General features: G+C 44.8%; 8 protein-coding genes, 3 long non-coding RNA genes, 1 other non-coding gene and 4 pseudogenes across 40 annotated transcripts; 9 read left to right on the top strand and 7 right to left on the bottom strand.

Moving 5' to 3' along the window:
- Window positions 1-16,713: 16,713 nt before the first annotated feature.
- LOC115894368 lies at window positions 16,714-44,452 on the bottom strand. 10 transcript variants are annotated; one of them, XR_004054492.1, is made up of 7 exons: window positions 44,433-44,452; window positions 44,150-44,224; window positions 42,725-43,362; window positions 40,342-40,563; window positions 30,429-30,466; window positions 27,977-28,225; window positions 16,714-21,017 (listed from the first exon to the last, which is right to left on the bottom strand). It is a non-coding gene; the product is annotated as an uncharacterized LOC115894368 (long non-coding RNA). The 10 variants fall into 10 exon arrangements; XR_004054491.1 differs by lacking the exon at window positions 44,433-44,452 and adding an exon at window positions 43,465-43,583 and having other exon boundaries at window positions 44,150-44,426; XR_004054487.1 differs by lacking the exon at window positions 44,433-44,452 and adding an exon at window positions 31,597-31,663 and having other exon boundaries at window positions 44,150-44,426.
- Window positions 44,453-400,923: 356,471 nt separating this feature from the next.
- LOC115894328 lies at window positions 400,924-404,782 on the top strand. 3 transcript variants are annotated; one of them, XR_004054434.1, is made up of 3 exons: window positions 400,924-401,109; window positions 402,241-402,325; window positions 403,495-404,782. It is a non-coding gene; the product is annotated as an uncharacterized LOC115894328 (long non-coding RNA). The 3 variants fall into 3 exon arrangements; XR_004054433.1 differs by lacking the exon at window positions 402,241-402,325; XR_004054432.1 differs by lacking the exon at window positions 400,924-401,109 and having other exon boundaries at window positions 402,066-402,325.
- A 1,728-nt stretch (window positions 404,783-406,510) lies between these two features.
- On the top strand, window positions 406,511-726,582 carry KLHL29 (kelch like family member 29). 3 transcript variants are annotated; one of them, XM_030920719.1, is made up of 14 exons: window positions 406,511-407,116; window positions 493,093-493,200; window positions 580,760-581,089; window positions 659,544-659,685; window positions 662,727-663,239; window positions 701,543-701,681; window positions 708,600-708,802; window positions 710,200-710,459; window positions 712,506-712,704; window positions 712,834-713,016; window positions 713,216-713,396; window positions 720,472-720,665; window positions 721,004-721,148; window positions 724,425-726,582. In XM_030920719.1, the coding sequence occupies exons 3-14, from the start codon at window positions 580,805-580,807 to the stop codon at window positions 724,606-724,608; spliced, it is 2,628 nt and encodes an 875-aa protein (XP_030776579.1). In that variant the 5' UTR covers window positions 406,511-407,116; window positions 493,093-493,200; window positions 580,760-580,804; the 3' UTR covers window positions 724,609-726,582. The 3 variants fall into 3 exon arrangements, with proteins under 3 accessions (XP_030776579.1, XP_030776581.1, XP_030776580.1); XM_030920720.1 differs by lacking the exon at window positions 493,093-493,200 and having other exon boundaries at window positions 407,001-407,116; XM_030920721.1 differs by lacking the exons at window positions 720,472-720,665; window positions 721,004-721,148; window positions 724,425-726,582 and adding an exon at window positions 714,153-714,534 and having other exon boundaries at window positions 406,983-407,116.
- ATAD2B (ATPase family AAA domain containing 2B) lies at window positions 707,874-937,308 on the bottom strand. 5 transcript variants are annotated; one of them, XM_030920718.1, is made up of 29 exons: window positions 936,669-937,308; window positions 907,772-907,923; window positions 900,321-900,370; window positions 899,804-899,957; window positions 897,988-898,090; window positions 897,026-897,134; window positions 895,854-895,895; window positions 893,051-893,167; window positions 887,940-888,015; window positions 881,773-881,871; window positions 879,931-880,042; window positions 876,927-877,042; window positions 875,484-875,658; window positions 869,012-869,100; window positions 845,184-845,343; window positions 839,830-839,920; window positions 833,894-834,205; window positions 830,408-830,543; window positions 821,095-821,281; window positions 810,054-810,239; window positions 801,135-801,270; window positions 798,670-798,866; window positions 794,801-794,960; window positions 777,513-777,635; window positions 773,932-774,069; window positions 769,239-769,922; window positions 766,464-766,591; window positions 765,997-766,125; window positions 707,874-708,046 (listed from the first exon to the last, which is right to left on the bottom strand). In XM_030920718.1, exons 1-29 carry the CDS (start codon window positions 936,882-936,884, stop codon window positions 708,023-708,025), a joined length of 4,401 nt encoding a protein of 1,466 aa, XP_030776578.1. In that variant the 5' UTR covers window positions 936,885-937,308; the 3' UTR covers window positions 707,874-708,022. The 5 variants fall into 5 exon arrangements, with proteins under 5 accessions (XP_030776578.1, XP_030776576.1, XP_030776577.1 ...); XM_030920716.1 differs by lacking the exon at window positions 707,874-708,046 and adding an exon at window positions 760,486-763,908; XM_030920717.1 differs by lacking the exon at window positions 707,874-708,046 and adding an exon at window positions 760,486-763,908 and having other exon boundaries at window positions 798,685-798,866.
- Window positions 884,646-885,640, bottom strand: LOC115894220 (annotated as a pseudogene).
- On the top strand, window positions 913,086-913,541 carry LOC104658441 (annotated as a pseudogene).
- A 16,284-nt stretch (window positions 937,309-953,592) lies between the features above and the next one.
- On the top strand, window positions 953,593-1,022,148 carry UBXN2A (UBX domain protein 2A). 2 transcript variants are annotated; one of them, XM_010358482.2, is made up of 7 exons: window positions 953,593-953,828; window positions 974,634-974,688; window positions 987,486-987,624; window positions 993,357-993,463; window positions 999,565-999,702; window positions 1,001,362-1,001,520; window positions 1,016,871-1,022,148. In XM_010358482.2, the coding sequence occupies exons 2-7, from the start codon at window positions 974,648-974,650 to the stop codon at window positions 1,017,067-1,017,069; spliced, it is 783 nt and encodes a 260-aa protein (XP_010356784.1). In that variant the 5' UTR covers window positions 953,593-953,828; window positions 974,634-974,647; the 3' UTR covers window positions 1,017,070-1,022,148. The 2 variants fall into 2 exon arrangements, with proteins under 2 accessions (XP_010356784.1, XP_030777595.1); XM_030921735.1 differs by lacking the exon at window positions 953,593-953,828 and adding an exon at window positions 953,908-954,035 and having other exon boundaries at window positions 1,016,871-1,017,994.
- Window positions 956,999-957,815, top strand: LOC104658443 (annotated as a pseudogene).
- Window positions 1,022,149-1,026,900: 4,752 nt separating the features above from the next.
- Window positions 1,026,901-1,042,434, top strand: MFSD2B (major facilitator superfamily domain containing 2B). Of its 4 annotated transcripts, XM_030920714.1 has the most exons (15): window positions 1,026,915-1,027,805; window positions 1,028,440-1,028,540; window positions 1,030,885-1,031,010; window positions 1,033,964-1,034,088; window positions 1,034,646-1,034,769; window positions 1,035,087-1,035,165; window positions 1,035,259-1,035,389; window positions 1,038,001-1,038,091; window positions 1,038,190-1,038,311; window positions 1,038,774-1,038,857; window positions 1,039,142-1,039,222; window positions 1,039,438-1,039,547; window positions 1,039,890-1,040,033; window positions 1,040,402-1,040,578; window positions 1,041,742-1,042,434. In XM_030920714.1, exons 1-15 carry the CDS (start codon window positions 1,027,331-1,027,333, stop codon window positions 1,041,764-1,041,766), a joined length of 1,995 nt encoding a protein of 664 aa, XP_030776574.1. In that variant the 5' UTR covers window positions 1,026,915-1,027,330; the 3' UTR covers window positions 1,041,767-1,042,434. The 4 variants fall into 4 exon arrangements, 3 of the variants coding, with proteins under 3 accessions (XP_030776575.1, XP_030776574.1, XP_010356786.2); XR_004054244.1 differs by lacking the exon at window positions 1,041,742-1,042,434 and having other exon boundaries at window positions 1,026,903-1,027,805; window positions 1,039,438-1,039,515; window positions 1,040,402-1,040,543; XM_010358484.2 differs by lacking the exon at window positions 1,028,440-1,028,540 and having other exon boundaries at window positions 1,027,589-1,027,805.
- A 9,697-nt stretch (window positions 1,042,435-1,052,131) lies between these two features.
- On the bottom strand, window positions 1,052,132-1,070,239 carry WDCP (WD repeat and coiled coil containing). Of its 3 annotated transcripts, XM_010358485.2 has the most exons (4): window positions 1,070,133-1,070,239; window positions 1,061,144-1,062,979; window positions 1,056,246-1,056,363; window positions 1,052,136-1,053,952 (listed from the first exon to the last, which is right to left on the bottom strand). In XM_010358485.2, the coding sequence occupies exons 2-4, from the start codon at window positions 1,062,959-1,062,961 to the stop codon at window positions 1,053,723-1,053,725; spliced, it is 2,166 nt and encodes a 721-aa protein (XP_010356787.1). In that variant the 5' UTR covers window positions 1,062,962-1,062,979; window positions 1,070,133-1,070,239; the 3' UTR covers window positions 1,052,136-1,053,722. The 3 variants fall into 3 exon arrangements, with proteins under 3 accessions (XP_010356788.1, XP_010356787.1, XP_030776573.1); XM_010358486.2 differs by lacking the exon at window positions 1,056,246-1,056,363 and having other exon boundaries at window positions 1,052,132-1,053,952; XM_030920713.1 differs by lacking the exon at window positions 1,052,136-1,053,952 and having other exon boundaries at window positions 1,056,278-1,056,363; window positions 1,061,094-1,062,979.
- LOC115894392 lies at window positions 1,068,356-1,068,459 on the top strand. The gene has a single exon (XR_004054521.1). It is a non-coding gene; the product is annotated as a U6 spliceosomal RNA (small nuclear RNA).
- Window positions 1,070,240-1,072,573: 2,334 nt separating the features above from the next.
- On the top strand, window positions 1,072,574-1,085,980 carry FKBP1B (FKBP prolyl isomerase 1B). Of its 4 annotated transcripts, none has more exons than XM_010358488.2 (4): window positions 1,072,574-1,072,753; window positions 1,076,779-1,076,826; window positions 1,083,225-1,083,337; window positions 1,085,322-1,085,980. In XM_010358488.2, the coding sequence occupies exons 1-4, from the start codon at window positions 1,072,717-1,072,719 to the stop codon at window positions 1,085,364-1,085,366; spliced, it is 243 nt and encodes an 80-aa protein (XP_010356790.1). In that variant the 5' UTR covers window positions 1,072,574-1,072,716; the 3' UTR covers window positions 1,085,367-1,085,980. The 4 variants fall into 4 exon arrangements, with proteins under 4 accessions (XP_010356790.1, XP_010356789.1, XP_030776571.1 ...); XM_010358487.2 differs by having other exon boundaries at window positions 1,072,576-1,072,753; window positions 1,085,367-1,085,980; XM_030920711.1 differs by having other exon boundaries at window positions 1,072,585-1,072,668; window positions 1,085,367-1,085,980.
- A 4,193-nt stretch (window positions 1,085,981-1,090,173) lies between these two features.
- On the bottom strand, window positions 1,090,174-1,099,275 carry SF3B6 (splicing factor 3b subunit 6). Its single transcript, XM_010358489.2, has 4 exons — window positions 1,099,040-1,099,275; window positions 1,096,633-1,096,751; window positions 1,090,620-1,090,758; window positions 1,090,174-1,090,450 (listed from the first exon to the last, which is right to left on the bottom strand). The coding sequence occupies exons 1-4, from the start codon at window positions 1,099,067-1,099,069 to the stop codon at window positions 1,090,361-1,090,363; spliced, it is 378 nt and encodes a 125-aa protein (XP_010356791.1). The 5' UTR covers window positions 1,099,070-1,099,275; the 3' UTR covers window positions 1,090,174-1,090,360.
- LOC104658450 (quinone oxidoreductase PIG3) lies at window positions 1,090,174-1,108,178 on the bottom strand. Of its 3 annotated transcripts, XR_004054242.1 has the most exons (9): window positions 1,107,699-1,108,178; window positions 1,107,203-1,107,345; window positions 1,105,903-1,106,170; window positions 1,103,863-1,104,075; window positions 1,101,943-1,102,139; window positions 1,100,051-1,100,310; window positions 1,099,040-1,099,346; window positions 1,090,620-1,090,758; window positions 1,090,174-1,090,450 (listed from the first exon to the last, which is right to left on the bottom strand). XR_004054242.1 is itself a non-coding variant. In XM_030920709.1 (7 exons), the coding sequence occupies exons 2-7, from the start codon at window positions 1,107,338-1,107,340 to the stop codon at window positions 1,100,128-1,100,130; spliced, it is 1,002 nt and encodes a 333-aa protein (XP_030776569.1). In that variant the 5' UTR covers window positions 1,107,341-1,107,345; window positions 1,107,699-1,108,178; the 3' UTR covers window positions 1,099,983-1,100,127. The 3 variants fall into 3 exon arrangements, 2 of the variants coding, with proteins under 2 accessions (XP_030776569.1, XP_010356792.1); XM_030920709.1 differs by lacking the exons at window positions 1,090,174-1,090,450; window positions 1,090,620-1,090,758; window positions 1,099,040-1,099,346 and adding an exon at window positions 1,106,252-1,106,254 and having other exon boundaries at window positions 1,099,983-1,100,310; XM_010358490.1 differs by lacking the exons at window positions 1,090,174-1,090,450; window positions 1,090,620-1,090,758; window positions 1,099,040-1,099,346 and having other exon boundaries at window positions 1,099,983-1,100,310.
- Window positions 1,108,179-1,123,866: 15,688 nt separating this feature from the next.
- On the bottom strand, window positions 1,123,867-1,130,591 carry LOC104658465 (annotated as a pseudogene).
- LOC115894217 lies at window positions 1,125,195-1,126,394 on the top strand. Its single transcript, XR_004054243.1, has 2 exons — window positions 1,125,195-1,125,243; window positions 1,126,120-1,126,394. It is a non-coding gene; the product is annotated as an uncharacterized LOC115894217 (long non-coding RNA).
- Window positions 1,130,592-1,153,433: the final 22,842 nt, after the last annotated feature.

Here is a 1,153,433-nt window from a genome sequence, read left to right as displayed (position 1 = left end):
CTTTTTTTAAGCCACTATATTTGAATGTCTGTACTAATGGTCAAGTACACTTTCTAATTGATAATGACGTGTATTAATGTTCCCATTTAGAAATAAACAAACTGGTTAAGCATGCTTAAGACACAGGCACCAAATCACACATCTAGATAGCATGAAGTCAGGCTTTTAAACCTTGGTCCCTGATAGCAAAGCCCTGTTCTTCCTAATGTGCCCACGACTATAGTGGCCATGAATCAATAGAGCAATTAGAATTGTTATGTCTATTGTAATATTGAGTTAGGAAAAGGATTTGGTTTCAATAGATCAAAGAGAAAAGAAATTAGAAAGAGAGCCTGTGGGGAAATGTGTATGTGGAGAGTTGCCAGAAGAGAGGCCAGCCAAAAAGGGATTTAACACAATTTCTTATCAAATGGGCAAAGGACAGGACATGCAATTCACAAGCGAGGACATATAATTAGAAGACAAATGGGGAAAACATATTATTTTTCTAGATATCAAGGAAAGGCAAATTAAAACAACAGTTTTATGCTCTCTAAGACAACAAAGAAAAGAATGTCAGCACCCAGTGTTTCCAAGGGTGTCATGAAACCCTGCACACAAATGTACCCTGGTGAAAATATAATTGGGAAATCCCATTTAACACAAATTTACCTATAATTATCAAGATTCATGCAGATATTCATGCTTTTTATCTTGAAGAACATATCTGAAAGAAAGAAATATTTTGTGCATATAAAGATGCAAACCATGGCAATATTCAGAATAGCAAAAGTTTAAAGTTAATTTAAGTGCCCCTGAACACGATATTTAGGTTATATGGAATGTTAACATGATTGAATATTACCCAGAGTTAGCTCAGCACTACCCTCTCTGGTCTGGACCACTGCAATGGACTTGTTTCTTGTCTTCAGCTTTGTCCTCCCAAGTCTAGACTTTACTCTGCCACCAGAGGGGTTTTATGAACATGATATTCCTCCCACCTGCATGGGAGCATTTTGGCTCCTAAGGCTTCTGTGGGCTCTTCCGTACCTTCCTCTCTAACCTCATTTTTTTTTTGCCATGGCCCTACCTGGAGACCTCTGTTCCTATTGCACTAAACAAATCACAAACACACCCATTTCCTGCATAAACATCCATAATTCAATGCCTTTGTCTTGTAGCTTCTACCTAGAATAGCCTTTATTCATCTCCTCTAGTTGAAATCCTTCTTGTCCTTAAAACTAAGACAAAAATATTAGCTTGGCTTTACACATACATCTTTAGAATTAGTGGGGCCTTATCTGTGCAAAAAGTGCTAGTTTGCCTTCAAAATTGAGCTTACTTATTGCCTCTTTGTAAATATTTTGATTTTTCACACCTCTATTTCCAGGTGAAATCTAACATGCTTTACTCGGGGCCTCCAGTGAAGCCTGTAGAGATATTTATAATGGCCCCTGTCATTTCTCGTTGTGTATATGTATTGATGTATATGTATATACATCACTCTTTATTCAACTTCTTGAGGTCACAGGTATATCATCAAGTCCAATAATAGCATATTATTCACCAGAACTACTTAAAGCTTATTATATGCCACGCACTGTTACAAATTTTGCATTTTATCTCCATAGCTCAATAAAATTTTATAATTCTAATAATGTATGTTGTTATTCTCAATTTAACAGATGAGAAAACTGAGGTTCAAATAAGCAACTTGCTCAAAGCCCAAAGTAAGTAAATGGCATAGCCAAGAATTGAAGAGTGGTCTATCGATTCCAGCTGCCTGGCCACCATACTGTTTCAGTCCCTTTTCTAACACAGTAGCTTGACACATAATAGGTACTCAATAGTTGTCAGAAAAAGTAAATATGTGGCAGTAAGAATAAGTATTTATAATAGATGGAACATTAAGTTGAAAAATCAGAATGTAAAAATGTATCTACATGTCGATTGCAACCCGATTGCAATGATAGGTGCATACTTAGCAAAGACTGGATGGGAACCTGGCAAGAGCAAAAGTCAATTTGTTAGAGAAACAGATTTATGGCAGTTTTAAAATGTATTTGTCCCTTGCACAATATTTTTTAGTTGCTTACCAAGACTTTGTTCATGAGAGGCTGGCTCAGCCCTGTTCCACCATCAGAGCCCCTAAGAACATCAAAATATTGACTGATTAGAGAAACCCAGAAGCCAGAGGTCCCAACTGGCCAGGTATCAGAATGTTCTGTTGGAAACTCTATACACATCAGCAGGCCAGGCAAATAGATATGCAGAAAGGAATAAAAATGTCTATTGTCTTTTGTATTGAATTATCATATATAAAGAGGCCTTGCACAAAATATTAATTCTGTGTGCAAAAGAAAAACCAGACTCTCTCAGTACCATTTCATAAATTCCAGAGATGAATATCTTAGTGAACTCTCCACCTTTTGAAAAGAATGTATTGAAAGAGCATAAGAGAAAGGAGAAAGAGAAGAGAAAAAAAAAAAAAAGGAAAGGAAAAAAGGAAAAAAAATTAGATTTGACAACAAAAAGGAGACAAATTAAAACTGAAGTAAATCCATCCATTGGTTTTTCTTAAGAATCATTCCCTGAAATTTTGCATTTCAGAAGTTGCTGTTGTTTAATTTCACCCTAGGAGCAGGAAAAACTAGGGTGCCTTTAACAGAAACAGGAAACTAAGAGGAGGAGATTTTTGGCGAAGGAATACAAACCAGGAAAGGAGACTCAATAAATGCTTATGGATAGACGATTTAAATGAAAGAGTCTTATTTGTTGAGTTTCAGTTTCCAACAGGACATTTTTCATGGCCTGCCAAAGTTAGGCACACCTCCTCTCAAGGGGCAAGACTGCGTTTCAGTTAATTCCCTAATTCAATGAGGTAGAAATTTCAAGTCAGTAAGAAACAGAGACAGGCTATACAATTTCTTTAGTTGTTTTATTCCCAAATGCAGGGCCAAACTATACCAGGATTTACCTGTGCTGATCTTGCCATCTGCCCAAGGGTGGCTGATGAGGGGGATTCCTGAATTGTCCAAGTAGACCTGGACTCTCTACTAGTTCAAAACATGTTGGGTTCAGATGAGGAGTTTGCTTGCAACAGAGCTGAGCCAGTCTGAGCAAATTCATGATACTACCTTATATGAAGGGAGTGTCTGACCACTGCAATTGTTTCCCTCAGAGTAGAAAGGTGAGTGCATCGTGGCACCCAATGATTACTTGGGACCCCAAGGTTTAAAATTCCTTATATGTTAAATGAAAATACATAAACTAAGCATGCATGATTTCTAAACAAAGAAAATTTTTAAACAGGAAATTTGGAATTGTATAATCCTTGTAGCGAAGGTTCAACTTTGTGAAAGATCTCTCTTTATCTCTGGGGCAGGGCACACAGAGCTCTGCATTATTGTTGAGAAACAATAGATGATATTCATATACTATAATCCTATTTTCTTCCATGAGCAGGAAAAACTTGTTTTATGGGAGTATCAGGGTCTCAGCTCATTAGTGGATTTGTCTCAAAGTAAACGGAAAAGCTGGGGAGGTTAGAGCTTGAGAGGTTAGATTGGGTGGGGGTAGATTAAGGATATGTTGAGGATACCCTGGCATTGAGGCCCTGTTGAAAGATGACCACATACACCTCTTTCCAAGTTTAACCTTTTCTTACAGAGGCTGACCCCCTCCTCCCATTTGCCAGCACAGCCACCTAATCTTTTATCTACTTTTATAAGTCAACAAGAAAAATAACATTCCCTAAATAAGAGATTTCATTTTTCATCAAAACAGAACCTTCTTTTATGTAGCTACACATAAGCTTCCTTACTGAAGCACCAAATTCTAAAGCAGCTATAAGTAAAAAGAATTTGCTCTTATCATAAATAAAAGATTGTATATGTGAACTTATTTGCAGTAAAGCCTTACAATAAAAACATAATTTATACGTTAGTTTCTCCTGTGCATTTTATGTAATATCCTAGTAAAATATTTCCATTTTACAACATGTACCTATTAAAACCATTCCTTATAAAACTGTCGGCATAAAATAAAATACAAAAATTTGGAAGAAAAAGCAGAGGAAAAGAAAATATATCAAGATGAGGTGATGAAAGGCAACTGAAAGATCCTTGTAGAAATCTTCCCAGTGAGATATAAATAATAGTAATAAAGAGGCAGTGGATGATGCTGATAATTAACAAGGATATTTTAAGGTGAGAAATACTTAAATCCTTCTTAGAATGTCATTTTCCTCTATGCTGAAAAGGAATTCTATAGTAATAAAAATTGGAGACAGGACCCTACTACTGAGGTGGAATGACCTTACAAAGTAAGTTAATTAAAGTGCCCTGGAAATGGCAAATACTGTCTGTGAAAATGCTGCCTGACATTTGATTGGTGTTTGCTCTCTGGTGTCCAGATGCTCCTCCCACCTGTAGGTGGAGTTGTAGCCTGTTAGCCAAGGACCTCTTAAAACCCCTAATTAGATCTGTCATTCTTTGTTATGGTCATAACTATTTTTAAGTGATTTCAAATTTACAGAAAAAAAAAAAAAGAATACAAGAAGAACCGAAGGAACTTCAGATACCCTTCTTTCAGATTCGACAGCTGTTAATGTTTTACCACATTCCCTCTCTCTCTCAATCTCACATGTGAGTGTGTGTATATGTGTGTATAAGATAGATAGATAGAATAGATATAGATATAGATATAGATATAGATATAGATATAGATATAGATGTATAGGTAGGTTTGATCATTTGGGAAGAAGTTGCAAATTTAACTCTAAAATTTCAGTGTATATTTTGGATACTCTTATATAATTAGGATAAAATTATCAAAATCTGGAAAATATGTATCAAATCTATACATCTTATCCAAAGGTTGCCAATTGTCCCAATAACAACTTTCCTATTAAAAAAAAAATAGAGAACTAAAGAAAAAAGAAAAAAATTCTTGTCCCAGATCCAATCCAGGATCACACACTGCATTCCATTGTCATGCCTCTTTGATCTTCTCTCAGCTGAAACATTACCCGAGTCTCTGTGTTTAGTCTAACCTTTACACTTATTAAAGAGCACAAGTCAGTTATTTTATAGAATGACTTGGTTTTGTCTGATGTTTCTTCAGAGTTGCATTCAGATTATGCATTCTTGGCAGGAATACACAGAAGCAATCTGTCTTTCTCAGTGTATTGTTTCAGGAAGCACATACTAATTTGTCCTAAAAATCTCTTGGTTAAGGTGAGGTGATATTCATCATAAAATTGCTATTTCCCCTTTTTAATAAGTGGACATATTTTGAGATTAAGTAAATATCCTGTTTCTCATCAAATTTTTGCCCAATAGTTTCAACATCTATTGATGACTCTTGCCTACATCAATAATTACTGTGGTGGTAGCTGAATGAGAAGCAACACCTTGCTACATGAAAGGGGTGTACCAGTATCTCTGGGGAATGGGATAGTTTCTTTACTTGAAAAATAAAGCAGTATCTATTTTTACTACAATCTGTAGAAAGTAAAGATCAACAAAATTGTCCTAGTTAATGGGAGTAGCTAGAACATAAATCCATTTTCTGTGCATCAATAATTCTCAATGGAAGAGTGAGGTTTGTATTGCTATCAAAAAGTTCAGAGGTTTACACTGAGAAACAGTCTACCAGAGACATTTCTTTCAAGAAAATTAACTTCCAGTTTAGAAAATGAAATGGATGTTTTTATCCTCAGTAATTGTTCTGTTTTTATGGAAAGACACTTTGAATTATGTAACAACCAAGTATTTTTTCTTTTGAGAACACCTGCTAGGAAATTCAGAGCCTCCACTGTGTCCAATTCACTGTGGTAGGTCTTCAGAATCTGTGTTCTTGGTCTCATTCCTGGACCATGCTATGCTTCCAGCTAGTTTTTCTTTCTTCTCTTACTCTGACTTACTTATCTTATTTCTGTAGCTAGACTGAAACCTTGTGGAGTAAGGTGGGTATATGAATGAGTTAACAAAATATGCTTTCTTTGTTTCATCATTTGCTCTATCTCAAATCTTCAGCTATCTAATTTCTCATCAACTAGAGCTGTCTTTATATTGTCCCACTTGATATGTCATTTTGGAGGATGAGAGTAGTAAAAGAACTCATGGGAAACTTTAAGTCAGTGTCACTGGTAGCTTCAGCAACTTCCTGGTTTCCAAGACTCTAAAATAATGGTTGAGTTTGGTTATTGTATGTCACATGGAATGAGTCTTTCCCAGTACAGGTAAAAGAACACTGGGCCAGGGGTCAGAACGCTCATAAATGGGACAGTTCTACCTCTGCCATTAACCAGGTATGTGACCTTGAATAGGTTGGTCCAGCTCGCTGGGCTGCAAAATCCTTGTCAGAAAGTGGACACAAAAGCACCTAAGCTGTCCATTGCCCAAAACTGTTGGAAAGTTTAACATCACAGTGCTTCAAGAAGTGCACGATCCAAGGATTCTTTATCTTGCCTTCTGGTAAAAGAATCAAGCAGACATTTAACAAGAGAACAAATGTACAAATAATTTAATTTCAGATGATGGTAAATTATACAAAAACCGGATAGAATAAAATATTCAAAAGTGACTGGGGGGAGTGCCTTATTTTAGATAGGATGGCCAGTGGAGGCCTCTGTAAGGAGTAGATATTTCATCAGAGACCCAGATAATGGGAAAGAGAAAGCTATGCAATGAGATGAGAGCCTGTGAAGCTGAGACACAAGCCCTGGGGCAGGAACCAACTCAAGTACCAGCCAGAGGCTCTGTAGCTGTCTCCGCCTGTGCAGGGTAGAGGTGAGTAGAGAGAAGGCAAGTGTAGCTTTTGGAAGCCAATCCCTCTGCAGCCTAAGTATTGAGAGCATAGACTTTGAACATCTACAAACCTCGGTGCACCTCCTGGCTCTGCTTCTTACCCATCTTGGTGCAGGTACTTAACCTCTCTGGGTTGCAGTTTTCTAATACATAAAACAGGAGTAATAATAATAGCAGCTACATCAAAAACCTGTGGTGAGAATTAAGTGGAATATTGCATAGCACTGTGCATGGCACAGGTAAGCTCTCAAGAAGCAATAGCTATTATTTTCTGGTCTACTCTGACTTCTCCATCAATTGAACATCCGTGGCCCTCACAGAATAAACTGCATAACTCAGGGTTCAGGAATATGTTCTAAAACTTTTATATAAGGATAAGCAGGAAACTTCCCAAAGGTAGGGACCCTGTCTGCTTTGGTCCCATGGCACCCAGCACAGAGATGCACATAGTAGGTGTCCAGTAAGATACTTAACCTGAGTAATTATTTGTGAAAGGTGGTTTCTGATAGTTGTAACAAGCCAGTCACAAAATGCAGGCAGTAAATCACACTCCCTGTACCCAACTCTCTATAAAATTCACAATGAGCACAATTTGTTTTTAAACTATGTGAAATGTTTTTAGATCACACTAACATATTCAGATGCATGCTCACCTTAAGTAATGTGTTGTCTCAGGAGTCAGTCCCTGGATCTGCCATAGTAGCTGATTTTTATCAACAATTAGGAAAAGAGGCATTTGTTTGATTATGCGCCCAATTTCTGAACAAGCGGCTCCTCAGCCAACCATTGCAAATACCTTCCCACCACCACCAGCGTTTCCAAGTTCAGACTTCTCATTCTGATCATGCTAGGAATGTAATCAAGGCCCTCTGTGGAGATAAGTTAATTATCTCCTCAGGCAATGAACACACAGGTTTGCTTTCTGACCATGTTGCCTAATGAGAGGACACCCCAGAGGAGCTGAGAGCTTGTCAGCTACCACCCCAAGGCCCTTCGTGGCATCTGGGAGCCATGGCCCAAAGTGATTCTGGCCCCTCTGTCCCAGGTTCTGCACTGCACCTGCTTCTGGTGATGCAGCACTGGACACAGAACTTGACTGGCCCTGTCCTCGTTCTCCCCGAGCCAGCCCAGCCATGCCCTGCGTTACCGGGGTTGGGCTCCTGGAGCTCCCTGGCACCTCCTGCAGCCCAGGACATCTCCCAGCACAACATGCCCCTACGGAAAGCTGATCTGGCTCTGCTGAGCCTCCCAAGATAGATAAGGAAAGAAATCGGCTTTTCTGTCCTCTGTCACCGGGCTGCCAGGGACAGCAGGGCCCAAAGACTCTAACAGAAATCACCTGCCTGTCTCCGTGTTTTAAACTTCTGCTTTAATCCAGCTCAGAGTGGGATTAGCTGCCTCAGAGACTGCTAATTGCCAGATGGCCGCTGATAGCCGACTGCAGAAGTGTGTGTGTCAGAGCCTGTCATGGGGCCTTAGGAAGTCAGATCCGAAAGGGATCTTAGAGAGCCCAGCCAACCCTTCATTTTCTCGTTATGACAATGGGCAAACTGAGGCCCAGAGGGGCAAGGTGGCTTACTCTTGGATACACAGCGAGCTTACAGCATGTGCCTGTGGATTGCATTTGCATTAGGAAGAGAAAGAAAAGAGTATTGAGAGAGCTCAATATACCCCTGGCTGATTATGCCCTGCTGCCCCTAGGGAGAGGCAGAAGCAAGAGGAAGGAGAGCTAGTTTATTGAGTATCTCTTATATTCCAGACTTGACGGCAGCTGGTTTCATGAGTAATACCTGGGTTCAAGCCCTCAATCTGACAGGGCATGTGATCTTGAGTAAATCACGTCCCCTCCGGTCAGGGGGCTGGGGGATTCTTAATACCTTACATGCAGATTGAGAAGAGTAAACTGAATCATCTTGAAAACAGTGGCTCTCATTCTTTAATGTGCACCATAATCTTTTGGAGGACTTAAAATACAGATTGCTGGGGCCCAACCTGTTTCTGATTCAGTAGGTGTGCATTAGGACCTGAGAATTTACATTTCAAATAAGCTTCCAAGAGATGCTGATGCTATCCAGCCATGGGCCACACTTAAAGGTGTATTGCTCTAAGATGCAGCCCCCCAACTCTAAAGTTAAATAGCATGAGTTGGTCCGTGAACAAGAAATACACACAAACACACACAAACACCTTTTTAAAAAGAGTAATCAAAAGAACCCGAACTAGTAAGTTAATTCCAATGGATCCAGGCTTTTATGTTTTCTTAAATTCTTCAAAAAAAACTCCAACATTAACTTATGGCAACCCAAATACAAACTCAGGTTTTGTCCTGTACCTCAAGTTCTTTCCTTGGAGAAGAATCAAGTACCATCTTACACTCAAGAAGCCTACAACCCTGAATGAGAAGAGTTCACCCACACAGTCCCACTCAGAATGAGACCCTAATGGCATCCCAGGAAAGTATCTGAAGTGCCTTTAGCACCTGGTACATCCAGACATGTGCTATAGCCCCCAGGAGGACCATAACTAGTGAGTGTACCGCTGAGATAAAGACAGGCCAGAAGCACTCACCATCATTCCTGCAGCGTGACCAGAGGTACACACACTGAAATCCCCACCTGGAACACGGCCAACATGCTAGGACATCTGCAGATTGTTTCCAGGAAACTTCTCAAACATGCATCAACCCAAATAAAGATGGGAGAAAATACACAAATATTGAAAAATCCTGGGAAAATACCTGGAGTTCTTCCAACAGCGTTTGACTCTTAATAAACTGTACTTGTCTTGCTCTGATTTGAGTGAAATTTTACATACTAGAAACTTCATCCCAAAGTTCATATGTTGATTGGAGATGGAGCCTTTAGGAGATAATTAGGATTAGATAAGGTCATCAGGGTAGGGCCCCCGTGATGGGACTGGTGGCTTTATAAGAAGAGGAAGAGAGAACAGAGCTGACATAGGCTCTTACTCTGTGGCCATGTGATGTCTTTGCTACGTTATAACACAGTAAGAAGTCCCTCAGCAGATGTAGCCCCTTGATCTTGGGCTTCCCAGCCTCCAAAACTGTAAAGAACATATTTCTTTTTAAAATAAATTAACCAGTCTGTGGTATTCTGTTATGGCAAGAGAAAATAGACTAAGACAGTACTTGTGAGACAAATATCCAAGATCAAAGCTACCTTGGAAGGGTCTTATGGAACTTGCAAAGAAAAAATTGACAGTAAGGAAGCTAAAGAGATTTGACAGGGCTCTGCCTGCCTCTCTGTTAGGATGTGTGGTGACTCGAGCTCAGGAATGACTGACGTTGGTGTCATTTTTAGCCTCTGGCCCTATCAGCAGGTCTGCTATCATTGTAGACAGAGTAAGTGATGAGGCCAAGGATACCACATGTGGAGAGATGAGATAAAAGATATAAAGACACCTTTCCCACATCCCTGTGAGGCACCCAAGGTGCTTGATCTAGGGCTAGAGCCAAGGTCTCTTGGCCAGAATGCAAACTAATGTTTGTCTGTCTCTCCAGCTCTCTCCTTCCTACCTTTCTAGGTAAGCACTGAAAGAATTTACGCTAAAAAGTAGTTCTATATAATTGTTATAAATGTAGTCACAAAACAGAATATAAATGTCATAGATAATCCTTCTGGTAGAATATACATAATGCAAAATAAATCAATTTAACAACATGAAACTTAGTAAAAAGTAATAATTTAGCAACATGCACTCCAGAGCAGAGATGGGGGATCAAGCACAGGGAAGCAGACTGGGAAAGAAAAGTAATAATAGGTATCTGAGATGGCAGAGAGTTCGTGGATTCTTGGCATTGATAATAAATGATATATAAGATTTTACTGTAATATAACCATTAACAGAATTTAAAAGGCCTTATATTCCACAGAAATTTTCAGAAATAAAATCAGAAAATATGGATCACATAACCACCCCACCCCACCCCAAAAAAGGAGCCATAAATAAGACAAAACTGAAAAATAAGATAGCAGAATTAAGACAAAGCATGCTTTCCCTAAAGACAAACCAAAGCCAAGAAAAACACAACCAAAATCATTACACAATGCTCTGAATAGATTTAACACCTCTGAAATGTATGCTTAAACATTGTTAATATGACAAAGGGACAAGGCATTTCACCCTGGAGTGATGGGAATGTTTTGCACTTACATAGAGATGAGATTGCACAACATCGTGGATGTGCTAAATGCCACTGAATTGTTCACTTCAAAATGATCGATTTTATGTTCTGGGAATTTCATCTCATAAAGAAAACACACACACACACACCCCAAAATCACTGCTCTTTGGCGATGGCACAATGTGGCTTTATAACCTTTCCCTCCTTTTCACCTCCATTCACCTTCTTATCTTTCTTCTCCACTTTCTCATTCGGGCACACACAGAACTTTTCCTCTGAGTCCTTCTATCATTCTGCATGGACCCAAGATCCTGATCCAATACAAAGACTTTGGTATCTTCACCTCAGCTTCATCTTCATTGACCTTTTCTCTGCCCCAGCCACCCACGGCCATTGTCACTGACTAGACTTGTCATCACTAAAAGTGCCACACCTCCAAGAGTCACTAAGTCAAACACTGCATGCCACAGCTCTTGACATTTCAACTGTGAAAGGAGACAGTGCAGATCCAAGAAAAGGCTTTTGTTTGTTTGGGTTTTTAATAGGAGAGAATGAGATTTTGAAGAAAAAAAAAATCCAATAGAAAGAATTGCAATCAAAGGAAGAGGATGAACACACAGGAAAGAAAAGGGAAATCAATAGTGGCGACTTTTGAAGATGGCAGGAAGAGATGGGGTCAGAAGAAAGGGTGGAGACACTGGCCTTTTGAGTTCATTAAGCCTGCAGTTTATAACTACACATCAGACTGAGAGAATGAGACCAAAGTAGTACTCAGAAAAATTTGGAGACTTGATTTTATTGCTTCAACAAGGGATGAAATACATAAGCTAAGCATCCAGCTGAAGAAGTCAGAAAAAGAGCACATTATCAGGAATTTTTTTGAAAAGAAAGACATTACAAATGAATTCTTAATAAAATCTCCCCCAGAAATGAATAATTTTAAGAGTTGACTTTTTAAGAAACAGGAAAATATATAGCTGATATAATTAATAAAACATGATTTAATCACATTTAAATCATTTATATTTAAAGTAAATATGAACCTTATATTTTAGAAATTAAATGAGTATTATTTCTACCCTAGGAATAAATTTGATAATTGCTATGAAAGTTTCTAGAAAATCTATAAATTACCACAATTGACTCAAGAATTAACCCAAGTAGCTCATTAATCAGACAACCTGAAAGAGTTGCCACAGAATATATGCCTGTACATATACATGTGCATGTGTGTATATATAATATATATTATGTATACACATATTAGGTTCTCCAATGAAACACCAATTTTATATATGTATAAATATTTATATATAAGCCTTATTTTATATAATGATAAATCTTTCTATGTATCTGTATGTATATACAATTTAAAAAGGTTTATATTCTGAAGAAATTTTGGAATGCATAAAAATGTATGTTCCATATACATACAGATACATAGAAAGATTATGAGAGATTGGCTCATGTGATTATGTAGGCTGAGAATTCCCATGATCTCTTGTTTCTAAGCTAGAGGCCCAGGAAAGCTGGTGGTGTAGTTCCAGTCCAAGCTCAAAGGCCTGAGAACCAGGGAAGCCAATGGTATAAGTTTCAGTATGAGTCTGAAGCTCGGATAACTGGGGACTGATGATGTACATCCCAGACCACATCCAAAGGCCCAAGAGCACCAATATCTGAGGACAGAAGACAGATGGTCCCGCTCGAGCAGCTCATCCTCTTCTGCCTTTTTCTTCTGTTCAACTCCTCAGTGGGTTGCACAATGCCCACCCACATTGGTGAGGACAATCTGCTGTACCCAGTCTACTTATTCAAATGCTAATCTCTTCCGGAAACACCTTCACAGGTACCTCCAGAAATAAGATTTTACCAGCTATCTGAGCATCCTTAGCTCAGTCAAGTTGATACATAAAATCAACCATCACAACATATATTTTATATGTATATGTGTGTATCTATATCAATATATACATCTTCTTTTGAGACGGAGTCTCACTCCATCACCCAGGCTGGAGTGCAGTGGCACGATCACAGCTCACTGCAGCCTTGACCTCCCAAGCTCAAGCAATACTCCTACCTCAGCCTCCCAAGTAGCTGAAACCACAGGCAATTGCCCCCACACCCGGCTACTTTTTTTTTTTTTATTGTTGTAGAAATGGGGTCTCCTTTTGTTGCTCAGACTGAAGGTATCTGTTTTTAAGCAAGCTATACCCAGGTGAAACTTTCATGTTCTCAGGGCAAAGAGAATCCCACTGCTACCCAGTCTTGCAATTCCTTATTTACAATTCTAAAATTTCAAACATTCTTTTTTCACAAAACATTTAAAGGCAAAATCTGACTAGAACTCATTTAACAGTAAAATTTGACCTGAATTTATATGAAGCTATGTATATGGTCTTTTTTCTATTATTGTTACATACTATACTTGGAAATATTAATGTGCTTTATTATGCACTCTTGTCACAGACCGCACTGGGCAAGATATGTGTTCTATAGTATATGTATGTGTGTGTGTGTGTAGTATATGTTTAGTACATGCTATTACCTTCCTAAAAACCCAAATGTTCTGATTTTGGAAACATATCTCAACCCAATGGTTGCAGGACAGGCCTTGTCAGCCTGCATAAACTGTTACAGAGCATAGACAAAAATGAAAAGTTTGTCAACTACTTTTCAGAAGTTAGCATGACCCTGATCTAAAATTTGGCAAAAGGGTTTATTCCAAAATGAAAACTGCAGTGTGACTTCATTTGACTGTAGAAGCAAAATGCTTAAATAAATGGTACTTTTCACTTCCCATCCTGGTGACAAAAAATATGATCACTGTATGGGCTTGTTTCTCCTTAAAATTTCAACAGTGCTAATGCCCAGTACCTCAGAACATGAGTGTATTTGGAGACTGAGTCTTTAAAGAAGTAATTCAGTCATAATGAGGTCATTAGGGTGAGTCCTAATGCAATATGAACAGTGTCCTTAGAGCAAAAGGAAATGTGGACCTAAGCACAGAGAAAACGCCATGTGAGGACATAGTGAGAAGGCAGTTGTATTAGTCCATTTTCACACTGCTGTGAAGAACTGCCCAAGACGGGGAAATTTACAAATGAAAGAGGTTTCCTTGACTCACAGTTCAGCATGGCTGGGGAGGCCTCAGGAAACTTACAATCACGGTGGAAGGCGAAGGGGAAGCAAGACACCATCTTCACAAGACAGCAGGAAGAAATGGCGAGCAAAAGAGGAAAAGCCCCTTATAAAACCATAGATCTCATGAGAACTCACTCACTATCACGAGAACCGCCCTTATGATTCAATGACCGCCACCTGTTCTCTCCCTTCACACCTGGGGATTGTGGGGATTACAATTCAAGATGAGCTCAGGGTAGGGAAACAGCCTAACCATATTAGTAGTTATCTACAAACCAAAGAGAGAGGGCTTGGAAGAAGCCAATCCTGCCAACATTTTGATCTCAGACTTCCAGTCTCCAAAGCTGTGAGAAAATGCATTTCTGTTGTTTAAGCCACCTGGTCTGCCATTTGTTATGGCAGCCCCTAGAAAACTAATACAATCACACTTTAACCTGCAAAATTAAAAAAAAAAAAAAACTGTTAGTACCCATCCCCCTATCATAAAAACACCTCTTTTCCTTCTCTCTGGGCACTATCTTCATGAAAACTCCAAAAATCCCAAGGACACTCACTGAGTACAAATAGTGCTGATTACTAGTTTTACAAGAAGAAAAAAGCTAGAAAATCTGATCAGTCCACCAGAGGGCCAAGTGTACTGCTGCTGTTATTCATGGTACATACACAGTGTCTCCACTGAAAGCATGTGACCCAGTAGCAGGGGTCATCCTTGTCCATGGATCAAACCTCATTGGCCCAGACAACAGCACCAGGTAGTCCAGTGTGCAAGCATGGAGTGCTTGAGGCCAGTGCTATAGAAGTTCTCAGGACACATTATTCAATATCTGAGCTCCCAGTGCTGCTATTTGACTATTCACCCCTTTCTCCATACACCGAGGCATTTTCCTTAAAACACTTGCATTGTGCCAAAGTCACTGAGCCCAGGAGGTTCCGGCCTCAGGCACACACTTTGACCTGATACCTTGTCCCATTATCTATTTCCTGGCTCCCAGAAGAAAAAAATTCTTCCTTCACTCAGCCCAAAGCCTGCCTATTCTGTCTAGAATTATTTGTATTATTTTCAGGGGGAATTTTTTTTTTTTTTTTTTTTTTTTTTTTATTTATTTATTTTTTTTTTTTTTTGAGACGAGTCTCGCCCTGTCGCCCAGGCTGGAGTGCAGCGCCACAATCCCGGCTCACTGCAAGCTCTGCCTCCTGGGGTCACGCCATTCTCCTGCCTCAGCCTCCCGAGTAGCTGGGACTACAGTCGCCCGCCACCTCGCCCGGCTAATTTTTTGTATTTTTAGTAGAGACGGGGTTTCACCGTGTTAGCCAGGATGGTCTCAATCTCCTGACCTCATGATCCACCCACCTCGGCCTCCCAAAGTGCTGGGATTACAGGCGTGAGCCACCGCGCCCGGCCTTCAGGGGAAATTTGACCTTGCAGTAGCCAAGTAAAACCTTACCACATAGAATCATGCAAAGCAAAAAGAGTATTTATTGCTCCATAACTAAGTAAGGATTGTTCTAGGAATGCAAAGAAAGTTCAATATTAGGGGAAAACTTAAAACCTCAATCTTATATCACTAAGTCAAAGGAGACAGTGTAATAAGGTTAAAAAAAATAAGAAGAAAAGGATCTTCTACCACAAGAAATAAGAAGGTTCAATTATTACCACTTAAGGATGAGATAACGCTAGATAAAAGAATCAATTGATAAATGATTAGAAATATAATATTTTTAAATAATTAAAATAATTATTTAGAAATTAACAACTTCTTTCTACGCTAATGTTAGCCAGTTAGAAAGTTGTAATGGGCAAAATATATGCCATTTACATGTTAACAAAATATGTAATATACGTAAGAATGAATTGCACATAAAATGTAAGACACCAATACAAACAAATAATTTTAAGTGGCTTCAGCTGTGCCTTTGCTCACACTTTAGAAAAGAACCTAAGATGTTCTCTGTGATGAACACTGACCTGCACTCAGGTACATCTTTCACCCACGACTGGGCAGGTCACTATTCTCATCAGACTAACAGTTTTTAGTTTTTAGTGACTGTTGCTCTATTATCCAGCCTGAGTGGCCATTTTCCAAAAGTAACATGTAACCTATAATAAAAGAACATCAAATTCACTGTTGCTCAGTGTTGAAAATAACACTATTGATGAGGGGAATAGAACAGCATCTTTCCTCCAGAGACTAATATCTTCCTTTGGACCAAACCAGACAGATAATCACGAGGCCGCATTGCAACATTTGTTCCTCCTTGGGGATTGCTTGAAGGGGCTTCACTTTGGTGCTGCAGTGGCCTATGCTGAGGAACATTATAAGGAATGACTTTATACTTGCAGCTGCGTGTACCATTTAATGTCATAGCATACACTGTTCACTGTATCACTTTGTCTATTATTATTATTATTATTATTATTATTATTTTTGAAATGGAGTTTCACTCTTGTTGCCCAGGCTGGAGGGCAGGGGCGTGATCTCGGCTCACCACAACCTCCACCTCTCAGGTTCAAGCGATTCTCCTGCCTCAGCCTCCTGAGTAGCTGGGATTACAGGCATGCACCACTACACCCAGCTAATTTTGTGTTTTTAGTAGAGAAAGGGTTTCTCCGTGTTGGTCAGGCAGGCTGGTCTCGAACTCCTGACCTCAGGTGATCTGCCCACCTCGGCCTCCCAAAGTGCTGGGATTAGAGGTGTGAGCCACTGCACCCACCCTGTCTTCTTCTCACTTGCCTTCATGAAGAACTTTTGTCTCTGGACTCAAAAGCAGAACTTCGTTGGTTCTTCTGAGTAACTTTTGCTTTTGTTGGTTTGGGGGCAGTGCAATTCATGCAATTGAGTCTCTTTCCTTCATCATTGGCGGCTAGAAAACTTAGGACCAAATATGCCTTATATTTCTGCCAAATATAGTAGAATTTATGGCACACAAGTTGAGTAAAGACCTTATTTCTGGCCCCATCTTACATTTCGTATCCTTATATTTCTTTCATTTTAATCTTTACTTACTTATCTGAGCACTGCATTGTAAAGCATGATACAGCCATTATATTATGCACTGACTTCATGGTTTGTCTTTTGCCCTATCCCTTTAATTTTTGTATGTGGGGCTAGTTTCTCCTCTTTTCCCAGATGACATTTCTTAGTGAGCTTTAACACTTTTTCAGAGACTCTGTACAAGTCTCTGCTCCTACACTTCTGCTTTGTCATCTGAACAGACACCACTTCCTTTGCATTATGCTTACTTGAAAAATGCAACTCTTATGACTTTTAATTTTGGCCAATAATGCAGATACTGAGAAATATTTTGCCCTATGATTTATCAAGGGCAGTCTTGCCTATGCTGAAGTTCAGTAAGGATGTGAAGACATTCCTTAGTCAATAAACCTTGGCTAGCTTTATCTGGATGCTAACACAATGTCATTTAATATAGGAGGGTGTTTGTATATGGTTTCTCTGAATCCTTAATAGTGCAGTTTTAAGAGACTGGAAAGGCAAGGCAGGGAGACCTGGGTCCATAGCAGAAGTCCACCTCCTTTCTCTTGTGTTTAGAGCAAACCTGAGAGACTTGGGGGCGCTTCCAGGACCCAGTGCCTTTGTGATTTTTTCTTGTCTGTTATTCTGGTCTGAGGCTTGGGACTTTCTTATCTCTCAGATGAAAGAGTGCCTTTGGTCCTTGGGAAAAAAACAAAGACCCCATAGAAACCCAGAGAGACAATTTACAAAGGCCCCAACTCATGGGAACTTTGTGGTGTTTTTCTACTCTAGACATAAGGACAGGAATCCCCCAGAACCATTTTTTTTTCTGGGCAAGGGCCCAGGGAACAGTTGGCTGTGGGAAGTCGGGGAGACATGGGGATGCAGGTTCAGAGAGGAGGGGTATCATTTCCTAAAGCTTAAAGTGATGAAGCAGCAGCAGATCTGAATGATGAGAAGTTCTGTTTGGGATCTTTTTCATTTGATGTGGAACTACCAAGTAAAGATGCATTCACAGGCATTCAGACCTGGAATTCTAAAAGGACATGGCAGCCTATAGACACAGGCATTAACAACTATAAACCTCAAATCCAGCAGTATTTGTTGTTTTCCTCTAGCAAGTTACCTAGTTTTCATTTTCAAGAGCCCACAGAGAGTAAGTTTCAGATGACACACAGGAGGATTTCAGAATAACAACACTGAGGCCTTCATACAATGCACGTGACCAGGAACTCCTGAGTGGTATGTATCTTTTCTGTTATTGCACAACAAATTATCTTAAATTCAGTGGCTTTAGTGTCTGCTCAGCTGGGTTCTCTTCTGTCAGTCTCATAAGGTGCAGTTGAGGTATCTGTCAGGCTGAGATCTCATCTGGAAGCTTAACTGGGGAAGATTCTGCCTCCAAGCTTGTTCTGGTTGATGGTAGAATCATTTTCCCTTGTGTTTTTGGACTGAGGGCCCCAGATTCTTGTTGGCTAATAGTTTGAGGCTGCCCTCAGTAACTAGAAGCCCTCATCATTCATAGAGTCCCTTGTGGGCTTTTCCAACACGGCCACTTATTCCATCAAGCCAGCAAGGAGAGTTTCTAGTTAAATCTGCTAACAAGAGGGAGTCTCATAAAATGCAATGTAATCCTGTAAGTGACAGCTCATCCTTTTGCCATATTCTGTTGGTTAGAGGCAAGTCACAGGTCCTGCCCACACTCAAGGGAAGAGACTGTACAGGATGTGAACAGGAGCTGGGGATCATGGAGGGTCACTTCATTGTTTGCCACATTGTCCATGGATGGGAGACACATGGAAAAATAATTGAAAAGCCATCTCCAAGGGATAAGCATGGCAATATGAGATACAAGTATATTCAACATATATTCTGGCATGGAAAGTCAGATAAGACATGCAAAAGATTAGGAGTTTTGGCAATGACGTGGGGAAAATAAGTTTTCCAGTGTACCCATTAATCACTTCCCTAGTGTTGCTCCTTGGTAAATAATTTCATTGGTAAAATTCTGTTGCGATAGTCCCCATCATCTATTTTAGACGTCTTAGGGTGAAAGAGGGAGACTCAAATAAGCCAGCCTGACAATAATCCTCAACAGGTATTATCTAGGGTATTCTTGAAAGATTTTATTGGCTTTGGATCTGAACATCGAATGGGCACAGTGATTGGCCAAAGAATATTTTAGTTGATTGATGTCCCCACTTTCGAAAAGAATGGAGTTGGTGAAATTCTGGAAAATTCTGGAAAGATCTAAAACTATTTACAATTTAATAATCAAAGACCTATATGAAATATCAAATACATGCTAGGTGCTAAAAATCAGATCACAGATATCCAATTCATCAATAGCCTCCACAACAAGATGTCTAACCACTAAACACATAAAGCTTTGGCCTCAGTTGTTCCTCCTGTGGCCTAACTAACCTCCCATCCCAGCATTTCCCCTGCAAGAGCTGCTGGAGGCTTTTCAGAGCTGCCCATGCAAGGGGGTTATGCATTTTCATCTCAATCTTGTCTCCCCACGACACAACCATCTGCTCCGCAACACACATCTTGGGCACCAGGGACAGGACACTGGTTGGGATGTGAAATTGAGTCTGGGGACATTTTCTCTTGACATCTCAGAATTCATCATACTTCCAAAACAATAAAGACAAACATGCCTGTTTATCAGGAGCCCTGCTAGCATGGCTGCAAATATTTGTTTCGGTAATTCTGAGACTTCAAATATGTTTGATAGTGACTGAAGCCAGTCTACTTGGGTGAACAGCTTCTGCAAAGCCAGATACCACAAGGTAGGTGATGGTGAGAAGGCCCTGTTACCCCACCATAAACCAGCAGAGGATATGCTGATTTCTATCTGTCCAAAGAAACAAGCATGTAAGAAAGCAGGCAGATTCCCTGTCAACAAACAAAGGGGACAGAAGCTGCAAGAAAAATCTGTCAAGCCAGCCAGGGTAGAAGAGGTGGAATGTGGAGGACAGATAGATAAATATTTCATTTCAGGCTTTGAAGATGGACCTTTTAGATGTCCTTGTCCCTTTTTGGTTGATTGGTTGGTTGGTTGGTTTTCTGAATGCAGGGGTGTTTGGGGAAGCATGGTACCATTTTGAAAAACAGTAAGTAGGAGATTTTTGTTAAAAGACAGCCCCAGGTCTAAACGCTAGCTTTGCCAATCATTTGCTGCCCACCTTTCAAAAAAATCCACTCTTATCCTTTTAAATCTGTTGTCTCATCTGCTTAGAAGTGAAAATTTTTAAAGTACTTATTCTCCCAGGGTTATTGCAATAGGATCAGCACAGTGCAGAAGTGTCCTACACTTTGCAGAATTGCAGGACTAAAGCCAGCCTTGGTCCATCACTCTCCCTATGCCTGGAAATTGAAGTCTGTGATGAGAAGGGGACTGGGCCAAACTCTCTCTACCAGGAAGACTCAGTATGGGTAATGCCTCCTGTCCATACCTGACAGGCAGGGAAGACAGAGCTGAAAAGCACACATGCCCACAGTCTTGCCTGTGATTGAGGAGCCTGATAGTTGTGGGTGGGGCTGAAGGGGAGAGGGCCAGGCCTAGAGCAGGTGCAGGACTGGCTGGGGCAACTTCACTCTCATTCCCTGAAAGGACCCCCCCGGACCCAGCCACTGACAGCTCCAATTTAACCTACAGTCACCCCTAGATCTGTGTGCCTCCTCTTGTCCTCTGCTGCTGGGCAGCAGAATGGCCCATTATCTCAAGTGCTCAGACACGTTGCAGAGGAGAGAGATGGCAGTGGAGATGGCCACGGGCTGGCCAAGGGCGCTCAGTCATTCCCATGCAGATCGGCAGGTCTGTGCCTGTGTATTGGTAAAGGCCCTCTCTCTGTGCATCCAGAAACTTCATGGACATATTTGTTTACTCCATTTGCCGATATGCAGTTTGCATAATATTGAATCTGGAAAGGACACCGCATCCACTGACAGGAGTTTTCCCAGCTGGAAAAAAGAAAAAAAAAGATGAAAGAATCCAGCTTTACATTTGGGGGTAAAAATAAAGACACCAACAGTATGTGCCAGGCTGTCTGATGGATGGTTCATGGCACGGGGAAGGCCACGTCTACGGTCAGGCCATGCTCCCACAGCCAATGTACTGTTGGATGGCTTTCTCGTAAACACTCTTGGCAGCTCCAGGGATGGCTCTTTTGGTAAAAAGGATGTACTGGGACAAAACATGGGCCTTCAGCCAAGACGCATTTCTTCCTATAAAATTGAAAACATGCACATGTCAGGATGCAAAGAGCCAAACCTCTCCAAGAGTGGAGGTGTCCCCCTCCTTAGCATCCCTAGAGGAGAAGAGGACAAGAAAGAGCTGGGCTTTGACCTGGGATGCCCGTCAGGGAGCAGAGAATGCATAGCAGCCCCTCTGCACCAGGGCAGGCTTTTCCATGAGGTGCCTTTTGCCAGCTTGCTTATATTCTCAGATCGCTTAAATACCTAGCTCAATCACAGGGCACGATAAGGCCCTTCCAAATTTGTAAAAGCAAAGGCACAAAAGCACAAAGCAAAGGTCAGTGGAAAGAAGCCCACCAGGGATGTGCTCCACAGGCCCCAGACAACCATTCTCCTGGATGCTGTCTTCTCACTTAGACCAATAGCAGCCCCTTCTCGTCACAGACCCCTCCGCCCACCACTACAGGCGCTGGTGAGCTGTGGGGACTTACACCTTGTCCAAACATCACTCTATACACGATCCCCTGGGCCCTTCTTATGCAGTTTGTGGTCCTTGGAGCAATATCAGCATCCCTTGACAGTTGGTTAGACATGTGGTCTCAGGCCCCGCCCCAGAGCTGTTGACTCAGGAAGGAACTGCTGGTTCACAAGATACCCGGGTGACTTGTGTGCTTACTAATGAGATAATAGGACAGGCTCATAATTGGACATGGATGCCTTCTTCAGGGTCCTGCACCTGAGGAGAATGGATAACCAGCAAGGCATGAAACAAGAAAGTCCCCCCGCCCCAGGTCACAGCCCTGAGCTTAGGTTAAAGGTACTTTGGAATATAGACCCCATGAACCCAGCATCCCAGTTATCCCAGTCATCCAATCTCTATGGTAAGGAAGCATCCACTCACAATCCTGCCCCATCTTAAAACCTTCCCAGAAGAAGGCAGACTGTGGAACAAAAATCCAGAATGATTTATGACCATACTTGAAAGTTCAAATGAGGGGAAAAAAAAAAATCAGATCTGGGATTATTTATTGGGAATTTCTCAATCTTTAGCCAGAGTTTGGCTTTACCTCCTCTAAGGACAAAAGTTCAGGTCCTGTGCAGTCAGGGTGAAGTTTGAAATTAAAGATGGCTGTGTCCATTGCAGGGGGACATCCACTGCCCAGGCCACACCGCAGGAGGGCTGGCCCAGCATCAGAGATTCTAGCTGGTACCTTCGCTTGGTTCTTTCAACGCTGTTGCTCTTGTCTGTTCCCTGGAATCTGCAGAATGTATGAGCTCATTCCTGGGCAGATCACCAAGCTCTGCAGATGACTCAGTGACAAGCGCTCATCAGAAGCAAAGTAGCCCTGCACACTAGCAAGGCTCACAAACATGAAGCCTCCCTTAACGCTTATTGTGATGATGACAGAAGGGCCCATCACAACCCATCAATGGTCATCAAGCACAACTGTGTGCCCACAGTGTTATTCTGGGAGAAGCATTTCTCCACAGGCTCCCCAACAGGACCTCGGCCGTAACTATTACAGCCATCTCACTTTGTATAGTGGGCGTGGCACCTGGAAATGCCTGTTCTGTGATTTTACCTGGTTCTCTTGTGCTTATAACCTTGCAAGAGCAATGGGAACAGAATTATGTTTACTATAGATATGACATATAAGTATTTTAGAGAGTTTGTTTGGCATCATACACATAGATTGTAGAATTGCAATTCTGGCCCATCGCATGCATTTAACATTCATTATGCTTAGAAACTAAAGTCCAGGATGAGAATTGGACTTGAATAAATATCCAGAAATGGTATTGCTGGATCATATGGTGATTCTATTTTTAATGTTGAGGAACCTCTGTACTGCTTTCCATAATGGCCATACCAACTTGCATTCCCATCGACAGTGTACCAGGTTCTCTTTTCTATACATCCTTGCCAATGCTTATCTTCTTGTTTTTTTTTTTTTGTTTTTTGTTTTTTGTTTTTTGTTTTTTTTTAAATAATAGCCATTCTCATAGGCATGAGGAGATATCCGTTGTGGTTTTTATTTATATTTCCCTGATCACTGATGCATGTCTTTTTTGGAGAAATGTCTGTTGAGGTTCTTTGCTCATTTTTTAATGACTCATTTTGTTTGTTTGGTTTTTTGCTGTTGAGTTGTCTGTGTTCCTTATACATTTTGAATATTAACCCCTGATCAGATGTATAGTTTGCAAATATTTTCTGCCATTCTGTAGTTTTTTTTTTCATTTTGCCAATTGTTTCCTTTGCTGTACAGAAGCTTCCTAGCTTGACACAATTCTGCTTATTTATTTTGGCTTTTGTTGCCTGTGTTCATGGTGTTATATCCAAAAATGTATTTACAAGACCACTGTCACAGAGCTTTTCTCCTGTGTTTTCTTCTAGAGGTTTTATGTTTTCAGGTGTTACATTTAAGTCTTGAGTCCATTTTGAGTTCATTTTTGTGTATGGTATAAGGATCCAATTTCACTCTTTTGCATGTAGAGATCTGGTTTTCCCAACACCATTTATTGAAGAAACTATTCTTTCCCCAGTTTGTATTCTTGGTGCTCTTGTTGAAAATCAGTTAACCTTACATGCATAGATTTATTTCTTGGCTCTTTATTTTGTCCCATTGGTCTGTATGTCTATATTTATAACAGCACTATACAGTTTTGATTACTATAGCTTTGTAATGTAATTTGAAATCTGGAAATATGAGGCCTCAGCTTTTTTCTTCATATTTATTCAAAGGAATTTAAATCAGCATTAGAATCTCAAAGACATAACTACACTCCCATGTTCATTACAGCATTATTCACAATAGTCAAGAAATGGACACAAACTGAGTGTCCATTGATGGATAAATGGATACATAAAATGTAGTATATGTATACAATAAAATATTATTCAGCCTTAAAAAAGAAGAAAATCCTGCCATGTGTAATAACATGGAGGGACCTGTAGTACATCATGTGAAGTGAAATAAGCCATGCACAGAAAGACAAATACTGCATGATCTCACTTATATATGGAATCTAAATTAGTCAAACATATATAAGTAGTAGAAGGGTAGTTGTCGGGGGTTGGGGTAGAGGAAATGGGAAATGGGGATAGGATGGTCAAAGGGTACAGTTTCTGGAGATCTACTATACCATATACAGCTTATAGCTCACGACACTGTATTGTATTCTTAAAATTTGCTAAGAGGGTAGATCTTATGTTAAGTGTTCTTACCACAAATAATAATAATAGAAACAAAAGGGGCATGGAAGCCTTGGGAGGTGATGGATATGTCTGCAGCCTTGAAGAGGGTGATGGTTTTATGGATGGACACTTATTCCCAAACTCATTAAGTTGTATATATTAAATATACATATAGTTCCTTACATGTCAACCATGCCTCAATAAAGTAGTTTTGTTGTTGTTGTTGCTGTTGTTGTTGTTGTTGTTTGAGACGGACGGAGTCTCGCTGTTTCGCCCAGGCTGGAATGCAGTGGGGCGATCTAGGCTCACTTCAAGCTCCACCTCCCGGGTTCATGCCATTCTCCTGCCTCAGCCTCCCAAGTAGCTGGGACTACAGGCGCCTGCCACCACACCTGGCTAACTTTTTGTATTTGTAGTAGAGACAGGGTTTCGCCGTGTTAGCCGGGATGGTCTCGATCTCCTGACCTCGTGAGCTGCCCGCCTCAGCCTCCCAAAGTGCTGGGATTACAGGTGTGAGCCACCATGCCCCGCCAATAAAGTAGTTTTAAAATAAAAAAGAAGGGGACTTGGACAGGTAAACTGTGCAAGTTTTGTTTTGTTCTTAAGGGCACAACAGTCCTATGACAGTCCTACAGCTGTTTTACATTTTCTTTCAAGCAAAAATTATTAGAGCATATTTCACCATATAAAGCTGTGTAGCCTTGGTTATCATTGTCCCATGTGTTCAGGTAGATCCAAAATGACTTTCTGAAGAGAATCTTGGCCTTACCTACAGGTACATCCTGGCTTATCTCCAAAAGGAGATATAAGAGCTTTCTATTCAGGCAGGAGTTCTTGCAAGGTGACACAATTTTGACAAGAGTATGTTAATCTTACTCCCACCTTGGGTGACTGTTAAAACATAAGGCTCTACACCTCCCTACTTCCCTGCAACAGAGAATATTTGCACTCCTGCTAGTTGTCAGGGAATGTAACCTTGAACTTAGTGCCACTCAAACCTTTCAATTCCTCTTGATTGAGAGGAATTGTGTTTAGGGAGTATTTCCCAGCAGGGAATTGTATTCGCTAAGGTAATGCTAGCGGTTCTAACAGATAAATACTGAATTCCCAGTTGCTTAACACAATAGAAGTTAGTTTCTCATGTACATCACAGTCCAGTTAAGGTTTTCCGGTTCCATGTCCTTCCTCCAGGCCTCCAGGAGCCCAGGCTTCTTCTTTCCTGTGACTCTACCCTCCTGTGGGTCCTAATATCCTTTTCCTTCCAGACAACAGATAGGGAAAGGGGTTTTAGACCAAACACATTTACTTTCCAACCACTTCTGCCCACATTCAGTCTCGAGGCCACACCCAGTTGCAATGAAGGCTGGGAAAAGCACTCATGGTAAGTGTTGAGGAGGGAGGGAGACAGGCTTTGGTGCACTCACAGTAGTTCCGCACAAAAATGCATTGATCTAAATCATTTAAACTGACCCCAGATTAAGCCAGTTTATCTGAGTGCTGAGTATATGGGAAGCATTGTATGCTGCACAATAGCTATAGAATAGCTGGAGATAAGCCCTCAGTCTAAACAGAGGCAGGAAAGGAAACTCTGGGTGCGTGGGTAGGGAGGATTTTACACCAGAGTCCTGCTGAGGATAGCATTGAGACCGGATGATGTCTCTTTTCAAGAAGATGGGCTTCTCTCAGGCCTCTGAATGGTACAGTAATGTCCCCCACCCCGCTTCTAGCTCCTGCTTGTTTTTGTTTAATTACACTGTGATTCCTGTAACCACTATGCTTCCCTCTTGACCTAGGCTGTTGGGAAGCTTAGATTCCAATCAATACAGCCCATCTCTAGCAATTATGCAAAACCCTAAGGGATGCACTTTTTGAACCCACTTCATACCTGATTCCATTCATCTTTCCTATTCTTACTTCTCCTCTGCCTCATGTTTTGGAATCTTTTATGTCATCTTGCCATCATCCAACTATCTTTATAAACTACATCCCATCCATTCAAGGAATAAAATGGAATACAACCAAATAAATAAATAACAACAGACTAACAGACAGAATACAGGGGTAGTTATGATGCAGGAACTGCTAAAGAAAATTGGAAACACTTTCCATTTTCCTTCTCTTCTTGCCACGGTGTTGGCCTTATGGGTGTGGCTTCTTCATTGTGGTCGCTCTTAGTGAGCAAGGCTCTTCCTTGGGCTCCAGGCATCTGCTGCACACACAGCGTTGGGCAGTCTTCAAGAAGACACTTTCTCAGCTCTCCAAATGCCCACAAACTGAGGAAAAGCCTTCTCCAATTTCTCAAGGGGATGGGAATCTTTGGGTTTCTCCTTGATGTACGGGGGTGGTAGTGTCACTGGTATGTCTCCCACCATGTTTCTCCCTGTGTCTGCACATCACGGGCACACCTCTGCTACCCAGCATTTGTTCTAAAGCCCTACCTTCGAGGTCCTTCTGAGCTCATGGGCAGATTAGCCAAGGGGCAGCATAGCCCACTGGTGAAGAGCAAGACTTAAAGAAGCATTGCTCAGCATGGTGGCTACTAAGCACTAGAAATGAAACTAGTCTGAACTGACATGTGCTGTTAAGTGTGAAACACACACTAATTTTGAAGAGTTACTAGGAAAGAATATATCACATTAATACTTTTCAATATTGATTACATGTCAAAATGATAACATTTTAGATTGGTAGAGAAAAAAGTTATTACAGTTAATTTCCCTGTTTATTTTTAAAATGTGTTTAATGTAGCTACTACAGAATTTTTAATTATGTAGTGAACTTGTCATTGGTACCTCCCATCTTATTTGTATTGTGCAGTGTTGTTCTAGAGCCAGACTAACTGGATCTGAATCTTACCTCAGCTACTTGATAGCTGTGTGACTTTGGCCATGTTATGTAACCTCTCTGGGTCTTAGTTTCTTCATTTCTCCTTTTTTAAAATGGAGAGTATAGTGGTTGTGAGGATTAAATAATTAATTTTGTAAAACAATTGGAACAATGACTAGTGCACATTAAATGCTAGATTAGTGTCAAACAAAATACAAATTAGGAAGTGTCCTTTCAGGACCCCCTCCCTGGGGCATTCCAGGGCCCGAGATGCCCTCTCATCCTTGTGTGAGGGCTGAGTACATCTAGGAGAAAGTGCCTCTGTGGGCTGAGAAGACAGGAAACAGAATTGTGAAAATAAAAGTACACTCATCCCTGGATTGATTACCTTTAGATGCAGAAGTGATCACCCATGGCAATTCCAATCAGAAGCAGGAAATTAATTAACAAGGAGAAGAGGCAGGTCAAGACCAAGTGCCAGCGCGGTGGAAGTTGTGAGTGGGGAAACTTACCAGAGTTGACCAAGGAAGAAGTCGCCTGTGGAAACTTGCCCCTGAGTGCTATGGCTCCACAGCCTTCACCCTGCCCTTGGCTGAGCTGACCACGGGCCTCATTCGAGTTCCTTCTAGTTCTGTCTCTCGGGCCTGAATGACCAGCCATTTGTCTCAATAAACTTTCCCTCAACTGCCCAAGTTTTACTCACCTGTACATTTATCATGTGGTCGGTGGGAAATAATTCCTTTCTCACTGGAGGACACTTCCTTATCTGAGATCACAATTTTTTCAGTGTTTTACAAACAGGTGGAAGGGTTGCTGCCTCCATCATGCCACGGCCCATTTTCCATCATTATCACTTCTTGGCTTTAAGACAGTGCTTTATTCTGATCAGACATCCAAAGTGAAAGATAAATAATCCCCAGAAGTCACTGCTTCAGACATGATCACCTAACACCTGGGTAGGAATTAAAAAGACTAGAATTAGAGAGGAAGGGCCAGATACCAACAGGCACCAAAGATCATTTTGCATTTATCCTCCTTCTTAGGAGAAGGTCTTCACAGGTTTCCCCCACTGCCTTCAGCTCCACCTTGACCTCTTCCCCAGACATTCAGTAAGCATGTTGTGCTAGAGATGCACACACTCCAGTCCATCTGAAGCAGGCTCTCTCCCCACTCCTACAGAACAAAGGCAGACAAGAGCTTACAGCCTGATAAATCGGGATCTAAGCTCTCATATCAAGATCCCCAGGCACCTACGTGTGATACTTTTTCCCTCTCCCTGCCCAAGTTATCGCTTGGCAATGATGATCCTCAGGCAGAGTACAAAGGCATTCGTGTCTCTGGCCTTGTACTCCTTTTGCTCTCAGATGGGAATAATAATTCATGCTATGTCATAGTTTTATCACAAAGTGCTAATAAAACAACATGCATGAAAGTGCTTTGACATAGTGCTTTGACATCAATGAGGTTCAAAGGACAAAGACTAAACCCACATGTGTCCCTTATGTTTTGAGACTCTGCGTAATTAGCATTTAAGAAAACCCTGCCTGACCTGCTTTTCCACTTCTCCCAGTGAGGCACTGCAATACTCTCTTCATCATTAGTAATTTTAAATTGTCAACTGGGCCACAGTTCTCAAGGTCACCTTGGTGGCCTTCTTCTGGCACCTCTCATAGGGAATTTTCTCAGCCCCCTCCTCTTGCAGTAACCCAGACACTCTCATCTTACCTCCCACATCACACTTTGCTTCCTGGTGGCAGCACCTGTTCTGATTTACTCTGACATTTGCCTTCCCTCCTGACCAACAGTGCCTAGCACAGTGCTATGAACAGAAAACACCAACAAATATTTCCTGTAGAAAAGAGCAATACAGTCCCCAAAGAAAAAATAAGCTCTTCTGCATCGTTGGGTATGGTTTAAAAAGTGCAAGGTCAGCTCTTACACACCTGCACACACACACTTCATTAGGAAGAACGGGGCCTTTGGGCTGTTGTATCTAACCTCTCACCACAAAGCTTCTGATGGGCGCTTGGTCATTAGGATTTGTCCTGACATCTTGGAAAAGCCTGAGTTTCGTGTTAAAAGGGGGAAAGTGAGGATTCCATGACTCTACCTGCATTCAGCTTTAAGTCTTTGTTAGAGAACAAAGACTTTAGGGAACTGTCTGTATTGTGTGGGTTCTGTTTTCAAGGACAAAAAATATTAATTTAAGGGGAAAATGTCATTTTCAGAATTTTCTTTAGTAAAATTAAATCTTACCTGGAGCAACTTTTCTTTCTCAAGCAGAGAAGTTCAATCACCCACCCCCAGCCCTCTGAATAGCAACTAAGAAAGAAAAAAACATTTTTCTGTTCTGAGATTATTAGTGATCAAGGGCACTAAAGAGGGGGCATATGAGCAGCTGGCTTACAGATATTTGTTTATGATGCTTGAATCTGCTGCTTAGGAGAAGCTGGGAGGGGCTGTATGGGAAGGAAATGGTCAGGGGGTGAAAATATTCTAAGTACACATGACGACACTGACACCTCGCCCATGGAGAACGTATGAAAGAGCAAGAACTCACAGTGTCTGGCCAGGTGTACCTGACAATCCATATACTTGCAACACCAATCATGGTGTAGCATCCTGGTGAGCTTGAAAGAGGCCCTACCCTGTCCCTACAGCCCAAAAGGGCTCAAGTTCAGGTCTGGTGGATTTTCTGTTCCAGTAGCCCACATTCCACCACCTCCTTTACCTTCCCATATGCCCCTCCCCACACACCTGCACCCTGCCTGTCCCCTAAGGCTCCTCCCTCTCGCCATGTGACTTGGCCAATTTACATCTTAAGCAGCTACAATTTCCCTTCTGGGAGGCACGGGAGATTCCGTGCTCATGTATCATTCCTTGGCCCCATACTCAAGCTCTCAGCCTTCTTTCCTCACAGCACAGCCCAACAACCTAGTACTTTTTGTCTTGCACCTGGTATACTGGGGGTTCTCACTCCATTTCTATCCTCTTCATCCTCTTTCAATCCCTTAACAACACAGCCCTCAATGACTTCAAGAAGCCAACAAAGAGTGGCAAAGACTCCCCAAGTAAATTATAGAAGAATTTAGTAGAAGACACAAAGGTTCAGTTACATTCATAAGGAACCCATTTATTCATCAGCAAAGACTCACCAAAAGATCCGTGAAAAGAATTCAGAGGTCCAATGAACCTAGATAGGAAAAAAAGGCTCTCTTTATTTTCACAACCTTCTCACTGAACTCTAGCATTTCCTTCAATTATGAATGCGGGCAATAAACCACAGTTTTAGCAATATCTATGATTTGCCAAAGTAGAAATCAGATTTTTTAATATATTATGATTGTTAAAGATTTTTTTCAAGCATATGACAGTTATTAGGCCTCCAAAGAGATCTTGCTTTGTAATGACTTAATAAAGAAGCACACGTATGACTGTACCACATACTTGTTTTATTTATATTTTGATAAATGTATTTCAACATAATTAACTTCCTTTGCAACTCTATGTATTTTGTATTATGTGCATTTAAAAATGTGATTCTGAGAATGAGTCCACGGACCTCATCAGATGCCAAAGGAGTCTATGGAAAAAAGGAAAACACTGGTTGAGAACTCATCCCTCTCCCCACCCTCTATAACTCCCGTGCATGCCCCTACCCCAAAGATTCCTGTGACAGGGTCTTAAGCTGCACCGTAGGTCTCTGAACACTCGGACTTGAGTTATCCTAATGCCTCTAGAAGTGATAAATATCCATGCTCGTGTCAAAAGCTGGAAACTCAAAAAGTTTATATGCAGGCCGGGTGCAGTGGTTCACGCCTGTAATCCCAGCATTTTGGGAGGCCAAGGTGGGTGATCACCTGAGGTCAGGAGCTCAAAACCAGCCTGGCCAACATGGTGAGACCCCATCTCTATGAAAAATACAAAAATTAGCCAAGCATAATGGCATGCACCTATAGTCCTGTAGTCCTGTAGTCCCAGCTACTGGGGAAGCTGAGGCAGGAGAATCGCTTGAACCCAGGAGGAGGAGGTTGCAGTAAGCTGAGATCGCACCACTGCTCTCCAGCCTGAGCAACAGAGTGAGACTCCATCTAAAAAAATTAAAAACTTTATATGCAGCACAGGAGTGGGAAGAGAGGAGTGGGAAGGACTGAGGCGCCAGGACCCCTGGTTTCTGGAGGTCTTCAGAGCTCTGTTTCTCTGGAGCAGGGCTAGGCAGCCTCTGCCCTGACCCGGTGGCAGCCAGGCCACCTGTGTCATGCCCACAGGCAGGGAGTCAGAGGGGTCCATCGGAAAAGCCACCTCTTCAAAGGCCCAACCCACCTGAAAATACACCTCCAGTCATGAGGTACCTGCTGATTCCAGACCAATGAGGACAACGTTCTCATCCCTTTCAGGAAAAGAAGAAGAAATTCTTTTGTGAACATAATTCTAAACTGGGTGAGAGATATTGTTAGCTACTCAATTCCCTACCCCTCACACTAATTAAACAAGCACTTTGGGTTAATTAATTTGTAGGAAAGGACTATATTGCTGAGTGTACATTTTTTTTCTGGGTTTAAACTGCTCTACTTCTCAAGTTAAAATTACGTTGCTTCAACTTTTCTTTCTTTCTCTCACCTTTAACTTGAAGTCTGTTTGCATGTTTTCTTTTTGCAGTTTGGAAAAAAATTTAGGGGGAATAGAAAGAAAGGTTATTTGGTCCTTTGAAGAGAGGAATCCTGCTCATGGATTTTCTGCATTTAATTCATTGGAGAGAAAAGAGTGATTGAGTGAACAGAGTGGGAAAGGGAGGGACGAAGAAAGGCAAAGGGGGCTTTAATCTTCTCCCAGTGGAGGCAGAGCAGCTGCCTCCAAAATCCAGGGCACCTGGGACCCACGAGCCTTTGGAGACCCTCCCACAGCCAGGCCATGCTCATCTGACCAGAGAACACTGGGCCACAGCTTCCTAAAACAGCCGAGAAGAGGGGAGCATTGGGCTCAGCCAGAAATGCTCCTGCCCTCCTGGTGCTCACTGCCTCAGGCACTTTGATCAGAGGAAGAAAAGCTAAGAACTAAGAAATCATTCTGAGCTCAAGCTGAGAGGGGGAGAGCTGATAAACCAGGGAAATACTCTTTGTAACATGAGCTTGTATTTCTTCCTTCATCTTTAGGCATAAAGAGAGGAGGCAAAATTTACGGTCATCAATACTGGGTGATAGATGCTCAGAACTTCTGGGTCAGCTCAAGGGCTCACTCCAGCCTGCAAAAGGGAAAACACCTAACACAGGGCATGCCTTAAGCTGAATACACGCAAACTCCCACTGCCACTTCCCACTGTAGAGCCCTCTGGAAATGTACTCCTGACTTTGGGCATGGTCAAGATGTCAAAGGGCTGGGAGTCCCACAGGTCAGCATTTGGGATTCATTTCAGTTCAGTTTATGAAAATCAGAAACTTTAGCACTTACTAAGTGACAGGCGTTGTACTATAGAAATCTAGGACCAAAAGATCTATAGCAGATGGGGTGCCCACACACCTGTAAACTACCTGAACCAGGCCTGGTTAATATCCTCTATAACTACCCAATTATAACTAATTGATAAATATATTATAACTAATTGATAAATGGTATAAAGAATTATAACTAATTGATAAATATATTATAACTAATTGATAAATGGTATAAAGACTGTATTCACCAGGTCAAGGATGGCAAAGATGAGTGAGTGATTAACTGGGACAAGTGATGTCCAGGATGACTTCATGGTAGAGATGATAAGCTGAGTTTTGATGAATGAAAAGGAGTTCCTCAGTAAAACACAGGGGAAATGATCCTCCATACAAGAGGAAGAACCCATGCTAACACACAGAGGTGTGAACCATCATGGTGTGTTCAGCAGTTAGGGTTGACTAGAGTATGATGTCCGGGGAGGTAGGAAGACAAGAGAGATGAGTCTGCAGTCAGGCAGTTAGGGCTGATTAGAGTATGATGTCTGGGGAGGTGGGAAGACAAGAGAGATGAGTCTGGGATCAGGTCAGTAAAAGCCTGTGCCACACCGAGGCTTGGGATTTTATCCTGGTGGAGTGGTTTTAAACAGAAAGTCACATGATCAGAAGTGTATGGATGTGAGTGTGCTATGCACACACATGCTGGCAACAGAATCAGAATGATATGCAATATAACGATTTTCTTTTCGGACATGCTGATTTTAAAGCACCTCCTAGGGACATGGAGGGAGCAGTGGGATATGTGGCCCCATGGCTCAGGAAGGGAATCTGTGCTGGGGATGCAGATTTGGAGGCTGCCAGACTGATGGTGGTAGTGGAAATCACAATGAGGAAGAAACAGCTGTGAGATCGCACCTCTGGACTCTGACTCAGCTGGGGAGCTCACTGCTCTGGAAATTCCTAGAACATCGGGCTTTAAAGAGTCCATCGAGATTAGCCTTCAGCCCTCATTTTACAGATGCAGGAGCTGAAGACTGGTGGCAGCTCTGGCCCTAGGTTTCTGGTCCCTGACTCCCTCCCTGGTCTCAGACCTGACCTGTTGCCCCACTGTATCTAAAATAGGACAAGGGAAGGAAGAGAAAGGGGAGATAAGAAGGATGAGGTGGCAAAGGTTTGATTTAGAGGGAGTCAGTCACAGCCAAAAAGATGAGGTGAAGACAAAGGATATTAACCAGGCCCAGTTCAGGCAGTAGGAAGAAGAGAAGGAAGCTGTAGCTCCCCACTAAATGGAGGAAAGCCTCAACCCCTTTCCTGCACTTAACGAATCTCACTCAGCTCTGATAAGGGAGCTGCCATCTCTTCCAAGAAGCCTTTCCAACAAGCAGAGACAGAGCCACCTCTCCCTTCCCTAACCTACATTGGTATTTCTTGCATGGCGGTTTCCATATTTGGTCATGAATTGAAATTATTCATGGGCATGTCTCACATTGCTCTTGACTGTGGATTGATGGATATCATTGTCTGAGCCCCTAGAACTGAGCGTGGGCAGCCCTGCTACAGAGCGGGGGCTCAGTAGATGAAGCTGGAGGAGTCAAGGCTCACTGGGAGGACACGAGAGGGCAAGGCCGGCAGAACAAGATCCATGGATTAAAAAAGTGAGTAGACAGACAAGGAAAACCAGAACAGAGTTTGAGAAATACATGGAGTTGCCATCTCCCTGGAGGCCTATCCCAGCTCCCGCTGAGTCACAGGCTGAAGAAAGCCCAAGTGATTTGACACCCATCATACCAGCTCTGGCAGAGGCAGGACGGGTTGATCTAATAGATATTTTCCAGCCTTCATGTCTATTATCCCCAAACAAAATGACATGTGCCTCTGAGTAGTTCCTCTCTGGTTATGTGCACTATAATTAAGCACATAGTACACACCCACCTCAGTCTGCACAGAGAGGGTGGGGAAGCCAACCCTGGCACAGCAAAGCTGATTCACTGAATCAATGCAAAGTTTCTACATCAGACTGCTGGCTCTCAAACTCATCTGTCTCATGATGGCCTCTGAGAACTCTCAGTTAAGTTCCATTCAAGACCCCAGGGAGTTGGGGAGGGGCATTGGGCCAGGAGGAGTAGTGCCAGGACTCCAGCCTCTGTTCTGTCACTAAATGGCGCCCTTTTTCTCATCTTGGGATCTCCATTTGTTCATCTGGTCTACCCACCTGGCTACTCTCTCTACTCATGAGCCCGGGTTATTCATGTTTGCTGCCCCTGTGTTGCTCTGACATTGGACCCTTAAGGCTCCAGCAGTCCCCAGAGCCCCATGACAGCCCCACCCAGGTCTGTCCAGAGGTTGCTTTGTAGATCCCAGCAGGGGCATTCAGTAGGGCCTGGAATCACAGCATGATTCCTCTCCCAGACCTAGTCCTAGCCCAGGCTGGAATCTATGACTCTTTTCAGGGATACGAGGTACTGTGTTGATTCAGTCTTGTCCACCCAGAAAACCCAAGGTCCTCTGCCAGGCTGCAACAAGCTGAAGAACCCTTATTGCAGACCCTTAAAGAGGTCCCTGGTGACCAACCTCCCAAAGCTGTCTCTGCTGATTTCAAGCACCAAGACGTGCCCTGGGGCTTCTTCACCACAGTGTAACCAGACTCAGGACACCTAATACCTTCAAAGCTCCTTCCTGCTAGGTCTTTTAGGAACAGATCATGTGCATCTCCTTTAGCCCTGGGCTGACCCCAACATCTCATGCCAACCATCTCCCAGAGTCTGCGTGATTTTGGCTGGCCAAGTCCAGGCCAGATTTAGGGAAGGAAGATTGTGGGAGGAGAGATTGAGTGGCATCCAGCAGTCGTAGCATGACATTTGACATCTGTAGAGTGTCCCTAAGCAATCAGACCTCCTGTCCCCATCCTGGAAAGTTGCCATATGTGCAATACAGTGAAACAGGAGACCATGGCTCTGCCAAAACCCAGAGAAACAACTTCAGACTGGGGAGTAAAGCTCAGCATTAAGTTCTGTGATTCTTCCTCCCTCTCTGACATCCATCCCCTCTCTCCACTCCTTAGTCACAACCCTCCAGGCATGAGGATTTCAGACTCCTTCTTACTCCAGTACAACCCTACTGCAGCAGCCAGAATGACCTTTACAAAGTGGCCTCTTCACAACGTCACCCAGCTATAAATTACAGGCGCTCCCCATCTCCCCTGGGAGATAAGATCCACGAGCCTCTTCTCCACAGTCCCCATGATCACTCTGACACTGCACTTCTACTCTCATCCCTTACTCCTTGCCCTCCTGTATTCTGCTCCCAGGCCAGCCCACAAGTTCTACTTGCATTCTCCTTTTGCCATCCCTAAATACCCCATGATGCCACTTCCTTCATGTCCAGCCATGCCTTGCCTCCCCCTAGGAAGCCCACCCTGACCTTGCCAGCTCATTCATCTGCCCAGGACTCTCCTTAGGCCCCTGGGGGACAGTACCTCTTGGCCATCTCTTACATGATCTTATGAATTACAGCCTTCAGCTCTGTCCTCCAACTCTACCTCCTACCCCTTCTCCAGGCTGGAGAGATTGTTCAGCACCCCTCATGTTGCCAGAGTGGGATCACTCGTTCTGCCACTGCCCTCACTATCTTGTGAGCATCCCTGCTGGTCTCTGACAAGAGACCTGCCACAGCGGGAACCCTACAGAATCCAGTCTGTTTTTCTCCATTGTCTTTTCTGCCTTCTGACATAGTATTTATTTATTTATTTATTTATTGTGTTTAATTTATGTCTCTCTCTTCTTCTCAAAAAATAGCTGCATGAAGAGAAGAATGTTTGTCTGTTTTTGTTCACAGCTGTAGTCCATGTCTGGCCCAGTACTTGATCCATGGCAGGCACTCTATAAATATCTTTAAACAGGGCCAGGCATGGTGGCTCCTGCCTATAATACCAGCACCTTGGGAGGCCAAGGTCAGAGATCACTTGAGGCCAGAAGTTCAAGATCAGCCTAGGAAACATAGCAACAGTGTGTCTTAACAAAAGATACAAAAATTAATCAGGTGTGGTGGCATGCACCTGTAGTGCCAGCTACTTAGGAGGCAAAGACGGGAAGATCACTTGAGCCCAGGAGTGTAAGGCTATAATGAGCTATGATTGTGCCACCACACTCCATCCTGGGTGACAGGGTGAGACCTTGTCTCTAAAACATAAAAATAAAATATCTTTGAACAAATGAATGAATGATTGGATGAATGCATGTTATCATAAGCACCAGCCACGCAACATCCCAGCGTAGGAAGATTATTTCCATGTGAGAACCCAGGAGAAGCTGAGCTGAAAGATTCTTGGCCTAGGTGTCAGGTTCCCTGAGATCTGGGTGAGCAACTTTTTCTGTCTGTGCCCTCAGTTTACTTACCTAAAAATTCTGGAGCTGACAGGTGCGCCACTGCTGAGTCTGTCAAAAGTAACTCATCAGCAGCCCACTCCTGCCCACTTGCTGAGATCCCAAAGCCTCCCCTGTCAACTGCCCACAGGCCCTCGCCTAAGCCCCTAATTAGTAGTAGCTGGTCTTATAATTTTTATAATTTCATTCTCTCTGGTCAATACCACATTCATTGTAGGCTTTCAGTCATTTTATTTCCCATACCAAGGCACACACAGAATAGGATACTCCTTAAAGGGATGAGGCAGCCAGCTGATGAGACCCAGTGCTTGGGCTGCAATGCTGCCTGGCTACCAGAGGGCTGAGGGGCCTTGGGGTCGCACCCCCCACCCCTCCTTCCACAGCGCCAGGTGGATGTCTTGCTCTGCAACACAGTGGGTGTTCCCTGGTGGTGGTGGTTTCCTGCCGCAGTCCCTCGCACCTTCCATACACACCTCTATACTCATTGGTTTTCCTTCTTGCCTAGACAAGAGTTGCTGTTCCCTTCTTTCTGTGTCCTGTAGAAAGAATTCAAACAAGGCCCAGACCCCAGGGGTTGGCTACCTCTTGCAAAGGTTTAAGGGAAGAGTCAAGAAGGGCACTACTAATGTATCTGTCCATCCATGTCTTTCCATGGGACAGAGAGAGCCTAACTCTGCAACTTGATTTTTTTTTTTCCATCTAGACTTGAGGTTTATATTGGTATTTCTACTCTGGGGATCCAATTAACCCGCCAGATCAAATTGACGCTTCCGTGAGTGGGTAGAATGGGAGCTGAGGCCTTAAAGGGCAGGAGGCCGGATTTGAGTGCAAAAGAAGAGAGAGGCTAGAGGGAATTTCAGCAGGGTGGGGTGAGAGGTTTGAACAAGGACTTGCAATAGGCTTTGGGAAACTCTTTTTCAGTTGGAAGGTTCTTGACACTGACTACATCTACCTCCAGGAAGCCCATACTGCTGTCTAAAGGACTGCCTACGGGGCCTGGCCCACACACTAGGCATGGTGTCAAGGCCAAGAGACAGCTTAGGGAGTAAGTATGTGCAGAGGTTAGGAACATAGGCTCTAAGTCAGACCACTTAGGTTCAAACCTGGCTGTACCACCACCTACTGGCTAGATAACTAGGCAAGTTTCTTAACCTCTCTCCCCATTTGAGAATGGGAATAATTGAGCACCACCTCACAGGCTTGCTGGGGCAATTAGATGACCAAGTATGAGCAAACACTTAGGCCAGCACCTGGGACAGAAGAAGCGCTCAACAAATGCTAGCTATTAGTATCATTATAATTAGATATTCCTTCCCATCATTATTGCCCTTCACCACCACCATCAAAGATAGCCCAAATGATCACATGTGGAGCCTCAAGACACACCCTTGGGTCTCCTCTTCAGCCAGTATACCTCCCTCAATCCCCTCCTCTGTCGAAATTCTGCAGCTCCTCTGAAGGGCCAGGTTCTGGTTCCGGGCCAGCCAAGTTCCCAGGCTCTGTCTGGGGTCCCCACTGTCCTGTCACTGAGAAATTACAAGGTAGCCTCCTATCAGAAGAAACCAGCCACATGGAAGAGGAGATGCTCCCTGAAGGACACTGGGAAAGTTACCAGGCAGCCGCCCTGGGAGGAGGCCTGAGGATCTGACTCCCCACTGGGGTTGCAAAGTCCTTCCCTGAGCCCCAGGCCTTCCCCTTTGCCATCTCTTCCTTCTCTGGAGAAGCTGAGGTCAGAGCCTTGCACCCAGGAGTACCAGCAGTCTGTCCAGACCAATCAAGAATCTGCTTCAGATGGGGAAAACCCACTACTACCCATCCCGGCCTCTAGTCTCAATGATTTCAACTGCCAGAAAAAAAAAAAAAATATGCAAATCAGGGCCAAATTGAAAATCTGTTCATCACTTCTTCTGGTGCCTGGGGTCCCTTGTTGGGGAATTTTTAAATGGCTCATCTCATCTGAAGCCAAAGAAGAGAGAGGAGACAGATGGAGTCATGCATTTTTACAGATATTCTTAAGAACTGTCCTTGTGGAAACCCCTCTGCCCATCTATGCTGTGGTGGGGAAGTCTCATTCCATGACCTGCTCTTACTAAAGATATTTCTCCCTGCACCTGACAGCTCCGGCATGCTTCTGTGGGGACTCGCTTGCACAGTGGCCTTCAGGAGAGGCATTTCTCATACCACTGGCTCAGAAAAACCCAAGGCTTGCTTATCGAAAAAGCAATCTTTCTGCTGCCCAACAGAATGCAGAGCATTGGTTTTAATATCCATCACAGCTACCCCCAAAAAAAAACGTCCACCAGTAGAGGCACTTCTTGTCAATTAAAACTGACTCCACCCAAAAAGTGGAAAAAGTGGTGTGAGCCAGGCTCTAGCCAACACATTTATCACGTGTCTACACAAATGGAAGATCTAATTTAAAGAGCCCTGGGGATTCCCTTTGCATGAGATCTTCTGAACAGAAAGTCTTATGGGCATTGAATTTGGCTGCAGAATTTGACTCAAGGTCTGGTCTTCAAATACCCTGCAAAAGGAGCGGGCTCTCAGAGGCTGCCCTTGGGACCATGATCACTTAGCAAAGCCCTCCCTTCACTCGGTGTAGTAGTCAGGGCTCTCCAGAGAAACAGAATCAATAGGATATAAATATATACAGAGAGAAAAAGAGAGATTTATTTTAAGGAATTGGCTCATGGGATTGTGAGGGGCTGGCAAGTCCAAAATCTGCAGGGTAAGTCAGCAGGCTGATAATTCAGGTAAGAGTTATGTTGCAGGCTTGACTCTAAATTCTGCAGGGCAGCAGGCTAGAAATTCAGGCAGAGTGTCTATGTCACAGTCTCGAGGAGAGTCTTCTCTTTCTCTTTGAAAAAACTTTGTCTTTGTTCTTAAAGCCTTCAACTGATTGGATGAGACCCACTCACATTATGTAGGGTGATTGGCTTTATTCAAAGTCTATGATTTAAATTACACATTTAACAAATACCTTTGAAGCAACATCTAGGCTGATGTTTGACCAAACGACTGAGCACCATAGCCTAGCCAGGATGACACATAAATTAACCATCACACTTAGCACGTTCCTTCCACACCCTGGCCACACACCTAGCTGCTCTGCCCCACCTGCACCCCGGCAGTGCCTGGCTCCCTCTCCTTGGGCACGTATGCTCACTCGCAGTTCTGTGCTTTCTCAAGCTGCCTCTCCCTCTCCCACCGGATGGCACTCCTCCCCACTCCCTCACCTGTTCAAACCCTCCCTTCACCTTCTAACACCCAACTCCAGCTCCACTTCTCTGATGGAGTCTCCCTCCTGGAATGTCCATAGCAGTAGCCAGACTTGGATCACACACCTCCTGAACTTCTCCTTTTTCCTCCTTTTGTCTCATTTCTGAATTAAGAGATTGGTACACACACCTCCACCTCCCATCTAGAAGAGGGCTGGGAAGACGAAATGGATGCAATCACCTGACTGAAGAGGATTTTCTCTGCAAAGAAAGCATAATGATGGTAAATGTTGGATTAAAAAACAAATGAACAAAATCAAAACAGTAAAAGGGAAAGTCATGAAAACTTAGAGGTTGTTCTGATTGAATTGAGCTATAAACAAAAGTTGAAGAGAGGTCTGTTAAAGAAGGTGAGTTCAATGTAGATAAATACATTAAATAGCTCCTATTCAAGCTAATTGTGAAAATGCAAGTTATTCTCTGGCCCTGCAGTGGGAGTCACCTCAGAACTGCAGATGGCGTTTCCGGCAGACATGGGGACAACATTAAGGGAGGACTGAGTGAGTCACTCCATGGAGACCTGTCCAAGCAAATGAGTTCGAAGTTCTGCTTTTAATCGATTCAGTGTGTAATATCACTGGGCAGCATTTCCTCTGAAGATGAGGACAGCATTGATTATCAGACAGGGAGCCCTGAGGAGCAAGTGGTCTGCGCCAGAGCAAAGGGCCAAAGCCAGTTTCAAGAGGAGGGCACTGGCCGCTTTACCAGGATAAGTACAACTCCCAGTTCAAACTCCAACCCCTGACAGGCAGGAGGGCCTAGAGCCAGCCCACTGGGAGCCAGTCACCAGCTTGCAGGAAAGAGTGGAAGAGGAGGGAGATCCACAAAGACTAGGGGCATTTCTGAATGACAGAGTATGGCAAATCTCAATGTTAGCTGTATTCTCAATTAATTATTAATATTGTTGAGCATGAAAACGTGTTACATGCCCTGTGCTAAATGCTGTATAAATAGCAGACAGCCCAGGATCATGCCTGTAGAGGGGCGCACTCTATAGCAGGGAAGAAAAACACTGGGCAAGTCCAGGTTGAGAATCCCTTACCCAAAATGCTTGGGACCAGAAGTGTTTTGGATTTCAAATTTTTTCAGATTTTGAAATATGTGCATACACCTAGTGAAATACCTGCAATCAGATCAACTTAACACTCAAAATTCATTTATGTTTCATATACGCCTTGGACACAGAGCCTGAAGGCAATTTTATGCAATGTTTTTAATAACTGTGCATGAAAGTTTGTGTGAAGTACTTATATGTGGACTTCTCCACTTACAATGTCATGTTGGCACTCAGAAAATTTCAAATTTTGGAATATGTCAGATTTCAGATTTTTGGATTAGGTATGCTCAACCTATACTACACATACTTGCCAAGATAAATCAGGTTGAACCACACACAACTTTGTTTTTTGTGTCTTGTACTTTTTTTGTGTCTTGCATTTTGCTTTTTGAGACAGGGTCTCACTTTGTTGCTCAGACTGGAGTGCAGTGGCGCAGTCACAGCTCACTGCGGTCTCAACCCCCTGGGCTCAAATAATCCTTCTGACTCAGCCTCCCAAAGTGCTGGGATTACAGGCGTGAGCCACCATGCCCAGCCTGAACACAATTTTTAAAGGGCATAGTGACATCGTGGGAGCAGTTGGCTTGTCCTTGCTGAGGATGTGGAGGGAACTGCAGGAATGGTTGCTTCTCTACAAACAGGAGGCTCCCAGCACTGCCTTTGCTCCTTATCCCTCCCTGCTCCCGGTGGGCTTTCAGAGCCTCAGTCCAGCCTGGGGAGGGATAGTGGCAGATCTTAGACTGGATTAGATATGCCTCCTACATGTTCCTTTCGTGATCTGTGATGTCCCCCCCCCCCCCCCCCAGCACCACCCTTCCATAGAACTTCTTGTGCTATATTTTAATTGTTTCATCGCCAGTCTCATCCATTGAAAAACAAGCTCCTTGCAGGCAGAGGTATCTCAGTCTCTTTCAAATTTTACCTCCAGGACCAACAGAGAATATGAGACTCTGCTAGCCACGATTTCAAGTGCTGCCTGCTGAATGCATGTTTAGAAAAACTTCACTAATAATGATAGCTGTCAGTGTTTGAACAGGCATTGTGTGTCACATGCTGCTAAGCGCTTGGCAAATATTGGCTCATTTAGCCTTTGCAATAGTCTTTTGAGTCTGGCATTATTATCCCTATCAAGCAATTAAGGGATGCCCCGAAGTTCAGAGAAACTAAGTAATCTGCCCAAGGTCACACAGCGTGAGACTAGATTCAAACTCAGAACCGTCCGTGGACCCCACAGGTGCTAGTGTGAGGTCTCCTGGAATGAGAGCATAATCTACAGATGCACAAGGTGAGAAAATTCCTTCTTACCAGATGCAGAATGAATCCAAGGAGCTTTGAGCTCTCAACAAATTCAACAGTAAATCCTGCCTTCCAGTTTGCCATTGCCAGGGAGAGAGGTACCCTCTCATCTTCCTCAGTGTAGCAGCTGTTTTAGGACCTCTTGCTTGCAGAGGAAGTGAAAAGTAGTGGTCGGCACACTCCAGTGAGTTGTTAAAGCAGCTCTGTGTAAATGTCCAGAGCAGGGCTGAGATGCAGGCCTGCCTTTGGAATGGCTTTCAGACCCCTGGATGAAGACCCCTTCTGCCTGCAAGGAGCTTGTTATTCAATGGATGAGGCTGGCAATGAAACACATGGAAGGCAGGATTTACAGCTGTCAAAATTGAAAGCTCCCAGAAATGGGGCTCCTAAGCCTGCAGGATCCTCTGTAAGGAGGTAAAAGCAGGAGCCAGACTCCACTTGTCTTCTCCAGGAGAAAAAGGAAAAACCTAAGCCAGGACGTCAGGAGGCAGCCAGCCAAATAAAGTGGAAGGAGGCAGAGGTGTCCGTCATCAATGTCCCTCCTCCAGGTTATCAGCATCCCTCTTAGTCTCATCAGAGCTTCTCTCCAAAACTCAGGGTTAGCAACATGCAGCAAATCTGAGAGCTAGTTCCAGACCCAATTGGGTCTGGGGAAGGAAGCAGAGAGAGAAACAGAGCATGTCACAGGTGAGGGTCAGGCACAAACTGACAGTCTAGAGGCATGGCCACAAAAGTGGCAAGTGATTTACCTGCTGTCACACTGCAATTCTTAAGTGGAATGTGCTAAAACAATCTAGAGTGCTCTGCCTGTGGAGGTATGCATCTCCCTAAAGAGCCACTTCAGCCTACTGCTTCTCCCTGTGGAAAACTAAGAGAGGAGTTTGTCATCACGGAAATAAAGAAAAGAAGCTTGCTCATTTCATCACAAAAACTCCAGCGAGCCTATGGCAAATGGTCTCAATTCTTCCTTCCACCTGATTTATACCAAAGCCATTGTTCACCCTGATAGTGTTCAGTATATCACTGGAATGAACACTGTGCATCCTGGCATTTCACCCTCCACAGCCTCATAGAAAAATGGATGCTAATGAAGAGACCTTCCATGTTTTCCTAAGACGACTATCACCTCTGATAATATAGAGGGCTTCAACAGATCAATAAAAGCAATAAATCAATGCAATTTATTAAATACAACAAGCACTTTCTTAGACAAGTGCTCAGAAATACTCCAGAATAGCACGCCACCAGCACTCAGCATGAGAACAGGTGCCTGTGGTCACTTACTTAGTATCAACAAAGGTTCAACAAATAGTTCAAGAACAGATTTATAGCCAGGAACAGTGACCTTCACAATCACCCCACCCCACCCCAATCCCAAAAGGGGTCTCCCTAGGCAGATTCTCACTGTTGCTCTTCAGACAGAGCTCCACTTACCATCCTTTCCACAGAAACACTCAGGTTGGCCCTTGAGACAGAGCTATCCAGTGTTCGAGTGAAACAGGGCAAGTTCTATCAGGCAAAGAAAAGCATGGATGAGGTGAGGTCAAACATAGTGAGTCTGGAGAATGTGGGGATTAACCCTCCAGTCTGCCCATTCTCTGCTCAGAGAAGGAGCAGAGAAGGGGTCTTCATCCAGGAGTCTGAAAGCCATTCCAAAGGCAAGCCTGCATCTCAGCCCTACTCTGGACATTTAGACAGAGCTGCTTTAACAACTCACTGGAGTGTGCCGACCACTACTTTTCATTTCCTCTGCAAGCAAGAGGTCCTAAAACAGCTGTTACACTGAGGAAGATGAGAGGGTACCTCTCTCCCTGGCAATGGCAAACTGGAATTGTCATTTCCTCACCCAGATCCCTTCTTATCTTTCGCTCCAGTAAGGCCACTGAAAAGAGAAGAGTCATGGCAAGCTTGCTGTGAGGTCATGGTGCAGGGCATGCCCTGAGGGCAAGCTCCTCCCCAGGCAAAGAGCCTTTGTGAAAACACTTACCTTCCTGTGTCATTCATTCCCACCACCTCCTTCCCTTCCTCCCTCCCTCCATCCATCAATATCTCCACCCATATCTCCCTCCATTCATCTTTCCACTCACCAATCCACCCATCCATCTACCACCAACCCATACATTCATCTATCCACTCATCTATTCACCAACTCATTTATCCAACAATCCATCCACCCTGCAAACGCTGAGGGCTCCACGACATAAAAGGCTCTGTGGGGATGCAGAGAGTTTCTCAAGGATCTAGGGTATAAAGCAAGTGATAAAACAGCCTGTTGACCAGTCATATGATGGAATAGGCTGAGCTTGGCAGGCAGTTACCCCTGTGTCCTCATCTCAGCTGTGAGTCCTTGGGTAAGTTATCAAACCTCTCAGTGCCTCCAATGCTAAATGTGGAAAAAAGGAATAATATACCTACCTAATAGGTTATCTGTGAAGATTACATGAGATAATGAAGTGTTTCCCAAAGCGTGAGAAAACACACCATCAGTGGTACAGGAAAATTTTAGTTGGCACAGGGAAAACTGTTATTTAAAATAGATACTTTAGCAAAAAATTAACCAAACATCAAACTTATAACTTCACAGATATTACTACTTACGATAAATCTAAAGTTTAGATTTAGTTTACATAGAGTGAGAAAGTTCATTGCAACACATGTTACCAAGAAAAGGCTTATATTCAGAATATATAAGAATTTCTGCAAATCAACAAAAACATTTTTTTGAAAAAAGAGAAACAGATAAAAGACTTGAACAGTCACTCACAAAAGAAAGTATCCAAATGGTCACTGTGAAAATATAACTAATCTTAGTAGTAATCGGGGAATGCAAATTAAGAACACAACAAGGTATCACATCCCCTGGATGGCTACATGAAAATAAAGATAAAACTAAGTCTTGGTAAGGATGGAGGGCAATGGAAGCTTGCATACTTGCCTAAAACTTGCATAGAATAGAACTGTAAATTGGTACAATAATTGGAAAACCTATTTAGCACTATCTACTAAACCTAAACATACCCACATTATAACCCAGCCAATATACTCCTAAGTACATGCTCAGCATAAATGTGCCTTAATAAATATGGAGACAATGCTAATACTACTATTATTTCTAATAGCCAAAACTAGAAACAAATAAAATGTCCATAAACAGTAGAATAAACAATGTGCTGATACACACAATGGAATACCACACAGCAATGAAAATAAATGAACCACAGCTATATGCAACAACAGAGGTAGATTTCTCAACTATATTACTGAATTATAGGAGCCAGACTGTGTTAGTTCACCAATGCTGCTACAACAGAATACCAGACACTGGGTAATTTATCAGAAGAGAAATTTATTTCTTACAGTTCTGGAGGCAGGGAAGTCCAAGACCAAGGTATCAACAGATTTGGCGTCTGGTGAGGGCTGCTCTCTGCTCTTAAGATTCACCTCCTTGCTATGTCTTCACATGGCAGAAGGGCCAAATGCGTAGCTAGTCCCCTTGATTAGTGCCTTATAAAGGGCACTAATCACCCCCTACAGGCCCCACATCTTATTACTGCCACAACGGGCATTAACTTCCAACATGAATTTTGGAAGGGATACAAACATTAAAACCATAGCACAGACACACACAAAAGTAAACAGACTATATGATCCCATATGTACAATGAGCAAACACAGGACAACATAAAGAATAGTTTGAAGAGTTACCTCTGGAGAAGCAGGAAGAGGATCTCGGAAGTATTTCCAAGGTCCTGGCCCTGTTTCTTGACTCGGGTGTTTGTTTCATGATAATTTCTTGATTTCTTCATTTACGCTTTTTGTGCTTTTTAATATATCTCCTCTATTCATAATTTTTAAAATATTTCAAAAAGTATTTAAATATTAACACATGGGTACATGATTACAGTAAAATTGTGAGAGTAATAATGATCAAAGTGATGTTAGAAAGAATTAACCTTCACAAGATACAGATTCTGTTCTGTACACTTTACATAAATTGTGTCACTTAATTGTCACAACAATCCTACGAGATACATAATACTATTAGTCCCATTTTATAGATGGGAACACTAAGGCTTGGAGAAGTTATTTGACTAAGGACTCAAGTCATCAGCAGAAAGCCAAGATTCAAACCCAGGCAATCAAGCACTGAAGTCTGTGCTCTTGGCCATCACACCATGTTGCCCTCACATAAAGGACAAGCACATTAACTGGCATAGAAGAGGTCACACTCATTCTGTGATGACTCTTGTTGTTACAAACAATACTCTTTCCTTTCGATTCACTACGTTCTGCTCAAGAACCTGCTTGTCATTCATCACTCCTCTCTCAATTTGTTTTTTGCTTTGGTTTCGACACTCCTTCCTTCCCCTCAAATGTTGTGTCCCAATTTCAAGAAGGCTAATAAAGCACTGTCTATGTGGGGTCTAGAGGAAATCAAAGGCACAATAACACAGCATTCTGAAGCATAAAATAGCCAGGCTGATATCCATGAGCTATTAACCACAAGCTCACAAGGTGGGGTTTGGCTTCACCTGACAATGACTGTCACAGGGAGACCACTAGAAGGTTCTGGCTTAGGAGTAGGGTGCTGGCATGGACTCTGGCTCCTCTGGATCCCGCAGGAATCTGCTCCTAAAGGTGGCAGGATCACAGGGAGAGCCTGCTTTAAACGATGGGCATCTTTCACTCCTAGGAGAAAACCGGAGATGGATGACACAAGTGCATTTAGCATGAAGCAGGAAAAAATGGTTCACAAATGTTAGGAAAAGTAAGAAGATGCAGCCGGCATCCCAGGCCTTGAGGATGTTACCTGAAATAAACTCAAGTCTGCACCTGTACAGGGAAGCATTGCCCTTTGAGACTGTGAGGTCATCCACCAGGGAGAGGAACCCCTCCCCTGAGGTCATCCACCAGGGAGATGAACCCCTCCCCTGAGCTCCTCTACAGCCTGTTGGAAAGCCAGTTGGTTTGTCATCAGAAGACCGCTATTATGGCTCTGAATAACTGTACAATTCTTTTGGTGCTAAATTTATTTGTAATCATTGCAGTGGCCTGTTTAATTATAACTAATGGGCGTATTCATACTAAGTGGTATGCCGTTGGAAATCCCCTTCCCCCAGCTGAGAATATCCACAAAGATGCAACAAAGATGCTGGGCCAGGAAGCAACTATATCTAAAGAGACCAGGCTTTTGCACTTGAGCCCCCACCTTGGATGGAGAAATTTCACCAAAGAAATTTCCCCACTGGACACCTGTGTGGACAGCTCCTGTACCTTCAGGCTGTGGGGACAGGGTGTCCTATTTGTGAGCTGCCATCTCTGAAAGCTTGATGACAGGGGCAGAGCCCCCCTCTGCAGGCCTCCTGCAGAGGATGTGATTTACCATGCACATTATTAATGAGCTTCATCCTAAAGTTATTCTGGCTGCGTGTGGAGCTTAGAGGACTTGGGAGCACAACTTGGCAGGCAAGATAGGCTTTAAAATGCAGAACTTCTCTAGCTTGTTTAAAAAAAAAAAGATCACAATATCAAAGAGAAAATCAGAGTGGGGGGCAGTAGCAAACAAGGTTGGGAAGAGTAAATGAAGCAAAAAACTAAATATATAAATATACATACTATATGGATATCTATATCTACACACACACACACACACACACACACACACACACACACACACACAGTTCCATTTCTGTTCTGCTCTGTTCCTTCCAGCCTCGGGGCCACTCTCTTGCCAGGACCTCCCATTCTTCTCTATCTGGTCAAAAACTGCAAGTCCTTCCAGGCTACCTGAGTCATCTACAAAATTCTCCCTTGAATTTCCCAGATCTCAGCACTTTTCCTCTTAGACATTCCTTCCTAGTAGCCATTTGGCACTTCATTCATTTAATTATTCATCAAAACAGATATGGATGCCTTGCTGTGCAAGTAATTGTGGCAGACACTAATCCCTGGGTCTTAGATAAGTCAGCTTTCCCTGTGGGTATCTTGTCTTTTTCAAGCAGCTGAGTTCCCAAAAGTAGGAAGCACCACGGGTTTATAGTCATGCTGCTCAAGGCCTGGCACAATGCTTGGCACACATCGGACCTTCAGTAATACCTGCAGGATGACCACAGTGGACTCAGCGTGATGGACAGTGGCCTTGCTTGCCCTTCCACACTGACCCCTGACCGGATGTTGCCGACAGCATCACTGTCCATCTTCCCAGAGGGCAGCTGGAGGCAGAGGACTGGTCCCTCAAGAGGAAGGTTCTCAGATGTTAATTCAGCTTTGCTTGTCTAAGGATCAAGCCTCTGAAGAATCGAAGCCCCAAACATCATCCTCTCTCTTTAGGTCTCCTGTCTGGGGACTCTGCCTCCAAGGAACCAGGCCAGAGACACTGACAGTGATAGAGGTGAGGAGGACAGCCGCTGATGGCTAACAACAGGCTGGCTGCTTCCAAAGATAAACGGACATTCATTCAGTGAACACGTGAGAGCTATAAATGAGCTTGATGAATGGGGACTTCACGAGATGATGGGAAGGGGCAGAGATTCAGACCTGGGCCCTGCCCTGTCCTCTACAAGAAAAGAGATTAAAGGTACGACATTGGAAGAATAACCAATCCTGACATGACATGACATGACATGACATAGCTATCTCAGCCTAAATCCAGGGAAGCTCTGAGAGAAGGCACCACCCCATTCCCTGATGGTCACAAAGGAGTCTGGTCACACAAAGGACTGATGCAAAGTATCCAGCCTAAATTTTTCACCATCCCAAGGGCCGGGCCAGGCTGTGAGATTCTGAAAGATGAAAAATATTATTTCCTCCAAGCTCTCTGCTACACCCAGATTTCTATTGTAGATCACTTCTGCACTTCAGAAGGAATGGAAACTTCACAGCCAGCCATACTGTTCCTATCACAAGAGGTGACAAAACAGCAGTTTGCTGGCCAAGGTAGAAAGAACTGGGGGCCCTTGGACCTTGGGCTTCATTCCTTCCTAGATCACTTCAGGGAATTGTGAGGGAAATTTTCGTCCACTGGCAGACATCCTACTCCAAATCCCGAGAGGAGTTGCTTTCTCCAAAAGAAAACTTCGGCAAACACATCGCTGTATCAGAAAGTGCATCAAAATCGGAGATGACCCAGGGTACCTCTGTTTTGAGAGAATCTCCTAGTTACATCTGACAAACATCAACAACTCTGAGCTTCTCTCTGCATAAGGCTAAAGTCTAGATTCCTGAATCCAGCCATAACCACTAATCTCCCTTTCCTTTTATGAAAATCTTGATGTGTGCCCAGGACTATGCTTTGTGATAGGAGGGGTCCTCTACCCACTCTGGCCCCGAATGGAGAGACAGCACAACAGCTCATCTCAGAGTGTGCATGGATCTGTCAACTTGTCCTCTTCTTTTCTGGGAAGGTTGCAGTCAGGGTTAAATAACAAATGATTACAAAATGCCTTTCTCTTTGAGATGAGAATTAATATTAATGCAATTATATGCTGATGGCTTCAGTGCTCTGCTGAAATGGATCAACATTTAAACTGTCATTTAACAAAAATAAAACTATCCTGCAATGACTATAACAGTATGTCAAAAGGCAAAAATGCACAAAGGACTCCACTGGGTGCCATTTTTTGCAAGACTATTCTAAGAATTAGAGTAGAGGAGGAAAAAAATGCAACTCTCCCAGTTGAAAATGTTTATTCCCATAAAAGGTAAAACTTGGTTTATTTTTGTGAAATACTACAAATATGTTCTTAAAGTCACTGAATTCCTCAGCTACCTTACCCAAAATCATTGCTTTATGGAGCTTTTAAGTCCATAAAAATACCACACTGTAGCTAAAATAGGGCCATTCACCAAGCAACAGGATTGTAAACAGGATGGCAGAGAAAGAAAGGACTCTTTCAGAACAGTGGAAAGCCACTGTCCATTTTTACAATGCAGATGGTGTGGTCTGGGGACAACTGAACTGCACAAGACCCCCCACTCACAAACATCTGTGTTCCCACTCTCCAAGCTCCACATTGAGAATCGTCCCTTTGAATCTCCATCAGTTCATTGTCAAAACAAATGGACCACTCAAACCTTAGACCTGTAGTGCTAGAAGGGACCCAGGTTCTCATCCAACTTAATCTGTCCAATGCACAGCTGCAAAAATGCAGATCTGGAGACTCAGCTAGGGTCACACAACCAGTCATTAATAGCATTGGGATCCATTCCAAGGCCTCTGGATGCCAAGCCCAGTAACTTGTCCATTATCCAATACTATGGGTTGAATTGTATCCCCTCTAGAAAAAGATATGTTGGAATACTAACTCCTAGTACCACAGAATGTGCCTTTATTTGGAAATGGGGTTTTTACAGAGGTAATCGGGTTAAAATGAGATCATTAGAGTGGGCCCTAATCCAGTATGACTGCTGTACTTTTAAGAAAGGAAATTCTGGATACAGAAAGAGACACAGAGGGAAGATGTGAGGAGCCAGGGAGAAAACAGCCATCTACAAGCCAAGAAGGAAGGCCTTGAACCAGTCCTTCTTTTACAGCCTCAGGAGGAACCAATCCTGCCAAGATAATAAATTTCTTTTGTTTAAGGCTCCCAGCTGCAGTACTCTGTTAGGGCAGCCCAAGCAAACTTATACACAAATATCAACCGTCCGGAGTACAATATGTGTCTGTATAAATGTCTACATAGACATGTTGGCTTTATTCCACAGTTCAGATATCTATCAACCTTGACTTCCTTAAAAATGAAAGAACAAAATTTTTCTAGAAGTATATTTTATAAAGCCTAGCCTTTAAAAGACACAACCTTGGTCCAAACCAAGGATAGACAAACAGTCCTATGAAGTAGAGACTATTATTAACTCCATTTTTGAGATAAAGACACTTAGACACAAAGAGGTGGCAAATCTGCCAAAGAAAAACCAATTAGTAAGGGGCAGAGCTGACTGCAAACCTAACTGTGTGTGGTTCCAGAGTAGGAGTTCCTAAGCAGTACACTACACAAGAGGTCATGAACTACCCATCGCTAGCAGTATTCAAGCAGAAGTTGGAGGCCCACTGTGAGAGATACTTTCTAAAGAATTTCTTCCTTGAAGAACAGGGAAAAGAGTGACTTTTTTTTTTTTTTTTTTTTTTTTTGAGATGGATTTTTGCTTTTGTTGCCCGGGCTGGCATGCAATGGTACAATCTCGGCTCACTGCAACCTCCACCTCCTGGGTTCAAGTGATTCTCCTACCTCAGCCTCCCGAGTAGCTGGGACTAAAGGCACCCACCACTACACTCAGCTAATTTTTGCATTTTTAATAGAGACAGTGTTTCACCATGTTGGCCAGGCTGGTCTCAAACTCCTGACCTCAGGTGATCCACACACCTCAGTCTCCCAAAATGCTGGGATTACAGGCATGAGCCACCGTGCCCAGGCTTTAGTGACTTTTAAGATCCTTCCAGCCTTGAGCTTCCCTGAGTTTGTGATCCTATAATTACTGCTGGTTTGAGTAGTCAAGGGAAATTTCAAAGAGGAAACAAGACAGGAATGAAAGTCAGAATTGGTGTGGACAAAAAGGAAATTAACAATGGGGGGTGGCAGATTTCAGTAGACAGGAGGAATAGCGAGGAAAATATTAATAGTTTTGAGTTCTCCAACTTTCCTAGTTACAAGATGCCAATAGCTTCAGACCCTCCCAGATTTATGCTGAGTGTGGAGTCATCTGAGCCTCACAGTTGAGCCTCCATCCTTTGTGCAGCCTGATTATGTTGTGCTGAATGCTTTCAACTTTTGAAAGTCACATGTTATTATGGATGAATGCAGGGGCCAGTGCTCTGAGCTCTGAATTTAGCATTTTTCGCAGCCCTAAGTTAAACACAGGCACACACATAATGTCTCTACCATGCTATGAGTTAAATTCTGCTAGCATCTGAGAGCCCACGTATCTTATATTATCCTTAATGTGAGCTACTAGCACATGCCGTGGAAAGAAAGTAGGTTTCAGAGCCCTCAGTTCTCAGAGCAGCTCCCAAATTTATGCAGAGTCAGAATCATAGTTATTGGAAGGATGGCTTTCTGTCTCTGCCACAGTTCAGGCAGCAGACGTGTGTTTCTGATGAGGTAGCTGCATAACACGAAACTTGCTCATTTTCAAGCTAAGTTTTTATTTTCTCTGGTTTCAACAAGTTGCTGTGCAGAATATCTACTCAGCATGTGGCATTTTCTTAGCATGCTTTAGAATAAGAAAGGTAGACTCCCAAACACCCCAAAAGGGTGGCTAGGTCAGTAGGAGAGAAAAGCTACTCAGAAGCCTGGTGCCAGATCCCTAGAGGGGTTCTGTGAGGTGGCTGCTTAGGGGACAGGAGGGGGTTCCATTCTGGCTGCTTGGCAGTGGGTGGGAGAGCAGGGGTTAGAGGAAAGGCTCGGATTCCACATGCAATGGGGAAGAACAGGTGCTCACCAGGGTCTGGGGATAGGAGCCCTGGAAGGGAGGCTCAGGCCTCACAGGCATCCCCGAAAGAGCCCTCTCCCGCTTTCTAAAAAATGCTTTAAGCAAACCTTAAATTCGTTACCCTTCATCAGTTTCTGAGACACAATTGCTCATTTCTGCCAAGGAAAATAGGAATTGCTAAAAGAGAAAACAAACAAAAGCTGTATGACAAAATCTTGCATTTTTATGGAAGCGCTGTTGATGAGTGGTGTCTTCAAGTGCTCTCTGTACCTCTTTCCAAGGTGCCAGTAATGCCCGGCTCTCCCATTACACAGGGCTCCCTCTGAGGAGCTGATGGGACCCGTCCCCCACTGGCAGCCAGGAAGGTCAGAGCTCTTCTTTAGTGCTTACTTGGAAAAGCCCTCTTCATCCGAGGTTTGCTATATTTTGTACACCCACCACCACCACAACCACTACCACCTACCAAATGACATTTGATCATTAATTGCTTTGTTAATGATTCCATTGTTATCACATCTCTTATGGTAACCTGGCTCCAAGCCTCTTTGGAAGTCTGTTATAAATAATAAACACCATCAAAAATTGCTTAAGATAAAACAGGAGGAGGGAGGCAAACTTGGGCGAAGAACCTTCCCAGTGACTATATGAAGAAGCTTGGAGCCAGAAGAGAATGTCGAGTTCAGTGGCTCATTTTTCAGATGGGAAAGCGGATGTCCAGAAAGACAATGAAACTTGCCCAAGGTCACATAGCCCATCTGTGGACAAATGAACTGACATGGAGGGCACCCGATACCAACACCATGCTCTTTGCTCACAGCCACACAACCACTGCATTAGGATCCATTCTGATCCATGGGGCTCCAGCCACCTCCACAGATTCGGTGACAGCCCCACTACCTGTACCCAAAATAAAGGAGAAAGAGGACTCCTTTTCTCCCTTTTATTCTATCTGCTTTTTCTGAAGCCCTTACACAGATTGCAATGGGTTTACTTTCTGTTGAAGATTCACATTGAGGAAAGAGGATAGCATCATCAGACATTGCTGGAGATGTACTTGCCACAAACAAGGCATGACCACAGCATTTTCCACGAAACCATGCAGGATGTAATTAAGCATCCGCAAGACCTCCCAATGCCCTGCAGTGACGTGCAAAATACACTGTTTGTCCCCAAAGTCCCACATATCTTGTGTCAAGTCTCCCTTCCTCCCAGTCTGCCAACAACACTTTACGGAAAGCACAGATTTCTCTTGAGAATTTGTTGCTCTGCTTGTTCTCAACTTGAAGTGACAACTCCTTGAGTGAAGAGCCTGAGGCTGCCATGAAAACAAGGAGACAGAGACAGTGTGCACCTAAGGACAAGGAGCAGGGATGGTGAACTCTCAGTGAACCTCGGCATGTCCCTGCCCGGTGCCCTTCGAGCCTCCCCACCCCACACCCTCACAGGGTCAAGTTCAAACACCCTACTTTACCCACAAGGTCATTCCTGGCCTGCCCCTGCCTAGCCTGCAGCCACAGCTGGTTGCCCCCTGCCCTTCACCTTGCATTCCAAAGACAATGAACTGCTTGGAGCTACCCAAACACACCAAGCCTGCTCTGCCTCTGAACCTCTGCCCCTGTGGCCTCTGCTGCCTGCCTGCCACAGTCCTGATTTCTCCCTTCTCCCCACACTGGGGACTCGTGAGACCACTTCCCCTTGTCCATGTGGCTTCATGTTTTGCTTCTGGCAGTATAATATTATTCCAACTACAAGTGTTAAAAAGATCTGTTTCATTCTAGAACTCTTCAACTTTCCTTCAAAGTTCAGGGGTCCCAGAAAGTGTTCAAAGTGGTGACACTTCCTTGTAGGTCCCAAACTCCAGGGTGGCCTCCTGGCCTCAGCACCCCATCCTCTGTGGTCTCAAGGGAGGTCCCAGGTGGGAAGAGATTAAAAGTCCTACTTCAGCATCAAGGGATTCTACTTCTGGTCCTCTTTTCCCACAGCCACAAAGGTCAAGAAAACACCTTTATTTCTTGGTTTCTGGGAAAATATTTCAGGACCATCAGTGTACACTTCTGTCTTCTACACCCCAGGATGTTTGGAGACTCCTAAAGTCCCAAGGGTCAGCTGGTCCTGGCAAAACTGAGGCATGGATAAAGGGCAGAACTCCAGAGATCTGATTGTTTCTCGAAGCGTTGCCGATGAGTAAACACAAGTGGGCAGGGTAAGATCCAAACGTTTCCATGGACTGAGTCAAAATCTAAGAACTGCACTTTGTTGATAGGACCTCAAACTGAATCATCAGAGACAAATTTATTTTAAAAATTCTTTGGAGTAACTCTTTATACAATTATAGAATCATAAGCTGCTGCTAGGACTTGTGCAAAATCTTTAATCCACCCACCTTTTTCAGAGTGGCTGGCCAAGGCCAAGCAAGGAAAATTAACTAAATCAAGTTTCCTCACTAGAGCCAGATTCTCTGTCCCCCAGCCCCACCCACCACCTCCTCATGCAGGAATCTGGCCTCCGTTCACACGCCTCTATGTTACACACGGGGAAGGAATCTCTGCTCTTGCCACAAGGTCTGGAAACAGCTGCACATCTCCCAACTGGGGACGCTACAGTGAACACGACTAGAAAGACTGCCTGACAACAGTGAGAGCAAAATCTTATCTTCTCCCTAGTCTCCCAAAGTGACTAAATGACTACACAAGGGTGTCAGCTCGTCTGAAGGCTCTTGTCCCCCTTCCCTCTTCATCCTCCCACCCATCACCTTAAGCAAGACAAAATGAGGGGGATCTAGGGACACACCTTCCAGGCAGATTTTTCTGCCTAGTAGAACCTCTCTTGTAACCAGGATCTTCTGCAGGATTAAAAGTCCACTAGGGACAGCAACCAGAGACTTTCAGAGTTCAGCACAACTTCCAAATTGACTTTGCTACTCAGCCTTGCATTCTTGAGCCTCAGTATGTCTTCCCAAAGACCCAGAAATTTTTTTTTTTTTTTTTTTTTTTTTTTTTTTTTTGAGACAGAGTCTTAATGTGTCACCCAGGCTGGAGTGCAGTGGCACAATCCCGGCTCACTGCAACCTCCGCCTCCTGGGTTCAAGCAATTCTCCTGCCTCAGCCTCACAAGTAGCTGGGATTACAGTCACCCACCACCATGTCTGGCTAATTTTTGTATTTTTAGTAGAGACAGAGTTTCACCATGTTGGCCAGGCTGGTCTCAAACTCCTGACCTCAAGTGATCTGCCCACCTCAGCCTCCTAAAGTGCTGGGATTACAGTTATGAGCCACCGTGGCTGGCCCCAGAACTTCTGATTCTGTAATTCAGAGACAAAAGAAATATGCAAGACCTCTGTGATACATCAGAGCTTCAGGGTTCAGATTCATTATACCCCAAAGAGAAAGTTCTAACTAAGTAGAACCCCACAGATGACTCTGACATGGGAAGTTTGATAAGTGACTCTATCCTTATTGAGAAAAAGGCAGTTCATTCCTAAGAAGCAACAGCACTGAGACTTTGGAGGTCCCTATATTCCTACAGGGCAGCCTATATATTCAAGGCATTAGGAAAGATAAAGGGGACTTACTGAATCTAATAGCATTTAAAAAGAACCATAGGTCCAGCAGCTGTAGTGTCTAACATTTTTGAGTACCTGTGCTTTGTGTGAGAGATCTCATTTTATTTTCAAAATAATCTTATGTAGTCATATGATTGTGGGAGGTAGAATAATGCCCCCTAACAAAAAAAATGTTCACAGCCTAATCCCTGAAACCTTTAAAAATGTTACCTTATACGGCAAAAGGGACTTTGCGGATGTGGTTACATGAATGACCTTAAGATGGGTGGCTGTAATGGATTAGATGGGTGGACCCAATGTCTTTATGAGAGTCTGTAAGAGGGAAACAGGAGATTCAGAGTCAGAGAAGGAGAGGGGATGACAGAAACAAAGGTCGTAGTGATGTGGTTGCTGGCTTGAACATGGAAAAGGACCATAAGACACAGAAGGCAGGTACCCTCTAGAAACTGGAAAAGGTAAGGAAACAAATTCTTTCCTAGAGCCCCCAGAGGGAGTGTGGCCTTGTCACACTAGATTTTTAACCCAGTAGATCCATTTTGGACTTCTGGCCTCCATAACTGTAAGTAAATCTGTGTTTTGTTTGGTTTTGTTTAACTTTTATTTTAAGTTCAGGGGTACATGTGCAGGTTTGTTATATATGTAAGTTTGTGTCATGGGGGTTTGTTGTACAGATTATTTCATCACTAGGGTATTAAGCCTAGTACTCATTAGTTATTTTTCCTGATCCTCTCCTTCCTCCCACCCTTCACCTCCCGATAGGCCCCAATTGTGTTGTTCCCCTTCGTGTGTCCATGTGTTCCCATCATTTTAGCTCCCACTTATACATGAAGACATGTGGTATTTGGTTTTCTGTTCCTGTGTTAGTTTGCTAAGGATGACACCTCCAGCTCCATGCATGTTCCTGCAAAGGACATGGTCTCATTCTTTTTTATGGCTGCATAGTATTCTGTGGTGTATATGTGCCACATTTCTTTATCCAGCCTATCACTGATGGATACTTAGGTTGGTTCCATGTCTTTGCTATTGTGAATAGTGCTGCAATGAACATACATGTGCATGGGTCTTCAGAATAGAATAAATCTGTGTTATTTTAAGCTACTAATACCAAGTTTGTGGTAATTTGTTATAGCAGAGATGAGAAACTAATGCAACTATCATTATCCTCATTTTACAGATGAAGAGATTAAGGCACAAAGTGGTGAAATAACTTGTCCCAAATCACACGCCCAGCAAAGCAGATTTAGTTCTTGAGCCCAGGTAGTTCCACTCCAGAGCTGGGATTCTTAAACTACACTGCCAACTACTAATGGAGTCCATGAATTAATAAATGAACAAATGATGAAGAAGATACTGTCTTAGGGGTTGCAGAGCTTAGAGTTGAGCTAAAAGATGATGTGTAAACAATGACAGAAATCCCACAAGGCATATAACACGGGAAAAAATACAATAATTTCCTTTGTAAAAGAGTTATGATGAAAGAAAATAATCAAGGTTTGCTGCTGCTTATGCGCAATGGTATAGTCACTGTGGGAAACATTTTGATGGTTCCTAAAAAGGTAAACATAGAATAACCAAGTTACCCAGAAGTGCCACTCCTTAGTACCTACCTACCAGAATTGAAGGAAAAGTACTGAAACATGTATTTGTACACAATTTTTTTTTTTTTTTTTTTTTTTTTTTTTTTTTTTTTTTTTTTTTTTTTTTTGAGATGGAGTCTCGCTCTGCCGCCCAGGCTGGAGTGCAGTGGCCGGATCTCAGCTCACTGCAAGCTCCGCCTCCCGGGTTCACGCCATTCTCCTGCCTCAGCCTCCCAAGTATCTGGGACTACAGGCGCCCGCCACGTCACCTGGCTAGTTTTTTGTATTTTTTAGTAGAGACGGGGTTTCACCATGTTAGCCAGGATGGTCTCGATCTCCTGACCTCGTGATCCGCCCGTCTCAGCCTCCCAAAGTGCTGGGATTACAGGCTTGAGCCACCGCGCCCGGCCCTCAATGTTTATAGAAGCAATATTCACAATAGCCAAAAGGTGGAAACAGCCCAAATGTCCATCAACAGATGAATGAATAAACATATTTTGATATACACAAACAATGGAATATTATTCAGACATAAAAAGCAATGAAGTACAATACTGATACATGCAACAGGGCAGATGAATCTTGAAAATATCAAGCTAAGTGAAAGAAACCAAGCACAAAAAGACACATATTGCATTATTCTTTTTCTGTGAAATATCTGGAATTAGTAAATCCATACTGGCAGACATAGATTTTTTATTGTTGTTGCCAGAGGCTGGGGGAAGGGGGAGAGTGGGGAGCAACTTCAGTAGATAGGAGTTTTAATCTGGGCAGTGATAAAAATGTTTTTGAATAGGATGAAGGTGGTGGTTACACAACAGTGTCACTAAATTTTTCACTTTAAAATGATTAAATTTGGGTATATACCCAAAGGATTATAAATCATTCTACTATAAAGACACATGCACATGTATTTTTATTGCAGCACTATTCACAATAGCAAAGACTTGGAACCAACCCAAATGCCCATCAATGATAAACTGGATAAAGAAAATGTGCCACATATATACCATGGAATACTATGCAGCCATAAAAAAGAATGAGTTCATGTCTTTTGCAGGGACATGGAAGAAGCTGGAAGCCATCATCCTCAGCAAACTAACATAAGAACAGAAAACCAAACACTGCATGTTCTCACTTATAAGTGGGAGGTGAACAATAAGAAGACATGGACATAGGGAGGGGAACATCACACACCAGGGCCTGTAGGGTGGTGGGGGGCAAGGGGAGGGAGAGCATTAGGACAAATAACTAATGCATGTGGGGCTTAAACCTTGTTGATGGATTGATAGGTGCAGCAAACCACCATGGCACATGTATACTGATGTAACAAAACTGCACGTTCTGCACATGCATCCAGAACTTAAAGTAAAATTTTAAAAAATGATTAATTTTGTGGTAGGTGAATTTTGCCTACCTTTCCCTCTTGGTGACTTGGTGGGGAGGAGAAGGGCCAGGCAGGTCATGGTGGGGAGCAAGGCAGAACTGTGGGTGCCTCTAGGGACTAGGCAGGGTCACCTGGTGTACAAGCACCCGTGTCTTCTGCCTGCAAGCCCTTTTTTTAAATAAATTTATTTTTATTAAATTTATTTTTATTAAAAAAATAAATTTATTTTTATTAAAAAAAGAAATATTGCAAATAAAAAATATCAAGGAGGGCTTTCTAGAAGATATAGAACTTAATCAGAGCCTCGGATGATGACTAGGATTAGGCAGGCTAGGAAGAAACGAAATAGTAAGCAAGAGCACAGGTCAGAGGTCCAAGCGAAGTGGAAGGGGCCTGGGGAAGGCTATCCCTGGAGAGGATAAAGCTGTTCTGCCTTTCTCTGGGCCACCACCCACACAGCCTTGCGGGCAAAGGAAATGTCAGTGGCCTCTCTGAAGGTAGAAACCCCCGACTATGGTGCTGGGCTAGACTTACTTTCTTCAGCAAGCAGAAACAGGGGAGGGACCCAGGAATAAGCAAGGCCTGCTTTCACTGCAGTCCCACTAGGGAAGGATCTAATGAGCAGCTCTGAGGAACCCTGAGAACAACCCATGTCTTAACCCAGTTCTCTGACTCTGGGCTCCAAGTCACTTCTGTGGGAGCTTCCCCATGCTGCCATCAGTCACACCAGGGGTCTCTGGCTCCTTCCCACAAGCCTGAGCCATCAGTCACAGTGGGATGGAAGGCTGGAGGTGGGAGAAGTCATGAGATAGACTCTGTTCTGTTTACAAATTGCTTTTAGCCCTGTGGAGAGAAGTACTTCCGAATGTGAAGGTGTGTGTGACTGACAGCTTTGCCTGAAACCCACCAAGGTTAGTGACAAAGCCATTGCCCCTGCCTGAGTCCCTCATTCCTTAGGCAGAAACAGGGATCCTGGCAAAATAATCTTTCCTCTAGCTCCAGCCTGTCAATTCATCCAGGGCTAGAACTTGTCTTATTCATCCTGAAATCTCTCATTGAACCTGTCACGGTGCCTGCACACCTATATGCTGGTCAAACAAATGTTGTGCATTTATATTCTTGCTCCTGTGTCAACAACACTGCTGGCTTTTATGACCTCTAGATTTATGTAGACATGTTTTTAAAATATAAGCATTTATTGCATGCCTATTGTGTGCTTGGCGCAATGCTGGGTGCTTTATATACACTTTCTCCAACCCTTCTAACTACCCTGCAAAGCAAGTATTGTATCCTCAAGGGAAAAGTTAAGGGCCATGCCATCTCTACATACTCTGATCATTTTCTCTCCAAGCCATGCCAACTGATTTCCACTTCCTCCTACCACTCCACCAAAATTGCTTTTTCTGCTGTTGCATATAACCTCTATGTTATATCTGACCATGTGGACCACCCCCTCCATCTTGAAGATTCTTCTCTTCATTTTCTTGACATCACACTCCTGGTTTCCTCTGGCTGCTCTCTCTCTCTCTACCTCCTGACACCCCTGACTACTCCCCTCCAGGCTCCACAGGGGTTAAGGGAAAAAGTTTTGTAGCCACATTACTGAGTTCATACCCTGAGCTCCCCCATCTACTAACAGTGACTTGGGCAAATATTTAATCTCTCATGACTCAGTTTACTTCATAGGGTTGTGGTAAAAATAAAAGGATACACGCAGCACAATTAGCACAATGCCCAGCACACAGTGAGCCTTCTATAAGAGCTAGCTCCTTATGTTATCACTCTTACTACAATAACCTATTATTACTCTTTCAGTAAGTGGAGAAGTTCCTTAGAGCCTTCTGATCCTCCTCTCATCTTGCTCTTGCCTAAGGCAACCTCATTCATCTCCATGACTTTCAATGTCATCTATACGTTGACATCTCCAAATTCATATCTCCGACCCAGATCTCATGTAAGCTCCAGACTCATTTATCCAATCGCCTACTTGACACATCCATTTGGATGTCTCACAGGCATCTCAACTGACATGTCTAAAACAGAACTCCCTTCCCCTGGCCTCTCCTCTGTCTTCTTTATCACAGACAATGGCACCATCATCCACTGGTGACATCACTAAGAAGCCAGGGAATGTCCTTCACACTTCTCTTTTTCTCACCTCCCATATCGAATCCATTACCACAAACTTCCCATTTCACCTCCAGGATATCTCTCTTACTTCCATTCTCTTTTTTACTTTTCTATTACCATCATGCCAGTCTAGGTTGTAGGTGTCTCTATTTCATCTCTAAACCCTCCATTCCTTTCCTCACATGCAATCATGAAGAGGTGGTGGTGCTTTTAGTTTTTAAGATAAGTCAAATTATAAAGTCAATCTCTGCTGAAAACCCTCTCATTGCTTCCCATTGTCTATACAAGAAAATCACATTTTTGCAGTGGCCCTCAAGGCTCTCCAACACCCGGCCCTTCCCACAGCTCCAGCCTCACCTTGCCACCTTCTTCCTGGCTGAAGCTACCCCACAATCCCGGGGCTGCCATCCTTCCTTTCCTTCAGCACTCAGCAGGTTGCTCTTCCAACATCCTGCTATCTTAACCCTTTGCATGCTCTGGACTTCTTTGGCTGGCTGGTGAAACCTATGGAACCCTGCTCAGAGTGTTTTTTAACGTGTAAAATAAAATGCATAGGATTATAAAAAAAATACATCAAAATACAGCTGCATCTGTGAGGTACCACTTTAGTGCAGGATTTTGATAGGAGAGGAAGCCATGCATATGTAGAGGGCAGGAGGTATATGGGAAATCTCTGTATCTTCTACTCAATTTTGCTGTGGACCTAAAACTGTTCTAAAAACAGTCTATTAAAAATACATTTGCCATGTAGTAACAATATATGTGCTTCTTTATCAGCGCATTTGCTGACAAGATCTTGCAATGGTTCTAGTAACTACCATAATTTCGGCGAACATGATATGAAAACAGCTGTGATCCCTATTGGTGACAAGTTCACAGTCACCACTAACACTACACTGTGAAATAAAGTGGAATTCCCCTGCAGTTGAGAGCCTTATTTGTACAAAGAAAACTCTCCTCCCACATTCTTCCCCTGAATAGCTCCTATTCATCCTCCAGCACCAGAAAGAGCTTCTTTGACACCCACCCCCAATCCTGCAATTAAGTGAGGAACCTCTTTCCCTGTTATCCTCTCTCATCAAATCTAATTTTTACAACTCAATTTGTCTGCAACTGTAATTACATATGCTTTTGTTTGCATGATTAAGATCTTTTTGTGTCACTAGATCAAAAGCTTCCATGAGGCCTGGAACGATGGTCACCCTGTTCAGTGCAGGAAATGATTCAATGAATGAGTGAATACATGACTTTGCCCATCACTGGTAAGCAGTGGAGCATGGCTACAAGAAACTCTTCTGTCTTACTCCACAGCTTTAATTCTTTTGCTGTGTCACATTGAATGAAACTTATTAAGAGATGATTTCTGCTGCACAGGCGTACCTTCTAGTACCATCTTCCACTGATCTCTCTACTTAACAGAAAAGTTGTCTACATCATTTTATTTAACTTGGCCCTCAGGAAGGCTACTTTTACCAAAAATGTTTACATTTACAATGGTAGCTTTTGCTGAAAACTGATGGTGAAAAATTGGGTTCATATTTTTAACTTACTTCATTTTTGGAAAATTTTAAATGACTTTAGATATATTCAGGGTTTAAGAAATATAAAGACAATGATGATGATGGTGAAGATGATGAACATTTATTGAGTGTTCTAAGCACTTTTCATACGTTAGCTCGTTTAATTTTAAATGCGAAGTGTTCCTACTTCAAAATTTAGAAAAGTGAGGCATAGATAGATGATGATCTCAAGCAGAAAGCTATGCCTTCCACCAGCACACATACTGATTTTAAGATTTTCTTCTCCTGCCCCAAGAGCCTGGGATTAGATAACTATTTCAAAACTAAGAATTCTTTACGCAAATAGATTCTTAAGGGGTAACACCTTCATCTATTCCCCTCAACTAATACACTACCCAAGATTAGCTGATCATCAAATCAACCAGTCTTCCACCTTAGAAATCACAAAGCAATCATATAAGTTCAAAGTTCAAGACTCAGAACCCTTCCTGGGAGATGGGTCATCACATTAAGGAGCCCAGAGCAGCAGACATGGGATTGGAAGGACACGTAGAGGAAGAATCATAGATCAAGGTACCAGATCCCAGCTCACAAGAACCAGACCTTAAAATTCATTTCTGGGTTGGCTTAGTTTTAAGGCTAGGTCAACATTAGAGTTTGAATCTGTATTGGCAAAATTTAGTAATACTTAATGTCAAGTCAAGGTTAGTGTTAGAATTAGACTATAGGTTAGAATGAGAATCTTATTTACAATAAAGCGTGGTGCCTACGTTCCAGTTAGGGGCTGGACTTCTAGATAGACCTTAGGGTTAGGTTACGTTTAGAAACTGTTGAGATTTGGTTTAGAACTATTATCAGAGTCCAGGTCAGCATCTGGAAAATGGGTTGGAGATTCAATCAAAAGAAGTATTTAGGTCTAAATTCAGATTGTGAGTAACAGAATACTTTCCAGTTGCTGACAAAACCCTGGGTAAGGATCTGTGCTCTGCCTGTGGTCTTGGTAGAGACACGACACAGGTATGAGGGTGCTGGCAAGATGTAGCTGGGAGTCTGCGAGTGCATCTAATACAGATGCTTCCATCCACCTAGAGAGTAACTGTGGACACAGCGATTGCCCAGAGCAGCTTTTGCCCCTGCATCCCTGGTACTGCCTGTGGCTATGAACATGCCAGGGTTTCACACCCTCTACCACCTTGGAGTCCTGTGAACCCAGCCCTTCCACCCTGGCTTATTCACACTTCCTGTGCTCCCATTAGCAGCCTTGATCCCTCAGAGAAAGTGAGGGGATGCCCTGCCCCCTAATGAAACCAGCTTATCAGGCCTTAGTCAAAGTCTTAGAGAAAGGCTTGTTTATTCCACTGATAAAAACAAGAAATTTCTCTGATTCCTTCAAATCAAATGCAAGGAACAGGTCCAGGCCTGGATGGAATCTGTAAGCCCTCTCCTCTGTGCCCCAAGACACCACCTCCCCTACACTTCAGTCTCAGCCCCAAACAGCCCCAGTCGTCCACCATTCTAGCTAATGGAAAATGTTCAGGACAGTGATGGCCTCACCCAGATACCATAGCTCTCACTCCTCCAGTGGTGGTGGGTGGCCATTGTCTAGAGCAAACAGCAAGGGAACCTCTTGAGTGAAATTCTCAGCAAAGGTGAGATTATAGGGATCTGATATGGTTTGCATTTGTGTCCCAAGCCAAATCTCATGTCAAATTGGAGAAGGTGACTGGTTGGGGGTGATTGGACCATAAGTGCAGATTTCCCCCTTGATGGTCTCATGATAGTGAGTAGGTTCTCACAAGATCTGATGGTTTAAAGTGGGTGGCACTTCCCAGTTCATTCTCTCTCCTCTCTTCTCTCCTTTCTCTCTCTCTGTCTCTCTCTCCCCCTTTCCCTCTCCCTCTCCCTCTCCCGCTCCACTATGGTGAGATGTGCTTCCTTCCCTTTCATCTTCTGCCATGATTGTAAGTTTCCTGAGACCTCCCAGTCATGCTTCCAGTTAAGCCTACAGAACTGTGAGTCAATTAAACCTCTTTTCTTCATAAATTAGCCAGTCTCAGGTAGTTCTTTATAGCCATGTGAAAATGGACTTAATACAGAATCCTTGGTCTCTCTTAGGAGACCTCAAATTTGCAAAGGGTCTTATCCTGCTGAGGGAAAACAGGATATGATTTGCACAAGAAGTACCCATATTTTTTTTCGTGAAACTCTCCCAAAACCCAAAACCAAATTATAAATGGAATCACCCTATTCCACTGGGCAAACATTATAATTGGAGATACGTTCCTCACCAAAGCCAGTGCAAAATAAGGGAAAGGGTACAGGGGACCTAGGTTCTAACCTAGAAAACCCCACTGACTGTGCCACCATGAAAGATCCACTCCTTTAGGACTCATGTCAGCATCTGTAAAACGGGAATCACTGGGCTAAGTCCACCTCAGAGGAGTACCTGGGCAAAAACGAAAGGGAACGATCACTACCAAAGCCAAAGAGCTGAAACAAACACATCTGCTACCCTCGGAGATCTCACCTGTGAGGTTCTTAAAGTGCAGTCACCTGGGGGAAATAGCAATGTGCAAGCATATCTCCGGTTCACCCCCCTGCCCTGCAGGCCTGGCTCTGAGGAGTGGTCCTCCCCAGGGTAAGCTCCTGTGTCTAATTGACTTGCAGTCACAAAATGCGCTCCCCATGTGGCCTGCATTTGTCCTTTCCTAATTTGGGGTCATTTCTCCTTGTTGTTCCTACACTGATGACTAAAATTAATCTCTGGCATTTCCCAGCAGCTAAATCATCATAATCAAACTCTGCAGCTGCCAGATTTGCTGACTCAAACCCCCTATGAATTCATATGATATTTGCCGGGTAATTACAGAATAGAGGTAATTATATTCATGACTCCATTACTTTCATAATTCCAGAGACCCAGAAATCACTTTAAAAAAAAAAAAACTCACAGAGCCCAGAGAAGAAATTCCTTCAATAGCTACCCTAAACTACCTCTTATTCTGTTTGCCTTTTCAGATCATTCTTTCCTCAAAACTTTCCCATTCCACAGTAGCAGCTCCTGAGCTCCTCGGTGAAGGCACAAAAGGACAGAGACGAAACACAGACTAGGATGGGGCCACTCATCTTGGTTAGGACCAAAAATTCACTGGATGATTTAAATCAATGTGCAGTGGCAACAGTAACACCAGTTACTACTGTAACAGTTAAGCATTAAGTGCACTTAAGGCATTTACCTCAGTGGACTCTCAGGCACTTGCCACAATGAAGATTTGTTTCCTATTCATGCCACAGTCCAATTCAGGTGCTTCTTATGATGCACCTGTCATATGCCCATTCAGGAACCCAAGCTCCTTCTGTATTGTGGCTCTGCCCACTCTAAGTCCTCAATGGTTTCTCCAATCAGCTAAAAAATAGGAAAGGACTTTGGTAACTCCCTAGACCTAGACATGACACTCATCAATTCCTATTAGCAACAGCTTGGCCCAGGGCCCCACCTACATGCAAGGTAGCCCTTGCCAGAAAGTAACTTCCTGGCAGCAGCTCTATGCAATGATACAGAACACACATCTTTGGTAGCTACCTGGCCACTTCCACTAACAGTGTGATACTAACAGGGCATAGAGGAGCATCCCAGGGCATTTGGGAAATGATAGATCATCACAAGCTGTGTGCCCTGCAGTACAAATTAAAGTGGTAAAACAAACATAGTTGTCCCTTGGGACAATCCAGTATTGGCTCCAGGACCCCCTGAGAATACCATAATTAGTGGGAGATTGGGTCCTGTAATTGGCCCTGTGGAACCAAAGAAATAACAAAGGAAATTCACCATCTCTGTTAAATTACCATCTATTAATTTAACATCCAAAAAGAATCCCATCACAGTGGCATCCCAGTGTGATCGCTGAGTGATGCCTGGGCAGACTATTTAGTCTCCCTTCCCATTTCTTACTCCCACCCAGGCTTTTTTGTGTGCTGCCAGATGGTGTGACAGTGCTGCCCTCAAAATTCTCCCCTTATAACTCCTCCCTAGAGATCTGTCGACTCTTCACTGCCCTCAATTTGTGCCATGGCTGTCCCTCTCTGCAGCTCAGCCTGCTGGGGCACTCACAGAGAGGAGGTCATGTATGTCCAGCAACGGTGAGAGATGCCAGCAAGGACTCTGGTCACCAATCAAAGGGACAGGCAGGGTGACTGCTAAGCCTGATTAAAGCAGAGAAGGAGGCCAGTTGTGAGGGCAGAACTCGGGAGTCAGGATGCAGTCAAGTCCCACACCTTTAGGGCTGTCCCTGGGGATGCTTGTCCCAAGATTGGTGGCAGCAGAGGAGACCCAGTAGCACAGACACTGGAGAGTATAGCAGGATGACTGGTTCGACTGGTTCCCTGGGCTTTGGGTCCTACTGAGTCCCAGGAGTGGCACAGAAGCTGCTTGTAGACTTGGAAGGGTTAACCTGGGACTGAGCCTGAGGCTGAGTGGCATCAGCAGATGTGCCCAAGAGGAGTTTAGAGCTGGGGAGAGGGGAGATGCAGAGATGAACTGGGACTGAGGATGAAGCCAAACAAAAGAGAAACTCACATAGTGGTCCTCATGAAGCATCTCACCTACATGAGAAGAGCCCAGAAGACTGGAGTCCATTGGCCATCACCCAACAGATGGGTGGCCCCCACCCATGCAAACATGTGGAGTATGCAGGCATTCTTTTCCATTTTTAAAACTCCAACCTAATGGCTCTCCTATATTTTCTATTCTGAATTTTCCACTTCAGCAGTTTTCTTTTTGTTTGTTCCAGAAAAAGGATAGAATCAAGTTTTACTGTGTTTCACATTTGAAAACCTCTACAAGATGCAGCTTTTCCCCGGAACTGCTTTTGGGGCTGATCGTGGCGATCCATGAGTGGGGAAACAAGGGGCACACTCCTGGCACAGCAATCAAAAGCCCAGGGTGAGCACTTCTCTGAGGCTGAGGAAATGTGAGGAAGGCAGGTCACAACCTCTTAGGTAAGAATAAGAATTCCCCAGCTGATATGCCATCCTCCAAAGCTTGATTCTACCTCGTCCACTTTCTCATCTGGGAAGCCCTTGGGATTTCCAAATACTGATAGAAAAATACTTTTGGTAGTATCACAATTTTTTTCAAAATGCAGTGTTTAGAAGCATATATTAATAAACAACAATAAGAAGGAAAGGTCTAGTTTCATTTTTTATTCCCCTTCAAGTAGAAAATGGACCTCTGCCATCCCCTACCCCCTTTTGGAGCCTCATGCTTTGCGTACTCTTTCTGCACAGTTCTGTTATATCCCATCTATCCAGAACTCAAGCATCCTCAACCATTCAGAGCAGAGTGGAGAACAAAAATGGTGCTGCAGGGCAGCTGAGCACCTAGGCTAGAGGTCTCCCTGTCCACCCAGAGACATTGGCAGCCACAAGGAAGCCTCACAGCCTTCTTGTTCCTACATTTTAAACACAAGTGAGTTTAGTTCTCAACCCATGGCATACCTAGGACAGTGCATTGGAACAGGGAGAGGGACCACCACAGGTGACAAAGGCTCTGAAAGCACAGTAGGTGAGGCTGCCCATGCCTAAACAAACAATCCAAGATTTTGCAAGAGGCTGGGAGGATTTTGGAGGAAGGGGTCTGACTCAAATGAACCAAAGTGGGCAATCCAGTCTGGCAAAACTCCACAATGAGCTGGCGTTTCTGCTTAGAGGAAAGGCAGAGGAGAGCAAGAATGGAAGGCAAGGTTTGGAAGGCAGGCCAAGCTGGTAGTGAGTGATTTGAACAGAGATGCCATCTGACAAGGTGTTGTGTGCAGAATTTGGGTGTGGAAGCCCATGCATCATGAATACAGTAGCGATGGAGGATGCAGGTGACGTGGGGAGCTTCTGGGAGAGGGGAGGCATGAGCATCCCACAGCAACCAGGAGCACCCTGGCTTCTGAGTTAGGATACCATCAAGGGACGAGACCCCACCTGGCCTGGGGATTCCAAGGCTACCAGGCAACTCAGAATGGCAGAGCTGAGAGGAAACTGAGACATCAAAATCCACTTCCAATTTTTCACACACCGCTCTGAGACCTGGCTGGGAGTGATGGGTATGGTAGTGGCAGGTCTACATTTTGGCAACAGGTGAGCGGGACAGCCACAGCTGCTCCCAGACTCCCACCTCCCAGCCCAGAAATCTCCCCTGCACTGGGCTGCCTCTCATTCCCTCCCCACCTCCATCCTGTGAAGTGTCCAGCCACTGTCCTGGCCCTGTGCAGGGGTCAGCATGATTTCTTATGACCCTGTGCCCACCCAGGGAGCTGGCCTCAACCATTTAGCTTTGACTGAAGCAGGTAGTAGGACGCCTGCCGGGCTGGGGAGTTGGGAAGCTTTGTTAATCATGCTTTCAGAGCACTTTGCGATGCGGAGATGAAAGATGTCTGAGGAGAGCAAAGTACAGCCATTACAATCTCCATCTTCCTAATTGAGGAAAATGAGGTTATTTCCAAATCCTCTGTGATGCAATGGGAAATGTGCTTGATAGGCCCTCACTTACGGCTTCTCCCCCACCACAGCTACTCAGAGCTCAGGTAGCTGGAGCACTATGTGTGCAGAGCACCCAGGTTACAGCCCCGCCACCCAGACATGCCCCAGCTGCCCTGTGTCACTCCTGATGCATCAGCCCCAAGAAGGGCAGCCTCGTCAAAACATCAAAGTTGGGCACCTTTGCGTGGCATGGAAGTCCTCCTCCTCTGCACTGAGTAATTGGAACAAAACGACCCAGGTAGTCTTGCTGTAACATCAAAGCTGCATATAATAACCTCACAGATGAATTTAAGAGTGAATACATTCACAGCCACTGCTCAAGTTTGAAGTATGCTGCAATGTTTTTCAACTTCAGAACCTTGTAAGAAGAAGAAAAAAAAAAAAAATCACCCGCCATTCCTTCTTCTATTGACCCTTCTGGGCTACAGTGGAAGGTGTGGGTTTATTGTCTTTACATAAGAAGTCAGTCTAAGAACAATGATGAGGATAGGAATAACCAAGAATAGGACTGGGGGGCAGGAGAGAAATCCCGAAGGTAACGTATGTGTTCATACAAACCCCAGACCACCCACAGGCTCTGTGAGGCACAGAGTGATGCTGACCAAAACACCTGCCAGGGTTCCACCATCAAGGTCAGTGGGGAGAGGCCAGTCACTGATCTTGAATGAATGGCTCCCTTTATTTAGGTTAGAAGACCAAAGGTGAGTATATATTTATGAACATTAGAGCTACCAAAGAGAGGAATTCAGAATTGGTTCACAAGATAGTAGGTTGGTGTGAAAGTATTGCGGTTTTTGCCAAAGTAGTAGAAATTACTTTCGCACCAACCTAATACAGCTGGCCCTTCACTGTGGGGCAGCTGAAGTCCTGGAACCTTCGAGAAGCAAGTCACAGACTCCCATTTCTGGGAGGGAACTCAGAGGTCACAGCTAAGGGGACCCAAGGACAGGATTGTGACATGCACTGTGGCCAGGAAGTGTCTGTAAAATAGCATCCTTTGGAACACAGCTGAAGGCAAAGATTCAGGACGTGTCCTTTCTCAGTGTTGCCCCGCACAGCAGCTGCTCTACTCCCTACCTGAGCACATCTAGACAGGTCCACTTCTCTTATCCTCACAGCCTAACGAAACTCCCTGGGTCTTCTATTTCTAGTTGATCTTAACTCCCTAGCACCTAGATCTAGACATGCCCTGTGGTCAGTAGATACATTGCTACCTTTTTGTATAGCCATCACGCTATAGGACTGCATGCCAGGTTAGTGCACTATTTATTCAACCCACTTCACAGCTGAGAAAACAAGAGAATAAGGATATAACTTCTCTCTTCAGTGAGAGAACATGTAGGTGGCACATTATTGCTATAACAACTGGTACATGCATCCTCTTCAAAAATCAAGGGGCCTGTAAATGTCACCCTCACAGTAACTCTGTGAAGCAGCATTCACCCTGAAACCCCGAAACCATGTTGCAGGGCTACACCCCAGCCTGTTCCTAAAACCCACGCCCTTCCTCATTCACCTATGATCCAGTGGCATCATTGTCCCTCATTATGGGGCAACTTGTTTCCCCCAAAATGATGTTGGAGTTCTAACCCCCAGTCCCTGTGAATGTGACCTAATTTGGAACGATCAAGTTCAGATATCACGGGGGTGAACCTCTAATCCATTATGACTAGCGTCTTTACAAAATGGGAGAATTCAGACACAGAGGCTGACATGCACCAAGGAGAATGCCACATGCAGATGAAGTCGGAGACGCAGGTTGGTTGCATCTACAAGCCAAGGAACACCAAAGACCAGCGGCAAAACACCGGAAGCCATGGGTGCCAGGGAGGCCTGGAACAGATTCCTCCTCATAGCCCTCAGAGGGAGCCACCCCGGCCATGGACAGCTTGATCTTGGACTCCTGGCCTCCAGAACTAAGACCAGACATTTCTTCCGTTTTTTTTTTTTTTTTTTTTTTTTGTAGTGCCACCACTCAGTTTGTGGTATTTTGTTAGGGCAGCCCTAGAAAGATGAGATACCTCCTTATACTCACTCCAGTCTTTTTGTCCTCATTGCTCATACCAAGGCAGCAGGTCTTTTCTCAGACCTCCAACCCACCTCTCCAGCTGGCCTCCCTTGCACTGAAAAAGGTAAGGGTGGGCCAGTTTCTGGGGAGGCTTGCATATACCCTTTTATTCCAGGTCCTGCCCACCCTACACACACACACACACACACACACACACACACACAGCACTCCCCTAGAATGGAGAGGCAGGGATCAATGGGACCAGAAGGCCTGGGCCAACCTTGGCACATTGGGTAAAAGTTAGAAAGTCAAGGGGAGTCTTCCTTGTTTTTTGTTTTTGTTTTGAGACAGGATCTCACTCTGTCACCTGGACCAAGTGCAGTGACGCGATCATGGCTCACTGCAGCCTCGACCTCTGGGATTCAAGCAATCTTCCCACCTCAGCCTCCCAAGTAGCTGAGACTACAGGCACACACCATCACACCCATCTAATTTTTGTATTTTTTGTAGGGACAGGGTTTCATCGTGTTCCCCAGGCTGGTCTCGAAATCCTGGGTTCAAGTGATCCTCTTGCCTCGGCCTCCCAAAGTGCTGAGACTAAGGTGTGAGCCGCCACGCCCAGACCCCCCTTGTTCCTTGAGGCTTCTGCCTACCAGTATCAGCACCTCCCTTTGTCTCTGGGGTCAGCAGCCAGGCTCCTGAGCCAGCATACTTTTTCATCCCATACCCCACATGTCACCCTGGGGAGTCCTTTCTTGTCCCATACCTACCTCACCAAGAGGACAAACTGCTCTAGGCTACCAAGGCTGGCCATCTCTCCCCGCAACCTCCCAGCAAGGAACTTTGGTTTGAGTGTTTGCTATTAGGTGACTCTAGAAGGCACAGAGCTCCTCGTCCCTGTGTTCCTCAAAAGGCCCAACAGAGCATTTCCTGATGCACTGTCTTCCCCTGGAAACTTTCACTACTTCACATCCCACTGCTGTCACAGAAATTCACTGCTACTTTTCACAGCAACTTTGCCTGGTCCTCATGCCCAAATTTGGAGGTTGTGTGGGAGTGCCTGCCTCTCTTGCTGTTGCCCTCTGCTCCAGTTTGGGCATCTTCACTAAGAAAAATAGATGTCCTGCGACATGCTTATAAAGCTCCAAATGATGCCAAGGCTGCCAGTTCACTAGATAAAGGAGTCAGGACAGGAATGGTGCAGTCTGCACAGGCACAAGCTCATAACCCACCAGTCCTTTTCTACTAACTGGGCCCCTGCGCCTTGAGCTCTTCTCCTCCCCATCCAAGGATTCCTCTGGCATCCTCTGCAGGTCCTCAGGGCCTCGGAGATGTGAAGTTGACTGGCAAGTTCAAACAATGAGGAGAAGAACATTCCCTTGGATGCAAACAATCAGGCTGAAGAGCTTCTACAAAAGCCCTTGACATATCATAATTTTGACCTAGACATTCAGTTTTAAAGTTTTTCTTTTCACTTAAATTTTGTGCTTTATTGTGACTAGCAAAGTCTTGTTGATTTAACTTTGTGCATTGTTATTTTTCCTATAAAGGGATGATTTTTTAAAAGCTTGTCAGTTAAGTATGATTACATCCTACACAAACCAGAGTTACTTTTCTTCCTACAAATACATATCTGATTTTAAAACGTGCTTCATAGAAATTCCTGTATAGCCCACTTCTCTCCTATGAAGTAAGGCCTGGAGTTTGATTTACTTTGTGTTCCGTCGGTACCTGGCTCCTGCGCATGGGACATCACCACTCGCATACACACAGGAATTAAATGAATTAAATGCAGGGGTGGATGATGAAAAAGCTTCTCCAGCAAATGAAGTATTTGGAGATTTATCAACATCTCTAGGGTACTCTGAGCCTCTCCAGGTTACCTCTGAAATGCACAGGATTTACGAGGGATTAAGAGAAACTTGAAAATCTCTAAAAATGCAAGAAAACAATTAATGACTTGAAAATAGGACTCCTAAAAAAAAAAAGAAAGAAAGAAAAGAAAATAGGACTCTTTAAGGTAGGTTAGGAATGTGATCATATAATAGGAGACAGTGGAAGAGCCAAGAATACTTAAGGGGCCTTTGAGTCCAGAATGACATCATCTACATCTAATCTTTTCCCACTTTCATCATTAAAACAAGGCAACTACTTCTTCCCCATCAGCCTCTTGCCCCTTGATTTCTACTCAATGGCTCCCATCCCATCTATGTCAATTTAGTGTTTATCAACTCAGTGATGTATGTATGTGGCAGCTTTTCAGTGGTTCCCTGTCTTAATTGTCTTAGCACTGTAGAAATGAAAGGGTAGGGAATTCAGTAGAGCAAGATCAGATAACCAACTAATAACCACACAGCCACCGACCAGTCACCCCCATTTCTGCCTAATGCCCCTAAAGCACACAGCATTATGGCATTACCTACATCATCCCCAGTGCAGTCAGGCTTTATGTACCACCACCTTATCCCACACCCCATACACCACATCTATCCCCCATGTGCTCACTTCTACCAACAAGTCCTTTTCCCCTTCCCGAGCCACATAACATCCTCATCCTGTCAGGTCTAGCTCAAGCCTCTAACTCTCTGTGGATCCAACTTCCTTCCAGCCCTGAGGGAGCAATCCCTCCTCTAAGTGCCAGCACTGGGTATGCAACAGACTGTTCCCAAAGCACTTGGACTTGGGTGAAAATTGATACTTTCATGTGGACGTACTTGATCCTCATGACTCAAGTGTAGCTTTCCAGAAGCCCATGTGCTGAGCACATAGTATTCAGTAAGTATTTACTGATGTGAAGGATTGTTGTGGTCAGTCAGTCCCTATTGAGAATACAGTAGGGGGAACTGAAATAGGCTGCATGTGGATGAAACGTAAGAAAACAATTCTATGCATTACTAGTTATACTACTTCTGCTTGATCATACTTTTCCAGCATTTTGGCAGATATTCCAACATACTCCTGAGAAGTATATAACACAAGTATCCAGGGAAGCACTGCAGAAATTATGTTGGCCTCCATACTAAGCTCTTTACCAGGTGATAGGAGTACAAAAGTAGTCCAGATCTCACTTTCACTAATGCATTGTGGCTGACCTTCATCTGGTACCTGTAAAGCAGTAAGGCAGGCCCGTCTCACCCACTCTTTCTCAATGACGCTTCTCCCAGAGTTGTCCTAGGTCTTAGGCCTTCCCTCCCTGGAGCTACAGGACTACCACCCGTCTGTATCACAGGCTGTCAGCCCTTGCTGTTTGGGCCCCACCCCTGGAGACAGTTGTAACCAGTCCAGGTTGGGCCCAGACAGTAGTATTTTTTTAAAGCCCCCACTTGTTTCTAAAGTTCATCCAGACACACAAGAATTCCTGCACCATACGCCACCCCCACCACCTCCACCACAGTCAGGGCAGGGGAGGGCAAGAGTGGCCACACAAGCCTCCCTCTCTGGCCCTTCCCTTTGTTCTACAAAGGCTGGAATTATGGATAGACTCTACAAAAGGTTTGTGTGCAACTCTGAAGAATGATAATAGAAAGGTGGTAAAATGTAAATGAGACACAACACGATTGTACAAAAATTCAAAAGAACTAATAAGCTCTTCACAGGAGCTATTCTCACAACCACATCCCAGTTCTTAGCATTGCTTCCTAGAGCTGAGGTCAGCAAACCCCTTCTTCTGAAAGAGTCCCTCTTCTGTCCTTCCATTTTTAACATGCTACCCACTTTACCCCTGGAGACTGGGCTCAGCCTTTCATCCAACCATTCTGCTCAACGACAATCCTTGAGACTTCACTCTTTGCATGATGTGACTTATTCAGTCTGGATAACCACAGTGGTGCCTTGAATCAGCCCAGGGATCCCCACGATCACTTCACTTTACAAAGCCCTTCACTGGGACTCTCCTTTCCTACGAGACACTTGGGCCAAATCTACAAATATTCTTCCCTGACCACCATGAGGATCCTCTGTACATCATCACACAAAACAGCTAGAGGACTTCTCTCTTGCTTCCAGACCACGCCCAGGGATCTACCAACGCATCCGAAATGACTTGTCAAATAAGTCACCTGCCCTCGAGGGACACCCTTTTGCACCCAGAAATCCTGAGAACTGTGGTTTATCAGTCCTGGCTGCACATTAGAATCACTTGAGGAGCTTTAAAAAAATATCCATGTCTGAACCATGAGTTGGTCAAGTAGATGAGAAGCCCTGGAGGTGGAGCTCAGGCATGGTTGAGAATCACACTTGCAGATGCTTTGAAAGTAAGTTTTCTTACCTTGCAACAGAAATTCATATGCAGGACACCTTCCCTCCCATTCTCCATAAACAGAATGGGGGACGGCTGGGTGCAGTGGCTCACGCCTATAATCCCAGCAGTTTGAGAGGCCGAGGCAGGCAGATCACCAGGGGTTGGGAGTTCAAGACCAGCCTGACCAACATGGAGAAACCCCATCTCTACTAAAAATACAAAATTAACTGGGTGTGGTGGCACATACCTGTAATCCCAGCTACTCAGGAGGCTGAGGCAAGGGAATCGCTTGAACCAGGGAGTTGGAGGTTGCGGTGAGCCAAGATCGCACCATTGCACTCCAGTCTGGGCAACAAACATGAAACTCCACCTCAAAGAAAAAAAAAAACAGAATGGGGGACAACATGAGGCTTACTTTTTGCCCCTCATGTATTGAGCAAATATCTGGAGGCAGAAAAAGTAGATGCAGTATATTTACATTCCCAGTTATACAAACAGGGTTAAGATGCAGTCCTGTTATGGGCTGAATTGCCTCTCCCCAAAATTCATATGTTGAAGTTCTAACCTCAAGTACATCAGAACAGGACTGTGTTTAGAGATAGGGCCTTTAAAGAGATGATTAAGGCTAAATGATGTCATCACGGTGAGCCCTAACCCTTGTAAGAATCAGGTATCCTTACAAGAAGAGGAGATGAGGACAGACACACAGAAAGCGAGGACCATGTGAAGACATAGCGGTAAGACGGCCATCTACCAGCCAAGGAGAGAGATCTCAGGAGAAACCAGTCCTGACGCACTTGATCTTGGACTTCCGGCCCCCAGAACCATGAGCAAATAAATTTCCATTGTTTAAGCCGCCCAGTCTGTGGTACTTCATTTTGGAAGCTCTAGCCAACTACGACAAGCTCCTTCCTATCTTCAAGGAGCTGGCAGCAAGAGTGTAAGGCCCCAAGAAGACTCACAATGAATGAATGGCAAGACTCAAACCTGGCTCCTGACTCCAGGAGGTTGTGGAGCCTCTTTTCCAGAGCCATGAGCACGTAAGTATCTCTTTCTGTCAGGAACACTTTAGTTGGAGTCTCACTAGAGGCAAAAAAGAACGAGCCATGTTTCTGAGTCCCCAGGTCACCTACATCCCCAGGGGCCTAAGAACATTAACTCTGTCCCCAAAAGGTCTTCCCATTCCCTCGGAGGCCCTGGCTGTTCCTGGACCTTGATGTGATGGAGGGCTGCATTCTCCACCCACGGGAGCCACCCCTCTCACTCTGCAGAATCCCTTTCCCATTCAGACTGTATTCAGAAGCTCCCTGTGTGGGGTGTGACATGCTTGAATGCTCTCAATGGAGCAGCTTTATCCCAGAGCCTGAAACTGTGACAAAGAGAATACCTTCACCTGTGAATTGGCTTGATTTTTCCAGCTGCTGCTGCTACCTTCTCATCAGAAGGCCGGCCTCTGTACAAACCATATTTCTGAAAGCTGAAACAACATTCTCCAGCTAATAGGAGGCTTTATTTTTACTTTTCCCTTTTTATTTAAAAAAAAAAAAAAAAAAAAAAAAACGTGAAATATCCTCTTTTAGCGGGCAACTTGAAAAATGCCCTTCCAAAGAACTGAGTTGTCAGTATAAACGTCTAAATGGACCTTTATTAGAACCATAAAAACAGGCTACTTAATATGTAATTGGCCCATTCTTCATGCTTAAACACACTGTTAAAATCGTGCCAATAGCTAACTTTGAAACCCATGGTAAAAGGCAAACGTTTTATCTACAGGCTCCATTTTATAGCCTGGTAAGATGAGATCACATCAATCTTTGTGTCTTTCAAAAGATGATAGATAGAAATTTGCCAGATACCTTTATACCATTCACTTTTTCCTCTTGGATTTACTGAAATTAGCTAGTAGACAAGTCACTCTAACAAGATCATCCCATAAATGCTGTCTCCAAGCAGACTGGAGAGATGAACTCAAGTCCCCCTTACCCCAATGTGGCTCTGCTTCCATTTCCTTCTTTAATCCTAATGTTCATAGTACTGTTTATTATCAACCAGTTTATAGATCTCTAGTTAATATTTGCTCAGGGCTTATGTTGATTTCTCAATACATGCAATTTTCTGGTTTCATCTTTATCTTCAAGGATTAGATTGGATCGAGCTGCCTTGTAGTAATTTAGTTTTTATCTTATGCCTTACAGTTTTATGTTCTTGTAATAGCACTTGCTTTTCCTTTTTTATTTAATTAAATATATCTTATTTCACAACTACAGCATTTTTTTTTTTGAGTTTGTTTATTTAACAGCTGGCAGGGTGCTGGTGTTTTGTAGAGGGAACCACGCTGGGTATTTTTAGACATTCAGAAGTTAGGGAATGCTCCAGCTGAGAAACGGGAAGAAAAATCTGAACTTGAGAGATGAATGCTCAGAGATTAAACTTGGATTGCTTTGGTTGCATGATGGCGCTCCATATATTAAGTTCTTAAAACAAAAACAGAAACAAAAACAAACAACCAAAACAGTATATTTAGAAGTATGTTCAAGAAAGAAGCTGCAAGACTTGATCCTTGGTCTTCTGAAGAACAGCTGGCTCTTCCCATTGGCTCAGCCAGTACAGAAATACCAGGTGTTGCTAATGCCTTAGGAACATGTATGCACATTCCCCACAGAAGGCTCTAGACCTGCAAGACTTTGCAGCCATCTCTGTGCTCGGCTCCATTTAGCAACCCTGTGCATTACAAGGTTTGGATCAATACAAGTTGTGTACAGGAGTATGGTAGCCTCTGGCTAAAGGATGATCTCATCGTTTGTTCTAATAAGGACTGAAATGCCAATGATGGGATTCAATACCAATGCTGGGCTCTGCAGCCCTCCTTTCACCATGCTGACCTCACTAGGCTCCTTCTAGACTTGAAACAACAGCAACAGCATCACAAAACCTTGCAGCTAGGGTGAGTCAAGTGAGGCACCTAGGTGGTAAAATTTAATGAGGAGTTCATATTCAGAGTCAGGCAGAGTTTGCATGACCCTGACAGTGGGTGTCTCTCTTAATTTTATACATTAGACATCCTGCTTAACTCACCCCAGTGCTAGCCCTATGGTACCTTCCTGGAAATATTCCCTCTGCAGGCCGCTACAGCACCAAAAAGGCCCAGCTAGAATGCAGCCACCCACCCTAGGTTTCTTGTGCCTGTACCTGGGATCATTTGGAACCATCAGTCAGACAACTTTCCTCCATCCTGACCAGGATACCTCTACTCCATGTCCTTCCCTATGAGAAGCACTATCATGCTTCTTCTCATGTTACCAGTGGGAAAAATCTTGGAAGAGTCTCCAGTATTTCCCACTCATCCAGTTGGACCATCAAATGTTACTGACCCTTCTTCTGTGGTATCTCCCCTTCTTTCTAGAGTCACAGCTTTAAATCAAGCTGGCATCATCTCACAACTGGATTATTGTACCAATTTCCTAAAGGGCTTCATGCCTCCAGGCCTACCCACCCCCAGGACATCCTCCACAGAAGAGCAAAGTGTAGTCCTTGAACCAGCAGCATTAACATTACTTGGACACATCATAGCAATGTAAATTCTCAGGCCCCATCCCAGAACTACTAAATCAGAAATTCTACAGGTAGAGTTCAGCACCCATGTTTCGGCCTGCCTTCCAAATAATCCTGATGCTCAGTAAAGCTTAAGAACCACTGCTCTAGAGTATACAATCTAAGCCAAAGTCCATGCTACCTTCTAGCTTAAAAATTCTTCATTATCCCCCTTAAAGTGATGCTCAAACTTACTAGCCTAGCTCTCCATGTACTTTGCAATATATCCTCATTCTATATCTCTGGTCACATTGCTTACTGCCCCCTGACCCATATCTCAAGCCCAGCCATGCTGCTGTCTAGACTGAACCCCAGAGTGGCACAGCTTCCTTCTTAGCTACCTCCAGGAATAGCATCCATGTGTCCAAGAACTGTATTATTATCCTATTGAAAGCACACCCATGGCAGGGTTGACCATCCTGAGGATAGATTCATCATGCAGAGGCAGTAGACAAGGCTAACAGTGGAAAGAGAATTGCCATGTACTGAGTGCCTGCTACTGGCTGACTCTGTAGTGGATTAATTTCCTTACAATGTCTCATTGAATACCTAGAAAAAAATTTTTAAAACCTGTGAAGGACTGATGGAAACAAGGAGGTAAGTGTACCCAAGCCCAAAAGCAAATGTGAGCAGGAAGACCTTTCTGGAATCAAAAGTAGAATAGGGACAGTTGTAAAAAGATAAAAAAAAGCCCACTGCCTTTCTTCAGGGCCCCTCTAGGGTCCTGGAGCCCAACAACCAGCCCAGGGTCCATCCTCTGAAACCCTCCATGCATTTTCTCCCTTTGCTAACTATGGTTGAAGCAAGAAATGCAAATGGCACTTGTTGTAAGCCCTTGATCCAAAGACCCAGCGGTACTGTTTTTGCTGAGTCAGGACAAACAGAACTAGTTACAGAAAGAACATGGGGACATCACCACCTGTAAGTGAGCACAGAGTTCAGTGCTGGGAGCCCAGGTCTCCCAGCCACAGATTTGTCATTCACCAGGTTGGAGACAACATCCAGCCCCAACACGTGCCCAGACCCCAGGGTCTGGACGTCTTTTGCTGAGTTTACGCCTAATGAGGTCACCAAATCAACCTCTCTCTAAAGGCCCATCTGACATATGTGAGCACAGCCTACTGGTGAGGCAAATCCCCTCTGTCCCCAGGCATGATAAAGTGGTCACCTGAAGTTTCAGTATCCATGGAGAAACTGCTATTAAACCAATTTCCAAGTCCCGGACGGGGTCCCTGCCAGGGACCACCATCCTTCCCTGCTGGGGTTCAGCATCAACTCCTCCTGTTGGGGTGGTGTGGGGAGAGGGCCACTTTTGAACTTTTTCTCAGATAGTCTGAGGTTTTCAAGGGTGTTTTGCCTTTCAAATTTATTTCAGCAAGTTGCTGTTAATTGTGTTTTCAATTAGTTATGTTTAAAACATCTTGAGATTTGGGCAACTGAAATTGCAGTGCATTAATAATTATTAAACAGAGGTTCTAATCCATTATTTATTGAATAAATTTTTAATACTAATGCAGAATCCATTGTCACTGACACCATGAGTTTGGCCATTAAGAAAAAAAAGCTGACGAAAGGAAACTGAAGCTCCAGGATTCCTAAATGAAGGCCCGTGGACCAGAGCTTCCTGGAGAATGGATTGGCAGCTGTTTCTCTTTTATGTCTGTTTAATCAAGGCTTTGTTGCCTAGAGGAAGGGAGGGGAGTTCCCACATAGTAGGTACTCAGTAAATGTTTGTACAGGGAGTGAATGAATGCATGAATAAATAAATGAATTTAAGAATAATTAAACCAGGAGAGATTTTTTTTAAAGATCTAAGCTCTTTTCTATTTTAACCATTAACAAATACTTACAGAGCATTCAGCATGGTACTGAAGTGTCCGTGATGGATAAGACAGTAATCCCTTCCCTCTCAGTCTGACAGATCATCCTAATACACATTTAAATATAATTATGATAAAATGTGGTAATCCAAGGTGGCACGGAAGCCCATGTGAGCGGGTGACCCTGGCTGGGGAAGTCAGAGAAGGCTTTGCTGAGGAAATAACGCTAGGTCTCAGAGGCCGAATTTTCCAGATGTAGAAATGAGGAAAGGGTAAGACAGCATATTTGGGGACACAGGCAAAGACAACATGACACATAGGCGGCACATTCGAGACCATCCAGAATTTGCTCGGGGCATGAGGAAGCGCGGCTGGAAAGGCAGATGGGAGCAAGAAGGTGAGGACTTCATGAGCCATGGTTAGAAGCTTGGTTTTCACTCTACGGACAAATCCACCGGCAGGGGTTGAAGCAAGGGACTGACGAGTCAGATTTTTCTTTCAGGCCAGCACGTCAACTTATATTCCACTGAATAACCTCAGCAGCATGCTGGCTAAGCTTCGCCAAAGTTCCAGCAATGCAGGGGAAGAAAGGGCAGGATTAAGTTATTTCATAGCTAGAAGCTGAAACAGACCCCAACTCTAGGTAAAGGGTAAGCAAAGTGAAAGAAAGAGCCAGAGATGCCCTAGTGTTTTGGCTATGCTGGTTTTGAGGAAGGAGGGTTAAGCTGATTGCATGTGGTGGGGTGGGGGGCAGTGGTGGCAGAGATGAAGAAAAGTTTTAGGACAATAAATTAGAAGTGCCAATGGGCCACACAGGTAAACGTCCAGCAAACAATTAGATATACTAGTCCAGAGATCCGCAAAAAATAGGGATTGAGTTATAGATGGGGAGTAATTCATACAAGGTAGTCACTTCAGGCATTTGTTCAGAATATACTATGCCCAACACTTAGCTAAATAAACCTTATGCTATGAAGAGCCATTAAAAATGATTTCCAATAGAATTTTTTAAAAATAAAATATAATTAAACATGGGGAGAGTCTACTATCTCTATTTAGGGCAAGGACATGAACACAATGAGAAAGTAAAGCAGTAGAATGAACAAAAGAGACCTTTGGGATTCTCTCCAGTCTTGAACTCAACCCAAAACTAATGCATTGATCAATCAATATTACAAAGCACCAACTCCAAACCTTGAGGAATCCAGAGACACAAAAGTGACATCATGTAACCCCTCTTAGCCTCAACATCCCTCAGAAGCTTTGAGCCCCAACCTTAACCCTCTGTCCTGCCCTCTTTCCAAAATCTTCTCTAGCCACTGCAGACTGAAGAGTCTCTACTCCTCTGGGCACCTTTAACCTTGCCAAGCTCTTGCCCACACATGGCCTGGGAATTTTTAACTTGTACTGCTCACCCAGATATTCCCACACACTACCCCTATGCAGCTTGCACTCCTGGAAGGCCACAGCCCATCCCCACCCCACTCACAAACTCCAGCAAGGCTCAGCACAGGATTAAGCATGTAGCATTTTGCTCTGCTCATTTCTGGTTCCTTGGGAGCCTCCACTCCACCACTGCTGCCCTACCTCCAGCGTGCTCAGCTTGGCCAGTACAAAGATGAGCACATGTTAGATGCTCAGTGAAGACCCAGGTATATTGGCCCATTTGACCTATGTCCTAACACTTCCTTTTTCAAGTTCACAACAGCCCCGGGATTCAGAAAGTCTCAAACATCCCTCCATCACCAGCAGCAACCTGAGCCCTTGGCTCATGAAGCCTTGCCAGCTGGAGAGAGGAGGGGTCAGTGAAATGGGTTAGATCCAGCCTCCTTCTGCCTACCCTCCCAGAGGCCTTCCTGGAAATATTTTGGAATCCCTAAGAACAGATACCCGAAGCCTTTAAGTCACAGTCTCTGTGCTCGGGAAGGTGTAAACGAGAGCTATAGCATCCAAGACAGGAGGTGGCCACATCCACCTGTAGTTGAGAGGCCTCTGGGCTAGCAGACTATGAAGTGAGGTCTGTAGGAGTGAGCAAAGCAGGGACACGAAGAAGGATGTAGAGTGGTAAGAAGTGAACCATACCAGGAAGCCGTCTTTGTCCTTCCAGGCAAAACCCACCACTCCCTTTATCTTCTCACACATTTTCTAGCCGTCTGCTTGTTTTCCTGTCTGCTTCCTAGATATAAGTTCCTTGAGGCTAAGAATCTGAATTTTTCACATTTTCATTTTCCATAAGGCCTAGCAAAAGGCATGGCACATGGTAAATGCTCAGCGAATTGTTGTTGAATAAACAAATAGATGAACCCTACTTTTGAAGAAACCATAACTGAATGATTTTTAAATTGTGTCTGCTCTTTCGGTCAGTGTCTTTCAGGAGACACCAATAATCCATTAATAACATTTGGATTTTAGGAAAAATCTCTTTAAAGGAAAATGTACCTTGTAAATATGCTGTGTTCTCAGGGAAAAGAAAGTCAGTGGGGGAAAACTGCAAACAGCCTACTCCAGAAGAATTGAGCTGAGGCCAGGAAATTAAAATTAGAATGAATTTAGCATTGGTGTTGCTATTATTCCAATTATCAGGAAGTTTCTTTTTATAAATTTTTTATGAGATGGAGGGAGGAAGGAGTGGTAGGCTTCCTTGAAATTATACCAGCTAATGAATGGCAGGATTAGAATATTCCTTTTTTAGCTAGTGGATGTAGTAACGTCATCCTAGAGAGACAGGCAGACCATGTCATGTTTGATATCTAAATCTAATGACTTTTTAAATAATAGTGACAACAATCTAAGCAATAAAATATGTAATGTTCTTAAAGATTACATCATCTAATTTGACTTACACACAATCCTGTAAGTGCCACTACTATTATCCCTTCCTAAAGATGACAATTGAAGGTCCAAAAATTAACCAGTATTAGATCTGGAACTCACACATGTGCCTTTGGACTTTGATCCTGTGATTTTCTTCTCTGTGATAACTTTCTAGATAACTTTCTGATAGAAAATTCCCTGGAGGTCTAGGAAATGGCAAACGTTCTTATTGCTAGATAAGAGCTTAGAGGACTGAAGTCCCAGCTCACATAGAAAAGCAGAGTTATGGAGGCACTTGGGTCTCATCTATCCACTTGGGATTTGAATCTCATAACTAGCAACCTGAAACACCCGCCTTTTCCCAGGCATGGACTCATGGTGAAGCTGGCCCTACTTAGAAGCCACAGAGGGGTTCAGTCTGGAACGGGGCTCCCTGATGGAGCCATCAGAGGGTGGTTCATAGCTGGGACTCCAGTATCAGAGAGGGAACCTCGCTTCTGAAAGTATGAAACCTACAAGGAGCAATGCCAATGGATTATCCCTGGATCACATCTGCAGCTCTGGGACCCCCTGCTCTCCCCTCGCCTGCTGCTGCACCGGCTTCCTCGCTGTAAAGTGGGGAAGGAAAACTGTCACAGCACAGGCTTGTTGTGAGCCCATGCTGGAACAAAGAAGCATGAACAAGCACTTGTTAGTGCAAGTCACGCTGTCCTGGGAAGACAAGTCTGAAGACTGTCACACCCCTGCCTCTTTCCTCCTTACAGCTGACCTTGAACCCCAGTGACAGCATGGGAGGGGAGGCAAAGATCAGGGACTCAGGATGCTCTCCAGCCTCACATCAAACTTCCATCCTTGCTCTGTTCAACCTGCAAGTGGTTCCTAAGCAGGAAGCAGATCTGCCTGCTTGTGCTGCTTGCATTTATGTTGTTTCACTTCTAATTAGGCCCATCCTGCCCTATTACAGACAATGGAAGTGTGCTTTAAATGAAAGCCCATCTCTTTTCCCCTGACTATACTAAGCCTCTTTGCTTCTCTTTGCCTCCTCTGCATTTAGTAACTTAAGTCTGCTTGGAGCTAAATGACCCAGTTAATACAGCCTAGATGGCTGACTGTCCTGTGCTCACTTAGGAGTGGCCCTCGCAACACAGAAGCTATTATACATTGCATCATTTTTTATTCTGTTTGTAGTTTACATCTGTAGACTGGGAACCCAAGAGGCTGGTGGATCTGGGTCCCCAAGGGAAGCCAGCATCACCTGAAGTATGACCTCACTTGTCAAACGATCCCCCTCCCCACAGGCTGGGATGGATGAGCAAGAGGTTTATCTTGTTTATTAAAGGAGCAATACTTTATCTTTTGGAAAAACACACTAAAATATTTATAGGTGAAATTACATGATTTATGGGATTTCCTACAAAATAATAGGAAAGGAAGGAAGTGTGCAGAGGGCATTGGTGTGTGGTTGGGGCAGGTTTGTCTTAGGTAAATCACCATCGAGACTGGGTGATGAGAACAAAAGTGTTCAGTAAAAGATTCTGTCTACCTGCGTATCTGCTTGCAATTCCCACAAGAAAAGGCCACTTTTTAAACAGCAAGGTTTAAATCTGAAAAGCTGGAGTAAATAGTTCTTTAAAAGCACATTTTTAATTAAATAAAAGTTCAAGATGTGCTTGGTGTCACTCTCTATCTTGGACAGTTCTATATTCATTGTTTAACCTGGTTTTTACTTCCAGTCTTAATCAGAGTGCTTTCTTCTAATTTATCCTAAATCTTTATTCCAAAATCAGTCCCTCCAGAGCAGCCCCCAAATTGCAAGCCAGATTCACATCCAAAGCTGTTTTCGCAGCTTGTCTGCAGCCTTTGTCTAGCCTCACCATGAGCAGATTGTTTTCCTCAAAGGCCAATTTAGATCACGAGTGACCCCATCATTTTTTCAAGTTCATTTTCACCGGGTTGTCCTGCACCTCCCTGCTCAGGAAAAAGCAGAAAAAGAGAAAAGCAGTGATCACAGTCATGCTTGTGACTTTAGTTTCCTCTGGAAAAGGTTCTAATTGACTGGAAAAACAAAAGAATCTTCTTCTCCACTGACCCACACCTGTATATAAACTGCTGTTTGGACCCTGGGGCCATTTCTCTGGTACTTCTGTTTACCAGCCCACAATATTCCCAAATTATAGGACTGCATCTAAGAGAAAGGAGCATCCTCACAAGCCAAGTATGGCAAATCTGATTCTATTAAATCAGACAAGGCCTCGCCATCTCTCTCTGACTTTTTCTCTCTAAACCTAGCTAACTACTTAATCCCATTCCATCTCTACCCACATCTACAGTTTTGATATCTTCCTGTTCTGACTCTAGCACTTTGCAGCCATGGGAGTGTCACCTTTCAGATAGCCCATGCCTTTCCAACAAGAATAATCTTTCTAAAACCAATTTGTATACAAATTAGCTGAAACTTTGGCCAGGGAAATGCATGCCTGTGTAGGCATACAAACTGCACTGCCTTGGAAGACTGTGCCTAGTTTCCACCCACTCACACTCAGTATCAGCACTGATAACCTTCAGTCCAGCCACTTGGAGCCCCATGCCTGAGGCCACCCTGAACATCATGAGCTGGGCACAACTCAGGAGCAGCTACCGTGAAAACAGTCTTCGCTTCTTTGCCCTCTTTATTCATGTCTCACTGAAGATGACGATTGACTCTCAGAGGTGTTTAATGGGGGAAATCACCCACCCTGTGCCCAGTGTGCTCCAAACAAGGCAAAGTAAGGGTGAAGAAGGAATATTTTTGGAACAGAGAAAGCAAGACACAGAGGGCTGCATCCCTCCAGAAATAGTTTCTCCCCTGATAGATCTCTTTTCCTTCTTCTCCCCTGCAAGGTGCCTATTACCTGGTTAGTTGATCAAAGTATCAAGTGGAGAAGCCAGAAATAATTGACAGAAATATGGGGAACCCCTGGCCTTTATTATGTCCTCATCCAGGAAAGAAAAACCTCCTGCCCACAGCAGCACCTGAGTGGATCATGGTCAGTACGACGATGTGGGAGGATATTCACACACGCTGATTTTCTGAGCAGGAAACAGCTTCCTGATATTTCTTCCAAACATGTTTTCTGTACTACATTCTACATCCACCTGGCACAATGACAGATTCAGGCAAACAAGAAGAAACATAGCCAATCATGCCTCCACTGGGTCTCTCCCTCAGCCCCCAAGATTCACCCACTCTAACTTAGTATGAACACCTGTCATAGATTCCCACTAAACATATCTTTAGGACATAAGCCTTGACATCAGTAAGCAGGGGACAATTAGACTTCTAGTAACTCCAGGTTTCTACCCAAAAAGTGAATGCATGCTGTTGGTAATCTCGCAACATGCTTTGGCAACCTTCAAGTCCTTCATCCTCACTGAAGGAGTCGGGCCACTTTTCTCAAGCTAAGCTGCAACATACAAGGTGGGCATTCCAACAGCTCTTTCACTTTTATATGAAACCAACCTCATTTGCAGTACTCACTTCCCTCCAAACAACTGAAGCCACTTCAGTCTGCTGGTCTTTGGGGACAGGGACATGTAAGCAACCTAGTGAGCAAGGCTTCTTACAGAAAGGGAAAGCAACACGACCACAAAGAACTGCCAACTAGTGTATCTGGGACATAACTTCAGCGACAAACACCCTGCTCCTAAGAGGGCTCTACCTGGAAGGAAGTTGGACTTTTTTTCCTATATATTTTTAAAGACGAGGCAACTGAGATTCAAAAAAGTAAATAATTGTAAAGTTTTAAAAATAGATCTCAGCAGAGGGCTTGCAACATAGTAGGCATTCAAAAATACTTATTTAATTAATTAGCTAATGAAAATAAGACAATCAGAAGTTCTATCAGCCCTTGCCCTCTTCTTTGCATCTCCTCTTTTTGAAGGGCCCTAACCTCTAAATGTAGGATATGGACACAATGAAATTCTTTTTATCATGACTTTATCTGATTTCAAAAGAGATCCTACTTGTTTCTGAAAGCCATCTGAAGTATGTTCAGATTCTATCCCAGAAAAGCCTTCCCCATTCTCAACTCTGCTGGTTACAGCCCAGTCCTAACCAGAGCCTTGCACAGGGCCTTTTTAAAATAAGGATCCTAAGTTTCTGGTAGGGATGCATCCTTTGATGTTCACTTTCTTCCAGCTAAGCGCCCAGCCAGCTACAAAGGCAAATTTGCTACATGTTTCTCCCACCTAATGAAAGTGGGCTTAACAGAGAACAGACTGCGAGTACCTGCCATCATTATTGCATTCAGAGAGAATCAGAGGCAGTACCTCATAGGTGTATTCCTAAACTGGAGATTAAGGACAGGTCCCCAAGCTACTGAAATTATTAGGTTTGGCACTGATTCCAGTTTAGCCCCAGCCCCCTGCACCACCAAGGCCCTCCACTTTTGGGGAGTGTCTCAAGAGAGATGGGAAACCTGCGTGTTTCTGATGTTCAGAACTGAGTGTCACTCTTCACATTGAGTGTCTTGGTAAGATAGCTGCAAAGTCACCTCAGTGCTACATGGTGGCTTTATATTTTTCAAGGAATACTCCCATTATGTTATCGGACCCTCATGACCCCCCGTGAGGAGGGTGGAATGGGGATTAGTGGCATCCTCACTGTGTATGTGGCAATCCTGAATCATTCAGCATCATTCTGCAAGTCACCTGCAGTTAAACATGAGTCACTCACAGAGGCATTTCCAAATCCCAGCGTTGCCCTCACCTCTTCCTACTGAGACCACTCTTTCACTCACTGTCACTGATTCACTCCTCCAGGCCCCCTGTAAACTGAGAGATCAGTAAAATTTGCCTTTATTTCCCCACTTTTCTCTTTTCACTGTGCTCCCAGAAATGGTATGGAACTCACAGCAATGAGGCCAGTTCTGCAGCCCGCCACATGAGCTGTCTGGGGAGAGTGCCTTGTAATGCATTCATAGATTAATTTGGGGCAGAATTATGTTCATAATGAGTGACTCGCTCATATATACAGTGTGCTTTTTTTTAAGTCTTTTTATACGTCTTTTGATAGAATTTTTCATTTGTGTTTTATGCATTTTTCATCTGATTAATTTTTATGTATGTTATGCTTTTGTTGATAGTGCAAATGACATTTTATATTCTATTATATCTTCAAGTACATTACGTCTAATATAGAGAGATATTATATATTTTATGTCTATCTTTTTTCTGGAAATATAACTGGAATCTTATTGGTTGTTATAGTTTGTTGGTTCAGATACTTTTTCTAAGAAAATGATAGCAATTTTGTATTTTTCCTTCTGACGTTTGTGTGTGTGTGTGTGTGTGTGTGTGTGTGTGCATCTTTGTGTGTATGTGCTAATGTATCAGTCTGGAACTCCCTAACTAATGTTGATGGTGGGCGTCCTTGTCTTATTTCCAATGTTAAAAGGAGTGAGTATAAAAGGAGGCAAATATTGGATGTTTGTTGTAGGTGTTTAGTATAAGACTTTTATCAAATTGAATAAATTTCTATTTTTTCTAGTTTTCCAAGAGAATCATTATCATAAACAAGTATTGGATTTTAACAAATATTTTTGCCTGCATTGTTAAAAATAATAATGTGATTTCTTTTTTTAAAAAAATGTGGAAAAATACAGATTTTCTGGTGTAATGTCTGCTTTTAAACATGCAAGTTATGTATCGGGGGTCCTAGGACATCTGCTTCCAGCTAGGATGCTAGGATAGAGTTGTGTAAGCAGACCAATGTTCCTGCTGAACAGCTAGAAAAGTTAGGAAAAAATACCAAGAAATAAATCAATTTAGGACTTGAGGAGCCAAAATCTCTGAGCAAAGAGAAGCAGACAGAGGTTAGCTGGCCACGTTTCCACTAGGAGAAATAGCCAATTCTTGACACACATGCCTGGCAGAGAACCACTGATAAAAAGCGAAGAAAGCAGCAGAGGTTTTGGCAATCTCATGGGGCTGAGTGGATAAAAATTGAAGAAAGGTAGAAAGTAAATGGGTTGAAAAAGATAAACCAGGAAAATACCAACTAAGAGAAGGCTGATATCCCCTATATCAGATATCAACATCTACTACAAAGCTACAGTAATTAAGACAGACAGTGTAGTATCAGCACAAGGGTAGACAGACCAATGGAACAAAATAGAAAATCCAGAAGCTGACTCACATACAGTCACTTGGCTTATGACAAACATACCACTGCAGTGTGGGAGAAAAATATTGATCTTTTAACAAATTGTACTGGATCAATTGTATATACTATGGAAAAAAGTGAATCCTAAACCCTACCTTATACTACATCCAAAAAAAAACATCAGATTGATTGTAGAAGTAGATATGAATTATGAAACAACGCTCTTAGAAGAAAACAGGAGAATATTTTCACGACCTTGAAAGAGACAAATCTTTTCTAAACAGGACATTTATTTAAGGCTTCTTTAATTTCTTTCAAAATATTTTGTAACTTGCAGAGTATACATTTTGCATTTCATTTGTTAAATTTACAATTATTTTTTGATGCCACTGCAATAAATTGTATATTTCATTTCTGGAGGGTTCATTACTGGAGTATGAAAATACAATTGCCTTTTCATGTGTATCTTATACTTTGCAAGCTTGCTGAACTCATTTATGGGTTCCAATAGTTTTTTAGCGGATTCCTTAGGATTTTATATCTACAGGATTATGTTGGCTGCTAATAGAGATAAGTTTTACTTTTTCCTTTCCAATCTGGATGTCTTTTCACTTTCTTGAATAATTGTCCAGTCTAGAATTCAACAACATTGAGTAGAAGTGATCAGAGTGGACATCCTCGTTTTGTTCCCAAATTTAGGGAGAAAGCATTTAGTATTTCACCATTAATTATGATATTGCCTATGGATTTTTAATAAATGACCTCTATCAGATTGAGGAAGTTCCTTCTCTTTCTAGATTATTGAATATTTTGTGAAATTGTGCTTGTCAAACGCTTTTCCTGAAATTATTAAGATAACTATGTGGTTTGTCCTTTATTCTATTGATATCATGTGTTACATTAATTGGTTTTCATATGTTGAGCCAACCTTGCATTCTTCAGATAAATCCCATTTGGTCATGATTTATAATCCAGTCTATATGTTGTTAGACCAGTTATTTCAGTGTTTCAGTGAGGATTTTGCCTATATATTCATAAGGAATATTCATTGGTAGTTTTATTGCTTTTTGTGATGTCTTTGTCTGCTTTTGATACTGGCCTAATAGGATGACTTGAGAAATGTTCCCTTACCTTTTTTTGGAAAAGTTTGTAAAGAATTAGTATGACTTCTTCCTCACCAGTGAAGTAATTTGGGCCAGGACTTTTCTTTGTAGTTTTTTATGTACTATTTCAATCTCGTTACTTGTTAGAAGTCTGTTCACATTTTCTATTTCTTGTTGAGTCAATTTGATAATATGTGTCTAAGAATTTGTCCATTTTATTCAAATTATTTAGTATCTAAATTGCCATGCAGATGCACATAGTGTTCTCTTATAATTCTTTTGATTTTTGTAAGGTCAGTAGCAATGTCCCCTCCTTCAACCTTGATTTTAATAATTTGAGTCTTTTGTTTTTCTTGGTCAGTTTAGCTAAAGATTTGTCAATTTTCTTGATATTTTCAAAGAAATAGCTTTTGCTTATGTTCTCTGTTGTTTTTCTATTCTCTATTTCATTAATTTCTGTTCTTATTTTCTTCCTTGTGTCTGCTTTAGGTTTAGTGTGCTCCTTTTTATTGCTGTTTTAAGATGAAAGGTTAGGTTATTGATTTGAGATCTGTAATACAATTTTTTAAAGCTACACACATTTTCCTCTAAACACTGCTTTAAGATTTTGTATGTGTGTTTTCACTTTCATTCATCTCAAAATATTTTCTAATTTCTCTTTTGATTTCTTTGACCCATTATTTAGAAGTGGGTTGTTCAATTTCTCCATATTTATGATATTTTACTATTATTGTTTCATTCTATTGTGATCAGAGAGCATACTTTGTATAATTCTAATTCTTTTAAATGTATCAAGTCTTATTCACGGCTTACCATATGGTCTATCCTAGAGAACGTTCTGTGTTCATCTGAGAATAATTTGTATTTGCTTCTTTTGGGGTGGAGTGTTCTACAGAGGTCTGTTAGGTCTACTTGGTTTATAGTATTGTTCAAGTCTTATCTTTTCTTGTTAATCTTCTGCCTAGTTGTTCTATCCATTATTGAAAGTGGAATATTAAAGCCTCCAACTACTATTTTTTGTATTGCCTATTATCACTGCAATTCTAACAGTTTTTGCTTCATGTACTTGGAGGCACTGTTAGTTGTATACATGGTAATTTTTATATCACCATAATAGATAAACACTCCTCTTATCATTATAAAATGTTCCTGTTTATGTCCATTAACTTGATTTTTGCTTTTGTCTATTTTGTCTGTAGTACAGCCACTCCTGGTTTCTTCTGTTGATGTTCACATGATATACCCTTTCCTATCCTTTTCCATTCAGCCTATTTGTATCTTTGAATTTAAAATGTTTACTCTGTAGACATCATATAGTCGAATCATGGTTTTTGTGTTTAGCCCAATTTAACAATCTCTACCTTTTGACTGGGCTGTTTAATCTGTTTACATTTAATGCTGTTATCGTTGTACTTGAATTCATGGCTGCCATTATAACTTTTGTTTTCTATATATCTCTAACTTTTTGTTTCTCTATTCCTCCTTTACTGCTTTCTTTTGCGTTAAGCAAATATTTTCCAGTGTAACGTTTTAATTCCTTTAATAATTTACCATATTTTTGAAGTTATTTTCTTTCCTTAAATTGTGTGTTTTTCATTTTTGTGGATACATAGGAGCTGTATATATTTTTGGGGCACCTGACGTATTTTGATACAGTCATGTAATGTGTAATATTCACATCAGGTTAAATGGAGTGTCCATCACTGCAAGCATTTATCCTTTGTCTTACAAATAATCCAATTATACTCTTTTAGTTATTTTAAAATGTGCTATTAAATTATTATTGACTATAGTCACCCTATTGTGCTATCAAGTACTAGATCTTGCTCATTCTTTCTATGTTTTTGTACCCTGGAGTGATTTTCTTAGTGGTTGCTTTAGAGCTTATCATGTTCATATCAATTTATCAGAATACACTTCAGACTTATACTAACTTAGTTCCAGTGAGAGAAAGCAGTATTACTCCTATATAGCCCTATTCACTCCTCCCCCTTTTGTGGTATTCCTGATGTACATATTACATCTAGATATATAAAACTGATTGTATTACATCATTATACAAAAATACATAGTTATAATTACCTTATATAACTTTGTCTTTTAAAGAAGAGAACAAGGGATAACAAGTATTTATTTATAGAGTGTGTTGTATTTGCTTTTTTTTTTTTTTTTTTTTTTTTTTTTTTTTTTTTTTTTTTTTGAGACAGAGTCTAGCTCTGTCGCCCTTATTTGCCATTTCTGGTTCTTTGTTCCTGTGGATTCAAGTTACTCTCTAGTGTCATTTCCTTATTACAATACAGCTTTGCTCCCACATATCTGTTTTATACTTGTATTGTGAAATACGTTACCTTTCTATATGTAATAGGTCTGATAATACAATTAGATGCATAGTTTAACACAACTGTTCCTAAATCAGTTAAGGAAAAGAAATATGCTGTTATAGTTTATGTTACAGTTGCATAATTGTCTTTACTCTTTGTTGCTGTTGTTTCCACGTACATTCAAATTACTGTCTGGGATCACTTGCTTTTCCCTGAAGAACTTCCTCAGTATTTCTTGTAAGGCAGGTCTGTTAGCAGCAAATTCTCTCAGATTTTGTTTATCAGGGAATGTTTTTCTTTTATCTTCATTTTCAAAAGACTGTTGTGTTGGTTATAAGATTGTTGGTTGACAGGTTTATTTCTCTAGCACTTTAACTATGTCATTCCATTCATTGTCTTTGATGGAAGAAAGTTAATTGATAATCTCATCGAGGTCCCCTTGTATGCAATGAGTACTTTTCTCTTGTTGCTGTCAAGATTTTTTTTGTGTGTTGTTTGTCTTTCAGTATTTTTACTATACGTCTAGGTGTGAATTTCTTTGTGTTTATTATATTTGGAATTTGTTGAGGCTCTTAGGTGTATAGATGAGTGGCTTTCATCAAATTTCAGAGGTTTTTAGCCATGATTTTTTCAAATATTTCTTCTGCTCTCTTTTTTCTCTTTTCTTTCTGGTACTCCAATTACACATATGTGTCCCCTATTTCTCTGAGGCTCTGTTTATTTTTCTTCATTTTTTTCCTCTTAATTCTTCAGACTACATAATCTTTGTTGATCTATCTTCGAGTTCTCTGATTCTTTCTTCTGTCAGCTCAAATATATGATTAAGCCCTTCTGGTAAATTTTTAATTTTAGTTACCATACTTTCACCTTCATAATACCTATTTTCTATCATTTCTATTTCTTTGTCATTATTCTCTATTTTATGAAACATCATTATACCTTCCTTCCTTTGTCGCTCTAAGCATAGTTTCCTACAGTTCTTTGAACATATTTATAACAGTTGCTTTGAAGTATTTGTCTGCTAAGTCTGACATCTAGGCCCTTCCCAGTTTCTATGACCTGCCTTTTTTCCATGTATCAGTCGCACTCTTCTACTTCTTGTCATGTCTCATAATTTTTTATTGAAAACTGGACATTTTAGATGATACATTGTAACAATTCTGCGTGCTGATCCCTTGCTCTACAGCTTGATGTTGACGATGTTGTTGTTTGCCTATTTTAGTGACTTGACTAGATTATTTTAGTTGTCTGTTTCCCCCAAGAATGCAGCCTCTGATGTCACCGCTCAGAGGATGCATCCTTGGGCATGCACACTGTCACCCTGAGATTTCAGTGGTTTTATTCGTGCTCTCTTTGTCTCTTTCGCTGATATCTCTGTTGTCTGCCTCCATTTATATCATGCCCAGCGATTAGCCCCCACTAATTGCTGGCTAATTGTTCTATTATGTTTTATAGTACCCTGAGGCGTAAATTGCTCCAGAGTCTGATGCAATTAAATTTAAGTCCCTTTGCAAGGGTAATCTTTGAGGCCAGCCTTTGAAGAAACTATCTCTTAGCTGTCTCTTTCCATAATTCCCTCCAGTAAATTTCTAGATGGTCTGAGGTTAAGCTTATTGCTTTCATGAAGCAAGCAGTCCCCTCTTAATTGCATGTCACCAAAATACCCATTGTTTCTAAGAGCACTCTTAGGTTTATACTTTCTTACATGGTGGTAAAAATAAAGCTCCTAAGCCTTGGGAGAGCTTCAGTGCTTTTTGATCTTGTGCCCTGCCTCTCCCCTTGGGTAACAAATCTGCAGCACTGCTCTAGAACTGAGGGTCAGAGACAGAGAACTACTTCTCTCAGAGTCACATGCTTGCTTTGTGAGTTTTATGCGTGTCACCTTGGGCTGGTGTGGCAGCCTCCAGTCTTTGTGGTTCACCTCTCCTTGCATAGAGATTTTTACCCAAGCTAGGGTGAGGTGATGGGACCCTCTATTCCTGGCTGCCATGCCTGGGGTAGATCTTCTGCCCTATTAGTATGGCATGGGTGGAGGAAGACAGCTCCAGATTTCTCAGCCATTCTTGCCTGGAACAGACTCTCTGATACACAGAGATGTGGTGGGGATGTAAAATGCTCGTAGCCGGTCCCCACCCCTTGGAGACACTGGAGCCCTCCACTGGAAATTGAGTGAAGAGGGAGCCCTTTATTCTTGGTTGTGCCGGCCCAGTGTGGAAATTCCCTCACTGTGAGCTGAGAGAGTAGGAAGGGAGGAAGAAACTGCGGATCAAATGCCATGGATTCCCTTCCTTACCAAGATGCAATCAACCTTCTTGAATAAATATTTCTTCATCTGCTGTAAGCCCCAAAGACAATGCTCAGAGACTTTAAAAAATTTTTAATGTATATAATTTTCACCAGTTGTGGTTGTATCACTGGGGAGAGGGCCTGTGAACACCTCCATTCCACAAATGATGTCCCATAAGTCATTCTTAGCTTCCTAGAAATGAGCGGCTGACAGGCACTGAGGGCTACTAGTTGCAACCTGAATCCTGGATCATTGAGAACAGAGACAAGATAAGGAAAGGGAGAGGTAAATAGAGGATGTGTGGGAAAAAGAAGAGAGGGTGATGAGGTCTATCTCACTATGCCTTTGACAATAGAGCAACAACAAATAAAAATGAATCCTGTTTCATTTAGGGACAACATTGGACACAATCTTGAGGTGTGCAGACTTAGTCTTTGGCAGCCCTGTCTTCCATCTGTGAATGTCTCATACCTGATATCTTCCAGGTGAGAGTAGTCTGACTCAGGACTTTTATTTCTCTGACCTGTTCCTTTTCCAGCTCTTCATTTACTTTCTAGAGGAAGTTACCAGCCCTTAATTTACACCAAAATATGTGTCATTGGCTGGGAGCTGCTTAATATGAGATCTTGCTAGATGAATTTGCTTTTCAAAAGGGAAAACCCTATTCATCCTAAAGGCATGATCCCCTAACTGAGGAACTTGAGGCTACATCACTAGGTCAGCCCAGGCTATATGAAACCAGAGAGAAGGGGGATCTTGTAGAACCTTAACTAAGGCTGCTTCACATATTTCTGAGGCCTCTAGAGCCACACATTCTGGCTAAAAAAAAATTCTGACATGTCCACAAATCTGAGGAGGCACACTGTCTCTGTAAGCACAGCTGCTCTCCATTTGGTTAATGATAGCCCATCTCAAATTTGGTGTGTGCAAACAAAAAAGCCAGCAGGCCCAGCTCCATGGAGCTTGCCCACAGAGGCCTCTGAGCCGCAGGCTGCCACAGGATCTCTGTTAGAAACAGAATGATCTGTGTTGAATCTGGTGTGACAAGGCTGTTCTGTGTCAGGTGAAGGCCAGGTATAGACTTTGGCTTACACATGCACTGTACAATGACATTTCAGTGTCTGACGGCAAGTATGACAGTGGTTCCATGATCTTATAAGACCATGTTTTAACTGTACCTTTTCTATGTGCAGATATGAAAATACCTACCATTGTGTTACAATTGCCTACAGTATTAAATATAGTCACATGCAGTACAGGTGTTCAGCCTAGGAGCAATGAACTCTACCATAAAGCCCAGGTGTGTGGCAGACTATTCCATCTAGGTCTATGTAAGAACATTCTATGATGTTTTCACAATGACAAAATTAGCCAGTGGTACATTTCTGAGAACATATTCATGTCATTAAGTGACACATGACTGTGGTACGACCTGGCAGGATTTGGTAGCAGACAGGCCAGTGAAGGGATCCTAGAAAGATACCAAAAGCTGTGCCAGTAACAATGCAGATACAGGAGTAGAAAGGAGGAAAAAAGCATTGGAGAAAGATGCAGGCTACAGACCCTCAAGCCTAGGGCAAATCTGTTCAATCTTTGTCATTCTATGTGGTTTTCTTAGGCACCTCTCTGTTATCTCAAAAGTCAGCCCAATTTTCAGTCAATCCAACATTGACTTACTCTTTAATTCCATATTTGAAAGAAAACTTTTTCTCTCTGAAAGTCCATTAAGTCACTGTCCCTGAGAAGCCTTCCTGAATCTTTTTGGCATTTGGTCTTCTCTCTCTTCTTGGCTCCCATTGCCCTCCATATAAACTCAAATGGGCAAGAGCCAACTAAAAAAGCCATCCCACCAGAGATCCACCCCACAGTAGAGGCTTCCATCCCTGTCCTCCTGCTTGAATGTGGTCAGCTGACTATGATCTGGTACTTCAAATTCCTCCCACGAATGGGGTCCGATCCACTCCCATCTCTGATCCAAAGCGTTTCACTAAAATCTATTGAGAGCGATAAGCAGGGAGCAACCTCTGGAGACCAAGCCATTGAAACAACCCTTCTATCTGTTTCACAAGTGACCTCCATGACTGTGGAGGTTTTCACCTACCTTGTTTGTTGCTGTCTCCCTAAGGCCCAGCACAATCCTAATTCACAGTAGATGCTCAAATAGGAATTGACTGAATAAACAAGGCTGTTCTTGCACAAAGAGGGATGACTTCTGGGCTGCCACGTTTCATACAAAGGACAACTCACATCTGTCTTCAATAGATTCAGCTGCTTAGAGATACCTGGAGCTGGTTTAATTCCTTGCCAAACCTCCTCTCCAAATTCAACCACTCTCTGAAGGTGCTTTATACTTACACATTCTACTCATTTCTATACACTGTCTGAATATGCCCAGGTCAATGAGACAGTTGAGCTGCCATGATCTACTTTAGGGTCTACCTCACAATCACTACCACCACTCAACTAAACCAGCATGGAAACTACTTTTTATGTTTGAAAGAATATGAGGGGCTATTGTATCAGTCATAGGACCAGGAACTGACAAAGCCAAACACCCAACTGCAGGTCTGTATTAGTCCATTTTCACACTGTTGATAAAGACATACTCAAGACTGTACAATTTACAAAAGAGAGGAGTTTAATGGACCTACACTTCCACATGGTTGTGGAGGCCTCACAATCATGACAGAGGGCAAGCAGGAGAAAGTCACGTCTTACATGGATGGCAGCAGGCAAAAAGAGAGAGAGCTTGTGCAGGGAAACTCTCATTTATAAAACCATCAGATCTCATGAGACTTATTCACTATCGTGAGAACAGCACAGGAAACACCCACCCTCATGATTCAATTATCTCCTACCAGGTCCCTCCCACAACACATGGGAATTATGGGAGCTACAAGATGAGATTTGGGTGAGGACTCAGAACCAGCCATATCATCCCACCCCTGACCCTTCCCAAATCTCACATCTCCACATTTCAAAACCAATCATGCCTTCCCAACTGTCCCCTTAAGTCTTAACTCATTTCAGCATTAACTCAAAAGTCCACAGTCCAAAGTCTCATCTGAAACAAGGCAAGTCCCTTCCATCTATGAGCCTGTAAAATCAAAAGCAAGTAAAGTTACTTCCTACATACAACGGGGGTAACAAGAATTGTGTAAATACAGCCATTCTGAATGGGAGAACTTGGCCAAAACAGAGGGGCTACATGTCCCATGCAAGTTCGAAATCCAGTGGGGCAGTCAAATCTTAAAGCTCCAAAACTATCTCCTTTGACTCCATGTCTCATATCTGGGTCACGCTGACGCAAGAAGTGGGTTCCCATGATTTTGGGCAGCTCTGCCCCTGTGGCTTTGCAGGGTATAGCCTCCTTCCTGGCTGCTTTCACAGGCTGGCATAGAGTGTCTGCAGCTTTTCCAGGCAAACAGTGCAAGCTGTCAGTGGATCTACCATTCTGGGGTCTGGAGGACAGTAATGGCCCTCTTCTCATAGCTCTACTAGGCATTGCCCCAGTAGGGACTTGTGTGGGGGCTCTGACTCCACTGCCCTAGCAGAAGTTCTCCATGAGGGTCCCACCCCTGTGGCAAACTTCTGCCTGAGCATCCAGGCATTTCCATACATCCTCTGAAATGTGGTTGGAAGTTCCCAAACCTCAATTCTTGACGTCTGAGCACCTGTGGGTTCAACACCACGTGGAAGCTGCCAAGGCTTGGGGCTTACACTCTGAAGTCACAGCCCAAGCTGTACTTTGGCCCCTTTTAGTCACAGCCGGAGCAGCTGAGATGCAGGGCACAAAGTCCCTAGACTGGACATAGCAGAGGGACCCTGGGACCAGCCCACAAAACCATTTTTTTCCCCTAGGCCTCAGGTCTGTGATGGGAAGGACTGCCACAAAGGTCTCTGACATGCCCTGGAGTCATTTTTCCCATTGTTTTGATGATTAACATTTGGGTCCTCATTACTTATGCAAATTTCTGTAGCTGGCTTCTATTTCTCCTCAGAAAATGTGATTTTCTTTTTTATTGCATTGTTATGCTGCAAATTTTCTGAACTTTTATGCTCTGCTTCCCTTTTAAAACTGAATGCCTTTAATGGCACCCAAGTCGCCTTTCGAATGCTTTGCTGCCTAGAAATTTCTTCCACCAGATACCTTAAATCATCTCTCTCAAGTTCAAAGTTCCACAAATCTCTAGGGCAGGGGCAAAATGCTGTCAGTCTCTTTGCTAAAACATAACAAAGAGCTCCAGTTTTCAACAAGTTCCTCATCTCCATCTGAGACCACCTCAGCCTGGACCTTATTGTCCACATCATTATCAGCATTTTGGTCGAAGCCATTCAAAAAGTCTCTAGAAAGTTCAAAACTTTTCCACATTTTCCTGCCTTCTTCTGAGCTCTCCAAACTGTTTCAGCCTCTGCCTGTTACCCAGTTCCAATCTCACTTCCACATTTTGGGATACTTTTTCAGTAGCACTCTGCTCCTGGTACCAATTTACTATATTAGTCCATTTTCACACTGCTGATAAAGACACCCAAGACTGGACAATTTACAAAAGGAGGGGTTTAATGGCCTTACAGTTCCACATGATTGAGGAAGCCTCACAATCAAGGCAGAAGGCAAGGAGGAGCAAGTCACATCTTACATGGATGGCAGCAGGCAAAGAGAAAGAGAGCTTGTGAAGGGAAACCAGTTTTTAAAACTATCAGATCTCATGAGTCTATTCACTATCACGAGAACAGCATAGGAAAGACCTGCCCCCATGATTCAATTATCTCCCTCTGGGTTTCTCCCACAACATGTGGTAATTATGGGAGCTACAAGATGAGATTTGGGTGGGGACACAGAGCCAAACCATATCAAGATTGAAGCTGACTTTCATATAATCTTGCCTGAGGCTCCACATGATGTGCCTATATGCGTCTTGTGTACATGTGCATATGCATGTTGAGAGAGGGAGGAGAGGGGAGGCGAAAGAAGGGGAGGGGAAAGAAGGGGAGGAGAGAGGAGGGGAGACATAATGGTTAATACTGAGTGTCAACTTGATTGGATTGAAGGAATCAAAGTATTGTTCTTGGGTGTGCCTGTGAGGGTGTTGCCAAAGGAGATTAACATTTGAGTCAGTGGACTGGGAGAGGCAGACCCACCCTCAATCTGAGTGGGCATCATCTAATCAGCTGCCAGTGTGGCCACAATAAAGCACACAGGAGAAGATGGAAGAGCTGAGTTTTCTGGGCTTCATCTTTCTCCTATGCTGAATGCTTCCAGCCCTATAACTTCAGACTCCAAGTTCTTCAGTTTTTGGATTCTTGGACTTATACTGGTGGTTTGCCAGGGGCTCTCAGGCCTTTGGCCACAAACTGAAGGTTGCACTATCAGCTTCCCAACTTTTGAGACTTAAACTGGCTTCCTTGCTCCTCAGCTTGCAGATGGCCTATTGTGGGACTTCACTTTGTGATCCTGTGAGTCAATACACCTTAATAAACTCCTTTTAATATATACATCTATCTTATTAGTTCTGTCCCTCTAGAGAACCCTGACTAACACAGGAAGACAGAGGAGAGGAGAGGAGAACAGAGGGGAGGGGAGGGGAGGGGAAAAGAGGGGAGGGGAGAGGAAAGAGGAGAAGAGAAAGAGGAAAGAGGAGGGAAAACAGGAAATGGGGTAAAGGATCCCCTCATATCCCTCAGAACTTCCCTTAGCCTCATGGCTCCTCAGCCCACTCACCTGTGCAGTATCCTGTTTCATCAGCATCAGAAGGTGAAGACTAAAATCATACAAGCTCAATTTCTTTATGTATTCAGTGATAGCAGCTCACAGATGAGAAACCTAAACAGAAGTGAAATATTAATTCTCCCACAAGTACAGGTGTCTCTTGGCACAAATTTAGCATGAACACAATCATCAGATGCACCCCCACTGTTGAGGATCTGAGACCTTTGGTCCAATTTTGGTTGCTGGGTCCTAGGAAGACATGGCTGAATCTGTAAATAGAAAATCACAAATCAAGAGATTATTATCCAAAATTTGGGTGACCAGGTGGGTTCATTTTGTATACCTGGAATTCTCACAGGACAATTTCATTAAAAAGAATAGCAACTATGGTGTTACTGTTGACCGCTGTCAATTTTTTTTTATTATAAAAACAGATCAAGACCTGATTATTCATCTGGAGTAATCAATCAATAAATAAATAAAACTCTGAATGATACTGCTTCACTCACACCACAAAGCCCAAAGTCTGCAGCCTGGCACTCAAAGCTACCAAGATAAATCTCTAACCTACCTTCCCAGTCTCCTCTCTCAATACTTGTACATAATGTTTCTTCCACTTCAAAGTACTTGGTATTTTTTCATGATCAATCCCCTATGATTTCCTACTGCCTTGTGGTTCACACCATACCTTTCAGCTAGACACCTACTTCTTTTCCATTTGTCCATGACCAAGTTATACCCCTGCCTCAAGGCCCATCTCAAATGTGACCTCCTTTCTGAAGATATCACCTTTCAGTCCCCAACAGAGCAATATCTCACTCCTCCTTTAAACCCCATATGTAGATAGTAACTCATCAAACTTGATAGTATAAATAATAAAAACTTAGAGCAAACTCATCTAACAAATATTGAATCCCAATTATTTGCCAGACACAATATTAAATACTTAATATTTATTGATTCACTTAATTAATGATTTTCATGTATGTTTTGTATTCCCTAATGCCTGATGGCAGCCTTTAGTCTAAATATTTCTCTGCTATAATCCTTAACATTATGCCTAGATACAGTAAATTATCAATAAATGCTTACTGCGTATAAATGAATTAATGTACAATATGTGAATATATAAATGAATGAATGAAGCAAACAGATCCCTGTTCAGAGGCACAATTTCCAAGACCATTGGGCTGAGCTTCCAGATTTCTATGCATATTATTTGAGTTCTTTTCCATTCTCAATAAGATTCCAGAGTCTCATACAGCAAATCACAACAAGCCTGCAGCTATGATGTGTGGATGGTGAGCCTTTTGCATAGGATTATGAAGAGCACTCTTACATTTAATTCTCTAAATTACACTCACCCCTTCAACAAACCAGAAAACAGTATGGCAAGCTTTTATCCTTTCTTTCCTGGCCCACTCTTCCTAGCTCTAGCACCTAGAACTTTTACGTTTTTCTGTCCCACAGTAAGTGATGAACTAATTCAAATATACACAGGTGTACAAGAAAATAAATCCTCTTCCAAGGGTGCTATAAGTCTTTGAGGTCAATGCTTAATGCAAAGGAATGTAGTGATTTCAAACATCAATGAGAAAAAAGAAAGTATAACCAGAATTATTGCATGGCTAGTCCCTGTCCAACTTTCTACGTATATTATCTCATGTAATTTTTACAGTAATTTTGTTAAATAATTATAGTGATAACAATGTAGCACTTACTATATGCCATATACACTTCTAGGAATTTTTCATATAATATCTTGCTTAAGGCTCCCATCAACATTATGAATAAATTTTTCACCTTCTTAAGAGATGAGAAAACAGCCATAGAAAATTTAAGTAACTTGTCCAAGATCCCAAAGTAAGGAATAGAGCCAGAATGCAAACCCAACTTAGAAGTACACTCTACATCTTCTCAGGGTAGTAGTTTCCCAAACATATCTGTACAGCAGAAGTTGTTTCTCAGAAAGTGTACCAGGCACAAAGTCATGCACCTAGTAATATAAAGACTGGAATTCAAATCTTAATATTTTTATTTCAATGTGAATGCTTTTTAGTAAAACTCACTTCAGCTCAGGTGTTCATTTAGGGCAGCAAAGGTGTCCTGTATAGGGCTTCTCACCTCAAAAGACCATTCCTGAGAATAAAAGTAATCATTTTGTGCGCTACTAAAACTTCCCCAGGCAGGGTTTTGCTTAACGCATCCCCATCTCTAATCTCCTCTATCCGTGGTGCTGAATTTAAAGACCAGACTAGCTGGCCTAAAGAAAGAACTGACAAAATAATCTGAATCTCGATGGTAAAGGATTTTAAATACTTCCCTGAGCCTGGCCATTGAGAACCAGTGAAATCTTTTCCAAGCCCCCTGCTTTAAGCCCAAAATCTCTTTTCTGTATTCCAAGATCATTAAGTTGAAAAGGATAAAATAAGTGAGGCTTATGATTAACAAGGATTGTTCAAACCAATATCTTTTCAATTTCATAATTCCAAAGATTCCGTTATCTGAAAATAAATCAGTGAAAGGAGAACAAGAGAATGTCTATCTCATAAACATCAACACAGATCTGACAAAAGTTCAAACAAAAAAGGAATCAGAGACTAGGGACCCTGAAGCAGATTCGAAGCTACAGCACTGGGCCAATGGAGGGTGCTGAGGCTAGTGCTGAGAACAAAGGCTTGAGACAGAGAATGTCTTTATATCTGGTGCTGAATTGATTTTCAAGCCATAAAAATGTTAGTTAAGGTAACACTGACATGAACGAAGGCAAGGTGGGGGGAAAAGAAGTTGGAAAATAGCAACTGCAATTTCAGGCTTATGAGAAATGGAATTAAAGTTAAGAGAAGGGAGGCAATCTATTGTTGTCCAGAAACTGGCAAACAGAACAGCCACTGCATCATTATAGTGGCAACGACCTGCTGTGTTCATTTGTCTCTGAGCTGTCTGACCTAGGAGCTGGATGATTTATCTACTTTCCACAGCTTCAGCTAGGCCAGGCCAAGAGGATAACTTGGAGAAAAGGGTGGAGGTGTGGGGGTGGTGACACTCAAGCACCAAGCCAATGAACCCCATATGTCTTGTATTAGAGGGCATGCTCATAAATCAGCCAATATCACACATTTATTTCACACCTACTGTAAACAAATCTCTGTGCTAGAAAGCCTCTGGTCATACAAAGATTGAAAAGGGCAGAGCCATTGGCCTTGAAGAGCTTACAATCTAGTGGAAAATATTAAGCATGAGGAAAACTAATTAACAGCATATGCTAGATGATTGCTAGAGACAGCAAGAACTATCAGAATACAGAGGAGGACTGTTGACTTTCTTTGTCAGGTAAGGCTTCTGAGAGCAGGCAACACTTTAATTGAGCTTAAATAATAGGATATGCAGTCAGAAAAAAATAGGAGTAAATGTTGCAGGATGATAATTCAATTAACAAAGCCTCAGAGGCAGGAGTGGGTCAATTATGTTTTGGTGAGAGCAATATTGCCTGTCCTTCCCAAATTTCTAGATACAAGGTAGAGAGTCTCCAAGCTCTCCATATTCAGGGAGAGGGTTGAGGCAGCAAGGAATGCTCAAGGGTCTATATACCACTTTTTCAAAAAGTTGAATAGCTTCCAATAAAAAAAAATAGATTTCTAGATTTCTGGCCACAGTGGAACGTGTTTCTAAGGTAAAGATAAACATCCAGATCAAGCATTCTTTTGCCCTCTGAGGCTCTGAAAAAGTTGTCTACCTATACATTTAACCAGGATAGCATTTCTCCCTCAAGTGAGCCTGCTCCCATCCTGATAAATAAGAAAATGTGGTAATGAGGATCAACTCTGGCAAGAAAAATAGAGCATTTGTAAGGATTTTTCGAAGTTAGACAAATAACATGTTGTTTACCTGTCCTGGATTCAGTGACCTCATTGCAGAACCTGCCATGCCAACTACACATCACATCCTTATCACAAGTTAGACTACCTCATAGAGCAGCCACTAAAACACAACAATTTACAAAGTCAGAAAACAGATGAGAGAGAGGAAAGAAGGCTGAGGAATGCTCAAAGTACAAGGAAGAGAACATCTTATTTCTGATTCTAAACATATTTCCAAAACGCATCTAATTTTTAATTCTAGCTTATAGAAGGACTGCAGGGAAGAAAGTCAAGATGAAAATTAAGATGACACATCTCAGAGTCAGTGGTTTTAAAATAACAGTTTTGTTTGTATTACAACAAAAAGGGCTTGGATGTAGGGAGGAGAAGGCAGGAGGAAACAAGTACTTTGGTGTTGCAGACATGTCTGCTACAGAGGACCCATCCTGAGGAAAGACCAAAGAGTAGTATGTCTTCAGGCAGATAGAACTAAATTAAACAAAAGCAAATAAAAAGATCTCTAGCAATCTGATATTATTCAACTAACAGAAATTCTAGAGAAAAAAAATACAAACTTCACTCAGAAAGGAGCACATCTGGACATAGACTAAGACCCGTCTGATGTGCACCACTGAGAACACGTTCCGGAATCTGCTCAGTGGTCCCCCAATTCCAATGGCTGTAGTAGTCACATGTGTGGAGCATTCAGATAAGTCATCACACCTGAAGACTTCAACTAAGATTCACTGATCCCTTGACTTCAGCTGGCTGAAGCGCAGATAAGCCAGCAGCTGGGATAACTGCAAACCCCACTGCTGCTCCCAAGAAATGTCTCAGTATGCTATTTAAGCATGAAGGCTCTGAAGTCAACTTCCTGAGTTCAAATCCCACCTTTGCCAGTATTACTTGCTTTTTGTCCTTAGGCAAATTGCCTCCCATTTCTCAACTATAATACAGAGATATTAATAACATCAACCTCGGTGGGGGGGGGGGGGGGGGGTGGAGCAACATGGCCGAATAGGAACAGCTCCAGTCTCCAACTCCCAGTGTGAGCGACACAGAAGACCGGTGATTTCTGCATTTTCAACTGAGGTACTGGGGTCATCTCACTGGGGAGTGCCGGACAATCGCTGCTGGTCAGCTGCTGCAGCCTGACCAGCGAGAGCTGAAGCAGGGCGAGGCATCGCCTCACCTGGGAAGCGCAAGGGGGAAGGGAATCCCTTTTCCTAGCCAGGGGAACTGAGACACACAACACCTGGAAAATCGGGTAACTCCCACCCCAATACTGCGCTTTAAGCAAACGGGCACACCAGAGGAATATATCCCACACCTGGCCGGGAGGGTCCCACGACCACGGAGCCTCCCTCATTGCTAACACAGCAGTCTGCAGCGATCTAACCGCAAGGCAGCAGCGAGGCTGGGGGAGGGGTGCCCACCATTGCTGAGGCTTAAGTAGGTAAACAACGCCGCTGGGAAGCTCGAACTGGGTGGAGCTCACAGCAGCTCAAGGAAACATGCCTGTCTCTGTAGACTCCACCTCTGGGGACAGGGCACAGCTAAAAAACAACAGGGGAAGCAGCAGAGGCGTGTGCAGATGCGAACGACTCTGTCTGACAGCTTTGAAGAGAGCAGTGGATCTCCCAACACGGAGGTTGAGATCTGAGAAGGGACAGACTGCCTGCTCAAGTGGGTCCCTGACCCCTGAGTAGCCTAACTGGGAGACATCCCCCACTAGGGGCAGTCTGACACCCCACACCTCACAGGGTGGAGTACACCCCTGAGAGGAAGCTTCCAAAGTAAGAATCAGACAGGTACACTCGCTGTTCAGCAATATTCTATCTTCTGCAACCTCTGCTGCTGATACCCAGGCACACAGGGTCTGGAGTGGACCTCAAGCAATCTCCAACAGACCTATAGCTGAGGGTCCTGACTGTTAGAAGGAAAACTATCAAACAGGAAGGACACCTATACCAAAACCCCATCAGTACGTCATCATCATCAAAGACCAGAGACAGATAAAACCACAAAGATGGGGAAAAAGCAGGGCAGAAAAGCTGGAAATTCAAAAAATAAGAGCGTATCTCCCCCTGCAAGGGAGCGCACCCCATCGCCAGCAACAGATCAAAGCTGCTCAGAGAATGACTTTGACGAGATGAGAGAAGAAGGCTTCAGTCCATCAAACTTCTCAGAGCTAAAGGAGGAATTACGTACCCAGTGCAAAGAAACTAAAAGTCTTGAAAAAAGAGTGGAAGAATTGACAGCTAGACTAATTAATGCAGAGAAGGTCATAAACGAAATGACAGAGATGAAAACCATGACACGAGAAATACGTGACAAATGCACAAGCTTCAGTAACCAACTCGATCAACTGGAAGAAAGAGTATCAGCGATTGAGGATCAAATGAATGAAATGAAGCGAGAAGAGAAACCAAAAGAAAAAAGAAGAAAAAGAAATGAACAAAGCCTGCAAGAAGTATGGGATTATGTAAAAGACCAAATCTACGTCTGATTGGGGTGCCTGAAAGTGAGGGGGAAAATGGAACCAAGATGGAAAACACTCTTCAGGATATCATCCAGGAGAACTTCCCCAACCTAGTAGGGCAGGCCAACATTCAAATTCAGGAAATACAGAGAACGCCACAAAGATACCCCTCCAGAAGAGCAACTCCAAGACACATAATTGCCAGATTCACCAAAGTTGAAATGAAGGAAAAAATCTTAAGGGCAGGCAGAGATTTAAGGTCGGGTTACCCACAAAGGGAAGCCCATCAGACTAACAGCAGATCTCTCGGCAGAAACTCTACAAGCCAGAAGAGAGTGGGGGCCAATATTCAACGTTCTTAAAGAAAAGAATTTTAAACCCAGAATTTCATATCCAGCCAAACTAAGTTTCATCAGTGAAGGAGAAATAAAATCCTTTACAGATAAGCAAATGCTTAGAGATTTTGTCACCACCAGGCCTGCCTTACAAGAGACCCTGAAGGAAGCCCTAAACATGGAAAGGAACAACTGGTACCAGCCATTGCAAAAACATGCCAAAATGTAAAGACCATCGAGGCTAGGAAGAAACTGCATCAAATAACAAGCAAAATAACCAGTTAATATCATAATGGCAGGATCAAGTTCACACATAACAATATTAACCTTAAATGTTAATGGACTAAATGCTCCAATTAAAAGACACAGACTGGCAAACTGGATAAAGAGTCAAGACCCATCAGTCTGCTGTATTCAGGAGACCCATCTCACATGCAGAGACATACATAGGCTCAAAATAAAGGGATGGAGGAAGATCTACCAAGCAAATGGAGAACAAAAAAAAGCAGGGGTTGCAATCCTAGTCTCTGATAAAACAGATTTAAACCATCAAAGATCAAAAGAGACAAAGAAGGCCATTACATAATGGTAAAGGGATCAATTCAACAGGAAGAGCTAACTATCCTAAATATATATGCACCCAATACAGGAGCACCCAGATTCATAAAGCAAGTCCTTAGAGACTTACAAAGAGACTTAGACTCCCATACAATAATAATGGGAGACTTCAACACTCCACTGTCAACATTAGACAGATCAACGAGACAGAAAGTTAACAAGGATATCCAGGAATTGAACTCATCTCTGCACCAAGCGGACCTAATAGACATCTATAGAATTCTCCACCCCAAATCAACAAAATATACATTCTTCTCAGCACCACATCGCACTTAGTCCAAAATTGACCACATAATTGGAAGTAAAGCACTCCTCAGCAAATGTAAAAGAATAGAAATCATAACAAACTGTCTCTCAGACCACAGTGCAATCAAACTAGAACTCAGGACTAAGAAACTCAATCAAAACCGCTCAACTACATGGAAACTGAACAACCTGCTCCTGAATGACTACTGGGTACATAACGAAATGAAAGCAGAAATAAAGATGTTCTTTGAAACCAATGAGAACAAAGATACAACATACCAGAATCTCTGGGACACATTTAAAGCAGTGTGTAGAGGGAAATTTATAGCACTAAATGTCCACAAGAGAAAGCAGGAAAGATCTAAAATTGACACTCTAACATCACAATTAAAAGAACTAGAGAGGCAAGAGCAAACACATTCAAAAGCCAGCAGAAGGCAAGAAATAACTAAGATCAGAGCAGAACTGAAGGAGATAGAGACACAAAAAACCCTCCAAAAAATCAATGAATCCAGGAGTTGGTTTTTTGAAAAGATCAACAAAATTGACAGACCGCTAGCAAGACTAATAAAGAAGAAAAGAGAGAGGAATCAAATAGACGCAATAAAAAATGATAAAGGGGATATCACCACCGACCCCACAGAAATACAAACTACCATCAGAGAATACTATAAACACCTCTACGCAAATCAACTAGAAAATCTAGAAGAAATGGATAATTTCCTGGACACTTACACTCTTCCAAGACTAAACCAGGAAGAAGTTGAATCCCTGAATAGACCAATAGCAGGCTCTGACATTGAGGCAACAATTAATAGCCTACCCACGAAAAAAAGTCCAGGACCAGATGGATTCACAGTTGAATTCTACCAGAGGTACAAGGAGGAGCTGGTACCATTCCTTCTGAAACTATTCCAATCAATAGAAAAAGAGGGAATCCTCCCTAACTCATTTTATGAGGCCAACATCATCCTCATACTGTGCCTGGCAGAGACACAACAAAAAAAGAGAGTTTTAGACCAATATCCCTGATGAACGTCGAGGCAAAAATCCTCAATAAAATACTGGCAAACCGGATTCAGCAGCACATCAAAAAGCTTATCCACCATGATCAAGTGGGCTTCATCCCTGGGATGCAAGGCTGGTTCAACATTCGCAAATCAATAAACGTAATCCAGCATATAAACAGAACCAAAGACAGGAACCACATGATTATCTCAATAGATGCAGAAAAGGCTTTTGACAAAATTCAACAGCCCTTCATGCTAAAAAACGCTCAATAAATTCGGTATTGATGGAACGCACCTCAAAATAATAAGAGCTATTTATGACAAACCCACAGCTAATATCATACTGAATGGGCAAAAACTGGAAAAATTCCCTTTGAAACTGGCACAAGACAGGGATGCCCTCTCTCACCACTCCTATTCAACATAGTGTTGGAAGTTCTGGCTAGGGCAAGCAGGCAAGAGAAAGAAATCAAGGGTATTCAGTTAGGAAAAGAAGAAGTCAAATTGTCCCTGTTTGCAGATGACGTGATTGTATATTTAGAAAACCCCATCGTCTCAGCCCAAAATCTCCTTAAGCTGATAAGCAACTTCAGCAAAGTCTCAGGATATAAAATTAATGTGCAAAAATCACAAGCATTCTTATACACCAGTAACAGACAAACAGAGAGCCAAATCAGGAATGAACTTCCATTCACAATTGCTTCAAAGAGAATCAAATACCTAGGAATCCAACTTACAAGGGATGGAAAGGACCTCTTCAAGGAGAACTACAAACCAATGCTCAGTGAAATCAAAGAGGACACAAACAAATGGAAGAACATAACATGCTCATAGATAGGAAGAATCAATATCGTGAAAATGGCCATACTGCCCAAGGTTATTTATAGATTCAATGCCATCCCCATCAAGCTACCAATGACTTTCTTCACAGAATTGGAAAAAACTGCTTTAAAGTTCATATGGAACCAAAAAAGAGCATGCATTGCCAAGACAATCCTAAGTCAAAGGACAAAGCTGGAGATGTCACGCTACCTGACTTCAAACTATACTACAAGGCTATAGTAACCAAAACAGCATGGTACTGGTACCAAAACAGAGATATAGACCAATGGAACAGAACAGAGTCCTCAGAAATAATAACACACATCTACAGCCATCTGATCTTTGACAAACCTGAGAGAAACAAGAAATGGGGAAAGGATTCCCTATTTAATAAATGGTGCTGGGAAAATTGGCTAGCCATAAGTAGAAAGCTGAAACTGGATCCTTTCCTTACTCCTTATATGAAGATTAATTCAAGATGGATTAGAGACTTAAATGTTAGACCTAATACCATAAAAATCCTAGAAGAAAATCTAGGTAGTACCATTCAGGACATAGGCACAGGCAAGGACTTCATGTCTAAAACACCAAAAGCAAGGGCAGCAAAAGCAAAAATTGACAAATGGGATCTAATTAAACTAAAGAGCTTCTGCACAGCAAAAGAAACTACCATCAGAGTGAACAGGCAACCTACAGAATGGGAGAAAATTTTTGCAATCTACTCATCTGACAAAGGGCTAATATCCAGAATCTACAAAGAACTCAAACAAATATACAAGAAAAAAACAAACAACCGCATCAAAAAGTGGGCAAAGGATATGAACAGACATTTCTCAAAAGAAGACATTCATACAGCCAACAGACACATGAAAAAATGCTCATCATCACTCGCCATCAGAGAAATGCAAATCAAAACCACAATGAGATACCATCTCACACCAGTTAGAATGGCAATCATTAAAAAATCAGGAAACAACAGGTGTTGGAGAGGATGTGGAGAAATAGGAACACTTTTACACTGTTGGTGGGATTGTAAACTAGTTCAACCATTATGGAAAACAGTATGGCAATTCCTCAAGGATCTAGAACTAGATGTACCATATGACCCAGCCATCCCACTACTGGGTATATACCCAAAGGATTATAAATTATTCTACTACAAAGACACATGCACGTGTATGTTTATTGCAGCACTATTCACAATAGCAAAGACTTGGAATCAACCCAAATGTCCATCTGTGACAGACTGGATTAAGAAAATGTGGCATATATACACCATGGAATACTATGCAGCCATAAAAAAGGATGAGTTTGCGTCCTTTGTAGGGACATGGATGCAGCTGGAAACCATCATTCTTAGCAAACTATCACAAGAACAGAAAACCAAACACCGCATGTTCTCACTCATAGGTGGGAACTGAACAATGAGATCACTTGGATTCGGGAAGGGGAACATCACACACTGGGGCTTATCATGGGGAGGGGGAAGGGGGGAAGGATTGCATTGGGGAGTTATACATGATATAAATGATGAATTGATGGGTGCTGACGAGTTGATGGGTGCAGCACACCAACATGGCACAAGTATACATATGTAACAAACCTGCACGTTATGCACTTGTACCCTTGAACTTAAAGTATAATAAAAATAAATAAATAAATTAATTAATTAATTTAAAAAATAAAAAAATTTTAAAAATAAAAAATAAAATAACATCAACCTCATGAGACTCTTGTGATTTTTATGTAAAACAAGACATAGTTTATCTCAGACCTAATAAATATGGAAAAAATATTTGGTTTTATTTCACATAGTTATAGGTGGTAACAATAACTCAATTATTCAACAAATAATTAAGAATTAATTGAGAATCCACTTGCTCCAGGAATGGGAATACAGAGAAACCAAAGGAAGATCTCAGGTTTATTAGAGTCTGGTGTAGAATATAGATAAGTAAATAATAGCAAACTAATACATGCAGTGTGGCAATGAAACATTTCAGAGGCACGATGATGCATCTGAGACTGAAGTATGAGAGGAGAGACTGGGTGAGGGCAGAAGGCAGGGACCAAAAGAGAAGGGTCAATGCCCCTACTCAAAGGACCCATGGAAGGTCTTAGGGAGCACATTCATATATTAACTTCTTTTGTCCTCACAACAGCCTTGGGGTGGTTGGACCCATCTGCTTCACAACTATCCCTGTTTTATAGAGATCAAAATTAGGTCCCAGAGAGATATGTGAAAAAGAGTGTCACAAGGCTGAACTTGTCCTAATCAAACTGTATTAGTGCAAGGGTGAAAATCTTAGTGAAGGAACAACAAGCTATATCTTCGTATTTGGTACTGAATATAGTTTAGCTTTACTGATGCCATGAAGAGGAAAAAAAATAAATTCCCAGTGTAACCTTAAAACATAAAGAAACAGCTAAGCCATATCCCTAAAAAGACAGTTTGGAGGCAAAGAAAAAATGTATAATTAGAAAAACACAATAAGGATGGTTAAATATGGGCCTACATTGAGTTATGCCAGCAGATAAAAATGAAATCTTGATATGATAAATGCATTGAAGGGGTTGTGGATGTGTGGGTGAATTTAGTGAAATCTGTGTATTCTTCAAAGAAGGAGAAAGGTGAATAGTGAGTCAAAACTACTCCCTTAGTCCTCAAACGTTTTCGGTGGTGATATAAGCAGCCTCCACACCCCACACATTCTCCTTAAGGGTAGCAGGCCTGAGATGAGCTCTTTGAAATAAATCTGCACTGAAGGAAGGCTTCCAAAAAGTCACCAAGTTAGATCAACAACTCACATGGGAACAGGATAGGTGTTTTTACTGTACTGACACACTCTAGTGATGGGACACTGGGTAAGTTAACTAAATCTGTGTATTTTCAGCTTCATCTCACTTTCCTCCATATAAGGTGGGGCCTTATTTAATGCAAGACTTAAGAGGGCTGCTTCTGACTTGGAGGCTGCAGAATCCTTCAGATACCATCAAGCTCTGTGACCACTCTGAACTTTGCACTGTGCAAATGTACCATAACAGATCAACACTTCCAGGTCCATGCACTCCCCAGAGCAGACAAAGACAGCTGGCAGCGCCCAGCACCACCCTCCTTCTTTCCAAAATGAGCAAGCTAAAGTCAGAAGAACCAAGTGATGCCAAGTAAATATATGTAAGCCTGCCACTGGACAGTTCCAAATAAGATTTCCAGGTGATTCGTTGGGTGACGGTAGGCATCTGACTCACCCAGCTTGCCCTTGCACACATCCACAGACGTGATAGACAACTTGTCTCAGATCACACTATTTCATGGCAATCTAAGGTATTCTTTAAAGGCATTGGAAACAAAACAATTACTCTGCTGAGAAATGATGTGAAACCATAACAATTATATTATCTTCTCCAAGACAAGAGCACTGGAAAGATGAAAACCAGTAAAGAGAAGATATGCCAGGAAGAGACATGCTGTTTTTCAAGCCTATTAGGGTAAACACCAGCACCACCAGACTCCTCCTGGAGTTACTGTCAGTGGGTTGCACATGACTATATAGACATGGAGTGTCCCATTATGGGAAATGTCACTAAGTCAAAGGATCTCAGACAGGACATCAAGTTTTGAGCTAATTCCGAGCAAACCTAGTGGCTACATCTGACTAGACTCCAAAAGAGAGCATCTGGGAACATGATCTTGCTCCATGGAGCCTCGAGATAGTGAGCTGAGGACAGCTTGCCAATCACAGTTGAAAAGTCACCATGGAGAACTCTGTGCCTTGTGATATCTTCCAGCCACATCCCCAAAGCTTCTCTCTACTCCCACACAGACTCTGGCACTGTTCAAGGTACTCTGGGCTATTGCATTATTTGATTTTCATTATAAGATAATGCTTATAAGATTGTACAAATGTTCTGTGTCCCTTCCTAAATTTTAAGCATTCAAGGGCAGCCGGGAGCCATTCTCCAATTTCTCTCCTCCAAATCCTTGCCCCAGGCCTAGCTTCAGACCTAGCCTCAGCCCAGGGTACTAGGCCCAAGGGTGCCACACTGATGCTGGTGGTGTGACCCAGAGGACAGGTTCATGTTCACTTCAACCTCAAAGCACATGGAACCCCCAGGAGAAAGGCCTCATTTATAATACCAATCAAAGCAACTTTCATGCAACAGTGTTATCACAGTGCTTATTCTTGCACATCAAGCTCCTGCTTATTCAACTGATTTGTTATGTTCATTAGCATGGTATGCAATTCGCCGACTAAAGTCTGCAATATCTGTGATGGTTTGCAAGAAATTAGAAACATGGAAAATAGGGAGACGGAACTGGTTTTAGTCAGTGCCAGGTATTAGTGGTGGAAGTAATGAGCGTAAGAGTGTGGTAGATTTCTCTGCACATTTCCCTTCTCACTTCACGCTGGTGTTGCTGAATGAAGGAGACTAAGAGACTTTGAGTGGAGAGGCAAAGAGAACATTTTAAAGATGCAGAACTTCCACATCCACAGTCATACCATAGACAATTACACGGGTTCAGGTTCCAAATTGCAGTCCTGGGTTTTAAAGGCTTAGGAACTTATATGAGTCTAACTGCTGCTACTAGTAGGCTTCCAAAATAGTGATATCCACAGGGTAGATGTTAAAACCTGGGAACACCCCTTTGCACACCAGTAAGCAGTCCTGGAAAAGCAAGAGACAGACAAGGAGAGAAATAGTACTTTTCGCTCTCCTGTTTTCTCTCTTTTCCAGATATTTTCTCCTTTCCAAACTGCACATAAACACTCATACTCAATGCATACTCAAAAAAAAGAGGTCAAATCTCAGCAACCCTGACCCCACTCTTGGATTATTTGCCCAAAAGCAATAGAGGGCAAATGAAACCAGAAACTTTACATGTTAACTACAAAATTCATACTTTTAGTGAACTATAAAAATTAGTATTATTTTAAAAATTAAAAACAATGCAAAGAAGAAAGTAAAAGCTCACAAGATTGTATGGTATATAAAGATCTAACAAATAGAACAGTCAACATTCTAACTTCTTTAGCCACAGATTCTGATTTACCATCTGAAAGACTGTGTATGATAAGAACATTTCTGGAAACACAGCCAAGACATTGATAATTGTAGTTTCTTCTTAGAATGGAGAAAAACTTTTCATAACCTTTTAAACTATTTGAATTTTTTTGCTCTGAGCAATGCATTGCATTTTAATAGCAATGATATAAACAAATTAGACAGTTAATCAATTGAAAAATTGTTTAAAATTGTTCCTATTATATAAGGCATCAAAATCAAGTTCCTCAAATTAAAATTCTTTTCTGGTTTAAAAATCTGAAAAAAGGGGGCGGAGCAAGATGGCCGAATAGGAACAGCTCCAGTCTCCAACTCCCAGCACGAGCGACACAGAACACCGGTGATTTCTGCATTTTCAACTGAGGTACTGGGGTCATCTTACTAGGGAGTGCCGGACAATCGCTGCTGGTCAGCTGCTGCAGCCCGACCAGCGAGAGCTGAAGCAGGACGAGGCATCGCCTCACCTGGGAAGCGCAAGGGGGAAGGAAGTCCCTTTTCCTAGCCAGGGGAACTGAGACACACAACACCTGGAAAATCGGGTAACTCCCACCCCAATACTGCGCTTTAAGCAAACGGGCACACCAGGAGAATATATCCCACACCTGGCCGGGAGGGTCCCACAGCCATGGAGCCTCCCTCATTCCTAACACAGCAGTCTGCGATCTAACTGCAAGGCAGCAGCGAGGCTGGGGGAGGGGCGCCCACCATTGCTGAGGCTTAAGTAGGTAAACAAAGCCGCTGGGAAACTTGAACTGGGGGGAGCTCACAGCAGCTCAAGGAAACCTGCCTGTCTCTGTAGACTCCACCTCTGGGGACAGGGCAGAGTTAACAACAACAACAACAAAAGCAGCAGAAACCTTTGCAGACGCAAACGACTCTGTCTGACAGCTTTAGAGAGAGCAGTGGATCTCCCAACACGGAGGTTGAGATCTGAGAACGGACAGACTGCCTGCTCAAGTGAGTCCCTGACACCCTGAGTAGCCTAAGTGGGAGACATCCCCCACTAGGGGCAGTCTGACACCCCACACCTCACAGGGTGGAGTACACCTCTGAGAGGAAGCTTCCAAAGTAAGAATCAAACAGGTACACTCGCTGTTCAGCAATATTCTATCTTCTGCAACCTCTGCTGCTGATACCCAGGCAAACAGGGTCTGGAGTGGACCTCAAGCAATCTCCAACAGACCTACAGCTGAGGGTCCTGACTGTTAGAAGGAAAACTATCAAACAGGAAGGACACCTATACCAAAACCCCATCAGTACGTCACCATCATCAAAGACCAGAGGCAGATAAAACCACAAAGATGGGGAAAAAGCAGGACAGAAAAGCTGGAAATTCAAAAAATAAGAGCGCATCTCCCCCTGCAAAGGAGCGCACCCCATCGCCAGCAACAGATCAAAGCTGCTCAGAGAATGACTTTGACGAGATGAGAGAAGAAGGCTTCAGTCCATCAAACTTCTCAGAGCTAAAGGAGGAATTACGTACCCAGTGCAAAGAAACTAAAAATCTTGAAAAAAGAGTGGAAGAATTGACAGCTAGACTAATTAATGCAGAGAAGGTCATAAACGAAATGACAGAGATGAAAACCATGACACGAGAAATACGTGACAAATGCACAAGCTTCAGTAACCAACTCGATCAACTGGAAGAAAGAGTATCAGCGATTGAGGATCAAATGAATGAAATGAAGTGAGAAGAGAAACCAAAAGAAAAAAGAAGAAAAAGAAATAAACAAAGCCTGCAAGAAGTATGGGATTATGTAAAAGACCAAATCTACGTCTGATTGGGGTGCCTGAAAGTGAGGGGGAAAATGGAACCAAGATGGAAAACACTCTTCAGGATATCATCCAGGAGAACTTCCCCAACCTAGTAGGGCAGGCCAACATTCAAATTCAGGAAATACAGAGAATGCCACAAAGATACCCCTCCAGAAGAGCAACTCCAAGACACATAATTGCCAGATTCACCAAAGTTGAAATGAAGGAAAAAATCTTAAGGGCAGGCAGAGATTTAAGGTCGGGTTACCCACAAAGGGAAGCCCATCAGACTAACAGCAGATCTCTTGGCAGAAACTCTACAAGCCAGAAGAGAGTGGGGGCCAATATTCAACATTCTTAAAGAAAAGAATTTTAAACCCAGAATTTCATATCCAGCCAAACTAAGTTTCATCAGTGAAGGAGAAATAAAATCCTTTACAGATAAGCAAATGCTTAGAGATTTTGTCACCACCAGGCCTGCCTTACAAGAGACCCTGAAGGAAGCCCTAAACATGGAAAGGAACAACCGGTACCAGCCATTGCAAAAACATGCCAAAATGTAAAGACCATCGAGGCTAGGAAGAAACTGCATCAAATAACGAGCAAAATAACCAGTTAATATCATAATGGCAGGATCAAGTTCACACATAACAATATTAACCTTAAATGTTAATGGACTAAATGCTCCAATTAAAAGACACAGACTGGCAAACTGGATAAAGAGTCAAGACCCATCAGTCTGCTGTATTCAGGAGACCCATCTCACATGCAGAGACATACATAGGCTCAAAATAAAGGGATGGAGGAAGATCTACCAAGCAAATGGAGAACAAAAAAAAGCAGGGGTTGCAATCCTAGTCTCTGATAAAACAGATTGAAACCATCAAAGATCAAAAAAGACAAAGAAGGCCATTACATAATGGTAAAGGGATCAATTCAACAGGAAGAGCTAACTATCCTAAATATATATGCACCCAATACAGGAGCACCCAGATTCATAAAGCAAGTCCTTAGAGACTTACAGAGACTTAGACTCCCATACAATAATAATGGGAGACTTCAACACTCCACTGTCAACATTAGACAGATCAACGAGACAGAAAGTTAACAAGGATATCCAGGAATTGAACTCATCTCTGCACCAAGCAGACCTAATAGACATCTATAGAATTCTCCACCACAAATCAACAGAATATACATTCTTCTCAGCACCACATCGCACTTAGTCCAAAATTGACCACATAATTGGAAGTAAAGCACTCCTCAGCAAATGTAAAAGAACAGAAATTATAACAAACTGTCTCTCAGACCACAGTGCAATCAAACTAGAACTCAGGACTAAGAAACTCAATCAAAACCGCTCAACTACATGGAAACTGAACAACCTGCTCCTGAATGACTACTGGGTACATAACAAAATGAAGGCAGAAATAAAGGTGTTCTTTGAAACCAATGAGAACAAAGACACAACATACCAGAATCTCTGGGACACATTTAAAGCAGTGTGTAGAGGGAAATTTATAGCACTAAATGCCCACAAGAGAAAGCAGGAAAGATCTAAAATTGACACTCTAACATCACAATTAAAAGAACTAGAGAGGCAAGAGCAAACACATTCAAAAGCTAGCAGAAGGCAAGAAATAACTAAGATCAGAGCAGAACTGAAGTAGATAGAGACACAAAAAACCCTCCAAAAAAATCAATGAATCCAGGAGTTGGTTTTTTGAAAAGATCAACAAAATTGACAGACCGCTAGCAAGACTAATAAAGAAGAAAAGAGAGAGGAATCAAATAGACGCAATAAAAAATGATAAAGGGGATATCACCACCGACCCCAAAGAAATACAAACTACCATCAGAGAATACTATAAACACCTCTACGCAAATCAACTAGAAAATCTAGAAGAAATGGATAATTTCCTGGACACTTACACTCTCCCAAGACTAAACCAGGAAGCAGTTGAATCCCTGAATAGACCAATAGCAGGCTCTGAAATTGAGGCAATAATTAATAGCCTACCAACCAAAAAAAGTCCAGGACCAGATGGATTCACAGTTGAATTCTACCAGAGGTACAAGGAGGAGCTGGTACCATTCCTTCTGAAACTATTCCAATCAATAGAAAAAGAGGGAATCCTCCCTAACTCATTTTATGAGGCCAACATCATCCTGATACCAAAGCCTGGCAGAGACACAACAAAAAAAGAGCATTTTAGAACAATATCCCTGATGAACATCGATGCAAAAATCCTCAATAAAATACTGGCAAACCGGATTCAGCAGCACATCAAAAAGCTTATCCACCATGATCAAGTGGGCTTCATCCCTGGGATGCAAGGCTGGTTCAACATTCGCAAATCAATAAACGTAATCCAGCATATAAACAGAACCAAAGACAAGAACCACATGATTATCTCAATAGATGCAGAAAAGGCTTTTGACAAAATTCAACAGCCCTTCATGCTAAAAACGCTCAATAAATTCGGTATTGATGGAACGTACCTCAAAATAATAAGAGCTATTTATGACAAACCCACAGCCAATATCATACTGAATGGGTAAAAACTGGAAAAAATACCTTTGAAACTGGCACAAGACAGGGATGCCCTCTCTCACCACTCCTATTCAACATAGTGTTGGAAGTTCTGGCTAGAGCAAGCAGGCAAGAGAAAGAAATCAAGGATATTCAGCTAGGAAAAGAAGAAGTCAAACTGTCCCTGTTTGCAGATGACATGATTGTATATTTAGAAAACCCCATTGTCTCAGCCCAAAATCTCCTTAAGGTGATAAACACCTTCAGCAAAGTCTCAGGATATAAAATTAATGTGCAAAAATCACAAGCATTCTTACACACCAGTAACAAACAGAGAGCCAAATCAGGAATGAACTTCCATTCACAATTGCTTCAAAGAGAATAAAATACCTAGGAATCCAACTTACAAGGGATGGAAAGGACCTCTTCAAGGAGAACTACAAACCAATGCTCAGTGAAATCAAAGAGGACACAAACAAATGGAAGAACATACCATGCTCATGGATAGGAAGAATCAATATCGTGAAAATGGCCATACAGCCCAAGGGTATTTATAGATTCAATGCCATCCCCATCAAGCTACCAATGAGTTTCTTCACAGAATTGGAAAAAACTGCTTTAAAGTTCATATGGAACCAAAAAAGAGCCCGCATTGCCAAGACAATCCTAAGTCAAAAGAACAAAGCTGGAGGCGTCACGCTACCTGACTTCAAACTATACTACAAGGCTACAGTCACCAAAACAGCATGGTACTGGTACCAAAACAGAGATATAGACCAATGGAACAGAACAGAGTCCTCAGAAATAATAACACACATCTACAGCCATCTGATCTTTGACAAACCTGAGAGAAACAAGAAATGGGGAAAGGATTCCCTACTTAATAAATGGTGCTGGGAAAATTGGCTAGCCATAAGTAGAAAGCTGAAACTGGATCCTTTCCTTACTCCTTATATGAAGATTAATTCAAGATGGATTAGAGACTTAAATGTTAGACGTAATACCATAAAAATCCTAGAAGAAAACCTAGGTAATACCATTCAGGACATAGGCATGGGCAAGGACTTCATGTCTAAAACACCAAAAGCAATGGCAGCAAAAGCAAAAATTGACAAATGGGATCTCATTAAACTTAAGAGCTTCTGCACAGCAAAAGAAACTACCATCAGAGTGAACAGGCAACCTACAGAATGGGAGAAAATTTTGCAATCTACTCATCCGACAAAGGGCTAATATCCAGAATCTACAAAGAACTCAAACAAATATACAAGAAAAAAACAAACAACCCCATCAAAAAGTGGGCAAAGGATATGAACAGACATTTCTCAAAAGAAGACATTCATACAGCCAACAGACACATGAAAAAATGCTCATCATCACTCGCCATCAGAGAAATGCAAATCAAAACCACAGTGAGAATGGCAGTCATTAAAAAGTCAGGAAACAACAGGTGTTGGAGAGGGTGTGGAGAAATAGGAACACTTTTACACTGTTGGTGGGATTGTAAACTAGTTCCAACCATTATGGAAAACAGTATGGCAATTCCTCAAGGATCTAGAACTAGATGTACCATATGACCCAGCCATCCCACTACTGGGTATATACCCAAAGGATTATAAATCATGCTGCTATAAAGACACATGCACACGTATGTTTATTGCAGCACTATTCACAATAGCAAAGACTTGGAATCAACCCAAATGTCCATCTGTGACAGACTGGATTAAGAAAATGTGGCACATATACACCATGGAATACTATGCAGCCATAAAAAAGGATGAGTTTGTGTCCTTTGTAGGGACATGGATGCAGCTGGAAACCATCATTCTTAGCAAACTATCACAAGAACAGAAAACCAAACACCGCATGTTCTCACTCATAGGTGGGAACTGAACAATGAGATCATTTGGACTCAGGAAGGGGAACATCACACACCGGGGCCTATCATGGGGAGGGGGGAGGGGGGAGGGATTGCATTGGGAGTTATACCTGATATAAATGATGAATTGATGGGTGCTGACGAGTTGATGGGTGCAGCACACCAACATGGCACAAGTATACATATGTAACAAACATGCACGTTATGCACATGTACCCTAGAACTTAAAGTATAATAAAAAAATAATAATAAATAAATAAATAAAAATGTAAGAACCACTGTTGTTAAAACCAAAAAAAAAAAAAAAATCTGAAAACACAGTTTAGTCTCATCCCTCTCTTTAATTTGTCTCCTGATTTGTGTTTTCAACTCATAAACACAGAGTATCTAATTATTAATTTTCCTTGATTTTGTTCATCAGTATCATAGTTTTCCACATATAGGTCTTGTACATTTTCAGTTACATTTATACATAAGCGTTTGACTTCATGTAAATTGATTTTTAAATTTTCAAACTTCAAAATTGTTCACTGCTGTTCACTGCTGATGCATAGGGCAGCATTTGACTTTTGTATATGAGCCTTGTGTCCTATGACCTTGCTATACTCACATATTAGTTCCAGGAGTTTTTTTGTTTTGTTTTGTTTTCAATTCTTTAGGAATTTCTATATAAACAATCTTGTCATCTGGGAGCAAAGACAGTTGTATTTCTTCTCTTATTTCATTAGGTAGGACTGTAGTACAAAGATGAATAGGAGTGATGAGAGAAGATATCTTGGACTTGTTTCTGATTTTAGGGAGAAAGCATTCAGTTTCTCACCACTAAATGTCAGCTGTAGGGTTTTTGCAGATGTTGTTTATCAAGTTGAAGAAGCTCCCCTCTAATCCTAGTTTGCTGAGAGTTTTTATCACAAGTGGTTCTCAGATTTTATCACAAGTGGTTGTCAGATTTTTCCAAATGCTTTTGCGGCACCAATTTATATTATCATATGATTTTGCTTTTTTATCTGTTAAGATGGTTAATTATATTGATAAATTTTCTAATGTTGAGACAGCCTTGGAATAAATTCTATTTGGTTGTGGTGTATAATTATTTTTATACAATGTTGGATTTAATTTACTAATATCTTGTTCAGAATTCCTGCTTCTATATTAATGTGAACTATTGATCTGCACTTTTACTTTTTTATAATGTCTTTACCTGGTTTTAGTATTAGGATAATCCTGGCCTAACAGAATGATTCAGAAAGTATTCCCGCTGCTCTTATTTTTAATGGATGAGATTACGAAAAATTAGCATTATTTCTTCCTTAAATGCTTGGTAGAACCCGCAAGTGAAATCATCTGGGCCTGTTGCCTCTTTTTGAGAGGCTATTAACTATTTAATATTTTTAATAGCTATAGAATTGTTCATATTATCTATTTGCCTATCCAACCAACATTAGAGTCCCATCTTTAAGAGAAAAAAAATCCCACAACCAAAGCAAATTCAAAAATGAGACGTGATTATGGCTCCATATGTGCATACGTCAACATAAAGAAACAAAAAACACAAAAACGCAAGGTAATATGACACCCTCAAAGGAATACAGTCATTCCTCAGTAGATCCTAGCCAAAAAGAAATCCTCAAAATGTCAGATAAATAATTCAAAATAGCCCTGGCACAGTGGCTTATGACTGTAATCATAACACTTTGGGAGGCTGAGGCAGGCAGATGGCTTGAACTCAAGAGTTCAAGATCAGCCTGGGCAACATGCCAAAACCCTGTCTCTACAAAAAAAAAAAAAAATACAAAAATTAGCTGAGTGTGGTGGTGCATGCCTGTATTCCCATCTACTCGGGAGGCTGAAGTGAGAGGATTGCTTGAGCCCAGGAGGTAGATGTTGCAGTGAGCTGTGATCACACCACTGCACTAGGCTGGGCAACAGGGTGAGACCTAGCCTCAAGAAAAAAAAAAAATTTTTTTTTTAATTCCAAATATTTATTTTTAAAACATGTAACGAGATGCAAGATAAATCTGAAAACCAATACAAAGAAATTAGAAAAATCAATTCAGGATTTAAATGAGAAATTTATCAAGGAGATAGATATCTTAAAACACACACACAACAGAAATTTTTGAAAAATTCACTGAAGGAATTACAAAATACATTTGAAAACTTCAGCAATAGACAAGAAGAAGCAGAATAAAGAATTTCAGAACTTCAAGACAGGTCTTGAAATAATCCAGCCAGACAAAAACAAAGAAAAAAGAATGAACACAGCCTTACAGATGTTTGGGACTACATAAAGCAAATAAACTTACAACTTATCAGTATTTCTGAGGGGGAAGAAAAATAAAAAAGTTTAGAAAGCCTATTTAATAAAATAAATGATACAAATTTCCCAGGTCTAGCGAGAAATTTAGACATCCAAGTGTCGAATACCCTAAAAGTCCTGACTTCACCACTGTGATTAATGCATGTAACCAAATTATACTTGTTCTCAATAAATTTATACAAATAATGCCTAGATGATGGGTTGACAGGTGCAGCAAAACGCCATGGCATACAATTACCTATGTAACAAACCTGCACATCCTGCACGTGTACCCCAGAACTTAAAAAAGTAAAATAAAATAACAAAAAAAAATTATTCTTCATTTTTGGTATAGTACTTTTGATTTATAGTATCGCCTTTTGATTCTTTCTCAGAGTTTTTCTCTCTCTGTTTATAGTACCAATCTGTCTTACATGATGTTTCCTTTTCATATTAGGATGCTTAATATATTAATCATAGTATTTTAAACCCCCATCTGGTCATTCCAACATCTGTTTTATGTCTGAGTCTGGTTGTAATGCTTACTTCGTTTCTTCAGACTCTTTTTTCTTCCTTTTTAGCATGCCTTGTGGTGTTTAGGTGAAAGCCAGACGTGAGGTATGGGGCAATAGGAACTGAGGTAAATGGGTAAATGTGAGGTTTTTGTTAATCTGGCTTAGAGGTGGGTTGCGTTTAATATGTGATGTAGTGGTAGATAGCAGAGACTTTGAATTTTTCCAGTGCCCTTGTTTTTGTCTCCTTTGTTGTCTTTGGGCTTCCCTAATAATTCCACCTTAGATGAAGTTTGCATCTTGTAGTTTTTTCAGCTGTAATCCACGGTGATTATACTGGAGCCCTGTTGGTATAATAGTAAGATGTGAGGGAAGGGAAGCATTCCGTAATCTTATGATTAAATCTCAGTCTTTCAGTGGTTCTGTGTCCCTGGGTTGTGACTTTCACAAGTGTTTTTAGCTACTCCCCCCTACTTAGGTGAGACAGAAAGTCTAGAGGGGGCTGACGCCAAGTAAATGTCCTCCCTCCAGGTGAGATAAGTCACTGCTAAAGTCTTTTTCCCTGGAAAGTAGGCTCTTTCTTTGTGGAGATGCTTTGAATTTATTTCATAATGGTAACTTTTCATCCCTACCCGCCAGAGCCAAAGACAGATCTTTCTTGACTCTTTACTGTGAAAATCTAGTAGGGTTCACAGAGGCAAAACCCAGAAAAGCTTAGGACACCTGCTAAGACTGTGGACCCCAGGAGTTTTTCATTTTGATACTAGTCCACACTCGGCCTCAAGCAATTCATCACAATTACCATTTAACTGACTTCTCCTCCAGGCAAGCAGATTTCAGCTGTGATTTTGTTTGATATTCACTTGTTTCTCTAGATTTCAAAGTTTTGGTTTGTTCTGTGACCTAATTCTCTCATGGGCCCAAGAAAAGTCATTGATTTTCAGTTTGTTCAGCTTTTTTTCTGTTGTAGGAATGAGAGTGATGACTTCCAAACGGTTTACATGTCAGAGCTGAAACCAGAAGTCCCTTGACTTGTGTTTCAATATTCTCATCTGCAAAATGGAAAATAAATTGGCCCTGGGAGCTTCCAGGGCAATGGCATCATACAGGGAGAGGGCTTTCAAGAGGATTATGAGTCAGAACATTTTATGTCATCTATCAGCCTGTCTTTCATTTTATCAATTCTGATCACTTTTTCATTCTACCCATTCAGAATACTACAGACTTATGTAACTTTGTCCATGAGGCTTTCTAAATCAAGCCATAAAAGTAATAGATTATGTATTCCTTTTGGTCTCTATAAAACTTTTTAATTTACCCTGCACTCTCATGGGGAAGATTCTACCTAGAATGAAGTAAGGCTCAAGTTGGGAATAACAATGGAGGATGCATGAATCAGATGGGTTATAGGTTACGGTACTAAAAGTACAAAACTCCAGGATGGCAGGGGCAATAGAAAGAGCATATCTAGTCTTGGAACTGAAGCAGCATACAATGAAGAAAGAAGAGCATCAAAGGGTCTGCATTCCTCAGTACCCCAGAAAATCTTCTCTTCCCTTGGGATTCCAACTTAACCTTTGGTTAGCCTGCCTTCTTCCCATTCTTCGAAAATTATGACAACCACTATTCCTAGCATTATAAAATATCAAATATGTAAGGAACATAAGAATTCATGCAATCCAGTCATCCATCAAAGGCAAGAATCTTCTCAAGCCCAGTGACACTACTAAGCACCTAGTTTTACCCTCAGCCAAATCTCATCTTACAATTTCCTAAGCTCGTGGTGTAGGACTTCACATTCTCAGAGACTCTTTCAGAATCCTCTATTTGAGAATCATCTGAAGCTTTCGTTCACCAGGATAATTCACTCCCTATGCAGCCATGAGCAGGATAAACTGCCACTGCCTTGTCTTTTGCTGCAGTTTTCCAGACACTCCAGATCCATGTGGCAAGGGACCACATAGCCAAGCTACCTCAGTTTTGAAATAAATGATGTGAACCCTGGTGCCAAATGTGTGAGTAAAGTTCAAAGATTTATGCTATCTTTGAAAATTCAGCCAACTCCTGTGTACAAGAAAAAAAATCAATTGTTGGACCTCCTTTGTTCTCGAAAAAAATCAGTCATGGTTCTTGCCAATGATCCCATTACCCTCTGGATGCCAGGGTCCCTCCTTCACATCCCCCACCGCATGTTGACATCAGCTGCATTGCACTGCATTTCCATAAGCCTTCTGTCGTGGTTCAAGATTGAAACCACCTTTCTTACTCTCTTCTCTTCTTAGCATCCTTAGATCCCTATTACTTTTCCCCAAAATAACTGTAAATGTGTGAACTAATTAGCTTAGAGAGCACAAGCTCCCTTAATGCCTTCAGAATCCTGCCATCCAACACTGATTTCTCTATGTTCCGAGCTGCAAAATAGACCCTCACTTGGTTTTGGTTTAATTATTCTTCAAGGTCATCCCTGTGCCACTTCCGTTCATGATTCTTTTCTTCTCTGCTTCTGTTTTTAAGAGGATTTTTAAATAGGTTCGGCAGCTCAGCCGTTTTTGAGTCATTACTAGCTTCAATCCCCTTTCGCACTTATTACTTGGCCTATTTTTTCTCCAGCCTCGCCTCTTTCTCTGCTATATTTGCAAGAGTGTTTCTGATTCTCTCTAAGCCCTGTGTCAGGTTGGAATCGTTCTGTGTTTAGGAGACCTGTATCTTTTCCCTTCAGTTTGAACTGATGGTACGTGGCCTGGATTTGAGAATATGCTTTCCCCTCTTTGGTTTACGGCACAGATGGGTTTCTTCCTTCAGCTTTTGATTGCTCCATCAGGACTGGACTGATTGTTCCCTGGATCTTCAAGATGTTCACTGGATAGGCAGGAGCTCCAAGAAGACAGCTTCCCTGCCTGCGGGTTGTTCAACAGCACCTGGCCTTCAGGAATTCCATGCCATCTACTGATTTATTTCCATGTTCAACTTTAGCAGAAACCAGAATCTTAAGGTGAGAATAATAAAACAAATGCAACAGTTGTCATAATAATGTTACCTCCCACTGGAGAGCATTGTAGGCCTTTCAAACACTTTCCTATAAATTATCCACTTTAGAAGACATTGCATAACAGACTTTATTTTTTGCTTTCTTCTAATTATTATTCTAATTATTTTCTATTTTCTTCCCAACTGCTATTGTAATTTCTCTTTCCCACTCATTTCGCATTTTTAAGCATTACCTTAAGAAACTATAAGATGCACTTCAGCAATGGATCCAGATCAGAGGCTTTTGATGTTTTTGAAGTAACAGAACACAAAGCTCACACTCTAGCCAAGGTCTACATCTTACCAGGCATGTGGAGGGATCATCAGAACACCTCACAAATGAGCACACCCAACAGAAACTGGGGAAACAACTTGGAGGCACCCAGAAGACCCAAACATTGTGTGGTAATTCCAACACCAGGCTCTGAACAGCACCTCTGCCCAGACATCCCAGCTGGAATGGAAATGGGCTCCTAATTGAGGATAAGGCCTAGACAGGGATTCCGTTGGAACTGAGTGTGCCGGGTATGGGCTCCTATGGATAAGGGGTCTGAGCAACCAATCAAAATAAAATACCGTGCAGAGAGGGAGGAGAAAAGAGACACTCGAGGACACAAGGCAGAAGGCCGAAAGGCCAAGAAAACAGGAGGTCTTCAGCAGTTTACCCCCAGGATAAACCAAGCAGAAGACTCTCCCCTCAAGACTTCCTGGGTTTAAATCTCATCTTCACCATTCACTACCTATGTGGCCTTGGACAAATTATGTAATCAATCTGTGCAAACCCATTTCTTCATCTATGTAATGGGGAGAATAATGGTACCTGCTTCACAGAGTGTCACAAGGATTCAATGACTTAATCCTTGCAATATGCTTAGAAGATGTCTGGCACACGATAAAGTGCTATATAAGTGTTCACTGCTGCTATTATTACGATTATCTAAAGTACCAGGATTTTTCAAGGCCTTCTGGAGAAGGAGAAGAAAATCAATGAGACTAGGGCAGACATGTAGAGAGAAACAGATTTTTGAGGCAGAAAGTTTGTGACCTAAAGCTTCTACCAGGCAAATATCAATAGCTAGTTCTAGGAAATAAAGACAGTCCCGGAAGATGGAGTCTTTCTCTTCTCTTTAAGTTACACTCATTGTCTGACGTATGAGCTTCCAGGAATTTACAAACATTCCAGCAATAAACATCAAGCACTAGCATCTTCAATAGCAGGAACAAAAAGAACAATAAAGATAAATATCATCAGTGCTTATAAACTGTGGGGCAGACTTTCTACTATCATCATAGTTCAAAACTAGGAGAGAGAAAAATTCTGGAGTCCTATCTTTTTTTTATTTCAAATGTTCAATGTCAAATTTCTTTATGTTCTTATTTAGTTGCATATGACAAGATATGGATGCCTTTTCCCTTGTAAAGAAGGGCCCTGGGGCAGATATGAAATGGGTGGGAGTTAGATTTCAAGTTGCTGGACAGAGGTGGAGTGAAACTTGTTTTTTAAGCAACGATACCTGTTTTAGATGTAAAGTTTTTTTGTGTGTAAAAGAAGTAGATATAAAAATTGCATGTCTTTAAAAAAAAAAGTAAGCACAGCCTCTGTGATGTGGTAATAACATAGAGGGCTAAATATTTGGCCCTTCAAATTCCCCAGTCTTCATTTCAGTCTGGCTAAAAGGGGAGATTGAAGCCACATTCCCAGAACTGTCATATTTATCGGCAGTGATAAATTTGGCAGAGTCTGAAGGACTCATCTGCACTTACTTTAGCAGCAAAGACTCAGAAAATGGGCAATTGCTTCCCCAACATGAAAAAAGCATCCTGGAGCTGAGCAATTGATTGAAAAAGATGAGACTAGCCTACCAAAGATGAGAACTCTGGGAGATCATTCACGTTCAGAGAAAGAAATCAAGCATGGCTAAGAAAGGCAGGCTGACTAGTACAATGAAAGGAACTGAGTAGCCTGCACACTACAAATAGAAGGAGTATGGCTCATGGTGAAATTTTTTTATTTTTTCCATTACTTAGAAGACTGAAATCAAACTGTGTATCTTGGAATTCTACTGGTCTACAAATTCATCTCAGAATCTCTGGGTTTGGTTCTGCTTTTTTAAGGCCCAAGAAAGACCACTGTTGGTTTGAAAAAAGAGATTCTGTCAAACTATTTTAGTCCAATCCACTGATAAATCAGATTTTCCAAAAATATTTCAATTACATTTGTACCCCTGCAACCCTTTGACCCTAACAACAAAGTCTAGGAGCTGTAAATTATGAGTCTGCCAAACAGGTTAAGGAAAGATCTCTAATAAGAGCAAGAAGGACTGATGGCTTGGTAAGGCAGGTGAGGAAGGAAAGGCATACGCTATTCAGTGGTTCAATGAGTTTTTGAGGATGTTTGCCTTCTACAGATGTAAACCACACTGTGAGTGGCTCCATTCCACATCCTGACTGATAGATTAATTGATCTATCATCCACTTCAACTCCACGCAAACTTGGCTAGGCCACACAGCTAAACTGAGCTCTACAAATGTGAAGGCCTGTTGGCAATACTTTTCTCCCCCTTGTTTATTATTATGTGTTGACATCCAGACAGATTCTCAGTCAGGTCCTTAAGACTTCGGATTTTCACAATATTACAATTTCAGCAAGCTGAATGTTAAAAAATGGAAATTGGACAGACTGTTATCAACTTTAATCGACCATTAGAGCATCGGAGCCTGAAGGCACAGTGTTTAACAGTTGGAATGGGGTGGTCAAGTAAAATGCTGTCTCTTTCATTTGGAATCTGGGAATAAAGCCAACCCAGATAAAAAAAGGGGAAAAAAAGCCATTACTTTGACAGCTGTGGCAGAGCACAAGGATCAGTGTTAAAAAGCAGGCCGAGATGCAAAGAGTGCAATGCATTTGGGCAAGATTTGTCTCCTGAATTCTGGTTTTGCAGATTTTGTGCATAATGGAGATAAATAAGCCAAGGAATAAGATACTGACCTACCGGAATGAAGGCTATTATCTGATATCAAAATTGGGTCCTGTGACATCATATTGCATTGCCAAACTTGGCCTCAATATGTCATCACCTTTCTGTGTAGCAATTGCTGCCTTCTCAAAGAGGCAAATAATTTGCTACCTTGGTTCTGCTTCTCTGCTTCAGCCCCTGGGCATGGTACACTGTGAATGCTTTAGAGTATTCTGGAATTAAGGTTTTTAATTACACCTGACATTAGAGAGCTTTCACCTCTTGGCAGCCATCTTGTTAAAACCACCCATGGGAGCAAAAGTTGTTTTACTGGAAGTTAAGCCTCCTTTCCCCTTGATGCCTCTGTTGGCCATGCCACAGATTCCTTCCCGACACCATTTACTCTGCTAATGCGATTTTGCACATTATGAACTTTCAGAATGTTAAACTGAACACAGTTTTTTTCTTTTAAACAAAATATATTGTTTATGTAAAAAGTCTAATGGCCCATAGCAATCCAATTTACATGTAAAGTACAAGATTTCATATTGAATCAGTTTTATTACTTCACATATGAAAGATATTGAGCAGTGGTAGGTATATTGTATTTGTATCAGAAAAATACAAGAGCAGATTTATTGGGCCTGTGCTTAATAATATTAGAATCGATTATCCCAATGAGAGACAGACATCTATTCACTGTGGGGGGAAACATTATTTCCACCACACTACTGATGCCCAGTAAACCTTTTCCCTCTTCACTCAGTGAACTCACCATAGTTAAAGGGTTAATAGGGTTTCCCAAAGTGGCAACATTAACTCTCTGTCAGCCGCAAGAGAATATTGTTGATACCACTTAAAATTTATTAAGCACGTTTGGTTTGCTGGGCATTATACCAAACCCATAAAACATAAGATATTTTATCATTGGTTGCTTTGTATGTTAATATATATATGCCCTCAGAAACTAGATTTAATCTTTCTTGTATTTTCTATATTATGGAAACCCCAAACCTATTTTTCTTTATATTTTAATTTATCTTTCCTTTTATTCCAATCATTAGATGATCTCTTTGTGAAGTAACCTGTACTCTCATAAACGATCAACTATCTGTAATATTTTAGGAAAGAGCAAATAACTTTTTTATTAACCTGGAAAGTTATTCTATAAGCACTCCTATTAAGAAAGGAGAGCCAACACTTTTGAATGTTCGTAACAGATTATCTTGATACATAGGCCACTTTCCTTTTACCACAATAAATTTCCATTTAATATGATTGAAAACACCAATTTACTTATTTTTAAGTTCCAGGGTACATGTGCAGAATGTGCAGGTTTGTTACACAGGTAAAGGTGTGCCATGGTGATTTTCTGCATGGATCAACCCATCACCTAGGAATTAAGCCCAGTATGCATTAGCTATTTTTCCTAATGCTCTCCTTCCTCTTGCTCCCCTTGACAGGCCTTAGTGTGTGTTGTTCCCCTCCCTGTGTCTATGTGTTCACATTGTTCAGCTACCACTTATGAGAACATGCTGTGTTTGGTTTTCTGTTCCTATGTTAATTTGCTGAGGATCATGGCTTCCAGCTCCTTCCATGTGCCTGAAAAGGACATGATCTCTTTTTAAGGCTGCATAGTATTCCATGGTGTATATGTACCACATTTTCCTTATCCAGTCTATCAATGATGGGCATTTGGGTTGATTCCATGTCTTTGCTATTGTGAATAGAACTGCAATGAATATACACATGCATGTATCTTTATAGTAGAATGATTCCTATTCCTTTGGTTATATACTCAGTAGTGGGATTGCTGGGTCAAATGGTATTTCTTGTTCTAGATCCTTGAGGAATCACCACATTATCTGCCACAATGGTTAAACTAATTTATATTCCCACCAACAGTATAAAAGTGTTCCTATTTTTCTGCAGCCTCACCAGCATCTGTTGTTTCCTGACTTTTTAATCACCGTTCTAACTGGTGTGAGATGATATCTCAATGTGGTTTTGATTTGCATTTCTCTAATGACCAGTGATGTTGAGCTTTTTTCATATGCTTGTTGGTCACATAAATGTCTTCTTTTGAGAAGTGTCTGTTCATTTCCTTTGCCCACTTTTTAATGGGGTTTCTTGTAAATTTCAGTTCCTTGTAGACTCTGAATATTAGACCTGTGTCAGATGGATGGACTGCAAAAATTTTCTCCGATTCTGTAGGTTGTCTGCTCTGATGATAGTTTCTATTTCTATGTAGTAGCTCTTTAATTTAGTTGGATCCCATTTGTCGATTTTTGCTTTTGTTGCAATTGCTTTTGATGTTTTCATCAAAACATCAAAAGGACCTAGGCACTTTGCCTGTGCCTAGGTCCTAAATGGTAATGCTTAGATTTTCTTCCGGTGTTTTTATTATTTTGGGTTTTACATTTAAGTCGTTAATCCATCTCGAGTTAATATTTGTATAAGGTGTAAGGAAGGGGTCCAGTTTCAATTTTCTGCATATGGCTAGCCAGTTCTCCTCACACCATTTATTAAATAGGGAATACTTTCTCCATTGCTTGTTTTTGTCTGGTTTGTTGAAAATCAGATGGCTGTAGATGTACAGTCTTATTTCTGACTTCTCTACTCTGTTCCATTGGTCTGTGTGTCTGTTTTTTACAAGTACCATGCTGCTTTGGTTACTGTAGCTTTGTAGTATAGTTTGAAGTCAGGTAGCATGATGCCTCCAGCTTTGTTCTTTTGGCTTAACCTTGTCTTGGCTATTCAGACTCTCTTTTGGTTCCATATAAATTTTCAAATAGTTTTTTCTGATTCTATGAAGAATGTCAATGGTAGTTTAATGGGAACAGCATTGAATCTACAAATTACTTTGGGTAGTAGGGCCATTTTCACAATATTGATTCTCCCTATCCATGAGCATGGAATGTTTTTTCCATTTTTTTGTGTCCTCTCTGATTTCCTTGAGCAGTGGTTTATAGTTTTCCTTGAAGAGGTCCTTTACTTCCCTTGTTACCTGTATTCCTAGGTATTTTATTCTTTTTGTAGCAATTGTGAATGGGAGTTCATTCATGATTTGGCTCTCGCTTGTCTATTGTTGGTGTATAGGAATGCTTGTGATTTTTGCACATTGATTTTGTATCCTGAGACTTTGCTGAAGTTGCTTATCAACTCAAGAAACTATTGGGCTGAGATGATGGGGTTTTCTAAATATAGGATCATGTCATCTGCAAACAGAGACAATTTGAGTTCCTTTCTTCCTATTTGAATACGCTTTATTTCTTTCTCTTGTCTGATTGCCCTGGCCAGAACTTCCAATACTATGTTGAATAGGAGTGGTGAGAGAGGGCATCCTTGTCTTGTGCCAAAAACCCCAATTCAAATTACATACATGAGATGGGAATAAAGCATAGTCTTTATTTAACAAAAACTAAAAGTAGGAGTCAACACTGTGAGGGATACACAATAATATAAAATGGAACTAATGCAAAAGTAAATTTTCTTATAATATCCTGCTAGAATTTTTTCTCCTATTTTTAGATACAAGACTTTTGCCTTACTAGTTTTCACTTGTAAACATTTTTTCCCATCTTTTCAAGGTTGGACAGAGCTTTCTTTTCCACCCTAACTTGCTTCTTGGAGTGAAAGGTGGCCCCTAGCTGCCCAGGGCTTAGTTGATATGATTTTGCTTTTGGATTTAGTTAGAAGGCACATGTTTTCCACAGCCTTCCACCCTCTGGGCATGCAAGCAAAGTTCATACACAACATTGCAAGTAAACAAAAGTAAATTGAACAGCTAAAACCTTCTTTCAGGGAAAGGCAAACAGATTAGTGAAGGCCAAACCACAGTATGATTCTTGCCTATGCCCCAAAGATAAGTCAGCTATACTCACTCTAGAGAGAAATTGTGCATGTGTTGTGGGAGGGTATGAGTGTGTGGTGTAGCCCACACATAGTTTGCCCTTCATGGGCCCTGCACAATATGGCCTGTGATACGGATTAGTTCTAAAGTCATTATACTTGTGGATGGTGGTGATACTAGTCCTGTCTCCCTTCAGCAGAAAAAGAACATTTAGCCAAAATACTTAGTTTATGTTTTTAAGAAATGTTTCCTCTCACGAGAAATCTTTCCCCTTCCCAATCCATTCCCTTCCTGCAGATTCCCAAGTCTAGACTTAGCTATCAGATCCAACTTTTGCCACCATGGGTATGCACCAGGCAGTGAGGGAAAAGGAACAGATGAACCTCCCCACAAAGCAAGTGAGCCACCTGGGTCATAATTGCATGATGTCTAGTCTCCAAAAATGGCAATATGCCTCCATCAAATAAAGGAGCACTCAGGTGGCCCTTTCTCTTCAGACTTCAGAGACTAGCATTCACAAGGGAGGAAGGCACACATCTAATCAGCTAATAGACATTTTCAGAGGCTCTCCTTATGCCTTGACAAGGAATTTACATTTTTAATGTGTTGCCATTTCTATTTTTTAATTTTTAAGCTCTGGAGTACATGTACAGGATGTGCAGGTTTGTTACATAGGTGAACATGTGCCATGGTGGTTTGCTGCACCTATTAACCCATTACTTAGGTATTAAGCCCAGTATGCACTAGCTACTCTTCCTGAGGCTCTCCCTCCCCCAACCTGAGAAGCCCCAGTGTGTGTTGTTCCCCTCTCTGTGTCCATGTGTTCTCATTGCTCAGATCCCACTTATAAGTGAGAACATGTGGTGTTTGGTTGTCTGTTTCTGCGTTAGTTTGCTGAGGATAATAGCTTCCAGCTCCATTAGCTACAGCCTCTTTTCTTGATCACTAATCCTTATGAGGCAAGCATCCACGGCACCTCACTTATCAGAAAATTAAAACAGCCCAAGAATTGGTGTTCCTCGGCCATTCTAGTCTGATTCACAGTTCTTTACAGGTCACTGCTAATGTCCAAGCCAACGGGCTAGGCTTTCTAGGGGAGGCCAAGAGGTAGGAAACATATTCTGCTTCCCTAAGAGTTCACAGACTACTTGGGGAGGTAAGTTTCATACGTGATGTAATTAGTAAATAACAAAAAGGCAAGTGTGATTAAAACATGAAAACGTGAAGCCATTGAGGTTCAGGGAAATAAATATTTCATTATCTCCACTATACTCCATTACCAAGGCAGAAAAGTAAATTAGAATTTCTTGAAATATTTTCAGTGACAAATGAAATAAAAATTCTCTTTTCCTAGCCTATGAGCAGAAAAGCCAAATAGTCATATCACATTGGTACCTCATCATTCTGTTTACTTGATGGAGAAAAAAAAAAAAAAGTATCAACAAAGCCACCATTTCTCTATGAATCCGAATATCTTTGGTTTCCACTTTGCTTTCTTTATTAACACAGAATACTTTTTTGAAAGAAAGAATGTTATACATGTAGCAATCAATACCTGTTGTATTTTAGCCCTTTAAATGTATCTGACAAGTCCATGTCAGCTGTTAGGCTGTTAGGAGAACCCATAAAAAAGCAACCTCCCAGGACATCTCCGGGCTCCCTTTAGCCTGCCAGTACCAGTCATCCCATTCACTGGTTCACCAGTTCTGCCCCTCTTCCAGATTCTTTGATGTCAAATCTTGGTACTACACCTATCAGGTGCCTTGGATTGGCCATATCACCCCTTCAGAACACAACATCCCAGAAAGACCTTTGCTTGCCTTGCTCCACCCAATCCTCGCCCAGAAAACACAGCCCTGCAAGACCCGAGGGTGATGGTTAGGGTGTAAGGGTCATCATAAGGGCCAAAGGTATGGAAGTAAAAGACAACGTTCTGGAAGGAACTGAGGCTTTCTCTTGACTAAAGAACTTTTTGATGCCAGAGTAGTACATATTGTAAAACATCTGTTTTACCTGTATACAGCCCTCTCCCCCAACCCCAGTGACTGAGCTCTTCATGGTATGAGGCAAGGACTTTCTTAGCTCCTCATTCTAGCACAATGCTGGGAAAAATAACATGCAAGTGGTTGCCTAATTAATTAATTAATCCATGCTCCAAGGTTAATTAACTCCCCCAAACAAAACTTTCATTTATTCCATGGTCTTGACTAGAGTGGAGAAGGAAAACAATCTAATTGAATTAATTCACTCAAAGGCATAAATTATTTAAAAAAATACATATCGTCCTGAAGTAGGACTTGGCAATGGTATTTTTAAAAATCTCCCCAGGAGGTTTGCATGAGCAGACTGGGTTGAGAACTCCTGGCATAGAAAACCCTGTGTGTTCTCACTCTGCTTCTCTCTTCTGTTGCTTCTGCCATCATCCATTCCATGCCTGCACATCTCTGGCTGTGCTACGATAGATGCATACCTTGCCCTCCCACACCCCCACACCTCTCCACCATACTTGGAGAAATCAAAAGTATGGGACCATGTTACTGTCTCCCCAAGATCTTCTCATCACTATTCATATTTGCCTCCTGAATTATTTTTTCCTTAGAAATGGATGTCAGAAATTATGTTTCATTTGGAACAAGAGTTAAATTATCAGAGGAAAATACCATCTCTCCATAAGGAAACTGTATCAGTAATACTTGGAAATCGTGGGAAATATGATTAGACTAAATGAGAAGAAAATACAAAGATGTAGCAGCACATCTCAGTGGTAAATAGATTTTGTTGGTGTTGATTTTCTTCATCTTTGGGGTGAAACCCATTTTCTAACTCCAGAAAAAGATTTATCCTAGTTGCCAGAGCTGTGAAAGGGAGTCATAATATCCAACACCTCTCCCCATTGCATCCTCATCCTCAAGCACAAAATAGCCACACAGTTTGGTAATGACTTAGGAGCTGCTGATGGTAGAGCTTAGAGTTCCATTCTGATGGATTCAAGCCTGACTCATTCTGCTGGATTTCTGTAATAGCAGAGGAGGTCTCAGTGACCAAATACAGTGAGCTCAGGCAGTTTTCAAGTACCTCAAAATGGATGTTTATCATGAAATCATCATAATTGTACTTTGTGATGATGGAGCTGCTGCACTCATGACTCCATCTGAAAAATTTAGGGCTTATTCATTTAAGATGATCCTGAAACAGCCCCTTCACATACATGCATTTTCCAAGCAATATAGATGTGGTAGGGGAAAAAGAGTTATGGGGATTTATTCGGATTAATTAATACACAAGAGGAAAGAGATATATGTGATTAAACTAACTTCCCAGGTTCATCATAAATATTTTATTCATTTATATGACTCTGCAGTTCTGTTTTTGTCACTTAGAAAATAACCCTAGATGTGAGGACTTGAAACTTCCTATGAGTGAAAACAGGGTACAAGGATTCCTCACAGCCAGGACTGCAGCTGGAGACACACAAAGAGGGAGCTATCTTTATTCAGAAGATATGACACTTCCAAGGAAGATAAGAAGGTCACACCATCACTGCATGCCTTGGGCCAACTCTGGCTCTCTGAGGACAACATAAGGTAAGAAAGGGGCATCAAAAGGTCTCTATGTATTAAATGCATAGTTTACACTAATATTTATCAAAACTCTCTTTTCAACTTCCTTCCAATCCCAAAGATACTCCAGCAGCACACTCTTTAACTCCTCCCTAGAAAACTCTTCATCACCCAGTCAGAGCCTTGCTTTCTTCCTTTATTTCAGGGGCAGGGTGGGGTATTCTGGTAGAGACCACATCACTACGCCCATTGAGGCAGAGATCCTCTTGAGTTCTGGGGAAAGGGGAATGTCTGTGAACACACAGGTCTCATGAATTTGTATCCCATCATACACTCGTAATATACCCTTGTGTTTTAGATATTTTCCTGTTTTCTTAAATAAATTATAGATTACTGAAGGTAAGAACTATGTTGTATTAACCTTCGCATTTTAGTGCAATGTAGGTTTTCAATAATAGTTTGTGAAATGAAAGAATTAAAATATGTACAAATAAAAGTCAAAGATTAAAATTTGTATTTCATTCATTCTTTCTGAAAACACCACACACTACACCCTCAGTTCATATTTTCTGATGATGATAAAATAGGAAGGCAAACCAATCTGAGTGAGGAGGCAAAGGTCTGTGCCCTGTTCACAGAGGACTCACTGGTATTTTCTGCCTCTGCCACCCTCGCTTTCCCATGCTGCCTTCAGTCCAAGCCTGTGGTGTCCTTCAGGGTATGCCAATGGTGCTGATGCAACATCATGGAATTTATGATAGGCACCTGGCTTCCTAGAGCATCTTCAGCTGAAACCAGTGGTCCAGAAGGGTGTCTCTCAGTTGATGAATTTCCAAACAGTAGGAATTTCATCAGTTTTCAAAACCGCATGACACTGAGGGTCTCAGGGGTTATTTATTTCACTCTGAGTCACCAAAATTTCCTTCCTAAAGGATCTCCAGTAAGTACTGATGAGTTCTCACTACTCACAAAACATCTCAAAATTCTGCCACACAACTCTACATATTAGATAGTGTTCCCTTGAGTTCTACCAGATCGTTCACCATGAAATTTCTATCCAATAGTTCTAGTGCTGTTCTCTGGGGTTACACAGACGCCTAACAGTCCCGACTGTTCTGTGACTCTTTTCTCACCCCTTCCTCAATTCATCATGGTATATTCTGACGCTTCTCATTGTCAAGAATTGCAAACATCTAAGATTTCACCCATTTCAAGCTAACAAGTCCGTCTTTTCATTTCGTAGATGCTAGCCAAAGACACAAGACTCACGGGTCAAAGAAAAAGGTCTTTGTTACTTATAGCACAGAAAGAAGCATGAGCTTCATGTTTGCATCAGTTCTTCTTGCTCTCCAAATCCCAAAGTAGGCAAGGTGGAGGTAGGCCAAGGTGAATTCTGTGAATACAGTGCGTTTATGACACAGCTGAGGAAACCTGAGCTCAAGAAACCCCCCATATTACAAGGGAGCTGCTAGAAAGCTTGCCCAGCTTTCTGGGCAAAGCTTGCCCAGCTTCCAAGAGGGAGACACCATCTTTATTATCCTGGTCAGGAAACAAATCCGCCCTTTTCCCCTACAGTGATACTCTGTCCCCATCTTCAAAACCTGTTGCAGATATATTATATCTTTGAAAAGCTGGTCCATAACGAAGCAATGCCTCTTGTTCAAAAGATGAGCACAAATGCAGGAGAAGCCTGGAGCATTGTCTCCCAACATGTGTCTTCTTGATTTCCTTGACTCCTTATCATACGCCCAAGTTGAACAATGTATTTCTGTGCCACCCGGAGCTGAGTGTCACTTTCTAGATGGGCTTGACCAGTGCAGAGGACAGGACTGTCCCTTCCAAGGTCTGAACATGCACCTTTAGTAATGCAGTCGACGATTACATTGTTGATTTTCGGACTCCACGGCTTTCACAGGGACTGAAAATGTTTCATTAGAGATATATTACTCTGGAACTGCAGGCACAAAACCATTTCTTTGTCAAGGGAAAATGATCTAGGAAGGAAAGCACCATGTCAGGAATTCTATAACTTCAGCATTGCTGTATTGGCCCGGGTGGAGGAAGCCCAGGAGGAAGGGGAGGAGGCAAAGGTTCGCCCCAACCCTACAGTCTTTCAGTCAGATTGAGATTGCAGTCAGCCAAACGTGTTGAGTTTCTTCCCCCAACAGTAATTCAGCCTCTTCTCTCTTGGACTTGCACAATTGGTTATATGTGTGATATGTGTGTGTGTGTGTGTGTGTGTGTGTGTGTGTGTGTAGTGTGTGTGTGTAGTTTTTATATCTGCTGAAATTTATCAGATATTATTTGTTCTTGATTTTCTTTTTCTGTTTTTTGTTTTTGTTTGTTTTGGCAACCCAGGCTGGAGTGCAGTGGTACGATCTCAGCTCCCTGCAACCTCTGCCTCCCAGGTTTAAGCAATTCTCCTGTCTCAGCCTCCTGAGTAGCTGGGACTATAGGCACCCACCACTGCACTCGGCTAATTTTTTGAACTTTTAGTAGAGATGGGGTTTCACCATATTGGTCAGGCGGGTCTCGAACTCCTGACCTCAGGTGATCCACCCACCTCGGCCTCCCAGAGTGCTGGGATTACAGGCATGAGCCACTGCACCGGGCCATCTGTTCTTTCTTTTAGTTCTTTACAACCCACTTGGCTCCTGGGTTTGTTAAACATCATGATCTCTACACTCCAAAGAATTAATCAACTTGGCTCCACATTGCCTTTTTATTTTTCATTATCAACAACATCGTACAAGAAACTCATTTCAACCACTGAAGGATGTCATTTGAGTGCTACATACATATATATACAGGCACACATACACATATAAATTCACATCAACAGACACACTGGAAATGTGCTCGCTTCCACACAAAGGCACATGGTATGGACTCTTCTCCCAACACACACTCAGACACACACCTCAGGACAACACAAAAATGGGCTCAAAGCACACAGCAGGTAGGGAGCAGTGTGTGCTAAGTACTGCCTGGTTGGAGCTGAGAACACTTGCTCTGGTCAGGTGGGGAGGGGCGCATAGCACACAGTGAAACAGGAGGAGGTGTAGCTTTTCCAGGCATGTCTTAAATATCCTGAACCAGATATTGTTGTCATGGAGCCCCATGAGCAAAAACTTCTTGAAAAAAGAGAGCAGGGCCAATGTGCTGAGCTTCTGTGGCAGGCCAGCACTTCAGATGAATTTGTTCTGATTGCTACCACAACACTGCAGCACAGGGCGTCTTCTCCTTGTTTTGCAAATAAGAAAATCAAGGTCCAAATAAGGCCATAAGACCGTGTCATAAGGTTAGAAAGTGCCAAACCAGAGCCTCATCTGAGGGCCGTTGATCCCGGCTCACACTACCATTCAGGATCCTACTCTAACCCCAGAGAACCTCTGAGTGAACTTCCAACCTGCAACCCAGAGCTCAGACTGCCCTTGCCCTACCACAGGCTGCAGCACATGTCCAGAGGAAAGCCCAGCTATAGAGTAACACCCAGGCAAGCCCTGTAGGTTCACCCAGATGCAGAGGAAGGCCGCCATCTGCTGCAGACAGTCCAGCCCTTTCCCACAGTGACACCGCCAGCTTTCCGTCATCCTACCTTAGCCGGCTCCCTTTCCTACTAGGTGAGGAACACAATGTCTAATTTACTTGGCTCACTTTTCACCAGCGACTTATCAAGAGTCAAAATTGTGTCACAAAGATTCACTCAGGAGAGCCAGACTGAGTGCAAGTCTCAGCCCCTCCATTTTCCAGTTGTGTAATTTCAAGCTTTCTCAGCTCAGCTTCCTCACCTGTAAAGTGGGAATGAGAGCAGAGTCTACCTATTGGAGATCCTGGGCAGTTTGAACGGATTGATGATAAAACACACTTAGAGTAATACCTGGCCCACAGGGAGCACAAGATACATGCTAGTTCCTATTCATGTTAGCTCTGGGAATCACCCACGACAAGACATGCACAGCCCCTGCCTCATCACCAACACTGCAGCTGATGCTAAACACATAATTGGACAAATAACTCATTAGTGTGAGATGAGTGCAAAGAAAAAGGACAAAGTGCAAAGTGTAAGAAGAGCACGCACCAGAGGGTCAGAAGGAGCAGAAACCAGCCAGATCCGGGTCGGCAAACTTCCTACGACCAGGCTAGTCCTAATAAAGTCTACTGCAACACAGCCTCACCTTATCATTCACAGATTGTCTGTGGCTGCTTTCACTCTACAACAACAGAGTTGAGTGGGCAGGACAAAGACCTGCCAGCTCACGAAGCCAAAAATATGTTCCACTTGGCCCTTTAAGAAAGTTTGCTGACCCCTGAGCTAGAGGAAGAAGAAAGGGAAGCTGTCTGCACAGAGGGTGGAGGGAGGCTGGGCTGGGGTGAAAGGAACTTGGAAAATGTGAGTCCCTTGGGCACGCACTCCCTAAGAACCCATGTCTCAACATGCATTGACATAGACACCTTGCTTCATCTTCTTCTCTCTGGCCTCTGAGGAAAAGGCAAACCCTCCCTTCTGCGTCAGTTCCCCTCTCCACTAGGAACATTCTCTTCCAGACATTCTGTCACCTGTGTCTTCAGTCTCACTCTTTACTAGACCCCTTTCCTCACTGCCTCTCTCAATGACAGCCATCATCGCCCTCCCCATCCACCCAGGCCAGAAACCTAGGAGACATTCCTGCCCGCTTCTCCTTCACAAGTCACATGGTTTCCTCCCCATTACCAGGCTCCTACTGCCCCATCCCCTCCACCTCCGTTGCCACTGCCTATTTCAGGCCTTCATCAGCTCATACTAGAACCATCTCCTTCTATTCCCTCTTCCCCAGCAACTGGTCATCCTGCCTCCAGCCCCAGGTCTTCGTATCCAGCCTCCTCACTCTTCCTTAAGGATCATCACCTTAAAATGCAATTCTGATCACATCACTCCCCTGCCCAAAACCCGTCAGTGGCTCCCAAATGTTTACCTGCACATTGTGCACATGTACCCTAGAACTTAAAGTATTTTAAAAAAAAAAGAATCTGAACTTTTCAGCTCTGCATGATCTGCGCCCCCCGTTTCTCCAACTTTACCTCCTGCCAACTAGAATCATCTATCCTATTGTGACAATTACTTCTCTTTCTCCTTGGCCACCTAACAACTTTGGATGCCACTCCATTTTTCACAAGTTCCTCACCTCACAAGATTTTTGGCAAGAGAACAACCGCCAGATACTCATAATCCCAGCCTCCTTTGTAAGGTACAGGTTGCCTAAAGTGACCTAAGTTTCTCCAGTCAGAGAAACCCGAGTCAGATTCTGAGTCCAAGGCTAGAAGGATGAAGAAAGAGGCACAGCCCAGAACCCACTCTGGTGTGTGTGCAGGCGGTGATGTCAGGCTCTAGGGGTATTTCCAGAGCCCAGCACTGTGGTTTCAGTGGTGAAAGCCCTGATTGCTGTGTCCAGCAAAGGCAACGCTACTTCTTCTGGACTGCACAGTCTGCAGTGCAATCTTAAACATGGTTCCTGCATCCACAGCACTCAGCCTGGGGTTTCTGCACCCCTAGAGATTCTGTGATCTCTCTGCATTTTAGTAAACTCATTTTTTTCTGCTTAATCTAGCAAAGTTAATTTCTTTTTTTTTTTTTTTTTTTTTTTTATTATACTTTAAGTTCTAGGGTACATGTGCATAACGTGCAGGTTTGTTACATATGTATACTTATGCCATGTTGGTGTGCTGCACCCATCAACTCGTCAGCACCCATCAATTCATCATTTATATCATGTATAACTCCCCAATGCAATCCCTCCCTCCTCCCCCCTACCCCCTCCCCCCTCCCCATGATAGACCCCAGTGTGTGATGTTCCCCTTCCCGAGTCCAAGTGATCTCATTGTTCAGTTCCCACCTATGAGTGAGAACATGCGGTGTTTGGTTTTCTCTTCTTGTGATAGTTTGCTAAGAATGATGGTTTCCAGCTGCATCCATGTCCCTACAAAGGACGCAAACTCATCCTTTTTTATGGCTGCATAGTATTCCATGGTGTATATGTGCCACATTTTCTTAATCCAGTCTGTCACAGATGGACATTTGGGTTGATTCCAAGTCTTTGCTATTGTGAATAGTGCCGCAATAAACATACGTGTACATGTGTCTTTGTAGTAGACTAATTTATAATCCTTTGGGTATATACCCAGTAGTGGGATGGCTGGGTCATATGGTACATCTAGTTCTAGATCCTTGAGGAATTGCCATACTCTTTTCCATAATGGTTGAACTAGTTTACAATCCCACCAACAGTGTAAAAGTGTTCCTATTTCTCCACATCCTCTCCAACACCTGTTGTTTCCTGACTTCTTAATGATTGCCATTCTAACTGGTGTGAGATGGTATCTCATTGTGGTTTTGATTTGCATTTCTCTGATGGCCAGTGATGATGAGCATTTTTTCATGTGTCTGTTGGCTGTATGAATATCTTCTTTTGAGAAATGTCTGTTCATATCCTTTCCCCACTTTTTGATGGGGTTGTTTGTTTTTTTCTCGTATATTTGTTTGAGTTCTTTGTAGATTCTGGATATTAGCCCTTTGTCAGATGAGTAGGTTGCAAAAATTTTCTCCCATTCTGTAGGTTGCCTGTTCACTCTGATGGTAGTTTCTTTTGCTGTGCAAAAGCTCTTTAGTTTAATTAGATCCCATTTGTCAATTATGGCTTTTGCTGCCGTTGCTTTTGGTGTTTTAGACATGAAGTCCTTGCCCATGCCTATGTCCTGAATGGTACTACCTAGATTTTCTTCTAGGGTTTTGATGGTATTAAGTCTAACATTTAAGTCTCTAATCCATCTTGAATTAATCTTCGTATAAGGGGTAAGGAAAGGATCCAGTTTCAGCTTTCTACTTATGGCTAGCCAATTTTCCCAGCACCATTTATTAAATAGGGAATCCTTTCCCCATTTCTTGTTTCTCTCAGGTTTGTCAAAGATCAGATGGCTGTAGATGTGCGGTATTATTTCTGAGGACTCTGTTCTGTTCCATTGGTCTATAGCTCTGTTTTGGTACCAGTACCATGCTGTTTTGGTTACTGTAGCCTTGTAGTATAGTTTGAAGTCAGGTAGCGTGACGCCTCCAGCTTTGTCCTTTTGACTTAGGATTGTCTTGGCAATGCGGGCTCTTTTTTGGTTCCATATGAACTTTAAAGCAGTTTTTTCCAATTCTGTGAAGAAACTCATTGGTAGCTTGATGGGGATGGCATTGAATCTATAAATAACCTTGGGGAGTATGGCCATTTTCACGATATTGATTCTTCCTATCCATGAGCATGGTATGTTCTTCCATTTGTTTGTGTCCTCTTTTATTTCACTGAGCAGTGGTTTGTAGTTCTCCTTGAAGAGGTCCTTTACATCCCTTGTAAGCTGGATTCCTAGGTATTTTATTCTCTTTGAAGCAATTGTGAATGGAAGTTCATTCCTGATTTGGCTCTCTGCTTGTCTGTTGCTGGTGTATAAGAATGCTTGTGATTTTTGCACATTAATTTTGTATCCTGAGACTTTGCTGAAGTTGCTTATCAGCTTAAGGAGATTTTGGGCTGAGACGATGGGGTTTTCTAAATATACAATCATGTCATCTGCAAACAGGGACAATTTGACTTCTTCTTTTCCTAACTGGATACCCTTGATTTCTTTCTCTTGCCTGATTGCCCTAGCCAGAACTTCCAACACTATGTTGAATAGGAGTGGTGAGAGAGGGCATCCCTGTCTTGTGCCAGTTTTCAAAGGGAATTTTTCCAGTTTTTGCCCATTCAGTATGATATTAGCTGTGGGTTTGTCATAAATAGCTCTTATTATTTTGAGGTACGTTCCATCAATACCGAATTTATTGAGCGTTTTTAGCATGAAGGGCTGTTGAATTTTGTCAAAAGCCTTTTCTGCATCTATTGAGACAATCATGTGGTTCTTGTCTTTGGTTCTGTTTATATGCTGGATTACGTTTATTGATTTGCGAATGTTGAACCAGCCTTGCATCCCAGGGATGAAGCCCACTTGATCATGGTGGATAAGCTTTTTGATGTGCTGCTGAATCCGGTTTGCCAGTATTTTATTGAGGATTTTTGCATCGATGTTCATCAGGGATATTGTTCTAAAATGCTCTTTTTTTGTTGTGTCTCTGCCAGGCTTTGGTATCAGGATGATGTTGGCCTCATAAAATGAGTTAGGGAGGATTCCCTCTTTTTCTATTGATTGGAATAGTTTCAGAAGGAATGGTACCAGCTCCTCCTTGTACCTCTGGTAGAATTCAGCTGTGAATCCATCTGGTCCTGGACTTTTTTTGGTGGGTAGGCTATTAATTGTTGCCTCAATTTCAGAGCCTGCTATTGGTCTATTCAGGGATTCAACTTCTTCCTGGTTTAGCCTTGGGAGAGTGTAAGTGTCCAGGAAATTATCCATTTCTTCTAGATTTTCTAGTTGATTTGCGTAGAGGCGTTTATAGTATTCTCTGATGGTAGTTTGTATTTCTGTGGGGTCAGTGGTGATATCCCCTTTATCATTTTTTATTGCATCTATTTGATTCCTCTCTCTTTTTTTCTTTATTAGCCTTGCTAGCGGTCTGTCAATTTTGTTGATCTTTTCAAAAAACCAACTCCTGGATTCATTGATTTTTTGGAGGGTTTTTTGTGTCTCTATCTCCTTCAGTTCTGCTCTGATCTTAGTTATTTCTTGCCTTCTGCTAGCTTTTGAATGTGATTGCTCTTGCCTCTCTAGTTCTTTTAATTGTGATGTTAGAGTGTCAATTTTAGATCTTTCCTGCTTTCTCTTGTGGGCATTTAGTGCTATAAATTTCCCTCTACACACTGCTTTAAATGTGTCCCAGAGATTCTGGTATGTTGTATCTTTGTTCTCATTGGTTTCAAAGAACATCTTTATTTCCGCTTTCATTTCGTTATGTACCCAGTAGTCATTCAGGAGCAGGTTGTTCAGTTTCCATGTAGTTGAGCGGTTTTGATTGAGTTTCTTAGTCCTGAGTTCTAGTTTGATTGCACTGTGGTCTGAGAGACAGTTTGTTATAATTTCTGTTCTTGTACATTTGCTGAGGAGTGCTTTACTTCCAATTATGTGGTCAATTTTGGAATAAGTGCGATGTGGTGCTGAGAAGAATGTATATTCTGTTGATTTGGGGTGGAGAGTTCTATAGATGTCTATTAGGTCCGCTTGGTGCAGAGATGAGTTCAATTCCTGGATATCCTTGTTAACTTTCTGTCTCGTTGATCTGTCTAATGTTGACAGCGGAGTGTTGAAGTCCCCCATTATTATTGTATGGGAGTCTAAGTCTCTTTGTAAGTCTCTAAGGACTTGCTTTATGAATCTGGGTGCTCCTGTATTGGGTGCATATATATTTAGGAGAGTTAGCTCTTCCTGTTGAATTGATCCCTTTACCATTATGTAATGGCCTTCTTTGTCTCTTTTGATCTTTGATGGTTTAAAGTCTGTTTTATCAGAGACTAGGATTGCAACCCCTGCTTTTTTTTGTTCTCCATTTGCTTGGTAGATCTTCCTCCATCCCTTTATTTTGAGCCTATGTATGTCTCTGCATGTGAGATGGGTCTCCTGAATACAGCAGACTGATGGGTCTTGACTCTTTATCCAGTTTGCCAGTCTGTGTCTTTTAATTGGAGCATTTAGTCCATTAACATTTAAGGTTAATATTGTTATGTGTGAACTTGATCCTGCCATTATGATATTAACTGGTTATTTTGCTCGTTAGTTGATGCAGTTTCTTCCTAGCCTCGATGGTCTTTACATTTTGCCAAGTTTTTGCGATGGCTGGTACCGGTTGTTCCTTTCCATGTTTAGGGCTTCCTTCAGGGTCTCTTGTAAGGCAGGCCTGGTGGTGACAAAATCTCTAAGCATTTGCTTATCTGTAAAGGATTTTATTTCTCCTTCACTTATGAAACTTAGTTTGGCTGGATATGAAATTCTGGGTTGAAAATTCTTTTCTTTAAGAACGTTGAATATTGGCCCCCACTCTCTTCTGGCTTGTAGAGTTTCTGCCGAGAGATCTGCTGTTAGTCTGATGGGCTTCCCTTTGTGGGTGACCCGACCTTTCTCTCTGGCTGCCCTTAAGATTTTTTCCTTCATTTCAACTTTGGTGAATCTGGCAATTATGTGTCTTGGAGTTGCTCTTCTCGAGGAGTATCTTTGTGGCGTTCTCTGTATTTCCTGAATTTGAATGTTGGCCTGCCCTACTAGGTTGGGGAAGTTCTCCTGGATGATATCCTGAAGAGTGTTTTCCAACTTGGTTCCATTTTCCCCCTCACTTTCAGGCACCCCAATCAGACGTAGATTTGGTCTTTTTACGTAATCCCGTACTTCTTGCAGGCTTTGCTCATTTCTTTTTCTTCTTTTTTCTTTTGGTTTCTCTTCTCGCTTCATTTCATTCATTTGATCTTCAATCGCTGATACTCTTTCTTCCAGTTGATCGAGTCGGTTACTGAAGCTTGTGCATTTGTCACGTATTTCTCGTGTCATGGTTTTCATCTCTGTCATTTCGTTTATGATCTTCTCTGCATTAATGAGTCTAGCTGTCAATTCTTCCACTCTTTTTTCAAGATTTTTAGTTTCTTTGCGCTGGGTACGTAATTCCTCCTTTAGCTCTGATAAGTTTGATGGACTGAAGCCTTCTTCTCTCCTCTCGTCCAAGTCATTCTCTGACCAGCTTTGATCCGTTGCTGGTGATGGGCTGCGCTCCTTTGCAGGGGGAGATGCGCTCTTATTTTTTGAATTTCCAGCTTTTCTGCCCTGCTTCTTCCCCATCTTTGTGGTTTTATCTGTCTCTGGTCTTTGATGGTGGTGACGAACTGATGGGGTTTTGGTATAGGTGTCCTTCCTGTTTGATAGTTTTCCTTCTGACAGTCAGAAGGACTCTCTGTTGGTCTGTTGGAGATTGCTTGAGGTCCACTCCAGACCCTGTTTGCCTGGGTATCAGCAGCAGAGGTTGCCGAAGATAGAATATTGCTGAACAGCGAGTGTACCTGTCTGATTCTTCCTTTGGAAGTGTCCTCTCAGGGGTGTACTCCACCCTGTGAGGTGTGGGGTGTCAGACTGCCCCTAGTGGGGGATTTCTCCCAGCTAGGCTACTCAGGGGTCAGGGACACACCTGAGCAGGCAGTCTGTCCGTTCTCAGATCTCAACCTCCGCGTTGGGAGATCCGCGGCTCTCCCCAAAGCTGTCAGACAGAGTCGTTCGCGTCTGCACCGGCTCCCGCTACTTCCCCTGTTGGTCTTCAGCTGTGCGCTGTCCCCAGAGGTGGAGACTACAGAGACAGGCAGGCTTCCTTGAGCTGCTGTGAGCTCCACCCAGTTCGAGCTTCCCAGCGGCTTTGTTTACCTACTTAAGCCTCAGCAATGGCGGGCGCCCCTCCCCCAGCCTCGCTGCTGCCTTGCGGATAGATCGCGGCAGACTGCTGTGTTAGCAGTGAGGGAGGCTTCGTGGGCGTGGGACCCTCCCGGCCAGGTGTGGGATATATTCTCCTGGAATGCCTGTATGCTTACAGCGCAGTATTGGGGTGGGAGTTACCCGATTTTCCAGGTATTGTGTGTCTCAGTTCCCCTGGCTAGGAAAGCGGATCCCCTTCCCCCTTGCGCTTCCAGGTGAGGCGATGCCTCGCCCTGCTTCAGCTCTCGCTGGTCAGGCTGCAGCAGCTGACCAGCACCGATTGTCCGTCACTCCCTAGTGAGATGACCCCAGTACCTCAGTTGAAAATGCAGAAATCACCGGTCTTCTGTGTCGCTCGCGCTGGGAGTTGGAGACTGGAGTTGTTCCTATTCGGCCATCTTGCTCCGCCCCCCAGCAAAGTTAATTTCTGTTGTTTGATACTAAGAATCCTGCCTGCTATGCCTCTGACGTCTTTTTTCATATCCTATTTCCACCTGAGAAGGAAAAACTAAGCTCTCTCTCTTCCATGCCCCCAATGGGCACATGCGCACACTCACACATACACACACACACACAGAACTGCAGTACATGTACGACATTTATATTCCTGTCTACATTCCTCTGTATTATGAACTCATTCATTCATTCATTTATCAAACATCATTATGTTTCTACTAAATACCAGATACTGCCCTAAGTCCTGGAAATATAGCAGAGAATAAGACAGAGAAAGTCTCTATCTTTACTGGGCTTATATTTTAAAAGGCAGAAGCGGCATTAACTTATTAATCTTCAAGCACCCACAAGAATGCTGGACACAGAGAATATAGTCCACATGTTTACGGAATGAATGAATGATGACTTTTGTGGCCTAAGCCATTCCCTTGCCCCTCTTCAAGGCAGACTAAAGGCTAAGATCCTATGATGCCCATCACTTCCACTCTGAGCTTTGCTCCCCCACCAGCACATGACTATGAAAGGGGATTGACTCCATGACATGCCTTGATCCCATTTGCCTTGTATTAAGTCCCTGTAGTAAGAATAACTACCTTATCGCTTTCAAGCAGTGTGAAGTGAACACTGGCTGGTTGTGTTTTGGTTATTGGAGTTATCAGTGACCAAGGGTTTTGATTTACTTCTTTGTGTTCTCTTTAGCCTAGTGCATCCCAGGACTGGGAACATAGTAGATGTTGAATAAATTGAGATTGAACTTGACTTAGTTGTTGGATCTATGTACATATATACTCACAAACAGAGCACGTGAAGAGAGCTACAGGGTCTAATTTTTGCAGAAAAATTCAGAACAGCCTCTGATTAGTGAGTTTGTTCCATTTCCCAAGAAATCATTTTAACCTTTAAACACAGAAGGTCAGCGTCTCCTCTCTCTGCTCGTGCATAATTCCCCTTGCCCTCTGCTCTTCGGTGCCGCAGCTACCTGCTGGAGAGAGAGCACTGGAGTCAGCCAGAGGAAGAACACGGGTGCTCAGAAGCCCAGGCTGCCTCCCTGGGATTTACGGAGCCCTCAGAATATGTTGTCTCATTTGCTACATTATTAATAAAATTGCAAGAAGTTTGGGAGAAAAATTTCTCCCACCTAAAGAAATTAGCATTTATGCCACACACTGCACAAAGTTAGGAAGATGAACATCAGTAAAACAGAAAATGCTCCCTTTGAATCTTATTTGCAGACAATGCCAGCAGAGGACTTGAAACAAAGGAAAGAGTGGGATAGGTCTGGTTAGGTGAGTGAGGGTTGCCAGGTGGGTACTGCGGGTGGGCCTCACATGGGGGCTGGAGGAAATCCAGCCAGCCCCAAGCATTCAAGGGTAATCACAGTTGGTGGGTGGTGGTGGTGTTGGGTGTGGTCAGTGACAGGGGGTCCTACAATGGGCAATAGCTCATAAGAGACAAAAAAAAAAAATGCACATTGACTGACCTAAAGCCAAGGTCAGAGAGGCTGGCTTGGTAATTTCCTAAAAGGCCTCAACTGGCCTGTGGGCTGGGGCCTGCTGCAAGAGGAAATCAGGTAGGTAGAGCCATCTAAGCAGGTTGCTCTAAACAGTGAGACTAATTAGTCATAGAACCTAAGATCTCAGTCCTTTTGAGCAGCCATGTCAAACAGCTAATGGGATCAACACCTCCTCCTTGAAGTCTTCCCTGACTCCCCCATCTCACACAGCACCTCATCATCCCAGTTCCCATTGCCCTGCTTTATCTTCTCCTCTCACTTCCTACTGCCAGCTCACATAGCTACTGATTTCTATCGCATATTATGGACTGTGGATTGCATCACATCACATTATGATAGTAGAATACAAGCAGTATGAGGATGATGTCATATTACTCACTGCTGGTTTCTAGTCCCTAGCTTCTGGGTCAGTGCCTGAAATCCCACACATATTTATTAAACTTGTAAGTAACTATATCCAGAACTAAAACTCCTAACTCTTTTCACTTAAACTGTTCATAGGCTAAATAGTTTACTTGTCCCATATTGTGCAATTATTAGCTTTTTTTTTTTTTTTGAGAAGGAGTCTTGCTCTGCTACCCAAGCTGGAATGCAGTGATGCAATCTCGGCTCACTGCAACCTACACACCACCACACCCAGCTAATTTTTGTATTTTTAGCAGAGATAGGGTTTCACCATGTTGGCCAGGCTGGCCTCGAACTCCTGACCTCAAGTAATCTGCCAGCCTCGGCCTCCCAAAGTGCTGGGATTATAGGCATGAGCCACTGTACCCAGACAATTATTAACTTTTAACTAAAAATGCAGCATTTTATCTTTCAGGTTTTAGACCTTTTCCCCGCCTTTTGTGATTCATACATTTTGATTCTAACACAGTTTTAGTTTCTCTCAACATTGGTCAGTTCCCCCAAAACCAAGGCAGCATGTAGTCACCGCTCTATCCAACTGGTTGACGAAGACTGAATATGCAGAAGGAGTCTCCTGACAGGCCAGCAGATACGTCCCTGCAGCCCTCGATTAATTGTTCCAAATCATTTGAGTCAGGAGTCATGAAGACAGAGGCTCTCCACCTTGGAAAGCAGCTTAAAGATCAAGTGACTAGATGCCTCCATTTTACAGACGGGGTAGTGAGTGACAACGTGACAACCTCTCTTTGACATCATCCAAAGTGCAGTGATGAGTTTAGAAACCATGCCCACATGAAATAAATGATTTCCAAATCCTGAAAATAACCTGCTTGCATTGAGTGGGAGCTTCCATAGTAACAAGCTTCCAGGGTGACCTGGACTTCGATGGGTCAATCCAGAGCCTGAATTCGCCATCACCCATGCTGGATGGGTGGGATCCATTCACAAAGTTCATCTCCTCTCTTTTCTCCTCCTGAGTGTGGTCCATGCACAGCAGTGGGAAGCTTGGAAAGCCTGCACAGGGCTTTTGGTCTCTCACTTTCTCACCCTTTCCTTTCTTCTCCCCCTTCCTGAAGCAGCCAGTGCTATCCTGATCTCTTTGTTTTCCACCCTACTAAGTCTGTAAACTTATTTAGATTGGGTGCATATGTCTAGAGGCCCTGATGAGCTAGGGCCAGTGGATACTCAAAAACAAAAGAGAGGTTTCTTGGCACTCTGGAAGCATAAAAACCTTTGGTTTTCAATGACTAGTTCGGAATTTACAGAAAATGTGTCTTCAAGTACCCAGAAATACAAAGGTCATGGGAAGATCCAATCATAATATGCATTGTTGAATAAATGAATGAATGAACGACTTCAGTAAATGAAAAAAGTAAGTGCACATAGTAATGGAAGCTGTTGGTTTTCTCTTGGGACTTACTTTGGTCCAAGTGGAGACATCAGGGGAAATTCCAAACAATGTCTAAGAAAAGCCAGGCAAGGAGAGTCCAACGCTGGGATGCAATTTGTACTCCAGGGCTCACGGTGGAACCGGTATGTGGCTGAGAACATATCCTTTCTCTTTCCCTCACTCCCTAAGAGTACTCCCTCAGCAAGTTACTTTCCTAAGAATCTCCTCCTCAAGCTCTGCTTCTAGGGATGCTGACCTAAGACAACATACTTCCGCCATGTGCAGTGGAGTGTTTTGTCTTTGATCTGGCCCTTTACCATCCTTTTACATTCCTCCCACCCTACCGGTCATCTCCTGCCCCAGATTCCACGTCAGCAGATTTCCCTTCTGCACTCTGCTCAGGGTTAACAGCTGAGACATTCCTGATGACCATGATCACTCGTGTATCCTAACTCGAAGATGTGCAGACATGAACGGTCTGGAGCCACACTTGTAGATACAAGGGGAGCAGCTTTGCTTGTGGAAGCCAAGAACGACACGAGAGTTTCAAAGCTGCCAAAAGGTGTCTTCAATTACACGAACAGAACCCGCTGTTGCAGTCATTAATTATGTATGGAACAGATTTGGGGAGGAGGACTAGGCAGGTGGTAAGACAAGCAACACCATGAGGGGGACAGAAAGAGGGAATTGCACATGCTTATTTTACAAGCTCATGGGGTGGTCTCCTTCCTAGAGCAGCTGGCCACTTCTCTTTCCCTTCTAGGAGGCTTGGAAGAAAGAAGGTGCTCTGGAGGCCAAGGCTTTAACCATCTTGGCCTGCTTCGTTCTAAATTCAGAAGGACTGCGGTCTGAAATTGCTCCTGCAGCTCTGTGGCCCATGTGCAGAGACCCCCTTGGTGCTACCAGAAAGTCCCCTGGCCAGCTCGTTCCTTCCTGCTCCACATGGGCAACAGCAACCATTCTCCACTCACCAATCTCTTTTTCCCATCGCCTCCTTCATCATTCCCAGGAGATCCGTACCTCCAATGTCACATACATGTAGCAGGCTGCAAATGCAAACTCCTGAGCCCCTTGCTTACACATACACACAACACATGCAGACAACACACAACACATACACACAACACACATATAACACACATGCATGCACCACCTGAATCTCTACCCATCCTCTCCTCTGAAAAGATGGCTGAGATGGCCTCCTCTTCCCACAGCCCACTCCACTGCTTCACCCCCTCTCCCACATCTGCAACCCCTCTAGTGTGGCAGCCTCCTTCCTGGGAGTATTTTATTGTGCTGGAGTTTCACTTCTTAAAAAAAATGAGAAGAGTCATAATGAACAGATTACCTCACCTCCCACCTACAGAGAAAATAGAAAGCATCAGATGGGCTTCCTTCTCTTCCCTCCTGCATGTAAACAAACCTACCTGGGCCACTCCGAGGGAGGCCGCATCCTCCTGCTTTACCTGAACAGCATCACCTGCGTTCCACGTCCCCCTGCCCAAGGCCATTCACTTTTCCCTTAACTATTCCCTCTCCTGAACATTGTACTTTTTGCTCTGCCATCTCCTTTCCTTTTCCCATCTTTAAATGTGGTTTTCAGTGTTAAGTCCTCAGCTCTCCTTTCTACTCATTCACTTTCCTGCCTTAATATGTCCATGTGTCATAACCTCTTCACTGGCATCTCCAGCCCAGATCTTGTTCCTAAGCATATCTCAGGAAACAAGATCTTCCTAATGGACAAGAGTCTGCAGCAAAGCAAAATCAACCCAAAACTAAAATTCTCACAATGCTCCCCTACCCGTTTGCTACTTTTTTTTTTTTTTTTTTTTTTTTTTTTTTTTTTTTTTTTTTGAGACAGAGTCACATTCTGTCACCCAGGCTGCAGTGCAGTGACGCAATCTCGGCTCACTGTAGCCTCAACATCCCTGGACTCAGGCAATCCTCCCATCTCAGCCTCCTGAGTAGCTGGAGCTACAGACCCACATCACCACACCCAGCTAAGTTTTGTATTTTTGTAGAGATGAGGTCTTGCCATGTTGTCCAGGCTGGTCTTGAACTCCTGGGCTCAAGTGAACTGCCTGCCTCATTTCTTTAAAGTGCTGACATTATAGGCGTGAGCCACTGCAGCCAGCCCTTAGCTCTTTATCCTTAACGTCTCACAGTAAATTAGCATTTCCAGCCAGCCAGATGCCCAAACCAGAAGGACCTAGAAAATGTTCTTGACCCTTGACCATTAGCTTCCTTCTTCCTTAACCAGCAAAACTTCATGCCCTATGTCTCCTAAGTGTCCTTCAAATCCATCTTTTACTCCCTCACATTCTAACACTGGAATAGCCTCTGTTCAAATATGCAGCCCACCCCACCCCCACTGCAGCCAGGTGTCTCTAAAATACAAACTGGAAATTGTTACCCTCTCCTTAAACCCCTTCCTTGCATATCTGCCCATACTCACAGTCCTCCTCCCAGGAGAAATAGATTCAGAGAAGAGAAATTGAGCACAATACAGCAAATCCAGGGGAAAGGAAATTATCGATTCGTACATTTGTTTGTTCATTAAATTATACCTTCAAAACTTGGAGTTAGTCCTTCTGGGACTCTCCAGGTCCAAGCAGTTAGTTTCCTTGTTTATTTCTTTCATATTTGCCTCCATTTGTTATCGTTTTCTTGGCTTCACTGTTTCTGTGCTTTCTTTAACATCTGTCTCCCCTTTAAGAATGTACATTCCTCGAAATACTAGACACTGGGGATTCTAAAAGGGGGCAGGTGGGAGGAAGATGAGGGTTGAAAATTACCTATTGGGTGCAATGTTGAATATTCGGGTGGTGGGTATACCAGAAGCCCAGTGCCTACTACTAAGAAATATATCCATGTAACAAGCCTGCATGTGAACCTGCTGAATCTATAAAAATAGTTTTTAAAAAAATAATTTCAAAACTGTTTAGAAAGAACGCATGTTCCTCAAAGAAAAAATCCAGCATTGGTCTGATATGGTGTCTCAGTTAGCTAGGGCTGCTTATGTAAGATGCCATGGACTCAGTGACTTGAACAACAGACATTTATCTGTTACAGTTTTAGAGCCTAGAAGTCCAAGATCAGGGTGCTGGCAGGTCCAGTGTCTGGGGAGGGCCTGCTTCTGGGTTTGCAGATGGCCATCTTCTCATTGTGTCCTCACATGGCAGAGAGCAGAGACAGAGGAGGCAAGCACTCTCATCTCTTATAAGGGCACTAATCCCATTCATGAGGGCTCCACCCTCATGACCTAACTACCTCCCAAAGGCTCCATCTCCTAATACTGTCCAGTTGGGGGTTAGGTTTCAACATATGAATTTAGATGGGGGAGACACAAACATTTGGTCCATAGCATAGGGTAACCACAGCCTCTAGTACAAAGTGGGGCACACAGTAGACACCCAAGAAATATTTATGGAGTAAGAATTGAATAATTGAAAGGACAGATGAATGGCAAATTGCCACATGGAAGTTGGCATATGGCATTCTGGCCAGAGTCAGTGCTACCAACACTAGATTTTGCCATCATCTATTGTCAAGCATTTACCAAGTACTCCCCCATGTTCAAAGTGCAGGTGGAATGGGCTGGGCATCAGGTAGACAGATGCAGAAGGTTCAGTTCCTACACTCAAGTCCCTCTGGGGAGGCCTAATACTGAGGTACAAAGGAAAAACTCCCAGCAGAGAATGAACAGATCTCCCCATGCCCAGGGCCTGACCAAGCCTGGGCTGTGCCCCACAGAGCTGCCCACAGGAGCCAGCTGCTAAGGAAAGTTCTCACTCTTCTCTGTGTTTTTCCAGATCCCACACACCCATTCCATCTGCTCAGCCTTGAGCAGGTGGGAGAATATACCATGACTCGGGTCAGAGACTGTCCTATGTCCTTAAAGGAAAACATGAGGGTGTGCAAATGTATAAGGACAAAAGGAGGGGAGAAGAGAATTGGGTTACAAAAAAGAAATAAAGAGAAGGAAGGGGAAAGGGGAAACCCCTTGAGTCAACATTGCTCACCTCTCCTCTACTTTCCCAGCTCCAGAGCCCAGCACGGCTCACTTGGACAATACAATGTCTTTCTCATCAAATTCCCTCCTCCCACACTCCCCAGCTACAACCCAAGCTCCAGCCAGGGTCTGCAGGAGTCTTTTAAAGTACACATCAGGTTGTGCAGATGTGTCCCTCCCCTGCTTACCATCCTCCTTGGCTTCCTCTGCATTGAAAATAAAATCCAAAATTCATGCTCACTCTACAAAAATCCCTATCTGACTTGATTTCTGCCTCTGTAGACACTCCAGCCATGCTATTCTGCTTTTTGAACCTGGAAAACACCAGGCTTGGGGCAGCTTCAGGGCCTTTGCTGCCTTGGACTGCTTCTTCCCCTGATCGTCACCAGGCTGGGTCCTTCTTGACACCTCCCCAATGCCTCACATGACCACCCTTTCTAAAGAAGTCACAGTGCCCACTCTATCTTACATTCCTGGGTTTAAATCCTCTACAAAACTCTTACCACTGTTCTAATCATTCATGTCTACTTTTTTTCTATATTCCCCACGTATTAATTTTCTATTGCTGCAAAACAAGTGACCACACATTCAGCAACTTAGAACAATACCCATTTACCAGGTCACAGTTCTCTAGGCTAGATGTCTGGACACAGAGTGGCTGAGTTCTTGGCTCGGGGTTTCACAAGGCTGCAATAAGGGCATCAAGTGGCTATATTCTCATCTACAGCTTGGGCTTCTCTTCTGAGCTCATATGGCCATGGCAGAATTCAGTTCCTTGTGGTGGTGGGATTAAGGCTCCCATTTCCTTGGAGGCAGTCAGCCAGGGTCTGCCCTGAGTTCCTGGAGGCCACCCACATTCCCTGCCACACGGCCCCTCCAACTTCAAGGCTGGAAATGGAAGACTCTTCTCCACATCAAATCCCTCTCACACTTTGAATATCTGCCACCCAGAAAAGCTCATTCCCTCCGAAGGGATTACCTGATTATGTCAGGCACACCCAGCAGAATCACCTTTAAAGTCAACCATACCATGTAACATAACCTAAACATGGCAGTGACTGTCTCATCATATTCACAGCTCACCTCCACACCCAAGGGATGGGAGGGTTACACAGGGCATGCTCACCAGCGGGTAGAAATCTTGAGGGCTATCTTAGAATTCTGCCTACCATACCCCCACTGGAGTATTTGCCTGACTTGTTATCTCTGCATCCTGAGGCCTAGTATACTACCTCCAACCACATACAGAACATGCAGAAAATGACTGTACTACAGAGCATAGTGTGTTCAACCAATGTGACTGCTCAGCAACTAAAGATGACCAAAACCCAGGAGCCCCACCAACCCAAGCAGGTTCTGCTCATCCAGCCCAGGAACTGAGAGAACCAAAGTCCTGCATACCTGAATCCAATCACAGTCTCACTAGTGTGCCACAGCACAGTACAGGAAGCCTCTGACTGGGATACTTCTAGCACTTAGAAGATGCTTATTAGGCCAGGCATGGTGGCTCACACCTGTAATCCCAGCACTTTGGGAGACCAAGGCAGGTGGATCACAAGGTCAGGAGATTGAGAACATCCTGGCTAACATGGTGAAACCCCGTCTCTACTAAAAATACAAAAAATTAGCTGGGCATGGTGGCAGGTGCCTGTAGTCCCAGCTACTCGGGAGGCTGAGGCAGGAGAATGGCGTGAACCCAGGAGGTGGAGCTTGCAGTGAGCCAAGATAGCACCACTGCACTCCAGCCTGGGCAACAGAGCAAGACTCCATCTCAAAAAAAAGGGGATGCTTAAATATTTTTATTAATGGAATGAAAAGGAAGATAAATGCTTCCAGAAACTAGAGATGGAGAGAGTTGGAAAGATCGAGGTGTTGAGGGAGCACAAAAGGAGCCCTAAGCCAATCAGGAGCCTCTGTCTCTTCCACTCAAGGCCCACCCTACACCCAACTGTGCCCAAGGCTCAGCTTGCACCCAAGCCAATCTCCTCCAGGAAGCTTCCTCTGATACCCAGCCTACAGTCCACTGCACTGAATGCCTGCCTACCTCATTTAGCCTTTGTAGGTGGACTGCCTTTGGACATCTATTTTCTTCCATGACAAAGTAGATCAAATTATATTTGCTGCTTAGAATTTGCCATGCCTGAGTCTTCAGTCCCTGTCTCAACTATACTCCCCTTGAGGAAGTTGGCCATCTCACCTGTCTTTGTCCCCACCTAGTACAGAGGGAGCACATTCTGGCTGTGCAGGTCACTCAGGACTTGCTTGGTGGTTTGGAATTGAGATCTGGAGAAAGCAGCAAATGGGAATTAGTCTGGGTTGGGGTAGGCATGGGGCAAAATGTGCTCAGGGAGGGACATATAGGACTCACCAGTGCTGTTGAGGTAGCAGGGACACAGTATGAGGGCCCTGGCATCCCCAAAAAGAGCATAGAAAGACCAGAAGGTCAGAGGGCAGAGAAGAGGAGAGGAAGGAAAAGTAACCAGACCAAGAAGGTGATTCTGCCTAAATCACATGTGGCACCAGGCTGCTAGCTCTGTAAATACAGGTTGCTTGCGTTTGTCCAAACCTTCCGAAAGAGCCACAGGCATTCAGAACTGTCATCATTCTGCCTCATCCTTATTTGTGGCGGTGACAGTGGTCAGTATTTGGTGCACATTAAAGGATGCAGTGACATTTGTGGGGAAGATGATACAATTTGCCCTGAACATCCAAGGAGAGTAAAGAAAAATGATTTAGTCTGTTGGTGGGGTAAAAGGTGACCACGGCCCATGAATAGGACTGTCACTAACACACAAACCCCTTTCAAGTGCATAACAGGAAGATGCTGTCCACACCATGGGCTCCAGGAAGATTCTCAATATATGTAACATGGGCCAGAGACTTACTAGACTCCTGTGCTTTGTCTAGGCTCCCCACCAGGGAAACTCACACTTAGAGGGAATCTGAGGGCAGCCTCAAAGGTAACAAGCAGGCTGGGCTGCAGGGCCTGGAAGAAAAAGAAACTGGGATTATTCATTAGGGAAGACAGGCAAGCAGGATTTCATGCAATCTTCAGGTATCAGAAGAGTTCTTAGGCAGGGCACGCTAAGTCTTGGCAGTGGCTACTGAGGATAGAATAAGAAAAGGAGCTTAATCCCCAGTATAAGGGATTTAGGATAGCTATGGGGGAGAATTTCCTGATGGTGAAAGTTGTTAAAAGTTGCAATGAATGGTCTCTAGAGAGACTCAGGTCTGCTCTGGAAGCTTTTACAAGTAGAAGAGATTATCCTCTGGCAGAGGCAGCTTATCTCTAATCCTGCCTGAAGGCAGGGGAATGGACACAATGACCTCGGGGTCTCCTTCAGACTTGTAAAGCAGGCCTTCCCATCAGCAGGCCAGCCAGCACCAGGATGCACTTTGAGGAAAGCCCAGAGTGTTCCCAGAAACAAGAAGAGGCCAAGGCATGTGAGATTTCCTTTCCTTTTTCTATTTTTTAGCCACATCTGCTTTACAGCAGTGGCCAAGGTCCTCTATAATCTCAGGTCTAATCAAGGGCACCTTAGACAAGAAAGCCAAGAGCAGCTACAGACCACAGCAGAGATAGATTACGCCCCACTCTGCACATCACCCAGACAACAGGGGCACGACCGCGGTCCTCTCCATGGAGAGCTCTGCATTTAACAAGCCATGTGAAAACCTCGATGCCCCATCCAGGCAGAAGCAACAGAAAACCCGAGAGCATTCTCAACCTGCCGCTGCCCACTAGGATGGCCAGAAGGGCTGTGCTCGTTCCTGTTTTCCAAATGTCATGCTTCCACTTCCTGTCAGGCAAGTGACAGGCCTCCTGGGACAGCAGCCTGTGCCCAGCTGTTCACCCCTGGGGACCAGAGAAGAAAGCGATACGTTTTTAGGCATCATGTGGCCGGACAGAGCGGATGCCGTGGTGTGGAATGACAGCGTTAGGCATGCAGAGCACTGGCTGCCGCATCCCAGAAAGCTTCTCTGCTTGTGCAGGGCTGGAAGGGGATGATTTGGGCAGAGAGAAGACTGGAGAGCTTCTAGAGTGGCTTTTCAAAGTGCTTCCCAAGTATATGAAATATTTAAGGGCCACAGATGATGCAAGGTTTTCTGCAAACCAAAACGCCAAAGAAGGAAAAACCTTTGGCCTTCCGGAAACGAGAGTTGACTCTGTGCAGTGTTCAAAGCTACAGATTAAGTTGGAAATGGGTACAGCTTTTACTTTCAGGTCTGTTCCTCCAATGAAGAAAAACCTTCTTAACCCTCATACCTTCACAGAGCTTGATCTAGAAAGGTTCTTTATTCCTGCTATTGCTTTCTTAAAACACAGCTGATGTCTGTCAGTGCCTCCTTCTTGTCCTCCACATCTGTTTTCACTCTTCTGAGTGATTTTCCCTGACCCATCCCTGATTCCTACCATTCAGCACTTGATAAAGTGAATTAGTCCATTCTCATACTGCTATAAAAAAAAAAAAACCTCCCTGAGACTGGGTAATTTGTGAAGAAAAGAGGTTTAAATGACTCACAGTTCCACAGGCTGCACAGGAAGCAAGACTGGGAGGCCTCAGGAAACTTACAGTCATGGTGAAAGGGCAAAAGGAAAGCAAACACGTCTACCACAGTGGCAGAAGACAGAGAGCAAAGGGGGAAGGGCTACACACTTTTCAACAACCAAATCTCGTGAGAACTCACTCACTATCATGAGAGCAGCAAGGGGAAAATCCGCCTCCATGATCCAATCACCTCTCATAAGGTCCCTCCTTCAACACTAGGAATTACAATTCGACATGAGATTTGGGTGAGGACACAGAACCAATCCATATCAATAAGTCACAACTTTATACCCTCCCCCACAAAAATGGCCCTGGGACCAGTTCCCCTCACTTCAAGGATGGCCTTCCTTCTGGAGCCTTAAAACACCAGCCCTCTGTACATTGCTACCTAGACTGCACCACCCTCAGCATAGGATGGAGCTGAAGCAAATGACCATGAAAAAAAAAGCATGGAAATGTATTACTCTGTCCATTGCATTATACTAGAAACAGACAGAAATTGTTGCAAAAGCATATTAAGCATGCAATCAGCTGCATTCTCATGCCCAAATAAAGCTATTTTCATTTCATAAAGCAAAAGAGCAAGTCAAGTCATTAGGGAAATAGAAATGGGGAACTTAAATGCCTAATTGGAAGCTCTACTGCACTTGCAAAGTACCTTTGGTTTGTCTAAAAATTCAGGGGAAACACACTGAGCTTATAATTGCAGATAGATCGATGCCATGTTCCTTCCTGCATTAGCACCAAAGGGAAGTCCCTTCCTGTGGGTTCATCTCAGTCCCAGCTACACTGTGTAAACTTTTCAACAACCAAATGACAGCAGTGACAGCCCAGAAGGAAGTGAGTGGGCTCCTGGAAGCAGAGAAAATTGAGAGGAGACCAAAAATCCCTTCCCTTTCCACTGAAGAAAAAAACCTAGGTTCACAGCACATTTCTGGCTCTTTTAGTGTAACTCTGCCACCTCACAGTTAAAAAATGGATATGTTTGATTTATTTGTTGAGCATTTCCTATGTGCACTGTGCAAAGCAAGCTAAAGTAGTTCTCGGAGCCTCAGTCACTTCATCTGTAAAGTGCAAGGGTAAAGCGTGGCAAGTGTGTTTAGCCCTAGGATTCCATGGAAATGCCCTGGGAGCAGCTGCAGGGAGAGGATCATGTGGGAATTGACAGGCAAGGGAGGGCCACGTGGTGAGACTTTAGTTCTCTACCCCCTCCTCCACTTCAGTGAGATGGCCCCGCTTTTATCTGTGTAATATGTAGGCATTCCACAGAAGATAAATGGGCAGCAAAAGGTTTCTGTTGCTTAAATACATGCACCTGTGCACACACACAAATCCACTGAGCTGACTAATCTCTAGGTCTAGTCCCCTAACCTTACAGTAGAAATGAGAGAAGCCCTTATTCAACAGCTCCATAGTTTGGTTAGAGAGTTCAGTTACTGGTAGGTTCTCTGGAGTACGTATCCAGGGAGTTCAGAGTGAAACACGTCAATCATTGTTCTTCCTGGGAACGTTAGGCTTGGCTTGTCCCTGGATCCTGCACATGTGGTCTTTCTGAGGTTGGGCAGGCGCAATTCCTGCATCACCTATTTTTTTCATCAAGAACTCATCTAAATTCATCTTTTCCCAATTCGTCTAAATCGTCAACTCAACTCATACAAGTTGGAAAAATGAGAAAATTCAGGTTTATTTGTATTTTTATTTGGGTCATGGGTCCTCTTATAGATAAAGTCTTTTTATTCAGAAGTCTCTGTCTGGAGAGGATTGGAGAGGCATTTTTCAGCATAGGACTGTCCAATAAGAGGAGCCCGCAGGATCCACACAAAGCGCAGGAGAATCTTTTTCTCAGAGCCGACATGAAAATTCCCAAAGATCCCCACACCTGAAGGAATGAATCTCTAATGGATAAATACTGGGATCTCTGAGTGCAGATAAGAGTCACATCTAAAGCCTTCATGCAAAACTGGCTCCCTTTCAGCAGCCAGCCCTGCAGATCACACAAAGGCTTAGCCTTGACTTTGCTCATCCCTAGGATGGGTTCACGCTGCACTCTGGGTAGCATTTTCCTCAGGTCATGGAATGTCTGTGCACTCCCACCTCTTTATCTTCATAGAAAAGGAGACACGAAGATAAAGTTAGAAAGCACGTTCTACCCTGTTCTTCAGGAATGACACACCAGTCTCAGGCCTGCGGTTCATGAAATTAGGAGTGATTGTGAGTAAAGCACTGACATGTAAGGTGGACATGCCTAAGTGTGATTAGGTCCCTAATTGTATTGGAAACGAAACTTCAGGTTTATCATGGAGAACACGGGTCTAGTCCCACGTGTCATCTGGGCAACACCACTGAGCTTTGCATTCAGGTCTCCATCTTTAAGTGCTGTCTGTCGGAGTCGTTACAGGATATGAAACTCACTTGCTCCTGCAGCTTAAAAGATGTTTGGATTTGCATGGGCAGCAGGGACTGGTCTGTAGCTAACAAAATGCTAGCTTATCCCCAAAGACTGTAACCCCAAATGGAGAGAGCATGGAGAGAAATGGAAGGATTTGGGGAGAGGAAGAGGTGAAAACGGAAGTAGCAGAGAGTAATACATGGCTAGTCTGGTTTCCTGAACTAGTTATTACTGAGCTGTTTGCCACCTGACCCCATGTATTTTTAAAGCATACAGTTAAGGAGCATTTATTAAAATGTTTTCAAGCTGTCCTTCTAAAGAAGAAACCCTGACAGGCCACTCAGTATACTGCAAAGGTAGGTCAAATACTATTATCCCTGCTTCAAAGATAGGGAGACAACAGTATAATGGATTACCTTAATTTCCCAGAGACATGCCGTGAATTTGTTACTGGGGCGAAAAAAAAAAAGGAAAAAGGAGAAGAAAATTAGACTAAAGAGTCGTGAAGCCTAGGCAGTCTTGCCAAAAAAGCCAATCAGTTTGAGGGAAGGAGAAACAAGCACCAAACCTCCCAGGGAGCAGCTCCAAAAACACAGTCCTTACAAACACAGACACCTTCAGGAGCTCCGAATTAAAATGTGCGGTAGAAACAAATTCACCACACACAAAACCGTGATGGCTCACCACTCTGCCTTGCACTGCAGATTGAGAGAGGAGAGAAAAATAATCCAGATCCTAATTTAGTTCAGGAGCTTGTTTTCTTACACTGACAAATCTTTCTAAAAATGATTTCCTGATTAGAGTCAAACGGCTGAGGCCAAAACTCTCTGAGATTGTTGTGCTGTCAGCATGTTAATGGTGTTCCTTAGCAACTCCCTCCCCTCCACTTTTAGGAAGAAACAACACCTCTGCCAGGAATGCAAAGCTGGAGAAGCCACAGCACCTCTGATGATTCATGGCTTGGAAGGGAGGCACAGACGACTGAGGCTGACAGGAGGCTGGCACGCTGGCCAGCAGCAGCAAATGCAAAGGCAGGCGCTGGCCGGGGTGGGGAAACTGGGGAAGAGAGGAAAATGAGCTGCCACCATGTCTCTGCATCTCTTCGCTACTTGCAGCTATCATCTGCAATTGCATCAGTTGAAATGTAAAAGGCACAGTAGTGATCTAGGATTAACTCAGCATTTCAGTTTGCAGGACTCTTCCCTTTACAACAGACGGACCCCAATACTTGCACAGAACCAATCTTCTTTTCACCAGACTTAAGAATGCAAGAAATTGTCAAGAGAGATCAAGTCAGTGAAGAATAAGAAAAAAGGGTTTTCTGAACTCATTTTCTTTTCTTTATCATAAACTTGGAGCATCTCCAACTTGGAGAATTGGTTGGAAATAAATGAACATCGTAATTTTATTTAGCAAATGATGTATTGATTTATTGCACACTGACAGGATGCCAGGTCTTGCCCTTTGTCATTTCATATCACTTCTTTTAGCAATGAGTACCATTGAAAAACCTTAAAGCTGGAAGGAACATCAATTCCAACAATCTCATTGTCCAGATGAGAAAACTGAGGCCTTGGGAAGTTGACTTCCCTGAGGTCATGAGTTATTTATTGGCAGATCTAGATCATGAATCCAAGTATTTCCATCATGACTACTAATTCTCAGACCAGATGCTTCAAACCTGGGCTTGGACAGTCTCAGTTTAAGAAAGGGAGAAGTGAGATTCAATTTGCCAATATTCACATCCTTGGAGGAAGTGATATTTATCCTAAGCCAAAACATATTGGTAAATTCTCTAATTTAGTCAGATGATGTCTCACTTTATACGATAAATGTTTCCAAAAAGTTGCATGCAAATCAAATTTTTGTAAATTGAATTACTTTTTTTAAAAGCACAAGACAGATTGCTTTGTAAAGGAACCCTAGGCTGAAAATGAGAAATATTTCTGCAATTTAAATAATAACTACCTCTATAATTTATCTCTTCTGTAAATTTATAATTTAATATTCCTTGGTTTTGTTTAGCATCTCTTGTTTAAAACAAGAAAGATCTATATGTATGCAGCTAGTGTCACCAAGGAGTTTAAAGTACATTAATAAAATAACTAATACTTCCTTATGCATATCCTAAAGAACTGATAAAGAATTGGTATTCCCATTTGGCAGATGACAACAGTGAAGGTATAGAATAAAGATAGATCCAAGACCATGGAGAAAGTCAATGATGTAGATAGGATACCCACATGTTTTTGCTTAAAAATTATAAATTCTGTACTTTTATCTATTGTGATATGTTACTTCCTGCTTAGGAACCCATGGGCAGCTAGTATCTCCCAGGGAGACATCCCCCACATCACAGATGCAGGGACTCCAAGGAAATTCATGAGCCCTCTCAAAGGCCCAGGCTTTAGGAATCCAGGTAGAGCTTCATACCCTCTGTCCAATTACTTGACTTACCTAGGAAACATGAAAGCCAAAAAAGAGTTTGCTTGATGACATATTCACAGATCAATCCAGGACAATGTGTCTTTACTAAGTCCCCATCATGCATTCAAACCCTCCTACTGTAGGGAAGAAAATGGGAGAATCTGGAGGCTCTACCCTCAAAGACTCATGGTCCAGTTAAAGAGGCAAGGCTCACACACAAAACTGAGTCCAAGTTTACCTGGGTCTCCCTCACTCAATTGTAGATTGTTTTTGGTTTATATTTTTTTAATTTTATTTTGTTTTAAGTTCTGGATACATGTGTAGGACGTGCAGGTTTGTTACATAGGTAAATGTATACTCTGGTGGTTTCCTGCTCCTATCAACCCATCACCTAGGTATTAAGCCCCAAATACATTAGTTGTTTACCCTGATGCTATCTGTCCCCCCACCCCCCAACTGTAGATGGTTAAGAAGGGGGATCTTCTTCATCTTTGCAAAGTTAGCATCCTGCCTTGGAAAAAGTCATCACCTGGTGAATTTTTGGTCATAGTGAATTATTGCAACTTCATTTTATCAGCCAGAGAGGTTGGGAAGGATGTTACCTGCAAACACCTGAAGAGCTGATAGAGACTAGATGAAAGAAACACACATCATATGTATCTCCAGAATGAAATGATCTCATCTGCAAAATACAAATGATGACAATACCAACCTCAGAGAGTTGCTGAGGCACTTGAGTGGTAAAACAAATCTAAAGTATTTAGCACAAGTCTGCACACAGTGAGTGCACAATCAGTAGTGCCTATTATTTGCATTATAAGTATCACATACTATAGTTACAGAGAAACTGGTGATAGGTCAATGTGAGAAAGAATTTTCCAAAATTATTAAGGGCTGCCCACTACTGGAAGCTACAACATGGGCTGGGCTCCTTACCCCAGAAGCTGGATGAACATCTCTCATGAAGGTGTCAAGAAAAGTCTTGCTCTAGATAATAGTTGTCTTATTGCACTGGCTCACTAACCTGGTTGAGAATCAGAATAACATAGGCAATGTTTTAAAAATAAAAGTTCTGGCGGAGCACGGTGGCTCACGCCTGTAATCTCAGCACTTTGAGAGGCCCAGGCAGGTGGATCATGAGGTCAAGAGATCGAGACCATCCTGGCCAACACTGTGAAACCCTACGTCTACTAAAAATACAAAAATTAGCTGGGCATGGTGGTGCATGCCTGTAGTCCCAGCTACCCAGGCGGTTGAGGCAGGAGAATCTCTCGAACCTGGGAGACAGAGGTTGCAGTGAGCCAGGATCGTGCCACTGCACTCCAGCCTGGCAACAGAGTGAGACTCCATCTCAAAAAAAAAAAAAAGTTCTGGGCCAAACCAGACTTAACAATTGTGGAAAGGCTCAGTAATCTCTATTTTAATGAGCATTCCTTGTGATTATTATGTAGTTGATCAAGCATGCATCTAATTACCAGTTTGAGAACCACCCTTGTAGAGAAAGTTTATGGTTTCTTCCAAATTCTAAGGTTCTAGGAGTTCCTTCATCCACCCCTGGTCACCTTCAGAATAGTGTCATGGAAAACAATGCAAATTGCTAACATCAGAAAGACTAAGCTCAAATCGCTGCTCTATTATTTCTTACTAGTATGAATTAAAACATATTGATTACCCTCCCAGAGCCTCAGTTGTCTTGCCTATAAAATAGAGATTAACATGACTACCTTGTGCAAAGGTTCTTGGGGTTTTCCTGGCTCATACTAGGTCCTCAATAAATATTTATGAACTTAATAGAAAAGTACCTCTCATTGTGTGAGGCAAATAAGGACTTAACAAATAAAAGTACCTTTTCTCATCACCATCCCATGCTTATGCATTACATAGAGGAATGTGAGTTCACCTAATTCAGGGAGACAACAGGAGACAAGAAAGTGAGAAAGGAAAACTAGGGGAAAAATGCCAGAGGAGCAGGAAAATAGCTTAAGGGATTCCTGAAAGGGAATGGATTTCCCAAATCTAAAGTAGAACAGATAGAGAAAAAACACAATGTATTGAACTTCAGTGTAAAAGTAAAGAAATATGAAAGTATCATAGATCTTTCTGGATTTTGTTATATACTCCAATCATTAAGTCTGAATTTAGAAATATTTACATTTGCTGAAAACCAAGAACCTTGGCACACAGGGAGAATAAAAAGAGCAAGGGACAGGGTCTAATTCATCATCAGGGGGCTGTCACCTTGACAACTAGAAGAATTGGAAAGTTACAAAGTACCAACACAAAACAACATCAATCACCCAACAATGGTAAATAAATTAATCAAAAATCATTGGGTACCAAAAGGTCTGGGGGGAAAATAAAAGGCAGAAGAGAAAAATGATCAAGAGCGACAAGCAAGCAAAATTGCAGGACCTAACCCTGTTAGAGCCGAAGCCACGTACACTGGCTGATTGCCAGCCACTCTGCCTTCAAGGCCTCACCCCCAAGCAGGGTGCCAAGCATGACCGGGTGCAAAAGTAACCATGGAGGCTGTTGTCACCACATCTATGACCCCTTCTGTATTTGTATGGCAGATCCACCTAGAACCCACCGCCTACCCCTAGCAAACAGAGAACGTATCATCTTTGATATACAGGTCATCCTAAATATCACAATGCTCAAAACTATGCCCTGGCTCATTCCTAGGCTGTCATATTGTGTGCTTGAGTTTAGCTCCCCAAATCCCCAATTGGTCTGCTGAGAACCATTTATCACCAGCCCCAGGCCTTGGCTGAATATATGACTCTCCCCTCTGTGATGTCAGGGACCCTTACCCACCCAGAATTATGAACACCTGGGCTTACTCTCCCCAGTCTGGCCACTACTTCCCCAATTAGTTAGATTTTTCTTTACTTGGCAAAAGAAAAAAAAAAGTGGCTGTAGAGGATATTAACCAGTTAACCAACTTCCCCACTCTTTTTCCAATCAAGATGTACATAGCTGGCCCTCTAGTTTCACAAAAGACAATGATTCATAGGGCTCAGCAATGCATTAAAAGAATTGCACTCCTGAATTTTCTATGGATCCACACAGGTCATGAAATACCCCAGCAGAGTTTAACAGATATGAGGGTTCAAGTCCCACCTTTATATTAAATATATATGCTACATCACACATCCTTTAAAATTCACCACCAATGATAATTCACAATTTAATTCCATTTAACAGATATTCACTGAATGTCCGCAGGGATAACAGAAATGAATGAGGCTGTATCTCTGCATTCTGAGAGCTCATAGACCAGTAAGAGAGACAGGCACCATCACAGACAGCACGACCTAAGCAGACACTGACTACGGAGAACACACAGAGAACATCAACAATGCACTGTAGGAAAAAGGACAGAATCAACCCTCATGTGAGCTTCAGGAAAGGCTTCTAGTTTGGGAGAGGAGGACAGAAATTGGATGTGACTTGGGAGAAAGGACTTGGACAATGAACATAGGAGAAGGGCATTTAAGGCACAGAGACGAGCTTGAGCAAAGCTTCAGAAGTGGGTAAATGCAGGACATACCCAGGGAATCATGAGGGGGTTGGCTTTGCTGCACATAGAAAGCAGGTCACAAGTGGGGGACATTGAGGATAAGCACTACGAAGAGTCCTGTAAGCACAAAAGAGTCCCCCTGTCCTGGAAACTTCTGAATGCCTTGGTGCACCATATTCCCCCTTCTCTAGACATCCAGGGAGGTCAATAGGGTGAGCTTCCAGAGCACCAGGAAACCTTACCAGCTGCCTCCTCTATCTGCTGGTGGGCTGGATTCTCCAAATATGAGGGCGGCAGCAGTAACCACCAGTGGGTCCTCAGAGCTAGTCCCAGGTGGCAATGGCCACATCTGAAGTACAGCAGGGGAGTGAACAACAACAACAACAAATTACTTGGGTCTCAAACAGGTTACGCATAGATCACATGTGTCCAATCAGGTGATGGTAGGTAGGTAGCAAACAGATAATGCATATGAATAAATTTTGAAAAGCGAGGCACTGTATGCATGTAACTGGTTAACTGAATGAATCCACCTCAACAGAGTACAAACAAAAAGTACTAAATTCTTTGTCACAGAGACCTCTTCCAGCCCGTTCTATGAAGCAATTCCTCCCTGCTCCTTAATGAGTACCCAGTACGTCTCATAACATTTTTTGTGAACACTCAGGTTAAAAGCAAATAATCTCTTTGGAGGGGGACATTAAAAAGTCCAATTCTATATAATATTGAAAATCTCAAATCTCCTCCAATGTACAACTGGTCAGGCCCACCACTGGACCAGTCTCGGAAGCCCAAGGGGAGAAGCCAGCATCCTCACCGTTTCCTTTTGCTCCCTCCTCCCCAGTTCTGCAGCTCTGAATGGGGGTCCTATGAGTGAGTGCAAGTGGGAGAACGGGGAAGAAAGGGACAGGCAAGGTCCTCCTGGAATGACACAGATATAATCCAACACCGATGTTCTCAGAATACAGGGAATGTCCAAAGCTCGTTCTTTCCTTCATGAGGGTTTGGATAGGAACCCCAACCCTGCATTCCCCTGTAAGAGCAATGCTTCCGATAGTCTGCTGCACTCCCTCATTCTCTGTCATCTTGCAATCTACCTCTCTCTTTGGGTCCCCTCATCCCCTCACCTCTCCAGCAGGTCCCCTTGGACAGCTACACTCCATGCAGATCTCATTCTTGAAACTTCCTTTGCTCTGTTAGAAACACACACCCTAGACTGGTTACACCCTGGAAGGATAGGCAATTTCCCCAGCCTCATTCTTCCCTCTCTGCTACCTCCACCCAAGCTAACCAATAGAGTCCAGACCCTGTATCCACCAAAGGCCAGAGAATACATGTCAAGCTTCCTGGGCCTCTACCTCTCTTCCCACAAAGCCTGTGGGGGAAACAGCTCACTAGACATTCACAACTTTCCCCAAAGGGATCCTTATATTGACCTCCTCTTTCCTCCTTTTTTCTTTATCCACTGGAGGTGGGTGATGATCCAATGTGGCAGAATAGTTTGGGGTCACTTATTTTTAAGGTGCTTTGCAGATGGACTAGTATATTTCTTTGAAGTGTGAGGGTACTTGGCACATATCTTTCTTAGCCATCAGAAAAATTCTAAATATTTAACATCCCAGAACATGCCTATAAATCACAGATTTATAGAGGTTCAAAAGCCCTTAGAGATCAAACAATGCTACTCCTTCATTTTAAATATTAGAAGACTAAGCTCCTCTCCCACACTTCACCTTGTACTTCTCTTATGTCCCCCACAGAACCTACTAAAGGCTAAAAAAAGACTGAACAAGACTTGCAAGAAATGGTTCCTCCCTAGCTTCTCAGACAGTATCTCTCTTTGTAAGACTTAAACGGCTCTCCTTTTCCCAAGAGAAAGGGCCTTTGAACAGATAGCATTACAAGGAAGCTGGAAGATTCAAGCCCATGTATTAATCAGGTGGGTTTGTTTTTGCTGTGGTAACAAATAAACCCTGAAACCATCAGTGGATTAAGATAATGCAAGTGTATTTTTCATTCATTCTGTCTTAGTCTGCTTGCACTGCCATAACAAAATACCATAACACAATAAAAAATGGGTGGCTTAAACATCAGAAATTTATTTTTCATTATTTTTGATTCTAGAAGTCCTAGATCAAGGCCCCAGCAGGGCTAGTTTCTGGTGAGGTCTCTCTTCCTGGTTTGCAGATGGCCACCTTCTTGCTGTGTCTTCACAGGGCCCTTACTCAGGATGTGCACTTGGGGGAGTGGGTGGAAAGAGAGAAAAAGCTCTCCAGTGCCTCTTTTTACTAATCCTGTGAGATAAGAGCACTAACCTTATGGCCTCATTTCACCTTAACTATCTCCACATAGACCCTGTCTCCAAAGACAGTAGTCAGTTAGCTGGAGATTAGGGTTTCAACACATGAATATAGAAGACATAACTTAGTCCACAGCATACCCCAAGTTCTATGTGGGTTTATAGATCTCCTAGACAACTCTCTTCCAAGTAGCGATTCAGGGATCCAAGCTGCTCTTCCCTTATGGTTTTACTTTATTATGGTCTTCTGGTCTTAAGATTATCCTTCAAGGTTGTCAAGGATTCAGAGATGGGGCTGAAAAAGAAACATGGCAGTGACGATAATGGCTCATATTACTTCTGTACACATTTCATTGGCCAGAACAGGTCACATGGTGGACCTAAATCAAGGGAGGCTGGGAAAAGTAGAAAAGCTCACAGCAGCCCCAAGGACCAAGTCTGTGCCATTTTCTAAGCACCAATTTCATTCTGTGAACAAAGAGATTTATTCTCTTTGCTCCAGTACTGAAATCCACCCTTTCCTTGCCTAAATGCTCACTCCTCCCGATACTGTGATTTGATAAAGAAGAGGAATTTTATATTCTTAGTTATGGACAGCATGGCATTGAGTTTAAGAGCACAGACTCTGGAGTCAGAATGTCAGGATTTGAATTGCAGTTTTCCCAGTTGTTCGCTCTCATCTATAACATAGGGAGAGTAATAGTACCTGCCGCAAAGAGTCGTTGCAAAGTTTCAATAAGATAATATACCTATAGGACTTAGGACTGGCTCACGAAAATCCCTATACCAGTGTTCACTGGTGATATCTTTGGTATTATTATCCTCCATACAAAACCCTTTGCCCCGTTAATTCCAGTTGCTCTTGGCTATAGAGAATTCCCTATTAGCAGACAGCACCTCACTGAAAGATAGCAGAGCACTGTAACTCATTGCTTTGGGGAAGAGGACGGCCCCTTTGCCTACTCAGCTTCCACGTCATTTTTTCAAATCACTTTTCTAAGACCCAGCCTAATCATCACAAAGTCTTCACAGTTATATTCTAGGCTCTGTGCTTCCATGGCTCAACGCCCTCAACACCAGCTTTCAGTGGCCTGCAGCTCTCTGAAGAAGGAATTATGTCCTAAGGGTGAAAAGTTATTTAGTTTCCCTGCCTGACATTCTAGCTTCTGGCCTTCCAGAAACAGAGAGGCTATTGTCAGCATGCCAGGACATGACAAATGATGTGAGGGGGCTGTTATGATACAGCCATCTATCCTCTGTCAGAGACCAGAACCACAAGGCAATGGAAAATGAACAGGGAAATTGTTAATTGTGTAGCTCTAAAGGCTGTCCAGAGAAACTTCAGAGGGAAGCATGTCTTTCTCTTACCTGGAGAGGCAGAACACTGAAAGCCTTTAGGAGGCATGCTGCATAGCAAGGGGACAGGCAATGCTAGGGGCAGGAAACTACTCCAGAGATAGTACAGGTAGCAAGAGGAGGAATACTGCAGACAATCATTGAAAAAGCCACGAATATACTTGGAGAGAGAACTATGGTTCTGTTTCCATCACACACCTATGGGACCCTATGCAAGCCCCTTAATGCCTGGAGTTGCCAGTATATGTAAAATGAAGAAGAGAGTGTCTGACTTTCCTAAAGGCAGAGGGCCATTCTTGAGGACCTTCCAGCATTTAAGACTAAGTGATTCTTGAAGTATTTGATGGCCTTTCTTTTCTCCAATTCTCTTTGCCTTTGATGTAGAGTTGTTTATTTGATAAATGTGAAAAGTGGGATTTCATGATCCTGGATTTAGTCTCATTCACAAACAGTTATAAGTGAAACGGAGGCTAAATACATTTATAACCAAATTTCCTTGTGCAAATCACCTGCTCTTTCTGGAGTGTGGGCTCTACTGTCACACATAAACATCTGCTATGCAGTGAGGTTCCAGCGCACGGGCTGGATCTTTCTAAAGAGAAAGACCTAACACATGTCATGCAGCCTTGATGCTTTCATTCTCTCTGGACCACAACAGAGATGCCCTTGAAAGGATTAGCAGTTTGACTCTGACATGAAGCCTACAGAATCCACATCAAAACAACAGTGCAAGGTTACTGCTTCTGCCCAAGAAGGAATAAGAGGAAACTTCTTCCTCTTACCTAAAACAAAACAAAACGACAAGACAAGAAGCATAGGTAAGGCAACAGCTTTCAAGACACAGTGCATGAGGCAATGAAGGATGGTGATCTCTGAAAGCGGAGGAGCGAATGAGAAGTTTTATGATTGCCCTGGTGCACTGCGTTGAGAGAATCTCTAGGCCATGACTCAAGGATAGGGAACTTAGGCATGGCCCAGCAGATACCTCTAGGTACAGCAGGTGGAGCTGAAAGTCCAGGGAGACCTAGATTTTACCATTACAAGGATTTTTTCCATATTTGAAGTAGTATAATATACTTGAAGGTATGCTATAATAACTTAAAAGTGTTATATAAACCTTAAAGAAACCACTAAAATAACTAAACAAAGAGTTATAGCTGTAAGTCAAAAAAAGGAGATAAAACAGAATAATTTTAAAATACTAAACAATCCGAAATAAGGTAGGAAAGAAGAAATGGAGACATAAAAATAGATAGAACAAAGAGAAAACAAAAGGCAAGATGATAGATTTAAACTTAACCATATCAATAATTGAAATCAATAAAGTAAATTATCTAAATACGACTTTAAAGGACACAGATTACCAAAACTGACAAAGACAGTACAAAAGAAAGAAAGCTACAGACCAATGTCTCCTATGAACTTAGAAACAAAGATCCTCAACAAAACATGAGCAAATCAAATCCAATGATGTATAAAAATAATTACGTAGCATGGCCAAGTGGGATTTAGTCCAGCTATGCAAGGCTGACTCAACATTCAAAAACTCAAGCAATGTAACCCATAACATTAGCATGTTAAAGAAGAAAAAACCATATGATAATATCAAATGATGCAGAAAAGGCATTTGACAAAATCCGATAACCATTCATGGCAACTCTCAGCAAGTTAGACATTGAAGAGAATTCAACTTGATCAAGAACATCTACAAAAACCCCACAGCTAACATCACGCTTAATGGTGAAAGATGAATGTCAGAAAAGGAGAACAAATTAGAGGTTGCCAGGCATTAAAGATGAGGGTGGAGTGGAGGGGAGGGGCAAGACAAAGGATCTTTGTGTTAGTGGCACTATTCTACATCTTGATTTCAATGGCGAATACGTGAAACTACGCATGTGACCAAATTGGGCTGAACTGTAAACACACACGAATAAGCCCAAGTAAAACTTGGGAAATCTGAACAAATTTGATGGATTGTAGTGATGTCAATATCCTGGTTGTGATACTGTAATGTGGTTTTGCAAGATGATACTGAGGGAAATTGAACAAGGGGAACACAAGATGTCTCTATTATCTCTTACAACTACATGTGACTCTATCACAAAATAAAAGTTGTTTTAAAGGCAGAGATTGTCAGATTGGACTAAAAATATATAAGATCAAACTTTTGCTACCTATAAGAAACATATTTTAAATATAAAGACATAAAGAGATTAAATGTAGAAGAATGAAAATACATACAAATGAAAATTCAAAATCCGAAGTGCTCCAAAATCTGAAATTTTTGAGTGCTAACAACATGACACTAAAAGGAACTGTTCATTGGAGCTTTTCAGATTTTGAATTTTTGGATTAGGAATACTCAACTTACATGTATACACACATACATGTATATACATATATATACACATTATATATGCATATATTATGCTCATATTAATCAAAATAAAACTGGGATGGCTATATTAATATGAGCAAAGTAGATTTCAGAGCAAAGAATATTATCAAGGATAAAGGAGGTGATGTCACAATGATAAAAGGGTCAACAATTTTAAATGTTGATGCAATTTATTACAGAGTTTCAAAATTATTTTGTGCAAATAATTTTGCACCTGAAGCAAAAACTGATAGAACTTCAGGAAGAAATAGATCCCCAATTATAGTCGGATAGATTAACATTCATCTCCCAATAACTGACACAACAAGTACAAAGAAAATCAGGAAAATGAGGAATCCAATACTAGAACAACACTGTCATAGTCACCTGTAAGACCAATTTTTATAAAAGCTTTATTTGTATGAGCAAAAGCTGGAAATAACCCAAATGTACCTCAACTTGTAAATAGATAAACAAATGTTGGTTATAACCATACAATGGAATATTACTCCACAACAAAGAGAATGAACTGTTTATACACATAAAACATGGATGAATACCAAAATAACTATGCCCACGGAAAAGGTCAGTCAAAAGAGTATCTACTATTAGATTCCATTTATAGAAAATACTCAAAGATGCAAATGAATCTATAGCAACAGCAGATCACTGGGCTGCCCGGGGATGAGGAGCAGTGAGTGGTGGGAGGGAGAGAATTACAAGTGGACTCTAGGAGCCCTTTGTGGGTAGCAGATTGTTCATTATCTTGATGGTTGTGAGCGTCTCATGGGTGTATACATTAGTCAAATCTGATCATACTGTGTAGTTTAAGTATGTGAAGTTTATTGAATGTCAATAAAGCTGTTAAACATATACATACAGACACATACATATAAACATATACAGATGCATACACAGTATGACCAGCACTCATCAAGGGGCATCAACCATGGTCTCCAACTGATCTCCTCTGCCCTAGCCAGACCTGTATTTTCACCGTTTCAGACATCTTGAGCCTCTTCCTTCTGTCTGCTTCTTCAAACTCTATTTGTCCTTCAAAAATCAAAATGAGTCCAACTTCCCGCAGAAAATCTTTCATGACCTCTCAGTCCTGACTCTCTCTGCACCTACACACTACAACAGTCTGATGTGAGATTGCCTTCATCACTCAAATGGAAACTGAGCTCCCTGAGACCAGGATTCCTGACATCGGGATCCCTCCTCTACCTGTATAAGTCTGAGCCAAAGAAGTTTCAATCAATACCTGTTGATTATTTTGTTGATGAATCTCCCACTGAGAGATCTCCCTCTGTGACAACTCTTTGATAACACAGCATTAATTTTCTTTTTTTAAAAAAGGAACATCTCATGTACCTTTGGCCTTTGCCTCTGCCAGGGACCTCTGTATTTCCAACCAGAGGTTGCCTTAGGGAAGGTCCTGTGTGCTTGCTCATGTAAGAGTTCCCTGCAGCTGGCTTCAATGCAGAGCTCACTGCAGCAAACCAGAGACTAAGGACTGCTTCAGTCTCCTCTGTGCTTCCCATACCCCAGGGGTTCAGCAGCCTTTGCAGAGAAACCATGCAGTGACCTGTTGTTCCCACAGCCTCAGAACATAGGATGACATCTGGTGTCAACTAACTCCTTGCCCACATGAGTAAACCAAAGCTAGGGAGGGCATGTGGCCAGTTCTGGGTCATTCACTGAACCTTGCTTTCTTCATTTGTGCTTTCTTTGTGTTAGGCTTTATCAAGAGAAGAGATCATAAGATAAACAGTGGATAGCCCTCAACCCCCTGCCCTTTCCCTAGGTAGAGAAGAGCCATCACAAGTTCTCCATGCTCTTCTACAGATGTGTCATGATCAAATTCTCCATCGTTTGGTTAAAAATCATTTCTTCTCCACCTCACACTCCAATCAACTGTTTTGTTTGTTTTTTTTTTTTTTTTAAGTCAATAGGCTGACAGCCTTAGAAGTGGATAAAGATATTAGGAGGAGGCCTGCTGTTTGCAACGAGCATCAGACAAATAATAATCAATAGTTTTTATCTCCTAATGACTGGATGGCAATCGGGTAGCCTCCAGATAAGAACTTCATTGACAACCCCAGTGCTGTGTCTAGGACAAAAGGGAAGCCAATTTTTGCAAGGCCTGAACAGAAGTGTACCCTTCAAAAACACCTGGATCCCAGTCACTATGATGCTAGGAATTGAATTGAGCTGGATTCTTCTCTCTGTACTTTGTGACTGCCTAGTGTGTGTCTCTCTGTACCTTGTAATCACCAAGCTCTTCTCCCCACCCAGCCCTGCCCTCCCTCCCTGCAGCTGCCACTCAGGCCAGGAATTACCTTGAGTACATCTGACAGTAGAAAAAGGGGCCATGGTCCCTGAAGACTATTTGCCCTCCTTCATGGCCTCCCTGGAGATCTCTACTAAGGTCCCTAACACCATTCATGACTCTTCCATACTCTGCGGTGAGGACTGAGTCTCCTTCCCCAGATGTCCACTGAATCTCTCCCTCCATAATAATCTTCTTTTTTCCTTATCAACACACTTCCCTGGCGCATCAGCCAGGATGTGGAACCTACTCATTCCCCACAACCTTCCATTCATTCCTTGCTTCTTCCTCACCTTTGCTGAACTGGCTATCTCCAGTTCACATGCTCTTTCCCTAGAAAATCACAGCAGTCATTTTCATAACTTTTCACTTAAAAGTTCTACCAAATAGTCTCATGATTCACTTCACCTCATTTTAATGACACCTTCCCCTGAGCTCTTTCCTGTTTCCCAACACAGACTGCTGGTTGTCTTTCTCCAGGACCACACTGTTATGAGGTTGGCGATATACCCTGTAAGATGAATTCTCAAATTAATTACCCAGTGAGAGAAAGCAGCTGTCTCCCAGACTCCAGAGGCACACAATGGGCATTTGGCATGATTGTGAGTAAATGCATAGAGCATAAACATTCATAGGTATGCCACATGGCTTAGCAAAGTACTTCCTATAATGTGCAAAATGGAATACTAATTTTCCAGGATGTTAATGGGTATCATAGTCTTCTTTTTCAACAAGTTCCATGACCAAATATGGATGATAAATGTTAAAGAAGAAAGTTAAAAACAGATTGTTCTACTGCTGGAAGTCTCACAGCCATCCATATGATCAGACGGAAAGTTTCCTCCAAGAAGGAGGCATACTATATGGCACTTCTAAATTATATGGTCATAGAGTACCTTATTCACAGACTATCTCAGAAGGTGACAACCTTCCATGAAGCACTATTTGGGAAACATTTCCCTGAAATATTCAGTACAAATCTTGGGTCTCTGGGATGAGAACCTCTCCTATGCTTCTCAGTTTAGCAAATCACGATCCCAGCACAGTTTTTCTTTGCCTAGCCCTCACATAGCCTCAGTGCACCATGTCAATCTGTGCAATCATACACACACACACACACACACACACACACAAAGAGTCAAACTACTCACAAGCATTGAAATCAAAATTATCCCACAATGAAATTACAGCGTAAAACACCTTTCAGCAATAAGCCAAAAGGCAGAAAACAGAATTATATCTAAAAATCAAACTGCTCTCCCTCCACCTGTTCAGCAATCAATTCACCATTACCCTATCTACAGAAGTGGTTTGCAAGTAACCCTTTCCAGGCTGCAACAGGGGCAAAGGAAGGCTTGAAGAATTACATTGAATTGTTTGATACCATGATACCAGCCACACAGTCAAATGAATCCTTTCCACAGCTGAGGGAAGCTGGAGCAAGGTACCAAACTGGACCCTTGTCTCTGACCCTTTTGAATTTGTAAAATTGCCCATTCCTTTGCATAAACACTCTCTGCCAAACAAATGGCTAAAACACACACACACACACACACACACACACACACACACACACGCATGCACACATACACACACATCTGAGTTATAGAAGACAGTTCTGAAAAAAAAAAGAGAAGAATTTAGCACAAAGAAGAGAAAACTCAAAAGTACAACTGAACATCTTCCCATGTCTGAACAGTTCTCATTTCAGAATATCATTTGTGTCATTACAGTGGCAGCTACAAGGAGGCAAAATTGGACTTCATCATAAAAAAAAACCTCCTAACTTTGTGCTGAGCAAGGGTCATATTACCCTTTAGGACCTAAAAATATTGCCCTGGTTTTGAAAAATCTAATTGCTTTCCTAAGGAGCACTAATGTTGTGCTCTTGTGGGAAGGGATGCTAGATTCATACATATTTGAGCTTTTTCTAAAACTAAGCATACATGTGTTGACTGTGCCCTTTGTGCTCCACCAAGAGAGAAAAATGTACTGCAGAATGTTTTTGTACACATGAACCATACTGAAAGGCATCCTTTGCATCAAACCTGCCATGAAAAATTTCCTGGACTGAGATAAGCAAGGTCCAACTTAGTGATGTGTATTGGGATTCTGTTATTCAGTGAGAGATGGAGATAAATTCGCCCATGGCTCTAACCTGAGAATATGTGCCAGCAGCTTCTACAAGTTAAAAAGTATCTTCTTCCCTACTGGAATGTTACCTTTGCTTAATGGAAATAAGAAACGTTCTATCAAAATAGCTCTGTAAATTTACACTTTGACACTAACACCCTGGCTCCAAACAGGTAGCAATAATACATCCAAAACAAAACAAAAAATGTAGCCAGGATCAGAAACAAGTAAATGTCTTAATGGATCAGAAACAGAACAGCAAGCCTGAAATATAAACGACTCTGAAATCATAGACTGCTGAACACCTTGACCCAAACCAAAGTATTCAGTTCCTCTGGGATAATAGGGGACTAGAAATAGGCTCACTGCTAAAAGCTAAGGAAGGGATTTTCCATTCTCCCCTCCCCAAACACACATATTACTAGAGAAAGGAGGCAGAAAAGACATGCCCTGAAGTGTTCCCAGGGGCTCTGATTTATAACAGGTTACACATCTAGAGAAGCACAGAAATACGAATCCAGCCCCAAGATCAGAACCAACTAAGGTACACAATAGCTCAGAGACAGGGTCAATAATTTCCCTGATTATACAATTGGGCAGGACACCAAAACCACTATTATAGGATCTGTTCAGAATTAAGAATTATGTGATGTCAACTACATAACCACTCAGATATGAGTAAACATTCACAAAAGAGTGAAAAAGAAAATAACACATAACTAATAAAATCTCCCCTGAAAATGAAGCCATAATCAAAATTCCAAACCATGTAAAGAAATACAACAGTACGAATGAAAGCAAACAAAATGAGCAATTGAAACAGAAATCAATCCAGATCCCTTTATAGAAGTGTAGAAGTATGTTTAGGTGGATTAATGAAAGAATAACATCCTTTACACGAGCAAAAATCTATGTGGAAGAGAAAAAAATGACACTCGAAAATGATATGAAGACGAACCAGTGAGAAATCTTAGAAATGGAAATTATAATAACAGATATAAAAGACTTTCTAAATCAATAATGGGATAAACTCTAGCCTGAAAACAGAGGTGGAAGCAAATTAGTAAAACAGAGGACAGTATTGAAAAGTTCACCCAGAGGCTGTGCAGAGAGAAAAATATAATAGAAAGATAAGCTAAGAAAGAACGAGGGATAGACTGAGATGCACAATACAGGTTGAATAAGAATTCCAGAAGAAGAGAATGGAAGGAATGGCATGGAAACAATATTTGGAAAAGAACTTTCAAGAATTTGAGAATCTTGAGAACAATGTGCCCTCCACTTATCAGACAGAGTAAACAAAAATAAGTCTACACTAGACATATTATAGTGAAACTATACAACATTAAAGGTAATGAGAAAAATCTTAAAATCTACCTTTAAAAAGAGGGCTATCACATTAAGATTAAAAGCAACCTTCCCACAGTCAACATTAGATGCCAGAAGAGAAGGGAGTAACATACTCAAAATGCTGAAGTAGAAAATACTTTGCAGTGTTTACAGCCAGCAAAACTATTATTCTAGAGAAAAGGCAAAAATAAAGTCACTTTTCAGACATATAAAATTGAAAACAGATGGATGATAAGATATATAAGAAGTATTCAGGAGGTGGACACAGAAAAAAGTTGGTAAGATAGAGCATTAAAAATACATATATACACACACACACACACATGTTATTATAAAAATACTGCCCCATTACCCTGCAATGAAATTTATAGACAATATAACACATAATTTCAAAAATATCAATGTAAAGCAACCTCTCAGGGCTCAAAGTGGGAGGAGTTTCTCAGCCGGGGTGGAGTAGCACGAGCTAACAATGCTTTGCCAAGGAGATGTCTCCTGAGCTCAGAAGGTTAGTTACAAGCAACGTGACTGAGAAAACAAGTGAATTGATCCTATGAGAGTCAGGCTTCTCACCAGCGAGAATGCAAGTCAAATATGGAAAGAAGGAGGCTAGAATAAACCATATAATGCTAGACTATGTTTAGGGATATGGATCTGCACTGTGACTTCTAATAGTCAGGTAAATATGCATGTCCATAGACGTAGATATAAGCATGTAGAAATCTATAGATGTAGATATTCTAGCTCTGCCTGCTGAGAAGGCCTAGAAGTCAGACAAACCAGGAGCGATTCATGCATTCAGCACCAGATCTTGATTCCTGAAAGGAGTCAGGCATTCATGGAGAAATGGCTGACTGGCTGACTGCAGGGCTGGGGCAGGAAGCCCTGGTCATCTTGTGCTGCAATGACAGGAGCATGGCCAAAAGACACAGAATCCAGCTTGATGAGGGTCCCGTAGCCAAGTTGTGGGCAATGTGAGCATCAAAATAAATGAAGATGGTAAGAGTTATAGCCCACTGAGTAACACAGGAACCCATGAGTCCATACTGAAACACATACACATATCATACATACATAGGAGTTCTACCTTACCGTAGAATGCCAACTCATCAATGTAGAGAAAGATGGAATCAGAAAATTGCCATTTGACAACCATCATAATAATAACTGATTCAGGCAAGAATCATTAATCCCTGCTAATGCTAGAGTATGAGAGTTGATAAAAAGAGTTTACATACTTATTCTCAAAGTATCTCTTCTTAAAAATACTCACTAATTAACTTTACAGTGCAGGAATCCAGCAGTCACCATCTTCACTAAGTGACTAGAGTTAACTTTTGTATTTTAACTGAAATGGGAAAACCCACCTCATATCTCTTACGAAATGATGCACTAAGAAGAGCGCAACATCATTTTTGTGACATTCCTGCCAGAAATGCGTGACCTGAACCTATTGACAAGGAAACATTAGAAAATCCCAAACTATGGGATGATCTACCAAGTAACAGACCCATACCCAAAAATCACGATCATCATAAAAGATCTGGAAAACTGTGGAACTGCTACAGCTTGAAAGAGGCTAAACAGACAAGACAACTAAATGTAATGAGTGACCCTCGATTGGTTCCTGTACCTATAAAGAGCATGGCTGGCACAGGCAGGATCTGTGAGCGGGACCTGTGGAAGTATGTGTGTGGTGGGAGCGTGATAGTCAACGCTAATTTCCTGATTAGTGAGGTGTACCGTGGCTTTATAGGGTAATGTCTTTGTTTTTAGGAAACACGAACTAAAGTACTTAGGGACAATGGGGTATTGTTGTGGATTTAGTCGCAAATGAACTAAAAAAAAAAAGAAAATGTGCATGTATGTGTGTGTGTGTTTACATACATTTATATACAGAAAGAGAGACAGAAGAGATAGAGGATAGTAAGGCAAATGTGGCAGTGTGTTTTGGGGAAAAAAGGCAAAAAGCATACAGGTCACCTCAACAGAAGAGAAAACTCTTGGAAGGAAGTTGAATCTAATCAACTGATCAGTTGACAAATTGCCAACTTGTATTTGGCAAATTGACCTTCAGCCAAGTCACGTGGCTGTGTAGAGAAAGAACCTGATCCAGAAAGCTGGATGCCCACATCGCCCCACAAAGGGTGTGAGGTAGGTGGGCGTGCTTTCTTAATGCCAGGCTTTGGCTGCACAGAGTGTCCCCTCAATGCCTCTCATCAGAGCCTGCTAGAGCCAATGCTCACCTTGTATAACAAGCTTTTAGTAATGCCCCTCTCCTATCCTCATATGAAAGTCACAGGTAATATATCCTAACCACACAATTTTTTTTAAATAGAAATATAAGGTCCTAACTATAAGTTAAAGGAGAGATGAAAGGAAATACTTTGCAATGAAAAAAAAATCTCAATAAGTAAATGAGAATGATTACACTAGCAAACAATAAAATCATCAGACATTTACACCTGTATTTGGAAGAATCACCATGAATGAGGCATGTAAAACCGCAAGCTGAATCAAGTGTCTTATATTTATGATTCAAATTATCACGAGCACTGTTTCTGTCAGAAAGCTGATTTTTCAAAATGGTGAACAACTCTATGGTAAAGTTCTGGGCAAAATAAAGTACAAGCTTACCTCATTTAACAACATAATTGCATTCTTATGCAAAAGAAGCATCAAAATGTATAAAAATGAGCATCAACATAATGCCCTAAATATAATATCATGGAGAAATACAGCTAAAATAATAAAATAGCACACTTTTCAATCTGTAAATGGTCAAGAGGATGACTAACCTAGAAGACATAACGAAGTGGCCAGATGCTTTGTGTGTCTTTACACAGACTCCCCAGGAATGAGATAGCTACAAAAGTATATTGCTATGGTATGTTGTAGGACAACTCCGATACCAGGAGAGGCATTGCCATTGGTGATCATGATTTTCCATGATCAGAAAGATGAGTACAATTCTTGGTCAATTCCTGAACATAATGAAACACAATCTCCTCTCAATTTACACAGTAGGTACTTCCTCTGCGAAAGTCAGTGCAAACCGCAATTGCATTTGTGCTACATGTAGAACAGTTAGAATCTTGGCTCTGCCAATCAAAAGATTTTTCAACTACATCAATGTCCATTGAAACATTCGAGATTCCTGTAGGATTAGAGACAATTCTCCATGTACAGGATCCATCCCTATCCTTCCTCCCCATATCATTGTGTCAACCAAAGGCCTCTCTCACACATTTCCAAATCCCCCTAGAGATGGAACTTCTCCAGGCATCGAGGGCGCTCTGCAAACAACCAGTTGGGTGGGGAACAGAATAATGTATACGGCTGCTGAACAGCATTCCATCCCTGTCCCAGCAGACATCAATCCTAAAGAAAGTTGAGCATTTCAGCTCAGAGCACTTGCTTTAAGCTCTTCTACAATGATGCACCCACCACAGGCTACTGATACATCTCTGTAAATGAATGAGCAGGTTACTTTTTTGATTTGCTATAACAAAACTGATGTTTTCTGGAAAGAGGTCAGAAAGTTCAAGTAATGGGAAGTGTAAACAAGAAAGAAAACATGCCCTCAGATGCGCAGTTAGAAATGGTCAGGCATCGCAGCTGGGGAACTGAGCCAAGTTTCAAAGGCCTTCTTGCTGTGGCTGCTGTGCTCATTTCTCTGCTGTTTGGCAGCTCCAACTTTCTCAGGTTTGATGGTCAGTGACAGTTCTGCTGGCTTGCTGGAGAGGCAGTCCCCAAACCTCTCTGGTTCAGCTTCCTCCTCAAGTGTGGCCATGAATAACTTAAAAACCTTACAAGATTATCCTCACAACAGGAGGGCAGGGGGAGGAATCTTTCTAGAACCTACCCTGACTTGGTGGGATGGGCATCACTGAGCACCATGAGGGATCATTCAGGATCAAGACCCTGAAGTGACAGAGTCCCCCACAAGCAGAATCACAGATTTTTCCATCTCTGTCTATTCAAATTGATGTAAAATTCTGAGTGCTTACTGACATGTTGTAGATGTTCAAACATTCATACCTATAATTGTTATTATTTCTATTACTTTCTGTCCACAGACAAATGAGAAAATCAACAGCCTCTCAACTATTTCCTGGGTCTCCAAAATCGGTATTTATAAGATGAACCTGGGTCCGTGAATCTGTGAAGATTACTTTCAACTGATAAACATTTTACTGTCAATCTTTCTGTGTCTTTTACTGATTTTTTTTAAATGCAACAAATCCACAGCAATCTCAGCAATTAAGTGCACTAAATAGAAGTAATTTCCCAAATATAGAGCCAAGCAGATTATATGCATGAATAGAAGATCACAAACTGGACACCCTTAAGGGGCCCACTTCCCAGTGGGAGACGGGGAGACTCTCCTCTTTCTTTTCCAGAAAACTTGGATTCATCAAAAACACAGCCCAAGAAACTGACCGCCCCCTTCTTATTTCCCCAGTTGGCTTCTATGCTCTGGGGGATCCTAAAGACCACTGGGTAAGGCCACTGAGAAAGTCTCTTTTGCCTGATGCCCAAGTCTCACTCAACCTCAGCTTTGGTTCAGGAAAAACCTCTGCCCTTCATACCAAAAGAAATGTTTCTATGAATCAATAATTCTTCTAAATCTCAGTCTGCTAAGTGAGTCCTTCTTTCTTTGTGTCTCCCTGCCTATTAGTATCACTTCTAGGCACAATTTTGGGTGGAGTTAAGGCCTTTTCCAGATCTCTCAAAGGACTGAATCACATAGCATTGGGTAAATGAATCTATTGTTTATATTTCAAAAAGGAATGTTTATTTGCAGCAAATGCATCTTTTTCTGGGCCGGAGCCCCAGAAACTGTAGAATACATTCAAAAGACATTCAATAACGATATGCCTGAGTCTTACAACGCTGATGCAAAACAGATGGGCCCCTGTTTTCTCCATTCTTGGATCCTGGTATTCAACATAAACATGAATATTCCTTCTCTTTCTTTGTGCTGATTTCTGATCACAGCTAGACTAGTTAGGCTCAGTCTGAGAATGAATACAGGGCTGAAGACTCAATCAAGGCAAGATCCAGGAGGTCAGCGCACCAGACTGACAGCCCTCACCCAGCCTCACGAGCATCAAACAACTGGTGCTACCTTCTTCTCACTCATGTGTGTATGTGTGTGTGTGTGTGTGTGTGTGTGTGTGTGTGTGTGGCTGTGAGGTGTGTGTTGTCTCCTCAGTTTTGATGGAAGAGATGTTTTATAAAACTGTCTTTCCTACCCCCCATAGCTCTCAAAACAAGTAAAGACACACATTAGCAACCTAAATCATGTTGAACAAAGAAATGAATGAAATAAAGTACTTCTGGCTCTGTTCCCAACTCTGGAAAAATAATTCCAAGCATATGTCTTCCCAGCAGACTTGCTGAAACCTCTCCATGAGATTCTGATGCTCGCTGCTGAGCCCACAGACCCTCATGCCTCTCTCTCTGTGCTGAACAGGAAGAAATCAGGTATCCTTGACAAGCTCCAGTTCCAAGAAACAAGGGGTGCAGACTCCACAGATGTGCTGACTGACCCTCAGAGAAGGAGGAGAAATTGTTGAAATAAATGCTAATTTTGAAAAGCATCTCATACATGCAAAAATGTCCTCATGCTACCCAGCATGCTTCTAGGATGTAGCAGGTGGCATATACTATAATTACTGCAGACCACACACGTACACACATATGCGTAATACCAGGGCAAATGAAGAGTGTTAACACAAGTACCACACCAGCCTAAAACCTTGGAGTCACAAAAAGACTGGGAGAGGATATGCTCACTCAACCAAGAAGTATATTTGTGTGGCTGCCCCACCAGTCTACCAACCACACATGATACATGTGAATTTCACAGGTGAACACAGATTAGACTCAACTGTGACCACACTCCATAACACAGTGCCAGATTCACTACTGAACAATGATCTCTAGTCCTCAACAATCAAACATTCCATAGATATACAGTAGTCCAGGTGGGAGGCAAAGCAAGACATTTGCAATAGGCCCTACTGACATTATAAACTGCCTTAGTCACTGATAACAATGAGCTTGTCAAGCCAAGCCTACTATTGAGTTTATGCCACTGACTGATTAGAAGTGAGATTTAGAGAGTGATAGTTAAGGGTGGATATGAAGTACAATGGACAGTCTGAGACTTTTGTATCTGTGAGATACAAAACGAAATGTTCAGCAGCAGCAGAACAATACAATTGAGTTAGTGTTTTTCCATAAACCAGAGTAAGGCTTCTCAGGAAACAGGCACCAAGGAGTAAATGTGTCCTGAAGCAAAATTGCAAAATCTCTAAGTACAGCCTGGAGAGAAACTAAGGGCAACAGAGAGAAACTAAGTGCAACAGATACGCAAGAAGTCACTGGGAGAGCAGAAAACCTGGAACATATTGCCTGGAATGATGTGTAAAAAAGAACAAAAGAAATGAAACGAGAGCGTTCTATTAATCCAAAACTGCCACCAACCTGACACTGTCCAGAGTTGGTCAGCCTGGAAGAATTATCATAGCTAGAACAACCCCCATGTAGAAAGGTGTGCTGAGTGGGTATATAATCGCTTAACATGCACAGTGTCTCTCTATGTGCACATGTGAACGGTGTTAGAAATAAATGTAATCATGAATGTGTCTGTTGAAAATAAAAATTTCATTCTTGAGCTCTAAGAATTCTTGAGTCCTTCCACAATTAGAACCATCAAATTCCCAGGATTTGAGAAACCCCCACATGGCTTCCTGTTGGCAAAGAGAGGAACAGTGGGCTGGAACATGAGGGAAGGTCAGTGACCTGTGTTTAATAAAGTGTGAGTTGCAGTGTCATCGTTAAAAGATACTTGTCTCAGCCTCCTAGCTCCTGAATGTATGCAATCATCAGAGAATTTTTTTGCATGGAAATGTTTCTTCTTTGCCTCCTAATGTTGGTTCTGGATGTTTGATTCTAAATATTTGCTTCTGTTGCTTCCTGACTCCCACCACTGAAACAAAAAAAAAAAAAAAGAATTCTCTTCCAAGAAAGAAACTGATGGGTCCCTCATACAAAGAGATTTCTTGTTGATGCCACTTACGAGTCCACCAAACACACACGAATATATTTGAATTCCCCAGAGCAGCACAGGTGGGACTCGTGCTATGACCCACCACACAGTTTTGAGTAGTGCTCACTGAGTTCAGACTTGGGGGCAGGAGAAAGGGCAGATGAATGTGTTCTGAAGCAAATTCACTAACTACAACCCATAGAAACCAGACATGTTCTGGCGGGACAAAAAGCACAAGGGAAAGAAGGAGGAAGAGCTGAGGCAGGGCTTCTGTCCTCAGGAAAATTCACAGTAATTAGGGAGAAAAGGTGGACTCATGTAACAAAACAATTCTGAGCTAAGTGTCAGTTATCAACCAGGGACTTTCTACCCTGGCTGTCCGTTATAGTCATTGGAGAGCCTTGAGAAAACACAGTCACCCTGGCCCCACACCAAGAGATTTTAATGCAATTGAAATTAGATGCAGTGCAGGCAACATTAGTATTTAAAAGCTCTCTGGATATTTCTAATGTGCAGCCATGCTTGAGAACAATTTATTCCAACTACAGTGTCTGTAAGAGCTCAGATGAAAGGGAGATTCCTGAGGGTAGGAGTGGTCAGGCAAGACTTCCCAGAGGACAGGTAGGGAAGAAAAAGAGAATCACGATTGTAAGGAAACAGGGCAAAAGGAGGTCCAGCATGTGCCTGCTTGCAATGGCTCTGGACACAAGCCCAACACTGCATCCTTGATCTGATAGACCATAGGAAGTAAGAGGGCCCCCAAGATTGGTGCACTCCCATACACACAACATGTTTCACTCATCAGGGTGCTTTTCCATCCATGGTCTTTGATGTGAGGTGGAAAACATAAACATATCCACTGTGCGATGAGAAAATGGAGACTCAGAGAGTTAGAGTGACTTAGTAAGAGGAGTGTTTTCAGAAAATCAGTCCAGTGATGGCATGCAGTGTGAATTACAGTGTGGGAGAGACAATTCCAGGAGGGCCCTTAGAAGACTGATACCTTCCTACAAATGGGAGGTAATATCAGGCCAAGGCATGGCAGAAGCCTTGGGAAACTCAGCAGAGAGAGGATCTAAGAGCCACCTTTCCAATATGTATCCCTCTATTTATGTTGGTGTATGGGCACCCGTGTTTAACACAGCGGGTTTAAGTTGGAGCAACCCTGTCTGCATTAAGAATTGGGGAAGCTGAAGAACAGAGAGGATGGAGTTCACAGAGTGGAGTGGGGATAGCCAAGAACTTGATCATCCAGCAAGGAGTGCCTTCCTACGCATGGTAATTTTAGGGATGGAGGAAGCTTTTCGTCCATTCCTGATGTTTCTGTCCAAGTAGAGGGAACTCCCTTGTTGAAACGCTTTGGTCTCTGCCCTTCTCCCACCACTCCTTTGGTTAGGAAATTTGAGAAAAATAACTCAGGATGCTCAGTTGAACTCAGATTTCATTAATTGTGGGAACTAGCTACTCCATGGAAAGCACGATTTCTCCCAAAACTCTGATCTGGACAGCCCTTTCCCTATACCAGTCCTTGCCCATTCAGTGCTGCCAGGCCTAGGGAGATGGGCCTGCCTCATTCTGAGCTTCAAATTAACAAGCCTACTTGGTTAACAGAATGGGACTCATGGCCTCCAACTTACTTGTTATCAGTGGTGTATTTGAAACCCATTCTTGCTCTTCAGTTCATAACTTATTCAGAGCCCAGCAGAAAAGAGGAGTTCTATTCATAGGGGACTTCCTCAGAAATCCCAACAGTTGACAACATTATTCTAGCAGGAAAACAAAGAGATTCTTGGCATGGACCCCATGACACTGGCTGTCTCAGGTGGGTTTTTGCCATTCTATAGCCCTGCAAGGGAAGAGACTGGTGACCATCTCCACAGACAATGTCCAGTGCCAGGAAACAAGGGTGGTCCACCCACGTGCCTAGTGGAACAAGCTGCCTCTGATTCAGCTCATGGATCCACTCTGCGAAATACTATCAGGCCCTGCTATGGTTGAGTATTTGTCCCATCCAAAACTCACGTTAAAATTTAATCCTCAATGTGGCAGTATTGAGAGATGAGGCCCTTAAGAGGTGATTGGGGCTGGGCGTGGTGGCTTATGCCTGTAATCCCAGCACTTTGGGAGGCCGAGGTAAGCGGATCACCTGTAGTTGGGAGTTCAAGACCAGCCTGGCCAACATAGTGAAACCCCATCTCTACTAAAAATGCAAAAATTAGCTGGGCACGGTGGCGTGCACCTGTAGTCCCAGCTACTTTGGAGGCTGAGGCAGAAGAATCACTTGAATTTAGGAGGCAGAGGTTGCAGTGAGCCAAGATTGTACCACTGTACTCCACCCTGGGCAACAGAGTGAGACTCCATTTCAAAAAAAAAAAAAAAACCGAGAGGCGATTGGGTCATGGGGACTTTCCCCTCATGAATAGATTTATCCATTCGTGGATTAATGAATTAATGGGTTAATGGATTAATGGAATATCATGGGAGTGGGATCAGAGGCTTTATGAGAAAAGGAAGAGGGACTTGAGCTGACACGTTAGCACACTCAGCCCCCTTGCCATGTGACATCCTGTGCTGCCTCTAGACTCTGCCATGTCCCTACCAACAAGAAGGCCCTCACCAATGGCCCCTCAACCTTGGACTTCTCAGCCTCCAGAACTGTAAGAAATAAATTCCTTCTGTTATACATTACCAAGTTTCAGGTATTCTCTTATAAGCAACAGAAAACTAAGGCCACAACAGAGTCAAAATTTTGCAAGCATCTTGTTTGGTTACAGACTGTTGCCTCCATCGAATGCCTTCATCCACGCAGCCTAGTAAATGATTGGCAGGCTCTGTTCTGTGATGTTTACAGCACTGAGGAATTGCAGAAACCAAGGCAAATATTTTAATATTCTTTACCTGTTAAACAGCCTAACAAGCCAACTGATTACACAGTGTATCCTTAAAAGGCAAAGACAGCGTAAAAGATCATTTTTTTTTTCTTTAGATGAGATGATTTTGCAATTCAAGTTCCTTCAATAAGGCTAAAGTCTACGCTTTTTATAGAGCAAGGGTCAACATGTGTTCTCTATTTTTCACAGGTCTTGAGATTAAATGAGTAAATATATATACACACATATATATTTTATATATTTGAATATATACACTATATATTCATATATAGTACATATATGAGTAATATATATTTTATATATATATATTCTTTGAGGGCTAAGCTTTTCACAAGGTCTTGGACTAAGCAACCTGGTCATCCAGAGGCTACAGCTACCTGCTGATGCCAGAACATATGTCTCCTTGACATTGGGTCATAAGCTCATTTGTCAATATAACTTCCTCATACCTGAGACTCCTAGCTAAATATATATATATAGCTATTGGGACCTGTTTTTTTAACAATGTCTACTTTTAACGTTTGTTTCAGTGATTTGCTCCCAATTTCCACCAGTTACATTGCCGAGCTCCCCCCACCCACCTTTATTCGCCCACTTCTGGTGCATATCTAAATAAACTTGGCTGTGGCTCAAATTTATACTAATTTGCCAGTTTTGTGTCCCCCCTCCCTTCCTACTCCTCAGGGCATGGGGGAAGCCAGATGAGCTAGGTGAAGGCAGGGCTTTGGCAATTCAGGAGATGTGAATTTTGGCAGGTGCTAGCTCTCACTGGACATGTGTCCCCAAAAGTGTGGCACAAGAACCTACGTGACTACACCTGTGAAGAGAGCAATTCCTCAGGAAGCTCAGTACTAAGGGGTGGGGAGAGGGTTGTGTCCTATTTCCCACTCCCCTCCACACGAGGCCCTAGAGAGAGGACTTTCTGCCCTAGCCAGAGAGGTAGGAGGGAGCTGTTGCCACTTCTGGAGTTCTAAGCCTTTTGCCAGCAATGTTGTACTTAACTTTCCTCCCTTCTCCTATTTCTTTCTGAGTTTATCTATCTCTCAATGTCCAGTTCAAGTTTTGTCTCCTCCAGGAAGTCTTTCCTGACTGCTGCCAGAAGCAATTGCCTCTTCAAAGACAAGAAGCATCTACCACCTGTCCAGCCCTGTAGATGCTACCAACATCTGATTTTACTGTTTCAAGAACTTTTTTCAGACACAAATAATATGAGAGAGAACCAAAAAAAATATAATTTTTAAAAAAGTATCCAGGAGCAACATGAACTTCAAACTATGATGCTTTCAGGTGAAAACAAGGGACTAGAAAGGGCTGAGAGTCGTGGAGGGACATCAGGGTTCATCTAGTTCTGACCCTATTTGAAGTCTTTTTTTTTTTTTTTTTTTTTTTTTGGAGACAGAATCTCGCTCTGTCATCAGGCTGGAGTGTAGTGGTGCAATCTGGGCTCACTGCAACTTTTGCCTCCCAGGTTCAAGCGATTCTCCTGCCTCAGCTTCCTGAGTAGCTGGGACTACATGCACATGCCACCACGCCCAGCTAATTTTTTGTATTTTTAGTAGAGATGGGGTTTCACCATGTTGGCCAGGATGGTCTCGAACTCCAGACCTTGTGATCCACCTGCCTTGGCCTTATTTGAAGTCTTTTAAAAAACCATCTCTAACAAGCCCTACATACAGATCCTACTTAAAACCTTGTAGAGGCAGGGAATGTAGGTTTTCTTCCTCACTCACTTTTGGAGCATCTCTGAAAGTCAAAAATAGTTCCTTAGATTGGCTCGTAATGTATTTTCTTGTGTGATAATTGGAAAAATATTACAGCTTTAAGATGAACTTTTCCATTCATTCTTTCACAGCATCTATCTCTGTAGAATATCAGAGTATCAGATTCCATCTATCTATTTATCTATCTCTCCATCTAGTGCCAGTGCTCAACCAGCCGAATGAAACATCAACAACCAAGTCCTCCCAACCACATGTAGCCTGCAGCCTTACAACCAGACACTAAAGCTATTTGTTCATTCATTCATTCAATCCTCTATTTAGAGAATAAACCATATACCAGGCATTGTTCTTGAGACTGGCTGTGCAGCAGAGAGCAAAATAAGCAAAGAACCTACCTTCAGGGAGCCTGTGCTCTAATAAGGGAGACAGGTTAACAAGAAATCATAAGCATACACAGGATCAGGCAGTGAAATATGCTCTGAAGGAAAATAACACCATATTGATGGATAGACAGTGATTGAGAGTCGGAGGAGGTGACATTGGGGCGACCTGAGTGAATTGGAGAAAAAAGCCATGTCACTATCTGAAAGACGAAGCTTCCAGGGGGAAGAAGATCTAGTACCAAGGCCGAGGCAGGGGTTTTCTTGGTGTATAAGGCCTGTATAGTTGGAAAACAGGGATCGAGGAAAGTGGCAGGGAAGAAATGAGGTCGGGGGCTAGACAGAGCTTGATGGAGGCCCGTGGACCATGGGAGCATGGTGGCTTCATTCTTGGTGTGATAAGAAGCTGTTGCAGGGTTTTGAGAAGAGCCATAGCCTGGTGTAAGTTTCACAATGCCACACTGTCTACTCTGTGGGGAAGAGAACAGATTGTGCAGGGCCCAGAGTGGAGGCTGGGAGCCCAAGCAAGAGTCTCTCTTGCTTATTCCTGCTGCTTCCTGTGTACCAGCTTCCCACCTCAGTTGCAATCTGTTCCAGGGCAGATTGTTCTGGTCTGTCTGGAAACCCCACTGCTTGGCTCCAGGGAACCTTCCAGAGACCGAAACAGCTCCCTACATTCCACCCACCATGTTCCCCTTTCCTTTGTAACCCAACCTAATATGCCTGCACCACCATTTTCTAGCTTTCTGCCCTTCCCCAAACACTCAGCCTGCCCACTTTCAGGGTCAAATCCTGTTCAGATAGTGCTAGGGAACTACCAAACTAATCTCACACAGTGGTTCTCACTAAGGTGTAAATGGCAGGTGTAATGCTAATATATTACCTGTCCAGGGGGCATTTCTTCAGTGCCTATTCCAAAAGCATAGAGCTTTAGCAATATCATTTCAGAACCCATTAACAGACTTCACACAAAGTATTGGCAGGATGTTAGGCCCTCCATAAAATCACAAGAAAAAAAATAAGACCATAGATTTCAACATTGACATTATTGCAAATTAGATCATGAACATAGAATTCATTCAATGCCTGGGATGGCAAGGCTATAAAAAGCTATCTAATCAAGCCAACCCATTTTAAAGATGAGGGAACTGAGCCCCCCAAATTAGAAAGCTTTGGCAGAAAAACCACAGGATTGGTTTGCTGTAAACTGTGAAAATTGTACAATACTTTAGGACTGGCTAGAATGACGCTGACAACTTTTGTTATCACTATTATTTTGCTAATTGTGCTCCATCTCCTTCAATCTCTTCCTCTCTGTGGAATCTACCACTTATGACTCAGAATTGATTTGGCGTCTAGAGTCAGGTCCCTGCAGCATGAATAGATACAACCCTACTGATCCATGTTTTGACTCACCTATCCAATGGACTCAGCACCAAAAGTAGAGGTGATCTGGCTTGGGAAAGCATCAACAGTATGAGCACAGACCCCTCACACCTGTCATTGTGCAGACTATCCACAGTGTGTTACCTGGGGACATTTAAGAAAGCATACATGGCCGGGCGCGGTGGCTCAAGCCTGTAATCCCAGCACTTTGGGAGGCCGAGACGGGCGGATCACGAGGTCAGGAGATTGAGACCATCCTGGCTAATACAGTGAAACCCCGTCTCTACTAAAAAATACAAAAAACTAGCGGGGCGACGAGGCGGGCGCCTGTAGTCCCAGCTACTCGGGAGGCTGAGACAGGAGAATGGCGTGAACCCGGGAGGCGGAGCTTGCAGTGAGCTGAGAGCCGGCCACTGCACTCCAGCCTGGGCGGCAGAGCAAGACTCCGTCTCAAAAAAAAAAAAAAAAAAGAAAGCATACATTTGTTCAAAAACAGCAGCTGAAAGAAGGAAAGCTTCTTACTTGCCATTCACTGGACTCAGGTACCACTTGGGCATTGGCTTCTCAGAGGACCCTGGCCACCTCCAAGAATCCTGGCCCTCCAGTGCATTCAGACAGAGAAGGAAGGATCCTGTGGTCTACAGCCTAAAGGATGGCTGCACCACTGAAGCTTCAGATTAAATATTTTTGTGATTCCATAAGCAGAAAACAAACTGTTCTCGATGAATGACAGGCACAGCACAGATGCCACCTATTAAATAATTAAAATAAAGTAGAAATTAAAAATAAACAGTGGGAAATGATTTGAAACACACACAACCAAAGGATGCGGAAAAAGTAACTTGGGAATGAAGAAGTGAGTAAAATTAGATTTGAGTTATTTCTAAATTCAATTGCATCTAGATTAACTGGCTGTCTTTCTCCCAGTGTCAGCATGAAATAAACAATACCTACACCGAGAAATCCTAGAAGCAAGTGCACTGCTGATGCAGCCACGGTGCCACTTTCGATGGTCCCAGCATTTGCCCATGAGGACAAGATGGGAAGGTATAAAGTGAGATACGAAGAAAGGAAAATGAAAATAGAATTTGTAATGGTCGGCAAATGCTGTGTAATGAACAATCACAGAATCTTAGTAACACACAACAATAAATACTTGTCTCTCTCAAATTTGTGGGTCAGTTATAAATTTGCTGACTTACACTGGGCTTGGCTAAGTAGCTCTGCTTCAAGCTGCGGATCAGGTTGTGCTTGACATATCTCAACTGAAGTTTGGGTTCTAGTCAATTTTATGCATGCTTATTCTAGGACTTAGGCCAAAATGGCAAAAGTAATCCAGAGGAAACTTGCTTCCTGGTAAAGACAGAAATTTCAAGGTGTATAGAAACACACAATTCCTCTGAAGCCTCAACCTGGGACTGGCATACTGCCACTTTTATCTATTCTACTAGCCAATAGAAGTCCCATAGTCAAGCCAATTTTGATGAGATGGGAAAATATACTCTACCTACTCTGATAACTGGTACTGCAAAACCACATGGGAAAGAAAGTGGGCATGTAATTCTAATGTAGAAGATCATAAAGAACTGCAAACAATGGTTCATTCCACTTCAGGTTTTATTTCACATGACACTTTCCAAAGAAAGTGGTTTCTGGGGTCCTTCAAGATGATGGTCTAGACCATGGTTCAGCAAACAATAGCCCACAGGCCAAATCCAGCTCGCCACCTGTTTTTGTATGTACTGCAAACCAAAATGAGTTTTTATATTTTTAAATCATTGGGAGAAAAAAATCAAAAGAATGGTGGTTGGTATCACATGAAAATTACACGAAGTTCAAAAATCAGTATCTATAAATAAAGTTTCATTGTACCATAGCCATAATCATTTGCTTTTGTATTAACTATGGTTCTTTTGTACGACATTGCCAGAGCTGAGTCGTTACAGCAGAAACCATATGGCCTTCAAAGTCTGAAATAGCAACTCTCTGACCCTTCAAAGAAAAAGTTTGCTGACTCCTGGTCTAGACCACCATTGTCCAAAAGAAAAATAATGTGAGCCACATATGGATTTTAAATAATCTAGTAGGCACATTAAAAAAGGTAAAAAGAAATCTGTGACATTAATTGTAATAATATATGTATTTAACCAAATATGTCCAAAATAGTACATTTCAAAAAAGTAGAAATGAGATATTTTATTCTTTTTTTATAGTAAGTATTTAAAATCTGGGGTATATAAAATACTTTATTCTGTGGTACATAAAATCTAGGGTGTATAAAATATTATATACTTACTGCACAGATCATTTCAGACTACACACATTTCAAGTACTCAATAGCCATATGTATGTATCTGGTGGGGACCCTGTAGGAAAGTAAAAAGGTATACACTTTTTATGCCCTCAGAAGATGCCTAATCCTGGTTTACTAGGGTTTTTTTTTTTTCCAAATCCCCTCTGAAGTCAATTTGTTGCAAATGATCTCTTAGTTTGAATGACCACAGAATGTCTATCTATACTCAACATTATGTTACCTTGTGCCTTGAGAAGAGCCCTACCTGCAGCAGAGGCTCAAAAAATGTTTGTTGTATAAATAAATGCGTGAATGAATCATGCCTTTGTTCGTATTATGCTTCTGAAGTCATTCTTTGGCTTGTCCCTGTATTTGACTCCTGTCCCTGCAACTAGACTGTTTGCTGCTTAAGTATGACAATCAAGTATCTCTTATTGGACTAATTCTCCTGTAGATAAAACTATAAACCATGGAAAATACTTTTTAAATAACTATGTGAAGGCACTGAAGAACAATCAAAAATAAGAAGAACTTAAGGCCAGACACAGTGGCTCAGGTCTGTAATCCCAGCACTTTGGGAGGCTGAGGTAGGTGGATCACTTGAACCCAGGAGCTTCTGACTGGCCTAAGCAACATGGTGAAACTTCATCTCTACAAAAAACACAAAAAAAATAGCCATGTTTTGTGGCCCATGCCTTAGTGCCAGCTACTCAGGAGGCTGAGATGGGAGAATGGTTTGAGATGGGGAGGTCAAGGCTGCAGTGAGTCATGATCCAAGCCACAGAACACAAGCCTTGAGGGGAGACTGGACTTATCTTGAAAGAAAGGAAAGGCACCTGATTTATTTCCCATTTTTACATTGTTTTTATCCTGAAGGCAGGCTTCATTCGGCAGCAAGTGGTGCGGCTGAAATTTGATAGGCATTCCACAGTCCTGTGGCTTAAAGAAGCAGAGGATACAGTTCAGGGTACCCACAGCAGCTGAATGCAGGGTCAGGAGGGTGGGGTTTGGGGTGGTGGTGAGGGCTAATGCAAATAGAAATGAGCCGAGGATAGGGAGCTGATATGGTTTGAGTCTATGTCCCTGCCCATATCTAATGACAAATTGTAACCCCCAATGGTTGGAGGTGGGGGCTGGTGGGAGGTGATTGGATCAGGAGGCAGACTTCCCCCTTGCTGTTCTCATGATACTGAGTGAGTTATCAGAGATCTGGTTGTTTAAAAGCATTTAACACCTCCCTCTCTCTCTCTTCCTCCTGTTTCAGGCATGTAGGACAAGCCTGCTTCTCCTTCGCCTTGCACCATGATTGTAAGTTTCCTGAGACCTCCTTAGCCATGCTTCTTGTACAGCCTGCAGAACCATGAGCCAATTAAACCTCTTTTCTTTATACATTTCCCAGTTTCAGGTATTCCTTTATAGCAGTGAGAGAACGGACTAATACAGGAGCCCTATATTCTGCACATAAATTCTGTCCAAATATCTGGCTGTCCCCTGGACTGCGCATGTGTGAGACAGACATGAAGAAACCCAGCTGAGGGTAAAAGAAGAGAATTTTACCACTGCCTGCAATATTGGAGGCAGTTTAGAATTTTAGTCCTGTAAGCTAAACTTCCTGCCTTAAGAAACAAACAAACCAAGTTTTCTGAGGACCATAACAGAATAAGCCAAAGTGTCTACAACATATAATTTAGAATGTCCTGGATACAATCTGAAATTACTAGACATACTTAAAAGCAGCAAAATGAAGTCTGACCCTGAGATAATCCAGATGTTGGCATTAGGGGAAAAAAAGGATTTTAAATCAGCTGTTATAATGGTTATAACTATGTTCAAGGACATAAAGAAAAATGTTTGCCAAGTAAATAAAAACAGAAAATCTCATCAGAGAAACAGACTGCTTAAAAAAGAACCAAATGAAATTGTAGAACTGAAAACTAAAATTACCTGAAATAAAATATTCACTGAATGGAGATAACATAATGATCTGTGCAGAAAATTCCACAGAACCTACCAGAAAAAAAAAAAAAAAACCTTCTAGAACTAATATATTCCAGGATACAAACTCAATATTTTAAAAATCAATTATATTTTATTTCCTAGCAATAAGTACTCAGGACTTAAAATTTTTTTTAAAAAGACATAATTTACAATAACAATGCAAACTATGAAACAGAGATAAGTCTGACAAAACATGTGACATGTGTAACTGAAAACTATAAAACTTGGCTGAGAGAAACTGAAGAGCACCTCAAAAGATGAAGGAAGTTTTCATGGGTTTCTGTTTCATGGGTAGAAAAACTCAATATTGCTAAGATGTCAACTATCTCCAAACTGTTCTATACATTCAACACAATCCCAATCAAAATTGCAGCAGGCTTTGAGTTGAGAAGTTGATTCTAAAATTTGACTGAAATAGCTCAGTTGGCAGAGCATTAAACTGAAGATCTAAAATTCATATGGAAACTTAAAGGACATAGAATACCAAAATAAGTTAGAGAGGAACAAAGTTGAATGACATACTACCAAGCTTCAAGATTTATTACAAGGCTCCAGTAATCAAGACATTTAGTACTAGCATCAAGATAAACAAATAGACACGGAAGAAAACATAGAATCCAGAAATAGACCCAAAAAATTGAAAAGAAATCAATTTTTAATTGCTTTTTTACATAAGTGTTAGGCAATTCAGTGAAGAAAGGACAGTATTTCCAACAAATGACATTGGAACAATTAAGCATCCATATGCATGCATTAATTAGTTAATTAATGAATTTCAATCCATAAATCATGTGAACTGAAATCATATGGATTGCATCATATATACAAATTTGCTCAAAATACATCATGGGAATAAACATAAAATCTAAAATTATAATACCTCTAGAAAATGAAAGCACAGGATGAAATCCCTTTTTACCTAGATTAAGCAAAGATTCTTCAAATATGATGCCAAAACAAGAATTCATGAAATAAAAAAGTTTATAAATTAGACTTGATCAAAATTTAGAACTTCTGCTTTTCAAAGACACTGTAAAGAAAATAGAAAGAGAAACTACAAGCTATGAAAAAATATTTTCAATATTAATTTTGATAAAGGCTTTATATCCATATATATGAAGAACCCAAAAGTCAATAATAAGAAACCAAACAACCAAAGGAAAAATGGCAGAAAATTTGGCATTTTCAGAAGAAATGGCACAAATCAGAAAAAAAATTTTGTGGATAGCACCTCGCACATGAAAAGTTGCTCCAACATCATTAGTTTCCGGAGAAATGCAAATTCAAACCACAATGAGATACCACTACATACCCACTAGAGTGACTAAAATAAAAAACTGGCCATCCCATGCCAAATGTTGGCATGAATCTAGAGCAACCGGAACTCTTATAGACTGCTGATGGGTGTAAAATGGTACAACCACTTTGGGAAACAGTTTGCTATTTTTTAAAATGTTAAACATTCATCTACTAGATGTTTGTCCATGAGAAATGAAAGCATATTTCCATTCAAGGACTTGTACGTGAATATTCATAGCAATTTTATGTAGAATAACCAAAAACTGGAAGCAACTAAATGTTCAACAGGTGACTGCATAAACAAACTAAGATATATTCTTGCAATAGAATACTATTGTGCAATGAAAGTGAATGAGGTGTTGAAACACGCAACAACATAGTTGAAAAGTATAATTATGTAAGTGAAAGTTGCAGACAACGAAAGAAACAACTGTCCTATTTCATTTATATAGAATTCTAGAAAATGCAATCTAATCTATAGTGACAGAAAGTAGATCATAGTTTCCCAGGGGACCAGGGAGCAAAAAGAGCCGTATTACAAAGGAGTATAAGGAAGCGTTCAAGATTGGTGAATATGTTCATTATATTAATTGTGGTGATTGTCTCATGGGTGTATTTGGATGTAAACCTCATCAAATTATACACTTTAAGTATATGCATTTTATATTTCAATTATACCTCAATAAAGCTATTAAAAACAAACAAAAATGCACTGGATGCACTTAATAGTATTTGAAAGACAATAGAAGAAAGTCAGTAGACAGAGCAACAGAAATTATCCAATCTAAAGAACAGGGACAAAGCATCATTACAATAATGAAAAGAGCCTCACCAATCTATGGGATGGTATCAAAAGATCATTCTCATAATTGAAGTGCCAGAAGGAAGAGAAAGTAAAAAAAAAAAAAAAAAAAGTGAACAATTTGAAGAAATAATTGCTGAAAATCTTGCCTGTTTGGTCAAAAACATAAATTTATCCAACTCAAAATATCTGCACAGCAAGGGAAACAATCAACAGAGTGAAAATGCCACCTTTGGAATGGGAGAACATATTTGCAAATTATGTATCTGATAAGGTGTCAATTTCCAAAATATGTAAGGAATACCAACAACTTAATAGCAAAAAATAATAATAATTTTAAAATCCAATTTAAAAATTAGCAAGAGAAAAAAATAGACATTTCTCCAGAGAAGACATACACATGGCCAACAGATATATGAAAATGTGCTCAACATTGCCAACCATCAGGGAAATACAAGTCAAAACCACAATAAACTATCACCTCATACCTGTCAGGATGGCTACTATTGAAAAAAAAAAACAAAAGACAACAAGTATTGGCAAGGTTATGGGAAAATTGGAACTCTGTATACTCTCGGTAGGAATGTAAAATGATACAGCCTCAATGTAAAGCAGATTGGCAATTTCTCATAAAACTAAAAATAGAGCTCCCATATATCTATTTCGGGGTATAGAGCGAAAAGAATTGAAATTAGGATTTTTTTTTATTTTTTTAGACAGGGTCTCACTTTGTCATTTACTTTGGAGTACAGTGGTGCAATCATTGCTCATTGCAGCCTCAAACTCCTGGGCCCAGCCGATCCTCCCACCTCAGACTCCCAAGTAGCTGAGACTATAAGCACAAGCCACCATGCCAGGTAACTTTTTAATTTTTTGTAAAGATAGGGTCTCACTTTGTTGCCTGGGCTGGTCTTGAATTCCTGGCTTCAAGCAATCCTCGCTCCTTAGCCTCCTAAAGTGGTGGGATTATGAGTGTGAGCCACTGCATGCAGCTAAAATCAAGATCTTGAAGAGGTATCTGCACTCGCACGTTCATTGTAGTATTATTCACAACAGTTGAGATATGAAAACAGCCCAAATACCCATGGACAGATGAATGGATAAAGAAAATGTGTTATATAGGTACAGAGGACTATTATTCCATCTTTAAAAAAGGAGAAAAAAATTACCATTTACAACAACATGGATGGACCTGGAAGATATTATGCTAAGTGGAATGAGTCAGTCACAGAAGGACAAATACTGCATGATCCTACTTACATTAAGTATCTAAAATAGTCAAACTCATAGAATAAGAAAATTAAATGGTGGCTGCCAGGGGATGAAGCCGGCGGGGAGAATGAAGCATTGTTCAGAGGGTGTAAAGCTACACCTACACAGGATGATTGAGCTTTAGAGATCTGCTGTACAGCATTGCATAACAAGAGGGTAGATCTCATGTTAAGTGTTTTGACCACTAAAAAGGGGCATGGGGACACAAGGAAACCTGCTCTACAGTTTCAAGGTTCTTTATATGAAGTAAATAGAAACTTCTAAGTAGTTTGTGAAAATTACAGTTGTATATTGTCATCCACAGAGCAAGATTTTTCAACCTCAGAACTTTTGATATTTTGGACCAGATAATTCTTTGCTGTGTTTCCTGTGCACTGTTGGATATTTAGTAGTATCTCTGGCTTCCACTCACCAGATGCCAGTAGTACTTCTCTAGTTGTGACAACCAACAATGTCTCCAGACATTGCCAAATTCCCCTGAGAAATAAAATCGCCCCTGTGTGAGAGCCACTACCACCATACACACACACACACACACACACACACACACACACACACACACAACTAACAAATAATGTAAAGAGGTATAGCTAAAAAGCCAATGAAATGAACTAAATTTGAATTCTATAAAATATTCTGTTAATCCAAAATACTTCAGGAAAGAATACAGAGGAACAAAAAGAAAAATGAGAAAAACATTGATATGGTTGGGATATTTGTCCCCTCCAAATCTCAAGTCAAAATGTCATCCCCAATGTTGGAGGTGGAGCCTAATGGGCAGTGTTTGGGTCATAGGGGCAGAACACTCATGGAGTGCCCTTCCATGGTAATGAGTTCTGACACTATTAGTTCACCCAAGAGCTGGTTGTTTAAAAAAGGGACTGGCACCTTCACTTCTTTCTCACTCCCTCTCTCATCATGTGACATGTCTGCTCCTCCTTTGCCTTCTGCAGCAAGTGGAAGCTTCTGAAGGCCCTCACCAAGAGCAGATGCCAGCACCATGCTTCCTGTACAGCCTGCAGAACCAAATAAACCTCTTTATAAATTACCCAGGCTCAAGTATTCCTTTATAGCAATACAAATGGACTAACACAAACATAAAACAAACAGAATAAGTAGTAAAATATTATGTAGAAACTCAACCATATCAATAATCACATTAAATTTAATTGGACTAAACATTTTAGTTAAAAGGCAGAGATTTTCAGAATGTTTAAAAAAGCAAAACCCAACTATACAATGTCTACAAGAAATGGACTTTAAAGATAAAGCCACAAATGGGTTAAAAATAAATAATTAATGGAATATTTACTATGCAATCACTGAGCATAAGAACGCTGGACTGGTTGTATTGATATCAGACATATTTCAAGACTAAGAGTATTACCAGAGAAAAAGAGAGACATTTCATTAAAGCAAAAAGGTCAATCCATCAGAAAGGCATAACACTGCTAATTCATATCAGCCTAATAACAGAGCCTCAAAATATACTAGGCATAAATTGTCAGAATTAAAGGGAGAAACAGACAAATCCACAATTGTATTTGGAGATTTGTAATATACTCTCAGCAACTGATAGGAAGTTCCGCCTGTCCATCTGATGAGACAGGTGCCATAAGAAAGCAACCCACACAGTCTAACCAGTAGAGATCAAGGAAAGCAGTCAACGCTTCGTTCTGGGCAGTGATATATTGGTAACTACAGAGTTACCAAATTTGAATATCTGTGGGCAGGCACTGTTGTGTCAGTCACTTCAATTTATCACAATGATTCTCTACCATAGCTGTACTTCCAAAGCACGTAGGAGGATTTTGAACAAGACCTGGACTTGGGCCTCAACACTAAAAACTTTGATCTGATTGATATGGGGATGGCTGTAAGCATCTATATTTTTCTTTTTTCTTTTTCTTTTTTTTTTTTTTTTTTTTTTTTTTTTTGAGATGGAGTCTCGCTCTGTCACCCAGGCTGGAGTGCAGTGGCGCGATCTCGGCTCACTGCAAGGTCCACCCTCCAGGTTCACGCCATTCTCCTGCCTCAGCCTCCCCAGTAGCTGGGACTACAGGCACCCACCAGCACAACCAGTTAATTTTTTTTTTTTAAGTGGAGACGGGGTTTCACCATGTTAGCCAGGATGGTCTAGATCTCCTGACCTTGTGATCCGCCCACCTCAACCTCCCAAAGTGCTAGGATTACAGGCGTGAGCCACCGCGCCCAGCCCAAGCATCTATATTTTTCTTAAAGCTATCCACATGATATTAATGTGCATTTATTGCTATATCATCTCATGTAATGACTTCTGCTGGCCAATTAGACTTTTAGGTCACATCACCCCATTGGGTATATGTATTGAATTTTTCAGGACATACCTGGGCTTGGCACTGTCTCCTCCACCCTATTCACAGGCAGTTTAGGTTTTGAATACAAGTGCAGAAGTTTGTATTTTTCTGTACTGAATGTCATGTTTTATGATCAACACTTCTCACTGTCAAGATCCTATAAGCTCCCACTTCTGTCTTCAATCCTCTCATCCTTTTTATCCTGTTTTATGTGAAGAATGCAAGTGTCCAGTGGTCTTTCCTAACTCAGAGTCACTAAAATTACTATAAATCTGCCCCTTCTCAGACCGGACACGGTGGCTGACAACTATAACCCCAGCACTTTGGGAGGCCGAGGCAGGCGGATCACGAGGTCAGGAGATCGAGACCATCCTGGCTAACACGGTGAAACCCCATCTCTACTAAAAAATACAAAAAATTACCCGGGTGTGGTGGCAGGTGCCTGTAGTCCCAGCTACTCGGGAGGCTGAGGCAGGAGAATTGCTTGAACTCGAGAGGCGGAGGTTGCAGTGAGCCAAGATCGCGCCACTGCACTCCAGCCTGGGTGACAGAGAAAGACTCGGTCTCAAAAAAAAAAAAAAAAAAAGTCCCTTTTCAAGGGCTAAAATCACAATCAAGCTCCTCCATGTGTGTGTTTTCTCCTTATCTGAACACGCTCTATTGTCTTTTCTACCAGAAATGTCCTTCATACCTCCACATCTTCCTGGACAATTCCTTCAAGACCTCATGCAAGTACCAGTTTTACTAAGAAGCCCTTCCTGCCTCTACCTAATCATTCCCTCCCCTTTCCAATCTCTAAACCCAGGACATTCCTCTACCATAGTACACATCACAATTTAGAATAATCTGTTTCTTCATTAATCTGTCTTCCTCGCTGGACTATGAGCTATATGAAGGCAAGGACCTGGTCTTGTTCCTCTTAGTATCCCCAGTGCCAAGTCCTCATAGTGAGTGTCCAATACATGCGTCCCGCATGGAGGGAGGGAAAAAAAGGAGAGGTACATTTTTGCTTGGAAATTGGGGGTTCAAAACATCAGACAAAATCCTTTGACTCAGATGTTAGCTTTCCATAATTCTCATAAGCCCAGAGTTTTAGGTAGTAATAATAACTCTTCATACGTCTATAACATTTATTATTTACACAGCACTGAACAAAATCTTACCCGACCCCTTTGACAACCCAATTATGTACTGTTACCCCAATATTACAGATGAGAAATATGATGATCAAAAACATTTATTTGTCCAAGATCTCTGACTAAAAAGGAACCAAACTTAGGTCTTCAGATTTAAGAATTGATCTGTTTTGTTTGATTTTAAAACATACAACTCCGGAGGATTAAATTAAGCTCTCTGCCACCTGGTATGGGTGAAGCCTTATTGTGTCTCTCCCATAGTTACGCAGATTATCATCGGTGATGTACAGGCTACCAAGGCCTGCTAGGTACACTGAGTGTGAAGCCTTCCAGAGCCCCAGGCATCACTGGCTCCCAGCCTAAGTCCAAGGTCCCGGTCTAAGACCTGGCTCCCATCTCATGAGGGCAGTGCTGTTCTCAGGCTCTGCTGTGCAGAGGTGACTGCTAATTATATTCTGGAGACTTTATGGAAAATGGGATGTGTGACGAGTCTTAGTGGACGCGTAAGCGGATACATGGAGAGGAATGTGCAACGTGCTTTAAGCAAAAAGAAAGATTTTTGTAAAACAAAATTTTCAATGCAGGAAAGTCCATAGTTTACTCCCAGGATTTATAGAGGCTGCCACAAGTGCGGCTACCATGACTTAAAGAAGACCCCACCACCAACCTCTACCACTTCCGCCCCAGCCTCCTTCTTTCCACCCAACCATGCATTTTTGTTTTGTCTTTTCATTTTAGAGACAGGGTCTTCCTCTGTCACTTGGGCTTGAGTGCAGTGGTACAATCACAGCTTATTGCAGCCTCAAACTCCTGGACTCAAGCAATCCTCCCACCTCAGCCTCCCAAGTAGCTAGGACTATAGGCATACATCACCATGCCTAGCTAATTTTTACTCTTTTTATTTTTCTGTAGAGACAGGATCTCACAATAGTGCCCAAGCTGGTCTTGAACATCATAAGCATCTTGACGCTTAAGCATCTTCCTACGTGGGCCTCCCACAGTGCTGGGATTACAGGCAGGAGCCACAGCACCAGGCCTGTTTTCTGTTCACCTTGGGCACAAACCTGAATATGGCTTTACATCAGACAGAACAGCTTTGGGGGACAAGGATGACACCTCCAGCTATTGATGCAAAGTCAGAGGACATCTGTGAGATCACTGGCAGCCCTACCCTTGAGTAAGGAGCTCCCTGCAGCACCAGGTTGCTGTACCCCAAAAGGGAGCCCCAAAACTTTGTGGAGCAACTTGAAATAACCATTAGTTTTTAGAAAATGCCAGTCTGTGCACCAGGACCTGGCTGCCTTAGAATCACTGTGGGCCATTTTGTTTGTTTGTCTGAGATGGAGTCTCGCTCTGTTGCCCAGGCTGGAGTGTAATGGTATAATCTTGGCTCACTGCAACGTCCATCTCCCGGTTTCAAGCAATTCTCCTGCCTCAGCCTTCCAGGTAGCTGGGATTACAGGCTCATGCCACCGTGCCCAGCTAATTTTTGTATTTTTAGTAGAGACAATGTTTTACCATGTTGCCCAGGCTGGTCTTGAACTCCTGACCTCAGGTGATCCGCCCCCTGCTTGGCCTCCCAAAGTGCTGGGATTACAGGTGTGAACCACCGTGCCTGGCCAACCATTTTTTAAACTATAGTTCCCCACACTTCTCCTGTGGTAATTCTGATTTCCTAGGTACAGAATGGGTCTTTCAAATATGCAGATTCCCAGGCCCTGTGCCAGACAAGTTAAATCAGTATTACCTGGGGAGGGGAGTGGGAATTGGTTCTTTTTAAAACATCCCCAAGTGGCTCTACTGTACAGCCTGGTTGGGAACTGCTGAATTGGAGTATTCTATTTTCCAGTCCAAATCTCCACTTGTCCCCTCTACCTGTCTCCCACTGTTCTGCCCCCTGCAGCCACCAAGGTACCCAGGGCTTCCTCCTCAAGGCACCTGTTCAATGTTTGAAAAATAAAAGCCATCTTCTTCCCTTAAGTCTTTTCTTTTTAAGACTAAAAAGAATATCACAGCAAGAGAAAGAGTGATTTGCCTGCTAGGAGCCTCCAGAAATTAGGCTCAAAATAGTATTTGCTTCAGGGACTTTTTTTATTATTATTCAGAAACAAAGCGTTGAAAGTATAAGGAAAATGCAAACTGATTTGTTTCACCTGTGTATCAATGGATTCAAAATACTGAAGACTCTTTTCTCGGAGTCAGTTCTGTTTTGCAAGTGACCTTGTGGAAAATCAAAGGAAGTGGTTCAGGCAGATCCCTGAACTACCCCCAAATGGGGTCACCTTGTGATGGGTCTGGGCTCCTGGCAGTTCTTGAGAGGGAAGGGGTTCCGTCCTGCAGAGAGAGCCTCCCTGCAGAGCTGCACCACCACGAGGTGAGATGTGTGGCTTCATTAGGGTTCAGCTCTGGATCTGGGAAAAGGGATCATCTGTAGATTCATGTCTTGGGAACCTAGTTGGAGTGGAAAGCAGAGAAAGCAAGCCGGGGCTGCAATGTGTAAATCTCATCCCTCAATTACAGGTCTGGCCTGTGAGAATTAACTAGTACAAGGAAGGAAGACTTGAAAGGCAATAGTCACCTGTGAGCAGCAGCTAAAACTACAGTGGCATAATGTTAAAAGCAGGTGCTTGCACCTTACACCGGATTTATCTTTTCACTGGTCAAGAATTGGTCCAGTTAGCTCCAACTGGAGTGGTGAGCTTCTCCAGTGGGCATTCCCTTTGTGTGCTGACCTCATTTCTTCATGACAAGCTTGATGTTTAGCAGGATACCAAATGCTGGAGAAAAAAAGATGGATGTGAAAGTAAATCACCAGACATAAATAATGTTTATTTATCCTTGGTGGAGATAGTCCACCTGAAACTGCCAGGCCTCAAAACCTCATTGCTGCCTGAGAGAAAGAGAAGGGGACAGGTTAAAAACTCCGGCCATGTATATGGCATCTTCCACCTAATATTTTCACAATCCTCAAAACTCTCTCTCAGGCTTTTGTTTTTGTTTTTGTTTTTGTTTTGTTTTGTTTTTGAGTTTGGCCTCAAAAAAATCCAGTTCTAGAAGGAAGATAAATACTATAATCCCATTTTACAGACAACAGATCTGAGGTTCAAAATGCATTTTACTACCAAAGGTGGCACAGGTAGAAAACAGCAGAGGCAGAGCTCAAACTCCAGCTCTCCAGATTGTAGCTAAAGGCGCCTTCCAAAAGATGAGTTTCTTCTTAAAGGCATAAGGCGCTATACATCAGGGCACACCAGGATCCAAGAGCCTCATATCCTCAGGCCTCAGGGTACCCATTCTAAAAATAATATCCCTCCTATGTGGGGTTAATGTGGTTAGTGGTTACTGTAGCTTTGTTTCTAAGAATTTCTTGGCTTATATCCTCCCCGGAGGACCAAATTTCCAGGGAGATAGAGCCTGATGCCTCCTCTTTCCATCAGCAATCTCACCTAAGACTTCTAGATTCATAGGCCTGGCATTAAGACTTACCACTTAAGATTCTGGAGTCAGGGCAAGAGGTATAGCAATGTATACCGAGGATAGGGCATTTCTTTTGGAAGGAAGAGGAGACTAAGGCTCTTTGACCCTAGGAATATTTGACAAGAGAGAATGGATGGGGAAGGAGAAGTGCAGCTTAAGTATTCAGAAACAGGAGAGGTCATCCATGAAAACTACCAGGGATGTTACTCCACACATCATGTACCAAAACACTCAGGGCAAAACTGAGACCCGAAGCCCTTTCCAGCTTGTAGCTATGTGCCTTCTCCTGCGGCTCTCCATTTTACCTCTCGGATTCCTTCAATTACTAAGGGGAAATCTCAGAGGCACGCCAAGTGTGAGGGTGAGGGAGAAGGAAGGATGATGTGGCAAGGGACCCGGAAGGAGGAGGCTCAGGGAAGGCTAGAGAGCAGAGGGGAAGAGGCCTGGCCTGGAGGGTAGCAGCAAAAGGACATGCGGTCTAACAGACCCCTTGATAGCCAATATGGTGACCTTGTGCAAGTTGCAAAAGAGGAAACGGGCACTGCTTTCTCAAGATACTTTATGGCCATCTGCTGGAAAATTCTTATAATGGTGGTATAAACTTAGGATGACAATGAATGTGAATCTTGCTCCCTGGGGTTGTGTAGGCACATTGCACAAGCAGGGGTGGAGCCCTGCCTCTCAGGGCCCAGAGCAGGACCAGTCAGGGGTGTGCCCACCAAGACCAAGGCAAGATTCCAGTATTAATCATTATTAATAATTAGGGGGATAGCACCTGGAACCTGGGAAAGTTCAGACTTTTCCCTTTAGGGTTCCCTTCAGTTCTTGCTCAGATAAAGGTACCTTGTTCCACAAGGAAGAAGGGAAAAGGTATTAGGGCAATGAACCAGGACTGGAATTCTGAGGTCCTCGTCTCTGACTCTGCTTACATTCCTTCTTGCCAGCCTCTCCCTGTCCCAGTCTGTTCTGCTGTTTCAGACACTTCCTTCTACGTTCACTCCGACATTTACAATCTTCATTGCAAAGATGCAACAAAAAGATGCTCAGAGGACAGGACACACTTCATCTGGATGTAAGATTTTGCTGTGGGGGGTGGAGGATATGGGATTTGTCTGATCCAGCCCTCTGTTTACAGATGGTGAAACTAAGGAACATTGAGAAAAAGTCTTTGCATTGCACTATTCCTCATTTTCTACTGATGGGGAGCCAGGATTAACTTGGACCTGTTAACTCCCTGGTCAAGAGGCCCCCCACAACTGCATTTGGGGGCTTCAAAGTACACAAAGTAGCTCAGTTCCAGGAGAGAACGAAGTTGTGCTTGAAGGTTCACAGGAGCCACAAGCAGGACTTGACTCTAAGGCTCAGGCCTATAGCCCACAGGCACCTGCCATAGGAAGAAAGGAAAGGGGTATTAGGACAATGAACCAGGACTGGAATTCTGAGGTCCTTGTCTCTGATTCTGCTTACATTCCTTATTGCCAACCTCTCCCTGTCCCAGTCTGTTCTGCTGTTTCAGACACTTGCTTCTAGGTTCTATGTTCAACACACACCAACAGAAACTGACCAACCAGACCCAACGCCACACAGGCCCACACAGGTACACACAACATGTGTTTGCATGGGCTACTCTGAAGAGTGACAGCTCCCATGTATTGAACTGCTCCAATGTACAGGCTCTGTACTGGGTAATTTATAGCATTAGCCCCACCTCACAGTTAGGAAACTGAGGCTTGAAGAGAGAAATAACGCACCAAAAGTTACACAGATACTGTGATTTGAGTGTCAGTGTGAGGTCTCAAACTGCCTGTCCGCAAAGCCCATGTTCTCTCAATTATGCCCTGAGGTCTCATATGGAGGTACATTGTCATACTGATAACATGTAATGTTAATAGAAAATGGTTCTAATATAGATGTAGGATGATGATGATGATGATAATGAAAATCATAGCTAAGTTTTAAGGTATTGTTCTAAGCCACTCATCGTTCTAAGATCTTTCCATGACCACCCCATCTAATCTTAATCAGTAACACTATGAATTAGGTGCTACTTCACAGATGAGAGTACAGCTGGGCGAATGTCTAGACACTCCATAGCTTGCAAATGGGGAGCCTGAATGTGATCTCAGCCATACAACCTCATGTGGATCCAGATCAGGAGGAGACTTGTGTTCAGCACACCTTGGGTTCTGGACTCAGCCCTGAGGATGACCCTTCATCCTTCCAGGTAGGCTGTCTTGGAACAGCTGGCTCTCCTGGGAGGGCTGGCTCTCAAAAGGCCATGGTTCTCAATGTCTGCTCTTTGCTGAATTTGCAGCTTGTCAGTCAGCTCAAAGGCAGAGTTTTGGGTCTCCTGGGAGGGGACTGCCAGCACCACCAGCCTTAGACGTTCAGCATTCCCAGGGAAGGGAGAAAAGGCAGTCAGCACTGCTTGCTTATTCAACACTTGAGAGCTTTGGCTGTCCAGAGCACAAAGGCACAAGGCATTTTCCAGGCATCTGAGCTCAAGGCGTAGGGGAGACAAGGCTGCCGACTGCTGACAGGGTTGTCCCCAGCAAGTCACCGAGTCTCTCTCTTCCCTCCCCGCCCCATCCCTGCACCTGGCCTCCCCAGCTTTTGTCTTCACACCCTCCCGTTTCCTCCTGAGACAGCCCCTCTCCAGCCCCTCTCTTTCAGCAAATCAATCCATTTTGTTTGAGCAGAAGAGTGAGGAAGAGATCAAGCTACTGAGACTGAATGCACGGCCTGATAAGAGAAGCAAGAAGAACCATCTGTGGCACCAGGGGCTGTGAAGGCGATAATAGCCCAGACCCTGTGTTCTGTTCGGCCACACAAAGGGCCGAATCCAGCAGGCGCCCTCCTGGTCTCTAATCTAGTGGGAAGGGCATATGTGCAGTCTCTTAGCATTTATTTTCCCTCTCTGCATTGTACTGATCACCCAGTTTCCGACCCAACCTCTTGCTTTTCTGTTCATTCCACATTACAATTCTGCTTTCTTAAAATCCTATTCAGCTATATTTTAAAAAAGAAAAGAAAAGAAAAGAAAAAACCTCGAAACTCTAACTCTACCTTTTCAAAGCACATCAGTAATTTTTTTCCCAACTGAACCAAGGTGACTCCTACAAAGGATTTACCATTCTGGATTGTAATGATGGTTCAAGAGCTGAGGGACAGGTAGCGTTCCTCAGGCTGTATATACAAATTCACTAATAGAAATCAACATAAAGGACGAGCTCAGCAGTGAAACATATAGCTGTCGCAGACACCGGGTACTCAGGACAGGCGAATGCTCCCAATCAGCTGTCCTCTCCAAAGAGCCTGAAACTGAGCACATCACGCACTGACTCAGGCTGTGCCGCCCCGTGATCGCACGGTGGTCAGCACTGTTATTCACCCTGTTATTTCTTTTCAACAGAATTTACGCAAAGTAAAATGGGGAGTTTAATCAATAGTTAATGATTCTGAAAGCAGACATTTCATGAAACTCTCTTAAGCTCTTCTTCTGAGAAAACTAGCAAATTCCTTGTAATCATAGAAAGTGGCGTTCTCCGCAGCCAATGCTTTTTGTTCATTACTGGCGCCTCCCAGACAGGAGTGAAACGTATTGATCATTGGATGTTCTAAAACAACAATCGGATAAATGAGAAGACGGCTCAGATGTGACCACTGTGTAGAATGTGGAGGTTGCATCTGAGCCTGAACTTTATGCCATGCATGTGCTGGTTTCGTATTGTCTATTTGTATTCCTTCTGTGACTTAGAATAACCCACCAACATAACAAAATGAATAGGCATTTCTAACCCAAGGGAAATCTCCTAGACTCCACAGTTATGCAGTATGGTTGCATAAACATTAAGAGAAATTTGGATTCACCACTTCATCTTAGGGAGTAATTCCTCACAGAAGTCAGACCTCCTGCCACCCTTGAGGGATACAGAAATCTCCAGGAAATTGGCCACGTATTTGAGAGGACAAGAACATGGGATGAGGGATACCCCAATTCTGACCCAGGTACACTTTTTCTTTTCCTGGAAGGGTCCCAGCTTCCCAAGCATACAAGTGTGAATGGAATGAAGGATTGATTGCAAAGACCCTCGTGCCTGACACTCGTGTTATGTTGGCCCAGGGAAGTGGAAGAGGAAATGTCCCTGCTGGGGGTGACAAAGAAGGGCATAGCACCTGAGCCATGACTCCTTCCAGTCAAAATAATCTTTGGCAGATGGCCCTAAAGACCAAATTAGCAGGTCTTAATTCTGAGTCATGTCTCCAAGGGTGGTGGCTGTGGTTAACACTAGCTGGGCACCCTCTCTTCACCACATTTTTTTGAAAATGTCTGGGACATAACCAGAGAATAAGGAAGATACTGGGTTGTGGTATGATGTGACCAGGCCTAAGTGGGGACCAGGTACTGGCCCGCAAATCTCCATGAGCCCATTTAGAACTGGAGACTGATCCCAGGCTGGTGATAAAGGAAGGGCGCTAGGGAAATTCTTGCTACCTGCCTGTTCATAGGAGGGTTTGTAGAAATCCAGATTGACCAGGGTCTCAGGTCCAGAGACCCACAGAAGCCAGGCAGATCATGCAAATTAGTGAAATGGGCTGGGACAGAATCTTCCTTGGCCACCTGGAGAATAGCACCTTGACTTGAGGGCAGTCACTTCTCAGCTCTAGCATCAGAATGTTATTAGACAGGAATGCACATTCTGTGTTGCCAGACAACCCACACTTTCAAGAGATACAGAAAATCCACTGTTTTATGTTTTCAAGTAACTCAACAATTTTATAACACTGTACAGGCCAGATCGGAAACTTAGACTGTCAACAGGCAAACTTGGCCCAAAGAACATTAAATTCATGATCTTTATCATTGCCAGACATCTTTCCAGTATCTGTTTGGAGCAATAAATTATTTCTCCAGTAAAATTAAGTAAATAATTCTGCCTCTCTGGAGCTTGGTGTCTCCTGTGTAGAACCTATTTAATCCCTGACTACAATTCCAGGTGTTTCTTTGGAGATTCATTCAGGTATTCAAAGTGTCCTAAGCACTAGAGAGAAAAAGCTGATAGTCGAGATCTTTGCTCATATTCTAGAGAAACAGTGAGGAGCAAGGGATAAAGTATATATCCATATGTACATTTGTACATAAACACATACACGTACACATATATGCACACATAGACATGCACATTGCACACCGATATGTATTCACATTGTATGTGGATTGGGATATATATTGTAGGTAAAGTCAACAGGATTTGCACATGGTTTGGATATGGAGAATAAAACAAATTTTAAAAAAGTAAAGATGGTGCTTAGATCTGTGGCTTTGAAACAGGTGAATGATGAGAATTGGGGCTAAGGAAGTCTGAGGAAGAATCGAGAGTTCTGAATTGAACTTGTCCAGTCTGAGTTGGGTATTAGACATCCAACTGGCAACATCAAGTAGGGCTCTGAAGACCATACTCATAAAAATAGAAACAAGTTTGATGGCTTCCCCAAGACTACAGAAGAAGTCAGTGGAAGTAGATAAAAATCTATGAAGCTGTGTGTAATGCTAGTTGACAATCACCAAAGCTAGCAGCGGAATTGACCTAGGGGTCAGAGTTCATGCTCTCTATCACCAGTGTCTCAGTCATGTTATACTAGTAGTTCCCGAACGATCTTGTTTTCTGATTTTATGATACAGTTGTTGGAAATATGCCTCTTTCAACTTTTATGGATCTGTTTAGACATACTACTGAAGAAAGTGTTTCTATCCTTCTCTAGAAATAGGCCTGAAGTTTGCTCTCCCTGCTTCTTCATGACAGGCCAAACCCACGTCCCAGACAGGGGCTTTGAGGCGTGTAGCAGAGTGGCTTCTCCAGCCTGCCTGTGTACAGACACGCACCCTCCTAAGTACATTCTAGGTGAATACTCACATCTGTGAGTGTCAAGAACTACACAGTGATCTTTATTAATTAAAATTATTACTATACTATGAAAAATGGCTCATTAGCTCTGGCATTGTAACCATGCCTACCTACCATGTTTTTTTTTTTCTCCTAATAGAACTCAACGGTTTACAGGAACTGTAGTACTCCTTGCAGTAGCTGTGATTTTTGTCAGGGTGCACACTTGCCACCTCCTCATAATTAACTGAGCCCTTTTGCCCCCTAAGCTACCTTATCAGTGTCTAGTGGTCCCTCAGCACTCCTCCCAAAGGACATTGTGGGATGTCAAGTTACCATGAGAAGGAGTAGAGCCTCAAACCCAAACAAAGGCAGATTGAATTTCCAGAATAAATCAAACCCCAGTTAGAGCACAAGTTGTTCTTATGTCAAATGGGTGGTGAATACTGGGGACCATTTAGACCAGTTGTCACTGACTACAGAAAAAATAAGAATAGAAAAGGACCTAGATAGTTCTACTTTATGAAACTATCCCCTCCTTCCCCAGAGAATGGGCCTAGCATTCATAGAAAGGGGCAAAGGGGGTGCCTTAGTCTCTGCTGTGCTGAAGAACCGGTTCAAACCACTGCTCAGAGTCAGAGAGAAAATAACTTGCGTTATTAAACCTTCCTAGCCAAAAATCAGCCTGTTCAGATTAATATGCCTCTCTGTATTGCTTTCCAAATGTTAGGAGCAATGAACTGGAAAAATGAAAATCTTTATTTAAGAATGTTGATGTCTGCATCTATATGGCTGGATCTTTAGCTGTCAGAAGAATGAAACAACCATTGGTTGGAGTTAAATAATCTTTTACCATCCAGATATGAAACGTGCTATTGCCTCAGTGAATGCTTCTAGAGAGTAGAGCTGTAAAGTATGAATGTCTGTTTAGGGTGTAGAGTCACAAGGGGATATCACTGCCATTCTAACATTGGAAGAAGCCAAATAAGCTACAAAATTATAGTTTTTAAGCACACTAGAGAGCCAAGGATGTCAATAAACCTAAATGAGTTAAATTCCAGAAAGCAATGAGCCCTTTCTTGGAGAGTACAGACATACAGTTGCTGTCGTCTCTAGTGGTGTGGTGAAAGAAGGAGCACAAACCAAAGAATTTTATGAGCCTCCAATGGCCATGTGTGAGCTGGTAAAGACGAGAGGTCCATGGGATCCCTTTCACAGAACAACTCAGTATCCAGCCCCCAAACATTTCCCATAGACCTAGACCAAGTGTATGGGAGTAGTGTAAAAAAGATTGGGGCAGGGCAGAGACATGAAGGATGACTCCCCTCCCAAGACACGTGAGGCCCTCTCTAAGTGCAACACACTGAGACGCATTGCAGGTGGGGAGGGGCAGGGAAAGAGAACTGAGAAAATCTCCGTGAGACACCATAGACTTGCATCCAGTGACCAGAACAGCCGACTAAAGCTGGGACCGAGTAGGCAGGAGAAAGGAAACCCCTTTAAAACTGTGAAGGTCTTCACATAGTATCCTGCAGTAGCCATCAAAAGGCCGGGAGTGGGTAGCCTGATGGAAAGAGACTTCCCAAGGAATAGAAGGCCAGGGGTGGGACTGGAAAAAAAATATATAAAATTTTTCAGTGACCCAAAAAGTTGGTGATAGGGTTGGAAAATGGAGTTTTTCATTGTTCAATAACCTATAAGGCTTAAAGAGATCTCCAAATCTCACCTCCTCGCAGATTGCAAGCCCTGCTGGAGGGAGAGTCTTGACGACACCCTCAAAACATTTAAAGCTAGAAGTGAACTAAATCTGACCAAAGCTGCAACAAAGCCAAGGCTCAGCTCAACTCCAAATGGGATTAACTCATCCTTCTGTAGTACCAGCCTTGCAGGAAAAGGGGTACGCCCTTTTTGGGGATAAAGTTTATTTCTACCCCTTCAGTGCTTTTATATGTATGCTTTTGTACATGGTTAAAAAATTAGGAGATATACAAAGAACCAAGAAAGTTTTACCATGGTCCAAGAAAAGAGCCATGAAATCAGATCCAGAGAAGGTCCAGATGCTGGATTTATCATACAGGGAGTTTGGGGGGTGGGGAGGGAAACCTATGATAAATACATTAAAGGATCCAAAAAATTGTGGACAATATGTGAAAAGATGAGGAATTTGTCTAGGGAGAGGGACACTATAAAAGAGAACAAAATAGAAATGCTAAAAAAAAAAAAAAAGAGAGAGAGGACTTGCTCCAGAAGCAAGATGGCCGAATAGGAACAGCTCCAGTCTCCAACTCCCAGCGCGAGCGACACAGAACACCGGTGATTTCTGCATTTTCAACTGAGGTACTGGGGTCATCTCACTAGGGAGTGCCGGACAATTGCTGCTGGTCAGCTGCTGCAGCCCGACCAGCGAGAGCTGAAGCAGGGCGAGGCATCGCCTCACCTGGGAAGCGCAAGGGGGAAGGGAGTCCCTTTTCCTAGCCAGGGGAACTGAGACACACAACACCCGGAAAATCGGATGACTCCCACCCCAATACTGCGCTGTGAGCAAACGGGCACACCAGGAGATTATACCCACACCTGGCCGGGAGGGTCCCACGGCCACGGAGCCTCCCTCATTGCTAGAACAGCAGTCTGCGATCTAACGGCAAGGCAGCAGCGAGGCTGGGGGAGGGGCACCCGCCATTGCTGAGGCTTAAGTAGGTAAACAAAGCCGCTGGGAAGCTCGAACTGGGTGGAGCTCACAGCAGCTCAAGGAAGCCTGCCTGTCTCTGTAGACTCCACCTCTGGGGACAGGGCACAGCTAAACAACAACAACAAAAAAAGCAGCAGGAACCTCTGCAGACGCAAACGACTCTGTCTGACTGCTTTGAAGAGAACAGTGGATCTCCCCACATGGAGGTTGAGATCTGAGAAGGGACAGACTGCCTGCTCAAGTGGGTCCCTGACCCCTGAGTAGCCTAACTGGGAGACATCCCCCACTAGGGGCAGTCTGACACCCCACACCTCACAGGATGGAGTACACCCCTGAGAGGAAGCTTCCAAAGTAAGAATCAGACAGGTACACTCGCTGTTCAGCAATATTCTATCTTCTGCAACCTCTGCTGCTGATACCCAGGCAAACAGGGTCTGGAGTGGACCTCAAGCAATCTCCAACAGACCTGCAGCTGAGGGTCCTGACTGTTAGAAGGAAAACTATCAAACAGGAAGAACACCTATACCAAAACCCCATCAGTACGTCACCATCATCAAAGACCAGAGGCAGATAAAACCACAAAGATGGGGAAGAAGCAGGGCAGAAAAGCTGGAAATTCAAAAAATAAGAGCGCATCTCCCCCTGCAAAGGAGAGCACCTCATCGCCAGCAACGGATCGAAGCTGGTCAGAGAATGACTTTGACGAGATGAGAGAAGAAGACTTCAGTCCATCAAACTTCTCAGAGCTAAAGGAGGAATTACGTACCCAGCGCAAAGAAACTAAAAATCTTGAAAAAAAAGTGGAAGAATTGACAGCTAGACTAATTAATGCAGAGAAGATCATAAATGAAATGACAGAGATAAAAACCATGACACGAGAAATACGTGACAAATGCACAAGCTTCAGTAACCGACTCGATCAACTGGAAGAAAGAGTATCAGCGATTGAGGATCAAATGAATGAAACGAAGCGAGAAGAGAAACCAAAAGAAAAAAGAAGAAAAAGAAATGAACAAAGCCTGCAAGAAGTATGGGATTATGTAAAAAGACCAAATCTACGTCTGATTGGGGTGCCTGAAAGTGAGGGGGAAAATGGAACCAAGCTGGAAAACACTCTTCAGGATATCATCCAGGAGAACTTCCCCAACCTAGTAGGGCAGGCCAACATTCAAATTCAGGAAATACAGAGAACGCCACAAAGATACTCCTCCAGAAGAGCAACTCCAAGACACATAATTGCCAGATTCACCAAAGTTGAAATGAAGGAAAAAATCTTAAGGGCAGCCAGAGAGAAAGGTCGGGTTACCCACAAAGGGAAGCCCATCAGACTAACAGCAGACCTCTCGGCAGAAACTCTACAAGCTAGAAGAGAGCAGGGGCCAATATTCAACATTCTTAAAGAAAAGAATTGTAAACCCAGAATTTCATATCCAGCCAAACTAAGTTTCATAAGTGAAGAAGAAATAAAATCCTTTACAGATAAGCAAATACTTAGAGATTCTGTCACCACCAGGCCTACCTTACAAGAGACCCTGAAGGAAGCCCTAAACATGGAAAGGAACAACCAGTACCAGCCATTGCAAAAACATGCCAAAATGTAAAGACCATCGAGGCTAGGAAGAAACTGCATCAAATAACGAGCAAAATAACCAGTTAATATCATAATGGCAGGATCAAGTTCACACATAACAATATTAACCTTAAATGTTAATGGACTAAATGCTCCAATTAAAAGACACAGACTGGCAAACTGGATAAAGAGTCAAGACCCATCAGTCTGCTATATTCAGGAGACCCAGCTCACATGCAGAGACATACATAGGCTCAAAATAAAGGGATGGAGGAAGATCTACCAAGCAAATGGAGAACAAAAAAAAAGCAGGGGTTGCAATACTAGTCTCTGATAAAACAGACTTTAAACCATCAAAGATCAAAAGAGACAAAGAAGGCCATTACATAATGGTAAAGGGATCAATTCAACAGGAAGAGCTAACTATCCTAAATATATATGCACCCAATACAGGAGCACCCAGATTCATAAAGCAAGTCCTTAGAGACTTACAAAGAGACTTAGACTCCCATACAATAATAATGGGAGACTTCAACACTCCACTGTCAACATTAGACAGATCAACGAGACAGAAAGTTAACAAGGATATGCAGGAATTGAAATCATCTCTGCACCAAGCGGACCTAATAGACATCTATAGAATTCTCCACCCCAAATCAACAGAATATACATTCTTCTCAGCACCACATCGCACTTAGTCCAAAATTGACCACGTAATTGGAAGTAAAGCACTCCTCAGCAAATGTAAAAGAACAGAAATTATAACAAACTGTCTCTCAGACCACAATGCAATCAAACTAGAACTCAGGACTAAGAAACTCAATCAAAACCGCTCAACTACATGGAAACTGAACAACCTGCTCCTGAATGACTACTGGGTATATAACAAAATGAAGGCAGAAATAAAGGTGTTCTTTGAAACCAATGAAAACAAAGACACAACATACCAGAATCTCTGGGACACATTTAAAGCAGTGTGTAGAGGGAAATTTATAGCACTAAATGCCCACAAGAGAAAGCAGGAAAGATCTAAAATTGACACTCTAACATCACAATTAAAAGAACTACAGAGGCAAGAGCAAACACATTCAAAAGCTAGCAGAAGGCAAGAAATAACTAAGATCAGAGCCGAACTGAAGGAGATAGAGACACAAAAAACCCTCCAAAAAATCAATGAATCCAGGAGTTGGTTTTTTGAAAAGATCAACGAAATTGACAGATCGCTAGCAAGACTAATAAAGAAGAAAAGAGAGAGGAATCAAATCGAGGCAATAAAAAATGATAAAGGGGATATCACCACCGACCCCACAGAAATACAAACTACCATCAGAGAATACTATAAACACCTCTACGCAAATCAACTAGAAAATCTAGAAGAAATGGATAATTTCCTGGACACTTTACACTCTCCCAAGACTAAACCAGGAAGAAGTTGAATCCCTGAATAGACCAATAGCAGGCTCTGAAATTGAGGCAATAATTAATAGCCTACCAACCAAAAAAAGTCCAGGACCAGATGGATTCACAGCTGAATTCTACCAGAGGTACAAGGAGGAGCTGGTACCATTCCTTCTGAAACTATTCCAATCAATAGAAAAAGAGGGAATCCTCCCTAACTCATTTTATGAGGCCAACATCATCCTCATACTGTGCCTGGCAGAGACACAACAAAAAAAGAGAGTTTTAGACCAATATCCCTGATGAACATCGATGCAAAAATCCTCAATAAAATACTGGCAAACCGGATTCAGCAGCACATCAAAAAGCTTATCCACCATGATCAAGTGGGCTTCATCCCTGGGATGCAAGGCTGGTTTAAAACAGAGCTTCAAAATACCTGGAGCAGAAAGTGGCTGTGCTAAAAAGATAAATAGACAAATCCACAAAGACAAATGGAGACTTTAAATTTTCTTCTCTCAATAGTTGATAGAACAAGTTAACCAAAAAAAAAAAAAAAAAAGCAGAGAGCAGATAGAAGATCTGCACAACTCAGTCAACCAGCTTCACGGAATTGAAATTTATGAAACAGACCAAAAACTGTGAAACATACATTTTTTTGCAAATGCACATAAAATGTCCCAAAAAACCATATGCTAGGCCATTAAAAAGTCTCAATAAATTTCAAAAGACCAGTAACATAAAGAGTATGTTCTCCGGTGACAACAGCATTAAATTAGATACTAATCTCAATGGCACACCAAGAAAATCTCCCCAATATTTGGAAATTAAACATACTGCTAAATAGTCCAGAGATCAAAGAAGAAATCACAAAAGAAAGCACAGAATATTTTCGGTGGGATGTTAATGATTTCAAAATGTGTAGGATATACCTAAAGCAGTGCTTACAGGGAAATGTATAGCTTTAGAAGCCTATCTCAGGAAATAGGAAACACATTAAAGCAATGGTCTAAACCACGACCTTAAGAGGCTAAGAAATGAAGAGTAAATTAAACCCAGAGTAGGTACAAGAAATAAGATAATAAATAAGAAGACAAATGAATGCAATGGAAAGAGACAACCAATAAAAACAATCAGCAAAATCAGAAGTTGTTTTTTGGAAAAACTTAATAATGTTGACAATCTCCTTGGTTTGAATGATCAAGAAATAAAGGAGAAAGTGAACCACAAGTTGCCAGTATCAGAAGTAAAATAAGGAAGATCTTCATAGATCCTATAGACAAACACAATAAAAGGAGCAACTTTATGCCTCCAAATTTGACTTAGATAAAAGAGAAACATTTGTTGAAAGCTCAACCTAAAATGTACACAAGAAGAATTTTAAAATATAAACAGCCCTGTATCTATGAAACAAATTGATTTGTCATCAAAACTATGAATGTTATTAAACACTAAGGAGGAAGGAGTGCCAAACTTAATAGAAACACTCCCAGAAAATAAAGGAAGAGGGAACAAATCCCACCTTGCTTGATAAAGCCAGCATGACCCTGATATTAAAATCGTTTGGCATCAGTTTTTACCATGTGTATTTTTCCAAGTGCTTTACCTAAATTAACCCTACCTAATCCTCACAATAGCCCTAAACTGTAAATATTTATTATTATCCCTATTTTACACATGAGAAAACAGAGGCACAGAGAGGTATGAAACTCGCCCAAGGCTACACAGTTAGTAAGCAACGGGACCATGAGACTAACCTAAGCCGACTGTTTATCAAGTCTACTTCCTAAGCACAACACTATACTTCCTCCTTAATACTAAATTAGATCAAAACAGTGAGTGTATGCGGCACAACACTTGGGACAGCATGAACTTATTAAAGAAACTGAACGTCCAGTGGGAAGCTAGAAATACAAAACTGAAGCTCAAACTGGACCTACACATTGCAGCCTAGGACCTGTAAGCATTCCACGTCAGTTCTTGAATATGAATTCATTTGACTCAGTGCATAGGTGTGTGCACACCCATGCACACTCATGTGTGCAAGAGTCCCAGTGAGGCAGTTTACAATTTGAAAATGCAAGCCTACCACACTGGATAAGGAAACGGAAGACAACTGTCCTTATCTCTCTCTCCAGCCCTCCCTGATCCCTGCAATCCTCACCAATGCACTAAGAGACTTGTCACACGATAATGAAAAACTGAAATGTGACGGATTCAATTACAATTTATATTTTCACTTAACAATCAATTACCTTCCCCTTATTGGTGGAACATCATTAAGCGATGATACCAGCTCTGAGAGAAATCCTCTTGGGGAGGGGAGCAGCTGGCCCAGAGAGACTTGAACAGGGTTTTTAGTCCCCCAGGAATCTGGGGAGAGGGAAGAGAGGCACAGAGCAGGAATAGTGGAAGGATTGACTTCCTGGGGCTGCCCAGGGGTGAGAAAAGAGGTGTTCTCTGCCTGTCTGTGCTCAGAAAGAAGGGGTTAGGGAATCCTAACCTTTCTCTGGACCCTCTGTGTACCTGTAGGGGCATCCCTGGGATCTAAAATAAACAAGAAAGTTGAAGCTCCCCCTTAGCATGTCACCCAGAGCAGCTGATCCTGAAGTTAAATATTTGCAAAGCGGGGGTGAGCAGGATAGACTTGCTGAGGACCCAGCAAGGGTGCACTAGGGCAGAGGCAGCCTCTTGGGTGCAACCTCTGCTAAGATCCTTCAAGAGGTTGGGGAAGGCTCCATGTGTGCTTGCTTCCCAGGTGGGCTTTGTAGAACTTAAGAGGCTCTCTGGGGTTCTGCCTCTTGGAAACAGCAGTGATAAGCCCTGCACAGATGGAGCAGCCTCCAGACAGCCGCCGCCTGGGAGGACGAAAATTGAAATCCCAGCTTTCCTTCAGGAAGATGGAAAGAAGGGAAGGAATCCCAATGCAGAGTTCTCCATCTCTCTCTCTCTCTCTCTCTTTCTCTCTGTCTTCTCCACAAGGGGGCGCATAGTCTGAAGCATCTTCCCTTCTAACAACCCCCCAATTCTGCATTTTCAAGCATGCAAATCTGACTACATCACTTATGCTTAAAACCTCTCATTGCTACAAAATGAAGCCTAAATTATTTAGCATGGCATTTGAAGGGGATCAGAATATGCCACCCTGAAATATACCCCTTTGGCATGTGGATTATTCTGAGTTGAAGGCAATTGAGAACCAACAAACAGATGGAGGAAGAGTTCTCTGACCCCCAAATCTGCCTAAAAGCAGGGACAAATTTCCCTTTGTGAAGGTGACTTTCACCCTGCACTAGGAAGGGAGGGCAGAGTGACTCTTATCACCAGAGAGGGGAGTCAATACCAAGAACAGTTTGCATAACAGACGTTACTAAAATAACCATTGTCTCCCATTAGTTCCCCCATGTATTTCCTAGTCACTTCCCCACAGTTTATCATCCCCTCAAAGCTCAAATTCTCCTTCCTTTGTTAAAATGGTATATAAACCCCCGAGTCTAACTGCCTCTTTGAGTTTTGCTGATTTTTTTCTGTGGACTCATGTTCACATAAATATTTATAAAAATTTTGTGCCTTTTCTCCTATTCACCTGTTTTTTGTCAGGTATGCAGGTTCAGTAACTGAACCTAAGAGGGTAGAAGAAAAGTTTTTCCTCCCTGACACATTCGAAGTCCTTCTCAGTCTTGCTTCTGTCTCACACACCTTCCAGGCCTCCTAAACTTGACCCCATTCTATAACCACTAAGTACCTCCTGGAATTTACATTTTTTGCATTTCCCATCTTCTCCACTTGACCCAACTTTATTAAGCTTTTGAAGTTCCTTTAAATATTTCCCTCTCCTGAAGCCTTCCTTCAATGTCCCCAGGAGATTGATGCCTGCTTTACCTTGTTCTCAAGGCACTTTTATAATCCCACATCAGTATAATAATTATGGCATAATGAATGTTCGTTCCTTTGTTTATATCCTCTCTTCACAATGTTCACATTCTTTGTTTCATTAATTCCAAGTTGAAAAGTACACAGTAAAGAGAGAAAGCCTGAGAGCAGTAAGTTCTGCTTCTATCCAACTGTTTGCTCAGACAAATTGCTTATCAATTCAGCACCTCAGTTTCATCATCTCTAAAATGGGATTGCTATAAACTGTCTCTTTGGTTGTAGCTGCATGAAATGAGTTGTTGCATGAAAATCACTTGGCTCAAATCCTGACACACAGTAAGTGTTTAACAAATGCTGGTTATTAGCTATTTGATTTTTTGTTTACTTGGAATTTCATGAAAGTGTCCATTAAATCTTAATGATCTTTGTACCCAACGTCAAAAAGTCTATCACAGAGCTTGGTGTTTCATAAGCTCTCGAAAGAAAAACAAGATGTGTACCGAATGAATGAGCAGACACTATGTACAGATATTGTGAAAACAGTCACTGCTGGTATTCGGAACTGCAAATACATAGTTTTGTGTAACATTTCAACTGCTGATCCTGTCAAATGTGCTTACATGGAAGTATTGTGAAAACATTTTAAGGGCTGATACTGTCAAATGCATTGAGGAACCACTGTGAATGTTGACATTGTCAAATGGGGTGTCAAACATTGTTATATGAAAACAATGCAACAGCAGCATATGTGACATATAGATTTATATTAAAGATATTGTACCAAAGAGCAAGGTTAAAGCACAGCACAGTCCTAGTAAAATTCAAAGTCCTACCTTTCAGCTTATTGTGTTAAAACTACGATGGATCCAGAAATCAGGCACATGTTCATTCTTTTCAAAATATTATGCTGTTCTTGGTGGGGGGGAGGGGCGTAAAATTTAGAATTAAGACTCCTAACTTAAGATTTCCCTAGGAGGAGTGGCAAAGGCATCCCTCCTGCCCCATGATGAGGCTTCTGCACACCTTTTAGTCTAACTTCATGGAGCTGGGGACTGCTGTGTGAGCAATGAGGCAGGATGGCCTAAGTGCTCAGATGGCAATCTGGGTCTTTGGTCATAAAGGCTGGAGTCTGCCATTACTTGGGCAAGCCCCAGTAAGGGTCAGCAATGAGATGCCCTCTGTCCCTTTGCATAGGGGTTCTGACCTGGCAGTGATGGTAGGGTTCCTGTAGGATGGCCTGGATGACATAACTCAACCCATGCCTCACCCAGAGCTCCACTGTGATGCCATCCTAATTTCCAGGACCCTGGAATTGGCTTTCACACATTATATTATTCTCTCTTTCTCAAAGGTAGCCATTGTTTTCCAGCTCAAAATCAAAATAAACACAAAAGGCAAAAAATATCCTTTTCTTCACATTGCATTAACTTGTCTATTGTGTCCAGGAGAGAAAAATTGTAGTCCTCTTTTACATCTACTGGTCACATCATATCTGAAATCAAGCGTTCAGGTTAGGGAAGGGAATCAAAGAATTACCTAAAATTTTTGGCATCAAGAATCACAAAATGTTTTCCTCTGTTTATATCCTCTGTTTACAATGTTGACATTCTCTGTTTCATTAATTCTAAGTCTGGGAATTAACTTGTAGAAAATTATCCCTGATGTGGTAAAGATGTCTGTCCAGAGATTTTCATCAGAGCATCATTAAAAATAGGAAAAAAGTTATAGGAGCTGGACATAACAAATATGTAACAATGATAGATTAAGTGAATGAAGAACAAATGGTGTAATGTGATATAGTGTGCATCTAATGAAATGGAGTTTGAAAAAAGGTCTTGATATCAGAAAATATTTATAACATCAGGAAAACCAGGAACACAAATTTTACACAAAATGAGTGTGCTCGCGTATTTATATCAGCGATATAAAACAGTACAATGGTCCTACCAGGGTATTGCCATTATGTAAGATTTTTAGGGTCTCTTCCATGTGTTTTCTATATTTTCTAAGTTTTCTACAACATTTCTTCTTGATGCTAATGTGCAACCTTGCAAACAATTTGTGCATGTAATGCAGTGTTTCTTTTTTCTCCCTCCCACCCCAATTACTATTAAATTGATGATGTGTCTTAAGTCAATTGCATTAGTTTGCTAGGGCAACTGATATGATGAAGTACAACAAACTGGGTGGTTTAAACAACAGAAGTTAGAAGCTAGAGGTTGAAGATCAAGATGTGGGCAGGGCTGTTTTCTCCTGAGGCCTCTCTCCTTGGCTTGTAGCTGTGTCCTCATGAAGCCTTTCCCCTGTGCATGCACATCCGTGGGGTCCCTTCCTCTTACAAAGACACCAGTCCTGTTGGATCAGAGCCCCACCCTGATGACCTTGCCTCAACTTAATTACCTCTTTAAAGTCCTATCTCCAAATACTGTCATGTTAGGGGCTAGGGTTTCATTGTATGAACTGGGGAAACACAATTCTGTCCATAATATCAATGGGGTCTTAGAATCAAGAAAATGCAGCATAACTTTCACAATCCATGAAAAGAATGAGCATTTATTGAAGGAAGCAAGAGCCATCACCACACCTCCTCCTATGGTTGGGATGCTATGGCAGTCAGTCTGACCCATTGCTGACCATTGCAGAGGTCAGGACAAACCATTAGGTGAGAGGTTAGACCCAGAATCCCTCTTCATCGACACGCCTCCCCCAGTTCCCCAGTTCAAAAATGGTTCCACCATATTCTTCTCTATTGTCTCAACAATAACGTGACCCACCTTCTGTATGCCCACTCTGACAACGCTGACACAACACTCAGGGCCCACATTTTGGCCCAGACCATAATGAGTCTTATATTATAATTTAACCCTCACTGAATACATCTTTTATCTTTAACCACACAGTGAAATTCTCCTAGCTCATTCCTATTCCTCCCCAACCAGCTGCTAATTTAGAAAACATTCTGGCCGGGCGCGGTGGCTCAAGCCTGTAATCCCAGCACTTTGGGAGGCCGAGACGGGTGGATCACGAGGTCAGGAGATCGAGACCATCCTGGTCTACACGGTGAAACCCCGTCTCTACTAAAAAAAAAAATACAAAAAACTAGCCGGGCGAGATGGCGGGCGCCTGTAGTCCCAGCTACTCGGGAGGCTGAGGCAGGAGAATGGCGTAAACCCGGGAGGCGGAGCTTGCAGTGAGCCGAGATCGCGCCACTGCACTCCAGCCTGGGCGACAGAGCTAGACTCCGTCTCAAAAAAAAAAAAAAAAAAAAAAAAAGAAAACATTCTTTAATTATTCCTCATCCCAAAGCAAGTCTAGGATAGGTGCTCCCTTCTGAGCTCTCAGGGCCACTGTCAGTTTTGCTTTACACATTTATTGGTCTACAACCTTACACATATGCATGTGCACTCACATGCAAACACAAACACACACACACAAACACACACACAAACACACACACACAAATACACACAAACACACACAAACACACACATACACACGGTGTGAGCTCCTCAATGCTAGAGATTCTGTCTTAGCCAACTGTCCACCTTCATGGCCCAATACAGTCACTTATTAGCTATGTGTCCTTGAGCAAATTACTTAATACTTAACCTCTATGCCTCAGTTTCCTTCTCTGTAAATAGGGACGATGCCATTATCTACCTCATAGGACTGCTGTGAAAGCTAAATGAAATGGTGAAATTGAGAAAGTGCTGGCTCAGAGTCAGTGCTCAAACGTGACTGATGACGATTATGACGGCAATGGTGCCATACTCAGAGCATGTCAAAAGGAGGGAAGGAAGCTTCATCCCAGCAAGAGGAAAGCAGTCTCCACCTTTTCCCTCTTCTGTGAGACCTACCACAGATCTATGTACTGGAGTCATTTCTCAAACAGGATTTAAAGTAAATGAATGATTTGGGCTTCATCTTACCTGGGGACCTTGGGTTTTGTAATGACAAACAGCAGGTGGGCTCTTAAGAGTTTAACCGGCCGGGCGCGGTGGCTCAAGCCTGTAATCCCAGCACTTTGGGAGGCCGAGACGGGCAGATCACGAGGTCAGGAGATCAAGACCATCCTGGCGAACATGGTGAAATCTCGTCTCTACTAAACAATACAAAAAACTAGCCGGGCGAGGTGGCAGGCCCCTGTAGTCCCAGCTACTCGGGAGGCTGAGGCGGGAGAATGGCGTAAACCCGGGAGGCGGAGCTTGCAGTGAGCTGAGATCTGGCCACTGCACTCCAGCCTGGGCGACAGAGCGAGACTCCGTCTCAAAAAAAAAAAAAAAGAGTTTAACCATCATTGATCATGTCTGGGAAGAAGGGATGGATAAATGTCCTGTATTCGAAATGGAAAATCAATCCTGTTCAACCCCAAATATTTGAACCTAAATAGTTACTTCACAGCTCCTTGTCCTGATCAATGAGTGGCCTGCAAATATCCAAGCATTTCCTTCTTCTGTGCAGCGCACTCTGCCTATGACAGGCCATCATGGGGCACCCCATCCACACCTCCAGGAACATCCCTATCCCACTGTGCATGGCATAAGTCAGGACCACGGCAGGAAAGCGCTACCAGCAGCAACAAAAGCCACCTAATCTGACTCTGAAACTTCACCTCTGAGAATGTATCTTCATAACATTATTGAAAAGGAGGAAGCTCCACGTGTGTGAAGATATTCATCGCACTAGCATCTATAATTTTGAAGATACTAATAACCATATAATAAAAGTTCAGTGTGCCCTAGCATTTAAAATAGAATATTCTATCATTATGAAGAGAAGTAACTGGAAGTCTGCACTTACAGTTAAAGGAGAGACCAAAATTGTGTCTGCACTATGATTACAGGCATGTGAAAATATGTATTCTGTGGCCAAAACACAAAGTATGCCAAGGATCCAGTTATTCTCTTAGGAAGGAAAGGAATTGGGGGATTAGGAATGTGTCTTCCAACATTAAAAAAGAAAACTCCTCAATGTTTTTATAGGAAGGGGTATAGGCTAAGATCTGCTTCACAGGTGGTTCCCAGATGTTTGGGAATGCTTTCTAACACAAGCGAGTTTGCACTTGGGCAGCCCCTGTTGACTGTCACTGTTCTAAATATTCCATAAAATCCCCAGGCAAAAAGTGCTTCCCAGGAACATTATCCTGCGTGGATGGGACTCCTGTCATTGGTGGCTGCCTATTCCTTCTTCAGAGTTTTCCCAATTTTAAGAGACTTCTGAAATCTTTCCTTTTATTTCCTTCTTGTTTTTTATACTTGAATTGTTAATTTAACTAATCAATCTGTGCTCACTGAATGTTTTTGAAGAGCTTCTCCACTTGTTTCTTTAACTTGGGTGACATTCAATTCTGCACTCCAATGGGACACACTCCAAGGGTTCAATGCCACCCCCTCAAACAAGGCACCCCAAGAAGCACTGCCAGGGTCTGCCAGTTCACTCACAGTCCAGGTCAGAGCAGGGCTGGCTGGAGCCCTAATATTTTTTAGATTATGGTTCCATTTCAATAGTGTTCTAAAATGTGTCTCAACACAGTGGGATATAAACATGAGGTTTTTTTCAATTCACTGCCTTTAATCAAGCCCCATCTAATCACCTACTCCCATCTCTTAATAGCACCTTCATCAAATTTCATAACTTTCTGATCACTTTAGGTTATTAAAAGTCAGATATGTTTAAAACTTCAATCTCAAATTTAATTTGAATCATTCTGCTCCCCTCCCCCAACCCCCAGCAAGGCTGACAGGGACTCTGACTGCTTGGAGTGAGGAACTCTGGACCCTTAGGCCTCCCAACCCTTCAAGGCTTGGTTTCTCTGGAGCTCAGGGTGGAAAGAGCATGGAACAGGAATGCAAGCTTGGCAGTTAACTCTGCTGTTGGCCTCAACTCTCACCAACAAGCCCCCATCTGGGGCTGCTCCCCTCCCCTGCACACTCCTCTGAGATGGGAGGTCCAACTCCAGCCCCTACCTCTCCATGTACCTTGGCACACTGCAGTCTCCTGCTGCTGGGGCCCACCACCTACACAATAGCGGGTGCCAAAATAGACAGGGCATCTCAAGCCCACCCACCTTCCACATTGTCCCCTGGACCCGTGGAAAACTCATGTCCTCTTAAAACACTAAAATGCAGACACGCAGGCTTGTCTCTGGTCACTCTGTGTTCATGCTGTCCTCTCTCCCTCCTTGTCTCTCCTCCTGCTCTTCCAAGCATAGGGCCAGATCAGAAGGTTGGTGATCTAAGCAGACATTTAATTCACAAGTGAGAATCTGAGCCTCTTCTTCTAATTATAGGCATCCTCAGTTCTCTTGAGCCCCTCCCTTGGCTTGGGGGATTAGAAGTGAATGGCAGGGTGAGAGGTTCGCCTCTCGTAATGAACCCCATGCTGCAACGACTTTAGCTCACACTTTCTCTCCCCTTCAATCCCTTCTCATATACACACTGGGAGGGGCCTGGGGACAGGGCTGGTGGCAGCAAGGCTAGTGCTGCACTCAAGTGCTGGCAGTTCCCTCCAGTTTGCACAGGACTCACCATCTCTTTGTCCTCAGTTTCAGCCCCAGTGACCAATTCTAGATCAACAGGAAAATCCACTCAAGTTCCTATTTCAGATGTGAGTTTAGATGTGGGTCCAAATTGGCCTTCTATTTCTTTTGAGCTTAGTTCACATTTGAGAAAAGGGTAAAATCAGGTTTCACCTGGCTCTGGCTTTAGTTAAAGAGTGAAGATCAAAGACCGGCTAAACGTAAAACAGGGCTGAGCTGAGCCAGCTGGAAGGCCCAGCTGCAGAGGGTGGGTACTGCATGGGTCGGGTGGGGAGTGAGGGAAGCACCAGAAGAGCTCCCGTCTGTGGACCCACCCGGCATGTGGACACACCAAGAGATCTCCAGGGAGCCATAGAGCCTCCATCCTCAGACACTCCCTGCTGACTCACAGCTGATGTCATTCCATTGTTCACCTCTTTGGACTTCAACATCTGTAAAATGGGAAAAAAACATTATCTTCCTCAACAGGATTCCAGAGAACTTCACAAGACGATCCTGTATGTGAAGCACATAGGACAATGTTTAGCACATAGAGGGCACAATGAAATCCCAACCCACCATCCCCCACAGAAAGACCACATGAGCAGGAGGTACATGGTCCCTCTGCCTTCACATCTCTCAATGGTTCAGCCACGTCTCAGCAGTGCCACTGCACCAGGCCCACTGCTACAGCCTCCACTCTGAATCCCTGTTTCCACCCTTGCTCCCCACCATCTATTAGAATGATCCTAATGAAAGGTAAGCCAGATCATGACACTCCTTCACACAAAACCCTGAAATGGTTCCTGTCCTCATCAGAGTGGACGCCAAAGTCCTCACAAGCACCAGCAAGGCCCACATCTTCTGTCCCCTATTGCTGTCTTGTCCTATGACTCCTCCTTCCCTTTCTCCATCACACAGGCCACTTCAGATGCAGCAGACCTGTTCCTGCCTCAGGGCCTTTGAATCATCCTTCTGCCTGCAATGTTTTTTCTCCCAGTATTTACCGTGCCATCCCTTACTTCTTTCCAGTCCTGCCTCAGATGTCACCTTCTGGTGCAGCCATCCCCTGACCACCCTATTTATAATTGCCTCATTCCCCCACCTGCCTCATGACATGCCCCACCCTGTTCCCATTTTATCTTCTCCATACCGTTTTTTTCTTCTAACCTACCACATAACTTACTAATTTATTTTCTTGCCTATCTTTCCCTTCAGATGTGAGTTTAGATGTGGGTCCAAATTGGCCTTCTATGACACATATACATTAGCATGTCAGTTCCATGAGGGCAAGCAGAAACAACTGCTGTGTTCCTAGCATCTAGGGCAGTGCCTGGCATATAGTAGGTGCTCAGTAAACATCTGTTGAATGGAGGGCTGAATGAATACCAGGACATGAGTACTCATGAGCCGGAAGTGTAAGACCCAGTTAACTGCTCAAAACGCCAGATCCAGTCTCTCCGCAGCTTAGGATGATGCTGAGAATGAATCAGAGGAAGGATGAAGTCAGTTTGGAAGAGAATCTCTGGGCTGAGTAATTGTTCTCCACCCCTGCCTCATCTCAATTTAGACTCAACGCTGAAACTTCATTCTGAAAACATCCTCTTTAGTCACTCAATCACTTATTTCCTCTAAACGCCAACTTGTCTGGGGACCAAAGTCCACAGCTCTCGCAAATAGAAGCTGTGCCAAGCAGAAGCAAAAGTTAAGTGATTCTTTAACCATTTTGACTTCAAAGAACAAACGTGCTGCCTCAAAGCCTCCCAGCTACTCCCTGGGCTCTCTCAGGTACCTGCCCTCTCAGACACTTTTTGCCCAGAACATTGACTCACCCCTTGGATTGAAGGGACACAATGCTTTCATATAGGTGAGTCTCTTCTCCTCATGTAAACTGCAAGCAAAGCAACAGTTAGGTGCAAGACTATGATTAACTGCCAAGTGCTTGCTCCATCTAAAGGCATTTAAACTAAAATAAATAAGTAAATTGCACCGTTCAAGTCAAACAAAACACTCTCTACACCTGCAAACTGCCAGTCTTGATTGCAAGCTTAGCCCCTACAGCAATGTGGAAATATAGCAGGCACTACATAAATACCTCCTGACTGTTGACTGACTCTCTTGGTATAAAGTACTCACTCAGGTCATAGAAAGCACCCTAGACCAGTATTAAAAATACCTAATTCAGGAAGAGATTCTCCCATTTCGTAGACATCGTGTGTGGAATGTTTGTTTCCCACTCCTCTTTCCCCTGGTCCCTAATCCAGAGGGTCTGTGGGGTATCTGTGACCTCACTAGTCAGCAGACAGAGCATGAGGATGTGTCTGTATGTATGCAGGCAATGCTGAGCACAAGAATGCAGAGGAGCTAACTGGGGGTAGGGAAGGAAGAGTCAGCTATTCTCATTCTAGTGGAACCTCTATCCTAGGTTGAGTTTTTAATTGGTGTTCAAAGCCCTTCCATCAAGTACATACAGTCCATGCTTACCAATCACACATGTGGGTACTGACCCACACACCTCCACATGCCTCTCTGACCAGCCTTCCTTCCTTCCTTTCCTAAATTCACTTTGGCTTAACCTATTCAGTAGCCTTTAGAAATCCTCAGGACATTTGTGGTGTTAAAACAAGTGTATTTCCATTTTATTGCACCTGTATTTCTTGTAAAGAGCAATTTCATTTTGTGTCTCCATTGTATTCAATCTGACTTTTGCACTCTGAAACTTCTTCAAACAAAACTCTACTTATGAAGCAGCAAACACAGCTGACAGCCTCCTGATCACCCAGTATTTTTTTTTTTTTTAAAGAACGAGAAAATCCACACAGGGCTCAGCCTAAAGCATGCCAGCCCAGTAGCAGCTTCATCCCAATGAAGGGGAGAAACAGCAGCCTCCACCAGTTGTAAGAAAAGTTTTAAAGGCTGTAGGAGGCATTACCCCCTCTCCAACTCCTCATCTCCCCACAGCACAGAGAGGAGACTCAGGAGCTGGAGAGTGAATGAGTGAACACTAGATTATTACGACAATCTCTTCAATCATCTTTTGATTCTAATCTTACCTCCATTCAAATCATTCTCCACATTATTTCCAGAGGGATCTTTCATGTACTCTTGTCCTTAAAGTTATTCAGTGCCCTCAGGGTAAATCCAGTCTTCTCAGCTTGGGCTTTCCTCACATAGGTGCCAAATATTTCTGTAGTTCATCTCTCACACTTACTCCCTCACCCTACCATCCACCCATCCAGCCAAATCCACCTTCTTTCATTTGGGACATAGACCATCTTCCCTGCCACCCTTGGCCCTGTGGCCCTGTGCCTAGAACATTCTTCCCTCCGCCACTCCACCCCTTTTTTTGGTCAGTCTTGTCCTTGGTTGAATGAAGACACAGGTAGGATAAGTGATGGGCTCAAGTAGACATGTCCAGTCTGGAAGTTCAGGAGAAATATGTCTGTTCCAGGTTGGCCTTGGGGAGTCACCATGTAGCCCCTGAGGCTTTCAGCTCATGATTGAAAAAGCTGTTCCCGCCGGTGGGCAGAGGACTCTCAGAGGGACCTCCATGGCCGAAAGGATGTCCCAAGAGAGTACACAGCAATGATGTGCGCAAGAGGAGCAGCATCCCAGAGCTAAGCAGCTGCCCCCATTTCTTCTCCAGCTCCCACTGCTTTCCATGTCAGAAATAGCCAGCATCATTCCTCAAGCAAACCTGCTCTTCCTTTCTCTAAGTAGCTACACCCCACTGGAGTCTGTGAATGGTAGGTTCTATCCACAGGACCACAGTACTTAGGGCAAAGCTTCTAACAGCCCCATTAGCAGCAGCTACTAGCTTGGACAGAACTCACAAAATCATTTCATGTGTGCTGGGTGTTCCACCTGCAGGTTACAGAATATTCAGAACACTAGAATCAAAATAAAGCCCATTGGAGAAGAACATCCCAGGGTCTGGAGAGAAACAGCTCAGATCACTGGCGAAAGAAAACTTCCCACACATGTGCTTTCACCATGTCCAAGGAACAGAGGCCTGAGGAAGCCCTTGGGGATCTGGAGAAGACATACCCAGATTGCCTGGGGAGTTGCTTTACATGACAGTTAGGAGACGGGAATCAGTTCAGAATAGAGAGAAAGTCTCCTTCATCTTATCCAGAGTTGCAGTGCAGCAAATGGTTTATAACAAGAAATGGAAAGAACAAAGATATTCCTCAAATAGTTCTTCTAAGCTTCAGAGCTGATACAAACAAAGCTATTGCGGGTTGAATTGCACCCCACCTCCCCAAAATTCATATGTTGAAGGCTGAATCCCCCCAGTACCCCAGAATGCAATCATATTTGGAAATAGAGTCATCAAAGATATCATGGTTAAGATGAGCTCATTAGGGTGCACCCTAACTCAATATGACTGGTGCTCTTATAGAAAGGAGAAATTTAGACACAGAGCCACAGACAGAGAATTCCATGTGAGAATGAAGGCAGCCATCTGGGTGATGCCTTTACAAGTCAAGGAATGCCAAAGATTGCCAGCAAACAACCAGGACCTAGGGAAGGCACCTGGAACAGATTCTTCTTCACAGCCCTTCAAAGGGACCAATCTTGACACTGGACTCCTGGACTACAGAATTGCAAGACAATAAATTCCTGATGTATAAGCCACCCAGCTTGTGGTAATTTGTTATGACAGCCCCTGGAAACTAATACAAAATGCAAGCAACATAACCAGAAATATTTTATTCCTCAGTGCCCATCTCGAGCACAGTGAAACCACCTTAGAAGCCTCTGTGCCAGTGCCACTCCATTGGGTATTGAAGTCTTCCCAAACGTGCAGTAGAGATCACATGCGTTGCCTTACCCCATACCGTCTTGGTATCTCCCAGGTAGTCTCTGTGATGGAGAGACAGAGGAATAGAGTTGTCATGAGTGCAGGCTTTGAAACCAAACAGACCTGTCTTTGAATCCCTTTCTGACCACTTAGTGCCCATCTGGCCACTGTTTCTCATCAGTGAAATAGAGCAAACAGCAACGCACATGAGACAATGCATGGAAGGGGCATGTGGTGAGCACTCCCCTAAATGGAAGCTAGTGTGATGTTGGCTTAATCACGAAGGGTCAAAGAAGATGAAGTTAAATTAGGGGCCATCCCTTAAATCAGCTAAGCCCTTAAAGGAAAAGAAGATCCAAAATTGCAAGAAATGCGGGTTACTGCTGCAGCCCAGGGGGCTCCTCAGCAGCATGTGCTGGCCTAGCAGAAGGTCCAGCCTGAGAGCAAGGAGAAAGTGTAAGCAGATGGCAGCCTTCAGCAGCAGAGCCTGGACGGAGGAACCACATGCATAGGAAGAAGGAACGGGGGAGCTGGAGGTCAGAGTGGTACAGCGCATGTCTGACAAGCAGTACCACCAGGAATAGCAGCCGTCACTTGAAGGTTGATGGGCCTTTCCCCTAAATGAGAGGATACAGAATCCCCACCCTGCAGGGCAGACCACAGCAGCCTGCTGCCCACCTGCCAGAGTAGAGAAAAGAAGATAATTTAGGTCACGCCAAGTCAGGAATGAGGCTGCCTGGAAGTCACTGATAGGAAGTACGCAAGTCTTAGCAAAATCTAGGGATGTCTAGCATCACGCTAAGAAAATCCACCTTCAGGGCAACTCTATGTAGTGCTATGCTGGTAAATGTTTAACAACTGGCTCCAGGGGACATTGCCAATTATTATGGTGTAAATATTCTCACCATGACCAATTGGAAGCTATCAAGAACATATCAATGAGTTCACCAAATTCCTGAGACTTTAATTGGTTCTTGTGAGCTTAGGAGCTGGCTGCAACATATGCTGAATGCTAAGTGACAAGTGCTACTCAATTTGCCTTCCACACCTGCCCTCTCTACCCATGGCAGGCTAACAGCAGCATTTCCCTGTGCTCAGGGCTTGGCCTGGTTTGGTACCTGTGCATGCTAACAAACAACTGCCCTCTTTCCACTCCCAGGTGACTTGGTAGCTTGGGAGTAAGGGACAGAGCCATTTCAAGTATGAAACCAGGTCCCAGTCCTCACCCCATGGGTGAGGAGCCACTTCCCCGGGCACATGCCTCAGAGAAAGCCTTGCTCAATACGGGAGTAGGCAGGCTCTCCCGGGATGTGTTATGAGAGCTGGGCAAGAGGACTCCTGCTTCAGCCCCTCTCCTGCATCCTTCCAGCCAGTTCTGAGGATGTGACATGCTTGCCAGCTCCTTTTCGCACTGGGTTTCCCCAGGAAGGGGTCAGTGTTTCCCAGCCACTCTTTATTCATTACCAAACCTAGATGTGCGTGAACCTCCACACTGATTACAGCTTGGAAGTTGGCTTCTCTCAGGGGTTAATGAAAAACCTGCAGAGCTGGGTTTCTGGACCCAATAGGTCACGCTGCATGGAACCATCCACACTTGATATTTTGCTTCTTGGGTAAAACTCATCTTCAGCTTACCTCTGCCTGCAGGCTGCTTAGATGGCAGTTCAGTGGATTTACAGTGAAATGTTCTTTTCTTCTCAGGTAATTAGGTCCAGAGGAAAATGTGATCATCTGCCAGCCTGCCCAGACAGTGGGAGAGGTAAACCTTCAGCTCTGCCAGCCTTGGTGAACTCGTGGTTGCCTGCAGCCCGCCTACCGGTTAGCACTCATCAGCTGTGCAGGGGGCCCTGACCCAGGTTAGGGAAGCATCTGCGCCCTGCATTAACCAAAGTGCTGAAGACTCCACCAGGCAGGGGCCCAGCACTGGGAGACTGGGATTCTAATCTGTCCCCCCACTAACTCACTAGAACCTAAGGAGAGTCAACTGAGCCCTCTGGGCTTCCATGTCTTCATCAGTACAAAGATTCCTCCTTGCCTCTCGTACAAAATTATTAGGAGGCACGCATGGCATAAGGGATGTAAAGGTGCATTGGAGATGATTTACAATCAGCATTCCTTAAGATGTTGTTTACAAAGGCAAAGTAACGCTGGGAATTTGCTGGAGGCAAAAATGGAGTTTTATCTGAAATGCTTTATTGATCATCCAACCATTGCTGACCTCAGTAAATCCCCAGCCTGTTTAGAGGCAGCCAAGACACTGAGATAGCAAACACTTCCCCAAATGCATCTCCCAGCTCAGTAATACTGAGAGGACTATTACAAATACCACTGAGTGCCTGACACATCCAAATGGGAAAATGGTAGTGAATAAAAACGGGCCCTACTGCAACATCTGAGTGATTCCTTCCTCCCCAGCACCCAGTCCCATCCACCACTCAACCACTAAAACAAAAAAGGCCAATCTAAAGTCTAGCAAGTGGAGGAACAGGCTGAACTAAGCACATAAGAGTTCTTTAAGGGGAGACAGGGGGTGCTTTACTCTCTTACTCCAGGAGTGAACTTAACCAGGACCACAAGCCTGATGCCTTCATGCTAGAAGGAGAAGCAGCCAAGCAAAGGTCACTGCATGGCTCCCACCGACACTGACCAGCGCAGAGCCACACTCCCGCTCTGCTGAGGCCAGTTGTCCACCCAGTGTCCAGGCCTAGTGAGGACATTTGCACAGCGAGGACATCTCCTATGTGCACAGCCAGAAGCAACTGCCAAGCCTGTGGACAGCTGAGACCTCAGAGAACCATTATCCAACCCCACCCCTGATGTCCGCTTGGATTTTCCTTTAGCTGAACTACACGACAGCTTTGTCTTGTAGCTGGGCCCCCACTGGATCCCAGAAAGTCTCCATAAATCAGAGGGAAAATTGTTTTGAAGCAAAATGTCTTTTCTACATAACAGTGCTCAGGCAGATGGCAATGATTTATTCTAATTAATAAAAAGAATAGGTAACCTTCCAGAGCATGTACTATGGGAAGACACTGTTTTCCGTGTTTTATTGACTTGAACTCATCTATCCATCATTACAACCCTATGGGGTGACTACTCTTACTATTCCAGTTTATAGATGAAGAAACTGAGGTAAGGCCGGGAGCAGTAGCTCACACCTATAATCCCGGCACTTTGGGAGGCCAAGGCGTGTGGATCACCTGAGTTTAGGAGTTCAAGACAACTCTGGCCAACATGGCAAAACCCATCTCCACAAAAAAATACAAAAAAAAAAAAAAAAAACAGCCAGGCATGTTGGTGGATGCCTGTAATCCCAGCTACTCCGGAGGCTGAGGCAGGAGAATTGCTTGAACCCAGGAGGCAGAGGTTGCAGTGAACCAAGATTATGCTATTGCACTTCAGCCAGGGCTACAGGGCAAGACTCAGTCACCATTCTACCTTATGAAAAGACAATACAAAGCATGAGTAGTTAGTAAGCCACCTCTGTCACAGTTTGGGAGCTGGGATTCAAACCCAGGCAGCCTGTGTACCATTATGCTACCTGATCTGGGTTCAAGGGCTGCTGGGGAGGCAGTCACTGGGCTCAGGAGGAACTGGGAATCAGGCCAGGGTAGAGATTGGGAGAGGGAGGTGGCAGTTGTCTCCCACATGCCCAGCACTAAGCAGTCTTTCTCAAGAATTTCTTCCACGTGAGATCCGAAATCCCACCCCATTAGCATGATGACACTCTTGGTCATAGCTCAGCATTATTTAGGAGTTCCTACAGTTGCCCATACTCCTGGGAGAGACAAGGCTCCAAATCATTGTTACTTTATAATTTCCCTGAGTGAATTTATCAAATGCTTTTCCAGAGGGAACCACCGGATGAGTTCACATTCCAGTGGGAATTGGAGAGTGTCTGGAAGACTCTGAAAGTGCTGTGGGTAGCAAGGATCAGGGGAATACAAATCAAGGAACAAGCCCAGTGTGTCTGGGATTGGCAAGCAGCCCAGTGTACATAAGCAGAGAAGGCTTCACCCCTGGGGGTGTGGTGGTTTTAAAATATGTCTACAAATTCCTCAATACTTCTGCCTTCAAAAAGTGAAGGTCAACTGCTCTTCTCTTGAGTATGAGCTGAGCTTAGTGCCTTCATCTAGTGAGTATGATGTGGCAGACGTGACAGGGTGTGACTGCAGAGACTACGTTATAAAGGTTGCTGAGGCATCTTCCTTGTTTTTGCTCACTCTCTCTTACATTACTTGCTCTCAGGAGGTTAGCTGCCATGTTGTAAGGATGCCCAAGCTGCTTATGGAGAAGCCTACATGGTGAGGACAAGAGGGCTCCCCCAGCAGTCATGTCAGGAGCCACCTTAGAAACAAATCCTCCAGGCCCAGGCAAGCTTTCAGATTACATAGTTATCCCTGGCAACATCCTGACTGTAACCACATGCCTGACCTGGAGCCAGAGCAACCCACAAAGCCACTCTTGAATTCTTGACCCACAGGAACTATAAGAATAAATCATTGTAGTTTTAAGCCACTGTGTTTTGGGGTAATGCACTTTGCCACTACACATAATTAATAAGGGAGTAGGAGGAAATCTGCTAGAAGCAGCACATTCCCACACATGGAGGGCTTTCAACACCAATAAGCCAGCTTTGGTCTTCATGTCTTATAAGGAGTCAAGGTATATTTCAAGACATGAAATGAAGTAGGGAAAAGAAACAAGGACACATTCCTCTTGGCCACGGAGAAGAAGAAAACACATACTTCTGATGTCTCAAAACCTTTCTTTAGCCCAGTGGTTCTCAGCTAGGGTTGAATTTTGCCCCCGAGGGACATTTATCAAAGTCTGGAGACATTTCTGATTGTTATAACTGGGGCAGGAGGGGGTGCACTACTGTCATCTGGTGCAAAGAGGCCAGGGAGACTGCTAAGCATCCTACAGCACACAGGTCAGTCCCGTAAAAAGAGAACCATTTGGCCCAAAATGTCAGTAGTCCCAAGACTGAGAAACCCTGGTCTAGCCTTGCCTTGAACCACTGTCTGCCTTGAAACATCTGAGGATCTGAGCTTCTCCAGAGTTGCAGTCACCATTTTGACTCTTATATGGGAACACTTACCAATTTTGAAAACTCAGAGGAGGAAAACAAATCCATGTTCAAGCAGGAAGACCTTGCCCAGTTTCAAGGAGTCGAAGACATGGCTGTGGGCATAGACTAACCTCTCCCATAGATTTTCAGAGCCAAGAAGCCAGAATAAGGTAGATTATGCCATGGTAACACATTAATTCTGAAATCTCAGTGCCTTGAAACAAAAGGATTTATTTCTCATTAACATCACAGTCCAGTGAAATCACAGGAGTCTCTCCGCCAAGCAGTGACTCAGTTTCCAAAGGTTGCTTCCATCTGTGGTGCTTTCGTCCTTTCTCTTTGGTATCCTCCACTGGCAGATAGTGGAAAGAGAGAGAAAGGAGGACTACGCTAGGGAGATGTTATGGCCAGTCCTGGAAATGTCTACATTCTATTGGCCAGAAAAGGGTAACCGCAAGAGAGGTCCCATCTAACTGCAAGAGAGGCTGGGAAATATAGTTCAACTCTGAGCCCATGCAGACGAAAAAAGTGGGCATTGGTCAACACAAGCAAGATCAGCCACCTGGTATAGTGCCTTCTGGACCTCAGCACCAAGGCCCCACACTCAGGACACAGGCCTGGCCTAAGCCCACCGACACAATTCCAAGAGGGCTCATTGAGAAAGAAAGAAACAGAGCCTGTTATCTTGGGCACGTTGCCATGAAGGACGGGAGACAGCAAAGGACTCCTGCCCATTCTTCTTGCCTCCACAGTCAGCTACACAGGGGACCGCATCACTCTTTGGTTCAGGAAGATCATGGGAGATGGGCCTCTCAACCACAGACCCAAGTCACGTAAGCACTGATCACTGGAAGGACCTCTTTTCAGACATCCTTGACTACAATTTTGTCTCTCGGTTCTCAATTCCACATCAAGGGCTTTTGAATTTCATACGTGTTTCCAAAATGAAAAACAAATCTGAAAGTTACCTTGGAATACAGCCTTCTCATATCCTCAGCCCAGAACACTGTGCAGTGCTTTACCATTCAGCTCAAGCGAAGGTACGGCTGAAGCTGTGTGAAGGCCGAAAGTTTAGTCATTTGATAAAAAGCAGAGGCTCAAAAAGTGACTGTCGAAGATGAAAATGGAAGTTCATCTGTCAACACTGTTTATATATGTTACTCTGAACGTATATTGCATGAATGATTTTATGAGCTAATTCTGTATTCTCGATTTAAAATCGTAAATATAATATTCTTGGGATAAAAGATAAATATAATATTCTTGGGGTACACATTTGACATATGTACCCCAAATGGAATCAATTCACCCTAGCCCAATTCGTCATAGACATCATTCAAGAAGTTTGGATTTCACTTCTTTTTCTCCTTCCTTCTCAGGCCTGAGAAGCTACGCATCTCCGCCATGCCTACCCCAAACCTCCACTAGCTTTCAGCCATGGGGGTGTGCTCTGCAATCCTATAGCACATGCTGGGATGCTGTTTGAATACAAGATGCTACAGGTAATAAAGTTTATCAGAATGGCTTGTCATTATTTTTGCATCATTATACAATTACTGCAGCTTTGGAAGGTAATAAATCACTGCACAGGTGACAAATTGAGAAGCTAAGAAGGACAGTTTTTCTCACAGATAAAGCAACTGCTGCCACTAACGAGATGTGGTGATTTGGTGGTCAACCTTTTAAAAAGCGTCCTGTGATCCTGAGAGGGTCAGTAGGAAGGCCACCCACATCCAAAAGCATGCCAGGCCATTGCCAAGACCACAGAGGAGCGTGAAACTCCAACAGCTCCGAAAATGAGTGTCCTAGTTTTACTCCTTGATTGCCAAGAGGGAGCCTTATACCAATAACCGAATTCCAGATAGTCCAAACTTCATTGGCTCAGAATAATGGCCCAGACAGCCCATTATTCACTCAACTCAACTCAGAGATGTCTCCTGTTTACGTGTGCATGCATGTGTGTGTGTGCTTGTGTTTTAGGTAGGCTGAGTGCTAAACCGCATCTGTGCAATTTTCTAACACACTAAGTTTTCTGTTTTGTTTTGTTTTTTACACTTGGGTAATAAAAAAATAGCACAGCATATTTTCTGCAGAAATGAAAAATAGATCTCCAGACTAAAATCAAGCAGGAGATGTTTTAGTCCAAAAAAACAGTACTCTAGGAGAGAATGTTTGCAGGATATGAGAGGTTTAGGAAAGGATAACTGGTTCCACTCCACTGCAGCGTTGATGTCTGTGCTAGGTGAGATGCTGCAGATGCTCTCCAAATTAACCAATAGGCTCCTAGAGTATGAGGAATGAGTCAGCAAGAACCCCTCCCAGAAAGTTCCAGTAAAGCCTTACATTTGATGACTAACCTGTACCACTATATAAGAAAGTATTTTTGCTTTTGATAAACAAGCCAACTAGCCTGCACCTGGAAGTGGGACATTCTGGGTTGGGAAACTGGGCTCCAGAGAAAATGTTCTCAAAATGTGGTCCCCAGACCAAGAGCATCAGCATCATTTGGGGACTTATTAGAAATTCAAATTCTTGGACTCCACTTTGGATCTACTAAATTAGCAAGGCTCTGTAGTTGGGAGCTAGCAATCTGTGTGTCAGCAATCCCTCCAGACAATTGTGATACATGCTCAAGTTTGAGAACCAGTACTTGAGAAAAATGGGAGATTAGTTTCAGGATCCAAAGGACCTGGGAATAGAGACACCCAGGCCATGCACCCCTCCGACGAACTAGTTCAGCCTATTATTATAAATTTTCCCTTCATGCAGGGCTGCCACAACTGATGGTGCAAGTTGAGCACTACATAAATTCTCCCTGACCAGGGATTAATTAGAAGACTAAAGTATAGGCCATGGCGGCTCCTAAGTCGTGAACTTGATGGGTTACATATCCCCTGAAGGAGTGCTTTTATCTAATATATGCAAAGACATCATATAGGCTGGCAGCTCATGTACCTTCACCTCTTTATTCAAATAAATCTCGACCTTCAAGATGAAAAGAAGATAAACTGCAGCTGGAAATCAGAATCTTATCCTTTCAGATAGATGGATAAGCAACTTAACTATGAATGGTGACTTCATTCCTCATAGTGACTTGAGTACATAAAGCCAGGTTCCCACAGCCGATCTCGACTCAAGCCAAAATGAATTACAAAACAAAACTCTGAAACTCCTGGCCCTACAAGCCATCCTACAGCCTGCACCCATCCTGCAATCAGGGTTCTTGATTTTAAAGTAAAGTTTGGCCCTATTGAATCCTGCTAAGGTCCAGAACCAGGAAACCACCCTAAATGACAACAGGGCTGTATGGGGCCCACACAGAGTTCACTCAAAGAGGTCCTTTCTCATCTGGGGAAAGGCGTCAGGGTATATTTTATAGGCCTCAGTGACTTCCTACATAAAGCATCAACACTTTCACCCACGAAACTTCCCAAGGTCCTAGCATCTCTAAGGACAGGCAGAGTCTTCTCTCTAAGTTAAACAAGGTGGCTAAGTGTGCTGGAAAAGGTTCTGTTTCTCCTCTAACACCAACCCTTCCAGAAAGAGTCCAGCAAGAGGTGGTCCAGTCCACACCTGCTCAGCCCTATGGCTCTATTCCATCACTGAGAAAACCCACAGGGTTGAGGGGATCTGGTAGGGAGGTATTTCAAACCCTCTACTTCATTCCCATTGTTCACCACATGCTGAAAAATGATCATTTTGTGTATTACACTCTGGGTAATCAATTCCAATCCCCTGGAGACTTCCTGGGTCTGCTAAGCACATTTATTCTCCTGTTTCTAATCTATTCCTTTGATTTCCACAACTTGAACATACTGTCATCATTTTAAAGGAGGGGAGAGAACAGGAAATGAGAAAGCAAGGGCAGAGGGAGCAGAAGAGAGGGAGGGAGAAGGAGCTTGATCCTGCCATTCTCCAGCTTTAAAAGCCCCTTTGTCTGTAAGACAAAATGCCTGTACCCCTGCTCATTCAAGGTCTTAACAGCCTGGCTCCAAAACTTGTCTGTGCACATCTATGCTGAGTTTCCAAGGGTGAGTGTAATGACAGTGATAATATAATAATATCATCATTATCATCAGAACTGGGCTGGTCTAGACTAAATACTAGAATGTGGCTGACACTCAGCTTGAAGACTCACAATAACCACACCAGAGTAGTTACCATTATTATTGCTATTTCCCTGATAAAATTGTAGCCCAAAGAGGTTAAATAGATTGCTGAAGATCAATTAGGTAGTAAGAGAAAAATCTGAAATTTGGGCTCCAGCATTCTGACACCACAACCCCAACCTCCTAATAACTAGTTTAAGCTTTTTCTGACATGGAACTCCTGGGCCCCTCTGGGCCCTGGACTTCTTGCACACCTTACAATGGGAGACTAGAGGAAGCTACAATTCAGGACTGAATTTTTCTCCCCCAAGCCAAGACTGTCTGCCCTGGTCCTCAGCCTCAAGTCAGAAGAAGGCTTGTATATATAGCCACTGGATCTAAAGTAAGCCAGAAATACAGAAATCTTTGGGACTCCCAGAGTCCCAGCACCTAACACAAGATTTCACAAACTAGTTGCTCAATAAATATTTGTTGAATGAACATGCTCTCATATTCCATGAATTGCCAAGCACTTATATGTCAGTCAATGTGCTAGATGATTTCTTGAATGTTACCTCATCTAGGCATTGCAGAAATTCAAAAAAGTATTTATATCCCTGTTTTCAGATGAGGGCGCTGGAGTTCAGAAAGGGAGGTGACTTGTATCTTGACTGTGGATTCATAATTGTGGGAAAGAAAGAGTTTGCGAAAAGCAGGAGCTACTTAGGGAAGCCCAACTCTCAGTCAACACTAATGTGACTGCTTTATACTCCCACCCGTCTGCCTCTCTTAAATGTCTTTTCCTGGTTACCTGAATTTTTACTTCACTGCTGAATTCAGTTCCTCAAATAGAAATACCTCCAGGAGGTTTATTAAGTGCTCGCATAATATTGCTGCATAACAAATCCCCTCAAGACTTAACGGCTTAAAACAACCATTTTATTTTACTCACCATCTTGTGGGTCAGGAATTTGGACAGGGCTTGTGTGGGCAGTTCTCACTTGGGGTCTTTCATGCAGTAGAGGAAAGATGGTAGCTGGAGCTGCGCCATATGAAGGTTCAACCAACTGGACACTCAAGATGGCTCACTCACGTGGGGGCAGCTGATGCTGGATGTGGGCTGGGGCTCAGCTGGGCTGCAGAATGGAACCTTCATACATGGTCTCTCCAACATAGTGGTCTCAAGGTGGCCAAACTCTTACATGGCACCTGGCGTCCCCTAGGGTATACATCCCAAGAGAGCCAGGCAGAAGCTACTTGGCTCTATTGAGCTAGCCTTGGAAGTCACCCAGAGTCACTTCCACCACATTTGATTAAACAATCCCATGACCAGCCAGATTCAAAAAGACATTCCTTTATGGAAGGAATGTCAAAGAATTTGCAGCCATTATTTTAATGCCACATGAAGCTATCTACCATTCACCCCAGGGTACATTTAAGCCTGCCTGATTCCTTTGTGGAAAAGATGGCCTCCAAAGATGGCCACCGTCCACTCCTTCCCCCACTGTCACACACATGCTGCTTTCCTCAGAAGGCGACATCTGTTTCCCTTCTCTTTGAATCTGGATTAGCCTTAAGACTTACCTTGATGAATACAGCAGGTAGCAGAGTGATTCTGCAGTTACTGGTCTAAGCTTTAAAAAGACCAGCAGACTCTACTTCTGCTGGGGGAAGCCAGACACCATGTAGAAATGAATGAAACTGCTCAGACCACCATGCTCTGAGGAAGCCCAGGCTGACCTCATGAAGAGGCCATGAGGAGGAGGACCAGAGAGCCCAGAGAGCAGCCAGAACCAGAGACCCAAACATACAACCCTGTTGCGCCACCCTGGCTGGTTTTTGCCACATGATCCTTTCTAGTCAAGACCAGACACCATGAGCACAATAATGGTCAACTGTCTCCACTTCGCCTTATCCAAATTCCTGGCCTACAAGAGCATAAGGAGATAAAACGGCAGTTGTTTCAAGCTGATAAGTTTTAACATCGTTTATTGAGCATCAGTAGATAATGGAAATATTTTCTAACCACTTCCCAAGACTAGCCATGCCATAGTTTTGAAGGGGAAGAACCTGAAAGCTCTGCATTCAGAGGGCTGACTTGGGGGAGGCAGGGGCCAGAGGGGATGGAGCTGTCACTTGGATGAGGCGGGCAGCATGCAGGGCAGAGCAGGGTGAGGTTGCCAGAGGGAACCTGGGAGAAAGCAAAGGACATACCTGACCTGTTTCAAAGTTTTGCCCAGAAAAATAACGGAAAGGGGATTCTTGGTCCTTCTCTAACTTCTCCTCCCTCATCTCCACTGACCCTCCTCCCAAGACACAGGGCGATCAGATTATGTATAAAACTACATTTTTAATTCATTTTATTTTTATATGTGAAATATTTCAAACATACAGAAAATAACAGAAAACAATTTAACAAACACTCTTGCATTTACCACCTAGCATCTAGACTTTTGAGGAATAGTGGAGAATCTTAACCCATTTTCAAAGCACTGCTATCTACAGGAAAATATGTTCTACCTTCTAAAAAACTGACTTGGGGATGAATTCCTGGAAGACCCCTGGCACTCAGCAAATGGGACTGAGTATCTGCTTCTGGCAGGTCCCAAAGTAACACCACTGAATCCATCTTCCATATCTATAGTCCTTCCCTTTCCCCCCACCACTCAGGTGTCCAGAGCAGTTACACAGACACAGGGCTGCTTTTCACTGAGCCATTCTGAAGCTGCACCATTGGCACCCCACCATTACTGCCATTTCTACCTTATTCATAAAATGTCCCTGTCCTGTGTTCCATCCCTGAAACAGACGATAGCCAGCCAACTTCACGGACCACCCCAGACCTTGTACTAATAAGGAAGGGTGTCACTTTCCCAAGTTTGGATGTTTGCAAGTTAATGAGTGCCTTCTAGAAGAGATGCAGTACAACTCACAACAGGGTCCTGATTCTGGGCATGGAACTACAGGAGATATTTATGGGGTATGTTGGAATCTTCCATTTGCACCTCCAGATCCACTCTCTATTCTTCTTTCCCTGGGAGGCTGACCTATATGGATAAGATCAGGGGCTTCTTTGCTCCTGTCTTTCTAATTGGGTTTAATCAGTGGAAGTGGGGTGGTGCCTGCAGGAGATGAGAAAAAGGAAGGAGAGTGCAGTTGGGGTTATTCGTCCCCCTGGTTCTCTCCCTGTGGAGTCACCATGGACTGTCCCTGACCCAAGCCTGCGCTCCCATTAGGCAACCAGTCCACACGGGTCTCCTGTTCTGGGTTCCAGGAACTGCTCCCTAACTGTGCTTTCTCAGACCTCAAAAAGGTAAGGCGCCTTGATGCTCTGCATTCTCCCCTGTGGGTTCCCTTTACCCCGTCTGCACCTCTGTAAGCCTATTACAGTCCCTGCAGATGACCTGATCTGAGTGTGCCATCCTTTTCCTGCCAGGACACTAACAAGACAGGAGGGAAATGAAACCTTTTAACACCCCTCAAGTCTTGCCACTGTCCCCTCCCTTAGGCAGATGATTCAGCCAAGAGCCACCAACCACAAGGGCTGATAGCCCTGTCCTATGCCCAACCGAGGAGACATAATCCTAAGGCTTTTATCAACTATGCATGCCCTGAGCACTTCTGCTTTTGGCCACCCAGATATGTGGTGAAGGTGGGACTGCAGGTGAGGACACATCTGCACTCTTGCTCCCACAAAATAAAGTCACCCCTAATTCTGAGCAGCTCTCTCATGCTTTATGCTTCTTCATAAAAAGATAGGACGTATTATAAGCAAAATAGGCTTGCTAAATATAGTCTATTCAGCCTGGGGAAGGCTAAATTATTCATAACCAGACCAGGATATACAAGGCACGCTAAACACAAATCCATTTTTGATTTTGGTGTTTTTTTTTCTGGGGTCTGTGTATTCAGTGCCCCTGCATTGATCTGTAACTGCCCCCCTGATGCCTGCATTTGCTCAGGATGAAGATCTCAGGATCTGGGCCAATTACCAAGCTGTGAATAACCCCAGTCTTGCCCTCTGCAGGCCAGCAGCCCCCACAAGGTCATCAATTGTCCATCCTGTATACCCTGGTGCTAGAGGCATTTGCATCCCGTGAAAGGATCATCAGCTCCCTGCAGAGCTCCAAGGATAAGCAAGCCTTAAAAAAGACATCATCGATGCCAGCACAGCTCTGCATCCATTGCACCATGAAAGGCAAGATGGGACAGTGTGACGGTGACAAGCAAAGCTGCCTCTGAGTCCTCAGTATGATCAATGCCAAGGAAACAATGCACCAGTCCCCTCCAAAACGAAGTCTCAGGCTGGGTAGTACATTTCAAATTATTTTCAGCCCAAGCTCTCTTCACACAGAAGCTGCTGATTAGATTTTTTTTCTGTAGTATGAGAATCATTGCTGAAAATACAGATGTCTCTGAGACACTCACTACTGGTATTTTCCAAATAAGACAAAACAGAACCATGAAATAAAACATAGGTCTCAGCTGTTTTCTTCCTGAAGATTGCTCCAGGATCTGAAGACTTAGGCAACTGACCATGACCTAGCAGCTTCATGAGCACCTCAGAATGTTCCATGAAAAAGTTGGGGAGGTTACAATGGAATGAGCTATAATACAGGGATCCCTAAGCAGTAATCTGCCAAATATGGTGTTTCTGTTCAAATAGTACAGAGAAATCTGTCATAAACAGATTATCTCACTACAAAAATGGTTACAGATTTCAGCAAACAGTAGTTAGAAAGAAGATATTTTATCCGAAGACAGATTGTGATGTTCATATTGAAATGGACAACAAGATTGTTATGCATCTGTTCTAGGTATGCCGTCATTACGTAAGGCCCATGGAGATTGGGATAATTTCCACTTCCTGGACCTGGGCACAGGCTGTTCAGATTTAGAGGACAAATATGCTGCTGCTTGACTCCTGTGAGTGATTTGAGTGGTAGCCCTGGGCCTGCCAGAACCCAAAGTCAGAAAGACATCACTGGATAGATCCTCTAAATGAGGGCGAGTGAACCGTAGCAAAACTCAGTGTGCCTGATGTCTCCTGGCATCAAAGCTGCTACTAACAGCCCCGGAGATGGGCCCAGAGTTAAGGGTGCTTCATCTTGCAAACTATTGCCTGGTTTCCTTTCCAGTGGGAGAAGAGTGTGCTTTATTGATCAAAGCGTAAGAGTCTATCATAACAGATTCTGAGGGGACTGTGGAGCAATCAACCCTCCCGGAAGCCACCAAACATTCTGTTCCATTGCTTGCATCACTGCATGAAGAGTTCCCTGAAAACTGAATCCAACAGAATGAGTCCCATCCAAAGAGAAAGAAGCAATGGACCGGTGCTGGGAGGCACCAGCATGGTAGAGGGGGGCCTGGCCTTGAACCCCATCTCCCCTGCTTGCCATCGGGGAGCCTTCAGCAAGTCACTCAACCTCTTCATAATTAGACAAGACTTTTGTAAACAGCATTAGACAGGCATTTTGTAAAGCACTATACAACTACAGGAGATAACAATAATTTTCATGTTGGAAACTATCACAGTCTTGAAACTACAACAGGCTCTTAGGATTTTTCTTTAAACCAGTGAAGTGTGGTCCTCTCACCAGCCTTGCCTAGAAATTGGTTAATAACTCAAATTATCAAACCCTGAACCCACTGAATCAGAAATCGTGGTGGGGAAAAGAGGGCAGGTGGAGAAATCGGTGTTTAACCAGCCCTGCACTAGCAATGTGCCTGAAGTAGGCATGATTCCATCCCAAGATGACCTCCACTGTCTTGTTTAGCTCACCAGACCCTCCTCAGCCAGGGACAAACAGAGGGGTGACTGAGAATCAGAGAAGAGGGGCCATCCCCGGTACCTTCCTTTGGAGGAGTTCAGGCTGAATGGAAGTAAGAACAGTATGCGTAGAAAATTGGCAAATGATCAGAGGTCACCAGAAAGTGTGCTGATGTGCCCTGCAGGGACTATCACTGCCACAGAGGGTGATGGGTAAGGAAGGCGAGCGTGGGTCACCGGGGAAGTTTGTTGGATGTGAAAAGGCAGAGAAGAGGAAGGAGCTCCTGGTGTGTGTTTGGTTGAGGGGCAGGAGGGGTGGGGAGGAGTAGGCATGAAGGCCCAAGCAGGAAGCAGGGCAGGTGGGATGAAAGACAAGAAAAATCAGCTCACAGGGTCCAAGTAATTCCCTTAAGGGCACCTCTGAGCCTGAAGCTGGTTTTTCTCATTCAGTTCAGATGCAGATTCTCTTAAATTAGTAAACTGCAGGGGAAGGAGTGGCTGAAATTACATGGTTTATTAGGATGATTATATATTATTTATGTAATAATTACATACATGATTATATAACATTATAATCATGTCTGTATTCTAGCTTTATTAACCATAAAATATCATTTTTGTTTTTAAGTATTTTATAGTGTCTTAAAAGATTTTAATTATTTGTAATTGTATTCAAATGTACCCTGAGGTTTTACGATGAAGGATACTGCTCTAAAAATCTAAAAAATAAATAAATATTTGGCATCTACTATCATTTCAAGAAATGTAGAGTTTAATATCAAAAGGTCTGGCTGTCCTAGTGCATGGTTGAGAAGGATGCTATCTGGTTTGAAACCATCATGGATGAAATCATTTATTTATTAATTCATTCAACCCTCAAAAATGTACTGAGTGCCTGCTATAGGCCAGGCAATGCACAGGAGCACCCTGGGATATATTTCCTCTGCCACTAGGAGAGACTGAAGGGGACCCCTGGGTTCTAGAGCAGAGCCTGCAGTCAGCTCTCAGCAGGCTTCTGTTTGTTTGTTTTTTGTTTTTGTTTTTGTTTTGCTTTTGTTTGTTGTTTGTTTATTTTGTTTCTTTTTGAGACGGAGTCTCCAGTTCAGGCTGGAGTGCAATGGCATAATCTCAATTCACTGCTATCTCCGTCTCCTGGGTTCAAACTATTCTCCTGCCTCAGCCTCCTAAGTAGCTGGGATTACAGGCACCCGCCACCATGCCCAGCTAATTTTTGTATTTTTAGTAGAGATGGGGTAGCACCCTGTTGGCCAGGCTGGTCTCGAACTCCTGTCCTCAAGTGATCTACCCACTTTAGCCTCCCAAAGCACTGGGGTTACAGGCGTGAGCCACCATGCCTGGCCTCTGCAGACTTTTTTAAATGTTGCTCTAAACTAAAGATGTTGGTCAGGACAGACTGACACTCTGCCCTCTCTGTGAGCACTGTGTCTGTAACAGGTATTCTGATGCAAGTCACTAAAAAGAACATAGAAGGAGAAAAACAGACCAAGAGATTTCCCTCCAGGAACTCTGCAGGAACTGGAGAACAGCCCAGGAGTTCTGAAATGCAGAAGCCAGTGACCTCACACCAGAACACCAGAGACCAGCAATGAAATGCCCAATGCCTCCTCAGAGTGCTCTTCTCCCTCCGTCGCCCCTCACCCAGGCACACCTTACAGCTCTGATGGGCCACTCATCAGCCCATCTAAGCCATAATCCAGACACTGACAAAATAGAAGCACCAAAATACACATTAGAAAGACTTTGCTATTTGGAATACTTCAAAAATCATCCACAATTATCTGATAAAGGCTATTAAAAACTCATCTCCTTTATAAGCACATATGTGTGAGGCCAGATTTTCTTCATATAATTCAAAGCAGATATGAGAATCCAGTTTTTACCATTAAGGCACACATTAAAGAGAGTTGGAGCAACGCCACTCTTTGCATTACATTTTTGGGTACATATATTTTCATGAAAATATGTAATTTATGTTAGTATGCAATGGATTATTGTTTTGAAATAACTTAATAAATATCTTCATGTCTGAAAAAAAAATTATCCAAGTAATCATCATGGGGGAAATGAGAATTTTGCTGGCTCTTCTTATACTTGTTTGATGGTTTCATGTTTGTTTTGTTTTGTTTTGTTTTGTTTTGTTTTGTTTTGTTTTGTTTTGTTTTCTTGAGACGGAATCTCGCGCTGTCGCCCAGGCTGGAGTGCAGTGGCGTGATCTCAGCTCACTGCAACCTCCACCTCCTGGGTTCAAGTGATTCTCCTGCCTCAGCCTCCTGAGTAGCTGGGACCACAGGCACAGGGAACCACACCCGGCTAATTGCTTTTGCATTTTTAGTAGAGATGGGGTTTCACCGAATTAGGCAGGTTGGTCTTGATCTCCTGACCTCATGATCTGCCCGCCTCGGCCTCCCAAAGTGCTGGGATTACAGGTGGAAGCCACCACGCCCAGTCTCATGTTATTTTTTAATTTTGATTACATATCCAGAGCTCCTTTATCTGTTTAGTTTCCTAAAGACTGCGTTAGCAGGAGAAAAAGAACATAATAACCTAATTCACACTTGGGTGTTCGTGACTCTTTCAGCTTAGACCTCTGCCAAGCACAGTTCTACTGAAAAGCAAAGCCTATACTGTTAGACTTGGGATAGGTGCAGATGACTCATGGCACAGACAGTTTAAATAGGACAGTTCTCAGAACTCACCTCAAACCATATCTTGGGTGGTGATTGCCTGTTTCATGCACTTGCCAGGGAGAGCAGGAAGGGTAGTTGCTGTCATGATTCCTGTGCAGTGGAGGAGGGTTTTTCATATCTACTCAACATGGAAGTTACCCTCCTTCCATCAGAATCCAGGGCTAACTGCAGAGCTCCTGGTTCTTCTGCAGCAAAACAAGAGACCCCCACAAAATAGTGAGAACAAAAGTCATTTTAAAATTCCGCATCAGAGAGCCATGGTAAAGACTTTGCGGGTCACTTCCTGGAGAAAAGGAAACTCCTTTAGTTCTGCCTGAGTAGGAAATGGTGGCATTGGAGCCAGCCAAATGCAGCTGATAGCAACACAACATAAATATGACCCTGAGAAACCACATTTGGGACTCAGAATGACTTTTCTGGCACAGACAAGCACAGAACATGGAGCAGCATGAAACACAGAAGAAAATGTGTTCATGATGCAGAAATAAAACCACAGCAGTAAAAGGTAAAGAACAAAGTAGGGCCCTAAGGGACCAGGTCTCTGGACCCCTCAGGTTTCAAAGATCTGATGCCAGCCCAAGTTCAGCCCATCATCCTCCAGGCCTTCACCTCCCCTCCCCTTCTCTGTGCATCAGATCAGCACCATCTTGTAGAAACTATCTTATAGAAAACGAACACAAGCCACATGTCATTTTAAATTTTCTACTAACTACCCTTAAGAAAAGCAAAGTGAAATAGGCAAAATTAATTTTAATGGAATATTTTGTTTAACCTAATATACTCAAAATGCTATTATTTCAGCATGTAATCAACATGAAAAAATATTAACGAGATACGTCACTTTTTCTTTTTACTTCTACTTTTTTTTTTTTTTTTTTTTTTGAGACAGAGTCTTACTCTGTCACCCAGGCTGAAGTACAGTGGCATGATCTCAGCTCTCTGCAACCTCCATCTCCCGAGTTCAAGTGATTCTCCTTCCTCAGCCTCCTGAGTGGCTGCGATTACAGGTGTGCACCACTACATCCAGCTAATTTTTGTATTTTTAGTAGAGATGGGGGGTTTCACCATGTCAGCCAGGCTGGTCTTGAACTCCTGACCTCAAGTGATCCGCCTGCCTCAGCCTCCCAAAGTGCCGGGATTACAGGCATGAGCCACCATGCCCGGCCTGAGATACTTCACATTTTATTCTTTCTTTTGTACTAAGTCTTTGAGACCCAGTATGTATATTTTACGGCACTGCACATCTCAGTTGGGACTAGCCACCTTCCATGTGCACAGTAGTTTTGTGCCTAAGTGCTCACCATTGACACTTGCCGGTGCGCCTTCCCTGTCAGTCCGAAATGGCCCAGAGAAAGCCAGGCCTCTGTGCCTGAAAGACTTGGCCTGGCAGTCAATGCCACTCCCCTCCTCGGCCCAGAAGAGGATCTCTCTTCTCATCTTGGCTTTGCTATCTGAGCCACTAGTCTGAGGTCCAGCAAAACAGTTAAATCCTTTTCTAAAATTTCTGAGAGCCTGTCTTATTTCTTCACGTGAATTAGAAAGGACTATTTTTAAAACCAAAGAGCAATCTTTAGGGGAAAGCAGGTCCTCACTGGTGACCTGTGTGTGCACTTTACACCTAAGTAGCACTGGCCACCCGAAGGAGCCCACATCCCGTCTGGGGAAGGTGGATGTCAAGCCCTCTTTGGGCCAGGCAGCCAGCCATAGGTCAGCGGAGCAGCCCGCCGAAAGGCCAGGAGATGAGAGTGGGTTCCTAGAGGGCTAAGTGGGAAAACGTGCCTGAGACACTTCTTCAAAAGTCGAATCCAGGGTGTATAGGAAGATCAGAACCTCCTGTACCTGGAAGCAGTGACTAGATAATTCACAAAATGATTTAGTGGCCCCATAACCTCCTCAAAGGGCTCAGGGATTTCACTATTAGCACTTCTGCCTGAAATTGAAGACAGTGCTACCCAGGAGGACTCAGCCCTTACCACCACAGGGTGAAGCAGGAATCGAGACACAGGTTCTGAAAGAAAAATCCAGGAAAGAATGCGGACTGGCAGACAGGGTGTGGTGGGCCACACTGCCTGGGTCTCTGTCAGTGCCAGACATGGTGCACAGGGCTAGGCAGGCAAGAAAGGAGCCAGGGACTATGGCAGCAATTCAGGCAACGATTCAAGCCATTCTTTGGGATACTTCAGGCTGTTTCAGGGCAGACTTAGAACAAATACCCACCTCCACAAGGCCAGCAGTTAATGCCAAGTGGAAAAGTCCTAGGTTTATCAATCCATGTATTCACATGCTCAATAAATGCATATTGAACAGTAAGGTCCCAATGTAACTCCTTAAAAACTCATCCATCTCCCCACATAACTGTTTCCTTTTATCTGGAATCCTGAATCTGTGACCCCCTCCCTCTCCCTTTCTTGCTCTTTCTTACCTGGGTTGCTTGAGTGCTCATTGTATGAACAAAGTTCTGTAGGAGCAGAGGGCAGAGAGCAACTAACTCTTCCAGAGCCGTTGGCCAAGGCTTTGGAGCAATGACATAAAAGGCAGGTCTTAAAGGCTGAATGGGAATTTGCCATGCAAAAAAAATGAAAGAAGACCATCCCAGGCAAAAGACACAATGGTTGTAAACAACAGAGCAGAGAGAAGGGTCAGCAAGGTGGGGATCCAACTGTAAGACCTCACATGCTGCCCCAGGCCAACTCAGAGAACGGACTTACACAAAGGGTCTCCCGGCTTGTGTAGGTTTCTTTCGGTACATGCTGAGCTGGAATGTGTTTGGTCTCTTCTACAATTTCACTTGCAAACATCTGATTTCACATTTCTTTTTTTCTAAACAGACACAAAAATAATCCCCAAATTTGACATGCCCAGAACTTCCAAACATCATCAAGTCTGTGAGCTATTCTCACAAACAACATAAGTGACTTCGACATTTTCCACCAACGCAGCTGTAGCACTTTTAATGTTTACAATCCTGTGTCACCCTGGGTCTGAGATGTTCTTCCAATTAAACTCTGGTTATACTTCTCTTTCCAAGTGCAAAAGAATCCAATTAAAGTTAATGAAAGCAATCAGTCTGCAAGTCTTGGGGTGTTCTGCCCCATTTGTGAATACAGGTAATAACACCACTGACCTCATGGAGAGAGAGGATTCACCATTGTTCTCTGCAAATGAGCCAGACCTGAGCCATCCAGGGAAACCTGGAATTTAGGAGGTCACCCTGTGTGGGTTCCCCAACAATGCTCAGGATCCCATTAAGCATTAGCTGTGGGAGTCTGTCCTCTAAGGGGCTTCAGACTCATTTGGCTGCCATATGGCTTGAGCTTAGCAGTGCTTCTTTTCCCATAAGCCTGAAATCTTGGGTCACCCTACGCTTTTTTTCAGGAAGTCATTCATTGCACTATCCTGGATTTCCTAACCGGCTTCAATGAGGCAGCTCTTATCCCCCAAAGAATAACACCATTAGTGCACCACCAGGCCCTGAGGTTGAATGAGCTCAAGTTCTTTGAGTTCACCTGACCTCTCCAGCCCTTGATTTTAAATCTCAAAGCATCAGGGGAACCTGGTGGGGCTCTGCTCAGAGGTTCAACCTAGGACCCTTCAGGAAGCATCCATGAGGCTCATATCCCCATCATATTGGTAGCTTCCGAGACACATCCCTCAGACATATACAGAAGTCAGGAGCGAGACTCACCATCACTCCTTCCCCAGAGGGCCCGTTTTCCCTGAGCCTCTCTTCCTGCCCTGTTGAGTTGAATAACCTCACACTCCTCTAAGTAGCGTTGGCTCTTCACTATTCTGCACCTATGTGAAGGCTGACTCTTGACAGTCATTTCTTGGCAGAATCGTGCCATTTTGACCTTAAGAAAATTGCCCCATCGTTTCTGTTTCCTTGTAACACTGCCCTTAGACGTGAGGATCTGACATGAGTAAATGAGCCCAGCCCTGTTCTCGGGGAGCTTCTGCTCTGGCTGGGGAAACAGAGCTGACTCTGAGAGCAGCTGGAACCAAACAAGGCAGTAAATAATTAAGTGCTACTCAATTACATAATTGATTAATTATAACTAATTGCTACTTAAATGAACTGCTCTAGTCCACATTGATCTCCTTGGCTCTGACCTCCTCGAGCAGCAGCCACGGTCTGAGCCACTCACTGGGGCTTTCACACATTGTCTGGAACCCTCTCCATCCTCTCATGGGTGAGTCTCCCCTCTCCTGACTGCCAGTGACCCCAAGGGCCGCGCCAGGTCTGTTCCAGCTAATAACGGGCCCTGTTCTCTTGTTCCTCTAGCTCTCACAGCAGAATCAGCCCAGTCAAAGCATAAGACTCCTTGCATAACGAACACTTGCCTAGTAAGGTCAAAAACATGGACCAGTATTCGTGTAGACTTTGTGCCCCATCTTCTTGTGCCTATGAATATAAACTAGGGTCTCACAATTAGAATTGATTTTGCTTCAGGAGCTCCCGTAGCATGTCACTAGGTTACCTCGGGGAGCCTCTGGGAATGGCACCAGATGTGCTCTTCCATTCCTCAGCCCTGTACTGTTGAGCCACCAAGATGGCACTTCTACAGTCCATGTCACTGGCCACACTGCCCTGCTGGGTCTGTCCTGTGGCCTCCACTCTGACGGCTCCTGCGAGACCCTCCCTTCCCTCGTGCTTTGTTTGATGGATGATGGAAGGAAGAGCAAGGCAGGGAGTTGCCCAGCTCCCTAAGTCCGCCTGTATTTCTTTAGGGTTTGAATCCCCCACTAGGCGCTAAGCAACTTGAGAAGTCTTCACTCATCACCAGGTCACCAGATGCTGGAAGAGACCACTGCATTCACTTGCTGTGGCTGCCATAATAAAATCCCACTCACTGGGTGGCTTAAACAACAGAAATGTATTTTCTCCCAATTCCGGGAGGGAGAAGTTCAAGGGCAAGATGTCAGGAGGTTTGATTTCATTCTGAAACCCCTTCTGGACTTGTACATGTCCACTTTCCTACTGTGTCTTCCCAAGGTTTTTTCTCTGTGTTTGTCTCTGTCCTAATCTCTTCTTCTTATAAAGATGCCTGTCATACTGGATTAGGGCCTACCTAAATGATGTCATTTTACATTAATTACCTTTTTAAAAGCCTTATCTCCAAATACAGTCACATTCTGAGGTACTGGGGGTTAGTCAGGACTTCAACATAGGAGTTTTAGGAGGAGCACTACAGCCCACTCCAACCGCTAGTAGTCTTCGTGCTTAATAAATGTGTGGGCTTGGTGGAATGGTGGGATGGGCAGACAGCCAGATGGTTGGACTGAAAAACAGAACAGCTGCTAAACAGGTGTTGGCTGGATACAGAGCAGAAGGTGGGATGAGAGGCTTGGGAGAGCCTTGCCCAGTCTGGGTCTTTCATACTCAGTCACACCCTCTCCTTTCTCCCGGAAAGGGGCCTGCTTTTTAGGATGACAATTCCTTTTGTTTCCTTCACAGCCCAAGAACAGAGTCACAGTGCTCGTAAGGCCTGGAGAGCAATGATAAGGAATGTGCCACTTGAGATGTGCCATCCCCGCGTGAGCCACCCTCTGGGGACGGCCCTGCTCTCTTTGGAGGAGAGAGAAGACAGGTGAGCACTGAAAGACAGGTGAGCACTGAATGCCACACAGACCGGTTTCCCAGTGGCTCCAGGAAATTCTCTCTAACCCAACACTGAGAAGCAGACTTTGTGAATAACAAACATCTGCCAGGGACACAAAGCCCCGCAAACCCCTTTTCTCTCCCTATGCAGCGGACTCACTGCTGTCGTAAAACAAGCACCGCACTCCCAGTGGCAGGAGAGGCCCATAATTACAGTGGGGCTGAGAGAGTGCTCAGGGTCAGCAAAACAGAGGGGAGGAAATTGCTGCACAGATTGGCTCAAATATCAGACTCAATGAAGAAGAAAACACAATTTGTTCATTTGGAAAATGACTCTAGTGACGTGAATGCCCCAGGCATTGTTGGAAGACCAAGGAAACAGTGACAGCCTGCAGAGCTGGGGGTTCTCTAGGGGAGGAAAGGCCACATGCTGCTCTGAGACAGGAGAACGGCTTGGTGGGCCAATAGCAGAGGTGACCCTCTCTTGCGTTCATGAGTTCAGGCATTCATGAGCCACCAGTCAGCTGGGCTCGCCAGCATCTTTGAGGGTACCAGACTCTGGCCTGAGCTCCCAGAACAGGCGACACTGCAGGGCACAGCACAACACTTCTAGGGCACAGGGCCCTTGGAAGGACAGCAGGTGGGACATGGGGTTGTGCACAATGGCCACCTCTGCATCTGTCAACCCCAGGACCCATCTTGAAAGCCCCTTTCCCACCATTTCCTCCTCTGTTGCAGTGACCCAGGACAGAGGATAGGGGCAGGGTTGGCCATGGGTAGACAGAGGCCTGAATGCTGTGGGCCAGCATCATACTAGATGGCTTCTGGGTCAGGTGACCACCCACCTGGTTTGCCCAGGATGGCCCAGGTTCACACCTATGGTCCCAGCATGATCATTAACATCCAAAGTATCCCCATTTGAATACTAAATTAAACAGATGTCCTAATTCTCTTGAATAATACAGGACAGGATCCCCACCCTCTCACTCCTTTTAGCCATGACATTTATGATGGGTCCAAGCTCTGCCTGGAAAAGGGACAGTGGGCCGGGGCCTCTCCACAGGGCAGGTGGGCTCTCCCTTTAGGAATTATGAACATAGGGCTGACTAAGGGATCAGTGTGTGCGTGGAGACATCACTCAGCCCAGGTGGCTGCTCCAGCCAAGCCCACGCTAAGCACACAGTGCCGTTGTCTCAGTGGTCTGGGAGCCCACCAACCATTGCAGCCCCCCCAAGGTAAGGCCTGGCTGAATTCCTGCAGATGAGCTGCCCCCAACCTTCTCCTACTCCCGTATCTTTGCCTGAAAGCCCCATCTTCAAATGTCCTGCAGACAGGGCTCTATCTTCACATCCTGCCTAGGCTGAGGCTAGATCCATCTTCAGACAGAGACAAATAGCTCTTTCCCAACTATAGCTGGGGGGTTTGTCATCATTAGGGGCTGGCAAAAACCAGGGAACAGGGGATGGTTCTGTGAATGAGTGACAGAAGTTGGAACTTGAAGAGTAGGGAAGTTTTAGGTCTTTAAGGGGGGTGCAGCAGGAAGAAAGACATGAGGTCATTGTGGCCTCAATGTGGGAAAGTCACCTGGACAGGCACTGTAGGCCAGGCCCTGAACCCATTCTGAGAGGCCCAGGATACCTGGCACTCGCTCTCACCCCGCCTCGGATCCTGCTAGCCACACCATTTCATCTAATGACACTGCCTGGGATTTAATGGACTCTTAAACATAATGCTGCTATTGTGGACAAAGTTTAGTTTTAGCTAATTAAGTCATCGAAAGTTGAAATAAAGAGCAAAGATCGAAATGCTCACCATCATTCAGTGAAATGGAATGACTTCATAATCTGCACAAAACATGGGACGCTCTCTCCTGGTCTTCCCCCAGGAGTTTCTGGCCAGGCTGTTGGTGAGGGTGAATGGGTTTGGCAGAGCCGGGGAGGCACAGGCCTCCTGCACTCATTCACATGATCTCATGGTTTCCACTGCTTTCTGTTTTCACAGAAACTGTCTCTGTGTTGAATGGCCTTTAAAATTCCAATTTTTATTCTAATTATTCTAGTTTTGCTTTTGAAAGTTCACTTAGCAGCTCTAAGCATGAAGTTACATAAAGAGAGGGGTATTTCCTTTGACCACCTGGAGAAAGCACTAGAAAGTAGGTAATACCTACCACTTTAGAAATAGAAAGCCAGTATGAAGGATTTTTTTTAATCCCAGCAGTTATTTAAAAGATAAACAGTAAATACGAGTGGAATTATACCAACTAACCATACTACCAGCAGTCAATTGCTGTAGAATAAACATCCTTATTTCCAGGGCGTTCTAATATATTCAAAGACATGGAGAATGGCACCAAAAGAATTTATCACTGACATTTGCTAAATTAGATATTCCCGTGGTTTGCCTATATGGATGACAACATTTTTAGCACTTCAAGGTCCTTGGAAGAAAAACTCTGTATAAAAATTCAGGACAGTATTGTTATCATCAACACGTTAAAATTGACTGTGATTATTACAGCAGTCTTAAAATCAAAGAGACCTAAAAAGAAGGGGAAAATTATATGTGTACTCTATATTTGGATTTTTATACATGAGATTTAAAACATAATGTTGTGATGTTTGTTTCAGATAAATTCCTTTTTACCAAAGGTGTTTCTTCTGAGCCAGTCAATGCATAGCTTAGCAGGACCCGTCAACCAAATAATATCCTTTAACAACACTTCAATTAGCCAGGGCACCATATTTGACAGTTCAGTTCTCAACCTCTTCAACCGTTCATTCCATTTTGGCTGCTGTCCTAATTAATGACTAATCTATAAAAATGAGATGATAATACATACCTTATACATGCCACACACACATAGTTGTAAGAACAGAACCGGATTACACACATGATAGCACCTGGTATGGGAGGGGCTTGGTAAACATTTGGATTTTCTGTTTCTCTGCCTTTTTTCATAATATTCTGTAAACTCTTATTATCTTTACTCTTTTATTTCCAAGGCTATTTAGAAATAAATAATAACAAGATTTAAAAATCCTTTTGTATAGTAAAATCGCCCAGTATGGATATTTTCCAAAAACAAGTCAAAGGAATCAGAGGTCTCTATAGCAGTTTGAGTCTCTTTGGCTGGGATCCCTGTTCCTCAGTGGCTCAAGATCAAATTTCCACTATCAACACCATCCATCTTTATCCCAGAGCACAATTGGAGATTAACGCCTAGAAATGGACTGAATTACAAACATTTTTAAACTATGTCACCAGAAATGTATTTGTACTCTTACATCACTTTCGTTTCTCTCCCTACATTGGATATTCAGTATCCCACTTTTAGACTATTTTCAAAATAGACAATGCTCCCAAACCTTCTCCCAGCAACAGATTTGGTCTTCCAGATCATTGGTTTCCCAATCTTTCTCTCCTCTCCTTTCTCCAATGACCCCTCCGCAGGATTTATTGCTCTTCTAAGTCTTTACTAAAACTATGTAAAATGTTTTAAAGTCAGCTGCAACCTCCAAAATTCACAAACAATACATTCCTTAGGACAAGGGCCGTGACTTGCATTTGTTTAAAATCCTCTCTATGTGCTGTCATAGCTAGTTCTCAATGATCTTTGAACGAAACTTAATCTTTTTTAATGCAAAGCTGGCAACAGATATTAACGATGCTGTGATTTGGACTCTGGACATTATATGGGTGTCTCCAGTTGAGCCTGCTTTCTGAAAGACGGGCCTTATCCAGATCCTCTCAGCTTTAGATACAGTTGGTCCTTCCTGGACGCCATATGCAAACATGAACCTGGTCAGGGGATATGTAGCTTCAGCCAATGACCCAGTCCTGCAATGGTCAACAACGGCTGTTAAGAGGGGCAACCTGAAATTTATAAACCTACTACAAAGCATAAATAAAAGCTTTAACCTTGTTTCTTGGTGATAAATTTTTCCCACTTTTTATTGTATTTATACTTGCCATATATATTTGTGTGTACATATGTGCATACCAACTCATTCACCTAACACTTTATGGATGCATAAAATCAGATTACATGTAATTTTTCACTATTTTATTATACATAACATCAGATATAAAGCATGGTCGTGGCCTTATAATGACATGCAATGGAACATATCAGAATGCAGCTATAATCAGCAAAGCCCATTTCAGTTACCATAGCAGGACGCAAGGGGATTTGAATCATGAGTAAATGTTCTGATCTGTGGGTAATTCCTAACCACAATTTCAGTTTAAGCAACCCCATAACTTTGGCTTTCTTTAGCAGAGAGCCCACAATGCATAAAAATAAAGAATCTCATCCTGGTTTTTCTCCTCTAGGGTATCTCTTTATGTGAGGAGACGTTATATGTTCAGACCCATGAAAAGCACTTGAATTAGATTCCTGTGATCGTTTTTATGGGTTGAGGCCATACATGCCTTCTAAGAGGCCAAACATTCTCCCAGCAGAAACTTGGACCCTGGCTGGGATCACTACAACGTGTTCTTGTCTTTGACCTTTTTCATCTTTCATGTGATGTCATCCCGCCTGCATGGAATATAAACTTCTCTGTATGCTGTGCATACCTAATCCAGAGTCTAGAGTCTACTTTTGAAACTTTCATTTACAAACCAGACCTTTCAACAGAAAAGAGAACCCACAAATATCAGATACCTCTCCACCCAGAACTTCCCCTGGATTCACAATTCTAAGATGTGCCTATTTTAGTACTAAAGCAACATGTGAACTTGCTGTGATGAAAAATTAGAAGAGGAGAAATAAGTATCTCCATTAAGGTTTTGTGAGTCTTAAATATTACAACCTGTAATATTACAATCGCCTTTGACAATCACTCCAGTCAACTCCTGTCATTTCATAAATGAGGACACTAATGTGTAAGAGTTTATGCCAGTCACAGTGGCTCATACCTGTAATCCCAGGACTCTGGGAGGCCAGTGCAGGAGGATTGCTTGAGCCCAGGAATTCGAGACCAGCCTGGGCAACATGGCAAAACTCCGTCTCTACAAAAAATAATAATAATAATAATAATAATACAAAAATGAGCTGGGCATGGTGGTGCATGCCTGTAGTCCCAGCTACTTGGGAGGCTGAGGTAGGAGGATCGTTTGAGCCCAGAAGGTTGAAGCTGCCGTGAACCAAGATCACACCACTGCATTCCAGCCTGGGTGACAGAGCCAGATCCTGCCTCAAAAAAAGAAAACAAAAAGAGTTTAAAGACCAGCTGAGGTCTCACTCAATGAGTACCAAGCAGGAGCCAGGTGTCTGCTCCAGTACCTGTTTCATGACCTTTCACCATGACATTTTCCACCCCTACTCTACCCCTAATGCTAATCACCCACTTAATCAATACATGCTCAAACCTCTAATGTGCCAAAGTGGCTTTTCAACACGAGTCTGCTTTCTGCTTTACTCAATTAACTTCCCACCTCTCTTGATAAGCAGACCCATGTTAGAATTCTATGGTGTTAACAGTTTTATAAACTAATGCCTTTGTTAGGTCCTTCAAAATAGGTGCTGGCAAAATAAACATAACCCTCTACATTGTACAGCCCTCTGCATTTTACAAAACACGTTCATGGACATTATCTCACTTGATCAAGTAAGTCAATAAAAGGTTTATTTGCTTAGAGAGAGAGGAATGGAAGAGGCAGAGAAAGCTAAACAACAGAAGTGTCCATCAGAAAAAAGAAAAAGAGATTTAAAATACAGGTGGGGACTCAACAAAAACATAGTTTTTCCTTCTCAAGCTGGGAGCTGAAAAGCCTCCAGTCACTTCCCCATGGCGATCTCTTTTTTTGAGGAGCTCAAGCCTGAGAATCTGTCTGAAACAGAAATCACTGACCTCTCCTCCAGGCCCTGACCTCAGAGCCTGTAGAGTTCCCATAACTGGAGTTAGCACACTGTGCTCCCAGGAACCCTGTAATGCTTCCAGGGAGGGCTGGGCAGGGCAGGGGTGCTGTGTTTGTGCAAAAAGTAAAGACTTCTGATGACAGAGGCTGGAATCCTAGGAGAGGTCTCCAGTGGCCAGGGGCCAGATCCAGCCTATTCTGACCCAAGGAACTCATTGCTCTCTCAGGGCTAGTTGGAGCTCATGAATCTGAAGGTCAAGGTATCTTTTGTTCATTTATGATGAAAATGTATTTATGATGTCAGGGAAAAATTATGACACCCAAAATCCCACTATCTATTCATGTCAAATTTACATTTCTCCATCATCTCTGGCCCTCCTTATCTTCACACCTATATTTTTTACAGCTATAAGAAGGTTCTATGTAAATTGCATATCTTTTTTTCTGTGGTATTATGTTTGGTATCTTTTTCCAAGTTTTTACTGTTCTGTCATAATGATCTTCATTTTTATAATCTTCTTAGCCTAAGGTGAAAAGGTCAGGTTATCCCTAAATTTGTAATAAAAGGAATCTGTAGGTATAAAATTAATGAATCATTTTACCAAGGAAGGGCTAATTCTGCCCTGGAAGGAAGCTATGATCACTTTTGTTAAATGGAGCCTGAGATGCTGGAGACCCCAACGTAACTGGGTGTAGCCTCAGGAAGCTCAAAGATCCAGAATGCAGATCAGTGCCTGTGGGAGAGAGGCATGGCATCTGGGGACAGGGACATCTGGCCACCAGGGAGGGGGCCTTCCTCTATGAGCTGGGAACAGTTCAACAGACTCCTCCAGGACACAGACGAAGTATCCACCTCGGCTCTCATGCACTGCAGTCACCATCTGAGAGTTTGCCACTGCAAGCGTGTGATCTGGTCTAGATTCACACAGAAGAATCACATGGGAAAGGTCAGTGTCTTCACCCTTGAGGACCTGGCCACCTCTGGGCATAAAGATATCACTGAGTTTCAGGGCACAGAAAAGAACAATAGTGACCACATCAAGTTGTGTGATGTCAAGGGCAGGATGGCCTTCCCTCTAGGGCTTGGCCTTCTCTCCCTGCAACTTGCAGCACTCCGTGGAGTAACCTAACCAGAATATGGTCATGGTTCCCCAGAGCTGGGTATCTGGCTTGTTCATTGCTTTATGGTCTTCTATATAAGACTGTCATCAATACCCTCATGCCTTTGGCTTTTGTATCTAAGGGACGGTTAGGACAGTGGATGGTGATATACCCACATCTCAGGGGCTTTTTCCTCACAAGGCTGAAAAATTCCAGGATGGCAATTTACAGTATGTCAGAGGAATCTAGGAGTGAGTACAGAGCAGTTTCATTTTTGTGGAGGTCATAGGAATTCCATGGGCAATACCTTTGATACCATGGGCATAGCACCAGCTTCCCTGCCAGGGTATCATTGATCTGAACTCCTCCTTCCCCTATCCTCAGACAGGCCTGGGCCTAGCCCAGAAGAAAACATAAGCTGCTCTAGACCTACACCCTGGAAACGTCCTTCTCATCGTCAAATTCCCATCCCCTATTAAATTTAAATTTGAATTATGTATTTTTTGCTTTCCCTCCAGATAACATTGTCTTCTTCAATATGAAATTAGATTGAGGTAAGAGAAATGATTGCTGAGTTGTTTGAATTTTAATCATTAGACTCAAAGAAGAAATGGTGACTCAACTAACTCTTCATTAAAAGTCCTATATTTCATCCAAGATAGAACATACCAGAATAAAAGGTTTTGGGGCACTTTTTATGGTGCATGTTCTTAAAACACTGTAAAATCCAATGACATTTATTTTCCTAAGTATATTTCACCTTTTAATAAGATTAAAACTAATCTGGCTGATTGTCTCAAAGAAAAAGCCATCCTTTCATATATCAGAGGCCTGCCAAAGGTGACCCGCATGGGGATTCGGAGGGATGCCAGGGAACTCATACTGCATTGATTTTCCTAACTTGACTCTCAGCATTACTAAGGGCTTTGGCTTGGACTCACAGTTCTGGCTCTTTCTTCTGGCTAACTCACAGAAGAAGCTGGAGTCCCAGAGGACCAACTCTCTGTCTACAACTGCCTTGACTGGAGCCTGAACCATGCCTGTCCTGGCCCAAGGGATGGTTTGGTCAATGTGTACTTACAAGGTAACCTATCCAAAATGGAATGCATTGTCTCCTCATCCCCTAGACACACACACACACACACACACACACACACACACACTTATGTAACACATACACACTGACTCCTTCTATATTCTCTAGCTCAGTGAAAGGTGTCACTATCCTCCTAGTTACTCAAACTCAAACCTGGATAATTCTAGACTTCTTCCTCCTTTGTTCTCCAATAACCATGACCTCAAAAAACTATGTATTCTAACCCATCAATGCCTTCTTCTCTACTCCATGGCCAGAGTTCTTATTGTCTCTCATCTGAACTATTGCAATATCAGGACATGCTATAACTAAAGCAAGGGGATTCCAAAATACCTTTCAATTCAATCCATCCAGTAATGAGTGAGTGCCCTGTGCTGAGTTGCAGGGAACACTTCTGATCTTGAGTAGTTCACGGTCTCCTTAGATATGTGCTACCTGACCATGCAGAAATGAGAGAAGGAAGCAGCGTAATGATAAAGTGACAACCAAATATGATAGCATCCCCAAATAAGTTCTCTGGAAGAGAAAAGACTAATGGGGCAGAAGTTATCAGGAAGGCTTCTTGGAAGAAGTGGGAATTTGAGCTAAGCTGCCAAGACTGTGTAAAACTTGAATCTGTGAATTAAAAGGAACAGTGGAGAAAAGTCTTAAGAGTCAGAAGAACTCTTGGCAATACAGGGACAGAGGAGAGTAGGCTCTGTGTTGGGGCTGGTAAAAAATGGGGAAAAGCAGGAAGTAGGTGCTTCTGAACAGATCAGAGACCAGGAAGGCTGAAGTTCCTGGAGGAGGGGAGAATGAGTATGGCCTCCCGCATGCTGAGTTTAGAAAAGGCAAAATGGGTGAGTAGCCAGTAAAATTCACCCTGAAATTAAAATGATTGCTTCTGGCTATACCACCTCTTTGGCCAAGGCCCCAGTGTCTTGCCTAGTCTGCTGCCAGCCTGTCCAGTCTGCCAGGATGAGTGTCGGGGCATGCCATTCTGTTCCCAATCAGTAGCCGGTTTCTCCCAGGACTCATAAAAGCATCCACTTAAGCTCTGAAGTCTGCAAGTTCCAATGTCAATGTGTGCCACATTGGACGGTATATGGGATTAACAGTGGGGAGTTCAGGAAGGAGCTCCCAATAGAAAAGCTCTTTATTCTCTTAGGAGAGGAAAGCATGCCTCCTCCTGCCCAGGGAAGCTGCACATCCCCTGTGGCTTGGAAACCAGCTATCTAGGCCCATGGCATTCAAGTTAGTATCCAAGCAATGGCAGAGAGACATTGAGAATGTAGTTCCTGGAGCCTGGAGATGATCCGCCAATTATAGAGGCCGGGTGTGTTTTTCAAGAGCAGGTGCACATTTGTGTCTTCTGACCCACTGGGCAAATAAACCCATGGGGCAGCACCACTGGCCTCCAGAGTCATGTGCATACCTTCAAGCCGGAGAGGGAACAGTCAAGGCAGCTGCGCCCAGAGGCTGAATCAACAAGGGTAAGGGAGGAACAGGCAAGCTCAGGCCAAGGAATTGGGGCTTGCAACTATTCCCCTAGTCTTTGACAGGACAGAGGAACCATGGCTAGCCCTTGGGATACCTATATTCTAATACCTGCTGTGACACTTGCTGGTTCTTGTATTCAGGGAAGCTGCCTACGCAGTGTCGGCTTCCACACACTTCCCTGTAAAATAGAGATCAAAGACCTGCTCTCCCCACAATCACCACCACTGCTGAGGGTTTGCTGATGAATGAGCCAATACTTATGGAAGCAATTCTTACACTGTGTGGTCCTACACTCAAATGACATCTTGTTATTACCATCTGTGCTCAACATGGCCCTGGCCATAGAATGAAGAATGTAGAATCTGGCATTGTCCTCAAGAAGTTCATCATCAGACGTGAAAGAGAGAAACGTCACCCACAGACCATCATTTGACTGGCTGAAGTGATACTATCCAGGCTACTGTGTGCTGCAGGAGCTCAAAAAGATGGTGGTGGGTATAACCAGAGAAGATCACTCAAAAGAGTTTGAACATAAGCTGGACCACAAAGGATAGAGTAAATATGGAAAGATGGAAAAGAAAAAAAGAAATCTACAGACATCAGAAATGTAGGCCAAAAGCCCAGCTTCTATAACTTGTTCATGGCTACCGTACATAGAAGCACCCAGGACTGCAATCCCTTTTGTATACAAGTTTCTTTTCTTTCTGAGCAAAGTCAAGAAACCTGAAAACTGTAAGGCAGGAAAAAACAAGAAGATTAAGATTAGCCATGATTTCATCACTCAGAATGACCAGTGTTCTTGTATTAATTATCTTAAAAGACTTTTTCAAATATTTTTCTACAACATCATTTTTAGATGCTTGCATAAATTTTATACCTATATGTAAACTAGTTAACAAATTCCTCTATTGCTGGGATTTTAAGATGTCTCTAAGTGATATAAACAATATTTCAAATTTTGTGATTGGGAATGTGGATTTTAGAATATGAGTGTTGAGGTCCAAGTTTTGTCTCCACTATTTATTAGGTGAGTTGCATAAACTCTATAAACTCAGTTTCCTACTTTGAAAAACAGAGGTGTGTCAGTGACAGTGGTGTATGCCTGTAGTCCTAGCTATTTTAGAGGCTGAGGGGAGAGGATCACTTGAGTCCAGGAATTCAAAGCTTTAGTGTGCCATGACCTCACCCGTAAATAGCCACTGCACTCCAGCCTGGACAACACAGTGAGACCCCATCTCTAAAAATGAAAATAGGGGGCCAGGTGCGGTGGCTCATGCCTGTAATCCCAGCACTTTGGGAGGCCAAGGGGGGTGGATCACAAGGTCAGGAGATTGAGACCAGCCTGGCCAACATGGTGAAACTCTGTCCCTGCTAAAAATACAAAAATTAGCTGGGCATGGAGGTGCGTGCCTGTAATCCCAGCTACTTGGGAGGCTGAGGCAGGAGAATCGCTTGGACCCAGGAGGTGGAGGTTGCAGTGAGCCAAGAGCACGCCATTGTACTCCAGCCTGGGTGACAGGGTGAGACTCTGTCTCAAAAAAACAACAAGCAGTGAAAATAGCACCTAACATACAACATTGATTATTTTAGACACTTTATTTTGACATATCATGCAAAACACTTAACAAAGTTCCCACTGCATGATAGGAACCTAAGAAACAACTGTTATTCTCATCATCATTATACCTATATGTTATCTTTCAGTACATCTAAGATTATATTATTGGGATAATCTGTCCACATTAAAGTTTTTTTAATACATTTCCTAAATTGCAGACCAAAAATATGTACTAGGATTGAAATGTTTCTAATCAAGATGGATTAACAGGAACTAGATTTACCCTACCACCATAAACAAACAATCTCTAAGAATATATAAAACTACAATTTTCATATATTGCATATGGGAAGCACAGGACAATGAGAGAAGGAAAATAAATTAGAGGAGTCCTATGATGACCCCAGCTTACTGGGGGTGTTATTGGATGATAGCAGAAGAAAAAAGAACCCAGACAGAGCTCAGCATGCTACCTGAGCTGAAGAAACAAAGCTGGTAAACAAAGTTTGGTCCAGGAAGACCAAAGAAACTAAAATGTATAGGACAGAGTACTGAGAGGAAAGAACTACACAGAAAAAGAGCTCCGGAATTGTGTAGAGTGCCTCCCTAACGTCTTCAGCCGAGCATAGATCAGACATGTCTGTGAGAAGATTACCCAAGGCCAAGGAAAGAACTGTCAAAAGGAACAGGGAGAACAATCCCAGAAACTCACACAAACTTAGAAAGACTTTGTGTTTCTACCAGCCCTAGAGGAAAACTTTATAATTAGTGGTGCACTGGATAGAGAATCAGAATGATATTTGCCTTATTTATGGTCAAAATTAGCTCTAGATTAAAGCGTATACTGGACCCAACTGAAAAAGCTTTTTAAAAAGGCTAAATGAGCAAATTATTTCCAAGTAACTTTACTGTGTCCCTGAACTTAAAATTTTGTATAGGAATATAAATATGGACAGCACCCAACAAGGTAAAATAAACAATTGTTAACAACAAATAAAAAACTATCAGACATGGAGAGAAGACAACCCGCAATGAGGGGGACGCATGAACTAAGAAGACATACCCAGAAATGGCACAAATGATAGAACTGGCAACCAAGGGTGTTAAAACAATTACTTTAACCTTATCCCATATGCTCAAGAAGGTATAGGAAAGATTATGCGTAAGTAGAGGCTTGGAAGCTATTTAAAAGACTGAAAGTGAACTCCCACAGATGAAAAATACAATTTATGAAGTGAAAAAAAATACTAGATAGCATTAACAGGGAGATTAGAAATTGCAGAAGAAACGATTATGGAACTTGAAAATAAGAAATAGAAACCAACCAAAATGAAACAAAGAAGAAAAAACACTGAAAAGAAAACCTAAGAAGAACTCACTTTGATTAAACTTCAAGTAGCCTAATATGTGCTGAATCACAAAATGAAAAGAGATAGGTGAGTGGAGTCAAAAAAAAATTGAAAAATAATGCCTCCAAATTTTCCAAATTAACACAACTATAAACCTATAGATCCAAGAAGATCAACGAAGACCAAACACAAGAAGAGTAAAGAAAACTAGACCAAAACCATCCTAACCAAGTTATTTAAAACCAGTGAGAAATAAAAACTTTGAAAGCATTCAGAGAATACACATTACATACAGAAGAACAAGGATAGGATAATGGCAGACTTCTCCCTGAGAAAAAGGCAAACCAGAAGACAATGTTAAAGCATCTTTAAGTACTGAAAGTAGGTCAAACTAAAATTCTATAAACAGTAAAAACATTTTTCAAAAATGAAAACAAAGTAAAGATTTTTACAACAAACAAAAGCTGAAAGAATTCATCAACAAAAAAACTTTAGTACAAGAAATGTTGAAGAAAGTCCTTTAAGCAGAAGGAAAATTATACTAGGCATAAAAAGCAATGCCTATGCAAAGGAATAAAGATCATGCTAAAATGGTAAATATAGAAGTAAACTTTTGGCTGGGTGCAGTGACTCACGCCTGTAATCCCAGCACTTTGGGAGGCCGAGGTGGGTGGATCACGAGATCAGGAGTTCAAGACCAGCCTGGCCAAGATGGTGAAACCCTGTCTCTACTGAAAATACAAAAATTAGCTGGGCGCAGTGGCAGGCGCCTGTAATCCCAACTGCTCAGGAGGCTGAGGCAGGAGAATTGCTTGAACTGGGGGTGTGGAGGTTGCAGTGAGCCGAGATCACGCCACTGCACTCCAGCCTAGTGGCAAAGTGAGACTCCGTCTCAAAAAAAAAAAAAGAAGTAAACTTTTTTTAAAAACTCCTCTTTATATCTCACTAAAAATAACTGACTATTAAGGTAATAACAATAACACTCTATTGTGAGATTTATAACATATTTAAAGGTAAAATGTAAAACAATAATAGTACAAAGACTAGGAAGGAGAGATGGAAGTGGATGGTGAAAAATTAAAAATGGAGCAGCAAACTACAGCACATGGGCCAAATATGACCAGACACCTGTTTTTTCTTATAACATTTTACTAGAAGCTAAACACATTGGCTGGGTGTGGTGGCTCATGCCTGTAATCCCAGCACTTTGGGAGGCCGAGGTGGGTGAATCACAAGGTCAGGCGTTCAAGACCAGCCTGACCAACATAGTGAAACCCCATCCCTACTAAAACTACAAAAAATTAGCCAGGGGTGGTGGTGGGCACCTGTAATCCCAGCTACTGAGGAGGCTGAGGCAAGAGAATTGCCTGAATCTGGGAGGCAGATGTTGCAGTGAGCCGAAATCACCCCACTGTGCTCCAGCCCAGGTGACAGTGCAAGACTCCATCTCAAAAAAAAAAAAAAAAGAAGAAGAAGAAGAAGAAGAAGAAGCCAAGCACATTTATTTATTTACATCTACGTATTTATTTGTCTGTTTATTGTCTATGGCTGCTTCTATACTACAATGGCAGAATTCACTGTTAATAAAGAACATACAGCCTACAAGCCCTGAAATACTTACCATCCGGCTCTTTACAAATAAGGATTCTCTATCCCTTCCATAAACCCTGAAACAGCTACAGAGTTATGACTAATACATCAACAACAGAGATAAAATGGAATCATACTAAAAAAAATTAATCCACAAGATAGAAGACAAAAAGATGGCAGAGAAAAAAAAAAACCCTAAAGAAAGAATGGATGGGATAAAGAAAAAACAAATAGCATGATTGTGGAATTAAAGATAACCACAACAATCACATAAAATATGAATGATCTCAACATTCCAAGAAAAGCCAGAGATTGTTAGATTGGAAGAAAAGTAACATACATTTATATGCAGCACTCAAGAAGTTTACTATAAATACAAAGACACAATAGATTGTAACCATTAATAAAAGCATGGAAACAGATAATACCATGCTAACCCTAATGAAAACAAATATGGCGTGGCTATATTAACAGCAAACAAAGATTTCAGAGACAAGAATATTACTAGGGATAAAGAGAGATACTTACTACTTAAAAAGAGTTAATTCAGAAAAGGAACATAATAACCCTAAATTTAGGCACTTAATAACAAAGTGTCAAAATATATGAAGAAAAATTAGATAAATGTTAGTTAGAAATAGACAAATCCACAATTACGTTGATGATTTAAATACTCCCCTCCCAATAATTGATTAAACAAGGATGCATAATATCAATAAAAATATAGAAGACTTTAACAATACTATCACTCCATTTAAACTAACTGACATTTATATGGCACTCCAGTCAAGTATAAAATGCACTTTCTTTTCAAGAACACATAAATGCATTTATATGATGTCATATTTTGGGCCGTAAAACAAGTCTCAATAAATTTTAAACAATTAAATTCATACAAAGTATGTTCTCTAACCAAAATATGATAAAGTTGAAAACAAACAACAGAAAGATATCTGGAAAATTTTCCAAAAGCGAATGGGTGAAAGAATAACATTTTTAAAGAAAATTAGAAAGTATCCAGAAAGTAACAAAATGAAAATATATCACTTACAAATGTATAGCACTAAAGGTCTATATTAGAACTGAAGAAAGTTCTCAAATCAATAATCCCCATAAGAAACTAGAAAAAGAAGAAAAAATTAAACATCACAATAAGCAGAAAGAAAAAACAGACAAAGATGAAAGCAGAAATCAATGAAATAGAAAATCAACAGAGAAGATTGATGAAATCAAAATCTAGTTCTTTGAAGAGATCAATAAAATTTATCAATCCCTAGCAAAACTGATCAGGAAAAAAAGAGAGAACTGCTAATATCAGAAATGATAAAAATGATATAATTACAAATTCAATGGATATTAAAAGAATAAAAATGAAATATTATGAACAATTTCGTGATAAAAATGTTGACAACATAGATGAAATAAATTCCTTAAAAGACACAAACCACCAAAGTTCATTCAAGACAACATAGATATCCTGGAAAACTCTATAGTTATTAAAGAAACTGAACTGATAATTAATAAACTTTTGCCCCCTCCCAAAAAATGCACAGAGCCAGATGGACTCAAAGGTGAACTGTATCAAATATTTAAATTTGAAATAATACCAATTCTACATGAAGTCTTTCAGAAAACTGAGGAGCAGAAGATACTTCTCATGTCTTTCAGAGGCCAGAATTACTTTGTTACCAAAACCAAGTGAAGACATCAGAAAAGAGAAAACTATGGATAGTCCTTATGACATTAATAAAATGTAATGTTTTTAGAAAGTTGAATTCAATAATATATTTAAGAGATAGTAAGTACATGAAGACCAAGTGGACTTTATCCCAAAATTATGAAGTTGGTTTAACATTGGAAATTATAATTCACCACATTAACTAAATAAAAACAACATGACCATCTCAGTAAATGCAGAGAAAGTATTTTACAAAATCCAACATGAATTATTACTTGTAAACGCAAAGAAACATCTAAAAACTTATGCAAAAAAGGAATAGAAGGGAACTTCCTCAAAATCTACAGCTAACATCATACTTAATGGTGAAAGACTGAGTGCTCTTGCCCTAAGCTAAGGAACAAAAAAACGGATGTCTGTTTTCAGCACTTCTATTCAAAATTGTACTGGAGATTTTGAACAGTGAATTCAGCCAGGAAAAAGGAATCCAGACTTGAAAGGAAGAAGAACAACTTTTTGTGTTGACAAATGACATCTATGTAGAAAACCCCACGGATTACACAAAAAAAGCAACTGGAACCAGTAAATGAGTTTAACAATGTTTCAGGATGCAAGATCAATGAATAAAAGTGAACTTTATTTCTATATAATAGCAACAATCAGAAAGAGGAATTTCTTAAAAATAACATTTATCATAGCATCCAAAAATATGAAATACCTAAAGAGAAATTTGACAAAAAGTTTGCAAGACTTGAACACCAAAAACTACAAAATATTACTGACAGACATTTAAAAGGCATAAATAAATGGAGATATAAACCACATTCATGAATCAGAAAACACAATGCTGTTAAGAAGTCAATTCTCAGCCAGGCGTGGTGGCTCATGCCTATAATCCAAGCACTTTGGGAGGCTGAGGTGGCCTGATCACGAGGTCAGGAGTTTGAGATCATCCTAGCCAACATGGTGAAATCGTCTCTACTAAAAATACAAAAATTAGTTGGGCATGGTGGCATGAGTCTGTGGTCCCAGCTACTTGGGGGGCTGAAGCGGGAGAATCACTTGAACCCGGGAGGCGGAGGTTGCAGTGAGCCAAGATTGCACCACTGCACTCCAGCCCGGGTCACAGAGAGAGACTCCATCTCAAAAAAAAAAGAAGTCAAGTATTTTCAAATTGATGTAAATGTTCAATCCAATCCCATCAAAACCCTGACAGGCTTCTTCTCCTAGACATTGACTAGCTGATTCTAAAGTTTATAAGGAAAAGCGAAATATCTGGAATAGCTGAAACAACTTTAAAAAGAGGATGAAGTCTAATTTCAATATTGATTATAAAGCTAGAGTAATCAAGATAGTATAGTGTGGGCATAATAGATAGAAAGTTATATAAATGGATAAATTTAGACAAATGGAGAGAGCACAGGGATAGATACATGTATATTGCTAGCTGTCTTTCTACAAAGATTCTAATGCAATTCAATAGGAAAATGAATATTTTTCAACAAATGATGCAGAACAATTTGATAGACATATGCAAAAAAGGACATCAACTCTTACTTCATTGGATATACAAAAATGAATCCAAGTCAGGTATGGTGGCTCACACCTGTAATCCCAGCACTTTGGAAGTCTGAGGCGGGTGGAGCACTTGAGATCAGGCGTACAAGACCCGCTGGCCAACATGGTGAAAGCTCGTCTCTACTAAAAATAAAAAATTTAGCTGGGCATGGTGACGCATGCCTATAATCCCAGCTACTTGGGAGTCTGAGGCATGACAACCACTTGAACCCGGAAGATGGAGGTTGCAGTGAGTCAAGACCACGCCACTGCACTGCAGCCTGGGCGACAAGGGCAAGGCTCCATCTTGAAAAAACAAAAACAAAAATTAATTCAAACAGATCATAGATATAAATGTAAGAACTAAAACTATAAAACTTTTAGGAGAAATATTAGTGCCCACAGTTTGGGAAAAGTTTTCTTAAATAGGTCCAGAAATGCATAAATTATCAATGTAAAACTCAGTAAATTAGATTTCATCACAAATACATACTTTTATTCTTCCAAGACAAAGTTACAAAAATGTAACTTGATTTTTGTCATGATTTAATGCATGCATACATATGACAAATTTTATCTCATTTTACACTTTAAAGAGTGTGCACCTTGTATACAATGTGCACAGTATTCTGTGTGCCAGTTTTTCTGACAATTATACCTCAGTAAGGTTGTGAGAAATGTATATATTTTAAAATATGTACCAAAATATACTACCACCCGTTGTGTACAGAGATGCCTTGTGTCTTCTGTCTCACTAACGCTGGGCATTTCTTTATATCGAGCATTTTCCCCAAACTGATAAGCAAATATAAAGCTATCTCATTGTCATTTTAAATTTTTGCTGTGATTAAAAGTGAAGTTTAAAATATTCACTTATTTTGGTGTATTTACATTTCTTTTTTATGAATTATATGCATATTTTGCTCAGTTTTATTGGTGTGTTTACCTTTTTTCTCATTTATTTCTTTTCATGATAATGCCAGTACATTTTTCCAGACTTTTCCTATGCAAATACACATACTTTCCTTAAACAAAAATAGGATCATACTTTATATTCTATTTTTCAACCCACTTTTTACACTAACATAATGTGACTATCTCTCCACCTAGATAAATGTGCAGCTACATCATAGTTTTAATGGCTATAGCAGCAATTCTTAATGCTGCTTCTTAACTTAAACCATATTTCGGTTTCAGAAAATGGAATGAAGCTCTCCCTCATTTCCAAGGGAGTTAAGGGTAATTTTACAAATCACTTTTTTGTTTGCTACAGCATCATAGAAATTATAGTAGATTCTTCTATGAGTGACAACCAATAATCCTCCTCAGCCTGAAAGAGAACTTTATAAAACTGACTTTTGCTAACTTCTTTCATAGCTGTCCTAGAATGGTGCCAATAACAAAATTTTCAGCTATCTACACTTTACTCGACAAATTATGAAGAGACCATTTGTTCCCATAAGTCTCCACTCCATTAATAGCCAAGATGAGGTGCACTCTGGCAACTAGTGGGCTAGAGTAGAGATGTCTCTTTGTCAAGATCTTAAGAGGAGCAAATCAGCAACCCTTCCTTAGTTCAAAAGGAAATACATTGATCAAAATTAAAAGCTGTTCCTCTTGAAGGTCAAACAAAAAAAAATGGGTAATGTTCTGTGAGAAATACAATTATTATTCAATGCAGTGCAATGCTATGACATTGGGGCTGAGGACTTCAAAGCAGCACAGCTTTGGAATGACAAGTTATGGTTTACCTAGAAATAGTAATCTATCTTCTCTGCCAGTTACCTTTGAGTGACACTTAATATCCAGGTTCTGTCACCCAATGGTCTGAAAGACCTTCTCAAATTGGGATCAGTAGAACCTTACTTAAAATCATCATTCCATTCCCTTTTGGACTGTGTTTCAAACAACCCAACCATACAAATGAGGAAATATTCAGGCTGAAGGTTAGATTGACTGACTGACCACACTGGCTTGGATTTTTACGTTTGAAACCACTGATCAGAAACAAAGCTTTGTTTTTGAAAAGAAAAAAATCAGGAATTGGGTTGAAGTAACAAGTCTGTAGCAGCCTGAGCATTTCAAGTAGCTTTTTTCTCCAATGATTAGAAAGCCATTGAGCATTCAGCAAACACTGGGGCCGCCTCTGTGCCCTTCATAATTCTGAGTATTGATAAAAATATGAAATTAAGCACACATGTCCACCCGTCATCAGCTGAGTGAATTAAGAGGCATGTGTGTGAACAACTCACTCCCTGGCAAGGCTGATGGGGTTGAGTGTATGAGAAAGCCAGCGTCCACTGTAAGCATAAGACCGCAGCAGTGACTGGGACTGACAGGAGATGGGAGGGGCTCTATGCAGGAGACGGCGTTTCAACATAAGAAGAGGAGGAAACGTGACTATCCAAGCCCACCATCTTTCTACCTCTTGATGCATAACACCAATGCTGGAAATAACTATTGTGAGGGATATTTTTAAATCCCAGTGATTCTTAAAACAAATAGAAGAGGGAAAAGTGCATTTCAAGTAGCTAGGCTAACGATCACTTTTTGCATAAAGGTGATAAAAGCAATTACACCTTAACAGAAAAGCTCTCAGTTTGTCTAGGGATGTTTCCTCCCCCGATTTAACACTTTATCAAGCTTCACACAAATATTAGCTGTTTCCAATAACTAGAGATTTACAGCTCATTTGAGAGTGAGAGGACTCTTCCGCGTGACATGACCTACCTGAGAGGAAAAAGCCTGATGCATGAGGAGCTGGGTGCCCTTCAGAGCAGGTGCCAAGGTGAGTGGGCAGGTAGGAAACAGAGCAGCCCTCCTGGAGGCCCCTCCTTGGATGACAAGGACAGGTGCTTTGCAGAAATCAGAGCCACAGTGGTTGAGACTGAGATGCAAGACTAATAGGCTAAGAGGAACTTAGGCAGACCAGTAACTGTGACCATCCAACTTGTGGGCCATCAGTGGGTCCAGGAAAGCCTCTCCATTTCCAATACCTTCAGCTAAGGGCGGCAACCCGGAGAAGGATCTGGGCTTAATGAAATAGAGCCCCAAGTTGGGAGAGGAGGCTTGGTGACCAATATCAAATCCTTTTCTGAAATCTGTGTTTGGAATGAAGGTGGACAGAATGTATGGGAAAGGGATGTTGAAAGGAAGGACAGAAGACAATGGAAAACCTGGCCCATCTACAGTGAAGTTTTTGCTGCTGCTGCTGGAAAGCCTGTCTTCGAGCTTGTGCTGGTTCCCTGGGGTAGGAGTCGGGGTCCTTCTGCAGACGTGGTGATGCCCTGGCCTGATCTTATAATCCTGAGTTATACAAAATGTCTGCTGTCAGAGGCCCTGGGTCTTAAAATATCAGAGGAGAGAGAGCTGGACACCTGTGTACTGGGACAAATATATTAAAATAATTGGAAGACGATAGATGTCATCCCAATAGTATTAACAGAGCGAAGACTAACTGGTATCCCTCAAGGGGGAAAACAAGTGGCACCAAAAATTAAAGATGTAATAGGGAAAAAATCTTGCCTTAAATGAAGCAGAATCAAATCTACATATGGAAAGAACCTTCCAAGCAGACCATATTATAGGAAATTTGCTACAAAATAGGCACAACCAAGACGAATCCTCAGAAATTACTGATCACCCAAAACATTGAGACAATTCTTAGGCATTTGAAAAGAAGAAACACAAAAACATTTACTTAAAAGGCAGATAAATGAAGCCAGGATCATGTTTCTTTATAGCAATATTAAAATCCAGAAATAAAATGGCACAGCATCTATGAGTTTGAGGAAGGGGAAAAAAGTGTAATCCAAAAATCGCAGACCCAACAACGTGTGGTTCAGGTATAAATATGTGAAACATGCACTCACAGACTTGTAAGAACTCGGGAAATAGATCTCCCATTAGTCCCTTATGAAGAAAGTTTTGATGACAAAGTCGAGCCATTCAAGAACGAATACAGTTATAGTGAAGGACCTCTAGTGAGTGCTGACTCAGTGTTAGACGGAAATTGTGATGGTTGATTCTATGTGTCAACTCAACTAGGCACAGGGTACCCTGATTAAACATGATTTCTGGGTGTCTGGGAGGCTGTTTCCAGATGTGACTAGCATTTAAATCAGTGTACTCAGTAACACTGACTGCCCTCCCCATTGGGTCTGAATCCAACCTGCTGAGGGTCTGAATACAACAAAAGGCAGAAGAAGGAGCAACTCACACGTTTTGCTTCCTGCCTGTCCATTTGAGCTGGGATATCTCATCTCATCTTCTTCTGCCCACAGACTGCAATTTACACCATTAGCTCCCTCGGTTCCCAGGCCTTCAAACCGAAACTGAATTACACCACCAGCTTTCCTGAGTCTCCAACTTGCAAAAGGTAAGTCATGGGACATCTGCATCTCCATATCACATAAGCCAATACCTTATCATAAATCTCCCTCTCTCTCTTTCCACATACATATATATATATATGTGAGGTTTTATACATATATACACACACAGCATGTTCTCACTTAGCGTTATCCATAGGTTCTTGGAAATTGCAACTTTAAGCAAAACAACATAAGCAGGTCCTCAAATATGTCATTTCATTCAACATTATTTTGTTATAACATTGATTAGAAAAAAATTGATTTCATTATACATCATTTCACTTAAAGTCAAAGAATATATCTTCTATAAATATATGATATATATATATATCATATATAGAACCCTAATACAAAAGGTAAACAATTTTATATATTTTGTATTACCATATTATATATACACACAACTTTGGAGACATGCTATAATAAGGAGGTATGGTTAATGAAATCTTTGAAGATAGCAACAGTCAAAGGAGACAGGGAAACGCAATTTTACTTGTTTTTTTCCTCTCATACTGTTTTTGACTGAGGTGTAAATTACACATAATACATAGATTTCAATCACATATTTTCACTAATTTTGACAAATATATAAACCCATGTAATCACTACCCCAATAAAAAAATATAGAACATTTCCATCTTCCTGGGGAAGTTCCTTCAAACCTCTTTCAGTCAATTCCCCAGACCCCAGAAGTAGCCATTGCTCTGATTTTCCATCACCTGTTCTAGATCTTTACGTAAACAGCAACAAATGGTGTGTTTTCTTTCTTTCCTTCAAGATATTTTTTAAATGCATTCATGCTGTTGCATATGTCAGTAATTTGTTTTTTACTATGGAGTAATATTCTGTGGATATACAACAACGTATTTATACATTCTCCTTTTGTCTCCAGCTTTTGCCTCTTAAAAATAAATCTACCATACACATTCTTGTACATTGTCATTCCTCTTGGATGAACACCTAGCAGTGAGCTTGCTGGGATATCATGTAGTTGTACATGTAATATGTAACTCCATAAGGAATAGACTAACAGTTTTCAAAGTGGTTATACCATTTTGCCAGAATGCCAGAGGCTCAACATCCTCTCCAACATCCTTAGACTTTTTCATTTTAACCATGGCTAGTGGGTCTAAGTATCTCTTTGTGGTTTTAGTGTGTGTTGCCATTTCTGATGAGTAATAATGCTGAGCTTTTTTTTTTTTAATGTGTTTATTGGCCAAACATTGGCCAAACATGGCCAATAAACAGAAATGGTCTGTTCAAAACTGTTTTGCAAATACTTTCACCAAACTTACATTTGCCTTTGAACTTTCTGGAGAATCGCTTTGGAAGAGCAGATAGTTTTAATTTTAATGAATTTACCAATTTTTCAATTAATCTATTTTTTTCTCTTTTATAGGTAGTTCTTTTTAATGTCCTTTAAGAAAATTTTGCTTACTGTATATTCAAGAAGATATTATTCTAAGTTTCCTTCTAGGAGCTTTATAGTTTTACCTTGTACATTTAGTTTTGTACACATCTTGAATAATTTTTTGTGTATAGTATGAGTCAGGATTTGTTTATGGGGAGATTTTGTACATGTATACTGAGTTGTCTCACATTGCTTATTAAAAAGACTTTGTCTTCTCCATCAAAACACATCGACATCACTGTTGAAAGTCAATTGACAATATTTATGTGGCTTTATCTTGAGATCTTAAAATCTGTACCACTGATTGATTTGTCTACCCTAAAAATTACCACACAGCTTTGAAAATGTAGTGTTATAAGTCTTGATATCAAGTAGGATAAGTCTTCCAACTTTGTTCAACTTTTTCAAAAAGTTTTAACTATCCTAAGCATCATAGAATGCTTAGAATTTCATATAATTTTATATATTAGCATTTTCATACAATTTTAAAGTCAGCTTGCTAAAATTTTTTTTAAAGCTGGTATGATTTCGATTGAGACTATGTTGAATCTATACACCAATTTAGGGAGCATTAACATAATAATATTGAATTTTCCAGTGTATTAAAATGGCATATCCCTCCATTCATTCGTTCTTAATTTCTTTGCTCCATATCCTATAGTGGTCACTGTAAAAATCTAGCACATCTTTTACACTTATTCCCATGTATTTTGCTTTTAATTCAATTTTATGTAAATGATATCTTATTTCATTTTATTTTATTGTTTGTTGCTAAAACATAGAAGTACAAGTAAATTTTGCATATTGAACTTGACTCTTGTGGAATTGCTAAATTCACTTCTTTGCTCCAGTAGATTTTTTCTCCCATAGATTTCTTAGGACTGTTTGTATACATTATCATGTCAGATAGAAATTAGTTCTACTTCTTCCTTTTTCATCTTTTCTGTTTGTTTGTTTTTTCTTACCTTATTATACTGGCTGGGACCTCCCCCATAATGAAATGATGAGGATAGATAGCCTTGTTTCTTGGAGGAAAGCAAGCATTTGGTGTTTTACTGTATGATGTTCAATGTTTAATGTATGATGCCTGCTGTAGGTTTTCATAAATTCCTTTTATCAGACTGACAAAATTGCCTTCAATTTCTAGTTTGTCAACAGTCATTAGTAAGAATGTGTTGATTTTCTGCATCTATTGAGATGATCATGTGGGGGTTTTTTACTCTTGATATGGTAACCGGTATTGGTTTTCTAATGTTAAACAAACCTTGCATTCTCGGACCAAACAATTGGTCCTTTTCCTATTTGCTGGACTTGTTGATGATTTTTGTGTCACTGTGTATAGGGATACTGGCCTGTATTGTTCTTACATTGAGGTTCAGCCCTTTGGATTGTCTTTTTTGTTTTGTTTTGTTTCTATTTTGTTGACTTCTGCTTTTATCTCTCTTACATCTTTCTCCTTAGATTGATGTAAACTAGGTCTCCATTTTCTAGCTTCTTAGATATAACCTTAAATCTTAATATATTTAAACATTTCTTCATTTATAACATAAGCATTTAAAGGTACAAATTTCCCTTTAAGAACTAGTTTAACAATATTTCACACATTTTGTTAACTTTTATTTTCATTGTTATTTTGTTTGAAATATTTTCTTATTTCTCTTCTGATTTCTTCTTTGACCCATTGGTTATTTGCGAATGTAGTTTTCTTTCCAAAAATTAGGGATTTTCTATATATCTAATTTCAAAACTTTGAAATTTATTGAGTCTTGTTTTACAATTCAGAATATGATCCAGCTTAGCGAATAGTCCACATGCATTTCATTCAAAGAATTTGGAGGGATTTTTCTACAACTTAACTAGGTCAATTTGGATAACACTGTTGTTCAAGCATTCTATATCCTTAATGACTTTTTGTCTTTTTTATTCCATCAATGTTGAAGCTATGGATGCTAAAATCCCAGTTTATGACTATTGATTTGTCTATTTCTCTGTTTAGTTTTCTCAATTTGGGTTCAGGTATTTTTGTTTTTGATTTACTGGCAGTAACTTGCTTCTTTTACAGCTTTATTGTGGTACAATTAATTTACAATAAACAGGACACATTTAAAGTTTACAATTTGATAACTTTTGACATATGTATGCACATGGGAAATCACCCACAATCAAGATTATGCCCTTCTGTAATCCAGGCTTACCTCACTCTTTCCCCACCTCCAGTAATTCACTGATACTCTGTCACCTTAAATCAGTTTTCATTTTCAAGAATTTCATATATATGGAAAAATATAGCATGTACCCATTCTGTCTGGATTCTTCCACTCTGGAAAATCATTTGGGATTCATCCATGTTGTTGCATGTACTAATAATTTATTCCTCTTGTTATTATTATTCTATCACATAGGTATATTGTAACTTCTTTAGCTATTCATTAGTTGATGGACATTTGGGTTGTTTCTAGATTTAAGCTATAACAAATAAAGCTGCTACAGACATTTTTGTACAAGTCTGTGTTGATGTGTGCTTTCCTTTCTCTTGGGTAAATATCTAGAAGTGGAATGATTGGGTTGCATGGTAGATGTACATTTAACTTATTTTTAAAACCGCCAATTTTTTCCAAAATGGTTGTATCCTTCCACATTCTTATGAAGCATTATGAGAATTCCAATTGCTCCACATACTTGACAACAATTAGTAGTCAGTCTTTTGTACTTTTAACCATTGCAGCAGGTGTGTCGTGATATGTTATTGTGTTTCTACTGGTATTTCCCTAATAGTTAATGACGGTAACTATATTTTCAGGTATTTTCCTACCATTGATATATCTTCTTTGGTGAAGACTGTGCAAATCTTTTGTCCTTTTTTAAATTGGGTCAATTGTCTTTTTACAATTGAGTGGAGGAGTTTTCATATAATCTTCACACAAGTCCTTTGTAAGATACGTTTTGCAAATATTTTCTTGTAGTCTATGGCTTGACTTTTCTTTTGAAAAATAAAAGTTTTTAATTTTGATAATTTTCTATTTTTATTTATGTTTATAATTTGTTTTCTTTGGTACATACTTAAGAAACCTTTGCCAAACCCAAGTATGAAGATTTTCTCCTATGTTACCTGCTAAAAGCTCTGTCGTTTAACCTTGCATTTAGGCCTATCATTCATTTCAAATTTATTTTTGCATATGGTGTGAGGTAAAGATGAAAATTCATTTTTCCGCAAATTACAATCTCTCTGGCACCATTTATTGGGGAAAAATCTCATTTTCCAACTAAATTGCTTTGAGACCGTAGGAAATCAGTTGATCAAAAATATGTATATCTATTTCTCTACTCTTTCTTCTGTTCCATTTATCTAAGTATATATTTATGTCAATACTACACTTTCTTGATTATTGTGGCTTTATAATAAACTTGAAATCAAACTTTGTTCCTGTTTTCAATGTTGTTTTGGCTCTTCTAGATTCTAAGCATTTCCATATAAATTTAAAATAAGCTTATGCATATTTAGAAAAAGAAAGCTGCTGGGATTTCTTTGGACTCATGATGAATCTACACATCAATTTGGAGAGAACTGACATCTTACGACTATTGTTTCTTTTGACCCATGAATATAGTTTACATCTCCGTTTACTTCTGCCTTCTTTAACACTCTCAGCAATGCCTAGAGTTTTCATAATTTATATTCTTGCTTTGTTTCTAGTCTTAGGAAGAAAGTATTAATTTTTTCAGGATCAAGCATGATTTTGCTGTAGACTTTTTGCAGATGTACTTTCATTGATTATCCTTACTGTTTTTTTATGTCATTGCTTTCTGCTTTTATCTTCATTATGTCCCTTCTTCTGCTAACTTTAGATTTCATTTGTTCTTTTTTTTCTATATTCTAAAGTAGAAGCATTGATTAGAAGTCAGCAAACTTTTTGCACGAAGATTAGAGGATAATTATTTTAGGTTTTGCTATGCATACAGTTAATCAACTTTATTGTTATAGCATGAAAGCAGCCATAGGCCATGCACAAATGAATCAACATGGCTGTGTTTCAATCAAACTTTATTTACAGAAACAGGCAGCAGGTTGGATTTGGCTCATCTGTTATAGTTTGATAACCCTGGTTTAGATCACTTATTTGAGGCCTTTCTTTTTTTCTGGTGTAGGTATTTAGTACTATAAATTTTCCTCTAACTATTGCTTTATATGCATTCCACAAATTTTCATGTGTCACATTTTCACGTTTATTGAGTTCAAAATGTTTTCTAATTTATTTTATTTCTTCTTTTACTGAAGAAATAATTTAACGTAATATCTAGTTTCCAAATATTTGGGGTTTTCCAGATGTCTTGCTGTGATTAATATTTAACTTAAATCCATTCCGATCATAGAACATGCTTGGCATGATTTGAATTCTTTTAAATATATTAAGACTTGTTTTATGGCCCAGAATATAAATGTGTTGAGGTTTGTTTTATGGGCCAGAATATAGTTTTTCTTGGCAAATGTTCCCTGTGCACCTAAAATGAATCTCTATTCTGCTCCTGTTGAGCGGAGTGTTCCATAAATGTCAATTAGGTAGTTGATTGATAGTGTTACTCAATTCCTCTATATCATTCCTGATTTTATGTCTACTTTTTCTATCAATTATTGACAGAGAGGTGTGAAATCTTAGGCTGTAATGGTAGATTTGTTTATGTCTCCTTTTAGCTTTATCAGTTTTTGCTTCATGTATTTTGAAGCTCTATTTTTAGGTGCATAAACATTTTTCATTGTTATTTTCCATTGATGTGATGACCTCTTTTTCATTAGGAAATGGCCTTCCTCATCCCTGATACTTTGCTTGTTTTACTTTTTATCTTACAAAATAGCTATTCCAGCTTTCTTTTGATTGTTGTTAGCATGGAACATCTTTTTTTCCATCCGTGTGCTTTTAATGTACTTGTGAATTTTATATAAAAAGTATTTTTATAGTTCTATTTTATCTCCCATAGTCATAGCTATGGCTTTCTTTTGTGTCTTAGTGGTTCCTTCACATTTCATGATATATATCTTTAATTTATCACAGCCTACCTTAAAGTTACATATTACCACTTTATATATAATGTAAGAACATTTATCCTCCACCTCCTGGGCTTTGTATTATTTTATTTCTATATACAGTATGTTATAAACCCCACAGTGACATTTCATTAAGCTTACCTTTAAAAATCACTTACCTTTTAGAGATTTTTAAAATACGAAAATGTATTTTAAGCTTTTCCACATGGTTTTGATTTTCTATACTCTTCATTCCTTTGTGTAGATTCGGATTTGCCATTGGTATCATGTTTCTTCTGCCTGAAGGACTGACTCTTAACATAACCTGCAGCACAGGTCTCTGGTGACAACTTCTTTAAGCTTTTCTATTGCCTGTAAAACTCATTATTTGGACTTCATTTTGGAAATAAATTATCACTGGCAATATAAATCTAAGTTGACTATTTTTTTTGATACTTAACAGAAATTGATCTTCTGTCTTCGGATTACATTGTTTCTAGTGAGAAATTTGCTATTATTCTGATTTTTGTTCTCTGTTCACATGTGCTTTTGTGTCTCTTACTGTTTTTAAGATATTCCTTACTACTGGTTTTAAACACTTTGATTTTTATTTGCTTTAGTGAAGTTTTCTTCATGTTTCTTTACTTGAAGTTTGTTAAGCTTCTTGAAATTGTGGGCTTAAACTTTTTATCAGATTAGAAAATTTGTGTCCATTACTTCTTCATATAATTTTTCTGACTCCCCACCCTGCTTCTTTTATGGGCTACAATTACATGGAGGAGAGGTTCCTTGAGGTTGTGCCACATCTCACTGTTGCTCTGTTTCTTTTCAGTTTTTTGTCTTTTTGGGTTTCATTTGTAATGATTTGTATTGCTATGTCTTCAAGTTCAGTAATCTTTTCTTCTGCAATGTCATATCTACTGTCTTCATCCCACATCTTTTCCATCCAACACCTTTTCCATCTCAAATACTGTATTTTGCGTCTCTAGAAGTTCAATTTGAGTCTTTCTAAAATATTTTGTTTGTCTATATTTTCTTGGCCTCAGGGGTCAGAAAACTTATTCTTTAAAGGACCAGATGGTAAACATTTTAGGTTTAAGAAGTTATAAATGTTTTTGTCACATTTTTTACAATATTTTTAAAGTAATCTTTAAAATTTTTAAAGAAAAGGAACAACTATTCTTAGCACTTAGACCATATGAAAACAGACTCCAGGCTGGATTTGACCCGCAGACCATTGTTGGAAAACCTTGCTCTCTCTTCTTGAACATAGGAGATACATTTATGACATTTTCAACTCCTTGTATCATCTATGTCATTTTGAGTCTGCTTATATTGATGGATTGATTGACTGATTCCCTCATTATGGTAATATTTTTCTGATTCTTTGTATACCTGGTAATTTTGGTAATTTTTGATTGAGTTGCAAAAATTGTGAATTTTATCTTAATACCTGATTTTTGTATTTCTTCAAATATTCTTGAGCATTGCATTGGAACCCTGTTAAATAGCTTGAAAACATCTTGATCGTTTCAAGGCTTTAAGATTTTTTTTTAATTGTTTTGTTTTGTTTTTGGCAGAACCAAGGTAGTCTTTAACTGACGGCTGATTCTGGCCCACCACTGAGGCAACAACTGAATACTTTATAAACTGAATAAACTGAACATTTTATCCAGTGCCCTGTGCATTGCAATGTTATTTTTACTCTGGTTGGCAGGAATACAATCTATTCCTAGCCCTGTGTGATCATCAAAAATTGTTTCACCTGCTCTTTTCTGGGCCTTGGAAAGTTTCCTCACAGGTGTGTGTTGATCCTTACTAGGCAGAACCTCTAAGGTGAACCCTCTGGGACTCTCTGGAGCTCTCTCTCCATGCAGCATTCTCCCTGCTGTGCTATTTTCTCCTTTCTGATACTCTGCTCTGAGTATCCTAGCTGTCCCGGCTTCCCCAGATTCTCAATTCTATCTCCTCAACTAGGGAGACTCCCAGGATCTAAGTGATCCCCTTCTCCTCCTAGAAGGTCTCTTGGGGCAGTTCAAGGGCAATCATACTGCTCCCTTCATTGTTGTGCTTCACTCGGGAACCCGAGTGCACTCCAGCAATGCCTGTTGTCCAATGACTGAAAACCGTAATTTCATTTATTTTTTTTTTCTCATTGTTTTGAAGGAGGAAGGTAAATCTGGCCCCTGTTACTCCACCCTGCTCAGTGGTGAAGTCCCGCTTTATGGATTTTGAAGCTCCAGCATTGGCTTCATTCCAGAATCACCTGGAAGAACTGACTTGACTTTATTTCAAACTTTTCTCTGCTACTCTTTATGCATGTATCACCTTGATATTTCTTCTAAAACTTAGTAAGGATTGCCTGGCTGGTGGTATTGTGAGTCATTTTAATTTTCTTCTTTATGCTCTCAGCATTTTTTTTCTTTTTTTTTTTTTTTTTTTTTTTTTTTTTTTTTGAGACAGAGTCTTTCTCTGTCACCCAGGCTGGAGTGCAATGGTGGGATCTCGGCTCACTGCAAACTCCACCTCCTGAGTTCAAGCAATTCTCCTGCCTCAGCCTTTTGAGTAGCTGGGATTAGAGGTGTGCACCACCACACGCGACTAATTTTTGTATTTTTAGTAGAGACAGGGTTTCACTATGTTGGTCAGGCTGGTCTCAAATTCCTGACCTCGTGATCCACACCCCCCACCCTTCAGCCTCCCAAAGTGCTGGGATTATAGGCATGAGTCACCGCACCTGGCCAGAATTTTTTTTAAATTAATGACTGCTACTATTTTACAAATTAAGATGTGAGCACTCTCATTGATAGTTACGTTAAATGATGCAAAATCATTCTGTCATTCCAAAATATGAACAAAACACACAAATAGATTATGGAGTAAAATGCAAGGCTATAAATTGTATCCTGCTGCAGGCCACTTCTGACTCTACCCTTACCTCCTGGAAGCACACCCTTTCCTTTGTCATCAGAAGTGCATCAGCTGAAAAACTCAAGGTGAAGTGCCTCTGCTCCTCCAGAGTGGTCTCCTATTCTCACCTGGAAATATGCCTTCGCTCTGCCTGTGCACAGAGACCTATGAACTCCATAGTCCCGTCTGGGAAGACCTGCTCCAGTCCTTCAGTGCCTTCTTCATGTGTTCAGGCACTGCTGTCCAGGAGTTGACCGCAGTAGAGTCCTCAGTCAGTGTTTGGGGACTTGACTCATACTCTCAATCTCCAAGAGCCATTCCCTTACTTGGATTTGACTTTCTTCCATAAAGAAGCACAGCCTGACTCCCACACTCTGCATATGGTTATAATGCCAGCCTCAGTCACTGTTCTTGGGAACAGGTGTCATTTCACTGTTTTCCCTCCAGTTGTTTGAAGAGCCTGCCCATTCTGACAAGCATGTAGATGTTTTGTCTGGACTTTTTCATACTTAGATATCAGAACTGTAGGATCATCTTATTTTTCTACATCATATTTAACCTGACTCTGGGCCTCAACTAACCAGGATGTTGGATAAATTCAGTCTCTGTCATTTTAAGAGATGGTTGGATGTAAATGTTTGGGACTTCCGCTGTGTGCCTGCAAAATGGTGAATGATATGTTGATCTATGATTCTGGTCCTTACCATTCTCAATTGCTACCATACCTGTGAGCTCAGAGCTACTGCTTACTGTGCTGTTCCTAAATGAAGGCAGGCCAGGCCATGACACTGTTACCCCTGGTATCACTATTGCTCTGTACTCGCCCCTCTATGAAGCATGAATATGATCAGCTTCTACAATTTTCACAGATAACAAAACCCCAGGCCCCTTTCCAGTCTCCCTTCTCCAATTCTGTCTCCTCCACCTCTTGAATACTGGCTTCACTCCTAGCACCAACAATCTGAAACGTACGTTTTTTACTTATCCTTGAGAATGGATAGATAGGGGAAGTGAATGCATTCATTTAAGTCCTTGAGAAGCAGACATTAAAACAAGGTGAGACATGCAAGAGAGTTGTTGGAGGAGGGGGCAGGAGAAGACGAGGAAGTGTTCAGCCGATGACTTAGATCTGACATCTCTGAAAGGAGAGACAGAAGGAAGAAGGATTCAAAGTAGAAGAGGCTTGGAATGCAGCACCATCTCAATAGTTTAGCAAGACCACTGGAAGGACTGAGGCCAAAGTCATCTATCGGAGACATCCTGCATCTAATGGGGATGGACCTGCCTTGGTATCAGGGCTGTGCTCAGGCATTAGCTGGGAGCAGCCATCAGGAAGTGTAACGTTAGCGTCAATGCAGTAGTGAATTTCATAAGGTCATTGGAATCAAATTCCAAATTGTCCATAGCCTCTGACTTATATTTCCTGTTGTTAAAGGAAGTGTATGGGAAAAGCAGCTGTTGGTTTACAGCTGCTGCAATCACCAAGAAGTGAATCTTGCTGCTTTCACCATGAGTCATCAGTGCCAACAGCATCACACATCACACTGACCGTTTCTGCCCTCCACAGGAATGACATCTGTCAAACAATACTTGACAGACATACTTTGCTTTGTTCAAACAATATGAGCCACAGAAAACTAAACCTGCTCCAATAAAGTAGTTAAGTGTTATTATCAAAGCCACTAAATGTACTTCTTGGCACATTATCAGCAGAATGTGGCGGCAGTAGTGTCTGCTATTATGAGCATCATAGCTATGAATTTCTTGACTGTTGGCCAATTGTAAGAGCCACTGGAGCATTACAAGATGCAACCAGTATAGTGGTAGCTGGGTATAAGTTCTGTGCCTACTTAGACGGAAATCTAAGTTGGGTGATGGGTCTTTGAAGGTGCTATGGTCTGAATGTTTCTCTTCTCTAAAAAGTCTTATGCTGAATCCTAATCCTCAAAGTCATGGTACTTTCATGAATCAGATTAGTGCCCTTATAAAAGAGACTCCAGAGAGCTACCTAACCCCTTCCACCATGTGAGGATGCAGCAAGAAGGCACCATCTGTGAAGCAGAGTGGGCCCTCCCCAGACACTGAACCTCTGGCACCTTGATCTTGTATTTCCCAAACTCTGTAAATGTAAGAAATAAATTTCTGGGTGTTTTTGTTTTTGTTTTGTTTTTGAGATGGAGTCTCACTCTGTCACCCAGTCTGGAGGGCAGTAGCATGATCTCAGCTCACTACAACCTCCACCTCCCAGGTTCAAGTGATTCTCCTGCCCCAGTCTCCCGAGTAGCTGGGATTACAGGTGTACATCACCATGCCTGGTTAATTTTTGTATTTTTAGTAGAGATGTGGTTTCACTGGCCAGGCTGGTCTCAAACTCCTGTCCTCAAGTGATCTGCCCACCTCGGCCTTTCAAAATGCTGGGATTACAAGTGTGAGCCACCATGCCCAGCCCTGTCATTTCTAAGTCACCCAGTTTATAGTATTTTTGTTATAACAACCACAGTGAGTAAGACAAAAGGTAAAGCAGATTCAGCCTAATGGACCTTTTTGTCTGCCCTGAGAATTCATGAGGCCACAGTGGCAGAGGCTCAGCCAGCCAGATCACAGGCAGCCTTGCATAACCTCTTCAGAAGTAATTTCCTCGTACCCTCCAGCAAATCTCCTGGAGACCCATACCTCCCTGTGTAAACTGAGGCAAAGGAGTCAAGCCAAACCCAACACCACTCTCTCTATACTCCTCCCCTTCATGTATAAGCTATTGGGCCACATCGCTTGTTTCCGATGTAACCTGCAATAAACATCACTGAAGAATGGATGGCTCTTTGTTTCTGGTAACAAACTGCTCCTTGGCCATTCAAATGCCTCATGGACAGCTTCCCCCTTTGAAGCCTCTCTGGTCCCCCAGTGCATCTGTGGCCTGCAGCTGGGCCCTGCCTAGGTGAAGGGTGGGGCAGAATAGTCTAAGCAGGGCTGTATAGCTGGAGTGGGGCAGTACAGCCTGAGTGGAGCAGCCCACATGGATTAGCCCAAGGATCTGACCACCTGCTGGCAGAGGCCAGAGTGCAGAAGTGATTAATTCCTGGAGATACTTGTCAGTGGTATACCTGGGAGCCACTTTAACTTGCAGAACTGGCAACAGGCTCTTTTTAAGACTATTTTTCCTACTTACTTAATTAGTTCATTTATTCATCATATTCCTGCTGAGGTCCTGCTCTGTGTCAAACCCACCACTAGGCACCTGGAATACAAGGACAAACAGAAGCTACTGAAATTGTTGAAGGGAGGGGCTTGGTCCTGGATTTGGGTCATGGAAGTAGAAAAGAAGGAACTTGGCCCCGTTCCCTAGACCTCTGTCCACCAAGAAAAATAAATAAATAAATAAATAAATAAATAAATAAATAAATAAATAAATAAAAATAATAATAAAAGGAAGAAAAAGAAGAAACACGGGTGGATTTGAGAGCCACGTAAGAGGACTAAAACTCAGCTATTTTTAGCACATACTATATGGCCAGGCAGGACCAGCTACCTGATAGGCAGGGCTCATTGCAACATGAAAATGTGAGAACAGTTGTTCCAAAAGCAGGAAAAGCTTTTTCCTTCCTTTCTCAGTCTCTCCATCTCCCTGGACTGCAGCACAATTCGAGAAAGATTCAGCAAGGCTAATGGAAGTCCTCAAGCCAATGTTAAGAAAAGGAAGAAACCTGAATCTTACTGGAATGGGCTTGCCTTAGGGATACTAACTGGGTGAGGCACAGACTTTCATAGGTGCCTAGGTTCCCGTCCTATGACTCAGAGCTACGCCCTCCCCCAGGTCTCTGCTGGGCACAAAAAGCACCAGAAGTTGCTGAGCCAAGAGAGGCAACCGAGTACCTGAGAATCCATTCTAGAGATGTGGTGGATGGGCGGGACCCCCAGTGCTTGTGCCACTCACAACAGACTTCGGTTACAAAACATGTTCAAAGATAGTATTATGGGCTGGGCGCTGTGGCTCACACCTGTAATCCCAGCACTTTCGGAGGCTGACGCGGGCAGATCACCTGAGGTCAGGAGTTCAAGACCAGTCTGGCCAACATCGCAAAACCCCATCTCTACTAAAAATACAAAAATTAGCCAGGCATGGTGCCACACACCTATAGTCCCAGCTACTTGGGAGGCTGAGGCAGGAGAATCACTTGAACCCAGGAAGCGGAGGTTGCAGTGAGCCGAGATGGCACCACTGCACTCCAGCCTAGGCGACAGAGTGAGACTCCATGTCATATATATATATATATATATATATACACACACACTCTATGTATATATACATATATATTATATATCTATTATATATAATTAATACATTATATACATATATAATATATATTATATATACATATATATTGTAATACATATATACTTTAGAGATAGAGAGAGATGTGGTGGATGGGTGGAACCCCCAGTGCTTGTGCCACTCACATTGGACTGCAGTTACAAAACATGTTCAAAGATAGTATTATGGGCTGGGTACCGTGGCTCACACCTGTAATCCCAGCACTTTCAGAGTAAGTTTCGTCGGGAAACTAGGGGGATACTCGTGGGACTTAGGGGAGGGTGTATACAGAAAGTGAGATCTACCTGAGGTGTAAACTCTAAGTAGTTGCTGGGAGGAAGAGGAAGTGGAGCAGAGGAACCTTCCAGCAGAAGGAACAGCATCTGCCAAGGTTCTGTCTGAAGGTGAGGCAAGAGAAAGCAGGGCACAGCTGGGAAACTGCAGCTTCTCTAGCTCAGAGTAATTGAAGTGAAAGCAGGAAGTGGGCAGAAACCAGACTGGACACAGGTAAAAGGGCCATGCAAGGATTTTTTATTTATTTATTTATTCTAAAAGCAAGGGGGGAAGTCCTAAGATGCTTCAAGCCGGGAAGTGAGATGATCAGGAAATTTCACTATGGGAAGGTCACCTTGTCACACTTGCAGAAGTTGGATTGAAGTTGGGCAAGACTGGAGGCAAGGAAGCCAGTAGGGAAACTGGTACCATCGTCCTGGAAAAACAGCCTGGTGGCCTGTGGGATTGGCGAGATATTAAGAGGGCAAAACTGCAGGATGTGATAGACAACTGAACATGATATGTGAAACAGAGGAGAGGGTCCTAGAGGATGCTCCTGTCTATCCTCACAAACTGTGTGGATAGTGGTGTCAATTCCCTGAGTGAGGCACTGCGGGGAGAGGAGCAGACTGGGGGGAAGAAGGAGAAGAGCTCAGCTTTTCCATCCACTCCTGGAGCTGCTCAGGGAGGCATCCAGAAGGGAATGTTTGGCAGACACTGGGATGCAGGGCTCTAGTGTCAGGTGAGGATTCCTGGCTTAGGTGAGGCACTGAGAATTTTCAGCATTCCCCTGGTAATTGTTATGAGTTGAACTGTGTCCCCCAAAAAGATGTTGACATTCTCACCCCCAGTACCTGTGAACGTGACTTCTTTTGGAAATAGAGTCTTTGCAGATGATGGAGTTAGGATGAGGTTAAGGTAGGCCCTAACCCAATAGGACCATGTTCTTGAGAAAGAATAAATGTGGACGCAAAGGCAAACATGCATGCAGGGGAGAACGCTATGTGATCATGAGGGCAGAGGTTGGGGTGATGCCTCTGCAAGCCAAGGAATGGCAAAGTTGCCAGAAAACTACCGGAAGCTGGAAGAGCCCCAGAAATTAACACAGCAATGAAGCCACGAGAGGGCAGGAGGTCTTTCCAACCATTCAAACGCCCAATGAGGGAGCAGCAGCCTCTCTGATAAGGAAGCACTATCACCCACCCTTCCAAGCAGATGCTGGGATCGCCAAGCTAAAGGGAGACTAGGTCACAAAAATTCCTTCACTTAAGCCTCTGAGTCATCAATCTCCTCCATCATTTCATACTTATTTTCCTTTTCACATCATAACAAAGTTCACTTTAACTTTGGAGTCAGACACTGTAGTGCTAAAGCACCATAACTACAGTTTCTAGAAGATTACATCCTATCTCATGCTACCTGCTGGGGCTTTTTGTCCCCTTGGGTATCTCATCCTTCTCTTGGCAGTTTCCCATCTTCTTTTACCCCAAAACCCCGATCTTCCATCTGCTATCTCACTTCCCCCTAGCCTGCCTGCCCTCCCTCCTGCCTGCCCTGCTAATTCCCATCATATATCTCTGTGACTGATGAATAGGAAGTTAATCAGAGTGCAGTCAGCTGTACCTTCGAATCATAGACTCATTCTGAGGTGTCTTAATTGAACCGTCTCCCTGGGAAAGACGAACTGTAGATAACAATCAGGAAGGCTTGTGCAAAGGGTAAAGAGATGAGCCTTCTAAAAAGAATATACGTCAAAGTCAGATGATGGGAAACTTAGGTTCACCAAAATCATTCAATCAACCAGTTATTCACTCAACAAATGTTTACTGTGAGCCCCAGACCAGGTTAGGAGCTGGAGGGTATATCTCCAGGAATGTGGGTCTGTAGCTGTCACGCCCTCAAGCTATTTTCTCTGCCTCTGCAGGAAGAAAGCCGAAGGCCATTCAGGGAAGGATGCAGCTGGAGTGGGCTTCCTTGTGACACCAAAGAAAGAGATGACAGGCTGAGAAAGTGGCCCGAGTGTGAAAACTCTCTCAGCACTGGCTAGCTTCACTTGCCAGAAAGAAGCAAAGGAGATTGCCGCAGACACCAGTGAGTTCTTTTCAAAACTGTTTCTTTTTTTTGTCAGACAGAGCTGTCAGGTCACATTTCCCACTCTTCTTGCAGTTGCTTGTATGCATGTTCTGGCCAATGGGAATATGGGCAGGATGGATGGGTGCTCCTCTAGGCCCAACCCACGAAGCCGAGCATCCCACACAATCTTCCACCTCCATTTGCCCAGGCTGTAGGCAGGGTCACAGAGAAGACTGGGGAGGACCCCAAGGCCCTTGGAGGTGGAAGAGCCACCAGAAGGAAGTATTCTTTAGAGTAGAGCCCCACCCTCCCAGCCACTGGCAACCCAACATTGGATGTAAGATGCTAAGCCTTTGAGATTTGGGGGCTGCATTCCAATAGTTCATCTTCCCTAATAAACACAGAGAGTGAAGGGTGGGCTTCACCCCTGCTCTCCATTCCCTGCATCTAAAACTCAGTTTCATTGGTGCCAGGTACATTCAGGCCAAACGTCCCCAAATGAGGGCACAGCTGAAGGGCATGACCCACTCAGAGAGGGCTTTGAAAAGCAGTCTCTTCCTCATTGGCAGAAGCTGTGTCCAGGTGAAGCCAAGTTCTGAGGTGCAAATTTTATTCCCACATATTTCAAAGAGAAAATAAGCCCATTCCACCTCCCTGCTAGAGGAAAGTTAAAAGCAGGGTCTGTAGGCACTGAAGCCTTCTTAGACTCCCTAGGACTCCTGCTCAGGAGTCTCTGGTCATTCAAAATCAGATAAGGACAGAGGCCAAATTCAACTAAAGGTCAATTCCAGCCAGTGTCTATGCTCAGGAAGACTAATTAGCAAAGTCAATCAGGTCCCGTTTATTGTGGAAAAATCATTGGCCCCCTTCAGCAAGTCCATGTATCACCATTCTAGATGTCAGTCCCAGAGAGTGCTAATTTAGCTTGGGCCCCTGCTATGAAATGCAACCCAGCTGATATTCAAACATGCATAAACATCGCCATTTGCTAATAGCGGCTAATGGCTTTAATCACAGAATAAAACAAATCAATAATTAACCTTAGCAAGTAGAAGTGCAACTAGGATTCAAAAATAATGAATTTGTTAATGGTTCTTACTGCCATTAGTGCAAATATGTCAAGGTAAATATGCAGAAATGTGCCCATTTGCAAGGAGCTAATCTGTTCATAAATGATCACATTATGACTTAAATTGGACCATGTCTTGAAGGAGGGTAATAGGTAACACATCCACCAAGTTATCTCTAATGTATTAAGATACCTATAAGCGACTGGGCATGGTGACTCACGCCTGTAATCCCAGCACTTTGGGAGGCCGAGGCAGGTGGATCACAAGGTCAGGAGATCGAGACCATCCTGACTAATCCAGTAACCCTGTCTCTACTAAAAATAAAAAAAATTAGCCAGGCGTGGTGGCGGGCACCTGTAGTTCCAGCTACTTGGGAGGCCAAGGCAGGAGAATGGCATGAACCCGGGAGGCGGAGCTTGCAGGGAGCTGAGATTGCACCACTGCACGCCAGCCTGGATGACAGAGCCAGACTCCATCTCAAAAAAAAAAAAAAAAAGAAAGAAAGAAAAAGAAAACTATAAGCTTACACATGAAACCATTTATTTACCACCCTTATCCCTATGATGTGTACTGGGTCTATGCCAGAAGAAGATGGCAGAGAATGTAGGAGTGGCCCCTCAGCTTCAGGAGACCAGGTGCCAGCAGATAACAGAATTACAGCAACATGGCAATGGCTCCAACAGAGTGGTGCTTTAAGGCTGAGCCATACACAGGCAGAGGCACAACGACCTGCCTGGGAAGGCCTAGAAAAGGTCATGCTTCTGACAAAGGAGGTGACACTTGAATTAGGTCTATAGGAGAAGCGGCCAGATAGACAAAGAACGAAAGGTCAAAAACACAAAAATTAAGAAAAAGAACCTGACGTGTCCTGCATTCAAGTATATCCATGTGGCTGCAAAGCCAGGAGCTCTTGGGCACAGGGGGCGACAGGCTGGTGAGTCAGAGTGAGCCCAGCGCAGAAGGCCTGGGGCATTTTGCTGAGGTTCTTGTTTTGTTTTGGTTTGGTTTTGGTTTTCTAGTAGACAACGAAAGCCACTGACTGACCGACCCATGATTAACTAGAAATAAGATATGGCCGGGCGCGGTGGCTCACGCCTGTAATCCCAGCACTTTGGGAGGCCAAGGCAGGCAGATCACGCGGTCAGGAGACCGAGACCAGCCTGGCTAACATGGTGAAACCTCATCTCTACTAAAAATACTAAAAATTAGCAGGGCATGGTGGTGTGCACCTGTAGTCCCAATTACTCAGGAGGCTGAGGCAGGAGAACTACTTGAACCTGGGAGGCAGAGGTTGCAGTGAGCTGAGATCACGCCAGTCTGCACTCCAGACTGGGTGACAGAGCAAGACTCCATCTCAAAAAACTAAAATAATAAACAGAAATAAGATATAACAGCACTGAGAATTTTGTTTGTATGCCTTTATAGCTGGTAGAAGTAGGCCTTTCTTTGAAGAAATGTATGTTTATCTTGTTTGTCTCAAATCATAAGCAATTACCCTGGAGGCTCAAGTGATGGAATAATTTTCAGGATTTGGGGGGTATGGAGCTGGACAACTTCTGATAAATGCAGAGGTTTTTCACCCAAAGGCCAGCCTGTATTTGGATCAGATTCAGTTTTATTTACAGGTGAATACGATTTGTTTGGTGATGTTTGTTTTTCATCTAAAATTTGAATAAGTACGAGGTTTATTTAGATGCGGTGGCAGAGTCTCTCTCCTGTTTATGAAGAGTGATATGGCAGATGTCTTTGGTTATCAGTGGCCAAAACCCTCTTCCTTCAAGCTGAGAGAGCCTTGATTTTGTTCAAGTGTCCATTCCTCTTCCTCCTGATTTGAGTAAATTCTGATTGGTAAAATCTAACATGGAGGTTGCATTCTCCTTGCTGGTGATTGGTTTAGGCACAGTCCTGCGGCTAAATTCTGACCAACGGGATGTCAGATGAGATCTGTTGGGGCTGCAGGGTAAAGTTTCTCTTTCTGATAAAAAGGAGCACACGCTCGTGTATTCTGTCTCAGGAACTGTCAGGAGGCTATCATGGGAGGACAACCTGAAGACAGCCAGTTCCTAGGAACAGAGCCTGGGTCCTCCATCGTGCAGTTGAGTCCTGGTCACTAACGTGGAGTGACCCTGTGTTCAGGCTTCTTATCTGAGAGAGTAAATCCCTTCTTGTTCAAGGCAGTTGACTCAGATTTCTCCTGTTTGGCCCAGGGCATCCTCACTATCTCAGGGGGGACCGTGGCATACCTGGTTCAGCTGGGACACACCAGTGCCACCATCTTGGTGGTTTATGCCAGCTTTCATTCTGATGAGTCAGAGCCTGTGCTGTTAAATATTTCACCACCCCTTGTCTCAGTGACCTGCAGGAGTCTCTCAGCATGTGCCATGAGCATCTGAGTTGATTGTTTCCAGATGAGCAGAAAGTCCAGATCTTTACAATCTCAAAGAGAAGAAGTACACAATCACAGATTCATTTATTGTTATTTATTGTGCTACTCATTGTTCTGGGTGCTGAGGAAGACACCTCAAACATGTTTTTTACCTCTAAGAACTTAAAGTTTATTAAAGTAAATATGACAGTAACAATAAAATACGGCAAAATGTGATAAATGCCAAAGGGTGACCCCACAGAAGATTCAATGTCTAGCTTTGGGTGTTTAGGAAATTCTTGATAAAGGAAATTCACGGAAGAGGACATCTAATCTGGATATATGCAAAAGGATTAAAAAAGATTAATAGGCCTAGCGCAGTGGCTCACAACTGTAATCCCAGCACTTTGGGAGGCCGAGGCAGCCTGATCACTTGAGGTCAGGAGTTCGAGACCAACCTGGCCAACATGGCAAGACCTCATCTCTACTAAAAATACAAAAATTAGCCTGGCATGGTGGCATGTGCCTGTAATCCTAGCTTTGGGAGGCTGAGGCAGGAGAATCACTTGAACCTGGGAGGTGGAGATTGTAGTGAGCTGAGATCGCGCTACTGCACTCCAGCCTGGATGACAGAGTGAGACTCAGTCTCAAAAAAAAAAAAAAATTAGTAACAGTAATGATAACTAACACGTACTGAGTGCTTGGTAGGGGTCAGGCAGTTTTATATGTCCTCTATATTAATTAACTCTTTTAATCTTCACTGCAACATGATAAGGTAGGCGTACTGTTTATCCAATTTACAGATGAAGAAACTGAGGCTCAGAGCAGTTAGGTAACTCACCTAAAATGACACACTCCTTGGATTATGGAGCCAGTATTCACATTCACGCAGCCTGTGAGTGTCCAATGGTAAGAGTGGCATGAATAAAGAAGGAGCCAAGTGAGGGGCTGGGGAATAGGGTTAAAAGGGAAGTGCTGGGAGACAAGGGGTAAAAAGTGGTAGGGGCCAAATCCCAGATACCTGGAATGAGAATATGAGATTTCAATTGCATTTGGAAAATGTAAAGTGCCATTGCCAGTTTTCAGGTCTTGGAAAAGGAGGCTGACATGATCGTTCTGTGCTAGAGTAATCAGTTTGATTACAGGGTTGAGAATGGATTCACCAGGGGCACCTCTGGAGGCAGGAAGGCCAGGGCCACAGCTCTAATAGGAGCAGTGGGGATGGAGAGAAGGGGATGGGTTAGGGGATAATTAGAAAGTGATGCCATAGGACTTGGTGACTGTGGAACAAGAGAAGGGGAGAGACTCAGGTAAGTCTCAAGTTTGAGGTTTGGGAGGTAGTTTAAGATGACACCAATAATAAGGGCCATTTCTTGAGCCAAGAATAGTAAGCTCAGCAGGTAAAGGGAATAAAGTTCAACTCGGGAGCCATTGCAAATATTTGGAGCACTAGCTTGATTAGATAAGACAACCAACAGAGAACTGACCAGAAGGTGATCTATGGAGCCACTGGGAAACTAACATATAAGATCAAAAAGCAGGAGCCCTGTGCCATTGTTACAGCCAGATACCTCCTATCACCACTACTGATAGATCCACCATATCACCATAGCTGGTAGGTATGGTGTCACCGTGACAGGTATACCATGGTGACTAACAGGCATACCTGGTCACCATAACAGATATTCTGTCATCATGGTGGAAAAATACTACAATGACACCTTGACAGATACTTCATGTCATAGTGAGAGACAGATACCATCCATCATGATGACACACAAATATACCAATTATTATGGCAGGTACACCATGTCATAGTGACAGACATGACCTCTTCAGCACTGTCTTTACAACCTACCATGGAATGACCACAGCACATATCTAGTATATCATCACAGCATACCAATACGATGAGTCAGAGTGGGAGAGCAAACTAGCCTGTTGTATGTCAGACAAACAACATCTTAGCAAGTAAAAGACGCAGAGCAGTGGTGTGACAAGTTTACAATGCCATTGTTCTAAGTGAGCTGGATCGCATCCACGCTTGAGGAGAGTGATATTACTCATGTACATAGTTATAAAGCTACTGTATGGTTTTAAACAATGGTGCAGATTTGCATTTTGCTCAAACAGTCCTTGCAATAGGTGCTGAGAACCCACTACTCAGGTTAGAGGCCCCTGTGATGGTTGGTGTTACTGCTATCTGTCCCATCCCTCCATGGAGGCAGCAGTCAGAGGGAAACCAAGAGCTCCTCTAGAATGGCAACCAAGTGTTTTTCACCACTATACTCAGTTTTTTAAAACTACATGGCATTTACTACATGCCGAGCACCATTTTACGTGCTTTCACATTCTAACTTAATCCTTACGCCAACCCCATGGGGCAGGAATATTACTCCCATTTTTCTCATGAAGAAAATGAGGCATGAGAAGGTCATACTGCTATTGGGCAGTGAAGTTGGGATTCGAAGTCAAGCAGCTTGGCCCAAGGCCCATGCTCTTTGTTTATCCCAGATTCCTACCTCTTAACCTCTACACAAATACTGCCTCTGCATCTGTTTAGATTGCTTTCAGTTGCAAGCAACAGAACGCGTGTTAAACTGGCTTGAACAGTAAAAGGAACATACTGGCTCCCAAAACTAAACTGGGTGTGGCCTCAGACAAAGCTTGGTTCAAAGACTTCAGGGATGTGAGCAGGACCTGACTTCTCTTTTTCCCCTTTTTAAATTTTTGTTATTTTAGATTTGGGGGTGCAGGTTTGTTACAAGGGTATGTTGTATGATGCTGAGGTTTTGGCTTCTATTGATCCTGTTGCTGAAATAGTGAACGCAGTACTCAATAGGAAGTTTTTCAGCCTTTGCTCCCTCCCTCTCTCACCGCTTTTGGAGTCCCCAGTATCTATTTTCCCCATCTTTATGCTGATGGGTACCCAATGTTTAGCTCCCACTTGTAAGTGAGAACATGCAATATTTGGTTTTCTGTTTCTACATTAATTCACTTAGCTAATGGTCTCCAGCTGCATCCATGTTGCTGCAAAGGACATAATTTCATTCTTCTTTATGGCTGCATAGTGTTCCATGGTGTATATGTACCATATTTTCTTTATCCAGTCCACCGCTGATGAGCACCTAGGTTGATTCTATCTTTGCTATTGTGAATAGTGCTACAATAAACATATCAGTGCAGGCGTTTTTTGTTTTGGTTTTGGTAAAACAATTTATTTTCCTCTGGGTATATACCCAGTAATGGAGTTGCTGGGTCAAATGGTAGTTCTATTTTTACTTCTTTGAGAAATCTCCAAACTGATTTCCACAGGGGCTGAACTAATTTACATTTTTACCAACAGTATATAAGCATTCTCTTTTCTCTGCAACCTCACCAACATCTGTTGCTTTCTGACTTTTCAGTAATAGCTATTTGGGCTGGTATGAAATCATGTCTCATTGTGGTTTTCATTTGCATTTCTCTGATAGTGACATTGAGCATTTTTTCATATGTTTGTTAACTGTTTATATGTCTTCTTTTGATAAGTGTCTGTTCGTGTCCTCTGCCCACTTTTTAGTGGGGTTGCTTTTTGCTTGTTGATTTGAGTTTCTTATCAATTATGGATATTAGTTATTTGTCAGGTACATAGTCTGCAAATATTATCTCCTATTCTGTATATTGTCTGTTTATTCTCCCTCAGTCCCTGCAGAAGCCTTTACCAAGAATCAAAGCTCAGGAAATGCCGTAGGTAGATTACTACGTCTGCTTCATTCTCAGCAAGCAATATCCTCCTGCCCCCAAACCCAGAGAGCTTCTTTTGCTGTGCAGAGGCACTTTAGTTTAATTAGGTACAACTGTCAATTTTTGGTTTTGTTGTATTTGCTTTTGAGGACTTAGTCATAAATTCTCTGCCTAGGCTGATGTCTAAAAGAGTATTTCCTAGGTTTTCTTCTATAATTTTTATGGTTTGAGTTTTTACACTTAAGTCTTTAAACCATCTCAAGTTAATTTTTGTATATGCTGAGAGCTAGGAGAAACGTTTCATTCTTCTGCGTATGGCTAGCCAGTTTTCCAAGGACCATTTATTGAATAGGGGGTCTTTTTCCCATTGTTTATTTTTGTTAACTTTGTCAAAGATCAGTTGGTTGTAGATGTGCAACTTTATTTCTGAGTTCTCTATTCTGTTCCATTGATCTATGTGTCTATTTGTGTACCAGTGCCATGCTATTCAAGCTACTATAGCCTTGTAGTAGAGTTTGACTGACTTCTCACTCTTAATATCTCATTTAAACCTTCTTGGCCTTGGCTCTGTCTTCTGCAGACTCCCTGTGACTGTTGCCAAATGACAGCCCTCAGCCCCTGGACATGCTTTCAGGTCCTGATCCAGAGGAAGAGAGAGGTCCACATATCTAATATCTCAAATAAAAGTCTTTTGGATTGACTCCTGCTCATTGTTAATGACCTGAGTTAAGTCATGGGATGTTCATCAAACTAATCACTGTGACCAGCTGCTGGGAGAATGGTGCATGCCAGTGGGATTCACTGATCCAGTTAAGAAGAACCCACACCTAAAACTGGGGAGAAAAGCAACCTCTTCTAAACCAGAGACATGGCAATCTTCCTTTTGGTAGAGAAAATGGTGAAATAAAGCAAGAGAAGAAAACCAAAAAAATGTCCATTATGCCATCTCATCCCCACCACCTAGGTTGATACTTGGCACACAGTAAATGCTCACAGTGTGTTTGCTGTATTGACAGATGGACAGAGGGATGGAAGGAGGGAGGGAGGGATGGATGGATAGATGGTAGATGCATGAAAAACTAATGATTAGGACAGAAGAGCTGTGTTGGAACATTTTCTAACCTTCAGAAACTCCAAATTGGTTGCCAGGAAGAGTTACCTGGATCATGGAAGAAGGGGGAACCGACTGAAATCCCTGACCTGAATGAGACATGTTTCTCCCAGAACTCACAACTTTGCCCACAAAGTCCCTTCTGTGGTTACGATTAGGCTGTTGGCTTAGGTAACCATTCTAGACTTTTGAATTTGAGAGAAGACTTATTTGCATCTCTTCAGGGTCCGAAGTGAGTCCAGTTCTTCCCTCTGGAGTGAAATTCACGGATCATAATGTAAGGCTCAACTGCCTCCCCCTTGCGCAGTCACGGTCCTTGGGTACCTCCAGGGAAAACTATTGTGTCCCCACCTTTGCTTGAAAGCCTCCCGGATTTGGTTTCTGTGTTTAAGATGATTTATTCTGCATTTGGTTTAAGTGTATTTCATTTTAAACCACTTGGAAGGCCACTGAGGAAGGAAAATATAAAGGAAAACATACTTTCCATGAAGGAAAATGTCAGTTCTCCTCTTTTACAGCATAAACATAAAAGGTTAGAATTTACTCCACTCTAGTCCCCTTAAATAAATCAGTCCAACTGTGCACACTGGGCCCAGGAATAATTAAAGGACCCTATAGGCATGGGCATAAGAGCAGCCCTGGTTCCTTGATGTCCGTCTCCTTGTCCCATCACCCACACCCAGGCACTGCACCCTGGCACCCAGGGTTTCCCTGGAGCTAATTGATGGACAACATATTTGGACTCAATTTTCAGCTTTGGGTCCAAAACCCCCAGTAGATATGACTTGCCATATTGACATTTCCACTCCACATCACACCCTAGGCCCAGGGGACCACTGTCAAACTCTAGCCCCTGCCTGATACCAGGAGAGGCCAAAGAGACAGAAAGGAAGATCCTTAGAATCATAGAAAGCTCCTAGAGGTTGTATTGCCAAACACCTAATAATGCAATTGAGAAACATAAAATGCAAAAGGGAAAGGAACTTGCCTAGGGCCACACTGAGATAAAAACCAGACTTAAAACTGAAGCCTCCCAGCTCCCAGGCCAGGGCTTTGTCCAGCACTTCATGGCCTTACAAGCTTGGTTTTGCAAAATAGCCACACCTTCCCCATGCCATGTACATCTTGAGGATCCTATATGTCTCCATTTGTGTGTTCATGTGTGTACATGCACATACAGGAAAAGGCGATGGTAAAGAGGAAAGATATGAAGACTTTCAGAGGACATTTACAGGACATAGCACAAACATCCCTCCAGCCTGGCAATCCCCACCTAGTTAAAGAGATGAGAGAGAACTGAAAATACAACAGCCTCTCTGGGCACAGGGACATAAAGCTGTTTCTAACAGAAACCCAAAGGAATTCAACCCTTGGATTCCTGAATGCATATTCCTAAAAGGCCTTTCCTCCCCTCCTGCAGACATACCTCCCACCCTCACAGCAGTACTCAAGGGGTCAGGCAAGCAAGGACTGGTGGTTAGTGGCTTGGGAGATAAGGTGAAAATCTGTCATGTCCTTTTTTCCAATGTCTCTGTCCTTATTTAAAAGCTATTTTGTCAAATTAAGAGACCCAAGACACTTGCAACTATATTGAAAATTGAAGTCACTTAGGAACCTAGAAAATGGAAATGACCAGAACCTGGTTTGGAGAAAGGATGGAAAGGGAGAAGGCCCATGTCTATAGGAGTGACAGATTTTCTGTCTAAATGCTAGGAGAGGGAGGGAGTAAATTCTGGTTGATCCCAAAGTAACATCAGGCAATTAAACTCAGGGGGACTGTTGTAAGGTCAGAAGTCAGCAAAGTCAAACTTCCAAACAAAGCTGGAATACATTTAAAGTAATGCCTAAAAATCTCCAAAGACAAAAATAAATAGCTGAAGAATGATGTTTCAAAACTCAGATTTAACTCGGCAAGTGACAGTCCAGCAAGATGAGCTATGAGCCGGGCAGTGAGACAAGGGCATGAGCTCATCTTCCGGCCACCCACAGCCTGACCCAGCCTGCTGCAGGCCAGAGCAGTGCAAGCTCAGGCTGGCTTTTTAAAAGGTAGAGAGAAATGGATGTGACTGACCCCAGGGTCCAGAGTAAAGACTTGCTTAGATATCTAATGCAGCTGGTTCCACATAAGACATGGTTTTGAGGTGGGGGTGGTGGGGGAGGAGACTAAAGAGGAAGGATAGAAATGCAATTTGTAAAATCTTTGTATTGTGATAAAAATCCAATACAGTTTGGCTGAGTGAGGGCTTGAAATTTCATCAGTTCTATGAACCATTCCCAGAGTGGAAGGGAAGGAGATGGGTTTTATCATGTCAAAAAGCCAGCAATAAAAGAACTGTCCTGCAGTCGGGGCACAGCCAAGCTGACATTTCAACCCAAGATGCATTCCTTTTAAGGGCCAAGATTTTAAAGAATGTGCTTTCCAGCCTCTCCCACAAGCTTACACAGGCAAAAACCGAGGCAAAAGGATCTGTGTGTGCAGTGAGGTGTGTTTTTCTCATTACCCTCAGATGCCTTCTGAGGCTTGCTCATGGACTCTTCCCTCCTGGCACCTTTCCCAGACAGAGGGGGCTTGGCTGGAGGGCTGCGGAGGGGAGCACACTTTGAAAGGAGGGTGAAGGGTGATGTTTTCAAGTCTAGCTATTCTGAGGACTCACTGGATTTCATCTCGTCAGGTTTATAACAAATGTAGAAGACAAGGAGAGAGGGCTGCCCTGACTCAGACATTCACTGATCTACCCTCTGGTCTGTGAAATGTTCAAGTCTGAACATTGCTCAAGCTGACCTGGCATGCATTCATTCATTCACTCCTTCATTCATTTAACAAATACTTCTCAAACCCTCTTTATCCAAATACATGCAAAGGAAATAGTGTCAGCCCTGAAACAATCTCCTCTCAATCACAAAGCCACCACTTGGGATGCTGTTCTGCTCATAGGCTGCAATACTTTGCTCAACTCTGCTACCGTCTCTTTCTGGAGTGAAGGGAGGAGAATGTGCTTCTGGAAGGCTAGAGATTGATTGTAGCTGTTACTTTAATGCTCTCCGTCAACCAAGCAAGATGTAGAAATTGAGTATGGCCTACGGGTCTGTGAATCAAACTAGACCAGAAATAGACCCCAGTTCTGGTTAAACTGGAAATCTGTGTTTGGGGTATGAGATTTCACTTTATAGACATGTTTCACAGGGATATACAAATCCAAAATATTAGTGATCAAACAGTCAAAGTCATTCCAAATCTTCCATGCACAGTAGACTCTTCAGAGTAAGTGTATCAGTGAGCATTTATTGTTATTGCTTAGGTAAAGCTGAACTTGTTTCATTATAACAATAGGAATCCTTCTTGCTTTGAGCTTTATAACAATCAGCAACCAAGATGAAACATCTCCAGGTGATTTGACAAGGAATTTTTCTGCATTGTTACCAAAATTATATATAAAAGTCTGAGAAAGCATTGCAAGTAGCAAGAAGGTCTTAGAAGCCCCTAGTAGGAGTACTCACGAGGCACAGTGGCCAATGCCTATGCATTTTTTCAGTCTCTAAATTATTTCATAAACATCCTTTGCATTTTACAGTGCAATGAATGATGGTTGATCTCAATATAACACTCCTTCCCACACAAAATTATATGGCTTTTGAGGCAGTTATCTCTGGCTTGGTCACAAATATTTTAAGAATCATCTTCGCCCTGTAGATCTTCTTTGACCCACCCATGTAAAGATGGTCCCTCCCTCCTTGTAACTCCACAGCGCTTTATATTTTTGTGTTAATTTTGGATACTGAAAGGCACAAACCATGCTTATGAGCACACGCGTTCCTATACATATGACAAATACCAATTCTCAATGAAAACTCTAAGAAGAGCAGAAACCCATAGTATTAGGAAGGACATCCAATGCTTCTTGGTCTCAGAGAAGCCTCCACCCAAAACAGGTCATCAGCCGTGCTCCCTAAACTGTAACGTGAAGAAATTAAAGGTGTGATACATTAATAGGTGTTCAGATAGTAACAAGTATTCTGCCATAGAAAGATTCAGTGGTCAGCTAAGTCTGGAAAATGGTAGATTACACAAGCCAAATAAATTGGGGGTTTTTTGTTTGTTTGTTTGTTTGTACTGTTAGTCTTCAATATGCCTTTAATATGCTAATACACACTGTGCATTCCATGGAGTACACACCATTTTCTGCACCCTTGTTTGATAGGGGCTACCACTCTTCCAGGGGAAGTACCTCTATAGAGGACGGTTATCTCTGGCTTGGTCACAAATGTTTTACGAATCATCTTGGCCCTGTAGATTTTCTTTGACACACCCATGTAAAGATGGTCTCTCCCTCCTTGTACCTCCACAGTACTTTGAATGTAACACTCTGAATCCCAAATACTTTCTATTGTACAAATTCCTTATATATTCATGTATCCAAATTTACATATGTGGATATACACAGATCTGTCTCCCCCCATTAGACTGTGATCTCCTTCAAGATACAAATTCTGCAACATTCATCCCATGTGTCCTCAGTGCCTGGTACATGGTCATCGTCCATTAATCCTAGTAGAATCTATGAATGAGCGAATGAATGCATGCCACTATGAAACCATAACCTACGTTACTGAAGTTCCAAGTGTATCAGGTTCTCTATTTGGATAACCTCATCTGGTATATGGTTAATAGCAACCAATTCATTTTGCCACATTGTCCTCTGTGACTCAGTGTCCAAGTTGGATTACACGTAGCTGCCCTGAAATAGTCTAGGCCAGGTTCTGCACAAGCAAATAGTCTCCCTTCTGGTAGTACTTAAGGCTCTCCATTACCTGGCACCGGCCTACAGTCATGTTCCAGCTTCCCACTGCTTCCTCTCATACACTGTCCACCTCAGCCAAGCAGCACAATTCCACCTTCTCCACATCCGGCTGACCTTTCTCTGCCCCTGAACGTTCCTGCCCTGTTCTCTTCAACCTCAATCTATTGACAAACATTCACCCAAAATCTAGTCATTGCACAACGCACTGGAGTTACTAAGATGACAGTTCTCAGTGAAGACACAGTAAATAGAGCCTCACCATACAGCATGAAATGTGCTACGACAGAGCTAAGTACCAGGTATGATGCTCACACAGCAAGATTACTGGGTAAGACTTTCTGGAGCAGTAGCTCTTTAAGTTGACCATTCATTGAGCCACATTCTACTAGTGAGTGCAGTTGCTGGGCCTTAAAGGCAAGAATCTAGACTTCACCATCCCTCTTCCACTTCTCATTTCCATGGCATAAACATACAGGGACTGGCAAGTAGAATATCAGGCATCCTTATCCATGCATCTGATGAATTATACATAAGATTTCTCTGCAAATAATGGCTATGTGAGATTAGGGAGGAAGGAAGTAGGAAGCAACTTACCAGGGCAGCCCAACACAATGCTGGTAGTGGCATCTTAAACTGTTGCTAAACAAGATGAAGCTCATGGCCTTGCCAGTGCCCACCCATGAGGACACCTGGTTGTTGTTCTAGTGGAAGAATGAGACCATTGCAAACCTTGATTTTTCAGTCAGCAAACCATTTAAGAATCATTTGAGAAAAGAACATGAGTCCTGGGTTTTTACCTTCTGGTAAGATCAGAAAAGCACCAGTTCTAGAGCTTATAAATTGGCATGAGGGTCTAGGAAGAAAACTCCAGATCAATAGTGCAGTGATATGGGAAGAGATGATGATTAACACTGCTCTTGATGTCACGGAGGGAGGCGCTGCATAGAGACCCACAGACACCAGGAACTCAGAGTCAGAGAGTATTCAGAAGAGCCTATTGTGTGAAAATAGCTTAGGAATATTGCAGCCAACTTATTTTGCTTACATATTCATTTTAATGTATGCACAGTACCTAAATAAAGGGTTTTTTCAATAAATCTAAAATTATTATTCTAAGTTATAAAGCATTGTGGTCATAGTCTAGTTGACAGGACTTTTTTATTCTTAGAGGTATATAAAATAACGATGCATCTTAAAATCAATAGTTTCTTAGATACTATGAAATACAGCGGCGACTCTATGGTGGCTATTTGTCTACCAAGTTAACCCACTGAATCCTGACTGTAATTAAGTTTTATCTTTATGTATCGCTCCAGTTGAGTTGAAACTTCTCCAGTCCATTAGCTATCCACCTGAGCTCTGGAAAATATGTCAGTGTTCTTTGTGTTCTCTGGAAGAGAACAGCAAAATGTGAAAAAAAAAAGAAAAAGAAAAAGAAAAAATCTTTTAATATTTAATACTGGCCTGTTACCCTCATTTCAGGTTTTAGGAATTAGATGAGAATGACTTCACTGCACTGCAGGCAACTATATTGATGGAATGGGCTTCACTCTGTGCAACAGATGTCCTCCTGGAGAAGATGTGTTTAATTTAGATTTTTTTAACTCAATTGTGTTCCCACAGAAAAACAGTTTGCTTAAGACATCACTCCGTCACACACATGCACACACACAGTGTTGTTTGAACATGCTACAAACAGAGATTACACAATAGTTAGGAGGCAAGCCCAGGTCTGCATGCCAGGTTTCCTGACCCCGGACCCCACAGCCAGTCTTTGGAAAGACAATTATCTCTAGATTTACAAATCCAGAAAAATTGAGACCTCTTTCCACATTACCTCTTGAACATGAGGCAACATGTGTTACTAACATGGTGTTACTAACAAGTATGTAATTCATGGATCTACAATCCTTTGCTATAGGCTTTTGTGTTAAGAAATAGGAAAGTAAAAACCAGATACTCGATCTCGAGGAGGGATTGCAATTGATGGGATTTTAAAAATGAGAAAACAGTCCAGGTCCAAGGAAATGGTGTTTGGTCACAATATCCTAAGAGTGTTCACTGGAAGGATTTTCTCCTCCTGTCATTCTGAGAATCTTAATGGGTTTGAATTGATTCACTGAGCTATGCCATGGAAAGGGAAGAGAAATGTCAAGACCCCATGTTTCCAGTCATGCATTTGGGGCCAGACCAAAATGCACTTCAGAACTTCTAGGTTTAAATGTTTCCACCACAACAAATAAATCGTTTGACAAGTCTTCCCACGCACCTTTAGTGTTCCCAGCCTTGCCCTAAGGTCCCTCTACATGGAGCACAGAAGGTGGGGCCAGCCTGGTCCTCCCTCTCAGGAGCTGACCACTGGGATGTGGGGGTCAGCCTCATGCCTAAGGATAAGGGAGCTATCTAAGCAGCTTCACTACTCCAAGGGACCTAGGACTAATGCGTGTGGTGAGGGTGGCAGGGAGAGGGCATCCAGCATCCCTTGCATGAGCCAAGAAGAACTCCTGCAGTAGCTTGCATGGGTCCCTGGGAGGTTGCAGGAGACTCCACCCTGGGAACTTTCTGTTGCCTGGCAGTTGCCAGCTGGGTGCTCTTTCTCCTCACTAAACAACCTGCACACCATTCTGGAGGCCTTGGGTGGCTGCTGGTCGCTCTGTTCAAACCAAGTAAGAACTGGTTTGAATCAGGGAATCCAAGAAGTGGGTAGAAAAGGGCATTGCTATATAGGATAAGGTATTGCATTGCTGAGAACTCACAACAACCCTATGGGAAACACAAGATGGGTTCATTACCTACGCTGGCATCGAGGCAATGGTGTTAAAGGATGAACCTCAGGGACAAGCTGGATGAGGGCCCCTTCTTGAATATCCCTACTTATGACTTCAAGAGCTTCCCTTCTTTCCTCTTATGCAGGTTTTTATCTAAATAGCTACAAGTATCTCACTGCAGTGAGGAAAACAGGACCTGGCACAAGATCCTGTCCTGTTAGTGATTTAGTGGAGTAAGGGCCACAGAGGCGGTTCAGGGGGACTGAAAATCAGTGAGGTTCTCACCTGAGGATTGGAGACCATGAGCTCAGATTCTCCCGTTAAAAAGGATGTACTTTACCATCTGCCCCAGAGCAGCAGCTGAGCCCACACTGCTCAGGTATGTTGCTCCCACCCCCTCTTCCCAAAATGAGGGGACAGGGACAGGGGAAGGAACAGAACACCAAGAACAGAGCCATCTAGCCCAAGCTCCTCCTCTACCTTTCTGGACACAACTTTGTGGGCTCCCTAAATCCACGGCCACATGTTCTCACCCCGATGAACCCCAGAGAGGTGCACTGTTCAGGTTTCAACATGGCCTAATCCCAGCTGAGGGCTCAGCTCTGAGCTCTCCCTGAACCACACAGATCTCTAAGCCAGAGATACCTCATGTCGGTGCTGGCAGATGAAACAGGGGGGACCATCACATTTTTTATTTATAGGCTGCCCAGGGAATGTCCCAAAGCTGGAAGGCCAAGTTTCATAATTGGCTCCTTGGTCTGAGGCCAAACCATCAGGCCACAACTGTTCCTGCTAACATGTTGGACTTTTCCAACATATAATTACTTATTCGTGAATTATTTGGACCTAAATACTGTACAAGCTTTTTCATTTCCTTACCTCCCCTAATAATCTCTCGTTGGAATTATACATTTGATTCCCAATTATAAGCTAAGACTTACCTCTGGGGCCCTGATATTGTCTTAGTAAATGCAGAGTTGAACCGAAAACAAAGCCAATAAAGGAGGCATCTAAAATTCCACGGCACCACCGTGTAATTTGAGTCTTATTTAAAATAACTATTCATTTTAATGACTGTTCAAGTTTATTTTCATAAAAATGTGTTTTACATAAGCCCCAAAGTTTCATATACAATTAATTCCCTTCACAAAGAAAGTGTGTTTCAAACCCAGAATGGTCATGCTGGTCTCCATGACCGTGGAGCTTGTTTCTTTCAAGTTGTAGTTGCCTTTTTAACACTGTAATTAAGCTTGGGGGAAAAAATCATAATGCAAACCAAATAAATCCTACCCTTCATACAATTATGTATGGTATGCAGTGAGAAAAAAAAATGATCTAGGCTTTGTTCGTCTTAAAATACACTTGGCAGCCACTTCACTTAATAAGCTCCTTTCTCCTTCTGAGAACAAGGGAGTCATAAAGTCCAAGCAATAATGGAGGAGGGCTGGCAACTTCGGAGGGAAGTGACAACATCCCACAGCAGCGACCTGCACGCAGGGTTCTGAGCAATGCTCTGACTTGGCTTCTTCACAATCATGAGTTCATCTTGTCTCTAAGTGTATCTCTCTAGGACTTGTTTTAATTGTAGTTTCCCCCTTTGGTAGAATCTAACTTTCCATAATGATGCAAGGCCATAGGTTTCACTGAACACCAGCCGGCCTGATCAGGTCTCCCTGTTTCCATCCCCATCACCAAGGACCTGGCACGAGATCCTGTTCTGCTGAAGCCCAACAGCCATCTCTCAGTGGGGCCTGCACTCCACACCCCAGGAATTTCTCTGCCCCAATCATGACAAAGCTGGCCTCTTGTTGCTTCCCCTCATGCTCTAGAAGGGGCTCACTCCTAGGTGCCACCCACTTGCTATACCCTGGTGGCCACTGCTGACATTCAGAACATCTAACCAGGACTCCTCCTACATCATACTGTCTCCATGTTTTGCTTCCTCCAACCCAAACAGCACTGTGATCGGAGAGGTCTAGGGTTCCAAAATGCCCATCTGAGCACTTCACACTTCCAGCTTAGCAACTGTTATCACCATTGGTGACCAAAGTGCAGACAGATCACTACATTGACTTTCAAGAGCCTGGATCCCACCTCTTTTTCAAAGTTGATTTTTCTGACATCTTCCTACTTGTATAGTATATAAGATAAACTGGACAACCTGCTGATCCCTGCAAATACCCTTTGATTTTCTCCCTCCAAGCCTTTGCTGATGCTGTTCTTTCTACCTGGAAGGCCAAGTCAGTATCTGTTGGTTTGCATGCTATTTGCCATTCAAGGCTTGGCTCAAATACCACTTCCTCCCCTTAACAAGAAGTTTTTTCTTCCCCATATGAACCCTCTAAAACTCGAACATAGCTCACTTAGAGCTCTTACCTTGTTTCAACACCAAGCAACAACCATGCCCATCCCTGCCCCCCAAATGTCTGCTATTTATGCCCTACCCAGCATACTAATCTGAATGCTCCTTGAGGGCAGAAGCCACATCCTATTAATCTTTGCATTTCCCCTGCCTAGTAAAGTGGTTTGCATTTAATAGGCATTAAATATATATTTGTTGACAGAATAACTGAATGAAAGTCTTCCCTGGAGTTTTATTTTATACAGAAGAAGGTTAAAGAGGGAAGAAGTGTGATGTTGCTTAATTTGTTCTGGATTATGATGGGCACTTTATCCCATCAAGGTTGGGAGCAATCCTTGAAGTCTCAGATTAAATGTCACTTGTGCATAGAGAAGAAGCCTTTCATTACTCCTATACTAGCTTATGTTCCTCTCCTGTGCACTGTCACACACACACACACCTGTTGTGAGTGGTGTTCCAGGTGGAGGGGTTAGAGGAGACACTTCCCCACTCCCGGTGTTTTCCATCAGATGAAGCCTACCTCCACTAGCACCATACACCTGGCCTCTCTCTCCACCCTTCACTCATTTATACTGAATTTATGCCAGTTAGTGGCCTTGGAAGGGAGACACGGGTCTCAGTAACCTAGGCCTCATCCTCCTCCCTCATCTTAGAAGCAAGTTCTTCTAGGAAGCCTATCCTATGCACAGTTGCTGCACTATACTGTAGGATTTACCCAGATGCAGGCTCTCTGGCTGCAAGTGGGAGCCTTGCTTGGCCCAGGCTGCCTGGGACTGCTGGGCCAGCTGGGCCAACTCTGAGATTCAGCATCAGGCAGCCCACGTGCCTGAAGATACACGCTCCATTCTCCAATGGCAGCTTCCTCGTTAATTTTAGTGCTATTTTGATTTCCCATCTGCCTTACTCTTTTATCTTTTTTCAATTGGCTCAGGTCTTGGGTGAGAAAAAGGAGAGTTCATCATTGGACCTTCTCCAGACCCGCCTCTGTCTCCTAATAACTATGTTTAATCACCAGAGTCCCACTCGAGACCCTCCACTCCAGGAGGACTGGTACATCTCTCTTTTTCAGTGTGTTCCCCGTGCCAAGCAATGACTGGTGTTTTGGATGCTAAACCCCAGTAGATGTTAAAGAGGTAGCTAAATGCTATTGAGAAAAAACTTAGAAGAAAGAAATGAAAAGGAGGAAAGAAAAAATGGGAAGAAGAAAAAAGGAAAGGGAAGGCATCTACAAGAAGGAGACAGGAGAGGAAGAGAAAGAAAAAGAAAATGAGGTAATAAGGAAAGAGGACGAGAAGAAAGAAAGTGGAAGAGGATGTCAAGAAAAAAAAAAAAAAAAAAAAAAAAAACAGAGAAAAGGGTAACCAAGTAAGGGAAAAAGAAAGTACCAGAACAGCCCCTGCACCCAGGCTAGAGAGCCCAGCGAAAATGAGAGCAAGGCCATGGCTGACCTCTCACCCTTCATCCTTCCCTGCCTCAAGGGGCTTCCTTTCCCACCCCGACTCTCACCTTTGCTTTTCAGTAGATCCATCTGAATAATTAGCTTTCGCCTCCTCCTCTCTGTCCGCAGGGCTGCTGGGATGTAGGACTGGGATGAATGCAGAGGGAAGCAATTCAGGAGAAGGAGGCCTCACTGAGAGAAGGGTTAATAGTGTTTGGAAGCTACATCCAGAAACTCTTATCTGCCATGTGAGCCCAGGGATCATCCTGGGACCCCAGCCCTGCAAAGGTCAGGACGCTCAGAAAACGAGCTCTTCTAATAAAGCAAAAGCCATCAGCTCCTCCCACAACACCTTCCCCAAGGCCCAGCCTACCCTCTTCCCCCAGGCCCCCCTTCCTGTTCAATTCTCATTATCCTGTGCTAATCGAATAGAGCTGGGCACTTGATCAAAACTATTGGTTCTGTAACTCACCCCGACGCATCATAAGCCAAGACATTTACGGCTGTCCTGGGATATATATCTCTGTGATCTAGCTCCTCTGCCAGCTCTTTGGCTGCCCCTGGAGTCCAGACAAATCTCATTTCAAAGTATGTTTAGAAGAGGGAAGCTGAGACCTGGGTAGGTCTTCTTCTGACACTCTGCCTCCCTGATCACAATGGCCAAAGGAAAGGGCCACAAGCACTTCCCTGGAAATAAACAGATGAATTAACGTTAATTATTTTGTGTGAGTTTGATCTGTAGGTGAACTCGTATCATCAGGCAGCACTCACTTGTGAATATTCCCTGGGACTTCAGCATGGTGGGGATTTTAAAAAGAAATGTAGCTCTATCAATAAGAAACATGTCATCCTGTTTATACCCAAATTGCATCACCCACAAAAGGGCCTTTCAATATTCTCAGCTGCAAGGTATATTCACAAGGATGATTAACATTGTTACTGTGATTAAAACCTTCGGTTTTCCTCCCTGGGCTTCAGATGACAGGAATAACATACTGTATTCACCTGCTGCCATAACAAAGTAGCACAGACTGGGTGGCTTCAACAAGGATGTTTATTTTCTCATGGTCCTGGAGGCTGTAAGTCCCAGATCAAGGTGTCAGCAAGATTAGTTTCTCCAGAGGCCTCTCTCCTTGGCTGGTAGATGGCTGTGTCCTCTCTGCGTCTACACATGGTCTTCCCTCTGAGTGTTTGCATCCTAATCCCCTCTTCTTATAAGGACACCAGCCATATTGGCCTCATTTACTTTAATCACCTCTTTAAAGGCCCTGTCTCCAATTCCAGTCGCATTTGAGATTCAGGGAGCTGGGGCTTCAGTGTAGGAATTTTGCAGGGGCCACAGTTCAGCCCAGACCACCCTCTGTTCCAAATTATTTCCTGAAGCTAGAGCTGAGTCACCGGGGGGCAGCGAAGGGGGAACGTAAAGGCCTGGCTTCCAATCTCTGCCAGAAACATGAATATTGTTCACAGACATCGGAAGCACAGCCACCAGCAGGGACCCCCAGCTGCACAGCCTCAGCCTGTGAGGGTAATGGAGTAGGAACCAACTGCCCACCCGATGCTGAGGCTGCCCAGGTCTGAGGCACTGAGCAGGGACAAATGGCTCCCACCAGAGATGCCAGCTCAGCAGCACAGGGGGTGCCAAGCAGCGTGTAGAATCTTTTATCCTTCCATGGAGGGAAAGTAAGCCCTGGGGAGAGGCTGCAGAGCTTCTGCTCGCTGGTGAACTTCCTGAGTCTCAGGCTCCTGTCTGTCAGTAGAGGAGATCAATAGAGCTACTTTATTCCACCATATGAAGATTAGACCAGAACATCTCTACTCCAGTGCAGTGCAACATGGCACATGGCACGTGCTTGAAACACAGTGGCCAGAGCAGCAGTGGTGGCAGTGGTGGCAGCAGCAGCAGGCATCAGGGTCAGATTTTGTCATCCCCAGAGCCTGCTCTAGCTCTCCCATTCCTGCAAGCTGGCTCAGACCCTCCTGCCCATGCCACGCAGATGTCCCCCTCCTCTTCTCTGCTCAAGGACCAGCTCCCCAACTTCTCCCAGATGGCTTTCCAGAACACCCTAGTGCACAGAATCTCTGTCTCTGAGCTCCAGCAGCTCAGGCCAGCAGTGTGTTCATCTGGCCTGAGTCCAGTCTTGAATCACTGACTTTCATGTGGGCTCTCCTAAGCCTCCCATGGAACCTTCAGGGCGTGTCACCCCTTTGCATTCTTCTGGGTTTGTCCTTACAATGCCTACATTTGCACCCCTCTGTGTCTTTGCCCACACGATGCCCTGATGCTCTCCCTAGGCGTGGCTAATGCCCTCCCTGACACACAGAAAATAAAGGGAGCTGTCTGCCTCAGCAACCACAGCAACCCATGTGACCCTCATATCCCTTTGTCATCATGGCTGCATTGGCTGAATGCCTACTCTGTGCCAAGGGCTGCACCAGAGGCTTTACACAATTCGCTCCCATGCTCACACTATGAGATTAGTATAATAGCCCAGTTCTGCAAGTGATGAAACCAAGGCTCCAGGTAAAGTGACTTGCTGTAGGCCATGTGATCATAAGAAAAAGAAGTTGTCCTTTTCTGTCTGTCTCCAAAGACAGCTATTTTTCTATCACACCAATGGTCTCAAGTAAGAAAAATGGACACTTAAATCATGTGGGCATAAGAGTGTGGGAGGTCACATGTTGGAATACTGCATAACCATGAGAAAGAATCAACCCCTGTTAGATGCAACAACATGTAATATAAGCAAAGGAAGCCAGACACGGATCATAAATATATGATTGTGTGCAGATGAAGGTCAAGGGCAGGTGAAGCTAATCCACACTGATGGAAGTTAGAATAGAGGTTACTTCTGGATGACTGGGTGAGAGGCACTGACTTGGAAGGAGCGTGAAGGAGCTTCTTGGGGCAATGGAAATCTTCCTTTTATAGCCGGATGGTATTCATACAAACGCATATGTATGTAAAATTCATGTATGTACATTATCCCTCAATAAAAAAATGTTTAAAACATCCTCAGGGAGGACATATGTAGTTTTTTAAATATATTCAATATTATAATTGCATATTTGGAAACCAAAAAATAAATCACTCTATTGCTTTTGAAACACAAACTTTAAAAGAATTTTCAAGATGTATATGTTTCTCCAAAGAAGACATATGTTTAAAAGACTGAGACACGCTGCACTGCATGGATCACATTCTGCCTCCATTCCTTGTGTATTTCTGGCTCCCCTTCAGACTCGGGGCACCTTTGAGGAAACACCATCCTGGCATGGCCACAGCATAGGGTCTGCACAGCTCACAGGAAGGGTCTAATAAGGGATTTTCAAATGGGTCATCTCCATCCTCCAGAACTCATAACATGCAGACGAGTCCAGGAATTCAGGACTGAGGCTGCTTCTTCCAGTCCTGTTATTCAGCCACATTTTACAACTCAGACAAAGAGAAGAATACCACTGCTGTGGAAAGCCTTGCTCTGAAAGAAGGGGTGGCTGCTCAGTGGGCCTGGCAGGGCGCTGAGCTGCTGAGAGCCTGTCTCCACCCCAGCAATCATATAAAATTTCCCCCGCCAGTGCCTCTGCCCCCGTGGGCAGTTTGCTCTGCATGCTGAATCCGGGCACAGAGAAGCTGCTGGAAGTTGCTCTTGCAGGCAATGGCCTTTGCTGTTCTTAGAGCAAAGCCTTTAATTTGCGTGGCAGGAAGCTTAGTGTATTTCACACTGTCATTCTCATCATGAACTCCTAGGGGAGGAGCGTGGGGAGGAGCATGAGTGTGAACCTTCTATATTGGGCATTCGGTTTGCCAAGCCCTAGCACACGTCCTAGGACATGGTGGACACATACAGGTAAGTTCCCGCCCCTACTCTCCTGAGAGTTCATGATGAGAAAAACAGCACTTGGGGGCTTGGCATTACCAGCCAGTCAAGGCACAAATTTTTCTCAAGAACCTGTTATATGCCATGACGGTTGTCAAGAGGATGCAGTGTTTTTGGTGGATGACAATGCCAAGCCCCCTGAGTAGCTGAGCCATGCTGAACAATGGAGAGAAAATGCGGAGGCTACTTTGCTTTGTTTTAATGGGGCAAAATGTGGGTCTGTGGCCCCTTTCTGCAGCCTTTATTTTGTATTAGATCTCAAAAAAGTTCCTGGAAAGTTCCTGCCCGGCTGTCACTTTGAGTTATAGATGGACAACAAGGCATTTTCTGGTTCAGTGAGGTTGCAGACAGCGCAGGCTCTTACCTTCACCACAAAGACACCTACATTGTCTTTGTCAGATTCTGGAACATTCTCAGGCTTCCACTCATTACTTTGTATCAGTCCTTTGGAGAAGTTAGAGAAACTCCAGGAACTAATGATTATCCAGCCTCTCAGGACCCTTATCATTCTTCATTAGAACCAGGTAGACAGATTAATTGGATGATCCTCCTTGAATACCACAAGAGGCACCAAATGCACTCAAGTGATCATCAATGGGAAGAAAGGGAGATGACGGACAAAAAGGTCATGTCCGGAGAGGCCCCAAAGACTGTCAGAGTGAACAGGGACCAAAATCATCCCTAGAGATCTCAAAGTGGGGGTGGGCCTAGGACTGGGTCAAATCTTACTGAGGGCCAAGGCTAGTAACGAAGGTCAGGAGCACCTCCTTCTTGCAATGAAGCTGTAAAGATGCTCTCCCAGTTAGTTCTATCTCACTCACTCCTTTTCTGCTACTCAAGTTTTCAGAATGAGTTATGTGGCTTTTTCACAAGCCAGGGCTGAATGAGGAGTCCAATGTGAGGTCTACTCCCACTCTCAGGCCCACAGACACTCTACATAAGTTGCAAGAGACCTGCAGGCCACCCAGTTAGTAGAAACACTTCTCATAATTCTTGGCAACAACCTCATACTGATGTAAATACAAATCCCTTTCACATTCATTCACTGATGGCCATTTGGAGACATGTCTAATGTATGAGGTATGCTGAAGGTCACAGAGATGAATTAGACATGTTCTAACTGCCCTAACAAGTTTTTAGTCTGGTAGAAGAAACTTATATTCAATAACAAAATACAAGCAAGCTGTGAGGACTATTGCCAGGAAGGACCCAAGTCTTTATGGGGGAACGGAAGGGGGAAATTCCTTCTAGTTGGATGAATCAAGAAAGGAGAACAGCAGAAGAGATTTGGACTGGACCCTGAATGAGAGCTATCTGGATATATGAGAAAATGGGGAGGAACTAGCCTACCAGGATGAAAGGACTCAGGACCAAAATGGGGAGATGAGAACACGTAGAGCATGTTCAGAAAACACCAAGTCAATTAATTTCACTAATCAGAGTATGTAAAAGGAGAAATGGGAGATAAGACTATTCAAGAAATGGTCTAATTTAAGAAAATTCTAAACCTCAAAGGACCTTGAATGTCATATTGGAAGCTTAGACTTTGTTCATTAGGTGATAAGAAGTTATTGAAGAACATGATCAGGGCCAAGGTCAGAGGGGTGGGGGGAGTTGAGGGTGGCCTGAGGGAATTTCACCTTCAGAAGAAAGATCTGAAAGCTTGACAATCAAAGGCAGAAAATACAGAGTCCCCACCTCAGAGAAGGAAAAGTTCTGCTTCATTTTCAAGCTCTCCATGATGTTCATTTCATCAGTTTTCTCTTCTCTTTTTATATATTCAGACTCCACCCCCCGCACTTTGGGTTCTTTCTGCACAGATTACAAATAGTCAGGTCTATCTCTTGTATTAACAAAACCAAATATATATAAACTTCCCACCTTTTCCACTCTTTTATTCACAGGCAAGCTTCTTAAAATGATAGCAAGCCTCCTAAATGGAATGATTTTGTGCATACCCCCACTTTTTAAACCCCAGGGTATTCATACGTAACATCATCCATTGAGGGTAGGAATAAAGTATCAGAATCTTAACTTTTATTTATTTTATCTAAGAATAACAAAGTAAAATTATGTTTTACTGATTCAGTAAAACTCTGCCATAACTCATAAAGAGAGTCCAAAAAACTCAATCATGCAAAATTCAGAGTGGTGTTTTGTGAGGTTAATGGAAAATAGAAATTGAGGGGTCAGTTTCTGCCATTAGTAAACACAGTACTAGATGAAAATGACACACTACCTGCAAAGAGTATCAGCAAACTTCTTAACAACCCCAGTAGAAGCCAGAAGACAAAAGAATATTATTTTCATAGCACTGATTAAAAGTAAAAGTAACTGTCCACTTAGAATTCTATACCTTGCAAAGTTATCACTGAAGATTAAGCATTGAAACTGGAAGAATTTACCACTAACAGACTTTTGCTGAAAGAATTAGTTTCTTTCTCCAAAAAGGATGAAAGGAAAAAGGAAACTGAAACCAGAAGAGTCACATGTAAGAAGAAATGTGAACAAAACATGAGTAGGCATGTGCATGAACCTAAATAATATAAATAATAATACTCATGATTAATTTGGAGGTCATAAAAATCAAAATGGAACTAAAACATTGGACAAAAAATACCTATAATAGAAAACTGTTAAAGCTTTCTAAATTCCTTGTATTGTTCAGAAGGATGATAGAGTTATTGATTGGCTTTGACCATTAGGTAAAATGTACATGAAATGGTTTTAAAAGTAACCGCTAGAAAGTGGGAAAATAATATATAACTTTCGAATATCTTGGGAAATAATATATAACTTTTGAATCCCTTAGAAGGGATAAGGGAGAATAAGTAAAATGCTACCTATGCATAGAAGGTAGAAAGGGAGAAGGGAAAATCAAAGCAAAGAAAAATATGATAGAATAAATACAAATATGTCACTAATCACAATAAATTAAATGAATTAAACTCAGCTGTTAAAACCCAGATCATCAGATTGGATCAAACAGTAAACTAGTTTTCTGCTCTTTACAAGAGACAAATCCAAAGCAAAAAGAAAGTTATTGTTTGTAAAAAGATGGCGAAAAGATCTGCCAGTTAAATACCAACCAAAAGAAGCCTCATAAAATGGAATTTCAGGGGAAAAGATTATTAGAAACAAAGATGTTCACTGCCAAAAATAAAAAGGTTAATTTCTCAAGAAGGTACTACAATTCTAACATTGTTCACACCTGATAATAAAATCACAAAATATATAAAGCAAAGATTGACAAAATTAGCATGTGAAATTGACAAATCAGCAATCACAATGGGGAATTTTAGCACCTCTCTCAATAATTAACAAATTAAGAAGAGCAAAAATTAGTAAAGATTTAGAAGATTTGAATAACATGATTAAAGACTTGATCTAATGAAAATAGAGCGTTCTCTGGCCACATTCTCTGTCCACACTTCCTCATCTCCTACTCACCTTTTAACCTGATATCATGACTTCTATGACCCAAGATTTTTGTTTCTTCTAGCTCTCTCTCTCTCTCTCTCTGCCCATTCACCATTTCCTTTAGGTGGTTGGCTTCCCCTGTTGATTTTCTCCAAGGTTCTGTCCTCATCTTTTTTCTTCCCATTCCACACACCTTCCTGGCAATCTCATCTCACATCAAGGATTTACATCAGAAATGCAAGTTCGGTAGGCAAGGACTTAGCTAGGAGCTAGCACAGATTCAGGTGCAGCCCACAGACTTGCTTAGTGAGCATCCTGGTGAATACCAGGCTCAGGGATGCATGGAGGCTGAGAGGACCAGAATGATGACAGTCTCTCCCTAGATTCAGGGGAGGGACCATGCGTGCCTTATTCACCTGAACACCCAGCTCAGTGCCTAGTCCACAGTAGATATTTGATTAAAACGTGCTACTTGGTTGAGCATACGCTGAGTTTTACATGTCCTCTGGAGAGCTCCAGAAATAGAGTTTGTTGAGGGATAGGAAGTTATCTTCAGTCTCTGAGCTTCATCAAAGGCTTCTGAGTCAGGCTAGGAGCTCTAGCCCAAATAATAGCCAAGACTGTGGTCAAAAGTGAATCTAAACCAACTCCCCAATGAGACCACTTCTTAGACATAGCTTCTACAGTTCTGTGAAGCCAGAGCACTGCCTGAAATCATAAGACATTGTGTTCCTGCTCATTTCTTCCTGCACCTCTTTCCCCCCAACCCCGGTAGAGAAACTCCCCTTCCTCCACCACCCACATAGCTGCAAATATGCTATCAGTCACTGAGAAACAGGACATGGGCACCCTTTGCCTCAGTGACTGCAGCCCAGGGAAAGCCGTCTTCTGGCAAAGCAAAGTGGCCATTTTCACAGACATCTTATAAGCACATAAGCCAAACCCCAAACTGCTGAAAAATCCGTCTCCTGTCCTTTCACATTCCTGCGGCAATAGAAGTTCATTTTCTCATCATATACTGTAAATTACAGGCTGAAAAGGTGGGTCGCGTCTGAGTTCAGCCTATAAATAGCTGATCTTCCTTCTCTTCCTCGGAGGGGCCATTCTGAACAGTGGCTTAGCTCAACGCATCCCCGGCAGAAGGACAAAAACACAGGAATAGAAATCAAATCTCCCTCCAGTGAGCCCAGGGGCAGAACCCGGAGTTCTTCATGCCTCTGAATCAGAGAAGCCCCTACCCAGTGCACACATATTTTTCTATGAGGCAACATCTAGGTAAATCCACTTCCAGGCTCTCTTCATCTCTCTTACGCACCCCTTCTGCAAATAGCTCCCAGCACTGCCCCAGCATCTTGTAAAATAAAAATCAAAGCTGAGCAAATAATTTAAGACTCATGTTTAAACCTTTTCCAGGTCCCTGAATTCATTGCCTCTTAAAGTGAAATGCCTGTGCCAGAGGCTCCCAGGCCGTCAGGGATTACAGCACTTCCCCTCCCCACCAAGTATTTTGTTTAGCATTTAGGCAGCTCCTCACAGGGCACATGAAAGTTGGTTTTTAATCAATCGACAATATTATTTATCACCAGCCACACGCTTGACACCAAATAGATGTAAATGTGAACAGAAAACATGACTTTTGTCTTCAAGGAGCACAGAGCCAAGCAGAATAGACACAACCCCCTCAGCAAAACAACAGAGAACAGAAGAAAACTGGGATTAAGTGTTCGATCAAGTGGAACAGACAGAAAGCATGGTAGGAGTCAAGGAGAGTGGTCTCTGAAGACAGAAGTTTCATGCTGGAGGGGCCCTGAACTGGCAGGCTTTGGAGAGACGGAGAAGATGGAAGGAAGCACTGAAAGCTGGGAAAAGAGCGTGAGCAAATGCAAGAAAGCAAAATAAACATCATGTTTCAGGACATGTGTCACCTGGATGTATTACATGCAGAAAAATGCATGGTCACTGTCATGGGCTGAGCTTTGACCTCTCCAAAATTCAAGTATTGAAGTCTTAACCACTAGTACCTAGAATATGACTGTATTTGGAGACAAGGCCTTTAAAGAGGTGATTACAGTAAAATGAGGTCAAACGGGTGGTCCCTCATTCAGGATAACTCACATTCTTAGAAGAAGAGATTACGACAAGGATAGGCACAGAGGGAAGACCCTGGGGAGACACAGAAGGAAGACAGCCATCTACAAGCCAAGGGAGAGGCCTCAGAAGGAGCCAACCCTGCCAATACCTTGATCTGCCAATGCTTCTAGTAGCCAGGACTGTGAAAAGCAACTTTCTGTTGTTTAAGTCACCCAGCTTGAGAATGCTTTGTTATGGCAGCCAGAGCAAACTAACATACTCAGGTTCTCTTGGCAAGAGGTCTCAGGAGGCAGCAGGGGGCTACCCCAAGAATTTAGGCACAAGGCCATCTTGGCCTGAACCAATGCAGACGTTGTGAGATCGGCGATGCTAACATGGGTGAAAGGGAATTCGAGGGTTATGGAGACCTTGGCCACAGGTTACATACAAGGATGAAGGAGGGGGTGGAGGGGGGGCATCTCTGAAATCTGAGAAAAAAGGACTCCAGGGAAGCAGGCTACCATTTCAGTTCCTAGGAGTGACCTTGTCCACAGAAACCTGGTGCCCTCTCTCTGCCCTCTCCCAACTCCCTGTCTCTGAGCAGCATAAGACACTCTAGGGTGCAGGATGCTGAGGAACTGAATTCTAATGCCCAGTGCTCCATGCTGACTCTCTAAAGCTTGGAGTATCTTTTTAGAAAAATAAATAAATAAATAAAAATAAACCTAAATCATAAATTAGCACCTGCTCCAGCACTTCTCTGCCCAGCTGAATCAGAACAGATGGGAAGTCAGGGAAGAAATCACTTAATGGGAAACCAGTTATTAAGAGACACTGGGAAGTAGAGTGTCTGCCTCTTCATTCAGTCTCTGAGATCCTGGGCTCCTCACTCACTCAGTTCTAAGAATCTTAGCTGCAATCACTGACAGCTTCAAACCCCAGACACAACAGCTCCTGCTGGAAAGAGGGAGTCAGTAAATGTGTACCATGTCTCGAGAGGAGTGCCTCCAGGGACATCCCTGACTTCCCAAGATACCTAACCAGCTAACACAGAGCTTACTCTGCAGGTACTAAGTGCCTGTCTCACATTGATGCATTTAATTCTCCAACCAGCCCAAGGGCAGCAGTGCAAATTGTACCCCCAATGCAGTGCCACTCTGCACCCATCAGAAGGGCCACAATAAAAAAGAAAATCTCAAAGGTTGGTGTGGACATAGAGCAGCTGAACATCTCCCTCACTGATGATTAAACAACCACTGTGCAAAATTGTCCAGGAGCGTTGATGAAAGCCGAACATACGCCTTACCTTATGTATTAGTCTTTCTCACACTGCTATAACGACATATCTGAGACTGGGAAATTTATAAAGGAAAGAAGTTTAATTGACTCACAGTTCAGTATGGCTGAGGAGGCCTCAAGAAACTCACAATCATGGAAGAAGGGGAAGCAAACGCATCCTTCTTCACAGGGCGGTAGGATGGAGAAGAATGAGAGCTGAGCAAAGGAGGAAGCCCCTTTTAAAACCATCGGATCTTGTGAGAACTTACTCACTATCACGAGAATAGCATGGGGAAAACGGCCCCCATGATTCAATTACCTCCCACCAGGTCCCTCCCACAACACATGGGGATTATGGGAACTACAATTCAAGATGAGATTTGGGTGGGGACACAGCCAAACCATATCACCTTATGACCCCGCCACTTCATTCCCAGGTACACACTCAACAGAAATGTGTGCATAAGTGCACCAAAAGATATGTATGATAGCAGCACTGTTGTATCAGTACGCTCCCAGATTAAATGAGAATGAATAACCACAATTATACACAACAATATGAAGGAATCTCAAGAACATGATATTCAAAAAATAAATTAAACACAAAAGACTATCTATTGTATTATTCTATCTATGCAAAGCTTGCAAACAGGCAAAACTAATTAATCCATGGCATTAGAAGTCACGTTAGCATTTATCCTTCAGGTGGGGAATAGTGTACCCTCTCCTACCCTGGAGGGATGAGGGAGGTTTCTGAGGTGCTAGTGACTGTTTCTTGAATGAGGTGTTGGGTGTATGTGTGTGTTTACTTTGTGAAAATTCAATCAACTGTACACGTATATACATGTACTTTTCTATATGTATATTTCAATAACAAAATTTTCAAAATTAAAACCCCATATGATAGGAAAATGATTCTCTACATTAAGGAAAACAGGACACACAGGACTAAAGTGATATTCCCAAAGTCAGAGTCATAATTTGAACCCAAGACTCTGGCCCTCAAGCTTAGGTATTCAACCACTGTTCTACGTGCATCTTAGTACCTGTTCTGTACTGACTCTTCTGCAAACCCTGTAGAACCCTAAGCACAGTGCTTGGTACTTAAAAGTACCAATCATGACTGTACTTGTAAAAGTACCAAGTCATGACAAGCATGACTACATGTCATATTTTGAATAAATCCCACTGGAAACCACTTTCAATGGGTAACATGATTTTCACAAGCCACAGCATGGCCACTGTGTAAGAGCCACATCAGAAGATAACTACATTTATATCTCAGACATCAGAAATGATGCTTTAGACCCAGAAATCATTTCTCACCCACCCCATCCCTCCTAGAAACCTCGTAGAATGGACCAGCCCAGGCCTGCATTTCCTCTGGGTTGAACACTTCTACTGACAGTTGATGATGGACTCTCCTTCCAGGGGCCTTGGAAAACCGATTTTGTCCTGGCATTTAGAAAGATATCTCTAGATCTCAGGGATCAATTCACAGGTCAGGTGGGTGCTTGAAGAATTTCAAACACAGAATTTGGGATGTAAAACCAGTAGAAATCAAATTGGCTAATCTCTTTTCTGGAGAAAGGTGGGTGCCTGGCTCCAATCTGTTCGCTCACATACTCATCCATTCAACGAGCAAATGGCTTCACACCCCAGCACACAAGGAGAATAAGCCCAGTCCATGCCACTGTGAGCTCAAATAGGTTAGAGGAATCAGACATGGAAAACAGTGAACCTGACCTTTGTGAGCCTCAGACAGTTCCCTCCTCAAAGCGCTGCTGTGAGATTTCCATGAAGCAGTGCTGGAGACTGGCACACAGTAAGGCCTTCATCATTGTTAGCCATTATTATTATTATTTGTAATAACATGTTGCAGAAGTATTTGGGGGTTTCACTGAGGATCAGAAGAGATTGTGGTCAGTTAAGCTGGTGCAGGGTGACCACAGAAAGCATCATAGCTCTGATGCTCAAACAGGCTACTTCTTAGTGGAGCATTGCAAGGGCATCAGGGGGCCTTCCTGCCTGGGAGACCGCCTCCCACCTGCCCCAGGCCTCATACTTGTTCCTTCCACAGAAAACAAGGGAGATCAGAGCCCAGGAGTATTCAGGATATCTCTGTCCACTCAGCAGAGGCTCTAGCCTCAAGGCATCTGCCCTTCAGCGAGATTGGTGCCCCAGGTCCAGCTGCTCACCATCAAGTCCCTCATCTCATTCCACCAAGCAAAGCCCCTGCTGCCACACCTCCAGCTCAGCTCCCACATGTCCTCTCCATCTAGGACCACTGTGACTTTGCAGAGTCAGACCTGGATTTCTGCTCAGAGGCTGAAAGTGACCACTCCACACCCCAAAGAGCTCCCTCCCCCTTACTCCCCTCACAGGAACCCAGTCCTCCCTGCTGGGGTTTTCTGACACCCAGGACTGGCTTCTCAGCAACTTCCCTGTGACCCAGAGAGGCTTCCCACCTGGACAGAGCCCCGAGCAGAGTCAGATCATCTGGGGAGCTTGTCTCCCCCTCCCAATCTCCCAGGGGAGAAAAAAATTATGCCTGTCAAAAACGTGATACAACTTCAAAAGTATACCCAAACAGCTATATACATTGTGATCGCCGAGTCACAGTTCCATTTGTTCTGTGACAGTGTAAAAATAACAAAATTTCCACAAGATGGAAAATAAAAACGAAGAAAGTACTCCAACAGTGTTTGAAAACAATGTCTAAACAAAAGTCCCCTTTTACCCCCTCAGCAGCACCCGAGTGGTAGCCCCTATCCAGTGACCTCTCCTTCCTGTTCTCCCTCTCAGCCCACTTCCTCCTTCTTGTCCGGTCTCCTTCCCTTCTTTCTCTTCTACCTGGGCCTTTTTTCCATACCTAGCACAGACAGGGGACAAGAGACCTCAACCACCTGGATCTGAGAACAGATCCAGACATTGCCCAGTCTCCCTCAAGTCAGCTTTGCCTGTGCAAACTCACAAGCAACCAGCCCAAGAAGACACCCAGACCATGCAGCTGTAGGACTTTCATATTTAAGTTGGCCAGGAAGAAAACTGTGGGTGGGGGTACTCTTCTAGAAGCCACCAAGAGAAAATTCCCCAGAGCTAGGTCCCCATTCTCTGTGATCATATCTGCTACAGCACTGATCATCCAGGGGTGTCTGCTCTCCAGCTAAACCTCAAAGTACGTGATGTGATCAATCTTTGCTTCTCCATCCCGCATCCCAGTCCAATTTTTGCCCAAGAGGAGGAAGGAGCTGGAGTAATATTTATTAAATGACCGAACAAATGAATAAGGGCTGCCATGAATGTATGAATTGATGAATGCCTAGATCACAGGGGAAAGATGATTTGAATGCTTTCACCTTTAATGCTTATCTGTATCAAAATAATCCACGCATGTGCTCTAAATAAAGCTCACACAGAACTAACACTTCAAGGGGAAATAGCCATCTCCTTCTTTACTTCTCCCCATCACCCCCACCAGTTCTGGTCTCAAGAGATAACCACTCCCATCAATTTGACCTGTTTCTTCTCATATATAACTTCATATACCTTGATTTGTCCATTTTAAACATTATGCATTGATCTCCTTTTATGCTGGATAGGGATTTAATGATCACATACCCCCACAACCTCCCTTCTCCTCCTCCCAATCTCCCATAAAAGGTACACAGAATAGGTTATTAAATCAAGAATCAGTAATTTTGTTGTTGTGACAGTATTTGCATTATTTGCAAATAGCCTTTGCTGCTAAAACAGATAGTCATGCCTTCAAGGGGTAGATCATGGTACTGGGACTCCAAGCCCTTCATACACAGCTATCAACCAACCCTGTATTTTCAGGTCCACAGCTTACTCCTGCCTCCCCTGAGGCTCTTCATCTCCAGCTCCTGAACCCTTTTCCCAGAAGAGCAAACTGGTCCACTTCTCATTGGTATCATCCTTTGCAGACACTTAAATTGCAACGCCTCTACTTAGTTTAATTAGTTACCACTTCATTCAGTTTCTGTTTTCCAAATATTTGTTGTAATTACTCATCTACTATTGCCTCCATTTCTATCCTCTTTAGCCTCATAGCATTATAACACTTTTATTCCCTTACTAGCATTTTAGTGGTGTTTCAAGAGGGAGAAAAGAAAAATACACGTGGTCAATCTACTTATGCTTAAAGTAGAACAAACTGTTATAGAGATGGACAGTTACACAGTCAGTGTTGAATGGCTAAAATCATTTCCGTGATAGTTTCAGCAGCCTTTTCAAGGTGGAAAGTTATAGTGTATACTGTGGTATTACTCTCAGATCCTCCTCTTATGACAGAGGCATTCATTCCCCCAGTGACTAGAACTGTGATGAGTTGAGGCTTCTGTGTTCCTAGGGGTAAGACAGACAGGTGGCTAATAAGGGTATTGCATAACTTATACAATCCAAAGAAAAAAAGTGGTGGGGGTGGGGGAGGTGATCAGGAGGCAAGTTGCCCTGATTAAAAAAAAAAAAAAAAAAGTAATGATCCCTTGACCAGCTTCTAGACCTAAGCCAACTCTCAGACCCATAGCCCATTGACTAAAGGAAAGGCCGTGTCCCCAGGAGGAAGGGCCCTAAAATTCCACGACAAGTTTATGTAGTAACAATTCTCCCAAGGAAAGGACTAGCAGGAAAACCATACCTTGGAGAAATGAAATTACTCAGACATTTCAAAGACTATGAACACACTCCAAGTTGCAATTGATATGCAGGGAACTGAAGTGGATTCCAGGGTCCCCTGTTAGAGCAGGAGGAAAAGACACCATGTGAAGTTAACAGCACGTTCCAACAGAAGAATCACAGCATAGTCACCTGGGGTTCTGGGACATGGCCATGCCATCTGCTCCCGAGAACCACACACCGCTCAGAAAGTAGTTCCTGGCACAATACTGGACCTTGGCTGAGACAAGGAATGTGATTCTCATGTGTTAAGTAGACCATGTGGGCCAGGTGTGGGGGCTCATGCCTGTAATCCCAGCACTTTGGGAGGCTGAGGCAGGCAGATCATGAGGTCAAGAGAGTGAGACCATCCTGGCCAACATGGTGAAACCTCATCTCTACTAAAAATACAAAAGTGAGCTGGGCTTGGTGGCACGCACCTGTAGTCTCAGCTACTCGGGAGGCTGAGGTAGGGAGAATCACTTGAACCCAGGAGGTGGAGGCCGCAGTGAGCCGAGATCACACCACTGCACTCCAGCCTGGCGACAGAGAGAAATTCCGTCTCAAAGAAAAAGAAGAGGACCATGTAGGCAGACACACACACCATGACTGGCTTCTGTCAGACCTTCTGAGTCCAAAGGTCAGGTGCGCCCAGCAGCAATCCCTGGTGAGATCAAAGGGACACATCTGGGCCTGGGCACAAACAGAGCCAAGGGGCACAGGACACTCCATGAGCAGATAGCTCCAACCCCTGTCACCCACCACTGTTGCCTTGGTGCTGATCCTTCAGCCTATGCCCACAGCCCCATGAGGGGTCCTTATGACCTGCAGATGGAGGCTGAAGTCAGCCCTGTTGGCTCTTGGGTCAGCTTCACAAGCCAGGGTCAAGCAAACGGGCTGCTGCAGTGCCACACATCTCCACTAGGGGCGGTCCTCGCCCAGAGCCCACCTCTCTCAGGCTCCTCAGATGTCCAGATGGTAGAAAATAAGGGCAAATACGGTCCTTTTAGTTTCCAGAAAGACTTGAGCTAACCAAATAATGACCAAAGGACCCCATTTTCACTTCAGAGTGCTCTGGGCAGAGAGCCATGATGCACCCACCCTGAGAAATACACGATGACTTTTTTTTTTTTTTTTTTTTTTTTTTTTTTTTTTTTTGAGAAGGAGTCTCACTCTGTCACCCAGGCTGGAGTGCAGTGGCCAGATCTCAGCTCACTGCAAACTCCGCCTCCCGGGTTTACGCCATTCTCCTGCCTCAGCCTCCCGAGTAGCTGGGACTACAGGCGCCCGCCACCTCGCCCGGCTAGTTTTTTGTATTTTTTTAGTAGAGACGGGGTTTCACCGTGTTAGCCAGGATGGTCTCGATCTCCTGACCTCGTGATCCGCCCGCCTCGGCCTCCCAAAGTGCTGGGATTACAGGCTTGAGCCACCGCGCCCGGCCACGATGACTTTTTAAAATTAACCATGAATTCATTTATATTATCAAGAAGAAAAGAGGTTTCATTCTCAGCCACAGGAAAGCTGATTGGTGGACACTCCTTCCCTTCACTACTGCAATTATAAAAGAAAACTTAAGCTCAGTGAGGATGGCCTGACAGCTTTACTGAATCCTCCAGAAACTCAAATGGAGTGTGCGGGTGGGAACTAATTTACCCGAAGGAAACACAGGAAATATTAACCCTACACATGCTGCAGACAAAGCAAGACTCAGCAAACCAGTGAGCCCGCCTCCATGTTCCTGGTGGGTTGGAGGCTGCCATGCTGCAGACTCAACATGGTGTCGATGTGTGAATGACCAATTTCCCATAATGAGACAAAAAGGTAAATGGGGTCAGAGGAGAGGCATGAGCAAAGGTTTACATACAACAGACTCTTCTTTTCCTTTTCCCTTCCACCTCTGCCAAAAGCAGCCCTCTACCTTTCTCCCAGAAACTCAGCACAAAACTTCAGTGTGTTCTCCCACTTCATTACACCAACATCGGATTACTCCCATAAACCAGCAGCTCCCACCTCTGAAAAGTTCTGTGCTCCATTCCCTCAGCCTCATCCCTTCTCCCCACCTCACATATACAGGGATTCCATTATTGTCCCAAAGCAGAAATGGGATAAATGCTCATGTATCTCATTTCCTCTGCCTGGGCGCAGGAGAAGACTTCATTTCCCAGCCTCCCATGCAGTTACATTGGAGCCAAAGGATGTAGGCTGTGAGCAGAAATTAAATATTGGATTTGCTATCCCGGTCATAAACCTCCCTCCATAATTGCCCACACTGTCTCTTCCTCTTATACAACAACTGTGGAAGCCACATATTTTAAATGGCAGCAGGACAAGATGGAGCAAGTGTAGATCCTTCCAGAAGAGCCTCCCAAACTACATCAGATTGAGAATGAGTGAGAAAGAGAACTTTTTTAGGTTAAGTCACTGAGAGTTGAGGGCTCCTCATTGCAGCCACATAGCATAGCATTTCCTGACCAGTACAGATCTCTCCATCTTGCCTGGATAACCCTAGTCACTAACAAAGATTCCTTCTCAGCTCACTTTGGACATTAGCTGGTTAAACTGACTAGGATTTCAAGAGTATATGAAACTGTACCCTAAAGCTAGACTTCACTAGATATTCTTCTGGCCTAATGTTAAGATGTGAACACTGAAGATTTTTATGTGAACATAGTCCCAAGGATGGTCCACAATAACCACAGAATATAAATGTTTTATTTTATATTTAGTGGCATTTCAGCCATTGAACTGGACATGCTCAGCTATCTACTTAAAAAAAAGTTTTAATACTATTGTGTTCTACATGACATACAAAGTATGCATCACCTGATTTCACTGTAAGAATGATTGCCACAACCTATCCCTTTACGAATGTGCTTCCAAGACTGATGTTAAAATCAATCAGTCACCATGGAAATTCAATAAGTCAGAACTGGACACTCTGAACTGCTCACACACAGTCTTTGTCTACACTCATTTTCAGAACTCAATACCTTAGCTGTAGTATTAATGACACGCTTTGTAAACAGCAAAGATCAATTGAAAAATTATCCATAATCTGTGGCTAACAATAAAATAATACTCATCTCAAGAATGCCAAGAGCATTTGAAAAATCACAACAAGCCCAGAAACTTGGGTTCAGACACAGGGCCATGGGAGGGAGAGACGATAGTGGTCAAAGTGGTCAAAGGTAAGGGGGAAGTGGAGCAGGCAGGCTTGCCTGGGACAGATGGAGACAGCAGAACAATTGGTGTGCACAATGCCAGAAATAGAAAGTATGTGTTGTACCCCTCCCACCTCCATTATGGGACAGCAGATGAAGCAACAGATAAAGCAATAGATAATCAGAGGTTGGAAAGATGGAGACCCATATCATGCAATGGCAAGACATTCTGAACTGTCCTCTGCCATTACTAGAGAAACAGACTGAGTCCCTACTTAAGGAAAGTGGTTGAGGAGAGCCAGAGTTTAAGAAGGAGGAAAAGAAAGGTATCAGCTCAGAAAAAACAATGGCTGGTTTACAATCCAAAATGAAAGTGAACAGAAAGGATCCAGAAATTCGGGCCCAACTGCTAAACCCCACACAGTAACAGATAACACTGAAAACTGCTTTAAGCAACTGAGGTCTTTTAAGACTTCTTAGTCAAGCAGCAAAGAGTAAATCAAGAATGATTGTTTGCTTTCCACCCAAGCTTATCGTTTTAGATAGTGTCAAGATAGCTTCCATTGAGCTAAGACAGAGGAATGAAGAAAAATAAGCAAATTAATAAGCCTGGCTTAATAATTATATTTAGGAAAAAAAACTTTGGGTGAAGTTATGGATGCATTCAACTGTTTACAAGCCTGTTGAGTTTTTGACAAAACCATATTACCAAAGAAACTATAATCCTAGCCTTTAAAAAAACTTATGATTATTAAATAACCCTTAAGCCCCTTCAACTTACACCAAGAAGAAATAAGCAAGATATGCCCATGAAAGAGGAAAGGGAAAAACCTCCCAGTGCATGGAGACAGGGGCCATGGGAATAGTGGACAAGAAGTTCCTCCCAGAGAACAGAATCAGGGCTGATCAAGAAACTTCCCCCAGCTGTGCAGGGGTTTTCAGCATGGGCCAGTGGCTACTGCGTCTCCCGTTCCTCACTGGTGAATGGAGAGTCCACTGTGCTTGCCCTCTTCTGCTCCACCACTTTCACTGGGTTGGTGTGGGGAGAGGGCAAGTTGCACGTCTTTTGGTTCATTGGTTACTGGGTCACAGTGAGCCATATCCAGACCTGATGGTTCAAATTCCTGGAATTTTAACTGGATGCATGAATTGGACATTGGGGAGGAGGAGCAAGGATGGTCCAGGTATGAAAAGAGGGATGTGCAAAGACCTTGGGTATCCAGAGGACAGATTGTGGCAGTGACTGCTAGCTGTCCTCCAATGCATGCTGCCCCGCCACAGTAGAGAAATGTCAGTGGGAGGCAGCTGTCACTAGGGGCTACATTTCCCAGCTCCCCCCTTACATTTGCGTGTGGCCACTCCTACATTTAGATGTGTTCCCACTCTTCCCAAAGGAATGTGTATGGAAGTGAGTGTTTTCATCTCCACTCTTGTTTTCTCCTTCAGCCAGCCGGAAGCAGAAGACTCCAAAGTCTTAAGCAATGGTGGAGCCTGGAGCTAAGACATATCTGGATCCCTGAACCGCCATTTGGAAGAATGTTATCTGCCAATCAGGAGCACCCAAAGTAGATTGTTCCATAGATTAGAAATAAACCTATTGAGCTAAGCCATTCAAATCTGAACAGCATGTATCAAAAGCTAGAGTTACTTTAACCAATACACTAACAGACTATTTGAAGCAACGTCTTCTAATTTCTGCGTTTATGGCATACTTTCAAATGTGAGAATTTTTGCCAGCACAATTGAAGGGACCATATTCCACACAAATGATCACACTACTCACTTCAGCATTGTGTAACTGCCTGAGTGCATCAATTTACTTGTCTTTTACATATAAAGGAAGCAAAATTCCTGCATTTGTGGAGAGCATGTGATCTCCCTGTGGCATAGATGTGTAATGATGCTATCACTCTCGCAACACATTCTACCACAGCTATGCTGGGTCACGAGACCCATTCAGCTCATCATCCCATTCCTGTCCCCACCAGATTGGGTTGTCACAAAAGTTAATTTTACACACTGCTCAATATTCTGGCTGCTCACATGTAAGGGTTCACAATTCCCTCTCTAGTATCCCCAGGGCACACTGGTGGAGAACTACTGGTTCAAAGGTTGGAAATACTAGAGTACAAAATACATTAGCCCCCATGAGTTTCTTCAAGTCCAGGGAGACAGGGTCTCAATGAATAATTTCAGCTAGGTTAATTCTAGCTTTCACTCATACAGAAAAGTATTTCTGCAAAGGTCAATCTTGACCTTATGGCTCAAGGTGAAGAGAGGCTGAAATTTCTATTTCTATTTCAGAATGTTAGGTGCCCCTGGAGTGAAGGAGGTGGAAATTCACTACAACGCTGACAGCTAAAATGAAACAGAGAGCAGCCTGTGGTGGTGCAAGTATAAAATCAACAAACATCAAAAGGTGAATTTAAAAAATCACCAAGTGCATCAATAACTAAATACATACATACTAGGAATCAAACCATACGTACAAGTCACAGTCCACACTAACTGACTTCACCTTTCCAGGATATTCTTGCCCAGGAAGGTAAAAGTTGTTCAAAGCAACAACTTTCTGAAAGCGTCAACTTTCAAATAGAAAGCATCAAATGGCAGTTTATACTCTAAGACTCTTGAAACCCTTCTCCTCAAACTCTTCAAACACCTTGCTGTGGCTACACATTTTAAACTATTAGATCATGATTCTTACCCAGTCCTAATGAAGCTTCCATGTTGAAAGGTCTACCTTAAATCAGATTGCAAGAGGGCGGTAAATATTCCAACTTTGCTCTTCCTGCAATGAGACATGTCCAGATTCTGTGAAGCTGGGGCTCGCTTATCATGAACTAAATGTTTACATCCCCTTCAAATGCATATGTTGAAGCCTAATCCCCAGTGAGACAGTATTTGGAGGTGGGACCTCTGAGAGGTATTAGGTTGGTGCAAAAGTAATTGCCGTTTTTGCTGCTTTCAATGGCGAAAACCACAATTACTTTTGCACCTACCTAATAATGATGCCATGAAGGTGGAGCCCTCATGAATGGGATTAGTGCTTTGTGTTTTGGGTTTTTTTGTGTTTTTTTGTTTTTGGTTTTGGTTTTGGTTTTTTTGAGATGGAGTCTCGCTCTGTCACCCAGGCTGGAGTGCAGTGGCATGATCTCGGCTCACTGCAACTTCCGCCTTCCAGGTTCAAGCGATTCTCCTGCCCCAGCCTCCCAAGTAGCTGGGATTGCAGGCGCCCACCACTACACCCAGCTAATTTTTTGTATCTTCAGTAGAGATGGGGTTTCACTATGTTAGCTAGACTGGTCTTGAACTTCTGACCTCGTGATCTGCCTGCCTCAGCTTCCAAAGTGCTGAGATTATAGGCGGGAGCCACCATGCCTGGCCAGTGTTTTTTTTTTAAGAAGAAATAGGGGAGCACTTGCTTCCTTTTACTTTGCTCTCTGCCATGTGAGAACACAATGAGAAAAAGGCCATCTGCAAACCCAGAAGAAAACCCTTACCAGACACTGGATCCATCAAGCACCTTGATCTTGGACTTTGCAGCCTTCAGAATTGTGAGAAAAAAAGTTTGATCTTGGACTTTGCAGCCTTCAGAATTGTGAGAAAAAAAGTTTGCTGTTTAAGCCACTCAGTCTACAATATGTGTGTCATAGCAGCCTGAACTAAGACACACAGTAAGCAATAAACTCAGCTTTGCATATCAGCAGTTTGTTGTGGTGATATTGGGGGAAGCCAGCATTTGATAACCCATATGTACACACATTCTGGTCCTGTTTCCATAATTAAATCACTGGGTATCCTAGGGAAAGTATCTTAACCTCTCTGTTTACTCACAATAAATCTGGAGATGCTGGATAAACACATTCCCCTTGCTATTTCAGACAAGTCTAAGCATGACATACTATGGCCTGAAGCAAAAAATAATAATAATAATAACCCTTCAGCATCACAGACATCTTTATCAGTGAGACCAGTCACTAAATCCTTTGAGGATTCTTGTAAACATCACTACAAAACAGACATATGCATTCACTCTGGTCAACCAGGAGACAAAAACCACTTAAACAGAGAAAGCATCAAAATTGGGAAGAGGTCTGGACGACAGGGAATAAAAAATTAAGAGTTATGTTAAGAGGATAAATCTAAAATATTACCAGTAGAGTGAGAGAAGCTTTTCAACAGTTTTATAAACTAAGCAATCATTTTTTTCCCCATGGCCAGCATATTGAAGCTAATGGTAAAGGCATTAATTTATCATGAGATTTTTAAAGATCTCTCTTGTCAGTAATGAAATAAGCACGTGATAGGGTAGCCAGACAGTTATTGTTTATAGGAAGGTTATTACAATAATTAAGATTAATAGCAATTACTTGTCATATTTGTGGATTTTTTTTTCCTTGGGAAATAACTGTAGCCATATTAAATAACTAATCAACACATCTCTGTGTCTGGCTAAGACTGCATGGATTCACAAGCTCTCCCATATTCTCTAGTGCTCGACAGCCAAATAAATAAATCAGCACTGCAAAACAACCAGCTCACACTTTGAAAGGAAACTTCAAAATTAAACCAGTTACTGGATCAGTGATGGGGGCCTAACATAAATGGGGATCTAACATCAAGACTTTCTTCTATTCATGTTCTTTGGAAACTTGGTGAACCCACTGATGGCTGACAAAACGTAGATCCCAGATCTCATTGCCTGTTTGCATGTTTCTGTGTATGTACATAAATAAATATATATCTTGAGTGTTATATATCTTATATAACAACCTGGATAATTTTATCTTCACAGAAAATGAGATTTTTTACTCTTCAGTCACAGAACTATAAGAGAAATCTTAACGCCTCAAGTATTAAAGCCTTAAAGCTATTTTTATTGAACATTTTTCAGAGCAGCATGAAAATGGATAGGAAAGGAATGTTTCCTCATATTAGAATTCTTTTTTTTTTAAGGGGGCCTTACCACTTATACAGCTTAATACTGAGGGAGGGAAGGGAGGTCAAGGAAATCACTTATCCTCTCCCAAAAAACGCAGTGGGTCCTTCTAGGAAACACTTGAAGCCCTGGGCGGTGTCTTTACGAGGGAGGTAGAGAATCGGGCAGGGCCTGCCTGTTCATGAACAAAAGCAGATCATGTTTGTAAATGAAGAAAGACTTGGTGGAACAGGGAAAGGAAGCATCTGCTCACTCCCAGATAACCCCTTCCTACAACCCCAGGCCCACAGCTAAATCAGCACCGTGGGCAGGAAAGCAGCCATTGGCCAAGGCTGGAGACAAACTGGATAGTGGGGACCCCTGTGGTCCAAGGCAGGCTCTCCCCCTCCCCACCTGGCTGTTACGCTTGGCCTGACATACCTCCTTTCTATTCTCCATCCCTCCACACAGAGAGAGAGAGAGAGAAAGAGAGAGAGAGACAGCCATCCCCTGCAAAAGTACATAGACTTCCACTTCTCTCTGAACCCTCATTCTCAAACTGGTCAATCACATTCATTCCACAATAAAAGTGTGTTTATGTAGACAGGAGGAGGATAGGAAGGAAAGATGGGAAGAAAATAAAGGGTATTTACTGAGCCTTCTTCGAACAAGGCTCAGGGCTTGGGCTCCAGGCTCAGATGAAGATGACAAAGACACAGCCCCTGACCGTCAAGACGCCAACATGGAGTGGATGGATAGATGCTGTAAGAGAACTGCCTTCTCAGCAAGACAACACCTAGCACTTTGCAAGTTCTGCTCCAAGAAAGACTCTTGAGAGGGGGCTGGTGTAAAGGGGCAGACCATTCACCAACTTTACCTTCCTCAAGGGCCCCTCGCTCTGGCCACATCACCCCAGAGCCCCCAGAGCTGCTGGTGTCACCAGGATAGGCAAACACTCTCCCCTTGGCTTCTCCAAGCCCAGCTGAAACAGGGTGGAATTTGCAAAACAACTCCACTATATGCTGGAACAAAGGGAGGTAAATATGGAGGGAAAGAGTGGGAACCTAAGACGGAAAAGCTCACATACCCCAGCAATCAGACCCCCTGGTAACTCGCTCCCAGGGCACCTCTGGGCCACTCCCACTCTCTAACCTCAACCAGTGCACCTAAATGCACAGCCTTGACTGGGCTCCTGCTCCCGGTTCCTGGCCTGCCTTCTCCTGGCGTGAATCATCTTGCTTCCCAACCTCTTCATGCTCTTGATTCTTTCAACCCCAAGGCTAGAACAACCCTCAGCCTGTGAGTTGCCTAAGGGCCCCATGTGCTTTGAGCATTTCATCACACAGAATCACGATGGACAAGAGGCATGATTTCCCCTTAGGATAAAGCCCACCCATTATGTACAGGGGATAGCCTGGTTCCCGAAGAGCCACACTGTCCTAGAGCTTTAACCAGCACCCACCCTGGAGAAACAGACAGGCAAGGGAGCAGGGTTCACTTCCAGCTTCACACGCCCAACACGGCAAGACAAAGCAAGTGAACGGCCATGGAGCTCAGAGGAAGGAGAACCTTCTGGGAGGAGCCAACATTTGAGCCTGCTTTGGGCCCAAGAAGGATTTCTACAGGCAGAGATAAAGGGGAGGGGTGGCAAATAAGTGTGAGGTAAAGAAGTATGAACAGAGGAATGGTGATAGAAAGGCCAGAGGTGTTAACAGGTTTAAGGGTCCAGAAGGAAAAAGAAATTCCAGCATGCTGCATAGAACACAGGAGTGAAGATGGAACACCTTCTAAAACCAGGGTGAGTTTGTCATGGAATTAAGTACTGAGGCCTCCAGGGTGGCTCACGGGTATGGACCTACACTCCTGCCATGAGGCTCCTCAAGGAGGCAGGGCAAGTGCATGTGCAGTTGGGTACCAACAACGGGTGTTCACAGGAGAGTATGAGCACAAGATGAGGAGCTGCATGACAGCAACACAGGGTGACAGCTGTGACTGGGAGAATTGGTGAGGTCATCAGGCAGAGTGCGCAGAAGGACATGGGTATTAAGCAGAGGACAGAACCCTGGAGAACCCTCATTTACAAGGAACAGGCTGAGCAGGTGATGAAGGACCAGGAAAATGAATAGTGAAGGTAGGAGGAAAGCCAGAAGGCTGAGGAGCTCAGAAAGATGGAAGGAGAAAACTCAACAAGAAGTCCCACTTGGATGTAACTTGTTCGTGTCTCCCCCAATCTATCCTCCAATCTGACATCGCATTAATCCTCTGAAAGTGCTGTGCGACCATGACATCAACCTACTGCAAATGCCTTAAAAGACAACCCACCTAGACTCTCCACTTTAGACTCTGGCATTACGGCTCCTCATGAACTGAGTCTCGCAAAACTCTCCCCCTCCATCCTGTCACTGCTCCCACACAGAATGCTCTAGCGAAATCATACTATCCCGTTTCCCTGACATTCCCCCTACTTTCTTGCTGCCACTATTTTGTTTATGCTGTTTCATCTTCTGCAATGCCTTTCCTGCCTGACTATCTGGCCTATGAGAGAAGTTAGCGAGCATGCTCCCTTGGATTTGTCTTATGACTCCATCAACACTTAAGTCACCCAGAAGCCAACAGGCATGTATACTATATCATGATGGGGACAGACATGGCCAGATGGACCAGCCTTTTCTCTGATCACCTTGGTTAGATATTGGCCAGTTGATGGCCAATCGCTAGGACGTGAGCTAACACAGCCAGCTGGACACATAGAGATGTGAGCAGATGAGTTCATGCCCTACAACCATGGTAATCTATGTGCTTGTTGCAGCCCCAGAACAATGGTTCCCCAGCAGCTTTAAAAATCCTGTTGGTTGGTCTCTGGGTCTTTGTGGCCTCTTTGGGTGGAAGAAGCCTATTCGGCATCTGCAGGAGCTGGTTCAGGGATGCTTGGGCTATTGCCTGAAGAAATCAGAGCCCTCCTGCAGAATGCTTGGAGATGTCCCAAGGTGAGGCCCAGTATCTGAATTAATAAAAAGCAAGTATGACTGCATTGCTCTGGACTCTGTCACAGCCTGGGAATCCTTATCAAACAAACACCAGCGTGGGAGGAGAGGTCATTGTGGATATCCCAGTGCTAACATTCAAACGTTAATAACTTTACCGCGTAGATTAATTTTAAATGTCAGGCCACGGTGCTGTGTAAAGCTAAGGAGCTTGGGAAATAACGCACATTTTCAGGCTTCCTGACAACACCAGTACATCCCGTATCTGGTTGCTCGTGGAGTGGGCAGGATCAGAGGAGAGGAGGGTGTTTCCTTAACAGTTGCTACCCCTGCAATGCAAACACAAGGAATAAATGGCATCAGAACGCATCGACTGCCTAGTTTCTCAACCAGGAAAATGGCCGAACTGACAGTAATGAGATTTCACACAGAACCGCAAGGCTGTACGAGGTCTGAGACCTTGCCCAGAATATCAGGTTCCAAGCCCAAACAAATGTGTGTAACTTGGTTAAGAGCCCCTGGAAAATGGCATTTGTAATGGAAACACTGGTAACACACAGCTGCTGATCCCTCCTGGGTTCAGGAGGCAGAGTTGAGTCGGGGCTGCTGGAGGATGTTCAGCACAAGGAGGGGGAAGGAAAATAAAAGGGGCAGCCCTAGCCCAGGAAAACGCTTGAAAGGAAAAGGGATGCAAAGCAGAGACTGCAGAGGAACAGGGAGGAAGGAACAGATGCTACACACAAAACCCACCCAGGGCTGCCAGGATTGCAATTAAAAATTCACATATTTTGGACTGAAATTCTCATATTTTAAGAGAACTTGGGCAAAACCCTCCTTCCACCAATATTAGCAATGCAAAACCAGCAGTCAAGACAGACCCAAATTATCATCCATTTTGCAAAAAGGATGAAAATTGTGTAGCTAGGAGTCCAAAATCCTTCCATGAAACAATCATTAGAGTGCACCTGGCAGCCCTTGGCCCCACCCCCTGGTCTCCAGGGACCCAGGACAAAGCCTGCTCCCCACAGGGCACCGGGCCCCAGATCTGGGACAGTCGAGGTGGCCACCAGTTTCCAGGCGTTCTCAGGATTCTTTTTCAGTTTGAGAGGCCACCCTGATTTGGATAAACGGGCGTACCGAACTCAAGAGGCACTAATACCACGGTGCGATGAAGTGAAAAGGCAAACACGCGGAGTGCCAGATCTCCCAACACAAACATGGTCCCAAGCCTGGCGCACCTGGATTGGGCTTGGGATTTTTAAGCCAACAAACAGGGTGGGAGACAGGGAAAGAGAGGGCCAAGAAGAAAAACCACAGCCTCCCAGAATCCAAAGGAAAGTGGCATCCTGGCCCGATGAGCAGGGTCTGGCGCGAGGCTGAGCATATAACAGCCAATAAGTCTCTGTTGAAGGATGCCTGAAATCTTCGCGGTTCTACCTCCAAAACGAATCCCGATTATGTCTCCCGCCTCCTCCCTACCGTCATTCTCCCTACTCCAGCCTTCTTCCTTCCTGCCTCCAGAGTGATCTTCCATAAATACCCATCTCATTATGTCACTGCCATGCTTAAAAGCCTCAAGTGGCCACCACTGCAAACAGAATTAACTTCCAGCTCTAGCCAGGCTCTCTGGGGACTGGTTGGAGGTGGCAGCCCTCACAGGGCAGGCTAGCACAGAAAAGGTAGGGAAGCACGATGCCCGATGAGGGGGAAACAGTCTTATCAAATAATAACAATACATTTATACATATAAATATTATAGTTAGTAAAAGAATATGAATGCAAGTGTAATATGAATATAAATGCATTCTGAATTCCAGGTGGCACATAGTAAGGCCCAGTTGGAGTCCTTTAGTCACAGGCCTCAAGAGGCGATGGGCCTTGGCAATACTCATGTACCTGATGCAAAGACCAGGGGCTGCTGCAATGGCGTCAGGATTGCCAGCAAGTGCCTGTCTCTCTCGCCAGGGTGCCAGGACTTCCAAGGAGTAGCTGAGCCCTAAGGAGAGTGGAGGCTTCTGTGTGTTGGCCCTGAGCTCATACATCATAAGTTCAAACTCAGCCTATGGTTTCCCATTTGTAAGAACTCAGGCAAGTCACATAATCTCTCTGAGCCTCAGTTTCCTCACCTGCAAAATGGGATCATAATAGCACCTACTTCATAGGTTTGTTGGCAGATATCAAGGAGATAATCTACATAATGCTTTTAGTTCACTGCCACAAGACTCAGTGTTCTCTATTGTTTTTAGAAATGCCCCCAAGCTATACGAGAGGCTAAGATTAGAGGATCACCTAAGTCTGGGACATTGAGGCTGGGAGATCAAGGCTGCAGTGAGCCATGATCACATCACCGCACTCCAGCTTGGGGGACAGACTGAGATGCTTTCTTGAAAAAAAAAAAAAGGAAGAAAGAAAGGAAGTGAGAGATAAAGAAAGAAAAAGGAAGGAAGGAAGGAAGGAAAGAAGGAAGGAAGGAAGGAAGGAAGGAAGGAAGGAAGGAAGGAAGGAAGGAAGGAAGGAAGGAAGGAAGGAAGGAAGGAAGGAAGGAAAAAAAGACAAATAAGAGACCAAGATCAAAAGGAGGAAAATCCCACCCAAGGTCACCTGGTGAGCTGGTGACAGAGCTATGGCCACAACTCAGCTCCAGATTCCCCACACCAGATTCCTTCCCTTTGCTGCAAAGCCAGAGGCAGAAACATTACATCAGGAGCCAGGAGATAATAAACCTAATTGGGCCATTAGGACCAGTCACTTCCCTCTACATCAAGCCTTTGGGGGATGTTATGGGTGATCAATATAATAAATAATGTTGCAGAGTCTGAGGCACCTCTCAAGGGAGCATCCATCTTGGAAGCCAAGGAAGGAAAGAGATTGAGATCATAACAAGAGATTCAGCTGAAAAGAACAATCTCTGAGCATTGGTGAGTTTCTCCCTTGCCTCACTTGCCTTACTCTATGCCAGACACAAGGGGACAGAGGAAGGTGCCAAAACAGAGGGCAGGTAACCTAGGTGCTTCAGGTTTTGTTATTCAACGTTTTTGTTATCCCAGGTACACCTACCAGTCATGCCGGCAATGCACAGGCATGGCTCACAGGTAATAGGGGCAGGCTTTGGGGATCTCTGCCCTAACAAAGGCTTTCTTCTCTCTAGGAGGAAACTTAAATGCCTGAAAAAAAAAACTCACAAAGCCCAGGTACATGCTCAGTAGCAGCTCCCAATCCTGGTGTACTGACCAGCTCCCCAGCATTCAGAACCTGTCCTAAATAAATGTTTCTCTGGTTCCCTAGAATAACTCTGGGTTCAAAGGGCATAGTTTGAACTTACAGAAACAGTTCGGAGAGACAAAGACCTGTCCTCTGCGAATCCCTAGAAAATCAAAGAACTGGCCAATGTACCAAAATCAGAAGTCCCCATTCCTTCCCTGGATTCCAGTGCAAGTTATGGCCATGACCTCAGGGTGCATAATAACAAAGGTTCTGAGACACTGAGGTCACAGACCCATAGACGAGTCAGGAGTTACTGGAAATGAAATGGTTGAACCAGACATGTTTGAGTGTTTCACGCTAATGTATATAATCATGGTGTACACAAGAGTTGCTCTGAGGGCCATGTCTGGCGAAGGATGAATATATTGTAAGCTTAGACTTCAGTCAGCAGCTTACTTACGTGCAGGTGCTCATCTGGTGAACTCAGAGCTTTGCCATATCACACCAACTAGCAGCGAAGTCCAATCCCAAAGAGGACAGATCATGGCCACGTGTGGAGAGGACTCCAGGGATGCCAAGCTTCTTGGCAATATCATGACAAAGATTTGGTACATAAAGAACCTCTGAGCAAGCACAGATTCAGGGACAGAGAATTTTCCCTGGGTCAAAATGCTAAAATCCAGAGCTGAGCAGATGACAACTGCACAAGAGAAATCATGAATCTTAACTGAACCAGCAGAGATTTTTATTTAAGTGAGAAGGAATTAGAAATGAGTAACAAGGACTGGGCACGGTGGTTCACACCTGTAATCCCAGCATTTTGGGAGGCCAAGGCAGGTGGATCATTTGAGGTCAGGAGTTAGAGATCAGCTTGGCAAATATGATGAAACCCTGTCTCTGCTAAAAATACAAAAATTAGCCAGACATGGTGGTGTGTACCTGTAGTCCCAGCTACTTAGGAGGCTGAGGCAGAAGAATCTCTTGAACCCAGGAGGCAGAGGTAGCAGCGAGCTGAGATGGCGCCACTGCACTCCAGCCTGGGCTACCAAGTGAGACTCTGTCTCGAGAAAAAAAAAAAGAAATGAGTAGCAGGACCCAGTACATTATTATTTGCTATATTAATCATGCTAATATTCCCTGTTTGGTAACCACTTATGGTTCTTTCTCATTGCACGCTTCTCAACTAATCTCTACCAATACCTTCACTGAAAGCATTCCTCCACATAGTGCTATTGACAAACATGTGGTTTGGGTGAGCCCTGACACCACTTCAGGATACTGTCCCCAGGCAGGGCAAAGCCCATACGCAGCCTCCATAGAGAAGCCACTTTAGCACGGTGGCTGCTGTCTGAGAGCTCTCCATTACCCACTCACCAGGTGCCTGCTCACACATCCGTGAGCACTCGACGGTGATGATAACCAAAGACGCCGCCTGGGAGAAACCCTACCCACATCTTATCTTGGGCCTCCTACCCCTCTACAGAGTGCCTAACGTGCCATGAACTAGATTCCCTGCAATTTCCATCCCATACCCGTCAGAGGAAATATGTCAGCTTCCCAGGAACCGGAGGAAGCCAGGGAGCTGGGAACAAGAGGCAGAACTTAAAGCACTGGGTTTCTTTTGTTATTTTCCAGAATACAAAAAGCTTCATCCCTCTGAAATACCATCTTCCAAAAGCATCAGCAAGAAAGCTCTAGGGTGGTTTGGTTTGTGACTGAGACAGTGTGTGCCTGTGTGTGGCGGTGTTCAGTGCCTGCTTTGTGCCATTCTCCTGTGACTGTGGGACCTTCCTGAGGGTGCACCTGCGCCTGCCCCTCTGCTTCTCGTCATTGGGTGGGAGCCTTTGCCTCTGAGCCTGTGTTCTGAGCCTAGAGCTGTCCAAGACTGACCATATCTGTGATCCATCCCATGAATTCCCAGGTCCACAGCTATGTCTGTGCAAAATTACTGCCTGTTCCTGGAATGGTGATTGTTTGATTATACTTGTGATTGTTTCTATTTTTACTGTCCTGGTGAATGTTTCCTGCCATGGTGATTATACCTGTCTATGGGAGTGACAGTCAGAATATTTAACAACTGATCCAGCACCAACCAATCCAAACAGATGGCCACTGTGAACTGGTGTGGATACACTGGGGCATTTCCACTGGTTCAGACACAGTTTATTAAAGCAATCTCAATTCAGTGATATATGATCTTAAAAGTGATTTATTTTTTCCCAATCCCTGATTTCAACCATGCTCGATCAAAACCCTTCCCTGTCACTTAGTGAGCAGAACCCACTGCTCTCTGGTCACTCACAGTGATGGCAAGTCTGGTACAGCCCACAGGCCCACATCTGATTTAATGCCCCCACCCCAGCAATTGTCTGGTGGCTGCTGGAACTCAAAGGGAAGAGTGTGGGGTCTCTGTCTCACTCACCCTCCCACTCTGTCTTCTGAGAACAGAAGTTAAGGAGGTGGCAGGTGTCCTCCTCCATGATTGACCACCTGTGGTGCTGGGGAGGCATCCCTGGTTTTTCCTGCCTCCAATTGGTTTCACTGGCCAGTGGTTGTGGCTGCTATATGTCGACAGGTAGGTGGTGCTGTGTCCAGAGTCCCCACAACTTCCCCCATTGCTAAGGACAGCTCCCTTTGTCCCATCAGCAGTCTACACCCCAACTTCCCTCAGAGGACAACACTGAGCCACTGCAGCAGCCACCTCGGCAGCCCCATGGCCCCTGTATCCTTCCCTGGTAGCCATGTGAGCCATTGACATCTCTTTTTTTATCCAGTCCTCAGAAGACCTAATGGGAACAACCCTCTGCTCTCATCCTTCTTCTCCAGAGTGCTCACCAGGTCCTTCCCAGAACCCCTCTGACTTTAGAGATCTCCAGGGGAGAAGCAGGAACCATCCTATGGTTAGGTAGGCCCCGAAACTCCAAGGTCTTGGGTTAAGTTCACCCACGATCTCTTTTGCTGCCCTCTGCAATCCGGAGCACTGAGGACCAAGACGTCAGCATCAGCCCCCAACAGGCAACCCTCCAGAAAACCTCCACGCTGGGCTTTCAAGAGGGAGTGGGCAGCAGAACAGAGGCCTCTTGCCACTAACTGAGCACTCCTGTCAACTTGAACAAGAGCCCCTCTCCCCTACTCATCTTTTTAATGGAAGGGAAGCTGGTGGTGAAGATGGGGGGTTGCTGATTGTCAGGGTCAGCGTTTGGTCTTCCTTAAGGGAGAGACCCAGTCCCATTGTTGGCAAACTCCATCTTTCAAATGTGGAGTCCACAACTCAGCTGTGGATCCTGTTCCCTGTGACCCTGTCTTTGTCTACTCTCCTGCCTATACTGAAGGAAGAGAATGTGTAATGGCACAAGGATAGAAGGATTGTAACTGGGAGCCCAGCCTTGCTGTTGACTCCCATAGTGGCGATGGGCAGAAGGGAGCAGAGATGAAAGGCAGAAGACTTGAACTTAACCTTGGAAATGATGGGGAGTCATTCAAGAGATGAGGTAAGGGAAGGGTACCTCTGAAGAGATGCCTCAAAGAGTTCCCCAGAGGTTGATGGAAGCAGGGAGACCAAGCCAGAAATTATGCTGATCTAACCAGTGCAATGCAGGGAAGTCTGAGGGGGAAATGGGAGCCAAATCCCAACACAGAGCCACACCCCCTGTTGTGGACCCTTGGGGCCAGTCTCATTGCCATCTGTCTCCACACTTCCGCCCCTGCAGCTCCTTCATTTATAACATATTCCCTTCTTTTCTGCATTGGTTTAAAGCTTCCCTATCTTGCAAGGCTGACTTCAGGAGCAGTCCTTTCTGACTCCTGTTTCCACCCTGCCTGCCCATTCTCTGAACCTGAGCCCTTAAACTATAAAATTTAGACCCCAAAGATGCCTAGTTGCCCCACCCAACCTAGGATTCTTGGTGTATAGATGTGTATGTATATATAAATGCACATTTACTGGGTGACACTCTCCTAAGCTCTGCGTGGGCAAGGGTCCTCTCACTGTCCCTTTAGTAGCTGGCTTGTGACACCCCGAAGGCACTCTGTCAATACTTGTCAATATGTAGGATCTGTCTTGACCCTGGGAAGTTCAGCACTTTTGGCAGGGACAGCTCCTGTGGACACAGGAGGAGACAGCGATAAGCTGTAGGTCACATAGCGCCTCAGGACCCCAGCCAAGATGGGGTTATGTAAAGGCAGCCTCTGACCCGCCAGCAGACGAGGCAGTTTTCCCATTTCTCTTACTTGTCTTTAACTGCACAGACCAAAGGGAAAGCTTTAGAAAATTCAGTTCAGTGATACATTTTCTCTCTTTCATTGCTCTCCCTTTTTTTGTTTTAAGAACAGGTAGGCTAGCCCTTCCCTTTCTTTAGTTTACAAAGACTTTATTCCAAAATGAATTATAAATAATTAAAACTTCACTCCATTTGTTCTATATTGTTGTTAACTGAAAAAATTAAAGATGCATGTGCTGTAACCTCCAGTGTGGCCCTAAGAGAAGCCAGTGGGTGTCTTGGGGGCGGGAAAGACGTGCACCAGCACCTCCCAGGCTGCTGCCAGCTCTTCCACTGAGCAGGGCACCTGGCTGACCGACCTCTGGAAGCACTTTCCTTGCCTGTCTTCACGTCCCACTTCAGCACACTGAAATACAACATCATTTCTTTCCTAAATGCACATTTCCCTCTGACTCAAATAGAAGGCAAGAGGTGAAAGGGGTGTATTCATCACTTAAGAAATGGGGAAAGCTGTTCTCGTTCTTCTCCAGTGGCCTCTCAGAGTGATCCAGGACCCCACATGCCAGCGTGACCTGCTGGGAATGGGATGTGACATAGTCTAAGGATCCCCCATAAAGTTTGATGTCTGATGACCAGACTAATCACCCTGCCCAGCCCTTATTCCCCTCTGCTGATGGATACAGGCCTGGAGCTGAACAGAGTGAGGTCAACGTCTCTTTCTTCTAATCTGGGCCCAGTGTGTGCTCGCCCGATTCGATGGGGTGGCATCCGCATCCTTGTTCTCTAACGTGCTCTCCATCACTGTCTCCTTAGCTCGCCAGGCTGCCCACTGCCTGCTCAGCACACAATTGGTGCTCAACAAGTGTCTGTTGAAGGAATGAGTTATGTCCATAGGTTAACACCATGAAGTCAGAAGCAGATGTCAGCCCTATATTAGCCAGGGTACCGTAACTATTGTAACAAACAACCCCAAATCCCGGTAGCTTAACACAACAAACATTTAGTTCTCAACTATCCTTGTGCAATAATCCATTGTCTCCCAGGTGAGCCCCCTCAAACAGCATCTCAGACCCCCAGCATCCTTCCTTCCTGCCACCTACCTTGGAAGGTGAGCTCCTTGGGGTGGTCTCCATTCGGGTGGCTGGTGGGTTAGGAGAGGGAAGGGAGGAACTGTGTGCTCTGCCATCACCCCCCCCCTCCCCTCCTGGTGAGAATCCCCTCTCTAAGACCCCAGGGACGCTTTCCTCCAGGCCTTCCTCGATCTGTCTAGCATGGATTCGTGCAATGCCTAGTCTTCCAGAGTCCCCAAGAACAATCTCTCCTTGCTTCAAGCCTGGTCTTGGGGGGCTTCTTCAGCATGTTCCATCTCAACAAGCTTCCCTTGACATGAGATGAGCTGTCAGGGCTGAGGAGACACCCCTGGCTCTGAGGAGAGAACATGACTGGGGCTCAGGTTCCCCCCAGCTCAGATTCCTGCCCTCTTGCCCCGTGTCCATTTACTTTGCGGGCAGAAAGATCTTTCCCCAGGTCCCCCACCACAGGGGCCAGGCTCAAGTATCCCTGCAAAAGGGAGCGTTCCCTTCCCCGGCAGGCACATCACAGGTGGGGCCGGTGAAAATGATGGTTCCCTGGGATGACTGCCCAATTTGAGTTTTGCTTGCCTGTTCACTGGAGGCAGTCCTGTGAGGCAAGGAGTCGAGAATTTGCATCCAGGCACCCCGGGAGAGCCCCATTCTAATTAGCTGCTCTTCTTCTTGGTCTGTGAGCAGGCTTGCTCAAGGTTGTGCCTTGCTGTGAGTTCTGCTTAACACATTTCGCTCCACCACCTTTAATGTTCTCCCGATCCAATTTCCTTTGCAATAAATAAATAAATAAAATAAAATGTTTTCGTTGAATACAAACCCACTCACTGCAAGAGGTCTGGGTGGCATCTCAACTATGAAAGATTCGTTTTCTTCATTAAAGCCATCAGTTCTTAATCCTCACACTTTCTTCTTCCCCACAGCCTGGCTCGATCCCATGGAAATAAAACCCCAGCCTCCTCTCAGGGAGGTCACTCCCAGGAGTTCAGACACACATAAGCCTCAGAGGTGGAGGACTGCACAGGCATCGCAAATGTTAGAGCCAGCCCGGGACCTGAGGAAGGCAGGCAGCCAGAGATCTCAGGGGCAGGAACGGTGCTCCTGGCAGCCTCTCCCTGGAGTCTGGTTTTCTGGGTGTCTCAGCAGCCCCAGAAGAAACCTTTGAGAGACCCCACAGTGCGCACAGTGCTGTGTAACAGGAGCCGGGAAGCAGGCCCCAGTGACCACTGGCTTTCATCAGGCCATGGGCCATTGGCTCCCTGCCCTTGCTTTTGATGAAAGTCTGTGTGGCCTCATGATGCACTGTGAATAATGCCCCACACCAACATCGCCTCCTGGACCTCCCATATTGATTCCAGAAGGCCCAGCTGCATCTCCAAGTCCTCTCCTTCCCTCTCAGCTGCATCACCAAGTCCTCTCCTTCCCTCTCAGCTGCATCTCCAAGTCCTCTCCTTCCCTCTCAGATCGGCAGCACCGTCACCTGCGGCTGGGCTGACTTGCAGATGGATCCCCAGCTTTCCAGGAGAGCTCTGGGCATGTCTCCCACCTCTCAGGGGACTGAGCCCTGCTTTCATGCCTTTCAAAGGCCATGAGGGAGAGAAGAGGCAGTTTGGGGAATAATTGCCGTCCCATTCACTACAGGCCCACCAGACTTGGCAAATCAATGCTGAATCCGAACTATTTGCAAAGTTGCTTTAATTCAGCTACTTATGTGGCAAGTGTTTTCTCATAGGGTTGAATCAATCACCCACTGATGAGTATGCATGGTGCACCCAACCCTCCTAAGAATAATGAGGTAGAGATAGAGATGAAGTTGCTGCCTTTCCCTCCAAGAGCCTAGTCTAGCTGAGTGGACCAGACACACCTGAAACACAAGATGAAATAAGAGCAATTTAAGGCCAAATGAGAAGTTTAAAGGAGACAGAAAGTAAAATTATAACAAGAGCTACTATTCCCAAATGCACGCCCACTCTGTGCTTCAAAAATCGTTGATCGTCACAATGACTTTCTGAAATAAGTATTATTATCAGCCCCATTTCGCAACAAGAAAACTCGTGCTTAGAGAGGTTAAGTGATTTTCCTGAGGTCACACAGCCATTAAATGAGAGTTGAAATTTAAACTCCACTCGATTGATTCTGAAGCCTGTGTTCCTACCCACTACGCAATCCCAGAGGCTGCATACCAGGGGAGAGGAGACTCACAGCCAGATTTGAGCACGACATAAAGAAGACATTTCTAATGGCTCAGGTTTCCCAACAATGGAATAGGCTGTGTGTTGAGTAAATGAGAGGTTAAGAGGCTGGAAGGTCCCTAGCAACTGAAAGAAGATCCCAAACCTGAAAGGAGGGTTAATGAATCCATTTCAGAGGAGAGGTGCCATAATTATTAGGGAAGTGGGATCTGAAAGGACATACTTTGATTAATTAGAAAGGTCAGGAAGGTGGCAAATGTGTTGGCAAAGATGCAGCAGTAGGGATCACAGGTATGTCTGGAGGTAGTGAGTAAAGCTGATTGGCTGAGGTGAAGGCTTTGGGTTGCTCAAATCTCCCCTTGCAATGGGAAAGGCCTAGTAAGGTGCAGGAGTTGGGTTAAGAAAACTGATTATTTGAAGAAGCCAGAAATATTTAAAGGAGTGAGAGAGGTGGGGAGAAATGAGGGCCAGATCTCGAAAGAGCCACAGTTCAAAAGTAAAAAAACTCAATTTCTACCTTCAAGACGAAGAAGCCACCAACCGCATCCAGAAACAAGATGTCAAGTCACCACAGGATCAGAAACTAGGAAGCAAGAACCAGGCGGGGGGTCATCGGAAGTGCTTCTGGCTGCAACGTCAGTGTCAAGGGTGTCCTTCCTGCAGCCGCGTGGTTTAAAGGTGCTCAGCAGGTGAGGGCAAACAGTGTTGAGAATAGCGGGCTCACTTCTACGCAGTGGGGCTGGCCTCACAGCCACAGGGGACAGACTGACCCCAGATGTGCCCCCCACCCACAGCACAGCAAACCCCTGGAGGATGAATAGAGACTCCGACTCTGAGACCAGGATGCCCGGGACAGTCCAGGGCTCGGTGACATGGCTCCTGTCCCAGAACATCCATCTGGGCAGAGACAACAAAATTGCAGGCCCGAATCTGCTCTTTGCCATTTTCTAGAAAATGGCTTCACTTATAAAAAGAAGGAAGGGAAGGAATATGGGCCAATTCTGAGGGCTAATTGCCTTTGCTCTCAACAAGAGCCCATGCTTTTTCCAGCAAACGTTCCCTCCTGTTACTGTGCTGCCAGAGCCACTCTTCTTTTCCAATCAGCCCTGAAAATAGCCCTTGATAGAGATAATAGGAAGAACAAAGAGAAATTTAGAGGACCAGAGAAAGGAAAGAAAAGTCATGCCTAACTGGCAGCACAGAAGTTGTTTTCAGAAAGAACCCTTCAGTTAGTTCCTGATTTGTCTTCAAACAGCAAGGTGTTAAATAAATCCCAGGGAGCGGACTTGGACTGAGACCAAGGATTCTGTGGCTTTTTTAGGTCATAGACTCCTTTGAGAACCTAGAAAAGTCACAGACCCTCTCTCATACTGGGAAAATGCTCATAAACAAGTATTCTGAATATTAATTCAGGGTTTCACGAACTCCTCCTCAACAAGCCCAACCACAGATTCTGGTTAAAAAGCCATGAAGCAATCTCTCTTTTAAAGGCTTTCCCTCTTCTCTCTCTCTCTCTCTCTCTCTCTCTCTCTCTCTCTCTCTCTCTCTGTGTGTGTGTGTGCGTGTGTGTGTGTGTGTGTATACAAGGGAAAGGCTGAGCTGCACTTCTTCAGGCATGATCTGATAGGCACAGAAGCCTTGAAAGTCTTTCTGAAAACAGGTGAGTGTGGAAGTCCAAAGAGTAGACTAGAATTCCATTTCATGTGAGCCAAATTCAGCAAAGACAGACACTGAGGGGTCAATACCTGGCCCCAGTACTATGAGAAGAGCGTAGAGACCTGAGTCTGTCACCTATAGGCCTCAGCAAGAACAAGAGTACCCCTAAAAGAGTAGTAATGGCCATGAGCTACAGAGTGGCTGTGGGAGCCCAGAACCTCATGCCTGGGGAAAGGGCCTATACCATGGCTTGGAAAATTCCATGTGTAACCAAATCACCTGAGAACTTGTGAAAATGCAGATTCCAATTCAGTAGGCCTGGGTTGCGGGCTGAGCTCCTGCATTTCTAACCAGCTCCCTGGTGATGCTGCTACTGCTCTGGGTAGCAAGAGTCTCTGCAATTATCTGCTCTTGGCTGAAGTCCCAGCAGAAACCTTGAACTTCTGCCCTAGTGGAACTCTGGACAATGGAACACTGTCAGGATGCCCTAAGGTATCAGTGTTTCCTGAATTGAGTGTGATGCCACCAAAGTCTCTAAGACAAGCATGCCCACCTAACCAGGGGCTGGGACTGGGACTTTATTTGGGGTCAGGCAGGGGTGGCAACTGATGAGATGGTGTGTCTTTTATCTCTGAATCCCCATAGCCCAAACAGCCTAGGGCCATGTACACAGTAAGAATCCTTCAAGTGAGGGAGTGACTGAACCAGAGCCATCAGTTTTCTGGGGAGGCAGAGGGGAGACAGTGGCATGCACCAAGAGCCTGGGGGAAGCTCAGTGCCTATCAGGCCATGATCTGTGACTGCCAGACAAACCCAAGGCAAAGGCAGGAGATCTGGCCTCTGAACCAGTTAGCCTGGCCTGCCTGCTCTCTCACGCAAGCTCACTCCTAGAGATGAGGAGGAAAAATGAAAATTGGATTTTCCCCATGGCCATCAAAATGGCCCCCTTCCACCATTTTTGTCTTAAAACACTGTTAAGAAGAAACCGAAGGTTTGGTTCCCTTGAGCCCCTGAGCCGCCGATGCTCGGAGTATCAGCAAATCTCTAGCCAGTGTAGCCCCGCTCCAAACTCCTGGCCTATTCCTCTGCACTTAGGGGCCTCAGATCTATGGTCATGGCCCCTAAGCAAATCAGACAGGTCCCTTACAAAAGTAGAAGTCACCCCACCCCAACCTCTCCATCCCCTGCTGATCCCAGATCAGAAACGCCTATCTGAAAGGGGCATAAGAGATATTGTGAATGCCAGGCCATGACTAAGACAGAGGGAGAGCGATCGACGTTTTCAGATACATACACACACACTGGCAGGTGTACATCCCTAAGTAGGAGCTCAGATTAATTCCACAAATAATTAAATACCTACTGCGTGCCGCTCTGTGTTTTGGAGCTGAGGCAGCTTGCCTGAGCTGGTCTTCTCACACATCAACTGAAAGAAGCTGGTGTTCTGCTGTCCCACTTTCTGCATTGGAAACACTGCAGGGATTTGGGGATGGTATGGCTAAATTTAAAAGCAAATGCTTTCATCAGCCTTTCAAAAAATGTGTAAGAACCATTTGGAAATCTTCCTTTTTCCACCCTGAATCAGCCTCTCTCCCCCTTGAAACCCTTCTTACCATCTCCTCTTGCTCCCAACTTTGAGGCTATGAAAAAAATCCACATCAAGCCCACGGTTCACAGAAGCAGACCTCTTCCCCCCAACCTCCATATGCATGCTGGAGTGACAAATTCCCCTCTGAGTCCTCTAGAAGCCTCGGTTTCCTCTGATGTGAGCAGTAGCTACTTCTTAGGATTGGTGTGAAAACCACATGAGATCATTCAGTTAAAGCACTGAGCACGAGACTGGCATCTAGTAAGGCCTCCATAAAGGGCAGCTATATCATCAAAAGGATGAAAGATAACAAGTACTGGCGAGGATGTGGAGAAAAGAGAGCCCTTGCACACTGTTGGTGGGAATGTAAATTAGTACAGCCATTTTGGAAAACAGTATAGAGGCTCCTCAAATGATCTAAAAACAGAATGACCATATGATCCAGCAATCCCACTTCTGGGTATATATCCAAAGGCATTGAAATCAGTGTGTTGAATAGATATGTGCCCTCCCACATTTATTCCAGCACTCTTCACAGTAGCCAAGGTATGGAAACCACCTAAGGGCCCATGAATGGGTGAATGGATTTTTTTTTGATGTGATACATACATACGCAATAGAATACTATTCAGCATTTAAAAAGAAATGCTATCATTTGCAACAACATGGACAAATCTGTGGAACATCATGTTAAGTGAAATAAGCCAGGCACAGAAAGACAAATACCACATGATCTCATGCATATGCTGCTATGGTTTGAATGTGTCCCCTCCAAAATTCAGGTGCTGCCAATGTGATAGTATTTAGAAGTGAGGCCTCTCAGAGGCAATGAGGCCGTGAGGCCTCTTCCCTCATGAAAGGGATTATAAGGCCCTCATAAAATGGGCCTCATTCAGGGTTCCACCAGCTTGCCCTTCTGCCTTCCCCCACGTGAGGAGGACCCAGGGTTCCTCCCCTCTGGAGCAAGACGGTGTCATCTTGGAAACAGAAAGCAGCCCTCGCCAGACGCCAAAACTGACAGCACCTTGATCTTGGACCTCCCAGCCTCTAGAACTATGAGAAATACATTTCTGTTCTTTATCAAATCCCATTTCAGGTATTTTGTTATAACAGCACTGAATAGAGTAAGACATATGTGAAATCTAGGAAAGTCAAACTCACGGAAGTAGAGAGCAGAAGGGTGGTTGCCAGTGGCTGGTGTGGAGAGGGAGAGCGGACGGGGAAAGCGGAAACGTGTCAGTTAGTCAGGAGGAATCAGTTCTGGTGATCTATTGCACAGTGTGGTGACTACAGTCAATGATAACATATTACATACCTCAAAATTGCTAAAAGAGGGGATCGTAAATGCTCTTACCACAAAGAATGATAAGTATGTGAGATGATGGATGTTAACCAGCCTGATTTGGTCACTCCACAAAGAATACATATACCATAGTATCACATTGTACCGCATAAATATATATAATTCTGATTTGTCCATTCAAAATAAACAAATAAATACCAAAACAAAATAAATAGTAGCTAGTATGGCCATGGTCCTGATGAAGAGAGTAGAATGTACACTCAGATACACAGTTTCCCGTAGCTGGGTCCTCTCTGCTCCTACCCCGCCGGGCACAGGAGATGGTTACGGTCAGTCTGGAACTGGAAACCACTGGATTCCAGGTGTTTTGTGCTAAATCAAGAGCCATCCTTATTCCTGCACTCTACTATCATCCTAAAAATGACCCACTGAGTGAGAATATCTCAGTGGACCACTCCAGGTAGGAGGCCTTGGCACAGGGCCTGAGGGATGTGAATGGGCTGCAAAGGCTCGCTGGGGTGTATGACATGCTCTGGGTTATTAAAGCATAAACATACAATTCCTTTGTCAATCACCTCCAAGGAAAGGGAGACCTGTGGAATTTTTTTAAATTTTTATTTATTGATTTATTTTTTGAGATGGAGTCTCGCTCTGTCACCCAGGCTGGAGTGCAGTGGCACCATCTCAGCTCACTGCAAACTCCGCCTCCCAGGTCCACACCAGTCTCCTGCCTCAGCCTCCCTCCCAGGTAGCTGGGACTATAGGCGCCCGCCACCACACCCGGCTCTTTTTTTTTTTTTTTTTTAGTAGAAACGGGGTTTCACCGTGTTAGCCAGGATGGTCTCAATCTCCTGACCTCGTGATCTGCCCGCTTCGGCCTCCCAAAGTGCTGGGATTATAGGTGTGAGCCAGAGGCCTGGTGGAATTTTAAGACCCCATTGGTGCTGCCATTGGAGCCTCATCTTTTGTATCCACTATTTTTAGCGTAAATAACATATAGTCTGTTGTATTGTCAAACTGACAGATGAGCATTGAGCATGCTCCTGGCATCCGTAGACCACTCATTCAATTCAGAAAATGCTAGAAAATATTAAATGAGCTTCTCTAAACCCTGATGCAGCAAGCTGCTGCATACCATGGGCCATGGCCTCTGAACTTCATGGCAAGTGGCTCTGCCCTCTGAGCTCTGCCACCAGGCCCTGGCCTCTGAACTCTGCAGCAGGGACTACAACTCTGAACTCCATGGCAGGTGCCATCTTGGTTAAAGATTTGACCAGGGGAAGCTGAGTCCAGGGAGTCCAGTTAGGCAAAGCATTTGCAAAAACATATATTAAGGAGAGAGGGGCTCCACAGTCATCATGAGCCTGGAAAATCACCTTTGAGTTCCCATCATCCAGCCTCATAGCTGTGGCATCCCCTCCCTCGGTCTTACCCAAAAGGAGGCTCTGCTTGGGGTCAACCTGGGCGGGGGGTGCGAGAAGTTCAGTGTGTCCATCAAATATGAAGACCCAGATGAGCCCATTCATTCCTCAGATCCATGGTCAGTCAGCATGTGGTTTTTATTTTGTAACCCCATTATTCACTATGATCCCTCTGGGATCTACCTATATTCGAGTTCCCTGCCTACTGTATTCTGCCCAGAAGTTTTCTTCCCCCTTATCACCCAGTTGCCCCTAAAAAGAGAGCTCTGTGCTCCACCCAGCATGACTATGATCGGGTCCATGGCGGGGCATGCTCAGTCAAAGCTAGTTACTTTATTTCTTGATTGCGATTACAGGAATAGTTGAAGCATTTCGGGTTTTGAATTTTTGGACTAGGGATGTTCAAACCAGTAAGAATAATGCAAATATTACAAAATATTTTTCAGCCATAAGAGAAGACTGAGAAAGCTGCGATAGCATGGCATATTTAGAGAAGAAAAAATAAAAGCAAGGTAGAAATAAGGAGAAAGAAAATAGCAAGCAGAAGTGCCTGCTGCCCAGTATAGAATGACTTGGATCTCTCCCCAGTGCATTTGTTCACCGAGCCACTGTGCCTCTCCAGTGTGTGCCAGGCTCTGTGCTGGGGATGGACTGTGGAAGGAAAAGGGTAGGAAAGGGTGCATGGGGCAAGCAGGCAGGCCCTGCCTGGCAGAGGCTCCCGGTCTGGACGATGCTAAAGATGGGCACTCATGTTTCTGCAGCCTGAGGCAGGCCAGGAAGAGACCCAGGGAAGACTGAGAACAGGCCTCACATGTGGCAAGGGACTCCAGCAAGTCTGGCCTCAGTGACATCCCTGGAACATTCTTACCTTCCCGAGGTTGGGAGTCAACCTGAAAATTACCAAACAAGAAGTGAACCAGGCTTGAGGGCAAGTGGACCACCAAGAACTGGACTGGAAGGAAGAGAAGAAGCACAGGACACACCTGCAGGAGAAAGGAGTGGGAAGCAACCGAGTGGGAAGGGAGAGGGAGTTAAAGCCAAAAGCCCTGGTGCAGACATCTCCTTGTAGAGCAGGGGATGGCAGAGTGCCATGGAACCCAGAGATCTCCTCCCTAGGGAAAGGGGAAGAGATAAAATTTCCAGTCCTTTCATGAGGCCCAGAGATGCAGAAAATTCCAACGGGAAGAAGTTCAGGGGAGGCAGAGTGATTGAGAGTGCACATGAGAGCTCCCTAAAAGAAAGCTGCTGCCCAGGTTGTTACCAAGCACAACACCGGCCTACTACAAGCGGGCATAACGTTGACCCCAGCCCAGGACAGCCACTAGTCTCCTTTGCTAAGTTCACTAACAAGAGTTGTGAAGGGTCCTACATTTTATCCTGCTTGTAAGCTAACATGTTACCCTGCCACAGTTTCATGGATGCTGGCAAAAGACATGAGACTCCTGGGTCAGAAACAAAGCACTTTGTTACTCACAGTGCAGGAAGCAGCATGGCTGTCACATCTGCATCAGTTCCTCTTGCCTACCCAAGTCCCATGAGGGTAATAAGGAGGGGCCCAGGAAAATGCTGCACATGCAGTGGGTTTGCTGCACGCCTGAGGAACCCCAAACTCAGAAAATCCAAGCCTTTTAAAATGAGCATAAGCCTACCTGACCTTTGTTCTAGAGGGAAACCTTATCTTTACTATAATGGACAATAAAAATACTTGCTTACCCCAGAAGGAGACACCAACTGTATGTTCCAAGGCTGTTTGCGATACAAATATCCCAGAGGACCTAGTCTGGAACAAAGATTATCAGTGTCCCCGCTCACAAGACATGCAGAAATGCAAGAAACCCAAGAAACCCTTGGAGAATCGTCTTACAACATTCAAAAACTACAGAGACAGTCTTCGCCTCCCATGACAGTTCCCACCTCATCCCTAGGGAGAGCACAAGGATGGAAGAAAGCAGGGATGCTTGGCAAAGAGAAAGTTCTTGAGCGTGACCTTGAAGAATGGCACAGACAACCTCCCATTATGGGGTGGCTTGTTTTGAATTTAGAGAATTTTTCTCTAAATTCTGCTCTAAAAGCAAGGAATCGTGCATGACCAAACAGAATCCCCTGGCCCTTCCCCAGACAAAAAGAGGGTCTAGGTCTTAGTTTAGGATCACCCAGACTCTGAATCACATTTGAGGCCATTCTCTGGCCACCAAACAAGCACTCCTTACAGACCTCAATCTCTTTGTGTTCTGCCTGTGGCACACCCTACTCCCACTCCCTGCCCCCATCATATTAATAGTATTCCCCAGAGTTATAGAAATAAAGCCTCAAGTATCCTGCCCTCCAGGTTCATGTCCTAAAGCAGCCAGACGGGGAAAGGTACCCACAAATGTGCCTCCCTTTTCACAACAGGTAAGTGGTGAGAACTGTAGATTTGGATCATCTGGTTTCTATTCTATGCTCATGGAGGAGATCATTAGTTCACAAACCTTGCACTTGGAAGATGGGCTGAACAGCCATTTCGGTGACTCCTCCCATCTCTTTGCATTTTCCTATGGTGCCTGCCCAGCAGCCAGAATCACTCAGGGTCACTCTTCTCACTTCCACATTCCCAATCATAAACCACAGCCCAGCCCCCCACCCTGCCCTTTCTCATAGAATTTATAGCAGGGAGTGCAGAAGCCCAGTCACAGGAGTCTCCACCTGAACAGCCCTCTTCTAGTATCTCTCTAGCAGTTTCTGCAAGCCCCTAATCTTCTCCCCCTCTCCCCAGGATCTCTTAAATAAATGTTATGTGATCAGTTACAGCATTGCCCTATTTAATTGATTTATATGCACTTTAAAAAGCTTTACACTGCACAGGAAACACATCTATCATAATGCTTGATTGAATTGGAGAAAGGAGAAGGAAGAAAGGGAATTAAAATTTATTGAGCACTTATTATGTGCCAGGTAATGCACAAGGCACTTTACATACATTATTGAGTTTAATCCTCACAACAGCCCTGCAAGGTGGGTATTTCTCCCTATTTGAGGACACTAAGGCCTACAGAGGTTAAAAGACTTACCCAAGTTTGCAAAGCTCTTAGCTGGAAGGAGCAGACTTCAATTGCAGGTCTACCTGACTCCAAGCCAACATTGACTTCAGGATTTAGATATAATATGTTCAAAAAAAAGCAATGACTAGGGAATACATCCCTTATTGTAACATTGTTTCACTAAGGAAATAAGATGCAATTTGCATTGCTACCTCCTACCACATCTTTCCACTTAACTCAATGCTCCTGTGGGCACCATTTGACACCGAAGGCTGATGGGTGGGCTGGAGAGTGAGGAAGGGGGTGCTAGCAGATAAGTCAGATGTGTTTACAAAACCAGAGAGTTTCTCTGCAACATTAACACCTTTTAGAAAATTTTAGCTATTAAAAAAAAAAACAAAAAACTCTGGTCGAATGCAGTGGCTCACACCTATAATCCCAGCACTTTGGGAGGCCAAGGTGGGCAGATCACTTGAGGTCAGGAGTTCAAGACCAGCCTGGCCAACATGGTGAAACCCCATCCTTACTAAAAATACAAAAATTAGCCGGGCATGGTGGCCAGGACTTGTCATCCCAGCTACTCAGAAAGCTGACGCACGAGAATTGCTTGAACCCAGGAGGAGGAGCTTGCAGTGAGCCAAGAGATCGTGCCACTACATTCCAGCCAGGGTGGCAGAGGGAGACTCCATCTCAAAAAAGCAAACAAACAAACAAAAAAACTCTCATACTATTCATATTTAATACTATTGTGAAAGTTACAGAGAACGCGTATTCATTCAATATGTATTTCTAGGGGACAATTCATTGTGGGGAAGCACCAGGAGACAGCAAAGAACAAGCCACTCCAGGTGCCTCAGGGATCATACTCTGTAGTCCAGAGTGATGTTAAAATCTGCAATGGCCAGTTAGGCACGCCCCAGGCAGGTGGCACAGACACGGGCTCAGTGCCTGTCTGGGACCCGAGGAAGTGGACCACTGGATAGGGAGGAACCCTATACCTTCCCTCACGACACAGGGAGAGAACTACACATTCAACCACCCGGATCCCCAAGACTGAAGTGAGATTTTGGCAAGTACTTACCCTTTTACTGCATAGAACCAAACTGCTGAGTCCTGTGAGTTTGTGGCTGTTTTGCAGTTTTTCTGCTTCTGATTACCAGACTGTCACCTGTCACTTCTGATGATCACTGCCCCTGCACATAGAAGCACCTCTCTTCACTTCTAATTCACTGTGGGTTTTAATACAAGAGTGCAGCTCTTGTTGGAACGTAAGAGTCTTGAATGAGTCCGCAGGCCTGCACGTAATGCAGAAATGCCTGAGATTTAGGGAAAACACTTTGTGGCATCTCTTCTGTCTTCTGGGGGAAACTTTTTGCTTCCGTCCTGATGCTGAGAGCTGTGATCTAGATAGTGGAACTTACCGGATAACATCAGGATGAATCCAGACAAAACTGAAATGATAATTTGAGGGCAACTCTTAGGCAGAGATGTTTTCACAACTTCAGAGGGCAATCTGGCATTCAGGAATTATAAAACAGAGCAAATGTGAAAAACAGGTAGCTAAACAAAAACGATCCCCACAGCTTTTTCATTTATTTAAATTATCCTGGAAAGAAATAATTTTCTGTGAAACCAACCAAGTGAAACTTTGCTGTGATCTCCCATAAACAACCTGACCAGGTCCTACTGGAGTTTCCAAAAACAGCGGGTTTTTACTTTTAAAAACGATCAGAACATTCAGTACTTAACACAAAAAAAAGTAGCAACCATTCTGCTTGGCACCATTTAATCAAGTGTGAGTGTCAAATTCTTTATAGCTTCAAATTAACAACAAGGAACTGTAATTTTTGTGTTTGTTTGTTTAAAAGACCAGCCGAGATTTTTCTTTTTGCCTGTTTAAGCTTCATTTAATTCAAGCTCCAATCTGCCCCTCTTTGATTGCATTTCCAAATCCTAAATAAAAGTGATAACTCTTTCTGCCAATTGTAACAAACTGCTGGTGCCAGTTACTGCTTTTTGAAAAGAAAAAAAAAAAAAAGCAAATGCAAAACCAAAAAAAAAAAATACATATATTTTAATACTTAGCGGACAGCTTTATCCAAAAGCGGGGAGAAAACCCTGGCCTTCCAAAACCGTCCGATATATTTGTAACAACCTCTTTACTGAGTTCATGTATCTTCTTTATTGTTCTTCATAAACAGGCTATTGGATCTCTCTAGCTTGCGATGTGAAAAATGAAAGAATTTCCTCCCATCCATGCCTCTCTTATCTCATAATTGTTTTGTTCTGAGAGGTAGGGGAGACCCGTATAAATGTCTCTGCTATTTTATTTTGTCCTCTCCAAGCCTATGCATGCTTTTCTCCAGGGCTTTTGACTCCTTCTGTTCTGTTTCTGCCTGAACCTGGATCTACTTACTGTTCTCTGCATCAAACCCTGCTAAATTGTTTGAGATTTCATTTCTGAGGGTGATGGAAGAAAGATAAGGGTCAAAGGCATTTTAAAAGCCACTTTTTGGCATGTCTGTGCTGGGTAGTCAGAGGCAGAGGTGCTTAAGTAGCTGCTTACCTGACATCACAGAACACCTTGGCTGGGGTCTGCAAGGACATCCTTGTGCAGCAGGAGCATCTGCCACCTCCCTGCCCACTTCCTTGCAGGGGCCCTGCCCACCGGGCTTTCTTCACCTCTGCTGCAGCTTCCAAGGTTCCTCCATCTCTCCAACTTCCGTCCTTTCAGTCTTCCTCGTAAAGCTGATATCTTCTAGAACAGGAATCACCCTTGTCAGGGACAGACAGTTCCAAGAGTCTGTTGAGGTGGGTTATTGGAAAGGAGGTGGGGTTTTGTAAATGTGGTTAATTGTCCTGCAAATGCAGGAGCTGCACACTCCAGGGAGAGGCCATGGAAAGGGGTCTGGAGGAAAACAGAATAACTATTTACTAAATCCTGATTCTTCATTGCACCAGAGCAAGCACCTCAGACCAGAGGCCCTCTGCAAGCAGCCCTGAGTATTGAAGTTGTTCCATCTAAAGAATTCCATGAACATGCATCAGCCAGGTTTTGCTGTGATAATGCTGAGTAACAAATAATCCTCAAATTTCAGTGGCTTCCAACAACAGATTATTTCTTTTCACTCACGGGTCTGCAGGTTGCCCAGGCTTAACTGAACTTGGCTGGGCTTGGACACAGTTTGTTCCATGGGTCTCTTTATTTTGGAACTGCAACTACCTTGTCTTATGGCGGGGGCAGGAGCACCAGAGGACAAACATGGACATCTGACCCCTCGGCACCCGCTCACTTTCATGCAGTGGTTGCACAGCCATGCCCAAAGTGAGTGGGGCAAATATATGCCATCAGCAAAGGAAGGAGTAATACTGAGTGAACATTTGCTCAATAATAATCTAACCTACCACAAATGCCATATACATGCACACTCACTCAAACTCTCTCTCACACACACATGGATCTTTACGGGCCCAGACAGAACTGCTTCAGAGAGGCAATAAGTCTTGTGAAAGAGGAATTGTCCACTCTTCCATCTGTCCCAGGTAAGACGACTTCTCAGAGCCCTATAAGGATATTTCAAAATCATTTTTGGATGCAGAGACACTTCAGGCTGAAAGCAACTTTAAATGTCATCTAGTCCCACATCCTCCCCAAGAGAAGTTTCTAGTACCAGCTCCAGTGATAGCAAGATCACTTCCTTCAAGGCACCCACCATTTACACACAAAATGAGTCTCCTCCTACAACATGCAAGGCCTCGGACATCTGTGGACACCTCTTAGGGATCCCTGAGCTGACCCTTCTCCAACAGAAATACCTTGAGCTGCCCTTCCTCAAAGCCCATGGTTTCCAGCCACATTGTCCTCCAGGCACGTGCCATTTTTTTCATGCACGACTTATTCTGTGAACCTAGAACTGTGCCCAGAGATCCAGAACACCAATTGGAGAGTGATGGGTTATACGTCTTACCCAGGTTGAGCTTAAAGTCATCTAGAGCCAAGCCGTTCTTACACCTGTTGCTCAACTATTCATCAATTCACTATTCATGGAACACTTCTTATATGCCTTGCATCCCAACTGCTTGCTGGGGACACAGTGGTGAACAACATTGACATGGTCCTGTTCTCATGGAGAATACTTGCCAAGACAGATAATAAATAAGTAAAGAAACCAAATAGATGAAATCTGAAACACATGCTATGAAGAAAAAGATCAGATGATATGGGAGGAAGGGAAGCTACTTTAAATGATGTGGCCAGGGAAGGACTCCCCAAAGAGGTGACGTCTGAGCTGAGACCGGAAGCATGGGAAGGAGGCTAACGAGGGAGCGTGGGAGAGGGGCATTCAGGACCCTCACTGGGCAGGGGTCAGGCTCAGGGCTAGAAAGAGCCTGAGATGTTCAGGAAGCTGAAGGCAGATCAGGATGGCAGGAGTGTGGTGAGCAGGAAAGGGGAGCACAAGAAGAGGACGTCGCATCGGCAGCTCTGGTCAGCTGTGAAAGATGCACAGAGCATATTCTCAGTGCCAGAAGCCGTGGGTGCACTGGAAGCGGGCGAGGGCCTGATGTCACTTGGATCCTGAGCAGCGTCTTCAGCATTCCCTGTGTGTGTGACTATGCAGGTCTTTATGGAGGGGCAGCCTCACTGAAGAACTTCACGTTTGTCCCAACTGAGTTTCTTTGTCCATGTAGGCTCCTGGTCCAGCCTGTCAGTGACAAGCCAGCCTTCTCTCCAGGCTCCCTGTCCCCCCAACACGGGAACAGCATTTGCTCCACAGCTTTCTCCAAGCCAAGAGGAAGCATGACAATAAGAGGGTGAACAGCAGCCCTCAACGTAGAGAAAGTATGAAAGACTGACAGCAGAACTTTAAAAGCAGAGACTTCAGGAGGCATGGTTTTCAGGACCAAATAGTTCATCTTACCCAGCAGCCCGCCAATGGCTGGGAACAGGTGCTGGGCAATGCGTCACAGGTGTGCCGGCCACACCCTCAGGGAAGGAGAAGACAGAGTGTTCACGAAAGAGGACCTGCAGCCAAATGCCCCTGGGGTCTTGTCGTGCCCAGCCCAGGAGGACGAGGTCTGTGTGTCCTGCATCTCCAGGCCTCTTCAGCATGTTGTTTGGGACCACCTGCTCAGCAGGCTACGACTGTGCCAGGATTGCTTCACCTCCGCCTTCTCTCTCACCATTAACATGGGCTGCTGTGTAAGTATGGGTGATATGGAGAGGGTGTGTGGAGACCAGAGAGCCAGTGAGGAAGCAGGCAGTCCTTGGAGAGCAGCTCGGTGGCCAAGAAGACTTGGGATTCAGAGCCCTGGAGATAAAGGTGGAGCCGTCTGCACAGATAAGGCATGGGAGGAAGGGCTGCAGCAGCTAGAGGCTAACAGCACACAGTAAGGAAGGCTCTCAGGTACACAGGGAGAATGCCGGGAGGCCCCCAAGAAGCTCAGCTGACCAAAGACACCCTTCCCAACTGAAACCTCAGAAATCAAAACCACAGATTCAGGAGAGCCTGTTGCAGTATAATCCTATTGTTAAAAGTACATTATATAGGCCGCCTGTAATCCCAGCACTTTGGGAAGCCAAGGTGGGCAAATGGCTTGAACCCAGGAGTTTGAGACCAGCCTCGGCAACACAGCGAAGCCTAATCTCTACTAAAAATATTTTAAAAATAATCCAGGAGTGGTGGTGTGCACCCATAGCTACTTGAGAGTCTGAAGTAGGAGGACCGTTTGAGCCCAGGGGGGTGGAAGTTACACTGAGCCGTGATTGCACCATTGCACTCCAGTCTGGGTGAGAAAGCAAGACCCTATTTCAAAAAAAAAGTGTCTTATATATTAATATAGTAAGTATTTATGTGTGCATATATACAGAAGGGGGAAATGTCTGGCAGATATTTACCGATGGTTTATCCTCTTCTGAGTTCATTCATTCCTTTCAATACTTATAAAGACCTTTCATATTAGAAACTGTACTGAAACTCAGTGTCAAAATGTTATTAATTTGATATAACTAATTTATATTTTTCTTCATTCCTTTTTTATATATATTCATATTTTCTCAGTTTTAAAGAATAATGATAACGCACCAAAGAAAAAGCTTCGAAAACCAGGCCCCTAGGCCCCAGGGCAGACTCTCTGCCTACCTCTCCTGCTTCCTTCTTCCCAGCTCCTCTCTCCCCAGCTCCTCCCCTCCAGGCTAGGCACCCTGTTTGAGAATCTTCAGACTTCTGCAGGAGCATTTGCACCTGAAGTTCCCGTCCCATTTTTTCCCCTCTGATCCTCACACCCCCTTGGAGCTCAGATGAAGCCCCACCTGGCCTCTCCAAGTCCCAGGACTCCCCAGCGTTGGGGTCTGGACAGTTGTGCAGGGCCCCGTCATCTTGCAGAGGTGATATCGCTCTCAGTTCACACAGCACCGAAGAGGCAGTAAAGGAGATAAATGGAATTTCTGCTCAATAAGTTGATGATAATAATAAATAAGGCCTTTTCTCCAAAGACTTGAAATCTGTTGGCTCATTTCAATGCACAAAATTATTCGTTTAAAGAATCCTCCCCACAGACTTGAAATAGGTGGGGGATTAGTAATCATTAACCCCATTTTGCAGATGGAGAAACCAGGACCCAGAGGGAGCTGGAGCCCATAATGACCGACAAAGCAGGTGCCCTGACTCCCTGGCCAGCACCCTATTTGGACAGGGTACAGTCACAGTCCCAAGCTGCCACTGTAGGCACAGGACCAGAAAGCCATTCCTAGATCCTCAGGAATCGATGCTGAATCCACCACCCAGCTTGTGAAGCGCTTCCTTCCTCTGACTCAGAGCTCCCTAAGGACCAGACCAGCATCTTCTCTTCCCTTTCTCTATCCTTCCAAGACTGAGCAAAGCAAAGGCAAGGCCCAGAATCCCCTTCTGCCTCCCCCCGCCACTAAATGTGCTAAGAACAGGGTTCCCTGAAGGCCCCCGGCCCTTGGGGATGGATGACGCACGGATCAGCTGAATCCCGGCAGGACAACGTCTCTGGTCCAGGCACTTTTATTTTCCGGAAGAATCCTGCCTACCCAGGGAGACTGAGAAGCAGCCATGTGGCTCGGAGCAGGGAGAGGACATCCTTCTCTGCTCTGTCTTTGACTGTCAGAGCTTCCAGCCTCCGGGTAACCATGGTAATCGGCAGCATTAACCGCAGCAGTGACAGGAGCCTCAGCAGGCCCACTCTGACCTGCTCCACTGCAGATGGTGCGCGCCGGCTTCCCGCAGCTTCGGTGGGGAGCTGTGACCGGCTGCCAGACCCCTGGTGCACTCACCTGCACACCTACTGCCTGGGCCCAGAGGTTGCAAAGGGTGGTCTGTCTCCCAGACCCAAGAGTCAATGCTAGAGAGAAAAGGGGCCTCGAACCTCCTGCAACCCTTCACAAGGCCTGGTCAGAAGAGGTCTAGGATGCAGTCCAAAAGCATAGTTGCCATGTCAGTGGGGGCTGTGGGCCTGGGCTTTTTCTCTGGACCCACCACATTTTCAGTCTTAGTTCTGCCACCAAAGGTGGCAGCCATCCTCCAGTCACCTCAGGAGGCCAGCCCGACCTGAACCAGTGAGGGCCTCTCATGTCAGAAATTGGGGCCATCCACAGTCATCTTCTGCTCCCTTTACCTAAGGGCCATGTGGAGGAAGCCACAGCAGAGCCATTCTTGACCAGTTGGGTGCTGCCACCCACTCACCCCACGGGGCCCATCAGCTCCACTGGCCCTGTGTTTCCAGGTCTCTGACACCAGTTCCAAGTCCTGCCAGCCTGATCGTTCTTATTCCTGAGTCCCCTTCCCTCCTTTTAAGCACTGAACGAATCCCAAAGCTGAGCCCCTGCCCGGAACCCTGGGGTCTGTCCTTTGCAGCTCTGAGGACCACACGGAACTGCACACAGGGAAACAAAACCAAGGCCTTCTACATTTCTCAGGTCCTTGAGTGTTTCTCTCTGCTCCCAGCCTCCCTGCCCTCCGGAGGCCAGCCCCGGGGTACACAGGGGTTGCACAGGCTAGAGACCGCATCCCGGATTCCAGACCCACGCGGCTGGCACGGGCTCCGCAAATTCTGCCAAACTATGCGAAGCATTCTTAGGTCCAGCTTCTTCTGAAAAATCTCAAAATGGAGAGGGCAAAGGCAAAGAGAGTGAGTTTCCCAGGAAGTCCCAAAGCCCTGGCTTCCGCCCAAACTGGTTTGCGGCCCTGGGAGTCCGTGCTGGGGACGGAGAACGACGTGGCACTCCCTCTAGCGGCAAACGGCTCTCACAGAGCCCGGCATCTCTGTGGCCGGAGCCTCGCCTGCCGCGCGCTCTCCTGCCAGGGCCACGCAGCCTGCCCTCCTCTCCCAGGGAGGGGAGACTGCTCAGCAACTCCCCTGTGCCCATGCAAGAGAGGCTGTCGGAGGAGGAGATCCCCCTCCGGCCTCAAAGCAATTCCCAGCCAGGCCTTCACAGCTGCATCCCGGCGCCTGGGAGGGAGGTCACCACGCTGCCTTCTGCCTTGATTAGGCCGGTAACAGTCAGGAAAGCCCTGGGGCTCACCCAAACCCAGCTGTCTACAGACAAATCACAGGCTCGGAGCTGCTTCACCAAGCCGAGCACCGTCTCCTGTTTCCAGCACTGACTTCCCAGGAAGCCTGGCCGGTTGCCCTGCCTCTGGACCTTCCTCACCCTCTGACACCCCTGCTAGGATTCCATGGTTAGCTCCTGTGCCCCACTCTTTGGGGACACATGTTCTTACGCATCTCTGTACCCCAGCACCCCGCACAGTAATTGTCTATTGAATTCATATAAGAATGAAGAAATAAAAGAGTATTTGCTGTGACAAAAGACGTTTCTCCAAGCAGAGAGTTCTTCACCAGAATCCCCACGAGGCTCTGTCTGCACCCAGGGAGCTCCATGAGGTCTTCACTGGGCTCCTCCCTTTGTTCCACCCTGTCCTGCCCCAACTAAACTTAGTTCCTTGAAGATAAAGGCTAAGTCTAATCCATCTCTGGTCCAGAGTCCTGAAGTACACTGAGAAACATTTAAAGGAGGGAGGGAGCGAGGAAGAGATGGAAGCGGAAAGAGAGGGAGGATGGACCCTAATCAAAGTGGGCATTTGACACAAAGCCAATCTCCTTGGCCTGTTTAGCCATTCTGTCGTCAGAGAGCAAGGGTGCTCTTAATTCCATTAATTAATTAATTTTAATTGTAACAGTTTTACTGAAATATAATTCACATATCATTAGAATTCACCCATTTAAAATACAAGTGACTGTGCATGGTGGCTCATGCCTGTAATCTTAGCACTTTGGGAGGCTGAGGCAGGCAGATCACCTGAGGTCGGGAGCTCAAGACCAGCCTGACCAACAAGGAGAAATCTCGTCTCTACTAAAAATACAAAATTAGCCTTGCGTAGTGGCGCATGCCTATAATCCCAGCTACTCGTGAGGCTTAGGCAGGAGAATTGCTTGAACCAGGGAGGCGGAGGTTGTCGTGAACCTAGATCGCATCATTGCACTCCAGTCTGGGCAACAAGAGCGAAACTCTGTCTCAAAAAATAAAATAGAATAAAATACAAGTCAGTGGTTTTGAGTGTATTCAAAAAGTTGCACATTCATCAACACCATTTTGGAACATTTTCATTACCTCCAAACATTCACTAGCAGTCGCTTCCCATTCCCTCCAAACCCCTCAGTCCTAGGCAACCACTCTTCTACTCTCTGTCTCTGGATTGGCCTATTCCAGACATTTCATAAAGTGGAATCTCACAATCTATGTTCTTTTGTAACTGGCTTCTTTCACTTAGCAGAATGTTTTCAAGGTTCTTCCATGGTGTCCATATATCAGTAATCCATTTATTTTTATTGCCGAATATTATGTGATAAATACATGGGGCTTTGGGTTGTTTTTTTTTTTTTTAAATGGAGTCTCACTCTGTCTCCAGGCTGGAGTGCAGTAGCGCGATCTCAGCTCACTGCAACGTGCAACCTGTACATGTTATTTTTCCATGATAGACATTTGGGTTGTTTCCACTTTTTAGAATTATGAATAATTTTATTTTTATGGTATTAAAAAATTGTTTGAAGCTTTCCCTGCTTCCAAAGAGGATCTATGATAACCTATCATAAAAATGGTGAAAACATAATAAAATATTACACTATTCATATGGACATTAATATTTAATATTGAGCTTCCTCTGTGTCAGGCAGGGCAGCAGATATTTTCACATAACATTATCTATTTTTAACAGAACATTTTGAGCTAATTTTTGCATGACAATTGAGTCCCAAGTTTACCTTTAAGCTTCTTAGGGGCCAAGGCAAGAAAGGAAGTATTAGAAAATATATATTACAAAGTTGTCCCATTGTCACCACTGTGGGGCTGGAAACTCTACTTCTAGAATTAGGAGAGCAGGGCTGCTTTTTTGTTTTCAACCAAGCATAATACCATTTTCCTCCACATTTGTTTCTCTGCCTGGACTCAGCTGATCACTGACATTGTTGATATTATTTGCTAGTACATGTACAACCTACACAGCAATTTTTTTGTTTTGTTTTGTTTTGTTTTTTGAGACGGAGTCTGGCTCTGTTGCCAGGCGGGAGTTCAGTGGCACAATCTCGGCTCACTGCAACATCCGCCTCCCAAGTTCAAGCGATTCTCCTGCCTCAGCCTCCCAACCCAGTGGCTGGGACTACAGGCACGCGCCACCACATCCAGCTAATTTTTGTATTTTTAGTAGAGACAGAGTTTCACCATGTTGGCCAGGATGGTCTCGATCACTTGACCTTGTGATCCACCCGCCTCAGCCTCCCAAAGTGTTGGGATTACAGGCATGAGCCACTGCACCTGGCCCCTACACAGTACTGTCATGCCCATGATCTTTTTTAACTCAGTGTAGTAAACTGGGCAGTATTACTAGCCCTGTCCTGCAGGTCTTCAGAGTTGATTCAACATATGTTTATTATAAGGTGAATACTGTGAGCCATGCCCTCTGCTAGGTCTATTATTTTTGTGGTATTAAAAAAAATTGTTTGAAGCTTTCCCTGCTTCCAAAGAGGATCTGGGGTAGTCTATCACAAAAAATGGTAAAGACATACTAAAATCTTACACTATTCATATGGACATTAATATTTAATATTGAGCTTCCTCGGCTCACTGTAACCTCTGCCTCCTGGGTTCAAGGGATTCTCCTGCCTCAGCCTCCCAACCGAGTAGCTGGGACTACAGGCATGCGCTACCACAACCAGCTAATTTTTGTATTTTTAGTAGAGATGGAGTTTCACCATGTGGGCCAGGATGGTCTCGATCGCTTGGGGTCTCATGGTGAACAAGACAAATACAGCCTTGCCCTTTGAAACTCATGATCCAGGGATGGAGCATGGCCCTAATAGGGACAACTTGGTATTTCCAAAATTGAAGAGCTGCAAGGAAAAGGAAAAGGGAGCTGCAATGAGGAGCCTCAAAGAGTGCAGAGAACATGCTCACATGAGTGGTCAGGGAAGCCCCAGGAAGGAGGTAGCTTGGAAGTTGAGACCCGAAGAAGGAGTCAGCCATCTGGTCAGTGGGAGGGTGGTATTTATGGTGCAGGGAATGGCATGAGCAAGAGCTCTGGGGTGAAAGGGAGCCTGGTGTGGTCCAGGAACAGGGAAAAGCATTGAGGCTGGACTGTGGGGAAAGGGCGAGAGACACAAGACAGGGTCTCAGAGATCTACGGGTGCCTCATGGATCAAGACAGAGAGCTGGAATTTTACTCAAGTACAACAGGAATTCAATGGGAAGTTTTGGAAAGGAGAGTGATGGGAACTGATTTAAGTTTTGAAAAGACTGTTGTGTGGAGACTGAATTGAAAATCAAGAGAAGACAAAGGAAACCCTGCTGGGAGGCTCTTCTGTGTCCAGAAGGGATGTCTGTGGGGGATGGTGGTCAAGTTGGAGAGAAGTGAGGAGACTCAACATACTACCCGGGAAATTGCTCATGGGGCAGGAAGAAAACCTAAAGAAGAGGGAAGCATCGCAGACAGCTCCCAGATTTTAGTTTATGGAACTAGGTAAAAGATTGCACCAACTACTGAGGTGGAAAGAATGGAACAGATTTGGGGAAAGATCCAGAGTTCTATTAGAGGTATGCCTGGTTTAAGTCGTGTGTGCAACACCTGCATGCAGCTGGTAAGCAGGCCACTGGATATAAGACGCTGGAGCGCTAAGAGAAGGCCTTCCTGGAGATGCAAATTAGGGACTGTCAGAATACGAGTGACATTTGCAGGCTTGGGTATGGATAAGATCACCTGGGGAGATCTTTGAAGCTTATGAAGCTTTTCTCTATAGCTCTACCTCCCAGGTACCAAAACAGTAAGTCAGTTCTGCCCATTTGGAGGGAGAAAAAAATTCCCAGATGAGTCTAGCCTTTTGGTGCATGTAAACTAATGAGTCTGATGGAGCCACCTTTTCTCCAGTCAGTTACCGGTTCATTTCCATGCATGCCCACAGAGATACACCAATCAGCACTCATGACCCCCGAGGAGCCAGGCCCTCACCCAGTGGACAACTCAGTACTTCCAAAATGTGAAGTGCTGCAAGGAAAAGGAAGAAGGAGATGCAACGAGGAACCTCAAAGTGGGCAGACAACATGCTCACATGAGTGGTCAGGGAAGCCCCAGCAAGGAGGTGGCCTGGAAGCTGAGACCCTAAGAAGGAGTCAGCCATGTGGTCAGAGGGAGGATAATATTTATGGTGCAGGGAATGGCATGAGCAAGAGCTCCAGGGTAAAAAGAGCCTGTTGTGGTCCAGGAACTGGGAAAGAAGAAGGAGACTTGGGCAGGCAGCCAGACTTGGGTTAGCAAGGGAGTTAGTCCCCAATATGGGAAGAAATGTTCCAATCCAGCAGTTAGATTGCGTGTCAACAGGCTACCACTGCAGCAGAAATGTTGCAGCACAACCACTACCAACCACCAATGCAGACTGCAATGATGCTCTCAAGACTATATAAGAAGGCGAGAGATTAAGCTCCCTGTATTCACACTTAGCTGCAGAGGCGAAGGAAGAAGCTCCGTCCATATGTTGCACCCCAGCCTTGGTGAGAGAGCAAGACCCTATCTCAAAAAAAAAGTATCTTTTTTTTTTTTTTTTTTTTTTATTTATTTATTTTTTTTTTTTTGAGACGGAGTCTCGCTCTGTCGCCCAGGCTGCAGTGCAGTGGCCAGATCTCAGCTCACTGCAAGCTCTGCCTCCCGGGTTCACGCCATTCTCCTGCCTCAGCCTCCCGAGTAGCTGGGACTACAGGCGCCTGCCACCTCGCCCGGCTAGTTTTTTGTATTTTTTAGTAGAGACGGGGTTTCACCATGTTAGCCAGGATGGTCTCGATCTCCTGACCTCGTGATCCGCCCGTCTCGGCCTCCCAAAGTGCTGGGATTACAGGCTTGAGCCACCACGCCCGGCCAAAAGTATCTTATATATGAATATAACAAGTATTTATACATGCATATATATGGAAGAGGGAAATGTCTGGCAGATATTTACCAATGCCTTATCCTCTTCTGAGTTCATTCAGTCCCTTTGATACTTATAAAGACCTTCCATATTAGACACTGTACTGAAACTCAGTGTCAAATGTTGTTAATTTATATAACTAATTTAATTTTTCTTCATTCCTCTTTCTATGTATATCCGTATTTTCTCAGTTTTAAACAATAATGATAACATACCAAAGAAAAAGCTTCAGGCCGGGTGTGGTGGCTCACGCCTGTAATACCAGCACTTTGGGAGGCCGAGGCAGGTGGATCACAAGGTCAGGAGTCTGAGACCAGCCTGGATAATATGGTGAAACTCCGTCTCTACTAAAAATACAAAAGTTAGCTGGGCGTGGTGGCAGGCACCTGTAATCCCAGCTACTCGGGAGGCTGAGGCAGGAGAATTGCTTGAACCCTGGAGGCAGAGGTTGCAGTGAGCTGAGATCACGCCACTGCACTCCAGCCTGGGCAACAGAGCGAGACTCTGTCTCAAAAAAAATAAAAGAAAGAAAGAAAGAAAATTTCGAAAACAGACCCCTCAGCACCCATCATCCTCATCGTCATCCTTGTCACCATCACTCTGCTAATGAAAGGATTGTTTTGTCCACCAAAACCTACAGAAAACTTCCCAAATTTTATTTTTCTGGAAAATCAACATTTACTAAGGAATTTGCTCGGGGTCCACTGAGGAAAGATAGTATATTGCTGTATTTCTGAGACATGTTTCTTTTTTTTTTTTTTTTTTTTGATAATTTTACCAGAAAACCTGGATAGAAAATAAAAGACTTCTCAAGAATCCCATTCCAGAGGTAAAGACACTAACTTCTGCTGTTTGTGAATGGGGTGACTTGGCCTTCTGTCTTGGCCACAGAGGCCCTGCAATGCGGGGAGTGTGGGCCGCCAGTACAAGCTGAGAGACAGGAGGAGAAATTAGCAGGGATTCAGCTTTGTCCAGTCATTTCTCAAAGATGAGGGTGATTCAGATATACAAGAACTAGTGTCAGTTGGGTTTTAGTTTATGGAGGGAAAGAAAGATGCCATCCATTACCCAGTTGTCTGTTATGGATCATGATGATGGGCCAGTGCCCAAAGTGGACGGCAGGAGCACAGGGAGGAGAAGAACACCCTGGCCTCATATCAGGACAGACAAAGCACAACAGAGGCCAAGATAGGGGCCCAGCAGAACCAGCAGCAGAGCTAGCCTATGAGCACTCAAGGCCAAGTGCTTCCAAATCCAGTTCGGCAGGAGTGCTGCGGGGAGGCAGCACTGCAGGATTCCAGAGGCAAGCCCCAGAAGGGTGAAGACCTAGGGTTGAAAGGGCCTGGATGATTCTGAGAGAGGATGGAGGGTGCATCGCCAGCGGGAGGGGGCTGAGCAAAGCTCCAAAGCTGGAAGGTAGCAGTGCGTTTTGGGGCAGCAAGGAGAGCAAGGTTGGGAGGGCCCAGAAGGGAAGGGTGGGACGCGGCAGGTGGAACAATGAGGTGAGCACTAGAAGGAGGGACTCCTGTCCTCAGATGGAAACCCATCTGACCTGAAGCCATGTGGCTGTATCTTTTCACCCTAGGACCCCACCAGGAGTCCCTCAACAGGCCCACATGAACTCTGTTCTGACTCCACATTCACTCTTCAAACACAGGAATGTGACCATAGACAAGCTGGTTTAAGTTTTAATGTAACCCGCCAAACCAATTCCCAGGGAGAACTGATTCTTATAAAGTCTTGGTATTTACCACCCACTATTCATCTTTATTTTAAAAGATCCTAAGAAGTCCACAAATTGCAGGGTGCAGAATACCTCAGGCTCTGTTTACTCAAGGGTTGGCCCTAAATTAACAAAAACTTGTTGTTTTACTTAAAAACATTCTGAAGAGTGTTCTTTCAGGATTTCCTGGCTTAACTACATGTAAAGAGAGATTCAGAAATGAAAATAGTAAGTATGAAACCTTATCCATTACTTACCAACCCAATCTTCGGCAAATTTCTATTGTAAGTGGGCTGGGCCCATAAGAAAAGCTGAGGCTGGAAAAGTGGCCTGAGGCATTGAGGTCACTCTTGTGGCTTGACTGTCGGTTATGCTGTGGCCAAGTGGAGAAGGGAGATGGCCCAGCCAGGCACAGCTGGGGCTTCAGAGAAGTCATCCAAAGTCCAGGGGGCTTGTCAATCCATGCTGACTGACCTTGATGTTATAAAGTGCTATGATATTTTAGGGGTGACGTGGAAAAAAAATGGAATTACTTTTGGAAATGTAATTTCACTCATCCAGGTTTTTTTTTTTTTTTTCCTTTTCCCTGAATCTCTTCTTCCAGACTACACTAAAAAAGTATGCTGCCCAGAGAAGGTGGAGGAAGACATCGACGAAGGTCACAGAGTTTAGAAGCAGAATATGACATAAAGATGCTCCCAGCTAACCAAAAATGAAATAGAACATCCTTCCACTGCTAGTGGAAGAGCCAGGAGAGAGAAAATGAAAGGGAAAGAGGTCAGATAGGAATTTCTGGCTCTTTCCAGTGGTTGCAACCTCTGGGGGTAGAAAAGAAATTGATAGCGTCAGACAGGTTTGCAGGGAAATGACAGTATATAACTGCTTATGCCTGGCTTCCCTGCATATCCCAGGAAAATAAGAGGGGCCTCAAAAAAACCTTCTGTTGGGCAAGGTGTCTACCATGGTACAGGGTGGCAAATTAGAAATGACCGAGGGAGTGGTCTTGGTGGCCACAGACGATGCCCCGCCTACTGCCCTCCTATCCTAGGAGTGTGACATAGGAATCTAGAAGCTCCCTCATGCCAAGCTCCCAGCATCATTCACCAAGCTCAGCCTGAACCAAGAAAACAGACTACAGGATCCCCCCAGGAGTGGGCACTTTAGCAGTGGAGGTAGCGAGGACAGAGCTGCCCTGGGACAAGCAGCAGTGAGCAGGTCAGCCAGAGGACAGCGCCCAGGCAGACAAGCCCATCAAAGCTAGAACCCAGACGTCCTCTTGGGAAAGTGGGGGAGGAGGAGAAGAGCCTGCTTGAGAGGGGAATCACAGACCTGAAAAAAAATATGAGTTTTCATTGGTTTATTATTTACTGGATCATGGGGGCTCTTTTAAGCTAGAAGAAAGAATGCTACCTTCCATTGTCAAGGTGAAAGGCAGTTTTTGGTGGTGGTGCTGGTACTGGTATTTGTGTTTTTGTTATCATTTCTATTTTTCCTGCCATCAGCAAGAAAGTAAGATCAAACCAGCTCTGGAAGATTAAAACAGCAACGTTTTTCTGCACATGCCAATATTTAACTGCTAAATTTGAGCCCCTCTACAACATACAATTGTCTTTTCTTTCTTTCTTTCTTTCTTTCTTTCTTTCTTTCTTTCTTTCTTTCTTTCTTTCTTTCTTTCTTTCTTTTCTTTCGCTTATCTTTCTTTCTTATCTTCTCTTTCTTCTTCTTTTACTTTCTTCTTGTCTTTCTTTCTTTCTTTCTTTCTTTCTTTCTTTCTCTTTCTTTCTTTCTTTCTTTGAGATGGGGTCTCACTCTATCACCTAGGCTGGAGTACAGTAGTGTGATCCTGGCTCACTGCAAACTCTGCCTCCCAGATTCAAACAATTCTCCTCCCTCAGACTCTCAGGAAGCTGGGATTACAGGCACGCGCCACCTTGCCCAGTTAATTTTTCATATTTTTAATAGAGATGGGGTTTCAGCATGTTGGCCAGGCTGGTCTCGAACTCCTGACTTGACCTCAAGTGATCCATCCACCTCAGCCTCCCAAAGTGCTGGGATTACAGATATGAGCCACCATGCCCGGCCCCTACAATTGTCTAAAGGGTCTCTAAGGAATAGGCACACACCGCAGATGGACTCTCAAGACAGTGGCAACTCACAAAGTCCAGTTGGTAGCAGTCATTTCATCCCAGTGTGAGTCCAGCTCTGTTGAAGGAAGACTCTAGCAGCAGCCACAGCTGAAGGACAGGGCCCAGCACTTCGCAGAGTGGCCTGCAAGGGCTGGAAATGATGTCCAGTACCAACCAAGAAGAAATGAGGTTCTGGACAAGAAAACCAGGGCAGACGACCCAGCTTCTGGTCTGGAGAGGCTTGCTAAAGGTTTCATGGACAACACTAACTGTGGGGATTGTCCTCTGCTGGACATTCTCAGCAAGAATAACTTCAGCCTGCCTGCTGCCCACCCGCGTGACCAGGCTTGACTCCTTGGGGAACCACGGCTGTTCATTCCCCAAGGATGCCAGCCTCATTGCTCTCCCACTTCATACAATGAGAAGAGATAATGGACTCAAAAGCACGTCATGAACTGCAAAGGGCTGCACAAAAGCTGGCATGGTTATTAATATTAGCCGTGTTTCTTTTTCTCCAAGAGAGGGAAATGGCAGCATTTCTGTGTCGGTAAATCTCCAAAGGCGTCCTGCCTGGGCCTTCTTCTCCTTCTCTCCTTTGGCCTGTGAACTTCTCAGTCTGACCCAATAAGTCATTCTGATGGAGGTGTTGTTCATTATCGTGAACAAAGAGTTCATGCCTGTCTCAGCACCCAGGACACAGGAGGCCTTTGCTCAGTACATGCTGGTGGAACTGAATAGAACTAAAAGAGATGCTACTCCTGTACTGATGTGAAAAAGCCTGGGCAAGCGTTTTCTGACAACAAGCAGGTACTTCATGAGACAGCATTTCATCATTCTCCTGTGAACCTTATCTCTGGCGTGTTCCAGAGGGCAGGACCCATTTCTTCTGCATATCTCAAACCACCAGTGTCCATCCCAGGCCTCCAGCCTTGTTTGGTGAAGGAGTGTTCAATCGATCATCCAAGTGATTGCTCAATTGAAGATATGTTAGTCAAAATTCATAAATCAATCCATGGGCCCACGTCCCAGATATTGCAGAAGAGGTGTGGAGCTGAGGGCCAGGAGACCACAGTTCTGGCTCTTAACTGCCATAGGTTGAATGTGTGGCTTTGGAAAAGTCACCTCCCTTCTTTGGGCTCTGGTTTATTCATATGTAAATTCAGGAAAGAGGATTTTAAAAATCTTTTGATTGTGTGAATCCATATTCTGTCATTTTTATCTGCCCCCCGCCCCACCCTCCTAGGCAATGTGAGCAAAACAAAACCAGATAAAATCATCTCCAGCAATTTCACAGAAAAAAGAGCTGCCCTCTTCTTAATGAGATTCCAATGAGGTTAAGACTAGTTTTCATTAGATTCTGCAACTGTTTAACGCCATTCGAATGTTGTTTGTAGAATGATTTTTAAATGTGAGTAAAATGTAAGTAAATGATGCATTTAAATCTGAATCCAAAGAGGTGACAAGGCCACTAGGAGGCCCCAGCACGTGATCAAGCAGGAGAGGCAGGGGCAGCAGGAAATGGACTTTGGGCATGAGGGGCTGCATCAGGAGACTTGCCACACACAGCCTCAAGGGTGGGAGCAAAGAATAGAGGCTGATGAATCCAGGCCTCTGTCTCTAACTGCAACAACCTATGAGTCCCTGTAATTCATGTGAAATCCCAATTTTCAAAAAATAGCAACACAATTCATGTTAAAATTTTACTCAGCACAGCTTAATCTTGAATCTTTGATGATTTGAAATCATGCAACTTTCAATTATTGTGGCACATGCAGGTTTATACACACACACACACACACACACACACACACACACACTTCTCCCTCCCTCTCTAGAAATCATTAGACGTTTTGGTCTTAACGATGTGGAGAAATAGAAAAGCACTAGACTTGAGCTGCTACCCAGACTCTGCCATAAGAAGCCATAGCACACTGTCTGGAATGCAGTGTGAGTGCATGCCCAGCGAATGTTAGCAATGATGATGATGATGATGATGATGATGATGATGATGATGATAATGATGGAGATGTTGATGGCAATGTTTACAACTATGACAGGAGAAGTACAGAAGTACCAGGGACACCCAACTCAGACTAGAAGTTAGTGAGCTCTTTCTGGAGGGAGTGACATTTTGGCCAAGCAAAGAGGAGAGAAGGGTCCCTACACGCACACAGGCCAGGGTGGCTGTGCATTTCTTCCAGCAGAACTCGCCATGGGCGTAACCCTAACCTGGTGACTGAGCGCTCCTCCTAGCAACTGTCTCTGTCCAAAATTTGGACTTCAGCCCTTCTTGCCCCATTTCTAGGCTCACCTCACCTTCCCCACTTGACTCTCAGCGGTGCTGAATGTGTGCTCCCTGGAAGCTCTTTTTAAAAATAAATCTTTAAGGTGAATTTGTTTCCTGGGCATTTGTCTCTTTCTCCAGTAGCAACTCATTTAATCATGAACAGCCTTGCAAAGTTAGTAACATTAGTATCCTCACCATACATGTAAAATGGTTAGGAGTGGCATGAGCTGGATAACTGAATACTCTTCTAAAGAAGAGGAAACTAAGGCATGAGTAGGTGAAGTATGTTGCCCATGTTGATACAGCCTAGAGTAAGTTGCAGGGCTGAGGTATAAACCCAATTCTGTCTGTCTCCTAAGTCTGTGAGTTACAACAATGTCTCATTCTCAACACCCTTTATTCTAAGGATTTCAGGCTGTCTTACCTGCAAAGCTATAAGCTCTGCAAGGTCAGAGACATTGCCTGTTTTGCTCACTGCTGTATCCCTTAGCACAGTACTTGGCTAGGGTATTGAGCAGTGTCTCAACAAATATTTGTTGAATGAATATATAATGCCATCTACCTTAGGAGGTGATAAAGGGAAGCAAATGTGTTTCTGTGGTGCTTAAATTATATATCTATGAAAGTAAAAGGTATTTGAAGTACAGTTTTCAGCAACTAAATTAGTCAGGATCTGAACAAGAAACAGCAGCCCTCCAAGTCTCCATACAGAGGGGACTCAATAACACTTATTGGTATTACACATGATGAAGAAGCTGGAGAGAGAGCAGCGGTGCCAGGAGCTCTAGAGATGAGCACGACAAGAAACAACTACCACCCTTTGGATGGAGGAACAAAGAAAAGCCACAAAGTTGCCCAGATCAGGGGGCTGGAATCACCTGGTAGGTAGACAGTGAGTCCATCCACAAGGAGCTGGGGCCATGGACACTGCTGCTTCTGCCAAGGACTCCATCTAAGGCAAGGAGAAAAGGAGAGAAATGCACCGGCTTCTCCCTGCCTCTTGCTGTCAGTCTCCTTCCAGGGCTTTTCATTGCCCAAACCAGCCAGAAGTCCACAGACAGGGGAGTCTGGAAGAGCATTCAACCTATGCCACTGCCCACGGTGACACGGAGCTGGGCAGGGAAGGGGAGGAAACCGGTTCAGGACAGCACAGAGGTGGATTCTGAACCTAATATTTGAAAACTATCACGAGGAAAAGGAAGGGTCAGAGTTTTTCAGACATTTCTTATATGACAGCATATTATATTCAGGAATATCCAGAAGGGGATGTTTTGGACAAATTGGAGAACTGGCCACCTCTGGCTTTGAAATTCCCAACTGAAATGGGTGAATGATGCAGGTTTGGGAAGGGGGAGCAAGTGCAGCATGAGATGTTTTCTCTCATTCTTCATTCCACTGGGATGTTGGTCCCCTTAAGACCCACTGCCCCGGGCCATCGCCTGTCCACAAAGACAGCCTGAGCCTGGTCCCTTTAGCTCCCTCCTGCTTACAAACTGGCTCCACAGCCACAAGGCTAACTGACTTAGCAGAGGGAGTTCTATAGCCCCAAGTAAAGACCTCTGGCTCAGAGCAGGTTAAACGCCTCGTTTCACCAAGGTTCCCCAGTCCAAGTCATGGAAGATAGATTGACCACCAGAGCAGGAAAGACCCAATGAGCTTGTCTGGTTCTAACCCACTCTCCACCTCTACCTACCTCCTATTCCAAATCCAGACACTGAGAGCCAGAGATTGAAAGAGGTTGGACCACAGTCACATGGCTCCCAGGGGAGGAGGGACAGACGTGTGTGTGTGTGTGTGTGTGTGTGTGTGCATGCTTGAAACTGAATGTTTCACAATATAAAACTGAAAGACTATAAAAGCTTGAAAGTTGGAGAACTGGTGTTATGGTAAACTGAGTGATTTGATTAGAAATGATCATACTTGGCACATTAATCTCAATTTTTAAATATTTATAGTTAATACATACAAATCATACTCAACAGAGCTTAACAATTTATTTTTGATGATGCTAAAGACACCAAAGACCTTGCCAGCCCTCCATTGGGGATGCCTCAAAAAGATGCAGGAGATATAGCTAAATGTGCGATGGCCTCAGGACATGTCCTGGAAACCACTTTTAAAAATAAATCTCTGGAGACTTTGCCTTCTGTCTATGACAGAGTAGCTTGTGTCAGGTTAACCATCCTGCAGAGAACAACTATAAAAGCTAAATATATTTCAGAAAACAGCTGTTAAGAGTCATCAGAGAGTAACAAAGGCAGCCAGGACTTTAGGGGCCAAGATCCTGGAGTGAAGGGAAATGCAGTGAGTAAATCCTCCATTTCCCCACGTTTTCCCCTCAGGGCATTTGCCAGCTCTCAAAGGATGTCATTGAGACAGAGCAGAAACATCGGCCTAGACCTGCATCAGCCTTGCTAATCTGGACAGACAAAAATTAGAGTTCAAAGCTACCAAGGTGACCAGAATATTAGGGACGCTTATCCTGGAGAAAGAGGCTGTATAGAAATGAGCCAGGTATTCTGTGTATGATTCCCCCTCAAGGGATTCTCTCCTTCCTCACATTGCATTTGATGGGCAAGAGACCAGGAAACTAAGCCATAAACAGGCTGAAACCCAGCAGAGTTTGAGCAATCTCAAAGTAATGGGGAGAAAATATACTGAAGTTCAGGGCCCACAGAGAAGGAGAGATGTTGGTAAATAACCTAGATTTTCCATTGAGACCACAGAAGGATTATACTGTAGATGGACACTAAGAATAAAACCAAGCCAGACGTACACCATCCCTCACAAAGCCTAAAACTCAGTCTCAAAATATCTCAATTCATGATTAGATCAAGGCGATTTGCCCCCTCTTTAACTGCTGCTAGGGAACAAATAAACACCTCCGTAAAGGAAAGCAACCTCATCCAGAGCCTCAGCAACGTTTCCTTCACAATATCCAGTATTCAATCAAAAATCACCCAGCATTCCAGGAGACATGAAATGAAGTCAAGTTTAAAAAGGAGAGAGACTTTAGAAAGACAGATACAGGTGGCCCAGATACTAAAGTTAACAAACAAAGACTGTATTAACAGTTTATTAATATGAATAAATATTTTCATCAGAAAATAGAAGAAACGGTAGAGAATTGGAGTCTATCTAATAAGAAACAAATAGGAACTGAGAAAGACAATAACTAAAATTAAAAATTCAACAGAGGTCGGGTGCAGTGGCTCACGGCTGTGATCGCAGAACTCTGGGAGGCCCAGGGAGGATGACTGCTTGAGGCCAGGAGTTCAAAACCAGCCTAGGCAGTATACTGAGACCCCCATCTCTATTTTTTACAAAATTTAAAAATTAGCTGAGTGTGGTGGCACACACCTGTAGTCCTAGCTGCTGGGGAGGCTGAGGTGGGGGGACTGCTTGAGCCCAGGAGTTTAAGACTGAAATGATCTATGATTACACCACTATACTCTAGCCTGGGTGACACAGCAAGACTCTGTCTTGAAGGAAAGAGAGAGAAAGAGAGAGAGAGACAGAGAGAGAGCGAGAGAGAGAAGCCAGGGAGGGAGGGAGAAAGGAGAGAAGGAAGGAGAAAGAAAGAAAGAAAGAAAGAGAGAGAGAGAGAAAGAAAAAAAGAAAGAAAGAAAGAAAGAAAGAAAGAAAGAAAGAAAGAAAGAAAGAAAGAAAGAAAGAAAGAAAGAAAGAAAGAAAGAAAGAAATTCAATAGATGGATTTAACAGCAGAAGAAAGGATTAGTAAATTAGCAATTAGGTCAGTAGAAAAATAACCAAATTAAAGCAGAAGGAAAAAAGATTAAACACATATGTATGTACAGAGAAGGAAAGAGACACACAGAGAGAGAGAGAGAGAAGCATAAGAAAGATGTGGGACACAATGAAAAGAACCAACATAAATGGAATTTGAGCCCAAGAAGCAGAGAAGAGAGAAATGGACAGAAGCCATGTCTGAGGAGATAAATCCCAAGAATTATATTAATATACAGATTCAAGGAGCTCGAACAAAATTCAAACACAGAAAAACAAAACAAAACAAAAAACTATACAAAGGCACATTAGAGTAGAGCTCCAAAAAATCAAAGACGAGAAAAATTTTAAATAGCCGGAGGAGGGGGAAAAAAAGATACATTAAGGAGTAACAAGACCTACTCCACACAAGCAATGAAAGCCAGAAGACAAGAGAAGGATGAAGATAAACGCCAAAATTAAATAACTGGTAGTCTAGAATTCTACATCCAGTGAAAATACCCTTACAAATGAAGGTTAACAAATATCTCAGGTGAATAAAAACTGAGTGAATATGTTGTCAATGAGTGGATAAAGAAAATGTGGTATATACACACCATGGAATACTACACAGTCATTAAAAGGAACAAAATAATTTATTTAGCAGCAACTTGGACGGAGCTGGAGGCTGTTATTCTAGGTGGAGTAACACAGGAGTGGAAAACCAAATACATATGTTCTCACTTATAAGTGGGAGCTAAGCTATGAGTATGCAAAGGCCTACAGAATGATATAATGGACTTCAAAGTCTCAGAAGGGGGAGGATGGGAAGGAGACCAGGGATTTTTTAAAAATACACATTAGGTACAATGTACACGACTGGGGTGACTGGTGCACTAAAATCTCAGAATTCACCACTGTATAACTCACCCATGTAACCAAAAACCACTTGTACCCCAACAGCTATTGAAATTTTTTTAATTAAAAAGAATGTGTTGTCAACATAGACACACTAAAAAAAATACTTTAAAGGGAGTTTACTCAGACAAAACAATCTAAGTTAGAAGAACAGCAATGCAGAAAGCAATAGAGAGCAAGAAATGGTACATATGAGAGTGCACTGAAATGCACATAGTCTATTTCAAACAATAAACATAAGAATGTCTTATAGGATTTCAAACACGTAGAGAAAAAAAGCATGACCAAACTAGCATAACAGAAGAAGAGAGTTAGGTAAATGGAATTAAAGTTGTGTAAGGTTCCTGTATTGCCCAGAAAGTGGTGAAATTATTAATTGAAGGGTAGATTCTGTTAAGACGTATGGTAAATCTCTAGTACAGGTTGTTAAACTGTCACCATTGCCAAAATCAAACCCAGAGCCTGTTTTGTACAGTTGAAGAGCTAAGAATGTTTTTCGCATTTTTAAAGAATAGTGGGGGTAGGAGAGAAGGAAAAGGAGGAGGAGGAGAAGAAGGATTGGGAGGAAGAAGGAAAGTCACAGACTGAAGGTGGTGCTCAAAGCCTAAAATATTTACTTTTTTTTTTTTTTTTTGAGATGGAATCTCGCTTTGTCACCAGGCTGGAGTTCAGTGGCACGATCTCGGCTTATTACAATCTCGGCCTACTGGGTTCAAGTGATTCTCCTGCCTCAGCCTCCCAAGTAGCTGGGACTAGAGGAGTGCACCACCACACCCAGCTGATTTTTGTATTTTTAGTAGAGACGAGGTTTCACCATGTTGGCCAGGATGGTCTCGATCTCCTGACCTCGTGATCCGCTCACCTCGGCCTCTCAAAGTGCTGGGATTACAGGCATGAGCCACCACACCCGGCCAATGTTTACTATTTAACCCTTTACAGAAGAAGTTCATCAGCCCCCACTCTGGGTAATACTGAACAAATAATAAAAGAATGTATAACTAACAAACTAATAGAGGGAGGAAACAGAATAATAAAAAACAATTAAAAGAAGCCTGCAAAGAGAAAAAAGGAACAAAACTAGATAAAACAAATATAAAACAAATAATAAAATCACAGAATGAACACCAAAAATATCAGGAATGTATTAACATTTAACTAGACTCAATAATCCATTGAAGTGAAAAGATTGCCATACTAGAAAAAACAAACCAAACAAGAAGACTCAGCTATATGTTACTTACAACAGACAGAAACAGAAACAATTTGCCATGAAAACACTAACCAAAAGAGGGCTGGCTTAGCTATCCCGATACCAGACAAAGCAAGACTGTAAGGCAAGAAGTATCTCCAGAGATAAAGAGGAGCATTTCATGATGACAAAAAGTCAATTCAGCTGGAAGATTTGATAATCTGAAGTTTGTATGCACCTAAAAAGAAAACCTAAAATGTGCAAAGCAAAAACTGTCAAAAGTAAAAGTAAAAACACATCCATTATCACAGTTGAAGATTTCAAATACATCTTTCAGCAACTGATAGAATAAACTTTCAGACAATAAATCAGTAAAGATACAGACTTGAACAACATGATAAACAAGGGTGAACTTAGTGACATATACAGAACACGGAGCCCAGCAATAACGGGATTCCATTCTTCTCAAGTGTATGTGGAACATTTAACAAAATAAATCATATTCTGAGTCATGATGCAGATTTCAGTACATTTCAAAGGGCTGAAATCATACAGAGTATGTCCTCTTACAAGAGTGAAAATGTAGTAAAAATTAATAGGAAACATTCTTTAAATCCCCAAATGTTTGAAAATGACTAAATAACAGTTCTAAATAAGCCATGTGTCCAAACAACAAATCAGAAATTTAAAATTTTAATGGAAATTAGAAAATATTCTGAACTGAATAATAATGAAGAACCAACATGTTAAAACTTGTAGAATAGAGTTGAAACTATGCTTAAAGGAATAATGTATATCCTTAAATATGTATTTTAAGAAAAAAAGAACAAGAGAAAATCATTGATCTAGTGACCATTTCTAGGAGATAGAGAACAGCAAATTGAGACAAATAAATTAGAAGGAAAAAATGATAAAAATATAAGCCAAAAAATGAAATAAACATAAAATAGAAAAAAGAAATCAACAGAGCCAAAAATCGGTTATTGAAAAAACTAATACAATTTGCAAATCTCTCAAAAGACTGATCAAGAAAAAAGAAGGCATGAACTACTAATATAAATCATGAAAAAGGGCCGGGCGCGGTGGCTCAAGCCTGTAATCCCAGCACTTTGGGAGGCCGAGACGGGCGGATCACGAGGTCAGGAGATCGAGACCATCCTGGCTAACACAGTGAAACCCCATCTCTACTAAAAAATACAAAAACAAACAAACAAACAAAAAAAAAACTAGTTGGGCGATGTGGCGGGCGCCTATAGTCCCAGCTACTCAGGAGGCTGAGGCAGGATAATGGCGTAAATCCGGGAGGCGGAGCTCGCAGTGAGCTGAGATCCGGCCACTGCACTCCAGCCTGGGCAACAGAGCCAGACTCCGGCTCAAAAAAAAAAAAAAAAAAAAGAAAGGCAGATGTCGGTTACTTTGTGGAGGTAACGAGTGGGAGGGGCATAGGAAGCCTTGGGGATGTGGGTGATGTTATCTATCTTGAAATGAGTTTATCTGCTATGTAAACATTTATCAGGCTGTACTCTTAAAATTGTGTACTTTTCTGAATATATGATAATGTCAACCTTTTAAATTTACAAATAAATACTAGTCCAGGCACAGTGGCTCATATCTGTAATCCAGCACTTTGAAAGGCCAAGGCGGGCTGATCACCCGAGGTCAGGAGTTCGAGACCAGCCTGGCCAACATAGCAAAACCCCGTCTCTACTAAAAATACAAAAATTAGCCAGGCACAGTGGCGCGCGCCTGTAATCCCAGCTACTTGGGAGGCTAAGGCAGGAGAACTGCTTGAGCCCGGGAGGCGGAGGTTGCAGTGAACAGCGATTGCGCCACTGCACTCCAGCCTGGGTGACAGGGAGAGACTCTCTCTCAAAAATAAAATAAAATAGAATAAAAATTAAATAAGTCTCTGATGCAAGGTTGTTTCTGGGTGTCTGTGTCTTTCTAATAAAAGTAAACAGCAACACAATATTTACCCCTTCATATCCTTATAATAGAACTTGAGAGCACTTTCAAAGCTTGACCCTGGGATCATGTTTTTCCCAATACTCGACCGGAAGAACAATTCCCCCCCTGCTTGGGAAGAGACAGTTCTCTATATCTGTTGACCTACAGCATAAGGAGGATAAGGTGTGGGCTTTTAGGAGGAAGGGGATTTGACCCCCATCTGAGAAGCCATATCAGAAGGATCCACCCATGAAAGCAGCGGAGTACCCAACAGAGAAGCTAGCAACAGATTCTCAACTTTCTGACTATTGGGTTTTCTAAAATGGGTATTTACAATACAATAGAAACCATTTGAGCATTCATTATTCAGTGTACCCTTCTCCTCTAAGAGTTTGGATGATTGAATGGTGCCTTTCATGCCAGAGGGGTGACTGTTTTTGCAAAGGCATCAGATCGGAGTACTTTTCACCAGAGAAATCCTTCCTCCAAACAGTGAATCAGGAGAGAAAAGAGAATCCGAACGAAAATGAATACACTAAATTTTAAAGACAAAAAGGTAAAGCTGTTTTTGCCATGGTTTTCCCATACCTAGATTTACTTTCTTGACTGAAGTAGTTTTGTGGGTGTAAGTGATTTTTTGGAAGAGCAAATTTAAAGACTTTTTATGTGTCCCAACAGAAAACAACATAGTGTCAGCTAATGGCATTGTCATCTCTAAAATAATTACTTTTGTAATAATCTGTGTATTAATGAAGTGATCTGCAAAATAGATAATGGTTTCTTAGGATTTCAGGCACAGAGATCCTTCCTTCTGCTGCATTTTACTCTGTTATGCAAAACTATATCATGAAGCAACTCAAAATTTGCTGACAGATTTTCTTAAGTACAACAGTTTCAGAAATGCATGCTCAAGTAGGTTAAATATGCCCACATTCATTGGATTGTTCCCCTAAATTATTCTCTCTGGTAATGGAAATGTTTTAAAACTGGTTGTGATGGCTGCACACCTCTGTAAATTTACTAACATTCATTGAGTTGCACACACAAAACAGATGAATTTTATGATATGTAATAATTCAATAAAGGTGCTTTTTTAAGAAAGGAAATCAATTGAACATTTTTTAAAAATTATTTCCTCTATTTCCCCATCTTGTTATGGCAATACTGAGTGTTGAGAAAGAAACATTTCAGGGAAAGACAGCAACTATGCAAATGCTAATTAGATGCAAATACGGGGAAAGAAGATTCAAGAGTCCTAGTGGCCCACAAGTTGAACAATGAACACAAGTTAGCAGCAGAACGTTATTTTTTCTGCTGTTTTGTGCTATGTCTTAGAACATATCCCCTTTTAGGGGACACAGTATCTCTTATGCCTTAACACCAGAGATTTGGCATAAAAATGGAGCCTGGGTACTCCCAAAGTCAGTACTTAGTTTAATACTTATTCTCACTTATTATTTGTTACTCTTTCTACTTCTTTCATCTTCATTAATTACCATGCTGTTCAGTCCTTATGTTGTCTGTGTAAAGGTTAGTATCCACAGGCATGCGGACTTTTCCATCTCTGAGGACAGGAATCACATTGTATTCTTCCTTGTACCTGGAGTCAGTGAAAACACTTGGCCAGAAAGGGCTCCATTTTTCTCCTTCCTGGTCCAGTGCCTGGCAAAAAGAATAGGTTCAAAAATGTTCATTTCCTTCCTTTCTAGAATCCAGGTGCTCCATCAATACCAAACCTATAACATAGGCCTGATGAAAGAGGCCATGGCACTGCCGTGTGGCCCATAGAGGAAGCATCTGTTATATTATATATAATAGTCAGGAGGGTCAACGTGGTCCCTGCAGTTGAATAGGATCTGAATCCAGTGGACAGGAGGCCCTTCCCCTTTTCTCCAGCCATCCAACCATTCCTTGCATCACAGTCAGTGCACAGCCCCTAACACCAGGCAAGCCTGTCCTGCACCCTGTGGACTCTTTCGTCCATCTGCTAGAGTCTGGCAACCTCTTCCTGGCATCACAGTGACCCCTCCACCTGTGCCCAAGGCTCTGTCCAACAGGCTTTGAGCAGCCCACATCCAGCTCAGCTTGGACCCAGGGCCCAGCCCAGTCCAGCCCAGCACAGAGAGAATTGTGCCTCAGCTGGAGGGTGGATGGTGCTCTGTGGTTCCAAACGGCCAAGGCTGGGCACACTGGAAGGACGACCACAGAAGAGACAGGACACACTCACTGTCCCAGCCACTTGCTCACTGCCCACCTCCATAGGCCCTCCTAAGCTCCAGGAGGAGTGGGGGCTTCAACCGGATCTGTGCTTTTCTATGTCTGCCCAGGGCCTAAATGCCATAATCACAGAGCTGTTCCTGCCACCTGGAAGAATCAGTAGGTTTTTAACCTGCATTTCTAGAATCTTTTTACATTCTCCCTGACAACTCTGTTACTTTGGGTTAAAAACAAACTTTAGCAGCTGTGTAACCTTTAGTCTACAAAGATTGTCAGATCCAAATTCAGAAAATAACCACTGCTTCAAACTCCTGTAGCTGAGAAGGCCCAAGGTGACAAAATCCAGGAGGGGAGAAAGCTGTTAGCTGAGGATACTAAGGAGAGAACAGGCGGAGGCCAGTTACATTTCATATTAGCCAGAAATGTCTAACTTATGTTACATTTTGGAAAAAACAAGCTGCAATAATGTCACCACTAAATTAACACCATTAAAGAAAAGCAATTATTAGTGCTTAGAGTTATAGACTCTAATAATAATAATAACACACAAGTATAGCATCTGAGTGGTTAAGGGTCTGGCTTTGGGAGTTACAACCAGATTCGAATCCCAGTCTCACCATTTTATGGCAATGCCGTGTGTTTACCTAACTTCTCTGTGTCTCTGTTTCTCTATTTGTGCAGTGGAAATGATGCCCAACTCTTCAAGGTAATGAGAGATTAAATGAATGGAAGTGAGATTCAAAGGACTTGCGGTAGACAGAATACCAGCCCCTCAAAGATGTTGTCTTCTTCATTCCCCAAAGCTGTGCATATGTTACCTTATATGGCAAAGGGAACTTCACAGATTTGATTAAATGAAGAGAGGGACCTAGACTATCTGGGTGGACCTAGCATCATCACAAGGGTCCTTCTGAAAAGGAGGCAGGCAGTTCGGAGTCAGAGATAGCAATGCCATGGCAGAAGAGAGATCAGAGAAAGAGTTAAAGACACTTTGCTGCTGGCCTTGAAGACCGAGGAAGGAGCCAAGAGCCAAGGAGTGCAGGCAGCTCCTGGCAGCTGGAAAAGGCAAGGGAAGGCTCCTAGAGCCTCCTGAAGGAACACAGCCCTGCAGATTCCTCGATTTTGGCCTCTGGTTTCCAGAACTGTAAGATAATCTGTGTATGTTGCTTTAAGCCACAGATTTTGGGGTAATTTGCTACAGGAGCAAAAGAAAACTACACGGGGCTTTGAGCCTACTTTAGCACAGTGCCCAGCACATTCTAAGATGTCTCCAAGTGCAGCCAGTGCTAGTAGCTACTAATACCTGGAGGGACATTAATGATTCCTTTGTGACCAAACACCCATCAGAGGCCTTCAGCTCTTCCAAGGGACTTTCTTCTCTCCACTCGGTCATCTCCACTGATAGGTGCTCTCACCCCAAGAAGCTCCTCTGTTTTAGGAAGCTGTGAGATGGGTACAGAAGGGTCATTCTGGGGTGGATCTGAAATTTGCCTGCTAGGCCTTTCCCGAAACCAGGGCCCCTCTGCTAATGACGTGCCTTCGGATTGTTGCATGCAGGTCTCAGCTAACCCCAGAGGCTTCATATCTAAACTCTGAGTTTTCTTACCTTCAGACTGACGTCTTCCAGTTCCTTAAATGTTTCTCAGATGACAGGATTCAGAGCTCCCTCCCCGAGACACATCGCTCATCTTCGTCTCCACACTCTCGGGCATCTCACAAAGGGGAACTCACCACCAAATGCCACATTCCAAGTGTCAAGTCATGCTTCCCTCAATTCAACCCAAGACCACAATGGGCTTAGAGCAGCTGAACAACGTGCCGTGTTACTGTCAGCTGAGATTCTTGTTTTTTGTTTTTCTCTCTGCCAGATGCTTTTGCCTCTTGGCCCTGCACTCACACAGGGACTGTTTGGACGGGAGCATCTCACCCTACCATTTCCCTGTTGCATCTTATATCATTACATTTAGCTTAGCACTGTAGTCTGTTCTTTGGGCCCTGGTGTGTTAACCAAAGTATTATCTGCATGTCGTCTCCAAATGTGTTAGGTATTAACTAAGTCATCTATGTCCACACACTAATAAAAATATCAAATGAGACAATGACTGTGCCTTCAACTAGAAATGCACTTCCACAAGGACATTGACTAGCATCTTTGGGAATGGCCATAAAAACAGTTCTAAATCCACCTAACAGGCATGCTGGTCTGCAGCTGAAATTACTTCATCTCATGCACAAATTTATCATGGGATTCCTTGACAGACAGATAAGCTGAGGTGTGCTTTGTCTCTACCATAGCTAACACAATTCCCTGACATAATAATCTAGCAAGCCCACCACGAAACTGGGAACACGGTTATCTTGCCGTGGCTTGCTCTTAAAGAACCCACATAGGCTTCTAGAGGATTCTGCTCCATTTTTCACGTGCTCACAAGTCAGCCTCAAGTAGTCTGATCAGAGAACTTAATGAGGATGGATAGGAGAGCCCCACTTCTGTAGTTTGCAGGAGCTTTCCCCCTCTTTACTAATCAGACCTATATTTTGCCATCTCTAGCATTCCAATTTCTTTCACAGTCTCCATGTTCTGTAAAGATTATCAGCAGAGGCTTTACAGCTTCAGAGGTGAGTTCTCTCTACTCCCTGGAGTGTAATTTGTTCTGGCCAAGAGACTTGAGCTCATTTACGGCAGCTTGGTACTGTTAGAATCTTTTTACTCATCTAGAGCTTCAATTTTCTCTTACCAAAGTTTCTTTTTCTTTTGAGTCAATAGATTGTTCTCCTTGGCAAAGAAGAAGGGAGCAGAGTTCTGCTCCCTTGCTGTCATTCTAAAATGCAAATAGTGTGGTGTTCCTTGGTCAGCGTTAAATCCTTGGGTGACTGGCTCCCCTTGGCTTTCAGCAGTGATTCTCAAACTCCCCTGGGGTACTTGTTAAAAAAGCAGATTCTCCAAATCTCCTCTCAGAGGCTGTCAATTGCCATGTTAGTCAGGGTAAAACTAGCAGTTAAAACAAATCCAAAGATGTACGGAGTCTCAAGCATGACAGAATTTCTCATTCTCCTAAAGCCCAATAATGAGTGTTCTGGATCAGTGGGTGGTCATCTCCAAATACTAGTTCAGGGATTCAGGGCTTCCTCAATTTTTGTTGCTCTGCCCCCTTCAACATGGGGCTTCCAAGATCCCTGTGCAAAAACATAAAGAGAAGGAAAAGTGCATGGAGAAGGTGCAGGGCAATTTTAATGGCTCAGGTCTGGAAATGGCAAACATTAGCTGCATTCACATTCTATTGGCTAGATCTCAGTCACATGAGTGCACCTACCTGCAAAGGAGACTAGAAAATCTTCTAACTGCAAGGATAGTCCCACTCCAAAGGATGCTGGGAAATGTAGTCAAGCTCAGGAAGAAAAGAGAGTTATGCTGAGCAGTCTGCCCATATGGACATAAGGCTTAAGAATCTGCATTTTCACAAACCTCCCAAGAAATTCTGATGTAAGATCCCATTTTGACCAACACTGCCCTGTCCACTCCCAGTACAGGCACCCAAGGCCTTGCAAAGTGTGTTCCACAGTCCTCCCCAGCCCTGTCTGCACCTCCACCTTGCTCTAATCATATAAAACACTGGCAGCTCCCCCAGCCTGCCCAGTTATTTCATGCCTCTGTGCTGGGTGTCTCCTTTTTCTCTGCCCTTTCTCCTTTGGTTCAGTTGGCGAATTCCTGCTGATCCTTTGAGACTCAGTTCAAGTGTAATCTCTTCAGCCAGGTCATCCCTGACTCACCTGCCCCAGGTAGCACTGCAGAGCCTTTCCTCGTGTCCCTGACCTTCCTGGCCAGAATCTCATTATGGTATTGATTATGCTGAATGGCATTTTGCATTTGCCTTCCCATTTGACTGGGAGACCTCTGAGGGCAGTGACCTTTCCTTTGTGTACTCCGTACCTTACACCTTACCTGGTACCTCGTGGCAGTCAGGTAGTCAGGAAGAGTTGACTCCACAGAAACTGACCACAATCATAGAGAAGTTCCTTTCTTGATTTTCTGCCCATGTCAAAAAAAAAAAAAAAAGCTTTTTGTGGTTGTTGTTATCCTTACAATTTCACTGCCTTAATTATTTAGACCTAATTAGCAAACTAGGTTTGTGTGACTCCGCTACACTATGCTCCTTGTTCCCTTTTGCCAGCTCTACTCAAAGGTGAGCTTCTCCAGGAGCTGCCCTGGTCTCATCAGCAACCTGTCCCCGCCTTACTATTTCTCTTCAAGAGCACTGGCAATTTACATATTTGGAATTCTACCAGGAGTTCTCCCACCTTCTTGAGCCATCTCTCTTCTTTTTGGAGTCTCATGTCCTCTGATTTCTTGCGGACCATCAGAAGCCTGAATTCCTGAAATCTGGGAAGTACATCCTGTCATCCTTCCATTGTTGAGAAATCATGGAATCTAAGATGATTGTTGAGGTAGCCAGCCTCCAAGATGGCATCCAATGATCCCCACCTCCTGGTGTTCATAGCCTGTGTCCTTTCTCACAGTAAACCAGGGTCAATTGTGTGGTCAGTCCACGATTGGGCTCACTCTCTTGCTCTCTCATACGCTCACTCTCCTTCATCACTTGCTGCTCAGGCAGAAACCAGGTAGCCCTGTAAAGAGAGCCACATGGCAAAGAACTGAGGCCTCCAGCCAACAGCCATGCGAGTAAACTTGGCAGTGAATCCATCAGCCCCAGTAGAGCCTCGAGTGACTGTAGCCTCAGCTGACGTCTGACTGCAACTTTGTGAGAAACATGGAGCCAGGACCACCGAGCCACAATGTTCTTGGATTCCTGACCCTCAGACAGTGTGAGGAAATAAATCTTGTTTGTTTCAAGCTGCTAAGTTTTGGGTAAATTTGATAGGCAGCAATAAATGACTAATACAGTTGGGCTTCTTTCATTCATTCTCATCTTATCTTTCAGTCTCCTTTAGGTCAGACTTTAGCAGCATGCAAGATGCAGCCATCATCTAGGAATGCCCGGAGCTTCCCAGAGCAAGGCACTGTTCAACTTCCACTCTGGTTTTGAGACAGATGAAGCTTTAGCCTTCATTTAACCGGACTCCCTCCTTCTATATGTCTGCATGAAAATTATTACATATTTAAATATGTACATATTTACATATAAAAATACGTAATATTTTTAAATATTACTAAATATTTAAAATAAAAAGAAATAAGAAAAATAGAGTTTTAAACCGTGTCTGTTGCATAGTAAGTGCTAAACTAATATCTGCTTTTGCTAACATTGTCATCATTCGTACATCATTATTTCATGTACTATCGCCCCAACTCAACGTTCCACTGCTTTTGAAAAACACATACACATCAACTGCCACACCTCAATTTTGATTCCCAGTAAAACTGACCTTGAGGATAATGATAAGTCATAGCTGTACCCTTTTACAACCTCAAATTCAGTTTAATTGAATTTGCCTGTAAACTGCCAGGCACAGTGTCTCACGCCTATAATCCCAGAACTTTGGGAGGCCGAGGCAGGTGGATCACTTAAGACCAGGAGTTCCAGACTAACCTGGTCAACATGGAGAAACCCCATCTGTACTAAAAATGAGCCGGGTGTGGTGGCACACTCGTGTAATCCCAGCTACTCGGAAGGATGAGTCATGAGAATCGCTTGTACCTGGAAGCAGAGGTTGCAGTGAGCAAAGATCGCACCACTGCACTCTAGGCTGGGCACAGAGTGAAACTGTGTCTCAAAAAAAAAAAAAAAAGAATTTACCTGTAGATTGGTATAGAAATATCTTAGATTTCAAATCTTGTTCTGACTCTTTCCTAAACCTGCCTATTATCCTATTTAAATTCTGGGTGTATCTAGTGAAATTTTACATTAGGCAGAACTCTCTAATTTTGTAATTTTCCTGAAGCCATGTCGACATTATTGAGGGTTTAGATTTTAACTAGAAAATACTCATTGCATTCTAGGAAAATTCACAGCCACCTAAAGGAGATGTGTCTGATTTGCAATCATTTCCCTGAATCTGCAATAAACGAATCTACAAAGGATTGAAATTTTTTTAACGAAAATTGTCTGGTAAATATTTTGTAAGGGTTTGAGAGTAGTGAAAAATGTTAACATAACAGGCCTATAGCGTTACTACTTTTCCACAGTTAGCATTTGTTTCCAATAGTCTAGAGGAGAAACCTTTTATCTCAACAATACTACATTCTTCCATTTGTAATAGTCTCTGATTTTTAAGCAGTTACTATTCAAAACATTTTATAACCTGATAGAAATATTCCTTTCTTTATACAGTCAGGTAACCTGGCATACTTGCACTATTTTCCTTAGAGCCTAATTGTGGCAAACCATTCATCATGAGTGCCTGAGGCCTCTACCTCATCACCTGTCTGTTCTGTTTCATTCCTAAAAGGCTTCTTTTGCCCCATGTTTTAACCTGTGAGTTGCTCAAGGCCTCTTGGAAGTAGGTAGGTGATACATCTTAAATAAATGAAAATAAATTAGTGTGTTTCTGACCAGTTGGATGTGAACTGAATTTCCAGTAAATCAGCCACAGATTAAGTATCTAAGGGAATAAGTTCACTCAAGGGAAGCCCATGCATCCTTTTGTGATGCAAACTAGAAAATCCTTCTGCTTTATAATTTTGAATTTTCATATATCATATTTTCTTACCGTAAGGTACACCTGGACCAGATGGTGGCTTGTATCACAGACTTTAGGCTATTTTTAAGACCCTCAGTAAATATTCAGCAGGTACCCTGGTGAAATCATCACTTCCTTGTCACCCTCTGTTCCCTGGGCGTGAAGCCTCAGCAATGCTGTTGACGTTCATGTTTCCACTAGGTGTGGTCTCACAAATGTTTCCTCCTGGACCCCTCAGCACAGAAAATGTGTGCAGCTTCACAGATTCTGGTAGGGATGAACATGAAGAGGAGACACGGATTTACATAGTCCAGAGGACCCAAAATAGCTGAAACCATTAGATACTTCACACCGCAAACCAAGGTTAATCTCAAACTCTGAGGCTGCATGAAACTTGACCCCCAACACTTCCACCTGCAGGGAGAATAGAGAATGTGTGTCTTGGAAGACAGGCTGTCATTTGCTTGTGACCATGACAGGCTACTTCAGTTGTGGGGGTACGGCGATTGCCAGTAACTCCGGAGACAGAGCCCTGGACCCAGGTGTGTTCAATAAATTGCTGATGAAAATGGGATTCACTGCCAAGGCTCCACGAGGTCATCTGGTCTCCTCCTGCTGTGCTCCACGTGCAGCCCGTGTGGACTGGGTACCCTCTCAGGCTGCCTGGGTCCCAGCAGAGGGCAGAGGACAGTGGAGGGCCCTTGTCCTGGGGACAGTCAAGGCAGAGCAGTCACCACTTGTGCTGGGTGAGTGGTCACTGGCCTTCCTCTGGCCCGACTGGTGGCTCCAAAATGACCATAATCACCAGCCTGATACTGGCCCTAAGTCCTACCGAAAACCCAGAGGGAGATGGAAACAGTGGCACTGATGGATTCTAGAGTTGAACAGGAGGTAGGTGGGAACTTTACCTCTTTTTTCTTAAAAACAGCTTAAAATACATTTATGCCAAGAGCTATCAGGGCTCAATCTTCTCTCAAAAGTCTCCTGAATTTTAGCCAGACGTGATGGCTCAGGCCTGTAATCCCAGCACTTTGGGAGGCAGAGGCAGGCAGATCACTTGAGGTCAGGAGTTCGAGAGCAGCCTGGCCAACATGGTGAAATTTCATCTCTACTAAAAATAAAAACAAAAATTCGCTGGCATGGTGGTGCACACCTGTAGTCTCAGCTATGTGGGAGGCTAAGGAAGGAGAATCTCTTGAACCTGGAAGGTAGAGGTTGCAGTGAGCCGAGATCATGCCACTGTACTCCAGCCTGGGTGATAGAGTGAGATTCTATCTCAAAAAAAAAATAAAAAAAGTCTCCTGAATTGTATCATTAGTGAACATGCTTCAGTGAGTTAAAAAAAAAAAAAAAAAACACTCTAAAATTCAAGCTAAATTTTCCTTGCAATCTATCCTAACAATCATCTGGGTCTTATTTTTAATAATCTGTCATAGAGAAACACCGGCCCCTTCTTTAACACTGAAAAAGGAAAGTGACATTTCAATCACTGTCAACAATTTAACAACCAATAAATATATACTGAGCAACTCTTCAGTCCATTCCTCCAGACACCATGGATGAAGAATCCCATTACCAATGGAGAGAGCGGAAGCCGCTCTCTTAAAACGCCCAAGCAGTGTCTCATGTCAGTTTGGGAGTCAGAGCCACCCAGGAAAATTGTTAGTGGCTCTGTCTAATTAGCACTCCTGCCACCTGCAAACAAGTGGTACTAAAAAAAGGTGCTGAATTCTTGCCATTGAGAATGCCAAAAAAAGACACCACTGGTTTCATTCTGACTATTAGAATCTAATATTTCACTGATTTGGTGGGCAGGGGGCGGGGGGAGGAGGGAGGAAGGAAATACACTTTCACTTTCACCCAAAGGAAATGACTTAACAAGTCGTGTTTTAGAAAAGATCATACGGTAATGAGTCCTCCTCAGATCCAGCAATCCTCCCTCCCCCGACCTCCTGGCCTCTGCCTTCCCCTCTGCCTGGTCTGGGCTCCCTCTGCCTCCCACAGAAACTGCCTTCTCCTCAGGTCCACTCTTAGACCTTCCACCACCAGGAAGCCATCCGGAATCGTCTCTGTAACCCCACAACACTTGAGAGTCTCTTCCCCACAGGTGAGCACTAAGTTATATTTCTTGGTGACAACTGCTATTACCTTAACCCTTGTCAAGAACAAGAGCCAAGTATTGTATTAGGAAACCTCGACCACTTTTTGGAAAATAGGCAGGGTAAAAGTGATCGGCAGATAAGCCACCTTATACCTTCTCTGTCTTCCTGAGAGTTGCCAGCACAGAGTTGAGCAATAAAGCAGGTTCTCAGTAAATGGTTGATTGCATGATTGGCAAATGCCTTTGTGACACATCACAGAGCAGGTGGCCATGGTGAAAATTTGGCAGCTGTGACTCCTTACTTCCTGCTTTAATCAACGTCGTGGGATTGAAATGCTGGACACACAGTAGGTGCTAAATAGATTTTTATGGATTGATTAACCACTGGAGGGACTGTGCCTTATGTGGGATTTATTAATGCTTTTGATGCCAAATAGGGGTAGTTCTAATAGAGCATAATGTTTTTTCTAAAAAAAAAAAAAAAAAAAAAAAAAACCAGCAAACACAAAACCCCAACCAGGACAGAGGCTGGCAGCTGCTCTGTTTACACCCACTGTGCTCCTAGAAACAGATGTCCTGTCAAATCCGGAGGTTTCTGATGAGGCTTCCACTCTTCCGAGTGACCTGCGTGTTCAGTAATCAAAGGGACCCATGCCCTTCTCCTGCATTAGTGCTCTCTGTTCTAAGACTGATCTCCCGTTATGTGTCTGGGGCAAAGACTTTTGCTGATGAAGGCAAAAATCAGCATCCACTGTGTCTACGCCAAGGGAAAGCACTGGGCTAATGACAAAAGAAACTGCATTTGTGTGTTTGGTGTGGTAAAAAGAACAGAGGCTTTGGGACAACCGGGCTCAAATTCCAGCACTGTCACTTAGTGTGTGATTGCAGGTGCTCATCTACCCTCTGGTGAACTCAGCTCATCATTCATCACCTACCTCTCTGGAACTCAGTTTTGGGGCTGATAATACCGATACCACAGGTTGCTGTGAGGATTATCAGGATATCATGGGTAGAGTTCTTGGTACAGTGCTGACACATAGTAGCCACTGGGTAGAGGTCCTTTTGTTGTGGCTATTACTATAAACACAGATAAGGACAGAAGTCCACCTTGGCCACTGTGGGTTCATGTGGAGCCCCAGGTGATCCTGATGTGACTTCCTCTGGTTCCTCCTTAGGTGACAGTGGCCTTTGCAGCACAAGTCCTTGTCTGATGGACTGCACAGATAATGGTCTGTGATCTGAGTGGCGAATGGATGTTCTGGAGTGTTCCAGTCCACTTCCTTATGCACTATGAGTCTGCTCATTCACTACCCGTCTGCTTGGAGTGTACACATTAGCCCTGATCCCAGTGCCCAGCTTGGGGCTCAGGACAGGGAGGTTTGGCTTTTGGAATACACACCACTGAGTTGATCCTGTGCTTCATGGAGAAATCTCTGACCATGGTGGAAGAGGTTCCTGGGCACAACACACGAGTCCCATGAACCACACAGAGAGATCCATGCCAATCACAGGGCCCAGCCCATGGGCCACAGAGCAGAGCAAAGAATGACCCAGAAAAGATCCCAGACTCCAGCAAGATCTATGTAGAGAGAGAGACAGAGGAGACCCCTGACACAATGCAAATCCAGTTTATGTTGCCAAGACACTAGATGTGCTGGGACAGATCACGTGAACAGCAGCACTCTGAAATGGAGCTCATGTGCAGACCAGCGCAGACCCTTCATAAATGACTGTGTCCACACTAAACAGCTCCCAGCAGGGCAGCTGGGCACAGCATTAATGACGAGGAAGGCCTTGGTATCTAACTCTGGAAATCCTTATTTGCATTCAGGCTCTGAGGGATAAAACGAGGATGGGTGAGGACAGGGTAGATAAGCCCACTGGGAGTCTAATTCACACAGCTTTTCTCATTCTCCCTGACAAGCTGGCTTCCTTGGTGAGCTGTTACCAAACTCCAGCCCTGAAGACTTTACAGTGCTCCAGAACCAGCACCCTTCACACCACCACGGCCCGAGGCGGTCCTCCTCTGGATGATAACTCAACACAGCTCTCTTTTCTGATCCTGCCAGCAGGGAAACTGGGAGCATCCTTTCTCCTTCATCTGGAGAAGTAGCTGAAGAAGGATTCTTGGAGTGCCTATTTTCTTCTTTCAATTGAGGATCATTCAAAATCATCTGTAAGACACTGTGAGTGCCTCACATTGCCAGATCTTAACCTATCCCAGAACCTGCAAACCTTGGCCACATTTCTGTAGTGCCTACAGCTGTCTCAAAGGGCGCTACTTCAGAACGTGGCTGGGCGGACTTTTGCATGTTCACAGTCAGTGGATCCATGGAGATTATCTCAGAGGACAGCTTCCTACAGCGTGGATGAACAGATACACGCCTGTGGCTTTGTTCTCCTTCTTTTTGCATTGAGTTGACCTGTGTATCAATTTGAAATCCCAAGAAATCCCTCTTTTTTCAATTTTGTTATCTGGTACTCTTCTATCACTTTTCATTCACCATTTTAAGAACACAGTACTCAAACCAAAGCTATCAATCACCTTCAGGTGTTGTCTGAGGACCCTTGGGGAATTTTTCTCCCCCTCCTCCCACTCCTGCTCCCCTTTTCGGCACCTCTGTCACCCTCTCTTAAGGACACACCAGTTTTCCTGGCTGTCCTCCTCATGAAGGGTGGTTTCCTCCCTGAAGTGCTCCGCTCTGTCCCCTCCTCTGAGTCCCCGGCTTCACACACACAAACTTTGTTGGATGTTTTTTCCAGGAAATTCAGTTATTCTGACACCAGTGGGACATTTCCCCGGCGTCCTCATTCCGTTTCTGACAGTGCTCCTGCTACCCTCAATAGATTATTATTATTTATTATTTATCAGCCACAACACTGTACTCTGCTTCCTACAAGATATTAAAGAAGACACAATCCGTGCGCTGAGTTTACAGCCAAGGAGAGCAGAGGCCTGGATCAGACATCACGGGGGGAGCTGTGAGGAAGGGATTTACCGGCGCAGTCCTCCCTGGCCCTGGCAGATGGGGGCAGCGATTGGCAAAGCCCTCCCCAGGCCAGCTCCTCCCAGCTGGGCCTCCATAGCCAGCTCCCCACACTACCTACCGCACTCTCTTCCCAATTGCTAGCAAGGCCTCAGGCCTTTACCTGGGGAAGCAGAGGGAGGGTGGAGGATAAGGATGAGGCCCTCAGGCCTTTACATTCAGGCAGGGGTAGAGGAGGAGGGCGAGTACAGATATTTCCTCTGAAACTCAAAACCAGGTAAAGGGGAGGTAGGCGAGGAGGGAGAGGTTGGGGAATAAAAACCAGATCCGGAGAGCGGTCAGGGGTGGGGAAGATTGTGCCCAGAGTGAAATATTCTAGCATAATGGAAAAGCCCTCATTGGGGGTCCCACACGCCTCCGGCCAAATTTCTTCTATTAGGGTTAGAAGTTAGGGTCTGCGTAGACAGCATGTGTAGACCGACAGGAGGTGGGACTGAGAAATCAGTGTAGACAGCGTGAGAGCGAGCGAGCTGTGGTGGGGCTGGGTAGTCAGTGTAGACATCAAAGGCTGGTCAGGCTGTTAAACAGAGAAGGCTTCGGGGATTCCTAAGGGTCAGTATGAACAGAAAATTTCGCGCTCCCGGAGGAGAGGCAGGGCTGAATCAGAAGGCTGGTGGACACGATTTGCAGGGCTCTCCCTGGTCCTTCAGAGGTGTGGGCAATTCCTGCTTCTTTCCAAGGTTGGAGTGTTATAAGCAGGTCGGAAGTTGAAAGACGATTGGACTTTTCCTCCTCAAACTTTTCCGCCAGTTTCCTCAGGTGTTGAGAGTAGACGGGGAGCTCGCCTCGGTTCCGGTCCCCCAACCCTGAGCCGGCAGGGCCGGGAGGCAGCGGCGGAGAAGCCCGTGCCACGCGCCGTGCGTCTGCCGGGCGCGGCCGCGGAGTCAGGCGAGCCGGGGGCCACCGCGGGGAGCGGGGGCGGCGGACGGACGGAACGACAGACGCACCCGCGAGCACTCCGCCCCAGACCGGGCGCGCGGCTGCCGGGTATCCCTCCGGCCCGGGGAGCTGCGGGCCCGGCCGGGCCGGGCCGGGCCGGGGGCCCCGCCTCCCCCACCCGCCACCCCCGCCCACTCGGGCGCCCGTGATTGGCTCCGCCCGCCCCTGGCTGCGCGCCGAAGCCCGCCTCCCTCGCAGCTAAAGCAGACGGTACCCGGAGCGGAGCGAGCCAGAAGGGAGCATGGTCCCCGCGCCGCGGCCGCGCCAGCCCCCGCGCCGCCGCCGCCGTCCCCGCCACAGCGGATCTCGCCGCAGCTCCAGCCCCGGCCCCGGCTCCGCAGCGTCCGTCCGCAGCCCCGGCGGTCGCCGCGCCTGAGCGCAGCCCCCGCCCGGAGCCCGAGCCGCGAGCCCGGAGCCAGCCCCAACCCCGCGGCCGCCGCGGCTGCGGGGAGAGGGCGGGGGCGATGCTGCCGGAGCCGCCGCCGCCGCCGCCGCCTCGATGAGAGCCGCGCCGCACCGCCCATAGCCGCACAGGCTGACAGGCAGGAGGACCGACTTCCCTCTCCCAGGCATCCTCCCTGGGCTGCCGGGAGGCGGCGGCTGCGGAGGAGGAGGAGGAAGAACGAGGGGAGAAGGCGGAGAGCAGGAACGCGAGGAGGAGGACCTGGATCCGTTTCCTCCGGCCAGGACCCGAGCGGCCCCAGCCACCGCTACTCGCCGGCGCCGTCCGCTCTCCATCAGCCCTCCTGCGCCCACCCGCGACCCCGGGCTCTCTGCGCGTCGGGCTGGGGCCGGAGCCGCCCGGCCGGAGGTAAGAGCCGGGCCGGGCGGGAGCGCCTCGGATGCGGCGCGGAACGGAGACCTAGGTCCTGGCCGCCGCGCGGGGCCGGGCCGGGCGTGGGAGCGGGGCCGGAACCCGGAACGCTGGGCTCGGCTCTGGCGGCGGCGGCGGCGGCGACAGGAGCCTCCCGCGTCTGGACTCGCAGGCTGCAGAAGCCCTTGCGCCTGCGCTGCTCCAGGGGGAAAAAAAGCGGGGGGGGGGGGGGGATTAAAACTTCCTGCCCCCGGGTGTGTCTGCACTGGGGCTGCCTGGGGGCACTGTCACGGTGGTCTGAGGTGCTGGAGGCGAGTGTGACCCCTGGCCGGAGCAGCCCCCCTGCTGGGCCCGGCGGCGCGCGCCCCTCTCCAGGCCAGGTTCCCCTGAGCGGCCCAGGGCCCGGACCGGGCAGGGGGCCTGGAGGCGCCAGAGGGCTGGCCCCAGGGGCGGCCGCGCGCACTGCCCTTTCGGGAGGTGCGCGCCTCTGTGCAGCGAGAAGCCAGGTTGGGGTTTTCTGCCCCTCGCGTCCTCTGATCCCGCATTTGGGGACAGGGTCTCTTTACTCAATCCTAAGTAACTTTCGAGGTAGAGGATTTCGAAAACCGTCGGGAGGGAACCGCACAGACCTTGTTGTGACCCCCCCCGACACACAGACACACAGACACACACACACACACACACACACACACACACACTTCCCTTGACATCTTGTGGGTGCCAGCGTGTTGTGGGGGGACGCGGAAAGGAGAGCTCACGGGGATGGCAAAGGAGGCAGGAGGTGGTGTCGGTGGGGAGGGGCTGTTGATGTGTGGGACAGGGTGGACCTGGAGATGTGTAGTGTGGGAGTGTGAACGCGCGCCCCGATGGCCGCGTGGGGCCGGGGGCGGGGGGCCCAGGGCTCGCGTCCCGGTCTCCGTGGCCTGGAGCGGGCTGAGAGCGCGAGGGTTATCTGCGGTCGCCGCGCGGGTGCCCGCCCTGGGCAGCGTCGGCTCCGGGCCCCGAGGGAGGGACGTGCTAGCCCGGGGCCGGAACGCTGGGCTTGGAGCCGGGGTAGGTCGGAGGCGGCTCCCAGGGCAGGTCGCCTCAGCGTTGGCTGGGGAAGGCGGGGACGCGCTGCCTGCCTGCGGCCAGCCGTCTCAGAGGAGGGGGTGGCGGCCATGCGCGAGTCTCGGATGCCTGGGTCCGTCCGCTGAGAAGCCAGTTGTCGTCCCCGGGCTCTGGAACCGAGAGGCAGACGCGATCCGTTGGCGGGCGCTCGCGCGGGCCCCCAGGGATGCTGATGGGTGAGGAGCTGCCGCCGCCGCCGCTGCCATCCCTGCCGCTCTGCAAACGTTCTCCTCCCTCCCTCCCGTGCTTGCGCCGCGGCGCGCCCCGGGCGAATCGTGGACGCAGGTATTTATGTAGCATTAGGCGAGACCTCGGCGCTGGAGGGACCAGACCGTAGAGGACGCCGAGCTGCCGCTGCCCGCGAAACTTCCACTTCGGCAGCTCAGCGGCATCCCGGCCCCGCTGCTGCAGGTTCCAGCCTCTCTCCAGTCCAGGAAAGCTGGGATTCGAACTCCTCTTGAGATGACAGATCTGTCCTGGTTACGGCTGTATTTATCCTAGTTTCAGTCTCTTTAAAGCCATCTGTCTAGTCACTACAGAGTTTCTTCTTCGCCGTGTGATCTTATCACTAACTCAGCCCTGGGAGGTCAGATTTGAGGAATTGCTTCATTTTCAGATGAATGACAGCAGACTTGTCCCACCTTATTCCTGATTTATTATTATTATTATTCAAGGTATAGAGCTTTTTAATTTTTTTGTGAGGGAGGAGAATGAACAATTTTATAGATTGTTCATTCTGACACTTAGAGAAAACATGTCCGGTAAGCACTGGTGAATACTTTAAAGGCTGGTTGGCATGCATGTATTTGATTAGTCCGTAATCTAGGTGTTTATACAGGTATGGAGCTGTGTGCTACTGATGAATAGTCTCCATCCCATACATTGTGCTGTAGTGTACTTGATTTATCACCCTGCTATAAATCAGGGAATTACTAGCACGTGTGCCTTTAAACTCTATATGAATTTAATGGCATTAAATTGGTTTATGGGCTGATGCATCTAACCAATTTTAATAACTTTTCTGCACAAACATCTTATAAACCATATCTGCCTATGATTAGAAAAACATTTTCTTCTCGGTCTCTCTATTTCTAGTGCGGTTATGGAAATTTATAGGTCTCCAACTTTCATTTGCAAGCAGCAATCCAAACGAAATACCTAGAGTTTTACTGAAATAAAATATCCTATGGTAGCCATGGTAACAAATAGATTAAGGGTTATTGGTTTTCATCTGAATGTGATGGGGTGTGGGGATCTAGTGTTGTGTCTTTTTAATTATGTTTCTAATGAGTAGTGGTCATACTTCAAGTACTCAGAGTGGAAGACAAGCAACACTGAGAATTCAGTTTTGTGGGAGGTTTATTGAAACAAAGACTAGTAGAGCCCAGGAGAATGACTTCTGCTATCTGCAGCTCCTCATATCTAGAACAAAATGGATAAAAACCTTTTTTTGTTTTTCCGGTAGATGAGCATTGAGTCAGTCACTTTAAGGCTGGAAAATGCATTTTGCTTATAAACTATTACCACAGGAACCTTTAAATCCAGCCTGTTTTCTAGGAATAAACATGTTGGAAGTATGGCGGTTGGTGTGGATTAAGTGTCACCGTTGTTATCAACACCTGTCAGTTTAAGTGAGGCACATCATTAGTCTATTCAAATCTTACCTATTTCAATATTCATGCATTTCCATGGTGATCCATTCATTTTTGTTTATTTAGTCAATCTTATAAATCTTTGGCATCAATTTTAGTTATGCCATCTTTTTATTTCTTTTATCAATTGATTTGGCTACAAACCATTCCTAGTTTAAAATATTTCCTTCTTTTTTCCTGCTAGTTTCTAAAAGCCTACACTATTCCCAGCTACATACAGATATAAAGGAGTTAATTTTTTTTTCATTAACTCAAATAGCACCCCTAATACTAATGGCAATTTTTTAGGATCTCATTTGATATGTATGTGTACATGGGTTATTTTTTTTTCTTTCAGCAGGCTTACTGTAAAGCTTTCTCACTTTTTGGCTGGGAGATATCAATTCAGTCCAGCAGAACTAACTAAAGTTTGCCCTTCCTTCCTCCTTTTCCCTTCCTTCCTTTTTTTTCTTTCTTTCTTCTTCTTCTTCTTCTTTTTTTTTAAATCCCAGTACTGTTGTGGCTTAGGGATTCTTTGTGTCATCAGTTGTATCTGGCTTGGAGAGACTTCGGGACTATATTAGAGCCGGTCTGTCCTGGGGTCTTTTCTAGTAGTGGTCAAAGCCAGAAGGTTTCAGAACAGCAGAGGATTTTCCAAATACAGTATATATTTAGTCACAGCATGTAATGTCCCTAGGATCATAGTAACATTGTAAGTCTACTGAACAGGCAGTTTTACTTAAATGCGAGTGGTGATTTTGCTCGCCCGCTTTCAACTTAGCTTTCTAATGATGTAATCCCATGCTAATCACAACCCTGTATATTTCAGAAATACCAAGGCAAGCATTAGCACGCTACTGACTTATTAGGATCAGGCAAAGTAATTGGAACACTTAAGTTCAAAGTCAGATGAAGAAACGGAATTATAACCAACTTTGTGATTCTATAATCAGTCAACTAAGTGCCTACTTGCGGGTAGGAGGAGGAAGAAACATCATGAATAAGAAATCCAGCCTTTAGTTGTGCTGAATGAGGATAAACCACGGCAGTTACTGTGTAAGAGGACTGGAGAACAAGAAATGTGTTAGTGAATGGGAGGAGCGCAGACCCCAGGAAGTTGAGGCTGCAGTGAACCGTGATCACGCCACTACACTGGGCGACAGAGCAAGACCCAGTCTCAGAAAAAAAAAAAAGAAAGAAAGAAAGAGGAGGGGGATGTATTTGTAAACAAATAAATCATATTTTTTCCAGGCCTGTCTTAGCATCTTTCACTGTGCTAGACACATATCCACGCAAATGTTTGGAAGCTGGTAGAATATCTGTAGTTTGTGTAGAAGATAGTCAGTTTTTATTTCTTAAGTAATCTGAGGTCATCTCCTGATATGCTAAAAGATTAGGTAGCATAATCCCTGGAATGTACTTTTGTCGGAAGTAAATTTTACCATAGAAAATGGTCTTAATTTTGGTTAAGAAGGAAAGATGTATCCGAATTCTTTACCTGCACCTTGGATCAAAAATGCTGAGATCAGGACCACCCTGAAAGCAGACTCCCTGGTTCTTCCACGGAGTTAAAGAAGTAAACAGGCTTACTTCTCCCACAGTAAACGCAGCCTGTACTTTCTTCAAGGAAACCACTTGAAAACAGGAAAACTGAAACTGCCAATTAAGATGAGGCAAGTTCATCACTGAAAGTAGCAACAGAGTTCTTTGTGAAACCAATTTTATCATTTGGGAGCATTTCCACCTTTAGGGTAGAAAGGGGAAAAGTTCTCATTTTCTGTGCAAGAGGGTATCTGCATGAAATTCAAGTAGTTCGGAGACTCTGGACTGTGCAGCAGCAGATGACGACTCACAAGCTGGAACAAGAACGACGAGCATGTTTGTGGCTGGGGATCCAGTGTGCACAAAGAAGACGGCCTCCAGGACATTTATAGGCTGCCATTGGCCTCACAGGTGTTTATTGTTATAATTTATAGGTTTTTGACATTTTAAAATCCTTGATCATTTTGAGGATATATGTATGTGTATATATATTTGTAAACAGATAATCACACATGTATATACACAAACAAATATACAGATATATATACACAAATATATATTCTGTTACTTTTTTTTAACCATGGTTTAAAAACACATAAAATTTACCATCTTTACCTTTTTTTTTTTTTTTTTTTGAGATGGAGTTTCACTCTGTCACTCAGGCTGGAGTGCAATGACACAATCTTGGCTCACTGCAACCCCTGCCTCCCGGGTTCATGCAATTCTCCTGCCTCGGCCTCCAGAGTAGCTGGGATTTCAGGCACCCGCCACCACGCCCAGCAAATTTTTTGTGTTTTTAGTAGAGACGGGGTTTCATCATGTTGGCTAGGCTGGTCTCGAACTCCTGACCTCAGGTGATCTACCCACCTCGGCTTCCCAAAGTGCTGGGATTACAGGCGTGAGCCACCTTTACCATTTTTAACTGTGCATTCGTAGCATTCACATTGTTGTGCAAGCAAGCTCCAGAACTCTTCATCTTGCAGAACTGAAAGTCTATACCCATTAAACATCACGTTCCCCATTCCCACCACCCTCAGCCCCTGACAGCTGCCATTCTACTTCCTGTTTATACATTTAACTACCTTAGATCCCTCATGTGAGTGGAATCATGCCACGTTCGTCCTTTTGTGATGGGCTTGTTAAACTTAGCATAATGTCTTACAGGTTTATCACATCTTGCGGCACGGGACAGGATTTCCTTCCTTTTTAGGGTTGAATAGTATTGCATTGCATGTATGGACTACATTTTGTTTGTCCATTCGTCTGTTGATGGAGATTTGGATTGCTTCCGTGTTGTAGCTACTGGGAATAATGCTGCTGTGAACAGGAGTATAAGACATCCCGCTTTCAGTGCTTCTGGGTCTGTACCCAGAAGTGGAATTGCTGTTATTTTGATTTTTTCTTCGTTTTGACACGGAGTTTTGCTTTTGTTGCCCAGGCTGGGGTGCAATGGTGCGATCTTGGCTCACTACCACCTTCGCCTCCCGGGTTCAAGAGTTCAAGCAATTCTCCTGCCTCAGCCTACCGAGAAGCTGGGATTACAGGCATGTGCCACTATGCATGGCTAATTTTGTATTTTTAGTAGAGACGGGGTTTCTCCATGTTGGTCAGGCTGGTCTTGAACTCCCAACCTCAGGTGATCCGCCCGTCTCTTGCCTCCCAAAGTTCACTCTGGGATTATAGGCGTGAGCCGCCACGCCCAGCCCTATTTTGACTTTTAACACTAACAAATTACATAAGTTTTCTATTGAAGAGACTTGGTGAGAATGCAGTCACACAGAATACTGTCCAATAAAGAATGCAGTAGATGTTACTGACATTTGTTCTTCCTTTTCTGTGTGTGCATTTCCTCCCTAGTCTCTCAGATCTCATGCTTCGCTTGGGGGCTTGTCCTAGTTGCAGTGATACTGCAGAGGGATTAGAAACACGGGCTTCCTGTCCATGTTGAAGTCCCATCTCCAGTGCCTCCTAGCTGTGTGACCTTGAACAGATCCTTGATCTCACCCAGCCTCAGTTTTCTTTTAAGAAATTGGAAGGAGCAGTAGTGGCTATCTAGGGTGGTTGTGAGGGCGAAAACAGATAACCTCCGTAAGCCCACATTACAGTGGCCTGGGGAAGTGCTCTACAAAGAGAGCTTAGGAAAATTAACTGTGGAAGAAGAGACAGCAGCAACCCCTAGAGATCTCAGAAACTGTAGATGCCAATCCTGTTCAATTTCAATCATAAATGTTTTAATCGTATGCCAGGGCATGTATATATATTGTGTTCTGTAAGTCTCACTATCAGTACTTACTCTGAAAAGCATAAGATATTTGCATCACAATTCCAATAGTTAAAAATACCCTTGAGTTGATTTGATGTGTGAACTTTTAATTCCATCTTTAGTGTCTGTCATAATTTTAGAGTTGATGTGGATTTTTGAGGTCAGCTAATCTACCTATTATTCAATCACCAAACCTTTATTAAGCCCCAATAAAATAATAATAGCTTCCAGTTATGGCTGCTCACTGTATCCGAGGTACTTTACATATATTATCTCTAATCCTCATATCAATGCTGCGAGGTAGGGATTATCCACATTTTACAAATGAAGATGAGGCTCAGAGGTAATCAACTGGCCCAAGGCCACAAACCTAGCCACGTTGTTCAGCTGGGTTTGAACACGGATCCCTCAGCTACCAGTCTGTCTGTGTTTTCCTTTCTGCACACACATCCCTATTCGTGTGTGCACATGTGCCTGTGTCTTTGTTTTTTCCCATGCATCTGCACCACTTCACACTGCCTATACCAGGTACTATGTTGACTTCACTAATTAACATTTTATGTAAAATCAATCTAGTAGAAGGAATGTGAGCTAAAATAACAGTATTAATCAAGTCTGACCAACATTCATGATACCTTTTGGATTTGCACACCTGCTTCCATTTACTGTGGTTTCTGGAAGGCTAATGAGAAAAACTTGTAGGTGTTTGAATGGCATCTGTTTCCTTCTTGAGCCAGCATAGTAAATAAATAGCAAATCAAAGAATAAAAACAATGTGGAAAGGGTTAAGGATTCATCCAGAACTACTAACCATTGACCTGGGCTTGTTCATTTTTGCATACCAATGCAATAGCCAGGTGCCTGGCACAAAACTCTTCCCCGTAAAAATGTTTGCCCAGAGAAGGTGTCAGATAACAGACATCAAAGCCGACTTTTTGGATGTTCTTTTCACTCCGTGGCTGTGTAGTCACATGTTCATGGCTTGTCATTGTGTGGAATTTTTGATGCTATATTTGGGCATATATATTAAATATGCTTATTGATGAGTTCTAATCTGGATGGAATCTTCTAGGATTTATGACTTGAGACTTTGAAGACTAATTCTCTCTTGGAACTTCATCATTGCAGTGACAACCTGGGTCTGTCTGGCGCTTCTGAGCATCCATGCAGTCTGTCCTCTCTCAGGGACTTTCTTTGTGGGGTGTTGTCCCTGCTCAGATTTCAAAATTTGTAGTAGTTCACAAAAGCATCGTTTTAAGGAAAAAATGAAACACCTGGAAATCACAGAGGCAGTTTGGGAAGGGCGATAACACTGTATTTTCCAACTTCTTCTGTTCTATTTTTATTCTTTATATTAGTTTTTTCTCGAGATGGGTGTGAACACACCACAAAAACGTGTTTGCTCTGTTTTAACTCTTTCAACCCACGTTCAGCCAAGGAGGGACTTCTTCAGTTTGAGATTCACCTTGAGAAAGGCGTGGCTGCAGTGCCTGGGATCTGGACCACACAGGAGGTGAGGGGTGGCGGGAGGCTGGCCCTGCCTGACTGCTGGCCGGGCACTGGCCCGGTCACTCCTGTGTAGCTCTGCTGCCGCCCCTCCCTCCCCACTGGGCTTGTAACGTCGAGCATGAAGCTTCCTCTTCTTGAGGCTTCCCCGCAAAGCTCCTAGAAGCAAGTTGGAGGTGTGGGCGGTGAAGGAAGAGCAGACAAGAGGACCCTGTATCTCTGTTTTATGCAAAGCAACCGCCAAAGGCTTAGACCAAATTAAAGACCTAACAGCTGCCAGAACATCCCTTTTTCCTTTTGGTCGTTTAGTAACACTGAGAAGTGGTGAGGAATGGTGAAATTGGGATTAAAAACAAAAAACGAAAACAGTATTCCCCTTCTCCTTTACCTTCACTTTTCATATCTTCCAACTTTAAGCATCTGCTTCTGGATCAAACCTGCAGCTGAGCTTAGCCTCCCAAGAAACTTTAAGGATATATATTCAGCTCCTGGAGCTTCTAAATGAGGATAGATTCACTAACTGTTTACTGAGAAGGCACAGTGGGAAGAGTACTGCCTTTCCTGTGGCATCTCATTTTTGCTCCCCTTGTCGCATGGGTGACTTCATAGCGGTGATATTCCTATTCTGCAGCTGATTTAGAGAGACCCAAGCATTTGCCCAAGGTCAGATCAACAAACATGGGTGCCAGGCCTATGATGGGTGCTGGATGGGTTACAGGGAGGAAGGAGCCTGTCCTCCAGATACCTGCCTACCTATGGAGAAGGAAGAGAGCCAATATTCCCTTTTCTAGGGAATATAAATTGCCTATTTGAAAAAAGAAATAATCACATGTTTAGCCACATTGCTCACTGATTATCACAGTTGACATAATAAGTGGAGGTCCAGCTAATTCTCTTTTCAAGTGTGAAATAAATTTAAAGAGACTTACCAGTATGATTTCAAGTACCTTCAGACTTAAATGTGCTGGCCTCATCTTTGCAAATGGAACAAAAATTCAATTCTGAATTTGCCTGCAAGGCTTAGGTCTATCTGACTCCTTTCTTTGTGGTCAGAAGGCTTCCTGGGGTGTGCTGATTTGGATCTATGAAGATTGAATACTTGAAGATTAAATGAGTTCCTGTTTGCAAAGTGCTTAGAACTGTGCCAGCATATGCCAAATCAGTAACATCAGTGGTTATTTCTGGACTCATCTTGGGGATCATGGTCCTTGAAGGCAAGGACTTTGTCTTTTAGCCTTGGTCCTGGCACAGACTGGGTATTCATTGTTCAGATACTGTGAGCTCAATGAAGTGTGCTGAGGTGATAGAGGAAGGAGACAGAGCACCCCATCTAACCAGGAAGTCCATGGAAATGAGTGGTCCAGTCCAGGAATTTCCTGAGAAATTCTGTGAGACAGTCCAGAGCAGAGAGAATCAGGTTGTGAATGCTGCTGTGGCCATGACCCATAGGTCCACTGGGTTCTGCCTAACCACCTACATTGGCCGCTGCTGCTATTGACTTGTCTCTCCATCACAGTAGAGAGGGGTAGAAAATGGTGCTACTCCAGGTAAGGTCACAGATAGGTGTCTGTTTCTACACTGTTACCAATATGTGCTGAGATAAATTGGGAATAAGCATTTAGAAACTACGATTGCAGGCCGAGCAAGGTGGCTCACACGTGTAATCCCAGCACTTTGGTAGGCCGAGGCGGGCGGATCATGAGGGCAACAGTTTGAGACCAGCCTCATCAACATGGTGAAACCCCGTCTCTACTAAAACTACAAAAATTAGCCAGGCATGGTGGCATGCGCCTGTAATCCCAGCTCAGGAGGCTGAGACAAGAGAATCGCTTGAACCGGGGAGGCAGAGGTTGCAGTGAGCTGAGATCGTGCCGCTGCACTGCAGCCTGGGCGACAGAGCGAGACTCCGTCTCAAAAAAGAAAAAAAAAAAACAAAAAACTCTGATTGCATTCAACACTGCCTTGGCAGCATGATGCCAAGGCTCCCCTCATTAAGTAGGTACAGACCAGTTTGGGTGGTCTCGGACTCACATGGAGAGTTACCAGGAGAGCCACCTATGGTGTGGGTGTGGGCTAATCATGCAAGGTAGGACCACATTTTGGTTCTTGATAGATTGGTGATGTAAACAAAAACCCGAAACCTGATTCTTCACCTCAAATAGGCATAAGAAACCTAGCTGCAGTTGTCTTGCCAAAGCAAGATGTGTCTCATGATTTTATAACACTTGGGTCTAGAATCCCTCATCAGTGAGGCCAATGTTGCCACCTTTAGGTTAACAAGTGGGCTGAATTCTGTCCAACCTAGTGTTGCTCACATTAGCAGGGGCAGCAGCCTGGTCTGTCCTGCCCGGAACTTGACTGCCATTGTTGGTGACCATAAGGAGGGCTGCGTCCCCTGCATTTAGGTGCCTCTTCTGTCAGTCTCCTGGATACTGAATGAGAACCTCAAGATCTTGGCTCGGGACCCTTGTACCCACCCACATACATCCTGAGGCCAATTTGTTGCAATGCTGCCTGTTTTGACCTCTTGAGACTTGGGTAGGCTATTTTGCCATTGAATTAGCTTATTTGTTTTGGGTCAGTTATTTTGCCATTGACTTAGCTTATTTAGCCAATGTGAAGACATATAAGATGAGCTTGCCCTGGCTTTTCAAACCAAAATTAAGGGCCATGGAATTTGGGAAATGTACATACCTCATTTGGAAGTTGGACTGGTCGGACCAGGAGGCTGCGTGCAGTGCGCTTGTCCAGCCGATCCTTCTAGAGGAGAGCCTGCTGTAATCTCTTCGGTTCATGCTATTCCAGCCAGCTTTAATCATCAAAACCAGTTTTAATCATCAAAACTTGAATAATATTCAAACTGCAAAAGGAACATATTTCTTGCTGAAACCTTTGCTAACGGGAAGCACCTAAGCTTCTCCGTCTACCCATCTATGGCAACATGTTGTAAAAAAAGAAGCACCTGAATGGCTTCATATGATGTTGGGAAACTGCCTTTTTCTACGATGATTCTCAGTTTTAAAATTTCCTCTCTTCCCCCAAAAAGAGAAAAATGATTTTCATGGAAAGCATGTTTCAGGGAAGTCGCTTTTTTCCTCTGTATAAGGTCACCACCTCACTAGTGACCTTGAGGGAGGCTTCCTCCCTGGCCCCAGGTGTCTGACAAGGTCTGCTCTAGTGGCCCCTGGGTAGAGGTCTGGCAGTGCGGGGGATTTGTGCTGTGAGACCTGGAAGGTACCTGTGACTGGGACAGAAGGAAGGTCACAGGCAGCCATGGAGAGCCTCGTCAGGAGAGCAGCTCCTGCTGCTGCCTTGCTGGGATAAAGGCACACAAACGGCCCTACCATGGCAAGGGCTCCAGCCCCCTTTCTAGATGAGGGCTGTAGCAATGGCCCCTGGCCCTTGCCCCTCCCCACGCACTCTCCCTCACATCACTGGGTGAGCAGGGCTTTCCAGAGCCATGGCCTTGTTCAGGTTTTAAAATTTAAACCTTGATTCTGCAGACACCACAGTAAGCCATATTTTTTCACGAGGACCTCTGGGGGAGGCAGTGGGGCGGGGGTGGTCACTCACTGACTGTGAAGTCACAATTTGACAGCTGTAACTGTCTGCTGTTTTTATTCCTGGTACACCTCCCAGAATGCCTGGTCTCCAGAAACATTTTTTGATAGCTCAGATAGACACCTGGGCCAAGTCTCCTTGGTCCCAGGAAAATGGGAGGCAGTTGCCCATCGGGCCATTACTCCTGTGCTGGGAGTGACCAGTGGGCCGCTGGGATGGGGTCGGGTGGAGGATGTGACACTACTGCCTGGGAACTGAGCATGTGGCAGTGGGGAGTGTGGGGCTTGGCTGTCAGGCCAGCACAGCAGCAATTAAAACATACTTTCAACTCAACAAACAAATGCCTCCATTTAAAAATGGGCAAAGGACTTGAATAGACACCTCTCCAGAGAAGGTATACCAATGGCCAATAAGGACACAAAAAGATGGTCCACATCACTAATCAATGGCGAAATGGAAGTCAAAACCACAATGAGAAACCGCCTCATGTCCATTAGCGTGACTATAAACAACAACAGAAAATAACAAGTGTTGGTGAGGATGTGGAGAAACTGCAACCCTTATGCACTGCTCATGAAAATGCAAAATGGTACAACCGCTATGGAAAACATTATGGCCATTCTTCAAAGAATTAAACATAGAATTATCATCTGATCCAGCAATTCTGCTTCTGAGCCTATACCCAAAAAAAGTGAAAGCTGGGACCCGAACAGATGTTCATACACCAGTGTTGCTCATAGCAACCACATTCACAATAGCCAAAAGGTAGAAGTAACCCAAGTGTCCATCAATGATGAATGAATAAACAAAATACACTAGATGCATACAATGGAAGATGATTTAGCCTTAAAAAGGAAGGAAGTTTTGATACACACTATAGCGTGGATGAACCTTGAAGACATTATGCTAAGTGAAATAAGCCAGTCACGAAAGGACCAATACTGGAGGATTCCACTTACATGAGGTACCTAGAGTAGTATGGATTGGATTCACAGACAGAAGTAGAATGGTAGTTGCCAGGGGATGTGGGGAGAGAGCTATCATTTAATGGGCAAAGGGTTTCAGTTTAAGAAAATGAAATGCTCTGGAGATAGATGGTGGAGAAGGTTGAAAAACAATGTGCATGCAGGCTTTGCAGATGCTGCTGCTGCTGCTGGATCCCCATACTGTCAGCCATGGTCAACCCCGCCATGTTCTTTGACATCACTGTTGATGGTGAGCCCTTGGGCCACGTCTCCTTTGAGCCGTTTGCAGACAAGTTTCCAAAGACAGCAGAAAACTTTCATGCTCTGAGCACTGGAGAGGAAGGATTTGGTTGTAAGGGTTTCTGCTTTCGCAGAATTATTCCAGGGTTTTATGTGTCAGGGTGAAGACTTCACATGCCATAATGGCACTGGTGGCAAGTCCGTCTACAGGAAGAAATTTGATGATGAGAACTTCATCCTAAAGCATACAGGCCCTGGCATCTTACCATGGCAAATGCTGGACCCAGCATGAACGCTTCCCAGTGTTTCATCTGCACTGCCAAGACTGAGTGGTTGGATGGCAAGTATGTGGTCTTTGGCAAGGTGAAAGAGGGCATGAAGATTGTTGAGGCCATGGAGGGTCCAGGAATGGCAAGACCAGCAAGAAGATCACCGCTGCTGACAGTGGACAACTCCAGTAAATTTGACTGGTGTTTTATCTTCATCACCCGACCCTTCCTTTGTAGCTCAGCAGAGCACCCCTGCTCCCCATTTGCTCACAGTATCCTAGAATCTTTGTGCTCTTGCTGTAGTTCCCTTTGGGTTCCATGTTTTCCTTGTTCCTTCCATGCCTAACTGGATTACAGAGTTAAATTTATGATTATGAAATAAAAGCTAAATAGCAAAATAGTGTGCATGCACTTAATGCCACTGAACTGTACATTTAAACACGGTTAAAATGGTAAATGTTGTGGCATGTATGTTTCATCACAATAAAAAAATAGATTTCCAGACATATTCCAAAGTGATTCTCCTAGTAAAGTCTTTTTAAAATTCACTTAGGAAAAAAATGTGTTTAACAATTTAGCAACTCTTCTAGGGCACTTGCCGTGTTACCCGCTTTGTGTTGAGCATTGCATTGCATTTATTTATTATTATTTTATTTGAGGTATAATCGTTGAGAAGCAATACAATGAAATCTACAACCTCAAGTGTTCAGTTCACTGAGTTTCAATAATTGTGAACCTGTGTAACTGTAGCTGCATGATGAACCTGTATAACTTTCATCACCCCAGAAAGTTCCCTCCTGCCTCCTTCTGGTCAACCCCCATCTGCTTTCCAACCACTTTCCGATGTCAGTCATCATGGGTTTCTGCCTGTTCTCGACGTTCTTGCAGACAGAAGCACACAGTGTGCACTTTTGTGTGCCTTGCTGGTCTTGTTCAGGCCTGCCGTCTGCCGTTGACCTGTGCTGATGCATGTCCCTGGAGTTAACTCTACTGCTAGCTAGTACTCCATCCCATACACAGTTTGTGCATCCTTTCTCCTGTGGGTGGACACTGGGATGGCACTGTGGTTTGGAGACCGCTGGCAGTGAGTGAAGATGTCAGCTGACCACTGGGGAATGTCCAGGCAGAGTGGGCTTGCCACACTTCAAGTTTTCGGTGCTGGGGGTTTTGCTCTTTGACTGGCAGCCCACCTGGAGGTGAACGATCTCCAGGTAATGGTGTTTTGTTGGTTTACACTACAAGTATGACATCTAGCAGACCAGACACTTGTGTGCCACTGAGCAGATTTCTCCCCAAAGGCCGTCATGTGGCTAAATCGCTGTCAGGAGACTGCTTGGTGACTCAGCACTAGGGACAGGAATTAGGTGGATGGGCCTTAACAGGTTGACATCCGTGAGCTGTGATAGCTGCCACATCCATCCCCAGCTCAGATGGCCTCCTGCAGATGTGATCAGATACCCAAGGGGGCTAGGGTGGAGGTGGAGGAGTAGAGTGCCCCCTCCCCCATGCCGGGTTTGGGTGGCCTGTCCCCAGCTTGGCCTTTTCCTTTCTGGATCGAAGCCTTGAGGCTGGTTGAGATGCTCCTTAGCCATGTTAAAGCCATTAACCTGGGATTGAAGCACCACAGCTTTTCCGTCTTTCCAGTGGGTTTGCTCTCTCTGCTGTGACCCGTTCTTGGGTGAGTTTGTAGCCTCTAAGTCCAACGCTGAGGTCAGTGTCCCCCCATTTCCCCAATGCTGGGCAGTATCTCATCTCAGGATATGGTAAGACCTAATGCAGAGCCATGCAGCTGGGCGTGTGGCTCACACCTGTAATTCCAGCACTTTGGGAGGCCAACGTGGGAGGGTTGCTTAAAACCAGGAGTTAATAAAGATCAGCTTGGGAAATGTAATAGTGAGACCCCATCTCTACCAAAAAAAAAAAAAAAAAAGCCAGATGTGGTGGTGCACACCTGTAGTCCCAGCAGCTTGGGAGGCAGAGGCAGAAGGATTAACCTCCTGGTTAAGGTGCAATGAGCCAAGATTGCACCCCTGCGCTCCAGCCTGAGTGCTAGAGCAAGATCCTGTCTCTAAGTGGTGTGGGAAGGGGAAAGCTACACATTTATTGCAAATAGATCTGGGCTCAAAACACTAGCTGGCCACCTGGACATGGTGTAATCATAGGCAAGTTAATCTCTTAGAGCATAGCTACCTCATATGATAGCATCAAGAATACCTTTGTTGTCCCATGTCTGCCTTCATAGGCCTGTTGGAGGTGGGAGGGTAATTCCTGCCTTCCAGGAACATGGACAGATTCATCAATGTGAAAGCCAGTTTCAGCTGAGTTCAGTTTCCTCTGCTTCCACATTCCTCATCTCATGACATAGACAATACAAGTTGAGAGTGTGTGGGTGACAACTTCAACTGTTGCTCTACAGTAGAGAGCTATGGAGACAGGACAGGCTGACCAGGGTGGGCTGTGGTCACTGGGGAACCTCATGGAGCAGAGAAAATTTGGAGGCCCTCCAAGAGAAAAAGTATTTGCGTCGGTTTCCCTCCCTCCATTCAGAAACCTTACTCTGTACACCCCCGGTCCCCACCCTAAGTCCACCAGGTCACTGACAGCTAACAATGGACCCTCACCTGGGAGAGGTAAGCTTGCAAGGCCCAGCTTGGACATGCACCTGTGATTTCTAAAGGACTTCTTCTGAATTCACCTCTGAATGAGGTTGGCAGCACTGCTACGGTGTCTGAGCCTATACAGGAGCTGAGGGCTGTGTGGTCATCAGAGCCTCAGTGTAGAGGCTCACATGACAGAGACATGGAGTGTGGAGCCCATCTCAGCAAGTCAGGGCCTGACATGTTATGCCTGCTCACATGTGGGCACAGGAGACCTGGGACAGAGGAAGTGATCTGCTCCTGCCTGAAGTAGTGGGAGGGGCAGGAAGGTGCACTGCTGAGCAGAGGGACTGTCTGCTGGTCCAAGGAGCCTCTGTCTGGCCGGGCCGAGGCTACCCTCAGCTTCCATCTCTACTCTAGAAGGCTCTGCCCAGTTCAGATCCTGCCTGTCCTCTGCAGATGTGTGTAGGGAGCAGTCCCCACGCCTGTGAGGATTGCCTGATGCAGGTTCTCGAGGTAACTGCTTCAGGGCTGTGCGGGAGTCCCTGGCTGACCTGACCATGTGCTCCTGCAGAAACTGATCACCTCACGTTTTATTTATATTCTGTTGTTGATTTTCCTCTAAGGATCTAGGCCAATGCTGGGCACATTTTGCACTTTCAACAGGCAAGGGGCAGAAAAAGAGAACTGCCATACCTGAGGCTTGCCAGTCAGGGGCAGAGTCAGAACTGGAATTCCAGCAGCCCAGACATGGGAAGAGCATCGAGGACTGGTGGGAGGAGGGGGCGGGAGGGCCGTCTGGGTGAGGGGTCATCTGAGAGCCCAGTGCTGTTTCACACTGTCCTGGGTGGAAAATGCAAACCCTGTGGATTTTCTCCCTCTCAGTGTTGACTATCGTCCTATGGAAATAAGGGTGTTTTCCTAAAATGGGTGGCTCAGTAAAGGATCCCTTCACCGGGGCGTGAAATGACTATGCATCTGAATCTGAGCCAGGAAAGATAAACTTTGCTCCATTTTCCCACACATCAGATTAAAATCTTTCCAGGACACTAACCTAGTGTGTGCTTATCTAGGTCCTTGCGCCTAGGGGCCCCTGGTGAAAGCCCAGGCCATGCGATCCGAATCCCAGGCCCCCCGTCCCTCCCCGTCTCTCCCGTGGGTTTATATCTCCCTGACACCCCCCGGCAGACTGCTCTGCCCAGCTATGAACTGAACAGCCTGGCTGGTCTTAGGGCAGAACCTGTTCTCACAGGTGTGTTTGGGCACTGCAGGAGGGTTGGGGTAAAGTGGTGTAAATAACCCTCCTTGCCTTTCTGCTGATCAGAAAACCATGGGGAAAATATAAAACATTTTTATGGATATTGAGAACAAAGTTTCTAAAGTGACTTCACTATAAGTCTGGTTATTTGAGAGAATAGTTTTTAATTAAGAAGGAAACTTAATACATATGTGTCCCTGATTTCTTATATATGTGCATATATAGTACATATACATATATATCACTGATTTTTTTAAATCTATGTATGTATGTATATCTTATATCATATATATGTATGTATATATCTTATATATGTATATATACATATATTTTCACTTAGAGAGATATAGTTTTCACTATACTATATAATGTACACTATAATGTCAAGTATATGAAAACAAAGAACATAGATAAAAAGGCTGAAAATGTGCCATAATATTAACAGTGATCATCTTTCTACCTTAAAATTTCCTGGTTTTTAAAATAATAAGTGTATTTTTCATATTGGGAAAAATAAAAATTTACCTAACAAGGAAAAAGAATTGACTATCATAGAAGGGTTAATTTCGCCACGCCCGTCCCCGTCCTGTAGTGAGCAGTATGTGTTTATGTCCATGCTGACATTAAGATTGATGAAAACAGAAAAAGGACAGGCCGCCATGTAGAAGAAATTTTTAAACTACCAGTTTTTAAAATGAGAAAGGAACCAAACAGTTTTGTATAATCCCATATCAAAATGTTCCTCATAATGAATCTCAGACTCACCTTAAAGGAATAATTCTCAGGATTCTCTCCCATTCTGGGGATGGGGCTACGGTAAGAGTCAAGATTTGGGACTTTCTTAAAGCAGGCTTCAAACCTTAAAAGCATACCTTATTGAATGCCAGTGCCAGCATTCTCAAATAACTGTGCCCCCAAGTGGTCACATGTACCTGTAAATTACATGCAGCAAAAAGGTGCAATTAACCAGGTCCTGGACTGCAGAGTTTGCAATTTATTAGTAATAATGATGATGAAAACAATAATATATCCAAAAAAGAAAAGAAAGGGGAAGAAGAAACCCAAAGACAGAGTGAGAGAGAGAGAGAGAGAGAGTGTGTGTGTGTGTGTGTGTGCACACGCGCACAAAAGACAGGGAAGAATTTTCTCAGTGTTTATTTTTGCCATGCTTCTCTCAGAAAGAGTGTGTGTGCGTGTGCGTGTGTGTGCATGTGTGTTTGCATTTGAGGCGGGAGGCCTGGTCAGAAGAGGTGGGGGTAGCTGTGGGCAGAGCCCTCCCAAGAATTCTGGAGACTTCGCATCCTTTCTCAGGAGCAATCCTCCATGCCTTTGACTGCCTGCTTCTCTGCAGCGGTGGTTCCATGATAGTCTCCTTGGCAGCCTGCCAGAGGCTGTAAGTGTACAGAGAATTGTGTTTTAATAGAAGGCTTTACCTCTGATACAGATTTAAAATGAAGAAGAAACTTTCTGTTCCTCAGCCAGAATGAAATGCGTTTTGCTTCTTGTGAAATGCTGGTGATTACAAGCTCATCTTACATAATTTTATTATTTTCAATTGCTGCCCGTCAATCTCAGGTGATGGTTTCCTGGGAGCAGAAAAGAGGCAGATTCTGGGCGATGATTATTTAAAAAAAAAAAAAAAAAAAAAAAAAAAGTCACCCAGTCATTAGCAAATCATACAGAAGTTTAGAAAGGAGAATAATTATCTTTGTGATGATGCTGTTTAAGATAATCAGAACTTGCATTTCTAAGTTAGGCACGCTGAAGTGAATTGAGGACTGTTTAATGGCCTCTTCGAAAATGTATTTTTGCTTTAACAAAGCATTGATGTTTGAGATTTTAAAAAAAGAAACCCTTTAAATCTCGTGAAGGAATTCTCTGGAATAACCACATTTTCAGAAATCCGTGACATGATCGAGGTGGTCCACTGTCACGCCCACAAGAGGGCATTTTCTCATCAACTACTGTAAAAACGATTTGTTTTCTAAAGGGAAGCTGAGAGGCCTGGGGGAAGGAGAGCATTCTGCAGAGCAGGGAATGGAGAGCTGCTTGCAATTGAGTTGTATGTATGCTTCCACTTAATACGTCCTGCCGAGCCTGCGAGCCAACGCTTCCGGCCAGGAATCTGCCCTCTGTGTTTACCTACTCTCTTTTTATGTCTTATTCCCAGAATGACTGGGGACCAAAGGAATCCTTTGCAGGAGTTTTCTCCAGACACAGAGTTCCACATGCTAGTACATTGTCGACCCTATCATGACTTCCGCACGAAACTTGAATCTCTCGTATTTTAAGATACCTTCTCTAGGTCCAAGTTCCTTCCTTTATGTATGTAACACATACTGGTTGAGTACCTACTGCGTGTCAACTTGAGCCAGACTGAGACCCTGTCCTCGTGGAACACACATCCTCCACAGGAAGACTTGGCATAAAAAAGGAGAATACTGGAGTATGATTTAGAAAATTATAAATGTTATAAGGAAAAATAACTGGGATAAGGAAAGGTAGCTATTTTGTTTGGATAATTAGGCATACTTCTCTCATGTGTAACAAATAATATTCTAATTTTGTTCAATCCATACCAATATTGTTTGGATTACAAAGGTAATACCTTTTATTCAACTCCCTTTTTTTCTAAAAAAGTTAGTTTTATTGTGTATTATTTTATGGACCATGAAACATGATGGAAACCAGGGAATCGAGATGTGGCCAGCTGTTAGTTTGTAAAATGACATTTAAAAATTACCATCTATTCATCACCTCGTCATTTGACAAAACAATGCATGTTTTAACATCAAAGAGTAGAAAGGATGTAATCCCAGAATAGAGGACAGTTGAATACGTTTAGTGTTTTGGAAAATTTGCTACATTTTCTGAGGTTTTCTCCTTTTCCATGGCCTATGAGAACTTCATCAAGGATTGGTCAGGGGCCGGCATCCAGTTCCACAGGTCCTGCTGATGACATTGTCCACGCTTTCCCCAACCACGAGGACCAACAATGTTGGCACCAGTTCTGCACACTCAGCTCCCAACTACAATACACAAGACCCAAGAGCCGGAGATGGTTTGCTTCCCTTCCTAGGGGGTTCTGGGATACTTGTTAAGGAGCTCAGCCCAAGAGCTATAATGCTGCTGCTGTTAGAGTTTCTGAAGCCAGGAGTCAGTGCTTTACTTTGAGCACATGGTTTTGGAGGTTAAGCAGAATAGGCTGGGCAAATCCAAGAAGTCTTCATGGGGGAAATGAACTTTGAATTTGGCCTTAAAGGATGGGTAGGTGTAAGGAAGAGGGTTATAGGATTATAGTGGGTGATATACACATTTTTTGAAAGTTAATGTGGAATAGTTTTTGGTAATAAAAGGCAACATCCATTGTGTAAAATGTTCAGGTATAACAACAAAGTAATAATCTCTAATAAACTTATTGTCTAGGCTGGGCACGGTGGCTCAAGCCTGTAATCCCACCACTTTGGGAGGCCAAAGCAGGCAGATCATTTGAGGTCAGGAGTTCGAGACCAGCCTGACCAACCTGATGAAACCCCATCTCTACTAAAATACAAAAATTAATCAGGCATGGTGGCAGGCACCTGTGATCTCAGCTACTCGGGAGGCTGAGACAGGAGAATCACTTGAACCCAGGAGGCGGAGGTTGCAGTGAACCAAGATCGCGCCGCTGCACTCCAGCCTGGGTGACAGAGCAAGACTCCATCTCAAAAAAAAAAAAAAAAAAAAAAAGAAAAAGAAAAAAAGAAAACATGCATATTGTCTAGAGATGATTACTAATATTTTAACATATTGTCCTCCAGTCTTTTGCTTTGCATTTTTACATTAGTTGGGACCATGTTGCACATGAAATTTTTGCATCTTGCTTTTTTACTTTAGTATACCACACACATTGTCTCATGTCATCGAAAATTATTCTTAAACATGACTTCTGGATGCCTTCATTTATTCCATCCTGCCTGCATGCCATTCCCATCAAATGTATTTTTTTTCCTACTATAACTCTCTGGTGGATAATCTTTTATATCATTTTGGTTCACAATTTTGGTATCAGACACATCCGCCAAGGTCCAGCTCTGAGGGTAATATTGAGCCTGTCACAATATCCACCCTGGTTTCTATCTGTGCATGTCAAGTGAAGATAATAGTACCAACCTCATGGGGTAGGTATGAGACTTACATGAGCTCATGTTTGCGTAGAGCTCTAGAAATAGAATTACCAAGGGTTGATCTCTTTAAAATTATATAACTTTTCAATTATAAAAGTAACATTCTTTATGGAAATTTTTGACAAAAGAAAACCATGCAAATTTCATCACCTAGAGATAAAAAAACAACTAACATTTTAGAATCTATTATTTGTCACTTTGTAGCAAAATTGGGATCGTACTATATATATCATTGTCTCTCCTACTTTTTTTCCTCTTAACCTTGTATTGCTTCTCCCTTGTCATTATTCATTTGGAAACAATCTTAAAAGACCATGTTTCATTATATTCTGTTATATTAATGTGTCTTATTTAACTCTTTCCTTTTGTTTGCCATTTAGATAATTCAGTAATTTGCTATCCTAAATAACGTTGCAATAAAACATTGGTGAACAATGATCTGTGGACATTTTGGGTTACTTCTTTAGGATTAATTCCTGGAACTGGCTTTACCAAGTCAGAGGTAGAAACATACTGAAGACGTTGATCTATTTGGTTACATTGATCCCAGAAAGACTGTGCTATTTTTCTCTCCCATAAGCGGCATATGAATACTCATTTTACTCTATTCTATTCTATCCTATTATAATTTTGTTTTAATCTCAGTCTGTTAGGGAGGTGAGAAATGGTATCTCATGGTCTCGGTTGCGTTTCCTCGATTACCAGTGGGTTGGAGCATTTGTTTTTGTTTATTGACATACTTGTCCTCTGTTTGTCCTTCTGTTTATATTCATCTTTTTTCTTATCGATTTTTAAGAGCTCTTTGTGCATAAGAGGATATTAACCTTTTGGTATAATGTTGGAAATATTTTTTTCAGTTTGTCATTTGTCTTCTAAATTCATTTATGGTTTTTCGGTTGTGTAGATGCCTTTACTTTTGCTTATACGAATCATCAGCGTTTTCCACTTCAGTGTTTCCTCTTGTTTCTAGGCTTAGAAAGCACTTCCCTATCCTGGCTGTAGGTATCTGTGCAGTTGCGTTTTCTTCTAATTGTTTTGTGATTCATTTTGCAAATTCAACTTTTTTTCAGGTTTTCTCATTTTGTTATGAGATATGATCGGAATTTAACTTTTTCTTAATAGTTATTTAATTCTTCCAGTTATGTTTAGTGAATGATTTTTCTGTCCTCCCTGATGCTACCTCTCATACATTAAATTCTTGTTTTTGTTTGTTTGTTTTTTTTTGAGATGGAGTTTCTCATCGCCTAGGCTGGAGCGCAATGGTTGATCTCAACTTGCCGCAGCCTCCACCTCCAGGGTTCAAGCAGTTCTCCTGCGTCGGCCTCCTGATACATTAAATTCTTGTATAGACTAGAGGGTGTTTCCAGGCTGTTTATTCTGTTTCATTCAGACTTAGTTCTATACCACACTGTTTCAATTATAGAAGTTTTCGTTTTGTGTTTTAAAATCTGGTAGTACAAAGCATCTTCATTATTATTATTTCCCAAAGTATTTTTGGCTACTATTTCTGACATATCTTGTATAGTCCAGAGGAACTTTAGAAGCATTTCACGCTAAAAAAAAAATACCTTGTTGAGGTTTTTTTACATGATATTCATGTGAATTTGATGAGATCTGTAAATTGATTTATAAAGAATTGACATTTGGACTACAACGTTGAGTCTTCTCATTCAGGAATGTGCTATTCCATTTACTCTTGCTCTCTCTGTGTTTATTTGAGTTTACTTCCATATCTCTCTGTAAACATTTGTGGCTTTCTTCATATGAGCTCTGTGCTGCTCTTAGAAACTTCATTCTTAGATGTTACATATACATAGAGTGAGATCGTTCTGTCCCAACGTATTTGCTAATGAGTTATTACTGGCAAATAGAAAAGCTGTTAATGTTTGTACATTGATTTTGTATCTTGCTGGGTTACTGAACTTTCTAATGGATGGAACTCTTTTTAAGGCCTTCAAACATGTTGAATAGTGTACTGAAAGATTGTCTGTATACCCAGGGGTGTCTGGGAGACCTTGTATTATCATTTTTAAGAAGTTTTTCTAATTTGAAGGAAAACAGCCCCTCGTGTCTGCATAGTGAAGTTTCCTTGTGACTCTAATCCCGAGTCCTGGTAGCATAATGTATTTGGGGCATAGAGTGTTCGTGTGCAGTAATCCTTCCTTGTAGGCCTCCTCTGAAGCAACAGACAACCATGACAGCTCCGATGAGCAATTTTCAGATAGGAGTTTGGGGTTCACAGCTCTACCTTGTGGGGAGTGTGCGAGGGACTAATCATAAAGAATAATTTGGGAGCTAGTTCTGGACACAGGTTCCCAGACTGATTGGGTAGAGCTTGTTGTTGTTGAGCTTGGGTTTAATTTTACCCAGATGTATACTCACAGCCAGACAAACTTGAGTATGAAGAACCAATCAGATATCACTTTCCCCACTGGTGATCCCTGAAGGACTTTCCATTCGCAGCACAAAGATAACCCCTCAAAGTGAGCAAAGAAGAGAAAGGCTGACCAGAAATATGACCATAATATCTAGGCACTTCACTCTTAGCAGCTGTACTGAGCTCACATTATATTGTCATCTTCTCCAAATTAAGGCCTTCTATCAGTTATAGGAAAGGCAAGGATTTCTCCTACCCTGATTCTTCCTAGCATATGGCTGGAAGTGGGGGCGGAATCTCCCCACATCCCCACACAGACGGCTTGTGAATGTTCCGATGGTGTGCGTTTCCTCCGTTGGACGAACAACTCATCTTTTACTCTTTGCTTTTTATGCCAGTTTGGGAAGGTTGTTTTTCTCCCACTTGAAAATCTTCCTCGGAAGGAATATGTTGCCATCGGCAATTTCTCTGTGTTGTAACTATCTCCTATGAAGCCAGACTGTAAGGCAGTGCGTCTTCCCTCAATAGAACCCAAGCCCATTCTTCATGGTTCAGCAAATTTCTAAGTGCCTTCTGCGTGCCAGGCACTGTGCTTGGTGTTGGAACTCGACCAGGAGAAAATCATGCCTGGTTCTTTCCCTCAAGGAGTTTACAGTCTATTGGGGGAGACAGATGTTTTTCAGATAGTGCAAAAGGCAATAAACACTATGAAGGAAGATGGTCAGTGCCGTTACGGGGAGCTCTACCTCTTTTTGGATTCAGGGAGTAGGGGAAACTGATCTGAGATTTAAAGGAATGATAAGCTTAGCATTTAAAGGGAGGGTGAGCTGGGGAAGGTCACCAGGGGAATGCACCAGGGATGGTGCATTCCAGGCAGAGGAGGTACATATGCAGGAGAGAGCATGGCACCTTCAAGGAGAGGCAAAAAGGTCAGAGAAGCTGACGTTAAGAAAGCATGGCACAGGCGGAGAGTGGAGAATTAGGAGGGAGAGACCATGCAGGTTTTGTCTAGCTGCATAGGTACACTGTGTCTTTATTGCAAGAGCACTGACTGACTGACTGTTTTTAAGCCCAGGGAATGGCATTTTGCAAAGACAGCCCTGACTACCATGTGAAGTCACTATGAAACACTAAGGAAGAAGAAATGGGGTACAGTTAGGAAAGGACTGCAGGAGTCCAGGAGAGAGTTGAGGGGATGATGTAGGTGGAGACAAGTAAATGGGCAGGCTGGGGGGGAGGGTTCGAGGGTGGAAAGTTAAGGGGAGGGATGTCTTAAGGTGACCCCTAGATTACTGGATGGATGTGGTGCTGTGCTGGGCACTAGGAACAGTGGAAGCAGTCAGGTATATTGGAGAAAACTGAGCTTTGTTTAGGACTGGGTGTGAGGGCTCCTGAGGCATGGCGGTTATATGTATAGGTCTGGCTTTCCCTCACAGGAGAAATCAGGGCCAGAGACAGAAATTTCGAGGAATCATTCACATAAGATTCCGAGAGAAGAATCTTAGTGATAAGGGTCAAGCTGTTGGTCCGCAGTCCTCTTCAGACCTCTTGCTGCTTCTTGCTGTGACGACACTCTAGATCCCAGAGATGGTACTTCCCAGATGTGGAGGAGGGCATTGCATTTCCTGTGTATCTTCCACCATGTGCTGGCTGAGTCAAGAATGGAGGTAATAAAAGAGACATAAACACGGGAAACCACACGTCTAAAACATCCCATCTGTAAACTCTTGCTTACTCTCCAGACTCACAGGCCGCACCCTTCAGAGTGAGTCTCTTGAGTACAGAGATGGAACTTGGAAGTTTCTCCTGCTCCCTCTCTCCTCTGACCAGAGCATTCCCTTCCTCCCCTAGCTCCTCATTCTTGAACAATGAGCCTTCAAATACCTTGCCCATTAAATTGCTTGCTTAAATTTGAGATCATTTATCTAATTATACATGTAATAATATTTATTAAACACCTGCTCTGTGCCAGGCACAGTGGTATGGATAAAGATGGCGAAGGCACAAGATGGGATTATAATGTTGATGTAACAAATGCTGAAATATAGGGATGTCCAAATCTCCTGTGAGGCCAGGTGAGGGAGGGGCCATTCAAGGGAGTGAGAGAAGGCCTAGGGATGTGTGACATGTAACAAAGGTTGAGGACAGGGTGGTGAGAGCATTTGGGCAGAACAAACAGATGTGTCAGAGGAAGTGTTGTGGGACTGTGAGGTGGTTTCCATGCCTAGAGTATATTGGGTATGTATGTTGCAAAAGTAATTGTGTGTGTGTGTGAAGCAGGGGGTTGAGGTAGCATGGAAGGGCCAGGTAATGGGTCATGGGGGTAGAGAGAGGGAGATGGGTTATGACCTCTAAGCTGCCAAGGTGGGTAGCATCCAAATAAGGCAGGACCTCGAGAAGAGAGTTGTGAGATCGGCCAGATTTCCTTCTGTTGTGTGTGTGCCGTGAGAGTTTTCTCAGCCTCATCCATTCCTGCTGTCAGGAGATGAGACAAAAATATCCTTATTATTCTTGCATTGAGAAATACAAGCTTGGACTGGAATCTTAACAGGTACTGCTGGTTCTGCCTTCTCCACTTCCCAGATGTGGGCGTGGCAGCTCCCAGCATCAACAGCGTTGAGTGATTGGTTCTGAGGGTCTCCTTGGGCTCTTTTGGCAGAGCGGAAATAAGTTTCTAATCTGAGTCACTCAGGGTTCTGTGCATGGGCCTAGTCTAATAACTAAAAACTTTCTGGAGGAGCCAGAATTTTCGTCATGGATGTTTTCTGACTCATGTTGTCATTGGAATGACTTTTAGTTCCCTTTGGGCATGTCTGACTTCTACACTTCTTAGGAAACGTAGCAAAGGTTGAGGACAGGGTGGTGAGAGCATTTGGGGCAGAAGAAACAGATGTGTCAGAGGAGATGTTGTGGGAATGTGAAGTGGTTTCCATGCCTGGAGTATATCGGGTATGTATGTTGCAAAAATTTGTGTGTGTTGGGGGTGGGGGGCGAGGGTAGAGGTAGGATGGAAGGGTCATCTCTGACCTGAGACCACTGAGCTGAACAGTTCCAGGGTTGGGGTGCTCTGGGCTTGTCAAGTGGCCAGATCACGCCTACATCTGCTCAGGGCACGTCAATGGTTGAAGAATTTCCAAGAACGAATACAAACAAGTTCATGCCATTGCTCTGAATTTAGGTCCCAGCAGTGTTTATGATTGCTCAACCAGGCCCTCACCAGCTCTTTCTGGAATACTGTCCAGTGAGACATGGGCAATGGGGGACAGAGAAGGAAGAGGAGAGGAATCATGAAGAATGCTGGATATGCCAGTGGGCTGCAGGGCTTGAACTTGAACCAGTGCATCTAGATGGGCTAACTGTACTTGGAACTGAATGTTCTCCGAGGCTGAGGAGAGGTGGGAGGACCCCAGGACCACTGTATTGAGGGAAGGAGAGGGCTTGGGGACAGAGCTATGAGAACCAGAGGGAGTGGAGATTACTGTGGACAAGAAGCATCTTGGAAGGTCTTTCAAGCACCTGGGTCTGGACAAAAAAGTTCCACATGGGTCAAAGACAACACTGCAGAGATCCTCTGCCAGACTGGGTGTAGCTGTCCAGGGTGATCCATGGGATGCTCTGAGAACCACTTGCCTTCTCCTCAAGAAACTTGCAAAATGGGAGATGGCAGGTGTCAGCCTTGGAGGGAGATGGCTGGTTCAGCAGCGCAGACATCCTTCTCCCTCTGCTTCTGTTTGACTGTTTCCAAGTCAGCTTTAATGTTGTAAACCACTGCTTGTCACTTTGCCAAATTCCTATGCTCTTACTTAAGTGTGATTCACGCACTAGATGTTTTTGACATTTGAAGATTACTTGGTTCTTTGGGCAATTTTCTCGTTTGCCTTCAAAAAAATGCCTGCAGTTCTCTATTTCATCTGGTGGAAAGGTGAGGCCCAGGATACATGTAATGAACTGATGGCACAGTGAGGCGTTGGGCCCAGTGAACTCGTGGGGTGTAGCTGAGATACAAGGCGGTTTCTACTAAAAGGATCAAGGCAGCTCCTCGACCTCACGTTGGGGATCATTTGTACTGAAGATAATTCATCAGTGGAGTCGTGCTGGCACTGAGTTGGCCAGATGAGCCCATCTCCATGCTGAAGCCAACCATGGGGCCAGCCATTTCCATCCTGACTGCCCACATGCTGTGTGATCCATTTTCTCTGTGGCAGAGGGCTGGTCACTGCAGACCCATGGACATGGGTGTCACCATATGGTCACTCCAGACCCATGGACGTGGGTTTCATAATATCACCCTTTCTACTCCACTGAGCCAGGACTGCCATCACCGGGCAGAGATGAATTGAAAATTCATGTAACTATCTGCTCATTTATTAAGACGCACCTCGTTTTCTTCCTTCCCCCAATGCCTCTCCAATGCCAAACTGAGTCCCCGCCCCTGGGAGAGACGGGAGAAAGAACAACCTGATCCCCACCTTGAAAGAAACCATTGGTCTCATGGAAAAAAACCACAGATTCATGGCTGTGCAGTGTTTGTCTTGGAATGTTTGTTCATTTTCCCATTCGTTCCCTGTGTAAGCTGTGCATCTCTCCCCACCAAGCCGGGTGCTCTGAAGGTGGCATTGAGGGCCCTGAGTTTGTCCCTAGCTCCCTCCCTCCCTTTGTAATGTGTCCCTTCCTCCCCCACAGATGTGGTGGGAGGCCTCAGCACCCTGCTGTGGGGTAAGGTGGCATCGGGCACACAGAGAGTGACCTGGGGTAGTCTTTGGTCACTCACAAGGTAATTTCAGTTGGCAAATGATCTGAAAAGAGGCTGCTGTTCTCACAGACGTCTGTGAACCCCATGCCTGAGCTTCTTAGTTCTCCCAGCTGTGCCGTTCCCCGGATGGAGTCCATTCCATTAAAGGACCGGAAAACAGAACTCTTGAAGACAGGATAAAGGATTAGGGATAATTTCATTTCAGAAGAAAGAGGCTGAGGAGGGACTTAATTGTCTTTGAAGGATCCTCCTGTGGAGGACAGAGATGAGTTGTTCTCCATCTCACTGAGCGAGAGGAGACAAAGTGGATCTCAAATGAATGTGCAAAGCTTCCAGTGAGTTGGGGCTGGCCCCCTTCAGGGAAGGTTCAGGGAGACTGGGCAGACAGAGTGGGTGGCACCAGGGAGCTGCGGGGGCTGCGCAGACGGATATGTTTGTGCGGGGTGGCGGGGGAGGTGGGAGGGATGCTGTGGGAGAAAGAGATGTCTCCATCGCCTCTCAGAAAGAAAATTGTAGAAAGCAAGAAATTAACAGACAGTAAGTAGGAGAGACCCCCCGTGGCAGGGGAAGCAGGTGTGGAGTGGGTTCAGGCTGGCTGGGTCCTGCAGACTGGGTGGAAAGCATGTCAACTGAAGTACAGAGGTCACACAGGGACAGCGGGAGGGGCCGATGAGGCTGCAGAGCTCAGTTTGAGCCTCTTTCCCCCAGAGCCATGGGGACCCACTGGAGATGCTTCAGCCAGGGAGCGACCCATGATGGGGCTTCTGATTCTGGTGGGTCATCCCTTGACGATGGGGGAAGCCACATAGCATAGCCCCAAATGCCAGTCTACAGATGCTTGCCAGTCTCAGACTGGTCTGCAGCAAACGGAGGAAAATACTGATACCATGCAGTGAGTTTTTCATAGAACTAAATGCATTGCATTTAAAGTGCTGTCCTTATTCTAAGATTATGTTCTATGAGCCAAGATTCTTTGTAGCAAGCAACAGAAACCAATCCTGCGTAATTGAAGCAGAAAAGGAATTTATTAAAAGGGTATTAGTCAGCCCAGGGTCTCCAGGGTGATTGGAGAACCAGGCTCAGAGGCCACATGGCCAGGAATGACAACAGTCATACCCAGATCTGGCCCCACAAAGGCCCCACAGCTGCCCTGCTGGTCAGACCTCCAGTTGGTCCAGAACAGTACCACCAAGCTTCCAACAGTGGGTGCTGCACATGCTGCAGTTCTACCTCCTTTGGGTCACCGGCTTCTGATTTAAAGTGTGTGTCTGTGCATCCTGTTGGTGGGGCAAGGGAGGTAAGCAAATTTGCCGTTTTCAGCTTCTATAACGCAAGATGGGCTTAGCTTCCACAGCAAGGGCCTTCCTAGACACAAGGCAGGGGCTCAGGTGCTGAGAACCTGCCTTGGAAGGAAAGGTGTTTCTTCTCTGTCTCTTTGACTGTATGTGCGTGTGTGAATTTTTAAAATGTTCTTTGTTTTGTGAAGCGAAGGTTATTAGATTGTTTGATGTTTAAAGCATTATTGTTACTTGGCAGAATGTGAAGTTGGAAAGCTATTATTTGTTCCCAAAAGTTTTGAAGGTTTAGTAGTCCATGAAATTCAAAAGAATAGGACTTTAGTGCCAGACAGGCTGGGGCTAAATCCCAGGGCTGCCCCTTACTAATCAAGTAGCCTTGAATGAAGGTTTCTGAGGTCCTGTTTTGTTGTTGTTTTTTAAAATCCCCTTAGCCTATTTATGTATCCTTAGATCTAAAGGTAGTCTTTTTTTTTTTTTTTTTTTTTTTTTGACATAGACTCTCACTCTGTTGCCCAGGCTAAAACGTGGTGGCATGATCACAGCGCACTGCAGCCTTAACCTCCTGGGCACAGGTGTGCATCACCACACCCTATATGTATTTTTTAGTTTTTTTTGTAAAAGATAGTAATACTCACTGCTCAGAGTTGCAGTGAGCAGTGAATAAGAAGACATGGGTGAAATGTGTAATCAACAGCCGGTAAGAAATTGGTGACACTGTTGGGTTGAGGGGTCGACATTGATCAAAACAGCTTTCTGGAGACAGATCCTAAATCATCCAGAATGGCTTAGAATCTGTTCCTGTGCCTGCTGGAGTTATACCTTCATGGCAACAAGCACCTGAGAGCACAGTGATAACATCCCGAGAGCCTGGGGAGTCTTGTGCATTTCTTCTCTGCTAAGGCTTGTATGCTGGAAGGAAGCTGTTGTATTCTGAAACACTGTTGCATCCCAGGTTCAGAAACCCTGACCTCACAGAGCTCCACTTCTAGAAAAACACCTAGGGCAATCCAAGCCCCACCCTCTGATGGGACTGGATGTCTTGCAACTGCCGTTTGGTGGGCATTTTCTCCCTTTGTCTCCCTCCCTCCTCTGTCAGGATGGACAGGACAGGCTGAATTGTCCTCTGCAGGTCCATGCCTCAGTTTCTTCATCTAGCAAAATGCAAGTGATACACCAAGGTCACCAGGGCAGTGAGTTGGTGGCAGAGCCGGGACTCAGGTGCAGGATCTCTTCATGCAGATGTAAGAGACGCTACGTGGTGTTGAGCTGGAGGGACTCAATCCTCTTTTGCCTGATGAGATTCACATCACCCTGTCTTTTGAGCTGTTCCCATCTCTCTGTCAATAGATCCATTGTCTGTGATTTACTGAAACTCTTCCTGGAGAAGCTGTGTTTTATCCATTGCTACCTGTCGGGTATGGTGGGTGTCTAGCGTGTTGCTAGCTAAATAAACATGGTGGCCTTCCTGGCCAAGTTCACTTTTTCTACCCCTTCTGGGGCTCCATCTTTGTTCTTCTCACTCTACACGTTCTCTCTTCAGTATTGTTATGGGCTCCCTAAACCAATGGTTCCCGAATCCGTATCTTCAGTACTGACCGCACTGCTGACTGTGAGACCCTTCATGCTGGCTCACTAAGGGCCATCTCCCCTGGATACTCCACAGGCACCTCCATTTGAGCCCTTCTGAAGCTGATCTTAGCCTCTTTCCCCAACCCCAACCCAAGTCTCTTCCTCCACCTGGGTTCCTATCTCACGGCCCTGACAGAAGCCTGGGAGTCTTCCTGAACACTCTTCCTTCTGCCCCCGACGTAGAGCCATTCCCCGGGCTATCAGCCTTCTTCCTGTCATTACCTCCATCCTCTCTCTCCATTCCCACCAAGACCCCTGCTTGATTCAGGCTCTATCCTCTCTTATGGATTTGACAGCAACCTCTTAACTCATTTCCTGGCCTCAGAGCTTTTCCCCACCCATTCATTCTCCATCCAGAGCCAGGGCACAAATTCTTTCCTGACAGCCTTCTGCTAGAGCCATGGCTTAGAGATCTCATTTGGGGATACACGTTTGTTGCGTAGTCACCATGTGTGGCTACATGGAGAGACCAAAGTGAATCGTCTGCCTGCAGGCGTTTACACTCAGGTGAGCACAATTCACACACTCCTTGGCTTAGCACATGGGACCAAACTTACATATATTGAACCTTGAGCTTTAGGTACCTTGTCTTGATCTTGGCAATAGTGCCATGCAGTAGGCACTGCCGTGATCCCCACTTTCCTGATGGAGACACTGAAGCAGACAGAAATGAAGTCGTTTGTCCAGGGAAACAGAGCAAGTCAGTCGTGGAAGGAGGCGCTGTGCCCAGGCAGCCTTGACCCTGGGATTTTCATTTTTATCACTGCATTGTCTCCCCTCCAGCCTCACCTTTCTCTCCCCTCTAGCCTCACCTTTCTCTGCTCTTTACCCCTCGCAGACCCTTTAGAGCTCTGCTGAAGTGCTTGTAGTCTCCCAACACCGTGGACTTGTTCAGCCTAGATTTTTAGCATTGAGTTTCTTCTCCCTGGAACCTTCACTGCCACCATGACCCCCACCCTCTACTGAGGCTGTGTCCAGTGTGGTGGGAGAGACCACCTGGGGCTCTTTCTTTAAGCACATCCCTCCCCCAGGGCTGGGAAAGATGCCCCTCCTCAGTGCCCCGTAGCATAACTCGTCTCCTGTCTCCTTCTGTCCATCGCCTTGGAGTAGTTAGTTCATCTTTCCCGTCAGCTAAACTGTGATTTCCTTGAGGGCGGGGTCTGTCTTGCTCATTTCTGAGCAATCCCAGCACAGTCCCTGGCATATTGTAGACACGCTATAAGTATCTGTTGAAAGAGTGGATGAATCCAGACACACCTTCCACTCTGGGGTCCTGCCCTCTCACTGCGGCAGTGGGTTTTCCAAACTGAAGAGGCCTTGTGCTTCCACCTGTCCTCCTGCCTGACTCCCCACCCCATCCTACCTGGACCCCGCCATGGAGCCAGGGCCTGATCCTTGGTCTTTGTTGCTGTAGCGCTTGGTGATGGAGTGGGCATGGGCACTGTAAGGAACCCCCCTTGGGAGGGTCTCCCAAGGCTGGCAATCCCTAGCTGGGTCTGGGGGCAGATCCTTCCTGACTCCTGCCCCCGTCCAGGCAATTTGTGACCTATGCAGGCTCCACATAGGCGTCTCGGAGGGGCCTGCAGACCCAGTGCTTTGGTTTTGAAATGTTAGGCTTCAGCATGATTTAGTGCCCTGGCATTTCTGAGCTAGTTTACAGTAATCAGGCATTTGTTAATGCTCACTTTCTCCTCCACGGACTGTTGCTGACACAGGAATTTTCTTTGTTGATTAGATTTAGCCCTGTACTAAACAGTAACCAGGGTAGGGTAGTAAGGGAAGCCTGGATGCCAGCAGTGATGGTAACTGGGGCCCAGGGATGCTGGGGCCACTGCTTATGAATTTTGTTAGTGACTTAACCCCTCTGAGTCTCAGCTGTTTCATCTGTGAGTCAGGGATAACCCTACCCAATATGCTGGGGTTACTGTGAGGATTAAAAAAGAAAGACTACAGAGCATTGTGTTTGAGTCATAGCATGCACTTCGTCAATCCTGAGCCCCCTTCCCTGCCCCTTAGTGCCCATGTTTGGACTGACTTATTGGTACATGAGTTCCACAAGGTGCCAGATGGTACTTTTCATGGTAAAGGAATCTATAGGTAAAGAACGGGTTTTCTCTTTCTCGTAATACTGTTAGGATTCATTACTGCCCTCACCTCCTGCCCTGTCACACACCCCATTGGTGTCTTCTAGAGTCTGGAGTTGCAGACCACAGATACTAGCAAATGGTCCTACTGACTAAATTAAAACAGGCCAAGTCAGAAAACTCAGCTTCCAGATTGCCAGGCCAGTATGATTTTCCCAAAAAGAAGAACTTCCATGAGGTCACATTTGTGACTTGTAATTTTGAACTCTGCAGACACCAGCCCCGCCCTCTGGCCAGAACTGTCCCGCTCCGCTGCCTCTCTTTCTCTCCCTCTCTTGAGTCATTTCTGCTACCTCTGAGCCAGTGAAGGTGGAGGCCAGGTAAAAGCTCCTGGTCTGTCCTGGCGCTCCCCAGGCTGGAGGGTCCCACTTGGGAGGGCACAGCCATCACAGGAGCTACAGGGCTGTCTGTGGCCTGCACTGTCCGTGGGAGCCCACGGCCAGGGTGACTGCGCTCATGTACACATGTGACTTTCCCCCTCTTCCCTATCTTGCTGGGCTTGACTCATCTCTTTAATCACTGTGGACTTGTATGTTCTGTTATTTCCGGGGCATCTTCTCAATTTCATTCTAAAAGTATGTCCTCGCTCTGTTCAGAATAGATTTTTAATTGTCCTTTCCCTGACAAATGTTGAGCAGAATGAGTCCTCAGGATAACAGTGGCCTTAACTAGGAGTCTGGTGTTGGGCTCAGTGCTGAGGCCCATGTCGCAGTGGGGCTGGGGGCTGGGGGCTGAGGGCTCCGGTGGGCTGCACTTTGGGGTGTGGCTGGTCACTGCATAGCCCTTTCCCCACTCAGGAGATTCTGTTCCTGGCTCATAGGTCGTTTGTTGAGAGGAAGGGACTTAGGGCCAGTCATTACTCCAGCATTAGGCTGCCTGTCCCAGCTCGGCTGTTTGGCTGGCTGACTTCACCACTCCCTTCTCCCCACTGAGCCACAGAGGCCTCGTCGTGTAACATGTCACAAAGGTTAGATAAGGGCGCGCAGTGCTTTCACTCGTGGAACGCCTGCAGAATAACATGGTTTCCCACACACTGAGACACAGGCTGCTTGTGTGGCCAGCACGGGGGGGTCCTACGTCAGCATGTGGTGACCCTTGGCCTCGCCCACCATCAGCTCACTCTGCCTGTGTCCCCTCCTGCCCAGCGACTCTCACGGACTCCCCATTGTCTATCCAGTAAGAACAATCCCTCAGCCATTTCAGAGCTGTCTACAGCTGGAACTCGCCCACCCTGTGGCTGCCCCTCGAAGCCCTGTTTCCTCTCCTTCCTTGCTGTGTCCACACCGATCCTGTCACTGCTTCCTCTTGCCTGAAGTTCTTACTGTGTGCAGCCCATTGAGGTAAAGGGCCAGAGACTCACTTAAGCTGTGTCAAGGAACGGGGTTTGTTTTTTGTTTTTTGTTTTTTTTTTTTTTTTTTGAGATGGAGTCTCGCTCTGGACCCAGGCTGGAGTGCAGTGGCACGATCTCGGCTTACTGCAAGCTCCGCCTCCCGGGTTCACGCCATCCTCCTGCCTCAGCCTCCCGAGTAGCTGGGACTACAGGCGCCTGCCACCACACCCAGCTAATTTTTTTGTATTTTTAGTAGAGACGGGGTTTCACCATGTTAGCCGGGATGGTCTCAATCTCCTGACCTCGTGATCCACCCACCTCGTCCTCCCAAAGTGCTGGAATTACAGGCATGAGCCACTGCGTCCGGCCAACAGGGTTTGTTTTATAGGAGGCAGAATCCCACAGGAACACAGGGCCCGCTGGCTCCCGAGACTAGGCTGCCTGGAGTCCTCCATGCGTCTTCATCTCAGGGCCCTGCTGATACAGTGACTGCTGCCCTCCGAGCAGATTCTTCCGCAACTTTCTTAGTTTTCTTCCTGATGTCAACTGATAGATTGTGTGTATTTTCTGGCAAAAAATTCCAAAGGAAGAGCGTCCAGTGGGCTTAGCTGCCTATCGCTGCCCCACCTGGCAGAGCTCCTGGTGCCAGGGTGTCTGCAGAGTGCCTGCTGGACCTTGCACTGGCCGCCTTTGGGTCTGAGGCCATCTCTGGTCCCAGCCGCGTCCACCCTTTTCTGGAAATGGCACTGCTGAGGCCCATCTGTCAGGGGGGGCTCTGGGTGGGGCAGTCACTATGGGTGGCACGTGTACAGGTCATCTTTCCGCCACCCCTCCACCCGAATCCTACCCAACCTTCAAAGCTGAGCATCAATCTCACACCCTCCCAGAAGCCCTGGCTGCCTCCTCCTCCTCCTTTATCAGTCGACAGAGACCTTAGAGACCGGGCCAGGTGCCAGGCCAGGGGCTTTCGTTAACATTTTCGCACAACAGTCCTCATAGCAACCTTCTGGGAAGTAGGTATCATTGTGTCCCCTCCTTACAGAGAGGGAAACAGAGGCTCAGAAGGGCTGGGTGACTCACTCAGTAGTGTAGACAAGGCTCCAGCCCACCCTGTCATTCCACTCAATGCTGCTTCCACCTGTTCCAGGTCCTTTGAGCCCCTCCAATCCTCTTGGTCTGTCACATGCTAGACGTTGGGGCCTGTCTTGTGGTGTCTCCCGGGGTGGCCTGAATTGTAGGCACCTGTGGTCTGTCCATTGCTGAAGGGGTGTCTGCTCCTGAAGATCACATGGTCAGGGCAGAGTCAGAGGCCGGGTTGGGGGCCCAGTAGGGCCTCCCTGCAGAGCACAGGGAAGTGGAGGCCGTCTCTGCCTCTCCTCTCCTCTCCTCCTCTTTTGGGCTGGCTGCTTCTAGAGGGCAGAAGTGAAGAATTTCTGGTACAAAGTCATTCTGCTTGTCCTGAATGTCAAGAAGGAAGATTTAGACAAGATTGTGTGTGTGTGTGTCTGTAGCTGTGTGTGTCTGTGTCAGCATGTCTGCTTTGTGTGTCTGAGTGTGTGTTCATGTGCCTGTGTGTCTTGGTGTGTGAACCTGTGTGTGTTTTATATGTTGTGTGTGTGTGTATGTGTGTGTCTGTGTGTTACTGTGTCCGTGTCTGTGTTAGTATGCATCTGTGTCTCTGTGTGTGTCTGTGTGTTGTGTGTACGTCTGTGTGTGTGTTCATGTGTGTGTGTGTCTGTGGGTCTGTGTGCGTATGTGTTCATACATTGTGTGTGTCCATTTGTCTGTGTGTATGTACATCTCTGGCTCCAAAGACCAGGTCTATGTGTGAATGTGTATTTCTGTATGTATGTGTGTATGTGTGTGTCTGTGTTTGTGTCAGTTTATCTGCCTCTGTGTCTGAGTGTGTCTGCCTTTGTGTGTCTGTGTATGTTACTGCTTCTGTGTGTCATATGTTGTGTGTGTGTTGGTGTGTTTGTGTGTCTGTCACTGTGTCTGTGTGTCGTATGTTGTATGTCTGTGTGTGTTCATGTGTTTGTGTCTGTGTCAGTGTGTCTGTGTGTCATGTTGTGTGTGTGTTCATGTGTTTATGTGTGTGTCAGTGTGTCTCCCTCTGCTGTCAGTTTGTGTGACTGTGTCAGTGTGTCTGGGTGGGTCTTTGCTCTGTGTGTCTGTGCATTCTTTGTGTATCTGTGTGTCTTTGTGTGTGTCTCTGTGTATGCCAGTGTGTCTGTGTCCTTGTGTGTAGTGTGTTTGTGTGTGTGTTCATGGGTCCGTGTGTGCCTATGTATCGGTGTATCTCTGTGTATCTTGTGTTTCCCTATGTATGCACATATGCCAGTGTGTCTGTATATGTCTTTGTGTGTTGTGTTTGTGTGTGTGTCTATTTTCATACGCCTATGTGTCTGTGTGTTGTGTGTGTGCCTGTGTGTGGTGTGTGTTCCTGTGTGTTGTGTGTCTGTGTCTCTGTGTGTTGTATGTGTCCCTGTGTGTGTACGTGTGTCAGTGTCTCTGTGTGTTGTGTGTGTCTGTGTGTCTGTGTCTCTCTGTGTTGTGTGCCTATGTATATGTCCCTGTCTGTGTCTGTTATGTCTGTGTCTGTGTATCTTTGTCTCTGTGTTGTGTGCCTGTGTGTGCGTCCCTGTCTGTGTCTGTGTTGCGTGTGTGCCTGTGTGTGTGTCCATGTGTCTGTGTCTGTGTTGTGTGTGTGTCCAGGTGTCATATGGTCCACGTGTGCAGGCGAGAGGGCAGTGCCTGTGTGTATGTCTGTGTGTCTGTGTCTCTCTGTGCTGTGTATGTGCCTGTGTGTGTGTCCGTGTGTCTGTACGGCCTGCGTGTGCAGGCGGGCAGGCAGGGCTGTGCTCTGCGTTCCTGACGGACGATGCTGTGCTCCTCCAGGAGGCCTTGAATTCCCCATTCAGCGCCAAGCCTGCGAGGGATCTAGTCACTCGCCCACACCTCTGTTGGTGAAATGCCAGCAAGCCATTTATGTCCCTATTGCTTAGAAAATGCAAACTCAAGTCATTCAACAAAAGCAGCCCTTGAGTGGGTCTTGCTGACTTGCCCTTCAGGGTCTCAGGGCCTGGCTATTGTGGAGCCGTGGCGGGGAGCCACAGGCCTCAGAGTGGACAGTGGGGTTTGGTGGGTCCCACAGGGGGTCCCTGGGAAGCTCCTGGTCATGGGAAGCGTTTTTCACTCGCCCGCTTACTGTTTCTTTTATCCCTGTGAACAGAAAAGCCTGGATGGTTCTCCCAGCTGCCGTGTGCGGCCGGGCTCTGCAGGGCTCTTCTGGGGCCGCGAGAGGCGTCTGCTGCGTGGGTCAGCCTGGCCGACTGACCTCCCCGGGCCTGAGCCTCCCACTCCAGGGTCTTCTCTCTTCACTGAAGGGGTCCCTTCCGCCCTGCCCCGAGAGCTGCTGTGCCGCGGGCTGTCCCCAGCTCCGTCTGCGCTTGCATTCAGATCCTCTCTGAGAACTTCTTAAGCAGTGGCACAGCCCATGCCTTTTCCTCGCAGATTCTCAAAGGGCTTAAAGAAGAACTCTGGGCTGGTGTTTCTCTCAAAGGGAAACAGCCTCTGTGATTTCTGCAGTGTGTCATTCCACTACTACTTGGCAGATCCGTTGCTGGCTGTGGGATCAGTCAGAAAGGCCTGGCCTCAGCCTGGCGGGTAGGGGTCCTGTAGGAACACCATTCCACTCTCCACGGGCTGGGGGGTTGCAGTGTGGGATCTTGCTCGTCCTCCCGGGCCTCGGCTGGTGCCCAGGGGCCTCCCCCTGAGCTCCTTCTCCATTCTGGAGTGTCCTAGCCAGGTAACTCCAGCAGAAACGATGTGTCCCCATAAGCCAGGCTCCTCCGCCACACATATGAAACAGCAGCAGCGTGTCTTTCTCCCTGAAGACGAGTGTGGAGCTTTGTCACAGGTTTGACGGCTCCAACCTCTCCCCTACCCCATTCACCATCCTTAGTGGCTTTGCTGGGGCGTCTGCTCTCTCTCCTTTCCTGCCCAGCTGTCCACCTGTCACACCCAGCAGAGCCCTGAGGTGCTGCCTCTTCACACGTGGCTCCCTGAAGGACAGTGGGGCTCTTGCTCCTTTTCTCGTAATAACAGCACCATCCACCATTCCTCTCCGAGGAACGGTGGGTAGAACCGATACTTCTAGAACAAGTGCTTAGGGCTTATTGCTGTCAAAGGTGGGAAATGCATCAGATTTAAATGACCTATTGTAAAAGTCAGTCAATAATTCCTTACATAGTTTCCCCTAAAATGGAACTTTGGGAGCCTCTGAGCGTGCACGTGTGCAGGTGCGTGCATGGGCAGGTGCATTTGTGAGTGCATGTTTCCTGTGAGAGAATGAGCAGCGAATGGAAATCAGACTCAGTCACCATTTGGTTTATCTCCTTGGTTCACTTTGACTGCTCTACATTGTTAAATTGTTTCTATTATTTGTCATCTATGGTTTCATTTATAACCAAAGTGGACCGCTTTGGCTATAAAAAGTGACAAAGACAGGAAACATAAAAAACATTTATGTGGAGCCACCCCAAGTTAATGAGGAGCCTAAGAATGATAATTCTGCAAATTTGCCTCAAGGTTATTTTTACCAGATCCATAAGTTGTGATCATCTGATCCAAGTTCTTATATAGGTCATCTAAATGTCTTTAGTACGTCAAATGAGAGGAAGAAAGAAGGGCATGGGGGGCAGATAATACAGAGATAATTTAACCAGCTTGCCTTTTATTGATTGGAAAGAATTATTACCAGCAATGTGTTATTTGGAAGAAGAACTTATAAATCTCTCTCTGAATCTCGCTTTATCCCATCATTTAGATAACATTTGAACGTTACTAAAACACTGCAGTTGATTTTTCTTATACTCAAAAATGCACAAATTCTAAAGATCAGGTCACAAAAGCAGTTTTTATCTGTTTTTAAAGCGGATGCTCATAATTAAGTTTCAATTATGTTTTAGATATGTTGGTCCCCAAACCAAAATGTCGTTTTTTATTTGTCAACAAATCAGTCTTTCCTTGCACAACTAATTTAAAGGAAATGAAATGTTGTGTATAACTTGTTAAATGGGAAAATGTTGAAATGTGTTTTTATATATAATGAACGTTATTTAAAAATGATCTTTTAATGCTCATTTAATATAATCTTTGAATAATATACTCATATAAAATATTTGACTAAAAATCTTTTTTACCATAAGCCATGCAAAAATGATAAAATGATTTTTTTAATTGTAGGGGGTTTGTGAAATTACAGATTACTGTGAAAGGAGTTCATTAGTCAAAAACAGGATTGGAAATGCTGATCTAGAGACACAAAGTCCAGGGATTTCAGGAGGGAGCTGGAGAAGGGGAGAGAAGTGAGGGCAGGGAAGAACCAGTCCCCGTCTGGTAAGGAGTGTGCGGCTTCCTCCTTGGGCTCCAGCAAATACCTCTGTCGCCAGGGCCTGCCAGACCAGGGCTCCATAGCAAATGCCAAAAGCTAGCCAGAGGTGAGGGCATTTAGGAGTGCTGCCTTTGAGCTCATCCTTCAAAGAACGCAACCCTGGCCGGGTAGCAGGGTGAGCCCCCTACCTGCGTCCTACCCTGCTGTGGGGATAGGGAGTGAGCTGGAGACGTGGATGAAAGGAAGCCAGTCACCCTCTAGATAGCAGCCCCGAAAGGAGCAGCTGTTGGCTGATCCCAGCTAAGCTGCTTTGCTGGCTTGCCTTAGATTAGACTGGGTGTACCGGGTGCAGGCGACATCATTTCTGAGAACTGGCTGTCACATGACTTGGCAGAACAATAGCAGCCAGGTGGAATTTTGTCCCCTGTACCATTTGTGAGCAGTGGAAGGACCACAGGACACTGGTGATCCAGGCTGGGTCTCTTTCTTTATAGGGCACATATCAAAGCCCAGAGAGGTGGGAAGAGGCCACCCAGGGCCTCAGGGTGGCCAAGAGCGTGCTGTGTACACATTCTCCCAGGCTCCCATGTATGCATTCTTCCAGTGTTCTGGGACAAGGGTATGTGCCATTTCAAAGATACTGATCACAGAGGACGACTGTGCCCTTCCCATGCCTGGGGAGTGCCTTTGAGGTGGGGAGATGGCCTCAGGGTCATGGGAAAGGCTCTTGGGAGGGACAGCTGGGTTCTAGAAGGCTGTGGGAAGGGGAGGAAGGGATGAGTAGGGCAGAGGGTTAACTTACGCAACAGCAGAAACCATTCTACTGTGCTCAGGCTCTGCAGGTGTTTTGTGACCCTCCTGCAGGAACATTTATTTGTATCTATTCCAGCTGGTTGACCTGCCACAGCCCATCCTCAAATGTATCAATCCAAGGTACTATTATTTATAGAATCATTGACTCATGAGCTCCCCAAGGCCCCCCTACCAAGTGACTTCCCGGTGGCCACTGGTCACCTCCAGGAGCAGGAACTCCTAGCCCAACTGAGGAGAGACCCCTCCTCCCTCAGTTTTTCCTCTCTGGTTCTGGTTCTTTCTGCCCCTCGGGGTCTCCCAGAGTGCACCTGGTCCGCCTGCTTCTGGACAGCCTTTCAGGCATGTACAGAAGCAAAGACACCCTCCACGCTGCTGCAAATAAATGCCCAATCTGCAAGAACGTCTCCTGCCCCAGCTCTTCACACATACTTTTCATGTCCTTTTGGCATCTGAGTCACATCTCTAAATGGGCTGCAGTTTGTCAACATCCCATGGAAAGTATGGCCCTAGAATCCAGTGCAGTGCTCAGAGCTGTGACCAGGACAGCAAAGGGCCAGGTTGCCAGCTCTTTCTGCCAAGATCTCAGTGCGCAGCTGGACCCAGCCTCAGCTGACAGCTCTTCTGGAAGCTTCTGAGTTCTAGCAGGGGGTGATACAGTCTGCCATGAGGGTGAGGTACACATGATGCACCCTGAAATCTAATCTTTAACAGAGCCACGTGTGTCATTCAGAAAAGAACATTGCTTTCAAGGCCTTTTCCTATTCTAACCAGAGAAGTGATAGCACTCTTTTATAGAGTGATATGGATTTGAGCCATTAAACGATTTGCTTACTGATACCCAGGCCTCTTGATCTGACGTTTCATGTCCCAGGGGAACACTGCACTGTGCCTCTGAACGTCCCTACTCTCTTTCCCAAAACAGTACCTAATGGGAGCTCAGGTCTCCTGACTCCACAAGAAGGTGCTGGCTAATTGCACAGCCGAAAACTGTGCAGAAGCCAGCTCGAAAGGGGGCCACACGTTGATCATTCTGGGCTGAATATTTTTACGGCGTTCTATATTTACACCAAAATGGAGGTGAACTTAACAATACAGTGTTATCACAGGAAATGAATGAATCTGTCAAAAATCACTCTTTTACTGAATGACTTCTTTAACCTGAGCTGCCAGAAAAGTCTCTCACAGTGGGAAGTCATGCTTTAGATGGTGTGTCCTGATGAAAAATTGATATTGGTGGAAATAACATTTTTTTAAACTTCTAGGTGTTAACAGTAACTTTGAGTTCTCTGTGAGGCTCAGAGGGGTGGCGTGTTCTGCGTGGCCACATCCGTGTTTATTAGTTTATGACCTTCTGCTGTGGCATTTCATCATCACAGCAAAATTGCAACCTTTCAGCGCCTACGGACAGTCACGTTAAAATGGCTTTGAGGGAGAGATGGCTCATGTGGTCAGGCGTTTTGGTGTCACACTCAATTGGCTAAACATAGTCATTTTGGGTTCTGTTATTGACTAATTTGGGTAATTCACCTACTGGGAAATATTTAAAGATAAAAATGTAAAACCCTGTCAGTGTATGAGCAAGGTCCTTGATGTCAGTTTTGTGACATATTTTTAAACACTGGAATCTGTTCTGCGGAATATTCTGGCATGTTGTAGTTAAGTAAAACAATGTTGGGAGCCCATCAGCTGCCTGTTTGCCCATCTTCCTGTGCTCACGGAGGCTCCTATTAAAGGGTGGTTATTTTATACCTGGGCGGCTCCCATTTAATAGAGAATGCCATTAACAAGCGTGCCAGAGTCTGTCCCTGCCTGCAGCCTTGATTAGCCATCAGCATGCGTGAAAGCTTATTTCTTGATTGGTGTTGAAATATGTCACACCCTGATGGAGCGCTGGAGGCTATCACTGCTGACGGATTAATGACAGAGCACCTGCCGCATGGCCTCATCCACGACAACTGCCATCCAGAGAGAACAGAGTTTGGACCGTGCCCACAGAAGGCCTTGGAGTGTTGACGTGGGCAGGTCTAGGAATCTGTATGGGCAGAAATGTAGGGGAGCTGAGTCACTCTGGGGCAAGCGGCTGTGTCTTTCGCTGTCCCCCAGCATGTGAGACTTGGGACCTGAAGGCCCATTTTCCCCTAGTGATGTTTCGAGGTAGGTATTTAGGGTCTGGCATGGATATAGGACTTCACTAGTTTCCCCCAACCTCTCTCCCTCCTTCCTGGCACTCCATAGTCACTGTACTATGCTTTGTCTTTTGCTATGGTGGGTGTCCCGGTCTCAACTCCTCTCGTCTACCTACACCAACAATGACCACACACCCGCTGTGTGCAGGCACCATTGCCAGAGTGCATCATACAGGTGTCAGTCCCTTGGAGGCAAGAAAGGTGCCTTGTTTACCACCCTCCCCCCCGCCACACACGCACTTAATTATGTTATATGATTGATACTCAGTGTTTAAGTGGCTGATGCGAGTCAAATTGTCATGTATGGCTGAGTGGTGAACAATGTCCCCCTTCTCGTACCCAAACCTGAGGGCTGAATTGGAGCTTGGCGTACCCTGAAAATTTAAAAAGATTTTACATGATGCGAGGAATGATCTGGGGCCATTGACTTCCCCAGCAGAACCAGCAAAGCCTCCTAGTACTTCTTTGGTATTTTGCTTTGCAATGTCCCAGCCTTTCCCTTTAAGTCTCCTTTTTGGGCTTATATAGCACTTATATAGAAAGTGCTAGCCAGGTGCGGTGGCTCAAGCCTGTAATCCCAGTACTTTGGGAGGCTGAGACGGGCGGATCACGAGGTCAGGAGATCGAGACCATCCTGGCTAACACGGTGAAACCCCATCTCTACTAAAAATACAAAAAACTAGCCGGGCGAGGTGGCGGGCGCCTGTAGTCCCAGCCAGTCCGGAGGCTGAGGCAGGAGAATGGCGTAAACCTGGGAGGCGGAGCTTGCAGTGAGCTGAGATCCGGCCACTGCACTCCAGCCCGGGCAACAGAGCAAGACTGCGTCTCAAAAAAAAAAAAAGAAAGAAAGAAAGTGCTACACACCATCTCTCAGCCCAGGTTAAGTGAGGCTGGACTCTGAGTTCTCATCCTGATTCTGCTGGTAACTCAAGGTATAGCTTTGGTTGGGCTAGTGTCTTCTCTCTGGGCTTTGGCTCCCCTGTGTGCACAGCAAGGGAGTTTGGAACTCATGGCCAACTCTTTGAGTGAGGATTGTGAGCATCCACCTCTCCCCAACACCAGCCTGCACTTGGGCACATGTGTTCACACACATGCAGGCACACACTTGTGCACACATGCTCAGCTGGCCATGCTCTGTCACTGATGAGCCAGCATCTCTAAGGTCTATTCTCTCCATGTGAGTTGCTTTTGTGCAGCCCAGGGAGCCATGGTTGCTGGTGCTGGGGCCTTGGTGCCCACATGTCCCTGGGAGTGATATGTGCTCCTCGGTGCCCTGAGGGACAGAGCGTCAGTTGTGGGGTCTCACTGCACTCTATGGATGTTTCTTTTTTGCTTTCAAAGGAACATAACTGCCTTATCAAAAGTTTGGGAAACAGGCCGGGCACAGTGGCTCACTCCTGTAATCCTAGCACTTTGGGAGGCCAAGGTGGGTGGATCACCTGAGGTCAGGAGTTTGAGACCAGCCTGGCCAACATGGTGAAACCTCGTCTCTACTAAAAATACAAAAATTAGCCAGGCATGGTGGTGGGCGCCTGTAATCCCAGGTACCCCGGAAGCTAAGGCAGGGAGAATTGCTTGAACCTGGGAGGCAGAGGTTGCAGTGAACTGAGATTTCTCCACTGTACTCCAGCCTGGACAACAGAGCAAGAGCCTGTTTCAAAAAAAAAAAAAAAAAGTTTGGGAAACAGGAGGGGAAGGCAAATCACCTATAACACCCCTTTCCCTTCCAACAGCTACCACTATCATTTTGTAAGTTTCCTTCTAGTGACTTTTTAAATATTTTTTTTTCAATTTTTTTATACTTGGCACTGTAATAGGCACTTTACATATATTAACTACTTGAATCTTCTCAACAATCCTCCTGGATAAAAATGAGTGAATCTCATTTTACAGATGAGAAAACCGAGTGGAGGTTGAGTTGCTGGGTATATTCAGCTTGCTGGGGCTGGGATTAGAACCCTTGCCGTGTGACTCTGGACCCTCTCTTCCTTCCACCAGTGCGGTGGTTATCAAATTTCACCTGTCTGAAAGTCACCTGGAAGACTTGTTAAACCTATTCCGGGGCCTCACTTCCACAGTGTGCGATTCAGTGAAGCTGGATGAGGGAGGCCTGCCATCCTGCACTTCCAGCAAACCCCCAAGCAATGCCAGTGGTATGCTGGTATGGAAACTCTACATTGAGAACGATTGTACTAGTCCATATTGCTGCCTTCTGGAGACCTCCTCCTCTATCCTGATTTCCCCACTCATTCTGAAAGAATTCCACTGTGTTACTATTTGGCTTCACACAGATCACTTTTAGTGACTACATGAGATGGCGCATGTTCTAAAAGGAATCTATTGCTTGTTTGATGCTTTAGAATTCACAAACCTGCCTTAGCTTAGAGCCCAGGAAAATCACCCGTAGTTAAATCCCTCCCTGAGAAGGGCTCTCTGGGCCCTCCAGCTGGCCCAAAAGGGACAGGTGCCTGAGATCATTACATCAGTGCCCAGTGCCGTTCAGTTACTAAATCTGACCCATTCTTCAAGGCACTGTTCAGCTTTCACCTTCCCCAGGAAACTCACCCTGCCTGCCTCAGCCCGCAGGATCTCTTCCTTGGTGAGCCTCTGATACCTGTGCTACTGTGGTCAGTCATCTAGGTGAGAACCTGGGAACTAATTTTTTCTCTTCTAGATAGTGAGCCTCAGATCCAAGAACCACAGACTGTCAGCCCTGCAGGGCCCTTGGGTGGCATTTGGTCCGGCCTTTCCATTTTGCAGATGGTAAAACCAAGGCCCAGAGGCAAAGAGAATTGTCTCAGGTCAGAGTGCTGTGTCTATAAACTCTATTTTGAATTAATTCTTGACAACCACAGTTAGACCTTATAGTTGGTTTACATTTATTGCTTAAAATGACTTCCCAGATATCCCTACACTGAAAGAATGCAGACTTGAGATAGACGGCCATGACAGCTACTCCTTTCTCCCTGCTGTGCAGCCTGGAGAGTGTTCCCAGAGCTGCTGCAGTGGTCTTGCTGGAAAACCTCTCTAGCACCTGTGTAGAAGCGTCAGGAGGAGCTGCCTCTATTCAGTATCCTGTTCCAGACATTTCAGAGGTGTACGTGGAGTCCACGGCACCAGCAGGTCTTCCTGCTCTCCCGAGGCTGGAGCTGAGTTTACAGGTGTCCAGAGTTGGCAGATGGGTCCTTTATCTAAATGTGTGACCCTGTGTTCAGAGCTCAAGGCATAGAACAGCAGTGCAGTGAATAAGACCACAGCTGGTTTTTCTCCGTGGGAAGGAAATATGCCTGGAGGCTTCTGATTTCATTATCTAACAAGTGTATTTTCTCTGATGTGGGCTCAAAATGGGGAAAGAATAATTATTCCCAGCAGCCCCACCTCCGCCGTCTCCCGTTCCGGGACTCCCTTGACAGGCTCCTCGCCAGCCCTGCTCCTCCGCCTGCAGCCGCCCCTCAGTAGCTACTGTGAACATGGGCAGTGGGAGATTATTCATTTCAATTTCATTCTTTTTTTTCTTATTAAAAAAAGCAGTGAAAACACACATTCATTATTTAAAAATCAGAAAATATGAACCAAAAGAAAGGAATGAGAATACCTCATAATACCACCCACCCCAGGGATAACCACAGCTTAAAACTATGGACGTCAATTCCAGATCACTGTTTCTCGAAGTTTCCTTAGTCTCTTTCTTGTTTCAGGTTTTGATGCACATACACACACACTATTTAGTGCTGTCGTTTCATCTCACCATACATGAAAGTATGCTTATGCATAGTGTAACCTGCTTTTTTCACTTAGAGAATCTTGGGTACCTTTCATGTCGATGCTTGAAAATCTAATTCGTCCTTGTTAAACAGCAGTTAATAATTAATAATGCCAAAGCATTGATTGACATAATCCGCCTTTATTGGTTATTTAAATTATCTTCAAATTTTGCCTTACGAGCGACACACCTGTCTGTGCTGGTTACCACTAGTTATTCCCCTGGTTATTTTTTAAATAGGGAAGCTTATCTATTCATTTGTTGGAGGAAATATTTTCTGGTCACATGCTGTGTGCCAGCCATGGTGCCCCATTCTGGGGATTCAACAGTGCCTGAGACAAGGTCTCTGTCCTTGCACTTCAGGAACAGGGACATGGCTTGTAAATAATACACATGTAGGTTTAAAAGACCATTGCAGATTGTGATAAGTGCTATAAAAAATCAACAGGGTGGTGGGATTGAGAGAGAAGGAAGCAGAGCCCCTGTGACAGAGCTCAGGGAAACCTCTCTGAGGAGGCGTTTTTGAGCTGAGACCTGCAAGAGAGGCAGCCAGGGCTGGATGAGCTGTGCAGGTGCTAAGGCAGGAGGGGCTGGTGCCCCTGAGGCTGGGAAGGCACCAGAGTAGAGGGAGTTGGGGGCAACTGGTCTAAGAAGAAGTGAAGTTGGCTGGAGCCAGGTCACTCGGGTTTCCCCTGGCTGCAGCCAGTATGCATATTTCATTCCAAGAGCAATCAATGGCAGGGAGGATGAAGAGACAGGAAAGGGCATGGTGAGGGGCACGGGGGTTGGGGGGAGTGGCGTGGAGGCACAAAGAAAGGAAGGAATCAAAGGGGACTTTAGGGTTCATCCAGGAGGGGCCTGGTGTTGATTGCTTGCTGACATTCACAGTGTGTGCCCTCCATTGTCTTGATAAAGGGAAGGGAGCACCTCCTGCCCTCTGGCTGGTGCCCCTTCTGGTGGCAGAGCACCCTTGGGTCAGCCATCGCTTTTCTGCTCCTCTGAAGTTTTGCCAGCCTCTAAGAGGATGGATGTCTATGCCAGGCCTGGGTCTCCACCAGCAAAAGAGTGAGGTCTATGGCAAGAAACCGCTCTAGAACATGTGTTGAAATCCTTTTGCAGAGTTACCAGTGCACCTGAATTATGGTGGCTACAAAGCTGCTAGGGTGTTGCCTGGATCCCAGCTGGGAGGAGGCCAAGCCCTGGCTATTTTTCTGACTTTACTGCACCACCATCCCCACTAGGAAATCTGACATTGGGGGAGGAGGGGCAGGTAGTGGCCTTGGAGTCCACTGGCTCATACTTGACCTGGCAGTGCTGTCCAGGTGTCCTGGCACCTGTGGGACATTGGGCTGGGGATAAACTGCATCCCCAGCAGCAGCAGGTAAGAGAAGGGTGCTGCCGACATTATGTAGGCAAATGGATTCCCAACTAAATTTCACAAAGTAATAATGGTGTCTTAACAAAAAATGAGCGCTGGGCAGGGTGGCTTACACTTATAATCCCAGCACTTTGAGAGGCTGAGGCAGGAAGATCGCTTGAAGCCAGGAGTTCAAGACTAGCCTGAGCAACATAATGAGACTCCCATCTCTATGAAAAAAAATTTTTTAAAAATTGCTGGGCATGGTGGTGCTGCCCTGTAGTCCGAGCTATTCCCGTGGCTGAGGAATGAGACTTGCCTGAGCTTAAGAGTTTGAGGCTGCAGTAAGTTACAATCACACCACCGCACTCCAGCCTGGGCAATAGAACAAGAACAAGTATCTTAGAGAAAAAATAAATAAGATGAAAGTGCAACGTTCAAGGTCCAAGTGCAGTAAGTTTTGTTATTCATTGACAGTATGTGTCTGTGGGTGTGTGCAAGTGTGTAGAGCCCTTTAAAAAAAGCCAGGCTTCGTGAGTCATGGCCCAAATCCAGGAGCCCTGGGCTCTGACAAAGTGCAGAGCCATGGTTCCATTCCCCTGGTGGGGAGAGAAAGACCTATTCCAAACCCTGCCCTTGGTTAGGGCACCAGTCAAGAATGCAACCCTAATTAAAACGTGAGGCAGTCAATCAATTGCAGTTCCACTGTGGATGGAAGTTCTCCTGATTTCATACTTGGGCCCTGTAGACAGGAAGAAAGAAAGAAGAGACATTGAGAGTCCTTCCCCCAGGCTATTTCTGGTGAGCCAGTTACTCGGGTTTTATACACATTTTCTACAAAAGGACAAATATTTGGGTCAGGTGAAGTGGCTTTTCAGCGGGCTGGGTTTTGACACGCTGTGAATAGTCATCCATAATGGGGCGAGGGTGGCTACACTGAGCCATTGCTGTGCTTAAATCCTGGTTCTCCTGGGGCCCATGGGCAGTCAGTCCAGCTGTGAGCTGATCACCCCTGTCTCAGCTTCGTGTCGTTGAGGCAGGCTGTGCCTGTCAAGGCCTGAGAGGGGTTAGAGAGTGTCAGGCCATCTTACCACTTGCTGGAGAGAGGCTCTGGAAGTGGGAAGGTTTGGGCTGAGGCTGGCTAAGGAAACTGATGCCATTGGCATAAACAAGACATACCTCTGCTTTCACAGAGCTGATGGAAACTCCATCCCATAGCTCCATGTCCTCAGGCCTGGTGTGAGGCCTAAACTGGGTGTGATGGGAGTGAGGAGGATGTGAACTCACTGGGGAAAGCACCTTAAAAGTGGCAACATTGGAGTGTGGCCTTCAGAATGGGGCACATCAGCAGCCATGGCAGGAAAGTGAGATGCAGTCTGGGGAGCGGGACCTGAGGGACCGGTGCCATGGAGATGGGGAATGTGTGGTGTTGGGAAAGGTCAGGCCTTAGGAGATGGCACTGGGGAGGCAGACAGAGTCAGATTTTAGATGATTGTGAAGGCCATCCTGAGGTGTATCTCCTCAGGATACAGGGAGCCGTTTGGGGACTTCTGTGCATACAAGCGCTGGGTCACGGTGCTCATTTGGAAGATGGCCCTGTCAAGTGGAGGCTGAGCTAGGCTGGATCAGGGAAAGGCTATAGGCTGGATCAGGGAAAGGCTATAGGCTGGATCAGGGAGAGGCTAGAGACCACTGGGAGCCATAGAGTCCAGGTGGATATGATAGTCCTAAACAGGACAGTCACAGAGAGCGTGACAAAGAATCCACAGGGCTGGGGAATGGTTTGGGTGACATGATGAAGGGGAAGTCAAGTTCAACTCCCAAGTTTGGGGAATGAGCTGCAGTTGCACGTAAATCAATTTTCTGCTCCACTAAGTTTATTCATTTAAATGCCCAAACTTGAATTAACTCTTTTTGGATGGAAAGCTTTCTAAATAGTGACCACTGAACATCACCCTCTGTCTTTTTCAGAAAAGGAAGTAGAACATATTGTAAGCATAGTGCAATGGGATAGTTGCTGTGAATAATTGCAACTATCCTTATTGTCGGTTGCCTCCAGGCCTGGTGAGGTGTTTGGAACCCTTTGCCCCAGCAATGAATGGCCCCAGGCTGTTGTACTTAGCTAGTTCTGGTTTTTTTTTTTTTTTTTCTCTCTCTCTCTCTTTTTTTTTTTAAAAAAAGGAAGAAAAGCTTTTTAAAAAAAAGAAAAAAAAAAAAGGAAGAAAAGCTGTTGCTTCCCTCCTGGCTCTTCCCTTCTTTGCTTTCAGCTGTCATTTCTCAGTCCTAGAGCTTTCGAGACCCTCATCCTCCGGCTATTTCTAATCTTCTGCCCTGGGCTTTTCAAATCTCCAACTCCTCCTAAAGTATACAGCCTCTGTGATGGCTGTTTCCTTAACTTGTGGGTTTCTTCTTGTTGCTTCCCCTTCTAATAGCTTTATTGCAGATAACTGAGCTTTCAGTGCATGGGGATGTTTTTGAATTTCTCAGGTATTCCCCGCAGTGCATAGATGGTGCTGAGCACGTTGCTGATACTCAGTAAACATCCATAGATTTAAGAGAAGTAGATAGCCAATCTGCTTTGTGTGTGTGTGTGTGTGTGTGTGTGTGTGTGTGTGTGTGTGTGTGTTTCTCAGCACCAAAGAACTTTACCTTCAGTTTCTCAAAAGCTGGAGTTGCAAAGCCATTTTTGAAAGCCAAATTTCTTTCTCCCTCAAAATGTGATCTTAATTGTGTGGTGATAGCCACAGACACCGCCTGGAAGCCTGTGCTTCAGGAGCGGAATGACTCTGCCACTCCTCATTGTCTGTGAGTTTAGGCACTGAGAGCTGCATGGATAAAAGCAGATGAGTCACAGGTGTAGATCTGCTGGGCGGCTCTTGTTGTTAGCAGTACAAAGCCACAGGTGCGCATTCAGTGCTGCGAAGCAGGAAGAGGAGCCTTGACGATTCTGAGGGTCTCAGGTGAAGTGAGTTATGTGGAGACTTGAAAATGTATTAGAGATGCAGCCTGGCTTCCGCAGCCTTGGAGAAAATGAGAATGATTTTTGCTATTTGCTTTTGGGGCACCATTTAAGCCCATGTCTTGCTAGGTCAATGTTTTCATGCCCATAGCCATAAATTAAAGAGATGCCTTAGACTTGGGAGCTGTTTCTCTGACTAGAAGCTGCGTCTGTTTATTCCCTTGTAGTTGCTAGGAGCATTGCAGACCAGAAGGAAGGAAATGGAGGATGAATGATTTTAAGCATATTTTCCAAGAGTAATGAAACCGAAAACACAAATTTCCACACACCAGAAAGAAACTGGTTTCCATCCAGTGTAGAAAAAGCTCCTGGCAAGATCCAGACTCTCTGATAATCATTCCCCTGTGCTAGGGTTTAGCTGGGCCACTGGCTTGATTGAAAGCCCGGGTTCAGCGGAATGTGTGGGCAAAGTGTAGTAAGCAGGCCAAGTCTATGCAAACCAGGATCTGAATCAGTTATTTAAAACAACAGACTTGGGTAAAATCAACAGTCATTCTAATCTAGTTTATCAGGGAGCAGCAGTTTATCTCACAGAATCTCACTTAGTTCCATGAAATTGAGGTTGGTTTCTTGATCTATGAGATTGCAACTTGCTGTGGTATTGTGGCCTTCCATCATTTTAATGAGGTTCTTATGATTTAATCCCACTCTTGGATGAGTTGAAGGTGGCATCCCTCTTGCTGGAGAGACTAGGATGAAAGGCATTTTCTTTTATGTAGATGATCTGGTTTTTGTTTTCATGAATTCAGAAAGGACTTAGTAGACAACAGGTTCTGCTATCTAATTATTGCCATAAAGAAGGGTTGCTGGATACTTAGGCTAAATATGAAGTCAGCACTTTCGGTGTAAGCTCTCCAGCATTCAGTTGGCTTATAGCCTACAGCCTGTCTCAGTTTATATATTGCTGTGCAAAAATCCACATTAAAACTTAGTGGTCTAAAAGAACATTTATTTGCTCAGAATTCTGCAGTTTGGGCAGGGCTCAGCAAGGATGGTTCATCTTTGCTCTTCATGATGCCAGCTAACATGGCTTGACTGAGGCTGGAAGATGCACTTCCAAGATGGCTCACTCACATGGCTGGGAAGTTGGAGCTGGCTGTTGACTGGGAACTCAACTACTGCTGTTGACCACAGCTTCAGTTCCTTTCCTTGTGGCCTCTCCATGTGGCCATGTTGGGCTTTTCACAGCATGGTGGTTGGATTCTGAAAGAAAGGATACTAAAAGTTTTAAGAGGACAAGCCCCACTGTGCAAGCACTTATTCAGCCTCTGCTTGTATCATGTTTGTTCATATCTCATTGGCTGAAACCAGTCACATAGTATGATGAGCAGCATAATGGTTTCCCAAAGATGTCCATGTCCTAATTGCAGAAAACTGAGTATGTTATCTTACATGGCAATAGAGGTTTTGCAGATGTGATTAGTGTTAGGCTCTTAAGATGGAGAAGCTATCTTGGGTTATGTGGTGGGCTTAGTGTAATCACCAGGGTCCTTTATTTTTAATTTTTGAGACAGGGTCTTGTAGGCTAGAATGCAGTGACACAAAAACGGCTTACTCTATCCTCTATCTCCCACCTCCCAGGCTCAAGCAATCCTCCCACCTCAGCCTTCTGAGTAGCTGAGACCACAGACTTGTGCCACCATGCCCAGCTACTTTTTAAAAAAATTTTTTGTAGAGATGGGGTCTCCCTTTGTTGCCCCAGCTGGTCTCAAACTCCTGGGCTCAAGTGATCCTCCCATCTCTGCCTCCCAAAGTGCTGGATTTACAGGTGTGAGCCACCATGTCCAGCCCGAGGTCCTTATAAGTGAAAGACAGAGGCAGGAGAGTCAGAGTCAGAGAACAAGATGTGATGACAGGAGCAATGATGAGAGTGATGCAGAGTTTGGCTTTGAAGATGGAGGAAGGGGCCACAAGCAAAGGAATCCATGCAGGCTTTACAGCCCAGAAAAGGCAAGAAAATGGGCCTTCCCCTGGAGCCTCCAGAAGGAACATCCCTGCCAATACTTTGACTTCAGCCAAGTGAGACTCTTATTAGACTGCTGACTTCCAGAACCATGAGGTAATAAATCTGTGTTGTTTTAAGCTACTGAGTTTGTGGTAATTTGTTAGAGTGGCGAGAGGAAACAAATGCACATGGACAACCCCAGAGTCCATGTGGGAGGGGCCATACACAAAGGCATGGATCTAGGAGCCATGTTTTGTTGGGGGGTCACCAGAGTAACAGTCCATTATTCAAACTGGCAGACATTTGACAGACCAGAATCTCGTGGTGTTTTCTTCAGGAAGTAGTTTTGCCCAGAGTTAAATATTTTATGGATGCCTTACAGTCTTTATAGTCAAGGTGAATGTTCCATTATCCATGCTTCCCACTGGTTCCAAGTTGAAATTGTAGCTGCCACGCTGAATGTGATACCACTTCAGGCCCTTGTGTTGGAGCCACTCTAAGCTCCCCTTTCCCTTCCCCAATTTTTATTATGAAACATTTCAAACACAGAGAAAAGTTTAAAGAATAGTACAATGCATTTAGGGATACCTACCACCTATTCAAAAATTATTAATATTCTGCCATATTTGCTTAATTTATATGTGCATGCATATCTATGTATATTTTTTGCTGAGCTGTTTGAAAGTTTCAGACATCAAGACCCTTCACCCCTAAGTACTTTAGCACATGTGTCCTAACTATAGGGACATTCTCCTGCATTGCCACAGTGGTCATTACACCTAATAAGATAAAAAAATTCACCACAATCATCTAACATACAGTCTACATTCAAATTTCCCCAATGGCCAAAACAAATTTTTAGAATTGTTTTTTAAAAATCTTTTCATATGTTACATTTAATTATTGTCCCTCTAGTCTCTTATTCTAAAATAACCCTCCACCTTTTTCCCTTTCATAGCATTGACTGTTGGAAGAGACCAGGCCAGTTATCTTGCAGAATGTCCCACATACTAAATTTGCCCGGTTATTTCCTTGCAGTGCTGTCTAACTTGTTCTTCTATCCCCTGTATCTCCTGCAAATTCAAAGGCTAGACTAGATGCAGGTTATGCACTTGTGGTAAGAATATTTTTATAAACGATACCATGTCCTGCATATGGCATCACATCCAGCACATAATGTCAGGTGTCCCCTATAGTTGACTTGGTTTAATCATTAGTTTAAAGGAATGAACGTGAGGCGATGCCATTGTGAAGGTAGATTTTTTTCCTTCTGTAATTAGCAAGTAATCTGTTGGGGTGATACTTTGGCAAGGAGCAGATATGCTGTTTCCCAAGAACTTGTCACCTAATGGCTTTTGCATCCCTTGGTAACCCTTATGTGAGGCAGCAGTGGTATTGTAAAATGGTAATTTTTAAAATCCTATCATTCTTTCTACATTTATTAGCTGGAAGTTTTTGTAAGGAAGGGCTCATATCTCTCTTTGAGTCCTTCCTTGCTTTTAGGCACAATATGCCCCAGACAAATTGTATTTTTACTGTTACAGGCATAGAATCAGTGATTTTTCTAAAGAATCCTGGTTCTTTTAGTGGGACTTTAAAACCAAGGCTTAGGCACTGGGATGCTCATTCTAAGGCCATTTAGTGGATAGAGCTAGGAAACGTATTTAATAAATTATGTGTTCAAACTGATATTTTTGAATTCAGATTTAGTACTCAAGATTTGTTTCCTTTATATATATATATATAGTAAAAAGTATATATATAAACATACAGTATATATATAAACATACAGATATATATATATCTCTCTATGTTTTCTCAAACTGAATTTTTTTGTTTGTTTTTGCTCTTGTTGCCCAGGCCTGGAGTGCAATGGCAAAATCTTGGCTCACTGCAACCTCCACCTCCTGGGTTCAAGCGATTCTTCTGCCTCAGCCTCCCAGGTAGCTGAGATTACAGGTGCCTGCCACCTTGCCCAGCTAATTTTTTGTCTTTTTAGTAGAGATGGGGTTTTACCATGTTGACCAGGCTGGTCTCAAACTCCTAACCTCAGTTGATCCACCTGCCTCAGCCTCCCAAAGGGCTGGGATTACAGGCGTGAACCACTGTACTCGGCATCAAACTGAAATTTTGATTCCTGTGCATTAACATGTTTACCTGTTTGTGTAATATATACATTCATATATTTTTTAAACTTATAACACCAATATTATTACTAACAATAAAACTACCAAGTGAAGCTTTCCTTGGCACTTACTTTTGTCCTTAGAATATATCCTATTACAGATGTATGATCAGAGTTTAAATGAGTTGAAAAGTCATTTGAAAAAATTCTTTTCTTTGTGTGATTATGTTATCAGTTTTATAAACAGTTAGCTTCATGTGTTTTGGACTGTAAGGTTTACCCCCCTTTTAAAATTAATTTTGTTTCTTAGAAAATATAAAACATTATATAGCAAGTCCTCAACGTCATCAGTAAGTTCTTGGAAACTGTGACTTGAAGTGAAATGACATATAATAAAACCAGTTTTTTTCCTCACAGTGCTATGAGACAATGTTGAATTAAATGATATTATTCCAGGACCTGCTGTACGTCATTTCACTTAAAGTTGCAGTCTCCATATGTGGTTTAAAAGTCAAAACCATGTAATACAGTAACCTCATAGAAATCTTGATTCCATACCTGTCTTTTCTGCTCCATTCCCCTATATGGATAACCATTTTGCTAGTTTTTTTGTCTTTCCAGTGCATCTTTTTGTAAAAAAAAATTTCATACTCATTCTTATTTCTCCTTCTTTCTTAGACAAGAGCAGCAGCATGTCCTCTGTGTTCTTCGTCACCCTGCATTGTCCGCTTTTTAATATAGCCTTGAAATCCCTCCATACCAGCCCTTCAAGGCTATCCTCTTTGTCCGTTGCATGCACTTCTCCATTGTGTGGCTACCCTGGAAGGGATTCAGCAGATTCCCTGTCTATGGGCTCTTGAGTTGTTTCCTGTCTTTTTCTTGCACAAACAGTGCTGTAATGTGTAATCTCTAGTGCATGTCATTTCGTACATGTGAAGGTGTATCAAGGGGGATTGATTGGTCAAAAGATGAAAACATGTAATTTGTCAGATATTGCTACCTTCTCCTCTCTGGGGGCTGTACCATTTTGCATTCCCCCAGCAATGTGTGAGAACACATGTGTCTCCACAGCCTTAATCACAAAATGCTTGTCAAACTTTTGGCTCTTTGCCAATATGATGAATAAGAAATGGTGTTTCTGTTTTGTTTTATGTTTATCTTATGAATAAGGTTACACTTTTTTTTATAGGTCTAAGGGCCATCTCCCCTTTTCTTTCTATAAACTGTGTACATCTTTTGTTCATTTTTCTGTCATATGATTGGTCTTTTTCCTTTCAGAGAATTTCTAAGTTAGAGAGATTAAGCCTTTTTCTCTAAGTTGCAAATGGTTTCCTTTCTTAGTTTTATCGTTTTTTAACTTATATTTTTGCAATGCATTTATTTTACTTTTATTTTATCAATCTTGTATTTCAGATCAGAATTAGAAAGACTTTTCCACCCCCTGGTGATTAAGGAACAATCCACTCATGTTTTCTCCTAGTACATATAGAACTTCATTATTTAGTTAGCTATCTAATGCATTTGGAGTTGTTGTTGTTGTTGTTTTTTCTGGTGAATGGTATGATAGGGATTCAGTTTTGTTTTTCCAAAAAGTTATCCATCTTTCCCTCAAAGGTTTGAGATGCCACCTTTATCATATACCAGATTTCCACATGGGATCTATTTGCCCACTTTCTCTTCTCTTCCATTGATCTGTCAGACCCAAGGTTCTTGAAGTTCATCTTGACCCAGGACAGTGTGCCTCTCTCGTATTCTTCAATAGTCCAGAGCCAGCCCACCCGAAGATGGTGAAAGCCCAAAACTGGGCACTTAGCCTGCAACGTGGAGTGGCACATCTATTCCTCTGCGATACTCTAAAAGCTCTTCCTGGCTCTTGCTGGACTGTCAGGGTACTGTGTACCAATCTGTGCTATTTTGGCTCCTTGTGGAATTGCTTTTGATAAACAATGCATATTAGTGACAGGTCATGGTCTTATACTGAGGGATGTGCTAAGGAAAAGCCCTGTAAAACCCAAGGTGTTGAGAATTCACTACATCATTCTCTCGTTCCTCATTTTATCTTATTTTTCCTCTTTTTACCTGGCTTTCCTGACATTATTTTCCTTTTATTTTTTTTAAATAATATGCATCTTTGCAAGCAGTTCTGGAGTATATATTGTTGAAAGAGGAGGGAAGGAAGGAAGGGAATCACACAAGACTGATGACTTTGTGCTGCAGTGAAATACGGAAACGGTGCACAGTCCTTGATTTCAGGCTAGATTTACTGTACTCCTCAAAGGAACTTTTCTTAGACGGGTTTACCTAATGCAGAAAAACACCTTTGCTTCCAGGTCAAGCAGCTTTCATCCTTTAAATCTAATCATTTTCAATGAGATAGGAATACATGCAGAAGGGTTTTCAAGCTGATACAGGTTCAGACACGTGTGTTAGACACCACAGACAGCTTGAAGCATTTGCGTTTGACTTTGTTGAGCACATCTGCACCTCGACTCATCTTGGCCATCATGGATGTGTGCTGGAGTAAATGCTGTGTTGTCCCTGGGACAAAATGCAGACCTTTCTGCAGGCATCCGCTGCCATCCAGACACTTGTTTTTGTACATGACGTGTTATCTCCTTTACCTTATGATACTTCTCCTTGGTCCAGTGCCCTTTGAACCTGTGCATGGACCACACCACCTCGAGGAGGCCTTGACTGCTTTGTTCCCTTTAGGCCCCCATTTGCTTCAGTCCCCAGCCCTGGGCCCTGCTGGTACCTAAGGTGGCTGCATTGGCCTTGCTTCCTGCTTCATCAATGCCTCTGCACCTTTCTCCTTGCTTGGGAAATTTCTGCATTTGTTGCATTTGGATCAAGCAACCTTGTAAATATAAAAATCCCCCCATCACAAATCAGTCTGCTGTGTCTTCCTAACACTGATGATGGCCTTGGCTGGGCCCAGTTGTCCCTTCCTGGCTGACCAGGCTCCCCTGAGTCTCGGTGCCTAAGCTATTGTTGTATCATTATTTCTTATCCAAAGGGCCCATGCCCCTTAGCCAAAATTCTGAAACAGAAAAGGCTCTGCAAACAGGAAATCATTTGACAGCAAAACCCAGCCTAAACTGACATGAGGCCATCTATATTCCTTAATTATCCCAATAGATGTGAATGTTTATACCTTTTGCTGTGGAAATATGACTGTGTCTGATTCTGGGGTGCTGTCCCAGAACCTGCTGGGAGTATCATGATATATGACATTTGTCATCTGAATTTCAAAACAGATCTGGTCCCAAGGACTTGTGATAAGTGATTATGGGCCTGGAGAAAATCGGAGGCAGGAGATGCCTGTAATTTCATGCCATATGACTGTCAAGATAGCTCGTGCATAGAAATGACCCATGCTAGGTAAGTAAAAGTATATGAGGCCCAAGACTTTGAAAATACTCAAGTCCAGTTAGTATACTGAGTGTTTCCCCATTCCTGGAAGATCCACAGGACACGTAAGAAGGCTAAGAAAGAGGTTCCCAAATCAGAATATATTAGATGTCTCCAGTCCCCAGAGTTGGTCAATTCCGGGTGCCCTGATACCAGCAGGTTTCTGGATTTACAAATCTAAGAATAATAAGATTTGAAACACTTTCCTTATGCCAGGCACTCTTCTAAGTGCTCAGTATGGGTAATCTAATCAGATCCTTGTGACAACGCTTTGAGGCAGTTGATGTCACCATCCCTTAAACCATAAGGAAACTGAGGCCCACGCAGGTTAAGTGAATCCATGACAGTTCAGATGCCAGAAAACACAAACCTCTCCAGCTATTTAAGAAGAGATTAATAGAGGGGATTGGGAGTTTCCAGAATTAGAAGGGCCTAGAGGAGCAGGATGGAGGCTCAGCTTCCAGGAATGATTCTCAATAGAACACTGCATGGCCGGACCCTCAAGAATGCTGCTTCCACAGTCGGGAAAGCTGGGAATCAGGACTCCACTGCAGGAACTATCAACTCCGGGAACACCCACTCAACCACCTTCTGGGGACCAGGAGAGGTCACCATGACTGTTGGCTTCAGAGTTGGCATGCCTTTTGCCGCACCTGTACTCTGCTTTTCAGCACACCTGCAAAACTGGTGGCCGGTCTCCTTGCCCCTGCTTGCCAGAGAACGGCAGAATCTACCGCCATATGGCCTCCACCTCATTTCCTTAGCCTCTCAAAGCGTATGCAAACGTGTCTGTTTGGTAGAATCTTAAACACATCTAGAATCTGGAGGTGCAAAGGAATAGGTCATTGTCACTTTGCCAACTTTGGCATACAGGAAGGCACAGGGGGAGGAAGGTCCAATGGATGTTGATTGAACCAGTCTGCAGACCCACACATTAAATAACTTCCCAGAGCTTACACAGGAAGTGGTGGAACCAGGATTTGAAGCCAGGCCTTGTGTTCCCAGCATCTAAGCTCTGTGAAGTGTGCTGCCTCACAGGAATCCCGTGAGCTCATGCCTGGGGCTGGCTGGACCCCATGACAAACATGTCTTCTCCATATTCTGTTTCTTCGGTAGGTTCACAGCCCTGGCCCATGTGTTTCTATGGTACAAGGAGGACTCTTGAGCTGGCTCTGAATCCTTTGGGGACTGGTTTTGATGGTGTCCATCTCATGTTTATTGACTGGTTGTATCCATTACCCTTTGATCTAACAATGCTGCCTAATAAGTCACCCTAAAATTCACTCACTTAAAACAGTAGACATGTAATACTGTTCACCTAGTCTATAGGTTGGCTGGTTCTTCTCAGCTGGGTTCACTCATGCATCGGTGGTCAGCTGCAGGTCACTTAGGTGGCTGGCTCTGCTTATCTTGACTGGGACGTATCACATGCTTGGGGTTAGCTGGCTGATCTCTCACTAAGTAGGCTGGTTTCTCATCCTTCAGTAGCCCAGCCAGTGTGTTCTTACAGCAATTTATCAGAAATGAAAGAGGAAGTTGAAATATACATGCATTTTCCTAAAGCCAGTCACACAGTCATGCTCAAGGTCATGGTGGAAAGAGTACCTGAAAGTTGCACCCCTCTGGATACAGAGAGGCTGTTAGTTGGGGTCATCAACTAATTAGAGGACCTTAGGGATAATATTTAACCTCTCCAATGGCCCATACAACTGAACTCCTTGGAAAGCATAGCTTGGATGGGAGGCGTGGAGAGCCAAGTCCTCTGGAACCCTGCACGTTGAATCTAATGTGGAATTCAGCACCCAGGGCCTATCTAGTGAGGCTCTGCATAAATGAAATCATCTGTTCTTTTGGCTGGCTGGCTTCTGTGCTCAAGCCAGGGCTCCCCAGCTGACTCAGGGACACAGCCATTAACTTGTGGGGCCTGTACTTAACAGAGCTGCTTCTCAACAAAGACAGTCTTTTGACATCTCAAGCGGCAAGCTCCATCGCCAATTAAAAAGCTCATGTCCTCAATGTGACAAATACTGGGGAAAACAATTCTGCGATTCAGAACACAAGTGGAGGAACATGAAGCAAGTTCAGCGTGACGGCAGCACCCGCCTTGTCGGAGCTTCCATCTCGCCTCTCGGTGAGACAGAGCACGACTCTCCCAAGATTTCCCAGATCATGCCGCTTAGCTGGACAAGACATGCCGCCAGGCCAAGATAGTTCACCCGCTTCATGGGGTCATGTGAAGGGTCAGGGTTGTTTTTCTGTAGCTTAGATTTCGGCCTGCACATCTTACATTTTCTTAATTCATATTTAATAACCTTACAGGGCTCTCCGGTGGCTGTGCTGTGAGATAGATCAGGGGGCTAAGGTCGTCCGTGCAGCTGGGATCCTGGGGTTCCTTCGGGCCCTGATCCCTTCTCTGCAGAACATGAGGGGCTGTCCCTAAGACTTTAGCCCTAGCAATTCAATTGGCAGCTTCGATATTGAAAGACTCTAAAGAGAAAGGACATTCCTCCCATTTTTCTTGTGGATCCATTTCCCTTGGAAGTGAAGTTGCGCCATCTCCCCAGGTCCGCAATGAAAGCAGAGTTGTGTATCCTCTGGTTTGTTTCTCAGGAGATGTGTTTTAACTAAGTTAATAATAATAATAACAACAGCTTTATTGAGAAATAATTCACATACCCTACAGTTGACCCGTTCAAGGTATACAATTCAGTGGTTTTTAATATAGTTACAGATATGTGCAACCATCCCTGTGGCTTATATTAGAGCATTTTCATCATCTCAAAAAGAAACCCCGTATACATTAGCAGTCAATCCCCATTTTTCCTTCCCCCAATCCCTGGCAACCACTAATCTGTTATTTTTTTCTTTTTCACTCAAACAGATTTCTGACAGATCCACTTTCTGTGTCTATTGATTTCCCTATTCTGGACAGTGGATATCAATGGAATTATATCATAATGTGATCTTTTGTGACTTGATTCTTTCACTTAACATAAACTAAGGAAATTTTTTAAAATTTGTCTTTGAAGGCAGATAGCTGAGTTTGAATCCTGGCTCCACAGCCTACTGGCTGTGTGTTTTTAGGTAAGTGACTTAACCTCTCTGTGTCTGTCTTCTCATCTTAATACAGAAAGGATTCCAGTGCTCACTCCCATAGAGCTTCCTGGGTCAGTCCATATAAAGCCTGTATTTGAGCTGTGCCTGGAACATAGTAGGGACCCAGGGAATGTGAGTTCTCATCATCTTTCTTGTCCTGTGTTCCCTGAAGGCCTTTCTAGCTCTGTTTGGGGATACTTGCCTGTTTGTTTTTGTTCCCACAGCAAACATCAGTGGCAGTGTGGACAGTTCTTCCCATATGAATTGCACTTGTGTCATGGGGACTGGGAAGCCATGCATGTGCCTTGCAAGCTCTCACTCAAGTCTAGAGCCTCCTGCATCCCCCTCTTCCCAAGGCAGCCTCGTGGCCCCACTTGAGGCTCTGAGGTTCTGCCTTTAAGGGAATAGAAAGTTTTTCTCCCTAGCTCCCAGTAAAAGCAGCTGTTTCCTTATGAGTGTCCTCCAGGTGGGGGACGGAGGGATTTTGGACAGGCACATTAGTCCATTTTACTCCTCAGGGTTTAAGTTAACAGGAATAGTAGAAGGAATCGACGTTGACCCAGAAAACTGGCCCACAGGCCTGCTATTGGGTAACGTACTAGTCCATTCTTTAGTTGCTATAAAGAAGTACCTGAAGCTGGGTAGTTTATAAAGAAATGAGTTCATTTGGCTCATGGTTCTGCAGGGTGTCTAGGAAGCATGGCACTGGCATCCTCTCCTGGAGAGGCCTCAGGATGCTTCCAATCATGGCAGAAGGCGAAGAGGAAGCAGGCTGTCACATGATGAGAGGGGGAGCAAGAGAAGGGGAGATGCCACTCATTTTTATTGTTTCTTGAAACAGGTCTTGCATTTTCACCCAGTCTAGAGAGCAGTGGTGCGATCACATCTCATTCAAGCCCCGGGCTCCTGCCCTCAGTTGATCCTCCCACCTCAGCCTCTTGGGTAGCTGGAACCACAAGCATGTGCCACCGTGCCCAGAAAAAAAAAATTTTTTTTTAGAGATGGGGTCTCACTGTATTCCCCAGTCTGGTCTCCAATTCCTGAGCCCAAGTGATCCTCCCACGGCAGTCTCCCAGAGTGCTAGGATTACAGGTGTGAGCCATCATGCCTTACTCTTAAACAGCCAGCACTCTCATGAACTGAGCAAGAACTCACTCATCACCAAGGGGATGGTGCTGAGCCATTCACAAGGGATCATCCAGGATCCAATGCCTCCCACCAGGCCCCACCTCCAGCATCGGGGATCTCATTTCAACATGAGGTTTGGAGGGGTGACACATCCAAACCGTGTCAGATGGGAAGCTGAGAAAAGTGACATCTGCCTCTGAAAGAGTTCTGGGAACGTCACTGGAGGGTGACTGCCAGGTTCACTCATGCTATCAGCCCCACCTCAGTCATTTTTACTCTGAGCATAATCACAGCCCTCGTTGAGAGGAGCCACCGTCCCTGTTGGTCTTCTTTCTAGAAGTATCTCTTATGTACCGATGTACAGCAATGCATTTACATTGTTAACTATAAAAATGACACCAACACATGTAGAAAGGCCACCAGATAGAATAAAGGAAAATGTATCCCTCAACGCTGACATACTTACTGGCTTGCTTTTGGAGCGTGCTTTCTGTCTCCAGGTGCTAGCACTTTAGGAGAGTAAGCAGGCTCTGTTGGGGGACTCTGAAGACTGGTCACCCACCACATGCATATCCACCAGCACTTGAGCTGCGCTTCTGCGTCACCACTCCATTTATGCTGGGACTGTGGTTTCTTTGTGTGTTTTTATGTCTTTTCCATGTCTGGGTCTGGGTTTGCCTCCCCTGAGAGACTGTAAACTTCTAAAGAACAAGAACTGTGTTGTCTCCTTTTATAGGAGTGTGTGTTTCATTAAAAAAAAAAAAAAAGGAAAAGTAAATTTTAAAAAATGTTTCTTGTCTATGCCTACGATGTTCTTATTGACTTGAGGGTTTAGACAGTGTCTCTGAAAATTGTCTGGCAAACACTCCCTGGCCCCGACCACGACCAGCTGGTTGATGTAACCCCATGGTGGCTCAGTCACCACGTCGCAGGAGCTGTGTCTTCCTCTGCCCGGGAACTACCTGTCCTGTGTGACAGCAAAATGCAGCAGTTGCCAGCCGAGGACCCACAGGCAGGATTCCCTTGAAGCCGTGGGACTTTGCTAACAATGCATCTCCCACATTGAGGCTTTTCAGAAATGTGATTGAAAATAGAAGTGTGGGTGCAGTATTTTCCTCCCTGCCACATGGGAATATTCTGGGGAGAGAACTCACCTTGAAGGAGCATCCTTGCTGGGAGTGTGGTGGAGGGATCTTCCCCTGGAGCCAGAGCCCCTGCCAGGCCCTCCCTGTCAGCCCCGGGATGCCCACTGAGCCCCGCTTCCGTGGGCGCCCTGAGAAATGGAAGGCAGCGGTCCTGACTCCGGGCTAAGGCAGGGCTTCAATTAAGCCAGAGAAACACGATTTATTACCAGCATGTTTTCAGTTCCAGGCTGTGCCCTGAAAAGGTCACCTTATATGAATATTTAGAAAAAGTAAGATCATAAAATAAGAGGGACTTGGTATTTTGTTTATTTTTTTAGAAGAAAATTCAGGCTCACTGGTAACTTACAATGGGCAAACTCCAGCACTTTTTATTTAACCTGCATTTACCCTTTAAAAATGGGGAGGAGGTTTTAGAACTGCATTTGAGGAGACTTTCTGTGTCCATGGGATTTTACAGCATTTGAAACCAGGGCAGTGAGCCTTACACCCAGGACCCGAGGTCCACTTGCTGACTAAATGTCCATTAAAACAGCAAATGAGGAGGCCAGGTCTGCTTTGAAGAGCCTAGCCTGATTGTGTTGTATTTGTGTCAGCTGATGGCTACTCTTTTCATTAGGGGCTTTTAACCTGTAGGTCACCTTTTGAAATACACATTTGATTGAGTCAGTTCTTCCTTTAAGACCTCAATTGGCTCCCCTTGCCCAGGGAGAAAGCTGGGCCCCGACCCTCCTGCCCCAGCCCCTTGAGATCTGGACACAGCCTTGCCTCAGAGCTCGGCCTGTCCCCTCCCCTCCCCTTCTGTCGTGTCTTATGTCCCATTCCAGTCCCATAGTGAGGGGACTTAGTGGATTATATTGTAGGATGAGCTTAGTTAAAGATTAAACGAGTATGTTTATTCTTTATTTCACAGAGTAATTGTTTTAAAAAGAATTTTATTTTTACGCTTAGTAGGATGGATTTTATTTAAACCCCCAGGCAGACTCCATTTAAATCTGTCTATAAATTATATAGTCTTGATGTTTTTGTATAACTTTGATATACATTCTTTACAAAATCTCGATTTTATTTTTACAAGATGAAGATTATACATTTTAAAGCAGTTATTTCGTCAGCTTTTCCTGTCTCCTTGTATAATCATATCAGAGGACTGAATAATGATTTCGTTATTTCATTTGCACAGTCTCTGGTGACTGTTAAGCACTCTGCTTGTAGTTCCTCTGTTTTTTGCTATTCCTCTGTTCTTGCATTTTTTTTCTGCACTCTCTCCCCGTGTTGCCCAGATCTCTTCCTCGGTGATTTTTTTTTTTAATTTTGTACAACAAATATTCCTTGGTGCCTCCTGCCCACCATACACTGTGTCAGGTGCCAAGTGTAGAATGCAAATTAAACAGCCAGGTTGTCTACTCCTTGGCACTTGGCATGGAATTCTGTGGAGCCTTTCCATTAAAGAGGGCTAAGGGCTGTTAGCTGAATTTGACAACTTGTAGAAATAGGAACAGTGGGTGGGGATGGGGTAGCATTTATTTTTCTCGTATCTGCAACCTCTGCAATCAGTTTGTCATCTCTGAAGACAAATTCATTGTGATAATAAGATCACTCTTTGATGTCTCTTGAATGTGCCCTCTTCTCAGGCCTGGCTCCTTCTGGTACAGCTGTTGTCTTTAGTTTCTTGCATTATCAATAACAACATCTTGGCCCACCCATAAAATTGTCCCACTTCCATAATCCTTGACCTCTTGTGACCGATTAATAAATCTCTGTAAAAAAGTTACCTAGAAATATATTTTATAAATACTGTGTATTATGATTCAGAGTTACACGTCGTGTCTAAAGTATGTTCTTCAGCTTGAACCTATTTTAAGTTGAAATAGTTTTGCTAGGTTTGGTCGGTTGATCGTTACTGTTGTTATCAGCATTGATTTGGTCTGTTGTTAGTGAAATTCTTTGTTAAAAACACAAATAAGTAGAAATCCAGTTAATGTAAGATATTTTGGGTTGTGAATTTTATTTACCTTTCTGCTTAAGAACTTCCCCTGAGGACAAGCAGACAAGTTCGCCATTGAGTGATGAAGAAAAACGGCAGCTGAGGGATGGTCTCCTGATTTTTTTTTTTTTTTTTTTTTTTTAAGACAGAGTCTCCCTCTGTCACCCAGGCTGGAGTGCAGTGGTGCCATCTCGGCTCACTGCAACCTCTGCCTCCCGGGTTCAAGAGATTCTCCTGCCTCAGCCTCCCAAGTAGAGTCTCCTGATTTTGTAAATTCTGCCATGTGGTTCATTTGTTAGTCAGCCACAGTTAGGCACTGAATTGTGTCTCCCCAAAATTCACATGCTGAAACCCTAACTCCCAGTCCCTCAGAATGTGACTATATTTGGACATAGGGCCTTTAAGGGGTGATTAAGGTGAAACCTGACTGGTGTCCTTATAAAAAGAAGACACACAGAGGGAAACAGAAATGTGCATGCAAAGAGGAAAGACTGTGTGAGGACATTGTGAGAAGGTGGCCACCTGCAAACCAAGGAGAAGAGGCCCTGGAAGAAACCAAACCTGCTGACACTTTGATCTTGGACTTCTGGCCTCCAGAACTGTGAGAAAATAAATTCCCATGGTTTAAACCACCCAGCCTGTAGTATTTTGTTATGGCAGCCCTAGCAAATTAATGCAACCACCAAGCCTGTTGCAAAGGATTTTTCTTCCAAGCAGATTCCTGTTTGATGGTAGGAGCCAATATCCTCCCCGTTGTTGTAACTGGAGGGGGCCAAGGCAGAGAAGACTGCCGACCGGCCTTGGGCCCTTGGTGCAGTGGGGCAGTGACAGCAGTGGGACCGAGAGGGAGCTACCTCCACAGAACCCCCAGCATGCTCCCCATAGCAGCTGAGTGCTTGTAGAGCGGTGCCAGGAACCCAGGAAGATGCAGGTGGAAACATTTGTTCTAGAATCCTTGGAGCAGTGATTTGGGCTGTGCTCAGGAGTGTTCATTCTCTTTTTCATGGATCTTCACAAAATATCCGAGAACTAAATCTGAAACTTCTCTAGTAAGGCCACGTGATGCCTGCGTCTAGCACCCACGAGTGAGGAGCCGGAAACATTCTCCCGCGCCAGCTCTGCGGGGTTCTGGCTACTTGTGCTTGGGTGTAAATGCTTGCATTGCGTTTTCTGTTCCTGCCACATTGCATGCTTCAGCCTGAATGCAGCATTATCACTGCTGTGTGAATTTTTGACAACTTATTTATGAGTATTAAGATTCTGGAGTCTTCCCCCACCAAAAAAAGAGGGGGTAGCTACGCCTGCACTTCGAGATGTTTCCAGGATGGCAGCCCTCGTGGGGTCCAGTCACCCAGAGCTGGCAATAGATGCTGTCTCCCTTGTGCATCCAGGCTGGTTTGAAGTGTGCTGATGGGGACTTGTGGAAACAGCCCGGTAGAGGGAGAAGAAAGGTGGTAGGGTTGCTCCAGGTCACACAGGCCACCACAGAAGCAGGCCTGGCTACATGAAAGGGAGCAGGGTGGCAGCATCTCGAGTGTCAGGGCCAGAGCAGCAGAGGTCGAGGCCTTCTGAGGCCCCTCCCCATGCATCTGCTGAGACCCTCCCTTGTTGCAGGCCCTGTGCCTTCCCCACCCTGGGGTTGGAGCTAGAGGCATCTGGTGACAGGAACAGGAGGAGGTTAAAGTAATCCATGCCCTGAGTGAGTGCAGGGTGCAGAGTAACCCTCACATGCACAGTGACTGGTGTAAGATGATGTTTGACCAACGCTGAACTCACATGGACTCTGAGCCTGGAGGGGCCAGGTCTTTGGAGTCTGGAATGACTAAGGCAGGCCTTTCCTGTGAGAAGTGGTGGCTTTGAGCTGTGGAGACCTGGAGAAGAGACAGCCAGAGGTTCTTAATTCTTTCCTTCATCTTCCTCTCCTTTAATTCTGTCCCATTAAGGGGTTTTGGCATGGTTCTGGGGCCCTTCCCCTGCAGGACCGCTGCAGTGTGGGTGCTACTCCTTTGGACCCATGGATCACCCCTCAGCCCGTCACTTTGTGTTCCCCGAGGTGGGGGTGCATCTGGAATTCCCTGTTCTGCTTTTAGGGCTGTCACAAGGATTGTAACAGGGTCCCGCTGGTGCTGGATGGCCACCAATATATTCCCAGGCTCTGAAGCACCAGGAACAAGCTCCCCGCAGTCAGATGAAAGCTCCCCTCCTTGCCTGGCAAGACCTATTAGCTGGGACTCTAAAGAAAACGTAAGGCCGGGCGCGGGGGCTCACGCCTGTAATCCCAGCACTTTGGGAGGCCGAGACGGGCGGATCACAAGGTCAGGAGGTCGAGACCATCCTGACTAACACGGTGAAACCCCGTCTCTACTAAAATTACAAAAAATTAGCCGGGCGCGGTGGCAGTCGCCTGTAGTCCCAGCTACTCTGGAGGCGGAGGCAGGAGAATGGCGTGAACCCGGGAGGCAGAGCTTGCGGGATCGTGCCACTGCACTCCGGCCTGGGTGACAGAGCGAGACTCTGTCTCAAAAAAATAAAGAAAGAAAGAAAATAAAGAAAATGTAAGGATGCCCGCTCCTGGGGAAAAGCGCGAGGGTCAGCAAGTCAGTAACAGTGTCATGGGCGCCCGTGCACATCTGCAGGTGGCCGCCGTTGCCCCAGAGAGGGCCTGTTTGAGTCACTCATTCAGCAGACACCAGGGACCTACTGGAAGCTCATTTATTCAGCTTGCCCACTTGCTCATTAATTTAACACATTTGTATTGAATGTCTGCTTTCTGCAAGGCACTGGTGCTCCCACTGGAGCTGGGCTGGCAGACTGTTTCTATAAAGTAAGTATTTTAGGCTTTGAGGGCCATTTTGTCTCTGTTGCAACTACTCAACTCTTGTAGAACAAAAGCAGCCATAGACAATACGTAAACACATGGGTGTAGCCTTGTTCCAAGAAGACTCTATTGACAAAACCAGCTGCATTTGGCCCACAGGCTATCATGTGCTGGACCCTGGACTGTGTACAGAGGTAATCAGAAGTGGACATCCTCTATCTACCTAGAGCTTATGCTGTAGGCAAGGAAGACAGGAAATTAATCATACAATCACAAACAAATTATAATTACGAACACGTGTTCTCATAGCTCTACAGTCAGGATGGTATGTGGCAACCTCAGGTCAAGAAAGGCTTCCCTCAAGAGTTGCTGCTTTTGTTGGCATCTGAATCAGTGTGAACCAGGTGAACAGAGAAAGAAACGAGCATGTGGAAACACCCTGCAGTACAAGTGCAGCATCCCAGGAATGGAGAGAAGGCCAGTGGTCATAGCGGAGAGAACAGGGACAGGGGTGAGATGAGGCAGCAGAGGATGTGCAGCTGGTGCACGCATGGTCTTGGAGCCATGCTGTGCCTCCAGTCTTTATCTGAGTCTAATGGGGAAGGGTAAAGCAGAGGAGAAACAGGATCAGATTTGCACTTTGCTGCAACACGAAAACAGACTGGGGAAGAGCAAGCAAGGATTCAGGAAAACCAAGTGAAAAGACTGTTGCAAGAGAGGACAGCGGTAGTACGGAGGTAAAGAAGTAGCTGGAGGCAAGAGGTATGTTGCGGGGGGGGTCATAATGGACTGGGTGTGGAGGGAGAAAGCCTCCACAGGATGGCTCCTAGGTATCAGGGTTGTGCCTGATTAGATGGTTACATCTAGATATAAGATGGTTGGTGTGCTGTATTCTGAGACAGGAAGCACTGGAGAAGCCCAGAGTTCTTTGACTTGTTTGGGTGAGAGGAAGAGGCATGATCAGTCTGAGTTGCCTTTGAAACATCACATTAAAGGTGTCAGATAAGTAGGTGAGATGTACAGATCCGGAGCTCAGAGGAAAGGTGGGACTGGAGAGAATATGTTTTGGAGAGTCATCAGCATATGGAGGGTGATTGAAGCCTTGAGCATGGATTAGATCATCCAGAGGAAGAAGAGAATGGAGTAAAAAAAAGAGAAGAGGACCTGACAAAACATCCTCCAGGAACTCTGATGTCTAATAACCAGGGAGGCAACGGTGATTCTGCAGAATGGAGAAATAACGACCAGTGAAGCAGGAATAAAAATAGGAGATTGTTGTGTTGTGGAAGCAAAGGGAAGCAAGGGCTTCAAGCAAGACTTGCATTCAGCCTGTGTGCACAGGCACCGGGAGACGGGCCGCAGATGCCCGGTGACCATCGTGACTGGTCAGTGCATGCACTGTGACTGTGGTTAGTGCCTATGCACTAGCAGTTGTTAAAAATCTTGATTTTCATCCCTGCTTTCAAGGAGTAGCCACCAGTGTTGAAAGCTTCTGGGATAGCACACAAGATAAAGAGTGGAAACCGTCCATTGGATTTAGCACCATGGAGGTCACGAGTGAACTTAACAAGAGCACTTTGGATAGTGATGGGCTAAGGGGTGAAGGGAAGGTGAGGAAGTGGACGGGAGGCCTAGGCAGCCTTTCCAGAAGTTTCACCATGAAGCAGAGGCGCTAAGCAGGACAGGTAGAGGAGAAGCCGAAAGGGTATTCTGGAGTCAAAATTTTACTTTAAAATATTGAAATGATGAGAAGTATTTGTTCAACATACCTACTGTGTATTTATTCAGTCAGCAAACTCTGTATCTCATTCATTTATTCATTACTTGATCCAACATGCCTATCTCAACCTTGAGTAGGATATTTATTATGAGCACTAAATTTATTTTATTTCATTTCCTTCTTTGCTTGTCAACAGCCATTTATTGAGCATATATTATTTGCCAAGTACTGGACCAGGTCCCAGTGATAGAGACATGAATAAGTTATAGCCTGTGTGTTCACGGGGCTTATAGTTTGTTCTAGTGCAGTGGTTCTCAACCAGGGATGATTTTGTTCCTTTCCCCATCCTAGGGGACACTGGGCAGTGTCTGGAGATATTTTTGTCATGATGTAGTGGGGAAGGGATGCTACTGGCATCTAGTGGGTGGAGGCTAGAAATGCTGCTAAGCATCCTACAATGCACGGGACAAGCCCATTACAAAGAATTCTCTGGCCCCAAACAAGAATGGGGTGAAAAGGGCTAGATTAATATGTGCATGTGGTAACTGCAGGAGCTCAGAGGATGGGCACTTGGACACACAGTGGAGCTGGCCAAGCAGAAGATGAGGGACGGACAAGACAGGTGGAGGCCACAGGTGTGGAAAGGCATAGAGCCGTGAAGGGAGCATCGTGCAGACTCAGGAGCTTCCAGCAGTTCCGGGCGGAGGCACCGTGGCTAGTAAGGGCGGAAGTTTACAGAGTAGCTGTGGTGGTAAGGGCAGAAGTTTGCAGAGGAGCTATGGCCACAGATACTGTACCAAGCATCTTGGATTTTGTTTCTGCACTGAGGCCACTAAAGGATTTCAAATGAGAGGAAACCAGGTTGGTGTCTTAGAAAGATCGTCCCATTGGCCGACAAGATCAAACAATAGTCACCAACATCTGTTAAGAATCAAATCTGTGTCCAGCACTTTTTTGAGTACTTTATTGTATTATCCTGTTTAATCTCCCAGCAACCCAATGGAGAAAACACTCTTGTTATCCCCATCTCACAGCTGAAGCGACTGAGGCAGAGGGGTTGGGTAGCTTGCTTGACATCACATGAGTAGTAACTGCAGGGCCAGGACGTGGCTCCCAGACTGGGCCCATAAACAAACATGAGATGCCCTGTGGTTCTTTCTGTCTCCTACTTTGGGTCTGAGCTCTGGGACCAGATTTGAGCAGCCACAGGATCTCAATTCATAATTCATATGTTTCAACACTTTTGCAGCTGCTCTAAAAATTCTATACCTCTAGCCTTAAAGAGTACGGCCTTGAGGTAACCACTTTACTTCTTGATTAGGAGTTCTCGTGTAGCTGTTAATTTTTTAGGTGCTCTGGCTGCAATGCCCCATCAACAGAGAAACACTTGAGTGAAGTGTGCTGATGGGAAGTCAAACCCACTTTTTGCTGCCTAAGGCTTTTAAGTGGACCTGGTATCCACATGTGACCCCTCTATCTTATATGACTCGCGCTGCCTTCTCTGTCGGATACCCCATCCCACTATCCAGTGTACCCCTTCTTTATCTTTGCTGGGGAGGGGAGCGGGAAATAGATGACTTTGCCTAATAAAATGTAAAGTAGGTCTCAGTGCACAAAGCTGCATCATTAGCCAGTGAAGATCCTGCTTTTCAGGGTTTTTAATTACAGTGGTTCCCCGCTCCGCATCAGGAGGCCCTAATGAGAGGTGACACCCCCTCCTTGCCCAGGACTGACGGCCCCTAGGGAGAGGGAAATGGAGGTTCCCAGGTATTAGTTCGGTGCAAAAGTAATTGCGGTTTTTGCCATTTTTTTTTTTTTTTTTTTTTTTAATGACAAACATGCAATTACTTTTGCGCCAACCTAATAGAAGGGGCTGCACCTGTGTTCCTTCCACCCATGAGAAGAGATTTTTGTCTGAATCTCAGCTGCTCGAAGAGGCAGGTGACTGACAGGTGGGACTCAAGGATGACTCCCACCTGGCAAATTTCAACAGCACTCCTCCCATTTGGAAAGAAGAGCCCAGACACATTTTTATATGTATGTAGGCTTTTAAATACATGTGTCTCTCTCTTTTTTAAAACAGTGGCAGAGTTCTCCTGAGAGGAGACAGGCTCTGTGCTACACTGGATGGCTGGCCTAGCCTACTGCAGGTGGGCTTCTTGAGGCTGGTTCACAGCCCCAGATGATCCCCAGCTGACAGAAGGAGCCCCAGGCTGTGGCCTCTGTCACTAGGGAATCTGTAGGGGAAGCCAGCTCTGATTTCTAGGCTTTTTCCTATAATGATTCTGTGGTAGGACAGAGAATTCTCTGGGCTTCCATTTTCCCATCTGCAAAATGTAGTGGTTGTTGGACTAAAGACCTTCTAGTGTCCCTCGCGGCTTTGACTGGTGGATTAAATTAGACCTTTGACAGGATAAGGACTGCCCATCAGTGCTAAGAAAATTAATCTTATGCCCAAACATAAGGCAGTTCCCCACTTTCCCAAAGAAAAGCTTTCCAAAAACTTTTTAGCCAACCTGAATATATTAAATTTTTTTGGAATATAGATGCAACAAAAAAGTATACTTACAATGTTTAACTATTTTAGTTTCAAGTGTTAAAAATTACAAACTATATAAAATGCTAGCTGGGCATGGTGGCTCGTGCCTGTAATCCCAGCACTTTGGGATGCCCAGGTGGGAGAATTGCTTGAGCCCAGGAGTTCGAGGCCAGCCTGGGCAACATAGCAAGATCCCCATCTTTGATTAAAAAATAAAAAATAAATAAAATGTTAATTTAGAAATATTTCCACTTATATTTCATGAGTAATTATTCAAACTTGTTCTGGGCAGCTTTGCCTCCCATGTATGTGTGTGTGTGTTTTTTTTTTTCAATGTAGTTTTTTTTTTTTTTTTAATCACTAGAGTGACTTTTTGAGTCCCCTGATGATTTTTTGGAACGTCATGGTCCTTACTTTCATCCCAGCTTTTGAGAGATGGCACTTTTTGAATGTGAGGATTAGACCTTCCCTGGGAATTCTATCCCAAGTTGAAGCAGGTGTTTTTGGCTTTTTTTTTTTTTTCATTTGGTTTATAGGTAAATCTTCACAGTCTCTTTGCAATAATTTGTTATGATTCTTGTTAAAGTGACCTTCAAAAATCTGTTTATAATAACATACAGACACTAAAATTTGTTACTACATCACATTTGTGTTTTAATTAGAGTCTTCTTACTGATATAGAATCTATCAGTGCATTTATTGGATATCTTGAATAGAAAGCAACACCTTGTTGAGGGCTAATGAGGGAGGAGGGAAAAGATGGCATAGACAAAAAAAATTTACTGTACAAAATTATCATTTAAAACCCCTCAGCTTGTTGTATTGCACGTATAAGCACTTCTGTAGTGGCCGTTTGGTAGCCTATGTCTGTGAATGTAGGCAGAGGTCTCTTGATGGAGCCCAAAGACAGAAGACCAGGTCTTCTGCTGAGTCTTTTGGGCCCCGCAAGAACTCTGACCAACATCCTTCACCACTTTCCAAACACAAGAAGCTGTAAGCCCCTTCTGACCACCTTTCTGCCAATCTGCTGTTGGGCTTTTGTGTACTTTAATGAGCATAGAGTCGTTTGGAAATACGCACTGCACTTCACAAAAAGAAATAGTAATATAATCAGAAATGATTATGTTTCAGCACTATTGCTACTATTAATGTCCATTATCACTATGTTACCTGAAATGTGTTTAACAATCACAGTCACTAATCAAGGTGCCTGTCCTGGAAAATGTGTATTCTCTCCATCTGGATCACACTATGTATTGTGCTGTTACTGTTTTAAATTTTTTTCAGATAATTGGAACCTGCTACTTCATACTTTGAAAAGTAATGTAGCGGGTGAAGCCCTGAGAGGTTCAAAGCCTATGTTTCCATCAGGGAAATAATGCAATTTCCATGCAAAATGATTATAATATTATTCAGTGATTACATGGGGGTGGAGGGTAGTCTGTTTTTGTTAGACTTTTGAAAGTGGCAAATTGAATTCCATCCAAGTAATCAGAGGTTATGAGTTTCCAGCACAGTGTGTTTGCACTTGTTGGAAGCTCATTTCCCCAGGGTATCTATCTGCAAGCCTGGAGCCCCCAGAGCCTTTGCTGACCACTTGGGACAGACGTGAAGGGCCAGGGAATTAATTCCCCGCCAGCAGCTTTCATCTCATGATAAATGGGAGGTGGAGGAAACACTCCAGCTGCCTTCGGGTGGGATAACTCTGAGACCCCCTCCTCCCTGTCTCCCACAGGTCCCCAGTGGGTGAGATTGGCCCCACTTGCCTGCTCATTTGGAGCAATCTGTGTTGACTTCCTTACTCCCTCCCTCCCCACTCCCCTCCCTAAGCTTTCTGGAACCACTGTCCAAACAGAACACTAGCTTCAGATCCTCATCCAGGTTCTGCTTGATAGGAGAGGTACACGTGGCCTCCCCACTTTCCCCTTCCCCTTTTTGAGGGCATCCAGGGGCCTCTCTGGATCCTTCTTTCCTATAACCCATTTTGTGGAGGGTTCTTGGCATCACCCAGAAGTATTTGTGTTTTAAGGCATTGTCATTCTGAAAAATGAAAAGTCTGAACATTTCTTATGGTCAGGAAGTTGATGGGTATAATTTATTTTTCCCACCTCTTCTCTTAATTATTATTACTCCACTCAAGTGAGACAAGATGACTTAATCCAGGCTGTATTTAAAATGCCCATAATCAATGCCCTCATTCTGAGCATGTATCTATGTGCTCTTAGATAATTTATGTATAATTTTAATAGATTCGTCAACAGCAGCCCTTCCTCATCTAAACAGGCTGCTTGCAGACAGATCGCTTAATTTGCTTCTCAATGTTATTTTTCATACATGGTTGCTGCACGGCCGACAGATAGTAGATGATCCCATTACGCACACATTTGACACGGCCTCTACTGTGGGGATGAGCAAACTCGAGGTCTCATGCTGTGGCAGGCAGGGTATGGCCACCTCTCACTCAGAAGGGTCCGATCCCAGAGAATGAAGCCACCAGGAAGGTGCTGAAGCCAGTCCTGGCAGCGTTTGGGTGCTGATGGGAGCCCTGGCTTCCTGGTAGAACGAACAGAAGGCTGTTGGTGCTGCACCCATCTCCCAGCCACGGCTTCACCTTGCTCCTGCCTCTCACCTGGTCACGCCTCTCACCTCCTGCCTCTCTGTGTGTGAGGGCACCTAGCAGGCAGGCTGGAGGTGTGGGGGCATTCATACTGCAGAAGCAGCCCTCTACCAGCAAGAGGCGGGAGGCAATGCATTAATACCCCGGTTTCCTCGCCTCGTCGTGAGACAATTTCAGGTGCACTCTGCACAACTCTCAGAGGGTTCCCAGCAGGACAGAGCCCCAGCTGGCCCCAGTGGTGACCCCACAGCGAAAGCGTCCTCAGCTGACTTCTCTCCTGGCCTGTCTCATACCCTAGTGCTTCCTTGGATCAACTCCCAAAGAAACCACTTCTGTCAAAATCTTTTTTCAGGATCCACTTTAGGAGGAGCGCAAATGGCAAATGAAGGCATTTGCCCCTCTGAATTTCATCACGTTGATCTTTCAGGTGCCACCTTCCTCCAGGACCCCGCTTAAGCCCTGCTATGAAGTCCTCTTAGTCCCTCTGGCCCAGAAACTCTCCTCCTCTGGCCATCTTCAGTCCCGCTAGCTTAGTTAACTTAGCCTGCACCATCAGCAGCCTTGTCTGTCCCCTGTTTCTGCATGTGGGTGTGTGCTGGGGCAGGTGCCAACCCCACCACCTTCCTGCTGACTTGCACACGTGTCTCAGAGGTGACGGTGCTCACCTCAGTCCTCAGTCTGGAGTGCAGACAAGAGACATTGAGCAGGGTAAAGGATGGGTGGCCGGATAATGCCAACAGTACACTCTTTAAGGGAAAAAAAATAATAGAGAAACGCCTCCTTCCAAAGACTAACGTGAGTGCTGATGGATTACTTGCACCATTTCCGTCCGCTGGGGTAGTTGCGAGATGAGTGCATTGTGTTCCAAAGAAAAAATATTCTGTAGATGTGGTAATCTTCACCATGCAGGCTCGTGACAGAGAGAACCACATCAACTTCTAAATTTTCTCAATGGAGTGCAATGTGTGTAATGTGTAATAAAATATAAATAAGCCTTTAAGAAGCATCTATGTGTTTCTTTTTATCAACCTTTAGATGCGTTAAAGCCAAGTACAATTTTATATGAATTCTAGATGATATGTAGTATTTTTATTTGCTAGTTCATTGCTAAATGTTTCATATAAAACTGAAGAGGAAGAAAATACACAGTCCCACATATAAAAGAAGAAGCAGATGGCTAAATGTGACCGTGGGAGAGAAGCAGTGAATGGTGTAGGTTCAGAAAGGAGGCTCTCCCCTACCGTGTACGGGCCCGAGATGGAGTGGAGGGAAATTTGTGCGTGCAGTTACCTGTGTTCATTAGCTGTTTGTTTCCGCTGTGTTAAAGCAGGCCATTAGTATTCATAAGAATCTACAGGTATCTTTGTTATGGTTTTTTTGTCTTTTAAATGTACATATAAATGAGTATGTATTATTTATAGATGTATTTGGATTTAGAAACATCAAGCTTGAAAAATAATACAGCAAGGAATATTTGATTTAATGCTCACCAGGGAGGAGAGGGGACCAGGACTTCCTGCAGGAAGGAAGACTGGGTTGGGATGTTATCTGACCTTTCTGAGGGACTTTCCTGGCAGCTCTTTAGTGACAGTTACACTGTAGAAAGATCTTGGGTGAAAGAAAGGACAGTGGCTAGAGAGTTAGGAACCCTCTTGTCCCAACCCTCCTGCTGACTGGCTGTGGGACCTGAGCTTGTCACTCACCCTCTGCTGTCACTCAGCCTCTCCTGTCACTCACCCTCTCCTGCCTTTGGTGACCCTGCCTGGATTTGGACATCAATTCCTGCCAGGCCGTGGCTCCATGATGGGTACCTCCGTGCTGACTGCTGCTCGGCTGCTGGCCTCCTTTGCAGAAGAGCAGTCAGGGTGGTAAGCCGTCCCACATGTGTCTTCAGATGAATCACAGAGCCATGGTGCAATCAAGCCACTTACCTACACACATTGGTAGAGACCAGGAAAACAGAATTAGCTTTTCATTCTATTTCCAGCTCCTAGGATCTTTCCACACTGGCCAAGAAAAGCAGAGTACTTACAGAAATTCCTGGTTAATGGCTTCTTTCTGCCTGGGTATGGAGAAACATGCCTGTCTGTAGTTTATTTTTAAATGAATAACTCATCATATTTGGGTAAAAAGTCCTGTAATCTCAAAAGCCTTTCTTTCACAATTTTTTTGTTGTTGTTCTGAGAGTGTAGAAAACAGCCTCAGATCTATTCAATAAAATAGCTTTTTTACTGAGTGAGGAAGCAATGCCTTTTAAGACCCACTTGTGTTGGGGAAGGGGTTTTCGGCCACTGGCTCTGTAGGCTTGGGCTCAAAGGAAAGGCAGAATCATGAAATAGAAGTTGTAGCAACATCTGCCCAAAGGCCTGGATTTTGGTTTACCAATCGCTGGCTGCAGGCGGGGTGGGAGCAGGGGCTCTGTGAAGGCTGAAATTCAGGGAGAGAGCTGGAGGGAGCAGAGAGTGGTCACTGACCAGTGTGAAACCAACCCAGGACTCTTGCACATGTGATCAGCCCATTGGTTCTACCACCTTCTGAGGAAGACCCCTCTTCATTCATTTGTGCCCTCCATGCCCACTTCTTTGGTAGGGTGGTGGAAGAGAAGGCTCCATCTACTGTGACTCCCAACCATCCCCAAGGCGCTGTAGGTATTTTGTTCTTCAGTGAGCAGGCATGGTCATTATAATGGTTATTGCTGCCATGTGTCTGTGCCATGGACTATGTTAAGTTTCTTTCTTATGGTAGAACATTCAAGTCTCAGAACAACCATGGATGTTTAGTGGTATCATCCCCATTGTATAGATGAGGAGCTTGAGGCAGGGAGTAGGAGTGGAGGGTGGGCAGACGTGGTCATTGCCATCAAATGGCAGAGCTGAGATTTAGACCCAGCTCCCTCAGATTATAAATCTTCCATGCTCCTGACCGCTATACAGGCTGAGCCAGCCTCTGAACTGGTGTCTCTGAGACTAGGATGGAAACCCAAAATGAAGCTCGGGTGGTGCTGCGCAGACCAGGAGCGAGGCTACAGGATTCAGACTTGGGAGAAGACCTCTGCATCTCTGTAAGGGGGCCAGCAAATCATGAAGTCTAATAGCCCATCTTGTTTTACCCTGTGAAGCCATTCTGTTCCTGTGGCTCCTCTTCAAAGCTATCAAGAGGTCATGCCCTAAAGGGGTGGGGCTTAAGAGATACCCCTTGCCCCCAGCATCAGCAGCTCCATCTGTGGACCAGACTGGCTCATTCCAGACCCTAGCAGCGAGCTAGTGCGGTGCCTGTTTCTCCTGTCCCCACGGCCGTCTCTCAGCCCCCCGACACCGACAGCTTCCGTCTGGCTAGAGGGCTCGTGGTGTTTTCTGATGTGGCTGGCTACTTGAGTGCTTGGGGTGCAGGTCACAGGCTCCCCTGAAGAATGGGGCAAACAGTCCCAAGGCTGATCACCAGGGAAGTGACAGACCTCTGACGAGAAACTGGAACAGGGAAGGCAGAAGGCAACAGGGAAGCCCTACTCTCTCTGGGCTCTGCTTGTGGCATCCAGACTTGAGGTGGCCTCTTTCCTGGGTGCGAGTTCCTGTCTGGTGGATGCTGAGGTGATGTTGCCCCCTGGACTTGGGATGGGCCTGACCAGGCCCCCGGGGCCCTCCTGGAAAACCGGCCGGGAGCCGAGTTGTCTGGCTGCATGTTGCTTTCTTCTCATTGCTCTCGCCTACTTCTTTGCCTGTTATTTTGTTTTACCCTGCCAGACTCCAGTCAAGTCTTATTTAAATGTTATAGCCTGGTCCCAGGAGTGTCAGGGAGAGTCGAGGAAAGCTGTGTCCACAGTGGAGTCAGACTTTTAAAGGGGCAGTGCCCCTGAAGGCACCAAGGCAACGGGAGTGGAGCCTCCATAGATGTGAGTGGGCACTGTGAGTCTCCGGCGCCCCACCCACGTGGTGACCTGGAGGGTGTTGGAGAAAAGGCTACTGTGCGTTGCTCAACACCCACACCCGCCACAGTCCAACTTGGGCCGGCAGCTGGCCTGCCCGTCAGGGAATCAGGGATGTGGGCACCTGCCCTGCCTCACGGGGTTCGTGTGGCATCTAATGAGGGAGAGAAGATGCAGGAGCACTCCACGCAGCCCGCAGCACCAGGCAGAGGCGAAGCGTCCTTATGAAAAGCTGAGATTTGTGGGTCTGAAGGAGAAGCAACATCTGGGAAGGAATTATTGCAATTTACAGGGAGGATGGAGGCCTGTTTATAAGAGCAAAATCTGGAAGCAATGTCTGATTTTTTTTTTAAACTGGTTTATATTCCAATCATGAACCTGTGGTGTGAACATCTTCCAGATGTTCAAAGAAAAATTGTGGAAAATGAGTTGAACTGTGGAGGCAATTTCCTTTTTTGAACAGAGCCTTACTCTTTACTGAGCATCTACTACATGCCAGGTGGGTCCTCCCTGCGGACATCTTCAGTGCTGCTGTGGGTGAGTCAGGCTTCAGTAGGTCCAGGCTTCTTTCTCTTCATCTTGTGGAAATGCAAGGGTCATCCCAGTCCTGCTTCCAGTGATGGGCGAATCTATATTAGCTGGTAGAGTGTGGGTGGGGGGATATTTGCCAGCACTGAGTGGCAGGACTGAGTTGGGTGAGTTCCAGTTCATTTCATTTTGGGGGGATCTGCTGTGTATCAAAATTTAAAAAAAAAAAAAAAAAGGTTTTAAGAGGATTTTGGTTCGTAACTTTTTTTTCCTGAAACCTTTCATGCTGGCTGTCTGATAGAGTCATGTCATGGCATAACTTAGGATCCAGTCCAACTATGAACACCTCATTTTCTCTATCTTCCCATTCTCCTTGCCCCAAACCATCCAAGGGAACTAGGAGATGGGCCCCTTTGGTGCTGTGCTGGCCCAACAGGGAGCCTCCTTGGGTGGCACGTGTGTCCTTATTGTGATAGTCTCCAGTGTCTTGCCTGGAAAGTTTCTGTACTCCAGAGAGTGCAGGAAGAAGCCTCCAGGGAGGAGTTTTCAGGAGGAGAAGGGTGACAGCAGGTGGAGGCCCAGGAACAAAAGCCCAGATGGGAGGCACAAAATCCAGGCTTCCTGTTCAGGCCCCCTCTTTGACTTGCTATGTGACTTTGGACAACCTTTATTTCGCCATGAGCCTCTGTTCCCTCATCTGTAAAATGAGGATTACAAAAGTAATCAACTCATAAATTTGTTGGAACAGGTAAATGAGAAAATAAGAATGGGCTAGGCTTTGTAAACTTTGAGCCTTATGAAAACATTGTTACCTCTCAGTCGGTCAGACTGACTTCTGCAGACACTGTCTTTCTTTGAATACATGCCTACAAAAAGCATGCCAGGAGATGCATCCCTACCAGCTGAAAATAAGTAATGGATCTCATCAGTGGCCAATTGTGGCTCCTTAATGGAATAGGCAATCTCCGCGTTGTGCTGGGTGGACTCTCATGACTTACTCCATCTTTGCATCTTCACTCTCCCCTTTAAAATGCAGTGCCTCCCAGACCCCGGCTCATGAACTGTCATGAACCTGATGGATAAACCTTCTGAGAGTGTTTATTTTTGTGTTGGCAAGAAGCCTGCAGGCTTTGGTGAACCCACAGTTGATATTGTAATGGATGGATGGCCTGTTTTTCTCTCGTCTTAAAAGTAAAAGAATATGAATGAGCGTTCCCCTTGCAGGACACATTGGGAGCAGGCATTCCTGCCCAGGGTCAGAGGTGCCGCGGAGTCCCATACCTGGGCTGACAGGAGGTTGGGTTGGGAGCCGGTTTCCTCCCTACAGTTTACAGCCTCCGGTTGCTTTGCTTTTCTTTTCCAAGGAAGAAAGACTCTTTGTTGCCCAGTTTGCTGAGGGGTGCTGAACTTCTGGGTTCTGGACCCATAATTGGAGAGTGTGGTTAAGACCCTGGCGGGGCTGCTTTCTGATCCTGTGTCAAACTGGAGGCTCCTAATTGGTTTCTCCTCTCTTAAGGCAGTTTCTCTCCCCAAAAACATGATGTATTTTATAAAGAACTAAAAAATCCTGGGGCCCTTGTTCATAATTCTCTTGACCGTCAGTTTGGTTCATGTTGGGAACTTTCTTTATTTATAGACTTAGAGGTAAAATGGATCTCAAAATTTTTCTCTAGTTTCATTTTGAAGGTCTCCCAGCATTTAACCCAAATAGCCCATTCAAGGGTCTTGCTTTCATATTGGTCTTAATGCCTTGTCAAAGTCAATTAGCATCTCCTAAGTACCTTGGGAAGCTGAAAGTCCTAAGACCCCTTTCACAAGCGGTGACTGACCAACTACTGTATTTTTAAAAATAAATTAGAGCCCTCTGTCCTTTAGCTTTTACAATTTGTTTTCCTTAAGACTGTAAGCTGCCCTTTGATGAAATTAGTGGAAGGGAAAAGGTCAATTTGGGCAAAGTGTCACAAATTAAGCCCTGAAGCAGTCTCTTTATCCACCTGGAGATAGAAAACCATCCCTACCTCCCTGTGATTTCCTGGGTTCATTCCTGGGATTCATTTTCCCAGGCCATGATCTTTGGAAACATAAGATTTTACAGTGTTAACTTGGGAACAAAATTATTACTGAAAATTGGTTTCTAGCAATTTCTTTTGAAATCACTTTTAAATACCATGTATCTCATTAGAGTGGGACGTGCTTAGGTGCCTGGATATAGCTTATAGGCTCCCAGGAAGGACAATAATGAGTCAAGGATCGATTATACACCACCACGCGACGGGATACACCACCACGCGATGGGTGCTGTGGACCAGATTCCAAAAGATACTGTCTGTTAAGCCCAGGGTCTAACTGCAAGGTGTGGAGGTTTGGTGGATGGGAAAAGAACAAGAAAAGAAAGATGTAAAAAAATAAATAAAATCACTAAGGCATAAACTGATGCCAAATGTGAACCGAGAACAGTTAGAAACCCTTTCAAGGGAAGAGTTTCTGGTTGGGGTGGGCAAAGATGTCGGGAAGCAGGTACTACTTGCCCTGGACTTGAGCAGGTGATGGCACTACTGAGATAGTGATGCTGAGAAGGAGGAAGAGGAGGAGGATGTCATGAGTTCTCTAGTTTTAGCACTTTGGGAGGCCGAGGCAGGCGGATCACAAAGTCTGAAGATCAAGACCATCCTGACCAACATGATGAAACTCTGTCTCTACTAAAAATACACAAATTAGCCAGGCATGGCAGTGCGTGCCTGTAGTCCCAGCTACTTGGGAGGTTGAAGCAGGAGAACTGCTTGAACCTGTGAGGTGGAGGCTGCAGTGGACCGAGATCACACCACTGCACTCCAGCCTGGGCAACAGAGTGAGACTCCATCTCAAAAACAAAACAAAACAAAAAAAACATTATGTGTCTTGGGGCCGCTCTTCTCAAGTAGTGTCTTTGTGGTATTCTCTGTATTTCCTCAATTTGGATGTTGGCCTGAAAAGAATGGGAAACAGAGGTTCCTAGGAGTTAAAGAACTTACCTGCTGTCACAAAACTAAGTGTCAGTGTTAGAATTCTAATTCAGATGTGTCTGATTCCAGGTTCTTGCTTTTAACCCTCTTTGTGAATGTCTCCATTGGGGTCTTGAAATAGACATATTCAAATGTGTAATTTGAAGAGAGTTAAGTAAAATGACTATCCACAAAGGTGAATAGGCACAGTATAGAGAAACCATCATAGCGCAGTGCCCCTGGGCTGATGATGGGATGGGGGGAATTACTGCCTTTGGGCGTAATGGTCAGGGGAGGGAGCTATTACAGGAATCCAGAGAGAGAGCCTTGTGGAGCTCCTTGTTCCCCAACTACAGCCATGACCTGCAGGTGAGGGACAGCCTGCTCATGAAGACACAGAGAGGGAGGGGAGCAGGGGAACCAACAGCCAACCCCAACCCTGTCCCCAGTCTCCTGCTAGTGTCTGCATTGCCTGAACCTAACCAGAAGTCAGAGGGTCCAAAACCTGAGGGATGCTCTCCATACAGGTCAGATGAGCCTCCCAGGTCTTGCCTGGGAGAGGTGGGGAAGAACAGGGTGGGGAAGATGAAAGGCAGGCTGAGAGGGGCCAACACAAGACACCCAGTGCAGTCTATAATAGCCAATGGGTCATTCACTTCCAGACCTTTTCATCAGCACATGAGGAAAAGTCCCAGAGAACTCAGCTGTGCATGTGGTTTATTTTTGTTCAGAACTGTTTCACTAGCCTCCCCTAGAGGTAGGGACCATAGAGAAGGAAGGGCAAGGCCACTGTCATCAGGACAGGCATAAACAGCCTGTGCTTCCTTCCCACCACTGTCCCTCTAGGCTGCAGTCTAGCCTATAGCATATTCATTTGGCACAGCCTGGAAAGGAAGTGCATTAACCTGACATGAACTCTGAGGGTTTTGGCTCAAGAAATTGGGAGCCCCTTCTAAAGATGGCGACTGGGATCTTTGGGCTCACAGTGGCCTACAGGGCCCTACACAATCAGCATGCTCACCGCTCTGGCCTCACCTCTTATCAGAACCTCCCTCCGCCAGCCACAATGGCTTCCTTGGTGGTCCTGGAACATACCAGCCATGTTCGCGCTGACTCTTCCCTCTGCTTGGAACAGTTAGGGCCAGATGCCCACACGACCTACTCCTCATCTTGAAGTGTGTGCTCAAATGTCCTCCACTCATGAGACTGACCCTGCCCACCCTATTTAAACTGCACCACAGGCCCACCCACAACATGCACCCTACCCTGCTCCATTTCTTCTCTGATAAATTGCACATACTACCTTCCAAAATATGATACAATTTTCACTACTTTTTAAGTGTATTGTATATTCTTTGTTTCCATCCTCTAGAATATGAGCTCCCTGAGGGGAGGAATATTTTTCTCTTTTGTTCGCTCATGTATTCCCAGTGCCTTGAACATACTGCCTGACACATAGAGGGAATCAATATTTATTGAATGAATGAATGAATGAATGAGATTCTCAAGCACCTAAAAATGGTTTGACCCCTATCTCCTAGACCTCTCTCTTCACCAGCACTTGTCTGCCAAGGATCTTTCCCAGAACGACATCGATCACCAGTATTGCCAATACCTTATGGTCAAAGTGATCGATTTCTCCTTGTGCTTCACGTGGGCTTGGTGGAGGAAATGTACTTGTCACTTTGGTTCTGTGTCAGAATTAAATGGCGACCTTGGCTTATTTTGCTTCCCCGCAGAGGTTATTTCTCAGTTGTAAAGAGAACATTCCATCCTTGGGAAAAATAACATTTTTGCCACCTTCAGCTTTAAAATGGCTGTTTGATATGGCTCACGTGCGTCTCTATCAGCGGCCGCTGGAAAAGCTTAGGTTGAGAGGATCTGAGAAAGACTCGTCACATTGTCAGAGGGAAGCTGGCCATAAGGCAGAATGAGTTTACAATAACTTATTTACCTGTCCAAATCCTTTATATCACATTAAAGCTTTCCCTTGCTACCCGGGACTCTGGAGTGCTAAGAGGAAAAAGGAAAATCAATTGATAATGATATATTCGGTTTAAAAAAATATATTGATTCCCAGGTAATGACAGTTGTGCGTTTTGCAGTGGGAGATGCCGTTTCCCGTCGTGAAGATGGCTTTCTCATAGATTACATTTAAAAGAAGGAACCAGGAGTAGCTCTGCCTCCCCGTCATAGATAGCCTCTTTGTCCCAGGTATTAAATCTATAATTTAAAAAAAAAAAAAAATTTCTCCCCAGGAAACCTATTCTTTGCCTCCTCAAGGTCTTCTTGCCCATTGTGTGAAAACAGTAATGATTTGTTTTTGTAATTCTACAGTTTGTGTCCTTCTCAGTATTAGATTAAAGACTTAAATTTTTTCTTTTTCCCCATTGCTGGAGTTTCTTAGTTTGGATTAGATGGAAGACAATACCATTGTTCTCTCTCTTATTCAGTGTCAGTGGCTCAATGGTGGGGATTAGGGCTGTGTGTATTCGGAGGATGGGCAAGGGATGCCTCATGTCTGCCACTAGGAGTAATCTGCTACCCACGTAGCTGGCCGTTTGTGCACAGCTCGTGTGAGATAATCCACAGTATGCAACTCAGCATCGGGGACATCTGAGGCGGAGACTAGCATCCAGTTAGTGTGGGGACACCATCCACCTGGGATGGTGGAATTCAAAAGAGATCTTTTTGCAAAAAAAAAGAAAAAAGAAAAGAAAAAAGAAAGATAGGAAAGAAAGGAAAGAAAGGAAAGAAAGGAAAGAAAGAAAGAAAGAAAGAAAGAGAAAAAATTAGACCTTTTCCCCACCCCTACCCCACTCTTTTTTCCTCTCTTTCTAGACTATCTGGATTCCTGGTGATGCTCACGCTTTGCTAAGTGTTGGCGGCCATCGAGGTTTTTGCATCCTGGGGACGAATCCTGAGCTTGCCAGAGACGGGCGGCGCAAGGTAGGTCTCTACTTGGCTCACTGGAAATAAAGTCATCAGGCCTGAGCGTAGCCAGCTCTCTCCTCTCACACTAAATGTATGGGGGAAGGGGAGAAAGCGCAGTAGGTCCTTTCGCCGTCTTCCTCAGGGCAGTTTTTACCACAGGCGTGTGATCAACCGGTACTGGGGTTTAGCTAAGCCATGTTAAGCCTCAGTCCTTCTAGAATCAACCAAAGAGAATATCTATGACTTTTTTTTTTTTTTTTTGGAGGCACAGTCTCACTGTGCCGCCCAGGCTGGAGCACAGTGGTGCAGTCTTAGCTCATTGCAATCTCTGCCTCCAGGTTCAAGCGATCCTTTCACTTCAGCCTCCCAAGTAGCTGGGACTACAGGCATGTGGTATCATGACTGGCTATCACGTGTGCTATCACGACATGGTTTCGCCATGTTGGCCAGGCTGGTCTTGAACTCCTGGCCTCAGGTGATCCACCCACCTCGGCCTCCCAGAGTGCTGGGATAGCAGGCGTGAGCCACCGCGCCGCATCAAAGAATCTCTGTGACACTTTCTTGCTTACCTGGGCCTTGGCTTTCCCCAGGAGGTTAGATCTGAGGATGGCCAGCAGCTAGGTGACCTTTAACCTCCTTAAAAACTGTAATTAAGTTTTATAATTAAGTTTTATTATTAAAATGTATTATTAAATATGAAAATATTATTTATTCATTGTAAAGGGATTTTAAAGGATAGTGGCTAAAAGTATATAAATGACTTATAATCCCGTTCCCCAGAGATAACCATTTTAGTATTTCTTTCCTGGCTTTTTCTTATGCACATATGTAAACAGTGCACACAGGCACACACGTGCACACAGGATCTGACTGTGGGTACTGTGTGGGGGCACGTTATTTAGATTCAACAATGTGTCAAGCCATTTTGTATGTCAGTAAATAGAAATCTGTATCACCATTTTTACAGACTGTCTACTCTGTGGATGTAATAGCATACATGATTCACTTAATGCCCTATTGATGGACATTTAACATATTTTAAATATTTCACTATTACAAATAACAGCACAACAAACATTGTTGCATATGTATCTACATAGTCATGTGATGACTTCCTTGCGTTAAATTTTTAGAGTCCTGGCCTAAACTTTTGATTCCAGGTTCTCCAAGCAGGATCAGGCAGCCAGAAGTGTGGGGGAACTTGGCCTGCCTTGGGAGGGCACAATCTTGTGAACAGAATCTCCCGTCTGGGATCTGCTTTAGCTCCCATCGGCAGGCCAGGAATGTGCCTGCAGAGACAAGGAGGCCTGGAGCTAGAGTTGACAACATTCGCCACATTTCATGCTACTGAAGGGACAGGAACTGGGCCTGGAATGAAGCAGGCTGGAGGGCAGAGGAGTGGGCTCTCGGATCCAGGACAGTAGAGGCCCAGCTGGCCCAGCCTCATATGTCCTTGTGCGACTTGAGCCTTTAGAGGTACAGGCTGCGTCTGCATAACACACGGGGCCTAGTGCTGGGTGAGCATAGGTCATAGCAGCCCACCCTCATGCCCTCTGACCGGTAGCCTCCTGGCCTCTGCCTGAGTCCAAACTCCAGCTTCCATCTGCAGCAGGGGCAGAGTGTCAGACAAACAAGACTCCTGCCACATCCAGATTCTCTGCTGGTCAGAGAGCTTTCTCTTTGGACTCAGAGACTGTGAGGTTGGGGATGGCTGTCCCCAGCCAGAAGCCTTGCACAGAGAGGAGAAAATATGGCTTTGGAATCTCAGGCTAGGGGTAGCCTTGGTTGTCAGCAGGAAGTGGGAGAGAAGGCTGTGGACTGGGCCAGGATCAGCACTGAAATGGAAGGTTCCCCACCCTGTGACCCCACAGTGCATCCAGCCTGCAGCCTCCCAGCAGCCCAGTAGGGGCAGCCAGAGGAGAGGTGGGTTCCTGACCTAAGAAGCTGGTGGGCTGTTGGCACACACCCACGGCACCACTGGCGGGGGATGGCTGTCCTTGCTAGCGATATCCCCAGCACTGGGGAATCCTTTGACTCCAGGCCTCCTGTTGGGTCAGAGAAGGGGAGTTGGAAAACAAGGCAGCGAAATGTTGGTTTGGCAGCCAGGGCATCCCTGCTTCTACACGGGGCAAAGAAAAGATTGAGAACATGTTCTTCACAGAAGCCAGCTCTCCTTGTATGCACCTGTGAGTTTGGCAAGAAGGAAGGGAACAGAGACACCCCAGGACAGTGCGTTTTGGTTTCTTAAATGTTGACCCTTAGTCTGGGGTCTAATCTTCCCTGCTGCTGATGCAGGGTGGCACATGGCTCTTGTTCTCTTGTTCATCCTGAACTCTGGTAATCATGTACTTTAGGATGGGGAGGGACCTTGAGGGTGGTTTCACCAGGCATAGCTGGTAAGATGCACCCTATGTGGGCCTCTATCTCTGCGCCCCCAGACCAGGGTCCCCATGGTGAACTCAAGTCTGTCTTCCCTAGCACTTGGCCAGTTCCTGGAGGATGGGAATTGTACCTGATCCGTCTCTGTGTTCCTCCCGCTCCGCCACTCATACCAGCACCTGCCTAGCTCTCAGTAAACAAATCACCATGTGCAGCCAGGACTGTGCCTGGGAGTGCCTGCAACACGACACGCGGCCTGGTGCTGGCTGTGCGCTCCCCTCACATGCAGGAGTCCCATTGATTTCCAAGATGATAGGAAGGTTCCGAGGCCCCTAGGTGGTTCTGTGACCCCTGGGGATCAGTGGAAGCAGCTATCAGTTTGCTGTGGAAACTGGGCCAGCTCACAGGGCCCTGTGTAACCTGCTACGAAACGCCAGTTCAACAGCCAAGCGTGGAGGGCGGCGCTCTGCTTTTCTGTGGTTTGGTGGAAAGAAGACCATACTGGAACCAGCTAGCAGGAGTGAAATCTGATACCTGCACTGCAGGGAAGAGGGGTGAGGGGAGTTGAGCTGAGGACTCAGTTTGCGCAGAGCCCAAGGCTGAGCCAAGAATGGCATTAGCAGGCACCTCGGGCTCTGGAAGTGGTGAAGGGCAGTGCTGATCGCCACTGGTGCTGGAGCCACCCTGGGCAGCATCTGCTGCCTCCATCATTGAGACCCTCTCAGTCTGTCCAGGCCATTTGTCCCCCTGTCCTCAGCAAACGAGATGACCTAGATGCCACCTGCGCCTTCGGAGGGGGTTGCAAATGTCTCCGGAGCTAATGGCAGTTAGAGAACACCGTGTGCTGTGCCCTGGGCTTCCACACCCCCCACCTTCACTTCCCCCAGTCCATCCTGCGGGCATCCTCTCTGATCGCACTCCCTTGCCCTCTGCCTGTCTTCCCTCCCTCCTGCCGTGGACAGCCTTGCTCTCCCCTTGTCCACTCCCCTCTTGGCCTCCGTGGTGTCCACCTCAAGGAGGGACCTGCAGGCAGACATCTCAGTGTTTCTGGCCGACACAGACACTCTGCCCTTGTCTTCTGACTGTATCTGCTTTTCCTGGCCTGCTCTGGGGACCTCTGCAGCCCCTTCTTCAAATAGGTATCTGGGCGCTCACACCCCTGAGAAGGCCATGTGACCACACCCACTAGCTGGGGCCCAGATCCCTCAACAGAAACTTAGCCGAGCCCTCAGCCCTATGCAGGCATTTGGGATTCTGGTCCGTTCCCTGCCTGGTACCCTGCAGCTGTTCCGCACCTTTCCATCCACAGGGCTGCAGACCTCCAGCCTGTGCTGTCCACCTCGGTGTCAGCAAGTGGCCTCTTCTCCTGCTTCCTGTCCATCTTGCTCATGTGAGCTGCCGTCCTCCAGCTCCACTACCTCCTCCCGCCAGGAAGGGGAGGTATTGGTGCCACAAGGCTTTCCTCAGCTCCCTGTATCCCCAGCCCTCCCTCCCCTCCCTCTGCTTCAGCTATTCCCAGGCTTGACTCCCAGATGGCACCTCTGTCCTAAGGTCCGGATCACTTCAGCAGCCTGTGCATAGCAGATCCCTGCTCTCTGATTCACATATCAGACTCCGCCTGTCCAAGACAAAGCTGCTTCCTTGCTCTCCAAGGAAGCCTTGTACTTGGACTGTGTCAGCCCTCCTCCCTCCCTTAGCCATGCATCTCCATCTCCTTTGCCTTAGGCTGCTCACCTTCCTTCCTGGACCCTGAGCTTACTGAGGATAGGAACCATCCTCTTTTCTCTATAAGCCCAGCACAGGGCCCTGTTCATGCATACCTCTTGGGATCAGATAATTTTATTCAGTTCAGAGATTACAGAACCACAGACAGCATGTCCTCACAGGCAGCATGGTGGCAGGGAACCTGGGATTGGAGGCAAGCTCTGGATTCTAGTCCCAAATCTACCACTCACTCTGGGAAAGCGCTATAAAGCCTTCTGAGCCTCAGTATCCTCAGCTGTGAAATGGGAATAACCCCAGCCTTCCCACCTCTCAGGACCTTGAACGGTGGCAAGGGAGGAACGGTGCCACCAGGGCCAGCAGTTCTCAGCCCTTGGTGCACATTGGAATTGCCCAGAGAGCTTTAAGAACTACAGATGGGCCAGGCGCGATGGCTCATGCCGGTAATCCCAGCACTTTGGGAGGCTGAGGCGGGCAGATCACTTGAGGCCAGGAGTTTGGGACCAGCCTGGCCAACATAGTGAAACCCTGTCTCTACTAAAAATACAAAAATTAGCCGGGCATAGTGGCACATGCCTGTAGTCCCAGCTACTCAGGAGGCTGAGGTAGGAGAATCGCTTGAAACTGGGAGGCGGAGGTTGCAGTGAGCCAAGATCGCGCCACTGCACCACTCCAGCCTAGGTGACAGAGGGAGACTCTGTCTCAAAAAAAAAAAAAAAAAAAAAAGGTACAGATGCCTGGCTCCTTCCCCCAGATATTCTAATTGTTCTCATGAGGATATCAGTGTGTTTTAAAACTTTAACCACTACTGTCAACTCATAGGTGTCATTAGCAGGTTCCTGAATTCTGTGGCTTGAGGCACTCAGATGGGAGTTATAAAGATTTTGCAAAACAATATTCCTGGATGATGTGTAATTTGTCTAGTCTTTCAGATCCTTTAAAATCTACCCCCGGATCAAGCTAAAAGCTGGATATCCAAAAGCTGGATACCTTGGCTATGTTGTACTGTGTTCATCTTGCCCCACCTGGAATGCTTTTACATGAACTCTACGGGCTGTTAGAATATCTGCTGCCCTCCAGGTCACAACAGTGCACCTTCATTTAGGATTCTGTGGCAGTTAATGTTTATCCTGTCACTTGTGACTCCTTTGCTAGGACCCTTGGGAGAGGTGTCTCTGATTTCACCACAGACATATTCCCCTCCTGAGCCACCATCATAGGATCTCCTGGACCCACAAATCATGTTGTAACAGACTTGCCTCTTCCAAGCTCTCGAAACAGTAACTCTCAACTCTGGCTGCATATGACATCACCCAGGGAGATTTTTTAAATTCTCATACCCAGGCTACATACCAGATGCGTGAGTTCACAGTCAGTCTCTGGGAGGTGGATCCAGGCATCTGGACTTTTGTAAAGCTCTCCAGGTGGTTCTGACGGGTGGCCCAGGTCAGAAGCACTGCCAAGCCTGGAGGCAGATTTGTGGCCCACCTGTAGCCTGTGTATGGCACTTTCTAAATATGGTTTCATGTAGGCAACATTCCCTCCTCCGTTTCCTGCTCCTACACTTGTGATTCTCTCTCCTACTTTTAATTTATGGTGTCTTAATGTATCCTTTTAAGTCCCCTGCAATCCTTTCTGGAACTTAGCAAAGTGAAAACAAATAGAGTAGAAAGGTTCCTGCTTTTCTCTGGCTGGGACCTGGGCACAGCTCCCACCCCAGTCAGGCCTCCCTGGAAAGAGGGTAGGAGCCTCCTGTTTCCCCAGCCACAGTAACTGGTCAGCAGCCTCGTTCTGTAACCCCACAATGGGGAATTGTAGCTAGTTCTGCCAAGAGCCCTCCAAGATCCCATAGAAGAGGCTGGTTTGGGCTGAGAGCAGTGGCTCAAGCCTGTGATCCCAGCACTTTGGGAGGTTGAGGCAGGCAGATCATCTGAGGTCAGGAGTTCGAGACCAGCCTGACCAACATGGCAAAACCCTGTCTCTACTAGAAAATACGGAAATTAGCCGGGTGTAGTAGCACATGCCTGTAATCCCAGCTATTCGGGTGGCTGAGGCAGGAGAATTGCTTGAACCCAGGAGGCAGAGGTTGCAGTGAGCTGGGGCTGCCGGGAACAGTTGTGAGTTTGTGCCCTCCGTGAGGGCACCTGGCCAAGGAGACATGGGTTTTGACCCCCAGCCTGTGCTCTGGGAGTATCGCTGTGCCCTTGAGAGTTCAGAGGGAGGAGTGCCTCTTTCTAGCTTGCACAAAAACATCCATCAGGGGAAAGCACCATGTGTGCATCCTGCTCAGGGAAAGCACCGTGTATGTATACATTGAGTGACCATGCTCTGAAATTGATGGACTTCTGTCCTGTAGGGATGATCTCACTTACTCATACTCAGAGGCCACTCAGAAAGACTTTTAAGCTTTTGTCTTCTAATCACAAATTTCTTTTCTCTCTCTCCAACTCCACCCCTCTCTTTCTCTCTTACAACGGGACAAATAGTGCCAGGAGTACTGGGGACTGTAGGATGAATACCCAGCACATGGTGCAACAAAAGAGTGTTGCAACACTTTTTTTGTTTAAAAAAAAGAAAAGAAGAGGCTGGTTTGGTTCACAGCATCTGAGTGCTGACACTGGACTGGGGGAGATCAGAGATGGCTAATGATGGCCACCAAAGCGCCACCCAGTTCAGGATTGTGGAAGGCCATGGCCCCCTTTTCAGTCTTCCTTGTCAGCTCCACTCAGCCCCACGCTAGACAGCGGGCAGAGATTGTCAGCAAGAGGCTGGAGATGCCCGGGATGGACTCTTTCCCCAGTCCTGGAAGCCAGGGAACTGAGGAGAGCATGCACGTGGGTAGTTTCTCTTAGTGAATGGTGGGAGATGGAGGGGCGCATAGCCGTCCAGTCTAGCTGCAGAACCTCGTTTGGCACCTGGGCTAGAAATAGCTTCTCCACAAACCTCAGAGTTTATTTTTATGGCAAAATTTGATGTTCTAAGCGGCCTGTCTCCTTGCTTACCTTGCACCTACTCCGGTGGCTGGGGCTGCCGGGAACAGTTGTGAGTTTGTGCCCTCCGTGAGGGCACCTGGCCAAGTAGACATGGGTTCTGACCCCCAGCCTGTGCTCTGGGAGTATCGCTGTGCCCTTGAGAGTTCGGAGGAAGGGGTGCCTCGTTCTAACTTGCACAAAAACATCCATCAGTGGAAAGCACCGTGTGTGCATCCTCCTCAGGGAAAGCACTGTGTGTGCATACTCCTCAGGGAAGGCACCGTGTATGTATACATTGAGTGACCATGCTCTGAAATTGATGGACTTCTGTCTTGTAGGGATGATCTCACTTACTCATACTCAGAGGCCACTCAGAAAGACTTTTAAGCTTTTGTCTTCTAATCATAAATTTCTCCTGTTTCTCTCCAACTCCACTCCTCTTTCTCTCTCTTACAATGAGACAAATAGTGCCAGGAGTACTGGGGACTGTAGGATGAATACCCAGCACATGGTGCAACAAAAGAGTGTTGCAACACTCATTCATTCATTCCTTCAACACTTCCTAGTAGTCACATTGTACATTGTCCTAGATCTGGGATCCAGAGAGGTCAGACGAAAGCCCTGCCTGCAAGGAGCTCTCAGTCCGGTGGGGCAGCAAGTACATACAAATTCTTACATGATAAATGCGATCAATTCTTATGTGGCAAATATGTGATAAATGCAATAAGAAGAATGTATACCAAGTGCTATGGAAGAGCAGCTCATTTACTCAACAGTACTTAGTTAGCATCTACTATAATGCTAGGCATTGTTGTAGGCACTGGGGGTATCACAGTGACCATATGAGACAAAAACCCTGACCCAGAGCACACATTTGAGGGAGTGAGAATACTCAGCAGCTAGCTTAGTTTGATCAAAACCACAGGCTTCAAAGAAGAGGTGCCTTAAAGCTGGAAATCAAAATCTATGCATTTATATATGTGTGCAGGGAACACTGTAGGCAATGGGAACAGCTTGTGTAAAAGCCTGAAGATATAAAAAGACCAAAGATATCAGAGCAGAAATGCTAAGGGAAACCTAAGAATTGGGAGACACAGCCTTGAATGCCATGCTAACCCTCCCAAGGTCACTCTCTCATATAATGGGATGTAGCTGAAAGCTCACAGGGCATTGGCCAGAGCCACCCTCACAGCTAGGCTCCATGTGGACTCCCCGACCCCAAAACAGAGACTCCTTGGCAACTCCTACTCCAACTCCAATTTGTTGGAACCTCTAAGGCTAAAGATAGACGATTTATGTTACCTCCTCGTGTGACCTAGTGCTTTTAGATTGCAAAGTGTTTTCACAGCTTCCTCTCCTGGATCGTGAGAGGGACTCTAGGAGGTAGACAAAAAGGGGTTCTTGTTGCCATTTATTGTACCAAGGAGCAAACCAAAGCCCAGAGAGGTCTAGTATCTTGCTCAAGGTCACACAACCCATCAAGGCAGAGCAGAAACTAAAGTCCCTGTCTCCTGGTTCCTAATATAACCTAGGGACCCATCTTGTCCCCGTGTCAGCTGCCACTCCTTATTTTGAAGCCTAAAAAGCTCTGAGCAAGTATCAATCACATGCCTGCCTGCCTCCCACGACCATTAGTGCAGCACATACGACGTGTCAAGCTAGGCATTGACCATCTGCTGGGCTGCAGTGTGGTCCCAACCCCCACTCAGGAAGATAACTGAAGGAGCCACGTGTGGGCTGCCCTTCTTCCCACCCACCATGACCCAAGAGGCCTAAAGACCACGGGTCAACTAGACCCAGGCTGTCACCTTCCTGAGCCAAGTGGAACAGGACACAGAATGACCATCACAGGCTGGAGACCCCTCCACTTGCTCCCAGACCACCTGGAGGTCATTCATGACAGCCGCCAATACCTATTTTCACCCTTTCTTGTAAGCAGGCTGGATGCAAAGAGAATGGGGAGATTTCAGCCTCACACACAGAGCCTGAGCTCACCTGTGGAAGACAGATGCAGCCTAGCAGTCCTCACAGGCCACCCTTGATTTGTAGCAACTCATTTAGATAAAAGCATCTGGCTTATAAGGTAGCAGCAACAGCAAAAATCATTAGAAGCACATTTCTGCTTTTACAAAGTAACCTAGTAACAGCACAGGAGGTAACAATTAACCCAGCACTCCATTCTCTAGGTACACGGCGCGTGCTGAAAGTGGGAAAGGGAAGTCAGAACGCAGAGAGGTTCTGTCCAGGCCTTTCTGGGATCAGCACTCCAGGATGTGAGATGTGCTGGTGTCGGCCCCGCCAGCCAAAGAGCCGCGCCCCTGCCATTAGCACAGAGAGGAGGTGTCCTCCCTCTCCATCTCAGAATAAACAGTGTGATTATTTATTTAGCACCAGTTCAAGGCTTTCTGAAATGCATTTGTGGTGCTCTGCCATCTTGCACAGGTCCTCCCTGAGCTACAGCTGCTGCCTCTGTGGATCAGATAAAGGAAATCTGGCCTGCACCAGTCTCTGCTGGGCTCTTGCTCACATCTCTACAGACTCCTGTACTCTCTGACCTACCTGAGTGTTCATATCCCACCTTGGGGCACTTGGTCCTACTGAGCGAGTCTCCCAGAAGCACCTCTCCCATCCCTACCTATCTTCTGGCAAAGAGCACCAGGGCCGCCCCTGAGGGAATTCTCTCTCCTCTGACGCCGTGATGCCATTTCTCTCCCCAGCACCCTTGTAGTACTTGCTGCTTCCTGGTTCCGGTGTGGTCCCGTCACTGTCCAGGATGCTCAAGGCTCATTCCCACCCCGAGTACTGAGGGGAGCCTGCAAAGCCAAACATCCTACACATGCTGAAAAGGAATTGATGAATGGAAAGTCAGTTCCCACGGCCTCTGGCTGTGCTCCTGGGCCCCTCAGCCCTACCTCCTCAGATCACAGAACCCTCTCGGGAGACTACCAGGAGTTCCTTGATGGCAGGGACTGTCACAGTCAGTGTGTCTCAGTCACAAAGCCTGGCACAAAGAAGGCTCTCAAATGTTTCTGAGATGAATGAATGATCTAAAGTGGCTCCTTTAACCTATCTAAACTGTGTGTGAAAGGAGCCAGCCACACCTATCAAGGCAGCTAAGAGCCGCCCTTGTTAGGGCAGAGGGTGACGCACTGACCCTGCCCTACCAAGGCCACCGCCTCTGGGAACATGGTGCACCCAGGCAGAGCTCTCTTTCCCACTGTTCCAAGCATAGTCCATGGCCCAGGAGGAAGCTAGGCCTCCCAGATCTTACTAGAACCCAGGCTCTCAGTATGCTGAACATCACATTCAAGCCACGTTTAGAAAGGTACGTTCCATATTCAGAGAGTCCTCACGACCTTTGTTCCATTCATTCAGGCAACAGCAAGCAGCAGAAAGTAATGGTCACAAGCACAGCTGCTGGACTGCCTTGGTCCTAATCCCAGCCCTGCCCCTTTGCAGCTGTGCAACCTCTGGGCACAGTCCTTAACCTCCCTGTGTCTCCATTTCTTCATGTGCAAAATAGAGATTTTCATAAAATTATCTGGTGTTTGTAAGGACTAAATGAGTTAACATAATAAAGTGCCTAGAATAGTGCGTAAGACGTGGTACTGTACAAGGCTTTACTCTTACTATTCTAAATGACTAGGACCCTAGCTGAGTCATGGACTTAATTCATACCTTCTTTGAGACCAAATGCATCTTCAAGGAAGGTGTTGGCGTGCCCACCTCCCACCCTCACCTGTCAGTCATCCTGCAGCCTTCGCTTGCTGAATGCAGCCAGTTGCAGGGGATATCTGTCTGCTCCCAGGGAGGTGGCCCTCCTTGGCCCACAAGATCCCAAACAGCCACTGGGCTGCATCCTATTCCAGTTCTCCATAGGCCACAGCAGAGGGTCCTGGGGCCCCTCCCACTTACTTCTGGTAGGGAATCTCTAAGCACCTATCACAGCTCCATTTCATTTAGCCCCTCACCCCTTGAAGAGGATCTGACCTCCTGCTCAGCTCACAGTGTCCAGTAGCCCAAACCTGGACAGTGACGAATGGGCCATCCGAGATGCTGAGGCTTATCCCTCCCATGATTGCCACTGACAGGCTTTGAGACCTAGAGGCATGTCTGTGCCCCTCTTTGGATGTTGCTGTCTTTATCTGCATCATGAGGGGGCTGGATTCATGACTGATCTCCAAGGACCAGTCAGGCTCTGTCCCTAGGAGTGACACTCTGGATGGGGCCACGTGGGGGCTTCTGGGACTCCACCACAATTAGCACTGTGGCCTCAGAAGTTATGTCAGCCTGTCCTTGGGGCATCTGTCATTAACAATTATGAAGTCATTATCCGGTAAATAATTCATAACCCGAGGGATGGGATAAGCTGCCAATAAACAATAATCCATTTAGAATGAGGCTTGATGAGGGCGAGCACAGCTGTAGAAATGCAGCCACCTCCTGCAGGGCAGCTCCCTGCTCACCTCTGGTGTCAACAGGGCCCATCCTTAGGGCCCTGCTCAGGCCACACTTCCTCCCTGAAGCCCTCCCTCACTACTCCTGACCAAAGGTATCACCCCTTCCCGGAGCTCACGCAGGACTGCGTCTGTGAACCCAATGAGTGCTGGCCAAGTGCCCAACGCTGTGCTAAGCAACTTGTGTGCACTTTCTCGTGGAATCCTCCCAGCGGCATTAGGGCTGTAGCTACTGTTGTTATCTCCTGTACCGAGAAGTAAACTGAGGTTTAGAGACTAAATAACTTATCCAAGGTCGCTGAACTAGAAAGCCCAGGTCTGGAGTTCACATCTGTATGTTGTGAGAGCTCTCACTCTTAGCTAGGGCGTCCCACTCCCTCGTGTGAGCAGCTGTACCTCTTGTCATGTGTCCAGCCTTTATTTCTGTGTGACCTTTGTCTCTCCAGCAAGACTGTAAGCCCTAGATGGGTTCCAGGAGGTGCTTCCCAGAGGCTGTAGAGCAGAGCATCTCCTTGCTGGCTGGCTACTTAATGTTGTAGTGAGGCTTCTAGTGGTGTTTGGAGGCCAAACCAAGGATACTGGGGAGAGGAACAGGAGGGGATATCTTCTGCACGCACAGAATTAGAATGTCCATCTTCTAATGAGCCTATTGCATTTCTCCTGCCCAGGGGACACCTTGCATATATATCTCTGGCTATACCCCCTAGAAGTACTTTGTTCTGGGGAAGAAGTTCTTTGCTCAGATGCCAGGAACCCTGGCTGCGTGGGTTGGTCATTAGGACTGGGTTAGCTCTGCCAAGAGCTTCTCCTCTCCTGCCATGCCATCACCTACCAGCAAGGCCAGCAGCCCACCCTGTATCATCTGCAGGACCTGCCCCCCGTGCCCCAGGCTAGAAGGGGTCCTTGGGGTGTCCCACTCTCCCTGCTAAAAGGCTCCGTTCTTTTTCTCCTGGGTAGGGACACTGCAGACATTGTTGGTCCCCGTATTATAACCAGCCTTTCAAGGCCCATAGTCATGAAGGTCTCTGTTTTTTCTTCTCAGGGAAACAGAACTGCCCTGAGTTGCAAGTGTCAAGGAACAGGGTAGAATTTCTAGATGTTGAGCCTCTAATTGTCACACATCTGGAATGTTGCACAAACCTCTGCAGCCGGGCCATGTGGTGGGAGAAGCCACAGTGGCTCGGTGCATGCTGATTACTCAATAACCACAGTAACCAGCCCAAGGGGAGGCCCCTTCTAGCCTTTTAACCTCCTGTGGCCAGTGACGTGGTCAGGACTGGCAGATGCGTGGCAAGACAGTGGGTCACTTGTGCTTTCTAGAACAGCTTGAAACAGCTGGAATCTTCCCATCTCCTTTGAACAGAATTGCCTCACGGGAGGCGCTGGCCCTGTCTTATGTGTCAGGCAAGCTTCACAGTGGCACACCTCCTGCCCCTGGCCTGAGCTCCTTGCTTTCAGGATTGGGGAAAAATTCCACCCCAGTCGCCCCTGGCCTTTTGCTGACAATCTCCACCTTCTATTCAGCGTGGGGCTGAGGAGTGGACATGGAAGGCAGAGAGGGGGGCCCAGCTACTGCCAGCCTGGACTGGATGATGCTCTGGCAGCCGTCTCTGGGCGTCCCCCGTCTCCCGCTCAGTCTCGTCTCAGCACGCAGTTGCTGGGAACCAGACCAGCCTCTTCTATGGGGCCTTGGAGGACTCTTGGCAGAACTGGCTACAATTCCCCATTGCGGGATTACAGAATGAGACCGTGACCCAGCTCCTGTGTCTGGGGAAGGGGAGGCCTGATGGGTGGGAGCTGTGCCCAGGCCCCAGCCGGAGAAAAGCAGGAAGGTTTTCTATTTTCTCTACTCTACTTGTTTTCACCTCATTGAGTTCCAGGAAGAATTGCAGGGGACTTAAAAGGACTCATGAAGACATCATAAATCAAAAGGAGGAGACAGAATCACAGGAGTAGGAACAGGGAGTGACGCCTACACAAAATCACATCCAGAAAGGCCTACCGATGGGCCACAAGTGGACCACACATTTTCCTCCAGGCTTGGCAGTGCCTCTGACCTCGGCTGCTCATTGGAATTGCCTGGGCATTCTGGTGACTAATGCAAAGCCGTCTACCTCTTGCTTATCCCAAAGAAGAAGGGACCACATTCCAAAATCTCTATTAAGGGTCTTGTTTTACTCTTGGGCTTGGCCAGTCCCAGGGAGGTTAGGAAGCTCTGGCTCCTGGGGTGGCTACTACAGCCCATCAGGACAGGACTTTGCATACCCTGGTTGTGGCCAGATTGAGAGAAAATAAAAGTATTATTTAGGGAAGGGAGGGGTAGTTTCCAACCCCAGCAATAAAGGAATGAGAGAAACTGGCGTTTATCACAAAGCAGAGAACGTGGCGTTTCCGTGGGCTCTAACAATCTGACATCCCCAAGGAAGGATGGGTCTGTGACTGTGGGTCCACTTGGAGGGTGCCCTCCTCTTCCCCAGCGGGGTGCTGAGTGATGTGCTGGGAGGAAGGGCCTACCGGCAAGGCTGGCTGGTCCTTCTACAGAAAGCCCTGGGGATGGATTGTCCCTGACACTAAAGCCTCTTCCCAAAGGTCTCCAGGGAAAGAAATTCCATCAGCTTCCAGAGTCCCTATTCCGGTGGCTCCTGCAGGCTTTTCTTCTATCTGACCTGAATCTCCCTTGCTGCAATTTAAGCCCATTTTCCCTTATTTTGTTTGGAGTGGAAATGGAGAAGAGCTCGTCCCCAGCTGCCTCCAAAAGCAGGGTGAGTCAGAAGTCCTTGCGTACTTCCTGCCATGCCGAAGCATTCTCAGAAACCTGTGCTGTTGAATCTGTCCTCGTGAAAGCCGCCCAAGAGGATGGCTTCGCATTAATGCACGAGACAAGGCTCCACTCTGGGATGGGGGCATGGTGGTGGCAGGGCCCCTCCTGCAGGGACAGCACTAGATGGCCCCGAGTGAATGGGCTTGGCCCCTGCAGCGGCTGGGGAGATGGACACATGAACGGATCAGCACCTCACAGTGAAACGTGCATGCGTGGAGTCTGGTCAGGGACCTGGGCTGGTGGGAGTGCCCACACCAAGGAGGAGGTGCCCACGTCAGGTCCTAAGGGAGAGGAGGAGGTGGCTGGGGAAGGAGGAGGGCCTCTCAGGCGGGTACCAGGAGACTCCTCGTCCACTCTAGGTTCCACATTTGTGTTTGAAAAAACAGTCTTATTTATGCTCCCCTCACTCTAGTGCTGGCAATGGATTGTTTCCCTGCCGGCCTCAGCCGATGTTGAATGGAAAGATCATTCGCTTATTTAGTGAGTGTGCACTGGGGGAGCCACCATGGGCGAGGATGCGCATGCAGGCGCATACATTCTCTGGAGGATTCTTTTGGCCTCTTGATCTCCTGAACCACTAGGTTTCTGTCTTGTTTTTGTGCCTTTTTACTTCTGGGAACAAAAATCCCCTACTTGTTTCTGCTAAAGATAAGCTATTTTGTAGGCCATTGAAGCCAATTCCTGGAAGAGTTGGGTTGATGGTTAAAAAAAAAAAAATCTGATTGGAAAGCAGTAGATCACAGTAGCTAAGTGACTGAGTTGAAAAAGCAATGATGCTGAGTGGTCCTGACAACACTCGGACAGCACACAGTGAATACAAGAGAAGAATTTTTATTTTTCCTAGGCCAGTGGAATTAAAACCTTCCTACTCTGCAGGATAAATGGAGAGAAACCGAATCTCTTTTTCCTAAGCAGGTATCTAAGTGTGATACTGAGATGTGAGCAAGGTCATTAGGCTTTATTTTTCCATTCTTTAGTCAAAAGCCCCCTTTTCAAACTACTTGGCTCCAATGCCATGGGGGAAAAAACCCCACCTGCATTGATTGGATTTAAATAGTGGAATTGCCATTAATATATTCCATAAAAGATGATTGATTTCTGACTTTGGATTTATGGAAAGTTGGGGCTTGTAAAAGTAAACAGAGTGGCAGTCATTCAGTATTAATGGTGGTTCATACCCCTCCCTCCTCAGGGCTGTTTAAATGGACGGCTCCCAACCTAAACCCCCCATGCCAGCTGCTAGGTTGCAGGGATCTCTGGAGGGTATAACGGGCAGCCCTGGGCCCATCCAGTTGCCAACTGTGCTGGTCCAGGAGGCTGGGCTGAACCCTAGCCCTCTCTCCTTCTTTACATCAGATTTTTTTACCTGATATGATTTTTTAAAATTTTACTTTAAGTTCTGGGATTCATGTACAGAACACACAGGTTTGTTTCATAGGTATACATGTGCCATGGTGGTGTGCTGTACCTACAAACCCATCATCTAGGTTCTAAGTCCTGCATGCATTAGGTATATGTCCTAATGCTCTCCCTCCCCTTTCCCCCGACCCTATATCAGATTCTAGTATGAAACTCAGTGCTCCAGCCCCTAGGGACACCAGCAGCTTCCACCTGTGCTCTGTGGAAGGCCATTGCCCCACATAGGATGGAGAACCGCTGATGACCCGGAGAGGCCCTCTGCAGGTGGGTGGGTATATGAGTGACACAGCCTCTGAGCTCTGCTCTCCTACACCTGGGAGCTCAGGTGGACTGGCCTTTAGTGCAGGGACCTGCGCGAATGTGGTCTGGTGGTTCAGTATGAGTTCCTCCAGTGATGCTTTTCTCCTGCCTGGGGAAAGGCAGAGGGAAGGCCTAGGCACACCAGCAAAGCAGATACAGGGCGCTACATGGCCTCAGGTGCCTGGGGGGCTGGGGGGTATAAATTGGGTCTCAAGGCCTATAACTCCCATGCATGCAAGCATTTCCCCCGCTGGGCCAGCAGCTCTGCTCCTGCTCCTCTTGCCCTCAGGTAGCAGCCCCTTTCATCCCTGTCCCAGCAGTGGGAATCCCGTATCACTTCCAGCCCTCCAGGTGCTACTTATCTCCTGTTCCTCAGCTCTATGCTGGAGCCTCCCGAATCTATCCCTAGGGATTGGTCCTGTTGACATGGCTGTCCACTGCCCCTCCCCCTGGATGCCACTCAGGTGCCGTGCGACCTCGCTGAACTCCGTGTTTCCTCAAGCCTCCTCCTCCTCCCGTGCCCCCCACCTCTGGAAATGGCAACACCATTTGCCCAGTCCCCTAGTTAGAAACCTGAGAGTGTATCTCGCCTCCACATACTACAGGCTCTCAGCTCTATCTCCTAACCATCCCTCCCACCTGTTCTTCCCCTCCATCCCCACTGCTCTTGACTTCCTTCAGCAGACCCTCACCAACTGGCACCTGAGCAGCCACCATGGGATCCCTACCTCCACCTTTTTCCCTCCAGCTCCTCCGGCGCACTGGCCCCAGAGGGAGATCTGCAGATCACGCCACTAGCCTCCCCAGACTCTGGAGGCCAAGTTCCAGACACCTGTGCCAAAAGCACACCACCCACAATCACACTCTAAGACCTCATGCCACTGTGCCTCTTCCGCGTGGTCTCTACCTGAGATGCTATTCCCATGGCTCTCTCTGGACTGGCCCCCTGGACGTCCTCCCAAGGAAGACCTCCTTCCTCCTTGCACGTTGTTCATGCCTCTAGTGCCGAAGAGGAAATGAGCCTGTGAGGGCCTTTTCTGTTCGACCTGTTTGGGGCTGCCGGTCTTGTTCACCCCACCTTCTGAAAACCCCTGCACCCACCCACAAGCCTTGCTGTTTGATAGCAGTCACGTGGCCCACCCTCCAGCCTCGGCTTACTGGATGAGGGGCAGATACCTGGTTTCAGGCTACCCTTCCATTGTCTGGCAGCAACACAGGGCTGGTGGGCCGTGACTTTAAGAAATTAGCTGAAGCATCAGATTTAATCTCCTTTGCAATGGGAAGTAAGGGAATTAAGAACCAGAGAGTTCCATTTGGGGCTGGGTCCTTTAGCCTGATGCTTATATGAATATAAGGAAAGCATGAGTTTTCTGGGGCTCTGTGCAAAACAAAGTTGAATCTCAAAGGCTGGTTGGGAAGGAAGGAAAAAGGGAGGTAATATCCTAAGAGAAGGGGTTTGTAAAGCAAGACAGAGCTAGTTCTGGCTGGTCCCGAACCTCCTCTTGTTTTTGCCAATCAGCTGGGTTCCTTGGAGGCCCTCCTTACCATAGCCTCACAATAGATGCAGCCCACAGGAAAAGCACGGGTGTCTGAGCCCAAAAGCCAGAAGTCAAGTCCTGCCTCTCTCCGTTGCAGCTGTATAACCTTAGGCAAATCACTTTCATCTCTCCCTCATCTGCAACGGTGGAAATAGTCCAGGATCTAATGGGCAGTTGGACAAGATGATGTTCAAGCTTCGTTCCTGCTCTAACATCTCACAGCCCTGTCGTCTTTGCCCTGCCTCCCGCACAGGAATGACGTAAGGTAGAGCACTTCACAAGCCTGGCCAGCTCAGTGTTTGCCCCAACCTGTTCTTGCAAATAGCATTGCCCTTTCCTGTTAGCACAGTTCCCAGGGGGCCTCTAGGAGCTTTTGCTTCTCTGCTTGCTGTTTAAGAGGGATTTATGCCATGGCCAGGCAGGCCATGATGTTCATGCACCCCCAGTAGCAGCTTTATCTAATGAGGATGAGATACTTACACATATTTTCCTTTTTTAAAAAATCAGCTATTAATTTGTCAGAATTATTCATATTTTACTGATGATATTTTCCATGTATCTAATCAGGGAGCTCATGAATAGAAATGAAACTATTTAAATACAGAGATGGTGTACATTGTACGATCTTGTTTTCTCAAGCTGTTTCATAATGCAGTGAATACATTTATTTCTTCTAAAAACAGGTTTTGCAATCATCAAAAACTATTTTTTAAATCTTTGATTAAATATGACTCTATTCGAATATGCTAAATCTCTGGGAGCGGGGTGTGCGCGTGTGTCTGTGTGTGAGAGAGTATGTGTGTGTGTGTGCGTGTGTGCATGTGTATGTGTGTGTGTGTGTCTGTGTCTGTGTATCCATGTGGTCACCTGAAGAAGTACGTTGTTTTCTGACCTTCTCCATAGGGACAGGAGACTTTTTCTTTTAGTGAGAAAAATGGAAAACACATTTTGGGTCAAATCTTTGGGATGGATAGATGGCAAAGTAAAAGCACAAATTGAAATTGAGCTGAGTAATATTGGAGATAATTATTTGTACAGTGTAGACTTTTAAATTGCTCAAAATTCCAGCAGCACTTACCTACACCAAAAGAGGTTTAGAATCATTAAACAAAGCCAGATATTAAATATACTACTGCTATCTCTCGAAACATTAGCAAGTAATGTAAAACACATGGCATCTACTCAATGGAAAAATCTGAGAATACAAATTATAATAGTTGTCTTATAAGACCTCTGGGAAGCTTGAACTAAATTGCTTAATTCCATTAATAACAAACTATTACTCTAGCTATTAAAGTAACATAAGGTAATAGAGATCATGTCGAGAGATTGTACTGAGGCTCTTTCTTCACCTAGCACAAATTTATTCAGGGGCATTGATAGATTTTAATTGACTATGGCAACTGAATAGCAACAAAGGAAATTAAATGTCTTTTGAAAAGCTCCACATTTTGTAGAAGCAAATAGCAACACCAAAATGAAGGTCTGGGGGGCTGGGACAGGCAGGGAAGGGCGCTGGGAACATTTCCACCAGCAGCTCCTCCACAGAGATGCTTTCCTGTGACCTTAAGGAAACGCTTCCTGGGAACAGGCACGCCACAGGCCCAAGCATCTTTTTCAGCTGCCTGCAGTCCAAGTGGAAAGGCAACCAATCCAGCCTGCTCTAAAAGCACGTGCTTTGTCGTGAATATCCATCAGGCACATTTCCAAGATATAGGACTGCAGGGACCTTCATGTAGACTGCTGGAGCCTCTCTGCAGAGTTCTGAGAACAGGGTTTGCTTTGGCCCCAAGGCTTGGCAATGGCATGAGCGACCCCTACCCCCCAGTCATGATTCTGGGGCTGAGGATCACGAAAGCCCCCTCGGCTTCCATCTGGTCCAGGATGGATTCTGGTGACCCATCACCTAGTTTTCTCTCCCACTTCTTGGTCCTTTCCCTGCTTGGCGGCTCCTTCTGTCTTCTTTCCACCCCCAGTTGCCATCAGCGTATCTGTCGTGCGCCTCACACTGGCCTTGCACTATTACAGTATACCGGTCTTGATGAAGCGGCAGTGCTCCTTTCATCTCCGTAAGCTAATCTCTCCTTCCCTCTCACCCAGCCCCAAGCACCTGGGCCTTTAATGCACCTCTGTGCCTCTTTTGGAAGGAAATCTCGTTTTTTGATTTATTTCTATTTTTATTTTATTTTTTGGAGACGGAGTCTCGAACTCCTGGCCTCAAGCAACTTTCACACCTCAGTTTCCCAGAGTGCTGGGATCACAGGCGTGCATCACTGTACCTGGCTGGAAACCCCATTTATAAGGGAAATGATAAAAGATGTGAGGGGCTGCAGGAGGTGGCCCCTGTAGTGACGTTCTAGTAGGTTCCTCTGTGGGCTGTCAGGGAGGAGGCAGGGAAGTCAATGGAGCCCCCCAATCCTGATACCCGTGCCATGCTTTTTGGTGAGGTGGGTCCAGGTCATTGCCCCTACCTGGCCCTGGGACACATGATAAGTTTGCTGCAGAGGTGTTAAGGTTGTGTCTTCTGACGTTTGGCTGGAGTTCCCGTTTTCGTGAATGTCTGGAATGACATCTCACTTAAACCATACAGTGTTCTTTATCTTCTGCCCTGGGTGGCAGTGGGTATAACAGTCAATCCCGCTGTGTCCCTTGGGGCTGGGGACATGCTCCCAGCCCCCATTGGTCCCAGCTTCTCTCCAGGACATCACACAGGAGCTTTGGGGTTGGGCCTGTACCGTACCCACCTCCACTGCACCCACAGCTCCAATGAGAGTGACGGCCTCTTCTGGCATCGTGTCAAGGCCAGGGCTCCGGGTGTGACACCCCAGAACGGGCTCCGACTCATGGCTGTGGACGCCTACCTTATTGGCGCTGGGAGAGTCTAATCCCGCCACGACTGTAGCACGCGCATGTGTTTGAAAACCTCCTTGGCAGGCAGGACCTCCTAATTTTTTCCACTTCTTGTGATTAGCGTTGCAGACTAATCCTAGCACCAGACTCAACACCAGCTGTTCTTCCCCCACTGCTTGTTTTTACTTATGAACCAAATCCTGGAGTTGCTGCCGAATTGGCCAGCCCCACTCCGCTCCTGCCTCAGCCCGAGCTGCAGCCAGTCACCTATGGCATGGCCTCAGATGAGCTGTCTTTGCAACTTGGCCACCCATGTGTCCTTCACACTGCCCGGACGGCACTGCTCAGTCTCGGGGGCACAAGAGGGGCTCACTGGGTTCCAAACAGGACTCCGCCTTACCCGCTGCAGCAGTGGGATATCAGCTGTTCCTGGAGCCAAACTGATCTTAGAAATTTGGTTTTGCATCCTTAGACACCAGGCAGCCCTGCATACCACTTATAATTTTTTATGTAATATGGTATTTTCAGAATAAGATATGTAACATTTAGATATGTTGTATGACAACAATGAAATGAACACGCATGATCCATCCCACCTCTGAACTTAAGAGCTGAAACATCACCAGACTATTGAAACTGCCTGTTTTCCTGCTCCATTCATTCAAGGTCCTCTTCAATTTGGAAGGAGGTATGCGGGAAGAGCACAGCCCTGGTACCTCTCTCCCTCTCCCCCATCCTGTCCCCACTGGAAAGATATGTGTTCCCCCAAAAAGGGTCCCCCGCCAGTGTGCAGCAGCAGCACCCCCTCTAACCTTCAGCGGGGTGGGTGGTGGAGGGAGGCAGGGGGTGGGGGTGCGCGGCCTGGGCAGGAAGCAAGGCCTCAAGTGGCCTCCAGACCTGCATGATTGGCCAGAGCTGCCCTAGGGGGCCCAGGGACCACCACTGTCTCTGCTTTGTAAATTTCTCTGGCATTCTCCCTCTTCCCCTGACTTCTATGGCAATGCTTGGGGGAAAGTTACAGACCCAGGGACTCAGACTTCTGCATCCATACATACCATCCATTTGCATTTCTATGAGAGTCTCTCACATACCTGGAAGGCCCTAAAAACAAATCAGAGAGTGTGGCATATGGGACATTTGCCCTCCAAACACTGCAGCGTCAAGAAGAATTGCAATTGTCAGAAATATCATATTCCTGTCAAAAGCGCATGAAATCAGCTCTGTAAATAGGGAAACATAAGTCACAGTTATATTTGTTCTGCAACCATATAAGAATCACGAGTTTCTCCTAGGGTAGGGGGAAAGAAAAAACAAACTATGAGCCCTTTAGAAATGACTTAATGTCCAATCATAGCCACCTTTACCAGGCAGTGCTGTTTCTCTTGGCATGAAAGTTCTGACTCCCTTCAGTTCGTGGGTATTTCCGCTGGGTTGGTTGCTTTCTTGGCAACTGCAATTACTTGAAAACGAGATGAAAGTAAGTGACTCCTTTTTTTTTTTCCCTCCTTGGCAATCTCTCTGTGGTTTTGTGGCTGCCCATGTGGTTCTCTTTCCTTCCTCTGGCCCTCCATGACTAGAGCACACAGCAGGGGGCCAAGGGTTTCCTGGGGTTGGTTGGGCAGTTACTCAGCCCCTCCCTCTAGCAGTGTATGTGCTCTGGAGTTCCACATACCTGGACCCCGTTACCCCATTTTAGTTGCACACAGGCCTGCTGGGGGAGACGGTATAATAATCATTTGGTCAAGATGAGCCAAACCACCTTTGGGCCGAGCACGGAGATCACAGAAGTGGACTCCAACTCACCTCCACCCAGAGAGGCAGGGCTAAGCCAAAAGGTTTTGTAGGGATTTAGGGAAGGGAAGGAGCAAAGGGCTGGGAGAGCCAGGGAAGGTTCATTAGCCCAGGAGCGTCTTCCCCTGCCTCCTAAAGGAATATAGCCTTAAGCTCTTTGGAGAAGAGGGGAAAATTCCAGCTGGGCCAAGAGAGAGGCTGGCCTGAGGCTGGTGTGTACATGTGACCTGAGGGCCACTGAGCTGTAAGCTCGAGGTGTGGAGGGGGCTTAGCACTGAAGTCAGGGGAAATCAACCATACAGATGCCTTCTGAAAGATAGCCTGTATTACAGGAGCATCGGGTAGGAGTATTCAGGGAGACAGAGATCTGTCTGGGACTACGGGAAGGGCTGACTTAAGATTTCTGGCCAGAATCCTAGGATTTTTCTTTTTTATTTAAGGTGTGCAGCACAATGTTTTGATAAACTTATACATAGTGAAATGGTTATTATAGCTAAGTGAATTAACATATCCATCATCTCACATAGTTACCCTTTTCTGTGTGTGATAAAAGCACCAAAATCTACTCTTAGCAAAGTTCCAGCATACAATATAATATTATCCTATACACTGACAGTGAACACCATCCTGTTCTTCTATTGGGCAGGATAGCTTTGTTTATTTTGGATGTAGAGGTCATCGCCAGGAAAGCAGGCTAGAATTCCCTGAAAATCAAGAAGTCTGAGATTTGAGCAGCAGTAAATCTGTTTTCTCTGAAGTGCCGGTGTAGACTCCATTCTGCTGTCTCTACCTTGGCCTCCACACCGAGTGAGCTGGGGGCTGTGGCACCAGTGAGATGCCCTGACATCTAACTGGCTGTGACAAGTCAGAACAAACACCCGACCGGGCAGGAGACTGCTACCTGGGGGCCTCACCCTGCCTGCCCTGCCAAGCAAGGTGCTCCAGGCTTTTGGGGCTGAGGGAAGCCCCTCTGCTGGGGCTCAGGAAGGCTTTCAGGGTTGGGGAACAGACTGGAAGAACTTAGTCCTGCCCTGACCAACACCCAGCTTTCTCAGTGCCTTTGTTAGGACATTTAGGAAGGTAGGGGGCTTCCTTCCACACTCACAACTCTGCAGTAATGCAGATGTCCTGTACTGTGCTGGCAAGTGCTATTGAACACTTAGAATGTGGCACGTGTGACTGGGGAACTGAATTTTGAATTCTCTTTGAGCTAAATTAATGTTAAATGAAATAGTCACACTGGTGAGTAGCTACCCATATTGGACAGCGTAACCTTAGAAGATTCAAGGCAGAACCTGGGTGAGGCCGCCCCTATGCCTCCCAAGACTGGGAGACCTTTCACTGTGTCTCTTTCCATTGCTGAAAGTGACAGAGCCTACAGAGCTCTCAGGGAGAAATTATCCTGAAAATCAGACCGAATGGCTGAACGCTTACAAAGGTCCCTGCGACCGAGCACGTTTCCTTTCGTGACTATAAGAATTGTATTAAATATTAGGCATAGGAGGAATCTTACCAGGTTTTCCCTAAAGCCCTTTTCTCTCTTGCTGCATGAAGTTTCCTCTCCTACAGCTGCCTGAGGAAATGGTTTTGCAAGACTTTATTATTTTTGGATTTTTTGGCATATTCACTGAAGCCAGGCCTGGGTACTCAGTTTCCATTTGATTGCTGGCTGCTCAGGGCTCATTCCTCCTGCCCAGGGTGGTGGGATTTCTTGTAGGCCAGACAGTGGAATGGTTTAGAGCAACCCTACCTCTCCCTTCTTTGGGGTGACTGGAGAGGGAATCGAGGGGCCAGCTACCACTACTTACAGGAAATGGACAGATTAGGGCAATTGGATAAACGTTGCATTGAAAATACCTGGCTTCTATGGGTGTAAGTCAGGACCACCTGGATAGATACTTATTTTCTTGTTCCAGAGCTGTCGGACTTGAGCAGTGGCTGGGCTTTAGGTGACTTGGTGAAGTTTCCTGGCTCTGGGGTAGCTGTGGAGTAATCGGAATCACCGTCTCATTTCAGCAATTGCACTTCTCAGAGTTGGGCAAGGAGGCTGGGCTCTGACGGCTGGCGCAAGTCAGAGGTGGGAAGAGGAGAAAGGTCTTCAGCCCCCTGGGCTCTTAGAGGCAGCACTATTGGCCCCCACCCGGAGAAAGTAAAGCATGACTTGGAGATCCAGAGTCTCCCAGACCCCAGGGCAGTCTCTCAGGAGATGAGGGAGGAGTGGGGCGGAGCAGCGCAGCTGCTGTGTTTATGACACATCTTTTTCCATGGACTGCTTAGGATGCTTCAACCTTAATATTTGAGGCGCATTCTCTAGAAATACAGTCCTTGTCCACTGGCTGAGATGGGTGGGAACGGAGGGATAGGAGGTGTTGGCTTTTTTTAGGGTAGAAGGTTATTGGTTTATTTAAGTGCATTTGCTTTGGTTTTAGCATTGTGAGGATAATTAATTTATATATGACCCTCCTTAGACCTGTAAATATGTATTGGTACCAACGGTACAGCAGGCCTTGTGCGGTCCACCAGCAAGATAACAGTGAATGAAAACATCTCTGCTCTAAAGTAGATATTCTCCCCAGCTCTTCCCAGCATGGTCTGGAAGGGAAGAGCAGGATATTCAGATGGTGCCTTGGCAAGGAAGGACACAGAGTGATGCGTTCATGTCAAACACTGGTGTGCAGAAGGTAGGCAGTCCAGGAGGGTTTCATGGAAAAGGGAGACTTGACTGCGCCTTGAGATGTCTGGAAGGAGTACAGCGGGCTCTTCAGGAATCAGAACAAAGATAGAGAGAAAAAAGAAACAGAAAGTTTCACTATTAGAATTTCCATTGATTTTGGTGTGTATTTGCTGTGTTTAAACCTTGGGAATTTGCATACCACTTGGTATCGTTTTATTAGATCCTAGTTTTGTAGATCTAGCAATCAAGACCAGTGTTAGGAAAACTGCCCTCGATACATAGAGACACCCCCTGGCCGTCTCCTGCCTTCCCCAGCAGAAGGATGGAGAAACAGACAAGCTCCTGATAGCAGTGACATGATGTGTATGTGATGGGCAACCAGCTGTGACTGTGAAGCCACTTTAAACACTTGTTTCTCTGATTTAAAAACCTGTTCGGAGCTTTGGAAGTTGATTTTTAGGTATATAAAAAAACTGGACTATTTTGAGTTTGGAAACATAATTTACTATTTCCAAGAAAAGAGTTTTAAAAACTGATTACTTTCCCTAACTCCTCATCCCCTTGCGACAATTTATAAAAGAGAAATCAGGATTTCAGATCATGCACGTGGAGTGAGTAGCTTTTTCGAGTTCAGTTCACGAGGTTGCACTTTGACCTGCTTTTTAAGATTTGAATATTTTTATAAATCATGATTATGCTACTGTTTAATGAGAACAAAAGTGGAAATCGCATCTGTTTGTCTGTGGCGGAGCGTCTCCCGGCCTGTGTGTGCTGTCTGGGAAAGTGGTGGCCCAGTCTGGAGAGCTGATGAGCAGCTTGATTAGCTGAAATTACTTCCTGCGGTAGTTTGTGGGTGTCAGTCCTGGGATGAACTGGGTCATTTCAGGGATCTGGGACACGGGAGCCACTCTGAGACTCAGGGTGGCTGATGGCCCAGACTCCAATCAGAAATCTCCAACTCTTCCCCACGTGAAGACGTTGGGCAGCTTCCCTTCCAGCCCAGGTTGGGATCTCAGGGTCTGTTCCTTGCTAGACCGGGTCCGATTGGTATCAGCCCCTGTTCCTGCTGTGGAATAAGGGGCTGATACAAATTGGATTGAACCTAACTGAGATGCACTGTAGCGTCAGCTGGTCCTGGGGAAAGAGGTTGTACAGGTGCAGGCAGATTCCCTGAGGGTGGGAGATAGAGGTGGCCGAGAGACAGCAGTGGAAATAGACCTATAGTGTGGGCATCGAGGACAGGACTTTGGAGTCAAAATGCTTAATTCCATTATCACTGAGCCCGTCATCGATGTTCAGGTTGAAGAGCCTGTGTCAGCAGAAGAGTTGAAGTAATTTGGAGTCCTTTGTTCACTCAGCTTTAGAACGCTGCTGTATTTTCGTTTTCCTTTAAACTAGTAAAACTAAAAATGTTTTTGATTTTTAACTGTTACTGTTTTTATCTGGAAAACTCATTAATCTAGATTTCGTTACCACTGACAGCCTGTAGGTCTTCTCTAAATATTGTTTTTAATATATAACTTCTCTACAATGAAATGCCTGGATCTTTGGCGTGCGGTTCAATCAGTTTTGCACTGACGAATGCAGACATCTGTGTAACCCACATTCCTATCAAGTAAAATAGCGTTCCCATCAACCCAGAAAGCCCTCTCGTGCCCCTTCCCAGGCATCCCCCTGCCTCCAGAAGCAGCCACTGATGGTTTGTTTTTAACATGCATCTTAAAACATCACCTGCATTTTCAAACTGAAAAAAAAGACTCCTTCCTCTGAGAAAGGTCTCCTGCTGGCTCCTGGGCCCATCGGGGTGCTGTGGCTGTAGCCAGACCGGGTGCACATTCTTCACAGGTTGCACTGCCCCTGGCTCAGACCGGGAGGTTGTCTGAAGTCTAGTCAGCTACACAACTCTACACCTGGAATGTCAGACATTCACAATACCTCCAGAACAATGCATGGCAAAAAAATTCATTCTGTGCTTTTTCCAGGATCGCTTGCATGCAATTGTGCCCGCTGAGCAGGAGGACTCCAGGTTAGAGGGAGAGAGCGAGAGAGGCCTACTCATCGGTCTGCATAATCAGCATCGAACATATTTCTGCCCCAACAAAGAGAACAGTGTGTTCCTGAGACGCTGCCGTGCAGCTCAGAGGCTCACTGGTGGGCGGTTCTCCCGGGAGGGAGCCGGGTTTTTCAGCAGCTCTCCCCATACCTACCACCCCCCTTTTTGGGGGGCCCCAGATTTTCTGGCCCCTAAGTGGGAGGACACTTGCACAGGGCCTGGCAGAGGGCAGAGATGGCTCTGGCTCCTGTGTCCCTTCATCTCCTGACCCCCACGAAATAAAATTCCTGCACATCTACCTGTATGACCAGTTCATCCCCTCGTGTTTGGCCTTTCCAGCACCTGTCACTAGGCGCAGGCGGTCAGCGGGGATTCAGACCACCCTTGGGCCGCTTTGCTGGTCTCTTTAAATGCAGTGTAGGTCTTATTCCCATGATGCTGGTGGCCACTCCACATTCTTACGGGGGACCCGTTGGGTTCCCAACGCCACCCCCTCATCTGTCTCTCCAAGCACCATGGACACTTCCAGATAGAAGGAGCCAGGCTGCAGTGTGGTCCAAGCCCCTTCTAGGTCTCTCCCTTTTCAGCCCTCTCTAGCTGGCTCCACTGGCTTGGTTACTAAAATTCTAGCAGGATTTAGATCTGTTGGGGGTGGCCAAGCTTGAAATATTTCTTTTTTCTTTTTCTTTTTTTTGGCTTGTCTTACCTACAATTGTATTTTCCTCTTTAATCATAAGGATTTACATCAGGAAAAATAACCTGAGAATAGATGTGTTTTGTTTGAATGTCGCAGTTGTGCCCTTTGTAAAATTACCCCAGGGCATGATAAGAAAAGGAATAAGCAATTAAAATGCACGGGGCTACGGCAAGGGCAGGCAGATCTGAGTGGAGGCTGCTGTCCTGTGAAGGAGACCTGGCAGGGGATGGCTGCCCCAGGCTGGCCTGGGCCTCGCTCTGCCTCTGTTGTTGCTCTGACCTTTGACAAATCATTCCCTTGCCTGTGTCTCGGTCGCCCCATCTGAGTGAGAGGTTGGACTAAAAGGTTGCTAAGGTCACTTCTAGCCTGACTTTCCGTAGCTCTATAGTTCTCTTTGTTATCTTTGGCTACTTACATGTTTGCCATGATCATTGCCAATCAAACTGGGAATGTTTAGCAGGTTTTAGACACTCAGACTAGAAAATACAAGGCCATAGAAGTTAGTGTTGTCCTAGGGACGGCTCCTGGTTCACGCAGGCTCCTCATAGGGTCCCTGCCACTGCACGCCATGAGCCCATTGAGACTGCTGCAGCCTTGCTCATCCAGAGCAGAGGCGCGTGGCCAGGAGGCCCTTCCTTTGTTGGGTAGGAGCTACCCCCATCCATGTTCCAGCTCCTCCCAGGCCCCCATGGATAAAATAGGGCCACAGGTGACAAGTGAGTTCTGTGACCCTGAGCGGCAGCAGCTGCCAGCGAAGGAGGAAGGAAACACAGACAGGAGGTCTCAAAGCACAGCATGCCAGGCCTCTAGTCCACACAGTCCTGCGCACATTGCCATCTTTGTTTAAACAGAGGCGGAGGCAGACCCTGGGCGTTCAAATGATAGAATGCTTCTGCTGTGCCTGCATCCTTCCCTCCTGCACTAGGACCCTCTGGTTCCAGCCCAGATGAACCCACTGGGCTGGGAATGCCACACAAAAGCACTCTCCAAGCCAGCCAGAGGTCCCTGAGGGCTGAGACAGGGCTGGCCAGAGGTGGTGTCTGGACATCCTACTGGGAACTCAGGAGGAGGCAGTGACAGCTCAGGCCAGTAATGGATATTCTTGAGAGCAATCCCAGGTCATCGAGGGAAGAGAAGGTTATGCTTTGTATACTCTGTTCAGGGACCAGATAAGTTTTAATACATTTCTGAAGTGTGCTCAAGCAAAAAAAAAAAAATTATTAGAATTTTTTAAAATTAATATTTATGCTTAAAGAGACAAATGTCAGAGACCTAGAGCATTCACTTATTTGGAAAAAATTCAAGCAGAGGGTGAGAGCTCTGATCGCCCACCAGCCTTAGCATTCTGGAGTTTTCAGGGTCGGAGTGGGGGCCACTTCTGGGCACTAAGAGGAGCTACAGGCAGGGATGTCTACACAGGTGTCCCACTGCCCGCAGGGTCCGAGGCCTGGAGCTTCAGGCAAGGCCTCGCCTCTGGGCAGCAAAGGCGGCTGTCTGGGGCCTCAGGGCCTCCCTAGGGTTTCCATGGTTAAGTCCCAGTGTTTCCAGTTAGGGAGGCTGGAGGGAGGGGGAACAGAGGTCAGGGAAAGAGGCCCAGCGTTCCCTGAAAGGGGGTCATGGCTCCTGTTTGCAGCTGGAACTGGAAGGGGGTAGGCACTAACTGGGCCAGAAAAAGAAGCTGGAGCAAGGTTCTAGTGCCAGGGCTGGGCTTGGATTAGACTCAGTAATTCTGGGCCTCTGGAGCTGGCTGTCCTCGAGCCAGCATGTGCCGGGCACAAGCCAGGAGCCGTGGCAGCTCCCCTCAGTCTGCTCAGGGGCTTTGTGTGCCCAGCCTGTGGGCCGCAGGTCTGGCCAGTGAGTGTGCCCAGGCCTCTCCTCCTCAAACCACCAAGCCCGGTTGATGGCCCTGGTGACCCAGCTCCTCCCAGGCAGCCAACCAAAACCTCCGTGGGGCAGGCACTGAGCAGCTTTGATCTCCCACCTGCTGCCACGAGGTCGACGGTCATTTCAGAGCATCCTTTTGCCTCTTACCTTCTTGCTGGGAACAAAACTCTTAAATCCTCTCCTCCCCTCTACCAGAATGCTCTGTCTTCTCTCATGTTTGGCCTTTTATACACTATATTTGACAATGTCTCTCCCTTCGAGGTTGTCATTCACCGTGGTCCCTCACTTTCTGCTGCTAGGGGCCTTTACAGGTGGAGAAACTGAGGCCCAGACACTGAGAGGAGATCTGAGAGCCCTGTGATGCAGGGTATCAGAAGAGACAGGCCTTGTCCCCTGGCTCCCAGCAGCTGCCTCCCCATTCTCCACGGAGGTGTCCTCTCGAGGCTCTCCCAGGCTGGGGCCTTGATGGACACTTTGCTCAGAGGGCTCTCCAGCTCTCTGCACCGCTCCTTCCCCTCCTGCAGGGGCAGCATGGCCCCAGGTGTGCCGCTTCTCCCCTCTGTTCCTGCCCATCTTTTTTGTCCACATGTGGCTTCATCCCTCTGCCTCTTACATGTGGCTTCATCCCTCTACCTCTTAAGGTAGACTCTTTGGTTGGGTTGACTGGGTGGCCACAGGCACCATGGCTGCCCCATCCCTGCATCCCAACAGGCTCTCAAAGTCCCCACCCAGGTCTCTTGCCAGGGCTCCCTTGTCCAGGAGGGAAGTCGTCCCAAGTACCCCTGGAGAACCACCTACACAAAATTCCAGAGAACAGATGGAAGCTCCTACTAGACCAACTTTGGTGACCGGAAGGAGCATGCTCAAAAGGCACCCCCATACCAGTGTTGTGTGGAAGAGAGGCCAGAGAATGGCAGGGATTTGAACTTGCATGTTCTCTGGGTTTACATCAAAAACATCCTCCCAGCCCTTCCCCTAGCGAGTGGGTTCAGAGGACACCTAACCCAGTTCAGGAAAAACCAAAGGGCCTGGAGGTCTCTGAAGAGGATGTTCCGTCTGTCGCTGCCAATGCCAGGCAGCTCCCAGCCAGGCTAATTAGGTCAGCCTCCCCACGTCACTCAGCCCAGAGCCCGACCACAAGGACCACGCTGGGGCCTGGGGAACGGCTTCATTACCAGCCACTCTGCAGCAACAGGAGCACTCTGGGCTTGAGAACCCCTGGAATCCTTTCATCTTCTTTTAAGAAAATGCTGAGAAAACAGGCAAACTTCCCTGGGAGTGGTGGGCGGGCCCAGACATATTCCAGATGGGCATGATTTTGGTTCATGTTGCAACAGGCTGGACAGCTTGCCTTTGTTCACAGGTCATTGCTAGACAACAGAGCAGCTTATCTTCTCGAAGTTGAAGGCACAGGAAGGCTTATGGCCTGACCCTTCACCTACAGATTTGATAGAGACCCATTGCCACGATGCACCTCTGCCATGGAACTAATACCTTCCCTGGTAACAGAGCCAGGCCCTACAGCTTGCCACTGGGGAGAGAATCTCTGCACAGGGCAGGACCTTTCAGCCTGATCCTTATCCCCCAAGAGCCACTGCTCCTGTAGGGGTCTTTTATTAATTGTTGTTACTCCACCGCCTTGCCAGGGACAAGGACCCTAGCTCCTCCCTTTTTGACCACGGTGGCCTAAGCGGGGTACTAAAGGCTGTTTCCTTCCTCTTTGTGGCTGCTGAAATCACACTAGGACATTTAAAGGGGCTGCAGCCACAGCCATGGGGAGCAGCAGGGAACTCATTACATCAGACCATTACATCATGGGACCATCTGGCTCAGCAGCCATCGTCTCTCCTCCTGGAACCACCGGCTCCTCCTTTCCTGGTTCCAGCATGTAGGGGACACCATCAAAGCTCCCAGGAGTGCAAACCTGAACAGCCTGACTCCTCAAAAGAACCACGAGCCTGCCTTCTGCAGCCAGCCCTGCTGAACACCAAAACCCCTGACACCTACAGGGTGGGGTAGAAGTCTCTCTTCCAGAGGCGCACAGCCTTCCCAGGGTGGAATTTGGGAAAGGGAGAAGAATGCTGAACTTATGCCAGAGAACCTTCCACACTCAGAGCCTTTAGAGTCTCTTTATAGAATGCAGAAAAGCTGTGACCAAAGCTAGAATGGAGCCGACCCTGGGGTTCTAAGCAAAGGTGTGAAGGCGGCCACATTTCCTCAGGCTCAACATCGCTGTCTGGGTGGAGCTGCATGGCTGTGCCCAGCTGTCGGTGGCACTCACTCCTGAGAGTGCCATCATAGCCTTCCTGGCGCAGGGACCCACACACCTGTAAGCACCATCAGCATCCAGATCCTGTAACATAAGAGGCAGGAAAATAAATAGCAGGGACTTGCAGAACGGCTAAGGTGGGGAAGAAAATGAACAAAAGAGCAGGGCCCATTTCATGGGGCTGTTTGTGTGTGCTTACCCACCAGATAATAGGATTACCCATTTCTTATCTCCACCCCAAATGGCCTCACTGCCACCCCCGTCCCGGAGCAGGATGACAGTGCGCGGGTGTCCTTCCGTCCTTCCCTCTCCTGCTGCCTGTCCTTAATGACAGTCACAAGAGCAACAGCAACAACTGGCTTCAGGGGATGTCATAGCACCTGGGACTCACCTACCCTGACTTTGTAGTGCCTCTCGGCAGAGGCTACATTCTTGAAGTCTGAATGTTTAAACATCTGCTCTTGAGTGCGACTGCACCCCTCCCTTGACTCAAGCCTACATGGGGACCCAGGATGTGCGTCTCTGGGAGCGGTTTGGAGGGATCCGGCCTCACTTCGGGCCTGACCTTTGGAAATTCACCCAGAGCAGCATGTTTGTTCCTGGGGTGCCATCTGTCTGTCCATCTGTCCATCAGACCCCTATTCTCAGCCTCTCAGCAGGGACCTGGGCCTGAGGCCTCTAAGACCCCATGCTTAGGACAGGAAGGCATTGGCCAGTGGCAGGCACCCGAGAGACTGTGTGGCTCAACACCGTCCCAGTCCTGTTGTTGTGTAACAAACCACCCCCCAAACCTGGAGGTGTGAGCAACCGCCTTATTACTCGCAGATTCTGTGGGTCAGACTTCAGACAGAACGTGGTGGGGAGAGCTTGTCTTCAGTGTCTGGGACCTCAGCTGGGAACACTCACAGATTGGGTGGTCCACCTGCAGAGGCTAGAGAGCCTCCAAAGCATCTTCACTCAGATGGCTGGCAGTGATGCTGCCCGATGGGACCTCCGCTGGGCTTTCTCTGCTCATATGGAAGCACAGGGCCATGAGGAAGGATCCCAGCTAACGGGTGGGAGCTCCGCTGCCTTTGAGGACGTAGCCTCAGAAGCACACCTGTGCTCCATTCTATTAGTTACAAGTGAATCACAAGTCCACGTAGATTCAAGAGGAGAGAATTAGGTTAGGCCTCTTGATGGGGGAGTGTCGAGGTTCTAGAAGAACTTGAGATTGCAGTTTGCCACAGTATCTCGGCCGCAGGATCCCCCAATCTTGCAGTCAAAACCCAAAGTCTTGATAAGATGCCTGTGTGTCTGTTCTGTGCAGACTCCTGGAGTGGGACCCCACCCTGGGTTCCCACAACCTATGGACTTAATACAGGCAATTCAGCAAACCAGCTCCCAACATCTATCCCTGACTGCAGGGACATTTAACATAAAGCACAGCCTAGCACAGCAAAAGGCTGCTTCCCTGTCATGGAGAAAGCAGAGAATCTGGAGCTAGACTGGGTGGTTTCAGTCCTAGCTCTGTCACTTACTGTGGGACCTTGGGTAGGTGACTTTCTGTGCCTCCGTTCCCTCATCTGTAAAAGATTTGGGTGATAAAACAGTACCTATGTACCTCCGTCGTGAGAATCAATTGGGTTATTGCTTGGAAGTGCCTAGGATGGCATAGAAATAAAATAAAACATCCATCAGCTCCTTCAGGCCCGGAATGTGTGATGGTGGGTGCTCCAGATACTCTATGCAAGAAAAGGGCTCAGGGCAGGAGCAGCTGCTCTAGGTAGACTGGGGCTGGTGGAGACCTGGGGATACAGTGTTATTTCTGTCTCTGCACTGCAAGGATTCTCATCTCTTACGAGAAAGGCAAATAACACCCAACTGAGGCTGGGAAGTGCTATAACGTGGGTGGGGTGATGGGGCTGGCTGCCATGTCCAGAGTCTTCATTGGACTGCAATGTGGAAAGTCTACCTCTCCCTTGCCTTACTCTGTGTGTGTGTTTAAGTTCATAACTTATTCTTGTCTGTGGATCTGGGAGAGTGAGGGAGAGGGGCGGATGATATCTTTAATTAAATATTGCCACTCCTTCCTCTTTAAGGTCATTATAGTCAATAAGGGGGAGGAGAAATATCTCTTTAGGAGGCCTTTCAAATGAAAAACAATGAATTACTGAACGCAAAAACAGTCTTATCTCTCTGGCATCCTTCCTTTGGTTGTGATTGAATATGTGCATGGTGCAATACAGAAATACAAAGCAGCTTGGGAAAAAGTCTCAGCCCTAAGAATCCTATAGTATTAAAACTCGAGTAATCCTACGCAAGAGAAAAATACAGCAAAGCCTGAGCTTGGCCCCTGCAAACCAGTGCACTCCATCCGCTGTGACCCGGGGGGCGGTGGGAGGCCTCTGGAGAGCGGCCGCATGCTGCTTTTGACAGCTGAATTTTATTAACTGTTTTTTCATTCCTTCTGACGGACCTGGCAATGAACTCTTATCAGTGTATTGTGGCGAGTACAAGTCAATTAATTTCTTTTAAATAACTTCAACTGAAATTCTATTTGATTTATATTCCAAAAATGATTTCCATTCCATTCCTTCCTGAGATTATAGTCCCAGCAGAGTTAATCACACTGGCTACACAGTCACCCATACCCCAGGGAGAAAACAGGATCAAGGAGAGGAGGAAATGAGACGGAGGTGGAGCTGAGAGCATCCTAAAGACCCTTTATTCAATGTGAGGCCATGTGCTTAGTGACAAGGGAGTTTGCTGAAATCTTGCCCTCAGAAGAACTTACTTCTAGTGGTTATGTCAGGGGATGGATTGGGGAGCGACAGGAAATGTCTGGAAGATGGGGGAGACTTGACCAAGAAGCATGACTGGGGGCACCAGGGCCACTGAGGTTTGCTGCTGAGTCACCCCCTCATTTAGTATCCAGTTTCTAGGGCTGGCGTCTCAGGACACCTTCCCTTAGCTCAGCCCCAGTTGTGAGCATCCGACCCTTCTATGGCCTGCTGTGTGGGGTCACCCCGGCCATGGTGGGGGTGATGGTGAGCTGTCCCTGTGGGCACAGCCTCAACAGACTTTGCTGTGGGTCTGCCCATCCCTGAAACACAGGCAGGGACAAGCAGAGCTGCCCTCTTCCTGAGGGTCTGCCCATAGGGCCCCCGGATTGTCACCAGCCAAGCCTTACAGGCAATAATGCCTGGCTTATCTGGGAGGGAGGGGGCAGGAGCTGGGTGGCACCTGGCCCAGAGAGCAGAACTTAGTGAGTGGCTGGTGACAATGACAAGAGGTTGAAGCTCCAGAGGGAGGACAGCTCCTGCTCTCAGGGAGACGAGTGGTGGCTGGATCCCAAGACTGGGCAGGTGTAGGGCTGAGAAAGATGCCTTCTCAAGCCATCTTCTGCCCCAGTGCCAGGCGGCTGAGTCAGGGCTGGCAGGCTTCTGGGGGACAGCACGTCACTGCCCTGGGGTAGGAATACTCTGGTGAAGAATTCCAGGCAGTCACACAGTTTGACCAATATGAGTTTGGACAAAAAAATATATATTTGCAAAATATCTGCTATGGATGCTCTTAGTTTGCTAGGGCCACCATAACAAGGTAGCACTGACAGGGTGTGGCTTACACAACAGAAATGTATTTTCTCACAGTCCTGGAGCTTAGAAGTCCAAGATGAGCTGTTGGCAGGGTTGGTTCCTTCAGAGGCTCTGAGACCTCTGGCATCAGAAGTTTCTAGGGCATTTGATAAAAATGTGAACTTCTGAGACACTGAGTCAAAATCTTTAGGAGTGTGGCCCAGGATTTGACATTTAAATAAATGACATCAGCTCCCCAGGTGACTCCCAGTAGTGCCCCCTGAAGTGCCATCACACAGGTAAGTAAAGGGTACAGCACAGCCTCACCTTCAAGGAGCTCCCTAGTCAAGGAATCAAGACCTGTACAAGACAATCAGAGAAAGTGTCATGCAGTATAATAATCCAATCACCGGCCAGATGGAGGGCACAGACCAAAAAGTGCCTCAGGAGCTTGGAGAAGGAAGGCGGGTCCCCTTGGAGCAGGGAGTGTTAGGGAAGCAGTCCCTGGAAGGCGGTGTTTCTCACCTCTTCCTCTGCACAGAGATGATTCGAGGCTGAGGGTTAGCTGTGTGTGAAGACAGGGAGGCTGGGAGATACAAGGATCTGGATAAAAACTTATCACAGCGTTGAGAGTATCTTTGAGCGTGTATCACTTTTGTCTTTATCAAAACACAAATTTTATTTTTTCTGAAATTCCTGTTTGCTGTCTGGGGATGTGATATCGGTGCCTGGCACATCGATATTCAACAAAGGTTTGCTGGCTTAGGGGTTTCGGATGTTGTGTGTCGATTCCTGGCTGCGGTGACTTTATCTCTCAGGAGGGAGGTGTGTGGCTGGTGGGGGTGGTTGGGGAACCCAGCCGGTGAACAACACGTGCTGCTGGCGAGTTCTGACTCCTGCAGGTGAGAGTTGATGTTGTTTTAAGTAGTATTCACTCCACCTGTCTTCCTATACACATATTGATCCCGGCCAACAAAGAGTTGACAGGAGACCACACAGAGAGAAATATGTCAGGGCTCTCGGTGGAAAACAACATGCATGGCGATGGCAGAACCCACAGTGGATGCAGCAGACTTTGGAACTGCACTTCCACTTATTGGCTGGATGACCTCGGCCAATGACCTAACTTCTCGGAGCCTCAGTTTCCTCGTCTTTAAGATCAGGATAATAAGCCGGGTGCGGTGGCTCACGCCTGTAATCCCAGCACTTTGGAAGGCCAAGGTGGTTGGATCACCTGGGGTTGGGAGTTCAAGACCAGCCTGACCTACATGGAGAAACCCTATCTCTACTAAAACTACAAAATTAGCTGGGCATGGTGGCACATCCCTGTAATCCCAGCTACTCGGGAGGCTGAGTCAAGAGAATTGCTTGAACCTGGGAGGCGGAGGTTGCCATGAGCTAAGATCGCGCCATTGCACTGCAGCCTGGGCAACAAGACCAAAATTCTGTCTCAAAAAAAAAAAAAAGATTGGGATGATAAAAATACCTATCACATTGTGATATGGCGAGGATTAAGCTAATTATAAAAGAAGTTTAGAATAGTACCTGGAATATAAGTATGCAATAAATGTTAGCGATCAATATGGTTTTTTTCCACTCGGATAAGTGATGTTCTATGAATTTACTTCAAACAAGATATCACGGCTGTTCTCTAAGGACTGGGTAGTCACTAACAAATCCATTTTCCTTATCGTGATCTATATAGCTCAGTGATTTTTCTGCTCTCTGCTCCAAGCTAAGAACAGAGAGCTTTGCCTCCCAGACTGAAATGGAGCATCCACTGGTACAGGGCTCTGTATGCGCCTCTGTCCGGAGGGGGCTGTCTGTTGGTTAAAGGGTGTCTTTTCCAGGCCCTGGAGATTGCAGGCATTAACAGTCTGCTCAGGTGACAACGTGTTGTACTTCTCTGTGCCTGCTGTGGGGACTTGGCCTCACACTAGGATGTGTCCCTTCAAACCAGGTCCCTGGGGGCACACAGGCTGTGGGCTGTGGGATGTGGCTCAGGAGGCTTGGGGAGTACACTCTCAGCCATCCTTGGCATGCTTAACGCATGGCGACCCCCAAGAGGGGAGGGGGCCATACCTCCTGAGAGCGTGGTGCTTCTTAAAGGGTCTCACTGTAGTACTGTCTTGGAGTGGGTTCATCCTGGTGCCTGTACTTTTAAATCATGGGGAAATGTTAAATTTGGGGAGGGCAGAAAAAGGGTCAGAGAGGCAGAACTTGCTGACTCCTATTTTGGGACTAGTTCTGCAATCCAATTTATTTTTTCCTAAACAATCTTATAGAAATCTGCCAGAGACAATGAATAAAGGCAGAACTCCCTGGGCGAAGCAGAGGTGCCTCTTTCTGGAGTCCCTGAATTACCCACATGGGATCTAAGGCTTCTTCTGAGCCGGTTTGAAAATGCCTGCCCTCAGAAATCCTCCTTGCCTTCTGAGCCATGCCCTCTGTCAGGGTGGCTGGGGTCCAGAAGAGAAGGGACTGCCGCTTCTGTTAGAACTAGGCAGGTTTCGTTTTAGATGATCATTACCGAACTCTTGGGTCAGATGCATTGTTTAACTTGACTTTTCTACATTCTCCCAGAACCTGAGTACTAACTAAGGCCTGAGCAGGTAAACTGAAACACTTGATGTGTTAATCCAAACTGTCAGGATTGTCAGCTGGTTACGAGTCTCCTCCTCCTTCCCATGTCACTCAGAGGACAGGAGGGCAGAGGGAGAGATCCAAAGTGCTGGGCATTAGAATCAAGGATGCGCTGGATGCAGGACCCACCGAGGAGGTGTGGACTCTGGCAAGAGGGGCTACAAATCCCAAAAGGCTCCATCTTTAGACTTTCCACATCAGCCTACAGCCACCCCAAATTTTCTATGATTATTATTTAAACAATACATTGGCCTTATTTTTAACATCTGCTGCACTTGAGCAATTTCATGTGACGTCAGCTGGCTGCCGGCAACTCTGCTTGAAAACAAGAATAACCAAATCTTCTAAGGAGTAATGCTGAACCTGCTTCAAACGCAATAAATCGCAAAAACCATTGTTTACGATAAGTGGTATCTGATTGCTGTTAGAACCTGTGTTTATTGCTTTTGCGCATTATGGTCTCTTGTAATTTGGACAGCCAGAAATTGTATTCCTTTATGCAGTGCGTAGGCAGGGTTTGTAAGGGGGGAGGCATCTGTAATTATGCTGCCAGGGAGTGAGGTTGAGGAGCCTCCAAGGAGCAAGAAAATGCAATTGCTTACTTTTCATCTGAGGGGCTGGGCATCAGGCTTCCCACTTTCCAGTTCTTGGAACCCTCAGGGCTCCATTGGAGGGAGACCTGGGCAGGGGAGGATAAGGAGGGGACCTTAGAGCTATAGTGCCCCAGATCAGAGAGCCCTTAAGTGGCCTCAGGGTGCAGAGTGCCAGGTGGGTGGGTAGACGATGGCCCCACAGGAAGCTGGGCTGATGGTTTTCCTGGAAGTTGCCTTGATGTCTCCTGCCCGTTTCTTCCTCATTCTCCCCCATCCTGATGAGTGCCCTGACTGGACTTTGTAGGTGAAGGCTAGCAGCAGGGATCTAGGAACAGCTGATGGCAGAATTCTTTGGCGCCTCTGTCTGCAAATTTGAGAAGCAGTCACTTGACCATGTGGCCTGGATCTTGCCATCGTCAGTGAGTAAATGGATGATGTTACTTGATTTCTTTGAGGCACCATTAGGAAGAAGGGCAGTGTGTCTGGGTGTGGTGATCTGTCATTCTCCTAATTCAAAACCTCTGGACTCCAAGAAGAGGGTCTAGTTTCTCTTTCATGAAAATAGACCACGCTCCATCTGTCCTTGCTGCTTTGGCTTCAGTTGGTTCTTCCACCTGGAATGCTCTTTTCTGTCTATTTCACCTATGTGAAACCCACCCATCCTGCACTTTCATTAACGACTTCCCTGAACTTCTCCCTCCTCCTATGTCCTCAATCTCAGTAGAATTTCACCACCATTCCCCCAGCCTCTCAAGCCTAAAACCTAGAGTTCATCTGAGACATGTCTTTTTCCCTCCACCCAACACTAGCCCAGCACACAGAGACACTTGGGAACTGTTTGTTGAATGAATTAATGAACTTGATAGTCAACCGCCAACTCTAACCCAAATCACTTTCTGGGTATTTCTCCAAATTGTCCCTCTTCGCATTTCTACCGCCACAGCCCAAGGGAGGGTCCTTATTCAACAGGACCACCTCTGAACAGCCTGTAAAGCCCCCCGTATCCCCTTGCACTCTGAGACCTGGTGCTGAGGGTCATGTCTTATCCTGTAACCCCCACTCCCACAACCTCTACTCCCCGACTTGCTCATTTACTCCAAGTCCCTCCTGGTTCCTGAGCACAACATACATGCGATTTCATTACTAAGGATGTTTCTCTGCCCAGAATATCCCTACCTCTTCTTTACCTGACTTCCCCTCTTCAGAGACTTGGCTTAGGCACCATCTCCTCCAGGAAGTCTTTTCCAGCTGTGCCCATGGGCCTGGGGGACCCCGGTCTCTACTTCCACAGCTCCTGTGTTTTTCTGTGTAGTAACTCTTGTCACAATTATAACAAACTGTAAAGGTCTGACCTTAAAAGCAGGGATATTGTGTTGTCTGTCTGAACATCCCCCGTGCCCAGCACAATTCCTGGCCCCTAGAAGGTCTCCTGTGAATGAGGATCTAAATGGAACTGGCACGAATGCTCAAATGGCACATGAAGTGCAGAGAGCACCAAATTGTATTAATACACAGTTGTGTGTTGACTTAGACCAAGTTCATAGACAGCTCCCCAGTGAAACCACAAGGACTAGATCTGAGAAGTTGCAGCCCCACCCCCCCCAACCCCGGCATCTGAGCAGAGTGGCTGTTCCTCCGTGGTGGCTCCATGAGTGAGTTAGTGGGCACAGAAGGAGCCTAGTCTGCCATGTTGATTGATAGCTATCCCCACAAAGGATGGGACTAGTCAAGCATGCTTTATTAAAAAGATAAATGAATCAATTTTGTGTTTCTAAAACTATAGTCTACTGGTCAATTTGTCCAAGCCCTGGCATTAATTAGACGCTGAGCTGGACAGCAGGGTCCCCTCTCCCTCCTAGAGCTTAGAAGGGTTCTCTGAGGCTCCAGGACTTCAGTTTCAGTGAGAACTATGGATCCCTCCTGCCCTGCCCAGCCTGGCTGGCTGAGCAGTAAAGGAAGTGGGGAGAGAAGCTAAGGCAGGGCTCCACTTACAGAAGACCCTTGCTTCTGGGGCCGTGGGCACCTGCTGGGCCCTAGACTGGGAAGGGCTGACCAGGAGCAGCTATTCGAAGGCAGCACCCTACACACAGCCCAGCACGTGCACTGCTCAAGGCCAAGGGTCATGATTTCCAGATTCGTTTATTTTAACAAACCTCCCCTTAATACACAGACGCGCACACACACGTGGGAATGCTACACTGGCCAAGCTCGCCCCAGCACCAAGAAACAAAATGGACACACTCCTTTCTCTTCCTCTTCCCCTGCACATGGCAGAACCTCCAGGGACAATGCACATAATTCAGGCTTTTGTGCTATGGCTCAGCAAGCTACATTACAATTATACCAGCCTGTGGGATCTAGCCGGGTAGCCCCATGGCCACTGATGGCTTTGTCTCTACAGGAAAATACATTTGGAGTTACAAACAGCTGACTTCTTGGCAGACTTCTTGGAATTCAAGCAGCTCATAGGCAAGGGCCTGGGAAGTGGACCCTCGAGGCGGCTGGCCAATCAGCAGGTCCTCCAGGGCCCTCATCCATGCCTGCCCTGGCACTGGGGAGGCCACGGAGGAATCAGTGAACAGATCCCAGCTTACAAAGCCTCACAGTTTGATCTGGGGTGAGGCAGGAGACAGGGACTCCCTCCAGACCCTCAGAGCAGAACCAAGTCTTGCGTGTGGTGTCCCGCCAGCCCGTATCTCTGAAGACAGTGGATGATGGGGCTCGAGGGCAGGGGAGGCAGCATGGGCTTTGTCAGGCTGATGACGGACGTGCCTGGGAGCAAGAGCCTGGGTCCAGAGCCTGCCTGTCACAGGGAAAGAGCAGAGCTCCCCGTTTGTCAGCTGCTTCGTGGTGCGGAGCCTGCAAAGTCCGGAGAGCGGTTTTGTGCAGAAAGCCCTGTCTTCCTGTGCCCGCTGTGGACGTGGAAGGCAGAGGCGCGTCCTCTTTCAGCCGCTTTCCTCCAGTCCAGGGGTCTGCCATCTGCTGAGCTCTTTTTTCTTTAAACTTAGGAACAGAAGCCGTTTGACAGAAACTTTTAAAAACAACCTAACTAGGCCGGGCGTGGTGGCTCATGCCTGTAATCTCAGCACTTTGGGAGGCTGAGGCAGGTGGATCACGAGGTCAGGAGATCGAGACCATCCTGGCCAACATGGTGAAACGCCATCTCTGCTAAAAATACAAAAATTAGCCAGGCGTGGTGGCACGTGCCTGTAGTCCCAGTTACTCAGGAGGCTGAGGCAGGAGAATCACTTGTACCCGGGAGGCAGAGGTTGCAGTGAGCCGTGATCGCACCACTACACTACTCTAGCCTGGCAACAGAGCAAGACTCTGTCTCAATAAATAAATAAATAGAACCTAACTAATATAACATTTGAAATTTGGGCCTTTCCAGAATCTTTTCCCGTCTTTTTAACATGCAGGTACAGAGTGGATACAAGGCTGCCTCGTGTTTCCCATTTTTCTCCTAATGGGATTCGCGTCCAGGTCTCCATGTGTTACCGGAGGCCACTCCCACTGAATGGATGGCTGCTCGGGGGTCTCTGCTCCTAGACCACATTTGCTCAGCAGCTCCCTGTGGTAGAAAACTGGCTGGGCCCATTCCCACCACTGGAAAGTCACTTTAGTGCAGTGTCTTCTTGCCTCTAAGATATTTTGGCCTCCCATTCTTTGAGCCTCATGGGGTCAGTGAGATGGAGAGTGAAGTGGGTATTTCTGTTTCCCCTCAGACCCTCTGGACAAGTCATGTTTTACCTCTGTGCTTCAGTGTTCTCATCTTCAAAACGGGGAGGATGAGACTTCCCCTTTCCCAGGGGACTATGAAGATTAAATGAGATAATGCATGGCTCATCGTAAATGCTCAAGAAAGGGGAGCATAGAAGTAGTAATTAGAGTAACCCCTTGAATTATCCTTGTTCTGGGAAAGCAGGCAGGTCCGGTGGACTGGGGGCCAACTTCCCCAGGCCCTCTGTGGGGACCCAGCCTGGAGGGAACCTGAGACTTGGCCTATGGCTCCTCCTCCCACATGACCCTGATGCTGTATCACCTAACAGTCTCAAGCAGATTTCACTGTGACCTGTTGTTATTTGCCTTGCTTAGAGGTAAAGATGTGAGAACTGGAGCCTACCCGTTGACTTGTGAGAGAACCCAGTGGTCCTCTGGGAGGGCAAATGTTTGGGCCACTGGGGATTAGGGAGCAAGATCCTGGCTGCAAAGAGAGGAAGGAGCTTCCCTCCTCCAGGAGATGCTCACGGATCTCAGGCCCTCGCTTCCCTCTGTCTGCTGAGGCCCATTTGGGCCTCTGCCTCTGCTACTTCCTTGGCCTAGAAAGGCAACCCTAGAAAAGAGACCCCAGCTGTCTCATCCGGGAAGCCTCTGTGCACCTTCTCCATGCTGCTGTGGGTGCTGTCCCTCCTGGAGTGCTGTGTCCTACACCTTAGCACTCCCTGGCCAGTACCCAGGGCACCTGAGCTCCCCACCAGGCACTGTGTGTGCTCACTCCCCATTGGGCCTGGTCCACAGCTGCACACGCCAACACATGCACCTGGTCCGGGGTCCTAGCCATCCCCTGCCCTCCACAGTCACTCCTAGGTCTCAGCCACCCCACAGCTGTTGCTTTCCTTTCTCCTATCCCCATATCATGAATTGGATGACCATCTTCCAAGACAGTGGCTCCAGATATCCTGAGCAGGCATCAGAAGCAGCCAAAGTGTTCAGTCTCCTTTGCTTTCTTGGAAAAATGTTTTCTTTTTATTAGTGACTTCCCCCAGGCAATCCTTAACCCAGGGAAAGGGCCTGCTCTGTGGGCCTACTGAGGGCCGGGCTGCCAGGCGGCATGTGGAGAGCCCGCTTCTCTCCTCTCAGGGAGTCCTGCACAGACCACGCCCTGGAATGCACTTTCCAGTCTCAAGGCTGTTCTGATGCTCTGTTGGGTCTGTGCCCAGAGGCTGTGTCAGAAGCTGCAGCCACCAGGTGGGGATGGCCTCCCTAGGTAAACTGACACCAACCCTCTGCTGTCAGGCTTGGACCTGTCCACTATTGAGCCATCCACCCAGGACTTCTTCCAGCCAGATCCAGCTCCTACCTTGTCAGCCTTGGCAATCCCCCAGGGTCCCTGGTCCCCCACCTTCCCCTCCCCGCCAGGCTCCCTCCCACCCCGGCATTCTCACCTGCTAGCTCAGGCCCAGAATCCTGCCTCCCATGGCATCCGATGACTCCCCCGGCCAGTGTGCCAGGGCCTCTAGACAGCTGCTGCCACAACCCCCAACTCTGGCCAGCCCCGCAGCAGAACGAGGCTTGGGCCCAGGACCAGAGTGTTGCCCTGTTTGAGGGCTGTCAGCAGAGGGAGTGTTGGCATAAACCACCCTTGGGTATGTGAACCCAGAAAATCTAAGACAGGTCTCAGTGAATTTAGAAAGTTTATTTTGCCAGGCTGAGGACGCGCCCGTGACATAGCCTCAGGAGGTCCCGACGACATGTGCCCAAGGTGGTCAGGGCACAACTTGGTTTTATCCATTTTAGGGAGACATGAGACATCAATCGATATATGTAAGAAGTATATCGGTTCCGTCTGGAAAGGCAGGGCAGCTTGAAGCAAAGGCAGGAAGACCTGAAGTGAGGAGGGAACTTCTGGGTCCCAGATAGGTGAGACACAAAGATTGCATTGTTTTGAGTTTCTGATTAGCCTTTCCAAAGGAGGCAGTCAGATACGTGTCTATCTCAGTGAGCAGAGGAACTTTTATTAATGAACTTGATTTTATTAATGAACAAATTTATTTTGAATAGAATGGGAAGCAGTTTTGCCCTGAGCAATTTCCACCCTGAGTTTTCCTTAGAGATTTTGGGGTCCCCAAGATATTTTCCTTTCACTGGTATCACCCACCCAGGAGAGGAGCCAGGTGAGGGAGTGGCAGAGAGAGAAGGATGGGTCTAAAGACTTCCTAGTCTCATTGAAGGTGGTCAGCGACCCCCCCAGGGGAGGGTGAAGCCCTCTGCTAAATAGAAAGCAGCCCAGACAAGGCCAAATCCCCCTCAAAACAGGGTACAGGGCAGGGGTGTTCGTCGTGTTAATTCTGTTGGGCTTGGCCTCTGCCCTTTCGTGGGTTCAGATGCCTAAGCCTTCCAGGGCCTCAGGTGCCTGATCTGCACCCGGGGAGGGCTGGAGAGAAAGGAGCCTGAAGGGGCTTTCAGGGCTTTCTGTGATTCGTTGACTACTTCAAACAAAAACACAGCCTTCCCAGCTGGGGTGATGGAGGAGAGTAAGAACAAAGCTGGCTGTGTTTGCTTGTGTTGGAATCCAAGGAGGGAACCTACTGGAATTTCCCTCCCCTTGCTGGAGGCCAAGGTCAGGCCACTGCCCTGACCTCTGTTTCCTGGGCCCTGAGACCATGGCACTGTCAGAGCCCACTGGGAAAGACAGGCACAGGTGATTATTTATACAAGTCTTTTCTTTCAGTGGACTGTTGACATACGCCCAACACTTGAAGGAAATAAACTTTTGTTTCACAGTGAATGAAAGTTTTCCCATGCTTTAAGGTCACTCTTTCATACATTTCTTCTTAGTACAACACAAATCTCATTATAGGAATTTCGGTATTTTAACAAAAGGAGCCACAGTCATCGTAATGAGATCCCCGAATAAAGTTCAGTTCATTTTCATCTGCCTTTCCTCCCCCAATATTATTGCTGGAAATGTTACATTATCATAAACCCGAGTTCAGGATGCATAGTTTTCACAATTGTCTTCTTTTCTCCGTATACAAATTCTGATGACTGCCTTCATTTTACAAAGACCCCCTCCCCCCATGGGTGTTTCCATCTTCTCAGATATTTTTCTTTGCCTTACCCCGAGCTACGTACATAACCGGATGGCTAGAATTAGGAGAGTCAATGATGGATATTCCTGTATCCGTCTATACCCTCCCTGCCTGCCACGTGGTGTGGGATATGTGCAGGAGGTAACCTGGGAGGGGACTGCTTCGAGGGGCTTCCCCAAGGACCTTCCTTGTGGCCATGCAGAAGGCCATGCAGAAGGACTCCCAGGGAAGGCTCTGGGCCCAAGCCCTCCTAGCCAGCTCTGCCTGCAGGAGGAAGGATAAGGGACTCCTACATGGCACCCTGGGAGGCAAGGTTCATGCGCTGGAAGTTTGCAAGCAGACTTTATTTCCCCTCAACCATGTCAGAAACCTCTAGCAGGACCGATGCTCTAACTTCACACAGGGTTTCAGAGTCAGGGCCTTCTCCCTGGTACACTGAAGCTGCAGGTGTGGCCTGCCCCCAGGCCCATGTGCTGCATCGGGCCAGCTGGGCAGTCGTGAGCTCCTCCAGCATCCTCAGACCCAGCAGCCGCTCCTCTCTGCCTCCTCCCTGGTGTCTGTTGATGTCTCTGCAGGGAACATGCTTCAGGTGACCCAGACACTGAGCGCTTTGCAGGCAGGCAGCATCCTCCCCATAGCTAAGAGTAGGAACTACCTGTACCCCATTTCTTGGCAGGAAACAGAGGCTCAGAGTTCCAGCACGTTGTTCAATAGACTGCAGCCAGATGATAAACATCAGAGCCAGGACATAAGCCTCTGTTGAATTCCAAAGCCCACACTCTTAAGCAGTCTATGGCCTTAGTAGTATCATTAATTATGCAGTGATGTATCAATACTCAGGGGTCCCGTAGAGGTAGTTGGGATGTTTGCCCCTGAACTAAATGGTCAAAGCTCACTGTGCTTACTAAGGTTGTGCACCTGCTTTTCACAGCCTTTCTGCATCTCCCCTTATTCTCATTCTTTAAACTTGCCATGGTCATTGTTGTTGCCTAAAGCACCAGTACCCACCTGACCTGCTGTGGACCTGCTTGTTAGAATTGCTTGCAGAGGAAGCATCCATAGGCTATGAACAAGGATGCTGGGGCTTGCCTGTGAACACCAAGCTTCAGTGTGTTTATTCTAAGGCTTTTTTTTTTTTTTTTTTTTTTTTTTTTTTTTTTGAGACAGAGTCTAGCTCTGTTGCCTAGGCTGGAGTGCAGAGGCACGATCTTGGCTCATGGCAACCTCCTCCCCTCCCGGGCTCAAGCAATTCTTCCACCTCAGTCTCTGAGTAATTGGGACTACAGACATGTACCATCACGCCTGGCTAATTTTTGTATTTTTAATAGAGATGGAGTTTCACCATGTTGGCCAGGCTGGTCTCAAACTCCTGAGCTCAAGTGATCCGCCTGCCTCAGCCTCTCAAAGTGCTGGGATTACAGGTGTGAGCCACCACACCCGGCCTCTAAGGCTCTTTTGATTGCTTTTTGAATTTTGGTTATGTTTGGGATCAAAGAAGGATGCTTGTTCTTATTTCTAGGCAAATGGAAGACCTTTTACCTTCTTGAAATCTGATCAGAAAAAAAAAGAGCTTTTTGCAAGGTTGGAGAGTCATTAAGTGGGGTGGGAAAGTGAGGCGGGTCTTTTGAGTTCTCTTCCCACAAAGTAGGCTGGTAGCCTTAAGTATGAGATGGGAAACCCATGGCTCCGTCTCTGGGGGGAGAGTTTCTTCTCCTCCAACCCAAGCCCTGAGTCTGGACCCCCGAGCTTTTATTCCTGACTCCAGTGGCAACTCTCTCTAAAGTCATCTCCCACCTCTGGGCCAGGCTGTTGGACATGCAGCTCTTCCCCTGCCGCCACCACAGAGTTTGCAGAGTAAGCCCAGCGCTGCAGAGGTGACCAGTGCCATGCAGATGTGAGGACTTGCGTGGACTCGACTTTGTCAGTGCCATGATTGCGTTCCCCCCGGAGCTGACCATGTGAGCAGGTGTTAGAGCCATCTCTGGAGAACTGAGTGTTAGAACCTATGCGCCTGCCTGTCGGGGTGGTTACAGGCATTTAGTCGGGAGAGTGGATGGTTCTCAGAACCCAGGGGGGCAGGGGCATTCGGAACTGCCTGGCATTCTCACTTCCACTGGTTTCTTTACCAGCACCCACTTGCATTTTGTTTAGCAAACCCGGAACTCAGGAAGCTTGCTGCCTGGCTGCCCATCAGGGCAGCATGGTCCACCCAAGGGTGGGCCAGGGCAGAGGGCCTGCATGCCACAGGGAGAACAGAAAGGGAGCAGAGGCATTTTGTAGAGTGAGTTTTCCAACCCCTCTTATGATCCTTCCTCCATTCTAAAGCAAAGGACATAAATACTAAACTGTGGTTCTTGCCAGTGCTGATAAGGAAAACCAGTGAATGCAGGAGTCTCATTAAGAAAATCCTAAAATTTTAGTCTTATCACTGCTGCAACATAATACAGTAAGTATGTTAATTCTAACCTCTCTCGGCTTCCCCCACCCAAAATCCCTTTCAGCTAAGGCTGGCAGGAATGAACTGCGCTCTGGCTACAGACTGAAGTCACGTCTGTTTGGATTTTTTCCCTCGCCTTGGCTTCGTGTAGTGAGTCTCCTATTTGGGTGGACATGGCTTTTACCCCCTCACACTTCCAGCTGCCTTTGCCATTATTCAGTTCAACAAACATTGAGGAAATACCTACTGTGTGCAGGCCACAGTTGTAGGAGCTGGGAAATGTCAGAGTCAGCTGAGTTCATCTCTTTGCAAGAGCCAATAAGCCGACGAGGGAGCAATGATTTATAGGCCAAGCCTGCCAGCCGGCCTTGTCCCCAGCAAAGACTCATTTCAACAAGCTTCTCTTCCAAGTGATTATTTGCTGTTTGTACTGCTTGGACTTGGCACGCTTCTACAATTCCTTTTACCAAAGAGGAAAGAAGAACCTTGAAGTAAGTACTTATCTCGTAAAGAAAAGATTCCATGCGTCTTTCGGGAGCTCGCCTAAACACCACCAGCGTCGCTGTCATGTGAATGGTTTGTTTTTGTTTTTGTTTTGTTTTGTTTTTTATTTTTACCAGCGTGCCTTCCTCTTCCAAAGGCCTTCCCTATCTAGGGTTTTTTCTCCCCATGACACCTCTGTGCTGTAGGTAGTAGAGATGCGGGTGTTCCCATTTATCAGAAAAGGAAGCTGATGCCGGAGCGGGGCACGACTTGCTCGGTACTGTGCTAAAGAGTGGCAGAGCCACCCAGGCCCAAGTGCCCGGCTCCTCATCCGTATCTCTTTCCATTACACCAAACCCAGAGCGGGCGGGCAGGACAGAAGAGACTACAGCAGCACCGGCGCCTGCTGGGCTGGCCTTGGCTGGGAGGGGCTCAGGAAGACCCAGGAAATAGCAGGCCGGGAAACGCTGTTCCGTCCTGCCCCAGACTCCCAGGAGGCATCGGCAGGAGAAGCAGGGCGGCAGCTGTGAGTCACGGTGATGGATGTTCACGGCTCACGGGTGGGCGGCTCGCGCGTGCACTGGTGCCAGGGTGGCCACACGGCTGGCAGGCCAGTGGGCTGGGTGTCACATTTCAGCAATATGATCTCAGCTCTGCCCAAGTGAGGAGGAACATGCATGCGGGCATCTGTGGCCTTCAACTCAGAAAGGGTGTGGGTGGAGGGACCAGGCGGTGGAGGGGACCCCTCTGGTTCGATCTGTTCCGTTCCTTTGCTGGCCTTGCCAGCCATTTCAGGACCACTAATGCTGTGCGTGTGTGTCCCTTCGAAGAGTCCAGAAAGCTGGATCTAAAAGTCAGAGTTTCTGAAGGACTTCATGGTGAGCAGAACACATTTGGTGTGAAAATATTACAGGAAAACAAAAGCCTCCCAGGCTTCCTGCCTCTCAGCAAAAGAATCGGAAGGCATTTTCCACGTGGGGAGGGAGGCCATTTCTATTTCATGGGGATCTTAAAAGTAATTTTGCTGCCTGTAATTTTTTTATCCAAACTCAGACTTTGGTTCTCAGTTGGGTGACTTAGTGATCTCTAAAATTTGCTGACATTCTGGCTCGTGAGAATACATACTGTTACTTTTACTTTTAATGAATGAGATTTGTTTTTAAAAGATCTCCTCAAATCAGCTGAGCACTCCAGGTGCAGCTGTGGCACTGGTGCTGGGAGGGGAGGCCAAATGCCTGACTTCAAGGTGCTGGGAGCTAAGAATTCCCGTCTCGACACATAGGAGGGAGGAAAAAGCCAGAGAAGACTTGACAACTGACAGTACAGGCTAAGGCCAGGCCTATGCCTGGAAGAGAAGAACTTTCTCTTTGTCTCCTTGCCCACTGCCTATCCCTGAGCCTGCGGGACCAGGAGGGCAGAGGACACTTCTGGGGTTTGGCCCAGAGAATTTTTTTCTTCTTTTCTTGTTTTCTGCTACACCATGTGGCTTCAGACCATGACATTTCTGTTCGATGCCGTCAGTGCCTTGGTTTGAGGAGGATGTCTGTGTACCCAGCTTCCCTGGCCAAGAAGAAATGGTGCCCGGAGCTTGCTGGCATCTGCTCTTGCCCTGTCTCCCTTCCTCTCTCTCCTGCATGACCAGCAGCCAAGGGATAGTTCCTTCTGGCCAGGCAGTGGGATGGAGCTAAGGGGGAGGTGATGCAGGAGCAGGCCCCAGACCCCATCCTGAGCTTGGCAAGGGGCCTGGTTTTGCCCTGCCTGGGAAGAGTAAGGCATGGAACCTGCTGGGACTTGCCTCACTCCCCAGAGGCCGAGTAAGCCCCAGCCCCTGCCCCTCCCCCAGGCAATCCAGCAGAGCCAGGGCCCACCCGCTATTTTTAGAAAGCTATCAGGTGCGCAGGACGCCCAGTTGCCTTTTTCCACCTGTTTGGGCTCATTCTAGGGATCCTGTGTCGCTGCCCCAGGCCCTGCCTGTCCTGATGTGATTGTCTTACTGTGGCCTGGAGCTGGCACGAAGCTCCCTCCCGATGCAACCCAGCCACCCTTCTGGCCTGGCCTGGCCATGGCAAGTCACGTCCCTGGGCCTACAGCCATAGTGTGCTCAGAAGCATAGATGTTGGGCCCTAATGTTTGCCCTCCTCTGCTTCCTTGAGAGGAAGGTAAAGGCTGAAAAGTAAAAGCAGGTTAGGAAGAACCTGGAATTGGGAGCCCATCGTGAGGAGTGTTGAATCAGTGAGTAGAAGATTCTGGAGCCTTTGTCCTAAAGGAAGCTGCATGGAGTGTGCAGTCTGGCCGGGGATGCCCACATGCACCCGTGGAGTTCATTGCCAGCGCATGCAGTTCAGAGGAACGTGGGTGGTCAGAGGAAGCGTCACAGGGGAGGGGAAACCAGAGCTGTGGTCATGTGGGCATGCGGGAGGGGTGGCATCGAAGGCAGAGGGGCAGAGGGACCACAAATGCTATGCTCTTGGCCTGGCAATGGGACAGCCCATGTGTAACTGAGGAACCCCGAGGAGCCATGAGGCTGGTGCAGAGGGCTCTGCATGGGGCAGGGGAAGGAGAGCCTGGAGAGTGAGGGGGCGCCAGGCCTGAGACGCCCTGAATTCCAGGTGAGGTATCTGGACAAGATCCAGCAGATGGTAGGAAAAACCACTGAAGGCTGGAGGGGAGAGACAGGAACCTGGTGGGCTGGTGGCCTGCTCTGCCCCCTGCCTACCAGAGTGACCTGGCCGCCTCATGGTCACAGAACAGCCGCAGCAGCTGTGGGCCCAGAGCATCACCTTCGTGACCTGCCCTCCACACCCAGTTCACAAGTCTCTAGGGTGGGGTGAGCTGGGACTGGCTCCGTGGCTCCCAAGAGCCCATTGTTAACATCTCTTCCCAACTCCTCGTTAGGAAACAGCACGTTGGTAGCTCGAAATGGCCACAGTGGGAATATTTATACAACAGAGACTGGTGAACGCTGCATGCACATCAGGGTCTGGGTGGGGGTTTTTTTGTCCACCACCACCAGCAGAGCCGGGTGTTAAACATTTACCAGCATAGCTCTGGGTAATGGCGCCCCCACAGGGTTTCATGCTGGAGGTTAGCGTGGTGGGCTGAGCAGTGACCACACGGGGTTGGTACCCTGCGTTGGTGGACTTGCGTCATGTCACATCCCTGCTAGGAAGCTGGGGAGTGGGGATGGAGCCTCAACCGGGAGAACTGGGTGACCTCGGCCGTGTTGGCCCATTCTGAAACCAGGCTCCTTAACATGGGCTCCCAGACCCTGGACACAGCTCACACAGAGGACACGTGTGTTTCGTGCCTCTCTGCTTCGTCACCTGAGCAGGCCCTGCCCAGCTACCCTGGACCTCTTTCCAGTCCTTAAATGCGACCTGCTTCTCCGCTGCTTTAGAGCCAGCGCATGCTTGCCCCTCCCTCAGAATCCCGCCCCCCAGCCACCCCAGGGGGGGCCAGGCAGCATTAGTATATACCACACCGTGTCTGCAGGGCCCTCATGGGTCTTGCCCAGCACAGAAGCCCCGCCATGCTGTCTGCAGCACCCCTTCTGCCTGCTTGGAGACTGCGGAGCCCGGAGCTGGGAGGGACTGCCCTTTCCTGGGGTGAGTGGAGAGGCTTGCCAGCTTAGAAAGCTGTAAGAAGAACTTACAGGCTGTTCGTCTCTGGACGCAGAGCTAGAGCCTTTCTCAACGAAGAGTCGGCTTGGTCTTGATGGCATGGTAAAAGCAGCAGGATTGGTTCCGTGCTCTTGAGTTCCAAAACATGCAACCCACAAAATCGTCCAACAACCTCGCCACGTGGGTTGTGCTGTCATTTCAGGTGAGGAAACTGAGGGCCAGGTGGTTAGCTTACATCCCAGGGCTCCCTAGGAGCAACTGGTAGTCCCCAGGCCTTGATCTTGATTCCTGAAGCCCTAAACCCCAAGCCAGCCTTCTGCATTGAAGGTTTTGGACCATTCATCCCAAGCAAACGCAGACATCAGGAGCAGCCCAGGCTCTGCCAGGAGATCAAGGTACAAGGTCCGCGGGCTACTGCAGACCCCATCACCACCACCCCTCCAGGACCTGCCACTAAAATGGGAGTTAATGGTGGCAGTGAATACACTGTTGCATTTGTTGCTCTTTTGGGAAAAGAAAAACCTGGCTTCTAAGAGCTGTTGTATTTTATTTTTCTGTAAAGAAGAAATTAATTTTAGTCTTTCTTTTTGGTTTAAAATGTTGTTCTTTGCTTTTTCTGCCCTACAATTTAAAAGGAAACATTTGTCTGTTGAGAAAAGAAATGGTAATTATAGACTAAAAATTGTTTCTATTCTGATTTGAAAAAGTGACAAAAAAAAATTCCATCGCACAGATGGGGCTCTGCTGACGGAGGGTGTTTAACAATGAGGCCCTGGGCCGGTTTGGGGCTCAGAATGGCTGGAGGTGGGTGTGGGATTGGGTGTCGTGGGGCGAAGGGCTGTTTCCGAAGCTGGTCTCCATTTCTGATGCTGGTTAGTCACTAGTTCCTGTGCCCTCCGTGTGGTTCACCAGTGGGAGGAAGAAGATGTGACTGGAGATGTCACCTGTGGACCCTGCAGCCCTTGTAAGGTGGGCTGTACAGGACGAGGCCATGCGTTCCCTTGCACGGCCCCTGAGCCCAGAGAGCCTCCAGGCTTTATTCCCTTAGCCCAGAATTTCACTTTTCAGCCTCACAAAATTACAATTGCTCCAAGTCCTTTGATCAATAAAGCAGGAAACTGATTAGACTGTGAAATTAAACTAATAATGTCACACTGTTAACCCTCAATCAATGGGGACTGAACTCAAAGTGAAGGCTATTTCCAAGATCCGTATTACCCTTTAGATACATGTATTTACTTTTTTATAGAAATCCTAGGGACGCGCACATCCCCAGACCGCCTTTCTTTCCTGCCACTGCAGCCTGATTCGCAGTGCTATCTCTACGGCCACCCTGGCGGTGCTGCCACGTGTGTGGTGTGGAAGGCCAAGATAGAGCCGAGTCTGCAAGTTGGCTGGAGTAGAGCTGCCCCCTGGGCCTTGGGAGCAGGACTCAGAGCTTCTGCTGCGAGTGTGATCCTCGTGGCCCCCAGCCCACCCTTAGGCCCCTTGTCACTAGAAACCTCTCTTTGGGGTTGATGCCGAGCCACCCTCTAACCATACATAGGGCCGAAGTATGTAGTACTGGCTGAAAAGCTCCTTTTATTTAATTTTTTTAGACACAAGTTCTCTCTCTGTCACCCAGGCTGGAGTGTGCAGTGGCACGATCATAGCTCACTGAGGCCTAGAACTCCTGGGATCAAGGGATCTTACAGCCTCAGCCTCCCAAGTAGCTGGGACTACATATGCACACCACCACGCCTGGCTAATTTTTTTCTCATTTTCTGTAGAGATGGGGTCTTGCTATGTTGCCCAGGCTGGTCTCGATCTCCTCACCTAACGCGATCCTCCCACTGCAGCCTCCCAAGGCACTGGGATTGTAGGCATGAGCCCCTGCAGCTGGCTAAGAGCTCCATTTTAAAATGGATATTGGGTTCACTCCACCACTCTGCACGCTGCAGTATGGGGTTCGCTGAGACCTTTGTGTGTTCAGTCTCATGAGACAGAACAGAGGTCATGGTTCTTCTTATTTTCCTCCTTCTTTCCCCCCACCTCAGCCCCTGTTGCCCACCTGCCCCCACCAAAGCATAGGCTCGGTATAGACCTGGCTGACTGGAGGTGATGAGCATATTGAAGAGGCGAGTGAGGGCAGGTGTTAGGGCTGTTTTCAAGGGCTGGTTTGGGGAGTAGAGTGTAATAGATCTAGTACAGAAACAGGATCTAGCTTAGACCAGCCTCCACCCGTGGGCTGGCTCTGGGGCTCATGGAGGCTGGGCTGAGTCCCCCACCCCTTCTGAGACAGCCTGGGCAGCCCACATTTGCAGACTGGGCTCTGGTCACAGCATGACAAAGGCTTGCCCATTGGCAGCATCAAGGACTGAGTCTCAGGTGTGCCCATGTCCTGAGAGGCCACGGCTTGTCACTCACCGAAGTGGTGAGCGTGGGTCAAGCTGGGTGTCAAACACAGCCATCAGGACCAGCTCAGCCACGGCACTTGAGTCCAGCTCTTTCCATGTGCTCTTCAATATGTATCTTCAGCTCTGCAGGGCAGGAAGGGCAGTTGCTATTACCCCCATTTAAGGGATAAATAAATTGAGACTGGGTGATTGAGGGGCGTACACAATCACACCGCCAAAGAGGCAGGGCCGGCTCTAGAACTGTGGCGTACAGCCCTCTGGGCGCCTGAGTTCTCTCCAGGAGGCTGTTCTGGAATCAGCGAAGTCTTTGTCCTCTTCTGGCCTTGCCATTGAAGAGGAGGAGCTCCTAAGCCCTTTCCATGGGCCCTCCCACGGTTTGTCCTCCCAACCTGTCAGTTCCATCACGCTGGAATGTTGCCAAGGATCAGACCCCCTCTCTAAAAGTGGTGATGGTATTTAATAACTAATTACTCTAATGATCCTGCAGAAATGCTGGAGACCTGTTTTAGGAGAGATGTCAATTAGAGCCATCTGCACGGTGAATAAAGGAGCCCTACCCCAGCTGTACTGTTGAAACATGTTAGCGTTTTCCTACCAGCGGCCATATGGTACTTAACGAAAGTGAATTGTTCACACTGCACAACCCGCGCCTCCTGATGAATACTAGCATTTTGTTTTGGAAAATAGTTCTTCCATCGTGTGGAATATTTTTCAATGCAGTAAGTAGCAAGTTGGAAGCCAGCAAGCCCTTGAATGCAAAAAGACTCCCATCACCTCAAGATGCTCTTCCCTCCATCCCAGCCCATCCCCTGCCCCTGCCCAGCTGCCAAGCCCAGCTCCACCCCAGCTTCCACATCCCTCCTGGGCCCAGTTCTTAGCATGTGTTTCTGAATCTGCTCAGAAGAGTGGAGGCCACTGAGGGTTCTTGCCCCATCCCACCAGCTTTTGTGTGGGTATGAACTTAGAAATGGGAAACTTGAAGCCATACACAGAGCACCAAACTCTGTCTGGAAGGATGCAGACATGGGCAAAGTCTCCCCAGAGTTGAAAAGTAGGGTGGGGTGTTTAACTAGGTGTGTAGCCTCAAAGAAGGGTTTGTTTTCTATTTGTAGGATGTTCGTTTTAAGAAGCGCAAAGCTCAGGTTGACACCTGGATGCACGATGAGGTAGAGGGGGAGCTGGGACTGTATCTGGGACTCGGCAGAAGCCTGACTGAGAAGCCTCTCTCCTCCTTGTCACCTGTACAGACAAGTTTCAAATAAATAGCGAAAGTCATTGCCGGATGGCCAGACAGCTGGGGCCAGGGTGCAGCCACCCCATGGGTTCTGTTAACCAAAAACAGACATGTTGGGTTCTTGTTGCCTGTGACGTTTGGAAAGCAGACCAGTGCCAACATGGAACCTATTTGGGGGGGGTGAGGCTCAGTGTTGTGATGCACAAGGGAGAATAACAGGTGACTGCCCCCACCAGTTCCATCCCCCACCCACCCACTGCCAGATGGCACTGGCAAGGGGACCCTCCCTCTCCCTCATGGGGCTCTGTGACCTCAGTGAGCTGAGACCCTGCCTCAGAGCCACCAGGACGGAGCTGCTTTATTGCAGTCTGTCCTGGAACCAAAGGGATTTCTCTTGCCAGTATTATCTATTCCAGAACTTTCCCTAGAACCAGTCACTTATTAAAGCTTAATAAAAGGCCAGATTGACTGCAGTTAGTGACAGAGAAGACCTGCCACAAGTCCTGGTACCCAAGATGCTCTTCACAAAACCGTGGGCCCATAAATCTCACTTATTTCCAATTCCGCAGCAACTGATCCCAAGTTACAATAATGATCCTAGGTTCAGCTGAACATGTCCTTAAAGGAAATCCTTCTGGGTGAAAAATAGCAGAAATGTGCTCCCATCTGTTCCTCGTCAGCAGACTGCACTATTTGCTTTCCACGTCTGTGCCCTGGGTGTTTTCTCACCCTCTTTGACACCTGGGACCATAGAGATGTGAACCTGAGAGAACCAAGTCACCACGACTCCCAAGTGGCCACCTCAGTAAGGGACCTCAACAGGATGACCAAGGCCCAGTGGAAGCCTCAACGGCCCTTGACCATAGAAGCTGCCCAGAGCATCTCAAATAAGTCACCAGCCTTTCCACTGGGCCTATTCCAGAATGACCGCCACAGACCAGAACCCGCTCCATTGGGGCCATGCCTGGGAGTTACTCCAAAGAGTTAACCTTTCCTGGTGGGAGAGGGGTGGAGGGGAAGGCTGAGACCATTTAACATATGCTGCCTGGTCTGAACATGATGCTGTGCTCAGACACTGAATTTGATGAAGTGCATTGTAAAATTTAAAAACAAATTTAAAACTCTATTAACTCCCTGTAATGGCCTCCTCCTGCAGTACATAGACAGCACCGGCTCACTGGCAAGGAGAAAAAGTACTCTGGTTTGCAATGTGCTTGGCGTGCAGCAGAATGAAGACGGTGGGAGCTGGTGAAGGGAGTGGGAGGCCCACGCACCCTCTGCACCGTGCGCTGAGGCCTGCACCCAGGGCAGCACCCGGGGCGGCACCCAGGCCCCTGCCCGTGGGGCTTCGTGGAATGCGCATCACCAAGGTTAGACTTTTTCTTGCTCCTATGTTAAAATCTCAATTCCACTTTCTTTTGAAGCTAAAATACTTCCTTCAAGAATGAACCACTGGAGTGACAAGATTCTAAGATTATCTTAACTTGGGACTGAGGCCTGGGCGGTGGGGAGCTCACTAGAGGCCTGTGGTTTGGGGTCGGGTGTTGGGTGGGAGGAGGTGTGTTCCCAGCCTCACCCACTACACCCTCTGCACGGGGAGAAGGGTCAGGGCAGGGAGACTGTTCGCCACAGGCCTCTGCAAATCGAGGCGCGCGTTCAGGGTAACGGGAGGATTGGCCCGGCTCCAGGCTACCAACTGGAGAGAGACGAACTTTTGTTGAGAAGGGAGACAGACCCGCAGCTGTGTGTGCACGTGGGCTGAGAGGAGGAGCTCAGCTGGCGGTGAGAAAGCCTGGGGGCCGAGGGGAGGGCTCCCTCCGTGTCTCTGCAACTCATAGACCCCCAAGCTGAGGAGCAGAAGGTGCTGCCTGGCCTGGTCTTTGGCGAGTTCAAGGGATTTTCTGCCAACCAGTGGCTTCCCTGTGTGAGAGCGTCTCTCGGTTTTTCCCGAGCACACTAAGTGGTTTGGAGATATTCGGGGAGGAAAAGGTGTATACATATGGCAGGCCTGGGTGTCAAAGGCAGCAGAGAAACCATGCGTACGTGTGAGTGTGTGCGTAGGGCGACTCTAAGAGTGTGGTGTGTGTGTGTGTGTGTGTGTGTGTGTGCAGATCTGTGTGTGCACCAGTAAGCGGTGCCTTCTGATACGGCTGCTTGTGGGCTCGCCCTAGGGCATGGGTTTGATGTGGACTCTTGCATCCAGGGAAGTCTTTTTCTGAGAGTTCCCCCACCGTCTGGGGCTGGCATTCTACCTGCTTTGGAAAGAAAGCTGGGATGGTCTAAGCAGGGAGGGGTCCTGTGGAGACTTGTAGCTCCTGGCCCAGCAGGATTCATGGCATTTGGTGTCAGAGAAAATGTGAGCCTCTGCCTGGAGTGAAGCAGCTGATGCAAAACAAGGACCCGTGGGTCGTAGATGCAGCTCTGTGCAGCCTCCGGGGAGCCTTGGCGCTGGCTCGCAGATCAAAGCTGGGAGATCTGGGAGCTCCCTGAAAGCTCCTTCCCTGGCAGCTGCTGATGGGATGAGGCGTTTGGGCTGGGTGGGGTACCGGGAAGGGAGATGGCATTTGTAACAGTGTGAGGACCCCCCACTCTCACGGGACTAACAGTGTAAATAAGAATTGGGGCATTTATGCCAATGAAGAGAACAGAATTTCCTTGTGCTGACAATCTAGAAGATCCGTTTGTGGACAGTTGAAATGCTCATTACAAGCCAACTCTGTTTTCATCCTTTGTGAACCCGGTTTGGGCTATTTTGTATCAATAAGACTGCTTTTAGAAAAAACAAATTTACTCATTAACTCCCTTTATTTCAAATACATGAGACTTTCCTAGGGTGTGTGTTTGTTAAAAGAAATATATGTGTGCACTATGAGGTGTTTCCACAGCTCTTTTTGGGGTACGTAACATTTTTCCTGACACTTTAATTGATATTTGAACCAAGTGAGGACCCGCCAATAGTTGAAAGTCCCCAGTTTTGGGGATGCCTTTCCGAGCAACCAGGGGTTCCTTTCCCACATCCGCTGTGCAGCACGCGTTTTATCGTATTTCTTCCCACAGCACAGGAAACAGGACAGCTAGGGCTTCAGATCATGAGACCTTGTGTTGAATCCAGGTATAATGCTTTGTGAACCTGGGAAGTCACTTGGCCACGTTGCAGTTAATATGACTTACCTTGTAGGGTCCTCCTTATCTTTATTATTTTTATTTTTTAATTTTTTTATTTATTTTTATTTTTTATTTTATTTTGAGACAGAGTCTGGCTCTGTGGCTCAGGCTGGAGTGCGGTGGCACCATCTCCGCTCACTGCAAGCTCCGCCTCCCGGGTTCACGCCATTCTCCTGCCTCAGCCTCCTGAGTAGCTGGGACTACAGGCGCCCACCACCGCGCCCGGCTAGTTTTTTTGTATTTTTTTAGTAGAGACGGGGTTTCACCGTGTTAGCCAGGATGGTCTCGACCTCCTGATCTCGTGATTCGCCCGTCTCGGCCTCCCAAAGTGCTGGGATTACAGGCTTGAGCCACCGCGCCCGGCCTCTTTATTATTTTTATTAGATAAAATCACATTTGTGCAAAACCTAGCCCAATGCCTGTTGCTTAACAGGCATTTAGTAAGTGATTATTATTATGTCTCACTGCCTTTATTGACACATTATGTCTTCCCAGCCTGGAATTTTCCTCTTTTTCTTGTTTTCTGTTGAAATCCTATGCGTCCTTTCAGAGGCTACTATGAATGCCCCCACCTCCGAGAAGCCTTCCTGTTTGGCCTTAAGCCAGAATGACTTATTTCTTTGCAGCATCACAGATGCTAACTTCTGTTCCAGCCCAAGTTCCCGTCTTCCTTCTCTTCTGCTCAGTGTCTCTCCAGCTACGCAGAGCTGCTCCTTCCCTGCTGCAGCAGGGCCCAGCTCTATGTATGGCACAGAGGCTAGTAGAGTGGATGTGTTTGGAGTTGTTGAGTTAAGCTGAGGTCCCACAGTCTCTTTGGGACTCTAGTGCTTTAAAACTTCCCTTGCCAGACTACTGTGGGTGGCTAGTCAGCTGCAGAATTAGAAAAGTGACCTTTTCTGGTCACTTAGAGCTGAGGGCATCTTGGATTTCACAGCCTAGAACCCCCTGCAGGCTTTTTGGATCCCCTAATCCTGTTGATGCTGCAGCAGTATCGACTGGCCCTAAAAGCAGCTGCTAAAATGCAGTCTGGCACGAAGGAACTTTCTGGGCTGGTGGAAATGGTCTGTATCGTGATTGGGGTGGTGGTTAGGCAGATGCATGCATTTGCCAAACCTCATCAGACTGTGCACTTAAGATTTGTACAGTTACTTTATGGACGTTATATCTCTATCAGATTAGTTAATTTGTTTAAAATGTGGCCTGACCAGACAGACTGAGTACAGGGGCCTGTTGTGGTCTTCCTGTGGCCTTGGGAAATGCAGCTCATGCCAGCATGTCACAGGATTGCTCTGGGAGGAAAAGAGACAGAACAGTCTCTGCATTTGTGGAACTTAACCCTTTAAGTTCTGAGCTAGGCCTCCATGCACAGGTGCCTCCCCACCCTCTCCCAGGTGACCCCACCCTGGCCTGCCTCCAAAGAATCAGAGCCAAGCCTCACACGGCCACAGGCTGAGGCCTGCCTCTCACAGGAGAAGAGACGATAAAAATTAATGTAAAACCCAGGGCTCCTCTAACAGATACTTGTACACCCATGTTAATAGCAGCATTGTTCACAATAGCCAAAAGGTAGAAGCAACTCTAGTGTCCACTGATGAATGAATGGATTCACAAAATGTGTTATATACATACAATTGAATATTATCTAGCTTTGAAAAGGAAGGGAATGCTATAGTCATGGATACCTACTACAAAATAGATGAACCTTGAAGACATTATGCTAGATGAGATGAGCCAGACAAAGGAAAGGATAAATATGATATGAGTCCACTTATATGAGGTACCTAGAGCAAATTCATTGAGACAGAAAGTACAATGGTGGGTGCCAGGGTCTCGGGGAGGCAAGAAAGGGGAATTATTGTTTAGTGCGCGTAGAGTTTCCGTTTGGAAAGATGACACATTTTGGAGGTGGATGGTGGTGATGGTTACACAGCATTGAGGATGTACTTAATGACATTGAAGTGTACATGTAAAATGGCTAAAATGGTCAGTTTTAGATTCTGTATATTTGACTACAATTTAAAAAATTTAAAGAAAGAAGAGCAGTGGAAGAATCTAAGGCCTAAGGCAGCCTTCTGGCCCCCTTAAATTTCAACATTTTAAATCTCATTCAGGGGACTGCTTAGTGGAGGATGTGGTTTCTGGTCTGAGAATCCAAATGTGGGAAACAGAAGCCCGCTCTGCTGCCGGGCCCATTCAGGGCGACAGGTATCCTTCCTAAATGCCAGGTCCTTTTGTCAAGACAAAGGTGAGTGACCACATATCGCGCCACTGGTTTAACTTAATTTTCCCACATGACTCTCTTGAGTAACGTGTAGCCTGAACCTGATGACAGAGGGCTGGATTTACTTTACACCCCAGCGACTCCCAGCATCGTGATTGGGGTGACCCCATCCTCAAGACCCAAGGGGCTCCAAGCTGTGGAAATTAGAGTATGCTTTGTGGACGGCAGCTTCGCTGTCAGAGTGGGTTGGCTCCTGGCCTGTAATTCAGAGTGACACCCGGGTACTTGTCACAGCAGGGGGCTGGTGCTGGTGCCATCAGGGCCGTGCCGGCCTGAGCAGGTGTGCTGTGCCGGCCTGAGCAGGTGTGCCGTGGAGAGTTTAAAGGAGACTGACTCTCCCCGTTTTGCCTCAGGGACCATTTTTGATTTGTTCTTCGAGTGGAAGAAGGCTTGGCCCATCAGACTCACAGGCAACGCTTCCCATTCTCAGAGGAGAGAGAGCCTCAGCACAGCAGCCTGTGAAGGGGGCTGCCGACCTTTTCGTTTATAAAATAATACTGGATTCTTGAGTCCTGATCTCTCTCCATGAAGGTTTGCTGCACTCAGGCCTTTTGGAGGACAAAGAGAGAATCTATTGGAAGGGCCTGAGCCTGTGCTGTGAAAAGAAGCTCTGTACTGTTTATGTCCTGGTTGATGTAGATAAGTAGGTACCACGCCTATAGTAAAGGAAGGATAGCAACATTCTGAGACAAACTTCTGGTTCCCTTCCTCCCTAACAAAATAGTGAAAGACAGATCTGACACACACATACTCTCTCTCTCCCCCTCTCTCGCTCGCTCTCCTTCAGGTGTGGTAGAAAGGGCTATTCTGGACCTGCTGGCTTCCCCATTTTGTCCATTACGTCCCTGTTCTTGGCAGAAACTTGAAGTGCACCTGCTGCTCTGGTCCAACTCCACCTTGCCCCTGGAAGCCACTTTCTTGCAGTCTGACTTTCTATCTCTGAATTTGCATTTGTCCTGAGTTCCCTTTCAATCACTGGTTGCCCTCGGGCTCTGTCGGCTAATTCAGTTGGTGGGTGCCGCTGCCACCACCCTTCATGGCAGTGTTGTCACTTCTGTGCCCCTGGCTCCCCTCTGAACACTCTGTTGCCTCAGGGGGAGGGTCCTGCTTCCCCCTTTTGCCTTCTCCATCATACTACAGTGCAGGGAAGGGCATTTCAGGTCCTTTAGGAAGGACGAGTAACTTCTAGTTGAGTTGGAGCTGCCTGCAGTGGGCAGAAATGTGGACAACTATACACACACACACACACACACACACACACGCACGCACACGCTTCTCCAGCAGATCAGGAGGAGGTATCCTGTGTAACCACTCATGCCCAATATTATGTCAGCTGCATTAGTGCTTACAATGCAGAGTTGTTATAACCATACGAGATACTAGGATTCATCTGTTGGCAGAATTTGGAGTACAGAACTGCAGGGACTAAAGGAAGTAGGAGGCCCCATCTGGGTATTTGGGAAGGGATGGTTCATCGCTCTTTGCTGAGATTTGGGGCATCTGGAGCTTGGCCACCTGCAAGAAGCTGCATGTGGGGTGGGAAGCTGGAGAGGCAGGGCTTACAGCAGCTGGCACCACCAAGTCTACTTAGGGATGGAAGGTTGGGTTCTCAAGGAGCTCACTAGATCCTGGTTTGATGCTTTGGGCTGTTAGAGGCTTTGGAATGTGTCCAAAGGGTGGCAGGATTCATGCCACAGCCTTCATGACAGTCGGAAATACTTCCAAAATCCCATGATGATTTGTGTGTGAGGAAAAAGGAGGCTCTGGTCTGTAAAGGAAAGTTGCTCTGGAAGCACTGAGGGTACCTACAGATCTCACTTTGAGAATTAGAACAAGGGTGGATCACTGAGCCTATTTGGCTGGACCCCAATTAGTATTTGGGAAAACAGACCAGAAGGAGCAAGGTCTTACTCAAATTCACACCACCAATAAGTAACAAAACTAGGACGGATCTCAGGTTTCTCTTGATTCGTAGTCCAGGATTCCTTTGGCCACAGAAATAGAATTATGAACCGAGTAAGGCAGCCCTTCTCAGTGGATTCTGCATTTCTAAAAGCTCTCAAGTGATGCTGGACCTAAGGACCACACTTTGAGAAACAGAGATGTCTGACGTCAGTTTCACTTGCAAGGAAGCCAGATGGCATGGGTGCAAAGCTGGAATTCCTAATTCTCCATCCTATCTGTTTGGCTCCATTCTTGTTCTGTTTTATCTTAATCAAGATGTCTAAAAGCTTTTGGCCTGGACCCTCAACAAGGAGATTATCTGTCATCCTTTGTCAGCTACTTGCTACCCGGATCCCAGCCTCTCTCTGCCATACAGGAAGCTAAAATCGTGACTGAAACATACATTCCAAACACTCAGAAGAGTGTGCCTGTGGCTTTGTGGGGGTGAATGTGAGAATGATCTTTGGTTGTGGGGAGGGACACACTGTGGAATATGTCACTCTGTTAGCTGTCTGGGCTGTACATTTGTGACAGTGTGACAATTTGTGCCATTGATCTATTTCAGAATAAGAGGTTCTGAGTGGCAAGATTGTCAGGGCCTTTGCTTGTTCCACCAGTTCTCACTGATCTGGAAACTCTTCCTAGAGATTTGGAGCCTAGACTGAGAGAAAGAACAGAAGGCATCTCTGAGTTACTGACAAAACAAATAGGCATCACCAAATGTGTGCACACAAAATCTCGTTCTTTCTTCATCATCAATCCCTCCGGCTTTAATTCAGAATTGTTCTTTAAAAAATACAAATTGACTATAAGATTGATTACATGCATTCCAAATTCAGAGCAAATTCTGCAAACTCCTGCTCTGGCAAGAGTGAGGAGAAGGGTTGGGAAAGATTGTACCAGCAAGAAAATTTTGCTAGAAGCTAATCAGAGGTGAAGCAACTGCCAAACTCTAAAATTTTACATCCGTGCTTAGAAAGCCGGCAGCCGCCCGGGGCTGATGAGTGTAGGGACACTGGGTCCTGGGGATCATACTGGCTCACAGCCCTAGGTGCCTCTGTTACGTTCAATTCTGTTCAGCGTTTTGGGAAGCATGCAGTGGACTGTAGAATATTCTCTCTTTTAAACGGCTAAAATGTTTTGTTCTTGTTTAAGATTGGATGTTGAAAGGAGTCGATTTCAGTTATCTCAAAAATACGTCTGTATATAAGAAAAAGGAGACACTTAATAATAATCCTAGCAGACTGATGATGCTTTGCTATCTTTATCCGACCTCCTTTTTTTTTTTTTTTTTTTTTTAGAGACAGGGTCTCACTTTGTCACCCAGGCTGGAGTGCAGTGATATGATCTTGGCTCACTGCAGCCTCCGCCTCCCAGGCTTAAGCCATCCTCCTGCCCCAGCCTTATGAGTTGCTGGGATTATAGATGTGCACCATCACACCAGCTGATTTTTGTATTTTTTTAAAGAGATGGGGTCTCACTATGTTGCCCAGGCTGGTCTTGAACTCCTAGGTTCAAGTGACCCTTCTTCCTCAGTCTCCCAAAGTGATAGGATTGTAGGCATGAGCCATTGTGCCTGGCCATTATGCTACCTCCTTCTGACTCCTTCATACATTGTATTTCCTCATTCTCTTTTTCCAGCCACTTCACGGCAGTCTCCACAGTTTAGCTTAGGTATACTTTTCTCTTTCCACAGTCTGAGCGATTATCCCCTAAACTCCAATGACTCCAACAGCTTGTTTCTCTGGGTTCCAACTTCTGTTAAGCAACCTTCATCCCATCATTCCACCTCAGACCTCCATCCTCCTCTGTAATCCTCATTTCAGGGAACAGCCATGCCGCCCACCAGCCCTGCGAGTTGACTCTGGCGTCCTCCCACTTTGGAACTTCCTCGTTTCTGGCTCCTAGTTGTTTCCTCTGCCCCGTGTTAGACCCTCCTCAGTCCTCGCCTGGGCCATTTACCTTCGTGTCCCCCAGGGTCTTCTGTGTCCAGGCCCCCATCCTGTAGTCCCACCCCTGATACCTGCCCAGTCCCTCAGAAGTGCTCACTTTTCCTCACACTTCCTCCCCCAGGGCTGTGGTCCACACCTGCACTGTCCAATACAGTAGCTACTAGCCAGTATTTGAATCAATTACAATTAAATAAAATGTAAACTTCAGTTCCTCAGTCATACTGGCCAATTGTCAAGTGTCAACAGCCCCTGGGGACTTCTGGATATTAGACGGCACAGATCACAGAAGCATTTCTACCATTGCAGAAAATCGTACTGGCTAGTGCTGGCCCACATTGTCCTTTCCTCTTGAGCATCTTTCTTTCCCTCTCCTTCTCTCTGAATCCCCCCTCTTTCCCAAAGAGTCACAAAGACACATCCTTACATCCCAAACCTCATCTTCAGCAGCACAGAACTTGGCACTTCTCTGAGGGTACACTGGAACATAGAACTCTTTTGGTTGCAGTAGATGGGAACCTAACTCAAACTAACGTAAGCCCAAAAGAAAATGTGTTAGCTCTTGTAACGGAGAGACACAGCTCAGGCTTTAGCACAGCCAGATTCAGTTGCTCATGTACTATTGGACCTCACCCATCTCTCCTCCACTGCCCTCTGGGGCCGGCTTCATCCTCTGCTCTGCAGACCATCCCCTCCCCATGACCAGAGAACATGGCCAGGAGCAGGCCCCTGCTTACAACATCTTTACTCAGCATGATCCCGAAGGAAGAGAGACCTTTGTTTTTGGAGTTCATATATCGTATCTATGGGATTTGGGTCTGTTTGGGTCAGGAACCGTGAATCAATCCTTATGGCCAGGGGGATAGAACGCCCTGATTTGCCTGGCCTGGTCACATGCTTACCCCAGGGGTGCGGCACAACACCCAACCATAGCTAATGGGCTCCCTGTGGGAGAGAAAGATCATAGGATCTTGCTCATATCAGATGAAGGAGGGAATGGGTCAGACAAAACGCAGATTTCACAATGAATTCTGTTTGGAACCTTTCTCACTTTCTTCACTTGACAGGAATCTGGATGCCTGACAAAGTATCCGAACAGATGTTCAACAAATATATGGTGCGTTGACAGAGGGAGATGTGAATGGATGGATGCACGGGTGGATGCATGGGTAAATGGATGGATGGATAAGTAGATGGACAGAAGATGGGCAGTTATATGCCTAGCTACAGAGAAGGCCAGAGGAGAGAACCAGGCTCCAGAACTCAAGGGGCTTCCCTTACATGCTCATCAGAAGCCTCTGCCTGTCTCATGGTCTCAGATCTCCTTGAGGATTGATTCAGCCCTGCCAGACCATGGGCTCCTTGAGGGCAGTCCTCAGCCAAACCCATCTCTGCCAGCACTCACAGCCCCAGCACAGTGCTGAGTGCCTGGCCAGGGCTGACTGGTGGACTGAAAGTCGGCAGCAGCTCTGTGCATCTCTTTGTTGTAGCTGGACGGTAAGATAGGAGCTAACCAGCAATGCAGGGTGATCTCATCTGAGTGTCAGACGCAGCAGTCCTCCCCAGACTCCTGGTCTCGGACACAGTGCATTCACCGTTCTTTCTCAAGCCCCTCGCAATCAAAAACAGGATTTTTTAAAAAGCCTTTAAAAGCCCTAGCAAAAAAAAAAAAAAAAAAAACCATAAAAATGGTGCTCCCAGCAGACAGCAAGCAGGGCTGGTGCCTTCTTGTGTGAGATGATTTGTGGATTGAGGCCCCAGGTCCATTTCCTGGGAAACAGTAGGTGTGTCTTCCATCCAGAAACTCTTGTTTCTGGCAATGGCCGTAGTGGTGCAGCTGCTCGAACTGTCTAGAAAACTGGAGAATTAATCCTGGGAAGTAATTAGCTCTCCTGGGAGGGGTTGGGCTGTGTGCTGCCTGTTGTTAAGTCATTGTCGTCATACTGATGGCCTTGGGAAGTGGCATTAAGAAGTCTAAAGGGCTGAATCAGGCAACCAGGGTGGTGGTAGTGTTGTCTTTTGTTTTGTTTTAATTTCCAACCCTTTGATCTCTTGTCTAAAATAGCCTCTCAGAATTTAGCAATTATATTTCTTCCCTGGTTAATACTGTTCCCTTCCTCTCTTCAATTGCATCTTTTTCTGTACATGTATTTATTAAGGAACAAAAATGAGTGAGGCATTTAGAGGACTTACTTTAGTCCCAGTGGACCCACCTGCCTGGCAAATTGGATGCCCAGGGAGGCTTCTACAGATGAGAGGGCTCCATCCGCACAGGGGTTCACCAATTGGCTATAACCAGGCCTGCTGGGGAAGCTCTCCCACCTTGGTGTCTCTGGTTCTCTCCCTCTATCTCTTGTTCTGTTTCTGTGGGGCATGTGTGCTGTGATGGGGACAGCCCGAGTTCAGGGTTTGGCTATTTGGGGAATTGCTGAGTCTCCTGCTTTCTGGAGTTGACCTTTTCTGCAAAGCATGTGCCATCCTCGGGGTTTGTCAGGCATTTGGAAGGAGACAGTCTCCAGGGAGCCAGCATCCAGCCACTGTCCTTCCTGCATTCTCTTCCCAGGGTGGAGGCCAGAGAGAGATCATTCCTGCAGAGGAGGGGCAGGCTTCTGCCTGAATCCTCAGAACACCTCACCTGGACCAACTACAAGTTGCTCAGCCCCAGGAAGTTGAATCTGGAAGATGGTCTCATAGCAGCCACCTGGGCTTTTCACCGGGGACACCTGGGGAAGGAACCAGGTCTAGTTACCACTCAGGCAGCTGCTGCTGCATTGGACCCAGGCTCTTTGTGACCTTGGGCAAGTCACTTCCAACTCTCTGAGCTTCTGCTTCCTCCCCTGGGAAATAAAGATTGCATTAGTCCGGGCAGGCTAACGATTGCAACAAACCACCCCAAACTGTAGTGGCCTAATCGTGTAGCTCCTTTCTCAAGCCACGGTGTGGGGTGGGTCAGTGAGAAGCAGCTCTGCTCCAGGAGCAGAGCCCAACAAGAACCAAGGCTCCTTGTGCAGTGTGTCCCTGCCATCTGCGCCTCATCCTCCTCTGCAGTGGACAGAGAAAGAGAGATAAAGAAGACATCTCTGCTCTAACCATATGGTCCGGAGGGACCCGAGTCACTTGCACACACATTCTGCACATGTCGGCAAGAACTCATTACATGGCTCCAGCTAGCATCAAAGGGGGGCTGGAGAGTGTTGTCCAGCTGTGGTCCCCAAGAAGGAGGAGGGCACAGACATGGGCAGCGCCGGCGACCTCTGCCACAGAGACGGTGATGAAAAGTCCCTCCCCGGGATGTGCGTGAGGGTTAAATGTAAAATGTCGTCATTCCTCAAGCACAGTGCCTGACCCCCAGTAGGCACGGAGATATTGTTATTTTTCTTGTTTCTTCTCGCGGATGTTCCCTTGAGGTTTATGCAAATAGCAGACCAAGGCAAGAAATGAAATCTATGTCCCTGTCCTCTGAAGTTACTGATTTCTGTGTTTCCTCGCAGTGTAACATTTCATTAGACCTTCCAGATGGGGAAAAGAACAAGCAGATTAAAAGTCAGATAGTGCCTAGGAGCCTGCTTCATCGGTTTCTGGGACGTCTGGAGCTTCAAAGCTATTTGGTATTTCCACTGCCGAAAGGCCTCCTCGGGAGCAGTTGTGTTTTAATAAATGGCTGCCTGAGTAATTTTCCTCGGAGGAATTGCATCGTGTATGTGTATGCTCCTGGGGGAGAGCTGGCTGCTCCCTCCGCCGCTCCAGATGCTGGTGCATTATGAATAGGATGCTTGGGGCTGGAGGAACCTGGCAAGCCTGCCCACCCCGGGCCGGTGATGTCATCTTCCAGATCCACCAGGCGGACTCTTCAGGGCTCTGGGTCGGGGCTTGCTGGACAGGGAGAGTGGGAGACATTTTATGCAACTGGCTTGAACTGCCCTTCCCCATGGCCACTGGCAAAAGCAACCGCTTGAAGATCCAGGGAAAGAATTTATTTCTTTGGCATACCCTGACTGATGCTGCCCGCATCAGATAGCGGCAGTCTGGTAGGTGGGGCAGGGAAGGAGGGAAGAACAGGCCTGAGTCCAGGATCTTGCCCATCTGTGGGGAGAGAAGACAGGCATGAGAACCACGGTGATGTGGCATTGCAGTGTTCTTCATTCATTTGTTATTTACGGAGCCCTACAAGAGGCCGGGTACTGCCTGAGCCAAGATACAGCAGTGAACAGAGCTGGCAGGTGGAGACTGTGGTGCCTGAGATCAGCGCTCGGGGACTGTGCTCCCAGGGCATGAGTTCTCCTTTACTACTTTCTAGCTGGGAGACTTTGGGCCAATTGCTTGAGCTTTCTGTGCCTCAGTTTCCTGGTCTGGAAGATGCAGATAGCCATCGGAATAGCTGTCTCACGGAGTCGTTATGTAGATTAAATGAGTCTGTGTTTAGGAGCACTGCCCTTAGGGAACTCACATTCCAGAGAGGGGGACACACAGAAATCTAAATAAGTAAACTGTGTAGGCCAAGAGAAGGCAATGAGAGTGATCTAAAAAAAGCAGAGAAAGAAGTTGCCATTTAACAATAGGATGGGCAGAGAAGGCCTCACTGAGAAGGTAACATTTGAGAAGAAGCTGGAATGCAATAAGAACCCTGGCCATGTGGGTAGTGGGGAGGATGGGCCGGGCACAGGGAGCAATGTGTGCAAAGGTCCTGAGGTAGAAGGGGCCTAAAGTGATGGAGCCACTGCAAGGAGGCCAGCATCCTGGAACAGAGGGGCGGGGGGAGATCGAAGAAGAGAGGGGAGTGGGCACCAGGGCCTCATGGGTCTTAGAAGGCCTTTGGCTTTTTCTTAGGGTAGGTTGGGAGCCATTGCAGGGGCTTGGGAGGAATGATCTGGCTTGTGTTTTAACAGGATCACTCTGGCTGCTGGGTGGAGAATACTCTGAATGAGGGTGAGGAAGGAAGGAAGGAGACGTGTTAGGAGGCTGTGGCAGAAATCCAGCTGAGAGATGACAGGGGCCCAGACCAGGGTGGCCAGGGTGGAGACGGGAAGAAGTGGTTGGTGTTAGGAGGAAGCACAGCTGCCAGCTGAGGGAGCTGAATGTGTGAGAAGCACTGTGAGTGAGAGACGAAAGGTCTGCAGGCTAGGGCTGGACATGAGTTCGGCAGAAGATAAAGAAGAGCACTGGCTTCAGAGTCAGGCACAAGAGCTTCCTTCCAAGCACCACCACTTCCCCCAAGTGGTCTTGAGCAAGCCACCTCATCACTGAGCCTCAGTTTCCCCCTCCTATAAAATGGAGGCAGTGCTATGACACACACAGTTTAAGTGACTTGCAGAGTGGCAGGCATGCTGTAGGTGCTCCGTAAATGCTCCTTGCTTCCCCTTTCTGCTGCCTGTTTGCATCTGGGTAAGGAAGGCTCGGCGTCATTGGGGTGCGGCGTCCCCAGGCCAGGAGGCTGACACCTGCAGAGCTCAGGGGTGTGGAGAGGGATGCCGGCACCGCCTTGTGGTAAGCAAAAGGGGGTGTTGGCATCTCCATCTCTGATTTCATCGTGCAATTCGCCAGGCACTTCCTCTAGGCAGGAGGCCCTGGAGTATGGGGTGAGTAGGCCCCAGCTACGCTGCTCCTGGGGACGAGTCACTTCCTTTGTAGCCAGGGAGGGGGTGCCAGCCCAGTCCTCTTCTCAGGCGTGAAGAATACTGAGCGCCTTTTATTCTAGCCCCTGAAAGCCATCCTGATGGTGCCAGGCTGGCGTCTGACACCAGAGTCCCCCCAGCCTCAGGTGGGGACCACAGCTTTCTCCAGACTCCCTTCCTCCCGTCTCATCCGAGACCAGCCCTGTGCAGCCCCCTTTGTTGAGCCCCAGACAGTGGGTGTCAGCCCTGCTCTGTGTGCCGCTGCAGGGCCAGCCCTCTGTAAATGGACTGCCTGTGCCTACAGACCGGGCTGGGCTAAGCCAAGAGCAGATGGTTGTCTCCCTCCCTCTCCTAGGGCCTGGTGCAGCTGAGATCTGGCCTGCAGACAGCTCTCCAGAACTCTTTCAGGGGCCCTGACCCCATCATCCCGATTGCCCTTAGGGTGCCCACTCCCTTGCCTGAGGCTGGGCTCTGTGCAGCCACACATGTGACTGTGGGCAGGGAATGTGACTGATGGGCGTGACTAGGGCTTCCCCCCAGGCAACTGGCAGGGGTGGCCAATGCAGTGTGTTTTCAGAGCTTAGTATGTCATCAGATACAGGGGACCCTGCAGAATGAGGGCTAGAAAATGAGGGCTAGAAAAGATTGGGGCCAAGGGATGAGGCGGCAGAGTGACCTGGAATCATCAGGAAGACTTCGTGGAGGAGGCAAGAGCTGAGCTGGAGGAGGAGTGAATCATTTGTATCAAGATGTGAACTAAAGCTATTCCTGTTGTTTTGGGGTCTCAGGTAAGGCCCCAGGCTGTGCCTGAAAGGTATCTGGTACCCCCACGTTAGAAAGAGGAGCTAGACAGCCCCAGGGCCCATCTCTACTTCCATGAGAAAAGCTTTGGGCTGACTACAGGGAGCAGCGACCCTAGAAGAGAGCTGGCCTAGGAGGGAAGCTGAGGCTTCGCCCCCCTCCCGGGGAGGAGCTCCCCACTCCACCAGGCCCTCAACCAGTCCTCTGTGGGAGCTGCTGCTACCCCAAGACTGGGGTACCCCAAGCACTTAGAAGGACGTGACTGTGTTCCTTGGAATTTGGGGGACACCAAGGCTGTGTGCCTGAATCTTACCAGGAAGTGTCCAGATGCAAAAGGCTCTTGGGGATTTCTGGCATGTGCAGTGGAGAGTGAGGGTTGTGCTGGGGGCACCGGGACCAGAGCTGGTCATCAAGGGAGAGTCGTGGTTGTGAGTCCAGAGTGGACACTGCACAGTGAGCCAGACTCCAGCCATCTTGGAAGACCCTGCCGAGGAGGACAGCCTGCCGGGGTGTGAACCATCAGAGCCACCTGAGGGAGTGTTTCCAGCAGAGCACAGACCCTCGTGGAGCTCCCACAGAGAACCCACCAAAGTGCCGCAGAGGAAGGAGAGCCGGCACCGGGTCTCTGCACACAGAGGCTGTCTCTGCCCGTTTACTTCACTCTGCTCACACCTTGCCCTTGTGCTTCCAGCCCCACGCCGTGGCCACTCTGGGGAGGCTGAAGCAGCAGTTAGTGAGAAGGAGGCAAAACCAGGGAAGGGCGACGCTGCCATTCTCATTACCCGATTCTGAGCCTGGGTCCAGCCAGAGCTGGGGCAGAGGGGAGAGGCTGTGGACCAGATACGATAAGAGTTCCGATGAAAGGATTGGACTGGGCTTTGGAGAAGCCAAGGATGTGATCATGTTTAGGACTGACCTAGCCAGTTACTAGCTACGTGGCCCGACAGGTCACTTAAACCTTTACGTTACTTAAACCCCTCCCTGCCTCGGTTCAATTAAAGTACCTGGAGATTAAAAGAGCTGATGTGTGTGTGGCCCTTGGTGCGGTAGCCAGCACACAGTAAGTGCTCAGCAAGTGTTCGCTTTTAGTAGTAGAAGTAGTAGCAGTAGCAGTAGTTGTGGCAGCAGCAGTAGTACTTCTACTAATAGACATTGTGCCCAAAAGTGACCACCCCTCCTGCCTTCCCGGAAGAAAACCCCAAATGCTATTCGGGCCTAACAGAGTGAGTCTGGAAAGAAGTAGTGGGAGGAAAAAATACTTGTTTACTGCTTGTTTACTGCTTACATCCTGCTGAGTTCAGAAAGTAACTCAGAGTAAGAAACCAGTTACATGGTCATCATTTCACAGGCTCTGTATTGAGAAGACAGCAGTGCTGGTTGAGGCCAAGAGCAACTATCTCTGCAGTCTAGGTGGTCCAGGAAGGCTTCCAGGAAGAGGTGGCACAGAGTAAGGCCTCCAGCAATACACAGGTGGTGCTACGCCACTGGGAGAAGAGTGGTCTGAGGCCTGTGTGCATGGCCACGTCCTTCTCACTCACACACCCTCTCCTGGGACAGTTCAGCTCAGCAGACATCAGTGGAACCCTTGTACTATGTCAAGCCGAGGGTGGGGCCCTGGGGACACTGAGATAAGGAGCAGGCAGGCTCTGTCTTCAAGGAGCTGCCAGCCTCATGAGGTTAAAGAGAAAAATCATAGAATGCCAAAGGAATTTTGCTAAGATGAATTCAGGGGTACTGCAGGGCTCAGAGGAGAATGCAGCCCAGCTTGGGGACCCTTTGAATACACGCACACAGGCACACACACACACAGGCACACACACACACACACACGCAGGCACACACACACAGGCACACAGACACATGCATGCACGCATCCTCTTCCCTGACTGTCTTTTCCCCCAAAACCATTTCTTCTTCTGGGCAAATGATAGAGTTGCACATCCCCACCCACTGACCACATGGCTTGCTTTGGCCAATGACATCAGAGCAGAAAGGACACATGCTTTCCAAGTGAAAACCTTGAGAGCCGGTGTGCGACACGCTAACCCATCTCTCCTTTTGCCACAGTGGCCAGTCTGACAGCCAGGGTCGTAGAGCATGGATGACCTGGCACAGGGCCCCCAGCCGACCAGCAGTGAGAGCATGGCATGAATGAAAAGTATATCTCACTGAAGCCATCGAGGTTTTGGGGACTGTTGAGCATCATAGCATCACCTACCTATCCAGGCTGATGCAACCATCATTTTTTTTAAGTGTCCAAAATAGAAAACTGGCTCTGATTTAGTCTTCTGGGAGCTATCTGGGCTCTCCTCTGTTGCAGCCCCCCTGCCCTGGGAGTGGAAGGTCTGGATTCTAATTCATCTCTGTCCTAAGGCTCTGAGACTCCGTTACCACCATTGTCGAAGGGGGTCACTGATCCCTGCCCCGCCTGCCTCCCCAAGCTGCTGGGGGAGTCCAACATGGTGGGTACGGGGATGTCTTCAGAGACCTGGGAGTTAGGGAACAGCCTCCGAGCACTGCATTCATCAGCGTCCCTGCCTTGGGCCCTGGAGGTCACAGGGAAGGTCACCCTTGCTCAGAGTCAGGCAAAGGACACATCAGGAGGGGAAGACCCGGGGCGGGGGGGGGGTGTGGTGCTCCTTGCTGTCAGTATGCAAGGGGCCAGCAGTCCCAGGCTGCCCAGCGGAGGTGGAAGTGGCAGCCTGGAAGCAAAGTATCCCTGCTTGGTTAATCTAAAAATAAACAGAAAGGCAACAAAATCTATGTTTCAATTACTGCACACAAGCTGTTCAAACAGCCAGCTCTGCACTGGAGATGTGAACTTGTCAACAGAGGCTGCCTCGTTTGCATGCTTGGGTGGTGATAAAACACACAACCTTGCAACAGGCTGCCCTCTGGTCTGGGCTTTTTTTTTTTTTTTTTAATTAAATTAAATTAAAAACACGGACGTAGAATAAAGACAATGAAAATCTGAAGCAAGTACATCAAGATAGGGTAGCAGCTCCCAACTTGAAAACAAAGAAGCCTGTGCGGTTGGAGACAGCCTGGTACTGAGGTCAGCAGGGGAGTGGGCAAAACAGGGCCCCGTGGCCAGGAACAGAGGACAGAAGTGTCTCCCGAGTGACCAAAAGCACTCCTTCCCTAGGGGTCGCTTCTGATCCTGGAGGAAGCTCCGGTGGACAGTGTGGACCTTTAGTTCCCAAAGCCAAAGTCAAGGCCCCGGAGGTCCCTCTGTGGGGGAGAGGTGGGCTCTAGGCCAGCCAGCAGGGGCTCTGGGGGTGAGCCAGCAGGCTGCTTGTATGGCGGGCGGAGCTGGGACTGTCATCCTTGGCCATGCTGCCTTTCGTTTTCCATCTTAATTAGACACTGTCCTAACTAAGACACAGTCTCCTTTCTGATGAATGGAGCCCCAGGGAGCTGGGCCACCCTGGGATTCTGGGGCTCCCCTGACCTACCCTGCCTGCTCCAGCCCAGCGTGGTCCCTCCCCTGCCCCCCAGGGAGTTTTTCCGTTTTATGGCTGTGCCCTCCTGAGCAGCCCTCCCTCCCTGAAGGCAGGAGCCGCGTGCGCTGTTCTTATTTCCTCTCAGTATCTTGCATTGAGCCGGGTATAATGGGGGAAGGAGGTGGGCAGTGAACTTGACATGATTTGATGAGAAAAGGGCAGACCGTGCATTAACCCAAGGGCATGCCTGGGGAATTGCTTGAGAGGGAAAGGGGGGCACGAAGGCCTGACTCATGGAGTGGACCCCCGGAACAGGAAGTGGGCTACGTCATGGTTTCCTGGGGAGGGATTTGGACAAGCAGGAGGCCCCCCAGGTCCCACTAGAGATGGAGACCAGAAAGGTGGGCACTGCTGCTTAATACTGGTGAAAGTTCATTCCACAAATCCTGCTCACTGAGGTGGCTGTCGGTTTTGCATTCACTCCGGACAGGGATTTTAATGTCCCCGGCCCTCAGAGCAATTCTGCAGCCATCAACCCAGACGCTAGTTACTCGGTGAAATAAAAGAGTGGTCGAGTCTCTCCTAAGGAAGATAATATCCTGTCACAGGCAGTATGATCTGCCGGCCATGTGACAGCCGTTCCCTAATGTTTCCAAATAGACTTTTGAATAGACTCTTGTCTAGAAGAAAGCAAATTGCAAGAGCATTTTTGGCAGCCAAATAGAGAGAAGGCATCAGTCTTTCTTCTTTGCAACTCTTGCCACTGGGTCTGGCTCCAGGCACCCAGTAGGATTCATTCATCAGCTTGGGCCACTGATGAACACCATTTCCTGTGAAGAAGAGCTCATTGAATTAGTCAGTTCTGCAAGATCTAGAATAATCAGGCATGCCTGAGAGGCAGCCCTGGGAGGGGGGAAGCCTGCTTGGAGAAGGAAAGTAACAGCAAAATCCAGCTCAAAAGACTGTGGTTGTGTGTTTGCAGGACTACAGGGAAACAGGGCTGGAGTTTCCAGTGTTTGCATCCTCTGTGGAGCCACAAGAACGAGGAGTTAGAAGGAGCCATGATGGTTATTCGTAATGATAACTCTGGTTAATCCTCCTCTAAGTAATCAAACGGTAGTCACCACAGCTCCCTCATCGATCCTGATGTTTTCTGTTTTGTTTTGTTTTGTTTTGTTTTGTTTTGTTTTTTGAGACGGAGTCTCGCTCTGTCGCCCAGGCTGGAGTGCAGTGGCCGGATCTCAGCTCACTGCAAGCTCCGCCTCCCGGGTTTACGCCATTCTCCTGCCTCAGCCTCCCGAGTAGCTGGGACTACAGGCGCCCGCCACCTCGCCCGGCTAGTTTTTTGTATTTTTTTAGTAGAGACGAGGTTTCACCATGTTAGCCAGGATGGTCTCGATCTCCTGACTTCGTGATCCACCCGTCTCGGCCTCCCAAAGTGCTGGGATTACAGGCTTGAGCCACCGTGCCAGGCCGATCCTGATGTTTACGAGTTCCTAATTTATACACGCCTTCCTTCTTCCCTCAGTTTACGCTGATATTATGTTTCCAACTGTCATTTCCAATATCTTTTTTATTTTTCATTATCACCATTTTAATGATTTACACCAGGAGCAATAGCACAAATGCCTAGTCAATTAGTCCCGTGAGAAAAGTCTCTGAATCATGTGTGCTTTTTTGAAAAAAAATCACTACATCAAAACCCACAGCCTGATTTTCTCAAAGCAAAGGTGCACATGGGAAGGGAGGGAAATGGGAGGCTTGTTCTTTTAATATTGTTCATCTAAAACGGGCACTAGTACTGCCTTTCCAAGACAGGGAGATTGCTTTTTGTGCAAGAAATTGTGCCCAGAAATGGAATCGGTGGCATTTTTCCTGAAACTTAACCACCAGAAAAGCATTTTGAACATTTGTCTTTTTAGATCATGTATTAAGCCCTGTCATTATGGAATATGGCTTTTTCCAAATATGTATCTGTCCCCCAGGGCCATCCAGGGAGTCAGAATGCCTGGGTCCTAGGGCCGAATCCAGGCCTGCTAACTCGCCAGATCTTAGGCTAGTGCTCTTGAACTTTAACTTCATGTGAGTGAATCCGTGAGTGGATCCTGTCCCATTCCCCACCCCTCATCCTGTTAAAAAGGCAGATTCTGACTCAGTAGTCCTGGGGCAAGGCCTAAGACTCTACATTTCTTGCATGTCCCCAGGCGATGCTGTGGCTGCTGGCCTATGGACCACACTTTGAGTTGGGAGGAAGTAGGCCACTATGCCCAGCCCTGGGCTTTACCCTCTTCCTTTTCCTGGGTTATAAAATGCGAAGGTCAGTGCTGGACTGCTTACACTGGCAGGATGTTGTGAGGCCAATGATGTAGTGGCTCTAAAAGAACCTTGTGTGGTGAGGGCACTTCCCAGAAGACCTCCCCTCTGAGCAAAGGCTGAAGCACACAGCACAAACAGCGCTGTTAATCACAGGTCCTGTGTTGTTACAGGGGCTCTCCAAATCCTGTTTGGCTTTGTGTAACTGAAACTTCGTGTCTTGAGACCAGCACCGCCCATTTAAGTGCTCTAACTACAAAAAGAAAGCAAGGCAGGAACAGAGCACAGAAGAAACTTCTGGCCATGCTGGCTGTGCTTGTGGCACGGGTAGTGATGATGGTTTGATGCTTTGGGGGATGGATACATTCCCAAACACATCAAGTTGTACACATTAAATATCTGCAGCTTTCTGTACATCAATCACACCTCAATAAAGCGGTTAAAGAAAAAAGAAGAGGCCGGGCATGGTGGCTCACGCCTGTAATCCCAGCACTTTGGGAGGCCGAGGCAGGTGGATCACGAGGTCAGGAGATCAAGACCATCCTGGCTAACACTGTGAAACCCCGTCTCTACTGAAAATACAAAAACATTAGCCAGGCGTGGTGGCGGGCGCCTATAGTCCCAGCTTCTCGGGAGGCTGAGGCAGGAGAATGGCGTGAACCTGGGAGGCGGAGCTTGCAGTGAGCCAAGATCGCACCACTGCACTCCAGCCTGGGAGACAGAGTGAGACTCCGTCTCAAAAAAAAATAAAAAAATAAAAAAAAGAAAAGAAAAAAGAAGAGCCTTGTGAAGGGTGAGGACTTGCTGCTGCTGTACTGGCCACTGTGGGGTATTTAGGGTGAGGGCCCTTCCCACTCCCCCGAGACCAGCTGCACCCACTGCTGCTGAGGAAGATTCGGCTCTGCCAGACGTGCTTCCCTCAAAGCTTTGGACTGGCTGAGACCTGGGAACACGTGCAGGTTTCACTGGCATTGGAGAAAGCAGGCTCCCTATCTTTAAATAACAAAGACAATGCCCTAAAGCCTTTGGTTCCAGAGATTGATGCCACCTGTGTGCCCTGGAGTGGACGCAAACGTCAGAGGTCACAGCTCTAGCTCTGGTTTCATTTCTTTTCTTTCGGGTTTTTTTTTTTTTTTTTAGAGGGAGTTTTGCTCTGTCGCCAGGCTGGAGTACAATGGCACAATCTTGGCTCACTGCAACCTCCGCCTCCCAGGTTCAAGCGATCCTCCTGCCTCAGCCTCTCAAATAGCTGGGATTATAGGAGCCTGTCATCACGCCTGGCCAATTTTTGTATTTTTGTAGAGGCGTGGTTTCACCATGTTGGCCAGGCTGGTCTCGAACTCCTGACCTCAAGTAATCCAACCGCCTCGGTCTCCCGAAGTGCTGGGATTACAGATGTGAGCCACCACTCCTGGCCACAGCTCTGGTTTCTAATGGGACTTGCCGAATCCCTGCCTCCCCTCTTTACCCTGCCTGGAGAGCCTCGTAGAGGCTGCTCATTTGGGTTCAGACCCTGGATCCTGCAGCAGGTGTTGCTGGAAACTTGTGGCTGCCAAGCCACAGGACCTGGTTAGGCGATCTTCACACTGGCCCTGGCTGAGTGGGGTCTGATGGCGAGGTGGCTGGTGAGGACTGGGGGCCAGGGATGGGAGTAGAAATGTGACAACGAGAACATTTCAGTTCACCTGGGGCCTTGATATTTTAAGAAAAGGAGCTAAAAATAAATCCACATCTTAGGTTCCTCATCCTAGAGTGGAACTGGAGAAGGCTGGCATCAGCCTGGGGTACTCCAGAGTTTCCTGGGTTTCTGCTGCCTCAGAGGATTTAAATGTGAAGTCTTGGGTCCAGGCTGGCACCTACACGTGGCCCCCATGACCCCCACATTTCATTTGGAGGTGCCAAACACCTCACCCTCGAGGAATATGTCACCCTTAGAGGCTGTGTGAAGGGTCAGGACCGGGGCTAGATGGTGAGGCATCATTTAAGGACTCATCCCCTCATCCCTTTCAGGGCAATATAAATACAGATGGACCTTGATTGGGGTGGGGGTGGGGCCTCCATACATTTTGGCCCCACCTGTCACTCTCCTCAGCCTAGTCCTGGCCCTGCCATGTGTCCTGTCCTGGGAGGGTCACTTTGGTCTGCCAGTGTTCCCTGAGCCCCCCGCCCCGGGTGCCCAGCCCTGTGCTCGGGCAGCTCCAGTGAAGGAAACGAAGAGGGAGAGGTAGCCCTGTCTTTAGGGACAGGATCAGAACTCACACAGTGAGTGGAACATGCCAGTCCATCGCTGGGGTCCTAGGCCTGGTAATTCTGGCTTCTGTGGGCTCCGAGAAGAGAGGGCTCATCAAAGAAGGTGTCCAGCAGGGGAGGCCAGTGTGGGGCTCAACCCCAGCCTCAGCCAGAAGCAAGACTTCTGAGCTAGTGGGGGCTGTGTGGGGATGGGAGTCACTGGGGGCTGGAGCAGCCCCAGGAGGCAGGGAGGCATTTCTGAGGGGCATCCCCACCTCCCGCTAACATCCACGTCAAGTCGTGGCCAAGCTGCCTCTCCAGAAACACCCGGAGAGTTCCTTTGTGTTGCATTTGCCAAGATGGTGTTCTGGCTGCTGTTTAGTATTTTGCTCCAGAAGAAAGGCTAAAAGATGCAGAGAGGGAAACTAAAATAATAAAGACAAGCACAGACTGTTCCAATCGACTTGGCAGCACGTCTCCCCCAAATGAGGCAATCATACATTTTCCGATCGTGGCCGGCCGGGCCGAGGCTCATTCCTCAGCCAGCCACCTCGGCTTCCCTATCTGGAGGCGGCGCGGGCCCCCTGCCTTCCTGTGGATTAATCATGCCTTCGGGGCCCTCACAGCCGGCCGCCCACTCCTTTGGCGTGTCTTAATGATAGGAACGAGGAAAGGGTCATTAGCCACCTGTGATCCTGTGTACAGTGTGTACACACGGTGCATGTTAATATGTGTGGGCCACCGCCAGCATCCAGAATACAGTGTGTCACCGGACACAGCCTCCATCCCGCCCGTGAGCTCAGGTGCACGAAGCATCCTGTTCCTGAGCAGGGACTCTCAGGGCCCAGGGCTGAGGGCTCCTGGACACTGTTTCCTCTGTTCCAGCCCCACATGGACTATACAAACACATGGAAGCTCTTAATTATTTACTCATGAATTATTCATGGTGAGGGTTTTCCGGGCAGGTCTGTGTGGCAGGGCTGCTGATCTGATCTCTAGCAAGTGTCCAGGAGTCCGACATCCCTGACAACACACCAGCTGGTGAGCAGTTAGAGACACAGTCTGGGCCTGGGGTACCAGGATTTCCTTCCTGCAATATCCTCAGGCCCCAGGTAGCCCAAGCCTTTTGCAAGCCTGGGCCTGGGACATGAGGGCCCTTGAGCCGCAGGGAGAAGCTCTTCCATCAAGACAGGCCCTGGGGCTAGTGATAAGAGGTCCCCTGTGTCATGGGTATTTATGGTGGATGACCTTCCCCCACCCTCAGCTTGTGTCTCCCAGTGTCCCTGAGTGAGACCACCCTACAGGATCCTGGCTGACCTAGCACAGAGGGCCTCAGGAGCTGTGCGTGTTCGCAGACAACAGGCCACACATACCGCTTCGGATTTGACAGCGTCTTTTTCCTTATCCCAGTAAACCTGCCCGGTTTCTGTTGGGACATGAGGGTTCTAGGGACAGGTAGTGGGAGAAGGCTTAGGAGGGAGCTAAAAGTCAGGGGCTGAGGCTACTTTGTCATCTTTATTTTGATCCTAGTTAAGACTCACCTGCCTTCTGCAAGGGAACAGAAGGAGCCCCTGGGGACAGGGTGACCGCTCCCTCATTCCTGCCTCTCCCAGATGCTCTGGCACCCCATGATGCTGAAGATTTGGCCCCATGTGCCAACAGGAAAGGAAGCGGCTAGTTTCCATTCATTCCTGAGGAACAGGCAGCCTGAAGGGAGGTTCGTCTGTGGAGGTGTGAGGTCAGGGCTCTGTCAGGTGGAGGACACTTTTTGGTGAGCAGGTGAGCCAGAAGGGAAGGCCAGGCCTCATCCCTCAGAAGTAGGGAGGTGGCGGGAATACACCCTTCACCGTCTCCTGGAGATAAGTGATGGGAGGGAAAGACCTTCCTGGCAGGGCTGGGGATGCTGTCGGGCACACCCCAGCGCTGGCCTCCGCCCCACCTCCTCTGAGGGATGATCCGAATTGTGAGACAGTTGCACTCGACCGTTGGGATTTTCCCCAGAGCTGGTGGATGTGGCATTGCTGCATTTGGGGATGCTGGGGGACCTTGTCCTGAGGTTTGGGGTGCACCCGTGTGCATTGAGATGCCAGCATGTGGCTCTGAAGTGGGGCCTGGGTTGCAGCGGGATCAACGACTGAACATTCCGAGAAGTGCTTCTGCCTGTCGGGAGCTCCCAGTGACGTGTTCCCCCCGTTCTTCACATTTGCTCCCGTTCTGTAAGGAGGTCTTCCACTTCTCCTCTCTGCTCCCTGGAGGTGGGGAGGTGCATCACAGAGAAGGGAACGGGGAGCCCGATAGCCTGAGCCGGCTTCCTAAGCTGTGTGTGCAGGGCCCAGGCTCCAGACTCTCTGAATCTGGGCCCAGAGCTGAGAGGCCAAAGCCTGATGTCTGTCCCGGACTGCTATGAAGATGACCCCCCTCATGGAGGCGCAGGCATGGTGTTGACTGGCAGGCTCTATGCACAGGGGAGACTTCAGGAGACTGGGCGTGGTAGCTCACACCTGTAATCCCAGCACTTTGAGAGGCCAAGGTAGGCAGATCACTTGAGGCCAGGAGTTTGAGACCAACCTGGCCAAAATGGTGAAACCCCATTTCTACCAAAAAATATATATATATATTAGCTGGGTGTGGTGGTGGGTGCCTGTAATCCTATAATACTCGAGAGGCTGAGGCAGGAGACTCGCTTGAACCTGGGAGTTGGAGGCTGCGGTGAGCTGAGATCGCAGCACTACTCTCCAGCCTGGGTGACAGAGTAAGACTCCATCTCAAAAAAAAAAAAAAAAAATCCAGAGAGACTTCAGGGTTCTGCCCTCCCCTGGGAAAGGCCGGCCTTCCTCACCTCCCGTCTCCTGGCCAGCATCGGTTTTGCTGCCTGCAAGATCCCAAAGGCCAGGGCCAAGTTGGCACGTAAAATACCTGTGAGGCCTTTCACATTTCACCCAGGACGAGCTCTGAACTGTTTCTACCCTGCACCTCAGCATGGCCTATTTCCACCTGTGAATACAAGATTTTCTAGGCTCTAGAGCGTTTTCTTCACGTGTGCGTGTAATTTAAACAGGTGCTAGCAAGGCACTAACCCCACCCAGGTTCGAGTCCTAGTGTCTTTGCAAATGGTCCCCTCCATACAAAGGGATGGCTACTGCTCAGCCTGCTCCCCACCTTGGTGAAGGGCCCTGTGCCAGGTTCTGCCAATTCATGGGCAGCCTGCCAGGAAAGGGGGCTCACCTTGACAAGGAAGCTTTTTGATGTATTTTGTCGGTAATTGCTTGACCAGTCTCATCTAAGGTACCTCGTCCATTCCAGGCCTCCTTCTGCCACAGCTAGCACTTCCGATGCCTCCCTCAACACCACTCTGGGCACACATGTATGCCCATGGAACCTTGTGGCACAGTGGCTCGGTGCCCAGCAGAAAATACTTAAGTTGCCATCTCTGGTGCTGGCAGTCTGCCATCTCATTCAGAGTAAACCGTGCAACACCTTTCTTTCATGACGTGTGAAAGGGGAAATTAAATTGAGGAATGAAGTCTCACCGAAATGCTGGCATGCAAATTCTTGACCTTTGTTTTGAGTACACCTAATGAGGCTGAAACTAGATTCTGGGCTCCAGGCCCCGAGTCTCCATCTCCTGCCTGGCATTTAAAGGAGACTTGAGGAGCCAAGCATCAGGGTGGGGGCTGGGAGTGTTGGGAGGTGAAGGGCGCTGGGGCCTGGACTTTGCTTTCATGCACCAGAACTGTAAGGTGTGGGCACAGCATGGCCCAGCAGGTGGTCCCCAAGACAGAGTGGAGAGGTTTTCCTGGGGCCTAGGAGACCCCTTTGACCTGATCCCAAGCACATCCAGGCATGTCTCAGGGGAGCAGCGTTGCTGGCCGCCCTCAGTGCATACCCTCCTCACCTCCATCCTCCCCAGCTGGAAGGAGATGGCTTCTTTGGCGATATGTGAGGTTGTGTTGTTTTGTGGGAAGGTAGAGGCTGATTTATCACATCAGTCAGGCCAGGCTAGGCTGTGCTTAGGTAACACATACACTGCCAATCTCAGCGCATTATCACAACAAAGATTCACGCCCCCATTATGCAACATCCAGTGTGCCCAGGAAAACGCTCTTCCATCAGATGGTGGCACCATCTGGAATGTGTGGCCTCCAAGGTTGCCATGACAAGCAAAGGGAACTGAGGGTCATAGATGTTTGTAAAGGGCCAGGTCTGGAAGCAGTCTCCATCACCTCCCCACCCATCCTATCCACCAGACTCCAGACACAGGAGCCCAACTTAACTGCAGTGGCAGCTGGGAGAGTTCCTCCTTGTGCCCAGAAAGAGGACATACTGTGATGAATACATAACATCCTCTCTGCCACGTTAGGATCCAACCCTAGGGAGGCAGTGTCCCTGAGGCTGTGATAATCAGCACGAGCCCCTTGTTGGCAGGTCAGCCTTGGGAGAGGCGTCTACACTATGAGCCCAGCTCATCTCGACATGCAGATATTCTCTGTTCAGGCCTGTCCTTGGAGGCTCAAGGTCTGATTTACTAGGACTGTAGACATTTTCTCTCTCTCTCTCTCCCTCTCTCTCTTTTTAATTTTTTCTCACTCTGTCACCCAGGCTGACGTGTAGTGGCACGATCTTGGCTTACTGCAACCTCCACCTCCTGGGTTCAAGCGATTCTCATGCCTCAGCTTCCTGAGTAGCTGGGACTACAGACACACGCCACCATGCCCAGTTAATTTTCTTGTTTTTTTTGGTAGAGATGGGGTTTCACCATGTCGGCCAGGCTGGTCTTGAATTCCTGGCCTCAAGTGATCCTCCCGCCTTAGCCTCCCAAAGTGCTGGGATTACAGGCATGAGCCCCCGTGCCCAGGCTAAGGTAGGATGTTTTCTTACTCCAGCACCTACATGGAACTTCCAGTCAGGAGACTCAACATTTCTTTCTGTGTCTGAGGTTTTCTCTTCACACAAATGTGTTTGTCCTCTCTGGAAGTGCTCAGCAATTAAGAAAAAACAAGCATTTGTTTAATCATTCATTCAGCACACAGGTACTGAACACCCTTCTTTGCCAGGCACTGTTCAAGTTGCTGGGGTCACACAGAGAATGAGGACCCAGGCCCTGTTCTCAAGGTAACAGATAGACAGCAGCCGTGGCTGTAGGGAGGGTGGGTACCGTTTGCTCAGGGCACTGGAGGAGAGTCTCTCACCTGACCCAGAAGGGGAAAAGTAAGTACAGACTTCTAGAATAATCAGTTCCTGAGCTGGGTGGGTCATAGGCTGTAGCCAGGGGACGGTCAGAAGCCATTCCTGGCAAAAGAGCACTGTGGACTTGGACCCTGAGCTGAAAGGGGACATGAGGCTTCAGAAACTAAGGCATTTGAAATGATGGGCCATGGCCTCTGGGACAGGACGGGATGAATGAGAGGGGATGCTAGAAAAGGGAACCCGACCAGATCCTCTTCTGGGCCACCAGGAAGAGCTGGAACCTTACATTGATGGACAGGATTTAAAGCAGGAAAGTCAAGTATCATGATCAGAGTTGCCCTTTGCAAAACTCCTGTGGGCATTTGAGTAGAGAATGGCTGAGAAGGGCAAGACTGGGGGCAGGCAGGCAGGCAAGCTGAAATAAGGAGACACTGGGAGACAGTGACGGAAGGTCGTGGCTGTAGATGGAGAAGGTGGTAGATTTGAGAGCAACTGAGGCAGAGGAATCTAAGACTTGGCTGTCGAATAGGGGGATGAAGGTGAGGAGATAGAGGCGGCTTTCTCTGAGGGAGGGAATGCCTGAGGATGGGTGTTTGGACAAAGGAATGTTGCGCTACTTTAGCAACTCTGGGTGTTTAGGCACCTATGGAACAGCTGGGGGAAGGTGTGCAGCAGGCTGCAGGGAGGTGGGGGTGGTGCTTAAGAGAGAGGAGAGCTGCAAAGGTAGCCTTGGAAGTTATCTGGAAAGAGGGGATGGAGGGCTGAGATCATCCAGGGAGAAACGGAGGAGGAGATCTGGAACCCCAAGGAGCCCCAGCTTTTAAATAATGAGCTGAGGACGAAGAGCCCACCAAGGAGACTGAGAAGGAGCAGCCGAGAGGGAGGCAGAGGGCTGGGAGAGGGCTGGTATCACCAAAACTGCAGAGGAGGGCTCTGGAAAGCAAGGAAGATCAGCCACGTCGCATGTGAGGGAAGTCGAGGACAGCGGCATAAATGTCCCCTTGGACTTAGCAAGCAGGTCACCCTGGACTTCAATGAGAACAGTTCCCATGGAGTGGCCAGGGCGAAGGCCACAGCAGAGCAGGTCACAGAGTGAACAGGACTAGGAAACTGGAGCTAAGTTTAGACAATGCCATCAAGAAGCTCAGCCGAAAAAGTTTATGTGGGGAGATCAAAAGGGAAATGATTTTTATTTTTTAACCAGGTAATATTGGACAGACTTTTTTTCTTTTATTTTAAGACGGAGTCTTGCTCTGTCGACAGGCTGAAGGGCAGTGGTGCGATCTCGGATCACTGCAACATCTGCCTCCCAGGTTCAAGCGATTCTCCTGCCTCAGCCCCTGAGTAGCTGGTACTATAGGTGCGTGCCACCACACCTGACTAATTTTTGTATTTTTAGTAGAGACAGAGTTTCACCATGTTGGCCAGGATGGTCTCGATCTCTTGCCCTCGTGATCCACCCGCCTTGGCCTCCCAAAGTGCTGGGATTACAGGCATGAACCACCACACCCAGCCTGGATAGACTTTTTAAAGAGAATTTTTGTGACACTGTGTAAGCCAGAAAGCATAATAGTGAAATAAATAGTGACACCACATCCAGCTGAAGAAGTTATGGTCAGCTCTATTTCAGGCGGGGCTGCAGGCTTCAACTGGGCTGCAGGGTGGTTTCGGGTCTGCCTGGCAGAGGGGATGATGGCCACCAGGGCACAGGCCAGCATGCAAGTAGAACATGGGTAGGAGGCTGCTTGGGTTGGGCACAGGCCCTGGCTCCATGGCACTAGAAGTTGACAACTAGGTCTGGATGTGCAAAGTCCACAGTAGGAACAGGCTTTATAGATAGATATTTTTAAAATAAAGTGGCCCATCTGTCCGCTGGCCAGCAATTCCAGGGTGCCTCCCCAGGGCTGAGCTGGGCTGGCAGGGTAGGAAAAGGAGCTGGGAACCAGGACTTCTGGGCGCTCACCCCCAGACTGGAAAACAGTTGGAGAATACAAAAGGCCAAAGGCACCAAGCTGTGCCTGGGCTGTGCCTGGGCTGTGGGTGTGATGCAGACCCCTACCCTAACCCACCATCACTCGTGCCCTGGCATGGCCACGCCCTCTCCCCTCTGCCTCTGCCTCTCCGTGGCCTCTGCAACCAACAGCCTCCCTGTGTCTTTACAGCCTTCCTGATCAAGGGTGGGCAGGGAACCCGGCAAATCATAGTAATACTGAGCAAAATGCAATCTTTGGTGAGTCAGAAGCCCTTCCAAATATCATGGCGTGTCCAGGTCTCCCTGACAACATGAAAGGGCCTTATGCTTAGAGGTTGAGGAGAGCCGTGTGGGAGATGGTCTGGTTAACAGAGGCCAGGGTACACGGGTCTCTAATGCTGCCCAAGATCAAATCACAGGACTGTGACTACGAAAGGGAACTCCACTCCTGGAGGCTAACACCCTTTGCGACTAGGATCTGAAGGCTGGGGATCCTGGACTCTTTATCACTTTCTAGTACTCGAACCTCGAGGGATAACTTATTCTCAGTGAGGTCCCTCGACCCTCAACTGGGAACCGTCCATGCCCTGCCACCTCACAGGCCACTGTGGGAGGAAGAGAGCTTTCTATAAAGGGCTTTGTCCACTATAAAGTGAGTCTCCACACGCGGGTGGCTGTACCCTATCATGTGGTTGAGGAAAACACGTCCTGAGGAGTTCACGGCTCTTTTTTCACCGTGGGGATGGAGGGGGTAAAGTCCCAACCATAATTAAAATATGCACATTTGTGTCGTTCAGGGCAGTGAGACGTGGCAGAACCAACAGTATCACTTTTAACTGTGACTGGATTCAAATCCTGCCTACTTACTTTGGCCACAGGATCCTGGGCAAATCATGTATTCCTTGTCTGTGAAGTGGGGCTAATTAATGACCTATGCTTTGTGGGCTTGTGTGACTCTGAAATGAGCTAATGTTTGAAGCCTGTTATTGAACCCAGAGAAGGGGCTTCATGGATGCTGTCCATTGTCGCTGGCTGCTCCAGTCCTAAATCACCCTTCTCTCCACCCTGTCACCGCAGGTCGGGGCTCTGTTTCCCTGTGAGAAGCCGCCTCGGCCCACCGAGATGTCCCGGCACCATAGCCGCTTCGAAAGAGATTACCGGGTGGGCTGGGACCGCCGTGAGTGGAGCGTCAACGGGACGCATGGGACCACCAGCATCTGCAGCGTCACCTCGGGGGCTGGTGGCGGCACAGCCAGCAGCCTCAGCGCCCGGCCTGGCCTCCTGCCACTGCCCGTGGTGCCCTCCCGGCTGCCCACCCCTGCTACAGCTCCTGCTCCCTGCACCACCGGCAGTAGCGAGGCCATCACCAGCCTCGTGGCCAGCTCTGCCTCTGCGGTCACCACCAAGGTAAGACCTGGTGTCATCTCTGAGCAGGAGCCGGGTAGAGGGACCCTGTCTCCCTGAAGGCTCAGGCCAGCCCCACAGGCTCCAGAGGGGCAGCCTGCGCTCCAGACCCTGAGTCCTCCAGAGTCTTGTCCTCCCAGGACCCGGGCCTGGCAACTGTTTGCGAGCATTCACGAGGGTTTTATTATCCATGAAGTCTTTCTCTGTGACTGACTTGTAGGAAGATAAGCAGGTGCTGAGGCCACTCATTGTCCTATGCCATGTTAATTAGTTGTTATTTAATAGGTAAAGTTAATAGTGGAACTCCAAGATGGCAATCCAGGGTTCCTAAATAGATAAATTGAGACCATGCAAGCGTCCCTGGGGGTGCTAGTAACTTGGGTTTGCAAGAAGATACTGATAAGCAGTAATAGTCATAAAGGGTGATAAACCCACCCTTTATTAACCACTGGGCCACGTGTTCTCATATCCATTGTCTCTTCTGAGCCTTGCCACAGCACGATGAGTCAGTACTTTTATCATCCCTGCCTTACAGTTGAGGACACTGAGGCACAGCAAGGGCTCAGTGGGCCTTCTAAGGGCTGGTCCAAGGCTGCTGGTCCAAGGCTGTGGGACCTTTCTGCAGAGGACCCAGGACTTATCCCCACAGCTAACCGCAGGGATGTCAGCTCCAGGTCATTCCCATTTCTTTTAGAAGAGGCAGCTCTAGCCTTGGGAATGGCAACAGAGGCCAGCCTGTGTTGCTGAACGGAATGTGGAAAACAGTGTTGCCACGGCTCTTGCTTGGCCTTGGGCTGAGCTGGTCCCCCATCATGCTGGCTGCTCAGAGCCCCTCAGGCAGCCTGAGTCGTGGAGGGACGGGCCCCTGGCCATGGCTGTGGCAGGAAGCCCATTGGTGCCTATCCTGCTTCCTCAGCGAGCAGGGGCTATGCAGGCTGCCTTTGCCTCTGCTGGCCATTCAGAGCCGCCTCCCAGGAGCCCCCTTGGGGCAGTGTGCATGTACGCTCGTGTATGTGCAAGGATGTGTGTGTGTGCATGCATGTGTGTGTGCATGAGTGTGTTTGTGCACATGTGGGTGTGTTTAGGCTTTTCTTTTCCTGCTTTCAGAAAAGTTGCCAGAGAAGTTAAAGGCGGGGAGCCCCAGCCCGGCCATTGTGAGGTGGCTGTGGCACTGGAAAGCCGCACTCCAGGTGTGCTGAGCCTTTGTCTCCTGGTTTTCAAAACTCCCTTTCAGCCCTGCTTCCCATTAATAACTGTGAGTGCTGCTGGCCACAGAGCCCGGTGGAGGCCGAGACAATGGAGCTATTGGAGGCCGGCTCGGAGCGCACTGACATCTTGCTGCAGTGCCTTATTGATTTTATTTTCCTGTTATGAAAACACTACCCCACTGAGGCGGGGAGGGAAAGAATGTTGGACAGGGGAGAGGAGATGGAGGATTATTTGGGCATGCTGCCCCCAGGCCAGCCAAACACATTCCTCCCCTGGGCGCCAGCCCAAGCGCTGGTCTGACTCGGTGACCTCTGCCCAGTAGGGCCAGCCGCTGGCCCCGCTGGCCACATCTGGCAGGTGCTCTGCAGGGCCAGCTGTTGGCCATATGGAGAATGGCAGCCACTGGAACCGATTGCTTGGGGCTCCAGGTGGGAGAGAGAGGCTGGGCCCAGAAGCCCTCTTGAAGATGTCTGACCTTTTAAGGATGCATGCCTTTTCTGGGATGGTGTTGGGCTGCTCTGGGGGACGAAGTGGAGGGGCTCGGTGCTGGGGCTCCCCCCCAGGGCTGTGCTGTCCACAGAGCTCCCCCTTTGCTCCAGAGTGGCTTGACAGTCACCATCCTTGACTGGCCTGACCCCAAACCACAGCCACATGAGAGGAAAGGAACCTAGCCACAGACAGAAAACAACAGCTGGGGCAGGGACTGGGCAGGGTGGCCAGGAAGGGGAGAGGGTACGAAAGTTCATGCCTGTGAGGACAGCCCGCTCCTTGACATGTCACAACAGAGGAACTGAATTCTGCCTCCAGCCCAGCCTCTTTCCTGCAGGGGCTTGTTTGATTCCCCGGATTACGCTCCGGTCCCTTGGTGCCCAGGAGCACTGGGTGGGGGGAGGGAGGACAGCAGTACTGGCTTCCCAGGCACCCCTGGCAGATTTGGGCCACAGTGCCTTCCTGCCGTTCTAGCCTGGCTCCTGCCCGCCCAGAGGCCTGTCCTCTAGCCTGTGTGTTTGACTCCGTGCCAAGACCACGTCAACTCATGGGCAGGCCCAGGCCCAGGTATTTGCGGTTTCCCTGGTCAACAATGTGGGTCTTTACTGAGCAGGCCAGGGCTGGCTGACTCTTGTCCTCGGGGAGCTCACGGCTCCTTGTGTATAACAAATCTGTGGCCTGGACAGTGTGACCAAATGACCCAAGAATGTCTCTCCCCCTGAGGTTATTGGCAGGGGAAGCTTAGTGCAGTGGATAGGGCCAGACTTTGGAGACAGACTGCCTGGATTTGAATTCCATTCTACCACTTGCTATCTGCGTGACCCTGGACAGGTTACCTGACCTCTCTGGGCCTCACTTCTGTAAAATGGGAAGAGGTCATTGTACTTGCGAGCAGAGTTGCTGTGAGGACTGTGTGGGTTAAAACCTGTGTGAAGTGCTCAGAACAAGCAGAACCTGGCATGTGGTAAGGCGAGACCTGTATCGGTGCTGACCTCTTCCTATCACCATTGTCACTATCAACCAGGTGAGGCCTATGGGACGAGACTCTACCCCCTTAGAGAAAGGTGTTCATGTCCTTTTTTTTTCTTTTCTTCAGTAGAGACAGGGTTTCACCATGTTGTCCAGGCTGGTCTTGAACTCCTGACCTCAAGTGATCCACCCACCTTGGCCTCCCAAAGTGCCGGTATTATAGACGTGAGCCACCATGCCCAGCCTGAACGGTGTTCATTTCTAACCTCACCAAGAGGAAAAGGCAGGTCTTCAGAAAAGACACAGCAGCCAGGCCCCAAGAAAGCAAGGAAAGGAAAGGGCATCTCAAACCTACCCCTTGGCTGGGATTCCAGATGCTCTGTAGGCAGGAGGGAGCTGCAGGGAAGAGGCCATCTAGTGAACTCCAGACTGAGACTGATACAGCCAAGTGACCAAGGGAAGGGAGTTTAAAGCTTTTTTCCAGCTCTGGGGCCCTTTCCTCTAAGGAAAGCCCATTTTGGAAACAGAGCTGAAACCGCACTCCAGGGGATGGTGGGGTGGGTGGGCGAGGTCGGCCGGGTGGAAGCCAGGAGCAGAGCTGTGTCCCAGCTTGCCAGAGTATGGGGACAGCTGCTGGAATGTATCCACTGGGTTTCCTGGGTGAAGGGTCTAGAGCCACATGCGGGCCAGAGCCACACTTGGAAACTCAGCAACTGTCCCTGAGGAAGGTGACTGGGGGACTAGTGTCAGTACTGTCAGGCCTTAGTGTCCCCTCTTGGCTGGGCAGGGCGCAGGGTGAACATCACGTGCCCTGGGGGCTGAGGCATCCCATGCCATCACCCTCCCCACCCAGCCCTGTGGGCCTGGTCACCTTCCCAGGCAGGGGCCGGCTCCTGCCAGGCTCTCTGGGTGGGGAGGCTGGCTGTGCTCCCAGCGGCTGGCCGATGAGGTGATGACAATTCTTTCCGTCACTGCTACTTCAGGCCTGAATTGATTTTTCTACTTCTTCATTTGTCTGTGGCCTAAAGATTCCTCACATGTCTTGAGGAAAGGCCAGTTGGACAAGCAGACTCCTGGGCTGCTGAAGTACAGGGAGGGTCTGGTGGACTCACCCTAGCCCCCCAACACACACTCATGGCTCAGACCAATCGACGGCCTCCCCAGGACACAAGTTCCAAGAGCCTAAGAGGAGCAGAGTGACCACGTCCTCCAGCCCCTCATTCTACAGGTCACAGTAGTGAGGCCCAAAGAAAATGTGGCCTGCTGAGGTCACCCAGTGAGTTAGAGTCAGAACCAGCCTGGGCCAGCTCCTCTTCCCACTCCAGGCTGCCTGGCAGAATGCATTCACCATGGTAACCATGATTGCAGCATTGTTATGGTAACTTTTCCATCAGCTCATCCACCCAGCTGATAGCAAGCAAGAGATTTCAGGCCAGAAAGTGGGCACATTTACCTCTGTGGTATAGGTGAGAAAATTTAAGCCAAAGGTTATGTCGACTCAGCATTTCACCACTGCTGAGAGCTTCAAGCTTTTGAGTCTGACAGCACTGGGACTGAATCCTAGCTCCGCCACTTAGAAGTTGAGTATGTCTCTGAACCTCAGTTTCTTTGTCTCTAAGAATTGGGAATAATCATAGTATCCTCCTCATGGGGATGATGTGAGAACTGGCTAAATTAATGTGCATAGAAAAGCTTAAAACACTACCTACCATATGGTAAGCACTCGATAAAAGTTAATTTTAGAAAGTTAAACCATTGACTGGGTCTACCCAGTTATCCATACATTTGCGGGGAAACCTGTCCCCTGCTGGTGGTTGGTGCTGGGAGGCTGAAGAAAGATGCGTTGGCCTGACCCCATCCCCTGTCTGATGCGGCATGAGGTCATGCTAAGAAACCAGCATGGCATCCCATCCCTGGCCCACCACTGTGTGTCTGGTCTTTCGATGGTCTGGACCGCAGGGGCAGGGTGCTCCCGAGAAGCAGAACTGCGACTCCACTGCCAGACCTGTTTGTGGGTCTGAAGGGAAGCCCCAATGCCCCACAGTTGCTGCTGCATGAAATTTAAATTATTCTCAGCAAACCTGCTTGACAGATGAAACAGAAAAGGGACGGCTTCATAAAATGCAATTTTGTTCCTGAAAGAATGGACTCTGCAGAATCCTGGCTGATGTCTTTGTGAAATGTACTGGGGGCTTTTTTCCCTTGTGGTCAGGAGCACTCATGCTGAAACATTCCCATCGTCCCTCAGAGCTAAGCCCTTGAAAATAAATCTAGCTGGGAAGCAGAGGGACTTTGCCTGTGTCGGAGGCCTGAGGAGAACCGAAAGGGGCCATGAAATCTGCGGGCTTCATCGTCAACACTCAAACACCCGGGTTTTGACATTTATGAGCATTTAGGGCTGTCAGGGTGGATATGTGTCATCATAGAGACAACGCTGGAGACGGTATCTTCCCCATGCGCTCCAGCTTCTCTGGAGGAATGCTCCCCTTGAGGGAGAGGATCTGGGATTTCTGTGGGGATCATGTGAGTGACCGCAGGGCCAATGTGGCAGCCCCTCCTGTTGTGTGCTTCTGGGGCCCATGAATGAAGAGAGGATGCTTGTGCGCAGAACTCTCATTCCTCTTGTCTTCACGTTGAAAATCAAAGGCTGCTTTGCCGAGTGGGCTCAGTTAGGAGAATCATTCAAGCCGCTTTCACCATCAATTCCCGGACTGCAAGTGATTTTATCCAAAGACTGTTGCTTTCTCCATGAACAAGAGTTGTGGTTTCCCTTGTGATAAATTATCAGGGAACGATAATGCATTGTGAGATAACACAACCTGTGCACTTTAGTACTGAGCTAACGGATTTTGCCTGTACCTTAAGTTGCAGTTACAGTTTGATTGTGTATTCATTGACTTAAAACCTACCTGTCAGTCACAAAGTGTGTACAAAATTGAAAAATGTCATGATTTCCAAAGCACCCATTTCAAAGCCTGCAGTTTGGGCTGAGTGGTCCGAACTTCAATTTCTGATTAAGGAGGCAAAAAGAGGGAAGAAGATGTATTTTGCCACATTTGTAAGAGACAAGCCTTAGTCTAGGCAAAAAAAGTTCATACATGGATTCCAAAATAAAGATATCTGAAGACTGCGTTGACTGGAGCCAGTTGTGTGTGTAAGTTAGCTTTTGCTGCTTGATAATACCCCCAAAACCTGGTGTTTTAAAGCCATGACAGTTCTGTGATTTGACTGGTCAACACTGGTCTGGGCTGGCTCAGCTGATCTCTGCTGGGCTGTCTCATTTATCTGTGGTCTGCTGTAGATTGGCTAGTGGCTGGATGATCAGGGATGGTCTCACACACCTGTGGTTGGCCAACTGTTGGCCAAGGTGCCTCAGTCCTTTGTGGCCTGTCATCCTCCATCCAGCTATCTCAGGCTCATTCACACAGTGGTCTCAGGGTACCAAGAGCAGCAAGAGAGCAAGGTCAATGCACAGATGTTTTTCTAACCTCTTCCTGGGGCATGTTTGCTAAAATCCCATTGGCCAAAGCAGGAGGCATGGCCAACCCAGATTCAAGGAGTGGGCAAAGAGACCCCGCCTCTTGATGGGAGATACTGCAACACCACATTGCAAAGGGACAGGCATCTAAGGTTGGAAAGAATTGTGATCATTTTTGCAATCTACCCACAGAGTGTTCCCAGCATGTTTGTTTAGGCACAGTCATTCACCCTTCAGTTCTGGCCAAGGCTGGCATGCCTCAGGCAGAAAGGATTACTCTCTCTATGGCCTGGTATAGATGTGGGACACTCAGGACCCACGCACATCTATCTACTCAAAGAACTGGCTAATGAGGTTTAAAAGGAGACACCCGGCAAGGATTATGCTGCTAGGGAATGGACTGTCCAGTTGGCTCTCAGGGGACCTTGCAGGTACACTGACCTTGGCTTCTAAGTTCAGAAGTGCCAATGCTTGATCCTGTCACTGCTCCAGGGTTGGTGGGACTGGAACACTGCCGTCCCCAGGACATGCACAAGGACAGATAGATGCTAACCTATTGATTTGGAATTTAGAAATCACCCCAAGGAGGCCACCTTCATGGACTTTCACCAGAGGCTTTCTCCCTGTGAAAATCCACTTGGGAAAACAAATTCTGATAGGGAGACGTCCTAATGAGTCTGAAATCAGGAAGGGGAGCCTGTTGCATGATGCAGTATTCAGTAACCACAGATTCGGACAGCCCAGTGCCTGTTTCTCCCTAATAGGATAAATCCTGTGCAGTTCCCCAAAAGCCCTTAGAAGGGCCTCTTCTTAAATTAAATTAGGTTTTCTGCAAAGAGCATCACTCAAGATGAACATAAATCTACTTCTTATTCAGTTCTAATGGTTTTCTCTGTTTTGTTTAATTACTCATGTTGCAATTAAACAATTTTTTTCCCTTGAGGAAGGACAGTATTTTAGCTACATTATGGGTTAAATAGGCTTTGGAGAACTAGCCTGGGAGTCTCATCACCATTTATAACATTGTTTTTTTATAGGGAAAGTATGTTCTAAAATCTAAACAGCCAAATTACAAATGAACTTTCAGAACCCAACCCATTTGTTAACTAGGAACTGTCTGTAATGCTAAAAATAACTTGGGGAAATACACATAAAAAGGAGAGCTTAATGCATCTCAGTATCGTTTATCTACCATCAGCCCCTACACAGTTAGTTTAATTTCATTGAGGGAATGTCCTCCAAACCCAGACTGACCCTATCCCTGTTCTTCTTACTTTCATGGTACAGCCAGCCAGACTGGCCTGAGACTTCCAAAAGTGCAATGCCATAGGGAGGAGGCATCGTGGAAGTCTCAGCAGAGAGGAACTGATGTAACTTAATGGATTACCAATCAGTTTCAACACTCCGTTTGTTGCCCTAAAAGGAAGGTTTAGGAGAATTCCGTGTATTGCGCTGGCTGCAGTCTCAACTAGTCGTGGCATATTAATTTGTATTGTGAATCTGCCTCTCTAGAACCCGTAGGCAAGAAACCTCATTTTCCTCTGGTAAATAAAGAGCCCTGAGAATTGAGCAGAGTGAGTGGGCCAAGCATCTGTATGCACTCAGAGACTGCTGTCACACACCTTTCCTATTGATGGCAGCAAAATTCTGCATGCCCAGCTTCCCCTCCTGAGCTTCCCGGAAAAGGTGGGTGAATACTTTGTACCCTTCTGGCACTGTGAAAAGGAGTCTCGGGAGCTGGGGAATGGTGCGAGGTGCACGTCTCAATAGCAGAAGGCCAGTTGTCCGCACCTCTGTCCCTTGACTTAAATTGTTGGCTGCTGTTCCCTGCAGTCCCTTAAGAAAACACCCCTCAGCCACCCACGGGGCCACCCTTGCTAGACCTGCTCCCCAAGGCTCAAGTGTCAAGGTTAGGTTTGTGGTTCTCTGTCCCCTACTCCTGCCTTCCTTTGCCCTTAGAGGGCCACACGGTTCCCCCCGGCCCCCCAACCCCAGGCTGCCAGCACGTAGGGCTCTTGCCCGGCCCAGATGGAGCTGTGGATGGATACAGAAAGTCACTCACATTCCACGTTCTTATTTTTTTTCACACCTGGAAGGGTGGAGACTCAAAACCCACCTGGGCTCCCCTTGTCTAAGGCAGTCGGCTAGGGTAGGGAATGGGGGGATCCTGTTGGGGTATCCCAGTGGCTCATGCTTTCAGATTTGATTGCTTTATTTTAAAAACATGGATTTGAATGACCGAGAGTCACCTGGGGCAGAAAGGACAAACCTATGAGTCCAGCTTCGTGGATGGCCAGATCCATCTGGAGCATCCTGAACTAGTTCTCTTCCCACTGGCCGTGAGGTCAGGGCCTCCCAGTGTGATGCTTTTCTCCTTTGTCCAGAGTGGATCTGCCCAGCTCTCCCAGCATTCGGGCCAGCCCTGGGCCATGGCTCTGGTGTCTCTGTGATTATCTTTGCAATTCTAGAATAGCACTGGCCTTGAGGTTGCCCTCAGGAGGCTTCTCTGGCAGGACAAGGGGACTCAGTATAGGACAGCCTCTTTACGAAAACACACCCAGTCGAGGGCCAGACTGATGGTGAACACGACCCAGATTCTTCACCTACTACTTAAAGTATCCCTAGTTCAGGTTAGAAGTGGCCCTCAGGCTGGAGGGTGGCAGGGGATGGAGGTAGGAAAGGGGGCATGGGCTAAGCCTGCCTGGTGAATTGGTTGTGCTGACTGCAGGCAGAGCTGGAGAATGACCCAGGCCTGACAAAGTGACCTCGTGGTCTGTAGTGGGCATTGCTGCCCATTTGTCTGACGTTCATTTTCTCTCCTTCTCCCTTCCCAGTGGAACCCCCATTCTGCTCAGGTATCCACCACCTCGCATACTCAAAGAAAAGTGAACCCCAGCCACTGCTGAGAATATGATTCTGGCCAGGCATGGTGATCGCGCTTCCCCTCCCCATCGTTAGTTTAGGAAAGGGTCATGTGAGGCAGTTCTGGAATAGAATATGAGGGTAATCCCGCCTGGGGTTTCTGGAAAAGGTTTCCTTGCTTTTAAGGAAGAGTCACAAGAAAAAAAAGTCATCTTTCGCCCTCCAGACATTGTCATGACTGGATATGGTGCCTTGAACTGCTGTAACCTTCCTGCTACAACCCTGAGGATGAAGCCAGCACATGAGCAGAGAGAAAGCAAGAGGAGAAAACATGAAGAGAAAACAGGAGAGTTCCAGATATACAAGAGAGTTCTCACATGAGGAGAAAACAAGAGAGTTCCAGATGTACCAAACCAGAGCCCTGGTTGCTCCGGGCTTCTTGTTGTGTGAGCCAATACATTTTCTAGTTGTGTGAAAAAGAAAGAAAAAACAACCGCCTCCATTGCACAGACAGCTCCCAGACAACAGCCGTGGGTGCCTCCTCTCTCTCCTAGACCTCACCAGGCGTGTCGGTTTGCTAAAAGCAGCTGCAGTGACCTTCGTGAGTACCCTCTCCTATTACTCATTCATCCCAGCACTCGCTGCTGCATACAGGGATCCTGCTATCTGTTGCTTCCCTGAATGTCAACACCAGGACACAGCTTACTATCGCCACACTCCTATGTGTCAGCGGGTCTGTGTTTCTGTCTGAGGGAAATCCACTAACACACTGGTACATGAGCCAGGAGGTCACTGGAGAGCGTCACCCCACCACCCACTTTAGCCACCCTGAAATTCCCAAACATAAGAAGATCTCTCATGCCCCAGGGCCTTTGCACCTGCCACTCTGTCTTCCTAGCATTGTCATTTCCTCTCTTTCCTGCCCAGAAAAACTCCTGTTCACCCTACAACTGAGAACCTAAAGGTTACCACCCCCTGTGGTGGGGAAACATTTTTTGCTATTATTTCTCTTGTTCCTGTAACACTTTTGTTTACGTTCCTATTATAATACCTCAATATTATGTGAAACTTACCCATTTATTTATTTGTCTCCTTATGAGGCAGCGAACTCTGTAAAAATCAGCAGCTCATGATGCCCAGTCTATAGAGGCTCTCAGTATGTATTGGAGGACAGAATGAATGGATTAATATACATGAATATTTATTAATGTATTTAACCACTATTGTTGAGTTAGGGAAGTCAAATCCTTTGACATCATCTCAACTTACCTACTAACTGAGAGAAGATAGTGGAGCAGCCTCCAAAAACAGTAATTTCTGTGGGTGCCATGATGAGGATGATGAAGACGTAACCCCGTGGTGAGCTAGCATGAAGCCCTCATGGGTTCGTAGTTGGGACCTGAGCCCAGATGATGAAGCTGTGTTGGGGGTGCAGATTTTACATCATTGGGGCTTTTGCTGTAGTTACTGTGCCCTTCCCATCTCTTGTAGAGCATTTGGAGTCACAGTATCACAACCCTTTCCTTCAAATATTTGCATCTTCTCAAGATTTTACTCTGACTTTCCTGTAATCCTCTGCAGCTTTTTGCATTTATTTATTTTATTTAAGGCACTCATCTAGTAATTATTTTGTTGCAGGCACTGTTCTAAGTACTTTACCAATGTGAACTTTTTAAATCCTCATTATAACTCTCTGAGTAATTATTATTAGCACCACTTCAGAGATGAGAAAGACTAAGAACTTGCCCCAGATCACTCAGCAGAGTGGGATTCATCACCTAGAGCTGCTCTGGGTAGGCCCAGTCCAGGACAACCCTGGTGAAATTGGTTGGATGAGCAGCTGGATGCATACAGGTTCAAGGCACATCCTTCCCCATTGCTGGCGACACCACCTGAAGGTGCAGCCACACACTCCCCACAGGAACAGTTTTGCTCGTAAGGGTTTGAAACAACCAACAAATGTCAGGACCAAAAGGCACAAGGATTGCATGGTCCAGCCCCAGACCTCATAGACAGCCAGCTGCAGTCCTCTTACTTTTGTCTGATCAGGCGACCTTTTTTCCTTAACAGCCAGGTGGGGTGGTACAGATAGCACTCAAGTGCAGGATGCTTGGGGACCGTTGGGCCTTAGAGCCCTGGCCTCTCTTTCTTTCTGAGGGTTTCTTGTTTTGCCCCCAAGACATAGTGCCTGGCCAGTGTTTGCACTCCAGTCCCCGCTTTCAGAGGCGTTGGCCCAGTTCCGTCGCAGAAGGGCAGTCACAGCCATCAAGACCGCCCGCAGGTGTTGCTGGGCCAGCCTTGAATATATCCAAGCTCAGGGAAGCAGCTCCCTCTTGCTGGTCCCTCAGTCGTTCTTGGTGGATTTGAACCTGGGCTGGGAATTGGAGGTACAGCAGAATCATTGGCAGGACGTTTGTGTATGTCGGGGGCGGGACAGCCACAATTTGCCGCTGTCTTCCCTGTGAGCTCAGCACCACTTTGGAGGAGGAGAGGGAAGAAGGAAAAGGTCACTGTGGTTATGGTTTTCGTCTCAAGCCCTGTTTCTATGAGGTCTTTCCTGGGATGGGGAAGGAGAGACCCTATTTGAGGAGGCTGCTCAGAGTGATGAAAAGCACCCTAGGCTGGGGTCAGGAGGTGGCAGTCAGGACCCATGTTCATACCTGACCGACTGAGTGACTTTAAGGTGCAACGCTGAAGCTCTCTGAGACTGTTTCCATATCTATAAGCTGTACACAAGAATGTCCACCTCACCGGGCTGTTGTGGGCTGTAAGTGAAACAGCTGGGTGAAAGCACTTTATTAAAATAAATGCCCTGGTTCGTGGAGACAAAAGGTAGATTAGAGGTTACCAGGGGCTAGTGTGGAGGGAAGGGACAGGGAGTTTTTGCTTAATGGGTAGAGTTTCTGTTTGGGATGATGCAAAAGCTTTGGAAATAGTGGTGACAGTCACATGGCACTGCGACTGCAGTGAATGCCACTAAACTGTATGCTTGAAAATGGGGAAAATGGCAAATTTTATGTTAGCACATTTTGCCACAGTGAAAAAAAGAAAACTCAAACCTAAAGAATAAGGAATGAATGAATACCCACCATGGGAAGAGAGAAGCAATGTCTGAGCATAAAATCAGGGACAGCTGATGCACCACGCTATTTCCTTGATGAAGAGAAATAGGGGTGTCGGTCACAGGGAGCAGAATGGAAGCCCATCAGATGACGGGTCTTCACGCAGACCAGCGTGTGCTTGACTGAGTATGAGGAAGGGCTCTTGAGGAATGGGCGGGAGGGTGGCCCAGCCCCCAGGGAAGGTTCCTGGGAAAATGTCGGGTCAGCATGACTGAGGATCCCCATCAGGACTCACCAGGTAACCTGATCTGGGTAGAAAGGCTCTCACTCTCCCATTTGCTCCTCCCCCAACAACAGCAGCTCTGCAGGCTCAGAGCTACCCCGCCACAGGGTTACTGCCAAGCACAGTGGGCAGGCCCTTAAGAAAGAGAGTTATGGTGGACACCAGAGCTGTGGAGGAGCATCTTTGTGGTCCATTTCCCTAGCACTCCAGAAAGCGGGGCCGAAGGTGAGGCTTCAGCTATGCGTGTTCAGAGGCAGGTTATATGTCTCACTAGCATCAAGCCCACCAGAGCCTGGCTCTGGGCTTGAAAGATGCACCTGGCACAAGAGTGCAATTTAACCCTGTGTACTCAGCAACCTTTCTAAGAAGCAAGTCTGGACTGCCAGCCAGCCAGGACCTGAGGTGTGTCCTTGGGGTTGCTGCCAGCATCGTCATTGTCATTGTCACCATCACTGACATTTACTGAGTGCTCACTGGGAGCCAGCCACTGCTCCAAGTGTTTTTGCCTGTGAACCCTCTCCACTCTCACAATTGCATAAGGTTGGGGCCATAACTATCCTCATTAAAAACCTTGGGAGGTGGTATCATGTCCAGGGTCACAGAGCCCCAGAACCGGGTTCACGGCTTCTTTATGATGCTGCCGGTAATGTGGAGACACAGGCCTGCCTCAGAGCAGAAACAGCCCCTGCTTTGAAGATGAGTCTGATCCTGAGAAGAAAGTGACAGAGGAGGAGACAGAGGGGGGAAGATGCAGGCCCCAGCAGCTCACCCACCGGAGCTCCAAAACCTGCCCACTCCACCCGGTGCAGGAACCTCCACCCAGCCAGTTGCTCAGAGCCTGGCAGATAGAGTCCCTGGTGGACGCCAGAGCCATGGAGGGGCATGTTTGTGGTCAATTCCTCCCACACCCCCAAGAGCTGGGCTGAAAGTGAAGCCTCAGCTATGCCGCGTCACCATTGCCTCTTCCATTGTAAATATGCTGAGAGGACCAGGCACGGTGGCTCATGCCTGTAATCCCAACACCTTGGGAGGCCGAGGCGGGTGGATCACCTGAGGTCAGGAGTTGGAGACCAGCCTGACCAACATAGTGAAACCCCGTCTCTAGTAAAAATTAGCTGGGCGTGGTGGTGGGCACCTGTAATCTCAGCTGCTTGGGAGGCTGAGGCAGGAGAATTGCTTGAACCCAGGAGGCGGAGGTTGCAGTGAGCCAAGATGGCGCCATTGTCCTCCAGCCTGGGCAACAGAGCAAGACTCTATCTCAAAACAACAACAACAACAAAAAAAACCCAGAAATATGCTGAGCGTGTGAGTTTCATTCTTCCACAATATTAGGCTGAAGAGATGATATTGAGCAAAATATATTATACCCATAACTCATATTAATGGGAATTCAATAGTGGCAACTTGTCATCTGCTGAGATTAGAAGGGAATATTATGAATATTGCGTTATAATGGCATTAAAAAGGCGTTATGAATTAGATTCTATGTACCACATCGTGTTCCTTGTAAATAACTGAGGAAGAAACTGGTACTTGGAATTTGGGATTATCCATTTTTGAGACCCCAGCAGTTCCCTCACCGAGCTGATGGGGCCCCATTGATCTGACCACTCACTGGGCCACAGGGGAAGTCTGCACCTGTCATGAGCGATGCTTTGTAAAATGAGCACCGAGCAGAAATTAGTAACTGCCGCGTCCAGCAACGGACTGTGCGTTTTTCCTCCAAAATCTTCCCAAGTCCGGATATTCTGTGTCCCTCGCCTTTAGTCGCTGGAACTCTGGTGGCATCTGAGTTGGCAGCAGCCTCCCCACCACCACTCACACCCACCTCTGGCCCCCTCGGTGGCAAAGACTTGAGCCTTGATATACCCACGGTCAGACAGTCAGTCAGGCACCAGCATCTTTGTCCCTGGTGGAAGAGCCAGGGTATCCAGCCACCACCCATCTTCAGGTGGGCTTTTCAGTCCTGCTGTCCTGTCCTGAAGGACTCCACCACCTGCTGGCTGTGCCTCCAGATCCTCAAGGCCCCAGGATGGAAGACAGCCAGGAGCTTCACAGGCGGCCCCACTGTAGTGCGTCTTCTTTAGTTCAGAACTGGTATCTCCACGTGGTCCCATGAAAGATCAGTAGGAGCCAGTGCAGTGGCTCACGCCTATAATCCCAGCACTTTGGGAGGCCAAGGTGGGCGGATCACCTGAGGTTAGGAGTTTGAGACCAGCCTGGCCAAACATGGTGAAACCCCCATCTCTACTAAAAATACACAAATTAGCTGGGCATGTTGGCATGAGTCTTTAATCTCAGCTCCTCGGGAGGCTGAGGCAGGAGAATTGCTTGAACCAAGGAGGCGGAGGTTGCAGTGAGCTGAGATCGCTCCATTGCACTCCAGCCTGGGCAACAGAGCAAGACTCTGTCCAAAAAAAGGGGGGAGGGCATGCGCAGTGGCTCATACCTGTAATCCCAACACTTTGGGAGGCCGAGGCAGGTGGATCACCTGAGATCAGGAGTTCAAGACCAGCCTGGCAAACAAGGCAAAACCCCGTCTCTACTAAAAATACAAAAATTAGCTGGGTGTGGTGGTGGGCGCCTGTAATCCCAGCTACTCTGGAGGCTGAGGCAAGAGAATTGCTTGAACCTGGGAAGCGGAGGTTGCAATGAGCCAAGATCGCATCATTGCGCCTGGGCGACTAGGCGAAACTTCATCTCAAAAAAAAAAGAAAAGAGAAGAAAAGATCAGTAGGGCTTCCTGGCTAGTCAAGTCTGTCATTTAGTTATCAAAGCCCAGAACTTGGCTTGGAGCAGGGGAGTGGCTGCCTCCAAGGAAAATCTGAAAGGAGAGTAGGGGAGGAGCAGGCAGACGTTCATCCTGTCTCTCTTCGGAATGCCCTTGAGATCTGACCCTGTGCCATCGAGGGACTCCAGGAGCAGAAGAAAGCTTCCTGTGACTGTGGCCGACCCCATGGGCCATTCTGAAGCCACTGAGCATCGGTAAATGATGCGATTCCTCCCTGTCATTGGGGTGTTGTTTGTCCCTGGATTTTTAGTTTGACTTCTGTCCTATGCCGTGCCTGAGGGTGCCAAGAGACAGGAAGAAGCTGCTGTGGTTTGAGAGGCAGTCAGGGCCAAGAGGTTTCTTTGCCTGCAGGTGAAACCGTCAGTCGCTTAGCCAACCACATTAATCCTAGCTGGGATACCACTGCACGCCAGCAAAGTAAGTACTTAACATACCTCTTGGCCTGCACAGCGATGAGATTAGGAGCCCAGACTCTAGATTCAGGCTGCCCAAGATTGCATCCGGACTCTCCCACTTTCTGTGTGACCTTAGCAAGTTGCTTACCCTCTCAGAACATTGGTTTCCTCTTCTATAAAATGAGATCATAATACTATCCATTTCATTGGATTGTGGGGAAGATTAAATGAATTAATGATACAAAGCACTTACATCAGTGTCTGCATCCAGAACAGACTCCGTAAGTGTGATCCGTTATTATTACCCTTGTCTTCATTGGGTGACCTCCTCCTCTCTGCCTGTCTCTTTCCCTCCAGAATGAAGGTTCTTCAGACAAAAGACCTGTCCTCTTAGGTTCTGCGTTGCTGGCACCTCCCGCTTGCCTGTTATGTGCTCAGTAAATATGTGTTGAATTATCAAGTTGCATTGTGGGTAGAAGGTGTAGTCATGGAAATCCACTCGCTTTACTGAAAAATAGCTGTGCACTTTTGAAAATTATATTTCTTTTCCACGGTCGTACATTCTCATTTCAGAGGAGCCCCATGGCTGCCTCTCGTCCTTTGTGTGGCAGGCATCTCGGCGACAGTGCTCAACAGTCTACAGATCAATTAGGCATGTATTGGCATGCATGTAGCACCTCGCTAATTAAAGGAATCCCCAAGTCAGGCATTTTGCAGAGCACTTGCTGTGCCTCCATGAAATGGGAAATCATCACCTCTATCTGATGTTCTCAAACCCAGCACCGTGCCCCCCATAGTCCTGGGCTCCGGCTCCCGTTCTGTTTGTTGGTGGTTGTAGTTATGGTTGTTTTTATTGTCATTGTTCTTTTGTTTTTTAAGCCATTTGTGGAGGGCCAAGCCCTATGCCAAGAGCTTTATATGTTTTGTCTCTATTCTTAAAGCAACCCCATGTGGTAAGTCTGTAGTTCTGCCCATTTACACACAAGGAAATCGAGTTTTGGAAAGCCTGAGAACTTGCTCAATGTGCTAGCTCGTACGTGGTATTACAGAAATGGGGCTTGAACTCAGACCTTTTTTACTTCGAAGGCTATGACTCTAACTCCCAATTCCTTTCCCCAGATGTCTGCCCTTAGGTATCTGCCCGAACCTCAGATATAAAATTCCCAGAACAGATCTCCATATCCTCAGCCTCAAAGCTGTGTCTTCTTCTGCACGCCTGGCTCAGGGCTCAGGTTTCCCGCCCACCCAACAGGTGCGGCCACCTGACTCTTCCTTCCCTCGCCGTCCTCATTACTGCCCATCAGTGAGCCGAGGTCCACCTTCGGAGATTTCTGGAGTCCATCCTTTTCCCTCCAGTCCCCATTCCACTGCCATAGTCCAGGCCCATCATATCTCACTTGAGGGAACAGAGATGTCCTCTCCTAGCTTCCTGCCTCCAATCTGCCCACTCTGTCACATCCATTCATTTTTTTATTTTTTTGAAATGGAGTCTCACTCTGTTGCCCAGGCTGGAGTGCAGTGGCAAGATCTCGGCTTACTGCAAGCTCCGCCTCCTGGGTTCACGCCATTCTCCTGCCTCAGCCTCCCGAGTAGCTAGGACTAGAGGCACCCGTCACCATGCCCGGCTAATTTTTTGTATTTTTAGTAGAGACGGGGTTTCAACAAGTTGACCAGAATGGTCTTAATCTCCTGACCTTATGATCCGCCCGCCTCAGCTTCCCAAAGTGCTGGGATTACAGGCATGAGCCACTGCGCCCGGCCTATCCTTTTTTTTTAAATGTGCAGTTACTCCATATTTGCCCTGAAGGAAAAGTGGCTTAAGACCCTTGGCGATCCCACCTCTTCCGGCTTCACCAGGCCTCATCTGTCACCTCTGCACCCCCGCCCCCATTGGGTCTTACATTTCAGCCAGACATCAGCTGCATGCCCCAACCCTGATGGGGGTGAGTTCAGCTGGTGCATGTGTGAGTGACTCCTGGTCCTGCGTCAGGCAGAACACAAATCAGAAAGAACACTGTCCTTAAAGACAGGCAGCCTTGGGTTCATTCCACTGGTAAGCTGCTTAACCATTGTGTGGCCTCATTTTCCTCATCTATAAAATGGAGATAATAACAGTACTACCTTAAAAGAAATTCCACGTAAAAAATCTAGCCCAGGCCGGGAGCGGTGGCTCACACCTGTAATCCCAGCACTCTGGGAGGCCGAGGCGGGCGGATCACAAGGTCAGGAGATCAAGACCATCCTGTCTAACACAGTGAAACCTGGTCTCTACTAAAAATACAAAAAAAATTAGCCAGGCATGGTGGCAGGCGCCTGTAGTCCCACCTACTCAGGAGTCCAAGGCAGGAGAATGGCGTGAACCCAGGAGGCAGAGCTTGCAGTGAGCCGAAATCACACCACTGCACTCCAGCCTGGGCGACAGAGTGAGACTCCGTCTCAAAAAAAAAAAAAAAAAAATCTAGCCCATTAGGCTGGGCACAGTGGCTCACACCTGTAATCCCAGTGCTTTGGGAGGCCAAGGCAGGCAGATCACGAGGTCAGGAGATCATGACCATCCTGGCCAACATGGTGAAACCTCATCTCTACTAAAAATACAAAAAATTAGCCTGGCATAGTGGCACGCACCTATAGTGCCAGCTACTCGGGAGGCTGAGGTGGGAGGATTGCTTGAACCCAGGAGGCGGAGGTTGCAGTGAGCCGAGATTGTGCTACTGCACTCCAGCCTGGTGACAGAGCAAGACTCCATCTCAAAAAAAAAAAAAAAATCTAGCCCATTACTAAGCAAACAATAAGTGTCCAATAAATGCTGGTGATTGTTGTGAAATACACATTTTGTCTTAAGAATAAATTCCTGGAGGCTCATTTTTTTTTTTTTTTTTAAAGAAATGGACTCACATCTGAGAAAATAAGGAGTGTAGCATTTAAACAATGACATCTTGCTGGTTTCTCCATGTTCTTCTGAGGAAGTCAGACACCCCTTGCACCGTGGCGTGGCTCGAGTACACTGTGGCATCTCCATGTATATGATTGGTCCTCCCTCCAGTCCCCACTCCCCACCCTGCCTTCCTTCCCACCATTCTGAACATCACATGGATTCTCTTTCATGTATTCATTCAACAAATACTCATGCTTTGTTAACTTAGGAGGTTCTGTGGCTCAGCTGGTTGAGGATGAACTTCTGGGAAGGCAGCTTCCCTAATGTCAGTGACTCCACTTGGGATACAGGGTGCGCTGAGTCCCAGGCAGTGACTCCTGACCCACCTTCCACTGTGGCCCCACACACTTGGTACTGCATTGTGCTGGGGCTTTTTAAAAACTTTTAGGCTGGAGGCAGTGGCTCACGCCTATAATCCCGGCACTTTGGGAGGCCAACGTGGGTGGATCACCTGAGGTCAGGACTTTGAGATCAGCCTGGCCAACATGGTGAAACCCCATCTCTACTAAAAATACAAAAAAAATTAGCCGGGCGTGGTGGTGCTTACCTGTAATCCCAGGTAGTTGGGAGGCTGAGGCAGGAGAATCGCTTGAACCCGGGAGGTGGAGGTTGCAGTGAGCTGAGACCACGCCTTTGCACTCCAGCAACAAGAACGAAACTCTGCCTCAAAAAAATAAAAATAAAAAATAAAAAAACGTTTATTTGAGGTTCAGGGCTCGTTGTGCCATTTTTAAGTGTTGGTGTTCACCTTCCAAGCTCCACCTTTGAAAAACCCTCCCACAAGACATCCACTCATCTAGTGGGTTGCATTCTAATTACCCGGAGGGTAGCTTGTCCTCCAGCCTTCTCCATCCAAGTCCAACCCTCTGGCTGCTCCAGCTTTGTGGCCTAAGATGCCATGCCAGGGTCTAGGAGCAAAGGCAGTGCTCAGGGGCAAAACGGCTCCTGTCAGCCTCATGCCTGTAGTGACTCCCAGCGCCAACAGTTTTCTCATCAGGGCAGGCCACAAAATGAAGAAGAAAAATCTTTTTCGAATGGAAAAATAGGGCTGCTGCTGTATTTTGGTGGTGTGCTTTATGGTTTTCAAACATTTTAATTAGTTTCATTTTTTAATATAAATGCACCCTGATGTTTTGTGCAGGAAGGGCTCCATTCTTAAAATCTCAGAAATAAAGTAGGAAAATGACAGATTGGCTATTAAAGTGTCACATTCAGATGTGTTATTATTATTATTGTTATTTAACATTTCTGAATGCCAACACTGAGCCAGGAGTGGGGGTGGAGAATGGGGGTGCTGAGAAGATCTGGCGACCCCTGTGACTCAGGGTGGTGGTGTCAGGGGTCCCGGGGGCTTGGCAGTTGCTTTCTCAGCCACCTGAGATTGTCCTGCCCCTCCAAGAACTTCACAAGATGCCAGTCATCTGGTTTATAGGCTGAAGAGACAACTGGGTGGCCTAAGCTTTGTCTTCCAACCCTGTTCTTGGCTCACCTGTGAGCTTGCTACAATTTCCCAGTTCCGCTCCCCATCACATCCAGGTAGGGATTTAAGCTGTATTTTAGGGTGGTAAGGTGGGCCATTTCTAAAGGAACCCATCTCTTCTTGAAAACATTCAAATTGATGAGAAAGCAGAATTTTACTTTCAGGCCACTCCCCATGTAGTAGGTTAAATAGTGCCCCACCCCCTGCCAAATACATGTCCACCCAGCATCTCTAAATGTGACCTTGTGTGGAAATCGGGTCTTTGCAGAGGTAACTAAGGTAAGGCTCAAGATGAGGCCATCTAGATTGGGGTGGGCCCTAAATCCAATGACGAATGTCTATATAAGAGAACAGAGGGAGATTTGACAACACAGAGAAGGCCACGTGAAGACGGAGCAGAGAGGAATGATGCCACCACAAAACAAGGAATGCCTGGAGCCACTAGAACTGGAAGAGGCAAAGGACCCTCCCCTGGAGCGTCCAGAGGGGGTATGGCCCTGCTGACAGCTTCACTTCAGACTTCGGACCTCCAGAACGGTGCGAAGGGACCTTTCTGTCCTGTAAACCACCCACTGTGTGGTCGTTTGTTGCTGCAGCCCCAGAAGAATCATACATCCCGTGGACACCCCCTGGAACTGTCTCTTCCTAGCATCTCCTTCAAGAAGGTCCATCTGAGTGGGGCTGGATTTTTGCTGAAGATGCTCTTGATGCTGTGAGTTTAATCCAGGAGCTGCAGGCTGGCCTGCTGACCTCGTCTCTGCTGGGTTGAAATGAAACACCATCACACCTTCTTCCTCAGTGTGGAAAAATGTTTCTACAAGCTTCCTAATGACCACCTGCCTGCTTCCTATAACATATGGACTCCAGTTTGGAAAAGTTTCAAAGGGCAATTAAAGCGAGAAGCTCTAGTACTCCCACATCCCTCTCAGAAGGGAAGGCGCTGGGTGCATCGTTTACGTGCAGTGGTGTCTCCAAGGAGGCGCAGACTTGTGAGTGGGATCAGACGCTCAATGTGGCCTCTATTTAAAAGGAGCCGACATCGGGACTCTTATGTAGCTGGAGTAAGAAAATGGAAACAGACGTGCTGTACTGGTTATTCCCCTTGCAGAAAGCTCTTGATCAGACTCAGAGAGCATCAGGGAAATACTTTAAATCAAAAAACCACATAAGCCAAATAAAAGCTCTAAGCCCCAACCACTCCCCTCTTCTCACAGACTTTAATTCAGAAGAAAATTCTCTTTGCTGCCATCTCTGCTCCTCTTTATCTCACTGTAATTGAAAGGAGAAAAAGTGGGCAGTTTCATGGACTGGGACACTCCTTCCTGTTAAAGTCTGCGCTTTGACTGTGTTATTGCCAGCAGGTCATTTTATAGAATTCCAGGAAGGAACTGCTTCCAGTGATCCACGGTGGGCCTTCTAGAAACAGAAGGCCTCCACAAACCCACACACCTGCCTGGAGGAAACTGTACCCAAATGTCAGCCAAGGCTTATGGGCCTATTTTAGAAGACAAGCGATCCCCAGGCAGGCTCCAGCCGGCCTCCTGGGTCTGCGCCGTGTTTTTCTCCAGCTGCTCCCCTGGGCCTGGGTATGAAATTAGATGGCAGCCCACTGTTTACCCAGCTGTTGCTGGTGCCCAGAGCCCATACCAGGGCAGGCGGCAGTGCTGCTCAAAGGATATTTGTTCTTTAACTGACCAGGGATTGGGGGCAAAGCTGTGTACCCTGCTCCTGGAAACAGGCACCCTCCTCCCAGCCTCGCCCTCTGGGGATTAGAACGGCAGAAACTCTGAGACTAGGGAGGATCCAAATTTGCAAAGTATTGGCTCTGCCCAGCGGTGTTCGTGCTGGTAATTTACGTCTTGGAAGTGATTTAATAACTTGAGTTTAATTTCTTTGGAGAAACATGGCAACAGCCTGAGCTCATCACGTCCCTCCAAGCCTTTGGCGACATTGTAATCCCAAACTGGCAGTGCTGGAGAAAGTGCCTAGACTTACTCTGGGCATAGAGGCTGGGGCAGGGGGCGGTGCCCATGAGGGACAGAGGAAGTCAAGGGGCACAGAACTTGGTCTAGGAAGTTTTATGCAGCCTTTATTTTATTTTATTTTATTTATTATTGTTTCTTGTTTTGAGACAGAGTCTTGCTATGTTGCCCAGGCCGGAGTGCAATGGCACAATTTCGGCTCACTACAACCTCCGCCTCCAGGGTTCAAGTGATTCTCCCCCATCAGCCTCCTAACTGGAATTACAGGTGCATGCCACCATGCCTGGCTAATTTTTGTATTTCTGGTAGAGACGGGGTTTCACCACATTGGCCAGGCTGGTCTCAAACCTAATCTCAGGTGATCCACCCTGCCTCAGCCTCCCAAAGTGCTGGGATTACAGGTATGAGCCACTGCAGCCAGCCTACTCAGCCTTTAAAACAAGGAGATTATGCAGAAGACATAGACAGTAGTACCAGACCCCAAGAGCAGGAAACGGCCATCAGAGCGGGTACACACCCAAGTGGGCTGAATGATCAGGCTCCGTCGGCCTAATCTGCAAGTGACTGCTCCCCAAGAAACCACGCCTGTAAAGGTTAGGGCAGCTCTCCCACGTGCTCGGCAACATGGCAGCTGAAATCAGTATAAGAAAGGAGATGGATTACAGGAGGAGGAATCCGTTACTGAAAGATTCTTGGAGTCTAGCGGCGATAGCTGCAGCTCACTGCTAACTGATTTATGTGACAAGATTATCGATGGTATTAAGCACATTTAGAAGAGAGGATTATACCTACTCCTGGGTCAGTTCTGTGCCACCAGGCCCTGTTCTGGCCAGCGTGTTAACAGATGGACTGCCGGCTGCACGAAGGTGAAGCTAAACATTTGCACAGTCACAAGAAAGAGGGGAGACTCAGATGATGCGTTCATTGCTGGGTGGCTAAGTTCAAATCCAAGGGAAGGATCTGGTTTTGGGTCTCTGCCAAATCCTAGGAAAGCTCTATTTTCACCTCCTCCTTTTCTGCTCCCCAAGCTCCCCACCACCATGCCCACTCCTGCCAGCCTGCCCGGATTTTTGGCTTGGTGAACTCCCTCACCAAGGGGAGGGGACCCGTATGTAACTAGAAGCAGGAGGGCGGTGTCAGAGGCTCTGAGGGGTGACAGGAAGGAAACAGTGCCAAGCCCACCAGCCACCCTCCCAGAAATGAACTTCTAAGCAATAGCAGACTCTGCTCCAGAGAAGGAGAAACACTTTATCCGCTTTACCACCAGGGAGAGTTTAAAATTAGACCAGGCAAAGCTCAGGAGGATATGCCGTTGGGAGCAGTTCTGGTGGCCTTTGGAAGGGTTGGCTGGGATGTGGCTGATGGGCTTTTTTCATTCCCGATGTTTAAGCCTAGCCTGGAGCCAGGACTATGCAGAACAAGAGCACGCAGAAGGCCTCTGGGGAGGCTTAACTATCTAGGGACACCCCTCAGCCCTGTCTAAGAAATTGTTGCAGAACCCTTGAAGTTGTAAGCAGAGCTTAAATGGAGTGTGACCTCCGAAAATGCTACTTAAAAAAACTTGTGGTAAGCTATACATAACATAAAATTTGTCATTTTAAAGTGTACAATTGAGGGGCGTTTCGTACATTCCCAAGGCTGTGGGACCATCACCACTATCTAGTTCCGGAATGTCTTTATCACCCCAACAGGAATCCCCATACCCATTAAGCAGCCTCCCCCCATTCCCTCTATCTAAAAGCATTATTTTATTTTATTATTATTATTTTTTTGAGACGGACTCTTGTTGTCCAGGCTGGAGTGCAATGGCATGGTCTTGGCTCACTGCAACCTCCATGTCCTGGGTTCAAGCGATCCTCCTGCCTCAGCCTCCCAAGTAGCTGGGATTACAGGCACCTGCCACCATGCCCGGCTAATTTTTGTATTTTTTAGTAGAGATGGGGTTTCACCATATTGGCCAGGCTGGTCTTGAACTCCTGACCTCAGGTGATCCGTCTGCCTGGGCCTCCCAAGGTGCTGGGATTACAGGCATGAGCCACCGCGCCCAGCCAGCATTACTTTTTAAAGTAAGGGTCAGGGGATGACCTCAGGAAATGTCCATTTAGCTGATGTGGGGGAGGGAGAAGCCCTTGTGCTTGAGCTGAGCCCCTCTTTGGTGCCCCTCAGCCTCGAGAGGGCTGCTGCCCCTCTCCCTTGGCACATACCACATTGTAGTTAGTTGTCTAAATTCTCTCTCTTTCCCCTACGGGCACTGCCAGTGTCTGATTCCTCTCTGTGACCCCAACTCCTAAAACAGCAGGGAGTACCTCGCAAGCCTCAGTGACATTTGTTGGCCGGAAGGATATAAAAACCAGTCATTCAGGAGCTGATGTGCTCCGTCTTATTGTTGGGGGATGTAACTCTTTGTCCCAGAGTTGTCATACTTTTGATCCCTGCACAGAAAGAAGCAAACCCAGAGTAGGAAGAACAGGCCTTTCATGTTGCTCCTTTTAATTAGACGCCCTGTTAAATTGCAGCAATTTTGCACTGTGGTTCCCTCTCAGCATGTCGAGAAGCTCTGAAGAAGCTCTTAACCAGGAAAGCCAGGAGTTCATTTTATTCTTTTCCTCCTTATTTTCTTCCAAAGGCCAATTTACTTTTTTTTTTTTTTTAGACGTTTTGCTTTTTGCCAGTGCTATTCGTTGATATTTGTGTATATAACAATGCTCCTTTCATAAAGGAGGTGAGTGTGGTGGAGTGGAATCCTCAGGGCCCCTCACTAATCACTTTTGATGGAGTAAGACTTGGAGAATCAATGATTTTGCCTTAGAGTAGGAGGAGATTTGCTGTTCTGAAGCCCTCTTACATGGAAATATAAGCCACCAGGAGAGCCCAGCCTCCCCCCGGGCTACCCAAGTCCCCCCTCCACTGCCTGGCAGGAGCTGGAAAGATCAAAGGGACAGATGACAGTGCTTGGCGCCCATTTGTCACTCCATTGGAGGGAACCAGTTGCAGTGTTAACAGTCAGGCCTGGTCCCATGTTTCATGAATATTTGAGAATGTTTGCTGGCAGAATTCTAACTGCGCTGTGTCCTCCACGGCGTACGTGTCACCCATATTCCAGAGCCTAATCGGAGCTCTGGGGGAAGGAAGCACCACTTCTCCATTAGATTCCTTTATTATCCTAAAACATGCCTGCTAAGCGGTTCCGTGTCTGGGGTCTAAAGCCCATGTGGTCCTTCTCATTCTTGCTCCTCCAAGAATCCTGACACATAGGCAGGGAAAGTGTTTTATTTTTATGGACTAATAATTTAGAGGCTAGGGAAGGAATGGCCTTGTGTGCTGGCCTCGTTGCAACAATTTTTCTCATGTGCTCTCCAGCCTGTTCATCTGTGGCGTTTGTTTCTAAAAAGTCCTCTCACCTGCCCTCTGCTCACACCAACCCCACCTATCTTCTAATCCCATCCACGGCCCTCACCTCCCTCATCCTTCTCTGTAACCTCTGACAATTCTGGATGGTCTGGTCCCTACCATGTACTTTGGGCTTGCCCCTGCCCCTGTGAGTAGCCTGATGACCCTGCATGTGCCCCTGGGGTGTTGGCAGGGCCTGCTCCTCCTCCTGGCCTCCTTGCCACCCAGCCCTTGAAGCTGAACATGGAGTGGGCCCCAGGAGAGAGGCTGAGTTGGTATGGCCAAGACTCTCCCTTGGCCCAGTGGGAAGGTGCACCTGCCCACTTGGGAGCAGGCCTCAGCACCCCTCACCAGTTTCAGGTCACCTCCTCTCAACAGCAGCTAAGCCAGAGCTCTAAGGGCTGCTCCCCACCCACCCTCAGCCTCCCAGGCCTCCCCTTACCCACCTGGGCCCTGGAGACGCATGCTTCAGCCACAGGCGAGTCTGTTTCCCTTCCACAGGGTTTTCTTCACACCATGGCAGTGGTACCTCTGGGCTTCTCTCCCTGGCCCCTGCCCCAAGGAGCCCAGATCCAGTGTGGTGCTTCCTAGACTGTGGTCTGAGGCCTCCTGCTTGTAGAACAGGCAGATTCCCAGACATCGCCTCTCCCCCAACCAAAGTTTATTGATTCTGAGTCTCTAGGGCTATGGCCTAGATTTGCATTTTTAACAATCTCCCTTGGGACTTTTTATGCACTGAGATTTCAGCCCAGGGTTGTTCTAGGCTGTACTGGCAGGTGGACTGGAGGCCACGGAGAAGACGCAGAGTGAAATTGTGCTGGGCCTGGCTTGGAGCACCCGCCAGCCCCCAGAGGACACATCTGACCTGGAGCTCTCCAGTTAAGCCTGCCGAGAGAGAGGCGCCAGGAGGCAATCTCCACACTCTCAGACACCAGCTGTACCCAAAGATTGATGGTTTCAGACACCGGGCCTCCTGGCCGCATCCTCACTGCCTCACTCACTTGTCACACCATAGCCCTTGGTTTATGTGTTTGTCTCGTGGTTACACGTGTGTTCCTTGAGGCCCAGGATGCGTCTTATTCATTCTTCTCTCCACCCGCCCACTGGGGTTTGATATGTTGAAGTTGCTCAATAAATGTCTGTTGAATTTAATATAATCAAATGGCTGAATTGAGGCAGAAATGAGCCAGGAGGCGTTTGTGCCCCATCCCTGGGCTTGTGCCTTGTCTGCAGGAATGGAGAAAGGCCTGGCCTGCCTACACCTCCCCTGGTGAAGGAAATATTGATTTTGCTGTTTGTTTTGCAAGGAAGCTGTCCCCACTGGGACAGCCAGATCCAGAGCACATGAAATGGAAACTCCGAAGAAGGCAGGGCTCTTGCAGCTGGTCTATTAATAGGGCGGCCTGGGTGTGTCCAGGCAGAGGCAGCCTTGGGCCTGTGGGGCACCCTTGGAGCTGTGGCCTTGGGGACCAGGGTTATCCTGGAATTCTGCCACCCACTTACCTCAGTTTAGCTCCACTCCGCACTGCTGTGGAGATGTGAAATGTGGCAAAGTCATTTGCAGGTTGCCTTTTCAGTGGGAGCCAAGTTGAGCAGCCTTGGCCCCAGGACCCCAGAGAAGATCTCCTGCCACCCCTGTTGGCTGGAACAGAAGGGTCAGCAGACAGAAAGCCCATTTGGGACCTGCAGAGAAGTAGGCTTTTCCTCTCTGCCTCAGAGGAAACTTTGAGTTGAGCAAACAGTCCACCTCAGCAGCCATCTGGATGTTACATGGTCCAGAAGCTAAATCCAGCACTCTGGTTACTCAGAACAATTATCTGAGGAGCCTTCCCAAAATTTGGAACTCAGTGACCTTTAAAGGGGGTGCTAGATCTGTAAGCACAGGGTAGGTGAGGCTGCCATGTACAGCTGTACAAGCTGTGCACTGAACAACTGTCAACATCTATTCTGGGTCCTGCCATATTGTGATAAGTTGCAAAGGCACACAGCTGGCATCCTGGGAGAGTCCAGCCAGCCCTTCCAAAGGGAGGCTGCCTAAAGACTAGGAAATGGAGTAGCCAACTGAGCTGGAAGGCCCAGTGTTCAGACCCCTCACTTTAGACAAAAGCAGAGGGCTAGAGAGGGAAGAGAGATGTTCAAGGTCACACAGCATCTATGGAAGAGCCAACTGCAAGGCTGGGCTTCCTGGCCCCAAGCCCGCTCCTGCCTCTTGCCGCCTTTTCTATTGTATTGCTCTGATACTCTCCCTGCCCTGGGACCAGGAAGGGATGCAGCTTTGAAGGAAGCACACATTCTGGAGTTGTTTTTTTTTTTTTTTTTTTTTTGCCTCTGCCCAAGCGGTGTTCTAGCTTCTGGTTTTTCTCGAAGGCCCTTGGTCCGGCAGGTCCTTCTCCCTACTGTTTGTTCCGGCTCGGGCCCATATGTTTTGTCCATTTCACGCTCCACCTCCTGCTCTCCCCAGATTGTTTCTTGTAGGTTTTATTTTTGCATCTGCCCCTGCCAAAGTGTGTGGGTTGGCGTTGAAGACCTGAACACTCTGGGAGCCTTTGGAGCAAGTATGGATTTATTCCGTTCAGGCCGCGGACGCCCTGCCCAGGCCCTGGTTCCGCTCCAGACCTGTGCAAGGTCCCGGGCATGGCCCAGTGCGTGCTAAAATCCCCGCCACACAGAGGCTGCGGAACCGTCCCCGAACTTCAGGGGCAGCTTCTGAAGTCCAGGCCACCTAGAGCCAGGGTCCCCAGCACCCCTTCTGGAACCCAATCCCTTCCACGGCCCAGGCCCCAAGCAAGGCTGGGAGAGTGCACTGTGAGTCAGCAGCAGACCAAGTGGTCTTTATTCAGCGGTGATGACAGCCAGAGGCCCGCATTCATTCATTCATTCACTATGTACGTAAGTGTTTATTTAGGATCTATTGTGTGCCTGTGCTGAAGTGAGAGTCCCTGATTGCCACGAACATCCCTGCCGCTGGGAGCTCACATGCTAATGGGTGAAAACAGATGACAAAATAAGTTGGAAATCTCAGATGGGCTAATGACCCCCCGAGGAATAAAGCAGGAAAAGAAGTCCCAGAGTGCCAGTTTGGAAGGTGGGGAGCGCTGCGACTTTAAACGGCACACTTAGGGGACTGTGAGCAAAGACCTGGCAAGGTGAGGGGCAGCCACCTGGGTATCTGGACAAGCATGTTGAGGCCAGGGGTGAAAAGGAGCAACGGCCCTGAGGGAGGGGTGAGGAACAGACAGGAGTCCGGTGCCCTTGGGGCAATTTAGCTGTATCCCTCTGGCTGCCTTGCAGACTGAACGGACAAGGAATGAGCCAGGACACAGTCTGCAGGCTCGTGTGTCCTGTCCCATCCCAGGCCAGCCCTGTCTGTGCTCCCGAGCCACACGACAGCAGCTTCCTGGGCAGAGCCTTGGGCGTCCACAGCACTTCAGACTCACTTCTTCCCCCACATGACTCTTCACATCTCAGCCTCCCCCTGGGTTTCCTGATGTGGATCCCCCAATCCAACCCCCATGTTCCCACCCGTGTGTCCCTGACTCCTCCTGCACCTTACCCCCCACAGCCAGTGACTACTCTAGGTTCGTCCATTCTGTTGTTAAACCTCTCCACCGTCGATCCCGTCACTGTATCTGCTCAGCCACCGTGCTGGCCAAGGTCCTCGCCCAGTCTCCCCTGGACTGCTGTAAAGCCTCCCATGGGTCTCCCAGCATTCCATCCTGCCCCTCCAGCCTGCCCTCTCCACCCTCCAGAGACCCCCGTCCACAATCAAGATAGAACTCGCCTTTCTCATGAGGTTCCAGCCTCATCTGCTGCCCACCCACCCGCCCCTCAGGGCTGCCCCCTGGGAGTGGCGCACATTCTCATGCTGCTTGTTTCAGCCTCTGCCCTCACTCCTTCCTCTTTCTTCATCTCCAGAAACCTGGTCCTAACCATCTCTTCCCTGAAGTTTTTCTTGCCAAGCCCATTTAGCCTTGGAGCAGCTCCCCTTGGGACTGCCAAACAAGCATCTGCCATGACTGGGGAGCACGGAAGGTTTTCAGCAAACGTTTGTTGAATGAGTGAATGATGGGCTTTTCCTAAGCACCTACTGGAAGCATGCTGCACCCACTCACTGCTGTGGAAAGAAAGAAATTAGAGACCCTCTGGAGAGGGGCCCATCCTCATCAGTGGATGGTGGCCCCAGCTGGCCTGCGGAGCAGTGGCATTCACAAAGGGAGCCAGCCAAGGGCGCAGGAGCACGTCAGAAGCACATCAGGCGGCATGACCCCGGCTCCAGGGCCCCATTAGTCCTGGGGGTGCCGATTCCTATCCTGAGCCCCTGGTTGCCCAACCAAAGCTCCAGGCCACTCTGACCCTAAGACCCAGGAGTCCTGGAAGCTGAGCGCCGCTGTCTCTGAGCTCTGCTTCCTGGAGCTGTCATTTGTGTCCTGGGGCAGCTGCTCAGGAATATACTGATCTGGGGGAACCGAGCAGGGACCTAGCAGTTGAGCTGCCCAGAGAGAGGCCCAGGGTCCACGTGGCCGCAGGCCAGGGGCCTCTCCAGGAGCACAGAGATGTGTGCAGGCCCTGCCAGGCCGGCTGCAGCCTGGGTTTCCTCTGAAGTCAGCCCTGCTTTGGGGTCACATGGAATTTGTAGTGGGAAGGAAGAATCCATCCTCTTTCCATAGTAGACATGACAGGGTCGTGGCTTATCTGCCCAAAAGAGAGGGAAGAACTGAGAGCTTGTAACAGACCGTCTCCTGGCCCCTAAAGGGGAATGGGAGTCCCCATGACCTTCTGCAGGTAAGCTGGTGTCCCCTCCCTGCAGGCACGTTGGTCCAGGAACTTTACGCTTGACCCGAAAGTCTTTCTTGGGAGATTTTCACCATTTGGTTATGCAGGTCTTTAAGACTTCCCAGCTACCCCACTGGTCTCAGGGCTTCGTTGTTCTCTACTCAAGCCCTGTGGTTTGTGTCCACCATGGAGTCATGCGGAAATTAGCAAGCAGGAGCGGGTGGGGATGTCGACGCCCTAGATGAGTTGGAGTAGAGTAGAGTTGTCCTTTGGAAAGGTGGCTGCCCCTGCTCCGGGGAGTCCTTGGGCTGGAAGTTGTCAAGCAGGCTGGAGAAACAACATCTTCGTCACCAGGGTGCCTCCTCTGGTGGCTTGTTGACTGTCCAGGACTTCCAGTGTGATCCTGAGGCTCAGAAATGAAGAAAATCAGTCACTGATCCCAATGTTTTCTTTACTAACCCTGTGGATACTTGGGAGCATTCAGACACTGGAGGGTGTGGGTTGGATTTTTCCCATTCTTTCCTGTGTGGAAGAGTGGAGGTGGTCATACAAGAAGGGTGAAAACAGGGCCTGTATGAATAGATGCACAGCCCTTCTACTCTTCCCCAAGCCCAGTCTCCAGGCCCGTGTATTCATCTATTCAGTGCATCTGTTTGGTGCTGGTACTTCTGGGTCCTCTTGGACAGCAGAATGTGTGGGGGTCCCCCTTTCCTGTGGGGTGGTTCCTCTCACCACTCCTTTGGGGCAGTGGTGAGGGGGAGAAGTGATGGAAGGACATCAGACCCCTCGGGGAACGTAGGGTCAGGACCAAGGTGGTCCAGGGAGCCTGCTCCCATCTACTGTGCCTTGACCCCTAAAACTCAGCTGTGAAATGCAGCGTCTGCACCTCGGAAAGGCCTCCCAGGGGCTGCTCTTACAGTTTCAGTATGTCAGCCTGCACAACTCCAAGGCAGTGAATTCTAAGGGAGGACCCTCATTTTATACATAAGAGGTGGGAGGATCAGGGCATCTTGTTGCCAGGCATGTCGCTTACGTGCTCCTTGTCCACAGACTTTTCCTTCAGAGCCCCTCCCTCCCTGATTACACAGAGCACTGGCCTGGGAGAAGGGTCTGATCATTTCCCTACCACATCTTCTCTGTGAGCCCTTGTGCCTCAGTGCTACCTGTCAAACAGGAATAACCGTGTCTTCCTCGTCCACTTCACAAGGTAGTAATGAGACTGAAATTAAAGGCTGGGTGTGGCAGCCCTTGGAGGAAGGGATTTAATGAAAAGGGTGTCTAGGAGTTGATTATACAGCAGAGGTGGGAAGGTTCTGGTTTCTCTGCCTGGCGCATTACCCTGTGGTTTGCCAGACTGGCCTTATTTGGGAGTGCTCCGGGGAGCCGCCGGCTTCATGGAACATGCAGCGATTTCATGGTAAAGTCGGGCACTCGGAGGTGGAGGTGTCACCATCTGGAACCAATTCGCATTTTCCTGAAGTCTGAGGCCGCCCGCAGACTTCCTGCCCAGCTCCTCCGGGCCCTGGAATGGCTCCCACCTGGACCCAAGACCAGGGACATTTCGTTCCTCCTGGATTGGTCAAATCCCAGACACTCAAGAGCTCACCCCCAGCCAACACCAGTGCCCTTACTCGCTGACTTCTTTTCACCGTGTTTCTGTAAACACATTAAAAATGGCCTTGCTGCGTTTCAATTCTCCGCCTCTCCTGCCGTTTTCTCTGTCTCCTGATTTCAGCCTCCAGGATTGAAATTCTTTCTCCTGGTCTCCATGAGGAATTGGTGAAACAGAAAAAGCAGGAAATTAATGTCCCAGCCTCCAGGCTCCACGCAGCATTAGATGGAATTAAAGTAGAATAATGAGTCAATGCACACACAACTCTGTTGTTCTTTGATTTTTCCTTTCAAAATTCATGTAGTGAACGCTGCTCCCATTCTACATCATCTTGGGCTGAGAGACGCACTAGTGTCCTGAATGAATTTACATACCAAATGGGTTTTAATTTTATATTTTTGCTTAAGGTCAGGACATTTATTTATTATCATTATTTATTACTGAAGCACGAGTGGTTTTAATTATTTTAGTGTTCCTCCTACAAAGCAGGATAGCTGCTAGCTACGGACCATTTTCCGTTTCCGCTCACATAAATAATATAGTTTTTAATTTCATGAAGATTTAGTATTCGTCTGCTTTGTGAATTAAAGTCATCGTTTACCACAACAGAGATGGAGTGTTTGGAATATCCGGGTGGACTTCTCTGTCAGTTTCTGAAGGATCACTTTTCCTAACTTTGATTTCCTGATGCAGGTGCCCAGAAAGAGGCACCCACAGAGGGCCTGGGAAGGGAAGAGGCTGTGGGATGTGGACAGGAGAGGGGAAGGAACCCTTCTTTCCTGCAACGTCATTTGCCTTTCCATGTATTATCCTATCCCATTTCTCCCACAAAACCCTACCGAAGCCAGCATTTTTGTCTCTATTTTACAGATAAGGAAACTGAGGTCCCAGCATGTTAACTAACTTGCCCAAGGTCACTCAAATCCAAGTGACAGGTTCAAATGCTGATACTCCTGACCCAAGGCATAGCCCTTTGTTCTCCTACCTGCCCTCTCTGTGCCAAGGCTTGGGAAGGTGAGCAGGTGTCTCTACATAGGCCTGGATCTGGACGCTGGCAGAGATGCAGTCAGCGGTAGAAGGATGAGAGATGGATGCAGAGAAGGAGTGGGCAGGAAGGGTGGCAGGCAGCGGGCACTGCCAGGCTGTGGTGTGACTGTGTGGATGCAAGTAGAGGGGAGCAGTGTCCTGGTCACTTGGGGGGCAGAGGACGTGACCTCCTAGGAGGTGGTGTCCCCAACACACAGCCAGGGGACTCCGTCTGGACACCCTGGAGCCACCAAATCTTGCAGACTCCCCTCTGCAGGTCCTTCTCCATCCCTTCCCACGCTGTCTGTCCACCAGGATCCCAGCTGTCCCAGGGTGGCTGTCAGGCCAGTGAATTGTGAGCTCCCCAGCGCAAGGAGCCTGCCCCTTCCGGACACTGTGACTCTATGTCTGTAAATCACTCTCCTGCATCCCCATCCCATCCCCAGCTATCCCTGGGGCGGCTTCTTCCTCAGAAGTATTCCAGAAGGTTTTCACACTCCCCGTGGTTTGTCAGGAGGACACCGTTTTGTGGCATTGGGTCCACGTTTGCTGCCAGCATAGCCTCTGGAATGCACAGGCTGCTTGGGGTTGCCATGGAGAAGCTGGGTCCGTTGGTGGTTTGAACTGAGCCGCATACAACAGAGCCCCTCGGCAGCCAGCCGGACGGGCAGGCCTGGGGCGGGGCGGGGCAGCAGCCTCGCACCCTGCTGCCATCTGCTTTGACCCTGCCAAGCAGCTGCAGCCCTATCCCTTAGGGTTGTTGGCAGATTAAAAACGTAATGGATTTAAATCATGCCCACCTCATTTTGCAAGGGTTTTCTTAAGTTCTCCTCCAGGCTCCAGCTACCAATCTGCCCCTATGAGTCTCTGTCTCCAAGCAGAGGTCTTGGTGTCCTGGTGGCTGCATCCCAGGGGAGAGGAAGGAACCCGTTTCATAAGCGCACTCACGTTGGAGCAGAACAGAGTCGCTAGGAGGCTCGCTGTGATTTATCAGGGGCCATGTCACACTGTCCTTGCGCACAACGTGGCTTAAGTCTAAACAGAAAATAGACCTCACGCTGAGTCATCCTTCTCCATAATGGAAAATGAGATTGTGCTGGCGGGAACACATCGTGTCTGGGGACGCACACTGCCGTCGTGGGAATGTGCCTCTTTAGCACGCCTTTAATCCCTCTCCTGCGAGCATCTCCCTCTAAACGAGGGTGATAGGAAGACTCTGACGCTGGGGCAGAGCCATCTCTTACACACAACGGCGAAATTATTTTCTTCATCTCAGAAACAGGCTCCCCCAGGAGGACATAAATAAGAGATTCCTGGTACATACTTTACCCATTTTTCAGATTTTCTTCCTTCTTACTCATGAAACTAATGTAAGTGCTACTTCTGGAGTGGTCCCAGCCAGATAGGTGCCTAGGGATACAGGAAAGCTCAGGGCTGCGTTTAGAATCAAATAGAGCCAATGGTGAAGTCTCTTCCCACTGAACAGAGAAGCAAAATACTTTTCAGAGCTGGATCGCTTGCTGCTTTATATAGAGAGCTCTGCTTTTGGGGGACAAGCTCTCTCTGAAACCCAGACCCACATATTTTTAGTCTTCAGGGAAGGCTGTCTTTTAAAAAGGTGCAATTAGGCAGGCATTTGCTTATCATTTTTCCAATATAATAGGTGGAGAGATTGAGGTCACATCTCTGGGAAGAGTCTGATGAGGGCATTGTTTCCTCTGGGCCAGGTTGCAGACTTGCTGCGTGTCTGTTCACCTCTCTCTCTCTCTCTGTCTCTCTCTCTCTCTCTCTCTCTCTCTCTCTCTCTCTCTCTCTCTCTCTCTCTATATATATATATATATATATATATATATATATATGATTTCCAAGACAGAGTCTCGCTGTGTCACCCAGGCTGGAGTGCAGTGGCGCGATCTTGGCTCACTGCAACCTCTGCCTCCCAGGTTCAAGCAATTCTCCTGCCTCAGCCTCCCAAGTAGCTGGGATTATAGGCATGTGCCACTATGCTTAGCTAACTTTTGTGTTTTTTGTAGAGATGGGGTTTCACAGTGTCGGCCAGACTGGTCTTGAACTCCTGGCCTCAAGTGATCTGCCAACCTTGGCCTCGCAAAGTGATGGGATTACAGGCGTGAGCCACTGCGCCCAGCCCTGTTCACTCATCTCTAAAATGAGGCTCTGTGAGGTTCCTTCCAGCCCTGACATGCTGTCAGTCTAGGGAAGGACATGGGGAGCTCTTGTAGGTTCTTCTGCAGAGAAGATGCGTCTTCCTGGTCCCCATCCCCGACCTGTGGTCTTTCCACAACCCTGCCCATTCATGGCCTCTGGGCTGGTCCCCCTCACTCCTCCATCTCAGTGGGAGAGATGCACAGGATGCCTCTGGAGCTGGTGCCAGGAGTAAGGCCTCTTTCCATCCGGGAGCACTTGGTTCTGCAGGGCTTGGAGGCATCTGAAAGTCAGTGAGAGATGAGGCTGGATCGCTCTGAAGTTCAAGGGTTTGGAAACGGTGTCCTGGGTACAAATAATAACCAGCCTGAGTACCTAAGAGGTTGGTAATAAGAGGCACAGTAATAATGCCTGGCATTTATTAAATCTTTACTACCTGCCAGGCATGAGTAAGTGCCTTGCACACATTTTGCATCAAATCCTGTAGGGCAGGTATTATCATCCCTATTTTAAGATGAAAAAACTGAGGGTTAGGGAAGTTCATTTACCAAGATCATTTGCAAAGTAAGCGACCTTGCAGGATGTTGAAGTCAGGTCCATCTGACTTCAGGACAGAGTGGAAGAGTTTAACATCCTTGTGTTTGCCTCAAGCAAAAAGGAAAATTCAGATGATGTTCATTGTACTGCATGTGCGCACACTCACATATACACTGTGCACAAGCACACACACGCCTGCCCTGGCTGTTCCCTGCCAGTCACGTTCCCTAGTGCACAGTGCCTGCTACAGCCATGGACAGCTGTGCGGAAGTCATCACTACATAGTCACAAAAAGAGTTGATCACCTCTCTCCAAGGACTGATCGCAAATTCACAAGCACAGTGGGGTCTGCCGCAGAGAAGACTTCCAGGCTGCTCATCCAGAGCACCTGTCTGCAGCCCCATGATGGCCCAGGGGAGGGCGTTAGCAGAGTCCAAGGCTCCCTGTGTTTTGCTTATGACTGGGAGTGTTCATCATGCGTGACCCCTGGGCTGTCTTTCTTCCAATAATGGGATGCAGCCTGATAACGCCAAGCGGCCAGCATTGAGATTAGGCAAGGCCAGGCGCAGTGGCTCAAGCCTGTAATCCCAGCACTTTGGGAGGCCGAGACGGGCGGATCACAAGGTCAAGAGATCGAGACCATCCTGGCTAACACAGTGAAACCCCGTCTCTACTAAAAATGCAAAAAAAAACTAGCCGGGCGAGGTGGCGGGCGCCTGTAGTCCCAGCTACTCGGGAGGCTGAGGCAGGAGAATGGCGTGAACCCGGGAGGCGGAGCTTGCAGTGAGCTGAGATCCAGCCACTGCACTCCAGCCCGGGCGACAGACCAAGACTCCGTCTCAAAAAAAAAAAAAAGAGATTAGGCTTGAGGGTCTAGAACTGCAGTGTCTGTGTCCCCCAAATCATAGGGGTGGACCTCTTCAGGCCCAGAAGGCTGGGGGTAGAGCAGTGTGGGCAAGGGAAAGCCAGGCTTGGCCCGGAGCCCCATGGAGCTGCCATCCCCCAGCCCAGCTTGCATGAAAGAAGGGTCATGGGAAACTCCAGGATTCCTATCCCAGGCATTCTTTCCTATTTAAGGAGTATTTTTTACTTAAGCAGCCACTTTGGAGCAGACAGGGGCAAAAGAAGTAGAGAATGTTAGGTTTCTCAACCTCAGAGGATGATGAAGATAAACGCATATCCCGCAGAATCATCTGAAGCCAGCGGCAAGGACTCTGGGCTGAGCTCCAAGATGTGGGTTCAAGGCCCATGTTGCCCCTAGCCTTGCCTAAGTTCTTGGCGTGCCCTGGTCCCTGTTTCTTCATTTATCAAGTAGGGAAAGTAAAACAGCCCTCACAAATCAATGTAGAAAATGTCAAGGAGCTCTCCAAATGAGGAAACCAGGGCTTTTCTCATCCGTAATAAGAAGAAGAAAAATTATAGAAGGAAACGTCTGTTTATTTAGTCATCTTTTCAGTTATCATTGACTCCTAAAGTAGTAAAATATCTTTGAATAGGTATTTTTAAAATATATACCTAATCTAATGAAATATAATTTTCTATATTGCATTCTATATAAATATTTCTATATTTAATAATTTATCATATTATGACATGTAAATATTTACATATATAAATATTTATATACTTTAGTCCATGTGTGTACATATACACAGACACAGACACATATGCATATGTATTTTGGAAAAGTCAGAACAAGAAGAATTATAAATGAAGATATTGGCATTCTTAATAGCGTGCATAATTTTTTTCCTGCAGCATTTTCTATTCCGTGGATAGGGAGTGTGTGCGTTACTGTTTGTAATTTAAAGACAAAGGAAACATGAGCCCAGCTTCTTTGTGTGGTGCCCACCGGATGCCACATCCCTCCTTCTGTGCCTCCATCCACATGCTGGTTTACATAGAACAGCTCTGGGTCAGCCATGGCTGCCCAGATTCCTCATTCCTGGGTCCTCCTTAGGATGTACCCCAAAGGCCCAAACCCCCGATTCACTTCTTTCATTCTGCAGGGTGTGCATATGCATGTGCAGGAGATATGCCACACTAACCAGAAACTTGCTCCGTGTTTCAACGTGAGGCTAGGGTAGGAGGGAAAAGGACACGTGTCCCCGTGTGTTAGCTAGAATGCAGCCCAAGCTGGAGGTTGGTGACACTGCAATAATTGGAGGTACGAGCTGTGAGGCCATTCAGATAAATTTTTGACATAAAAATGTAGGCTGGTTCATAAAAGGTTGCAGTGACAATAGGTTATAGTGACAGCTTTTCAACAATTGTCTAAGCCGCCAGATGGAAGGGGATTCAGCATAATGAATTATGGGTGGTCTGGACAACACAGTATCCTTTCATAGGCATGGATCTAAGGGAAGAATAAAGTTATCCAGGATGGCCCACATTGAATAACTCTATTGTTAAAACATGGACTGGAGAAGGAGAAAAAAGATTAGATGCTTGAAAGACTCAGCGACTGTAGCTGCAAGGCCTTGGTCTTGCGACCTGAGCACTGGGTGTTTGCAGCTCCCATCCTCTGGCGTAATGAGCGCTTTATCTGCCAGATTCCAGGTTGAACATCACGCCTATCTGGCAGGGCTCCCGGGCTTTCCTGCAAAGGGGGCGTTGTTCCTCTACCAGCGCAGCTGTTTGTGCGGTTTTGCCCTTTTGATTAAATTGCCTCTATCAGCTCCTGGATGGGACTTGTGGGACCCTTCCTAAGTGGATGTCTTCTGGAGGGGAGACTTTGCCAGAAGGAGGGGGGCTCAAAGAAGGAGTGGGATCATCAGGTTGGGAGAGGGGAAAAGCCCTGGCTCCCACAGAGTCCTCTCTGCCAGAATCCACCCTTGGCCTCTGATCAGGTACCAGCTGCTCGGTCAGAGAGCAGCAGCAGCCACCTTTGATCCTGTCTTTACTTAGGTGAGAATAATAACAGCTGCTATGATAACATAATGACAACCATCGCTTATTGAGTGCCTACAGTGTATGTAAAACTAAGCACTTTGCATCATCTCATTTAAACTGAACTCTGATGTAGGTATTACCATTCCCATTTTATAGGTAAGAAAACTGAGGCCTAGAGAAGCTAATCTGTATCTCACAGATGTTCAAATCGTTTGGAGGTGAAATTGGGGTCTGTCCTGCCCCCAGGTTTGTGCTCCTGGCCACTCATTGTGCTGTACTAACTCCTGAACAGTCACGCTCCAAGACTAAACAAAAAGGCCTCGTCGAAAGCGGAGAGGAGTTTGTGAGTGCCTCCTAGGACCATTGAGGGGGCTCAGCAAGTAGGGGTATGAGATTTGCTCAGCGGAGAAAGTTCATTTTAAATGGGTTTTGGGTGGGAGTAAAGCATCCTTGGGAGTGAAATGTCTGCATTCAGTGACTTCAAGCTGGGCTTGTGAATTTACATGAATAATTTGTTAATGGCAGTTTCAGGAGATGAAATAATTTACGTGGTCATAAGGGAGTAAAATTCTGCCCTGGAATGCGCATGTATATTCAAGCCTCCCCCTCTGTGGTTTGCCATGGGAAAGCATGGCAGGTGTGAGGTTTTTTGAAGCCTTGCTCGTGATTGCATGAGAGCTTAGCCATGCACCCAACCTCATTGTGATGTCGTGCCATCTTCTAGACTGCAAACATCAACATGTTCCTTTAGGCAAGACCCCTGGGGTGGGAGGGTTACTCTTAGCTCTGAGGTACCCAGTGAGAAGCATGAGAGCACCTCCCCCACTCAGTAGTGCATCTGAGGTTGGTAGGTTCCCAGGCTAGCCCACCACACTGAATGACATGATCTTGTCTGATGGGGACCCAGTGGTTTCCATCCCACATCCTAGCATGTTGTTATTCATGCCCCAGCCTTTGCACAGGGCCGTGCTGTTGGCACACCAAGCCCTCTGCAGTGTTGGGCACATGGTGGGGGTTGGGGGTGGCAGTGGAGGGCTCAGTTAATAGCTGCTGCTTTGATATCAGGCTGTGAAGGACACTCTTGGGGCGCTGGGGCCAGGGGAGGACAATTGGCTGAGGCTGAGGCAGGGCAGAGGGAGCAGAATCCAGTGGCTATGGCAGTCACCGCTCTGGAGAAACTCACGCAGGGGCCACAGCAAGGGTCCCCCAGTGCATCCCTGGTCCCCTTGTGCCAAGATGAGCACAGAGTATCCACTGCTCATTTTCCCCAGAATTGGAGACAACCAGAGTGTAGGGCCTTTTCATCCTAACACACCAGAGACAGCCCGTGCCCATCGGCAAGACATGACATCGTTCCTGTGCCTCCTGGAGCATCTCCTGAGTCATCCGTCCCACCCCACTTGCCCCAGGGCCTGCCCAAAGCAGGCGTGTTGTGTTACCCTTTCTCCTTGCGCTTTTCTTAGTAACAGCATTGGCTGCGGCTCCTGCACAGAGGCCTCCTGGAGACATTCTGTCCTGGTCGGTCCCAAAGGCTGGCTTTGAGTCAGCACGTCCATCCCCACCCTGCAAGCTCTTCCTCACTCTGCCCAGAGTCCTTTGTGAGGCCAGTGGGGAACTTTCAGGAAACCACAACGGGGGTAGGGGGTCAGGAAAGCTGTGACTGTGACTTAAAAGCAGGTGAATGTCCCTCCTAGCCAAGGGGCAGCTCCAGGCAGCTGCTCTATGTCTCTATGTGAATTTTCTCTCTTTTTTTTTTTTTTAGCAACAGGGTCTTGCCAAGTTGTCCAGACTGGTCTCGAACTCCTGGGCTCCAAGCAATCCACCCATCTCGGCTTCCAAAAGTGCAGGGATTACAGGCATCAGGCACCACTCCTGACCTCTACATGGGAAGGTTCTGTCCTGAGGGTCTGAATCCCGGGTCAAGGGAAGGCCTGGAAGTGTGTGAGGTTGGATCTCAGGTGCTACTGAGGCCAAGCCAAGGGGAGCCATACCCTATTGGCTCAAAGAGATCAGGAAGCAGGAGAGGGTCTGCCCAGCCTGGGCCAACTTGGACTTGCCAGCAATTCTGGGGCTTCATAGACCCCTCTGATTTCTAAGAAGACATCACAGCTCTTGCCAATCCATGAGTCACTGAGTATGGTGTGAGCCACCCTCTGTGCCCGGCCCGATGGTGGGCAGTCTGGGGTGAGGTCAGGACAGTGCCTCTCTTCAGGGTAGGTCAAAGTCAGGGAAGTGACCCCCCCATCCCAGGGCAAACAAGGGCTCGAGAAAGCAGGTTTGAGGTCAGAGGTGAAGTTGGACAGCCTTCCCCGCACCCTGGAACTGTGAGGAATGCCCACCCTGTGGGAGTTTCTGTAGCTGCTGGAGCCAGAAAAGGCAGCCAGAAGTAGGGTCTCAACCCAGAAACCCTGTTCATCCCACGTGGCTGGATCCTACCTCCAACCAGCAGTCAAGGCATTTCCTGGGCCAGAAGATGAAGGCTGCAGCGGGGGGGTGGGAGGGGTGGTCAGGGTCCGACAGCAGGACAGTGCATGTCCTCTGAGTTCTAGGGGGACCTCTGCTGGGCCCTGAGCTCTGTGTCTCAGGACAAAAATCCCAGATTCCAGAACTGATGGTGCTTCCCAGGTCTCCTACCCAGACACTTGCTTTCCAGGTGGGGTCTGAGGCCCAGGCCTTTTGAAAGGCCCTGGCATGTTTGGAATAAGAATTCTGAAAGTACTGATTTTCTAAAAGAGGGAGATTGAGGAGGCTGGCCGGGAAAGCGTACCGTTCCTCGGGTGCTGGAGCCCAGGAAAGCCGTAAACACTGTGAGTCCACACCCCACCCCTTCACTGTCTCCAGGCCAGTCCAGCATTGTGCCCAGCCCTGGGGAGCAGGCCAGGCCAAGGAGCCCTGGTGGACTCCATCAGAGGCCCTGGTGCAGCTGCATTCACGGTCCAGTGGGAAAGGGAAGCTGCACTCAGCCCATCCCCGAGCTCAGTGCAGGAACAGCTCTTACAGGGTCCCCCCCGGCCACGCAACGTTGCCCTGTCTCCTCCTAAGGGACTGTGCCCAGAGGAGGTGCCCGGATTTGTGGCAAGGTTAACCACCGCACCATGAAGTCAGTTCTATGAGCTCAGGCCTGGGAACTGGGTGCACAGTTCTAGTGTAGGTCTGGTCTTCAGTGCCCAGGGTCTGGGGCAGCCCCCGAGGGGACTGTGTTGCTATCCAGCATGAAGCGTCTAGACAAAGGACCGTTAGACAACAGTAAGATCATTTCTTTTTTTTTTTTTTTCTTTTTTTTCTTTTTTTTGAGACGGAGTCTCACTCTCTTGTTCAGGCTGGAGTGCAGTGGTGCAATCTTGGCCTCCTGAGTAGCTGGGACTACAGGTGCCCGCCACCACGCCCGGCTAAATTTTTTTGTATTTTTAGTAGAGACGGGGTTTCACCATGTTAGTCAGGATGGTCTCGATCTCCTGATCTTGTGATCTGCCCACCTCGGCCTCCCAAAGTGCTGGGATTACAGCCACCACGCTCAGCCTGGAAGATCATTTCTGTTCTCTATAACTGAGGCAGTTGCTGCTGGTTACAGGGCTTGCTGATAAATGGCCCCATTGGGATGCAGGTGTCACAGGGGGAAAGACTTGACGGGGATGAAAATGACTGATTTCCTGGGAGACCGCATCCCCTTCAGCAGCAGCAGGAGCCCCGGAGGTGGCCTTGGGGGACTTTTCCTTCTGGTTCTGACACTAACCATGTCCTGAGAGCTCAGGCCCCTGGAGCACTGAGTACCCATCTGCAAAATGGAGAGACCAAGTCACTTTGAGTCATTTTAGACCATCATAGATGTGAGCAAGAGGCAGGGTGAGAACAGAAAGGAGGACCCTCTGAGGTTAGAGGGGACCCCTTCCCTGGAGGTGGTGTCCTCCCACGCCTCTCCAGTGCCTCCTGTGCTCTGCTCCTCGCTGCCTGTTGGCCTGAGGTTCCCATCCTGACCCATGCTTCCTGCCCCCCACCCGTGGGCTACAGCCAAGGCCAGGGAAGCAGTTGTCCCCTCAGCCATTTGCAGTACAAGGGCCAGGCCCCTCTGATGGGGAAACAGGAGGGGCTGTTGGGAGGGTCTGCTGAGCACCCCAACTCCACCTGGCCCTGCCTGCTAGATCAGGCCTGATCTGACCTGCCACCACCTTTCCTGAAGTAAGGCCTCAGCCACTGGGAGGACGGCATGGCCCTGTTCCTTTTCCTTTCTTTTTTTTTTTTTTTGGAGACAAGGGTCACTCTGTTACCCAGATTGCAGTGCAGTGGCACGGTCTCAGCTCACTACAACTTCCGCTTCCCAGGCTCAAGGGCTCTTCCCACCTCAGCCTCCTAAGTAGCTGGGACTACACAGCCAGCTAATTTTTTAATATTTTGAAGAGACGAAGTCTCACTGTACTGCTCAGGCTGGTCTTGAACTCCTGGGCTCAAGCAATCCTCCCACCTCAACCTCCCAAAGTACTGGGATTATGGGCGTGAGCCACCACGCCCCGCCTGCCTGCCCCTTATGGAGCCACTTCCACACGACTCTTGTGTCACAGCTGAAGGAGGCTCCACAGGGCCCAGACCAGGCCTTCCACAGAACACAGCCCCTGGTGCCCCAGGAACTAGGCACGGTGAGGGACCATAAGAAGCCCTCGCCATTCATCTTCTCTCAGTATTTTTTGAGCTATAAAGTCGATTTGGTCATATTTCAGAACATGTAACTCCTTAGTGATTAGACTGCCCATGAAAATAGACACATATCCTAGCCTCTGGGCCCAGTAGAAAGAGGAACTATAATAAAAGCAAAGAAGTCATTCAAGCTCTCCTCCTTCTCAGATGCTTAGCACACATGAAATCCAAATCCTTAGGAACTGGGAAAAACTTTTTATTTATTTATTTTTATTTATTTATTTATTTGTTTTGAGACGGAGTCTCACTCTGTCGCCCAGGCTGGAGTGCAGTGGTGCAATCTTGGCTTACTGCAACCTCCACCTCCTGGGTTCAAGTGATTCTCGTGCCTCAGCCTCCCAAGTAGCTGGGATTATAGGCGCCTGCCAACACGCCCGGTTAATTTTTGTATTTTTAGTTGAGAAGGGGTTTTGCCATGTTGGCCAGGCTGGTCACGAATTCCTGACCTCAGGAGATCCACTGGCCTCGGTCTCCCAAAGTGCTGGGATTACAGGCGTGAACCACGGCACCTGGCCAAGGGAAAACCTTTCTTAAAGGACAAGTGACAGTATGGGAGTTTCAGGTAGGGGGTCAATCTGTGAGCGAGTGTGTGTGTGTGTGTGTGTGTGTGTGTGTTTGAGTGTGTGTGTTTGAGAGAGAGAGAGGAGAGAGACAGAGAAAGGAGAGAGGGAGGAATGGAAAGAGGTGATTGATTCCAGAATATTCCCAGGCCTTGCACACAGTTTGCTCAGGAAGGCTGGAAGGTCCTCCTCCCAGCCACTCTGCTGCTGGGTGCAGGGGTCTCTGGCCTCATTTGTATCATGTCCCTTGTGTGATTGCAAGGCGCCCTTCCTGTGACTCACTATGTCCTTGCCTTTCCTGATTTCCAACTCAGTTGAGCCAAGGGATCTAAGGCACGGGGTTAGGCACTGCCTCAAAGCATCTTAAGGAATCTGCCCAAAATTTCATGTTCATCCTGACCGATTTAACAATTAAAGGATCACTTTATGAAATTCCTTGTCTTATAAACGCAATTAGCGTTTTAATCTCCTGAGGGAACAAATCATTCACTACTTGATGGGAGTTGGTTTTATCGGAGAATTTTGCTTCTAAAGTTAAACTGAAATAAAAGCAGAGGGGAAGAGGAGAGTCATTTATGGGGCATCTGAGGGCACTTGTGGGCAGCTCAGGGAGAGCAGAAGGGAGTTTGATGCTTGCAGAACCCACACTCGATGGCAGACACTGTCCTAGTCCCTTAGACACCCTTAACTAGGGCTTATCTTAGCCCATTCAGGCTGCCATAACAAAATACTGTAAACAGCATGGCTTAGAAACAACAGAAATGTATTTATCATAGTCTTGGAAGATGAGAAATCTACGATCAAGGCACTGGCCAATGTGGTGCCTGGTAAGGGCTGGGACTGGCTTATGGACAGCACCTTCTCACTATCCTCCATGGTGGAAGGGGCGAGCTCTGGTCTCATGAACCCCATATGAGGGCACTAATCCCATTGGTGAGGGCCCCACCCTCATGACCTAATCACTTCCCTAAGGCCTCCCCTTTTCATACCATCACACCAGGGGTTAGGTTTCAACATGGATTTTGAGGAGACACAAATATTCAGAGCACAGCAGGGCTCTGCCACCCACAGACCAGGAGGTGGTGATTCTGAGAGGGCCTGCAAACTGCCCAGACCACACAGGAGCTCAGAGATCAGCTGGGGATTTGAAAGGAGGTCACTCTGACCCCAGAGAAGACTCTCTTCCCACTGTTCCAAGCTGGGAACACCAAAAGGAAGATGGGATTGAGAAAGGTTTGAGAAGCAGAGGGGATGCAGAAAAGGCCACAGGAGACCATCAGCAATCCATTTTGGTTTTTTAGTCTTGAGCCAAATGGAAAAGTTACTTTTAATGAAATATCTGAAATCCAGTCATACCCTATCTTATACATATTTGGGACTACATTCTTTAGAGCAGGGGTCACCCACCCCCACAAACTGGTACAGTCCATGGCCTGTTAGGAGCCAGCTGCACAGCAGGTGAGTGGCAGGCAAGCCAGCATGACCGCCTGAGATCCACCTCCTGTCAGATCAGCAGTGACAATAGATTCTCATAGGAGCTCAAACCCTATTGTGAACTGTGCGTGTGAGGGATCTAGGTTGCATGCTCCTTATGAGAATCTAATGCCTAATGATCTGAGGTGGAGCAGTTTCATCCCAGAACCATCTCCCCACACCCCCAGCCCCATACATGGAAAAATTGTCTTCCATAAAAGTGGTGCCTGCTGCCAAAAAGGTTGGGGACTGCTGCTTTAGAGAGCTCTGAACTTGTTTCTTTTGTGAGCAAGCCTCTGTCATGTGAACTGCTGTTCCCCCAATTTATATGTTTAGTCACTTTAGATTCTCTCACACTCATCTCTTTCTAGGGACCCTGGAATTGTCCCAGGATGAGGAAGGAGGGAGGGCGGGAGGGTGATTCTACAGGTTGTCAGTAGTTGACCCAAAATGTCACCTTTTGGGGTCCACACAAGGACAGTAATTTCTGTCTCCATTCCTACAGGTTGTCAGTAGTTGACCCAAAATGTTACCTTTTGGGGTCCACACAAGGACAGTAATTTCCGTCTCCATTCCCAGCATGATGGGAGGGAAAAAGGAATGCACAGAAGTCATTTGGAGGAAGTTCCCACATACAGAAGAGAGTAAAACTGTGTCTGTAAACATGAAAATAACAGCATCTGCTGGTGAAGTTTTGGTCTTTTATTTTGTTTTCTCCTAAACATGTCTATAGCTTACTGTCTGTACAAGGAACTCCCACACGCCCATGAGGTCTCTTGCCTGTTGCCCTGACTTACAGTTGAATATTTCGTTCTTGTGTTCATCCTTCTTCCCCCACAAGACTGCAGTCTCCTTGGAGGTAGGGCCCAGTCTTTTTTTTTTCTCTGTCTTATCTTCTATGCCTAGAATATCATAGGAGCTCAGAAAATGTTTGTTGTTTTGTTTTTATTCAAAGTTAGAGCTATAATTCACAAAATACACACCTCACATTTACTCTGTTAAATTCTTCCTTTAATTGAAATGCATTCATTTGGAGAAAGCGATGCTGATAGGAACCAGATAACTGGAGAACTGATGATTTTCTAAGTGCTGTGGGCCCCTTAGAATGTGAATTACAATATGGAGCGTTTAGATACCAAACCCATTGGGGGAGGCACTGAGGATTATCCATTCTCGCACAGAGCACTCAATACAAACCCCAACTCATATTAATTAAAAATTCTAAATCACACAATTGTTTTTTTTCTGCAAATCCTTATATGCTCTGTTTTATTTATCACCATTAATAATAACAATAAAGATAATAATAATAATATAACTACTGTGTGATTAAGGTGCAGATAAGCAATTAGGAAACAAAATATTTACAGGTTTTTAGGGAGCCCTAAAAACTGAGGGCTGTGCTCAGAATGAGAATAGGATACACTGAGCCTGTGCTCAGAATGAGAATAGGATACTTACAACGGAGGTTTAGTATGAGAGCTCGTTCCAGAAGATTCTCCACTGAGAGTTGAAGTCAGTCACTGGGTTCTATTTTGTCTGTGATTCTATCAACCTGTTCCCCTGATATCAATCATGTAGTCACTCATTCATTTGACACAAATGTATTAAGTGTCTCGAGCATGCCAGGCAGTGTGCTAGATGCTGGAACACAGGGTAAATAGAACGTTCCCCACTCCTGTGGTCTGGGGGTGGTTATGTCATTACAGCCAGGAGGGAGATTGCCGGCAGTGGCAGGGCACTGTGTCTAAGGCCAGGCCTGTAGGATGAGTTGGAGATCTCCAGGAGAAAGTGTGGGAGAGAGAATTCCCTGGAGAGACCTGGTGAAGAGTTGCAAGCTTGGTACTTGTGAGGACTGAAAAGTCATTGAGCCCTTTTGCTGGAGAAGGTGGCAATCAAAGATGAGCCGGAGAGGTGAGCTGGACCACATTCTGAGGGCTGTGGGGAGCCACAGATGGGTTTTTGTGAAATAGAGAGCAGGTGTGCTCTTCAGAATGCCTTCCCCTCCCTGCACCTCGGCTGATTGTGGAGTGAGGGAATAGGAATCAAGGATGCCTGTGTGGAGCAGAATTTCATGATAGCTGTGGCCTAGAGATAGGTAATAGTGAGAAAAGGGGGAATGGGAGAATTTCAGAAATTCAGGACAGATGATGATAGTAATGATGAGAAATACATAATATGCACTTACCATGTGCCAGAGCCTATTGCAAGCACTTTGCATGTTTATTTGGTTCAACCTTCCAACAAAACCTATGAGGTAGTGACTATTATCCCCATTGTGTGGGCGAGGAAACTGAGACACAAAGAGATTAAAGAGTTGGTGCAAGACTACACTACTAATCTAAGTAGCAAATGGGAATCAGACTCCTGTTTGAGTGTGAACCCATCCCCCACCCCCATTTCTTTCCAGAACCCATGGTCCACACTACTGTTGTCAGTGACATGGGGGGGTGGGAGGTCTGCTACTCAGGTAGGGAGGGTGGGCTGAGCAGATGAGTTGCTTTTGTGACACATACCCCTGACAGTCCCTTGGGGATCACGTGGTATCAGAAGGAGTGGAGAGTCCTCGTCCCTGGCTGGCCATCTCCCTCCCCACAAAGCCCTTCTTCCCAACACTTGGAAATCAAGCCTTTCAACTGGATGCTGGTAGTCAGGGACTGTCTTGGGGCAGCATGGGGGGATACTGCTGCTGCGCCTGTTGGGCCCATGGCCAGGCCTCAGCTCCAAACCCAACTCTTGCTGGCCTCTCGGTACTGAATTGCACCTTGCTGTATTCGTTCTGGTGTGCTTTGGAGAACCAGTTGATTTCCCAGCTCCCTAACTTGTCACTATCTGAGTGAGCTTTTATGGAGAATCTGCTACTTTTTGAGAAGTTTCATGGACATTTTCATCTTTTGCCTGGAATGAAGTTCATAAATTGGTGCTTTAAGAGGTTTGGTCCGGAATGAGCTGCAGGGAATGGCTAGTTTAAAGACGTAGTCATCTCTCCTCAGTTCCCCACTTCCCCATAGGCCCTCTATCTGCATTTTCTCCGTGGGACTTATGTGGTTTCTGACTCTGAAATTTTCAGTTTCATCCGCCATCTGATCAGCAGATTGCCTCTTGCCATCACTCCAGCCTTGTCCTTTGCAAGGCTTGGTCCTGGGATAAGAAATAGCTCTGTGGGGTGGGGCAGGTGTCCTGAAATGTTATGCAGGAAGCCTGGGTCCTAACTGTGTCTCAATTCACTACAGAAACTTGGCCCAGATCACCTTCCATTCTGGACCTCACTTGCCTCTGCAAAAGTAGAAATGCAAGTTCATGTTGTTGGGTAATATTTGCAGCAGTAAAGTCAGATAATAGATTCATGTATTTATTCACCATTTATTGATCACTTATTCTGTGCCAAGCATAGTTTCAGGTGCTTTGGTTAAAGTAATAATTAGCAAGATAAACAAAAATTACTGCCCACATGGAGCTTACCTTCAAGTGGATGGAAAGACAACGAATAAGTAACAAAAATATCTAGTATGTTAGATGGTAGTGAGTGTTGGCAAGTTCCATGTTCAAAATGATCAACTAGGAAATGCTGACCAAGCCTTCTGTTGAAGACAGTTAGAAAAGCAGGCAGTGTCTAATAACCATTGTCTTGAAGGTACTGGAGAGATGACAAGACACAGTGAGCTGCTATTCGATTAGGGTCTTGGAAGGATAGAGGCCTGTGGAGGTGAGCCTTATGCTTACAGCCAGTTTTCCTCTAGGAGCAGTTCTGAAGGGACAGATGAGAGCTGAGCAGGGTGCTTGACAGCAGGCTTGCAGGGTCAGAGGACCAGGATTGGAACCCAGAGTCTGCCAAGGGGACTAGCAGGTTCCACTGACCCCTCCACTTTCTTTGGCCTGGGACTCTGAAGGGCTGTACACTGGGCCCTCTGAGGAGCCGCCTCTCTGCTTCAAATCCTCTGGGTTCTCCAAAATAAATTAAGGTGATCCCATATTGCTAGTATCCCTAGGTGCCCAGCAGAAGCAGACAAATAATCTTAGGAGAAAGATATCATCTTGCCCTCAAATTATTTCTAAAAACAATGTGCAAAGGTAGAATCTGTAACGTAATTTTAAAAATAACCAGATACAAGGAGACCACATTAGCAAATATCAGTAGAAATAACAGAAAATAGAGAGACCCATAGGGGTTCCAGATACATTGGAATTCTCAGACACAGACTTTAAAATAACTCTACCTTACTATGTTCCAGATGTTAAAAGATCAAAATTGTAATTTTCATTAGAGAACCAGAAACTATATATCTTTTTTAAAAGCCAAATGTAAATAACTACATAATACCCCAAATGAAGAATTCAGTGACAAGTTTAACAGATGCAACCAAAAAAAAAGAATTGTGAACTGAAAGATGGATTAGAAAAAAAATCCACATTAAGTACAGCGAGACCAGAGAAAAAATGCAAAAAAATGGCAGGGAGGTGGGGCATTAGGAGTTACAGTGAAAATGTCTAACACATGTATAATTGGAATTCCAGAAAAAGAGGAGGAGGAAACTGTCAGAAGCAGTATTTCAAGAAAATGGGTGAGAACATTTCTAAACTGTTGAAAGATATCAAGTCATGGATTCAAGAAACACTCTAAACTACAAGCAGGATAAATAAAATCTACACCAAGGCACTCAGAGTAAAACTGCTGAAAGTTAAAGACAACGAAAAATCTAAAAAGTAGGTGGAAGGGAAAGACAGATTACTTTGAAAGGTACAATGACGAAATATACAACTGACTTCTCAATAAAACATTGAAAGTCAGAAGTCAGTGGTGTGATATCTTTAAAGTGCTAAAAGAAATTGCCAGCTCAGAATTCTATACCCAGTGAAAATGCCCTTAGAAGAAAGAACAAAAATGAGATTTTAAAAAAGTTCAGACAAACCGTGAAATAATTTGTCACCAAAAAGCCTGGCTGGGTGTGGTGGCTCATGCCTGTAATCCCAGCACTTTGGGAGGCCAAGGCAGGTGGATCACCTGAGGTCAGGAGTTGGAGACCAGACTGGCCAACATGGGGAAACCATGTCTCTATTGAAAATACAAAAATTAGGTGGTCATGGTGGTGAACACCTGTAATCCCAGCTACTCAGTAGGTTGAGGCAGGAAAATTGCTTGAACCCGAGAGGCAGAGATTGCAGTGAGCCAAGGTCATACCATTGCACTCCAGCCTGCACAACAGAGCAAGACTCCATCTCAAAAAAGAAAAGAAAAGGGAAAAAAGCCCACACTGAAGGAAATCCAAAAGTATGTTTTTCAGGCAGATGAAATTAATTCAAAACAAAGGTTAGAGTTTCAGGAAGCAATGAGAAAGCAACAAAAAAAAAAATGTAAAAATAAGGCTATATCAACTGTACACAAAGATAAAAAAACTCTCATGAAACAACATGTATAGAGAGAAATAAAATAAATGCAAAAAAGGTTTAGAAATGGGGTGGGGAACAAATGAAATGAAATTATTTTAAGGCCCTTGACTTATTTTAAGGCCAAGGAAGAGAGTATAAGTATCTATATTACACTTCAATAAGTCAAGGATGAGGGATGTAATATTGATGGATATTACAATGAAATACAAAATACCTAATCCAAAGGAAGACAAAGGAGAAAAGAAACAAGGAACACAGAGCAAGTGAGACCCAGAAAGCATTTAGCAAAATGATCCATTTAAACCCGAGTACATCAGTAATTACATCAAATGTATATGCTCTAACCAAAAGATAAAGCTTTCCAGACTGAAATTTTAAATTCTCACTCTATGCTATTTATAAAAAACACATTAAAAGAGAAAAGGTACAGAAAGATTAAAGGGAAAAGGATGGAGGAAGGCAAAAAGATACACTGCATAAAAGCAGGTGTAGCTACATCAGTATCACACAAAATTGACTAAGACAAGAAGCAATACTTCATAATTACTATTTTTTAAAAATCCACCCTTGGCTGGGCACGGTGGCTCATGCCTGTAATCCCAGCACTTTGGGAGGCCGAGGTGGGTGGATCACAAGGTCAGGAGTTCAAGACCAGCCTGGTCAACATGGTGAAATCCCGTCTCTATTAAAAATACAAAAATTGGCTGGGTGTGGTGATGCGCGCCTGTAATCCCAGCTACTTGAGAGGCTGAGGCAGGAGAATGGTTTGAACCCGGGAGGTGGAGGTTGCAGTGAGCCGAGATCGCACCATTGCACTCCAGCCTGGACAACAAGGCGAGACTCCATCTCAAAAAAAAAAAAAAAAAAAAAAAAAAAACACCACCCTTAGCTCACCAGGAAGATGCAATAATTGTATGCATCTAAGAACTGCGAAAGGAAAATAAATCTTAGGACCCCAAAATCACTAAGCCGAAAGGAAGAGTCAAGCTGGAAACTGCTTAGAGCCAACCTGCCTCCCATTCTATCCCTTTAAAAAAGATTACTACTAAGATTTTAAAAACAAGCTACGGCCAGGCACGGTGGCTCACGCCTGTAATCCCAGCACTTTGGGAGGCTGAGGCGGGTGGATCACGAGGTCAGGAGTTCAAGACCAGCCTGGCCAAGATGGTGAAACCCTGTCTCTACTAAAAATACAAAAAATTAGCTGGGCGTGGTGGCAGGTGCCTGTAATCCCAGCTACTTGGGAGGCTGAGGCAGAGAATTTCTTGAACCCCAGAGGCAGAGGTTGCAGTGAGCCAAGACCGTGCCACTGCACTCCAGCCTGGGCGACAGAGTGAGACTCTGTCTCAAAAAATATGAATAAATAAAAATAAAAAATGAAAACAGGCTACATACCTCCCTCACAAGGAATTTCCTTGTGAACAAAGGACAGATAGAACTCAAAGTCGCCCCTCTGCTCACTGAGATAGATGCGTATCTGACCGCCTCCTTTGGAAAGGCTAATCAGAAACTCAAAAGAATGCACCCATTTGTCGCTTACCTACCTATGACTTGGAAGCCCCCTTCCCGCTTGGAGTTGTCCCACCCCTTTCCAGGCAGAACCAATGTACATCTTACATGTATTGATTGATGTCTCATGTCTCCCCAAAATGTGTAAAACCAACCTGTGCCCCAACCACCCTGGACGCGTGTCATCAGGACCTCCTGAGGCCGTGTCACTAGCGTGTGTCCTTAACTTTGGCAAAATACATTTCCTAAATTGAAACCCGTCTCAGATACCCAAAGGGTTCACAGAACATAGAACATAGCCTCAAAATATAAAAGGCAAAAACTGACAGAACTAGAAGGGAAAAAATAAATACACAGTCACATTTAACACATTCTCTATATAACAAAACAGACAAAAATAATGATAAAAATAAAGGTATAGAAGATTTGCAAACACAATTAGTAAACATGACAATAGCATAGAGAATATTGTACATAACATCTAGAGAATATACATTCTTCAGAATCACACACATAATATTGATAAGTGCAATGGAGAAAAATGAATACGGAGTGTTAGCTGTGAGATTTGAAATAGTAGCGTTTGGAAAGAGCTCTCTGTGGTTGCCTTTGGGCAGAGACCTGAGGAGGTAAGAAAGGAGGTCACTGATGGCTGAGGGAGGAACATTGCAGGCTCCAGGCTGAGGCAAGGTGGGCTGGTGTATTCAGGAAATAGCAGGGACTGCAAAGCCATCCGGGACAGGAAGATGTAGGCTGTAAGCCCCCCAGGCGAGGGGCGCCCTGGGATCTGGGCATTGATGATGGGAATGGAGCCTGCTGCTCCCTGTAGCCCCAGGCCAGCTCCACCTTCAGCAAAACAAGACTCCTCGAAAGCCCATTCCAGCCATCAGGTCCCTCTCTCCCTGTCTGCTTGGCCCTCTCCCTAGAACCTGCACTACCTTTCACAGCTCAGCGCTTCTTCCATGTCTTATCCAGTTGCCTTCTCAGGAAAGACACTAAACCTGGTGCCTGGGGAGCAGCACTGCGGGTCTGCAGTGAGCCAGGCCTTCCCCAGGGCTTCAGCTCATCCTCACAAGCCCAGGGGCAGGCTTTGTTATTAGCATTTTGCAGATGAGAAAACTGCTGCCTCGACTTCTGCTCTTGTATAAATACAACCTCCTCTTAGAGGCTCACTCTCACTTCCATTTTCACTGAACCGGGTGCTGCTGGGGACCCCACTTCCAGAGGAGGTTGCCACCCTCCATCCACCCTTGACCGTCCAACCTGGGATCCTGAGACCCTGGGTCATATCTCTGGGACCAGAGAATAAGTCGGGACCCTCAGAGCATCTCCTGTGTGTCTCCGCTGCAGGGAGCTCTGAGTCAGCCTGTAGAAAGGGGTGCAGTGGCCAGGGAGACATCCCCGGGCTCTGTGCGAGCCACTGTGCCTCTCACGGTGGACCTGCGAGCCAGGCTGGAGCAGGTGCTCTGGGTGGAGGAAAGTTGCTGGAGTTGCACCTTCTGCGAGCTGCCCACCCCGGCTCCTGGGGCCTTTTGAGAAATCCCATTATTCCAGTCTAGGGGGCTTCACATCCATAGACCCCTTGTTTGCTGCCTGATAGTTATGCACCTGTTAGAGTCACTGCGTGGACACAGCCTGTGCTGAGAATGACAGATTAGAGTGAAGTGACCGTGACCTGGTTCAGCTGCGCCAGCCTTCTTGCACGTCAGCGTCACTGTTCCTTTCTGATCAGCACAGCCAGTGCCTATGTCTGTCCCCTGTCAGATGAAAGATGGCAGATATTCCCTCCCCAGACCCCCTCTGCTTCTCTTTCGGGAATCAGGCTTGCTGTGGCCTCTGGGCTTCCAGTCCTGGTGGCCTTGATCCCTCCTCCTAAGGGATCCAGGGGTCAGTCCCCTTGGAGCTCTCGGCAAGGAAGACCTCACTGGGCCTATGGGTCCTGGCCAGGGGGGTGGACCTCTCTGCTTCTGGCCACTGAGCCAGGTCTGCTTCTGCCATGCCTCCCGAGTGGCAGCCTGACCATGAGGTTGCACCCCCTACCCTGCCCTCCCACATTCCAAGTCTGCCCCTCCCTCCTCAGCTTGGGGTTCTGTTCTCTTGAGCCCTACAAAAAGTTCATACTCAGCCTGGGGTTCATTCTGCTCTTTGAGCCTGACAGAAAGGCTGCGGAGGTTGGGGAGCCTTGTAATGCTCATTTTACCTAAACTAACCTTTCTTAAATTGAGGGAGCGAGGGAAAGATGAAAGGAGAAAAACACGCACACACACGGCAATGTAAGTTAAAGAAGAAAACATTTACCAAGTCTCTGGATATTGTCTTCACCCCGTGTGCTATTCTGCTGAATAAAGAAAACAGAGGTGCCTTCGGGCTTTTTAAAATCAAGATTTTATTAAAAAGAAACAAGTTTCAATCAAGCAAACAATTCACAAAGACATTTTCTAGAATAATGAGAATAATAAAAACCATCATTTTTGGAGAGGCTGATTCCTTTCCAGGGCCTGCTGTGGTGGGCTTGGCACCCATCATTCTTGCCCATCCCCTGAACTGTTAGAGAGATCTTATCCCTTTCTGGAAATGAGCAAACGGGTTCAGAGAAGTCTAGTGACCTGTCCAAAGACACAGGGCCCCTGAAAGGGAGCTCTGTTGTCCACACCAAGTCTGTGTGCCTCTGGCACCGTTCCCAGGGTCATTCACAGCAGGGCCCGGCTCAGACCTCGGTGGGCAGCGAGAAGAACACACGGAGTGTCTGACTTCCAGCACGAAGGGGCATCCTGCCTTGCGTTTCTGTTTCCCGTTTCTGAGCATTCTCTCTGGATTACAGCCGTGACCGCCGTATCGCAGCGTGTTTGCCCAGCCCGGTTTGAGTTGTAAGCTGGTGAAAGAGAAAAATCCTTGTGAAAATATGAACACACTTTGATTTACCAAAGGTAAATGAAACCTTTCACTGTTCTGAAGGGTTTCCATTTTTCTGTCTTTTGTCTCCTCTCTTTGATTACCCATAACGTTAACCTTCAAACAACCTGGCAAATTCAAGTCTCTGATTTCCCGGCAGCCTCCTTCTTCAGCCAGTCAGGGCACCTGTTGCAGGTCCTCTTGGGGTCACCAGGCAGAGAAGCCTCCCTGTGCCTCACACCCACCCACACCTGTCCCCCTGTCCTGGGGGAAGGCAGTTCCTGGCTGGCCCATGGTCACTGTGAAGCGCTCCTATTAACAATGCAAGTAGCCGTTCCTCTGTCCAGCTGGCTTTGACAAGGCTCCGCTGCCACAGCTTCTTGCCTGTGGCTCTGTGGTGGGGAAAAAAGGAAGGAAAAATGCGTTCCATGCAGGGCCTGTCACTGCTCTAGAAACAGCAGTATTATTTTCAGGGATGTTGCGTTAATAAGGGAAGGCTGTTTCTTGGAAAATACTGCCTTCAAGTACTGTGACTCTTTTCAGGTTATATAAAAGGGCATTAGGCAAACACTCAGAAATTCAGCAGCTTCCCTGGTTGGGAGTGTGGAGGGTGGGTGGACCAGCTCCTGTGCACCTCCAGCGGCAGCCACGCAGAATACGAATTGGCTGCAGTTACCATCCTCATCAGCCCGCAGTCTGGATAGTATCAGCAATAGGAAAGGTTACAGCTTTTCCTGTGATGTATTGCTTCTTCAGAGAGTATTAAAGATGTTTTGAATCTATTTTTTTAGGAATCTTGAAACCACCAGTGGAACATTTTTGCTGTTGTGGGTAATGTACAACGTAGCAGCGTAGGAAGGCCGGGCCGCGAGAAGGACCCGAGGGTGTTGGAAGCACCGAAGACAGCGCCCGTTGTCATTTTAACAGTGAGGAAGCAAGCGAGGCAGAGCATATGCTGAGGTGTGGAGCAGCTGTGACTGGGAAGCGTGTTATTTCTTTTATTTGCTGGGGGGCGGAGAAGAGGCAGACACCGCATCTCCTGGGAGTGGGCAGGATTTATTTATTGGGAAGGGAGTGCCAGAGGAAAAGTTCCGTCATCATGGAAGGAATTCTCCAGCCCTGCTTAGTATTCTTACTGTTTGGGCTTTTTTTTTCCCCCCCTGCCTGGACGCTCCCTACCCAAAGGACAGATTCAAATAAAAATTGTAGCCAGAGCCAATGTCTTTGTAGTAGATGGTGGGACAGTGATTTTACCTGTCAACTTGACCACTCCATAAGGTGCCCAGATATTTGGGCCAAAGATGATTCTGGGTGTGTCTGTGAGGGGGTTTCTGGATGAGATTAAGATTCAAATCAGTAGACTGAGTAAAGCAGCTCGCCCTCCTCAATGCGGGAGGGCCTCATCCAATCAGTCAGTCAGCCTGAATAGAACAAAAGCTGACCCTGCTGTAAGTAAGAGGGGTTTCTCCTGGCCGCCTTTGAGTTGGGCCATTGGTCTTTTGCTGCCTTCGGACTGGAACTGAAACATCCACCCTTCTTGGGTCTCCAGCCTGCAGGCTTTTGGACTGAAACGATACCAGTTCCCGCTCCGTCTCCAACTTGCTAACTGCAGATCTTGGGACTTCTCGGCCTCCATGATTACAGGAGCTGATTCCTTATAATAAATCCTATATTATATATATAATTTCTATCCTATTAGTTCTGTTTCTCTGGAGAACCCTGGCTGATACAGAAGGCATCCATTAAGGCAGGGGTTGAAATCTTAACATCTTTCCTGAACCCATAGCTTGATCAGGCTACCTGTGTCCTCTAGGAGAAGAAAGGGTGACTGAAGCCCAAAGTATTTGGAAGGAGGCCAGAGAAAAGCTCTGCAGCCACCACTCCTCTCTGCTGAGAACATCAGAGGCCATGAACTGTGTGAATGGAAATGAGGATGCTTTGCCAGACAGCCCCCTTTACAGGCAAATGCTGGTCCTTCCCCTCCAGGAGACCAAGGCTTGGAGCACCCTGGTCCCTCCTCCAAGGCAGCCAGATATAAGCCTGGCAGCCACAGGCCCCTCAGCCCAGGGAAAGGCAGCCTCTCTGTTGCAAGTGGGAGGCTCCAGTTACAGCCTCCAGCCATTGCTCCCTAGACATGGTGTCCACTCCTTGCTCACCCCCTGCTAGAAGGTAAAGGAAAGCATACATGAAATGGTTTTAAGCAGCAGGTTTGTGACTATTGCTGCAGCAGGTGAGGCTCTGAACTGAATACGTCACACCTGAGGTCTTCTGCGGGGCTGGATTGAGAGCTGGCTTCTCCTGCAGTGTTAAGGGTCTGGTTCCAGCCTGGGCTGTTGGGGAAATCTTGAGGCTGGTGGGTGTTCTCAGAGGGGTCTGGTGCCTCACAGTGATTGGCAGTGATAGGAGAGCGAAAAGAAATGGGTGAGGGAAATGGGTCCACTCATGGAGGCCTTAGCTGTGACTCCTCTTGAAATCTGAGCATCCCAGGGATGGGGGCACTGACACTGATGTGAGGAAATTAGGCCCCAGGACAGCTGAAGCAGGCCGTGCCCATGATAACGGAAGAGACTGCAGCCTAAAAATCTGAATTGACTGCTGGGGTGCAGAACACAGAGGGGAAGCCTCCTCCCCTTTGGTGAAAAATCAATGCCTGGTGTCAGGACTCCCCTATTGACAGCTTGATTAGAAAGGACTCAAAAGTTCCTTTGCCCTGGAATTGCATCAGGAAAAGAGAGATGGAAGCATGTCTGGGGCACTGGTAAAGCTAACAAGGATGTTGATGGAAGCATGTCTGGGGTGCTGATAAAGCTAGCAAGGGTGTTAAGTCCAGACTGCCTCATCCCAGCCTGTTAGTGCCTAGTTCACACTCCCAACTTTTACTGAACACCTACTATGTACCAGGCCTTATCCTGGAAATAAGGCATGGTTTATCCTCCAAGGAATTCATAGTGTAAAGTATGGAGATAAGCAAATAGGACTTTGAGTCCAGTAGCTCATACAGGCCCCAGGGATCCCCATGGGGTGTGCTGGGGAACCAGGGGAAATGCATCCGACCCAGATGAAGGGAGGCCACAGAAGGGAGCTGTCGGGGGAGGCTTCTCCGAGGGGAGGCCACTGAGCTGAGTCCCTGAGGATAAGACAGAGCGAGCCTTGGTGAGGGGGCCCAGTGAACACACGGAGGCCAGGCTTAGGCTGATGTGTGGAGACAGGACGCAGCTGTCCACATGAGGGTGCTGGCAGAGCATGAAGTGCCAGCCCAAGATTGGTGAGAGGGGGCACCAGGAGGCCAGTGGGGCCCATCAGGGGGTTGGCACTTGATCCCTTTGACTATGGGATTGGAAGCTGTTAGGGAGGAGGGTGACATGGTCATATTTACATTTTAGGAAGAGAACTGCCTTGCCACACCAAGGACAGCTTCCGGTAGACCCCCCAGGTGACACCTCTTGGAGGTCAAGAGAAGGCAGAGGTGAGGGTCAGGGAGGCCAGGGCTGCTAGAGGAAATATTTAGGAGGGCATCAGCAAGGCTGCTGGGGTGATGGGCGGGGGGGACAGTTAAAGCCAAGTCCTGAATTCCTGCCTTGGGAACAGGGTGGTGAGGCCAGTTCTGGGACAGATCATACAGTGAAGGGAGCTGAACCAGGGTGGGGAGGGAGAGAGCAGAAGCCAGTCCCAGACGCACAGAGTGTGAGGTGCAGGCAGGACGTCCCGGACACACAGAGTGTGAGGTGCAGGTGCAGGCAGGACGTCCCGGACACACAGATTGTAAGGTACAGGCAGGACGTCCCGGACACACAGAGTGTGAAGTGCAGGTGCAGGTGCAGGCAGGACGTCCCGGACACACAGAGTGTGAGGTGCAGGTGCAGGCAGGACGTCCTAGATGCACAGAGTGTGAGGTGCAGGCAGGATGTCCCAGACATACAGAGTGTGAGGTGCAGGTGCAGGCAGGACGTCCCAGACACACAGAGTGTGAGGTGCAGGTGCAGGCAGGACGTCCCGGACACACAGAGTGTGAGGTGCAGGTGCAGGCAGGATGTCCCGGACACACAGAGTGTGAGGTGCAGGTGCAGGCAGGACGTCCCGGACACAAAGACTGTGAGCTGCAGGTGCAGGCAGGACGTCCCGGACGCACAGAGTGTGAGGTGCAGGCAGGACATCCCGGACACACAGAGCGTGAGGTGCAGATGCAGGCAGGATGTCCCGGACACACAGAGTGTGAGGTGCAGGTGCAGGCAGGATGTCCCGGACACACAGAGTGTGAGGTGCAGGTGCAGGCAGGACGTCCCGGACGCACAGAGTGTGAGGTGCAGGTGCAGGCAGGACGTCCCGGACGCACAGAGTGTGAGGTGCAGGCAGGACGTCCCGGACACACAGAGTGTGAGGTGCAGGTGCAGGCAGGACGTCCCGGACGCACAGAGTGTGAGGTGCAGGTGCAGGCAGGACGTCCCGGACGCACAGAGTGTGAGGTGCAGGCAGGACGTCCCGGACACACAGAGTGTGAGGTGCAGGTGCAGGCAGGATGTCCCGGACACACAGAGTGTGAGGTGCAGGTGCAGGCAGGATGTCCCGGACACACAGAGTGTGAGGTGCAGGTGCAGGCAGGACGTCCCGGACACACAGAGTGTGAGGTGCAGGTGCAGGCAGGACGTCCCGGACACAAAGACTGTGAGCTGCAGGTGCAGGCAGGATGTCCAAGCGGAGGCGTCAAGTGGGCTTGTGAGCATCTGGAAAGATGACAATGATGTGGCAATTAGGCAACAAGACCAGACACAGAAACAGGGTCCCTGTCCAGAGGTGGGAGAGGGAGGCAGGAGAAGAACGTTACAGAACCCAGATAAGCATCATTGAAAGAGAAAAGGCCAAGCCTGCAGAGCCAGGTGTATAAATAGGCCAGCGTGTGCCGCTGCAATGGGAACTCAGCATCCTGCTGGCCGGAGCGCTGCTGCCACTCTGACCAGTGCCTTCTACCCACAGGGATGACCCTGCACGGGAAGCCGGACTCCCGTCATGAAACCAGTGTTCAGGGAGCCAGGGGGAAGGTCTTTCTCATTGCTCAGGCTGGCAGCTTGAGGCACACACTTCCACTGCAGGAACACCTTTGGCTGGGGAACTGCAGTGCTCCAAGCCCTGGTCCCCTGGCAGGGAAGCATTTGCCTGTGAAGGGGGCTGGTCTTGGAAAGCATCCAGTCTGTGGGGCCCAGTTCTCACCCAGCAGCAGCAGCAGCAGCAGCAGCAACTGAGGAACTCTACAGCAGAGTCTGGGTCCCACCCGCAGCCTGCCTGAGCCAGACCTCCCAGGGAAGAGACTGGGGAAGCCCAGCCGGGCTAAGACCTGCTACCGACTTCCATCTGCTGATTCTCACATGGGACCCAGCAGGAAGAAGCCTCTTGTCCAGGTTAGCTCAGGCCTCCCAAGTCCCTGCCCTCCTGAGCACATTTGGCAATGGCCTTGGCAGGGGCTGAAGCAGCAGTAACTGCAGTTAGGAGCACCTAGGAAGGAAAAAGGAAGAGAGGAGGGTGAGGAGAGGTAGGGGAGGAGAAGACACGGAGGAAGAGGAAGAGCTGAGGAGGAGGAAAAGGAGGAGATGAGGAGGGGAGCTGGAGGAGGAGGAGTTGAGGAGAATGGGGAGGAAATGGGCAGATGAGGAGGGGAGATGGGGAGGAGGGGGAAGAGATGAGGAGGAGAGAAGGAGGAGGAGGAGGGGAGGGGGGAGGAGGAGATGAGTAGGAGAGGAGATGGGGAGGAGATGAGGAGGATGGGAGAAGCGGGGAGGAGGAGGAGAGAAGGAGGAGGAAGAGGAGAGGAGGGGAGGAGCATGCTCAAGCCCTGGTGCTAATGGGACAGACCCACCAGACAGGAAATGTAGCCTGGAGAGAATGGAGATGCTGAGCCCCCAGGAGAATAAGTGAGGGCATCAGTATATTTCAAGATGAAGAAAAGGCACTGCCAAAATGAAATACAGCAGAAAGCTGCCCCTTTCCACTTTGGGAGTGCCCAGACAAGCTGCTGTGCACATTGGCATCAAGTAGGCACCAAGGGGGGTCCGGCATACCCTCCCCCCTGTGGTGGTTAAATGCAGCTTGCTGTATCCAGGAGTCCAAATAGGGGCAGCTACCGCATATCCCTGGGAGCATAAAGGTGGGGACACTGTGGCCACTGGCACGACAGCTTGTGTGTAAATGTATGTAAGAACAGGACACATGAGAGAGAAAGTCTGGTCCAAAAGGCAGGTGCACAGTGGCCCCTGCATTGATCCCCTTGGGACATGCTGGGAGCCAGCTGGGCACCTGCGATGCACATCCTTCCAACACCCCCTCATCAGGCCTGGGACACAGGGAACTGTGATTCTCATTGTGTGGATGAGGAAACTGAGGCTCAGAGACATTAAATCCTTGCCTGTGGCACTCAAGTAATGAAGGAACATGGACTCAAACCCCTCACTCTTGATGCCCTGTTGTTCTGACCCCCAAAGGCATCACACTCTCTGTGCCCAGCACAACGCATCATGCTCTCTGTTCATGCCCACACCCCTTGTCCTGAAGTCAGGACTCAGCCCCCTCCTCCAGGCAGCTTTCCTGGACTCACAAGGCCAGGATAGGCCACCACTACCCCACTCACATCACAGCATGTGATTTCTCTGGGTTGCACCTGTTTTCTTACCTGACTCCACCCATCTGATCTGCTGGAGAGCAGAGCCTTTGTCCTACCTAATCACAAAGGATGGACAAATGCAAACGGTGGTTCCCAAGAGGGAAGGAACATGGAAAACTCCCACTCAGGACCCTGGACCCTGACCATCTCTCCTGGACTCTCCCAACAACAGGGGTGACTCCTCCCAGCCCTGAAGTCAGTGTGGGGCTTCCCCTGCCTGGAATGCTCAGTCTTTCCTTCATGGCCCAGCCTAAGGCCTGCTCCTCATCCCTGCACTCGGGGGCCTTTAGGACGCCTGCTGAGCATTCAACCAGACGCCGGACATCTGCATGGGTAATAACACTGGGAGCTTCCACATATAGCACCCGCATGTTCTGGGCATTGTTCTAAGTCCTTTGCGCATATTAATTCATAATCTATGGTGTAGATACTTGAATTATCTCTGTTTTCGAGGTGAGAAAAGGAGGGCATGGAGTGGTCTGTGAGCTTGCTTGGCTTTCCTTACTTGAAAGTGGCAGAGGCCAGGCACGGTAGCTCACGCCTATAATCCCAGCACTTTGGGAAGCCAAGGAGGGTGGATCACGAGGTCAGGAGATCGAGACCATCCTGGCTAACACGGTGAAATTCTGTCTCTACTAAAAATACAAAAAAATTAGCCAGGCGTGGTGGCGGGCGCCTGTAGTCCTAGCTGCTGGGGAGACTGAGGCAGGAGAATGACGTGAACCCAGGAGGCGGAGCTTGCAGTGAGCTGAGATCGCGCCACTGCACTCCAGCCTGGGTGATAGAGCGAGACTCCATCTCAAAAAAAAAAAAAAAAGAAAGTGGTAGAACTTGGATTTGAACCGGGCAGCCAGGCTCCAGAGTCCTACTCCTACCCACCACCCTGAGTGAGAAACCTTGTCCTGCCCTCAGGAGCTCACAGTCCTGGGTGAGACAGACTTCTGCACAGTGACATGAGGAGGTGACGAGAGCTGGTTACAGGTGGACCCAGCGTGCAGAAGAAGCTGTCCCACCCTGATCTCGGGTCTTGGATGGGGCATGTCTCATGTGAGGTGGCCTGGGATGTGCTGGAATGTCTTTCCTTCCCCACCCTGGGGACCTGGCAGGTCCCAGGTTCCAGTGGACCCGCCTGGTGGTGCCCAGCATCCCTCATGGACCCTGCAGTGCTGGCCTATCCCCTGCAGTGGCGATGAGCCCTGGGAGCCTTGCACCCAGGTTTACACATTAGTGGCAGGAGGACAGTCCGCTGTCTGGGGAACAATATGTTTGCCTGCCCCTTGTAGAGGGAGCGAGCTCTGTTTTCTCCCTCCTGTAATTGTTACCATCTGTTTCCCTCCATCATGTTTGTTGATGTTTTCTTGTTTTAAAACTGAAATGAGTCAGATTGGAAGCAGATTTAGGAAAAAGTATCTGGGAGGAAAGCTCAAAGTGGCCATGGGGGACTCTGTGTTCTGGAGCCATCGGAAAAGAAAAGATTCTGTGGGGCCAGCAGCGGGAGTGTCTGCCAGCTACTCCTGCCCTGTGGGGGCCGGAGTCCCCCCGCAGCCCAAGAAGGCTGGGCTGTGTGGTTTTGTGTGGAATGCATGTGTGTGGGCTCAGTTATGTAAGTAGGTGAGTGGACGTGTGCACACTTGTGCACCTGTGTGATAGTGTGTGCATATGTGAATGTGAATGTCATCCCGGGAGTGGGGTTGTACAGCATGGACTGTGTGAGTGGTTGGAGTCTTGTATTCAGAAGGAGGCAGACGCAGAAGGAGAGAGCTGCCAGCTAGCTGTGACCAAGGTCTGGGTTTGGAGGGTCCCCCATTTCTGCAGCTGACTTAAATGTGACCTCAAGTGAATCCATGAACTAACTCCCCATGAATAACCAATAGAAGAGAATTTTGATGCCAGTGCTAACTCCAGATGAAGATGAGTGGGTTGGCTGGGCTTACTTGGAGGTATTTATAGATGTGTCTCCAGGGAGAATGGCCCCTGGAGGTGATCCCCAGGCGTCTCACAAGGGGCCGTTGGTATTTCACATGAGCTGCGCATGGCTGGAAGTCTAGCAATTACTACCTGGACTGTTCATCTGTGGGGCAGTTATGACCCAAAATATTTGACCTGCACTCCCCTGCCTGCCCCACCCAGCCCCAGATACACGCTTAGGGTTCCTCTGTGGTACAGGAGGTTTCAGGGTCCTAGAAGGACCAGGTACCAGATAGGAACTGGCTTCCTGAGCCATTAAAACAGGGTTTCAACTGCCTTCTTCTCAGGGATTTTACATCTCTGCCACCCCCCTTCCCAATCCCATGCTGGTATCCACCAATTACCTGGACTCTTGCTTCTTCATTGTCATTATTTAGCCAAAGAAAGATGCCCTGCGGCATTGCCCCTCGCTATCTGTATCTATGAGCCTGGCTCAGCTGTTTCTTGACCTGCAATTCAGACCACCTGCCACCAGAGGTCGTGATGCTTTGGTCTCACAGCCAACCGCTACACTTCCCATAGATGTGGTTTTGAATCAGCATCTAGCCTGCTTTCCAGTCCTTTGCTTTTGTTTCTTGATAATCCACAGCCTGTGGGGGAGTCTCTGGCTGCAGCGACCCAAAGAAAACTGATGGAGAAAGACTGTGACTCTGGCACAGCATCCTTCTTATAAAAGGCTACTTAATATTCCTGCATTCTTGGGTCCCCTAAAAGTAATAATAGCTGCCATTTGCTGAGCCCCTGCCTTGTCCCAGGTACTTCGCTAGGTCCTGGAAGTAGAAGATTCCCACGGCTTGTTGAAATCAGGCTTTCAAAGGAGGGATTGTCCTGCCTGCTTTATAGATGAAGGAGAGAAGCAGGGGCTCAGAGAGGTGGAATGACTTGTGCAAGGTCACAAGGCCAGTTAGGAGTGGGCCAGGTCTCGAATCCAGACCTGCTGACTGCTGGCCACAGCTCTGATCATTATGAAGAAGGGAGGCAAGTTCAGGAGAACCAGGGTGCTGTCAATTGAGAAATATGAGCTATGGTCATCCAGGCTGGTTGAGTTTTCACCAGAAGTTCTCGGATCCTGATCCTGCCCTTGAGCCTTTGATCCAGAGTTTCCCCTTCCTGGGAAGCCACATGGTCTGCCCTCAGCCTTATAGCAGGACACGGGGTATAACTCACTCCACTTACTGTGATGTTTAGGAGCAAGCTAAGGAAACTTCTCGTGTCTGCATATTTAAATGCTTTTATTAAGTGGAACAAGCTATTTCTGAACATGAGAGTGGCCAACAGCCTTAGAGGAAATTAAAATGAACCATGACAATGGAAAATTGCACAGGGGCACGGTGGATTCTCCGGAGATAAATACAACAAGCCTTTCAACAGCATTCGGGAAAGACTAGAGATCATGGAGATTATGTCGTGAGAGGAAAAAAGCAAACCATCAGAAAATTAGAGCTCAGGCTGGTAGGAGGACCAACTGGCATGCTAGTCAGGTCTGTGGGTGTCTGTCTCCATTCAACACTCCCTGGGGTCTAGTGGGCAAGGTGGAGCCAGAGAAACAACAGGCGGATTGATCTCCACTCGATTTGGCCAGCGTTTCTGAACACCTACTTTGTGCAGGCTGCGTGGATCTTATGGACTGAATTGTGCCCCCAGCAAAATTCACAGGTTGAAGCCCTAATTACCATTGTGATGGCATTTGGAGATGGGGCCTCGGCATTTGGAGATAATTAGGTTTTGATGAGATTGTGAGGGTGGGGCCCTCCTGATGGGATTAGTACTCTTGTAAGATGAACAAGAGACACCAGAGCTCACTGCCCAGTGAGGACACGGCAAGAAGGCAGCAGTCTGCAGGCCAGGAAGAGAGCCCTCCCCAGAACCTGCCCATGCTAGCACCCTGATCTCAGAGGTCCCAGCCTCCTTGACTGTGAGGAATGCATTTCTGTTGTTTAAGCCTGTGGTCCCCAACCTTTTTGGCACCAGGGACCGGTTTCGTGGAAGACAATTTTTCCATGCACGGGGGTAGGAGGGTGGGGGGCAGTTTCTGGATGAAACGGTTCCACCTCTGATCATCAGGCATTAGATTCTCATAAGCAGTACACAACCTGGATCCCTCGCATGCACAGTTCACAACAGGGTTCGTGCTCCTATGGGAATCTCATGCTGCACCTGATCTGACAGGAGGCACAGCTCAGGCAGTAATGTCAGCAATGAGGAACAGTTGCAAATACAGATGAAGCTTCACTCACTTGCCCATCACTCGCCTCCTGCTGTGTGGCCTAGTTCCTAAGAGGCCACAGGGTGGTACTGGTCTGTGGCCCAGAGGTTGGGGACCCCTGGTTTAAGTCATCCAGTGATGTTTTGGCAGCCTGAGCTGACTAATGCAGTGAGGAGCAGAGCTGGGCACTTAGATCTTGGCCTCAGAGAACTCCCAGACCTCAAAGGGCTGTCAACTGGACCATCTAAAGTTTCCATAGATATCAGCTGTTGTAATTACGATCCTGACTCTCTAGCCTGTGCACTCCCCTAGGCCAGAGACTATTGATAGCTGTGTCTGCAGAATAGGATTGCCTCTCAGTAAGTGTGGGGTGGGAGGGGGACTAGATGGATGGATGACGCCTCTGCAGGCGATGGGCCCCAGCGCTGAGGGAGTGGAGCTGTGGTAGCCGGACCACAGTGCACATGCAGACAGAACCCCTCCCTTGGACATGAAGGGAGGAAACCTTGGCCTAGGCAGTCCGGGTTCCTGCTGAGGAGGGGACATCAGTGGAGGGCATTTGTCTGGGATCCCATCTCCCAAGGGTGGGCCAGGCCCAGCCTCCTCAGGAGTTGGCACTGTGGCTACCCAGCCTCTTGCAGAGAAGACCAGAGCCTCATGCTGCCCTGGTTACCCACAGCCCCTGTGTGCAATGCCCATCCCCGCCCCGCTCCTCCCCAGCACCGCTCCCAGCAAAGGGAAGTATCTGTCTGTCTGCCCCAAGAGGGCTGTTTCTGTGTCCCCTGCCTCTTCCACCACTGCTTAAGATCTCTCCGCCGTGCCTCTTGCTGTGGGCCTCTAGTGAATGTAGATGGCATCTGGCTGCCCCCGAGTGTTTCCTGAAGGCTGAAGAGCTGGGCTGCTGCTAAATACCAGGTTCTTTTTAAACATCGCTTTAACCACCTCAATTCTGAACCAAGATGGGGCCAAAGAGAACGCCTCTCCCTCAGGACCCTGCCTGGCCACACGTGGCTCTCATTACAGACAGCCTAAGCAGGCACAAAGCAGCCAGCACCCAGGAGCTGGAGGAAGGCACACCGAGGCCCTCGCTGCGTCTTCTGGAATATTCCCACCACAGAGCGGTCATTTCTGCCCAGCTCCGACCCCTATACCATGTCAGAATCTAGGCTACCGTCCTGAGACCCGCACTCAGGTGCTGACTTGCTTGGGTGAGTCTTGAAGTCCCCACAATAAAACTGCTGTATGTCCTTCAGTGCGCTTTGCGTCTGAGGAGCCGCCTCCGAGGCCGTGTGTGCTGCCCTGTTTGTCTCTTTGTCTCGCTGCCCCTCGGTGTGACTCTGCCACGTTCCCTCTCTTGTTAGGCCTCTAATGAGGTCGCTGAGGATGTCGTGTCAGGACTGTTGTTTGGTGTCAAGAGTCGAGCTCTCCGTCGACTCCGTGCTCTGGGAGTCAGTGCCGCGAGTCACACAGCAGAAGTTTTAGAATGTGGAGCTGTTCCCTTTTCCCAGTGAGCCTTTGTTTGCAATTTAAAAAAAAATGAGGAATGCTCTGCCCCCAACTAGAAAGGAGGAGGCCAGGAGTCTTTTTTTTTTTTTTTTTTCTTGAGATGGAGTCTCGTTCTTGCCGCCCAGGCTGGAGTACAATGGCACCATCTCAGCTCACCACAACCTCTGCCTCCCAGGGAGCGGGGCAGCAATTCTCCTGCCTCAGCCTCCCGAGTAGCTGGGATTACAGGCACCTGCCACTGTGCCCGGCTAATTTTTGTATTTTTAGTAGAGATGAGGTTTCGCCATTTTGGCCAGGCTGGTCTCGAACTCCTGACCTCGTGATCCACCCGCATAGGCCTCCCAAAGGGCTGGAATTACAGACGGAAGCCACCGCACCCAGCCCGAGCCCAGGAGTCTTAATGAGTGTGTTAAGTGACTACTGAGGAAGGTCACAAAGGGAGTCGCAGACAATGGGGACTTGGGCTTGGGGTTTTTTCTGGCTCTGGGAGGTCCTGCACACAGGAGGGCTTAGTTAGTCCTAGAATGCCCTCTGGGGAGGCACTGGGAAGGCCCTGAGAGGGGGCAGAGGGGCCAGGGCAGCCCCTAGCCAAGCCATTGTAAACAGCCTGCTTCTTCCCCTGGGGTCATTGGGAGTCATCTCCATGCAGGCCCAAGTAGCTGGGCTCACAATTAATGTTGAGGCCAGGCATGGTGGCTCACACCTGTAATCCCAGTGCTTTGGGAGGCCAAGGTAGGAGGATTGCTTGAGCCCAGGAGTTCAAGGCTGCACTAAGCTGTGATGGCACCACCACACTCCAGCCTGGATGACCGATCGAGACCCTGTATCAAAAATAGTAATAATAATGTTGGGTGTTCAGACTGTAGTCTCTGAGGGCCAGGCCCCATCCACAAATGGTTCAGTAAGGGAGTCCACCTGTGGCCCCACACCGGCCCATAGCCCTGTACAGCGGACTTTTCCTCACCAGCTTCACCACAGATTTCAAATCTGAAAATAACAAAGGCTCCCGGAAATGGGCGTTGTGTGATGTGTGTCTGCGAGTCTGCAGCTGACCCTGGGGAGGGCGGGGGTGGGCCCGGAGTCACTGCCCGCAGGGCCGGCAGTTGGAAAATGTCCTATCAAAGGCCAGAGCAGGGGCTGCCCCTGCCGTGCCCACCTCCCCGCCCACTCTGGCGACACAAATGGAGAGGGTCGCCGTGCTCAGGAGGGCGCTGCCTTGTCACCAATGCCACGGTGACCAGAAACAGGCAGGACGGCGGGGCCTCTGAGCAGGCCGGGCCGCTACAAGGAACGCGGCTGTTGGGGGAGCGGTGCGGCCTGATTGAACGGGGATGAAAGCCCCGGCCCTGCTCTGTGAGAGGTGCCCCTCGCGCTCCTCCGCGTCCCTGTCTGTCCGTCTGGGCCACTGGCTCCCGCACATCACAGGCATCTGCTGAGGGCCAGGCCTGCCCTGCACCTTTCCGCAGAATGAAAGGGAAACTGGTATCAGAGGGGAGCTGAAGCACAGGAAAGGGCCTCTTTCTTTTCAAAGACTTCCGTTTGTGATGGGCTTTTTTTTTCTAGGTGATCTCATTTCAAAGCCCCTTTGAAAATTTTGTGGGTTTTGTAATGGATGAAAAGTTACTTGGAAATGGGACTAAGAAGTTTTCGGTTGAAAGTTGTTAGAGGAAAGTTGAAAGCTTTGAGTTGTAAGGTTCTGCCAGATTTATCGTTTCCTTTGTCCACAAGGCCCATCCACTGGGAGGGGGGCTTGGAGGAAGGGGCTGGGGGCCCGGACAGGGCACATTCCAGAGCACAGTGCAAAAACCAGCCCCATCTGTGGTTGCTTTATGTGTGCAAGGGAGGCCATCTGTGCTGCACTTTCAGCAAAAGTGTCTCCAATGTATAGACTTTGATGTTGGAAAAGGGAAAAGCAAACATACTTCCAGGTTACTATAGAAAGCTGGGTTCTATCAAAGGCATGGGCTACCACACAGGTGTTTCACATCAGAAACATCATTAAGAAAGAAGACAGGGCCCCAACAATTCTGAGAGAGGGAGAGAGAGGCCTGGCACGAGCCTGGAGCACGTCCATGCTTGAGATCCGAGGAGAGGAGACACCGGCGAACAGCACCGGGAGGAGGCGCTGGGAAGAGGTTTAGGTCAAGAACCAAGAAAAGCATTGTTGCTGAAAACGGAGGGGCAGGGAGTTTCCAGAAGGAAGAAGGAGGAAGCCATTGTTAGGGAACAGAGAAAGAGGACGTGAAATGCTCCCATATTTGGCATCAGGAGGTAATTGTTCATTTAAAGGGGGTGGTTTCACTGAAGTACAGAGGTGGGCGGCACCAGGAGTGCAACCCAGGGAGATAACAGATAGCCCCAGTATGCTGGCAGAGTCGGAGCAGGAGGCTCCATCGGGCTGACACAGCGTGGGAAGGAGAGGCCATGGCCCGTGTGCTTGCAGGTACCTAGGGTGGGCTTTAGTATTATCCTGACAGGATGGCGTGGGCGCAGCCTTAATATGGCTGAGTCCGTTTATGGGGCTACCGGCCACAGCCAGGGAGGCTGGGGAAGAGGTAGCCTGGGAACATTCCAGCCATCCCAGAGCACCTCTGAAGGTCTTGTGATAAAATAGTAGACATGGGTTAGAGTCCCAGGCTTGCCATGCCTTGAGTTTTTTGTTTGGTTTTGTTTTGTTTTTGAAATGGAGTCTCGCTTTGTCACCCAGACTGGAGGGCAATGGTGCTATCTTGGCTCACTGCAACCTCCACCTCCCAGGTTCAAGTGATTCTCCTGCCTCAGTCTCCCAAGTAGCTAGGACTACAGGCGCACACCGCCACGCCCAGTGGATTTTTTTGTATTTTTAGTAAAGATGGGGTTTCACCATGTTGGCCAGGCTGGTCTCGAACTCCCGAGCTTCAGTGATCCACCTGCCTCAGCCTCCCAAAGTACTGAGATTACATGCATGGGCCACCGCACCTGGCTGCTCTGAGTACTTTTGAGCTTCTCTGGGCCTTCTTACTCTCATCTGTGAAATGAAGGTAAGAACGCAGAATTCCTCATGGAAGGAAATCAGTGCATGCCGGCACCTGGCATGGAGGAGGCTGTTAGGACAGTGGCTGGCCAGGGAGGACCAGTTCATCTGTACCTGGCATCCGTTTATGGCTTGGGTCTTCACGGTGATCCAGTGAGAAAGGGCATAGGAAGTGACCGGTGGTTTCCACTTAAAGTATTTACAGATGACCCTCGGGGCTGGACACCAAGCCCAGGATCACAGGGCAATGACAGGGCCAGGCCTGGGGCCCAGACGGGGTCTGCAGTTGTAGCTCCCAGCCCAGCACGTGGCTGCCCTCACCAAGCCTGTCCTCTGTCTCTCACTTGCTACTCAGCCCCTCCTATCACCTGCCCCATCAGGTCCTCTGTCCCCACCTAGGCTCTCAGCAGGACCATTCAGCCTCCAAAGACATCATCATATTCTGTAATATGATTGGAATCTGAATATATATTTTAAATGACAAGATTGAAATTAAAATTTAAATAAAGAATTACTTTTCTGTAAGTTGCTCCGAAAGTAGTAATTTAGCAGCAAATTGATAGAGAAAGGTAAGCACTGGTCCTTTAAACCATCATGCAGTTTCCAGCATGCGAGCCAGAAGTGTCTCAATTTAACACATCATTGGTTAGTATTATTAGAAATTTCATCAGGCACCGGAGTGCATTATGGCAGGGCTCTGAAGGGGAGGCCGAGGACACAGACCTGGGGCCAGGGGGCCAGAGAGGGCAGCCTCGTTAATGAGGGCAGGTGGGGCTCGGGAGACCCTCCCCTGGCCCCACGTAGGGATTTAACTGCGATTATCTTCTCATTTGTAGTTCAGTAGCAATCAGGAAATGAGAACTGAGAGAATCTTATATGTCATTTGCGCTTCCCAGAGGCCACAGATTTCCAGCTTTGGTGACTCTCAACATGTCCTTCTGACCCCCTGAAACCTAGGCTCAGAACAGAAGTCCTCAGAAGTGGCCTCGCCAAGGAGCTGGTTCCCGTGAGTCACATAAGCAAGACCCAGAACTCTCCCAGTCAGGACCTGATGGGCAGCATCAACCCCGCGGTCCCCTCACACAGCCCCAAGAACTTAAACGCGAAGACTTTCATTGATCCCCAGAGCGAGTCCATGGACTACCTGCCGAGCATCCCCTGTAGGTTTATTAAAGGGGCACATTTTGGGGTCCCTCACCCCACACCAACTGAATCAGAACCTCCAGGGTAGGGTCCAGAAACTTCCGTCCCTCTAACGACTCTTCCAGATGCTGCTTTTATGCACTCACATTGGAGATTTTGTGCACCATCACCCATTGGTGGTGGTCGGCAGCCCTCCCTAAGTAATCTTGGAATCAGTGTTCTCGGTGATAACCTGCCAACACTAGAAAGCCTAACAGCCCAGCTATAAACCTATGAGCTGTCATCTGAAAGATCCCAGACACCAAGATATCTCCTCCCCAAGCCTGAGTTTCTACCATTGGAACATAATTCCTTTCAAGTAAGAACTGCTTTCCTGGGGCTTCACCTTTGCAGTGCAGGAGCCCCTGAGAGGCCTACATGCTCAGTCCCCAACACCCTGGTCTGAACATGTTTCCCAAAAGCTGGATGCCATCATTCCCCACAGGTGGACCTGGCACCATGAAGACCTCAAGTGCCCTGCAGAGGGAGGGAAGCTGAAAGAAAGTGAAATATCCACTCTTTGCAGGGAATGGCCTGCCCAGTGATGCCCCCTCCTGGAGCTCATATCTGGTGTGATATGATTCCCCCCAGGGCAAGCCAGGGCCTGGTGGTCAGAGGTGCCTGCAACAAATGCACTTCTGCTAGGAGCACTGTGCGAATTTGCTCTTGCTGTTCTCAGAAGAGCCCTGGGAATAACCCTGCAGAGTGAGAAGAAAAAGGAAATGACAGCATTCACCCCCAGTGCTAGGCTGAGGACACCAGAACCTACCCCCACCATGTGCTCCCAAATCCCTGTTCCTCTGCCACCAGCCTCTGCAGAGCATGGATTCTGAGCAGTGCTGGCCTCCTCACATTACCCAGCTTTCCAGACTGCAGTTTCACCTAAGTGGGTTTGAGTTACAGGTCACATGCCATGCCCTAGCTGCAAGGGAAGCTGGTAGAGCAAGTTTTCTGATGTAGGGAGTTCCAAAAGCATGTGGCAATCAGAACCATGCCAGAGTTGCAGGGAGGGCCAGCACATGTGAGCATCCCTTGCCAGAAGGAGTCATCAGAACCCAGAGCCAGGTGGGTGGGATGGGCACACCAAAGCTTGTCTTCCCCAAATGAGCTGGGTGTTGTGGGGAGTCCAGAGATGGAAACAAGGCTCCAGATGAAGCTCAGGGTACAGGGAACTCCAGGCTACCCCCTGGCATTGTCCTCCCTGGGGCTCCTCAAGTTTTCATCCAAGACCACTTCACACCCACCACCCAGCTGGGCTGTGTTAGGGAAATGCTGCACTAACTTTAGTTTTGGCATTTATGTAATTAGAGTCCCACTATATTTATACTGCCCCCAATCCTCTACAGAACCAAAGAGATGCATGTAACACTGTGCATTTATATGTCAAGAATAAGGCACAAATGACTTTGCTCTTTACTATTTTGCAATATATACAAAATAGTAAGATACACAGTAGCCTGTGTATCCCTTTTTTTTTTTTTTTTTTTTTTTTACCTGTTTCTTTTTTAGTGGCTGTAAATGACACATTTTATAATATCTCCCAAATTTGTGCACAGGAATTCTGAGAGAGCTTGGCTGAACAGTTCTGCTGAGCCCGTGATGTTGACTAGTAACCCTTGGTGATGTTCAGCTGATTTGCTGATGGTCTGGAGGGTCTAAGATACCAAGGCAGAAGCTTCAAGCCTCTTAAAAAGATAGACCCAGGACTGTTATAGTGTCGCATCTGATATACTATGTCAAAAGAGTCACAGGACTGTGTGTGTGTGTTAATTTGGCTAAGTGGAAGCTCCATGCTATGCTGAAGGCTCCACTGTAGCAGTTCCAGGAGCCCCGTGGCCTGCATGTGTGCAGTGTTCATCCCTCTCCCCATGTCCCCTGGTCTGGTCTCCCCTTTGCATTTCGTCATGATTTTACTGTACCTTTTCTTAAGGGTAGCACAAGTCTCTCTGTTAACAGGGGTGGGAGTGAGACAACATCATGGGTCTGTTCCTTGGGGTCTCTGTCCAAGCCTGTGTCACCCCAACGGCTCCCTGGTGCAGGTGTCCCATTATACTGATTGTAAATTCCTCCAGGGCAGGACCTTGCCCAGTACAGATCCCTGGTACCTGGTGGTGCCTCTGGCCCAGAGAGGGTGCTCAGTGATGTTCAGCAGAAGGCCACCCTGCCAGCCCTGTCTGCACCACATGGTACAGGGCATCATGGCCTGCAGGTTCCGGTCTGGGAGACAGTTTCCTTGGCAGGAGAGAGCTGTGGGTGCTGGCATCATCATCCCTCCAGAAAAGGCCCATGTGTACCCCAGAAGTGGACTCTGAAGCCTGTCTCTGCCAGATGTATCTAGGCTGAAAATGCACTGGTTGCTGTGGGGTCCTTTGGTGGTGACTTGGGCCCCCATCCGTCTGCCAGATTGAATCCTGCCTAGCTTTTGTGGCCCAGCCCCAGCCCACCTCTTCTGGAAGCTTCTTCTCGAGGCTTCATTGATTCACCCTCTTCTGACATCCTTGGGCAAATAGTGGAGGGTGCTGTGTTCTGTTTTCTCCAGGAGACTCCCCCAGGTCCCCCCAGCTCCACAGAGGCAGTAGTCACCCCTCAGTGTCCATGCCTTGATCACATCAAGGCATCCGGAGGGGCTGATGGGTTCTGCTGGTCAGTGGATTGGGCCATCCAGGGCTCCAGCAGCATCCAGGGCAACGGTGTTAAAGGCCCCAGCACACACGGCCCCCATGATGTGGAAACCTCAGCCCCCCAGTGAGGGAACCGTGCTGTTTCACTGCTCTGCTCTGTGACTCGTGTCATTCACTCTCCCTGGAATCCACCCTGTGCATTCATTCATTCATCGAGCCAACAGTGATGCATGCTTCTTCCACTGGCCAACGCTGTAGCTCAGAGACCCTGCCCTCTTGGAGTTATGGAGCTTTGCCTGCAAAGATGGGGCAGAAACAAGGCCCTGGGGGTAGTGCGCTAGGTCCTGTGGTCATTGGGTGCACAGAGAGTAGAGGTGAGAACAAGCGAGGCCTGGGAGGACCCCAGGGGAGTCCCTGCCATCTCTCAAACCTCAAACCTCCCTGGCCACGCGGGACACTGCTAGTCTATGCGGTACCTTTGTGCAAAGTAGGAAAAGGGGTTTCCTAGATTTTCCTAAAGACGGACAAGTTAGCAAAAGCATCTCGGGGCTGTGTGTCACAGACTCCTGGGTCCACAGCCTGGTGTGGGCATCCACTGCTCCTGCCTCCCCGGGTGAGTGTCAGCCCCTCGCCCTCTACTAGGCATCTTTCATTGCACACCACCTACGGCCCTACACACCTTTCCCTAAATGAAGCAGGTCCCTCAGAGCAGCTCTGTGGACCCTGCACGGCTGGTTCCCCCCAAGCTGGTGGAGTGAACCCACGTGTCCTCTGAGACTGCTGCAAGGTGGAGGCCCCCAGCCCCCATCGTCAGCAGGTGCCTCCCGCTCTGCACTGCCTCGCAGAGAGCTTCAGCCATACAGGCCCTGGGTCTTTAGTGTTCTTCAGTTGCTGAAAGAAGCAGGGTGCTGTCAGCTGCCATAAAACTGTGACCTTTGAAAATGTACAAGAGCTCAGGGTTTAAAAAGCTTCTGCGTTAATGATGCATCCCATTAGCATCTCATTAAAGGAAAGCCAAGAGAAGCCTGCTCAGGCCCGATGATGGGCAGATAGGGCCACTCTGTGGGGCCAGGCACGGAGAGGCTCTCCTGGTCTGCCTCTCTCTGCCAAGTGCCATCATGTCACTGGAGCAGAAGACATGGCCAGGAACACTGGGGAACGACCAAAGGTCTGGGTGGCTTCACTGGTGTCCCAGATGATGGCAGTGGGAGGGCACGAGGGGAGGCTTGCTCAACTCTGCCTTCCTCCCTGCTGCCCAGGCTAAGTTCTCCTGGTTGGTTTTCATGGCATTCTTGTGTTGTCAGCGCCCCCCAACCAGGAGGCATGGAAATCAGGGTGGCCTGGGCTTGCGGGGATTCTGTACCATGGGAGGAAAGAGTTAGCAGGAGCTGGGCTCAGAGCCGGACCCACGGACCTGAACATGGTCCCCTAGAAGCTTCCGGAACCCAGGGACCATGTGGCTTTACTGAGGGCCTGGAACTCGTTGCAAGAGGGGGCTGTGGTCGGGCCGTGCTGACGCACATCACCAGTGGCTCTGCATGTCACCCCCCCGGGGGCCCGGGCTCCTCGGCAATGGGCATACCCTGTGTCCAGGTTTTTTCTGGAGGAAGTGGAGGAAGGAATGTCATTGTATTATTTTAATAAAATAAATAAAATTCCTGAACTACAGGTTGCTTGTAGCTTCAGAGGTTGTGAGTGCTTAGTAGAAAATGGGTAGCCTTGTGTATCCTTCCTAAAGAAGAAAAAAAAAAGACTTTTGGTTCTCACCACAGAGCTGCTTTCTTATACATAAGAAATTGCTTGTAGTATTCATGAACGACACAGCCAAATAGCAGGCCGGTTGTAGCCCACTTCGCCTGCTCACAGCCCATCTGGGCCCGCCTCTGCACACCCGGGACACCCCAGCATCTTTGCCTCAAGCTGTTCATGTATTGAGTCCTCCCACTGTGCCGCAGCAGCCACTTGAGGGCAGGGCTGAGTCTCGGTCATCCGCATCCCCAGTGCCTAGAGCAGTGCCCGACATAGACCTAAAGCAGAAGAAACAAACTAAATGAGTGAGCGGCAGGAGTGCTCTGAAGCCAAGGGGCTGAGCAATCTGTGTTAGAAAAGTGAGATTTTTTCAAGTTCAGAAACTCCAACAATTTTAGGGTGACCATTGGAACTCCTGAAGTTTTAGTGCTCAGAACATGGGGACCCAAACTTGAGGAGACCCCAACCTCCTCTCCTGGAGGCAGGGGCTATTCCAGGGCAAGTTTCCAGAAGCTTCCCTTCCCTGTCAAGTTGCCAGGCCGGAGTGTGATTCAAGAGGGGAGAAGAGTGGCTGCCGGAGGATGCTGAAATCCTCAACAGCCTCTTGCCTGGGACACCTCCAGGATCCCGCACGGCGGAGAAGGGCTGCAGCACCTCCTCCAGGCAGGAGGGGCTTCTGTGCTGTCCATGAAGGGAGTGCCGGTCATGAGGCTGGGATCTTGGCATTCACACTTTGCTCCCAGGGACGGCATGGGACATGGCATAGGCTCCTTCTCCCTCGGATGCCTCTGATTCCAAGGAAAGCAATCTCCCTACCTCTGAGCCACCAGGACCTTGAGAGCCTGGAAATACAACGAAGGCTGCAGAGTGGATAGACCCTTCAGACAGGGCACACGTTAAAAGCTGTCTATTTGGAGAATGCTGGAAAAACCATGCTATTGTTCCCTAAGACTATTAGTGAGTGCAGCGAAGTCCCCAGCCCCCTCTCCTCCTAGCTTCTGTCTGTCCCACAGATAGAAATGGGGCAGGCCCTCTGATAAGGAAGCTCGTCCCTTGAATTGTTCTTTTCTCAGGAGATTCACCATTTTCCTTTGTTTCTTGCTCTGTTCACAGAAGCAAAGCATCTGAAATGCAGGCCAGAGATAAAGTGTAGCCTGATGCAATTAGCGGAGTGCAGCCCACAGGTCCTAATGGGATACGGCTCCTGCTCCTCCAGCAGGCCCCTGTGGAGGCGCTGTGTGTTGTCTGCACTATGCGTCAAAGCCCCAAGTGTTGCCCAGCCTCCCTATCCACACCCCCTCTCTGTGCCTGGCACAGAACCCAGGAGAGCCACTCTGGTCAGGGGGGCTCAGCAGCAGGCCCTGTCTCCCACCAGCTGGGTTCCTGGGTCAAGCTTCATCAGAAGTCACCGTAAGGACCATGATCCTCACCTGAGAGGCCTGCAGATGCCCCTGGAGGCTCCTGTGTTCTGTGGCTGTTCCTGGTGGGCATCCGTATCCACCCCTCATCCCACACCTGGTTGGGCTCTGGCTGTGCTCTGGGGAACTGTGCTCACTCTTCCCAGGGCCACCTGTCCTGACACCCACACCCCCGCATATCCCAGGTGTCTTATCCCAACCTCTCCAGCATGTTTCCAGGAGTATTTTCGTTTGTTTGTTTTTTGCCTGTATATATAATGGCCATAGTTAAAAAAAAAAAAAAAAATACGGAAAAGTATAGACAATAAAATAAGTTACCCATAATCCCCTCAGCCAAGAATAACATCCCTGTTAACATTTTGGTCATTTCCCTCCTACATATATCATCTGACACAGGGGTGTTTACATAGGGAGGCCATTTGTGTGTCATTCTGGGGCCTGTTTTTCTGATTAAACATTATAGTGTAAGCATTTTGTCATCAAGAATTCTTTACACATGATTTTTGATAGCTATATAATATTCCATTATAAGGCTGTGGCTCAGGGAGACAAATGCTGTCCTGGTGGGTTTTTTTGTTTGTTGTTGTTTTTGTTTGTTTTTCACTCTGACGTTTATTTTTTCATTCATCTGCAAATCTGAGCTAGAGAGTGGACTCACAGAGCAGAAAGCCTGCCTCCTTCCTGCACAGAGGAGCTGAGGGTCCCACCGTCCACCTAGAAGCAGCATCTGAGCTGTCCCCGCCATGGGCCTCAGCTCCCACCTTCCCCACACCTCCTCCATAGGACAATTGGGCCTCAGAGGCTGGTGTGGGGGCAGGATGGGAAATGTATAAAGTCCCTCACCTGCTGCCTGCTGGTGGCCCCTTGGAAAGCTGCCCTCTCCCGTGTCCAAGAGCCAGCCAGTGGTGACACAGAGGCTGGGCTGGGCACACAATGCTCAGCACATGCCCTGATAAGTTGGTAGCATCTGTGTGGCTGTGGTTTGTGGATGGTCCGAGGGCCGGAGATCCCATCTCGTAGCTCAGAACGCTCTTCCCATTATGATAGGGCTGGTAGAGTGAGTGGCCACGGAGGGTGTCCAGGGAGGCACTGGCCTGGGTGTTCCTAGAGGCAGGAGCTTAGCAGAGGTCCCAGCTGCTACTACTATGGCGGAACCGTAGTAGGCTCTGTCTCTGACCCTGTGCTCAGTGGGCGAAGCTTAGGCAACGGGAGTCTTGTTTTGGAGGCTAGGTCCCTCCTAGGGAGTCTTGTTCTGGAGACTGGTCTCTGGCCAGGCCATGCTCACCTCCTCATCTGCTTCCCACAGGCTCCTGGCATCTCCAAGGCAGACAGTCAGTCCCAGGGACTGGCGACCAGCATCCGGTGGGGGCAGACGCCTATCAATCAGTCCACACCCTGGGATACTGATGAGCCACCCTCCAAACAGATGAGGGAGAGTGACAATCCAGGTACGTCCCTCGTCGGCAGATAGAAACGACTGAGCCCAGGGCTTGGTGGGAAGCTGGAGGCTTCCTGGGGACCCCAACTCCTGCATAGCAGGTCTTGACCCCAGGGCCTTCAGAAGCCCCCTCGTCAGGTTCAGGGGGAAAGGCACTGTGTGTAATTCCCTGTGAAGGAGTTGTCTCTCTATTTCTTTCTCTGCTACTCAAGGACTCCGGAGAGCAAAGGGAGTGAGAATGACATTATCGGGGTGACTTTGAATTGGCTCCGGATTCTTTTGAATCATCATTCCCAAACCTGGGTACTCTGATTCATAGCAAATTTCTTGAGACATGCTTTCCAGTAAGGTTTTTCCTTGCTAATGGTTGTATGACAACTGGGGTGTTCTACCCTCGGGAACTGGGAATTAACTCATCAGCTCGTACAACATCCCAGCCCTTCTTTGGACAGCTCCAGCCATAATGAATGCCCTCTCTTTTATCTCCCGTTGGCCCCAGAGCCCCCCCTTAGGATACACAGAACACCTGTTTGCCCCTCCACACAACAGCCCCACAGGTGTCAGGAGACCCCTTTCATCCCCCTCTCAAAGTCTTAGGATAAACACCCCAGGCCATTCGGCCATGCCCCGCAGCCCATAGATTCCAGGCCCTTTGCCTTCTAGGGCTTTGCTCTGCCCCCTGCATCCCTCTTGAAGTGCAGCGTCCAGAACTCAACGCAAATAGCCCGTGAGTGGTCTGCCCGGCACGTGCTTCCTTCAGCACCTCTGGTCTCATCACTGCTCAGCTAGTAGCCACGTCACATGCTGCCTCAACAGCACCCCAAGATGCCCCAGCAGCTGCAGTTACCCCTGTTCATGTCCTCACAGTTGGGCTTAGGTAGCTGGGTTTGGGGACCCAATAGCAAGCCCTCATCAGTGTCCCCTGTTTGCTGTTAGGATCTCTTAGACACCAGCTTCTGTTGCTGACCCTACCCCTCCCAGTTATGTTCCCTGCAGACCTGGTCCTATCTTCCACGTCAGGACCAAGTCACGGATTAAAATGCTGGGAGCTTGCCACATATAACTAGAGACTTCTCTTTAGGTCTCTTGTACCCTTGGACCATTCACCACATCATAAGTAAATCACCTCCATGGCACTGTGTCTCTGTGTCTCTGCCACAGAGTCCCCTGGGGCCCCGCCCATTGTGCTCTGAAGTTGTGATGCATTTTTCCAGGCTCCCTGGCTAATCCTGGAAAGAGCAGAGCTTGGGATGACATGCCTTGTGCCTAAGACACCCAGGCTGCTTCATAATGACACCACCTCCCCTCTTCAGGCTTGGGGACAATTCCCATTAGCAGCCTGTTCTAGAATCTTGCCATGACTTCACTGAAGTTTCTTGGCTTCCAGTTCTCCCTGACCTCTCTCATTGTCAAAATCATAAATATGTGTTGCACATGTATTGCATGTCCTATTCTGTGCATCATCGCAATGCTTACGGAACTGGCTCGGGAAAAGCTTGGGCCTACGGTCCCTCGGCTGGGAAGGGGCGACCCAGGCCTCGTACCGTGGTCTATGTGACTCTGAGCCTCGCTCCTCACCAGCAGCTGGCTCTCCCTTGGACAGTGGTCTGGTAGTGACCCACCATCTTAGCTCCTGCCCCATGTCAGCGCCATTTTCTTTCTGAGAGGGAGCTCCCAGCTCCACATTCTATCCTGTGGGGCTTGTGGTGCCGAGTGGCCCTCTGCCCCCTACTCCCTCTGTCTCCCTATCCTCAGTCTACACTGCCACCCCAGAGCAGCTGTGAAAGCCAAGGTAGCACTTGGGCCATGGAGACCTGGACCCAGGCTCATTCAGTCAGAGGCAGCCCAGACTGGCCTTCCCTGTCATGGTGTCTCCCAGTTTCCCTCACAAGCCCCCTTAGGTCACCCCACGTGGCACAGCTGACCTCGCCTCTGTGTCGGCTCTCAAGAGGTGTATCTGGACCCCACCTTGTTCAGCCAAAGTTTTCTTAAGGACTAAAGTGGGGTTCTCTTGTTTCCTCCAGGGCTGGCCGTGCCTACGTTGCCTAGCACAAGGTCCGCCCTCCCCAGCAAGGCCTGGCCAGCCTTTCCACACATCCCCCACCCGGGTCCCTCCCTTCCTGCGAGGACCATGCCCGGCCCCGGGCTCCAGTGCCCTCACCTGAGGGCCCAGCAAACACCCCGGTCTCCACCATCCCCTTCCCCTGCCTCCCTCAGAGGCGAGCTTGCAGAAAGGGAGGAGAAACCCCAGCATTTATGGAGCATTCACCACCTGCCAGACACTCTGCTAGTTTTGTTTTGTTTCCGAATACATCTTCCTCATTCAGTTCTTCCCAGTAGTCCCCCGAGGTAGGTATTGCTAATTGCATTTAACAGATGAGAAGAATGAGGCTCAGAGGAAATAAGAACTTGCTGAGGTCAGGCGCGGTGGCTCATACCTGTAGTCCCAGCACTTTGGGAAGCTGAGGTGGTCAGATCACCTGAGCTCAGGAGTTCGAGACCAGCCCGGCCAAGATGGAGAAACCTCGTCTCTACTAAAAATACAAAAATTAACCAGGCATGGTGGTGCACACCTGTAATCCCAGCTACTCAGGAGGCTGAGGCAGGAGAATTGCTTGAACCTGGAAGGCGGAGGTTGCAGTGAGCTGAGATCACACCACTGCACTCCGGCCTGGGCAACAGAGCAAGACTCTGTCTCAAAAAATAAAATAAAAAAGAACTTGCTCCTGAGGTTCTTAACTACTAAGTGGCAGAGCTGAGAGTGGAACCCAAGTCTCAAAGGGCTCTGCTTCCTTCTCTCTGCTCTACTGCCTCTCACCTCTCCCAGGCAGACCTTGCTTCCTCCTCTGAGCCCCAATGGCTGTTTGTTCGTAGACCCCCAGCACACTTATCCTGGGCTGCCACAATCACAGATTCCTAATCGGTCAGTTCCTGTTCGCAGGTGTCTCATTCACCTCTGTAACCCAGCACCCAGTGCAGGGCCTGGGGTGGTCAGTGTTTGTTGAGTGAATATGTAACCGGCAGATGACGTTTCTTCCATCTCCCTTGCAGGCACAGGGCCGTGGGTGACCACGGTGGCCGCCGGGAACCAGCCCACCCTGATCGCACACTCCTATGGAGTGGCCCAGCCTCCCACCTTCAGCCCGGCTGTGAACGTCCAGGCCCCGGTCATTGGGGTGACCCCCTCACTGCCTCCCCACGTGGGGCCCCAACTCCCGCTGATGCCAGGCCACTACTCGCTCCCTCAGCCGCCCTCTCAGCCACTGAGCAGCGTGGTGGTGAACATGCCTGCCCAGGCCCTGTATGCCAGCCCTCAGCCCCTGGCCGTGTCCACACTGCCTGGTGTGGGGCAGGTGGCCCGCCCAGGACCCACCGCTGTGGGCAACGGCCACATGGCAGGGCCCCTGCTGCCTCCACCGCCGCCAGCCCAGCCGTCCGCCACTCTCCCCAGTGGTGCCCCTGCCACCAATGGGCCCCCCACAACTGACTCGGCCCACGGGCTGCAGATGCTGCGGACCATTGGCGTGGGGAAGTATGAGTTCACCGACCCAGGGCACCCCAGAGGTAAGTCCTGCTGCCACGTGCCTGCCCACAGGCCTGCGTCTGCACCTCCCTGCGCGGTCACTGCAACACCACCGGGACAGGAGTGTGCTTCATGCCAGCTCCTTCACTGGCCTCCCCAACCCAGAGGCTGCAGTGGAGCCTCTGCCTGCCCAAGACAACTGGCCTGAGATGGGAGAAGGAGAGGGAAAGTGTGGAGGGCGGGACAAGGAAGGTGGGGAAATGCGCCTGGGTAAGAAGAGGGAGCCTGGGAAGAGAAAGGAAGGGAGAGCCTGCAAAGCCCAGAGCCCGTCCCCCTCCAGCCCAAGCCCTGGCCATTCTCACCTCCAACCCCCAAAGTCAGGCCAAGATGCAAAAGGGTGAGAGTCATCCACTCTTAGGGCACCACAGAACAGTCCCTTTTGGGGCCTTCTCCATGTTCCACCCACGAGGACATTCAGAGCATGAACTGTGCCCTTCCCAGGGAAAGCACCCTCGGTCACGCCATCAGATGAGAGCAGTGCCCAAGGCAATTTAGTTAGGCCCAGGAGACATTCCCAGACCATCTTGAGGCACTTGAATGTTTCGTTTCAAGGATCCAGGGGTGACTTTGTGAGACCTTGGGAAAGAGCACCTCCAGCCTCAGCCTTCAGTTAACCCTCTTCCCCCAGCCTCAGAGGAGTTTCACTCCAGGGAACTCGAAGGTAAAGCCTTCAGAACAGAGCCTCTGGAAGGATGCATGCTGGACATGGTCCTAGCTGGAGTTCCCAGTCTCAGGATTAGGGTTCTTGATGTCTGTATGAGGGATCAGTCCAGACTGGAAGGCAGAAGGGGACAGGAGGACCAGGGCACACATATGAGGCTTGCTGGGTTCCTCTGCTATAGGTTTGCCTTGCCCTTACCGCCCCAGACAAGCCAAGTCCCTGCTCCTGCTGGATGCAGTGGGGAAGGCTGCTGGGCCACTGCCAGGTATAGGCAGCTCCCTGGCAGGAGGGGGCAGGAGAGTCCACGGCAAGCAGTGTGCCCCAGTGGGGTATCTACATCTCCTTTGAAAGAGGAGACTAGACAGTCCTAGAAAGTATGCATCTCTGGGCACAGCTTCCCAGCTTCCCACATAAAACCCCTTGAGATAGCATTTTGGGGGGCTCTGCCTCTCAGCAGAGCAAGGAACCCCACTGGCCACTCTCCTGTCTTCTCTCCCAAGTCTCTTCCTTTGTCATTTTAAGCAATGTTCAGGCCTTGTCAAGCATCCCAACAATAAAGCTCATGTCTGGATCGCGGTCGGGTTTAATTCCCAATCTGAGCCCTGACTGCCTTTGTTTTGGAAATCAGCACTAGTTTTAAATGACAAAATTATAGAAAATTACCTCTAAATTCTGGTAAACTCTTGCTTTAAGATCTTTTTTAAAAAATGACTAAATTGATTTTTTGTTTGAATTGTTTTGGTTAAGCTGTCTCCCTTAAAAAAAAAAAAAAGAAAGAAACTTACTCCCAGTTCAAGTTCATGAGTCACCAACTCTGACAACTGGGCAGTGGGAATCCTGCTTCCAAGGCTATGCCAAAGCCCAAGGCACCAGGCGGCATATTCTCTCCCCACATCACCCCTCTGGGGTCTTCTAGGGCTAATGCAAGATCTTGCTGGCTTGCCACGTTCCAGGCATGCATCTAGGAAAAGGAGCTGTTTTGTGCAAAAAGGTAACTAGCTGAGATAGGACTGGAGTCCCTAGTTTGGGGCTCAGCACCAAGCTGGGATCCACCCCACCAAAGCTGCTGGGTACAGGCAGCTAAACATTGTCAGCCCTGAACCCATGAGATCAGAAAGACACAGGTGGCAGGGACAGGACCTTGTAGGACTTCTGTGCCTACGGGGTCATGACCATTGCAGAACTGTTCCTGTAACCTCTGTGCGGGGCCTGAGGGTGTGAACCATCCTCTGTGGTCCTGAGCCAATGGACGGGAGGGGACAAGAAATAGGGGCCCTGCTAATATTCCCTCTACCAGGCCCCTCTGGGCAGACTGAGGGCCAGGTGAGGGCCAGGGATGGGGTGGACCTAGAAAGTGTCTGCAGCCCTGCCTTCTGGTGAGCCAGCGAGACCCACCAGTCAGTGACAACAACTGACCCGTCCATCCCCCTGATTTCCAGAGGTTGCCAGCACACTGGCTCTTTCCTTGAAATTCCATGTAACTCACTTCTGTATTTACGGCCTCATCAGTTGATTTATCCCCTTGTATTTGTGGGGAAGAAAGAGTGATGCATGCGCCTTCAAATGCCTCCAAACTCAAGCCTGGGTGGGTTTTTTTTTCTTTTTTTTTTTAATGTATAAGTAAATCTCTTTTCATTTCTAATCTTAAAAGCCTTTAGTGCTGAAGCTATAATTTGTCGGTCAGACCTAATGTCAAACAACTGCATATTTTTTTAAAATAAGAAACCCGAATTTTGAAACTAAATCTTTGAAACTTGCCGTGTGAGAGCCATGTTCCTAACAGGACCACGTGGGCTTGGATTTGGGTCACTTTTAATTTTGCCCCTTAGGATTTTATATCTCTGAAGCCCAATTGATTTCACACTCCTAAATGACAGACAGCTGGCTCCAGGCGGGAACAGGAGGCTCTGCGTGATGGCGTCAACACAAGTCAGAACTCCACTTTGGAAAAGAAAAGAACTTTCCTTTTCTCCTGTTCTCTGTTTGAAACCTTGCCCAGCATTATAATAAGATCCACCACGCAACGCCTTGAGATCTAGCTCATTAAAGTCCCCGATTTTCCCTGCTATTGTTTGACGTGACAACCTGGCCTCTCCCAGGGTTGAGTAATTATGGGGAGACTCCCCTCCATGAAGAACAGGTCTTGCCAGCCAGAGGGATGGGCCACTGGTATTTTTAGACTTCATTAGTGCCCTGATTTAAAATTTCACATTTTGTTTCTTGTAATTATCTTCCGATCGACTGAGCAAAAATTTCAGTTGGGGCCCTGTTAGTCTGCTTTTCCAAAAAGGGCATTGGGACTTTAATTTAAAACTTAACCAGTTGAAAAATAAAGGTGGTGTGGAAATGCTTTTTGATTTGCAATAGGTCAAGCGATTGTCTCTCATCTGTGACTAGAGAAGCCAGCTTGTGTGCCGTTCACTTTAATGAGTGTTATTTAAATGCATTGAGCATATATAGATTTTCTTGAGAAACGTACAAGACAAATCTTTCTTTCTCTAAGAACAATTTGGGGGTGAGAGCAAGCTGTAGGATTTTTTTTAGATGATATATTGAAAGCTAATTAAAAATAGATTTCATGTGTGCAAAGTGATAAGGGAAGAAAAAAGAATTCGTTCCATTTGAATCCTGTTATGAAGTACCTAAGACATTTGTCTCGTCGTTGGATTGGAACCGCTGAGCTAACACGTGGGGAGAGGTGTGGCCAAGCTCAGGGCTGGGTGAGACCTGGAGTCAGTGTTACTACGCCTGGGACCCCGTGAACCCAGCTGTGCGTGCCTGATGACATAGCACAGGCTATGAATGTAGCTATTTCTACCCCTGCCTTCTTTGGCAAACGGTTTTTGGTGGCTCAGAGGATGCATGGGGACCTTTTAAAGTACCAGGCTCCAGGCCTAGTGGTGAGCTGCAGAAAGGCTATTGTGTCTTCACCTGCCTGGCTTGGAGTGAAAAGCCAGGCTGCACCTGCTCCCATCTGCTTCTAGACCAGAAAGCAAAGCCCGTGTCAACCTGAGCAGGGAAAGGTATCTCTTCTTACTTCATATTTTGCAGGCCTAGGATAAGGGGTCATGAGGATCCATCTACAGGCTTGGCCTCCCTTCTGGGAAGCCATACTGGAACAGAGGGATGGTTCAGCCCCTTTCTTTGGTTCTCTAGCTCCTCCCTTCCCATTTTGGCACTGGACCTCCACCCCATGGCACGGTGTTCATCCTCGCTGCCACATTCGCCCCTGTCTTCACAGGTAACAGTGATGAGATCTTATGAAAATACTTTGAGGCACAGGGAATAGCTGTGTGACTGAGACAAGCCTCCTCACTTCTCTGATCCTTTCTTTCCTCGTCTTTAAAATGGGGGTGACAGTACCATCCTCACAGGGCCTCGGGGTGGATTGAGTGAGATCGTGGACATGACCGTACATAGCACTGTGCCTGCTTACCACCAAAAGCAGCTCTGACTGTTGCCTCTGGCCCAGGGTCTAGAGAGTTCAGCAGAGAAGGAGGCTAGGGAAGGGGCAGAAGGCCAGGCCCTCCCCAGCGCAGAGGAGATGGAAGAAGCCCATGCTTGTTCACAGGGCTGGCAATCCCTGGTCAAGCCATTTAACTTAGAGATGGGGACCCCTTCCCTAAAAGGGAGGTTGGATGCATCCCTTTTCTGGCAGGAGGACTCAGGATGGGTCTCCCCAGGCGTGAGGCCTGGCACTGATCTCAGGCACGGATCTCCTTGCCCCACACTCTGACATGTCCAGGGCACATTGTTCTTCTGCAGCCTCCATAAATATTCTGGAAGCTGGGAATGCATGAAAAAGCTGTTCACCCACACTCAGGCCAGAGGCACAGAATGTTATCCAGACGGAAATTGTCTTCCCACAGACCTATTCTTCCTGTGTCTCTGCCTCAGAAATGCCAACATGAATTCATCCAGGGTTCAAACTCAAGGCCTGCGTCGTCTGTGGCCAGCCCTTTGTCCACCTCTAGCACTAAGTCTGAAAACTCAATTAATTCAGGTTTCTACATATCTCTCCTCTGCTCTTCTGTTCTCCCACCACCCCACCATCAGGCCACCGTCACCTCTGGCCTGCAGGCTGGCCTCCCAGCCCACAGTACATTCCTTCCAGTCCGGCTCTATGGTGCAGCCAGAGTGATTTTTCAAAATACAAGTCTGGCCCTGCCACACGCTGTCCAACAACCCAGCTGCTCTGGGGACGATGACCAGTGCTGACTCGGTGCTTGCCCCGACTTCATCCTTTGCTATTCTGCTCGCAGGCTGCCCCGCAACACCCTAGGCCTTGGCTCTCCAGTCTAGCCGTGCGCGGTGCCTCGGTCAAGTGTCTGTGAGACTGTTCTACTGTGAGCCCCTGAGGTCGGGGGCAGCAAGGACGCTATCTCATCCCCACTCCCCACTCAGCATCCGAGCCGGTGCCCGCACTCAGAGATGCCCCAGAAGCACCTGATGAATGTGAGCACAAAGCACTGGGCTGAGAATTACCTACCAGGGTTCTGTGCTTTCCCCCTTCCCTTCACATGAAAGCAGGTCAGTGCTCAGGGCCCCAGGCATACGGGGATGGAAAGTGCCCATAGGAGAGCTTGTTCTGTAACCCGTCACCCACCTACACCTGACCCACGCCTCTGGGAACAGAAGTCCATCTATTTCAGACTTCCTTCGGTACCCAAGTACCTCCACTACATCCTGCCCCAAACCATACAGGCTCTGGAACTCTGCCTCAGTTTCCTCATCTGTAAAAGGGGGAAAAGAATAGAACCCACTTCTTACAGTTGTGAGGATTGAGTTATTTTACATACTCCTAGGCTTAGTATATTGCCTAGCATGCGGGAATCACTATAAAACTGTTCACTGTGATTATTTTACTGGTACCAGGGCCATCTTTCAGTGTCCATGGCCTTTTAGGGGCCCAGGTTAATGAGTCCCAGGAGATATCATGATATTTGAAGCACCTAGCTCCCAGGGCATCCACTGCGAACAGAAGAAAATCACCTCCTTCCATTGTAATGTTTGACAGTCCTCCACTGGCCATAACAACCAGAAGGAAGCAGCCTGTTGCTAGGAGCTTCTCCCTAATTCCGGGAGCTATCTGTCTTGGGAGAGCTCCTCCTACCTCCACCCAGGGGCTCTTAGTATCCTGTGCCATTCAGCTTGATAATCAGGGTTCCAGGGACACCACCGGGGCCAGGTCCTCCATGGCCACATCAATAGATGGGACCAAAAGAAATCTCTGGCTCCTCCAGACCAAACAGCCAAAGCTGCAGTCAGAGAGAGTTGATTAGGAGGGTGTGGCTGGCAGCATGGATGGTGGTTGAGAGCCCAGATTCTGCAGCAGACTGCTTGGGTAGAATTCAAACTCCACTTCCCACTAACCCTATGAACTTCTGCTAGAAAACGGGTGTTTCTAAGCCTCAGTTTGCACATCTGTAACTTGGAGGTAATAGTGCCATCCTCATAGACGTGCTTTGAGGATTTAATAATGTATGTAAAGTCGTACCCCAGTGCCTGGCACACAGTAGGCTCAAATAATATTAGCCATTGTTATGACCACTACTGTAAATCCTAAAGACTTCTGGAGAAGAAATCAGGTCTGGAGCACCCTAAGCTCAGGACCACCACTGCTTTTAAAGCAAGATTGTCCAAAATAATCTCCCAAGTCTGACTAAATGGCTCACAACATGGATCTGAAACCAAACCGCCATCCCACCCTTGCCCTGACTTTCCAGCCCCAATCCCTGACACACACACCCTCCTGCAGGCAGTGTGTGTCTCAGAGCCTGTGGAATTCAAAACTCCATCTGCACAAGGCTCTTCGTCCTCGCCTGAGCTGTACCTGCCCCAGCCCTGCTCAGGAAGCCTCCCCTCCTCGCGGGGCTCTGTCCTCACGGGGCTTGTTCATCAGTAATTGGAGGGTTGTCCAGGGCTTAACGGTTTTGTTAACAGATCATTTGACTATGAGTGAACGGAAAGATGCCGCAAAGGCCGCTGGACCACCCAGGAACAGTGTCATCCTGGGAGCAGGAGGTGACCCCTGGCTGCCCCAGCCTGCTCAGCAGGACACAGGCAGAGCGAGGCACCCGGGGCCCTCTCTCTACGGGGCTGCGGGAGCATATGGCCTTTCAGCCCCAAATCTCTACTGAGTATCTTCAAGGTCAGAAGCCCTGCTCTGGCCCCAGTTGTCTGACAGGGCCAGAGGTCACGCTGCCCATGGGGCTGAGAGGGCTCCTCCGACGGGAGCCAAGGGCGGGAACATTCCCTTCCTGGGGGCTTCAGGTGATGGTGCTGACCCGCGGCAGGAAGCCAGCTGCCCTGATCCTAGGCACTGTCTTCCCTCAGGAGCAGCAGGCCCCAGCAGACACCGGCAGGGTAACCTGTGAGGTTCCAGGTCAGTGACACGCAGAGGCCACTCAGGGGCTTGAGTCATGTCCCCTCCCTCCCTGCTGCACCACCAAGTTTTTACTGAGCCATCACGTTGTGGTCTTAGGCACCTCCTGTGCACAGAGCCCACGCGTGGCTTCTCTCCTGAGCCAGGCAAAAGAAACAGGCAGGGTGCCAGCTGCATGCCCCATGCAGTCTGGGCTCCTGTGCACATGAGGCCTGTGGCCATGCCAGGCCCTGGGAGAGAGGTGCAAGTCTGCCCTGGGGGAGCTGGGGAGACCAGGAGGTGCTAGCAATAAGGGCTCAGGGGCTGGAGAAAAGAGGGGTCAGGTGAGACAGAGCCTGCAGGAAAGTTAAGGGGATAGTGAGTGGTTCTACAAATGCCAGATCTTAGGAAAGAATGCTTGAGGGAAGTGCCAGAGACACAGAGTTATGATTTTCCAATAGATCCATCTATCATAGAGTCACACACACACATGTGTGCACACAGTTTGCAGGGCCTGCCCTGATTTGAGACAGGGTCAGCTAGTGAGTTAAGCACAAAGGCCCAAGCCATCCCTTTCTCTGAATGCTTGGCACGCCAAGCCCAGGGAGCCTGCTCGGGCTACGTGGCTGACTTCTTAGCCTCATCAGTCAGTGTTTGCTGGGGAAACAACCCAAGATCTTGCACAAGACTCCGTCATCTCCGAGGCCGTCCTGGTCTTGCAAGGTGAAGACCTCCTTGATCCTCAGGGGCTTTGAGCTGTGTGGAAAACACTGGGGGCCATTAACCCCCGACAGGGAAATCAGGTGCACATCCATGGGCAGGAAGTTCTCTGTGCACCCCGCTCTCTCCTGTCATGACAGGGGTTTAATGGCGAGTTTCCCATTGCCTAACCACTATTTAAATATCTGGCATCTGCTGTCTGTGCCAGGAAAAGCATGCCATGCTAGACTGAGCCCTAGAGTTTTCCAGAGGTTGGGAGGAGTTTTGCGAGAAGGTGAGCCGGGCCACGGCGTGGGATGTGTGCTGCTTGTCCCCGTATGATGGGGAGGGAAGGACATCATGGCACCCCAAATAGGAAACAAAAGTGGAGAAAACATGGCACAAAACTGGTTCAATGAGAAATGATCTGGTTGAAATTACATTCCATTCAGGAGAACACTCACTATTCTAGAAATATAAGGGGTAAAAATAATACAAGCAGAGTATTTTAGGAGCACAAAACATTGTGTAAATTGCTTGAAGAAAAAATGGCCGAAAGGTCACCATCCATTGAAATCATTGTCATTGCTGTTTTCTTCGTGTAACTCTCTTCTTTGAAAAAGAATATATGTTTATATTTTTAAACCATTTGTATTATGTCTGTGTTCAAGGGAAGCCCAAGTGTTTTCAGTACACCACAAGGCAAATGCTCCTTCCTTTTACAGTGTCCTGGCAGCCTCTTGGATGACTAAGCACAGCACTGTGAACAGTCTGGTTCTGCCCACAGGCCTCTCACTACCTTGCCTTCCCCTCCTCCAAATGACCTCTCAGTGTCATTGCTTAATGCCCTAGACCCAGGGCTACACACGATGCCAGTGTGTATTCGTTTTCACCAACATCAGCAAAACCAACACCATGGCTACATCTTAGTCTGCTAAGGTGTGTCTTCCCTGGTCATGCTCCAGCCTGTCAAGTGCCTTTTAAAGGGACATGAGGTGACAGGCTAGGTGGCCTAGGGAGAGGGACTATCACCTCCTTGGTCTTAAGCATCATACTGCAGATATTCTAACTTTTCATTTTGTGCTGCCATCACAAAATGCCACAAATTGGGTGGCTTAAACAACAGAAATGTATTTTCTCACAGTTCTGCAGGCTGGAAGTCCAACATGAAGGCGCGGGCAGGGTTGGCTTCTGGTGAGGCCTCGATTCTTGGCTTGCAAACAGCCGCCTTCTTGCTGTATCCTCACATGGCCTTTCCTCTGTGCATGAGCACTCCTGGTGTCTCTTCCTGGTCTTAGAAGGACACCAGTATGACTGGGTAGGGACCCACCCTATGACCTCATTTAACCTTAATTTCCTCTTTAAAGGCTCTTTCTCCAGATACAGTCACACTGGGGATTAGGGCTTTGACATAGGAATTTGGGGTGGGAGGGTACACGTTTCAGTCCATAATAGTCTACGAGTCTGCCTAGCTGGTGGATGGAAAGGGTGGCCCCTCAAAAGGCACAGTTCCCATGTAGTTACAATGTCTGACTTCTACCTGTGGGTGTTTTCAGTGGTTCACTTGAACCTTTTCATAAGTGCGCTTTTGCCATTTTTATCCTGGTTTAGCTGCAGGCTGCTCCCTCTGCTTTATTAACTAAGCATTGAATGTATTTCCCATGATTAGAATCATCCATACTTGGGGTTAATTGTTTTTCCACAGAACTTTCATGCTGGGAGGGAATCTACCGTCACCACTGGGAACTAAGCAGGAGCCACCAATTGCTAGACAGTCTGTCCTGTTAAATGGTTAAGAGCTGTCTCTTCCTGTCACTCCATGGCCCTGCCCTCTGGAGCCATCCAGAGCAAAGCTGGTCCCTGTTCTACATGACAGCCCTTCAGCTTTGGGAGGATGGCAGAATTTCCTTCTCTCCAGACCAAAAATCTCCAGTGGCCTCAGCTGTCCATCCTGCAAAGGACCCATTTACCATGTGCATGTCCTCCCTGGTCATGCTCCAGCCTGTCAAGTGCCTCTTAAAGGGATACCAGGCGACAGTTGAGGTGGCCCAGGGAGAGGGACTGTCACCTCCTTGGTCTTGAGCATCACACTGCAGATATTCTAACTTTTCTCTAATAACTGTGGCTTATTTGGTTAAAACACACATTTATACACACAGAGATATACAAATATACACTTAAACTTCCAAATGAAGTGAAAAGAGAAAAAATTCTCTCCAGAGTCCTGTTGTCCACTCTGCTGGTTTCTTCGGTGTCCCCACCTCCTCCTTTTTATCAGGATCGAGACACCCCCAGCCCCACCTTCATTCCAGCAGCTTTTTGCCCCTAACTTGGGAGCAAGTGAACTTTCCCTCTGAATTTTTTAATTATTTTGAATTATTTCCTTTTGTAGTTTAGGAGGTAGGTGTGTCTCGGCCCACCTACCCTATTCCCATGCCCTAGCTATGCATGCTGAAGCAACTCACCACCTTCCTCTCTGCTGATGGGAGTTTACTCCTGAGCAGCAACACATCTGCTTCAAACCCTTCTACCTCCCTCCTTCACCACCATAGTGCATGTCAGAGTAGGATGCTACCTACGATCATCCAGGAAAACCTCACTTTACAGGTGGGGAAACTGAGGCTCAGAGGTATCACCTAGCTATCACATTTCCCCAGAATCTGTCACTGGAAAGCTCCCTGTGAAACCACTCCTATGCCATGGTGCCCTGTGGAATTGCTTCATTTGCTGCTAGGAGTTGTCCATCTGAGACCCCTTCTCTCCTCCCACAGACCGAGAACTCCACAGGGACAAGCCCCGCATCTGCATGGGCCGCACTGGGCCAGCTCTTGAGCCTCTCCAGGCTTGCCCATGTGGTGCACGCTGCCAGCCACTGGGATCAGAGCAGCGCATCCCACTGGGAGCCCTCTGTACTCATTGGCAGCTCCACAAGGAATGAATGGGAGGAAGAGCAGGGACAAGACACGCACGACTCACAGGGGCCAAGTCACACATGACGCCACATGGGCAAGGTCAGCCAGGGCCGCAGAGGATGATTTGATGAGGGAGGAGACATCGTCCCAAAAGGAGAGGAAAAGGTGACAAGGGCAAACTCTCACTCGAGAATATGGGAGCCCCAACCCCATCACTTCCCATGGTCAGGGGCTTCTCTGGAATTCCTGCTTGGCGAACTCTCCTGGGCGGATTCCCACCCTCCAGGTCTCTACAAATATCAGATGAGTATTTTTTGTGGCAACAGTGGTTTCCAAAAACGGCCCTTATATCCTGGTTAAATTGCCCAGCTTCGGCCGGGTGCGGTGGTTTGCAACCTGTAATCCCAGCACTTTGGGAGGCTGAGGTGGGTGGATTGCTTGAGGTCAGGAGTTCAAGACCAGCCTGGCCAACATGGCAAAACCCCATCTCTACTAAAAATACAAAAATTGGCCGGGTATGGTGACGGGTTCCTGTAATCCTAGCTACCTGGGAGGCTGAGACATGAGGATCGCTTGAACCCAGGAGGTAGAGGTTGCAGTGAGCCAAGATTGCACCACTGCACTCTGGCCTGGGTGACAGAGTGAGACTCTATCTCAAAAAATAAATTTAAAAAATCTAAACCACCCAGCTCCTTCCTGGGAGCCCGAACACCTAGTCAGCCATGTTTCTCCAGTAGAGGCCAGAGCACCTTCAAGAGCCAGGCCCTGGCCCAGTTGGCATCCCCGGCTTGCCTCACTTTCTTTTCAAACCCCAAATAGAACCTGTTGCTGCAGACCTCACACACCCCTCAGTTTAGGAATTGCCATGGTGATTCTGAAGGCTCCTGATCCATCTGCTCATGTGAACAGACAGGTTTCAGAAATTCTGATTGATCCAAAAATAATTTCTGTGTTTTCAGTCTTTCTTTTATATGGAGATATTCATTACCTTCAAGATTCCTAGTTGATGGCACTGATCCCAGAAAGCAGAGACATGGACACGTGGCCTCCCCCTGGGTCTTTGTAGTAGTGATGCCGCCTGAGGAACCCTGCTGTTGGTCTCAGGCTGGGGTCGGGAGTGCCATTCCAGGGAAGCTGGTGGGCAGAGGTGGAAGGGAACAGAGGTGGGGGTGGATGTTTTGTAGGTGCCTACCACTTTATATTAATTGTATATTCACCCCGTATTTATGTATTCCTTACTTCTGCCCTGTGAGGCAGAGTCATGGATGCAAAACCAAGGCCTGGCTTAAGACCCTGCCCAGGTATAGCTGGTAACGTGGGTCAGTCTGAAGACTGTCTGCCTCCAGTGCCCATACCCTATCCACCTCACCACACCTTGAGGCTTACTGTTGTAGCCTGTGTGGTCACCAGGCATGTCTGGGCTAAGGACGGGCAAGTCCCACAAGTGGCTGTTTCACGTCTCCTACAGTCTCGAGGCTGATGTTTCTCTGTATAAGCTGGCGATTCTTGGGCTCTTTCCTCATCTCCAAAACTGTTGTTGGGATGGTTGGATGGATGGATGGGTGGGTAGGTAGATGGAATTCCCAAAGTAGCACAGGGGGTATTGGGCCATTTGAGGAAGCTGCAGACAGAGCACTGGCCACCACCAAAGCCACTGGAGCTTGGGAGTCCGGCGGCCCTGGGGAGTCCTTGCTGTTGCTCCGTCTCCCACGCCTTAATCAGAGCATCGCCAGTGCAAGAAAGTTAATGGAGCCAGGCATCCTGTGAAGGAGCCAATTCCGTGCAAAGATGATACATCTTTGAAGTTGATGAGGCCTATTAATTGAGCTTATGCCCTTTAAAATGAATTAAATTCTTGAAATCTACCAGACAGCAGTACATCCATTTAGTGTTCCTGTCACCGATGAATGAGGAGCCACCAGCACAGAACTCTAGGAACTGGCTTCCCGCCGACATCTAGCGTGGCCTACGGCTCCTTGGGAGCTCCACAGATGTCTTGCCTGGCCAGCCATTCTTGTTCTTAGCAAGGTCCCCAAATCGGCATAAATAGCTCCAGGAAGAAAGTGATACCAATGGTCCATGGGCCTCTGGAAGAGCATCCACCCAGCCCTCAGCCTTTAGCCCCTACCTCAGGATCAGCTAGCAGAGCTGCACAAGAGTACAGCTAGAGTGCCAGCACTTCAGAAATGGCCACTGCACAGGCAGAACTGGTGTGGGGCCGTCCCCGGGCTCCAGTAGGGTAAGCAGACATGGTTTCTAGGAAGTGTGTAGACCTGGAACTGCCTGAGCAGAGACGTGAGATCTGACTGCAGCCTGAACAGGAATCGTCATGCAACAGCCCCTAGACCCCTAAAGATGCACCAAAGCTCTGCCCAGTCTCAGACTCCTCCCAGTTACCACCGCTCGCAGTTGCTTAAGAGCACAAAGTGGCACTTGTTGTGCCCACAGAACATCTGCTGAAGACAAAATTTGTGTTTATAGCTCTTCACTTCAAAAGACTGGCCGTGTTATAAAAAGAAAGGGACCATCTGTCCTTCTTCTGGACCCCAGCGCCTCTTGGAAGAGATTTCTGTGCAAGAAGGCAGTGAGAAGTCAGCATAGACTTCAGGGAACTATTTTGGGGCCGGAAAAGAAATAGTGCCTACCCGCCAAGGGGACCGTCACCGGCAGATGAAAGCTGGCTTTGAGGAGGCCACGCGATGGGAGATGTTGGCCCGGAGGAGGTGGGCTGTGCTCCAGTGATGCTGCCCAGATGTTCCAGCAGAGCAGAGGCCCTGGAGCAGAGGACCAACTGGTAGGACCGAAGGATGTGAGGGAAGGCGAAGGGGAAGGGCTGTGAGGCACTGCAGCTTCCCGGAGCAGGCATGAGAAATGTCAGCAGCAGCTTGCGGCCACGCAGAGTCAGATATCATGTTTGCATCATCCATGTGCGTTCCTCCACCCAACTTCTGGGGCCATTCTTATCTGCAAAGCCCCTTAGGACAGTTCTGCCTCTTTGGAACACTTTAGGCTGAGGGATCGCCTTCCCATGGCTGACAGTTGAGTTCTTCCAGACTGCACAGGTGTCCGGTCTGTCTGCGATGCCCGCTTAAGACTCATCTGCCTTAAGCTCCTGGGCACCAATATAGAAAAGTCATGTGAGTCCAGGAGAAGCTGGGCGGAGGTGAGGTAGAGCCAGGATTAGCACGGGGTGGGGCTTGCAGAGGGGAGGAATTTCCCAGGCTTTCTGGCCGGCATCTCCCAGGCTGAGCATCTTCCACACTGAAACTCCCTAAGAAGGGGTTGGCCCTCCCCACCTGCATGGTGTTTCATCAGTTTGGAACAGTCCTGTTTCCTTCCCCTCTGCTCGTCCCCAACAGGAAAAAAAATTAAAAACTGGTTTCTACCATCCTCCATGAACATTCCAGAAATCGTTGGTCTGTGGACCTGTAGTCTTAGGGCTTGCTTTGTTTCAGATGAAAACTTGCTTCTGTCCTAGGGTGGAAATGGGGGTTTGGGGAGTAGAGGCCAGAAGTGGGGTCCTCTGAGGACACCCCTTACTCCCTTTTCCTGCTTGTCTCTGACAAGGCACCCCTGCCAGCTCTTCCTGGGCTGAACAAATCTGAGAGCTTCCTGAGGAAGGTTTGCAAGTTTTCAGCAGCATCTTTAAATGTACTGAATTCCCCCAACCCAGGCACATGCATTTAGATTCTCAGGACTAAGGCAGTTTGCGGTGTAGCATATTCAGGGCTCTCAGAATCCTAAAAGGGCACAGTCCTTTTATTCTTGCCTCTTTTCACTTCTTTACTGTTCTTATTGATTTCTCCTGGCACATAAGAAAACACAGTAGGCAAAGCCCACTACTTCTATTGAAATAAAGTATTCTGCAGTCAAACCACACACCATAAAGAAATAATTGCAGTCTGTATATATTGCTAATGGACATCTCTCAGCAATTCCCTGTCTCATAAGCTTTAAACACAGACATTAGTATAAATGTGCAGAAATCCCCATTCGGGCAAATTACTCTGCATTTCTGAACGGAAGGAAGATTAACCATGTGCTTATAGCTTTGAAGGAGCCCAGCAGAGCAGGAAGAATTCACTGGCCCTCTCTGGGAGGGAGGTTGGGACTCCCTGAGAGAGTCCTGGCTGGCATCTCCTCACCCCCTGAGCCCGGTGCTCCCCCGGAGCATTGAGAGCTATGCCTCGGGAATGGGGGACCGGCCTTGCCTGAGAAGGCTGGTTGGTCACCGGGGTGTCCTTGCTGAGCCTTCCAGGCTTCTGAGGCTCTGACAGGAGCAGGAGCAAGAAGGCTGAAGGCGGATGCTTTGGCCTGGTCTCTCAGCTGCCTAACAGAAGCCCTTAGGGGTGGTGGCCTCTGAGGAGCCAATGGGCCTTGAGGAGCCATGGGGCGGTTTGTGGAGCCAGCTGGCTGTGCATCTCAGCCCCTCAAGCTCCACGGCACCCAGAACAGCCTGTGAGCTCCCTTTCTGTGTCCCCTGTCCACACTTGGCCCTCCTCCCTCCTCCCCGTCCTGCCCACTCATCCACCTCTTCCCATCCTTCCTCTACCCTCCTCCCCATCGTCCTCCCCAATCCTACTCACTCCCTTCAAGGGTTCCACCCTCCCCCACCAAGGCCAGCTCCAGGATGGGGGTCTGCATCTTCCAGAGCTCCCAGCCTGTGCTACCAGAGCCAAAGCCCTGCCTGAGCATCAGAGGCTTGTGAGAAAAACCCCCTGAGCCCTGAACGCCAGGGTGGGGAAGATGCCCCGTCAGCACAGGCTACTGAGTCTGGGGGTGACAGAATGACAAGGTCTGGCCTCGCCGATTGCTGATTAGAGGGGGCGGTAGATTAGAGGGCAAGCAGCCTCATTCTGGCTCCCCACAAGGCTCACAGAAGCGCCTCCCAGGTGCTCAGCACAGGCCCCACGTCCCCTTGACAGTGGCCGTGGCTCCTCTGTGCAGAGGCACAAGGTTCCGTTCTCCTGAGCTGAAGCAGCCTGGAGGGGCAGGGGAGGTGGCCGTCCATGAGGGGCCGTCCCGTTTTCCGTCGTGGGAGGTGAATGATGAGCCATTCAGGGGCCGCCGCTGCTGAGAGGCCTTCAGGTTGTTGAGTTTGTGTCCGCCTGCCTCTCCCACAGCGGACCTGAGTGCAGAGGCGGAGGAACTCACACTGACATGCTGACACGGAGGAAAGGGGACTTCAGCCTCTGGGAACTGAAGCCACAACCTCATGGCCTGGCCCCGCTCAAATTGCTGGGCCGGTCAGAGGGCCTGGGAGCCAGGTCTCCTCAGGAGAGACCTGTGAGGCCCAGGGTGTCGGTGACATCCCAGTTTTCTGGTCAGAATTCAGAGGCCCCAGCCTCAGCACGGAAGAGTAAGCCTCTCCTCAGCTCACCCCAGCGCAGCGCAGCCTTCACTCATCCTCCCCACCAGCCAGCATCTTGATGGTCTATTTTCACGTCTGTCTCCCCCACTCAACTGAGTGACTTTAGAACACCCCCGCCGCTGACCGATTTAGCAACTGTGTATGAAATGTAAAAAGGACCCTTTTCTAGGACCCTTGCCTGCCACCTACCAGAAAATTGTCATGATAACGAAGGAAACCTAGGATGTGGGTGAGCTGAATGGCACCCCCTGGAGTTGTGCAGTGTGTAACTTGAGCAACCCGTCGGCAGTGGCGCTGGGGGACTTACTGAGCTTATTACCTTCCAGACAATCTTCTAGCATGTTCCATGTGTTGACCCATTTAATTCTTACAACTCTGAAGTGGGTACGTTCATGACCTCCGTTTACAGGGGAGGAAACTTTGGTTCAGAAATGTGAAATAACTTTCCCATGCTTACCCAGTGGGTCAGCGGGTGGACACCAGGCAGTTGAGTGACAGCAGGGTCCTGAGCCCCAGAGCCTTGTCCTCAACCCCATATTCATTGTTCCATTCTCAGGGCTGAGTCCCAGGTCTGGCCATTTGGGTACTTGGCAGGTGCATGTCCGGTGTGAGGACAGAGGGGCCTGGCTTCGGCTCAGTTCAGCTCCTGCTTCCCTCACCGCTGAGCCTATTTCCCCATTTGGAAAATGAGCAGCTGGTCCCAGATCAGAGGAGGTGCCCTCACTCGTGCCCAACTGTGCCTGGCGCTAAAGAGCCCTGAGCCTCCCATGAGATCATCCAGCCCACCAGGCTTCCTCCCCAGGGCCTCCTGCAGCCAGGCCCTCCTCCAGGCCTGGCCAGCCTCTGTGGTCTCAGTTCTCCCTCCCACCCCTCAGGGTTCGCTGAGTGGCGTGCTGCCTCCTCATTTCCTCCAGCCTTCGTGGTCGGAGCAATCCTCCTAACGCGCCACTGGCCAGGCCCTCCCCTGATTGGAGCCCTTCAGGGGTCCTCCTTTCTCACTAAGCCCCTCACCTGTTGCTCAGGCCACCTGTGCGCCGCAGCACTGCACCTGCTCACAGGGCCCCTCACACCACTCCTATCTAGACCTGTGTTTAGCCTGTTCCTCCTCCAGAAAGCTTCCCCGGACCCTCACACTGTGTGGAAGCCCCCAGGCCCAAGTGCCAGCCTAGGGCAGACAGGTCTCTTCTCTGCGACTCACTCTTCTCTCCCAGGTGGAGGATCCTGGGGACACGGCCTGGGCCAGAGACCAGGCAGGCATGGACCACCCCCTGCCTCACCAACTGAGAGACAGTATGCTGACATCACATCTGGCTTTACCCAAGGTGGCTCAGGTCACCTCAGCTACCTGCCACCTCTCCGTCAGCCCGTCTCTTCTGATTCACACAGGTGCTCCCACCCGAGCCAAGGCAGCTTGTCCTCCCTGGGAAAGTCAGGTGTGGGCTTATCAGGGTTCCCAGCCGCCATCCCCGGAACCCCTGCAGCTGCCAAACAGAAACCAGAGCTTCCACATGAGGAGCTGCCAAAAACAAGTGTTCAAGCCCCACCAGAGAGGCCTGGGGAGGCAGGAGAATTCCAGGAAGGCGAACACTCCATCCCAACAAGAGCTGGTTCTCATAGCCCAAAAGGGACAAGGGGCACAGGTTACTGTCCCCACAACCCCCAGCTCATCAGGCTCCAGCCTTCTGGGAGTCCAGCCCCTCCCCTGTGGCAGGTGGCAGTTGGGGCCCACGTGGAAGCTGGGGGTTCCATAGCCTCTTCCCAGGTCAGTAAGAAGGAGAGAAGCTGGCCGGGCACGGTGGCTCACGCCTGTAATCCCAGCACTTTGGGAGGCCGAGGTGGGTGGATCACCTGAGATCAGGAGTTCAAGATCAGCCTGGCCACCATGGTGAAACTCATCTCTACTAAAAATACAAAAATAAAAAATAAAAAATAGCCAGGCGTGGTGGCAGGCGCTTATAATCCCAGCTACTTGGGAGGCTGAGGCAGGAGAATCACTTGGACTCGGGAGGTGGAGGTTGCAGTAAGCTGAGATCGAGCCATTGTACTCCAGCCTGGGCAACAGGAGCAAAACTCTGTCTCAGAAAAAAAAAAGAAAGAGAGAGAGAAGCCAGGCATGATATCTCACACCTGTCATACCAGCACTTTGGGAGGCTGAGGTGGGAGGATCACTTGAAGCCAGGAGTTTAAGACCAGCCTGGGCAACATAGCAAGACCCCATCTCTACAAAAAACTTAAACATTTAGCTGGGTATGGTGGCATGCACCTGTAGTCCCAACTATTTGGGAAGCTGAAGTGGAAGTATTGCCTGAGCCGAGGAGTTTGAGGTTACAGTGAGCTATGATCGCACTACTGCACTCCAATCTGGGTGACAAGAACAAGACCCTGTCCCCAAAAAAAAACCATGAAAAATGTTTTAACAGGAGAGAAGCCCAACCACAGAAGGTCCCACACTCCTGATAAGGAGCCCGCTCTATCCCCACCCGCAGACAGACTGCACCTGCACACCTGGCATGGCCTCCCCCTGCGTGCGTTCATCACAGAGCCAGGCCCCTGCCCTGCTGAGCTGCACCTGAGGCTGGGTCTGAATCCCTCCTGGCATGGGCAGTGGCAGAAGGACAGTGAGTGTGTAATCCTGCTCCTGGGACTAGGTCAGTTATCCGGAAGGACATGGCCTTACTCATGGTGGAGTAGAGGTGCCCCCACAGTGCCCCCGGGCACTTGTCCTGGGAAGGATCTCCAAACCCATGAGCAACCCCCAGGCCCACTGGGAAGAGGGGAAGAGAGATGATGAGTCACTGACGCTTGAGGCCCTGAAAAGCTGTTTACTGGGAGCTCTGGAACCAACTGCCCCCAAATGCATGCTCGAGGGCATCTCTCTGCATGGCTGTCCTGCACTCCTGAGCCAGCCGAACTGTGCCTGCCCTTGTATAGGATGAGACCTTGGGCAGGTCGCCAGGTATCCTCTAGAATCCATGCTCCAAGGGGACAGCCAGTTGCTGTATCCAGTGCTTGGCACATGATAGATGCTCAGTAGACACTTGTTGAGTGTATGAGTGAATGAATGGCTGCAGCTGAAAGGATGAGTGCTGCCCACAGTCCTGAAGCACAAGCTCTGTAGGCACCAGAGCAGGGAGGGTAGAACCCAGGAGGGGGGACAGCTTCAGCAAGGGTGCAGAGGGGGCTCTCTGGGCTCTTAGGGGGTCTTTCAGCAAAAGTCATCCTGAAAAAATTTGACTTTCAGTCATCAGCTTCAATGGTCTTAACACAAAGTTAATTCAGTTTTTCTGCCCTCTCACATTGTCTCGTCCAGATATTTTTGTAGGATTTAACCTCAGTGTCTTACTATCGCCCACTGACCATAGGAAATTCCCTTTTTGATGGATCTTCGCTCTGTGCAGGGCCACATTGTGTCTGAGCAGTGATCAGTGTTCCTCTTTCTCCTGGAGGCATTTGTTGTTTGTTGATCGATCGATCAATAGATGGTGGGGGCTTTGGCCAAGATAAGCCCTTGGCCATGTGAGACCTTGACAGTTTCTAGGACTGCAGCTTCTCATCTCTGGCGGTTGAGTTCACCAGCCCCTCCTAGGGTTGCAGCCCCTCCTGGTAGGTGCTTCTGGCCTTCCCTCCCTCCCCAAAGGCAAGAGGCCCCCTTACCACCTAAGGACAGAGCCCTGCCCTGTCCCCTCTTCCAGATCCCCCTGGGTTTTGCCTTGGCTCCTCCACCCAGCTTCTGCCCTTCCAGGGGTCCCACCCAGCTCGCCTCCCAAGCCACCTCTCCCCAGCCTGGACCCACCCAGCTCGCCCCCCGAGCCACCTCTCCTCAGCCTGGACCCACCCAGCTCACTTCCCGAGCCACCTCTCCCCAGCCTGGACCCACCCAGCTCGCTTCCCAAGCCACCTCTCCCCAGCCTGGACCCACCCAGCTCGCCCCCCAAGCCGCTTCTCCCCAGCCTGGACCACCTACAGACTGTCGGTGGTGCTCCTTGGACTTGGGCTTCACCTTCCCAAGGGACCCCTAAATCTTCCTGGGCCCCCAGCTTGACTGCCCGCAGCAGGGTGAGCAGGAAGCAAGGAAACACAGTGGTGGGTTGAAAGCCATACATGCAGGGCTTTGAATTAAGCAGAACCTGATTCAAATCTCCGCTCTGCCACTCACTTGCTGTGTGGCCTGGGACCAGTGACTCTGCGCCTCATTTTCCTGGCCTGTACCATGGGGGCAATCTGTCATACAGCTGCCCTGAGGATTCCAAGAGTGGATTTCATCAGCGGTCTGGTCTCCGAGAGGGTGGCAGGTGGGAGGAAGCGTTTCAAAGTGCTGGGCTTCCCCTGCCCCGCCCTGCTTCTGGCCACTCCCTGTCCCCAAACTCCCCAGCTGAGGACGAATGCTATGGAGTGAGATAGATGGTTGCAGGCACGAGGCGGGGGTCATCAAAGCGCCTCTTTGGACCATTAGCAAGCAACCAGAAGTGTGCTTGTTATCTTGAGTTTATTGGGGTTTCCAGGTAGGGGTCCCCTCCTCGCCTGCCTTACGCCCCAGTCCTAGACCCCTCGGGTCCCCGCGGGCTGGGGCGGGGTTGCCTGTGCCCGGCAGGAGGAGGAGGTGGTGACGCGTCCACTCGGGCCGCCCCGCCCCGCCCCGCGGCCCCGCCCTGCGGCCCCGCCGTCACGTGCGCCGGGGAGGGGACCACCGGGAGGTTCCCGGGCGCGCGGAGGTGGCGCGTCTGTGAGCGCCTATTTGCATATGCGCACCCTGGATATTTATAACTTCTCTTCAGCCAGTTCCAAGTTATTGATGTCTTAAAGTGACTTTAATCTGAGCCTTCTTTTCTCCAAATGGGCTTTTGATTTCCGGAGTGATATTATACATGGCTGTAAGCTATTGACTGAGCGATTGCCGTTGTGTTCTCAATGTGCTGATGCTGAAAATCTGCGATATAAATAAACTTCCTCTGGTAGAATCATTATAAAGCACAAGCAGCAGAAATTTATGGAAAGAACAGATTAAATGCTTAGACTTAAATTCTTCAGTGTGCTGGTTGCCCTAAACTGCTGTGTCTGGAGTTTGGGCTGCTGATTCAGGTGGAAAAAATCAAACGGACACATCGCTTGTCGGTGCATTTTTACTATGATGTATTGTGATGCCAAAAGAGAAAGCTCAAAAGCTGCCATTGATAATCCTGGTTAAAACTTGGAACATAAATTATTAAGACGTGTAGTTTCTTTTCCGAGTGGTTGGGGACTGAGGCGCATAGCATGCTAAAGAAATATAACATCAATATGCGCTTATGCATTGTAATGCGGGACATTTTTATGCCCATAATAAAACATTGCGCCTACAACTATGTTTATGAAAGCAACAGATAGGAAGATCCATAATGCCACTTAATAGAGTTAATCACCTCCCATCGGAACGTTTTAAAAAGCTTTTTATTGCACGTTGAAAAGCTCTGACCATAATTACTACAATGCACACTGTCAGGTGCCAATCAGAGGGCTCAAGGCAGCAAAGGGAACTTTCCAGCACACTGGGGCAGGGAGGGTTCTCAGGACTCTGTCCAGGTGTCTCAGCGCCAGGATTTTAGGTCGACTTTAGCCTCCGGTTGAACTATGGCAAACATTGGGCTCTGGCTGGGGCTTTGGGTTCTGAATTTTAAGCTCTGAGCTGTAGATGTAAATTACGAGTTTGCTTCTGTCTCTGGATTCTGGGCTTTGGACTATCCGGATCCTGGGTGGCCCCCGCCTCGGTCCTTGGGTCCTGAGCAAGATCACCACACAGAGCATATTTACCCAGGGCCAAGAGGCAGGGATAGATGTTTCCTAACAGTCTTAGGTTTGTTTGCCATCAATTTGATGAGTCCGGTTGACCATAAAAAAGGATCTAGTGGGCCCTCCCTGCACCTCTCCCCTTCCAGCCAGTTTTCCACAAAGGGGAGGGCAGCACCCTCTGTGCCCAGGGCTGGCATGTGGGTGAGGGCCAGTCCCTCAAGACAGTAGCCTGCCATGGAACAGACCCCAGAGTCATTGGTAGGGCCAACCTCACCAACCAGCCAGGAGGCTCCGGGGCCAATCACTCCCCTTCCCCTCCAAAGGAGATGCTTTATCTCCTTTTTCCCTTTTCCTACAACCATGGAGTGACAGGAGCCACAGGGAATCTCCCAAACAGCCCAGAAAAGCTGAGGAGGTAAAGGGCCAGCCTGAGGTAATTAAATAATAAAATTGTCTTTTAAAAGTGCACAGAGAGGGCCAGGTGCGGTGGCTCATGCCTGTAATCCCAGCACTTTGGGAGGCCGAGGCGGGCAGGTCACGAGGTCAGGAGACCGAGACCATCCTGGCTAACATGGTGAAACCCCGTCTCTACTAAAACTACAAAAAAATTAGCCAGGCATGGTGGCGGGCACCTGTAGTCCCAGCTACTCAGGAGACTGAGGCAGGAGAATGGCGTGAACCTGAGAGGTGGAGCTTGCAGTGAGCCAAGACTGCACTACTGGACTCTAGCCTGGGCAACAGAGCGAGACTCTGTCTCAAAAAAAAAAAAAAAAAAAAAGAGTACAAAAAAGAGTACACGGAGATAGTGCTCTCCATGGCCTGGGCCTCTCTCCCATGCCTGGGTGGTGACTCGGGTGGCTGGTGGCTGAGCTAGGGCCTCTGGTACTCAGACAGGGAATGTTCTGAGTGTGAGAGCTCTTTTTCTTCCTGAAAAGTTGGAAAAACAAGAACTGGGAGTGAGGACAGTGAGGCCAGGCTTGTCTCCCAACACCACATGGCGGATTTCTCTCCACTGGACTGGAATCCACCATGTGTTACAACTCGAAGGGCTGGGTTGCCACCAGGGGCCCAGGGTTTGGAGGGATGTGTTGTCACCAGGGCCCAGAGATTTCTGTGTTTGAAAAGTTGCTGTCACAGGCCTTTGGTGAGACAGAATCATACCTGAACTGACTTCTGGTGCCCAATGGGACACTAGTCACTGAATTTCCATCATGGCCTGAAGGGTTTGACACCCCTCTGCCATCTCCCTACCACCAGTACCCCTGCCAAAAGTGAGACCCATGCTGAAATGAACTTACCTTTTCAACTAGGGAACTATCTTGGTCCATTTTGCATTGCTATAAAGGAAGACCTAAGGCTGGATAATATATAAAGAAAAGAGGTTGATTTGGCTCATGGTTCTGCAGGCTGTATGGGAAGCATGACACCAGCATCTGCTTCTTTAGAGGTCTCAGGGAACTTCCACTCATGGTGGAGAGCAGAGGGGAGCAGGCATCACAAGGTGAGGGTGGACGGAAGAGAGAGGGAAGGGGCACCATGCTTCTTTAAACAACCAGGCCTAGCATGAACTAATAGAGCGAGAGGCCTCTCAAGACCGTGAGAGCTGCACCAAGCTGTTCACCAGGAGTCCGCACCCATAACCCAGACACCTCCCACCAGGCCCCACCTCCAACACATTTCCACATGAGATTTGGAGGGGACAAATATCCAAACCATATCAATAACCTTTTCCAAATTGAGCTGTATACTGGGTCCATGGGGGACACTGTCCATTCTTGCCCTCTTGGAGGTGAGTACCATGGTGGGACAGGCCCACACCTTACCCCAAGTTGTGCATGAAGTCACAAGGACAACTGGAGAAAATATTGAGGCATAGGTGTTGCAGAGGAAAAACTCATTCTATGCATCAGTCAGCAAAACTGTACTGAGAACCTACTCTGCATAACAAGCCAACCTCCCTGCCCTCAGGGGGCTCACATTCGAGCTCCCCAGAGCCTCCCAAATGATGACGGCATCCACATCCCAGATGCAGCAACTAGAGAAATAACAAGTTGCGGCCGGGCGGCGGTGGCTCAAGCCTGTAATCCCAGCACTTTGGGAGGCCGAGACGGGCGGATCACGAGGTCAGGAGATCGAGACCATCCTGGCTAACCCGGTGAAACCCCGTCTCTACTAAAAAATACAAAAAAAAAAAAAAAAAAACTAGCCGGGCGAGGTGGCGGGCACCTGTAGTCCCAGCTACTCGGGAGGCTGAGGCAGGAGAATGGCGTGAACCTGGGAGGCGGAGCTTGCAGTGAGCTGAGATCCGGCCACTGCACTCCAGCCTGGGCGACAGAGCGAGACTCCATCTCAAAAAAAAAAAAAAAAGAGAAATAACAAGTTGCATGTGCCTTTTCCAAGGCTGCCTAAGACAGGCTGAGCTACGATCCCCGAAACCAGGGCAGGGGTCTCAGGTGGCTCTTCAGAGCCACATCCCAACCCCCTTGCCAAGCTCCCTCCACCCCAGGCAGCAACTAGGGAAGTGTGCCCAGCCTCGGCTCGGGAAGGACAGTGTGTGGTGACCCTGTGGGAAGAGAGCAGTTCCTCTCAGTCTTTCTCGGGGACCAAGGCCAAAAGCCAGAAGGTTGCAGAAGTTGCTTATCCTGGAGGCAACAAAGCGAGGGTGCCTTGAAGTTATGGAGATCATGACTGTTCCACAAAGCCTGGCAGAAGGGATTGCAAATGAGTGCTGGATATGCAAGGAGCGTCCGTTGAGGAAATAGGCATGGGGCACTCACCTCTGATCATGACTGGATGAGTTTCCTTCTGAAGTCCAGTGCCTCCTGCTTTATGAAAGTGAGCCTAGGGTATGGTCAGGCAGACAGCGCATGTGGAGCACCCAAGACTAGTGCTCAACCACAAGCTGGCCCACCCAGACTGGCACAGAGGTAAAGGCAGCCCGACCCTCAGTGGTCACAGCTGTCCTCCCAGCAGCGATCAGGCACCTGGCAGTTGCCAGGGCCCCTCTCTCTCTGCCTAGCCCTGGTGGCCTTGGAGTGCCTGCTGGACAGTTGCTCCCAATTCCTCCCTGGCCAGTGGCCTTGAAAGAGTCCTGAGTCCTGAGTGAGTAGGGGAGGCGGTTGTGGTGGGCAGAGCCAGGCTCAGTGAGGTTCCCTGGGGGACTTCTGGGATGAGTTTGCTAATAGAGACGTCTGTTCTGGGAGGTCGTGATACCACCTGTCATTAACCCAGGCACTCTGCCCGGGGTTCTCACCAAGAATTCGTAGGTGGCTGCTTGCAGGCGGGTGAGTGATTTGCAAGGACCACAAGAATATTTGCATAAACATATGTATGGAAGTGTGTATTTATTTGCATTCATTTGCATAAATTGCTGGCTCTTTGAGCTGTTGTTCCTTAATTTTATATTTTTTAGTAAATTTCTTTGAGCTCTGAGCACAGATCCGGACACTTCGGGAATGAGAACAAAAAGGCAAAAACATACTCGTGAATCAGAAACTTGGTGAGGTGAGGCCGGGCGCGGTGGCTCAAGCCTGTAATCCCAGCACTTTGGGAGGCCGAGACGGGCGGATCACGAGGTCAGGAGATCGAGACCATCCTGGCTAACACGGTGAAACCCCATCTCTACTAAAAATACAAAAACTAGCCGGGCGAGGTGGCGGGCGCCTGTAGTCCCAGCTACTTGGGAGGCTGAGGCAGGAGAATGGCCTAAACCCGGGGGGCGGAGCTTGCAGTGAGCTGAGATCTGGCCACTGCACTCCAGCCTGGGCGACAGAGCGAGACTCCGTCTCAAAAAAAAAAAAAAAAAAAAAAAAAAAAAAAAAAAAAAGAAACTTGGTGAGGTGAAGCCTGAGCCTCTGTATGTTTTTTTTTTTTTTTTTTTTTTTTTTTGAGACGGAGTCTCGCTCTGTTGCCTCGTCCCTTATGGAGGAATACCATTTCCTTGTCCAGGTCCCTGTAGTCCTTCTATTTCCAAAGCACACCGTTCTTGTGGATCTGCAGCTTTGGATGCTGAAGCCCTGAGGCTGCTCACTGGCCTCTTCCCAGCCAGCCCCTCCCCACACCCCACAATAGGTGTTCACCCAGCTCCCCAGGACCCCCAGTGGAGGCCAGTCAGCCAGGGCCTCTGAATGGATACAGAGTAGGGGGTGGTCTCATGGTAGCTGCAGAGCCACCCACTCCTGGAACCCAGGGCTGCCTGCTGGCTGGTAATGGAGGGCAGCAGGCTCCCAGGGGAGACTGTGCCTGTGTAGGACCCCAGAGGGACTGTCTCTGTGACGGACCTGGCTGCACTGCCTCAATTCCTGCCCCAGTTACCAGCCTCGTTCACCAGCCTCCAATATATACCTTTCTGCTTCGCTGTCAGAGCTGGGTCCTATGGTTGGCATCCCAGGCCCTGACTGGGACAGATGCATGGATATGTCAGGCCTATGATAAATGCCACTTATGGCAGAGCCTGCCCAGGCCCTGGGGGAGCATAGCTTTGCAAGTTCATCACAGCCAACATGGTCATCACTGTCTTTGCACTCCTGAAGGAACTTTGAAGTCTGGGGCCGAAGCACCCAACCGGCCAAGCCCAGGCCTCATGGCCACATGCCAGCTACCAGGGAGCTACCTCCCCTGGGCCCCCACAGTGACAGGGCCCAGATCCCCACATCTTGGGATTGTCCCCAGTAGGAAGGGGTTCCAGTGCTGAGCAGCCAAACTCACCTCTGTCCACTCCAGTGGCTCCTTTCCCACCAGATTTGAGCTCCTTGGGGACAGAAAGTGGCTTCCTCTCCATGGTCCAGGCCTGGCATGAAGGAGGCCTGTAAATATGCACTGAGGTGCTGAGCTAGTTGATTCGGAGCGACTCACCCCTCTCACGTGTCCGGTTCTCCACTGGAGACAGCCAGCAGTCGCCCCATAGCCCTGCGCTTCCTGGCCCCACTCCTGGCCCCCTGGCCCTGGCCACCCACCCCTCTTTCCTCAGAAGGCCTCTAGCACCACACCTGACCATCCTGCAGCTCTCTCATCCAGCTCCTCACTGTGGGCACCTGTGTCTGCACTGAGCTGTGTCCTCCCCCAGGACAGAAGCTGTCTTGCTCACCTCTTGCCCCCGCTTCCTCCGCAGCTCTCACCCCACCCCAGCTCCAGGTGTCGGCCTGGGGCCCTGTGCCTTGTGGCACCTGATGATACGCTTTGGGTGCTTGCCTAAGGCCTGGGAAATTCAGAGGAGGGGTCAGAATGGGCTGGAATGGCAGGGGCAGCCCAGAAGAAGGGAGCTCATGATGGTGTGAGAAAGCAAGCCCCAGGCGAGGGGAGCGCGGGGAGGTGGGCCCGCACGTGCAGGGGCAGGCCACTCGCAGCTGCTTTCCAGCAACCTTTTCAGCGTCAGAGACAAACCTGATGTGGGCCCCCCAGCCTCCGGTGGGAAAAAGAAGACAAGTTGGTTTGCTTGGTTCAGTGTCAGATACGGGTTTGCCTTGATCTGCAGCTTTTCCCTCTGCTTCTCATATGCAGAGGCCTCATACTCACACACATATACAAGGGCGCAGACACGCACCCATGCCACATGCTGTCTCCCACACACAACTACACAGACACGGGCACAGACACATGCCCACACCACGTGCTCACATGCACTATGCACACGAAGACACACATACACCCATCCTCACACACACAGACACAGACACATACACAGGGGTGCATGCATACGTCCACACCACATGCTTGCATGTACATACACATACAGGCACGTACACACCCCCATACCACATGCTGTCTCTCACACACACACATACACACACGGGCACATTCACAGGGGTGCATACAGACCCCCATACCACATGCTTACATACACACACACACACACACCCCTACATGGGCACATACACAGGGGTGCGTACACAGACCCATACTACATCCTCTCTCACACACCCACCCCTACATAGGCACATACACAGGGGTGCATACACACTCCCATACCACATGCTCACATGCACACACACCCCTACACGGGCACATACATGGGGTGCATGCACACACCCACACAACATGCTGTCACACACACACATATACATTGGTACACATACAGGGGTGCATACACACACCCACCCACGGGCTTGCACACACCATATGTTCACACCCACACCTTTGTACCTACCACATGCTTGAACATACATGTAGATACACATGCGTGCACACAGCCATGTGTGCACACAGCACATGCCAGCCATACCAGTGACCTTCAGTCCCTAACGTGGCCCTCTCACACCTCAGCCTGTGTGTTCACATCTCGCCCCTGCAGCTAGTTGGGGCGCTCCTGCTCACCTTTTGAGTCTTCCCTTGACCGTCACCCTCCCTGTGGACAGACACTCTCCTCAGCTCCGTCGGGTAGAACCAGCCATCCCCTCCTTGGTGCCGCATCCGCCCAGCATTTGCCCCAGTCAGACTCCTCTTGCAGGGCATTCCAGGCAGACACACGCTCTGTGAGTGTGTCTCCTGTTAAACTGTGAGCTCCCCCAGCTCTGCACATGTGCCGATTTCCATGTGACCCCAGCACCCCCTTCTCCCCCAACCAGTGCCCGGCACACAGGAAACAGCAGTTTAATGAATAAACGAAGGGGCCAAACAGATACAAGCCATCTGAGGTTCCCAGAACTCGGGATCTGAGTCTGCCTCTGAAGGAGGATGTCAGGGCCCCAGCCCCACTCAGCGGTGGACGTCGTCAGCTACTCCAGGGCACCCTCTAACCTCTATAGAGCTCCCCTGGCTCTAGAGCTGGGCCTGACCCCAGGGCACTCAGAGCTCTCCAAGGTGCTGAACTTGGCTCTTGCATTTGGCCCCAACTATCTATCCTGGCTTCTTCAATCCCTCCAGCCAAGAACCACCCCATCTTCCAAGAGCCCACCCTCCAATGGAAAAGAAGCAGTACCTCTAAATAAATAACGCTGTAGACAGAACACAGTTATTCCACATGAAGACATGGAGGGCTATGAGCATGGGGTAGGAGTGAGACCCACCCACCCTCACCCCCACCCCAGACATTGGATTCAGCTCAGTTTCTGGGGCCAGATTCGAGTCTCTTCCTCTTCTGGCCCTGAGGATCAAGGCACCTCAGGATACCCCGCTTCCTGGTAACAAGTTCTAGCCAGCTACCTCACAAAAGGATGGCAGGGCCACCCTGCCCCTAAATGCCTGCCCCTCTGTCTGCTCTCATCTGCCTTGGCTCCTCACCTGGCCCTCCCCCAGCCACTTTCAGGCTTCCAGGCCCCACAGAGCTCTTCCAGGTTCTGCCTTGACTCCCCTGGATGTTTAATTCCCCATACAAAGTCCCCTCCACCTCCAGCTCCAGCCACTCTAGAACTCTTCACACTACTGGCCTTGATCCTATTTCTCACCCAAGTCTCCCGAGCCCTGGCCTTCTCCCAAGGTCTCTCAGCCCTGCCCTCACCCCATGGCATGTTCCTCCTCTCCTGCTCAGAATATTCCCATCATCCCTTGGCCTCCATCCTCCAAGCAGGGGAAGGAGCCAAGCGGCAGCCTTTTTGCTGGAGGCAGGAGGGACTACATGCTGCTAGTGTCAACCAAACCAGGCACTTGCTCCAGCGGCAGCCACGGAATTTGCCCATGGCCTTCCCTGTTTAGCTCAGGACCCACCCCCACCTCTGCAGTGCCCACCCTCTGGCCAGGTTCCTTGGGCTGGGGATGGGATCCTGACACTCTGCCCCCTGTCCTCCTCCATTCCTTCCTAAACAAGAGACCGTACCCTTTGACTCCTACTCTGAGCCCACAGGGCACGAGCTGTCCAGGAAGATGATCTGTTTTTGGCTTTTTTGGTGGGGGAGGGGGTCGGTGGGTAGATCTTATGATCCAGGCAGCTAGGACCCAAAGCCTGGAGAGAACCCTGTTCTGCAGAGTGGCCTCAAGGGCTCTAGGCTGCACCTGTGTTCGGCGGCTGCTGGGGTGGTCACTTCTTCCCAGGAAGACCATTTAAGGCTCTTCAAAGCCGTTGGAGCTGAACAGATAATTAAATCTTTCCCCGAGGAGGACCTAAATAATTAATGTGCCAATGCTTTAGCAACTGCAGATTGCATACGAATTGCAGAGTTATCGCCGTTATTAGCACCAATGTTGCCTGAAGTTAGAGGGGCTTGACTTTTACATTCTGTCCATCCGATTCCACACAACTGTGGTATTTCAAATAGTTTCAGTGGATCACATTTGAGGGAATGTCATCTAACCCCCAGCACACATCTGCATGTGGTCTATAACCCACAATGAATTCCAATCAGAAAGGAACTTTTTGTGCAAAACATGGTGCCAGGTGTTCAGGGGGTCAGAGAGACAAGCCCTCCAGAAGATCACAAACTAGAAAGGAGATGGACAGACAGACAGACATTCCTCCGTAATAAGGCAGCCAAAGGTCTCTACTCCAATGAAGGTACCAGGTCTCATGGGACCACAGGAGAGGGTGAAGTTAATGGCAACTGGGGAATTCTGTAAGAATTTTTGGAGGATGGGATTTTAAGCGAGGCTTACAGCCAGGCATGGTGGCTCACACCTGTAATCCCAATGCTTTGAGAAGCCGAGCCAGGAGAATCACTTGAGGTCAGGAGTTTGAGACCAGCCTGAGCAACATGGCAAGACCCTGTCTCTACAAAATAATAATAATAATAATAGGGTGAGGCTTAAGGAATGGATGGGATCCTAGGAAGCAAGTATAGGAGAAACCTTGGCCAAGGCAGAAAGAGAAACAAACATTCAAAGTGAAGGAACAGGATGAACTGGGTGTGAACTTAGAGTTGGGGGATGTGTGGAACATGATAGAATATGAAGCTGTGAGCACAGGTCAGGTCAGGTCATAGAAGCCTGCAGGAGCCCACGGTAAGGAGTTTGGAAATAAGGGATCGAGGCAGTCGTTGGTCTGGTGGACCCTAGATGAAGAAAGAGCTCCCACTCAAGGTCACAGGAGGATTGAGGTGAATCTGTGACTAGATCTAGGTCTCCCAGTCGCACTACCCACGGCCCAAGCTGGCAGCTGCCTCTGTTCAGTCCTTGGACCTAAGGGTCAAGGGCACAAACCCAGGGAAAGAGAAGGGAATATTTCTGTTAGTTTTATGATGATTTCAAAAAATGTTAAGGAGAAAAATAGAAGTGAATTTTCTATCATCTTAGAGGACATGAGACTGTTCCAGCTGGAAGGCAGTCTTCAGTCCCACCCACACCCACGGGTGTGCAGCCCTGGGTCAGGGGCTGTAGGCACAGAGGGGACCTCTGGGGCCAGATATCACTGCTCAGTAAATAGGCCTTGTCATCCAGTGTCATCAGTTTGGAAACGGCAGGCTAGCGAGAGAGGTTGTGACTGTTCCTAGGACTTTGGCTCCCTTTTAGACAAATGGCAGAAATTCCCATTTGGACAACAGGAAAGCCAGAAAGGCTCCTCACTAAAACCCTAAGTCCAGGCAAGAAGTCAGAGTGTTTCACGGTTCCTAGGAGGGTTTGCCTGCGTGGGGCCTCAGGTGTCACACGTCCGACTCAGGCTGGATGAGGGATCCACAGGTACCGCCCACAGGTGGTTTCATTCTGTCTCACCTGGAAGCTGGAGCCTGCTCTTGGCCTCCAAGGTTCATTCTGAGGCCAACTCTTCTTTGGAAAAGAAGTAGGGGAAGAAATGCGTATCTGATCAGACGGGGGAGGGAGGGCAACATTCCGCTCGGGAGGCGCGTGGAGCAGCAGCGGGATGCTCTGTTTGCGTAAAGCCTCCATTTGTCCCCACAGTGTCAGCATGCGTCGGCCTCACTGCTCCTGGATGAATTGCCCTATGGGCCTGCCTGACACTGTCTTCGCTGGGCTTTCTCAGTATATTTCACAACTGCTCTGAGTTTATAATTTTTTCAGGTCTTTTATCAAATATGTGTCATACATACCAATGGGATGGGAAGCATTTATCACCTAGCTGGGTTCTTACTTGAGCTCTGAAAAAAATGATTTGGCCACACAACCTTTCTCAAGGCTCTGATTTAATGGACTTCTCTGCGGCAAAGCCACTGAAATTCTTTGCCTTTTAATATTGACATCTCTTCCTCTTTATTACCATCTCACACAGCCCTTATAGTCCAGCCAGAACGAGCCCATTAGTCTCTGACAAATAACTTATGTCGTTTGGTGAAAAATATGCAGAAGTTTGGCTGCAGCTTCATCTCCAGCCTTGGTTCTGTTTGTGGCTTCACTCTCCTCTAGGCAAAGCATCCAGCCCCAGGCAGAGCCTCCTCAAGTCCCCATTCCCTCATGCCCATTGCTGCTGCATGCACAGAGCCATTTTATACTAACCACTTAGAATGAACGGGGTTTGAGACGGGTCGCTAGAGGGGATATCTGGTCCATAACTCGGGGGTGAGAACTGAATGTGAGCCATGGCCTCAAGAAGCTTTGCTCACTTTCACTCACTCTCCAGGGACCCCTGGCACCACTGCCACAGGAGCGAGCCTGGGCTAGCCTGTTGGAGCATGAGAGACCACGTGGAGGAGAAATGAGCTGTCCCAGATGAGACATTTAGACCAGCCAGTCTCTGCCAGTATCATCCAGGCCTGACCTAGATCTGCTGAATGTAGCCCAAACTGCCAAACCAGAATCGCAGTCTAAATAAGTGCCCATAGCAGCATTGTTTACAATAGCAAAATGGTGGCAGCAACCCAAGTGTCCATCAAAGGATGAATGTTAAACAGTATGTGGTGGCCGGGCGCGGTGGCTCAAGCCTGTAATCCCAGCACTTTGGGAGGCCGAGACGGGCGGATCACGAGGTCAGGAGATCGAGACCATCCTGGCTAACACGGTGAAACCCCGTCTCTACTAAAAATACAAAAACTAGCCGGGCGAGGTGGCGGGCGCCTGTAGTCCCAGCTACTCGGGAGGCTGAGGCAGGAGAATGGCGTAAACCCGGGAGGCGGAGCTTGCAGTGAGCTGAGATCCGGCCACTGCACTCCAGTCCGGGCGACAGAGCGAGACTCCGCCTCAAAAAAAAAAAAAAAAAAAAAAAGAAAAAACCCAAAAAAAAAAAAAAAAAAAAAACAGTATGTGGTATCTACATACAGTGGAATATTAGCCAGTCGTAAAAAGGAGGGAAATCCTGATGCATGCTACCATGTGGGTGAACCTTAAGGACATTATGCTAGGTGAAATAAAGCCACTCACCGAAGGACAAACATTGCATAATTCCACTTATGAGAGGGTCTAAAATAGTCAAACTCACAGAGACAGGAAGTAGAATGATGGTTGCCGGGGCTGGGTGGAGGGGAGGTGGGGAGTGGTTGTTTAATGGGTGTGGAGTTTCTGTTCATGAAGATGAAAAGGATTCCAGTGGTTTGCCCAACAATGTGAATATACTTAACACTACTGAACTGGACACTTTAAAATGGGTACATTTTACCAAAACTTAAAAAAAAAAAAAAAAAAGAATTAGCCTCAAACTGTACTAGCAAAGGTGAAACCAACACAGGGAAAGTTCCCTGAGCACTGGAGTCCATCATCTATTCATGCTTTGTGTATCAGTTAGCTCTTGCTGTTTCACGAACAATTCTAAATTGGGTGACTTAAAATTGAGTGTTTCAACAACAGCCACTTATTTAGACTGTGATCCTGGCCTGGCAGTTTGGGATACACTCAGCTGATCTAGGTCAGCCTGGCTGATACTGGCAGAGACTGGCTGGTCTAAATGTCTCATCTGGGACAGCTCGTTTCTGCTCCACGCGGTCTCTCACGCTCCAACAGGCTAGCCCAGGCTCGCTCCTGTGGTGGTGGTGCCAGGGGTCCCTGGAGAGTGAGTGAAAGTGAGCAAAGCTTCTTGAGGCCATGGCTCACATTTACACAGGGTCAACTTCCACCACATTCTGTGGTCCAAAGCAAATCACAAAGCCAGCCAAGATTCAAAGGGTGGGGAAATCATCTCCACCTCTTGACGGGGGAAGCTACAAAGAATTTTTGCCATCCATCACACCGGCTATATATATGCCAGGCCCTGTGCTGAGTGTTGAAGATAAAAATATAAATAAAACACAGTCTAGTGCAGGAGGCAGACATGTAAATAAATAATTACAACTCCTAGTATCTATAAAGAAGTGAGCACAGGTTGCTCTGCCAGCCTGCGAGAGAGGGTGGAGGGCAGGGGTATGGGAGGAAGAGGGGAAGGAGGCAAAGGGGCCCAGGACAAAATAACACTTGCCCTGGTGGTGAAGGATAAATACTGCTTGGCCGGATGGAGGAAGGGGATGGAAGATCCAGGCAGAGGGGATGGAGACTTGGAGTGGGGACGTGTGTGGGGTGCATGGAAGCTTCGCTGGGGAGCAAAGGGCCCCCTGGGAGTGGAGGAGGAGCTGAGGGAACGGGGAGACCCCCGCAAGGGGCCGTCCTGCCCCTGCTCAGCCCCGAAGGATTTGTGCGGCCAGAGGCTGTGAGGAGCTGCAGTGTGGAGGTGGCCTGGAGGGGGACAGGCTGGAAACAGGGAGGCGTCCTCAGAGGCTGTTGCAGTGCCTCAGGTGAAAGATGAGAGCAGCTCACCCAGGGTGCCGAAGGGCCCGGGGCAGGAGCGGCTGGATCCTGAGAATTCTAGGAGGTAAAAAGATGGGACTTGGTGTGACGAGGGGTGGGAGGAGTCCGGGGAAGGCCCGCAGAATGCGGGCAGTGGACCGTCTTTCGTGGGAAGAGAAGCTCCATGCTGAGTCGAGCATCCTGGGCGTGCGGGAGGAAGTGGGAAAAGGGGCAAAGAGGCCTGGGACAAAAATCTGAGCCTGGGGGCAGCCACTTCAGTGAGCAGCGCCAGGGTGTTCAGTCCCACAGACGCAGGCGGGCGGCCCGCTCAAAGCCGAGGAGACCCAGAAACAACCCCTGGGGCTGGCCAACAGGGACGGATGCTGAGGCCAAGTCTTCACCCCACCTGGTAGGCTCAGCTGCCAGCACTCCGCTTGCCAGACCCCAACGAGCCTCCATCCAGAGAAGGCCATAGGGTCTCTGGGCCGTCTTCTCCCGCAGAAACCTGGAGCAGCAGAATAGTGCAGGGTGCCAGGTGCTTCTGGAAGGCCACTGTGAAGACCCAGCCCTGAGGCCTGCAGACCTCCCCACACCTGGGAACAGGCCTTGTTGTTGGAAGGCCTCCTCACAGCACCCCCACACACCTCACTTGGAAGCTCCTCAGAGATCAGGGAGTGTCCTTTGCCAAAACATGGGGCAGGGAGGAGGGCAGCCTGTGCCCAGCGGGTCCTAGTGCCCCCTTGTGGATTCTGGGTCTGCCACCCCCCAAAAGGCACAGCCTGAGAGCCTGCTTTGCCAGCTGGGCAGGCAGTGGGCAGCAGCCTGCACACACCAGCCGATCGATACCTGGAATGCACTTGGGGCCTGCTGGGAAAAGGAGTCCCCTGGTGAGCGCTTTCATAAATTGACAAATTCTTCTGAAAGTGAATAATCTTCCCCAACTATTAAATCCAGATTTCCACCAAGTGAGATTCAGAGAGAACAGAAAGCACCTACATTAGGAGGGGGACACCTGAACCTCCAAGCGCCTTCCAGGTCTGGCTGCAGAATTCCTGGAGCAGCAGGTGTCACGGCCAGGGCTGGGGCTGCTGATAGAATCACTGCCGGGACCTCGATTTGAAGGGAAGGTCTTCAGAAACCCTCGGGATGCCTCAGGCCCAGAAGGAGTAGGCATGTGTGTGCTGCTGTGTTTTCCAGGCCCCTAAGCACCGATTAACTCTGCAGGCATGTGGGGCCACATCTGTCACTCTCTGCAGTGTGACACCCAGGGGGCTACCAAGCAGTTATCGCTGCCCTTCTGTGCTAGAGGAAACGGAGGCTCAGAAAGCTGGGGTGGCTGGCCCAGGGTCACACACCAATTAGTGGCAATGCTGGAACAAGAACCAGGATCCAGGTCTTCAGAATCCCAGCCCAGAATTCTCTCCCCTCCCCTACCACTTCACTCAAAAAGGTGACGTCATCTACCTCGCTCCACTCAAAAAGGTGATGTCATCTACCTGGCTCATGGTTTGGGCATTAATTCAGCTGGTGACTTTCTGGAGACAGGTGTGAGTACGGCAGCTGAGCCTTATCCAGCCCTGGCCCTACAACTGGCCCTGTGCTGTCTCCCCTGTGCCCGGGCTGTCTGCAGGCACTGCCAGGCTCTCTCCAGCCCAGGCCTCTATCCACTGCCTCCTACCCCAAACCCCGGGTGTCCCACAGGCCCCACCCCACAACTGATCTTCTAGTTCCCTCCCTTCCTGATGTCCCACCACCATCCCCTCCAAAATCCCGTCAATGGTCTCCACGCCTCTGCCTCCCCACTTCCTTCCTGCACTGAGCCCCACGGGGTCCATACACTCCTGTTTCTCTGTCGTGCTGCTGCTGTGTAATTCCGGCCTCCGTCACCGTCACCAGCACTGCACTCTCCCCCACGCTGAGCTCCCTGTGTGCCCGCCACATGCTGTCTTACGGAACCTTCAACAAGTGCGGACCCCGAGGCTCTGGGAATGTAGGTCCCCTTTCCCAAGGTCACACAGCTGATAGGAGGCCCAGTGCAGGTTCACCCTCAGGTCTGGCTTCGAGGCTCAACTCTCCTCACAGCACTTCTTTGCCTCCATTGGCTTCCTAAGCCACTCCCCATCCTGCCTCTGTGTGGATTTGTCTGAAACCCAAGTCTAACCTCACCACTTCCTATCCAGAATCCCCGGTGGCTCCCTGGTGCCCTGGATGAAGCTGCAGCTCCCAGGCAAGACTGTTGCGATCTGGCCCCGCCCACCGCCTCATTGTGTTCCCTGTTGGGGCCCTTTTGTCCACCTGCACCAGCCCCCTCGTGCTGCTGCGCCCTCCCGCACCCTCCCGCTGGTGATCTGAGCCTGTTGGTCTCTGTCTTAGCTCCCACCCTCCTTGCTCCGGGTCTGAGCTCGCCCCATGTAGATCCTTCCTGAAGTCCCAGACAGAGCCCCCTTCCACACCCCTGGAGATGCTCTGCTACGACTCCAGACTCAGCATGACTTGGGGTTGGTGGGGTCAGTGATTCGGCCTTGCCCATGGCTCCCAGAAGGCAGGGCCCCCGACCCCACTGCCTGAACGTGCATGTGGCATATTCTCCAGGAGCCCCTCCCACTGTCTTCCTTGGTCTTCAGCAGAGCCCAGTGTGTCCTCACCAAAAGGGCCTGCCTGGCCGTCAGGGAGCAGAAGCAGGATCCTCAATCCCCATTTTACAGATACAGACGTAGAGGCTGAGAGAGGCAAAGGGGCTTGGCCAAGTGTCAGAAGCAGGGCTGGGGCCAGGAAGAAGTCCTGGCGGGCAGCCAGCCCTGGCCCATGTGGACAGCGATAACCAATGAGGCTGGAGCATGAGCGATGGCAGGGGGTGCTGAAGAGCAGGGCTCAGCTCTGCAGGCCACCCTCTCCCATACATCTGCTAAGGGAAATCGCCTGGCCTGAAGACAGGTCATTCTGGCCCAAGGATCAGGGCCTCTGATGCACAGCTACCAGCAACATTAAGGGCAGTCCTGGGGGCAGGCAGATGAGGCAAGGTTGTGGGAAGCAGTGGTCACCTGAAGGCCCTAACTTTTTCCAGTGAAAGAGAGTGTGCAACCCCAACAGGGTGGCTGGCAGGCTCTTCCCTCCTTCTCCTTTCTAAGCCTTGGGGTGGGTCTGGGAGAAGCTTCTGACATCCCCAGGTCTGGAGCCCATGGGCCCGGGCACTGTCTGTGCCAGCCCCAGGTCCGAGACACCAGGCACAGGTAGGTGCGCAGCAGAGTGAGAGCCTCCGAGGCCACTTCCTGGGACCTGCTGGGCTGTAAAGCAGGCTCTGCCCAATGTCAAAGCCCCAGGAGAGGGTGGACGTCCTGAGAGACTCGCCTGGGACATGGCAGGAGGCGCAGAGGGTCCCTGTCCCTTGCTTGCTTGCTTTCCCGAAAAGTCCCCACAAATGTGAAACAGAAGGAGGTGTTTGCCAGGCCTCCCATGGCCCCCTCCTTTCTCGGGGTCTGCTCCCATGCCATGGCTGTGAGTGTCTAACATAAGGGACGCTGTTTTTGCAGGTTTTGTGGTTGTGATTCCTTTGAACCATATCCAGCCCATCTTACATCACAATGCCATGCTTGACTTGGTCTCCAATACATCGGCACCCATTGGCATTTGGAGAACTTGCTCCGTGGTTATTTAACAGTTTTTAGTTGTCTGTGATAATGTATTCTCTATGTTTCCAATCGTCAGTATGGGACTCTCTCCCCCAACCTTTCAATTTCTGGGTTTGATTTTTTGTATCATACTTGGTTTTTTTGCTTTTTGAAGTTGTGATGCCTTTGGTTATTAGCCCCTCCCAGTGGCTGCTTGTTTATGCATTATGTTTGTGACTTCTTTTGACTGTCAGTGTTGAGCCAGTCTTGCCAAGAAACAATATCAAGTATTTCCTATTTCTCTACTTCTTGAAAGAAAAAAAAATACTTTTTTTAATTAAAAAAAAAAAAACTCTTAATGGGAACCTGGCCCTGTCTGTCTTCTCTGTTCTGCAGAAATGTTGAAGGAATTGAACCAGCAACGCAGAGCGAAAGCGTTTACAGACCTGAAAATTGTTGTTGAAGGCAGAGAGTTTGAAGTCCACCAAAATGTTCTAGCTTCCTGCAGCTTGTATTTCAAGGACCTGATTCAAAGGTTTGCCTTCCTTCCAGCTGTGGTCGGGTCTGTTCCTTTGTAGGACGCTTTTGTGTCGCTTTTCTCTTCCCCTCTCTTGCAGGTTCCTGAAGCGTGACTCCCTGTCACAGAGCCAGTAGCCATCTCTCCTCCTCCTCCTCCCAGTACCCTCTCACACACAGCCTCAGAGCAGCCACTGCCCCAGCATCTGCCCCCAGCCACAGCCTTGCTGGTCACCAGGGGCCTCTACCAGCAGTAGACAACACCCCGCCCCACCCCTGAGATCCCAGGTTCTCAGTGGCTCACAAGCCCTCCCTGAGATTAGGGGGATTGTAGGCTCCATTTTAAGGGATCACTGCACACTGCCCCCACTGGACCAGAGCAGGATCCCCACTGCCGTCGTCCCTGCTGTCAGTGATGACTAATGCCAGGAAAGCACGTCGATCAGGCCATCCCTGCTGAGGAGCACAGGGTGCCCCCGGGGCTGCTTTTCCCCAGCCCAAGTCGGGGAGAAGAGACCTGTAGCAAAGCCTGGGCCACACTGCATGTCTGATCCTTGTGCACTGAGCCCAAACCGGCGCTGTGGAGCATAGACCAGGTGTGTCCTAAACACGGTCTCTGTCAACCCTCGCTCCCTCCCTCCTGCCCTCTGCCCCGGCTATTTCTACCTGAATGAGTCTCATTGGTGCATGAGCATCTTCTTTTTTTTTTCTCCATTATGTTGATTTTTTTAATTTGTCTGCTTCATACCTTTGCAAAGAAGTCAGGGGCCACCTTCCAGCTCCGTAGTAAGGGAGAGCAGCCAAGGGGCCAGCCCAGGGTAACGCTCACATTTCTCTCAGCCCTCAGCAGATTAACGCCGCTGCTCCTCTTGCCTTGCAGCCTCTCCGGGGCAGACGCTGAGCCAGGACTGTGCTCAGAGGGAGGACAGGACCTCTGCTTCCCAGTGCTGTGTTTGGACTTGCCAACTAACCCCGGAGTGACTGTGTTTTGTTTCAGGATGGATCCCTGGCTGGCATCTCCTCTCCGATCCGTCCTTTCACATAGAGCCCAGCTGCCCTGTGGGCGGGCTCCGCCTGGCCACATGCCGGCCCTCAGCCTCGCAGGAAGGGGCAGGCTCTTTGGGACTTCCCATCTCATGGACACCTTGGGTCTCCTGCCCCCGGTGCTTGGGCTCTCTCTGTCCAAGCACAGGGGTTAGGGGCATGTGGTCTGGGGTGAAGGGACATGTCTAGTGCCCTCACCAGGCCGGGGAGGACTTTGTGCTTCCACTCTTGACAAATCCTGGAAGCGGGGGCCCGCATCTGGCTGCCGGATCATGGATGAGCGTCCTAGGGTCTTGGGCCTGGCTCCAAACCAGCTGGAGAGGACAGAAAGGGGGCAGGTCAGTGCTGAGCGGCAGCCTAGTCCCCAGCTAGAACGTGGTGGGCGAGAGCAGCACGGGGCCCTCCGATGGCTTTCAGAGACCACACATTGAAAGCCAGAGCCCTGACCCCATGCTAGGACCTGGGCATGGTCTGAGGTGGGTAATGTCAAGAGCAGTGAGGGACACCCACCTGAAGGCGGGAGAACAGTAGGATGTGTCTCGGTGGCCCTGATCAGAAAGGATGGGGCTGGAGGAGAGAGGACATCCCCGCCTTTGCAGGTAGGAGACCTGGGTCCTACACCTGACTCTGCCACTTGTCCTGTGACCTCAGACTGGTCACTTCCTCTCCTGCACCCTGGGCTTTCTCATCTATCAATCAGAATTGGTTCACATGATGCCCAGGTCTCCTTGCAGCTCTGACACCTCAGAGTGATGGGCAGAGGATGGGCAGGACCAGGACGGAGAGGCTTCCCACGTGCAAGCACCAGGACCCAAGAAGCTGAGGTGTCATGGGCACCAGAGGTCACAGGGAGGAGAGCAGGTCCACAGGCCAGCGTTGGGAAAGCTGGGGAGATGAGCAGTTGAGCATCTGGTGTGTCAAGCTGAACAGCCTGATGGACGCCCAGGTCCCCAGGTTGGGCCACCTGTAGGCAGCCAGGTGCATGGATCTGAACCCAGAGAGGTCTGAGGTTTGTAGAGTCGGGGTTGGGGGGCCTTCAGCATACAGGAGGGTCACACAGGAAAAAGGAGGGGAAGCCAAAGCCAAGCCCCAGGGTGCCCTGTGACTGAAGGTCGCCGTGTTAGTTTGCAGCCACAGAGCACACATGACCATTGGTGCTGATGAGTGCAAACAAGTGCCTTCTCAGGAAGAAAGCCAAGTCTTTACAGGAAGATGGTTTCCTTTCCCGCCGTGTAAAATCATAGAGAATTTCACATTCTTGGTGGTCAAGAGAGAAGCTGATGTCACCATGTCTTTTCAGTCTCCTTCACATCCGTGACCCTGGAGACTTACTGTGCAGCGGCCGGACTGGCCCAGTGCGGAGCTGTGGCCCTGCCCTTTGACCCCAAGCAGTGGCTCCCCCCTCAGGCAGCTGCACTCTTGTAAGGGGAGGGAGTAGGGACCATTTCTGGGACCTCTGTCCTGGTGCAGACCTCTGTGGGGATCAACATTGGCCCTCCCTGGGTGAGCCCTGCCAAGGGCAGGTGACTCCTCCCTGCTGTCCCAGCATCCCTGAGCTTCCTGTCTTGGAGGCTCAGGCTAGACTCCCACCCCCAGCCTGGGACAGGTGACGTGTCTACCACTCCAGCCCCAGGGAGGACAATGACCCAGCACCCGAGCCTGGCAAGGACAGTGCCTGCCAGACCCAACCCCAGTGCAGACACCCTGCCCTGGAGCCACAGGACAGAATGTGGGAATCCAAGTCATTCACTCGCTAGTCACTCAGCAAACACACAGGAGCCCCTCCTGGGGCCAGGACTCACACCAAACACCAGCCGAGCCCACAGTCTGGTGGGGACACGCTGCAGACAGGCAAGGAGACGAGTGGAGATGATGCTTCAGAGACTCGTGGGCCAAGGGCCTGGCTGTGGGGGAGGGGCATTCAGGGAGGCTTCTTGGAGAGGTGGCATCTGATGTGGGTTATGAAGAACAGGCATCGGCCGGGCGGACACGTGGGGAAGAGCAAGGTCGAAAGGCGGGAGGGGGTCTCAGGTCCCACAGGTGACTCCACGTTGCTGCAGGGCCAGGCATGACGGTGGCTTGCAGGGGACGCGGCTGGAGGGAGGCTGGACCTGGGTCACAGGAGCCTGGGAGTGTTGCGACCAGATGTGTGTTTTGTAAAGATGACGGTCAGACCGTGAGTGGGAGCGCTGGGTCTCAGTGTCCTCTCCCAGGGTGTGGCCAAGTCCCTTTGGGCTTGGCTGGCCCCGTGGCCATGCAGAAGGGTCCCAGCAAAGTCCTGCCCAGAGCCCCACACCCTTCACCCTCTTCCCTGAGCATGTGTGGGTGGCAGCGCCTGCCACCTTGCTTGGTAGACAGGTGTGGCTTGGAAGCCAGATAACGAGACTCCCATGTCTCACTTTGGATGCTGGCACAATGGCATGACCCACACCTGTCGCCAAGTTACCAAGGGTGGGCCTGAGCCACACAAATCCCCAAGACCCAGGGAAACTCGTGCATGCCCATGCATGTGTTGTGCAGCTGAGGACATGTCCAGGTGTTCATTCACGGGCAGAGTCCTCTCTTCTGAGCAGAGCTGGGTACCAGCCACCTGCCCCAGGCCTGTGCCTCACCTGCCGCTGCCCACAGATTCCGCCCATCGCTCCAGACAGTGCCCAGTTCCACCTTGCAAAATGAAACATCTGACCGCCGAGGTGCGTGAGGGTGGATGAGCGCCTCCGACCTGATGTGTGAAAGGAAGGGCATTTCTAATCCTGGATGAGTCCATGGCTTATGGTGGGATTGCAAACATCTCCGTAGTTGGACCTAGCCTTTCCTCTGCTGAGCAGAGCCTACGTCCCGAACTCTGGCCTCTCCTGGGCACCCCCACCCTGAGAAGGAGGTGACTCCAGGAAGCTCTGGTCTTCTGACAGACCCCATGGGGCCCGTGTGGCTGGGCAGCACCAGCCTGCCCCTCACTCTGCACCCCACCCCCCTTTGTCAGCTTCATAGAGAAGGTTAGTGCTGCCCGTCTGCCCTGCTGCAGTCCCTCTAAAGCCACGTCGTGACCTGGTGAGCCAGCAGCACCCCAAGCCATTCACTCCATGGAGCCCAGTAGGACAGGACAAGAAACGGCTCAGGGCAGGGATGGTACAGCCACCGGTGCCCCCTCCTCAGGGACCAGGGTCACCCATCACGGGGGTGTCCCTCTGGGGTCCCTGCTCAGAGGGAAGAGGCCTAAGGAGCACTGGGGTCCAGTCCCAAGACAGTCTGGTGTTCAGGGATAGAGAGGCGCCCCCACCCACTCACAGCTCTCCAGGCCACGCACAAAGGCCTGTGTGGATGAGAACCATGTGTGTTGGTAAGAGGCACAGTCCTCGCCCTTTGGGGCCTCGTCGCCTCCTTGAACTCAGATTCTGACAGAGCCCCCATCACATTCCCCTGTGCCTCTGTGGCCATTCCCTGCAGATCATCTGCCCAGCGCCCCCTCCACCCCATAGGTGGCCCTCACAAGGGGCCAGGAGGAACAGAGCCACAGCCATGCCTCCTGTAGCCGAGGGTCCTCCTCAGTCTAGACAGCACCTGAGATGCTCTACGGCACCTGCTGCCCTTCCTCCTGCGCCTGGCGGCCAGGACCCACTCCCTGGCTCAGACTGTGGGCAAGACAGGCAGCACCCCTCAGCAGCCATGTGGGTCCCATCGCACCTGTCACTCAGCCATGGACTGTCCATCTGCCCAGCACCCCTCCCCACAGTGCATCTGTGTGCGTGTGTGCTCGCACATCCTGAAGTCCCCTGGGCTCAGCCCTTCACTGGCTTTGAGCTCCTCCACCTGAGGACTCCTGGGTAGACAAGGGAGCTGGCCAGAGGTGAAGGCAGCAGTGACTGGGGGCCTCGGGAGCAGGCTGTGGCCCAGTGTGACCTCCACAGGGCAGAGGGGCATGCAGAGGAGAGGCCAGGCAGCAGCTTGCAGGAGGCCCGGGCAGCAAAGACAGGAGTACGAGATTGACCAGATGGCTCTGGGGCTGGGGGTGTTAAGGATTTCTGTGGTTTCAAGTGATCACGTAGTGGATTATTTTTACACTTAACAAAGCCACCGAGGTATGGAAATCCATCCCAACAGCAGAAGACTAGGTGTGTGAAGTCACTTTAGGAGTCACTCTGTGTTGCAGGGATTTGGAGGGGCCTCTGTGGAGCCCACACCTTGCCCCCTCTGCCTTCTGGACTAGCCCAGGGCTTGGAGGCAGAGGCCCCTTGGGGTCCTGGTGGGATGAGCTGTTGTGTGGGGACGGCCTACCGTGGCCGCCCTGGGAGGGAGCCTGGACGCTGGCTCTGTGGCAGGATTGCATCTCCCCCTCTCCTCCTGGCCATGCCTGTGCTGAGGCCCTGGGAGGGCGGTGCCTGACCTGAGAGAATGTCGCTCTAATGGTGGAGTTTCAGGTACTGCCATGTAGAGAAGAGTCTCGTGGGAAGGGCATTTTCCAGCCTCTGCCACAAAATCTCCACGGGAATTCAGACCTCATCTAGGTCCACCCTCTTGTTTTGCAGAAGAGGAGGCTGAGGGCCCGGGAGGCCAAGGCTGCCCACCTGTCGGTGGCAGAGCCCGGGCCCCCAGCGCCCCCAGCTCCCTGCCCTATGCTCTTTCCGCCCACCCACACACCCAGCAGCTGGGCTCTCTGCAGCCAGCCTGCTCGCTTGCTGGACACCTCGACAGCCCCACCGCCAGCCACAGGTGCGCGCAAGGGACCCATCACAAGCGTCTTGCCCTGTGGCCTCCTCGGAAGCAAGTGAGTGGACCACAGAGGTCCTTTCCCAGCCACGTAGCCGAGCCCAGCCCCAGGCAGGACCGGGCTCCGGGCAGGAAGCAAGGCTGCTCGGAGGAGCCAGGACAGGGCAGCCAAGCCGATGGCCTACGAGGCCGCCTCCGGACTCCCGACGTGCCGGGTGTTTTCACTGCTGCTGTCACTTATGTATCGGTGTCACTCTTGCTTCATCTTATCTGTTTCCTTCCAGGTCCAGCTTTAGGGGCGGCTGCCAGGCCTTAGGAGCCTTTGCAATGGTTTTGTATTCCTGTAGACACCAGATATAAACAGATTGATATATTTGTGTCCCTCCCCTGCTCCCCCCAGTTCCCCAGCCCGATGCACACTCTACACACAGGCCACTCTGACCTCTGACCCCGTGTTCCATGTGGCAGGAGGGCCCCGCCCCGGGCCAGGCCCCAGGTCATGGCTGCTGGCTGTCTGTGGCGGAAGTCCTTGGTTGTTTCCTCTCCCCTCCTCCCGGCTCTGACCATTCTGTCCGTCTATCTCGTCTTGTCCTCAGTTTCAAAGCAATGTCATGAAGGGCTTCCTTTCCATGCCTAAAAGGAAACAATATGTTTTTGGAAAGAGGTGGGGTTGGAGAAGGTTCTGGGGCAACTTGGGGCCCTCGGTCTTGGGGCGATCAGAGGATATCTCTGGATTGGCTGGGATCACAGCCAGTTGGGAGCCTCCCAAGCCTGGGTCACATTGGAGAATCTGCCACCCAAGGCAGGCAAGGCCGGGCTGGGATGCGTCGGCCTGCTTTGGTGGAGACGCCAGGGCCTGCAGTGGGCTGAACCGTATTGTTTCCCTTTGAGGCCAGTCCTGGTCCTCGTCCCCATCCATAGCTCATGCTTTTTGATTTGCATCTTTTTTTGCATGGACATGCCGAGTAGTGATAAGCAGGGTTTTCTGTTCTTTTGGGCGTCTCTGGTCAGACTCTTCTCTTTCAGATCCCGTGTCAGAGCATTAGGTTCAGGTGTGTCATTGCTGTGTCCTTTGAGTCCTAAAACCAAGGGCGTGACCAAGGTGTGCAGGGAGATCTAGCCCTGTGAGGAAGCGGCACGATGGCCGTGGGGCGGCAGGTAAGGACACCCTGGTCTCTGTTCCTAGGTCCGTGCAAGACAGCGGCCAGGGCGGCCGGGAGAAGTTGGAGCTCGTCCTGTCGAACCTGCAAGCAGACGTCCTGGAGTTGCTGCTGGAGTTTGTCTACACGGGCTCCCTGGTCATCGACTCGGCCAACGCCAAGACACTGCTGGAGGCAGCCAGCAAGTTCCAGTTCCACACCTTCTGCAAAGTCTGTGTGTCCTTTCTCGGTGAGCCCGGAGGCCATGTGTGTCGCTTGCGGGGAGGAGTGCAGATAGGCAGACAACTCCATAAACAGCAAGGACTGAGCGGGGAGGGCTGTGTGTGCATACCCGAAGCTCCCTCACATGTGGCTGGGTTTGGCAGGGCTGTTTTAAGATGGCAATTTGGATAACCACATGCAAAGGCTGTCTTTCCCTGGCATGAAATGAAGGGGATTCCGTGTCATTTCTCTGTAGGTGGGAGAGGCGCACTGTGCCCCGCCAGGCCTTGTGGGAACCAGCGGTACCATGAGGGCTGTGCACGTGATCTGCTTGTGGGGAGAGGCCGCTGCCCTGGCCTCACCGCCCTGTTCTCTAGACCCGGAACAAAGCAGCCCAAAGTTGCTTTCCCTTTACCGTATTCATGTCTGGGCCGCCCCAGATGTCTGCCCAGGCCTAGACATCTGAACTGTCCCTTGAGTACCCATGTCTGCTGCCCAGAATGGGGACTGAGTGTCAGGAACTCCCGGGGGGTCCCTGAGCCAAACAACATGCTGCCTTTACACTTGATGCTGCCCCGCATGGGCGACGGCAAGGTGAGGGAGGGACAAAGACGAAAGCCCCCAAAGAACCAGTGGCCTGGGGTGTGAAGTGCCGAGAGAAAGCCAGAGCCCGGCCTAGCGATGGGGCAGATCCGTGAGGACAGAGGGGCACCAGGCAGTCTCAAAGTGCCGGGAACCATGGCAGCGATGAGGCTCGCACACAGATAGGCCTCCAAGAACCCAGACACACCTAGGCTGGAAGAACTACTAGCATGAAGGGGGAAGAGTGTGAGGCCCTGGGAGGGACAGTATTGGGTAAACAGGGTATGGAGATGGCTCCCACCCCGGACCTAGCCACTAAGCCCAGGAGAGCTGGCCAGATGGACCCCAGAGCCTAGCGGGCCAGATTGGGTGGGGAGGTGCAAGAAGCTGGGAGGTGCATGAGGGGCACTATAGCTGACACAGCTTAACGAAGGAGTCTGGGACCGCAGACATGCCTGGCATCGAAGACATACAACATGGAAGATGCTGTAAGCCTCAGTGCTACCCTCAGCCTCAGCGACAGTGTGACTCCTGACCCCAGCCCAGGCCCAGGCTCTGAGCAGGACTCTCGCACTCCATGCCTCCCAGTCTCGGTCCTTCTGCCAGGACCTGTGCACACAGAGGGAGGCCCCTGGGAATCAGCATGAGATGGGGTAGGGGAGAACCCAGGAGAAGGATCGAAGGCTCCAGACACCCAGGAAGGGGGCCTGCAGGGACTCTGAATGCTGGAGGCAGGGTCCCTAGGATGTGGGTTCAGAGAAGGATCCAGGGTGACAGCGATGGGAACAGGTGGCAACTGCTTCCAGGGCCCTTGGCTCAGTGTTCCTGTGCTCTTGCCCCCAGAGAAGCAGCTGACGGCCAGCAACTGCCTGGGTGTGCTGGCCATGGCCGAGGCCATGCAGTGCAGCGAGCTCTACCACATGGCCAAGGCCTTCGCACTGCAGATCTTCCCCGAAGTGGCTGCCCAGGAGGAGATCCTCAGCATCTCCAAGGACGACTTCATCGCCTACGTCTCCAACGACAGCCTCAACACCAAGGCCGAGGAGCTGGTGTATGAGACGGTCATCAAGTGGATCAAGAAGGACCCCGCGACACGCACACAGGTGGGGCCTGCCCTGCCCCCGCCCCTTCTCTCTGGGTTTGGGCTCCCCCTGCGGCAATGGGGTCTGCATCAAGGATGAAGGAAGTGAACTTTCCTTGTCCTGCTCCCCCTGAGTGGCAGAGAGGAGAAGGGAGGGCAGAGAGATGAGAAACCAGTCACCAAAGAACCTCAAGGGCTGGCATTCCACCCCAAAGGAGACCTAAGTGGGCCAAGAGCCGCAGCACCTGCACTCTGCAGGAAGAAGTGGGTGCCTGAGCCAGGGGGCTCTGGGGCTCCTAGGAATGCAGACCCAGCTGGAGGAGCCCACACCTGCTTCAGTTGTTGAGGGGATGGACAGCCCCTGATGGACCAAATGGAAACCCCTGTACTCAGCAAGGGGGAGAATGTGAGGTCCTGGGGAGACTGTGTTGGGTAAACAGAAGATACAGAGAGGGCTCCTGCCCCAGACCTAGCCACTGAGCCCCGGAGAAAGGAGTCCTCAGATCAGGTGGGAAAGCAGGGTTTTTTTTCAGAGTAGGAAGTTAGAGGGGGCAGCTAATGACAGTGACAGCCACAATTCCCTGTGACTCCCAGATCTGTGTCTCGGGCTCAGAACCCTCTCCTGAGCTCCAGACCCCTCTGCTCAGTGGCCTTCTGGGCCTCTCCAGCAGAATGTCCCGCAGATCCATCTAATTCACCAAGCCCAAAGCCTACGCTTCTTCCTGTGCTCCTGATTTCAGCCACACCTGGTCCCCAAAACTGAAGCCTAGCTTCCTTCCTCCCCTTTAAGTGAATCGACTTCCCTCTCTCCATCGAGACCTTCCTCCTCTCGCCAGGATTACTGCAGCACCTCCTAAGTGGTTTCCCTGCCTCTGTCTTGCTCCCTCCAAATCCATTTTCCGCCCTCCAGCCTGAGCGTTCTCTCTAAAAGCACACTGAACATCTCATCCGTCTGCTCAAACCCCTCGTCAGTTGCCTCATCGACCCCACAGGGGAAACTGTGCGGTTCTTGTTGAGCATGAGCTGGCCTCCCCAGCCTCTCTCCTCTCACTTCTCCCTGTCTCCCTAAACGCCTCCTCAACAAAATCCTGTTGCATCTTGTAAGAATAAACCCCATACAATTCTCCAGACACACCATTCTCTTTCATTCTCTGACACCTCTACACAGGCTTCGAATGTCTGCCCTCCCCTCCACCTTGTGCCTGGCAGAAGTCTGTCCATTTTGCATACCCCATCCAGACGCCATTCCCTCTGCAAAACCTCTTACTCCTGCATCCACTACAAACCCTCACTAGACCCTCCTCTTGCCCCCCGTGAATTTTTTGTAGCAGATCCCCTTTAAACTGCCTACCCCTTGAGGTCAGAGACTGGGTCTCATTGGTCCTTGTACCCCCAGTGATGAGCTTCATGCCTGGCCTATGGTGGTCGCCAGTTACTCATGGGATGAAACGAAAGTAGAGTGATGAGCAGAGTTTCTTAGGAGGGGAGATTCAAGTGAGCCTGTGAAACCTCCTCAGTGCAGGGTGACAGTTTGAGGCTGTGGGACGTGGGACACCACTGAAAGAGTTTTTGGTGCTGGGGACACACAGGCTTCCACGGCTGGAACTTGGCAAGCTCAACAGTCGCCATCTCCTTGAAGCTTTCCTGGGTCCTCCCACCTGTTCCTGAGTCCTTGCCATACTCACGGCTCTTTAATAATCGTGTCTTCCTCATTTTAACCACCCCGCCCCTACCCCCAGTGGCCTGATCTGCAGCGGGGGTCCACAGCCCAGGGTGGAGTGCGAGAATGGGGTGCTGGGGGGATGAACAGGTGCTCCCACTCCTGCAGGGCTGGCTGCAGCCTGCCAGCCTCCCCTCCCCACCCCTGTGCTCCCTGCCCTCCCCTCCACACCTCCAGCTGACAGTACCTCCCTTTACCTCTGTCTAGGCTAGCAGAGCATCTACACTCCCAAGCCCGACACAGCCTGGAATTACACGTTCTTGTGCAGCCACACACCATTTCTTTCCTTCCAGGAGGTGGCTCTCTCTTGCTAGTCTAAGAAGATTCCATGTCTCCTTTACCCTGCAGTATGCAGCCGAGCTTCTGGCCGTGGTCCGCCTCCCCTTCATCCACCCCAGCTATCTGCTCAATGTGGTTGACAATGAAGAGCTGATCAAGTCATCAGAAGCCTGCCGGGACCTGGTGAACGAGGCCAAACGCTACCATATGCTGCCCCACGCCCGCCAGGAGATGCAGACACCCAGAACCCGGCCACGCCTCTCCGCAGGTTTGAAGGGGCACGCCCCGAACCTCCCCAGAAGCAGTGTCTTAGGCTCAGTGGTCCCAGTGAGGTGCGAGGCACAGATGCCGACAGTCTTCGGGTGTGTCCCAAGGGCGCCCATCCATGTCCCTGCAGGTGTGGCTGAGGTCATCGTCCTGGTTGGGGGCCGTCAGATGGTGGGGATGACCCAGCGCTCGCTGGTGGCCGTCACCTGCTGGAACCCACAGAACAACAAGTGGTACCCCTTAGCCTCGCTGCCCTTCTACGACCGCGAGTTCTTCAGTGTAGTGAGTGCCGGGGACAACATCTACCTCTCAGGTGAGGCCCCCCGGGGCTGGGGCGGGACCAGGCATGGGGATCCCAAGGAGACTGCTCCCCATGTCCGGGCCGAGGAAGGCTGCGGCCCAGAAGTGTCTACTTTGCAGATGAAGGCTTCCTCTGCCCCTGGGGCTGGGCTTGCCGACCCCAGGCCCCTCCTCACCCCGCCTGCTCTCTCTGCCTCCCACACTGCCTCCAGGTGGGATGGAATCAGGGGTGACGCTGGCTGATGTCTGGTGCTACATGTCCCTGCTTGATAACTGGAACCTCGTCTCCAGAATGACAGTCCCCCGCTGTCGGCACAATAGCCTCGTCTACGATGGGAAGATTTACACCCTCGGGGGACTTGGCGTGGCGGGCAACGTGGACCACGTGGAGAGGTATGAGGCCATGGTCAGGACAGGGGTATGCTCTGTGCTCACCAAGAACTGAAATCACATCACTGTACCTCCTGACACCCACTCAGTGGTGATGGAGCAGAGCCTGGACCATTCATAAGGGCAGTCATCCCAGGCTCTTCAATCATAGCACCGGGGGGCACCAGGGTGTGGGGTACAAGCAGGCGGGAGGGCATCTGTGTCACCTTTGCAGTCGCTGAGATGGGAGATGGGGCGCTTCTGTCCCGACAACCCATTTAGGTGTCAGACAAGCTGGAGGCCCAAGATCCAGTTGCAGAAGGCCTGGGATGAGCCAGACCCTCCCAGCCAGGCAGTCAGTGAACACCCTGCACATGAGCACCAGCCCAGAGACCACTGGGGTTTCGGGCAAAGCTGGAAGCAATGTTTAAAATGCGGGTCGTGCCGGTGGCAGTGCCTCCTTGTCCTGCCAAGCAGGAGTCCTACACCAGGGAGCTCCCTTCCTCCCTCCAGCCACACACACCAGGACATCTGTTCATAATACAGGGAAAGGCCACTGCACACAAACTAAGCAATTTAGGGAGCACATTCTGGCCAACCCTCTAGAACTTTCCAGAAGAAAAAAGCCAAAGGACCACGTGTGTGACCCTGCCCTCTGCTGGGAGTCCCCGGCTGGCTTCCTCCCGAGGCCATTGTGGAGGGTTAGATACAGGCATGAGGGGTGTGGGCTGAAGCGGGTGCTTCCAGGTGAGAATACAAAATCCTTTTCCCTTGAGCCAGGGAGACTGTTCTTACAGAGAACGGATGCCTGGGGGAAGAGCTCAGGAAGCTTCATCAGGCAGCAGAATGGAGGCTTAGTCCTGCTTTTGGAGAAACTAGTGCCTGGAGGGTAACCCATCAGGCTGACCTGGCCCAAAGCACAACCCAGGGAGACAGCTAAGATCGCCGGAGCCCTTCCTGCACTTGAGCCTACCACCCCCACCGCCACGTGCCACCAGAAAGCACATCTTCCCGTGGGACATCATGTTGCCTATGAAGCCACACATACCCCTCAATTTGTATTTTTCCCCCTTGGTGGCTAATTGGACACTTGACAAATGTTACAGCAAAGATGGCTTACAGAGTGAGACAGGCTCTGAATGCTCATTGTGGGCTTTTAACTCCCCCAAGTGGAGCCCAGAGACGGCTCAGTAACAACATTTAATTGTCATATTGATCTGGCAATCGTGGGCATTCCTGGGTGATGATGAGGATATTAGCGCTGTTGCTGGACCTGGGTTGGCCCCGGTGCTGGCGGCCTTCAGTGTGACCCACTGCCCAGCTATGCATACCCCAAGCATTCTGGAAGCATCCGCTTCCGATCATTTGTCATCCAATAATAAATACATGAAAAAGGAGACATTTTCTCTGTAGGAGTAAACTGAGCTGGATCCGTCATTCTGTCTTGCTTTTGTCAGCTATTTTTAATCTCCTAAGACACTGATTACTCATTTTGCAAACTTATACTTGTTGATAAATATAGAGATTTGTTCAAGGATCAAATGCACCAACTAAGCAGTGAGACAAGCTCAGCTTTTCTGGGGTCCTGGAGCAGTTCTGCAAGGCCCAGGGGTTGCCTGTTTGGGCCTTCCCTGGGGGGCGAGGCCTTCCTTCTGGCCGTGAAAGGTCAGCGTGGGCACAGTGTGAGCAAGACCACCCCGGGAGCCCCAAGAGATGATGGAGCCGTCCAGGACAAAAGGGTGCCCTGAAGGGCCCTGAGCCCTTCCTCAGCCCACCGGACTCTGCCAGCTGTCCTTGCAGGGGTAGTGCAGGCTTGAAGACCCCTGGGCAGTGTGCATGCAAGTTGGTTGGAGGGTGCAGGCGAAGGAGCACTCACTGCTTTCCAAGAAGTGTAGCTAGACCCCCTTCGGGTGAGTTGCTTTCTGTGGCACACAGTGGCAATGATGAGAAGTCAGGGTGACAGGAAGGTCAGGGTAATGGGGATAGACACGAGGGTGCTTTGTTCCCCAGGAAGCACTAATGGTACAAATGGCTATTATATTGATAATGAATGAGATATATGGTGCATTATAATTATATTACATTACGGTATTACAGAAATAGAGCAAGATTATATAATTATAGATTAAGACAACAGCGCAATAGACAAACCTGTATTATATCATTATATAAATAACTGGGTCTAATATTTTATAGCAATATATTGCAGTCGCTGTGGTTACTGGATAAATGATAGCAGAGCGCCTCACTCGGCGGGGTCATTTGCATGTCATTAGCATATCCTTCTCAAGCAGGAAGCTGACAGATTGAGCTGACGGGAGGGCTCATGGCTTGGCAATCAGCCACCTGGAATAACAAGCTCTCAGGAAATTCACATTTGGTGCGATGTGCCATCATACTGAAAGACTGAGGACTAACAGCCACATAATCTTCCACTGTCTCCCAGCTCCTTCTGCAGGAGCTCTTTGGAGCCCTGCCATATTGGCTTAAAAAGCAGATATCTGAACTTCTGACACTGTCCAAAAAGACACTTACTCCACTGCATATAAGCCACATATCATTCGTCTGGGGCTTAATTGAATCTGCCCCACTGCTGCCCTTTGAGACATTCCAGCCTCTTCTCAAATCCAAGTACAGAACTGGACATCCTATCACCCTCGCTCGGAGGCAGACGCACAGGCTCTGGGAGGCCAGCTTCCTGGGGCTCTGGGCTGTGACCGAGTTATGGCTGGTGCCCCAAGGAGGCTCACAGAAAGAAAGCAGGCCCCGTGTGCCTCCCAGGAAAGATGTGCTGGGGACAGACCCAACCCTGGTGGCACACCACGCCATGCCCAGGCCTCGAGTTGCGTCCAGGCACTCACCGAACAGTGAGCAGTGTAGTGGGTGGTAGATGTCCCCCGCTGGGAGGGCCTAAGTATGGAGGCAACTGGAGTTGGGAGAGCAGCCCCCAAGGAACCCAACAGAAACACTGAGGACCAATATTCCAACTTCCCCGTGAAGTAAGACCTCAGACCTCCCAGTGACCTGGCCAGGCTGCTGAACCCCAAGTCTGGTTTTCCCAGCAGCTGCCTCCTGTTGTCCTTTCTCCCCTGTCTTGTCTGGAACTCATATTCTGTCATTTCATCCTCTTCCTCTGCTGCTTTGTCCTGCACCCCACATCAGCAGATCTGTTCAATCCAACCGTTTGCCTTCTCGGCGCCCAGCCCTGGGGGCTGAATGCTGATGGAGGAAATCCCACTCCACAACACACTGGCCCCACCACACGGGAAGGGAAGGCCCCCATCTGCTACCGGCTCCTTCACGCTGCAAGGCAGCCTTTCTGGGTTTCCTTCTTCAGCACTTTCTCCCACTCTCAAGAGCAGTTATTTCCTGTCTTGACCTCTCTCCTCAGAGAGCTGACCCTACAGACTCCCCCACTACTTTGGTCAACTCTGACTCCTGCTTCACAGAGAAAATGGAGCCATCAGTCAAGAACTTGCTCACCTTCCTGTGATCACTCCTACAAATACAGCTACACTCGTGCCATCCTTGACTTCCTTTCTCCTGTGCAAATGGACTCCACATTCCCTCCACACTTTGGATTCCATTTGCATCCACCTCCTGGAAGCTTCCATCATCAGCTGTCCCCTCTCTTTCATATACATTTAATCTTTCATTATCCAGTTAGACTCCTTCCTATTTTAGCATGTACACACAATTAAACATTCCCCTTAAAAGTTAAAACAAGACCTGTTTTTCGCTGGCTCGTGAGATCTGAATGTTAAAATTACAGGAACTCTGAGCCAGTTGTTAACCACAAAAATTTAACAATTTCTAATTATTAAAAATTATGTACACAATATTAAAAACAAAGGTAATTCATACTCACAATTCATCAATTCCTAATTTTTTACTACATTTTACTACTCTCTTGGGCCTTGAGGTTTATATATGCCTACTGCACCTCTCCAGGGAGGAGATTCCAGAGAATGGTGGCCACAGCACATCTCTTTCCAACTCCATGTTCAGCAACGTCCCTATGGTAGCTTGAAATCAACCAAGTGGGAGGAGTGACATCGCAGAAACCAGCAAATGCTACAAACCATGACGTTTTCCCTAGAGAGCTGGCTGTTAAACATTCATCAGCATTCCATTGACCCCTCTCAGCTCTGGATTCTTTTCTACGTCCTACCTTCTGTGCCTCTTCACAGCTAAGTTTCTTCCAAAAGAAGTCTACACCCACGGTCTCCACTGACACAAATGGCTTCTGCACCTCTTGTTCCAGTTGAAGTGCCCTTGACTACAGAGCAGTGGCCTGCTGGAGATTCCATCCTCCATCCTTGAAGCCCTCGCCTTTGGGGGCATAGCCACTCACTCACTGTTGGGACCTTGGCTGCCCTCCGAGGATGCCTCTCAGCTCCCCTTTTAAAGGCTACATTTCCCCAGTTTGTCCTCAGCCCCCACGCACTTCACATCTCCCCAACGCACTCCTGAGCTTCCATTTCCAGCTTTGTGCCAAAGATCCCACAGCTGAATATTTAATCCACACCCAAATATCTGACTGTCTGCTGCACATCCCCAGTCTGTTGCCCATAATACTGTAAACTTCCTGTGAAAAAAACTGAAATCACCCTCCTCCCTCAACCTCCCCATCCCACCAGTCATGTCACCATCCACCAGTCTCCCAAGCCAGACCCTGAACCATTCTTGGCAACGGTCTTCTTTAGCACCAGCATCTCATCAATGAGCAGCCACACCCATTTGCCTCTCCTGTTCCCGTGTCCTCATACTCTTGTCATCCCTTGGTCCCAGCCACTGTCACATCTCACCAAGTTTCTTGTGCAGATTAGTCTAACTAGTCTCCCTGCTTCTGACCTCCTCACTCCAGGACATACTCCACCCTGCAGACACAGTGATCTCTCTAGAGGCCAAATTTGATCACATTATTTCCCTGCTTAAAACCTTCAGGACAGCAGGCACTGTGGCTCACATCTGTAATCCCAGCATTTTAGGAGGCCAAGGTGGGAGGATTGCTTAAGCTCAAGGGTTCAAGACCAGCCTGGGCAACATAGGGAGACCTCATCTCTATGAAAAATCAAAAAATTAGCCAGGCATGATGGTGCACACCTGTAGTCCCAGCTTGAATAGCACCTCTAGGAAGCTAATATGACCTATTGGAGCTGCTGGGTGCTCCCTGCCGTGTGCACCTTGGGTTTCTCGCCTTCAGACCACTCAGCATCCTGCATGTAATTGTTCTTTGTGTGTTTTATTTGGCTTACCTTCCTCATGAGGCCATAAGCGCCTTGAGGGCATGAATGGTGCTTCATCCAGCACGTTTCTCCAGTTTCCAGCCCAGAGCCTAGCTATAAAGCACATGCTCAGTGCAGCATTGCCAAATGCTTCCATACTATGGAAGCACCTTGACTGACAATGGGGTTATTTCCTGATAAACTCATTGTAAGTTGAAAATATTCTAAATCAAAAATACATCTAATACACCTGTCCTACTGAACATCATAGTTTAGCCAGCTTACCTTAAACATGCTCTGAACACTTACATTAGCCTACAGCTGGGCAAGAGCATCTAACACAAAGCCTATTTTATAATAAAATGTCAAATATCTCCTGGATTTTATTGAACACTGCACATTACATCAAAATTGCAATCGTTCTGCACCATCATAAAGTTGAAAAATCGTAAGTCGGGGACTGTCTGCACTCTAAATTCTCCCAAAATGCCACCTTTGCCTACTGCTCTCCCTTCACCTGTAATGCTTTCCCTGTGCCCACTCAGCTCTGCTTCCCATCCACCTAGCTAGTAGCTTATTCACCCTTCAAGGCCCAGCCTGGTTATCGGCACCTCTAGGAAGCTAATATGACCTATTGGAGCTGCTGGGTGCTCCCTGCCGTGTGCACCTTGGGTTTCTCGCCTTCAGACCATTCAGCATCCTGCATGTAATTGTTCTTTGTGTGTTTTATTTGGCTTGCCTTCCTCATGAGGCCATAAACGCCTTGAGGGCATGAATGGTGCTTCATCCAGCACGTTTCTCCAGTTTCCAGCCCAGGGCCTAGCTATAAAGCACATGCTCAGTGCAGCATTGCCAAATGCTTCCATACTATGGAAGCACCTTGACTGACAATGGGGTTATTTCCTGATAAACTCATTGTAAGTTGAAAATATTCTAAATCAAAAATACATCTAATACACCTGTCCTACTGAACATCATAGTTTAGCCAGCTTACCTTAAACATGCTCTGAACACTTACATTAGCCTACAGCTGGGCAAGAGCATCTAACACAAAGCCTATTTTATAATAAAATGTCAAATATCTCCTGGATTTTATTGAACACTGCACATTACATCAAAATTGCAATCGTTCTGCACCATCATAAAGTTGAAAAATCGTAAGTCGGGGACTGTCTGCACTCTAAATTCTCCCAAAATGCCACCTTTGCCTACTGCTCTCCCTTCACCTGTAATGCTTTCCCTGTGCCCACTCAGCTCTGCTTCCCATCCACCTAGCTAGTAGCTTATTCACCCTTCAAGGCCCAGCCTGGTTATCGGCACCTCTAGGAAGCTAATATGACCTATTGGAGCTGCTGGGTGCTCCCTGCCGTGTGCACCTTGGGTTTCTCGCCTTCAGACCATTCAGCATCCTGCATGTAATTGTTCTTTGTGTGTTTTATTTGGCTTGCCTTCCTCATGAGGCCATAAACGCCTTGAGGGCATGAATGGTGCTTCATCCAGCACGTTTCTCCAGTTTCCAGCCCAGGGCCTAGCTATAAAGCACATGCTCAGTGCAGCATTGCCAAATGCAAGGGCAGGATTGAGCTGGATAGAGGAGGGGAGCACTGTGTGAGCAAAGGGGTGGAGACAGGAGTTCTGCACAGAGGCTGCCACAGACAGAAAGAGCCCACTGATGTTCCAGAGGAAGGCTGAGAGAGCTAATTTGGACCAGACCCTACAAGGCCTTGAGTGTCTCATCACAGTATGTGATCTCAGGCTATGCTGGCCATGCTGAGGGCGAGGAGCAGATGGTAGTCTGCTGCCCTTGCTTGTGACCTCTGCCCTGCACAAGGTCCATCTTGACCCTGGGCTCTTTTTCTCCTCTCCTGCAGGTATGACACCATCACAAACCAATGGGAGGCCGTGGCCCCTCTGCCCAAGGCAGTGCACTCTGCCGCAGCCACAGTGTGTGGTGGCAAAATCTACGTGTTTGGTGGGGTGAATGAGGCAGGCCGAGCTGCCGGTGTCCTCCAGTCTTACGTTCCTCAGACCAACACGTGGAGCTTCATCGAGTCCCCAATGATTGGTGAGAACCAGTGATGTCCTCAGCCCAGGGCCAGGGTCGCACCCCTGCCTCGCTGATTTGTTCAGTATCCATGCCCAGAAGTCAGGCTAAGCCCAACAGCTCTGCAGACCCAGATCTAGAGGGTGGCAGGAGTTGCTGCGCCCCCAGCTCAGGTGTCTGGAGAAGGGCGAGTGAGTCAAGGCTCCAGGTTCCCCTGGGCCCCGGACCTGTCTCCAGGCCAATCAGTCACTTTTTGGAAGTCTTTCCAGCTTCCTTCCCTGGAGGGTCTGCTGGGAAAGAAAAGGAGAGGGAAGTCCGAGACAAGATGCCATGACCTGCCTGCTCTGCTCTTCTCACAGACAACAAGTATGCCCCCGCTGTCACGCTCAATGGCTTCGTTTTCATCCTGGGCGGGGCTTATGCCAGAGCCACCACCATCTACGACCCTGAGAAAGGAAACATTAAGGCGGGCCCAAACATGAACCACTCTCGCCAGTTCTGCAGGTGAGGGGCTGTGGCACCTTGGTTAGGACTGGGACGGAGGAGCGGGAGGAGGAGGGGTGTGACCACAATGATTTCCCACCATTCAGTGACCATAATGATTCCCAGGCCCAGAGCAGTGGCCCTCCCCATCCAACCACAGGAGTGGGCATTAGCCCAGACCAATAGGGTGGAGCACCCAGAGCAGCCCACAGCAGCCTCTGGCCCAGGAGCCTATCCCCGGGCCTCCAGCTGACCCCAGCTCCAGCAGAAGTGAACTATTTCCTGAAGGCATCAAGGCTACCCTGCTCTCAGTGAGAGGTGAGGTCTGCTTCCCCCAGGACCACCTGCCCCATCACAGATGGGAGGCAGTGCCAGGCCAGAGCTGTGTGATGCCCTACAGGGACAAGTGACTTCTTAGGGGAATACTCTGACAGCATGAATGATTCTGATGGCCTTGGGAGCTGTGCTTGGGGCTCAGAGTCCCAAAGGCTGACTGGGCAAAAGCATACACAAACCTGCCCCTGCAGGCAGAGAAGGTAGAGGGCCAAGTGTGGCTCGGTCCCCAGGCTTCCTGGCCCTGTGGCAATGAGACACCAGTCCCTGCTCTTCCAACCCCATCCTTTCCTAGACTAAGAGGAATAAGGAATAAGAATCGGCCCCAAGGCCGGGCACAGTGGCTCACGTCTGTAATCCCAGCACTTTGGGAGGCCGAGGTGGGTGGATCACTTTAGATCAGGAGTTCGAGAACAGCCTGGCCAACATGGTAAAACCCCGACTCTACTAAAAATACAAAAATTTGCCGAGCGTGGTGGTGTGTGCCTGTAATCCCAGCTACTCAGGAGGCTGAGGCAGGAGAATCGCTTGAACCTGGGAGGCGGAGGTTGCAGTGAGCCGAGATCATGCCACAGCACTCCAGCCTGGGTGACAGAATGAGACTCTGTCTAAAAAAAGAAAAGGGAGGGGCCTCAGAAACCCCATTGTCAGGACTCCCATAGTAGACGCTTCCTGAAGACATCTTGTGCCTGTGCAGAGGTAACTGCAGAATCTTCAGTGTGGAAATAGCATGAAGTACTTACTGAGTGCCCATTGTTTGTGTAGCATAGCTAGAAAAGATATAACCTACTACTAGCACGTCAGTGACCTTGGACACATCCCTTCCCCTCTCTGGGGAAGTTCTGTCTGTGAAACAGGCGGTTGGACCAGACAACTGCTAAGCTCCTGCTGGACTGAGATTTTACAATTCCTGAGCCATACTTCCATGCCACATACCCTAATGGTGGCAGTGTGCAGAGCACAGTCTGACTGCCCTGTCCACTGATGCAGACAACTGGAGCATTACACTCCACTTGGGAGGATGCCTGCACCTTCTCTGAGACTAGAAATGAATGGGAAACGGCCAGGTGTGGTGGCTCATGCCTGTAATCCCAGCACTTTGGGAGGCCGAGGTGGATGATTCACAAGGTCAGGAGTTTGAGAACAGCCTGGCCAACATGGTGAAACCCCATCTCTAATAACAATACAAAAATTAGCTGGGGTGGTGACACATGCCTGTAATCCCAGCTACTTGGGAGGCTAAGGCAGGAGAATCGCTTGAACCCAGGAGGTGGAGGTTGCAGTGAGATTGCACCATTGCACTCCAGCCTGAGCAACAAGAGCGAAACTCCGTATCAAAAAAAAAAAAAAAAAAAAACAGAGGCTGGGTGCGGTGGCTCATGCCTGTAATCCCAGCACTTTGGGAGGCCGAGGTGGATGGATCACAAGGTCAGGAGTTCAAGACCAGCCTGACCAACATGGTGAACCCGTCTCTACTAAAAATACAAAAATTAGCCAGGTGTGGTGGCAGTCACCTGTAATCCCAGCTACACAGGAGGCTGAGGCAGGAGAATTGCTTGAACCCGGGAGGCAGAGGTTGCAGTAAGCCAAGATCGCACCACTGCACTCCAGCCTGAGTGACAGAGCATGACTCCATCTCAAAAAAAAAAAAAAAAAAAAAAAAAAAAGAATGGGAAAGACTTAATGGCAAATGGGAGAGTTAAGCTGGGTCTTGCAAGAGAATCAGGGAATAGGTGCACCACAGAAGGAAAATATGAGGGCCCCAGATGGCATGACACTAAGGGAGAGAAGACTAGAAGCTCCAGGGTCTGGTAAGAAGTCCCTCTTTAAGACATTTCAGAGGCCGGGCGCGGTGGCTCAAGCCTGTAATCCCAGCGCTTTGGGAGGCCGAGACGGGCGGATCACGAGGTCAGAAGATCGAGACCATCCTGGCTAACATGGTGAAACCCCGTCTCTACTAAAAAATACAAAAAACTAGCCGGGTGAGGTGGCGGGCGCCTGTAGTCCCAGCTACTCGGGAGGCTGAGGCAGGAGAATGGCGTAAACCCGGGAGGCGGAGCTTGCAGTGAGCTGAGATCCGGCCACTGCACTCCAGCCCGGGCGACAGAGCGAGACTCCGTCTCAAAAAAAAAAAAAAAAAAAAAAAAAAAAAAAAAAAAAAAAAAAGACATTTCAGAAACGGGTGGAGCCTTTGAAAAGGTATGTGTCCAATGTCAGGGAACAGCCAAGAAGAAATGGCCATTAGCTAAAAGAGAGTCAGGGCCAGAAACAAGATGTGGATGTCAGTGCAAAGAGGTAGCTGAAATGCATTAAGGAAGTCAGTGCAGAGAGGGGCCAGATGCCGAGCCCGCATGATGAGAGAAGCTGACTGAGACAACAGGAGCAAGCCAGTGAGTGTCACACAGGGAAGAGGTCCAGGCACAGCAATCGGTCACCCTGCAGAGCATGCTCGGCCCTTGCAATCCTGGGTGGGCAGCAGCACCAGGTCACACAGGAGCACCTTGGCAGGTGGAGCTCCCAGTCAAGTGGCTGACGTTCAATTCCAGCTGAGCTCCTTATTATTCTCTCCCCTCATTCTTGTGAGTCATGTTCCCAATTTGATTTGAGCAGTAGGAAGGCTGCGTGTGCCACACAAAAGAGACTCCAGAAAGCCTCAGTGACCTGAGCTGAGTGCCTGCACAGAGATCTTTCCTCTCCCAGCCATGGTTAGTCACTCTGGCGGGGCAGGGAGAGAGCGCCTTCTGCCGCTCGCAGGGTGGCATAGCACAGCTTCCTGACTGGCCCTGGAGGACAGGTGTTTTTCTTATGCCAGCTCCGGTCAGAGGGCAAAGAAGGGCAGCAAGATCCCAGATGACTTTTGCAAAAGGCACAGGCAACCTACAACAGGACACGACGTTGAGAACCTATCTCCAGGGCCAAGTTGGAAGTGAAATGCCTAACTCTGTCCTTGCTTTCCCCCAACAGTGCCGTGGTGCTTGATGGCAAGATTTATGCAACTGGAGGCATTGTCAGCAGTGAGGGGCCTGCACTGGGCAACATGGAGGCCTATGAGCCCACAACCAACACATGGACCCTTCTCCCCCACATGCCCTGCCCTGTCTTCAGACACGGCTGCGTCGTGATAAAGAAATATATTCAAAGCGGCTGACATCAGCAGAAAGCCCACAATAAGACTGTGGACAAGTCTGGTGAGGCAAGTGCCACGCAATGATAATTTTCCAGCGACATCAACAAGAGGCCAAGAAAACACAATCAAGGAACTCACTGCGCTCAACATGTTGAATATTCTCTACATTGAATGTAGAAAATCATCCTCGCCTTTGGGTGAAACGGAGGCACCACGCTTGGAGCCGCAGGAACCACGATCCCACTGTGGGGCTGGCTGCCTCCTGACCAGGCGCCCACCCTGAACAGGGGCACCCGCTCTGCCAGGTGCAATAGAGTTTCACGTATTTTTCAACTGGGAGAGAGAAGCTGTTTTTTCCTTCCTGCAGAGCAAGCTTGATCCCTAAACAACCATAGATCAGTTATCTTATGATGACATTAGGCATCAGGCTCTCTTGGAATAAGATCAAAGTGTCCTTATCACTTTGATTCCTACTTTTGTTTTTTAACCAATCTACACTTTCAGTGGCCGACAGAAAACAAGGGACAATACTGTGCATCACAAGGCCTAGGAGGCTGCTGGTCCCCACCGGGGCCGAAGAGAAGCCCAGCTGCCCACGCTGAGCCAGAGGTGGCAGCCATGGGACAGCCGGGGAGCGGGGACTGCGGTCTGTCCTTCACAGGTTTTTCTACTGTTTTTGCTGGAGAAGGACAAAGTGATTGCGCTAGCTTTCTCTTACCCAGTATGAATTATTTAGATTTCTGAGGCATTTTCTTGATAACAAAAGGCTATTTTTAAGTACTGAGAGGAGAAGCAGGCCACAAGAGGGATAATGTTGTGGGAATTCCCAAAGCTCTTTGTAGGTAGTGCCAGAGGGGGGCTTTTGCTCTCATTTTTCTATGTGCAGAATAGAGGCTCTCTCGTGGGGTGGGCGATGCCCCCATTTTATTTTTGGAAAAAGTAACTCCCAGACAGCCCCATAAAAGCTGTGCCCAAGGAAGAAGAGTCTGCTCTAGAAGGAGCCCGGTTCTGGCTCAGGACACCGGCCCAGCTCCCTCCATGAGGTCAAGCTGAGGACCCAGGCCAGTGGGAAGGGAAGGAGGGAGAATAAGCATCTATAAAGCACAGGAGACTATTTTTGATATTCATAGCTATATATTAAGGCACCTGCCGCAAGAGCTCTCAGGATGGGGACAGCCTTCTTAGTGGAGCCATGGCAGCAAGGCCTGAGGGCATGAGCAGAACCACTCTTCTTGTCACATATGAACCTGAGAAAAGGGAAGCCAGGAGGGAGGTCACACCGTGGCTCAAAAGGGAAAGGCCTTCCCGCTAGTCCTTAGCCCCTCAAACCTCACACGGTCAACAGTTTCCATTCCAGGGCAGGAAGAATGCTGCCGCCACCACCGCCACCACTGCGCTGTTGAGTTGAAGTTGGTACCAAATACACATTTACCACTTTTCTATCTGGGAAGTCAACTTGCCATCGTTTCATGATAACAACCATTTATAAGAGAAAAAGACAGGACATGCTTTCCATCTTTCAGTATTTGATGACACAAAATTCCAGTTCTAACGCTGGGCATCAACTTCTAGCACTACGAGTGTGGCTCCCACGTGGACGAGATAACCGAGCTTCGTTATGCAGTTTTTAATATTATTTATTATTTTAAAAAGTAATAAGCACAAAACTACATACATTGTATGTCATTTAAAGTATTTATGTCAAACAGGGTGCAAGTGTGAACCCAAGGACTGGAGCACAAATTCCTAACTGCCTGGGGCAGGGCTAATGTTAGCATTGGTGTGCGTCTGCCTCCAAAGGAGGTTCTAGTGGTCAGCGAGACTCAACACAGATGACATTGAAATTCCGTTTCTCTCCTCATCTATCACACTGGAGCAAAACTGGCTATTTCTGTGAATGATATAAAACAGGGTTCTCTGTAATGGTATTGTACATAGTATATGTTTATTGTTAAGTTCTTGTTATATTATAATAAATATATTTATAGATCTAGACTTGGAAGCCAGCGTAATCTTTGTGTGTCATTGTCCTGCCACGGGGATGCAAAACCTGTTCTACTCCTCATACATCAGCTGTACGGGTTCTCTTATAGACTTTAGTGCAGATCTTGATGATTAGAAAGGATAGGACTCCATATTGAGGGAAAGTTTAGAGTTGAAAAGCCAAGAAGAAAAGACAATTGAAGGTCAAAGTTGAAAGGGACTTGCAAACACGCGGGCACTGACTCTGAGGCTCTTTCTTTCATTGAAGTGCTCTTCTTATTACACCTGTGCAACTGAAAGCTTCAAAGCTGTTAGCTTCCCACTGGTATCAGTCCTGTGCTGGGGACCGACTTACGGCCACATGGCAATTCCAGCTCATGAGCCTAAGAAGAGACACAACACACTTTCTCTAGGAAGAGGAATACAGGGTGATTTCTCTTTTTTTTTTTTTTTTTTTGAGATGGAGTTTCGCTCTTATTGCCCAAGCTGGAGTGCAATGGTACGATCTCAGGCTCACCACAACCTCCGCCTCCCAGGTTCAAGCGATTTTCCTGCCTTAGCTTCCCGAGTAGCTGGGATTACAAGCCTGTGCCACCACACCCGGCTAATTTTGTATTTTTAGTAGAGACGGGGGTTTCTCCATGTTGGTCAGGGTGGTCTCGAACTCCCACCCTCAGGTGATCCGCCTGCCTCGGCCTCCCAAAGTGCTGGGATTATAGGCATGAGCCACTGTGCCCAGCCAGGGTGATTTCTATCCTATCCTAAAATCCAGGCAGGGGGCCTCACTGCCTTCTTCAGTCATGGCTGGGGCTGCTCTCTAGGCTGCTGTATAGACCTACCTTGCTATGCTAAGAACTCCATGCCAGGCTCCCCAGGAAGAAAAGGTAGAGCGCCAGATGGGAGCGTCCATCCTCTGGCAAGGAAAGTAGTTTAGATTTCACAGATTCGCAGAAGGCAGACTGGCCAGCTTTGTCATCCCTGTGAAGAGCCTCACACCATTAATCCACAAATCTCACCAAGACTAAGGGTCTCCTTGCCAAAAAAAAAAAAAAAAAAAAAATCGGAAGGCGGTGATCAGGGTAGGTGACAGAGGGAGATGTTGAGAGAACTTGGCCGAGGCTTTATGATGAGTGGACCATACTCTTGTCAAATAAATATTTGCAGTAATACCTTCAGTCCTAAAGGATGGAGAATGTCTAGAGGATGCCAGTCATGAAGAGCTGAAATTATAACCTGAGACAAAAATCAAGCAATCGTCCTGTTAACTCCTTTCCTGTCTACCTCATTTCCCTAAATCAAGAGAAACACGTTCTCTGAGTCTATGAAGACTCTGTGTATTTCAGACTTAACTCAGGGATGGGGGGTGGGTGAATAAACTGCATTTTGCCATAAAAGCCATGTATGGGCCGGGCGCGGTGGCTCAAGCCTGTAATCCCAGCACTTTGGGAGGCCGAGACGGGCGGATCACGAGGTCAGGAGATTGAGACTATTCTGGCGAACACAGTGAAACCCCGTCTCTACTAAAAATACAAAAAACTAGCCAGGCGAGGTGGCGGGCGCCTGTAGTCCCAGCTACTTTGGAGGCTGAGGCAGGAGAATGGCGTAAACCCGGGAGGCGGAGCTTGCAGTGAGCTGAGATCCGGCCACTGCACTCCAGACTGGGAGACAGAGCCAGACTCTGTCTCAAAAAAAAAAAAAAAAAAAAAAAAAAGGCCATGTACGTCCACTATATCAGGAGTCTGTGAGAAAAGGAGGGTCCAGGTGCAACCATCAGAGCTGACGCGGATAGTGAAAAAGTTCACTGTGGCGGCCACAAACAGGACATGGTTCACATTATGCATGTGTATGATTTTTTTAAAACCCGTAGCCAAAATAAGAAGAGAACAGTCAGGAATAATATTTGCAGTCTGTATGACAAACGATTTGTATCTTTATTAAAGAACCCATGTAATTCAATAAGAAAAGGCTAAGTGATTCCAACAGTTGAACAGAACAGGTCTTAAACAGACCTAACAAAGAAGAAACATTGCCAGTAAACATACAACAAAAAAGCTCAACAATGGTAGTTGTTAAATAATGAAAATCATAACAATGAGGTAGTAACATCTTTTAGCTACTAGATTAGCTCCTCAAACCTCAGACAAATGAGGGGGAGAGAGACTCCAAGTGCTCATGAGGAGCTGTGAACCCCATGAGCAGTGAAGGGTTCTGTCAACCAAAACAGTGCTTTTAGAGAGCAATGAGGCAGGGGCCAGGTATCAGGAGCCACAGGAGTATTCACACCTGACCTGGTGAATCCACTCTGAGCATCCATGAGGAAATCATAAAACTATGAGAAAAGTCATACACAGCTACCCTCCATATCCACAGGTTCCCCATCCAGATTCAACCAACCATGCATGGAAAAAATTGGGGGGCAAAAAAAATACAGAATAATACAAATGAAAAAACAGTACAGTGTAACAACCATCTACATTGCCTTTACGTTGTATTAGGTATTATAAGTAATCTAGAGATGATTTAACGTACACTGGAGGATGTGCAGAGGTTATATGCAAATACCCCATTTAATATCAGGGTCTTGAGCATCCAGGGTTTTGGTATCCCTGGGGTCCAGGAACCAATCCCCTGTGGATGCTGAGGGATAACCGTCATAATAACTTGCTCTCATTTATTGACACTAACATGCCCAACACTGTGCTAAGCACTTGCAGCATGAAGTCTTCACAGTTCCGCGAGACAGGTAATACTAAAGACATGCCACCATATGGAAAACACTTTTAAGGGAAAACAATGTATATTTTTATATGATTGTGGGTATGTGATATATGTATATAAAGATATATAAGATATACATCTAAAGATAGGTAAGATATGTATATTTTTAATGACCAGATTTGCAGTCAGGAAAAAAATTATTAGTTGTATTCATGGAATTGTGGGCAATTTTTCTTCTTTCTTGTCCAGAATTTCTATAATGACATTATTTTTATAATAAAGACATATATTTTTAAAAATGGCTAGTGAGGGACAGAGAGTAATCTTTCCCCATAATTTATTTTATTTCTTTTTTTTTTTTTTTTTTTTTTTTTTGGAGAAAGAGTCTCGCTCTGTCGCCCAAGCTGGAGTGCAATGGCATGATCTTGGCTCATTGCAACCTCCACCTCCCAGGTTCAAGCGATTCTCCTGCCTCAGCCTCCCACGTTTACAAGCCCCTGCCACCACGTCCAGCTAATATTTGTATTTTTAGTAGAGATGGGGGTTTTATCATGTTGGCCAGACTGGTCTGGAACTCCTGACCTCAGGTGATTCACCCACCTCACAATCCCAAAATGCTGGGATTACAGGAGTGAGCCACTGTGTCTGGCCCTTTCCCCAGAATTTCAGTCTGAGATTCTCTTTTGTGAAGATCATCTCCTATTTTGGGTACCACAAGCAATGGAGAAGTTGGAGAGGGTTCACTATCAAGTAGCAAAGAGAATTACAAATAAAAAATACGCTGCTATGTATTTGTGCTAAACCTCTGGAATGGGTTATTAAGATCCCTGTACGTCTCCTCTAATTGAACTTTAATGTATGTATATAACATAATTACACACATTAACTCATTCTATCCTCTCAACTACCCTAAAAGGCACAGGGCCTCTTCACCCTTTAAGAAGAGGAAACAGTCTCAGAAAAGTGGCTTGCCCGGTTATAGTTAGGCTGTGCCCCAAGTGCTCTATGTACACTGTTGAGTTTCATGCTCATTACAATCTTGCACAGGATGGTCATCCCCACTGCAGGCATGAGGCCGCGGAGCCCTGAGACCTTAAGCAGAGAACAGGTTTACAGCCTCTCAGCCTTCAAACCCAGCTCAGTGAGACTCCAGGAGCTCACACTACACAGCCCCTCCAAGTCTGCCTGGAGTTTTTAAGGCACAATCCTCCTCCCTAAGCTACCTCAAAAATCCGTAATAAGAAAACAGAGAACTCTGTGAATGGGATAGACATTCAGCTCTGTTAAAAGTCCTCTTTATAAGTGCTTTTAAAAACACCTGGTAAGAGTCTCAGTAACGTAATGAAGGCTTTGGCTTTAAACAGAAAACCTGGGACTGAGGTAAGGAAAGAGTCCACCCACTGAGATGTCAGACCATCCACTGCCGCCTCATTAGAAACTCCTGCTGTAGCCTGCACTGTGTGATGGACTCTCAAGGAGTTCCTTACATTCTTGTGGAACCACAACCCCAGCCCGGGAGAGCAGAGGAGAGGAGAGAACAGAGTGACCACAGCAGCCTCGGTCCCAAAGGGAATATCATGACTTTGGCATCCAAGGATACAGAAAGTTTTCCCAGCTGGATCAAGGAGCTGAATAATGTAAGGACTCAACTCCAAGAAGCCTGCTGTTTTCATACAATGGTAAAAAGACTGAGATGTGCTGTTGGGAGGAGACACAGAGGAATCCCACGGATCTCTTTACAAAAAAAAATAAGACTCCAAGAATGTGTGTTTACCATCCAAACTTGCCATGCATACACTCTGCTGCCCACTCTGGAACATATGCAGGTCATTTGGGTGTGTTTCCTCCTAGAAAATGAGCACAGCCTTTGAGTGGCTCATACTAGGTCGGTAAGACTGCCTTCTCCACCTCCCACCGTGGGCCGCCTCACCCTGGTGCGCAGCGCCAGCCAGATTACCCCAACTCCATTGGCGACAGCACATGAAAAAGTATAAGCAAGTGTGCTGCTGTAGCCAGCCCTGCAGTCTACAGATGACTGAAGTAGTATTAGGTTTGGGCACAAGTAATGGCAGTTTTTGCCATAACAAGTTAAAGGGTTTTCATTCACTCTGTGTACAGAATTCCTTCATTCTCAGTGAAGCTGGCCACTGCTCAAATGCAAACCTGGGCACCAGAGGACCCATGAGCACTGTCTCCTTAGGGTGTTAGCCCTGGGACTTTACATTCCTGTGAGTACAAATCAGTCACGGATGCTCTTCAATTCACCCCCTAAATTCTCCAGTCCCTTTCTATCACCACTGCCTTATTTTTAAACCCTTATCACTTCTTGCCCTAATTGTTGCTATAACCCCTTTTTTATGGATTTTTTTTAAGTAACAGCTTTATTGACATATAATTCACATACCATACACTTCACCTTTTTAAAGTGGTTTTTCAGTATATTCACTAATTGAGCAATAACCACTAATTGCAGAACACTTTCATTACCCCCAAAAGAAACCGGTACCCATTAGCATACTCCCCATTCTCCCTCACCCCTAACCCTGAACAACCACTAATTTACTTTCTGTCTCTGTGGACTGCCCATTGCGAACGTTTCATAAAAATGGAATCATACAATACTTGGCCTTGTGTTTCTGGCTTCTTTCACTTAACAAAGTGTTCTCAAGGTTCATCCATGCTGGAGCATATGTCAGCATTTCATTCTTTTATGGCTCCATACTATTCCACTATACAGATACACACAATGGATATATACAAAAATGAATACATTTTGTTTATCCATTCATCAGTTATTGAACATTTGGGTTATTTCTACATTTTGGGTATTACTAATAATGCTGCTACGAACAGTGATATACAAGGTTTTGAGATTAAATAAATTTGGGAAATGCTGGGTTTATCAAGGTTAAATAGGTTTTTTTACTGCAGATTTCTCAGAATCAAAAACAGACTAACAGTCACTCTAACTTTACTAAACTGGATACAAAAGGCAGAGTTTTCCCAATGTATCTGGCCATTATCCCCAACCCCAAGTTTTCTTCTCTTCTAAATTATGACACAAGCTCAAATAATCATATGGAATTCTGAGGTCAACACATTCTGCCCTCATTCCTGAAAGAAGCAAAACAGAAAGTAATTGTAATCTTGTGAAGACTCAGAAGCAAATTCTAATTTAGAATTCTCAAAATACTTCTTAAGAAAAATTGATACAGGGTCCAGGCACAGTGGCTCACACCTATAATCCCAGCACTTTGGGAGGTCAAGGCAGGTGAATCACTTGAGATCAGGAGTTCAAGACCAGCTTGGCCAACATGGTGAAACCCTGTCTCTACTAAAAATGCAAAACTTTGCCAGGCATGGTGGTACATGCCTGTAATCCCAGCTACTCAGGAGGCTGAGGCAGGAGAATCACTTAAACCCAGGAGGCGGAGGCTACAGTGAGCCAAAATTGCACCACTGCACTCCAGCCTGAGTGACAGAGCAAGACTCTGTCTCAAAAATGTTTCATAGGAATCATCTGTCCAGAAGACTTCAGTCTCTCTCTACTCATACTGTAATATTTTTAATTGAAAAAATTCCAATACACACACCTACAATAACTACTCTACATGTAAACTAAAACACCCAACCCACATATCCAATGACAGCTGCAAAAGTGTGACCTGACAATTTCCGGAAAAGGCTCTTAGATATTTTATATTTTGTTAATTTTGAACAACATGACAATCTTTTTAAGTCACCTGCAGCAAAGAATAGAGAAATCAGTCATTTGTCCCACCTATATTTAAGCATTGAAAACTTTCACGTTAACTCCAGTATTATCATTAAAATATCATATTAAAGGCCAGGCATGGTGGCTTACGCCTGTAATCCCAGCACTTCGGGAGGCCAAGATGGGCATATCACAAGGTCAGGAGATTGAGACCATCCTGGCTGACATGGTGAAACCCCATCTCTACTAAAAATACAAAAAATTAGCCCGGCGTGGTGGCAGGTGCCTGTAGTCCCAGCTACTCAAGAGGCTGAGGCAGGAGAATGGCATGAACCCAGAAGGCGGAGCTTGCAGTGAGCCGAGATCATGCCAGTGCACTCCAGCCTGGGTGACAGAGTGAGACTTTGTCTCAAAAAAAAAATCATATTAAAGCATAAAAATTTTTTAATATTTGTCTTTAGATTAACATTGGTATTAACAGACAGCCAAAGTAGGGTTGATTTTCTGTTTCTGTGGTTAAACACTGAAGTTCAAACAATGTGGAAATTAGTGTAAAGAAACATTCCAAAGATCTGTAACTGATTTTTTACAGTGTGATAGGCAATTACTCCTTTCTTTGCTCCATTTTAAACATAATCTGTTAAATTTCTTTATTAAAGTATGATAAACTACAGAGCTGACAGCTTACTGATGTTTCCATTAAATATGTGACATAAGTTGAGACTCCCCACCACAAATAGCCTTTATTTCAGTAACATACTAAGTATAATGTTACTGCGGATTGTCACATTTCTTTCTAAAGGGATGTTCTGTTTGCAAAGTCTTGTTAAAATACTTTGCACTCATTAGAAGGCTAAAATAGAAATTTGTAGTTAATTTCCAACACTTTCTCAAGAAACATTCAGCTATAAGAGTAACCATACACAATGTTTAGAAAGACTATTATCTCATATCAAAATTAACTTTGCTTTGTTGCCACAGTGAAAATGTTAGAAAAGCTCTGTGCTCTTATGTAGATACCATATTATAGACATACGACTAGGGCTGTTTATGTATTTTCAGGAATACTTGCAAAGTTTCTTGAGTCTATGATCTTCTTTGTGGCTCTTAAACTGCTGTGATGATACACAGCAAGGTTTACTGATTTACCATTTGCTGAGAAATTGGAAATTCCAGGGCATCTAATAATTTACAGAGATCAGGTATATTAGCCTGCACCTAACGTGGGACCTTTCGTTGTTGTTGCTGTTGTTGTTACCCAAGAAATCTCTGGCAGGCCTCCATCCAGCAAGTTCACAAGGTCTACGACTACATTTGCTCTTTAGTTTCATTAGAGACATTCAGTTTGTTGATCCTTTCCATTGCCTCCGAATTTAGCAGCCCCACCCTGGTTTCACTTCCCAGGAATGGAATTCTTCTCCCCCAAATTATCTGACTTTCCTAACATTGTCGTCTTTCTGTTGGATAAACAAGACAAAACTTCAATACTAACTTAATTCAACTTTCAGCCTCCTCTAATGTTTCATTTGGGGTGACAGTTGCAAGCAGGGGGAAAAGCCCACATTCACACAGACCGGTGCTGGTGTCACTATGAATACACGGCCCCCACCCCCAACTGTGCCCTCACCTTACTCTCTGATAGCTCTCTTTCCTATTTCCATCAGTGACTGTGCTAATCTTCACTTCTCTCCCGTGAGTTTCCTACCTAGAACCTGTGCTTGGCAGAACACACCTTTTCACCAAAATAACTTAGGAGGATGGAGGCAGTGGCCACGCAGTGTTTTTAATCGTCCAGAATTGCCCATTAAAAACAGAGAAACCAGGATGAAAAAGACTCCTGGACAACATCGAAAACAAAATTAAATAGTAAAGATTCCCTGAACTCCAAATTCCAAGTGAGTAGGAACACGCCACTGATACCTATGAGACTCTGTGGTACACCTGTGTGAGGAAGAAAGTAGAGAAAAGTAATTGGCATGGAATGGAACTGAGAACCTAACAGGGACTCACGGGAATGCTCAGGGGCCACGCTGATGAGGGCAGCGGGCAGTGAGAGGAGCTTTGCGCCCCAGCACTCAGGGTAGTGCAAGGGTTCCATGGCAAGGATGAGCCTTGTGATCCTCAAAACTAACCAGCCCAAGCCTTCTTCCAGGACAGAGCCTAGATTAAGGAAAAACTATCAGGGAGAGAATCTGAACTGAACAGCATGGGGACAAAAGAAACAAAGAAAAAAGAGGTCCAAATAGAAGGAGGCGAGGGGAGCAAAGTGAGATTTCAGAAAGTCAGCAGCCATGTATTTCAACACTTCACAAAAATAACAGGAGAGAGAGCTCCAGAGCCTTGAAATCCAGGCTTCCTTCTAAAAGTTCAAGAAACATAATTCCATGTAAAAATAAGCAACAAAAGGATTGAGAGGAAATACTATATAAATATAAGAAAAGACTTCAAAAGGAGAAGGCTACCCCATAGGCAATAAAAGCACCGCAGAAAGACATGGCTACAAAAGAAAATGATAACCTAATATCTTCAACACAAGCAAAAGGGCAGATGACAATAATATAGGAAATGAAAGAACAATATAACCCCAAAATTGGAAAAACTCACAAATGAAGTAAAATAGCTCAGGGAGAATTAGCAAAAAAATATTTTAGAAATGCAGGCTAAACTAGGAAGGACACAACAGTGAATAAAAAACAAATAATGCCTTAAGACAAACAGAAGGGGAAAAAGAAGGGCAGGAAACATTTTTAAGTAACAAAGAAATGAAGAAACTTCTGGTTCTGGTTAAGATGTTATAGGTACATTCTACCGCATCTTTCCCATTGATTACAGCTAAAAAATCTTCAACAGAAGATAGAAAACAATTACTAATGGGCTCTGAGAAATTTTTTTTTAAAAAGCCAATAAACTGGGTAGGAAAATGAAGTCAAAGAATGACCCACATGGTGGTGACTTCCCTGGGTTTGCCTTTTACTCCTTATCTCCTAGTTTATTCTCTAGGGCAGCCAGAACCCCAGAAGAAAAACACTCTCTCATTAGACTCTCCAGACCCAGACCCAGGTGAGCCCTAGGAAAGCATTAACCTCCTTACAGCAGCAGTGGCCATGATAGCAGAAGTATCCCTAAGAGTTCTTGTCTCTCTGGCCAAACCACCAGGAAAGGGGTCTCATAGGAGCCTGAGAGTCAGAGGAAGATCATAGAGAGTAAGGAGCCGGAGAAAGAGGTCCTTTCAATTATGACACAAAATCCTGAGCTGCACATGTGTAGAACTGACCAGGACCAAGAGGAAAAGGCTGTGAGATCTGAACTATGATGTAAGGTTCTTAGACTTACCCCTGCGTGGTGCACATGGAGAACTGTATTAGTTTCCTAGGATTGCTATTTAAAAAATCACTGCAAACTTAGTGGCTTTAAGACAACAAATTTAGTATCTTACGATTTGGGAGGTCAGAAGTCTAAAATGGGACTTAGGAGCTAAAACCAAGGTGTTGGCAGACCTGTGTTCTGGAGGCTCTAGGGAAGAATCCACTTGCCTTTTCTAACTTCCAGAGGCTGCGTGCACTCCATGGTTCCTGGCCCCTTCTTCCATCGTCAGATCACATCACGCCAACCTCTGCTTTGGCCATCACATCTCCGTTTCCTGATTCTCCTGTCTCTCTCCTATGAGGATCCTTGTAATTACACTGGGTCCACACACTAATCCACAATAATCTCCCATCTTAAGATCCTTTATCACATCTGCAAAGTCCCCTTTACCACTAAGACAACATATTCACAGATTCTGGGGATTCGGCCATGGACACCTTTGGGGAACCATTATTCAGCCTAACACAGAGATTGAACATAAAGGCACTACACAGCTTTGGAAACTAAACTGACAATGGAAACAGCCCACAGGAACTAGGCCAGGACTTTTGGTCTGAACCTAGCCGGGTTGACTGCTAAAACAAAAAAGGTCAGCCTTCTCCCCAAGACTGTAACAGGGCCCAGAACAGGATAAAGAATATTCAAAATGTTCAGGACACAATCCAAAATGACTTGACATGCAAGGAACTAGGAATACATTAAACAACCCTCAAGAGGAAAAGCAATCAACAAAGCCAACCACAAGACTGCTCAGATGCTGAAATAATTAAAAACTTTAAAAGAAATTCTCAGCTCCAAAATGGCAGCATAGAAGCAAGCCTGTTTCACTTCCCCCACTCCATCCAGAAAACCAAAAACAAATATACACTGCCAAGACCATCACCAGAAATATCCCAGAACTCATATATGAAAATGAGACAGTTCCCAGGGTTGCAGAGAAGGGAAAAAACTCCAAGCAGATGGTAAGAGGATAGGACTTCCACATCCATGACACCCTTTCCCCCATTCTGCCTGGCACCAAGCATGTGGAAAACTTCCCCCCAACTCACTGTTTCTACACCAGGAAAAGTGAGATTAAGGTAGACAACCAGCTTCCCCACCATCCTGGGTTCCTGGCAGGAGTCCTGTCCTTATCTTAACCTACAGAATGCATCACAAGTACCTACAGGGAGAAATATCCCTGAGGACTGGCAGAGACAAAGTGGGAAGGCAGGACATCCCCAGCCCTGGAAGCTGCTCTGTAACTCTGTCAAATGAGACACTAAAGCAAATGTCTGTTAAGCAGCGCCATGCTGTAGGATGTTCGTCCCACACGTCCCCTGGGCACGAGTTCTTAGCCAACCTTCCCACACGTCCTGGATATCCCCTTTAGGACCTCCCTCATTTGAAAGGGCAGCTCTCCAATCATTTACTCGGGCTGAGGTAAACCTGGGCTTAAGGTGCTACCAAAAGTCAGAAAGGAGGCAGTGACCTAGCAGCAAAAAAACCTCTGAGCTCAGGAGCAAGATGACTGACTAGAGATATCTGGCATTCATTTTTCCCACAAGAAAGAGCAAAAACAACAAATAAACAGCTAAGAATTGACTGGAGTGTCAAAGGGAGAGTGCTGGAGTACAACAGGGGAGTGTAGACCTACCTATGGTGATCGAAAGTCCAGGAGGGCAGGCCAGGCATGGTGGCTCACGCCTGTAATCCCAACACTTTGGGAGGCTGAGGCGGGTGGATCAGCTGAGGTCAGGAGTTTGAGACCAGCCCGGCCAACATAGTGAAACCCCATCCCTATTAAAAGTACAAAAATTAGCTGGACATGATGGCACATGCCTGTAATCTCAGCTATTCAGGAGGCTGAAGCAGGAGAATCACTTGAACCCAGGAGACAGATGTTGCAAGATCTCTGTAAGAGACTGCCCCACTGCACTCCAGCCTAGGCGACAGAGTAAGACTCTGTCTCAAAAAAAAAAAAAAAAAAAAAAGTTAAGAGGGCAGCATGGAGGCACCCAGTGTCTGCAGCCCTGTCTCCCATGCCCAAATCAGATCTGCCTGGAGTCAGGAGGGATTTCCCATCACAGGGAAAAGGTAAGCAGAAGATCCCCATCAACCCCACTGCCACTGCTGATGCCTACAGTCCTTAGAAAAAGAGAATCCCACGGTCTCCCAGTTTGGAGAGCTGCCAGGAATTCACCCAGTTGCATTGCCCCGGATTAGGAACACAAAGTGTGCCCTCCATACCCCCAACCCCACCCACTGTGAGCCAAGCTACTGCAGCACTCTACCATCTTGAGACCAGAGCCACCTCTGAAGTGCACCCTCCTCTGCAGGCCAGTAGCCACTGCACCTCTCCAGCACCAGGGCTCCATCTTCATTCCACCAATCCCACACTGGTGGCTGAACAACACATCCCAGCAGCATAAAGCCCCAGCATCAGCTGTAACATTGGTCCTGCACAATAGGAAACTGACTCCCACCACCCTCATTTCCAGCCAGAGGAACAGTGTGGGAGTCCTGCCCAGGGTGAACATGCTCTTGAGCCAGCCAAACTGCTACGTCCCCTACCCCTCAAGCCTCCAAGCAACTGACATACTTCTAGGCCAGAAGAGCAGCTAAACTTTTAACCTGCACCCAGGGCCAATGTAATAGCCCTGAGGTGCCCCACCCCATGCAGACAAGTCCTTGACCTGCTTAATGGCCCTAAGCCCACAATCAGAACATGACAAGCAGCCCCACAGATTACCCCTGGCAGAAATGACCCCAGGCCAGCTAAGCAGCTATGTGCCCATACCCAGGACTGAGAAACAGCTCCACAGGCTGCTCCTGGAGGTTAAGCCCCAAGGCCAGCCAAGTAGCTGTGCACCAATGTTCCTGGCCTAAGAAACAGCCCAATGTGTCAACCCCTGCAGACACGTCCCCAGGCCAGCTGAACCTGTGTGCCTGTGTACCTACATCCCAGGCCTAAGAAACAGTCCCATGAGCGGCCACAGGCAGACATACCCCCAGGTCAGCCAAGCAGCTGTGCAACCATATCCTACCATATCCTAGACCTGAGAAGCATCTCTCCGGGCCACCACCCACTAGATACACTCCAGGCCAACCAAGCAGCTATATGCCCACACGCTAAGCCAGAGAAACAGTCCCACGGGCCACGCTCAGCAGACATGTCTCCAGGCCAACTGAGCAGTCATGCAGCTGTGTCCCAAGCCTGAAAAACAGCCTTGTGGGCCTGCCCCCAGGGCAGCCAAGTGACCAACAACAGGGAGACTGACCCCAAGCTGGCTGAGCCACCATGTGCACACACACACCCTCAATCTGAGAAACAGGCTGGTAAGCCCCTCCCCGGTAAGGCTGGGCCACTGTTGCCACAAACTCTCTCGGCCTAGGCCACTGAGAAATTTGCAAACACCACTAGTGTGGATTGCAGCTGAAGAAACTATATGGAGACTACACTACTGTGTCCACCTAGAACCAAGGCCAAGGACCCTCACCAAACTGATAAGAACCCATTCATACAAATAAATCTTTCCCTGTGAAACCTACTCCATAAAATTGGAAGAGGCAACTTGTCCACCAGATCCATAGAAATCAGCATAAGGACACATCAACCATGAAAATGCAAGGACACATGTAACCTCCAAAGAGAACAATAATTCTATAGGAACAGACCCCAATTACAAGGAAGTATATACATATGAAATGCCAGAAAAAGAATTCAAAATAATCTTAAGGAAACTCAGTGAGATACAAGAAAATAAAGACAGATAACAAAATCAGAAAAACAATTCATTATTTGAATGAGAAGTTTAATAAAGAGGTAGTTAACACAAAGAACCAAACAGAAATCCTAGAGCTGAAGATTTCAGTGAATGAAAAAATACAACTGAGAGCTTTAACAACAAACTAGACCAAGCAGAATTTCTGAACTTGAAGACAGGTCTTTTGAAATAACACAGACAAAATAAATAATAATAAAGAACAAAAAAGAATGAAGAAGATTTATAGGACACCATTAAGCAAACAAATATTCATATTATGGGCATTCCAGGCGATGAAAAGGGAAAAGTTGAGTAAAATGTATTTAATGAAATAATAGCAGAAAACTTCCCAAGTCTTGGGAGAAAGATGGACATTTAGACCAAGGAAGCTCAAAGAATCTCAAACAGATTCAACGCAAACAGATCCTCACCAAGACACGTTATAATAAAATTGACAAAAGTTAAAAAAGAAGAAAAAATTTTTAAAAGTGGCAAGAGAAAACTGTCAAGTCACAAATAAGGGAATCTCCGTTAGACTAACAGCAGATTTCTTAGAAGAAACCTTACAGGCTTTGCAAACTACTCATCTGACAGGGGATTAATATCTAGAACATACAAGGAACTGAAATATCTTAACAGGAAAAAGACAAACTATCTGATTTAAAAATGGACAAACAGCCAGGCGTGGTGGCTCACGCCTGTAATCCCAGCACTTTGGGAGGCCGAGGTGGGTGGATCATGAGGTCAGGAGATCGAGACCATCCTGGCTAACACAGTGAAACCTCGTCTCTACTAAAAATACAAAAAATTAGCTGGGCATGGTGGCAGGCGCCTGTAGTCCCAGCTACTTGGGAGGCTGAGGCAGGAGAATGGCGTGAACCCAGGAGGCAGAACTTGCAGTGAGCTGAAACCATGCCACTGCACTCCAGCCTGGGCAACAGAGTGAGACTTCGTCTCAAAAAAAACAAAACAAAACAAAACAAAAAGGCAAATAGCCAGGTACAGTGGCTGACATCTGTAATCTCATCACTTTGGGAGGCCAAGGTGAGAGGATCAAGTGATCCCAGGAGTCTGAGACAAGCCTGGGCAACATAGTGAAACCCCACCTCTACAAAAAGTACAAAAAATTAGCCAGACATGGTGGCATGTACCTAGAGTCCCAGCTCTCCAGAGGGCTGAGATGGGAGAATCACCTGAGGTCAGGAAGCTGAGACTGTGGTGAGCTATGACTGCACCACTGCATTCCAGCCTGGGTGACAGAGTGAGAGATCCTGTCTCAACCAAAAAACAACAACAACAACAAACGAAAGAGAAGAAGAGAAAGGAAAGGAACAGGAGGGAATGGGAGGAGAGGGGAAGGAAAGGGCAGAAGGACAGGGAGGGGAGGGGCAGGGAGAGGAGAGGCAGGGAGAGGAGGGGAGAGGAGGAAAAGGAGGAAGGAGGGAAGGAGGGAAGGAGAAAGGGAGGGAGGGAGGGAGGGAAAGAAGGGAAGGAAGAAAGGGAGGAAAAGAGGCAGGGAGGGAGGGAGGGAATCTGAACAGATGTTTTTCAAAAGAATACATACAAATGGCCAACAAATATATGAAAAAATGCTCAACATCCCTAATCCTCAGAAAATACAAATCAAGACCACAGTGAGGATGTAGAGAAAAGGGAATTCTTATACACCATTGGTGGGAATGCAAACTAGTACAGTCACAATGGCGAATAGTATGGAGGGTCCTCACTGAAAATGAATTACCATATGATCCAGGAATCCCACTACTGGGAATTTACCCAAAGGAAAGGAAATCATTATATTGGAAAGACATCTGCACTCCCATATTTACTGCAGCACTATTGACAATAACCAAGATACAGAATCAGATACAGAATCAATCCAAGTGTCCAACAACAGATGAACAAATAAAAAAAATGTGGTATATACACACCATGGAATATTATTCAGCCATAATAAAGAATGAAATCCTGCCATTTGCAGCAACATGGATGGAATTTGGAATTTGAGGACATTATGTTAAGTGAAGTAAGCCAGGAATAAAAAGGTAAACACCACATATTCTCCTGTATCTGTGGAAGTTAAAAAAAAAAAAAAAGTTTATCTCATGAAAACGAAAAGTAGAATAGCAGATACTACAGACTAGGAAGGGTAGAGGGAAGGGAGGAATAGGGAGAGATTTGTTAAGGATTCAAAATCACAGCTAGATAGGAGGAAGAGGTTCTAGTGTTCTATACCAGTTCAGGATGACTATATAGTTAAAAATAATATATAGTTTCAAATAGCTAGAAGAATATTGAATGTTCCCAACACAAAAAAAGATAAATGTTTGATATGATGAATATATTAATTATCCTGATCTGATCACCATACATTGTATGTGTTGAAACATCCCCATGTATCCAATGAATATGTACAATTATTGCCCATTTAAAATAAATAAATAATAAAAGTAAAAAGAAAATTCTGTATTCTGAATAACAGAGAAAGATATATATATTTTTTAAATTGAAAAGAGCCTCAGAGACCTGCAAGACAATACTGAAAGGTCTAACATTCATGTCACTGAAATCACAACAGGAAAGGAGAAAGATATTGGTACAGACAGAGGATTTAAAGAAATGATTACTGAAAACTTCCCAAACTTGGTAGAATATATTAACCTATAGATTTACAAAGATCAGCAAATCCCAAACAGGTTAAACTCAAAGAAATCTATGCCTAGATACATCATAATCAAGTGGCTGAATATCAAGATAGAAAAAAAAAATCTTTAAAAGCAGCCAGAGAAAAACAATGCATTATATATAAATCATAATTCAAATGACTGTGAATTTCTCATTAGAAACCATGAAGGCTAGAAGGCCATGAAATAACATTTTAAAGTGCTGACAGGGCAGAATTGTCAACCCAGAATTCTAGGTCCAGTGAACATATTATTCAGAAATAAAGGCAAAATAAAGAAATTCTCAAATGAAGGAAAACTAAGAATTTGTCATTACTAGAGCTTCTCCAAAAGAAATGCTAAAGGAAATTCTTTAGGTGGAAGGAGAATAAAAGCTGGACTTCAGCAACAAAGGAAGAGCAACACAAACAATAAATGTCTGTGTAAATATAACAGATTATGTCTTACCCTTTAAGTTCTTAAAAATACTTGTGGCTATTGGAAGCAAAAATTATAACCTTGTCTAGTAGAGTTTTCAATGTATGTAAATGTAATTCATATGTCAATTATAACGTATGGCTGGAAGATTTCCACATATTACTTAAGGTAGAAAAATATTAACTTTAGGTACACTGTGAAAAGTTAGGTATGTATATTGTAAGCCCCAGAGAAACCCCTAAAAGCTATATGAAGAAATATAGCCAAAAAGTCAATAAAGAAATAAAAGGAAATACTAAAACTCTAAATAATTTGAAAGAATCCAGAGGAATAAGAAACAGATGAGACAAACAGAAAACCTACAATACAATGGTAGAGTTAAATCCAAACACATAAATAATTACATTAAATGTAAACATGTAAACCACCTAACAACCATTAGGATGGCTGCTATATGAAACACACACACAAACAAATCCCCAGAAAATAAGTATCAGTGAGATTATGGAGAAATTAGAACCTTGTTCACTGCTGGTGGGAAAGTAAAATGATACAGCTGCTATGGAAAACAGCATGACAATTCCTTAAAAAAATAAAATGGGAGTGACACTACACACACACACCCAAAAAAACTAAAAATGGAAATACTCTATGATCCATAAAAATGGAATTCCATTTCTCGGATATACACACAAAAGAAATAAAGTGGGTACTTCACACTCATGCACACTCATGTTATATTTGTATACTCATGTTCATAGCATTATTTGCAACAGCCAAAAACTGGAAGCAACCCGAGCGTCCATCCAAGGATGAGTGGATAAACAAAATTTGCTATATACAGCTGACTCTTCCACAACAGGAGGTTTAAGGGTACTGACTTGTGTGTAGTCAAAAAATCTATGTGTAACTTTTGACTCCCCCAAAACTTAACTACTAATAGCCTGCTGTTGACTGATAGCCTTACTGATAACATAAACAGTTGATTAGTACATTTTGTGTGTTAATATGTGAATATACCGTATTCTTACAATAAAGTGAGCTAGAGAAAAGAAAGTACTATTAAGAAAATGATCATGAAGAGAAAATGTATTTATTTTTCATTAGCTGAAGTATCATCCTTGTCATCTTCATGTTGAGTAGGCTGAGGGTGAGTGGCAGGAGGAAGGGGTTGGTCTTGCTGTCTCAGGGGTGGCAGTGGTGAAAGAAACTCCACATAGTAAGTGGAAATGCATGATTCAAACCCATGTTGTTCAAGGGTCAACTATACATAAAATGAAATATTATTCAACCTTAAAAAGGAAGGAAATTCTGACATGTGCTACAACACAGATGAAACCTAAGGACACTATGCTAAATTAAATAAGCCGGACACAAAAGGAAAAATACTACCTGAGTCCACTTATATGAAGGTCAAATGAAGAGTTTTTGTGTAATGAGTACAAAGCTTCAGTTTTACAAGATGAAAAGTGTTCTGGAGACGGATGCTGCTGATAGCTGCACAACAATGTGAATGTCCTTAATGCCACTGAACTATACACTTAAAAATGGTTAAGATGGTAAATTTTATGCTATGTGTATTTTACCAAAAACTTTAAAAAATACATTAAATGTAAATTATCTAAACACCAATTAAAAAGCAGATTGTTAGATTAGATTCAAAAAAAAAGAAGATCAAGGTTTCTTTCTAAAAGCAATCTACTTGAAATACAATAATATAGATAAGCTAAAAAGTAAAAAGTAAAAGTAAAATGATGAAGACTGCAAAGAGAATGAAAAGACAAGCCCCAGACTGGCAGAAAATATCTGCAAAATACTTATGTGATAAAAAGACTAATATCCAAAACAAAGAACTCTAAAAACTCAACAAATGCCACAATTTAAAAATAGGCAAAAGATCTAACCAGACACCTTACCATCCACAGACAGCAAGTAAGCATATGAGAACATGCTCAATATCATATGTCATTAGAGAATTACAAATTAAAACAACAAAACACTACTTCACACCTATTAGAATGGCCAAAATCCAAACCACACATAGCACCAACTGCTGATGAGAATATGGGACAAACGAGAACACTGTTGGTGGGAATGCAAAATGGCACAGCAACTTTGGAAGGCAGTTTGGCTCTTACAAAACTAAACCTACCCTTTCCAAATAACCCAGCAATCATGATGATACTTGAGTTGAAAACATGCCACAAAAAAAAAACAAAAACCTGCACCTGTGTAGCAGCTTTATTCATAATTGACAAAACCTGGAAACAACCAAGATATGCTTCAACAGGTGAATGGATAACAGACTGGCATATCCATACAACAGAATATTACTCAGTGCTAAAAAGAAATGAGCTATCAAGCCACAAAAAGACATGAAGGAACCTTAAATGCATATTGCTAGGTGAATGAACAAATCTGAAAAGGCTACATACTCTATGATTCTAACTATACAACATTCTGGAAAGACAAAACTATGCTGACAGTAAAAATATTAGTGGTTGTCAGGGGCAGGAAGGGAGGAATGAATAGGTGGAAAACAAGGGATTTTTAGGGCAGCAAAAGTATTCTGAATGATACTGCAATAATGGTACATGGTATCAAACATTTGTCAAAGCCCATAGAATGTAAAACACAGAGTGAGCCCTAATGCAAACTATGGGCCTTAGTTAATAATGATGTATGAATATTTGCTTATCAATTGTAACAAATGCATCACACTAATGCAAGATGTTAATAATAGGGGAAATAGGGCAGGGGTTGGAGCAGGAGACGAGATGTAAGGGAACTTTCAGTATGTTATGTTCAATTTTTCTGTAAATCTAAAACTGCTTTTAAAAAGGTCTATTAAGTTTTTTTGAAACTATGCAAAGGAGTATCTATATAATAGTTCCCTTTTGTATAAACAAAGAGGGGAAATAAAATATGCATGTACAACACTTGTTTATTTTCACAAAAGAAACACCAGGTAGATAAACTAATGAGACTGGTTCATGGTAGAGGGGTTGGGGCACTGACACTTCTCTGGATCTAACTTGTTGGCATGGTTATGACTTTTGTGACTATGTTACTATTTTACATACTACAAAAAAAATCAACAAAGATAGGAGGAACATTAAAACCTAACATGAACTAAAACAAAAATAAACTAAATTTTGTTTCAAAGAATAACATAATCAGAGTAAATGGTGGTGGAGAGGGAGACTAAGCCAAGTAACTTTTGAAAACAATATTTACACTATATGTCCTCAGACTAAAGACAAAAAACACTAACTAGAGTTCAAATTTTGAACTCGTTAGTAGGGGGCATTTTTTGTTTCTTTGTTTTGGTGATATGGGTTAATTCTTATTTAGTACTTCATATGTATTTGGGGAATTAAAAAATTCCACAATATATATGAAGGATAATAAGAGACATAATTCTCCTTGTTGAAGAAGGAAATTGTATTAGTTCATTCTTGCACTGCTATAAAGAAATACCTGAGACTGGGTAATTTATAAAGAAAAGAGGTTTTAATTGGTTTATGGTTATGCAAGCATGGCTCGGGAGGCCTCAGGAAACTTACAATCATGGAGGAAGGTGAAGAGGAAGCAGGCATGTCTTACATGGCAGGAGCAGGAGGAAGAGAAAGCAAGGGGAGGTGCTATACACTTTTACACAACCAAATATTGTGAGAACTCACTATCACAAGAACAGTGAGAGGGATGTCTGTCCCCATGACCCAATCACCTCCCACCAGGTCCTTCCTCCAACATTGGGGATTAAAATTCAACATGAGATTTGGGTGGGGACACACATCCAAACCATATCAGAAATTAAATATGCTAAATGAATTTTGTGGGAGGCTATTGTTTTGGACTGAGCTCCTGTCCAAAGATCAGACCAAACCAGAATAGAGTCACTCATATTAAGTGCAAGGTAATCACAGTGAACTTTGAAATAAGCCAATTAAAACAAAATGAAACAGGAGACTCACAGCAACTAATCAGAAGGGGACTCAGCTTGTCTGAACTAGCATAAGGAAGTCTCCCTCTGTTTTAACCGTGTAAGAAAGTAACCTGAGGTAACTGATGCTAATAATCCCCTTTTGTTCCATTTCTGCTTTCTGTAGCCCTTTTCTGCTTGTAAAGCCAGCCTCCTCTGTGCAACTCATCAGAATATCCATTCTGTATTATGGAATAAGATGTTGCTCCATTCTAGAATTGCCAATAAAAGCAAATCAAGTATTTGCACTAAATTTGTTGTAATTTTGACTTTTGACACATATACGGAAAGATGAAAGTCTAGAGGGGAAAAAAGCAAAATGATGGGGAAAGCTGTATCATCCAAATATTCATTGTTTAAAAAAGAATGAGGTAGCTATATTAGTAACAAAGTAGAATCTGAACAAGGACAATTACCAGGGATAAAGAATATTACATTATAATAAAATGTTCAATTCACCAAGAACTCCTAACAATCCAAAATGTGATACAACTAATAGAGCTTCAAGATATATGAAGCAAAAACTGATAGAACTGAAAACAGAAACAGATAAACCCACAATTATACTTGGAGATTTTGATACTTCTCTCTCAGTAACTGGTATAAGTAGACAGAAAATCAGCAAGGATATGGAAGACCTGAACAACACGAGCAATCAATGTGATATAACTGCTACTAATAGAACATTCCACTCAATGACAACAGAATACACAGTTTTTTTCCAAGTGCATGTAAAACATTCACCAAGACAGATTGCATTCTGGGTAACAAAACAAACCAGAATAAATTTAAATTAATTAAAATAATACATAGTATATTCTTTGACTATCACATAATTAAATGAGAAATTGGTAACACAAAATCTGAGAAATCCTAAATATTTAAAAATTAAACAATACACATCTAAATTATTCAGGGGTCAAAGAAGAAATCTCAAGGGAAAGTAGAAAATATTCTGAACTGAATGAAAATGAAAACAACATGTCAGGCCAGGCGCGGTGGCTCATGCCTGTAATCCCAGCACTTTGGGAGGCAGAGGCAGACAGATCACAAGGTCAGGAGATCGAGACCATCCTGGCCAACACGGTGAAACCCCATCTCTACTAAAAATACAAAAAATTAGCCAGGTGTGGTGGCGGGCGCCTGTAGTCCCAGCTACTTGGGAGGCTGAGGCAGGAGAATGGCGTGAACCCAAGAGGCGGAGATTGCAGTGAGCCGAGATCGTGCCACTGCACTCCAGCCTGGACAACGGAGCAAGACTCCGTCCCCAAAAAAAAAAAAAAAACATGTCAAAATGTGTGGAATACAGCTAAAGCAGTGTTTAGAAATTTTCAACATTAAATGTTTACATTAGAAAAGACAAAAGGTCTCAAACCAATAATCTAATCTTTCAGCTTAAGAATCTAAGCACAAAGCAAGCAGAAGTGTAGAAATCAGAAAACGAAAGAAACAATACCAAAAAAATCCATGAAATCAAAAACTAGTTTTTTTTTAAAAAAAAAAAAGATAAATAAAAAGAGACCGATCAAGGAAAAAAAAAAAAGAGAGAGAGAGGAGATACAAATTGCCAATATCAGGAACAAAAGAGGGGATATCACTAGATGAAACAGAGATTACAAACTTACAAAGATTACTAGAGTTGTGTCAATAGGACTGGGGCAATTTGAAAAGACTCTGAGAGGTCAAAAATGGTACCATTTTAGCAGTAATAAGCATCATAATAGCGATGCATTGTAATACATCAAATATATTTAAATCTATGAATTCATAATGATACCAAAGAAACTAACTCATCACCTTTGGATTGGTAAGGAAATAATTCATTAAATTCATTGAAAACTAGTTAATGAAGGCAAAGAATCTTTCATTAATCCTACCTTTCCTATATGACTTGCACTATTAGATAAGCAGATAATAGACAAAGAAATATTTCTCTTTGTAGCATTTTCCACTAATAAATGAATAAAGAATAAGATTACTTTAGAACTCACCATTCTGCAGGCTCTAATGAATTTGAGCATCAAGTATCAGTCACTGATGACATCACAATAAGGAGGATAACCAGACTTTATGTGCCTCCTAATGAGAACACACAACCACTTATGAAGTACCAAAAATAAAAGTACAAAAACCAATAATAAAACCAGAGTTAAGTCTCTAGATGAGTGCTATCCAATAGAAATACAATGCCAGCTACACATATATTTAAACTTTCTAGTAGCTGCATTATTAATAGTAAAAATAACAAGGTGGAAATTATTTTTAATAAATGTAACCCAATATATCCAAAATATTATTTCAATGCAATCAATAAAGAAACTATTAAGGGCAGGGTGCAGTTGTTCATGCTTATAATCCTTCTGGGCTCAAGCACTTTGGGATTGAGGCCAGAAGTTCAAGACCAGTTTGGGCAATACAGTAAGACCCCACCTCTGTGAAAAATTTAAAACTTAGCTGGGCATTGGTGGCATGTGCCTTTAGTCCTAGCTACTTGGGAGGCTGAGGCAGGTAAATCATTTGAGCCCAGGAGTTTGAGGTTACAGTTAGCTATGATTGTACAACTACACTCCAGTATGGGTGACAAAGCAAGACTGTCTCCTAGGAGCGGAAAAAAAAACTATTAATGAGATATTTCATATTATTTTTTGTAATGAATCTTCAAAATTAGTGTGCATTTTGACACAGCACATCTCAATTTGTACTAGCCACATTTCGAGTGCTCAATAGCTACCATATGAAACAGCACAGCTCTAGATCCAAGTACCAGTTTATGAGAAACACAAAAGATAAATGAATATAGCCTTACCATAGGGATTCAATCGGCAAAATCCAGACTGTGGGAAATTCAGTAAGTCAAAACCTGGTTTCTTCAACAAATTAATAGCAAAGAAAAAGGAGAGATTGAGGAGGAATTTGTAGATTAAGAGATTTAAATGACAAAAGAGAAAAAAAACTGAAATGTGTTTAGAAATGCACACAGGTGATAAAACTATTAAGCAAAAAAGTCATTACCATAAATGTTAGGATAGTGGTTACATTTGGAGGAAAAAAGATTTCAACTGGAGTAGAGCACAGGCAGCACTTTTGGATTGTCTAACAATGTTATTTTCTGTACCTGAGTAGTGGTTACATCTTATAAATTCATGATTAACCTATACATTTGTTTCAAGCAGTTTTCCATGTATGTGTTACATTTTATAATAAAAAGGTATTAATTCATAAATACTTGATGGAAAAAATTGATGTCATTAGATATAAATTTCCTAAACTTCACAATATTCCACTGTACCCCCAAACTTACCATCTCTATCTATACCCCCCATTTCTGATCTTCTGGAATAAAATACTCTTACTCTTTCTTATTCAAGACCAACACTCCTTCTGGTCTCTTTTGGAATCTTGACTCATTAATATCACTCCTCTTTCCCATCTTCAATCTCCATCTTTCTATCAAGGCAATATAGGACAGCGGTAAATAACTAGGCTCTTTCGTCAGAATCCCAGGGTTCAAATCCTGGTTACGCTATTTAACTAGCTGTCTCATCTTCAGCAAGTAAAAATCTCTCTGTAACTAGCTCTCCTCATTAGCAGAAGGGTGATAACAATATCTAATTCATAGGGCCGATATCAAAATTAAAAGAGTTAACAGATGCAAAGCCCTTTAAAGGAGGCCTGGACATTTTCACTAAGTGTTAGTTGCTATCATTATTCTCACCAACCCTAGCATCTCCATTCTCTCACTGTATGAACATGCTCAGTTTTTTCACTTTTATCAAAATCTTTTCCTCAACCCTGTGTCCCTGTCTAGTTATGTGCTCATTCCTTCCCTTTTTCCTCAAAGCAACAAAGATCACCCAACTGCCACACCTCCTGGCAGCATTTTAGTACCTCTAATATCTTACTGACCTGCACTGGAGCATTTGATACTGTTGTCCATTTTGAACATAAAATCATCTCCTCGAGTTCTGTGACCCCACTCTTTTGGCTGTCCCACTTTTGAAAAGGTATGATTAGTCTCAATTGTTAGACATCCTCTACCTGCTGCTTAAACTTTGCTGTTTCTCTACTTGCCATTTTCATTTCACTTCAAAAGCTGCCTAAGTGATCTGATTTGCACTCATGGTTTGAACAATCATTTATAAGTAGCTAACCTTAAAAGTCTCTAGTTCTGAACCCTCTCAAGCTTTAGATATATTTATCTAAATGTGCGCTGAACCTGGATGCCAAAATGCCCAATACTGTATTCACTACAGACTGGGTCCTCCCTCTCCTTCATTCTCAGTTAACATCCAATCACCCAGGCAGAAACCTAAGAGCAATTCCAGGCCCCTTCTTTATCCTCATCCCCAATATCCAATTGCTGAGTCCTATTGATTCTACCTCTAAATTTCCTAGAAATGATCTTTTTCTCACCATCCCTACTATACCTTCCCCAGTCACGGCCTACAGCATCTCTTACCTGGAATACAGGAACAATATATAAAGTCTTTACTGACCTCTAATGCTACTTTCTTCCTTACTTTGCTTTATTCTAAAGTAAACTAGAAACACCCATAGTTGCCTAAACTTGTTTGCCTGCTTCTATGCCTTTCTACTGTTTCCCCTGCCTGGAGTGTTCTTCCCTGATTTTTACTGCATTTTTTCATTTTTTGAGATGCTGTTAAGATAACTTATCCACAGGGGGGAAAAAAAGCCTTCCATGAATTACTAGGCTGGGTTAAGTTCCTGTATTAGTCTGTTTATACATTGCTGTAAGAGAACTACCAGACACTGGATAACTTACTTATTTTTGAGACAGAGTCTTACTCGTCACCCAGGCTGGATTGCAGTGGCATGATCTCAGTTCACTGCAACCTCCACTTCCCAGTTCAAGTGATACTCCTGCCTCAGTCTCCTGAGTAGCTGGGACTACAGGCTCGTGTCACCACGCCCGGCTAATTTTTTTTTGTATTTTTTAATAGAGACGGGGTTTCACCATGTTGGCCAGGCTGGTCTCGAACTCCTGACCTCAAGTGATCTGCCCACCTTGGCCTCCCAAAGTGCTGGGATTACATGCATGAGCCACTGCACCCAGGCAATACTGAGTAATTTATAAAGAAAAGAGGTTTGATTGACTCACAGTTCCACAGGCTATATAGGAAGCATGGCTGGGAAGGCCTCAGGAAACTTACAATCATGGCAAAGATGCAGGAGAAGCAGGCACATCTTACATGGCCAGAGAAGGAGGAAGAGAGAAAGTGGGAGGTGCTACACACTTTTAAACAACCAGATCTTGTGGGAATTCCTTCACTATCATGAGAACAGCAGGGGGAAGTCGGCCTCCATGTTCTAATCGCCTCCCACCAGGTCCCTCCTCCAACACTGGGGATTACAATTCAACATGAGATTTGGGTGGGGACACAGACCCAAACCATATCAGTTCCTTTCCTCTATGCTCCCACAGCACCTCAACCAAACCATTATCATTGTATTTAACCAAATTTATTCTTAATTTTTCTTAATATGTCTTTTACTGAACAGTTATTTCCAAGGGCAGACACTGTGTTTTACTTAGCTTTGTAACTTCAGTGTCTATCATACTTGGCAAATGGTAGGTAGTTACTATATCTTGTTGAAAGGAAGTCATTACTTTCCATTTCATATATTACTGCCAAATTAATATTTCTAAAATTATATTTTCATCATGTCATGGTGCTGTTCAAAAACACTGTCACACGATAAAGTACAAATATCTTTACACTTGTCCTCCATTATAAGACCCCAAACTACCTATAGAGCATTATCTTCCACCATAATCCCTTGTATTTACTCTTGATTCTAAACTGGTCTACTCAGTTTTCCAAACTGAGTTTTTTACCTCTAACTCTTCAAACCATTACAACTCATAAAAATGTTGGCCCTTTAAATTCAACTTACTTAGCAACTTACTAGCAATTAATCTATGATGCTATGCGATATTAAAAGCATTGTTGTGATGCACACCTAAATGGAATGGTCACTAGTAACTTCCATATCATCAGCAGATGAGTGGCAGGAAAAAGGCCTAGATAACTTTTTGTTCAACTTATAAAATATATCACAAACACAAGAAAAACATTAAACTTTTATTTTCCATTTTACCCACCTCTTTTTCCTCCAATCTTGCCTTCCTTTACCTTCCATGGCTTGAAGCTCATCAGAGAGGAGAAGAAAAGGACTAGCTGACACATAATTTCTTTCCCTGAAGCAAACAGATGAAGTTTGCTTCATCTGTTAATCAAAATACTACCTTGAAAAGATTCTAGACAACCAGAATTCCAGTAAGAAGGAGAAATTTCAGTAGGAAAATCAGGATGTCTTATGACCCAAGTGGTCCTACACAGACCAATCATTTGTTCTGGAACAAGAGGAGCTGTCAGGAAAACAGCTGGCATTAAGTCAAGGAAAGGTGAAAGAAAGCCCGACTCCATCACCTCCAAGCACTCTGAAGGTAACTCTTGCTCCTATAGAGGAGGATGGGACCATCTGTGCAAAATCTTGCAAAGAACTCTTTAATTCCCTGTGAGTTCTTCTATCTAATATACTGGCCTAATGGAAGGAAAATAAGGGTAGGAGGGCAAAGGTAGGAGAGAACAAAAGGATTACATCTAAGTATTCAAAAATCTCAAAATCATTTGTAAAAATAATACAACACTAAGCATTCCCACTGAGAGGCTTCTATTGTGATAATCAAGCAAACTACCAAGTTTCAGGGTCAGTTCTTAAAACAGAGAATACTATTAAAGTAGCCAATATTTATGCAACTTTGCATTAATTATTTATCATCTATACAACTCTGTCAGCTGATCTAGCTGAACAGTTCCATAAAGGAACCCCCTCATTGTTACTATCTTCAGCATTCTTCTCTTGGGCTGGTTTTATTTCCCAGGGAAGACTCTGCTACTCTCCTGTCTGGAGATTTTTGCCTTCTGAAAGCAGCTTTTCAGTCCCCAACTCTTAAATAGGAGCAGAAAGCAAAGAATTACCAAATATTTGAGGAAAACTTGTAATACTAAACAGGAACCAAAACAAACAAGAAAAGCAACCTGGAGGAAAAAGGGACTATGCAAGGAAAAAAAAAACAAAGAAAAAATCATCATGAATACCCTCAGAGAGATTAGCTGATCTTGCACCCATGAAACAAAAACAAAATGCTACTTAAAAAATCAAGAGAACTCCAAATGGCTCTTAAAACCTAATACCGAAGTAAAAATCAGGAAGGAATAATAGAACAGTGTAGAAGGGCCAAGATCTGAATAACATAGTTTTAGAAATGAAAAATTAACTCAAGAAAATTTCTCAGAATAAAAGGCATGATTTTCCAGAGTAGAGAGGCCCAAGAAAAGTGTAACATTTAGACACACACCCAGACAGGTCTATGAAATTCCAGAGCATCAGAGGAAAACTGAAAATTACAAAAGCCTTAGAAGGAAACAAAATCAGGAAAATGAAACAATAAGCAGAAAAGCACCAACTTCTCAGCAGCAATACAGGATATAAATGAGAAAAGTCCAGATACAGGATTCAGTACAAGAGAAAGGTGAAGGATGTTAGCCCCCCCTCGCCAAAAAAAAAAAAAAAAAAAGCTATGCAAGACCTTGGTGTACACCAATGCAAAATTCCAGGAGACATCTTCTCAAGAAAAAGAAATGCTAGAATACCTTACACGTTTGGTGATACTAAGAAGAGAGTTGGGGCCAGGTGCAGTGGCTCATGCCTGTAATCTCAGCACTCTGGGAGGCTGAGAGAGGTGGATCATTTGAGGTCAGGAGTTCGAGACCAGCCTGATCAACATGGTGAAATCCCACCTCTACGAAATAAAAATAAATAAATAATAGCTGAGCGTGGTGGCACATGCCTGTAATCCCAGCTACTTGGGAGGCTGAGGCAGGAGAATCATTCGAACCCGGGAGGTGGAAGTTACAGTGAGCCGACATTGCGCCACTGCACTCCAGCCTGGGCAATAGAGCGAAAATTCATCTCAAAAAAAAAAAAAAAAAAAAGAGAGAGGGAGAGAGTTGGATTGCTGGGGATGAACTGAGGAACAAACTAGTTTTTAAAATTACTTTTTTGAGACAGAGTCTCACTCTGTCACTCAGGCTGGAGTGCAGGTGCTGTGATCTTGGATCACTGGAGCCTCAAACTCTCGAGCTCAAGTGGTCCTCCCACCTTAGCCTCCTGAGTGGCTGAAACTACAGGTGCATGCCACCAAGCCCGGCTAATTTTTTAATTTTTCTGTAGAGACAGGGTCTCATTATGTTACCCAGGCTGGTCTTGAACTCCTGGGCTCAAGGATACTTCTGCCTCCGCCTCCCAAAGTGCTGGGAATAAAGGCGTGCTTGGCTCAAACTCATGATTATACATAAAAAAACAGGTAAATAAGTACAACGAAGACTATTATTAACAAAAAGGTGTACAAGAAAGGAAACATCATCATATTATACTAAATAGTTCCACTGTCAATAATTTTTGCATAGTCATAATCATGCAAATACTGAATCATGCAAATCTGACCAAAATTATAACCAACTGGGAGGATGAGAAGACAAGAAGTGTGAAATGTGTGGTGAGGGCAGACATGACTATATTTTAAATGGTGGGAAATCAAAAGAAAATGACTAAAACTGGAAAATAAAAAGCAGCCATCTAAGAACAGTATTTAGAAACATCAAATAACCAGCTACAGGTAATGAAAACAATTGGCTCCTGGGAGAATATGTCTTTTTTTTTTTTTTTTTTTTTTTTTTTTGAGAAGGAATGTTCTAGAATCAGGGAACTGCTGGTTTTTATAACAAGCCTTCTAGAACTACTTTATTCTTTATATACATGTGTTTCTGACTTTAAAATATATAAATTTTAAAGATGTTAATTAATCCCATGTATAGACATTTTTAAACCCACAAAACAATGTTTATAGACACATACAAATGTTTAGAATGATGACTGAAATTTCTTGAACATTTACTATGTGCCTGGTACAGTTCTAAGTGCTTTACATATATTCACTCATGTATGTAATCATTGCAGTAACCACCACGGAGTTGGTGCTATCACTGTGTCCCATCTTATGGATAAGTACACTGACCTGCAGAGGGGTGAAATAATTTGTCACATGTTGCATAGCCAAGAAGGAACATAACCAGGATTCAAACTCAGACCGTCTGGCTCCAGCCGTATACTATTACCTTCTCAAATAAAAGAATTTAAAACACAGACAGGATATTCATCAAAATCATCACAGTGGCTGTCACTAGTAAAGAAAGAAAACGAATGGGATTGGGAACGGGTAGAAAGTAGACTTAAATCTTCTCTGAAAGTTTTTCTCTTCAAAAAAGAACTAAAACGAGTATGACAAATTGTTAACATTTAATACCGGGTGGTAGGAACATGCATGTTACATTATTCTCTGTGGTATTCTACTATTTTAAAATGTTCATTCATAGAAAAACTTGAGGCCAGGCGCGGTGGCTCACGCTTGTAATCCCAGCACTCTAGAAGGCCAAGGCGGGCAGATCACCTGAGGCCAGGAGTTCGAGACCAACCTGGCCAACATAGTGAAACCTGGTCCCTACAAAAACTATGAAAATTAGCCAGGGGTGGTGGCACGTGCCTCTAATCCTACCTACCCAGGAGGCTGAGGCAGGAGAATTGCTGGAACCTGGGAGGCAGAGGCTGCAGTGAGCCGAGATCGTGCCACTGCACTCCAGTCTGGGCAACAGAGCCAGACTCCATCTCAAGAAAAAAAAAAAAAGAAAGAAAACCTGAATAAGGGCAAAGGAATTTATCATTCACCTTAATGATCGATGGGTTAAGAATTCAAGCTCTAAAGCCACACCACAAGATAAGACCCCCCCAACCTGATGTTAGCTGTGTAACCTTGGGCAAGTTGCCTAAGCATTCTCTATTTCAGTTTCCCCTTCTGTTAAACGGGACCAACAATAGTACCTACCTCCCATAGTTGCTGTGATAATTAAATGGTTAATGCTTGTAATAATACCTGGCACTCAGCTGTCTGCTGCTACTATTACTACTGCTGTATTTATTGTCATCCAAGCATTTACCACTGTTAGGTAACATGTTGCTTGTTTACTCTTTGATGACTAGATTGTAAGCTCCAAAAAGCAAGGACCTTGCTGTCCTGTCCTCAGCTGTAACTCCCTTGCCAAGAATGGTGCTTTGGCAAATGGCAGTTGCTCAAATAAATTTGTGAAACAGATGTTGACCTGTGATGACAGAGAACTGCCTGTACTTTCCCCTGCAGCTGTCATGCTATTTCACTTCTCAGCCTATGCTTCTGTTGTTCCTTCTGCCTGGAAGTCCTTTCCCATCCTGAGGTTCCAGCCTCAGCTCAGGCAAGGAACCAGAAAGCCTTCCTTGAGGTTAGGCTACATGCTCCTGCTCTGTATACCTACAGTGCCTAACACAAAATTCAATCTTAACACATGCCGTATTAGACTGAAATTATGTTTGTGTACCTGTCTACCCCCACAAGAAGCAGTCAAGCATAGTGATTAAAAGCATCAACTCTGGAGCCAAACTGCTTACATTTGAATCCTGGATGTGTGACCTTGAGCAAATTAATCTGTAACTCAGTTTCCTGGTCTATAAAATGGGGATAATCACAGCACCTATCTCATAAGGTTCTTGTAAGGATTAAAAGAATTTGCATTTGTGTCTGTACAGCACTCAGAATAGTATCCAGCACCTAGTAAACATGATATAAGTATGTTAAATTACATTATAAAAATCTCCTTGAAGACAGACACAATGTCTTGCTCATCTTTATGCTCCCTCAATGCCTAGCACTCTGTAGGCTCTGAATAAATGCTTAAATGTTTACTGAACTGACAGCTATCACACTAGGCCAGACAAAAGGATTAGTGCCCAAACTAAGATAACAGCAATGGAGAAAGGGTGATAGGTATGAGACATGCTGAGGGGGAAAATAAATCAACAAAATGTACTGCATGATTAGAATGAGATGGGTCATAAAGAAGATAAAGTTCAGGTTGACAGCTAGGTTTCTCACCAAGATAGGGAATATGAGGGAAGCAAGAAGGAAAAAGCAGAGTTCTGGCAAGTTTTTAATAACAAAGTGCTTCATTCACTGCTTAATGAAATTTAAAAGTGCTTTAAGAGCTTTTAACAGCACCACACTTTTAAAAAATAATGTGAACTCTGATCAACCATGACAGAAACCTGGCACACAACATCAGAAAGAATTTAAGCTCCATGAAGACAGGGACTTTTTCTGTTTAGTTTGCTGCTTTATTTCTAGTACCTCCAACAGTGCCTGGTACATGGTAGGCACTCACTATGTATTTTATAAATGAATGAAAAAATAATTAAGGTAAATTTGAGCCTTCTATGTCATGCAAATCAAAAGGAATTAAATAAGTATCTACTGAATCCTGCACTGCTTCAAATTCCTGTAGGGAATACAGAAGAAATATAATACTTTTCTATCTCCCCTTCCCACATGAATAAACTACTAAGTTTCATATATTATATTTACATAGTAACTTACTATGTAATGCAGTACAAAACATAGCTAATTTCTGAAGATCAGCATATGCCATATATATACATATATATGTGTAATATATATATTACACACACATATATATAATATGTGTATTATACATATAATACTATACAGCCCTGAAATATGGGCAGGGTTTAGATTCTATAACACCACATCTGATGTAATATGAAAGGTTACACACATAAAAAAACAAGAACAAATTTTGGTGAAGTGGGGATAGACTCTAGAAAAGCCAGATACAGATGAAGAGCAAATATAATACCAACTTTCTCTGAAGTCTTTCCTTATTTTCTCCATTCCTAAACATAATTAATTGGTTCCCTTCCCAGAACTCTGAACATTGTGTCCCTTCTGTTAAAGCACTTATTCCACGGAATCATTACTACTGGTATATACACCAACTCCCCTGGCAGACTCTAAGCTACCTGAGGACAGGAATACATTTTTTTTTTTTTTTTTTTTTTTTGAGACGGAGTCTCACTCTGTCGCCCGGGCTGGAGTGCAGTGGCCGGATCTCAGCTCACTGCAAGCTCCGCCTCCCGGGTTTACGCCATTCTCCTGCCTCAGCCTCCTGAGTAGCTGGGACTACAGGCGCCCAGCACCTCGCCCGGCTAGGGTTTTTTTTTGTATTTTTTAGTAGAGACGGGGTTTCACCATGTTAGCCAGGATGGTCTCGATCTCCTGACCTCGTGATCCACCCGTCTCAGCCTCCCAAAGTGCTGGGATTACAGGCTTGAGCCACCGTGCCTGGCCCAGGAATACATTATTTGTGTATCCCACATGCCTGGCATAATGCTAGGCACATAACAAACATATGAATGTGGGGGTAAAACAGGGAATGTATATATTTTTAAATAGTCACTAGATAACTTTGTAGGTGTCAGGGTACAGGGATAACACGAAATACATTTAAAGATTTGCCTCTGATTTTACTGTAGTTTTGAGTCTTATGGAAACTAAAACTGGTTAAATAAAACTTAACTTCATCTCCAAAGTCCAAAAAACTTGATTGAGCCTCAAATTATAAGTTCTTTATCTAAACATTCAGTGTTAAAAATATGTTTTGCAGGTTTATTATTACCAATCTTTTGATACAGACAAAAGTTGAAATTACAGAATCTGAAAAATCAAGCAAAACAAAGTCTTAACTAAAATCCATCTTTTTTACTGTGATTCAAAAAACAAAAGTAAGGATTTATATCGAGGAAGAGCAGTGTACTACAGGAACATGAAAAGGTATCTGAAGGCACACAGGAAAAATAGGTATTCTGAAGCCAAGAACATTCTATTAACTTGCAGTAAGCCCTTCAAAACTCTGGTATGAAATATCTGTCGATATTATGTGCTATACTATACAAAGTATGCTGATAACAACCCGATAAAAAGGAAAACATTTTAAACTAAATGAACCATATAACCTGATCATATGTTATCGTATAGTCTTCCAGTTAGAAAAACAAATCTCAGAAGTAATCCACTTGCTTCTACACAATGTATTTTAGACAACCTTCAACTAAAAGTAAAAGCATACTTTCTCAACATAAAAAGCTTTCAGCTAAAAAATCGTGAGGTGTACTTAAAATCTAAAAGGAACATATAATACGACTTTGTGGTTGCTTAATAAACAGCAATATGCCTCTCTGTAAAACAGTCTAAATCGGCTAGAAAAGTAGCACTGCATTTGTAGCCAACAGTGATCATAATTAAGCTAAAGAAAGACATGTTTTTCTTGTCATCTTTATTCAAGTATTTCACAGCAGTTATATTACAAATTACAGTAAATGTTCAAATTCCAGAATTCAAAAATTAAATAATTTACTTCAACTAATGTAAAATGAAGTCAAATGCAAAACATCAATTTAACACAATTCTAAATTAAAACTACAAACCCAAAATAGACCATAGTTGATGAAGTCTACTTAAACTACAAAGTAGACACACATGACTGAAACCAAATGGGACTCCCAAAGTCTAAGTAACCAGATGTACAGAATACAAAAGATGCAGGTACAAGCCCAAATTCAAGCTTACGATGTGATTACAAATAATAATTATAATAACAATGGCATTCAGCTACGGGACCTGACACTGAAGATACCTACTGAATAGCACCATAGCTGAACCAACTTAATCAAAAATGGGAAGAAATTACCCACTCCCTAAAAATAAAATCCAGTAAACCTACAAATACATTGGCTTATGAGAAAAATCAAGTCATGAAACAACATTAAAAAAAAAAAATCACAGGTGAGATTCAAGCTCGAAAACACAATTAACTCCACAGCCATCAGTTTCAACCCTAGTGCGGTTCCATCATCTTCAAAAAGCTCCCAGGGTCCCCACAGCTGAGCATGAACTATTGCTGAGCTATGCTGTGATACATATTTTACTCATCTGAGAGCAAGATTTTACATAGGAGCTTATCATTTATAATGCTCACAATAGGAAATAAGAACAGAGGTCAATTTGTACATATTTTTGCCAATGCTATACAGCAAAAATGAAGAACTTACAGAAAGGTAAACAAAATTGAGTCCACTTAGATAATTTCACAAGCTGCTTTAAACTATAGAACCACCAGGTATCTGTAAAATAAGCAAAACTGGTAAGTGTGTTTTTTTAATTGAGGGAAAGAGGGCCAGAGGAGTCAGTACAATTTCAGCTCATTGTTCTCCCCTTGGCATTAGATTGACTTTCTCTTTAAGAACTAAACTGTTCAAAGTGGCGTTCCTATACTGAGGTTGCCTCCGATTTCTCCAACTACATCACAGTTAGAAAAACAAACAAAAGCAACTTGATCTTTTGGAAGCATTTTAATGCTGAAAATAAATACATTTCCCTTGTCAAACTCACTGATGGCTAAAATCTTAATTAATTGTACAAATTTAGTAACCTAGTAAGAAACGTGTGCGTTTTTTTCCTTTCACAAGTGCTGCTGTTACTTGAAAAGAATGCTTCTGAATTAGAATAACTGGAATAAATATTTAAAAAAAAATAGTGCAGCAAGAACCTGAGACTTGCAAAAAACCCTTTTACCAGAAACTTGCTACAAAAAATCTGCTACATCTTATTTCATCAAATCTTTAAATTCTGTAACAATTTCCATCAAAATACAAAATGCTAATGTATTAGACAATAAAATAGTCTGAATCGGTATGATGGTAATAAATACTAAAGAAAGCATGAAAATCCTCCCAATAATCAAATTAGAGGTTTCAAATAACCTCCCCTTTAAAATGGTTCATCGTTAATCGCACTTGCCCACCTTAAAAATACAGTGTGTCTACATGGGTAGCATCTTGACTTATATGACTAACTGGATATTACGGAAACTTCACAGACTAGGTACAAAGAAAACACGTGGCATTTAAAAAAAATTAAGCTAGAATTAGAAGGCATTAGATGTAAATGTAAATGCAAAGAAGCACTTTGGATTACTGCAGTAGGCTACGGCCAAAGTATGCTTTCTGCACACTACAAAGAGCCAGAGACAAGGAGACAAGTACCTTAGCTTCAGGATGTAAACGGTGGCAAAGTGATTACAGGACTCTGTAAACACTGTTGGTAACTAAAATACAAAAAGCTGAGGTAGCTCAGAATCTCTGCAGTAGTCCAAGACCATTTGCCCTAATTAAAACCCAAACTACATGTGTTGCATATATTGGAAAGACACACCTGCAGCTAACGGCTACAATGAACGAAGATATCAAGCCAACTTGTCAGCAAAATTTTCTTTTTGTTTAAAAATCATCTGATAAAAAAGTCACTGCACCCTTTGCCTCTCTGCAACTGCCTAGACTGTGTCTCCAAATCTGTAGAAAGTTTTTTGTAAAACTAGTAACCCATAATTAATTTCGGATACGTACAATTCACAGAAATCACTCAACAAGATTCAAAATGGTTTCCAATCAAAATGAAGAGTTGTGAAGGTAAGCTTAGGAGATGGGATTTAAACATTAATACTGTTATTCAAGGACCATACCAGAGCTCACTTGCAATTAAGCATACAGAAAATGAATTTTATGGAACTTCTGACGAATTCCTCTCTTTTCTGTCCACTTGGCAAGTCCTGGCTTTAAAACAAAAATAACAATTTACTACATATGAAAACCATTTTTCTCTGGGAACTCAAACATGAGTAACTATTAAATTGCCACTGACAGAAGAAAGAATGGCCACTATCTATTTATTTTCTACTCATCATTGTCAGCAATACCAAAATGTGTGGAATTTTGTTTTTTGTTTTTTTTTGTGTGGACTGTGTATTATTTATTCATTGTTGTTATTACATGTTTCTTAAACCAAAACAGATCTTACAAGAAAACTTACCATTTTAGTATATTATGTGGCTTACTGGGTGTCTTGATTGAGCTTTGAGAATAAGACAGGCATTTCATACCCAAACACTGGTTGTCTCTTAATGACATACAGTATCAAAACTTATTTTCAAGGTTGTGACCAAAGAAAGATTTCTAATTTATTTGCTTCAAACAGCCCATCCTTTTAGCCTTATCTTCCTCAAATGAATAAAAAGGCACATTAAAGGCAGTTCTAAAGAGCCTGACCTAATTTCATCCAGTTTCTTCAGCTTCCCACCAGAAGAGACCACAGCCAACTCTAAACCAGGTTTCAGTCCATTGCCCAGATGGGGGAAAAATATGATTAAAGGGATAAAATGGAGGGAAAAAAAAAAAAAAGGTTGCCCACTATTTAAACAATTCAACACAGTTAGAACTGCCCCATCCAGTTTCCTCCTGTTTGCTGGTCTGCTCCCTAAGAGAGGAGTCTCCAAAAGAGAGTGCACAAAAAGAGGAGCAGAAGCGAGAGCAGTTTCTGTAGCACCAAAATCTCCAAGCTGTGGGGTTGTATTTTTTATTTGTGGAAAATACAACATGTTTCTGAAGTTCTGTTTGGTTCTTGTAGGCTGGTTGGTTTCAGGTACCTGAGACAATAGCACCAAATTCAACAGAGAAAAAGAATGAGTGAGAGAGCACTTTACACCAAGGCTCTGCACATAATTGGTGCAATTTGAAATTGAATGGCTCAGAAGACTGCTCTGTCAGGAGCAGATTGGAGAGGATAAACCACTCATCTTGAAAAGTTCATAGGAATGTCTCAAACATATGAACTGTTCTTTCCATCTCCTATAAAAGGAAAAAAAATGCATGTTATCTATTAAGGGAAAGACAAAAGTGTTCCTCATTATGGAAGAATTCACTTTAAATTTTTAGGGAATGAATTTGAGATACAGGTGAAACTTTGAATACTTCCCTGATTACAATACCATAGCTAATTAAGACTATCTCCCCTAGACACTTCCAAGTACCTCCTATTTTATATTTAGGCCAATAAAGATGATGATGATGGTCACACTCAACAAATAACTAACTTATTATGCCAGTAGTATCAGTATGAGGTAGGATATGAATAATATGAATATAAGGACGATGACAGCAACACTCAATGAGTAACTTATTATGCCAGATACTTACTAAGAAATTTCTATATATAAAATAAATATAAGTAAATATTTGTATTTATATGTATGCATATATATATAACTTATATATATAGTTTTAACTCCCATAACATTGAAGGTTGAACATAGGTATTACTATGAGGCCCATTTTACAGACAAAGAAACAGAGGCACAGAGGGGATAAATAATTTGACAGCTAACACGTGGCAGTCAGGATTTGAATACAGGCAGCCTCACTCCAGAGACTGAGCCCTTCCTTCCTCATTATATTTCACTAACTCCCAAAGCAAAATGAACGCATTCAGTATAGCGAAACTTATGGCAAAAAGCAGAATGCATTGTGTTCCCACTTCCATTCACTCCAACCAGAGCTGAAAAGACAGGGTTAAAAAAAGGCCAGAATGAGTGGCTTCCATCACCACCACCATGAAAGTCACTCACTGCTGATTCTGTTATCAATCCCTTCCCTCCCTAAACTAGACCTCTAGATTATTAAGGTTCCACACTGAGATGTTTCACTGGTGACGAGTATTTAATGCATTCAAGCTAATAAAACTGCAACCATATGAACAAAGAAGTTCTAGAATTTTTAAAAAATGTGAAGAACTCCACCCCGCACATTTTACTCAGGTGGGCAAATGTCAAATACATCTAAGATACTTGCACTTTTTCCTTCCTTTTAAACAGCTCCAAAGAAATTCTATTCTACATCTCTGAAGAACTAATAGGCTGTATTAACAGATCATCATCTGATCAACAAGTTCTTCCATGTGGTCAACAAAAATCACTCCTGCTAAATGTTTTATCATATACTGCCAAATAAGAAAAGAAAATTACACATGAGAAATAACTATATCCTTTACATATACATCTTTGATATACTAAAAATATTCTTTGAGAGCAGAGACTTTGTCTTAACTCATTTTTTGCATTCGAAACACCCAGCACAGCATCTGGCACTGCAGGTACTCAATAAACATTTAATAGATAGACCCCCCAGATAAACAAACAGGAAAATCAACAAAGAGAGGTGAATTAAGTCATTTAGCCATTTTGTGGGTAGATGAGTGATTACATTTGCTCAGATGACCTGAAAAGGCAGAAGTGTGGTTTAATGATAGAACTTATATAAACAAAGATATAAGCTCATATTTATATGGGAAGAAGTTCCCTTGGTTCAGAGTTGTCTAGAAAGGGAATGCCTCATCTCTAAAAGTATCTAAGCAAAAGGACAGTCACTTCTTCATATGGCTAATTTACAGGACTAGATTTAACTAAAATAAGATGACTTTTGAGTTATCTTCCAACCATTAATGGCAAATAGGTCTCACTGCCCATGCCAATGCCTTTACATCGGCAGTGGCTACCTAGAAAGCAGTGATAAGGAGTGTGCGGCCATGACCACATCCAACAAGCCCAAGTGATAGGCTCAGTTGGCATGTCAGTTATAAGCAAGTAGGGAAAGAACCGTGACATACTATTTGTCCATATTTACCAACCCAGAACCATGGATTTCTGTGTTTTGACAAAAAAAAGGAACCCCAGATTACTTATTTCCAGAGACAAAATGGTACAGAAAGGCTTTATTCTTCAAACTGTAACTCTTAATGATTCTTGTCTTAAATCTTCAAAACATTCTTCAGTTACTTGGTGAAAGACATAGATGTAGGCAAAATAACTTTTTTTTTTCTCTTTTCTTTGGAACAAGTAAAAGCAAATATTTGTTTATTTTACAGATAAACTGAACACTTACCTCTACAAGTTGTGATTTGTCATAATCTTTACGATGACGGTAGATGCACTGACTAAGAAGAGAATATAGTCTCTCAAGCTGATCAACTGCCAGATTGTTGCTTTTATCCACCAACAAATCAAGCAATTTCTAAGAAAAAACAGAAGAGAATAAAATGTAATTTGATTTCACTGGTCAAACTGAAATTGTATATTCAAATGGCCAGTCAATAAACACCATAAAGCTAGGATGTAACAGTGAACATGAAATTAAAAGATTCGAGGGCTTAAAATTATTCCCTTAGAATATCTTGGACTATTCCTGTATCTTTCAACTCCTTAAAATACACGTAACTCTTTTTTACTAGCAGCTCTGAGGCATTTATATTTCAGGGTTAAAGCAGGAAAACTAGTTTTATTCAATTGCCTACAAATACATTCAAATCTCCGTCCATTCATTTAAAACTGACTGGGAATAGCTAAGCTTACCTTCAATCTCTCACGATCAACTATAAGAGGAGGCACAGGCTCAGATGGCTCTTCTGGAACCAGTTCCAGACTTGTCGTTTTTGCCTGCTCTAAAATTAATTTACGGTATTTCTTTACTTTAGAAGCACCTACAATTGAGACAAAAAATACACTGCAGCAAGTAAAAGTTAAGAAAAATCAGTCTTAAGCAGCTATAAATTCTTTTACCTACCACAAATCCCTTTTGGAATGAGGAAGGGTGTATTCTTAAGTGATGTTTTTTAAAGCAACCCAATGTGGTAGATAATTTTTTTTTATTGGTAAGACTAAGTAACCCAAATTAAAGAAAACTAAGCTACAACTTAAAAAGTCAAGTCATATCAGAATACCACCTAATAAGCACATCCATTAAAAGGAAGATAAAAGCAATCTTCACCTCTAAGCACTGACTTACAAAAGCCTTCACTCTACGACAGCCATTATTTTACAATTGGGAGCTTTCAGAACCAGAAGAAGGGAAGCAACCTAGAAAAGCAGATACTAACAAAAGTGGGGGGGCCCACCTGTCTACATAAATTTGCCTCGCAACCTAAAACACTGCCTGAAATTTCTTACCTGTTACACTGCCTAAAATTCTATTAGAAATTGATCCAAAGTTTAACATTTTTTTCTTAAAAAATATAAACCCATTAAAAGTGTAAAAGGGCTGGTGTTCTTTCCTACCTTAGAGTAAATCAGTATAATCTAATTACTTTCCTTCAAATTTTTGCTGAGACCAGCCACACTAAACAAACAGAAATTTTAAGGTGGCTAAGCACAATTTCATGGACCCAGGCACTCTGAGGGGTAGAAACAGTGGGTAGACCATGGAGCCCCGTGCTTCCCTAAGTAGGACTACTCTTAAGAGGAGGGTAAGTGAGGGGAAGGAACACAAAGACAAACTTGGACTGTTTCAGAATTTCATACAGGATGTGGCCCATGTCAGGGACACTAAGGAGAATGTATTTATTAAGTGTCCCAATGCAGGGACCCGCCTCCATCCTACATTAGTCCTCTTATTTCTTACTCCCAAGTCTTTAAACTCCTCCTCCTTCTCAATGCCTGCTTTATAAAACAAACAGCAAAAGAACTAAAGTATTGCCTTCAAAAACATGTATCATGATATATCAGAGAAATTTTATATTTCAGGCTGCCTTTAATGTGAAAGACTTCATAGTTCAATTACCATAGCTAGGAGTTTTGTTAAAATCATATTGATCCTCATTACTACATCCATGGACTTCTAGAGGCCTGAAAACTCAGATTAAGATACTGTCCTGATAATTCCAAATGAAGTTTCAGGTCAAACTTTTACACAATTATCTTTATAGTTTTTAGATCACCAACTGAACACAATGTTAATTTAAGCCTTTTTCAGCATGCTTATGGAAATCTCATAGAAATCAGCATTAAAAGAGACTCCTCTATCCCCACCCATTTGGTCTCATACCAGATTCCTTCTCTACTTTTCCCATGCTGTTATATTCATTACTTAACCGTAGCTTTAACATATTTTTAAAGTTCTGTCTATCTGATAGCCCAGAATGAATACCACTCTGAAAACTATTTTAGTATTAAATATTGAAGAATAAGATAAATGTTTAACAGGTGGCATTTAAGAACAGTAAATTTCTCTTTATCCATTAAAGGAATTCTTAGACTTTGAATATTTTCCTGCTGCCTAACTCTGCGAAAGGACTTAAAATACTGGCAGGAAAAAAAAAAAAAAAAACCTTTCCCACACAGCCCAAATCCCAGGCTGTAGCTGTGCACTTCACTCCACACAATTTAGAGAAAAAAATATAATTTCAAGATAGCCTGCTATAATAGTACCTATCCAGGAAGGAAATGTATATTGAGCAGGTTAGATAGCAACTCACCCCAGACCGTGCTATGGGCTAAAGAATAATGATAAACAAAGACAGGCTAGAAACCCTTAACTCCCTCTTTCTGCTGCTTCTTAAATGAATCATGTAGCCATAAGAAGTCAGAAGCTGGGAGAGCACTCTGATTCCCTGAGAACAAGGTAAACTTGACAATGGTGCTCTGCTTCTTTCCTCCACTACTGGATTTATAAAGCAATGAAGGCTTTTAGACTGAACAGCCCTTGGATTCAACTAACAATGACTGCCTGGAATGAATATACCTTAGTATGTGCCAGTTACCACGAGAGGCAATTAAAATACATGATTTATTTAATCCCTGCAACAACACCATTCTGAAGTTGAATAAATAGGCTTGAAGAGTGTAAATAATGAGTTCAAAGTCACATGATTATAATGAACAAGAATGGTAATTTAATCTAGGTCTATATTACTCCTCCGAATATATCATACTGCTGTTATGACCAAGTCTTCTCTGACCACACCCAGCCCATGCCAATAATTCTTGGAATTCCATCTTCTTAACACCTGTGGATTTACTCAGCTTTCAGTCATAAATCCCTGAGGCTAGGGGTGATAATCAGGCAGGAGGCAGAAGAGTAAGTGACCAGTAAAGCAATGCATTCGAAACGACACACCCTCTGAAACTTAACAGTGAAATTTGGTGCATGCCTGTGTGTGTGTGTGTGTGTGTGTGTGTGTGTGTGTGTGTGCACGCGCGCGCGCTTTTCTAGAGAAAAGGATGAAAACTTTAACAGATTCTCAGAGGGGTATAATTATTCATCAACTATCACTACTGGGAACCAGATAAAATACGCAATGAATTAACTCTGGAGTTTAAACTTTCAGAAGATTTTTCAAATATTAGCTCTACCTTCTTTATCCAGTTCTGCATCTTTAACCTCCACATCAGGGCCAGGTTCTAACTTCTCATTATTGCTACATTCCAGTGTCTCTAGTTTCTCAGGATCATCTCCATGATTTTCAATCGAAGTTTCTGGTTTTTCTTTTGACTGGTCCTCCAGAAGAATCTTTTGTTCAGAACTACATTTATCTCCACTATCACAGAAAGAAACTACTTCAAGCTTGCCATTCTGACATTCCAGAACTGGTATTCCTTCAAAACTGTCAGTGGAAGCCTCACCATTTAGACAATTTCCTTTAAGGAAAGTCTCTTTCCTGGAGGTCTGCTCCGGGTTTAAGGAACTGCTGCTGTTGACGAGTAGAGATTCATTTGAACTTTCCTCCTCAGTAGAGGCAAAGTTCTCTTTTGTGCCTGCTCCATTGTTAAGCCTCTGCCCCTGGTCCATGTCCATGATGTCACAGGATGATTCGTCATTGGTCATAGATAAGTCTCCAGTTTCTTCTCCATTTTCCTCATGGCAGTCAGTGCTTACCTCAAACTCTCCATTCTCTAATAATTTCCTGTCCTCCGTATGGTTCTCATAGTCTGCAAATTTGGTGTCTTCTTCATCTTTTTTTAAATTATTAACTTTCCTTTTCTTAATAATTCCTTTACCCCACTGTGATCGCCGCCTTGATTTTCTCCGAACCCGAACTGTTTTACAAGGAAGGAAAAAAGATATGTAGAACTTGGAATGCAATACCAATTTTACATACGTTTATTAAACAGGACCCAAAAGAAAGTAAACCCATGCTGATGTAACTTACAAACAAAAACTACTTAGCTCTACAAACAAAAACTACTTAGCTCTTAACATTCATGCTGACTAATCCTTGCAACCTACAAATGGAATGGATATGAAGTCAGGAATGAACTCTGCAGAATAAAACATTTTTTAATGTATTTCCTGTTATGAGTTTATTCAGCACTACTCTCTTCTACTATCCTAGATCCTACTTTACAACTGTTCCTAATTTTCAACATCCAGAAGCCACACATGTAATATACACATTTAAAGAATGACCACATTACCAGGCTGCCAGAAAGTTTGGGGTCAAAGCCCTGGATTTCCACCAGGAAGGTGGATGTTTTTGCTAGCAAAAGGTAGCTCCTAAACCATGAAAGAAAATAAAGACATGATTCAATATAGCATAAGAGAACAGTTAAAGGTATCCTCACAAAGAAACCTCTCCTTTCAGAAAAAGGAATCACTCAAAGTTAAGTATGACCAGGGACAGATGCCTTATGAAGGTTATTTGGACAATTTGGTGAACCAACTGTTAATCTCTTCTAGCACAAACAGTTCACTCAGGAGCATCAATTTCTTGCGAAGTTATTTGAGAATATGTAGGAAAACTAAGCCCTCTGCTATCAAGGCAACAAGAACAACATAAACAAAACATTGAAAATAAATACTTGGTCACTTAGGTGAAAAGGGAGGCCTACAAAAGTTGTAAGGACTATACTCTTAGATGCTCAAAACTATCCTGAGCTTTATGAGTAGGCAGCTGGGGCCTCCAGGTGTTAATGGACCCTGAATTTTTAATTTCTCACATATGTAGCAAATTGAGGTAGATGGTTAAGCAAGTCTAGCTCATTGTCCCTTAAATAAACAAAAAGTTAATTTTTATTTTATAATTTGGGACACTTGCATAATACAGTTAAGTGTTCTTCAGAACACTTAAATACAAAAATTATTAAAACAAACCACTTAAGCTAGAGCTGAATCACTTCTGGTATCGCACCCCAAATTCTAAACACTAGTTTGTTGAAAGTATCAGAGAATAAAAATATTAATTTTTTCTATGGTTATGAACATAATAATTTTAACTTTAAAAAAAGACTATATATGTTTAATACATCAAAGCTGAAAAGCTTCCTGGGCAAAGATATTTTTTAAAGAAAATATAAATATGAAATCACTAACTGTAGGCTGTTTAATCTGTAATTTAAAAATTGCTTTATAGAGACAGAAAGGAATATGGTCTTTTAATGACAACCCTTGCTTCTTATATTCACACTGCTTAATATGAATTTAGAATCTATCAAACAGTATATAGTGTATTTACATACTTCTTTTATCCTTTCATCTTTAATCCCTGCTGCATCTCTGTAAATTCACAAGAAATGGATAAATTTATTTATAAATATTACTCCTTTCTTACCTAAGAATATATCTTCTAAAGGTTTCTCTTATTTAGTCATTTGGCTCAACATGTATTTTTTCCTTCAAAACTGTAATCCTGTTAGCACTAACTCTTCATTCTTTTCCCCTATTTATTTCTATTTATATAATTTAAAGTTACAGGGTAATTATCATGGAGAAGAAAATTTCTGTATTAATTTACTGTTAAAATCCGGTACACAGGCTCAGGTGATAGGCATTTGTAAACATCCCATTAGCTAGAAGAAAAACTAATCTAGTCCATATAAAAAATAAAAAGCATTCAGCTTGCTCTGACTCTGAAAGTTAGAGTATTAGGTTTTCACTACCTGATAGGCCATTCCTGACACTGTAACCTCTCTTATTCTCCAACCATGTAACTGAAAGTACAACAGGTCCCCTTTTTCTTTCCTAAGCCACGAAACTAGAGCAAAATGAAGCTGAACTCTGCTCAACTACCTGACATGCAGTACATAAGCAAAGGCTGGGAGCCCCACTGAAGCAAGTTACTCCAGGATGCTTTCATCTTGGCTAATATGTAAGAGAAAATGTTCTTAATCTTTGGGAAGTAGGACTAGAGGTATTTTTCTCTTCCTTACATAATTATTTCTAATGGTTGGTATAATTTTGGCAAAATAAGAGAAACAGATCACATTAGCTCCACAAGAAAAGATTTTTGTTTTAGTCACTGATGTATCTTCACAGTACCTGGCATGTGGCAAGAGTATATATGAGTATTTGTGGACCTAATACTTAATATATCATTTCCAGCTAGGCACGGTGGCTCACTCCTGTACTCCTAGAGCTTTGGGAGGCCGAGGCAGGCGGATCACTTGAAGTCAGGAGTTTAAAGATCTGCCTGACCAACATGGTGAAACCCCATCTCTACTAAAAATACAAAAAATAAGCCAGGCATGGTGATGGGTGCCTGTAGTCCCAGTCGCTTGGGAAGCTGAGGTGGGAGAATTGCTTGAACCCAAGGAGGCGGAAGTTACAGTGAGGCAAGACTGTGCCACTGCACTCCAGCCTGGGCAACAGAGAGAGACTCTGTCTCAAGAAAAAATAAATAATTATATATATATATATATAAACACACACACACACACATATACACACATCCACACCCACTTCCTTCATCAGGGTGCTCTGTGTGAAAAGTCCATTTAGAGACACGATCTTTAGAGTCAATTTTTTATAGCATCACTGAGTTTGTTTCCAAAACCAAGGCCTTAGGAAAGCAACTATGCCTTAGGGACATTCAGATTTATTATTTAAGTTAATGTAAAACAGAAAAATGATGGGTCACATATGCCATCTACTGGTAACAGAAAACAAAACTCATATTTGTAGATTCAAAAAGTTTTTAAAATATTTAAAGGCACTTAAAACTTCTTAAAGTGAATATTCAATGCATTTTCATTCATCAATATTTGTAGCAGATGCATAGAATGTAAAGAATTTCAAAGTTTAAAGAGAGTACTACGTTACACAATCCAAATCATGATCTGAAATACAACTAGGCCAAATAGGCTTAATCAGTTTCATGGCATTGTTAAGTCCTTTCTCAAACTTTCTCACATACAAATGCCACTTACCAAAAGGGGACAAGCTTTAAAAAGACGGGTATAGTTTATTCATTCAAATTCAATGCCACATATTATAGCTAGCTTTACTGACATAGTACAGGTTGAGTATCCAAAATCCAACACTTTTTGAGCACTGACATGTTGTTCAAAGTAACTGCTCATTAGAGCATTTCAGATATCTGATTTTTGGATTAGGGATGCTGAACCGGTTAAGTACAACGCAAATATTCCAAAATCCAAAAAAATACAAAATCCAAAACACTTGTGGGTCCCAAGCATTTTAGATAAGGGAACTTAACTTGGATTATCACCTTTATACCAGAATAACAGCATGTATCTTCCAAGGAAGGCTATCTTCAGTGAAACAGAAGGACGCTATTAGAAAGACGCTGCATGAGTACAAAAAATCTCTGAATTTTCCCGTTAAATACATCTCACAAAAACTACAAAGAAGGCTGTGCCAATTTTTCAAACTGAACACAAAGTAGTCTCTCAGAAAAATCAACTTCCTGCTGCCAGATCAGACACACCCACACACAGGAGTGTCCATTTCCCACCCTAAGGAGAACATCCTGCATTGTGTACAAGAAGGAGTGGAGGATAAGGACAGGGGCGATAAAAATTCTACTGGCTCCACATAGCTATCCAAAAACCAAAGTTTAAAACTAAAAATATTCAAGCCTAGTCCAACTGTCATAGCAAATAATATTGAATAGGGATAGAAAACATCAAATAGAGTTAAAGAAATATATTTCTGATTCAGCATTTACCCCACAAGCTCTTCTTCACCTCTGAAAAGAGATTAAAAGAACTGTGGGAAAACAGCAGCACTTTGGTTTGTACCAAATTCCTAACATATCTACATCATTCTCAGTTGTTCTCACTGCTGGATAACATGAGCTCAAATACTCACATGCACATTTATTTGCAGAGTTGTGCCAGACATCCATTGGATTTCTTTGTTTGTGCCGAAATGCCTCTTCAACTCTAGTTTCTGTCTTCCGAGCTCCAGTACTATGAGGATTTATTTGTTCTGATGTTACTGATAAGCCTGCAAGCAGAAGATAAGCAATACCTCTTTAAATATTCCCAGCTACATAAACCAAAAGGTTTTTTAAAAATCTCAAATACAAAACTGAGTTTTAAAGTCATTAATTATACTTGGGCAGTTTGCATTTCCAATGAAAGCAGTGTCTTTTGTTTTAAGATGGGTAAGAAACTTACATACAAAATCATAAAAATCAAACAATCTGGCAGGCCATATTTACACTTAATCCCCAAAGGGGCCCTATTTTTATTCATTTTAATTCACAAAGGGGCACATTTTACATTATTATGACTGTGGAACAATAAGATTATACATTATCCAAAAATATGATCTCTGCCATCTTAGAATGTACAACAGTCTACTGGGCCACTAAACCCCATTCCCACGAACTGTTTCAAAATGCTGTTTGCTTCCTGTCACACCACACTGCAGTCAGTTTGGTTGTCCTGCATTATAATCCTAAGACTAATCATTCTATCTTAATTTTCTTCACTAGAGATTTATTTCTTCTATGTGGTCCTTAAGTTGGTTTTTCTTCAGGTTCTCTCTGTAACCACTTTTCTTCTTACCCTAATCTACACGTTCCCCAACGAAGTATCGTGTTCAGGTTCGATTACTATTATACAATAATTCTCAAATCTGTATCTTTAGCCCAAACATCTCTGATCCATATATACAACTTCTGATCTATATATACAACTCCTTAGTTCATATCTCCAACTGAATTTCCTAAAGATAGATCAAATTAAAGATAACTGGTTTATCTTTCCCTACAAAACAAAACAGTTCATTCCTATATATTCCCTATCTAGATTGGGAGTATTAGCATCTACTAAGTCACTCAACCAGTAATATCACAGCCAGTTTTTACTCTTCCTTCACTTCACAGTGCTCTCCATCCCTGCAGCTACATATCACTTACATTAATCTCTTCTATCTCCCTTCCTACTTCATTTTTGTTCCCCAATAGCTTTACTGAGATACAATTTATATAACATAAAAATCACCTGTTTTAAGTGTACAATAAACAGTTTTTAGTAGATGTATAGAGTTGTAAAATTACTACAGCAATCCAATTTTAGATAACTGTCCCAGGCAACCACGACTCCACTTTTGGTCTCTGTAAATTTGCCTTTTCTGGACATTTTATATAAATCATACAATATGTAGTCTTCTGGGTCTGGCTATTTTTACTTAGCATAATGTTTTGGGGTTTTTTTTGTTGAGACAACATCCTGCTCTGTCACCCAGGATGGACTGCAGTGGCATGAACATGGCTCACTGCAGCCTCAACCTTCTGGGCTCAAGCAATCCTCCCAACTCAGCCTTCCAAATAGCTGGGATCACAAGTGTACACCATCACACCCAGCTAATATTTTTCATTTTTTGTAGAGATGGTATCTCGCCATGTTGCCCAGGCCGGTCTCAAACTCCTTGGCTCAAGCGATTCTCCAACCTCTGCCACCGAAAATGCTGGGATTACAGGCATGAGCCACCATGTTCAGCCAGCATGTTTTTGAAATTTGTCCATGTTGTACTGTGTATCAGTACTTTGTTCCCTTTTATTACTAAGTAGTATGCACTCGTACGGGTATCCTGTGCTTTCCTTACCCATTCACCAGCCGACAGACATCTGGGCTGTTTCCAGTTTGTGGTTATTATAAACAATGCTCCTATGAACATACAAGTGTTTGTGTGGACATACATTTTCATTTTTCTTGGGTAGATTCCTAAGAGTAGAATCACTGGGTCATATAGTAAATCCATGCTTAATTTTTTAGAAATTGCCAAACCCTTTTCAAATGGACTCCAACAGCTTTTAAACTGATCTCTCATCTTCCTACCCTGGCACATTGGAACTATGCTACTTCTTCCCGCCAAGGCAATTCGACCAATTCATTACACTGCTTAAAATCCTTCAATGATTTCTATTGCCTATGGCTATCAAACTGTAGTGTACATGAAAACTCTTGGGTAGTTTGTTCAAATAAAGATTTCTTGGCCTTAATATTCTCAGAGAATCTAATTCATAGGTCTAAGCTAATGTGGGTAATAGGCAGACATTTTTGAAAACACTGATCTACAAGATAAAGTAAAAGCTCCTTAGCATGGCATTGATTTATTCAAATATTTACCAAAAACCTGTTTTATACCAGACTGGGTTCTAGGGATTGGAGTAAAGCTATAAACAAGACATTTGAAGTGCTGATACCCTAAATAAGGAGGACATGACAAAAAAAATATATATAATTCCAAATGCTACCAAAGCCTCTATTAGATTAGGTGGTCAAGAAAAAGCTCTCTAAAAAGGTAGAAGAAGCCGGGCGCGGTGGCTCAAGCCTGTAATCCCAGCACTTTGGGAGGCCGAGACAGGCGGATCACGAGGTCAGGAGATCGAGACCATCCTGGCTAACATGGTGAAACCCCGTCTCTACTAAAAAATACAAAAAACTAGCCAGGCGAGGTGGCGGGTGCCTGTAGTCCCAGCTACTCGGGAGGCTGAGGCAGGAGAATGGCATAAACCCGGGAGAGACAGAGCTTGCAGTGAGCTGAGATCCGGCCACTGCACTCCAGCCTGGGCATCAGAGCGAGACTTCGTCTCAAAAAAAAAAAAAAAAAAAAGGTAGAAGAAAAGTTTCTTCATAATCTTTGTGTCCTGGACCCCGCACCTCTTGAGCCCTATTTCCAGCTTTCTGTGTATCTTTAGCAATACCAGTTTAAAGATCTTCTAACATACATCAAGCTATTTCGCACCTGTGTGAATTTACATATGCTATTGTTTTCTGTTTGCAATATACCTCCTCCTCCTCTGTCACTGCCTCCCTAGTCCATTAAAGAGAACACTTCTATATTCACTCCTTACTCTGGTTCCCTACTAGGAGGTCTCTCGTCTCTGTGATCTGAACATGCTTCAACCAGTGCATACAACACACTGTACTTGATTTGTTTTACACTTCTCTCTCTCCTACTAAAATGTGAGTTCCTCAAGGACAAGATTATAAACTGAATCAACAAACCATAATTGCTAATTCTGTGTTTCTAATAACAAAATTGCATACAAATTTCACTAGGGTGAGAAAAACAGTATTCCTAAACATGTTTTAAAGTACCAGAAAGTAAACTGATGAAAAATAAAACCTTTCCATATCTAATATCTAAATCCCTTTAGAAATCAATTCTTAAAAAAGATATGCTCCTACAAAACAAATTTCACTAAGAAACACTTTATTTCTGTAATACTCACTATCACACTAAAACTTTCACAGTAGGTAAAGTTGGAAAGTATCTTTGAGAATTTACATAACACATTAGTATCAGAAATTAAATACATACATTAAATACATTACTTTCATAATACCAGCAACCCTAAAGAAACATCATTCAAGGACTCTTGGCCTGAACAGAGCACACGAGGCTTCAGTACCAAGTTTATTTCTACAACTTACCTCTTTTTATTCTTGCTTCCTTAATTTCCTCACAAAGTTTATTAAATTCTGGATCTAATTCAGCTGCAATGATAGCATGTGCAGTGTCCTTCAGGGTACAAGCCCTGTGCCTAATTATTTTATCTGTTAAAAAAGTTGGCATACATTTATTACAGAAACAAAATAACATTAACAAAGGACATCTTAAAAAGTAAAAGAATACAAACAAAATTATAAAAAGCATTGCTAGGTGAGAAAAAGTTCATTTAAAGTATGGGTAAAAAATAAATATACTAAGCTACTCAGTCAAGTTAGTAATTCTCTGAAAATTATACTTTAAGAACCTGGAAGGACTAAACCTATTACCATTTCTGAAGCGGTGTGGAGAATTACAAGAAAAAGATACCCACGGCTTTTAAATTTCTGAAAACAGAAATATGTGATTTTCAGTAAAAATTTTAAAAGTTTAGAGGATATTCACAAAATGTCCAGTCCCAGAGTTGTCAGAGATTAATACTAAGAATTCAAAAAATCTTAAATTTCTCCTAAGTTGACATTGGTCAAAACTATGATAAAGAATGCAATATATCCTAAAGGTGACTTATTTTTTTAAATGTGACAAAAACAGAGACATACAGAAAGACTTTCTAAGCTAAAGGGCGCAAGATGGTATATACATTGTAGGCAATCCAGGAGAGAAGCATAAACACAGTTCCAGGTAAACTATACCTAAAAATGGTACTAAAAGAAGAGTCTCTGCTTCACACTAATCCAGAAGTTCCCATTCATAAACAATACAATATAAACAGTGCCCCCTATGCCTGCGCAACTCAGAAATATGAAAAGGCAAGTAATATATCAAGGTAACTAATACTCTAACAGTATCAAGAGCAAGAATCCAAAGTTCCAAAACATCATTTGCTTTTTCCTCTCTAGTAAAGGCAAACAGTATAGACAAAGTTACAGAGATACTTTATAACATTTCTGATTTGAAAGTTATTATGGCTCACTGTGGTAACCTTACAAAACCAAACATGCACCACTCAAAGGCAACCACTGATATATTTACTTCCTACACATTTTCTCTAAACATTCACTCAACAAATGTTGACTGCACCAGGGAAAGCTGGATGGTGGCCACCCGCAGCAGTGAACAAAACATACATGATATCAACTTTCAAGGACTTTTTCAGACCACTACAGGAACAAATAATCTCCCATACATCCAAATTAACACCTCCTCCCTCCAAAAAAGAAAAAACCCAGAAGCAAAACACCTTGAATAACAGCTATGAAGAAAACCTACAGGGTACTGGTGTGGGTTCTAATTTAGATTGAGCAAGTCAGGAAGAATTCTGTCTGAAGAAGAGGCATTTAAACTGACACTTGAAGCACAGACTGAAGTAGATACTGAAAGATTAAGGGAGAAAAAAAAATACTAGTGCAGGTTCAGAAAATACCATGTGAGAAAATCCTGTAGTAAAAGGAGTTTGGAGATTTCAAGAAACTGAAATGCAGCCAGTCTAGTATTATGAGCTCTAAATTTCTTTTCAAAGAATCAATATGTCAGTATGTTCAATTCTCTGCCTTCTACTTATAAACTTAACTTCCTCATAAAGCAAGCTTTTTCATTACCTGCTCCACCTTGACTCATTCTGATTACCTGCTCCACCTTGACTCATTCTGATTACCTGCTCCACCCTGACTCATTCCAATTACCTACTCCATCCTGACTCATTTTGATTACCTGCTCTGTCATACCCATTTTTCCTGCCAAACCACTTACCCGGTCATTCTCTTTAGCCAATCAGAATTAGTTTAGCCTGTGCGGTCTAACCCTAGCCAATAAGGGAACAACACAGAAGCAGGGGCTACATGCGTCAGGAATAAGACCCCCTTCCCCTCCCTTGTCCAAGTGGGTGCCCACCATTGCTCCATCTATAAGGGTGCACCCTTCTATAGAAGTACCTTGCCTTGCTGAGAATTAAAAAGAAAATTTTATATTCAAGTGCTATTTTTTTTTTGCCGCACTGAAACTTTATTTATAACAGTAGTCAGAACATAATAAGCAAGAGGAAAAGAGAAACTGATCATATTAAAATGATTTTAGATTGTATCCTAAGAGCAATGCAAATCATTGAAAATATCTGCTGTGGCTGTTTTCTGATCACTGGATTGAGGGGAGTCAAGAATAACACCAAGGGGCTTTTAGTCAGAGAGGATGATGACTTGAACTGGGGTAATGGTAGTGGTGAAAGACGAGATTACAAATTTGAAATGTGCTCTCAATGACACAACTTGGTGATAAAGTAGATAAGAGGGTAACATAAATATCAAAGATGATTTCCTAGCTTCTTGCATGAAAAACGGGGAGATGGACATACTATTTATAAAGATGCAAAAACACATACACACACACACACACACACACACACACACACAAAAGAACAAAACGAAACAAACAAAACCAGAATAGAGGAAAGGAGGAAAAGAAGAGAGGAAAGGAGGAAAAGAAGTTAGAGATTATTAAAGAGTTTAGCTTCAGGGATTTCAGTCTGGAGATGCCTAAAAAATATCCCAATGGAGATACCATATAGTCACATGAATATGTGTCTCAACAATTCTCTTTATGAACAAAAACACAATGATTTTGTAATCTGATTTAGTACATATTGTACTTCCCTAAGTTTGTTTAAAAATAGATCTATTGTCCTGGCTAACACGGTGAAACCCCGTCTCTACTAAAAAATACAAAAAACTAGCCGGGTGAGGTGGCGGGCACCTATAGTCCCAGCTACTTGGGAGGCTGAGGCAGGAGAATGGCATAAAACCCAGGAGGCGGAGCTTGCAGTGAGCTGAGATCACGCCACTGCACTTCAGCCTGGGCGACACAGCGAGACTCCGTCTCAAAAAAAAAAAAAAAAAAGATGTATTGAAGCATAATAGACATGTAAGTTGCTCATACTTAAAGTATATAATCTGATACATTTTGACATAAGCACACATCCATAACATTACCACAACAATAAAGATAATAAATGGGCCAGGGGAGGTGGTAGTTCCTGTAGTCAAAGTACTTTGGGAGGAAAAGTAGGAGGACTGCTTGAGCCCAGGAGTTTGAGACCAGCCTGTGCAACATGGCGAGCCACCATGTCTACAAAAACTACAAAACTTAGGCAAGCATGGTGGTGCATGCCTGTGGTCCCAGCTACTTGAGAGGCTGAAGCATGAGGATCGCTTGAGCCCAAGGAAGTCGAGGCTGCAGTGAGCCACGTTCATATCACTGCATTCCAACCTGGGCAACAAAGCAAGATCCTGTCTCATGGAAAAAAAAAAAAGGCCAATGAGCATATCTATCATCACCAAAAGTTTCCTGTGACCTTTGGTCTTCCTCCCTTCACCCTTCCCCACAGCCCTCTATTCCCAAACAACGAAGGATCTGCTTTCTCTTGCTATAGATCAGTTTATATTTTCTAGAATTATATATACGAGTGGAATCACAAAGATTATTTTTAATCAGGATTCTTTCACTCAGCATAATTATTTAAGCACAAAAATAATTATTTGTCCCTATTTTTGCATGTATCTGTACTTCATTATTTGTTAGTGCTGAATACTAATCCATTATATGGGTATAACACAATTTGTTTATCCATTCACATGCTGGTGGACATTAGGGATAATTCTGGGTTTTGGCTATTATAAACAAAGTCACTATAAACACTGATGAACAAACCTTTGTATGGAAATACACATGTTAATTTTCCTTGTGTTAATATTAAGGGGTGAAATGGCTAGGTCAAATGATAGGTACAGCTCTCCAGCAACTGCAGGGGATTGGTTCCAGGACTCCATCTCCCCTTGGATATCAAATTCCCAGACGCTTACATCTCTCATATAAAATGAGGTAGTGGCTGGGCACGGGGGCTCATGCCTATAATCCCAGCACTTTGGGAGGCTGAGATGGGTGGATCACGAGGTCAGGAGTTCAAGACCAGCCTGGACAACTTGGTGAAACCCCATCTCTACTAAAAATACAAAAAAATTAGCCGGACATGGAGGCAGGCACCTGTAATCCCAGCTACTCAGGAGGTTGAGGCAGAACTGCCTGAACCCGGGAGGCGGAGATTATAGTGAGCCGAGATCACGCCACTGTACTCCAGCCTGGGTGAGGGCAAAACAGAATCTCTAAATAAATAAATAAATAAAATGAGGTAGTACAGTCAGCCCTTTGTATCCACAGGTTCCAAAGCAGATATGGAGAGATGACTATAATACATGTCAAACGTTCTAAGAAACTTCTAGATTGTTTTCCAAGTCAGTTGTACCATTTTACATTCCCACCACAGTGCATCACAGTTCCAGTTACTCCATATCCTTGATTATATTTGATATGGTCTTCTCAGTTTCAGACGATCCTTAGAGGTGTTTAATGCTGTCTCATTCTGTCGCCCAGGATGGAGTGCAGTGGCACAATCTCAGCTCACTGCATCCTCTACCTCCTGAGTAGCTGGGATTACAAGTGTGTGCCACCCCACCCAGCTAATTTTTGTATATTTAGTAGAGACAGGGATTCATCATGTTGTCCAGGCTAGTCTTGAACCCCTGACCTCAGGTGATCCGCCCACCTTGGCCTCCCAAAGTGCTAGGATTACAGGCATGAGCAACTGCACCTGGCCTCATTGTGGTCTTAATTTGCATTTCAGTAAAGATTAATGAGGTCGGCTGGGCGAGGTAGCTCACACCTGTAATCCTAGCACTTTGGAAGACCAAGGCGGGTGGATCACCCGAGGCCAGGAGTTTGAGACCAGCCTGGCCAAAATGGTGAAACCCCATCTCTACTAAAAATATATTTTAAAAAAGCCGGGCATGGTGGTGTGTGCCTGTAATCTCAGCTACTCAGGAGGCTGAGGCAGGAGAATCGCTTGAACCCAGGAGGTGGAGGCTGCAGTGAGCTGAGATCACACCACTGCACTCCAGCCTAGGTGACAGAGTGAGACTCCGTCTCCACAAATAAATAAATAAGATTAATGGGGTTGAATATCTTTTCATGTGTGTATTTGTCTTCTGTATATCTTCTTTGGTCAAGTGCCTTCAGCTCTTATGTCCATTATTTAAATTGGGTTATTACTAAATTCTGAGACTTAATATTCTGGCTATAGGTTTTAAGCTCCTGTATTTAGGTATGTGATCCATTGTGAGTCAACTTTTGTATACAAAGGTCTTTTTTTGCATGCTGATATCCAATTGTTCCAACACTATCTGTTGAAATTAATCTACTTTCTTAATTGAACTGACTTTATATCTTTGTCAAAAAGCAATTGACCCTCTATGTGTGCATCTATTTCAGGACTCTATGCTATTCCATTGACCTATTTGTCAAACTTCATGCCAATATTCACTGTCTAGATTACTGTAACTTTGTAAGTCTTACAATAAAGTAGTATTAAGTCTTCCAACTGTTTTTATTTTTCAAAGTTGTTTTGACTATTCTAGGTCCTTTTCATCTTTATATGAATTTTAGAATCAGTTTGTCAATTTCTATCAAATGCCTGCTGGAATTCTGATTGGATGGTGTTGAACCTGTGGTTCAATCTGGGGAGAAATTACATCTTCATAATATTTAGTCTTCCAATCCATAAGCCATGACATATATCTCCATTTATTTGGGTCTTCTTTAATTTTTCTCGCCAAAGTTTTATAGTTTTTAATGTATAAGTCTTACTTACATGCCTTTTGTCAGATTTACCTATATTTCATGTTATTTTTTGATGTTATTTCAATTTTCTGTTTGTTGCTAGTATATAGAAAAACAAGTGTTTTACACACTGATCCTGTTTCCTGCAACCCTAACTTCACTTATTTGTTCTAACAGCTTCTTTAAATATTCCATAGGATTTTCTATGTAGACATCACATGTCTACGAACAACAACAGTTTTACTTCTTTCTTTCTGGAAGTAGGGATCCCTTTCTTTCTTTTTCTTACCTTACTGCATTGGCTGAAAGCTCCAGTTTAATGTTGGATAGAAGTGGTAAGAGCAGACATCCTGGTCATGTTTCTGATCTTAGGGAGAAAGTACTTACTCTTTCATCACTAGTATGATGAGAACTGTAGGCTTTTTGTAGACATCATTTGTCATTGAACTGAAAAGCGGGGATGGGGGGAAAAGTTTTGTTCCAGTAAAAACATTTGACTTACAAATACAGGCAGTCAGCTTGATGACAGTCTGCTGACCCCTGGTTTAGAGCATTTACTTTTAATGTGATATATGTGATTGTTGATATGGTCGCTATTTATTTTCTACTCGTCTTATATGTTCTTTGTTCCCCTTTTCCTCTTTTTCTCACTTCTCTTGGAATTACTATATACCTTTTTATGATTCCATTTTGTCTCCTTGTTGGTTTATTAGGTCTAACTCTATTGCAGCCCCTGTGTGAACTTCAAGGAATATTCCCTCTCCTTCTCTGGCCTCAGATAGTTTTCTCACACATATGCACTAACCAGTACTTAGTTAAAAACACTAGAGTAGGACCTCCTGGAGGTAGCCGCAGTGTTCTCTCTGTGCAGCTTTCTTCTTTCTGGTAATCTTCCCTACAAACGCAAACCACTGTGGCCTCTTCAGATTCCCAGGTCTGGCTCCTCAATTCAGAGGACCTCCAGAATACACCTGGGTTGCTCCTCCTGGGGCTGGTATCTGGAAATTATCTCCAGGCAACCACACTGCTCCTCTTACTTGTTTCTATCTTCTGGGAATCACTGTCCTGTGTTGCCTGGTGTCCAATGCCTTCCAAAGAGTTTTTCTTTAAATATACTTTGTTCATTTTTTTTTCATTGTTTCATGTGAGGGGGTAAATAAATCGAGTCCCTTTTAATCCATCTTGGCCTGAAGAAGAAAAGAAGAAGTCTCCTGGTGTCTTTTAAATACTCTTTGAAAACCAAACTTTAATAGTTGTCCAACAATCCAAAATAGGATGTGCTTTAATTTTTCAAAAGTATTGTTCTCTTTTTGGAAGTTTTAAATTGCTTCTAATTTTAGCTACTATAAATAAAAAACTACAATGAACGTCAACATCCTTAGAAGTAGCTATACTTTCAAGTTAACAATACAATGTGTGTAGCCTATGCAATACCACAACTTTCCACCACTGGCTTTCTACCTCGGCTTGAATGAAGAGAAACTAAAAAAGAGGTATGATTAAATCTAAAGGCATGGATCTGGCATATTATCTCTAAAATAACTCAATGATTGGTCTTTCTGCTTTTTATAAAGTATATCTTCTATCCCAACACTACCCTAAATTAAGCAAGAAAATAAATGAAGAAAAAAAAATTCTATAAAAATGTCCCACTAGTATGGAAGACAAGGAATATACTCTTTAAAAAAAAATCTGCATTTGAGAGGGGACACTCCTTTTTTGGGGGAAATGGGGGTGGGGGTACAAGGTCTCACTCTGTCACCCAAACTAGAATGCAGTGGAATGATCATGGCTTATAGCAGCATCAACCTCCTGGGCTCAAACAATCCTCTCTGCCTGAGCGCTCTGAGCAGCTATTAATAGGACCACAGGCATGCGCCACCACGCCTGGCTAATTTTTGTATTTTTTGTAGAGATGGTGTCTTGCCCTGTTGCCCAGGTCACATGCTGGTCTCACATTCCTGGGCTCAAGCGATCTGCCCATCTCAGTCTCCCAAAGTGCTGGGATTACAGGTGTGGGCCACTGTGCGTGGTCAGGGCATTGCTTTTTCATGTGCCTATCATTACAGTTTTCAATCATCGTTTAGAAGAGTGTCTAAGATTACACATAGCATATAATCACAAACTTAAAGAATATTAAAACTAGAAGGGATGTCTATGATAATCCTAGGTTCTTAATCTTTTTGAACTGGATCCTTACAAGAACAGAATATGGCTGGGCATGATGGCTCACATCTGTAATCTCAACACTTTAGGAAACTGAGGCAGGAGGATTGCTTGAGGCCAGGAGTTTGAGACCAGCCTGGGCAACATATGGAGACTCCATCTCTACAAAAAATTAAAAAGTTAACCAGGCTTGGTGGCTCATGTGGTCCCAGCTATTCAGGAGGCTGAAGTGGGAAGATTACTTGAGCCAGGGAGGTCGGTGGCTCAAGTCAGCTATGATGGCTACAGTGAGCCATGATCGCACCACTGCACTCCAGACTAGGCAACAGAGTGAGACCCCATCTTGGGGGAGGGAAAAAAAAGAAGAGAATAAAAGTTGAAAACTGCACATGAATATAATTTTGTTTGAGGATTCAAAGACTCATTCATCACTTAAAACTCTAGGTTTAAAATCATGTGGGAATAGAAACTACATATTTATGAGTTTCTACTCTGTCTCATACTTTTAAGATTTTAAGATTGTACAAATCCATGAAATTTGCAAGTTACATAAGCACAGCAAAAAAACCCCACATACTGGCTTTGAAGTCAAGACAGCTCTCAATCCATTCAGTTGTGCCATATAACATCCGTGGGTTTGCACACAGATTATATAACCTCTCTGAGCCCCAATCTCCTCATCTATAAAATAAAGATATTACCACTTACATTTGTCTTCAGCAAAAAGTAATTGCTACTTAGGACATATAGATGAGTATCTATAAAATTAATAGAAGCACTACTTTAATGAAAGTAACAGCAATTTCACTGTGTTGATGTTTCTTTTGTAATTGGTAAACTTTTACTTTTAGTTCATTATGAAGAAAAAAAAAATCCCAGAGTACATTAGCTGAAGTTTTGTTCAATAAAATTATTAAGAGTAACCATATTTTTAAGAAAAGCTAATCTTCATGTTATGATTTTTCATCCCAAATAATTTCATAAATAAGAAATTTGGCTGGGCATGGTGGCTCACATCTGTAATCTCAACACTTTGGGAGGATGCAGCAAGAGGATCACTTGAAGAGTTTGAGACCAGCGTAGTCAACATAGCAAGACCCCATCTCTACAAAAATATTTTAAAATTAGCCAGGCATGGTGGTAAGTCCTGTAGCTGTAGTCCTAGCTACTCGATGGGGCTGAGGTGGGAGGATCAGTGGTGCCCAGGAGGTCAAGGCTGCAGTGAACCAAGATCATGCCACTGCACTCAGGTCCAGGCAACAGCGTGAGACCTTGTCTTCAAAAAAACCAAAAAATAAAAAAAAATTTTAACTATATTTACTGGTTTGGGTCATATTTACATATTATTAGCATTTGTGCATATTTCTACATAATGTTACCATGTCGCCATTTTATAATTTCTACCTAATCTGAGATTCCCTGAGTTAGTATCTAAAAATAGAGGTTAGGCACAGAGGCTCACATCTGTAATCCCAACACTTTGGAAGGCCGAGGCGGGTGGATCACCTGAGGACAGGAGTTCGAGACCAGCCTGACCAACATGGTGAAATCCCATCTCTACTAAAAATACAAAAATTAGCCAGACATGGTGGCGCATGCCTATAATCCCAGGTACTCAGGAGGTTGAGGCAGGAAAATAACTTGAACCCGGAAGGTGGGGATTGCAGTGAGCTGAGATCGTGCCACTGTACGCCAGCGTGGGCAACAAGAGCAAAACTCTGTCTCAAGTAAATAAAATAAAAATAGAATAATGAATAACATTTACTCATTGGCCACATTTATTAAGAACATGCTCTACACAAGATGCCTATATAGATCCTGTTCTCAATCGGCTTTGAGTCTAAAACAAGGGGTAAGGATACGTAAACAAATAACTATGGGTAAAAAAGGAATAAACGTCTCAGAAAAGTTACATTATGAGATTCAGAGATGAAGGGGTTACTTACAATTGGAAGGAAATCAGAAAAATCTTTCATGAACTTAGCATTTTAGTATTCCTTGAAAGGTAGGTGAATTTTTTTTTTTTTTTTAGACGGAGTCTTGCTCTGTCGCCAGGCTGGAGGGCAGTAGCGCAATCTCGGCTAACTGCAACCTCCGCCTCCTGGATTCAAGCGATTCTCCTGCCTCAGCAGGAGTACAGGCGCACACTACCATGCCCAGCTAATTTTTGTATTTTTACTAGATATGGGGTTTCACCATGTTGGCCAGGATAGTCTCGACCTCTTGACCTCGTGATCTGCCCACCTTGAACTCCCAAACTGCTGGGATTACAGGCGTGAGCCACCGCGCCTGGCCAGGTAGGTGAAATTTAAAAAATATAGGTGCTTTCAAAAGCTACGTGCTTTTCAAAAGTACATTTTCTTGTATGTTACTTATACCTCAATAAAACTGATTTAAAAAGAAAAACATGGGCAACACATTTGACAAAGGTCCTGAAAGAATAAGACTGGGACTTACACTGGGCAAGAACTGGGACCCATATTTCCCAGAGAAGCGGCCCTCCTGGGCGCCTCTCTCTTCTCATTCTACACACTGTCTATGAAATCTCATTCACTCCTCCTCAATGATGACTCCCAACTATATCTCCTGCCCACTTCTTTTAACCTCCAGAACCACATATACAACTAGTAATCCCAGCAGTTTGGGAAGCCAAGACAAGCGGATCACGAGGTCAAGAGATCGAGACCATCCTGGCCAACATGGTGAAACCCCATCTCTACTAAAAATGCAAAAATTAGCTAGGTGTGGCAGTACACGCCTGTAGTCCCAGCTACTGGGGAGGCTGAGGCAGGATAATTACTTGAACCCAGGAGGCGGAGGGTGCGGTGAGCCAAGATCACGCCACTGTACTCCAGCCTGGCAACAGAACAAGACTCTGTCTCATAAATAAATAAATAAATAAATAAATAAATAAATAAATAAATATCTGCATTTTGTATGGGTGTACCAAATATAACTCATTCTAACACGTCCCAAATTGAATTTCACATCCTGCCCATAAATCTGTTCCTCCATTGGTTTACCTTCCCAGATTTCCTCTATCCAGACCAAAACCTCAAGGATCATTCTAGGTTTTTGTCCACCATATTTAAATGGTTGGTCACTAAGACCTCTACAGTCAATCCCTGCAGCCACTGCAATTAAATCTTAACTGATGTTCCAACCTCCATCAAGTGGTAACTCCCTTGACCTCTATCCCAAATTTGATACTAAAAGGTCAAGGTTGTGTCTTAACCATTTGTATATCTCTAGCCTTAAACAGGATTTATACACAGAGAATATTTAATAAATAGAGGCTCAGTAAATGTTGAGTCGGTGAGTAGAGAAGTAAATTAGCTTCCCACTACTCCTCCACGGAGGCACTCTATTATCCAGATTTGCTGTTTTCATACCTTTGTTTCCTCAGCCTGGAATCAATGCCCTTCCCAATCTTGATAATCTCCAAGTAGTGTCTTCTCTTCTGGGCTCCACTAACCCAGTAACATATTTCTAATAAAGTCCTTATGATACTGTCTTATAATTACCTGCTGGCACCTTAAGACATTATTCATGATTGCCACCTCTATGATATCCCCTTTATCTTAATATTTGTTATTACAATCACCAATAATTTGATTAGTGTATTTATCATCTCTAAAAATTGATGACTTTCTATATAGTAGGGATTGTGTTTCATTTATCTGTTACAGGCTGAAATGCATCTCCTCAAAATTTATATGTGGAAAGCTTAACTCCCAGTACCTTAAAATATGACTGTATTTGGAGACAAGGCCTTTAAAAAGATAATTAAAATAAAATGAGGACATATGGGTGGGTTCCAATCTGACTGATGTCCTTATAAGGAGAGAAAATTTGGACACACCAAGAGATACCAAGGGCACACAGGCATAGGGAAAAGGCCATGTGAGGACACAGAGAGAAGGAGGCCGCCATCTGCAAGCCAAGAGAAGAGGCCTCGGGAGAAACCAAACTTGCTGATACTTTTATTTTGAATTGATAACCTCCAGAACTGTGAGAAAATTAATTTCTGTTATATTTTGTTATGGTAGCGCTAGTAAGCTAATACAATTACATACAGAATAAAGTCTGCCACATAGTAGTTATCCAGCAGGCATTATGGATCTACCATAACACTGATATATATATATTATCTTGGTCCAAAAGGCAAGAATTGTCATAGTCATCTTTGTAGTCCAGGCATCCAGCTCAGTAATTAACAGATAGTACTCATAAACACTAATAGAAAAATGAACGAGTTTGGTTGAAACAACTCATGAAATAGAACTATGGCAGATAAATTTAGAAATGTATTAAGAGCAGAACACAGAGGGCTCCAAAAGTTTGGGTGAATCTGGGGGCTTTAATCCTATACAATTGGTACAACATAGAAGATTTTGAGGAAACTAAAAGATTAGGGCCAAAATTTCAGCAAAACTAGTCAAATGATGGTATGTAGCATATGAACAGGCCTGGGGAATATAGGAGGGGTGCACTGCAAGACCAAAAACAGGGATGAGCCAAACATAATATATCATGTATCTATAGTGTAGTAATTAGGGCCAAATATCTGATACTGGTCACATTTAGAACACAGGTCAATTTCTCCTTGTTCCCATCATTTAATTTCTGTTCCCATCATCCTCAAGGGAGAGAATCTGGGTCAACACTTAGGCAACATGTATATCTTTCAAAATGTTGGCTTCTGTCTTCTATGTATATGTTAGTTTTTCCCCCAAATGGCCAAGTGTTCTGCAAAAGAGAACACTATAAGCTTCCAAATACTCATGGGAACTTGTAAACGTAATACAACATTCATGTAATTTCCACTTGCTACACAACACACCCTGAGGATGCTTTTCTGGAATATAACAAGTGGTTCTGGTTGCTAAGAAAAAAAAAAAAAAAGAGGTTGCTTGATGAAAGATATGAAAAAAATCTAAACACAGCCAAAATAATGCCTTTGAACTATACCACTTTTTATATCGGAACAAGTGAAGGAAGAAAGTTACAAGTGTACCGTGTTAACTCTGTGAGACAGAGCCATATTCTTTCATTGTGGAACTGCATTTTGTAGCAAAATGTTATTATGCACCAGAAACCATTACTTCTTCCTTAAAATATTAATATCAACATGGTTATAACTAATTACTTAGAGGGGAAAAATATGGATTGATCTTGTCAACTGGCTCTTTCTAAGCACTTAAATTCATTTTCACTACCAGGTCTTAGATTTGTTTCAAAATGAACTAAATTTAAAGTATGGTCCAGGGAATGTAATAAGGACAAAGTATACAGGGTCATTCTAGAGCAAATATGCAGGTACCCACTAAGAAATCAACTTATAAAAAAATTAAAGCACAATTTAAATAATTATGATCATAAGAATACAAACACCAACAGCTAACCTTTATGGAACTCTTACCATGTCCCAGCTATCCCGCTAAAGGCTTAAGATATTTAGGATGAACCATATGAAAACAGCAATTTCATAAGGTTCAACCTAATACACTTTCTCATTTAATTATTACAACTACCCCAATTAAAGAATGTTGTTATCATCCCCATTTTACAGATGAGGAAACTAAAATTTAGAGGGCTTAGCTTGATCAAAGTTAAAGAGCTAAGAAATAGGAGAAATGGGTCTAAAACCTAGGTCTGAATCCAAAGCCCACATTCTCATTACATATTATACAATAACAGCAGCCTCTGTGTCTTGAAAACCAGGCTGAAGGTGTAGGTACACACTGCCCAAAGCCACTACATAGACAGTTGTGCAGGCTGTACCCTCACACAGGACCCCAGCAAGGGAAGGGAGTGAAATGGGGCCGACATCCAGCCCATGCCTCACTATCCATCCTGTTACAGAATGGCACCCAACTGAAGAAGGAGGTTCTCTCACTTACCAAAAATTGCTATATTGGCTTACAGTGGCCCTGATGCTGTTGGTATAATTTTTCTTTTTTCTTTTTTTTTTTGGAGACAGAGTCTCGCTCTGTCACCCAGGCCGGAGTCCAGTGGTGCAATCTCAGCTCACTGCAAGCTCTGCCTCCCAGGTTCATCCTATTCTCCTGCCTCAGCCTCCCCAGTAGCTGTGACTACAGGCGCCCACCACCACGCCCAACTAATTTTTTGCATTTTTAGTAGAGGTGTGGTTTCACAGTGTTAGCGAGGATGGTCTCGATCTCCTGACCTCGTGATCCGCCTGCCTCAGCCTCCCAAAGTGCTGGGATTACAGGTGTGAGCCAGCACACCCAGTCTGCTGCTGGTATAATTTTTTTTAATTTTTAGAGAAAATTTTAATAGCACAGATTAAAAGCCTTAAAAGATACATATTCTTTGATCCAGAAATTTCACTTTAAGGAACTTATTCTAAGGAAATAATTAAGAATCAACATAAAATTTGCATTACAAAGATATTTATCAGTGTTTACAAAAGAGGAAAAAACTAAAAAATCTAATATGTCCAACAATAGGGTATTAACTGTTATATGAGATCTATATACGATTAAAATAATGTTGGAGAAATACATTCATTAACTAATAAGCTTTTCACAAAATATTATAGGAATGACAACATTTACAAAAATCCTAGTCATTTTAGTAAAACTAAGATGCATGTATATATTCTACACGCAGTATATCCGTGGATGGGGAAGGAAACAGAGAAAAAACACTAAGTGATGGAATTATACGTTTTTAATGTTCTTCTTTGTTCTACTTTCATATATTTTTCTATAAGATATATATAAACTGGGTGCACTGGCTCACATGGGTAATACCAGCACTTCAGGAGGCCGAGGTGGGCAGATCACTTGAACCCAGGAGTTTGAGACCAGCCTGGGCAACATGGCGAGACCTCTTCTCTACAAACAAAAATACAAAAATTAGCCAGGTGTGATGGTGTGTGTCTGTATTACCCAGCTACTGGAAGGCTAAGGTGGGAGGATTGCTCGAGCCCAGGAGGCAGAGGTTGCAGTGAGCTGAGGTCACACAGCTGCATTCCAGCCTGAGCAACAGAACAAGATGCTGTGTCCAAATAAAAAGAGTGTGTGTGTGTGTGTGTGTGTGTGTTATATAAAATAACTCAAAAACAGGTAAAACAAACAAACAACAAAACTAGAAGAGGCAAATAACATAAAGCTGAAAACTGTTACATACAAAGTCCAGCTACGCAAAATTTTATTCTGCCTCCTAACTTGGAAATTACTGGATTGGTGCAAAAGTAATTGCAGTTTTTCCCATGATAGAATCTGTGATTTAGTATGGTTGAAACTGATGCAAAAAATACCTAATTTCATGTGAAACTGAGAAATCTAACTCATTTTACCATATGGCCTGGGTTGAGAAGCTCTGCCTCAAAATACAGATACAAAACAAAGCACCGGCCAGGCGCCATAGCTCACACCTATAATTCCAGCACTCTGGGAGGTCGAGAGGGGCAGATTACCTGGGGTCAGGACTTCAAGACCAGCCTGGCCAACATGTCAAAATCCCATCTCTACTAAAAATACAAAAATTAGCTGGACGTAGTGGCACGTGCCTGTAGTCCCAGCTTCTCGGGAGAGTGAGGCACAAGAATCACTTGAATCCAGGAGGCGGAGGTTACACTGAGCCGCTATCACGCTACTGCACTCCAGCCTGGGTGACACAGTGAGACTCGGTCTCAAACAAAAAACAAAACAAAGCAAAAATTATATTCTAACTATCTTTAGATAACAAAAACTTAAATGAATGTTTTAAAAACAAGAAGCATTTTATTTTTAGTATTACTTATCAAATAAATAGAATTCTCAATAGAGTGAAAAAGCAAAAAGTGGCTCCTGACAGCCAGGAGTTGGCCTGGCACTGTCAGCTACGCCTCAGGGTACTACAATTAAACATAAACAATTTCACAGAACAGTAATATCAGACAAGGCCACCCTGTGCCCATGACGGGTCAAGAGAAAAATTAGACCACTTTGTCTAATCATGTCTAAACACAGACAAAACATGAACATTGTCCTGACCACCAAAAAAAACAATAATCAGGCTGGGCGTGGTGGCCCAGGCCTGTAATCCCAGCACTTTGGGAGACTGAGGCAGGTAGACCACTTGAGGTTACAAGTTTGAGACCAGCCTGGCCAACATGGTGAAACCCCGTGTCTACTAAACACACAAAAAATTAGCTGGATGCGGTGGCAGGCACCTGTAATCCCAGCAACTCGGAAGGCTGAGCCAGGAGAATCTCTTGAACCCAGGAGGCAGAGGTTGCAGTAAGCTGAGATCATGCCACTGTACTCCAACCTGGGCAACAGAGGGAGATTCCATCTCAAAAAAGTAAAAATAAATAATAATAGTCAATGACCAAACACAATCCTAACTAATATGAATGACTGCTGTTTCTTTGGTTTTTTTTTTTCTTTTTTTTCCCTTTTCTTTCCTTTTTCTTTTGAGAAGAGCTATCACTCTGTTTCCCAGGCTGGAGTACAGTGGCATGATCACAGCTCACTGCAGCCTCAACCTCCAGGGCTCAAGTGATCCTCCCATCTCAGCCTCTCAAGTAGCTAGGACTACACGTGCGCAACCACCACACACAGCTGATTTTTGTAATTTTTTTGTAGAGGCAGGGTTTTGCCACGTTACTCAGGCTGGCCTGCAAATTCCTGAGCTCAAGTGATCCACTCACCCCAGTCTCCCAAAGTCCTGGGATTACAGGCATGAGCCACCACACCCAGCCAATTGCTGTTTCTTTATCAATCATAGCTTTAGCCTTGCTCCATTTTCTTGCCTTCTAGGTTCTTAAAATTACTCCTACTTTCCAATAGCATCTAATCCACTGCAAAGCCCCACTTCCTTATACTCTAACCAAAATCTCTTAACACAAGCCCAAATCTTGTATGGTTCCCTATGACACATATTCTCCCTCAGTATAATAAATCACCTCATCTTGTTTCACTGCAGATCTACTCCTGGTGGTCTTCCAGGATATATCTGTTATCAACTATATAACAAAAGTTGGGACTGTACACTTGAATACAGGATGGATTAGGAATAAAATAATTACATAAAAATACCAACAATCAAAAGAACAGATAACATTCTACATAAAAGGATCTTTTGACACATAAACTTATCCTATCATGGATTCCCATGAATTCGAAATTCCCAGTGTTTATCAGCACTGTGATTGTTGACTAATAAATTTTCAATTAAATTCTCAAATCACAATGTAAATATAAAAAGTAGAACGTAAATGAAGAAACGAACCCCTGAAAATAATACCTATAACTATACAATTCTCTAACACATTATTTTTATGTGGACTATCAGTTTCTTATTAAGAAGTTTTGAAAAACAACAGGTTGTGAAAATTAATCTATCTAGAACATAGGCATGACTTAGTATTTAAACGGTAAACTGTCTTCTGACTGATTATCAAGGGAAACCTTGCCCTATGTATCCTTACCTCCTGGGTCCTTGTCTGGATTATACTCTAAAGCATTGCTACAGATAAGGTCAATATCTTTCAGGAAATCCTTTGCAGTCAGGTAATTATGTTTATCAATTTTAGTTATCACTGTTGATAAGTCCATTGGTTCCTTGATTACTTCAAGATAATCTGAAACCTAAAACAAATAAGATATTTTAATAAAAATTAGTTCTGGTTTTTCATATCATCTCAGTTCATAAAACACAAAATAAAAACAAAGTTCTTTAAAAATTAAATCTAAATATCAAATAAGTAATTTATAAAGATAAAACTGCAGGGCTATTTATGCTACCAAAGTTACTATCTGCCATACTTTCCATGAAAGCTTCAGTTTCCAAGTCATACCTAAACCAACTCTGAAATGTTTCTGTTCTTAAAATTTGAAACCATGTCTGTCTTTTTTTTTTTTAACCCTTTGGGCATATCTGAGAAGAGAATGTATGGACAAAAGTACCCAATAAGCATCAATAAATGTGATTTCAAGAAAAAGAAAAGGAAAATAAAAAGCAAAGACTTTTCATACTATGAGATAAGTTATTTTGATAAATCTCTTTAAATTTTCAACAAAAATTTTCTTTTTCAGTTTTCTAGAGTGAACTATTTCATGGAAAGTATTTTCCACTCCTTTGGAGTCATCACAAACATTTAGAGTCAATTACATAAGAAAATTAAGTATAGTTTTCCTAACCAGTATGAGATTTGCTGGATTTGTCCCTAGGTATAAAGCAATCTACAAACAAACAAACAAAAACAAACATGCTGCTTTCTGTGCTGATTTTCTGTGAGATAACCCTAAACAAGAGATATTAAGTCTTGATTTGCCCAATAAATTGTGTATCCCCAACCAATAAGAAAGTGCTAGCAACTTACATATCTACTGCCTTCCCCAATGCAAATCTCAAATCAAGTAAATAGGTTTGCTATAAAAGCAGTCTTAGGAGTAATGTCTAAAATTAGTCCAGGAAAGATTTCTAGGGAGATGGTTAAGTTCTGCTCTATGATCGTGGGGTTAGTTTTCTCATAGTTTCAGAGGGCATCGATACCATTATTTTTAAATTTATGCATTCACACACACGCACGCACATATACGTAATTTATATGTTTTTTAATGTTTAGGATTACTTATAAAAAATATTAAGTAGCAGTGTATGTGTGTTTTAATTCATTTTTCACCCTTTAGGAGCTGAAAAACCAGTCAATCTCCCTATAAGAGAAGTAGCAGAGTTATACTGAAACAAACTACCTCAGAAGATATTAGCTGGATTCCTAGTTCTGGTATTTGACACAAATACCTGTGTACAAGTGGAAACTGTTTTATAAACTAAAAAGCACTCTAAAAGGTATATTATAAAAGACTATAAATGTTACCACCCTATGCTTAATTTTAAATTTAACATTTATTTTCTAAAGTTTTGTTTTCTCTGCAGTCTGCTTTGGAATTTGATAAAGTTTTCAGACACTTTAAATTCATTAGTTAAATAAAAACTTTAGTTTTAGGTTATCTTATTTCCCCCTCTCTATCCTTCCCAGAGACTCCTATGTTTTCAGCTTAAGAGCTGAATGAACCTGAGAAGAAAAACAAAGGAGAAAACAAGAGAAACATAAGCCTAAATAAAATATTTATCTGACCAACATTTTCTATCCCTTTGTACTACCTTACCATCATTTATAAAACTATTACAGACGGCATTTGAAAATCTGACAAATCTTTTCTGATTAGAAAGAAAAGAGTTTTCCTGAGCAAAAGCAAAACTGGTTTACTCTCAGCATGGGAGGTTGAGGTGGGGGCAAGCCCTTATCCTTTAAGAAATGTTAAGAGTCCAAATATACCAAATAGGGGAGTGGAAGGAAGGGCACGCACCCATATCACATTTATTTAAAATAATTTTTTAATCAGCTGATAGTTTTAAGATTATCTAAAAACACTATGAGGGGGGGAAATTCCCACAAATATAAATGGATATCTATTAATTAAAAAAGCAAATTAGGCATGTCCTGTTATCCTGTTGGAAAGATATAAAGTAGCTATGATAATGAATGTGGGCTTTGAATTTTAAAAAACTTTCAAGTCGGCCGGGCGCGGTGGCTCAAGCCTGTAATCCCAGCACTTTGGGAGGCCGAGACGGGCGGATCACAAGGTCAGGAGATCGAGACCATCCTGGCTAACACGGTGAAACCCCGTCTCTACTAAAAAATACAAAAAACTAGCCGGGCGACGAGGCGGGCGCCTGTAGTCCCAACTACTCGGGAGGCTGAGACAGGAGAATGGCGTGAACCCGGGAGGCGGAGCTTGCAGTGAGCTGAGAGCCGGCCACTGCACTCCAGCCTTGGTGGCAGAGCAAGACTCCGTCTCAAAAAAAAAAAAAAAAAAAAAAAAAAAAAAAAAAAAAAAAAAAAAAAAAAAAAAAAAAAACTTTCAAGTCTTGGCTATGTCACTTGCCAACAAGTCTGTTTCCCCAGCTGCAAAGTAAGAATAATAATAATGATCCTACAAGGTTGATAAGAGGACCAAATGGAAAAAACAGTGTATTGTGGATAAAGGTACAAATAAAATCAGTCTCTTTATTCCAAAAAGGGGGGAAAGTATTTATTTTCAGACTTGCCGGGGGCGGGAAGAATGTAAATGCTAGCTCATTCTTCCCAGCAACAGATGAGGTAATGGTTTCAAAGGAATCCGCTCAGGTCCGAAAGCACAGATTTCACAATTAGGATACAACATTAAACTCTGAATCACTCATAATTCAATTATTTTTTTAAAAAAGAAATAAATAGGCCGGGCGCAGTGGCTCAAGCCTGTAATCCCAGCACTTTGGGAGGCCGAGACGGGCGGATCACGAGGTCAGGAGATCGAGACCATCCTGGCTAACACTGTGAAACCCCGTCTCTACTAGAAAATACAAAAAACCAGCCGGGCGAGGTGGCAGGTGCCTGTGGTCCCAGCTACTTGGGAGGCTGAGGCAGGAGAATGGTGTGAACCCGGGAGGCGGAGCTTGCAGTGAGCCGAGATAGCGCCACTGCACTCCAGCCTGGGCGACAGAGCGAGACTCCGTCTCAAAAAAAAAAGAAAGAAAGAAAGAAAGAAAAAACTAAAAACACCAAAGCTGTTCAAACATGGAGTCTGAACTATAAGAAGGAGGCCAGTAAAGATTACACTGTGTTCATCCACACACTACATTATCCCAGGATAAAACAAAAACCGAAAAGGTAGTTGACAGTATTGATTCCCAAATGGAAAATTTCTTTTCTCATCATCACAAACCATGCTCCCACAAGCACACAAAATAATACACATATAAAGTGAGAAATTTTCCACTGGGAGCAGAGAAAACCCTTAGAAAGAAAAATAATTTAGTTGCACAGGATGTTTTAACTTCAAACAGCATCCCAGCCACAGGCACTTCCAAAATATGAAAGACAAAGAAACTTCAGGTTTTTAGCTACCTCTTTTGATGAGGTAAACATAATTTGGGAAATGCCAGTATTAACTGGTATTGATTGGTTAACACCAATATACTCTTTGAGAGCAGAATTTATCCTGGAATAAAAATAGTCTAGTATGGATATTTGACTAAGGCAACTTTTAATCCTCTTCTTAAATCGAAGAGTAAGAGACCACAAAGATTAATAATAATTAAGAGGACATATATAAATTGGTTGCTAATTTCATCCAAAAGTCACCAGATATTTGCTGATGACATAGGTAGTTATCACATGGATTAAAATTTTATAGGCTAGGGGTAATATTCATCCATGCCTTTGCTTTTTTTTCCTTCCAAAAAAAGATGTCAATATTTTTTTCTTTTAGCCAGTTCAACTTCACTGTTTGCACACTACTGAAACAAGACCTCTTCAATATCCACCGGTTTGCTGAAGATGTTAAAGCGTTTATCTGTGGCCAGCCTCTTGGTTACATCCCTGAGAAACAACCGCAATTCTCTTAAAGTATTTTCCTCCTGGTCCTCCATTCGATTTTTTTCTGATTCTGATAATTGACGAGGTGGAGAAGGTAGTGCAAGAGGAAGCACTTCCATAGCACAAAGAGCTAGAGAAAACAGAAGAAAATGTTAAGATTCCAACATGATGGGCCAGGACCCTTTTTTGGCATTCTCTCAAAATGTTCTTTAAAGAAAAGAATTACAAATACAGTCATGTGTTGCTTAACAACAGGCATACATTCTAAGAAATGTGCAGTTAGGCAATTTTGTCATTGTGTGAACATCATACGCGTATACTTGCACAAACCTAGATGGTATAGCCTATGACATACCTAGGCTATATGGTAAAGTCTATTACTCCTAGGCTATCAACCTGGACAGCATGTGACTATACTGAATACTGTAGGCAATTGTAGCACAGTCATATTTGTGTATCTAAACATAGAAAAGGTATAGTAAAAATACAGTATTATAATTTTACAAGGCCACCATCATACACGCAGTCCATCGTTGACCAAAATGTCATTATGCAGCGCATGACTATATGTGTGAAACATGCAAATCCAGCAAGTAAAAATTTGCATAGAAACAAAAAGGGAATAGCTTCACTTTATAAAATAACTCACAACAGGACCCCTTTAAAAAACAAAATAATTTGATTTTGAAATATTGTTTATATATAACTTACAAGAAATAATTCAAATCAACACAAATATCTCCAAGTAAAGTATTGCATACTGATTTTCTCAAGTCAACCTTGTTTAAAAACTGCTTCTTAAAATGAGATTGCCTTATATGCATAAAAATTATAATGGGCAAGTAATATTTGATCCTTCCTATCCCCAAAAGAAAGGCAGGTCTCCTGACCTCATATTCTGAGTACAACAGAGTAGGGACAGTGAATGGCACCTGCAGGAAGGGAGGGGAAAAAAAAAAAAAGAACAAAAAATGGAATTCCACGGTCATGAAGGAGATGGAAAACCAGTCCTAAGTGTTATATGTAAAATCCATGGTACTCACTACCTATCCTAAGAAAAACCAAAAATCTTCTTAAAAGGTAAAGTATTAACTTTCCTAATTATAATGTTCTCTAATTTTAAAAGACTTCCCTGATATCACACTAAAGCTCAGAATTAAAATTCTAAGTATTTTTCACTGATTTCTAAATAGCTCCTAAGATGAAAACTGAAAGTCAACAGAAACAACTGAAAAAGAGTATCAACGGTAAACACAGAAAATTCAAATCTATGAGATTAAAATACATCTAGAAGCATGAAAGACTGAAATACATCATTTTCATAATGAAATATTTAGATTAACAGGAAGCAACAAAATAAACATAAATAAGGCATAATTTACATATTAAATTTCCCAAGGTTTTGGGAGGGAAAAAACCAAAACTACAGCAATTTGATAGGTGTTCATTTTTAAAACACCAATAAAATTTGGAAAGGAGCCACTAAAGAACAATAAAATTATTAAAATGTTACATAATACAACCAGTGAAAAACAAAGCAAAAATAATATGGAAAAATAAGGACTTGGCAGGGATGAGGAATGTATTGAGTACCCTCCAAGAAGGGCTCTAAGAAACATGAAAGATGGAACGAGGGTAAAGAGGGTTAAAAATTTTTACCAAACAGGATTGTTACTTCCTAGAAGAGGCTGAAAGATTAAGCAAGTAGATCTTATCTTTTACACATCTTTAAGATTAGGAAAATGAAATCTCTTTCGAATGACTTAGAATGCAGCCCTTACTATGTCAAGGAACTGAAACCTGACAAATTCTTGAGGTACCTCTTAAAGCTCAATTCTTGAGTCTAAAATTATTGAGTCCAAACCCAAGAAAAATCTAACACTTAAAACAAAGCCAGAATAGATTTTCAAATGCCTAGAATAAAATGTTAAATGTAATGGGTCCTAAATAAGTCTCTGAAAAGTCAATCAATAAATAAACTAGAAATGGCAAATGTTCTAACCAGCCCATCAAATCTACCATGGCCCAAAAAGTAATGAGCACAACACCTGGTGTTCACAACCTGCCAGTTCAAGTCCTGGGTACTTACTGTGACTAAAACATAGGAGAATTGAAGACTTTTTTCTATGACTTTTTGAGCCCCATAATGTGAAATCTACCAGAGGAAGTGGTTGAAGTCATAAGAAGAAGTCCTATTTAGTAAAGCTTTAACAAGGCTATACTTCCCAATCTCAAGTCAGATGAACACAATGGACACTTCCACATGTCATCTAAAGATAAACAGAACCTGACAAACTCTCCTCACTTCCATGAAGAAAGGGCTAAAATAAACTGACTCCAGAAAGGGCATTTCTTAACTCCACCCCCCCCATTTTCCTAAAGGCTTTACAAACTTTACCAGCATGTTTCCTTCGTGGTGGAGCCATTGATGCCTGATTGAGAATCAATTCTTGAAAAAATTTTCTTCTGTCTTCTTCAATAGGCCTTTGAATATACAAGACCTCTTCATACTGTATTCTAAAGATACATTTAACCTACACATATACACACACACAAAGACATTAAATAATATAAAGAATTAAAAGCTTACATATCATACCAAATTGCAACGTCTTCATCTTCCAGTATCATGTTCAATATTCATAGACCATTCACATGGGGTTATAGTTAACCTAGTCCTAGGCTATGCTGTTGAAGGGTTCAACCTCATGGGCTAAACAGGAATGGTAGAATGTCCAGTTGCCCAAGTCATTAATGAATGATATTATATATCGAGTAAGAGTCATCAGATAATAGCAAAAAGGATAGCTGGTTGTAACAGATGGCAACAATCTCAAAGGGCTTTTACATAAGAGCTGAAAAGTAATTACTTAGAATCTATAATAGAGAGCTGGAAGAATGTTAACACTGCCATCTCTTATCCTCATATTTCTTTGTATTCCCTATTCATTGACTTCCCTTCCTGTGCTCTTTCCCTACCAAGTCTATTTCACTGTAATCTCTGGAATCCTGGTTCCACTGCAAATAAACCATACCTCTGGTCTAGTTTATGTTCCATGACACACTCCAAAAAGATTAAGCCAATTATTCTCATATCTTTCAGCTCCATCCACTTGGTGATTACTCACCTCTTCTGTTTACCTACTCAGACTTTGACCCCAGGTGCCCACCTTCCAAGATATGCTGTTTAAATCCTCTTTACCTCATCCAAATTTGTCTACTATGGCATTAAACACTGTATTTAATCTTTATGGTTTTTCTAGAATGTCTACTTTCTACCTTCTAGACACCACACTCCCTGAGAACAGAGATCACTTCTTATTCATCTGTTTTCCTACACCTATCCCAGTACCTGGTATTTAGCATGCCTAATAAGCACATACTGCCTTGTGATTTTGTTACCCAGCCCAAATCAAATTGGAAACTGCAAATAAAAAAAGGGAGAAGGTCACTAGTATGGAAAGATATACCAACCATGACACTGAGAAAATATGGATTAGAATCAGACATCATATTCTTGCCCATTTAGCCACACGTTTGTGGTCTAAATTTGAATAATTCATTGAATTTGTCATTTCTAACCACTTACTGGATTAAGCCTACGAACTGAACCCTTAAAAATTCCATAAATATTATGTCATTCAATCTTTATAACAATGAGGTAAGTATTATTTCCTCATTTTACAGACAAGGAAACTGGGGCTTAGAAAGATTTAAGTAATTGGCTTAAGGTAACAAAGTGAACAAAGAAAATTAGATTATATAAATTCTAAATGCCTTTTCCAGCTCTGAAATTCTAAAAGAAGAAACAATGAAAGGTAAACATCAGAATTCAAAAACTGGATGGGGAATTATTTATCTCAACCTAAAGTCAAATCATTTAAGTTTATAAAATTTCACTTTGTGTTCTGCCAGTGCTTTTGTAGACTACCTTCATGCACAGTTCCCTCCAACTCTTTAATCTACGCTTTGCTGGCCTTTCTTTGAAAATTCTGGAAGTAAGTTTACTACTGAACATGTTTTGTATGTCAAACATCATGCCAGACACTGCAGTTACAAAACTAAATAAAATGTGTTTGTTCTCCGCTGTCAAAGATCTTAGAGTCTCAGAAGAAAAGCATTATGATACTATGCTGGGAGTACTATAACAGAGGTAGCAAAACACAGAGAAGAGATCTTGCAAGGGATGAAAAGACTCTAGGTAAGATGTAGCAGAAATCACTTACATCAATTGGGTCTTGAAAAATAAGTAGAACTTAATATCCTAGACGTACCATGATTTCGTTCAAGAATGGCAAAACATTTCATTTTAACTATTCTCTCTGATAACTTTCAAAACTATGTTAACACTTTATGAATACAAAAGCATACCAAGAACAGGCCTACAATAATCCATGGATATTCTTACCAGGTTACTACCAACATCTCTGAATCCAACATTTTATAAGTGGGATAAATTATACTTCTCTAAGTTCACTCCTAACCTTATCTTCTGACAGCCCTAGCCTCAAACCTCATGCTGTACCAAAGACAAGTCTTCCATAATTCCCAGAACAAATCATGCTGTCTTTCACATTGGTTCACACTGGTTGTGATACATACTATTCACTCATTCCTGACCCCTTCTTTAATGCACCACTCAAGCTGATGCTTTCTGTGTGATGCCTTCCCTAAATTTCCCAGATGCACTTAGGCACACCTTCCAGTATTTATCATTAAACTTTTTTTTGAAAAAAGAGTTCAATAAAGTTCAGTAAATTTTTACAGTTGTGCAGCTATCACAAGCACATTTTAGAACATTTCCATTGCCCCAAAAAGTTTCCTCATGCCTATCTGCAGTCAATCCCCACTCCCACTCCCATGTCCCAGCCTAACAACCACTGATAATGCTTTCTGTCTCTAGTGAATTAGTGAATTGCCTCTTCTAGACATTTCGTATCATACAACTGATAGTCTTTTATGCCTGGCGTTTGTCACTTAATACTTCAGGTTTTTCCAAGTTGTAGTATGTATTAGTATTTCATTCCATTTATTGCTGAATAGTATTTCATCACATTTTGTTTAGCCATTCACCAATTAAGGAACATTTGGATTGTTTCCACTTTTTACTAGAATTAGTACAACAACTAGAAACATTCCCATACAAATGTCTTTCTGTGAACGTATGTTTTCATTTCTTTTGTGTAGATAACTAGGAGTGGAATTGCTGAGTCAAACCATAAATTTATGTTTAACTTTGGAAAGTGGCTGCACTATTTACAATCCCACCAGCAGTATATAAGGACTCCAGCTTCTATATCCTATCCAATACTTAGTATTGTGTATTTTTGATTCTAGCTATTAGGATGGTGTAAAAGCATTTTTTTTTTTTTTTTTTTTTTTTTTTTTTGCAGCTTTTAATGGCAAAAAACTCTTGCCCCAACCTATACTTTAGTGGGTTGCAGTGGTATTTCATTCCTGAATGACTGATAATGAGCATCTTTTCATATGCTTATCATCCATTTACACATACTCTTAAGGAACCTCATATAAAAGGAATTATACAAAATTTGTCCTATGACTAATTTAGCCTAATGTCTTCCAGCTTCATCCATGTTGCGACATGCATCAAAATTTCCTCCTTTTTAAGGCTAAATAATGGTCCATGGTATATGTTACATTTTGTTTATCCTTTCAACTATCGATGGACACTGAGGATGTTTCCACCTTTTGGTTACTGTGAATGATGCTGTTGTGAACATGGGTGTACAAATACCTGTTCAAGTCCTGCTTTCGATTCTTTTGAGTAAATGCCTAGAACTTGATTTGCTGGATCATATGGCAATTATATATTTAAGATAACGTCCTACTGTTTTCCACAGTGGCTATACAATTTTACATTCCCACCAGCAATGCAAAAAGGTTCTCATTTTTCCACATCCTCATCAACATTTGTTAATTTCTGTTTTTTTAATAATAGCCATCTTTTTTTTTTTTTTCTTTTGAGACTGAGTCTTGCTATGTCGCCCAGGCTGGAGTGCAGTGGCGCGACTTCGGCTCACTGCAAGCTCTGCCTCCCGGGTTCCCGCCATTCTCCTGCCTCAGCCTTCTGAGTAGCTGGGACTACAGGGGCCCACCACCATGCCTGGCTAATTTTTGTATTTGTAGTAGAGACGGGGTTTCACAGTGTTGGCCAGGATGGTCTCAATCTCCTGACCTCGCGATCCGCCTGCCTTGGCCTCCCAAAGTGCTGGGATTATAGGCGTGAGCCACCGTGCCCAGCCTAATCTGAGTTTTCAATGCCCTTACTTGATTTTTCTACTTGAAGTTACTGATTTTCCTCTCCCAGGTCCTACCATAAACCTAGAGACACAACTACATGAAACAAGATGACAAAATGCTATATGTAATCTTATTTTCATCAGCAGAGTTGAGGAATATTTCTTTAAATAAAATTAATTTCCAATATACTGAATTATATAACCTGAAACTTGTTCATCATAATTTAATAACAAAGCAGATACTGTGAATGTCTTCAGAAATAGAAGTACAATTCTGGCCAAGGTTTATAATCCTTCCTACAAATACCTCTACTTTATCTGCTTCCTCCCTTAAGAGTCTTTTTTCTGTGCTCAACCTTAAATTAGCTCTCTTCTCTAATTCTCCACAAATATCTTGCAATTCCCGTATATCTCAACTAAGATTCTCTAAGTATCTTCAGAAAGGGTTTATAAAAGTAAATTTACTTACACTACAATTCTGCATGGTTCTCAAGTGGGCAAAAATTTAAAGAAAAAATATTTTAAAAGAAAAAGAATTTTGCAGAAAGGGAGTGAGGCTGGGCAAGGGTTACGTGAATTCTATGTGATGATTCAACTGTTCGTTCCTTTTTTCATGCAGCATACTTTTACTGAGTAATTCCCATGTGTTAGCACTGTGCTAGGAATGGGAGAAGTGATGGCTAGTAACACCTGAAAGAGCTAGTGGTCTAGAGAACAGAGGTTCACAAAGTTTTGGTCTCAGGACCCCAAAAAAGCTTTTATGTATGTGAGCTATATGCATCAATATTTACATATTTTAAATAAACCCATTACATATTAACATTAAAAGAATAAAACATACATTATTTTGAAAAATATGTTTTTCCAAAATATAGAGAGAACATAAAACACATAAAATATAAAACAAATTTTAGTGAGAAAAGTGGCACTGTTTTATCTTACTTTTTTGAGACAGAGTCTCACTCTGTCACCCAGGCTGGAGTGCAGTGGTGCGATCTTGGCTCACTGCATCCTCCACCTCCCAGGCTTAAGCGATCCTCCCACCTCAGCTTCCTGAATACCTGGGACTACAGGCACGCGCCACCATACCTAACTGATCTTTGTATTTTTTGTAGAGATGGGTGTTTCGCCATGTTGCCTAGGCTGGTCTTGTACTCCTAGGCCCAAGTGATCCGCTTACCTCAGCCTTTCAAAGTGATGGGATTACAGGCATGAGCCACCACACCCAGCCAGCACTGCTTTAAATGTTTTCAATTCTCTTTTGTGTCTGGCTTAATGGAAGACCACTGGATTCTCATTTCTGCTTCTGTATTCAATCTGTTACAATATGTTGTTTGACTGAAGTATGTGATGAAAACCCAGACTCAGCAGATATGTAGTTGGAAATGAAACTTGATAATCCCCTGCAAAAGTCTTGGGGACTCCTCAGGGGTCCTTGGACCACACTTTGATAGCAGCTGGTCTGGTGCAATGATTTCTGAACTTTTTTGATCAAACACCTCATCAGTAAAAAATCTGAAAATATTCCCATCACTATATGCATATTTATTTAAATATACTATTTTGCTAATATACTATTCGGAAATATTATAAACCATATACACATGAAATATACTGTACTATTAAATATACTATTTTGCTATACTATTATTAAATATACTATTAGCAAAACAGTATATTTAAGAGTATGGTATATTTTTTGTGTATATGGTTTATAGTATTATTTATTACAAACCATATACACATGAAATATTTAATACGAAAAATAAAAATGAACAGAAATGCTAATGTTTTTCCCAGTATACTAACGCACTGAGTACAAACTCATTGTGGGGACTATTGAACTACGAGAGACAGATATATACAAAGAGACGCAAGAGAATGTCAAAGAGGTTCTAAAAGATGAACTTGTCATTTTGTCCCACTAATAAGACACGAATCATGGAAGGACTAATTATTTTGGGGTTTTCTTCTATTTTAAAAATAAGGTAGGGAAACTTCCTTTCTCCTTCATCTGTGAATAATGGGGTTTATTTTCTGATTATAATGGTATTTATTATGGAAGATATAGAAAATAAGACAATAAAAAACTAAAATGATTATAACCTTTACATCCACAGATAATTACCATTAACATTTCTATGTATATCCTCCCAGTTGTATATTTATAAACTAGAATAATACCATACATATTGATTTATTACCTGCATTTTTTAAAACAATACATTTAAACACATTTTCATGACATTAAATTTTCTTTTGTTTTTTGAGACAGGGCCTCACTCTGCTGCCCAGGCTGGAGTACAGTAGCACAACTGTGGTAATAGGCTACTTTTTTCTCCGAGAATTGGTTTTGTACTGCCCACTATCTACTTCATTTCTTCCATAGATCTGGCAACTTGCTAACCTACAGCTACTTGGTCTACAACTCTCTGTGCTGCTCATTCATTCACCAAATATTTATTAATATGTGCTAAATAATAGACACTACTATCTTAGCTTGTGACCTAAAGAAAGCAAGCAGGCTAGGTGCAGTGGCTCACGCCTGTAATCCTAGTACTTTGGGAGGCCGAGATGGGCAGATCACCTGAGGTCAGGAGTTCAAGACCATCTGAGGTCAGGAGTTTTCAGTCTGGCCAACGTGGTGAAACCCCGTCTCTACTAAAATACAAAAATTAGCTGGGTATGATGGCAGGTGTCTGTAATCCCAGCTACTCGGGAGGCTGAGACGGGAGAAGCGCTTGAACCTGGGAGACAGTGGTTGCAGTGAGCCAAGATCATGCCACTGCACTCCAGCCTGGACGGCTGAGTGAGACTCCGTCTCAAAAAAAAGAAAAAAGAAAAAAGAAAGCAAGCATTCTAATGGTAGACTTGAAATTAAAATGAAAGGCTTAGCTGGACATGGTGGCTCACACCTATAATCCCAGAATTTTGGGAGGCTGAGGCAGGAGGATCGCTTGAGACCAGGAGTCAAGACCAGCCTGGGCAACATAATGAGACTTCGTCTCTACAAAAATAAGTAAACAAATAAAATAAAATGTAAGACTTGGGAACAGAGGAGAATTTCCTACAAGCTATTAGTATAAAGCATGTTATATAATCAAAAGAGAATTCCCATAATCTTCAGCCCACAAATATGATATCCATGAGAGCTTTAATAACTACTTATAAAGACAAAAGCGAGAGGGAAAGGAGCTGAAATTTCAGAATTCAATGCTGGCAAATTTCTAATATTTTAGATAGTAATTAAGGGTATTGGTAAATAAATACTGAAAAAGTTTACTAGTCAGTAGGCTTTCTGAATCCATTAAAAGTTATGACAACAGTATAACATTGAAAATGTATATTATATAATGTTAGCTTTAAAATACTAAACCAACAGTAAAATTACACATGCATATGGGCAACAGAAGTAGGCAACATAAAAACTGCTTATCAAGAAGTCAGGCTCATAAAACATTTATTTAGAAATTTTTCAAACAATATAGAGGGAAAGTTTCAGGGAATATTCCCTATATATTCCCACCTAGAATCCTTATTTATCCCACATTTTAACTCTTCTCTTTCTTTTTATAAAATTATAATAAAACTGAGAAACAGGATCTAACTTGTAAAGTGGCTCCTAGGTTATATCCAGGTTCAGGCCATTCTTCTAAATCAACTTCAGCTGCATTGCTATTTTATAATACTAATACCAAACATTTAATAGCTCCATAATTTCAAAAGAAATTCACATATACTGTCTCACACCAATGACCCTGTCTGTTATTATCCACATGTTACAGATGAAAATGAAGCAATTATAGGTTCAAGTACTTATCTAAGATCAAAAGACTAGTAAGTCAATACCCTGGTTTTTCTAACTCTTGCTACATACAGCATTCTATTAAACTTTATTGGACTCTATGATAAACATTTTGATTAGTGGTCTTCATATACTATCAGATACTGAATAATCAAAAATGAATTACTCTACATTTAATATATTTTCCTTACAAAAAGCAGTAAATTATATAAATCTATTTTAGCAAGATAATGAAAGCTAAAACATAAAAGAACTCAGTAAACAAACACTGTAATCATAAAATTCTACATAATCAAGATTTATATTATAGCATTTCAAACATGTAAATCTTTTATATAAACATCATTCCTACTTTGTCTCCTGGGAAAAACATTTCTAAGCATTTCTAAAGGAGAGTACTTCAAGATCTCATAAGCTCGGGGTATTAAAACACCACTCAAGTAAGATGATCTACTAATTTTTTCTGAATCAACTGTGATTTTACCTTAGATATGAACTTGAAGTTAGATTTCTGATTTGAAAAATACGCATATTAGAAATAACATTCAAGTTAACATGATGCTATCAATGAAAGAGCTGAAAGGTCAAATCTCATCAAATGACCTCACAGATGATAAGGATAAGAAGGATATAACTGATAGTGATATAGCCACAGTTGTCTTAGAAAGCTGAGTAACCCTTTTCCAAAATGCTTGAGACTAGATGTGTTTCAGATTTCAAACATTTTCAGATTTTAAAATATATGCACATATATAATGAGATTATCTTGGGGATGGGACCCAAGTCTAAACAAAATTCATTTAAGTTTCATAAAAATCTTACACACATAACCTGAAGGTAATTTTATACGTTTTTAATAATTTTGTGCATGAAACAAAGTTTTGACTGCAACCCATCAAGTGAGGTCAGGTGTCAAATTTTCCGTTTGTGGCTTCATGTCAGTACTCAAAGAAGTTTCAGGTTTTGAATTTTTTAATTAGAGATGCTGAATCTGTATATATACATGTCAGGTTCCATTCTAAGCATAAATTATCTCAATCTTTGTAACAACACTGTGGAATACCACTATACCCAAAAAGAAACTAAAACTTAAAACAATAAATAATTTACCTACATCACACAGCTAATAGGCAGTTACACCCAGGATATAAACCCTGACAGTATTGATTTTATAATAATTAAAAGGTATCCAATTTACAGGGTCAACTATTTTAGAACAATAAGGAAAGATAAATACTTAATCAGTACTTACCTCTTCAGGCAGTTCACTGTACATGGTTTCAGAGGTAGACAATAAAAATATAGGTGAAAATGATGGTATATCTTGTAGCAATGTCAGAAAAGTTGCTCTCACAGTTTCACTGACAGCTTCCCACCAATCCCCAATGTGAGGCATGTAAACAATACTAGGTACTGTTCTTCGAGCTTCACGAAAAATCTGATTAAGGAAAACAAAAATCTGATTAAGGAAAACAACCAGCATTAAACAACTCAAATTGATTATTCTAAAGTCTACCCAGTAATCTCCAAATATATGAAATATGTCAGGCCTATTACAGTCATTAGTTTCAGCCTCGAAATTTAAATTCAAGAAATGATACACAAGCCTTACACAGCTTCAGTCTACTCTTGCTCCACCAAAAAAAAGTTATGTTTTGCCCTTTAATTATTCTTATTCAGTATATATTAACAGTGGAAGGTATCAAATTGCTCCACTTATCTAGCATGTAAAGATAATAAAGCAAAACACCACTGTAAAATATGCTGCAAATAAATAGATAAATATACACCTATGGCACTCGTGATATCCATAAACTTTACACAAAGAATAACAACACAGCTTACATTTTTGAGCACCTTGACTAAAATCATACAATATATAAATTAATCATTTTAACCAAGATGTACCATGCTAGAGCTTAAAATTAATGAACTACCTGCTGAACCAGTCATTCACCTCCTCCCATTATCTTAGTTCAATATTTTATAAAATAGTCACAAAATACTCTAACTTACCTAAAGAGCAAATGATTAGCAAAGAGCTCTGAGACACTTCCATTGTTAGAAAATACAAAATCAAGTTTTCCTCAGGTGTTAAAAAGAGTCTTAACCATAGTTTCAATCACGCTGTACCAACACACACCAATAGGGACCAGGTTGGCTATTAGTAAGCTGCCAAGCTGAATTAATGCCCCTTACTTATTAAGTCGACAGTTTAATATCACACCAACAAATTCTGACATGTTAATAGGACATTTCTCATTATCTTTAACAAGTTGAACTATAAAAATCTTTCTTCCATTTTGAGAATTCTATTCCTAAAATGCTCTACTTATTTTCTCTTATTTTTAACACATTTCAATTAGCCTATGTAATATACAAGATACAGAAATAAGAATTAAGCTGGGCGCAGTGGCTCACACCTGTAATCCCAGCACTTTGGGAGGCCGAGACAGGCAGATCACTTGAGGTCAGGAGTTCAAGACCAGCCTGTCCAACATGGTGAAATTCCATCTCTACTAAAAATCCAAAAAGTAGCCAGGTGTGGTGGCGCACGCCTGTAGTCCCAGCTACTCAGGAGGCTGAAGCAGGAGAATCGCTTGAACCCGGGAGGCGGAGGTCGCAGTGAGCCGAGATTGCACCACTGCACTCTAGCCTGGGAGACAGTGAAACTCCATCTCAAAAAAAAAAAAAAAAAAAAAAAAAAGAATTTAATATTTAAAATGATTGGGATTACTGGAAACTATCGTAAGAATCAAAAGTATTATTTTTCTTTAATGAGTAAGCTTACCACTTACATACATTTCTTAAATAGTGTATTTTATACAGCTTTCAACCTTCTGTGTAAAATAAAAGATACTGCCAACTGAATAATAAACCAATTGAAAGAGGCTCAAATAGTAATTGGAAAAAATGTAGATGTTATGATCACTCACATCAAAAGTAATATTTGCTCCTTCCCTTCCTTAATATTTGCATATCCACCAATCCAGAACAGTTGTACAGTACAACTCCTTCAGGACTCTCAAATTTTGACCTTTTCTGCAAACACGTACCCTCCTATCCTGGATCTTGGAAATCCAAGGATTTTTTTTTTTCCAAAGTTCTTGTAGAAAATTCATAAGAGAAAAACAAGCATAAATATTGGCAAAAGGAAAGAACCATGCAGAAGCACAAAGGCAACTGAGGCATTTATTAAAAAAAAAAAATTACATGCCACCCAAATCAGGCATGGTTACATGGAAGACAGTGACCACCTCCTTTTGTCACTTTACAGTTCCCCACTCTGTGCTGGTAAAACAAGAGACAGTCAGCAAAGAAAGAAAGGTGATCATATGAAAGACTAACCAACTATAGGTTACTAAGAAACCTCACAAAGCCAATCACTTAATTCGGCCATGCAAGCTACCACATACATGCCCAGGGTATGAGAGAAGACAGGAAAACATGCCTTTAAAAAAATGAAATTTTGCCTTTGATTTTAGTACTTCTAGATTAGATTTTCCAGGAACATGTGCTGAGAACATCTAGCCATTAAAAAATATCACAGAGGATGAGCAAAGCAACAGAAGGTTAAGTGATAATAATTTGACAGAGTCAGAAGTTAACTACAAGTATCTTAACTGTATTTGCAAGGGTGAACTACATACAATCATCACCAGTTCTAAGAGGTGGTTTGTTTTTTTTCTATTTCTTTTTTTCCTCCAATTGTCTCAAAATTAACATGATATTGAACTCAAACTGAACATGATATCGTATTGACCCCATTTAAAAATCCAGAAATTTTTCCACATTTCCAAAAAATTTCTTATTTTCATCTCATCTTCTCAAAATCAACAAATGGAACGTGACATCCTACTGGTCCAATAAAAAAAAACTGGAGGCTTTTTACTTCCAAAGCCTTTAAGAAAATGTCCTTCTTGATTAAAAAAAATTTTAAACTATATTTGAAAACTTATTGGGGAAAAAAAATCAGGCAAGTCTAAGATGAACATGGAAAAATAAAAAGGCTTCGCCTTTCTGATCTATGAGTGTATAATTACATGAATTGAGAATTAACCTAACTACATGAAATACCAACATCTATGAAATATTTTTGAAATTTTTCTCCTAAGCCTTTAGAGGAAAACCATCCTTAATTTCTAGAAATACTAAAAAGCACTATTAAAACAAGCTTTCTTTTTAATTCCTTATTCTATGTCATCTCAGAATATTAAAATAAACTTTTATATTTTCTTTAGATTTATAACCAGTCTGTTCTAATTCCCATTTTGTAATAAAAATTCAAAAAGAACAGAGTTTGAGAATAGCATTTAAAAATTCTTAGCATATAAGCAATAGGAAAAAAAAAAAAGTTTAATCCTAGTATGATTTTTTTCTGTAATATAAAAACAGCTCTTGAGCAGTTTGCTGGTAACTTTTAAAGTGTGGAGTAAAATACACTCTGTGAAATCAAATACCAGATAATTCAGAATAGAAAAATATAGCCTAGTTTCAATGAAGCGGCAACTGGCTTGGGAACAAGTGATGCCATTTGAGAACTAGAAAAATACTCACCTACAGGGTGTCTTGGATTGGTGGATGTGCAAGGTGTAGTAGAAAACAGAAAAACTGTTATAGAAAAAAAAAAAGACAGTAGGCCAAATTACTGAACCAACCGTTTCAAAATACCTCTGACATGACCAGCACTCTTGCACAAGTAAAATGAACAAATACCAGCATATGTGAACTGTTCATTTTGATTCTTTATTACATTATACTCCATTTCCTTCTGACCTCCTTCTTGCCACAGACATCATAAGGTCCTTAGATAACAATTTTTTTTAAAACTTTCTTTATTTAAAAAAAATCACAAACTACTTCCTCTAAATATTAAAGATACTAAAGGCAAAAATCAGGTCACTGAAGTTAGAAGTAGCCATCCAAGGAAGCAGTCATGATATAAACTGCACTTATAGTTACAAGAGTTCTAATCATCTCAAAAGCTAAACTTTGAAGTCAGCATTTTAGCCATCAAATTAAAATGTTCCATCCATGAAAATTTAGTGTATTTTTAAGTTAAGAATTTGTAGTCCCACAACAAGCCATTTCCTTTAGAAAGTGGAAACTATACAATTTTTAAACCCAAATGTGAATGAAGCAGAAGGCTCAAAGCCAGTATCACTTTTACCTGCCTAAAGAGGGCAATATAGAAAAGAAACAACTGTTGTCATCAAGAAACTTCCAGAACTTGTCTCAGTCACTTAACAGTATTATAAATATATTAAAATTATAAAACACAGGTAAAAGAAAAATGTTGGGAGCTACAACATCCTCAATGTTTATAAAAATTAAAAGGCACTAATAAATAAGTTTAATTCTTTGTGCCATGCTATCAGAAATGATTAAAATAAATAATATCTGTGCATTGCTGGTGGCTTTATTTCATTTTTATTCCTTTATCTATTTATATTCCCTTTATCTAAGATTTATTGGGAATCTCTTGTGAAAAGAAAGCATGTCTGGATTCTAAAGATTCAGGATTCAATAAATAAGGTACAAATTTCTTTACATGCACACAAAATAAGCCTGTTATAAAACACATCTGTACTAGTTACTGAACTATGGTAGTAACACAAATTAGCATTTTATGAAAATTAAATCACTTAAATTCTTCTTCTTTTTCTAATATTTTCATTCCCTAAGGACTTCAAGAATTTCAGTAAGTATGATACACTTCAGGTCAGGATAATTTAACTTGTCTACAACTCAAAAAAAAAATTATTTTTTAAGTGTTGCTATGGAAAAACTCAGATATCCATGTGAGCAAACACAAAAGCATCCAAAGTATACACAGACTCCTACAGAGAAATCCAGAAATCTATAAGCACAAACACAAGAGCAACCAAAGTATACACACAGGTAAGTACATTAATACCTTCATGCTATTCAACCAAAAAGAATTTCCCCTGGGAAATTCTAGATAACAATTTCTCTCTGGGGAAATAAATGCATTTAAATTTTCACCAAGAAAAGACCTTATTCACCTTTTGAAATTATTCCCAACACCACATAGTGCCTAAACTCCAAAGCTTTTCAGACCATATATAAATGCATTAATTGAATCAAACCTGTCTAATAATTAAAAAGATAAAATACAGCACACTTATCAGTCCCTTTTTTCCAAACCAACAATAGAAATATACAGGAGGCAAAAAATTATATTTGAGGATGTCAGAAAAGGAGAATCATAGTTTTGTTTTGTTTTTTAAGAGTGTTAATGCCAAAGGTCTTTTACTACCAATATTAACATCTCCCGCCTTGCTGTAGGACTCAATAATTACTTGTGAACTTAAGGGGGCAACCATAAATCTTCCAGGCTATACCAAGGGTTCTCATTCTCCTTCCAAAGCCCTTGGAAGACTGTGAAATGCTCAGTAACATATGTGTGTACACACATGCGCATGCGTGCGCATCTGTTTCAGTAATAAATGTTGGACTAATGCCTAGTGACCAGCTAAAGTACTATAGCTCAAAGTGAGAGCTACTGAAAACCTAGAATAGTAATATCTGAGATGCATTTTTACAAAGTACAGATTCCTGGGACTCATTCCAAATTGAGTGAATCACAATCTATGGGCGTGGAGCCAGAAAATCAGAAATTTGTATAAGTATACTCAGGTGATTCTTATGCACACTACATCTTAAGAAACAATATGAAAAACATTGCTTTTTAATATAGTAGATACTAACTCTGCCATTTTTTACTCCAGTTGATGATATTAATCAATAGCTGAGTCCGTCAGAAGGAGAAAAGAAAGTTCTATCATGTATATTCCTGTGCATGTATGTTTTCAAGGACAGACATAAAATGAAACATGATCCCCACAATATAAAAAATATCAAGTAGGGGTCTCCCACCTTACCACATATAATACATACAGCCCTTTAAAAGTGATTTAAGATTCCCTTTAAGACTGCCTTTCATGTTCATGTTACACTACTAAATACCAAATTTAATTGATATTAGGTATTTTAGAGCCTGGGGAAAAGAGAAAATATGCAAGAATAACTTACCAGACTAAACTCTTATATTACACATCGATTTAGAGAGAGAACTCTGAGTACAGGAGGACTAGCTCCCAAGAAAGGTGAAGCAAAAAGGAAGAAATGAAAAGGAATACAGAACAGAAGAAAAGGTAATCTTTTTCAATCTTTCCAGTGTTTTACCACCTGACTCATGCACTCTCTTCCCTATAGCTTTTGTACCCACTTATAACCTGGTTTGCCAACCTCTACCAATTATTTTAAAATCCCTCTTACATTATATAACAACTTCTTTTTGCAGAATTTGTTAGCAAAGACAGTGTTATATTTATGAATGTAAAATAATTTTAAATATGCACTTAAGACACATATAATCACAGATTAGCCAAGACATCCGGTCTCTGGCCAGTGTTGCAGATAGAGTGCGGGTGTCTGCTATCAAGACTGCACTTCATGGCTCAGGTCCTGGCAGACTGACTATCCAGGAGGAGTCACTCTAGAGTAAGCTCGACTTCTAACCCAGAAGCTCTTAGGTACACACTGAGAAGATGAGATGCCTTAATGTACTAGAGAAAGTGAAATACAACCAAAATGATAGTGAGTTTTTGTTGTTTTTCACAATCAAGTGACACCTCTCTCCTTCCCACCAAAACAAAACAGTAGTAAAAGACAAGAAGTGTACAAGAGACCAGAGGATGTAGAATTCAAAGTTGGCCAAGCAGGATTCCGAAAGATGCCATGAAAAAATCAGAAAAAAAAAAAGAAAAGAAAAGAAAAAAAAAAAACCCTGTAACATCAATACATAGTTCACTACAACGCTTCCTAAGTGTTTCCTTACCTTTACTTAAATAACATTAAACCAGTAATGTTTGTGAATATATATACAAATTAGCCATAAGGAACAACTATAAACAAAAATAAAAAAATCTTTCTCACTTTGAAACTATTTCTCTTGGCCGGGCGCAGCGGCTCACGCCTAGACTACAACCAGCACTTCGGGAGGCAGAGGCAGGTAGATCACCTGAGGTCAGGAATTCAAGACCAGCCTGACCAACACGGTGAAACCCCGTCTGTACTAAAAATACAAAAATTAGCTGGGCATGGTGGCGGGTGCCTATAATCCCACCTACTCGGGAGGCTTAGGCAGGAGAATCACTTGAACCTGGAAGGCGGAGGTTGCAGTGAGCCGAGATCACGCCATTGTACTCCAGCTCAGACAACAAGAACAAAACCCTGTCTCCAAAAAAAAAAAGAAAGAAAGAAAAGAAAATATTTCTCTTTTAAAGTGATTTTTTTCATCTTTAGTTTGCTCGATATAGTCAAATAAAAACTTCAAAAAAGAGAATTTTCCAAACAGTATAGCATAAACTAAAAAGGCAAAGTTCACACATTTTCCAACCTTCCAGATTCCTTCTACCCAAGTCAAAGCAACCATATTAAGTTTTGGGGATACTTGCTTTTTCACTAATGTCATCTTCATTTTTCCGTTTCAGCCCATGTAAATCTACCTCATTCGTGTTAATGGCTAGACAGTATTCCTTCGGATGTCAAGATACACCATAACTAATTTTAGCTGGTCCCACGTGAAGGGATATTCAGTTTGTTTGCCTTTGTGTTTTGTGTGGCAATTACACATGACACAGTGATAAATATACTTGTCCATTTAGCATTGAATACTTGTAGCTAACATATCTTTAGGAAAAATTCCTAAACATAGAATTTCTGGGTCAAAGGGTATATGTACTTGAAATGTTATTTTCTTTTCTCACACTACACCAATGTGGTACTTGAAATTTTAAAAGACGGTGCCAGATTACACTCCAAAAATATCAAATAAATTTACATTTCCACTAAGTAAGTATGAGCATTCCACATCTCCAACAGGGCATTATCAAGCTTTAAAAAAAAAAAAAAAACACAAATCTGATACTTTATTTTCACTTAAGTGAAGCTTAGAATCTTTTCACATCTGTTATTGGCTGCTTTTTCTTTTCCCCCATAAATATCATGTTTCTACTTTGCCAATTTTTATATTAGATTGCTATTCTTTCTTCTCACTGATTTTAAGGCATTTGTCCATAGTTAGGAAACCTGTTCTCAACATATCTGCTACAAATATACTTTTTCCCAGACTATATCTATTAATTTAATTTAAGGAATGCTTTTTGTCATGTGTAATTTAAAATTTTATATAATCAAATTCCTTCATATCTTTATGTTTTCTAGCTTTTGTGCATTGCTTAGAAATTACTTTCACACATAAGATAATAAATACACTGACCTTGTGAATTTTTCCAGTACTTTTATAGTTCCACTGACCATGTAGAGTTCATTTTGGGCTATAGAAAAAGGTAGGAAATCCTAGTTTTATTTTGTTTTGCTTTTTCCCCTATTGGAGGAACTTGCTAGTTTCCCAAGACCATTTGGCAAATAATCCATTTCTTCCATCTACTGATATGAAACGTCATCGCCATTGTGCTCATCACCACCAAATTCTACTTCTACAAAAGTCTAAGCATGAATTGTCTCTTCTGTTCTAATACTTTTGTCTATTCTTGCACAGGCACACATTCTTTATTACTGTAACTCTATTACACCCTTAAAATTTTGGTAGGGCCCCCTAATGACACTTTTTCCTCTAGAATTCTCCTTGCTAGTCTCATATTTATTTTCTAGAAGAAACACAGAACTCTTTTTTTTAACTTCTCTCCCTAAGTCTTGAGGAGATTATAATTGGAACTATACTTAATTTATACATTAATTTAGGAAAAAAACCTCACAGTCTTTGAATTTAAAGCCTTACCATTCATTAGTTGTAAGCAGTAGCAGTGGCAGCAACGGTAGTAGTAATAAGCATGAATATAACTAACTTTCATTGAGGACTATATGTCAGGCCTATTTGATAACCTCATGGTGTCATCTCTGTTTCACAGATGACAAAATTAAGGCTCAGAGTGTTAAGCTACTTGCCCAAGGTCACAACCACAACTGAGATTTTAGTCTGCATAATTTGACTTGAGTCTACACTCTGAATTAAGTAAGTTTAACACAGTAATTATAAACAAGGTGTGCTTCTTCCTCTAAAGCTCCACATATTAACACAACATTATCATTAGTATGAAAACACCGTTAAGTATTCTAGCCAGGCATGGCCCTCTCTATGAAGATGGCACTGTGAAGTATTCACTGAGATATGCCCATCCCAAATCCCCAGACTTTCTTGTTCCTATATAGTGGTTCACTCCCAATGCAGAGATCTGCAGCAATGATCAGATCATGGGAGCTGAGAGTAAGAGGTGATGAGAATATTGACATTTAATTGATATCTAAAGCAGAGAAACCATCTAAACTTTGCTATTTCTTAATATAAAGATTAATAGTAGTGTGTACACACACATGCACACACATACACACACTAGAAGTACATTCACATATGGAGTTGAATGCTCAACAGGTTTTTAACTGCCCAAATACATTTGAAATTTATCTATGTAGAACATTCCAACCCTCCTGCCTCAAAAGAGTCAATCAGAAGACTGAAGATAACAAACAAAATTCTTGGCTTTTGGTTTACCAAATAAGCTCCTGAGATCTCAAGGTAGAGATTTTAGTTTGAGACAACCAAATTTTGAAGTCTACAAGCTTGGTTTGAGACCCAAATGCCAAATCTCTACATATATATTTACTTCTTTGGAAGGCCAAGAAGGGCGGATCACGAGGTCAGCAGATCGAGGCCATCCTGGCTAACATGGTGAAACACCATCTCTATTAAAAATACAAAAAATTAGCTGGGCATGGTGGCACATGCCTGTAGTCTGAGCTACTCGGGAGGCTTAGGCAGGAGAATCGCTTGAACCCTGGAGGGGGAGGTTGCAGTGAGCTGAAATGGCGCCACTGCACTCCAGGCTGGGCAACAGAGTGTGACTCCGTCTCAAAAAACAAACAAACAAACATATATTTACTTTAGGGATATGGGAAGAATACAAGAGACTAGCCCAGCTCTGGCCTCCTTAATAAAGATGGCTTCCTCCCCCCGCCAAGAAGACTGATGATACTATGAAAGGCAGAGAGCAGCTTCTCTGGCCTTTGGGTTGGGAAACAAACAAATAAGGTATATCTTTCATATATTCAACTGTCCCCCCCAGCAACTTTTAGTCTTCTTCTCATAGTCCCTTCATACTGTTTCTGCTAATGTGTAAAATCTTTATGTGTCCAACTGGGAGCAAAATACTGGTAGACAGCATTTAATTGAGGGGTTTTGGAAAGAAACCTTTAAATAGGGCTTTAAAAGTGATAAAGTGCTGGTAGGGTGTTCATATCCAGAGACTGTGAATAAAAGAGAAACTAAATCAATACTACTATGAATTGTTTAAAAAATGCATATTTCTTGCTACAATGTAGGAAATGGTCGGTTATAGTATATGTATTAAGTATCTGGAAAACGTAACTGGGAAAAAAACAACAAAATTGTGTAAAATGTTTTAAGTGTTACTACTCCAGTTATCTAACTCTAAAAGCAGGCTAAGTAGCAAAGTACAAAGTGGCATTCCTTTCTCTAATTTATTTATTTGAAACATTATTATTCAAACATTTAATGACCACTATCAGCTGGACACCTTGTCAGAGTTACATAAATGGCTTAGATATGGTCCCTTGGCTCAAAAAATGTATTACCCTCATCCCTAGTTTCAGTATGACATAATATATCCATGGTTATATATAACAACCTCAAGAAATATAAACAGCCCCACTAGAACTTTGCTTCACAAACCAGTAAATACAAAATAATTGAAAGTCAAATATCAAACACACAACTATCAACACAAATATCTATAACTTTTGAACTGCTATCACTATTCTAATATGAATATTAAATCCTGGTATCTCAAATTGGATATCATTTCCCCTTCTATGATAAGGCTCTAAGAAAAGACACAAGTCTGAAACTGCTCTGAGACCACAGCTTTGAACAGAGGGTCAGAAAAAGGCAAAATAAACTCCCTTTCTACATACAATGCATAATGAAACAGGGTATTAAAATTTCAGTAAGAAAGATCATGAGAAAGACAATGAGCTCACTTAAAACACTGTATGCATCAAAAGGATCCTTTACACTAATACTAGAATGCCAATGAATAACCAACAAAAAGTTAATATTCATATCATACTCTGAAAAATCTTATCTGTAAACACTACACACTAGAAATATTACCAAACTAGAAGCAATAAGAAAGTCAGAAGTGCTCTGAGATGTGATACAAACCTACCTGTGCACATGATTCCTCAGGTGTTTTGGCACTAACTGAATAAAGTGCTGGGAGATCTAGTCTATGCACAGAGAATCTTTCTAGAGTGTGCAAAAGTGCTGGAGCAAGGTGAGAAGTTTGACCTGAGCCCCGTTCTCCAGATAGCAATAAGCGTGGCCTGTATGAGGTTGGCTGATGATATGGTGACCTGTAATACATGTAAGACACAATTATTTCAAAATCATATATTCTGAAGATAAATATGAAATACCAGGCAAATTTTTTACATTAAAACAATTTAACTCCAAATTAACAGAACTTTCCTATATTATTTTAGTACAGTGATTTATTTTTTCATTAATTATGGTTCTAAAATGTTGGTACCTCTGCCCATATTAATAACCAAGATATAAAAGTATAAAATCCACTTTACGGGCCAGGCGTGGCAGCTCACGCCTGTAATCCTAGCACTTTGGGAGGCCGAGGCTGGCAGATCACCTGAAGTCAGGAGTTCAAGACCAGCCTGGCCAACATGGTGAAACCCTGTCTCTACTAAAAATACAAAAATTAGCTGGTTGTGGTGGCGGGCATCTGTAATCCCAGCTACTCGGGAGGCTGAGGCAGGAGAATCACTTGTACCCGGGAGGCGGAGGTTGCAGTGAGTTGAGATCGCACCACTGCACTCCAGCCTGGGCAATAAGAGCAAAACTCTACCTAAACAAACAAACAAACAAACAAATAATGAAATAAATTCACTTTAAAATAAAATAACCTTGGTATTCCTGCTATCATACCACATATATTAACTTGAAGATGCATTAAACTCCAGTATCATTTAGTTATTAATTATCCAAGGTTAAATGTTAGGAATCTTACTTTTTGACAAAGAGGTAGATCTGAAGATTATTCCAAATGTAAGACTCAATTAACAGGCGGGGCCTTTAGGAGGTGATTAAGTCATGAGCGGTCAGCCCTCATGAATGGATTAGTTATATTATCAAAGGGCTTGATAATAAAACTAGCTAGCTAGTCCCTTCAATCCCTTCTGCCATGTGAAGACATTACTGGTCACCTCCAGAGGAAGCAGTGCTCAAGGCATCATCTTAGAGGTAGAAACCAAGCCCTCACCAGACACCAAATCTGCCAGAGCCTTGATCTTAGACTTTCAGCCTCCATAACTGTGAGTAATAAATTTATGTTGTTATGTTCTCACTCATAAGTGGGAGCTGAACAATGAGAACACACGGACACAGGGAGGGGAACATCATACACCGGGGCCTATGTGTGGGTGGGAGACCAGGGGAGGGATAGATAGCATCAGGAGAAATACCTAATGCAGATGACGGGTTGATGGGTGCTGCAAACCACCTTGGTAGGTGTATACCTACGTAACAAACATGCACATTCTGCACATGTATCCCAAAACTTAAAGTATAATAAAAATAAATAAATAAATTTAGGTTGTTTATAAATTACTCCGTTTAAGGTATTTTGTTATAGCAGCAGGAACAAACTAAAACCATCACAATTTTTAAAAGAACAAATATATATAAACTTCTTCCAACACATATTATTTCTGTAACAACAAAAACTAACTGTTCCTACCCTGACAGATGACATCTAAAGCCCCATAACAGAGAAGGAAAATATATTAAACCAAACTTGAACTTGTCATTTCGAGATTCTACAGCACCATTAAAATAACAAATGAAACAAAGTTTACTCTCACTGTGGGGAGTCCTAGACATTCTAAGGCAATACAATAAGAATAAAGCAAATTTCAAATGGAACGAATAGAAAGCAATAAAGGAAAAAATTGACACCTGTAAAGCATATGATTATGTAGTAGCAAATCCAAGAAATCAACCAAAAACTGTCAGAATCTACGAGCAAAGTAACAAGACAGAAGAAACAGAAAAATCAATAGATTTCCTAAACACCATCAATAACCAATGTAAAAAAGGAAAGGAGATCCTATTCACTGCCAAAAAATAAAAAAATTAAAAGGTAAAACAAACATTATCAAATTATAGTCTTAGCAAGAAAAGAGTAAAACTGAGCCTGAACACAAAGACTAAATATATAAAGACGTCAATTCTTCCTAATCCATTTACTTTTCCATTTTATACGCATAGGATTTTCAAGCTGAAATCCCAAAAGAATTTTTGGGAAGAGGGGAGTTTCAACTTATTTACAACTTTAACTGAAAGAATAATCAAGTAAGAACATCAAGAAAACTTTTTAAAAACATGCTATCACCTGGGCGAGATGGTTCACGCCTGTAATCCCAGCACTTTGGGCGGCTGAGGCTGGTGGATCATGAGGTCAGGAGATTGAGGCCATCCTGGCTAATACAGTGAAACCCCGTCTCTACTAAAAATACAAAAAATTAGCTGGGCATGGTGGCACGTGCCTGTAGTCCCAGCTACTCAGAAGGCTGAGGCAGGAGAATCGTTTGAACCTGGGAGGCAGAGGTTGCAGTGAGCCGAGATCGCGCCACTGTGACAGAGCAAGACTCAGTCTCAAAAAAAAAAAAAAAAGCTACCAACTTTAATGCATTCAAACATGTTTTAGTAACAAGCACTTCACAGAGATTTCTTGTTCAATTTTCTTAACAATTCTGTGAAACACATAGTTTCATTTTATTAAACAGATAAGAAACCAGGGCGCGTGGAGGTTAGCTATAAAGTTGTATAACCAGATGGAAGAGTTCAAATTGTCATTCAAGCCCATTTATTTGACTGCAAAGCCCAGGTTCTGAACTCACTATGTTAAGATGTGTCCTACTTTATACTGAAACACATTATAGAATAACAGTTAATAGAATGTAGAATATACCAAAGAAACAGAATTAAACATAAAAGGCAGTCTAGGAAATGATTAATCGTAATCACTATATGAAGGAATTTCATATAAAATGAAATAATGTATATGCATATAAATTTATAATACTTTATATGACAAATAGTTATGATTCATAGTAAAATTCATATAAAATATTTTATTATTTTATACTATAAGATGATATGAATTATAATATATAATACATACATTTATATTAATATAAATTTATAAAATTTATAAGAATTTGTATTTTCTTATATGAAATAATTTCATATAAGAAAAGAATCATAAAAAACAAACGAGGGCAACACAGTGGCTCACACCTGTAATCCCAGCACTTGGGAGACTCAGGTAGGCAGATCATTTAAACCCAGGTGTTCTGAAACGAGTCTGGGCAACATGGCAAAACCCCATCTCTACAAAAAATTTAAAAACAAAAAAATCAGCCAGGCTTGGTGGTGTGCACCTGTAGTCCCAGCCACCAGGAGGCTGAGGTGGGAGGATCACATGTGTCCAGGAAGTCAAGGCTGTAGTGAGCCATGATGGTGCCACTGCACCCCAGCCAGGGTGACAGAGTGAGACCTCATCTCGAAAAATAAAATAAAAAGAACAGAAATGGATGATAAAATAAACGTTTAAAAACGGAGGAGTCAGGTCATTTCACAGCATAAGCAAAATGAATTCTAACACAAAATTTAAATTAAAAGATTCACATATTTTTAATTCATAATAATCTAAAAACCTCTGTAACTCAAAAATTATAATCTGAACCAAATAGCAAACAACCAAATGGCATAAAGAATTTGTCATACAGCAGGGCACGGTAGCACATGCCTGTAATCCCAGCTACTTGGGAGGCTGAGTTGGGAGGATGACTTGAGCTCAGGAGTTCAAGACACCTGGGCAACATAGAGATCCCATCTGAAAAAAAAATTGATAGAAATAAGCATAAAAAGAAAATTTAATAAAAAGAATTTGTCATAAACAGGAACGGTTCTTAATGTACAAAGAGTTTATATGCATAGTTTTTAAAAAATCCTCCATGGGCAAAGGACGAAAACAGACAATTCAAAAAGAAAATAGAAATAGGAAACTTTTTCAAATGTTTATTTAATTATATAACTATAGAATGCCTCCCATGCTGAATGCCTTAGCCCTAAGTATCAAACAATACCAGTGTTGTCATACAGCACATAATTGAGTGGTATTTAGTAAAAAAGTTAATACACAAATTACCATAATTCAATGTGATTAGTAAGTGGTACTGTTTAAGTACACAGTGCTATGGAAGATACCAATTAGAGACTCATAGAAGCCATTCCTGGAAAACTGTTACCAAGACACAAACCCAACAGATTGGAGGTACAAGAGATGAATTCCAAGACTGCAAAACAGGATGCACAAAGGAACAAAGGTTAAAAAGAACATGGCTCTTTGGGGTAACTGATACAGTTCATATAGCCAGTTTTGGTTTTATTTGTTTGTTTATTTTGAAGTACTGGGGACAAGTTGTAGAGGGTGCGGTAAAGATACTAGGGTGGGAGAGAAAAAGGAAGGTAAATTAGACTACGAAGGGCTACAAGTGTTTTGTAAGCCATGTTAAAAGTTTGGAATGTGGCCGGGAATGGTGGCTTACACCCATAATCCCAACACTTTGGGAGGCCAAGGCGGGCAGATCACAAGGTCAAGAGATCGAGACCATCCTGGCCAACATGGTGAAACCCCATCTCTACTAAAAATACAAAAAAATTAGCCAGGCGTGGTGGCAGGCACCTGTAGTACCAGCTACTCAGGAGGCTGAGGCAGGAGAATGGTGTGAACCCAGGAGACAGACCTTGCAGTGAGCCAAGATCATGCCACTGCACTCCACCCTGGGCAACACAACAAGACTCCGTCTCAAAAAAATAAAAATAAAAGTTTGGAATGTGTACTGAAGACAATAGGGAAGCATTAAGATACTTTAGAGCAGCAAGATAATCATATACAAGTTTAGGGCAGATAACTATCTCAGCATGTCAGTATGGGAAAGGGTTTTGAAAGAAGGCAAATGAGAGGAAAGATAATCAGGCATCTGCTATAGTAAGCCAAGCATGAGATGTGAATGACAATTCAACAAGAATAGTGTTAGAGGAAGAAGGAATAGCCTGCGATGAGACTTACTTAGTAAGAAAAATCAAAAAGACTTGGTCATTGACTAGACAAAGAAAGAAATAAAAGGAAAGAAGTTGAGAATGATGTCAAATTCTAGCTGAGACAACTGAATGAATGGTGGCTCATAGGAGTCACAGGGAGAGAAGGAGCGATATAGTCCAGCTATGTATAGAAAGATCCATGGTACAACAAAGGGGAGATGGATCACTGGTCAGGGTCTGAAGATCAAGAGCAATCTAGGCTTGAGAATGAAACGGTAGTCATTAACAAAGAGATAAAAAATTGAGAAAACATAAATGAAAATAATGATAGACACCTTTTATCTGTTAGATGAATAAACCAAAAATTAATTTCAACACCCATTATCAATGAGAGGATGGGAAAATTGATATCCTCATAACCAGTAGAAGAAAAGCACAACTTTTCTGAAATGATATGTGATAGATCTAAAGATGCCAAAATGTATGCCCAAAAGTATTCAGTAACTCACTCCACTCCTAGGGACTCCCCAGCCTCTTACTGTCTTCTATATTTTTTCCCATAGTACTTATCTTCTAACATTTTATCTATCTAGCAAGCTATTACATTTATTGTTTTACTGTCCATCTCCTCCATTTAAAAATACAAGTTCAATGAGGGCAGGATCTTACCCTATTTTGTTCACTGCCCTATCCCAAGTACCCAAGACAATGTCTGGAACATGATGAGCACTTTCACAAAACATTTGAATGAGTGAATGAATATATGAAAGAACAAATGAACAATTCAACCAAACAAAAAGATACTATATTCATCTATCTGGTTTGTAAAGATTTTAAAAGACAGTGCTCAGAACTGACAATGGTATAAAAAAAATACTCTCATACATTAGTATGAGAAATGTAAACTAGTACAAGCCTGGAATGCAATTTAACAATCTGTGTCAACATGTTAAATGTATACACTCTGACACAGCAATTGCAGTTCTTAAAAATTTATCTTACGCTTTGAATCAGATAGTGGTGTAAAGATGTATACTTAGAAACAAATCTATTGTTTATAAAAGAAGCTTGAAACCTTCAAATTTTACCAATAAGGGTCTATAAATTGTGGAATATCCAAAGTGTAAGATAATATGCAGCTATCTTAAAATAGTGGTATTAAACATATGCTGATATGAAATAATATTCCAAACATAGTGAAAAAGTAAGTTATATTAACAACTTATAGGAGGATATAATCCAGATAATGTATGGGTCTATACATTATACATGCATAGAGAGAACATGGAAGTGTGGTCACCAAAACTTTAACAAATATTACCTGCAGGTGCTGGGGCTTTAATTTTTACTTTCTTCTTTATGCTCTTCTTTATTACTTGAATTTTCTACAGTGTATATCATCTTTCTAATCAGAAAAAACAAAGCTATTTTCATTTGAAAAACCTCAGAAAGCTCTGTTTCTAATCACCCTTATGGTAATATAAAGTAAGAAAGAAAATTTATTTTCCATCATAAGGCTTCTCTACCAGATTGGTAAACCTTAACTATCTTGACTTCTCCTTTATATTAAATGTAAAAAAAAAAGAAAAGGTTTCCACACTGTTTCAGGAGACTATTTCCAGAAATCCACCAGCAAGAACCTAGGCTAGTGTGACTAAAAACCAGCACTAAAGTTACATTTTCTTCTGGCGAAGCAGTTTTTTTTCTGCATTCATCTGTAATACTAATACATCTTGCTCAAACAGAAAACTAAACCAACCAAACAAAAAAGACCGTATGTTGCCCATCTTAAAGGCCTTAATTCTACAGTGTATGCTTCTTGGAGAGTGTGAAATATATTGCTCAACTTACCTAAAGAAGCAATGCAATTCCCTAGCTACTTACTAAGCTCAGAAATAATTTGGAAAAATATGATCTTAGGAAACAAACAGCACAGAGTCTGGCTCTGCCACCTGCTAGCAACATGATCATGGGCAACTTATTTAACTTCTGTGTGCTTCAGTTTCCTCATCTATAAAATGAAGATACCACAAATGCAATATGATTGTTGAGAGGCCTATATATATTACTGAATATGAAGCACACATCTTTACATACCAAACGCATATCTAATTTGTAAAAAGCACTCAGATGCAAACTCCTAATCCTTCATAATGAAAAGGACAGCAAATATCACTTTCTCCCGTGAGAACTTCTCAGACTTACAGCAGAATTAGTTCTGCTTTCATAGCACTTTCACAATATTGAAATGTTTGTCACCCCCAATAGTGAGACCTTCTCCAAAGTAAGAACTATGTTATATCTTATTCATGCTTATGTTTTCAGTATCTCATACAATGCCTGGCATAGGGTAAAAAAAGAAAAATTGGATAAATGGGTAGGTGAACAAAGAAATAAGTGAATAAATATTACTAAAACATCTAAAAAATGCTTATTCTAGAATACAGTTGTCGCATTACTTAATGAAAATCAATGAACTCGAAAAGCTTATGTAAAAAAAGCTAAAATTAAACCAATTCTTCCAGAAAAGCTAAAACAAAATGAGCCATACCAATGTCTCACATTAAATCAGCGGCAGGAAATGTCCTCAATAAAAAGTTAAAACTTAACACTGGACATGATACTTTCTAATATCAAAATCTATTTCTGTATTCCTTTACTGACAACAATTATCTTATAAAATTAAACACATGTCTTTTGATAGTTTCTTTGTTTCTGCTACTACGTAATACAAATTCAAATAACTATAACTGTCAAACACACATACACACACACAGAGAGAGACAGATGGAGAAAGAGAGGGAGGGATAGAGAAGGAGGGAGGGAAGAAGAGAGGGAGAGGGAGAGAAAAGGAAGGAGAGAATGAGGGAGGGAAGGAAAGAGGGAGGGAAAGAGAGAGGGAGGGAAACAGAGAGGGAGGGAGGGAGGGAGAGAGAGAGAGAGACAGACAGACAGAGACAGGCTAGCCAGGTGAAAGGCAAAAAAAAAAAAAAAAAAAAATTGGCTTTCCCATAACTATAAATAAAACAAATTTGTAAAATGCTGTAATAGCCTATAAAAAGACTTCCCCGAGAGCATAAAAGGAAGGATCTGGAGAAGAAGAAAAAAACTTACAAAGAGTTTGCTATTAAAGAATATATGAAGAAAAAAAGAGAAGATGAAAGTAATTTAGCCTCATTTTAAAAAACGAAAAACAAGAAAGGGTTATCAATGCAAATAATCAACATTTCACCAAAATCTACACAGGAAAACTTCAAGTTGGAGACTTAAATTTGTTCAAAATATTAAAAGTACACACAATCCAGCCTCTTCTAATAGAAGTGCTATTAGATCTACCTAATGGAAGCTTTATGGTTCTTCAACTATGGGCTAATTATGTAAATGCAAGTAAAGATGCTGTTAGTGTTTGAACACTACTTGGCCTCTTAATTTAAAATCAGATTTGCACTAAAAGTGTTTACCTAGTATAGTGCACAGCAAAAGTTGCTTTAACACAGATAATAAAAGGGTAAATGTAAATTGAAAAACTATGAAATCCAAATTATAAAAGTATAATGTTTCTAGAAAATCAAAAAGTTATTTAATCACTGAACAATTTCTAAATCAAAATCTCTTTTAGTAGCCTTAGAGACCTAAATGATCATCTAAAGTTTATTACAAATTAAAGTACTCCAGATCATGGCTAATATTTCAGTTCTGCCCATTAAATAAAAAGCAATAAAGTTGGGGCTCATGAGTTGACTTTCTAAGGGTAAGCCTTCCTCTGCCTCCATGGGGAAAAAAAATTCACCCCATCACTTCAAAAAAAAGTAAACTTGGCCGAGTGCAGTGGCGTACGCCTATAATCCCAATACTTCAGGAGGCCGAAGTGGGCAGAGTACCCGAGGCTTGAGACGAGCCTGGACAACATAGTGAAACCCCATCTCTACTAAAACTACAAAAATTAGCTGGGCATGGTAGCGCACACCTGTAATCCCAGCTACAAAGGAGGCTGAGGCACAAGAAAAGCTTAAACTCAGGAGGCAGAGGTTGCAGCGAGCTGAGATCGTGCCACTGCACTCTACGCTGGGCAACAGAGTGAGACTCTTGTCTCAAAAAAAAAAAAAGGAAAAAAAAAAGAAAAGAAAAGTAGCAGGAAAGATTCTTCTAGTTGGAGAAAAAAAACACCTAAGTAGTTAACCAACAAGCTATTACCACATGAAAAAGAATACATAGTAAAAGTTTTCCAGAATTGTGTCCAAACAACAGAAAAACAATATCCTCACAGTTATAACCATAAGTAAAAATATACTATAATTCTAATCATAAAGTATCAAAAATCGCTCTAAATACAAAGAAATTTGATATAAATCACTCACATTGTAAAATGAAGGTAGGGTTTATGTATAGCAGCAGCTGATGACTGTTTCTTTGGTGATCCTGAGTGACAATGGGTCTCAAAAATTGATAAAGCATTTTCATCTTCACTATCCTCTAAAATTAAAGTTTCTATATCTGTTTAAAAAAATCACAATGTTATGAGGCTTATAAAGTCATTTAATATTAGTGCCTTACCAAAGCTAAGAAAAATTGGGTTAAAAAATCAAATGACATTAATAAGTGATCTATCAAATAATACAGGCAAATTGACAAACTGCAGCTTTTAAAATAACTTATAAACAAAATTAATAAAACATTTTCACCTTTACAGACTATTTACTTAAGTATTATGAGAGATAATTTGGAAGAACTCACTGACTGGCTTAAAAAAAAAAAAAAAGTCTGGAAAAGAAGTGGCACTCTCATAAAATCCCACCTATTTAACTAAAAATCTCTGAGTTAATTTTGACCAAAACCAGTCCATTTCATATTTGGTTTAATCAGTAGGTCAGCTGAATCAAGGCCAGTTCTTATAAAAGCAACAAGGAACAAACTGACCCTTATTTTTTAAAGAGGATACACCTTTTCAAGGAAGACTTAGTCTAATCAAAATGGAGTCAGAAATTCCGTCAAAGCTAATCTTAAAAATACACTCATTCATACAGCATTATTCTCTCTATGGGCCTTCGGTTACCACTCAGGGAACTAACTAGAACTAAAATCTCTACTGGGAATGCAACACTTAAAGCCTCGCCTGGACTACCAACAGCTATACTTCAAACATGCCTAATCAAAAGTGACAGTTCATTCAATAAAAAGCAATGCTACATGTGTACGGGATATGAGAGAGAATTAAGATTAAGAGAAATTATACCCTTTCAAAACAAACAAAAAATATGCAGATGCATTCTAAAATTAGATACTAAATTATGCTGGCAGATAGAGATCTCAAGTGGCTTTTAAAAGCTAAATATTTAATAGAGACCATCCTGGCTAACACAGTGAAACCCCATCTCTACTAAAAATACAAAAAAAATTAGCCGGGCGTGGTGGCAGGCGCCTGTAGTCCCAGCTACCAGGGAGGCTGAGGCAGGAGAATGGCGTAAACCCAGGAGGCGGAGCTTGCAGTGAGCTGAGACAGCGCCACTGCACTCCAGCCTGGGCGTCAAGAGTGAAGACTCCATCTCAAAAAAAAACAAAAAAAAAGCTAAATATTCAGTACAAGTCATATTTTAATCTGGGAAATAACTGAGTATCTTTTGAGTGATAATTTCATATACAAGGAAATGATATTTATCTAAGAAAAACATTAAAGGTCAAAAGAAGCCAGAATAAATAATATGACTAAATAGCTAAAAACCAATTACTGATAATCAAATAAAATTTGGTTGCTCTTCTCCACTGGTCATGTCAACTAGTTCTACCAACTGAAACTAAAGCATACTTTACATTTACACACAAAAAAGCTGTAAGAAAACATAGCTAATAATGCTATAAAATGGTAATTCACAAATGGAGATAAAAAGCTATGATGAAAGAAAAGGTTTTTATGATTTTCTAAAGGTGACATAAGTTTTTTGGGAAGTTTTGGTACATAAAATACATATGAAATACATTTCCAGTTATAAAATTCAGAAATAAAAAATACACAAATCATGGTATGGTGCCTGGCTCACAGATATTCAGTAAAATATTCATTCCCCTCTGCCAAATTTAAGAAATCAGGTATTCCATGAGATATCTTATGTGACTCTGTCACTAAACAATTAAAGTTTCTGAAAAATATATTTATGACAGAAGAATTCATTGAACAACATTCATAATTTTTACTATTTTTTTTATTAATGTTAGTATAATTCTCTAAATAATTTTCTATTTGGTGCGGACTGCATTCCAGACAAGGTGCTAGGAACTGGAGAAATTAAGATAATCAAAAGATATTACTTTCCCTTCAAAGTTTATGAGCTTCATACTCTGATTAGAATGTCAATCTAATTTTATAATTTTTTTCCTGTAAATGAGTGATGTTTTTAATTTTATTTATTTATTTATTTATTTATTTATTTATTTATTTTTTAAAGAGACAGGGTTTCACCATGTTGGCCAGGCTGGTCTCGAACTCCTGACCTCAGGTGATCCGCCTGCCTTGGCCTCCCAAAATGCTGGGACTACACAGGCGTGAGTCACCGCACCCAACCATGAGTGATGTTTTTAAAAGTAGTGTTCTGTTTTTATCTCAGGTGCAAAGTACTATCTAGAGGCTTGATAAAACTCAAGACCCTCTACAACGGGGTTCTCATTTACTCCCTTACCAATACCTTACACTCCTATGAGCACTGCACACTGCAGAGTGCCTTACCAATAACAACAAAATGATTAGTTTAATCCAAAGAAGCAGTATAGCAACATAGGTAAGAGCAAGGGCTGTCATCAGGCTCCCTGGGTTGAGGCAGGCCCCAGAACTTATTCAATGACCTTATATTAACTAAATTACCAGGCTGGGCACGGTGACTCAAGTCTCCAATCCCAGCACTTTGGGAAGCCAAGGTGGGTGGATCACCTGAGGTCAGAAGTTCGAGACCAGCCTGACCAATATGGTGAAACCCCGTATCTATTAAACAAACAAACATATACAAAAATTAGCTGGGCGTGGTGGCACACACCTGCTATCCCAGCTACTTGGGGGGCTGAGGCAGGAGAATTGCTTTGAACCTGGGAGGCAGACGTTGCAGTGAGCCGAGATCAGGCCACTGCATTCCAACCTGGGTGACAGAGACACTGTCTCAAAAAAAATAAATTACCAGCCTGTATCTCCCACTCCCCCACTCTATATAATCAGAGTGCTTACCTGCAAGCCTGTTAAGAGGATTAATAAGCCAGGCATGGTGGCTTACACCTGTAATCCCAGCACTTTGGGAGTTCGAGGCTGGTGTATCATCTCAGGAGTTGGAAACCAGCCTGGCCAACATGGTGAAACCCTGTCTCTACTAAAAAATATTTAAAAAATTAGCCGGGCATGGTGGCAGGCCCCTGAAATCCCAGCTACTCGGGAGGCTGAGGCAGGAGAATCACTTGTACCCGGAAGGCAGAGGTTGCAGTGAGCCAAGACAGCACCATTACACTCCAGCCTGGGCAACAAGAGCGAAACTCCATCTCAAATAAAAAAATAAAATAAAAAAGGATTAATAAGTGACAATTTGGGGCTTTAAAGGTTAACCTATTATTATAGTCAACTTTCTAAAGATAGTAATAGCCCTACATTAAGATGATCAGAACGTCCCAAAAGTGAATATTCACTCATTTGTCTTACAAACATTCACCAGGCAACTACCATATGCCAGGTAATATGCCAGGCCTGGAATATATAGTACTGAATAAACAGATATATTACAAAAGTGACACAAAAATAATCTCGTGACGAAACTATATTTATTTATTCCTGTATTTGTTTCATCTTAACAATATGAAAAAGTAGTTTAGAGTACCTTCTTTTTTGTCACCCTGGCTAATTTCAGCATGAGGAAACACTTTTTGCAAGACTGCTAGGATGTTGTTGAAGCTTCTTTCCAGCAGTGGCCTTATGATGGGGGATAGTGCATGCCCTGAAGACATCACAGCACGTTGGGAAGCAGGCACAATATTCTGCATTGCATGGTAAAAGTCTTGAGCACTAAGCACTATTGAGGAAACATCCAGCTGCAGTTTATGACTGCTAGCATAGATCTGGGGATAACGCCTCCGCAGCGCAATCAGGGCGGCTTCAGTGCACAGGGCCTTGATATCAGCTCCACAGTAGCCTAATGCACAAAAGGAGAAGGACAGCAAAGGTACATTCATTATTCCATGCACGAACTACGTTTTGTAAATATACACATCTTTAGCTAACGTCATCATCAATACTAAATGAATAACTATGTGCAATTTTACCAGCAAAATGAAAACTAGCCATTTAAAATCACCAAACAAAACTGCTGAATAAAGGGCTGAATACTTACATTAAGATTAAAAATGTTTTGAATATTTTTAATTAACAAAAACATAAGCTAACAATATTAAAACAAGATATGTATCTTGAGTATGTCCTTGATATAAGCTCTAAAACAAAAGCCATGTATTATGTGATTAACTGATTACAATGTACAACTTTTTTTTTTTTTTTTAAGAGACAGGGTCTCAAAAAAATAAATAAATAAGAGACAGGGTCTCACTCTGTTGCCCATCCAGGCTGGAGTGCAGTGGTGCAATCCGGCTCACTGCAACCTCTACCTCCCAGCCTCAAGCGGTCCTCCCACTTCAGCCTTCTGAGTATCTGGGACTACAGGCATGTGCCACCACACTTGTGTAATTTTTTTCTTTTCTTTTATTTATTTTTGTAGAGATGAGGTCTCACTATATTGCCTAGGCTAGTCTCAAACTCCTGGGCTCAAGTGATCCACCCACCTCGGCACCCTGAAATGCTGGGATTACAGGCATGAGCCACCACAGCTGGCCTACAACATACAACTTTCTTTATAAAAAAAAGTTTTAAAAGAATAATAGTTTCATTTCAGTCCTTCATCAATATTCACAATCATTAGGTTAGTCCTCATGACATTATACTTACTTATAAATGATTTTTTCTAATATTATTAACTTCCAAACACATATAAAATAGTATATAAACAGAAACTTCAAAAACAGAGCTATTCTACTACCAAATCTGAGTGCAACCAACTATTAACATTCAGTTACTCCCATAATTATCATTTAAAATTGTAATTCATCTGATAGTTCCAAATATATTAAATAAGAACATTAAAAAATATTTCCATTGATTTTCCACCTTAATTTTCTTTGTTTAGTTTAAAATGACTGATAATCTAATTCTAAAGGTTATACCAACATGGGGTATTATTACCCATGTTTAATGGATGATACAATCAAACAACAGATCAAGCCCCAGTGTTTTTAAGTCATTTCATTCATCTGAATAACAAATACATACAAAAACACATGCTCTGTTGCATCCTTGTCACAAAAAGGAAGAAAAGCTCAAACTAGCCACATTGCTTTTCCTGTTAGCAATTAAACTTGCATTTGGCCACAATTATCAGTTATGCCAGTAGGGGGAACCATTCGAATAGTTATAGAATATTAGACCCTAACTAAGCTCCTCAACAAACAATACCAGGTTTATTTTTATTTTATTTTTGGGAGACAGCATATCGCTCTGTTGCCCAGGCTGAAGTGCAGTGGATGATCATGGCTCACTGCAGCCTTGAGTTCCTGAGCTCAAGAAATCCTTCTGCCTCAGCCTGCTGAGTAGCTGAGACTACAGTGTGTACCATCACATCAGGCTAATTTTTTTATTTTTATTTTTGTAGAGATAGGGGTTTCACTTTGCCCAGGCTGGTCTCGAACTCCTGGCCTCAAGCAATCCTCCTGCCTCACCCTCCCAAAGTGCTGGTGTTATAGGCATAAGCCATCACATCTGGACTATTTATCTTTTTACACCTCACAATGACCTTACAGAACATTTAAATACTCAACTAAAAACGGTGATTACAAAGGAAAACTTATTAAAAGTTAGGGAAAAACTTAATATGACCTAGAAGAACTTAATTCAGAAGACTATAAGCAGATTAAGCATTAACATTGTTCCATGACAGCAATCTGTCTCACAAATAATTCTTTGGATAACCAAATTTACCACTAGTGTCTCATTTTATTTTCTATTTCTCAAAGAATAAACCTGGAAAAAAATTACCTTTTCCTTTTGCATATATACCTGTTTCATTAATTCAATAATGTATAGAACACTAGCTCAAAGTTATAAACAGTTAACAAAATAATCCAAGGATCTGATTATAGAATGTGAATTCTGTCTTCCATTTCAGAGGAAATAAGGAATATACTACCATCTTCAAACAATATAAACAATTACGTTTCTATTTCTTCTTTAAAAGGATATACACAGTTAATGAACATACTATATGATCCTATTTTAAGTGCAAAAGCCTAAGTTTAAAAAAATTAAAACTCAGAAACTATTAAGGCAAAATAAATAATTAGCCACTAGAAGGCATTTTACATAGTAAATGTTACCCATAACATTTATGTTTGCCATAACATGTTAATTACATATATAACAGCAATGTATTAGTGTTCATCTTTCCCTTATTTATTCCAGACAAAGAAATGATCAATAGACCCCATTTAATGAAGTAGATTTTCACATTAATTATTATAACCAACAGACTTATAAAGGAGGAAATTTTTTTACATTAGCTTATAAGTAAGAATTACCAGTTTATATCTGTGGTTCTCACCTTGATTATCCACCTGAATAAACACTGAAACTTAAACAAAAAAAGAGATTCCCAAGCCCCACAATAAACCTAGTGAATCAGAATCTCTGGGGGCTTGATGATATGTACATTTCAAGAAAGCTTTAGAAGTGATTCTGATACACACAAAATTGAGAACTACTGATTTAACATACTTCCTTCTAAAACTTTAAAAGTGCATCATAACCATGGCTAAATGGGTTACACTTAGGGTAACCACATGTGCTGGTTAAGCCTCTTGTTCTGCCATAATTAATAGCACACCTTTTCACTCTCAAAGGGTCCTTGTTTAGACAATAAATAATATGATCATTCTAGTAATACTGAAAATATACTACAGCCTTTTAGGAGTTAAAAGTTAATATTAAAAAAAAGTATAGAGGCCGGGTGCAGTGGCTCAAGCCTGTAATCCCAGCACTTTGGGAGGCCGAGACGGGTGGATCACGAGGTCAGGAGATCGAGACCATCCTGGCTAACACGGTGAAACCTCGTCTCTACTAAAAAATACAAAAAGCTAGCCGGGCGAGGTGGCGGGCGCCTGTAGTCCCAGCTACTCGGGAGGCTGAGGCAGGAGAATGGTGTGAACCCGGGAGGCGGAGCTTGCAGTGAGCTGAGATCCGGCCACTGCACTCCAGCCTGGGCCACAGAGCGAGACTCCGTCTCCAAAAAAAAAAAAAAAAAAGTATAAACATCCCTTTCATAACCATACTAAATCTACCATTACAATTCTAATACTCTGTGAACACATTTAGATGTCAAATAAAGAGCATTCCTGAATATTGCTATTAAGATATAAATTGTTCTGAAAGACTGAAAACACAGCTACTAAAGAGGTTAGACTAGAAACAAGGTCATAACAAAATTTTATGAAGTTTTAAGTACAGCATCACACATAATGAAGGCCCACAAGATAGACACTTCATTGAGACTCTTTCATTGTTTTAGCCCTCTCATTGAAAATGGAATAGAAAAATATGATTAGAGTTGAGTGTTTCATCAATCGTAAGTTCCTACTATTTATGCAAATGTTCCTGATATCAATGTATGTTGAGTTTTTCACTATGCAAAAATCACACCCAATATGCATGCAAAAACCTCTAAGAACTTGGGACTTTCAAGGTAAAAGTTACCAAATCCATAACCTCTAACAAAAGGTCAGCTATCTTCACAGATGTTCATCAAGATTACACACTCTTTTATTAGGCATAAATGTCAATGAACTGAACCTATTCATGTTAAAACATGTTTGGCATACATACACTACGTGAGTTTGTAATGGATTTAAAACTACTATTTCACTCCCGTTTGAAGATCTGAATTTGTTTTTTTTCTTTTAATGTGAACCGGTTTCTCAGATGGAATGAATGTTTTAACAAAAAACAGAAGTCATTTAATTATAATGGATTTTTATGTCACTGTCCAGGAAGAAAATGGTATATAAGCAGAGTCTGCAGACATACTACCACCCCACAGAGGGGAAGAAAAACAAGGTAAGAGAAATTTATCAGTCTTGTAAGAAATTATACCATGAAAATTTAAAAACTTAAGAAACTGCCTAAAAGTTAAAAAAATCACTTGGAAAAATGAGAAGTATTGTCTTTGGAAATGCAAAAGGAAATTAAGATTCTAATATTTGGGATGAAGAATTAAACTAGAGTGTATAATATTTCAGATGGTAGACAGGATAACAGAAAGTAATTTAGAATACCTATCTCTTAGGGAATTTCCAAAATGATTTGACAACTTGACTTCCGCTTATTTCAGTTAAGGATCATTCTGTGACAAATTCACAGAAAAATCTACAAAGATTTCCCAGTCTGATCTGAACTCTAGTAAAATATCATCATATATAAAAGGGGTCTATTTTCAAAAAGGGAAAAGACTGGATTTTATACCAAATACCACCCTCTCCCATAAAGCAGCACAAGGCTTTGCAAAGGTCAAGCCAAATTAACATGAAATGTGTTTGGCGCATGCTCTCTTATACCAGGCAAAGCTTAAACTGAAGTAGTGCTGGAGAGATTTACGTTTTCTCCTCACCAGAAGATGTCGAGGTCTTTGTGGTTCAAAAGCTGAGGGATGCTGCTTCGGAGATGGAGGTCCCTGTGGATGAAGAGGATAATTTGGATGTAGCTAACTGAATGGACTAATGTTCTATTTAAGTTTTAATTATTTGATGGTGAATCACAATGATTTTTTAAATTAAGTTGTTCTTTTTGGCTTTGGTAACTTTAAAGTTTTCCCGATTAAGTTATTGTTAGTGGACTTATTTGGGGGATTTCTTCATAATGCTTAAAAAGTTCATGAGGATTGGTTTTGTTTTTTTTTTTTAATTTATATTTTTCAGAGTATGAGAGGAAAACAGACAAAAGAGGGGGAAAGAATGAAGGAGAAATACCTGTGTGTATCTTCAGCTGCCTAATATTGTATGCCTTTTTATTTCAGACCTAATTAGAGTCAAAACCCTGAATTCCATCTCCTATGTGTGATCATCTGTGCAGATAAAACACTCTCACCATGTCCTAGCAGGACAGTAGCATTCATTCACTCTGTGGAGAGATCTTCCACTCTGTGAAAAATTTAAAGTTAAATTGGGAAGTTTTATATTTGGGGAAATACTACCACATACCATTAACTATTTTCTTTGAAGACCTCTCCCACCCAACTTCTTTCTAGACCACAGGAATGAAAATGAGTCCATTGTATAATCTGCAAAGTAAAAGTAAAAGGCTGCAGTCCTGCTTTGACATGGACTTTTCTCTCTCAAGTTTAAGCTATTCTTAGTAAAATTTCTAAGAGGGAATGATATTCAAAAGGAGACCCTGTATTAATATTATGGATACCCAGCACTCAGTGAAAGGCATGTTATTATTGAACTTTGTTAACTAAACACCTAATAGCAGTTAAAATTCTAATTTACAAGTACTCAAACTTTTAAGTGAAACAGTTAAAATAACTCTAAAATATAAAGGCAGAGCCAATCTATTGCACAATCAAAAACATAACTATGCTTATTCACATTCCAAACATAAGGGGAAAGGGAGGTTGAGCAGAATAAACAATGACAATCAAATAATTCAAACAGTAACACTCACCAACACATTTTTCAGCCAATTCACCTAAAAATGCATCTGACAATTTTGGATTCCAGTCCCTGGTATGGATCTGTAAGATGTGTTTTCTTGCCTAAGACAAAAAGCACAGATATATAAAATCTTGCCCAAGAAGAAAAGTACAGATAAAATATTATCAATCCTTCAAATATGTTAGGTGGAACAAATTTTGACTAACCATATCTCATTAAAATCTTTATTTTTAAAAAATTTAAACACCTTAGCATCTATCTACATCAACTCTGATTCCAACAATAAATCTGGGAGATATGTAGTAGAGATCTTTTCTGTGTTTCACAACCTAAGACATTTAATGTTGTGATAGGTGAAGAAAATGGACTGGCAGCATATAACAACTAAGTGACTCATCTGGGACTAGAATTCAAAATTATACTTCACTTTTCCACCATACCACTTTTACCATTTGAAAATATATGAACAAAAAACTTTCATGTTATAAAAGTTATAGTCATAATTTTAAACAAACTTTACATTTCATAGAATTTGTGGTATTATGATCAACAATGTGCAAAATAACAAGTAACTTAAACTTGAAAAAAGCTTTTAATTTGAAAAGTATTCAAGTTTAAGTAAATATCATGCATGCCAGTTGTGGTGGCTCACACCTGCAATCTCAGCACTTTGGGATGCTGAGGCGGGAGGATCGCTTGTGTCCAGGAGTTCAAGACTAGCCTGGACAACACAGTGACATCCTGTCTCTGCAAAAAAAATGTTTTTCAATTAATTGGGCATGGTGGTGCACGCCTGTGGTCCCAGGTACTCAGGAAGCTGAGGTGCGAGAGTCCCTTGAGCCTGAGAGGTCGCGGCCTGCAGTGTGCTGTGATCACGCCACTGCACTCCAGCCTGGGTGATAAGAGTGAGATCCTGTCTCAAAGGGAGAAAAGAATATATATATCATGCATATTATTACTTTGTCAGTTAGTTGATGCTTTGGCATTTAATACATGGTACTTCAATAAATATCAATTAAATTCACTGAAAGATCAAAGTGTTATAAACAATTTTACATTGATTTCAACATTCTCTAGCTTAAATCTACAATCAAAATTTTAATGTCTTGCTTTCAAAACAAACAGAAATTTATTTTTCTAAAATAGTTTTTTTGTTTTTGAGACTGAGGCTCGCTCTGTCGCCCAGGCTGAAGTGCAGTGGCATGATCTCACTCACTGCAACCTCAGCCTCCAAGGTTCAAGTGATTCTCGTGCCTCAGCCTCCTGAGTAGCTGGGATTACAGGCACTCGCCACCACACCTGGCTAATTTTTGTATGTTGAGTAGAGACAGAGTTTCACCATGTTGGCCAGGCTGGTTTTGAACTCCTGACCTCAAGTGATCCACCCTCCTCAGCCTCCCAAAGTGCTGGGATTACAGGCGTGAGCCACCGTGCCCAGCCTAAAATAGTTTTCTTAACAAAACACTAACATACAAAAATCTATAATCAGCTGATACTAACCACCACCAACAGTCAGATCAGAATTTTGTTTTCACATCTGCCTTCTTTGGAGAAAATTACAACACTTTTTAAAAATTAAATATGCTTGTTCCCTCAACACTGCTATCTAAGCTTCTTGAGATACGAAAAAGTAAATTATAACCAAAATGATAACATCTTACTGACTTGATGAGGAATTTGGGGACCAGCAACAAAACAGAACAACTTCAAAGTCATCAAGATAAATCTTGCTCAAAAAGTTGACAAAATCTGGAATCAATCACTACAGTTTCAATTCCAAGTTCTAAGTTAGGCATTCAGCTATGAAAGTTAAAGCAATGATATGACACTTATTTTCTTCCAACTTGAAGTATCTGCTTGAACAGATACTAAAAAAAAAAGAAGGTCCAAAAGAAATATCAATCTAACAGCATATATATTCTGTAAGATGACATTAAGAATCTATACAAACTTCATTAGCAGCACAGGTACTGTGCTGCTAAGGGTGATTACAAGACCCTTAAAATATCAAGAACATGTAAAAAAAAAATTATGCTGGAAGATATCCCAAAAAGAGATCCATTCTTATCCTCTCATTTCCCTAAAAAGAGGTTTAAAGTAATGAAATTAATTATCAAAGGTTAGCAAGTTATTTTCAGGTCCCTAATAATGCTCTTTCCCGATATAATCCAATCAAAGTCACCTTCCTTTTGTCACACTAAAAACAAGACATGGAATGAAGAAAAAAGTATTTAAATGTAGAAATCAAGAAATGTTCATTATGTATTTTACTCTATATGGCATACCAAATAGTAAGTCAAAGGGCTTCCTCTAACAGAAAATAACTTCTATTAAACATCAAAGGCAAATTCAAGCCCCTCGTTTTTCAGAATCTACAAGTACACATACAAATACATATTACTTATAACAATCATAAAAATGATGATAAAGGAAAACAAAAGAAATTAAAAAGCATTATTGCATATGGAAGGTGTGTACTATTTTATGCAAATAATTAACAAAATTATTAAAATTTGAAAACAAGATTCACTTTTATTAATCTTTTACTTAATCAAATAGCAAGAGTCATGATATTCTATTGGCCAAACCACAGGACTAAGACACTGACTGGTATTACTTTAAATTAATGACCCAAATGGGTCCTTATTACTACTACCCTTAATACTTCCCTAGGTCATTCATTATGCCTTTCTCCTAGCAGACTATTTCACAGCACATCTTCGCATTCCACTGATGACCGTGCCTCCCAATTCACTGAAAAAATTGAAGCAATCAGAAAAAAACTTCCACAGATTCCCCACATCCTAATCACCAAAGATGTCCACCCATCAGCATGTGTGCCAACAATATTCTGTCTTCTCTCTATTGTCACAGATGAACTAGCCAGCTCCTACCTAAAGTCATTCATGCCACTTTTATGCTAAATCCTATCACTTTTTGCCTACTGACATCTCTCAATTTCACATAAAAATTCCCTTTTCTACTAGATTTCTTCCATCTTGAAAACAATGAAACACATTATCTTGCCCCTGCTTCCTTCAATATCATATCACCTAAATTCTTTGCTTCCCTTTGCAGAAAAACTCTTTTTAAAACATATCTAAAGCCTGTAATCCCAGCACTTTGGGAGGCCGAGACGGGCGGATCACGAGGTCAGGAGATCGAGACCATCCGGGCTAACACAGTGAAACCCCGTCTCTACTAAAAAATACAAAAAACTAGCCGGGCGAGGTGGCGGGCGCCTGTAGTCCCAGCTACTTGGGAGGCTGAGGCAGGAGAATGGCGTGAACCCGGGAGGCGGAGCTTGCAGTGAGCTGAGATCCGGCCACCACACTCCAGCCTGGGCGACAGAGCGAGACTCCGTCTCAAAAAAAAAAAAAATCTATATTCACTCCCTCCAATTCCTTCCCATTATCTCTTGAACTAACACACTCCAATTAAGCTTTTGCACCCACTACTAACTGAAACTGTTATCAGATTCACTGACGACCTACATAATGATAAATACAATGACCAATTTTCTGTCCTTAGCTGAATGGACTTAGCAACATGTGACATGGTTAATCACACCCTCCTCATTGATACATTTTCTTCACTTGGCTACCAGAACACCCCACTCTCTTAGTTTTCCTCTTACCTTACTGACTGCTCTGTAAGAGAGAAGACTTGGTAATCTCATCTAGTCTCAGTACCTTAAAAACTATTTAAGGGAAAAAGGTAAACAGCCAGCATAGGCCTTTCCACAGACCCAGGCCTGAGAATAATGACCTTATATTTCAGTCTCACAAAACTGTTCACTCGAAATGTTAGAAAGAGAAAGTTAATGTGGAAAACTATGTTCAAGATCCATGCTGTGCAATATAGTAAGCCATGAGCCAAACGATGCTATTTTATTTAAATTTTAAATTAACTAACACGAAACAAAATTTAAAATGCAGTTCTTTAGTCACAATAGCCACATTTTAAGTGCTCAATAGCCACATGTGGCTAGTGGCTACCACAATGCATGCTGCTCAAAGAACAATGCCAAAATAGAACATTTCCATCATCACAGAAAATTATATTAGACAGTGCTGTTCTAAACCTTGTTTACTGTTAAACCCTTGATTTGCGTGAACTGAACCTGGACTGTGAGGGCTGTGATTGGCATATAGACTCTGAAGCCTACTTAGCTAAGATAGTACAGAAGACAATTGGGAAATCAAGGAAATGGCTTTCCTGTGCTGTGTCTCAGAACTAAGCACATTTCCCCATGTACTGAAGAGTATAAAAGCTGTGCTTAGACTGTTGTTAGATGTCCCAAACAAAAAAGTTGATGCTTCCCCACAGTGAGGTAGACTGTACCTACTTCAGCCCTATCTGCTACAAATAAACACACCAATATGCACTCATACATTCCTGAAGGCTGCACTTGTGCAATGAAAATAATGCTGTATATGCTATGTTTCCTGTTATGACAAAGCTATATAAATCTGGTGCCAATTTAAAGCTTGTAAATTAGACTGTCAATTCAAATCTGAGTCAACTACTGGTGATTGTGGAGACTGATGTAAAACTGAGAAGCGAACTGCTCTACACAGGGAAGCCATTGCCTTTGTTTCTCTATGGTCTTCCATACAGTCCAAATCACTAAGACTTTCACATCTAGGTATATAAACCAGACATTTCACATAGCAGTCTAAGAATAAAGCTATACATATTCACATACAATATATCCTTTGCATGTATCTCTTCCTCTCAGATTTGAGTTTCTAATGAAAAGCCAGTCAGATTATACTAGTCAAACCAAGAATAATATTAAAAGTTTCAAGCCGAATTGGGGAAAAAAAAAAAAAACTTTGTATATCACATTATGTAACATTTACATAATCAATGATAAACATTGCCATGTTATTATTAATACATTCTTTTAAAAAAAAAACTTTATGCCATAATGAATAACGTTTGTTGCTTTTAATTAAATATAGCAATTTCTATGAAAATTTGGATACTGGGTCCTTATTCATGAACCCACTAATACTCTATAAAAAAATTATTTTATGAGAATAAAGTTACTTTGGCTAACTAGGGACACAAAAACTGCCATACAGGACAATTACTACAATCTGGAGAACTAAAGCACAAGTAAGCATCTACAGTGACCTATCAAGAGCTTTCCTCTTACTGTCTAAAAATCAAACTTTCTTATAATTGTTAATAGAAAAAAACTGCTCCATAATTACATAGGTTTTTAAAGTATTAAGTAAGATATCCTATAAGCACAAAATCTGAACAATGAAAATTCATAAAATATCACCCTCAGAACATATGCCTTATAGTAGAATTACATATAAATATTAACATATTGAAAACAAAAACTCTTACCTTTTGATCAGGCAGGTTGAAGAGGAATTCTCTGTCAAAACGACCAGGTCTCCTGAGTGCAGGATCTATAGAGTCAAGTCTGTTTGTAGCACCAATAACAACAATTTCACCCCTATTATCTAATCCATCCATAAGAGCAAGGAGGGTTGATACTATAGAGCTGTAAAATAATTTTCAGGCAAAATTTTAAAAAAGAATTGTAAACACTGCTGCTTACGATAACTTTTATGTCTTTTTTTTTTTTTTTTTGAAATGGAGTGTCACTCTGTTGCCCAGGCTGGAATGCAGTGGTGCGATCTTGGCTCACTGCAACCTCTGCCTCCTGGGTTCAAGTGATTCTCCTGCCTCAGCCTCCCGAGTAGCTGGGACTACAGGCGCACTCTACCATGCCCAGCTGATTTTTGTATTTTTAGTAGAGATGGGGTTTCACCATATTGGTCAGGCTGGTCTCGAACTCCTGACCTCAGGCAATCCACCTGCCTCGGCTTCCCAAAGTGCTGGGATTACAGACATGAACCACGGTGCCCGGCTTATCAGTCTTTAATGATAACAAAATAACTGCAGCATGATTATATTTTAATGCAGGATCAAGTTATTTACAAAAATTATTTTCAAAGGCATTCAGAAAATACAGTAAACACCCAAACCTTGGCAACCAAAAAAAAAAAAAAAATGAACTTCATCAAAATTAAAAACTTTTCTGCTTCAAAGGATACTATTAAGAAAGTAAAAATATAACCTAATAATATGTGTGAATCATACATTTGATAATATATATATAATAAACAATTACAACTGAACAACTAAACAATACAAAGATAAATAATAAAATTTAAAAGTAGGCAAAAGGGCCAGGCGCAGTGGTGCAATGCCTATAATCCCAGCACTTTGGGAGGCCAAGGCGGGCAGATTGCTTGAGCCCAGAAGTTTGAGATCAGCCTGCGAAACACAGCGAGACCCCATCTCTAAACAAGAAAAATATTTTTTAAAAATTAGGCAAAAAATTTGTATAGACATTTCTCCAAAGACGATATACAAAACCACATCAATAGTCATTAAGCATAAGCAAATTAAACCAAATGAGATGCCACTTCAAAACCACCAGGATGACTATAATCAGACAGACAGATAATTAACAGCTTTTGATGAGGATCTAGAGAAGCTGGAACACTCATACACTGACTGACTGGTGGGAATGTAAAATGATGTTCCTCTTTGGAAAAAGAGTATTGCAGTTCCTCTGTTAAACGTAAGAGTTACCAAATGATCCAGCAATGTCCACAAAAAAAAACTTTTACACGAATGTTCACAACACTTTTCATAATAGCCAAAAAAGTGGAAGAAACCCCAATGCCCATCAACTGATAAATAAGTAGAATAAATGTGGTATATCCATACAACGGAATAGTATTCCTCAATAAAAATAAATGAAGTACGAACAGCTAAAACAGCATGGATGAATCTTGAAATCACTTTGCTAAAGAAGCTAGACACAAAAGGCCACGTATTGTATGATTCCATGTATACAAGATATCCCGAACAGGCAAATCTATAGAAAAACAAAGTATATTAGAAGTTGCCTAGAGCTTGGAAGGATGAGGGGAAGGTTGGGAGTGATGGTAAAGGGTTTAAGGTTTCTGGGTGATGAAAATGTTCTAAAATTTATTGTAGTGATGGTTACACAACTTTGTAAATACACTGAAAGTCATTGAACTATGCAGTTTAAATGAGTGAACTAAGTTGGGCACAGTGGCTCATGCCTATAATCCCAGCACTTTGGGAGGCTGAGGCGGGTGGACTGTCTGAAGTCAGGAATTCGAGACCAGCCTGACCAACATGGTGAAACCCCATCACTACTAAAAATACAAAAATTAGCTAGGCGCAGTGGCAGGCACCTGTAATCCAGCTACTTGGGAGGCTGAGGCAGGAGAATCACTTGAACCCGGGAGATGGAGGTTGCAGTGAGCTGAAGTTGCACCATTGTACTCCAAACTGGGTGACAAGAGTGAAACTCCATCTCGGGAAAAAAAAAAAAAAAAAATGAGTGAACTGTACAGCTGTTATCATGGAGCCCTTGTGGGGGTTGCTTTTCTGGCTGGAAACCTGTGGCTGGGGGCACCTCTGCCTCAGTTTTGCTTAGACCTGCTGGGCTCATTCTGTCCACTCAACCTGACTGCGCTCAGCTCACACTACCAGCCTATATCCCATGCCTGTCGGGGCAAGCCAGGCATGAGGCAGCAAGGGGTGTTTGAGTGAGCAAGTGTGAGGTCCAGTCACTGCGCATAGTCTGGCATGCCGGCTACTGCAGCTGGGCAGGCAGCTCCAGGTATTGGCACAGGTGCTGGCTCTCTGTGAGGCTGTGGCTGGACCAGGCACACTGCAAGCAGCTTCTATGGCTGCCACTGGGGAACGTGGCGGTTCCTGGAAGCTTGCAGACTCCAGGAACCACAGGGCCCCAAAGTCACAGCCCTGGCTCGGGGAGCTCCCAAGTCTCAGCTCCCTGAAGAGTTGCAGCTCTTCTCTCCTCTTCACCCACAAAATAGCAAGCAAGGGGCATGTTTCAGCCCTGTTTGTATTACAGCTTTTTCAGCCCTGCCATTTGACAGGTCCCGAGTTCTTGTCCTGCATCCAGAAAGAACAAGGTATGCAGACAAGTGGAGGGTGAGCAAGGCGAAGAGGAGCTTTATTGAGTGACAGAATAGTTCAGAGGAGATCCTGGAGTGGGCAGCTCCTCTCCACAGGCAGGTCGTCATGTTGAGTGTTCAGCTCTCAGCACAGAGGAGGTCCTGGAGTGGGTAGCTCCTCTCTGCAGTTGGTCATCCCGGCATCTGCAGCTCTCAGCAGAGAGGTGGCCCTGGAGGGGGTAGCTCCTAACTGCAGTTGGTCTTCCTGATGTCCACTTAGCTCTGGCTGAGCCGGGGCTTTTCTGGGACTTAGAGGGAAAGAAGTGCACACCAACTGGTCCACGGGTGGCCATGGGCAGGCCCAGAAAAGGCATCACAACTTCCCACTCCAGTCTGTGGGACTGGCAGCCCAGCCCCCAACCTTCAGGCCCTCCCTAGCATGAAGGTGGGTCTCACCAGGGACCCGCCCCCTTCTGCCCAGGAGCTTTGTCTGCCTCCTGCTGCTATTCATGGTGTCCAAGCTGTTCGTGCCAAGGGGTGCCTGCAGGCCACTGCCAAGCTGCCCTCAGCCACCCCCTTGGCTTGCCTCCCATGCTCATCAGCACCCAAAGTCTGGAGGGGGCTGAGGCAGCAGGGGGTTGGCATGCAGCACTAACCCCAAGAGTGCACACAACCAGCCAGACTGCAACAATGCCCAGGCTTGGCCTCAACCTTGCTCCAAGATCAGAGCAGGCGCCGGAGTGGGGAGAGGTCAGGCAGTGGAAGCAGACACTTCTGGGCCTGCGGGGACAAGGGAGGCCTTCCCAGACCCCCAGAGTGCAGGAATGCCAGGCTCCACAGTCATGACTTGGGCAGCTGTAGCTGCACCCAGAGGGCAGGACTCCTGCCTGCTCCCAGGCCCCTGCAAGAGCACAGGGAGGCCCAGGTCCACAGCCACAACTTGGGCAGCTGCAGCTGCACCCAGGGAGCTCCCATCCCACCAACTCAAAAGGGGTGGGATTCCCATTTGTCCCCGGCTTCCACCAGTTCCGTGGAATGTGCAGCCCCAGCTACACCTCCCCACTACAGCAGGCATGATGACAGTGGCCACTCCAGATGGGCTGCTGCTGCCATCACTGTGAACTGTATCTCAATAAACCTGTTTTTCTTAAAAGAAAAAAATACAATAACTTGTTTTTAATAGATAGCAATCTAGGGGGGGTTAAATGTCTGGAAATGTATGTGACATTTAGTTTCTTTTATATTAGATTTGCATTATCGTTATACTTTTGGACAAATTCTTTAGAATGGCTACCACTTTATGTTCAACTCAAAATTATTTTCTGCGTATTTTAGAGTAGTTTTTGAAAAGTATGACTTAAACATTTCTGAATATAAGCGTTTCATGTCTAATTATAACAGAAACTGTAGTTCTAGTAACAATGTTCTTTCTAGTGTTTTCCAACTGCTCTCATTTCTATTCCTTTACTCTTATTGCTAACACCTGCCTGAAATAACTTCTCCAATATGTTCAACATGTTAAAGAAATCATTCTCCTTCCCAAACATACTGCTCTAGTTGTGTTTCCAAAATCTATAAGTGGAATCAAAATGCTAGATACCCAGTGTATGTGTGAAGGAAGGATGTGTGATTCTTCTTTTCAAATTGAATAACTGAAAATTAGTGACCTAGGTTTCCCATTCAAGATATAAAGGGGGTGACGAGTATAAGTAGCCTCAAATATAAATTCATATTTAACCTCCAATTTTTCCTTAGTAGCTTCCAATTACAGACTGGCATTTCAAGTGTTCGTTGGAATTTACCTGCATTTTTAAGTGTCTTGTAACTGAAAAGTCTTCAGATGATAGTCTCAGATGTGGCCAGAAACGGAATTACAATCTAACTTAAATTATACCAAAAGTTGTCTTTAAAAGAAAAAAAAAAACTGAATGGCCAACCCTTGGATCAAAATCCTTTAGCAACTCCTAAAGTTAATTCCCTAAAATGTAGGGAAATTAAAAGTCCAAACTATTTGACACGATATTCAAGGCCTACTTGCTTGTCCCAAATTCTCTTTCCTACATTATCTTCTAAAAGTGTTGTTTCACCTTTCAAATATAGATCTAAAATCCAATGAAATCAATTGTTTTGTATGGTATGTAGAGGAATCCAGGTTTTTTTCCCACCAAAGAGATATCCAATTTTCCCAGCATTATTTATAGAAAAGGTCATCTTTTCCTAATAGCATCTGCACTGCCTCTTTTACCATAAATTAGGCATCCATATGTGTGTGCATTTATTTATGGCTCTGGGCTCCGTTCCATTCATCTATTTGTCTAGTCTTCTGCCAATATCAAATTTTCTTAACCCTAAGAGGCCTTAATGACTAGTAGAGCAAGTGTTCCCACCTTATAGAAGACAAGGTAATTGGAAAATATTTCTTTCCATTGATTTAATCTTTAATGTTTGTCAATCAAGTTTTAATATTTTCTGCATACACATGAGACTTCTTAGACTTACTCATAGAAACTTTTTGCTAATGAGATTGCAAATAGTAACTTTCCATTTTTACACAATTACTAGCAACAAAAATACAAAATTTGTTTATATTGATTGGTCTAAACTTCCTAACATCTATCTACAGATTGCTTTGCCATTCCTACATACGTAATTGCATCACCTACAAATGATAAGAGTATTGTTTTTTCCTCTTCAATATGCATACCTTGTATAGCTTTGTCTGCAACAACGCCCAGGCTTGGCCTCAACGTTGCACCAAGATCAGAGCGGGAGCCGTAGTGGGGGGAGGCCAGGCAGTGGGAGCAGACACTTCTGGGCCTGCAGGGAAAAGGGAGGCCTTCCCAGACCCCCAGAGTGCAGGAATGCCAGGCTCCACAGTCATGACTTGGGCAGCTGTAGCTGCACCCAGAGGGCAGGACTCCTGCCTGCTCCCAGGCCCCTGCAAGAGCACAGGGAGGCCCAGGTCCACAGCCACAACTTGGGCGATCTATAGAACAGTATAGATATATACTGTGATCTATAGAATAGTATTGGTCAGAAGTGTTCATAGCAAAACAAACACACTTGTCATATTCCCCATGTTATAAGAAAAGGTTTCATGTTTGAACATTAAGTCTGTTTGTTGTAAGTTTTTCTGTAGCTACCTTTAAGGAAACACTTTATATTCCTTGTTCTCTAAGATGAAGAATTTATTATGACTAAGTATTGAATTGTATCAAACATTTCTTCCACATCTATTGAGGTGATCCTCTTGATTTTTCTATAATATGAAAATGTGATAAATTAACATTAACTGACTTCTCTCATTAAATAAACCTTGTATATTTGAAATAAAATCAATTTAGTCATAAAATATTATCCTTTTTATATCTTCCTGATGTAAAGCTCTACCAATCTGTTTAGGATTTTTATATACATGTTCACAAGTGAGACTGGGTTCCAATGAATTTTCTCATACCAAGTTTTATGAAGGTATAATTGACATGCAAAACCCCGCACATATTTCAAGTATACATTTTGTTAAGTGTTGAAGTATGTATACCCTGTGGAACCATCACCACAACTAAAATAAGTTAACATATCCATTATGTTCTTCCTCATACTCCTTAGTTCTCCATCCATACTGACCCTCCTTGGCCTCTTTTACCCAACATCTGGGGAACCATTCATCTGTATTCTGTCACTACAGATTACTTTGCATTACTTAAAATTTTATATGCATGGGATCATACTGTAAGTACTCTTTTTATTCCTGGATTCTTGCATTCGGCATATTCTGAGATTCATCCATGTTACTGGTATGATAATAGTTTATTCTTTTTAATTGCTAAGCAATATTCTGTTATATAGATATACCACAATTTATTTATCCATTCATATGTTGATGGCCACCTGGATTGTTTTCAGTTCTGGGTATGACCAAAAGCCCGCTATAAACATCGACATACAAGTCACAGAGATTTTCCCCTATGTTTTTTCTAAAAGATCTCTTTTCACCTCTTAAGCTTAGGCCTTTATGCTCTTAATCTTTGATGTCTTAAAAAACCAAAACATTACATTTTGCATTCCTAATATTGCTTATCTGTCTTCTTCTTATCATGACCAAGCATGCCAGAGGTTTGTCAGTTTTTTCAAATAACGAACTTTATTAGTTTTATTCAAAGAACCAACTTTTGGCCTTCTTGATTTCTACTATATCTTTGTTTTCAGTTCACATATTGTTGGGCATGATTTTTGTTTTTACAACACAGGTCATTTAGACTTTGGAGCTAGAGGTGTTAATTATGAACATAAAATTATCTGCTTATCTTTTTTGTTATTTTTCTGTTTTGCATATTACCAAACTTTAGAAAATTAGTTCAAACGTGCTTTAAGGCACAATATAGGATCAGTTTTCATAAACGTGGTATACGTTTGAAAAGAGTGTCCATTCTATATGTCTTAGATAAGAATGCCCATTAGATCAGATTCCTGAAATGTGGTGGTTCAAATTAATCTATAGAGCATTAAATGACTTTTTTGCTCAGCCTGACCCATCAATTACTGAGAGATGTACAGGATCTCTCCCACAATGATTATCAATTTGACTCTTCTACCTCATAGTTCTGTCAATTTTTGTTTTACATAGTTTGAACTATGGTTATTACGGAATTACAGATTTTAAATTGTTACAGGGTCTCACTCTGTCATCCAGGATGAAGTGCACTGGCACGGTCATGGTTCACTGCAGCTTCAACTACCCAGGCTCAAGCAATCCTCCTACTTCAGCCTCCTGAGTAGCTAGGACTACAGGCATGCACTACCAAGTATGGCTATTTTTTTTTTCTTTTTGCACATATGGGTTCTCATTATGTTGCCCAGGCTGGTCTTGAACTCCTGGGCTCAAATGATCCTCCTACCCTTAGCCTCCCAGAGTGCTGGGATTATAGGCATGAGTCACCATGCCTGGCCTAATTGCTATATCTTCTAGTAAACTGAAACTTTTATCATTATAAGACTTCCTTTTTATATGCACAGTAATGCTTTCTGACTTATGGTCTATTTTGTCTAAAATTAATGTAGCAACACCAACTGTTAGTATTTATGTGATATAATTTTATACTATTTAATGGATTTAACTATTGTGGACATTTCATATAAACAGAATCATACAATATGTGGCCGTTTGTTTCTGGCTTATTCCACATAGTATAATGTCTTCAAGATTCATCCATGGTGTGGCATGTGTCAGAATTTTTCTTTTCTTTTCTTTGTGGAGGGATGGGGTCTCACTCTGTTGCCCAGGCTGGAGTACGATAGTATCATCACAACACACTACTGCCTTGACTTTCTAGGCTCAAGCAGTCCTCCCATCTCAGCCTCCCGAGTAGATGGGACCAGAGATAAAGGTCACACTGGCCGGGCACGGTGGCTCAAGCCTGTAATCCCAGCACTTTGGGAGGCCGAGACGGGCGGATCACGAGGTCAGGAGATCAAGACCATCCTGGCTAACACGGTGAAACCCCGTCTCTACTAAAAAATACCAAAAAAAAAAAAACAACAACTAGCTGGGTGAGATGGCGGGCGCCTGTAGTCCCAGCTACTCGGGAGGCTGAGGCAGGAGAATGGTGTAAATCCGGGAGATGGAGCTTGCAATGAGCTGAGATCCGGCCACTGCACTCCAGCCTGGGCGACAGAGCAAGACTCCATCTCAAAAAAAAAAAAAAAAGAGATAAAGGTCACAACACCCAGCTAATTTTTTTTAGTATTTGTAGAGACACTACCTCGTTATGCTGCCCAGGCTGATCTCAAACTTCTAGGCTCAAGCAATTCTCCCACCTTGGCTTCCCAAACTGCTGGAATTACAAGTGTGAGCCACCACACCAATCCAGAAGTGCATTCCTTTTTAAGGATGAATAATATTTCATTGTATGGATATATCACATTTTTCATTTACCTATTCATCAGTTGATGGATATTTGGGTTATTTCTACTTTTTGGCTAGTGTGAATAATGCTGCTATGAATATTTGTTTTTGTGCTATTTTTTTCCACTATTTTACTTGGAACCTTTTTGTATCCTTACATGTAGATGTCTTGATTATAAACAAAACATCATTATTATTTTGTTTTTGGCCAATCTGACAATCTTTGTCTTGTAACAAGAACATTTACTCCCCTTATATTTCAGGTCATTATTGACATATTTGGGTTTAAATCTATAATCACATTTTGTGCTATTTCCCCCCATTGGTTATATGATTTCCCTCACTTCTCTTCTTGATTGTTTTTGGATTGACTTTTAAAAATTATTCTATTTTCCCCCACTAATAGTTTTGGAATGACACATTATGTTTCTATTTTACCAATGATTACTCTAGAAATTCAAACCTGCATACTGGATACCCAAGAGTTCTACCTGCAGGTTATAATAAAGACCCAATCAGAGCACCCCTCAGAAAACAACTACGAAGCCTATGTATTATAATACATGAACATACACCTGACGTTTCTGGTGAGTAAACAGAGACAGATGGGTTCTGATGGGAGTTCATGGTCACTCAGAGAATGGAAACACAGTGGGAGTTCTTGGTCACTTGGAGAAGAAAAAGTACGTTGCCTTCTCTCTAGCTTTTAGTCTGGGGACTAACTGCAGTGGGGGGAGAGAGAATATACAGTACGGGTTCAGGGGGGTGCCTTATTAACTTTTCAGCATGAGAGTCTAGAAAAGAGAAGGTAGGAAGTTATTAATATTAAAGAATAAGGGTGATCACACAAGGGCAAGAGCTAGTAAGGAAACCCCAAACTCAGTCTACCCAGATTTCTAGCTGGTCCTGAACAACCAAGCAGGGAGCAGACTCAAAGATCTAGCTAAAGACAAAAGGTCTCAAAGGAGATCAAAGCTCCCAGTCAAGAAACTGAATGCATTCCAAGCCTAACTCAGAAAATTGTCTCCTAAGAAAATGTGGCTCATAAAATAAAAATAACAGAATCTAGAGTCTCCAAAAACTAACAATAATAATATCCAGGACACAATCCAAAACTGCCCAACAAATTAAGAACCAATAAAAGAACATGTTCTCAGAGAAAAGAAAACCAAGTGGTTCTAACAGTGAGATAAACCAGATGTTGAAGCTAACACAAGATAACTTTAAAGCAACTATTGTAACTAAGCTCAATGAAATAAAGTAAAACATGCTTAAATGCATGAAAATCACATTGGAAAAACAGAAACAATGAAAAACAATCAAATGTAAGTCCTAGAACTGAAAAATACAATTTCTGAAATAAAAAAATGTGTTGGATGAACATCACAAAATGGACATGACAAAGCAAAAATAAGTGAAGATTGACTAAAGACAGAAAAATAAAAATTATCCAAGGTGAAAACAGAAAAGACTGAAAAATAACAATTTTGTAGATACCAAATGACAAGCATCATCAGAAAGAAAGCCACACAGAGGCATGTCATGGCTAAACTGTTGAAAGTAAAAGATATAGAGCAAGATATTGAAAGCAGCAAGAGAAAACCCAAATATTACAAAATGTGGAAACAACAATCTAATTAATGGCTCTCCAATTATACAATTATACGCTATGATGCAGGCAGATGGAATCCTGGCAGAGGCCAGCTAACTCACTAAGTGGAAGAGTCGGAGTTGAGATTCCAGGGAGAATAAGATGACTAGAGTCTACAGAAAGAGTACCACAGAGGAGACTGCTCCACAGAAAGAAAACTCAGGAAATGTGCAGAAAACTCCTCAGCTCTTCAATCAAATACAAATCAGTATATACATGTGATGAAACTACCCAAGGCTTGGGGGAAAAAAACACTCAGAAGAACTAAAAGTAAGAGTACTCTACACTCACAGAGAACCAGGAATAGTGCCAGTTCCCACCCACCGAACTGGTAAACCTCATGACTCACAGGTCATTGCCCGTGAATACACAAAAGGATACTGCATCAGTAGCAGGGAACAATTAGTCCTACACTGAGGGCTACTCAAGATCCTTATCACAAATCTTGTTTTTGTTTTTGTTTTTTTGAGACAGAGTCTCACTCTGTCAACCAGGCTGGAGTGCAGTGGTGCCATCTCAGCTCACCGCAACCTCCACTTCCTGGGTTCAAGTGATTTTCCTGCTTCAGCCTACCAAGTAGCGGGGATTATAGGCACCTGCCACCATGCCCAGCTAATCTTTTGTATTTTTAGTAGAGACAGCATTTCACCAGGTTGGCCAGGCTGGTCTCAAACTCCCGACCTCAGGTGATACAATTGCCTCGGCCTTTCAAAGTGCTGGGATTACTGGTGTGAGCCACTGAGCCCAGCCGACAAATCTTAAAAGCAAGATTCCAAAGAATCAAACTGTTTTCAAGTAGATTAACTGTGTCTCAAAAGGAAAAAAACAAAACAAAACACAACAAAACCAGTTCAAGAATATCTACTTACAGAAACATAGCTAGCACTCAACAAGGTAAAATTTACATCTGGCATCCAATAAATATTACAAAGTATGCAATGAAACAGGAAAACACAATCCATAATGAGAAAAATCAATAAAACTAACCTAGAACTACAAAATTAGAATTGGCAGACAAAGACATTAAAGTAGGCATTATAACTATATTCCAGATATTGAAAAGTTCTATATATATAGATGAAAACAGAAACATGAGGCAAAAACATAATGAATGGGATTAATAGCAGATTAGACATTTCAGAAGAAAAGATTAGTGAACTAAAAGTCACAGCAACAGAAACCAACCAAAATGAAACACAGAAAAGATAATTTAAAGCCAAATTAACAAAGTTTCAGCAAACTATGGGACAACATCAAGAAACTTAACATATGTGTAGTTAGAGGCCCAAAAGGAAAGAGGAGACAGGAGGTGGGGAGGACAGAAAAAATAATGAAGAAATAGCAGCCAAACACTTTACAAGTTTGATGAAAAACACACCCAAGAAGTTCAATCCAAGAATGGGAAAAAGGGAGAAAACTCCACCAAGATATATCATTAAATTGCACAAAACCAGTGAAGAAGGAAAAAAAAAATTAAATGTAACCAGAAAAAAGATACATACAAAGAAACACAAATAGAAATAAAAGCAGAATTCATTACCAAAGCAACACAAATGAAAAGAAGGAAGACCATCTTCAAAGTATGGAAAGAAAAAGAAAAAAGTGTCAACTTCAAATTCTATACCCAGAGAAAATACTCTTCAAAAACAAAGCCTAAGTTCTCAAAAAGTTAAACATAAAACTACCATACTGCCTAGCAGTTTCACTCCTTATCTCCACCCAAGAGCGATAAAAAATATATGTTCTACACAAACACTTCCATTGAACGTTCACAGTAATATTCATAATAGTCCAAACTGGAAACAACCTAAATGTCCATCCAGTGTGTTGTATAGTCATACAATAAGAACACTGTTCATCAATAAAAAAAGAACAAGGCCAGGCGCGGTGGCTCACGCCTGTAATCCCAGCACTTTGGGAGGCCGAGGTGGGTGGATCATGAGGTCAGGAGATTGAGACCATCCTGGCTAACACGGTGAAACTCTGTCTCTACTAAAAATACAAAACATTAGCCAGGCCTGGTGGCAGGCGCCTGTAGTCCCCGCTACTCGGGAGACTGAGGCAGGAGAATGTCGTGAACCTGGGAGGCGGAGCTTGCAGTGAGCCGAGATCACGCCACTACACTCCAGCCTGGGCAACAGAGTGAGACTCCGTCTCAAAAAAAAAAAAAGAAAGAACAAAATACTGACCCATACTGTATCATGGATGTTCCTCAAAACCATTATACTTAGCAAGAAAAGCCAGACACAGGAAACCATAGTATAATGATTTTAATAATACAAAATGTCTAGAAAAGGCCAGTCTACACAGAGATTAGATTAGTGGCTGGCTGTGGGCAGGAAAAGGAATTTACTGTAAACGGGCATGCTGGATTTTTTTTTTTTTTTTTTTTTTGAGACAGGATCTCACTTTCTCACCCAGGCTAGAGTGCAGCGGCACAATCAAAGCACACTGCAGCCTTGACCTCCTGGGCTCAAGCAATCCTCCCATCTCAGCCTCCCCAGTAGCTGAGACCACAGGCGTGCACCACCACACCCAGCTAATTTTTGTAGTTTTTGTAGAGACTGGATTTCACAATGTTGTCCAGGCTGGTCGCAAATTCTTGGGCTCAAGCAATCTGCCTGCCTCAGCCTCTCAAAGTGCTGGAATTAGAAGCATGAGTCACCACACCCAACCTCATGCTGGATCTTATTAGGGGTAGAAAGATGTTCTAAAATTGATTTATATCAATAGTACTACCACTTTGTTGAGGTACTCTAAAAATTACTATAATTATACACTTCAAATGAGCAAATTTTATAACATATAAATATACCTCAATAAAGCTGTTTTGGCCGGACGCAGGGGGGTTAGGCGGGCAGATCACTTAAGCCCAGGAGTTTGACACTAGCCTGGGCAACCTGGTGAAACCTTATCACTACTAAAAATTCAAAAAGTGGCTGGGCACAGTGGTTCACGCCTGTAATCCCAGAACTTTGGGAGGCCGAGGCAGGTGGATCACAAGGTCAGGAGTTCCAAGACTAGCCTGACCAATATGATGAAACCCTGTCTCTACTAAAAAATAAAAAATTAGCCAGGTGTAGTGGTGCTGCCTGTAGTCCCAGCTACTTGGGAGGCTGAGGCAGGAGAATCACTTGAACCTGGGAGGCAGAGGTTGCCGTGAGCAGAGATTGTGCCACTGCACTCCAGCCTGGGCAACAGAGCAAGCCTCCACTTCAAAAAAAAAAAAAGGGCCGGGCGCGGTGGCTCAAGCCTGTAATCCCAGCACTTTGGGAGGCCGAGACGGACGGATCACGAGGTCAGGAGATCGAGACCATCTCTGGCAAACACGGTGAAACCCCGTCTCTACTAAAAATACAAAAAGCTAGCAGAGCGAGGTGGCGGCGCCTGTAGTCCCAGCTACTCGGGAGGCTGAGGCAGGAGAATGGCGTGAACCCGGGAGGCGGAGCTTGCAGTGAGCTGAGATCTGGCCACTGCACTCCAGCCTGGGTGACAGAGTGAGACTCCGTCTCAAAAAAAAAAAAAAAAAGGCCGGGCGCGGTGGCTCAAGCCTGTAATCCCAGCACTTTGGGAGGCCGAGACGGGCGGATCACGAGGTCAGGAGATCAAGACCATCCTGGCTAACCCGGTGAAACCCCGTCTCTACTAAAAAATACAAAAAACTAGCCGGGCGAGGTGGCGGGCGCCTATAGTCCCAGCTACTCGGGAGGCTGAGGCAGGAGAATGGCGTAAACCCGGGAGGCGGAGCTTGCAGTGAGCTGAGATCCGGCCACTGCACTCAGCCCGGGAGACAGAGCGAGACTCCGTCTCAAAAAAAAAAAAAAAAAAAAAAAAAAAGAAGTTAGGTGGGTACAGTGGCACACACATCTGTGGCCCCAGCTATTTGGGAGGCTAAGGTGGGGGGATCAGTCGAGGCTGCAGTGAGCCATGATTATGCCACTGCACTACAGCCTTGGTGAAGGGAATGAGACCCTGTCTCAAAAACAAAACTGTTTGTTTTTTGTCTTTTAATGTGTTTTCGGCCAGATGCAGTGGTTCATGCCTGTAACCCCAGCACTTTGGGAGGCCGAGGCGGGTGGATCACGAGGTCAGGAGTTCGAGACCAATCTGGCCAATATGGTGAAACCCCACCTCTACTAAAAAAAATACAAAAATTAGCCAGGCATGGTGGCACGCACCTGTAGTCCCAGCTACTCAGGAGGCTGAGGCAGGAGAATCGCTTGAACCCGGGAGGCAGAGGTTGCAGTGGGCCGAGATCGCACTACTGCCCTCTGACCTGGGCAACACAGTGAGACTTCATCCCAAAAAAAAACGTGTTTTCAGATACGGAAAAGCCAAAAGAACTTGTCACTTGCAGGCCCACACTGTAAGAAACGTATGCATAAAGAAACTGATACCAAATGGAAATATGAACATCTACAAAAGAATACAGAGCACCAGAAATGGTAAGTATAATAAATATTTAAGATATTTTCATTTACATTTCTTCAAAAGTTTTCTTTTTTTTTTTTGAGACGGAGTCTCGCTCATCACCCAGGCTGGAGTGCAGTGGCACGATCTCAGCTCACTGCAAGCTCCACCTCCCAGGTTCAAGCCATTCTCCTGCCTCAGCCTTCTGAGTAGCTGGGACTACAAGCACCCGCCACCACGCCCGGCTAAGTTTTTGTATTTTTTTTTAGTAGAGACGGGGTTTCACCATGTTAGCCAGGATGGTCTCAATCTCCTGACCTCATGATCCACCCACCTCAGCCTCCCAAAGTGCTGGGATTACAGGTGTGAGCCACCGCACCCGGCCTACATTTCTTCAAAAGGTTTTAAAGTTTTAAAAATAAAATGTATGAAGATGGGCACAATGGCTCACGCCTATAATCCCAGTACTTTGGTAGGCCAAGGCAGGCAGATCACTTGAGGGCAGGAGCTCAAGACCCTGTCTCTACTAAAAATACAAAAGTTAGCCGGGCATGGCGGCGTACACCTGTAATTCCAGCTACACAGGAGGCTCAGGCAGGAGAATCGCTTGAACCCAGGAGGTGGAGGTTGCAGTGAGCCGAGACTGCGCCAATGCACTCTAGCCTGAGTGCCACAGCAAGACTCTGTCTCAAAAAATAAAAAATGTATGACAATAGCACAAACCTCAGGAGAAGAAAAATGCAAGTATACTATTTCAAGGTTCCCATATTGTATATGAAATGGTCTATCATCAATTGAAGGTAGACGGTTACGAGTTAAAGACATATGCCATAAACTCTAAAGTTACTATGAAAATAATAAACAGTAATGGCTAATAAGCCAGCAATGGAAACAAACTGGAATCATAAAAAATATTCAACTAATCCAAAAGAAGGTGGAACAATAGGAAAAGGGAAATAAGAAACAGACAGCCTAATAGAAAATCATCTAGATGATAAATTTAAACCTAACCATATCAACAATCACAATAAATGTATAAGTGTCCATTTTGAAGGAAATGGTATTTTCATTGTCTTGATTGTAGTTATGGCTTCACAAGTACATATGTATGTTAAAGCCTTCTAAGTTTTACTCTTTATCAATGTCAGTATTGTGTACATATATATCGTATATATTTCATGTCAATTATACCTCAATAAAGCTCTTTTTAAAAATCAATAGCAAAATTGAGACCCTAAAAAAAAACTTTCAAAGTTTCAAAGTGTTTTTTAAAAAGGCAAAAAAGAAACAGAAAAAGAGCAGACACAAATAGAAAATGGAAATGAAATGATCCCCAATTCAAATATATCAATAATTACATTAAACACTGACTAAACAAATTAAAATTAAGAGACAGTGCAATTAAGAAAATAAGACCCAACTTTATACAGTCTATAAAGAAGACAGGTTGAAAGCAAGTTAATGGCAAAAAATATACCACACAAACAGCATGAAGACTAGAATAGGTGAATTATTATCTGATAAAAAGATTTCAAAATTAAGTGCATTATGAGATAAACATGGACATTTCATAATATAGGAAAGCAACATCAACATAAAGATGCAATAAATGTGTATGAAACTAATATAAAATTTCAAAATATGTGAGACAAAAACTGACAGAATTAAAGGGACAAAGAAACAATTCATCATAGCTGGACATTTTAACATACTTGTCTCTGCAGTCAATAGAATTAGACCAAAACATCTGTAAGAACACAGAAGAGGCCAGGCGCAGTGGCTCATGCCTGTAATCCCAGCACTTTGGGAGGTCGAGGCAGGCAGATCACTTGAAGTCAGGAGTTCAAGACCAGCCTGGCCAACATGGTGAAACCCCATCTCTACAAACATACAAAAATTAGCTGGGCATGGTGGTACGTGCCTGTAATCCCAGCTACTCAGGGGGCTGAGGCAGGAGAATCACTTGAACCTGGGAGGTGGAGGTTGCAGTGAGCCAGACAGACCCACTGCACTCGAGCCTGGGCGACAAGAGTGAGACTCTGTCTCAAAAAAACAAAAAAAAACAAAAAACAAACAAGGAAAAAAACCCACAAAAGAGTCTGCATAACACTATTAACACCTTGTCTTATTTTATAATTATAGAACGCTATACCATAAATAGCAGAATACAAATTCACAGGACACACTGGGACATAAAGGAGAATGCAATAAATTTACAAATAATTTTAATACAAAAAAAATTAGCCAGGCATGGTGGCATGCACCTGTAGTCCCAGCTACTTGGGAGGCTGAGGCAGGAGAATGGCATGAACCTGGGAGGTGGAGCTTACAGTGAGCTTAGATCACGCCACTGCACTCCGGCCTGGGCGACAGAGGGCCTGGGCGACAGAGGGAGACTCCGTCTCAAAAAAAAAAGAAAAGACTTTAAGAGTTGTGATCTCTAGATCACAATAAAAATAAATTAGAAGTAAATAACAATAAAATAATCAGGAAAAATAACCACAGCTATTTGTATATTAAATACACATCTAAATTAAATACACAATGATTGCGTCAAAGAAAAAATGACAAGAGGAATTGGAAATTATTTTGAACTGAATGACAGTGAACACATGTCAAAAACTGTGGGATATAGCTAAAGCACTGCTTAGAGGGAAATTTTACAGGTTTCAATGCCTATATTAGAAAAAAAGAAAAGTTTCAATCAATTCCTAAGCTTCCATCTTAATCTGAAAAAGGGAGTTAAATTAAAAATAAACAGAAAAGACTTGGAAGACCTGAAATAGGTATTGCTACATAAAAGAAGCCAATCTGAAAAAACTACATGCTGTTTGATTCCAACTATATGACATTGTGGAAAAGGCAAAATTATGGAGATAGTAAAAAGATCAGTGGTTGCTGGCGAGAGAGGGACGGCTCTGCAGGGCACAAGAGAAGGAGGGATGAATGAATAGAGCACAAAGGATTTGGGGGAAGTGAAAATATTTTGCATGATACTGTAAGAGCCGATACATGTCATTACACATTTGTTGAAACCCTAAAACTGCCTGCTATGAGTGGAATGTTTCTATTCCCCTAAAATTCATACATTGAAACCTAATCACCAAAGTAATGTTGTTAAGAGGTATTAAGAGTTAAGAGCTAAGGTGTTAAGAGTGTTAAGAGGTGGAACCTTTCGGAGGTAATTAGGTAATAAGGGCAAAACTCTCATAAAAAGGATTCCTGTCTTCATAAAAGAGACCTGAAAAAGCTAGCTGGTCTTTTCTACCATTTAAGGACACAAGAGAAGTCATCAGAACCAGAAAGCAGGTCCTCACCAGACACTAAATCTGCTGGCACCCTGATCTTGGACATCCCAGCCTCCAGAAATATGACAAATAATGTTCTGCTATTTCTAAGCTACCCAGTTTATAGAGATTTTTTATTTTCCGAGACAGGGTCTCACTCTGTCACCTAGGCTGTAGTGCAGTGGCACGATCATGGCTCACTGCAGCCTTGACCTCCCCAGGCTCAAGTAATCCTCTCACCTCAGCCTCCCAAGTAGCTGGGACCAGAGGCACGCCACACCTAACTAATTTTTGTACTTTTAGCAGAGACAGGGTTTCGCCACGTTGTTCAGGCTGGTCTCAAACTGCTGAGCTCAAGAGATCCACTGTCCTTGGCCTCCCAAAGTGCTGGGACTACAGGTGTGAGCCACTGTGCCCAGTAATGAATAGTCTATTTTTAAGACCATTTGTTAGAGCAGTTTAGGTTAACAGCCAAATTGAGAAGGAAATATAGAGACTTTTCATATGTCCCCCGCCTGCCCCTTGATACGTATATACATGCCTCAGCAAAGTGGTGCACTTATTTCAACTGATGAACCTACAATGACACATCACAATCTACAAAGTCCACAGTTTACATTAAGGTTCATGCTTGATGATATACATTCTATGAGTCTGGACAAAGATATAATGACATGGATTCACTCTTACAATATAACACAGACTATTTTCACTGCCCTAAAAATCTTTTATACTCTGCCTATAAATCTTCCTCAGTCGACTAATTTTTTTAAAAAATAAGGAAAAAGGTAGTATAAAATTGGAAACAAAAATAATAGTGGAAAATCTATGAAAACAGAAGCTGTCTCTTTGGGAGGGAAAGGACCAATAAAATTGATAATCCTCTAGCCAGAATAATCAAGAAAAAAAAAAAAGGAGGGCCGGGTGCGGTGGCTCAAGTCTGTAATCCCAGCACTTTGGGAGGCCGAGGCGGGCGGATCATGAGGTCAGGAGCTCGAGACCATCCTGGCTAACAATGGTGAAATCCCGTCTCTACTAAAAATACAAAAAAATTAGCTGGGCGTGGTGGCGCATGGGAGGCGGAGCTTGCAGTGAGCTGAGATTGTGCCACTGCACTCCAGCCTGGGTGACAGAGCGAGACTGTCTCAAAAAAAAAAAAAAAGAGAGAGAGAACACACAGGTTATCACCATCAGGAATGAAAAGAATATTACCACAGACTATTTAGGCATTAAGGAAATAACAGAATAGTAGGAAAAAATGTATGTAAATTTCATGACTTAGGTGAAATGAACAAATTCCTTTAAAGATAAACTACCAAACTACCAAAACTGACCTAAGCGAAAATAGAAAACTTGAACAGCCCTGGATCAACTGAAGAAATTTAACTTGTAATCAAAAACCTTTCCATAAAGAAAACTCCATGCCCAGGTATTTTCACTGGTGAATTCTCTCAAATACTTAAGAAATGAATAACATCAGACTTACACAAACACTTTTAGAAAATATACAAAGAGAGAATGCCATCTCATCTAATTTTTTTTAAGAGACAGGGTCTCACTGTGTTGCCCAGGCTGCTCTTGCACTCCTAGACTCAAGAGATCCTGCTGCCTCAGCCTCTCAAAGTGATGGGATTACAGGCATGCACCATCACACCCAGTGTATATCTCGTCTAATACACATCAAAATTACCTTATTCCAAAACCAGACACAGATATTTTAAGAGTAATTACAGATCAAAATCTCATTAATGTGGATAATAAAACACTTTTTATAATAGCAAGTTGAATCCAATAATTTTTTAGAAAGACAATATGTTATGAGCAAGTGGGGTTTATTCTAAGAATACAAAGTTAGTTGTGATTCAGGCCAGGCACAGTGGCTCACACTTGTAATCCCAGCACTTTGGGAGGCCAAGGCAGGTGGCTCACCTGAGGTCAGGAGTTCAAGACAAGCCTAACCAACATGGTGAAACCCTGTCTCTACTAAAAATACAAAAATTAGCTGGGCATGGTGGCAGGCACCTGTAGTCCCAGCTACTCCAGAGGCTGAGGCAGGAGAATGTTGTGAACCCGGAAGGCGGAGCATGCAGTGAGAGCATTTCCTTTGAGCTGAGATCGCACCACTACACTCCAGCCTGGACAGAGCGAGACTCTGTCTCAAAAAAGAAAAAAAAAAGAGTATCTGTATAAAAAAATAAACTTCAGTCCATACCTTAAACTATCTACAAAAATTGACTCACTCACCTATCACTGATACACAAACATTAACTTAAAATGAATCATTAACTTAAATATTAAGAGCTAACACTGGCTGGGTGTGGTGGCTCACGCCTGTAAGCCCAGCACTTTGGGAGGCCGAGGTGGGTGGATCACTTGACGTCAGGAGTTCTAGACCAGCCTGGCCAACATGGTGAAACCCTATCCCTACTAAAAATACAAAAATTAGCCAGGTGTGGTGGCAAGCACCTGTAATCCCAGCTACTCGGGGGGCTGAGACAGGAGAATGGCTTGAACCTGGGAGGTGGAGGTTGCAATGAGCCAAGATCACGCCATCGCACTCCCGCCTGGGGGACAAGAGCAAGACTTAATCTCAAAAAAAAAAAAAAAAACAAGCTAACACTATTAACATTTTCAAAGACAATATCCAATAAAAATTATTGCCACACTTATTTAGGCAATTTTTCTCAAGCAGAACACAAAAGGCACAGATATATTTTTTAAATCTATATGGTGGCTTTATCAAAATTAAAATCCTTGACTCTTCAAAAGTCCTAACTAAGCAAATAAAGATACAAAGCACGACACCGGAAAAAATTTCAAAACAAAGACTGGGCCAGGGGTGGTGTCTCATGCCTGTAATGCCGGCACTTTGGGAGGCCAAGGCAGGTGGATCACTTAAGGTCAGGAGTTCAACACCAGTCTGGTCAATGTGGCAAAACCCTGTCTCTACTAAAAACACAAAATTAGCCAGGCATGGTGGCGCACGCCTGTAATCCCAGCTACTCGGGAGGCTGAGCCAGGAGAATCATTTCAACCTGGGGTGCGGAGGTTGCAGTGAGCCGAGATTACACCACTGTACTCCAACAGGGCAAAAGAGCAAGACTCTGTCTCAAAAAAAAAAAAAATACAAGGACAACAAGACACACAATCTAATTTCTGGTCTTAAAAAATGGGGCAAAAGATTTTAACAGACATTTCACAAATGAAAATATACAAACAGGCAATAAACACAAAGATGCTCAATATTACTGGATGAATATTAAAGCTTAATATTATTTGTATTACTATTAATGCAAATTAAATCCATTACTGTACACCCACTAGGATGGCTAAAGTTAAAGACAGTTAACAACACCAATTGTTGGCAAGGATGAGGAACAACTCAAATTATCATACATTTTAGGAAAATAAAAATGGTAAACCCACTTTGGAAAACAATACAGTGTTACCTTACAAACTTAAACACACATTTACCATAGGCTCCAGAAATTCCTCTCTTAGGGATTTACCCAACAGAAAAGAAAACATGTCCACACAAAAACTTGTAGAGATGCTTTGAGAGGCCAAGATGGAGGGCTCGCTTGAGACTAGGTGTCAGAAATCAACCAGGGCAACATAGCGAGACTCCGTCTCTACAAAAAATACAAAAATTAGCCAGGTGGGGTAGTGCGTACCTATAGTTCTAGCTACTTAGGAGGCTGAGGCAGTAGGATCACTTGGGCCTAGAAATTTGAGGTTACAGAGAGGTATGATCACACCATTGCACTCCAGCCTAGGTAAAAGAACGAGACCCAGTCTCTTAAAAATGCTTGGGGCACAGTGGCTCATGCCTGTAATCCCAGCACTTCGGGAGCCTGAGGTGGGTGGATCACAACGTCAGGAGTTCGCGACCAGCCTGGCCAATATGGTGAAACCCAGTCTCTACTAAAAATACAAAAAATTAGCCAGGCATGGTGGCGTGTGCCTGCAATCCCAGCTACTTGGGAGGCTGAGACAGCAGAATTGCTTGAACTCGGGAGGCAGAGGTTGCAGTGAGCCGAGATTGCGCCACTGCACTCCAGCCTAGGTGACAGAGTGAGACTCCGTCTCAAAAAAAAAAAAAAAAAAAAAAAAAAAAAACTTCAGACCAGAGTTATTTCAATTTGGGATCTTTTTCAGATTTTGGGATATTTGCATTATATTTACCAGTGGAGCTTCCCAAATCCCAAAACTGAAAAAGCTTCAATGAGCATTTCCTTCGAGTGTCATGTGAGCATTCAAAAAGTTTCAAATGTTGGAACATTTCAGATTTCAGATTTTTGGATTTAGGATGCCCAACCTGTAGTAGCATTATCATAATAGCTAAAAATAAAAGCAAAACAAATCTCCCATCAGATGGTAGATTGAAAAATAGAGGTATACACACACACATATACATTAAGGAATACTACTGAGGAGTGAAAAAGAATAAAATATTAGCATACATGACATGGAGGCCAGGCACAGTAGCTCACACCTATAACCCCAGTACTTTGAGAGGCTGAGGCGGGCGGATCATTTGAGGTCGGAGTTCAAGACCAGCCTGGTCAACATGGTGAAACCCATATCTACTAAAAATACAAAACTTAGCCGGGAATGGTGGTGGGTGCCTATAGTCCCAGCTACTCAGTAGGCTGAGGCAGGAGAATCACTTGAGCCCAGGAGGCAGAGGTTGCAGTGATCAAGCCACTGCACTCTAGCCTGGGTGACAGAGCGAGACTCCATCTCAAAAAAAAAAAAAAGCATACATGACAAGGAGAAATGTATTTTTTTTCTTTTTTTTTTTTGAGATGGAGTCTCGCTCTGTCACCCAGGCTAAAGTGCAGTGGCGCAATCTCGGCTCACTGCAAGCTCCGCCTCCCAGGTTCACACCATTCTCCTGCCTCAACCTCCCGAGTAGCTGGGGCTACAGGCGCCTGCCACCATGCCCGGCTAATTTTTTGTATTTTTAGTACAGGCGGAGTTTCACTGTGTTAGCCAGGATGGTCTTGATCTCCTGACCTCGTGATCTGCCCACCTCGCCCTCCCAAAGTGCTGGGATTACAGCTGTGAGCCACCATGCCCAGCCTACATGGAGAAATTTCAAAGCATTATGCTACTGCCACGCACAGTGGCTCAGGATTATAATCCCAGCACTTTGGGAGGCAGAGGCAGGCAGATCACTTCAGGCTAGGAGTTAAAGACCAGCCTGGCCAATATGGCGAAACCCCCCACCTCTACTAAAAACACAAAAATTAGTCAGACGTGGCAGCACATGCCTGTAATCCCAGCTGCTTGGAAGGCTGAGGAACAAGAATCACTTGAACCCAGGAGGTGGAGGTTGCAGTGAGCCGCGACTGCGCCACTGCACTCCAGCCTGGGTGACAGGGTGAGATTGTCTCCAAAAACACCCCAAAAATTATGCTAAATTAGGATCAGACAATTTTTTCTGTAAAAGGTCAGATAGGCTGGACATAGTGGCTCATGCCTGTAATCTCAGCACTTCAGGAGGCTGATTGAGGAGGATGGTTTGAGGACAGGAGTTCAAAACCAGCCTAGGCAAGAGAGTAAGACCTCGTCTCTAAAATAAATTTAAAAAAAAAATTAAAAGCCCACATAGTAAATGTTTTAAACTTTGCAAGGCATTCGGTCTCTCTATCACAGTTGCTCAAACTCTACTCTTGTAGCACAAAAGAAACCACATACAATGCTTAAGGAATGAACATGGCTGTATTCCAATATAACTTCATTTACCAAAACACACAGAGGCCTGAATTTGGCTCACAGGCTGTGGTGTGCTGACCCCTGTACTAAGAGAAAGAAGTAGTCCTCACAGACACAGATTATGTTTTAAATTTCTTTGTAAGCCTCACAGCACTTAGCTAAGGGCTAAGGCTAACTACCAAGTCAATGGGTAAAAAAGAACTCAAGATAATCAGATAAGGAAAAATTACCTGTGGATCTGATCTTGTCTGCTAGAGCGAACTGGAGCTAATCCATCTATTTCATCAAAAAATATTATAGAAGGTCTCATCAAATATGCCTAGTAAAAAGAAAACAAATGATATTTATTATATTTGTTTCCATTTTTAAAATTTATTATATTTTCTTAATAGGTAATAAAAGCAAACGGTACAACATGCACCAAGTATGAAGGAATATATAGCAAAGAGGAAATCTTACCACCCAGTCTCTAACAACCATGTCTCCCCCAGTAAACAACTACTGTTTTCAGTTTGTTTATTCTTCCATACATACTTACACACAAGGCCGGGCGCAGTGGCTCAAGCCTGTAATCCCAGTACTTTGGGAGGCCGAGACGGGCAGATCATGAGGTCAGGAGATCGAGACCATCCTGGCTAACATGGTGAAACCCCGTCTCTACTAAAAATACAAAAAACTAGCCGGGCGACGTGGTGGGCGCCTGTAGTCCCAGCTACTCCGGAGGCTGAGGCAGGAGAATGGCATAAACCCGGGAGGCGGAGCTTGCAGTGAGCTGAGATCCGGCCACTGCACTCCAGCCCAGGCGACAGAGCAAGACTCCGTCTCAAAAAAAACAAAACAAAACATACTTACACACAAACCAAAGTGTATTTTTTAAACACACATGATAGCACACTATACACATTCTTTTTATTTATTTATTTTAGGTTTTATTTTTGTTTTTTGGGTGTTTTTCTTTTTTTTTTTTTTTTTGAGACAGAGTCTTTCTCTGTCGCCCAGGCTAGAGTACAGTGGTGCAATCTTGGCTCACTGTGACCTCCGCCTCCCAGGTTCAAATGATTCTCCTGCCTCAGCCTCCCGAGTAGCTGGGATTACAGGCATGCGCCAGCATAACTGGCTAATTTTTGTATTTTTAGTAGAGATAGGGTTTCATCATGTTGGCCAGGCTGGTCTCAAACTCCTGACCTCAGGTAATCCACCCACTTCAGCCTCCCAAAGTGTTGAGATTACAGGCGTGAGCCACCGCACTCAGCCTACATATTCTTTTTATATAACAATGTATGTTAAGTAATTTCCATATAAGTATATAAAGACCTGTCTCATTCTTTTTTTTTTTCTTTCTTTCCTTCAGACAGGGTCTTACTCTGTCACCCAGGCTTGAGTGCAGTGGCATGATCACAGCTCACTACAACCTCAAATGCAAGCAATCCTCTTGCTTCAGCCTCCAGAGTACCTAGGACTACAGGCAGGGACCAACACGCCCAGCTAATTTTTAAATATTTGGAGAGATGGGTTTTCGCTATGTTGCCCAGGATGGTCTCAAACTCTTGGGCTCAAGTGACCCTTCCACCTCGGCCTGCCAATGTGCTGGGATTACAGGCCTGAGATACTGCGCCCAGCCTGCCTCATTCTTTTTCAACAGCTACATGATGTCCCACTGTATGGATATGCCATAGTTAAACCTGTCCCCTTCATATGGATACTTAGGCTGTTTTCAATATTTTCCTATTAGCAACAATATTGTAATAAATAATAGTAAAGAAATAACTGTATTTACCATTTCATATGAGTATAAACATATTAATGTAATAAATCCTAAAAGTAGAACTACTGGCTCAGAAGGCATGTGTCATTTCTAATCTAGTTAGATATATGCAAATTGCCATCCACTGAAGTACCATTTTACCCTCTAACCAGCAATATTTAAGGGTGCTCACCAGCAATGTATTATCAAACTTACTGACCTTTGCTAATTTTTTAGGATAAAGAATGCTATCTCATTTTATTTTCAATTATTATTTACAAGATGAATATGTTATATATCCATAAAAGTCATTTATATTGCTTTTCCTATGTTGCCCATCACTTCACAAGACCACTAGTCTTTTGCTTAGTGAGTTCTAGAAGCTATTTATTTATTTATTTATTATTTATTTATTGATTGATTGATTGATTGATTTTGAGACAGGGTTTCACTCTCTCACCCAGGCTGGAGTGCAGTGATGTAATCACAGCTTACCTCAGCCTCCACCCGCTAGCTCAATCAATTCATCAATTCTCCCGCCTCAGCCTCCTAAGTAGCTAGGACTACAGGTCCATGCCAACACATCTGGCTAATTTTTGTATTTTTATAGAGACAGGGTTTCACCATGTTGCCCGGGTTTATTTATTTATTTTAAAGGTGAATCTCTGTCTGTAAAAGGAAATGCAAATATTTTTCTGCAAAGAGTATCATTAATCTTTTGAATTAGTATTGCTATGGTTTGAGTTTGTCCCCTCCAAAACTCATGTTGAAATTTAATTGCCGGCCCGGCCTGGTGGCTCATGCCTGTAATCCCAGCACTTTGGGAGATCGAGGCAGGCAGATCACTTGAGGTCAGGAGTTCAAGACCAGCCTGGCCAATATGACCAGCCCGTCTCTACTAAAAACACAAAAATTTGCCAACCCTGGTGGTGGGCACCTGTAATCCCAGCTACTCAGGAGGCTGAGGCATAAGAATCGCTTGAACCCAGGAGGCAGAAGTTCCAGTCAGCCGAGATTGTGCCACTGCACTCCAGCCTGGGTGACAGAGTGAGACTCAGTCTCAAAAAAAAGAAAGAAAAGAAAAGAAAAAAGAAAAGAAGAGGAGAGGGGAGGGGAGGGGAGGGGAGGGGAGGGGAGGGGAGGGGAGGGGAGGGGAGGGGAGAGGAGAGGAGAGGAGAGGAGAGGAGAGGAGAGGAGAGGAGAGGAGAGGAGAGGAGAGGAGAGGAGCGAAAGAAAGAAATTTAATTGCCATTGTGATGGGTACTGGGAGGTAGGACCTTTAAAAAGTATGTAGATCGCTGGGCGCGGTGGCTCAAGCCTGTAATCCCAGCACTTTGGGAGGCCGAGACGGGCGGATCACGAGGTCAGGAGATCAAGACCATCCTGGCTAACATGGTGAAACCCCGTCTCTACTAAAAATACAAAAAACTAGCCGGGTGACCTGGCGGGCGTCTGTAGTCCTAGCTACTCGGGAGGCTGAGGCAGGAGAATGGCGTGAACCCGGGAGGCGGAGCTTGCAGTGAGCTGAGATCCGGCCACTGCACTCCAGCCCGGGCGACAGAGGAAGACTCCGTCTCAAAAAAAAAAAAAAAAGTATGTAGATCTTGAGACCTCCACCCTCATGAACGGACTAATGTGGCTGACATCAAAGGAGTAGATTCATTATTGTGAGAGTGGGTTCGTCCCCATCTTGTGCATTCTCTCTCTCTCTCTTTGCCCTTCCGCTATGTGATGCTGTCTTCTGTCATGTTATGACACAGCAAGGCACTGACCAGATGCCTTGATATTGGACTTCCTTGTCTCCAGAACTATGAGTCAATAAATTACTGTTCATTCTAAATTACACAGTCTGTGATCTTCTAACAGCACAAAACAAAAGTAGGTATTTTGTTGCCATGCAGAATCTTAAAATTTTTTTTATGTGCTAGATCTTCCCTTACATAGTTAGACCTCCCTACTCTGAGATTATAAACAAAATTCTCCCATGTTTTCATCTGGTACATTTACAGTGTCATTTTTCTCACTTAAGTATTAGATCTAGAAAGAATTTGATTTAAGGTGAATGAATATTATATAACAAATGAGAAGTTTTTATCATATAATTTACTCAAATTTATGTGGCTTATGTTTCAAAATGAAAGCAAACTTTCAGTTTACAGGAAAGTCAGTTTGCTAAGGAAGAGATACAAATTTTCCATTTCTCCTGACTAATACTCTCTAAACTTTAATGTTTCCTAATAATTTGAAATGAAAGACAATTCAGGCTGGGCATGGTAGCTCATGCCTGTAATCCCAGCACTTTGGAAAGCCACGGCAGGTGGATCACCTGAGGTCAGGAGTTCCAGACTAGCCTGGCCAACATGGTGAAACCCCGTCTGTACTAAAAATACAAAAATTAGCTGGGCATGGTGGCGCACGCCTGTAATCCCAGCTACGCGGGAGGCTGAGGCAGGAGAATCACTTGAACCCAGGAGGCGGAGGTTGCAGTGAGCCAAGATCGCGCCATTGCTCTCCAGCCCGGGCAACAAGAGAGAAACTCTGTCTCAAAAAAAAAAAAAAAAGATAATTCAACCACAAGATGGGGGTTTTGGGGAAAAAAAGTTTAAAGAACTGGAATTATGGCCCATTGCAATGGCTCACACCTGTAATCCCAGTGCTTTGGGAATGTTAAGCAGTATTTTTATATACATGAAAACATGAAACAAACAGCTGGCTTTGTGTTTTTTTTTTTTTTTAACAGCTACTCCCTCACAGAACTGCAAAAAGGAGGTAGGGCATATTACTTCAAATATTTTGTGTCCTCTCAGTGAAATCTCATAATAGTCTAGTAAGATAGGTATTCTTTCTACTATTGCACAAAAAAGGCCACTAAAGATTAAATGTTTTGATTTACTTAATGTTATATTCAACGGTAAAGATAAATATAAACATTTCTGTGACACAGAAGGCCACTCTCTTAGTCAGTACACGGTAGTGCCTTCATTTCATTTCGTGCATAGACCATATCCTTAACTTAGGAATGCAGAATCTTTCATTAAAAAAAAAACTTCAGGAATACCAGCAATTTTCTTAAAAAAATAAAGCAAACATTTCAACTATTCCTACCCACCAAGAAAACTATGAAACAGAAATAAAATAAATTTAGACAAAAGGAGTAGTATGATTTATGTTATGGTTTTAAATAAAACCAAGAGGTATCCCTAGTCCCAGTATGAAACGACTAAAAAGTATAACTTTAAAATTTTTAAATTAATTGACTGGGTAATATGCCAGCATTGCCAAGCCAATTCTTCCTTCATCTATAAATGTTTATTTTTTATTGTTTAATTATTAATGAATTCTCTTGAAGCATTCAGACTGCATGTTTGACTTGCCATTAGACACTGGACACCTTCAAGGTAAAAATCTTACCTACTGCTTTTTCTAAATCCATTACCTAGCAGTTTTTGATACTATTAATAATTTTAAAATAGTATTGGGCCAGACACAGAGGCTCATGCCTATAATCCCAACACTTTGGGAAGCCAAGGCGGGAGGATGGCTTAAGGCCAGGAGTTCAAGACCAGCCTAGGCAACACCTTGAGACCCTGTCTTTCCAAAAAGTTAAAAATAAGGCAAGTGTGGCAGTGCACACCTGTAGTTCTACCTAGAGAGGCCAAAGCCAGAAGATCACTTGAGCCCAGGAGTTTGAGGTTGCAGTGACCTATAATCACATCCCTGCACTCCAGCCTGGGTGACAAAGTGCAACCCTTTCCAAAAAAAAAAAAAAAAAAAAAAAGTGAAGTACTTTACCAATTACAAAGGACTTTCATCACACCATCTTAGTAATGGGTGCTCAATGCTTGAAGTTATTTTTTATTTCATATGTATTTTCTCAGACATAATCAAATATATGCTGCATTGCCAAATATGAATGGCATCCTTCACTAACTCAAACAATCAAAAGTGAATTTATATAGGGACTGATTTTTAATTTTTTTTTTTTTTTTTTGAGAGACAGAGTCTCACTCTATTGCCCAGACTGTAGTGCAGTGGTGTCATAATTGCTCACTGCGGCCTTGAACTCCTGGGCTCATGCAATCCATCTGCCATGGCCTCTTAAAACATTGGGATTACAGGTGTGAGTCACTGTGCCCAGCTGGAATAATTCTTACAACATATAGGAAATAAAATCTTTATAAAGTTTTTGTTACAAATAAATAGTAGACATAGTCTACATGATATTTATTGACCTTACTCTGCCTTTTAAAAGCATTCACTCATGTCTGAGTTCTTATAGTACCGTATTTACAACTCATGAAAATAACACACTGCTTTGTGAGATTTCTTGCACAGACACTTAAGTTTTTATGCCTGTTGTACTTTCTCAATTGGATTATAATCTAGCAATATATATGTTATATCCTGTGTTCTCTAAAGCACCTAACTTGGTATTATATACCTGGTAGGGACCTCAATAAATGTTTTATGAGCCACCATAAATATTCAAAAGTACTAGTGAAACTGCCATTAAATACTTCTAAGGCATACAATCACAGATTACTGATCCTAACTATAACATATTGGATGGAAAAAATGCTTCCTCGTAAACAGTTTGTATATGTAGATTAAATGTATTAAACATTCTGAAGAAAATATTCTCAGCAGGCGGACTGCTTGAGCCCAGGAGTTCAAGACCAGCCTGGCCAACGTGGTGAAACACCACCTCTATAAAAAATACAAAAATTAGCCAGGCATGGTGACACACACTTGTAATTCAGGCTACTGGGGTAGGGACTGATGCAGGAGAATTGCCAGAGCCCTGGATGTCGAGACTATAGTGAGACGAGATCACACTATTGTACTGACTCCAGCCTGGGTAAAGGAGAGAGGCTCTGTCTCTAAAAAGAAAAAAAAGAAAGAAAAGAACAGAATAGAACAGAACAGGAAAGACTCTTGAATTAGATAATTTCTCTTACCTGATCAAAAAGAAGCCTAAGTTGCCTTTCAGATTCACCAACCCACTTGCTCAAACAATCTGCTCCTTTTCGCATAAAAAAAGCCACTTTTTTGTCTCCTTGGCTGCATTCATTAGCTAATGCTCTGGCAACCAAGGTTTTACCTGTGCCAGGAGGGCCATAAAACAAACAGCCCCTAGAAGAATAAAAAAATAAAAAAAATCAAGAAGTGTAAATTATATTATCATCAATGCCGATAACCAATTTTTTAAAATGTCCCTCCCTCCCATACAATTTTGTATTGAAGTATAATTATTAGACATTGATAAAGCTTTTTCCAGTATATAGACAAAAGTTTTACTTTGCTAAGTCCTTAAGTCACCAAGCTTTGGCAGACAAGAAATAAAGTACAGAGTAATTTGGCAAGATATACAGAAATTTTAAATGTGTTTCCCTATGACCCAGAAATTTCACATCTTTAGAATAAATAATGTAGAAATACTCAAAAGGAATGTATAAAGATAGATTTAAATGACTCTTTAATAAGATTTTCCATATCCTTAAAAACATGAAAAATAAACTACAACCAAATCTGAATAAAAAGTGCCTCCTTAAAGAAAACAGACATTTATCAGTTTAAATCTAACAGCCTAGATGTGTATCTTCAGAATATTCTCTTTTTTTTTTTTTTTTTTGAGATGGAATCTCACTCTGTCACCCAGGCAAGATCTCGGCTCACTACAACCTCTACTTCCTGGGTTCAAATGGTTCTGATGCCTCAGCCTCCCGAGTAGCTGGGATTCCAGGTGCACAACACCACCCCCAGCTAATTTTTGTATTTTCAGTAGAGACGAGGTTTCACCATGTTGGCCAGGCTGGTCTTGAATTCCTGATCTCAGGTGATCCACTCACCTCGGCATCCCAAAGTACTGGGATTACAGGCTTGAGCCACTGTGCCCAGCCAGAATATTCTATTCTGCCCAATCTTCTTTAACATAATTTCTCAGCCTTTTCTAATAGTTCACCAGCTATCCACCTCATGATCAGGCACAATCTGTTCCTAAAAATAAATTATCAAGCTCACCCTATTTCAAAAATACTCCATCAAGTCAAGGAAACACATCAATAAAACTGTGCTTCCAAGAGTAAATAACATACAGCATCAAACTCGATGCACTGGGAGCCAAATTCAGAAAAATCCATCTGGGCAATCTGCTTGTGTATTTAGGGCCCACAGAAAGAATCTTATCGAGTGCCTGACTTAAACCCTGAGATGTAAACTTCAAGAACATACTTAGTTCCATGGCCTCTGGACCCTAAACAATAACATTTCATTTCTAACTGTCATTGCTAGGACACATCAAATAAATATATATCAAATATTTATATTTATAGTAATTTACTCAAGTAACATTTGAGAAAGTAACGGTAATAACAATAATAAACATCTATGACATTGCTTACCTTGGAGGCTGAATTTTAAACTTTTCAAAAATTTCTGGATATAAAAGTGGGAATACTACCATTTCCTTTAGTGCATGAATATGATGGCTCAATCCACCTATGCTATCAAACCGTACCTTGGAAAGAAGGGGAAAAATTGGATATAAAACAGTTTTATATGTTTTATAAAATTTTTAAAATTTATAAAAGTGTCTTAAGATTCAGAAATATATGCCTTTAGCAGAAGCTTTTAAACATAACTATAAATAAGTATAGAAAAATAAGGCTAACAATAAAATCCAAGGTTACATTTCAGCTCAGGCAAATTAAGCTACCATTATTTAATCTAGTAACTCAGAACCAGGATTAATTCCCAACCTAAAACTTTAATGGGTATCTATAGGAGATTTTTATATTATACTAACACATACAATTTTTACATCATACCAGGTTCTAATGGGCCGGGCACAGTGGCTCACACCTGTAATCCCAGCACTTTGGCAGCCCGAGGTGGGCGGATCACCTGAGGTCAGGAGTTTGAGACCAGTCTGATCAACATGGTGAAACCCCGTCTCTACTAAAAATACAAAAATTAGCTGGACATGGTGGCGCACACCTGTAATCCCAGCTACTTGGGAGGCTGAGGCAAGAGAATCGCTTGCTCCCGGGAGGCGGAGGTTGCAGTGAGCCAAGATCGCACCATTGCACTATAACCTGGGCAACAAGAGTAAAACTCTGCCTCAAAAAAAAAAAAAAAAGTTTAAATGGCTTTAAAAATATATAATTATTTTGTACATATATTCTCAGAAGGGGAGAATATTGTCCTCACAGGGGCAAAAACTGGTTCAGGGATAGGGCAAGAAATAATCTTAGCTATTTACAATAGTTTGTAGCCCTCCCAAGGTCAATGTTACCTGACAAAATCTTATTCTTTAATATTTAATTTCTCTAGTCAGAAGAAATTTACTTTTTTTCTTCTTTATGGGACAATGATGAAAAAATGATTTTAGAAACACTGATCTATCACAAGAAGCAGCAAAGACTGTTCCTCCCACCCATAATAGTTTAAATAGCTAGAAGGCTTTGTAAGAAAAAAAGTGTACAGAAAAAAAATGTTTGAAGAAAATTTTGCCCAAAATGTTAACTGTGACTGCCTCTTCCCTGCTTCTTCATTCTGTTATGGTACTTGAAAATGTTTTACAACGAAAGTATTACTATGATAGAAAAAGTGAAAGTAAACTATTAACAGAAAAATAAAAACAGAAGTTAAATAACAGAAACATTCTAAGAGAAGCTAAATTTTAAAGAAGTAAGTGGTCTGGCGTGGTAGCTCACACCTGTAATCCCAGCACTTTGGGAGGCCGAGGCAGGCAGATCACCTGAGCTTGGGAGTTTGAGACTAGCCTGACCAACATGGAGAAACTCTATCTCTACTAAAAAAAATACAAAAATTGCCAGGCATGGTGGTGCATGCTTGTAATCCCAGCTACTCGGGAGGCTGAGGCAGGAGAATTGCTTGAACCCGGGAGGTGGAGGTTGCAGTAAGCTGAGATCGCACCATTGTATTCCAGCCTGGGCAACAAGAGCAAAACTAAGTCAAGGAGAAAGAATTCACTCTGCTTTGGCAGAGACATCTAAAGTTTACTAGATTCATCTGTAAATGGATAGATGAAAATAAATGAAAGGAAAATAAAAATGAAGAAAAAATTTTTTAAAAGACAAAAAAGAAATAAAACTAACTAGATTCAAAAGAGTAAAGTGCTGGTAAGCCAAAAAAGCAAAGATCATTAGGTAAGGTCTTCTGAGAAGACGCACTATTAGAAATGGGATTCTGGTCATATGTAATACTCTTAATATTTCCTTAGGGCCTGGTTAATAAAGTAAGACAAGCATTTTCCTCTATGACTTCAGATTAGAGATAGTTAAAATTTCATCTTCAAGTATATATGCAATTCTATTTGATAACTTATTTTAAATCCCTCTATGAAAATCACTTAAACTACATTGTATAGAAAGATTTTTAGGAACAAAAAAAAAATGTATCAAGTAAGCTCTTGGTTATGCAGTAACCTTATTTCAAAATATCCCCCCAAAATAAGATACTACTCACAATGAGAAAGAATCTACCATGTCCTCTGAGTCTTATGTCTGTTTTTGTCCCACATACCTTCCCCAGGTGTGATCGATCATCCATTTCCCAAAGTGACTTCACCACCACTCTTTATATTGATGACCCGTATCTGAATTTCTAGTCCAGATATTTCTCCTTAATGCCAAATCTAAATAACCAATTACCTACAAGGTGCTTTCACTTGTAGTATACCTCAGATACCTAAACATGTATTAGTTAAATACAACTAATTAAATCATCTTCCTGCCTAAAACATTTATTCCTCTTCTTATGTTCCCTACTCAGAGAATCAAGCCATTTTCCACCCAGACCATCCATTATCTACCTAGTCACCTAAGCTAGAAACCTGGGTAATACTCTCAAGTTGTACCTTTCCCTCACTCCCAGAAAGGAATTAATTCACCAAATTCTGTCATTTCTGAATTCAATCCTCAATTCTTTCAAACCCATTTACTTCTTCAAATCGTTATCCTACTTTCTACCATGACCACTACCCCAGATTACTAGACTACAGGAACATCCAGTCTCCCTAATGCCAGCCTTGCTTACCCCAAATTCATTAACTATATCATAGCCAGAGTGATCTACCCAAAATACAAAATCATGAAACTAGGCAATTTCAACAATAGCCCATTGTTCATCATGGTTTATGAAGCCTTGCCCCTTATAACCTTCTCAGCCCCATTTCTTACCTGTTACATATTCCAGTAACACTGAAATGAAAATACGTGACTAAGAACCACATGTGGCTAGGGTTCTTAGGTTTCAAAACATATACATCGAAACATTAACACTGTCATATCTGAATTTTTTAGTTCTACTATGTGCTGCTTTAGAAACAAGAAAAAAGCTTAAAAAAAAGAAAACTTCTAGAAAAACATTTACAAAACTTACTGATTTATCAATGTTCATTGGATCAACATCAGCCAAGCTTGCACCCACTTTCACTCGTTCTCGGAGAATACCGCTAGCTAAGTCCTCTGCTCTGAAGTTCATAGGCAAACACCTGAAATTTATAAAAGTGCAAGTGAAGTTGCATTAAAAGTTTCACATTTTTAACATTAAAATAAGTTTATATTCCTTGATGTCTTCATCTTTCTCCTTTTTCTCATAACCCAGAAAATAATATCAAAGAATTTCATTCTTTTACTCTACTTTTCTTATATTCTTGTCAAAGGCCAAAAATTAAGTTACTCACTAGATAAAGCAAACAAGATTGTTAATCTATTTGCCCAAAGAGCCCAATCTATTCCATTTTAGGAAAATACCTTAACATAACTGATTATCCCATGTCATACAACTATAAAAATAAACCTATATGTACTATAATATATGGGATTAAAATAAAATCAAGCTATTGACTGACTGAGACAAGGTCTCACTCTGTTGCCCAGCATGGAGTACAGTGGTGCAATCATAGCTCACTACAGCCTCAACCTCCTGGGCTCAAGTGATCCTCCCACCCCAGCCTTCCAAATAGCTGGAACCACAGACAGGCACCACTACACCTGGCTGATTTTTTATACAGACAAGGTCTCACAATGTTGCCTAGGCTGGTCTCAAATTCCTAGGCTCAGCCTCCTAAAATGCTGGGATTACAGTCATAAGCGACCAGCCCAACCTTTATTATAATATTTAAATCTATCCTCAGATATTACATGAATATGTCTACTCAGTTACATGATTGAAAAAACTGTCTTTCCCTTTTGTTCAAAAAAAAAACCAATTAGCGATCACATCTTGAATACTAAGCTTCATCTTTCGTGTAATTACCTTAAGAGAGATCTCTATATTACATTATTTAACACATTATTTAATATATTACATTATTTAATTTCCATAAATTAATATACTCAACTTCCTCTTTTAACCTTGGGTAAACACCAAACAATGGCATTAACAGCCTCAAAAAAGTCTAGCATCTATAATGAATGTAACTTCATTGATATTTCTGAATCCTAATTTATAAAAATACATTATCAAAGGAGATTATCAGAACAGTTCGGATTAAATAAGCATAAATTCTTTTATTTAAACTTGTATTTTTCTCATTTTCTTTCCATCATTCACATGAGAAATTCTTTTTTAGTATACAATCTAATCAATCCAAACTTGCTTCCAAGACCTGCTAACGGAAAACTTGGTATTTCTACAATAAATAATAATTTGACACTTTAGTTATTTACTCCTCCAACGAAAATTCTTTGAGGTTTTAGTGAGCCCAACAGTGATCAGTTAGTTACCCTAGTTAGGCAAAGATCACCATAGGCACTTGTTCAACCAACAACAAAAACAAAATAAATTTTTCCAATAAAAATCCAAGGTCTCCTGAGATAATTCTATTAGAAACCATGTCTTAACCTGACTGCTATAATACTGTAATCATTATAAGTACCTAAAATCAACCTCATTAAATGGATTTAGATTAGAGAGGAGGTACAGAGGAAAAGATAGATACTGCCATATAGGTTGGCCTGTTTCCCTTAGCTCTCCTTACTTTCCCTCTCCACAAATTATTTTATCATAAGTACTTTCAGACTAAGTAATTTCAGACTAAATTTCCCAAGGTTAGATTTCTATTGGAAGAAAAACTAATTGGAAACCAAGTCAATGTCTTAATCTAGTCTAAAATATGTGTTGAATATCAATGTTAGCAAAATGCCAGTATAGATAAGAAAATCATTCAAAAAAAGCTTATTTTTCCTTTTTTCTACCATGGAAAAAAATTTTACTAACCTATTTCTTGCTCTTGCCATGCTCTTTGATTTCCTTCTTTCAAAGCGTTCCTCATCAGAAGAAGTTGTGTCACTACTATGAATGGCATGCTTCTTTCTCCTATTTAAAGAGCGTAAAATCCTTAAAACCATTCTAATAGCAAACAACTTTTTAAAACACACTGTAATAGCTCAGAGGAAATTCAATCAGCAAATATTTATTAAGATTTGTACCCTCATACAGTTTACATGAAGTATAAGTTCTTCATGTAGCAATTACATGAAGCAATAAGTTCTGCAGAAAAAAAAGAAAAAAAAAAGGCCTGCAATCCCAGCACTTTGGGCAGTCGAGGTGGGCAGATCATGAGTTCAGGAGTTCGAGACCAGCCTGGCCAACATGGTGAAACCCCATCTCTACTAAAAACACAAAAATTAGCCAGGCGCGGGGTAGGCACCTGTAATCCCAGCTACTCAGGAGGCTGAGGAAGGAGAATCGCTTGAACCGGGGAGGAGGAGGTTGCAGTGAGCTGAGATTGCACCACTGCACTCCAGCCTGGGTGACGGAGCAAGACTCCTTCTCGGGGGAAAAAAAAAAAAAAGGAGAATAGGAAGCCTAAAATTTTTTAAAAAGATTAAATCAGGAAGAGAGTCAGTAACCAACTTTTTTTTTTTTTTTTTTTTTTTTTTTTGAGACAGTGTCTCACTCCAGGGCTCACTACAGCCTCAACCTCCAGGGCTCAAGTGATCCTCCCACCTCAAACCCCTGAGTAAATGGGACTAAAGGCACCCGCCACCACACTGGCTAGTTTTTGTACTTTTTGTAAAGAGGTTTTACTATGTTGCCCAAGGTGGTCTCAAACTCCTGAGCTCAAGTGATCTACCTGCCTTGGACTCCCAAAGTGCTGGGGTTACAGACATGAGCCACCGCACAGGGCCAGCAACCAATTTAAATTACATCCAAATTTAGTGACTATCTGTCACTGTTTGATAAATAACATTAGACTCTCAGAAAAAAAAAAAGTTTATCTTTTTTTTTTTTAGTTTTATCTTTCCCAAGTAGTCACAGTCCAGACATTTAAAGAACAAAAGAAAAATAATACACTGGATTACAGAGGATAAGGGCTTTAACTTTCCACTTAAGATAGTTCCATCCTGTTTGAACTTCTTATAACATACATAAAATATTTTGAAGAAAAAAGTAGTTTATAACCAGAACTACTATGGAGAGATTAGGTAATATGCCAGGCTAAAGTCATCACAAAGGAGAAATAATACTTACTGAATGCCAGATTATTAGTATAACTCATGACATCTCTAAGAAACCTAAAAAAATACTATAATAAAACCACAACAAAACTATGTGCTCACAAAGTGTTCCAACTGAGTTCATCATATTCAAATCAAATGCTTCAACCACTTCTCTTAAACTGTATATTCAGTTAGCAGTTCCACTAACCAGTAATTTATAAAAAAAAAAAAACAAAAAAAAAACCTCAAAAATCATCCTAAAAAATCATCCTAAATCCCTTTTTGCCCACCACATAATCATTGCCATTGAGTCCTAGCCACACTCCCTGTAATAGTCCCTCATCTTATCTTTTTCTCCACCCCTACCTAGGTTTCACTTACCACCTGCCTAGCCATTTAATCACCCTCAGCTCTGCTTTACTGAAAAAAAAAAAAAATTTGCCATGATCTTACCTCGGACCGCATGAACTGCTCTCCACCTCTGCAATTTTAAAATGTAATGGCCTACTTTCTGAACATAACCTCCTAATATACCAACTTTCAACTCATCGAGGCCTACTATACCTGAGCACCCACTGACTCAGAGTCAACTCCCTTCGAAGCTTAATTTTCTGTCAAGACTCACAGGAAAAGCTATTACTTCAGTTTTTAATCTTCCTACCTGACTCTGTCTCCTTTTCCTTCCATTATACTTGCTAAATTTCAACTCTGTACCAATCCAAGTAATAAAAGTAGAATGCTGAACAGACTAATGAAAATCCACACAACCAGCGAGGCATGGTGGCTCATGCCTGTAATCCCAGCACTTTGGGAGGCCGAGGCGGGCAGATCACAAGGTCAGGAGATCGAGACCATCCTGGCTAACATGGTGAAACCCCGTCTCTACTAAAAATACAAAAAATTAGCCAGGTGTGGTGGTGGGCGCCTGTAGTCCCAGCTACTCGGGAGGCTGAGGCAGGAGAATGGTGTGAACCCAGCAGGCAGAGGTTGCAGCAAGCCGAGATCGTGCCACCGCACTCCAGCCCGGGCAACAGTGCAAGACTCTGTCTCAAAAAAAAAAAAATCCACACAACCATACAAGCTGGAATCATTGTCAGTAATCTACTTCAAGCACAAATAGCCTTCAAAGATGTCCCAAAATCTGTGCATCAGTACTCCACTTCAATGCCCACATGTCCCATTAGGGACCCAGATTTTCTCAACTTCTCCTTAAGATCTTTAACCCACCTCCTACTCCTTCTCTACTAATCGGAATCCTTTCATTACCTTCTGCATCCATTTTTTTGTGGGGGAAGAGGAAAATTTTTTTTGTTTTTGCTTTCTTTTTTTTTGAGACGGAATCTCGCATTGTCGCCCAGGCTGGATGGAGGGCAATGGCGCGATCTCGGCTCACTGGCAACCACCATCTCCCGGGTTCACGTAATTCTCTTGCCTCAATTTCCCAGGTAGCTGGGATTACAGGCACACACCACCATGCCCAGCTAATTTTTACATTTTTAGTAGAGACAGGGTTTCACTATGTTGGCCAGACTGGTCTCCAACTCCTGACCTCATGATTTGCCTATCTTAGCCTCCCAAATTGCTGGGATTACAGGCATGAGCCACTGTGCCCAGCCTGTTTCTGTTTTCTTGTTTTTAGATGGAAGGTCTCATTCTGTCACCCAGGCTGGAGAGTAGTGGCATGATCATAGCTAACAGCAGGGAGCCACAGCATCCATGGCTTTACGCACAGTCTCTTCATCCCCCAGGAACTGCATGCACCTGATGGTCTTCAAGTTCTTGTCAAATTCACAGACAATGGGAATACCAGTCGGCAGGTTCAGCTCCATGACAGCCTCTTCAGAGAGACCCTCCAAATGTTTCACAATGCCCTGGAGGCTGTTGCCATGGGCCACAATCAGTACCTTTTCCCCTCCTTTAGGAGGGGAACTATTTCTTCATTCCAAAAGGGCAGAGCTCTGGCTTCGAGAGTCCTTCAGACACTCACAGGAGGGTAGCTGATCCTCTCTGAGGTCTGCGATCCTTACTAATGTTGCTGTAGAAAGGATGGTCAGGCTCCACTGGAGGTGGTGGAATATCATAGGAGAGCTTCCAGATCTTCACCTGGGCCTCACCATGCTTTGCAGCAGTTTCTGCTTTATTGAGACCAATCAGACCCCCATAGTGCCGCTCATTGAGGCACCAAGTCCTCACTACAGGCAACCACATCTGATCAATGGCATCTAGCACTGTCCAGAGGGTCCAGATTGCTCTCTTCTGCACTGAAGTGAAACAGATGTCAAACTCATAGCCAGCATCTCGCAGCGCCTGCCTGCAACTCTTCACCTCCTCGTGGCCCATTGGGCTCATGCTGGCGTTGTACCAGCCGCTGAAGCAGTTCTCCAGGTTCCAGGTGCTCTTGCTGGGCCGGATCAGCACCAGTTTGTAGGCGGCCATGGCGGCAGACTAGGGAGGCCCTGCATCAATTTTTGATACTTCCCAATTCTCCAGGAAGATAGTTGCAAAAATTATCTACTTATTCTTTGCAATTTTGGTATTTATCCTCTCCTCTACTTCTTCCTCCCCATCAGGAAAGTTCCCAAGTTTATGTGTGTATTGGGTCTATAATTTACAGAAATGTAATTAATTTGCCAGTAACAGCACAGAAGGAAGTTGGTGGAAGAAAAGTTGTATTCGTCTAAGGAAATGACTTCAGATAGTAAACTGAATGCATAAGAAAAAATAAAGAGAACCAAAAATGGTAAATAAATTTAGAAGTTAACAATACCTATAAACATATACAGTCATCCCTTAGTATCTACAGGGGAATGGTTCCAGGACCCTTGTGAATACCAAAATCCAAGTATGCTTAAGTCCCTTACATAAAAATGGTATAGTGTTTGCACATTGCAAATGGCCTACACACATCCTCCCATACACTTTATTTGAAAATTTATCAAAGACTTAATTTAAGAGTTACCTCTTGTATACTTTAAATCATCTCTAAATTAATTATAATACCTAATACAACACATATGCTATGTAAATAGTCATCAAGCTGTATTTTTTGTTGTTGTATTGTTGGGGTTTTTTCTCAAATATTTTCGAGGCGTGGTTGGTTGCATTCACAGATACAGAACCTGCGGCTAAAAAGGGCCAACTGTACTTGCTAATATTTCTTCTCGTAGCTTCAGTAAAAGCCATTAAATCATATAAAGTAATAATTCCAACAATGTATTGTTAGATCTGTAACACTGTTAAGTGTTATACAAATAACAATAACACAACAAAAAGAGTTATATACATAATTTCCCAATAAATAACTGAAAAGCCAAAATTCTAGTTGGGACTGGGCACAGTGGCTCATGCCTGTAATCCCAGCACTTTGGGAGGCTGAGGCAAGCAGATCACTTGAGGTCAGGAGTTCGAGACCAGCCTGGCCAACATGGTGAAACCCCATATCTACTAAAAATACAAAAATTAGCCAGGCGTGGTGGTGCATGCCTGTAATCCCAGCTACTGGGGAGGCTGAGCCAGGAGAATTGCTTCAACTCAGGAGGCAAGAGGTTGCAGTGAGCCGAGATCACATCACTGCGCTCCAGCCCGGGCAACTGAGTAAGGCTCTGTCTCAAAAAAAAAAAAAAAAAGAAAAAAGAGCTTAAAAGCCAAGGAGTATATATACAAAACTATACAAAATGAACTCAAACCATATACAAAAATTAACTAAGTAAATCAAAGACCTAAACATAAGAGCTAAAACTATAAACAAAGGAAATCACAGAAACAAATCTTCATGATCTCTGAGTTGGCAATGGATTCTTAGATATAACAGTAAAAGCATAAGCACAAAACAAAAAATAGGTAACCTGAATTTCATAAAAATTAAAAGCTTGGCTGGGCACAGTGGCTCAGGCCTGTAATCCCAGCACTTTGGGATCACTTGAGCCCAGGAGTTCAAGACCAGCCTGGGCAAGGTGGCAAAGCCCCATCTCTACAAACAATATAAAAATTAGCTGGGCATAGTGGCGTGTGTCTGTAGTCCCAGTTACTCGGGAGGCTGACATGGGAGGATTGTTTGAGTCCAGGAGACTGAGGCTGCAATGAGCCATGATCATGCCACTGCACTCCAGCCTGGGTGAGAGAGCAAGACCCTGTCTCAAAAATAAAAAATAAACTTTTAAAAGTAGAAACCTTCCTTTATTTCTGTTTTCTTCTACACGTAAAAGAAAGGATAATTAGGGCCGGGCGCGGTGGCTCATGACTGTAATCCCAGCACTTTGGGAGGCCAAGGCGGGCGGATCACAAGGTCAGGAGATCAAGACCATCCTGGCTAACACAGTAAAACCCCATCTCTACTAAAAATACGAAAAATTAGCCAGGTATGGTGGCGGGTGCCTGTAGTCCCAGCTACTTGGGAGGCTGAGGCAGGAGAATGGCATGAATCCAGGAGGCAGAGCTTGCAGTGACCTGAGATTGCGCCACTGTACTCCAGCCTGGGCGACCTGAAATCCCAGCTACTCGGGAGGCTAAGACAGCAGAATTGGTTGGACCCAGGAGAAGAGGTTGCAGGGAGCTGAGATTGCGCCACTGCCCTCCAGCCTCCAGTCTGGGCGACAAAGCAAGACTCCACTTCAAAAAAAAAAAAAAGTAGAAAGCTTCCTTTGTACCTACATGTAAAAGAAAGGATAATTAGGGGGGAAAAATATCAAAGATTAACTCGAATCAATGCTTCAAATGAAAGCAATATGGTTCCCTTAGATTCAACTCTGCTAAGAGACCAAAGAGCTGTGTAGCTTCAGTGAACATAATTGTTAAAACAAGAAATATTCCAGGCAAACTGTGAATCAGGAAGATAGCAGTAGCATGTAGGATGACAACTACTAGTCACTAATTAAAGAAAAAAAGACACAATTAGTCTCTCATTGACAAATGCAAATGTTTCCTTTCAAAAACAAACCTTACCTAATATGGCTTCTTCTTGCTGGAGATCTATGAATATCAAACAGCGTGTTTTCCCTCTTTTTTTGATGAGCTGGTACTAAAAGGGAAGAAAAGGATATAAAGAAATAATAAATTGATAAATTAATGTATTAAAGGAGTAGAAATGACTTCAGCTCACTTTTTTTTTGTTGTTTTTTGACAGAGTCTCGCTCTACAGTGGCGTGATCTCTCGTTCACTGCAACCTCCCCCTCCTAGGTTCAAGCAATTCTCCTACCTCAGCCTCCCAAGCAGCTGAGACTACAGGTGTGTGCCACCACACCCAGCTAATTTTTGTATTTTTAGTAGAGACAGGTTTTCACCATGTTGGCCAGGATGGTCGCCATCTCCTGACCTCGTGATCTGCCCACTTTAGCCTCCCAAAGTGCTGGGATTACAGGATAAACCACCGCACGTAGCCCTGTTAATTTTTTTTTTTTTGATATGGAGTCTCACTCTGTCTCCCAGATTGGAATGCAGTGGCGCGATCTCAGCTCACTGCAACCTCTGCCTCACAGGTCCAAGCGATTCTCCTGCCTCAGCCTCCTGGGTAGCTGGGATTACAGGCACCCGCAGTCATGCCCAACTAATTTTTGTATTTTTACTAGAAACGGGGTTTCACCATGTGGGCCAGGATGGTCTCAAACTCCTGACCTCATGATCTGCCCACTTAGGCCTCCCAAATTGCTGGGATTACAGGCGTGAGACACTGTGCCTGGCCCCTGTTAACTTTTTAAATAAAACCTAGTCATGTGTCTTCAAGTACCAAATGCTGTCTAGAAGCAAAACAAAAATAAAAATTTTGTGGCAATACTATGAAGTTGCAAATAAACATTCTAAACAGATGTTAACTTAATCTTTGTGACTATGAGTTACACAAAGATTTCTTAGACACATGATCCATTTTTAAAAATGTAGCTGGGTGCGGAGACTCACGCCTGTAATCCTAGCACTTTGGGAGGCTGAGGCGGGTGGATCACCTGAGGTGGGGAGTTCAAGACCAGGCTGACCAACATGGAGAAACCCGGTCTCTACTTAAAATACAAAATCAGCTGGGTGTGGTGGCGCATGCCTGTAACCCCAGCTACTTGGGAGGCTGACGCAGAAGAATCGCTTGAACCTGGAAGGCAGAGGTTGCAGTGAGCCAAGATCGCGCCACTGAACTCCAGCCTGGGCAACAAGAGCGAAACTCCGTCTCAAAAAAAAAAAAAAGAAAGAAAGAAAGAAAGAAAGAAAGAAAGAAAGAAAGAAAAAAAGAAATTTAGCACAATCCATTTAAGAAACGATTCATTAAAAAAAAAAAAATTGTTATAGGCTGGGCACAGTCCCGGGCCTTTGAAAGGCCAAGTCAGAGTATTGCTTTGAGCCCAGGAGTTCCAGACCAATCTGGGCAACACAGTAAGAACTCAACTCTAGTAGGCCGGGCGCAGTGGCTCAAGCCTGTAATCCCAGCACTTTGGGAGGCCGAGACGGGCGGATCACGAGGTCAGGAGATCGAGACCATCCTGGTTAACACGGTGAAACCCCGTCTCTACTAAAAAATACAAAAAACTAGCCGGACGAGGTGGCAGGCGCCTGTAGTCCCAGCTATTCGGGAGGCTGAGGCAGGAGAATGGCGGGAACCCGGGAGGCGGAGCTTGCAGTGAGCTGAGATCTGGCCACTGCACTCCAGCCTGGGTGACAGAGCGAGACTCCGTCTCAAAAAAAAACCCAACTCTAGTTCGAGGCATGGCAGATCACTTAAGGTCAGAAGTTTGAGACCAGCCTGACCAACATGGTGAAACCTCGTCTCTCTAAAAAATATATATATACAAAAATTAGCCAGGCATGTAGCATGCGCCTGTAATCCCAGCTACTCAAGCCAGCTACTCAAGAGGGTAAAGCAGGAGAATCACCTGATTCTGGGAGGCAGAGGTTGCAGTGAGCTGAGATCACGCCACTGCACTCCAGCCTAGGTGACAGAGTAAGACTTTGTCACAAAAAAAGGAAGGAAGGAAGGGAGGGAGGGAGGGAGGGAGGGAGGGAGGGAGGGGAAAGGGAGAGAGAAAAAGAGAAAAGAAATAAGGGGTTGGGGGAGAGAGGGAAGAAGGGAAGGAGGGAGGGAAGGGCCAGGCGTGGTGGCTCACAACTTGTAATCCCAGCCCTTTGGGAGGCTAAGGCAGGTGGATCAAGAGGTCAGGAGTTCAAGACCAGCCTGGCCAAGATAGTGAAACCCCCGTCTCTAATAAAAATACAAAAATTAGCCAGGCACGGTGGCAGATGCCTGTAATCCCAGCTACTCAGGAGGCTGAGACAGGAGAATCACTTGAACCAGGGCAACAGAGGCTGCAATAAGCCAAGAGCGCCACTGCACTCCAGTTTGGGCGACAGAGTAAGACTATCTCAAAAAAAAAAAAGAGAGAGAGAGAAAAAGAAAAGAAAAAAAGAACCCAACTCTACAAAAATATTTTTTTAAATTAGCCAAGCATGGTGACATGTACCTCAGCAGGCTGAAGCAGGAGAAGGCTGCAGTGAGCCATGTTTGTGCCCCTGCACTCCAGCCTGGATGACCCTATCTCAAAAAAAAAAAAAAAAAAAAGCAAAAAGTATAAATTGGAGTTCATTAAAAATTACAAATGGGCCAGGCATGGTGGCTCACACCTGTAATCCCAGTACTTTAGGAAGCCAACACGGGTGGACCATCTAAGGTCAGGAGTTCGAGACCAGCCTGGCCAACATGGTGAAAGCCCGTCTGTACTAAAAATACAAAAATTAGCTAGGTGTGGTAGCGCATGCCTGCAGTCCCAGCTACTTGGGAGGCTGAGGCAGGAGAATCGCTTGAACCCACGAGGCGGAGGTTGCGGTGAGCCAAGACTGCACCAATGCATTCCAGCCTGGGCAACAGAGTGAGACTCTGTCTCAAAAAAGAAATAAACAGGCCAGTGCAGTGGCTCATGCCTGTAATCCCAGTACTCTGGGAGGCCAAGGTGGGCAGATCACGAGGTCAGGAGATCGAGACCATCCTGGCCAACACGGAGAAACATCGTCTCTACTAAAAATACAAAAAATTAGCCAGGTGTGCTGGTGGGTGCCTGTAGTCCCAGCTACTCAGGAGGCTGAGGCAGGGGAATGGCAGGAACCCAGGAGGAAGAGCTTGCAGTGAGCAGAGATTGTGCCACTGCACTCACTTCTGCTTTTCAAAAGATACTATTGAGAGAATAAAAAAGACAAGTAACAGACTGTCTTGTCTTAAAAATATTTGCAAATGACATATCTGTTAAAGGTCTAATATCCAGAACATATAAAGAATCTCAAAACTCAATAATAAGAAAACAAACAACCCAATTGAAAAAATAGCAAGAGATCTGAACAGACATCTTACCCCAGATTTACCACTGTCAAAAAAAAAAAAAAAAAAAAAAAAAAAACACATAAAAAGATGCTCCAACACCATTAGGGAAATGCAAACTAAAACTATAATAAATACCTGTTAAAATTAATTAAATAATCTGAGTATAGCAAGTGTTGGCAAGAATACAGAGCAACTACAGCTCTCATACACTTTTAGTGAAAGTGGTATAACCACTTTAAAAAGAGTTTGGTAACTTCTTATATCTCATCATAAAATCCAGCCTTTCTACTCCTTGGTATTTGTTAGAAATATACAAACGTATGACCACACAAAGACCTGTTCATCACAACTTTATTTGTAATAGCCAAAAACTGGAAAGGATCATAATGTCAAGTAACAAATGAATGGATAAACAAATTGTGATATACCCACACCACAGAATGCTATTCAGAAAAAAAAAAAAAAAAGGAATACACAGTTGGGTGCAGTGGTTCAAGCCATCACAGTGCTTTGGGAGGCAAAGGCAGGAGAATCCCTTGAGGCCAGGAGTTCAAAACCAACCTGGGCAACATAGCAAGACCCTGTTTCTACAAAAAAAATTAATTAGCTAGGCATGGTGGTGTACACCTGTAGTTCTAGTTACACAAGGAGTTGAGGTAGGAAGATAGCTTGAGCTCAGGAGTTTGAGGCTGTAGTGTGTTATGTTTGTGCTTCCGAACAGCCACTACATTGCACCATGAACAACACAGTGAGATCCCTTCTCTAAAAGATAAACTTTTAACTTTTTCCTTCTCTCAGCAAAAAAAGAAAAAGAAAAAAGAAAACAACTAAGTTATTGGCCAAGCTGCAGCCACATACTATTTTTGTGACCTTGGGTAAGTCGCTTAATCTCTTGGACCATAAAGATACTTTCCCTAGGCCATGCACAGTGGCTCACACCTGTAATCCCAGCACTTTGGGAGGCCGAGGTGGGCCGACCACCTGAGGTCAGGAGTTCAAGACCAGCCTGGCCAGCATGGCGAAACCCTGTCTCTACTGAAAAAATACAAAAATTAGCCGGGTGCGGTTGCAGGCACCTATAATCCCAGCTACTCAGCGGGCTGAGGCAGGAGAATTGCTTGAACCCAGGAGATGGAGGCTGCAGTGCACTGTGATAATGCCACTGTACTACAGCCTGGGTGACTGCAGACTCTGTCTCAAAAAAAAAAAAGAGAGAGATACTTTCCCTGAAGAATTGCTGTAAATTAAAGTGCTCAGTAAACTATACAGTGTAATACAGAAGTATGAGCAGTATTACTAAATACAAGCTTCTATAAATAAAATGTACATGCTGTATGTAAATCAATACTGCTACCACATACTTTGACTTTCCTTCAGTTGCATGTGTGTGCACAGAAGTATATGTAGTAAAAGATACAGTATATAAAACCCGTAAGAGATTTCCTTCTTTTAAATTTGGCAATACTAATTTTTTAAAAAGCAGTGGGGCATTTTTAGTAGAGACAGGGTTTCACCGTGTTAGCCAGGATAGTCTTGATCTCCCGACCTCGTGGTGGCAGGCACCTGTAGTCCCAGCTACTTGGGAGGCTGAAGCAGGAGAATGGAGTGAACTTGGGAGGCAGAGCTTGCAGTGAGCCGGGATCGTGACACTGCACTCCAGCCTGGGCAACAGAGTGAGACTCCGTCTCAAAAAAAAAAAAAAGCAGTGGGGCAGAGTAAGTTACACAACTACCAAAAATAAAAAAGTTATTTACAGTTGCCTACCTATTGGAGGTGCTTGGTATCGATCCACTGTTTTTCTCTGTCTCAAATTATATGGTCTATCATTTTCTTCTCCTTCTGCCTCTTCAACTTCTATATCTCCATCCTCCTCTTGAGATTCTAGTTTCCCACACACAAAAACAAAAGAAAAAAGCATTGTTTTAATCCAAAAGGATTGGTTTACTCTAGAACTGAATATTTACACTTTATCCATTACTCTTTTTGCACAGGTGACATTTAAGTGCCAACATACCATGTAAAGCATACATAATTAAAAATCAACCTAAATGGATGTAAAAGAAAATACTTTCCCTGCCAATGATCAATACAATTATCTGCTAAATAAATTAATGTGGCCGGGCGCGGTGGCTCAAGCCTGTAATCCCAGCACTTTGGGAGGCCGAGACGGGCGGATCACAAGGTCAGGAGATCGAGACCATCCTGGCGAACACAGTGAAACCCCGTCTCTACTAAAAATACAAAAATCTAGCCGGGCGAGGTGGCGGGCGCCTGTAGTCCCAGCTACTTGGGAGGCTGAGGCAGGAGAATGGCGGGAACCCAGGAGGCGGAGCTTGCAGTGAGCTGAGATCCGGCCACTGCACTCCAGCCTGGGAGACAGAGCAAGACTCCGCCTCAAAAAAAAAAAATAAAAAATAAAAAAAATAAATTAATGTGATCATATTTTATCTCTTGATTTACTTAGGAACTTTGATTCGCTTTGGTCATACAACGCAATAATAGAAAACAGACTTAAAATTTTATTCAACTACAGCAAACCTCAATCAATGCTCAATTAACCACTAAATTAGTATTCAAATACCCTTGGTAATTCAAAAAAATATGCTTATAGGTAATTACTAATGTTACAGCAAAAGCAACTTATGTTGGCAGTGTAATGATTTGTTAGACCTGTTGACCACAATTAAGCATGGATTAGTTACATTTTGGTAGCAAAGTGCATGTACGCATTGAGATGGAGCATGAAACAGACTTCTAGGGTATTGGTAATAGTTTATTTCTTGACATGAGTGATCATTTTATAATTCTTTTTTTTTTGTTGTTGTTGTTGTTGTTGAGACAGAGTCTCGCTCTGTCGCCCAGGCTGGAGTGCAGTGGCCAGATCTCAGCTCATCCGGCTAGTTTTTTGTATTTTTAGTAGAGACGGGGTTTCACCGTGTTAGCCAGGATGGTCTCGATCTCCTGACCTCGTGATCCGCCCGTCTCGGCCTCCCAAAGTGCTGGGATTACAGGCTTGAGCCACCGCGCCCGGCCAATTCTTTTTTTTTTTGAGACGGAGTCTTGCTCTGTCGCCAGGCTGGTGTGATCTGGGCTCACTGCAACCTCTGCCTCCCAGGCTCAAGCAATTCTCCTGCCTCAGCCTCCCAAGTAGCTGGGACTACAGCCATGTATCACCATGCTTGGTTAATTTTATATTTTCAGTAGAGACGGGGTTTCGCCACACTGATCAAGCTGGTCTTGAACTCCTGACGTCAGGCGATCTGCCCGCCTCGGCCTCCCAAAGTGCTAGGATTACAGGCATTAGCCGAAATATTATTTTTTAAAAATGATTTGGCTATAGCTACAATATAACATCTAAGTCCAGTTAAAATAAGAGTCTAGCTGGACGCTAAGGCACCTGCCTGTAGTCTCAATTACTTAGGAGGCTAAGGCAGGAGGATGGCTTGAGCCCAGGAGTTTGAGTTCAGTCTGGGGTAACAAAGCAAGACTCCATCTCTAATATTGTTAATTGTTATTTTTTTGGGACAGAATCTCGCTCTGTCACCCAGGCTGGAGTGCATGATCTTAGCTCACTGAAACCTCTGCCTCTCGGGTTCAAGCGAATCTCATATCTCAGCCTCCCAAGTAGCTGGGATTACAGGCATGCACCACAATGCCCGGCTAATTTTTGTATTGTTGGTAGACAGGGTTTCACTATGTTGGCCAGGCTGGTCTCAAACTCCTGACCTCAAGTGATCCACCTGCCTCAGCCTCCCAAAGTGCTGGGATTACAGGGGTGAGCCACCACACCTGGCCTCTAAAAAAAAAATTGATGAAAATTAATAAGCATATGAACCCCCAAATGCAATATGTAACTTTTTAACCATAAGAACTGTCAATATAATACAATCATATTAAAGCACAGAAAAAAATATAAAGCTGGCAGTGATACTTAGGGAAGTAGAAGACTAAAATTGCAAAGGGCTGGACATGGTGGTTTATGCCTATAAACCCAGCACTTTGGGAGGCTGAGGCAGGAAGACTATTTGAACTCAGGCAATCAAGACCAGCCTGGGCAACAAACATATTGAGACCCCATCTCTATAAAAATTACAAACGATTTAGCCGAGCATGATGGCACGTGCTTATGGTCCCAGCTACTCAGGAGGCTGAGGTGGGAGGATTGCTTGAGCCTGGGAGGTCAAGGCTGCAGTGAACTGTGATTGTGACAATGCGCTCCAGCCTAGGTGACAGAGTGAAAAACTGTCTCAAAAAAAAAAAAAAAACAAAAAAAACCTGCCAAGGACTTCATATTTTACTCATGACATCGGAAAGCATTATTTGAAAAATTTTTATTGTTAGGTTGTACACAAAAATCAACAAACACAGTATTTATCTAAATAATACTATAAAATACTTGTACCTAAATAAGTTATCTAAATATCCAAAACATTACTTTTTGAAAAATGTCTGTACCATAACACAGTATTACAGGCAAAAATTCTAAATATGGCATATCTACTTTGGAAACTCTACAAAGATGTTCAGTTAATGAAAAGGCAAAAATCACATTATAAATCTGTCTCACCTATACTGATTTTCTCCAAAGGAAGCAATTTAGAGGTTCTAGCTGTAACAACAATAATATTTGCTCAATAAAGTGCCTTCATTAGAAATATCACCTCTTCAAAACTGGCTAACAAAATATTAACTACAGAATTTTTTTAAAAACACAGTCTTCTCAATCTAAACTACACAAATAATGGGAACTAGTAAGATTCTCCTATAAAGTACTACTAATTTGCATTTACAATACACCAAATCATCTGAAAATCCAATTCAATAAAGATTAATGCCAGGCCAGGTGCGGTGGCTCACGCCGGTAACGCTAGCACTTTGGGAGGCCGAGGGAGGCGGATCACCTGAGGTCAGGAGTTCAACACAAGCCTGGACAACAAGGTGAAACCGCATCTCTACTAAAAATGCAAAAATTAGCCAGACATGGTGGTGCATGCCTGTAATGCCAGGTATTCGAAAGGCTGAGGCAGGAGAATCGCTTGACCCGGGAGGCAGTCTGCAGTGAGCCGAGATCGTGCTACTGCACCCCAGCCTGAGCAACAAGAACAAGACTCTGTCTCAAAAAAAAAAAAAAAAGATTAATGCCTACAGAATTAAATCCTAAGGGTATACTCTTCATCAATTTATAATCCACGGGGCCAATGTGCTGCTGTCATGTTCCCAACTCCGGCCCTACAAATTCAGTCTGGGTTCTTCAGTTCAGAACCCACGAAGGCCTCAGAAAAGGATAGTATAGTCCCCTTCCACTGGTATTAGAAGTCTCTCTAAACTTTACTCTTTATTTCTCAGACCATACCTAAATTTAAGATCCACATAATCAGAGATTTAGAGGCCATGGATAACAAAGTAACCATCCAGTTAGAAGGTGCCTAAGTACAAAAAAGTCCTCATCTAAGAAGCAAATGAGCCCAAAGCAAATCCCATACCAGATCACTGAAGGACAACCAATGGCTACTAATGAAATACATTACATAATGTACGATGTGCACTTAAAAGGATTTTTCCAAATGAAGGAAATGAAAGTCAGATTGCCAACTAAATTAATAAATTATTTCAAATTATACAATATAGACCTCAAAATCCACTGTAGACTCGGTAATAGTCTACAAATACCACTTGTATATTTTATTTTTCCTCCCTCCCACCTGAACTTTCTAGAATTTCAAAAGATGCTTTACAAACCTTCTTCTTCACCCTCAGTAGAAACTTCATGATGATTTTGTATCCCATAACTATTTCTCCTTAGTGACTTTCTTCGCCTTTTCACTCTTGAATACATATCCATGTTTTCCTTTTAAAGAAAGAAATCTGTCAAATAGTAACACGACATTTATTCTCCACTATAAAAAAACAACCCAATGGGACACACCTGCTCAACAAAATTTATTGAGCACCTATTTGCATGCCATAGATTCGTGAAAACAGAACTTCCTAAATTAAATAAATGTAAGAAATAAAAAGGAAAAAAACTTATAACAAACTTATAAAAATGTAAAACACATAATGCCAGCAACATACTTTCTCCCTCAAGCAAATTACACCCTAGTAGGAGGGAAATAAGACAATCACAGGTAATTATAAAAGAAAGTAAAATAAGTTAAATGCCACAAAGAGAGGCACAAAGTACTCTAGAATTGAAAGAGAAGACCCTCCTTTTGTTATGGGGTAAAGGGAAGGGAGGCAGTGTCTGAAATGAACCTCGAAACAAAGATAGAACTGCATCAGTCACTAACTAGAAGTATTAAGAGTAAAAGTTATAGGAACAAGAATGATTTGTTTACACTTAGGCAATGGTATGTGAGAAAACAAAGTTGAAGCCAGATCATAAACATCAAGGTGTTTTTAATAAATTCAGTGCACAACAAAAAGCCATTAATGGTTCAAATCAGAAGAGTAACAGAAGCACAGTTGCACTTTAAGGTGACTCATACAGCAAAAGTGAAGAGGGTTTTCTTGGGAAGGTTATAGCAAGAGGAGAATGAAGAAAAGAAGCAAGGAACCAATAAAATCCCAAACTAAGTTGGAAATGAACAGGAAGGAATACTTGTGCTAATCCAAAAACATCCAACTGTTGCATTCTCCCTTTAAATTCCTCAATTAAAATAAAAAATATTTACAAAGATTGCTACAGCTAATATACTCACAAATTCTGTATCTGTCCACATTCGAAGTCGTTCTACTTCTCCTGATCGACGATTCCGTCGGATGTTAATGTTGTCCATTTCCTGTAGCACAGCTTCAGCAGTGCTACAATCATACAATAAAATCAGGATTTAGACAATAACGACACCATATACATAAAAGAGCTCTTTGTGAAAGCGTAATCAAATCATCTCTGATGTGTAATTATACACAACTTTTTTTCTTTTTTGTTTTTTTTAGATAAAGTGTCCCTCTGTCACCCAAGCTGGAGTACAGTGGCCTGTTCATGGCTCACTGCAGCCTCAACCTCCTGGACTCAAACGATCCTCCCACCTCAGCCTCCTGAGTAGCTGAGACTACAGGCATGCACTACCATGCCCAGCCAATTTTTATATTTTTCTGTGGAGATGGGGTTTCACCATGTTGCCCAGGCTGTTCTTGAACTCCTGGGCTCAAGCGATTCATTCATCTCAGCCTCCCAAAGTGCTGCAATTACAGTGGTGTGCCCCCCACATCCCAATTAAATACCTCTTTCATAACCAGCATCCATCATCAGAATACAGTGCCCAATAAGAAAAGCAAAACCAGGACATCTTCTACCTTAATATACACATTAAAATACAACTTTTTAAATATAAGGCTTTTGTTAATAAGGTCCCAATAAAAAAATCCATAATGCCTCTATGAATAATTATCAGATATATGACACTGAAAAAATACTAATTCAATCTTTTCATTGAAGATGGTGTTAATAACTTGTATAAAATAAGGGCATAAAATTATTTTATTTTTATTTGTATAAAAATAAGTAATTGTATAAAATAAAACAATTTGTAAAAAGTTTAAAGCCTTATAAAGTTTACTGGAAAGACTCTTTCAGAAATTCAAGTAAAACACTGACATTCAAGAAAAACATGCTAACATCTTAGCAATTTTTTTTTCTTTTTTAAGAGATGGGCTGCTGGGCACGGTCGCTCATGCCTGTAATCCCAGCACTTTGGGAGGCCGAGGCAGGTGGATCACGAGGTCAGGAGATTGAGACCATCCTGGCTAACATGATGAAACCCCATCTTTACTAAAAATACAATTAGTCAGGTGTGGTGGTACACGCCTATAGTTCCAGCTGCTCGGGAGGCTGGGGCAGGAGAATCACTTGAACCCAGGAGGCAGAGGTTGCAGTGAGCCAAGATGGCATCACTGCACTCCAGCCTGGGCGAGAGATTGGGGTCTCACTATGTTGCCATGACTGGTCTTGAACTCCTGGGCTCAGGATCTTCCCACTTCAGCCTCCTGAGCAGTTATGACTACAGTCTCCAGTCACCATACTTGGCTACCTTGGCAATTTTTATTTTATATTTTAAACAAATACTTACATAACATTTACTATGCACCTAGATACTGATCTAAGCATTTAACAATACTTAAGTTTTAATAATAACTTAAGTCCAAATTTGATGTTACCACTGTAGAATATAATTTCCTCTCTTGTCAAATAGGGATTGTACTGACCACCCTCTCCAGGCTGTTGTAAGGATTAAGTAGGATGACATATTATCTGAGAAGAGTAAAGTTTTACAGATGCAGACGCTGAACAGATAGTCAGCTCACTGACTAGCTAAGAGACTCAATCCCACAAACTCAGTCTCAAAACATCTTCAATTCAAAATCTTGAATTGACCCACCACACCCAGCTTCAAGTTAAGTTTTAAAAGAACTGTACTAATTGCTAAGTCGTTTCTTATGCTATTTTTTTTAAATGTAACTGTCTTAAAAAGCAAATAATTAAATGAAATTGCTTAATATACATAGCATTCATACCTATTTACTAGTTGATCAAATAACAAACTCTGGTTCACACTTTCAAATCTGTTTTTCCTGGAACGACAACTTTTTCTGACTTCCATGTCACCATTTATACAAGAAAGGTCCCCATCTCCCTTCTTTTCCCCTCGAAGGGGATGGCTTCGAAGGGCTACAAGAAAAGAGATATTTACATTTCAAAGCACAGAATACAGAAAGAAAGAAAAGAAAAAAAAAAAGAAAAAATTACTTTTAAAGACAACAAAAAGTTTAATATAACCTTTTATAGACTTTAATATTCAAAAATCTAAAATTTCTATAAATTTTACAATGTCATAAATAATTTAAATTATTTCAGGTATGCTGATTTCCCAAAATTTAACAATTACATACTTTTTTTACTATGACTGAAATTCAGCCATTTCCAACTGTATGCTCAGCACACTATTAAATCACTCTATTTTTCCCCACTTTACTGCTTTCTCTAACATTGCAAGAATTTTAATACTAACCAGTTTTATAATAGAATACTCACATAAACTACTATGTCCGTTTGGTAATGTAGCACCAGGCTGAGAAGTTAACCTAGAACACAATTATATTTAATATGCAAACACATCAACATTTGTTTATATAAGCAAGAAATGCAATACTGCTGGAATTATTTTAATCTTTAAAATGTTATTTTAATCTTTAAAACTTTTTTTAAAACTTTTTTAAAAGATAATTTTTTTACTGTAAGATTGGTAGTATGCCAATTAATAAAATATACTAGCTAACTTAGTTAAAAGCCATTTTATTACTTCAAGAAAAGCTTTAATAACAGATCATAAACTAAGTTTACTCTGCCATCAACTTTACAAATTTTAAAACCCAAAAAAAAGGCTTAAGCTTAATATGTACCATAAAATTAACTGAGACCATAAGTAGCAGGGGTCACAGGCATTAACTATTGGTTTTGGTTGTTGAAATAAAATTCAAACAATGATAAATTTATTAACACAATAAACAGTAAGAAAAAAGTGTTTGCATACCTGTATCATTTAATAATTTCTTCAAAGTATGTTATTACACATTTAAACTGACAAATGAAACCAGCTGATTTATCAAAAGAGCCATTTTACAATTCTCCCTTTTGGGTGGAAGAAGAGAAATGTAAATCGCTGGAAAGTTACTAACAAGGCCATCAAAACATGAGGACTAGGAAAAAGTCACCGTACTTCTTAATATAGTCAGAAAGTTCAAAAGTAAAAACTAAATTGCTGCATAATAAAAGATATTTTAATGCAAACTAAGATATTTTTGAAATATCCAACAATCATTAGTTTCGAAGATTAAAAAACTAGGGAAAGGACATCCAGAAAATCACAAATATATGTGACTGTCTTTTTTTTTTTTTCCTCGAGACAGAGTCTTGCTCTGTCACCCAGGCTGGAGTACAGTGGCATGATCTCGGCTCACTGCAACCTCCGCCTCCTGGGTTCAAGCGATTCTCCTGCCTCAGCCTCCCAAGTAGCTGGGATTACAGGCACACACCACCATGCCTGGCTAATTTTTGTATTCTTAATAGAGATGGGGTTTCACCATGTTCGTCAGGCTGGTCTCGAACACCTGACCTCAGGTGATCTGCCTGCCTCTGCCTCCCAAAGTGCTGGGATTACAGGCATTAGCCACCATGCCTGGCCCCTATGACTGCCTTCTATGTGGTTTCCACAAACTTTTAATCAAAATAATCTAACATTTTTGGTTACTCCAGTACTCTTCATGTTAAATTATAAATATATTATATATCACAATACCCCTGCCCAGCAAAGGTCACAGTTAAGATGACTAAAGGTTATAAACAGAAATGCAAGCCAGGCACAATGGCTCACGTAAGCCTGTAATCCCAGCACTTTGAGAGGCCGACGCGGGTGGATCACCTGAGGTCAGGAGTTCGAGACCAGCCTGGCCAACATGGTGAAACCCCCTCTTCACTAAAAACACAAAAATTAGCTGGGCGTGGTGGTGGGCACCTGTAATCCCAGCTACTCGGGAGACTGAGGCAGGAGAATTGCTTGAACCCAGGAGGCAGAAGTTGCAGTAAGTGGAGATCACACCACTGCACTCCAGCCTGGGTGACAGAGCAAGGAGGCAGAAGTTGCAGTAAGTGGAGATCACACCACTGCACTCCAGCCTGGGTGACAGAGCAAGGATCTATCTTCAAAAAAAAAAAAAAAAAAAAAACCCTCTAACTACTATGCATCTTCAGATTGTCAAAAAACAACAAAAAAAAATCTAGCCCCCCCATCCGCTAGAAAACAACAACCAAAAAATACCTTTTCCTAGTATACTATCTTAGAGAAAATTTCATTTTTAGCACCATTGTATACAATGCACATGATTCTCCAGGTATATGAGTATGACTATAAAGTAACAAAATGGATGTAATACAGGTATTCTTAAAATGTTGTCATTGCACAATGTGTTTCTGGAATTCTTGAGAATCACTCTCAAAATCCACTTAAAACCACACAGAAAAACCAACTTTATTACTTCATAAATATACTTTGTCTTTAGACCCAACAAAGCATTAACTCAGCTTGATCAGTTTATTCACAAGTCTTGGCACCAAATGAATTCTGACTGTACACAAAGCCAAATGGATGGAATTTCACATCACTTGAATTGTTCAAAAGAATAACATGCAGACCCTAAAGTCATTCCACAAAAGAAATCTAAAACTTTTTGGAACAATGGCAACATCATTGGGGAAAAAAGCACAATAAGCTTTTTGTCTGCTCTAAAGAAGACAATGCTTACTTGGCTTTTATTACTAATGAAAGATCTGTTTTAAGAAAAAATTTCAAAAAACTTGTTCTTCAAATGATCCAATTACCTTATAGTCACAGATTATTGTCATCATGATCTTTATAAAAGGGAGAGAGAGTGAAAAAGCAGACATGACATGAAATACATGAGTATATTAAGAGATTTAATATACTGAGTTTTTTTGGGTTTTTTTTGAGACAGAGTCTTAGCCATCCAGGCTGGAGTGCAGTGGTGCGATCTTGGCTCACTGCAACCACCGTCTCCCGGGTTCAACTGATTCTCTCGTCTCAGCCTCCCGAGTAGATGGGATTACAGGCACCCGCCATGATGCCCAGCTAATTTTTGTATTTTAGTAGAGACACAGTTTCACCATGTTGGCCAGGTTGATCTTGAACTCCTGACCTCAGATGATCCGCTCGCCTTGGCCTCCCAAAGTGCTATGATTACAGGTGTAAGTCACCATGCCCAGCCTATACTGAGATTTTTTAAGGGTTAGCCTGCTTAAACATATGTGCCTAAAAGTTTCTGTATGTATCAATGTTCCCAAAAGTTGGTCACTTAAATTGAGTGCATAGCTTTGTTCTTTTATTTTTTGAAAAGAAGGTGCGTTGGAGATTTTTTCCCTGTATCACTGTTTCCTGAATTTTTATTTATTATTTATTATTTTTTGAGGGGACAAAGCCTCACTCTGTCACCCAGGGTGGAGTGCAGTGGCTCTACCTTGGCTCATTGCAACCTCTGCCTCCTGGATTCAAGCAATTCTCATGCCTCAGTCTCCCAAGTAGCTGGATAACAGGCGTGCACCATCATACCTGGCTAATTTTTGTATTTTTAGGGGAGACAAGGTTTCACCAGGTTGGCCAGGCTGGTCTCCAACTCCTGACCTCAGGTGATCCCCGCCAACCCCCGTCTCAGACTCCCAAAGTGCTGGGATTACAGGTGTGAGCTGCTGCGCCTAACCCTATTTCCTGAATTTTTAAATGGAAACTGTTTCACTTTGCATTAGGTGATTATTACATTAGAATTTTCTAGGCCGGGCGCGGTGGCTCAAGCCTGTAATCCCAGCACTTTGGGAGGCCGAGACGGGCGGATCACGAGGTCAGGAGATCGACACCATCCTGGCTAACACGGTGAAACCCCGTCTCTACTAAAAAATACAAAAAAACTCGCTGGGCGAGGTGGCGGGCGCCTGTAGTCCCAGCTACTTGGGAGGCTGAGGCAGGAGAATGGCGTAAACCCGGGAGGCGGAGCTTGCAGTGAGCTGAGATCTGGCCACTGCACTCCAGCCTGGGCGACACAGCCAGACTCCATCTCAAAAAAAAAACAAAGAAATTTCTACAGCTTTAATTATCTGGGGCATACACCATTGCAATATCAGACTTAAAAATCATACTTATTCTCCCTTTCCCATACAAACTCAAGGCATTTAATGATTTATGAGGGTTATAAACCTCAATTCAAAAAAGCCCCAGTTCTGACAGACCTCACTTAACCACTACCACTCCTCAATTCTAATATGCCTCCGCAGTCCACATAAGTGGTTTTATTACTAATGAAAGATCTGTTTTAAGAAAAAAATTCATATATTTCTGCCTCACCTCACTACTTCCTCATTACTTAATCACAAAAGGAAACTTTCAAGCATGCTACTACATTTGAGAATGCAGCAAATCTTTTTTTTTTTTTTTTTTTTTTAAGACAGAGTCTCACTCTGTCGCCCAGGCTAGAGTGCAATGGTGCGATCTCGCCTCACCGCAACCTCCATCTCCTGGGTTCAAACAATTCTCATGCCTAAGCCTCCCAACTAGCTGGGTACAGGCATGCACCGCCATGCTTGGCTAATTTTTGTATTTTTAGTAGAGATCGGATTTCACCACGTTGGCCAGACTGGTCTCGAACTTCTGGCCTCAGGTGATCCATGCCCCTTGGCCTCCCAAAGTGCTGGAATTACAGGCATGAGCCACTGCACCCAGCCAAGTGTACAGTAAGTCTTAGGAAAATTTCAATTTGTCTGTATCTTAGAATATGCCTATTATTCTGGATATACATCAGGTTAAATAAATGACTAGTAGCTAAATAAATAACTGCTGACCAAAAAAGTCAATAAAATAGCATTCTCTACTCAAAGTATTTGTAAGCTACAACATCTCTCTATGTTAGTATGTATATTTGGGAATTTCTATATACAATATAAAAAATATATATTAAAAATATTTTTGACCAGAAACATCCTATTTTACTAAAAGTATCAATCATTAAAATTATGTTGATACAGTTGGGCCTTAAACCCAGGTTTTAGCCCAAAAGAAAATTCATAATCTATCTCAAATCACTTATGAAGATTCAGAAGTTCTAGGTCCACTTTTATTTCTATCTTCATCCAATTACCTAACTCTAAAATGGAAATTTATTTTGCCAATTAACAGTAATTTCTTTGACCTTAGTGCTCTTTGCAAAGTTCTTTAGAATTCATTACTTTCCATAGCTAATACTAATTCTTATCTGTATTCAATTTTCCTCCACATGAATTATTACTTCTAACAAATTATTTTTTGTGAAAGTACTTTAATAAGTTTACCTTACATACTCGTAAGAGTTTAGATTACCAAAATAAAGGAATCAAGATTCTCAGGCTCATGACATACAAATACAAGTCTTCAAGTAATTCTCAATTTTTTGTACTTATATTATCTCAAAATCTAAAATATTTTTAACTACAAGTTTTCCTTAAAATTAAATTCTATTGAATCTAATAGGTCAAACTGCATTTTATTTTCAGGTCATCTGAAACATCAAAAGATTTTAATTCTAAAAGTTTAACAGTTACTCAGACTCCTAGATGTATAAACTAAAAAAAAAAAACTTTTTTTTTTTTTTTCCACGAAGACAGGTCTCACTCTGCCACCCGGGGTGGAGTGCAATGGTGAGATCACAGCTCACTGTAGCCTCAAACTCCTGGGTTCACGGCATCCTCCAGCCTTAGCCTTTCGAGTAGATGGTACTACAAGCACGTGCCACTGTAGCTAATTTTTTAATATTTCATAGAGATGAGGTCCCACTATGTTGCCCAGGCTGTTCTTGAACTCCTGGGCTCAAGCAATCCTCCCACCTTGGCCTACCAAAGTTCTGGGACTATAGGCATGAGCCACCATGCCTGACCTCAAAAATCTTTTTAAATTCTGTGAGCTACTAAACATTGTCCTTTTGCCAAAACAGAAACAGTAAATGTATTAGTATTCATTATTTAAGTTTTTTACTTAAAATGTATTTAGTATTTTTTTAAAGAAATATCTCACTCTAAGGTACCTAAATGATTCCTAAATGGCAGCATATCTTTCACATGCTCTCTCAAAATTTTTGAGGCCTTTTTATATGAAAGATTTCTATATGAAATATCGGCCAGGCACGGTGGCTCATGCCTGTAATCCCAGTATTTTGGGAGGTTGAGGCAGGTGGATCACCTGAGGTCCAGAGTTCGAGACCAGCCTGGCCAACGTGGTGGAACCCTGTCTCTACTAAAAACAGAAAAATTAAGCCAGGCGCGGTGGCTCATGTCTGTAATCCCAGTACTTTGGGAGGCCGAGGCAAGTGGATCACCTGAGGTCAGGAGTTCAAGACCAGCCTGACCAACATGGAGAAACCCTGTCTCTACTAAAAATACAAAATTAGCTGGGCGTGGTGGCACATGCCTGTAACCCCAAGTACTCGGAAGGCTGAGGCAGGAGAATCACTTCAACCTGGGAGGCAGAGGTTGCAGTGAGCCAAGATAGCGTCATTGCACTCCAGCAAAACTCCATCTCAAAAAAAAAAAAAAAAAAGAAAAGAAAAGAAATATCAAGATCAATTTATATAAAGGCCTGCTGGGTGGATAAAATAAGAGAAATCTAGTATATTACTTGCACTTGAATAAACTGTTAAAATCATCTTAAAAGTCCAATTTTAACACTAAAAGAACCTTGTTAGGAATATTTATCTGGAAGATATTTGATTCACTCATTTAATAAATGCAAGATAGAGATTATAACAGGTAGATCAAGTCTAAAAGTATAATTACATGGTAGTACCAAAGTAACATCATCATAATGATCCAGACCTGTTTCATCTCACAGATGTATGGGTGTGGGAAAGAAAAATAAAAATAAAACTCAACAGACTATGATTCATGTATTTTTCTACTTAGCCCCCATATAATGTAAATTACAAAACATAAACTGGTACATCTTATGGAGTATATTTTATTAAGTATAGAGACCCCTTAGGAACTAATAAATGTACGCAGCCTGCCAAAGTCTATATAACCCCAAAGATTTTTTTCCCTAGAGAATAAAAGTATCCAGAATTTATCTACACATATAAAATCAAAATATTTTTAAACACTTGAAGAATAAAAACAAAGGACTTCCCTTTAACTTCTGTTCAGTCACACATCATCAGCACTTCTACTTTAAAGAGTTTAAAGAACCCTTTAGTTCCCAGACCGATGTAAAAAAAAAATTGTTTTTAATTAGAAAAAAATAAAAATAAAGACTTTAAACAAAACAGAAGCTAAAGAATCTGATTTCAATGTTTAAATCTTTTCTATGTGGGTGCCTGACCTAACTACCATTTGGGAGTAAATTAAACTTAATTTTAGTCAGTTTCAGAGTAAATCTTGGTAATTTACTCTGAAACTGACGAAAATTAAGTTTTCCTGATACATACTGAACCAGATACAAGCAAATTTAAGTTTAAAACAGGGTAAACAGATGAAAAGGTGTCTTTAAAAATTAATTTAAATGTCATTATATCTTCGTATATCAACTCAAGTGAAATAGTCAATAATCTTAAAAAAGGGATTTTATTTTCAAGTAAAAATATAATTCTGACCATATGTTTTATTTAAATGTTCAGGACTATAAATACATATGCATACTCAAGAGTCATCAAAATCCTTATTGTTTCACTTATGGTAGTTTCTGTTACATACCATATATCTTTATAAAACAAATATATTTTAGAGTATTATCAGGAGAAAATAAAATTACATACAAAAATTATAAAATAAGTTTAATTCAATTTACTGATAAGTATTTATAAGATACTTATTTTATAAGCTAAAAAAATTAGCATTAATATCAGCACTGAATCACATTCAGTAATTTAAGAAAAAACAATCAATGAGTTCTCCTTTCTCACCTGGCCTGTCCAGTTGATAAATTCCATTCCTCTCGCTGACCAGTACTTCGTGATTTTGATTTGTCTTTGCAAACAGAATCAGGTTGTTTCAAAGTGCGTTTGGCTGGAGGAGATACGTGGCTATCACTTAAACTACCATCAACTTCAGCTTTCTGAAAGACAATGTTAAAAATGTATTTATTATTCCTATTAAGACAAGTAGAATTGTTAATATTAGGGGCCAGGCTCAGTGGCTCACTCCTGTAATGCCAGCACTTTGGGTGGCTGAGGCAGGCAGATCACTTAAGGTCAGGAGTTCAAGACCACACTGGCCAACATGATGAAACCCCGTCTCTACCAAAAAAAAAAAAAAAAAAAAAAATTAGCTGGGTGTGGTGGCGGGCGCCTGTAATTCCAGCTACTTGGGAGGCTGAAGCAGGAGAATCACTTTAACCCAGGAGGCGGAGGCTGCAGAGAGCCAAGATCAAGCCAGTGCACTCCAGCCTGAATGACAGAGCAAGACTGTTTCAAAAAAAAAAAAAAAAAGAATTGTTAACATTCTTGGAAAATCAAGCATAGTATTTTGTCAACCAATAAATATTTACTGAATTATACTACAAATATAGCAAAATGTATAATCTGTAAATATAAAAGCAAGAAAGATTACATTTATAATCAGAAAAATATGTTGTTTTTTGTTTTTATTTTGAAAAATGCTCAAGAAAAGGTGTGTGTTCTTAAACGTTTGATGTGTATATGTATCTTTTTTGTATTGACACAATCCCTCAGACCCTCCTAAATACTCCAGTATATACCTCCCCAAACAAGGGCACTTTGCTACAATACCACCATACAAGCCCCCTAACCAGGAAATGAACACTGGTATAATACAAAGTCAAACCACAGACATATTCAAATTTTACCAAATGTCCCAACAACGCCTCTCTTTCTAAAGACGGGATACTAAACAGAAACACATACTGCATTTAGTTAATGGACCTCCTCAGTCTCCCTTAATCAGTCTTTCCTTCTTTCCCTATCTTTCATGTCCTTGACTGTCAAGAGCATAGGCGAGCCAGGCGCGGTGGCTCATGCATGTAATCCCAACACTTTGGGAGGCCAAGGCGGGGCAAATCACCCGAGGTCAGGAGTTCCAGACAAGCCTGGTGAACCCATCTCTACTAAAAATATATTTTTTTAAAGCCAGGTGTGGTGGTACACACCTATAATCCCAGCTACTTGGGAGGCTGAAGCACAAGAATCCCTCAAACCCAGGAGGTGGAGGTTGCAGTGAGCAACCACTGCACTCCAGATGGGTGACAGACCGAGACTCCGTCTCAAAAAAAATAAAAGAGTACAGGCCTTTTATTCTCTAGGATGACCCCCAATGTGGGCCCAGCTGATGTTCCTAATGATCAGATTCGGGCCACATATTCTTAAAAAATATATACAGAAATGATGCTGTGCATACTATACCTATCCTTCCCATCCCTAGGGATAACCCTCATCACTTGGTCAATCTGGTGTCTGCCAGGTTTCTTCACTGTAAAGTAACTATGTTTTCCTTTGTATTTGATTTATATATTACGGGGAATTATTTTGATAATTCACCAATATCCTGTTCCTCATCAAATCTCTACCAACCAGCCTTAGTATTCATTGACTACTCTTGCCATTATCAAATACCACAAAGATGGTGACTATCTAATTCCATCATTCCTTCTACATTTGTAGTTGGCATTTTAAGAGAGTTTACCCTGTCTCCATAAATTCATTTATTCATTTATATTTTTATCAGTATCATGGATTCTTATTTTATTCTACAAATTGTAATTCCCTACTCTATTTTGCTGCTCAAATTATGTGAGATTTAGCCAGCGTGAGCCCCTTCAAAGTAATTTCTGTGTCTTTTGACACATTCTCATCATTTTGAGTACTTCCTTACTTTCTGGAACAACTGAATTCTGTAGACTCACTTTATACTTTCCCTCTCTGGCCCTAGATTAGCATTTCTCCAAGGAGACTTGGTTCCTCTTAGTCAACGATAGTATTTAGAAACCAAAAGTTGGGCACTACATGTGCTCAATGTTACTGAGGTTTCACTGCAATTAAGTGCTCTCAGCAGAGAGAGCTAAGGAATGTATAAACATATAAACATACACATACATATATACCTAAACCTCTTCTTTTTCTTTTTTGAGACAGACCCTCAATCTATGTGATCACTGCTCACTGTGGCCTCTGCCTCCTGGACTCAAGCGATCCTCTAGCCTCAGCCTCCCAAGTAGCTGGGACTATAGGCACATGCCATCATGCCCAGCTGATTTTTTGTTGTTGTTAAGATGGGACCTCACTATATTGCCTAGACTGGTCTCAAACCTCTGGCCTCAAGCAATGCGCCCACCTCAGCCTCTCAAAGTGCTAGGATTATAGGTGTGAGTCACCACACCTCACCCAGCACCTTTTAAAGATCTGAACAAAAATATTTGCCACCTATTGTCTCTAAGGGAGGTCACTGCATCTATGCAATAAGAATCTTGGTCTTCACAACCCTTTATCTTAACCCAGACACTCCTTTATACTGATTTCTGGTTTTTAGAAAATAACTCTTCCAACAAATTGCCAATTAGAAAATCTTTGAGGCTGGGCGCGGTGGCTCAAGCCTGTAATCCCAGCACTTTGGGAGGCCGAGACGGGCGGATCACGAGGTCAGGAGATCGACACCATCCTGGCTAACACGGTGAAACCCCGTCTCTACTAAAAAATACAAAAAACTAGCCGGGTAAGGTGGCGGGCGCCTGTAGTCCCAGCTACTCGGGAGGCTGAGGCAGGAGAATGGTGTAAACCCAGGAGGCGGAGCTTGCAGTGAGCTGAGATCCGGTGTCCCAAAAAAAAAAGAAAATCTTTGAATCCAACTATCAGTTGTAAGCCCCCCATTTTTCCCGTCTTTCCAGACTGAACCGATGTTTATCTCACATGTACTGATTGATGTCTTATGTCTTCCTAAAATGTATACAACGAAGCTATAACTCAACCACTTTGGGCACATGTTCTCAGGACCTCTTGAGACTGTGTCTTGGTCCATGGCCACTCATATTTGGCTCAGAATAAATCTCTTTAAATATTTTACAGAGTTTGACTCTTTTTGTCAACAAATATCTATAATCCTTTTCAATATGCTACCATATAGAAATATGTGGCCAGGCACAGTGGCTCACACATGAAATCCCAAAACTTTGGGAGGTCAAAGCAGGATGATTGCGTGAGGCCAGGAGTGCCAGACCAGCCTGGGCAACATAATGAGACCTTATCTCTACAAAAAAACAAAAATAAAAATTAGATAAGTCAGGCGTGGTGGCTCATGTCTGTAATCCCAGCACTTTGCGAGGCCGAGGCGGGTGGATCACCTGAGGTCAGGAGTTCCAGACCAGCCTGACCAACATGGTGAAACCCCATCTCTACTAAAAATACAAAATCAGCCAGGCATGGTGGCACATGCCTGTAATCACAGATACTGGGGAGGCTGAGGCAGAAGAATCGCTTGAACCCAGGAGGCAGAGGTTGCAGTGAGCCGAGATCATGCCATTGCGCTCCAGCCTGGGCAACAAGAGGAAAACTCTGTCTCAAAAGAAAAATAATAATTAGTTGGGCATGGAGGTATGCACCAGTGGTCCCAGCTACTCTGAGTATCTGGTACTCCTGGCCTCAAGCAATCATCCTGCCTTGACCTCCCAAAGTTTTGGGATTTCATGTGTGAGCCACTGTGCCTGGCCACAGATATTTCTATATGGTAGCATATTGAAAGGGATTACAGATATTTGTTGACAAAAAGAGAGGGTGAAGTGAGAAGATCGCTTGAGCACAGGCGGTCAAGGCTGCAGTGAGCTGTGATCACATCGCAACCTGGGCGAAAGAGCAAGACCCCATCTCAAAAAAAAAAAAAAAAAAGCCACAAGGCCACACTGGTACCAAAAGGCACAAAAGAAAAAATACTTGAAATTCAAATATGAGCATGTATATAATTAAGATGGTATATTAGTTTCATAATACACCAACACTTATTAGGTTAAGTTCCCAAGAAAAGCTAGTTAGCTACTTCCAAACTATATTCAGTACAGGGTGGAAAATCATTTAAGAAATACTTCAATCTTATAATAATCCTTTGTTAGTCAACATACTATACTCAAATCAGTGTTTCTTAACTTAGTCCTTTCATTTTTTTTTTTTTTTTCTGTGAGACGGAGTCTCGTTCTGTCACCCAAGCTGGAGTGCAGTGGCACGATCTTGGTTCACTGCAAGCTCTGCCTCCTGGGTTCAGGCGATTCTCCTGCCTCAGCCTCCTGAGTAGCTGGGACTACAGGCGCCCGCCACCACGCCCGGCTAATTTTTGCATTTTTAGTAGAGATGGGGTTTCACCATATTGGCCAGGCTGGTCTCCAACTCCTGACCTCGAGATCCGCCTGCCTCAGCCTCCCAAAGTGCTGAGATTACAGTCATCAGCCACTGCGCTCAACAGTCCTTTCATTTCTAACATAGTTTTCTCACTGTTTTTTTTTTGTTTTTTTTTTTGTTTTTTTTTTTTGTTTTTTTTGAGACGTAGTCTAGCTCTGTCACCCAGGCTGGAGTGCAGTGGTTTGGCTCACTGCAACCTCCACCTCCTGGTTCAAGCAATTCTCCTGCCTCAGCCTCCCGAGTAGCTGGGATTACAGGTGCATGCCACCATGCCCAGCTAAGTTTTGTATTTTTAGTAGAGACATTTCACTGTGTTGGCCAGGCTGGTCTCAAACTCCTGACCTCGTGATCTGCCCGCCTCGGCCTCCCAAAGTGCTGGGATTACAAGCATGAGCCACCACGCCCGGCCTCTTACTTTTTATTTCATATTTTTATTATTTTATTTTATTTGAGACAGGGTCTCATTGCCAGGTTGTTCTCAAACTCCTGACCTCAACAGATCCTCCTGCCTTGGCCCCACAAAGCGCTGGGATTACAAGCATGAGCCACCATGCCTAGCTTTAGTTTTTATACTATCTCATCCACTCCAACCTGGGATATTTACAGACTCCCAAGGTTAAAACGTGCATTAAAGGTCATCTAACTGAACTATTAATCCAAGACATTCTTTACTCCAAATCCAGTCTGTGAACCAACAACATGGGCATCATCTATTTGGGAGCTCCTTAGAAATGTAGAATCTCAGGCTCCACCCTCAGACCCACTGAATCAGAAACCATTTTAAAAAGATCCCCAGGTGATTCATGTGCACATTAGAGTTTGAAAAGCATTATTACATAACATATTCAAGACATAGTCACTGGACCGCCTGATTGCCACCATCATGAGTCGCATGCACATTCCTGGGAAGGGCCTGTCTCAATCGGCTCTGCCCCATCACTGCAAGGTTCCCACTTGGCTGAAGTTGACATCTGATGACATGAAGGAGCAGACTTACAAACTGACCAAGAAGGGTCTGCCTCCCTCACAAATCAGTGTGATCCTGAGGCTCATATGGTGTTGCACAAGTATGTTTTGTGACAGGCAATACAATCTTAAGAATCCTTAAGTCCAAAAGACTTGCTCCTGATCTCCCTGAGGATCTCTACTGTTTAATTAAGCAAGCAGTTGCTATTCAAAAGCATCTTGAGAGGAATAGAAAGGATAAGGATGCCAAATTCCATTTGATTCTGATAGACGAATTCACCGACTGGCTCAATATTATTAATACATGACCAAGCAAATCCTCCCTCCCAACTGGAAATATGAGTCATCCACAGCCTCTGCCCTGGTTGCATAAGTTTGTCTATGTACTCAAGTAATAAAATGATTGTTCACTGAAAAAAAAGTAGTCACTGAGGAAGCAACATCATGTGTTTTAAGCTAGAGTATATCTGTGATACAGAAACTAGTACCTATAAACTACTATGCCAATTTAGATAGCCCAGGCCAACATTACTCCTAATTAAATTTGATCACTCACCTCAAGACCCATCTCAGGACCCATATTTTTTTTCCTTCATGAAATCTCCCTGAAGAATCTAGCCTAAATTAAGCTTATCTCCCCTGCTAGCTACAGCCCTACTATACATTTGGGCACTTGATTATTTCAACTTAGCATTATATATTTATCATCTTTAAAGTGCCATGTCCAAGTCTTGAAATTCTAGCAAGACTTTAAGCTCCTGAATTATAAAAACATACCCTATTTTTTAAAATTCCACAGTAACAATGAAAAACAACAAACAAAATTTCTGGAAATTTGTTCACAAATTATTAATAGAAATTATTAGGGGCAAGAAAGGAGGGCTCATGGTGAATTAAGTTTGGGAAACAATGAGGTCCAAGGCTTTTTGCTGCGAAACTTCTAAGAGTATTATGATAACATGCAAAGTAAATCTCTAAGGATGGAATAAAGTATAAAAAATTTCACAAACTTATTTGATCAAGCTCTCTTTTTTCATGGAACATCTGCAGGTACTAGTTTCCCAAATATACTCTGGAAATAAGTACTATGTACCACTGAAATGAAGACAAAAAAAAAAAAGTAAAATATTTGAATTTTTAAAAGAATATGAGTATATCGTTACTTGAATATCAATTTAAGTGAGTTTTGCACATTTATTTATTGGCCATTCGCATATTCTACGGGCCTTCTTCAATTCCACTCAGAAGTATTACTCAAACTGTTGTTTACCTACTACCTGAATCAAAAATCACCTGCATTACTCATTAAAAAATACAACCGGCTGGACTGGAATCTCTGGAGGTGAAACATTTTTAATGAGGGCTTCCAAATGATTCTTAGTACACGGAAGTCTGAGGACCTCTGGCATTTAACATACTTCAAGTATAATACCAAGCGCATCATCCTAACTGCTACAATGTACTGGTATATTTACTTTTTTGTCACGGGAGGTTTCAATCTTGATTTGGCTCTATGATAGAGACCTCAGAATAAAGAGCATTACCAAAGACTCCTTCTCTCCAAAGAAATCTGGGGATTTAAGTTAAGCAAGCAACCACAATGTAAACTGGTACAAAATTATTACTTCAGCACCATTTAATTAACTTCAAGCTTTGGGAAAGCTTCTACCTACAAACCTGATGCTAACAATTCACCCTTAACAGGATGATCATAATGCTCAACCTTAACTTCTTCATCTTCAAAGCATTTTACTAGCTAATGATAACCTAACCCTTTGAGAGAAGGCGTTACCAGTTTCATGACAAAGATATTTAAAAGATTATGCAATCTACCCACAGCCATTTAGCAATCTGTGTCAGAGTGATTATAATCCATGAGTAGGAAAAGTATCTCAGGCATAAGGGAAATAATTTCAATTAACTAACATTTATTGAGGACCTACTATGTACATAAGATGTGGAAGGCAGTGGTAAAAAAGATGAGTAAGAACTACTTGAGGCCAAGCACAGTGGCTCACATCTGTAATCCCAACATTTTGGGAGACCCAGGCAGGAGGATCCTTGTGGCCAGGAGTTTGAAACCAGTCTGAGTAACACAGCAAGACCCATTTCTTTAAAAAAAAAAAAAAAAAACTATTATAGTAATACCTAATTCTGTGAAAGCAAAAATCAAAAAACTATAACTGCTAGCAGAGACGAAGGAAGACATCATAAATGATGTGGACTTTAAAGGATGTTTTTGGCCATGCATGGTGGCTCACACCTGTAATCTCAACATTGAGAGGCTGAGGGGGGCGGATGTTTGAGCTCAGGAGTTCGAGACCAGCCTGGGCAAAATGGCAAGACCTTGTCTCTACAGAAAAACAGAAAAATTAGCCAGGTGTGCTGCTCCACGCCTGCAGTCCTAGCTACTTGGGAGGCTAAAGTGGGAGAATCACCTGAGCCCCAGGAGTTGAGGCTGCAGTGAGCCATAATTGCGTCACTGCACTCTAGTCTGGGCAACAGAGCAAGACCCTGTCTCAAAAATAAATAAATAAATAAATGATGTTTTCAAGTTTTCTATAGAAATGGGAATATGTATTCCAACAACTTAATAATGGGGCACATAAAATACCAGAACATAATCCAAGGATGAGATAACTTCCAATAGAAATATAATAATAATAATGTAAAATCCTACAGAAATTACATTAAAAAAGATACAGTCATCCCCACTTAAGTAACTTTTTAGTTTAATTCTAACCTCTTTAAATAGATAATTTTTTTCAGTTTGTAAAAACCATTTTCTCCTTGACTTTTATAGTCCCTTAAACCATACTCATCAGCTATCATAGTGACTATTATTGTCATAAATCTTATAAAGTGAGGCAAAAGAACTTGAGAATAACAGAAATGAATAGATGTTGCTCAGTTTTCAAGGAAGGCTTCATGCCCAGATCTAAATTTGTCAGAAATCTAAAAGCTGGATTTTAATCTAATGACAAAAAAGAATGAAGTATAGCATTTTAAAATGAGAGATGCATGGAAATAAGTGAATTAGCAGACCACTAGATTAAATCAAAACTCGATGATGGCCTCATTTAGAATTGGGAAAATCAGAAAGAGGAAATTTAGTCCAGAAAACAAAACAACTAGATTAGTGATATCAGTGCTGTATTCAAAATAAATACAGTAAGGGCAAGTATAAAAAGTGCTGTTTGTTGGTGGTGGTGGTGGTATGGGGAGCCAGGGAACAGGTGATGACAGGAGAAGTATAATGCTAAATTAAAAGTGGAAAGTTAGTTTGGAATTATAGCCAGAAATCTAGGGAGAGGTCTATCAGGCTATGGGAAATACACCTCTGAGATGAAGTGAGTTAAGAAGCATAGACAGATATGAAACATGGTCATAAAAAAAATGATCACAGGTAATGTACAGAATATAAAAACAAAAGGGCAGAAGTCAAAACCTTAAAAAAAAGTCTAATTAATGGGGATAAGCACAAGAGATGTCATAAAAATCAGAGACAAATATAGTCTCTCACTAAAACAAGGGGAGTTAAACTGCTCCAAAAAGACTTAACAGAAGAAAGCTGATAAACCTGAGGATCTGTAAGTAAGAGATCATTGTAACTTCTGACAGAGCAATGTCTGTGAAATGCAGAGTGGAAATCACTAGGTGAATAACGGAGCAAGTGGTGAGCAAGTACAGGTAATGACCACAGAGCTAGTCTTACAAAAAAGTGTCAGAATTAAAAAAGAAAGAATAGTTTAGAGTTGGAGGAAAGGATTTTTTTTTTTTTTTTTAAGAAAAGACAACCTGGCTTCTTATAGAAAAAAGGAAACTGTAAGACAGAATAAAACAAATTATTTAAAGAGTAAGTAAATGATGAGAGAAAAAGTCTCAAAGAGACAAGAAAGAAAAAAACAGAATAGGAACATTTTCCCCCAAGTTAGATCAGAAAGTGTATGGGTGCAATCAATCTTTTCCGATTTCCTTATAGGACAGGCTTTTTGTATACTTTTTTTTTTGAGACGGAGTCTCGCTCTGTCGCCCAGGCTGGAGTGCAGTGGCCGGATCTCAGCTCACTGCAAGCTCCGCCTCCCAGGTTCACGCCATTCTCCTGCCTCAGCCTCCCGAGTAGCTGGGACTACAGGCGCCCGCCAGGTCGCCCGGCTAGTTTTTTGTATTTTTAGTAGAGACGGGGTTTCACCATGTTAGCCAGGATGGTCTTGATCTCCTGACCTCGTGATCCGCCCGTCTCGGCCTCCCAAAGTGCTGGGATTACAGGCTTGAGCCACCGTGCCCGGCCATACTTTTTTTTTTTTAACAAGTATTCCTGTTTTCACAAGGAAGCTTAGAAGTGCAGTCAATTTCTTTTTCTTTCATTTATAAAAAGAATGCACAGAGGCAGTGGTTACCATGACTGCAAAAAACAAAGCTCTGCACTGCTATTTGTTTATTTAGGTCCAACACTATTCTACAAAGTCCTGAAATGGCAAGCATACAAAATGTTCTAAATTTTCCTCAAATATTCCAAGAACAAGGGCTTACTAGTTTAGTATTTCTAAGCAATCATCATGAAATAATATAGAAAGAGAAAAAAATACATAGAAGCGACCTGTTAGTTTAGAAGATACAGAAAGATTAAAAAACAGTCTGTAATAATTTAAAATGCACTTTTCTTCCAGATAAAAATTTCTAAAAGGTAGTTTCTAAAAATCTGAAAATATTACATTATTTAAAATAAGAAAGAGATAATGTGGGTACTGAAAAATGCCACATGGTCAGGTATAGTGGCTCCTATCTATAATCCCAACACTTTGGGAGGCTGAAGTAAAAGGATCACTTGAGTCCATGAGTTCAAGAACAGCCTGGCCAACAAAGTAAGACTCTGAGACTTGTCTCTACAAAAACTTTAAAAATTAGCCATGGGGTAGTGGTACATGACTGTGACCCCAGATACTCAGGAGGCTGAGGTAGGTGGATCGCTTGAGCCAAGGAGGTCCAGGACGCAGTTAGCCATGATTACACCACTGCACTCCAGCTTGGGTGACAGAGTGAGACCCTGTTTCAAAAACGAAAAAGAAAAGAAACATGCCACAGACTTTGAAGTTATACAGACAGGACCAATCTTACATTGCAGCACTACCACTATAACTCAGAAACTACCATTTACCTCATGAGATGGTTAGAAGAATCAGGGAGATAGTATAAGTAACAAATTTTATACCTACTGCCTCACAGTAGATACAATCTCAAGTAAGAATACTTGTTTGGCTTTATAGAGTTAATGTAACTTCATAAGCTTATTAATTATTTTCAATAATTCATTCCTTCCACAAACAAAATTTATTAAGTGCCTGTTTTTGTGTTAGATACTAAAGATACTTAGCGCTAAGGCAGTACCTGTCTTTCACGGAAGTTAAAATTTAACTCTTTAAATTAGCTGGTAAAGATATATGAAAATAGTGCTGATAGTACTGGGGAATGGGGCATAAACTGGTTTAGTCTCAGTGTAAAGCAATTTGAGAAAACCTATGAAAATTTAAAATACACATTATCATTTGACCGAGTAATTCCACTTTATCTAAAAGAGAAAGGTCAGCTGGGTGTGGTGGCTCGTGCCTGTAATTCCAACTTTGGGAAGCAGAGGCGGGAGAATCACTTGAGGTCAGGAGTTCAAGACCAGCCTCACCAACATGGTGAAACCATGTCTCTACTAAAAATACAAAAAAAAAAAAACTGGCCAGGCATGGTGGTGGGTGCCTGTAATCCCAGCTACTCAGGAGGCTGAGACAGAAGAACCACTTGAACCTGGGAGGCAGAGGTTGCAGTGAGCAGAGATTGTGCCACCGCACTCCAGCCTGGGCAACAGAGGAAGACTGTCTCAAAATAAAAAAAAAAAAAAAAAAAAAAGGAAGGTCATTTTCTGCTACACTATTTATAAAGTTAAAAGTATGGAGAAAGCCTGTGTGCCAACAGGTTAAATATGTGGCAGTATAATGATACAAAGAAATATCAGAAATATTAGAAAGGCTCCTGGTCAACAGTGTGAGGAAAAAAAAGAAATATTAGAAAGCCATCAAGAAAAATGAAATAAGCCAGGTGTGGTGGCTCACACCTGTAATCCCAGCATTTTGGGAGACCTAAAGCATGGTGGCACATGCCTGTAGTCCCAGCTACTCAGGAGGCTGAGGTGGGAGATCACTTGAGTCTAGGAGGTCAAGGCTGCAGTGAGCCATGACTGCACCACTGCACTCTAGCCTGGGTGACAAAGTGAGATATTGTCTCCAAAAAATAAATATATATATACACACACACACACATATATACATATATATTATACATACACACATATTGCACATGTACCTATGGGTACCACCTATGGGTTGTTTATATGTGTATATGTGTGTGTCATATGTGTGTGACACACATATAAACCCATGGTATACATGCAATGGTCAGAAGGATGTACAGCAGCTTCAACAGTGGTTATTCCTCAGAAGAACAAACTGGAGAAATTAGGGGAGCAGGGAAAAGCTCTTTTTTTCTGTGTATGTCCATATTATTTGAAATATTTATTTCATCATAACGTGTAGAAAATAAAACAAAACAAAGTAATATTTATTTCATACTTTTTAAGTAAGAATAAAATATTTCTCCAAAGAGCTGAGGTTGAGTCCTGCATAAGTTTGGCTTGCTTTTTTTTTATTTTGGTTTTTAAGAGATGAGATTTCATCAGGTTGGAGTGCAGTGGTATGATCATAACTCGCTACAGCCTCAAACTCCTGGGCTCAAGCGATCCTCTCACCTTAGCTTCCCAAGCAGCTGGGACTAAAGGCACACACGACCATACCAGGCCAATTTTTTGGGTTTTTTTTAATAGAGGTGAGGTCTCACTTTGTTTCCCAGACTGGTATCAAACTTCTGGCCTCAAGTGATCCTCCAACCTTGGCCTCCCAAAATGCTGGGATTACAGGTGTGAGCCACTGTCCACTCTTGCATACTCTTTTTTTTTTTTTTTTTTTTTTTTTGAGACAGAGTTTTGCTCTTGTTGCCCAGGCTGGAGTGCAATGGCGCAATCTCAGCTCACTGCAACCTCCACCTCCTGGGTTCAAGAGATTCTCCTGCCTCAACTTCCCGAATAGCTGGGATCACAAGCATCCACCACCACACTCTGCTAATTTTGTATTTTTAGTACAGACGGGGTTTCTCTACGTTGGTCAGGGTGCTCTCGACCTCCTGACCTCAGGTGATCCACCTGCCTAGGCCTCCCAAAGTGCTGAGATTACAGGCGTGAGCCACCACGCCCAGCCTGCAAACTCTTATCTTCATTGTCTGGTCACTCAATTGCAGCAATTAAAGAAAGGCACTTTCATTTCCAGTTGAAATGCTACGAATATTTTTTAAAGAGATGGTGTCGGCTGGGTGTAGTGGCTCACACCTGTAATCCCAGCAGTTTGGGAGGCCAAGGCAGGTGGATCACCTGAGGTCAGGAGTTTGAGACCAGCCTGACCAATATGATGAAACCCCATCTCTACTAAAAATACAAAAATTAGCTGGGCATGGGGGAGCACGCCTGTAGTTCCAGATACTTGGGAGGCTGAGGTACAATAATCGCTTGAACCTAGGAGGAAGAGGGTGCAGTGAGCCGAGGTCGCACCACTGCACTCCAGCCTGGGCAACAGAGCAAGACTCTGTCTCAAAAAAATATATAGGGTAAGAAGAAGGGAAGAACAGTGGAGGAGCATGTTAAAAAGTCTGCAGTAAAAGGTAACATAGGCCAGGCACGGTGGCTCACACCTGTAATCCCAGCACTTTGGGAGGCCAAGGTGGGCGGATCACCTGAGGTCGGGAGTTCAAGACCAGCCTGACCAACATGGAGAAACTCCATTTCTACTAAAAACACAAAATTAGTCTGTCATAGTGGCGTATGCCTGTAATGCCAGCTACTCAGGAGGCTGAGGCAGGAGAACTGCTTGAACTCAGGAGACAGAGGTCATGGTGAGCCGAGATTGCACCATTGCACTCCAGCCTGGGTAACAAGAGCGAAACTCCGTCTCAAAAAAAAAAAAAAAAAAAAAAAAAAAAAGAGGTAACAATATTTTTTTAAAGAAAAAATGAGAGTTAATTGGCCAGGCACAGTGACTTACACAGGAGGCTGAGGTGGGAGGATCACCTGAGCCCAGGAGGTCAAGGCTGCAGTTAGCCTTGATCGTGCCTCTTCACTCCAGCCTAGATGACAGGGTGAGATCTTATCCCAAAAAGAAACAAGAAGAAGAGGAGGAGAAGAAGAGGAGAGGAGAGGAGAGAGGGGAAGAGAGAAGAAGAGAGAAGTGAGCAAATAAATACAAGTATAAGTCTTAAGAGCAATCACACACACACAAAGCAAAACATAAAACTTAAAACCAGCAGAAGGTCCAGGCACAGTGACTCAGTGACTCATGCTTGTAATCTCAGCACTTTGGGAGGCCAAGGCAGGTGGATCACCTGAGGTCAGGAGTTTGAAAGCAGCCTGGCCAACATGGTGAAACCTCGTCTCTACTAAAAATCCAAAAATTAGCCAGGTGTGGTGGTGCGTGCCTATAACTCCAGCTACTCAGGAGGCTGGGGCAGGAGAATCGCTCGAACCTGGGAGGCAGCGGTTGCAGTAAGCCAAAATCGCGCCATTGCATACTACAACCTGGGTGACAGAACAAGACTCCTTCTCAAAAAAAGAAAAAAGGTAGAAGATGCACAAATTTGACTTAGTGAATATCTATAATCCTGCACCCCAACTGCAGAATACATATTCTTTTCCAGTGTTCATGAAACATTTACCAAAATAACCATAAACAATGTTCTAACAAAATAAGTCAGAACAAATTTCAAAAGACTGAAATCATATGTAGTATGTTCTCTGAGCACAATGGAATTAAGCTAGAAGTAATTAACAAAACTATAAACAGAAAATAGGCCAGGTACAGTGGCTCATACCTGTGATCCAAGCACTTACAAAGGCCAAGGTGGGAGGATCGCTTGAGTCTAGGAATTTGAGGCCAGACTGGGCAACAAAGGGAGATAACAAGACCCTCTCTAACAAAAAAAAATTTTCAAATTACCTAGGCCTGGTGGCACACACCTGTAGTCCTAGCTATTTGGGAGGCTGAGACAGAAGGATCACTTGAGTCCAGGAGTTCAAGGCTACAGTGGGCTACAATCATGTCACTGTACTCCAGCCTGGGTGAGAGAGTAAGACCCCATCTCAAAAAAAAAATGCAAGGAAAATAAATGCCCAACTATTTGGAAAGTAAGCAACATACTTCCAGATAACCAATGGATGAAAGAAGAAAGCAAATAGGAAATTAAAATATACTCTAAAAGGCCAGGCGCGGTGGCTCAAGCCTGTAATCCTAGCACTTTGGGAGGCCAAGACGGGCGGATCACGAGGTCAGGAGATCAGGACCATCCTGGCTAACACGGTGAAACCCCATCTCTACTAAAAACTACAAAAAACTAGCCGGGCGAGGTGGCAGGCGCCTGTAGTCCCAGCTACTCGGGAGGCTGAGGCAGGAGAATGGCGTGAGCCCGGGAGGCGGAGCTTGCAGTGAGCTGAGATCCGGCCACTGCACTCCAGCCTGGGTGACAGAGCGAGACTCCGTCTCATAAAAAAAAAAAAAAAAAAAAAAAAAATATATATATATATATATATATATATACGCTCTAAAATAAAAATTTACTTAAAAAAATACACCAGGAGAATTTGAAAAATAACAAAAATAATTTCAACAACAGCAAAAACTAGGTAGAAACTTAATGTGGGGCCGGGTACAGTGGCTCACATCTGTAATCCCAGCACTTTGGGAGGCTGAAGTAGGCGGATCACCTGAGGTCAAGAGTTCGAGACCAGCCTGGCCAACACAGTAAAACCCCCATCACTACTAAAAATACAAAAATTAGCCAGGCATGCATACTGGCCTACGCCTGTAATCTCAGCTACTCAGGAGGCTGAGACAGGAGAATCACTGGAAGCCATAAGACGTAGGTTGCAGTGAGCTGAGATGGAGCCACTGCACTCTAGTCTGGGTGACAGAGAAAGACTCTGTCTCAAAAATAAATAAATAAAAAATAAAAAGAATCTTAATGTGGAACAAGAGATTTCTGAGTATCTGACTAATCAATAAGTTCACACTATAATATATCCCATCTCTTAATGTTTTCCATCATACATTTTTATTTTTCTACATTTAACAGAAAATATACATTTATCCCCAGCACACAATAAACATTTACCAAAACTGACAATATATTAGGCCACAAAGAAAGCATCCAATCCTACAAGAGAAATATACAAACTATGTTAAGTGAGAGATGTTCCATGCTGTTAGGCTAACAATTTGAAGGTGTCAATTCTCTACAAATTAATCTATGAATTCAATATATTACTAATCAAAATTCTAGTTGGGGCCAGGCATGGTGGCTCACTCACACCTGTAATCCCAGCACCTTGGGAGGTCAAGGCGGGCAGATCATTTGAGGTCAGGGGTTTGAGACCAGCCTTGCCAACATGGTGAAATCCCAGCTCTACTAAAAATACAAAAATTAGCTGGGCATGGGTGCGTATGCCTGTAATCCCAGCTACTTGGGAGGCTGAAGCAGAAGTATCGCTTGAACCTGGGAGGTGGACGTTGCAGTGAGCCGAGATCACGCCACTGCACTCCAGCCTAGGCAACAGAGCAAGATTCCGTCTCGGGGGAAAAAAAAAAAATCTAGTTGGATCTTCTAAGTAACTCTATAATCGTAATTGAAATTAAAATTGAAAAACAACCCCCAGACATCTAAGTCAACCTTGAAAAATAACAAAGAGGAGAAACTTGTCCTTTAAGATAATAAGACATAACTCAAAACCATAGTATGAAAAATAGTATTGGCCTGGTAGAATGGCTCATGCCTGTAATCTCAATACTCTGGGAGGCTGACGCGAGAGGACTGCTTGAGCCTAGGTGGTCGAGGCTTCAGTGAGCTGTGATCACACCAGGGCACTCCAGCCTGGGTGACAGAGCAGGACCCTGGACAAAAAAAAAACCACACCAGTATGGGCCAGGCATGGTGGCTTACACCTGTAATCCCAACACTTCAGGAGGCCAGGGCAGGAGGATTGCTTGAGCCCAGGAGTTCAAGACTACCTGGGCAACACAGCAATAACCCTGTCTCTACAAAAAATTAAAAAAAAAAAAAAACAAAAAAAGTATAGTATTTCCATAAGCATAAACAGACCAACAGAAAAGAACACAGATCAGAACACAACATACATGAGAACTTAACGTATTACAAAGTGGCACCACAATGGACAAGTTGTCTAGCAGAATGAACAAAATGAATCAAAGACCTAAACAGTAAAACTGTATGTATGTATAAAGTCACAATGTAAACAGTATCCTTTAGTGTGGCACCAAAAAAAGTCAAAAGTCACAAATCTCTAATTACTCTTGAAAAACAATAATAAAATAGCAACTCCAGTAGAAAATAGTGAAATGGGCAAAAAACAAATCTTAACAGGCATTTCAGAGAGGAGGAAAGCAAAAAAAGTTAGCATGGACATAAAGAGTTACCCAAACTCATTAGTAACTAAAGAAAGGCTATTAAAAAGGTAGCTGATGCCAAATACTGGCAGGCAAGTGGAGATACAAGAACTCTCATACGCTATACTCCTACGAATGGAGACTAGAGCAGCATATCTAGAGGTAATATTTATTTTAAGTACACATATATTCTTCCACTCTTGGTGTCTATCTCAAAGAAATTCCCACACCAAGTCCACGAGGGACATTGCATCAGGGTATTAACTGCAGCAATATTTGCAGCAGCAGAGAAAAGGAAACAATTTAGGTACCCATCTCTTGAGGGTGAATAGTTAAAATGCAATGAATTGATGCTACAAAGTACTATGTAGCAGGTGGGAGTAGTGACTGTATGTATACAAAGTTACCACACAGATGAAAATATAATGGTTAAAAGAAAATAATAAAACAAGCTCTATACCTAAATACCACTTATGAAAACTTAAAAGACATACATATAAACCAACACAGTAACCAGGTATTCTATCATCTAAACATGTTAAATAGAGGGTTAAGGGCATTAGTAATTTTTTTGGGACAAGCATAAACTGTGCATGTGCCAGGCAGGTCAGTACTATCCTAGGCTAATGCAGACATATATGGTCACCCTACCTATTAAACACTACCCTCTGTAACCTAGGAAAACAAAGTCATGATTAAAAAAAAAAAAAATCCAACTCACCATGTAAAAAAAAAAGAGTACTGCTATGTTGTACAGGCTGGACTCAAACTCCTGGGCTCAAGCCATCCTTCCCTGCTTAGCCTCTAGAGTAGCTGGGATTACAGGTGTAAACAACCATGTCTGGCTACCAATTCTGTTTTGTTTGTTTGTTTTTTGAAACAGAGTCTTGCTCTGTTGCCAGGTTAGAATGCAGTGGCGCAATCTCAGCTCACTGCAACTTCCACCTCCTGGGTTCAAGTGATTCCCCTGCCTCAGTCTCCCAAGTAGCTGGGATTACAGGCACGCACCACCACGCTCAGCTAATTTTTTTGTATTTTAGTAGAGACGGGGTTTCACCATATTAGTCAGTCTGCTCTCAAACTCCTGACCTCATGATCCGCCTGCCTCAGCCTCCCAAAGTGCTGAGATTACAGGCATGAGCCACCACGCCCAGCCTCAATTCATTATTTTGCTTTTAACTATGCTGACTTCCCACACTTCAGAACATCAGTGAAATATAAACCACAAAAATATGCTAAAACCCTTACATAACTTATTTGGAGGTTATGATCACTCATCAACATGGATACTTACAAACTAATTACATTGCCGGGCGCAGTGGCTCAAGCCTGTAATCCCAGCACTTTGGGAGGCCAAGAGGGGCGGATCACAACGTCAGGAGATCGAGACCATCCTGGCTAACATGGTGAAACCCCGTCTCTACTAAAGAATACAAAAAACTAGCCAGGCGAGGTGGCGGGTGCCTGTAGTCCCAGCTACTCGGGAGGCTGAGGCAGGAGAATGGCCTAGATCCGGGAGGCGGAGCTTGCAGTGAGCTGAGATCCAGCCACTGCACTCCAGCCTGGGCGACAGAGCGAGACTCCGTCTCAAAACAAACAAACAAACAAACAAACAAACAAACTAATTACATTAATAAGTAAAAATCTGTAATATAATTTTATACCTTGTGTTACAACCTCAACCTAGGATCTCTTACAGAAAAATTCTTCCGGAAGTACATAATGCCCAAACATAAAGAGTTCAAATCCAAAGGGTCAGTATTCCACATAGTTGTAAAACAGGGAATAGTTTTAGGTTAAGCTAAAAGAGTTCACTATTCTTGGCCAGGCGCGGCGGCTCACACCTGTAATCCCAGCACTTTGGGCGGCCGAGGCAGGCAGATCACGAGGTCAGGAGATCGAGACCATCCTGGCTAACATGGTGAAATCCCATCTCTACTAAAAATACAAACAAATTAGCTGGGCGTGGTGGCAGGTGCCTGTAGTCCCAGCTACTTGGGAGGCTGAGGCAGGAGAATGGCGTGAACTCGGGAGGCGGAGCTTGCAGTGAGCAGACAGGGCACCACTGTACTCCAGCCTGGGCGACAGAGCGAGACTCCATCTTGGAAAAAAAAAAAAAAAAGAGTTCACTATTCTTTCATTATCTTTTCAGAGGTCAAATTTATTCCATAAGTGATTCATCTTCACCACTTTTAGAGGAAAAAGTTTCTTAACACTAAAAGTTTTAAATAACACATCCAAGTTTTAATCCAAGAAGTTTAATTTTCTACATTTCTCTGCAATTAGATTCCTACCAAAAACAAAACACAATGACAATTTTTTTAAGCAACTTCTAAATTTAAGTTCAAAAATAATGGCTGACAAGTTTTTTAAGTAACTTCTAAATTCAAGTCCAAAAATATCAGACCACTCCAATCATCCTAATTCTCCAAACCCTAATCACAAAACCAAATCTGAGTAAAGTCACTAACCACATAATATGCAAGAAAGTTGTTTGGCACATAAGAATAATTCCCTCTAACCATAGGTTTCTGCCAAATCTCTAAAATAATATCCTATTTCTTCACTTAATTCTAAATTTGCCACAAAAATATAGTGTTAGACTTTAAAGGCCCAAAAGGAGACAAGAATGGGTATAAACTTCAGACATAATGATTAAACCAAAGTAACTTAAGGGTGCTTTTGGCCCTTCTCTAAAACCCACACAGGAAGTGAGCCTGGAAACAGTAGCCCCTAGGCAGGCTGCTAAGTCACCTGAACAAATGTAGATGAAAGGGCACTAGACCTGAGAGAAGGGCTATTTTTTTTATGGCATGTATCTGTCTCCTCCACTAGACTTTAAGTACATCCCATGAAGCAGGGACTGTGCTTCATTCTCCACCTTACTGAATCAATGAGTGAATGAATGAACGAACAAAGGAACAAGCAAGCCTCACCATCAAAAACTAGGCTCTGGATTACCTCCAAATTTCTGTCTGGCAAGACTAGAGAACATACTTTGTGGGTATTTTAAGCACCATTTCTTTCAGGATTCCAATTTGGGTCCTAGAATACAGATATAAACTAACAATGCTAAAGATGTTTAATTTACTAATGCAAATCTTCATATATAAATATGCTATATAATGTCTTTTCAAGAGGCTTAAAGTATGAAACATTTTTTCAAATGGAAAACACTTTAGTCCCCCTAGAGATAGTTTCCCAGAGCATAAAAGCAAATGTATACACTATAAATTAATATCACCAAGTAGAGGGAAAGATAGCAGCACAAGTATACCTCTAATAGAGACCACAAGGCCCAGACTTTCAGTCTGCTTACAGGGATTTACTTTTTCCCAAAGCCAACTTAAAAATATTGAGAAGAGCCAGGTGCAGTGGCTCATACCTGTAATCCCAGCTACTCAGCAGGTTGAGTCAGGAGGATTCGTTGAGGCCAGTAGTCCAAAACCAGCCTGGGCAACATAGTGAGACTCCTGTCTTGAAAAATAAAAATACAGCTGGGCATGGTGGCTCACGCCTGTAATCCCAGCACTTTGGGAGGCCAAGGCGGGCGGATTACCTGAGGTCAGGAGTTCAAAACCAGCCTGACCAACATTGAGAAACCCCATCTCTACTAAAAAAAATACAAAATTAGCCATGCGTGGTGGTAGGCTCCTGTAATCACAGCTACTCGGGAGGCTAGGGGGGAAGAATCGCTTGAACCTGGGAGGTGGAGGTTGCAGTGAGCTGAGATTGCACCATTGCGCTCCAGCCTGGGCAACAAGAGTGAAACTCCGTCTCAAAAAAAAAGAAAGAAAAACTAAAATACAGGCCAGGAGTGGTAGCTCACTCCTATAATCCTAGCACTTTAGGAAGCCAAGGCCAGAGGATTTCTTGAGCCCAAGAGTTTGAGACCAGCTTTGGCAACATAGCAAAACCTTGTCTCTACAAAAAAAAAAAAAAAAAAAAAAAGCCAGGTGTGGTAACACATGCCTGTAGTCCCAGCTGCTCAGAGGCTGTGGTGGGAGAATTCATTGAACTCAGGAGGTCAAGGTTGCAGTGAGCTGTGATTGCACTACTGCACTTCAGCCTGGGCAACAGAGCAAGATCCTGTCTCAAAAAATATATATATACTACATATATGTCTACTATGTACCCACAAAAAAAATTTTTAATAAAAAATGAAACAAAAAATATAAATATACACATATATAATAAAATATTAAGGAAAAATATTGCAAAAACAATCTCTGTACAATATGCTTGCTCCTCTCCCTACATACTGCCTCCTGAAATCAGGCTGCAGGAAATTACTGAAAATTATTGTCCTATATTTCATATCCCTATATGCTACTATTCCCACTTTCAGTCCCAATACACTCCTAGACACCACAATTCCAGACAGCCAGGTAAAAACTGTCTATAAACGGTAGGTATACTTACAGTATAAAACAGCTGCCCCTTTCACTTTTTCAGATGTTGATGGAAACTACTGATTGAACAACATCAAAGAGTAATAAGTGAGGTAAAGAAATACAGATGAAACAAGATATACAAGTAGAGAAGACAGAACTAGATTTAAATATTACCTTCAGCCTTCCACAGGCCACTTAACTCTTAGGCAACTCAATTTCCTCAGTTGTAAAATGGGGGTAGCATCACTTGCTTTATAGAGTTGTTACAAGGATTGAATGAGACAGCATTAAACAACACCTGGCATGTATAAGATGCTAAATAAACCTTGGTTTACTCTTCTCCTTATTAGGGTAAAATGCAACAAGTGAGTATGGCAAAAAAGAAAGATTGTCGGCTAGGCATGGTGGTGCACACCTGTAACCCTAACACTTTGGGAGGCCAAAGCAGGAGAACTGCTTGAGGCCAGTAGTTCAAGACTAGCCTGGGCAACATAAGAAGACCACCCATCTCTATTTAAAAAAAAAAAAAAAGAGAGAGAGAGAGATTGTCAAAGTGAAAATAATTTAAAATGAGTCATACTTTCCATTAATTCATTCAAAAAGTATTAATTGGCCAGGCACAGTGGCTGTAATCCCAGCACTTTGGGAAGCCAGGGTGGGCAGACTGCTCAAGCCCAGGAGTTCAAGAGCAGCCTGGGCAATGCGGCGAAACCCCATCTCTACAAAAAATACAAAAATTAGCTGACTGTGGTGGCTTATGCCTGCAGGTATTTGGGAGGCTGAGGTGGCAGGATCACTTCAGCACAAGAGGCAAAGACTGCAGCTAGCCAAGATCATGCCACTGCACTCCAGCCTCGGAGACAAAGTGAGAACTTCTCAAAAAAAAAAAAGTATTAGGGGCCGGGAGCAGTGGCTCACGCCTGTAATCCCAGCACTTTGGGAGGCCGAGGTGGGCGAATCACCTGAGGTCAGGAGTTCCAGACCAGCCTGTTCAACACAGTGAAACCCCGTCTCTTCTAAAAATACAAAAATTAGCTGGGTGAGGTGGCGCCTGTCTGTAATCCCAGGTACTCAGGAGGCTGACGCAGAAGACTCACTTGAATCCGGGAAGTGGGGGTTGCAGTGAGCTGAGGTCGCACCACTGTACTCCAGCATGGGCAACAAGAGGGAAACTGTCTCAAAAAAAAAAAAAAAAAAAAAAAAAAAAAAATTCTTAGGCCAGGCACAGTAGCTCACGCCTGTAATCCCAGAACTTTCAGAGGCCAAGACAGGCAGATCTCCCGAGGTCAGGATTTCAAGACCAGCCTGGTCAACATGGTGAAACCTCGTCTCTACTAAAAATATAAAAATTAGCTGGACATGGTGGCTCATGTCTGTAATCCTGGCTACTCAGGAGACTGAGGCAGGAGAATCGCTGGAACCCAGGAAGCGGAGGTTGCAGTGAGCCGAGATGGAGCCACTGTACTCCAGCCTGGGCAACAGAGCGAGACTCTGCCTTAAAAAAAAAAAAAAGTATTAATTGGGCACTGACTGACACATGCTGTTCTAGGCACTCAGGATACAGGTGTCAACATAATAGTCTCTGTCTTTAAAGCACACACATAAAAAAGAGTTCCACCAAAACATTCAGTGAGTAGAGAACTAGAAGTCTTACCACACTAAGTACCTATGCCATTCATTTGGCACTTACTTTGAACGAATTTACCTTGTTAATAACTTCTCATTAGCATACCATGTGCACATTTACAGTACTTAGGGTAAAAACTGTGTTTTATTTATCCTCTATTCTCAAAGTTCTATAACCATGATATTCTCAAAATGGGTCAGCTCCCTGAAATGCTATTCATTCATTCATTCACTCATTTAACAGATATTTATTGAACATTTTCAGCATTGTGTCAGGCGCTGTATTTCGGCCCTGGGAATACAGCATTTGGGGAAAAACAAAATGTAGTGCCTGCCTTCATGGCACTTACGGTCTACTCTAATAGAAGAGTTTAGGGGAGAAAGACTTTAGCCAAAGGTATATATCCTATCTCCAGATAAAACTAAAAACTTACTGCTCAAAAAAAAAACTAACTTATATTTAAATAAAGTTAACACATATATATGATTTCCCCCCTAAATATCTACTTCCATATAACTTTTTATCCAAAAATTCCCAATGCTTTTTACTCAATAACTCATTGTTCATAGAATCCCCCTCCAGAGAGGAGGCATAAAAGAAGTATAAAATATTCCTATTGCAAGACCAAAAACCTAAGTACAAAGAAATCCACTTGGACCGGGTGCAGTGGTTCACACCTGTAACCTCAGCACTTTGGGAGACCGAGGCGGGCAGGTCACCTGAGGTCAGGAGTTCAAGACCAGCCTGACCAACATGATGAAACCCTGTCTCTACTAAAAAATACAAAAATTAACCAGGTGTGGTGGCAGGCACCTGTAATGCCAACTACTTGGGAGGCTGAGGCAGGAGAATTGCTTGACCTGGGAGGCAGAGGTTGCAGTGAGCCGAGATTGTACCACTATACTCCAGCCTGAGCTACAGAGTGAGACTCCATCTCAAAAAAAAAAAGAAAAGAAAAGAAATCCACTCGAGTTGATTATGCACACAAACAAAACGGATAATGCACCCAAATGAAACTTCATTGTGTACGTCCTAAAAGAAATGCCAAACATATCATTCAAAGTAATACGGTACTTAGATCCCTGAATAGACAGGATCACTCTACATTCAGGTGCAAACACTGGTTGGGCTTCTCAGTTCTCGTAACAGTAGTAATTCTACCACTTGTCCAGCTGGATTCCAAAAGTTATGAGTTTATCTATAATTGGGTATTTAGGAGACCTGCAATAAAACATCTACCAAAGGATGGTTTAAAAAGACTTCTTGCCAGGGAAAATGATTTAAGGAATTAGTATGCATTCACTTCTATAGGCTTTATAAGTTTCATCCATGACCTAAACAACAGAATGTGTGTATATCTGGACTACAAAAATAGCCAGTAACTGAATTTAAGCTGCATTTTCACTTGGCTACCAGAGACAATCCTATGAACTCCACCATTGCTTTGGTTCGAAATTGTGGCAGGGAACATTGTCACGTTACAATATTACCTATATTGTACTCCATGTGAATCTGATACAGTATAAGGAAAAACTTGCTCTGTTTTGAGGAACTTATATTTTCCCCTGCTCATCTGAGAGTTACATACATTATGAGATTTCCAGATTTCCCCCTCAGACTTCTTTTACCTCTTTAACCCTCAACTTCGACCACTCTGCTTTGTTATGTTGGCAAATGCATGAGTGTTGGAAAGGGAAAAGCACAGGGTGATAAAAGTATACTAAAGAAGGACCTAGGGTTTTTTTAATTAAATAAAAATAAAGTAATACAGCATTTTACTTCTAAAGTTACTCAAAATATTTATTTTGATCTCACAAGATGGGGATTCACAGTCAATGATTACCCCAAAAATCCCAAAAAGCTAGCAAAAAAGTCAGAAATAGCAGCAAACAGACCTAACAAGGAGAGGTAGAAAAAAAGAGTCCAAATATTTTTCAAAGATTGCTGTCCAGTTTTGTGAATACAGTATTAGATTGTTTACTAGGAGTAACACCTAGGTGCAGCAAACAAACGCTAATGACTGAGGGCCAGATTAACTGACATAAAAGAGGTCAAGCTTTATGAAAGCTTGCAGGAAAAAAAAAGCCACAGTATATAGGAGTAATTACATCTAACTGCATAGCACTAAAAGACAGCTTGACATTTTAAAAGTGTGGGCATTGTGGGTAATGATAAGGGAGGAAAAAATAATAATAAAATTTAAAAGTGTGGGCACAAAGGCAATCTACAGATTAGGAGAAAACTCTGCAAACCATGTATGTGATAAGCAGTTAATTTCCAAAATACATAGGGTAGCCTTGCGACTCTGCAGGAAGAAAACATTTGTTAATGGGCAAAACAGAATTTTAAGGCTGCAGTGAACCACTCCTAAGACCCTGTTTTAAAAAAAAAAAAAAAAAAGGTCCTAATTAAATAGACACTTCTCAGGTATATAAAAAAGTGCTCAACATTACTAATCATCAGGGAAATGCAAATCAAAACCACAATGATATATCACCTCACACCTGTCAAAATGGCTCTTGTCAAAAAGACAACAGACAACAAATAATGGCGAGATGTGGGAAAAAGGGAATCCTGGTACATGTCAGTAGAAACGCAAAATGGTGCAGCCACTATGGAAAACAGTATGAAAGTTCCTCAAAAAAATTAAAAATAGAACTACCATATGATCTGGCAATCCCACTTCTGGGTATTTATCCAAAGGAATTGAAATCAGGATTTCGACGGACATCTGCACTCCCATGTTCGCTGTAGCATTATTCATAATAGCTAAGATATGGAAACAATCTAAATGTCCAACAAGAGATGAATGTAGTAAACGTGGTGTACATGTGTGCATGCCCAGTGGAATACTATTAAGCCTAAGAAGGAAATCCTGCCATTCACAACAACACAAATGTACCTCGATGACGTTACACTAAATAATATAAGCCAGTCCCAGAAACACACATACTGTATGATCTCACTTATATGTGGAATCTAAACTAGCAAATTCACAGAAGCAGAGAGTAGAAGGGTGATTGCCAGGGTCTTGCGGGGAGGCAATCAAGTTTCACTCATGCCAGATAAATAAGTTCTGGAGATCTATAAAGCATAGTGCCTACATCTAAGGATATTGCATTGCATACTTAAAATTGTCTAAGAGGGTAGATTTTATATCAAGTGTTCTTACCACAAAAATAATACTCATAATACATTCATAATAAAAGGGACAGGGAAACTTTAGGAATGATGGATATGTCTATGGTGTTGATGGTGGTGGTGGTTTCACAAATATATACTTATCTCTAAACTCACAGAGTTATATACACTAAGTACCACATTTTACATGTCAAAAAATAAAAAAAGGCTTTTCATACTGAAAAAAAGAAAAAGAAAATAATTCCAATAATCTGCAGAATGTATATTTTCCCCCATCCTATGCATACACTACTTGGGAAAAAGACAAAACTATAAGAAAAGCTCATAGTGCTATGACTTTTTAAAGCAAATAAAATGTCTCTGGACACAGTGAACGAAATAATCTAAAAACAGAGGGAAAAGAGGGGAAAACAGGCATCAAGTATAGCTAGTTAAAAACATGGCACAAAAGCAGAAAAAGGAGAAACTCCTCAATTACAAACAGGAATATTATGTTACAAACAGGAATATTATGTTACAAACAGGACTACATTTCTTTCTACAAAAATCATGGGCAACCCCATTTTGCATCAAATAAGACTTTACAGACACTGGCAAATGTCTATTATAGACCCCACAGACATAGAGGGTGCCTTTAAGTACTTCAGAAAGGGTGAACCAGGAGTGCTCAATTTCTACAAAACTAGAGAAGAGCTAACCATAAATATACAACCTGCTTCATAAATATGTAGTCCATAAACTTAATAAATTCAGAATTATAACTTATCCTCTTCTAAAGGTCCAATCGCTATGTAAGAGTAGTAAGTCTCTAAAAAACCTTTCAGAGAAAGCAATTAGATCACTCCATCATCTCCTAGAGCCATAACATAAATCTTCTTAAGACTGAAAAACAAATATTTCAAAGTAAATCTTTAGTAGCCTGTTATTTATGGCACTTTAAAACATTTTAAAAGGATCTTTGAAACAAAGTTTCATTAGTATCCTTCTACAAAGAGCTCTCATATCTTTCATTCTTTTAGCAATTTAAAAGCTACCAAATGTTCATTTCCTCATTAGATTATTGATTCCTAGCCTTTTAACATCTCTATAACAGCTGCTTGACAAATTACCTCACCTTATTCCTCAGGGGGTAAGGACAGCATGATAGCCATGAATTCAAAAATGGGACCACAAACTGATGAGTGAAGATGAGCTAATTGCTGCAGATGAGTTAGACACTGCTCTAACAGACTAGGCACTCACATAGCATGATACAATTAAATGCTTACACCCTAAATATTTTCTTTGTCCTTAAATGTAGAGAAAACATATTTTCTTAAATTGAGTTTTATTTTAAAATATGTGATAGCCTCAGTAGGTCAAGAAGCTTGAACATGTTTGGAATAGTTTCTACCGAAAGCCTCGTCTTCAAAGTACTTATTCCCAATAGTTTGCACAACTTTCAGATTTAACCTTATTTCAACCTAAGAGATCCGTAAGCCCCCAAAATAGTCTATTAAATAGGACAGTTATAATGCCCAAAATTTTATCAAATAAAAGCCAAGACGATTTTCAAAGGTATAATAAAAATATTTCAGAGTAGTATCGTAAAATACTCCTGTTGTCTCTGCCTAGATCCGTTGTTAGTGTCAAAACAGTTTAAGAACAAAGAGAAAAAGCACACACAAACCGCGATCTTGTAGACCCCTAGAACATAAAATATTGCTTCCCCCCAATAAGAACCACAAAATGGTGTGGAATTAAAGGAGCATTTTAAATGAACAGCATTTTCCAGCCAAATTACTTAGCAAGTCAGCCTCTTTTAGACAGAAGCAATACACTCTTCTCTGAATTCAGAAACAATTTCATAGTAAAATAAAGGTGTCAATTCCTTTTTAAAGCAATAAATATCTGTGTTTAGCTTTATACTGTAGGTAACAAAATTTCAAGATCTTTCAATCACTTTTTTAATTCAATCACCAGGGTCTTCAAATGTCATTTTTGCAACTGCATGACAACAATGGTGTTCATTCAACTTTTGTAATATAGTCCCATAACCAAAATGTAGACACCCAAGAAACCACAGTTTTGGCATGATAGTGCTGACTATCCGAAACATTCCACTTCTTTCTTTCGACGTGCTCCTTCTGTGACCTGAAAGCTCTGGTTCCTACTAGCACCTTGGTGAGCTAGCTGGCTGGTTCCCCAGCTATAATATCATGTTTGATCTCTCCTGCCTGGAGAGGCGATAGCGTTGATTTTGTTTTTAAAGTTGGTGTCAGAGCAGTTACAAACTTTTTTCAGCATCCCTGCCTGGCTGCCAACTGGAGCTCTCTGTTCACTTCCTCACCAATTTGAACCACCCCCAAACTGAGAGTAAGCTGGAGTTAGACAGCGGCAGGAACTGACACACTTTCAAGAAGGGTTTGACACCGCAGAAAACTTTCACTTCTCCAACCCTTCCACCCAAGGGTTCTGGCCCTTCGCTCTTGCTTCCCCGCTAGAATTCCCCTCTGGGGCAGGACAAGGACACGGACAGCAGATCGTTCGAATGACCCCGAAAGGGACCCCCAAAGCCCTCTCCCCTGGACTCATGGGCTGTTCTTTACACAAAAGAGCCGGGCCAGCTTGAAAAGCAAAGGGACAGCGTCGCGGCCCTTCTCCTGGGTGCCACCCTCCACCGCGCCCGCAGACCCTGTCTCCAGCCGCCCGAGCAGTCTCCACTGGAGGCTTCCTGCCCCCAACCCGGCCAGACAAAGCCTCCGCAGCCGGGCCGACACTTCCGAGCCTCCGGACTCGGGACGCCGCGCTCTTACCCTGGCCTCATCCAGAGTGACGCCGGCGCCACCGCTTCCCCCGGCCTTGGCGGCGGGGCAGCTGGCGGCGCGGGTCTTGGAGGAGCGGGTCCGAGAGGAGATGAAATGGCTGCTGCCTCCGGTCGCCCCAGGCTCTGCTCCGGCCCCAGGCCCAGGCCCGGGACCAGGAGACTTGGACCCGAGAAGGCGGAGAGAGCTCTTCCGGGTGTTCACCATGGTCCAGCCAGGGGGACGGAGTCCACGCCGCGCCCGGGAAAGCCGAGCAAGGCCGGCCCGCCGGCCGGTCAGTCAGGGCCAGCGAAGCCGAGCCGGGCAGTGAGAGACGAGCCGGTCCGGAGCGTGCAGAGCGCAGACGAGCACAAGAGAGAGCCGGGCAGAGGAAGGGAAGTCGGCGTGAGCAAGCGGCGAGCGGGAAGCGGGGGCGGTGCTGCAGGCGGCAGCACAGACACTCCGCCGGCTTCGCCCTCCTCAGCGGGAGCTGAGCGGAGCCGCCATTTCTACCCCTTTCTCTCCCGTTCTCGCTCTCGAGCTCCGTGCGTCAGGGCTCCAGCGCCGCAGGGCCAACGAAACCGCTTCCGGCCGCAGCCGCGGCGGGGCGCTGCGAGGCCAGCCAGCCCTTCCCGGCAGCTCTCTCCTCTCCCCGCGGCCTCCAGCTGCCCCGCCCCCGGCGCGGCGTCAGCGCTTGGCGGCCGGGGAGCGACGCTCTGGGCTGTCAGCTCGATGGTTTCCAGGTCTCCGGTACCGCAAGGCTAGGGGGACCAGAAAAGCCAGACCGATCAGGACGAGTTCGGGCGTGGACTTGGGCCAGAAGCTCTCACGCCCAGCCAGGCCTGAATGGCCCCAGACCCCACCGTCTCCCCCGTGGCCTGGATGGAGCAGGGGACGGCCGGCGAAGGCACGGGGTGAAAGGGGAGCGGCGACGAAGTCGCGAGGAGCTAGCTGACTGGGAATCCCCGAGCTACCCGAGGCAAAACACTGAACTTGAGTCTCACTTTTCATGCCTGTAAAAATAAGAATGACAGCTGTGATTAAAAATTGATCTGGGCGGTATCTGGAACGTGGTAAGCTTAAGACGAAAAGTGGGGGGGGGGGGCGGGAAACACCACGCTAGAACCCTGCGTCTTTAAACAAAGCGAGGCAGGGTCGTTTTCTATCCCCTTAGCCAGATCTAAGGCGGAGTCAAAAAATGAGTTCCCTCTAAGAGCCGCCTCTATCACCGTCCCCTACCCCCGGCCCGCTGGAGAATTAAGAATTCAAAAAGCTGAGCCCAAAGATATAACATTTGCAATTTAACTTCCAAAGAAAAAAAAATTAAGCCATACAATTCATATGAAAAGCTCTGCTGTAGGCCGGGTGCGGTGGCTCACGCCTGTAATCCCAGTACTTTGGGAGGCCGGGGTGGGTGGATCACCTGAGGTCAGGAGTTCGAGGCCAACCTGACCAACATGGTGAAACCGTGTCTCTACTAAAAATACAAAAAAATAGACGGGTGTTGTGGCGGGCACCAGTAATCCCAGCTGCTCGGGAAGCTGAGGCTGAGAATCACTTGAACCCAGAAGATGGAGGTTGCAGCGAGCCGAAATGACGCCACTGCGCTCCAGCCTGAACAACAGAGCCAGACCTTGTCTCAAAAAAAAAGAAAAGAAAAGAAAAGGAAGGAAGAAGAAAGAAACGGAAGGAAGGAAAAAGAAAGGAAGGAAGGAAGGAGAGAAAAAACTTTGCTGTAAAGTAGGAATTAGGTTCATTTCAAAAATTCACAATACAGGTAGGGAGCGGTGGCTGACACCTGTAATCCCAGCACTTTGGGAGGCTGAGGCAGGTGGATCACTTGAGGTCAGGAGTTCGAGACCAACCTGACCAACATGGTGAAACCCCATCTCTACTAAAAATACAAAAAATTAGCCAGGTGTGGTGGCGCATGCCTGTAATCCCAACTACTTAGGAGGCTGAGGCAGGAGAATCGTTTGAACCTGGGAGGCAAAGGTTGCAGTGAGCCGAGATCGTGCCACTGCACTCCAGGCTGGGTGACAAAATGAGACTCTGTCTCAAAAAAAAAAAAAAATCACAGTACATTAGACATAGCCTACTGGTTATTGGGCAGAAGTTTATTAAACTCTTTATTAAACTAAGAAAACTTGAAGACTCAAGAAACGTCCTGAAAATGACCAAATGGCATCAAACTTAGAGCATTCTGGCCATCTAAGCTCCCAGTCATTCCAAAAACTGTACAACACTGGGAATGAGAATGTTTTTTTCTATTTGGGAACCAGTATGGATTCCAGAATAGATAAATCCTTCTGACACAATTTGCATGCCACATCCTCTCCTGGACACTTCACCTGCCACTTAGAGCTGGCGTCTTAATGGGTGTGGATTCCTCATAATGGAACCATACCTGGATTTTCCTGGGTCAGGTAGCTATTACATCCCTGAGCAGAATAAACAAGTATCAATTCCTGTGGAAAGAGACTGGTTTCGACCAGGCACTGTAACTCGCACCTGTATTCTCAGCACTTGGAGGCCGAGGTGGGAGGATGGCTTGAGACCAGGAGTTGGAGACCAGCCTGGGCAACATAGTGAGATCCTCTCTCTACCAAAAAGAGAGAGAGACAGGGTCTCGCTCTGTCACCCAGGCTGGAGTGCAGTGGCACAACCTCAGCTCACTGCAGCCTCGACCTCCCAGGCTCAAGGGATCCCCCTGCCTCAGCTTCCCCAGTAGCTGGGACTACTGGGTGTGGTGCCTGTGGTCCCAGCCACTCCTGAGGCTGAGGCGCCATCAATCACTTGAGCCCAGGATGACCAGGCGGCAATGAGCCAAGTTCATGTACTTTAGCCTGGGTGACAGAGTAACACCCTGTCTCAAAAAAGATTTTTTTAAAATGGTAGGGTGCAGTGGCTCACGCCTGTAATCTCAGCACTTTGGGAGGCCAAGGCTGGCAGATCACTTGAGGTCAGGAGTTTGAGACCAGCCTGACCAACATGGTGAAACCCCATTTCTACTAAAAATACAAAAAATTAGCTGAGCATGGTGGCAGACGCCTGTAATGTCAGCTATTCGGGAGGCTGAGGCAGAATAATCACTTGAACCCAGGAGGTGGAGGTTGCAGTGAGCTGAGATTGCACCACTGCACTCCAGTCTGGGCAACAGTGCAAAACTCCATCTTGGAAAAAAAAAAAAAAAACAGGCTAGTGTCCTGCAGAGGTGTGTAGTATGCAAATTATATACAAAGGATTTGTGTGCTTTCCTCCTTTGTTTTTGTTTGTTTGTTTTTGTAGTCCTAAATTGGGAAGGCCAAGTTACCATAACCTATACCATTTACTATCAACAAATGTTAACCTTATTTATTTATTTGAGATGGAGTCTTGCTCTGTCGCTCAGGCTGGAGTGCAGTGGTGCGATCTGGGCTCACTGCAACCTCCGCCTCCCGGTTTCAAGCGATTCTCCTGCCTCAGCCTCCCAAGTAGCTGGGGCTACAGGCGTGTGCCACCACGCCCAGCTAATTTTTTGTAGTTTTAGTAGAGATGGGGTTTCACCGTGTTTGCCAGGATGGTCTTATCTCCTGACCTCGTGATCTGGCTGCCTTCGCCTCCCAAAGTGCTGGAATTACAGGTGTGAGCCACTGCGCCTGGAGGTAACAAATGTTAATTTTAAATCCAACTGAGCTTGAGCCCAGGAGTTTGAGACCAGCCTGGGCAACATAGTGAGACCCTGTCTCTAGAAAATATATAAGTAAATAAATAAATCCAACTGGCATTAGGTACTCTGCTAGGCCAGGAAATACACAGATTTTTAAAAATCAAGAACGTTTAAACATTCTCAAAGAGGCGGGCGCGGTGGCTCACGCCTGTAATCCCAGCACTTCGGGAGGCCGAGGCCGGCGGATCATGAGATCAGGAGTTCAAGACCAAGATCAGGAGTTCAAGAGCTTGCTGTGAGCCGAGATAGCGTCACTGCACTCCAGCCTGGACAACAGAGCGAGACTCCGTCTCAAAAAAAAAAAAATCCTCAAAGAACACACAGACATAGAGGGAATGAATAAGATAGGGAAGAAACTGGTAAACTGCAATACAATGTGATAAGAAAGAATGAGGCAGAGGCCATTAATTCCAGCAGGGATTTTAGGGAAAACCTCTGAGAGATAATGAACCCTGAGATATGTGTTGAACCCCAAAATTGTAGACAAAAGAAAGAAAGACTTGAAAAAGATATGGCCAAGCAAGTTGGCTCACGCCTATAAATCCTAGCACTTTGGGAGGCTGAGGTGGGAGGATGGCTTGAGCTCAGGTGTTCAAGACCAGCCTGGGCAACATAGTGAGACCCCATCTCTATAAATTAAAATAAAATTTAAAAAGAAAGAAAAAGGGCTGGTTGCAGTGGCTCATGCCTGTAATCCCAGAATTTAGGGAGGCTGAAGTAGGAGAATCTCTTGAGCTCAGGATTTCAAGACCAGGCTGGGCAACATAGTGAGACCCCATCTCTACAAATTAAAATAATTTTTTTTAAAAAAGGAGGCCAGGCGCAGTGGCTCACGCCTGTAATTCCAGCACTTTGGGAGGTTGAGGCAGGTGGATCATGAGATCAGGAGTTCAAGACCAACCTGGCCAAGATGGTGAAACCCTGTCTCTACTAAAAATACAAAAAAAATTAGCTGAGTTTGGTGGCGGGCACCTGTAATCTCAGCTACTCTTTTTTTTTTTTTTTTTTTTTTTTTTTTTTTTTTTTTGAGACGGAGTCTCGCTCTGTCGCCCGGGCTGGAGTGCAGTGGCCGGATCTCAGCTCACTGCAAGCTCTGCCTCCCGGGTTCACGCCATTCTCCTGCCTCAGCCTCCCGAGTAGCTGGGACTACAGGCGCCCGCCACCTCGCCCGGCTAATTTTTTGTATTTTTAGTAGAGACGGGGTTTCACCATGTTAGCCAGGATGGTCTCGATCTCCTGACCTCGTGATCCGCCCATCTCGGCCTCCCAAAGTGCTGGGATTACAGGCTTGAGCCACCGCGCCCGGCACAGCTACTCTGGAGACTGAGGCAAAGAATTGCCTCAGATTGCAGTGAGCCAAGATCACACCACTGCACTCCAGCCTGGGCGACAGAGTGAGATTGCGTCTCAAAAAAAAAGGGGGCTGGGCGCAGTGGCTCTTGCCTGTAACCCCAGCACTTTGGGAGGCCAAGGCAGGCAGATCACTTGAGGCCAGGAGTTCAAGGTCAGCCTGGCCAACATGGTGAAACCCCATCTCTACTAAAAATACAAAAATGAGCCGGGCATGGTGGTGCATAACCTGTAATGTAATCCCAGATACTCAGGAGGCTAAGGCATGAGAATCACTTGAACCCGAAAGGTGGAGGCTGCAGTAAGCCAAGACCTCACCACTGCACTCCAGCCTAGGCAACAGAGTGAGACCCTGTCTCAGAAAGAAAATTAAGAAAAGAAAAGAAATATGGACGAGTTGCCTGTTTTCTACAGTACATACTAGAGGAAATAACTAAAACACTGGTTAAATATTTTTTGAACTTAAAAAAAAAAACCCTGCAGTACATGCAAGAGGTGGCAAGATACTAAGGAATGCTCAGATCAAAAGCTAAGTCACAGCAGGAACCCAGGACAAGTAAGCAAGGCTCCGAAGACAGCTTTCATTTCCAGTGCATTTGCTCAACCCCAGAGAATTTGACCTATTTTCTCTGCTTTAAGAAATGCAAGGCCGGGCACAGTGGCTCACACCTGTAATCCCAGCATTTTGGGAGGCTGAGGTGGGTGGATCATGAGGTCAGGATTTCGAGACCAGCCTGACCAACATAGTGAAACCCCGTCTCTACTACAAATACAAAAATTAGCCAGGCATTATGGCAGGTGACTGTAATCCCAGCTACTCAGGAGGCTGAGGCAGGAGAATCACTTGAACTCGGGAGGCAGAGGTTGCAGTGAGCCGAGATCACGTCATTGCACTCCAGCCTGGGTGACGGAGCGAGACTCCACCTCAAAAAAAAAAGAAAAAAAAAAGCAGGCCAGGTGTGGTGGCTCATGCCTGTAATCCCAGAACTTTGGGAGGCTGAGGCAGGCAGATCAAGAGGTCAGGAGTTCTGGCCGGGCGCGGTGGCTCAAGCCTGTAATCCCAGCACTTTGGGAGGCCAAGACGGGCGGATCACGAGGTCAGGAGATCGAGACCATCCTGGCTAACATGGTGAAACCCCGTCTCTACTAAAATAAAAATACAAAAAACTAGCCGGGCGAGGTGGCGGGCGCCTGTAGTCCCAGCTACTCCGGAGGCTGAGGCAGGAGAATGGCGTGAACCTGGGAGGCGGAGCTTGCAGTGAGCTGAGATCTGGCCACTGCACTACTCCAGCCTGGGCGACAGAGCGAGACTCCGTCTCAAAAAAAAAAAAAAAAAAAGGCAGGAAGAGGTCAGGAGTTCGAGACCAGCCTGCCAACATGGTGAAACCCCCATCTCTACTAAAAATACAAAAATTAGCGAGGCGTGGTGGCAGGCACCTGTAGTCCCAGCTACATAGGAGGCTGAGGCAGGAGAATTGATTGAACCCTGGAGGTGGAGGTTGCACTGAGCTGAGATTATGCCACTGCACTCTAGCCTGAGTGACAGAGCAAGACTCCGCCTTGGGTGGGGGGGGGGGGGGATGAGAAATACAAAAGACAGTAGTAAGGCCTAAAATCTGCTAAATATATGGAATCTAATGCAATCATCCTACAAATTCTGCTACAATAAGGATATCGCTAAGTATGAGTAAATTAGAAATAAACCCACCAACCTTCCCATCACTCATCTCCAGGAGAACTGCCCACCTTTCCCAACACTGACACTAAGAGTGGGGAGTGAGGGGGCAGGGTGTGGGGGTGGGAGGGTCCCTTGAAAATTCATAACAACGGCCGGGCGCGGTGGCTCAAGCCTGTAATCCCAGCACTTTGGGAGGCCGAGACGGGTGGATCGCGAGGTCAGGAGATCGAGACCATCCTGGCTAACACGGCGAAACCCCGTCTCTACTAAAAAATACAAAAAACTAGCCGGGCGAGTTGGCGGGTGCCTGTAGTCCCAGCTACTTGGGAGGCTGAGGCAGGAGAATGGCGTAAACCCGGGAGGCGGAGCTTGCAGTGAGCTGAGATCCGGCCACTGCACTCCAGCCTGGGCGACAGAGCGAGACTCCGTCTCAAAAAAAAAAAAAAAAAAAAAAGAAAATTCATAACAACACACTGATCAACAGGTTTACAGCCTGAATTCACCAAGGCTAGGTATGAAGACTCTCACGACAATAATTCAGGTTAAATAGATTTGAGTCAACAGTGATCCTAAGCATGGCGGGGCGCGGTGGCTCAAGCCTGTAATCCCAGCACTTTGGGAGGCCGAGACGGGCGAATCACGAGGTCAGGAGATCGAGACCATCCTGGCTAACACGGTGAAACCCCGTCTCTACTAAAAATACAAAAACTAGCTGGGCGAGGTGGCGGGCGCCTGTAGTCCCAGCTACTCGGGAGGCTGAGGCAGGAGAATGGCGTAAACCCGGGAGGCGGAGCTTGCAGTGAGCTGAGATCTGGCCACTGCACTCCAGTCCGGGCGACAGAGCGAGACTCCGCCTCAAAAAAAAAAAAAAAAAAAAAAAAAAAAAAAAAAAAAAAAACAGTGATCCTAAGCATAAAGCAGAAGCAAACATAAATCATCTCAGACAGAATATACCTTCAATAGAAGGCACAAAAATAAAGTCCCATGAATATGATTCACAGTAAAAACAGAAAATCACAAAAGCATCATCATGACAGCCAGCAAAAAAATAGACAACAGAATGAGACCCACAGATTTATATTCAGATAAGTAATATAAATAAAGAGGATGGAAGGAATTATATCTAGTAATACTGAACACTAGATATAATTATTATTAATATACAATAACTTATGTATTAATACACAATAACTTACTGTATATTTCAAAATAAAAGAGTGGGTTTGGAATATTACTAATACAAAGAAACAAGACTTAAGGTGATGGATATCCTAATTACCTTGATTTGATCATTACACATTGTATGTTTGTATAAAAATATCACATGTACTCCCTAAATACAAACAGCTAGGCTGGACACACTGGCTCACACCTGTAATCCCAGCACTTGGGGAGGCCGAGGTAGGAAGATCACTTGAGCTCAGGAGTTCAAGACCAGCCTGGGCAACATAGTAAGACCCTGACTCTACAAAAACTTTAAAAAACAATTAGCCAGGCATGGTGGTGCATGTCTGTATTCCCAGCTACTCAGGAGGCTGAGGTAGGAGGATCATGAGCCTGAGAGGCAGAGGCTGCAGTGAGCCATGATAGTGCCACTGCACTCCAGCCTGGGAGACAGAGGGAAACCCTGACCAGAAAAGAAAAGAAAAAAAAAAAAAAACCTGTTATGTAACTATAATAATTTAAAATTAAATAAATAAAGGAGAAATGGCTGGGCATGGTGGCTCATGCCTGTAATCCCAGCACTTTGGGAGGCCAAGGCAGGTGGATCACAAGGTCAGGAGATAGAGACTATCCTGGCTAACACAGTGAAACCCCATCTCCACTACAAATACAAAAAAATTAGCCAGGCATGGTGGCACATGCCTGTAGTCCCAGCTACTCAGGAGGCTGAGGCAGGAGAATTGCTTGAACTCAGGAGGTGGAGGTTGCAGTGAGCCAAGATCCCACCACTGCCCTCCAGCCTGAGTGACAGAACGAGACTCTATCTCAAAAAAATAAAATTAAATTAAAAAATAAAGGAGAGATTAAAAAGAACTAATGAGCAAAAAATGACAAAACAAATTTTGAAAGAATGAAATAGATCTTATAAAAATAAAAAGAATAGGCCGAGCGTGGGGGCTCACACCTATAATCCCAGCACTTTGGGAGGCCGAGGCAGGCGGATCACCTGAGGTCAGGAGTTCAAGACCAGCCTGACCAACATGGAGAAACCCCGTCTCTACTAAAAACACAAAATTAGCTGGGCCTAGTGGTGCATGCCTATAATCCCAGCTACTCGGAAGGCTAAGGCAGAAGAATCACTTGAACCCAGGAGGCAGAGGTTGCGGTGAGCTGAGATCGTGCCATTGCACTCCAGCCTGGGCAACAAGAGCAAAACTCCGTCTCAAATAAATAAATAATAAAAAGAATAAAGTATTCTTAAACATGACACCAAAGCAAGAGCCATAAATTAGTTGGGCATGATGTAAGTACCTGTAGTCCCAGCCACTCGGGGGCTGAGGCAGGAGGATCATTTGGACCCAGGAGTCTGAGGCTGTAGTGAGCCTTGGTCACTCCACTGCACTCCAGCCTTGGCAGCAGAGCAAGACCCTGTCTCAAAAGAGGAAAAAAAAAATGCTGTACTTCCAATGGAGCTAAAGTGAGACACTGCAAGTCTATAGGGAGGCCATCAGTGAAGAGATGGTCCTGATTTGGGAGGTGTAGGATGCAATCCATGGGACTGCATCTTTAAGATCCATGAAACATTTGAGAAACACTTGAAATCAAGAGGCAAAATCAGAACTGTTGACATTAGGCCAGGAGTGGTGGCTCATGCCTGTAATCCCAGTGCTTAGGGAGGCCGAGAGGGGCAGATCACCTGAGGTCAGGAGATTGAGACCAGCCTAGCTAACATGGTGAAACCCCGGCTCTACTAAAAATACAAAAATTAGCTGGGTGTGGTGGTGCGTGCCTGTAACCCTAGCTACTCAGAAGGCTGAGGCAAGAGAATCGCTTGAATGGGGGAGGTAGAGGTTGCAGTGAGCCAAGATCACACCACTGGACTCCAGCCTAGGCAACAGAACAAGACTCTGTGTAAAAAAAAAGAAAGAGCCGGACGCGGTGGCACAAGCCTGTAATCCCAGCACTTTGGGAGGCCGAGACAGGCGGATCACGAGGTCAGGAGATCGAGACCATCCTGGCTAACACGGTGAAACCCCGTCTCTACTAAAAAATACAAAAAAAAACCTAGCCGGGCGAGGTGGCGGGCGTCTGTAGTCCCAGCTACTCCGGAGGCTGAGACAGCAGAATGGCATAAACCCCGGAGGCGGAGTTTGCAGTGAGCTGAGATCCGGCCACTGCACTCCAGCCTGGGCGACAGAGCAAGACTCCGTCTCAAAAAAAAAAAAAAGAAAGAATTGTTTACATTAGAATTATGCACTGTTCAGTGTGATTACTAGCACATGTAGTTATTTAAATTTCAAAAATTAAAAATTCATTTCCAGCCAGGCACAGTGGCTCATGCCTGTAATCCCAGCACTTCGGGAGGCTGAGGCGAGCAGATCACGAGGTCAGGAGACCGACACCATCCTGGCTAACACGGTGAAACCCCATCTCTACTAAAAACACAAAACATTAGCCAGGCGTGGTGGCGGGCGCCTGTAGTCCCAGCTACTCGGGAGGCTGCGGCGGGAGAATGGCGTGAACCTGGGAGGCAGAGCTTGCAGTGAGCCGAGATCGCACCACTGCACTCCAGCCTGGGCGATGGAAAAAAAAAAAAAATTCATTTCCTCAGTTACACTACCACATTTCAAATATTCAATAAGCAAATGTTGCTAGTAGCCAATGTGTTGGATGATGCAAAAAGAGTTCCATCATCACAGAAAGTTCTACTGGACAGTGCTGACCTAGATATTCATCTCAAGGGAAGGAAATGCTCAAAGATGCTCACTTGGTTTCTGTCCTGAACTAGATGGTTGGCAGGGCTACCAATTGGTAAAGAGGATGCAAGATGAGGAGCAGATTGCTGCCCCCATCATCCTTCTATGTCAATTCAAAAAGCATTCACTGAACTCTATTATGTACCTGTGAAATAGCTACTGTGAAAAGTACTTTGGAAAGTATCTAATAAACAAATTACTCAGTCTGTACCCTTAAGGAGCTTACAGTCCTATTTGAGTGTTTGCACTTCTAACTAAAAAGTCAACAGAAAAAGAAATTAGAAAAAGAGCAAACTAAACTCAAGCCAACAGAAGGAAATAAAGAATAGAGTGGAGATAAATAGAGAATAGAAAAACAAGGCTGGGTGTGGTAGCTCATGCCTGTAATCCAGCACTTTGAGAGCCCAAGGTGGGCAGATCACCTGAGGTCAGGAGTTCAAGACCAGCCTGGCCAACATGGTGAAACCCTGTCTCTGCTAAAAATACAAAAATTAGCTGGGTGTGGCGGTGCATACCTGTAATACCAGCTACTCGGGAGGCTGAGGCAGGAGAACTGCTTGAACCTGGGAGGCAGAGGTTGCAGTGAGCCGAGATGGTGCCACTGCACTCCAGCCCAGCCCGAGCAACAAAGCAAAACTCTGTCTCAAAACAACAACAACAACAAAAACCAAAATGGAGCAAACACCTAAATGTCAGAGCTAAAGCTATAAAATGCTTAGAGAAAAACAGAGAACTCTTCATGACATTGGATTTGGCAATACTTTCTTGGATATGACACCAAAAGTACAGGCAAAACGAGAATAAATTAATTTGACTGAAATTTTAAACTTTTGTGTATCAAAGGATACTGACCCCAGAGTGAAAAGACAATTCACAGGATCAGAGGAAAGATTCGCAAATCACATATCTGATAAGGGATTACTATCCATAATATATATTTTTTAAAACCCAAAAACTCCTGTAACTCAACAAAAAAAAAAAACCTATTTGAAAATTTGCAAGGAGTTAAATAGGCATTTCTCCAAAGAAAATATACAAATAGCCAATAGGCACATGAAAAGATACTCAACATCACTAGTCAGCAGGGAAATGCAAATCAAAACCACAGTGAGATACACTTCATACTCATTAGGACAGGGTGGTTATAAACACATATACACATACACACACACACACAAAATAACAAGTGTTGGGAGGATGTAGAGAAATTGGAACACTGGTACATTGCTGGTAGGAATGTAAGATGGTGCTGCCATTTGGAAAACAATATGACTGTTCCTTGAAAAGTTAAACACAGAAATAGCGTATTCTACTTCTAGGTATATACTCAAAAAAAATTTGAAAGGGCCAGGCGCGGTGGCTCACACCTGTAATCCCAGCACTTTGGAAAGCGAAGGTGGGTGGATCGCCAGAGGTCGGGAGTTCAAGACCAGCCTGGTCAACATGGCGAAACCCCATCTCTACTCAAAATACAAAAATTAGCTGAGCATGGTCGGGGGGCACCTTTAATCCCAGGTACTCAGAAAAGCTGAGGTGAGAGAATCACTTGAACCCAGGAGGGGGAGGTTGCAGTGAGCCAAGATTTCACCACTGCACTCCAGCCTGGGCAACAAAGGGAGGCTGTCTCAAAAATTAAATAAATAAATATTCTTACCACAATAAAACAAAAATTTAAAAAAATTGAAAGTAAGGAGTCAGATACTTGTATACCAAAGTCCATACCAGCATTATTCAAGATAGCAGAAAGGTGGAAGCAACCCAAATGGCCATCAACATACGAATGGATAAGCAAAATGTCATATGTACATACAATGGAATCTTATTCAACCATAAACGGGAATGATAATACTGACATATGCTATAACATGGATGAACTTGAAAATAATTATGCTAAGCGAAATAAGCCAGACACAAAAGAACAAATATTGTAGGAGTCCATGTATATGAGGTATCTAGAATGGGCAAATTCATAGAGACAGAAAGTAGAATAGGCTGTGCGTGGTAGCTGAGACCTGTAATCATAGGACTTTGGAAGGCCAAGGTGGGAGGATTGCTTTGAGTCCAGGAGTCTGAGACTGAGACTAGCCTGGGCAACCTGGTGAAAATCCCATCTCAAAAAAAAAAAAAAAAAAATGAAAGAAAGTAGAATAGAGGTTACCATGGGCTGCAGGGATGGAGGGAGGCTCTGTCTCAAAGAAAAAAAAAAAGAAAAAGAAAAACATATAGCTAACATCATACTCAAAGGTGAAAGACTGAAAGCTTTTTCTCTAAAATTAGGAACAAGACAAAGAAACCCACTCATCATTTTTGAGATGGAGTCTTGCTCTGTCATCCAGACTAGAGTGCAGTGGCGTGATGTAGGCTCACTGCAACCTCTGCTGCCCGGGTTCAAGCAATTCTCCTGCCTCAGCCTCCTGAGTAGATGGGATTACAGGTGCCTGCCACCATGCCTGGCTAATTATTGTATTTTTGGTAGAGACGGGGTTTCACCATGTTGGTCAGGCTGGTCTCAAACTCCTGGCCTCAAGTGATTCACCTGCCTAAGCCTCCCAAAAGGCTGGGATTAAAGGCGTGAGCCACCTTGCCTGGCCTCATCATTTCTTTAAAAAAAAAAAATTAAGTCTAGTAACGAAGTCTCACTACGCTGCCGCAGGTTGGTCTCAAATTCCTGGGCTCAAGTAATTTTCCTGACTTAGCCTCCCAAAGTGCTGAGATTACAGGTATAAGCCACCACACCCAGCCTCTTCATTTCTATTCAACATTGTACTGGAAGTTCTAGCTAAATCAGTTAGATAACAAAAAGAAATAAAAGGCATCCACATTAGAAAGAAAGAAATAAAATTGAGGCCAAGCGTGGTATCTCATACCTGTAATCCCAGTGCTTTGGGAAGCCCAAGCAGGAGGATAGTTTGAGGCCAGGGGTTTGAGACCAGCCTGGGCAACACAGTGAAAGTCCATCTCTACAAAAAAAAAGTTTTTTTTTTAATTGGTTGGGCATGGTGGCACACATCTGTGGTTCTAGCTACTCAGGACACTATGGTCGAAGGATCACTGGAGCCCAGGAGTTCAATATTAACCTGGGTAACATAAGGAGACCCCATCTCTAGCAAATGATTAGAGCTAATAAATGAATTCAACAAAGTTGTTGGATACAAGGTCAACACACAAAATCAGTGGTATTTCCAAATACTGGCAATAAAAAAATCTAAAAAGGAAATAAATAAACTCCTTTTACAATAGCATTAAAAACAATAAAATACTTTGAAATATATTTAACCAAAGAGGTATGAGACTTGTACACGGAAAACTATAAAACACTGCTGAAAGAAATTAAAGAAGGTCTAAGTATGGTCATGTATTGCTTGACGATGGGGGTACCTTCTGAGAAATGTGTCGTGTAAGTGATTTTGTTGTTGTGTGAACATCACAGAGTGCACTTACACAAACCTGGATGGTATAGTGTACTACATATCTAGGCAATATGGCATAGCCTTGCTCCCGGGCTACAAACCTGGACAGCATGTTACTGTATTGAATACTGTAGACAATTGTAACATGATGGTTTTTGTGTATCTAAATATAGAAAAGATACAGTAAAAATATGGCCTTATAATCTTATGTGACCGCCATCATATATGCTGTAAGTCATGGACCAAAATGTTGTTATGTGCCGCATGACTGTAAATGGAAAAATATTCATGCTTAAGGATTTGAAGACTTTATTTATATATATATATATAATATATTATATATTTTTGGAGTCGGGGTCTCGCTTTGCGGCCCAGGCTGGAGTGCAATGGTGCTATCTTGGCTCACTGCAACATCTGCCTCCCAAGTTCAAGTGATTCTCCTGCCTCAGCCTCCTGAGTAGCTGGGATTACAGGCACGCACCACCATGCCCAGCTAATTTTTTTGTATTTTCAGTAGAGATAGGGTTTCACCATGTTGGTCAGGCTGGTCTCGAATTCCTGATCTCATGATCCGTTCGCCTCAGCCTCCCAAAGTGCTGAGATTACAGGCGTGAGTCATCGCACCAGGTAGAAGACTTAATATTGTTAAGATATCAATACTCCGGCCGGGTGTGGTGGCTCACACCTGTAATCCCAGCACTTTGGGAGGTCGAGGCAGCAGATCATATAAGATTGGGAGTTTGAGACCAGCCTGACCAACATGGTGAAACCCCATCTCTATTAAAAATACAAAAATTAGCTGGGCATGGTGGTGCATGCCTGTAATCCCAGCTACTCTGGAGGCTGAGGCAGGAGAATTGCTAGAACCTGGGAGGCGGAGGTTGCGGTGAGCTGAGATAGTGCCATTGCACTCCAGCCTGGGCAACAAGAGCGAAACTCCATCTCAAAAAAAAAAAAAAAATGAAGATATCAATACTCCTCCATTTCAAAGCAATCCCTGTCAAAATCCCAGTGGCCCCCCTCCCTTTTTTTTTTTTTTAACAGCAGTGGAAAAGCTGAGCTAAAATTAATATGGAATTGCAAGGGACAAAACAATCTTGAAAAAGAAGAGCAAGTTGGAAGATTCGTAGTTCCTGATTTCAAAACCCACTACAAAGCTACAGTAATCAAAATAGTATGGTACTAGCATAAAGATAAGATATATAATCAATGGAATCGAATTGAGAGTACAGAAATAAATTTATACATCCAAGGTCAATTGATTTTTGACAAGGGAAGAATCCTGTCTTCATTAAATGGTGCTGGGACCAAAAAATCGGAAGAGCTCTCGCAGAAGGGTCAAAGAAAAGTCTCTTTGCCCAAAGGGATCAATTTAACTCCTTATTATGCTTCAACAGACTCCGTCTCAGGAGCAGTGAGATTTGAACTCACCACGGGCTCCCAAAATTGCTGAACAGGAGATGAAGGAGGTGGTGGTGGGGGAAACGGCATGAGTCTGTAGGTGAGGATCAATCTCAATCCGAGTCCCAGCGCTAAAGACTTACAAATAAATCCCGATTTAGGCAAACCGAGACTTTATTCAGAAAGGATTATTGCAACAGGAGGGAAAAGGACTATTGCAATAAGGGCGGAGAACTATTGCAATAGGAAGAAGGACTGTTGCAATAGGGAGAATGCTGGACTATAAAATAAAAAACAAATCTGGATATACGTAAGGAGAGAGTTCAGTGGAAGATATCCAAGAAAAGGGAAAGAAACTATTGCAACTGAGAGTGGGGGTTGTGGGAGGCTACCGCAATCGGGAGAACTCTCCAACCGTGAGATCTGCAGCGATCTCCTGAGTCAGGCAGAAAAGGGCTTTCTTTTTACAGAGATGAGTGAACAGGGCTAGAAAGACCCGGGTGTGGGGAAGTGGGGAGAAGAATGGAGGTGGCAGCGATGAGACTACACAGATAGTTTTCCCTGGGGTCCGTCCATTTTCGGATGAGGAGGGCTGCGCGCTGGCTGCGGCTGAGGCTCGGTCACCGTGTAGAGAGGCCCGGGGAGAGCTGCTTCACTCAAGGCCTGTCAAGTCAAGGCAGCCGGGATTTGTCCACATTGTGAGTACAGACAGGTCAGCTAACCATTTGTGAGGCGAAGAACTGGAATTCAGAGAGTCTGGGCCTGACCTTGTCACAGCTAACCACGGGGGCATCCTTGAGTCGTGACTAAGTCACATGCGGAAGGGCGTTTGCGTGTAGTAAGTCCTTTCAGGAACACAAAGGGGCCGGGCGCGGTGGCTCATGCCTGTAATCCCAGCACTTTGGGAGGCGGAGGTGTGCGGATCACCTCAGGTCAGGAGTTCCAGACCAGCCTGGCCAACATGGTGAAACTCCGTCTCTACTAAAAATACAAAAATTAGCTGGGCGTGGTGGCGGGCGCCTGTAATCCCAGCTACTCAGGAGGCTGAGGCAGGACAATCGCTTGAACCCGGGAGGCGGAGGTTGCGGTGAGCCAAGATCGCGCCGTTGCACTCCAGCCTGGGGGATAAGAGCGAGACTTCGTCTCAAATAAAAAAGAAAGAAAGAAAAGAACACAAAGGTGGGTGAGGGTTTCTTCAACGTCGCTGTTCAGGGCCACAGGGCTCAGGTCAAGTTCAACATGGTCAGAATACAGGGATGTCTCTCCACGGCTTCAGAGGCTGAGGAGGTACCTGGGTAAGCACAAGCTGGTTTCTCTGGTGAGCACACACCGAGCTGCCTGCTTCTCCCCAGTCCAGGGAGGCAGCCAGCGGCCAGGACCGTGGCGGGAAAGGGAGGCCGCCATTACCGCAGTTCCCGCCGGGACCTGAAGCGCCCGGCCGCGACAAGCCCCGCCCCTCGACGCGCCCCCGCGCCCGCGCGCGCTCCTCGGGTCTGCGCGGAGCCGGTGTCGGCGCGCGCTTGGGCGCCTGGAGAAGACCGAGAGAGGCTGGCGGGATCTCAGCGGCGCGGCCGCGGAACCTGAGGCGGTCTGGAGCGGCGGCGCTCCGGATCTGAAGGGCTCCAGCCAAGCGGAACCCGCGGCCAAGTGGTGCCCGCGGTGCCTAAGCTGAGTGAGGCCGAAGCCAGGAGGCCGTGCCCGGAGGTGAGCGTCTCGGGGCCGCACCGCGTCCGGCGGGGTGAGGGCGGGGCGGGGCGGCCGCCTGCCGAGTGGGGCCGAGGGATTGCGGCCTGTGGCCGGGTCGCCGCGGATCGTCGCTGTCGGGGGAGTCCCGCTCCAGAGGGCCGCGCGTTTGCGACTCGGGAAGTGGCGCGGGCGGCGGAGCCCGGGCCAGGCTCCTGCCCAGTCCAGGTGAGCAGCGACCCCGAGCCCCTGCGGCTTGACTCGCGAGCTAGCTGAAGGCACAGCTCCCGGTTCTCTCGCAGGGCGTTCCGAAACTTGAAGTTATGCGCTACACAATGTTTCTATTTTCAAAGGCGAACGCTGCACCATCGCGGTCCAGTGATACGAAGTATGCCTATTAGTGACTTCACCCGTCTCCCACAACTCACTTTCTCTGATGTTTTGAAGGCCTGGTGTTCGTTTATTTAACATTTCCTTATTTTCTTCTTTGTGCCTTTTTTTTTCCCTTTTCGCCGCCAGTAATAAAAGAGTTTATTACTTGGCAGCAATGATGAATGTTCGTGTGGAATCCAGCGTTGGTTCCTATGTACGTAATTTGAGATAAGTAAAGATAGGAAACTGCGGATTTGTTTTGATGCGAATGCAGAAAAGAATGTGGTTGTATGAAGTCTGCCCGGTTGTAGTTTGTTTTTAGGGGGCAAACTCTTTAAAAATTCATATTGTGTCTTCTGTCTAAATATGCTGGAAGTCGGATTTATTTAAAAGGCAGTTAAATTCAGTGAACTCAGAGTATCTTTGTATAATACTAACATTAGTGCTAGGCACTGGCGGAGTCCAAAAATGTGTAAAAAATGTGTGCGGAAAGAGGGAGTGGTTAAGCACACTAATGATATGAGGCTGACTGCAGCCCGGTATTAAAGAAAGCTCACACTTATTGAGCAGTTGTTTTCAGCTGGGCACTGTGGAGGGTGCTTTACTTGCATTTTAATTTAATAATGTATAATAATAATTAGCATAGACTTGATTTAATATTTTTTCATTCAAAAAAATTTAGTACCTACTGTGTACTGAGTGCTAAGGATTTGATAGTGACAGTTACAGACTCTGCCTTTAGACTATACAGTGTCATTGGGCAAAACAGATATTAAGAAAATAATCAGGGCCCTGAGCGATGGCCCAGCACTTTGAAAGGCTGAGGTGGGCGGATCACCTGAGGTTAGGAGTTCTAGAGCAGCCTGGCCAACATGGTAAAACCCCATCTCTCTCTACTAAAAATACAAAAATTAGCTGGGTGTGGTGGGGGGCACCTGTAATCCCAGCTACTCAGAAAAAACTAAGGCAGGAGAATCGCTTGAACCCGAGAGGCGGAGGTTGCAATGAGCCTAGATGGTGCCACTGCACTCCAGCCTGGGTGACAGAGCGGGACTCCATCTCAAAAAATAAAATAAAATAAAATAAATAGTCACACAAATAAATACCAATAAGCCAAGACAGAGGCTAAAACAAAGAATGTAAGTTGTTTGTGAGAGAAGGTAACAGGGGGACTTATCCCAGCTGGGAAGGTTTTCCTAGGAAAGTAATCTTTGAGCTCAGATATTAGGGATAAATAGGAATTAGGGGAAGAGGACTCCCAAAGGAGAGAAGAAAGGCAAAGGAAATAGATGGCATGGAGGCTAGGGAAGATGGTCATTTCAGGAACTTCAGCAGTTGGTGTGTGGGAAGCAAAAGGGTGCTCTGATAAAGTAGGTTAGGGCCAGAGAGATGATGCAGGGCTTTTTTTTTTCGATACAGAATCTCACTCTGTCGCCCAGGCTGGAGTGCAGTGGCACGATCTCTGCTCACTGCAACCTCTCCTGGGTTCAAGCGATTCTCCTGCCTCAGCCTCCCGAGTAGCTGGAACTAGAGCGCCACCATGCCCGGCTAATTTTTGTATTTTTAGTAGAGACGGGGTTTCACCATGTTTGCCAGACTGGTGTCGAAATCCTGACCTCTGGTGATCCACCCTCCTCAGCCTCCCGGAGTGCTAGAATTACAGACGTGAGCCACCATGCCCAGCTGATACAGGGCCTTTTAAGCAATGTTAAGGATTTGGGACCAGCTTTTTCTGTTTCTTTTTCTTTTTTTTTTAGCTTTAATAGAAAAATTTTCAAACCACTCAAATGTAGGGAGAAAACAGTACAATGAACTTTCCTGTAATATTACCCAAATGACTTGGGCGTTATTCTAACAGTAATAGGAAGTCATTTAAAGGTTTAACTCAGAAAAAAAAAAATTAACAGCAGGATAAGTCCTACAAACAACTTTTTCTTTTCTTTTTTTTTTTTTTTTTGAGACAGAGTCTCGCACTGTCACTCAGGCAGGAGTGCAATGGTGCAATCTCTGCTCACTGCAACCCTGCCTCCCGGGTTCAGGCGATTCTCCTGCTTCAGCCTCCTGAGTAGCTGGGATTACAGGCATGCATCACCATGCCTGGCTAATTTTTTGTATTTTTGGTAGAGACGGAGTTTCACTCTGTTGGTCAGGCTGGTCTCGAACTCCTGACCTCAAGTGATCCGCCCACCTTGGCCTCCCAAAGTGCTGGGATTACAGGCGTGAGCCACGGTAACTGGTCAACTTTTTATTTCAAAGAGTCGTCCTGACTACTGTGTAGAAACTGGATTGGATGGGGAAAATAATGGAAATGAGGAGACCACCTAGAGTTGATGGTGGTTGGGACTAGAGTTGTGGCAATAAAGGCATTGCAAATTTAAGAGTACCTAACTGATCTCTTCTCATGTTAATAATTTTATATTCACACCTATTGGAGAAATCATGGAAGGTTTTCAAAAGGAGTCGTATTTATTTATTTATATGAGATGGAGTTTTGTTCTTGCCACCCATATTGGAGTGCAATGACTCAATATTGGCTCATGGCAACTTCTGCCTCCCGGGTTCAAGCAATTCTCCTGCTTCAGCCTCGCAAGTATTTGGGATTACAGGTATGCACCACCACGCCCATCTAATTTTGTATTTTTGGTAGAGAGAGATAGGGTTTCACCATGTTGGTCAGGCTGGTCTCAAACTCCCGACCTCAGGTGACTGCCTGCCTTGGCCTCCCAAAGTGCTGGGATTACAGGCGTAAACACCACGCCCAGCTGAGGGAGACTGTATTTAAAATGGGCTTTGCACTTCCATCCTGACCGGAACCCAAGATGGCTGCCCTCTTGCTGAGACATGTTGGGGTCATAATTGCCTCTGAGCCTGCTTTAGCCCTCAGCTCTGTATCAGAAATGCTGTTCCTTTGGGAACCACGGCCAAAGAAGAGATGGAGTGGTTCTGGAATAAGAACGCAGGTTCTGGCCGGGCGCGGTGGCTCAAGCCTGTAATCCCAGCACTTTGGGAGGCCGAGACGGGTGGATCACGAGGTCAGGAGATCAAGACCATCCTGGCTAACATGGTGAAACCCCGTCTCTACTAAAAAATACAAAAAACTAGCCAGGCGAAGTGGCGGGCGCCTGTAGTCCCAGCTACTCGGGAGGCTGAGGCAGGAGAATGGCGTAAACCCGGGAGGCAGAGCTTGCAGTGAGCTGAAATCCGGCCACTGCACTCCAGCCTGGGCGACTGAGCGAGACTCCGTCTCAAAAAAAAAAAAGAGAATGCAGGTTCGAGCCATCCCGTATCTCCCCACGTCACTATCTACAGTTGGTCTCTTCCCACGGCAATGTCCATCTGCCACCATGGCACTGATATTGCTTTGAGTGCGGGCATCTCTTTTTTTGGCATGTTGACCTTGTTACTCCCTGGGAACTTTGAGTCTTATTTGGAACTCATTGGTCCCTGTGTCTGGGGCCAGTACTGATCGACACAACTAAGTTTACACTCGTCTTCCCTCTCATGTGTCATACCTGGAATGGGATCCAACACTTGATGTGGGACCTAGGAAAAGGCCTGAAGATTCCCCAGCTATACCAGTCTGGAGTGGTTGTCCTTTTTCTTACTGTGTTATTTGTAGGGCTGGCAGCTGTGTGAAGAGCTGAGGTTTCCAGCATCATCTTCCTACACATTATTATATTCACCCGTCTTTCTGTTTGTCACTCTTGTCTCCAGCCTGGGAAAAGTTCTCTTTTATTTGTTTAGATCCTTTTGTGCTTTCAGATCTCCTTGGAACAGTAGAGTACCTTCTATACCATAATAGTGGAAAAGGGTCTAGTTTTCCCCTTGTTTCTAAAGATGGGGTGGCTGCAAATCTCCCCTTTTCTTGCCCACAGCTTGCCTAATCTGGGGCTAGAAGCAGTTATTCTCTCTCCATATTGGGCTTTGATTTGTGCTGAAGGTCAGCTTTTGGCTCCTTCTTCCTGGGATATTGGAAACAATGCCAGCTCTGTGGCTTCTGCCCTGGGGACTGGGGGTGAGGCTTTGGGTGGCACTGCCTGTGAGTTGCTGGCTTAAAGGATAATTCTGTTCATTGGTGACAGCCAGGCCATTAACACCTACACAGTGTTACTGAAAGAAGAGAGGTGGGAGTAGAGCAGAATTAGTCTATCCCAGCTAGAGAGAGATAAAGAGGGCTAGTTAGTTCTTGGAGCAGCTGCTTTGAGGAGAAAATATGTAGCTTTTGACACAAGAGAAAGATCCAGAAAATTATTGAATATATTAAAGGTTATTTCTTTTTCTTGCGTTTCCAGAAAAGCCTCTTAATTTTATGCTTTCTCATCCAAGTCATGTACCATTTTTTTCTGAAATTGAATTAAAATACTTATTTAAAAAAATGGGGTGGGGGGCCTTTGTGACATAACATAACATTTCAGTATGGAGCCCTGGAATGAGAATGTCCTGGAATGAGAATGTCTTGGTCAGCCCTGGAGTGACTCAGTAAGTAACCTTGCCAGTCTCTGCCTAAGTGTCACCTTTCCCATAGGATTTTCTCATTTAAATTACTGTTGTCACTACCACTTTGGTCCTTGGAGTATATAACTACCCCATTAAAAATTTCTAGGAAAGGACAAAAATATATTTGTTTCATTACTATGATTACAGCTAAAATAAGCTGAAACTTTCCAAAAGATTTCATTTTCTATCACTTAGTGTGTTGTAAACCAGAGTTCACAAAATATACAAATAAATTGTCTTTTAAGTATTTGGTTCTGATGCTATCATAGTTAGTTGCTCTTGGAGGCTTGGGGGTCTAATCACATTCCATAGAAGATCTAAGTAAAAGGATCCCAACATGGAAATGTGATCCGTTGGTTTCTTTTCCCTCATATTTAATAGCTGGAATGGCCTTACCCTTAAAGAGAAACTTAAGCTTCTGTATAAAGATAGCATGTCTGGTTGTATAATACCTTGATACAAATCCGTAATCTAAACAAAAGTGGCCAGTTTTTTGTTTGTTTTTACATTTTTTCCTCCTCAAATTCCTTTTGACCATTAAATATATGTTTAAAAAAATAAAATTGTAATATGCAATTTTTAATTTTTAATTATCCATTTAATTTTTTTTTTTTTTTTTTTTTTGAGACAGAGTCTCACTCTGTCACCCAGGCTGGGCTGGAGTGCAGTGACATGATCTCAGCTCACTGCAACCTCTGCCTCTCAGGTTCAAGCAATTTTCGTGCCTCAGCCTCCTGAGTAGCTGGGGATTACAGGTGTGTGTTCCCACGCCCGGCTAGTTTTTGTATTTTTAGTAGACACAGGGTTTTGCCAGGTTGGCCAGCCTGGTCTCAAACTCCTGACCTCAAGTGATTCGCTCCCTGGTCCTCCCAAAGTGCTGGGATTATAGGCATGAGCCACTGTGTCCAGCCACATTTAATTCTTTTTTTTTTTTTTTTTTAAGACAGAGTTTCACTTCGACACCCAGGCTGGAGTGCAGTGGTGCAATCTCAGCTCACTGCAACCTTCACTTCTGGGTTCAAGCGATTCTCCTGCCTCAGCCTCCCGAGTAGCTGGGACTACAGGTGCACGCCTTCATGCCTGGCTAATTTTTTTATTTATTTTTTATTTTTTTTTTTAGACATAGTCTCACTCTGTCACCAGGCCGGAGTGCAGTGGCACGATCTCGGCTCACTGCAACATCTGCCTCCCAGGTTCAAGTGATTCCCCTGCCTCAGCCTCCTGAGTAGCTGGGACTATGGGTGCACGCTACCACACCTGGCTAATTTTTTTTGTATTTTAGTAGAAATGGGGTTTCACCATGTTGGCCAGGATGGTCTCCATCTCCTGACCTTGTGATCCACCCGCCTTAGCCTCCCAAAGAGCTGGGATTACAGGCATGAGCCACCGCGCCCGGCCAATTTTTGTATTTTTAGTAGAGATAGAGTTTCTCCGTATTGGCCAGGCTGGTCTTGAACTCCTGACCTCAAGTGATCCACCTGCCTCAGCCTCCCAAAGTGCTGGGATTCAGGCAGGAGCCACCGCACCCAGCCCTATTTAGTTCTTAATATGCAGTTTTTGTATTTAGATTCTTATATACTTATTTAAAATTTTTATTTATTGATTTTAAAAAGAAATCAGTCTCCCGAGCCAGAATAGTCTCAAACTCCCAATTTATTGATTTTTTTTTTTGGGGGGGGCGGGCAGGGTCTCACTCTTACCCAGGCTGAAATTCAGTGGCACAGGTATAGTTCACTGCAGCCTTAAACTCCTGGACTCAGGCAACTCTCCTGCCTCAGCATCCTGAGTAGCCAGGACTACAGCCGTGTGCCATGATGCCCGGCTAATGTTTTTATTGGTAGTAGAGACAGGGTCTCGCTGTGTTGTAGGCTGATCTTGAACTCCTAGCATCAAGTGATTCCCACCATCTGAACCTCCTCAAGTGCTGAGGTTACAGGCGTGCGCCACTGTGCCTGGCCTAATGTAAGCATTTTTAAATACCACATTCTTAGTAGTCCAAATCTATTTTGACTAGATTTTCCTGTTAGTGGACATGTTCCATAAAACTCAGTTTTCTTTTTTTTTTTTTTTTTTTTTTTTTTTTTTTGAGACGGAGTCTTGCTCTGTCGCCGGGGCTGGAGTGCAGTGGCCGGATCTCAGCTCACTGCAAGCTCCGCCTCCCGGGTTTACGCCATTCTCCTGCCTCAGCCTCCCGAGTAGCTGGGACTACAGGCGCCCGCCACCTCGCCCGGCTAGTTTTTTTTTGTATTTTTTAGTAGAGACGGGGTTTCACCGTGTTAGCCAGGATGGTCTCGATCTCCTGACCTCGTGATCCGCCCGTCTCGGCCTCCCAAAGTGCTGGGATTACAGGCTTGAGCCACCGCGCCCGGCCTAAAACTCAGTTTTCTCTGTCTTCTGACTGATTTCATCACTGTACTTTTTGGGATAATATTTGAGAAGATGTTTGGTAAACTGTGATACACTATATCAATGTAAGATGATGGTGATAGTTGGAAGTAGACTGAAGAAAAACGAAGGCAGTTCTTTTCATCTGTTCATTCTTGTGCCAACTTTATGCTGATAACTTGGGTATTTGTCAGATGGCTCTTTTTATTCTCTGCAGTATAGTAGGTGACTTAGGTTCATTCATGTCATATGACTGTGATACATTTGTGGCAGCTCACTCAATTGATACAAATAAATTTTACCTGGTTCATTTGCATATTACTAAATTTATTGTAGAAAATGCCTGTAGTAATGGTGACTTTGGTGTCTCCATGTTAAAATTAATTTTTACTTCATAATTCTATGCCATGTTTACATTTAGTAATTCAGTATATTTTTTCCTTATAAGTCCATAAAATTGTGCTAATAGAAACTGTGTCTGTCATACTGATACTGACACTTTTATCATTAGTTTTAAATCAATGCCTTGTACACATTGATGGGTGGTTCAATAAGTATATTAAAAAAATTTTTTTAAGGGTTTTTTTTTTTTTTTGAGATGAAATTTTGCTCTTGTTGCCCAGGCTTGAGTGCAGTGGCACAGACTCAGCTCACTGCAACCTCCTCCTCCCAGGTTCAAGTGATTCTCCTGCCTCAGCCTCCCAAGTAGCCAAGATTGCAGGCACCCACCACCGTGCCCGGCTAATTTTTGTATTTTTAGTAGAGACAGGGTTTGACCATGTTGGCCAGGCTAGTGTAGAACTCCTGGCCTCTGGTGATCCGCCTGCCTTGGCCTCCCGAAGTGCTGGGATTACAAGCATGAGCCACTGTACCAGGCTTTTAAAAAGTTTAATTCATGAAATCAGAAGTAAAATTTCACAATCATGTCAAAATCAGGACTTTTTAGATTAAGTCTGAAGATGTTTCTTTTTTTTTTTTAGGCACTGTCTCATTCTTGTTGCCCAGGCTAGAGTGGTACAGTGGCACGATCTCAGCTCACTGCAACCTCTACCTCCCAGTTCAAGTGATTCTCCTGCCTCAGCCTCCCCAGTAGCTGGGATTACAGACGCCTGACACCATGCCTGGCTTGTTTTTGTATTTTTAGTAGAGATGGGGTTTCACCATGTTGGCCAGGCTGGTCTTGAACTCCTGACCTTAGGCGATCCGCCCACCTCGGCCTCCCAAAGTGCTGGGATTACAGGCGTGAGCTTGAAGATGTTTCTTACCAATCTTTATAACAAATTATGATGGGGGATGAGGAAAGAGAAAGGAGCATAACACTATTGTATTCTTAGTATCTTCTTTAGTCCTCAGAACAACCTGAGGGGGATAATTATGTCCATGCTATAAGTTAGGCAGCTGGGACTCAGAGAAGCTAAATGATGTATGTAAGGTTACCTAGCTCAAAAGTGATGTAGCCATTATTCCAGTAAAACTCAGTTTGAATTCAAGGTCTATTCTATCTTCATTCTCTTTTGCTGTCATAAAACAAGTAAAAGCAATTTGTCAGTAGCTTGTAACTGTAAAATGATGGAAAAAAGTATTTGTAAATTCCTAGACAACAGTAACCTATTATTGGAAACTTCGTGAAATCCTTTAAGGAAGACTACTCTTGTAGCTTTTTTTTTTTTTTCAGACAGAATCTCTCTCTCTCACCCAGGCTAGAGCACATTGGCGCTATCTCCCCTCCTGCAACCTCTGCCTCCCAGGTTCAAGTGATTCTCCTGCCTCAGCCTCCTGAGTAGCCAGGACTACAGGCGTGCGCCACCACGCCTGGCTGATTTTTTTTGTAGAGACAGGGTTTCACCATGTTGGCCAGGATGGTCTCGATCTCCTGATCTCATGGTCTGCCCGCCTCGGCCTCCCAAAGTGCTGGGATTACAGGCATGAGCCACCACGCCCAACCCTCTTGTAGCTTTTAAAAAAAATTTATTTGCCAGGCATGCTGGCTCATGCCTGTAATCCCAGCACTGTGGGAGGCCGAAATGTGCAGATCATGAGGTCAGGAGATCGAGACCATCCTGGCTAACACAGTGAAACCCTGTCTCTACTAAAAATACAAAATATTAGCCGGGCATGGTGGTACGCGCCTGTAGTCCCAGCTACTCGGGAGGCTGAGGCAGCAGAATCACTTGAACCCAGGAGGTAGAGGTTACACTCCAGCCTGGGCAACAGAGCGAGACTTCGTCTCAAAAATAAATAAATAAATAGTAATAAAAATAAATGTATTTGTAGCTGGGCGCGGTTGCCCATGCCTGTAATTCTAGCACTTTGGGAGGCCAAGGCAGGCGGATCACCTGAGGTCAGGAGTTCAAGACTCGCCCAGCCAACGTGGCGAAACCCCGTCTCTACTAAAAATACAAAAATTAGCCAGGTGTGGTGGCACATGCTGGTAATCCCAGCTACTCAAGAGGCTGAGGCAGAAGAATCATTTGAACCTAGGAGGCGGAGGTTGCAGTGAGCCGAGATCTCGCCACTGCACTCTAGCCTGGGCGACAGAGCAAGACTATCTCAAAATATATATATATATATTTGTATAAATGTGTGGGGTACAAGTATAATTTTGTTACATGGATATAATGTATAGTAGTAAAGTCAGGGCATTTTAATGTATCCATCACTGGAATAATTTCTCATCATCCCCCCACCCCCACCCCAAGGATGGCTACTGTTTGCTTTGCACTTGCTGCACACTGTGAGGGATACAGGAAATGTGTAAGTCATAGTACTTATCCTCAGCGATGTTAGATCTGGTAAAGAGCGTGAAAAGAAACAATAATAAGCAGTATCAGACAATATGATTTAAATGCCAAAAATCTAAATGCTTAGGAGAAGACTATTACTAAGGGTCTAATATTTCATCTTTATGGTGGAAATGGATCTTGAGCTAGGACTTAAAGGATAGTTAGGATTTGAATCCCTAGGAGGATGATTACAATGTGAAAGTAGTAGAATGAACATGTTATACTTTTGAGATAATAAAGACCAGATCTAAATTATGGAATTATTTTATTTTATTTTATTTTATTTTTTGAGACGGAATCTCGCTCTGTCACCCAGGCTGGAGTGCAGTGGCATGATCTTGGCTCACTGCAACCTCCGACTCCTAGGTTCCAGTGATTCTCCCACCTCAGCCTCCTGGTAGCTGGGATGACAGGCACCTGCCACCGTGCCCGGCTAATTTTTTGTATTTTTGGTAGAGACAGGGTTTCACCATGTTGGCCGGGCTGGTCTCGAACTCCTGACCTCAAGTGATCCACCCACCTCGGTGTTCCAATGTGCTGGCATTACAGGCATGAGCCACTGCGCCTGGCCTATTTTGTTTTATTTTTTATTATTTTTTGAAACGAAGTTTCATTCTTACGCCCAGGCTGGAGTGAAGTGGCACAATCTTGGCTCACTGCAACCTCCACCCCCTGGGTTCAAGCGATTCTCCTGCCTCAGACTCCCGAGTAGTTGGGATTACAGGCATGCACCACCACGCCTGGCTAATTTTTGTATTTTTAGTAGAGACAGGTTTCACCGTGTTGGCCAGGCTGGTCTCGAACTCCTGACCTGAGGTGATCCACCCACCTCGGCCTCCCAAAGTGCTAGGATTACAGGCATGAGCCACCACGCCCGGCCTATTCATTATTATTATTATTATTATTTTTTTTTTTTTTTTTGAGACGGAGTCTCACTCTGCAGCCCAGGCTGGAGTGCAGTGGCCAGATCTCAGCTCACTGCAAGCTCCGCCTCCCAGGTTTACACCATTCTCCTGCCTCAGCCTCCCGAGTAGCTGGGACTACAGGCGCCTGCCACCTCGCCCGGCTAGTTTTTTGTATTTTTTAGTAGAGACGGGGTTTCACCGTGTTAGCCAGGATGGTCTCGATCTCCTGACCTCGTGATCCGCCCGTCTCGGCCTCCCAAAGTGCTGGGATTACAGGCTTGAGCCACCGCGCCCGGCCTCATTGTTTTTTAATTGACAATAATTTTATATATTTATGGGATACATTGTGATGTTTCAGTACATATGTACATTATGGAATGGTCAAATCAGGCTAATTACCATGTCCTTCAGCTCAAATACTTACCATTTCTTTGTTGTGAGAACATTTAAAATCCATTCCTTTTGCTATTTTGAAGCGTATATTATTATTAACTGTAGGAGATTATTTTGAATTAGTTGAAAATGTTGGAGAACTGCCAAGTCAAAAACAGCCCCACCAGATTGTAATGTCCAAAAGAGCTGGAATCTTTATCTATTTTGTTCAATATGTATCCCAATCACCTAGAATCATTCATGCCTGATATATAGTAGGTGCTGAATACGTATACACTTTAGTTATTTTTAACAACTTTACATAGTTATAATTGATATACAGTAAGATACATATACATGTATATTGTTTTCTTTTGTTTTGTTTTGAAACAGAATTTTGCTCTTGTCACCCAGGCTGAAGTGCAGTGGTGCGAGCTTGGCTCACGGGAACCTCTGCCTCCCAGGTCCAGGCGATTCTCCTGCCTCAGCCTCTGGAATACCTGGGATTACAGGTACCCGCCACCACGCTCAGCTAATTTTTGTGTTTTTAGTGGAGACGGGTTTCACCATATTGGCCAGGCTGGTCTCAAACTCCTGACCTCAGGTGATCTGTGAGCCTCAACCTCCCAAAGTGTTGGGATTAGAGGTGTGAGCCAGCATGCCCAGCCTAAGATGCATATATTTAAAGCATGCCATTTAATGTTTTGTGTGTGTGATGGTCTCAGTTTATCACCCAGGCTGAAGTACAGTGGCACAATCTTGGCTCACTGTAGCCTCAACCTCCCAGGTTAAAGCAATTCTCCTACCTCAACCCCCAAGTAGCTGGGACTACAGGCATGTGCCACCATACCCAGCTAATTTTGTATTTTTTTGTAGAGACAGGGTTTCTCCATGTTGCCCAGGCTGGTCTCCAACTCCTAAGGTCAAGTGGTCCACCTGCCCCCCAAAGTGCTGGCATTATAAGCGTGAGCTGCTACCACTACACCCAGCCCATTTAGTATTTTTAAATGAAATAATATTCAACTATGGGGGTTTTGTTGTTGTTTTTTTTGTTTGTTTGTTTTTTTTTTTTGTTTTTTTTTTTGTTTTTTTTTTGTTTTTTTTTTGAGACAGGGTTTCACTCTTGTTGCCCAGGCTGGAGTGCAATGGTGCAATCTTGGCTCACCACAACCTATGCCTCCCAGGTTCAAGCGATTCTTCTGCCTCAGCCTCCTGAGTAGCTGGGATTACAGGCATGTGCCACCACGCCTGGGTAATTTTGTATTTTTAGTAGAGATGGGGTTTCTCCATGTTGGTCAGGCTGGTCTTGAACTCCTGACCTAAGGTGGTCTGTCCACCCCAGCCTCCCAAAGTGCTGGTAGTACAGGTATGAGCTACCGTGCCTGGCCATATTCAACTCTCTTAATAATGCTTGCTTTTTTGTTGTTGTTGTTCTGAGACAGGGTCTCACCCAGGCTGGAGCGCGGTGGCGTGATCGTGGCTTACTGCAGCCTCGACCTCCTGGGCTCAAGCGATCCTCCTGCCTCAGCCTCCCAAGTAGCTGGGACTACAGTTACATGCCATCATGCCTGGCTAATTTTTCAATTTTTTTTGTTGACACAAGATCTCACTATGTTGACCAAGCTGGTCTGGAACTCCTGGCCTGAAGTAATCCTCCTGCCTGGGCCTCCCAGAGAGCTGGGATTACAGGCATGAGCCACTGTATGACTTTATTTCTTAAAAAAGAAACAAATGAATCAAAATGTAAACATTTCTTAAATCTGAATGGTCAGGGTGGGTGTTTATATTTTTCTCTTTTCCTTTGTGTATGTTTGAAATATGTAGACATCTTTCAAGTGAAGCAATTAATATTAAGAATACTAGGTTTGAAGGAAGAAATCTTATGAGAAAATGTTAGTGGGCATAGAGTTATGATTTCCTGGAATTTTTTTCTTTTTTTTTTTTTTTTGAGACGGAGTCTCATTCTGTCACCCAGGCTGGAGTGCAGTGGTACGATCTCAGCTCACTGCAACCTCCGCCTCCTAGGTTCAAGCAATTCTCCTGCCTCAGCCTCTCAAGTAGCTGAGACTACAGGCACTCGCCATCACACCGCCTAATTTTTGTATTTTTAGTAGAGATGGGGTTTGACCATGTTGTCCAGGCTGGTCTCAAACTCCTGACCTCAGGTGATCCACCTACCTTGGCCTCCCAAAGTGCTGGGATCACAGGAGTGAGCCATCATACGGGGCTGCTGGGTTTTGTTTTTTAAGACGGGGTCTCCGTCTGTTGCCCAAGCTGGAATGTAGTGGAATGATCACAGGTCGCTGCAGCCTCAACTTCCTGGGTTCAAGCGATCATCCCATCTCAGCCTGTGGAGTAGCTGGGACTACAGCATATGCCACCATGCCTGGCTAAGTTGTTTTTGTTTGTTTTGTTTTGTTTTGTTTTGTTTTGTTTGAGACAGAGTCTTGCCCTGTCGCCCAGGCTGGAGTGCAATGGCGCAATGTCAGCTGCTCACCGCAACCTCTGCCTCCCGGGTTAAAGCAATTCTCCTCCCTCGGCCTGCTGAGTAGCTGGGATTACAGGCGTGTGCTGCCATGCATAGTTAATTTTTTGTGTCTTTAGTAGAGACGGGTTTTACCATGTTGGCCAGGCTAGTCTCGAATTCCTGACCTCATGATCTACCTGCCTTGGCCTCCCCAAGTGTTGGAATTACAGGCGTGAGCTACCACGCCCAGCCAAATTTTTGTATTTTTTACGGAGATGAGGTCTGCCTGTGTTGCCCAGGCTGGTTTGGCACTCCTGGCCTCAAGCAATCCTCCCACTTTGACATCCCAAAGTGCTGAGATTACAGGTGTGAGCCACCATACCTAGCCTGTTTATTTAATTTTAAAATTGTGAAAAAGTCATTGATTTTTTTTAAGCCATAAATCAACCAAATGTCATATGAAGCTCTTTCATTTTTTTTCTTACAAAGTAATCTTTATTGTAGTCATAATACATCTTTTCATAGTCATTAGTTTAAATGTGGATTCGCATTACTTTTCACAGCTTCAAATTTTTGGTTTGGAGAGTAAGAGGCAAGTTATATTTCATAAGGACTCAAATCTTTGAAATTACTGCTACTCTTAGATTATTAAGAGTAATTTTATGATAGATCAAAAGTACTGCCTTTTAAAAAAACGAATGAAATGGCGGTAGAGCACTCTAGGTGTGTATATTTTTAGGGTAGAGTTTTTCATTCCAATTTTTATTATGAAAATTTTCAAGTATGTATAAAAATGGAGAGAACAGTAAACTCTCATGTCTACTCATTACCCAGCTTGATGATTATCAAGTCATGGCTGTTTTGATTTTAATTATGTTCCATCCACTCCTCAATCCACTTGATTGTTTGAAGCAAGTTCCAGTTATAGTATTCATCAGTCAATATTTCAGTATGTATTAAAGCAGTGACTTAAAAAAACTTACAGCTACAGTCCCATCGCCACACCCTAAAAATCATCTCTCCAAAATAACATCAGATATCCCATCACTATTCAGATGTTACTGATTCTTTTATAACTTTTTTTACAGTTGATTTATTTAAATCAAAATCTAAATATGGTCCATACATTGTAATACATTGATATGTTTCTGAAATATTTAAGGAATCTACGTCATCTCTTTTTTCTCCCTAGTAATACATGTATTAAAGAAAATGGATCATTTTTCCTAAAGAATTTCCCACATTCTGGACTTTGTTGATTGCATTCTTGCGATATCATCTGATTATGCCCCTTTGTGCCCTGTATTTCCTGTAATCTGGTAGCTAGATCTAGGGACTTGAATGGATTCAGATTCACATTTTTGGCAAGAATAGATGGTGGTACCAGCTTTTACACTGAGGCATGTTTTTTGGTCTGGTTATCTTTGTGATTTTAGCAGCCATTGATATCATTGCCTAGATTCATTATTGCATTAGAAGTTGCAAATTGGAGACATTCTAATTTTTTTTTTTTTTCTTTTTCTTTTTGGAGACGGAGTCTCGCTCTGTCGCCGGGGCTGGAGTGCAGTGGCCGGATCTCAGCTCATCGCAAGCTCCGCCTCCCGGGTTTATATGCCGTTCTCCTGCCTCAGCCTCCCGAGTAGCTGGGACTACAGGCGCCCGCCACCTCGCCCGGCTAGTTTTTTGTATTTTTTAGTAGAGACGGGGTTTCACCATGTTAGCCAGGATGGTCTCGATCTCCTGACCTCGTGATCCGCCCGTCTCGGCCTCCCAAAGTGCTGGGATTACAGGCTTGAGCCACCGCGCCTGGCCTTCTTTTTGTTTTAAGACTGAGTTTCACTCTTGTTGCCCAGGCTGGAGTGCAATGGCATGGTCTCAGCCCACTGCAACCTCCGCCTCCTGGGTACAAGTGATTCTCCTGCCTCAGCCTCCCGAGTAGCTGGGACTACCCATTAAGTAACTGGTCCTTCCCCATTCATCTCAATCCCTAGTAACCTCTGTCCTACTTTCTGTCTTTATCAATCACCTATTCTAGATATTTTATATGTTTGGAATCATAAAGTATTTGTCCTTTTGTATCTGACTTTTTTATTCATGTAGCATCATGTTTTCAGCATTCATCCATGTTATAGTATGTATCAGAATTTCACTCCTTTTATGACTGAATAATATTCCATTGCTTATGCACCCCTCATTTTGTTTATCCATATTCATCTGTTGATGGATGCTTGGGTTGTTTCCACCTTTTAGCTATTGTGAATATTGCTGTAGCCACCAAACTGTTTTCCTCAGAACTGTGGTATTTCACATTCCCACCAGCAGTGTACCAGGGTTTCAGTTTCTTTACAACCTTGCCAACACTTGTTTTCTGCTTTTTGTTTTCTTTTTAATAGCTGTCCTAATGGGTGTGAAGTAGTATCTCGTTATGGTTTTGATTTGTATTTTCTAGGAACTATTGATTTTGAGCATCTTTTCATGTGCGTATTGGCCATTTTTATTTCTTCTTTGGAAAAATGTCTATTCACACAAGTCCTTTGCCCATTTTTGCATATCCTTTTTTTTTTTTTTTTTTAAAGAGACAGATTCTTGCTCTGTTGCTCAGGCTGGAGCATGCTGACATGATCATGGCTCACTGCAGCCTCAAATTCCCTGGCTCAAGTGATCTCCTGCCTCTCAGCCTCCCAAGTAGCTGGGGATACAGGAGTGTGCCACTGCGCCCAGCTTGCCTACTTTTTTTTTGAGACGGAGTCTAGCTTTGTCGCCAGACTGGAGTACAGTGGCGCAATTTCAGCTGACTGCAACCTCCACCTCCCGGGTTCAAGCAATTCTCCTGCCTCAGCCTCCCAAGTAGCTGGGATTACAGGCACACGCCGCCACACCCAGCTAGTTTTTGTATTTTTAGTAGAGACAGGGTTTCAGCATGTTGTCCAGGATGATCTCGATCTCCTAACCTCGTGATTCACCCACCTCTGCCTCCCAAAGTGCTGGGATTACAGGCGTGAGCCATCGCGCCCGGCCACTTGCCTACCATTTTTAAGTTGCCATTTTCTTGGTTCAGCATTCTCTTGGTTGCTGTAACCCTTCTTTGACTGTTTTCTAGGGTTCTGACAAAGTTGGTTCTAAGAGTTTCTACTTGTCTTTTGATATTTCTGTAGAGGGGACAGGTGCCTGGACCTACCTATTCTTCCATTTTGCTGATGTCACCCTCAAGAGTTTAATTTTCCTTTTTCTTTTTCTCTCACTCTCTTTCAATAAGGAATTTAAACATTTTAAATCTGTATATATAATCATGTGTCACTTAATGGAGGGGGTACATATTGAAAAGTGTGTCATTAGGCAGTTTTGTCATTGTGTGAATGTCATACAACATATTTTCACAAACCTGATGGTACAGCCAACTGTACACATAGGCTGTATGGTGTAATATTGCTCCTAGGCTACAAACCTGTACAGCATGTTACTGTACCAAATACTGTAGGCACTTATGATATAATGGTAAAGTATCATAACATATGGTATGTATGACATAATATTTGCATATCTAAACGTATCTCAACATAGAAAAGGCACAGTAGAAATATACTATTATAATCTTACGGGACCATCATTGTATATGCAGTCCGTCATTAACCAAAATGTTGTTACACAGTGTATTACTGTATTTGGAATGTATTTTGCTTATGGTAATGTCACATTACTGTTGAGTTTATTAAAGAGTTCATCTCGGCCGGGCGCGGTGGCTCAAGCCTGTAATCCCAGCACTTTGGGAGGCCGAGACGGGCGGATCACGAGGTCAGGAGATCGAGACCATCTTGGCTAACACAGTGAAACCCTGTCTCTACTAAAAAATACAAAAAAAAACTAGCCGGGCGAGGTGGCGGGCGCCTGTAGTCCCAGCTACTCGGAGGCTGAGGCAGGAGAATGGCATAAACCCGGGAGGCGGAGCTTGCAGTGAGCTGAGAACCGGCCACTGCACTCCAGCCTGGGCGACAGAGCGAGACTCCGTCCCCAAAAAAAAAAAAAAAAAAAAGAGTTCATCTCAGGCTGGAGTGCTGTGGCTCATTCTTGGCTTACTTCAACCTCTGCCTCCTGGGTTCAAGTAATTCTCGTGCCTCAGCCTCCCGAGTAGCGGGGATTACAGATATGTGTCACCATGCCAAGCTGATTTTCACTGTGTCACCCAGGCTGGAGTGCAGTGGCGTGATCTCCGCTGACTGCAAGTTCCGCCTCCCACGTTCACACCATTCTCCTGCCTCAGCCTCCTGAGTAGCTGGGACTACAGGCACCCGCCACCACGCCCGGCTAATTTTTTATATTTTCTAGTAGAGACAGGGTTTCACTGTGTTAACCAGGATGGTCTATATCTCCTGACCTCGTGATCTGCCTGCCTCGGCCTCCCAAAGTGCTGGGATTACAGGCACGAGCCACTGCACCTGGCCGCCAAGCTGATTTTTGTATTTTTAGTAGAGATGGGGTTTTGCCATGTTGGACAGGCTGGTCTCGAACTCCTGGCCTGAAGTGATCCAACTGCTTCGGCCTCCCAAAGTACTGGGAGTACAGGCATGAGCCACCATACCTGGCCTCATCTTTTTTATTAAAAAAAAATTGGCCGGGTGCGGTGGCTCAAGCCTGTAATCCCAGCACTTTGGGAGGCCGAGACGGACGGATCACGAGGTCAGGAGATCGAGACCATCCTGGCTAACACGGTGAAACCCCGTCTCTACTAAAAAATACAAAAAACTAGCGGGGCGAGGTGGCGGGCGCCTGTAGTCCCAGCTACTCGGGAGGCTGAGGCAGGAGAATGGCGTAAACCCGGGAGGCGGAGCTTGCAGTGAGCTGAGATCCGGCCACTGCGCTCCAGCCTGGGCGACAGAGCGAGACTCCGTCTCAAAAAAAAAAAAAAAAAAAAAAAAATCTAGTAGTATAGACTCACATATTTTTGTTTTATTCAATGGAGCATAATCCACTAGTATTGTTATTTTTTTAGATGTTCAGTTTACCAGATTCACCCAATGGGAGCCCCTTCAGAGTGGTTTTGGGGTCACTTTTTCTTTTCATTTTTTCTTTTTAACTTATTATTTGTTTATTTTTTGAGACAGAGTCTCACTCACTCTGTTACCAGAGCTGGAGTGCAGTGGCAAAGTCTCGGCTCACTGCAAGCTCCACCTCCAGGGTTGAAGTGATTCTCCTGCCTCAGCCTCCCAAGTAGCTGGGATTACTTGTGCCTGCTACCATGCCCGGCTAATTTTTATATTTTTAGTGGAGATGGGTTTTCATCGTGTTGGCCAGACTGGTCTCAAACTCCTGACCTCAGGTGATCCGCCCACCTTGGCCTCCCAAACTGCTGGGATTACAGACGTGAGCCACCACGCCTGGCCCTGTCCTTACCATTCTTTGAGTACCTTTACTGGAGCAAAAGTGTTCCATGTTCATGTTTCTCTGCCCCTGCCCTGAAGTTATCCTTTTCTCGAAGGAGCCAGTAAGGACTGTTTAGGAAAAACAGTCTCCTTACACAGTAGAATATTTAGAAACCAAGATAAAGGCACTTAGGGTGCTCATTGCTTCTGGTATGTCTTTGCTTCCAGGCCTTCTCAGCAGACCAGTAGTTTGGACTACAGCTGTCACTTGGTGTCCCAGATTGGTTCCAGGACCCCCATAGATACCCACATCTGCTGATGCTCAAGTCCCTTGCATAAAATAGCATATTATTTGCAGATAACGTATGCACATCCTCCTGTATACTGTAAATCACCTTTAAATTACTTATAATACCTAATACTATGTAAATAATGGTTATGTAATTTTAAAATTTGTATTATTTTTTGCTGTATTGTTTTTCTTATTTTTTTTTTTACCTGAGTATTTTTGATCCATGATTGGTTGAGCCTGCAGATGCATAGGGCTGTTGTCCAGGCTGGAGCACAGTGGCATGATGATGGCCCACTGCAGCTTTGAACTCCTGGGCTCAAGTGATCCTCTCACCTCAGCACCTCAACCTCCTGACCAGCTGGAACCACGGAGGTGCACCATAATGCCTGGCTAATTTTTTTTTTTTTTTTTTTTTTTTTTTTCTGAGATGGAGTCTTGTTCTATTGCCCAGGCTGGAGTGCAGTGGTGTGATTTCAGCACACTGCAACCTCTGCCCCCCAGGTTCAAGTGATTCTCCTGCCTCAGCCTCCTGAATAACTGGGACTACAGGTGCATACCACCACACTCGGCTAATTTTTATATTTTTTAGAAGAGACAGGGTTTCACCACGTTGGCCAGGCTGGTCTCAAACTCCTGGCCTCAAGTGATCCACCCACGGCCAGGCATGGTGGCTCACACCTGTAATCCTAGCACTTTGAGAGGCCGAGGCAGGCGGATCACCTGAGGTCAGGAGTTCGAGACCAGCCTGACCAACATGGAGAAACCCCGACTCTACTAAAAATACAAAACTAGCCGGGCATGGTGGTGCATACCTGTAATCCCAGCTACTCGGGAGGCTGAGGCAGGAGAATCTCTGGAACCCGGGAGGCGGAGGTTGTGGTGAGCCGAGATTATGCCATTGCAGTCCAGCCTGGGCAACAAGAGTGAAACTCCATCTCAAAAAAAAAAAAAAAAAAAGTGACCCACCCAACCTGACCTCCCAAAGTGCTGGGATTACAGGTGTGAGCTACTGCACCCAGCCATTTTTTGTAGAGACAGTCTCACTATTTTACCCAGGCTAGTCTTGAACTCCTTGGCTTAAGCAATCCTCCTACCTTGGCCTCTCAAAGTGCTGGAATTACAGATGTGAGCCATACGCCCAGTTCATTGGCTAAGTCAAATGGTATATTATACTTTTTTTCATCATAAGTTTTAAGAAGTCTTTCTTTTGTCAGATTATCAGACTTGAAAATGTATTTTCTATCATTGCTTTATTTTGTAGATGGAAATGACAGCTTTGAGTTTGCTCACTTTTTCTTTAGACCCTTTTAAGTAATATTTTAGGACTACATGGTAACTTACATATTAAGCTTCTTACCTACTTTTTTTTTTACTTACTTTCTTTTTACTTTTACAGTAAGGCAAAAGAGAATGAAAGACGTAGATAACCTCAAAAGTGTAAAACAAGAATGGTAAGTTAATTCAAACTGAATTGCTTTGTTAATGCCTTTGTTAATATCGTTCTGTGTTTTTGTTACATTTCACTGGCAGAGATAGTAGAGTAAGTTTTAATTATGTATGACCACTTCATTGTCATCTACTGTGTTGAAGTAATTTTTTTTTACCATAGCTGCATTAAACAAATTTTATTGAAGTTACTGAATATTTTTTGTTATTAATTTTAAAAAGTTAAATTATCTGTGTTCATACATTACTTCTGTTATTTGATAAATTAAATAACTGTTTACCTCATTAGCCTCTTGTGATAGATAAACTATTTTAGTGTCATGGTGGAAATATGGCTTTGGAGTCAGATAAACCTAGGCTTGAATCCCATCTCTGCCTTGTATTATCTCTCTGGCCTTTAGGCAGCTTAGGTAAATTCTTTGAGCCTCAATATCTCATCTATAAAATGAGGATATAAATACCTACCTATCTAAAAGGTTTTGTGTGTGTATCTTTTTTTCTGTTTTCTTTTTTTTCTTTTATTTTCTTTTTACAGACAAGTTGTCTGTTGCCCAGGCTAGAGTGCAGTGGTGCAATCATAGCTTATTGAAGCTTTGAATTCCTGGGGTCAAGTGGTCATCTCACCTTGACTTCCTGAGTAACTGGGACCACAGGCTTACACCACTGCACCCAGTTAATTTTTAAATTTCTTGTAGCAGTGTGGTCTCACTATATTGCTCAGAACTCCTGGCTTCAAGCGATCCTCCTGCCACAGCCTCTCAAAATGCTGGGATTATAAGCGTGAGCCACCATGCTTGGCCTATTATTTATTTTTTCACTCAGGTATTTATAGGCTTACATAAATATTTGATGCTAATTATATAATTGTGAGGTTGTTGGCTGGGCATAGTGGCTCATGCCTATAATCCCAGCACTTTGGGAGGCCAAGGCAGGTGGATCATCTGAGGTCAGGAGTTCAAGACCAGCCTGGACAACATGGCAAAATCCCATCTCTACTAAAAATACAAAAATTAGCTAGGTGTGGTGGTGGGTGCCAGTAATCCAAGCTACTCGGGAGGCTGAGGAAGGAGAATTGCTTGAACCTTAGACGCAGAGGTTGCAGTGAGCCAAGATCGCACCACTGCACTCCAGCCTGGGTGACGGAGCAAGACTCCTCCGTCTCAATAAATAAATAATTGTGAAGTTGTGTCAGAGGTCTCCAAGACCACCCCTAGTTTTGATGATTTACTAGAAGAATTTGTAAGATTTAGCATGTAGTTATACTCCTGATTATAATTTATTGCAGTGAAGGGTTGCAAAGCAAAATCAGCAAAGGGAAAAAGTGCATGGGGAAAACCAGGCACAAGCTTCCAGGGGTCCTCACCCAGTGGAGTCACCCAGGATGTACTTAATTCCCCCAGTAACAAGTTGTGACAAATACATGTGAAGTATTGTCTACTGGGAAAGCTCATTGGAGATGAGCCTAGAGTTTATAGTGGGAGCTAGTCACATCCTAAAATTTCAGACTCTCATAAGGAAAGCAGGAGTTCAATATAAATCACATTGTTTATACAAACTGTACATTGAGCCATCCTTACAAATTTAGGATGATGGGAACCTTTTAGAAATTCACGTTTGCAGATGTGGCCAGGTACGGTGGCTCATGCCTGTAATCCCAGCACTTTGGGAGGCCAAGGTGGGTGGATCATGACGTCAGGAGATCGAGACCATCCTGGCTAACATGGTGAAACCCCGTCTCTAGTAAAAATACAAAAAAATTTAGTGAGGCGTGGTGGCAGGCGCCTGTAGTCCCAGCTACTCGAGAGGCTGAGGTAGGAGAATGGCGTGAACCCGGGAGGTAGAGCTTGCAGTGAGCTGAGATCGCACCACTGCACTCCAACCTGGGCGACAGAGTGAGACTCCATCTTAAAAAAAAAAACAAAAACAAATCCAAGTTTGCAGATGCCAGCCCAGGACCAACCTTGTAAGCAAGTCTTTCAAAAGATAGCAATCAGATCTGCTATATTAACTCATTTCTGCGCAGTGATAAATTGAATGACTGATTTGAAATGGTAAAATTAACTTAGAACAGGCCTGTTTTAAAATGACTTTATTGAAATATAATTCACATACCATATAGTTCATTCACTTAAAATATATAGTTCAATAGTTTTTAGTATGCTCACAGATTTGTGCAGTCATTACCATAGTCAATTTTAGCGCATTTGTATTACCCCAGAGAAACCCCATATCCGTTAGCAATCCCACCCATTGTCCTATGTCTTGCCCCTGACAACCATGAAACTGCTTTCTTTTTTTGAGACAGAATCTCACTTTGTTGCTCAGGCTGGAGTGCAATGGCGTGATTTCGGCTCACTGCGACCTCCACCTCCCAGGTTCAAGCAGTTCCCCTGCCTCAGCCTCCTGAGTAGCTGGGATTACAGGGACGCACCACCATGCCCAGCTAATTTTTTTTGTATTTTTAATGGAGATGGGGTTTTACCATATTGGCCAGTCTGGTCTCAAACTCCTGACCTCAGGTGTTCTGCCCACCTCGGCCTCCCAGAGTTCTGGGATTGCAAGTGTGAGCCACTGCGCCTGGCCCATCTGCTTTCTATTTCTACAGATTTACCTGTTCTGGACATTTCATATAAATGCAGTTATACAATATGTGGTCTTTCGTGACTGCTTTCACTTAGCATAATGTTTTCAAGGTTCACCTATGTTGTAGAACATGTATCAGTATGTACTTTGAAATTTTTTTGTTTTTGTTTTTTTTTGAGATGGAGTTTTGCTCTTGTCACCTAAGCTGTGGTGCAGTGGCACAATCGTGGTTCACTGCAACCTCCGCCTCCCAAGTTCAAGCAATTCTCCTGCCTCAGCCTCCCAAGTAGCTGGGACTACAGTTGTGCACCACCACGCCTGGCTAATTTTTGCATTCTTAGTAGAGATGGGGTTTCACCATGTTGTCCAGACTGATCTCGAACTCCTGACCTCAGGTGATCTGCCCACCTTGGCCTCCCAAAGTGCTAGGATTACAGGCACAAGCCACTATGCCTGGCCTGTACTTTGAATTTTAAGTAAAATATTTAGTAAAGTACCTACACAAAAATATAGGTGATAGTTTATAATTTTCTTTATAACAAAAATGGATTTGCAAAAATGTTTTGTTAAAAATAATGGCCCAGGGAAAAATGAAAAGAAAACTGCCTTTTTTTTTTTTTTTTTTTTGAGATGAAGTCTTGCTCTGTCACCCGGCTGGAGTGCAATGGCGTGATCTCGGCTCACTGCAACCTCCACCTCCCAGGTTCAAGCGATTCTCCTGCCTCAGCCTCCCAAGTAGCTGGGACCGTAGGTGCTAACTTTTGTATTTTTAGTAGAGACAGGGTTTTACCATGTTGGCCAGGATGATCTTGATCTCTTGACCTCGTGATCTGCCCACCTCGGACTCCCATAGTGCTGGGATTACAGGCATGAATCACTGCACCTGGCCTCTTTTTTTTTTTTTTTTTGCTTTTTTGAGACGGAGTCTTGCTCTGTCACCCAGACTGGAGAGCAGTGGCATGATCTCGGCTCACTGCAACCTCTGCCTCCCAGGTTCAAGCAATTCTCCTGCCTAAAGTCTCCCGAGTAGTTGGGATTACAAGCGCCCACCACCATGCCTGGCTAATTTTTGTACTTTTAGTAGAGATAGGGTTTCACCATGCTGTCCAGGCTGGTCTTGGACTCCTGACCTCAGGTGATCTGCCCGCCTTGGCCTCCGAAAGTGCTGGGGTTACAGGCATGAGCCACCGCACCTGGTCAAAAAGTGCTTTTCTAAGTGTATCAGTTGTTCAAAGATTATAAATGGTGAAGTTCTATGTTTACCATATGTGCTATCTAAGCATCCACAGATGCAAATCTTTCACCTATATGAACAACAGCTAATTCATAACCTTATTTATGCAGAACACAGTAGAGAGTAAGAAAGCGAACAGAAGAGGCTGTCCTGCAGCCCAAATAGTTGTTTCAAAGTCCCTTACCTGAAGCAAAGGAAACAGTCAGCAGAATGAAAAGGCAGCCTATGGAATGGGAAAAAATATTTGGAAACAATATATTTGATAAGGGATTAGTTACCAAAATATGTATCAGATACTCCTACAACTCAGTAGCAAAAAACTAATAATAATAACTGTATTAGTCCATTTTTCATGCTGCTGATAAAGACATACCCAATACTGGGCAATTTACAAAAGGAAGACTTTTTTTTTTTCCTTTTTTCTTTCTTTTTTTTTTTTTTTTTTTTTTTTTTGAGGCGGAGTCTCGCTCTGTCGCCCGGACTGGAGTGCAGTGGCCAGATCTCAGCTCACTGCAAGCTCCGCCTCCTGGGTTTACGCCATTCTCCTGCCTCAGCCTCCCCTTTTTTTTTTTTTTGTTGAGACGGAGTTTCACTCTTATTGCCCTCTCGAACTCCCAACCTCAGGTGATCCACCCGCCTTGGCCTCCCAAAGTGCTGGGATTACAGGTGTGAGCCACTGTGTCCGACTGTATTTTTATTTTTCGAGACAGGAGTCTTACTATGTTGCCCAGGCTGGTTTTGGACTACTGGCCTCAAGCAGTCCTCCTGACTCAGTCTGCCTTCCCAGCAAGGAAGAGGTTTATTTGGACTTACAGTTCCACATGGCTGAGGAAGCCTTACAATCATGGCAGAAGGCAAGGAAGAGCAAGTTACGTCTTAAGATGGATGGCAGCAGGCAAAGAGAGAGAGTTTGTGCAGGGGAACTCCTCTTTTTAAAACCATCACATCTTGTGAGACTTATTCATTATCATGAGAACAGGATGGGAAAGACTTGCTCCCATGATTCAGTTACCTCCCACAACACATGGGAATTCAAGATGAGATTTGGGTGGGGACACAGCCAAACCATATCAATGACCCAACTGAAAAATGGAAGAAAATGCTAGGTTCAGTGGCTCACATCTGTAATCCCCGCACTTTGGGAGGCTGAGGCGGGCAGATCACGAGGTCAGAAGTTCAAGACCAGCCTGACCAACATGGTGAAACCCCATCTCTACTAAAAATACAAAAATAAGCTGGGCGTGGTGGTGCACGCCTGTAATCCCAACTACTTGGGAGGCAGAAGCAAGATTGCACCACTGCACTCCGGCCTGGGTGAAAAAGCGAGACAGCATCTCAGAAAAAAAAAAAAAGGAAAGAAAAATGGAAGAAAACGTCTGAATAGACATTTCTCCAAAGAGGACATACAAATGATCAACAGGTGTATGTTCAATGTCACTGGTAATCATCAGGGAAATGCAAATCAAAATAAGAGTAATCACCTCACACCTATCAGGGTGGCTATTACCAAAAAACAAAAGAGCTAGTCCTGGTGAGGATGTGGAGAAAAGAGAATCCTTGTCTGCTATTGATGGGGATGCAAAATGGTGCATCTAGTATGAAAAACAATACGGAGATTCCTCAAAAAATTAAAAATAGAATTGCCACAGAATGGATTGCTGAATAAATCCAGGAATCCCAGCTCTGGATATTATCCAACGGAGTTGGAATCAGAATCTTGAAGAGGCTGGGTGCAGTGGCTCACATCTGTAATGCCAACACTTTGGGAAGCGAAGGCAGGAGGATCCCTTGAGGGAAGGACTTTGAAACTAGCCTGGTTCACATAGTGAAACCTCATCTCTACAAAAGAAAAATTAAAAAACTGGCCAGCTTGGTGACACATACCTGTAGACCCAGCTATTGAGGAGGCTGAGACAGGAGGATCGTTTGAGCCTAGGAGTTCGAGGCTGCAGTGAGCCATGATCATGTCACTGCACTTCTCCATTCTGGGTGACAGAGCCAGATCCTGTCTCAAAAAAAAAAAAAAAAATCTCGAAAAGAGATGAATGGGTAAAGAATATATAATACATACCCCAAATGGAATATTATCCAGTCTTTTTTTTTTTTTTTTTTTTTTTTTGAGATAGAGTTTCGCTCTTCTTGCCTGGGCTGGAGTGCAGTGGCACAATTTCAGCTTACCGTAACCTCTGCCTCCCAAGTTCAAGTGATTCTCCTGCCTCAGCCTCCCAAGTAGCTGGCATTACAATTGTGTGCAACCACGCCGGCTAATTTTCTATTTTTAGTAGACACAGGGTTTCACCATGTTGGTCAGACTGGTCTCAAACTCCTGACCTCAAGTGATCTGCCCACCTCGACCTCCCAAAGTACTGGGATTACAGGCGTGAGCCACCACGCCCAGCTATTCAGTCTTGAGAAAGAAGGAAATTCTGCAGTATGCAACAACATAGATGAACCTTGAGGATATAATGGTGGTTGCCAGGGGCTAGGGGAAAGTGAAAATGAGGAGTTGCTAATCAATGGGCATAAAGTTTCAGTTAAGCAAGATGAATAGATCCTAGAGATATGCTGGGCAACATAGTACCTATAGTTAACCACACTTTATTGTTCACTTAAAAATATGTTAAGAGGTTAGATCTCATTTTAAGTGTTCTTACCATGATAAAATAAAAAAATTTTTTAGAAAGTCCCTCACCTGAAGCTTCTGTACTTTTAGTATTATGGGAACTCCTGACATTTTAAGACGTGTTTACTGGCTGAGCACAGTGGCTCACACCTGTAATCCTAGCACTTTGGGAGGCCAAGGCAGGCAGATTTCTCGACCCCAGGAGTTCAAGACTAGCCTGGGGCACATGGTAAACCCTCATCTCTACAAAATACAAAAATTAGCTATTGGAGAGACTGGAACTATAGGCATGTGCCACCATACCTGGCTAATTTTTCTTATTTTTTTTATAGAGATGGGGTATCCCTATGTTGCCCAGGCTGGTCTCAAACTCCTGGGCTCAAGGGATCCTCCCACCTCGGCCTCCTAAAGTGCTGGGATTATAGGCGTGAGCCACTGCACCCAGCCTTCTTTCCAATCTGTATACATTTTATTTCCTTTCTTTATCTTACTGGATTAGCTAGGACTTCCAGTACAACACTGATGAGGAATGGTGAGACGCAACATCCTTGTCTTGTTCCTGATCTTAGTGGGAAAGTGTCTAGTTTCTCGTGATTAAATATGATGTTAGATGTAGGCTTTTGCAGACATTCTTTACCAAGTTGAGGAAGTTCCCTTTCTGTTCCTAGTTTGTGGGGGTTTTATTATGAATGGTTATTAGATATTGTCTAATGCTTTTTCTGCATGTGTTGATATGATTATATTATTTTTCTTCTTTAGACCGGTGATGTGATAGATTACATGAATTGATTTTCAGTGTTAAACCACTGCAGCCTCACATACCTAGGATAAATCCTGCATGGTTGTGGTGTTTACTTTTTTTTTTTATACATTGTTGTATTCTGTTTGGTAATATTTTGTTGAGTATTTTTGCATATATGTTCATGATAAATTTTCTGTAGCTTTCCTTTCTTGTAATGTCTTTGGTTTTAGTATTAGCATAGTGTTATCCTTGTAGCATGAGTTAAAAGTGTTCCCGGTGCTTCTATTTTTTGGAAGAGGTTATAGAGAATTGATATCATTTCTTTCTTAAATTTTTGGTAGAATTCATCAGTGACATCATCCAGGCCCGGTGCTTCTGTTTTAGAAGGTTACAGATTATTGGCCGGGCGTGGTGGCTCAAGCCTGTAATCCCAGCACTTTGGGAGGCCGAGACGGGCGGATCACGAGGTCAGGAGATCGAGACCATCCTGGCTAACATGGTGAAACCCCGTCTCTACTAAAAAAAATACAAAAACTAGCCGGGCGAGGTGGCGGGCGCCTGTAGTCCCAGCTCCTCGGGAGGCTGAGGCAGGAGAATGGCGTAAGCCCGGGAGGCGGAGTTTGCAGTGAGCTGAGATCCGGCCACTGCACTCCAGTCCGGGCGACAGAGCGAGACTCCGCCTCAAAAAAAGAAAAAAAAAAAGAAGGTTACAGATTATTGATTTAATTCCCTTAGTATCCATAAGCCTGTTCATATTATCTGTTCCTTCTTGTGTGTGTTTTGATAGAGTGTGCCTTATAAGAAATTGGTTCATTTCATCTAAGTTATCAATTTTAGTGGCATAAAGCAGTTTTTAATGCCTTTGCTACTCTTTCTTCCTGTGCCTATACACTCAACAAAAGTGAAACAAACCCATTACCACCTGTTCAGTGGAGCCAGAGCGCCCCAGTTTTCTGAACTGTATCTTATATCTCTTATTGTAGTTATTTTCTTTCTTTTTTTTTAAAGACGGACTCTCGCTCTGTTGCCAGGCTGGAGTGCAGTGGCGCGATTTTGGCTCACTACAACCTCTGCCTCCCAGGTTCAAGCATTTCTCCTGCCTCAGCCTCCCAAGCAGCTGGAACTACAGGCGCCCGCCACCATGCCCGGCTAATTTTTGTATTTTTAGTAGAGATGGAGTTTCACTATGTTGGCCAGATGGTCTTGATCTCTTGACCTTATGATCCGCCCACGTTGGCCTCCCAAAGTGCTGGGATTACAGGCGTGAGCCACCACACCCGGCCACCAGTTATTTTCTCTCTTTTTTTTTTTTTTTTTTTATGTTTTTGTTTTTCTTTAGAGACAGTGTCTTACTCTGTTGCCCAGGTCTGGAGTACATTGACATGATCTCAGTTCACTGCAACCTTGGCCTCCTGGGCTCAGCCTCCCAAGTCGCTGGGGCTACAGGCTGTACCACCACACCCAGCTAATTATTTTCTTTTTTTATAGAGATGGGGTTTCGCCATGTTGCCCAGGCTGGTCTCCAATTCCTGGGCTCAAGCAATTCTCCCACTTTGACCTCCCAAAATGCTGGGATTACAGGCATGAGCCATTGTGCCTGGCTGTATTTTGTATTGTAACTATTTCCTACTATACATCTCCACTCTACTCTTACTATACATTTCCACTCCACTCCACTCTGCTGTACTCTGAACCTCTTATAAACATAGACTCTTTCTTACTCATCTTCATATCTCCCTGTCACCTAGCATGTAGTAGATACTCAATAAATATTTGAGTAATTTGTATTCACATGATGAAGTTTAATAGAATTTACACATTAAGTAAATAACATGAAGGAATAAAATTTCAGCCACTCTGGATGCTCAGCTTTATTGGCTTTGTATTTAGTAATTACTGACGGAGCACCAACTACCATCTGAACAGAAGAAACAGTTAAATACCAGAAAGCATAAAATGGTTATAATGATATTACTAATATTTGAGAGTGTACTGTGTGCCAGTGTGTATACTGGTACTTACTATATACCATGTAAAGGCTTTTTTTTTTTTTTTTTTTTTTTTTTTTTTTTGAGACGGAGTCTGGCTCTGTCTCCCAGGCTGGAGTGCAGTGGCCGGATCTCAGCTCACTGCACACTCCGCCTCCCGGGTTTACGCCATTCTCCTGCCTCAGCCTCCAGAGTAGCTGGGACTACAGGCGCCCGCCACCTCGCCCGGCTAGTTTTTTGTATTTTTAGTAGAGACGGGGTTTCACTGTGTTAGCCAGGATGGTCTCGATCTCCTGACCTCGTGATCCGCCCGTCTCAGCCTCCCAAAGTGCTGGGATTACAGGCTTGAGCCACCGCGCCTGGCGTAAAGGCTTTTATATATGTTTTCATTTAATCTTCACAACAACCATGTGAAATAAGTGGTAGTATCTGTATTTTGCAAGCAAACCAAATCACATAGAAATTAAGTTTCTTACCCATTGTCAGTATGACTAAATGAAGGCACTTAAATACAAACAGCAATGCCCAGACTTTTAGACAGTATGCTATACTGCTGTGTGACTATGCTGATTAAAGGGAGAGGGAAATCACTAGGGTTATAAGAAACCATATTAGGGTGTAACTATTTCTGTGCAAGAGGTATCATGTCATTGCTTTGGAAAAGACATAATACTTTGTGATAATATGGAGTGTTTTAAGAGTATATACAAGAGGACTACCTAGGGAAGGAAAAAAATGTATACCTAAGTTAAAGCACTGCCCTGAGTATCAGCATTTTAGTAACAATATAGTGATGGCCTTCTTTTTTTAAGAGACAAGGTCTCACTATGTTGCCCAGGCGAAAATGCAGTGGTTAGTCACTGCATTCTAGTGGGCTCAGTCAGAGCACACTACAGCCTCAAACTCCTGGCCTCAAGTGATGCTCCTCAAATGACTACAGATGTGCACCACCACGCCAAGGCTCAGTGATGGCTGTTTTCCACAACAGTCTAGCATAGTGATTAAGAGCAGAGGCACTGGTAGCTTGAGTTCAGTTCCTAGCACTGCCTCCTAATAGCTTTGTGGTCTCTGGCTAATTACTTAAGCTTTTTCTTCATCTTTTAAATGGGAATAAAAATAATACCTACCTTTTAGGGTCATTGTGAGGATTTGAATGAGTTGGCACACGTAAGGTACTTAGAATAGTTCTTTATAAGATGTCATGGTTAGGATCACAGACTTGGGAGACAGAGTAGTATGGTGGTAAGTTAACAGTTTCTAACTTATATTTCCTGGCACAGTATAAGAGGTATAAAAGTATGATTGTTATTATTTATAGAATTTGAGAAATCATATTTCTGTACTTTTATAAAATTTCCTGTGTGATTTCAAAAGAGAACAACCAGAAACCATCTTTTCTAGCAAACAGAATCTTAGATAATGTTTCTTTTTTTTTTTTTTTTTTTTGAGACGGAGTCTCACTCTGTCGCCAGGCTGGAGTGCCGTGGCATGATCTCGGCTCACTGCAGCCTCCGCCTCCCAGGTTTAAGCGATTCTTCTGCCTCAGCCTCCTGAGTAGCTGGGACTACAGGTATGCGCCACCACGCCTAGCTAATTTTTATATTTTTAGTAGAGACGGGGTTTCATCATGTTTTTCAGGATGGTCTTGATCTCTTGACCCCGTGATCCACCCACGTCAGCCTCCCAAAGTGCTGGGATTACAGGCAGGTGCCACTGTGCCCGGCCTCTCCAAAACATTCTTTTTTTTTTTTTGAGGCGGAGTCTCGCTCTGTCGCCCGGACTGGAGTGCAGTGGCCGGATCTCAGCTCACTGCAAGCTCTGCCTCCTGGGTTTACGCCGTTCTCCTGCCTCAGCCTCCCAAGTAGCTGGGACTACAGGCGCCCGCCACCTCGCCCGGCTAGTTTTTGTATTTTTAGTAGAGACGGGGTTTCACCGTGTTAGCCAGGATGGTCTCGATCTCCTGACCTCGTGATCCGCCCGTCTCAGCCTCCCAAAGTGCTGGGATTATAGGCTTGAGCCACCGCGCCCGGCCCAAAACATTCTTAAAACTCAGCCAGCTGTGGCAATGTGCACCTATAGAACCAGCTACTTGGGGGAGAATCACTTGAGCCCAGGGAGTTGAGGCAGCAGTGAGCTGTGATCATGCACTCCATCCTGGGTGACAGAATGAGACTCTGTCTCAAAAATAAACAAATAAATCACTATAAATAAAGTCTTCAGTGGGAAATATTCTGAAGTGTGCAAAGGAGCAAAAATGCAATTGTTGCTGATGCATTATCCCCTTTAGTTCAAGAGTGTTTTCTGTTACCAAAAAATGTGTAGTAATCCCTTTTAAAGCCATTTTGAACCCTTTAAAAATAACACATTTTGGCCAGGAGCAATGGCTCACACATGTAATCCCAGTACTTTGGGTGGCCAAGACAGGCATATCACTGAAGCCCAGGAGTTTGAGACCAGCCTGGGCAACATGGTGAAATCCCATCTCTACAAAAAATTAGCTGGACATGGTGGTGCAAGCCTGTAGTCCCAGCTACTTGGGGGTCTGAAGTGGGAAGACTGGTTGAGCCCTGGAGGTTGCAACTGTAGTGAGCTGAAATCACGCCACTACACTCCAGCCTGCGCGACAGAGAGGGACCTAGTCTCAATAAAACCTCAAAAAACAAAGAAAACACCACACATTTTTTACTCCAGACCAGTGGTTTTTAACCTGGAGAGATTTTGCACCTAGACACATTTGGCAATGTGAAGAGATGTTTTTGGTTATTATAACACTGGGGATTGGGGATGGGCCAGGGATGAGGATCCTACTTGTTGTATCTCATGGGTAAATGCCAAGGATACTGTTAAACACCTGCAACAGTGATCCCCAACTTTTCTGGCACCAGCGACTGGTTTTGTGGAAGACAGTTTTTCCACGGACCTGTGGGGGGAAAAGGGGAAATGATTTTGGGATGATTCAAGCACATTATATTTATTTGCACTTTATTTCTATTATTATTACATTGTAATGTATAATGAAATAATTATACAGCTCACCATAATGTAGAATTAGTGGGAGCCCTAAGCTTGTTTTCCTGCAACTAGATGGTCCCATCTGGGGGCAATGGGAAACAGCAACAGATCATGAGGCATTAGAGTCTCATAAGGAGCATGCAACCTAGATCCCTTGGATACTCAGTTCACAGGTTCATGCTCCTATGGGAATCTAATGCCACCACTGATCTGACAGGAGGCAAAGCTCAGGTGGTAATGTGAGCGATGGGAGTGACAGTAAGTACAGATGAAGCTTTGTTTGCTCACCTGTCACTCACCACCTGCTGTGCGACCTGGTTCCTGACAGGCCATGGGCCTAGGGGTTGGGGATCCCAATCTCCAAGGCACAGGACACCTCAAACACCTCAAACAGCAAAGCCTTATTCATTTCTAAATGTTAATAGAGCTGAAGTTGAGAAAACCCTGCTCTAAACTAAAAAGGGGTTAATGACTTCCCCAAGGTTATATTAACTTAGAAGAGGGCCTGAACTACAGACATGCACATAGCATCTAAGTTCAATATCCTTAACTAGAACAAAATAAGTAAATTTTTAGAGACCTAATAGTTAATAGTGCCTGTTTTTCTTTATCTTATTTAGGGTTTGTGAAACAGGATCTGATAATCAACCTCTTAGTAATAATCAACAACCAAATTGTGAATATTTTGTTGATAGCCTTTTTGAGGAAGCTCAGAAGGTTGGTTCCAAATGCGTGTCTCCCACTGAACAGAAAAAACAGGTAAATAAATGTCTATTACTTTTGTTTTTCTTCCAGTGTTTCTCAATATATAGATCTATTAGAGGGTCCCTAAGGTCAAAATTGTTTTGTTTGTCTGAGACAAGGTCTTTCTCTGTCACCAAGACTGGAGTGCAGTGGCTCAATCCGATCTTGGCCCACGGCAGCCTCGAGCTCCTGGGTGCAAGCAGTCCTCCTGCCTCGGCCTTCTTGGGTAGCCTGGAGCTCAGGCACACACCACCATGCCCAGCTAATTGTTTTATTCCTTTGTAGAGATTGGGTCTTGCTTTGTTGCCCAGGCTGGTCTCAAATTCCTGGGCTCAAGTAGTTCTCCCGCCTTGGTTTCCCAAAGTGCTGGGATTATAGGTATGAGGCCAAAACTGTTTTCATAATAGATATTATTTCCCTTTTTCACTATGTTCACAAGCTAGGGACACCTATAATCCCAGCACTTTAGGAGGCTGAGGCAGAAGGATCACTTGAGCCTAGGAGTTAAAAACCAGTCTGGGCAATAAAGCAAGACCCATCTCTACAAAAGAATAAAAAAATTAACTGGGCATGGTGGCATGTGCCTATAGTCTCAGCTTCTTGTGAGGCTGAGTTGGGAGGATTGCAACACCTTAGCAGGAATCAAGGCAGTGACAACAAACTGCTGGCAGTTACAGGTTAACATCCCAAATCCACCGAATCCAAAAATCCAAAATGCTTCAAAACCCAAAATATTTTTAGTGCTGACATGATGCTCAAAGGAGATGCTCACTGGGGGCATTTCACATTTTGAGTTTTGAATTTGGAAAGCTCAACCAGCAAATATTTCAGAATCTGAAATTGAAAACCTTTCTGGTCCCAAGCATTTCAGATAAGGGATATTCAACCTGTACTTTATTCTTTGCGTATACTTCCAAGGGGGAAAAAAAAACCGATTTTAATTAAGAATGTCCTTGATGAAGCAGTAGAATTTATAAATTTTCTATCTCAGCCAGGCGTGGTGGCTCACACCTGTAATCCCAGCACTTTGGAAGGCTGAGGCGGGCAGATCATGAGGTCAGGAGTTCAAGATCAGCCTAATCAACATGATGAAACCCTGTCTACTAAAAGTACAAAAATTACCCGGGCATGGTGGCGCATGCCTATAGTCCCAGCTACTCAGGAGGCTGAGGCAGGAGAATTGCGTGAACTTGGGAGGTGGAGGTTGCAGTGAGCCGAGATTGCACCACTGCACTCCAGCCTGGGCAACAGAGCTAGACTCGGTCTCAAAATAAATAAGTAAATAAATTAATTAATTAATTACGTATCTCAAACCTTGAATACACATCTTAATATTCTGTGTGACAAAATGCGAACTATAAAGTATTTCTACAATATACAGAAGTGTCTCAAGGAAAGGTGCAGTTATTTGAGATCAACAAACTGTCTGATTTTTTATGGCATATTGTTTCTGCAAGGAAGAATGGTTTACATACAGACTATGGATATTCCAACTTGCTCTGTCACCCAGGCTGGAGTGCAATGGCATGATCTCAGCTCATTGCAACCTCCGCCTCCCAGGTTCAAGCAATTCTTCTGCCTCAGCCTCCCTAGTAGCTGGGATTATAGGCACGCACCACCATGCCTGGCTAATGATTTGTGTTTTTAGTAGAGATGGGGTTTCACCATGTTGGTAAGGTTGGGCTCAAACTCCTGACCTTGTGATCTGCCTGCCTTGACCTCCCAAAGTTCTGGGATTACAGGCGTAAGCCACCACACCTGGCCTAGCAGATTTTTTTTTTTTTTTTTTTTTTTTTTTTTTTTTGAGACAGAGTCTCGCTCTGTCACCCAAGCTGGAGTGCAGTGGTGCGATCTCGGCTCACTGCAAGCTCCGCCTTCCAGGTTCACACCATTCTTCTGCCTCAGCCTCCCAAGTAGCTGGGACTATGGGCGCCCGCCACCACACCTGGCTAATTTTTTGTATTTTTAGTAGAGACAGGGTTTCACAGTGTTAGCCAGGATGGTCTCGCTTTCCTGACCTTGCAATCCACCTGCCTTGGCCTACCAAAGTGCTGGGATTACAGATGTGAGCCACCGCGTCTGGCTTTTTTTTTATTTTTTTATTTTTTATTTTTTTATTTTTTGAGACAGAGTCTTGCTCTGTCACCCAGGGTGGAGTGCAGTGGCACAATTGGCTCACTGCAACCTCCACCTCCTGGGTTCAAGCCATTCTCCTGCTTCAGCCTCCCCTGTGGCTGGGATTACAGGCATGCACCACCTTGCCTAGCTAATTTTTACATTTTAGTAGAGATGGGGTTTCACCATGTTGGACAGGCTGGTCTCGAACTCCTGACCTCGTGATCCACCCGCCTCAGCCTCCCAAAGTACTGGGATTACAGGCATGAGCCACCGTGCCCGGCCCAGCCTGGTAGATAGTTTCTAATAATGACTGAATTGAGCCTGACACTTCAAGGAAAACAACTTATAGTAGCTGTTGAAAATGATAAATTTTTATTTAACCAACTTTTTTTTTTGAGACGGAGTCGCGCTCTGTCGCCCAGGCTGGAGTGCAGTGGTGTGATCTCGGCTAACTGCAAGCTTCGCCTCCCGGGTTCACGCCATTCTCCTGCCTCAGCCTCCCCAGTAGCTGGGACTACAGGTGCCCGCCACCACGCCTGGTTAATTTTTTTGTATTTTTAGTAGAGACAGGGTTTCACTGTGTTAGCCAGGATGGTCTCGATCTCTTGACCTTATGATCTGCCCTCCTCGGCCTCCCAAAGTGCTGGGATTACAGGCATGAGCCAACGCGCCTGGCCTTAACCAACTTTTTAAGTGAAAATAACACTTTTAGAAAATTGCCACTATAGGCTGTGCTTGGTGGCTCACGCCTGTAATCCCACCACTTTGGGAGGCCAAGGTGGGTGAATCACTTGAGGCCAGGAGTTCAAGACCAGCCTGGCTAACATGGCGAAACTCTTTCTCTACTAAAAAATACAAAAAATTAGCTGGGCTTGGTGATGCACACCTGTAATCTCAGCTACTCAGGAGGTTAAGGCATGAGAATCGCTTGAACCTGGGAGGCAGAGGTTGCAGTGAGCCAAAACCGTGCCACTGCTCTCTAGCCTGGGTAACACAGCAAGACTGTCTCAAAAAAAAAAAAAAAAGCAAAGAAAAAGAAAGCCACCATACCTTGACAGTTTCTCAAAACTTAAGGAATTTCCTAGTGAGATTAGTGTCATTTTGATAAATATAAATTTTATTATATAATTAAATGTGTCAGCAGTTGGAAGATCTGCATAATTAAGAAAACCAGTATTTTCCAAATGACCAATATATGATGTTATAAAGCAATGCATGAGTAAAAGAGCCAAAGAATCACATATACTAAAAGATTTTACTGTAACAAGTATATGAAAAGATGGTTGGTAAGTTTCAGATTCCACATTCAGATTCTCAACTAACTTTTGAGATACTACTACTACTTATTAAATTTTGATGAAGTGTCAAAGAATATCCTGGGAAGGCTATTAAAATACTTCTTTTCCTAACTGCATAACTGTAAGAGGTTTGGTTTTTTAAAAAAACATTTCAATCAAAATAACATGTCGAAGCAGACTGTGAGCAGTACCAATTATGAGACCCCAGCTGATTTTTTGACTTGAGACATTTAAAAAAGTATTTATGAAAAATCCCTTCACTCTGATTTGGTTTTTAAATTAAAACTTAATCTAGGCCGGGCGCGGTGGCTCAAGCCTGTAATCCCAGCACTTTGGGAGGCCGAGGCGGGCGGATCACAAGGTCAGGAGATCGAGACCATCCTGGCTAACACGGTGAAACCCCGTCTCTACTAAAAAATACAAAAAACTAGCCGGGCGACTGTGGCGGGCGCCTGTAGGCCCAGCTACTCGGGAGGCTGAGGCGGGAGAATGGCGTGAACCCGGGAGGCGGAGCTTGCAGTGAGCTGAGATCCGGCCACTGCACTCCAGCTTGGGTGACAGAGCGAGACTCCGTCTCAAAAAAAAAAAAAAAAAAACTTAATCTATTAGTTGTAAAAGGCTTATGTTGAAAAGTAGCAGGCTTGTTACTCCTTGGCCCTAGCATCTACTTTCTTTTTTGTTTTTTAAGTTGGCATTTCACTCCTGTTGCCCAGACTGGAGTGCAATGGTGCGATCTTGTCTCACCGCAGCTTCCGCCTCCCAGGTTCAAGCGATTCTCCTACCTCAGCCTGGGATTACAGGCATGCACCACCATGCCTGGCTAATTTGTATTTTTAGTAGAGATGGGGTTTCTCCATGTTGGTCAGGCTGGTCTTGAACTCCTGACCTCAGGTGATCCACCTGCCTTGGCCTCCCAAAGTGCTGGGATTACAGGTGTGAGCCACTGCATCCGGCCACATCTACTTTCTAGAGGCAACAAGTTATAACTCTTAGGTATTTCTACTGACACGAGCTTTCTGTTTCTGATAATATGCTAATAGTGATAGTTCTTGATTTTTCAGATTTTTGAATTATGTATTCACTTTGTATTATAGATAATAAGGATTTAGCTCTTTTTCTACCTTCCCCCTCTCCCCAAATCACCTCTTCCCATTCTTCTAACATAGTTATGTTACAATTGGGGATTAAATCGGCCGGGCGCGGTGGCTCAAGCCTGTAATCCCAGCACTTTGGGAGGCCAAGACGGGCGGATCACGAGGTCAGGAGATCGAGACCATCCTGGCTAACACTGTGAAACCCCGTCTCTACTAAAAAATACAAATTAGCCGGGCGAGGTGGCGGGCGCCTGTAGTCCCAGCTACTTGGGAGGCTGAGGCAGGAGAATGGCGTGAACCCGGGAGGCGGAGCTTGCAGTGAGCTGAGATCCGGCCACTGCACTCCAGCCTGGGCGACAGAGTGAGACTCCGTCTCAAAAAAAAAAAAAAAAAAAAAAAAAAAAAAAACAAAACAATTGGGGATTAAATCAATTGTTATTTGTATCTGTAAAAGTATAAATACCATACAACTGTACAGCATAAGTGAGAGCCACCATGCCTGGCCCACCAGTTAAAATTTTTCTAAGAGAAGACTGTGGTGAAACCCTCCTTCCTTCAGTGGACTGGTTGTCCACTGGGGGAACTCTTCTGCTCTTGCTCTGGAATCTATAATCCTGAGTATTCTTCTCTCTCCTGATCACTCAATTCTATGCCTCGCCCAACATCACCTCGCCCTCATATTTTAATGTTTATGAAGCCAGTTGTATTAGTCCATTTTTACACTGGCGATAAAGACATACCCGAGACTGGGAAGAAAGGAAGTTTAATTTGACTTACAGTTCCACATGGCTGGGGAAGTCTCATGATCATGGCACCAGGAGCAGAAAATGAGCAAGAAGCAAAAGTGGAAACTCCTGATAAACCCTTGAGACTTACTCACTATCACAAGAATTGCATGGGAATGATGGGCCCCCCTGATTTAATTATCTCCCCCTTGGTCCCTCCCACAACATATGGGAATTCTGGGAGATACAATTCAACTTGAGATTTTGGTGGGGACACAGCCAAACCATATCAATGATTTTAATTTTTTGTAGAAACTGGGTCTTGCTATGTTGCCAGGGCTGGTGTCCAACTCCTAGGCTCAAGCAGTCCTGCCTTGGCCTCCCAAAGTGCTGGGATTACAGGAGTGAACCACCCCACCCAGCTTGAATAGTGATAGAAGAAATTTTCAAAGAACTTTCAATCCTACTACATTTTATTAACATGATGCATTTTGTTTGCTACTGTTTTGCAGGTAGATGTAAATATAAAATTATGGAAAAACGGATTCACCGTCAACGATGATTTCAGAAGTTATTCCGATGGTGCCAGTCAGCAGTTTTTGAACTCCATCAAAAAGGGGTGAGTAGCCAGGTGTGGTGGCTCAAGTCTGTAATCCCAAAACTTTGGCAGGCTGTGGCGAGAGAATTGCTTGAGCTCAGGAGTTCAAGGCCAGCCTGGGTAATAACATAGCCAGACCTTATCTTTACTTAAAAAAAACGTTACCCAGCCAGCCCAGCTACTCAGGATTGCTTGCACTTGGGAGATTGAGGCTACAGTGAGACATGCTTGCACCCTGCACTCCAGCCTGGGCAACAGCACGAGGCCCTGTCTCCAACAAAAAAAAAGGAGGGGGGATGGGGGGCAGCGGGCATGGTGGCTCGTACCTGTGATCCCAGCACTTTGGGAGGCCGAGGCGGGCAGATCACCTGAGGTTGGGAGTTCCAGACCAGCCTGACCAACATGGAGAAACCTCATCTCTACTAAAAATACAAAATTAGCCAAGTGTGGTGGCACATGCCTGTTATCCCAGCTACTCGGGAGGCTGATGCAGGAGAATGGCTGAAATCCAAGAGGCAGAGGTTGCAGTGAGCCGAGATTGCACCATTGCACTCCAGCCTGGGCAACAAGGGCAAAACTCCATCTCAAAAACAAAACTAAACAAAACAAGGTGGGGTAAGTAATCTTTGTAATAGGAAGATACTTTAGGCATTTTTTTGTGTGTGTGAAAGAATCCATGTTAATGTTCACACACCCCCTACACATTCACAGATACACTTTTTCTTTTGTACATTCACATTTTTATAAGATGAATTTTCTTAAGAGAACCACAACTACAGGTTTTTTTTCAAGATGGTGTCTCGCTCTTTCACTCAGGCTGGAGTACGGTAGCATGATCTCAGCTCAATGCAGCCTCCACCTTCTGGGGTCAAGTGATTCTCGTGCCTCAGCCTCCCGAGTAGGTGAGATTACAGGTGCCTGCCATGGTGCCCGTCTAATTTTTATATTTTTAGTAAAGAGCAAGGTTTTACCATGTTGGCCAGGCTAGTCTCGAACTCCTGACCTCAAGTAATGATCTGCCTGCTCTGCCTCCCAAAGTGCTGAGATTACAAGCGTGAGCCACCACGCCCAGCCAACAACTATAATTTTGAAGAAAGTTTAGGAACTTGAATTCTGATCAACCCAAATCTTAATTTACTAAGTATTTTCTAATACCTCATTTTCTTTATTATTTAATATTTATGTTTAAATGTTTAAATATCTTTAAAGTCTTTAAAATGGTCATGGTAGAACTCTCTCTGACCCTTCTCTGGCTTGGCAGGCTGCCCGATTAATGAATAAAAATTTCAAAAGAAAAAAAAATTGTTGCCGGACACGGTGGCTCACATCTGTAATCCCAGCACTTTGGGAGGCTGAGGCCGGTAGATCACAAGGTCAGGAGTTCGAGACCAGCCTGGCCAACATAGTGAAACCCCATCCCTACTAAAAATACAAAAATTAGCCGTGTTAGGCCGGGCGCGGTGGCTCAAGCCTGTAATCCCAGCACTTTGGGAGGCCGAGGCGGGCGGATCACAAGGTCAGGAGGTCGAGACCATCCTGGCTAACACAGTGAAACCCCGTCTCCACTTAAAAAATACAAAAAATTAGCCGGGCGAGATGGCGGCGCCTGTAGTCCCAGCTACTCGGGAGGCTGAGGCAGGAGAATGGCGTGGACCCGGGAGGCGGAGCTTGCAGTGAGCTGAGATCCGGCCACTGCACTCCAGCCTGGGCGACAGAGCGAGACTCCGTCTCAAAAAAAAAAAAAAAAAAAAAAAAAAAAAAAAAAAAAATTAGCCGTGCATGGTGGCACGTGCCTGTTAGTCCCAGCTACTCGGGAGGCTGAGGTACGAGAATCGCTTGAACCCAGGAGGCAGAGGCTGCCGTGAGCCGAGATCTTACCACTGCACCCTGGCCTGGGCAACAGAGCCAGACTCCATCTCAAAAAAAAAAAAAATTGTAATGTTTACTATATATTTATGAATCTTAAGTATTATACATGCTTGGTCTAGAAAATTTTTTTAAGTATTAAGAACTCGAGGCCGGGCGCGGTGGCTCAAGCCTGTAATCCCAGCACTTTGGGAGGCTGAGACGGGCAGATCACGAGGTCAGGAGATCGAGACCATCCTGGCTAACACAGTGAAACCCCGTCTCTACTTAAAAAAAAAAAAAAAAACTACAAAAATCTAGCTGGGCAACGTGGCGGCGCCTGTAGTCCCAGCTACCTGGGAGGCTGAGGCAGGAGAATGGCGTGAACCCGGGAGGCGGAGCTTGCAGTGAGCTGAGATCCGGCCACAGCACTCCAGCCTGGGTGACAGAGCGAGACTCCGTCTCAAAAAAAAAAAAAAAAAAAAAAAAAAAGAACTCGAAAATCAGCCAGGCGTTGTGGTTCATGCCTGTAATCGCAGCACTTTGGGAGGCCGAGGTGGGTGGATCACCTGTGGTCAGGAGTTCAAGACCAGCCTTGCCAACATGGCGAAACCCCATCTCTACTAAAATATACTAAAATTAGCCAGGCAAGGTAGCAGGCGCCTGTAATCTCAGCTACTTCGGAGGCTGAGGCAGGGAGAATTGCTTGAACCCAGGAGGCAGAGGTTGCAGTGAGCCAAGATGGTGCCACTGCACTTCAGCCTGGGTGACAGAGCGAGACTCTGTCTCAAAAAAAAGAACTTAAAAATCACTTATAATTTAACCACTCAGAAGTAACTATTATTAACATTTTTGTTGAATTTCATTCTATCATTTCTGTCCATAGATGCATATATATACTACATGTACATTTATTTTTAAAACAATTTTAAAATCATCATCAAATATTTCAATATATCTGAATATTATTTTATCACAACAGTGCCCCATAATTTTTATATATACTTAAATGTTCTTGGCAACATAGAGTGTTTTGTTTTTATGTTTTTTGAGGCTGGAGTGCAGTGGCATGATCATAGCTCACTGCAGCTTCAAACTCCCCATCTCAAGTGTTCCTCCTACCTCGGCCTCCCAAATAACTGGAACTGTAGGTGTGTGTCACCATGCCCAGCTAATTTTTTTTAAATTTTTAGTAGAGATGAAATCTTGCTATGTTACCCAGGCTGGTCTCAAACTCCCGAGCTCAAGCAATCCTCCTGCCTCAACCTGCCAGAGTGCTGGGATTGCCAGCGTGAGCCACCATGCCCAAAGTCTCACTCTGTCGCGGCCCAGGCTGGAGTGCAGTGGCCGGATCTCAGCTCACTGCAAGCTCCACCTCCCAGGTTTACGCCATTCTCCTGCCTCAGCCTCCCGAGCAGCTGGGACTACAGGCACCCGCCACCTTGCCCGGCTAGTTTTTTGTATTTTTTTTAGTAGAGACGGGGTTTCACCGTGTTAGCCAGGATGGTCTCGATCTCTTGACCTCGTGATCCGCCCATCTCTGCCTCCCAAAGTGCTGGGATTACAGGTTTGAGCCACCGCGCCCGGCCGACTATTTTCTTATGTAAAAAAAAAAAAAAAAAAAAAAAACCCAGCTTTGTTTAGATATAAGTAATCTACCATAAAATTCATCCCTTTGAAGTATATAGTTCAGTATTTTTAATATGTCTACAGAGTTTTACAGTCATCAGCACAGTCTAATTTCAGAATATCATTATCACCCCCAAAAGCCAAATATATTGCTGAAAGAAAAAAGAAAAATCAGATACTAGAAGTCACTCTCCATTTTTCCCTTCACTGCAGCTCTAACATAACCATGAATCCACTTTGTGTCTATCTCTATGGATTTCTGTCTCTATGTATTTGCCTGTTCAACTCATTTTCACATTTTGGGCTATTATGAATAATGCTGCTATGAACATTTATATACAAGTTTTTGTGTGGTCATATGTTTTCGTTTCTCTCAGGTATAAATCTAGGAGTGGAATTATTAACTCTTATGTTAACTTTATGAAGAACTGCCCAAATGTATTCCAAAGTGGCTGTACCATTTAACATTCCTACCAGCCATGTGTGAGGGGTCCAGTTTTCCACATCCTAATACATGTTAGCTTCTGTTTTTTTAAATTATAGCCATTTTAGTGGTTGTGAAGGGGTATGTCATTCTGGTTTTGATTTACATTTCTCTAATGACCAGTGATGTTGAGTGTCTTTTCATGTGCTTATTGGCCATTTGTACATCTTCTTTGGAGAAATGTCTGTTCAAATCCTCTGTCCAGTTTTTTGCTTTTTTTTTTGAGACAGAGTCTTACTCTGTTGGCCAGGCTGGAGTGCAGTGGCATGATCTCGGCTCACTGCAACCTCCACCTCCCAGGTTCAAGTGATTCTCCTGCCTCAGTCTCCCAAGTAGCTGGGATTACAGGCATGTACCACCACACCCGGCTAGGGTTTTACCATGTTGGCCAGGCTGGTCTTGAACTCCTTACCTCTGGTGATCCACCTGCCTGGGCCTTTCACATTGCTGGGATTAGAGGCATGAGCCACCGTGCTTAGCCTGTTTATATTTTCAGGTGGGTATTTGCCTTTTTGTTGAGTTGTAAGAATTCTTCATTTTTTCTGAATACAAATTCCTTATCAGATACATGATTTGTGAATATTTTATCTCATTCTTTGAGTGCCTTTTAACTCAAACAGAAAAAAATAAAACAATTACATAGAATTGCGGTATGTATAGAGTGGTATTTATTCACTAAAATATTTTTTAAACTTTCTTATTGAAGTATGGCTTATATACACAAAAATACAGGCCAGGTAGGCCAGGTGCGGTGGCTAATGCCTGTAATTCAGCACTTTGGGAGGCAAAGGCAGGAGGATCATTTGAGCCCAGGAATTAAACCAGCCCTGGCAACATAGCGAGAACCTTTCTCTACAAAAAAAAAAAACCTAAAAAATCACCCGGGTGGCGCACGCCTGTAGTCTTGGCTACTCGAGAAGCTAAGATGGGACAATCGCTTGAGCCCAAGAGGTCGCAGCTACAGTGAGCCATGTTGGTGCCACTGAACTCCAGCCTGGGCAACAGAGTAAGCTCCTATCTCAAAAAAAAAAAAAAAGAAAAGAAAATAAAAGTACAGAAATCATAAATATATACTAAATGAATTTGTATTATTTCTGTTATCAGAATAAATCAACTACTTTATTAGAATTTGTTAAAATTTGTCCTTTGGCCAGGCGTGGTGGCTCACGCCTGTAATCCCAACACTTTGGGAGGCTGAGGTGGGCAGATCACTTGAGCCTAGGAGTTCAGGACCAGCCTGGACAACATGGTAAAACCCCATCTTTACAAAAAATACAAAAATTAGCTGGGCATGGTGGCCTGTAGTCCCAGCTACTCAGGAGTCTGAGGCAGGAAGATTGCTTCAGCCCAGGAGGTCAAGGCTGCAGTGAGCCATGATTGCACCTCTGCACTCCAGCCTGGGCAACAGAATGAGACCCTGTCCACCCCACCCCCATCAAAAACCAAAACAAAAACAAAAAACTCAAATTGCTTAGTTAACAGCGATGTCCAGTCTTTTGGCTTCCTGGGTTACATTGGAAGAAGAAGAATGGTCTTGGGGTACACATAAAATACGAAAATACACTAATACTAATAATGATAGCCGATAAGCTTAAAAAAATTACAAAAAAATCTCATAAATCTCATAATGTTTTAAGAAAGTTTACAAATTTTTGTTGGGTCACATTCAAAGCCATCCCAAGCCACCGGTTGGACAAGCTTGGTGTAGTATATAGTCATCAAGTATTTCATGACTTTAGTACTGCTATAAAACTCATGCTGGTTGCGGGGCGGTGGTTCACGCCTATAATCCCAGCACTTTGGGAGGCTGAGGGAGGAAGATCGCTTGAGCCCAGAAGTTCAAGACCAGCCTGGACAAGATCCTGTCTCTACAGAAAATTTAAAAAAATATATGTTTTCACAATAAAAAATAGTAATAATTAAAACTCATGCTATTCATGAGCTTATGGTCTTAAAAATTATATTGTTCTTGTGGGTTTTTGGCGTTGTTCATATTATTTAACTACATCGTTTTGAATATATTTGGTTATTTCATTGTAGGGAATATTATATATCTTATTTCTGTATATTTCTACGTATTATTCATTATTTGTATGTACAGAATGTTTTTCAGAGAAATAAAATACCACGGGAACTTTATCATTTTATTTCTTTGTTTTCCAAGGGAATTACCTTCAGAATTACAGGGAATTTTTGATAAAGAGGAGGTGGACGTTAAAGTTGAAGACAAGAAAAATGAAATATGTTTGTCTACAAAGCCTGTGTTCCAGCCCTTTTCAGGACAGGGTCACAGACTAGGAAGGTAAGTATGCCTGTTGTCTTGTTTTCCGTAGATCAAGGCTTAACTAATATTCTGTCTATCATTATTTTACTATCATGTAGACCACATGAATAGAGCTTATCATTTCTCCCATTGGAAATTAGATTTTTTTTAATGTTAATTTTTATGAGGACTCCTAAGTCATAGTTACCTAAGTGTATATTCACAATGCCTGGCCGGGCGCAGTGGCTCATGCCTGTAATCCCAGCACTTTGGGAGGCCAAGGTGGGCGGATCACCTGAGGTCAGGAGTTCGAGACCAGCCAGGCCAACATGGAGAAACCCTGTCTCTACTAAAAATACAAAAAAAACTAGCCAGGCGTGGTGGCACATGCCTGTAATCCCAGCTCCTCAGGAGGCTGAGGCAGGAGAATCGCTTGAACCCAGGAGGCAGAGGTTGCAGTGAGCCGAGATCGTGCCATTGCTCTCCAGTCTAGGCAACAAGAGTGAAACTCCATTTCAAAAAAAAATGTCAGCACCACACTAAAAAATCTTGGAGGTTTTTTTGGTTTTTTCAAATCAAAAAGGCTTGGCTCTTTATGGACAGAATTCAATTGGTAAGTTCTTTTCTCTCCCTTTCACTCGCCACTATAGAGTACATGTGCTAGCTTTTGAATATTATTGTTCCTTTTTTTGTTGTTGTTCTTTTTTTTTTTTTGAGACAGAGTCTCACTCTGTTGCCCAGGCTGGAGTGCAGTGGCACAATCTTGGCTCACTGCAACTTCCGCCTCCCTGGTTCAAGCAATCCTTCTGCCTCAGCCCTTCTAGTAGCTGGGATTACAGGCACACACCCCCATGCCCAGCCAATTTTTGTATTTTTAGTAGAGACAGGGTTTTGCCATGTTGGCCAGGCTGGTCTTGAACTCGTGCCCTCAGGTGATCCACCCACCTCAGCCTCCCAAAGTGCTGGGATTACAGATGTGAGCCACCACGCCCAGCCTATTGTTCTATTTTATGCTTACCACTGCCTGCAACATTTTGTTCTATGATCTATGTATGAATTTTGAGGTAATAAAAATGAAAATCAGTGTCAGTATCAAAGCCTTAAATTATTTTCAAGTTTTACAGTTTCCATCCTAACAGAATACACAGAGAGATTAGATAGATATGGGAGCTCTTTGATTTTTATAAATTCTCATATTTTTAATTATCAAGATTGGTAAGGTGCATACATATTCATCCACACGTACAAATATATCTGGATGCACCCTTCAGAATGATCAGGAAGTATTTTATTTAGTTTCTTTTTCATTATAACCTAAGGACTAAGCTCAATAAAGAATTTATAATTTATTTTAGAAATTTAACCTGGGCAGTAGGTAAAGGTAGAGTCCATAGATCTGTGAACCTTCTTTAAAATTATCCATTCTGTAAAGCACTACTCAAATAATACCAGTAATAATATATGTAGCTTACAAATTACTTGGATATGTATAGTTTCATCAGATTATTAGAACCATCATACCATCGTATATTGTGGACATAAATAATATATCTTTCATTACTATTGAAGAAACAGATATAACTTACAAAAATCTTCCTAAAAGCTATACTTGCTGTAATATTTTTATAGTAATTATTTAATGATAAAGGTTTATTGAATGGAAAAGCATGTCTAACTTTGTTGTCTGGATTTCCTTAGTGCCACACCAAAAATTGTTTCTAAAGCAAAGAATATTGAAGTTGAAAATAAAAATAATTTGTCTGCTGTTCCGCTCAACAACTTGGAACCAATTACTAATATACAGATCTGGTTAGCCAATGGGAAAAGGATTGTTCAGAAATTTAACATTTCTCATAGGTGAGTCTTCAATTTCAGTATATGATTTTTTTTCACCAAGTTTAAATTTCATTTCTTCTTTTCGGTTCAGTCAACAGTTTGATTTTAGAGATAGAATCTTTGTTGCCCAGGCCAGAGTGCAGTAGCACAGTCATAGCCCACTGCAGTCTTGAAGTCCTGGATTCAAGCAGTCTTCCCACCTCAGCCTCCTGAGTTGTAGAACTACAGCCACGTGACACCATGCCCCCCTAACTTTTATTTTTTTTTATTTATGTATTGCCAGCTAATTTGAAAAACTGTTTTGTAGAAAGGGGGCCTCACTGTGTTGCCCAGACTGGTCTCAAACTCCTGGACTGAATTCATCCTCCTGTCTTAGCCTGGGCTTACAGGCATGAGCCATTGCATCCTGCCAAGCATTCTATTTATTTATTTATTTATTTTTATTTTTTTTTTATTATTTTTTTATTTATTTTTGAGATGGAATCTCGCTCTGTTGCCCAGGCTGGAGTGCAGTGGCGCAATATAGTGAGACCTCATCTCTACAAAAAAAAAATTTTTTAATTAGCTGAACATGGTGGTACACATCTGCAGTCCCAGCTACTTGGGAGGAGAATCGCTTGAGCCCAAGAGGTAGAGACTGCAGTGAGCCAAATTGCACAACCACACTGCAAGTCTGGGTGACAGTGAGAACCTGTCTCAAAAAATAATAATAACAACAATAATAACAATGAAGTATTTTCCGTCTGTTTTGGGATTTTGATTCTCATCATTTGATTCATTTTTCTGTTTAACTAGATACATAATTATAAAAGGATTATTTTTAATGTTTTAAATTAGTCATTTAGCATTATATGCATACCCTTCTGTTAATTGTAGTGAAAGAATGAAAATACAGAAAAACATTAAAAGAAATTGAAGTTCATATGAATTCCACTGCTCAGAGATAATCATTATCATCAGTTTGATGCAGTCTTTTATCTCTTCTTAAAAGTTTTTTTTTTTTATTGAGACAGAGTGTTCTGCTACCCAGGCTGGAGTGCAGTGGCACGATCTCAGCTCACTGCAACCTCCATCCCCCGAGTTCAAGTGATTATCCTGCCTCAGCCTCCTGAGTAGCTGGGATTACAGGCATGTGCCACCATGTCTGGCGAATTTTTGTATTTTTAGTAGAGGTAGGGTTTCGCCATGTTGCCCAAGCTGGTCTCAAACTCCTGACCTCAGGTAATCCACCCACGTCAGCCTCCCAAAGTGCTGGGATTACAAGCATGAGCCACCATGCCCAGCCTTCTTAAAAGCTTTTTTTGGCTGAGTGTCGTGGCTCCTGCTTGTAGTCCCAGCAATTTGGGAGGCTAGGGACTATTCAGGAGGCTGAGATGGCAGAACCACCTGAGCCCAGGAGGTTGAGGCTGCAATGAGTCATGATCTCACCACTGTACTCCAGCCTGGGTGACAGAGCAAGACCCTGTCTCAAAAGGAAGAAAAAAAAAAAAAGTTTGTTTTGTTTTAATTAAAAATAGAAACATACCATATATAGCATGTCGTTTTTCCTTTTGTAAAAATTATTTATTTTCCAGGAAATGTAGTACAGATAAATAACAAATATATAGAGAAAGTTAAAAGAATAAGAATAAAATACATATGTACCACCTACTTCAGAACATAGATTCTTACCAGTATACCTTATGTGTCTTTCTCTGATCATGTCTCTTTTCTTCTGGGGAAGAGAGAAATAACCACTGTCCTAAATTTGTGTTGATAATTTGCTGCTTTTATTTATAGCTTTACCTAGTATATACGTATTCCTAAAATATACTAAATTGTTTTTCTTATTTTCAAATAATTACTCCAAATTTCAAACCAACAAAAACTTACAGAAAAGGTGGCTCACGCCTATAATCCCAGCACTTTGGGAGGCCAAGGTGGGCGGATCACGGGGTTAGGAGATCGAGACCATCCTGGCTAGCACGGTGAAAACCTGTCTCTACTAAAAGTACAAAAAATTAGCCAGGCGTAGTAGTGGGCGCCTGTAGTCACAGCTACTCGGGAGGCTGAGACAGGAGAATGGCGTGAACCCGGGAGGCGGAGCTTGCAGTGAGCCAAGATCACGCCACTGCACTCCAGCCTGGGTGACAGAGCGAGCCATCTCCAAAAAATAGTAATAATAAATAAAAAATTACAGAAAAGGTTCAAGAACAATATAAAGAACTTTTCTTGACTGGGCTCAGTGACTCCTGCCTGTAATCCCAGCATTTTAGGAGGCCGAGGCAGGCAGATCACAAGGTCAGGAGTTTGAGACCAGCCTGACCAAAATGGCGAAACCCCTTCTCTACTAAAAATACAAAAATTAGCCAGCTGTGGTGGCACATGTCTGTAATCCCAGCTACTCAGAAGGCTGAGGCAGGAGAATTGCTTGAACCTGGGAGGCAGAGGTTAGGCTCCATCTCAAAAAAATAAAGCAACTTTTCTCCCTAAGTGTTCAAGAATTAGTGCCAGTCTGATGACCCATCACTTGAAATACTTAGGTATAGATTATCTATAAACAAGGACCTTCTCCCACATAACCACAATACAGCCATTTAAATCAGGAAACTTAACCTTAATATGCTTGTGTCGACTAATAGACCCTAATTCAAGATTTTCCATTTTATCTAATAGCTTCCTTTATAGCAAAAGGCCATTCAGAATTACACATTGCACTTAGTTTTGGATATGTCAATTTGAAATAGTTCCTTGTCTTCCTTTGATTTTTATAACCTTGACTTTTTAAAGTATTACAAGCCAATTTATCTTGTTTGATGCTTCCTCGTGATTATATTTAGGTCACTAATTTTGGCAGGGATGTGATAGAACTAATGCTTTGTACGTCTCATTATATTCCAACAGGTGGCATCATTTACATTTGTCCCATTATGATGATGTTAAATTTGACACTTGATTAAAGTGGTCTCTACCAGAGTCCTTTACTGTAAAGTTATTCATTTTCTCTTTGTAATTAATCTGTATTTTGTGGGGAAGGACTTTGAAATAGGCTACTTATGTTCCTCACAAGACCTCAGATCGATTGATTGATTGATTGATATCTATATCTACTCATAGTTTCCTATTTTATTCAACAGTTTTTGAAGTCTTGCCATCATTATTTATTTTGATATGCACATTGTCTCAGATAGTTTGTGAGACCTCCTTTTTTTTTTTTTTTTTTTTTTGAGACGGAGTCTCGCTCTGTCACCCGGGCTAGAGTGCAGTGGCCGGTTCTCAGCTCACTGCAAGCTCCGCCTCCCGGGTTTATGCCATTCTCCCGCCTCAGCCTCCGAGTAGCTGGGACTACAGGCGCCCGCCACCTCGCCCGGCTAGTTTTTTGTATTTTTTAGTAGAGACGGGGTTTCACCGTGTTAGCCAGGATGGTCTCGATCTCCTGACCTCGTGATCCGCCCGTCTCGGCCTCCCAAAGTGCTGGGATTACAGGCTTGAGCCACCGCGCCCGGCCTGTGAGACCTCCTTTAAACTGGTTCCTGTGTTATTTTGAAATGATCCCATAATTCTTGAACATTTCCTTGTTTTCAGCACAAAATTTTTTTTCAAGTTCATTCTATGCTTTTCCAGGAATCCCTTGTTCTTTTTAGTGGACAGTGATACTGACAATCCAGGATCTGGGTAGTACTAGATACACTTATTGGGATACCACTGCTTCCAGGCCCTCTGTGTGGAAAGAATAGTTTGTGTGTGTGTGTGTGTGTGTGTGTGTGCGCGCACACACACACACACACACACACACACATGCAAAAAAGAAAACTATTTCAAAAATTGAAGAGGGGATACTTCCAAACTCATTCTGTGAGGCCAACATTACCCTGATAGCAAAATCAACAAAGACACACACAAAAAAACCTATACATACACATACGTGTGTGTGTGTGTGTGTGTATATATATATATATATATATATATATATATGCACTTATGTTTGTATCTGTATTTATTCCTGGGTTTTTTTTTGTTGTTTTTTTTTTTTGAGACAGGGTCTCACTCTGTCACCCAGGTTGGAGTGCAGTGGTATAATTAGAGATCACTGCAGCCTCCACCTCCCCAGACTCAGGTGATCCTCCTTAGTTTTTGTACTTTTAGTAGTGATGGGGTTTCACCCTTTTGCCCAGGCTAGTCTCGAACTCATGGACTCAAGCGATCCACCTGCCTCGGCCTCCCAAGTGCTAGGATTATAGGCATGAGCCACCACACCCGGCCTTATTTCTATATTTTTATATACTAAAAACCATTAGTCCACGTAGATACCTCCAATTTTAGTCTGGTAGGGCCAGGCGTGGTGGCTTATACCTGTAATCCCAGCACTTTGGGAGGCCTAGGCAGACAGACCACTTGAGCCTAGGAGTTCAAAACCAGTCTTGGCGACATAGTGAAACTCTGTCTCTACAAAAAACACAAAAAGTAGCCAAATGTGGTGGCACTCACCTGTGGTCTCAGGTACTCAGGAGACTGAAGTAGGAGGATCACCTGCACCCTGGGGAGGTAGATCAAGGCTGCAGTGAGCTGTGATTGCACTACTGTACTCCAGCGTGGGCAACAGAACCAGACCTTGTCTCAAAAAAAAAAAAAAACTATAAGGTTTGTTCTAATTTTCTCCTTTCCATATTTGTAACTAACTTCTACAGTGCAAGGCCTGGCTCCATTTACAGTTAACATATTTATGTATTTAATCAGTTTTCCTATATGTGAACAATGTCCTTTTTCCACTGCTGCCTCCTACCCCACATGTAAGCCCTCGTCACCCTGCTTGGGCTTTGACTCTCCTTGTTGAATTCCAACATGGATTCCCTCCTCTTCCTACTAGACTCTCTGACACATCATCACCCCAGGGCACCCCTTCATTGGAATGCCTTCTCCCACTGCGTGACTTCAGGACTCCATGCCAGTGATCTCCTCCCCTTGGTAGACTGACACTCTGGGTTGCCTCTCCTCAGATGCTCTCCTCACCACTGTCTGGATCTGACACACTGCGGTCAACTGCTCTTCCATATGAATGCTTTTTTTACTCTGCTTGGGACAACCTGCTCTGTTTTGATTTTTACTGGGCAATGGCTGACTGATACAGCCATGTAAACTTCACTGTTACCAATAAAGATAGACTGAATAATTATTTTCATGTAATGGAAGACAGTAATCAAAAAATATTTGCAGCTGGGCGTGGTGGCTCAGGCCTGAAATCCCAGCACTTTGGGAGGCCGAGGTGGGCAGATCACTTGAGGTCAGGAGTTCAAGACCAGCCTGGCCAACATGGTGAAACCCCGTCTCTACAAAAAATACAAAAATTAGCTGAGTGTGGTAGCCCGCTCCTGTAATCCCAGCTACTTGGGAGGCTGAAGCAGGAAAATGGCTTGTACCCAGGAGGTGGAGGTTGCAGTTAGCTGAGATTACACCACTGCACTCCAGCCTGGGTGGTAGAGTAAGACTCCATCTCAGAAGAAAAAAAAAAGTATTTGCTATGGCTGCAAACATCAACATGAATGAGCCCCAAAAACATAATGTGGAGATAAAAAAGCTATAGAACACATACACTATGATTCCATTCATGTCAGGTTTAAAAAAGCAAAACTGTCCTTAAAAGCTACTAAGCCATGACTCTTCTTCTCCTACCCGCCAGCTTGGATATTTTCCTCACCCCACTTGGCCTTTGACACCCTGCACTAGACAGCTCTTATATGGGCCACCACAACCCCAGCATTTCTGAAACAGATGTCTTCCGTGTTCTGTCCTACTGATGGCTTGTGGCTTTCGGACTAAATCATTTAAAAAATTGTGGTTTTCTTCCGTTTTTTCTGCTTGTTTTATTAGTTACCAAGAGAATTGTGCTAAAATCTCCAACTTTGATTATGTATGGATTTGTCTATTTCTTATTTACTTCTGTTAACGTTTGCTTTATATATTTTAAAGTTATATAATTAGGTCCAGCAGAGATGAAATTGTGTTTTTCTGATTAATTGACCTTGTTGGGGAGAAAAGATTTTCTTCAACCATTGCCTAGATTCATGGCTGAGACCCCTTTAACAAAAGACAGATTAACAAAAGAAATGGGCCGGGTGCGGTGGCTCAAGCCTGTAATCCCAGCACTTTGGGAGGCCGAGACGGGCGGATCACGAGGTCAGGAGATCGAGACCATCCTGGCTAACACGGTGAAACCTCCGTCTCTACTAACAACTACAAAAAACTAGCCGGGCGACGTGGCGGCGCCTGTAGTCCCAGCTACCCGGGAGGCTGAGACAGGAGAATAGCGTGAACCCGGGAGGCGGAGCTTGCAGTGAGCTGAGATCCGGCCACAGCACTCCAGCCTGGGTGACAGAGCGAGACTCCGTCTCAAAAAAAAAAAAAAAGAAAAAAAAAAAAGAAATGCATGCAATTTTATATTTTATTTTATGCACACACGCACACACACACATATACATATATATGTGTGTGTGTGTGTGTATATATATATATATATATATTTTTTTTTTTTTTTTTTTTTTTTTTTTGAGACAGAGTCTCGCTCTGTCACCCAGGCTGGAGTGCAGTGGTGCCATCTTGGCTTACTGCAAGCTCCGCCTCCCAGGTTCACACCATTCTCCCTGCCCCAGGCTCCCAAGTAGCTGGGATCACAGGCACCTACCACCACAACTGGCTAATTTTTTAATATTTTCAGTAGAGAAAAGATTTTGCCATGTTTGCCAGTCTGATCTGGAACTGCTGACCTCAGGTGATCCGCCCACCTTGACCTCCCAAAGTGCTGGGATTACAGGCGTGAGCCACAGCGCCCGGCCTCCTTTGTTTTTTTGTTTTGTTTTGTTTGTTTGTTTTCTTTGAGACACTCTCTCTGTTGCCTAGGCTGGAGTGCAGTGGCATGATCTCGGCTCTGGGTTCAAGTGATTCTCATGCCTCAGCCACCCAAGTAGTTGGGATTATAGGCACCTGCCACCACGCCTGGCTAATTTTTGGTGTTTTTGTTTTGTTTTGTTTTATGAGATGGAGTCTCGCTCTGTCCTCAGGCTGGAGTGCAGTGGAGCGATCTCAGCTCACTGCAGTCTCCGCCTCCCAAGTTCAAGCGATTCTCCTGCCTCAGCCTCCTGAGTAGCTGGGACTACAGGTGTATGCCACCATGCCCAGCTAATTTCTGTATTTTTGGTAGAGGTGGGGTTTCACCATGTTGGCCAGGCTGATCTCGAACTCCTGACCTCATGATCCACCCATCTCGGCCTCCCAAAGTGCTGGGATTACAGGCATGAGCCACCGCACCCAGCCTAATTTTGGTATTTTTAGTAGAGACAAGAGTTTTGCCGTGTTGGCCAGGCTGGTCTCGAACTCCTGGCCTTAGTTTGATGAGGAAGCGGATAGTTTGTGGAGAAATATGACAGGAGGGCAAAAGGGGTATGATCTAATGGTAATAAATTAAGGGGACCTTAGCTTAGCCTGTTCGTTCAGATTCTTCTTGGCATCTCTGCATCTTCAAGGATAAGGGTGTTCCTTTCCTCTGGCTATACAGATGATACTTTGTGAATGAAGGTTTTATGACCTACTTTAGAGGAAGGACAGATAATTTCTTTTTTGGTCTGCTTTGAGGGAAGAAGGGCAAGGGGAAAATGAGGGTGACCTACCTGCTTCTGCTGTTTCCTCAAATGCCAAGGTGCCATATTTTAGGGTAGCATATCTTGAACCCTGTCAACCTTTTTAGCACTGTCACATGTCTCTCTTAATCCTTGGTAATGCTTTTTGCGTTCAGTCTACCCTGCCTGATACTAACATGGTCATAACAGCTTCCTTCTAATTAGTATTTGCCTGGTATATCTTTCTCCTTACTTTTAATTTCAACATATCTCTATATATTTATCTGTCTATATATTTAAAACTATCTCTTGTGAATAGTTGAGTTTTGTTTTTAAATCTAGGCTAACAGTATTAGTTGTTTCTGGTTTTGTGGTTTTTTTTCCTCCTCCTGCTTTACTCTGCAAGGAGGTTTCTGTTTTGTGGTTTTGTTTTTAGTTACCATCTCTTGGGTGTTTTCTGTGTTTGGCTCTCTTGAAGGTATTTCACTTTTATTTCTGTCAAAACCATTCTAGACAACTGATAATCATAATAATAGAAGAAGCACAAGTTTGAAATTGTGTCCTGGAATGTTCTTTTGTGACCTAAATTCCTTCCAAATGAAGAGGAGAGCAAACTAAATATGTAGAAAATGGGAATGGGGATTTGGTATTCTGGCCCAAGCTTATTTGTTTATCTTCAGGGAAATAACATTTTAATCTTGACTTGTTTATGTAGATCAATAACAATGAAACACATAGCTTTTTTTTCCCCTAAATGACTGAAGCGTTTAAAAATTTTTGGCCGGGCTGGGCGCGGTGGCTCAAGCCTGTAATCCCAGCACTTTGGGAGGCCGAGATGGGCGGATCACGAAGTCAGGAGATCGAGACCATCCTGGCTAACACGGTGAAACCCCGTCTCTACTAAAAATACAAAAACTAGCCGGGCGAGGTGGCGGGCGCCTATAGTCCCAGCTACTTGGGAGGCTGAGGCAGGAGAATGGCGTAAACCCAGGAGGCGGAGCTTGCAGTGAGCTGAGATCCGGCCACTGCACTCCAGCCTGGGCGACAGAGCGAGACTCTGCCTCAAAAAAAAAAAAAAAAAAAAAAATTTGGCCAACAGTATTTATTTAGTAATGATTAATCCGGCTTTGTTTTCTTTTTTTAAAATAATAATTTTTTTTTTAGTAGAGACAGGGTCTCACCTTCTGGGATTACAGGCATGAGCCACTCCACCTGGCTAACAATTTCACTGTTTACTCTCTTCCCTTTTGCTATTTTTGTCAACAAATATGTTACTTCTACGAACATTTTAACAACCCTCAAAATGTTATTACTTATAAACAATATTCACTTATAATTACATTTTATTTTTTCTTTTTTTTACCCAGTTTGATGTGTTCTGGCCTGAATAATTATCCTTAGTATCTCTTTAATTTTTAAAATCTTTTTAATTTTTATTCTTTTTCAAGACAGAGTCTTGCTCTGTCACCCGAGCTGGAGTGCAGTGGCGTGATCTCAGCTCACTGCCATCTCTGCCTCCCTGGTTTAAGCAATTCTCCTGCCTCAACTTCCCAAGTAGCTGGCATTACAGGCATGTGCCACCACACCCAGCTAATTTTTATATTTTTTGAGTAGAGACAGGGTTTCACCATGTTGGCCAGGCTGATCTCCAACTCCTGACCTCGTGGTCTGCCCACCTCAGCCTCCCAAAGTGCTGGGATTACAGGCGTGAGTCACCGAGCCCAGCCTTTAGTATCTCTTTAATTGCTTATCTACTAATGATGAATTCTCTTAGCTTTGATTTGAACACATCCTCATTTTTTTTTTCTTTTTTTTTTGAGACGGAGTCTCGCTCTGTCGCCCAGGCTGCAGTGCAGTGGCGCAATCTCGGCTCACTGCAAGCTCCGCCTCCCGGGTTCACGCCATTCTCCTGCCTCAGCCTCCCGAGTAGCTGGGACTACAGGCGCCCGCCACCTCGCCCAGCTAATTTTTTGTATTTTTAGTAGAGATGGGGTTTCACCATGTTAGCCAAGATGGTCTCGATCTCCTGATTTCATGATCCGCCCACCTCGGCCTCCCAAAGTGCTGGGATTACAGGCGTGAGTCACCGCGCCCAGCCGACACATCTTCATTTTTAAAGACCATTTTCACTAGGCTAGAATTGTCAGGTTTTCCTAGCACATCAGCTCTTAAGAATGCCCATATGTTGTCTTCCAGCTTCCATTCTTCCTACTGAAAAATCAGCTGTCAGCCTTTTTCTTGCTTTTTTGGAAGTTATTAAGTCTTTTTTCCTCTTAGTTTAAAATTTTTCTCTTTGTTCTTTGATTTTAATAGTTTGAATATGATGTGCCTAGGTGTTAGTTATCTTTGTATTATATTGCTTAGAATTTGCTGAGTTTCTTGAATCCATTTTTGTCAGTTTGGGGAGTTTCTTGGTCAGTATTGATGGAGATTTTCTCGTATTTTATTCTCTCTTGTCTTTGTCATTTGTGACTTTATTTACATGTATGTTAGCTGTTTTCAGTGTATCTTATATTCTTTTCTAATTTTTTTCTTCTTTTTCCTTCTGATTCGGTCTGCATATTTTCTATTTGACCTGTCTTCCAGTTTAGTAATCTGTTGTATTGGTCTCGTCTGCTAAATACATCTGTTGGAATTCTTACTTTCAATTATAGTATCATTTGTAGACTTTTCATTTGAGTCTGTTATTTTTCAGGTGTCTGGTGAAATTCCTCATCTTTTTATTTTATCTGTTGCTTCTTCTGGATTTTAGCATACCTTATAATTCATCTGGTAGTCAGACACTGTTTATAGAAACATTGTAGAAGTTTCAGATGACATCATCTTCCTCCAAAAATACCTGTGCTTCTATCAGACAGATTCCTAATGGATTATGTTGATTTTATTAAGAGTTAGTTGGATTGACTATAGACTTTAATGGGGCTAGTTGGTTATCTGTTTTGCTTTTACAGCATGGACTTGATCCTTAGGGTCTGACCCTTAGAACTGGTGAAAACCTGGGTGTTTACCAAGACTCCTCCACATTGGCAGAGCTTAAACTCTAGAGCCTGTGTGCCCAGCATTTTGCAGCTGCTTGAATCTCTTCTCGGTTGCTGTGTTTCTGTTGGGCTCTTTGAATTCTCATTCTACTAATAGCTGAGGAGTTAGCCAATAACTTGAGAATTTGTTATGGTTTTCTGGGCACATTTCTTTGTGGTTCCCTCTGTTCAGGATTTTGGCCAATAAAGCCCAGCTTCTTGTCTCTCCTTGGTGTAGTGAAATGGCTTTTTTTTCCCTGCTAATTCACTGCAACAAATTGGAAAGTGCCCTCAGTGAAACAAACCAGTGTGAATGTGGAGCTCACCTTGTGCATTTCCTTCCCACAGGGCTCTCAGAGATCATTTACGTTGGTTGGTCTTCACTGCTTTCATACAGCTCTTTTATGTTTAGATGCTCCTTGACTTATGACGTAATGTCCCCATAAACCCATCCATGTTGAAAATACATTTAATACCCTGATAAACCCATTGTAAAGTTGAAAAATAGTTTGTCAAAGCATTTTAAGTCAGGGACTATCTCTATATTGCCCAGGTTTTATAACAATATTTTTAGGAGCACTACTTCAAAAAAAACCTCTTTCATCAGTGATCAAAACAAAATCCTCTTACTGTCTTTTTATTTTTTTTTATTTTTTTGAGATGGGGTCTCGTTCTGTCACCCAGGCTGGAGTGCAGTGGCACAATCTCGGCTCACTGCAACCTGCACCTCCCAGGCTCAAGCAATTCTCCTGCCTCAGCCTTCCAAGTAGCTGGGATTACAGGTGTGCGCCACCACGGCTGGCTAATTTTTTTTTTTTTTTTTTTTTTTGAGTCGGAGTCTCGCTCTGTCACTGAGGCTGGAGTGTAGTGGCGGATCTTGGCTCACTGCAACCTCTGCCTCCCGGGTTCAAGCGATTCTCCTGCCTCAGCCTCCCAAGTAGCTGGGACTACAGGTGCGTGCCACCACGCTCAGCTAATTTTTTGTATTTTTTGTAGAGATGGGGTTCACCATATTGGCCAGGCTGGTCTCGAACTCCTGAACTCAGGTGATCTGTCTGCCTTGGCCTCCTAAAGTGCTAGAATTATAGGCATGAGTCACCATGCTCAGCCCTCTTAATGCCTTTTTACACTCTGCTGAATCTTTAGTTATGCTGCATTTACATTCCTATTGTTCAATGATGCCTTCTCTTTTTCTGTTTTCTTTTTCTTTTTTTTTTTTTTTTTTGATAGAGTTTCGCTCTTGTTGCCCAGTCTGAAGTGCAGTGGCGCGATCTCAGCTCACTGCAACCTCCACCTTCCGGTTTCAAGCGATTCTCCATCAGCCTCCCAAGTAGCTGGGACTACAGGCGCCTGCCACTCCTGACCTCATGATCCGCCCGCCTCAGCCTCCCAAACTGCTGGGATTACAGGCGTGAGCCACCGCGCCCAGCCTTTTTGTTTGTTTGTTTTAAAATAAGACGGGGTCTCGCTATGTTGTCCAGGCTGGGTTTCAGGGGCTATTCGCAGGTGCGATCCCACTACTGATCAGCACAGGAGTTTTTACTTACTCCATTTCTGAGCTGGGCTGGTTCACCCCTCCTTAGGGAACCTCCCTCACCTGGAGGTCACCATATTGATCCCAAGGTTAGCTCAGGCACGTGATTGCTAACTTTGGGATCAATATGGTGACAGGAGTTTTTACTTGCTCCATTTCTGAGCTGCGCTGGTACACCCTTCCTTAGGGAACTTCCCTCACCTGGAGGTCACGATATTGATCCCAAAGTTAGCTCAGGCACCTGATTGCCATAGCACACTACAGCCCCAGAAATCCTGGGCTCAAGGAATCCTCCCACCTCAGCTTCCCAAGTAGCTGGGACTATAGGCATGTGCCACTGCACCCAGTGCTGTTTTCTTTTTTATTTAGAGATGGAGTCTTGCTATATTGCCTAGATTGATCTGGAATTCCTGGGCTCAAGTGATCCTCCGGCTTTGGCCTCCCAAAGTCCTGGGATTACAGGTGTGAGCTAGCCTCTTTTTCTTGATAAATCTTGTCAGATTTGTTCCTTTTTATTAGTCTCTTTAAAGACCAACTTTTTGCTTAAGTTTTATTTCTGAAAATATCTTTATACTTTCATTGGATTTTCTTCTTTTGGTAAATTAGATGTTAAGGCTGTGATAAAATAGCAGTTTACATAAGCACATCTGATTTCTCATATCTCTGGATTTAAGAATGTGAACATTCTAAAGCCTTTATTTATTTATTTGTATTATGATTTTTTTTTTTTTTTTTTTGAGATGGAGTCTCGCTGTGTCGCCCAGGCTGGAGTACAGTGACGTAATCTCGGCTCACTGCAACCTCTGCCTCCCAGGTTCAAGCTATTCTCCTGCCTCAGCCTCCTGAGTAGCTGGGACTACAGGCACGCACCACCACACCCAGCTAATTTTTGTATTTTTACTAGAGACGGGGTTTCACCATGTTGGCCAGGATAGTCTCGATCTCTTGACCTTGTGATCTGCCTGCCTTGGCCTCCCAAAGTGCTGGGATTACAGGCGTGAGCCACCGCACCTGGCCTGTAAAGCCTTTATATATTGCATTTGTTTTGATTTTATTAGTTTTGCCAGAACTTGATTTATTTTAATATATATATATATATATATTTTTTTTTTTTTTTTTTTTTTTGAGACGGGGTCTCGCTCTGTCACCCAAGCTGGAGTGCAGTGGCTGGATCTCAGCTCACTGCAAGCTCCGCCTCCCGGGTTCACGCCATTCTCCTGCCTCAGCCTCCCGAGTAGCTGGGACTATAGGCGCCCGCCACCTCGCCCGGCTAGTTTTTTGTATTTTTTGGTAGAGACGGGGTTTCACCGTGTTAGCCAGGATGGTGTTGATCTCCTGACCTTGTGATCCACCCGTCTCGGCCTCCCAAAGTGCTGGGATTACAGGCTTGAGCCACCGCGCCCGGCCCTCTTTTTTTTTTTTTTTAAAGACAGAGTGTTGCTCTTGTCACCCAGGCTGGAGTGCAATGGCGTGATTTTGGCTCACTGCAACCTCACCTCCTGGATTCAAGTGATTCTCCTGCCTCAGCCTCCCGAGTAGCTGGGATTACAGGAGCCCGCCACCACACCCAGCTAATTTTTGTATTTTTAGTAAAGATGGAGTTTCACCATGTTGGCCAGACTAGTCTTGAACTCCTGACCTCAGGTGATCCACCTGCCTCAGCCTCCCAAAGTGCTGGGATTACAGGCGTGAGCCACCACACCTGGCCTATTTTAATATTTTCTAACTTAATACGTAAATATAGAATATCTCTCAACATTGTTTTTGGTTTCTGTCATTTCCACTTTCTAGTTTTTTGTTGTCATCTTCATCATTGATACATGAACTTTTTAATTTATTTTTTACTCATCCAATATGTATTGTATCTCCGATAGGTACTTTTCTAGGCACCAAGGATATATCTGTGAACAGAAACAAAAAATACTTGTTTTGTGTAATTTCAAGTCAGGAGAGACAGAAAATAAACAAATAAGTCATATAATATTTGAGAAGACACACTTGAAAAATATAAAAGCAGAGAAGAATAATGGATAAGAATCTTGGCTGGGCACGGTGGCTCACGCCTGTAATCCCAGCACTTTGGGAGGCTTAGGTGGGCATATCACCTGAGGTCAGGAGTTCAAACCAGCCTGGCCAACATGGCAAAACCACGTCTCTACTAAAAAATACAAAAACCAACTGGATGTGGTGGCAGGCGCTTGTTAATCCCAGCTACTAGGGAGGCTGAGGCAGGGAGAATTGCTTGAACCCTGGAGGTGGAGGTTGCAGTGAGCCAAGATCACGCCACTGCATTCCAGCACAGGCAACAGAGCTAGACTCCATCTCAAAAAAAAAAGAAAGAATCTTTGTTTTTTGAGACAGGGTCTCACCCTTTCATCCAGGTTGGGATACAGTGACATGATCTCAGCTCACTGCAACCTTTGTCTCCCAGGCTCAACCTTCGTCTCCCACGTCAGCCTCCCGAGCAGCTGTACCTGTCTTTTAAGTCCACACTCCAATCCTTCCACCTCCAGAAATCTTTCCCCAGTTCTTTTAACCTTTGTTTTCTTGCTTTTTATATTTATGTTCTTTGACATAAGCTTTAACCTTTAGTTATCCAATTTTTGGTACCCAAATGAATACACAGGACTGGGTCTTAGACTTTTTTGGTAGTCCTTACCAGTTTAGTAAAGTGGCACGTAGTGAATTTTAGTGAATTGATTGAATGAATTATTTCTTACATAATATGCATATTTCATTAATTGTAAGTTGCACATTTTTTCACATTTTAGCATCTGTGAAATGAGGATGCGTTCTATAATCCATGGCTACATGACCATCATGTTACAATTGTGACAGCCTCTCTAAAACATAGCCGTAATTCCTTTGTCTTACCTAAGATAATTAACAGTAGTAATTCCTTATTGTCATCAAATTTCTGGGAGTCAAACTTTAAAAGATAGCCCAAATAATCAGTTATATCACAATTCAGTTATTCTGTGTATTAACATATCCAGAGTCTGGGTGTTGTGGCTCATGCCTGTAATCTCAGCACTTTGGGAGGCAGGAGGATCAGTTGAGCCCAGGAGTTATGATGGCACCACTGCATTCCATCCTGGGTGACAAAGCAAGACACTATCTCTAAAAATAACAATAATAATATATCCAGATACTTTTACCAGTTGTTACTACTATAAATTAGCTAGTTCAGATTTTCATAAAATTATATTAATAGTTTTTGCTGTTTTACAGAGTAAGCCATATCAAAGACTTCATTGAAAAATACCAAGGATCTCAAAGAAGTCCTCCGTTTTCCCTGGCAACAGCTCTTCCTGTCCTCAGGTTGCTAGATGAGACACTCACACTGGAAGAAGCAGATTTACAGAATGCTGTCATCATTCAGAGACTCCAAAAAACTGCTGCACCTTTTAGAGAACTTTCAGAGCACTGATTTTTGATAGACTAAGTGGAAAATTTGTGAAGAAATGATGGTTGTAAGTGGACATGCAAACCAAAATTGGGAACTGGAGAAGTCAGACTCACTAGACTTTTGGTTTGAGTACTGTTGAACTCTCTCTTGATGAGATGTTTAGATAAGTACAAGTTAGGAAAGTAGCATATGACTGGAAACTATATATTCAGTGCACTTTCTCCAAAAGGCTACTCAGAAAAATAGACTTATTTTCAAATACCAGTTATCAGTATATATTAAATAGCTGTATTATTTAGAATTTTAATATGGTATAAATTAGCAAATGTGTTCACAATATTCATTCAAACATCATTCCCGGACAGCAGGGATTTATTTAAATGTTAGCTGCCTCAGGGTGTTTAAATAGCTAATACGACCGGGCGCGGTGGCTCACACCTGTAATCCCAGCACTTTGGGTGGCCAAGATAGACAGATCACAAGATCAAGAGATTGAGACCATCCTGGCCAACATGGTGAAACCCCGTCTCTACTAAAAATACACCTGGGTGTGGTGGTGCACACCTGTAGTCCCAGCTACTCAGGAGGCGGAGGCAGGAGAATCGCTTGAACCCAGGAGGTGTAGGTTGCAGTGAGCCGAGATTGAGTAACTGCACTCCAGCCTGGCGACAGAGCAAGACCTCCTCTCAAAAATAAATAAAATAAAATTGTGGCCGGGCGCAATGGCTCATGCGTGTAATCCCAACACTTTGGGAGACTTGAGTTGGGAGGATCACTTGAAGCCAGGAGTTTAAAATCAGAATGGTCAACAGAGTGAGACCCCTGTCTATTTATTTTTTTAATTTAAAAAATAAAAATAAAATTGTGTAGCTTAGTATAGTGTCAAGATTAATCTGCCTACTCACATTTCTACACTTTCTAAAAATGTAATAAAAGAAAATTCTTTCTAGAAAACCGATTCCCTTTCCATTTTATTTTCTTTCAAAAATTACGGATTTGTTTTTGGCTAACATTTGGGATTAGCCATTCATTTGCCACCACTCAGAATCTAATGCCTATATGTGTCACATTACTAATATTTTTAAATGCATCACATAAAGTATGGTTTTCTGTTTCTTTTTTTGTTTGTTTGTTTGTTTGTTTGAGACGGAGTTTCGCTCTGATTGCCCAGGCTGAAGTGCAGTGGCGCAATCTCGACTCACCACAACCTCCGCCTCCTGGGTTCAAGCGATTGTCCTGCCTCAGCCTCCCAAATAGCTGGAATTACGGCATGCGCCACCACGCTTGGCTAATTTTGTATTTTTAGTAGACACGGGGTTTCACCATGTTGGTCAGGCTGGTCTCGAACTCCTGACCTCAGGTGATCTTCCCGCCTAGGCCTCCCAAAGTGCTGGGATTACAGGTGTGAGCCACTGTGCCCAGCTGGTTTTCTGTTTCATACATCACAGTCAACTTGTTAATACATTTAAAGATTATTTCATTTTGATATCGCGATGAAAAACATGCTTTATATCTTAGACTTTTAACTAAATCCAGTTAGACCTCAATTTTTCACTGAATCAATTTAAATCCCCATACCTGAAGATAAGTTTAACATTTTTTTTTTGCAAATGATCTGTTGAATCAGATTCAAAATGAAGTATGCATTGAGTGTGCCAAGGAACTAAGTGGTCCATAGCAGCAGTAATGTTCATAGGGTGTGAGATGCATGCCATGAAGCAGCAATTCTCAAACATTTTTATCTCAAGACCATTTGTTTATGTGAGCTATATATATTACCATATTAAATATTAAATGCTTAAAATAGTTATTTATGGGCTGGGCACGGTGGCTTACGCCTGTAATCCCAGCACTTTGGAAGGTTGAGGCGAGCACATCACAAGGTCAGGTGATCGAGACCATCCTGTCCAACGTGATGAAACCCCATCTCTACTAAAAATACAAAAAAATATTAGCTGGGTGTGGTAGCATGTGCCTGTAATCCCAACTACATGGGAGGCTGAGGCAGAAGAATCGCTTGAACCCAGGAGGCAGAGGTTTCAGTGAGCCGAGATTGCACTGCTGCACTCCAGCCTGGCAACAGAGCGAGACTCTGTCTCAAAAAAAAAAAAAAAATTCATTTAAAAATAATAACTTCTGGCTGGACGTGGTGGCTCACACCTGTAATCCCAGCACTTTGGGAGGCCAAGACAGGTGGATCACTTGAGCCCAGGAGTTTGAGACCAGCCTGGGCAATAAGGCAAAACCCCATCTATAAAAATTACAAAAATTAGTCCAATGTGGTGGCTCACACCTGTAATCCCAGCACTTTGGGAGACTAAAGGGGGCAGATCACCTGAGGTCAGGAGTTCGAGACCAGCCTGGTCAATGTGGTAAAACCATGTCTGTACTAAAAATACAAAAATGAGCTGGGCGTGATGGCATGTGCCTGTAATCTCAGCTACTAGGGAGGCTGAGGGAGGAGAATTGCTTGAACTCAGGAGGCAGGGGTTGCAGTGAGCCGAGATTGTGCCACTGCACTCTAGCTTAGGCAATTGAGTAAGACCCTGCCATAATAATTTTTTTTTTTTTTTTTTTTGAGATGGAGTTTTGCCCTTTCCCCCAGGCTGGAGTGCCATGATGCAATCTTGGCTCACTGCAACTTGCGCCCCCCAGGTTCAAACAATTCTTCTGCCTCCCGAGTAGCTGGGATTATAGGCACCCACTACTATGCCTGGCTAATTTTTGTATTTTTAGTAGAGATGGGGTTTTGCCATTTGGCCTGGCTGGCCTCTTAACTCCTAACCTCAGGTGATCCACCTGCCTCGGCCTCCCAAAGTGCTAGGATTATAGGCATGAGCCATTGTGCCCAGCCAATAATAACTTATAAAACATGAAACAATTTAGTGGGAAAAGCGGCCGGCTTTTTTTGGGGAATTACTTTCTGTCATAAAGAAGATAGATGGGTTCTCATGTCTTCTACATTCAGTCTGTTGTGCAGTCACATATCATGTAGACTCTGGAAGACACCACTGTACACTTGTGAAAGAGTGAAAAGAAGCAAATAACACCTTAGTATGATTATGAAAAACATTTTGACTTCACAGTGCCCTGAATGGGAACCTCCAGGGATCATCCCTCAGGCACACTTTGAGAACCAATCTATTTAAAGTGATGGTTCACAATGATTCTCAAGCCTTAGTTTCAGAATCATTTGGGGCAGCTTTTCAAAAATGCTGTTCCTACCACCTTCCACAAGGATTCTGATTCATTGTGTCTGTGATGGGTCTCAGATCTCTGCATTTTTAATCTTATGTGATTCTTAAGTATGAGGTAGAAGTACCTTTCTTCAGGAAATTCTGTTCTAAGCTTTTACCCTGAGAAAATAAAACCTGCATGCTTTCACCAGGGACAGTGGAAGACTCCACTGAAACAGATCTGCTAGACCACTAAGTTTATCCTTGTCACCCAGTTTGCTCTTGGAAAGAATTTGGTTACCTTTTGTCGCTAAACCAATCATGACATAAACTTGTGCTTTACCTCCTGTAGCACAGCCAAGACAAGGCTGGAACATTTAATTAAGGTTTTTACTAAGGACTCAGGAACAGCAACAGGGAAATATCTATGTAACTAGATGACCTGACATAAAATCTATCTTCTGATTGCAGTCTATTGTGAGAATGCTGCTTTTCCTAGCTCCCAGCCTTCCTTAGGGCAGAAGGCTGTCTTTTTATTAGGAAAAGAGGGAGGACAAAGGAGAGCCTTTTCCTTTTGTCTGTTACTCTTAGAAATGAATAAGTACATAATAGAAAATAAATATTTATTGTTGGTAATGTTTACACAGCAATGTTAGAGCCTCTCTGTAGTGAAACAAAAATAATATTCTTACCAAAAATTAAAAATTAAAAAATGAGGCAATGGTAAAAATCAATGAACTTATCTTTCTGATATAGAAAATAACAGGATGATTGTTAATACATGTTCAGGAATCTAAGAAAATGTTTCATATAGGCCTATCATATAGCATTTTTATTTGCATAATTATGGTCAACATATGATTCTCCATATAGGGGTCTCTCATTGAGAATGTTTCTTGTGTGCCAATAGAAAAGCCTCTTTGGTAGATTTTCCAGTTTATAATTATTTAACCAGAAGATACACAGGAGGTTCTATTGTATGTACCTGTAGAATACATCCCAGTAAGGGTCCTATGGAGAAAGACCTGGTGTCAGCAATAACCTTCATTATTCTAACTGTGAAACGTTCATTAATGTGAATAATATTCTCAAAGGTTCTCTACAAAGAGAATCATCCAGTAAAGCTTTTTACCTGACAATTTAAAAGTTGTAAAGTTGTTAGTTAAATATGTAGAATTATCAAAAGAGGTTGACTTTGGAAAACAAACTGAATTTGCTAAGGGAAGGAAAACTTGAAAATAATCATCTTAGATGTGGAATACAATTTGACCTAAGCAATTGTATCAAAACTATCTTCAGTTTCTTGAAAAAAATTGTTAGGGATGATATATAGAAATACCTATCTAGGCCAGGCACGGTGGCTCATGCCTGCAATCCCAGCCCTTTGGGAGGCCTAAGTGGATGGATCACGAGGTCAAGAGATCGAGACCATCCTGGTCAACATGGTGAAACCCTGTCTCTACTAAAAATACAAAAATCAGCTGGGCATAGTGGTGCGTGCCTGTAGTCCCAGCTACTCAGGAGGCTGAGGCAGGAGAATCACTTGAGCCCCGGAGACAGAGGGTGCAGTGAGCCGAGATCACGCCACTGCACTCCAGCCTGGGCGACAAAGCAAGACTCGTATCAAAAAAAAAAAAAGAAAGAAAAAAGAAATACATATCTAATGTTGCAGATTCTGGTTTATTGGTTAATTACTATGCATTTTTTTCAGTTTAAAAAATAATCTTATTTTATATACTTCTCTCAGTATAATTTTTCATGACATTTCAGCATGTTGATAATATGTGTGCATCTATTTCAGTGCCTTAAAGTATTTTGAGAGCAATCTTTTGCTGACAGTTAAAGAACTGTTAAGAATGAAATACTGTTCATTAAAAGGATCTGTGAAATCATTTACCCCTGTTATAAAATAGTTATATGCAAATACACTTGTCATTTTATTTGGCAAAGTCATTCAGTTTGATAATCAAACATTTATTAGGTGCCTTTGCTTTAACCAACATTACTTTCATTTAATACTCAGAAATGTAAAGATGTGATATTTTTGAATACTGACTCAATGGTGTGCTTAATTTTTCAACTATTCTTTGTGTCATGAGCTGAACTAGCATGAATACTCTTTAGTAGGGTTTACTCCTTTGTTCCTTCTTTTCCTAAGTACAAACCATTTTATGAAAAAATTGCTCATTGTACTAAGTCTTCAAATGGAAATGGCTTATATGCAGTAGACCAATATTTGGCTTTGTCATTTGTTTTAATGTATTTTTTGCACAGATAATTTATATTCATTACAGAAAATTATAATATGCAGATATGCTAAAATGATCCTTAAATCACCTATTATTCTGCCTTTCACATATAACCACTGCTGGTTCTAGTGGTGCGTGCCTGTTGTCCCAGCTACTCAGGAGACTGAGGCAGCAGGATCCTTTGAGCCCAGAAGTTCTGGGGTGTAGTGTGCTCTGCCAGTCAGTCAGGTTTCTGCACTAAGTTTGGCATCAATCTGGTGATCTCACTGGAACGGGGCACCACCAGGTTGCCCACTGGAAAAGGAGCAAGAAGGAATGCTGATCAGTAGTGGTATTATACCTGTGAATAGTCACTGCATTCCAGCTTGAACAACACAGGGGGAACTTGTCTCTTTTAAAAAGTGAAAACAAAAGGCCGGGCGCAGTGGCTCTTGCCTGTAATCCCAGCACTTTGTGAGGCCGAGGTGGGCTGATCAGGAGTTCAAGACCAGCCTGGCTAACATGGTGAAACCCCATCTCTACTAAAAATACAACAATTAGGCAGGCATGGTGGCGGGCGCCTGTAATCTCAGCTACTCGGGAGGCTGAGGCTGAAGAATCACTTGAACCCAGGAAGCAGAGGTTGCAGTGAGCTGAGATCATGCCATTGTACTCCAGCCTAAGCGACAGAGCAAGACTCTGTCTCGCAAAAAAGAAAAAAGTAAAAAATAAAATTTAGAAATTAAAAACTACTGGTAACATTTTGATGTGCATCCTTTCAGATACTTTTTAGTGTATCAGCTTTTAGTCTTGTTTTAATTAAAAGGCAGCTGCCTTTGTTATTTTAATCCTACTTTATTGAAATCTAATTTATTTGTCTTTCACATTAAAAATTACATTATGAACTTACCGTAACTTTAAATAGAATAATAACTGTTAGGGAAATGCCTTTTATTATAATTACATTTTTTGCTGTCCAAAAAAGTTATTAATTTTTTTTTTTTTTTTTTTTTTTTTTTTGAGATGGAGTTTCACTCTTGTTGCCCAGTCTGGAGTGCAATGGCGCAATCTCAGCTCACTGCAACCTCCACCTCCCAGGTTCAAACGATTCTCCTCCCCCAGCCTCCCGAGTAGCTGGGATTACAGGAGCCCACCACCATGCCCAGCTAATTTTGTATTTTTTTAGTAGAGACGGGATTTTGCCATGTTGGTCAGGCTGGTCTTGAACTCCTGACCTCAGGTGATCCACTCACCTCAGCCTCCCAAAGTGCTGGGATTACAGGTGTGAGCCACTACACCTGGTCATTTTTTAATTTTTAAAATTGTTTTCACCTGCTGCCTTTCAAACTTAAAATTGCAGTAGTATAAACAACAAAGTACAAGTGTTGAGAATGCAGTATTTCCAAACCTATTAAAAATGCGTATCAATAGATTGTACTTGAAAGTAGGTTACCTAGCTGAGCTCAGTGGCTCACACCTGTAATTCCCAACACTTAAGGAGGCAGAGGCAGGAACATAGCTTGAGCCCACGAGTTCGAGACCAGTCTAGGCAACATAGCAAGATCCTATTCTTCACAAAAAGGAAAAAAAACAAAACACAAATTGTAGAAGTAGATTATCTAAAGAAACTTTGGCTTTAGTTTATGTTTAACTTCCAAGGAATTAAATAGCGCATGCATTATCTAATCTATCTTTGTATTTGCAATCAGGGAAACAAAATGTACCCATTTTGTAGATTAAGGAATTAAGACATAAAATGGAATGACTTGCTCTAAACTGGGTAGTGTATCCTTTAGGATTAGATTTAGCTATGACAGAAAATCCAGAAAAATAGTTGCTTACAAGGTCAAATTTTATTTCCCATGCAAAAGTTCAGAGGGAAGCAGTTCAGGGCTGGTACATCAACCTCATAAAATCATCCGATTCCTGTACTGTTGACCTGCCAGTCTCATCACTCTGTAAACTTGGATAAAATCATCCGATTCCTGTACTGTTGATCTGCCAGTCTCATCACTCTGTAAACTTGGGGTCTCAAGGCAGCTGCACTGGCACCAGCCAACACATTTGTATTTCAGCCAGTAGGAAGAAGCAGATTCCTTCCCTTTTAAATTTAAACAGCTTTATTGACATGATTCACATGCTGTGCAATTCACCCATTTAAAGTATACAATTCAGGCTAGGCGAATGGCTCACTGTAATCCCAGCACTTTGGGAGGCAGAGGTGGATCACCTGAGGATCAGGAGTTCAAGACCAGCCTGGCCAACATGGTGAAAGCCCATCTCGACTACAAATATATAAATTAGCCGGGTGTGGTGGCACATGCCTGTAATCCCAGCTACTCGGGAGGATGAAACAGGAGAATTGCTTGAACCCGGGAGGTGGAGGTTGCAGTGAGCTGAGATCGTGCCATTGCACTCCAGCCAGGGCAATAAAACAAGATTCTGTCTCAAAAAAATAAATAAATAAAAATAAAGTATACAATTCAATTGGTTTTAATGTATTTATAGGGTTGTGCAACCATCACAATTTAATTTTAGAAAATATTCGTCCATTCTAAAACCCCATACACATTAGCAGTCACTCCCTAGCCCAGTCCCAGGCAAATACAAATGTACATTCTGTCTCTCTATATTTGCCTATTCTAGACATTTGACATAAATGGAATCATACAACTTGTAATCTTTTGTTACTGGCTGCTTTTATTTAGCATACTGTCATCAAGGTTCATCTGTGTTGTAGCATGCATTGGTCCTTCATTCCTTTTTCTTGCCCAATAGTAGTCCATTGTGTGGCTATACCACATTGTATTTATTCATTCATAACCTGATGGACATTGGCTTGTGTCCTCTTTGGCCATATATATACACATATATATATGTGTGTGTATATATGTATACGAATGCTGCTAATGAACATTCATGTTCAAGATTTTATGTGAACATGTTTTCATTTCTGAAGGGTATATACACCTAAGACTGAAATTGCGGGTCATGTGGTAATTCCACGTTTTACTTTGAGAGACTGCCAAACTTTTCCAAAGGACCGTCCCTAGTTTCCATTCCCACTAGCAGCGTATAGGGGTTCTGATTTCTCCACATCCTCCCCAATACTTGTCTCATTTTAATTAGGGCCATCCTGTGGATATGAAATGGTATCTCACTGTAGTTTGATTTGTATTTCCATGTGTTTACTGTTCATTTGTATATCTTTAGAGAAATATCCAGATTCTTTGTCCATTTGAGAATTGGATTGTCTTTTAATTGTTAAGTTGTGAAAGTTGATTCCAGTACAAATCCCTTTCCTCCCATTCTGTGGGTTGTCTTTATACCCACTTATTGGAATCGTTTTCATTTTGAAAACTTTTGTAGTTCATCCAGCTTGTGCTTTTGGCATCCTAAGAAACAATTGCCTGGCCCAGTATGATGAAGAGTCGCTCCTGGGTTTTTTGTGTTTGGTTGGTTTTTGTTTTTGTTTTTTGTTTTTTGTTTTGTTTGTTTTTGAGACGGAGTCTCCCTCTGTAGCCCAGGCTGGAGGTGCAGTGGCACAATCTCGGCTCACTGCAATTTTCGTCTCCCGGGTTCAAGTAATTCTCTTGCCTCAGCCTCCCAAGTAGCTGGGATTACAGGCGTGAGCCACCGTACCTGGCCCTTTCTCCTGTTTTTTCATAAGAGTGTTATATTCTAGGTCTATGATGTATTTTCAGTTAATGTGTGCCCTTGTTACTGGTGGAAGGTATCTGAGTCATGTGGCACCAAAATATGTTAGCGGGAAGGAATCTATATGGGTCTGCAGCAACCTCAGTTCCTGCCTCCTGAGAAGAAAGAATTCCACTGAGGGGCATAAGGCAGAAGGAGAGACTGAGGCAAGTTTTAGAGCAGGAGTAAAAGTTTATTAAAAAGCTCTACAGCAGGCCGGGCGCGGTGGCTCAAGCCTATAATCCCAGCACTTTGGGAGGCCGAGACGGGTGGATCATGAGGTCAGGAGATCGAGACCATCCTGGCTAATATGGTGAAACCCCGTCTCTACTAAAAAATACAAAAAACGTGGTGGGCGCCTGTAGTCCCAGCTACTCGGGAGGCTGAGGCAGGAGAATGGTGTAAACCCGGGAGGCAGAGCTTGCAGTGAGCTGAGATCCGGCCACTGCACTCCAGCCTGGGAGACAGAGCAAGACTCCGTCTCAAAAAAAACAAAAACAAAAACTCTACAGCAGAAATGAAAGGAAGGAAAGTACACTTGGAAGAGGGCCAAGCGGGTGACCTGAAAGACAAGTACACAGTTTGACCTTTTGACCTGAGGTCTTACACATTGGCATACTTCTGGGGTCTTGCATCCCGTCTCCCCTGATTCTTCCCTTGGGGGGCCTGTCCGCATGGGCAGTGGCCTGCCAGCACTTGGGAGGGGAGTGTGCACACTGTGTTTCCTGGAGTTGTACCCATGCTCACTGGAGGCGTTCTTCCCTTACCAGTCCAGTGTCCTTGGAGGGTCACATGTCGGTTCAACTCAGCAATTTGTGTAAGTCCACTTGCGCAGCTCCTGAGATCTCACCGAGAGGCTGATCACCAGTTTCAGGTTTTCTCTCTCTATTGGGAGACTGCCTTTCCCTGGCCCCACTGGGTCAATTATCATTTTAGAGGGAGCATAACAACCGCCTGACTGTCGCCTGATGGTTGCCTGAGGTTCCTGGTTGGAAGCGTGGCCCTCCCCTGCCCTGTTCGAGTCTGACTAGCTACCTGCTGTCACTCCCCTTCCCTTTTAAGGACTTTTCTGGAATATTGCCTGTGCCACCTGCTTTTATTCGCTGGCCAGAACTTAGTTACTGGCCATCCCCGTGGTCTGTATAGGAGACTGCACAATGTGTATTTCAGGCGTTGGGCGTCATGTGTAGCCGCCGGAATGCCTGTTCAGCCATGGTCCAGCCTGAACGAGCGCGCCTCTTGCTTCATTTTGCGGGGGAGCTGCTGCTTGCCCGCGGTCACCCCAGCGGTCTGGCTGAGCCCTTAGCGCGCAGGGCCGCTCACGCCCCTCGGGGATCCACCCCAAGGAGCGCGGTCCTGAGGACCTGCCGGGCCTTTACCCCCGCGGATTTTGGCTCTTCGCTGTTTCCCTTTGGAGAAGCAAAAGAAACGGTGCCCCTCGCGGTTTCTGCGTTTCCCCCGCGTTGCCAGCGTCCACTCGCGCCGCGCCCCTCGCCCGGAGCCGCCCCTCCCAAGGGCGATAACCCGGAGGGCAACGGCCGCGGGCGGCGCTGCGGTGGCAATGGCGGCGCCCCCTGCACCAGCCACCGAGGGGTCCCCGCAACCGGAGCCGCACGCCCCGGAGCCCGGCCCGGGGAGCGTCAGGCGAGAGCGAGAGGTGAGCGGGGCGGCGCGGGCCGGGAAGGGGCTCCGCCCCTGGGGACCTCGAGGGCGTCGCCTCGTAGCCCCTTTTCCAGCTGGGTGCAACCCGGCGGGGCTCGGCCCAAACCTGCCGGCTCAGGGGCTGCCCTCACGGGGTTACACGGCTGGGAGCGGGAAGGCTGGGAGGTGCCGGCGCCGGATAGAAACTAGGACGGGAAGCCTAGCCCTAGCCAAGGAAACAGCTTGGGGATGCGTGGTCCCTGCTGTCCTGATTCCCGGCTTAGGGGTCTTGTCCGTGCCAGCGCAGGTCCTCCCGGAGTCCCGAGCTCTGGGCAGGCAGGGCTTTCTGAAGCGCCTGGGGAGGCTGCGTCCTTCCCGACCTCAGGCAGCTGCTGTGCCCTCGGCCTCCCTCCCAGAACCTGGTCTCGCCGGGCACCAGGCTCCGCTTGGAGGCTGCCTCAGGGAAGGTCCTGGCCATGGGCTCCGACAAGAAGGGAGGGGGGCAGGTGGGAGCGGCGGGGTCTTCGGGGCTCCTTGTCCCTTGCCTGATGCGGCTGGGCCGTGCTGGCCAGCGGGGCTGTGCTGGACGGGGCAAGGGGCCTGGGGCTTCCTGGGTCTCACCGAGTGCCCCTGCTCCCTGCTCGTGCCAGGGCGTTCTGTGGCCTCCCCTGACCACCTCAGCCCCCAGCCTGGTTCAGGGCGTCCTACCAGGCACCTCGGAGCACAGGATTGCGTCCCACAAGAAAGTGAGGTGAGATGAAGGGGCTCTCCGGGGACTCTGACTTCCCAGGGAAACTTAGAAATTCAGGGTGAGATTAACAGCAAGAGGGAAACACTCGCACTGCCGGTGAAGCGTCGGCGTGGAATCCTCATTCAACTCTCTGAGGGTGGCAGCCCCGGTCGCTCCAGAGACCGATGCGCAGAAGCCGAGGTGCCCTGCCCCGGGTCCCGCAGCTACAGACAGCAGGGCAGCGCCTCTCGCCCGGAGCCGCCCCTCCCAAGGGGCTTCTGCTTGTACAGCTCACTGTACAGCTGTAAAACTGTCATCCTCAAGACGGCAAGACGGGACCATATTCCTGGCTTCACTTGGAAGTTATTTCTAAAGTTCGAAAAACTTGCTAGGCCCGTTTTGGGGGATACAAGAGTCCCCACTGGGGGAGAGGGGGACTGTCACGTTGAATTCTGCCTGTTCTTAAAGTTTTCTGGAAGCTGAAATGATGTTCACACAAATGTCAGGAAAGAATCATCCTACCCCCAGTGTGGTTTTCCCCTGTGGGTAGGAAGAGTGTGCAAAGTGTGATAATCCCTTATCTGGGGAGACCTTCCCTTCACAAGAGCCTGCTGGGGTGTCCTGCAAGATGTGGAAATGGGTGAAGCCGTGTCATCTCCACTCCCTCCGGCCCCCAGCAAAGGATGAGAAAAGATGCCCACCTTCTTCCAAAGAAACAGCACTTTACACAGGGTCTTCATGGCCATTTATTGCTTCAACAGTTATATATTGAGCACCTACTGTATACCAAGCTTTTTTCTAGGTACTGGAAACATCATGATAGATAAAAGAGTTCATGCTCTCAGAGAGCTTCCACTCCTGTAGGGAGAGGCAGAAAGTAAATGAGAATATAGCAGGCAATAAGTACAACTGAGAGAGGTGAGTGGTTGGGGAATGCCTCTTGAAGGAGGTGACATTTAAGCCGGTGACATCAAACCAGAATGACAAGGAGTCACCTTCCAGGCAGAGGAATGGGAAGTGCAAAGGCCCTGAGGCAGCAACAGACTTGATGATTTTGAGGAATAGGAAGGAGCCCGGCGTGGCTGAAGGAGAGCTATTTGAGGTGAGGTGGATAGGGGGCTGATTGGGTGGACTGCTTAGCCATGATCGGGACTTGGAGTTTTGTTCAAACTGCAGTGGCATTGACTGAATACCATGGATCTGGAAGCAAACAAACAAAACACACACACACACACACCACCCACCCACACCCACACACACACACACACACCACAAAAAAAGCCTGCAATAGCAAAGCCATCAGAGGGCTTTAATCAGAGAGGAGATGGGATCTCATTATTTATTTGTGACTGAGTGGCTGTTGCCCAGGCTGAAGTGCAGTGGCGCCAATCTCAGCTCACTGCAATCTCTGCCTCTCAGGTTCAAGCGATTCTCTTGCCTCAGCCTCCTGAGTAGCTGGGATTACAGGCAGCCACTATGCCTGGCTAAGTTTTGTGTTTTTAGTAGAGATGGGGTTTCGTCATGTTGGGCAGGCTGGTCTTGAACTCCTGGGCTCAAGCGATCCACCTACCTCCACCTCCCAAAGTGCTGGGTTTATAGGGATGGGCCACCGTGCAATTTATGTTATTACAAGAGCACTGGCTGCTAGGTGGTGTGGATTGTAGGGAGCAAGGGCAGACACAGAGAAGCCACTTAGGAGGCACTCACTGATAGACAAGAATTGGAAAGAAGCATCAAAGATGACTCCTAAGTTTGCGGCCTGAGCCCCTTAGGGGACCAGCGATGCCATTTGCTAGGAGCTGGATTAGACGATGGGATAGCCATCAGGAGCTGTATGTAGACCATGCTAAGCTGAGACGCCTGCCAGGCACCCCTGGAGGGCTGTGGGCAGGCAGGCTACGGGTAAGTGAGCTACCGCCTCATTTACTCATAAACAACCTTGTGAAATTGGCAGGGATGTAGCATTTGACAGATGAGGAAAACAGGCTTGGAGAGATCATGTGATTTACTCAAGGTCACATAGAGGGGTAGGTGACAAAGGCAGGCTCAAGCCCAGGTCTCCTGACCTGCAGCTTACACACCCGTGCTGACTCAGTAAATGACGGCGGCTTCAGCAGGAAGCCCAGGGTAAGATGTCCAGAAGAACGTCCCCCTGGAAATGTTTAGAGGTAATGGTTTAAGATCTTTTTTCTCTTCTGTCTCACTTCCTCTTAGGATGACATGGGGGCAAAATAGGGCTGAGAGGTTGCTGGAAAGCGCTGAAGACATCACAGGGACTCAGGATGCTTACTGAAGTCATAGGGTGTGGGGACCTGTTTTGTGTCTGTTGGGAGAAGGGCTTACTTAGTTCCTGTGTCTCCTCCAGGACAGCAGAGCCAGTCGCCTCTCATTCTGTACGAAGGTGTGCTATGGCATTGGTGGGGTCCCCAACCAGATAGCCTCTAGCGCCACAGCCTTTTACCTGCAGCTCTTCCTGCTTGATATAGCACAGGTAAGTGTGGGCAGCAGCCCAGTCTCTGCTGGCATCTTCCTTGGGGTCTGGTCCTTCCACCCCCACCTCTGCTTCTGCTCCCACCATCCTTGTAGACATCGCTTCTGACTCAAGCTTAACAAAAAGCCAGAAGCTAAAGAGGGCAAGGTCCTCAAGGATGTTTACTACAGCCTGTTTGTAGTGGGAAAATGAGAAACAATGTGGATCCCCGACAATATAGAAGCAGTTGGCTAAGTGAACTGTACCACAGCCACATAATAGACCAAACCTGTCCAACCCACGGCGGGACGGTTTTGAGTGTGGTCCAACACAAATTTGTAAACTTTCTTAAAACATTATGAATTTTTTTGTGATTTTTTTTTTTTTTTTTAGCTCATTACCTATCATTAGTGTTAGTGTATTTTATGTGTTTATATGTGGCCCAAGACAATTCTTTTTTTTTTTTTTTTTTTGAGACAGAGCCTCCCTCTGTTGCCCAGGCTGGAGTGCAGTGGTGTGATCTTGGCTCACTGCAACCTCTGCCTCCCAGGTTCAAGCGATTCTCATGCCTCAGCCTCCCAAGTAGCTAGGATTACAGGCGCACACCACCATGCTTGGCTACTTTTTTTTTTTTTTTTTTTTTTTGAGACGGAGTCTCGCTCTGTCACCCAAGCTGGAGTACAATGGCACAATCTCGGCTCACTGCAACTTCCGCCTCCCGGGTTTAGCAATTCTCCTGCCTCAGCCTCCAGAGTAGCTGGGATTACAGGTGCACGCCACCATGCCTGGCTAATTTTTTGTATTTTTGGTAGAGACAGGGTTTCACCATGTTGGCCAGGTTGGTCTTGAACTCCTGACCTCATGATCCACCTGTCTCTGCCTCCCAAAGTGCTGGGATTATAGGCGTAAACCACCATGCCCAGCCTACAGTTTATTTTTGTATTTTTAGTAAAGACAGGGTCTCGCCATGTTGGTCAGGCTGGTCTCAAACTCCTGGCCTTAGGTGATCCATCCACCACAGCTTCCCATAGTGCTGGGATTACAGGCATGAGCCACCGTGCCTCACCAAGACAATTCTTCTTCTTCCAATGTGGCCCACAGAAGCCAAGAGATTGGACTAACCTCACTATCAAATAGACTGTCATGCAGTCATTCAAAATAATGATCTATACCAGTTGACTTACAGCGATTTCCATGATGCTCTGGTGAAAAAGAAAAGTTAGGGCCGGGCGCGGTGGCTCAAGCCTGTAATCCCAGCACTTTGGGAGGCCGAGACGGGCGGATCATGAGGTCAGGAGATCGAGACCATCCTGGCTAATACGGTGAAACCCCGTCTCTACTAAAAAATACAAAAAACTAGCCGGGCGGCGAGGCGGGCGCCTGTAGTCCCAGCTACTTGGGAGGCTGAGACAGGAGAATGGCGTGAACCCGGGAGGCGGAGCTTGCAGTGAGCTGAGAGCCGGCCACTGCACTCCAGCCTGGGCGGCAGAGCAAGACTCCGTCTCAAAAAAAAAAAAAAAAAGAAAGAAAAAGAAAAGTTAGTTTTAGAGAAGAGTATATAAAATGATCCCATTTTAGCAAAACAAAGACAGGCTCCATATGTGTGTGTGTGGATGGATATGTACGTATATATGTATTTGTCCATGTTTAAAATGTGAGCATGGAGAAAATTCTAGAAGGATCTACACCAACTCGTTAATGTTGGCTACAGGAGGGAATGATGGAGAATGGAGGGTAAGTAAAACACAATTTTTAAAATGAGGTATCCAGCCAAGCATGGTGGCTCACAGCTGTAATCCCAGCACTTCACAAGGCTGAGGAGGGAGGATCACTTGAGATAAGGAGTTCAAGACCAGCCTGGCCAATATGGTGAAACCCCATCTCTACTAAATATACAAAAATTAGCCGGGCATGGTGGCACACACCTGTAGTCCCAGCTACTCGGGAGGCTGAGGCAGGTCAATCGCTTGAACCTGGGAGGTGGAGGCTGCAGTGAGCCGAGATTGCGCCACCACATTCCAGCCTGGTCGACAGAGCAAGGCTCCCTCTCAAAAACAAAACAAAACAAAACAAAACAAAACAAAAACCAACAACAAAAAAAATGAGGTATCCAGCTGGGTGTGGTGGCTCACACCTGTAATCCCAGCACTTTGGGAGGTCAAGGTGGGAGGACCATTTAAACTCAGGTATTCAAGACCAGCCTGGGCAACATGGCAAAACTCCACCTCCATAAAAAATTTAAAAATACAAAAATTAGCTGCGCGTAGTGGCATGTGCCTGTGGTTCCAGCTACTTGGAAGGCTGAGGTGGGAGAATCACCTGAGCCTGAGAGGCGGTGGTTGCAGTGAGCCAAGACGGTACCACTGCACTCCAGCCTGGGCAACAGAGAGAGGCCCTGTCTCAATTAAAAAATAATAATAATAAATAAAATGAGGTATCCACGAATGTTTAAGATGACACTCTGATATGATCCCATTTATATAAACTGATCAATCTCGGGCACACACAAAGAAGCCTATGAACAGCTGATCATCAAAACGATTCTGGCTGTTGTCTCGGGATGCTGGGATTTCAGATGAGCTTCGCTTAGTATTTCCCCACATTGTTTGAATGTTTTTCTAATTACTGTATTATTTACATAGTCAGGAAAAACAATGAATCCTTTCCATTGTGAAACAGTGTCCACCTCTGTCAGCCCAGAGGCACCCTCCTTGCTCTGAGCCAGCCCCAGATGAGGGCCCTGGAGTCCTCTCTGCAGTGGCTGACATGAGTACTAATGGGAGTGTGCAGGGCGGCAGCATTCAGCTCCCTCCCCTGGGATCAGCGTCTTGGGGAAGGCTGAGGAGCCCTTGACATTGTGGCTCTGCCCCGGCCGGTCCTGGTTCCCAGAACCCCCTCCTGATGGCAAGCAGGCCTGTATGGGCTCTCTTCTGCTGCCGGGCCTCAGCTCTCTATCCCCTCCCGTCTGTTTCAGATCCCTGCCGCCCAGGTGTCACTTGTTCTGTTTGGGGGGAAAGTGTCAGGAGCAGCTGCTGATCCTGTGGCTGGATTCTTCATCAACAGGAGCCAGAGGACGGGATCTGGACGGCTCATGCCTTGGTGAGCAACCGCTCAGTCCTTAGGATACAGGCACCTGGTCCTGCCCCTCTGGTCGCTGTTTGTCACAGCCCTGTTTTCTAGCAGAAACCCGCTGGGTGGTTAGGAAACAAGCCTGGATAATGTCGCAGTTGCACTGGGGACTGACTATGAGTGATAAGGAGTTCAGAGACACTCATGGGGACTCTCCCTTCCCAGATGGAATGGGGCTGGACAAAGCCTCCAACACTCCCAGGCCTGGCCTGGGGCTCTGAGTGTGGGAAGGCTGGGATGGAGGCCATGCGAGGCCTCACGGAGGAAGTACAACTCAGTGTCCCAGTGTCCACACAGGGAGTGGCACCAGCGGCACCGAGTGTGCAGCCAGAGCGCCCACGAGGAGTGGCCGCCCACTGCCTCCATGGCCCATCGGCCGCTTCTCCCCTGCTCCTGGCTCCCACCCAGGGAGCCCCAGCCTAGAGATTCTCAAGGGCCCGAGAAGGGGTGAGGTTCCCCCGGGCTGGGCCCTTCGTGTCCCCCTGTCCTGGTCCAGGGACCGCTTCACCTTGGCTGTGCTTCCGCAGGGTGCTGGGCTGCACCCCCTTCATCGCCCTGGCCTACTTCTTCCTGTGGTTCCTGCCCCCCTTCACCAGCCTGCGAGGCCTCTGGTACACGACCTTCTACTGCCTGTTCCAGGGCCTGGCCACGGTAAGCAGGGCCCCTTCCTGGGCCTGTGCTCTGGCGAAGCCCATTGCTTGCCATGGCCACTCTGAAGTGTGCTGTGGGGGCAGGGTCACTGCCCTCCCCACCCGCCTGTGCCTGGACCATGCCATTGGCTCTCGCTGGCCTTGCGCGGGGCTGGCTGCCCCCTCCTGCCTTTGGGCCCCTAGCTCCGACTTCAGGTGGCCAGCTGGGATATGTCGGGTTGGCCTGTGGATGCCGGGATGTGACACCCGGGATTGGGGAGGTTGCCCGCTGTCACCAGGCAAAGCTGGGGGCGGTTCTAAGCTCTGCCAGCACCCCAGTTCTTCCAGGTACCCTACACGGCACTCACCATGCTGCTGACCCCCTGCCCAAGGGAGCGCGACTCGGCCACTGCCTACCGTAAGTGCAGCCATGGGTTTCAGGTTCCGGGGAGGGAACTGCCCCTGGGACCCTAGTCCCTCTCAGTCACCTTAAGCAGCGCTCTGTTTCCAGGGATGACTGTGGAGATGGCGGGAACACTGGTGGGGGCCACTGTCCATGGGCTCATCGTGTCTGGCGCCCACAAACACCACAGGTGCGAGGCCACTGTGACCCCGGGGCCAGTCACCATCTCCCCCAATGCGGTAAGTGCACTGGATGGCCAGGCCCCCCAACCTGGGGTCCCCTCTGCAGGGTCACCTCCTTCCTCAAGACTGGTTCTCCTGTCCACACCACTTTGCTGTCTTTTAGGGGGCTCACTGCGCCCCCTCATTCCTTCCCTGCTCCTCCAGTTGAGCAGATGGCCCCTAAATCTAATGTCCTCTGCTAAACCTGCCTCCTCCTGGGTTCCTTCTAGACGTAAAATCGAACAGACACTGGCCCAGCCACCTGGGCCACCTGGAGTGGAGGAGGCCGGCCCCACAGGTGGGGCGAGGGTGGGGAAAGCTGCAGGACAGGCTAGGGGAGGGCAGCAGAGGGGTCTGGTGTCCTCCTGGAGCTGAAGCCCTTCCTATGACCCGTGCTCCCTCCCCCAGCCCTGACCGGGTGAGCCCCCAACCCCCAGTGTGAACTGGTGGAGAGAGGGAAGCCCCCTTCCTTCCCTTTCACAGCAGGTCCCTTGAGCATTGAGCAGACACACCTCTATTTTATCCACCACATTTACCTTACCTCTTTTTCTATTCCCCCTCTTTCCTCAAGTAAATGACATTATCATCCTCCAGCACTATCCTCTTCTCCTCCCCTCTCTCAACCCTCCAACCTATGACTGAATCCTGCCCATTTTTTAGGCCAAAAGTCTTCTGGGATGCATCCAGCCATCTTGCACCCCACTGCCATGCCCTGGCCCATGCCACCAGCTCCCTCCCTACCCCACAACTGTGCCTCCGCTTCCTACAGGGCATCCCTGCCTCCTGCCACCTCCCCTGTGTGGTCAGGTGCCCTTTGAAAGGAGTTTGAGCATGCGTGGCCCTCGCTTTCAGGACTGGGCATGGGCCACCCTCCACAGCCTTCATGTAGGCCTCCCCTCTGTGTGCCCTGCACCCTGCTGTCTTGGCCTTTTGTGCTTTTTTTTTTTTTTTTTGAGACGGAATCTTATCTGTTGCCCAGGCTGCAGTGCAGGGGCGCAATCTCAGCTCACTGCAACCTCCGCCTCCCGGGTTCAGGCCATTCTCCTGCCTTAGCCTCCTGAGTAGCTGGGACTAAAGGCGCCCGCCACCACACCTGGCTAATTTTTGTATTTTTAGTAGAGATGGGGTTTCGCCACTTTGGCCAGGCTGGGTTTCGAACTCCTGACTTCAGGTGATCCGCCCATCTCAGCCTCCCAAAGTGCTGGGATTACAGGCATGAGCCACCACACCTGGCCTGTGCTTGTTTTTAATATTTCAGATTTACACAAAGGCAGAGAGGCACAGATCTTACTGTGGTCCCTGGACCAGCAGCATCAACTCCTGGGACCTTGTTAGAAAGGTAGATCCTCATGATTACAGGCGTGAGCCACCACTGGGATTACAGTGGTGGCTCACGCCTGTAATCCCAGCACTTTGGGAGGCTGAGGCGGGCGGATCACAAGGTCAGGAGTTCAAGACCAGTCTGGCCAACATAGTGAAATCCCGTTTCTACTAAAAATACACAAAAAAATTAGCTGGGCGTGGTGGTGTGCGCCTGTAATCCCAGCTACTCAGGAGGCTGAGGCAGAAGAATCACATGAACCCAGGAGGTGGAGGTTGCAGTGAGCTGAGATCGTGCCACTGCGATCTGCCTGGGCGACAGAAAGAGACTTTTTTTTTTTTTTTTTTTTTGAGACGGAGTCTCGCTCTGTCACCCGGGCTGGAGTGCAGTGGCCGCATCTCAGCTCACTGCAAGCTCCGCCTGCTGGGTTTACACCATTCTCCTGCCTCAGCCTCCCGTGTAGCTGGGACTACAGGCGCCTGCCACCTCGACTGGCTAGTTTTTTGTATTATTTTTAGTAGAGACGGGGTTTCACCATGTTAGCCAGGATGGTCTCGATCTGACCTCGTGATCCGCCCGTCTCGGCCTCCCAAAGGGCTGGGATTACAGGCTTGAGCCACCGCGCCTGGCCAGAAAGAGACTCTTGTCTCAAAAAAAAAGAATCTGAAGACAGTAACAGCAGAGCATTGAACCCCAGAGGCAGTGCTCTTCAGCACATGAGGCCCAGGGTGGCTGCACAGGACAAGTGCCCTGCCCCGCCCCCTCTCTCTGCTCCTCTCCTCAGAGGCAGCCTCTCCTGAACTGGCTCTGGCTGTCACTCTCGTGCATGGCTTTATAGGCATTTCAATGCACATATATTCTTCCCTGAATGACAGGTAGCACTGTCCTGCTTCCTATATCTGCTTCCGCCTGCTCCTGGATCTGTCTTCCTCTCCACACTCTGAGCCCTGTGGATGGACAGGGCTCACTTATTCATCATTGGAGCCTCGGGGCCTAGCATGCAGAAGGCAGCAGCAGTCAATGTTTGCTTCATAGAATGCGGGAGGGAGCACTCTGGCTCCTGGGGCATCAGTGTCCTCTTTGCCATGCAGGGAACACAGGGTCAGCAGAGGGGGTCCGTGGAAGGAGCAGCCCGGGCCCGGAGAGTGTGCTGTCCTGTGGGGTGATTGGGAGGTGGGGACCCAATGTCCTGGGCTTGGGCTGTGCCTCCCTCCTCTCCCTTTGGGAGGCAGTCCTGCCCCGCCCTCAGGTGTCACCACCTCCAGGGGTTGAAGACATCACCCACCCCAGTTCTGTCCTGTCCCATAGGCCCGTCTCTACTACATTGCGGCTGCCGTGGTTGCGGTGACTTACCCCGTGTGCAGCAGTTTACTGTGCCTAGGGGTGAAGGAGCGGCCAGGTATGGGGTGTGGTGAGGAGGGAAACAGAAGCTGGGGACAGGGGTGGTTTTTGGTTTAGAACTCTGCGAAGCCAAGGTGCCACCCTCCTGCATTGCAGACCCCTCCACCCCAGCCTCAGGCCCAGGCTTGAGTTTCCTGGCTGGGCTGGGCCTCACTACCCGGCACCCGCCCTACCTGAAGATGGTGATCTCCTTCCTGTTCATCTCTGCTGCTGTTCAGGTACCTCTGGCCAGCTGCCCCCAACAGGCTTGGTGCTGGCCATGCAGACCTTGCATAGGTTCAGGGTGCCGTCTCAGCCTGAGTTTTATAGGGAGAAACCTATGGCTGGCGCATGGCTCAGAGGGGCTGGTGCTGGGAGGGAGATCCCGGTAGGGCCTGTGGGACTGGAGGGCCAGGGCCTGGGCACTAGGAGGCTGACAGTGTCTGGGTGATTTCCTCTCACATTACCGGAAGCGTAGTCAAGTCCACCTGATCACAGCTGTGCAGGTGATGAGGGTGGCCTAGGAGTGGTGTTTATATCTGTGTTGGCAACAAGTGTCCTTTGTGGGGGAAGGGACTGTATGATGGTAGCAGCAAGCCAAAGTCCCAATGGAGAGGCCAGACTCAAGACCCTGTCCTTGCCCTTAACTTCTGAGCTCCTGCCATGCCCTGCACATACCCACTTCCTGTCCATCTCCTCAGGTGGAGCAGAGCTACCTGGTCCTGTTCTGTACACATGCCTCCCAGCTACACGACCACGTCCAGGGCCTGGTGCTAACCGTCCTGGTGAGGGGACCTGGGGTGGTGGAGGCTAGGTCACTTGGGGCCCTGAGTTGGGGACATGTGTGGCCAGAGTTCTGGTGGTCCACATTTTGGACTTTGCTTTGGTCTTGGTCACCCACATTCCAGCAGAGGGTAGAATTGGGGCCAGGATTACAATGTTCATAGCCACTGGTTTGAATCGGGGGCAAGGCCAAGGCCAGGCATCCCATCTAAAAGCCAAGGCCTTGAGGTCCCGGGTGAAGGCGCTGGCAGCATGGCCCTGGCGTGACGACACTGTCTGCTCACAGGTCTCAGCTGTGCTGAGCACCCCGCTGTGGGAGTGGGTTCTCCAGCGCTTTGGGAAGAAGACGTCAGCCTTCGGGATCTCTGTGAGTGAGGCAGGAATTAAGGGTTGGGAGTGGCTGGAGGGGAGAGGCGAGGGAGGTGACCATGGTGCCTGAGCCGGTGTGGATCTGTGTTCCCTTGAGTCTTCAGGGCCTGGCACAGGGTGAGGCACGGGGGTCATCAGTCAAGAGCCATGTGTGAAGGAGCAGGCCCCGCGAAGTAGCAGGTGGCAGGACAGCCAGTATGTGTGTCTCCCCAGGCGATGGTGCCCTTTGCGATCTTGCTGGCTGCTGTGCCCACAGCACCTGTGGCTTATGTCGTGGCCTTTGTATCTGGCGTGAGCACTGCTGTGTCCTTGCTGCTACCCTGGTAGGCTGGGTGTGGGGGCCTCATGTGTGTCCACAGTGGGTGTCGCCTCCTTCATGTCAACCTGCTGTCCCAGGTCCCCTGCACCCAGCCTGTGCAGGAGATGGAGGCCACCAGCTCCACCCTCAGAGCCCTCCTGAGAGGACACCAGGCAGTAGGAATGGTGGGGGGCCCGGCAGGGGCTGGCGGGGGTACGAGCACACAGGCCATATGCTTTTCTGGTGGCCATTCTGGTCCTGGGCACAGAACTCAGGGATGAATCCACCTTGGCCTCTGTCCCCAGAGTTCACAGGCTGCTGGTGGCCAAAGGGCTAGGAGGGCTAACTCGATGCCCCTGCCACACAGGTCCATGCTGCCAGATGTGGTGGATGACTTTCAGCTGCAGCACCATCACGGGCCAGGCCTGGAGACCATTTTCTACTCCTCCTACGTCTTCTTCACAAAGCTGTCTGGTGCATGTGCCCTGGGCATCTCCACCCTCAGTCTGGAGTGAGTCCCAGGGTTAGAATACAGCAGAGGCACCAAGGACCAGTGGGCGGGAAGAGGGCAAAGCCCCCCACCTACCAAGCTCGGGGCACCCATGAGCCTGAGGCCTAAGCGCTGCTCTTTGGAGAGTGTTGGGAACCATTTCCCCATGTTTCTCTGTGCATGAGACTGAGAGGGCCAGCCCCCCCATTCTCAGTTTTCTCTAAACTCTCCCAGGTCAGCCTGTCTGTCCCCTTGACACTCCTCTCCTGATCTCGCCAGGAAATGAAGTCCACGTTTCAGGAGGGGATGGGGTGAGGTGTCTGGGGCCCCTCCACTCAGGGTGCCAGGCTCAGCAGGCCCTGCCCTAAGGCTGGGTGATGCTTCTCCAGGTTCTCGGGGTACAAGGCAGGGGCCTGCAAGCAGGCAGAGGAGGTAGTGGTCACCCTCAAGGTCCTCATCGGCGCCGTGCCCACTTGCATGATCCTTGCTGGGCTCTGCATCCTCATGGTCGGCTCCACTCCAAAGACGCCCAGTCAGGACGCCTCCAGCCGGCTGAGCCTTCGGAGGTAAGCCCTGCACGTCCCCTGCACCCAGGGAGGCACAGTGTGCGCTGCTGGGGGAATGACTAACACCAGTCTGCAGACGTCCCTGCTGTCACACAGTCCTGCCTCTGGGACACTCTTTCCTTAGCACAGGGTCACCCTTTTCTCCTGGATTTTCTTCTGTTACCCTGGCCACCCCTTCTCAGTCTTCTTCCTTTGATCACCTGGTAGACTGTGGTATGTGAGGGTTCCCTCCTTGACTCCTGTTGGTTTTGCTCTCCAAAGCCCCCTCAGTACCTCATCTGCTAGCCTGACCCAACTCAGGCACCCCTTGTGCCTGGTGACTGCTAGAGCTGCCCCTCCAGCCTGAGCTTCCCTCAACTTCCAGAGCCACGTATCGCTGGCATGCAGACATTTCCACCTAGTAGCCCACAAGCCTGGCACTCAGTCTCGATGAACCTCAACAGAACTGATCTTGTCCCCCCAACTGGCTCCTCCTTCTGTGTCCCTGTCTTAGTGAATGGCACCATGGCTCCCCCTGGGATGGAAGCCTGGGAGTCTTCGGCTCTTCCCTCCCACGGGCAATGCTGAGCAGGTCTCTGACCTGGTCCTTCCCCTACCAGAACACCGACCCCACTGATGGGGAGGATTTACTCACTCTCTGATCTTCTGGGGAGGCTATGGGAACCCTGAAGGCTGGGGCTGGCTGTTTTATTCCTTTTTGTATCCCAAGAGCCCAGCACAGAGCCTGAGGCCAAGCAGGTACCAAGGAATCACTGCTGCAGCATCACCATGTCTGGCCCAGCAGACGTGCATGAGCACCCAATGTTCACCCACATAAGGTCCTCAAGCATGCACACATCATGCAGGCCCACGCAGGACAGGCAGTGGGTGGTCCCGTCATCAGCCACTCCCTGCCCAGGGTGACGGCCTCGGGCTCTGCAGCAGAGAGATATCAAGGGCACGCTTCCCAGTCAGGGAAGGCCAGGCAGATGGGCAACTGCTTGATGGCACCTGGAGAACCAGGGTTGTAGCTTATTTACAGGACTTGGGAGGGGAGGAGTTGAAGAGGAGTTACTGGGAAGACAAGGAGCAGCCACCAAACCTTCCACGGGTTTCTGCGGCAGGACAGAGGGAGGGCCCACACCACTTCCATCCTTCTCCTTGACTTCCTTCCCTTCCCACAGGAGGACCAGCTACAGCCTGGCGTAAAGCTTGAGAGGGTGACCGTGAATGGACACAGGAGCCAGCACCCTTGGGGTCTGACATCGCCCTCCTCCGCCCTTCAGCACCCGGCCTGGCAGTTTAGCGCTCGGTCTTTTTCCCCGGGATGTGGAGTCTTTGGCAACATGTCCTGAAGGGACTGGCCTGTGCTTCAGGACCCCACTTGGCATTCCTTGTCTGTTGCCTTCAGACTATCTCAGATAGACCTGTGTCCCTGACTAGGCCAGTAGCACCTGCCTCTAGAAAAAGGAAGCTCCTGCCCAACCTGGCTTGTGGACCCTGTGGGAGCCCCAGGCCCAACAACCTGCCCACGTGGATAGCAAAGCTCCCCGACAGAAGGACAGACACAAGGACTCTTGTTTGTCCCAGGGCTCCAGTGGACATCTGCTGAGGACACAGAGAGGTGAGAGTCACCACGTGAATGGGCAGAGTGTGGACAGGCAGATATGCCCAAGATGTACGATTAGGGAGACCAGACAGACCCAGGGAGGCCAATGGGCCCCAGGGAGAACGGGACAGCAGTGGGGATGGGGACTGAGCAGGGTGGGCGCTGAGGTGCTCCTCAAGCCTCTCCCAGTCCCCAACCATTGATGCGACTGTTTCTATCAGGGTCAGAAATGGCTATCGAGCCAGCAAAGATCCATCATTTTCACAAATAAAAGCTATTTGTGTGGAAAGATTTTTCTGAAATTTTATCTTACAAAAGCACGGGAACTACAGTTTTTTAGAGGCCATGTTTTCGGGGAAAGAAGGATCTACGGAGGTTTTTATTTTTACAAAAACAAATTCAAGGGTTGATCTGCTATTGAGTCTGTGCAGTGTGACCGTGGACAGACCTCTCATCCCAACTGGAATCCCCAGAGGAGGGAAAGGGGAGAAAGCCTGGTGCCCTTGAACCTGGCTGCTCCCCTAGCCACATACCCCTGACTTGCATGTCCTTAGACCAGGGACACCATGTGGGAGCAGGGCGGGTTCCTCCTTCCCTTTGGAGGAGTCACAAAGTTAAGTCTCTAGAGTGGCTCAAAGCAGCAGGCCGCCGAGGTGGCTCATGGGGGCTGGGGCTAGGGGAGGGCTGGGGAAGCTGTGGGGGGTGTTACGCTCCAGCAAGTCCTTCCTGGAGAAGTCTGGCACCTAAACAGGGGGCCTGGAGTGCAGACTCGCCCCCTACATTTCACCCCAGCTCCTACCCCTGCCTCCTTCATGGGTTCAGCTCTCCTGAGCCCACAGCTAGGCCCCGTCCACTCGAGATCTTCAGCTGTCTCTGAGGAGCAATCCCCCTGAGGCCCAGAACTCAGGGGCTCATAACTCCTTAGATATGACGCAGTCCTCAGAGCTGAAAGCATCTCACTGCTTCCACAAACACGGTGGCAGAAGGAACCCAACCTTGCCGGGGGCGTGTGGGGTCTGACCTGGTCTTTCTGGTGCCTCAACTCTCTGGCCCTTATGACACTGACGTGAGTATCTGGTTCCTGAGGTCACAGGGCACCAGAGAAAGAGCTGGGCTCAGCTTCTCTGCATTGCCCCTTCTGACAGGAAGCTCTGCCTCCCCGTACTGTGCATGGACACAAACACACACACACACAAGCAAGCACACATGCACGCTACCGAAAACAGGAGAGAACGTTTCTTAATGCTGGGATATCACAGGTCACGTGGAAACAGTACCCAGCAAGACAGAAGGCAATGTAGTTTCTACCACGTTATCATTTTATGTTACGCTTTGGCAACCTGGGCAATGCAGGCAGGATCAGAAGCTTGTGCCAGATTCTCTGCTATCGATTATTTCCTGGCAGTGCAGTGGCAGGAAGCAGAGCTATACTGTGCAAAGGCAGCTGCAGGGGCCCTCTGCAGAGTCAGAACCTCCGGGAGTCAGGAGTTAAAGCCCAGAGACAGGAGCTATCATGGGCTCGGAGCTGGGCAGATGCCCTGAAAGGCATCATTGCATTTCTTCTTCACAGCAGTCCTGCTGAGCATTATTCGCATTCTCAGATGAGGAAACAGGCTTAGAGAGATTAAGCCACTTGCCCAAGTTCAGTCGGTGGTAGAAATGAGTCTTTTTGGTTTTGTTTGTTTGAGACAGAGTCTTGCTCTGCTGCCCAGGCTAGAGTGCAGTGTCACAATCATAGCTCACTGGAGCCTTGAACTCCTGGGTTCAAGTGATTCTCCCACCTCAGCCTCCTGAGTAGCTGGGACTACGGTGCACACCACCACGCCCAACTAATTTTTCTTTTTTTTGTAGCAATGGTGCCTAGGCTGGTCTTGAACTTCTGGGCTTAAGCAATCCTCCCCCTTCGGCCTCCCAAAATGCTGGGATTATAGGCGTCAGCCACCATGCCCGGCCCATTTACCGCTATAGCTCCTCAGAGCCCAGAAGTAAGTGTTCAATATGAATGTTTGCTGAATGAATGAGCAAATGTTCCTATCACCTTCATCCTAAAACAAACACCACCACCTTTTATTTGTTCCCTTAGCTTTCTGCTCTCCAAATAATCTGCTTTACTGTTCTCCTCTCACCCCTCCCATTCCTGTCTCCTTTTCCTCACCTGCTATTCACTCCTTAACCAGTTAAACCTGGGCTTGGCTTCCAACACTGAGACAGTGCAGCCTGACAGGATGAACCCCAGCATCAAAGAAAAGGAGATGGTAATCTGTATGTTACTTCCCTCTTTTACTATGGTTGACTTACTCAACAAAACTGAGCCTCCATTTCTTTTTTTTTTTTTGAGATGGAGTCTCACTCTGTTGCCCAGGCTGGAGTATAGTGGCGCAGTTTTGGCTCACCACAACCTCCGCCTTCCAGGTTCAAGCGATTCTCCTGCCTCAGCCTCCAGAGTAACTGGGATTATAGGCACCCACCACCATGCCTGGCTAATTTTTTGTACTTTTAGTAGAGACAGGGTTTCACCATGTTGGCCAGGCTGGTCTTGAACTCCTGACCTCAGGTGATCTGCCTGTCTCGGCCTCCCAAAGTGCTGAGATTACAGGCATGAGCCACCATGCCCAGTTTCTTTCTTTTTTTTTTTGAACAAATGTATACACTATTACATAAACCTCAGGATGGCTATGAGAGAAGACATGACCAAGTAGCAGACCAAGGAAACCCTTAGTGACCAGTCAATTAATGCTGACAACTCCTTTTCAAAATTCTGTCTTGGGCTGGGTGCAGTGTAAGTGTGTGAGCCTTTGGGAGGTCAAGGCAGATGGATCATACGAGATCAGGAGTTTGAGACCAGCCTGGCCAATACGGTGAAACCCCGTCTCTACCAAAAATATAAAAATTAGCTGGGCATGGTGGCAGGCGTTTGTCATCCCAGCTACTCAGGAGGCTGAGGCAGAAGAATCGCTTGAACCAAGAAGGCAGAGGTTGTAGTGAGCTGAGATAATACCAGTGCACTCCAGCCTGGGCAATGGAGCCAGACCCTGTCTCAAAATAACAAAAAATACCTGTCTTCCCCTGGACTGCATGACATCACCCTCCTGGTTCTTCTGCAGCATCTCTGACCATTCGTTTTCTGTCTTTTCCTTCACATCTTTCTCCTTTGATGCTCCTTAGCCATCGTGGGCTTCTCAGGGCCACGTGATCCCACTCACTATCACCACCTATCCACTACTATAGACTTTTATTAACCCAGAGCTCTCTGCGGAGCTCCAGAGCCCCAGATCCAACTGCCTATCTCAGTGTTTGGGCAGTTAAAACATCATACATCCAAAATACATCACCTCTGCACACTTGTTCTGCCTCCTGCATTTTCAATAAGTTACATCAGTGTTACTGAGCAAAACAGCTTGCTGCCTGATGCACACAGAAGCCAGTACTATGGCATCAGATTTTTGAGAGAAGAAAAGCCTTATTACAAATCAACCAACAAGTCAGGCATGGTGGCTCACGCCTGTAATCCCAGAACTTTGAAAGGCCGAAGCAGGTGGATCACTTGAGCCCAGGAGTTTGAGACCAGCCTGGCCAACACGGTGAAAGGTGAAACCCTGTCTCTACTAAGATACAAAAATTAGCCGGGCACCTGTAATACCAGCTACCCGGGAGGCTGAGGCAAGTGAATTACTTGAACCTGGGAGGTGGAGGTTGCAGTGAGCTGAGATCACGCCACTGCACTCTGGCCTGGGCAACAGAGCGAGACTCCGTCTCAAATAAAAAACCAACCAACAAACAAAATCAACCAAGGAGACAGGAGTCCAGCTTGAATCTGTCCTTCCTGTATTGGTCTTAAGGTAGCACTGATATCATATAAGGTTTAGAGGGTGGGTTCTGGGATTAGCAGGTGATTGGTGGAAGGAAAGGGAGGTCTGGAACGTCTCCAGGGATGCACACTTGTCTCCTCTTGGGTCACATGTGCAAATTCGGGGAGAAGTTAGTATGAAATGTGGTGGAAATTCAGGCTGTGACATCAGTAAGCATGTTCTACGCAAACTCTAGTCAGCCAACTGATTTCAGCCAGTTTTCTTATATTACAAGTGGAGAGAGTTTCAGCAAGCTGTTTCTTTTCTGAGACAGGGTTTCACTCTGTCACCCAGGCTGGAGTGCAGTGGCGTGATCTGTTCACTGCAACCTCCGCCTGCTGGGTTCAAACAATTCTCCTACCTCAGCCTCCCAAGTAGTTGGGAACACAGGCATGAGCCACCACACCCGGCTAATTTTTGTACTTTCAGTAGAGACAGGTTTCACCATGTCGGCCAGGCAACTCGGTCTCCCAAAGTGCTGGAATTACAGGTGTGAGCCACCGTGCCCTGCTCTATTTCTTTTCTTATCTGCCATCCTATAAGCTCAAGAATTCCTGCTGGTCACAGTTTCTTTAATCCTGTAGGGCACAGTTTCATCAGCATCTTTCCAATCTACCGAAAACCAAAGACTTGGTGTCTTCTTAGGTTCCTTTCTCCTTGATTAGCTCCAATTAACTCCACTGTCTCATCCCCGTATCTACTGAGTGTGGATTGAGCAAAGGAAGTCAAGGGTAGTCTATGGCCATACCACCCTGAATGCGCCCGATCTCATCTGATCTCGGAAGCTAAGCAGGGTTGGGACTGGTTACTTGGACAGGAGGAGGACAAGGGTTATAGTTTGTGGATTATCAAATGGTGAAAGTTATTTGACACTGGACAGAAAGTTGTAACACCAGATATGGATGGATGTGGCTCACAACACATGGTGACCTGACATAGCTGCCTGCTATGTTTGAGGTGTAGGCATTTCTGTAGTCTGTGGAACTCAGTTCAGCTGGGTAGTTTTCTGATACCTAGTGTTTGTGTGTGTGTTCTGTAGAGACAGGATCTCTCACTTTGTTGCCCAGGCTGGTCTTAAACTCCTGGCCTCAGGTGATCCTACTGCCTCAGCCTCCTAAGTAGCTGGGATTACACACACAAGCCCCCGTTCCCAGCTCTAGTGTTTCTTAAGGACAAAACTGGTGTATAAGTAATAGGAAATTCACATTACGCTGTACTTGTTCTCTAATATCACAGCCATGTTAGAACAAATTTGGGTTTTCAAAGCAAACATAACTGAACAGAGTATATATGTGTATGTATATAAATATATAGAAATCCTAAATGGTCCCTGTGACATAAGAAACACACATTTGGTCTCTGCCCCAGGTTCCTGGCACAGAGCTTCTAAAATGCTAGTAACTCCCTGAGTGGTAGGGGTGAGGGGAATATCTTTTGTTATACATAATAAGCACTTTTCAAACAGATCTGAGTTTATGCTAATGATATGACTCACAGAGGATGGGGGCTGGTTGCCAGAGAAACCAACCATGCGATTAGAAGGTTGAAACTTTCAGCCTTATCTCCCTACCGGGAGGGGACAGGGGCTGAAGACTGAGCTCATCATCAATGATTTAATCAATCGTGCCCATGAAATGGAGCCTCCACTTCCAAACGAAGGGGTTCAGAGAGCTTCTACGTTGGTGAACACATCCACGTGCCAGGATGTCTACCCCACTCCACGGGGACAGAAACTCCTGTGTATGGGACCCTTTTAGACTTCATCCTATATACCTCTTCATCTGGCTGTTCATTCTATAATAAACCAATACATGTTAGTAAAGTGTTTGTGTTCTATGCATTATAGGAAATTATCAAATCTGAGGAGGGTTTTGTGGGAATCCCATATTTGCAGCCAAGTTGGAGAGAAGTATGTATCACCTGGAGACCCACTACTTGCACATTTGATGCACTTGTAGTCCCAGCTACGTGGGGGACTAAGGTGGGAGGACTGCTTGAGGCCAGGAGGTTGAGGCTGCAATGAGCTGTGATAGTGCCACTCACTCCAGCCTGGGCAACAGAGCAAGCCCCTGTCTCAAAAATAAAAATGCCCACTACTGGTATCGGAAGTGGGGACCAGCCTGTTGGACTGAGCCCATAACCTACTGGGTCTGCACTAACTCTGGGTAGTGTCAAAATTGAATGAAATTGTAGGTACCCAGTTCAAGTCCACAGAGAACTGAATAATCACTTGTTGTGGAAAACCCGCACATTTGATGTCAGAAGTGTTCTGTGGTTATAGAAAAAAAAAGTTTCTCCTTTTAGTCTCATATATATTAAAGGAATTAAATATTTAAAAATATACCCACAAAGAAAACACCAGACCCAAATGATTTTTCCAAGTTCTAGCAAATTTTCAATCAAGGATCATTCCTATCTCACACAAACTCCTCCACAGAGCAGACAAAGAAGGCACACTCTGCTACTCATTCTATCAGGCCAGAGTAAGCTTCTTACCAAAACCAGCCAAGCACATTAAAAAAAGGAAAGAGGCCAAGTGTGATGACTCAAGCCTGTAATCCTGAGACTTTAGGAGGCCAAGGTGGGAGGGTCACTTGAGCCCAGGAGTTCAAGAAAAGCCTGGGCAACAAAGGGAGACTCCATCTCTACCAAAAAAGTTTTCAAAAATTAGCTGGGTGTGGTGGCATGCACCTGTAGTCCCAGCTACTTGAGGGGCTAAGGTGGGAGGACTGCTTGAGGCCAGGAGGTTGAGGCTGCAGCGAGCTGTGATAGTGCCACTCACTCCAGCCTGGGCGACAGAGCAAGCCCCTTGTCTCAAAAATAGAAAAAGGATTTACAGGCTAATCTTACCCATTAACAGAGAAAGGAAGAATCTTAAACAAAATAATAGCACAATGAGTCTAGCAAGTATAAAAAAATAAATATACCAGGAACATACTGGGTTTATTCCAAGAATGCAAGTTTAACATTAAAAAAACCTATCAGCCAGGCGTGGTGGCTCATGCCTATAATCCCAGCACTTTGGGAGGCCAAGGCGGGTGGATCATGAGGTCAGGAGTTCAAGACCAGCCTGGCCAAGATGGTGAACCTCCATTTGTACTAAAACTACAAAAATTAGCCAGGCATGGTGGCAGGTGTCTGTAATCCCAGCTACTTGGGAGGCTGAGGCAGGAGAACTGCTTGAACCCAGGTGGCAGAGGTTGCAGTGAGCCAAGATCGCACCACTGCACTCCAGCCTGGGTGACAGAGACTCTGTCTCAAAAAAAGAACACAGAAAATCTATCAAATGAAATTTACCACACAGACCAATGCAAAGCATGAACTCTGGAGCTCTGCAGAGGGGCCCCTCAATTATCCAGCAGAGGCTGGGCTCAGTGGCTCATGCCTGTAATCCCAGCACTTGGGAGGCTGAGGCGGGCAGATCACTTGAGATCAGGAGTTTGAGACCAGCCTGGCAAAAATTAGATGGGTGTGGTTGGGGGGGCACCTGTAATCCGAGCTACTCAGGAGGCTGAGACAAGAGAATGGTTTGAACCTGGGAGATGGAGGTTGCAGTGGGCCAAGACTGTGCCAATGCACTCCAGCCTGGGTGACAGAGCAAGACTCCATCTCAAAAAACAACCAAAACCCCCCAAACAAATAAAATTATCCAGCAGAATAATGATTACAGACATAAATGTGAAGACAAAAATTCCATAAAAGAGAAGATAGGTAAATGTGTGGCTTCCTTAACATTACAATGTTTGTCCAACACACGAGGTATAAAGAAAGAGGAGGCTGGCAGGAGTTTGAGACTACCCTGGCCCACATGATGAAACCCCGTCTCTACTAAAAACACAAAAATTAGCCAGGCGAGGTGGCGCATGCCTGTAGTCCCAACTACTCAGGAGGCTGAGGCGGGAGAATTTCTTGAACCTGTGAGGTAGAGGTTGCAGTGAGCAGTAATCGTGCCACTGCACTACAGCCTGCGAGACAGAGCGAGACTAGGTCTCAAAAAAAAAAAAAAAAAGGGGGGGGAAGGCCAGGTGTTGTGGCTCAGGCCTGTAATCCAAGCACTTTGAAAGGCTAAGGCAGGAGGACGGCTTGAGTCTGGGAGTTCAAGACCAGCCTCAGCAACACAGTGAGACCCTGCTCTCTACAAAAAAAAAAAAAAAAAAAAAAAAAAAAGAGAGAGAGAGAGAGAAAAGAAAAGATAGGCCCACAAAGTGGATGAAGACACTAGCAACATCTAGCTCTATAAAGAATCCGAACAACTCAAAATGAAAACTGAGCCAATGATATAATCAAGAATTTTGCAAAAGAAAACTTGAACAGCCCATAAACATCTGAAATGATCCTCAAGCTCACTGCTGGTCTGTAAGTAAAACTAAGGGTCCGGGCGCGGTGGCTCACATCTGTAATCCAGCACGTTGGGAGGCCGAGGCATGTGGATCGTTTGAGGTCAGGAGTTTGAGACAAGCCTAGCCAATATGGTGAAACCCCATCTCTACTAAAAATACAAAAATTAGCTAGGTGTGGTGGTGGGCGCCTGTAATCCCAGCTCAGGAGGCTGAGACAGGAGAATTGCTTGAACCCGGGAGGCAGAGGTGGCAGTGAGCTGAGATTGCGCCATTGCAGTCCAGCCTGGGCAACAGAGCGAGACTCTAACTCAAAAAAACAAAAACAAACAAACAAAGTAAAAATAAAAATAAAATAAAATAAGGGTGACAGTGAGAGAGCATTTAAAACTCCTAGACCGTCCCAAGTTGAGAATGTAGAATAGGAGCTCTGATACATTGCTGTTGAGAGTGAAAGTGATATAACCATCTTGGAAAATAACTTGGTATTATCTCATCAAGGTGAACTTATACCTCATGATCCAGCAATTCCATTTCTAGGTAAAAGACCCTAACGAGACTTTTCAAACACTTGGATCAGGAGGCATTTACGAGAATATTCAAAGCAATATTGTTTATAACTTCAAAAACAAATCCAAGGAACAATCCAAATGTCCATGGCAGGAAAATGGGTAAATTGTGGCAATTCAAAACAGTGAAAATAATATAACATGCACATAACAAGGATGAATCTTAGCACCAATGCTAAGAGAAAAGTAAGTCACCGAAGACTATATATAATATATACCATTTGTATAAAGCTCAAAACAAGCAAAAATAAAAATCACATTGTTTCAGCCAATATATGTGGTTGTAAAACTCCTTTTATAAAGAAAGAAAAGGAATGAAGAACTGATAATTACAACAATCAGGATAGTTACGTCTGAGGCAAAGCTATGGAGACAGGAACAAGGAGGGACAGCAGCTTGAGTGGTTTCTGGTCATGTTCTGGTTCTTCAGTTAGGCCATGGGTGGTTCATTTTATTTATTTATTTATTTTATATATATATTTTTTTCTTTTTTTTTTTTTCTCCTCGCTCTGTCGCCCAAGCTGGAGTGCAGTGGCACAGTCTCGGCTCACCACAATCTCTGCCTCCCGGGTTCATGTGATTCTCCTGCCTCAGCCTCCCAAGTAGCTGGGATTACAGGGGCCCGCCACCACGCCTGGCTAATTTTTTGTATTTTCAATAGAGACAGGGTTTCACCATGTTAGCCCAGGATGGTGTCGATCTCCTGACCTCATGATCCACCCGCCTTGGCCTCCAAAAGTGTTAGGATTACAGGCGTGAGCCACTGCACCTGGCCTCATGTTATTATTTAAGCCTTCCTATACCTTATGTACATATATATGTAATATGTATCACATAATACCCATTCAGAATTTAGAAAAACTTGAATGCAAAATGGGATTTGTAAAAATATCTTTATGATAAATATTTTCAGTAGAACATTAAACAATACTTTGAAGAATTTAGCTCTTCTCTCCCTGCCTTCAAAGCCAGCAAATATGGGATCATTTTCTATTGTTCCAGTGACTGCAATAATAGCAGAGGCCAAGGAAACATCTCTTGTATGAGAGTTGTCATGGAATCAGATTTGTTGTAAAGAATCATTTATATTCTGGACTGTCCACCCGAAGAAGGAATACAGACAACATATGCATATATAACTTCAAGATTATTGCCGGTTCCTCTGTAGCAGCAATAATCACAAAGAAAATACTACCAAAACATCCAAAACAGCCACAATAACCATTAGTGATTTTATTGAAGACTTATTCACAGTATTTTGACCTGAGAAATGGTGATTGTAACATACCCTTTTAGGCGCCTACATTATCTTAGTTAACAGTCCTGTAGTCCCCTCTTAGGCTTCAAGATAATTGTGATTTCATTACACCCCAGATACTTCCAAGTGGAGGCCCCAGACTGTTCTCAGTTACCGCTCTCCCACAGCTGATTACAGACATTGCCTCTGCTTCCATTACCCCAGCAGCTGTCTAGTGCACTTGAACCACAAAATAGGCCCCCACTTCTTTCCTAACCCAGCTCCATCTTGGTAAACTGTAACAGACAGACAGGAGTCCCCAAGGGCACAAAATAAGTTTCTTTCCAGATGATTTTAAAGGAAGGGGGAAAAAGGAAGTGTATATGCTAATGGAGCTTCTACGGCTGAAACAATTTATCTGCAGATGCCTAGCCACACACTGATCAATTTGTCATGCTGCCGTGACTGAAATCTGTGATTCCATCTGAAGGCAGTGAGAAGTACTGTGTCCATCTGAAGGGGGTCAGGGCTCTTACCTGACTAAGCTGATACTTTAGCCCGTAAGTGAAACAAAATGGCACTTTTTAAAACTACCTCAGATTCAGTCAAATTTCCAACATCCTGAAATACTTTCTCTCCCAGATTCTCTGCTGGTCTCTAAGATTTGAAAGGAGAGAAAATAAAAATATCAAATTAAAGTGACAAGTTAACTAAGGGAGCTGACTACTGGGAGAAAAACAGAAAACTTGTATGATCCCAAAACTGGATTAAAAAAAAAAAAAAAGGTATTTCAGGGACACTCATGAGTGGCCACAGCACAAGATCCTGCAGTAGGACTCGCCTGGGCTCGATAGTGTGCTAGCAGCACCGGCACAATCTCAGTGGAGCCCAGAGGGGACAAATTCCCTTGAAATTTCATTCAAAATTTTCCCAGGGTCAGTTTTGAAGAGTACCTGGACCTTTGTCAGCCAGAATTTGTTAAGGAAGCAAGAGTGTTAGGTTTAAATTCTGGGAGGTCCAGGCAACATCAGAGCCACTTCCTGTTCCTGGGAGCAGAAGCCAGTGGGTTTCTGGTCCTCCTTTGAGCTCTGCTAATTCTTGCTGGTTTGAGGTTAATATGCTAGAGCACATGCCCCCCAGCAGACTCCTCACCCTCCTCTTGAAGCTCAGAAAAAGACCTATAACAATGCCGAGGTATCTTTGAAGTGCTCCTAAGACAGCTTCAACGCAGCTTTGGACAAGGGTCACAAAGCCTCAGAGAAACCATAAAACAATCCATATGACACCATAATATTGTTTTGTTCTGGGAATTCTGCCCTTAGTCAAAACCACACAGTCATGAATACATAAACACCACTTTCGGAGCCATCGAATAAAGACTGAGCTCTGCTACACAGCAATGAGCCTCAGCCCAGGGGAAACGGGGGGAAACCAGGGGAGTCAACCATGGCAAGTGCTTCGCCCGAGTGCAGTGCAAGTCTCATTGGTGAGTGTCCACAGTGGCAAGCAGGCCTTGTTTGTAATGGTCTCATCTGAAGAGCTACACAGCAAGGACACTGCAGATATCAGGCCATGCCATCTACATGGTTAGAACAGCCACTGGTATCTAAACTGGGGGCAGCAAGGCCTGTAAAGACTTTAAGAGAAGAAACAGAATCTGGACTGTGAGAAAAAGAGTCTCTGAAGACATCTGACCTGGACAGGCTGCCATCTCTTATGATTATTTCCTGTGTGGCTGTGAAGGTTAACGGGATAAAGCCCTCATTGTCAGCAGTGAGAAGAATCCAGTGGGAATCTGCAAATAAAAATACATACATAGGCAATTTAGTATATATTATTCTTTTTTTTTTTGAGACGGAGTCCTGCTCTGTCGCCCAGGCTGGAGTGCAGTGGCCGGATCTCAGCTCACTGTAACCTCCACCTCCCAGGTTTACGCCATTCTCCTGCCTCAGCCTCCCGAGCAGCTGGGACCACAGGCGCCCGCCACCTCGCCCGGCTAGTTTTTTGTATTTTTTAGTAGAGACGGGGTTTCACCATGTTAGCCAGGATGGTCTTGATCTCCTGACCACGCGATCCGCCCGTCTCGGCCTCCCAAAGTGCTGGGATTACAGGCTTGAGCCACCGCGCCCAGCCTGTAGTCATATGTTTCATCATAATAATAATATATACTACAAGCCTGTAATCCCAGCACTTTGGGAGGCCGAGACAGGCAGATCATGAGGTCAGGAGATGGAGACCATCCTGGCTAACACGGTGAAACCCCCTCTCTACTAAAAAATACAAAAAAAACTAGCCGGGCGAGGTGGCGGGCGCCTGTAGTCCCAGCTACTCGGGAGGCTGAGGCAGGAGAATGGCGTAAACCTGGGAGGCGGAGCTTGCAGTGAGCTGAGATTCGGCCACTGCACTCCAGCCTGGGCAACAGAGCAAGACTCCGTCTCAAAAAGAAAAAAAAAGAAACATATGACTACAATTTTTTTTTTTTCTGAGTGAAGGAATACAGTAGTTGATAATTTCAACTCAATCCTTATCAGATGTTACAGAGAATGGGGTATTAGGAAGACTGGGCATTACTTAGGGTCATGTAGGGGAAAAAGGGGAAAAAATGAAATGATACTTGATGTTCAATATGGCGGCTACTGTTACAAGAATGAGGCATAAGAAAACAACCATGCACCACATCTGATGAATCTGGTATGACTCAGTCCCTTGCCACTTAGGAGTATCCTTTGAACATCCATGTTTACTCCATGTTAGAATGACAATTCTTCAAAGAAATATTCTGTAGGGTGGGTGTGGTGGCTTACGCCTATAATCCACCGCTTTGGGAGGCCAAGGTGGGCAGATCTTGAGGTCAGGAGATCAAGACCATCCTGGCTAACATGGTGAAACCCCGTCTCTAACAAAAATACAAAAAATTAGCCAGGCGTGATGGCACACACCTGTAGTCCCAGCTACTCGGGAGACTGAGGCAGGAGAACCACTTGAAACCAGGAGGCAGAGGTTGCAGTGAGCCAAGACCATGCCACTGCACTCCAGCCTGGGTGACAGAGCGAGACTCGGTCTCAAAAAAAAAAAAAAAAAAGAAAGAAATATTCTGCAATGCTGCTATGATCATTACATTTTAGTGCAATATAAATAAATGAGGCTTTCTATTACTTTCTTGCAATTGTTATATACTGCTTTGTAACTCTTTTCTAATTTTTTCATATGTACATTTAACTTTTCCAGCTGGGCTGTAAGTTCCCTAAGGACAGGGTGTATATTTTCCATATGTTTTGGCACCTATACTAGGCCTGGGTATATAGTAGGCAATTAATAACACTTAAGGCTGGGTGTGGTGGCTTATGCCTGTAATCATAGCACTTTGGGAGGCCAAAGTGGGAGGATTACTTGAGGTCAGGAGTTCAAGACCAGCCTGGGCAACAGAGTGAGATTCCATTATCTACAAAAAAAATTTTTTTTTAACTTGGCTGAGGCCGGGTGCAGTGGCTCATGTCTGTAATCTCAGCATTTTGGGAGGCCAAGGGGGGCGGATTGCCTTAGCTCAGGAGTTAGAAACCAGCCTGCGCAACACGGTGAAACCCCGTCTCTACTAAAATACAAAAAATTAGCCAGGTGTGACGGCGTGTGCCTGTAGTCCCAGCTACTCAGGAGGCTGAGACAGGAGAACTGCCTGAACCAGGGAGGCGGAGGTTGCAGTGAGCTGAGACTGCGCCACTGCACTCCAGCCTGGGTGACAGAGCAAGACTACATCTCCAAAAAAAAGTAAAAAATAAAAAAAAACTTGGCTGGGCATGGTGGTGAACACCTATAGTTCTCGCTAGGTAGGAGTCTCAGATGGGAGGATTGCTTGAGATCAGGAGTTCAAGGCTGCAGTGAGCTATGATCACACCACGGCACTGTGGCCTGGGCAACACAGCAAGACCCCATCTCAATAATAATAATAATAATAATAGTAATAAATTACTTGTTAACCATCTAGAATTACTGCATGGTTGGTACCCCTCATTTTCATTACTGGCGTAGTTAAAATAGATGGTGGGGGAGGCAAGGATGTTAGGTAGGGTCAATTTCTGAACATGACCTACCATGCAGCATTTCAATGAGAGAAAGGCCAAAAGTCTGCTGAACTGTACTGAGCCTTAGTTTACCATCACAGAGAAGCACCGCTCTTTTTTCAACAACAGGACCTAGATAATAAGGTTTCTGCAAATAAAAAATAAAAGTTGTTAAACTGATTGCAGAAATAATGGAGTTAACATTTTTTGAAAAAGGAATGTGTAAATACTTTTCAAAAAAAACTTATCTATTACCACTAATCAACTGGACTTCAGTTTTAATGAGCTCTTTGCTGCATTATTTAATACAACTAAAAAAATCCAAACAAAACAGCCTTAATTTATTTTTCCTTTTGTTCTACTCTTTCCTCAGGGTTCTTCATCATTAGGAACTGGCTCTCCTAGAATGCAACTAATAACACTAAAAGGAGGATGGACAGCACCCTGAGAGACACAATCTGACGGTGAGAACAGCTGCTTGGCTGTTTCAGATATAGCTTAGACACTTCATGGTTTACTAGGGAAAAAAATGCTGAGTGTCCTAAGTGGTAGAGTAGCAGAGGATTTACATAAAATAAACAAACCGTGGTCAAAATTCATACAGCTTAGAAAAAGCACTAATAAAAATAAATGATTTGTAACTTGTAAAGTCATTAAACACTGGCTGGGCACAGTGGCTCACCCCCTACTCCCAAAAGTTTGGGAGGGTAAGATGGACAGATGACTTGGGCCCAGGAGTTCAAGACCAGTCAGGGCAACATGGCAAAACCATGTCTTTACAAAAAATAAAAAAGTTAGCCAGGCGTGGTGGCACACGCTTGTAGTCCCAGCTACTCGGGAGGCTGAGGTAGGAGACTCACCAGAACCCAGGAGGCAGAGGTTGCAGTGAGCTGAGAAGGCGCCACTGTACTCCAGGCTGGGTGACAGAGACAGACTCCATCTCAAAAAAAAAAAATAAATAAATAAATAAAAATAAAGGGCCGGGCGCGGTGGCTCAAGCCTGTAATCCCAGCACTTTGGGAGGCCGAGACGGGCGGATCACGAGGTCAGGAGTTCAAGACCATCCTGGCTAACACGGTGAAACCCCGTCTCTACTAAAAATACAAAAAAAACTAGCCGGGCGAGGTGGCGGGCGCCTATAGTCCCAGCTACTCGGGAGGCTGAGGCAGGAGAATGGCGTAAACCCGGGAGGCGGAGCTTGCAGTGAGCTGAGATCCGGCCACTGCACTCCAGCCCCGGCGACAGAGCGAGACTCCCCCTCAAAAAAAAAAAAAAAAAAAAAAAAAAAAAAGGACAGTTGTATAAGTTATATGTCTAATTTATTTTGTTGTTAAGCACTTTGGGAGACCAAAGGATATGGATTGCTTGAGCCCAGGTGTTGGAGAGCAGCCTGGGCAACATGGCAAGACCCCATCTTGTAAAAAGAAAATAAATTATACGTCATTGTGGTAGGATGAACCATTCCAAGAATATGTCCACTAATTTTTTTTTTAATTATTATTATTATACTTTAAGTTCTAGGGTACATGTGCACAACGTGCAGGTTTGTTACATATGTATACCTGTGCCATGTTGGTGTGCTGCACCCCACTAATATTTTTAAATGAAGTCACAGGAATAAACTGTAAAAGTCAAAAACAACGAATCGTTTATTTCACCTCTTATGAAATGTAACTTTTGAAATTACAGGGGAAACTATTTCTTGCTTTTGATTATTTTGTTTTTTTAACTTTTACTTTTCTCATTACAAAAGGAAGATATGATCAATTTTTTAGAAGTATAATAGGGCCAGGTGTGGTGGCTCATGCCTAATCCCAGCACTTTGGGAGGCCAAAGCCAGTGGATCGCTTGAGGTCAGGAGTTTGAGACCAGCCTGGCCAACATGGTGAAACCTCGTCTCTACTATAAATACAAAAATTAGCTGGGCGTAGAGGTGCACACCTGTAATCCCAGCTACCTGGGTGGCTGAGGCACGAGAATCGCTTGAACCCAGGAGGCGGATGTTGCAGTGAGCCAAGATCGCGCCACTGCACTCCAGCCTGGGTGACAAAGGGAGGCTGTATCTAAAAATAAATAAAATAAAATAAAAGTATAACAGAAAAATATAATGCAGACAGTAAAGTCCCCACAATTCTATCCTCCAGAGATAACTACTGACAACAGCTTAGTTGGATTACATCACTATAAACTAAAAAACTGAGGAATTGAAAGGGCAAGAAAACTTTTTTTCTTTTTTTTTTTTGAGACAGAGCCTTGCTCTGTTTCCCAGGCTGGAGTGCAGTGGCATGATTATAGCTCACTGCAGCCTCAACCTCCTCAGCTTAGGTGATCCTCACACCTCAGCCTCCCAAGAAACTGGGAATATGGGTGGGTGCCATCATGGCTGGCTAATTTTTTTATTTTTTGGAAGAGACGGGGTTTTGCCATGCTGCCCAGGCGGGTCTCGAACTCCTGGACTCAAGCGATCTACCCATCTTGACCTCCCAAAGTTCTGGGGTTACAGGTTGAAGCCACCATGCCTGACCAAACATGGTTGTTTTAACCTTAGTTTTTAAAAATATAAAATTTTACATTTATAAATGTTTTAAATACGAAAGATGTATTATTGTTTGCAAGTAACATAGCCTATTTAAAGAAAAATTTTAAAACAATATATTTTTAAAATAAATTTAAAGTTTTTTATTAGATACAGAAAAAATATGGCAATATTTACATCTAACATCTAATATCTAACTATATCTGTGATTTTCTCTAAAGGTTGGATTATGGAAAATTTTTACTTTCTGTAATGGTTAAATTTTTTTCTTCAACAAGTATATATTACTTTTGTAATTAGGAAAAAAAATACTATGCAGCTGTGGAAAAAAAGATGAAAAAAGAGCTCTATGTGCTCATATGAAGAGCTCTCTAGGACATACTATTGAATGGAAAATGAAAAGGTGTATATAGGAAATAAAAATACATAACTAAAGTCTCCTAGTATCCGCATAAAGAAATAAAAATAAAAATGGTTACCTAAAGCAGGAAAGGAGAACAGGCTGAAGACACATGGGGTAGGAGTAAGAGTTCTTAGTATACAGTTTTTATTAAAATACAGTTTTGCTTTTTAAACCAAATAAATGAATTACCTATAAAAAAAAGAAGAAAAATTAAAAAAAATTCTTTAAAAAGTCATAGTAGGAAAGAAATCCAAACCAGTCATCACATTTATAAATAAAATAATTTTTTAAAAAATCAAAAGTATGCTGGGTGCAGTGGCTCACACCTATAATCCCAGCGCTTTGGGAGGCTGAGGCAGGAGGACTGCTTGAGCCCAGGGCTTCCAAACCAGCCTGGGCAACATAGCAAGACCTTGTCTCTATAGTTTAAAAAAAAAAAAAGTAAAAAAAAGTTTTTTAATTAAAAAAAAGTAAAACTCTATTACTGAAAACTTCATGTAGTTAATGTGGCAAAAATCCTCTTCAAAAAAATGTAGGGTTGGGGCCACATGCAGTGGCACACACCTGTAATCCCAGCACTTTTGGAGGCTGAGGCAAGACGATCACTTGAGCCCAGGAGGTCACGATCAGCCTAGACAACATAGCAAGATCCTGCCTCTGCTTAAAAAAAAAAAAAAATTAGCCAACTGTGGTGGCATGTGCCTGTGGTCTCAACTGCTCAAGAGGCTGAAGCAGGGGGATCACTGATCAGATTGGTGACATATGAGGAAAAGGACAGCCTTATACATAGCTGATGGGCGTGTGATGATGCATTGTTAAGTAAAAATCTTTGACAGGCAATCTGGCAACTCTATTAAAAGTAGAAACACATATACTCTTCAAATTTGCATTTCTACTTCTGGGAACAAATCCAACAGAAATAAAGGTACTAACACGAATGGATACATATAAGAGTACTACTGCAGCATTATTTGGAGTAGCTAAAAACTAAAAACAAAGTGAATGTCAATCAACAAGGGAATGGCTAAATAAAGAGCATACTCTCAGTAAGAAGTGAAGAGTGCATATCACCCCATTTTTGTAAAAACAATGACTCTCACATACCTATATATCTATGTACACAAAGACCTGTGTTAGATCATATAAGCATGAAGAAAGTCACGAAAGGATCATGTTAAGCTGCTGGTTACAGCAGATTAAGGGGACGATGGGGCAAGGCCATACTTTATATAGAAGGAAAGTGTCCATGATAAAAACATGTATAATATGATCCCATTTGTATAATGTTTGGATATGTATGCATAAAGAAATGCATCAAAACATTTTAAATGAACATAACCTTTTCCTTTTTTTTTTTTTTTTGAGATGGAGTCTCTGTTGCCCAGGATGGAGTGCAGTGGCACAGTCTCAGCTCACTGAAACCTCTCCCTCCCGGGCTCAAGTGATTCTCCTGCCTCAGCCTCCCAAGTAGCTGGGATTACAGGCCTCCATCATCATGCCCGGCTACTTTTTATATTTTTATTAGAGACAGGGTTTCACCACATTGGTCAGGCTGGTTTCGAACTCCTGACCTCAGGCGATCCACTTACCTCGGCTTCCCAAAGTGCTGGGATTACAGGGGTGAGTCATGGCACCCAGCAACATAACCTTTTTTATAAGTGGAGGAGTATCTCTATTATATAAGGAAAAGGTTGTCACAATGAATTAACATGATTAATTTTTTTTCGAAATATAAAGAATTATTGCAGACATTTATTTTTCCACACCATGCACCTGGTAAAATCATGATGTAGACTGATATGTGTGCCTATTTGGTTGGCAAGCTAAAAACCAACCAACCTGCAAAGGTGTACCAACTTGCCTGTAACAACATGCCCAGCTTAGTGAAGTTCAGTTAGAGCACCATCTTCCTCATCAATATGTTTCTTGCGGTACTCACCGGCTGCAGGAGCTTTATGTATAGTGGTAGTTCCTCAAAGGAGAATTTACCTGGTAAATGATGTGAACGTAAGGAAGATCTTGAGAGAGTGGATACACTGAAGAGGATTTCCTCCCATTATGCAGACAGTTTGTGAGTTCAGAAAGACACCGCTGCATTTCAACCAGGTTCCTAGATAAAATTTCCACTTCCTTAGACAGCTTGTAAGTTTCCTTTTCACTTTGTAAGTTCTTTTTTTGAGGCAAATGAGGAGGCTCCAGTGTGCTGGTGTGGTCTGGTGTGCTGCTGTGTCTGGGCAGCGATGCTGGCTGGGTAATAGGCTCAGCATCTAGGGCTATGAAGTCATCACAGATACTAGACAGAGGACTCTGGATTTCTTTAATAAGTGTTCTTCCAGGCCTTCCATTCTGACTACTGGTATTAGCTGTCAGCAACAGCCCTTTGTTTTGGTGGCAAAAATCTGGGGAAAGACTTTCAATTAACTTTTTTCTATTTGCTTTATTTAATGGAGCACTGAAAGTAGAGTAGTTAGTATGGCTTTCATTTGATGTTATTGAAGGTTCTTCTTCCAACATTACTTCTCTAACAATCAAGCTAATCGCATACTGATCAGACTTTGAAGAAGGAAGAAACGTTGTATCAGTGAGTTTTTGTTTTCCTACCAAAATTAGTAATAGTTTGTCTGTCAAGAAACATATCCCTTTTGGTCTTTCAGTGTTCTCTAATCGAATTTGCTGGATGTTTGGGACTGAAGATGGAATGAGAGAGTAGATCAAAATTATATTACAAGTGTTGGAAGCCACTGCCACTACATGTGCTTTAAGATTAAATGCTATCAGATCAGGAACCAGAATGCCTGGAATAGTGACTTTTCTTGTCATGGTAACTGCTTTCTTAAAAGTCACAAGGACCAAATGTGAAGAATCTTGGCCAGTTCCTGTCAAGTAGTCCTTTTTTCTTAGACAAATAAGAGAATTACCCTCAGACTTATGTTGACTGAAATGTATGTGAGTTAGATCCAGAGGTTCTAAATAGGAAGAAGAAACTGATACTTCAGAATCTGTTTCAGAATCAGTTGCCTCTTTATCAATAGAGGGTACTTCACCAATAACTGGTAAAGCATATGGAGTCGTGTCTTTACTGTTGGGTGGGACATTAAAGGTTTCAGATGCATTTAAGCCACAGATCTTATCCAGTGGAAGCTCAGTGGCTATAGCAACCTGTGAGTCCACAGTTGCCGTGATGGAGCAGACGTGGCTGTCCACATCAAACACCAGGCAGGAGGAGCACCTGTGAAGAGTCTTCTGAGCACTGTCCCAAATATAAGAATGCAGGCTGCTGCCTACTGCCACCACCAGCCTCAGGCCATCCTGGGTCCAACATGCACAGTGAATGCGGCCCTGGGTGTTGATATCTGCCTTTACCTGGGAATTGTCAGAGTGCACATTAGGGAAAATGGAGACACCCTGAGCAGTCAACATAGTCAGAATAGCACATTTTGGGTGCCACACACAGCCCTGGGGAAGGATAGGTAGTGATCCTCTAATCTCACAAGTCTGAGACGTCAGCCATCTGCTTGACTCCATAGGGCTGGGACACAGCTGCCATACAGTGACACGCTTCTCATGCTGGACTGCGAGTAGAACAGGTGTGTCATCTGCAACAGGTGGGGCCCAGGACAACCCACAGACACATTCAAATTGCCCAATGACTTTGGAGTCCCCAAACTTGACCTCTCCATTGTGAAGCTGTAAATCAGTTAGGACAACTTGATTCCCATCAGTCCAGGCAAGGCCATGGATCGGGTGCACTGCTTGATGCAACGCGTTCAGTCCAGTCCTGAGTAGTTTTCCTTTTCCCAGCTCCATCCTTTTGATAAAGGTTACCTGAAATGATTAAGAAGGAAAGTTACACCACAAGAAATCTAGACAAATCTAGAATGCAGGACATTTTATAAGACAACTGGCTTAGCCCCTTCTCAGGTTAATAATGTGGAGAGACAAAAGGACAGGGGAGTATTGTAAATTAAGAGACTACTGAGGTATAACAGGCGAATGCAATGTATATACTTTGGATCTTGAAGAAACAAAATCTTCTACCTAATGAAGACTTTCAGAACTGGGGAAATCTGAGTATGGAATGGATATCAGAAAATATTGTAGAGTTATTAATTTTCTTAAGTCTGAACATGATATTGTGGTTATGCAAGACAAGGTCCTTATTAAAATATACATGTTGAAGTACTTGGGGTAAAATGTCATGATGCCTACAATGTGCTTTCAAATGGTTTGACAAAAAAAAAAAAAAAAAAAAAAAAAAACAAAAAACCCAAATTTTCTATAGACATACAGGAAGAAAACAAATATAGTAAAATGTTAATAATTGTTGAGTCTAGATTGAGGCTATGTTAGTATTTATGGTACTTTCAACTTTTAAGTTAGAAAACTTTCCAATTAAAAATTTGAGAAAAGTCTCCTCCATCATCTAATTCTATTCATCCTTTTACTGCCAAATCAATGAATAACTGATATGCACATCTCTGACTTTATTAGCAATTATTTCAAATCCTTCCAAAGTGGCTTTTATCTCTCCACTGAAATGACACTCAAAAATCACTGTTTCTACTTTATCATATTCAACAGCACTTAATAATTTTCAGAACATTTTCACATTCCCTATTGCATTTTATCTTACAACAATCCTTTACAATAATGTAAAGTAGGTTAGGCAAGTATTATCTTCATTTTTTCACCCTGAATGTTTTTCCCCCAGGCATCTGAATCACTAAAGAAGTACATGCTTAGGGCTGGGAGTGGCAGCTCACGCCTATAATCCCAGCACTTTGGGAAGCCGAGGCAGAAGGATCACCTGAGGTTGGGAGTTTGAGACCAGCCTGACCAACATGCAGAAACCCCGTCTCTACTAAAAATACAAAATTAGCCAGGTGTGGTGGTGCGTGCCCGTACTCCCAGCTACTCAGGAGGCTGAGGCAGGAGAATCGTTTGAACATGGGAGGCAGAGGCTGCAGGGAGCTGAGATCGTGCCATTGCACTCCAGCCTGGGCAACATCAGAGAAACTCCACCTCAAGAAAAAGAAAAAAAGAAAATAAAAAAAAGAGAGAAGTACATACTTAGGCTGGGCACGGTGGCTCACTCCTGTAATCCCAGCACTTTGGGAGGCCGAGGCAGGTGGATCACCTGAGGTCAGGAGTTTGAGACCAGCCTGGCCAACATGGTGTAACCCTGTCTCTATAATAATACAAAAACTGGCCGGGTGTGGTGGTGCATACCTGTAATCCCAGCAACTCGTGAGGCTGAGGCAGGAGAATTACTTGAACCCAGGAGGTGGAGGCTGCAGTGAGCCAAGATTGCCCCACTGCACTTTAGCCTGGGTGACAGGAGCAAAACTCTATCTCCAAAAAAAATGAAAAAACTGTTCCCTCCTACTCTGTGCTAGCCCCTCTTTAGCCCCTCCTCTCCCCCATTTCAAGGCCTTGATAAAAGCATCATTAACAATTTGGTGTGAAGCCTCTGAAAATGTTAAAGAAAGACACAAAGATATATAGGATTTTACATGTTATGGCTTTTCTTTTAAACAAAAAATGGGGTGGCCGCACATGGTGTTTCATGCCTGTAGTCCCAGCACTTTGGGAGGCCGAGACGGGCAGATCACCCGAGGTCTGGAGCTCGAGACCAGCCTGGTCAACATGGAGAAACTCCATCTCTACTATAAATACAAAAAATTGGCCTGGTGCGGTGGCTCATGCCTGTAATCCTAGAACTTTGGGAGGCCAAGGCGGGCAGATCACAAGGTCAGGAGATCGAGACCATCCTGGCTAAGATGGTGAAACCCCATCTCTACTAAAAATAAAAAAATTAGCCGGGCATGGTGGCGGGCACCTGTAGTCCCAGCTACTAGGGAGACTGAGGCAGGAGAATGGTGTGAACCTGGGAGGCGGAGCTTGCAGTGGGTGGAGATGGAGGCACTGCACTCCAACCTGGGTGACAGAGTGAGACTCTGTCTCAAAAAGAAAAAAAAAATTAGCTGGGCATGGTGGTGCATGCCTGTAAGCCAAGCTACTTGGGAGGCTGAGACAGGAGAATCACTTGAACCCGGGAGGCAGAGGTTGCAGTGAGCTGAGATCGTGCCATGGCACTCCAGCCTGGGCAACAAGAGTGAAACTCTGTCTCAAAAAAAAAAAAAAAAAAAAAAAAATTTAGTATTAAAAAAATTACTGGGCCAGGCGCAGTGGCTCAAGCCTGTAATCCCAGCACTTTGGGAGGCTGAGATGGGAGGATCATGAGGTCAGGAGATCAAGACCATCCTGGCTAACACAGTGAAACCCCGTCTCTACTAAAAAATACAAAAAACTAGCCAGGTGAGGTGGCGGGCGCCTGTAGTCCCAGATACTTGGGAGGCTGAGGCAGGAGAATGGCATAAACCGGGGAGGCAGAGCTTGCAGTGAGTGGAGATGGAGGCACTGCACCCCAGCCTGGGCGACAGAGCGAGACTCCACCTCAAAAAAAAAAAAAAAAATTACTGGGCCAGGTAGCTCATGTCTTTAATCCCAGCACTTCGGGAGGCAAAGGCGGGTGGATTACCTGAGGTGAGGAGTTCGAGACCAGCCTGGCCAACATGGCGAAACCTTGTTTCTATTAAAAATACAAAAAATTAGCCAGGAGTAATAGCACACTCCTGTAATCCCAGCTACTTGGGAGGCTGAGACACGAGAATTGCTTGAACCCGGGAGGCGGATGTTACAGTAAGCCAAGATGGCACCACTGCACTGTAGCCTGGGCGACAGAGTGGGACTCAAAACAAAACTAAACAAAATGACTATTGGCCAGGCACAGTGGCTCATGCCTGTAATCCCAACACTTTAGGAGGCCAAGGCAGAAAGATCACTTGAGCCCTGGAGTTTGAGACGAGAGACCAGCCTGGACAACACAGCAAGATACTGTCTCTACTTAAAACAAAACAAAACAAAACAAAAAACCCCACAACAATCTACAAACATATATAAAGTGATGTTTAACCTTATTAGTTATCAAAGAACTGTGTAAACTGGCAGTACTCATTTTTTTCACCACTCATTCTCTTCTAATATATTTAAAATGAATTCCATTCCAATCTCTTCTCCAAAACATCTCTCACCAGGCCACCAGTGCTTCCCTGTCACTGAATCTAAATGACATTTTTCAGCCTTGTTTTACTAAGTGTCAAAGGCAGAACTTGAGAAGTTGTCTTCAGACTCTAAATCCAAAGAAATGTATTCTCTACCAACCTGGTGATTTGCTTATCTGTAAATTATTTCTCATATCTCCTTGCCAGCTTTGTCCTTGTTCCTAGGATCTTTTACTTTTTTTTTTTTTTTAAAGGTCTATTATGCTTTTATATATAATGTCAGATTAAGTGGTTCTGCAGCAGCTTGCTAAATGGAGAAAAAAGTCCTGTCATTACTAACGAACAAAACTGTGATCTCTATCCCACTGGTCTTATGAAAGATAATAAATGTTTTCCCCCTAATATCTACTTATATACTTTTAAAAGACTTTTATTGATAAATAATGCATGATACACTTTCATGGGCAGAGAAAATTCCTAATGGGCCAATTACATCCAAGTCAATTTATATATTTTAGGATACCAAGTTCAGTCTAATGTCAATGAGGGTGTGTGTGGCCAGGGTAGCACAAGACAAGGATTTGGGAATAAAAGAAAAACAAACATGGGAATGTTTACTGAGGTTATTTTTTTGGGGGGCAGGGGCATGGAGTCTTGCTCCGTCACCCAGGCTGTAGTGCAGTGGCATGATCTAGGCTCACTGCAACTTCTACTTCCTGGGTTCAAGTGACTCTTGTACCTCAGCCTCCCAAGGAACTGGGATAGGCGCCCAACACCACGTCCAGCTAATTTTTATATTTTTAGTAGAGACAGGGTTTCATCATGTTGGCCAGGCTGAAACTCCTGACCTCAAGTGATCCTCCTGCCTTGGCCTCCCAAAGTGCTAGGATTACAGGTGTGAGCCACTGCACAGGCCAGTTTACTGAGGTTTTTAGAAGAATGAATTTTAATATTGTCATCTTCAGTAACAAGAAGAAATGTGGCACATTTTTCTCAAAAACGCAATAATTACAAAACTCTGCTCCATTCCTTTCTACTCCTGTGTTAGATCAGGTTCTGACTTCTCCCTTTTTATTAGGATAAAACAAGGAGAGGTTCCCTTGATACCAGTCTCTACTTTCCAAATGCGCCTGCATACTATGTGTTGTTGGGTAGAATTATCTTTAAAAAAAAAAAAAAGGCACAGCTGTGATCATTTTGCTCTTCTGCATAAACACCCTTGATGAATCCCCACATTTACAGTACATATAAAAAAGCCTCAAAATGTCTTAACAAGGCATTTAAAGTCTTATATTATCAGATATTGATATATCTTTCTAAGTTTATTCTCTGATCATAAAGGGCATACTGGGGAATTTGGAATCTTGGGGGAACCAGCATATATTCGAGTGACAATATGCAGAATGGACCTGAGAAGGAAGAAAGTTGACAAGTAATTTGAATGCCACAAAGTGAAAGTGAAGCAAGTTTGCAACTATTGCAGTAGAGAAAGAAGGTCATTATTCAGGTGATGCTTCTAAGGCAGATGGAACAGACAGTGATATCAGATAGAATATAAGCAGTGAGGAAGAAAAAAGAATTAAGGATAACACCCAGATTTTTAGCTTGAGAAACTGCTGAATCATTAACCAGAGCATGTTTCAAAGGCAAGGAAGGCAGGGCAGGCTGGGTGCGATGCCTCATGCCTATAATTTCAGCACTTTCGGAGGCTGAGGCAGGCGGATCACCTGAGGTCAGGAGTTTGAGACCAGCCTTGCCAACATGGTGAAACCCTGTCTCTACTAAAAATACAGTATTAGCTGGGCGTGATGGTACGTGCCTGTAGTTCCAGCTACTTGGGAGGCTGCAGCAGGAGAATTGCTTGAACCTAGGAGGCGGAGGTTGCAGTGAGCCAAGATTGCACCACTGCACTCCAGCCTGGGTGACAGAGCAAGACTCCATCTCAAAAAAAAAAAAAAAGAAAAAAAGAAAGAAAGAAAGAGAAAGGAAGGGCAGTGCAGCACAGTGGCCAACACTTGTAATCCCAGCACTTTGGGAGGCTGAGGTAGGAGTATCACTTGATGCCAGGATTTTAAGACCAGCCTAGGCAACACAGGGAGACTCCAAGTCTACAGAAAAATTTTAAAAAATGAGGTGGGTGCTCACTTTGGCAGCACATATACTAAAATTGAAATGATACAGAGAGTAGCATGGCCCCTGCACAGGGATGACTTGCAAATTTGTGAAGTGTTCCATAAAAAAGAAAAAGAAAAAAATAATAAAAATAAAAATAAAAATTAGCTGGGTGCAGTGTCACACACCTGCAGTCCTAGTTATTCTGGAGGCTGAGAGGATTTGAGCTCAGGAGTTCAAGGCTACAGTAAGCTATGATCACACCACTGCACTCCAGCTTGGGTGACAGAGTGAGACCCTGCTGGGGGAGGAGTGGGCGGCGGCAGTAGGGGAGGAACGTGTGTAGTATGTGACCAGTTGAAATTAACATGTGCTTCATGTAAGATGTCTACATGGTACCAATGTACCTTAGGCAGTCAGAGGTAAGGATCTGGAAATCGTTGACTCAGGGTTAATAATTAAAAGTCAAGGTGGTGGAGAACCTCACTGTTAAAGATCAGAGGGCCAGGAGGACCAAGGTTTAAATGACCTTCAGGCATTCCCCAACGCTACTGATTTTGCCTGAAACTAATTGTGTACCTATTGTTTCACAATCTCCAGATTGTAAGTTTTCTTTTTTTTTGAGACGGAGTCTGGCTGTGTCGCCCAGGCTGGAGTGCAGTGGCGCGATCTCGGCTCACTGCAAGCTCTGCCTCCCGGGTTCATGCCATTCTCCAGCCTCAGCCTCCGAGTAGCTGGGACTACAGGCGCCTGCCACCACGCCCGGCTAATTTTTTGTATTTTTAATAGAGATGGGGTTTCACCATGTTAGCCAAGATGGTCTCGATCTCCTGACCTCGTGATCCGCCCGCCTCGGCCTCCCAAAGTGCTGGGATTACAGGCTTGAGCCACTGCGCCCGGCCGAGTGTAAGTTTTCTGGAGAACATGAAATCAAGAACCCTGGGTGTTTTAGGAGGGAAAAGACCACTGTATTAGTTCAGGTCTCCGGAGAGGTGGTCAGAAAACCACGAGCTGGTGCTCAGTATATAACCATTTAATTGTGTTTTTCATCTTCTTTAAAGACAACTCATGATGAGAATCAAGAGATTCAGGTGAGCTGGCATTTCCAGCAGGTTTAAACAAAAGTATATCCCTCCCCCAACTTGTTTTCCAAGTTTATTGTATTTCCACTATAAAATGATTTCAAGTCCTTTACACTTATTTGAAAACAAAAATCATACACAGGAAAAAATTAAGAAGAGTTAACGAGAAAACATTCATCCAAAGAAAATTACTACATCCCTCTAGACTCTTCTATGCATAGTTTGACTATCAGACTTTTTCAGTCATACTGTGCAACTTTGTATCACGGTTTTTTCACTTAACATTATATATTAGCATTTCCCCATGTTATTTAAAAGTTTTACAAATTAGTTTTAGAGGCCACTTCACATACACTCAGTGAAGTGACATAATGTACTGGACTGCTCCTAGCTGTACCCAACTTTATCCCGCTATAAATAACGCCGGGACCGAGGTCTTAATGCTTAAAGCACTTCCTGACTTTGGATGACTTCCTTGGGACATATTCCCAGGAGTATTATTCACTAGTCACAGTCATATTCCCTCGTTTACACCCACCCCCAGCTCGGTCCTCATCCCGCGACCCCGCACATGCGGCCCGCCCCATTCTCCTCATCCTCTCTGCTCGCCTGAATCTCCTCCCTCCGGCCCCCCATCCCCCAAGAGCCAGTCCACTTCCCTCCCGACCCCCTACGGCCTCCCCACACCCGCCAGGCCCGGCAGCAGTGGAGACAAAATACCTTAGCTCTCACTGCCTCACAAAAACACCACTGTCCCTGTGGCCGCCCAACCTCACGCCGCCGCAGATAAGAAGCTCTGGTCAGCCACCGGAAGCACCGGCCCTCAGTCCTCTGATAGGTGGGCGGTGATATCTGTCCTCTGATAGGTGAGTGGTCCTCTGATGGGATAGGCAATCTCCTAGATGGCCCCGTCTATTGGTTTTTGAATGTGCACATTAGGAGAGGGTTCATCCCACTGGCCAATAAGCTCTGGCTCTACCGCGTGGATGGCTGGGAGTTGTAGTCCCCGTGAAACCACAGACTGCAAGCCCGCCACATTTTCCCTCCCTTAAGCACTTGAGCTCTTTCCCGACTTCTCCTGGGTTCTCTTGTCTAAGGAGTCCAGGAGCCCTAGGATCAACACGGCTTCTTAACCTTTAAAATCTGATAAAATCTGTCCAGGAAAATGTTCTTATCTGTACACAAAATATTGTGCATTCATCCGAAGTCGCTTCATGGGCCTGTCCCAGCTACAAATCCCTGTTCTACACCCACCCTAAGTGTGCCTGCTCTGGCCACAGCCTGTGGAGTTAGTGCATCCCTTAGGCTTCTTTAGACCAGCTACACGCTTGAAAGACTGGGCCACATCTCGGAGCAGCGCATGAGGAATTACAGGTCCTGACCTTCACAGTACAGTTGACCATCATCTTTCTTGAACAACACAGCCAGTCCACCTTCAGGGATGCAGCCAACCTCACCTGGGAGCTAAGCATCCGGGAGAGTGGGGATGGGAAAATAGAGGAAGAACACCCTTGGGGCTCATTCTGGGCCCGTTTGCCAGGCTTTTCTCCCCATGCCTATCTTCCAGTGCCACTTAGCAGAATCATACCTTCACATCAGTTTTTATGTTTTTCTTTTTCTTTTCTTTTCTTTTTTTTAAAAAATAACGATGGCATGCCTGTAATCCCAGCACTTTGGGAGGCGAGGCGGGCGGATAACCTGAGGTCTAGAGTTCGAGACCAGCCTGGCCAACATGGTGAAACCCTGTCTCTACTAAAAATTTAAAAATTAGCCGGACGCTGGTAGCTCATGCCTGTAATCCCAGCTACTTGGGAGGCTGAGGGACGAGAATCGCTTGAACCCGGGAAGCGGAGGTTGCAGTGAGTCAAGATTGTGCCACTGCACTCCAGCCTGGCGACAGAGTGAAGATTCTGTCTCAACAAAAAAAAAAAAAAAAAAAAGAGAGAGAGAGAGAGAGAGAGGGACGGGATCTTGCTATGTTACCCAGGCTGGTCTTGAACTCCTGGGCTCAAGCAGTCCTCCTGCCTCGGTCTCCCACAGTGTTGAGATTACAGGTGTGAGCCATTGTTCCAAAAATTGATATGCCCGGCCTCACATTAATTTTTGGAACAATGCAGGTAATAACGAGGGGGAAAAAAGTTTTAAAAGTCCCAATTACCCTTCAAACAAATATTACCTCCTCCAAAAAATATTTTTCTAGATTCCTGAATGTCTTTTTAGGTGGAGGAGGAACTCAAAGTAGAATTCATTTACATATTCATTCATTCATTCCACAGCACTAATCACTCCATGCGGTAACTCTGTGTCCCCATCTCTCTCAGATTTAGTACCTGGAAGACAGCCATCCTGTCTTAATTCAATTGGTATCCCCAGGGCGCATTTCTTTGCCTTGAAAATTGAGTACCCAATAAATGTGCGTCGAGCAAAACTACATGAGATGGCGAACAGGGGTTTAAGGGTATAGGGGAGAGTCAGCAATGACTGGTGTCCTCCCTCCCTCCCCGAGCTCTGCTCCTACAGATCCAGGACGCCTAGCGAGGGTAGGAACCTCTTCGGTGCTTCCGCAACGCTCGGAACAGCACGGCACTCAGCGCATCTAATTAAAGTGATGGTTTCATTACATAGCAACACAGCGAGACCCTGTTTCTACAAAAAATAAAAAATTAGCTGGGCGTGGTTGCTCGAGCCTCTAGTCCCAGCTACTTGGGAGGCTGAGGCAGAAGGATCGCTTGAGCCTAAGAGTTCGAGGTTGCTGTGAGCTATGATCGCGCCACTGGGCTCCAGCCTGGGCGACAGAGCAAGATCCTCTCTCTAAAAAAAAAAAAAATAATAAAAAAATAAAATAATGGTTTAATTGCCGGCCTTTGCCCCCGGCCCCCCACCCCCCACAAGTCTGTAGGACCGGGCTGACTTCCCAGAGCTTAGTACAGATTAGATGCTAAATAAATGTGTGTTGGACGGATGGGCGAATGAATGGATGGATGGATGGAGGATGTGGTTGTGCTTACCATGCTCCCCGGTCAGTGGGTTAATGTCGTCAGGCGGGGCTAGGCTCGCTAACAGCCAGGCGGGGTCCCTTCCCCCGGGCCCCGCCCCGGCCGACCCCACCTTTCCGCGCGGCTCCGCCCCGCCGCCCCCTTGCCAGTGGCCCCTCCCCGCTCAGGTCCCGACTCCAACCGCACCTCCTCTGGCTCTGCAGTGGCGGCGGGGAGGCGAGCCCGAGCGACTGCGGGGCCGGGACCGGAGCAGAGCCGGGGTCGGGCAGCAGCAGGGACCCCCCGGAGGCGGGGCCTGTGGGACCGCTATGGGCGTGGAGATCGAGACCATCTCCCCAGGAGACGGTACCGGGCTCCCTCCGGAGCCGGGGGAGGGGAGGGTCCCCGGGCGGAGCCCGGAGGGCGGGGGTCTGATTCGGAGGTGGCGCGGAGGGTGCTGAAGGGTCGGGGGGCTGGATGGGGAGGGCAGGCGGAGACCCCGGACGGGATTCTTGGGGGTCTAGGAGACCATCCTCCACCATCCTCTTCCGCGACTCACCTAGGGGAATGTAGGTGGCAGCCTGGAGGCGGGGGTCTGCGGCCCGGAGCCGGGGGTCTGCGGCCCACCACCCCGGGCTGCTCCTGTCGCGGCTGCTACCGCTCGGTTATCCGCTGCTGCTGATACCCCAGGCTGGGTTTCGGCTTAGCTTTCCCTGCCCTGCTCGGCGAGCTCTGGAAAGCAGGACCTGCTCTCGGGTCTCCGCTGCTCCGGGACCTCCTCCTAGCGCGTCGCCCGCCGGGCCCCCCGTCGGTCGCTTCCCTGTGGGCCGGGCTGTGAGCGGCTGTGGGGACAGACCCAGGCTGGGAAAGGGGGAAGAGCTCCCTTGCCGGCTTCCGGATCTCGCTTTATCCTCCCGCCGCGTTCAGACTCCCTGGCCACCCTGTCCACTCCCATGGCCTCCACATTGAAGCTTCTAAGCCCGGCCCTGCGACCTGCGGCCAGACCTCTCCCTGGAGGTCCCAAGGTGCTCCCTAGTCAGCAAGTCCAAAACAGAACTCGCGCTTCCCACCTTCTCCCCTAAGTGATCGTCCTTATCCCCCTTCCTTGTCTCACTTTCCCAAGCCCTTGTATTACTGGGTCTGGGTGTGCAAGGAATAGCCATTTCTTTATTTCTTGAAATTTAATTCATACCAAAGCTCCCATTGTCTGCAGGGTTTGCTGGGCAAACTTCATATCAGATATTATTAATATGAACAGCTCCCCTCCCCTGGAAATTGGAGAACTTCTTGGCTCCAGGCCATATTCCTTGTCCAATCCCAACCACTACTTCGGATATCCCCTGGGGTACAGAATTCTTTGCCCACGCAGGAAACCTTGATGCTGGGTCCCAGAAAGCATCTCCCTGAGGCCTTTTCATCCCCCAGCAGCCCCTGAGTTAATCTCCCCATCTTCAGCCTCTCCTCCCTGCCTTCAATCTCATCCCCAATCTCATATTCACTCCCTTTCTACATCATAGCCTGAGGATTCTTCTTAAAATGCGGTGGCTCATGCCTATAATCCCAGCACTTTGGGAGGCCGAGGCGGGCGGATCACGAGGTCAGGAGTTCAAGACCAGCCTGACCAACATGGTGAAACCCGTCTCTACTAAAAATACAAAAATTAGCTAGGCTTGGTGGTGCATGTCTGTAATCCCAGCTACTGGGGAGGCTGAGGCAGGAGAATGGCTTGAACCCAGGAGGCAGAGGTTGCAGTGAGCCAATTGTGCCACTGCACTCCAGCCTGGGTGACAGAGCGAGACTCGTCTCAAAAAAAAAAAAAAGGAAGGAAAAAGAAAAGAAAAAGAAAACAAATGCATATTTGACCATGCCCCTCCCTCAGGTAGAAGATGTTTTAATGATTCTTCCCTCTCCCCCAGGCAGAGGGGCCTTTGGTGCTGTGGTCTATTCTCATCTTCCACACTAGAGCTTCATCTCTCACCACCTGTCCTGAGCCCACCACCAACTTTTTCTCCAGCTTTCCCAAGCTGCCTGCAAGTTGTCGAACACACCACTTGTTCAGCAAATATTTATTGAACGTGTGTGCTAGGCCCTAAGGTGACAGCGTTGAAACAGACAGGGTTCCCGCTATTGCTGGACTGAAGGCCTTTGAACATGTTACATGTCGTTCCCTCTTCCCAGATGGTGTTTTTTTACTTCCTCTGGCAAATTCTTACTTGTCTTTCAAGACCGGGCTTCGCCATTCTCTCCTCTATGATATTTTCCTTGACTTCTGCAGTCAGTTAGCTGCTCCCTCCTCCAGGCTCCCATAGAGTCCTCTAAATGTTGGCTCTGTGGTTAGCCTTCCCTAGGCTTTGTTATCCAGCCCCATAGCTTTAAATTCCAGCCAAATTTATACCTCCAGTGCAGACTCTTCATCTGCCTACTTGCAATATAAACTCAGATGTCTAATAGGCATCTCAAGATTGCCACCCGCACAAATCTGTTCCTCCCGTCTTCCCTATCTCAGGAAATAGTTCCACTATTCATCCATTTGCCCAAACAGAAAACCCAAGCATCGTTCTTGTTGTCTCCTTTGTCCTCATCCTGGACCCCATTTCCAATTTGATTGCATGCCCTGTCAGCTCTGCTTCCAAAATATGTCTCCAGTCTATTTCACTCTCTTCTCTGCTGCCACCACCTTAAATCAAGCTATCATTGATTTCTTGTCTGGATTATTGCAACAGACGCCTAACTGTCCATCCTACACATAGCAGTCAGAGTGATGTTATAAAATCTTAATTCGGATTATGTCATTCTCTGGCTTAAAACTCTCCAGTGGTTTCCTATTGCACTTAGTATGAAATCCGGCTCTGCAAGCCCTGTATGATCCATCTCCTTCCCTCCTCTCTCCTCCCTCCCTTCTTTCCACCTAGCCTCCTCGCTCGCTGCAAATGTATTGATTCTGTGCACTTGTTACTCCTTCCCCAAGTGCTAATTCCCAGTATTTTGCTCATCCTTCAAGTCCTAGCTCCAGGGGCACCTTCTTCAAGAGGCCATCCTGGACCACTCTGTCTGAAATGGTCTGTCCCACTGCATCTCCCTTTAATACATCATTGTGTGTGTTTTCTTTAGAGTATTCCTCATAATCCATAATTGTTTTGCATATTTAAGTATTGTCTCTGTCCATTAGAATATAAAGTCCATGGCAGGTGTGGTGGCTCATACCTATAATCTCAGCACTTTGGGAGGTTGAGATGGGAGGAGCTCTTGAGCCCAGGAGTTCAAGGCCAGCCTGGACAACATGTCAAGACCCTGTCTCTACAAATTTTTTTTTTTTTTTAATTAGCTGGGCATGGCAGCATGCACTTGCAGTCCCAGCTACTCAGAAAGCAGAGGCAGAAAGATTGCTTGAGCCCATGAGGTCAAGGCTGCACTGAGCCAAGATCATGCTATTGTACTCCAGCCTGGATGACACAATGAGACCCCTACTTTAAAAAAAAAAAAAAAAAGTAAACTCTAAAAGAACAGGAATAGAGATCTTGTTTGTAGTGTTCACTGCTGTATCCCTGTGATCAGGCACAGGCGTGGCACCCCATAGGTACTCAGTAAATATTTGTAGTTTTGTTTTGTTTTGTTTGTTTTTTTGTTGAGATAGGCTCTTACTCTGTCACCCAGGCTAGAGTGCAGTAGCATGAACACAGCTCACTGCAGCCTTGACCTCCTGGGGTCAAACAATCCTTCCACTTCAGCCTCTTGAGTAGCTGGGGCTATAGGTGTGCAGCATCACACCTGGCTAATTGAAAAGATTTTTTTTTTTTTTTTTAGAGATGGGGTCTCCCTATGTTACCCAGGGTGATCCAGAACGCCTGGGCTCAAGTGATCCTCACGACTCAGCCTCCCAGAGTTCTGGGATTACAGACGTGAGCCACCATGCCTGGCCTCTCAGCAAATATTTGTAAATGATTCTGTTTATTCATCCTTGATGGATGGATTATAATCTGCATTGTTATCTGGTATTTGTGTATCTGTTTCCCTACCTTCCTCATGAGTTTATACATTGTTCTGCATGTCTGAAGTCTGGTCCAGGCCTGGCACATAGGAGGCCAGCTGTAAATGTCTGTGGAGTGGATGATGTGAAGTAAAAGGGGCAATCAAAGAAAATGGAGGTGGGTGGTGGGAAAGCCCAGGGGAAAGCAGAGTTGAGAAAACTCAGGGGGTAAAGTAAATCCAGGCCAGAGAGGTGATGTGATTCATTCTGGCTCGTACAGGGCCGGGAGCCAGAACTAGTGCCACAGGCATCTGCATGGCGTGGAGGGGAATGCAGGCTGGAGCTCTTGGTCAGGATCATACTTAATGTCACAGGTGTTTTTCTAATACCTTACTCCTTCATCTGCCCTCATGTCTCCCTGCAGGAAGGACATTCCCCAAGAAGGGCCAGACGTGTGTGGTGCACTACACAGGTAAGTCTCACCCCCTTAGCCCCCACCCCAGTCCTGCCCCTCCCAAGGCAGGGCTGTCCTCTGAGCTTCTCTCCAGAGGTGCCTGCCTCTGAATCAGACCTAAAGCCCAAGGGAGCAGGGTCTCCCTGTGACCAGCCATCCCCTACTCCTCCCAGCCAGTCTAGTGGGATTGATAAAGGAGGCTTGGAAGGCCAACTCTTTCCCTCTTCTACCAGCAAGGGCCATCCATGGTGCCAGCTTCTAGGTGAGTCAAACACCTTCAGTCCCCTTCCTTCTGTTGCAGGCATGGTGGAGCCCCTGTCCCTGCTGGGTCTGTCTGATATTTAGAAATCCCTCCTAGAGCTCCCAGCAGACTCTCTCTCTATCCTGCAGTATCATTAGAGAAGAAGAGGAGGGAAGAGGACAGGCAAGTCACCCAGAGGCTCTGATGCCATTTGAGGTGTCGGGTGATGGCAGTGCTTGTCTCTGGGTGCTGGGGGAGTCCAGAGCGGGACTGATCCCTGTTGGATGCTCTTTATCTGCAGCTGAGGTAGAGCGAGTTCCTCAGGACTGCTGGCAGGAAGATCATGAGCAGGTGTTTGTTCCAAGGGGGGTGAGCACCCTGCCTTGTGACCTGCTTCCTAAAGTGGCAAACTCGATGACAGCCACTTAGCAGACAGCAAGGCCAGGTTAATTCCTAGGACATATTCAGATGGGGCCATTTTTAGCAGTTCTGTGAGCCAGTGTGAAGCACAAGGTTAATTCTACGCAGACAGTGTGGATGTTTTCAGCAGTTGTGTTGCTGGTCACTGATGTCAGTGGGCTGGACCATGTTTTATCTCCTGGTGATGTGGCCTAATTACCGTGGGTCCTCTGGGGCCTCTGACCTGTGTAATTGATTTAACAATTTTACATGTTGTAGACAGACCAGTATTTATCAAGTTACTGAAACCACAACATCCCTTTGCAAAGTCCTTTCACAATACATACATAGGGCAGCAGCTCTGGTCTTGGGAAAGACTGTCTTATCAAACACAGCAGGAGACTGTGGGACTTTTGGGAAACTTTTAACTTAAATATAAATATAGTAGAGAACATAATGTTAGATGTCCAGGTCAATGAATTTTTTCAAAGTGATCACACTTAGGTAACTACCACTCAGAGAAGCATAGAACATTACCAGCATCCCCAAAAGTCCCCCTGATGCCTTCTTCCGGTCATTTCACTTCCCTAAAGGTAGCTATCATTGTTTTTCTGGTTTGTTGTGGTTGTTGTTGTTGTTTTGAGACAGGGTCTCACTCTGTGACTGAGTGCAGTGGTGATCACAGCTCACTGCAGCCTCGACCTCTCGGGCTCAAGTGATCCTCCTGCTTCAGTCTCCTGACTAGCTGGGACCACAGACACGAGCCACCATGCCTGGCTAATTTTTAATTTCTTATAGAGATGAGGGTCTCACCATGTTGTCCAGGCTGGTCTTGAACTCCTGTATGCAAGTGATCCTTCCACCATGGCCTCCTAGTGCTGGGATTGCAGGTGTGAGCCACTGTGCCTGGCTGGCAACTATTACTCTGACTTTTGTCTCCATGGATTGGTTTTGCCTATTTTTGAACTTCATCTTAATGGAACCATAGCATATGTACTCTTTTGTGTTTGGCTTATTTCACTCAATATTATGTCTGCGAGATATATCCAGAGTGGTTTATTCCTCTACAGTATTTTAATGTATGAGTATGTTGCAATTTATGTATCCTCTCTACCGCTGATGAACATTTTGGTTGTTCATAGTTTTTATTTATTACAGTGTCACTTTGATCAGTCTTGCAGGCATCTCTTAGTGTACACGTGTACAAACATATGTGCATGTTGCTGTTGGGTATATACCTGGAAGTGGGGTACCTAGACTCAGCATTAGCAGTATTGTCTGACAGCTTTTCAAAGTCATTGTGCCAATTTCCACTCTAGGCAGCTGTGTAGGAGACTGCCAGTTACCCTGTGTCCTCCCCAACACTTGGTATTGTCAGGTTTTGCTTTGTTTATTTATTTTTTCTTTTTTTGAGACAGAGTCTGTGTTGCCCAGGCTGGAGAGAAATGGCACAATCTTGGCTCACTGCAACCTCTGCCTCCTGGGTTCAAGTGATTCTCCTGCCTCAGCCTCCCGAGTAGCTGGGATTACAGGCACCCGTCACCATACCCGGCTAATTTTTGTATTTCTAGTAGGGACGGGGTTTCACCATATTGGCCAGGCTGGTCTCAAACCCTTGACCTCAGGTGATCTGCCTGCCTCAGCCTCCCTAAGTGCTGGGATTACAGGAATGAGCCACCACGCCAGGCTTTGTTTTGGTTTTGGCCTGCTTTGGTGAGTATTCAGTACCATTTCATTGTGGTTTTTTTTTAGACAAGGTCTTGCTCTTTCACCAAGGCTGGAGTGCAGTGCTAAGATCTCGGCTCACTGCAACCCTGCCTCCCGGGTTCAAGCGATTCTTGTGCTTCAGCCTCCCAAGTAGCTGGGATTACAGATGCACACCACCACACCCAGCTAATTTTTGTATTTTTTGTAGAGACGGGGTTTTGCCATGTTGGCCAGGCTGGTCATTGTGGTTTTGATTTGTGTTTCCCTGATGATGAATGACATTGAGCACTTTTTCATGTGCCTACTGGCCATTTGGATATCCTCTTTAGACTGCTCTAATTTTGCCCATTAAAAAAAATTAGGTTGTCTTTTTATTTTTATTTTTTTGAAACGGAGTTTCACTCTTGTTACTCAGGCTGGAGTGCAATGGTGCGATCTTCACTCGCTGCAACCTACACCTCCCAGGTTCAAGTGATTCTCCTGCCTCAGCCTCCTGAGTAGCTGGGATTACAGGCACGAGCCACCATGCCCAGCTAATTTTTGGGTTTTTGGTAGAGACAGGGTTTCGCCATGTTGGCCAGGCTGGTCTCAAACTCCTGACCTCAGGTGGTCCACCTGCCTCGGCCTCCCAGAATGCTGGGATTATAGGTGTAAGTCACGGTGCCTGGCCAGTTGTCTTTTTCTTGTTGTTTTATAGGAGTTTTGTATATGTTTTGGATATGAGTCTTTTGTTGGTTATATCTATCCCAAACATCTTCTCCCACACTGTGGCTTGCCTTTTTACTCTCTTAATAGTAGCTTTTGAATAGAAGTCCTTTTTTTATTGTTTATTTTTTCTTATTTTCTTTCTTTTTAAAATTTTTTTTCTTTCTTTTTTGTTTTTGAGATAGGATCTCACTCCCAAGGTGTTGGGATTACAGGTGTGAGCCACGGGGCCCGGCCATCTGGCTAATTTTTAATTTTTCTGTAGAGAGGGCGGTCTCCCTATGTTGCCCAGGATGGTCTGGAACTCCTGGGCTCAAGTGATCCTCCTACCTTGGCCTCCCAAAGTGCTAGTATTACAGGTGTGAGCCACTGCACCTGGCCTGAACAGAAATTCCTAATTTTGATGAAGTCTGGCTTATCAATCTTTTCCTTTATGGTTAGTGCTTTCTGTGTTCAGTTTAAGAAATCTTTGTCAGGCCAGGTGCGGTGGCTCATGCCTGTAATCCCAGCACTTTGGGAAGCCAAGGTGGGTGGATCACCTGAGGTCAGGAGTTTGAGACCAGCCTGGCCAACATGGTGAAACCCTGTCTCTACTAAAAATACAAAAATTAGCCAAGCATGGTGGTGCATGCCTGTAATTCCAGCTACTTGGGAGGCTGAGACAGGAGAATCTCTTGAACAACCCGGGAGGTGGAGGTTGCAGTGAGCTGAGATCGAGCCGCTGCACTCTAGCCTGGGTGACAGAGATGAGACTCCGTCTCAGAAAAAAAAAAAAAAAAAAGAAATCGTTGTCTCTGGGCCATGAAGATATCCTTCTATGTCTTGTCTTGTAGAAGCTTTATTACTCTATCTTTCATGTTTAGGTTTATGATTCATCTGGAATTGACTTTTTTGTGTGTGGATTTGGTAGGGGTTAAGGTTCATTTTTTTTCCCATATGAATATACTGTTGACTCAACAACTTTAATGCAAAAAAAAAAAAAATCCTTTATTTGCTGCATTGCAGTGGCATCTTTATCCAATCAAATCACCGTGTAAGTGGGTCTGTTTCTAGACTGTATGGTTTTGGCTGAACTTGTAGCAATAGATAACTGAAGTTATTTATCCAAAGTAGATTAAGTCACATAAAACCTGAAGAAACTAAGGAATGAGAAAGGAAAGTCGGTGTATAAATAGTATGTGAATGTGTGCGTGTGTGTGCATATCCGTGTGCATATTTGTACAGGTATGTATCTGTGTGAATGTATGTAGATCTGTGTATCTAAATATTTTCTTAGCATCTGTTTGGCCACCAGGGCTTTTCTCCTGAGTGTGAGTGCATAAGTGCATGTGAGCATGCACAAGTATCTTTGTGTATTTGAATATCTTAGCAACCTTAGCAAATGCACGAGATTGTATTTGATCTTGTTAGCATCCACCTGCATGTACCTCTGTGTAGCCAGAAGGGTTTTCTCCTTTGCCTCATTTAGTACCCAGGGCAAAAGCCTAATGTATTCTACTGAGACAGTAGTTAAATAAGTCTGTTTCTCTAATATACATTTTAGTTGAAGGAATTAGGAAGTGGCAACATAGATGCTCCAACACTAAGCTGGCCGCGCTTCCTATGTTAAACATGACACATCTGAGGCCCTGGAAGAGGAGGTGATTTGCCCAATGTCACACAATGAGTTAGTGCCAGAGTAAAGTCAAAACCCAGTCTCTGGACGTAAAAGCAAGGTCTTTTTCTAGTCCCAAACGGCCTTTTGTGGTGGTCCAGGGACTGCCGGGAGCAGTCATGGAACCGCATCATTTACGGAAGGTCTGATCTTTGAGTCAGAGTCACAGAAGAACTGAAAATAGCTGTTGGGCCTTGGGTTGCTGAACTGAGATGACATGTGGACATGGGGATGACAAGGCTTCTGAAGCAGAAGCTGGGGGACCCGGAACTGCTGGACCAGCACCTGGGGGCGGGTTCTGGTTTAAAACAGCCCTATTAGTACAGAGTCTGGAGGCCACCTCTGACCAGCTAGGTCACCTTACACTGTTTCCTGCAGTAGGGGATGATGCAATCTTTGGGTTTTGCCTTTTGGAGAAAACTTTTAGGAACCTTATGTGAGGACTCATCCTGAAGCTGGAATAGCTGGGAAAACAGACCTTTAGGCAGAGGAAGTGAAATAAAAAAGTTGAAAAGTCTGGCTGGGCATAGCTCACATCTGTAATCCCAGCACTTTGGGAGGCCAAGGTGGGCAGATTACCTGAGGTCAGGAGTTTGAGACCAGCCTGGCCAACATGGCAAAACCCCATCTCTACTAAAAATATGAAAAAAATTAGCGGGCGTGGTGGCAGGTACCTGTAGTCCCAACTACTCAGGAAGCTGAGGCAGGAAAATCCCTTGAACCTGGTAGGCGGAGGTTGCAATGAACCGAGATCATACCACTGCACTCCAGCCTGGGCAACAGAGGGAGACTCCGAGTCAAAAAAAAAAAAAAGTTGAAAAATGAAGAGGAATTTGAGAAAGGCATGACCTGAGTAGGACACAGAGGGAAGGGAAGGAAGGGGAGAACAGAGAGGGTTATAAGCAGGCAAGAGCTGGATCGTGAAGTGCCTGTATGCAAGGTAGGCATTTGAATTCTGCCCTGGGGAGCTATTGAAGTATTTTAAGCAGGAGTAATAGAATCAGATTTGTGTTTAAAGAAAAAAAAATCAGTCTGGATGCCAAGTGAACAATGAAATGGAGGCGGGTAAAAGAGGATCAAAAAGACCAGTTAGGAGGTTCTTCCTGTGTACAGGTGAAATAAGCTGGTTACTTAGTGGTGGTAACAGAAGCAAAGAAAAGGCCAGGAGCAGTGGCTCAGGCCTGTAATCCCAACACTTTGGGAGGCTGATGCAGGTGCTGTGGTCAGGAGTTCAAGACCAGCCTGGCCAACATGGCGAAATCCCATTTCTACTACAAATACAAAAATCAGCCGGGTGTGGTGGCGGGTGCCTGTAATCCCAGCAATGTGGGAGGCTGAAGCAGGAGAATCGCTTGAACCCGGGAAGCGGAGGTTGCAGTGAGCTGAGATCATGCCACTGCACTCCAGCCTGGGTGACATAGCAAGATTCCGTCTCAAATAAATAAATAAATAAATAAATAAATAAATAAATAGAAATGAAGAAAATAGGAGGTGGATTACAAAGATATGGAGGACTTAGTGATAGGTAGTATGTGGGGGTGAGGCAGAGGGAAGTGTCCAGATTTCCTGCCTGGGCAACAGGATGAATGGGGAGGATTGGAAGAGGAACAGGTGTGTGCAGAAAAGGCATTCCATTTTAGACATGTGGAATGTGAATTGGGAGTTAACTCATGACCACAGCTCTGTTGCACCCAATTCTTGCTTTGACAGGAATGCTCCAAAATGGGAAGAAATTTGATTCATCCAGAGACAGAAACAAACCTTTCAAGTTCAGAATTGGCAAACAGGAAGTCATCAAAGGTTTTGAAGAGGGCGCAGCCCAGGTAGGTGAGAATTCACATTAAAGGAGATCTGGGGACTCGGGGATCTGGGCTCAGCACTCTGCCGTCCACCTCCACCTTCACCCACTCACAGACCACTACTGCTTTGACTCTACCGCCAGGGCATGGCAACGCCATCTGGTGTCCCCTGCTGGCTTTGTGTCCCCACCTGGCTTTGTGTCCCCACCCCTCTCCTTGCCAGCATGACTCTTTTGTGTCCCTGGGAGCTCTCATCCCAAGCACATCCCCTAGGCTTGCTTAGAACTAGCTGAGAGGGCCCCTTACTCATGCCTGTAATCCCAGCACTTTGGGAGGCCAAGTGTGGCAGATCACTTGAGGCCAGGAGTTCAAGACCAGACTCACCAACATGGTATAACCCCGTCCCTGCTGAAAATACAGGCGTGGTGGTGCATGCCTGTAATCGCAGCTACTTGGGAGGCTGCGACAGGAGAATCACTTGAACCCAGGAGGTGAAGGTTGCAGTGAGCAGAGATTGTGCCACTGTACTCCAGCCCAGGCGATGGAGTGAGATGCTGTCTCAAAAAACAAAACAAACAAACAAAAAAAAACTAGCTGAGGTCTACCAGTTGTCTGGGACTGAGGTGGCGGAAGAGTTGGGGTGGAGTAGGCCAAAAATATTTTTTGCTTTTTTGCTTTTTTGGAAAGAATTTCAGACTTACAAAAATATTACAGAAATAGTACAGAGTTCTTCTATACTCTATTCAGCTTCCCCTTCTTGTATAACCATAGTACAATTATCAAAACCAGGACATTCACAATGATACAATATTACTTACTTCTTCAAATTTTTTATTATTCAAAATTCAAAAATAGATTTAAATTTCACCAATTGTCCTACTAATGCTGAGCGGGTTCTCAACAACTGCTGTGATGAGCCCTGGTTCAAGCTCTTCTTCCTTGGTCTGTCTGTGAAGTCCTTATAATGCTCCCTTACAATAGGTCTTGTTTTTGGTGTTTTTTTTTTGACAGAGTCTCACTCTGTCACCAAGGCTGGAGTGCAGTGGCGCAATCTCAGCTCACTGCAACCTCCACCTCCTGGATTCAAGCGATTCTCCTGCCTCAGCCACCCAAGTAATTGGGATTACAGTGGGATTACAGGCACCTGCCACCATGCCCAGCTACTTTTTTTTTTTTTTTTTTTTTTGAGACGTAGTCTCACTCTGTAGCCTAGGCTGGAGTGCAGTGGCACAATCTCGGTTCACTGCAACCTCCGCCTCCCAGGTTCAAGCAATTCTCCTGCCCCAGCCTCCCAAGTAGCTGGGATTACAGGTGTGCACCGTCACCATCTGCCCGGCTAATTTTTGTATTTTTAGTACAGATGGGATTTCACCATGTTTGCCAGGCTTATCTCCAGCTCCTTGACCTCAGGTGATCCACCTGCCTCGGCCTCCCAAAGTGCTGGGATTACAGGCATGAGCCACCACACCGGCCTTTTTGTATTTTTTAGTAGAGACAGGGTTTTGCCGTATTAGCCAGGCTGGTCTTGAACTTCTAGACTCAAGTGATCCGCCCACCTTGGCCTCCCAAAGTGCTGGGATTACAGGTGTGAACCACCATGGTTGGCCACAGTAGGTCCCCCTTGCCACCTTGCTGGTGACTCTAGTCTCTAAACCACTTTAATGAACTGCTCCTATCACCTACTTGAGTATTTACATGTGCTATTCATACACCCTCTTTCCTAAAGAGGCCTATTCTTTGAAAGAGGGTGAACTATGAACAAATGAAAGTGTTTCAGTCATATACAAATTGAATAACCAGTAATGTTTGTCAGATGCATGAATGAGAACACTCTGTGAGGGTACTGCCCCACAGTCACATTTCTGCTGAAGCAGAATCTGCATTTGTTACAGCTCTTAGCAAAATTTCAATGTATCCCATCTAAAATTCATCTGAGATCTTCAGAGTTAACATTGAGGATGGTTTGGGAAAATGCCATAGCCATCTAACTTTTTTCTTTTAAATCAAGCTGCGTCCTCTTTCTCCTCTCCCCATCTGCCCCCATCCCTGCTAGATGAGCTTGGGGCAGAGGGCGAAGCTGACCTGCACCCCTGATGTGGCATATGGAGCCACGGGCCACCCCGGTGTCATCCCTCCCAATGCCACCCTCATCTTTGACGTGGAGCTGCTCAACTTAGAGTGAAGGCAGGAAGGAACTCAAGGTGGCTGGAGATGGCTGCTGCTCACCCTCCTAGCCTGCTCTGCCACTGGGACGGCTCCTCCCATTTGGGGCTCTTGATCAGTGTGCTAACCTCACTGCCCCACGGCATCATCCATTCTCTCTGCCCAAGTTGCTCCGTATGTGTTCGTCAGTGTTCACGCGAATCCTTGCTTGAGGAAACTTCGGTTGCAGATTGAAGCATTTCAGGTTGTGCATTTTGTGTGATGCATGTAGTAGCCTTTCCTGATGACAGAACACAGATCTCTTGTTCGCACAATCTACACTGCCTTACCTTCACTTAAGCCACATACACAAGGTGCTCAGACATGAAATGTACATGGCGTACACAGAGGGACTTGAGCCAGTTACCTTTGCTGTCACTTTCTCTCTTATAAATTCTGTTGGCTGCTCACTTAAACAATGTCCTTTTTGGAAATATGTAAAATAAAGGCTCTGTGCTTGACAAACTCCTGTCCATCCTTATTTTAGGTAGGAAGTGCTCTGTGGACCACACAAGCCAGTTGCCCCTGGGAAAGAGTGGAAAGGAAGCCGGGTTCCAAGTGGCTAGGCGAGTGATAAATATAATAGCTACAATGTGAACATTTTACATGCTGGGCCTTGTTCTACATACTTTTTTATTTTTTTATTTATTTGAGATGGAGTCTCGCTCTGTCACTCAGGTTGGAATGCAGTGGCACAATCTTGGCTCACTGCAACCTCCGCCTCCTGGGTTCAAATGATTCTCATGCTCACCACAACGCCTGGCTAAATTTTGTATTTTTAGTAGAGACAGGGTTTTGTCATACTGACCAGGCTGGTCTTGAACTCCTGACCTCAAGTGATCTACCTGCCTTGGCCTCTCAAACTGATGGGATTACAGGTGTGAGCCACTGTGCCTGGCTGTATATACTTTTAAATTATTACCATCGATCCTCTAAGCAACCCAGAATCCTCCTCTGCATAACTAAAGAAATATAGGCTCCAAATCTTGTAGCTTAGCAATCAGATGTGGGATCTGAGCACCTTATGTGCTCTTGCAATCTTTGTTTAGACTACAGCCAGAGGGATGAGCTCCACTCACCCAGATGGAAACAGAACACTTTGTGCATCCAAACAAATAAAGGTGTATTAAGGGCTTGAAGTCATATGCTAACTCACACTGGGAAGTTCCTTGTGAAAACAATGTGTGATTCTGAGCTTGTTTTCACATACACTGCTGAGTTTCACCTAGATTTGTTCTGACTTACATTGAGGAATTACTTTTGGGAAGAATGTATGATTCTGAACTTCTTTCCACATATAGTGCTTATTTCATCAACATTTATTGTAACTGACCAGAAACACCAGTTAGCTTTACAGTCAACCCACTTATTGGTATAGGTTATGTATAGGTCAGAGGAGCCTGGGGCAATGTGCTCAAACATTTTTTTTTTTTTTTTTTTTTTTTTTTTTTTTTTTTTTTTTTTTGAGACACAGTCTCACTCTATTGCCCAGGCTGGAGTGCAGTGGGTGATCTCGGCTCACTGCAAGCTCTGCTTCCCGGGTTCACGCCATTCTCCTGCCTCAGCCTCCTGAGTAGCTGGGACTACAGGTGCCCGCCACCACACCTGGCTAATTTTTTGTGTTTTTAGTAGAGACGGGGTTTCACCATGTTAGCCAGGATGGTCTCAACCTTCTGACTTTGTGATCCTCCTGCCTCAGCCTCCCAAAGTGCTGGAACTACAGGCGTGAGCCATTGTGTCCAGCCTCAAACATTTTCCTTTCAGTTGGTATAGGGTGAGAAAAACTCCGGGCCATAGTTGGGGTTATTCTTTTTTTTTTTTTTTTTTAAGCATTTATTTATTATTTTTTAAAAAATAGAGATAGGGGAATCTCACTATGTTGCCCAGGCTGGTCTCGAACTCCTGGCCTCGAGCTATCTTCTCTCCTCAGCCTCCCAAAGTGTTGGGATTACGGGTTTAAATCACTGCACTCAGCCAATAGGGTTTTCTATCAGCGACGACTTGCAAATGTTTCAAGATTGAGGAGGGAGGGGCTGGTAACAGGTACTGCTAGTGTTCCTCATAGACCCACTGATACATGTCACATGGTGTCATATATATGCTATGAGGCCATGTCATCTTGGCTACATGATCTACCTTTTTTGTCTCCAAGAAATCCTGGCTGTATTCCTTTGCTGAGGGTGGAGGAGTTAATGAAGAAGCAGAGGTTTAGGATGCAGAAAATAAGAGAAAGGAACTGCCTTGCATTTTAGTCACCCAAAGTCCCTGTGCTCACCTCTACTGTGGGACTAGACCAGCCAGAAGGTATTTCCTTCAGAATGTCTTGGTTCCTGGCTTTCTTTGATGACACAGATGCCTATAATAATTTCTTAGAAGTCAGCCTGCATAAAAGACATATGCATATTTTCTCCTGTGACACCAATAAGATAACTAAATATGGCATCAAGGACTATTTCAGGTGCCCACTACGGGGCATATAAAAGATCTTGGTCTAGAGTATTTATAGCTGAGGTGGGTCAAAGAAGACACCCACTAAGAGAACTCCCCCAAAAGTGCAAACACATACTGGCTAGCACCTGGAGAGGACAGGCTAGGCTCTGCAGGTAAACTGGGAAATGAACCATTTTACTGGAGCTTTAAAAGATGCAGAAAATTATGATGCAGTATACTAATGAGTTTGGACACTGGCCTGTGAAAGCCACTAAAGTTGTTAAACAGAAGAGCAATAATAAGATCAAGGTCACATCAGTTGTTTTCAAACTTTCAGTCAATGAATTCTCTATTCATACAAATTTTTTCTTAGAAATTCAAAAATTTAACCTAGATGAAAGTCAAGCAGCTCTGGCACACATGTGTGCACATATAAACAGTCATCTGTTGTACTCTTAAAAGCATTTGAAAAACTGAGCTTTGGATGCCTTGTGCAAAGGACTGATCGTAATTATATCCTCAGCATCTTGGTGCAGTACTGTGTACAGAGTGGGGGGGTCAGTGTTTGTCCACTGAGTGCAAGTTCTTGTAACTTAATTGGGACAAGATATGGAATTTCCAAATTAGAGGGAAGTTTTAAAAGTCTTAACTTGGGGGGGCCGGGCGCGGTGGCTCAAGCCTGTAATCCCAGCACTTTGGGAGGCTGAGACGGGCGGATCACGAGGTCAGGAGATCGAGACCATCCTGGCTAATACGGTGAAACCCTGTCTCTACTTAAAAATACAAAAAACTAGCCGGGCGACGAGGCAGGCGCCTGTAGTCCCAGCTATTCGGGAGGCTGAGGCAGGAGAATGGCGTAAACCCGGGAGGCGGAGCTTGCAGTGAGCTGAGATCTGGCCACTGCACTCCAGCCTGGGTGGCAGAGCAAGACTCCGTCTCAAAAAAAAAAAAAAAGTCTTAACTTTAGGTCACGAAATTCAGCTAACATATATCAATCCAAATGATGGACTGGTCATGATTGCTAATAGAAGGAATTTTTCCTTGTTATTAAAACAGCTACACCAGAGGCAAGCTAGCCTGCCACTTAGACAAATCACACTCTAAGTTTTAAAGTCCAATTTCAGTTTTTCCCTTACAAGAAAGTCTTTTAAAATTTCTTTTTACATTATCTAAAGGCATACCATGCATTACAAAAACCAATAATGCACTCATAAAAGCATTCAAAAGAAAATTACAGCTGTGGCTCCTTTCTTACCTGCCCACCCCTAGAAATGACTCTACTCTCTTACACTGCTTTCAAAAAACATTCAGATACAATTAAAAGCAGACTTGATGCTCTTTGTCCATTGAAATGATTTAGTGTATGTACCCTTCAAATTGATTTTAGGTTCCAATTACACACAAAACAATTAGTCCATGTTTTTCCATTTGGTCCATGCCTAAGCAATAAAAAGCAAATCACGGCTATATTCTCCCAAGCTGCCATGATGATGAATGGGGTAATAACCATACTATTTCCATGTCATGGGAACTTATGATAGTAAGAATGAGCATTAAGTATTTTATTTATGGTAAAGATATATTATGAACTAAGATCCAAAATATATACAGATGCTTAATAACTAAAGGAAAAGGCTACATAAATACAATCTTAGACATATAACAACCAACACCACTACCCAAGCAGCTTGCTCTCAAATTTCTACCAATGTGACAACCATTATGTACCCATAATAATTTTTTAAAAAATTTAAAGAGGCAAATCTAAGTTTCTAACAACGTACTATCATCTAAATGACCATTTCTATAATAGACCTCTGTTCTAAAGGCAAGGGTACCCATATTGACAAAGGTGTTTTGTTAACTATAAAGCAAGCATTATTCACATGTAAAGGCTTGGTTAATAACTGGTTGTTATCACACCAGCTTTGTATGTTAGCATTTTATTCATTCAACCAACATCATGAGCTTTGGTTTCCTCACCTGCAAAATGCAAATACCTATCTTCACTGAGTTGTTATGAAGGTTTAATTATTAATAGACATTCAATAAACAGCAAGTTCCTTTGACGGCTAAGCACTGCACCAGGCCCTGGAGGCATTAAGAATTTACATTAAGAGGTCCTCTTTTCAAGAAGCACGGAATCCCTAGGAGCACCTACAATTCTTGATAAGCTTCCACTGTTTTTTCCTGGTATCAAAGAGGAAGGGAAAGTTCAAGAGAAAAGATTGAGGTGTTTCACAAAAAGCTGTAAGTTTATTAACACAATGTATTCTAATATGTATCAAAGTTTCAAGTAGCTCATGTTGAACCTCAAATTAGAAATCACAATATTTAGTATTAATTAAAAAGGAAAAAAAAAGTGGAAAATTGTCATTCATGGGATTTAGTCCAAAATGAAAATGTAGAAAACATTTATTTTGGTGGATCTGTGTTGATGCCGTATTTCTCCTTGAGAAGCTTCAACTGTTCCTCCTTTTTCTTTGTGTCCATCTTCTGAAATGCCTGGAAATGTGGTAAGCACCAAAATTAAATTACCAATCTACAGCCAAATGAATTTCATCAATAGCATTAGCCAAAAAACAAAGTCACAGTAGACATATATCATCACAGTACAGTTCTACACTAATTCTCAAATGAGATCACTACACAATGAGAACTTTGCTATACTTACTCTGTTGGCATTATAGTACAAAACCACAAGGTATCTGTTACAAACATTGAATCCCGATAGGTGATCACATGCATTCTTGGCATCAAAGATGTCCTCATAGACCACATAAGCTGTTCCTCTAGTTTCAGGTGTGTTCCCCCTGGAGAGTTAAATCAAATTTAATTAAGATATACATTTACCGAGCATTGATAGTTGACTTACAGAACTGTCTTTTAAACTGGCAACTGTCTTTTAAAAACAGTAAATTAAAATATGTTTTTAGTTAAGTATTTTGAAATCAACCTGAAACAATTAGAGGAAATAAACACGGATAGAGACAATGGATAAACCTGTAATTTCTTGAATTAGGTAATTTTGCTTTTCGCTTTTATCTTAAGTAGATATAAGCTGACTGTCACATCAGGAATACTAAGAACACAGCTACTACACAGAACAGCCTTGTGAGTTGTGGGGACTACAGGTGCTCCTGCCACCCTGACTGGCTCTACGATGTCTTTGTTTTGTTTTGTTTTTGTTTTTTTTGAGATAGAATCTCATTCTGTTGCCTAGGCTGAAGTGTAAGTGGCACGATCTCAGCTCATTGCAACCTCTGCCTTTCAAGTTCAAGTGATTCTTGTGCCTCAGCCTCCCAAGTAGCTGGGACTGCAGGCATGTGCCATCAAGCCCAGTTAATTTTTGTATTTTTAGTAGAGACAGGGTTTCATCATGTTCCCCAGGCTGGTCTCAAACTCCTGATCTCAAGTGATCCGCCTGCCTCAGCCTCCCAAGGTGTTGGAATTACAGGCATGGGCCAACACAAACAGTCTACATTCATTTTTAATACAACTCAAATGCTAATGCATGATACAGCTGTGTGGCTAGGGAGAAGGGCTAGGCTTCTGCAAAGATGGGAGTGGAAGTGTGCTTGTGGATAAGGTTATCTGTGAGCCAGGGTAGAAAGCTGGAAGGTGGCTGGAAGTGGAAGCTGACCTTACTCATGGATACGGGGTTGCTGTTAGTGTAGGTATTCGTGGCCACTTCCTTCCTTCACCTCACCAACTTCCTCTGGGAGAGGTAGAGAGGTTTGAGGCGCAATGGAACACTAAACTGCAGGCAGCAGATGGCCATGTGACTGTTAGTGGAGACAATGGATAGAGGTCTCACTCAGTTCAGGCTCTGGGTGACAAGATGGCCCCCTTGCCTCCATCTGTGTTCCAACTACCCAGTGCAACTGTGGAATGAGGTTTAAGACTGTGGGCTGACTCTCCATCTGCCACAGTCCCTACATACGGTTGAGTAAAAGCAGTGGAGCCATGGGAAGAGGAGGTAGCTGCCTAGACTTGATCTAGGACAGGACTATAGTCCGGGCCCTGCTCAAGCTTGTGCTTCCTGTAAAATTGAAAAGGTATAGGGTACTGCAGGTGATTGGAGGGTGCCACTGTCAATGAATGCGCTCACTTTGTCAGGTTGTGTAGGCCTGACGAGGGGTTTTAGAATGTTCTTTAGGCTCTGGGAAGTCTTAACAACTTTCAGACTTTTGACTTTTAAAAACTTAATAAGATTTTCAGTTCCTTAAGAGCAAAGGTGATCTTATGCGTACTTCATTTACTCCTTTAGTGCCATGCATAAGGCAGATGCTAATATGCCTTTGAAAAGTCGAGATCTACTTTCTCCTATCAATTCTCTCACACACACTTTGTCCAGGAAGCTCAAAACAAAACAAAGCAACTCTCTTTCTTCCTCTTGTATCTTCTTAGGAACTAGAATAGGGATAGACACTAACCCCACTTTAAAGACTCTCCATCTTAAGTGTCCCAGCCCTACTATACTATAATTTGAACTTTTAAAAGCATGTCTTTGTACCTACCACGTATTGGACACTGAGCTAACATTATTTTCTTATTTTTTTGAGACAGAGTCAAGCAATTCTCGTGCAGGTGTGCGCTACCATGCCCGACTAATTTTTGTATTTTTAGTAGAGTTGGGGCTTTGCCATGTTGGCCAGGCAGGTCTCGAACTCCTGGCCTCAAGTGATCCACCCACCTCAGCCTCCCAAAGTGCTGCAATTTTCTTGACTGGCATTAAAATCTTACAGTAGGAATAAGAACACCTAAGCATGTAACTTAGCCTCTCTGAGCTTCGGCTGCTTCACCTGTCCAGTGCCATCAGGCTCTATCACATGCCCTACCTTCCATGTGGGTTTAATAATCAAAAGAGGTAACAAGTATAAAAGAGTTTTAAAAAATACAAAGTACCAAGTGTCTGCTACATGCCAGGTAGGGTCAAACCAAATCATCCTGATTTGATTGGGACTGTCCAGGTTTTAGCACTGAAAAGTCCAGTGTCCCAGAAAATCTCTCAGTACTGGGAAAACTGGGAAGGTTGGTCACCCTAGTGCCAGGTGCCAGGTATACAATAAAGCATGATCATAGTAATGGAACAGAAAAACAGCTGTTTCTCAATCTATAATTTAGACCTAAGCTCCTGTACCCTAAACTTCTACTAACCTATTCAACACATATAGACTATGTTCTTTCTGTGACAAGCACTAGAAATACAATAGTGAAAAAGACAAGCATCATCCCTTCCTTCCTTCAAGTTTATATTCAGGCAGTAGAAAGACATTACATAAATATTAAATCATCATAAATCTTTTTTGTTTGTTTGTTTTTGAGACGGAGTCTCACTCTGTCACCCAGGCTAGAGTGCAGTGGCGCAATCTTGGCTCACTGCAACCTCCACCTCCTGGGTTCAAGCGATTCTTCCTGCCTCAGCCTCCTGAGTAGCTGGGATTACAGATGCGCGCCACCATACCCAGCTAATTTTTTTTTTTTTTTTGAGATGGAGTTTCGCTCTGTCGCCCAGGCTGGAGTGCAGTGGCCGGATCTCAGCTCACTGCAAGCTCCGCCTCCCAGGTCTACGCCATTCTCCTGCCTCAGCCTCCCGAGCAGCTGGGACCACAGGCGCCCGCCACCTCGCCCGGCTAGTTTTTTGTATTTTTTAGTAGAGACGGGGTTTCACCGTGTTAGCCAGGATGGTCTCGATCTCCTGACCTCGTGATCCGCCCGTCTCGGCCTCCCAAAGTGCTGGGATTACAGGCTTGAGCCACTGCGCCCGGCCTAATTTTTGTGTTTTTAGTAGAGACGAGGTTTCACCATGTTGGTCAAGCTGGTCTCAAACTCCTGACCTTGCGATCTGCCCACTTTGGCCTCCCAAAGTGCTGGGATTACACGTGTGAGCCACTGCGCCCGGCCCTGAAATAATTATAAATCTTAAGAAATGTTTCGGCTTGGCATGGTGGCTCATGCTTGTAATCCCAGCACTTTAGGAAGCCGAGGTGGGAGGATCACCTGAGGTCAGGAGTTCAAGACCAGCCTGGCCAACATGGTGAAACCCCATCTCTACTAAAAATACAAAAATTAGCCAGGAATGGTGGTGGGTACCTGTTAATCCCAGCAACTTGGGAGGCTGAGGCTGGAGAACCACTTGAACCTGGGAGGCAGAGTTTGTAGTGAGCCAAGATCGTGCCACTGTACTCCAGCCTGGGCAACAAGAGCAAAACTCCATCTCAAAAAAAAAAAAAAAGTGTTTCATAAAAGAAGTAGAAAGCTGTAACAGATAGGGAAACAGGGAGCTACTTCAGCTAGGGTGGTCAGGGAAAACCTCTCTGACAAGGTGACATTGAAGCTGAGACCTGAAGAATGAGAAGGAGCCAGGCATGAGATGAGCTGGTGAAAACCATTCCAGATACAAGGAAAATAGAAGCACAAACGTTCTGAGCTGCTCTGCACTCTTCTTAAGATGCCCCTGCTTTATTCCCTGTCCTTTCATTTTGGCTTTTTGAAACATTCTCTAACTTCACTGATTTAAGCATCCTTTAATTAAGTACTATCAATAAACTTTATAATGTCTTTATAAACCAATCACAACCACTTTTTATATTATTATTCTATTTTCTTTTCTTTTTTTTGAAACAGGGTCCCACTCTGTCACCCAGACTGGAGTGCAGTGGTGTGATCTCAGCTCACTCACTGCAGCCTCAGCCTCCCAGGTTTAAGCGATTCTCCCACTTGAGCCTCCTGAGTAACTGCATTACAGGCACGTGCCACCATGCCCAGCTAATTTTTGTATTTTTTTGGTAGAGATGGGGTTTCACCATGTTGGCCAGGGTGGTTTCGAACTCCTAATCTCTGGTGATCTGCCTGTCTTGGCCTCCCAAAGTGCTGGGACTGGAGTCACCGCATCTGGCCTCTTCTACTATTTTCTATATTATTCATTTAGTATACATTGGGTGCTTACCATGTATCGCACAAGTGCTATCAACACAAAACCAAAAATAATATATGGTATGAGCCCTGGAGGAACTCACAGCCTCCCCAGGGTGACAGATGAGTATAGAGACAACAGCAAAACCACGTGTTAACCTAGGAGAGACACATGGAAATGCTACAGGAGCAGAGGAGTGGCTAATGTACACTGGGAAGGAAAACTGATAAAGTACCTTCACAGACACTGTCTCATTTCATTCAAACTAAAATTCTCTTAAGATAGTAGGTTAGGAAGACTATTTCATAGATAACTGAAGCCCAGATAAGGTTAAATATTTTCTCCAGTTTCATAAGAGTAGGCAAGCCAGTATTTTAACCCAGGCCTTACAACCAATCCATGCTGTTTCCACATTAAAAGCTAAAAGGCCACCACCCAGATTATCTCATACTTGAACAGAAAACCAAAAAATCTAGGCAACTAGTCACACACATGGCTAGTAACAAGGCCTGAAGTAGAATCTTGTCTCCTGATCCCCAAGTCAGGAATTCGCCATGTTGGCCAGGCAGGTCTTGAACTCCTGACCTTGTATACCATTCTTTATATATCTAGAGCAGGGTTTCTTAACCTAGAGTCCGTGTATCCCCTGAAATATATGCAACATGTGTGCATTCTTCTGTAGAGATGGTCTAAAGCTTTTATCAGATGCTCAAAGGACTGAGACCTCCTAAAAAGGACAGCTGGTCTTAACACGTTTACTTTCATCCCCATCTGAGTACCAATGATCATGTATTTCCAGCTCTTGGTTTACTCTCTGGAGGGACTGTGTCATTCAAAAGGAGGGCCCTCAAGACCTCATAGTCCTAAAGCCAGGAAGGAGCTCTCAAGTCATACAACACAGAATTCTGACTAGAAATAAAAACTTTATATGTAGTCATTACTGGGGTAAAATAATACTTTTTTAAAAATAAAAGCTTTAGAAATCCTTTCAGATGGACTCTTAAGTCACTAGCCTTTTCATATGAGTTAGAGTATCAGGGGCTATGTATGGTACTGTGTAATGCAGAGGTTCAATTTAGAGTCAGAAGAATTTACCACTAAGCACTGTAAGACTAGAAATGTACTTTACTCTCAGGGCTATAGTTTTGTTGATCCAAATAAAAGCACTTATTATGGTTAATGGTATTCAGTAGATGTCCAGTAAATGTCACTTGAAGGTATGAGCCCCAATCTTTATATTAAATTAAAACATAAATGCTTGTAATTAGATGTTTTCCTCTATACTTTCAAATCTTCAATTGAAAGAGCTGTAGTTGAAAATATCACTTTTTTCTGTTACTTTTATACATTTTTACTTATTCAGAAATTCTGGAGTTATTTAAAGAGACAGTGATGATTGTTGAGAAAATTATAGAGCTACTGCATACAAAAAACATAGTGTAACAGCTAGCTTTACAAATAATGGGTAGGCAATAAATCTTAGTTCTTTCCTTTCTCAACCAGTTTCCTCAAAACATTCATTATTACTTCAATGAATGCTTTGAGGAAACTCAAATCCTCTTCTTGGCTCTCATTGAGCGGATCATTAGGGTCTCAGTAGGTTTTTTCCCTCCTTCAAAAAGATCTCATCTCTTTGATCTCAATCTGTTAGTCTCTAGGCTCTTGGTAAGGGTTGCTGCACCGCACACAACACAGGGTGGCCTCATCGTCAGCTAAAATTCTGATTACAGATTATGCTATTTTCTTTAAATGACTCAGTAAGACTCACACTCTGATTTGACGAATAGGTCCGTATTTCCCAAATATATCATACATTTCTTCAGCTGTGATTTTGTATGGCAAATTTCTTATATACAGTATCCGATTTACTTCAGGTGGAAGTCGAATCTAAAATGAGAAGTATGTATTGTTATTATAATTAGGGGCAGAAGTGCTACCATTTAAAAAAATTCTTAATGATACATAATAATAAAAAGCCAAGAATAAGAGGTATAATTTGATGTTTCTGAAAATGGGAAGATCTTTGAAAAAGCAACAAGAGGCTGGGTGCAGTGGCTCATGCCTATAATCCCAGCACTTTGGGAGGCCAAAGTGGGAGGATCACTTGAGCCCAGGAGTTTGAGACCAGCCTGGACAACACAGTGAGACCCCCATCTCTAGAAAAAATTTTAAAAATTAGCCAGGCATGGTAGTAGGTATCTGTAGGCCTTCGCAAACCTTACCACCATCAGTCCTGCTAACACCTGAGTTGGGCTGTACCCTCTTCCCTGCCTATCCCAGGAGATGACCCTGATTCTTGTTTCCTGGAGAAAATAGACATGACCAATTGGTAAATACTTTTCATCTACATCCAACTGCTTTTCCTCTATTACTACGCCAACCTTCATCTGCTAAAAACCTCCACTTCTGGACTTAACCTATCTTTCTTCCATATCATGTTTCTCACACCCTGCTGGATTGCTCCCATTGGCATAACAACACACCTATATCACACATCTTTTAAAAAGTCAACTATCTGGCCAGGTGCGATGGCTCATGCCTGTAATCCCAGCATTTTGGGAGGCCAAGGCAGGTGGATCACTTGAGGTCAGAAGTTCGAGACCAGCCCGTCCAACATGGAGAAATCCTGTCTCTACTAAAAATACAAAAATTAGCCGGGTGTGGCAGTGGGTACCTGTAATCCCAGCTACTCAGGAGGCTGAGGCACAAGAATTGCTTGAACTCAGGAGACAGAGGTTGCAGTGAGCCAAGACTGCGCCACTGCACTCCAGCCTGGGCAACAGAGTGAGAGTCTGTCTCAAAAAAAAAAAAGTCAGCTATCATCCAATTTCCCTACTTCCTATTTACATGAGAACTCATGGACAGAGTGTCTTTGGTGTTTCCATTTTCTCAACTTTCACCATCTTTTCACTCCACTGCAATCAAGTTTTCATCCACTGAAATGATTCCTATCATCAAGGTCACCAAAAGTCTCCATTTACATATCCAATGGTCAATTGTCTGTCTTTTCTTTCTTTTTTGATTTTTTTTTTTTTTTTTTTGAGACGGAGTCTCGCTCTGTCACCCAGGCTGGAGTGCAGTGGCCTGATCTCAGCTCACTGCAAGCTCCGCCTCCCGGGTTTACGCCATTCTCCTGCCTCAGCCTCCCAAGTAGCTGGGACTACAGGCGACCGCCACCTCGCCCGGCTAGTTTTTTTTTGTATTTTTTTATTAGAGACGGGGTTTCACCGTGTTAGCCAGGATGGTCTCGATCTCCTGACCTTGTGATCCGCCCGTCTCGGCCTCCCAAAGTGCTGGGATTACAGGCTTGAGCCACCGCACCCGGCCTTTTTTTTTTTATTATTTTTTTTTTTGAGTGAGGGTCTTGTTCTGTCTCTTGGGCTGACGTGCTGTGCAGTGGTACAATCATGGCTCAAGACAGCCTTGAATCTCTGGGCTCAAGCAATCCTCCCACCTCAGACTCCCAAAGTGCCGGGATTACAGGCATGAGCCACCTCGCATACCCTAACTTCATCGTATACCTCTAAGCGTTTTACAGTTGACTAATCTCTCTTTTGAGTTTTTTTTTTAAAGTTTCCATAACACTGCACTCTCAAACACTAGAATGTAAGCAGAAGGACTTGTTTTATTCACGGCTGTATTCCCAATACGTAAGACTAGTGTCTGGCACATAGTAGCTGTTCAATAAATATAACTGATGAATTATGTCCCACATGGCAAGCAGAATACATAGTAGGTGCTCAAAAAATATTGTTTTAATTAATATATTAATGAAGGATCCGAAAAGCTCCAAGATCTGAGAGGAATCCCAGGCCCCAATTGTTGGTGAACCATTAAGTTAGTTGAGAACTCTTCTGCGCTATCGACTTTAAGCCAAGGAGATAATCCTAACGCCAAGTCCTTAGGTGCAGGTCACGCAAAGAGACTACAGGGGTTAACACTATCACTGACACTAGGGTAGAGACTAAGGAACTCTCAAAAGGGGTGGGGGCAGAAATGTCGCTCAAGGAGCATATCTCTGAGAATGGGGCCAGGATAGTGTCTTCGCTGACAAGGTAGGAATTCTGGAGTTCTCCGCTCTGGGGACGGGGGAGGGGCAAGAATGCTCCGATCCACGCCGCTAATAAAGTCAAACTCGAAGTTCTCCCAACCTCCGCAGAACACCCGGTACTCACGTTCGCCCTCTTGGCCGCTTGCATCGCCATCTTGGCGGGCTGATAAGGTTACCGTAGCAGATACTGAAATTCCTCCGGAGCTCGCTCGGTTTCAGGCGTTACACCGCTAGACGCAGGACATCAACAACCAGGACCCGCCGGAAGCTGTTACAGCAGAACAGCGCAGTCTCACGCCGAGACGCGCTGACGTAGCAGCCCCCTTCGAATACACTCCGGGGTAAAACCGAGCCTGAGACGCGAGGCCGGAAGATGGAAACGCGAGTTCAAGACACTTCCGGGCTCTGTAGCGTAAAGGGTGGGGCGTAGCCTGCAAAAGGCGGGATGTTCCGGTAGGGGAGGCCCTCCCTGAGCAAAGGGACCTGGGTGGAAGGGGCGGGGCCTGAGGAGGGCGGTGAGCTGGGGCGGGACCCAGGTGAGTAATTGGGGAGCGGAGGAGGCGGGGCTTGAGGAGGGTTATGACAAGTAGGGAGGGGCCCAAGTGAGTAGCGGGAGGGGGCGGGGCCTGAGGAGGGCGGTGAGAGGTGGAGTGCGGCCCAGGTGAGTAGCGGAAGTGGTCGCGTCCTGAGGAGGGTGGTGGAGGTTCGGCGGGGCCCAGACGTGTAGCGGGAGGTGGTGGGGGCTGAGGAGGGCGGCGAGAGGTGGGGTGGGGCCCAGGTGAGTAGCCGGTAGGGCCGGGGCCTGCTGTGGTGCCCCCGTGCGGGGCGCGCGGGCAGGTGCGGGAGATGCGATGGTGGACCTGAGCCTCTAGCCGTGCTCAAGGCGGAGTCTGCGGGGTTCTGGCGGCTTGTGTCACGACTGACGTTGTAACTATACCCAGAACCTCCGACCCTGGAGGGGCGCTCAGGTCGAGCCTCAGCTGATCGGGCCTCTGAAATCCCCGCTGCGACGCCCGCCGGACTCCCTCCCCAACCCCGCCGCGGCGGCCGCAGTCCGCGTGCCACCCTTCCAGTCCACTCTTTATTTCCTTGGACCAGCTTTAAACGGCTCTGGAGGAAGCACCGGGTTTCTTGCCTGTTTATTGTGAATCTTCTCCAGGTTTGCTCTAGAAAGGCCTGGGGTGGCCGCGTCCTGTCTTGCCCCCTCCTCCTTCACTGGGGCAGTTCCAGGACGATCTTGCCTAGGTTTTTGTTGGCCTCCATGTACTTATGGGCCTCCTGGATTTCGGTCACTGGGTAGATTCTGTCCAGAACCGGCAGTAGACGTTGGGGGCCCTCCGTGGAGAAGTGAGGCAGAATTTGCTCCGTGAAAGCATTCACCAGCATTTGCTTGTACTAAGACAAGGGAAAGGAGAGCATCAGCCTGGGGAGAGAGCCTCACCCCACCCTCCTCATCCTCATCAGCCTTCTTGCTCTCTCTGAAACCACATATCTGAAAAAGCATACGGGGACACTTAACCCCTCACTTCTTAGCATGTGTGTGCAATACCCCTGAAGGAGTGATGTGCCATCTCAGAATATGTCTGATAGGTATATTGTTTATTTTGAGGTGAAAACGTTGGAGAAATTGTAGTTTCAGAAAAGGATAGCTGACCTGTCTCTTCTTGCATGTAGCAAGTCATAAAGATTCCTGTGGGGGGGCACCCTCCCCATACTAGGGCAAGAAAATAGCCCTTATCACCGGACACTGGAAACAGGGCTACAGTGGAACTGAATAAGTACACTTAAGGAAGTAACCCTTATCTTCCACTAGTTTTACGCCCCTCACCCCCATATATCTCCTAGTGACTTCCCTAGAAATTTACTATCCCAGCCCGATTTTGTCTTATTTCTTCTCAAATTTATTGTTCTTTGTCTAAAAATTACAAAAGCATCTTACTTTGGCCAGATCACTTGAGCCTGGGAGTTTGAGATCAGCCTGGGCAACATGGTGAAACCATCTCTATAAAAAATACAAGCCAGGCATGGTGGTATGCCTTTGTCTTGGCTACCTAGGAGCCTGATTGTGCCACTGGACTTCAGCCTGGGTGACAGAGTAAGACCCTGTCTCCATAAAAAAAAATAAAAGTACATGCTTTTCTCCTGCCAATCCAGCCGAAGAGACCACATAGGAGCTAAAGCGGGGTTACAGGTGATCTCTGGCTCCCCTGTACCTCCAGATGTGTAACTTCTGTTCTGTACCAGGTAAAGACTGAAGGCTGTCACTGACAGCCTAAGAATTGTTTTTAAATAAAGGGTCTTCACCCAGGAGGCAGCCACAGATAGGACTCTTATAGGCTCAGTGCAAAAAGGATGCTTAAGTTCTCCTGTCCCCTCAGCTGGTGCAAAACCCTATGGTGGAAACATTCCCAAAGCTGGTACCTGCTAGACTGCCAGATGCATATTTCAGGAGCATATAATTTTTTTTTTTTTTTTGAGATGTGTTTTTGCTATGTTGCCCACGCTGAGGTACAGTGTCTATGCGCAGGTGCAATCATAGCTCACTGCAGCCTTGAAACTCCTGGACTCAAGCAGTCCTCCACCTCAGCCTTCCAAGTACCTGGGACTACAGGCGAGTGCCACTGTGCCCGGCATGGAACCTATAATCTGTTGAAGGCCAAGGCTTACTTATTTTTTACTCACTTAAGAGTCTTTCTTAACACACTGAGATGAATTCTGCCTTTGAAAACAAAGTCTTGGAACTACTTGAAATACTTCCTAATATGGTCAGTGCTTTGTTCATTCTATTAGAATGTTCAGATAACGTGTGAAGTATCAGCTACACTTCTTTTCATGATACTGAAGCCTCTATCGACCAATCTGAATCAGTTCTCTGAAATCGGGTTCCCTATTTATCTTCAGAGGGGGAGATTTCTTCATAGAAACTAACCTCCCTAACCTAAGGTAGAGCTTCCTTTCTTGGGGTAATGTAAATGAACCACACTTTTCTGGGTTAAATCACATGTTTTCTTTTCATTCATTACTCACCTTATTGTCCCTAGATCTCAGCAAACTGGTGATCAGACTTCCTCGCTTAAAAAGTAGCTTTGAAAACAGGGGCCCATTGATGTCAGCTCCTCCCATCAGACCATAGAGAACCCAGCGACCATCAAGAGCCAGGCAGTTGACGTTCTTCTCCCAGTAGGATCCGCCTATGCAGTCTAGAATAAGATTAACTCCAGCACCTTCCATAGGAAACAGATTTGTGATGCTAGTCAGATATAGAAAGCTTGGTACAAAATAAGATACCATGGTATATTTGTGGATTATGGACATAAATACAGATGCAAGTGGTAAATCTAGAGGTTGGAATTAGAAATACTGCTTGAAGAACTGTTGTAAATGGAGTTTAGATAGCGGAACTCTATCACAGCATGTGTGAAGATCACCCTTTATGATGCTTAGCTACAGCAAGGGGGAAATGGGGCACCATGGCCTAGAGTCTCCTCTAATGCCAAAATAAGTACAGTCCCACTGACACCCAGACATGATTTAAAACAGAATACAGGAGGCCCAACCTAGGCTAGTTGTTCACATAGAAGTTGTTCACATAGAAGTTAGGAAGTATCCGCACTGGGTTATTGGAATTATAGGCTTTCTAGCTTTGGTTTCATCTCTCCTTCCTTCCTTCCTTCCTTCCTTCCTTCCTTCCTTCCTTCCTTCCTTCCTTCCTTCCTTCCTTCCTTCCTTCCTTCCTTCCCTCCTTCCCTCCCTCCCTCCCTCCTTCCCTCCCTCCCTCCTTCCCTCCTTCCTTCCTTCCTTCCTTCCTTCCTTCCTTCCTTCCTTCCTTCCTTCCTTCCTTCTCCCTTCTTCCTTCCTTCTTTCTTTTTCTTTTTTTTTTTTTTTGAGACAGAGTCTCGCTCTGTCGCTCAGGCTGGAATGCAGCGGTGCGATCTCGGCTCACTGCAAGCTCTGCCTCCCGTGTTCACGCCATTCTCCTGCCTCAGCCTCCCGAGTAGCTGGGACTACAGGCACCTGCCACCATGCCCAGCTAATTTTTTTGTATTTTTAGTAGAGACGGAGTTTCACCATGTTAGCCAGGATGGTCTCAATCTCCTGACCACATGATCCACCCGCCTTGGCCTCCCAAAGTGCTGGGATTACAGGCATGAGCCAGAGTGCCCAGCCCTCCTTTTCTACTCACATGAAAAATGGAGGCCAGGCATGGTGGCTCATGCCTGTAATCCCAGTACTTTGGGAGGCTGAGGCAGGCAGATCACCTGAGGTAAGGAGTTTAAGACCAGACTGGCCAACATAGTGAAACCCCATCTCTACTAAAAATACAAAAATTAGCTGGGTGTGGTGGTGCGCCCGTGATCCCAGCTACTCAGGAGGCTAAGGCCTCCTGAGTAAGAATTGCTTGAACCTGGGAGGCAGAGGTTGCAGTGAGCCGAGATCAAGCCACTACACTCCATCCTCAGTGACAGAGCGAGACTCCATTTCAAAAAAAAGAAAGAAAAGAAAAATGGAAAGGGATGAGCCAAAAATAGACACATCTGGCTTTGGAATACAGCAGTGTGCACATCTACTCACTCATTTAGGGTGCTATCACCCAACCCTACCATGCCCGGCTCCAAACTTGTCTCTGCCTCCAAGTCTCCTGTTAACTAAGTGTAGAATGGCTGGTTGGGAAGAAAAGGTGCTGGATAATTCTAGACCAAGTCTGCGTGGTCTAAAGTGTGGATGAATCTTATCTCTTGCAAGAATGCACATGGAAACCATCTTAGATATAAATATGACTGCCTGTCTGCAGTGGTCAAATACCATAGTACTAGAATTTGGCCAGGGCAGCTGTTGAGCACTTAGTAGAGGTAAGACTGATAGACAGCATTGGCAACTTCGAGACTGGTGGGGATTTTATTTAATCATCTCTTAAATTCCTGCTGAACTGTAGAAACAGTTGTTTACCTTTGGTGAATTTCAGTGTTGCTTCAGAGAAATCCTCTTCTTTGTAATTGAATCCAGCAGCTGCTCCAAGCTTTTCTGCCATTTGAAGCTTTTGCTGGGAGCCAGCTGTGACCAGAGGAATAGCTCCAGCCATCCGGGTGAGTTGGATAGCAGCTGTGCCCACACCACTCAGACCTGCATGGATTAGCACATAGTCTCCAGCCTGAACGTTTCCTGTGACAGAAAGTACAGGGTTCTCTTTACTTTGCAACTACTACATATTCCCCACACAGGCATATTCTATCAGGATCACCTGGCCGTTGCACCAAATGCCAAATCGATCTTTTGCTTTTCCTTTTTTATTTGGTGGGGTGGAGGTGGGACGCTGTGACTCAAATACAAACCGTCTTGTTCTTTGGAGAAAGAAAAAGCATATTGACAATCCTTTTTTGTCTTATTTCCTCTGACTAAAGTGGAAAACAGCCTTTTGAAACAGGGCTGTAAGCAGTCACATCCATAATCTCTATTTTATCTATGGTATAACACCAAAATGCACATCTCTGACCTACACCTGAATAAGTAAGAACAACTACCGTTCCCGTGTCACCCACCACCCAAAGCCAGTCCTTGTAGAGTCTGAAATGCCTCTAGCTGGTCTTCCTGATCCAGGCAACAGGTAACCACCAGGCTCTTCTCCCTAAGATGGCACTTTTATTCCGTTATTCCTCCTCAAAATGTAAAGTGCTTCTCCATTGGCTTTTGCGTTGAGTCCAGACAGCTTGATATTCAAGGACACCATGATCTGGCCCCAGCTTCATTTTCCACAAATCACAATAGTCATCCTTCACTACTGACTGCAGTGGCTGGTCCCACCTTGATACTCTTCCCTTTTTTTTGAGACAGAGTCTCTCTTTGTCACCCAGGCTGGAGTACAGCCTCGTGATCTCAGCTCACTGCAAGCTCCACCCACCTGGGTTCACGCCATTCTCCTGCCTCAGCCTCCTGAGTAGCTAGGACTACAGGCACCCGCCACCACGCCTGGCTAATTTTTTGTATTTTTAGTAGAGACGAGGTTTCACTGTGTTTGCCAGGATGGTCTCAATCTCCTGACCTTGTGATCCGCCTGCCTCGGCCTCCCGAGGTGAGCCGAGGTCCGGCCTATTCTTACTTTTTCTTTGAGACAGAGTCTCACTCTACTGCCCAGGCTGGAGTACAGTGGCATGATCATGGCTCACTACAGCCTTGACCTTCCTGGGTTCAGGTGATCCTCCCAACTCAGCCTCCTGAGTAACTGAGACAACAGGCGTGCACCATCATGCCTGGTTAATTTTTGTGTTTTGTGTAGAAACAGGGTTTTGCCATGTTGCCCAGGCTGGTCTCGAACTCCTGGGCTCAAGTGATCCGTCTTCCAAACTGCTACTATTATAGGTGTGAGCCACCTTGCCTGGCCGATACTCTTTCTTAGGCCACCTTGGCATGCCTATATCCTTCACAAGTCTACCCACCCTTCAAAGCCTTCTCTTCCAAAAAGCTTTCTGACTACGCTTGTCCACACCATCTTTTCCCATCTCCAGTTTCTATTGTGGTTAGAGACAGGGCTATCCTTCTAAACTCTATGGTCATCTGATCTTATGCATATGTTGCCTTCTCAGTCACACTGCACTGTCTAAAGGCAAGGAAAAAGTCTTCTTAGATTCCCTTATGTGAGTTCTTGACTGTCCTTAATGGGATTGGGGAGGAATAAATGAGTCAATTGGCCCCATCTGTTGCACTGGGACCCCAGAGAGAAGTTCAGCATGATTTTGAGAAGCTGGGACTGCTGCTGAGCCTCTGGTGTTAAGGTGTACAGAAGTCTCCTATCTAGTGTTATCCAGACCTTCTATCTGCTAACCATGATTCTCAGCCTCAACATTAAACCCTTCTAACATGGTTTGAAGACCTGACAGTACAGGTGGTACAGCAGGGCCTGGGAGTGCCCTGGAGGATTGCTGGGATTCAAGGTGGCTGATTTATGAAGGTGTTGAGCCACATTGTGTGGAGTGAGCATGGAGGCCTCCTCACCCACAAGATGTAACAGCTGGAATGCGGTGAGCCAGGCCTCTGGGATGGCCGCAGCCTGGGGCAGGGTCAATCCTTCTGGGATAGGCATGAGGAGGCTTTCGGGGACAGTGACATACTGAGCCTGGCCCCCACCGGGAAGCAGAGCCATGGCTGCGTCCCCGATCTTCCAGTGTCCATGGCAGCCAGGCCCCAGCTCTGCCACGTGTCCAGATGCCTCAAGTCCCAAAATGTTGCTGGCTCCTGGAGGTGGGTCATACTGGCCTTCTCTCTGCAGAGAAAGAAGTGCACTAAGTGGTGAGCATGATCAGAAGGCTGTGTGTCACCACCCCTGGCCCCTCTTCCAACATACCGTCTTTTTTTTTCAGAAACAAATTTCAGGATGAAGTCAGGTTTTTGTAAGTCAGGAGAAGAGAAAGGAGAGGCCATTAGTTTTATGCAAATAAACTGGAGGTCACATGATCAGTGGATGTTATAACTGGTAGAGTCCTTAGCTATTTACCTCACCTGAACCCTTTGCTTTACAGATGGAGAAACTGAGTCCCAGACAGGGGAAAATATAGTCATGGGATTAGGAACCTTGATGATGGTTCCCATGCATCAAGCGTTAGGCTCTGTGCTCACTCACCCCAGTCCTCAGAAGCTGTAGAGCAGAGGGACTTAACCAGGAGTGTGTGGCAGAACCACCTGAGGAGTATTTCAAAGTACATGTGCCTGGGCCCCCATCACGTTTCTTTTGTGCCCCAGGGAATTCTGATGCACATTTCTGAATGACCACAACCAATGCAGCGGGCCCAGGTCAGTAAATCAGTAGCAGACAGAAGACAATTCTTATAGAATACTGCCAGCTGTCAGCTCTGGGACTCTCAGAGTGGAAAGAGTTAAGAGATCCTCAGAGCCACAAAGACCTCAGCTTGAATCCCAGCTCTTCTGCTTGCTAGTGTCATGGCCTTAGGCATACTGCTTAACCTTGCTGACCTTCAGTTTTCTTATCTGTAGAATGAAGACAATGAACAGGGTAGCCTGGGGAGTAAGTGTGCCCACACCCCACAACAATGTTAGTTCCGCCCTCCTTATCTGGAGGCCTGAGTGGCTATAGATTAGCTGGGGGTGGATTCTGCTTTGCAAATACTCCCCCTTGTTTTGTATGAACAAAAGGGGAGCCCTGGGTTTAGGTCTGGGAAGCCCCAGCGCATGTGCCTGTTGGGTGTGGGGCGGTGCACGCCTTCACGTCTGGTCAATGTCCACTGAATGCTGTTGAGAGGTAGTCCCACCCAACCCGGCACAGCTGAACCCTGGGTACCTGCATTAAGTCCGCCCGGTTCAGGGCACTGGCCGCCACCTTCAGGAGGACTTCACCCTCCCCCGGGCTCGGCTTGGCCACCTCCTTCACGTAGAGGTTTTCTGGTCCTCCCGGCTTGTCAAAGTGCACGGCTAACATGTTCTCTGAGGACAGAGGGCAGAACAGGACAGGGCAGAGCAGGCAGGGGCCGCTGTGTCCTCGCGGAGCAGCCCAGCCTCAGGCTGGCACCGCGGCGTCCCCTGCCGGCCAGTGCCTCGCTGCCGTGGTCTCCCGCGGACCCGGTCTCGGCCCCGAGCTCCTGCCTGGGAAGTCGTCGGCCGCCTCCAGACCGATCCCACCCGGAACACAGATGGGAACGGCGGGAAGTGGGATGGCGGTACAGGGCTGGATGCGGCACAGCAGGACAACGCCGAAGAGGATCAGGCAAATCACACTCCCTCTGAGTTGGAATCCCCCAGCCCTACCCGGGTCCCCGGCACCCGTGTGAGGTACTTACTCCTGGCCCGGCTCCCCTCCGGTGCACCAGGCGGCGCCGAGCGGTTCTGGCTCCTGCAGGTCCCGGTGGCATAGCACGAGCCCCAGAGTCCCAGTACTGCCTCTGCCTCCACCGGAATGGACGGCGGGACTTGGGGCAGCCGGAGGGGTGGGGCTAAGCAGAACCACCCTCCCTCTCTTTCCTCCTTTCCCCTTTAAAACGCAAAGTTAGAAGCGAGCAAATCAGATTTTCTTGTCCTTTTAGTCTCTGGAAAAGAGTCTTTCTCTCAGCTTGGCAGAAAGTGCGATTCTAGCTCTCACTGCAAGGAGAGGAAACTTCCTTCTCTCTAGGGAACGAGACCCAACCTCTTGGCAGGCGAATCGGTCCATTTTCCAGGCAAGGCCAGGCTTTTGGCACATTTATGTAGCAGGCTGGCATCCTGCCCATCTTGGGTATGGGTGGGCAAGCTGGGTGCTGCTAAGAGAAGAGAAAGGAGCCGTTGAGAGTGGGGGTGGGGAAGGAAGGCAAAACGCAGTCCTGGGATCCTTATCACGTCCCCTCCTCCTGACAGTCCCGGGGGAGAGGTTCAGCCCCAGGAGAAGGATACTGGCGATTTTGACTGGGTAAAAGCTGTATCCGTAAGCTACATGAAGATTTCTCAACCTCGGTACTGTTGACATTTTGGACTGGCTAGTTCGTTGTTGTACGAGATTGTCCTGTGCATTGTAGGATGTTTAGCAGCATCCCTGGCCTCCTCCCCACTACATATCCATAGCACTCCTTGTAAATTCCTGTTTTAGTAAGAATCTCCCATCCTTGACATCTGATCACTCTCAATATCTGATCAAGTTCCTCATCCTCCACCATCCCCCAAGTGATATCCGACTACCCTGGCCTGTCTTCAGTAAGAATCCTGTTAGGTCAGTTTAGATAGAATCCCCCTTACCCTTGATGCCTCTTCTTTTCCATCCACTGACCCCCTACACTGCCCCTTGGCTATACATTCCCACTTGTCCATGATGCATTCAGAGTTGATCCCGACCTGTCTCCTCCACTGCAACAACCCATTGCAGTGGTCCCTAAACCTGTAGTGATGGTGCTAAATGAAGTCTTCCTTAATGTGCTTTAACAAGGATCACTGAATAATTATTTATTTAACACAGCAGAGCAAAAGCCTATAGAGATGGAAATAATAAAATGATGGGACTTAAGGAAAAATTCAGGAAACCCTGCTATAAGAATAACAGGAATTTTAGAAGGAGGAAGAGGACTGGATGAAGAAGATTCAATAGTTAAACAAATAAAAGAATACAGTTTTCCTAAATTCTAGCAGATTATACAGATTGAAAACATTCACTAGTTAAAGGATGGATTCATGAGAACAAAAATGCATGCCTATATTTTATAAAATTTCAGGTTCTAACAAGTGTGGGAAGAATAAGTTACCCACAATTGGTTAAAAAATAAAAATGGCTTCCTCCCTCCCTTCCTTTCTTCCTTCCCCCCACCTTTCTCTCTCTCTCTTTTTTGTAGTGTAGGGGTCTCACTATGTTGCTCAGGCTGGTCTCAAACTCTTATGCTTAAGCAATCCTCCTGCCTCAGCCTCCCAAAGTGCTAGGATTACAAGTATGAGCCACTGTGCCCAGCAAGTTTCTATCTGCAATCTGGAAACTAGAAGAGAGTAGACTAGCCTCTATTGACTAGAAGAAAAGGACTGTAACTCAATATACCCCATTAAGATATAATTCACTTATTAGGGCAAAAAGCATGTTTGAGCATGTATAAGGATTCAGAGACGCATCATCTGGATATGCATCTGTCCAAAATTGAGGAAAGGTTTGAACCAAATAATAAATGTCCTAGAACAGAGGCAGATGGAAAGGAAATAGTTGTAAATAATGAACTTTGCAAAAATCTACACTAAAACTGATTGGATTAAGAAAATGGAATGGATTAAGATAGATGGGGAATGTGTAATGTAAGTGTTAAATAAGAACTTTTAAAATGCAAGGAATTACTTTAAAAAAATTATAATAATACCAACCACTAAGTATACCAAAGTCTCCCAGTAAAACTAGGAGTTGAAAGTGCCTAAGATTTTATCTTGGTGAGCCCTTGGTCGATGTAATCTTGCAGTGTGTAATAAGAAACATATATTTGGCTGGGCGCGGTGGCTCATGCTTGTAATCCCAGCACTTTGGGAGGCCGAGGCGGGTGGATCACAAGGTCAGGAGATCGAGACCATCCTGGCTAACACGGTGAAACCCCATCTCTACTAAAAAATACAAAAAATCAGCCGGGCGTGGTGGCGGGTGCCTGTAGTCCCAGCTGCTGGGGAGGCTGAGGCAGGAGAATGGCATGAACCTGGGAGGCGGAGCTTGCAGTGAGCCGAGATCACGCCACTGCATTCCAATCTGGGCCACAGAGCCAGACACCGTCTCAAAAAAAAAAAAAAAAAACCATATATTTTTGGTCTTTGTCCTGAGTTCCTGCAATAGCACTCCTAAAACCTCTATTATTTTCTGGATAAATATCTCTTTCTTTCTTTTTTAATTTTCTTTTTTTTTTTTTCGTTTTTTTGTTTTTTTGAGACAGAGTCTCGCTCTGTCGCCCAGGCTGGAGTGCAGTGGCCGGATCTCAGCTCACTGCAAGCTCCGCCTCCCGGGTTCCCGCTATTCTCCTGCCTCAACCTCCCGAGTAGCTGGGACTACAGGCGCCCGCCACCTCGCCCAGCTAGTTTTTTGTATTATTTAGTAGAGATGGGGTTTCACCATGTTAGCCAGGATGGTCTCGATCTCCTGACCTCGTGATCCGCCCGTCTCGGCCTCCCAAAGTGCTGGGATTACAGGCTTGAGCCACCACGCCCGGCCTATTTTCTTTTGTTTTTAACTAGATATAGGGTCTTGCTACGTTGCCCAGGCTGGTCATGAACTCCTGGACTCAAGCAATTCTCCCACCTCAGCCTAAAGAACTGGAATTGTAGGCGTCAGCCACTCTTCCTGGCCAATAAGCATCCTTTATCATAATATTTTGTTCTTGTCCAGAGCGCCTAAAACCCTTGGAATTTTGTATGTGATAGAAGTGACTTTTTATATTAATAATAAACCCTTATGAGCACACTCGAGTTTATGCTAATAAAGTGAGTTAGGGTGGGGGCCGTAGATAACTTCAGGATGAGCTTGTCACCAGAAAGACCCTGGGAAGGGGAACCAGGGACTGGAGATTACGCACTATAAGAACTCTTTTTTTGTTGTTGTTGTTGAGACTTGAGTCTCACTCTGTTGCCCAGGCTGGAGTGCAGTGGCCTGATCTCAGTTCACTGCAACCTCCACCTCCCGGGTTCAAGCGAATCTCCTGCCTCAGCCTCCCCAGTAGCTGGGACTACAGGTGTGAGCCACCACACCAGGGTAATTTTTGTGGTTTTTTTTTTTTTTTTTTTTTTGAGACAGAGTCTTACTCTGTCACCCAGCCTGGAGTCCAATGGCGTGCTCTCGGCTCACTGCAACCTCAGCCTCCCAGGTTCAAGCAATTCTCCTGCCTCAGCCTCCCAAGTAGCTGGGACTACAGGCGCATGCTACCACGCCCAGCTAATTTTTTGTATTTTAGTAGAGACATGGTTTTACCAGCCCAGGGTTTTGCAACAGCCCAGGCTGTTTGTGAGCTCCTGAGCTCAGGCAGTCTGCCTGCCTTGGCCTTCCAAAGTGCTGGGATTACAGCCGTGAGCTACCAGGTCCGGCCAATTTTTGTGGTTTTAGTAGAGATGGGGTTTCTTCATGTTGGCAAGGCTGGTCTCGAACTCCTTACCTCAGGAGATCCATCTGCCTCGGCCTCCAAATGTGCTGGGATTAGAGGTGTGAGCCACCACGCCTGGCCCTAAAAACTCTGGAACAATGAAATTTGGTGAGCTTCCCAGCTGGTGAACACATCCACCATGGGAAGGTAGTGTGGTGTACCCCAACGCCTTGGGGGCAGAGTCTCCTGCACTTAGGATCCTTCTGGACCTCATTCTGCATACCTCTTCACCCAGCTGTTCATCACTTTATAATCTGTCTGTCTGTCTATCTATCTATCTATCTATCTATCTATCTATCTATCTATCTATCTATCTACTTTCCTATATCTTTTTCTGAGGCAGAGTCTGGCTCTGTCGCCCAGGCTGGAATGAGATGGTGTGATCTCGGCTCACTGCAACCTCTGTCTCCCAGGTTTACGTGATTCTCCTGCCTCAGTCTCCCAAGTAGCTGGGATTATAGGTGTGCACCACCAAGCCCAACTAATGTTTGCATTTTTAGTAGAGACAGGGTTTCGACATGTTGGCCAGACTGGTCTTGAACTTTTGGGCTCAAGTGATCCATCCACTTCGGCCTCCCAAGGTGTTGGGATTACAGGTGTGAGCTGCCATGCCCGGCCTATAATATTCTTTATAATAAACTAGTAAACATGTTTCCCTAAGTTTTGTGAACCATTCTAGCAAATTATCAAATCCAAGGAGGGAGACATGAGAATCCCTGATTTATACAGCCAGTTGGTCAGAAGTGTAGGAGGCTTGGATTTGCAGTTGGCATCTTTAATGGGGGCAACCTTGTGGGACTGAGCCTTTAATCTGTGAGATCTGACACTAACTCCAGGTAGAGAGTGTCAGAATTGAATTGTGGAACACCCAGCCTGTGTCAGAGAATTGGTTGATGTGGGATAAAACCTGCATATCTAGTGTCAGAAACAAAGTGTTCTGTGTGAGAGTGTAGAAACAGTGTGGTTTCCCAGATATGGAGAAAAAATTATATTTAGTATAAATGTATCCAATTATGAAAGTTGGGAAATGGACTGGGTGTGGTGGCTCACACCTGTAATCCCAGCACTTTGGGAGGCTGAGAGAGGTGGATCACTTGAGGTCAGGAGTTCAAGGCCAGCCTGGCCAACATGATGAAACCCCATCTGTACTAAAAATGCAAAAATTAGCTGGGTGTCGTGGTGGGCACCTGTAGTCCCAGCTTGTTCTTTATAAAAAGCAGTAACATGAATGAAATGTATTGTGAGTTAGAGCTGGGGAACAAGAGATGGCCAAAGTCTGAAAGACTGGGAATGAGAAAGGAGATATAACCACAGATGCAGGAGTGATTAAAAGAAGAATAAATTAAATTACGTGAAACTCTGCAGCAACAAGTTGTAAAGTCTAGAAAAAAATGGAAGGTTTTTTAGCAAGATTACGCCTTTCTACCCAATGGGGGGAGTATTTTCCTCTCATTCTGTTGATGTTGGGTTTGGCCCTGTCTCTTACTTTGGTCAATGATGAGTGAGGAAGGCATGGTCAGTTTCCATCAGTCCCCTTACCCTCCTGCCACCCACAGGTAGCCTCTATTTCAGCTTGTCTCTGAGTGAGAAACACTCAGGGTAGCCCTGAATCCAACCTATTGTCTTGGGACCAGCCTAGCAGAGTCACAACCGAGGAAGAAATAAACATTTGTTGTTGTAAGCTGTTGCTGTTGTAAGCTGTTAAGATTTGGGGGTAGTTTATTTTTGCAGCAAAGGTTTGTTAATAAAGACAAAAATTTCTTTAAAAAATTAGCAAGAATACAAAATTAACTGGGTGTGGTGGCGCATGCCGAGGCAGGAGAATCGCTTGAGGCAGAGGTTGCGGTGAGCGGAGATTGTGCCATTGCACTCCAGCCTGGGGAACAAGAGCAAAACTCCGTCAAAAAAAAAAAAAAAAAAAAAAAAAGGCCGGGCACGGTGGCTCATGCCTGTAATTCCGGCATTTTGGGAGGCCAAGGTGGGTGGATCACGAGGTCAGAAGGTCGAGACCATCCTGGCTAACACGGTGAAACCCCGTCTCTACTAAAAGTACAAAAAAGTAACCGGGTGTAGCCAGGCGTGGTGGCAGGAGCCTGTAGTCCCCAGCTACTCTGGAGGCTGCGGCAGGAGAATGGCGTGAACCCCGGAGGTGGAGCTTGCAGTGAGCTGAGATTGCCCCATTGCACTCCAACCTGGGTTACAGAGTGAGACTCCATCTCAAAATGAAAAAAAAAAAAAAAAAAAATTAGCAGAGGCCGGCACGGTGGCTCAGCCCTGTAATCCCAGCACTTTGAGAGGCCAAGGCAGGTGGATCAGTTGAGGTCAGGAGTTCAAGACCAGCCTGGCCAACATGGTGAAAACCCATTTCTACAAAAAATACAAAAATTAGCCAGGCGTGGTGGTGCACACCTGTAGTCCCAGGTACTTGGGAGGCTGAGGCAGGAGGATTGCTTGAACCTGGAAAGTGGAGGTTGCCGTGAGCTGTGATTGCACCACTGCACTCCAGCCTTGGTGACAGAGACAGGCTCCCACCTAAAAAAAAAAAAAAAATAGCAAATGGAATTCAGCAACTTATATTCCCTATGACTATACAAAATCAGTATTGGAAAGTCTATCAATACAACTCCAAAACATCAACAAATTAAAGGAGAAAGCACCATATAAGCCAAGCAATAGAGGCCAAAAAGGCATTGATTAAACCTAGAAGCCATTCATTATAAAACTTCCAAGCAAAATAGGGATAAAAGGAAAGTATTTATAGTAGACTTTTTTAAAAAGACAAGGTCTCATTCCATTGCCCGTGCTGGAGTGCAGTGTTGTGATCACAGCTCACTGCAGCCTTGGGTTCAATTGAACCTCCCACCTCAGCCTCCCCAGTAGCTAGGACTACAGGCTTGAGCCAACACACCCAGATAGTTTTTGTTTGTTTGTTGTTTGTTTTGTAGATATGAGGTTATGCCATGTTGTCCAGGCTGACATTATTATTTAACATTACTTTGGAAGTTTTAGTCAATACAATAAGACAAAAAAGGAGGTAATAGATAAAAATACTGGAAGAGTGATAAACCAGTCTCCTTTTGTTGTTGATATGATTGTAGACTTAGAAAACACAAGAGATGCTAATTTTAAAAATGAAGCAAACATTTTTGTTTGAGATAATGAGATAGTTTGTAAGGCTGTCCAGATGCAAGCTACATATACCAGAATCAATGGCTTTACTCTACTTCAGCTAAGCAACTAGAAATATTAATAAAAATGAGGAAAATAACCCTTTTACAGTACAAGCTGTAAAAACAAAAATTGTATAATGAAGACTGTAAAACTGTATCAAAGAACAGAAACAAGATCTGAACAAATGAAACAGTACCATGTTTTTAGATGAGAATACAGTACCCAAAATGTCAGTTTTACCAAATTAGTATACAAATTCATTATAAATTTACTTCTAATGCCAACAGTATATTTTTTGATTGGGTAAAATGGTGTTAGAGTGTATGTGGAAGAACAAATTCCCCCAAATGGCCAAGAAATATATGAAAAGAATAGTAGGGTTGGGAGTGGTGGCTCACATCTGTAATCCCAGCACTTTGGGAGGTCGAGGTGGGCAGATCACCCGAACTCAGGAGTTCAAGACCAGTCTGGGCAACATAGCAAAACCCCATCCCTACAAAAAAATTAGCCAGGCGTGGTAGCATGTGCCTGTAGTTCCAGCTACTTGGGAGGCTGGGAGATGGGAAGATCACATGAGCCTGGGAGGCAGAGCTTGCAGTGATCATGCCACTTCACTCCAGCCTGGGAGACAGAGTAAGACTCCGTCTCAAAAAAAAAAAAAAAAAAAAAAAAAAAAAAAGGAATAGTAGGGAAGACTTAAATTACCAGACGTCAGAAAATAAATCGGCTGAGCATGGTGGCTCATGGTTGTAATCTCACCACTTTGGGAGGGCAAGGTGTGTGGATTATTTGAGGTCAGAAGTTCTAGACCAGCCTGGCCAACATGGTGAAACCCTGTCTCTATTAAAAATACAAAAATTAGCTGGGCGGTGGTGGCACATGCCTGTAATCCCAGCTATTCGGGAGGCTGAGACAGGAGACTTACTTGAGCCTGGGAGGTGGAGGTTGCAGTGAGCTGAGATCGCGCCACTGCACTCCAGCCTGGCTGACAGAGTAAGACCCTGTCTTAAAAAAAAAAAAAAGGCCGGGCGCGGTGGCTCATGCCTGTAATCCCAGCACTTTGGGAGGCTGAGGCAGGTGGATCACGAGGTCAGGAGATTGAGACCATCCTGGCTAACGTAGTGAAACCTCGTCTCTACTAAAAATACAAAAGTTAGCCAGGTGCGGTGGCGGGCACCTGTAGTCCCAGCTACATGGGAGGCTGAGGCAGGAGAATGGCATGAACCCTGGAGGCGGAGCTTGCAGTGAGTGGAGATTGTGCCACGCACTCCAGCCTGGGCGACAGACGACAGAGCAAGACTCCGTCTCAAAAAAAAAAAAAGAAAAGAAAAAAATTTATTTTCTTTGTTATCACTGTTTGTTAATTACTATCACTAATAGTGATAGTAACAATGACAGTTTGAAACTTACTTCTAAGGAGTTTGTCCTGTAGAAATAAAGCACACCAATTATACAGATGTATGTACAGAGATGTTTATTGCAGCATTGATCATAGTAACAAAAATTTAGAAACAAAGAAGATCCCGTCACTAAGGGAATGGCTGGATAAATCGTGAATTCTATGCATCCACTTGAAAAATGAACTAGAGCTATAGCAGTTGACATCGAGGGATTTCCGTGAAGCGTTTGTTTAACCAGAGTAACACTGTGGTAAAACAATAATAAAGCATCCCTATACACATATACATGATTTTATGCACACACACACACACACACACACACACACCATGTATATACCCTGCCCCCTGCCACACTTATATGAGTGATATGAGCATGGAAAAAATATGGACTCTTTTTCTATGTAATTATATATAACTATATGTGTATGTGTATATACTCGGTAATTTTGGCTTACCTTGGAGAGGATACTGTCAGAGGAGGTAGGGAACAAAATAAAAAAGGAATAAAGGGAAAGAATATAACTTTTAAGCACGTTATATGGGGAACTATGTAAAATAAATTAATAATTTTAAATTAAGACAAAAATTGAGGTAGATTGCTACACTCATGGCCCCAAAGAATCACTCCTTCCTGTAACCACACCTGCACCCTTTTCTAGTCCCCTAACACGTTGACTTTGGACTTGACAGTATGACTTGCTTCCACCAAGGGAACAATGAAAAGTTGGGCTTGCCCTCTCTTGCTGCTGGGAAATTTCTGACCATCACGTGAAGAAGCTTGAACTAGTCTGCCAGAGAATGAGACCAGGCAGAGAATCGCTTGAACCCAGGAGGCGGAGGTTGCAGTGAGCCGAGATCGTGCCACTGCACTACAGCCTGGGCGACAGAGCAGGACTCTGTCTAAAAAAAAAAAAAAAAAAAGGCCGGGCGCGGTGGCTCAAGCCTGTAATCCCAGCACTTTGGGAGGCCGAGACGGGCGGATCGCGAGGTCAGGAGATCGAGACCATCCTGGCTAACACTGTGAAACCCCGTCTCTACTAAAAAATACAAAAAACTAGCCGGGCGAGGTGGCGGGCGCCTGTAGTCCCAGCTACTCGGGAGGCTGAGGCAGGAGAATGGCATGAACCCGGGAGGCGGAGCTTGCAGTGAGCTGAGATCCGGCCACTGCACTCCAGCCCCGGCGACAGAGTGAGACTCCGTCTCAAAAAAAAAAAAAAAAAAAAGACATTATTGGGTTCAGGTATTGCCAATTGGCTTACTTCGGTATGAAGTTCCCCCATTAACTTTTCTGCCTAATTGTTTCATTAGCTATTGATAATCATTGTCTAGATCTGTGCCTCTCCAACTTTATTGTGCATATGCGATATAGGTTTGGTCTGGGTCCCCGCCCAAATCTCATGTTGAATTGCAATGCCCAATGTTGGAAGAGGAGCATGGTGGGAGGTGTTTTGATTGTGGGGATTACTGTTCTCATAATAGTGAGTTCTCAGGAGATCTGGTTGTTTATAAAAGTGTGTAGTACTTCCCCCTTCTCTCTGTTTCTCCTTCTCCAGCCATGTAAGATGTGCCTGCTTCCCCTTTGCCTTCCGCATGATTGTGGGTTTCCTGAGGCCTCCCTAGCCATGCTTCCTGTACAGCCTATGAAACTGTGAGTCAGTTAAACCTCTTTTATTTATAAATTACCCAATCTCCGGTAGTTCTTTTTTTTCTTTCTTTTTTTTTTTTTTTTGAGACAGAGTCTCGCTCTGTCGCCCAGGCTGGAGTGCAGTGGCCGGATCTCAGCTCACTGCAAGCTCCGCCTCCCGGGTTTACGCCATTCTCCTGCCTCAGCCTCCCGAGTAGCTGGGACTACAGGCGCCCGCCACCTCGCCCAGCTAGTTTTTTGTATTTTTTAGTAGAGACGGGGTTTCACCGTGTTAGCCAGGATGGTCTTGATCTCCTGACCTCGTGATCCGCCTGTGTCCGCCTCCCAAAGTGCTGGGATTACAGGCTTGAGCCACTGCACCCGGCCTCAGGTAGTTCTTTATAGCAATGCAAGAACAGACTAATAAAATATGTATCACCGGGGGTCTTGTTAAAGTGTATGTTCTGATTCAGTAGGTGTGGAATGAGGCATGATATTTTGCATTTTTTTTCTCTCTTCAACAACACAAAATAATACATTTTGCCTTTCTTTCTTCCCTCCCTCCCTCCTTCCCTCCTTCCCTCCCTCTCTCCCTCTCTCCCTCTCTCTCTCTCTCTCTCTCTTTCTTTCTCTTTCTTTCTTTCTTTCTTTCTTTCTTTCTTTCTTTCTTTCTTTCTTTCTTTCTTTCTTTCTTTCTTTTTCTTTCTTTCTTTCTTTCTTTCTCTTTCTTTCTTTCTTTCTTTCTTTCTTTCTTTCTTTCTTTCTTTCTTTCTTTCTTTCTTTCTTTCTTTCTTTCTTTCTTTCTCTGTCTCTCTCTCTCTCTTTCTTTCTCTCTTTCTGTCTTTCTTTCTTTCTTTATTTTTTTTCCCCGAGTCTTGTTCTGTTTCCCAGGCTGGAGTGCAGTGGTGTGATCTCGGCTAACTGCAACCTCCACCTCCTGGGTTCGAGTCATTCTCCTGCCTCAGCCTCTGGCGTAGCTGAGACTACCAGCATGCACCACCACCATACCTGACCAATTTTTGTATTTTTAGTACAGATGGGGTTTTGTCATGTTGCCCAGGCTGGTCTTGAACTTCTGACCTTAAGTGATCCACCCACATTGGCTTCCCAAAATGCTGGGATTACAAGCATGAGCCACCGTGCCTGGCCAAAATTTTGGATTTCTAACAAGCAAGGGTGTAGATTATTTCATTAGAACTTTCTATTCTTTCATCAATTATTTGGTTATTCTGAGATATATAGCTTGAACATACAAAAAAGACATGAAAATGTTATTTGCCAAGCTTCAAAATAATCATCATCTTCCAAAAGTGATCAATGAATTTTTAAAAAATCAGTTATATGCTCATAGACTTAAGTATAACTTATGTGTTTCTAGCCATTCAAGTTATTCTTTTTAAGGCTCAAATTGTCTCGTATTTGGCCAGTGGGCCCTGCGTTCTGGTTAGACAGATGTTTCAGGCTCATCTTGTGCATTTCCTGCCTCAAATCTGGAATCAGTCATTTCTCAACAGAGCCTGGGTTCCTGTGATTGGAAAATGGTATTTAGAGACTACACTCTATATACAAGGGGTGCTCATTGCTGAGATAGATATTTTCTAGCTCTATCCATTGAGAAGAACTAGAAACAATAACAAGAGGTTTCTAGTCCTTCTCAATGGATAGAGCTAGAAAATATCTTTTTATTTTTTAAGAGAAAATGCATCAAGAATTATGATAGTTTCAATTTACATGGAGGGCTATAGGGCTTTAACTTAACTTCTTTTTTTTTCCTTCTGTTTTGAGACAGAGTCTCACTCTGTTGCCCAGGCTAGAGAGCAGTGGCATAATCTTGGCTAACTGCAAACTCTGTCTCCCGGGTTTAAGTGATTTTCATGCCTCAGCCTCCCAAGTAGCTGGGATTACAGTCCTGCACCACTATGCCCAGCTAATTTTTGTATTTTTTTTTCTTTTTCTTTCTTTTTTTTTTTTTTTTTGAGACAGAGTCTCACCTGTCACCCATGCTGTAGTGCAATGGTGCAATCTCAGCTCACTGCAACCTCCACCTCCTGGGTTCAAACGATTCTCTTGCTTCAGCCTCCCGAGTAGCTGGGATTACAGGCGCCTGCCACCATACCCAGCTAATTTTTGTATTTTTAGTAAAGATGGCATTTTACCATATTGGCCACGCTGGTCTCGAATTCCTGACTTCGTGATCTGCCCAACTCAGCCTCCCAAAGTGCTGGGATTACAGGCATGAGCCACTGCGCCCAGCCTAATTTTTGTATTTTTAGTAGAGACAGGGTTTCACCATGTTGGCCAGACAGGTCTTGAACTCTTGACCTCAAGTGATTCGCCTGCCTCGGCCTCCCAAGGAGTTGGGATTACAGGTGTGAGCCACTGCACCTGGCCTAACAACTTCTTTGAGTTTTTTCTCCTGAAAATCATGGCTTCTAATGATATAGGTATACTTATTTTTGCTGTTGTTGAGATAGGGTTTTGTTCTCAACCCAAGCTGGAGTGCAGTGGTGTAATCATAGTTCACTGCAGCCTTTACCTCCTGGGCTCAACTGACTCTTCTGCCTCAGCTGGGAATACAGGTGCATGCCACCACACCTGGCTTTTTTTTTTTTTTTTTTTTTTTTTTTTTCTGTAGAGATGAGGTCTTGCTATGTTGCCCAAGTTAGTCTCAAACTCTTGAGCTTGAGCAATCTTCCCACCTCAGCCTCCCAAAGTGCTGGGATTACAAGCATGAGCCACTGTGCCCTGCCAGTATAACCAGTATACTTATTTATAGTAACATGATTATTGAAAGTTTATAATTTTCTTGGTATATTTTTATTCATAGGCTATATCCCCAAATAAGAACATACAGTCAAGTTCATTCAATTGATTGATTAATTTATTTGTTTGTTTGTTTGTTTGTTTATTTTCAGACAGAGTCTCACTCTGTTGCCCAGGCTGGAGTGCAATGGCATGATCTCAGCTCACTGCAACCTCTGCCTCCCAGGTTCAAGGGATTCTCCTGCCTCAGCCTCCTGAGTAGCTAGAATTACAGGTGCCTGCCACCACGCCCAGCGAATTTTTGTATTTTTAGTAGAGACAGGGTTTCGCCATGTTGGCCAGGCTGGTCTCAAACTCCTGACCTCAGATGATCCGCCCACCTCAGCCTCCCAAAGTTCTGGGATTACAGGTGTGGGCCACTGCACCCAGCAAGTTATTGTGTTCTTAATTTCACATTAGTTGAAATTATTCCTTTCTGTGTGGCTAATCTATTAACTAGAAATAAAATTCAGTATATTTCCTTTTTTTCTTTTTTTGAGATGGAGTTTTGCTCTTGTTGCCCAGGCTGGAGTGCAATGGCGCAATCTCGGCTCACTACAACCTCCACCTCCCAAGTTGAAGTGATTCTCCTGCCTCAGCCTCCCCAATAGGTGGGATTACAGGTGCCAGCTACCACGCCCAGCTAACTTTTTGTATTTTTATAGAGACGGGGTTTCACCATGTTGGCCAGGCTGAAACCCTGACTTTAGGTGATCCTCCCTCCTTGGCCTCCCAAAGTGCTGGGATTACAGGCATGAACCACCGTGCCCAGCCTCAGTATATTTCTTTAATTTTGATTTTAGGGATTCCTTTTTTACATTTTTAATTTTGTTTCATATTCATGTAGAACATTTATATGGTACCCAAATCAAATCTTCAAAACAAAGTAATTCAGAGGAGTCTAGCTCCTATACCCATCCCTTCCATTCTGTCTCCTCCTCCTCATGAAGGTGAACATTGCTTTCCCTTACGGGTTTTTTTTTTTTTTTTTTTTTTGAGACAGAGTCTCACTCTGTTGCCTAGGCTGGAGTATGATCACAGCTCACTGCCTCTACCTCCTGAGCTCAAATGTTGCTCCCACCTCACCCTCTCAAATAGCTGGGACTGCAGGTGTGTGGTACCACACCTGGCTAATTTTTTTTTTTTTTTTTTTTTTTTTTTTTTGAGGCGGAGTCTCGCTCTGTCGCCCGGACTGGAGTGCAGTGGCCAGATCTCAGCTCACTGCAAGCTCCGCCTCCCGGGTTCACGCCATTCTCCTGCCTCAGCCTCCCGAGTAGCTGGGACTACAGGCGCCCGCCACCTCACCCGGCTAGTTTTTGTATTTTTAGTAGAGATGGGGTTTCACCGTGTTAGCCAGGATGGTCTTGATCTCCTGACCTCGTGATCCGCCCATCTCGGCCTCCCAAAGTGCTGGGATTACAGGCTTGAGCCACCGCGCCCGGCCACACCTGGCTAATTTTTAGATTTTTTTTTTTTTTTTGTAAAGATGGGATCTTCCTATGTTGCCCTAGTCTAGAACTCCTGCCCCACCTTCCCAAAATGTTGGGATAACGGACATGAGCCGCTGCACCTGGCCTTTTTTTCCCTTGAAATTTGTCTTCACCATTCTTGAACTTGGCTGAAACACCTTCGTTTTTGATTCTCCTGTGAGAAAATATAAGAAAATGTGTGTGTGTGTGTGTGTGTGTGTGTGTATATACACATACACACTTATGTTCATAAATTCCCTTTTCTAAGACAAAAGGTAGCAAATCATATTCCCTCGCTTTTTTCACTTAACAACATATTCTGGAGATTACAGCAGTTCATATGTCTTTATATAGTTACATAGTACTCTATCATGTGAACGTATCATAATTTATTAACTAAGTCCCCTCTTGATGGATATTTGGATTGTGGTAGAGAGATCTGAGATTAAAAATTATGTTTGAAGGTCCTATGGTGGGAGGGAGAGCCATGGTAGAAAACGGGACTGCAGAGACAGGCATGGGTCAGTCTATACAAAGACTTCTTGGCCTGTAAGGTTCTTATTACTGCTCTACCAAGAGTGGAAGGCTACGGAAGTATATTGAGCAAGGCTGTGACATGATTAAATTTGCATTTTGAAGAGATCACTTTTACTACTGCATAGAATATGGATTACAAGAGAAAAGAGTGGGTATAAGAAGATAAATTAGAGGCTGGGTGCAGTGGCTCACACCTGTAATCCCAGTACTTTGGGAGGCCGAGGCGGGCGGATCATGAGGTCAAGAGATTAAGACCATCCTGGCCAACATGGTGAAACCCTGTTTCTACTAGAAATACAAAAATTAGCCGGACGTGGTGGTGCGCACCTATAGTGCCAGCTACTTGGGAGGCTGAGGCAGGAGAATCACTTGAACCCAGGAGGCGGAGGTTGCAGTAAGCTGAGATTGTGCCACTGCACTCCAGCCTGGTGACAGAGCGAGACTCTGTCTCAAAAAAAAAAAAAAAAAAAAGAAAGAAAGAAAGAAAATAAATTAGAAAACCATTGCAATATTGCAATAGCCCAGGTAAAAGATGGATAGTAGCTTGGATTGCGAGAGATGGTGAAATGGAGAGAAAGGAAAAGATAAAAGAGATTTAAAAAAGAAAATTGGCTACTTGGTGACCCATTGGACCTGAAGATGAGAGAGAGAAGGGGTATCAAGGATGACTTCTAGGTTTCTGGATTTTGCACGTGGATTGGTGGTTTGCTATTTATGGAGACAGGAAATCCTAAGAGAGGAGCAAGATAGTAGGTGATGATTATGTGTTAAATTTTGAACATGTTAAAGTAGAAGTACCTTTGAGATGTCTAAGTGTCAAGTCGTCAGTTCGATATATGCATCTGGAACTCAGAGGAGGGGTTAGGGCCAGGGCTTTGTGTTAATTCAGGCTAGTCTTTTGGTGTTCAGAACTGGCCTAAATCCCTAGACCATTTCTGAAGATCAAAGGACTATCCTGAATCTGGGGGAAGATTGAGTGTAGTTTATTCCCCCAAATATGAGAATTTTGGCTATGGGAATAGCCAGACAGGCCTAGGGTATAGCCATTGGGAAAAAAAGCAGCCCCCCCCCCACCAAAATCTGTCTTAATAAATTTATAATATATGAACACTCTGCAGCTTATCTATGTCTACAAGATTCCTACCTTGCCCATTGCAATGTATTTGACAGCTCACGTGGTGCTCTTACCCCTGTGATCTCAGTTTAATTCTCTCAACATTGTTGTGAGGTAGCCTGGCCCCAGTTCTCTCTAGCCCCGCCCCTGGCCCAACTCAGCCCAGCTCCGGGCCTTCCCACACTCCCACATCCCTGACCCTGTCCCTGACAGTTCTCCTCAGGCTGATGTCACTCATGGGCCACACCGTGTTTGAGTCAGGGCATCTCCAGGATAATTCTCACCACATTCTGGTTGGCCTCCATGTGAGAGTGGGCTTTCTGAATCTCAGCCATGGTAAAGACTTTATCAATCACAGGCTGCACCTGCACAGCACTCCCAGGGGAGAAGTGGGCCAGGACTTGCTCCATGAAGGTCTTTACCAACATTTCCTTATACTGCGGCAGAGAGAACAGCCCATTAACAGGATAAGGATGAGGTCTCCTTGGCCTCATACATCTTTGAGGGGAAAATCAGGACATGCCTGGTTGGCCCTGGTACTAGCCTTGACTCAAAGAGATCAGACCAAACCATGGATGAAGAAAGGTCATTTATCAGTCTAAATTCCCTTGGACACTGGAACCCCTGGAATATCAAGGGACCCTGCCACCCCCCAAATCTCCAAAAGCATGAGAGTCTCAATATGAATCCTGGACTTGGAAGAGAGGAGGAGTAAGTCCAAGTCAAATGAGGAAGTAGGTGGCGGAAATGAGACTTCTGAGGGAGGAAGGGTCAAGGCTAACCCTTAGGTTCCCACCCAGAGGAAAGAGAGCTGGCAATGTCAGCAAAGCTTCCTAAGCAGGAATTCTATAAGCCAGGGCAGGTCAGAGTCATAACTCAAGAGCAGTGCCCAGAACCTGCTCAGCTCTGTCTGTCACCTGCCTTCTGATCCCTGGACCTAAGCAGACGGGCCCACAGACTTCCTCACTTACACAACAGCTTGGAAAGCAGGGGTCCATTGACTTCTGCTCCCCCCATGACACCATACAGAACCCATCAGCCATCTGCAGCTAAACAGTGGAGATTCTTCTCCCAGTAGGAGCCATCAATGCAGTCAAGGATCGCGTTGACACCCACACCTTGGATAGTAGGTAGAAATGGCTTAGATATCGTGGGAAGGCAGATGCCCAAACTCCTCCCCTCTGGATCTAGTTTCGCACATTCTCCTGTGGCCCAGGAAACAGTGGGAAGCAAAAGCACTATCTAGGAGGCAAGGTGCACTTAGTTCTCCTGGAGAGCTGAGGGAGAAGTCCTAAGCCATGTGGCTTTCAGAAGACCTCGAGCTAAGGAGATATGTCTCATGATAGTTCCAAACATCGACTAACATAGCCTTGAGTACTTTCTCTGGAGAGCAAGAGTATTGTTCTCCTCTGAAAAGTCAGTAGGCTTCCTCCTTAATCACCTCCTTTTTTGGTAATTAAAGCTATGTAATCACCTTGGGTACTGGAGCCCCTGGAGCTTCAAGGAACTCCCCAAATCTTTTTTTTTTTTTTTTCAGATAGTCTCAGTCTGTGGTCCAGGCTGGAGTGCAGTGGTGTGATCTTAGCTCACTGCAAGCTCTGCTTCCCAGGTTCAAGTGATTCTCATGCCTCAGTCTCTTAAGTAGCTGGGATTACAGGTGTGCACAACTACATCTGGCTAATGTTTTATTTTTAGTAGAGACAGAGTTTCACCATGTTGGCCAGGCTGGTCTCGAACTCCCAACCTCAGGTGATCTGCCCACTTCAGCCTCCCAAAGTGCTAGGATTACAGGTGTGAGCTACTGCACCCAGCCACCCAAATATTTTTTTTAACTCATCCTCACCATGGTTGAGATCTCTCAAATCTTTACAAGTATGAGAGTCCCAATCATTCTTCTTTCTCCTCCTCCTCCTCCTCCTCATTTTCCTTCTTCTTCCCCTTTCCCTTCTTCTTCTCTCCTACTGTTCCCCCTTTCTCATCCTCTTTCTCCTCCTTCTCCTCTTTCTTTTTCTTCTCCTTCTTCTTCCTTCTCTTCCCCTTCTTCTTCTCTCTTCCTCCCCCTCCGCTGGGCATCCAGAAAGCTCAGAATCATGCATAATACTTGCTCACAGTTATTGTACTAACCTTTATGATGAACATGTTTTTTTCTTCTTTCCTTGGTTTATATTTTCTAGTTCTAATTAATAATTTTTCTTCCATTTTGAGTGGTTAGACCATCTTCAGGCTTTGTGAAAGATGCAGTAGAGAGTGGGGATTGTGAAGGAGAAAGAAGGGAGGGTTGAGATGCAGAGGAAGAGAAGGAAGATGTGGCAGGCAGCCTCCAGAATGGTCCCCTGATGACCCTCTACCTTCCAGTATTTACACCTTCTGGTCCCTCCCTTTGTGTGTGGATTGGACTTACAGGCATACCTCTAACAAGAAGTATGTGGCAGAAGTGATGGGATGTCACTTCCAAGATTAGGTCACCAAAAGGTGATGGCTTCCCTAAGGGACATGGGATACTTTCTTTCACTCTTGCTTGCTCTCTCGGAAGGAAACCACTGGCCATGTTTCATGCTGCCCTACGGAGAGGCTCATATATCAAGGAACTGATGTCTCTGGCTAACATCTGACAAGAACCTGAAGCCTGTTACAGCCGTGAGAGTGAACTTGCAGGCCAATTGCTCCCCAGGTGAGCCTGGCAATGACCACAGGCCTGGCTGATGCCTTGGGAGAGACCTGGAGCCGAAGGACCCAGCTGAATTACTCCCACATTCCTGACCCACAGAAATGGTGGGGATAATAATATGCATTGTTTTAAGCCACTAAGTTTTGGGTAATTTGTTATGCAGCAATAGATAGCTACTAATAGAGGAGAGAAAGGAGGAGGAAAGGTTACAAAAGGGGAGAGGATAGGATAAGAGAGGGAGGGTTAAGCCAGGGAGTCAGGATCAGCTTGGGCTCTCCTCCAAACACACAGGCCCGTGCACATACACACATACACACACACACACATGCACACACCCTCCTAACACACAGGCCCGTACGCGCGTGCACGTGCGCACACACACACACACACCCTCCAAACACACAGGCCCCCCTCACACCCTCCTAACACACAGGCCCATGCACATGCACACACACACACACATGCACACACCCTCCTAACACACAGGCCCGCACACGCGCACGCGTGCACACACACACCCTCCAAACACACAGGCCTCCCTCACACCCTCCTAACACACAGGCCCGTGCACATGCGCACACACACCCACCTTCCAAACACAGGCCTGAACACACACACACACCCTGCAAACACACAGGCCCATACACACCCTCCAAACACATGGACAAAACCTCCAAACATACATATATATACACACACACCCCCTGTGTGGCCTTCAGAGCCCCCTCAGAGAAGCCCTCCTTCTTATAATCGAACCCAGCTGCAGCACCCAGCCTCTCAGCTTCTGTGCCATTTGAATGTTCTCCTTGGAGCTCATGGTCACCAGTGGGGATGGCGTTGAACAGCCTGGTTGGCTGGATGACAGCTGTGCCCACACCGCCCATGCTGGCATGGATAAGCATGGTCTCCCCGTCTTGCACTCCTCCTGTAGCAACAATATCAGAGCATCCTGAGCCAGTGAGGGCGTGGGGATGGGAGGGCGCAGGGTTGGCTTTGGAAACATAAACCCTCTATGCCCTGAGGGTGTGAGGAGAGACCAGGTTGAAGGTCATGGGGCCTGAGTCATGGAGGGCACTGAGCGTGAGGAGCCATCGGAGGTTTTATAGCAGCAGGGGCCTTGGCCAGGGCTGGGCTTGGGCAAGATTAATCCATCAAACAGGGTGGGTTGAGTGTCACAACTGTCCTGAAGGCAGCTCCTGAGCCAGGGTTAGAAGTGTCCAGAGCTCCTGAGCCAGGGTTAGAACTGTCCAGAGCTCCTGGGATAGGGTTACAACTGTCCAGAGCTCCTGAGTCAGGGTTAGAACTGTCCAGAGCTCCTGGGACAGAGTTAGAAGTGTCCAGAGCTCTTGGGATAGGGAGGTCCCCAGGCCACATGTCTGGTCTACTCTGATACCTTTTTGTGTGAGAAAATTAACCAAGAGCATCTCCTCCACTGCCTGTGAGGGACCTGAGCAGAAGGACTGAAGGACAGTTTCCTCCCCTCTGGGGATGGGACAAGCAGCTGGAACTGCTCTGAGAACCTTGCTTTTGCCTCATATTGGTCATAAAAGTGCCCATAGGCTGGGTGTGGTGGCTCACACCTGTAATCGCAGCACTTTGGGAGCCAAGGACGGAGGACTGCTTGAGACCAGGAGTTTAAGACCAGCCTGGGCAATATAAGGAGACCACATCTCTACAAAAAATAAAAAAATTAGCTGAGCATGGTGGTCCACATCTGCAGTCCTAGCTACTTGGGAGGCTGAGGTGGGAGGATCACTTGAGCACAGGAGGTCAAGGCTACAGTGAGCCATGATCGCACCACTGCACTCCAGCCTGGGCAATAGAGTGAAATCGTGTCTCAGAAACAAAATGAAACAAATAAAAAACTGCCTGTAGTTGTCTCCATGGGGGACATGTCTGGGCCAGCTCTGGGATTAGAGGCTAGGGCATGTCAGGGTGTTGATGAAGGGCTCACATTTTCAGGGCCAGCAGATGCGTGGTTTGGGGTCAGCAGTTGGCTTCAGGTGACAGGGTGGGGCTAGTGGGAGGGGATCTCTACGGGGTAGGGGTTCTCCTCGCCCACATAGTGCAGCAGCTGGAAGGTGGTCAGCCAGGCCTCCGGGATGGCTGCAGCTTGAGGCAGGGTCAGTCCCTCTGGGATAGGCACGAGGAGCCCTTCAGGGACAGTGACATACTGAGCCTGGCCCCCACCGAGCGGCAGAGCCATGGCTGCGTCCCCAATCGTCCAATGTCCCCAGCAGCCAGGCCCCAGTTTTGCCATGTGTCTAGATGCCCAAAATGTTGCTATGTTGCTGGCTTCTGGGAGTGGGGAATACTGGCCTGTCTCTGTAGAGGGAGGGCCTCACAGTAAGTGAGTCTGATAAGAGGGGTTAAATGCCAGCCCTCCCTGTTGCTGGAGAGAGAAAGTGGATTTTGGCTTGGAGTCTACTGCAGGTGGGAGTAAATTCTAGGGTGGTAGAAAATTCAGATAGTCTCCAAATAACAGTAATTGCAGAAACAACTTCACCCCGGAGACAGCCCATCCAGGAGGTCTCCCCTGTCACTCCACCAGCCTGGCAGACAGTGCTGTGAGTCAGGGGGCTGAGGCAGCTGGGAGAAGGCATGGAGTGCAGCTTGCTGAGGTCTGAGACCCTGAGAGGTGGGGCTGGCGAGGGGACATCCTGCCATCTCAGCCCTTGTTTCTCCTACTCTGAACTCAGCTTCCACAAGAAGGTGGGCTATCATGCCATCTTTACCAGCTAGAAACTGGATCTGCAACAGGGATGTCATGCAAACTGGCTCTCTGATTCTCTCCAGCCTGGATGAAGGGGAGTCAGGAAGGGTGCTGGCTTGGCTCTGGGGCACAGGGACTCAGACCATGGCTTGCGAGGGGCTGCATTCATTGCTGCCTGACCCAACCTGGGACTTGGATCAGAACAGGCTCCAAATAAAGGGGCCTGGGACCCTCTGCTCTCACACTTCCCATGTGCACACTAATCCCTTTCTTCCTGAGAGCCAGCTGTCTGGACTTTGGAGCCAAATGGATCTGGGTTCAAATTCTGTCTCTGCCATTTATTCAGTCTTATATCAAATACTACACATGCTTACTATGTGTCAGGCCCTGTGGTAGGCAGAGCAGATTGCTTCTGTCCTGGTGGAACTTACAGTCTCGTGGGGGAAGACAGACTTTAAAGAAGGACACACACACACGCACGTACACACACACGCACACACACACGTACACACACACGCACACACACACGTGCACACACAATCACATACACACACACACAAACCAGATTTGTGGGAACTAACTGGCTGCTATGAGAGGAGAAGCCAGACATACAAAGAATGATTGAAGGGCATCCCAGGGAGAGGGAAGGGCAAGCTCAGGGCAGGAAGGCACGTGGAGCGCAGCTGGAGGGTGCTGAGCAAAGCACAGGAGCTACTGCTCAGGAGTCGTGTCAGCAGCCCAACCAGCAGGGCCCCATAGTGAGCAGGCAGTTTCCATTTCGTCCTAAGTGCATGGCCATCTCTCTGGGGGTCGCCCTGGCTGCCATGTGGAGAGGGGGCTGAAGGAAGCGCTGCGAGCACCTGGGTAAAATGGAACTGGTGTGGCCCTAGATGGAGCAGTGGGGAGAAGAGGGCTGGCTGGAGATCTGCTATGAGGGAGGCTCAGAGACCTAGGCTCATGAAGTGGATGAGGAGTGGAGAGACCTGGGGTCAATCCCAGGCTTGGCTTCTGGCTTATGCAGTTTCCCGGGCGTCATTCACACTTTCCTCATTACTGGAATGGAGACACAAGGACCCATCTCCTTGGGTGCTTGTGAGGCTCAAATTAAAACATCCACTGAGCACAGTGCCCGGCACAGAGTGAGCACGAAACAACCCGCTGATGTCTGTGCCCACTCTCCCGGCATGGCCCCAGGGGTGGGGCTAGGTAAGGGGGTGTCCCCAGCCGGCTCCCAGGGCACAATGGCAGGTGCTGCAGTCCTACTTCTGACTCTGATACAGACACCAAGAACCCACACCACCCATCTAGCCATGCTGGCCCAGCTCCGCCCAGCTCCCTTCAAAACTGGCTGACGGTCAGTCAGTTCCTGACCCAAGCAGCTCTGCCCCAGGAGCAGGCCCTGGTCCCCAGTGCCCCACCCCACAGTGACTGGGTACCTGCAGGAAGTCCGCGCGGTTCAAGGCGCTGACCACCACCTTTAGGAGGACTTCACCCTCCCCCAGGCTCGGCTTGGTCACCTCCTTCACGTAGAGGTTTTCTGGTCCTCCTAGCTTGTCATAATGCACAGCCAGCATTTTACATGAGGACACGGGAGTGGAGGGATGGAAGAAAGGTGTGAAAACTAGGACAGATTTGAAAGGAACCCCCTTCTCCAAATTAGGATCTCCAGAAATCACCCGTGTCCACCTCCCGTTCTCTGTCTGCCGCCCCTCACTGTCTGGCTTCCCTAGCTACATCCCCAGCCATTGCTGCTCCCTGCGTCTTCTCTGGCTGTGAAGAGGGATTTGTGGAGCAGCTTTGGAATGAAAGAAATCGAGATTCACGTCTTAGGCAAGAATGGGACTAAAATATTATTACATAATGCGCTGTCCCGGGCCCAGGCAGAGCAGGGCCTGCAGACAGTCCCTCTCCCAGGGAGTTAGCCCACCTTTCCGGGGCTGGTGGCTCTGAGAGCACGGGGATGCCCAGCCCAGGAGGACAGAAGCCCCACCTGGAGCCATCCTGCTGGGGTCTCCCTCCCTCCGTCAGCAGTGGGGTGCCTGCGCCTCCTGTCTCGGTGCTGCCTGCAGCTGCAGGCCTGGCTCAGGGAGGGACTATTTTATGTCCTGGGCAGGAAGGATCGGCAGGCCCATTGTCTGGGATGTGGGTGTGCCCTGTTTGTTCATTTTAGAAATCTAATGATCAAAGTAATCTCAATATGTTACACAAGTTTGGTCCTCAGGGGCAACGACCTGCCCTGTATCCCTCAACCTGAGGCTGTGGTGGCCGTGTTCCTCCCTGCACCCCTCAAGCCGAGGCTGTGGTGGGCACATTCCTCCCTGCGCCCCTCAACCTGAGGCTGTGGTGGCCCCAGTTCCTCCCTGCACCCCTCAGGCCGAAGCTGTGGTGACCGCGTCCCTCCCTGCACGGGGTCTGACAGGCCCTCATCCTGGGCTTGGGTAACTGGATGCTGCTTCTGTCCCAGGGCAGGAAGGTGGCTGAGTGCAGCTTTCCCTTAGGGGCAGATAACCCACATTTGGGGTGAAGGGGTGACCATCTTGTGTCTAGCTCTGTGCCAGCCGTGTGGTGGGCAGAGAAGGCACAGTGCAGCCCTTGGGGGAGGGTGAAGAGGTGAAGGGATGGGCGCCCAAGGGACCTCTAAAGGCTGTGGGTGTGTAAGAGGGGAGAGTGCCTCAGGCTGGGGAAAGGTGCTTGGATGTGGCAGTGCCTACTCGAGACTCACAACGTCCCAAAGAGTCAGGTAGGTGATGAGCTCCATTTTCAGGTGGGAAAAGAGATTCAGAGAGGTAAAGGCCTCATCGAGGATCACAGAGCTCGTCCACAGCAGAGCAGACACCAGAATCCAGGCTGTCTCATCACCCCTCCCACCTGAAGGCTGACAAGGACAAGTGGAGGGTAGGAAGGGGATCATGGGTAGCTGGGCCTCACAGCAGGAGCAGAAAAGAGGGATTGCCACATATGGTGCGGAGCTTATGAGGTTTCCCTGTGTGCTGCGAAGGTGGTCTCCATCTCTGAGTGCCTGATTCCCCAAAAGGGGCAGCAATAGGTCTGTTGGAAACCCCACAAAAAAGTTTGCTTTTCTTGAAACAAAGCATCCCCTGTTGTAATCCCCTTTCTTTCAAGATCCAAATTTTCGGTTTGAGTGGTACTTTGCAGTGTCTGTTTCCACAGCCCCCCACTTTTCTGGCTTCAAAAGTCTCCCGAAAGGATCATGTTTTAGCAGAACAAACAATATCTTTGCGTTAGGCATGGGTGGAGGCCTGTGCCCAGAAACCCAGCTGGTCTGAATGTGCAGTTGCTGCTGCTCATCCTGAGAGTTAAATGGGTTTGGGGGGATAATCTCTCATCCAGTGGGCGCCCAGCTCCTCTAAAGGGTTCTGTGAAGTTCTGCTGAGTTACCTTGAGGCAGCAGCTTCTCTAATTCCAAGCCCAAGCTTGGGCAGCCCAACAGCTCGGGGGTGACTCATGGTCTGGAGCAGCATAAAGGTTGATACTTTTCCCACAAAGGAGCTGGAGTAGTTCAGCTCTGGGTACGGCGCCAGCTTCTGTGCCTGCAGGACCTTCCGTGGGCTCCTCCTCCCCTTCCTCGGAAGACGTCCCACCCTGAGGCTGGTGGGCAAATCCCAGGAGTGAAGACTTAGGAAGGTTCCGGGAGAGGGAAGGGCTTGGAATCTGCCCGATGGGCCCCTTGTTCGCCCTGACTTCTGGGGCTGCCTGTTTGGCTACCTGCCTCTGCCATCTTCCTGGCCATCTGCCACCATGGCTCAGGGCTCAAGGCATTTCTCCTTACTCCAGGTGTAGTCTGCACACAGTTTTATTCTGAAATAGGCAAAAAGCATGTCCCAAAACTATGTGTCCGCTCTCACTTTTTATTTTTATTTTTATTTTATTTTACTTTAAATTCTGGGATGCATGTGTTGAAGGTACATGTTTGTTACATAAGTATACATGTACCATGGTGGTTTGCTGCACCTATAAGCCTGTCATCTAGGCTTTAAGCCCTGCATGCATTAGGTATTTGTCCTAATGCTCTCCCTCCCCTTGCCCCCCAGCCCCTAACAGGCCCCGGTGTGTGATGTTCCCCTCCCTGTGTCCATGTGTTCTCATTGTTCAACTCCCACTTAAGAGTGAGAACATGCACTATTTGGTTTTCTGTTCCTGTGTTAGTTTGCTGAGGATGATGGTTTATAGCTTCATCCATGTCCCTACAAAGGACATTATCTCATTCTTTTTTATGGCTGCATAGTATTCCATGGTGTATATGTGTCATGTTTTCTTTATCTAGTCTATCATTGATGGGCATTTGGGTTGGTTCAGTGTCTTTGCTATTGTAAATAGTGCCGCAATAAACATATGTGTGCATGTGTCTTTCTTTTTTTTTTTTGGAGACAGAATCTCGCTGTGTCACCCAGGCTGGAGTGCAGTGGCATGATCTCGGCTCACTGCAACCTCCATCTCCTGGGTTCAAGTGATTCTCCTGCCTCAGCCTCCCAAGTAGCTGGGACTACAGGTGCCTGCCACCAAGCCGGGCTAATTTTTTTTGTATTTTTAATAGAGATGGGTTTCACTATATTGGCCAGGCTGGTCTTGAACTCCTGACTTTGTGATCCGCTCACCTCAGCCTCCCAAAGTGCTGGGATTACAGGTGTGAGCCACTGCTCCTGGCTGCATGTGTCTTTATAGTAGAATTATTTATAAACCTTTGGGTACATACCCAGTAATGGGATTGCTGGGTTAAATGGTATTTCTGGTTCTAGATCCTTGAGGAATCGCCCATAATCTTTTTTTTCTTTTTGCTTTTTTTTTTTTTTTGAGACGGAGTCTCGCTGTGTCGCCCAGGCTGGAGTGCAGTGGCGCGATCTCGGCTCACTGCAAGCTCCGCCTCCCGGGTTCCCGCCATTCTCCCGCCTCAGCCTCTGAGTAGCTGGGACTACAGGCGCCCGCCACCGCGCCTGGCTAGTTTTTTGTATTTTTAGTAGAGACGGGTTTTCACCGTGTTAACCAGGAGGGTCTCGATCTCCTGACCTCGTGATCCACCCGCCTCGGCCTCCCAAAGTGCTGGGATTACAGGCTTGAGCCACCACGCCCGGCTCTTTTTTTTTTTTTTTTTAAGACACAGTCTTGCTCTGTCTCCCAGGTTGGAGTGCAGTGGCACCATCATAGCTTACTGCAGCCTTGACCTCTTGGATTCAAATGATCCTCCTGCCTCAGCCTCCTGAATAACTGGGCCTTGGCCTCCCGAGTAGTCTCATGTGCCTGGAACTGCAGACACATGCCATCACACCTAGCTACTTTTTAAAGTTTTGGTAGAGACAAGATCTTTCATGTTGCTCAGGCTGGTCTTCAACTCCTGGGCTTAAGTGATCGTCCTGCCTCCATCTGCCAAAGTGCAGGGATTACAGGTGTGAGCCACTGTGCCCAGCCTCCTCTCACATTTTTAAGTTGATATCTAAAATTATTCACCTGAAATATAAATAGTTCAAAAGATAAGGATTTCTTATTTCTTTAAATACTGACATTTTAAACTCCTACAACAGGCTTTTTCCCCCCAAGAGACAGTCTCATTCTGTTGCCCAGGCTGGAGTGCAATGGTGTGATCATAACTCACTGTAACCTCAAACTCCTGAGCTCAAGGAATCCTCCCACCTCAGCCTTCCTAGTAGCTAGGACTACAGGGCACATGACACCATGCCTGGCTAATTTTTCTATTTTTCATAGAGACAGTCTCACTATGTTGCCTCAGCTCGTCTTGAACTCTTGGTCTCAAGGGATCCTCCTGCCTTGGCCTCTCAAAGTGCTGGGTTTACAGGCATAAGCCACTTTGCCCAGCCTACATCAGGCTTTTAAATATATCAATTAGGCCAGGTGTGGTGACTCATGCCTGTAATCCTGGCACTTTGGGAGGTCTAGGTGCACAGATCGCTTGAGTTCAGGAGTTGGAGACCAGCCCGGCCAACATGGTGAAACCCCATCTCTACTAAAAATACCAAAAAACTTAGCCTAGCATGGTGGCACACACCTGTAGTCCCAGCTACTCCCGAGGATGAGGAAGGAGAATCACTTGAACCTGGGAGGCAGAGATTGCAGTGAGCCGAGATTGCGCCACTACACTCCAGCCTTATATTAGAGCAATTTGATATTTATTAATATAATCATCCACTAAGAAAGACCCGAACTCTTCTTTAACAGTTAAACGTTTTACAACTGGAACAGCTCCGGTCTGCAGCTCCCAGCGTGATCGACGCAGAAGACGGGTGATTTCTGCATTTCCAACTGAGGTACCTGGTTCATCTCACTGGGACTGGTTGGACAGTGGATGCAGCCCATGGAGGGTGAACTGAAGCAGGGTGGGCCGTCACCTTTCCCTGGAAGCACAAGGGGTGGGGGATTTCCCTTTCCTAGCCAAGGGAAGCTGTAACAGACTACCTGGAAAAATGGGACATTCCCACCCAAATACTGTGCTTTTCCCAAGGTCTTAGCAACCGGCAGACAAGGAGATTCTCTCCCATGCCTGGCTCGGTGGGTCCCACACCCATGGATCCTTGCTCACTGCTAGTGCAGCAGTCTGAGATCAAACTGTGAGGCGGCAGCCTGGCTGGGGGAGGGGTGTCAGCCATTGCTAAGGCTTGAATAGGTAAAGCAGCTGGGAAGTTTCAACTGGGTGGAGCCCACTGCAGCTGAATAAGGCCTACTGCCTCTAGACTGTACTTCTGTGGGCAGGGCATAGCTGAACAAAAGGCAGAAGAAAACTTCTGCAGACTTAAAAGTTCCTGTCTGACAGCTCTGAAGAGAGCAGTGGTTCTCCCATCACAGCGTTTAAGCTCTGAGAACGGACAGACTTCCTCCTCAAGTGGGTCCTTGACCCCTACGTAGCCTAACTGGGAGACACCTCTCAGTAGGGGCCAACAGACACCTCATAGAGGCGGCTGCCTCTCTGGGATGAAGTCTTCAGAGGAAGGATCGGGCAGCAATATTTGCTGTTTTGCAATATTTGCTGTTCTGCAGCCTCCGCTGGTGATACCCAGGAAAACAGGGTCTAGGATGAACCTCCAGCAAACTCCAACAGACCTGCAGCTGAGGGACCTGACTGTTAGAAGGAAAACTAACAAACAAAGCAATAGCATCAACATCACCAAAAAGGTCATCTACACCAAAACCCCATCTGTAGGTAACCAATATCAAAGACCAAAGGTAGATAAAACCACAAAAATGAGGAGAAACCAGAGCAGAAAAGCTGAAAATTCTAAAAATCAGAGTGCCTCTTCTCCTCAAAAGGATTGTAGCTCCTTGCCAGCAAAGGAACAAAGCTGGATAGAGAATGACTTTGACGAGTTGACAGAAGTAGGCTTCAGATGGTCAGTAATAACAAATTTGTCCGAGCTAAAAGAGGATGTTCAAACCCATCTCAAGGAAGTAAAACCGTTGAAAAAAGATGAGATGAATGGCTAACTGAAATAAACAGTGTGGAGAAGAACTTAAATGACCTGATGGAACTGAAAACCGTGGCATGAAAACTTTGTGATGCATGCACAACTTTCAATAGCCGATTCGATCAAGTGGAAGAAAGGGTATCAGTGGTTGAAGATCGAATTAATGAAACAAAGTGATAAGACAAGGTCAGAGAAAAAAGAGTAAAAAGATATGAACAAAACCTCCAGGAATTATGGGACTATGTGAAAAGACCATATCTATGTGTGATTTGTGTACCTGATAGTGATGGGGAGGATGGAACCAAGTTGGAAAACACTCTTCAGGATATTATGCAAGAGAACTTCCCCAACATAGCAAGGCAGGCCAACATTCAAATTCAGGAAATACAGAGAACACCACAAAGATATTCCTCGAGAAGAGCAACCCCAAGACACATAATTGTCAGATTCACCAAGGTTGAAATGAAGGAAAAAGTGTTAAGGGCAACCAGAGAGAAAGGTTGAGTTACCCACAAAGGGAAGCCCATGATATTAACAGCGGATCTCTTGGCAGAAACCCTACAAGAAGAGAGTGGGGGCCAATAGTCAACATTCTTAAAGAAAAGAATTTTCAACCCAGAATTTCATATCCAGTCAAACTAAGCTGCATAAGTGAAGGAGAAATAAAATCCTTTACAGACAAGCAAATGCTAACAGATTTTGTCACCACCAGGCCTGCCTTACGAGAGCTCCTGAAGGAAGCACTAAACATGGAAACGAACAACTGGTACCAGCCACTGCAAAAACATGCCAAATTGTAAAGACCATCGATGCTATGAAGAAACTGCATGAATTAACAGGCAAAATAACCAGCGAACATCATAATGACAGGATCAAATTCACACATAACAATATTAACCTTAAATGTAAATGAGCTAAATGCCCCAATTAAAAGACACAGACTGGCAAATTGGATAGAGTGAAGACCCATCAATGTGCTGTATTCAGGAGACCCATCTCACATGAAAAGACGCATATAGGCTCAAAATAAAGGAAGGAAAAAAAAAAAAGCAGGGGTTGCAATCCTAGTCTCTGATAAAACAGACTTTAAACCAAGAAAGATCAAGAGACAAAGAAGGCCATTACATAATGGTAAAGGGATCAATTCAACAAGAAGAGCTAACTATCCTAAATATATATGCACCCAATACAGGAGCACCCAGATTCATAAAGCAAGTCCTTAAAGACCTACAAAAAAGACTCCCACACAATAATAATGGGAGACTTTAACACCCCACTGTCAATATTAGACAGATCAACGAGATAGAAGGTTAACAAGGATATCCAGGACTTGAACTCAGCTCTGCAACAAGCAGACCTAATAGACATCTACAGAACTCTCCACCCCAAATCAACAGAATATACATTCTTCTCAGCACCACATTGCACTTATTCTAAAATTGACCACATAATTGGAAGTAAAGCACTCCTCAGCAAATGTAAAAGAACAGAAATCACAACAAACTGTCTCTCAGACCACAGTGCAATCAAATTAGAACTCAGGAGTAAGAACTCATTCAAATCCACACAACTGCATGGAAACTGAACAACTTGCTCCTGAATGACTACTGAGTAAATAGCGACATGAAGGCAGAAATAAAGATGTTCTTTGAGACCAATGAGAAGAAAGACACAACATACCAGAATCTCTGGGACACGTTTAAAGCAGTGTGTAGAGGGAAATTTATAGCACTAAATGCCCACAAGAGAAAGCAGTAAAGATCTAAAATCAACACCCTAACATCACAATTAAAAGAACTAGAGAAGCAAGAGCAAACAAATTCAAAAGCTAGTAGAAGGCAAGAAATAACTAAGATCAGAGCAGAGCTGAAAGAGATAGAGACATAAAAACCCTTCAAAAAATCAATGAATCCAGGAGTTGGTTTTTTGAAAAGATCAACAAAATTGAGACTGCTAGCTAGACTAATAAAGAAGAAAAGAGAGAAGAATCAAATAGATGCAATAAAAAATGATAAAGGGGGATATCACCACTGATCCCACAGAAATACAAACTACCATCAGAGAATACTATAAACCCTCTACGCAAATAAACTAGAAAATCTAGAAGAAATGGATAAATTCCTGGAAATATACACCCTCCCAAGACTAAACCAGGAAGAAGTTGAATCTCTGAATAGAGCAATAATAGGCTCTGAAATTGAGGCAATAATTAATCGCCTACCAACCAAACAAAGTGCAGGACCAGACAGATTCACAGCCAAATTCTACCAGAGGTACAAAGAGGAGCTGGTACCATTCCTTCTGAAACTATTCCAATCAACGGAAAAAGAGGGAATCCTCCCTAACTCTTTTTATGAGGCCACCATCATCCTGATACCAAAGCCCGACAGAGACACAACAACAAAAAAGAGAATTTTGGACCAATATCCCTGATGAACATTGATGCGAAAATCCTCAATAAAATACTGGCAAACCGAATCCAGCAGCACATCAAAAAGCTTATCCACCACGAACAAGTTGACTTCATCCCTGGGGTGCAAGGCTGGTTCAACATACGCATATCAATAAACGTAATCCATCACATAAAGAGAACCAATGACAAAAAACCACATGATTATCTCAATAGATGCAGAAAAGGCCTTCAAGAAAATTCAACAACCCTTCATGCTAAAAACTTTCAATAAACTAGGTATTGATGGAACGTATCTCAAAATAATAAGAACTATTTATGACAAACCCACAGCCAATATCATACTGAATAGGGAAAAACTGGAAGCATTCCCTTTGAAAACTGGCACAAGACAAGGATGCCCTCTCTACCACTCCTATTTAACATTGTGTTGGAAGTTCTGGCCAGGGCAATCAGGCAAGAGAAGAAAATAAAGGGTATTGAATTAGGAAATGAGGAAGTCAAATTGTCCCTGTTTGCAGATGACATGATTGTATATTTAGAAAATTCCATTGTCTCAGCCCCAAATCTCCTTAAGCTGATAAGCAGCTTCAGCAAATCTCGGGATACAAAATCACTGTGCAAAAATCACAAGCATTCCTATACACCAATAACAGACAAACAGAAAGCCAAATCATGAGTGAACTCCCATTTACAATTGCTACAAAGATAATAAAATACCTAGGAATCCAACTTACAAGGGATGTGAAGGACTTCTTCAAGGAGAACTACAAACCACTGCTCAACAAAATAAAAGAGGACACAAACAAATAGAAGAATATTTCATGCTCATGGATCGGAAGAATCAATATCATGAAAATGGCCATACTGCCCAAAGTGTTTATAGATTCAATGACATCCCCATCAATGACTTTCTTCACAGAATTGGAAAAAACTACTTTAAAGTTCATATGGAACCAAAAAAGAGCCCGCATTGTCAAGACAATCCTAAGCCAAAAGAACGAAGCTGGAGGCATCATGCTATTTGACTTCAAACTATGCTACAAGGCTGCAGTAACCAAAATAGCATGGTACTGGTACCAAAACAGATATATAGGCCAATGGAACAGAACAGAGGCCTCAGAAATAACACCACAAATCTACAACCATCTGATCTTTGACAAACCTGACAAAAACAAGAAATGGGGAAAGGATTCCCTATTTAATAAATGGTGCTGGGAAAACTGGTTAGTCATATGTAGAAAGCTGAAACTGGATCCCTTCCTTACACCTTATACAAAAATTAATTCAAGATGGATTAAAGACTTGAATGGTAGACCTAAAACCATAAAAACCCTAGAAGAAAACCTAGGCAGTACCATTCAGGACATAGGCCTGGGCAAGGACTTCATGACTAAAACACCAAAAGCAATGGCAACAAAAGCCAAAATAGGCAAATGGGATCTAATTAAACTAAAGAGTTTCTGCATGGCAAAAGAAATTACCATCGGAGTGAACAGACAACCTACAGAATGGGAGAAAAATTTTGCAATCTACCAATCTGACAAAGGTTAATATCCAGAATCTACAAAGAACTGAAACAAATTTACAAGAAAAAAACAAATAGCCCCATCAAAAAGTGGGCAAACGATATGAACAGACACTTCTCAAAAGAAGACATCCATGCAGCCAACAGACACATGAAAAAATGCTTATCATCACTGGTCATCAGAGAAATGCAAATCAAAACCTCAATGAGATACCATCTCATGCCAGTTAAAATGGCAGTCATTAAAAAGTTAGGAAACAACAGATGCTGGAGAGGATGTGGAGAAATAGGAATGCTTTTACACTGTTGGCAGAAGTGTAAATTAGTTCAACCATTGTGGAAGACAGTGTGGCAATTCCTCAAGGATCTAGAACTAGAATTACCATTTGACCCAGCAGTCCCATTACTGGGTATATACCCAAAGGATCATAAATCATGCTACTATAAAGACAAATGCACATGTATGTTTATTGTGGCACTATTCACAATAGCAAAGACTTGGAACCAACCCAAATGTCCATCAGTGATAGACTGGATTAAGAAAATGTGGCACATATACACCATGGAATACTATGCAGCCATAAAAAAGGATGAGTTCGTGTCCTTTGCAGGGACATGGATGAAGCTGGAAATCACTATTCTCAGTGAACTCTCACAAGGACAGAAAACCAAATAGTGCATGTTTTCACTCACAGGTGGAAATTGAACAATGAGATCACTTGGACACAGGGTGGGGAACATCACACACCAGGGCCTGTCAGGTGGTGGGGGGCTGGTGGAGGGATAGCATCAGGAGAAATACCTAATGTGAATGAGTTGATGGATGCAGCAAACCACTGTGGCACATGTATACCTACGTATCAAACCTGCACGTTGTGTACATGTACCCTAGAACTTAAAGTATAATAATAATAAAAAGTTTTACAACCTTATTTTTCTTCTACTACTCACATTTTCATTCCACTTTTTTCATTGAATCATATTCTGCTATATTTTATGCTTTACTGATCATTCTTATCTGCAACAAAAATACACATGTAAATTGACATTAATTTAAAAAATTATTTTCTGTGACCACAGGACTACTATAAGTATTAAATTTCTTTTGGATTTATTATTATGATATTTTTAGTCCACAATTGATCAAAACAACATGTATTATTTTAAATAATAATTATCAAACATAAAACGCAATTGGAAATACATTTTTTTGTTTGTTTTTTGAGACGGAGTCTCGGTCTGTCGCCCAGGCTGGAGTGCAGTGGCGCGATTTCGGCTCACTGCAAGTTCGGCATCCCAGGTTCATGCCATTCTCCTGCCTCAGCCTCCCGAGTAGCTGGGACTACAGGCGCCTGCCACCACTCCCGGCTAATTTTTTGTATTTTTAGTAGAGATGGGGTTTCACCGTGTTAGCCAAGATAGTCTCGATCTCCTGACCTCATGATCCGCCCACCTCGGCCTCCCAAAGTGCTGGGATTACAGGCGTGAGTCACCGCACCCGGCCTGGAAATACATTCTTAATGGTAGTTGTAAGGGCTGAATTTTTCCCAATAGTTGTATATGTGGATGAATACTACTTATTGCTAGAATGGGACTGAGTTCGAAATTAGTTATCTTCCTATTTTTAATTTTTAATTTAATTTAATTATTATTATTATTATTATTATTATTTTTTTTTTTTTTTTTTTTTGAGACGGAGTCTCGCTCTGTCCGGAGGGCCGTGGCGCCATCTTGGCTCACTGCAAGCTCCGCCTCCCGGATTTCCACCATTCTCCTGCCTCAGCCTCTCGAGTAGCTGGGACAAGGGCCCCCCACCATGCCCGGCTTATTTTTGTGTATTTTTAGTAGAGATGGGGTTTCACCGTGTTAGCCAGGATGGTCTCTATCTCTTGACCTCGTGGTCTGCCCGCCTCAGCCTCCCAAAGTACGGGGATTGCAGGCGTGAGCCACCGTGCGTGGCCCCTATTTTTTATTTTGCTAGACAAGCTCTGAGAAGTCTAGTTTGCATAAATTAGATGGGAAAGAAATTTCGTTATAGGAATGCCAGCTGATTCTTTGAATACCTCTGAATTATATAATAAAAACCATAGAATGATCTATCATCAAAAGTTATTTTCAATGCTGTGTGAGCTGACAACTTAATTAGATCTTGCTTCAGTTTTGTTGAAAGTAAAGACTTGGAAACCACCCAATCTGTTACTCAGTCATAAGTGTCATTCAAGTTCTCAGTTTCTGGAATTATACCAACAAAGCTTTCTGAAGACTTATCAAATGCTTATTAATTATATTTGCTATTTTTTCACTTAGAGGCATCTTGTTTAAATTGATATGCTCAGGAAAGATTCAGGAAGTAAAAATGTTAATTTCAATACATTTTTGCTAAATTTTTTGGATCAAATCCTTTTACCCTGTCACATGCTTTAGATGTATTTTCAGGCCAGGAGTGGTGGCTAATGCCTGTAATCCCAGCACTTTGGAAGCCTGAGGCGGGTGGATCAGCTGAGGTCAGGAGTTTAAGACCAGCCTGGCCAACATGGCGAAACCCTGTCTCTATTAGAAATACAAAAATTAGCTGAGTGTAGTGGCAGGTGCCTGTAGTCCCAGCTACTTGGGAGGCTGAGGCAGGAGAATTGCTTGAACCCTGGAGGTGGAGGTTGCAGTGGGCCGAGATCATGTTATTGCATGCTAGCCTGGGCAACAGAGTGAGACTCTGTCTAAAAAAAAAAAAAAAAAAAAAAAAAAAAAAAAAAAAAAAAAAAGTATTTCATTAACATATTGGAGCTGCAGACTTAACTCATTTATGGAAAACATCTGTGACATTCTTATTGGCAAAAGCAGTCCTCACTGTTAAACTAATCAGCCAAATCAAATTACTTTCTATCAGAAAAAGTTTCTCATTTTTTAATTCAAGTAATCATGTTAATATGTGCCTTATAACAATCATTTTGCTTCTGAATCTTAAGAAATATAGATGGACAAGACATGCAGCCGTCCTTTCCTGGATGAATTATGATACAAAAGTGTTCACTGTTTCTCACTGATACTTTTTTTGCTTTACTCTCACGGGACTCTCCTTCACATATGATGCATTTTTGAACAATAGAGGATGAAAGAGATCATGCAATTTAAAAATATTTAGAATTTTCTCTTCCTTTGGCACCTTACAGTTCTTTTGCTCCAAGCCAGGCTCAAAGGCTCAAAGGGCTGTGTGAGCATGAGCCCTTTTGTATACTGGGTGAAGGGAGGCTGGGGAGGGAGGCCGGAAAGTAGCTTTGACATGAGTCCTCAACTACAGCAGATCCTTTTGAGGAAAGTACATATGGATTGAGAACCTGGGAAAAAGGAACCCTTTAAATCCATTCATGCCTGGGTGCCCCTTCTAATGGTTGTGTGAACCATCAGGACACAAAGTTCTCTCATTTGGAGACCCCTGTTACAAAAGATCACCTGCTCCCTGGGCACCTCCACAGGTGCTGTATAGCTATCAGCAAAGCGTCACTTGTGTGGGTCTCTCTGCATAGCTGGACCCAACTGGAAGTTTGTAATGAGAATTATAGGAGGCAACTGGAATGCCCTACAGAGGAGGCTCCAGACAGTTATCGCCTTGAGGAGGTTTATGAAAAAGGCTCCTGCTAGGCACCCAGCAATGCAGCGGGTATGTTTAGGAAAGGCTGACTGGCCAGGGGGTGAGCTGCCAAGAAGCTTCACCAGGCCTGCAGAACTTCAGAGAATCGCTGGAGTCCAGGTCAGACTCCCTGCCTGTCGGCATGTGGAGCACGGGTCTACAGCTCACAGAACTGAGTTCTCAAATCCAGATGTCAGTGTGCTAATGTGTAAGGAGAAATTATTGGCGTGGGGGCTGAACCCCAAAATCTACAGGCAAATCTATGTGGAAAGTCAAATGGTAAGCCAGGACTCAGGACAAGATGGAATGATTGAGATGAATTGGGGGTGGAGCCAAGATGGTGGACTAGAGGCAGCTCATGTGTGTTGCTGTTATGGAGAAGAAACAGAAGAACTAGCAAACATTGAGCTACAGGACAATCATCTGAGAAACCATGTTGGGACCCATCAGGGCAGTAGAGGAACACAGAGTGCAGAGAGGAGTGAAGCCAGGCACCGGCTGCCTGGGTTCAGCATGGAGCCTGGAGAACCTCTCCAACACAGGACAGGGTGAGTGAGCGAGAGCCCCCAGGGGGATTCATGCTCTCCACAGGGACCTGGGCAAGACTGGGAATAGGAGAATCCCACTGGGCCCCACACCTACCCATCGCGTTTCTAGACTGAGGCAGAGAACCACTCAGACGTTTTCCAGGGCTAACTCTCGAGTCCAGGGGGACCTCTATAATAAGCCTTGGGCCCTAGGGCAGACCAGCCAGTGCCATAGCCCCAGTAGAGGCTGTAGTTGCCATGCCTGGGAGCAGTAAGGTTGCTCCACCCACCCATGCTGGGCAGGCCTCAACACCAGCCTCTAGCCCAGCAGTCTCACTTCAGCCTGAACTCAGCCAGCCATTCCACCCACTCCTACCACTGGTAGCCAGGTGGGCAACACCTGCTAGAGCTTCCCGCCCAGTGGCCCTGCTTCTGTGTGCACTCAGCTAGAGGGTGCAGCTTTCTGTTGTCCTGGAAAACACCCGAACAGCAGAGTGAGTGACTCTACCCACCCCCGCCACTGGTAGCCGGGTGGGTAACAACTGCTAGAGCTCCTGGCCCAGCAGCTCTGCTTCTGTGTGGATTCAGCTGATGGGTGCAGCCTCCTGTTGTCCCAGGAAGCACCCAGATGGCAAGGCACAGCCACCCTTCCCACTGACAGCCAAGTGGACAACACCTGCTAGAGCTTCTGGCTCAGCAGTACTGTTTCTGTGTGAACTCAGCCAACAAATGCAGCCTTCTGTTGTCCCAGGAAGCACACAGACACCAGAGCAGGCATTCCCACCAGCCCCAGCCACTGGTAGCCAGGCAAGTCACACCTGCCAGAGCTTTTGGCCCAGTGACTCTACTTCTACCTGAATTTGTCAAGAGACGCAGCCTCCTGTTGCACTGGAAACACCCAGACAGCAGGGCAGTCAACAGCACCCACCCCTGCCTCCTGTAGCCAGATGGGCCACACCCAGTAGTTTCCAATCCAGTGGTCCTGCTTCTGCCTGAACTCTGTAGGCAGGTGCAACCTCATGTTTCGCCAGGAAGCATACAGACAGCAGATTGGAGCCGACCTGGCAAGGTTACAGCTTGTCTGCCAACGGTGGCCCTTGCCTAAGGGAGCTCCATGGACCAGAACACCCAAAAGAGAAATGCAAGTAGAGAGACAGTAATTGGAAGGGGCTCCTCCAAGACCTAGGAGTGGACTAGAATTGAAAGCAGTTAACCAAACCCACCTTATACCATAATCAAACCCCCAAGGGCATCAAAGAAGAAAAAAGAGAAAAAAAAAATTTCATCCAAAGGACAGCAACTTCAAAGATTGAAGGAACATCAGCCCACACAAATGAGAAAGAACTAGCACAAAAACTCTGGCAAATCAAAAAGCCAGAGTGTCTTCTTTCCTCCAAATGACCACACTAGTTCCCCAGCAAGGGTTCTTAACTGGGCTGGCATGACTGAAATGACAGAAATAGAATTCAGAAGATGGTTAGGAATGAAGATCATCAAGATTCAGGGGAATTCAAAACCCAATCCAAGGAAGCTAACAATCAAAATAAAATAATACAGGAGCTGACAGATGAAATAGCCTCTATATAAAAGAACCCAACTGATCTGATATAGCTGAAAAACACACTAAAAGAATTGCACATTGTAACTGTAAGTATTAACAGCAGAATAGACCAAGCTGAGTAAAGAATTCCAGAGCTCAAAGACTAGCTTTCTGAAATAACCCATTCAGACAAGAATAAAGAAAAAAGAATAAAAAAGAATGAACAAAACCTCAGAGAAATATGGGATTATGTAATCAGATCAAATCTATGATTCATGGGCATCCCTAAAAGAGACAGGGAGAAAGCAAGCAACTTGGAAGACATATTTTAGGATAATGTTCATGAAAATTTCTTGAACCTTATTGGAGAGGCCAACATTCAAATCCAGGAAATGCAAAGAACCCCTAAGAGATATTACTCAAGACCATCCCCATACTCAAGACACATAATCATCAGATTCTCCAAGGTTTACATGAAAGAAAATATGTCAAAGGCAGCTAGAGAGAAAGGGCAGGTTACCTACAAAGTGAACTCCATCAGGCTAACAGCAGATCTTTCAGAAGAAACCCTAAAAGTCAGAAGAGATTGGGGACCTATAGTTAGCATTCCTTTTTTTTTTTTTTTTTTTTTTTTTTTGAGACAGAGTCTTGCTCTGTTGCCCAGGCTGGAGTGCAGTGGCATGATCTCAGCTCACTGCAACCTCTGCCTCCTGGGTTCAAGCAATTCTCCTGTCTTAGCCTCCCAAGTAGCAGGGATTACAGGCACCCGCCACCATGACCAGCTAATTTTTGTATTTTTAGTAGAGACAGGGTTTGTTGTGTTAGCCAGGCTGGTCTCAAACTCCTGACCTCAGGTGATCTGCCTGCCTCAGCCTCCCAAAGTGCTGGGATTACAGGTATGAGCCACCTCACCTGGCCTCATTTCATTCCTAAGGAAGAAAATTTCCAACCAAGAATTTCATATCTGGCCAAACTAAGCTTCATATGTGAAGGAGAAATAAGATGATTTTCAGACAAGCAAATGCTGAGGGGATTTTTTTTTTCCCACCAGACCTGCCTTATAAGCAGTCCTGAGAGGAGCACCAAATATGGAAGGGAAAGACCATGACTAGCCAGTACAAAAACACACTTAAGTAGACAGACTTAAGTATAAATCAATCACACAAACAAGTCTGCATAATAACCAGCTAACAACATGATGACAGGATCAAATCTGCACTTATCAATACTAACCTTGAATGTAAATGGGCTAAATATCTCAATCAAAAGACACAGAGTAGCAAGCTGGATAAAAAAGCAAGTCCAATGGTATGCTGTCTTCAAGAGACCCATCTCACATGCAGTGACATCTGTAGGCTCAAAATAAAAGGATGGAGAAAAATCTACAAAGCAAACAGAAAACACAAAAAAGCAGGGGTTGCAATCATAACTTCAGACAAAATGGACTTTAACCTAACAAAGATAAAAAAAGATAAAGAAGAGCAGTATATAATAGTAAAGGGTGCAATTCAACAAGAAGAGCTAACTATCCTAAATATATACACACTCAACACAGGAGCACCCCGACTCATAAAGCACGTTCTTAGAGACCTATGACGAGATTTAGATTCCCACACAATGATAATGGGAGACTTCAACACCCCACTGACAGTATTAGACAGATCACTGAGGCAGAAAATTAACAAAGCTATTCAGGACCTGAACTCAACACTTGATCAAAGTAACCTGATAGATATCTACAGAACGCTCCACCCAAAAACGACAGAATATACATTCTTCTCATCACCACATGGCACGTACTCCAGACAATCAGACATAAAACAGACAATCAGACATAAAACAATACTCAGCAACCAGACAATCAGACAATAGACATAATACAACCAGACAATCAGACATAAAACAATACTCAGCAAAATAAAAAAACCTGAAATTATGCCAACCACATTCTCAGACCACAGTGCAATAAAAATAGAAATCAATATTAAGAAAATCATTAAAACCATATGATTACATGGAAATTAAATAACCTGCTCCTAAATGACTTTTGGGTAAATAATGAAATTAAGGCAGAAATAAAAAAATTCTTTGAAGTTAATGAGAACAAAGATATGACATACAAGAATCTCTGGGACACAGCTAAGGCAGTGTTAATAGGGAAGTTTATAGCACTAAATGCCCATATCAAACAGATAGATCCCAAATTAACAACCTAATATTACAACTAGAAGACCTAGGGAAGCATGAGCAAACCAACCCCAATGCTATTGGAAGATAAGAAATAATCAAAATCAGAGCTGAGCTAAAGGAAATTGAGACACAAAACCCATACAAAAGGTCAATAAATCCAAAAATCGGTTCTTTGAAAGAAATTAATCAGATAAATAGATCACTAGCTAGACTAATAAAGAAAAAACGAGAGAAGATACAAATAAACACAATTACAGATTACAAAGTGGAGGTTACCACTGGCCCCACAAAATTACAAAAAATCTTCAGAGACTACTTTGAATACCTCTGTGCATACAAACTAGAAAATCTAGAAGTGGATAAATTCCTGGACACAAACAACTTCCTAAGACTGAACCGGAAGAAACTGAATCCCTGAAAAGACCAATAATGAGTTCTGAAATTGAATTAGTAATAAAAAGCCCACCAACCAAAACAAACAAACAAACAAACAAACAAAGTCCAGGACCAGAGGAATTCACAGCCAACTTCTACCTGAGGTATAAAGAAAAGCTGGTACCATTCCAACAGAAACTATTACAAAAAATTGAGGAGGAGGGACTCCTCCCCAACTCATTTTATGAGGGCAGCATCATTCTGATACCAAAACCTGGCAGAGACACAACAATAACAATAACAAAAAAAAAAAGAAAAGAAAAATTCAGGCTGATATTTTTGATGAACATAGATGCACAAATCCTCAACAAAATGCCAGCAAATTGAATCCAACAGCACATGCAAGGTTGGTTCAACATATGCAAATCAATAAATGTGATTAGTCACTTAAACAGAACTAAAAATAAAACCATATGATTATCTCAATAGATACAGACCTTTCTGATGATTTTCAATAAAATTCAACATCCCTTCATGTTAAAAACCCTCAATAAACTAGGCATTGAAGGAGTAACTTCAAAATAATAAGATCCATCAATAACAAACTCACAGTCAACATCATACTGAATGGACAAAAGTTGGAAGCATTCTTTCTGAAACCAGCACAAGAGAAGGCTGCCCTCTCTCACTACTCCTACTCAACATAGTATTGGAAGTTCTGAACAGAGCAATCAGGCAAGAAATAGAAATAAAAGATATCCAAATAGAAAGAGAGGAAGTCAACTATTCCTCTTTGCTTAGATATGATTATCTAGAAAATGTCATAGTCTCTGCCCAAAAGCTCCTTAATCTGATAAATAACTTAAGCAAAGTTTTAGGATACAAAATCAATGCACAAAAATCAGTAGTATTCTTATGCACCAACAACATCCAAGCTGAGAGCCAAATCAGGAATGCAATCATTCACAATAGCCACAAAAAGAATAAAATACCTAGGAATACAGCTAAACAGGGAGGTGAAAGATCTCTACAATGAGAATTACAAAACACTGATCAAAGAAATGAGATGATACAAACAAATGGAAAAATATTCAATGCTCATAGATAGGAGGAATCAATATTGTTAAAATGGCCATATTGCCCAAAGCAATTTACAGATTCGATGCTACTCCTATCGAACTGCCAATGACATTCTTCAGAGATTTAGAAAAAGCTATTTTAAAATTCATATGGAACCAAAAAAGCGCTCAAATAGCTAAGGCAACCCTAAGCAAAGCTGGAGGCATCACCTTACCCAACTTCAAACTATATACCACAGGACTACAGTAACCAAAACAGCATAGTACTGATACAAAAACAGACATATAGACCACTGGAACAGTAGAGAGAGCCCAGAAATAATGCCATACCCCTATAACCATCTGATCTTCAACAAAATTGACCAAAAAAAAGCAATGGCAAAAAAAAAAAAAAAAAAAAAAAGCAATGGAAAAGACTCCTTATTCAGTAAATGGCACTAGAATAAATGGCTAGCCACATGCAGAAGACTGAAACTTGACCTCTTCCTTACACCATATACAAAATCAACTCAAGATGGATTAAAGACTGATGTGTAAAAACTCAAACTATAAAAACCCTGGAAGATAACCTAGGAAATGCCATTCTGGACATAGGACTTGGTAAAGATTTCATAATGAAGACACCAAAAGCAATTGCAACAAAACAAAAATTGACAAATGGGATGTAACCAAATTAAAGAGCTTCTGCACACCAAAATAAACTATCAACAGAGTAAACAGACAACCTACTGAGAGAAAATATATGCAAACTATACATCTGACAAAGGTCTAATATCCAGAATCTATAAGGAAGTTAAACAAATTTACAAGTAAAAACAACCCCATCAAAAAGTGGGCAAAGGACATGAACACACACTTTTCAAAAGAAGACATATATGCAGTCAAAAAGCATATGAAAAATGCTAAACATCACTAACCATTAGAGAAATGCAAATCAAAACTACAAGACACCATCTCACACCATTCAGAATGGCTATTACTAAAAAGTCAAAAAATAATAAATGTTGGTGAGGTTGTGGAGAAAAAGGAATGCTTATACAGTGCTAGTGGGAGTGTAAATTAGTTCAGCCATTGTAGAAATAAGTGTGGCAATTCCTCACTGAACTTAAAACAGAATTACCATTTGACCCAGCAATCCCATTACCGGGTATATACCCAAAAGAATATAAATCAGTCCACCATAAAGACACATGCATGCATATATTCACTGTAGCCTATTCACAATAGTAAAGACATGTAATCAACCTAAATGCCCATCATTGGTAGACAGGATAAAGAAAATGTGGTATATATACATCAAGGAATACTATGGAGCCATAAAAATAATGAGATTATGTCCTTTGCACCAACATGGATAGAGGTGGAGGCATTATCCTTAGCAAACTAACACAGGGACAGAAAACCAAATACCACCTGTTCTCACTTGTAAGTGGGAGCTAAACAAGGAGAACACGTGGATACGAGGAGGGAAACAACAGACACTGGGGCCTACTTGAGATTGGAGGGTGGGAGGAGGGAGGGGATCAGAAAAAACACCTATCAGTCACTATGCATATTGCCCAGGTGATGAAATTATCTGTATACCAAACCCCTGTGACACACAGTTTACCTATGTAACAAACCTGTACATGTACCCCTGAACCTAAAACAGAAGTTAAAAAAGTAAAAAGAGATGAATTGAATGCTTAATAATCTGGCAAAGATATCAAGATGTGTCAGTCTTGCCATTGAGACGAGATGTGGTGTAGCAAAAATATATTTGGTCTTTGTTCCTGGTTCCTGGTTCCTGGCAGAGAGCTCCTAAAACTCTTGAAATTTACTAAGGGATCTGAGTGTCTTTTTTACTCATGCTAATCAGATGACTCATTTCTGGGATGTGCGGTAGGCACTAGATAGCTTCAGGGCAGGGGCTGATCACCAGAAGAACCAACCCTGTGATTAGAGGGTTGGAACTTTTGGCCTCATCCCCTGACTTCTGGGAAGGAAAAGTGAGTGGGGATTGAGTTCAGTCATATAACCGATGATTCAATCAATTATGCCTACATAACGGAAGCCCATATAAAAACCCTGAAACAACAAGTTTTGGAGAGCTTCTGGACTGGTGAACACATCCACGTGCTGGGTGGGGCATGTGTCTGGAGAGGTGTGGAAGTTCTGTGCCTCCACCCCATACATCTCCATTTGGCTATTCCTGACTTGCATCCTTTTAAGAAAACTGCCATCATAAGTGCAGTATAGCCCTTTCATGAGTTCTGTAGTCATTCCACCAAATTACCATGAATCATGGGACTCCCCAGCAAATCCATAGCCAGGTCAGACAGAAGTGTGGGTAGTGCAGGTAGTCTGGGGACCTGGGACTTGTGTTTGGCATCCGTAGTGGGAACAGGCTTGTGGGAACTGAGCTCCTTAACCTGTGGGGTCTGCAGTAACTCCAGTTAGCTAGTGTCAGATTGAATCGTGGGACACTTGGTCAAAGAATTATTGTTGGAAAGTACCAGGGTACTTAAATTGTTTGCTCAAAGACCCTCCTACTTTGAATAGACCCAACCAACACTTACTCCAGTGACTCTTATGTGAGTTTCCTGGCTGATCTTTTTTTTTTTTTTTTTTTGAGACAGAGTCTCGCTGTGTCACCCAGGCTAGATTACAGTGGCATGATCATAGCTCAGTGTAACCTCAAACTCTTGGGCTCAAGCAACCCTTCTGCCTCAGCCTCCTGAGTAGTTGGGACTACAGGTGTATACCACCATGCCCAGCTATTTTTGCATTTTTTGTAGAGACAAGATCTTGCTATTTTGCCCAGACTGATTTCGAACTCCTGGGTTCAGGCAATCCTCCTGCTTTGGTCTCCCAAGTGCTGTGATTATAGGCATGAGCCACTGCACCTGGCCCCACTTCCACTTTTTTGTGTGTGGTTACACATTCCTTCTACACACATGTCAATATGTTCACATGTTCAAGTCTTGCAGGCGTGAGAGCCATTCTTTGCATGTCTCTGCTCCTGTCCATTCTGTTCTGATGACACAGCTTAACTTTAGCCTGCAGTATTGATAGCTCAGTCTTTGTTTAGCTCTGGGCCTTGGCACCCCTGGCTTCTTTTGGAGTTGTGGCTATAAGTCCTCAAATGCTTCCTGGCTTGTCGTGCAAACCTCGTATCTTTATATCATACATCTCTGGACTGCAGAGGTGTGACTGTCCAACATCACCATGATTTAGCACTATCTGGAATAACCTGCTTCTCCAGTCTCTGACTCAGCTAGTTCAAATGTCTGCAGTATTTCCTCTCATTCTCACCCACTGGGACACTAAGACCCACTCCACTAGCAGAGGGGACTGGTAAATTAGAGCTGAATTACATACAACTCCCACCCGCCAAAAAAGCCCCTTAACTGCATGTTACAAGCTATGGTGTAAAAGTCCTTCCTTGTAAGAGACAAAACAAAAATTCCAGAGAGCCATAAAGTTGCTCAAATTCTGACCCTGAAATTCTACTTCCAGACCTAAGGAAACAATCAGAGATACAAAGAATTATGTAAAAGTTATAAACTGTAATATTATTTATGAAGTGGAAAAACTAGAAATAATCTAAATATCTAACAAAGAACAATATTATGTTGAAATTATATGATATGCAGCGATTTAAAATGTTTTTGAAGCAATTTAAAGACATTCAAGGTCTCATAGCATCATGCTAAATGAACATAGTGGAATGTCAACTCTATACATTAAGGATCTAGGTAAGGTTAAGATGTATATATTACG

The sequence above is a fragment of the Rhinopithecus roxellana genome, chromosome 17 (assembly GCF_007565055.1).
Source record: "Rhinopithecus roxellana isolate Shanxi Qingling chromosome 17, ASM756505v1, whole genome shotgun sequence".
Classification (NCBI taxonomy): domain Eukaryota; kingdom Metazoa; phylum Chordata; class Mammalia; order Primates; family Cercopithecidae; genus Rhinopithecus; species Rhinopithecus roxellana.
The sequence above is the reverse complement of the archived record's forward strand: the minus strand, read 5'-3'. Positions and strand labels throughout refer to the sequence as shown.

Excerpts from the sequence above, each read along its gene's own strand:
- KLHL29 (XM_030920719.1), top strand. The coding sequence starts at position 580,805 with ATGTCCCGGCACCATAGCCGCTTCGAAAGAGATTACCGGGTGGGCTGG. Across the intron at positions 581,090-659,543 it reads CCTCTGCGGTCACCACCAAG|GCTCCTGGCATCTCCAAGGC; the intron begins GTAAGACCTGGT and ends TGCTTCCCACAG. Across the intron at positions 659,686-662,726 it reads GAGGGAGAGTGACAATCCAG|GCACAGGGCCGTGGGTGACC; the intron begins GTACGTCCCTCG and ends TCTCCCTTGCAG.
- ATAD2B (XM_030920716.1), bottom strand. The coding sequence starts at position 936,884 with ATGGTGAACACCCGGAAGAGCTCTCTCCGCCTTCTCGGGTCCAAGTCT. Across the intron at positions 888,016-893,050 it reads ATACCAAGCACCTCCAATAG|TACCAGCTCATCAAAAAAAG; the intron begins GTAGGCAACTGT and ends CTTCCCTTTTAG. Across the intron at positions 834,206-839,829 it reads ATTGGCTGAAAAATGTGTTG|GCTACTGTGGAGCTGATATC; the intron begins GTGAGTGTTACT and ends TTTGTGCATTAG.
- UBXN2A (XM_010358482.2), top strand. The coding sequence starts at position 974,648 with ATGAAAGACGTAGATAACCTCAAAAGTGTAAAACAAGAATG. Across the intron at positions 987,625-993,356 it reads CCACTGAACAGAAAAAACAG|GTAGATGTAAATATAAAATT; the intron begins GTAAATAAATGT and ends ACTGTTTTGCAG. Across the intron at positions 999,703-1,001,361 it reads CAGGGTCACAGACTAGGAAG|TGCCACACCAAAAATTGTTT; the intron begins GTAAGTATGCCT and ends GGATTTCCTTAG.
- MFSD2B (XM_030920714.1), top strand. The coding sequence starts at position 1,027,331 with ATGTGTAGCCGCCGGAATGCCTGTTCAGCCATGGTCCAGCCTGAACGA. Across the intron at positions 1,035,166-1,035,258 it reads CGACTCGGCCACTGCCTACC|GGATGACTGTGGAGATGGCG; the intron begins GTAAGTGCAGCC and ends CTCTGTTTCCAG. Across the intron at positions 1,038,092-1,038,189 it reads AGGGGTGAAGGAGCGGCCAG|ACCCCTCCACCCCAGCCTCA; the intron begins GTATGGGGTGTG and ends CCTGCATTGCAG.
- WDCP (XM_010358485.2), bottom strand. The coding sequence starts at position 1,062,961 with ATGGAGCTGGGAAAAGGAAAACTACTCAGGACTGGACTGAACGCGTTG. Across the intron at positions 1,056,364-1,061,143 it reads ACGTTCACATCATTTACCAG|AAACCTTATTATCTAGGTCC; the intron begins GTAAATTCTCCT and ends TTTTATTTGCAG. Across the intron at positions 1,053,953-1,056,245 it reads TCTCATTGAAATGCTGCATG|ATTCCCACTGGATTCTTCTC; the intron begins GTAGGTCATGTT and ends TTTTATTTGCAG.
- FKBP1B (XM_010358487.2), top strand. The coding sequence starts at position 1,072,717 with ATGGGCGTGGAGATCGAGACCATCTCCCCAGGAGACG. Across the intron at positions 1,072,754-1,076,778 it reads GACCATCTCCCCAGGAGACG|GAAGGACATTCCCCAAGAAG; the intron begins GTACCGGGCTCC and ends GTCTCCCTGCAG. Across the intron at positions 1,076,827-1,083,224 it reads GTGTGTGGTGCACTACACAG|GAATGCTCCAAAATGGGAAG; the intron begins GTAAGTCTCACC and ends TTGCTTTGACAG.
- SF3B6 (XM_010358489.2), bottom strand. The coding sequence starts at position 1,099,069 with ATGGCGATGCAAGCGGCCAAGAGGGCGAAC. Across the intron at positions 1,090,759-1,096,632 it reads CCTATTCGTCAAATCAGAGT|GGGGAACACACCTGAAACTA; the intron begins GTGAGTCTTACT and ends TTAACTCTCCAG. Across the intron at positions 1,090,451-1,090,619 it reads TGTACTATAATGCCAACAGA|GCATTTCAGAAGATGGACAC; the intron begins GTAAGTATAGCA and ends CCACATTTCCAG.
- LOC104658450 (XM_030920709.1), bottom strand. The coding sequence starts at position 1,107,340 with ATGTTAGCCGTGCACTTTGACAAGCCGGGAGGACCAGAAAACCTCTAC. Across the intron at positions 1,104,076-1,105,902 it reads CCAGCTGTTACATCTTGTGG|GAAACGTTCAGGCTGGAGAC; the intron begins GTGAGGAGGCCT and ends TTTCTGTCACAG. Across the intron at positions 1,102,140-1,103,862 it reads AACACTGAAATTCACCAAAG|GTGCTGGAGTTAATCTTATT; the intron begins GTAAACAACTGT and ends TTCCTATGGAAG.